Source organism: Scyliorhinus canicula, chromosome 24 (genome assembly GCF_902713615.1).
Source record: "Scyliorhinus canicula chromosome 24, sScyCan1.1, whole genome shotgun sequence".
NCBI lineage: Eukaryota > Metazoa > Chordata > Chondrichthyes > Carcharhiniformes > Scyliorhinidae > Scyliorhinus > Scyliorhinus canicula.
This window is the reverse complement of record NC_052169.1, coordinates 10830168-11983600: the sequence shown is the minus strand read 5'-3', so window position 1 is coordinate 11983600 and position 1153433 is coordinate 10830168. Positions and strand designations below refer to the sequence as shown.

Here is a 1153433-nt window from a genome sequence, read left to right as displayed (position 1 = left end):
CTGGAACAACTCTTTAAAATGAAACCATAGAAAGACCGGAAAAAAGCACTTCTTTCTCCCTCTGAGTCCACAGCAGTCAAAACTGAAAATGAAACTGAAAACCCTCACAGCCACAGCTCAGCTCCGCCCACAATGTTACATTAGTGAAGCCATGTGATGAGACAAAAACCTTTCTTAAAGGGACACTCCCTTGACAAAAGTGCTAAGGATTTGAGTCGGCAGCAAATAGTCCCAGATAAGAGGAGCACGCAAAATCCGCTGTGGATCTCTTTCAGTTGCACCCAGTGTGTGCCTCAGCCCTAATCTCTGAGGGCATGTTCTCGTTACGCCAGTGCGAGATTCTCCACTGACTGTCCTGGTGACCGGGTGGCCTCCCCGAGTAAGGTAAGCAAAGGGCAGGCCCATGGTCTGACATGGGGGAAGCCACCGACAGGCAACTGGCCTAGTCCACGAGTCTTTGGGGGGGGGGGGGGGGGCGGGGGGAGGGGGGTCCCACGAGACTCACTAGAAAATTCAACTCGGCCTCTGTAAATGGCCAATTAAAGTTTAGATTAGGTCATTGGTTTCTTGAAAAACCGTCATGGCGGCTGACTGTGAAGACGATTCGAGTAAAACAAGAAATCATAATTCATAACATGGTTACAGATAATAATTAAAGTAAAAAGTGTTAAATAATAAAGGATTGCTCAATCATGATTCAAATAATTACAATGCATTGCCAAACACAGGTTGTCTTCCCTACAGAATACAAATGAACACTGAGCTCTGTGGTCCAAGCATGCTGACAGGTTAAGTTTATTTAATTTGCAGGCATTTATTACTTTAATAAAGTTGGGGACTAAGCTGCCTTAAAGTCCCCTCACTGCTGCTTGTGGGCGAGAAGCCCTTCTAACCCCCATCCAGACTGTGGAAAAATGGGAGAGGGTGGATTGATGCCAGGGAAGAGGCACATCAGCCGGCGACACAAGCTTTGTTAATGCCAAAAGTACATGAAGGAGGGATAATACAGCAGCTTGGCTTTTGCCTTTAGAAAGTTCATTCGGCCTTCAGCTCAGCAGTGACACAAACCCCTGATGATTTCCCACCCTACCCCAACTGTTCCAGTTCTGTCCATTCAGACTCTTTTGGGGGCTGGTTTAGCTCACCAGGCTATTTCGCTGGCTTTTAAAGCAGACCAAGCAGGCCAGCAGCACGGTTCGATTCCCGTACCAGCCTCCCCGGACAGGCGACTAGGGGCTTTTCACAGTAACTTCATTGAAGCCTACTCGTGACAATAAGCGATTATCATTATCATTATCATTTTGGAGGTCGAGCCAATAACCACTGTCTGCCTTTAATAAGGCAATTAGCTTAACAATGTACCCGCTTGCTGATACATTGACACATGGACAAGTGTTTCCTCTGCTCACCTCTGTGCTCACTTGTAAATATTCGGTGCCATTTGGCACTGGATATGCAATCTAAGATATGTCATGGGAATGTCCCTTTAAGAAACGTTTTGTCTTCTCAAATGGCTGCAGTGATGTCATTGTGTGGGTGGAGCTGGGCTGTGGCTCTGGTTTTTACTTTCTGTTTACACAGTTGGAAGCTGGATTCAGACAAAGCAAGTTTCTTTGGTCTCTCTCTCTGCATGTTAAAAGGTGTCCAGACCACTTGATAATTTAAAAGTAATAACTGTTTTCTGGAAATAATTCAAACCTACTGTTTTGGTTAAAAAGCATGTTTTGGTTTTATTGGATGTTATTATCAAGTTGAAACAGCAGAAAGGGAAGTTATTAAGGATTATGTATAGGGAACCATAGCTGTGTGGGGTATTCATGTTTGTAGTTGATAAAATGCTTACTGTGTGTGTTTATGGAAATGTTAACTGAATAAACTTTGTTTTTGATTAAAAGTGCCTGAGGCCTCTGTTGAATAACGCCTGAAAAGTAGGCCCTTGTGCTCCTCGTAACCAAAATTTATAAACAGTTGTAGGTCAGGTGAACTCCATGATATACTTCGGTGTTCTCTAAACCCTCGCCCATAACAGGTATAGGAGTAGAATTAGGCCATTTGGCCCATCGAGTCTGCTCCACTTTTCGACCATGGCTGATCTAATCCTGGCCTTAACTCCACCGTCCTGCCCGTTCTCCATAACCCTTCAACCCATTACCAATTAAAAATCTGTCTAACTCCTCCTTAAATCTACTCACTGTCCCAGCATCCACCGCACTCTTGGGTAGCGAATTCCACAGATTCACGACCCCCTTTTTAAACTTGCGACCTCTCATTTTAGAATTCCCCACCAGAGGAAGCATCCGCTCCACGTCTACTTTATCCACTCCTTTTATCATCTTGTATACCTCAATTTGATCTCCCCTCATTCTTCTAAACTCTAGAGAGTATAGGCCTAAACTGTTCAATCTCTCTTCAAATGATAAACCCCTCCTCTCTGGAATCAATCTAGTGAACCTCCTCTGAACTGCCTCCAAAGCCACTACACCTTTCCTCAAATTAGGGGACCAAAACTGTGCACAGTACTCCAGGTGAGGTCTTACTACCAATGCCCTGATTGTTGCAACAAAACGTCCTTACCTTTACACTCAATTCCTTTAGCTAGAAATGCCAACATTCCATTGGCTTTCCTTGTTATCCTGTTTTGGGCTCCGACCCCATGTTTGCACCGGGTTGTCAGCGCAAATGTACGGCACATTGAACACAGCAGACATAAGATTCCTCCCGCATCTGAACTCAAACCCAAAGGCCAATATCCAAACCAACCCACTCCTCCCCCTCCATTTTGAATGATCTGTAACGATTGTTCATTTTATTTTAAATGCCTCAACTCCAGTCTGGTGCCACAAGCTTTAACATAGAACATAGAACATAGAACAGTACAGCACAGAACAGGCCCTTCGGCCCTCGATGTTGTGCCGAGCAATGATCACCCCACTTAAACCCACGTAACCCGTAACCCAACAATCCCCCCAATAACCTTACACTACGGGCAATTTAGCATGGCCAATCCACCTAACCTGCACATCTTTGGACTGTGGGAGGAAACCGGAGCACCCGGAGGAAACCCACGCACACACGGGGAGGACGTGCAGACTCCACACAGACAGTGACCCAGCCGGGAATCGAACCTGGGACCCTGGAGCTGTGAAGCATTGATGCTAACCACCATGCTACCGTGAGGCGGTAAAAACGGTAGTTTTTAATAAAGGCAAAATGAATGATTCGGGGAAAAAAGTAGATGTCAATGGAAAGTACCTGGCTTGGAACCAAATACTTGACTGGCATGCCCGACTCACCTCCTATCAGCAATACATTATCAGCAAAGAAACGAAGGACTCATCGTTTGAATCCCAGCTATAATAAACTGAAAGGATTCGCAGTCACAGGTGTTGCCCAAGGCCAATTACTCTAAAGTAAGCTGACAGTCTCCCCGTGTTAAAATGCAAAGAGATCCACTCGGCAGATGTGAATCAAAGTTAAAGAGAGCAGAGAAATTTAAAGCTGCCATATCACCTGCTTAGTGGGCGACTTTTAGGTGGGATCGTGATTCGGTTGAAAGGAAGAGTTTTGCTGAGAAGAAATATATATTTTTTTTAAATTTAGAGTACGCAATTCATTGTTTTTTCTAATTAAGGGGCAACTAAGCGTGGTCAATCTACTTACCCTGCACATCGTTGGGTTTGTGGGAAGAACGTCCAAATTCCACACGATCAGTGACCCAGGGCCGGGATCGAACCCAGGTCCTGGGCACCGTGGAGAAGAAATATATTGCTTTATAGAATTGTGAGTAAGTTGCTTACAGGCAGCCCAGTGGCACAGCGGTTAGCACAGCTGCATCACAGAGCCAGGGACCCAGGTTCAATTCCGGCCTCGGGTGACTGACTCGGGAGCCTGCACGTTCTCCCAGTGTCTGCGTGGGTTTCCTCCGGGTGCTCCGGTTTCCTCCCACAGTCCAAAGATGTGCAGGTTAGGTGGATTGGCCATTCTAAATTGTGTCTTTAGTGTCCAAAAGGTTAGATGGGGATAGGGTGGGGCATGGGCTTAGGTAGGGTGCTTCTTCAGAGGGTGGGTACAGACTCGATGGGCCACTGTAATGATTCTAAGATTCGCTATTATCAACAATTATTAATTAACTCAAGGATGTTTTCAATTGACTCATATGAAGCTATAAAATGCATTCTAGTGTAGTATAGCATTGCTCAAATCAAAGTTCACTGGGGGAGTTTTCCCACTTTGGTGCGTCTGACACATAACTGCCAATACCCAGCATTGTAAGTGGGTATGTCAACATTGTATCTTACTATGCCCACTGTCACAATGTACTTGCAGATCCTCACCACCAGATGGCTCTGTGGAGTGAGTTTCGAAAGTCTGTCGATTCAGGTTTAATGAGACCTCCGAATAAGTCGGCAACCTTAGCAAAGTTTCACACTGAGGCCAATTTAAAGTAGGCAAATGGCCACCCTGTGAAATGTGACAGGCCATTCGTCCCATCGAGTCTGCGCCAGTGTTTTTCTGCCTCAAATCACAGAATCACAGAACTGTTACGAGGCAGAAGGAGGCCATTTGGCCCATCGTGCTGCACCACACCGGCTCTCCAATCGAGCATCATGACTTAGTGCCATACCCATGCCTCTTCCCCATAACCCTGCACATTGTTCCTATTCAAGTAATCATCTCACGCCTTCCTGGATGCCTCGATTGAACCTGCCTCACCCATACTTCCAAGCCAAGCATTCTAGACCCCAATCACTCACTGTGTGGAGAAGATTTTTCTTACATCAGATTTGCTTCTTTTTCAAATACTTTTAAATCTGTGTCCTCTCGTTCTTGATCCTTTTACGAGCGAAAACAGTTCCGCCCTAACTACTCTGTCCAGCGCCCTCATGATTTTCAACGTCTCTATCAAACCTCCTCTTGGCCTTCTTCACTCCAAGGAGAGCAGTCCCAACCTTGTGCGGCACAGTAGCCCAGTGGTTAGCACTGTTGCTTCACGGCGCCAGGGTCCCAGGTTCGATTCCCGGCTTGGGTCACTGTCTGTGTGGAGTCTGCATGTTTCCCCCCGCGTCTTGCGTGGGTTTCCTCCGGGTGCTAAGGTTTCCTCCCACAATTCCTGAAAGATGTGCTTGTTAGATGAATTGGACGTTCTGAATTCTCCCTCCGTGCACCCGAACAGGCGCCGGAGTGTGGCAACTAGGAGCTTTTCACAGTAACTTCATTGCAGGGTTTATGTAAGCCTACTTGTGACACTAATAAAGATTATTATTACCTCTCCAATCCACCCTCATAACTGATGTTATGAACTCGTATTCCAGTTCACATTCCACACTCATTTGGTCAAGCAACTATTTAATCCCCAATCCCCTTTGAAAAAAAACTCTTGAGTATCTCACCTCCTTAATTTTCTTCCCTGATTATTACATGTGCGTTTCGTAATGCCACGTGGTTGACCAGTGGAAATAGACTTCTCTTGAATTGTAAAACGCTGCAAAGTAATGCTGGAATTGTTTAGTATAATTCCACTACTGCAGACATATCGATTGCCGGAGGGATATACTCGAATTTTATGAAGTTCCCAAAACTACAAAATCCTGAACAATATATGGAACTCTGGACAAAATAGGCATTCATTTATCAAAAGCGTGTTTAATTTGCTTGGGAAAGAAATCATATGGGTGTATCGGCAGAGGGAGTTTAGATCTGCAGGCCATGCTCCGAATACAGGATTTCGTGCCAGAAAACATTATTCATGCATTCCTTTCAAAGGAGATTTGAGCGGGGCTTGGCAAAATGATGGATATTAAAGCATATTGAAAGCAAACAGGAGCATTGGATTAGAGGAGATGTTTCATGCATAGGAAAATGCTGGCACAGATCAGTTGGGCCAAATGGCCTGTTTCATAGAATTTACAATGCAAAAGGAGGCCATTCGGCCCATCGAGTCTGCACCAGCTCTTGGAAAGAGCACCCTACTCAAGGTCAGCACCTCCAGCCTATCCCAATAACCCAGTAACCCCGCCCAACACTAAGGGCAATTTTGGACACTAAGGGCAATTTATCATGGCCAATCCACCTAACCTGCACATCTTTGGACTGTGCGAGGAAACCGGAACACCCGGAGGAAACCCACGCACACACGGGGAGGATGTGCAGACTCCGCACAGACAGTGACCCAAGCCGGAATCGAACCTGGGACCCTGGAGCTGTGAAGCCATTGTGCTATCCACAATGCTACCGTGCTGCCCAGCATACTGTTTGTGTGCTGTCCCATTTTATGAGGTGGAAACTTTTTCTGGTCTCGGTTGGTCTCAGAGCCGAATTTAGGTCACGCTGTTGAGTTGCTTCCTCCACCGATCGAATCTAAACACTTTTTTCCTATCAGCAGAGATTTCTGTACATAAGAACTAGGAGCAGGAGTCAGCCATCTGGCCCTTCGAGCCCGCTCTGCCATTCATTGAGATCATGGCTGATCTTTTATGGACACAGCTCCACTTTCCCGCCCGAACACCATAACCATTTATTCCTTTATTCTTCAAAAAACTATCTATCTTTATCTTGAAAACATTTAATGAAGGAGCCTCAACTGCTTCACTGGGCAGGGAATTCCATAGATTCACAACCCTTTAGGTGAAGAAGTTCCTCCTAAACTCAGTCCTAATTCTACTTCCCCTTATTTTGAGGCTATGCCCCCTAGCTCTGCTTTCACCCGCCAGTGGAAACAACCTGCCCGCATCTATCCTGTCTATTCCCTTCATAGTTTTATATGGTTCCATAAGATCCCTCCCGCATCCTTCTAAATTCCAACGAGTACAGTCCAAGTCAACTCAACCTCCCCTCGCAATCCTACCCCCTCAAATCTGTAGGGTCAGCACGGTAGCCCAGTGTTTAGCACTGTTGCTTCACAGTGCCAGGCTCCCGGGTTCGATTCCCGGCTTGGGTCATTGTCTGTGCAGAGTCCGTACGTTCCCCCCGTGTCTGCGTGGGTTTCCTCCGGGTGCTCAAGTTCCTCCCACAATTCCCGAAAGACGTGCTTGTTAGGTAGTTTGGACATTCTGAATTCTCCGTCGGTGTACCCGAACAGGCGCTGGACTGTGGCGACTCGGGGATTTTCACAGTAACTTCACTGCAGTGTTAATGTAAGCCTACTTGTGACAGTAAAAAAGATTATTATTAGTTGTTTGATAGCGATGGTCCTGTTGAATCGTGCTTTTTAAACCAAGGGCGCACGAACGCACGCGTATAAATGACCACTGTAATCCATGCTCGCATGAATTGCTTTATCACAGTCCAAGTAAGCAGCCTACAAAGGCAGGGAAACCTGTAGAAATTGTGATAGATGGTCCTGACTCTTTATACTTACAAGCACCTGCATGCCGTAACTGTGTTTGGTGCAGGAGGTATCTTATTCTGTCTTTTGGATAAGATATGTTTAATATTCCACACGGGAGCACGGGAAAGACAAAAGCTCTCTTCCCCCCCCCACCCCACGTAGGTCCCGTGTGGAGTACGAGCTCCCCCGCCAGGCATGTGGTGTCTCAATTAACCTCGTACATAAGGACGGCCAGTAAGGCACAGAGCAGAGAGGAACCCAATAGGGGTCTAGCGGGTATCGTTCACGTAAATAAAACTTTGTTCTTGCTTTACTCAGTGTGGACTCCACATGTCCTTATTAAAAAATGAAACAATGGTCCATTCAGAGGAAGGGCACGAAAGGTCCCATGGTGCTATTTCAAAGAAAAGCAAGGCCAATCTTCCCAGTCTCCTGGACAATATTTATCCCTCAATCAACATCACAAATACAGATTTTCTCGTTATGATAATAATGCTGTTTGTGGGAGCTTGCTGTGCTGAAATTGGCTGCTGAATTTCCTACGTTACAACAGTGACTACACTCCAAAAGTACTTCACGGAACCACAGAATTGTTACGCCGTCGAAGGAGGCCACTCAGCCCATCGTGTTTGCACCAGCTCTCCGCATGACCTAGTGCCTTTTCCCCGTAAGCCTGCGCATTTTTCTATTCAACGAATCACCTCACGGCCTCTTGGATTGAACCTGCCTCCATCGGACTTCCAGGCCCCAATCACTCAATGTGCCTACCAGCCAAGGGAGATGGCTGTAACGCGCCTTTGACACCTCGTGCTTGTGAAAGACACAACATAACTACGAATCCTGCTTCCATTCTTATTCCTAATCGAGTGACCAACGTGTGGCGTTAACTGTCCCTATTAGTCGTTGGATATTAGCCGAGAAATTTTTGCTCGAGAGACTGAAAATGCATTGGCATTGCACCCTTTTCATAGAATCATAGAATTTACAGTGCAGAAGGAGGCTATTCAGCCCATTGAGTCTGAACCAGCCCTTGGAAAGGGCACCCTACTTAAGCCCACACCTCCACCCTATCCCCGTAACCTCTGCAACCCCACCTAACCCTTTTGGACACAAAGGGCAAATTAGCATGGCCAATCCACCTAACCTTCGCACTTTATGGACTGTGGGAGGAAACCGGAGCACCCGGAGGAAACCCAAGCAGACACAGGGAGAATGTGCAGACTCCACACGGACCTCACCCAAGCCGGGAATCGAATCAGGGACCCTGGAGCTGTGAAGCAACAGTGCTAACCACTGTGCTTCCGTGCGGCCTCTGCCTCATCAGATGTGTTAACTAGTTTCAAATTAATGGGTTATCCTTGCTCAGAAGCAAGGGCAAATCCCATTCACAAACTGAGCATCAATCCGCTAACACCACCAGTCACTTTTAGGTCGGTGCCAATATTCAACTGGTCAAAGGGCAGGAGTCTCAATTTACAGAATCACAAAATACTACAGTGCTGAAGAGGCCTTTCGGCCCATCAAGTCTGCACCGACGCATGAAAAGTCCTGACCTGCCCACCTAATCCCACTTGCCAGCTCTTGGCACATAGCCTCGAACGTTATGACGTGCCAAGTACTCACCCAGGTACATTTTAAAGGATGTGAGGCATCCTGCCTCCACCACCCCCCCCAGGCGGCGCATCCCAGACCATCGACACTCTCTGGGTAAAAAGGCGTTTCCTCAAATCCCCCCCCTAAACCTCCCACCCTCACTTTGAACTTGTCGTAACTGACCCTTCAACTCAGGGGAACAGTGGCTCCCTATCCACCCTGCCCATGTCTCCCATAATCCTGTACATCTCGATCAGGTCGCCCCTCAGTCTTCTCTGCTCCAGAGAAAACAACCCAAGCCTATCCAACCTCTCTTTATAACTTGAATGTTCCAAGGGCGGAATGGTTGCGCAGTGGTTAGCACTGCTGCTTACTGGCGATGAGGATCCAGGTTCGATCCCGGCCCTGGGTCACTGTCTGTATGGAGTTTGTACATTCTCCCCGTGTCTGTGTGTGTTTCACCCCCACAAGGGGACAGCACGGTAGCATTGTGGATAGCATAATCGCTTCACAGCTCCAGGGTCCCAGGTTCGATTCCGGCTTGGGTCACTGTCTGTGCGGAGTATGCACATCCTCCCCGTGTGTGCGTGGGTTTCCTCCGGGTGCTCCGGTTTCCTCCCACAGTCCAAAGATGTGCAGGTTAGGTGGATTGGCCATGATAAATTGCCCTTAGTGTCCAAAATTGCCCTTAGTGTTGGGTGGGGTTACTGGGTTATGGGGATAGGGTGGGGGTGTTAACCTTGGGTAGGGTGTTCTTTCCAGGAGCTGGTGCAGACTCAATGGGCTGAATGGCCTCCTTCTGCACTGTAACTCTATGATAACCCAAAGATGTGCAGGTTAGGTGGATTGGCCGTGCTAAATTGCCCCTTAATTGGAAAAAAATAATTGGGTACTCTAAATTTATTTTTTATAAATAACTTAAATATTCCATCCCAGGCAACATTCTGGTGAATCTCCTCTGCTTCCCTCTCCCCCCCCCCCCCCCCCCCCATTGCAATTTCATCCTTCCTATAATGTGGCGACCAGAATTGCACACAGTACTCCAGCTGTGGCCTCACCAAAGTTCTATACAACTCCATCATGACCTCCCTGCTGTTTGATAATAGCGAGTGTCCCATATGCCTTTTTCACCACCCTATTAACCTGCCCTTCTGCCTTCAGAGATCTATGGACAAACAGTTCCGCACACATGAGTACAGCCTCAACCGGGACCTTGGATTCATGTCGCATTACATTCACCCCCCCCACCATCTGGCCTGGGCTTGCAACATCCTACCAACTGTCCTGGATGGAGACAATTCACACCTCTTTAACCTGGGGTTACCCCTATCTCTGGATCGGTAAAGACTTCATTAACTGTACTGCGTGCAGTTCTGGTCACCACATTATAGGAATGATGTGGAAGCTTTGGAAAGGGTTCAGAGGAGATTTACTAGGATGTTCCCTGGTATGGAGGGAAGGTCTTACGAGGAAAGGCTCAGGGGCTTGAGGTTGTTTTCGTTAGAGAGGAGAAGGCTGAGAGGTGACTTAATAGAGACATATAAGATAGTCAGAGGGTTAGATAGGGTGGACAGTGAGAGTCTCTTTCCTTGGATGGTGGTGACCAACACGAGGGGACATAGCTTTAAATTGAGGGGTGGTAGATATAGGACAGATGTCAGAGGCAGTTTCTTTACTCAGAGAGTAGTAGGGTTGTGGAACGCCCTGCCTGCAACAGTTGTAGACTCGCCAACTTTAAGGGCATTTAAGTGGTCACTGGATAGACATATGGATGAAAATGGAATAGTGTAGGTCAGATAGGCTTCAGATGGTTTCACAGGTCGGCGCAACATCGAGGGTCCGTACTGCGTTGTAATGTTCTATGTTCTACCTGCAAATGCTCCCATTCAGAGCATTGTCTTGCATCTTTGACTTTATGTTTATATGTGTTTCTGGAACATACCTCTTCATTCACCTGAGGAAGGAGCAGTGCTCCGAAAGCTCGTGTTTGAAACAAACCTGTTGGACTTTAACCTGGTGTTGTAAGACTTCTTAATGTGCTCACCCCAGTCCAACGCCGGCATCTCCACATCATGGACAAACACGCCAAGGTCCCTTTGTTTTTTTGTTTAAGATTGCGAAGATATCTTTAACAGCAGTTATACAGAGAAAACATATGCTCAAGGGGCATAACTTGCCTGGGTGGTAAAGGTAAAAATATGTTCAGCGGTTTTAATCTAGTATTCATATATTCTGTTCTTTTGTTCCCTATGTATTTTTAGCATTTGGAATGAATTCCTGTTCTCTATTGAAGACTGACTGAATGTCACTTCCTTTAGAGCTTAGCTCCCAGTTACTTACCTAAGTGTGTTGCCAAATAAATATTCATCCGTCCTCCTGGAAAGCAGCCATAGAATCACTTGGACAATCCAAGTGAATAACAATGGTGAACCAACAGTCACATTGTGCCCATAAACAAAGGAACAACACAAAAAAAAGTATGTGATCAAAGGAGAACGGAGAATGTTTATTCATGCGAAAGGCACGAGCCCTTCCATTGAAAATGTGTAGCTTCTGTCCAAAATGAGCATGCTGAAGAGATGAGATTTAGAAATTCTTCTGGAATGCCTGAAACTGATTTGAGGCAACCCATTTAACAATGTATCAAACACTGGTTCAGTCACAACTGGAATATTGCGCCCAGTTCTGGATCATAGAATCACTATAAAGTAATAATAACCTTTATTATTGTCACAAGTAGGCTTGTGCTATTAAGTTGCTGTGAAAATCCCCTAGTTGTCACACGGCGCGAGTTCGGGTACACAGAGGGAGAATTCAGAATGTCCAATTCACCTGACCAGCACGTCTTTCGGGGCTTGTGGGTGAAAACCGGAGCTCCTGGAGGAAACACACGCAGACACGGGGATAACGTGCAGACTCCGCACAATGAACCAAGCCAGGAATCGAACCTGGAACCCTGGCACTGTGAAGCAACAGTGCTGACCACTGTGCTGCCGTGTCGTCAGAGTGCAGATGGAGGCCATTCGACCCATTGAGTCGGCACAAACCCTTCGAAAGACCACTCTACCCAAGTCCAGTAACCCCCATCCAACCTTTGGACACTAATTTATCATGGCGAATCCATCCAACCTGCACACCTTTGGACACCTTTGGAGGAAACTGGAGCACCCGGAGGAAACCCACGCAGACACGGGGAGAACGTGTAAACTCTACACAGTCACCCAAGACCGAAATCAAACTCGGGTCCCTGGCGTGTGAGGCAGTAGTGCTAGCCATACTTTAGGAAAAATGTGAAGACATGAGAGAGGGTGCAGAGAAGATTCAGCAGAATGGTTCCAGGGATAAGGAACTTCAGTTACTTAGATAGATGGTAGAAGTTGAGCTGTTCTCCCTGGAGAAAGGAAGGCTGAGAGGTGATTTGATAGAGGTACTCAAACTCATGAGCAGTCTGGACAGAGTAGATTGGGGTGAGGCGGGGGGGGTGGGTGGTGGTGGTGACTGTTCCCGTTGGTGGAAGAATCAGGAAAGAGAGGGCTCAGAGTTAAGGCAGTTGACCAAAGAAGCAATGGTGACATGAGGTTAAACTTTTCCACACAGCGAGTGGTTGGCATCTGGAATGGGCTGCCCGAGAGCGTGGTGGAGACAGGACGGAATTGGATTGCCATCTGAAAAGGAAGAATGTGCAAGGATTGCAAAGAGGAAGCGGGAGAGCGGTGTGGAGGCGTTGCATTGCCCTTTCGAGTGCCCCAGCACAAATGTGACAGGGCAAATGGCCTCCTTCTGAGCTGCAACAATTCCGTGATTCCATTAAAGTCGATTATTTCGCGAACATGAGTTTCTGTGACGTTCTGCGAAGGTTTGCTCATGTATAATGTCCTCACGCTGACAGTCAACAGGGAAAAATACATCAGCAACATAATAAAACAAGGAGACAAGAGAAAATCAACTTCAGTCAATGAGTTCTGTCAGAATAGACATTACCGCCATCTATTGGAAACTTAGATAAAAGCATGTTGCCCCAAACTGTGTGATTAAACAATTACACAGGATTTTTTATTTTTCTTTTAAATTTAGAATACCCAATTCATTTTCTCCAATTAAGGGGCAATTTAGCGTGGTCAATCCACCTACCCTGCACATCTTTGGGTTGCAGGGGTGAAAGCCTCGCAAACACAGGGAGAATGTGCAAACTCCACATGGACAGTGACCCAGAGCCGGGATCAAACCTGGGACCTCGGCGCTGTGAGGCAGCAGGGCTAACCCACTGCGCCACAGTGCTGCCCTGTTACACAGGATTTTATGGCTTTTTAGTCCTGACAGGCAAGTCTGGGGCTGCTTGGGCAGCAAGTTGAGACAGCGAGTAGCACTGCTGCCTCACGGCGCTGAGGTCCCAGGTTCGATCCCGGCTCTGGGTCGCTGTCCGTGTGGTGTTTGCACATTCTCCCTGTGTTTGCGTGGGTTTCGCCCCCACAACCCAAAGATGTGCAGGCTAGGTGGATTGGCCACACTAAATTGCCCCATAACTGGAAAAAATGAATTGGGTACTCTAAATTTATTTTTTTTAAAGTCTGGGGCTGCTTTGCATTAACTGAGGTTTAATTTAATTGCCATTAATATAAATTACAGACAAAAAAGACTTGTCCATTTAGCATTGTTTGGAGTGGCGAGAATGTGAGAAATATCCTTCACTGAAATCTATTTATTTAATAATCATTACTTAGAAATGATGGTGCGCAATAGAAATTGATTTAATCCTTGTTTCAAAATACAGGGAAAAAAGTAATTTGATATATGTTCAACGTTGGTACACCAACAATACATAGCTCAACGTTTAGGCTTATATCTTTGATGAAATAAGCAATACCCAGCTAAGAAGCAAAGGAAAAATAGAAAGTTAATTGCATTGGGGTTGGGCCAACCAGTGTTCTCTGTTTGACAGTGCAGAACACACCGTGAATTTGCATAAAGGGGAAACAATCTTCTAAAAGTTAAATCTTCCTAAAATCGTCTTTTTGAATCAGCTCCATTCCACAAAGAGGAACACAGGTCACTTTATTCACGCAAAGTCGTCTCATTTCTGAAAACAATGTGGATTATATAGGAATTCAACCTAAGTAATTTGAGCAACACAGGGGATGACTTTAAGCTTGGAAAACATTCTGAAATTAAATACCGCCTTTATATCCAAATCGTACAATATCAGGTTATTAGAAGGGGACTCCAGAGGCTCGGCAAAGATAGGTTACCTAGGGAGGCGGTGACTTAGTGGTGTTGTCACTCGACCAAAGACCCAGAGCAAAGCCCAGAATAATGTGCGAATTGAATCCCGTCACGGCAGATGGTTGACATTTGAATTGAATTAAAAAGTCTAATTATGACCGGGAAACCATTGTCAGCTTGTTCTAAAAACCCATCTGGTTCACTCATGCCCTTTAGGCAAGGAAATCTGCCATCCTTACCTGGTCTGACCTACTTGAGACTCCAGGGCCACGGCAACGTGGTTGACTTTCCAGCTGCCCTCTGGAATGGCCTACCTAGCCATTCACTAGGGGTTTTTCACAGTTACTTCATTGAAGCCCACTTGTGACAATAAGTATTATTATTAACCATTCAGTTCAAGGGCAATTAGGACTGGGAAAAGAATTGACTTTAATTTCATAACAATAAATGACATTGAGTAAACCAAAAATGAACACCACTTCACTCACTCACGTAAACACACTCAAGAAAACGCACGGCAGCACAGTGGTTAGCACTGCTGCCTCCCGGCGCCGAGGACCCGGGTTCGATCTCGGACCCGGGTCACTGTCCGTGTGGAGTTTGCACATTCTCCCCGTGTCTGCGTGGGTCACATCCCCGCAACCCAAAGACGTGCAGGATCGGTGGATTGGCCACGATAAATTGCCCCTTAATTGGGAAAAGAAAAGAACTGGGTACTCTAAATGTTTTTTTTTTTAAACGCACTCAAGAAATGTTACAGGGGTAGCACGGTAGCATTGTGGATAGCACAAATGCTTCACAGCTCCAGGGTCCCAGGTTCGATTCCGGCTTGGGTCACTCACTGTGTGCGGAGTCTGCACATCCTCCCGTGTGTGCGTGGGTTTCCTCCGGGTGCTCCGGTTTCCTCCCACAGTCCAAAGATGTGCTGGTTAGGTGAATTGGCCGTGATAAATTACCCTTAGTGTTGGGTGGGATTACTGGGTTATGGGGATAGGGTGCAGGTGTTGACCTTGGGTATGGTGCTCTTTCCAAGAGCCGGTGCAGACCCAATGGGTCAATGGCCTCCTTCTGCACTGTATGATATGATAAAAGGTAATGCAGGTACAATTTATAATCAAAAGAAAATAAATGTTCATTGATCACTTGCCTGATGCAATCAGATGATTAAAGTTGTTGACCTGATTAAAGATCCTCATCTGTCGAAGGATCAGATCGGGGATTTCTATAGCCTGGGTACAAGAGGTTTGTGGGAATATATTATAAGGGATGAAGTTGGTTTATCGGTGGTTTGATCGATCGGTTAAACAGCCGGTGATTTCGGGTAGATGTTCGGGTACATAGTCATCTTCCATTCGATCAGTCAGAAGAATACCTTACTCATTCTTGCTGTGCCCCAATCAGCTTGGATAGTGTAGTCAGAGCGGTAATTTGAAGGTTTTCTTGGGGCGGAATTTTCCTGCGGCGGTGGGGGGTGGGGGGGTGGGGGGGGGGGGGGGGGGGGGGGGGGGCTAGAAAATACGGTGACTGGTCATAAGGCCATAAGACATAGGAGCAGAATTAGGCCACTCGGCCCCATCGAGTCTGCTCCGCCATTCAATCATGGCTGATATTTTTCTCATTCCCATTCTCCTGCCTTCTCCACATAACCCCTGATCCACTTATTGATCAAGAACCTATCTATCTCTGTCTTAAAGACACTCAGTGATTTGGCCTCCACAGCCTTCTGCGGCAAGGAGTTCCACAGATTCACCACCCTCTGGCTGAAGAAATTCCTCCTCATATCCTCCTCCTCATCATAGGGGCTGGTTTAGCACAGGGCTAAATCGCTGGCTTTGAAAGCAGACCAAGGCAGGCCAGCAACACGGTTCAATTCCCGTACCAGCCTCCCTGAACAGGCGCCAGAATGTGGCAACTTGGGGCTTTTCACAGTAACTTCATTTGAAGACTAATTGTGACAATAAGCAATTTTCATTTCATTTCATCTCCTTTATGAAGTCTGAGATTGAGTCCTCTAGTTCGAGTTTTTCCTACAAATGTAAACATCCTCTCCACGTCCACTCTATCCAGGCCTCGCAGTATCCTGCAAGTTTCAATAAGATTCCCCCTCATCCTTCTGAACTCCAACGAGTAAAGACCCAGAGTCCGCAACCGTTCATAGTTCATAGTTGGCATAGGTCGTAGTTGGCAGGAGGCACAGCTTGCTGTGTATCCCGACCTCTTCAATCCCTGCGGTCAAAATAACAGTTTGATGGTATTATTTTAAAATATTTTTGAACTCGAACCATGGTGGTTCTGCTCTGATTGTTCTAGAATATGCTATTGTTTGAGAGACAGTGAGTCAGTTTCCTGACAAGGTTCTGGAATCCACGTAGCTTCTCTGTTCAATGCCAATGTTGAATAAGGTCCGACCTTTTAAGGTGGCAGCCATGCCATACATTACAGATGTGATTATTAAAAAGTTGGTGAATAATTTAGCATTAGTTAGCAGTCTTTATTCTCCTTTAAGTGGGGCTGCAGAAAATGCGCATGTTACTGGTAATCATAGCCATGAGTAGCAAAACTCCAGCCTACTCATAGAAAACATTGGCCTTGAAATTATTCTGTGTGAATATCAGCAACTGAAGAGTTCAATGCATTTGTGTGACATTTCTTGCTTTTGTAAAAGGGGTTGTTATCTTGCTTAAAATGAATTTGGCATCAAGGAGCCCTAGCAAATCTGCAGTCAATGGGAAGCAGGGGGAAAACCATCCGTTGGTTGGAGTCATACCTAACACAAAGGAAGATGGTCGTGGTGGTTGGAGGTTAATCATCTCAGCTCCTGGACATCACTGTAGGAGTTCCTCAAGATAGTGGCCTCGGCCCGACCACCTTCTGCTGCTTCAGCAATGACCTTCCTTCCAGCATAATGTCAGAAGTGAGGATTTGCGCCAATGACTGCACAATGTTCAGCACCATTCACGACTCCTCAGTAATGAAGCAGTCCGTTTCCAAATGCAGACGTCCTGGACAAAATCCAGGCTTGGGCTGACAAGTGGTACGTAACATTCGCAAGCGCAAGACAAAGACCATCTCCAACAAGAGAAGGCCTTGTCATTCAATGGCATCACCATCACTGAATCCTCCACAATCAACATCCTGGAGGTTACCATTGATCAGAAATTGAACTGGACCAGACATATAAATACCGTGCCTACAAGAGCAGATCAGATTCTAGGAATCCTTCAATAACAAACTCACCTCTTGACTCCCCAAAGAATTTGCACCACCTAGAAGGCACAAGTCAGGAGTGTAATGGAATGATCTCCACTTGCCTGGATGAATGCAGCTCCAACAACCCTCAAAAAGCTCGACACCATCCAGGACAAAGCAGCCCCACTTGATTTGTACCCCTTCCACAAATATTCACTCCACCAGCAATGAACAGTGGCAGCTGTGTGCACCATCTACAAGATGCACTGCAGTAACTCACCAAGGTTCCTAAGGCAGCACCTTCCAAACCCAAGACCGCTACCATTTAGAAGTCAAGGGCAGCAGATACCTGGGGACCCAGTGAATCTGGGTGTTTCCCTCCAAGTCACCTACCTGACTTGTTAAAGAATCGCCATTCCTTCACTGGCGCTGGGTTAAAATCCTACAACTCCTCCACCCCCATTAACAGCACTATTGGTGTACCGACACCACGTGGACTGCAGTGGTTCAAGAAGGCAGCTCACCACCACCTTCTCAAAGGCTGGGTCAGCATTTGCTACCCATCCGTAATTACCTTGGAACTGAGTGGCTCGCTCGGCATTTCAGAGGGCAGTTAAGAGTCAACCACATTGCTGTGGATCTGGAGTCACGTGTCGGCCAGACCAGGTAAGGACGGCAGATTTCCTTCCCTAAAGGACATTAGTGAACCAGATGGATTTTTTGCAACAATTAATGATAGTTTCATGGTCACCATTGCTGAGACCAGCTCTGTGTTCCTTATTTTCTATCAGATGAATTGAAATTCCACCAGTTGACATGATAGGATTTGAACCCATGTCCTCAGAACATTAGTTTGGGATTGTGGATTATTAGTCCAGCAACATTGCTGCAATGTCGCTGTTTTCTCACAAGTTGTCACCTTTTACAGTCTTTCCCACCAATGACCCAAACTCACCCACACCACTACTGAAACCCTAATCAATGATTTGACCACCAACCTGATTCCTCCAACACTTGCATCACAGGCCCCCAAAACTCTATTCAACAACACCAATGCATCCAGAACACGACCTTCACTTCCTGTTACAGGTCTCTTATGTACCCCGCCCTCAATGAACTCCATTAACTTTGGGTCAGAAAGTATATGCGGTTCGAGGTGGCAGCTCACCAACACCTTCTGAAGAGCAAGTGAGGTTGGGCAACAAACGCTGGGCATGTAATTGACGCTCTCATGAAAGAATAAAACAAAAAGTGACTTTTTAATGTTCTAAATCCTCTTCCAAAACTACTAGATTTCCAGTCCAGCTCCCCAATGTCAGAAGGATGCAATTCGCTCCTCGACTATTCTTATGGCCATCTTCCCTCATTCACTTGCTCTCCCTACTGAGGTCCTGTTATTCGTAAAGGACTTTGCGACAGGCCGTAAAAGGTCCCACAATATTACAAGTGGCTAATTGGCATGGTGCTCTGCAGAATCCAAAAGCTTCACTGGATTTCATGCTGGATTTGGTCGTTTTTCTGGAATTAACTTTGGTTCCTCCGGAATGCAGCAGAAACGTTCAAGGGCGCTGATTAATCTGTCAAAGATTACACTTCAAAACCACATCGCTAAAACCATCAGATCCGTGGTTTGAAGGGAAATGACACATGGACTCTCATCTTTTATGAATAAGCAATTGCATTTAAAAGGTTTTATGATGTGGATCCCTGATAGCTGATTGATGGGGCAAAGTAAAGAACAAGCGAGTTGCAAGGACACTACCTATCAGGGGAGGGTTTGAATTAAGAAAAATGGTGGCGTAAAAGACGTATAGTTCGTTGTTGATGAATTTTATGTCAGACAAATTAATGAGGAGGGAGAAGGACATTTAAGGTCAGTTTTCCTCTGATCACCTGGTTGGCGACATCTCGTTTCGAATTATTAATTCTAACAATATCAGAATAAGGATATCAGCAGCACTTAATAACCAAAAGGAAATCTAACCCCATGCAAACTCTGGATCAGAGTACAACCCTTGAACAGCACAAAAAGAGGATGCTGCGGATAGGGGCTGGTTTAGCAGAGTGGGCTGAACAGCTGGCTTGTAAAGCAGAACAAGTCCAGCAGCGCAGGTTCAATTCGCATACCAGCCTCCCCGAACAGGCGCCGGAATGTGGCAACTAGGGGCTTTTCACAGTGACTTCATTTGAAGCCTACTTGTGACGATAAGCGATTTTCATTCATGAGGGAAATCTGAAGTTAAAAATGGGAAAGGCTGGGAGAATCCAACGGGTTGTGAAAACCTGGGGAGATAGAGAAATAGTGCTAATGTTCCGGGCCTCTCATCAGGCCTGGGAAAAGTTGGAGCCGTAATAGCTTCTGAGCACGGGGTGGGTGGGACAACGGCAAGAGAAAGGCCTGAGATAGGGCGAAAGACAGCGGAGGTTGAGCGATAGAAGAGTTAGTCCGCCAGGACGAAAAGGGAAAAAGGTGTTGGGGGAAGAAAAGAAACAAAAGCTATGCCGAGAGGAGATGCGCACGGTATCTGGAAAGATAAACAAGCAAAGAAAAGAAAGCAAAATGGAGCACAGATTGTGTTCTAAAGTGTTTTCTCGAAATGTCTATGAGTCAATAGAAGGAATGCTCAAGGCAAAACTTTCAGACAGACAAAACTGATCCAACAACATAATCCTGTCCAAAGGGCTCCCATAAACTAATCATACTTGGACAGTGTACACGGAATGACGGGGGGGGGGGGGGTCTGCCATGTACTCTATCTAGCTTCTCCACCGTGTGCTCTACCTAACGTCTTTGCCATGTACTCTATCTGGCTTCTCCATCGTGTACTCTACCTCGCTTCTCCGCCGTGTACTCTACCTCGCTTCTCTGCCGTGTACTCTACCTAGCTTCTCCGCCGTGTACTCTACCTCGCTTCTCTGCCGTGTACTCTACCTAGCTTCTCCGCCGTGTACTCTACCTCGCTTCTCCGCCGTGTACTCTACCTAGTTTCTCCGCCGTGTACTCTACCTAGCTTCTCCACCGTGTACTCTACCTAACGTCTTCGCCGTGTACTCTACCTAGTTTCTCTGCCGTGTACTCTACCTAACGTCTCCACCGTGTACTCTACCTAACGTCTTCGCCGTGTACTCTACCTAGCTTCTCCGCCGTGTACTCTACCTAGCTTCTCCACCGTGTGCTCTACCTAACGTCTTCGCTGTGTACTCTATCCAGCTTCTCCCTCATGTACTCTATCCAGCTTCTCCCTCATGTACTCAATCCAGCTTCTCCCTCATGTACTCTATCTAGCTTCGCTCTAATGTTCTCTATCCAGCTTCTCCCTCATGTACTCTATCCAGCTTCTCCCTCATGTACTCTATCCAGCTTCTCCCTCATGTACTCTACCCAGCTTCTCCCTCGTATACTCTATCCAGCTTCTCCCTCGTGTACTCTATCCAGCTTCTCCCTCATGTACTCAATCCAGCTTTCCCCTCATGTACTCTATCCAGCTATCCCCTCGTGTACTCTATCCAGCTTCACTCTCATGTACTCTATCCAGCTTCTCCCTCATGTACTCTATCCAGCTTCTCCCTCATGTACTCTATCCAGCTTCTCCCTCATGTATTCTATCCAGCTTCTCCCTCGTGTACTCTATCTAGCTTCGCTCTCATGTACTCTATCCAGCTTCACTCTCATGTACTAAATCCAGCTTCTCCCTCATGTACTCTATCCAGCTTCTCCCTCGTGTACTCAATCCAGCTTCTCCCTCATGTACTCTATCCAGCTTCTCCCTCGTGTACTCTAACCAGCTTCTCCCTCATGTACTTTATGCAGCTTCTCCCTTATGTACTCGATCTAACTTCTCCCTCAAGTACTCCATCCAGCTTCTTCCTTATGTACTCTATCCAGCTTCACGTTCAATGTCGGCGCAATGTCCACATCGATCAAGAAAGTACAACAGCCCCTATTCTTCCTCAGGAAACTAATGAAATTCGACATGTCCACATTGAATCTTATCAATTTTTACAGGTGCACCATAGAAAGCAACCTATCAGGCTGCATCACAGCCTGGTATGGCAACTGCTCGGCCCAAGACCGTAAGAAACTTCAGACAACTTCTTCTCCGCTGTTACCAGACTCCTGAACGACCCTCTTATGGACTAATCTGATCTCTCCACACATCTTCTCTACTGAGCGGTGCTACACTCCGTATGCTTCACCCGATGTCTGTGTATTTACATTGTGTATTTATCGCGTGTAGAACATAGAACATAGAACGATACAGCGCAGTGCAGGCCCTTCGGCCCTCGATGTTGCACCGACATGGAAAAAAACTAAAGGCCATCTAACCTACACTATGCTCTTATCATCCATATGCTTATCCAATAAACTTTTAAATGCCCTCAATGTTGGCGAGTTCACTACTGTTGCAGGTAGGTCATTCCACGGCCTCACCACTCTTTGCGTAAAAAACCCACCTCTGACCTCTGTCCTATATCTATTACCCCTCAATTTAAGGCTATGTCCCCTCGTGCTAGCCACCTCCATCCGCGGGAGAAGGCTCTCGCTGTCCACCCTATCTAACCCTCTGATCATTTTGTATGCCTCTATTAAGTCACCTCTTAACCTTCTTCTCTCTAACGAAAACAACCTCAAATCCATCAGCCTTTCCTCATAAGATTTTCCCTCCATACCAGGCAACATCCTGGTAAATCTCCTCTGCACCCGTTCCAAAGCTTCCACGTCCTTCCTATAATGAGGCGACCAGAACTGTACGCAATACTCCAAATGCGGCCGTACTAGAGTTTTGTAAACTGCAACATGACCTCATGGCTCCGGAACTCAATCCCTCTACCAATAAAGGCCAACACACCATAGGCCTTCTTCACAACCCTATCAACCTGGGTGGCAACTTTCAGGGATCTATGTACATGGACACCGAGATCCCTCTGCTCATCCACACTACCAAGAATTTTACCATTAGCCAAATATTCCGCATTCCTGTTATTCTTTCCAAAGTGAATCACCTCACACTTCTCCACATTAAACTCCATTTGCCACCTCTCAGCCCAGCTCTGCAGCTTATCTATGTCCCTCTGTAACCTGCAACATCCTTCCGCACTGTCTACAACTCCACCGACTTTAGTGTCGTCTGCAAATTTACTCACCCATCCTTCTGCGCCCTCCTCTAGGTTATTTATAAAAATGACAAACAGCAACGGCCCCAGAACAGATCCTTGTGGTACGCCACTCGTAACTGAACTCCATTCTGAACATTTCCCATCAACTACCACTCTCTGTCTTCTTTCAACTAGCCAATTTCTGATCCACATCTCTAAATCACCCTCAATCCCCAGCCTCCGTATTTTCTGCAATAGCCGACCGTGGGGAACCTTATCAAACGCTTTACTGAAATCCATATACACCACATCAACTGCTCTACCCTCGTCTACCTGTTCAGTCACCTTCTCAAAGAACTCGATAAGGTTTGTGAGGCATGACCTACCCTTCACAAAACCATGCTGACTATCCCTAATCATATTATTCCTATCTAGATGATTATAAATCGTATCTTTTATAATCCTCTCCAAGACCTTACCCACCACAGACATTAGGCTCACCGGCCTATAGTTACCGGGGTTATCTCTACTCCCCTTCTTGAACAAAGGGACCACAAAGGGACCATCAGGCCCCGGGGACTTATCTATTTTCACCTTGTCCAGAATTGCCAACACTTCTTCCCTACGCACCTCAATGCCATCTATTCTAATAGCCTGGGTCTCAGCATTCTCCTCCACAATATTATCTTTTTCTTGAGTGAATACTGACGAAAAGTATTCATTTAGTATCTCGCTTATCTCCTCAGCCTCCACACACAACTTCCCACCACTGTCCTTGACTGGCCCTACTCTTACCCTAGTCATTCTTTTATTCCTGACATACCTATAGAAAGCTTTTGGGTTTTCCTTGATCCTACCTGCCAAAGACTTCTCATGTCCCCTCCTTGCTCGTCTCAGCTCTCTCTTTAGATCCTTCCTCGCTTCCTTGTAACTATCAAGCGTCCCAACTGAAACTTCACGCCTCATCTTCACATAGGCCTCCTTCTTCCTCTTAACAAGAGATTCCACTTCTTTGGTAAACCACGGTTCCCTCGCTCGACCCCTTCCTCCCTGCCTGACTGGTACATACTTATCAAGAACATGCAATAGCTGTTCCTTGAACAAACTCCACATATCCAGTGTGCCCAACCCTTGCAGCCTACTTCTCCAACCTACACATCCTAAGTCATGTCTAATGGCATCATAATTGCCCTTCCCCCTATAACTCTTGCCCTGCGGGGTATACCTATCCCTTTCCATCACTAACGTAAAGGTCACCGAATTGTGGTCACTGTTTCCAAAGTGCTCACCCACCTCCAGATCTAACACCTGGCCTGGTTCATTACCCAAAACCAAATCCAATGTGGCCTCGCCTCTTGTTGGCCTGTCAACATATTGTGTCAGGAAACCCTCCTGCACACATTGTACAAAGAACGACCCATCTAATGTACTCGAACTATATCTTTTCCAGTCAATATTTGGAAAGTTAAAGTCTCCCATAACAACTACCCTGTTACTTTCGCTCTTTTCCAGAATCATCTTTGCCATCCTTTCCTCTACATCCCTAGAACTATTAGGTGGCCTATAGAAAACTCCCAACAGGGTGGCCTCTCCTTTCCTGTTTCTAACCTCAGCCCATACTACCTCGGAAGAAGAGTCCCCATCTAGCATCCTTTCCGCCACCGTAATACTGTCCTTGACTAGCAGCGCCACACCTCCCCATCTTTTGCCCCCTTCTCTGAGCTTACTTAAACACCTAAACCCCGGAACCTGCAACAACCATTCCTGTCCCTGCTCTATCCATGTCTCTGAAATGGCCACAACATCTAAGTCCCAGGTACCAACCCATGCTGCCAGTTCCGCTACCTTATTTCGTATACTCCTGGCATTGAAGTAGGCACACTTCAAACCACCTACCTGAACATTGGCACCCTCCTGCGAAGTCAAATCTGTGCTCCTGACCTCTATACTCTCAATCTCCCGTACCCCAAAACTACAATCCAGGTTCCCATGCCCCTGCTGAATTAGCTTAAACCCCCCCAAAGAACAAATCTCCCCCCCAGGATATTGGTGCCCCTCAGGTTCAGATGTAGACCATCCTGTCTATAGAGGTCCCACCTTCCCCAGAAAGAGCCCCAGTTATCCAGAAATCTGAATCCCTCCCGCCTGCACCATCCCTGTAGCCACGTGTTTAATTGCTCTCTCTCCCTATTCCTCATCTCACTATCACGTGGCACGGGCAACAACCCAGAGATAACAACTCTGTTTGTTCTCGCTCTGAGCTTCCATCCTAGCTCCCTAAAGGCCTGCCTGACATCCTTGTCCCCTTTCCTACCTATGTCGTTAGTGCCAATGTGGACTACGACTTGGGGCTGCTCCCCCTCCCTCTTAAGGACCCGGAAAACATGATCCGAGACATCACGTACCCTTGCACCTGGGAGGCAACATACCAAACGTGAGTCTCTCTCGCTCCCACAAAATCTCCTATCTGTGCCCCTGACTAATGAGTCCCCAATTACTAATGTTCTACTCCTTTCCCCCCTTCCCTTCTGAGCACCAGGGACAGACTCCGTGCCAGAGGCCCGTACCCCATGGCTTACCCCTGGTAAGTCCCCCCCCCCCACAAGTATCCAAAACGGTATACTTGTTACTTGTGTCCTGTGTTTTTTCATGCATGAAACAATCCGCCTGGACTGTACGCAGAACAATACTTTTCACTGTACCTCAGCACACGTGACAATAAATCAAATCAATCCAAAAAATTCCAAAATCCGATACACACTCGGCCCCAAGCATCTCGGGTAAGGGATTTTCAACCTGTATTATGCGAATATTTCAGACAGGTGCCAGAGAGCTTTGCTAATCGTTGCTATCCCACATGCATAGTCAGCATCGCAGTTTGACATTGTAATTTGTTAAACAGCCTGCAAAGTTGTAGGAGCAAGGAGGTGGGTGGGTGGAGGGGGCGGGGTGGGTGGGAAGACAAGATGAATGCAGTCATCTCAAGGACAGTTTAAGATTTGGCGTGCTAATTGTTTCTCACTTTGGTGCCCAGGCTGCCAGAGCACCGACCTACGGTGTAGTTCAAATTGATTTTTCAACATCCGAAGATGTCAGAAGCAGACATTTGTGCAAATCGCTGCATCTATCAGATAAAGGAGCAGCAAAATCAGCACATTTTGTAACTCGGAACAAAATCTCGCTTGTCTCATTAGATAAAGACCGGAGTTCGACATCAAAACTTTTGAATGCGCGAATTAGTCATCGAGGTCTGCGAGGAGCATTACTTCAGGGGAGCACGGTAGCATGGTGGTTAGCATCAATGCTTCACAGCTCCAGGGTCCCAGGTTCGATTCCCGGCTGGGTCACTGTCTGTGCGGAGTCTGCACGTCCTCCCCGTGTGTGCGTGGGTTTCCTCCGGGTGCTCCGGTTTCCTCCCACAGTCCAAAGATGTGCGGGTTAGGTGGATTGGCCAGGCTAAATTGCCCTTAGTGTCCTAAAAAAAAATAATGTTAATGGGGGTTGTTGGGTTACTGGTGTAGGGTGGATACGTGGGCTTGAGTAGGGTGATCATTGCTCGGCACAACATTGAGGGCCGAAGGGCCTGTTCTGTGCTGTACTGTTCTAATTCTAATTCTAATTCTAATTCCCCTGTTTTCATACTCAGGGTCCGGTGAATTCTCAGTCAAGGTTCTTGTCCAGTGAGAGACTGCCACCTGCAGCCCAAAATGCTGTAGTTGCAAAAAAAAAAGAAAGTACACGAGCTCACGATGTCCTCAGAATCGTAGGAAATGGCTCCGAAGGCCCACAAGAGGTGGCTTCTAAAGGATTGACTTGCGGGGAAAGGCAGTCAAACTTGGGGCTGCAAGTAAAGAGGGACCTCAGGCTTTCAAAACCTGATGAAGGACAGGGAATGTAAATCAGAACAGGGCTTCAAACGCAGACACGGGGGGGGGGGGGGGGGACACGTGCAGACTCCGCACGGACGGTGACCCAAGCCGGGAATCGAACCTGGGACCCTGGAGCTGTGAAGCAACAGTGCTAACCACTCTGCCACCTTGCCGCCCAAAAAGAGTGAGTAACTTGGAATGAATTTCCAGTGAAGGCAGTGGAAGCAGCAAATATAGTGTCAGGTACAATCGGGATGGCGCAGTGGCGCAGCGGTCTGAACTGCTGTCTCACGGCGTCGAGGGCCCAGGTTCGATCCCGGCCCCGGGTCACTGTCCGCGTGGTGTTTGCACATTCTCCCCATGTCTGCGTTGGCCTCACTCCCACAACCCAAAGATGTGCCGTGTAGGTGGATTGGCCACGCTAAACTGCCCCTTAATTGGGGGAAAAAAAGAGTTGGGTACTCTAAATTTACTTTTTTTAAAAGGTAGACACTGAACCATTGGCTGTGGCGAGCGAGGGCAGCACAATTGGCCCCTGACTTGATCCTTAATAATTAATCTTTTTGTGATCTTGAAGACTTTTCTATCAGGTCAGCCGTTAACTATAGTACAGGAGAGCTCTAGCAAAAAGCAGCCATAGCTTTGCAGGTCTCCTATCCATCCCGTGATCCAACCATCTTCCCAAGTTATCTTGAGTGCTTTATCATGCATCAATACTTTGGGTAAAGTTAGACTCAACGCCCTCTTTATAAATTTTCCATGACTACACACACCTGAACTTCTATTCCTAATGATAGGAATACTGGAACAGTTGGCGCTAATTCAAGTTTGAAGTCCTCAAAGCATCGCAGTAAACAGGAATGAAATACTCTGAACTTTGTATCATAATTTTTCTACCATAATTCTACCATAATTAGACGTGCAATTTCAACACAAATTAAAATTGGATAAGTGCTGGTGGGAACTTCTGTTTTTGCAGAGTTGTGGGGGAAAAGTTGGGGAAATAGGTTAATTGGGTAGACCATCAAACCAGAAGAGCCAAAAGTAGGTCATTCGACCCAACAAGTCTTCTCTGCCATTCAATGAATTTATGACCGATCTGGTATGATAATCCTCAACCCCACTTTTCTGCCGTATCCCCATAACCCTTGCTGCACCAAAGTCAGCAGAAGCATGATGGGCTGAATGGTCTCCTTCAGTGCTATATCATTCTATGATTCATATAAATTGTAAAGTGCAGGTTGTTTATAAAGTCAACTTGAAACTTCAATAACTTTGAATGTACAGTGCACATGATGGAAGTGATCAGTTAACAGCTTTTGGAAGCATAATTCATCATTTTTTTCAATGAGAGCGTTCTTAAAGCTGTATTCATGTCTTCATCATACTTCAGATGCCACAAATGACTGAAGATTGTGACAGTGGAAGAAAAAGTGAACCCTGGTCGCCGTTGGCTGCCCCTTGATCCGAGGATGGCGTCTACTCAGGGTTGCTGGTTTCTGCCATGGGTCATCATGTGCCTGAACAGGTCAATTCTCTATCCGCAGATATCTGGGGAAGGATGTCCCACGAAGTGGCGGGATCTGGAGGGCAGGATTTGCTTCCCTTTTCTTTCCTCCTCTGTCGCTGTTCTGCCTCATCATTAAGATGTTCGGACCCGTGATGCAGCTTGAGGGTCGAGTTGGCACCATTTTGAAAGACTGGTAGCAAGCTGCTTCCTGACATTAAGGTCAATGCGACCGCCCCTCAGAGAGAGCTTCAGAGTGTGGTTTAGGTGGTTTCTTTACATGGCTGGTAAAGTTCAGAATATTAAGACATTTATAAGACCCTAAGACATAGGAGCAGAATTAGGCCACTCGGCCCATCAAGTCTGCTCCGCCATTTAATCATGGCTGATATTTTTCTCATCCCCATTCTCCTGCCTTCTCCCCATAACCCCTGGATTACCATCGCTGAGTCACCCATTATCAACATGCTGGGGGGTTACCATTGAACAGAAACTGAACTGGACTAGCCACATTAATACTGTGGCTAAAAGAGCAGATCAGAGGCTGGGCATTCTGCAGCAGGGGACTTGCCTCCTGACCTCCCAAAGCCTGTCCACCATCTACAAGGCACAAGTCAGGGGTGTTATGGAATACTCTCCACTTGCCTGGATGGGAGCAGTTCCAACAACACACAAGAATCTCAAAACCATCCAGCACAAAGCGGCCCGCTTGATTTGTACCTCATCCACAATCATTTAATCCCTCCACCGCCGATGAACAATGGCAGCCGTGCGCACCATCTACAAGATGCTCATTAATGTTCCTTAGACAGGACCTTTCAAACCAAATGACTGCTACCATCTACACATTCAAGGGCAGCCGATGCCTGGGAGCAGCACCATTTGGTTCCCCTCCAAGTCGCTCACCATCCTATTGGCCGTTCCCTTCCTGTTGCTGGGTCAGAATCCCCGGATCTCCCCCCGAACAGCGCTGTGGGTGTACCTACACCATATGGAGTGCGGCGGTTCAAGAAGGCGGCTCACCACCACCTTTAAGGGCAACTGGGAATGGCCAATAAGTCCACACGTGCTGTAAATATTAAACATAAAGTGTTACTGTGTATAAATTGAAAATACCAATAAAAATATATTTTTTTAAAAGAGATGGTCAACAAATGCTGGCCTAGCCAACGATGTACACATCCCGTAAATGTATTTTTTTAAAGTTTAAAACAAATGTTTTCACAAGCTCTTTACATTTTATTCTAACATAACGTCCATATAATATAGTTTAAAGTTGCACAAGGATTTTATAAGCCCCCAGCCACCCCACCCCAAAACTACATAAATAGGTGACAATAGTTAAGCTCGAGGAGATAATTTATTCCAAAAAAATAATTCTTTTGCACTTTTTGTAGTCCTTCCCTTTTATTCATTCCTATTTCCCTGTTCCATCTTCCATGTCAAGAAAACAAACTCAAGCTTTCACCTCAGTGTGTGTCTCTATTGAAGAATTGAAGGGGCGGTACGGTGGCACAGTGCTTACCACTGCTGCCTCAAGAGCGCCTGTGACCCGGGTTCAATTCCAGCCTCAGTTGACTATCTGTGTGGCGTTTGGACGTTCTCCCCCGTGTCTGCGTGGGTTTCCTTCGGGTGCTCCGGTTTCCTCCCACAGTCCAAAGATGTGCAAGTTAGCTGGATTGGTCATGCTAAATTGCCCGTAGTGTCCAAAAGGTTAGGTGGGGTTACAGAGATAGGGTGGGGGAGTGAGCCTTGGTGGGTGCTCGTTCAGAGGGTCGGTGGAGATTCGATGGGCCTAATGGCCTCCTTCTGCGCTGCATGGATTCTATGATTCTATCGCCGACTCCTGCACCATGAGCTGATGGTGTACTGGCAATGTCACTGGGCAGAGTATTCCAGCAGCCCTGGATAATGTCCTGGGAACATGTACACAAATCCCACCTCAGTTGCTTGTGTAGTTCAATTAATAAGTCTGGAATTATAAAGCTAGTCTCAGTAATGGTGGTCCTGAAACTATCAAGAAGCAGCTAGTTCTCTGCTGTCCTTACCCGGTCTGGCCTACATGTGACTCCAGACCCACAGCAACGTGACTGACTCTTGCATGCTGTCTAAAATGGCCTGACAAACCACTCAATTCTAAGGCTATTGGGGATGGGCAACAAATGCAAGCCTTGACAGTGACGCGTACACCCCAGGGAATAAAGGGGGGAGAAAGATAGTGACAGAGGACATAACTGGGAACACAGGTACTAAACATAGATACCTGTGTACAGGTACACTGATACCTGTGTACAGGTACACACATACTACACAGGGCGGCACAGTAGTTAGCACTGCTGCCTCACAGCACCAGGGACCCGGCTTCAAATCCAGCCTTGGGTGACTGTCTGCGTGGAGTATGCACGCTCACCCCCCTGCCTGCGTGAGTTTCCTCCGGGTGCTCCGGTTTACTCCTGCAGTCCAAAGATGTGCAGGTTAGGTGGATTAGCCAGGCTAAAATTGCCCTTTGTGTACAAAGACGTGTAGGTTATATGGGTTTGCAGGAATGGTGGGGGGGGGGAGGGCCAAGGTTGGGTGTTCAAGAGGGTTAGTGCGGACTCGATGGGCCGAGTGGCCTCCTTCTGCACTACAGGGATCCTATGGATTCTTCTATGGCTAAACAAGAGGATATAAAGTGACAGTGTATGTTCTGATTCATTGCTCTGTAGGTTTTGCTTTAAGGAGTTCAACGTGAAACAATAATATGTTCGCTTATAGGACTTAATGGTGTACAGCGTCAGAACATTTCAGAATTTCTTTTTAAAAGAATTCTACTCATGAAGCCAGACCAATGGTGGGTACCTGCCAGCCAATGTCAAGTATCACCTCATATGTTACGGAAGTGGCCATTCTTTATATGGAAATTAAAGAAAGCTATGTGACTGTGGGAGGCGGGGCAGCAACATTAGAGCAGAGCAGTCTTTTTGCCTTGCAGGTCCTGCCAGACAGAAATTGGAAATGGGAATCCAGGCTGACGTTACTCCGCCCTGTGGCACTAAGGGCAAACCAGCACAGGCTGAAGCTTCCAAGGGCTCATGACAAGGCATCACATCAAGCATCCACAAAAAAAAGCAAAGTGCTGCACGGGAACTTTCTAGTGTTGCCAAGCATTTACGCTGCGGTGGCCTCCACCCCAGTCTATATTTGTGAGCAGTAAATGCCACAATGCGTCTGAAACCGCTTACCAATATCACCGAGCAGATGCTCCTGTTCATCCCTCTAGTTCGGGGGCTCTCCTCAAATGCGGTAAAGTGCTGTCACTGAATCATGTCCTCCAGACAATGGCTTCCTCTCGAGTCCCAGTCCATCATTTGAATTTCATTTCTGGCTTTTGCAGGCTTCATGTCTTCAGGGACGCTATTTTCTTGAGCATTTTTTTTAAAAAAGTACCCAATTCATGGACAGCATAGCAGCACAGTGGTTAGCACTGCTGCCTCACAGCACCAAGATCCCAGGTTCGATCCCGGCTCTGGGTCACTGTCCATGTGGAGTTTGCACATTCTCCCCGTGCTTGCCCCCCCCCCCCCCCAAAAAAAAACTGTGCAGGCTAGATGGATTGGCCACACTAAATTGCCCCTTAATTGGAAAAGATAATTGGGTAATAATAAAAAATAATTCAAAACATACCCAGAAAATAACACCAGCTGCAAAGAATCAACGTTTGCCTCATATTTGCAGTCGACAGGAAGATGTGAAGGGGGTGTAGTAACCCTCTTAGATCAGTTGAGTTTAGAAGGTTAAGGGGAGATCTAATGGAAACTTACAAGATAATACATGGCTTAGAAAGGGTGGACGCAAAGAAACTGTTTCCGTTAGGCGAGGACCCGTGGGCACAGCCTTAGAATTAGAGGGGGTAAATTCAGAACAGAAATGCGGAGACATTTCTTCAGCCAGAGCGTGGTGGACCTGTGGAATTCATTGCCGCGGAGTGCAGTGGAGGCCAGGACACTAAATGGCTTCAAGGCAGAGATAGATAAATTCTTGATGTCGCGAGGAATTAAGGGCTATGGGGAGAATGCTGGTAGGTGGAGTTGAAATGCCCATCAGCCATGATTGAATGGCGGAGTGGACTCGATGGGCCGAATGGCCTTACTTCCACTCCTATGTCTTATCAAAGCCTAATGGAGGGTCACAATTAAGTCTTAGGAGAGATTTTCAGAGGCCACCTTGTGCCTGGTATTATAATTGGATAAGACTAAAGATGTGGTGACGCTGGAACTTAAAAACTGGCAAGATGTCAACTCAGTAATGACAAGTATCCAGAAGATGAGGTAAAGCTTTTTCGATACTGCTGTTATGCTTCATGTAGCATAAGCTGCTTTCTTGATGTACGCTCTGACAAAGGTTCAGACTTGGAGATATACATTTATTGAACAGTTAACAATTTTCCTCCTCCTGCTAATCTTGCTACAGTAACTCAGTCTAACTAACCAGTCTCCTCTAAGCCATGCAGTGTGTGTGATGCTTCTGATCTGCCCCCGTCCTGCTCCCCAAGTGTCACCTGTGGAAAGAGAAAGAGCATGTGTGCCCTGTCCTTTTATATGGGTTGCCCTCTTGTGGCAGTGTCACCTCTGGGTGTCTTGACTGCCCATTGATTGTGTCCTATTCTAGGTGTTCATTAGCTGTATGTCTGCATGTCATGATGTCTGTGGTGCTCCCTCTAGTGTTTACTTAGTCCTAATGTATTTACATTAACCCCTTGTGTATTTACAGTGATGCATATCACTACAGATACAATAGAATAATGACTACAGAATTGTTCCATCAATCATGTACAGTCCATAGCTTCAGCACAACCAACACAGCTGAGTGATGAAGATGACAGCATCAATTAGCTGCACTATTCATATTTTGTGACTTCTCAATAAAGAAACTAGGAAGGCATATATAATCAATGCTGAATGACAGTCTGCAACGCAATCTGGTGGTTCCCTGGAATATATTGTTGGCGCTCAAGCAGTATCTGTAACTATGGCGATATTCTACAAAAGATGATCCTGGAAATTAATACTTTGCTTTTGTCAATGAGCACAGAAAGCCAAAACTGCTCCTATTCAAAAGTAAAATACTCCAGAAGCTGGAACTAGGTCTAATGGGAAGTCAGTATAGAGCCAATGGGCCTCTTTCTGCAGTGTAGGCATTCTATTGAATATTTCCAGCATTGTTTCTACTTCTGCTCTTTACCCCTGCAGACTGCTCAACTGCAGGGGTTTCCAGATTCACCTTCAACAGACACAAGTTTACATCAAATGATTTAGGAGGAATAGTCACAGGGAACAGCTTTTTCCAAGTTCTAACAAGCAGAATGGCAAATGTTAAAAAGTTGGTATTTTGAACGTCAGAGTGCACCTTCTCATTACCCAAAGGAGTCACTCTTCAACTTCCGATTGCAAGCTAAATGGAATGGTCCATTTCGTCATCAGTTGGGGGACAATTTTCCATTTTTACCCCTTAACCCAAAGCTGCCTGCACTCATTTTACATTGTGCCCTTGTAACCGGATGCTCCTCCTGGCGTGGGACGGATCTGTTGGGAAATCGGCAGCATCCAATTAGACACAGTGATGCAGCAAATTAAGAGGACAACCAGTAACAGGGTTTCAAATGTTTTACATGCCATTGTATATTCTTGAGCTTTTCACAGTAGGGGCTTTTCAAAGCAAAGCAAAGGGGCTTTTCACAGTAACTTCATTGAAGCCTACGCGTGACAAGCGATTTTCATTTCAATTTTCATTTCATATTCTTGAGATCACAGATGGACCTCCTCATCTAAAGCATCTGTTGTTTGAAAAAAGACGAGGCAAGGGTGAAACTTGTGGGATGTAGCGTTTATTGATATCCACCACACGCAACAATTAAACTGCATTGTACTCCTATATTCACAGAAGCATGTTGTACCAAGTGAAACATCTGGTCTAAACTCCGCAATTGCAAACAGGCCAAATTTAAACAGAATCTGAAGAATGCACAAGTAATGTAACCAAAGTCCTGACTGAATAATAGGGTACATTATTGGGCATAATTTTTATTAAAGATAGATTTCAACCACAAAAATATAAATAAAGGTTTGTGAAGGTATGGTACACTTAGTACAACAATAATACACTGACTGAAACAATTATATAATAGTCTTACATCAGACAGTCAGGTGCAGTATAGAGTAACTTGGATCAGGAGCTGAACTTATGACCAAAAACGCTGCATTATTTTGTTTGCTTATGTAGAGATGCTCAGAGGTTAGCAGCTGGCAGTTGCCCTGCAGTACATAAAGCGGTAGCTGCCTAAAAAAAAAGTGAGGAGGCGGTACTGCAGTGGACATCAATGGGAGATCCTAGCCGTTCAGGGCACTTGCAGGACACGCATGGTATTGGTGGAACCAGATCCTGGGCGCCAGCCTGTCAGCACGATCACCAGGTCACAGGACTTGAAGAAACCACGAGACTTTCCTGCAGGTTAAAAATTATTCAAGCAATTATGCAGAAAATAAAAATGGATGCAATCCACTCCAAGTTTCATGAGGTTTCACCCCCCCTCCGCCCCCAACAAGGAAATAGTCAGTTCTGAAGAGTCATAAGTTCATAGGAGCAGGATTAGGCCATTTGGCCCATCGAGTCTGCTCTGCCATTCTATCATGGCTGATCCAATGTTACAGTAAGAAGTCTTACAATACCAGGTTAAAGTCCAACAGGTTTGTTTCAAATCATGAGCTTTCAGAGCACTGCTCCTTCCTCAGATGAATTTCACCCGAGGAAGGAGCAGTGCTCCGAAAGCTCGTGATTTGAAACAAACCTGTTGGACTTTAACCTGGTGTTGTAAGACGTCTTACTGTGCTCACCCTCGTCCAACGCCAGTATCTCCTCATACAATGTTACAGACCAAGAGCAGGATTGCCAAATCAGCCGGAGCATCTCCTCCCTAAAACACATGACCTCGGAGCCGGAAAAGGCAATTTAGCCTCCCGAGCGCAACACCCTCAATGTGACCATCCTGGCCTCAACTCTACTGTCCTGCCCATTCTCCATAACCCTTCAACCCATTACCAATTTAAAAAACTGCAACTCCTCCTTAAATTTACTCACTGTCCCAGCATCCATCACACTCTGGGATAGCAAATTCTACAGATTCACAACTCTTCAGGGAGTAGTTTCTCCTCAAATCAGTTTTAAATTTGCTCCCTCTTCTAAGATTATGACCTCTCATTTTAGAATGCCCCAAGAAAATATCTGCTCCACGTCTACTTTATCCATACCTTCTATCATCTTGTACACCTCAATTTGGTCCTCCTCATTCTTCTAAACTCTAGAGAATCAGCCTAAACTGTTCAATCTCACCTCATGACAAACCCCTCATCTCTGGAATCAATCTAGTGAACCTCCTCTGAACTGCCTCCAATGCCACTACATTTTTCCTCAAATAAGGGGACCAAAACTGTGCACAATACTCCAGGTGAGGTCTTACTACCAATGCCCCGATTGTTACAACAACACGTCCTTACCTTTACACTCAATTCCTTTTGCTAGAAATGCCAACATTCCATTTGCTTTCTTTATTATCTGCTGCACCTGCATATTTGGCTTCCTTTCACTCCGGTTACTGCCAGACCCACTTAAGGTATTTGCAACACCTTGCATTCTGCTGCGCTCAACTTACCGACTTCCATGGCAAAATTCACCCTATGGTCAACATCATCAGACCATACTGCATCGGTCGGTTGCCTGAAGATGACCGGGAAAATGCCGCGGTAAAGGTGGGCCTGACGTGCAGTCTGAGCTTCACGGGTTACAGCAATGATGGGAGCTCGTGGGCGGTACCGGGACACCAGGTGCGCAGACCTAAACAAAAACAACACCCATCAGTACACTAAAACGTAAACAGTTACGGTTGAAGGGTTTTTCAAATTAACCACACTTGAAAGATCAAACCTTAAGATGAGGCCTCGGATTTGGCCTTGGCTACATCTTGGGCATTTTGCCCAATCTAAGGAAACATTATAAGGTCAGGTTTAAATGATTCACCAACACAAAAACAGCAAAACGCTGGAAGACCTCAGAGGGTCCGGTAGCATAGGAGGGACAGACCTGCTGAGGTCTTCCAGCATTTGTTTCAGATTCCAGCATGAAATGAAAATCGCTTATTGTCACGAGTAGGCTTCAATGAAGTTACTGTGAAAAGCCCCTAGTCGCCACATTCCGGCACCTGTTCGGGGAGGCTGTTACGGGAATTGAACCGTGCTGCTGGCTTGCCTTGGTCTGCTTTCAAAGCCAGCGATTAGCCCTGTGAGCTAAACAGCCCCTCTGCAGTCTTTCACGTTTTATCATTATGTGTTTCATTGCCCTCAGGTCTAAGAGCTAACATTCAACTACCACCACAGGTTACGCTGCCCCAATGCCTGGTTAGGCTAGGATTTTGAGGGCTAACCTGGACTGCAAGATCTGCTGACCAGTCAACAGAACATCAGTCAGCATCACAGTTACCCAACATCAGCAGTGAGCAGTCAAGTTCCTTTTGTCCTCCAGCAGCACAGGGAATGCAGATTCCTTAAATGTTAATGTATTGGAATCAAACTCAGAACCTTGAAATGCAAGGCTGGTTTTGCACAAAAGAGTGTCTAGTCAACTGACGTTGTGCAAGGCCCAGAGAGCTTTTTTTTCCCCCTTTCCGTGATGGGGAGCAGCCAAACAACCTCTTTTTTTTGTCCTGTTCCGTCAAGTCTCAGGTGCCTTATTCCCCTCACTGGCTATTAGCAGCTCCGGTTCAGTGACTCGCAGCCTCCCAATGAGTTTAAGAGCCTCAAATGAGCAAGGCACATTTGGACTGCAACAAAATTTAGTTTCATCGAATTACAGGCAGAGAAATCGAACCAGGTCTTTCCATAGCAAACAATTCCCAGGTCAGGGAGGAGGAAGAACTGGGATTCTGCCAAGCACCTAACCTAAAAGCATCCTGTTGGATTTGCAGTTTTGCAACTTGGGACAATTATCTGAGCAGTAAGGAGTCAGTAAGCAGGGCAGGTTTTCTACATGCCCCACAGCAAACCGGCCCCTTTTCCAATGCACTTCAGTACAGCTTTCAGAATAACGAAACACAACGGGTCAATAATTTGGACTCGCTCGTCACTGTGACACTGGATTCAATCGTTATACAAGACACCATGGGAGGTAATGCGTCACTACAGACTCCTACCCCCAGTTGTTGGACAGAGCAGAGAATCCATCTAGTTCTCAACCTCCCATGTTCTCCAACTCAGCAGCAAATCATTATTTGCAGGGAACTGAAATGTAAGAGCGCCATAGGGGATGTTAGTCCTCAGGTTAGATTAAGAGTGATGATTAATCCAATCTGAAATTTTGTCCATAAAACTGATCCTGGCAGTCTATTCAAGGCTATTTTACTTATTTTTCCAATCTTGTAAGATTTAGAGGCACTTCAACACTAGGACCCCATGGACAAACCAGGTCATGCTCAATATATTTGGAGCGCAATTTATATTAGTCATACAGCAGACTTGGCCTAGTGACACCTGCGGAGTCATATTGGTGGCAAGCAGCAGTATTCAATCCCAAGCCCCCCTGTGAAACATGGAAGCCCTATGGTGCAGGTGGCCATTCAGCCCATCGAGTCTGCACCGACCCTCTGAAAGAGCATCCTATCTAGGCCCACTCGCCCGTAACCCCACCTAACCTGCACATCTTTGGGTTGTGGGATGAAACCGGAGCACCAGGAGGAAACGCATGCAGACACTGGGAGAACGTCACTGGTGACAGACAGTCACCCGAGGCTGGAATCGAACCTGGGACCCTGCTGCTGTGGGGCTGCAGTGCCAACTGCACCGCACTCGTTTAAAAGCAGGATAACGACTGTTGCCCAGCAAAACAAAAAAATCAAAAATCAAAATTTGGATGACAGAAAAGGTAATAAGGACTGAATTGCACCCCACTTCAAATGTGGAGTTTTAAAATGAAAGAAAATGCATTTTCTACAGGTTTAAGAACCAAAATTGGAAGAACAACTGATTAATGCACTATACAAAGTTGTATGGGGCGGGGGGTGGGAGACGGACTATCATCCCACTTCAACCAAAGGAAAGGTTTGCTGCAGGTGGACAGAGTCACAGTTGTTTCAGCACTTCTTAAATTTGCATCCAATAAACCAGACCTCTGACAACTAAATGTTTCACAAGCAGATGGAATAGCCTCTGGATCCAATGCCCTGCACAGTCTGATGAAAGTGGAGTCAGGATAGGGAAGAATATTGCTGTTGCGTGACAATAGAACGTGGGAATGCTGCACTATAGCTGCCGCCATGCACTGGACAAGCCTGCATGCTAGATGAAGGAAATGCAACATTGTGGACAAAAGGGGAGAGGGTGAACGCAATCCGAGAAAAGGCAGATACACAAGTAAAGGTTGAACGTTAATGTGAGACATTTTGAAAATAAGATTGAACAGACAAAGAGGAAACAAATGAACACGAGGAGTAACGCATTTACTAGGTACACAAGTAACATGTAATGAGATGTATAGAATCACTTAAGGGAGGGTGATAAATCCCCAGGAATCTGATTAGGTCACTGAGACCTAAAGGGAAAATGTCAACAATATAAGGCAAGAGGGATTTTTATAAGGTGGAAATGGAGACAACTGGTCAAACTGGAGGATAAATCCTGGATCCAGATAGAGGAACAGTGGCAATTTCCAAATTCATCGGGAAACAAAGAATAATGTCATAGAATGGGTGGGCAACAAATAGAATCTTAAAAGACTATTTAACCCAAGGAACTAAATGAGATCTGTTTCAATGGAAGCAAAAAATCCCAGAAGCCTTTTAACAGATGGCCTTGGATGATAAATATTGGAAAAATAATCAGAATAGATCTATAAAAAAAAAAAAAAAAGGACCCTTAGCAATTGCATTCTATTCTTTCTAAGTGGTCACGGGCATGGCATGACAGGCTTTTCAGAGAGTGCAGAAAAGGTGCCACAAGAGATGTCCATCATAAGGCGGTCAAAAGAATTGGAGTCTGGACCAAGATAGCAGAAAAGTATCTACAGGACAGAAGCTTTCTCTGGTAGAGAGTGTGAAATGGGCCCTTGCAGTGACCGCCAAAATATTTTCGGAGTTGATGAAACAAATGGGATAGGGGAGCGAGAGAGAGAAATACTGAAAGTTAAACGAGTTAAACAGTGTAGAAGAACAAAGTAGAAGAAAACTTGGTCAGCACACAATTGAGTAATGCTGCAGCTCTGGCCACTGCACAATAAAAACATGTTAAAGGCACATGACCAAGTGCTGAAAAACATCAAAGTATGTTATCAGTGTTAAGATGATGCACTAAAGGAACAAAAAGTGTGGGGGTTCTTGTTGAGATGGAGATTAAGAGGGAGGCCAGATAGATTACGACGGCATTCAATAGTACGGGCCCAGAGAATGTGTTCAGCGCAAGCCAGGAACATTAGGACATAATGAAAAGCCAGTCGCCAGGAAGTTAACAGATTAGGGAGGACTTTCTTCTACACAACAGAGGTGATTGGAACTCCCCAACACAGGAAATGGTTGAGACAGACGTGAAGCATTTTTTGCAAGACCAGACGCATTCACGGAGGGAGATAGGAAAGAGATACAGGGGTGAGTTGAGAAGAGATAATGAACAGTGGAAGGAGAATTGTGGGAGAACATAAAGCATGGGCACAGCAGGTCAAAATGCCAGCTGGTTCTACAGGGTTCATTTTAAGCTTCTGGTGCAAAACCGTCAAAATCTAATTGGTGATCTGTTAAATCAAGTTAGTTAGATTCAAGTCTGTTGATTCTACACCCCCCCCCCCCCCACCATGTGTCCAGAGGATGGGGTAAAGAAAGAAAAAGTAGGAGAGATCAGAGAATACACACTTCCCGAAGATGACCTGAAGGCAAGACATAGCTAAACATGCCATGAAGCACAGCACCACTTTGAAGAATAAAGGGAGCAGTCCGTGAAGTAAACTGGCGATAAATGGTAAATGAATGCACACTGCATCAATCCCATTGATCTATGGAGGCATTAACACACACAAAAACCATGTCAACAGCAATAGGATTACACTTGTCTCACTCTTGCAGCAAACTTGTAAGCAGGGAGTCCAGACAGTAAGGCTGGAAGGGATTCAAGGAAGAGGCGAGTAACGTGTTTGCGCCATTTGGAAGCTACCTGGCTGCCCTATTTGCCTAGAATGAAGAAGTAGCTCCAACTTGAAGAACCAATAATTTTTTTTAAAAAGATTTCAGATGCGGTTGTCACACCAAAGAATCCACATGTCAGAGTTCAGGTTTCTAGCCAGTTGGACACCAGCTTCAAATTACATCTTCAAAAACGCAGAATACCGAACGCAACACGGCCTTGCAAATAATTTTAATGATGCACTGCAGGTATCCACAGTTTAAAATCGGACTGACATTTGCAGTTTGGCCTGCCTATGCACCCTGTAAGGAAAGGGGTGACCAGCTGACGGGACAAAAATAGGCGAGTGAAATGTCAACAGTTCAGGGACAAGCAATGGAATCATTCCTACCTTCCAGACTTAGTCAGCACTATCACAGCTGCAGCACAGCACTTGAAAGAGGCCTCCACGGCGCCAATGGCTGCTACTTCTGTTGGATCTCGGGAGAGGGGTACTAGGCGACGCAGCTCTTCGAATAGCTGCCTGTGGTACATGGCAGCCTCAGCCTCACGAGCAATCTGCAGATGCCACACCAGGGAAGGGAACATTCCGGTCAGTCACTACCACGTCTGCTCCATTCATCCTGCCTACGCCTTGTGCACTGAGTTTCAGTCTACCTCCACCTACCTTCCAGCCAAGTTCAGCACAGTTGGATGTGCTCCCTACATTGGACGTGGCCAACCACCTGGCAGCTTAACAAAATTCAGCAGGCTCCCTCAGGATCAATGAAAGGAACACTGCGGTCATTTCATATATCCAAAAACCTGATTGAAAAGCTTTTTCAAATGAGGAATAATTGACTATGCAGCTGCCAGATAAGTTGAATAATCCAAGAACCCTGCAAGGAGAAATGGTTAATTCTAAACCTTCTGCACAGTAGGACTCCTTGGCTACTCTACCTGCCAGATTTGGTCAAGACTATAATACCAGCAGCAAGGCATTTAAAAGAGGCCTGCACAGCGCCAATGGCAGCAGTCTCCGAAGGGTCTACCGTAGGAGGCGCGAGTTGAGCGATCTCCGAATACATCTGTCGGTGATACATTGCAGCCTCTGCCTCACGAGCTATCTGTAGGCCACAAGACAGGAACAGAGAAAGATGCAAGAGAGTCAGGTATACATGACACATTAGTGAAAGATCTAGGTAGTTGTGCAACATTTGCCGAGCAGGAATACAAGTGGAATCAGAATAAAAGCCACTTGTTTTTTTGATGCCTCGGGGGATAAACTAATTTGGCACCCAATTAAATTAGAAGCGGTTGGCTCCATCATTGCAACCTGAACCAGACATTTGAAACCAGTGCAGATGTTAACATTTCATTGGTAAAGGTGGTCAATCTGTACAGGTCTCAAGTTGGGGAGGCGTGCGATTGAAAGTTACAGGTATATTGCACAACTGCCATCTAAACACGCCAGTGTTCTAAAACATGCAAAAGAATAAGTTGAATACATGCAAATTTAATGTTTAATTGAAAGGTTAGAACACAAGGCAAATCATAGTATTCACTGGCACTGTTAGTTGGTCTACTAATTAACTGGGATGGGTCCTTAGATAACTAAGATTGGAGATGAAGATTACAGAAGGCGAAAAGGGAGAAGTGAGGGGAAATTTGAGGTCTTCCGGGGAAAGGCTGTGGAGACATCCCATTAATTCTTCATTCTCCATTTGGGTTTTGGATTGTTCCCACAAATCACAAGATTTACAAAGTCAAATCAAAGGTAGTGATTTGGAATGGGTTCAAAACCATCCACAAAAAAAAAAATTGCCCCAAGTTTGCTTCCACACTGGAATAATCAAACACTTGCAAAAACAGAGTTTCAAATGGATACTCAAGTACAGGTTTAAGTGCATGGAGCAAATGGGTACGTGAATCACAGGGAATATGCATTACACCTTGCTTTGTGCAATGTTAATTGCAATGGGTGAACAATTAGTTGGGATGCAGGTTGGGAGTCACTAGACTGAATTAATGCGTTGTGAAGCATCCTACCGTTCTTTATTTTTATGCACATTTGGCACCAAAGCAGCAAAATATTTGACATAACTGGGATGGGAACATAATTTGGGATCCACCCGTTAAGTTATAATTACAGTTTAAAACTTCTCAAACAAATTCAAACGGTTAAGAAATCCTTTATAAACTGGCTTTCAACCCCCTTCAGCTACAAGAAAAATACCCAGTAAACACCATTGGCTGGAGAGAGACAGCGACCATTGGGGCTGGGCAAGGTTCTTCTTCCTGAAAATGTCATTACTTTTGCTAACAGGTCAGCTACACCCAGCTGGGGTGCTGTTCACGAGTGCTACTTCATACCAGTGGTTCACTCCCCTAATCAGAAGGCGGGCAGCGGAAAGAAAACCAATTTTACTTTGTGAAAAAAAAACATCTTCTGTTTGCAGAGCAGCTTCAATGATCCATGCAACGGCTGTTTCAGGCGACTGCGGATAGGTTTGAAAATCTCAATGGGAAAAGACCAGCACAATTACATCAAACTCGTGCTCAAGGCTCTAATTTGGAATCTGGACCTTTGTGAGCAGAAGGGGCTTTTGGGTGTGACCAATTCGTACAGAGGATATTGGTCAATTAGATGCATAATCGTACGTGTATGAATGGGTAGAAATTCCAGGCCATCAACTTCCTAGGTGAAGGGAAACATTGAGGATAATGGTACAGTTTAAATCAAGGTGGCATGATGTGAAAGAACCAAACCATTTCAGCCTGTTCAGCTCTGCCAGACCCTGCTGGTTGCCAATAGAATGTTGTTCCCAAATAGTACACTGCTCCAGAGGTGAATAGGTCCAGGGACCATTATTTACCAGCAATAGCTCCTTTCCAAGATTAACTCCACTAAGTTAAATGGCAATTTAACACTAGAATACTCATGCATCAAGACTCCCACCAAAGCAATGTAAACCATACATCTTCCAAATTCCACTAGAGGATGCTTTGTTTCCCCTGAATAATCAGTAGGAGGTTGAACACTTTGTGCTATTGTCTTTCCAACTGCCCAAAGCATATCTGTCAGCTTCTTGTATCTGCATGACTGAAAGCAGTATAAGCAAGATAGCAGTGAGTAGCTTCATGGACTGAAGGCAGGATTAAGGCGGCAAACATGAACTGCTGTGAGAAAACTGGTGTCTGCGAATTTGTAAAACTTTGAACCCTGCCAATAAACAATGAAACTAGAAATCAGTCAACCCAACATAGCTGCAGAATGATTGATTATTGCATAATTTCTTCACTGCTGACAAGAGGCAGCATTAACGCAATATGGGTTTCACCTGGCACATGCAGAGCCAGCATAATGCCCCACATGGTCTCCTTTTCGATGTCCACTGCATTAATGCCAACTGGGCAGGACAGTTCACAAGATCAAGGGCACCAGGAGGTGATAAAGTCCCAGGGAGAGATCGGGAGCCCTACATGGAGGGTGGCACGGAGTGCCTTTGAACAAGATATCTCTTTCTCCTTTCTCCCCCCAGGAACAGCAGGGGAAGAGAAACATTGGCGTAGGTTACTGAACTAGTGACCAGTGATCCAGGCACCAAGGTTAAAGACCAGGGACATGGGGGCAAATCTCTCTAATGGCAGCTGATTGATCTTTTTAAAAATCTATTCAGAATCTTGAATTGAGAAGCGAGACCCAGTAACGGTGATCATGAAACCACTGTCGACTGTCACAAAAGCTAATTTAGTTCACCAATGTCCTTTAGGGAAGGAAATCAGCCATCCTTACCTGGTCTGGCCTACATGCAACTCCAGACCCACATACTTGTGGCTGCCCTCTGAAATAGCCTAGCAAGCCACTGGGTTCAAGGGCCATTTAGGTATATCAGGAACAAAAGAATGACTAGAGTAAAATTAGGGCCAATCAAGGATAGTATTGGAAAGTTGTGTGTGGATTCAGAGGAGATAGGGGAAGCATTAAATGGATATTTTTCATCAGTGTTTACACTGGAGAAAGACAATGTTGTCGAGGAGAATACTCAGGTTCAGTCGACCAGGCTAGATGGAATTGAGGTTCAAAAGGAGGAGGTGTTATCAATTTTGGAAAATGTCAAAATAGATAAGTCCCCTGGGCCAGATGGGATTTATCCTAGGATTCTCTGGGAAGCCAGGGAGGAGATTGCAGAGCCTTTGTCCTTAATCTTTATGTCGTCTTTGTCAACAGGAATAGTGCCGGAGGATAGCAAATGTTGTCCCCTTGTTCAAGAAGGGGAGTAGAGACAACCCTGGTAATTATAGACCTGTGAGCCTCACTTCGGTTATGGGTAAAATGTTGGAAAAGGTTATAAGAGATAGGGTTTATAATCATCTTGAAAACAACAAGTTGATTAGCGATAGTCAACACGGTTTTGTGAAGGGTAGGTCATGCCTCACAAACCTTGAGTTTTTTGAGAAGGTGACCAAACAGGTGGATGAGGGTAAAGCGGTTGATGTGGTGTATATGGATTTCAGTAAGGCGTTTGATAAGGTTCCCCACGGTAGGCTATTGCAGAAAATAAGGAAGTATGGGATTGAAGGTGATTTAGCGGTTTGGATCAGTAATTGGCTAGCTGAAAGAAGACAGAGTGGTGGTTGATGGCAAATGTTCATCCTGGAGTTCAGTTACTAGTGGTGTACCACAAGGATCTGTTTTGGGGCCACTGCTGTTTGTCATTTTTATAAATGACTGGAAGAGGGTGTAGAAGGATGGGTTAGTAAATTTGCAGATGACACGAAGGTCGGTGGAGTTGTGGATAGTGCTGAAGGATGTTATAGGATACAGAGGGACCTAGATAAGCTGCAGAGCTGGGCTGAGAGGTGGCAGATGGAGTTTAATGCGGAAAAGTGTGAGGTGGTTCACTTTGGAAGGAGTAACAGGAATGCAGAGTACTGGGCTAATGGCAAGATTCTTGGTAGTGTAGATGAACAGAGAGATCTCGGCATCCAGGTACATAAATCCCTGAAAGTTGCCACCCAGGTTAATAGGGCTGTTAAGGCGACATATTGTGTGCTAGCCTTTATCAGTAGGGGGATTGAGTTTCGGAGCCACAAGGTCATGCTGCAGCTGTACATATCTCTGGTGCGGCCGCTCCTGGAGTACTGCGTGCAGTTCTGGTCACCACATTATAGGAAGGATGTGGAAGCTTTGGAAAGGGTTCAGAGGAGATTTACTAGGATGTTGCCTGGTATGGAGGGAAGGTCTTACGAGGAAAGGCTCAGGGACTTGAGGTTGTTTTCGTTAGAGAGGAGAAGGCTGAGAGGTGACTTAATAGAGACATATAAGATAGTCAGAGGGTTAGATAGGGTGGACAGCGAGTCTTTTTCCTCGGATGGTGATGACAAACACGAGCGGACATAGCTTTAAATTGAGGGGTGGTAGATATAGGACAGATGTCAGAGGCAGTTTCTTTACTCAAGAGAGTAGTAGGGTTGTGGAACGCCCTGCCTGCAACAGTAGTAGACTCGCCAACTTTAAGGGCATTTAAGTGGTCACTGGATAAACACATGGACGAAAATGGAATAGTGTAGGTCAGATAGGCTTCAGATGGTTTCACAGGTCAGCGCAACATCGAGGGCCGAAGGGCCCGTACTGCGCTGTAATGTTCTATGTTCTAAAAAAAAAATCCCAGACTTGCCAGAAAGTCCCACATCCAATGGAAAAAGAACTTAAAGATCTTCAATTGACATCTGGGCAGGGAGACCATCCAGAAACCTCCGTGCAGTGCCACCATGGGCTATTTGAGGCAGAGGGATTGATTACCAGCCTTCTGCCCGATTAAATGCTCACCTGCCAAACTTTCCTCCCGGAATGTCATTAAACCCACCTTAGTACAAAACCATTTCCCTGAAGAAAATAGCTTGTTTGCAACCAGTCTACCCCCCTAAAGAACTAATCTCTGGAAGAAGTGGAGCAGACTGCTATCCACTTTTTCCCCAATACTACAGAGGTCTCAATCAACTGCACTCGCTTACTAACCTGACGACTGAACTTTGAGCACAAGTCAAAAACTAATGATCAAGCTGAACACAAAGTAATGTGACTGGGAAAGCCAGTCGAGAGCAGAGGAACTACAAAATATCGTGGGTTAAGAGGAGAAAGAAATTCAGCAGATGCACTGATCTTTAATCTCCAGGAGAGCAGTACAACCACAAGCAACTTAAGTGTGCAGAAAGGGACTACTGCACAGCCAATTCACAATAAATTCTCTTAAGTTTGACCCCTGTGTGGCTAAAATTAATTCCATCGCACGTTGCAAGTGCTCTTCAATAGGAGGGAGGAAAAATCCCTCCTGCTCCATACCTGAACTGCAGCATTTTGGGAATGAAATTGCAGGTCTGGCAGAACATCGACCACTGTGCTTCTACATTCGTATATGCAATAATCAATTAGATTTCATGCAAAAAAAAAAGTTAAATCTTTAACTGAAGCCGATATGCAGTCTACTTAATTCCAAGCAGCAAATTCTACTAACAGAATAATTTACATTAAGCAATCCAAACACGCGTCTTCTTGCCATAGCACTGAAAATTGAAAACGTCATTATCAATGCTGCAATATTTGGGGTTTAAGAGTAAAACATTTTGCACAAGTTTAGATGACCAGCTTAATCAGCACGTACAAGATGCGCGAATTAAGTTTTCCTTCATCAGTATGCTGCAAGATTTAAGTATTGGTTTGGTTATTATGTGGAGATGCCAGCGTTGGACTGGGGTGAGCACAGTAAGAAGTCATACAACACCTATATAGACAAAGTCAAAGATGCAAGACAATGCTTTGAATGTGAGCATTTACAGATAATTAAGTCTTTCCAGATCCAGAGTTAGGGGTAACCCCAGATTAAAGAGGTGTGAATTGTCTGAAGGTAGGACAGTTAGTAGGGTTTTGCAAGCCCAGGCCAGATGGTGGGGAATGAATGTAATGCAACATGAATCCAAGGTCCCGGTTGAGGACATACTCATGTGTGCGGAGCTTGGCTATAAGTTTCTAATCGCCGATTGTGTTGTCCGCGTCCTGAAGGCCGCCTTGGAGAACGCTTACCCGGAGATCAGAGGCTGAATGCCCTTGACTGCTGAAGTGTTCCCCAACTGGAAGGGAACATTCCTGCCTGGTGATTGTCGCGCGATGTCCGTTCATTAGTTGTCGCAGCGTCTGCATGGTCTCGCCAATGTACCACGCTTCGGGACATCCTTTCCTGCAGCGTATGAGGTACACAACGTTGGCAGAGTTGCACGAGTATGTACCGCGTACCTGGTGGGTGGTGTTCTCACATGCAATGGTGGTACACATTGTCTTGCATCTTTGACTTTGTCCATATGCATGTTTCTGGAGCATACCTCTTCATTCACCTGAGGAAGGAGCAGTGCTCCGAAAGCTAGTGTTTGTAACAACCAGTTGGGACTTTAGCCTGGTGTTGTAAGACTTCTTACTGGTTTGGTTATGGTCACTGAAACATTTCAAATTTAAAATTTGGAGCATGCCAACACCAAAGCTTAATAAAATCAAGGCTTAAAGGCCGAGCTGATGTGTTCTGGCAGATAGATAATTGGGGCCAGAACATGCTAAGTCATTTCAGGTGATATTTCCTCCTGCAGCAAGGCACAAATGCAAGTCTCTCTCGATTTAAGCTTTGCATTCACCAGACGGGAAGTGGGAGGGCGAAGATTACAGCAAAGGCAAAGACTGAGATCACTTCAAATAGAATACTTGCAACCATTTCCAAGAGGCATAGTGGTTCAGTTGGCTTACTGGAGGTCTTAATTTAGTTGTAGTCTGTACGAACAGAAGTGCTCAACATAGCTCCTAGAAAGAGTGGGCATGCCTCCACGTTGGTGAAGTCAGCAGAATATAGGTAGCCCAATGGAGTTGAAAAAAGTAGTCCAGTTGGAGTTTAAAGTGTGTCAATCAAGGAAAACACCACAACCTTATCATGGATTAACCTTTTTTTAATGTTACCTGATGAATTGGCCACATTCCTATCGGCAAAAGTATTTCATGGAGACAGTGTTCTGCTTTGGGACTTGTTACTACAAGTTCTTAATGATAAGTTTGCTCTTCAGATAATTGGAATTGAAGGTAGGGCAGGGCTGAGCAAAGTAAAGAGTCTTTGGCAAAGATTGGAGGGACAAAATAGGTCTACATCTAGGTGAGTTAATATGGATTCATGCACTGTTGCACATGGATGGGGCCGAACATTTGCAAACCTTGCAGCAGGGTTGCAAATGTAAGGCTTTTGGTGGGAGATCTAGGTGCCAATTCATTTAATCTCAAGGTTTGCATGCAGTATCCAGTACCTCAAGGCTAGTGCAAAAGACAAGATTGCAAGCATGCAATGGGAACTAATTTATCTCAGCATGAGGGAGCGGTTCAGAAGAATGCCAGCAATTTAAAAGGCTCTTTATTGGCACAATAAAAGGGAGATTATAACATGATGGTAAATGTCACTGGACTAGTATTCCAGAGGCCTAGGCTAATGCTCAGGGGTACATGGGTTCAGATCCCACCATGGCAGCTGGTGGAATGTGAACTGGAATATAAAGCTAGCCTCAGTAAATGGTGACCATCAAAGCTTCACCCAGCTGTTGTAAAACCCTATCTGTTGCATTAAATCCCTCTGCAATGGCCTAGCAAGCCATTCAAGGGCAATTAGGGATAGGGAGCAAATACTGAGCTTGCCAATGACACCCACTTTCCAAGAAAGAATGTATATTTTTTAAAAAGCAAAAACATGTGGCGTATTACTCTAGTACAGATAAATGATTAGATTTGTCCCAGTGCATAGACCAGGAGTGAGATCAATTATATGGAGTACTAGGGACATGAATACAAGTCATAAAACATCAGAAGCTAAATTTCAGCAATGTGGAACAGATTGCTGGCTGCAGTTTAGACTCAAGCTGGACAGGTTCCAAACCAATATTGACTGTGTTTAAAAAAAGATAGCCTGGGGGGTGGCTTTGGACAGGGATGGCTTCAGTCTGGGCTGCTAGATCTCTCACACTCACTTTCAGGTGTCATAGGATTAAGTGTTGCAATCTCTTTGTGCCCCCAAATTAGTTCTCTCCGCACCCCCCCACCTCACCAAATATCCCAGGAGATAAGTGATGCAGATGCAAACCACAAAACATGTCCCTGTCCTGCTGCATTTCAGTGCCCAGAAGTATACACGGATTTTAATACTCAAACCAATACTCAAAATCTTGTTGCACAGCACATTCTAACGCACTGCAGCGAGCCAGCAACTTCCCCACCATTGCATGCATAGATGATTCAGCATGACTTTTTATACAAAATCAGTTACGTTGATCTGGCAACTAGATGAAATGGCAATTAGTCAGATGGAAATCAGTCAACTTGCTATATGGCAGTTAACGTGAATTGAATAAATATGTAGTTGCCCCAAGACAGACAGCAAAGCATCATGTGCCACTATTCTAAATAATATCCAAATGCAACAGTTCAACAGCCCAGGAACATGCAGATTTGAATAACAAATGCAACACTAATATCGCTGCAAAGTCATTGCATGAATGCCCAATTTCCCCAAATTGTTCTCTGGACAGGAACTGGAAGAAGGCATCTTACACTACTTTTACACTCATTTCACATTCATGAGTTCTTCGATCAAATTCCTACCTCTACTCTTGCAAAATACAAACTGCTTCCCAAGTGGCCAACACAAGGTTACTGTTAACTACGTACCAGATGCTGCATTTTCACAGCCTCAAGAGGGTAGTCTCCTTTCGCAGTCTCTCCAGACAGCATAATACAGTCTGCACCATCTAGTACAGCATTAGCTACATCACTGCCCTCAGCTCGGGTAGGTCTGGGTTTCTTGATCATGCTCTCCAACATCTGAAAAAAAAAGCCTCGGTGTCAGATTGATTTCAAGAAGTCAAGCTTAAGTCCACCGCACTGTACAATTACTACTGTGAAACACATCCTGCAATGCTAAAATCTCAATTCTGCTGGACAGCTAGCATTCTCAGGGCAGCATGGTGGCACAGTGCCTCACAGCGCTAGGGAAAAGGGTTAGATTCCAGCCTCATCAGTGTGGAGTTCGCACATTCTCCCCGTGTCGCCGTGGTTTTCATACGGGTTCCTCCAAAGATGTGCAGGATAGATGGCTAGGCCATGTTAAATTACCCCTTAGTGTCCAGGGTGTGTAGGTTAGGTTGAAGGGACAGGGCTGGGGAGTGAACCTAGAAAGAACAGCACTAAGCCAAGTTGGGTAAAGATCTTGAATACAGCTGAAGTGGGAAGAACATTGCTGGTTAAGCTTTTCATCTTGCACTCCCAAGTACCAAATTTCAAACCTGCACAATGTGGACTTTAGCAGAAAACAGCACCCTTTTTTCTTGTGGTATCAATTGTTGAGGGGGTTTGAAATTTGACATTCTTGCATTTTTCTCCCTGGCTGATGAGTGCAAGATTAAAAGCTTCAGAAGCCCCTTCTCGTTTCAGCAATATTTATGTAAAGATTCAAATGAGACAATCTTGAAATCCTTGTGCATTCCCCAATCTAGGATCACAGAAGAATGATTTTTGCAATTTCAATTACACTTTTTCGTAAACACAAACGGAACAGCAAATAATCTTCACAAGTCTCTACCAAAAAGAGGCCAGCTTCATTACGTGTATTTTAAGGGCATTCATTTAAGGCACAAACCAATTAATTATAAATGTATAATTGAAACGTAGCCCCAGCGAATATTCGAGGTTGGATGTACAAACCTCAACCCAGCAGCAAGTTATGGAGAGCTTTTTGTATAGCACGTCTGAAAAATGGTAACTACATACCTGAGTAGCACAGATGACCGGTTTGCCAGCTCTGTTGCAACGTCCAATCATCATCTTCTGAGCAAGGAAAACCTTCTCACCAGGAATTTCAATACCCAGGTCTCCACGAGCAACCATAATGCCATCACTAGCTTCCAGGACCTCATCAAATCTGAAGGAGAGAAATATGCACTTGAGCAGTCAGTTTAATGATGGACTCTAGGCTTTCCAGTAATATCCAAGGCTTGTTGCTAAATTAGTTAGTTCCTGCACAAGTTAGTTGATATCACTTGATGGGTCAGGCTCGTTCCAACATGAAACAGGAGTTGCATTTCAGCCTGTGAACAATAGGTTTAAGCAGATTTTACAAAAGAAACAGGCTGAAAGTGATGCGAGCCAAAAATAATCCAAAATACCAAGACTAATCTATGGTTTTAAAAGTTCTAGTATTTATGCTGAGTGGTGTTAGATAAGTTTATTCAATTCTGAAATATATCCGGAGACCTCACTTCTCAATCTGAGAATTAGGACCCATGATGGAATGAACAATTTAATATCCTGAGTTACAAATCTATCAGCCTATAAACTAGTAAGAAATTAAGTCATAAAAAAAAACTCTAGTGCTATCTACGCACATGGACACCGGCCAAGCCTGGATATCTGGCATTCGCAATACAGTCAGGATATTTGCTCCAAAGCCCTGGCAATATTATTAGGTAATGGATCTTGAGGTACTGATCGGTCACTCACCGACGAACTCCCTCATGGTTCTCAATTTTGCTGATAATTTTGATGCGTTTTCCTTTTTCACCCAGCACTTCCCGGACAGCATGGACATCAGCACCCTTGCGTATGAATGAGGCAAAGACCATGTCTACACCTTGCTCCACGCCAAACTTTAAGTCAGATATATCTTTCTCAGATACCGCTGGAAGGTCAACAGCTGCCCCGGGGAGGTTTACACCCTTCTTACTGCCCAGGAAACCTCCGTTCTCAACCTCAGTGTCACAATAGTCTGCACCTGTAATCAAACAAACCAGGTCATGGATGCTCAAGCTGCACAGAAGGTACTGAATACAGATATCAACGACGCAGAGTGAAGAGTTACTTCAGTGCAGGCAAAGGCTTTGGAAAACCTTTGGTAAAATTGATAACAGTTCTGACAACCAAAACATTTTATTGACTAAGTCACATTAGTTCGAAGATTGTTTTATGAGAAATGATGACCATGTTTTATGAGAAATGATGACCATGAACCTATCATAAATACCCTTCAGGGAAGGAAATCTACAAAACCACCTGGCCCGGCTTACATGCAACTCCTGGCCACAGCAACGTGACTGACTCTTGAAGGTCCTCAGAAATGTCCTAGGACGTCACGCAGTTTCCACAGCAGCCAGAGAACACTGGAGGTATTTTTTAACGCATCTTTGCTCATTTAAAAAAAAAAGTAGCACTCAGGGAATTGAAACATCTTTTCACATACAGGACAAGGATTTGTCACCAAGTAGTAATCACCGGGACTACTCCTCGTTTATTAAATAAACTTAAAAACACAATTGTGCAACACTGAGCACACTTATTCAGCATCTGGCCCAAAGTGGGCGATGCAACATTCAACCACAAGTTTTAAATGCTCAAACATCTTGCTATCTGCTGCTGGACAGCACAGAGGAGCAACTGGGGAAGTCAAAATGAGCACTCCTGTCTGGTATTGAAGGAAACGTGCACTAAACAACTGAATAAACTCCATATATGAAAAGTCATAAAGAAACAGAAGATTTTAGGTGCATAGAAAGCTAGCTCGACAGAAGTTATTCGGAGGGAATGAGAATGTATCTTCATAAAGCACTTACCTTTCGCTAACACACGGAGAGCAATTAAGCCATCATCCACGTAGATTATACTACCTACATCAACCACATTAGGCAGATGCTTGTAGTCTAACCACAGTAAATTTTCATCACATTTCTCTTTATAAGCATCGTCTAATGTGATTTTCAGGTGTGCTCCCTTCTTCAGTTCAATTTCAGCAGTGCCACTCTGCAAAAAGAGGATAATTGGCTTTAATGACACCCGACTTTCCAAAGTTCATCTTGCACTATTCAGAAAGCGCATTGGGGAATCATTGTGGATTATAGCTGGAACTAGTTTTAGGATGCTATCCTCAATCTATCGTCTCATGTTTCAAAATGGGCCAACCGTTGCTTAGTAATACAGAACTTAAACGGTTCTTAAGCTTTTTTTCCTCATCTTGCACTCAAGGCAAATGCAAGAATGCCAAATGTCAAACAAAAAATTTAGAAGGGTTCAGATTTCTCCTGTGGCATAAATTGAGATAGTTTGAAATTTGGCTTTCTTGTGCTTGTCCTGATGCAAGACAAAGAAGCTTTGGCAACAATTTTTCTTATCAGCTACAAAACGGGCCAAGTACAACTTGAGACACGTAACTGTGGAATCAGAGTTCCTCGCGGAAGTTTAGAGCAATTTGACAAAAATTACATCCATATTTTTTTTTTAAACTGAAAAAGTTACTTTTACTTTCCAAAGGAAATGAGGAAATAATAACTAAACAATTTCAGAGTCTCCACGGTAAATTCTTTTAGAAAGCTTCTCCTGGAAATATACCAGAACATTGTTCAGGCACCAGCAACTTGCATACATTCAAAATTGTAAGGATTTTTTTTCAATCAACAGAAAATACAAAAGGAAACAATATTTTTAAACCAATGATTCTACCTCGAACAGCACAACTCTCCAGTTTAAATACTTGATCCTACAGAGCACACAAATTACAGAACACATTTAAAAAATTTTTTAAAGTAGCCCAATTCATTTTTTCCAATTAAGGGGGAATTTAGCATGGCCAATCCACCTACCCTGCACATCTTTGGGTTGTGGGGGCGAAACCCACGCAAACACGGGGAGAATGTGCAAACTCCACACGGACAGTGACCCAGAGCCGGGATCGAACCTGGGACCTCGGCACTGTGACGCAGCAGGGCTAACCACTGTGCCACCATGCTGCCTGTGTAATGCACATCTTCAACACAAAGGGTTTACCTTTTAATGAAAGCTTGCGACTGCACTTTGTAGGATGCAGTATTAAACTGCAGTTACATTGTGAGAGTTTCTAATCAACTGTGGTAGCCTCTGGCTCAAGACAGCATTGTATGAGCGGAATATATTATATCGGACCACGCACCACATTATGTGGACACGAGGTTAGAAACAGGTCAAGCCAGCGGTTTCAGTGGGGGTTAGATTCGGCGCTCCTGGCAGTCAAGAAGTTTTGTGAGAAGGTAATCTCGGCCATAGCGCGTTAGTGGAGAGAAGCGCTGCAGGCGGAGTTCTGCTTGGTATCGGTAGGGAAGGTGGTGAACCAGCTGCTGTCACTCAGGGGATGTATTCTACGAGTATGGGGAGAAGGCCAGCCATCTGTTAGCTCACTAGTTGAGATGACAGGCAGCTACACGAGAGATAGCTCAGGTTAGGGATGAGGGGGGAGGGCTGGTGACGGCTCCGGATAAAGTCAATGGAGCATTTTATCCCAGCGGCGGACTCAGAGATGGAGCAATTCCTCAACGGGCTAGATTTTCCAGTGCAGGACAGGAGACGTCATCGGGACTGCAGAAGACAATGGAGTGCATTGGTTCTATGCAATTGGGTAAGGCACCAGGGCCAGATGGCTTTCCAGTGGAATTTTATAAGTAATTTGCACCATTGCTGGCAACACATCTATTGGGAATGTATAAAATTTGTCATGGGGGGCGCAATGAAATGGCAGTGCCCATTTCCCCAATCCCAAGGAAGGATAAGGACCCAGTAGGCCCATTTCCTGGTTGATATGAAGATGCTAGCAAAAGGTCTGGTGAGGCGCCTGGAGGGGTGTGTTCCGAAGGTGGTCTCAGAGGATCAGACTGGCTTTGTCAAGGGGCAACTGTCAAGTAACATGAGGCAGCTTTTGAACGTGGTCATGACCACATCTAGGGGGAATATGCCAGAAGTAATTATTTGTATGGACGCAGAGAAGGCTTTCGATCAGGTGAAATTAGGTATCTTTTGAGGTCCTGGGGCCGTTTGGATTTGGGCCAACCTTTTCCTGGGTGAGACTGTTACATAAGACCACCACATGCCGAGCATTAGGATGAATGTAGTGAGCTTGGGATGCTTCCAGCTGTATACAGGAACACGAGACAGGGATGCCCATTATCCCCATTACGGTTTGCATGAGCTATCGAACCCCCAGCCATCGTACGGTCAAAGGAATGGAGAAGCACTGAAAGTAGGGGCAGAGAACATACGGTGTCCCTTTATGCAAACAATTTGTTGCAGGACTTTGAGGCTCTCATCTTCCTCATGGGAAGATAATGTGGTCGCTAGGAAAGTTGGGAGCCTTTTCGCGGTACAAAGCAAGTGGCCAAGAGCAAGGTCTTCCCAGTAAATTCCCTGGGTAGGTGCACAAACTTGGGAACCTTGCCATTCAAGTTGGCAAGAAAAAGATTTGGGTATCTCTTAACATTCAGGTGGCTCACGAGTGGGACACAATGCACAAATTTCGGCCAGTCTGGTGGAGGGGGCGAGAGGAAATCTGAAGAGGTGGGATACTCTCCTGCTTTCCTCAGCAGGTAAAGTACAAGCAAGAAAAACAAACATTCTCCCCAAGTTCTATTCCCAATCTTCCTCCCCAAAGCGTCTTTTGAAAGGGTGAATAAGTTCATTGCAGCCTTTGCGTGGGAAGGTAAGACATCCAGGGAGCTTTCTTGCAGAGGCAACAGCGATCGGTGGGGTTGACACTGCCAAATGCATTGTATTGCCACTGGATGGTGAATGCAGAAAAGGTCCAGCAGTGGTGGGGGGAAGCAGGGGTCAGGGGGGGGGGGGGGGGGGGAAGTAAATGGAGACTTCTTGTGTGGGGGAGTGTTTAAAGGCACTGGTCTCTGTCCCTCTCCTGCCTGGTAGACAGCAAGCACAGTTGTGGTGAGATCCCTTTAGATCTGGAACCAGCTGATGCAGCACTTGGATCGGCGGGGCATGTCATTATTGTTGCTAATTTGTAGAAATCATGGATTTGCAGCATTGGGGAGACACGCAACCTATAGGAGCTGGAGGATGGAGGGGGTCGAGGGGATCGGGGATCTGTTTGTGGAGGGTGGTTTCGTTGGGCTAGAGAAATATCAGCTCCTGAAGGAGAGCAGACTTGGGTATATGCAGCTGTGGAAATTTGCTCGCAAAGATTTGCCTTCATTCCCTTGGCTACCGAGGCATACTTTGATGGATAAGATTATCATGCAAGGAGCTAGGGAAAGGGAAGACCTCAGATATATGTGGGTGGTTGCTGGTGACAGAGAAACTCCGTTAGAAAAGAGAAAGGGAAAGTGGGAGGAGCTGGGAGTGGCACAGGAGGGGATCTAGACTTAAATACTGAATCGGGAGAACTCTACCTTCTGCGGCAGGACAGGCCAGATTCAATTTAAAGTGGTTCACAGGACTCGTATGACTAGAGCCCATATGAGCGGGTTCTTTCCTGACATGAAGAAGTGCGAGGGGAGCTCAAGGGGTTCGGCAGATCATGCGCATGTGTTTTGGTTCTGCCCAAAAACTGGTTTGAGCTCTGGGCATCAGCATTTTGAGAATTTGTCGACAATCATGGGGGTTGAGGTTGGGGCCATGCCCTGTAGTGGCAATTTTTTGCATAATGGAGTTGCCGGAGGAGAAGAACGGGGCTGATGTTGTAGCCTTCGCCTCCGATTGCATGACAAGGAATCCTACTGGGATGGAAGTTGGTGGTGCCACCCAGGGCTTCAACGTGGTTGGGGAATTGGCAGAGTTTCTGCAGAAGGGGAAAATTAAGTTTGCCTTTAAGGGGTCAGAGGAGGAGTCCCATTCAAGGTGAAGGGCCAGCAATAAAATATATGTTTTTTCTATATGTATGCATAAAACTAAGTATTAAAATCCCCCCCAAAATACTTGAATGCATATAAGCTGCACCTGGTAAAATGGCTTGTCCTCCATTTCATTTTCTGACTCAAGCCGACAATAACAAGCCGCTTTCCTTGAGTTTATCACTGTTTCATTTCTGGATCAACCAGTTGGTGTTTACCAGAACTAACATAGCTGACCACCCCCAAAACCTTGTTGAGCTATTTATTTCCCACCATCCAGAGGAATGGTATTCCCTCCATTTTAAGTAAATTAGGATTGGGTTAAAGAGCAAGCATCGCACAAAGTACTTACTCCCTTGATAAGTCCAGTGCGGATTTCAGGTCCCTTTGTGTCCAGAGCAATAGCAACTGGTCTGTAGTGGATGGGGTCGTCAGCAAAACTTTCTGTAGCCTCACGGACATTCTTGATGGTTTCTGCGTGGTACTGCAAGCAAGAATTTAGTTTAACTTCTGAAAGTTGATACCAAAACTGGCAAGTGGCTTTGTGAAGACTTCAGGTAAACTTTAGCTTCTTAAAAAAAGGTTGTTACACAGGTTCAATAGCATTAATATTAAACCCAAATAAAATGCAATTTTCCCCACTAGGGAATGCCTTTTCAAGTGCGCCGCCAAGTTTTCTAAAAAGATTTAATTTAGTGGTTGTAGAGCATCTTAAGCAGATGAGAAGCCATGCCGAAAAGGAAAAAGCAACTTGATAATTTGCTTCTACATGTCAAAACCTAAAATCATCCAAGCAATTTCCATGCCAATACTGTCAGACACCAAATATTAGATAGACAAGCGATATTTGGCTCAAACTTTGAACATTCCCCACAGTACAAGTGCAACTTATACTCAATTCTACTTGCATGCAATCCAACAGAATCATAGTTTCCCCAACAAAGATATTGCAGTTACCAACCCTTCTACCATGTCCCAAAAGCAGAGTCTGAAACATGCCACTTCAAATATTCAGAGCAGCTGTCTCAACAGCAGCGAATTCTGGAATGTGCCCCAGTTAGCCATTCAGGCCAGCCTAATTTTTAAAACCAATATACAGTAGCACGAATGCAAAGCAGACTGTAGACTACAACAGAAGTTTTGTATAGACACAAGTTAGCAATGTTTATCTATGAACATTCGGTTTGCACAGTAATGAGATTAGCACATATCAAGTGACCCCGGTTCAAAATTTGGTTATCTTCATTGATGAGATGCTGTCAATTTTACAATTTTCACTGCCAGCGATGTGTCCATTTTAACAAATACGATACTGTTTTCTACAAATATTTCAATAGCTCCCTCCACCCGGGAGCACAGAATAGTTCACTCGCACTGCAAAGACCAGGCGTTAGAGAATTGAATTATTCCAAAATATCAGACAGAAGAGATCAAGTCTATCTGCTCACTGACAGTTTTATAACCTTTGTTCATTATTTCACTTCCCCTGAAAAAAAATGTTTAATCTGTAAACCCGTGGGTAGAAATCAAGAGAAATTATTTCATGAAGTTGTGCAACAATATTGCAAAATATACACTTGCGTTTGGGGGCATTAAAGCTATACAGCAATGGAATTCAAACAGTTGAACACAGCAAACAAACTCATGGGATGTGACACAACCTTATCAGGCACAACCTCTGGCTGAATTAGCAATAAACTATAGCTGCATTTCCAGGCAGGTCCAGGGTTAAGTAGTGCCTTGCAGTGCCAGAAAACAGATCAGATTTGGATTGCTTCAAAATATCCTACAACGGTGCCAACTTGTGTTTGGTTCCTGGTCGGTACATTCGCTCCCAATTTGAGAGCATCAAGTCACCCACAGAGGAAGCACAAATAGGTATGGACACATTTAATGACCCAAAAGGGATGAGCATTTCTGTTGACAAGAAGCTGCTTAACTACGTTGCAGCCCCACCAAAAGGTGACAGAGTAAACAACAACATTTCCCACCTCTAATTGTCTCAACATTGGTTTTTGATCCAGAAAAAGTAACTTCAATTACAACCTTGCCCACAAAATCTAGTCATCAAGGCTCATCTAATGCCGCCATTAAGAAATACCATTTGGTACGGCACTCAACCACTTTAGCAAGATTTGATGTATGATGTTTCATAGTTAGGAATTATATCCTAATGCGTCATGTAGCAGAGAGAAACAACAACAGCAATTTTCATCTCTTAATTCCGACTAGAAACAAATTGAAAACAGCGAGTTCTGCTGTGATGCTTCCACTCAGAAGTCACCAACATTTATGGTCTACACAAGAGAAGACTACCTGGGAGAGGCACTGGAGCACAACACATCAAAAGGCAATACAGAAGTTTTGTTTCTCTCTCGCTCTCTTCCTCCTCTTGCCGCCTCCCCCCCCCCCCCCCCCCCCCCCCCGCCCCGCCACCCCTTCAGGTGAGAAGTCAATATATAAAAATATTTTAGATTACCATTCAAAATACATTATATTAATTCTACATTATACCAATTCTACAAAGGACCTTGTTACTCCTTACAAAATGTCCTGGGTAACGACATTCTTATTAAATCTTCGGGAACAGCAATGAAATATCACCTTACACAAGAAAGTCAATAAAGCCAAAGGCAAACCCACTAATTCTGTGATAAGGGTGACTTTCAGTCAAGAGTTTTCCCTCAAACCAGAACAGTACACTTTGTCAGCAAGAGCATTTGCTTTCTGGCATACATCCCTCGCTAATGCTCGAACTCTACTGAAGTTTCATTATTAAATGGTCTGGGCAAGAACTTAAAACTAGACCAAATTTCATGATCGTCTACACTAACATGGTTAATTTTCCTCAGATCCTTCTTGTGCATTATTTGGAGCATCAATTCTACCACAAAACATCCATTACTATAGGGCACCCCTGCTATTCGAACGTGTATGGAAACACACATTTATTTACGCAGGACAGCCACAGATCCTATAAATAGACAAGCCAGATCAATGGAGCATATTCCATTTCAGTTGACCTCTACTATACAGGCCAAGTGACACATTCCAGTCTTAACAGCTGAAAAGGTCGAGCAGACAGTCAGCCGGGTTCACTGAACAGCTTGCATCTGATAGGCCAAGTGTGCTATATCCTGCTCGGAGATACTCAAAAACCAGATATGTTCAGTGTGCTCTGAACTGGCAATTAGTGTCTTGTATTACAGTACTAACTCGTTCGTCATGATGACCGTTGCCATGCTGATCAAGATACCACTGTACAATTCAATACTCGCTGCCTCAAGGTCAAAAATAATGTCTTGTTAACTCCTTTCCAAACCACAAACAAAATCAAAGTACTGCAGATGCAGGAAATCTGAAACAAAATATGCTGGAAATGCTCAGGTCGGACCCCATCTGTGGAGAGAAACTGAGTTAATGTTTCAGGCATCACCTGGAGAGAAGCGAGAGTTAATGTTTCAGGCATCATCGGCAGAGAGAAACGAGAGTTAATGTTTCAGGTCAAGATGATCTTTCATCAGAACTGACGCGCTGAGTCTTTCTAGCCCTTTTATTTTTGCTCTTATTCCAAACCACTAAGCTTTTCTTAACTACTCCACAGCAGTCTGCATTCACGGCAATCAGTCCACGTACAAAGCCCCCAACTTTTAGCCAGAGGCCCAGCTACTCAGCCACAAAAGCACCAAAAAGCCAGCTTTATAAAGTTGGAAGCACCGTGAGGTATATCCAGTGTAAATTTAACCAATGCCTTCAAGTGAAACTGCAGGCACTAGTTACCATGGGTTAAATCCGCACCATCTGCATTTTTGCAATTGGCAAAATAAAAACATCCAGAGAATACCCTAACCATTCTGGCAAAAGAAACAGCACCTCACACATTTAAAAAATAATTATCTTTCCCTATTAAGAGGCAATTTAGCATGGCCAGTCATCCTATCCATTGACTGCCTACATCGGCCACTGCCTTGGGAAAGCAGCAGCATAATCAAAGACCCCTCCCACCCGGCTTACTTACTCTTCCAACTTCATCCAATCGGGCAGGACATACAAAAGTTTTGAACACACACACGTACTAACAAATTCAAAATCAGCTTCTTCCTCGCTGTTCCCAGACTCCCAAACAACCCTCTTATGGACTGACCCGATTAATACGACACTCCTGTATGCTTCACCTGATGCCAGTGTCTATGTATTTATACTGTGGACCCTGTGCTGCCCTATTACGTATTTTCTTTGTTTTCTTTTCATGTACTAAATGATCTGTTTTGAGCTGCTCGCAGAAAAATACTTTTCACTGTACCTCGGTACACGTGACAATAAACAAATCCAAATCCAATCCACCTACCCTGCACATCTTTGGGTGGTGGGGAGGAGAACCACACAGACACGGGGAGAATGTGCAAACCCCACAGACAGTGACCCGAGGCTGGGATCGAACCCGGGTCCTGGGTGCAGTGAGGTAGCGGTGCTAATCACTCCGCCCCACCGCCACCCTACACATGAACACAGACCTGCATAGCTATTTGATTGACCAACAGTTTAAAGAGATAGAAAGAAATCATGTAATTTTAAGAGTCACTGCAGTAGGTAATTAATTTGAACAATATTGGTTTTGATTGGCTTTTTAAAAAAAATAATGCACACGTCTTGCAAGAGTTTGAAATGAGCCAGGGAAAGATTTGTTCAATTACAGCGCTAATACTAAATGGAAGTAAAATTTTTAGCCTTCTCAAAAAGTAAACATCGGTGGTTAATTAAAAACAAGCGTGCAGTTATTTCATTTTGTTTTTACACAATTGCGGACTGGCCAAAATACCACCCGTAAATTCACTGAAATTTTCTCAGGACAAGACATTTTGATCTTGCTTGGGACAAGAAATTGGTCTGTTATGAACTGAGGAACATGGATGCATTTTTTTTTTAATGTATAAATCCCCCCCCCCCCCCCCCCCCCCCCCAAAGAATAAAAAAAGGCCAACTCCTTGGCTAACAGCAATTCTTTAGTGCATTGCCCACAGGGCCAATCGTCATGGACTGCTACCCACCAGACAACAGCTTTATACTTGGAAGCTTTTTTTTCTGCAGCCCCCCTCCCAGGCAACCCATTTGTTAACAGGAGTCACAGAAAGCAAATTGTACCCTGGTTTCATAATCACCCCAGCGAGTCAGCTCACTATCAAATCAAACAGTTCTGACCGACTTGTGTATCTCAGCGCTACACTAAGCAGCGCGACATAGCATTCTAGGCTAGAGTTGAATAATGCTAATACCTCGTGTGTTCCATGCGAGAAATTCATCCGTGCCACATTCATCCCAGCTTTGATCATCTCCTTCAGTATATCAACAGATCTGGAGGCAGGCCCTGGGAAGGTAAACAGCAGAATTACAACCATCCCTTCAAACTGGTGACTAATATTAATTTTCCTCTGACAGATGACCAAGGGCATTGTTCATACGCCATGGCTGACAACCAAACTTCCTCCTCCACTGGGAACTCAGTCGGGGCAAAAATGCTTTAGGGAAGCTCCTCAAAGCAACCCCTGAAGAATCAATCAAACCCAGCCAAAGCATGCGAGAGCACCCTAGTTTGTGATTGACCAAAATGGAGAAGGCTCATTCAAGAAGGCACTGAATCCAGAGAAACGTTGTCAGGAATGCGGAGACTCCAAGTTTGAGGCGCTGGATAAAACCAGCAAATCACAAAACAACTTAGCTAACCAACTAGAGCACCACATCTGAAATAGTCAGCAGATTGCACATTGGGCTCATCAGTCATTACAGAACCTGTCATACCAGAATGGAAGCAGCCTTGGTCTCAAGGAACTGCTGAGACAATGGGACATTAGTATATACTGGAATTCTCAACGGAGGCTGATGGGCTGACCCTCTTGGGAAATGCTCTGCAATAGATTTGGACTGCAACAATGAATAGAAAGATAAAACATGTGCAACAAACAGGAATGATCAGTCAAAATGAACAGGAATCAGATAGTGACCAGGTGTGTTTTAATTAGGCCACCAGATCTGGAAGCGGTTAGCAGTAGAACTTTATACTCCAAGGAAAGAATGTTAATTACTCAACATTAACTAAGGAATGAGGAGTTGGAAGGTCCACGTTGAAGAAATGGAGCATAATATTTTTGAACAGCAGACATTACTACAACAAGCTTGTAAGAAGCTTCTGCAGGGAGGCACATATTATGAATAATTGGGTTAAGAAAGGCTGCACATCAAAACAACAAACTAAAGATCTGAACCAACCCCGCACCGAACTAACACCAAATCTTAGGAAATATTTTGTGGCGATTCTGCACTACTTACCAATGGTACATATAATGCCAGTGTTCCGTGCAATTGTTGCTTCAGAGTCAATATCCAACAGACACAGGTGCTCCAGGAAAGTGTCAGCCATGGCAGCATTCAGCTGCTGATGCTTAACACCCGAGCCCATTGCATGCGGAGAAGGTTTTGTGGTTGGCATTGCGGCTGTAGATTCTATCCTAATGTGGAGAGAAAATAGACACTTAGCCTGTGCTGAGCTGTATTTAGCAAACACCACCAAACATGTCTTTTTCCTTAAGACATGCCACCAATTTGGGCCTGATTACTCTTGGAAGCCCGTGGGATGTTTTAATACACCAAAGGTGTTAGGCAGCAATGCAAGTCAAAAAGTGCACAAGTGCATCGAAAGATTATTGCACAACAAAGTAAAATCTGTGAACTCCCCAAGATTTAAAAATGAGGAAATTAGATGTCCTGGTCATCCTGATATTTAGAGGTGGATCTCAGTTTTAATTAAGAGCTGCATCCACATACCTGGCACTGTAGGCCCCACTGTGGGTTTTTTGACCCAAGTGTAAGCGGAGCACTCAAAAACACCACATTGTTGGAATGCTGTCCTTGAAATTCATTTTAAGATTATGGCCCCGACTTTTCCCAGTGTCAGCGTGGATCTCACCCCTACAACCCAGAAGATGTGCAAGGCAGGTGATTTGGCCATGCTAAATTGCCCCTTAATTGGAAGAAAAAGATTTGGGCACTCTAAATTTATTTTAAAAAGATTATGGCCCTGATTACTCAAGTGGCTCAAATTTAAGTTGAATAGACTGAAGTGCATCTGATTATGAAAGACAACTTTCCTTCTGCCAACTATCACCTGCTCCTCATCTCATATTTTGAACTACATGGGCAAAATGGCCACTGTATTGAAAAGTTACTTCATTGCACACCAATGCCAGCACTGAAATCACTTTACAATGACCTTAAGGAATTCAGCAAGGGCAAAGCAGAGTTGCTGCTGGCTGTGCTCGATTCACGCTTCAATAGGCAGTCACACCACAAGCACACATTCTGTAAACAAAATCACTAAATAAATTATGTTTGCTGGTAGTTTTTACTAATGCATAGTACCCATATTGAACAACATCAAGACCACTAGCTTAGTGCACAACTGACTGGCAAACTTTTCATTGTTAAGGTCACAACAGCTCTGCAGTGCAGCTGAATATATTAAGCGGCCAGCTTATGCAAAAGCTGTGTTCATAGGATAATCTTTACCAAGGACACACGGAGTCCTTATACTGACACACCCTGCTTAAACAGAGGACATCATGGTTTTAAATAGTTGGCAGTGCACATCGGTAACCAATTTTTTAAAATAACTTCTTGAAGTCAAGTCTTTGCATCTCACAATAAGATTACAAACTAATGTTGTATTTTCAACAGTCTTCACTGCACAAATTCAATGAAACCAGTTAAATACGTTTTCTCTGGCTGCACCAAGTGTCCCAGTTCATATACAAAGGATTTTCTTAACAACAAATCCTGTGCGGCAAGAAAATTAGAGGGTAAAAGTAACGATTTTTTTATAGAGCATGTTTAATGTGAAGGGTTAAAGTGATCAATAAGGAAACTGAAGGCTAAACCAGGGAAATGGCCACTCAGTTAGCCAACAGCCTTAGTGAGTCCTGGTTTTCAGAGGGTTTTAGAGAGAATTGGGGAAGAATTTCAGGGAGGTGGACTTAAGCGAATAGAAAGCAGTTATGAATAATCAAGTGAGGAGGAGAGCTGGGAGAAGTAAAAGGAGGGAAAATACAGAGGCCAGGGCCAATTCCGTTTAGGTTGGAAGCAGAGAGTTCACTAAGGGATTCAAAAATATATATTTAAAGGAAGCACGTAGGTTAGGAGCCATGGGTCAGTGAGGATAAGGGTGATGGGCAACATGTGCAGGGTTTTGAACAGGAAGCGCATGCTTCAAAGACTTTCGAAGGAGGCCATGGCAAGACAGGAGCAAGTTGCATTTGTGAAAAGATGCACAGCTTGAAGTCCGGCCAGGTTGAGCAGAACTTTGGGGTTGCAAAGGAGAGCCCAGCAAGGCTGTGAACAGGGGCAGAAATGTCATCACTGGTGAGAGAGACAGGAGGAAGAGATAACAGCATTGGTCTTTCTGGAATTGAACCAAGGAATTGCAAGACCCTAGCAAAGTCAGCTCGTAACAAAACAGAATTCCTGAATTCAAAGTTAATATGATCTAAGGGTTCAATATGCATCCAACTGACTCAAAGGAGAGAAAATAGGTTCACTAAAGTTTGGCAGTTAAAGGCACTTGATACCCAACTTCCATGTCGCAAAATTCATTTACTGTCTTCCGCCATCATCCTTGAAGGTCCTCCTGCAAATTCACTCCATTTCAAATTCTACTACAGCTCAGCATCAGTTTCTCCTCTGGGACATCTTAAAAGGGGCTAGAGCCAAGAGTTACCGAAAGTACATTTATATTTATCAACCACTCATGATTCAAAGTCAGAAACTTTGCCGGCACCTTCCTATACAATCTTTTTTTTAAATTCATCGATGGGATGTGGGCGTCGCTGGCTGGACCAGCATCTATTGCCCATCCCCAAGAGCATTTAAGAGTCAACCATATTGCTGTGGGTCTGGGTCATGTCGGCCAAACCAGGTAAGGGCAGCAGATTTCCTTCCCCAAAGGACATTAGTGAACCAGATGGGCTTTTAGTTCCAGATTTTTTATTTTTTTATTTTTTTTTTTTTTTTAAATTGAATTCAAATTTTGCCTTCTGCCATGGCAGGATTTGAACCCGGGTCTCCGGAGCACGAATCTCTGGATTACTAGTCCAGCGATAATACCACTATGCCACTGCCTCCCCTCGCACTCAATATACCAGCAGTGAATTCATAAATGCTATATTTAATAATGAAAGACTCAAAGAAACATTACCATTTAATTTTTCTACTTGGATTTTTTTTGCACCATCAATGATTAACATGCTGCAAGAATCCATCCCATATTTAAAAGCTAAATCTTTAGATTTTGCCACCAGTCCACAAGAAAGCCCAACATACCTTCCCTGCTGCATATCTCCATGATCAATAAAAAGGTCAGCTGGCTTACTTAGATTCCAATGTGGAGAGAACCAGACCTCCACAGAGGCACTTACCGGCTCCAGTCATTTTGGTCCAATACCGGAGTCTCACCGTCCTGTATGAAAGTGACTAAACGTCATGGATGGAGAAGCACTTTCTAACCTCAGCTTTCCAATGCAAATGCAAGTTCTGATTTCCTCTTCTACTACAGCTTTCAGGACATTACACAGACCACTGCGAGTCAGTGATTAGTAATAGTGTCCAGTTTACTGCCCCTGCAATTATCAGTTTGGTGGCATGAACTGTAAATTCAGGACTTTCCACAAGCTCATTTTCTGGTTTATGGCAATGCGTTAACCACCGGGGTCTCCCCAGTACTCCTCCTCAAACCACAATAGGTGCTAAAGGAAGAAACCATACTCACAAGTGGCAGCAGAAACAACTAGTTTGAAAAAGTAACTTTCGTCAGCGGGAAACCTTACGTAACTTGAACTTAATTGTGGGGTTATACGCATTGAGAAAGGAGAAACAGGCTCACTGTTCTTTCATCTGCATATAACAAAAAAGCTTGACCTATTAGGAGGTCTTCAAAATTATGAAAAGTTGAGAGAGGTAGAAGACACCTAGAGTGTGCAAAAACTTAGGTACTCCCTCATTACCAGAGCAGTTGAGGCAGATAGTGATTTAAAAGGAAACTACACAAGTAAGGCAACTGCAGAGTATGCGCCTTCATTAGATTAGGCTCAGTTGATGCAAACACCAGCATGGTTTTAATGGGCCTAACGGTACATTTGTTTCGATATTTCATGGGTCTGATTCTTGTATCGGTGTACCTTCAAAAGTAATTTTGAAGCTGCTAGCTACGAGTAGGGGGGTTCCACTCACTCGACCAAGATTGCAGTCCCAAACTCTGGCAGCAGATACAGATATTTATATGGGTTAAAGCATTTTACATTCCAGGTTATCTACCTGGACAACTACCAAGTACCTGAGAGCACTCCTGCTTCAGATGGTAGCCATCAAGGTCATGATTAAGGTGACAAGTCCTGAGATTTTCTTCCAGATCTCAAAACCAATTTAGTAGGGTACATAAGAGAACAGTGCCCAAGACTTCAGCTGCCAGATGCAACAAAGTCCCAAGGGCACCCCCCAGGCCAAAGCTACATAGCATGTAGAGCAACTGGATAAGCCAGTTAGGAGCCAACAGGCACCAAATCGGGCCTGAGAGTAGAGTGCCATATGTTGATTATGACTAGAGCACCCAAGAGAAATGTCTAGTGGGAGATAGCCATCATCAAGAACGAACGATCCACAAGATTAAGGGACCCTTTTTGAGCTGAGATGCAAAAAGTAGGTTGCACTGGGTTTCATGATTTATAGGGACCACCTATACTGGATCCCAACTGCAAACAGCCAATGGCTTAATAACCCAAGTGTAACTGCAACATGGAATAATACTTGCACAACATTTTCCATCAGCCAATTATTACAATACATAAAGCTTAAGTCATTGCGTCACAGAGCTTTACGGCTAAGAAAGAGGCCCTTCAGCCCATCGTGTCTGAACTAGCCATCAAGCACCCATCTACTCTTATCCCATCTCCCAGCACTTGGCCCACAGCCTTGTGCGCTTTGGTGTTTCAAGTGCTTCTTTCAGCATTTTAACCGAACAAAAGAACCCAACAATTTACTCTGGCGTCAATGCAAGGTTGATCTAATAAAATTGTTTGCATCAGTAAACACTGATCAATCAATGATACGACAAAAATCTTAATGTCATTTTGGCCCATTTGGGAAGAGGGGGGAATTATGCGCAGCATCTGTCACTGAGCATAACTCAATTATGCTCAAAACATCCTGATGCAGGAAACTGTTTTATGATGGGTGGTGGGGACAAAACGAAAGGACAGAGGGTAGGGGGAGAAATTTGGCCTTTATAGATGCAAACAAATTTCTAATGCCCATCGCCATATTAAAACAGCGAAGCAGGATAGCAATGACATGTCAAGGTCATTCATTCCAGACGGTTTGGATCAAGCACCACTGGGAAAATATAAAAACAGCCACTCTCGCTCTCTCCTTTCATACTGTGGTCTGGCATTTCGAATTTCCAGCATCTGCAGTATCCATTATTCAGTGAAATAGGAAATGGAATCTGCTAATCAGCCTTCGGCAAAAAAAATTTATGTAGGACAAGGAAAGGTTGGATGTCGTCGACATGAGATGATGCTCTTTAGCTGTCTCGCTTTGGCTTGTCTGCAGCACTAATCTAGGTGCTGTAGCAGTCACGTCGCAGTAGCACTGAGCGAGTGTACGTGTCGTCTGCCTCGCATCCCCATACCCTGACTCAGAGGGGAGTGCGGAAAAAATAGTTTGTTTATATAAAAAAAACGCTCGTTGGAACAAGCAATAGGGAAAACGGGTGACCGCTGCAAAAAAAAAAATTGCTGCTCAGGAAGACGGCCCGAAACCTCAAATGACTCAATCAACAGCAAACATTCATTCTAACGGTGAACAGGGGATGGAGGGGAGGGGAACTTGCTTCTCTCACCCAAGGATAGGATTGAATCCACGACTACTGCTGCAAAGGACTCGCATCTGAACAAGAGCGAAGCGTTTACAAGCTCCTGTCCATCTCTCTCCCCCCCTCCCCCCACACATGCAGAATCCTGCAGCAAACTTGGCCTGCGCGAACTCCCTCTGCAGTCTGGCACGGAAGGAAAATGATCGTAATTTTAAAACCGAAAGTGACCATTTTAATTTAACTAGGAGGTGGGGGTGGGGGCTGCCTAGGAAACGCAGTGGAAAGACAGAAAACCTTTATGCGTGCGCGAAGTTTGTGAACTCACAAGAATCACAGTGCATTTATCAATCGTGGCTTTATAAAGAGATGGGGGGGGGGGGGGGGAAAGAGAAGAGACACCTCGCAAGAAATCATTCAAGGATTTGGGAGGGGGAAGAGAAAGGACTAGGCGATTTGCTCTGGCAGACAGCTTCGTTTGAGTGCTGCAGGGGTCATTAATCTTTTGCCTGGAGGCAGAGAGGTCTGCGACACATTATTGCTCGGAACATGGGTTGCTCCATGTCCTGGGCCACTTCAGGCGATCACAATTTTAAAGTCAGGTCAAACCCACCCCCTCTCTCCGAGGGCCGCGAAACATCTGGAGGGTGAAGACAGATGCTGGAAGGCACATGATCTGGGCCGAATGTCTTTGCCATCCGAGCGCCAGGTATCACCATTGCTGGCCACGAGGGATGGCGACTCGCCTCCCCCAGCATGGATGGGCCCGGAAATACAGCATCTACCTTCCCTGCAAAGTACTCCCGGTTACTGGAGATTGAAATCGGAGTGGGAATCCTGCAGGTGCAAAGTTTTGGAAGTGACCTGACCATTGGAATTGGGGGGGGGGGGGGGGGGGGGGGGGGTGCAATCCCAGCCCCGGCGAAAACCAGAAGCAATTTCGATTTGAAACGTAGGCTGGGTGGCTTTAAAAAGGACAAGTTAACAGGCACACGGTACATATATACACACGCACACACACTACATTTCATCCATCTCTCTCCCTCCCCTGCGCTTCTAGCACGACCAACCGCGACTCGGTTCAGCAGCATCTAAAACGCGGGTCGAAGGAACAGGCAACAGCAGCTGCCGTCCCACATTACATTCCAAGCCATGTATCATTTCAAACATTGAAAGAGGAGACATGCGGCAGGACAGTTAGCAAGTCCCAGGCCCGCCGCCTACGTGCCAGTTTAGTGCCGCATGATGAGAGGTCGCAAGAAAGAAAACGTCCTTTAGAGGGGAAAGGGGTAATTGTAAGGGCAAGGAGCACAAAAGACAAATTTTAAAGAGGGAGGGGGCACTCATGCTAATGTTTAAGAGGAGGGGGTCATTCAAGGCAACGTTTAAGAGGGGGGCATTCATGGCAATGTTAATAGGAGTGGGGCATTCATGGTAATGTTAATAGGAAGGGGGCATTCATGGCAATGTTTAAAAGGAGGGGGGCATCCATGGCAATGTTAATAGGAGGGGGCATCCATGGCAACGTTAATAGGACGGGGGCATTCAGGCCAATGTTGAAGAGGAGGGAGGCATTCAGGCCAATGTTTAAAAGGAGCGGGGCATCCATGGCCATTTTTAAGAAGGGGCTTTCATGGCCATTTTTAAGAGAAGGGGGCATTCATGGCCATTTTAAAGAGAAGGGGGGCATTCATGGCAATGTTTAAGAGAAGGGGGAACATTCAAGGCTATTTTTATGGGGAGGGGAACATTCAAGGTCATTTGTAAGGGGAGGGGGACAATCATGGCAATTTTAAGAGGGGGGATTGAAAAATGGGGAAGATGGGGGTTAAACCTTTGAAAGGGAGGACTGGGGTCTTAACGTGGGTGTGAGGTGTTGTGGGGGTGGTGGGAGGAGGTGGTGTTGTGGGGGTGGTGGGAGGAGGTGGTGTTGGGGGGGTGGTGGGAGGAGGTGGTGTTGTGGGGGTGGTGGGAGGAGGTGGTGTTGTGGGGGTGGTGGGAGGAGGTGGTGTTGTGGGGGTGGTGGGAGGAGGTGGTGTTGGGGGGGTGGTGGGAGGAGGTGGTGTTGGGGGGGTGGTGGGAGGAGGTGGTGTTGGGGGGGGGGTGGGAGGAGGTGGTGTTGGGGGGGTGGTGGGAGGAGGTGGTGTTGGGGGGGTGGTGGGAGGAGGTGGTGTTGGGGGGGTGGTGGGAGGAGGTGGTGTTGGGGGGGTGGTGGGAGGAGGTGGTGTTGGGGGGTGGTGGGAGGAGGTGGTGTTGGGGGGGTGGTGGGAGGAGGTGGTGTTGGGGGGGTGGTGGGAGGAGGTGGTGTTGGGGGGGTGGTGGGAGGAGGTGGTGTTGGGGGGGTGGTGGGAGGAGGTGGTGTTGGGGGGGTGGTGGGAGGAGGTGGTGTTGGGGGGGTGGGAGGAGGTGGTGTTGGGGGGGTGGGAGGAGGTGGTGTTGGGGGGGGGTGGAAGGAGGTGGTGTTGGGGGGGTGGGAGGGAGGAGGAGGTGTTGGGGGGGTGGGAGGAGGTGGTGTTGGGGGGAGGAGGTGGTGTTGGGGGGAGGAGGTGGTGTTGGGGGGGGGGGGTGGGAGGAGGTGGTGTTGGGGGGGGGTGGGAGGAGGTGGTGTTGGGGGGGGGGTGGGAGGAGGTGGTGTTGGGGGGGGGGGTGGGAGGAGGTGGTGTTGGGTGGGTGGAGGTGGTGTTGGGGGGGGGGGGAAGAGATGTTGGGCGGGGTGGTGTCGGGGGGGGGGGGGGGGAGAAGAAGAGCCTCTGAGGATGGGATGCCGGCCGGTGGCAGCCATGGGGCCTGGAATCGGGGGGCCTTCCTCCCTCTCCCCCGTTAATAAAAACCGAGCGGCCCCCGGGGTGTGGGAATGGAGATCAGAATCAGATTCCCCTAAGCAGCATCCCTCCTCCCACCCGCGGCCGCCGCGCCTCCAACAAACCTGACCGAGTTTAGACCAGATCCTCCGACAAAACGCCGTTTCTGTGCGCGCGCCTCCTCCTGATATAGACTGCGGCGGCCGCCTCACAGCCCGGCACTCGGGCACGCTCCGCCTGGGAGGACCGGGCCGCCTCACCCTGGGAGGACCTGGCCGCCCCGCATGCGTATACATCCGCCAGGCGCTGGCCTTGGCCGCTCACTCAACCCTGCCCCCCCCCCCCCTCATCCCCTCGCCCCGCCCCCTCATCACCTGGCCCCGCCCCGTCCCCCGGGCCGGAACCCCCTCCGCCGGAGGACCGCGACCGCCTCACCCTCGGAGGACCAAATACCGCCTCGCCCTCGACGGGGGCCCGCTCGAATGCAAAGTACAAACCCTACGTCCGCCCCCTCATCCCCCAACCCCTGCCTCCACTCGACGGCCTCCTCGTCCCGGACCCTGTCCCGGGTTCGAAAGCGGAGGGACTATTTCCCACGCGGACGGATTTGGTCCTGCGGGTGGGGGTGAGGCGGCCGCGTGGCCACGTGACTGGGCTCAGCCCCGCCCCCTCCTCCATGGCCCTGACAACTGCTCCTCTTGCTCAACATGGGATTGAGTTAGAATTAATGTGTTGCTGTCCACTCCCATGAATAAAAGGGCTGACCACTCTTGTTTCTTCACTTTCACTCCCAGCTCTAAAACATCACCCCTGTATTATTAGTTCAAAATCACACCAAGGCTTTGTCTTAGAAACCGTATGGCGCAGAACAAGGCCTTTCAGCCCATCACCTCTGCACCGACCCTTCGAAAGAGCACCCCCCGCCCCACCTGCTTAAGCAGGGTGCTCTTTCCCAGCACCGCCGCAGACTCGATGGGCCGAATGTCCTCCCTTTGCACTGCAGGGATTCTATCATTCCTTCCCCGCAACTCCACCTGGCCTTCGGGCGCTGTCACTCACGGCCGACCCACCCAGCCTACACACCTTTTTCTTTTGGACTGTGGGTGGAAACGCCCCTCCGCAGACTCAGGGAGGGCACGCAAACCCTGCGCAGGCGGTCACCCCCCTCCCACCCAGGCCGGAATTGAACCCGGGTCCCTGGCGCTGTGAGGCAGCAAGCAGTGCTGGCTGCCCACGAGGGACATATTCCTTGACCGTGGCAGGGTTAAGTGGCCTCACTCAAAATGGCCGGGTTGCTTGTTGGGAGTGCCGGTGCAGACACGAGGGAATGGGTCAGTGCCCCACCCTCCCCGCACCACCCCAACCACCGCGTCGCAAGATTCCGCGAATCTTCTAAGAACTCCCTACCTCATAAGGCCGTAGACATGCGAGAGATGTGGCAGAATTGCAATGGTGCCGAGGAGGCCACCCGGCCTGTCGCTTCTGCACTGGCTCTCACTGCAGGTGCAGATATTACATTGTGTCATTTCGCTACCCTCGCCCTCTTCTAAGAGCAGGAGGCACAGGAGCATAAGCAGGCCACTTGACCCACTGGGCCTGCTCCGCCATTCAATGACTGATCTACAGGAAATTCCCTTTCAAATGCTTCAGTTGATCATGTCTCCACCATGCTGCCGGGCATTGCATTTCAGACCTTAACCACCCGCTGCCTGAAAAAGTTTTCCTGCATCTCGCTTTTGCCCCTTTCAACGTGCCACACTCATTCTCAATCCTTTCACGGGTGGATGCCCATTTCTGAATATACTTAAGGCTGAGATAGACTCTTGGTCTATCTCTCAGATGAAGAGATACAGGAAGCAGGTGGGAAAGTGGAGCTGAAGCCAAGGTCAGCCATGATCGCATTGAATGATGGCGCAGGCTTAGTGGGCCGAATGGCCTGCTTTTGTTCCTATTTCTTGGAAATGAATGCCCTGAATGCTGAAGCATAAATTAAGAGGTAACAATGAAGTAGCAACATTACGGTTGATAGATTTTTGTTAAGCAGATGTTTTAAGAGTTGGGGAACCAAATGTGAAGTTAACATACAAGTCTACCATACTATAATTAAATGGTAGAACAAAAGAAAGGGGCTGAATGGCCTACTCCCATTTTATATTCCATTGGGTGGCACAGTAGCACGCAGATGAACAGGTTAAGTGGATTAGCCATGTTAAATTGCCCCTCAGTGTTAAAAGGTTGGATGAGGTTACTGGACCTAGGTAGGGTGGTCTTTCGAAGGGTCCGTGTAGACTCGATGGGGCGAATGGCCTCCATCTGCACTGTGGCGGCACGGTAGCACAGTGGATAGCACTGTTGCTTCACAGCACCAGGGTCCCATGTTTGATTCCCGGCTTGGGTCACTGTCTGTGCGGAGTCTACACGTTCTCCCCATATCTGCGTGGGTTTCTTCCGGGTGCTCCGGTTTCCTCCCACAAGTCCCAAAAGACGGGCTTGTTAGGTGAATTGGTAATTCTGAATTCTCCCTCAGTGTACCCGAACAGGCGCCGGAATTTGGCGACTAGAGTATTTTCACAGTAACTTCATTGCAGTGTTAATGTGAGCCTGATTGTGACAATAAAGATTAATATGATATATTTCATTGTTCCTTACTCCCATGTACGCATGTAGCAAAGTGTACAATAACATGATTATATTTTATGGGGCGGCATGGTGACGCAGTGGTTAGCACTGCTGCCTCACGGCGGCGAAGACCCGGGTTCGATCCCGACCCCGTGTGGAGCTTGCATATTCTCCCCGTGTCTGCGTAGGTCTCACCCCCACAACCCAAAAATACGTGTAGGGTAGGTGAATTGCCCATGCTAGATTTCCCCTTAATTGGGAAAAAAAAAGGCTGGGGCATGCTAAATTTATTTTTTAAAACGTGATTTTATTTTCACGTAAGTTGTATCTATGAGATGCAGTTGAGGGTGAGTGCATGCCAAGTGAAATAGCATGATTATACATAGAATTTACAGTGCAGAAGGAGGCCATTCGGCCCATTGGGTCTACACTGGCTCTTGGAAAGAGCACCCTATCCAACCCCACACCTCCTCCCTATCCCCATAACCCAGTAACCCCACCCAACACTAAGGGCAATTTAGCATGTCCAATCCACCTAACCCGCACATCTTTGGACTGTGGGAGGAAACCAGAGCACCCGGAGGAAACCCACGCACACATGGGTAGAATGTGCAGACTCCGCACAGACAGTGACCCAAGGCGTGAATAGAACCTGGGACCCTGGAGCTGAAATGAAAAATGAAATGAAAATTGCTTATTGTCATGAGTAGGCTTCAATGAAGTTACTGTGAAAAGCCCCTAGTCGCCACATTCCGGCGCCTGTCCGGGAAGCTGGTACGGGAATTGAACCGTGCTGCTGGCCTGCTTGGTCTGCTTTAAAAGCCAGCAATTTAGCCCAGTGAGCTAAACCAGCTGTGCTGTGAAGCAATTGTGCTAACCAGTATGCTACCATGCTGCCCAGCACAGTACAGGCCCTTCAGCCCACGAACTACTCTGAAACTAAGATCAAATCAACCTACTCCCAATCATTCCCGTACACTCCACATGCCGATCCAATAACCGCTTGAAAGTTCCTAAAGTGTCCGACTCCACTACCATATAGAACATAGAACTTAGTAGCATGATTATACATTTGGAAGACAAGTCCTTCAATTGTATGAATTTTGGGGGACTTTGGGTGGGGGATAAGCAGAAATCTGAAACAAAAATGCTCCCAACTGCAGATCAAGTTGGGCAACATCTACAAACAAAAGGGCCAGGTTTATGTTTAAGCTGCACACACCCTCTTGAGCAGGTTTGTCAGATTGGGTGTTAAACCCAGGCACTGCCTGTCCTCTCGGAGCCCGTTGCCCCAGGGACCCGTAGGGAGAGTTCCTTTCTTAACAGGCCATCATCGGTCGATCAACCAATGTCACTAAAACAGATCATTTTCCCATTGCTGTTGTTTGGATCTTGCTGTGCTGAAACTGGCTGTTCCAACAAACGCACAAACATTCAAATTAGGAGCCAAGAGTGGGCCACTCGGCCCCTCGAGCCTGCTCCGCCACCAATACGATCAGGGCTGATCTGACTGTAACCTCAACTCCACATTCTCGCCTAACCCTGATAACCTTCCCCCCCCCTCCCCCCCCCCTCCCCCCCCCCCTCCCCCCCCCCCCCCCGCCTTGCTCATCAGGAATCTATTCACTTCTGCCTGAACAATATTCAAATACTCTGCTTCCACCCACCACCTTTCAGAATTTCAAAGACTCTCAACGCTCGAAGAAAGATTTCTCCTCATCTCAATCTCAAATGACATCTCATTTTTGAACGGTGACCATTAGTTTTAGATTCTCCCACAAGAGGAAACATACTCTCCACAGCCACTCTGTCAAGACCCCTCCATCATCTTCTAAGTTTCAATCAAGTCGCCTCTTACCCTGCCAGTTCCTTCATTAAAACAGCCACTGCACTTCAAAAGTAAGCATTTGGTTGTAAAATGCTTTGAGATCATAGAATCCCTACAGTTCAGAAGGAGGCCATTAAGCCCATCGAGTTTGTGCCGACCCTTTGGAAGAGCACCCTACCTAGGCCCTGGATCCCCTCCCAACCTTTGGACACTGAGGCGCAATTTAGCATGGCCAATCCACCTAAACCTCCACATTTTTGGATAGTGGGAGGAAACCCAGAGAACCCGGAGGAAACCCACGCAAACAGGAGAAAGTGCAAACTCCTCACAGTCACCCGAGGCCAGAATTCAACCCGGGTCCCTGGCAAAATGAGACAGCAGTGCTACCCACTGTGCCACAGTGCCGCCTCATGTCCTGAGGTCATGGAAGGCGCTATATTCAAGAACAATTATTTGGAGACGGAATGTTAGCTTGCAAATTTGGAAGCGTCAAGGCTTGGTTTTTCTTCCAAAAATAAAGCTGAGTGAATAAGAAGAAACAGCAAATAATAATAATAATCACTTACTGTCACAAAAAGGCTTCAATGCAGTTACTGTGAAAAGCCCCGAGTCGCAACATTCCGGCGCCCGTTTGGGGAGGCCGGTACGGGAATTGAACCTGCGCTGCAGGCCTTGTTCTGCATTACAAGCCAGCTGTTTAGCCCACTGTGCTAAGCCAGCCAAATGCGGAGAGGGAGCCATTTACAATGTCAACGAGGATAAGGGCCAGGAAAGGAAGTTGGATGGTCACCTGAAAATAAAAACAGAAAATGCTGGATGAACTCAGCAGGTCTGGCAGCCTCTGTGGATAAGAGCAACAGAGCTAACGTTCCCAGTTCGTGTGACTTCTTCTTCAGAAGAAATGTTTCCTAATCTCACTCTCTTCGGAAGAAGAGTTAACTCTGCTCCTCTCTCCGCAGGTGCTGCCAGGCCTGCTGACTTGATACAGCCTTTTCTATTCTTATTTCAGATTTCCAGCATCTGCTGGTATTTTGCTTTTATTTGGGTGGTCGTCAGTTTAGTCAGGACAGGACCAAAGGAGGAGGAGAGGTAACCTCATTGATGAGATGGGCTTGGAGATGGCCTTAGAGGAGGTAGGGTAGAAGGTAGAGAAAGAGGCAGGGTCAGACATAGGGCAGGGGATCACCGGATGCTTCTAGTAGTAGGTATGCAAACACAGTGGGCGGAAATTTCCCATTGGGAGACAAACAGCCGACACCGGGGGGCTAGGAGCGGCGGCGCGTGAATTCCGCGCGCCGGGCCTTGACGCTTGCGTCAAAGCAGCACGCCGAAGTGACGTCAGCCGCGCATGCGCTGGTTGGCCGGCGCCAACCCGCGCATGCGCGGTTGCCGTCTTCCCCTCCGCTGCCCCGCAAGACATGGCGGCTTGATCTTGCGGGGCGGCGGAGGGAAAAGAGTGCGTCTTTTAGAGACGCCGGCCCGACGATCGTTGGGCACCGATCGCGGGCCAGACACCTGCTGAGCACGCCCGTGGTGCTCGATCCTCCCTCCGCCCCCCCCACAGGCCCCACACTCACCGGTCACGCGCGGTTCATGCCGGCAGCGACCAGGTGTGGTTGGCGCCGGCGTGAACCGGTCGGTTCGGCAGGCCGCCCGGCCCATCCGGGCCGGAGAATTGCCGGTCGCCGTGAGAAAGGGCGAGCGGCGATTCTCCGAGTGGCCTGTCGCAAAACACGGCACGCCATTTTGGGGGGGGGGGGAGAATTGCGGGGGCTGCCAGGGCGGCGTGGCGCACCCGGCCCTCCCGCGATTCTCCCCCCCCCGGCGTGGGGTGCGGAGAATCGCGCCCATAGTCTTTTGCGAGTCTTTATAACATCTCAAAGCATTTGACAACCAACAGATTATCTTTTGCTGTTGTGCCTTGCATGGCTGGCACCCTATCTGTTTGAGTAAGGTCCATTAATAAACGACAATAAAGTAAATGAAGTGCCACAAATTTGCCTGGTACCTTGTCCTATTCCGTGCCATGACCTGCACATTATGCACTGCCAAAAAGGTTGGGGTAAGGGAAGGCAACGCTATAACAACTTTGTTTGCCGCTTTTAAGGAATGAAGGGGAAAGGATAGAGAGAAACTGGATAGGATTTCCCGGTTATTCCCGCCCCGATGCCGGAAATCGCTGGCCGAGGTCAACGGGCCTTTAAATTGGTTCATCGAATTTTCAAGTCTGCTCTTTCTCCCTGTGTCTGCGTGGGGTTCCCTCCGGGTTCTCCGATTTCCTCCCACAGTCCAAAGGTGTGCAGGTTAGGTGGATTGGCCGTGATAATTTTCCTCTTAGTGTCCTAAGATGTGCAGGTTAGGTCGGGTTACAGGGACAGGGTCGGGGGAGGGTTCTCTTGCAGAGGGTTGGTGCAGACTCGATGGGCTGAATGGCCTCCTTCTGCACTGTAGGAATTCTAGGATTCTACTGTATATTGTTCTGAGGAAAAATAATCTTTTTTTGTTCCATTCACTTGTTGAATAGTATTTTATTTTGTAAATCAAAATTTTTATTTTATACTATATGTACGGTGTGAGGGCGGGGGTGAGGGGGGGAGCGAGAGGGTTAACATTCCACAAAATTTCACATTATGGGGTCCCTTACCCAAAGATTGAAAACCTTAATTCAGGGGTGGGCAAACTACGGCCCGCGGGCCGCATGCGGCCCGCCAAAGGTCTTTATGCGGCCCACCAAGTCATTAATTTTTTTTTTTAAGGTTAATGGGGGGGGGGGGGGGGGGGGGGGGGGGGGCTGTTGGGTTACTTACTGATATAGGGTGGATACGTTGACTTGAGTAGGGTGATCATTGCTCGGCACAACATCGAGGGCCAAAGGGCCTGTTCTGTGCTGTACTGTTCTATGTTCTATATGAGGCGCCCAGAATCATAACCGGGTGAAGTAATTATTTTACTTAATATACTATGCGGCCCTTTAAAATTGTGAATTTCTGAATGTGGCCCTTGCATGGAAAAGTTTGCCCACCCCTGCCTTAATTGAACACTGAAGATTCCATCAAATTCACAGGCAAACCCATTCTTAGGCGGTAAGATGACTGTAACAGCTGAGTCACTCTTATCCATATTTATCCAACCGTCAAAATTGCAATGCTCCTAGCACCGTGTGCATTAACATTCGAGAATGGCAAAGCTCCTTCCAACTTCCCATCACCACATCATCTCATAATAAATTTAGTTGAACATTGGAAAATATAAAGCTTTTTGTATTTGATTAGTGTGACATTTTGAGTGTACAGTGAAAAATATATATTTAAGTGCGAATCTACTACAGATATGTGCCGGATTCTGAAGGTGTACTAACATAGCCATGGTAATTCAGCAAAGTATTTTTAAAAAAAATTTAGACTACCCAATTATTTTTTCCAATTAAGGCGCACTTTAGCGTGGCCAATCCACACCTTCAGGTTGTGGGGGTGAGACCCATGCAGACACGGGGAGAATGTGCAAATTCCACACGGACAGTGACCCACGATCGAACCCGGGTCCTCAGCACCATAAGCAACAGTGCTAACCACTGCGCCGCCGTGCCGCCCCGTAATTCAGCAAAGTAAACGGTCCCCGGTTCAAATCATTGCACTGAGGTACAAACGGCCTGTTGTCCAAAGTTTAGCATTAGGCAAAATGCTGGGAGGTTGCCGTGGGTTACTTTGTCAAATCGCTGTGGAGAGGAAGCGAATGCAGCGATTACACTTAAAACACTTGAGAGCGAGAAAAGGGGAAACAGAAACGCTGACAAATAGAACTGAAAGATAATCCCCCATCAAAGAGATTTAGGCCCAGTAGCTCCAGCACATATCCTGCCATTCTGTAGAACAAGAGGAAGCAATTCAAGTCCTCAAGGCCATGGTTGATTTGTTTCTTAGCTCAATCGACCCTTGTTTCCGTAACCCTTAACACCCCGCCAAACCAAAATCTATCAATCTTGGTTTTGATATTTTTTACTTGAGCCCCGTCCACTCCACCTCCAACGTTTTTGGAAGAGAGAGAATCAAAACTTGCAATACTACATAAAGCCAAATTGCAGCTACGTGCCAATTAGGCATTGGAGGCACGGAGCAGAGCTTCCTGGCAAGGGAATTTCAGACCCACCCTCAACTCTTGGCTGCTCCTTTAGGGTTTATTGTTGAAGTAACTAAGGTAGGGATCTGAGGGAAAACTATCCATCACACATTCCGCCTGGGAAATTGTTGCATCCCCAGTGGAGATCCCGGGATCAGGACAATACGATTTCCCATGATCTCCCCAGAATATGAACTTCCCCTTTAAGGGGTGGCGGGACGCCCCCTTTAAGGAGGCTGGGCTTCCCCATTACAAGGAGTGGAGAAATGTTATTCGTAATTTCGACTATCGTCTATGCATTCTAATTATCACAAATTCAACAGGAATGGTATGTGGACTGGGATAGATGCACCAAGAAGGAGGGAACATTTGAAAATGGAGCGGGAGAGTAAGAAAAAATCTATCCCTTGGTAATCTTTCAGCCTTTAAAATAAAAGTCACTACTAAGAACTATTTGAGGTCCAGTAAATGCCTTGGGCTAAACTTGTTCTTTGAATACTATTATTGTGCGGTTTAGAATTTTGACTAAAGGCATTTTGGTGTGTGTACATTTAGTATTTTCAATATGGTGCACTTGGGAATACAATTAGACCATGTCTAATTGGAGAGAAGAGAGCTGACTCAGATACCACACCCTCACTCCCACCATGCATCATGATTATGTTTGCCAAATATGTCATTCGTGTATTTGAATGAGAGCATGTTGCAAATGGGGCCTTTTGCAGTATGTAACAGCTCTAAGGGAGTCATCTCATTGCACCTCTCTCCCAAACGTAATTTTAAATTGTGTCACTGATCTCTTGTGAACTAATGGCAGAGGGAAGGGACGTGTAGACCCATGACAAACTGAACACTGTGGATGAGCAACATAGTGCGGGAGAGTTGCACTGCCAAGTAGTTGTGTTTTGCACTGTGTTTGAGGTTGGATGCCAAACTGAAGTCCAGTTTCATTCAGATTGACAAGAGGGGGCTGGTTTAGCACAGTGGGCTAAACAGCTGGCTTGTAATGCAGAACAAGGCCAACAGCATTGGTTCAATTCCCGTACCGGCCTCCCCGAACAGGCGCTGGAATGTGGCGAGTAGTGGCTTTTCATAGTAACTTCATTGAAGCCTACTTGTGACAATAAGTGATTGTTTCTCATTTCAAATCTGCTTGGTGCTATTTAAGGCAGTTGGTCTTGGCCGGAGTTCATCCCTCAATAAGAAACAAATTATCATGGAATCCTACAGAAGGGAGAGTGGATATTTGGCACAACCCATCTGTGTCAGCTCTTTGAAAGAGTTGCCCGATCAGTCCCATTCTCCTGCTCTTTGCCCATGGCTCTTCAATTCCAAGCATGTATACAATTCTCCGGGCGGCACGGCGGCACAGTGGTTAGCACTGCTGCCTCACAGCGCCAAAGTCCTGGGTTCGATCCCGTCCCCGGGTCACTGACTGTGTGGAGTTTGCACATTCTCCCCGTGTCTGCGTGGGTCTCACCCCCACAACCCAAAGATGTGCGGGGTAGGTGGATGGGCCACACTAAAATTGCCCCTTAATTGGAAACATTAAAAAAGTTTTAGAAAAAGAAAAGATACATATACAATTCTTTTTTGAAAGTTACTATTGAATTTGTTTCAGCTCCAGTTTCGGGTTGCACGTTCCAAATCACAGCAATTCGGTCACGAATTGGTCTTGGTCTCATTTACCATCTCCATGGTGGGAGTGAGGGTGTGGTATCTGAGTCAGCTCTCTTCTCTCCAATTAGACATGGTCTGATTGGACCCCACCCCCATGATGGCCAGCTGAAGATCAGTGGCTGTTTTACAAATGTAAATCACTGCTTTGAAGAATGGATGACACATAAATGCAAGTTCTCGCTTTTTACCTGGTCAGTTATTCCAGCTCTGTAAATTGTCGAAAGCAGTGCATCATTAGAAATCATTAGCTTTTACTAAATACAACCAGATACCGCTTCTTGTTCTTTTTAAACGTTAACTTTGTTTCTCTCCCGGTGCAGGGACTTGAGCGCAAAAATCTAGTGAAACACTTCAGCGCAATGCTGAGGGAGTGCCTTACCGCCAGAGGTACCATCAATTATAGAATCCCCACAGTGCAGAAGGAGGCCATTCGGCCTGAGTCTGCACGTTCTCCCCGTGTCTGCGTGGGTTTTCTGCGGGCGCTCTGGTTTCCTCTGACAAGTCCTGAAAGACGAGCTGTTTGGTAATTTGGACATTCTGAATTCCCCTTCCGTGTACCCAAACAGGCGCCGGAATGTGGCGACGAGGGGCTTTTCACAGTAACTTCATTGTAGTGTTAATGTAAACCTAAATTAATCATGGCCAATCCACCTAACCTGCACATCTTTGGACTGTGGGAGGAAACCGGGGCACCCGGAGGAAACCCACGCCGACACGGGGTGAACGTGCAGACTCTGCACAGACAGTCAACCAAGGTGGGAATTGAACCCGGGTTCCTGGCACTGTAAGGCAGCAGTGCTAACCACTCTGCCACCATGCCGTCCCACAGGAGATGTTAAAGCAAGGTCCTGCCTGTTCCCTCAGAGTCCCATTGCATTATTTCGAAGAAGAACAGGGGAGCTATCCCTACGTCCTGGTTTGAATTTATCCCTCAATCAACACCACAATATAAAATAGACTCTCTGATGTCAAATAGGGAGCTTGCTGTGCGCAAATTGGTTGCCGCGATTCCAAAGGCAGTGACTGTATTTCAAAAGTCCCTCATTGGCCGCTGAGTGCGTTGAGAAGTCCTGAGGACATGAAAGGGTGCTTTATAAATGCAAATCATTTTTCCTCCACAGATGCTGCCTGACCCGGTGAGGAGGGAATTCCCCCGTAGCTGTGCGTGAGGGTAATCATGCAGCTGGGAGTAGCTCTACTCCGAGCTCCGCAACGGCAAGCGACCAAGAGGAGGGCAGAGGAACCGCAACAAGGACACTCTGAAAGGCTCCCTAAATAAATGCAACATCACCACCGACACAAATCGCTTGCCTTAGAATGCACAAACTGGAGAAGAAGTATCTGCAAAGGTGTTAATTGTAATGGTTAGTCAGTTTAGTGAAGGATTAATAATTACATCACTGTGTAAATCACTATAATAATAATAATCTTTTATTGTCACATGTATGAAGTTACTGTGAAAAGCCCCTAGTTGCCACATTCCGGCACCTGTTAAGGGAGGCCAGTACGGGAATCGAACCCGTGCTGCTGGCCTTGTTCTGCATTACAAGCCAGCTGTTTAGCCCACTGTGCTAAACTAGCCCCCTCTTGTCTGTATTTAAGACAGCCACTCAGGGAATTCTGGGAATAGCATAAGGAGAAAGCATGGTGAAAGCATAAGAAGATTAGAGTTAACAAAAGGTTAGATCATAGTGTAGTTAGTGATTAGTAAGATTATTGAGTACTGTATATCAGATTCAATATCACTTAATTATTATCTGTAGCTCAGTAGAGTGTGCAAGCTTCATTTAATTAGCAGTGTGTAATAATAAATTAGTTTTGTTGCCATCTTTTGATTGGCATATTCTTTGTCAACACTACATTGGGTCATTCTGGAAGAAAGGACAAAGAATACAACATATTACCAATCTTGGTAATATAATACCAATCACCTCAAGCATCGCAGGGCAGAGCGTGCAGAGGCCCAGCATGAAGAGCGGAATGAGAGCGCCGAATCCGGAGCGTCCCATCCACCCACCTCATCGAGCACCACCTGCCAGACCTGTGGTCGAGTCTGCAGATCCAGGATCGGACTATTCAGCCATCGTAGGACCCACCTCCCCGGAGTGGAGGCGACTCATTGCCGCCCCCGAGGGACTCGCCCGAGAAGAAGTCGCGCGTCAATCTGAAATGTGCCCCACGCTGAAATAAACAGGCAGCTCTCAAATTTGTCAGCAGATATTTCCAGTCTTGGATAAGTCCTGGCTTTTAACATGCAAGCTGCCTGTGGACAACACGTAGTGCTCCAAGTAAGAGACTTCCACAAAGAAAATGTGGAGGGAATGCTGAGCATTTCCAGGACAGTCTCTCTTCCATTCAACAATGAAATGAAAATCGCTTATTGTCACAAGTAGGCTTCAATGAAGTTACTGTGAAAAGCCCCTAGTCGCCACATTCCGGCACCTGTTCGGGGAGGCTGGTCCGGGAATTGAACCGTGCTGCTGGCCTGCCTGGGTCTGCTTTAAAAGCCAGCGATTTAGCCCAGTGTGCTAAACCAGCCCCTATTTCCAGCAGGCACAGTATTTTTGCTATCATTTTCACTGCTATCAGCCTGAACATGTGAAAGATAACAGTCTAATCTTTGGAAATAAAGAGTCGGACTTCGAAAAGCACTTTGACGTGGAAGCAGCTCAATCCGTTCTTTCTCAATAACCGCCGGTTCACATGAGCCTTCCGGCATGAATAGGTGGAATCAATTTACACTTTTCATCCTTTCAGCATTCATGACAGTGACAAAGCAATTGAGATACACATTGAGATCGTCTTCGGCCATCAATAGGGTCAATCCTCAGCTCGTGGGAATTTTCCGCCACCCATTGTTCTCTCTGCAAACACTGCATTAAAAGGGACACCCTCAACTCTTAGATAACAGATCAGTCTTTCCTGGAAAGGTCACCATGTGCAAGATTTTCACAAAGGGTTATTCCATTGCTGCTCAAATGACCCTCTCCTTTCACAAGGGCAAGCACTTGGCTGCTGCCCACTGAATAGGATCACTGTAGTTCGAGCCAACATTTCCTTCTTTAAAAAGCAAACTTCTACTTTTCCGCCTATTCGCATTCTGTACTGGAAGCCGGTTGCCCCCTTTACTGCTCCCAGGTTTTCTTCGACCTTGATTGGTTGTCTTTATGGAACTGCAACATGATCCATAGAATCCCTACAGTGCCCATTTGGCCCATCGAGCCTGCATAGACCCTCTAAAAGTGCGCAATCTACCGAGGCCCACTCCCTCAAGCTATCGCCATAACCCTGCGCATTGATCATGGCCAATCCACCTAACCTGCACATCTTTGGACAATGAGGGGCAATTTGGCGTGGCCAATCTATCTCACCTGGACCTCTTTGGACACTAAGCGGCAATTTAGCTTGGCCAATCCACCTAACCTGCACATATTTGGACTGTGGGAGGAAACCAGAGCTCTCGGAGGAAATGCACGAAGACATAGATCATAGATCATAGAATTTACAGTGCAGAAGGAGGCCATTCGGCCCATCGAGTCTGCACTGGCCCTTGGAAAGAGCACCCTACCCAAGGTCTACATCTCCACCCTATCCCCGTAACCCAGTAACCCAACCCAATACTAAGGGCAATTTTGGACACTATGGGCAATTTAACATGGCCAATCCACCTAACCTGCACATCTTTGGACTGTGGGAGGAAACCAGAGCACCCGGAGGAAACCCACACACACACCGGGAGAACATGCAGACTCCTCACAGACAGTGACCCAAGCCGGGAATCGAACCTGGGACCCTGGAGCTGTGAAGCAATTGTGCTATCCACAATGCTACTGTGCTGCCCCTGGGGAGAAGGTGCAAACTCCACACAGACCCAGATCCCTGGCTCTGTGAGGCAGCAGTGCCAACTACTGTGCCACCGTGCTGCGCAGTTTTATTGCACAGGTGAAGCCCTGGCCTCACCTGGTGAGCTGCGGGCAATCTTCTGCTTTCCAGTAATCGAACAGTGTTTAAAATGTGTTCATTTTATCCCTTTCTCATAGTTACGAAGCCAATGCGCAGAGTGGACAGGGAAAGCCCTTCATCCATCTCCTTGCTTACTCCAAAATAAACAATTCAAATTCAAATCGAGTCCAATTCACGTTCCCCACAAAAGAGACAGATTAGATCTCAGATGGTAAGACCAGATGTAACACCTGAACTCACAGCTGATCCTCTGCTTCATCTTAGCCAAGAGTCTAAGGAGCATCTTTGATAGGTGCACACGCAGCACATTGACTCCATTATGAACCCCCCACAGTGTGTGCCTTGGTTTTATCAAATGTCTCTTCAGTTAGAGCAGCTGCTCAGCAAACAGGTATTGGTGAGATGTGAATACATCTTATCCTTGCGCCGCAATCAAAAAAAAACCTTAATGTTAATTCAACATTAAAATTTCTATAGATTATGGCCAGAGATAGAGGTGTACAAGGTGATGAGAGCTATGGATAGAGTGGATAGCCAGAGACTTTTCCCTAGGGCGGAAATGGCTGTCACGAGGGGACATAATTTTAAGGTGATTGGAGGAAGGTATGGGGGAGATGTCAGAGGTAGGTTCTTTACACAGAGAGTGGTGTGTGTGTGGAATGCACTGCCAGCAGAGGTGGTGGAGTCTGAGTCATTCGGGACATTTAAACGACTCTTGGACAGACACATGGACAGCAGTAAATTGAAGGGGTGTAGGTTAGGTTGACCTTAGATTAGGATACATGGTCGGCACAACAACGTGGGCCAAAGGGCCTGCACTATGCTGTACTGTTCTATGTTCTATGTAAGCATTATAATAATATTTATTAGTGTCACAAGTAGGCTTACATTGCACTGCAATTAGGTTATAGTGCAAATCCCCTAGTTGCCACACTCTGGTGCCTGTTCGGGTACACAGAGGGAGAATTCAGAATGTCCAATTCACCTAACAAACATGTCTTTAGGGACTTGTGGGAAGAAACCGGAACACCCGGAGGAAACCCATGCAGCCACAGTGAAAACAGGCAGACTCCACACAGACAGTGACCCAAGCCGGGAATCAAACCCAGGTCCCTGGTGCTATGAAGCAACAGTGCTAACCACTGTGCTCCCACGCAGCCCAAAGTGGGCTTATTCTGTTGCCGGATTAATCTTAAGACCGAGCTCCATTTGCTTCACTAAACTCTCCTTCTGGGGACACTGGCATCGTACAAATTAATCGATTAACTTTTTTTCTCTTCTTGTTTTCCAATCATTTGTTTGCGGTCTGATAAATAATTTAATTGTAGCTAGGCTGGTAGAGTTTCCTCAGATCCTCTTGCTTCAAGTTTGTCCTCTGCACAGCACAACTACCCTTTCATCTCCTTAATCGTGTTTTTAAATTAATTGAAATAAATTTTAATTGGGATTAAACACAATTTCTGATCACATTAATGTGCCTTGAGTTCTCTCCAGAATTCCAGCGCATTATTCAAGCTGACACTCCAGCACAATACCGCGGAGGAGAGTACCAAGGTGGAAATTTGAGGTTCTATTTGCCTGTTGCAGTGAGTTGTATGGACATAAAAGATCCCACAGCAGGGGCGTCACGGTGGCGCAGCAGTTAGCACTGCTGCCTCACGGCTCCAAGGACCCGGGTTTGATCGCGGCCCCGGGTCACTGTCCATGCGGAGTTTACAAATTCTCCCCGTGCCTGCGTGGGTCTCACCCCACACAACCTAAAAAGGTGTGCAGGGTAGATGGATTAGCCTGGCGAAATTGCCCCTTAATTGGAATTTTTAAAAAAAGATCGCACAGCGGTAGTTGAAAAACGAGGCGTGTTCATCTGGCTAAAATTTGTCCTTTGATCAACATCACCGAAAGCACTAATTCCGGCCTTGGGTGACTGTGCGGAGTTTGCGCGTTCTTCCCCCGTGTCTGCATGAGTTTCCTCCGGGTGATCCGGTTTCTTCCCACAGTCAAAAGAGGTGCAGGTTACGTGGACAGGCTAAGCTAAATTGCCCCTGAGTGTGGAAAAATGTGCGGGTTTGGTGGGGTTACGAAGATAGGGTGGGGGAGTGAGCCTAGGGAGCGTGCTCTCTCAAAGGGTCGGTGCAGACCCAATGGGCTGAATGGCCTCTTTCTGCACTGTTGGGACTCTCTGATAATTTCCTGTTTGTTGGATCTTGCTGTGCACAAATGGGCTGCTCTAGTCACTTATATAATAACACTTGAAGCCACAACCTTCCAGCTCTGAGCCAACCAGTTCTGGGCAATCCCATGAGTGCCTCATGTTCAGATCCGTGCCCAGACTATCTCATGATCCAATAAAACAATACAAAGAGGAAACAATTTTTATGCCTGGTGATTTGAACTGGATACTCTTTCAGTTGTTTATTTAATTTTTCTTTTGGGATCTGGGCCTCACCAGCAGTGTAAGGGATGGATAAGTTGCCCATCCCTAAATGCCCCTTTGAAGGCATTTAAAAATCAGCCACATTGTTGTGGCCTGGAGTAACACGTAGGCCAGACAGGTTAAGGGTAGCAGATTTCCCCTGCCTGAAGAACATCAGTGAACCAGATGTGTTTTTAATAAGAATTTATGGTGGTTTCATGCGACCGTGATTTGCTTTCATGCCCAGATTTTTCCCATCGGCCTCCTCAGAAGACAAACGCGGGACACAACCGACAGAGTACCCTTCGTCGTCCAGTACTTCCCCGGAGCGGAGAACTATGACATCATCTTCGCAGCATTCAATACGTCATCGATGAAGACGAACATCTTGCCAAGGTCAGCCCCACACCTCCACTACTTGCCTTCAAACAATTGTGCAACCTCAAACAAACCATTGTTTGCAGCGAACTACCCAGCCTTCAGAACAACAACCACGACACCACACAACCCTGCTATGGCAATCTCTGCAAGACGTGACAGATCATCGACATGGGTACCACCATTACATGTGAGAACACCACCCCATCAGGTACGCTGTACATACTCGTGCGACTCGACCAACGTTGTCTACTTCATACGCTGCAGGAAAGGATGTCCCGAAGCGTGGTACATTGGCGAGACCATGCAGACGCTGCGACAACAAATGAACAGGCTTCGTGCGACAATCGCCAGGCAGGAATGTTCCCTGCCAGTCGGGAAACACTTCAGCAGTCAAGGGCATTCAGCCTCTGATCTTCGGGTAAGCATTCTCCAAGGCGGCCTTCAGGACGCGCGACAACGCAGAATCTCCAAGCAGAAACTTATAGCCAAGTTCCGCACACATGAGTACGGCCTCAACCGAGACCTTGGATTCGTGTCGCATTACATTCAGTCCCCACCATCCGGCCTGGGCTTGAGAAATCCTACCAACTGTCCTGGCTTGAGACAATTCATACCTCTTTAACCTGGAATTACCCCTCTCTCTGCCTGACGATTGTCGACGATGTCCATTCATCCGTTGTCGCAGTGTCTCCATGGCCTCACCAATGTACCACGCTTCGGGACATCCTTTCCTGCAGCGTCTGAGGTAGACAACATTGGCCGAGTCGCACAAGTATGTACCGCATAGCTGGTGGGTGGTGTTCTCACGTGTAATGGTGGTACCCATTGTCTTGCATCTTTGACTTTGTCTCCATAAATGTTTCTGGAACATACAAGATGATCAGAGGATTAGATAGGGTGGACAGTGAGAGCCTTTTTCCTCGGATGGTGATGGCTAGCACGAGGGGACATAGCTTTAAATTGAGGGGAGATAGATATAGGACAGATGTCAGAGGTAGGTTCTTTACTGAAAGAGTAGTATGGGCGTGGAATGCCCTGCCTGCAACAGTAGTGGACTCGCCAACATTAAGGGCATTTAAATGGTCATTGGATAAACATATGGATGATAAGGGAATAGTGTAGATGGGCTTTAGAGTAGTTTCACAGGTCGGCACAACATCGAGGGCTGAAGGGCCTGTACTGCGCTGTAATGTTCTATGTTCTATGTTATACCTCTTCATTCACCTGAGGAAGGAGCAGTGCTCTGAAAGCTAGTGATTTGAAACAAACCTGTTGGACTTTAACCTGGTGTTGCAAGACTTCTTACTGTGCTCACCCCAGTCCAACGCCGGCATCTCCACATCAGGTTTTTGTTTGTTGGTGGATTAACAAATGGAATTTAAATTCCACCAGCTGCCGTGCTGGGGTTTGAACCCACATCCCCAGAGTGTTACCTTATGCTTCTGGTATACTAGTCCAATGATATTACCACTATTATAGTAATCCAGGAAACACGAAGATAAAGGTTAGACCAGATTTAGTCGAACTCAAAAGTAAAGCTGTACCCTCGGAATCCACGGTAGCACAGTGATAAGCACTGTTGCTTCACAACGCCAGGGTCCCGGGTTCGATTCCCGGCTTGGGTCACTGTGCGGAGTCTGCACGTTCTCCCTGTGTCTGCGTGGGTTTCCTTCGGATGCTCTGGTTTCCTCCCACAAATCCCGAATGACGTGCTGTTAGGTCATTTATACATTCTGAATTCTCCCTCTCGTACCCGAACAGGTGCCGGAGTGTGGCGACTAGGGAATTTTCACAGTGACTTCATTGCAGTGTTAATTTAAGCCTACTTGTGACAATAATAAAGATTATTATTATTGTAAAGGGCTCAATAACAAGTGCCAGCTGGATGGGCCTTGCTCGGTATCGTGGGAACCCGTACTCCACAGGACCCCGCAGGGAGATCAATGAGTGATCCCCTTGTGGTCCTCGTGAGGGTTATCACAGCCACTATCTGCCCCTAATGTGCACTTCCCAAAACTATCAGAGCGCAGGCTGAAAGACATTCACAAGTCTAGGCCGCAATTGAATTGTTAAACAGCTTTGAATTACGGTCAAGAAATGAACGTACAGAGTAACATTCATGAGGCAAATCTCACCTTGATTCCACTAACTTATAGAACACACTCCGAGAAAAAGAATAAAAATAGACCGCACTATCTCTATTATCAGATTCGCTTAATCTTGCCAGCTCAATGTTTCTGGGCTCTTGGCTGAGATTCCTGATGTTATGCCGGTTTTCCAATCGGGAACTAGCTGTTTGGCTAACCACCTGTATCCTTCATCCTTTCCTCCATCTTCCCAGCCAGTTGGAGGGCTGTCCCTTCTGACTCCTTCCCCAATCAATGACTCACCAAGCTGGCTGTCAGTAGAATCAACCATCTCGCCACCCACTCCTGGTGTGTAGCGATTTAAGGAAAACATCTCCCGCATTTCTTTTTAAAAAATAAATTTAGAGTACCCAATTCATTTTTTTTTGCAATTGAGGGGCAATTTAGCGTGGCCAATTCACCTACCCTGCAAATCCTTTGGGTTCTGGGGGCGAAACCCACGCACACACGGGGAGAATGTGCAAACTCCACATAGACAGTGACCCAGAGCCGGGATCGAACCTGGGACCTCGGCGCCGTGAGGCAGCAGGGCTAACCCACTGCGCCACCGTGCTGCCCATCTCCCGCATTTCTGACATTGTGTCAAACAGATCACTTTCCGTGCAGCAGGTTGAGATAGTTTTGGAGCGCTGTGACATTCTACAATCTGGTTCTTCTGACTTTAATATACATTTTCAATGCCTGCAACTTTCAAAAGTGCACAATAATCACTTTGAACCACACACTTCAAGACAAAACAAAGAACAAAGTAAAGTGCAGCACATGAACAGGCCCTTCGGCCCTTCAAGTCTACGATGACCATGCTGCCCATCTAGACTAAACTCTTCTACACTTCCTGGGTCCCTATCCCTCTACTCCCATCCTATTCATGTATTTGTCAAGATGGCCCTTAAACGTCACTATCGTCCCTGCTTCCACCACCTCCTCCATCTGCGAGTTCCAGGCACCCACTACCCTCTGTGTAGAAAACTTGCCTCGTACATCTCCTCTAAACCTTGCCGTCCACACCTTAAACCTATGCCCCCCTAGTAATTGACCCCTCTACCCTGGGGAAAAGCCTCTGACTATCCACTCTGTCTATGCCCCTCATAATTTAGTAGACCTCTATCAGGTCGCCCCTCAACCTCCGTCGTTCTAGTGAGAACAAACCGAGTTTATTCAATCGCTCCTCATGCTAATGCCCTCCATACCAGGCAACATCCTGGTAAATCTCTTCTGCACCTTCTCTAAAGCCTCCACATCCTTCTGGTAGTGTGATGACCAGAATTGAACACTATACTCCAAGTGTGGCCTAAATAAGGTTCTATACAGCTGCAACATGACTTGCCAATTCTTATACGCAATGCCCTAGCCAATGAAGGCAAGCATGCCGTACGCCTTCTTGATGAATTTCTCCACCTGTGTTGCCCCTTTCAGTGACCTGTGGACCTGTACACCTAGATCTCTCTGACTTTCAATACTCTTGAGGGTTCTACCATTCACTGTATATTCCCTACCTGTATTGGACCTTCCAAAATGCATTACCTCACATTTTCCCGGATTAAACTCCATCTGTATTCTCTGACAGTCCTCATCGCTATCCGCAATTCCACCAACCTTTGTGTCGTCTGCAAACTTACTAATCAGACCAGTTACATTTTCCTCCAAATCATTTATATATTCTACAAACAGCAAAGATCCCAGCACTGATCCCAGAGGAACACTACTAGTCACAGCCCTCCAATTAGAAAAGCACCCTTCCATTGCTACTCTCTGCCTTCTATGACCTAGCCAGTTCTGTATCCATCTTGCCAGCTCACCCCTGATCCCGTGTGACTTCATCTTTTGTACCAGTCTACCATGACGGACCTTGTCAAAGGCCTTACTGAAGACCATATAGACAACACCCACTGCCCTACCTGCATCAATCATCTTTGTGACCTCTTCGAAAAACTCTATCAAGTTAGTGAGACACAACCTCCCCTTCACAAAACCATGCTGCCTCTCACAAATACGTCCATTTGCTTCCAAATAGGAGTAGATCCTGTCTGAAGAATTCTCTCCAGTAATTTCCCTACGACTGACGTAAGGCTTACCGGCCTGTAGTTCCCTGGATTATCCTTGCTCCCCTTCTTAAACAAAGGAACAACACTGGCTATTCTCCAGTCCTCCGGGTCATTAACTGAAGACAGTGAGGATCCAAAGATTTCCGTCAAGGCCTCAACAATTTCCTCTCTGGCCTCCTTCAGTATTCTGGGGTAGATCCCATCAGGCCTTGGGGACTTATCTACCTTAATATTTTTCAAGACGCCCAACACCTCGTCTTTTTGGATCTCAATGTGACCCAGGCTATCTACACACCCCTCTCCAGACGCAACACCCACCAATTCCTTCTCTTTGGTGAATACTGATGCAAAGTATTCATTTAGTACCTCACGCATTTCCTCTGGCTCCACACATAGATTCCCTTGCCTATCCTTCAGTGGGCCAACCCTTTCCCTGGCTACCCTCTTGCTTTTTATGTATGTGTAGAAAGCCTTGGGATTTTCTTTAACCCTATTTGCCAATGACTTTTCATGACCCCTTCTAGCCCTCCTGACCCCTTGCTTAAGTTCCTTCCTACATTCCTTATATTCCACACAGGCTTCATCTGTTCCCAGCCTTCTAGCCCTGACAAATGCCTCCTTTTTCTTTTTGATGAGGCCAACAATATCTCTCGTTATCCAAGGTTCCCGAAATTTGCCGTATTTATCCTTCTTCCACACAGGAACATGCCGGTCCTGAACTGACATTTGAAAGCCTCCCACATGCCAGACGTTGATTTACCCTCAAACATCCGCCCCCAATCTAGGTTCTTCAGTTCCCGCCTAATATTGTTATAATTAGCCTTCCCCCAATTTAGCACATTCATCCTAGGACCACTCTTATCCTTGTCCGCCAGCTCTTTAAAACTTACTGAATTGTGGTCACTGTTCCCGAAATGCTCCCCTACTGAAACTTCTGCAACCTGGCCGGGCTCATTCCCCAATACCAGGTCCAGTACAACCCCTTCCCTAGTTGGACTGTCGACATATTGTTTTAAGAAGCCCTTCTGGATGCTCCTTACAAACTCTGCCCCGTCTAAGCCCCTAGCACTAAGTGAGTCCCAGTCAATATTGGGGAAGTTGAAGTCTGCCATCACAACAACCCTGTTGTTTTTACTCCTTTCCAAAATCTGTCTACCTATTTGCTCCTCTATCTCCCGCTGGCTGTTGGGAGGCCTGGAGTAAACCCCCAACACTGTGACTGCACCCTTCTTATTCCTGTTCTCTACCCATATAGCCTCGCTGCCCTCTGAGGTGTCCTCCCGTAGTACAGCTGTGATATTCTCCCTAACCAGCAGCACAACTCCGCCACCCCTTTTACATCCCCCCTCTGTCCCTCCTGAAACATCTAAATCCTGGAACGTTTAGCTGCTAATCCTGTCCTTCCCTCAACCAGGTCACTGTAATGGCAACAACATTATAGTTCCAAGTACTAATGCAAGCTCTAAGTTCATCTGCCTTACCTGGAATACTTCTTGCATTAAAGCATATGCACTTCAGGCCACCAGTCCCGCTGTTTTCAGTAACATCTCCCTGTCTGCTCTTCCTCAGAGCCATACTGGCCCTATTCCCTAGTTCTCCCTCAATGCTTTCACCTTCTGACCTATTGCTCCAGTACCCATCCCCCTGCCATACTAGTTTAAACCTTCCCGTGTTGCACTAGCAAACCTCGCGGCCAGGATATTTATGCCTCTCCAGTTTAGGTGCAACCCGTCCTTCTTATACAGGTCACACCTGCCCTGGAAGAGCTCCCAGTGGTCCAGATAACGGAAACCCTCCCTCCTACACCAGCTGTTTAGCCACATGTTTAGCTGCTCTATCTTCCTATTTCTAGCCTCACTGGCACGTGGCACAGGGAGTAATCCCGAGATTATAACCCTAGAGGTCCTGTCATTTAACTTTCTGCCTAGCTCCCTGAAGTCCTGTTGCAGGACCTCATGCCCCTACCTGCCTATGTCGTTAATACCAATATGTACAACGACCTCTGCCTGTTTGCCCTCCTCCTTCAGGATGCCCGCTACCAGTTCGGAGACATCCTGGACCCTGGCACCCAGGGAGGCAAGATACCATCCTGGAGTCTCTTTCACGTCCACAGAAGCGTCTATCTGTGCCCCTGGCTATAGAGTCCCCTATGACTATTGCTCTTCTGTGCTTTGACCCTCCCTGCTGAATATCAGAGCCAGTGTGGTGCCACTGCTCTGGCTGCTGCTGTTTTCCCCGATAGGCTATCCCCCCCGACAGTATCCAAAGGGGTATACCTGTTCGGGAGGGGGGACAACCACAGAGGATTCCTGCACTGACTGCCTGCCCCTTCTGGTGGTCACCCATTTCTCTGCCTGCACCTTGTGTGTGACCACATTTATATAACTACTATCTATGACGCTTTCCGCCACCTGCGATGCTCCTACATGCACCCAACTGCTGCTCCAACCGAACCATGCAGTCTGTGAGGCGCTCCAGTTGGGTGCACTTTCTGCAGATGAAGCCATCCGGGAAGCTGGAATCTTCCTGGACCTGCCACATCTCACAGTCAGAGCACTGCACCCCTCTAATTGACATTGCGTCAATTAATTAGTAAATTAAACTTAAATTTTTTTTTTTAAGTTACTGTTAACTATATGTTTCCTAGCACTAGATTTCTACTACAAATGCGAAAGCTAAATACAGTACTCTCCGATCTCTGGCTTTGATACCCCTCTAAATTATAATTAAGTAATTATGTTTAATTAGTTTAACACTGCTTAATTTTTAAATTTAGTGTAGATTCCCAACCAGCCATTCCGGTCACAGCTTTACTGTGTTGTCACTTCAGTCCCCCCCCCCCCCCCCCCCCCCCCCCCCCCCCCCCCCCCCCCCCCCCCACCCCCCCACACACAATTTGAACAGGTAACAAAAATAAAAATAAATAAAAATAAAAGTCACTTACCTTCCCAGGTTCTCAGATGCTCTCTGGTTCTTTCCCTGCAGATTAAAAGTTACAGGCCAGAAGAAAGAGAACAAAACAGTAAGGAAAAAGCACCTTCTCCCACTCTGCACCGAATTAGCAAGTTCCAATTCACAATCAGGATGTGTCTCCTTGACCTGCGCAAAGCTTACTTAGTGCGCTTTCTGTCTGTCTTTTATACAGACGTCAGCTAACCAGGGTGACTCACACTACCTAAGCTTCAAAGAGAAGAATACAATGTACACCTTTGTACCACTAAACAAGCCTCAGGTGACTGACAGGTAACTGCCTCTCAGCAATTAGGGTGGGGGCAGATTCAGAGATGGATTTCAGCGACCCTCCAGCAGGTCCATAGGTAATTGGAGGAGTTGCAGAGGCTAAGGGTGCATGAGATAGAACATAGAGCAGTACAGCACAGAGCAGGCCCTTCGGTCCTCGATGTTGTGCCGAGCATTGTCCGAAACAAAGATCAAGCTATCCCACTCCCTGTCATTCTGGTGTGCTCCATGTGCCTACCCAATAACCGCTTGAAAGTTCCTAAAGTGTTCGACTCCACTATCAATGCAGGCAGTCCATTCCACACCCTAACCACTCTTTGAGTAAAGAACCTACCTCGGACATCCCTCCTATATCTCCCACCCTGAACCTTATAGTTATGCCCCCTTGTAACAGCTACATCCACCCGAGGAAATAGTCTCTGAACGTCCACTCTATTTATCCCCCTCATCATCTTATAAACCTCTATTAAGTCACCTCTCATCCTCCTCCGCTCCAAAGAGAAAAACTCTAGCTCCCTCAACCTTTCCTCATAAGACCTATCCTGCAAACCAGGCAGCATCCTGGTAAATCTCCTCTGCACCCTTTCCAATGCTTCCACATCCTTCCTATAATGAGGTGACCAGAACTGCACGCAATACTCCAAATGTGGCCTCACCAGTGTCATGTACAGCTGCAGCATAACCCCGCGGCTCTTAAACTCAAGCCCCCTGTTAATAAACGCTAACACACTATAAGCCTTTTTCACGGCTCTATCCACTTGAGTGGCAACCTTCAGAGATCTGTGGACATGAACCGCAAGATCTCTCTGTTCCTCCACATTCCTCAGAACCCTGCCGTTGACCCTGTAATCCACATTCAAATTTTTTCTACCAAAATGAATCACCTCGCACTTATCTAGGTTAAACTCCATCTGCCATTTTTAGGCCCAGCTCTGTATCCTATCAATGTCTCTTTGCAGCCTACAACAGCCCTCCACCTCATCCACTACTCCACCAATCAATGGTGTCATCAGCAAATTTACTGACCCACCCTTCAGCCCCCTCCTCCAAGTCATTGATAAAAATCACAAATAGCAGAGGGCCCAGCACTGATCCCTGTGGTACACCTCTGGTAATTGGTCTCCAGTCTGAAAATTTTCCATCCACCACCACCCTCTGTCTTCTATGTGATAGCCAGTTACTTATCCAATTGGCCAAATTTCCCTCTATCCCACACCTCCTTACTTTCTTCATGAGCCGACCATGGGGAACCTTATCAAACGCCTTCCATGCACTTTGTTTCCCGCCAGACACCACACTTTGAAATGTTTTGGAAGAATTCCTGTCTTTGTATTACCTTTGGGAAAGTAGAGTTACAAAACAACATTGTTATGAGAAGAATATTTTAAAGATGGTTTTATGCTATTGTATAATCTAGAAGCTAAATGGTGGTACCTATTTGTCAAACCAAATTTATTTTGCTCCTTGTTGTGAATTATATACCTAGTAATTCACACTGTGTTGTATTACATGTATTGTGTCCTCGTGGGCTCTGTAGACGAGCCGTTGCGCGGCTCTGCCCATAGGGGGAGATGAGGAGTTTGTACTGGGCTCCACCCTTGGCTCCGCCCATGGCTCTGCCCATGGCTCCTCCCACTAAACGGAAGTATAAAGCACTGCAGTCGCAAGCCTGCTCGCAGTTCATCTCATCGCAGGCAGGCTCAGTTGTAAGACTATTAAAACCACTGTTCACTTCCAATCACGTGTCTTGTGAATTGATGGTCACATCACTCCTGTTTAAACGTGATAATTAAGAATGATGGTTAAGGACCAAATCACAGTTTGGGAATATAAAATTAGAATGAAGTCCTGCTCAATGTCCAATCAGGTCTGCTTTGCATCTAGCATGCTTACAGCGAGTGGGCCAGTTGTGCATAGTGCCTTGCTGAATCATTCATTGTAACCAAAAGGTTGAAGGAATTTGATGTCCCGAGAGCCCCGAGAAAAACAATAAACCAAGTGGTGATGTTTATGAAGGGGCACTTCAACCCCAGATCCTCCATCAGCTCTACACGTTTAGTTCGGCTGTCAGGACCCAGGAGAGACAACCTCAGCTTTCATTGCCCGGCTCCACCAAATAGCCGAGCATAACGAGTTTGACATGAACAAAATTAACGTGCAAAAGAATTACTGGCTCAGACAAAGATTTCCCTCGACAGGGCAATCAAAATACCCAGGCAACACAATGCGCTAAGAAGGATGCGTCACTGTTTCAAAGCGTGAAAGACAGCGAGATAAACCAACGGTGGGAGCGGTGAGGCTGCAAGGTGCGCCGCCAGGTCAACGGGCACATCGGAGGTTCAGTCATGATCCAAGGGGTAGGATAATAGTCAGCGGTTAGGAAGAAGAAAGACGGGTCATCAACCCAGAAATTATGACGAATGTTACAGATGTGAGGGTGATCATCGGCAAAAAGTGTGTCACAGTAAAGAACTTGTATGTTTCCGATGCCATAGGAAGGACAATATTCAGATATGTTGCCGTGCCAATTCTTAAAAACCAAACAATGAATAAAGTGGAGAAGATCTACGATGAAGAATCAGAAACTTAAAGGCTGAATATGCCTGGCACCGAGGCCAACAGTGTTAGGGTGGTGACCGCCGCGGAGATTCATGCACCGTCAATTACCACAAGACGAGAATGGTGGAACAATCGAGGCTTTATTGAGCAAAGATGTTGTGCCTCCTACAGCTGGAACCAGAATGGCTGCAGCATCGGAGAGCACACACTTTTATACGCCGGGATTTACCATTGTACCCTTAATATACGGGCAATGCCGTAATACATATATGCCACTCGTGGTGACTACCACATTCACCCCCTGTTAAAAAAAGTGTCTGGCGGGGGTGGTGGAAAACATTACAAATTAAGCCGCTCGGGACCCTGACCCTCCTCTGCGATCGCCTCAGTCCTGGTGGTGATGCGGACGCCGACTTGGTCATCTGCGATTCCGGGAGCGTGTTGTCCTCGTCTTCGTCACCCCTGAGTGGATCCAGTGGGAGGACGGATCTTGCTGGGGTGGGGGCTGCGGTGAGGTTCGCTGGAGGAAAGATGAGTGACGCAGGGGTGGGTGAGGCAACCGATGAGGGGGGGGGGTGTCAGGTCATGGGGCGTGGGTGGGGATCCAGCGGGTGCCAGGTCCCGGGGGGAGACTGTGTCCTGGTGCCCGTCGGGATGTGCCATGTAGGGGTACTGCGGGTTTGCATGTAAGAGGTGGACCTTTTCAACCAAGGGGTCTGACTTATGGGTCCGCAGATGCTTCCGGAGGAGGACGGGTCCAGGAACTGTCAGCCATGTTGGGAGCGAGACCCCAGAGGTGGACTTCCTGGGGAAGGCGAACCCACGTTTGTGAGGGGTCTCGTTAGTAGCGCTGCAGAGGAGTGATTGGATGGAGTGGAGCGGGGCGGGGAGGACCTCCTGGCAGCGGGCGACCGGGAGATTACCTTACCGTAGTGGGGTGGATGAAGCTCACTGTGCTCCCGGTGTCAAAGAGGCAGGTTGTCTCGTGCCCATCGATCTTCACCGTCGTCGTCGCGGTTGCGAGGTTGTGGTGCCAGGACTGATCCAGGGTGATAGAGGTGAGCTGCGGCAGATGCTGGGAGGTCCCGGACTGGTCAGCGGTGGCGGAGATAGCGGCAGGCAATGAACGGCCAGACGAGCAGGGGTCCTGAGACTCCGTCCAAAATGGTGCCGAAGATGGCGGCGCCCACAGGGCGCACATGGCAGGCGGCATCAAAGATGGCGGCGCCCATGGGCCGCACATGGCTCGCGTAGAGGAATATTGCTGCGCCTCTGGGTCGCACGTGGGGGGGGGGGGGGGGGTGGGGTGTAGGAACGCCGGGTCTGGAAACAGCGGCGACTGACCGGGCCTGGCAAACACACCCATTGCGGGTCGCGCTCCGCGCCGGGCAGCGCTGCCTGGGGTGTTTGTTTTGCCCACAAAAATAACACTTGGGCCCCCCAGAGGTGACTGGCTGCTGCGCGGCGCAGGCTTGCGGTGAGCTGGAGTCGGCAGCTGGTGGGGCCCACCATGCCCACGATGGTGCTGCGCGGTCGGGGGGGGGGGGGGGGGGGAGGACTGAACGTCACGGGAGGCCACTTCTAACAAATTAGCGAGCTGCCTAGTTCCCGCAAGATCGAGCATACCCCCTACCAGTAGCCGCTGGCAGACGTACGCAGACTTCATGCCCGTGACATAAGCGTCTCTAATTAAACGTTTGGTGTGCTGGACTGCCGAAACTGCCTGGCAGTCACAGTTCCTACCCAAGATCTGCAGGGCACGCAAGAAACCATCCAGAGTCTCCCCGGGGAGTTGCTGCCTCGTGGCCAGGAGGTGCCTGGTGTACACTTGGCTCACAGGTCGAACGTAATGTCCCTTCAGGAGCACCATCGCTTCGGAGTAGGTGGGCGCATCCCGGATGAGGGGAAAAATGTCAGGGCTCACCCGTGAATAGAGGACTTGGAGCTTCTGCGTGTCCGAGGGTTCTTCAGCGGCTTCTCTGAGGTAGCCTTCGAAGCAGGCTAGCCAGTGGTCAAAGGTGGACGTGGCATTGGCTGCTTGAGGGCTCAGCTGCAGGCGATCAGGCTTGATGCGGAGATCCATCGTTTAAAAAAATCTTGCTCAAAAAATTGATGCGCCGTCAATTACCACAAGACGAGAATGGTGGAACAATCGAGGCTTTATTGAGCAAAGATGTTGTGCCTCCTGTAGCCGGAACCAGAATGGCTGCAGCACCGGCGAGCACACACTTTTATACGCCGGAATTTACCATTGTATCCTTAATATAGGGGCAGTGCCGTAATACATATAATATGCCACTAGTGGTGACTACCACAGAGAGTCTGATGCACAACATCAGCAGCATGCGTGGAGGTGTCCAAAGCGTGGCTCGGTCGGTGATGGCTATGGCTGAGGGCCTCGGTAGAATGTCCCACTCGCTGGAGAACGTGACCCAGTACCAGGCAGTACTTGATGAGGTGCTGTGGGACATGTCCCAGTCTCAGGTGGGAATAGCCGAGGCACTGCAGAACATGGCCCCGTCACTGAGGAGCATCGCCATAGTGCAGACATTGGGGAGCCATTAACGCTGGCAGAGCTAGATAATACAGGAGCAGCCGAGGCTCGAACCAGCTGTCCATCTATCCCAAGGTGAACCCCAGGGCCAGCTGGGAGGAGGGGGTGCTGGATGCCAACCCGGACACATTCTATGGAGTGGCGACAGCGGCCACCAGCTCCTCTGAGTTCCATCCCTCTGATAAAGCCATGTCGTGCGGTCGGCATCCGGTACAGTGCGGCACAGCGGGGTATTTGCCACTGGCAAGTGTGACGGGGCCCTCCGACCCCAAAGCCCCCATGGGATGCCCACCAGGGGCATTGAAGGCCATGGAACTTGCGACGCAGCAGGCTGCCTCAACCTCTGATGTTCATCCTGGAGATACACCTCGACACAGCGGTAGAGCAAGTAAGGCTAAGCACGTTGAGGATCACTGAGAAGGACTGGGGGGGGGGGGGCAGGGGGCAAAGGAAGTAGGTAGGGGATTAGGGGGGAGTGCGTGTTTGGGAGGAGGGATGGGGAGAGCGGGGAAGACCATCATGAGAGTGGTGGGCACTCCGTGAAACCCATTAGAATATCTGCATCTCGACCAATATGGCACCTCTGGCACTTTCTTCCACTATACGGGGCCAGCACCAATCTAATGCCCCATCTCCCCAAACATGGGCGTCTTGGCATCTTGCCCCCCCCCCCCCCCCCCCCCCCCCCAGCCCCCCAGCACACCACATGGAGGTGATGGGTGTGAGTGAGCACTTAGCAGACAGGCAGGGGTCAGTCCATGGCATAGATTGAGGAGCACCAACACTCAGCTCTCTGCGAGTTTTCATCACCCCCCTGGCCTTAACAGTGACCCGCTAACAGTGCCGTCACAGACTCATCACCCTGGAGTGATGTGACAGTCCCTGGGAGGGTGGGAAATGGAAGGGATAGGGGCCGGGAGAGGGATGGTGAAAGGGGGGCGGGATGCATAGGGATGTGGGTTGGTGGGGAGAGGAGGAATAATGGACAAGGCCACATCCTATGTGAAGCGGGAGAGTATGAGGGCTTGCCGGACCATCGCACCTGCCGCCTGTCCTTCATCCTCTGGTTGGTCCTGCAGGTACTCCCTGGGCCCATCCTCCAGTCCCTGTTGGTCTGTCACCTCCTCGTCTTCCTCCTCCTCGGTGGCCACATATTCCTCCCTCTCCACCACGTCTCCGTGCTGCTGTGTCAGGTCGTTGAGGGCACAGCAGACCACCACAGAATGGACGCCCCTCTGGGAGGTGTACTGGAGAGGCATTGAAACCGCCCTTTGAGCAGTCTATTGCACCGCTGAATGACAGCCCAGGTGGCTGCATGGGCCTCACTGTATCGGGTCTCCGCATCGGTCACCGGCCTCCACCCAGGCTTCATTCGCCAGATCCTCAGCAGATACTCCTTATTCCCCAAGAGCCAACTGGCCACCCTGGGGCGGTGCTCGAAGAGGCCGGGGATGTCCGAATGCCCCTGGATGTAGCTGTTGTGCACGCTCCCTGGGAAGCGTGCACACACGTACATGATCCTCATCTGGTGGTCGCACATGAGCTGGATGTTCAGGGAGGGGAACCCCTTCCTGTTGATTTTTGGGCACTCCCAGGCGGTCCCATGAGAGTAAGGGGACATGCGTGCCATCTGTTAGCCCCTAGACCTGGGGCATCCCGTCGACGGAGGAGAATCCTGCAGCCCAGGCATCTTGGTCCTGGTCCATGTCAAAGTTTTTATAGTTAGCTGCCTGGGCAAACCTTGCAGGCCTCCCCCCTCTGGGTCTCTCCCTGGTTTGATGGGTGGCTTGGTGTGGGCCACCACCTGAAGCCTCTGTTGATGCTTCTGCCACCACCTTCTCCCCCTGGCCTGCCAGCAGCAACACATGGGCACATTCCGCTGGGTCCAAAATGTCGCCCATACCGGGCAATATCTGTAAGGAGTTGGGAGGGGGTGTGAGACTGAAAATCAGCGGTGTCTTCACCCTGGGACCCTCCAGTCCCCTCATTACTCCGCGCCCTCCACCATTTGGTGGCGATATTTGGGGGTTTCGGAGAAGCCGGAGCCCATGGAGGGGAGGAAGGCCGATGTTGTGGCCTTCGCCTCTCTGATTGCACAGCGGTGAATTTTACTGGAGTGGCGGTCGGCATCGCGGCTTGGTTGGGTGACCTGTGCGACTTCCTGCCGTTAGGGAAGGTAAAGTATGCGTTAAGGGGCTCTGTAGAGGGGATTGAGAAAATGTGGGGGATGTTTGGGCCGTGTTTGAGGAGCTGTTCCTCGCTGGGGGGGTGGGTGGTGGAGGGAGGGGAGGGTGAAAAAGGGGAAAAATCTGTACAGACGGTGTAGTTGAATGTAGGGAATCCTGGGGTGTTTATTTGCTGTAGCCTGCTTTGATACATGTTTGTAATAAAATACGTTTAAAATTACTCCGCGCCCTCCCACGCACTTCTGGCCGTAGCGGGAGCCCCTGCTCACTGGACCCCACATTCTGCCCCCCAAACACCCTCACGTAACATTACCTGGACCGGATGCAGGTCCCCTCCCTGTTGCACTCACCCAGCCTCCAGCTGCGGTAATGTCCCTGGTGCTGGGTCCTAGCTCCTGGGTGTTCAGGCGTTGGATGCTGCTCCCATGGTGTTGCTTCCTGCAGTGTTCAGGCACAGTGTCCAGGCATCACGGTCTGATTGGGATGCTAAGCAATAACTCCCACATGTTGCATGGCATGCCATCCCACCGGGACCCGCTTGGGAACTGTGAAGTGCTCACTTAACTACAGTTGCCAGTTTCCAATTAGCAACAGCCTTCGGCCCGCACGGCCAGAGGCTGCGCAGTCAGTGGGAGTTATGGGTGCTCGATGATGCAGACAGACACGGACTGGGGTTGCCTGCGGAATGGGTACACACGTTCCAGGGGTTGGCATGGCCGGCCCGCGGTCGATTAAACACCCAGCCGAGAACATGGGTGGCCACCCCCCCCTGCTCTGCAATCCCCACCCCCCTTTGTGGCCCCACCCCACCAGCTTCACCTATTTAAAAAGGAGTATTAATCAATGCCCGCATGAGCACTTGCTGGGGAGGGGGTTCGATCATGGGAGGCTGTTAGATGGGGGGGGGGGGGGGGTCGCTCCTGTTAATTGTATGGGGATTGGCCTTAAGTGGTGATTATTGGTTTCTCGAGGGCTGAGGCGAGATCCGGATTTCGCCAAGGGGAGTGGGCCGGTGAGATTGCGAACGGATTGGCGCCTGGCACGGTTCTCATTTTTGGCCTCTCTCGCTATTTCACGGCCTCGTCGTGCTCTTGCTTAAGTGCAATGCAGCCAATAAATCACTCCCTCCACCAGCAACACAAAGTAGCAGCAATATGCACCATCTATAAGATGCACTGCAGGAACTCACTAAGGCTCCTTGGATGGCATCCTCCAAGCCCATGACCAATATCATCTAGGACGACAAGGGCAGTAAATACATGGGAACAACAGCACTGGAAGCTCTCCTCCAAGCCGTTCACCACCCTGACTTGGAAATATATCAATGTTCCTTCACTGTCGCTGGGTCAAAACCCTGGGACTCCTTCCCAAACAGTACTGTGGGTGTGACTACACAACATGCACTGCAGTAGTTCAAAAATGTAGCTCGCTCCCACCACCTTCTCAAGGGCACTTGGGGATGGGCAATAAATGCTGTCCGAGCCAGCGAAACTCAAACCCCTTGAATGACTGAGAAAAAACCAAAGTTCACACCTCATTGCTGAGGGTATGCAAAGTATTCAGAGGAGCTGGATTTTGGGTGAGATGTCAAATCAAGGTCGTGTCTGCCCTCCTCCGTGGACATAAAACACCTTATCACAGTGTTCCAAGAAGAGGACCTCTCCCCGTGCCTTGGCCTAAAGATTCTTCAACCAACATCACTAACAAACCCGACTATCTGATCATTATGATGTAGCTATTTTGTGAGATCTTGCTCTGTGTAAAGTGACCGCTGCATTTGCTACATTACAGCAGTGACTTCACTTTAAAAGTATGTTGTTGGCTTCAAAGCATTGTGGAACAATGGTTAGCACTGCTGCCTCACAGCGCCGGGGACCCGGGTTCGATTCGGACTTGGGTCACAGTCTGTGCGGAGTTTGCACGTTCTCCCCGTGTCTGCTTGGGTTTCCTCCGGGTGCTCCGGTTTCCTCCCACAGTCCAAAGATGTACAGGTTAGGTGGATTGACCGTGCAAAATTGCTCCTTAGTGTCCAAAGTTGGGGTGGTGTCGTGGGGATGGGGGGGGGGGGGGGGGGGGAGTGGGCCCAGGTCCAGCTCTCTTTCGGGGGATCGGTGCCGACACGATGGGCTGGATGGCCTCCTTCTGCACTGTAGGGAGTCTATGATCGCCTGAGGTTGCAAAAAAGCGCTATATAAACGCCAGTGTTTCTTTTCTATTTCTGCTTTCCGCGCTTGGCTTTTCCTAGCCTTAAGCGAATCACTGATTTGCTGAAAGCTCCGACTCGGCTGATACTCCTGTCAACTGCCAGCACTTAGAGGAACCGCTTCACTATTGCATGTTTTCTGTGCCGCAGAACACAAAACAGTAATAACTACTGAAGCCACATGGGTAAATATGTATTTATAAAACCCGCCTGAGCCTTGTAAGAGGATAACAGTTTAACGATTAATCAGACACCAGATCATCAAATGAAATGAATGTAAAGTTCCTTATTTTCCAAAACCCAAAAGACAAATCACCAAATACACATTGAAAATATTAAAAAAAATATATTGACCTGTCTAAATATAATATGAAAACATGACATTTCAGAAGATTGACCCAAAGGACCCAAGGGGGAAATGTTTGTGAATTCAAAATCACGTTGAAAGAAACTTTTTCAAGGGTGTGAAACAAATGAGTTTCTATTTTTTTTATCTTATACAGTACAAATTCTTCTTTTAAATCCCCACACAGCAACACAATACACCGTTTTAAAATTTATATTTAAGAGACTATTCACCCAGAGTCATAATGCCTCCTGCACCAGCTTCTTACTCACACTTTGCCATTGCTCACAGCGTTGCCCATGCCAGGTAAACAGACAACTTCACTGTTCAATTTATTTTAAAAGGTTTGTAACATTCCTCACTTTTGCAGAGAAAGAAACATTTGAAGGCTCAGGTTGCTCCCTCCCCCATCACCAATCAGAGCGACCCAAGGGCTGGGAGAGATGCTTGATTGATGGGTCCTTACAACCAATAGCCTGCCAGAAGCTTGATTGACATTTCTAACCCACCAATAGTTGTCAAGAATAACACCAGCCTGGGTTGTCTTTTCCAATCATCTATCAGGCTAAACAGACACCAGGGGAGGAAGCTTAAACCAATCGCAATTTTGCAAAATAGGCTTTAAATAATAGCTGTAGGGCTGCTCTGTCTGATGTCTAACCCCGTCCTCGCCTGTGTTTGCATCTTTAGGATGAAGATGGGCAGATTTGGCTGTGTATTAATCAGCCACAGTCACGCACAGAGACTATCTCAGTGTGTGGGGTCTGAGCTATGAGAATTGTCATAGGTGTCTGTTGAGGGCTGAGCGTAACAGGGAATTACAAAGCCCACATTGGTATAACGTAAATTAAGAAATTATATTTACATTTAAAAAAAACCTTGGATCGGATTTTGTTTGTTGTCACGTGTACCGAGATACAGTGAAAAGTATTTTTCTGTGAGCTGCTCAACAGATCATTAAAGACATGAAAAGGAAAGAAAATAAAAGATTAGAACGATTGTAAGGTGTGGTGAATGTACTTCATGTAATTCACACTGTATAGTATTGTGTCCTTGTGGGCTCTGTCTGTGAGCCGTTGCGCAGCTCTGCCCACAGGGGGAGATGAGGAGCTTGTATAGGGCTCCACCCTCGGCTCCGCGCATGGCCCCTCCCACTACCGGAAGTATAAACTGCTGCAGCCTTGCGAGCCTGCCCTCAGTTCTTCTGGTCGCAGGCAGGCTCAGTTGTAAGTCTATTAAAACCACAGTTTACTTCCAATCGTGTCTCGAGTGAATTGATGGTCACATCAATTTAATAGACTTAAGAAAACCACTATGGAATCAGCCCTCAAACCTTATTGACTTGAACTCGACCCGCAGGCTGCAGAGTCGAAGGAGATCTTTCTACACTGGCTTCGGTGTTTCAAGGCCTACCTGGCTGCATCGACCACCTCCGAGACTACAGAGGAGCAGAAACTCAGCCTACTGCACACACGGGTGAGCCATCGCATCTCTACGCAACTCAACTGTACCGAATCGTATACCGAGGCCCTCGCCATGTTCGACCGATTATATGTGCGGCCGGTGAATGAGGTCTACGCGTGACACATTTTTGCTACCTGCCGCCAGCGCCCCGCAGAGTCGCAAGAGGACTTCCTGCACGACTTTAAAGCTTGCTCGGGACTACAACTTTCAGGCTGTAACTGCCTCCCAGCATATGGAACTCGCTGTCCGTGATGTGTACGCTGCGGGGTCCGGTCTAACTATGTGCGGCAGCGACTACTCGAAAAGGGGGCCCAGAACTTGGAGGACACGGTAGCGCTAGCAACCACTATGGAGGTCGCGTTTCAAAGTCTCAACTCATTTCCCGCAGACCAAGAGACCCCATCGTGGACCCCCGACCAGCGACTGCCCCAGGCCTGCGCCGCGCGGCCACCCACCCACTATGGAGCGCCAGCGTGCCATTTTTGTGGCCAGCCCCAACACCCACGGCAGCACTGCCCGCCCCGCAACGCGACCTGCAGCAGCCGCGGTCGAAAAGGACATTATGCCAAAGTATGCCTGGCGAAATCAAAACCCTCTAACTCCCCCACAGTCCAGAACAATCGCTCCCCAAACTCGCAGGCCTGCAGCCCCGCAACGTTGCAGCGTGTCGTCCGACTCCGCCTCCGCCCGACATGTGCAACTCATGGGGGCCGCCATCTTGGCAATCCTCCCCCACGCGGCCGGCCATGTGCGAGTCATGGGGGCCACCATCTTGGGCGCCACCTTCCTCGCCGCCCGCCACGTGCGATCCACGGGGCGGCCATCTTGGAAGCCATCTTCTTCATCGCCCGCTACGTGCGATCAACGGGGGCCGCCATCTTGGCCATCACCCGATGTTCACCTCGACGACTACGACTTCCATGGACAGTCATCACGGGGCCACTCCAGCACTGCTGATTGAGCCGCCGACTACCCGCAACTCAACGCAGTCACATTGGACCAGTCGTGTCCAAAACACCTCAGGAGCTCGATGATGTCCGTTCAAATCAACGGATACAAGACATCGTGCCTCTTCGACTCTGGGAGCACCGAGAGCTTCGTACATCCTGACCTGGTAAGACGCTGTTCGCTCCCTATCTTCCCTGCACAGCAAACTATCTCTCTCGCCTCGGGCTCGCACTCGGTCCAAATACAAGGGCGCACCGTTGCGACCCTAACAATTCAGGGCACCAGCTATTCTAATTTCCAGCTGTACGTACTCCCTGACCTCTGCGTGCCACTCTTACTCGGGCTCGACTTTCAATGCAACCTCAAGAGCCTCACACTCAGCTTCGGCGGACCCCTACCTCCCCTCACTATCTGCAGCTTCGCAACTCTAAAAATCGACCCCCCTCCACTCTTTGCGAACCTAACGGCTAACTGTAAACCAGTAGCCACTCGCAGCAGGCGGTACAGCCTGCAGGACAGGGTATTCATTAAGGCCGAAGTCCAGAGGCTCCTACGTGAGGGAGTCATAGAGGCCAGTAACAGCCCCTGGAGAGCTCAGGTGGTGGTCGTCAAGACCGGGGAAAAGTTCCGGATGGTGGTTGATTACAGCCAAACCATTAACCGGTTCACGCACCTCGATGCGTACCCCCTCCCCAGAATTGCAGACATGGTCAACCAGATCGCCCAGTACCACATATTCTCCACGGTGGATCTGAAGTCTGCATACCACCAGCTCCCAATCCGCCCGGAGGACCGCCACTACTTGACGGCCGAGGCAGATGGCCGCTTCTTCCATTTCCTCCAGGTCCTCTTTGGCGTCACGAATGGGGTCTCGGTGATCCAACGAGCAATGGACCGAATGGTGGACCAGTACGGGCTGCGGGCCACATTTCCTTACTTGGACAATGTCACCATCTGCGGCCATGATCAGCAGGACCACGATGCCAACCTCCAACCTGCCCAGAAACTCAATCTCACCTACAATAAGGAGAAATGTGTTTTCCGCACTACCAGACTAGCCATCCTCGGCTATGTCGTGGAAAACGGAGTCCTGGGTCCCGACCCGGACCGTATGCGCCCCCTCTTAGAATTCCCTCTCCCTCATTGTCCCAGGGCCCTCAAGAGGTGCCTGGGATTCTTCTCCTATTACGCCCAGTGGGTCCCCCAGTATGCGGACAAAGCCCGCCAAAGACTACACTCTTCCCACTGTCAGCAGAGGCCCGCCAGGCTTTCAACTGCATCAAGCAGGACATCGCCAAAGCCGCCATGCGGGAGGTGGATGAATCCGTCCCCTTTCAGGTGGAGAGCGACGCCTCAGAGGTCGCTCTCGCCGCTACTCTGAATCAGGCAGGGAGACCAGTAGCCTTCTTCTCCCGAACCCTCTCCGCTTCGGAACTTCGACATTCCTCAGTCGAAAAAGAAGCTCAAGCCATTGTGGAAGCCGTACGGCACTGGAGGCACTACCTCGCAGGTAGGACGTTTACCCTCATCACCGACCATAGATCGGTTGCTTTCATGTTCGACAACTCGCAAAGGGGCAAAATAAAAAATGATAAAATCTTGCGGTGGAGGATCGAACTCTCCACCGATAATTATGACATCATATATCGACCGGGGAAGTTCAACGCGCCCCCAGATGCCCTGTCCCGCGGCACATGTGCCAGCGCGCAACACGACTGCCTAAAGGCTATCCACAACGACCTCTGCCACCCGGGGGTCACCCGGCTCGCCCACTACGTCAAAGCCCGAAATCTGCCTGTCTCCACCGAGGAGGTAAAAGCCATCACCAGGGACTGCCCGATCTGCGCGGAGTGCAAATCGCACTTCTATAGACCAGACAAGGCCCACCTGGTAGAGGCATCCTGGCCCTTTGAACACCTGAGCATCGATTTCAAAGGGCCCCTCCCCTCAACCAATCGGATGTACTTCCTCAACGTCATAGACAAATTCTCCCGCTTCCCCTTTGCCATCCTGTTCCCCGATGTGACCTCCCACACAGTCATCAGAGCCCTGCACAGTGTCTTCACCCTGTTCGGTTTCCCCAGCTACGTACACAGCGACAGGGGATCGTCCTTCATGAGCAACGAGCTGCGTCAGTACCTGCTCGACAAGGGCATCGCCTCGAGCAGGACTACCAGCTATAACCCCAGGGGGAACGGGCAGGTGGAGAGGAAGAATGTGATGGTCTGGAAGACCGACCTACTAACCTTCCGGTCCAGGAATCTTCCGACTTCCCACTGGCAGGAGGTCCTCCCCAACGCGCGCCATGCAATTAGGTCCCTCCTGTGCACTGCCACCAACCAGTCCCCTCATGAGCGATTATTTGTTTTCCCTAGGGGCACTACCACGGGGGCTTCGCTCCCATCTTGGTTGAGGACACCAGGCCCGGTTCTCCTCCGGAAGCATGTCCGAACACACAAAACGGACCCACTAGTAGTGAGGGTACTACTGCTACACTCGAACCAACACTACACCTTTATTGAATACCCCGACGGCCGTCAGGACACCGTTTCCCTCCGGAACCTGGCGCCTGCAGGATCCACCACTACCACCACCACCACTGAGGTACCCCTCACACTACACCCCACCCAGCCCCCACGCCCTGTGCCCCCGCGCCTATAGGTTCCCTCCCCACGCTCAGCGCCCCCGCGCCTATAGGTTTCCTGCGCCCCCCCCTTCGCCCGTCGCAGCGGTCAGGAACGGAGCTCGGACCGAAACACCCCCGGAGTCCACACCCATACTCACACCGACCGTCACCACCCAGCCACCCGAAGAGGCTGCAACCCCGGTGCTCCGCCGATCCCAAAGGACGACTCGGCCACCGGACCGGCTCAACCTGTAGACCCGTCACCCCCGCCAGACTGGATTTTTTTTACAGGGGTGAATGTACTTCATGTAATTCACACTGTATAGTTTTGTGTCCTTGTGGGCTCTGTCTGTGAGCCGTTGCGCGGCTCTGCCCACAGGGGGAGATGAGGAGCTTGTACAGGGCTCCACCCTCGGCTCCGCCCATGGCTCCACCATGGCCCCTCCCACTATCGGGAGTATAAAGTGCTGCAGCCTTGCAAGCCTGCCCTCAGTTCTTCTGGTCGCAGGCAGGCTCAGTTGTAAGTCTATTAAAACCACAGTTTACTTCCAATCGTGTTTACGGGCAGCACGGTAGCATGATGGTTAGCATAAATGCTTCACAGCTCCAGGGTCCCAGGTTTGATTCCCGGCTGGGTCACTGTCTGTGCGGAGTCTGCACGTCCTCCCCGTGTGTGCGTGGGTTTCCTCCGGGTGGTCCGGTTTCCTCCCACAGTCCAAAGATGTGCGGGTTAGGTGGATTGGCCATGCTAAATTGCCCGTACTGTCCTAAAAAGTAAGGTTAAGGGGGGGGGTTGTTGGGTTACGGGTATAGGGTGGATACTTGGGTTTGAGTAGGGTGATCATTTGCTCGGCACAACATTGAGGGCCGAAGGGCCTGTTCTGTGCTGTACTGTTCTATGTTCTATGTTCTATGTGTCGAGTGAATTAATGGTCACATCATAAGGTAAGTATAAAGAGGATCTGTTAGGGAGAACTCGCAGAGAGTCGCCATGCTCCGGCGCCATCTTGCGCATCACCCTCTTCCCACAAGAGGAGACTGCTACGTTGGCCCCTGGCAAAAAAAAAGGATCCTGGCGCCCATTGGGAAACATTCGGATGTCACAACGAGGAAACATCTTTTTGGATGGCCCAGATATCGTTCCTGGTCCAGAGGTGCCATTTCTATGGTCACACACATGTTAGTTGACTGGCAAAGTGGCTTGGGGGAGTGTGTCACTGAGAGCACAACAGGATGTGACTGAACACGGTGATGGGGCTGGTGTGCTTGAAGATGCTGTCGTATTTCTGCAGTGGCTCTCCATGTGGCTGGGAAGAAGCTCAGCCCTGCCATTAGCACTGTACCCGAAAGAGGTTGGTGCTGATGCCTGAGGTACCACAGGGATCCAGCTCAGAATCCCGGACAATATTTGTCCCTCAAACAACACCAAATATAAAACAAATATTATCCGGTCATCGTCACGTGTTGTGGGAGCTCACTGGGCGCAGGTTTACCGCCGTGTTTCCTGCATTCCAAAAGTGACCATGCCCCGAAAGCGCTTCGCTGTCTGTCAGGAACTTGGGGATGTTCTGTGCCGCCTGTCAAAAACGCAAATATTTCTTTCCAGTTCTCTTATTTCTCCCAGGCACAGACAGAGCTGCAGTGGATAATGCCAACCGGCACTGCTGTAATTGTGTGGCTGCTCTGTCCCCATCCCCCTGCCATAGTCTGGGAAGGGCGAAAACGGAGTTAGTCTCGTCCATCCATTGGAACATAGGAATTAGGAGTAGAAGTGGGCAATTCAGCCCTTCGAGCCTGCTCCGCCATTCAATCAGGTCATGGCTGATCTCTTCCTGGTCTCAAATCCACCTCCCCACCTGTTCCCCATATCCCTTTAACCCATTTTTAAAAAATCAGAAATATATTTATCGCCTTCTTGAAACCATTTAGTGATTCAGATTCTACCGCACTATTGAGGTCCGCGGACTGGCCCCTACGGCACCCCACTAGTTACAGTTCATCAGCCAGAGAAGGACCCATTTATCCCGACCCTCTGCTTTTGTCAGTCAGCCAATCCTCCATCCAATCTAGTACTTGACCCCCAATCCCCTGCGATCTCCCCTTCTGGATCAAAGTTTTATGCAGCGCCTTATCAAACGCTATCACCCATGACTGCTGACCACCGCAGAAATAGTGTCTAATGGACACTTGAAATAACGTTATAATCGAGTCATTACAACACAGGAGGATGCTGTTTGACCCACTGAATGCATTAAATTGTGATTTAATATTGTTGCACGTTTCCCTTTGGTTTTATTGCTGTTGGGTTTTTGGGGGTAGAATTTTAACCACAGGAAATGGAAGGATTTGGGTTTGCAGTGATGCGCTACGCTTCACTCCTAGTTCTTGTGGCAACTTTTACAGTTTTACATGTAGCCCGCAGCTACGGACAAACGTTGTAAAAATATGGAAGACCTGCTTAAACTATACAAGGCACTAGTTTAGACCGCATCTGGAACACTTTTGGACAGTTTTGGACCCCTTATCTAAGGAAAGATATACTGGCATTCGAGGCAGTCGAGAGAAGGGTTCATTCGGTTGATCCCAGGTACGGAAGAACTTGGTTCCGAGGAGAAGATGAGTAGTTTGGGCCTGTGGAGTTTAGAAGAATGGGAAGAGACCTTGTTATCGGAATTAGACAAATGAGAGGATTACAGGATTCGTGGGGGGCTTGACAGGGTAGATGCGGAGAGGTTGTGTCACTTTGTGGGTAAGTCTAGGATTGGAGGGTATAATCTCAGAGAAAGAGATCACTCAATTAAGACAGAGATTAATGTTCATAGAATCATAGAATTTACAGTGCAGAAGGAGGCCATTCAGCCCATCGAGTCTGCACCGGCTTTTGGAAAGAGCACCCGACCCAAGGTCAACAACTCCACCCTATCCCCATAACCCAGTAACCCCACCCAACACGAAGGGCAATTTTGGACACTAAGGGCAATTTATCATGGCCAATCCACCTAACCTGCACATCTTTGGACTGTTGGAGGAAACCGGAGCACCCGGAGGAAACCCACGCAGACACGGGGAGGATGTGCAGACACCGCACAGACAGTGACCCAAACCGGAATCGAACCTGGGACCCTGGAGCTGTGAAGCGATTGTGCTATCCACAATGATACCGTGCTGTCCTGTTATGGTCCATGTTGTGGCCATGGTAAAGATGCACACAGAAGATCTAGTTCTTTGGCGAGTAAGGCGGGGCAGCACGGTAGCATAGTGGTTAGCACAATTGCTTCACAGCTCCAGGGTCCCAGGTTCGATTCCCGGCTCGGGTCACTGTCTGTGCGGAGTCTGCACGCTCTCCCCGTGTCTGCGTGGGTTTCCTCCGGGTGCTCCGGTTCCCTCCCACAGTCCAAAGATGTGCAGGCTAGGTGGATTAGCTAAATTGCCCTCAGTGTTGGGTCGGGTTACTAGGTTATGGGGATAGGGTGGAGGTGTGGGCTTGGGTAAGGTGCTCTTTCCAAGAGCCGATGCAGCCTCGATGGGCTGAATGGCCTCCTTCTGCACTGTAAATTCCATGATTCTATGAATTGTAGTTTATTAACAAAATGGAAAGATAACTATGATACAAACGGTAACAAATAAGTGAATTCTCCTGGAGCTACATCTAATGCGACTGTCCTCTAGTACGACTTACTACCAACTGCCGAATCTCTGGAGTCACATGGTGGATATCTATCGCCATCTGCTGGGCGATCATATGGATAACATCAATAGATAATTATATATATTACTGTGCACATGCATATCACCACAATGAGGAGGAATCTCTTCTCTCAGAGGGTCGTGAATCTGTGGAATTCTTTACCACGGAGGGCTGTAGAAATATGCTAATGCATGAGATGGACAGACTCTTAATCAGTGAGGCAGCAAGGGTTATGGGGATAAGGCGGGAAAGTGGAGTTCAGAATTATCACATCAGATTAGTCATGCTCTCAATGAATGGCGGGCAGACTCAATGGTCCGAATGGCCTACTTCTGCTCCTAGGTCTTATGGTGGACAGTCGAATGTTCTTCTGCACTGTAAATTCTATGTTCTATGTTCTAAGTAGGGTGCTCTTTTCAAGGGCCGGTGCAAACTCGATGGGCCGAATGGCCTCCTTCTGCACTGTAAAATAAATTCTATCATGACCCGGAAAAGGTTGACGGCCAGTAATTTAAAGGGCCCCTTGGCACCGGTACAGTGTCTCAAATAACGGCATTGTTCACAGTTTGAAGGATCATTTGCCCTTCAGCTTCTCACGGGTTTCAGCTGGGTGCTAACTTATTTGAGTTCTGCCGTGTCCAAGCGTCGTGACTGAGCAGGGGTTTTGAACCTGAAGAGGTTTTCCGCATCCGTGCATGGGGACGTGTCGTCCAGTTTGTTGCATGTTTCCCTCCAGAGGTGTCTGCGCCATTGAAGCGAGGGGAGAGACAGGGGAGACAGGCAAAGTCCACCCCCTCGATTTAATGAGGACCCTCGCGGAACCCACCTACATGCAGCGTCCAACCAACCCGAGCAGCTGATGCCATCAAATGGGTAGAGGGAGAAGCAGAGCCAATCCCGCGCTGCCTGGGAGGAAGTGTCCAAAGGGGGAGGGGGCAGCGGCATTGGGCTCATCAGGAGAAGCTGGTCTCAATACCAGAAGAGGTTCAGTGCCCTCATGAGGACGGCCAGGGTGAGTAAGGCCTCAGTGTGTGCAGCCTTGTGCTGGTGCTTCACAGACACAGTCGCAAAGACAGGCCGAAAGTGAGATTAATAATAATAATCTTTATTCGTGTCACAAGTAGGCTTACATTGACACTGCAATAACGTTACTGTGAAAATCCCCTCGTCGCCACACTGTTCGGGTACACGGAGGGAGAATTCAGAATGTCCAATTCACCTAACAAGCACGTCTTTCGGGACTTGTGGGAGGAAACTGGAGCACCCGGAGGAAATGCACGCAGACACGGGGAGAGTGTGCAGACTCCGCACCGACGGTGACCCAAGCCGGGAATCGAACCTGGGACCCTGGCACTGTAAGCAACAGTGCGAAGCAGTCTTTCAAGGCATCATGAAACAACAAAAAGTTAGCTGTCAGCGACAATGCTCTTAAAACTTCTGGTTTAGTTGGTGGATGGTGATGGGGTGGGGGACGGGGTGAAGGTGAGAGATGAGCTTAGCAAATAGGCTTCTACCTACTTTGCCCATCGAGGTTTGGCAACATGCGATAATAAGCTGAAATTGCTGATGAGTGCAATCCTCCGCACCTTCTCACCATAGTGCCCATTTTCCTACGCTACTTTGTCGCCCTGGATGATGGACGAGGGATAAATAGAGCACTCAGCAGGCGAAGAAAAGGCCTCTAAATTATCTGGGTTTGAAATGGAAACTTTTCCCTGAATGAAGCACTCGCAGCAGTTACAGATCTCCAAACGGCTAAGTAAACATGCTCAGCTGAACCTTTCAAACCAATGCTAAAAACTTCCCCGACAAAAAACAGGAACACCACATGGCGTAAATAACGCATAATTATTGCCGACACACCACATTATGGCAGTCCATTGGCTCGTTAACAACCTTAAATATCAACTTAAATTAAATTTAAGTAACAAGAGTGGGTTCCTGATTTTTAAGCCTAGTCGCCTGCTCTATTTTGTGAGCCTGGAGTAATGATGTCTGGAACGCCACCTGACATCGGAAGTGGGGAACACCCCCAAGTTGGGAGCCTATTTGTAATATCCCGCAGACATGGAAATGCTTGTCTTCCCCCGTGCTCCTTGTGGAGTATGTGCCCCCCCCCACTAAGGGTAGGGGGCTGGATTCTCCAAAAATGGGGCTACATCCTTAAGAAAGTCCTGAGCGCTTCTCCGACCTGCAGGGGGCTGGCAGGGCCCCGGGGTGCTTCTCGCAGCTCTGGCTGCGGATACGGGGCCCTGGACTTCTGGTTGGGAGTCCGCGCATGCGCGCGGCGGCGGCGTGCGACATGGCGCACTCACACCGCGGATCGTCATCAAAAATGTAGGCCACCCTGAGATCGTGCGCCCGCGAGTCCGGGCCGCCCCATCGCTCCCCTGGCCGTCCATGATCCCCCCCCCCCCCCCCCCGGTGATTGATCCCCCCACCAGGCAGCCGCGGACCGAGTCCGCAGCCGCCACCCGAGGCTCCCGACGGGCGATACGTGGTTAGGACCACACCGTCGGGAACTCGGCCAGTTTTGCGCGGAGAATCGCAGGGGAGAGAGGCCCCCTACCCACGTCGTGTAGATCGCACACGAGCGATTCTCTGGGGATCGAAAAATCGCTTCAGCGGTGCCAGTCCAGATTTCTGGGCAAACGGCCATTCTCCACCCCCTGCGGCGAACGCGATTTCGGCACGGAGGCTCGGAGAATCCAGCCCGGGGTATCTCAACTACCCAATGTATATAAATGTCTGTTTCCTTGTGGTGGTTGCTCGAGTAGTCCCACGCCGTAAGGAGTTTCATCACCTTCCGTGCACCCTTTTGTGACCAAAGAGCGCGATGCGTGAACGTGGACGGAACTGGCAGTTTATGTTTTCATCGCTGGCGCTCCAGGGAACTCCTGCAGCTGCGCCACACCTGGCATTCCTCTGGGAATGTTGGATGTTAGAAGTAGGTGGCCCCTGAAACATGGTGGGTCAAATTTCAGTGTTTGCCCACACATGGACGGGTCAGCTGCAGTTTGTTCCCAGGAGAGGTGAACTGGAGTGCTGAAGTTAGTAAAATTCTCTTTTAGGATGTCCGCGTATTGTTCGTACTGGCAATGTTGATGTTTTTTGCTCTCAGTCCGTTCTCTGTTGCAGAATATGATAAGCTTTCTAACAAGTAAGAGCTGCAGGCATATCAGGGTATTTATTTAAAAACTAGTTCATTTACAGTATGTATAAAGTAGGTTGCAGAGGAGACACATTTCCCCTCAGGGCGATGAGTGCAATCCTCCACACCTTCTCACCAAAGTGAGCCGATTCGTGTCGACTAGAGTAGGTTTTTTTTGTCGGTGTCGGTTTGATGGGCCAAATGGCCTCTTCTGTACAGTACGATTCTATAATTCTACCACTTTATACCATATTCCCCACGGAAAATCTGCTCGGAGATTCTTGGCTTCCCATCAAAGTTGAATTTTCTGAAGGTTGGTCTCCATGTTGTTTTGTAAATAAATTTAGAGTACCCAATTATTTTTTTTCAATTAAGGGGCAATTTAGCGTGGCCAATCCACCCACCCTGCCCATCTTTGGATTTGTGGGGGTGAGGCCCACGCAGACACGGGGAGAATATGAAAACTCCACACAGACAGAGACCCGGGGCCGGGATCTAACCCGTGTTTCCGGCGCCGTGAGGCAGCAGTGCTAACCCACTGCGCCACCGTGCCGTCCGTCTCCATGTTATTGATCCCAGCACCCTGTTGTTGGTTTCATTTGAGGAAAACAAAAGAAAATCTAGTTTCTTTTTAAATTAGGTTTACAATTTTGCAACTCAACAGGTCTTCAACAGCACCGTAGAAATTCATGACCGCTACCACCTAGAAGAACAAGGACAGCAGATGTGTGGAAACGCACCCCCAAGTCACACGCACCATCCCGACTTGAAGCAATATCACATTTCCTTCACGGTCGCTGGGTCAAAATCCTGGAGCTCCTTCGCATTTACACCATGTGGACTGCAGTGGTTCAAGAAGGTGCCTCACCACCACCTTCTTAAGGGCATGGTGTGGAGATGCCGGAGATGTTGGACTGGGGTGGGCACAGTAAGAAGTCTTAAAACACCAGGTTAATTTGGGAACACTAACTTTCAGAGCGTTGCTCTTTGATCAGGTGAGTGAAGAGGTAGGTGACACAAACACAACATATATAGACAAAGTCAATGATGCAAGATGATATTTTGAATGCAAATCTTTGCAGGTAATTAAGTCTTTACAGGTCCAGATGTGCGACTGGAGAGAGGGATAATCCCAGGTTAAAGAGGTGTGAATTGTCTCAAGCCAGGACCATTGATAGGATTTCGCAAGCCCAGGCCAGATGGTGGCAGGTTAATGTAGTGAGACATGAATCCAAGGTCCCGGTTGAGGCCGTACTCACTCGTGCGGAACTTGGCTATGAGTTTCTGCCCGGCGACTCTGCATTGTCTTGCGTCCTGAAGGCCGCCTTGGAGAATGCTTACCCGGAGATCTGAGGCTGAATGCCCTTGACTGCTGAAGTGTTCCTCGACTGGAAGGGAACATTCCTGCCTGGCGATTGTTGCGCGATGTCCGTTCATCCGTTGTCGCAGCGTCTGCATGGTCCCGCCAATGTACCACGCTTCGGGACATCCTTTCCTGCAGCGTATGAGGTGGACAACGTTGGCCGGGTCGCACGAGTATGTACCGCGTACCTGGTGGGTGGTGTTCTTAAGGGTCATTAGGGATGGCAAATAAGTTTTGGTCTCATTGGCATTGCCCACATGCTGCGGAAGAATGAAAAGAAACAAAGTTCATCCATTGCAGTTTTACAATAAGATGGACAGAGAGGAAGTCATATCTGTTATGGGCCAGGGTTTAGAGAACCCCAAAGTATATCATGGAGTTCACCTGACCCACAACTTTTAATAGATTGTGGTATGGGGAGCACACGGCCCACTCTACAGGTGTGGTACAGCAGAAATGGAAAATTATTTTTTAAAGTAAAACAATGTTTATTTTATGAACTCAGGTTAACCTTTTTGAAACATACAGAGAACATCTTAGCAACCATCAATTCAAATACAACCCACAAAGAATACAACACTAAGTAATCCGTAAGCTGTCCTTTTAACATCCGGAAGACTTAAGAAACCCCTTTAAACAGAAGCACATCAGGTTTACATTCACTACTGAGTACATTTATAATTCTGAATCCACCAAATGATCAAGAGATAGTCTTTTGATTGCAGAGAGAACAGCAGTACTCTGCACAGACAGTGACCCAAGCTGGGAATTGAACATGGGACCCTGGCACTGTGAAGCCACAGTGCTAACCACTGTGCTACCATATGGGGGATCAGGAATTAAATATAGTGAACCTATTGTATTTGCTGCATATTGAATTATAGTTACTCTACTTAGTAAACTTATTTGTATTTAAATTTACAAACCTAGCGACTGTAATTATTGGTAGCTAAGGGCCAAAGACATTGGATGTTATCCTAAGAAATATTTATCAATTTCAACCGGGTCAAGTGGGGCTAGAATTGTTCGAGCACGAGCCCAGGGTGTTGCAACACCACAGCATTTCAATCTCTTCTCAGCTACTTTCTTCAATGCTCCCACAATCCTAAGTGACCCCATTGCCATGCTGGTTCCTGGTTTTATCTCCTCTTGTTGCTCCGCACATCCATCTCAACATCAGCACCTCACTGGTATCCAGCTGTTGTTCTTCTTTTCTTGATGTTTGCTAGGCTGCTGCATTAGATATCAAGACCGGTCTCATAATTGTCATCCCTTCAATTTCAGTGATACTTTGCCATCACATAGCATTTCTCCCAATTACCCCAAACAGAGCTAATCCCACATTTGGGTACTCTCTTGGGCTGTGGCTGAGTCTGTAAAGTCTATTTTACTTGTCCCCTCAAAGGTGGTGATGGGCCTCTCCTTGAATTTCGGCAGGCCGTGTGTTGGTTGTGCTCCCACATTAATGTTAGGTCGGGATTCCCAGGATAGCATCCCACCGGGAGAGATGGCGCTGCCACGACATTGCAGACCTGGCCCTGTTTGTCGGCAGAGGTCTCAGGCAAGGTGGTGCTATTAAGGTAACCTTGGCGGGTTACAGCAATGCAGTCGGGCGCCACTTGAGATGGTGCCATTTAAATTCAATAAAAATCTGGAATTAAAATTCAAATGATGACCATGAAACCATTGTCGAGTGTCGTAAAAACCCATCTGGTTCACTAATGCCCTTTAGGGATGAAAATCTGCCGTCCTTACCTGGTCTGGCCTACATGTGACTCCAGACCCACAGCAGTGTGGTTGACTCTTAACTTCCCCCTCAAGGGCAATTAGAGATGGGCAAAAAAATGCTGGCCCAGCCTGCGACACCCACATCTCATAAACAAAATTGCCATTGTGTAGTCTTGAAGTGCAACACCATTGAAACAGATTTACCGGTTGCGATCTCCTTGCTGTCTGCGGGAACTTGCTGTGTGAAAATTGGATCCAATTTTCACACAGCAAGTTCCCGCAGACAGCAAGGAGATCGCAACCGGTAAATCTGTTTCAATGGTGTTGGTTCAGGGATGAATGTTGGCCGGGACACTGGGGATAATTCCCTAGTTCTGTTTTGAATGGCCCCACAATGGTCACCATTTACATCGTCGGAAGAGAGCAGACGTGCCCTCCAATTATGCAGCTCATTCAACAGAGGGCACCGATGGCGGTGCCACGCTTCCTAGATTTGGCTCTCACGCCTTTAGACTGGGCCGGAACTGCCCACCCACTGCCACCCCGACAACAGGGCAAGTGACTGTGCATGGCGCGAGGAGATGCCGTGAATTTTTACACTCGTCTCCTGAAGCTCCAATTGATTCCTGGTTACTCTTAACTTGTGTTAGGAAAACGCCAGCGGAAGTAAGAATGCCTGTTTCTTAAATCACAAATCACATGCCCTAGAGATCTTGGGCGGGATTCTCCGGGGAACCAGCCGCGTGTTTGTCGGCTGCGCGCCGTTTGCTGACGACAGGATTCTATCTTCCTGCTGTTTGTCAATGGGATTTCCCATTGAAACCACCCCACGCCGCTGGGAAACCCATTGGCGAGCGTGCACGCGCTGCCGGCAGGAAAAGTGAATTCCAACAATCGGATAATTGCTGTGTGAAAATTGGATGCTGTTTCCTACATTAAAACAATGGTTGCACTTCAAGACTACACGATGGCAATTCCGGCCCCAGTTTCAGCTGGAGTGTACACTGCAGAGCGCAATTAATTTAATCAGGTCAACCAGGTTATCTTCCAGCTCGCACAAGAGGAACCGAAGTGTCAGGACTTGGGGCGGCACCGTGGTTAGCACGACTGCATCTCAGCGCCAGGGACCCAGGTTCAATTCCGACCTTGGGTGGCTGCCTGTGCGGAGTTTGCACTTTCTCCCCATGTCTGCGTGGGTTTCCTCCGCATGCTCCGGTTTCCTCCCACAGTCCAAAGAAGTGCCGGTTAGGTGGATTGGCCGTGCGAAATAATTGCCCCTTAGTGTCCCAAGACGTGCAGGTTAGGTGGGGTTACGAGATCACCTGGATAGGGCGGGGGAGTGGGCCTAGGTAGGGTGCTCTTTCAGAGAGTCGGCACAGACTTGATGGGCCAAAAGGCACTCTAGGGATTCTATGATTCTTCCAGCTACGTTTAAGTTGAGCATAAATAATTGGTCAATAGGAAAAGTAGCATCCACATTTCCAGATACGGAAAGCTTACAAAGCAGGCCAGGCTTTTCATTAGTGGGCACATGGTTATTATAATGGAAACAATATATTATCGCTCTAATTTAGAAAGATGTCACTGAAATCTGTTATTCTGGGGCTGTAAACACAAAGGTAACAGTATGTCGCTGCGTCGACAATACAGTATTGGTAACATTTTCGCAGTGAGTCATGCAATGAGTCAGCACGCCACCTTCTTTTTATCTTATTTGTTCGTTCATGGGATGTGTATGTCACTGGCAAGGCCAGCCTCACAATTAAGGATGGGAAATAACTGCTGTCCTCGACAACAAAGTCCACAGCAGATGAATAAAAAGGAAAATTGTGGTTACAACTCAATAACTCACACAGGTGCTCCGGGGGGGGGGGGGGGAGGTGGGGGGGGGGGGGGGGGGGGGGGGAGGTAGGGGGGGGGGGGGAGGGGGGGAGTGGGGGGGGGGGGGAGTGGGGGGGGGGTGTCGCTCTTGTCATATGCGAACAGATATTGTCAGGCACACAATGGGGCCTGCTCCATGTTCAAAATAGTTTGGATAGAGTGTACCTTAGGGGCTGGTTTAGAGTGTACCCCAATAGGGGCTGGTTTAGCTCACCGAGCTAAATCGCTGGCTTTTAAAGCAGACCAAGCAGGCCAGCAGCACGGTTCGATTCCCGTACCAGCCTCCCCGGACAGGCGCCGGAATGTGGTGACTAGGGGCTTTTCACAATAACTTCATTGAAGCCTACTCGTGACAATAAGCGATTTTCATTTCATTTTCATTTCACCTGTTGCCCCTGTGCAATTGTGGGAAAAGAAACAAAATGGCGTCAGATCTCAGAGTCAGGCTTTCGAATTGACGCGATGGCATATAACCATCATCGGAGAAAGTGCCGAGATCGGTCTCTATTGGGTTTACATAGAACATAGAACAGTACAGCACAGAACAGGCCCTTCGGCCCTCAATGTTGTGCCGAGCCATGATCACCCTACTCAAACCCACATATCCACCCTATACCCGTAACCCAACAACCCCCCCCCCCTTAACCTTACATTTATTAGGACACTACGGGCAATTTAGCATGGCCAATCCACCTAACCCGCACATCTTTGGACTGTGGGAGGAAACCGGAGCACCCGGAGGAAACCCACGCACACAGGGGGAGGACGTGCAGACTCCGCACAGACAGTGACCCAGCCGGGAATCGAACCTGGGACCCTGGAGCTGTGAAGCATTTATGCTAACCACCATGCTACCCTGCTGCCCCTAACACTGTTAACACTGACAACATACATTTTGTTCAGTGCCTGTGCTCTTCGAGTTTGCCACTTAATTTAGTTCACATCCAGGCAACCAGCGAGTCCTAATATCCCGAAGGGTTCTGCCATGTACAGTCCAACTCATACCCAGATTTGATCCTCCAAAATGCATCACCTCGCATTTGTCTGGATTAAACTCCATCTCCATCTTGTGGTGGACTGGATTCTGCATCCACCGCTCCCACCCCACTGAACCAAATGCCAGGTGTGTGATGGGGCACTTCTTCCTGAGGTAGGTGTGATGAGTGTGAACATTTCCTGATTCGTGCTATGTGGCTTGGGAACGAAATGCAGCCCACGTGGCTCTATTTCAGTGCTCTGCGTGGCCATCACACTCTCTTTGCCCAAAAGGTCATCCTCGTTGGGAAACCGGTTACTCCACCTGGCACCTGGTTTCTCCATGTCAAAACTCTCCTTGCTCAACCCAACTCGTGCAAATGTGTTACGGTCCCCCCCCCCTCCCCTACCCTGCCAGCAGGTTTGAAGGTGAGCGGGCTCATAAGATGCAGTCGTGGCCTGGCGCACACACTGACTCACCGGCCCTGACCTGTCCTCCATTTCACAAGAGATGATGGAAGCGCTGAGCGACCCACCTGCATCTTGGACCTATTGAGACCTGTAAGTAGCCAAGTATGGCCAGTTAGGTGTCGCATACTGCCCTCTTGGTATTTTAACCCATAGCAGGGGATAGGCTCATGCCAGCTGGGTAACCTGACAGATTTTACTGCACGGTGGTATTGAGAATGGTGGCGGAAAGGGAGATATCTATTTTTGAGATCCCCTGTGTCCATTGAAGGCACTCCCCCACAATGTCATACCCCCTCCGCTTTAACCCTCTCAGTTTCTCAAACACAATAACCCCACCTCCTCACCTTTCCACACCTCGGCTGGGACCTGGCAGCCAGGCCCCAGCGACACCCTGGACCTGCCTTCAGCACAGGCTCCATTTGCTCCCCTTATTTAGGGACTGGCTGTAGTCCAAGAAGTGGCCAACACTCAAAGCAGGCGCTGTTGGGAGAATCAAATGCTGAAAGAAAGCTCCACTGAAACTGTAACCCCAATCGAAGTGGATACCTTTTAAAACCATCAAGGAAATGTATTGGCCAATAGGAATGGCTGATAGCTCTCTAAAATGGGATTTCTTCCAAATGAGGATGTATGTCTTGTCCTTAGCAAATTAAATAGCTGGGGAGGAGCTAGTACTGGCGTTCCCTGTTGCCTGTTAGGTTCGTGAATCCTCATTATTTGGACAGATCTATCCTTGGTCCATCCCGTGGCTTATTTGGACTTGTCCCACTGCTGGCCTTCTTGTTACATCGCACCACAACTTGTCTCCATGGTCCTTTGTTGCATTGCTATTCGCTTATCAATGCAACGTTGACATTTGGGGCGCTGTTTTCCATTGGACCTGGTTTGAACAGTGATTTATAAGCAAAATTATAGAAATTGACAGTTCGGATAGAACAACATATTTGAAAAACATGGAAACTTTCTGTTTCAGAGAATCAAATGCTGAAAGAAAGCTCCACTGAAACTGTAACCCCAATCGAAGTGGATACCTTTTAAAACCATCAAGAAAATGTAATTCTATAATAACCTTCATTATTGTCACAAGTAGGCTTACATGAACACTGCAATGAAGTTACTGTGAAAATCCCCTAGCCGCCACATTCCGGTGCCTGTTCGGGTACACGGAGGGAGAATTCAGAATGTGCAATTCACCTAACAATGAAAAAAAAATGATAATTGCTTATTGTCACAAGTAGGCTTCAAATGAAGTTACTGTGAAAAGCCCCTAGTCGCCACATTCCGGTGCCTCTTTGGGGAGGCTGGCACGGGAATTGAACCGTGCTGCTGGCCTGCCTTGGTCTGCGACTTAGCCCTGTGCTAAACCAGCGTCTTTCGGGACTTGTAGGAGGAAACCAGAGCACCCGGAGGAAACCCACACAGACACGGGGAGAACATGCAGACTCCGCACAGACAGTGATCCAAGCCGGGAATCAAACCCAGGACCCCGGCGCTGTGAAGCAACAGATTATTTCATGGGATGCGGGCATTGCCAGCAAGGCCAGCATTTGGTGCCCATCCCTAATTGCCCTTGAACGGAGCAACTTGGCTGGGCTCATTCGGAGGGCAGTTAAAAGTCAACCACATTGCGGTGGATCTGGAGTCACATGTAGGCCAGACCAGGTAAGGACGGCAGATTTCCTTCCTTAAAGGACATTAGTGAACGAGATGGGTTTTAACAACAATTAGCAATAATTTCAAGGCCACCATTGCTCAGATGAGCGTCATATTCCAGATTTATTAAACAAATGCCAACTGCTGCGGAGGGACTTGAACCAATGTCCCCAAAGTATTAGCTTGGGCCTCTGGATTACTTGTCCTATGACATTGCTGCTATCTTCCCGAAAAGTGACTGATATCAAGTGCTCCGGCTGATTTTTCATGTTTGATATTTATATTAACAGTGCAATAGATTCTCTACTGGTAGCTGTGCAATTAAGCATGCGGGGCTGGTTTAACACACTGGGCTAAATCGCTGGCTTTTAAAGCAGACCAAGGCAGGTCAGCAGCCCGGTTCAATTCCTGTACCAGCCTCCCCGAACAGGCACCGAAATGTGGCAACTAGGGGCTTTTCACAGTAACTTCATTGAAGCCTACTCATGGCAATAAGTGATTTTCATTTCATTTCAGTAGAACCTTAGAAATTGTCTTTCATTTTCTTTTCTTTCCGTCTCATTTTCTTCCTTTGTCTCCGTGCCTGGAAGCCACTGAGTCTTGCTGGCCACTCTCCAGAACTCAGCCTAATTGGATGGTATTCAGATGCGGATAGTGAGAGCTGGCAGGTGGGTTAACTATTGGCTGCAGCACAGATGAGTCCTCACCTGACTTCTACACACACGCACCTTCCAGCAGGAATCACTGGTAAATAATTAGGAGTGTGAACTCCAGCTGATATTTCCTTTCCCTTGCTCTGAGACCTGTTGTAGCATCTGCACTGAGATTCTGGCAGTGATCAGCTTGTACGACACGCCGCAGACTCCCTTCCAACCCAGAATGTGCCTCAATCCTGCTTCTGTGACCTCCTTTTTCCTTCTCTGACAGTCAGGTGCGGTTCAGCAGACAGCAGTCTTGCCTCTGGGTCAGACGTCCCACTTCAGGAAATTTTATAAACAAATTGAAAGTGGGTATTTGGAGCTCAATTCGGGAAAGGGAAAGCCAGAGGTTGACATTCAGCTTTAATGGAAGTGTAAAATTCCATTTTACACTGATAGTGCATCAGCTTCTTATTGCACATTCTGCTAATTTTCCTTTCCTTTTATAAATTTAGAGTACCCAATTAATTTTTTTTCCAATCAAAGGGCAATTTAGCGTGGCCAATTCACCTACCCTGCACATCTTTTCGAGTTTGTGGGGGTGAGACCCACGCAGACAAGGGGCGAATGTGCAAACTCCACACGGACAGTGACCCGGGGCTGGGATCGAACCCGGGCCCTTGGCACCGGAGGCAGCAGCGCTAACCACTGTGATTCCCATGCAGGAAGATTGGTGCTATAGTGGCCAAATTGACCTCCAATCTCTTCGGAAGGGTATTTTGGCCTTGGAGGGAATGAAATGTAGGTTTAAAAGAATGATACCTGGACTTATGAGGAGAGATCACACAGATTAGGCCCATTTCCTCGAGAATTTAGAAGGTTAAGGGGTGATCTGATCAAAGTCTTTAAGATATGGGCTGGGATCGGTTTAAAATCTGATAGATAGATTTTGTTAATAATAATAATCTTTATTGTCACAAGTCGGCTTACATTAACACTGCAATGAAGTTACTATGAAAAGCCCCTAATCGCCACATTCCGGCGCCTGTTCGGGTACACAGAGGGAGAATTCAGAATGTCCAAATTGCCTAACAAGCACGTCTTTCGGGATTTGTGGGAGGAAACCAGAGCACCCGGAGGAAACCCACGCAGACACGAGGGGAACGTGCAGACTCCGCACAGACAGTGCAAAGGTAGTAAGGGATGTGGGTCAAAGGCAGGTATATGGAGTTAGGTCAATTTAAAACTGTTGTAAAAAAACAGTGAAAAAGAAATGAAAGGATTAACTACGAGGACGGACACTGACATTCTCATCTCTTCATTGAGTGAACGACAAATTAGTTCACGTTAGGTGTGAAAAGGTTCTGTTATGTTTGCGTATTACTTTCATGTTGGATATACCAAGAGAAGAAGTATTCACGAAAGTATATGCTGAATTCAACCTCTAAAGACAACAAGGGCATTCCTGTAAAAAACAAATTTTAAAATTGGAAAGAGACTAAAATTAATATCCCAGCAAGTACTCCCAACATTGGTCTAATTGAATCTAGTCCAGTTGCTTCTAGACGCTATCATTAATTGCAAACTCCAAGATAAAATCTGTGCTAGTTTACCATTCACAGTACATGCTTCAACTAATGTGGGTGTTATGCTCAGTGATGGGACCTATTTGTTTCGCTAACACTTTTAGTCGTCAACCGTGCTGTCTGCCATTAACTGGTGATGCCGCATGTACTGCAAGCAATGTTATTACAGGACATGCATGCTTTCAAAATATAATCATAGAATCAACAGTGCCATTCGGCCCATCGAGTCTGCACCAGCCCTTGGAAAGAGCACCCTACTTAAGCTTATGCTCCTCCCTATCCCCGTAGCCCTTTGGACACTAAGGGGCAATTTAGCTCTGCCAGTCCACCTAACCTGCACATCTTTTGGACTGTGGGAGGAAACCGGAGCACCCGGAAGAAACCCACGCAGACATGCGGAGAAAGTGCAAACTCCACACAGTCACCCGCAATTGAACCCGGGGCCCTGGAGCTGTGAGGCAGCAGCGCTAACCCCTGTGCCACTGTGCCGCCCCCTCAATTAATTACTCAGGAAAGACGGCATTCAGCAAAATTAGTGTGCACCCATTGAGCAATCTTAGCGGTCAAGTCGGCAGAAGATTTTTCCACACCCTATTACCAATTTAATCAATCTCATTGGCCAACAAGTAAAGTGAGCATACAAAATAGCGAGTAGAAGGTGCGCAGTAGAGCACATGGCTCCACCATGCTGTGTTATCGCAATGTTATTACTCTACAATTGTGCAGCTCTTCCTTGAGGCTTTTCCCTACCTGGTTGATGCTCTGTAAACACAAAGGCGAAAAAGGAAACATTTTTTTATTAACAGCTTCCATCTCACTGAGGAGGCCTCAAGCCAACCAACATCTAATGACCTGCTCTGAAAACTCTGCTCACCATTTGACAGCTGTGACCAATTCCATGGCAGCTGAGACAATCCACAACTAAAACAATCAACAAGATTCTAAATAAAACAACCCACAACGTTACTTTTTTAAAAAACGTCAACTTGCCCTATCTCTCAATGTTAATGGATCCCTAAAGAAAATTTGAGGATCCGGATCCAGATTTGCATCATCGCCAGAAACGAATCAATTCTTCCTTGGGCCGTATCTCATCTACGTATCAGATTTTGTTGAAATCTGACCATTAGTTATTGAGATATATTGTTTATAGACAAATCAACTAACGGGCGAAAACATTGCCTCCGCCCACTTCAGTGGTGGAGGTGGTAATGACCATCCACCCATTTGGGATGGGCCAATGTGTTTAACGACAACATCAATTGCATTGAGCGACAACATTTGTGGTTTGGGTTTGATGCACAGCACTCTTAATCATAGTCAATAAAGATGTGGAGACGCCGGCGTTGGACTGGGGTGAGCACAGTAAGAAGTCTTACAACACCAGGTTAAAGCCCAACAGGTTTGTTTCAAACACGAGCTTTCGGAGCCCAGCTCCTTCCTCAGGTGAATGGCGAGGTATGTTCCAGGAACATTTATACAGACAAAGTCAGAGATGCTGGACAAAGCTTGGAATACGAGCATTTCCAGGTAATCAAATCATTACAGATCCAGGGAGAGGGATAATCACAGGTTAAAGAGGTGTGAATTGTCTCAAGCCAGAACAGTTGGTAGGATTTTGCAAGTCCAGGCCAGATGGTGGGGGGTGGATGTAATGCGACATGAATCCATGATCCCAGTTGAGGCCGCACTCATGCGTGCGGAACTTAGCTATAAGTTTTTGCTCGGCAATTCTGTGTTGTTGCGTGCCCTGAAGGCTGCCTTGGAGAACGCTTACCCGGAGATCAGAGGCTGAATGCCCTTGACTGCTGAAGTGTTCCCCGACTGGAAGGGAACATTCCTGCCTGGTGATTGTCGCACGATGTCCGTTCATTCGTTGTCGCAGTGTCTGCATGGTCTCGCCAATGTACCACGCTTCGGGACATCCTTTCCTGCAGCGTAAGAGGTAGACTACATTGGTCGAGTCGCACGAGTATGTGCCGCGTACCTGGTGGGTGGTGTTACCACGTGTAATGTGGTATCCAAGTCGATGATCTGGCATGTCTTGCAGAGATTTCCCTGGCAGGGTTGTGTGGTGGCGTGGTCGCTGTTCTGAAGGCTGGGTAATTTGCTGCAAACAATGGCTTGTTTGAGGTTGCGCGGTTGTTTGAAACCCAGTAGTGGGGGTGTGGGGATGACTTTGGCAAGATGTTCATCTTCATTGATGATGTGTTGAAGGCTGCGAAGAAGATGTCATAGTTTCTCCGCCCCAGGAAGGAGCTGCGCTCCGAAAGCTCGTGTTTGAAACAAACCTGTTGGACTTTAACCTGGTGTTGTAAGACTTCTTACTATAGTCAATAAAGGCAGCTAAAGCGAGGGACAGAAACTCAGCAAGTTGATTCACACTGTAGCACAGTGGTTTGCACAGTTGCTTCACAACTCCAGGGTCCCAGGTTCGATTCCCGGCTTGGGTCACTGACTGTGTGCGGAGTCTGCATGTACTCCCCGTGTCTGCATGGGTTCCTCCGGGTGCTCCGGTTTCCTCCCACAGTCCAAAGATATGCAGGTTCAGTGGATTGGCCATGATACATTGCCCTTAATGTCCAAAAAGGTTGGGTGGGGTCTCAGGGATAAGGTGGAGTTGGGGGCTCGGGTAGGGTGCTCTTTCCAAGGGCCTTTGCAGACTAGATGTGCTGAATGGCCTCCTTCTGCACTGTAAATTCTATGATGCTAGTAACTATGCGCTTCATTTTACTGTCCATGATCAGTTTGTTTGCATCCAAGGGATGAATGTTTGCTCACCCCCAGAGCGAGTGTCCTAATTAAATAATTCCAGCAGCAAGTTAAATAAACAGCTATTTATTAGCGCACACTTACCCTAACTTTAATGCAACACTCAACTTCTTTCACACACAACGGTTAGCTGTAACAGTGACCTGCAGTTTCTTCGATGCATTTGCTTATCTAAAATTGCAGTGAAAGTCTTGTAAAGTGAGGGATTCTCAGCAGCCGTGTGGTTTCTTCCAGTCAAATTTCGTGGGGATTGGTTCCAGGCAAACTTTAAGCGGAACAGGTTGGAATATCCTTCTCTTGGATAGGGTCTCCCACTTTCAAGGTACTGCTGTTAATTACCTTGGCTCCTTGCTGTGAGTCTGCAGCTAGTTTGATGACTTTCAGTGGACCTCTCTCTTTGGAAACAGCTACTCACTGATTTACATGCAGAACATCAAATGGTTTCCTGATCATGTGACTTCCACAGGTTCAAAGTCTCACAAAAGGGTTCACCCAGTCTCGTTTGGATGAGGGAAACTTTCGTGGTCACAGAGGAGTTCAGAAAGGAGAGTTAAAATGAGTGGTTTATTTTTTAAAGTCAAATATACACAAGTAACAGTCCCGGTCCCAACCGGGGCTACTCTGCAGCTCAGCTTTTAGAGTCCAGAGTTAACTATCCCACTGATTGTCCTCTGCCCCTCAGTGGGGGAGCTCATACTCCACGAGGCTCACGGGGAGGTCAATCGGGTCATCCCCGTGGGCCTCATGGGGTTATAAGAGAAACCATCATAATACAACGGAATGTTGAGCAGATCCTCTCACATCTGTCTTACACACATTGAGCTTTTATGCCCCCTTTTGTCCAGGGTAAAACAAAGAATCAGCTTGCCTAGAATTCTGGAGTCCTTTAGTGTCTGTCCATCCTGAAGCAGAGGGATGTGTAAGTTCCTTGAATGGCTGTGAATGTGCATATTTAAATAGGTATTCACTTGAGTCTTAAGAATTTTTGAAGCTCAAAATGACAAAGGCCACGTGATTTGCAGTGGCTATTTTAATGCTTATGTGTGACAAAGTATTAATGGAAACTTCATAGCTTACCTAGACAGCTATCTGGTAACCATGGGCCACAGGTTCAATTCTACCCGCGGTGACTGTCTGTGTGGAATTTGCACATTCTCCCCACATCTGCGTGGCTTTCCTCCGAGTGCTCCGGTTTCCTCCCACAGTCCAAAGATGTGCAGGTTATGTGGATTGGCCATGCCTAAAAAATTGCCCCTTAGTGTCCAAAGATGTTCAGGTTAGGTGGGGTTACAGGAAAAGATATGGTGGTGAGTAGGGCTAGGTAGGGTGCTCCTTCGGAGGGTCAGTGCAGACTTGATGGGCCAAGTGGCCTCCTTCTGCAATGCAGGAATTCTATGATTCTAACCATTCCCCAGGTAAAAATGTTCTCCTGAATTCCCCAGTGTGTTTATTAGTGACCATCTAATATTTATAGCCCCTATTTATGTCCTTATCTGGAACTAAAACTATCTTCTCTATGCCCTTCCTACCAAACCCCTTCATAATCTTGAAGATTTCTATCAGATAACCCCTCAATCTTGACTTTACTAGAGAAAAGGAGCCTAATCGGTATATTCAGCTAACTGGCTTCTACATTTCCTTGTTATAAACATGTATATAATTTGAATGGGATGGTACTTGGGCTTTGGGATAAACATGATGTTCATTGTGGACTCTCTTATATTTACAAGTCTTTTACCTGCACTCTCCTGTTGGCTTAATGAAAGGCCAACCAGCAATTGTTTTGGTCTCCATTCTTTCTCAATTGTTCTTTAATGGGAATGCATTAGGGTGTGGATGAGGGAAACTTTGTTGACTGGAAGGCCAATCTTCGGTGGCAACTGAGGAGTTAGGTAAAGTCGCCATAGTCCCAGATGACCATCGGCTGCTTTCCCCTTTGAAGGGGAGGGGGGGGGGGGGGGGAGAGAGAGAGAGAAGCTGACTGGTGGTGATTTAACCTGAGGATTACCACACCTCAAGCAAAGGGGCAGGGTCAAGAAGGCAGGGCCATCATGAATAACGTCAGCCGGTACGGGAATTGAACCCACCCGGCTGGCCTTGCTCTGCATCACGAACCAGCTGTCCAGCCAAGTGAGCTAAACCGGGCCCCAGCACACTCTTGAGATTTAATCGCATCTCCGATCATGCCTGGAGAAGGTCATCCCATTGTTACTATATTATTCCTTTTAGGTGAAGCCATCCCTTTAAATTCCAAAACGTATTGAGGAAAGGTTTGGGTTATTCAATTTTAATAATTGTTTACCCAGGGAAACCTGGCAACTGATAAATTGCTCGCCAGTTTCAGTTCCAGGTCTGAAATACCACCCCCCCCCCCCCCCCCCCCCCCCCACTCCCCACACTAGGTAATTAAAAACCAAGTCCTTTATTTTGCGACTAAAACAAAGCTTAATGCGTGTAATGCACTGACGTTGCTTCAGAAAGCAGAGAAATGTTGTTGAAAATTTAATTGTGTGCTGCAAAGCATCAACAGCATTGAGGAGCGAAGATTAAAGTAATCCTTATTCAGGCGATATCAAGTTGTTTTTTTTTAAAGTCAGTATATTGTTCGAAGTAAAGCAGAATGAGGGAGGGAAGGAGATGTGCAACTCAGTCCTGGTGAAAATGTTTCGTGCACATTGATTTAGAATCTCGAACCAACTGAGTGAATATGAAGGACATTCAAAATGGGGCCATTTTGCAGATGAGAAGAAATAAGACTGTAAGATATAGGACCTTTCGCAGCCCTGGGCCAGGGCCAAGTATTTGTCGGCCAATCAAGCACTTTTGAAGTGCAGGGCTGGATTTTCATCCTTGAGACAGGGAGCAGGAGTTGGGAAATTTTCCTGCTCGCGCGCCCACCTTAGGAATACGTGCCTGCAAAAGTGGAATTTCCATTCTCGTTATGTATTTTTAGCTGAGAACCAAAACATTCATTAGACTGTTGAAACAGCTGTGTCCCAGGGATGAATCTATTTCACGATTGCTCGACATTTATTTTCACAGGATAAAGAGGTGTCGAGTTCTTCCAGTTTCTGCTACTTCTACTTTGAAGTCTGGTTGATTGACACTTTTAGAGGGCTATAGTAAAGAAAGTTATGAATGAATGACTATTTTGCAAAGCTTTATCACATATACCGTTTTTACCGTAGGTTGTATGTCGAGTGTACGCTGGGTGAATGAGCATTGCAGTGCCATTGGTTATCATGGATGGCATGAGGAGGTCATTGAGGTTGGTGGAAGGCATAGGTTGGCATGAGAAGCATGACTGGCCATTGGGGGTGGGCGGAGGAGCAAAGGTTGGTGTGGAGGCGGCATGGGTAAGACCTTTTGAACATACCTTGCACAATGCTTCCACACCCAGACGACAGTTCTGGGCACCTTTGAGGGGTTTTGGACCACAACTCATTAAAAAGCTAGCCCAGCCCCACGAAAATGGTGGAGGGCTAGGAGATACCTACCCCAGCGATGGAGCTGGTCAGGTTGGGATCGCAGGGTGTGGACTCGCGATTCGCACGAGACTGCACCCTTATCCTGTGCCGACGATAATTGGGAGTGCCAGGAATGGTACTGGGAATCCCGAAATTGGATCACGGCTGCCATTTTTAAAGTTCCGTGGAATCTCCTTGACTCTGCAAAAATCCAGCCTTTAGTCACTGTGACAATGTCTGAAACACAACAGCCAATTTGCACACAGCAAACAGCAATGAGCTATCAGATAATAATATTTTTGGGAATGTCGGTAGAGGGATACTAGAAAGAATTCTACTGGAGTTCATAAGAATGAGGGGTGACTTTGTTGATGTATTTAAGATGCTGAATGGTATCGACAAGGTGGATGTGGAAAGGATGCTTGCTGTTCTCGGTGAGCCGAGAATTAGTGGGCACCGTTTTAAAATGAGGGCTCACCCTTGTAGGACAGAGACGAGGAGAATTTTCTTTCTCTCAAATGGTTGTGCTTCTTTGGAACTCTCTGCGTCAGAAGGCAGTGGAGGTGGGGTGGTGGGGGGAGGGGTCACTGAATATTTTCAAGGTGAAGGTAGATAGATTCTTGTTAGGAAAGGGGCTCTAAGGTTTTTGGGGGCAGATGGGAAAGTAGAATTTGAAGCACCAGAAGATCGGCGATAATCTCATTGAATGGTGGACTAGGTTCAAGGGGCCAAATGGCCTAATTCTGCTCCTATTTCATTTGGGGGTGTGCTCATTCATCCAGAATGAAAAAGCAGCAAAAACTGGGAAATAAGTGGCGGGATTCTCCCAGCCTGGGCCGGAGAATCCCTGTGACCGGGCCACGCCGGCACGCGATTCTCTGCAGAGCGTGGTTGGTACGGCAGCGGTCGCGGACAGCTCCCGCCGATTCTCGGGCCGGGATGCGCCGAGCGGCCGTCGTGGAAACGCTGAGTGCCGCCGGCGCCATCCGCACCTGCTCTCAGCCGGCGGGAACTCGGCGTGGAAGGGGGGGGGGGAGGGGGGCTCCAACCCCGGGGGCCTCTGATGCGGCCTGGCCCACAATCGGGGCCCGCCGATCGGTGGGCCGGCCTCTCTGGCTGGGGGCCTGGTTTCTCCCGCGCCGGCCCCTGTCGTCCTGCGCCATGTTGCATCGGGGCCGGCACATTGAAGGAATCCAATGCGCATGTGCGCGTTGGTGCCGGTGCCACTGTGCATGCGCGGATCCCACGGTGCCCAGTTTACGCCGGGATCGGCAGCTGGAGCGGCGTCAACTGTAGGGGCCAGAATTAGTCCTGGGAGCGGCCCGTTCACGCTGTCATAAAACGCGATGGCGTTCACGACGGCGTGGACACTCTGCTGCGGGAGGAGAGAATCCTGCCCAAGGGGTGCGCTTATTTGCACCCCATTGCACCTGGCACCGATCCCGTTGCATTGGGAGCATCATGGGAATGGAGCGAAACACGCTTCGCACCAGATGCCAAAAAGCACGCAAGTCACCTGACCTGCTACGCGGTCTGGATCACGGGTAATCATATTTAAATGACCAGGTGTAACAGCACTTCTGGCCATCAGGGGTCCCCAGATGGTCAGGTTCTGGGCAGCGTGGTATACTGGCACCCCCGATTCTACCTAGGCACCCTGGCACTGCCACCAGGGCAACCTGGCACCAGGTGGCAAGGCTGGCCTTGCCAAGGACCCTGGTTGCATCTTGTCTGTGCCGGGAATCGGGCCTAGTGGGTGCCCTGCCCTTATGTGGTGAGGTGTGGGGGGGGGGGGGGTCTGAAGGATCCCCTAAGTTGGGGGATTGGGGGCATTCGGATGCTGCGGTAACGGTTCAAGAGATTGGGGTGCCATTTATAAATAGCGCCCCGATCTCTTCCTGCACTGGCGATCTGAGCTCTTTAGTGTAGGAAATAAGTGCGGCCTGGGTGGCAGTGCCGGCTGGGCACCTTGGCAGTGTCAGGCTGGTACTAAGGGCGAAATTATTACCGGCAACCCGTCTAACCTGCCCACGCTTGGACCTTGGGAGGAAACCGGAGCACCCGGAGGAAACCCACGCAGACACGGGGAGAACGTACAAACTCCGCACAGACAGTCGCCCAAGGCCAGTGTCGAACCCGGGCTCCCTGCCGCTGTGAGGCAGCAGTGCTAGCCACTGTGCCATCCATGTAAATAGTAAATCAAAGAGGACGATATAAGCTTTCTGATGGTGTAGGAACCCTCAGAAACATTTTAACCAGGGTTTTTTTTTTTCCGTTTGCCAGCGATTTAAGTGAATAACTCTATTAATTTAAAATGCACAGGCAGCAATATAAAATGCTTCAGGTACAGTCTAACCATTTACAACAAGGGATCACTTGATGAATGTGAGGGATTGCTGAAGCTGATTACACTTTATGGCTTCCTCACATTTTCTCATCCCACTGTTAAACACTGCATCTGGCACAGAGATAGCTTAAATTATTTTAAAACAAGCTGCACTTCAAAAGGGGCTGTTTTAAGAAAAACAGGCAGCCTTACTCTGGGTGCAAAACAGGGCGGAACGCCAATAATTCGAGAGAGAGAGAGAGATGGACTCAGCATAGAACACCATGGATATTAAAAAAAATCCCATCCTGTCATTGTTGTCTTCTCACTCTCTTTATATGGTTAGGGGTTTGGTAGGTCATTCTGGCAGTCACGTGATTCGCTCAGCACCGAGCATGCCTGAAGCTAACAGTGCAGCTCCGAGTCCAGCTAAATACAAACGCCGAGAGGGCACGGAGCTTTAAGATTCCTCCCTGCCGTCTTTCTCGGTTCCTCTCCCTCTCTCGCCTGCGTCTCTCCCCGTCTTAGCGACACAGCCTGGAACGGGTAAACAACACCGTGGGCCACAGTAAGTACCCATCCTTACTTCCCCTGGCGAGGGGGAGCTTTGATCAAAGAGAAAGGTGACAGCAGGCACTGTTGTCGAACAATGTTAAAACCCACCAACCAGTCTGTTCCAAGTGAAATGCTCCCCCCACCCAGTCCTTCTCCTCCTTTGTTGGAATCCAATTTCTGCTAATCCTTCACCGTGTATTCATTAAAACAATTGATTTCTTTATTTTGGTAGTGCTTGTATAGGGGTGGGGGGTGGGGGATTTGGTTGAATTGAGGCACTATCACTGTTTGTCGACCAGTTATTCCCAGATCTGAAGGGATGACATTCTGCGTGGATCACATCCCTCTCGAGACATGCAGTCCCTTTCCTCATCCTGCGCCTCTCTGTTGCCAGTGGCGGGGGGGGGGGGGGGGGGGGGGGGGGGGGTGAAGGATAATTGGGGAAAGAGTAAACCCAGCCCGGCCACCCAGTTTTCAATTATTTTTAAAATGGCACGGGTATTGTGAGCAAGATAATTAGATTCAATAAACAGGCAGGGAGGGAGAAAAAAAAAGGGAATGTTGTGCCTCTTTATTGGGTCTTTCCATGCATTGATTCAGTCAACTGAGCAGGCCCATTGTTGTCACAACATGTTGGTACTTTATAATCCCCTCACAATTATTTTTAGTCTGATTTTTAACCCGATGTGATAGCCATATCGTGCCAGTGAAATGTCATCGGAATGGTTGGAAAGCATTTTGTTTGAGTCAATTGTTTAGTGGCAATTTTACAAGAACCTGAGACGGGAGAAGGCTGAAAATTGACACAGACTCCGGAATACAGTGCCCGGGGTAATCCGGTGCCATTGCACCTAGTGTGCTGTGATCCCGTGCACCCAGAATGGGCCGCCCCCCGTTCGGGCACGGATTACAGAGACAGCGTTGTTTAATCTAAAACCGTCCAATTTGTGTCATTCGGTTCAGCGCTGGCAATCCGCTGTGAAAATCGGGTGCTGTCTTAATAATTCAGTTTGTCCTTGATGCGACCATCGATTCACGCGAGACAAGAGTTGAAGTGGACCGTGGCTTTAATCGACTCGAACAGTGCCTGCCTGCGACTGCTCTGCTTGTGAGAGCTGCCTACAGGGCAGCTGCTCTTTATACCTCCCCTCAAGGGGCGGAGCCAGGGGCGGAGCCCACAAGGGCACCAACATGATACATTCCGTGTAGTACAGTACAATGGTCCATAAGTGGAGCCCATTTGGGCAACAATGTGACACAATGTAATACAGTGGTGAATGGTTAGTACAATACGTTCACCACAGTCCTGCTTGAATTTGGTAGGCCCGACTGTTTGGAGAGGGGCTTTGCACCCTGCTGTCGGTTTGGGCGGATAAATCCCAAATCTGCAATTTGAGATGCATGCAGAGGAAGTGGAGAGAGTATTTAACTCCAGGTCCGGCAATGGGGGAGCAGGGGCAGGGGGAAGCACGGGGTAGTGAAGGTTGATGATTCTGAGCAGCAAGGAATACGACAGAAGCGATGATCAAAGGCATGCATGTGGGGGCCAGGTGGAATTGGCAGTGGAGGGGGTGAGATGCGAAGAGACCATCGAGATCAGCGGTCAAGACTCTAGACTCGAGTATTGACGCACTATACTAGGTGAGAGGGTGATGGAGAATCAATGGCTGAGGGACAGTGGTGGGCCCGGAAGACACATGGGGATATCAGAGTTCTGAGTGCAGCCCACAAGACATTTTGTTGACCGTCGCCCACTCACGGAGATGCCATATTCCGCTAATTTCCATCCGCGTAGCGTTTTTGTTCCTACCGGTTTGAAAATGAAATGAAATGAAAATCGCTTATTGTCACGAGTAGGCTTCAATGAAGTTACTGTGAAAAGCCCCTAGTCGCCACATTCTGGCGCCTGTCCGGGGAGGCTGGTACGGGAATCGAACCGTGCTGCTGGCCTGCTTGGTCTGCTTTATAATCCAGCGATTTAGCCTTGTGAGCTAAACCAGCCCCTTGACGGAAGTGATTCCCACGTGTAGTGAGGTGCGTTCTGATTGCTCACAACATTTTAAAAAAATAAGTTTAGAGTACTCAATTATTTTTTTTTCCAATTAAGGGGCAATTTAGCCTGGCCAGTGATGAACTATCAATTATGATGAGACGAGGGTAGAGTGTAATCGAGGCTTTATTACGCAGAGATGTGTAGCCTCCCGCAGCTGCTGCCGAAATGGCCGCAGCTTGGAGAGCCCACACATTTATACTCCGCCTACTGGGCGTAGCCAGCAGGCAGGGATCTACCCCCGTACCTGTAGTACAGGGGCCTTACCGTAATACACCTCATATGCGATAAATACAATACAGCAGTGGTGACTACCACAGCCAGTCCACCTATCCTGCACATCTTTGGGTTGTGGGGGCGAAACCCACGCAGACACGGGGAGAATGTGGCCCAGGGCGGGGATCTGAACCCGGGTCCTCAGTGCCGTAGGCAAAAGCGCTAACCACTGCGCCACGTGCCGCCCGATTGCTCACGTCATTGACTGTGAGAGCCGTGAGCGCCCTGTGCCTCCAATCAAAGCATAAATACTTCTTTTGTTTTTACCATTAGAGGTTGATGATGGTTCTATTGACACATAAATGATGAAGTATTTTCTATAGCTCATTATGAAATACTCGGCGTGTATTAAATGTATTCAGTCTTATGCAAGGGTCATGGTTAGTGAACGAGCCCCGATTTCAATCTTGTCGCCCACTGAGCTGAAGGAGGACCCTCATGCGGCCTACTCGCTAGCCGGGGTCACTGCCGGGAAAGCTCAGGCTGTAGAGGGCAGTTGTGAGTGAAGCCTGCTTTTGGAACCATGCGAACCTCCAGGGATAGTCAGTCATTCATACTGAAACACACCATTGGCACCAGTTCCTCCTGCCACATGGTACTTTCAGACAACAGGAGGCAATTATCTCTATGAAGGAGATAACTGAATTTCTCTGCACCATCTGTATTAACACCAAGCCGAGCGTTACATACTCACCTGTTGAATTGCCTCCTTGGCTGTGAGTGTCCCTTGCTGCAAACTCAATTGGCCTTTTTATTTAACTCTTAACGTTCTTTCAGCTCGAGATTTACTTTGGGCAGTTGGGCATGGTGAGAGCAGCCGCTAAATCAGTCGATTTCTCCATTTTTTTTCTCCTAGAATTCCGGCACGCTCTAGCCACCTCTGCGAAGAATCGCAAGCAAGGGACTTGCAAATTGTTAAATCATGGGCGGCACGGTAGCAGAGTGGTTAGCACTGTTGCTTCACAGTGCTAGGGACCCGGGTTCGATTCCCAGCTTGGGTCACTGTGCGGAGTCTGCACGTTCTCCCCGTGTCTGCGTGGGTTTCCTCCGGGCGCTCCGGTTTCCTCCCACAAGTCCCGAAAGACGTGCTTGTTAGGTGAATTGGACATTCTGAATTCTCCCTCTGTGCACCCGAACAGGCGCCGGAATGTGGCGACTGGGGGCTTTTCACAGTAACTTCACTGCAGTGTTAATGTCAGCCTACTTGTGATACTAATAAAAATTATTATTAAGTGCTAAATTTTTCTTTATGTCAAGTTGGAACTGTTCCAACTCTGGCTATTATGGGCTACATACCCAGCTGCACATGGTGTACTCAGTGTTGCAATGAGCTCTGCAATTGGGATTCCTTTTGAATGTACGGTCCAAACTGGTGTTTGCCATTCCTGATTCACTGCTGGTGCTGTTTGGTGCCTGTGCGTGGGCTGTTCTGAGCATCGGGCAACTGACACTTAATTTCCTGCACAGTGACAGGTGCGACAACCGTGAGTTTCTGCTGTTAAGTTGGGCAGTGCTTGCTGTGTTTAATGTGTTCTGCTGCCGCGTTTGCCCCTTGTGTTTTGTGAACTTCACTGTGCTGATTGCCAATGAGTCCCACCACTAAGTGCTTCCCTAATTGAAGGAGCCGTGCTTGTGGTCGAATGCACAGCAAAACTGCATGTGATGCAGTTGACTCACCCGGGCGAAATGCATCATTGCTAATGAACCTTGGCGCTGTCGTTGCTCAGTACTATCAGGGGCGGCATCTATTATCCCTGGTGCAAAGCCCCGCATGGTGGCAGAGAAGGATCATGAACAACCCGTGATGGCTGGTACCACACTAAGCTTGCCAGTGATGATGCGCATCCCTCCATTGGGAGAATTTATAAGAGGTTTAAGAAACCTCCAATCATGATTACCAAGAGTTTATTTGGCCCGAGGTTCCATCGTGGACTTCAAAACCCAGCACAACACATTTCTGAAAAGATGCTTCTGTGGGACTGATGAGCTGAGTGACAGTGTAGATGTTAACATGATTCCATGTTCAGTTGCTGTTAGCAGTCCTCCAGTAGGTTGTTCAAATCAGATTATGGCACATAGCTCGATACTGGACTTTTCCAAAGACTTTATGGTGAAACAGTTGAGAAACAGTGGAGAACCTTCCAAGCGATTTTTCACAGTGCTCAGCAAAGGTTTAAACCAACAAAAGGAAGGACGGTAGAAAGAGGGAAAATCGACCGTGGATATCTAAGGAAATAAGGGAGAGTATCAAATTGAAGGAAAAAGCATACAAAGTGGCAAAGGTTAGTGGGAGACTAGAGGACTGGGAAATCTTTAGGGGGCAACAGAAAGCTACTAAAAAAGCTATAAGGAAGAGTAAGAAAGATTATGAGAGTAAACTTGCTCAGAATATAAAAACAGACAGTAAAAGTTTCTACAAATATATAAAACAAAAAAGAGTGGCTAAGGTAAATATTGGTCCTTTAGAGGATGAGAAGGGAGATTTAATAATGGGAGATGAGGAAATGGCTGAGGAACTGAATAGTTTTTTTGGGTCGGTCTTCACAGTGGAAGACACAAATAACATGCCAGTGACTGATAGAAATGAGGCTATGACAGTTGAGGACCTTGAGAGGATTGTTATCACTAAGGAGGGAGTGATGGGCAAGCTAATGGGGCTAAAGGTAGACAAGTCTCCCGGCCCTGATGGAATGCATCCCAGAGTGCTAAAAGAGATGGCTAGGGAAATTGCAAATGCACTAGTGATAATTTACCAAAATTCACGACTCTGGGGTGGTCCCGGCGGATTGGAAATTAGCAAACGAGACACCACTGTTTAAAAAAGGAGGTAGGCAGAAAGCGGGTAATTATAGGCCAGTGAGCTTAACTTCAGTAGTAAGGAAGATGCTGGAATCTATCATCAAAGAAGAAATAGCGAGGCATCTGGATAGAAATTGTCCCATTGGGCAGACGCAGTATGGGTTCAGAAAGGGCAGGTCGTGCCTAACTAATTTAGTGGATTTTTTTGAGGACATTACCAGTGCAGTAGATAACGGGGAGCCAATGGATGTGGTATGTCTGGATTTCCAGAAAGCCTTTGACAAGGTGCCACACAAAAGGTTGCTGCATAAGATAAAGATGCATGGCATTAAGGGTAAAGTAGTAGCATGGATAGAGGATTGGTTAATTAATAGAAAGCAAAGAGTGGGGATTAATGGGTGTTTCCCTGGTTGGCAATCAGTAGCTAGTGGTGTCCCTCAGGGATCAGTGTTGGGCCCACAATTGTTCACAATTTACATAGACGATTTGGAGTTGGGGACCAAGGGCAATGTGTCCAAGTTTGTAGACGATACTAAGATGAGTGGTAAAGCAAAAAGTGCAGAGGATACCGGAAGTCTGCAGAGGGATTTGGATAGATTAAGTGAATGGGATGGGTCTGGCAGATGGAATACAATGTTGACAAATGTGAGGTTATCCATTTTGGTAGGAATAACAGCAAACGGGATTATTATTTAAACGAGAAAATATTAAAACATGCTGCTGTGCAGAGAGACCTGGGTGTGCTCGTGCATGAGTCGCAAAAAGTTGATTTACAGGTACAACAGGTGATTAAGAAAGCAAATGGAATTTTGCCCTTCATTGCTAAAGGGATGGAGTTTAAGACTAGGGAGGTTTTGCTGTAATTGTATAAGGTGTTAGCGAGGCCACACCTGGAGTATTGTGTTCAGTTTTGGTCTCCTTACCTGAGAAAGGACGTACTGGAGATGGAGGGTGTGCAGAGGAGATTCACTAGGTTAATCCGAGAGCTGAAGAGGTTGGATTACGAGGAGAGGTTGAGTAGACTGGAATTGTACTTGTTGGAATTTAGAAGGATGAGGGGGGATCTTATAGAAACATATAAAATTATGAAGGGAATAGATAGGATAGATGCGGGCAGGTTGTTTCCACTGGCGGGTGAAAGCAGAACTAGGGGGCATAGCATCAAAATAAGGTGAAGTAGATTTAGGACTGAGTTTAGGAGGAATTTCTTCACCCAAAGGGTTGTGAATCAATGGAATTCCTTGCCCAGTGAAGCAGTTGAGGCTCCTTCATTAATTGTTTTTAAGATAAAGATAGATAGTTTTTTGAAGAATAAAGGGATTAAGGGTTATGGTGTTCAGGCCGGAAAGTGGAGCTGAGTCCACAAAAGATCAGCCATGATGTCATTGAATGGCGGAGCAGGCTTGAGGGGCCATATGGCCTACTCCTACTCCTAGTTCTATGTTCTTATGTTCCCCAGGTCCTTTTCAAAAGTTGTGTGCCAATCTTCCAATCTCAAATCCCTTTAAGTATGCTCCGCCACATACATCTATCTTTTGTTTTTTACCGATATGGTGTCAGTACCATATGGTTTGAAAGCGCACTTCCTGTTGAAGGCCTTTGCCTGATTTATTTTAGTCCCAACTAGGGCTGGGATTCGAAATGGGACAGGCACAATATATACCAGCTGGATCCCCTGCTCCCTTTCTCACCCTCCCCCCGCCCCCGCCAACCCACCTTTGGTGAGGCGGCGCTGGAGATTGGCAGGGCTACTGATGTACCATCAATTCACTACAAGACGAAGAGAAAGAGTGAACAAAGGCTTTATTATCCAAGGACTTGCCTCCCTGTGACTGCTGTAACAATGAGCGCCGCCCAGAGGCGGCAGGTCGATATACCGACGGTGGGGTGGGGGGGAGGAGGAGCCAGAGGCGGATCCCACCAGGGTTCCAGTACAATACATGGAAGGAGATCATATTACCATTCCCTGGCCATAGGCCACAGTACTGTACAGACAACTTATATTATGGTGAATACATTCACCATAGCTACCAACCGCATGCATCACGTAGCCCTCCAGGCAAACCCAGCGGGTTCTCCTTGCCCAGCCACAGGCCACCCTGTGGGGGGGGGGTGGGGGGTGGGGTGTGTGCGCCCCCCCCCCCCCCCCCCCCCCACCACAGTAGTGGCCTGGCTGCTCCTTTCAAAATACAAAGCCTCTGATCAGCCCTCGAACTTTGAGAGAACACGCCCCCCCCCCCCCCCCCCCGGCATCCTCCCCACCACCACCACTGCCCCACCTCTATGGTCCAATCCTTCGGCCATAATTGGATGTCCACAATGGGTGACTGTTTCTCTCCATGGTGCGGGCTTCAGGCCTCAGTTTCTGCCAGACCGCAGGGCACGGAGGGAAAGTTCCTACCCAAGTCTTTACTTACCAGGAAGATCCCCCCCCACAAAAAAAATATACTTTAATCATCACATTTATAGGTAAACTGCATAACAGCTCATAATTGACGGTCCATAATTAGCGATATGTGTCAATTCTTTCAATACAGTATGTGGCACTTTGAGGTGCCTCATTACACTAGTGTAGTCATGGGCGTGACGGTAGCACAGTGGTCAGCACTGTTGCTTCACAGCGCCAGGTTCCCGGGTCCGATTCCCGGCTTGGGCCAATGCCTGTGCGGAGTCTGCACGTTTTCCCCTTGCCTGCGTGGGTTTCGTCCGGGTGTTCCGGTTTCCTCCCACAAGTCCCGAAAGACGTGCTTGTTAAGTGAATTGGACATTCTGAATTCTCCCTCCGTGTATCCGAACAGGCGCCAGAATGTGGCGACTAGGGATTTTCACAGTAACTTCATTGCAGTGTTAATGTAAGCCTACTTGTGACAATAATAAAGATTATTACTATTAATGTTTACAATATTCATTCCCATCAAACATGCTGCCTCTCAGTATGCAGATGGTCTGAGACGGTAGGGAGATTTTGCTTTAAAACTACAGGAGCGTTGGGGGATTAAGACAAGGCGATGTGGCCCATTGAGTTTTCCTCCTAATATGTGTACACTGATTTGCATAACCTTGTAGGTCTAGCCTCTCAATACCTTATTTGGTGCATCCTTGCTGACATTTCTCGATGGGTTTTTGTTTATGCGGCCATCTTTGAAAGCTTCAATTTTCTGTCAGGTCCTTTAATGAATCCCGTGTTAATTATCAGTGACTATCCGTACCTTTTGCACACAAGCCCTTGCGTAGCTCCTGTGAGACCTTTTGAATCATGGACGGTACCATTCTTTCAAGCTGTGGGGGAGTTTTGGGGGTGGACAATCATAAGAACGAGGAGCAGGATTAGGCCCCTCGAGCCTGCTCTGCCGTTCATGGCTGATCTTTTTGTGGACTCAGCTCCACTTACCCGCCCGCTTACCATAACCCTTAATCCCTTTACTGGTCAAAAATCTATCTATCTTTGCCAGAAAAGTGTTCAACGAGGTCACCTCACTGTGCAGAGAATTCCACAGATTCACAACCCTTTGGGTGAAGAAGTTCCTCCTCAACTCAGTCCTAAATCTGCTCCCCCTTATTGTGAGGCTCTGCCCCCTAGAACATAGAACATAGAACATAGAACGATACAGCGCAGTACAGGCCCTTCGGCCCTCGATGTTGCACCGACATGGAAAAAATCTAAAGGCCATCTAACCTACACTATGCCCTTATCATCCATATGCTTATCCAATAAATTTTTAAATGCCCTCAATGTTGGCATGTTCACTACTGTTGCAGGTAGGGCATTCCACGGCCTCACCACTCTTTGCGTAAAAAACCCACCTCTGACCTCTGTCCTATATCTATTACCCCTCAATTTAAGGCTATGTCCCCTCGTGCTAGCCACCTCCATCCGCGGGAGAAGGCTCTCGCTGTCCACCCTATCTAACCCTCTGATCATTTTGTATGCCTCTATTAAGTCACCTCTTAACCTTCTTCTCTCTAACGAAAACAACCTCAAGTCCATCAGCCTTTCCTCATAAGATTTTCCCTCCATACCAGGCAACATCCTGGTAAATCTCCTCTGCACCCGTTCCAAAGCTTCCACGTCCTTCCTATAATGAGGCGACCAGAACTGTACGCAATACTCCAAATGCGGCCGTACTAGAGTTTTGTACAACTGCAACATGACCTCATGGCTCCGGAACTCAATCCCTCTACCAATAAAGGCCAACACACCATAGGCCTTCTTCACAACCCTATCAACCTGGGTGGCAACTTTCAGGGATCTATGTACATGGACACCGAGATCCCTCTGCTCATCCACACTACCAAGAATTTTACCATTAGCCAAATATTCCGCATTTCTGTTATTCTTTCCAAAGTGAATCACCTCACACTTCTCCACATTAAACTCCATTTGCCACCTCTCAGCCCAGCTCTGCAGCTTATCTATGTCCCTCTGTAACCTGCAACATCCTTCCGCACTGTCTACAACTCCACCGACTTTAGTGTCGTCTGCAAATTTACTCACCCATCCTTCTGCGCCCTCCTCTAGGTCATTTATAAAAATGACAAACAGCAACGGCCCCAGAACAGATCCTTGTGGTACGCCACTCGTAACTGAACTCCATTCTGAACATTTCCCATCAACTACCACTCTCTGTCTTCTTTCAACTAGCCAATTTCTGATCCACATCTCTAAATCACCCTCAATCCCCAGCCTCCGTATTTTCTGCAATAGAAAATAGTTCTAGTTCTAGTTTCACCCGCCAGTGGAAACAACCTCCCAGCTTCTATCTTACTATACTCATTAGCGGGTGGTCGCCGAAGAAGAATCATGAAAAATAACGAAAAATAGAAAATGCTGGAAAAACCTGGAAGGCCTGGCAGCATCTGTGGAGAGAGAGAAAAATAAAAGAGTTAACGTTTCCAGTCAGTATGACTCTTCTTCAGAGACAGAAAAATGGGTCGGATTGTACGCTGTCGAAGAGAGGGGTGCAGCAAAGTAGGGGGGCAGAGGGGTGCAGCAAAGTAGGGGGGCAGAGGGGTGCAGCAAAGTAGTGGGGCAGTGATTGGTGGGTGCTGCGTGGGATGACAACGAAATGTGTGGGTCATGAGACAGAGGGAGCGTTAATGGCTTGACAAGGTGCTAGTAGTTGTGTAAAGTAAGGGGCTGGATCTCTGCACCCCGACGCCAAAATCGCGTTCGGCAACGTTGTGGAGAATCTGTTTTGGCGCACGGAATCAGGACCAGCTCCGGTTTCGCAATTCTCCGCCTCCCCCCCCCCCCCCAAAAAAAATCAGCATACTCGTGGAGTATGCCGTGCCGAGTGTCCACCGCGCCAGGCCATTGCCTGAGGCGTGTTCCACGATGCTCCGTCCCCAACTGGCCGAATTCCCGACGGCGTGGTTCTAACATGGTCCCACCGTCCGTGAACCTGGTGTGGCGACTGCTGACAGTCTGGGGCCTCCACAGTCGGGGGAGGGCCGATCGGAAGGCGGGGGGGGGGGGGGGGGGGGGGGAGGCTGGAGCTGTGAGCTCCACGACAGCTGCCTGCTAGCCCTCAGCAAGACGGTGAATCTGTGGCCTTTTGACGCCAGTTTTCCTGGCGTAAAAGACCAGTTTCCCGATGGCATGGGGACATAGTCCCACAAACGGAGAATCCCGCCCAAGGTATTGGAATGTATCAATGAAAGAATAGAGATCTTCAATCTGCAGTATTTTGCTTTGATGAAAAATAACATCCTTGCCTCACTTTATGATGTAATCAGCCAGCGCTCACGCAGCTTTGACACTCAATCTAGCTTTCTTGTCAGCTATTTTTAGCCAAAATTTCTAATTCCACAGCTTGACTCTCAAGATTCTTCTAAATTTATGAGGCTCTCTTGGCTTATTCTCCTCTTCTTAAGTGTGGAAAGGGCTTTGTTCCCGGCTTCTCTTGACTGTATCATGGTTTTAGCATTGTCATGAACCAATGTGCGGGCCTCAGAGTCAGCACACGGGAATGCTGGGAAGGGCGTACCTCCCAAATTGTCCAAAAACACACTTCTCACCCTCCCTGCTGGTGAAGATGAGTCCCTGGTGCCGAGATGCAGAGGAATTAAAGGTCATGGTGAGTGGGCGGGCAAGGGGAGCTGAGTCCACAAAAAGATCAGCCAGGATCTTATTGAATGGCGGATCAGGCTCGTGGGGGTCAGGTGGCCTACTCCTGCTCCTAGTTCACATGTTCTTATTGTCCGTGCTGGCTCCAATGTTTCAGCTCCATGCTTGATTTTCCAGGTAAATGTCCAGGAGTGGTGTTTAAAACCAATGTATTCACCCTGGACTTCCTTACAAATTGATGACACGTAAAGGCTTGCGTGATCTCTTGCTCCGAAAACTCTTTTTGTGAATGTGGGAATTCATCGCACGTTGGTGCAGGAGATGACGCTTGTTGTCCTTTTGGGGAAAAGTGAGGGAGAATGGGTGGGATTTCCCGGCATTCCCCACTGCCGACTTTTGTCCTGTCCTGTTGAAAAGTCGCTGGACGTTTTGGCTGGGCTGGCGAATCTCCCAGGGTCAGCGTTGACGTGACGGGGCTGGAGAATCCCAGCCAGTGGTACTGCTGAAGAATGTTGCCATCTGGTGCACCGAGGGCAGAATTCTCTGTTTTTCTTTCTTTCAACGTTCTGGCTCAGGTGAGAATGCCCTAGTGCCAGGGGGCAGTGCCAGGGGTGAGTGCCAAGGGGCACTTTCAGGTTACTGCCTAAGCATGTCCCTATGCCCCCTCCCCCGGTGTGGGGGGAGGGGGGGGGGATTGTAGTCACCTGTGCTCCCCTGGCACCTTCTGCTCACCTAATTTGTATTGCTCCAGACCTGGTGTAAACCGCGCTGCCATTACGTCAAGTCAAATCCTCCCACAGTCCAAAGATGTGCCGGCTAGGTGGACTGGCCATTCTAAATTGCCCCTTCGTGTCCAAAAATGTTAGGTGGGGTTACAGGGTTACGGGGATAGGATGGAGGCATGGGCTCAAGTATGGGTGCTCTTTCCAAGGGTCGGTACAGACTCGATGGGCTGAATGGCCCCCTTCTGACTACAAATTCTACGATTCCTAATTATAACCTTTTCTGACAGCTCCTTCTCGTTGACATATTGTTGGTGGCTCCATCTCTTAACGGAGAAATTAGACTTACGTCTCCATTTGCAAAAAAACGTGCTTCCCTTTCAGCTTCACGAGACAGACTTACAAAGGGATCAACTCCAATAATGGCCAACTGAATGAGCAAACGATGACATTTAAAGCATTTTAGACGTAGCCGTCAGCCAAAAGGTAAAGGAAATTCAGACATTCGCTGATAGGGTTGGTGAGACTGCAGCTACTGCATTGACGTAACCCATCTGCTCATGTACTTCCATCTCTACAATTAATTGTAATAAGTTATTTTAAATGATTTATATTATAAGAAGGTGGCACGAGGAGAACGCTTACCCTGTGACATTAAAGGGATGTGACATTTATAAACATTATGTGGAGAAAGGTTATCGTGCTTTGAATATTTCAAATGGAAATAAGAGCGAGGGTTTTAAATCAACGTTTTTGTACTCCAAATATCTGATTTCATCTTCATAACACTTCTACCTCGTAGTATGGGGCGTGTACTCCATGGATATTTTTTCACTGTTGCATACCCATCCTGGTAGAGAATTGTAATAGAATTCAATACCGGTTTCAGGAGAAGACAACACTTCTCCAGCACCTTGGCTGGTAGAGCAGCACCTCCAAATCCCATTACCTTCATCACCTCGAAGACCAAGGGAAGTAGATGTATGGGCAGGGCAGCAACTTCCCCTTTAACTCGCACCCAACATCCTGACTTGGACATGTGTCACTGCTCCATCATTGTCGCTGTGTGGAAATTCTGGAATTTCCTAGTTAACAGTGTCATAATATACACCAGAATATCATGGTGCAGACACACACTGATGGACACACACAGGAACCAATCAACAGGTACAAACACCGCAGCCAATCACCAGTTAGAATACACACACTATAAAGGCAGAGGGCACCACGGTTCCCGCTCATTCTGGGTGCTGCCTCTCAGTGTAACAAGAACTCATCCAGCCCAGCACAGACTTACACCACGTGCTGAGAGAATCAACTGGTTCGGACAAGGCTTAGGTCTCTAGTTTAAGTTAGCATCATTTAGACCCACAGTCATCGTGTGTTAGTTAGTTAGAAGTAGTTAATAAAATTGAGCTGAACCTTCATCAGTGTTGGAAGTGTCTGTTCATCTCTCAAGTCTACACTAGCCAACAGCACTGAGGAAGTGACTTAACCAGGCGAACTGCGGCATGTTCACTAGGAACATAACCAGGGGAATTCTACTGCTTGAGGAATTTTAAGTTTAAATTATATGGTGCTTTGGTAACAGTTGATAGACTCAGAATCTATCCTGCAACTCTAATGGAGCTGGAATTGCCTCAGCCTCTCCATCTTTCTTGGCTTTCCTGACCCCACTCTCTTCACGTCCCCTCGTACTTGACTCTCCGACCTGAGGAAAAAGCATCAGACTCTCCACTCTGTCCATGCCACTCATAATCTTGTAGACCTCCATCAGGTCGCCTCTCAATCTCCGTCATTCCAGTGAGAACAGACCGAGTTTATCTAACCTCTCCTCAAAGCTAATGCCCTCCATATCAGGCAACATCCCAGTGAACCGCTTCTGTACCCTCTCCAAAGCATCCACATCCTTCTGGTAGTGTGGCGACCAGAACTGTATGCAATATTCCAAATGAGGCCTAACTAGGTTCCTGTACAGCTGCAACATGACTTGCCAATTTTTATATTCGATGCCCCGACCGATGAAGGCCAGCCTGCCGCATGCCTACTTGACCGCCTTATCCACATGCGTTGCCACTTTCAGTGATTGGTGGACATGCACTCCCAGATCTCTCTGCATGTCAGTACAATAATGGTGAAATTATTCGCTGATGCAAAAATTAATGTATAGTGGTCCTTTGCATCCTCCAGCACGATGGTTATTTGTCAAATGGAAGCCCTATCTAATCATACCATCGGTAAAAAAGGAACAGAATAAATATAGGAGTTTTGTCAATTACTCTGAAATATTATGAAATGAAAATTGAAATGAAATGAAATGAAAATCGCTTATTGTCACAAGTCGGCTTCAATGAAGTTACTGTGAAAAGCCCCTAGTCGCCACATTCCGGCGCCTGTCCGGGGAGGCTGGTACGGGAATCGAACCGTGCTGCTGGCCTGCTTGGTCTGCTTTAAAAGTCAGCGATTTAGCTTGGTGAGCTAAACCAGCCCCTATATAGAACATAGAACATACAGTGCAGAAGGAGGCCAGTCGGCCCATCGAGTCTGCACCGACTCACTTAAGCCCTCACTTCCACCCTATCCTCGTAACCCAATAACCTCTCCTAACCTTTTTGGTCACTAAGGACAATTTATCATGGCCAATCCACCTAACCTGCACTTCTTTTGACTGTGGGAGGAAACCGGAGCACCCGGAGGAAACGCACGCAGACACTGGGAGAACGTGCAGACTCCGCACAGACAGTGAACCAGCGGGGAATCGAACCTGGGACCCTGGCGCTGTGAAGCCACAGTGCTAGCCACTTGTGCTCCAAGCTGCCCCACTGAACAACAGTTGCCGGGATTGTCCATTGTGAGTCCGTCCCACGACCACTGCGAACGAGCATGGAAAACCTGGCACTCAGCCAACATTCCCGTTCACTGCAGAATCCCCCTTATCCCCCTTCCCCCATATCCCCCCTGCCCCCTATCCCCATCAGCGTGTCTAACCACGCATGCTGTATTGTGCATTGCAGGACCAAATGTCGAGCCACCCGTCCCAGCGGACCGCCCCCAGGATGATCCAGGGCGGCCGCGAGCCAGGGACAGACCCGGAGCACCAGGGAGACGACACCCCTACCTAGTGCGAGTGCAGCGACACTGGCGGGCCAGACCCAGCGACGAGGGGGGGCAGCCACAGGAACAGGCCTGCGTCGCAGCCGGCCCAGGACACCGACGCACACGACACCCACACACAGGGGACGGATGGACACGACACCCACACACAGGGGACGGATGGACACGACACCCACACACAGGGGACGGATGGACACGACACCCACACACAGGGGACGGATGGACACGACACCCACACACAGGGGACGGATGGACAAGAATTACCACTCCAGTGGACCCTTGACTTTGGGTCAGATGAGGAGCATGACACTACGCCACTGCTTTCTCCTACACCCTCCATCATCGCAGAGACACTAACCTCGGTTGGGCACTTTAGCGATGAGGCATCTGTGACACTAACGGTGCGCACAACACAGCCGTCCCGGTACAGCAGGTGGAGGCAGGAGCAGCTGAGGGGCCGGGCAGTCCGGCGCAAGCAACCATCTGTTGCCCAGACGGGTCCCGGGTTCCTGGAGTTACCACACCCACCCATAGACCCGATGCAGTCACGGACCAAAGGACGATCGAAGGGGATGACGGCCGGCTTGCGGCAGCTGCAGACGCAGGTGGAGGAATCCATACGCATGCAGGAGAAGGGAGTGGTGCCGGAGATGCGTGCCACCCAGGCCGAAACCGCACGGGTGGCATCCACAGTGGAGGCAATGGGTGCGATGGTGCCAGACATGGGGTCGCAGTATGCAAGGCCTGGGGAATACCGTGCGGGCGGCGTCTGTGGCCCAGGACATGGCTTCCCACTCACAGGAAGCCATGAGCCAGAGCCAGCAGCAGATCGCAGAGGTGCTCAACGCCGTGGCCCAGTCTCAGCAGGCCATGGCGCAGCCCCAGCAGGCAATGGCTCAGTCTCAGCAGGCCATGGCGCAGTCCCAGCAGGCAATGGCCCAGTCTCAGCAGGCCATGGCGCAGCCCCAGCAGGCAATGGCCCAGTCTCAACAGGCCATGGCGCAGTCCCAGCAGGCAATGGCCCAGTCTCAGCAGGCCATGGCGCAGTCCCAGCAGGCAATGGCCCAGTCTCAGCAGGCCATGGCGCAGTCCCAGCAGGCAATGGCCCAGTCTCAGCAGGCCATGGCGCAGTCCCAGCAGGCAATGGCCCAGTCTCTGAAGGCCGTGGCCCAGTCACAGCAGGCCATGGCGCAGCCCCAGCAGGCAATGGCCCAGTCTCTGAAGGCCGTGGCCCAGTTTCAGCAGGCCATGGCGCAGTCCCAGCAGGCAATGGCCCAGTCTCTGAAGGCTGTGGCGCAGTCCAAGCAGGCAATGGCCCAGTCTCAGCAGGCCATGGCGCAGTCTCAGCAGGCAATGGCCCAGTCTCAGCAGGCCATGGCGCATCCCCAGCAGGCAATGGCCCAGTCTCTGAAGGCCGTGGCCCAGTCTCAGCAGGCCATGGCGCAGTCCCAGCAGGCCATGGCGCAGTCCCAGCAGGCCATGGCGCAGTCCCAGCAGGCAATGGCCCAGTCTCTGAAGGCCATGGCGCAGTCCCAGCAGGCAATGGCCCAGTCTCAGCAGGCCATGGCGCAGTCCCAGCAGGCAATGGCCCAGTCTCAGCTGGCCATGGCGCAGCCCCAGCAGGCAATGGCCCAGTCTCAACAGGCCATGGCGCAGTCCCAGCAGGCAATGGCCCAGTCTCTGAAGGCCGTGGCCCAGTCACAGCAGGCCATGGCGCAGCCCCAGCAGGCAATGGCCCAGTCTCTGAAGGCCGTGGCCCAGTTTCAGCAGGCCATGGCGCAGTCCCAGCAGGCAATGGCCCAGTCTCTGAAGGCTGTGGCGCAGTCCAAGCAGGCAATGGCCCAGTCTCAGCAGGCCATGGCGCAGTCTCAGCAGGCAATGGCCCAGTCTCAGCAGGCCATGGCGCAGCCCCAGCAGGCAATGGCCCAGTCTCTGAAGGCCGTGGCCCAGTCTCAGCAGGCCATGGCGCAGTCCCAGCAGGCCATGGCGCAGTCCCAGCAGGCCATGGCGCAGTCCCAGCAGGCAATGGCCCAGTCTCTGAAGGCCATGGCGCAGTCCCAGCAGGCAATGGCCCAGTCTCAGCAGGCCATGGCGCAGTCCCAGCAGGCAATGGCCCAGTCTCAGCAGGCCATGGCGCAGCCCCAGCAGGCAATGGCCCAGTCTCAGCAGGCCATGGCGCAGCCCCAGCAGGCAATGGACCAGTCTCTGAAGGCCGTGGCCCAGTTTCAGCAGGCCATGGCGCAGTCCCAGCAGGCAATGGCCCAGTCTCTGAAGGCCGTGGCGCAGTCCCAGCAGGCAATGGCCTAGTCTCAGCAGGCCATGGCGCAGTCCCAGCAGGCAATGGCCCAGTCTCAGCAGGCCATGGCGCAGCCCCAGCAGGCAATGGCCCAGCCTCTGAAGGCCGTGGCCCAGTCTCAGCATGCCATGGCGCAGTCCCAGCAGGCCATGGCGCAGTCCCAGCAGGCCATGGCGCTGTCCCAGCAGGCAATGGCCCAGTCTCTGAAGGCCATGGCGCAGTCCCAGCAGGCAATGGCCCAGTCTCAGCAGGCCATCGCTGGGGGCATTGGCGCCAGTCCCCAGTGCTGGCCGGCGTCGCCCAGACACAGACAAGGATGGCCAACTCCCTGAGTTCCATGGCTGCAAACATGCAGACCTTTGTTGAAAGCAGAGCGGGCCTCCAGGACTGTCGGGGGGGGGGGGGGCGTCGGATGCTCGGTCCGTTCGCATCCCAGACCCATGTAGAGGTCCGGGGGCCATCGGGCACCCCGAGGGGTGAGGAGGAGGTGCTGGTGCCTCGTTCCAGGTCCCCCTGTAGGGGAGGTCCCGGAACACCACGACACCTTGGACTCCCCCCCCCCCCCCCCCCCCGCCCCCCCCTTCCGTCCCAGGTGCATCTGGTGGGCAACATGCAGGACAGGCTGGCAGCTCACCATCCCAGTCGCCCAAGCCGCAGCCTGGCCCATCTAGGCCTGGCTGCCCCAGGAAATGGCCGCCAAAGGGGTCCCTAGTCACAGAGCAGAAATTACAGGAGTTCCCCCTCCAGTTCTGCTGTACCGTCTGGGGAACCACCTAGACGTAGTCAAAGGTCCCATAAGGCCAAAAAATTAGACACTGTGTAAGTTGGCACGGGTGCAGGGCAGAGATTAGTTATAGGGCTAGGGCACGTGTATGAACTGTTTGTTATTAAAATCACTTTCACACCTACAGAAGCTGCCTTTATGCTCTGTCCGCTGCGTGCGGGGGTGTGGTGTGAGGTAAGCGCCAGTATGTGTGTGAGGGATGAGAGAACGTTGGCCTCAGGTGAGTGCGCCCCCCTCCCCCCGGGTCACCCTCGCTATCCCCCCGGGCAGACAACGGGACCGTGCGCTGCAGTGTCACGGCCGCATGGAGGGACGGTCCGGGTGGAGGGTGGTACTGTGGCCATGGGTCAGACATTGTCCAACGATGTAGAGCCCAGAGCTCATCGCAGATCGGGCTGTCATCATCCTCCATGGCCTGCAATAGACACGCTTCCACCGGCGACCGGTGAGCCCGGCCCGTTGTGCCGCAGGTGGATGTGCAATGGAGGGGTGGTGTGCATGCGGGTGGGGTGGGGGTGGTTGGTGTTGGGTGGGCGGGGTGAGGGTGGTAGGTGTTGGGTGGGTGGGGTGAGGGTGGATGGCGTTGGGTACGTGGGGTGAAGGTGGTCAGCTGGTGCCGTAGTGTGCAGTCTGTGCCCATACTTGGCAATTCCCACGCCCCCCCACCCCCCCCCCAGTCCGTGAACCGTGCGGCTATCAGCCTGTCCCGTGCCTGCTGGCCCAGCCGGTAACGGTGGGCAGTCTCCCGTCTGATGTGTTGGGTAAGCTGGGTCTACGTGGACTGCGTTTGATGCAGTGAAATGAAATGAAAAATGAAAATCACTTATTGTCACGAGTAGGCTTCAATGAAGTTACTGTGAAAAGCCCCTAGTCGCCACATTCCGGCGCCTGTTCGGGGAGGCTGGTACGGGAATTGAACCGTACTGCTGGCCTGCTTGGTCTGCTTTAAAAGCCAGCGACTTGGCCCAGTGTGCTAAACCAGCCCCAGTGTAGAGAGAGACAGGCTTCCAACACTTGAAGAAATGCAGTACGATATTATTGAACAACTAACTATAATACATGCTTAACTGTGTTTTGACACCATGCTGACTTGACTGGAGGCCTGAGGCTAACCTGACCAGACTATCTGACTACCACATGGTGTTTGTTCTAGTTGCTGCTCACGAGCTCTGACTGTCTCAGAGGCTGGATCCCGAGAGAGCGGGAAAACTGGTGCCCTCTGGCTTTATAGTGGTCGTGTCCTGTCTGGTGATTGGCTGCTGTGTTCTGTGTGCTCACTGGTCATCCTGTGTGTCAATCACTGCCTGTCTGCACTCCATCATATACCTGGATGTATATTATGACACCGTCCATGTCCAGCCCATCTGTCCTGACCATTGTCTCCATCCTCCTCATCTGGGGAGGTCTGCACCTTGTCTTGCTGCTCCTCCCCTTCCCCCTCCTCTGCCTGCAGCACATCGCCCCTCTGCTGGACGATGTTGTGCAGGACACAGCAGACCACAACGATACGGCCGACCCTATCTGGCGGGTACTGGAGGGCCCCTCCAGAGCTGTCCAGGCACCTAAAGCGCATCTTTAGCAGCCCAAAGCACCTCTCTATCACACATCTGGTGGCTGCATGGGCATCGTTGGAGCGGTTCTCTGCGTCAGTCTGTCTCCTCCGTATAGGTGTCATCAGCCACGACCGCAATGGGTAACCCCTGTTGCCCAGCAACCAGCCCTTTAGCCGGGGGAGGGGGGGGTGTCCCTCGAACATGGTGGGGATGAAAGATTGCGCCAATATGAATGAGTCATGTACACTGCCTGGGTACCGGGTGCAGACGTGCAGGATCATCATGCGGTGGTCGCAGACCGCCTGAATATTCATGGAATAGGTCCCCTTCCTATTCGTGAACATGGCCCTGTTATCTGCAGGTGGCCGCACGGCGACGTGCATCCCATCGATCGCCCCCTGGACCATGGGCATCCCGGTCGCCCCAGCGAAGCCCGCTGCCCGGGCATCCTGGCTGGTCCGGCCCACAGGGAACTGGATGTAGCGGTCCACAATGGCATATCGGGCACCTGTCACTGCACGGATGCACCGATGCCTGTGAGATGCCGGACAGCTCTCCACTCGGCACCTGGAACGACCCCGTGGCATAAAGGTTCAGGACCACCATAACCTTGACAGCCACGGGGAGAGGGTGTCCTGCACCCAGTGCCACGCGGTGCCAGGTGTGCCAGCAGGTGGCAGATGTGAGCCACGGTTTCCCGGCTCCTCCTTCATGCCCGGTCTGTGAGGTCCTGGTACGGCGAGCGGGGCCAGTACACACGGGGCCTCATCGGGCGTCTCCTCGTCCTCCTCGTCCTCCTCGTCCTCATCCTCGTCCTCGTCCTCCTCCTCCTCCTCCTCCTCCTCCTCCTACTCATCATCCTCCTCCTCATCATCCTCCTCATCATCCTCCTCATCATCCTCCTCCTCCTCCTCCTCCTCCTCCTCCTCCTCCTCCTACTCATCATCCTCCTCCTCATCATCCTCCTCATCATCCTCCTCCTCCTCCTCCTCCTCCTCCTCCTACTCATCCTCCTCCTCCTCCTCCTCCTCCTCCTACTCATCATCCTCCTCCTCATCCTCCTCCTCCTCCTCCTCCTCCTCCTCCTCCTCCTCCTCCTCCTACTCATCATCCTCCTCCTCATCATCCTCCTCCTCATCATCCTCCTCCTCCTCCTCCTCCTCCTCCTCCTCCTACTCATCATCCTCCTCCTCCTCCTCCTCCTCCTCCTCCTCCTGTTGGGCAGCCCTCCAGCCTGGGTGCCTGCCTCCGCCGCCTCCCTGGCACGCTGCTGCTCCTTCTCCCCCACGGCAACATGTAGAAGTGCGGCTCCCGCCACGGCGGCCAACACCGCTGGGTGACCACCAAACATAAAGACCTGCAGAGGGTGGGGGGGGATTGACGACATGTCATCATTGCCCGTACATCCCCCCCACCCCCCCACCCCCCGCACCGCAGTCAGATGCCATGGGCTGCATGGTCGCGACTGTTGGAAGCTGGCACCTGGCCAGGCGGACACCCTCCCCAACACCCCCCCCCCCCCCCCCCCCCCACTCCCCGGCACTGGCTCTCTCCGCCCCGGTACGTGCCCTCTCCTGCCCGGCACGCCCCCCCCCCTCCCTTCCCAGCACACGCCCTCTCCTCCCCGGCACTCGCCCTCTCCTCCCCCGGCATGCGGCCCCCAACCCACCCCACCCTCCCCAAAACTCCTCCCCCCCCCCCCCCCGGCACGCACACTCCAACAGGTCCTGCGCCCCCACCCACCAACTGCAGTCGTGCCGTCACTTCTAAGGCCGCCCCACGCCGAGCCCTACCTCCACCCTGGCCGGCATCAACCAGCATGACTAGTTGATGCCGTTAAATAGGTGGTTTGATTTAGGACTTCGGCCCATCCGGCCTGGAGAATTCGGGCGGCCCTGGGGCCCATTGCGCTGCCCCGGTCCTCGCCATTCTCTGAGGCAGGTGGCACGATTCACGTCGACGTGAATTTTGGGGGGGCCGGAGAATTCGGCAGCTGGCGGGGGCGGGATTCATGCCCCCCCCCCCCCCCCCCCCGGCAATTCTCCGACCCGGCGGGGATCGGAGAATCCCGTCCCCTATCTTTTTTAATGGGAGAAATGATGCTGTAAAGATGATTCTCACTCACTCACGCTCGCTCCCCCACACACACATACTCGTGTCTCTCGCATATTCACACTCCTCTCTCTCACACACTAACACCCTTTTCTCACACACATTCACCCCCTCTCTCTCTCTCACATACTCACCCCCACTCACACACACTTAGCTGCTGTCTCATGCACACTCACCTCCTCCCTCACACACTCCCCTCTCTCTCACGCACACTCACACCCTCTCTCATGCACACTCGCCTCCCTCTCATGCACACTCACCGTCTGCCTGATACACATGTTCACCCCCTCTCTCACACACACATTCAACACCTCTCTTCTCACACACACTCACCCCTCTCTCTCACACACATACGCGCACACTCACCCTCACACATATTCTCCCTCCTGCACCTACACTTTCCGTCACATGCACAGATACGCTCCCTCACATGCGCACACACACACACGCGCTCTCACGCACAGCTGATATCTCCAAGAGGCCTTGCTCTGCTAGGCTTATTTTATCGCTGTGATTATTTTTGAAATTAGCCGGCTTCCCCTTTCGAACCGGTGCTTGCCAGTGATGTGGTGGCCGCCTGCTCCATGGAACCCCCCCCCCCCCCGCAAGCCCTTCACAGACCCCGAGGGGATCCACAGACCCCAGTTTGGGAACCACTGACCCAACATTCGCTGCATAAGCTCAATTATAAATGATAGGCTAGCAGAAAGCTTCCAGCGTCATTCAGCATGAGCCCCGCTAGGAAGAGGGGAGGGCTGGTGGAACAGCAGAAGAGGGGGTGAACTGCAAGACAATTTATATTTTTGAACGTCAAGTTTTGTCAGCTGGCTCATCCTTAATTTTCTTCACACTCCTTTTGATTCCAGCCTCCCCACATAGATCACTTTGCTGTGTGTTTGTGCCGCTTGCTGTTCAGTGCTGAGATGTGGCAGTGTTTCAGAACCCAACTCCTGTGGAAGTGGATCAGAATCCAAATGTATAACATCACGACATCTGTATATGTGCCAGCTTCAACAACAGGCAGAGTTCAGTACAACCATCAGTTCTGAGTCCCATGGAGATTGGCACAAACACATTAGCAACTCTAAACGAGCATTAGCAGGCGCAGCGTAAGCCAATGTCATGAGACCTTTGCAGGTAAAATGACCACATTCATAGACAGAGCGTTGCCAAAACACAGTTGAAAGGTCATTCGTATTTACCGGGACTGTGGCAATTATTCACCCGAGATTTGAGCGCACAATCCGAGGCTCACACTCCAGTGCAGCGCCGAGGGACTTTCAGAGGTTCCGGGCGCGATTTAACCGGGAAATAAATCTATGTCCGGTTTTTGAGGGATGGCGTTTTCATTGGACTCGGTGAGTATCTTAGAGTCATTTTCAGTAGGAAAGGCTCTTTGCAGATCGGGGTGCCATTTTGTTTCTGTGCCCCGATCTCTCCCCCAGCAACCCCCCCCCCCCCCCATCACCATTCAGCAAGCTTGTTTTCAACCTCCCTCCTGCCCCCCTTCCATCAACCACAGGGAGGCACCTGGGAACCCCCCCCCCCAATCAAACTTCCTGCCCAATCTCGTACGGTCCCCATCCCCCCCCCCCCCCCCCCCCCCCCCCCCCACCACCCAGGCCTGGTCCCTGGCAGTGCCAACCTGTCACCCAGGAAACCTGGCACTGGCACCCTGGCAGTGCCCCCTGACAGCGTGACAGTACTACCCTGGCACCCCCATCCCCCTCCCCAACCTCCCCACCCACCCCACCCCACCAACCTCCACTTGTGTATCAGTCAAGTGAACCTTCTCTGAATTTGCTTCTACTGCACTTACATTATTTTGTAAATAAGGCGATCAAAATTGTCCACAGTGCTCCAGATGTGGGCCGAATTCACCGGCCGCTCACAGGCGGCGGGATACTCTGGTTTCACCGGAAGTGCATCCCAGTCCGCTTGTTTCCCGAGGGGAGGTGGGGGGGGGGGGGGGTGGCTTCAATGGGCGCGTCAACGAGAACATGAAGCTGGGAGGCCGAAGAATCTTACCCGTCGTCTCACCAATGCCCTGTTACAAAACATCCTCACTTTTATATTCCACCCCCCTTTCCGATGAGCAAGAACATTGCATTTGTCGTCCAAATCATCTGCTGTGCCTGCATACCAGCGTACTGAGATTCATGTCCCAAGATACCCAGGTCCCTCTGTACCTCACAGTTCTGCAATCTCTCCATTTAGATGACAATTTAAGTTTGCTGATGTCCTCACCCGTTTCCTCACCCTACAGGGATAGGATGGGGGAGTGGGCCTGGGTAGGGTGCAGAATCAATGGGCTGAATGGCCTCCTTCTGCACTGTAGGCATTCTATGATTACCACTACTCCGTTTAAACTTCTTGAAAGGTGCAATGCTTGCTGGCGTGTGTGGAGAGGGCGGATGAGGGGGGCGGTGTGCGGGGACGTGGATGACGGGTGAGGGGGGAGGGTGGAGGGCGGGTCTATAACTAGCGGTCACAAATTCAGAACAATCAGCCAGTTAGTTAGGACTGAGATGAGGAAAATGTTTTTACAGTCTTAAAGGAATTAAGGGACATGAGGATTGTGCAAGAAGATGGAGTTCAGCTCGATCAGCTACGATCCTAGTAAGTAATGGAGTAGTGGGCATTCACCATCGGCAGGACCGGAACATCCCACCAGTGGGATGGGCCAGGAAATTCAGCCTTTTGTTTCTTGATGGTGATTATGTCACTGAGAGAAAATGCTGCTCCTGCAACACGTGGGCTCCCTCTGTACATATTGAAATCCTTGTCCTGAATTTATGCCTGTTTTCTTTGGGATTGAGAAAATTTCAATCTCTCTGCCATTGGGAGCCAAGGTGTCTTCCTTGTTAAGACCCTTGGGATATTTTATTACATTTGATGCTCTCTAAATTCTTGTTATTAATTTGGAAGTGATGAAGTGGCAAGGAGCAGTCTTGGCAAACTGGGTTATGATTCATCCTGTGTTTTGTGAAAGCAAAAACCTACACAGAATTTAAAAAGAAAAGAAAATAGTTTTGCCCTATTTCTAAAAAAGAGTTTATCTCTCCATATTTAAAGAAGGATGACCCTGTGTTGGAGGTAGTGCTCTAGATTGGTCCCTGGAAAGAGAGAGTTGTCCTATGTATAGTGTATTGGGTTAACAGAATGGCTAATGAGTGATATAGACAATGATGTATCAGTTGTTAATCTTGGAATCCTGGTATAATGGAATGTACGCTTTAGATTGTAAGTGAGAACAGCTGCCATTAATTGGGAAAAGGTTAGGGAATTATTCTTAAGTATATGAGAACCGATTTACACTGGGCAGTGGAAGAAAAGGGCAGCTGTGCCAATGCTCTGTAAATAAACCCGAGAAAAGAACTGGCTCCAAATTAATCCTTGACTCAATGAATGAATAGTGAGTATTAAACATCAGTGACATCAAAATACATGTGCTCGACTCTCTCTCTCGAGAGATGATGGAACACTCTGTACTCATTGGCGACAGAACTACTCTGTAACTTATCTTATAATAATAATCTTTATTAGTGTCACAAATAGGCTTACATCAACACTGCAATGAAGTTACTGTGAAAATCCCCCAGTCGCCGCACTCCAGCGCCTGTTCGGTTACACAGAGGGAGATTTCAGAATGTCCAATTCACTTAGCAAGCACGTCTTTTGGGGACTTGTGGGAGGAAACCGGAGCGCCCGGAGGAAACCCCCGCAGACACGGGGAGAACATGTAGACTCCACACAGACAGTGACCCAAGCCGGGAATCAAACCTGGGACCCTGGCGTTGTGAAGCAACAGTGCTACCCACTGTGCTACCGTGTATATGTGTTAGTGTTGGGTGGGGTTACTGGGTTGTGGGGATTGGGTGGAGGTGTTGATCTTGGATAGGGTGCTCTTTCCATGAGCCGGTGCAGACTCGATGGGCCGAATAGCCTCCTTCTGCACTGGAAATTCTATGACATGTCTATGACATCGCAGAATCACCCCCATAGTCTCAATGAACTAGTTTGAAGCAAGTACTGGAGTAAGACTACAGTTTCTTTGGGTAGGATCAGTCGAGCGTCCCAGAAACCAACAACCGCACCCAGGGCATATAAACATTATGAAATGAGGCTCGGAAGAGGGGAGTAAATTAGAGACAGAAAGATTCGGGGAGGGAATTCCATAGCTTAAGGCCGAGCCAGTTCAGCGTGTGGCCATTACTGGTGCGTCAACTGAAATCAGGGATGTGGGAGTACCCAGAGCTGGAGGGGGCGCAGTGATCCTGAAGGGTTGGAGGGCTGGGGAGGGTTATAGAGTTTGGGAGGGGCCAGGGCATGAGCATTTTAAAACTGAGCTGTTGTCGAGCAGAGGGGTGTTGTGAACGGGACTTGGAGGGTGTCAGGACACAAGCAGCAGAGTTTTGGATGTGTTCATGTTTATAAAGAGGTTATGTAGGCTGGGCCTGTACCTAATGTAGTTTAGAAAAATGAGAGGCAACCATTTTGAGACATATAGGATGCTCCGGGTAGATGCTAAGAGATTGTTTCCCCCTTGTGGGAGAGTCTAGGACCAGAGGGCCAAATCTCAGAGTAAGGGGTCGTCCATTTAAGACAGAAATAACTGTGTTAATATCACAACTGTAAGAACTGCAAGGATTAATGAAGTGTCTAGAGTAGCCACCAGAGGAAGCTACAGTTACAAGTATATTAGGCAGTGATGCTAAGCCTTGTGGGAGAGTATGTGCAGGAGTTAGCTAGAGAGAGTCAGAAGTACAAATAGTGTGAGTGAGAGCAGATCATAGTTTATATCAGTATAAAGATTAACTGTAACTGAGTATAGTTTAAATGTTAATAATCAACTGCGTATTCTTTAGGAGTATGTGTCATATACAAATTAGTAGTGTCAATAAAATTATAGCTTTGTTTAAGTTCAAGCAATCTGTGGTCTTTGTGAACACTACGCCAACCACCCTGAACTAAGCAACACAAAGAACACCACAATGAGAAGGAATTTCTTCTCTCAGAGGGTAGTGAACCTGTGGAATTCTTTACCGCAGAGAGCTGTAGAGGCTGGGTCTCTACACCTCAAGAATGTGAGCTACCCAAGAGGTTAGGGGGCGGAATTTCCTCCCAATTGGAGGAATTCCCCACCGGATATAAATCCCAATGGAGTGATATGCATTAACAAGTGTATGTGTAAATATGTATAGCCTCCGACCAGTAGGTGTCAGGTAAGTAGTAGCACGTGACACCGTAGCTTGGAAGAGTCTTGGGGAGAAACCATCGTGGTTAGTCGGGTTTGTGTTAGTTCCAGTTTGATAGCATTAGTTTCCCACCCATAGTTTATTATACTACAATAAAATTAGCTAGTCTTGAACTAGGGGGGGTGATTCTCCAAAATGGAGCGCAAGTGTTCACGCCGTTGTGAACGCCGTCGCGTTTCACGACGGCGCGAAACGGGCATGGGGACGACCGATTCTGTCCCCCACAAGGGGCCAGAACGGCGCTGGAGCAGTTCACGCCACTCCGGCCTCCTTCCCCGGCACCGAATGGGCGCCGCGCCAACCCGTGCATGCACGGGGGACCTCTGCACGCCGGCCCCGACTCAACATGGCGCCACTGTTCAGAGGCCGACCGCGCAACGAAGTAAGCCCGGGGGGGAAGAGGCTGGCCCACCAATCAGTGGGCCCCGATCGCGGGCCAGACCCCATCAGAAGCCACCCTGGTGAAGGATCGCTTTACCCCGCCCCACAGGCCGCCGCCGGCCCTTCGCGCAGAGTTCCCGCCGGCAGCGACCAGGGGTGAACGGCGCCGGCGAGACTCTGTCGTATCCGCCCGGCCGCTCGGCCCATTCGGTCAAACTCGCCGGCGCAAATGGCGCCGATTCTCCGCACCTCGGAGAATCGCGCGCCGGCGTTGTAGTGTCGTGGCGTGGTTGCGCCGATTCTCCAGCCTGGTGCGGGGCTCGGAGAATCGCCCCCTAGATATTGTTTAGTCCTCCGAATCAGCAATTTTGTCTCTGTACAAGAACATAACACCCGACGTGGTAGCAGGGCGGGGAAGGTGACCCTGCGGGGAAGTGGAGAGGAGTGATTGTTGTATCTTGTCTGAGACTAAAGAGAGTTGTACCCTGTCAGCCTGGCCTCTTGTGTAGGCCTGGCCTCTTGTGGTGTCCTTGCCCCTGTCCACAACACAGGTAACAGAGAAGTGGTGGATGGGATAGTCAAAGAAGGAATTTGAATTAAAATTACGGTATGTTATAATTGCAAATAAATACACAATTGCTACATTTCAGGCACTGAAGCACACATGTATTTCATAGTTTAAGCACTGCATTAAGGACGCGAAGCATGTAATGAATAGGACTATCCTAATACCTTTCTGACCTACATTTGTGTGGTTGAAATTAGGCGGCAGGATGGCACAGTCCTGCCTCACAGCGCCAGGGTCCCAGCTTCGATTCCAGCCTTGAGTGACTGTGTTGAGTTTGCACAGTCTCCCCGCGTCCATGCGAGTTTCGTCCGGGTGCTCCGGTTTCCTTCCACAGTCCGAAGATGCGCAGGTTCGGTGGATCGGCCCTGCTAAATTGCCCCTTGGTATCCAAAAGGATTAAGGGGGTTAATGGGTAAAGTGTTCTTTCGGAGGATCGGTGCAAACTCGATGGGCCGAATGGCTTCCTCGTGCACTGTAAGGATCCTATGATTCTTTGAAATGAATTGGCTTGATTGCTCTGGGCGTGGTGGCCACTGGTAAGGACCTATCTTTACATTTGCAGCTAAAAGTAACAATTATAAATGACATGTCTGCATTTCCACACATATGGCCGCATTCTACTCATTGCTCAGCACCCCTTCAGCTGAGAACTGTCGCCCGTGTACGCTACAACGTGTACAGCTGTCAGCCCTGCTCTGTCCAGCACGTTTCTGCTGCCTCCTCCACCCCTAACCAAGCCATCTGCGAATGGACCATTGTTTTGTTTCTTATCCCCGGTGACATCTGCTTTTCATTTAAAGGGTCCCTGGGCGCAACAGATCCAAACTTCGCAGATGTCAATCTCTTGTTTGCACTGTGCATAGTGGGCAGCTGCTTATGTTACCTCCGTTTTCTCGGCAGAAGCAGATGGAGAGAAGAAGAAAGACAGAGAGAGAGAGGTGGGGGGGGGGGGGGGGGGGGGGGGGGGGGGGGGGGGGAAAATAATGTGAAGTAACGAGTCGAAAATTCAGCCAACAGATTCTCGCTGCTAACGTGGTTACTTTAAATATCCCGAAGCATCGCCCTTTAGATCTCCAGTGTTTTTTGTTGTTGTATACATATGACAAAGTTACAGGTGCTACTGATTTGTTTTTTTTGTTTTCCCCTTCCTTTCAAAGGCAGAGGAAGTTGTCGAGAGATCATCTGTTGTCAAGGAGATTGTGCAGTGCTGCCGATTGTCTGTGGGGCCTTTATCTTCATTATTTCCAACTCAGCTGGCAGTATGGAGGACCGAGGCCTACTACTGACACAGGCACACCTCTGAATTTCAGCACCAAATGGTGAGTCAGCCTCCTACAGTTTGCCGCTGGTCGCACATTGACCCCAGTCGTTTCCATGACTCATTCGGTGTCCCATATCCAAACCCACCGTCCTATTATCTCTCGCTTACCACTTGAACTGGGCAGAAGGACATGAATAATTAATTATTTCACCTCAATATCATACTGGACACAGAATGTGCTCGCCATTTCTTACTTCAATAATATATTTTCTGCACTTTATTCACAGATAGCCCCTATTCGTTCTGTAGTTGCTGCAAGTTTACAGGTTTCGTTTCCGAATATCTAATGCATGTTTATTTCCCTCTGCTGACAATTTTCAAGCGCTGGTTAATTCTGTAAATTTCTGGGGCGGGATTCTCCGACCCCACGCCGGGGTTGGAGAATCGGAGGGGGGGTGGCGATTCATGCGCCGCCACTCAGACGCTGGTCTGCCGATTCTCCGATGACCAGCATGGTCGGCGTGGCGCCGGTCGGGGGCCATTGAAAGCGGCTCCCCCGGCGATTCTCCCTGCGCGATGGGCCGAGCGCCCACCGAGTTAGACGGCGCCATTCTCGTATGGTCTGAGCTGGCGGGACCTCGCCGTTCATGTTGCGGGGGCGGCCTGGTGGGGGAGGGGGGGGGGGGGTGGGGGCTAGGGATCCGACCCGAGGGGGGCCTCCACAGTGGCCTGGCCCATGATCGGGGCCGACCAATCGGCGGGCGGGCTTATCCTGGTGGGGGCCTATGTTCCTCCGTGCCGGGCCCCTGTAGCTCTCCACCATGTTTTTAAAAATAAATTTAGAGTACCCAATTCATTTTTTCCAATTAAGTGGCAATTTAGCGTGGCCAATCCACTTACCCTGCACATCTTTGGGTTGTGGGGGTGAAACCCCAGTCAGACACGGGGAGAATGTGCAAACTCCACACGGACAGTGACCCAGAGCTGGGATCGAACCTGGGACCTCGGCGCCGTGAGGCAGCAATGCTAACCACTGCGCCACCATGCTGCCCAGCTCTCCACCATGTTGCGTCGGGGCCGGCGAGGAGAAGGAATCTAGCACGCATGTGCGAATTCACGCCGGCCGTAGCGCGCATGCGCGGACTAGCACCGGCCGTAGCGCGCATGCGCGGATCGGCGGCGCCTGTTCTGACGCTGGTATTGGCAGCTGGAGCAGCGGGAGGCTCTCCAGTGACGTGCTGGCCCCCTGTGCAGCGCAGGATCGCTGCTCCACGGGGCTTGTTCGCGCCGTCGCAAAACGCTCCGATGTTTACGACGGCGTCAACACTTAGCCTCAGGATTGGAAAATCCTAACCCTCACCTTTTCTTTTTAAAATAAATTTAGAGTACCCAATTACTTTTCTCTCCAATTAAGGAGCAATTTAGCGTGGCCAATCCACCTATCCTGCGCATCTTTGGGTTGTGGGGGTGAAAACCCACGCAGACACAGGGAGAATGTGCAAACGCCACACGGACAGTGACCCAGCGCCGGGATTCGAACCTGGTCCTCAGCGCCGTTGTCCCAGTGCTAACCACTGTGCCACATGCCACCCCCACAGTGCAGTTAGGGAAGCAGTTCCAGGATTTTGACCCAACCACAGTGAAGGAAGGGACGATATATTTCCTAGTCAGGGTGGCGAGTGACTTGGAGGGGAACCTCCAGGTGGTCATTGGTTCCAGCGGCTGTTTTCGCCCCCCATGCAATATAGCCACCCCCAGGATTTTCTGGGTCACCCCTCCCCACAGTACAATGTATTCCTGACTCACCCCCCCCCCCCCCCCCCCCCCCCCCACCACCCAATTACAATTACCCCACACAATTTAGGAAGCACTGGCTTCCCTCTTTAATTTTATTTTCAAGCCATCCTGTTTCTCTTTGAATTCCCATTTAAGATGGGTTGGTCCTGCTAAGTTGCCCCTTAGTAACCAAAGGTTAGGTGGGATTACGGGGTTACTGGGAAAGGATATGGCATGAACCTCGGTAGAGTGCTTTCTCGTAGGGTCAGTGCAGACTCGATTGGCTGAATGGCTTCCACCTGCACTATAGGAATTCTATGATAAGATGATTGTCTAAAAATCAAAGACTTGCATTTCTATAATGCTTTTCATGACCTCAGGACATCCCTAATTGCTTTAGCAGCAGTGAATTAGAATTTATAGTGCAGAAGGAGGCCATTCAGCCCATCGAGTCTGCACCAACCCTTGTAAAGCGCACCCTACCCAAGCCCACACCTCCACCCTATCCCCGTAACCCAGTAATCCCGCCTATCCTTTTTTAGACACTAAGGGGCAATTCAGCATGGCCAATCTACCTAACCTGCACATATTTGGACTGTGGGAGGAAACCAGAGCACCGGGAGGAAACCCACACAGACACGGGGAGAACATGCCGACTCCGCACAGACATTGACCCAAGCCGGGAATCGAACCTGGGACCCTGGAGCTGTGAAGCAACAGTGCTAACTACTGTGCTGCCGTGCCACCCTTAGTTTTGAAGTTGTTACACAGGGAAGATGGAAGCCATTTGTGGTCAGCAAGGTTGCACAAACATACTATCACCATACACCAGATCACCGGTTTTAGTGATGTTAATGCATAAATATTGGGCAGGGCTCTGAGGAGGACTCCTCTTCCTCGAAATCGTGCCATGGGATCTTCAACGTCCACACGAGAGGACAGATGGGACAATGATTTAAGGCTTCATCTGAAAGATGGCACCTCTGACAGTGCAGCACTCGCTCCTTACTGCACCCTAGTGTCAGCCTGCATTTTGCGCTCAAATCTCTTTGATTTGATCCCACAATCGTCTGACTCAGAGGCGAGAGTTCCACTCTCTGAGTCACAGCTGACACCAAACGGTTATACTTAGTACAGTGACTGTAAAGTGCATCAGAATTTCCTGAGAATGTGATAAACTCAAATTTAAGTAAAAATAATGTTTTTGTTCTTCTTTGGACTCTAATCAATGGGCAGAATTTTCAGCTTCATGTGTAGGGACTTAAGAACAGGAAGAGGCCAAGCAGAGATGGTGGCGGAGTGGTATTGTCAGTGGACGAGTAATCCAGAGACCCAGTAATTGGAAACTGGGTTTGAATCCCACCAAAACAGATGGTGACATTTGAATTAAATACAAATCTGGACTTACAAGACCATTGTCGATTGGCATCTGGCTCACTAATGTCCTTTAGGGAAAGAAATCTGCCGTCCTTACCTGGTCTGGCCTACATGTGACTCCAGAAGCGGGATTCTCCGACCCCCCCCCCACCGGGTTGGAGAATCGCTGGGGGGTAGCATGAATCCCGACCCTGCCGGTTCTCCGGTGCCGGAGAATTGGCGGGGGCAGGAATCGGGTCCCGCTGGTCGGTGGTCTTCGCAGCAGCCACCCCCCCCCCCCCCCCCCCCCCCCCCCCCGGCGATTCTCTGACCCGCGATGGCCCGAAGTCCCGCTCATTCTCTGCAGGTCCCGCCAGCGTAAATTGGACTAGGTCCCTTACCGGCGGGACCTGGCGGCGCAGGCGGGCTCCGGGGTCCTGGGAGTGGCGCAGGCTGATCTGGCCCCGGGGGGTGCCCCCACGCTGGCCTGGCCCTCGATCGGGGCCCACCAATCCGCGGGCGGACCTGTGCCTTGGGGGCACTCTTTCCCTACGTGTCGGCCGTGTCAGCCTCCGCGATGGCCAGCGCGAAGGTGAACCCCCCCCCCCGTGCATGCGCGGGGATGGTGTCAGCTGCCGCTGACGCTCCCGTGCATGTGCAGACCCGCGCCGGCCGGCGGAGTCCCTTCGGCCCCGGCTGGCACGGCGCCAAAGGCCTTCTACGCTGGCCGGCGGGGCACAAACCACTCTGGCGCCGGCCTAGCCACTGAAGGTGCAGAGGATTCCGCAGAGATTGGTTCACGCCACTCCATCCCGCCGGGACTCCCCGCCCCGCTGGGTACGGGAGAATCCCGCCCCACTGGTTGACTTTTAACTGCTCCCCCCCACTGAAATGGTCGAGTGAGGCACTCAGTTAAAAGAACAATTAGGGACGGACAACAAATGCCCTTGAACTGAGTTCATTCGTGGGGTGTGGGAGAATTTTTCAAGAAAGACACTCGAGCTTGTTCTGCCATTTTGCTAGATCACAATTCATTTGTATCTTAATTCCACCCACCCACCTGGATTCCCTAGTCTTAAACTCTTACTATGAAATTTGCAATTGACCCTCAATGGTTGTTTTCAGGGGAGAGAGTTCCAGAGTTCCACTATCTCTTGTGCGCAGACATCAACACTCGAGAGCTTTGTGCTAACTGTTGGAACCAACAATTCTACGGACACGTGCTTGTCGGATTAGAATAGCGGTTTTAACATACTTACAACAGAGCCAGCCTGTTAGCCGTTGAACTTTTGGTGAACTGGCCGGCTGACCCTCTGGCAATGATCTTTATACAGCAGCTCCCGGGGGAGGAGTCCTGGGTGGAGCCAAGGGAGGAGCCCAGTACAACTCTCGAGCATTCCCAGAGCTACTCCCCCTGGAGGTCAGGTAATGCAACTGCACTTACAATATAAGCACATGTATATACAGATTATAATCCGGTGTGAATCACATTCACCACACTAACATTCGGAAAACAAGGGTTTGAACCTCAATCGGGGGTCTCCCATTTAAGGTGGAGGATTTTCTTCTTTTAAGGGTCATTGACCTTTGGAGGGGGGGGGGGGGGCGGATGGAGGGCCAGATAGGTAAGTGGAGTCGAGGGCTCGGCCTTATCCTCCTCGAGCCTGTGGAATGGCAGAGCATGCTTGACAGGGATGCTTGAGGAAGAAATTACATTGAATATTAGATTGCATCAGCAGATGAGGGAAGGAAGGGTTGAAGTAATATGGGAAAACTGTAAGTAAATGTGATTAGGACTATTTGCTTGCATGGAGGTTACACGCCAACATGGACTGGTTGGTATGAATGGTCCATATATATGTGTACATATATTTCTGTCGATAATTTGAATAAAGGAAGAATTTCATGTGTAATTTTAAAAAAAACTTCCAATAGGATTCCTGGGACAAATTATGGATACAATGATATCAGTGCCACATGATATTTAAATATCCACATGTAGTGCCTGGGAAACGAAGGTCGGCCTATGTTGATTTTCTTTGGCATCTGAGTGCACCTCCCAAGTTGCGACAACAGTGGTTATATTTGTGTGCTTACATCTGGCATTGTTTCCATCTCAGGCTGCCAACAGCACAGAGCGAGGTGCGGCCTGTCTGACGAGGCTTTCCCCGGTTGTGTGGCGCTTTCCTCACTCGAGCTTGAAGGGATGGGCTGGAGGCAATCAAAGCTGTCAACAGGTGGGATCACGTTACGGAACACTAGTGTCTATAAATCTGCTCGGCATTGGCCAAAAATGTGATCAAATCCTCTTTCCGGTAAGACCTGGTCCTCAACCCAGCCCAACTTCCAAGGAAAGTGTGGTCCACCCGTGACCAGTTCAGGGCAAGCTTGGCCGCCCTTCACAGAGGGAACATTAGTGCCAGCCCCCCTGCGTGCCTGTGGGAGAGAGGAAACTATGCGCCACATCATAGAAGAATGCCCGATCCACAGACCCATCAGAGGAGGCCTCTCCGCACTCGACACAGAAGGAATGGAAGAAATTGCATGGCTTAGGGACTTTGCATTCGTTAAATAAATAAATTGTAAAAATTTGCTGCATCTTCCCTTCCTCACCCCCAAATTAATCTGCTCCTTGGTTTTTTAAATTCTCTACGTGTCAATTAAATTGACTCCCAAATGAGGGAGGAGGTGGCGTATTGTCACTGGACTAGTAATCCAGAGATCTGAAAGCTGGGGACTAGGGTTCGAATCCCACCATGGCAGATGGTGAAACTTGAATTCAATAAAAATCTGGAATTGAAGTGTAATGATGATCATGAAACCATTGTCGATGTTTGAAAAAACCCATCTGATTCAGTAGTGTTCTTCAGAGAAGAAAATCTGCTGTCTTCACCAGGTCTGGCCGACATGTGCCTCCAGACCCACAGTAACATCGTGGTTGACTCTTTTAAAAAAAAAAGAAATTTAGAGTACCTGATTCTTTTTTTTCCAGTTAGATAGAAGATAGAACAGTACAGCACAGAACAGGCCCTTCGGCCCTCAATGTTGTGCCGAGCCATAATCACCCTACTCAACCCACGTATCCACCCTATACCCGTAACCCCCCACACCATTAACCTTACTTTTATTAGGACACTACGGGCAATTTAGCATGGCCAATCCACCTAACCCGCACATCTTTGGACTGTGGGAGGAAACCGGAGCACCCGGAGGAAACCCACGCACACAGGGGGAGGACGTGCAGACTCCACACAGACAGTGACCCAGCCGGGAATCGAACCTGGGACCCTGGAGCTGTGAAGCATTTATGCTAACCACCATGCTACCCTGCTACCCACTAGTTATTTTTCATTTCATTTTCATTTCATAGTTAAGGGGCAATTTAGCGTGGCTAATCCACCGACTTTATGTTGTGGGTGTGAGACCCACGCAGACACAGGGAGAACGTGCAAACTCCACACGGACCGTGACCCGGGGCCGAGATTGAACCCTGGTCTTCGGTGCCAAGAGGCAGCAGTGCTAACGACTGCGCCAATGTGTCGCCCATTGTGGTTGACTCTTAACTGCTCTCTGAAATGGCCTAGCAAGATACTCAGCTCAAGGGTAATTAGGAATAGGTAATAAATGTTGTCCCAACCAGCAACACCCACATCCCCTAAATGAATTTTAAAAAACAAATCATGATTTCTGTTTGATATTTAATAAATTATTTCTGTTTGAAGCTTGGCAACATTACGCAACTGTATGACACCTGTGTTCAAGTGGTGCAAGAGGTGACCTTTTAATATCTGTGACTTTCCTTTAGGACATCAAAGGTCAGTACTGGACCGATGAAGACTCTGACGGAGACAATGACTCGGATGAATTCCTGTATGGCGTGCAGGTAATCAGTGCTTGATTTAGCTCACTTTAGGGTAACAGACAAGGGTAAAATAACCTTCTTGCGCATTCATCACTCCAGACGTTGAAGAGCCACTGGATTTGTGGGTGGGGGCAGAAGATATGTTAACAAGGGCTGGATTCTAGGGGCGGCAGGTGGCGCAGTGGTTAGCACTGGGACTACGGCACTGAGGACCTGGGTTCAAATCCCGGCCCTGGGTCACTGTCCGTGTAGAGTTTGCACATTCTCCCCCTGTCTGCGTGGGTTTCACCCCCACAAGCCAAAGATGCGCAGGGTAGGTGGATTGGCAACACTAAATTGCCCTTAATTGGAAAAATAAATTATAATTGGGTACTAACAAGGGCTGGATTCCTCTGCCCAGTCCGCCGCAAGAACGCCACGGGCAAGAGGCGGACAATGGAGAAGTCCATTGACCTCGGGCTGGATTCTCCGATCGGCAGGCGAAGACGCGGCTGGAGAATCCTGCCGCAAGTCTTAAAATTCAGCACTTGAAAACGTGATGCAAAACAATTCAGTGGTAACTTTCAGAAGGGAACTGGATATATCCTAAAAAAAAAAGAGAGTATTTCCGGGTTATGAGGAAAGAGAGAGACGATGGGACTAATTGGATTAAACTCACAAAGAACCAACACAGACAAGGTGGCTTTGTTATTTGCTGTATGATTCTCCAACTCATAGGACAGTTGCCTATTATTTGAAAAATGAAATGAAATTAAATGAAAATCGCTTATTGTCACAAGTAGGCTTCAAATGAAGTTACTGTGAAAAGCCCCTAGTCGCCACATTCCGGCGCCTGTTCGGGGAGGCCCGTACGGGAATTTTATCTCTCACACCAACTCGCATTAAGCAATGCCCTTTGTTTAGAAAATATCACAAACAGGGATAGGGGAAAATCAGACACCGAGCCAGAAACGGGGGACATGAGATTAAATGAAATGAATATTGCTTATTGTCACGAGTAGGCTTCAATGAAGTTACTGTGAAATGTCCCTAGTCGCCACATTCCAGCGCCTGTCCGGGGAGGCTGGTACGGGAATCGAACCGTGCTGCTGGCCTGCTTGGTCTGCTTTAAAAACCAGCGATTTAGCTCAGTGAGCTGAACCAGCCCCTTGGGGTGCTTAAGATGAGGTGCTTAAGGAGATGGGCTCTGAGGAGGTCCGTAAAGGGGATGAGGCAGGGTGGCTGATAGTAACAGTTCCAAAGAGTAGAACCAAGGGTGATTGGAGACGGGGGTGAAGGAAGCGCTCGAGAAAGGACAGGTTAGGGGCGCTTGGAGGTGGAAAATGCTGTATTCCCACTGGACAATTGGTACCTGAGGCACATTACCAGAGATAGTAATTAAGTTGAGGAAATAAAATGAAAGAAGTGAATCCATATCAGTCAAGAAAGGAGATTTAGGATATACACTTAATGGCAGGACTGTTTGGTTTAGTTGGAGGTGTAGAAATCTTGGGTTTGTAGACCATGGCACTTTCCCTTAGAAGGGACGGGATTCAATGGGCCTTTCCTTGCCTTTTATGTTATCAACAGACCAATTGCATCATTCCCATTCCGTACTTTTGACAAAGAAACAAAAAAGGGGTTGCCACAAATTCTTATGTAAGGGCTTGCTCTTGAGGAGCATAAAGCCTTGAATTTATTTGGCCAAATACATTTCTCTTCCCTTGCTTCACTATAGAAAAGGCATCTTGTAGTTTTCACCGCCCAGTCACTGGCAATGAGTACAAAGGGTTTCCCACACATACCCCTGACGCTAATCACAATAATACTAGCAATCAAACAATCAGGAAAAGAACATTGAATGTTGAACATACAATGCAGAAGGAGGCCATTTGGCCCATCGAGTCTGCACTGACCCACTTAAGCCCTTACTTCCAACCTATTCCCGTAACCCATTTGGCATGACCAATCCACCTAACCTGCACGTCTTTGGACTGTGGGAGGAAACCGGAGCACCCGGAGGAAACCCACGCACACACGGGGAGAACGTGCAGACTCCGCACAGACAGTGACCCAGTGGTGAATCAAACCTGGGACCCTGGCGCTGTTAAGCCACAGTGCTATCCACTTGAGCAACCGTGCTGCCCAAAAGCTTCACAAGCCTCTCGCAAAACAGTGACAAACAGTGGCAACCCCCCAGTGGATTATTTTTCCCGCCCGGCTCTCACTTCATGGCTAATACTTCTGAAAGGTGAAAATAGTTTTATAATTTTTTTCGATGAATGATGATTTGTGTGGTAAATCTCTGGAGCCTGACTCGTCAGTCGGCGCTATTTCGAGGAGTTCTACGGACTGCGATAGATATTTCTACATGGGTGACTAGCTTGTTATGCAAAACAGTGCGATTTCCATGGAGCAGATGACAATTGATTGGTCTGTATTGATGAGGACTTCTTTGAAATACCATTACGATGCCTGGTAAAAGGGGCAAATTTCACAAGTGGATTTGAAGTCAATTGGTGAACAAACCTTTGCTTTACGACACATGCTGGCTGTCGTGCTCTGTAGACTGGTGAATGATGAACTACAGCACATAGTGTTTAAATAATTTATTGTGAAACAACTGCGTGATAAAGGTAACTAGGGAATATAAAATAGTAAACTACTAACACTAATTAACTATTGTAGAGCTATTACGTACAAAATATGTCTATCCCCCATTATGACTTACTTCCAACTCCCCAGCCACAGCGTCACATGATAGGGTAACACTGCCACCTAGTGGTCGGAGTTCATGTGTAACATTATGTACAGAATTGCCTTATGCATATCATCATACTTGCTGTCTGTGAGAATTCTTCAATGTGATTGGCTGCTTACCCTTTCTGATGACATGCCTGTTGCTGGATGCCTGGAACACCCCTTGACTTGGCACCAGGCCCATTGAGAAAGGAGAAATCCACATCACTGAGATTGCTGATCTCCATGGGCAACTTTCTTCGATGTGACTTTTCGGCTAATTACAAAATCTGGGCCATTAACCTTCAAACAAAATGAAGAGCGAAAAAGCCATTGGTTGCTGGGCTTCGTCACAAATCATCGAAAGGTGGCCAATCATTTTTTAAAAACGTTGAAGTTAATGATACTGGACTTGCACACAGGAGTCTAGAAGGCCACAACAGTAGCGTGCGTTTCCTCTTCCAAAGCTACCCTAACTTGGTTAATGGTTGTAAGGATTAGAGGAGACACTTGTTTGTTGAGAAGCTTTGTTTTGGAATGCAAACTAGGGGACTTCTGGATGTATCAAGACGTATCAGTTATGGATCTCCACTCATGTGCTGTGGCCAGTTTGGGCTTTTCTGATGGTCCAATTCGGAAGACTGTCGGCAAACCAAACCACGATCTCAACAATTGGCCCCAAAGTTGGATTTCATCAACAGCCGTGCTTCTAATTCCAGATTTTTTATCTCCGATCATAAGTATCTGAAGCAAGGCTAGCCCAACAGGTGTGCGAACAAAATTGTTGCCTCATCATTGTTGCAAAATTTCCCAGACCCCATTGTCCTTCAACATACCATTCGATAATATCAGTATTGGCTGGTCCGCTGGTTCGGGATGCAGAGCAAGGCCAGCAGCATGGGTTCAATTCCCGTACTGGCTGAGGTTATTCACGACGGCCCCCCCACCTTCCCAACCTTGCCCCTCGCCTGAGGTGTGGTGACCCTCAGGTTAAATCAGCATGAAATGAAATGAAAATCGCTTATTGTCACGAGTAGGCTTCAAATTAAGTTACTGTGAAAAGCCCCTAGTCACCACATTCCGGCACCTGTTCGGGGAGGCTGCTACGGGAATCGAACCGTGCTGCTGGCCTTGGTCTGCTTTCAAAGCCAGCGATTAGCCCTGTGAGCTAAACAGCCCCTTGCATCAATCAGTTCTCCCCCCCCCCCCCCCCCCCCCCCCCCTCAAAAGGGAAAGCAGCCTATGGTCATTTGGGACTATGGCGACTTTGTCAGTGGCCTGTTCCATTACCAATCATGTTTTTTTTAAATAAAACTGTCAATTTGTCTACAAAGATAGTAAGAACTGCCATTGTGACACAAATGGCTGCCTCCATGGCATTTCCTTCAATGCAATAAAGGAAATCACAATTGGGGAAGCATCTCAAGAGTTTCATTGATACAGCTTTAACAATTTGCAATGGTAAAACTGATTGTCTTAGTCAGAGTAATGCGTTTAATCAGATATTACATAGCAACATAAACAGATGCATATGTGTGTTGTAAATGCATTCATCACAACTGGTCCATTCTGGTATTTACATTCCATACGAGCCTCTTCACACCTTATATCATCTCATCCTCTCGTAACTTTCCATTTTTGGGGGCTGGGTAAGTTCGGTTGGCTGGACAGCTGGGCGGGATTGTCCGTGAACCGGCAGGACAGGCCACTCCGGTGCCGAGGAGTGGCGTGAACCACTCCGGCGTCGGGCCGCCCCAAAGGTGCGGAATCCTCCGCACCTTCCGGGGCTAGGCCGGCGCCGGGGTGTTTGGCAACGCGCCAATCAAAGGGTTTGGCGCCGCGCTAACCGGCACCAAGTGCCTCCGCTGGCTGGTGCAAGTTGGCGCATGTGTGGGAGCGCCAGCGTGTGCTGGCGTCATCCCAGCGCATGCGCAGGGGGGGGGGATTCTTCTCCGCACCGGCCATGGCGGACCATTACAGCTGCCGGTGCGGAGGGAAAGAGTGCCCCCACGGCACAGGCCCACCTGCGGATCGGTGGGCCCTGATCGCAGGCCAGGCCACCGTGGGGGCACTCCCCGAGTCAGATCCCCTCGCACCCCCACTGAGGATTCTGCAGGCCGCCCTTGGAGCCAGGTCCTGCCAGTCAGGACCTGTTGTGATTTACGCCGGCGGGACCGGCCGAAAACAGGGGGCCAAGCGGGCCGGAGAATCGCCGGGGTGGGGGGGGGGAGGGGGGGGGGCGCTTCCAACGGCCCCCGACCGGCGCTGCGTGATTCCCACCCCCACCAAAACCCCATCGGAGAAACCCGCCCCTGGTTCATGATACAGAGCCCCAGCATGGGTTCAATTCCTGTACTGGCTGAGGTTGTTCATGAAGGACCACCTTCTCAACCTTGCCCCCCCCCCCCCATCCCCCCACCAACCTGAGCTGTGGTGATCCTTAGGTTAAATTGATACCAGTCTGTTTTCCACCTCAAAGAGAAAAGCAATCTGTCTTCACCTGGGACTTCACCGGGGCAGCACGGTGCTGCCGAGGTCCCAGGTTCGATGCCGGTCCCGGGTTACTGTCCGTGTGGAATTCTCCCCTTGTCTGTTTGGGTTTCACCCCCACAACCCAAAGATGTGCAGAGTGGACGCTAAATTGTCCCTTCATTGGAAAAAGAAATGATTGGGCACTCTAAATTGATAAAGAAAAAAAAACTGGGACTTCTGCAAGAGAAGGAACCTGCTTTCTAAATGAAAACTGACCAATCTGTTTACTCGATCCCCCCCCAAGATCTCTCCCCTCCTCTCGGGTGTCAAACTGCGTGGGTTTCCTCCGGGTGCTCCGGTTTCCTCCCACAGTCCAAAGACATGCAGGTTAGGTGGATTAGCCATGCTAAATCGCCCTTAGTGTCCAAAAAAAAGTTAGGAGGGGGTTATTGGGTTACGGGGATAGGGTGGAAGTGAGGGATTAAGTGGGTCAGTGCAGACTCGATGGGCCGAATGGCCTCCTTCTGCACTGTGTATTCTATGTTCTATGTCAACATCTCGTAGAAAGCCAGGGCACACAAGCTGAATGAAAACTGCAATAATATGCGAGGAAGACGTGGTAGAATGCCAAACTTTTCTGATTTAAAATCTTTTACCTTTATATTGCAAGATCTGTTTGGATTTTAAAGACTCCTTTAGACCTGGTCATTGAGAATGTTGCCTGAACAATCAGAATGGGCCTCTCTAAAATGGTAGCAATTCAGCTCAGTAATACAAACAAAGAACAATACAGCACAGGAACAGGCCCTTCGGCTCTCCAAGCTGCGCTGGTCACTTGTCCTATCTAGACCAACCGCCTGTATCCTTCTATACCCCGTCTGTTCATGTGTCTCTCCAGATAGGTCTTAAAGGTCGCTAACCTACCTGCCTCAACCAACTCGAGTGGCAGTACATTCCAGGCCACCACCACCCTCTGTGTAAAATAACTTCCCCCGCACATCTCCACTGAACCTGTCCCCCCCTCACCTTGAACTCGTGCCCCCTTGTAATTGTCATTTCCGCCCTGTGAAAAAGCCTCCAACTGTTCACCCTATCGATACCCCTCACAATTTTATAAACTTCTATCAGGTCGCCCTTCACCCTCCGTCTCTAAGGCACTGGAGTGTGCAGACCTCATGCCAGCAGAGATGCAACTAATTTGTTTTCAATTAATTCATGGTATGTGGCTTTCACTGACAAGTCTAGCATTTTCTGCCCCATTCCTATTCCTTGAACCAACGCAGTCCATATGGTGCAGCCGACAGTTATGGAGAACAATGTTGGGCAATTGAATGCTTTTTCCTACTTTTCTTTTGTGTCAGAAGTTCAAACTCAAAGTTAGCTCTGATTGTTCACAACGTTAAGTAAATGCAAGATAGATCTCTCCATACACATTCATCGAACAAGAGGCTGGATACTCTGTTCCGCCAGCTGTGTTTTCCTGGGCGGCACGCCCTCGCCATCAGCGGGATTCTCCGTTCCCGTCACCATGCCAATGGGATTTCCCATTGTGGCCACCTCTCGCCGCCAAGAAATCCGGCGGAGAGTCCAGCCCAAGATGCTTTGACCCAATGTCGGAAATAGTTGAAAATCCCTTCCTTGCCATCTGCTATCTATTGGAGAAACTGGTCTGAGCTGGCAAGGCTTTTGAACGAGACACATGCTGGGCCTTTATCCTATTTTGTGCCAATTCAGTAAAACTAAATTAATAATTTAGGGACAAAATAATGAGGCAGTCCCTTAAAGGGACACTGCATCAAACAAAAACAAGTTCCAAAAGAAACTTAAAACATGAAAGCAAAAAATGGTTAAAGGGGTCGATAAGGCACCCCAACCCCTGTGGTGCCCACTGGGCAGGGAAGGCCTCACTCGAGCAGGCGTACTTCTGGGCCTTTATGTGAAACAGGACAACCCAAACCCAAAGCCAGAATTTTGCATTTGTCCAATACACTGCAGAGGTATCAAAATGGTCCACTTTGGGTGGCGCAGTGGTTAGCACTGCGGCCTCACGGTGCCGAAATTCCAGGTTTGATCCCGGCTCTGGGTCACTGTCCGTGTGGAGTTTGCACATTCTCCCCGTGTTTGCGTGAGTTTCTCCCCCACAACCCAAAGGTGTGCAGGGTATGTGGATTGGCCACGCTAAATTGCCCCTTAATTGGAAAAAATGAATTGGGTACACTAAAATTTGAGAAGAAAATGGTTCACTTTGGGTCTTTGCAAACTGCCTCACACTTCAAGCAACGGCACTGAATGTTTTCTCTGGGCATAAGACAGGATGCAAATCACATTTATGAACATTGTTGCCAACAGATAAATAAAGACACCCAGTAGGGAAAGCATCATACCTGGGCGTGTGAGAACTTAAAACTCACTTTACCAAAAAAAACTTGATTTGGTCCGAATGTCGTGTTAGGAAATGGGTCACATATAATGCTTAGATTGTTCATGCGTCTAACATCAGATATACTCTCTGAGTTAACCATCAGAGCTGAGTGAATTTGTTAAATTTCTGGGGAACTCTGTTGGGACTTGTTTTTTTTAAAGCTTTTTTCTGTCAGAAATGTTTCATTACCTTAAATATTACTACTTAACTCAGATCCACAATGCAGAGCTAAACAACTAGCCAAGAAATACCTTTCATCATTTTAAAAATGCAGACCTAATCTGGGTGATCAATTAAGATCCATACTGACAGCTTAATAAATATGTTTTGTTTTGTTAAAAGGCATTTGAGCTTGCATGTGTGTACAACACTGCGTGCTTTTATACATACCTTTGTGTCCTTTTGAGATGTATGTCTGTGAGAGCTACTGAACTAGAACATAGAACATAGAACGATACAACGCAGTACAGGCCCTTCGGCCCTCGATGTTGCACCGACATGGAAAAAAACTAAAGGCCATCTAACCTACACTATGCCCTTATCATCCATATGCTTATCCAATAAACTTTTAAATGCCCTCAATGTTGGCGAGTTCACTACTGTTGCAGGTAGGGCATTCCACGGCCTCACCACTCTTTGCGTAAAAAACCCACCTCTGACCTCTGTCCTATATCTATTACCCCTCAATTTAAGGCTATGTCCCCTCGTGATAGCCACCTCCATCCGCGGGAGAAGGCTCTCGCTGTCCACCCTATCTAACCCTCTGATCATTTTGTATGCCTCTATTAAGTCACCTCTTAACCTTCTTCTCTCTAACGAAAACAACCTCAAGTCCATCAGCCTTTCCTCATAAGATTTTCCCTCCATACCAGGCAACATCCTGGTAAATCTCCTCTGCACCCGTTCCAAAGCTTCCACATCCTTCCGATAATGAGGCGACCAGAACTGTACTCAATACTCCAAATGCGGCCGTACTAGAGTTTTGTACAACTGCAACATGACCTCGTGGCTCCAGAACTCAATCCCTCTACCAATAAAGGCCAACACACCATAGGCCTTCTTCACAACCCTATCAACCTGGGTGGCAACTTTCAGGGATCTATGTACATGGACACCGAGATCCCTCTGCTCATCCACACTACCAAGAATTTTACCATTAGCTAAATATTCCGCATTCCTGTTAATCTTTCCAAAGTGAATCACCTCACACTTAGAACATAGAACAGTACAGCACAGAACAGGCCCTTCGGCCCTCGATGTTGTGCCGAGCAATGACCCTACTCAAACCCACGTATCCACCCTATACCCGTAACCCAACAAACCCCCCCCCCCCCCCCCACCCTTAACCTTACTTTTTAGGACACTATGGGCAATTTAGCATGGCCAATCCACCTAACCCGCACATCTTTGGACTGCTCCACATTAAACTCCATTTGCCACCTCTCAGCCCAGCTCTGCAGCTTATCTATGTCCCTCTGTAACCTGCAATATCCTTCCGCACTGTCTACAACTCCACCGACTTTAGTGTCGTCTGCAAATTTACTCACCCATCCTTCTGCGCCCTCCTCTAGGTCATTTATAAAAATGACAAACAGCAACGGCCCCAGAACAGATCCTTGTGGTACGCCACTCGTAACTGAACTCCATTCTGAACATTTCCCATCAACTACCACTCTCTGTCTTCTTTCAACTAGCCAATTTCTGATCCACATCTCTAAATCACCCTCAATCCCCAGCCTCCGTATTTTCTGCAATAGCCGACCGTGGGGAACCTTATCAAATGCTTTACTGAAATCCATATACACCACATCAACTGCTCTACCCTCGTCTACCTGTTCAGTCACCTTCTCAAAGAACTCGATAAGGTTTGTGAGGCATGACCTACCCTTCACAAAACCATGCTGACTATCCCTAATCATATTATTCCTATCTCGATGATTATAAATCGTATCTTTTATAATCCTCTCCAAGACTTTACCCACCACAGACGTTAGGCTCATCGGCCTATAGTTACCGGGGTTATCTCTACTCCCCTTCTTGAACAAAGGGACCACATTTGCTATCCTCCAGTCCTCTGGCACTATTCCTGTAGCCAATGATGACCTAAAAATCAAAGCCAAAGGCTCAGCAATCTCTTCCCTGGCTTCCCAGAGAATCCTAGGATAAATCCCATCAGGCCCCGGGGACTTATCTATTTTCACCTTGTCCAGAATTGCCAACACTTCTTCCCTACGCACCTCAATGCCATCTATTCTAATAGCCTGGGTCTCAGCATTCTCCTCCACAATATTATCTTTTTCCTGAGTGAATCAACTAAATTGATAGCCTTATGGTCTAGGGACTCCTACAATTCCACTTCCAAATGGGCTCTTGGGGCACCCCTCTCTGGTTTTTAATAGACCTCAGAAGTCCCTGGTGCACGGTCTGACCCTATGGAGCCTTCAGAAATCGTGCAGGATAAAAAGACCCGCAGCTTTCACAAAGAACAAGTGTGAAAGACAGTGTCATAATTGGAAATAAAAACAGAAAATGCTAGGTACCCCCTGGCCGGTCGAAAGGGAAACCGTGCTGAAGGCCTGAATTTGACTGTGGGATTCAGAGCCCCGATGTCGAGGCGAAAAGCGGGCCCCAAGCCTGCACTTGGAGGCGATGGGACTGGCTCAATGTTTGTTCCATCCAATTCAGGAAAATGGCTGGGATCCTGATGTTGCCGGGCCCACAGGTCTGAGGCCTCGGTAGCCCTGCTAGGAGAGCTGGGCACTGCTGAGGCAGGTGGGTGACTTTGTGTGGTAACACATTGCATGTATTACAGCACTGCCCGTGTATTACAGGTACCACGGTAAATCCCAGACTGCTGGCTCCTCCCAGCAGGTGGTGTATAAAGGTGTATGCTCTCCTGCGCTGCTACCATTCTGGTTCCAGCTGCAGGAGGCACTACATCTTGTGCAATAAAGCCTAAATTATTTCACCATTCTCATTTTGTGGTAATTAACGGTACATCAATTTATTGCACAAGATGTGGTGCCTCCTGCAGCTGGAATCAGAATGGGAGCAGCGCAGGAGAGCACACACATTTATACACCACCTGCTGGGAGGAGCCAGCAAGCTGGGATTTACCGTGGTACCTGTAATACATGGGCAGTACCGTAATACATGCAATATCTTACTAGTGGTGTTTACCACATTCACCCCATTCTCGTCTCGTGGTAATTGACGGTACATCACCTTGTGAGTAGAGCCAGGTAAATAAATGAAAATTGAAGAAGAAAAGGGCCGAGGGTTTGGGAGTGCAGAGAGCAAGGCACCCTCAGGGCAAACATTGGGGCCTTTCTTGCTTGCGGTCCAATGTTGTGGATCATTGGGGCCTTTCCTGCTTGCGGTCCAACCTTCTGGGCCCTCTGGGCTGCAGCTGGGAGGCCCATTAAGCGGTTGGATTCCTCGCGTAATGGGGGGGAGGGGTGACTGGACCACTATTGGCCAAATTCCAGTGCTGTAATTAAGAAGGTCTTTAAGTTTACAAATTGACTGCCCGCCTTCTTGGAGCAAACAGACTATCTGCCTTACAGCCTGCCACTGTAGGACTGCGCTGTAATTTTACTACCCCCTCCAAACCCCCCCAGCCCTTGTTCTCATTGTCCGGGAAGCTTGCCCAAGATTCAGGTCAAAGACTTTCTATCAGAACTCAGTGAACACACATTTGAAGAGGGTTTGTCAGCCTGAAACTTGAACTCTGTTTCCCCTTCCACAGGGGATACCTGATCTGCTGCGTGTTCCCATCACCTTCTGTTTCCATCTCAAAGTTTTTGCCTCCTCGGTATTTTACTTTTGTTTGACTCTTGCGATGGGGTTCGGTGTTGATAGGAAAACCAGGAAAAACTGAACTGAACAGATTACCCCTGGGAAATAAATAAAGTTAAATATTTGATTGCCTACATTGTCAGATGCAAATAAATCTTCAATTAAATCGTATTTATGGGTAGAAGTAATTAATGGGCCTCTCTGTAAAAAGAGGAGGCAGCTGCACATCAGGCCACTTGCTTTGAGTGTACGGGGCTCTGGTGCTTCAACATATTTTGCCATTAAGCAATAGAACTTGAGGCATTCTCTGAGAAATCCCTCGGCAGAAATCAGGGGAGCGATTCTCCCAGCCCCGCGCCGGGCCGGAGAATCGCTGCAAGCGCGCCACACCATTTGCGGCGGCACGTTTGGCGCGGCGTCGGTCGTGGGCCGCTGTACGAGGCTGGGCCGCGCGGAAATAGCAGAGTCCACCCGTCCACACCTGGTCGCTGTTGACGGGAACTCAGTGCGAAGGGTTGGGGGGGGGGGGTGGGGCGGCCAGTTGGGGGGCTCCGTCCCCGGGGAGGGGCCTCCAATTGGGTCTGGCCCGCGATTGGGGCCCACCGATCGGCAGGACGGCCTCTTTTCTGCCCCCCCGGCCTACTTTGTTGCGCGTCCGGCCCCGCACCATGTTGCGTCGGGGTCGGCGCGTCCTGTAAAGCCACCGCGCATGCATGGGTAGGCGCGCCACCCCCAGTGCATGCCAGGGAGTGAGGCTGGAGCGGTGTGGGTGCCAGAATCGCTAGTGTCCGTGCGCGTTTTGCACCATCGTGAAACGCGACGGCGTTCACGATGGCGTTCACGACGGCTCTGACCCGTGATCGGAGAATCGCGCCCCAGCTGTTTCCACACAAATCTGGTGTTCTTTGCGGGAGGTGAGTGGGGGAGGGAAGGGGATGGGGGGAGGGGTTTATTGCCCACTATCAACTGAGGTTAACCTTTCAATCTGGAATGATGTGCGACATGGTGGGGGAGAAAATAATAAGAACATAAGAGCCAGGAGCAGGAGTCGGCCATCTGGCCCCTCAAGCCTGAACCGCCGCCACTCAATTAGATCAGGGCTGATTTTTTTTTTTTGTGGACCCAGCTCCACTTACCCGCCCGCTCACCATAACCCTTAATTCCTTGACTGTTCAAAAATTAATCTACCTTTTGCCTTGAAAACATTCAACGAGGATAATGGCGACTATCCTTTCACTTTTTCATTACTTTGGAGATCAGGGCCGGAATTCTCCGGTCTTCGGGCTTCCCTGATCTCGCCATCTGAGAACGCGCGGCTGGGGAACCGGAGAATCACACCCTGGAAATCCAGCGGTACAGGTGGGTCGGGGTGAGTTATTTAAAGTGCACCTGAATTTTTATAGATTAAATCTGGTTATGATTTAACCCCCTTTATTGTTTTTCAATAATTTAGAGCAGCCAATTATTTTTTTTGCAATTAAAGGTGCAATTTAGCTTAGCCCATTCACCTACCCTGCACATCTTTTTGGGTTGTGGGGGCTGAGACCAACGCAGACACGGGGAGAACATGCAAAGTCCAACACGGACAGTGACCTGGGGCTGGGATTGAACCATGGTCCTCGGCGCCGTGAGCCAGCAGTGCTAACCACTGCGCCTCCGTGCCACCCCTCGATTTAACCCCCTCTGTGCTTGTCTGTCGCCATTCTGGTAAAAAAAACCCCCCCGTGTCTGCGTGGGTTTCCTCCGGCTGCTCCGGTTTCCTCCCACAAATCCCGAAAGACGTGCTGTTAGGTAATTTGGACATTCTGAATTCTCCCTCTGTGTACCCAAACAGGAACCGGAGTGGGGCGACTTGGGGCTTTTCACAGCAACTTCATTGCAGTGTTAATATAAGCCTACTTGTGACAATAAAGATTATTCCAGTTGATGGGAGAGGTGCTGAAAGATAACAAAAGCAATCCACCTATCAATCTCCGGGTAGGCTAAAGTAGAGGGGTCAAACTCAGTTCAGATATGGCACTCCCTAGATAAAGCAGTACCCACACGGAGAATGGGAGGCAATCCAAGAGATAATGCAGGAGGGCTGTCCAGAAACAGCACCAGGCAGACCTAAAAATGAGGTGCCAATCTGGTGAAGCTGCAGCACAAGACTACTTGAATGCCAACCAGCGAAAGCGGCAAGTGACACACAGAACAAAGTGATTCCAAACCAGCGGATCAGATCTGAACTCTGCAGTCCTTTCATGTCCAATTGTGAATGGTGGTGGACAATTAACAGGAGGAGGAGACTCCACAAATATCGCATCCTCAATCATGGGGAAGCGCAGCACATAGAAGTCATAGAGAAATACAGCACAGAACAGGCCCTTCGGCCCACGGTGTTGTGCCAAACTTTTGTCCTAGGCTAATCATAGATCATAGAATTTTGGACACTAAGGGAAATTTAGCATGGCCAATCCACCCAACCTGCACATCTTTGGACTGTGGGAGGAAACCGGAGCACCCGGAGGAAACCTACGCACACACGGGGAGGATGTGCAGACTCCACACAGTCAGTGACCCAAGCCGAAAGCACAGACTGTAGTATTTGCAACATTCGTCAGCCAGAAGTGCCAAGTGGAAGATCCTCCACAGCCTCCTCCTGAGGTCCCCGCATCACAGATGCCAGTCTTATGCCAATTCTATTCACTCCACATGATATCAAGAAATGGCTGAAGGCAGTTGATACTGCAAAGGCTATGGACCCTGACAATATTCCAGCGATAGCACTGAATGCATGTGCTTCAGAACTAGCTGCACCTTTAACAAAGCTGTTCCAGTACAGCTACACGAGCATCTACCCAGCAATGTGCAAAAGTGCTCGGGTGTGTCCTGTTTACAAAAGGCAGGACAATTAACACCCTGCCAGTCTACCCTAGATCATTGGTAAAGTGATGGAGGGGGTTGGCGACAATGCTATCAAGCAACGCTTACTCAGCAATAAACTGACGCTCAGTTTGGGTTCCACCAGGGCCACTCAGCTCCCGACTTCATCACAGCCTTAGTCCAAACGTGTACAAAAGAGCTGTACTCAAGAGGTGAGGGGAAAGTGACTGCCTTTAACATCAAGACCCGTATTTGACCGACTGTGGCGTCAAGGAGCCATCACAAAACTGGAGTCAATGGGAATCAGGGGGAAACTATCTGCTGGTTGGAGTCATTCTTAGCAGAAAGAAAGATAGTGTGGTTGTTGGAGACCAATCATCTCAGTTCCAGCACATCAAAGCAGGACTTCCTCAGGGTAGTGTCCAAGGCCCAAACAATATCACCTGTTTCACCAATGACCTTCCCTCCAACAGGATGTTCGAATTGGAGATATATTTGATTGCACAATGTTTAGCACCATTCCCAACTGCTCAGATACCGAAGCAGTCCATGTCCAAATGCAGCATGTCCTGCACAGTATTCAGGTTTGGCCTGTTAAGTGGCAAATCACATTTGTACCACACAAGTGCCAGGCAATGACCATCTCCAACAAGAAAGGATCTAACCATCTCCCCATGACATTCAATGGCATTACCATTGCTGAGTCCCCCACAATCAACATCCTGGGGGTTAGAATTGGCCAAAAACTGAACAGCACCAACTATATAAATACTGTGGCTACAAGAGCAGGTCCGAGGTTAGGAATTTTGTGGTGAGAGGCTCACCTCCTGACTTCCCGAATACTGGCCACCATCTACAAGGCCCAAGTCAGGAGTCTGATGGAATAATCGCCACTTCCCTGGATGAATGCAGCCCCATCAACATTCTAGGAGCTCAGCACCATCCAGGACCAAGCAGTCCTGCTTGATTGGTACTTCAAAAACAAACATTCTCTCCTTTCAGCTCTAATGCACAGTTGCAGCAGTGCATCTGATCTTTGCTACATTGCAGGAACTCCCCAAGGTTCCTTCAACAGCACCTTCCAAACTCCACAAACTCTACCACCTGGAAGGACAAGGGAAGTAGATGAATGGGAACAGTACCAGCTGAAAGTTCCCCTCCAATCCACACACCATCCTGACTTGCTGTTCCTGTGATGATAGGTAGATTATCATCTGTATATCATAGGAGTAGTTCATCATCACTATAAATTCTATGACCTGCATGAGTATTATAGGTAATGGGGGCGATTCTCCCAAATGGAGCCTAAGTGTTCGCGCTGTCCTGAACGCCGTCGCGTTTCACAACGGCGCGAACCGGGCCTGGGTACGACCGTTTCTGTCCCCCACAGGGGGCCAGCACGGCACTGGAGCAGTTCGCGCAGATCACGTGCCAGACTCCATCGGAGCCCCCCCCCCCCACCCCCCGGGGATGGAGCCCCCCCCTCCAACAGGATGCCCCCCGACCATTTGCGCAGAGTTCCCGCCAGCAGCAGCGATCAGGGGTGAACGGCGCCGGCGGGACTCTGTCATATGCGCGCGGCAGCTCGCCCATCCGTGCCGGAGAATCGGCGGCCCCGCCGGTTCCAGTGGCCCGCGCGAGGCCAGCGCCGCGCCGGCGCAAATGGCGCCAATTCTCCGGAACTCGGAGAATCATGTGCCGGCGTCGTAGCGCGGTTGCAGAGATTCTCCGGCCCGGCGCGGGGCTCGGAGAATCGCCCCCTGTATGTCTACTGTTGTAGTTCTAGCATCTGACCAGCAGGTGGGGGCGAGTACGGAGTCCCGGGACCAGGATGCACCATGTGTTCCTTCAGAAGGTGGTTGTCAGGAGTCGCATATTAGAGCAGCTCTGTTGTATCTAAGTGTAAGTTTGTATCAGACATTTATTTCCAACTGGATTCATCTTCGACATTTTAGTTATTCGTTAGTGCAGTGTAAGTAATAAATAATTTTGTTTATAAAACAAAGTCTGATATTCTTTGTTCACACGGCAATATCGAGATTCCACAAAAGCCCAATCAAAGAATATTCTAGTTCCTTCACTGTTGTTGGGTAGAAATTCTGGAATTTCCCTCCCTAACAGATCCCTGGGTGTACCGACACGATATGGACTGCAGTGGCTCAAGAAGGCGGTTCACCCCCACCTTCATAAGGGCAATTAGCGATGGGCAATAAATGTTGGCCTGGCCAGCGATGCCATATCCTGTGAAATATTTCCCCTGCAAATGTACATCGCTCCATGAGAAACAAAGGCAGCTGGATAATCCAAGGACATGTCTATCTAGATTTCCTTGCCCTCCAGCTTTGACCAGTTGCGAGCTAACATTTGCAATGAAGCTAATTCTCACACAGTGCATGTTTGCCACTGAATGGTAATCTACTCTATTTATTTAAAACGAGTGGCATATAGAGGATTCTAGAAATACTCCTTGTGCAGATGAGTGGGACTGGTTTACCTTGATGTATCTCACTGCATGTGGTGTACATAATGACAGAAATGCTGGCCGGTATTAAATGGGCGCAATTCTCCGCAAATGCGGAGAGTCGTAAAGGCTGCCGTGAAACTGGCCGTGTTTCACGGCAGCCTCCGCGCCACCTCCCGGGACCCGATTCTCCCCCCCGGGTGGGGCTAGCAGCGCGGCCCCGTGAAGCACGGCATCGCGGGCTTAGCGACCGTCGCTAAGCCTGCGCGCCAAGCGTCACGGCGGCTGATGCGCACGATGACGTCAGCCGCGCATGCGCGGGTTGGACGGCTCCAACCCGCGCATGCGCGGATGACGTCATCATGCAGATGCGTCAAACCCGGGCATGCGCGGGCCGTCATGCCCCTCCGCCGCCCCGCGGACTGATCCTGCGGGGCGGCGGAGGAACAAATAGTGCGCGGGTATCGGACCCGCTGCCCGCGATCGGTGCCCACCGATCGCAGGCCCATGCCACCCTTGGTACGGCCGTGGTGTGGCCGTGCCAATCGGTGCCATGGTTGTCCGGGATGGCACTTTGCGGCCGTTTTCACGAACGGTGAGAGCAGGTGTGTTTGCGTTCGTGAAAACGGCCGTGAAGGCCTGGGAACTTGGCCCATCGGCCTGGGGAGAATTGCTGTTCGCCATAAAAAATGGCGAGCAGCGAATTCGTGTCGTGGGGCGGCCGTGGGGGGGGAGAATAGCGGGAGGGCGGGAAAAATGTCGGGAAGGCCCTCCCGCTATTCTCCGACCCGTCGTGGGCAGCGGAGAATCGCGCCCCTAGTCCCTGGGGACTGGATGCGAGGTAGTGTCGGAAGGACCATGAAAATCACAGGCAGCCATTTTGGATTGGCTCCCCGATGCAGTCCCACTTTCGACCATTTTATAGATAGTAGGACAAGATGCCGATATACGTTATTTAAAGTTCGAATTAGGGGCCATTTTATATTTTTTATAATAATCTTTATTACTGTCACACGTAGGCTTACATTACCATTAATACCGCAGTGAAGTTACTGTGAAAATCCCCTAGTCGTCACACTCCGGACCCTTTTCGGATACACAGAAGGAGAATTTAGAATGTCCCATTCACCTAACAGCATGTCGTTTGGGTCTTGTGGGAGGAAACCGGAGCACCCGGAGGAAACCCACACAGACACGGGGAGAACGTACAGACCCCATGCAGACAGTGACCCATACCGGGAATTGAATCTGGGACCCTGGCACTGTGAAGCCACAGTGCTAACCACTGTACTACCGTGCCACCCATATTGTGACCATTGGGCAAATCCCTTTCCCCTTTTATATTCTCTGCACCCACCGCTGCTTCCCTACCACATGGGGAGACTGTCAGCTAAATGGAGGCAGCTCCCGGGGCCCAAGTGATCTCCCTGGAGGAAATTTCTCCCTGACCCCTGACCCAGTGGCTTTTTCAATTATTCTCTCAACTGACGCTCCCCCCTTGGAGTGTTCCCGGTCTCCTGCAATCCTCAGCAATTACCACTTCTCCCACTGGCGCTGCTGAGTCGTCAGAGCTGCTGGCCTTGTGATTGGGCCTGCAACACCAGGATATTGTCTGCCATTCTTAATTGGATATTGGGTCCACGGGCGCCTGATAAGGAGCCCGTCAGTGGTAAAATTATCGAGCAGGTCCCGCTGCCAAGTATGGGCTTGGAGGCCTGCCTTTTACTCTGGCCTTGGGTCCCGATGTGCTTTGTTGAAAATTCAACCCATGCATTTTTCCATACCCCTATTCCATGCATTCAACGTGGCTGCTTCAGAGGTGAGAAGGGGTGTTGGTTAGATGGTAAATCAACTGAGGTTGGTCGAGACTTTGCCATGGAGAAAGCAATGGGCAATTACGTACTCCCCAGGTGCTCGGGTAATTGGAAAAAAAGGGGACAGTGCTTGAACATATCCTTTTTGTTTGCAGAGAACGGGTCATGGCGTCTGAATGTATGTCACTTCTAGCGAGAGTAGATGAGCCACGTTATGAGTTTTGCTGTTTATCTTATGTTGCTTGTTGGTGTAACTGTTAATGCACTCAGGATTGTTCATCAAGTGCTGCCGAGTTGCAGAATCACAATTAAGATAGATTTGTTTTCTTTTATGTTTTGAAAGCTTGGGCTGGTTGAACAGGAGTTATACTCTGCCTATTATTTCATGGGGCAAGCATTGCAACATAAGGCCTATGCACCTGGCATCACACCAATGCTGAAAGTCACGTGTGATGAGTCCAAGACAAAAAGCTTCAGCAATATATCTCTCTTTTCAGCAATATTCCAGTTATGCACTGCCATGTGATTGCTTGTTTGTAATCTAGATAATCAATAGATTAGAGCTGGATAGAGATACCTTTTTACATCTTCTAATCTTTCTGGGATTTTTCCCTGCTGATAAATCGGATGGATGGGAAATTGCAGATTGATTACACAGCCAGAAACATGAGCCAGGTAACATCTACATGTCGGACATTTTCAGTCTGGTGCATGCCCTTCAAATTATAACACTCTTTATTATTGTCACAAGTAGACTTACATCAACACCGCAATGAAGTTACTGTGAAAATCCCCTAGTCGCCACACTCCGGCTACTGTTCAGGCACACTGAGGGAGAATTCAGAAAGTCCAATTCACCTAACAAGCACATCTTTCAGGACTTGTAGGAGGAAACCGGAGCACCCGGAGGAAACCCACCCAGACACGGGGAGAACATGCAGACTCCGCACAGACAGTGCCCCAAACGGGAATCGAACCCATACTCTGATGCTGTAAAGCAACAATGCGAACCATTGTGCTGCCGTGCCGCCCTTCAGTAAAAGCATATTAGTTCCTTCTGACCCTGAGTAAGAAACTCACAAGTACCCATCATCTACAAATTTCCCTCAGCGTCCTCACCCCGCCCCCTGCAATTAACCTCTAACTGACCCCAGGATCTACAGCAATTATTGGACTCTGTGGGTTTAAAGTGATGGGCCATGTTGAATATTGTTGCAACTTAGCAGCAGAATAGTACACAGTGCTAAATAGCAAGATGTTCCTGTTATAAGATTGTAAATAGTTTGACTTACCAGGAGCAATGCCATGGGAGATTCTCTAGGTTCACCTCTCACGCCCAGCGTTACATAAATAAAAGAGTAAGGAGCTCACTAAATAGACAGTAGAACTAGATGTGTATGTTCCTCAAGACAGATAAAATGTCATGCACATCTCTCATGGATAATGTTATTGCCCGTTAACAAGAAGAAATATGTTGCCCATTCTCCCATGTAAAGATCCTTTCCCTTACACACTTGAACCTTGATGATCTGTTATTAAAGTACTGGACCGCTATTGCATAAAAATAATACAGTGCTTCCTTTCCAATAGATACATGAGATGGCCCAGTCAGAAATGTCAACCCTACAGGTAGGACATCCTTTGAAGAGATCACAGTGAAGCTTTCTACTAGTGAGAACATTCAAAATTTTGGTTTATTGTAAAACGACTGTTGACTGACGTTATTCCATTAAAATCCTCTTAAAGGTCAGCGTTCATTTACCAGGGAACTGTTGAGCGGAAACAAGACTTGAAAATGAAATGAATTAAAATGAAATGAAATGAAAATTGCTAATTGTCACAAGTAGGCTTCAAATGAAGTTACTGTGAAAAGCCCCTAGTCGCCACATTCCGGCGCCTGTTCGGGGAGTCTGGTACGGGCTGGTACGGACTTTGATTTTGAATGTAATGCGATTAATGTTTAATTGAAGGGGCAAACTTAACTTGGGATGTGGTGACTGGGTATATGCATGTGTCACCAGACAGCTCGTTTCAAATCTCGCGGACAATCTAAGCCCTTCTAAAGGCTGTGATAGGATTTGACGTCGGGACTTTTAAGGTTGCTTAATTAAAATGTTAATTTAGCTTCGCTTCCTGTTTAATTCACACAGCCTGGGAAATGTTGTGGCTTATTTTTGAACAATGTACTTTTACCGCGGCACTGAATGTAGAATCGGGCTTAAATAATGTGTAAAAGGGTGAATGCTGTTGAAATACGGAATAATTTTGGATCTCAGGCAGAGCCTTTGTTCTAATACAATTTGAATTGTTACAGGAAACCCCACTGGACTCTTCCTCCTTGTTAATGTGTTTATATTGTGTGACTGTGTGCTGGAGTATAAAGCATTTTCAGTCGGCAGAAATGCATGAGAGCAAAATGAATGTCAAGTTAGCCTTATCTGAGTCATTTAGTGAGAAAGAGTTGAACTGACCACTGTAGAAATAGAAACAGCCTTATCTTAATGCTGTGACAATCTGTGACAGTGACACACTTGTTGACTTCTACACAGCAACTTGATCAATTTGGATTAAACCTGTATTAAAAACATTTGCATGTACACATCCTGCTATGTTTCTGTCACGTTTAACTTTAAAAAAAAATAAATTTAGAGTACCATTTTTCCAATTAAGGGGGCAATTTAGCGTGGCCAATCCACCTACCCTGCACATCTTTGGGTTGTGAGGGTGACACAGGGAGAATGTGAAAACTCCACACGCACAGTGACCCAGACTGAGATCGAACCCGGCGCCATGAGGCAGCAGTGCTAACTACTGCACCACCCTGCCGTCCTTTGTCATTTTTTTTCCAATCACCATTTTCCACATCAATTTTGGTAAAGTGCCTGTGTAAAGACAGTACAAACTCCCGCCAGTAGTGGCGCAGTAGCATTTGCCCCTCCACGTGTTAGAGAAGCTCTTTCAACCAACTCTACTTCTCTTCCTAAAATGCGATAAGTTTTTTTATTTACCTCTGCGTGGTAATACAAAATAAAATGATTATAGAAACTTAAGGGCAGAATTGTACAAAGTTACAGAACTATGTTTGCCTGACCTAGTCCGATTGACCCTTGACCTCTAACCACACTCCTCTTGATGGCTAGAATTTCTCCGGCCTTCTTGTGTGCAATGCCTCAGGTGGTTGGCCAGTAATATGATTACGGTTAGTATACTAATAATCTTTATTATTGTCACAAGTAGGCTTACATTAACACTGCAGTGAAGTTACTGTGAAAATCCCCTAGTCGCCACATTCCGGCGCCTGTTCGGGTACATTGAGGGAGAATTCAGAATATCCAAGTCACCTAACAGCACGTCTTTCAGGACTTGTGGGAGGAAGCCGGAGCACCCAGAGGAAATCCATGCAGACATGGGGAGAACGTGCTGACTCCGCACAGACAGTGACCCTTGGCCGGGAATTGAATCCGGGTCCCTGGCGCCGTGAAGCAACAGTGCTAATCACTGTGCTGCCATGCCGCCCCTCTTGTAAGCTCCTCTTGTAAGTTTTACACTCACTTCCCAGGATACATTTACCCGTCGCACGTGACCCATTCTATTCTTCTGAGTCTCTGAATAGATGCCACAGAACTTCTGTAATTGAATTAATAAAATGATATAGATCATTGAGGTGTTTTAACAAACACATGACAGAATAGCCTGGCTACTCAGAGTCCCAAATGGACAGGCAATAAATGATACTTTTATTTAAAAATAACTGCCGACAGAATTTGATTTTAACCTTTTTTTGTTCATGCAAATGCTTCACACCAAATTGTTAGTCCCTAAATAATATGAATCCTGAAATATGCTTTTTAAAATGATTCAAAATCAACATCAATGGATAGAAACTTGGGCCTTCTTGTGGTGAGTTGGTGACTGGTGCATTTAATCAGGTGATCAGTGGGCCCTCACAACCTTCCCGCACCCACCCTGGTTAAAGCTCAGGTGGGAAAGCCCATGGACAACCTTCCAGCACCATCAACTAACTCAGGCCTTAAGTGGGCAAGTAATGCTCACTTAGGAGCCTCAGCCTGCCACTGGTATTCACCCAGTGGCAGGCTTGGAGGGCTTGTCAGGCCTAGAGTGTGACAAGCAGACTTGTACGGGGTCGTGTGCAGGCAGTCGGGTTCAAAAGCACTCCATGCCGAATTGAGGGAACAATACTTTTCTTTGTTCTTTAGTGACATTTAAAGGGCATCTTGACAAATACATGAATAGGATTGGAATAGAGGGATACGGACCCAGGAAGTGTAGAAGATTTAAGTTTGGACGGGCAGCATGGTCGGCACGGGCTTGAAGGGCCGAAGGGCCTGTTCCTGTGCTGTACTTTTCTTTGTTCTTTAGGCCTCAGTGGGGGGGGGGGGGGGGGGGGGGGGGAGAGAGGCCCTGCTGAAAGCCTCCCCGGTCCTTGCTGCCGACCCTCTCCCCCTCTCCCAGCGACCCTTGGCCTGCCATCGCTCACCGGTACCTGGGTCACCCCTTCATCCATAGCCTCGGGTGGCTGCAGTTACCAGCAGCAGCCACCGCCTCTCTGGTGGCACTGCTGAGTGCAGAAGAGCTGCCAGCCTCCAGTGGGCTGGCGGTTCGAGGTGGATGGGGCCTGTTCCACTGGGTCTTTGATCCCGAGGGAGGGTCCGTCGCTGGTCTGCCAAGTGACTGAGTGGCATACGATCTGGCGGGCCTTCCCTAAAAGAGATGGTGCTGGCTCTCCATCTGGCAGATGGGACCCCTGTCCCCTTCACAAGATTCCACCCGATATTTTCCATTCCATTTCACTTGTGCTCCAATTCCATTCTGCTTGAAGGCCACTCAATTCGAGGGCAATTAGGGATGGGCAACAAATGCTGGCCAGCAACAACCACACCCCATGAATGGATTAAAGGAAAAAATAATAATGATCGAGAGTACAGATTAGCTGATTATTTTACGTTCCTAATGCAAGTTGCAAGGGGCCATCAGAAGCCCAGCATACATCAGGGCTGGAGCCTGAGGCCTACATGCTCCTAGTCGCTCAGTAGCAAACAATGTCCATTTAGGCTTTAAAGTCTAAACCATCGAAATAAGTTAGGAATGGCTATTGGCTATTCAGCCCCTTGAGTTTGCTCTGACATTCAATTAGAGGAAGAACAGAATCTCGACCCAAAGTTCCTGCTTTAGCTGCATAAGCCTTAAGACTCTGGACGATCAAAAAATCCATTAGTCTTAGTTATCCACTAACGTACATTTTGGGGAGAGAGTTTGAGATTTCCAATGCCCTTGGTGTGACAACGTGCTTTCTGCAGCCCACTCTGAAATTTGTAGTTTTCCTTCTTCGCCCCTTTTCCTGGACTCTTCCCCACCCCAAGAGGAAATAATTTCTCTCTACATGACCGATGGTGCCCTTCAATCATTTAAACATCTCAGTTGGAACCTCGTTAGTCTTCTATGTTCAAGGCTATGCAAGCTTGTCCACTTCTATGAAGTTACTGTGAAAAGCCCCAGGTGCGCCTGTTCGGTACTGTGATAGTATGACTAGAGGTATTACGGTACTTAACAATGCCGAGACACCATTGGTGGATAAGGCTCGCTGCTTATTGGTCCATTGGTATGTAAACTTGTTATCTATTGGTTAAGGCTGTAAGGTAGCTCCGCCCAGTAAGGCGGGGTATAAGAGCCCGTGTATCCCCCGCAGCTTCCTTTCTGTACCTGAGCCGCTGGGGGAAACATCTAGTCTATTAAAGCCTTCAGTTCGGACTAGGACCTCGTTTCTGTGGTCATTGATAGTGCATCAGGTACATAGAGGGAGAATTCAGAATGTCCAATTCACCCAACAAGCGCGTCTTCCGGGACTTGTGGGAGGAAACCGGAATGCCCGGAGGAAACCCACGCAGACACTGGGAGAGCGTGCAAACTCCGCACAGACAGTGACCCAAGCCGGGAATCGAACCCGGGACCCTGGCAACAGTGCCAACAACTGTGCTACCATGCCGCCCATTAAGCCCGGCATCGTCGTGGTGGATAATGATGATCCTACAGCGGTAATTAGAGTTAGGGTTAGTGGGTTTTTCAAGTAGAGCAGTATGCAGTTGCATTATTGGTGACTGCGCAGCCGCTCTGCATCTCCAAAGATCTCCCTAGACTTGAGGGTGACCTAGCGGAGGTGTTTACAATTATAAAGTGTTAAACAGAGGTTAAATGTAGAGGAAACACTTGTGGGCGAGTCCAAAACTGGCAGGTCATAAATATAAGGTGATGACTAATGGATCCAATTAGAAATTCAGGGGACCATAAGACCATAAGACATAGGAGTGGAAGTAAGGCCATTCGGCCCATCGAGTCCACTCCGCCATTCAATCATGGCTGATGGGCATTTCAACTCCACCTACCAGCATTCTCCCCGTAGCCCTTAATTCCTCGCGACATCAAGAATTTATCTATCTCTGCCTTGAAGCCATTTAGTGTCCCGGCCTCCACTGCACTCCGCGGCAATGAATTCCACAGGCCCACCACTCTCTGGCTGAAGAAATGTCTCCGCATTTCTGTTCTGAATTTACCCCCTCTAATTCTAAGGCTGTGCCCACAGGTCCTCGTCTCCTCGCCTAACGGAAACAGTTTCTTTGCGTCCACCCTTTCTAAGCCATGTATTATCTTGTAAGTTTCTATTAGATCTCCCCTTAACCTTCTACACTCCAATGAATACAATCCCAGGATCCTCAGCCGTTCCTCATATGTTAGACCCGCCATTCCAGGGATCATCCGTGTGAATCTCCGCTGGACATGCTCCAGTGCCAGTATGTCCTTCCTGAGATGTGGGGCCCAAAACTGGACACAGTACTCCAAATGGGGCCCAACCAGAGCCTTATAAAGGCTCAGTAGCACATCGCTGCTTTTATATTCCAGCCCTCTTGAGATAAATGACAACATTGCATTCGCTTTCTTAATCACGGATTCAACCTGCATGTTTACCTTTAGGGAATCCTCGACTAGCGCTCCCAGATCCCTTTGTACTTTGGCATTATGAATTTTCTCACCGTTTAGAAAGTAGTCTATGCTTGGATTCTTTTTTCCAAAGTGCAAGACCTCACATTTTCTCACGTTGAATTGCATCAGCCATTTCCTGCCCACTCTCCCAAACTGTCTAGATCCTTCTGCAGCCTCCTCACTTCCTCAGCACTACCTGCCTGACTACCTAACTTCGTATCATCGGCAAACTTCGCTAGAATGCCCCCAGTCCCTTCATCCAGATCATTAATATATATGGTGAACAGCTGCGGCCCCAACACTGAACCCTGTGGGACACCGCTGGTCACCGGCTGCCATTCCGAAAAAGAACCTTTTATCCCAACTCTCTGCCTTCTATCAGACAGCCAATCCTCAACCCATGCCAGTAGCTCACCTCGAACACCATGGGCCCTCACCTTACTCAGCAGCCTCCTGTGTGGCACCTTATCAAAGGCCTTTTGGAAATCCAGATAGACCACATCCACTGGGTTTCCCTGGTCTAACCTACTTGTCACCTCCTCAAAGAATTCTAACAGGTTCGTCAGGCACGACCTCCCCTTACTAAATCCATGTTGACTTGTTCTAATCCGACCCTGCTCTTCCAAGAATTTAGAAATCTCATCCTTAACGATCGATTCTAGAATTTTACCAACAACCGAGGTTAGGCTAATTGGCCTATAATTTTCCATCTTTTGTCTTGATCCTTTCTTGAACAAGGGGGTTACAACAGCGATCTTCCAATCGTCCGGGAGTTTCCCTGACTCCAGTGATTTTTGAAAGATCTCAACCAACGCTTCCGCTATTTCTTCAGCCACCTCCCTCAGAACTCTAGGATGTAGCCCATCGGGGCCAGGAGATTTGTCAATTTTAAGACCTTTTAGCTTTTTTAGCACCATCTCCTTTGTAATGGCAACCATACTCAACTCAGCTCCCTGACCCTTTATAATTTTTGGGATATTACTCATGTCTTCCACTGTGAAGACAGATGCAAAGTACTTATTAAGTTCTCCAGCCATTTCCTCGTCTCCCATCACTAGCCTTCCAGAATCAGTTTGAATTGGCCCAATGTCTACTTTGGCCTGTCGTTTGTTTCTTATGTATTGAAAGAAACTTTTACTATCATTTCTTATATTACTGGCTAGCCTGCCTTCATATTTGATCCTCTCCTTCCTTATTTGTCTCTTAACCTCTGTTTGTTTTTGTAGCTTTCCCAATCTTCTGATTTCCCAGTGCTTTTGGCCACTTTATAGGATCTCTCTTTTTCTTTGATACATTTCCTGACCTCCTTTGTCAGCCATGGCTGTCTAATCCCTCCCCGGATAATCTTTCTTTTCTTGGGGATGAACCTCTGTACAGTGTCCTCAATTATGCATACAAACTCCTGCCATTTTTGCTCTACTGTCTTCCCCACTAATGTCTGCTTCCAGTCGATTTTCGCCAGTTCCTCTCTCATGCCCTCGTAATTACCTTTATTTAACTGTAACACCATTACATCCGATTTTGCCTTCTCTCTTTCAAACTGCAGACTGAACTCAACCATATTATGATCGCTGCTTCCTAAGTGTTCCCTTACTTTAAGATCTTTTATAAAGTCTGGTTCATTACATAGCACTAGGTCCAGAATAGCCTGCTCCCTTGTGGGCTCCATGACAAGCTGTTCCAAAAAGCCATCTTGTAAGCATTCCATGAATTCCTTTTCTTTGGATCCACTGGCTGCGTTATTTACCCAATCCACCTGCATATTGAAGTCCCCCATGATCACCGTGACCTTGCCTTTCTGACATGCCTTTTCTATTTCCCGGTACATGTTGCGCCCCTGGTCCTGACCACTGTTAGGAGGTCTGTACATAACTCCCATTATGGTTTTTTTGCCTTTGTGGTTCCTCAATTCTACCCACACAGACTCCACATCATCCGACCCTATGTCGTTTAGTGCCATAGATTTAATTTTGTTCTTAACTAACAAGGCAACCCCACCCCCTCGGCCCACCTCCCTGTCTTTTCGATAGGTTGTATATCCTTGGATGTTTAACTGCCAGTCCTGAACCCCCTGCAGCCATGTCTCTGTGATGCCTACCACATCATAATCATTCACGATGATCTGTGCCATTAGTTCGTCTACTTTGTTACAAATGCTACGAGCATTCAGGTAAAGTGCCTTAATGCTAACTTTCTTATCATTGCAGATAGTGGAAGTCCTAAGATGTCCAAAGTTATCCTTCCTTTTTGTTGCATTCCTAGTCTGCCTCAAGCTTAAATCCACATGCCTACATGTTATCCTCCTGCGTATCTTGCCATTTAACTCCATGCTCCCTGTCGCTTTCACTTTCCCTTCCCCCCAACTCACTTGAGAATGTGGGTGGAACACTATGCGGAGTAGTCGACACAATTAGCATGAATATATTTAAGGGGAAGGAGGTCTTGTGGCACAGTGGGTAGCACTCCTGCCTCTGAACTAGAAGCTCCCAGTTGGGGTTCCACTCGATGGCCAAGGGAGGTGCCTTCGTCCTTCCAACCAATGCCATGGGCAGGTGGTAAAAGTGGTCGAGATTCCTGGTCGAGAATCCTGGTCAGCCATATGATGGAAGGAAATTTAGTGCCTCTGCCATTAAATATCCATAGCCCCAGACTACAACATGCACTTAACAGTGTGATGCTGCCGCAGCAACTCCGACTCCTTGGTTGGCTCAGTTGGCTGGACAGCCAGTGGACATCCGATTAGTGCCAGCAGCAATCTCTCTGTGCTGGCGAGGGGGGAACTCAGGACTCGCCTCCTTGTCTTACCCCTGGTGGAGGTTGAGGCCTTGTGACCTGCCCCTTCAGGCTGTGGGCTGAAGAAAATGTGAGCGAAAGTTAGATAAACACATTTGGGGGGGATGGGGGGGGGGGGGGGGGGGGGGGGGGGGGTCGGGGGGGGGGGGGGTCGGGGGGTAGAATTACTTTGGGAGGTAACTCTTGCGTAACACAGACATTGGCACAGCCCAGATGGGCTGAATGGCCTGGTTCGGTATCATCAGCTCAACGTTGACCTCAGTAAAATGCACAAACAAAAACCGTGCATTTGAAAGCCTCAACACAGTCGGCGGTGCTGCATTGTGGAATGATGCCAGTTTCTCAAACTTTATTCGGAGACAGGTAAGAGCAACTTGACCAGTCCCGTGGAATGACTCACGGCGCTCTTGTCGCGGAAGCGTGGTGCGATGCGGGTCCGCCCACAAAACCTCCCAACACGAAGAATTTGCGAGAGAGGACTTTGCCCCTTTAAAACGGAATCCAAACACCACTCACATCGTTGAAGCACAGAAGGGGAAAGAAGTGAGAGACAGGCGTGTGTGTGTGTGTGAGAGAGAGAGAGAGGAACATAGACAAAAACAGCGAGAATGAGACAGTGAGGTAAAGGAAGCGACATGAGCTGGCCTGAATCTTAGGAAGGCCAAAATATCAGCAGTGGTCTTTCTCAGGCAAGCCAACAATATATTAGTCTGTGTCTGTTTTTATAGGGTAGCTGTGCAGCTGATCTATACCGACACCCACAGCTCGATGCAGACATTGAAGCAGTGAAAGAAATTTATGGAGAGAATTCTGTCTCTGTCAGGTGAGTGTTCAGCGTTCCATTTTCAAGTGTTGCAGAACTGACGGTAATTTTTATTATGCTTTTTTTTTCAGTCTGACATTTTCCTTATAATTTTATGAGATTCTTCGGGGAATAAGAGCCAAAGGTTGTTTCCCCCCCCCCCCCCCCCTAAGAAAAAAACCCTTGGTCTTTTCGGCTCCAATTCCCCCCCCCCCCCCCCCCCCCCCCCCCACCCCTTGCTCTTTGCTTCTAGGCTTACTTCCAACCGCTGGAAGAATAGAGCAGTCCGAGTTATGCACTGCTCTGTCATTGCTGCTTTCTGATCGGCACTGCAGTGTGGGACCGGGCCTGTGAGGTTTCTCAACCCCCCTCTGTCCAAAGATGGAGCACTGCGAACCAGCGCAGTCTTTGCCTTTTAGGCTTGGATTCCAACTTAGAACCACTGCCCCCCATCTCCCCATCCCCCAACCCCCCCACCCCCACCGCCCCCATCCCACCACCAGGCGAGATCGCACACCCACACCTTCTTGCAAGGTCACTTAATTCAAAGTTGTTTGTTGCGGTTAAGCTGTTGGGCGTGCGGCTTTGCGACTCGCTTCTTGTGACGTGAAAAGCACAGAATTTACCGTTCCCATGTCTAAAACTTCCCGCACATCTATCGAGTGGGCTTTGGGCTTGACGAGTCAGGGCCCTCGAATGGCATCAATCAGGTGCAGTGGGGGGGGGGGGGGGGAGTTGTCGATATTAATTGTTCGCCAAAGGCAAACAGCGCTTCAGAACCTCGTGGTTCACCATCCGTTTTCGGGTCACTATGGCACAGTAGACGGCCATTCGGCCCATTGAGACCATTCAGAGTGCCTGTAGAACAATCCAGCCTGTCCCATTCCCCTGGCCTATCCCTGCAACTCTGCACGTTGTGTTTCCCCCAAGCGCCCATCCAATTCCCTTTTCTTAAGCCCCTCCTCCTTTCCATAGCTCCCCTCCCCTCCCTGTCTCTGATTGCCTCCTTCAGAACCACTTCCTCTCCCTCATCGCATGACTCCTGCACGCGGTGTGAGAATCCCGGTGGCTGGGCGTTAACGCAGATGAGATCTGGTACTCCGTGAGCGACCCACACAGACTGTGGAAAAGAGTAAGTTAAGGAGCTATCAGGTGGGATTTTCTTTCCTGCCAGCGGGATCTTTCGGTCCTGTCGAAGACCCCCCGACGGTGGGACAGTAAAACCTGCCCAAGATCTGCATGAAAAACTATTTTGAAGATTTCTTCAAATATCAATCACGTTCTTTCTAAGCATCTCCCCCCCCCCCCCCCCCCCCCCCCCCCCCAGCCCCAGCGCCCAATAACCTTGCCTGTAAATGGCCTTCTTTGTCAGTAAAGTATCTTTGTCTACAGCAGCACGGTGGCACAGTGGTTAGCACTGCTGCCTCACAGCGCTTGGGACCCGGGTTCGATTCCAGCCTCGGGTGACTGGCTGTGTGGAGTTAGCACTTTCTCCCCGGGGGTTTCCGACAGGTGCTCCGGTTTGCGACAGACGTCCAAAGGTGTGCAGGTTTGGTAGGGTCACAGGGATAGGGCGGTTGAGTGGGCCTAGCCAGGGTGCTCTTTCAGAAGGTCAGTGCAGCCACAATGGGCCGAAAGGCCTTATTTTGCGCTGTAGGGATTCTGTGGAACTCTCTGGACGGGATTCTGTGATCCTGAGGCTCAGCGTTGACGCCGTCGGAAACGCCGTCGAGAAACGCCACAGCGTCAACACGGCCTCAGGATCAGCAATTCTAGCCCCTACAGGGGGCCAGCTCAGCACTGGAGCTGACCACGCCGCTCCAGCTGCTGATCCTGGCATCAACTGGGCACCGCGGGGTCCGTGCATGCGCAGTGGCTCCCTTCAACACTCCGGCCCCGACGAACATGGCGCAGGGCCACAGGGGCCAGCGCGGAAGAAAGGAGGCTCCCAGCCAGAGAGGCCGGCCCACCGATCTGAGGGCCCTGATCGCAGGCCAGGCCACATCGGAGCCCCCCCCCCCCCCCCCCCCCCCCCCGGGTTGGACCATCCTTCCCCCTCCCACAGGCCACTCCCGGACCCTTCAACGCCGAGGTCCCCCCCGGCTGAGAACAGTTATGAACGGCGCCGGCAGGACTCGGCTTTTTTACGACGGCCGCTCGGCCTATCCCGGAGGAATCGGCGGGGGGGGGGGGGGTTCTGCGTAGAGAGGCCCCTGACCGGCACCGCGCCAACCACGGCGCCGCCGATGGCGCCGATTCTCCTCTCTGCGGAGAATCACGTCCCGGCATCGCGGCGGCATGGCGCGACATGCCACATTCTCCGGCCCGGCCCCGGGCTGAGAGAATGCCGCCCTCTACACCCACACACAACGAAAGCAGAAAATGCTGCAAATACTCAGGCCAGGCAGCATATGTGGAGAGAGAAACAGCTCCAGTTCAGCAGCCACTCATCAGTGTTTGGGTCAGCCTTGTGATGCTTCAAACTAGCTCAAGTAGTTTGATAAAAGCGAAATAATTCTGCGCCCCATAAAAATGCCCGAGAATAAATGGCCACATTTCACCCCTCTGGCCACAGAATTACCTTCAGGCCCTCTGTTCAGTTTGTTTTACCCCCTGAGCTCCCAACACTCAACTTTGCCATACTTTCTATTGAATTCATTCTTATGATTTGCATGTTGCTGGCAAGGCCGGCCTATCGCTAGTTGAGATAGGCGATGGGGGAAGGTTCTTCTTGAACCGCTATGGAAATTTGATATGACTATTCCACTCCAGAGGGCAGTTAACAGTCAAGCATGTTGGTATGAGACTGCACTGGGTCAAAAGAGTAGGCTGACTTCTCAAAAGGCTTTATGGCAGCTTCACAGAATCCCTATTGTGCAGAAAGTGGCCATTCGGCCCATCGAGTCTGTACTGACTCTCTGAAAGAGCACTCGATCCAGACTCACTCCCCTGCCCTATCCCCCTAACCCCATCTCAGGTTTGGACACTAAGGGCCAATTTAACTTGGCCATTCCACCTCCACAGTCCACATCTTTTGGACTGTGAGAGGAAACCGGAGCACCCGGAGGAAACCCATGCAGACACGGGGAGATCTTGCAAACTCCACACACAGTCACCTGAGGTTGGAATTGAACCCCGGTCCCTGTCGTGTGAAGCAGCAGTGCTAATCACTCTGCCACCGTGCCGGCCCCCGCTTAATGGTCACTTTCACTGAACGCACCTTTATGTATCCAGATTTTTAACAAGAAACTTTTTTTGGTAAATACCTCAAATTCCTTTGGTTGGATTTGAACTCCTGCTCTCTGAATTATGCTCTGGGCTGCTAGTCCCATAATTTAACCGCCATGCTGCTAAACCCACCTAGGATAGGGCAGCAGGGTAGCATAGTGGTTAACACTGTGGCTTCACAGCGCCAGGGTCCCAGGGTCCGAAATGGTTTACCTTGAATCCTCAGGCTGTGATCCCTGGTTCTGGACACACCCATCATTGGTACCATCTTCCCTGCATCTACCCTGTCTAGTCCTATCAGAATTTTATAAGTCTCTATGAGATTCCCCCTCATTCTTTTGAACTCCAGCGAGAACAATCCCAACCTAGTCAATCTCTCCCCATATGACAGTCCCGCCATCCCTGGAATCAGTCTGGTAAACCTTCGCTGCACTCCCTCGAGAGCATGGACCCAAAATAACTGGAACTGTGTTAAGATACAGATCATCTTTCTGAACTGCAAAACAGGCTTGAGGGGGTGAATGGCTTGCTCCTGGTCTAATGTTTCAGGGATGGCAGGACTGTCATATGAGGAGGGATTGACTAGGTTGGGATTGTTCTCGCTGGGGTTCAGAAGAATGAGGTGGGATCTCATAGCGACTGATAAAATTCTAACAGGACCAGACAGGATAGATGCAGGGAAGATGCTCCCAATGGTGGGTGTGTCCAGAACTGGGGTCACAATCTGAGGAATCAGGATGAACCATTTCGGACAGAGTTGAGGAGACATTTCCTCACTCAAAGAGTGGTGAGCCTGTGGAATTCATTACCACAGGAAGTAGTTGATGCTAAAACATTGACTATAGTCAAGAGGCGGCTAGATACAGCACTTGGGGAGAATGGGATCAAAGGCTATGGGAAGAAAGCAGGATTAGGCTATTGAGTTGGATGATCAGCCATGATTGCCATAAATGGCGGAGCAGGATTGAAGGGCCAAAAGGCCTCCTCCTGCTCTTCTATGTATCTAAGTTTCAAGTACATATTTTGAACAGCATAACTGAAGAGGCCTAAAACCTTTAATGTTTAGACAGGCTGTTATTTATTTATTTCAAATATTTCTTTCTGCAGGGAATATGGGACGATTGATGATGTGGATGTGGACCTGCACATTAATATGAGTTTTCTGGATGTAAGTACTGACTCCAGCTTCAATTGCTGTGTGTTCCATTGGGACTACGTTAACACTCTTACATTTAGGGATCACTTCCTGGGGCGCCTCAAGTACTTCCTGTCACACTTTCCCTGTCGCACATTTGTCGCCAATGCTCCAACTGTGATAAAGCAGCATGCCCATTGATTCACTTTGAACCCAGACGGATTCCTGGGAAGGTAGGAGCGTGATAAAAGGAGAGATTGGGTCTGACTGGGCCTGTCTTCATCGGAGTTCAGAAGAGGGGATCTAACGGAAACGTATAAAAGTCTGACAGGGCAGGACAGACTGGAGGCAGAAATGTTGCTTCCTCTGGCTGGGTAGGGTGGGGGCCGCAAAACGGGAGGGTGGGGGTGGGGGTGGGGGCGGTAGTCTCAGTCTCAGCATATGGGGTAGGCCATTTGGGACTGACATGAGGAGAACAGCCTCATTCAGAGGGTCGTGGGGTTGTGAACTTGTGGAATTCTCTACCACAGAAGGCTTTGGGGCTGGGGGGAGTGGGGGGGGGGGGGTGCAAGTCACTAAATATATTTAAGAATTAAAATACTCTAAAGTTGTCATGGAGTCATAGAGTTTTACAGCACAAAAATTGTCCCTCCGGCCCATCATGTCTGCACCAGACATTGATGTACCATCAATTGGACGCGAGGCACGATGAAGGTCCAAACTTAGACTTTAATCAGCTAGTTGTTAGCCCGGTGGTCGACTACAGTGAAAGGCCGACCGCCGGGAACTCTGGATACTTATACCCCGACTCGGAGGCGGGGTCTACTTGCCCCTCGACCAATTGGTGAGCAGTCACATGACTAGTCCCAGCCAATCAGACGAGAGGCACATGACCAGCCAGAGTCAATAGTAAACCAATGCTCTGCACCAATGGCAGTGCTCCCATTCATACCACCACAGACATCAAGTACCTCTCCTCTCCTGATTCCATTTTTCAGCTCTTGGTCCACAGACTTGTATGCTGTGGCGTTTCAAGTGCTCATCGAAATACTTCTTTAAAGTTGTGAGGGTCCCTGCCTCTATCGCCCTTTCAGGCAGCAAGTTCCAGATTCCCACCACCCTCTTGTCATAATGTCCACTCATGAATATCATGAGATGCAGACAGGCAGTGATTGACACACAGGATAACCAATGAACACACACGACACAGAACAACCAATCACCAGACAGGACACCACCGCTATAAAGCCCACAGGGCATTAAGGCTCTCTCTCTCTCACAGGACACGGCGAGGGAGATAGTCACAGTGCACAGGCCAATGAACATCATCACCATGTGGTAGAGAGCTAGTCTGGTCAAGCCAGTAGGAGGTTATCAGTTGGGTTAACAGAGTGTCAACCCACAGCAGATTATGTACAGCAATCAACAGGTTCAATAAAACAAAGTTGGACCATCTCCTGTGTCGGAAGCCTGTTTTCCGTTTTACTGCATCCAGTTGCAGTCAATGTTAGACGATGTTAGGCCGGAAAATTCAGGACCACGAGTTGGAAGGCGAGATTCCATTAGACCATAAGACATATGAGCAGAATTAGGCCACTGGGCCCATCAAGTCTGTTCCACCATTCTCAATCATGGCTGATATTTTCCCATCCCCATTCTCCTGCCTTCTCCCCATAACCCCTGATCCCCTTATTAATCAAGAACAGCATTAATCAAGAATCAGAATTAATCAAGGGCAGCACGGTAGCATTGTGGCTGGCACAATCGCTTCACAGCTCCAGGGTCCCAGGTTCGATTCCGGCTTGGGTCACTGTCTGTGCGGAGTCTGCACATCCTCCCCGTGTGTGCGTGGGTTTCCTCCGGGTGCTCCGGTTTCCTTCCACAGTCACAAAGATGTGCAGGTTAGGTGGATTGGCCATGATAAATTGCCCTTAGTGTCCAAAATTGTCCTTAGTGTTGGGTGGGGTTACTGGGTTATGGGGATAGGGTGGAGGTGTTGACCTTGGGCAGGGTGCTCTTTACAAGAGCCGGTGCAGACTCGGTGGGCCGAATGACCTCCTTCTGCACTGTAAATTCTATAAGAACCTATCTATCTCTGTCTTAAAGACCCTCGGTGATTTGGCCTCCACTGCCTTCTGTGGCAAAGAGTTCCACAGATTCACCACCCTCTGGCTGAAGAAATTCCTGCTCATCTCTGTTTTAAAGGATCGTCCCTTTAGTCTGAGATGGTGTCCTCTGGTTCTAGTTTTTCCTACAAGTGGAAACAACCTCTCCATGTCCACTCTATCCAGGCCTCACAGTGTAGGTGGCTCTTCAAAGGCAAAATCCTGCAGATGCTGCAAATCGGAAATAAAAACAGATAATGCTGGATACGTTCAGCAGACCTGGCAGCATCTGTGAGGAGAGAAACAGAGTTAACATTTCAAGTCCGTATGACCCTTCTTCAGAACTGGACGGCTCTGCATATCTCTTTATAATAATAACAATCTTTACTGTCACAAGTTGGATTACATTAACACTGCAATGAAGTTACTGTGCAAATCCCCTCATCGCCACATTTCAGCGCCTGAATTCAGAACATCCAATCCCCCTAACAGCAGGATTTTCAGGACTTGTGGGAGGAAACCGGTGCACCCGCCACGCAGACACGGGGAGAACGTGCAGACTCCGCACAGACAGTGACCCAAACCGGGAGTTGAACCTGGCACGCTGGCGCTGTGAAGCAGCAGTGCTACCCATTGTGCTACCGTTCTTTATTGGTTGGTGTAGATGGGGTAAATGGCTTCCTTCTCTTTGGAAAAATTTTTTTTTTCAGTTTTGGGCCTGGGGAGGACAGTGCAGGCAGCTCAGGTGGGTCACTGGGCAATGTCCACGTGCTGAGCCTCTTGCTTGCTGAGGGATCCACAGCCCATTTTGATCATTTGGTCAAACTCATTCATCCAGTTCAATTGCGTGCGCACTGCGCACACTGGCAGCTAAACGGCTGCCAATCGGAACGGAGAAGACCAGGCGACCATCGCTGAAGGATATTAACTGTGACAGCTTGTTCTCAAGGGGAAAGAATTAGAGTGGAGACAATTGGGTTAAGCAACGCAATTAAAAATAGCTTCCTGCCGATGACTGAAACAATTCCTTATGATTTGCAGTTTGCTTGGGGGAGGACGAGATTTATTTTTCTTTCTGCTCGTTGCAAGATTTCACCCTATGCCGTTCATCTGGTTTGGTTTGAGATGTGTCCAAATGGCACATCCTTCCTCGGTACAGGGTTTGTGTACATATTGACATTCTGGTCGAAATTCGCATTGTTTTTTTTTTCTTGCGAGTCGACTTGCTCGAGTGGAACGATGGAACAGAGGAACAGAGATGATGGACTGCGATTGGGAACTGGAGCATGAATGGTGCCATATGCTGTGGTTTAGTTAAGCTGCTTCAGGTCTGACAACAGCTGGTACATCTCCAACCAGGCCATGCCCTCAACCAGGACCAACAAGCTCCAGCCCACGGGTAGGAAAAAACATTGCTGTGCCAAAACGAAACAAGGAAACCCATTTCTCAATGAAACTCTGAGGCAGGTTCCCAGAGGTTCTATTTTCACATCTAATAATTAGATGGTCTCACCTAACAGTGTTCCTACTGGTTGGGGAGTCACTGTCAATGTCTTCATTCCGGCAAATTACTGTTGTCGGTTTAATTTTGATGAGACTAATTCTGTCTCTAGGCTTTATCTTGGCTTGTGTTTAGCTGAGGTCCTGTGCTGGCTTGTTAATCCAAGTGCCGATGGATCTCTGTCCAGCCTTTGGCGAAGCCTAGGTCGGATTTAGTGGAGTTCTTACTCATTCTTGAGCCCCCCAGCAAAAGAAGACGGCTGAACTAAAGAAAGGATGGTGGGCTTTTTTTTTTGATCATAGTGCAGAAGGAGGCCATTAGGCCCATCGAGTCTGCACCGACCCTCTGAAAGAGCACCCCAATTAGGCCCACTCTCCCACCCTATCCCTGTAACCCTACCTAATCTGCACATCTTTGGACACTAAGGGCAATATTCTTTAGCATGGCCAATCCACCTATCCTGCACACCTTTGGATCAAAGGTGGGTAGCATGGTGGCGCAGTGGTTAGCACTGCTGCTTCACGGCGCCGAGGTCCCAGGTTCGATCCCGACTCTGGGTCACTGTCCATGTGGAGTTTGCACATTCTCCCCGTGTTTGCGTGGGTTTCGCCCCCACAACCCAAAGATGTGCAGGGTAGGTAGATTGGCGACGCTAAATTGCCCCTTAATGGAAAATGAATTGGGTACTCTAAATTTAAAAATAAATCTTGAAAATGAAAATGAAAATCACTTATTGTCACGAGTACACTTCAATGAAGTTGCTGTGAAAAGACCCTAGTCTCCACATTCTGGCGCCTGTTCGGGGAGGCTGTTATGGGAATCGAACCGTGCTGCTGGCCTGCCTTGGTCTGCTTCCAAAGCCAGCGATTTAGCCCAGTGTGCTAAACAGCCCCTTTATCTTTGGATCTTTGGATCAAAGCTACGAGACAGAAAGTTGTGTATAATGCAAAATGCTACACTAGTGATCACCATCTTCTCTGACTTGCCGTCCACCCATCTTGGATAGCAGTTAAAGGTCAGCGGGAATTTAAGCTTCCGAGGTTATAGTGAAGTGGGCCAATGAGGAGTTATAATCATCTCGTTCCTCTTCTTCTTCAGTGATCACTCACTGACGAGCATGGTTTTCCACCTAAGAAACTTCATGTCACTGGTCATGGGCTCTGTGGGTCCTTGCGTGGCTGATGAGCCCTATCCACAGCCGCATCTTCAACCGCAGACTGGGCAGATGTTTCCGAGAGGTGGGATTTATCCTTGCGCTTAAAATCTTTGGCATTCCCTTCTCCTGCTTCTTTTCCGGGCTTCCTCTTGCTATCAGGTATTCTCAAAGAATTGTATCCCTTCAATCAAGGTTCTCCAGGTAGGTTTTTTCAGAGCAAGACGTTGACGTCTATGTTGCATTTCTTGAGGTAAGCCTGCAGAGTGTCTTTGAAGCGCTTCCTTTGTCCTCCTCTAGCTTGCGTGTCTTCCTTAAGCTGAGCGAAGAAGATTTGCTTTGGCAATTGGGGATCTGGCATCTAAGTGTGCGCCTGGCCCAGCGGAGTGGTTGGTTTTGGATGATCATGGCCTCGATGTTGATAAGCCTGGCACCTCCAAGAACGTTAATGTTAGTACACCTGTTCCCCCCCGGTTGATGCGGAGAATCCATCTCAGACAGCATTGATAGTACCTCTCCTCTGTAGTTCCCACAGTCCGCTTTGTCTTCTTTCTTGAAGATGTTGGTGATGACAGCATCCCTGAGGTCAGCAGGGATTTCTTCTCTGTCTCAGATTTTCAAGAACAGCTGATAGAGATGACGGGTGATCTCTCCCTCTCTGAGTTTGAAAATCTCCTCTGGGATCCTGTCCACTCCTGTGGCCTTTCCATTCCTCATGTTTTTAAGAGCGCCTTCGACCTCATCCACGCGTGGTGGGAGTCCAAGATCATCTTTAATGGGGAGTTGGGGGATTTCCTCAAACACGTTGTCATCTATGATTGGATCATAGTTTTTGAGTTCTCTTAAGTGTTCTCTCTATTGAATGCTGATGTTTTTTCCAAGGGTTTCATCCTTACTCCACACCGGTTTGAGGCCTACCCCCAGGTGTTGTGCCTGTCGGTGAGGAGTTGCAGCTCCTTGGCTTTCTCAGTCCACCATTGGTCCTCCATTTCCCTAGTTATTCTTTCTACCTCCGCATTTGCTATTTAATGGGTTCTCCCTCTTTACCTTGTTGATGACAACGTCTTGCCAGACGCAGGAAGCTTTCCCCTTTTTGTCTTTGAGCTCTTAGATGATGGGCTCATTCTCGTCGAACCAGTCTTGGTGATTCCTGGTCTTGAATAGAATTATAGAATTTACAGTGCTGAAGGAGGCCATTCGGCCCATCGAGTCTGCACCGGCCCTTGGAAAGAGAACCCTACTCAAGCCCACACCTCCACCCTATCCCGTAACCCAGTAACCTCACTTAACCTTTTTGGACACTAAGGACAATTTAGCGCGACCAATCCACCTCACCCGCACATCTTTGGATTGTGGGAGAAAACCGGAGCACCCGGAGGAAACCCACACACACACGGGGGGAGAACGTGTAGACTCCGCACAGACAGTGACCCAAGCCGGGAATCGAAGCTGGGACCCTGGAGCTTGTGCTAACCACTGTGCTACCGTGCTGCCCCCAATTGTAGCCGATGGTTTCTTCACAGCCTGAGATAATGGCTGTCTTCAGCTCTTTCTAATTTTCCATTAGAATGAACGCTTTGGATTTTTTTGTGAAGACATTGTTGAAGGTTCGCTTGCATCTTTGCGCTGCACTACAGTGAGCATCACCTGCTCTCCCTTGCCGCCCACCCTGCTGGGATGGCAGTTAAAAGGCCAGTGTGGAATTTAAGCTTCCGTGGTCACAGTGAAGTGGACCAAGGAGGAGTTGTAATCATCTCGCTCTAACCCCAATGTCTAAGTTATCGTTCTGAGGCCTTACTGCTGATGTCGGATAAGATCATAGAATTTACAGTGCAGAAGGAGGCCATTCGGCCCATCGAGCCTGCACCGGCTCTTGGAAAGAGCACCCTACCCAAGGCTAACACCTCCACCTTATCCCCATAACCCAGTAACCCCACCCAACACTAAGGGCAATTTTGGACACTAAGGGCAATTTATCATGTCCAATCCACCTAACCTGCACATCTTTGGACTGTGGGAGGAAACCGGAGCACCAGGAGGAAACCCACGCACACACGGGGAGGATGTGCAGACTCCGCACAGACAGTGACCCAAGCCGGAATCGAACCTGAGACACTGGAGCTGTGAAGCCATTGTGCTATCCACAATGCTACAGTGCTGCCCTTAAGGGCATGGATAAGGTTGAAGTGATGTCAAGTGGAAGCAACATTCCTGCCGTCATTTACAGTTTGGCTCCCAAGGACCAAATCCAAATAAATCACTTCAACCCAGTAATCAGCCGTTGACCCCAGCACGATCACAGCAAGGCTAACAAACAAAAAGATAAAATGGCAAAATACTGCGGATGGATGCTGAAAATTTGAAATAAAGATATACAAAATAAGACGGCGGATCCAGAACACATCTGGAGCAACGTGACGTGCAGAAGTCAGGATTCGCCTGAAGAAGGCCTCAGGTTGCCTCCTGAGTTCAGGATGGAGGCAGCCAATGGCCCTGAATGGGTGGGAGGAACAGTTCTCAGGTGGACCTTCCAGCTTCAGTGTCATCGAAGAGGTCCACCTCCTAGCCTCAAGAGTGCTTCTGGAGGTCCATCGTCTTTTTTCAGGAGGTGCAATTCTTCAATGGTAGGCCAGAGATGTTGGGCGCCTTTTAAACATGGCACCCAGACACTACAGCAAGACACGTGCCATCAATCCCGCCCCACCACAGAAGACAGCACAACCACTCCCCTCAACCCGAATGCATAGTTAATTGCACTGGAGGCGGAGGCCATTCCGTCGCTTCCTGTCACCCTCTGCAATGGGAAATATTCCTGCCGCAGGGCTCCCGGCTAAGAGCATGCCACCCATTAACCCTGTTTGTCTCCACAGATGCTGCCTGACCTGCTGAGTGTTTCCAGCATTTTCTTTGCTGTTGTTACATTAAGAAAGATGCAATTTTTAATTTGCCCTTTGGATATGAGGATCAGCACTTAGTGCCCATGCCTAATTGCCCTTGCTGCCTTCTTGAACTGCTGCGGTCCATCTGGTATAGATTTCATAGAATTTACAGTGCAGAAGGAGGCCATTCGGCCCATCGAGTCTGCAACGGCTCTTGGAAAGAGCACCCTACCCAAGCCCACATCTCCACCTTATCCCCATAACCCAGTCACCCCACCCAACACTGAGGGTAATTTTGGATTCTAATGGCAATTTTCACATGGCCAATCCACCTAACCTGCACATCTTTGGACTGCGGGAGGAAACCGGAGGACCCGGAAGAAACCCACGCACACAGGGGGAGAACGTGCAGACTCCGCACAGACAGTGACCCAAGCCGGGAGTCGAACCTGGGACCCTGGAGTTGTGAAGCAATTGTGCTAACCACTATGCTACCGTGCTGCCCAGGTATCCCTGGGCTTTGTTCTGTAGAGGTTTGATGCAACTGAGGTCTTGCTAGGCCATTTCAGAGGGCAGTTAGGAGTCAACCATGTTTCTGCGAATCTAGATTCATGCGTAGGCCAGGCCAGACCAGGTAAGGCAGACTGATTTCCTCCCCTTGTGGACGGGCAGATGGCAGTTCCATGATTATTATTAGTAGTATTAGCATTCTATTCTAGATTTATTATTTTAATTGAATTTAAATTGGCAAGTCGAGATGTTGCTCAATCAACCATTGGGCATAGAATCCCGACAGTGCTGCAGGAGGCCATTCGTCCCATCGAATCAGCACCGACCTTCCGAATGAGCACCCTATCAAGGTCTATCCCGTAACTCCACCTGACCTGCACATCTTTGAACTGTGGGATGAAACAGGAGCACCCGGAGGAAACCCACACAGACACAGGGAGAAAGTGCAGACTCCGCACAGACAGTCACCCAAGGCGGGAATCGAATCCAGATCCCTGGCACTGTGAGGCAGTGATGCTAATCACCGTGCCATCCTGTTTCCAGCACATTATTCCGGGCCTATAGTTTATTCGTTCACTAACACCATGCTATAGTGCCGGACTATTTCTCGAGACCATGCAGACACTGCAACAACTGATGAACGGACATCGCATGACAATCACCAGGCAGGAATGTTCCCTTCCAGTCGGGGAACACTTCAGCAGTCGAGGGCATTCAGCCTCTGATCTCCGGGTAAGCGTTCTCCAAGGCGGTCTTCAGGACGCGCGACAACGCAGAATCGCCGAGCAGAAACTTAGAGCCAAGTTCCGCACTCATGAGTACGGCCTCAACCGGGACCGAGGATTCATGTCGCATTACATTCACCCCCCACCATCTGGCATGGGCTTGCAAAATCCTACCAACTGTCCTGGCTTGAGACGATTCACACCTCTTGAACCTGGGGTTACCCCTATCTCTGGATCTGTAAAAACTCAATTACCTGCAAATGCTCGCATTCTAAGCATTGTCTTGCATCTTTGAATTTGTCTATATATATGTTTCTGGAATGCACCTCTTCATTCACCTGAGGAAGGAGCAGTGCTCCGAAAGCTAGTGATTCGAAACAAACCTGTTGGACTTTAACCTGGTGTTGTAAGACTTCTTACTGTACTATTTCTGATCAATAATGAACATACGCAGTGGGTTAAACACATATAAGGGACGCATAAACTGGAAAGTGTAAGGAGCTGCAGATAATCACTTTGGGTCAGATTCTTGTGTTTTGTAGATCCAACTAAAGCCAGAATTTGAAGTTCTCAAACCAGGGTTAATCGTAGTCTCACTGTAGCACCGTGGTAATAAAATAAAATGTAAAAACAGCACATGAACAGAAATGGCATCAAGCAGAGGCAGATTGGTATGGAGGAAGCGTTGGAAGACATAAAGTTACAGCTGGTGTGAACTAACAATGCCATTCATTGCAGGCAGGCCTCCGAGCACAGGGCGTATATTTGGCATTCAGCGTTAAAATGATTATTTCCTCCAGGTTTATTTGGAGCTTTGAGCAGAGTGGCTAAAACCAAAGAAAGCCTGTAGCACACAGGCACTTGACCCACCAGGTCCTCCGCTCTTACCTAATCCCAATCCTTGGCCATAATGGCAGGCCCATGGTTTCTCTATATTTATTGAACGATGTGGGGTCTGCTTCCCAGGGACAGAGTAGAAAGACCAAATGCTTTGATACTCTTCCAACAATAGCATTCAGCAGCAGCAAGACTTTTCTTCCTACTGCTGCAGCCATTTATAGATTAAGTACATGAGCGGTGCCCGTGATTGTTTTAATTTTCTGTTTCCCGCTGGGTGGGGCCGGATTCTGAAGGCACACTGACCTTTACGTGCTTCCTGTTTTAAAGTCCGCAACTGCGCAGGACTTTGTTAGAACTCACAGCCCTAAAATATTAGTCCCTGGCTGTTTCACCATCCGATATTCAACTCGAACTAACTGACTACAAGTGTGCCCGTAGATCTGGGCTCGCTGCCTGTAACCAATGTTCACTTGTCAACAGGAGGAGATTGCGACAGCCTGGAAGGTGACAAGGATAGAGCCCATTGTACTGAGACTGAGATTTTCTCTGTCACAGTACCTGGATGGCCCCGGTAAGTGATGAAAGCTACCCGGACGGATTGTACAGGTCGACTCAGGCCCAGGGAAAAGGTGGAAATTGGTAAGGCGGAAAGTCTTCATGCTTAACAGGCAACAATGGTACGAATGAGCGACATGTTAGCTTAGCTCTCCTGTCCCTACTTCCATCAGAGACTTTGCCACACCTCCTCAGTGGCTCTCCCCCCCCCCCCCCCCCACCCCGCCCTCACACGAGTGCATGAAGCTGCACCTCTCCATTGGCCAACCTCTAAGAATCGTTACACTACCCCAGACAAAAAGTGGCGATCAAAAAGCAAAGGAGGCAAAAAATGTCCGAAGATGGCGTTCAGGAGATGGTTGGCCTTTTACAATGAGGTGAGACACTTCCATCCCAGCAGGACCTGAGTGTTTGCATCCTACCCATCTGATTGAATTATAAGTCCCTCTTTCTGATAGCACGAGAGAGTCAAAGCGAAATCAACCTGGGGAACCCCCAACCCACTTATTAGTCGGTGAAATCCCACAGTAAACACTCTCTTATTTCAATTCAGTTAGCGCTCAGTGAATCTCAATGTCAGGTCTCCTGAAGTTGAGGGTATGTTTTTCACGGGCCTGTTGGTTAAGTTCGCTGTCATATTTGTCCCTTTTCATCAACGTGGCGTGATGTTTAATTTCATGACAATTAATGTAACATGGAGGTTGAACATGTGATAAAATATCAGTAAATCCAGCTTGAGGCTATGGACCGGATATTATTTCTCTCACTTGAAAAGACTCTGCGAAGTTATAAAAATGGCGTCAGGACCCTGACGCTAGAGGCCCAGCCACTTTGCCAACAGGCGAAATGGAACAGGATGTGATTCGCACAGGAAGGAAATCCAAGCTTGGGCAAGGCCATTTGCACTTAGCACTGGGTTCTTAAAAAAAAACCCAGTTGGCGATTGCAAACATGGGAATAGCGGTGTCAGAATCACAAATTGATGGAGTGGATGTCAATCCTCCTGAAAGGCGGATAAAGATCTTTTTATAAGTGTCAGGATCTGATTTTTTCTCAATATCCCACTGTTTATAAAAAAGCTAAAAAGAAAGGCTGCAGCTGTCGGCGATGGGGGTTAAGAAAAACAGGCTGCTGCTGTCAGCGAGAGTTTAAAAAAGAAAGCCTCTGCTTTGATCGACGGTCATCAAATGTGGGTTAGTTTTAAAAAAAACATCTGTTTATGCGTTTTCAGCAGAGGTCTTTGTTGACATTTCCAAAAGACTATTATAGAAAAAGAGGCTGGAATTCAACAGCCGTTGGGACTTTCTTTTCCCGCCAGTGGTATACCACCGCCGGCGGCTTTTCTGCCGGCATGGGGTGGCATCAATGGGAAATCCCATTGACAAGCGACGGGAGTAGAGAATCCCACAGCCAGGGAACAATGTGCTGAGAAACACACGGCTGAGGGACCGGGGAATCCCACCCAAAGAAACGTAGAAAATAGGAGCAGGTGTTTTAACAAAACAAAATGAAATCATCACGCCATAACGAATGTTTGACTGAGTTTTCAAAGCTGCAATTATCTCAGCAGAAGATTCTGAGTTCACAGTTTGTTTGACAGTCTAAAAAGATATTAAAGGATTGGCTGTCTTTGAAGTGGGGTCTGAATAGAAGGTTATTTATTTTAAATAAGAAATTAACCACTTGAAATTTAAAGGTTTGAATGGATTTCATGATTGGGAGTTTTTACACAATGAAATTTGTAAGAGTTGTTAGAAGTTCATTTTTTTCATCTCCATATGACTCCTGAGGTCTGCCTATGGTGGATACTGAGTGAGTTGGCATGGGAACTATGAGAGGACTATGAGAGATAGACGGGGAGGGTGGCATTTGATGGAATTGAGTTGCGATTGAGGGTATATTAGTGGAAATGGCAGGGGGAGGTGAGGGGTACCAAGTGGCCCTACAGCTTTAAAACAACTGGGACAAATCCCAAGGGAACCAGCTGGGCCTTCTAAACAGGCCACCTCAGCACTTGCCCTTTCCTGAAGCTGTGCATTGGCTGCTTGATATTTCCTCCTCCAACATCATGAAAAACAGAATAGCCGCTTGCAGCTGAGATTTGGATCGTGCTGTGCACCAAGTGGCTGTCACGTACCCTGCGCTTTGAGTGGTTCACTTCTGTGAAGTTCTTTGAAGTGGTTCAGAGAGGAGAGGATCATCTATTGAGAAGCAAACCTTGCTTCCTTACACCTTGGAGGTGTTCAAAATCAAATTAGTGTGCATTTAGAAATGGCTGATTCACAATGGATGTCACCCGTTTGATCTATTTTCTTGAAAGTGCCATAAGCCCTCACAAATGATGCTGTTTGAATCACCCAACAGAGCCGTCAGTAGATGTTTTTCAGCCATCCAACAAGGAGGGATTTGGCCTGGGTCTACAGCTGAAGAAGTAAGTACAATAGCCGCCATTGAACAATGTCACTAAAACAGACCATTACCACGTCACTGTTTATGGGACCTTGCTGTGTACAACAGTGGCTGCTGCATACCCGACAATAGTGATTACACTTCGAGCCTTACTTCATTGGTTGTAAAGTGCTTTTGGACACCTATCCTGAGTCCACGAAGGGTGTTATATAAATGCAATTTCCTTTTGTAAGAGAATTATCCCTTTTATTTTTTTAAAATTAGAGCACCCAATTAATTTTTTCCAATTAAGGGGCAATTTAGCGTGGCCAATCCACCGACCCTGCACATCTTTGGGTTGTGGGGTGCGACCCATGGGGAGATGTGCAAACTCCACACGGACAGTGATCCAGAGCCGGGATCGAACCTAGGACCTCGTCACCATCAGACAACAGTGCTAACCACTGTACCACCATGCTGCCCAGATTATTATACCTTTTAAAAGTGGATCATATGTAGATATCATTATGAAGGCATTCTATGTATAATGCATAATTACAAATCTCAAAACTATTAGTCTTGCATATGACAATTATCTTCTACGAGTGTCAAAATCCTGCTCGTGAATATATTCCCTTGTTGTTATATATTTATCAAAAACAGCCTATCTTCCATCTCACCAAGTGTTGCCACAGGGAAGCTGAAAGGCTTACTCCTGCTCCTAGACCTTGTGTTATCGGAAGGTTTCGAAGTGTCAGCCGTAGCTCAACCATGATCTCTTCTCCGAGTCAGAGTATTAGGGCCCAGGGTTTAGAGAACCCCAAAGTGTACCATGGAGTTCACTTGACCCACAACTTTTAATAGATTTTGGTTATGGAGAGCACACGGCCCACTCTACAGGTGTGATGTAACAGAGAGCGAAAGTACTTTTAAAACAAAACAATGTTTATTCTATGAATCCAGTTAACATTTTATAAACACACAGTAAATATCGACTGAAATACTTCCCCCAGTGAATAAAGTACTCTATAAGTAACCCTTAATCTTTCCTAGCAACGTCCATAAGACAAATACCCTCTTTACCAAAGGCAGCAGGTTTTAATTCTCTACTGAGAGCAGTTATCACTTTTAAATTAGCAAGTGATCTGAAGACATTCTTTTCATACAGAGTGAAATCAAAATTACACCTGGTTTGACTGGTGTAATTTCAAAATGAAATTAAACACACACTGTAGCTGCCAGCTCAAAAACAAAAGTAAAAGCAGACAGACAGCCCGGTTCCACCCACACTCTGACATGACTGCAGCTATTTCATAAACACCCATTTCTTAAAGGTACTCTTACATGAGAAGAGGTTGTGGGTTTAAGTTCCGCTCTGGAGTTTGGGGCACAGAATCTAGGCTGATGCTTCCATCACAATACTGAGTTTGTGTTGTCTATTGGAGACTTAGGGCGGAATTCTCCAGCCATTCCGACTCTCTATCCCCGCTGGCGACCCCCCCCCCCCCCCCCCCCCCCGCACGTGGGTTTCCCGGTGGCGCGGGGCACCTTCAATGGAAAATCCCATTGACAAGCGGCTGGAAGAGAGAATCCCATCGGCTGCGAATGGCGCACCATTGAGAAACACAAGGCTGGGGATGGGAGAAACCCGCTCTTCGTCTTTTCTGATGCAGTGTTAAAACGATGGCCCGTCTGGTCTCTTGACGCAGGCATAAATGATCCGGTGACATTATTTTGAAGACATTATGATGACGGGAGCTCTCCTGGCCAATAGTTAATCCTCAACCACCATTCACCAGCACAGATTATCTGGAGGTGCTCTCATTAGTAGCCAGGTTTGATTGGTGACACTGAGTATCATGGTTCAGCCCCAAAGCAAAACAGCCCTCGCCTTCTTCGAAACAAAATTCAGAGAAGGAGATACAAACAATTTCAAGTTTAGTCATACGCACTCAGAAACGTCACAAATAAACTGTAGTTTTAAAAATAAACGGCCCTGAAATTTCCTCGGTCTTTCTGGTGCTGGGTTGCTGTATCTCGCTTCTTGGCCTTTTGGCTAAGATCAAGCGTAGGATGAAGCATGAGATCAGGTGGCCATTTTTGTAAGCTTGGATCGACTATGTCTCTCTTGTGGGGGCCATGTATTGGACTCGACGTGAATTTGAATTGTTTTTGGAGAAAGCAAGTAGATGGATTAAGGGCTTGCCTCGTCAGTTCTGCATCGTTTTTGAGCAAGGAATAAGAATTTAAAAAAAGAACAGAGTCAAGCTGGAAACCCCATTTACTGGTGTGATTCAGGTTCCCGTCACACCCCTGATCAAATCATAGTGGTGGAGTGGGCACAGCTCTGAGGAAATTCCTGGCCCATTCCGGAGACAGGGATGACTCAAGTCGCTTGGGTCTTGCCAGCGGAAGATGCGATGCTCATATGTCCTGTGTCTCTTCCTTTGCAGAATTCTGGGAATGTTTACTTCTCAGCAGTGGAAGAACCTCAGCAATGATTTCCTCAAACGGCAGCAGGAGAAGAGGCAGAGCTGGTTCAAAGCGAGTAGCAGAGTGAAGAAATTCCGCTCCGGGCTCAGTATCTTCTCTCCAATCCCAAAGTAAAGGATGTCTTGTTCAGTGTTCGTTTCCAAAATGGTGGCATTAAGAGGGTAGATTTAGCTATTCAAATCGCACAATTTTCTGGTAGTTTCATCACATGCACTCCCCCCCCCCCCCCCCCCCAACCCCGGCCAGTCAACCAGCTTTCCATCCTGCCAATCTCCAAATACTTTTATAACGATCGCAAGGAAGTGGGTGAAGAAAATGAAAAATCGGAAGTGTCCGGTTGTCTTTCAAGTTGCTTGTAACAGTGTCTGGAAGATTAATCTTTAGTTTTTGGAGATGCAAGGACAAACTTGGAAGATTGGCGACCCTGAGATAGTGTCTTTTTTTTTTTACCCTGGCCAATACAGTTCGAAATTTCCGAAATTCAGAACGCTCTGAAATCCGCCCTTTATTTTGAGCACCGAAATCATGCTTCAAGTTTAAAAATAAATCATGGGGCGGAATTCTCCGACCCCCTGGGGCGTCGGAGAATCGCCTGGGGCCGGCGTCAATCCCGCCCCCACCGTGTCCCGAATTCTCCGACCCACCGAGATTCGGCGGGGGCGGGAATTGCGCCGCGCCGGTCGGCGGGCCCCCCGCGGCGATTCTCTGGCCCGCGATGGGCCGAAGTCCTGCTGCTGACAGGCCTCTCCCGCCGGCGTGGTTTAAACCACCTCTCTTACCAGCGGGATTGGCAGCGCGGGTGGGCTCCGGGGTCCTGGGAGGGGGTGCGCGGGGCAATCTGACCCCGGGGGGTGCCCCCACGGTGGCCTGGCCCACGATCGGGGCCCACCAATCGGCCGGCGGGCCTGTGACGTGGGGGCCCTCTTTTTCTTCCGCCTCCGCCATGGCCTTCACCATGGCGGAGGCGGAAGAGACCCCCTCCCCTGCACATGCGGCGGTATGAGGTCAGCAGCCGCTGACGCACCGGTGCATATGCAGACTTATTCCAGCCGGCGAAGTCATTTCGGCCCCGGCTGGCTTGGCGCCAAAGGCTGTGAGGGCTTGGCCCCTAAAGGTGCGGAGAATTCCACTCCTTTGGGGCGGCCGACGCCGGAGTGGTTCACGCCACTTCGACACGCCGGGACCCCCCCGCCCCGCCAGGTAGGGGAGAATCCCGGCCATGGTGTTCACCATGCGACGTTTCACAAATATGCTGATAGAGGTTTTCCAAAATTCGGAAAATTCTGGAATCCGAGACAATCTTTACCCCAAGTATTGCGAATAAGGGACGCTCAGCAGGCTCGAGAGGTTGAATAGCCTACTCCTGCTCCTAATTCTTGAGTTCAGACTGACCGACAATGTGAAGGTCAAGCGCAATGTAGATAAAAGTAACAGGTTTTGAAGTGTTCCCTTTAATGCCAAGGATTGTTTCCTATTCAATTTAGGCCAAGACCTCAAAATGACAAAGGAAACATTAGCCAATGTAGTCTTTCCCATGCTAGATTTCAATGAATGGAAAAATCCTACTGACAATTCACTGATGACCTGTCGGAGCATTAAAGTATTACCATCAGGGGTAAGATAGGTGATTAAAACCAGGAAGTAGCTGTCCACACACAGGAAAAGATAGACCTTTACCTCTGGGTGATTTGGGAACATTTGTATTATTCTGCCGTCTGATGGAAATTATCTTTCTGCCTTTCCTTGTAGATCTCCAAGCTTCCCCCTCATTCAGGACTCCATGCTAAAGAGCAAGCTCGGGGTGCCAGATCTCCGAGTCAATCGCATCATTAATCGTTCCATCTCCTGCACCATGAAAACGCCCAAACCAGAACTCTTTGGATACCCCTCTGCCAATCAGGCAAGTTTTCCCCCCGTGTTGTGTGCAAATGATCTGCAGCCACTGGGTCATTCAAGCGGACACCGAATATGTAAAACCTATTTAGGTAGCACGGGTTTCTAAACCCCCAATTTTCAGTTGCTGAAGAATTGCGTTCATCTGAATTGTTTTAGTCTCAAACAGAGATGCAACCTTCCCGTTACAACGATGACAGAAATTGACCAGTTGACCAACAAAAATGACACAAACTGTCCAGTTGACCAAGAATAATGACACAAATTGTCCAGTTGACCAACAAAAGTGACACAAATTGTCCAGTTGACCAACTAAAAATGACACAAATTATCCAGTTGACCAACAATAATGACACAAATTGTCCAGTTGACCAACAATAGTGACACAAATTATCCAGTTTACCAACAATAATGACACAAATTGTCCAGTTACCATAGAATCATAGAATTTACAGTGCAGAAGGAGGCCATTCGGCCCATTGAGTCTGCACCGGCCCTTGGAAAAAGCACCCTACTTCAGCCCACATTTCCACCCTATCCCCGTAACCCAGTAACCCCACCTAACCTTTTTGGGACATTAAGGGACAATTTTGCATGGCCAATCCACCTAACCTGCATATCTTTGGACTGTGGGAGGAAATCAAGTACCCAGAGGAAACCGACACAGACACGGGGAGAACGTGCAGACTCCGGACAGCGACCAAGCATGGTAGCACAGTGGTTAGCACAGTTACTTCACAGCGGCAGAGTCCCAGGTTCCATTCCCGGCTTGATTCTATGATTCTAAGCCTAGAAATTGACCCCAGGTCCCCGGTAACCAAGAATAATGCCACAAATTGTCCAGTTGACCAACAAAAATCACACAAATTGTCCAGCTGACCAACTAAAAATGACACAAATTGTCCAGCTGATCAACAATAGTGACACAAATTATCCAGTTGGAAAAAAAAGACATTTTTTCTCGAAGCTTCCCACCTTGCAATGATCAGGCTATGAGAAGGGAGCGCCGATTGGTCGAGGCGTTGCAGCCTCTACCAATCAGAGTCTACTGGCCAACCAATCAGCACGCCCTTCTCACAGAGCCTTAATCTGTTGTTTCCCTTACTTTCCCTGACATCGGTAGTCCTGTGGATTATCCAGATGACCCGCGAGGTGGGGAGATCCGACAACAAAAGTCTCTCTTTATTTTTTAGCACATGCTCAAATTCTACACTACCAAATGTGTCTGTCCGTGAACTCCCGCATTACTTTACCATTTAGGAAGAATCTGTTTTTTAGACCATCAAATTGGGCCAGAATTTGCTCGGCTGAGGCACCTTGTTGCACATGCTCCAGAACTCTGCTGTCCATCCACGTGAGACCAGGGTTGTTTTATAATGAAGAAACTTTCCATTTGCTCAGCGTCTTACCAATCTTATCCATTTATCCACAGGCTGGGAGCCACTGTAAGAACATTCCAACATTAGAATATGGCTTTCTCGTGCAGGTAAACTCTGAGCAGGAATATTCTCCGGCAAAAATGCAGTGCGCGAGAGAATAGTCACCAATCTAAGTTATCTGTGTAAATTAATTCCCAGCTCTTTCCAGCTGAACAAGAAATTACCCAATCCTCTCTTTTAGCCGGGGTCTTGTGAAAGCTTCTAGTCCAGGCAACTGCTCCTTTTAGCATGTCCTTGGAGAGCCGTGTCCTCGTTTTTAGACTATTGTGGGGAAAGGAAAGACTGCACAACGCAGAGAAAGCAGTCAGAAAAAAAACTTTAAAAAAATAAATTTAGAGTACCCAATTCTTTTTTTTTGCCAATTAAGGGGCAATTTAGTGTGGCTAATTCACCAACCCTGCAACCCTGAAAGTTGCCACCCAGGTTGAGAGGGTTGTTAAGAAGGCGTACGGTGTGTTAGCTTTTATTGGTAGAGGGATTGAGTTTCGGAGCCATGAGGTCATGTTGTAGCTGGACAAAACTCTGGTGCGGCCGCATTTGGAGTATTGCGTGCAATTCTGGTCACCGCATTATAGGAAGGATGTGAAAGCATTGGAAAGGGTGCAGAGGAGATTTACCAGAATGTTGCCTGGTATGGAGGGAAGATCTTATGAGGGAAGGCTGAGGTACTTGAGGCTGTTTTCGTTAGAGAGAAGAAGGTTAAGAGGTGACTTAATTGAGGCATACAAGATGATCAGAGGATTAGATAGGGTGGACAGTGAGAGCCTTTTTCTTTGAATGGTGATGTCTAGCACGAGGGGACATAGCTTTAAATTGAGGGGAGATAGATATAGGACAGATGTCAGAGGTAGGTTCTTTACTCAGAGAGTAGTAAGGGCGTGGAATGCCGTGCCTGCAACAGTAGTGGACTCGCCAACACTACGAGCATTCAAATGGTCATTGATAGACATATGGATGATAAGGGAATAGTGTAGATGGGCTTTAGAGTGTTTCACAGGTCGGCGCAACATCGAGGGCCAAAGGGCCTGTACTGAGCTGTAATGTTCTATATGTTCCTGCACATCCTTTTGGGTTGTGGGGGGCGAAACCTATGCAGACACGGGGAGAATGTACAAACTCCAAATGGACAATGACCCGGGGCTGTGATCGAACCTGGGTCCACGGCACCGTGAGGCAGCAGTGCCAACCACTGTGCTACCGCGCCGCCAAAAATTTTTAAAACCTTAATGGCGGCGCTTCCCAAACTTTATTTCCTGGTGTGACATGCATTCTACTGCAGCAGACGTTATGTGACTCCAGGTGGGATCATGGCTGCTGAAGGGCCTGGGCAGGTGGGCTCGCTATTTTAGCTGAGTAGGTGAGTTTGTGGCAGAAATTCAGGGGAATGGAAATTGAAATGGAAAATGAAATGAAATTCGCTTATTGTCACGAGTAGGCTTCAATGAAGTTACTGTGAAAAGCCCCTAGTCGCCACATTCCGGCGCCTGTCCGGGGAGGCTGGTAAGGGAATCGAACCGTGCTGCTGGCCTGCCTTGGTCTGCTTTAAAAGCCAGCGATTTAGCTGAGTGAGCTACACCAACCCCTTATTACTTATAATAATAATTTTTATTGTCATAAGTAGGCTTACATTAACACTGCAATAAAGTCACTGTGAAAATCCCCTAGTCTCTGGTGCCTGACGGTTACATAAGACATTGATGCTAAGCCTTGTGGGATGAGAGGTTGAGGGGAAAGCTGGAGAACAGACTGAAGGAAAGATCGTGTGAGTGAGAGCAGATCATAGTTAATGTAACAGTGTAGAGATTAGTAGTAGATCAGTGTAGATTATGTGTTTATTATCAATTGTGAATTATATAGGAGTGAGTGTCGAATCCAAATAAGTAGTGTTGATAAATTTATAGCGTAGTTCAATTTAAAGCTATTTGTTGTCTTTGTGAACACTACCACCATCATAAAATTAGCAACACAAAGAACATCACAGCATGAATGGCTCCTGCTGTCTAACTATTTTGCCCATGGCATTCTGCTCTGCCAGAAGCAAGTCTGTTTTAATTGGGACTAATCTGACATCTCTCTACTGCGCGTTGAGCAGCCGACAGGTCAAGTCCCGAGAAGATTTAACCAATTTCTAACAATGCTTTGAGTGAGAGATGGCTTGAGGTTATGTTGGAACTTGGCTGTCAACTCGCTTTATGTATGAATCCGTTGTTTAGTTTACCAGCCTCGTCGAAAACGTCATTGTTTCTTGGCAACAACCTTTCCAGGACTCGGTGAAGGATTGGATTCAGTGGAAAATTTTAAGGAAGGGAATTGGATTAATACGATGAAGGCCAAATATGCAAGGCCTTTGGGAAAGATCGGGAGAGTGGGCCTAACTGGATAACTCTTTTAAAGGGCCAGCATAGGGTAGATAGACCGACTGATCTCCTTTTGCCACCTCAGGGGCCAGCATAGGGTAGATGGACCGAGTGATCTCCTTTTGCCACCTCAGGGGCCAGCATAGGGTAGATGGACCGAGTGATCCCCTTTTGCCACCTCAGCACCTACCATCTTGTTCATCTTTCCCCCTTGCATGCCTTTAGACACACACACAGGCCTGCAACCATGAAACTCTTTCATGGAGCCAGGGAAAACTGCCCTTTTGATGGCATGGAAAACTGCCACAGGCCCCCCGAAACACATGTCACTTAGTTATAAGCATACCGTCATTCATTTATATCTCCCTGTTACAGACCATGAAGTATGCAGAGCAAAGGATTCCCACTCTGAATGAATATTGTGTTGTGTGTGATGAGCAACACGTCTTTCAGAATGGATCGATGTTAAAGGTAAGCACTGGCTTTGCAGTATGGGTGAATGGGAAAATAGTTTTGTTAGACGGACACAGACCGGGATTATGGAGTGGTTGAATAGGGATTAAATATTCCTGGGTTCCCCGGCTGCAATTTTGCTACCTTGGCCGTATTTCCAAGCCCAGGAATGACATGACTACGTGGAATGTTGGCTATCGTCTTGTAACCGGAGGGTGGGAGAATTGGAGGGCAGGTCCTTTCTTGACAGCCAAAATCCAGGAATCTGGGGCTGGATTCTCCGATTTTGAGGCCATGTCTGCAGGAAGTGTCTAGTTCTAGGCTGAAATAATCAGCGAGGGCCCTAGCACCGACCCTTCCGACAGGTGAGGGGCTGGCTGCCGCGCCAGGTGACACGCATGGCCTTCACGAAATAAACGGCCGGAGAACTGCCGCACATGCGCACGCCGGTGACCTGCAACGGGTTGTGCCATGCAACATGGCGCTGGCTGCCCACGGACCCGACCTGCTAGAATGTGCCCACCTGGACACCCCCGGGCCACCCCCCACCAGTCCCCCCCCCCAGCCCTCGCCGAAGCCCCCCCCCCAACCCAGTGAGATGGCTCTCCCTTCCCCCCCCCCCACCCCACCGACTGTGGCGGCGTCAGACACAGTCCGCAGCCGCCATGCCTGGTTCACGAACACAGAGAGCACGAGTGTACCGCGCCATCGTGAACTCGGCCCATTGGGGGCGGAGCATCGGGGTGGGCCTTCAGGTCCTGAAGGCCGTCCCAACGGCGTGCGGCGTACTCCCCGATGATGCCGTTTTTGGAGGGGGCGGAGCATCCACAAACAGGCGCCGCCCGCCGATTCGGCCGTAAACAGGGATTACGATATTGGCGCGGGCCACGATGAATCCCGCCCCTGATCTAGGAAATGACGGCAGCATCCAGTTTCTGTTTGCTTCTTCCACAATGTAGAGAAACAGCTCTGAAACAGAGGAAGCTTGATTCTATCGAGAAACTAATTCATGTGGGTACAGATACTACAGCAATTTTGTGCTATTTTCCAACCAGAGTCAAAACAATAATCAGAACAGACAGCAACAAAAGGCAATCTTTTTCATGTTGATCCGAATGGACATGCGCACATCGCTGCACACACGCACTCGCTTAAAGTGCCCGGTTAATTCTCAGCCGTTATTTCCACCTGCGCTTGGGCCAAAACTCCCCAGATGTCAAAACTCACTCCAGTTCTTAGCGTCAGCCACATAAAGCAGTCGCATCCATCGCAGGCAGCACTTGGACTTACGAAACAATTAGTGCCTGAAATCCATGTCGTAAGTTGAAATGTCATTTCATAAAATTTTTTTTTTAAAGATTCAATTAAGGAGCAATTTTAGCGTGGCCAATCCTCCTACCCTGAACATCTTTGGGTTGTGTGGGGGGGGGGGGGGGGGGGGGGGGGGAGAACCCAAGCAGACACGGGAAGAATGTGCAAACTCCGCACGGTCAGTGACCTGGGGCCGGGATCGAACCCGGGTCTTTGGTGCAGTGTGGCCGCAGTGCTAACCACTGTGCCACCATGCAAACGCCACACGGTCAGTGACCCAAGGCTGGGATTGAACCTGGGTCCTTGGTGCCGTGTGGCCGCAGTGCTAACCACTGTGCCACCATGCCGTCCTAAGTTGAAATGCCGCAAGTGTAGACTCACCCCTCAATTGACGTTTTGTAGCTTTGAAGGGAAAACTAATTTACAATGGGTGTTAATTAAACTCAAACTTATTGTAAGGCCGGCACCCGACTCACCAGGATCTCCTGAGTTGGGGACTTTGGTCAGGCTAAAGTTTGAAATGAAAAAAATGAAATGAAAATCGCTTATTGTCACGAGTAGGCTTCAAATGAAGTTACTGTGAAAAGCCCCTAGTCGCCACATTCCGGCGCCTGTTCGGTGAGCCTGTTACGGGAATTGAACCGTGCTGCTAGCCTGCCTCGGTCTGCTTTCAAAGCCAGCGAGGTGTTCAAAGACTCCTCTATTTCTGAAAAGTAATTTTTCCTTCTTGAGGTTGTGAAGGGCAGAACGCAAAAGGAACGTAACAGTTGGTAAAGCCTGCTCCTTAATTTTCTCATATTTACTATTCCCTTTCAGTAAACGCTCCAGTCCCATAACTGCTTCTTCCTATGTGCTGAATAATTCAATTTTCATGAACCCCTTTGAAAGCTGTAACTGTGCATTCGGGGCTGAGCAATTGCCACAGTCTTCAATCGATATCATTTTAGCAGTTCTTTTTTGCAAATGTGGCCTCTACAGTTCTGTAAATGCTCTGGCCACGCCCACCCCCTGCACCCCATTTTAAAGCGGTTTGAAGTGATTTGCAGAAGAAGCAAACGCAATGTGAGAAAAGACTTTTACACGCAGCGAGTGGTCCAGGTCTGAAGTGTGGTGGAGGCAGGTTCCATCGAGACTTTCGAGAGGGCATGAGATGAATATTTGAATAGAGACAGCATGCTGGGGTATGCGGAAAATTCGTGATGCTCGTTTGGAGAGCTGCCGCAGACACAGTGGACCGAATGGCCTCTTTCTGCGCCGTAACAATTCTGTATGTGGGTGTATGTTCACGAGTGCTAGCTGAAGGCCTTGCTGGTTATTCTGGCAGAAATCAGGAACATGAGGGGACTGATTGACTTGTCTTGATTCCGTGTCCGTAAATGCCCCGACACAGCTTAAATCTAACCTTCACAGCTGTGAAATTTCCAATTGCCCCCCCCCCGCCCCTAACCCGACCTCAACAGTTTTCTGGATTGGCAAACTCGGGTCACGTCCCTCCTGATGGGTAACCAGCCAGGCCACTAGGGGAGCCGAAGCCACTCATTTTACATTTTATAAATTTTTTGGGAGTGACTTATCTCAACTACTCCAGCCCCCTCTGAGGGCAGGGGGCCCTGGTGCTTCCCTGCAATGGACATGCGAGCTGGGCAACCTTCCGACACTTTGCCAGCCTTTGGCCTCCTCGTCACTAGAGAAGAGTGGCAGATATGAGAGGCCTGAGCGTTGATGCTGAGGGCGTGGCGGCAGGGGGGTGGTGGGGGTGCCTTCCATGGATGGGGGGGGTTAGGAAGGGTGTCTGGGGGGGGGGGGGGGGGGCTGTGCCAGCAGCAGTGTGTCTTTACTGAGTTATCAGCGTGGAAGTTGGAAGAGACATGGCGTTGTCTTCCTCACACTCCGCAGGGGATGAAGGGCCGAGTGTGCACGGGTGTTTCCGGAGCATGGCACCATGGAATAACAAGGTGGAGGATCTGGAGAGAACAAGGTGATGTTTAACAGAAGAGCAATATTACAATGGTGACCTATCTCTCCCAGTGCCTAGGTTCACCTGAACGCACTAGATATCTATCGTTTCTTAGTCTTCCTCACCCTCCCACTACGTCTAGGTGTACCTGAGGATCCACAGTTGAGGTTGAGGTGGCCTATTGACTTCCGCGCTCTGTTGCCTGAGATGATCTTGGGGGCAGAGGTCTGGGCCTACTTTCGGGCAGCACTGGTGCAGCAGTGCTGCCCTCCTTGGTTTGCAGGGCTTGAGGTGCGTCGCTCATTGGGAAGGGGGTGCCAAATGGGTTGGACAACTCCAGGTTTCCCTGGGTGGACGGCTGCACTCCTGACAATCCTCTTTCCTTCAGTGAGATCCAGAAGCCCCACCATCCTCTGGCGCTGACACTCGTGGATTCCCACCAGTGCCTGCACCACGCACTTGAAGCCCTGCATCATGATCTTCATGCCCTCAGCCATGGTGGTCATGAGCTGATCCATGGAGCGGACATCCCCCGCCATGGAGTGCAGGCCCTACTCCCAGGTCTCCACACCCTGGCAGTGTTGGCCTCATTGCGTAGGTGTGACGGTGCCATCACCTCGGACAGAAGGCGATGGGACTCCTCCTGTCGGCCTTCCAGTCCAAGGTGGGATGCTGTCATCCCTTCCTTAAGCCCTCTGCACAGTTGCGGTCCAGCTGCTCGCTGGCCAACCCCAGGGCGCTTTCCTCAAAGGGTACGAGGCATCTCAGCTTGGGCATGACTCTGGCAGGCTGTGCCCTCCTATGGTGGTTATGCTCAAGGTTATTCTGCAATGAGGCAGATGGGGAGAGTGTACCAAAGAGTTTCCAGTTCAGATGGTGATGAAGCCTGGAATGCATGGGACTCGAGTGGGAACAGGGACGTGGGGAGCAGATTAGCTACTGGGGGGAACATGGGGAGTGTGGGGAGCCGGGTGGGAGATGACTGCCTGATAGATGTTGGTAACCCGCGAGGTGGCTGGACAGATTGCCTTGGAGCTGTGAAGGGTGTGTGAAGGGGTGCAGTGGGAGACATGAGGCAAACTTACCCTGGCTGCACAAAGATGGTCATTCATCTTCGTGCGACACTGCTGCCCCGCCCTCTTCTGCAGTGAGCTGGCACTGACCAAGGCTGCCACGGCCTCCCAGGTGGGGTTGGTGATCTTGCCGGATGGACGTCTGTGCAGGTTAGGTGGATTGGCCATGTCAAATTGACCTTAGTGACCAAAAAACGTTAGGAGGGGTTATTGGGTTACGGGGATAGGGTGGAGGTGAGTGCTTGAATGGGTCAGTGCAGACTCGATGGGCCGAATGGCCTCCTTCTGCACTGAATATGTTCTATGAACGCGGGTATAGGACGTCCCGCCTCTGCTCCACACCCAGCCTGGAGTTTGGTCAGGTCTCCCTCAGAGAATCTTGGTGCTGGCTTCCTGGCAGCCATCACCGTACTGGATCCGGAACAAGTGCTGGGAGGCGTGTGTAAGGTGTGCCGCACTGACTGCAGGCTGTCCCGTGCCGAGAGAATCACGGGCTACCACGGGCTTGGCGGGATTCAGGTAGTGTAAAAAGTATTCCATGAGATTTCCTGTTGCCGGCAGGATTCTCCCCAGTTTCCTCACCGCAACTGACACATTGAAAAATACGGTGAGAAGAACTTGCATTTATATAGCCACTTTCACAAATCTCAGGACAATTAAATACTTCAATCGAGGCATTCAAGAAGGAATTAGGTAATCATTGAATAACAACAATGTGCAGGGGAAAAGGCAGGGGAATGGCACTAAATCATAATGCTTGTTTAGGGAGCTGGCGCAGGCACCGAGGGCCGAATGGCCTCCTTTTTATTTATTTGTTCATGGGATTTGGGTGTCGGTGGCTGGGCCAGCATTTATTGCCCACCCCGAGGCAGTAAAGAGTAAAGCACATTGCTGTGCATCTGTAATCACATGGAGACCAGGCAGATTTCCTCCCTTAGAGGCATCAGTGTAGCAGATGGGTTTTTACGACAATCGTTTCACAGCCGTCATAATAATAATGGCTTATTACCACAAGTAGGCTTCTACGAAGTTACTGTGAAAAGCCCCTGGCCGCCACATTCCGGCGCCTGTTCGGGGAGGCCGGTACGGGAATTGAACCTGCGCTGCTGGCCTTGTTCTGCTTTACAAGCCAGCTATTTAGCCCACTGTGCTAAATCAGTCATCATTAGACTTTTAATTCCAGCACAACATTGAATTCAAATTATACCAATTGCCGTGGTGGGATTTGAACCCGTGTCCCTGGAGCATTACCCTGCGTCTCCAAATCATTAGTCCAGTGATGATCCCACTCCGCCACTGTGCTGCAATGATTCTGTGATTGAAGTGTTAATGATGTGGCGGTCTGCCTTTGAGGGCAGACAGTGCAGCACTCCCTCGGTACTGAAATTGGAGGGTCAGCCTCGAGTTTGTGCTCATGTCTCCGGAGTGGGAGTTAAACTCACGACTTTCTGACTCAGGGCACCGACAGTGAGCCATGGCTGACATTCCAATACACATCAGCCTGGTGCCTGTAGAGCTCATGTCAGGTGCCTGAATTTTGGTGGACTAACGATCTCATCTCTTTGTTTCATTATTCCCAGCCTGCCGTGTGCACCCGGGAGCTGTGCGTTTTCTCATTCTACACGCTGGGAGTGATGTCTGGAGCAGCGGAAGAGGTTGCCACCGGAGCGGAGGTGGGTAATCGTGCTTGACCTGTTTTAGAAACGGAAGCTGATTGGATCAATCCCAGCAATTTATTCGCGTCACGTAAATAAAAGTGGGAAGTGCTTTAAAAACTCAGCAGCCCTGGCAGCACCTGTGGAGAGGGAAACAGAGGGGGCCGGATTCTCTGTCGCACCGACAGCACACCCCACGCCCGAGGATTTCCCGACGGCATGAGGCTGCCCACACTGGGAACCCCATTGGCTGGCTGGCGAGACGGAGAATCCCAACTGCGGGGACCAGACGATCCCGGCGTTGGGCAATGATGGGCCACGCCCACCATTGCAAAACACGCAGTGGGTTGCGGGGAAAATTCTACCCCACCTTTTGATTCCGTGACTTCTTCAGAGCCGGATTTTAGAGAGCCTTTAACAGGCGGCACCGAGTCACATTGGACATATTAGTTCAGATGACAAACTGAGACAGAGATGTAGGTTTTAAGGAGTGCCTTAGAGGAGGGGAGAGAGGTAAAGGGAGATATTCCAGAGCTTGGGGCCGAGGCACCTTAATGTGCAGCCACCAATGATGGAGCGATTAAAGCAGTGATGGGCAACCTGGGCTAGTGATGGGCCTTACGAGAGGCCCTCCTTCATCCCAGTGGGCCGCACGATTGAAACCGGGGCTTGTTCACTAACCATGACCCCACGAATAAGTCTGAATGCATTTACTGCATGCCGAATATTTCAGAATGAGTCATAGAAAATGCCTAATCGTTCACATATCAATAGAAGTATCATCAATTTTAAATTGTAAAAACAAAATAAATATTTACTCTCTAGACGCAGAGCGCACGGCTCTCACAGTCAATCTTGTGAGCAATCGGTGCGCACCTCACTTGACTCGCCCTCGCTTTTTGTGTGAATCACTTCAGTCGCACCGGTAGGAAGAAAGCTACACGGACATAAATCAGCGGAATGTGGCGACCCTGACTGCGGGGCAGTGGTCAACAAAATGTGCCGCACTCGGAACCCAGATGGGCCGCATGTGGCCCCCGGGATGCAGGTTGCCCACCAAAAGAACATAGAAAAGTACAGCACAGGAGCAGGCCCTTCGGCCCTCCAAGCCCGCGCCAACCATGCTGCCCATCTGAACTAAAATCTTCTACACTCCCGGGGTCCGTATCCCTCTATTCCTATCCTATTCACGTATTTGTCAATTATAGATTGATAGCCCCTTAAACATCGCGATTGTCCCTGCTTCCACCACCACCTCCGGCAGCACGTTTCAGGCACCCACTACCCTCTGTGTAAAAAAAAAACTTGCCTCGTACATCTCCTCTAAACCTTCCTCCTCGCACCTTGAACCTATGCCCCCGAGTAATTGACGCCTCTACCCTGGGAAAAAGTCTCTGACTATCCACTCTGTCTATGCCCTCATAATTTTGTAGACCTCTATCAGGTCGCCCCTCAACCTCCGTCGTTCCAGTGAGAATAAACCGAGTTTATTCAACCTCTCATCATAGCTAATGCCCTCCATATCAGGCAACATCCTGGTAAATCTCTTCTGCACACTCTCTAAAGCCTCCACATCCTTCTGGTAGTGTGGTGACCAGAATTGAACACTATACTCCAAATGTGGCCTATCTAAGGTTCTATTCAGCTGTAACATGACTTGCCAATTTTTATACTCAATGCCCCGGCCAATAAAGGCAAGCATGCCGTATGCTTCTTTGACTACCTTCTCCACCTGTGTTGCCCCTTTCAGTGACCTGTGGATCTGTACACCTAGATCTCTCTGACTGTCAATACTCTTGAGGGTTCTACCATTCACTGTATATTCCCTACCTGTATTAGACCTTCCAACATGCATTACCTCACATTTGTCCGGATTAAACTCCATCTGCCATCTCTTCGCCCAAGTCGCCAAACGATTTAAATCCTGCTGTATCCTCTGACAGTCCTCATCGTTATCTGCAATTCCACCGGCCTTTGTGTCATCCGCAAACTTACTAATCAGACCAGATACATTTTCTTCCAAATCATTTAAATATACTACGAACAGCAGTCCTCACCAAAGAGAAGGAATTGGTGGATGTTGAGTCTGGAGGAGAGTGTGAAGATAGCCTGGGTCACATTGAGATCCAAAAAGACGAGTGTTGGGCGTCTTGAAAAATATTAAGGTAGATAAGTCCCCAGGGCCTGATGGGATCTACCCCAGAATACTGAAGGAGGCTAGAGAGGAAATTGCTGAGGCCTTGACATAATTGCAGCCATTTTCCCCTGCCGTTCTGTCACAACCACAAAACAAGAATGAGGAGGCAGGCCTATCCTGTCATTCAGACAGGCAGGCAGAGAAATGGACGACTTAGACTGAAAAGGTACGCTGTCCATCACTGCAAATAACAGTAACCTCAGTGATGTTTCTTTTGGCGATTTGAATGGAAACATTGGGCAGAATCTGGTTGAGGTATCATGGGCTGGATTCATCCCCTACCCGGCGTGACGGAGGGTGCTGGCGTAGGGGAGTGGCGCCAACCACTCAGGGGTTGGGCCTCCCTAAAGGTGGGGAATTCTCCCCACCTTTGGGGGCCAGCCCCGCGCCGGAGCGGTTGGCACCAGAAGACTGGCGCAAAAAACTGGCGCCCCTGGCAGTGGGGCTGGCCGAAAGGCTTTTGCCGGTCGGTGCATGCGCCGGCAGAGACGTCAGCGGCCAGCTGCCGCTGACGTCACCACCGGCGCATGCGCGATGTGGGTTTCTCTTCCGCTTCCGCCATGGCGGAGGCTGTGGCGGCCGCGGAAGGAGAAAGAGTGCAGCCAGGGCACTGGCCCGGAGTCTGAGCGGGGGGCCCCGATCGCGGGCCAGGCCACCATGGGGGCACCCCCGGGGTTTGATCGCCCCCCCCCCCCCCCCCCCCCCCCCCCCCAGGACCCCGGGGCCCGCTCGCGCCGCTGATCCCGCCGTTACAGAGGTGGTTCAAACCTCGGCGGCGGGAGAGGCCTCCCAGCGGCGGGACTTCGGCCCATCCGGGCCGGAGAATCTACGCAGGGGCCTCTCCGATCGGAGTGGCGAGAATCCCGCCACCGCCACTTCCTGGGTGGCGGAGAATCTCTGCCACGGCGGGGGCGGGATTTTTGGCGGCCCCAGGCGATTCTCCGACCCTGCTGGGGGTTGGAGAATTTCTCCCCAGCTATCTCCCCTGCCAGCTGGAGAGCTGGCAAGGGGCCTGGGAACCTCTTTCCCGGAAGGCCTGTCGAACCACAAGCCAATCAGGCAGTGGCGAGGCAGGCCTTGCCCTGGAATCAAGACCTCAGTGGGGGAGGGGCGGAAATATCATCGACCAAGAGCTGCCAGCCAATCAGAGGCCGGCAGCTCTAGAGCTCGGCAGCACCACCCAGAAGACCACAGCCGTTGCTGAAAGGACCGACACCAGAGACGGAGGATATGGGAGTGACCTAGGCTTCAGGTCAGTATTGGGGGTGGGGAGGGGTCTCAGCAGCCCCCCTCCCCTTCCTGACGTTGAGTCCCTGGATCACGCATTGAGTGCCTTTGACCGAGGGAAGCTTCAACACACCCCCCCCCCGCCCCCCCCCCCCCCCCCCCCCAACCATCCCTCTCCTGCCCACCACATCAGGAGATGACGAGCAGCTTACACTGGGTTATCTGTCCTGAGGGTTGCATGGCAACAGGCCCACCCACCTGCCACTCTGTTAATACCAGCAGTGGCAGGATGAGGCCCCTCATATTTTAAAGGCCCCGATGCAATCACTAAGGGTATTCAGGTTCAAAATCGTCTCAACTCGGCATTTCGTCATTCAAATTGTTTGGACTAACATTGGGCTTGCATGAAAAGTAGGGAAAGGTGACTTGCCTCAAAGAGTGAGAGTGTAGATTTGTTCTTCAGGTGGTGGATCTGTTGGTCGCAATGTGTCGAGCTGCTTTGGAGTCTCCAAGGAAAAGCATTATATTTGAGCCTTACCCTTCTGTTGTGGACCCAAGTGATCCCAAAACTCTGGCGTTCAATCCCAAGGTGAGCTGTGAATAAACTAATTTTACATCTAACGCTGATTGTCGAACTGTCGTAGCTGTCCCTAGTATGTTAATCATTTTCCTGTTGCCCTCCTGCAGAAGAAGAACTACGAGAGACTACAGAAAGCCCTGGATAGTGTGATGTCCATCAGAGAAATGACGCAGGTATGTCAACACTGCTCATACTACATGGCTACCTTTTAATCTCATTATGGTTTCCCCGCTGTACAGTTAAAAATTTAGCAATGGAGATTGAAGGTGATGAATGTGGATATTCTACCTGTTAATGGGATAGATTTTCAATATGGCCTCTGGTTTTTGAAATAGCATCACAGATGATCGATTGATTTATTGTCACATGTACCAAAGTACAGTGAAAAGTATTTTTCTGCGGCCAAGGGAACGTACACAGTAGACAAAAAGAATAATCAACAGAGAACATTGACAAATGGTACATCGACAAACAGTGATTGGTTACAGTGCGGAACAAGGGCCAATCAAAGCAAATACATGAGGAAGAGCAGCATAGGGTGTTTTGAATAGTGTTCTTACAGGGAACAGATCAGTCCGAGAGGGAGTCGTTGAGGGTTATTGTAGCTGTGGGGAAGAAGCTGTTCCTATGTCTGGATGTCCGGGTCTTCAGACTTCTGTACCTACTGCCTGATGGAAGGGTCTGGAAGAAGGCAATGCCTGGGTGGGAGGGGTCTCTGACAATGCTGTCTGCCTTCCTGAGGCAGCGGGAGCTGTAGACAGAATCAATGTGGGGGTGGCAAGCTTGTGTGATGCGTTGGGCTGAGTTCACCACACCCTGCAGTTTCTTGCGATCTTGGACCGAGCAGTTGCCATACCAGGCTGTGATGCAGCCGGATAGGATGCTTTTTATGGCATATCTGTCGAAGTTTGTGAGATACAGACATGCCAAATTTCTTTAGCTTCCGTACGAAGTAGAGACGTTGTTGGGCTTTCTTGTCTGTTGCATCAATGTGAGTGGACCAGGACAGACTGTTAGTGATGGCTATCCATTTAGAAACCAGCTGATTTTCAAGAACATTGATTTCGATCAAAATATAAACCGCGTGGTTCCTACGACATTTCTGCAACATTTATCAATCTCTCATTGTACTCGCAACACACAATATTACTCATTCTCTTCCTGGTAAAATCTCAACTTGTCTTTGAAATTCCTTAACTCCCTTAGCCTTCTCCATCTTCTGCGATTGATACCTCACGAGAACCCTCATGATTAATCTTTTGCCACGAAAGAAACAACATGCGAGACAATAATTTCCCCAGCTCTTTGTGATGTTCATTGATTCTAATCAGATACACTGAAAAAGAACCTGCAGTTTGCTGCTTAACGCCACTTCGCTGTCCAAACAGGATTGTGGAAACGGAAAGAATTAAAATGTAATCTATATGCTTCTGACCCCATGACCGCCACCATGTGATACTCCCTTCCTGAACTTTCAACTGGCAAACTTTATCTTCCCAACTGCAAATGAGCTTAGTTCTCCCTTAACTTGAGGGCCTTGTCTAATTCCTTTCTCTTTAAGAAGTCTTAAAACACCAGGTTAAAGTCCAACATGTTTGGACTTCTTACTGTGCTCACCCCAGTCCAACACCGGCGTCTCCACGTCCTTTCTCTTTGACTCAACCTTGCTTTCCACCTTGCTTCTGCATCTTAGCTCCTTGCTGATGAGCTCACTGGCTGTCCTGTCGTTTGAGACTCAGCCTGGCTAGCCCTCCAGCCTGGCAACCAAGTTTGGGCCCCGCACTTTAAGCTGGCCGTTCGGAGGCCTTGCTTTGTTGAATGAGAGGCTAAGAGGCCCTGGCTACCAAATTAGGGAGATGTAAAGAATAATCCACTGGCTCAAACCAAGAAAACCATCATAGTTATTCTGGTGACCTGACGAGTGGTTTTCGTTCAGTGGACAACCCAAAGTATTTCACAACTGAGGGAGGCACGGTAGCACAGTGGTTAGCACTTGTTGCTTCACAGTTCCAGGGTCCCAGGTTCGATTCCCGGCTTGGGTCACTGTCTGTGCGGAGGCCGCACGTTCTCCCCGTGTCTGCGTGGGTTTCCTCCGGGTGCTCCCGGGTTCCCGGGTTCCTCCCACAAATACTGAAAGACGTGCTTGTTAGGTGAATTGGACATTCTGAATTCTCCCTCTGTGTACCTGAAAAGGTGGCGGAATGTGGTGTCATGGGGATTTTCACAGTAACTTAATTGCAGCATTAATGTAAGCCTACTTGTTATATTTTATTTATTAGTTATTTTGAAGCATGCATTTATTGTTATGTGCGAATGTCCCAAAAACAGCTAGGTGATCGATGGCCATTTTTAATAGTGTGGACCACACTTGTAGCTTGAAAAATCCTTTCCAATTATTCTCTTTCCGTTTTATATTTGTCCAATAAATTATTTTTGTGAGCTTTTAAATTAAAGAGATCTGGGGTGAAAGGAGAAGAATACACTCTGAAAACAAAACCAAAAACAAAGCCACAAAGCAGCTTTTCAGCTCAAAATGTAAGTAAAAAGACAGAAAGACAGTCCAGCTCCATCCATACACTAACATCACTGCAGCTATTTGATAAACACCCATTTCTTGAAAGTACATCCACCTGACAATAGAGTCACGGTGGAACCTCTTGACTTGGGCACCCTGCTCTTTTAACTGAAGTCCAACAGGTTTGTTTCGAATCACTACCTTTCGCAATGTAGCTCCTTCATCAGGTGAATTCTCTGAAAGCTAGTCATTCAAAACAAACCTGTTGGACTTTAACCTGGTGTTGTAAGACTTCTTACCGTGCCCACCCCAGTCCCACGCCGGCATCATGATATTTATCTTAATAGTTCCAATGAGAGCAGTCGGTAGCTTCTTTGGAACAATATGATTAGTCAAATTTTATGAATGGAAAAGCATTTTTGGGTAGATAAAGGGGAGCCGGTGGATATAGCACACATAGATTTTCGGAAGGCATTTGACAGGGGGTCTCTGGTGGGGGTGGGGGGCATTGTGGTGGGGAGGGGAGGATGGCCTATGGACTTTAAGTGCAACTCCCTGAATGTGGTCCCCCCCCCCCCCCCCCCCACCTCGGCCCACTGCTAGGATCCACCGTGCCAGGGCTGCGCTGAGAAATACCTGCGCCAATTCTCGCCCACGTAAATCCCGGCCCAGAGGACTGGAGAATCACGTATGCTTGGAGAATCCAATTTGATCTATTTGCATCCTCCCGCTGGCATGGGGCGCGAACCTCGATGCCACCACCAATGAGGGACTGGTGCATCGGGTTTTTAAATTTGGGCAATACTGGATTCTCCGACGCACCGGGAATTCTGCTACGAGCAGCAGAGAATCCAGCCCAACATCGTTTTTGTGGGATTTTGACATGGTAGAAGCTAACACAATGCCCTGGTTGTAGAACTAGGGGTCAAGGTAATTGTAGCATCCATGCTGACTCAACTGAGATGAGCTAACTATGTGGAATTGTCAAGATAAGCGTCAGCAAGTTCTGAATACCCAAACATATAAAGGGTGGACGGTATTCAGCACTGCCGGCACTGCTTTAGAAAGTCACCCGTAAATATCACCAATTTCTTACATTGAGAGGACAAGAGAGGACTGATTTTCTACATCTTGCCTGCTAGCTTCTGAAGATGTTAGACAAAAAAATAAATTAGATCAGAGACCCGCGCCGGCTGCTTTTGTGCTTGAAGGTAGCTTCCAGGTTAGATCCAGATTACACTTTTTGCTAATAAATTGCAGGTCAAACCTTTCTGCTTGCTGAGCTACAGTATTTTATCTGCATGTGGGGCCATTTGCATGGGAGTTTTCAAAGTGAATTTGACTGATGTTTTCCTCAGCAATTCCAAGGAGAGCAGTCGGAAGCTTTTCAGGAACCTTAGATGAGTCAGATTTTTTGAACAGGAAAGCATATTTAACAAATGTGTTAAATAGAGGCGAGGTTTCTCCGGCCTGACGGCAGTGGGTGTCTTCACCGCGGATGCTGTGTGGAGCACCTCCGATGTAAACTTCCTGGAATTATCCTCGGTGTCTACCACGGCAAAGTAGCACCAAGAGAAAGTGAGCTCCTTCGGGTCAGGAAGTTTGCCAAGTGTCTGCAGACAGCCTCCTTAAATCTCTAACAAGGCTTGGATAAAACATCTTTGACATAAAGGTAATTAATATGACGGAACTTGGCACACATGTATATATGGATGAAGAATCAAAGAAAAGAGTTGTATTTATGCAGCATCTTACGCATCCACCACAGCTCAAAGGATCGCGGAATCCTGACAGTGTGGAAGGAGGCCCTTCCGCCCATCGAGTCTGCACTGACCCCCTGAAAGAGCACCCTACTCAGGCCCGTCCCCCTCCCTATCCCCATAACCACATCTAACCTTTGGATACTAAGGGGCAATTCAGCATGGCCAATCCACCTAAGCTGCACACCTTTGGACTGTGGGAGGAAACCGGAGCACCCGGAGGGAACCCACGCAGACACGAGGAGTTGGTGAAAACTCCACACAGACAGTCACCCAAGGCCGGAAGCGATCCCGGTGCTGTGAGACAGCAGTGCTAAGCACTGCGCCATTGTGCCGTCAACTCCACTTTCTTGCCTTATCCCCATAACCCTTGATTCTATTACTGATGGCCAGGGAATACCAGGAGCCTTTGTTAAGTGGGGGTGCAAACACTGCGTACACAGGAATTGAGACACGCGCAGATTGCACGTAACAAGTTGTGTGAGGCGGCCTTTGTTTCAACCGGAGCTATTTGCTTAATCTGTACAGGCGGAAACACATTATTCTGCATCTGTATCTAACTAGCCTCACTGGTGTAGGTGCTAAAATCAAACCGCACCAATGCTTTGGCCAGACCACACCTTGTCTTACGTGACCAGTTATAGTTATTGAAGCACAAAGTGAATATTCACAACCTAGAGATGGTGGTAGGGATGAGACAAGAGTGTTCCCAAGCACTGGATTATGAGGCAGCTCTGAAGGGGTTTAGATGTTCCATTATCTTAAGCCTACAACTGCAGAAATACTTAAGATGGTGAATGTTACAGAAGAGATAAAACCGAGCCATTACGTCAAGGTAAACCATGAACACAATGGGACAGAGATTCAAACCAGCGAAATATAAATAATAATAATCTTTATTGTCACAAGTAGGCTTACATTAACACTGTAATGAAGTTACTGTGAAAAGCCCCTAGTCGCCACACTCCAGCACCTGTTCGGGTACGCAGAGGGAGAATTCAGAATGTCTAAATTACCAAACAGCATGTTTTTCGGGACTTGTGGGAGGAAACCGGAGCACCCGGAGGAAACCCACACAGACACGGGGAGAACGTGCAGACTCCACACAGACAGTGACCCAAGCCGGGAATCGAACCTGGGACCCTGGCGCTGGGAAACAACAGTGCTAACCACTGTGCTACCGGATAAATGTAGGATTGATGAGGGCATTCTGAGGGGAGGGGAAGCAAAAGCTAATTGAGTTATTTAACGATGGAGGTGTGTAGATTGGACTTGGATGGATGTGGTAGGGTGGGTTTAATGGACTTTGCCATTCTCGTCGATCTTCTGATCTTAATTTTGCTTTTAAGATCAAAGTGCAAAGTTTCTCTGTGAGATTAACAACTTGTCATGTCTCTTGTAGGGTTCATACCTGGAAATCAAAAAACAAATGGACAAGTTGGACGCTCTGGCTCACCCATTGCTGCAATGGTATCTCGCTATTAGTGTGTGTTTGTGTACTGCCTTTAGATATTACACGCATAGTTGCTTAATGTCTTTTTCCATTTGTACAATGCATGCTACTATTTGTGTATTGGACAGGAGAATTGAACGGCCGGCCACTCACAATTAATGTATCAAAAACGAAAGGGAAATGTGCCAAGTCGCATTATCAATCTTCATAGGATCCCTACATTGCAGAAAGAGGCCACTCGGCCCATCAAGTCTGCATCGATCCTCAAAGAGCACGCTACCTAGACCCAGTTCCCCCCCCCCCCCCCCCCCCCCCCACTCTATTGCCGCAACCCCGTGCATCGATCATAGCCAATCCACCTAATCGGTACATGGGGCGAAATTCTCCGACCCCCAGCAGGGTTGGAGAATCGCCTGGGGCTGCCAAAAATCCCGCCCCCGCCGGGCAGAGATTCTCCGCCACCTGGGAAGTGGCGGTGGCGGGAATCTCGCCACTCCGATCGGAGAGGCCCCTGCGGTGATTCTCCGGCCCGGATGGGCCGATGTCCCGCCGCTGGGAGGCCTCTCCCACTGCCGAGGTTTGAACCACCTCTGTAACGGCGGGATCAGCGGCGCGAGCGGGCCCCGGGGTCCTGGGGGGGGGCGGGGGGCGATCGAACCCCAGGGGGTACCCCCATGGTGGCCTGGCCCGCGATCGGGGCCCCCCGCTCAGACTCCAGGCCAGTGCCCTGGCTGCACTATTTTCCTCCGCGGCCGCCACGGCCTCCGCCACGGCGGAAGCGGAAGAGAACCCCACATTGCGCATGCGCCGGCAGTGACGTCAGCGGCCAGCTGACGTCACTGCCGGCGCATGCGCCGACCGGCGAAAGCCTTTCGGCCAGCCCCGCTGCCGGGGGCGCCGGTATTTTGTGCCAGTCTTCTGGTGCTAACCGCTCCGGCACGGGGCTGGCCCCCAAAGGTGGGGAGAATCCCCCACCTTTGGGGAGGCCCGACCCCTGAGTGGTTGGCGCCACTCCCCTACTCCAGGACCCTCCGTCACGCCGGGTAGGGGAGAATGCCGCCCATGATGTGCACACTAAGGGGCAATTTTAGTATGGCTAATCAACCTACCCTGCACACCTTTGGACTGAGGGGGGAAAGAGGAGCACTCGGAGGAAACCCACGCAGGCCCAGGGAAGATGTGCAAACTCCACACGGTCACCTGAGGTTGGAATCGTACCCGGGTCCCTGGCGCCGTGAGGCAGCAGTGCTAACCAGTTGGTGCAGATTAATTGGTGGTGAGCATCTTTATGGGACCTAATGAAAGATCCATCAGAACCTGTTTGCAGGCTGCTTTTAACTAACCATTTGAAGCTTAAATCAGGGAAATAATGGAGAACCGATAAGGCTCAGCAAGTATACAAATATTGCACCACCAACAAATTGAATTTATAGAGAGCCTTAACTCAACAGAATGGCCCAAGTATTCTAAAAGAGTATGACAAAGCCAGAGAAGGAGATATTAGAGAAGGCAAAAGATTAGTGCTTTGAAGAAGGGACAACCATTAGAGAGGGGAGTGGTTATATTGGATCCAGAATTGGCTGAGTGGCAGGAAGCAGAGGGTGATGGTCGAGGGGCGTTTTCTGACTGGAAGCCAGTGGAATATCGCAGGGATCAGTGTTGGGGCCCTTACTGTTGTGGTTTACATAAATGATTTAGACATGAATGTAGGGCGATTGATCAGTAAGTTTGCAGTTGAAAATTGGTGGGATGATAAATAGCGAGGAGTATAGCCTGGTCAGATATTCTGATCAATGGCAAATGGAATTGAATCCGGATAAATGTGGGGTGATGCACTTGGGCTGGACAAACAAGGCAATGGAATATATGATAAACAGCAGGACCCTGAGAAGCACCAAGGATGCCCCTCAGCCACCCTGCGAAGTGATACAGCGGGGCGGCGGAAGGACAAAGAGTGCGCGGGAATCGGACCCGCTACCCGTGATCGGTGCCCACCGATCGCGGGCCCATGGCACCCTTGGCACGGCCGTGGTACTGCCGTGCCAATCGGTGCCATGGTTTTCAAAATCGGGACTTTACGGCCGTTTTTACGAACGGCCAGACCAGGTGTGTTTGCCGTTCGTAAAAACAGCCGTAAAGGGCTTGGACTTCGGCCCATCGGCCAGCTGAGAATCGCTGCTGGCCGTAAAAAAAAACGGCGGCAGCGATTCGTGTCGGGAGTCGGGCGTGGGGGCGGGGGAGAATAGCAGGAGGGCGTCAGACTAGCGTGGCCGTAAAAATTTACGAACCCCGCTATTCTCCGCACCGTCGTGAGTGCGGAGAATTGCGCCCCTCATAAATTTTTCGCAGTGAATTACTTGTGAAGATCAGTGAATGTTGTCACCACCATAAAGAATGTTGGGTATCTGCGAAACCTTCGGGTTCATTGCCCATTCTTCCCGAGCAGCTTACATTGACAGGGCATCTTCAATGCAATGGTCGAAGGCTCAATTTTCAGGAGTATTGTTGAACGAATTACGACGCTGGGCCACAAATGGAGGTATCAGGTCCAATGACCAAAAACTTGGTCAAAAAGATAGGTTTTAAGAAGTGCCTTGAATGAGGAAAGTGAGGCGGAGAAATGTAGGGCGGGTATTCCAGAGCTTGAGATCTAGGCAACTGAAGATGCAGCCACCAATGGTGAAGCGATTATCATTGGGAATGGACAAGAAACCAAAATTTGAGGAGTGCAGATATCTCGGAGGATCGTAGGGTAGGAGGAGATAGGGACTGGCAAGAGGGATATGAGAACAAGGATGAGGGGTTTAAAATCATGAAGTTGCTTGATCGGGAGCCAATCTAGCTCAGGGACCACAGGGATGATAGGGGAATGGGAATATTTAAAAAGCAGACTGGGCCAATGCGGGAATGCAACTTTCCAATCAACTCCCAGTGTACGCCAGACAGGAAGATTAGACTTCAGCCTCTATCCTTTGAGGATACGAGTCTGGGACTTCCCATGATGGTTAGTGTCAATGTAGGGGGGCCTAAAGGGTTTGAATTTCGTCTTGAGGTGCCAAAAATTTCCTCGGAGATCCTCCCACTTGGCTACGGTCATTTCTGCATGCAAACAAAGTTGCAACTGACCTTTCAATGATTACAGTTTGACCCTCGGTGCTTGTCCAGCCCCAGCATGACTCCCTTTTACAAGTACTTCATTGATTGTTAAAGCACCTCGGGGCACCCTGAGATGGTGACAGGCTCTATATAAATGCAATTTCTATCTGAAAAAGACTGGGGTCCATTGCAGTAAGCACAACTATTAATAAGCACATAGAAACCTGCCCTTCCCAATGTCATGGTTTTCAGTAAACCATTTCCAGTAAAATGTTGTTAATCTTGGACCTTTACCCTTCCGTGGGAGGATATTTAGCTGTGGGGGGGAATAACACATGGAAATTTAGCAACACAAACCTCTGTTTATTTTCTAGGATCATCTCAAGCAACAGGTCACACATTGTGAAACTACCATTGAGCAGAGTAAGTGATTTCATTCCATTAAATAATGACAGTTAATTTTGTTGTATGTGTTCATAATGACATAAAGGCATCGATCGTTCCGAAGGGACGGTGCAAACACGCTGTGGGTGAATTTTTACGTTTCTAGGCACATGTGAACAAATAAACATGACCAGAATGCTTGAGGACATCAGGGCTGTGCATTTGTGCTCTGCCCCAGGCTGCAGTGAAACTGACACTTTCCTCAAAGTAATGGCACGCTGCTGAGTTTAAAGGCATGTTACAAACAAAACTTGGCTCAGTTTATCATGTTGTTTCACGAAGAGCATTGTTTAAATGGAGAGTGGTATTTTGGACTAACGCAAAATGCTGGAAATCTGGAGTAAAGCCATTGGGCCGGGATTTCCCCAGTCCCCCAGCCGAGTGTTTCTCGGCTGGGCCGTTCGCTCACGGCAGGATTCTATCTTCCCGCCGCTTGTCAATGAGGTTCCTCACTGAAAACCACCCCTCGCTGCCGGGAAATCCGCTGGCGGGGGGGTGGGCACCGTCAGCAGGAAAAGTGAATCCCAATGATCAGAGAATTCCGACCAATGTGTTGGAAATACTCGGCAGGTCAGACAGCTTCTGCGGAGAGAGAAATAGTTACCGTTTCCACTGTCAGAATGACTAAATCTGCTTGCTTGACTGCATGAGCATTGGAAGTAGCAGGCGTGATTCAGCGATCCCGTTGCGTTCGGTTCGGTCACTTGACTCACTCTGCCCAGCGCGATCTGGACCTTGCCCTCGCCGGAATTACCTGCCGACCGGGACGCACCGGCCGTGCACACAAGACCTCGCCAGGGCGCCGTTTAGTACTGGCCCACACAGACGTGGGCCAGGTGAAACGGCAGCTGGGGAGACGGCAATAGACTGGGAGACCCTATGTGGTCAAGGAGGAAGCAGGGAGCACCCTGGCACTCACCTTGGTACTTAGGCACCTCCCCGAACAGGCGCCGGAATGTGGCGACTCGGGGCTTTTCACAGTAACTTCATTTGAAGCCTACGTGTGTCGATAAGCGATTTTCATTTTTCATTTCATTTCACCTTAGAACTGCCAACATGGCACCCTGGCAGTGCTGCCCGGGCACCTTGGGCCTGGGAGGGGCCTTTCCAAGTGGAGGTAATGTGAGGGGGGGGGGCTACCGGGGCCTATCCATGGTTGGGGGAGGTGATGACGGGGGAGGGGGGGGGAGGGTGGGGTTCAAAGAGCCAGGGAGATCTGAAAGCGGTGGGGGGGGGGGGGGGGGTGGTAGATTGGGGCTGCCGGATAAAACGGTGCCCCGATCTGCGAGAAGATTGCCAGCGGGAAATGCCTCCAAGTGTGGCCTCGGTCCCCGAGAGAGCTCGGGCACCTGCGCTCAGAGCTGTGACTTTGTGAATCTGCCATGTCTTTTTCTTCACAGCAGTTGAAATTCATGCACACATCGCATCAGTTCCTCCTACTGAGCAGCCCGCCAGCCAAGGAAGCTCGTTTTCGCACAGCCAAAAAGCTCTACGGCAGCACCTTCGCTTTCCAGTGAGTTTCACAACTTTGTCTTGCTGACGTGGTAAAACGAGAACAAACAAAGTCATGAGCAAGGGACTTCTAAAATATCTTGTCGGTTGTTATATTTTCCCATTCCCCTGGGTGCAGCGCTTTTTAAATGATTATTGTGCGAAACGCACTGCCTCAAAGGGTGGCGGAGGCCGATTTCATCGTAACTTTCAGAGGGGATTTGGAGTGCTTGAAAAAAAAAAACACAGGGCTATGGGGAAAGAGCTGGGAAGTGGGACGAATTGGTTAGCACCGTCAAAGGATTGGCACAGACACAGTGGCGCAGATCGTCCATTACCGCTGAGGTACCCAGATGGCGGATGCCCCCAGCCCCTCACCCTAAGCCTCCCGTGTAAGTGGCCAAGGCTGGTACAGTGGTTAGAACTGTTGCCTCACAGCTCCAGGGACCCGAGTCCAATCCCGCCCCGGGTGATTGTGTGGAGTTTGCACCTATTCCCCCCGTGTCCGCGTGGGTTTCCTCCGGGTGCACCGGTTTCCTCCCACAGTCCAAAGATGTGTGGGTTAGGTGGATTGGCCACGCTAAATTGCCCCTTAGTGACCAAAGACTTACAGGTTAATTGGGGTGATTGGGTGAGGGCCGGGGGGGGGGGGGGGGGGGGGGGGGTGGGGGGGGGGGGGGCTCTTTCGAAGGGCCGTTGCAGAATCGATGGACCGGGTGGCCTCCTTCTGCAAAGTAGGGACCCAGCTTCTTACTGTTTAATCGTTTTGGGCTCCAGCTTAAATCAGAGTGACAATCCGGCGCCGGTTCCCACTCCACGGGAGATTTAGTCAATGAGTGACTGTAGTTCTCTGTGATCGTGTACTACGTACAGAGGAAGCCTCGCAGAAAGGTACAAGTGAGCCAATCATTTTCAGCATTGTTAATGAGAGAACGGGGCTCAAATATTTGCCCATACTTCAATTCAGTATCCGTTAGCGACCCTGCCAGCAGCGAGCTGAGTGAGATGACCGGAGATATTATTCCAAGTTTTACGAGTTGCAGTATTCATCTTTGCAAAATCAGCGAAAAGTGGTTGCCAGCCGTTAATACCAATAACAGGACACAGAGCAAATCCGCAATGACAGCTGTGCAATAGGCTGTACAATTATATAAAAGAGGCTGGTTTTGCTCCATTGGCTGGAGAGCTGATTCGTGATCCAGAGTGAGGCCAACAGCGTGGGTTCAATTCCCGTACCAGCTGAGGTTATTCATAAAAGTTCTGTGGTGATATGCATCACTGTAAATACACAAGGGGTTAATGTAAATACACTACGACTAAGTGAACACTAGAGGGAGCACCAGAGACGTCATGACACGCAGACATACAGCTAATGAACACATAGAATAGGACACGACCAATGGGCTGTCAAGACACCCAGAGGTGACACGGCCACAAGGGGGCATTACACAACCCATATATAAGGACAGGGCACACTTGCTCTGTCTCTTTCCCCAGGCGACACTTAGAAAGTAGGACAGGGGCAGATCAGAAGCATCACACCCACCACGTGGCTTAGAGCAGACTGGTTTGTTAGACTGAGTTACTATAGCAAGATTAGCAGGAGAGTCAAACTCATAGAGAACTGTGCTAATGGTTCAATAAATCACATTGAACTTACTTCAAAGTCTGGATTACCTTTTGGTCAAAGCTGCATCGCGTTGCAGCCTGTGTTATCCCAGAGTACATTACAGAACAGATCCCGTAGAATTCCTACAGTGCAGAAGGAGGCCATTCAACAATCGAGTCTGCACCGACCATTTGAGAGAGCACTCTACCCAGGCCCATTCCCCGCCTTAATCCCGTAATCCCATAACCCCACCTAACCTGCACACCTTTGGACACTAAGGGGCAATTTAGCATGGCCAATCCACATAACCTGCACATCTTTGGACTGTGGGAGGAAACCCACGCAGACACCAGGGAGCACGTGCTAAATCCACACAGACAGTCACCTGAGGCCTAAATTGAACCCAGGCCCCTGGTGCCGTGAGTCAGCACCGCTAACCACCATGCCATCCGCCTAGTTAACCTTGCCCCTCATCTGAGGTGTGGTGATCCTCGGGTTAAATCACCACCAGTCAGCTCTCCCCACCTCATCAAAGGGAAAAGCAGCCTATGGTCACCTGGGACTATGACGGGCTTTATTTATTATTACAATTACATAGCATTGAATTGCTATCATTAGTGAGGGCCGCAACTTTTGAGATTTCTGCTGAGAGTCATGGGCATTTTTGCTGGTCCACCAAATGTTCCGTCCTGCCTCTGATGGGTTCCGCTGTGGGCGAGAGAAAATAACAGATTTTGGAAAATCCAGGCCGCAATCTCGGCACATCCATTTTTGTCTCAGAAGAACATAAGAACATAAGAACTAGGAACAGGAGTAGGCCATATGGCCCCTCGAGCCTGCTCCGCCATTCAATGAGATCATGGCTGATCTTTTGTGGACTCAGCTCCACTTTCCGGCCCGAACACCATAACCCTTAATCCCTTTCTTCTTCAAAAAACTATCTAACTTTACCTTAAAAACATTTAATGAAGGAGCCTCAATTGCTTCACTGGGCAAGGAATTCCATAGATTCACAACCCTTTGGGTGAAGAAGTTCCTCCTAAACTCAGTCCTAAATCTACTTCCCCTTATTTTGAGGCTATGTCCCCTAGTTCTGCTTTCACCCGCCAGTGGAAACAACCTGCCCGCATCTATCCTATCTATTCCCTTCATAATTTTATATGTTTCTATAAGATCCCCCCCTCATCCTTTTAAATTCCAACGAGTACAGTCCCAGTCTACTCAACCTCTCCTCGTAATCCAACCCCTTCAGCTCTGGGATTAACCTAGTGAATCTCCTCTGCACACCCTCCAGTGCCAGTACGTCCTTTCTCAAGTAAGGAGACCAAAACTGAACACAATACTCCAGGTGTGGCCTCACTAACACCTTATACAATTGCAGCATAACCTCCCTAGTCTTAAACTCCATCCTTCTAGCAATGAAGGACAAAATCCAATTTGCCTTCTTAATCACCTGTTGCACCTGTAAACCAACTTTCTGTGACTCATGCACTAGCACACCCAGGTCTCTCTGCACAGCAGCATGCTTTAATATTTTATCGTTTAAATAATAATCCCGTTTGCTGTTATTCCTACCAAAATGGATAACCTCACATTTGTCAACATTGTATTCCATCTGCCAGACCCTAAACCATTCACTTAACCTATCAAAATCCCTCTGTAGACTTCCAGTATCCTCTGCACTTTTCGCTTTACCACTCATCTTAGTGTCATAGCAAACTTGGACACATTGCCCTTGGTCCCCAACTCCAAATCATCCATGTGAACTCAATGAATTACCTCACTTTAGTTACATGAATAAAGGCAAATTTACGCACTAATCCTACCAAGAATGAGATGAATAAGCATCATGTTTGCCGAGGGACTGGTTAGAGTGTGGAAAAGTTGAGGTATAAAAGATATGTTTGAGGTGAAGCTATATAAACATACGAGGGAGTGAGGAATACGTTGATAGGGTGAGATAATTAAGTTGAAAGGAGGCACTTGTGGAGCAAAACGACAGCTTTGGGCCAACTGGCCTATTTCTTTCGCTGTAACTTGTCCAGGACATCTGTTGCAATTCCTCACCTTCACAATCTGCCACGGGATCACTTACATCCATGGGGAGAGGGAGATCCTTCTTTGCCGTGCCAGCCAATTTGTAGCAAACGCTGCCAATTCTGCACATCCCTCAGTGCTGAACTGAACCTAGATGATATGCACAAGCCCTGGAGTGGGGCTGGAACGGGTAACCTGCTGAGTCGGAGGCAAGGCTGGACCTTAAACAGCCTCCCGACGTTTGCCTTTCTGTGCGACTGACCTGAAGCACCTTCTTTGTCAAAGGTGGAGTAACATCTGCAACTAATGCTGTCACTTTCTAGACGTGTTGAGGATTGAAGCATTTTGCTACCTGATGAATTTGTGCTAACCGTTGACGCTCTCTCTTCGATTCTTTAACAGTGGCTCACACATTGAGAACTGGCATTCTATTCTGAGGAATGGCCTAGTCAATGCTTCTTATACAAAATTACAAGTAAGTATCCCCTCGTGAATGGGATGAAAGAATACCAGTTGCCTCCCCATTGTCTCGAGGATATACAGAACATTCTCTCAGTTAGAATTTCGCGGTCAGTTATTTCTCCTTGCTTTCAAAATGATGCATCAAGATGGAGAGGCTGCAGAAGAGATTGACTAAGAGAATAACGGGGATGGTAGGCTATAGTTATAAAGGAAAAATTGGGGGAATCTTCCATTGGGAAAAAGTAGATCTGATCAAGATGTTCAACGTTACGAAGGGCGCTGAGAAGGTAGTGTGTTTCAAGTATACCAAGTTAAGGGCGGCACGGTGGCACAGTGGTTAGCGCTGCTGCCTCACGGCACGGAAGACCTGGGTTCGATCCCGGCCCCGGGTCACTGTCCGTGTGGAGTTTGCACATTCTCCCCGTGTCTGCGTGCGTCTCACCCCCCACAACCCAAAGATGTGCAGGGGAGGTGGATTGGCCACGCTAAATTGCCTCTTAATTGGAAGAAAAGGAATTGGGCACACTAAATTTATCTTTTAAAAATGTATACTAAGTTAGCAAGGGGAGAGATACATTTTAAGAGCACCAAAAGAGGAGGGGTCAGGAGAATTTTATTTTTAAAGTAGAAAGCAGTTAGAGTATGGAATGTCGATCCAGAAAAGACTGCAAGCATTATCCAGTGTCGTTTTTTTGGTCAATGTTGAAAAATAAGAAAATGGAATGATACGGAGAAAGGGAAAATGATTAGGGCCGAGTAGATCATTCTTTCAGAGGGTCAACCCAGGTGCGATGGACTGAATGGCCATCTCTATCCTGTAAACCTCTATGATTTGAGCATGATCGTGTTAAGATGACAGGTTGACAGAATGGCTAATCAGTGGGAGCAAATAGATAGCAAACTGGCCTGATGCTGAGTGCTGCAGTCCCAGCCTTTCCTTATTGATCTTGCCAGCTCTGTTTGATCAAGGGGTAGTTCTACATGGGTGTGGCACCATTCTCGGATGTTGGGTACCTGGCAGAGAGAATCGGATTTTCCGCACTCTCAGTACTTTGTAATAACTCCCAAGAGTTTCACACCCCAGTATTTTCTACGCCAGATTTGTTGCTAATTCGTAATTATGTTCCATATGGTGTTGAACCCAAAGCAGTGTGATATTCTGCAGCGCTAAACACCCCTTAGAAAAAAGTTTACGAGTGCGACCCAATCTGATACAGGCAGCCAATTGTCAAGATGATGCTTACTTGGGAGGCCAGTTTGATAAATTTGCTTTTGAATACCTGCGACTTTCCTTCCTGATTCCTTTCCCAATTTCAGGATTGCCGCCTTCTACACCAGTCTCCAGTTCCCCCCCCCTCCCCCCCACATGTTGGTGGGAAGATGGGCGAAAGAGACTAAATTATGGGTTTGACAACAATGGTTGTGCCCTTGCCTCGAAGCTGGTTGACAGGAAGTGCACCTATATCAGGGTGACATAACTGATGACGCTTCCCATGTCCCAAGCCTCCCAAAACAGCCACCGCCTACCTCCCCCTCCCCGCCCCCTCCGGCATCCCACCCCACCACCTCACTCGGGAAAAGCATACTCGGGATTGCATATGGAGCAGAGGTTGGGTGAAATCTTGACCAAAATGAATGGTCAAGGAGTGAGATCCAAAGATGCTGAGTGAAGGTGGGAAGGACTGCGGTGAGCGAGAAAGGACAGAATTCCACACAGTGCGGTGGCTAAACGCAGCATGCATAAACTGCATGGATTACTCTCCACTTACCTGGATGAGTGCAGCTCCAATGACACTCGAGTAGCTCGACACCATCCAGTTTGCTTGATTGGCACCTTTTCCACAAATATTCGCTCGATCCGCCGTCGCACAGTCGCAGCCGCGTGCACCATCTACAGGATGCCCTGCAGCTACTCACCTAGGCTCCTTTGACAGCACCTTCAAACCCATGGCACTCTACCACCCAGAAGGGCAAGGGTAGCAGACACATGGGGAACACCACCACCTGCAAGTTCACCTCCAAATTCACTCACCCTCCTGACTTAGATCTATGTCGCCGTTCCTTGGCTGCCGTTGGGTCAAAGTCTTGGAAGTCCCTTCCTAACAGCACCGTGGGAGTACCTACACCACAGGGAATGCAGCGGTTCAAGAAGGCAGCTCACCTCCACCTTGTCAACTGCAATTAGGGATTGGAAATAAATGTTGGCCTAGCCAGCAACGCCCTGCGTCCCACAAATACATTTAGAAAATTGCAAGGGGAGGGACTCCAAATGATAACATCGATGTTTGAGCTCGAAGCCTTTTTACCAGCTAGCGTTGAGATTAAATGTGCCGAATATAGTTTCAAATAATAATAATAAAGGGCAGGTAATTCAAGAAAAGGAGAAGTCGTTCGCAGGGAACAGTGGAATTTACCCTTTTGTAAAGAGTAGCGAATCATTAACATGAATAGTCTCCCCCGAGAATGTTTTGATTTCAGTCAGAGCTCCATATGTTTTGTACAGTACTAGGCATGACGTTCATACTCCATGCAGCTTGCTGTCCATGCAGATATTGTGATATACTTAAGCCTTTGATTACAGTCCAAATATTTACTCATCTATAGTCGTAATGGTCACACTGCTGTCTCTTACAAGCTGCACGGTGCAGCCTATGGCAAAGGAATCTATCTCAGCCCAATCTCCAGCATTTCTTTTGGATACTCAGGTAAGTGAGCTTTCTCTGCACATCATTTCAGCTGCTTAGAGGCAAGTTTAAACTGTCATCAGCTCTTAAATATAAAGCTTCCACCTCAAGTGGTCCACCATTTCGATCTGCTCTATTGCAGAACAAATGGAGGGCGTTTTTCCAATAGATAGACATATAGAAAATAGGAGCATGGGTAGTCCATTCGGCCCCATGAGCCTGCTGCACCGTTCACTATAATAATGGTCGTGCCTCTGTCTCAACATCATACTCCTGCTCTTTCCCCATACCTCTTGATACCTTTAGATTCCAGAAATCCATCTAATTCCTTCTTAAGGACATTCAGTGATTTGACCGCCACAGCCTTCTGGGGTAGAGAATTCCACAAGGTTCACCACCCTCTGGATGAAGAGCTTTCTCCTCATCACGGTCCTAAATGGCCGACCCCGTATCCTGAGACCGTGACCCCTTGTCCTAGATCCTCCCCCCACTCCCAGCCAAAAGAAACCACTACTCTGAATCCAGTCAGTCCGGGCCCTGTCAGAATTTCATATGTTTCAATGAGATCCCCTCTCATTCTTCTAAATCCCAGTGAATACAGGCCCTGTCGCCCCAATCTCTCCTCATATGACAATCCTGCCATCTCAGGAATCAGTCTGGTGAACCTGCACTGCGCTCCCTCAATGGAAACTATATCCTTTCTTAGATAAGGAGACTAAAACTGCACACAATGCTCCAGGTGTGGTCTCATCAAGGCCCTGTACGCAAAACATCCTTCCTCTTGTACTCCTAGAGTGCCTGTAGTTCCTAGTTCTCCTATTCTGGATTAGGCTACGTGCACTATTGAGGTTCTGAGCAGTGGATCAGTCTCTTAGACTTAGACTTAGAACATACAGTGCAGAAGGAGGCCATTCGGCCCATCAAGTCTGGACTGACCCATTTAAGCCCTCACTTCCACCCTATCCCAATAACCCGATAACACCTCCTCACCTTTTTGGTCACTAAGGGCAATTTATCATGGCCAATCCACCTAGCCTGCATGTCTTTGGAAATTAGTTTTGCAATAAATACATCAGGAGCTTTGGAGGAAATTTTCACTGGGCGCTGTTTTAATCTATTCATTAACTAATGAAGTCAGGCTTAGGTTGGCAATAAAACTGATCATAAAGGAATGTCATAGAAGTGTGCCCGTGTGCTTGTTACAAATATGGCTGACAGCAACTTTAACCCCCTTCATTTCCAACTAATTCTCTTGATACGCATTAGGCAGTACAAAATTTGACTAGTGCTGAAAAAAGACTCACCCTGTCAAAGCTTTCCATCTTGCACTCATCAGGGCACTTCGCAAGAGTGCCAAATTGTAAAGCGGACAACAATTTATACTTCTCACGCAGAATGTTATTGCGTCATGCATTAACACAACCTTCAACCAAGGTTGTCAAGGGGTATGGATCGAAGGCAAGTGAATTGAGTTATCAGATAGAGCAACCATGTTCTAGCTGAATAGCGGGACAGGCATGAGAGGCAAAATGTTTACCTTGCTATTCAAGGTCCCGCTGCTGTTTTTTCTTTGTTACCTGTGATGTCAAAAAAAGTCGTTGATTAAAGGTCAGCTATTTGCAGACGATATGGATTAATCCATTTTAATAGATTCAAAACCAAAACATGTACATTGAGATGCACTTTCCAACCGGACATGCTCGAAAAGTGAGCACTGAACAGACTCACACTCTGTGTGCTTGTTTGAAAGGCTGCGTTAGAAAGGAATTTGGTGTGAGTGCATCGGCCACCTGCGCATGAATTGTGCCAGTCAGTCAGAGAACACACTCCACTCAAAACCTGTAGCCCACTGCGTTCTGCTGGCATTTCCTGTATCTGTTTTCTGAAATCATTTGTAGAAGAAAGAAAGCTCTGTGATCATTCTTTCCATTGTGAAGCGGGGCATTAAACAAATATTTCCTTCGTAGGAATGGGCAAAGGACAGCATCGCATGCCATCAAAGGATGAACTGGTGCTCCGCTACAATCGGATGAACACGATTCCCCAGGTATTAGTACCTCACTTCCTCCTTGGTCCCTGCAAGAATAGACCCTGACTGCAAAACGTCCTAAGTATTTGCCCATGTGCATGATTCAGTATTCTCGTTAAGGTGGATGATTGAGTAGATATAGTGGTTTCCGGGTTTAGGATCGAAGCAGCATAATTTCATCAGGTGTATCTTCCAGCCAAAGATGGAAGATGACTTCCCTTTTACATTTCAGTTTCCTCATTTTATCGCTTTTCTGCTGACTTAAGTGCACCGCCAACTCGGGCAATTCAATTCAAAATGAGTGTCAGCCTGGTGGGTATTGCAACTTTGTTCTTATGGACCTCCTCGCTGGGGATTCTAGGGTCTAGAATACGGATGTACTGGTTAGCTGTCTATTTGCTTTGTATCCTTAAGGCCACGGCTCAAGTGTGGCCTCATTCAGTCCTGGGGTCAGTTACACTTTGAAAGCTTCTGTGGACTGACATCTATCGAGAGTCGCACCCTGTTGTAACTGACCTGACGGTTCTGTCCTGCACTCGGTGGGTATGCTAAGAGTTTCGTCAGCGCATCCTGCCATTTCCAATGTCCAGCCCATGCATGTTGTGGGGGTTTTGCTAATCCAGTTGACACCACAATGCTCACTTTTTCACCCTCAATCAAATGGCGGGAATTTACAGTCCCACCGATGATTGCCACCCCACTGTGGGTTCCCTGGGGGCAGAGGATGTGAACAATGGGAAATCCCATTGACTGTGGCGGGGCTGAAAGATACTGCCAACGGCCAATGGCAGGCTCCTCCACTGTTGTGATACATGGCAAGGGATTGGGATGGGGAGGGGGGGTGGAGAGGGGTGGGGGAGGGTACAAATCCCACCAAAAGTCTTTCATGGTAACTTTTTTTCCACCAATCCCTCCGGTTTTCATTTGTTTCATAAGGCTCAATTTCGACAAGCTTTCTCGAGTGGATTCCCAGGCGAGCACTGGGGAGAGTTTCCCAATTGCGCTTAACGCAGTGGGGTGAGCTGTAGTTAGTGGGAGGACTCTGGGTCACCACAGATTGTAAGCGTTAAGTACCAGTGGCAGGGATGGATGGTTGGTTGGAAAGAGGGAGTTCAAGGGCAACTGGTCAACTTCAGGCGGGGATTCTCCGTCCCGGCGGCCGGCCAACGGGGTTTCCCATTGTGGGCAACCCTGACGCCGTCGGGAAACCCGTGGGCGTGAGTGGGCTGCCGGCGAAGCGGACGTTCCCGCCAATGGAGAATCCAGCTGATGGTCTTGATGCTGTTACCACCCACAGCAGATACAATTTGCTAAGCAAGCCATATCATAGATAAAGCTTGACTTATTGATCATAACCCTTTTTGTTCGTACTCTGAAATGAGAAGAAACCTACTGATCCCAGTAGCATGCAATTCAACAAACACTTTGGGATTGTAAAATTGAAAGATTTATTAGCAAGAAGAAAAATAACTTAAGCACACAATATTAAAGTTACACAATGAAAGCATTCTTGCAAAGCAAACCCCCCCCCCCCAAAAAAAAACTTGGTCACAATACATATGTAAACACCTTGGTAACACTCCTTCATAGTTTTTAAATATAAAAAGGCAGTAATATTACCCAAGCCAAAACTGCTGCCACTTTAGTGCCTCATGGCTTCGTCACTCGCATCCACTCTGTTGTGGAAATCGAAGAATATTCAGAAATAAGACTGCTTTCTGCAACAAAACTATTTTCTGGCTTGACAGTATGGCCTTCGCCCAGCACAGAGCTGTTCCCAGGAGGTCTCCCCCACATAACCAACCCAACTCAACTCAACATCTTTCCTCAAATATACCTTTTCCCTTTCACCTTTGCTTCCATTGCCCTCAGCAACTCTTTCAACTTAGCTTTTCCAAAATATTAAAAATCTTTCACGTTTTTTTCAATTGCTTCCACTTTCGGGTCAAAAAAAACTCAATAACCTACCCTCGATTACTCATGAAACCGGCGCAAGCTATAAAAACATTTTCTTCCTTTTGAAATTTAATAACTGGACAGTCAACTGCTGAGATGAGAGGTGGCTCCCCAGGTGGGGGAAATGTTCCACGTTTGGTCGGGTTTCTCCGTTGATCCCGATGGAGGGAGAGACCGGATCTTGCCTGATCTGAGAGCGGTTTTATGGTATGAACATAGAACATAGAAAAATACAGCACAGAACAGGCCCTTCGGCCCACGATGTTGTGCCGAACTTTTGTCCAAGGTTAATCATAGATTATCATAGAATTTTGGACAGTAAGGGTAATTTATTATGGCCAATCCACCCAACCTGCACATCTTTGGGCTGTGTGAGGAAACCGGAGCACCCGGAGGAAACCCACGCACACACGGGGAGGATGTGCAGACTCCACACAGACAGTGACCCAAGCCGAAATTGAACCTGGGACCCTGGAGCTGCGAAGCAATTTTGCTATCCACAATGCTACTGTGCTGCCTTAAGAACAAATTAATCTAAGCTCCATTATTCTACCCTAATCCATGTACCTAATAGCCGCTTGTAGGTCCCTAACATTTCTGACTCAACTACTTCTACAGACAGTGCATTCCATGCCCCCACTACTCTCTGGATAAAGAACCTACCTCTGACATCCCCCCTATATCTTCCACCATTCACCTTAAATTTATGTCCCCTTGTAATGGTTGGTTCCACCCGGGGAAAAAGTCTCTAACTGTCTACTCTATCTATTCCCCTGATCATCTTAAAAACCTCTATCAAGTTGCCCCTCATCCTTCTCCGTTCTAATGAGATAAGGTATGCTTCCGTGGAGGTGTCAAGCATGGCTTGGAGATTCTCTTCCAAGAAAGTGGAGATGGCGATGCGATCTAGGATTTCAACCAGTTGAGTTTGAAAAGCTTTCCGTTCATCCTGTAGACAATGTCCTCTCCACTAGGAAGCCTGCTCTTGACAAGGTGAAGGATGGCAATGATGAAGATGGAGAAAAGGATGGGGGCGATGGCGCACCCCTGCTTGACTCCAATCTTGACCTTGAAGGTTTCTGTTTTATTTCCGTCGGTGAGGACTGTCACCGACATCTTGTTGTGGAAGACTCGGACGATGTTGATGAATTTCTCTGGACAGCCGGCATTTGACAAGGTCTTCCGATTGACTGAGTCAAAAGCCTTGGTCGGATCGTTGAAGGTCATGTAGAGTGGTTGACGTTGCTCATGGAGTTTCTCTTGAAGTTGTTGAGCATTCAAATCAGGTTCGCTGTTCCACAGTTTGGTCAGAAGTCACGTTGCCTTTCTGGAATGATTCCTTCTAAGACTGGGAGAAGTTCGCTAGCATTAGATTCAGGCGATGATCTTCCTGGCAATGGTAAGTAGGGAGATTCCTCGGTAATTCCCAGGCTTGGCTTTGTCTCTTTTCTTGCAGGTTGCGGCAATGACCGCATCCCTGAGATTGGCAGGAATGTTTTCTCTCTCCCAGATTTTCAGGAGCAGCTGATGGAGTTGACAGGTGACCTCTCTTCCTCCGAGATTGAAAATCTCTGCTGGAATCCCAGCCACTTGTGTGGCCTTTCCATTTTTCATGTGTTTAATGGCTCCTGGAGACCTGTTTTCACTTTCAGAAGATCCACCTTCTTTCTTCAATAGTAGATCAGTGATGTTGTGTGTCTGTTGAATATGCCACCTGGACATGTCACACACCATCCAGGCCTGCCCTACCATTGAATACAGCATTCAACACTAACATGCATTAGTAAGGAGATTGGGGACAGAGAATTTGGTCTGTTTTCCTGCCAAACTCCGAGTGGGAAACTCTCCACATTCCCATGCCCACCACAGGGCTTCGTGTCAAACTGGAAGAATTCCTCCCAATATGTCTATTTGTTCCCTTTTGAGATACATCAGGATTGCCTCCTTCTTGATTAGGTTTTAATATAATAGAATTTACAGTGCAGAAGGAGGCCATTCAGCCCATTGAGTCTGCACCAGCTCTTGGAAAGAGCACCCTACCTAAGGTCAACAACTCCACCCTATCCCCATAACCCCACCCAACACTAAGGGCAATTTTGGACACTAAGGCCAATTTATCATGGCCAATCCACCTAACCTGCACATCTTTGGACTGTGGGAGGAAACCGGAGCACCTGGAGGAAACTCACGCACACACGGGCAGGATGTGCAAACTCCGCACAGACAGTAATCCAAGCCGGAATCGAACCTGGGACCCTGGAGCTGTGAAGCGATTGTGCTATCCACAATGCTACCGTGCTGTTACCACGATAGGTGGTTAACTCATATATATTTAAGGAGATAGTTTTTGTGTCACGATGGCAGTAGTGTTGGTTAGTTGAGTGCGTTCATGCACGGTTGTGTCTGACTCCGCGTCCTGTTTGGAATCATGGGCATTTTTCCGCTCCTGTTTTCAGAGGGCGGAAATGGCGGAGAGTCGAGCAGGCACCCCGAAATGGCTTTTACGCCACCAGAATATCCCCGCTTGATTGGCCCCGTCCCACTGCTAACGACAGAAAGGAAACCCCGACTTCGAAGGTCGGCATCCCCGTTTGCAGCGATTTTAATTACGCATATCTGGACTTTACACCTGATGGGCTGCCCCCACCCTACGTTAAACTGTCCATTCTCGGCAGCATGAGGGCACATCGACGTGAATCGCAACAGCTCCGTCATGAGGTGTACCTGACGATCAGAACCCGCTCAAGGCGCATATATGGGCGTGGTCCCCAAACAGGAGAGAGTCATGTCCGGACAGTACCCGGGCACTGCCTGGGCTCTGTTTGCAACACTTCTCCTTCCCCTGGGGCAGTGGACATTCCAAAGAACAAAGAAAAATTATACCACAGGAACAGGCCCTTTGGCCGTCCAAGCCTGCGCCGATCCAGATCCTCTATCTAAAACTGTCGCCTATTTTCTAAGGATCGGTATCCCTCTGCTCCCTGCCCATTCATGTGTCTAGATACATCTTAAGTGACGCTATTGTGCCCGCCTCTACCACTTCCACTGGCAATGCGTTCCAGGCACCCACCACCCTCTGCGTAAAGAACCTTCCACGCATATCTCCCTTAAACTTTTCCCCTCTCACCTTGAACTCGTGACTCCTGGTAATTGAGTCCCCCACTCTGGGGAAAAAGCTTCTTGCCAGAGAAGCAGAGAAGCCGATACCTTTCATGATTTTGTAGACCTCAATGAGGTCCCTTCTTTGGGGAGATAATGGGGGATTCCGTTGCGGGGGTGGGGGGGGATGTTCGATGATGGGGTTGGTGCCAGTGGTTCCGTGTTGGAGGAAGGGGCGGTTCTGTAGTGGGGGAGTTTCCATTTTATTTGTCATCAAGGCCGTGCCAACATGTTAAAAGCTGACGATGCTGGTGGGGTGGGCTCATTCAGGTTGTGGCTCCCATCCCATGGATCGGTTTGGACAAGGGGCCGAATTCTCCCATATTTTTTTCGGAGTGTCAGTCTCTGACTGAAAATTGGCTCATTTGGCTCTCCAGCTGCACAGCCGAGTTTTTAGACCAGATTTCCCGGAACTCGGAAAAGAAAATCAGTGGGTGCGGTTCACGATATGAATTTGGCAGGGAGGGGCCTGATCCACAGGCATTGGAATCATTGGGATCATCTTCAAAGGACCCTCGATCAGCACAGAAAGTAAATGCCGCACCCCCCCACTGCACTCGGACAAAGTGGAACCCCCCCTCACAAGCATCAATGGACACCCCACTCCCTCTCGGCCCACCACCATCACAGCACAAGCAACGGGGCTCTTTTCCCACGCCCCCAACTACAATGCCAACCTGCCACCCCTACCCCTCGCTGGTATCTGGGCTCCCCCCACCAATCTTCACAGGCATCGAGACGGCTCCCTCCATCCCACAATCACAGTCTCGGGAACCACACCCATCCCCCCATAGGGGCACCCCTCCTGTGGGGCTACTCAGAGGGCCCACCCATGGCACTGTCCCGGCACAGGTTGGCAATGCCCCTTTCCACGGAGGGCTGTACATACAGTGGATTTTGAACAGCAGCCCCGATCTCTGCAACCCTCTGCTCCCCCCCCCCCCCCCCCCCGTTTTCTGGACACCCCCTTCATCCCACAACCTGGGTCCACCCCCTCACCCTTCCTCTAATGGGCAAGACCCCTGGCAATGCCAGCCTGGCACCCAGGCACCTTAACGCTGCCAACCTGGCATGCTGGCACTGCCACCTGGGCTAGGGCCCACCGACAGGGTGCCTAGGTGTCACTGCCAAGGTGCCCAGGTGTCGGCGGAGTGCCAGGGTACTACCCTGTCCCCGATATGTGTTGTGGCTCATTTAAATATGCTGATCTGGACCATGCCCGGCGATGTGATATGGATCGCGCCGGGTCACTCGCGATCGCAAAGCCAGGTTTGGGGTTCGCGCGGGATTCACCCCTTGCGCCCAATACGGCGGCTGAACCGCACTCAGCATCTCCTTTGTTGCCAATACCGCACCTGTGCAGTTGCATCCATTGCGAACCATCGTTACCGGAGCCACTTTTCGGCAGGGTGCACGTCACCACTGGCTCTGGATTTGGAGATCTTCCAGTGCCGGGAGCATCATGTTAAAAACTTTTAACAATCACACAGCTCACCCCAAACCTCACAGGGAGGGCTCGAAAGAACACAAGTAGGATCCACTCTGCACCCGACCCCCCACCCAACACACCCCCCCCCCCCCCCCATCACCACCAAGTAAAATAACACAGCACGTCGGTGTCTTTTTCAAAATTTATTCCCGGATGAACCATCGAGGGAGGTGATTGGGGAGAGAGCGCGACAGCAGGGAAGACTGGGACAAGGGTATGGCCGCGCTCTGATTGCCCACCTGCCATGGGGCTCAGGATGAAATTTCAGACTCACCAAAGATTAGCTCAGACAGATGGTACATTGGTTGCTTTCTGTTTTTTTCTGTGGCATTAAGTCCCTTATTTGGGGGGGGGGAGGTGGGGGGGTGCAATCAGATTCATTATTGAAAGTCATGAAGACTGCCAGAAAGCACTGTTTATGAGGGTGGATTTCTGTCTTCTGCGAAGCCATTTTGGCAGCCACCTTGCACTGACAGGAGTTACAGTGATTCCAAAATACCTTCGACACTTCGAGTTCTGTCATTCGGCTGCTGGCTAATGGTCTTCAGTTGAACCGTAGATCTTTGAATCGTTGTTGAATAGTTCCTCTGGTCACAGAGGATTGTTGGGGGGAGGAGGAGGGGGGGGGGGGGGGGAGTTGTCTGTTGAGTCCTAATATAATTCAGAGACTTATGAGCAATTGCACTTAATTTAATATTTCACTGCACAGAAATTAGGCAGGAGTGAGCTTTGGGTGAGGCGATGGGGATGGAGGAGAGAAGGGGGTGGGGGGGAGTGCGTGGGGAGTGAATGTAGTTGCCTGGCTCCACCAAACCTGCAGTTGGACATTTCATGGTTTTCTGTTCACCTTCCTGGTGGCCACGGTTTTTTACGTGTTTTTTAAACAAATTTAGCTACCTACAGGCTCTGCGGGAAATTGGGTTGAGAGCTGCCTGACGGTGGTTCAACCGCGAATTGAAATGTGTCTGGTGGGTGGCCGTTTGTTAAAAGTGGCGCAGGTTCATTAAAACCCTGGACTGGGTTTCGATTGCCTGAAGTAGAAGGAGAGGAATGTTCCACAGTAATTTCTGCCCACACCCCTCTCAAAACTAATAGCCAAAGCATTTAGTCTCTTCGGTCGTTTTTTGGCCTCTCCTAAGACATGACCTGGTTGCAGGGGAGCGGATGTTGTTGGCGTAATTTCATACTCGTATACTGTTTTTCTTAACCCTTTGGGGAATAGTGGGTGGAATTGATGGAAGGATTTCCAAGCTGATTATCAGCCCGTTGGACCATGTTGAATACTCCTTCCGTGGCCACCACTGGCATTGGACTCTATCCCCGGTGCTTCTGGTCCAACAGTCGGGGCGTTACCCATTGCGTCACAAGGCCTCCCTTGGGGAGGGGGGAGGAAATGTCCAGTCACAATTCTCCAGCAGTCATGAATGAAGGATAGGCTTGATGGAGCAGCTCGTTGCTGCTCCTCATCTTCAATTAAACAGAAAAGGGAAACAGAAACATGTTTTCCTTGGAACAGAGGAGACTGAGGGGGGACATGACTGAGAGGTATAAAATTATGAGGGGCTTAGATAGAAGAGACAGAAAGAAACTTCTCCCATTGGTGGATGGATCAATGACCTGGGGGGGCTTAGATTTAAGGTCAGGGGCAGGAGGTTTAGAGGGGATGAGAGGAAAAACCTTTTCACCCAGAGGGTGGTGGGAGTCTGGAACTCGCTGCCTGAAAGGGTGGTGGAGGCAGAGACCCTCATAACATTGAAGAAGTATTTCGATGTGCACTTGTGATGCCAAGGCAGACAAGGCTATGGGCCAAGTGCTGGAAAATTGGGATTAGAATAATTAGGTGGTTGTTTTTGACCAACGCAGACGCGATGGGCCAAAGAACCTTTCCTGTGCTGCAAACCTCTATGACTCAATGATATGTGTGCAGTGGAGGAAGTTGAAGATAAACACCATTCCCATCGTATTGATGGCAATGACATTGCACCTTCCTTTAAAAGTTGAGATAGTGGCATAGATGCAATGGACTAGTAATCAAGACTAATACTCTGGGGCCATGGGTTCAAATCCAACAAAGGTAACTGCTATAATTTAATGATATGGAGATCCCGCCGTTGGACTGGGGTGGGCACAGTAAGAAGTCTAACAACACCAGGCTAAAGACCACCAGGTTTGTTTGGAATCACGAGCTTTCAGAGCACAGCTCCTGATCAAGGAGCTACGCTCCGAAAGCTAGTGATTCCAAACAAACTTGTCGGACTTTAACCTGGTGTTGTTCGACTTTTTTTTTGCGATAATTTAAATTCAATCAACAAACACTAAATAAAGTTAGTCCCAGCAATGGTGAGCATGAAACTATCATCGATTGTTGTGCTAAACCCATCCCATTGACATCCTTACGTGGCCTGGCCTACATGTGACTCCAGAGCGCAGAGTTCAGTTAATCTTTGCGTTATCCTTACGTTAATGTTTGAATTTTCCTTCTGCAGACGAGACCCATTCAGTCCAGATTCCTACAGAGTCGAAACCTGAATTGTATAGCACTTTGTGAAGGTAGGAATCATCTTTGTTTCCGAGCATCCGAGTGTACAGCATTCCAGGCTTTATGAATAGGGGCATGGCCTACAAAAATAAGGCGCTGACGTACTCCCGATCATTCAGAATTAAGCGAATGTGTAACCACTATAAATTCACACTCTACATTACTGTGTCCCTGTGGGCTCCATCTGTGAGCCGTTGCGTGGCTCTGCCCACAGGGGGAGATGAGGAGCATGTACAGGGCTCCGCCCTTGGCTCCGCCCCCAGCACGAAGTATAAGTGCTGCGGTCCTGCGAGTCCGCCCTCAGTTCAGTATAGTCGCAGGCAGGCTCAGTTGTAAGCCGATTAAAGCCGTAGTTTACTCCAACTCGTGTCTCTGAGTGAATTGATGGTCGCATCACCAGTTTACCAACAAAATCTGATCATCGATTTAATAGCTTTGGATCTCAGGAAGTGCATGCGCACATGCAGGAAATTCATGGAGGGGAGCCATTTTGTTTTGCAATGGGGCCATGCGTACTTTGAAAATCCCTGGAGTAATGCATTTATACCGAACGCTGGGATTTTATTATCAATACTAATCATCAAGGAGAAAACTGTTTGAAAAATGGTTGTCTCCCAGAAGATTTCTCCTAAACTTTGCATGATTTAGTTGAGATTGTCAAGGAGCTTGCGTTGGAACAGCTATGTCAGTGAGACTGGATGTCATATTTCTTTATAACCAGGCCCCTTGGTGATTTTTATTTTCTATCCCTTAGTTATAACTTCAAAAGATCTCCAGAAACATGGGAACATCTGGGTCTGTCCTGTGTCCGATCATGTCTGCACTCGCTTCTTTTTTGTGTGAGTAACGTGAACCACGTGAGGTTGAGCCTAATCTCGATGATTATATTGAGTTTGCCGAAAAATGTTGGTCTGATTTCAGGGTGATGCTGAAGTCACGATTCCGGCCAGAAGCTGGGGGTGACGTCAACTGGTCCGTGGCCCTTTCACTTCCCAAGGTCTAGGTTTGAGCGTGGACCAGATGGATTGGGAAGGATAAGGCACACCACGTGGTTACTGAAGTGCTACCATCTTTTAGTCTCCACTGACATCTGAAAACATGGGTGGGGTTCTCCATTGGCCGACGCAAAAATCGTAATTGTCGATCGCCGGAGAATCGATTCCGCGCCCAAATCGAGGCCAGTTTGACGCCAGTCGGCCATGCCCCGCCCCCTTGGAAATTATGTCATCGCGTCATGCGCACCTTTGCAACGCCGTTGGCGCGTCATCGGCCGGCCCTTCCGTGATGCTCCACTCCCGATGGGTCGAGTCTTTGCCGTGCGGGGAACCCAGGGTGGCGGCTGTGGCCTGTGTCTAGCGCCGCCACACTGGGCCAGGATCCGTGCCCCGCTGGCGGGGGGGGAGGGCTTTGCGAAGGATGGGAGGACTGGTGGGGGGTGGCCAGGGGGTGGGCTTTGGGGTCACGGATGGTGGGTCGGGTCCACGCACAGCCGTCGCCATGTTGTATGGTGCGACTGCTGCAGGTAGTCAGTCGTGCGCATGCGCAGCCAGGGTTCCGGCCTTTCCCCGGCTGTTTTCAGGCGGGAGTTTCACCGGCGACGCTGCTAACCCCCCACTGGTCTCGGTGAGGGTTTCATGCTGAATTTTTGGTCGTAAAAGACCACACAAGCTTCGTTGGTGTCATCACTTAGTCGCTGAAACGGAAAATCCAGCCCCATATCTTTGCAATGTCCACATGCCTAAAGGGCACAATAGCCCAGTCATTACGGCGGACCTCATTGTTAGTTTGATACGCTGACTGTAGTGCAGTAGTGAGTGATGTGACTTTTGGATACGTATGTGTAGAGTCAGAGAATAAAACCATAGAATACCTACAGTGCAGAAGGAGGCCATTCAGCCCTTCGAGTGAAAGAGCGTCCTACCTGGGCCCAATCCCCCACCTATCCCCTTATTCTCACAGAGGGACAATTTAGCATGTCCAATCCACCTAACCACAGTGCTAACCACTGTGCCACCCTGCCGCCCCAAACATGCGCATGATTACATAGGGTGGAATCCTCTTTCTCGTGGCGAGCTTGGAGCTGTGTAGGACATATAATTTGGTGCGATGGTGACGTGTCTGAACCCTGACATCTTCCTGCCCCCGGGGTTTTGTGAGGGAGGTGGCTGGAACCTGCCTGATCGAAGGGTTGGGTATTGGGCCCTCCTGCCGACCTCCTCCGCACACCTCTCCCTCCAAGCCCCTCTGACCCGTGGCCTGCCTGCGATAGTAAGGCAGCAGCCGTCCGGGCTTCTGGCAGCAGCCACTGCCTCCCCAGTGGCACTGTGGAGCACAAGAGCATCTGATTGACCAGCAGCTCTCGGTCGGCGAGACTTCCATCCCAACCGGGGTCCAGCGGAAGACCCTGTGCTGTCCTTGGCACTGCCTGATTGGTTTGCAGTTCGGCCTTACAGTAAAGAGACTGGGGGGGGGGGGGGGGGGGGGGGGGGATGGGGGGGGGGGGGGGGGGGGGTAGAGGGGTTTATCGTCAGCTCTCCAGCTGGCAGTGAAGGCCCCTGATTTCCCAAAAGGATTCTGCCCACACACACTGCAACAAATAACAAACTTTCAGGGAAGAACCCTGTCACACATTGTCTGCTCCGGCCTATCTGTGACTCTGGCACCATGCTGCACGGTTGGCTGTTGAATGCCGGTGTTGCTCACATGTCGAATAGATAAAAGGTCCCAGAGTAATCACATTTTCAAATGGCAACGCCAACGGGTTTGAGATTCGGCATCAGTCCAATTTAAAATGGGTTAACTCCTCTGTTTCGGGCAGCATTGTTTCGATGTACTTTGAGCATCAGGAGTACCAAATCTCTGATTTCCGAAATATAAGCTGGTTCTTTGAATCTCATTTTCTAGACAGCCGATGCGTTGCTCAGGACATTACGCCCTTTTTTTCTTCTTTTTTTTTTGCAGGTATGAAGACGGGCAAGTTGGCGATGCCAACATCAATACTCAGGATCCCAAAATCCAGAAGGAAATAATGCGTGTGATTGGCACTCAGGTCTGCACAAGCTGAGTCCCAGAGGGATGCTTAAGAAAAATTCCAAAGGATGCCCCACAGACTTGAGACCTGTCACAGTCATTCCCAATCTTCCTATCCTGGCTTTTGCAAGGAGTCTTTATAAATATTTTCAGCAGAAATGATTTTTTTTAAACAAAAAAACAGGATAAGAGAGAAGTCAGACTTGGTTTGTCGTTCATGATGCATCAGTGCTCTAATGGTATTTTATATTTAAATATATATATATTATATATATAATATATAGTATATATATTTAAATATATATATATAATTGTGGCTTTTTTTTGTATGTCTGTACTGTGTATGTTTGACCAGAAAATATCATCAATTATGTGTATGAAAAAATAAATATTTTGCACAATTCTGAGTGGGTAGGTGTTATTTTTTGATTGCTTTAAATACTTTTAAAGCGCAACGTGGAGGATTCCGTCGCAGTTCTGTCTTTTAATTTTAAGTCTGTTCCTTCATTGCTAGAGGAATGGAGTTTAAAAAGGGGGAAGTTACGTTGCAGCTGCATGGGGTGCTGGTAAGGATACACCTGGAGTATTGTGTACAGTGTTATGGGCCAGGGTTTAGAGAACCCCAAAGTGTATCATGGCGTTCACCTGGCCCACAACTTTTAATAGATGGTGGTTATCATAGAATCTACAGTGCAGAAGGAGGCCTTTCGGCCCATCGAGTCTGCACCGGCTCCTGGAAAGAGCACCCTACCCAAGGTCAACACCTCCACCCTATCCCCATAACCCAGTAACCCCACCCAACACTAAGGGCAATTTTGGACACTAAGGGCAATTATCATGGTCAATCCACCTAACCTGCACATCTTTGGACTGTGGGAGGAAACCGGAGGACCCGGAGGAAACCCACGCACACATGGGGAGGATGTGCAGAACCTGGGACCCTGGAGCTGTGAAGCAATTGTGCTATCCACAATGCTACCGTGCTGGGGAGCACAAAGGCCTATTTTACAGGTGTGATGCAACAGAGAACTAAAAGTATGTTTAAACAAAAACAATGTTTATTCTATTACTCTATTAACATTTTTAAACAAACACAGTAAACATCTTAGCAACCATCTACTAAAATACTCCCCCCAAAGAATACATTACTCTATAAGTAACCTTAATCTTTCCTTACAACATCCAGGGGCTGGTTTTGCACACGGCTAAATCGCTAGTTTTGAAAGCAGACCTAGGCAGGCCAGCAGCACGGTTCAATTCTCATACCAGCCTCCCCGAACAGGCGGCAGAATGTGGTGGCGAGGGGCTTTTCACAGTAACTTCATTTGAAGCCTACTTGTGACAAAAAGTGATTTTCATTTCATAAGACAAAATACCCGTTTTAACACAGAGATCAGGGGCGAAATTCTCCGACCCCCAGCAGGGTCGGAGAATCGCCTGGGGCCGCCGAAAATCCTGCCCTCGCCGTGGCAGAGATTCTCCGCCACCCGGGAATTGGCGGGGGCGGGAATCTCGCCACTCCGATCGGCGAGGCCCCTGCGGCGATTCTCCGGCCCGCGATGGGCCGAAGTCCCGCCGCTGGGAGGCCTCTCCCGCCGCCGAGGTTTGAACCACCTCTGGTGGCGGCGGGATCGGCGGCGCGACCGGGCCCCCGGGGTCCTGGGGGGGGGCGCGGGGCGATCAGGAAAGTCTGCTGGCGCCGGTTTTTGCGCCAGTCTTCTGGTGCCAACTGCTCCGGCGCTGGCCTAGCCCCCAAAGGTGTGGAGAATTCCGCACCTTTGGGGAGGCCTGACCCCGGAGTGGTTGGCGCCACTCCCCAACACCGGGACCCCCCGTCACGCCGGGTAGGGGAGAATCCCGCCCCAGGTTTAAATTTACTACTGAGTGCAGTTATCACTTTGACATCCTCAAATGATCTGGAGACAGTCATATAAGTGATCCTTATAAAGCTGTTGGCTTTGCCAGCTCGCAAAACAAAACTAAAACACACTGTAGCTGCCTGCTCAAAAACGAAAGTGAAAGACAGACAGCCCAGCTCCACCCACCCTCTGACATCACTGCAGCTATCTGACAAACACCCATTTCTTAAAGGTATACCCACTACAGCTATTCGATAAACACCTATTTCCTAAAGGTACTTGCACATGACAATGGTCTCCTTATTTGAGAAAGGATGTACTGGCACTGGAAGAGGTGCGGAGGAGATTCACTAGGTTGATTCCGGAGTTGAGAGGATTGGCTTATGAGGAGAGGCTGAGAAGACTGGGACTATACTCATTGGAATTTAGAAGAATGAATGGGAATCTTCCAGAAACATATGAAGGAAATAGATAAGATAGAAGCAGGGAGGTTGTTTCCACTGGCTGGTGAAACTAGAACTAGGGGTCATTGCCTCAAAGTAATGGAGAGCAGATTTAGGACTGAGTTGAGGAGGAACTGCTTCACCCAAAGGGTTGTGAATCTGTGGAATTCCGTGCCCAGTGTGTTATGTTCTGTATTATGGCCGTAGTAAAGATCAACACAGATCATCTTGTTCTTCGACTACTAGTGTAATTTATTAACAAGATAAACATGTGAAAAGATAACTGACTAACTATGATACAAATTGGAGCAAAATATAATGAATTTTAATGAATTTTCCTGGAGCTACTTCTAGTGCGTCCATCCTCTTGTACGACTTACTACCAATTGCTGGATATCTCTAATCACATTGCAGATCTCTATCGCCACCAGCTGGTTGAAGGTCACATCGATAACTATATACATAACTGTGCACAGGCATATCACCACACAGTGAAGCAGTTGAGGTTACCTCATTGAATTGTTTTAAGGCCAAGATTGACAGATTTTTGAACAGGAAAGGAATTAAGGGAGAGTGGGCGGGTAAGTGCCGAGTCAACAAAAAGATCAGCCATGATCTTTTGAATGGCAGAGAAGGCTCGAGGGGTCAGATGGCCGACTCCTGCTCCTAGGTCTTATGTTCTTATATGAGGACAGTGCACTACATTAGCGGCAGTCTGAAAAAAAAAATCAGGCCTTCCTTTTGCTTAGATGCCCGTCACATTTCTTTTTGATTAGCATCTAGTTCATGGTCATCAACTGCAAACCTTTTGATGCCAACCAGCCTTGCTAACTTAAAAAGTTCACCTATAATTTTGAATGCAAAATAGGTCAGCTCAGTTGGTAACACTGGTTACCGATGTGAACGCTAAGTTGACCTTTAGTGTCCCAACATGTGTAAGTTAGGCGGGGTTACAGGGATAGGGCGGGGAGTCGGGCCTAGGTAGTGTACTCTTTCAGAGGGTCGGTGCAGACCTGATGGGCTGAATGGCCTCCTGCTGCACTGTAAATTTGGATGCGCTCTATGATTCAGAAGGCTGACGATTCAGATCCCACTCCAGAGACCCAAGCACAAAGGTCATGATTGACATCCCACTGAAGGGAGGGTTGAACTGTTGGGGCAGTTGCATGGCAGTTCACCCCCTCCCCACCCCAACCGTGGGTTCCCAAGTGACGGGGGTGCAGACAATGCAAAAACCTGGTGACAGCGGAGGAATGGAAGGTCCCGCCCCCGTCCAAAGACGGACCGCCTTTTCCCACCGCAAAGCACTCTGCGTGGATGCAGCGGCGGGTGGGGGGGGGGAGAAGTGGAGGGTGGTATAGAAAATCCCACCAGCTGTCTTGTTGGATGAGATGTTAGACTGAGGGCACCTGCCCCATCAGGTGAATGTAAAAGGTCCCATGGCACGATATTTGCAAAGCAGGGCAGCTATCCACATTGTCCTGGCCATTAAATAACACCACAGGAACAGATTACCTATTGGGTGCTGTACTTCCAGCATTGTAATTATAACAATACAATGAAGTGCTTCATTGATATAAAGTGCTTTAAGCTTCCCTGAGATAATGAAAGTGCAGCACCAATGCATGGCTAAATAGAGATGGCCATGCACAACACTTGTTGGCCATCTGTTCTTGGCAATTTCCGACTGACCTTATAATTGTTTTCTTCCCATCTGATTCTCACTCCATGATTAGAATATTGCTCGATCTCCATTTATTAATAATGATAATGACAATGATCTTTATTAGTGTCACAAATAGGCTTACATTAACACCGCAACAAAATTACTGTGAAAATTCCCTAGTTGCCCGTTTGGGTACACTGAGGGCGAATTCAGAATGTCCAAATTACCGAACAGCACGTCTTTCGGGACTTGTGGGAGGAAACCGGAGCACTCGGAGGAAACTCACGTAGACACGGGGAAAACGTGCAGACTCCGCACAGACAATGTCCCAAGCGGGAATCGAACCCGGGTCCCTCGCACTGTGAAGCAACAGCGCTAACCACTGTGCTACCGTGCCGCCCACTCTTTTAAATTTTGACTCTTGGGTTATCAAACTAATTGTCATGTTTGATATAATCCGCTCCCGCTAAGTGGGGTCTCAGTTATTTGGTTAAATGGACCCAATTGTTTTGCCAGCTGAAAACTCCATGTCAAAGGTGTTGGATGAACCCTTGTTGCTTAGTTCCTATATGAAAAGCAAGCATTGTCACATTCTAATAAAAGCACAATACTGCAGTTGCTGGAAGTCCGAGCTAAAAACAGAAAATGCTGGGAAAACTCAGCTGGTCTGGCAGCATCTATGGAGGGAGAAACAGAGTTAATGTTACAAGTCTGTTCTATTGTGTTGAATTATTATCGTCTTTGAAACATCGATCCATAACTTTCTGGTTCCCACGCGATGCATTTGGGGGATACCCAATGATGCGCTGGGGAATCCCTCAAGGAAATTCCCACACAAGGGCTTGCCTGGCAATTGCCCAGAAGCGCTAACTTCCCCCGAACAATTGCATTGGGCTGGGAACCATCAGACAGAAGCAATTTACATTGCTAACTTCGGATGGTTCTGTCAGTTCTCCCGTGATAGTTACTCTGATATAGAGGGGGAAAAAAATCACTTCCAACTCCGGAGTAACTTTAAAAAACCCATCCTCACCCTCCCTCCCGAACTGATTTCCCTCCCGATTGACCGCTCCAGACCCTCTCCCCCCTTCCCAAATTGGCCTCCTTCCCGGACTGACCCCCTTCTCATGGACCGAACACCCCCCACCCCAGACTGACTAACCCCTGCCTTCCTGGATTGTCCACCTTTTCCCAATCTGACCCTGCCCCTCACCTGGACTGTCCTCCCTCACCTTGACTGATCCTCCCCACAGCCCTCTCTCCGGTCCGACTCTTGCCCCACTTGCCCTCTGATCTGAGCCCCTACCCTTCTCGCTGGTCGGCCGCAAACATCCCTTTGATCAAAACCCTACCCCACTCCTTTCTGGTCCAACCCGACCCGACAACTCTCCCGTCCTACCTGACCCCACTCTCCTGTCCTATCCAATTTCTCTCCTTTCCACCCTACCTCAACACAATGCCCTCCCCTTCTTCAGTCTGACCCAACCTCCCCCTTCCCCCCTTCCCTCCCACCCCCCAATCGTTGTCTGAACCCCATACCTTTTAATTGTCCCTGTAAACACCTCCTTGCGACGTTTCTTACCTCTCTGTGCCCGTAACTCCACGAAGATGCTGCTGGGGGCGCTCTTCGCTGCTCCTGTCTCACCCAATCTGAGTGAGGAAAGCTGGGAGCTTCGGAACCCAAGCGCAGCTAAATCCGTCGAGAGTGATTGCCACTCTGAGTAAATCACGTCGTCACATTGTGCTGCTTCTTATCTCCAACTCATTCTCTTTTTTTTTTTTTAGTGTCCCCAATTATTTTTTTCCAATTAAGGGGCAATTTAACATGGCCAATCCACCTGCCCTGCACATCTTTGGGTTGTGGGGGTGAAACCCACGCAGACACGGGGAGAATGTGCAAACTCCACACGGACAGTGACCCAGGGCCGGGATTCGAACCCGGGTCCTCAGCGCCGTATCTCCAACTCATTCTCAACTGAAACTCTGAAATGTCCTTATCACCTTTGGTTTTCCCTTCGCTCGATAATCTACTGGTTTGAAGCCCAATTTTGACATTGCTTAAATGTTTATAGATGTGCTGGTTTTCCTCAAATCTCACCTACGGTTACCCCATATCCTGCACTTTACACCAACCTCGCCCCAAATATAATGGCAATCTCACTGGGTTTGCAATCCGAAGGCCCAGGCAAAGCTGTGGAAATGTGGGTTCAAATCCCACCGTGGCAGATTGTGGGTGGAATTTAAATTTGACGAATGAAAATACGGAATTGGTAAACTGAGCCCCAGAAATGGTGACCATGACGCCTATCATGGAGTGTCGCAGAAACTCATTTGGTTCACTGATAGGGAGGGATATCTGCCTTCCTTACCTGGTCTGGCCTACATGTGACTCTAGATCCATCGGCACGTACTTGACTCTGAACAGGCATCTGAAATGGCCACTCACTTTGAAGGCAATTAGGAATGGGTAGGCAAATGCTGGGCTTGTCGGTGGGGCCACATCCCATGAAAGAATGAATGGAAAATTGTGAACTTTTACCGAGGCTATGTAACTAAGGACACTGCGGAGAGTTCATTAAAGTATTCCAAAATCCGAGTCAGTAATCAACTCACTTCAACATGGCAGCCATTGTGTTTGGGGGGTCAGCATTACAGTTTGGTTTTGAAGAATGGATCACGGATGTGAATCCAGAGAAACTTCTAAGTCGTACCATCACCGTTTCCTCTGAGTGCTGTCTTCAGCCAACAACCTTTCAGTCTTTTCGACCACCTCTTGACGGCGGTCCCTCCCATTTCTCATTGGAAGGCTCATTCAAGTCAATGGAAATGTTTTGATTTCTATTTACAAATGCCGCTCAACGTTACTTGTAGGTCGTAAAATCTAGGATTCGCTTGTACATTGAGGTTTACAGGCTGCTGAGATGTGAGTTTCTATTCCCCCAACCTCCCCATGTCTAGGTGGGTTTCCACCGGGTTCTCCGGCTTCCTCCCACAGTCCAAAGATGTGCCGGTTAGGTGGATTAGCCATGTTAAATTTCCCCCTAGTGTCCCAAGATGTGCAGGTTATAATTATAATCTTTATTAGTGTCACAGGTAGGCTTACATTAACACTGCAATGATGTTACCGTGAAAATCCCCTCGTCGCCACACTCCGGTGCCTGTTCGGGTACACGGAAGGAGAATTCAGGAAGTCCAATTCACCTAACAAGCACGTCTTTCGGGACTTGTGGGAGGAAACCGGAGCACCCGGAGGGAACCCACGCAGACAACGGGGTGAACATGCAGACTCCGCACAGACAGTGAGCCAAGCCGTGAATCGAACCTGGGACCCTGGGCATTGTGAAGCAACAGTGGTAAGCACTGTGCTAGCATGCCGCCCGTTGGATTGGCCATGCTAAATTGCCCCTTAGTGTCCAAAGATGTGCAGGTTAGGTTACAGGGTTACGCGGATAGGGCGGGGTGGGGAGGGGCAGTGCACCTGGCTCTTTTGGAGGGTGGGTGCAGACTTGATGGGCTGAATGGCCTCCTTCTCGACTGTAGGGATTCCGCTGAACTGTACAGTGACATATTGAAGCGAACATGCGGAGTACATCTTCAACTTTAACGTCGAGCGGCATTGGCTGGCAAACCAAGAACTCTTGTGACATCGTCGAATAACACAACACGACACAACTTTGAAGCTTTCCACTGGACTGTGGTTTATTTCAGTCAAAGCAGAATAGCATTAACTACAGAACTACTGAATTTTTACACTACATTAAATTGTCAGAATTACAGGGCAATTCTCCGCTTGTCTATACAACCTCTAATTTAAGTTACATCTCTGGCAGGAAAGAAAACGGGAAGGGAGGGGTGAAAATCTCCCCCACCCCCAAAAATAAATAAGAGCAGTTGTGACAATTAAATTATTAAAATTCAAGAAGCAACAATGAGAACAAATTACACCCAGAATACTTTTAAACCTGATCATAAATAGCAAATAATAAATTATTTAAATATTGGATTTAAATAGACAGACCACACAAATATTTCTTTGTGGCTTGCATTACTTTTTCATTTCATTTAATATTATTCCTCATGGTAAAACACTGAAAATCTTAAATTCTTTATTTTTTTTTTCTTCTTCTTCTTCTCTGAGTTATAAAGAAAACCATTGACAAAGAAAGAAAAATATGCTTTCGTATATATATACAAGTGCAGCAAGATCTCAGTAGCTAGTTTGCAGTACCTGTAATTAGAGGAATTTGTTGATTAAAAGTTCTTATCTGTTATGCATTTTCCGCTGGCTTTAATGCAAATGTGATCATCTTTTTTCCTGGCTGACTTTCATGAATGTAAAGTCTATGCAGAGCAGAAGCAAAGGCATTTACAAGTATCTGTGGTAATGTAAGATATGTTATTCCTCTTTGTTAATTTCTGACTTCTTTTTACATGTTACTGCTGTTTACTGTGCCTCTTCATAATAGAAAATGACTGAAATAAGGTCCTACAATGTAGATCATCTATTTCTCAGGCAATGTAGCATCAATTTCATACCATTAAGTCAGAGAAGCGTCTATTGACGACCTGACCAAATCTGTTCTGTATTTTGTATAGATTGTGATTGGTGGTGCTGTGTGCTGCAGTTCACCCAGGGAGTCCGAATTGGCACGGCAACACGGACCATTACCTGCACGCGGTAGCCTGGAGTTATGGTGAGTGATGGTAGAGGCGCCAACTTTCTTTCCGCCCCCTCCCTCCTGTCATCAGCGTGGGGCGGAAGGATCTGCAGGTTCCAGGTTCTCCCCCCCCCCCCCCCCCCCCCCCCGGCAACCTGTTTGGCCGCGTTAATGATGCATCTTCCTTGGCCATCAGGTCCTGGGGTTGGACTCGAACCTGGCTCACAGGCCGGGACACTACCCATTGTATCACAAGACCTCATTAATTATTATCAAAGCGAATAATCTGGTTTGTGCGCATTTGGCAGATGGTAGCATCTGGGGCGCGTGGTGGTGATGTCACAGGACTAGTAATCCAGAAAAATGTGCGTTCAAATCCCACCGTGGCAGTTTCAGAATTTGGGGTTTGGCGGGTAGGGGTGGGTAGGAAGTGTCTGGCCATCGTGAGTGTTCAGCACACTCGATGGATCAGTTGGTCCTTTCCTGTTGGTCATTTCCATTATTTGGGAATAATGTATGGAGGGTAGGGAATGATCTTCAACGAGGCCTTGGTTGTCCTGGGCAACGCCACGACAGGAACACAAATAATGGGCTAAAATATTCCGCTGCAAAGACGGTTGCCGTCATAAATCAATTAAGAAGCCACGCTGCTCAAATATAGGCTCATGGCTTCCCCATTTTTAATTTTAAACGAGTGACTCAGGAGCGGCAGAGATTGTTTTGCCCAACTTGTCCCTCTTTTCCTCACTTGGAGAAACAGGGGCAAGAAATAACAGCGCCTTGAACCACATCCTGAATGTCCCTTCAGTCGCCATCAAATCCTGGAGATTGGGCTTGAACCCGGGTCCTTCAGGCTCAGAGGGCAGGGGTGCGGCCTACTAAGCCCGATAACCTCTCTGCACAGAGGTGGGCATTAGAAATGGTCTCGTCTATGGCAATAAATAATTGTCAACTGGCAGGTGAGGCATATTCTTTTCACTCTCTCCTCGAGTTTGAAAATGGTAAGGCGCCTATTTCTTTTCCATTCTAAAGCCAGAGAAATGGAATTTGACTCCTCACTCAACCCACTTCGTGACATTGCACCAGCGGATAGTATGGGAAACGCTTCCATTGCTTCTGATCTTAGGTTTGGCAGGTGAGGCGGCTAGGAACCTCTGCCAAGGGTCTTCCACCAAGGGGGACAGCGGAAGCCACTCCTCAACTCACCCACCTTGGAGAAACACCACCGCCTGTGCTGTTCTCTGGAGATTCTGCCGGGGGATCCGACGGAAAGTGATCCCCGAGGAGAATTTCCTTGCATATTTAACTGCAACATCGAAACCTAAAGGTGCTTTTCTCCGGGGGCTGGGGCCTAACTGGAATCTACCATCAGCAGCAAAATACCAAGAATAGCCAAGCTGGCCAAAGAAAGATAAGTCCAGTTGAATTTTGTGTTGTGATAGAGCTGTTTTTGAACAGTTTTAAAGGTGCTCTCCTCATTAAAGGCAATCATTAACCTTAGGGAACTTTCTAAGATAACTTTATAACACACACTCATAGCTTTGAACATTTTCAGTGCTTTTGAACATTAAGGGACAGATCCTTTTCTTTCCCTTGGTGCAAGAATGAAATTATAAAATGAACAGAAAGCAAATGCCTTGAGGCACAAGGTAATAATACAATTAGACACTTTGCTGTTTGTATACAACAATATTTGGCTTGCAATCTATAAATTCCTCTGACAATGGCACTTTTAACACGCCAAAATGAATCCAAAGTAAAGGATTTCAAAATTAAGTTCCGTCTAAGGTAGCATCGATCTGCCCTCTGCAATGTATGAGGAGCAGTGAGCTTCTTAATGTGCATTGTGTATTGCTGAAAAAAAAGACACTTTAGTGAAGTTTTTCATCTTGCACTCATCAGGACAATCACACGTATATATCAATGTCATTGGCAATCAAAGTCGAACTGCCTGGTTTAAATTTTCAAACAACGCTTGGCAGTTAACTGTCAGCCACCATCAAGTAGTGCATTCACCATGGCAGTGCCTCTCTACCAATGAAGAGTCCACTTGCCAACCAATAGCACTCTCTTCTCATACAGGGTAAAGTTGTTGTTTCTCCTGGCATTGGTGTTCTTGTCATTGCCCTGATGGGTGCAAGATGAAAAACTTTGACAAACTCTACTTTTTCAACAATACTCAGGTTCTCTGCTACCAAATGACCATGCGTGCATTGTATTATACCAGTGCATCTGCCATTACATATGGGAGTTAAGTTCAAGTGTAGCCGGCAGGCGAAGTAGGGTGAGATCAAAGGAATTGAACACGGGCTCAAAGATGTAGGTTTATTATAATCCGGGAAGCAGAAGACTGGAGATGCAATAGTTGCAGTGCCACCACTGCTGAGAAGATGTAACTGCAGTGTGACACGTTTACATAGCCAGCTTCAATTATGAAAGTGGACAGAGAAATCTATACTGGGAGAAGTTAACAGGGAAACGTGATTAAAAATTGACAGCAGGAAGTAAGATCTTTTAGACAGGAAGGATGTGCAGATGGGCGGCACGGTGGCACAGTGGTTAGCACTACAGACTCACTGCGCCAGGGACCCGGTTTCAATTCCGGCCTCGGGTGACTGTCTGTGTGGAGGTTGCTCGTTCTCCCTGTGTCTGCGTGGGTTTCCTCCGGGTGCTCCGGTTTCCACCCACAGTCCAAAGACGTGCAGGTTAGATGGGGTTATGGGGTTAGGCTAGGGGAGTGGTTATGGGAGGCATCCATTGAGACAGCCAGATCATTTGATCCAGAATGTTTCATTCCATCTCGCTGAACTGATGGAGAAAGTTAGATGAATCACCAAGGGATTTCAGAGGGTCGGTGCAGACTTGATGGGTTGAATGGCCTCTTTCTGCACTGCAGGGATTCTATGTATAGTGTTAATAAGAAGTGACAGGGCTGCCATGATATGAATCTGATGCTGTTTACTGCATAAAAAATGAAACTACCGTGTGGATTCAAAGGTGTCGGTTTTGATGTGAAAACCTACAATATTTGAGTTGGTAAACCACATTTTAAATTACTCAATCATTACCTGACTTGGGTCTGCTAAATCTTCTCAAACTTCAACTTGGTGATTCATCTAACTTTCCCCATCAGTTCAACGAGATGGAATGAAACATTCTGGATCAAATGAGCTGGCAGTCTCAATGGATATGGTCCAGCATTGTGTTGGCAGAATCTATGTTAGGTTAGCACTGTGGAGTTGAACAAGATAGCATGCCAGTTTGAGCTGACAGGAAGAAGCATGTCTCCTGGAGCACTGCAGACATCTCAAGAAGGTCACTTTTAAGAGGGAATTGGACCAAATTCCCAAAGATTTGTCCTTCCGCAAGAAGATATCCTGAAGAATGGATATCCACGATTTGACAACTCCTCTGCTCTTGATTGCATTCAGCTCTCAACAGAGGAATTTTACCTGACTGAGTTCAATATTAAAATTGCACAATGCGATTTTGACTGATGTGACCCAAATTTCTATCTCCCAATGTTGGATTATGTGTCATTGGCTTTGTTAGTGTTCTTGCTCAAATGATTAACTCTAACCTCGCCTCAATCTGCAGCTGCCCAGAATCTGTAAGCTCTGCACAGAATAACAATTGAACAATAACCGCGCTGATTTTTGGCAGGGGATGTTCACTCATTTCTCTAGAAATCGAAATCAAAGAAATGAGAGACTGCCAACGTTTCTGGCGCCTGGTGCTGTCACAGGCACCCCCTGGCCACATTAAGTCTATCATCCTCCTCCTCATGCCACATGCATGAGCTATCAATCTCAGAAGAGTATAAATCTGGCCAACGCAGTAGGATGCAGGGAAAACGTGACGTTGTCCACTTTGGCAGGAAAAATAGAAAAGCAGAATATTCTTTAAATGGAGGAAGACTGCAGAATTCTGCAGAGATTTACGAGGAAGTTACCAGGACTTGATGGTCTGAGTTATAAGGAGAGGCTGGATAGGCTGGGACTTTTTTCCCTGGAGCGTAGGAGGCATAGAGGTGATCTTATCGAGGTCTATAAAATAATGAGGAGCATCGATAAGGTAGATAGTCAACATCTTTTCCCAAAGGTAGGGGAGTCTAGAACTAGAGGGCATAGGTTTAAGGTGAGAGGGGAGAGATACTAAAGAGACCAGAGGGGAAATTTCTTCACACAGAGGGTGGTGAGCATCTGGAACGGGCTGCCAGAGGCAGTGGTAGAGGCGGGTACAATGTTTTGCTTTAAAAAGCAGTTAGATAGTTACATGGGCAGGGTGGATATAGAGGGATATGGGCCAAATGCGGGCAAGTGGGACTAGATTAGTGATAGAAACTGGGCGGCATGGACTAGCTGGGCCGAAGGACCTATCTCCATGCAGAGGGACCTGGGTGTCCTTGTATATGAATCAAGGATTAACAGTATTTGCACTGACGCGATCTCGGTTTGAGATTGAATGAGTTTAGAAGAATGAGAGGGGATCTCATAGAAACATCTAAACTCCTGATGGGACTGGGCAGGCTGGATGCGGGAAGAATGTTCCCCGATGTTGGCGACGTCCAGAACTAGGGGGTCACAGCCTGAGAATAAGGGGTAAGCCATTCAGGACTGAGATGCGGAAGAATTCTTCTCTCAGAGAGTTGTGGACTTCTCTACCACAGAAAGCTGTTGGGGCCAGTTTGTTGGCTATATTCAAGAGGGAGCTGGACGTGGCCCTTGCGGCTGAAGGGATCAAGGGGTGTGGAGAGAAAGCGGGAGTGGGGGACTGAATTTGCATGATCAGCCATGATCATATTGAAGGGTGGTGCAGGCTTGAAGGGCCGAATGGCCTCCTCCTGGACCTATTTTCTATATTTTAATGCCTTGTGTCTATTTCTTGCATGGTAATATGATTCTTCAAAGCAAATTTCAGCTAAATGCTCTTTGGCATAAGGAAAAGAACTCAAAATAATTTTGACCATTATTCACCTTTGGTGGCTGATAGTGGTCATAGATGACTGGACCTTCACATTATTCTGCTGACATCAGTTGTATCAGCGTTCAGCCTGCCCATTACATAAAGTGCTTTGTGGCGGCATTAAGGAAATTGGAGCAAGTGTGGTGACCCAGCCTTCTACAAGCTGTTGGCACCTAATGCTTCTCACCTCCCCAAGTGGAGGCCTGATACCTTTGAACATTGAACATTGGATGTACTTGATAGATGCCCTGCTGGAGACCAAGAAAGGAACAGCAATTTGCAGAACCTTCATTTTACAGTTCCTGATTTAAAAAAATTGTAATAGCTTCTGAGATTGGTCAATTCAACCAGACGTATTCTTTTTGAAGATACGTCTGTAACGTTTTCAAACCTGATGCGACGGGGTGATCATGGAAAGATATTGGTGGGATCCCCCTAGTCGCGCCGCACCCGTTTTCTGGCGCTCCCCCCCCCCCCCCCCCCCCCCCCTCACCGGCAGCGGAGTTCTCCGTCCCGGCAACCGGCCAATGGGGTTTCCCGTTGTGGGCACCCCCACGCCGTCGTGAAATCTGTGGGCGCGTGTGCGCTGCCGGAGAAACGGAGGATCCCGCCAACGGAGAATCCGGCCCTTTGGGTTTGATGGGTTGAGTAGCAGGGGCATGAGGTGTGTGGAGAAGGGACCTTAGGGAGAAGTGTATAGGTGCATAGTTTGATGATATTTGCATCACATTAGGTGCAGGTGTGGGAGCTATTTAGACAAGACTCGGGTGGACTTGTACGGCGAGGCAATGTTTGGAGAACTGTACCAAAATGGCAGGATGCACCGGCACTAACAAAGCACACAACGCAGAAAATCGTTCAATTCATCTGTGTCTGTCAACCGTTACGTCCAACGTAAGCAAAAACAAATAAGCAGTACAGTGCGAGTTGCTTACGTAAACCATGCATGCTCACATCCTCCACTCCCTCGGTCCCACCTTTGGCCCGCTGGAGCCAGCAGTTCCATTTTGTCGCTCCCTCATTGTGCGTTTGGGGCACCTTACCCCCATGAGTGTGGCATTGTGAAACAAATTCTCGTGCATTGCGAGCGTCACCTCCGGCTTGGTCGGGATGACAGTGGGATTGAGCTCACAAAGTAAAAACAATACAGCATTGCTACATTGCCTGAGAAACGTAACATTAGTCATCATTGGGCTGATCTAATATGAACAGATTTCGTATTTATAGCATGAAATAAATACTTGGGGACAGCAACAACAGCATTTTGATATGTTACAAGTAACCACTAGTGCTTTTATGGTGAAAGTTTCAGTTATCTCGTCAGCTACTGTACATAAGGACTTAGCTCACGAGCCAGCTCTTCAGTAATATAAAATGAATTTTCCGCTCTCATATATTTGCAGAATCGATTGTCTCTCCACTGTCTGCGCGCCTCCCGAATTACTTAAGTGTTCCTAAAATGACTCTTAAATCCTATGAAGCCTTTTCTTGTACGCAAGTATTTTTCCCTAAATCACCAATGAAGTGTTATGATCTATTTTTTTTTTTCGTTTTTACTTACAACTATAAGATAAGATTTAAAAAAGTTTGGTCCTTTGGTCCCTAATCATCTAAGGAATGATATGACTTTACAGTAGTAGAACTTTTTAATCCCTGTGCCAGCTTGCAAAATGTCCCTTTATCTGTGGATGTCCTTGCCATTTCAGAGGCGTGGATGTGTCACGTTGGCTGTAGGCACACACAATCTTATCCAGCTGGCTTTGGTTTTGTTTTGTTTAAAAGTCAGTATTTGCCATTTAATCCTCTGAACAACAGATATTCAGTACTTATGGATTAATTCTCAGCCACGGTGTGTCTCAATGTCCTCATCACAGTTCCAGTGCGAATATGATTTTTTTTTGTCGTCGTTTTTTTTTGTGTGATTTTGTTTGTTTTTTTTTGTTTCCATTCAACTTCCTTCTTTTTTTTTGGTTCCCCCTCCCCCCCCCCCCCCGCAAAGACCCCCCCCTCCCCCCCCCAAGTCGCTCTTGAAGCGTTTCTCCCCCCCCCCTTTTGAAATCTAATCTGTCTTCGTCCACAGTGATACACAGCAAAATGAAAGAGTCATAGTTTGCAGACTGCACTTGTGACAAAGGGTCACTGAATGCGGCGATGCTTCCATCCTGAGAGAGAGAGAGAGAGAAAGAAAGAGAGAAGGACAGAAAAGAGAAAAAGAACAGTTAATACACCAGGAAAACAGTAATTGATAGTGACCAACGTCAAAACAGTTCAGTGGCAAAGCGAGGCCCTTGAATGATCTAAAATGGATGCCGCCATGTCAATTATGGCTCAAATTGGGTTGTGATATATTTTTTCTCCAAAGACATATCTCTTTCTTCCAAAAGCGTTCCAAGCCTCATTCAATTAAAGATTTAAGGAACGTTGGCAGCGAATGGAAGGGCTTGCAGTGAAACGGGTATTTAAATTTTGTACGTTAACATTCCTTTGCGAATGATGGTGGCAGCAAGCATTTCAAACAAAATGGAAACTCCTCTCATTTACCCTGGTGTTCTGGCCTATCTGCAGAGGCTCAAGGGCATCCACTGCGGCACACTAGCATGCCAGTCCCATTTGCTGTACCGAGCTGTACATTTTCCGCAGAAAGTGGGTTTGAATTTGTTCATGGCACTTCAATGTGATCGCAAGCCTTAGCTGCTTTAAATTGACAGGGCACAGGTGTCGAAAGTAGAACAATGGGGCGCTTTGAACATCTAACTGGAATTGTCGGGGGAGGGGGGGGGGGTGGAAACAGAGTCCTCAATCGGTTTTGAGTTCACAGTGGGCACATGTCTACCAGAAGAGACCTGAGAGTGAAAATAATGGAGTAAAAAACAACACATGTGTAAAACGTGACTAAACCGCACCAAGGCTAGCTCACGATCCTCCACAACGACACCAAGATTTTGCTGAAACTCAAGACGCTAGTACACACAAACAGCATAGGACTAGAGAACACTGGTGTAGAGTTCCCAAGGTTTATGCAAGGTTAGGAGACCTTTGCTCTCCCCACAGGTTCGGAGACGTGCTATAGATTTTCATAGAGGGGGTGGATTGGAAGACCGCTTGAAAAGTTGCTGAATAAATACTTGCTACAAAACAGGAAGTGAGCGTTTTTTGTTTTAAATCAAGGATGGAGATGAATGAAATAAGGGATAGACAGGTGACATGGGTTTAAAAAGTCCACAGTGGCACAGTGGTTAGCACTGCTACCTCACAGCGCCTGGGATCCGGGTTCGATCCCGGCCTTGGCTGACTGTCTGTGTGGAGTTTGCATGTTCCCCCCCGAGCCTGCCTGGGTTTCTTCCGGGTGCTCCGGTTTCTTCCCACAGTCCAAAGGTGTGCAGGTTAGATGGATTGGCCATGATCAATGCGCGGGGTTATGGGGATAGGCCAGGGGTGTGGGTCAAGGGCTGAGGTAGTCTTGATGGGCTGAATGGCGTCCTGCACTGAAGGGAGTCTATGGATGGAGTCTGATAGAGTGGGTTAGATGGGCTAATTGATTGTTTCCTACACTGGAAGCTCTGACATACTTAAAGCCTGAGACTAATTTTACTTAATACCCAACACAGTTAAACAACTGGCTGACATCCATCTTGTCACTTGTTTTCTGATAACAGTAGACAAAGATAGGAACAGGGTCCAGATGTTTACTTGGAAAGTAGGGATATTAATGCTGCCCCAAACGATAGATTAAGTGAAAAAGAGTCGATCGGGGGATGGACAGACCTCAAGTCTCCATTTCCTTAACGTTCCCGTTCAACCCTCTGTACCGGAAAACATTCCCTCGTGCTTTCTGACTGTCTCTGACATAAATGTTGTTGAATAATTGTGTCCTGTAATTAGCTGAATTCTAAGCCCAATTGTACTCCCATCAAGCCCGCAATAAAGGAATAAAAACAATCAGGAAATGGCTCCGGACTTACGCTCTCCTGAAACAGTGGAGGCCAGTAAGAATGGAGCTGCCACGGGCGGCATGTGGCGCAGTGGCTAGCAATGGGACTGCGGCGCTGAGGACCCGGGTTCGAATCCTGGTCCTGGATCACTGTCCGTGTGGGGGTTTGCACATTCTCCCCGTGTCTGCGTGGGTTTCAGCCCCACAACCCAAAGATGTGCAGGGTAGGTGGATTGGCCACGCTAAATTGCCCCTTAATTGGAAAAAAGAATAATTGGGCACTCTAGGTTTATGAAAAAGAATGGAGCTGCCAACAAGATTGTCCTTTTGTGTATGTTTATGCGAGTGATGAATTCTCAAGGCATGCCTGTCAGTTGTCTAACTGTGTCGGAAAATAATTGAAACAGAGCAAATGAAAGGCAGCTGATTTTATCCAGCCACACTCCTTTCAAAGCTCTCAGTTCCTGGTAGTAGCGGAAATCAGGCAATTAGGTGTACTGTCATTTATTTACGGGATTTGGGCGTCGTTGGTTAGTCCAGCATTTATTGCCCATCCCTCGTTGCCCTTCAGAAGGTGGTGGTGAGCTGCCTTCTTGACACCCCTGCGGTCCCTGAGGTGTAGGTACACATACTGTGCTGTTAGGGAGGGAGTACCAGGATTTTGCCCCAGCGACAGTGAAGGAACGGCGATATATTTCCAAGTCAGGGTGCTGGGTGACTTGGAGGGGAATCTCCAGGTGGTGGTGTCCCCAGGTATCTGCCGCTCTTGTCCTTCTGGATGGCAGTGGTCGTGGGTTTGGAAGGTGCTGCCTGAGGAACCTTGGTGAGTTACTGCAGTGCATCTTGTAGATGGCACACACGGCTGCGATTGTTCATTGGTGGTGGAGGTGGATTGGCCATGCTAAATTGCCCTTAGTGACCAAAAAGGTTAATAATAATAATAATAATAATCGCTTATTGTCACAAGTAGGCTTCAATGAAGTTACTGTGAAAAGCCCCTTGTCGCCACATTCCGGCGCCTGTTCGGGGAGGCCGGTATGGGAATTGAACCCGCGTTGCTGGCCTTGTTCTGCATTACAAGCCATCTGTTTGCAAAGTGGGGTTTACTGGGTTACGAGGATAGGGTGGAGGTGTGAGCTTGGGTAGGGTGCTCCTTCCAAGGGCCGGTGCAGACTCGATGGGCTGGATGGCCTCCTTCAGCACTGTAAATTCTATGATAAGATCCCTGGCTGACTTTTCTCAACGCTCCACCATCCCCCCCCCCCCCCCCCCCCCCCCCCCCCGTAAAGACAGAGGAGTATTTCAATATTGAAGCACATTTTCGCTCTGGATTCAGTCTCCACAGTGAATTCTAATGCCTGGCGGCACAGCAGACAAATGGAATGATGAAACTCTTAAGGGGTAGAGCATTGACATGTAAACTGGCCTGGCTTTGCCACTGAATAACATTGAGCTTAATTCACCCAGTCTCAAAGATCTACTTCATCTGAAGGTTACAGGTACAATCAAGCTTGTTAAATTAAGATTTTTCACCAAAAACAAATTTTACAAAAAATGAGAACAAATTAACTGGTTCATATGCTGGCACTGAAGCATGCTGGGATAGAAAGAACAATCATGCCCATTTTAAGTTCCATTGAACGCAAACACTGCAGCTCTTTCTGATACCAGAAATAAAACACGATCACAACTGGCAAACCCCACAGCAACACCAATATCCATTGGAGGACCCTTTTCATTTGCTTTGAGAGCTAAGATGAGGTCAATAGATGAGGTACCACAAAATTGCCTTGCCGTATGCAACACTGAGCCCCACTATCCTGCCACCGCCCTGCCTCTCGCTCACCAACTTCTTACAGTGAGCTGGAGTCCCTGTTAATTCAGTGGGGTCTACTGGGTTGAGGGGGAGGTCGCGGTCGTGAGGGAACAGTGAGCAAGGGGGAGAGACCCTTGCACACACATGCCAAACTTTAATAGTGCATGAAGGAGGGCGGCAGCAGCCCAGTGGCGTAATGGTCAGCACTGCTGCCTCACAGCACCAAGGACCCGGGTCCAATCCCAGCCCCGGGTTCGATCCCAGCCCCAGGTCACTGTCCGTGTTGGAGCTTACACATTCACGTCATGTCTGTGTGGGTCTCACCCCCCACAGCTCAAAAGATGCTCAGGGGAGTTGGATTGACCACATTAAATTGCCCCTTAATTGGCAAAAAATGAATTGGGTACTCCAAATTTAAATGAAAAAATAGTGCATGAAGGAGAGTGGTGAGGAAGGTCTTGGTTTAAAGCATTTTCAGCAAAAGTAAATTGCCAACATTATCGTTTCCCCCCTTGGGATGTTCCCATCGGATGTTTAACTTTTAACAGAATCAATAAAGTTCCTTGCTGTTAAAAAGGAAAAAATGTTGGGAGTATTCTGAGATAGTAAATAGCAATTATTAGATCAGAACATTTGGTGAAGTTTATTTCTCAGCATGCAAGAGTTTTTCACAAGGTAATGTGCAATGTTAGAGCATCATTCGCCAGGAGCGATCAGTTTAGACGGTAATATATTGAAGTGTTTAGGAATGATATAGGAAAGAGTAAAAAGTTCTGAGCAGGCGTTGAGATAACTTGATGAGTTGGGTCAGATACTTTTTTTTTGCCAATCTAACTGGGCAGCACGGTGGCACAAGTGGATAGCACTATGGCTTCACGGTCCCAGGTTCGATTCCCCGCTGGGTCACTGTCTGTGCTGAGTCTGCATGTTCTCCCCGTGTCTGCGTGGGTTTCCTCCGGGTGCTCCGGTTTCCTCCCACAGTCCAAAGACATGCAGGTTAGGTAGATTGGCCATGATAAATTGCCCTTAGTGACCAAAAAGGTTAGGAGGGGTTATTGGATTACAGGGATAGGGTGTAAGTGAGGGCTTAAGTGGGTCGGTGTGGACTCGATGGGCCGAATAGCCTCCTTCTGCACTGTATGTTCTATGTTCTAATTTCGATCTTCACTGAATGAAGTGAGCCAGAAATTTATGGCAATCTTTCTGCTTCCCAAAGGAAATTCTAAGCATTGAAGTACTCAAAGACTTTTAATGTCTAATTAATTTTGTTTCTCAATGTCCGGTTTATTGTTTTTCATTAAATGGCTGCGCATTTTACACCACTGGGTGTGTTGATGGATACGAGGTCTCGAACGAGATGGAACTGGTGAATGGGCAGGCTAATTTTGCGTGAATATGGTTTGCAAGTTTTAAGTTTTTATATAAAATAAATACTTACCCGAATGTGGAGGGATTGCGCCCCACACAGGTCGCGAAGATCAATACCGGTTTCTGCTTCGCCCCATCCCAATTATTCCGCCCTACCCCATTGCCTTCTTCCTCTCCTTCAAGCCCCTTGTCCCCTAACCCACTGGCCCCTCCCTCCCTCCTGCCCCCCGCATTGCCTATTGCCCCCTCCTCTCCACCCAACTGCATCCTTGTGGAGACAACGAGCTGTCTCTGGACAATTAATGGACGCCTGCAGCTCACTGATATGGTGACGAAGCACGAGGCACAACGTTTTAGTCAGCCTCGGAAATGGCGAAGAAAGGGCGGGATTCTCCGTTCACTCAGTCGCGGGTTTCTCGGCGGCGCGCCATTCATTGGCGGTGCTATTCTATATTCCCGCCGTTTATCAATGGGATTTCCCATTGTAACCACCCCAGGCTGCCGGGAAACCGGCCGATGAATTCCGCCCGCTACGTATTTCGGCCCCACGACTTGTTCGCCTGACGTTTCCCACTCTGCCACTTTAACCAGGTTAAGATCGCCACAAAATCAGTGAGTAGAAGAACGTGTGAAGCAACTGGGCATCTCAAAGCCTGAGCTCTTATTTTTTTCAGATAAACAGTAACGCATATTGCCAGCATCACTTTCATGTTCAAAATGGAACAAGGGCCAAAAGGTCCCGTGATCACAGGAGGCAGCGTTGGGAACTTGACAACAGAGGTGCATACAGGCAATTTTGTGTCACTTTTTTTTCGAAAGAACTTTGATGTAATGGGATGATGGTATACGATAGCACTGGAACCTGCATGAGCAACAGGCACTGGGCTACGGATCAAGTGAAAAAGGTCCCTGAATTTCTTCAATACTTGGGTAGATAGTCATTAAAATGGATGACATGAAGAAGGCATCACTTGCTCACATAGATACTCAAAACCAGTGGTGAAATAGCAAGGAGATTGCAGGAATAAAGCCAACTCTATATCTATTTTTTCTCAATAATATATCACACACTTAATAAGGCACCACAACATTTAACTCACACTACAACAGCAAAGGTCAAAGGTCACGATCTGGTCAAGGTAGACCAATCAGCACTCCAGGTTTACTTACAACGACTACTAACGGTTACCATGGGCAATACTATTCACGCACTTCACAACCGCAAATAAAACGTGACCCCACGTCATGCAACGCAGCGACAGTCTGTCACATGACGTCATCAAATGACACCTTCACTGCAAGCGGGCAACTTACGGGTCGGGAAATGTCTCCCCCGTGACAGCTAGAGTCGCTAGGTAACGTCACAGAGTTTGAGAATGACTTGTGGTCATCTGGAGCTATGATTAGGCCCTGCCTGTTTGGTTGTGGTTAGTTGCAAAAGAAGAAAAAATGTTTGGAGATGTAGAGAAATCCTGTTATCTTGATTTTGCTTTTTTTTTTCTCTCTAGTTTGACTTTCTGTTCTTACAAAGCATTTTTAGCTCACAACTGTTTCAACAACAAAAAAGACATTTAACAAGGTGCAACAACATAACTTAGACAACAGAACAAAATAATGTGTTCATGGGGCATTATTACACCCTTGGGCTCTATATTTGACTAACCCTATGGGTAGTAGGACTGTATCAGAGCTTCACTTCATTTCCGTGACTTTGCGTCATCCCAGTTACATTTCACTTCTCGCAATAATTATTCGGCCACCCAAGGCCTCAGTTGGTGTACCACATCCAGTTCCAAGCACCACACTTTGGGAAGGATGTCAGGATCTTAATTTTATATTATTATATTATATTAAAAATAGGAAGTGCTGGAACAGCTCAGTGGAGAGTCATATTTGACGCGAAGTGTCAACTCTCTCTCTCTCCACAGATGCCGTTGAGATCTTCCGGCACTTCCTGTTCTTAACTTCAGGTTTCCAGCATCCACGGTATTTTGCTTTTATTCGGGGGGGTGAGGTACTTCAGTTGTGTGGAGACTACAGAAGATAGCCTTCACCTGTTCCAGCAGAGAAGACTGAGGGGAGATTTAAGGTGGGTTTTTTTTAAATTCTGAGGCGTCTTGATCGACGTGATAGGGATAAATTGTTTCCACTGGAAGAGAGGGGGGGGGGGGGGCGGTGGTGATGGGGATTGCCAGGGGTCAGTAACAAGAGGGGGAAAGATTTACTATTGTCCTGGGAGTGTCCCTTTAAGAAATGTTTTTGTCTTATCACATGGCTTCAGTGATGTCATTGGGCTGTGGCTCTGGGAGTTGGTTTTACTTTCACTTTGGTTCGGGGCTGATTTTGTGGCTCTGAGATCTTTTGCTTTCGTTTTCACATTTGGCTGCTGGACTCAGAAAGAGAAGTAAATTGGAGTGTCTCTCTAGCTTCAGTTTTAAGCTGTTTCCAGATTACTTGATAACTTCAAAGTGTTAACTGTTTTCTGGAATGAATACAAACCTGTTGTTTTGGAAAGGAAACAAGATTATCCATACCAAGTCGTAAAATAGTAAGAGTGCCGTGGGCCACACCTTTGAAAAGGGCTTTCTGGTTTATGGGATCTTGTTATTAAATTGGAACAGTTAAAGGGGAATTTATTAAGGGTGATACATAGATTACTGTAGCTGTGTGGGGTATTTATGTTTGTAGTTGATAAAAATGCTTACTGTGTGTGTTTATAAAAATGTTAACTAAATTCGTAGAATAAAGCTTGCTTTTGATTAAATGTGCTTAAGGCCTCTGTTGAATAACACCAAAAAGGGAGGCCCTTGTGGTCATCCTAACCAAAATCAATAAACAGTTGTAGGTCAGGTGAGCTCCATGATATACTTTGGAGTTTTCTTAATCCCTGGCCCATAGCAGTAGAGTTGGCAAAACAACCAGTGGGGGGACTTCAAGAAAATGATTTTTACAAAGCAAGTTGGCAGGATCAGAATGGAGTTTCAATAATAACTTCCAAAAGAGGACTGGATTATATACTCGAAAGGGGAAACACAATGCCCAGCTATAGAATAGAGCAATGGAGTGTGGCTAGCTCCCTCATAGACTAAATAACTCCATTCTGAGCAGAATGATTAAAAAAAAAGGTTATGGTTCCAAGTTAACGCTACAGTAATGCACTCTACAAAGCGGAATTCTCCACTCATCCGAATTTCCTGATGTTCCCTGAATACATATTGTCACTTTACCAACTGGAGACCGTTACTAAGTTACCTGAAACCCATATACCGCGTTGTTTTAATGTACTGATGAGGATTGGAAGTAAAAAAAAAGAGTGCAGTTCTTTACTTCCTGAGGACTTGCATGTTCTGCAGGTATTACCATGGGTGAGTGGGGCTCTCCAATAACCTGCAATCTTGATGGACATTTATTCTCTGCACATGTCGGATAACGAAGATTTTTTTGCTGATTCATAGACTAGTTGTTTGGTTACCAAAATAAAAAAAAAATCAAAGACATTTTCAGAATGGGAACTGACCCACAAGCTCAATGAATCCACGTCCCTTTTGAATAAATTCCCACCACGACGGACCTGGCCCTCCCGATACCTCTTCTCCTCAGATCAGCAGGTAAGTGCATTCTGATCCTACCCGTCTCCCTGGACATTACAGGAATTCAGTTCTGCAGACAATTGGACTCAGTCTAAAATGTACTGGGCTGTAATTTCCGAATTTTGGCGAGATGCGTGTCGATCCTCCGACCAGTGAGGGGCTAGCAGCAATGCCATGTTAAACGCCAGATAGTGCCCCCCTGGACACCCCCTAGTCACCCCCTGGCCAACACGGTTAGGGCAGCACGGTAGTACAGTGGTTAGCACAATTGCTTCACAGCTCCAGGGTCCCAGGTTCGATTCCCGGCTTGGGTCACTGTCTGTGCGGAGTCTGCACATCCTCCCCGTGTGTGCGTGGGTTTCCTCCGGGTGCTCCGGTTTCCTCCCACAGTCCAAAGATGTGCAGGTTCGGTGGATTGGCCATGATAAATTGACCTTAGTGTCCAAAATTGCCCTTAGAGTTGAGTGGGGTTACTGGGTTATGGGGATAGGGTGGAGGTGTGGACCTTGGGTGGGGTGCTCTTTCCAAGAGCCGGTGCAGACTCGATGGGCCGAATGGACTCCTTCTGCACTGTAAATTCTATGTCTATGTCTAACCCCCATCAGTCCGCCCAGCTCTTGCTGAAGCCCCCCCTCCCCCCACCCCGTCCAGCCACCACGCCGGGTCCCTGACCGCTGAGACCACTGGTCAACCGCGTGGTCGGGTACTTGGGGTGGAGCATCGAAGGAGGGCCTTCAGGTGTCATCCTGAGGACGTCCCACTGGCAAGCAGTGCACGTTGCGATGATGCCTGTTGGAGGGGATGGAGCATGCGCAACCTACGCAAAACAGGTGCCGCCCCCATTTCCGATCACCATTATGGATCCCTTATTGGAAGGCATTGGGTAAATGGACTTATAAAATGCACTGACTGTGCTCATGGGAAAATTTAAAAAATAATAATTTATGGGATGTGGGCCTCGCTGGCTGGGCCAGCATTTATTGCCTAGTTGCCCTGGAGAAGGTGGTAGTAAGTTGCCTTCTCAACACCCTGAGTGTCGGTACACTCTAAGCATTAGAATAATCATTCGGATGATGTTTTGGAGAAGTGTCTTGAGTGAATTTGAAACTTCAATTTAACACATCCCTTGGCATTACTAAACCCATCCTGTCTTATCGTGAAACAAAAAACCCACTTGCATTTGAATCAATTCAGTTTAGAATTCTCTTTTAAAGTAACGCTGCCGGACCAAACTTAAGTTGACGGTAGGCGCCATGCGATTATACCGGGATTTTCAGCCTCGTGCTCCACTGGCTCCTCTCAGAAGGTTAGTGTCCTGCACAGGAACCCATGAAGGATGAGTGTGGATTGCAAACAAGCACAATGCAGCAGATCTTAGGGACGCCGAACGGGGATAAGGTTTGCTCAGGGTCCAACTGGGTTCCGCGAAAGTAATCGCTTTGGAGACCGGGTTTCAGCCCAAATAGGAAAGGATGTTGGAAACCATGGAAAAGGAAGCAATGTAGGGTTGCAGGGATGAAAGGATAGAGAGAGAGAAACATTGGTGTAGAACGTTAAACGGAGGTATTGAATAAAAAATATGATAAATGTATAAATTACGAAAATTGCTCCCACTGTTTCGTAAAGAAACAAAAACCAAGTGAGCATCAATTTAGATCAAAAAGCAGAAAGTTCTGAAAAAACTCAGCAAGTCTGGCAGTAGAAGTAGAGTTAACGTTTTGAGTCCATATAGCTCTTCTTCAGAGCTGAAGAGAGGGAGAAATGTGACGAATTTTATATTGTTTAAGAGGGGGTGGAGTGGCTAGAGCAGAAGGTCAATGATAGGTGGGAGTTGAGAGAGTTTGTAACAAAGTTGTGTTGGGCATGAGACAGAAGAAGGTTCAATGGTGTGAGGGGCCTATAGCAGGTGCTGGTAGTGACGCAAAGATAAGGGGCGCAATTCTCCGACCCCCACGCCAGGTGGGAGAATCGCGGGAGTGCCGGGCGATTCCCGCCGCGCCGACCTGGCACCCGCATGCGATTCTCCCAACCCCCCCCAAAATGGTGTGCCGCGTTTCACGACAGGCCGCTCAGAGAATCGCCGCTCGCCGTTTCTAATGGTCGCGCGCCGATTCTCCGGCCCGGATGGGCCGAGTGGCCTGCCCAATCTGACGGGTTCACGCCAGTGCCAACCACACCTGGTCGCTGCCGGCGTGAACGGCGCGCGAACGCTGTGTGTGCAGCCTGTGGGGGGGGGGGGGGGAGAGGATCGAGCACCTTGGGGGTGCTCAGTAGGGGTCTGGCCCGCGATCGGTGCCCACCGATCGGCGGGCCGGCGTCTCTAAAGGACGCACTCTTTCCCTCCGCCGCCCCGCTAGATCAATCCTCCATGTCTTGCGGGGCGCCCGCGGGGAGGACGGCAACCACGCATGCGCGGGTCGGTGCCGGCCAACCTGTGCATGCGCGGGTGACGTAATGTATGCGCCACCGGCTGCGTAATTTACGCGGCGCCACTTTGACGCGGCACCAAGGCCCGGCGCACGTATTTGACGCGGCGCCGCTCCTAGCCCCCCCCCCCCCCCCCCCGGGGGGGGGGGGGGGGGGGGGGAGAATAGGGGGCGAGGAGCAGCCTCCGACGCCGGAGTGAAACACTCTGGTTTTCACTCCGGCATCAGCACTTAGTCTCCCGATGGGAGAATTTCGCTCAAGATTACAGAGTATGTTAATAGGAGAATAAAGGGAACGGCTTGATGAAAGCAAAACCTAAGAACAAGTGAAAGGTGGCTCAGTGGAGGAGGGGGGGGGGGGGGGGGGCGCAGTTTACTTTGGGACAAAAAATGAAGAGGAGCCATACGGAATCAAAACATCAACTCTTGTCTCTCTCTCTCCACAGACGCTGCCAGACCTGCTGCGTTTTTCCAGCATTTACCATTTTTATTTCAGATGTCCAGCACCTGCGGTATTTTGTTTTTATTTTAAGCATAAATTGAGGATTAAAACCGAAGGGTCGACAGCTGAATTATTTTTCTTTCGCTCAAAAAGGTTAAAGAGTAAGGAATACGTCTGTCTGTTAAAACTACGTCGGTCGCATTTAAGTGGAAATTTGATAAATATGCTGAGAAGTGAAAGGATGTGGGGGAAAGGAGACAGTTACGATGTGGTGCTGGAACTGGCACGTAAGTGGTGTGCTGAATAGCCTCCTGTCCTGGAGTTTATGGAAAGGCGAAAGTCACCCAATAATGCGGTAATTTGCAACCTTGGGGTGACTTAATAAAGGCTCCTGAAAGCTATGCTACAGTCCTGATCCCAGGAGCCAGGCCTGGCTGAAAGTTTACTGGAGACCCGTCACTTCTACCGCCTCCTCCAGGCAGCTTCCGACATTACCGGCCCTGCTGCAGTGGGCAGCCCACGTCCGTCCGGCCTGGGATGAGCAACGTAAACCGGATGACGGTCGTTTTGCCAATATTTAAACGGCAGCTGAGGACCAGTCAGTTTGTGGCCAAAGCACTCAGCTCCCTTGGGTTATTAAAGAGGGCTGACGTATACTCGAATTCAATCTTGTGTTTTGAATTCAAACATCAAGATTAATCGAAGAGATGACCTGTGTGCAGATACAGATACATCTTTGTTAATTGAGTTGTTTGAAAATCAGGCATAAAGAAGGCCGCCCAAAGGCATAAAGAAACAATTGTGAACGTGTTTCTCGCCAACTATGTTTGTTCTTCCATCCCACGACTGGAGTAGTCCATCACCTCTTCCAAACAAAATACAGGGCCCTGTATTCGTTCCGTTGACATGAGGACCCACTGCTGTTTGTGTTAAGGAGATGGGATGGAGTGTGGGCTTTTCCAAAGGCCGGTGCAGACTTGATAGGCCGAATGGCCTCCTTCTGCACTGTAAATTCTACAGTAATAATTTTGATTTTTTGAGAATTGGTTAACTGATTTACCCCCCACCTGTCTTATTTGTGACCAGGTCCTTTATGTTCAACACCCCCCCCCCCCCCCCCCCCCCCCACCCCTCCCGCCTCCCCCGCCGCCCCTACTCCAAAAATATTTGGGGCAGAGAAAAAGCTCCAATCGGAGTGTTGCCTCGTTCGAAAGCAGAACAAAAGCAGCAAATAGCACAATCTGACACAGACTCCAACCTGAGTGAATCAGAACGCAAGGGTTCACACGTGAATGAGTCCTTTGTTGGTACTTTCACTTATTAAAGCAGGGAATCAGCATGATGAGAAATGGGGTCTCCTGGAACATTACAGAATTGTTACAGAATTTGATTATAGAATAATTAGCAGGCATTGACACTGCCTCAGAGAAGGATATTTCTCTTCCCTCCCTTCGCACTTTGGAAATCCAGTCCTTAGCAGCCAGAGACAGGGGCAGGGAGGGGAAACAGCCAAGGGGAATCAAGCCAAGTGTCTGGCGGAAATTAATGGATGATGCCACGCATGAGATAAGATGCAAGGCGACCTCGAGGCAATGAGCGGCGTGGGAAGGTTACACCTTGGCTACCCGTCCCTTGGTAATTAATCAGATGGGATTGAACAAGTGATTGACATAGGGTAAACTACCAGCCCCTGGTGATAAAGAATATAAATAGGTGCTCGGAGACAGGTCTTCAGGAGGAGGGACAATGGAAGACGCCTCCTAACGCTTTGCATGAGGTGACTGCCACTAGCAACAGAGGTCAACACCCTCTCGGTGCCATCCATCTGTTTGCCCTCCAGGTTGGTAAACCATTCTCACCTGTTAATGGGTGGTATGGTTTTCCTGTCTATTTAGCAAATGCATCATGTTTAAACCATTGTTTCTTACTCAACTACTTTAGAATCAGTCAAAAACATACGTAGAAAATAGCAGGAGGAGGCCATTCGGCCCTTCAGGCCTGCCCTGCCCATTCAGTATGATCATGGCTGATCATCAAGTTCAATCCCCTGATCCCGCCTTCCCCCCCAAATATCCTTGATGCCTTTAGCCCCAAGAGCTATATCTAATTCCTTCTTGAACTTACACAACGTTTTTGACTCCACTACTTTCTGTGGCAGTGCATTCCACAGATTCACCGCTCCCTGGGTGAAGAAATTTCTCCTCACCTCAGTCCTTAAAGGTTTACCCCTTGTACTCAAACTATGACCCCTAGTTCTGGACTCCCCCACCATCGGGAACATTCTTTCTGAATCTACCCTGTCTAATCCTGTTAGAATTCTGTAAGTTTCTGTGAGATCCCCTCTCACTCTTCTAAACTCTAATGAATATAATCCTCGCCGACTTAGTCTCTCCTCATATGACAGTCTCGCCATCCCAGGAATCAGCCTGGTAAATCTTCGCTGCACTCCCTCCATAGCAAGAACATCCTCCCTCAGAGAAGGACACTTACAATATGCTCGACCATTTTTTTCTCTTGGGTGATCTGTGCGGCCTAAAGTCAAACCTCACAACATTTAAAATGGATCCACTGACTGGTTCAAATCTCACTCCAGAGACGCAAAGTCTAGGCTGACGCTTCTAATGTGATACCCGTGTGCCCTCTTGGGTGGACGGGAAGGTTTCCACGGTGCTACTTTGACGGAGAACGTGGAGGCCCTCTCTGGTACCCTGGTCCATACTTATTCCTCAGCCACCACCCTCAGAAATAACTATCTGGTCATTATTGCTGCTTTGTGGGACATTGCTATGCACAAATAGGCATTGTGTTTCGTACATTACAACAGTGAGCGCACCTCAAATAAATACTTTGTTGGGCGCAAAGCGCTGAGCTTGTGAAAAGTGCCATAAAAGGGCAATTCTTTCTTGTTGCTCCGAGGACACTGGAGGAGGAGGACACTGGACGATAGAAACAATGTGCTGGAGTCCAGGGAAAAGGCACGGGAATGGCGCAAAATCATAATGCTTTCACTTGGGGAGCCGTTGCAGGCGCCATGGGCTGAATGGCCTCCTCCTGCACCCTAACAATTCTGTTGTCTGAGTGGACAATGGGGATCACGGTTCGAATTTAGCCAGGGCGCGCATGCTGGGCTGAGTGACCTCCTGTTCCTTTTTATTAAGGGCCAATCCACCGACCCGGCGCATCTTTGGGTTGTGGGGGTGAGACCCACGCAGACATGGGGGGGGGGGGGGGGGGGATGTGCAAACTCCACACGGACAGTGACAGCTGGGATCAAACCCGGGTCCTCAGCGCCGTGAGGTTGCAGTGCTAACCACTGCGCCACTGTGCCGTCCTCCTCCCTCTCTACTGTTAAGCACCCTGTGAACGTTGGCATCTGATTGGCCAGTGAGTGCGCCATACTGAAATTCTAAATGAGCTTGGTGGCTGCTGATTCGTCACATGTTTCTGGTTGAAGCTGCACGGCACCTGGTGTCAAGCTGCCCGTGTGCCGCGCCAGATCAAATGGCCAGCCTGAAGCGAATATGCCCCCAGCCGCGAATAATGTCCCCCCCCCCCCCCCGCCTGCGGATTGGCCCTCCCCCGACTGTTCGACTGAGTCTGCAGCCGCCACGCCGAGTTACCGACGGGCGAGACCATGAAAGATCCACGCCATTGGGAACACGGCCATTTGGGGACGGAGCATTGGGGGGGCGGGCCTCAAGTAATGTCCTGAGGTCATCGCTACGTGGTGTGGCGTACTCCTAGAGTACACCGCTTTGGAGGGGGGGGGGGGAGCATCGCGAAAGCAGCGCCGCCCCGATTCTGTCGTAAACTTGGATTCTCCGGCCGACGAACGCGATTTCGGCGTCGGTGACCGGAGAATCCAGCCCCATTCGTTTATATCTCTATTGGGGACATCCCAGGTGTGTCATATTGCCAATGGGATAGACTTCAGGGGAGGTATCTTTTTGTTTATCTGTAAGTTTTCCGGGAATACGGGTGGAGAGAGGGAAAGCTGCCTGGAGCTGTAGACCTCTAAGACCAAGTTAGTGAAGCCCAGGTTTGAGCTAGGGTGTCCACAAACATGTGGTGCCGAAGGAGAATTAGAGAGTCAGCTCCCCGAATGATAGATTAAGGACATGCTGAAATATCATACCTCGGAGTTTAGCAGGAAGACTAATTTGGTGGAATGGAGAATTCAAGTGAATTCCTGAGAGCTGTGCCACACTTTGGTTTGGTCCCAGGAGAAATGAAGGAACCCTCAAGGTTCTGTAAAGTATGGGGGAACTCTCAAGAGTAACACAAGTAGAACAGGGAGTGAGATTTTTGGGATTGTAGAATCAGTGTTTACCAAATATAGCATTAGTTTAGCAGTAATTGCTTTGTTTAATTCTTGTACATTGTAAGCTTTTGTTTAAAACATGGAACCCTACGGCATAATCCTTCCAGTTAATAAGGGGTTTAAATGTATTTTTAACGGTTAATGGTCTCCCATGCGGTCATATTTTTTCCCAGGCTGCCTTTTACTTCAAGCGGGCATTTAAATGCTGGAGAGTTGCCTCTTTGACGTTTGGGAAGATGGGACGAGTTACTGAGTGCAAAGCAATCACCATGCTTCACAGTCATTCAATGGGCAGGAAGTGTTATTTGTGCACAGTGAGATCCCACAGGCGGCTATAAGGTGAACAGCGGTTCAAATCTGTTCAGTGGAAACCCGACGTTATCTGATTCTGATTTGGTCAAATGTTGCAATGAGAAAGTTAATTACGAAAGTCCGACCCCCCGCCGGGTCGGAGAATCCCCGGGGGCGAAGCGAATCCTGCCCCGTCACCCCGACGCCGGCTGCCGTATTCTCCGGCGCCGTTTTTCGGGCGGGGGCGGGATTCATGCCACGCCGGTCGGGGGCCGTTGGCAGTGCCCCCCCCCCCCCCCCCCGGCGATTCTCCGGGCCCCGATGGGCCGAGCGACCGTCAGTTTTGGCCAGTCCCGCCGGCGTGAATCACTCAACTCACGTACTGGCTGGACCTGGCAGGTAAGTCGACGGGGGCCGTCCTCGGAGGGGCGCGGACGGGATCCGACACTGGGGGGGGGCACGGTGGTCTGGCCCGCGATTGGGGCCCACCGATCTGCGGGCGGGCCTGTGCCATGGGGGCACTTCTTCCTTCCATGCCGGCCCTTGTAGAGCTCCACCATGGCCGGCGCAGAGAAGAGAACCCCCCGCGCATGCGGCAAAATAGGGCGGACGGTCTGTGCATGCGCGGAACCACGCATGCGCGAGATCACGCCGCCCCTTCGCCGCCGGCTGGAGTGGCGCCAACCCCTCCGGAGTCCACCAACCCCACAGACAGGTGAGAATTCCTCACCTTGGGGGCCCGTTGACCCCAGAGTCGTTGGCGCAGATTTTCCCGCCGGCGTGGGGACTTGGTCCCCGGTTGGGAGACTCCCGGCTCTGAAGAGACTTTATATTATTTTATCCTCAATACCAAATCAGCTCTCCGGTTTTGTCAAATCTGAGCTTTATTTATTTTTAGGTGTACTACTTTATAGTGGATGAATTAATCCCCTTAAAAGCAGATTGATCTCCACAGTCGAATCACATTTTCCAGATTAGGTGACTTTATTGGAGCAATTACCCCCTCTTGTGGCAAAAACAAAACTCACAGCTTTGTTCTGGCTCCCGCATGTTTCCCTTCGGAATGAAACGCACTCAAATTGGAAGTTATCCCTGGTGACTTTTTACCCCACTTCTATCGCGCACAAAGCATTTATCCTCCGTCAACATTGCACTTAGCTAGACAATCCCATTCTCACTGGTCACACAGCTACAACCACAATGAAATTAATAATAACAACAACAACAATCTGCATTTATCTAGCGCAATTTAACACAGTGACAAGGTGCCTCATGGGAGCGCAGTCCAACAGTGATTCCGAGCCAGCTAACGAGGATTAGGACCGTTGACGCAGATCTTGGTCAAGGGGCACCTTGTCGGGAGCACCCTGTAGGCGATGAGAGAGGGGGGGGGGGGGGGGGGCAGAGGTACTGGGGGAAGGAATCTCAGAGCTTCGGGATGAAGGCGTGGCTGCCAACGGCAGAGCCATGAAAATCGGGGATGTGGAAGAAGCCAGGACTGGAGCAGTGCGGCGGTCTCAGAGAATTGTCAGGGCCGGAGGCGGGGTACGGGGATAAGAAGATTCTAATGCCATGGAAGGAATATGAAGCAAGAAGGTGAATTTTTAAATCGAGGCGGTGTCACACCGGGACCAAGGTGGTTGAGTGATCTAGTAAAGCCACCACAGTCCCAGATGGCCGTAGGCTGCTTTCCCCTTTTGAGGGGTCGAGCTGACTGGCGGTGATTTAACCTGAGGATCACCAAACCTCAGGCGAGGGGCAAGGTTGAGAAGGCGGGGCCTTCATAGATAACCTCAACGAGTGATGAGAGCCTAGATAAGTAAGTTACCCGTGGAGGGATAAAAAGGGCTTTGGTGTAAGTTAGCATTTTACGAGACGGCTGACCTTAAGGGTGCTTTCCTAGAATCTCCCTCACCCTGACAATCTCCTCGCTGCCAATTCATCGAATTTTTCCTCATCGCCTTGGTGATGTTTCAATAGCTGGGTTTATTTTATTTCTCATGGAGTCCATACTGTCTGACGTTATAAGTGAAAGTACCTCAAATGGGGCAACATAAAACACACAACGGACACATGGACAAACTAACGCTCCACTACCCTGCCTTAACGCCCAAAAATAATAAGGACAGGTGCTGAAGAGAAACAGGTTATGCATAAATCAGAAACCAAATGCACCTCTGAAGTGATTTTAAATGAGCAAACATTTTAAATATAAACACAAAACAGTTTCCAGTTAAAGACAGACATTATTCCCTGTGCTCCACATTCCTGTTTAATCTCTAGTTAGGAGCAATTCTACTGCAATCTTCGTTAGGTGGGCAGGGCAGCATTTCACTACATCAGTAGAATGGTCGCAACTTTGCAGGAACATTGACCCGGGTGCCATCTAGTGGGGGAACATCCGCATTTCAAGGAAAATACACATTGTTCGTTAAAAGAGGTATTATTGCTTCAATAGGGACAATGGATAGGCAGTTTCAGCTCCCCTGTTGTGTTGCCATGTCTCTGGTAGCTCAGGTGCATGCACCTCAACCTTTCATGTGCATTTACTTTTATGAAGTGAAAGTCTCAAGGGGCAAGGTTTGTACCACTTCCAGAGACATCCCGACAGTGCAGAAGGAAGCCACCCGGGCCCATTGAGCCTGCACCCACCCTCTGATAGAGCACCGTACCCAGGGCCAACCCCCTCGTCCTATCCCTCCGAACCCAACCGTTTTGAGGGGGATGGCCTGCGCAGGATGCCTTGCACGGCACCAGTGAAAAGCATCAAGGTTTCTTGCGGCTTGTGTGGGCCGTGCCCATCTCCGAAAGACAGCAACCCCGGAGGTGACAGCAGAGTTCGTGGGGGGGGGGGGGGGGGGGGGGGGGGGGGGGGGGGCGAGAGAGGCGCTCCCCAGTAAATGACATCAAATGCTGGGCCTGCAGTAAAGTTGACAGGATCTAGGGGCTTGGCAGAAGCCTCTCGGGGAGGCCCCATCTGAAGTCACAGCTCCAGTTTGCCACAGAGTCGCTCTGGAAAAATGTGACAACTCCACAGTGACCAGGGTAAGGGGGGGGAGGGGGGGATGCGTGGTGACTTGACACTCGTAGGGTCAAGAAAGCAGTTTGATAAGAACACAGGAAAGAGATTAGACCATTCAATCCTTCGAGTGGCACAGTGGTTAGCACGGTTGCTTCACAGCTCCAGGGTCCCAGGTCAAACTGTCTGTGCGGCGTCCGCACGTTCTCCCCACGTCTGCGTGGGTTTCCTCCCACAGCCCAAAGATGTGCAGGTTAGGTGGATTGGCCAGGCTAAATTGCCCTTAGTGTCCAAAAAAGGTTAGGTGGGGTTACTGGGTTACAGGGATAGGGTGGGGTGCACTTTCCAGGGGCCGGTGCAGACTCGAAGGCGCCCCCCCCCCCCCCCCCCCGTTCCTGATTTCCTGAGACTTTGATGTTTCGAAAACGTCACATTTTTAAAAAAAGACACCCTGCTCTGATAAGTTGGAGAATAGGAAGGAATTTCAACAGAAGTACTTCAGAACCCTCCTGCCCTTTAAGGTTTTGCTCAATACGCTTGCTTTGGTAAAGTGCCCCTTTCGGAGATGGGCAAAGAAAGCCAATCAACCCAGCTTTACTTCAGGCTGCAAGCCTCGTAGAAGCATAGAATTTACAATGCAGAAGGAGGCCATTCGGCCCAACATGTCTGCACCAGCCCTTGGAAAGAGCACCCTACTTAAGCCCATGTCTCCACCCTATCCCCCGTAACCCGGTAACTGCACCTAAACGTTTTGGACACTAAGGGCAATTTAGCATGGCCAATCTACCTATCCTGCGCATCTTTGGACTTGTGGGGGGGAAACTGGAGTGCCTGGAAGAAACCCACGCAGACACGGGGAAAATGCAGACAGTCACCCAAGCCGGGAATCGAACCTGGGACCCTGGAGCTGTGAAGCGGCGGTGCTAACCATTGTGCAACCGTGCCTCCAGCTGTTTTTTTTAATGAAGTGATCCCTGGGGCAACGCCTCCACCACTCTATTGAAATATCTACGCTGGGTGACGGTCTCCCATCAGCTCTAAATGTGCCCATCACTAGTTGAGACCCACGTCCCTTGTCCTATTTGTCTGGCTCAGTTTGCAGCAATGCCCCTGGGTTACCTCTCAGTGCCATTTATCTCCCAACACTTTTAGGTGGATGCTTCCTGAATCACCTCCTTTAAAAATTGAAAAGGCAAGGATTGTAGCAGACTTCCCTGATGTACCATCCACGAGGGGGAAAAAAAAATGGTAAAACGGGGAAATAAGAATACTGATCCGAACTGTCATTTTCCTTGTGGCCAACTCTCTGAGCTTTGGGGGGTTGGTTTCGAGGCTGATGGGCAGGATCTAAGTGTCTCCCTTGATGTTGGATGGGGTCAGGAGCAGCGTGTATTGTTCCTCTCCGGGCCAGGTCACTATTCAGTTTCAGCATCATTTATCTCACCTGTAGTGTTGAAAGTTCTTACGGTGAACTTTCCGCAGTCTCCATCGTGTGCCAGTTCCTCAAAAAGGTCAGGAAAGCCAAAATGGACAGATGTTTCCCCCCCCCCCCCTCCCCCCCATTGACTGGTATTTTCTATCTTACTTCGATCCATTGATCCCATTACTGTACCCAATATTGGCGCCAAGCCAAAATGTCTGCCACTGCCAGGATTTTTTCCAAAAACGACACCCCGAGTGTCGTTTTCACCTCACCCGCCTCACATGCAACAGTCGATCATGTTGGATCCCCGTGTCGCCCACGTGACTTCACTAGAAAATGGTATCAGGCAGATGTTAAAGTGCCGATCGCTCTGATCCATAGATAAAATTTACAGTGCAGAAGGAGGCCATTCGGCCCATCGAGTCTGCACCGGCTCTTGGAACGAGCACCCGACCCAAGCCCACGCCGCCACCTTATCCCCGTAACCCAGTAACCCCCACCTAACTTTTTGGACATTAAGGGGCAATTTAGCACGGCCAATCCACCTACCCTGCACACCTTTGGAGTGTAGGAGGAAAGCGGAGCACTCGGAGAAAACCCCACGCACACACGGCGGGGGGGCGGGGGGGGGGGTCTGGACAGAGTAGACAGGGAGAAACCGGTGGAAGGATCGAGGGCACCAATTTAAGATATTTTTGAAAAAGGAGCAAAGGATACATGGGGAGACGCGTTCTCAGGCAGTGAGTGTTTAAGGCCTGGAATGCGCCACCTGAGAATGTGGTTGGAGGCAGATTCAATCGAGGCATTCAAAAGGGAATTGACTTATTCTCTGAAAAGGAAGAATGTGCAGGGCCATAGGGGAATTGCATGGAGCAATTGCTCATAGAAGTCAGAGAGGTCTACAGCTCAGAAACGGCCCTCGGCCCATCGCGCCTACACTGGTCAACAGCAACCCACCTAAGTATTCTAATCTAATTCTCCAACACTTGGCATTGCAAGTGCAAACTAAATACTCCCTAAACGTCGAGGGTCTCTGCCTCCGCCGCCCTCTCAGGCAGTGAATTCCACACTCCCACTGTCTGGGTGAGACAGGTTTCCCTCACATCCCCTCTAATTCTCCTGCCCCTTACCTAAATCTATGCTACCCTGGTCATTGATCTCTCTCCTCTTGCACGTAACTACTCTGTGATTCTGTGGCTTCTCTCTCATCTAATGAGGCTCATTCTCCATTTATAATAATGATTACCCATAGGCCACAACGCTTGTCTCCCAGTACAATACAAAGGCCTGTCGTCCTATCCATCTTGAGATTCGCTCGTTCTGTTCTCTTTCAACTCATGTCTTCGTCCACACCTCATTTATGTCAAAGTCATTCAGGTCTGTGCAGTCTATCACTAATTATGGAAAAAGGATTCATTCAGTATCCTAACCATCTTCATTTTCTTCCCAAAATGTTCTTCACATTGCGCATTTCTTCTATCACCAAAATCTAAGAATTCTGCTGAAACATTTCCTCACATTGTGCTTTACTTCTGCAGCTTTCCTCTTTCCCAAAGTCTCCCGACATCTTCCCAGATGTTCATGGTAGTAATTTCCCTCATCTTTCTTGTGGCTGGAATGTATTTTCCTGCTCGCTTTGCTTCTGACCGATCGACCTCGACAGGATGTCCACTGATCCCGCATGTTCCATGCTGTGTCAATACGGACGCCTACCCTGTCTTTGAACTGTGTGTTGTCAGGCAGTGTCAACCATTGGAGTCTGGTTTCCCACAACCCAAGCTTAAACTGATCTCTGTCTGCCACAGATTCCTGATCCGAAAACCAAGATTGCAGTTTGCATGAGATTGAGATGGTTTGATGCTCATGGCGTTGTGATCACTATTTGCAATAATATCGAGAATGTCACTTCTTGATATCAAAGGTAGCTGCAATCCTAATGGGATGCTGGATGGGAACGCCATTATAAAATCTTGCGTTAAATCTAAAAATAGAATATTTCCACTAATTCAGGATTGCATTGACCGTTTGGTAGCAGGGAACTTGAAATTTGCGGCATAGAGAGACAGTTTGTCAAAGTTTTTCACCTTGCACCCATCAGGAAAAATGCAAGAATGCCTAATTTCAAACGTTCACAAGAACGTATGCTACCGGAGAGGAAGCATGCTGATTGGTTGGCAAGTTGACTCTGATTGGCCGAGACGTTGCCATGGCGACAGCAGTGGAGAACTATAGGCTCCTGTAGTAAAAGTTGTCGTGAACGTTTGAAATCTGGCATTCTTGTATTTGTCCTGATGATTGAAGGCAAAAAAGCTTTGGCAGCATGCCTCTGTTCTGAAAAACTAACATTGCTGGCAGGCTTAATATCCTCAACGTAATTCATTTCCACATTCTGGAATACCCTGTCACTGTTTCATGAGAACCCTGCCCTCCCTGTGCACCAGATCTGCAATATTTGAATAACACTTCTGACTTGAGCACCTAATCTAAGCCAACACTCCAGTGGGATGCTGAGGGGCCTGAGGTGCCATCTTTTGATGAGCTTCTACCTGCCTGTCCAGGTGACCTAGGCCCTGGGGAAGGTGGTAAGGCTTATTATTCTGAAAGATGATCACAAATAGGGCAAAGGGAACTCTTCTCCTTGTAATCTTCACTGGCTACAACACTTGACACACAAGACAAAAGTGTCAGTCAGACAAAATAATCTCCTTTTTGACCTGCGACTGTCTTGGCAAGATGGGACGGAGAGGAATGCTGGGGTTCAGAGGGAGGAAACCTTGAGTGGATCCTTTCCCAAGGACATCTTAAAACTTCCTTGTGCTGCACAGGCATCATTCCCATTCACTGCACCTGATTTAAGTTGCACTTATTAAGACACATCGCAAAATCAATCGGAATTAATTTGGCTTTCAGGTTCAAAGAGCAAATCTCTTTTTTTTTGTTCTGGTTTCATCCCAAGGTGCTTAAAATTCGGCAAGTTACACTTTTAATCTTGATCAGTGTCACAGGTAGGCTGACATTAACACTGCAATGAAGTGACTGTGAAAATCCCCCAGTTGCCAAACTCCGGCGCCTGTTCGGGTACACTGAGGGAGAATTCAGATTGTCCAATTCACCTAACACGCACGTCTTTTCGGGACTTGTGGGAGGAAACCGGAGCCGCCCGGAGGAAACCCACGCAGACACGGGGAGGACGTGTGCAAACTCCGCACAGACAGTGACCCGAGCTGGGAACCGAACCCGGGTCCCTGGCGCTGTGACGCAACAGTGCTAACCGCTGTGCTACCTAATGATTTCAACTATGACCGGATTATTTTCTGTTTTTTTTTTGTAAAGCAAGTGATACTCTGTGACATTCACATTACGGTATGGCTGGCGTCGGTAACCTGCGGTAATATTCTTTTTTTTTTGACTGCAACTCTGTACAGTGGCATGTCAACAGCAGCCTGTCCCATGCTCACACAGCGCTGGGATGTCTACCTGTTTAGGAGCGGTGGGAAGGTCAGTATGGTCGGTTAGCGTCTTTTGGCCGTTTCAGCTGTACTTTTAGCCTCTTCATTCCAATCTGAAAGCCGTTCATAGCCTGAATGGCAGCCTGAGCACTGGTAGGATTGTCAAAACTCACAAACCCTGGAAATAGCAAAAGATACATTTCAGAATGGTGAAAGCTACTGATTGCCTAGTTCTGAGCTCCCTCCTGAGGCATGGCCAGGGGGTTTTCAGACACAGATGTCACTTACATCCTCAATGTTAAGACCTGACCATTTTTTTGTTGTTGTTGTCATCGCCGTTGTTCTGGTCCTCACGGCGACCCTCTTGTCCACATGCCCGTGCTTTTCTCATGATGTTCCTCATGGAACATCCGAGAGCACGTCGTCTGATAGTAGAGGAGGGTCGTGCCCCGTAAGGCACAATGCTGAAGTGCAGGAATAAGCCCTCCCCCACTCCCCCCCCCCGCCCCACCCTCCCTACTGCATGTAACAGGACTGGCTTGAGAGAATCGCCTAAAAGTGGCACGTTGCTTAAAATGGGCCGGCCCTTTAAGGCTCGTGGCTACCTCTGGGAGAAGAACATCACAATATCAATTGGGGGCCTAAGTGTTGAATCCTCAATGGAGTGAATGTGGGGGCGGGGTCAGTAAATAAATCCTACGCTGGAGCATTCCCGCCCCATCCTGCAGGAGCTGCGCAGGATGAGCCACCTTTGTGATCTCTTGGTTCCCCAGGTCAGCAGCAACTTACATATCCCTGGCACTTCATCACAGAGAAGCCTGATTATGAAGGCCCGACGGTAATCAGTGGCTTTCCTTCCCCGTTCTTTCTCACAATGTTTATTCGTTGAAGCATACCTGTTCATTGACGGATTCCCTGGTTGTTCAATGATGGTGTGTGGAACGGGATAACTCAACTCATGCAAGTGTGACAACATGTGGGATTTTGGGACAAGATGGAAGAATTGCTTTTATTTAATAAATGATTCTTTTAGCCTTGTTCCATCATCATTCTGCAGGAATAGTGTCAAAGAGCAGGGGAATTATGTTAAAATTGCAGAGGACCTTGGTTGGATCACACTTGGGACTTTTTTTTATAATAATAATCTTTATTCGTGTCACGAGTCAGCTTACATTGACACTGCAATGAAGTTACTGTGAAAAGCCCCTAGTCGCCTGTTTGGGTATACTAAGGGAGAATTCAGAATGTCCAATTCACCTAACAAGCATGTCTTGTGGGAGGAAACTGGAGCGCCCGGAGGAAACCCACGCAGACACGGGGAGAACGTGTAGCCTCCGCACAGACAGTGACCCAAGTCGGGAATCGAACATGGGTCCCTGGCGCTGTGAAGCAACGGTGCTTTGGTCTTCACTATGACATTGACCAACCGGGGCAAAAGAAAAAGATGGTACCACAACTGAGAGTCGGCCTATCGAGAAAGATTGAACAGGGTGGCACAGTTTTCTCAATGGAACAGGAAAGCCTGAGGGGTGACCAAATTGAATTGTTCGGAATCTTGAAGGGGTTTGAGAGGGTGGAGAGTTGTGGGAGAGACCAAAAACTAGGCGTCATAAATTTAACTTGGGTGACTATTAAGTTCGATAAGGATTTCAGGAGAAAAAACATCTGTAGCCAGAGAGTGGTTCGAAAGTGGAACCTTAACCACAGAAAGTAGTTGGGACAAATGGCATTGGTGCATTTAACCGGTGGCTAGATAGACACAAGGTGGAGGATACAATGTAAGGCTATGCTGATAAAGTGAGATTCTCCATTGCAAGCCCGCCTCGCTACCACTGCAAGCGAGGACGGAGAATGGGACGCTCAGCAGGAAGGGGGAATCCCGCCGCCGTGAAGCAACGGAGAATCAAAGTGGTGGCAGAGTAGGAAACGGCTCTTCTGGAACCGAACAGCTGGGCTGATTGGTGTATTCCTATGCTATGAAGTTTGCTTAATCGTCATTTACAATCTGACTAGCTTCTTCAAGTTGGAAGACTGGGAAGGGACAGCTTTTAAATTTTCCATGGCTTTTGTTCAAATATTTCTGCGTGACCCAAACGAGAGTGCAGGGTCAATGTTCTCCTGAGTTACAAGACTATAAGACATAGGAGCAGAATTAGGCCACTCGGCCCATCGAGTCTGCTCCACCATTCAATCATGGCTGATATGTTTCTCATCCCCATTCTCCTGCCTTCTCCCCATAACCCCTGATCCCCTTATTAATCAAGAACATATCTATCTCTGTCTTGAAGACACTCAGTGAATTGGCCGCCACAGCCTTCTGCGGCAAAGAGTTCCACAGATTCCCCACCCTCTGGCTGAAGATATTCCTCATCTCTGTTTTAAACGATCATCCTTTCCTTTCCCTACTGCCGAGAGAGAGAGAGCGAGAGAGAGAGAGGGAGAGAGAGGGAGAGAGAGAGAGAGAGAGAGAGAGAGAGGAGATCCGCAAGTCCCCTATTGATTGGTCTGACTGGGCCACAATCCCAGCCATGGTGGGGGGGGGGGGGGGGGGGGGGGGGGGTAGAGATGTGGGGCCTGCAATTTACTCTTGGTCAGCCATTTTGATGAAACAGAGGCGAGGCGGGCTATTGCATTCCTATTTCACGAAAAGCAACAAGAAAATAGGCTGCAGATAATAGGATCAATTCTGGAAGGCCCCAGGCTCAGAATGATGCCTCACTTGGGGGAATAGAGGACTGAGAATCAGGAACTAATCCCCGTATCCAATTTGCGCTCGTTCGGGGCGATTTTGCGCCCGGGTTCACCATCAGCAAGAACGATGCCGCGGGTGCAGAACCTGACGAGCTGGTTTCCCAATTCTCCCTGCCCCTTGCTGGTGATGTAACAATGAGCCGCCCTCAAACATTTGAATATATTTACATATGTTTAAAGGGCTTCCCCATCCACATTATTCCCCTTCCCAAGGTACCGTAAACTCGTCGACAGGACATCAGGGGCTGGATTCTCCGATCCTGGGGCTATGTCCCCACGCCGGCGTGGGAATGGTACGCCAGGGAAACTGGCACAAAATGGCCACTGACTCCCCCTTTTGCTGGGGGTTAGCAGGACGGCAGTGTAGAGCACCCGGCTCCAGCTGCCGATACGACGCGGAGAATTGCCGGGTCCGTGGCCGTGCATGTGCACGGCGGCGGCTGTGCCATGCTTCATGGCGGAGGCCGGCCCGCGAAATAGTCAGCTGACCTGCACGCCCCGGACCCCCCCCCCTCGCGGATCGGCTCTCTCCCGACTGTCGTGGTGCTGGACTGAGTCGGCAGCCGCTACGCTGAGTTCCCGACGGGTGAGACTATACGTGTCCCGCGCCGTCGGGAACTCGGCCGGTCGGGGATCGGGTTTCGGGGGACGGGCCTCAGGCAATGGCCTGAGACCGTCGATAGTGTGGTGCGGCGTACTCACCAAGTCTGGCGCTTTGGAGGGGGCGTAGCATGGCGTAAGTGGCGCAGCCTCCGATTCGGTCGGGAAATGTGATTCTTCGGCCTTTCGCCGGACGCGATTTCGGCGTCGGCGACCGGAGAATTCAGCCCCAGGTTCACAACAGGTCTGTGAAGATGGGAAACAGTCGAAGGGGGCACCAAGGCAAGCATAACCCCCAGGGAGTGACAAACATGCAAAGGGGACTGTCCCCCCAGCACAGGTTGGCAATGCCAATCCGTGCCATGGGCCTGTGCCATGGATGGGCCAACTGGAGAACCCCATAGTAGGGATTCCCCTTAAGTGTGTTGGGGAAGGCTGATGCCTTTAAGGGGGTGGGGGGTTGGATGGGTGAGTGCTCCCGAGGCTGGGGTGCGGGGAGAGTCGGGGTGGGTGCGTGACTCTATGACTGCATTGATGGGGGAGAGAAAGGAGAGAGTGACACTGAGATTGTGCTGGTGGGGGAGAGAGAGGAGGAGAGTGTCCCTGAGATTGAAGTGCTGGGAGGAGGAGGGATGGGGGGAGAAGAGGGACCCTGGTTCTGCGGTTTGGGGGGGGGGAGGGTTTGGGGGGAGGTCGTCCCGATGCTTCTGGGGGGGGTTGGGGTCTTCCATGTCTGTGCTGGAGTGAGGGGAGTTATTTTTACTACGAATTGTGGCTCCCATTAATGATATCTGTGGAGCCGGCCTTGCTGGCTCTATCACACCCCCTACCACAGTGATGGCATAAACCATGCCTCCATTTTGTTTTGCCAGAAAATCTGGTCTGAAAATCTGACTGTGCATCTGGAGGGATAACGGCCAGTTTTCAGTCAGAGCCCGACACTGAAAAATTATTGGAAAATCCGTCCCCCCCCCATTATGAAAATGAAAATGAAAATCGCTTATTGCCACGAGTAGGCTTCAAATGAAGTTACTGTGAAAAGCCCCTAGTCGCCACATTCCGGCGCCTGTTCGGGGAGGCTGTTACGGGAATTGAACCGTGCTGCTGGCTTGCTTTGGTCTGCTTTCAAAGCCAGCGATTAGCCCTGTGAGCTAAACAGCCCCTAACCCCCGCCCCCACCCCCCACCCCCGACTCTCCCCGCACCCCATTATGGACGCACAGTGGTATAGCGACCCAGGTTCGATTCCGGCCTAGGGTGACTGTCTGTATGGAGTCTGCACGTTCTCCCCGTGTCCGTGTGGGCTTCCTCCGGATGCTCCGGTTTCCTTCCACAGTCCAAAGATGTGCAGGTTAGGTGGAATGGCCATGCTAAACTGCCCCTTCGTGACCAACACTGTGCAGGTTAGGTGGGGTTGTGGGGTTCTAGGGATAGGGAGGGGCAGTGGGCCTGGGTAGGGTGCTCTTTTGCAGGGTCAGTGCAGACACCACGATCGGGGCCTCTCCTCACAAAATTCATCCTAACTCATATTGTTTCATCAACAGAAAACTTTGATACCAGTCCTCCAGTGATGTTCTTCCCTCCTATTTCCCCCTGAGAACTTAGGGGTAACGTGCTCATGTCCGGGATTTTGTCATGTCTACGTTACAAAGTCATTGGGACAAAGTCTTGTCTCCGTCACAATCTGGCATTACAGATCACACGTCTGTTATAGAACCCCCTGACTTTCATCCAATTTTGGTCTTGATTGATAGGACATGATCTCAATTGAATAAAAAAGAGCATTTGCATCTACAAAGCACGTTTCACAACATCAGGAAATCATGAAGGACTTTATGGCCGATTAAGTACTTTTTTTTGTCGTCACTCTTATAAGCTTATCACTCAGCAGCCAAACTCTGCACAGTAAGGTCCAAAAGGCAGCAATGATTCAAGAGCAAAAATATTCTGTTTTCGTAATGTTGACAGCGATAAATATTAGCTCGAACACTGGGGGGAAAATGCACCTGCATCCCTGTATGAAAGCGCCATAGAATCTTTTGAGAGGGGAAACGGGGCTTTATTTCGCAACCAGAAGATGGCACCTCCAGAAGTGCAGCACTCCCTTCGCATTCACTAATCTGTCAGCCTAGATTTTGCATCCGAGCCTTTGGGGTGGTGCTTAAACCCATAACCTTCTAACTCCAGAGATGAAAGTGCGACCAATGAGCCATGTCTTGTAGCTTATTGGTGTCTGACATACAGAGAAAACGAGAATGCCGTTAGGCATTGCAAAGTTCTGAGTCTTTAGTTTTATTAGTAATCAGCTAGATGGAAACAGACCAAGATTGACCATCTGTTGTCTGTCTCCTGCTATTATTTGTATCCAGATACTTCTAGATGTGTGCCTTCTTGTCTTGATTATCATTAACATGGCCGACGACTGTCCAAGGAGTCACATTCACTTTCCTACCTCTTCCAACAACTTTGGGATCACCACTGGCCAGAAACCTAGATGGGCGCTGTATAAAATACTGTGGCTACATGGGCAGGCAAGAGGCTGGGAATCCTATGGTGAGTAACTCACTTCCTGACTCCCCAAAACCCGTCTACCGTCTGCAAGGCACAAGTCAATAATGTGATGGAATACTCTCCACTTGCCTGGATGAGCGCTGCTCCGACAACACTCAAGAAGCTTAACACCATCCAGGACAAAGCAGCCCCGCTTGATTGTTTCCCCTTCCACAAATATTCACTCCTTCCTCCACTGACGCCCTGTAGCAGCCGTGTGTACCATCTACAAGGTGCACTGCAGGAACTCACCAAAGCTCCTCAGGCAGCACCTTCAAAACCCACGACCACTACCATCTAGAAGGACAAGGGCAGCAGATACCTGGGAACCCCTGGAGATTCCCCTCCAAGTCACACACCATCCTGACTTGGAAATATATCGCCGTTCCTTCACTGTCGCTGGGTCAAAATCTTGGAACACCTTCCCTAACAGCACAGTGGGTGTACCTACACCATATGGACTGCAGTCGTTCATGAGGCAGCTCACCACCACCTGCTCAAGGGCAATTAGAGATGGGCAACAAATGCTGGCCTAGCCAGCGAAGCCCACATCCCAAAAAAGTGAACAATAAAAATAACAAGGCGAAAGTCAGCAGTGTGATGGAATGCTCTCCACTTGCCTGGATAAGTGCAGCTCCAACAACACTCAAGAAGCTTGGCACCATCCAGGACAAAACAGCCCACTTGACTGGTACTTCATTCACCACCTTAAAGATTTGCTCCCCAACTCTGAAGCACAGTGCCAGTAGTGTGTGATGTGTTAGGCAGGCTGGTTGGATGTGGACTGCACTCGATGCAGGGAAGCTAGAAACAGACGTCTAACACTGGAGAAAATCCAACACTGTTTTATTCAACAATAGAACTGATAAACATATTCAGCTGTGGGCCGACACTATACTGAACTGACTGGAGACCTTGTAGTAGCCTGACCAGACTTACTAGCTACCGCGTGGTGTTTGCACTTGCTAGCTCGTGGACTCTGACTGTCTCAGTGGCTGGGTCCAGAGAGAGCGGGAAACCTGGTGCCCTCTGGCTTTATAGTGGTAGTGCCCTGTCTGGTGATTGGCTGCACTGTGTTGTGTGCTTACTGGTCATCCTGTGTGTCACTCACTGCCTGTCTGCACTCCATTATATACATGAGTGGATATTATGACATCTCCCCCCCTTTTGTTTTAGATAAATAAATACTAAGGTGTGCGTGCGTATATGTATATATATATATGCCTGACTATATACAAAAGGTGAACATAGGAAGGTGTCGATAGTGCAGATACATGGCAAACAAAACAATATTTACAGAGGTTAAATTGATGACGTCACAAAATGAACAAAAGTTCAGCCATCAGATTCAGTCTTTGTGGTGGGCGACGAATTCTTGTCCATCGCCGCAGAGGTGGATCAGGAGCCGCCTGCACGTGGATGGGCGGGATCGCTGCCATCGCTGTGGTCACGGGAGCCGGCAGGATCGCTGGTAGATCGGTGGCCTCGTGGCAGGGTACGTCCGGAGGAAGCATCGTAGGCAGCGGGGCACTTCGGTCAGGTCTTGGAACTCTTCGCAGTGCCCGTCTGTTGCGTCGTAGCAGGGAGCCATCAGCCATGCGGACAAGGAATGATCTTGGGGCCACTTGTTTGATCACAACAGCTGTGGCTAACCAGCCGCCCTCAGGTAACTGGCCATGAACATGATCAGTTGGGGCCAGCTCGGGTAGATCCGTGGCATGGGCATCGTAAGTGGGCTTCTGTTGGGCCCGTGACTGCTGCATTTTCTGTAAGACCGTGAGGTGGTCAAGGTCTGGAACATGGATGGCTGGAACTGTGGTCCTCAGAGTACGATTCATGAGCATCTGCGCTGGAGACAACCCAGTGGACAGTGGGGTTGCCCTGTATGCCAGCATTACCAGGTTGAAGTCGGAGCCTGAGTCTGCAGCTTTGCACAGCAACCGCTTTACACTATGGACCCCTTTCTCGGCCTTCCCGTTTGACTGCGGGTAGTGGGGACTGGAGGTTATGTGACGGAAGTTGTAGGACTGTGCAAAATCGGACCATTCCTGGCTGTAAAAGCAAGGACCGTTGTTGCTCATTACCGTGAGCGGTATCCCATGCCTGGCGAACGTTTCTTTGCAGGCTTTGATTACCGCCTTCGATGTGAGGTCGGACAGTTTCATCACTTCTGGGTAACTGGAGAAGTAGTCGACCAGGAGTACGTATTCACGCCCCTTGGCGTGGAAAAGGTCTACACCTACTTTGGACCACGGAGAGGTCACCATCTTGTGCTGTTGCAGCGTTTCCTTGGGTTGAGCTGGTTGAAACTTCTGACAGGTGGGGCAGTTGAGGACTGTGTCGGCAACGTCCTGGCTGATGCCCGGCCAATAGACCACCTCCCGAGCTCTGCGTCGGCATTTCTCGACGCCAAGGTGACCCTCATGGAGTTGGCCCAGCACAACAGCCCGCATGCTCTGAGGAATTACGATCCTGTCGAGTTTCAGAAGGATTCCCTCCACCACCGTCAGGTCATCTTTTACGTTGTAGAACTGGGGACATTGTCCCTTCTGCCAGCCGTGGGTAAGGTGCTGCATCACACGCTGCAGCAGAGGATCCTTGGCCGTCTCCTCATGAATTTGGACCACCCATTCGCCAGAGGCCGGAAGGTTGGTGGCACACAACTGCACTTGCGCTTCTATGTGGCAGATGAAGTCACTTTGTTCACACAGTGTGGTAATGGACCTGGATAGGGCATCTGCAACAATCAGCTCTTTGCATGGCCTGTAGACAAGTTCAAAGTCATAGCAGCGTATTTAAGAAGAATTCGCTGGAACCGAGGTGTCATGTCATTGAAATCCTTCTGGATTATGTGGACTAGAGGCCTGTGGTCCGTTTCTACTGTGAATTTTGGCAGGCCATAAATGTAGTCGTGAAACTTGACAATCCCTGTCAGGAAGCCCAGACACTCCTTCTCAATCTGAGCGTACCGTTGCTCAGTGGGCATCATGGCCCTGGAGGCATACGCTACTGGAGCCCAGGACGAGGAGTCATCTCGCTAAAGGAGCACCGCCCCAATGCCGTCCTGGTTTGCATCAGTTGATATCTTGGTTTCCTTGGTTGGGTCAAAGAACGTTAGAACCGGGGCTGTGGTGAGCTTTGCTTTCAGCTCACGCCATTCCTCTTCATGCGTCGGCAGCCTCTGGAATTCCGTCGACTTCTTGACGAGATGGCGGAGGGCCGTGGTGTGGGATGCCATATTGGGAATGAATTTCCCGAGGAAGTTGGCCATCCCGAGGAAGCGGAGGACCGCCTTCTTGTCCTCCGGGGTCTTCATGGCGTTGATCGGCGAGACCTTGTCGGCGTCTGGCCGCACGCCCTGCTGCGAGATGTGGTCACCTCGGAACTTAATATCCGATTGACCAAATGAGCACTTGGCCTTGTTGAGCTGGAGACCATGTTCATGAATTCTCTGGAATACCTTGTTGAGACGAGTGATGTGTTCTTGGGGTGTTGTGGATCAGATAATTATGTCGTCAACATATACTCGCACCCCCTCGATGCCCTCCATTATCTGCTCCATGATGTGGTGAAATACTTCGGAGGCAGATATGATACCAAAAGGCATCCGGTTGTAGCAGTAGCGACCGAATGGGGTGTTGAACGTGCATGGCTTGCGACTGGACGCGTCCAGCTGTATTGGCCAAAAACCCTTGGAGCGTCCAGCTCAATAAAGAATTTGGCATGAGCTATCTCATTGGTCAACTCTTCACGTTTTGGTATCGGGTAATGCTCCCGTATGATGTTGCGGTTTAGATCCTTAGGGTCAATGCAAATGCGAAGCTCCCCTGACGGCTTCTTGACGCAGACCATGGAGCTGACCCAGTCTGTTGGCTCTGTGACCTTCGAGATGATGCCCTGGTCTTGGAGGTCCTGTAATTGCTTCTTCAGACGATCCTGGAGGGGTGCCGGCACCCGGCGAGGTGCATGAATTACAGGGGTGGCGTTCGGCTTGAGCAGGATTTTATATCGGTATGGAAGCGTGCCCATTCCATCGAATACGCTGTGGTACTGCGTGATAATGTCATCTATGTCGGCTTCCAAGTTTCCATCAGGTGAGGCCATTGATGGTGATGATGACATGGTATGGACTCGGTGAACCAGGTTCAGGAGCTTGCAGGCTCGAGCAGGGATGCTCTGTCAGGCCCGATGATTTCAAACCACAGTGTTGCCTTGATCACCTTATTGGATACCCCTGGGTGGCACGAGCCACTGGCAGCTATGGAATTGCCATTGTAGTCAAGGAGCTGGCAGGCCGGTGGAAGAGTGCTTGGTGTCGAGGTCGGATTTTGAGATGACGTTCGCCGATGCGCCGGTGTCCAGTTTAAATCGGATGCGAGCCTTGTTAACTGTGAGGACAGCACACCACTCGTCATCAGGATCCACACTGAGGATCGAGAGGCGTTTCGCCGTTGTGGTGGAAGGCAGCGCATGCGTTGTTATGATGCCCACCCGGTATGGGGACTTGAGGCAGTCAGCATCAGGGTCTGTTGGGCTGTCGGGATCGGTATCTGGCATGCCTTGTTGTATTGAGCGGACACTTCTTTGTTGTATTGAGCGGACACTTCTTTGTTGTATTGAGTGGACACTTCTGCGCTGCAGCTGGGACCGCTGGCTGCTGAGCGGTGGAGCAGATCTGCAAAGGGCTGCGTAGTGGCCAAGCTTGCCACACTGTAGTCACCGGCGTCCTTTTGCCGGACATTGCCGCTTTAAGTGGGCGGAGCCACAATTCGGACACGTCATGACGCCGACGGCAGCGCATTCGTGCGCCATCGCGCATGCGCAGTGCGGTCGGTCGAAGTACGCACCTGCGCAGTCGGGTTGTCGGTTTTGTCGTCCACTCGGTCGTGGCGCGCATGCGCAGGGACCAGGGAAAAGCGTGAGAAACGGCCACTCTCCTCGATGCTCAGGCCCTGCACCTGAGCGATGACCTGCACCCGTTCCGCCTCGTGGGAGGCCAGCTTTGCAGTCTCTGCTGCCCTCATGTGGGAGTAACCATTCTTAGAATGCTCATGGACAACACACGTCTCGATAGCGACAGGGAGGGTCAACTGTTTGACTTTCAGGAGCTGCTGGCGAAGGGAATCGGAGTGGACCCCGAAAACGATCTGATCCCGGATCATGGAATCAGCTGTCGAGTCAGAGTTACATGACTGCGCGAGGATGCAGAGATGGATCAAAAAGGACTGAAAAGGTTCATCCTTACCCTGAAGCCTCTGCTGGAAAACGTACCATTCAATGCTCTCATTCACCTCAATGTCGCAGTGGCTGTCGAACGTCAGCAGGACTGTGTTGAATTACGTTTTGTCTTCGCCTTCAGCGAATGTAAGGGAGTTGTAGATGTGGATGGCGTGGTCCCCCGCGGTGGAGAGAAATAGCGCGATCTTCCTGGCATCCGATGCTGCTTCGAGGTCGGAGGCCTCGATGTACAAGAGGAACTTTTGCTTGAAGATTTTCCAGTTGGCGCTGAGGTTGCCGGAGATGCGGAGCTGCGGAGGAGGCTGGATGTTTTCCATGTAACCGGATGGCTGCTTGCTGGTCAATGCTGATTCACTCGAGGTAGGTCTATCAAGATCAGTATCACTCTGGTACCATGATGTGTTCGGCAGGTTGGTTCGATGTGGACTGCTCTCGATGCAGGGAAGCTAGAAACAGACGTCTAACACTGGAGAAGATCCAACACTGTTTTATTCAACGATAGAACTGATAAACATATTCAGCTGTGGGTCGACACTATACTGAACTGACTGGAGACCTAGTAGTAGCCTGACCAGACTTACTAGCTACCGCATGGTGCTTGCACTTGCTAGCTCATGGACTCTGACTGTCTCAGTGGCTGGGTCCCTAGAGAGCGGGAAACCTATTGCCCACTGGCTTTAGAGTGGGAGTGTTCTGTCTGGTGATTGGCTGCACTGTGTTGTGTGCTTACTGGTCATCCTGTGTGTCAATCACTGCCTGTCTGCACCTCATTATATACATGAGTGGATATTATGACAGTGCGTACCATGCATAAAAAGCACTGCAGCAATCACTATGGCTCCTTCGACAGCACCTTATGAGCATACGGCCCCTATCAACTAGAAGGACAAGAAGACCAGATGCATGAGACCACCAAGTTCAATGTTCCTCCACACCACCCTGACCTGGAAACACATCCTCACTGTCGCTGGGTTAAAATCCAGGAGCTCCCTTTCTAACAGCTGAAGCGTTTCAAGAAAGCGGCTCATCGCCACTTTCTCGAGAGTGGTTAAGGATGAGCAACATGTCCTGATGTAGCTAATGATGCTCACATCTCATCTGAAAAGTTTTTTAAAAAGCTGGCCTGAATTAGATAATGTGAAGTAGTAATATTGTCTGATTGACCTCATTAAGGCTGGGCATGATGCGCAAAAAGTAACAAGTCGATGGTGTGATATTCTGTCTTCTGAATTGACTGGACAGTGTGGGATTGACAATTGGGAGTAGTAGGATATACTCTCGAAATGATATTAGAAAGGCATAGCTCCTGAGCCCAGATGACTGGGCGGGTAATTTACATCAGTTCAAAAAAAATGCTAATATAATGGAGGTCAAAGGTGAATGTCCAAGGCAAACCAAATTTGGGCATTTGGGTTGGCGTCAGCCGACCTTTACATGCCGCTGAGGTTTTTGGTAAGAAAGATCGCGGAGCAGCACCGTCAGGGCACGCGACGTGTAAATTCACTGCCATCCCTTCCTTGGCGCGAGTTGCAGACCCGATGGGCCGAATGGCCTCCTTCTGCACTGTTGGAAGTCGCTGGTTCTGTGGTTGACGCCTGAAACCACGATCTAACCAGAATAAAACAGAGTCCGCTCTGGGTGGAGTTAGCAGGGCCCAGCGCTGGGAACGACCCCGCTATCTAGCGGCACTCTGTTTTGTTTTCGTGCCCTGGTGGGGAAGGTTCTCCCCCCCCCCCCCCCCCCCCCCGCCGCCCTGAGTCTGCAGTTACCGTCATTGCCTGCACTGAGGAGCCCCGATGAGGAGCCCCAAGCCCCCCCCCCCCCCCCCCCAATTCCCCAATTCAACTATAAGGGGGTTCTCAGGGCCCGCTACCTCATATGGGCAGGGAACCCCCAGGCCTGATCATGCCATGGGCAAAATGCCAGCTTGGCACTGCCAGTCTGGCACCCACGGTAGTGCCCTGTTAGCCTGGCAGTGCCAGGCTGGCATCTAGGTGCCACAGTGCCCAGGTGGCAGTGCCAATGTACCTGGGTGGCACCAGCAATGGCAGGGCGCCACCCTGCCAGGAGTTCGACCACACGGAAGCCGGTTAGTTCTGGTGTCAGCAGAGTTAATTGAATTCACAAACTCACGTAACACATCGGGGATCCCGGAAGAGGCCGCTCCCGGGATCTACCGCTCACGTCCCGTTCCAATTCCGGGCGAGACACGTGCGGTAAATCACGCCCACGATCCCACTCATTATCGTGAGAGGGACGACAGCAGCTCAGGAAACAGCTGAACCACCTCCAGCTAAAGGAGGGTCAAAAGTTACAGCCTTGCCAACGTTGCCCATACCCGAGAAACGTAGGAAAGTTCAGAACTGAAAGTGACCCAATGAATTTTGGATCACATGTGGACCATGTCGAGTAACTGAATGGATTGAAGAAGGAAATAGGATAGATTTCTAACCTCTGAAGGTGTCAAGAGATTTGGGAAGAGAGCGGGAATGAAGTGTTGAGATAGAGGATCTGCCATGATCATGTTGAATGGCGGAGCAGGCTGGAAGGTTTTCTTTTGACCTGTTGGTAGCAGGTAGAGAGGTAGATTGGAAGCGTGGGGTTGAATTTTACAGTCCCCCCCCCACTGGCGGAATTGTCCAGGGGGCCCGCTGCATATTCCAGCCACCACAACAGAACGATAAAATTCCACCCATAGTCTCTGTTGTAATGTTGAAAAAGCGGTCGCCAATTTGTGCACAGTAAGATTCCATAAACAGGAAATGGGAATGGAAAGTTGCCTTCAACATGGAACAATGCGCCATGGTATTACATTGGACCAACCAATAGAAGTAAATACGAGGTCAGGGGACGTAATAATTGGTCAGAGAGGTAAACTTTAAGGTCATAAGATTATAAGAGGTAGGCATAGGTGTAGGATACCCACGTTCCTTCGACAGCACCTTCAAACTGATGGCCACTAGCATCCGGCAAGAGCAGCAGATACCTGGGAACCTGGGACGATAGTGACCTTTAAGGGGCATCTTGACAAATACATGAATAGGACGGGAATAGATGGATGCAGACCCAGGGAAGTGTAGAAGATTTTAGGTTAGACGGGCAGCATGGTCGGCACAGGCTTGGAGGGCCGAAGGGCCTGTTCCTGTGCTGTACTTTTCTTTGTTCTTTGTACCATCAGCTGCTTTGGCAGCTGGATGAGGAGCTAGTGATGGTGGAGTGATTAAAATCGAGGGTGTTTAACAGGCCAGAATTGGAAGAACAGAGGTATTTCTGAGCATTGTAGAGATGGAGGAGATGTCACGGGAGGATTTGAAAGTGAGGATGCGAATGTTTAAATCGTGGCACTGTTCGATTGAGGGGGACTGTAGGTCAGTGAGCACAGGGTGAGGGATGAATTGGGTCTTGATTCTAGTTCAGATCTGGACAGCAGAATTTTGGATGACCTCAAGTTTATGGGGAGAGGTGAGGGTGGAAGATGGGAGACTTGCAAGGAGTGGCTAGCACTGTGGCTTCACAGCGCCAGGGTCCCAGGTTCGATTCCCTGCTGGGTCACTGTCTGTGCGGAGTCTGCACATTCTCCCCGTGTCTGCGTGGGTTTCCTCCGGGTGCTCCGGTTTCCTCCCACAGTCCAAAGACTGCAGGTTAGGTGGATTGGCCATGCTAAATTGCCCTTGGTGTCCAAAAGATTAGGAGGGGTTATTGGGTTACGGGGATAGTGGGTCGCAAGTGGGTCGGTGCAGACCAGATGGGCTGAATGGCCTCTTTCTGCACTGTATGTTCTGTGTTCCTGCAAGGAGTGTATTGGTTTGAGTAAACAAGGTATTAGATGAGGGTTTCAACAAGAGATGAGGGCTGGGATTGGATCACGTGACAGAGGTGGAAAGCAATGACCTCCGTATTGGCCTGTGGATGTGTGATCAGTAACTCATCTCAGCGTCAAATATTACACCTTCTGGTTCAGCCCGAAGTAGATGCCAGGGAGAGGGATGGACACAGGGTTTAGGCCATGGATTTTATGATGGAGGCTGAAGATAATAGCTTCTGTCTTCCAATAATTAGTTGGAAGAAATTTCTTCTCATCCGGTCCTGGAAGTTGGACAAACCGTTTGACGATAGAGAGATAGTGGTCAAGAGACGTGGTGTTGACAATGCTCACATAAGGGCTAAATCGCTGGCTTTGAAAGCAGACCAAGGCAGGCCAGCAGCATGGTTCGATTCCCGTAACAGCCTCCCTGAACAGGCGCCGGAATGTGGCGACTAGGGGCTTTTCACAGTAACTTCATTGAAGCCTACTCTTGACAATAAGCGACTTTCATTTCATTTCATCTGTTGGTGCTTGGGTGATGTGATCAGATGGTTGGTTAACTACTTCCCGGTTCTGTTGAGCGTTTGGATACAAGAACTCACTAGCTCTGCATTACTAAAATCATCCACTTTACTGGGGCTGGTTTAGCACAGTGGGCTAAGACAGCTGGCCTGTAATGTAGAACGAGACCAGCAGCGCGGGTTCAATTCCCGTTTCAGCCTCCCAGAATTTGGCGACTAGGGGCTTTTCACAGCAACTTCATTGAAGCCTACTTGTAACAATAAGCTATTATTATTACCTTTTACAAGACAGAGAGAGAGAAGGAAAAGGCCCGAGAGTTAGATGGAGAGAATGGAAGGGATAAATGGCGAGAGAAAGGTAAAGAGTTACAGAATTAACGTTGGAGAGTAAATGAATAACAAATAGACGGAGGTGGCTACAGAGATTTCGAGGCGAAAGTCGGAGAGAACTTATAAGTTCATAAAATTAATCAGATATAGCAGAGTTAGGCCATTCGACCCATGTACCATGGATCCGCCATTCTACCATGGCCAATGTGTTCCTCATCTTATCATCTGTGATGAACAGATGGAGAGATAAATAAGGACTTTTTAAATCAAACTATTATTAATTTTTCTTGGGATCACAAACATGTTTAGGTCAGACCAGGGATGGTTGGCAGAATTCCCCGACTGAAGGCCATTAGTGACCCAGATGGGTTTTTCTCACTGTGTAGTAGTTTCATTATCGTGACTAATAAGACTGCCAGTTTATTCCAGATTTAATAAGTGTTTGAATTTAGTTTACTCCCCCATCCCTGGTGGGATTTGAACTCACGTCTCCAGTGAATTAGCTCAGGCCTTGTGATCACTAGCCTGGTTCATAACATTACCACTATGTTACCTTCCCTTTAACAATCGAACAATTGCAGAGAACAGAGAGAAAGAGGGAAGGAATGAGAGACTGAAATTGAGAGAGAGAGAGAAAGAAAAAGAGAGAAACCGAGTGAAAGAAACAGCCATAACTATTTCATAGAATCATAGAATTCCTACACCATCTAAGGGGCAGCACTGTAGCGCAGTGGTTAGCACAGTTGCTTCGCAGCTCCAGGATCCCAGGTTCGATTCCTGGCTCGGGTCACTGCCAGTGCGGAGTCTGCACGTTCTCCCCGTGTCTGCGTGGGTTTCCTCCGGGTGCTCCGGTTTCCTCCCACAGTCCAAAGACGTGCAGGTTAGGTGGATTGGACATGATAAATTGCCCTTAGTGTCCAAAATGTAGGGTGGGGTTTCTGGGTTACGGGGATCGGGTTGAGGTGTGGGCTTGGGTTGGGTGCTCTTTCCAAGGGCCGGTGTAGACTCGATGGGCCTACTGGCCTCCTTCTGCACTGTAAATCCTATGATTCAATGATAACCTGCATATCTATGGACTGTGGGAGGAAACCGGAGCATCCTAGATGTGCACATCACCAAAGGTCTGTCCTGGTTCATCCATGACCAAGAAAGAACAGTGCCCATACTTCCTCAGGAAACTAAGGAAATTCGGCATGTTCACATTGACCCTTACCAGCTTTTATAGGTGCACCACAGAAAGCATCCTATCAGGCTGCATCACAGCCTGGTATGGCAACTGCTCGGCCCAATACCGGAAGAAACTATCGAGAGTCGTGAACACAGCCCAGTCCATGACACGAACCCGCCTCCCATCCATTGACTCCGTCTAAACCTCCCGCTGCCTTGGGAAAGCGGGCAGCATAATCAAAGACTCCTCCTTGCTCACTCTTCCAACTTCTTCCATCGGGCAGGAGATACAAAAGTTTGAGAACACGCATGAACAGACCCAGAAACAGCTTCTTCCCCACTATTACCAGACTCCTAAATGACCCTCTTATGCACTGATCTGATCTCGTCACACATCTTCTCTAATGAGTAGTACTACTCTCCAGTTTGCTTCCCCCGATGCCTGTGTCTATGTATTTACATTGCGTATTTTCTGTTTGCCCCACAATGTTTTTTTTTCCATGTACGGAATGATCTGTCTGAGCTGCTCGCAGAATAATACTTTTCACTGTACCTCGGTACACGTGACAATAAACCAACCCAATCCAATCCACCCCATCCAGCGGGAGCCCACGCAGACACGGGAGGTGTGCAAACTCCTCAGACAGTCACCCAAGGCTGGAATTGAACCCGCGTCTCTGTGGCTGTGTGAGGCAGCAGTGCTAACCACTGTGGCACCGTGCCGCCCTGGCACAGCCACAATCTTGGCATTGCACTGCAAGAGGGCAGCAGAGCTCATTACCTTGGAGCCAACAGAAGGACTAAACTGGACTGGTTCCAGCAACCAGCATCAAAGGGATTTTAAAGGGATTCAGAAATAGCCAAATATTCAAGGACGAGACAGAGTGCACTGTTGTTCTCTGATGGTTGACAGGGAATCTGATTCCATGTGACCAGGGAATTAATTCAGGACTATATGCATATTTCAGTTTTGAAATGGCAGTGACATTTTCTATGACCTGACCCTATGAATAAAGTATTACCATTATTTTGTGGTCCGAGCTGCTGGCAATTCAGAGCTGAGTGATATGGAGATATCTCGTAGCGTGACTGACAGCTCATTCTAACTGGCTGGGGCCTCTCCGTGTCTAGGTGCATGAATTACCAAGCTCCCAGCTGCCATTTATAGATCAAATCGCATAACAGCAGGTCACGTTACAACTTTGGGCGGGCAGACATGTTAATGTTACCCTTTTGAGTGGCACCTCGGTAACAATGTAATGCTGGCTCCCGAAAGGCAGGTTGTTTATTCCCTCGATTTAATCCACTAAATTACCTGCCCTAAACTTTAAAGCCCCCCCCCCTCCCCTCCGAGCTGAGGGTGTTACCCTGCTGCGATCTCTGCCGTGAAGATGCGACACGCTCCATCAAGTTCATGCTATGATCTACAGACACTGATCGCTAAGCGGATTCCCCATGAGTTATTTCCACGTTGAATTTTATCATTTCCCTACAGACTTCAAGCATTTTCCTGGGCTTTGCTTTAACATCCCAGGATGCACATCCTTTGTAAAAATTCCCCGTTCCTCATTGCAAACCGGATGATCCGTGATGATGTTGCTCGTGGGAAGCCTGGGGTTTCTGCCATTCCCACCGCACAGTCTAAACTGGGCAAACACAAGTGGTCCGTCCATTACAGTAACACTTCAGTGGAACAAGAAATTGTAAAGTTGACGCAAGGTAAAGACTCTCTGACTGTAACAGGATCCTGCAGATATCATTGTGTCGCCTTCCGCCAAGAATTCCCTTGCGACTGTTCTTCCACCAGTACAGATTTGGCATGGACACTTCCCACGCGTGCAAACAGTGTTTTGTTTTCTTTATCCTTTCACAGGACGTGGGTGTCGCTGTCAAGGTCAGCATTTGTTCCCGATCCTCAATTGCCCTTGAACTGAGTGGCTTGCTGGGTCACATCAAAGGGCATTTAAGAGTCAACCACATTGCTGTAAGTCTGGAGTCACATGTCGGCCAGGCCGGGTAAGGGTGGCAGTTTCCTTCCCTGAAGGGACATGAGTGAACCAGATAGGTTTTTACGACCTTGGCTGGTGGTTTCATGATCATCATCGCAGCGACCAGGGGCTGGATTCTCCCCTACCCGGCGGGGCGGGGAGTCCCGGCGTGATGGAGTGGCGTGAACCACTCCGGCGTCGGGCTGCCCCAAAAGGTGCGGATTTCTCCGCACCTTTAGGGGCCAAGCCCTAACCTTGAGGGGCTAGCCCCGTGCCGGAGTGGTTGGCGCCCCGCCGGCCGGCAGGAAAGGCCTTTGGCGCCATGCCAGCCGGGGCTGAAGGGACTTCGCTGGCCGGCGGAAGTCCGCGCATGCGCCTGAGAGTCTGCGGCTGCTGACGTCATCCCCGTGCATCGTGAAGGCTATGGCCAACGCGGAAGGAAAAGGGTACCCCCACGGCACAGGCCCGCCTGCCGATCGGTGGGCCCCGATCGCGGGCCAGGCCACCGTGGGGGCACCTCCCGGGGCCAGAGCGTCCTGCACCTCCCCCCCCCCCCCCAACCCGGACCTCGGAGCCCGCCTGCGCCGCCAGTCCCGTCGGTCAGGGAGGTGTTTTGATTCACGCCGGCGGGACCGTCATGACAGCAGCGGGACTTCGGCCCATCGCGGGCCGGAGAATCGCCAGGGGGGCGGCTCACCGACAGGTATGGCGCGATTCCTGCCCCCGCCGAATCTCTGGTGCCGGAGACTTCAGGAGACGGCGGGGGCGGGATTCACGCTGCCCGCCCCCCGCCGATTCTCCGACCCGGCGGGGGGGGGGGGGGGGGTCGGAGAATCCAGCCCCTGGTTTCAACGAGATTTATTAATTCACTGAATTTAATGCCACCAGCTGCTATGGTGGAATTTGAACCCATGGGCTGGAGCATTAGCTGGGTCTCTAGATTACTAGCCCAGTTACATTACAAGCACACTGCAGTATTTTACTTTACATTATTTTACTGGTACTTGGTTAGTTAGGCGGTTGCGCAGTGATATTATCACTGGATTTGCAACCACGGATAATACTCTGGGGTCCTGGGTTTGAATCCCACCATGGCAGATGGTGACATTTGAATAATTTTTTTTAAAATCTGGAATTAAGTCTATTGATGACCATGAAAACATTGACGATTGTCATACAAACCCATCTGGTTCACTAATGTCCTTCAGGGAAGGAAATGTGCCGTCATTACCCGGTCTGGCCTATACAGGACTCTGGGACCGGGATTCTCCGATCCCGCGGCCAAGTTCTGACGCCGGCGTCAAAGGCGGCGCGAGCCACACCGGTGTCAACGGGCAGCCAGGCCCAGGTCTTCACCCCTTCCGAGAGGGCTAGTACGGCGTCGGAGTGGTGTCCGCTGCTCTGGCGCTCAAAAGCAGGCGTGCCACGGGTGGCGCGAGTCCGCGCATGTATGTGGGTTCCCGTCTCCGCACCGACCCCCAGGCAATATGGCGGAGCCCTACAAGGGCTCGGCGCGGAGAAACATCAGCCCCCCACGGAATTAGCCCTCCCGCCAATCGGTAGGCCCCGATCATGAGCCAGGCCTCTGTGGAGGCCCCCCCCAAGTCGGATCCCCAGCCCCTCACCTGGACCGCCCGCGCAGCCAGACTCCCAGGTCCCGCCGGGTGCGACCATACGTAATCCACTTGGCCCATCGAGGCAGGGAGAATCGCCGGGGTGGGGCGCCTTCAACAGCCCCCGACCAGCGTGGCGGCGACCCTGCGGGAGCCAGAGATTCGGCGCTGGAGAATCGGCGGCCCGGCGTTGGAATGGCGTCACGCGATATTCACGTGACACCCCTCCCCCCCCCCCCCCCCCCCCCTCGGCGATTCTCCGACCCGGTGCGAGATCGGAGAATCCCGGCCCGGATGTTTGGTTGACTCTTAACTGCCCCCCCGCCCCCCCCCGCCCTCACTGGCCCACTGAAATGGCCAAGCAAGCCAGTCAGTTCTAGGGCAATTAGCAATGGGCAGCAAATGCTGACCGCATCCCAAGAATGAATAACGCAAACTTTAGCTTTATCTCCTTTGTTTAAAGATACAGGACTTATTTTACATTATGAATGCACTTTCGAATAGAATTCCTACAGTGTAGAAGGAGGGCATTTGGCCCATCAAGTCTGCACAGACCTTATGAAAGGGCAACCTACCTAGGCCCACTCCTCCACTCTAACCCAGTTACCCCATAACCCCACCTAACATCTTTTGACACTAAGGGGAATTTAGCGTGGCCAGTCCACTCAACCTGCACATTTTTGGACTGTGGGAGGAAACCGGGGCACCCGGAGGAAACCCACGCAGACATGGGGAGAGCGTGCAAACTCCACACAGACAGTTACCCAAGGCCAGAGTTGGACCCCGGTCCCTAGTGCTGTGAGGCAGCAGTGCTAACCACTGTACCACAGTGCCGCCATACTGCCACCTCCCTCGGCCATCAAGTAGGGGTGGGACTCGAAACTGGAACTTCTAGCCCAGATGGAAGGACGCCTCACGTCCTTTACCTCAATTATTTACTGATGCATAAAAGACAATGGGCGGGATTCTCCGTTCCCCGACTCCGATTTCGTTATTGGTGATTGGGCGGAGAATCCCTTTTTGCGATGGTATCGGGAGGGGTGCCTGTTTTCGCAGGCTTCGCCCTGTCCAAATCGATTCACATGGAATGAATTCGAAGTGAATAGCAAGATCCCAGCATGAAGACAATAGACAGATTTGGAGGTGCTCCTTCACCGCTGAGTGCTTGTCAGGCCAAGCTCTCTCCTCATCTTTTCCTGCTGTCTTTAGCATCCGCATGCTTAAGCAAACATGTTAAAGATGCAAAGGGTGCATTAATATTGGCAGGCTCCGTGAATTTTCACCAGTCGAGGAACTGGGCTGCATGTCCAAAAGTCGCTTCTTTTAAGACCCTACACGAAAATGGAAAGGATGGTGTCTTATCTCAGCTTCAAACCCAAGGTTCCGATGGTTAAAATAGACTACCGCATTGCAGTGTCCAATTCCTTTTGCAGCCAAACTGTAGTGCAATTACTCAGAAAGGGCAGAATCCAGAGCACTGTTTCCATTTCAGAAACCCAGGGCCTTTTTTCATTGGTGGAGTGACACATCTATCTTTTCTATGGCCGTTAATTAACGCACTTAATAGCAGGTCCTCATGTGTACGCGTTCGTACCTTTGCACACAATTATCATTGCTGTTGGTCCTCGGGAGAGCCATGCCAATCAAAACTCTGAATCCTAATGTGTTCCCGAAGAATAATAAGAATGGAGATTACAATAAGGGGAGGTGGCACGTGCCTCTCATATATAGCAATCTACCTCACCCTGCTTCCCTCACCCTTTGCAGTTAAAATGTACAGTGTTAAGATCCAACCTTGAAGTCAATACAGAATTACATTTAGGGGCGATAAGGCAGTTAAACAGAGAAAGAGGAACGTTTATTTTCAACTTTTTATGTACACCTGGGGCGGGACCCTCCGATCCCCCCCCCCCCCCCCCCCCCCTCCCCTCCCCCCCGCCGGGCCGTTGAATCGCCGAGAGGCGGCGCGAATCCCGTCCCGCTGGCTGCCAGATTCTCCGGCACCAATTTTTCAGCGGGGGTGGGAATCGGCCGCGCCGGTCGGGGGCCGTTGGCAGTGGCTCCCCCCCCCCGGCGATTCTCCGCTCCGCGATGGTCCGAGAGGCCGCCCGGTTTTGGCCAGTCCCGCTGGCGTAAATCAAACCAGGCCCATACCAGTGGGACCTGGCTCTGCGGGCGGACTGCGGAGTCCTTGGGGGGGGGGGGGTTGCAGGGAGATCTGGCCCCAGGAGGGGGGGGGGGGCCCTCGGTGGCCTGGCCCGCAATCGGGGCTCACAGATCCGCAGGCGGGCCTGTGCCGTGGGGGCACTCTTTCCCCTCCGCGCCGGCCGCTGTAACGGTCGGCCATGACCGGCGTAGAGAAGAATCCCCCTGCGCATGCGCTGGGATCACACCAGAACACACTGGCGCTCCCGCGCATGCGCCAACTCGCGCCGGCTGGCGGAGGCCCTTCGGCGCCGGCTGGCGTGGCGGCAACCCCGCCGGCGCCGGCCTAGCCCCTGAAGAGCGGAGGATTGCGCACCTGCCGGGCGGCACGATGCCGACGGGGTTCATCCTCGCCGCCGGTACGGTCCACCTCGCCGGATAGCAGAGAACCCCGCCCCTGATGTCTCGAGGTGCTCTGCTGTCAATGAAGCACTTTCAACGAAGCAATGAAGCTCGATACTGTTCTAATGAAGGAAACACGGCATCAATTTGTGCACAGCAAGATCCCACGGACAGACGTGATAATGCCCCAGATAACATGTTTTCGTCTTCGTTGATTGGGGAGACCGGGGACACCGGGGTGAATCCTGCTGCTCTTCTTCAAACCAGGGCCAAGCGATCTTTTACACCCACCCAGATCTCAGGCAAAAAATAATAATCGCTTATCGTCACAATTAGGCTTCAATGAAGTTACTGTGAAAAGCCCCTAGTCGCCACATTCCGGCGCCTGTTCGGGGAGGCCAGTAGGGGAATTGAACCGCGCTGCTAGCATTATTCTGCATTGCAAGCCAGCTATTTAGCCCACTGAGCTAAACCAGCCCCTTTTTTCAGCACCGACACTAAAGCCCTCCCTCAGCACTGCACTGGGTTATTAGCGTCGACCTTTATGCTCAAGCCAGTGGAGCAGGGCCTGGCTCCAAGCCTTACGATGTTCAGGCGAGAGACGACCCACCAAGATGCAGAGGACCTGCCATTTAAATTATATGGAACATGCAACACACAAAAACAGTCCATTCGGCCCCATGGATGCTTGCTAGAGTTTATACTACTCACACTCCTCCTCCTCCCCTACTTCATCTGACTCCATGAGCATATCCCTCTACCTAAGCTTAAGCACAATTTCATGACTTTCCCTCCGAGCGGTTGTAACCTTTCAGCGCCAGGCGGTTACGTATCTTCGGTGGGAACTGCTCATCTATTCCCTCCTTTCACAATCATTTAACCATATTTGTATGAGGGAAATGCCTTTCAACGCCAGTGGGCAATTCAGTTTGATTAATAATTTCTGCGTAATTTCACATTAAATCTTCAGTGTAACTGTCCAGTTGCACCCACCTGCAAGTTATCTTAATATTATTACTGTATGCCATCAAAGTGGCTTCTTCCAGTCATCATCATCTCACTTCCACATTATTCTTTATGATGATGAGTACACCAGTCAATTCGATAAGCTTATTGAAGTTATTTAGAGAAAATGACAGCCAGCTACGATAAACTGTAATTTAATATACGCGCCCTCATATACCTCTTGAGGTGCTCCATGCACCTTTTTCTGTTGAGATGATATTTACTAGAAGGTTGGGAGTTTGATCTGTGCTGATTTGCTGAACTCCACTATGGCTCAGGCGAGGCGTGAGGTTGAGAAGGCCGGGGCCTTCATGAATAACCTCAGCCGGTGCGGGGATTGAACCTGCGTTGCTGGCCTTGCTCTGCATCAAGAACTAGCTGTCCAGCCAGCTGAGCTAAACTCGCCTCCACCTCCCCCCCCGCCAAAGCTCGGAAGCGAGGGAGGTGTGACATCAAATTACTTTGAATCCCACACAGATCCAGCCACTCAACTCAACTCGTCAAGAATGTTTCAGGCAAGCCTTCTCCCACTCTCTATCCATTGAACCCTATTAACAAACCCTTCTATTCCTGTGACCCCCAATGTGCTTATCCAGCTTCCCCTTCAGAACAGCAATACCATTGGGCAGCACGGTAGCATAATGGTTAGCACAGTTGCTTCACATGTCCAGGGTTATGGTTCGATTCCCGGCTTGGGTCACTGCCTGTGCGGAGTCTGCACGTTCTCTCCGTGTCTGCGTGGGTTTCCTCCGGGTGCTCCGGTTTCCTCCCACAGTCCAAAGACGTGCGGGTTAGGTGGATTGCCCATGATAAATTGCCCTTTGTGCCCAAAAACAGTTAAGTGGGGGTTACTGGGTTACGGGGATAGGGTAGATACGTGGGCTTGAGTAGGGTGCGCTTTGTAAGGGCTGATGCACACTCGATGGGCCAAATGGCCTCCTTCTGCACTGTAAATTCTATGATCTATGTTCTATGATCATTCACCTCACCTACCCCTTGCGTTGGCACATTCACATTCCCGCCACTGTCTGGAATCCCCCATTAGATTTATCACGAGACGACCTTACGGCTGCCAGCTTTGGAAACTGACAATGACCATCAGCTTATGATCGCTGTCTAATTTGGTTGGGGCGGGGAGGGGACTCGAGCTTGTATGATGCCCTGCTGGAACGTGAGCCTGTGTGGAGTGGATCAGGTTGAACTGCGTTGACCTTCCCCCCCGCATCTACCCTGATTAGCCTCACTGGCTCAAAGGGGGTAACAAGGGCAAGTGATTGGAGAAGCCGTGGGGAGCCCAAGGACCCGCTGTCCATTCAGAAACCGAGGAAAAACCGGACAGTAAATTATTCAGGAAGAAAACGGTTTAAAACCTACAAGTGGTATTGATGGATTTCAGGTTATGAATCAGTGTGGGAACCAGGACCACAGTTTTATAGACAGATCTATGACACCCCCCCCCCCCCCCCCCCCCAATCTCTTATCAAATGAGGTTCTGCATCAGTTGTGGAACCTTATAAAGTTACCCCTTCCATCGCATCTCAGTCCATTCGCTTAGAAATAAACATTGCCTTCCCACCTGAGCATTGATTGTTTCTTAACTAATTCAGGAACAATGCATCCACTGAACAACCTAAAAGGCCAATTCACCAACTGATCACTTGTTATGTTAAAGAAAACGTGCGGTAGACAAATCCGTCCCATTCCAGGTGGAGAGCGACGCATCAGGGGTCGCTCTCGCTGCCACCCTTAACCAAGCAGGCAGTATCGTGCAGGCGCAGGCAGGCTCAGTTGTAAGCTGATTAAATTGATGCGACCATCAATCATTCAGAGACACGAGTTGAAGTAAACTGTGGCTTTAATCGGCTTACAACTGAGCCTGCCTGCGACTATACTGAACTGAGGACGGTCTCGCAGGACTGCAGCAGTTGTACTCCCTAAAGGGGGCGGAGCCTAGGGCGGAGCCCTGTACATGCTCCTCATCACCCCCTGTGGGCAGAGATGCGCAACGGCTCACAGATGGGGCCCACAGGGACAACAGTAAGGTACAGTGTGAATTACCAGTTACACATTCACCACAAAATTACTGCTTGTTTGAGCTTGCACCTCCGTGTTCCGCTACTAACAATGTTTTGGAGTCACCTTTTCTTAAACTGTTTATTGCCTCCTACACCTCAGTCAGGCTTTGCCTTTTAATGCTCTCCTTTTGAGCTTTTGAACTTTCCCAGTCTTCTACCTCAGTCTTCCGAGGCCTCTGCTAAATGTTAATCCCCGATACCATGAAGGAGACTACGCTGACTGGTGCCAACGTATCAATGCACGCAGCCCACTTTTAATCAAGCTAGTGCAATTCTCTCATATTTGCCAGGCTTAGAAAGTTATTCGAGACAGTTCATCTGACGATATTAACAATGGCGGAAATGTTCGTAAAAGAAATGCACATTAATTTGAATACGAACAATTGTATTTAGAGGCTCAGATGGCTGCTGATGCGAAGTTCTTAAGTGAAACAGCACCTTGTCTATCTTTCTTCATCACACCTCTTGTTCGCTGAAGCCCTGATTCTAGTTATCTTATACTTAACGCCTTCAATCGCCCAATAAAGACTCCAGTCAAAGCTGCATTAACAGAAAATCCTGCAGGATTGCAAACATTACCAAGCCCGTAGATCCTGGCAGTGCCCTCGGTCTCTCTTTTAGCCCCCACATTTCAAACATAATCACTGATCCGACCCCGATTTTGATCATTCCTCCCCCCCCCCACCCCACACGCACCCTCACCCCCTCCCCCCCCCCACCCCACCATCCCGCAAACCCCCGCCTCCCCCAGTCAATAAGGGATTTCACTCACCGAAGCATTTACTTTGGTTAGTGGCACGGTCAACAAAGACTTTGGCAGAGATGACGTTGCCAAAAGGCATGAACATCTGCATGAGCTCAGCATCCCCAAACTCCTGTGGCAGATGGTAGATGAACAGATTGCAGCCCTCCGGCCCTGAAGGAAGACAAATAGCGCCATTAGATATTTACAGTATCCAAGTGCCAAGGTACTCAAGATTAAACCGTTCCACATCACTGCAGTTTGAAGAACGCAGAGGCGAAGGAGTAACTACCGACTTGTATGCCTTCCCGGTGGGCATAATTCATCTGCCCAGAACCAAGGAGGGTGTCCCATGTCATAGTGATTTATCTGTGGAGCAACCGCTCTATTGGAACAGCTTATCTCGGATCCATTTGTAAATAGTGGCTGGCATTATCTTCAGACAGATCAACCATGGGGGTGCCAATCCTGTCAGTTCGCACTAATGATGAGTATACGGCATATCTCAAGCATAGTGCTTTGGACATCTAGGAATAGAATATGCATTTACTCTTGGCTGTCCAGAGAATCCATACAGTGCAGAAGGAGGCCATTTGGCCCATCGCGTCTGCACCGACTCTCTGAGAGAGCACCCCACCTAGGCCCTCTCCCTCACCCTTTGCCCATGGCCCCACCTAACCGGCACATCTTTGGACACCACGGAGCATGGCTAATCCACCTGACCTGCGGACTGTGGGAGGATACAGGAGTACCCGGAGGAAACCCACACAGACACGGGGAGAACAACTAATATTGAAGTCCGTGTTATGAAATGAACGGGTTGGGGAGGGGGGGGGGGGGGGGAGGGGGGGGGGAGGGGGAGGGGTGGGGGGCAACTACCATTGGACCATTGGACAAATCATCCAGGGAGGCAGGTTCATACTCGGAGATGCACAGGTTAAAATCCCACACTGGAAACTGGTGCAATTTGATCAATTAATTAATATATCTGCTACTCTGCTATTTAGACATAGACATAGACATAGAATTTACAGTGCAGAAGGAGGCCATGCGGCCCATCGAGTCTGCACCGGCTCCTGGAAAGAGCACCCTACCCAAGGTTAACACCTCCACCCTATCCCCATAACCCAGTAACCGCACCCAACACTAAGGGCAATTTTGGACACTAAGGGCAATTTATCATGTCCAATCCACCTAACCTGCACATCTTTGGACTGTGGGAGGAAACGGGAGCACCCGGAGGAAACCCACGCACACACGGGGAGGATGTGCAGACTCCGCACAGACAGTGAACCAAGCCGGGAATCGAACCTGGGACCCTGGAGCTGTGAAGCGATTGTGCTATCCACAATGCTACCGTGCATTTAGAAACTTGTGAACTATGTGGCTGTCATCGATTGTTGTAAAAACATATTTGGTTCACTGATGCCCTTTAGGGATCTGCAGTCTGTACCTGCCCTGGGTCTACATGTGACTCCAGACCCTCGGCAATGTGGTTGACTCTTAAATGCCCTCAGGGATGGGCAATAAATGCTGGCCCAGCCAGCGACGCCCACACCCCATGAATGAATAAAGAAAAACACAGATGCCAGCCACACTGGCCCTGCCCCCATTGGTCAGGGCCCTGTGCCGAGGCACAGTATATTCGTTGTAGGTCTTCCTCTGGCCACGACCACTCACACACTGAGAATGAATGAATCGTGCTTCTGGGTCACCTCTAGCTGCCCTCTGGGTACACTTGCGTAGGTTTGCAAAGAGGACGTGGTTATGATTACGACTACCATTAGAAGGTCTGCTAGTCTGGCTCTACAGACGAATAATGACCACTTGATGATTAATGCGATCCGTTCTCAGTAGCAATTGGTGCCCTCATGTGAAAGATATGGGGGGGGGGGGGGGGTGGCTAATGTTATGTCCCCAAAGGGCACACAAATTGTCTCATTTCTTGACTATGCCAACTCGGGTGGGAAAAGCCTTCCGGTGGCCCTCTGCTTTTCTTATAAACGCCACCGACATTACGGTCGGGATTCTGGTTGTGAGTCGGCCCGGTTACTGCTGATAGCGAGGACGGAGAATTTGGCGCTCAGCCAGATCTCTCAGTTACTACGTCACGTCATGAGGTGGGGGGGGGAGGCGGTGAGGGATTCTTTCCTACATGGCTGGCCCGCTAATTATATTAAAATGTTCAGACCGATATTCCAATTGGGTTCCCGTCATCGCACGGCGGGAACCCGGTTGCATCACTGGCGAGGAGCGGGGACAATCGAGGGGGGGAAACTCACCGGTGTAAAAGCCTTTGTGGACCCCCCCACATTGATTCACCTCCCTCTCCGCCACTGCCGCCTCCCGAAAATGGGGGCTGAAAATCCCCCCCAGCCTTTATTCTGTTCCCCTCAACTGACATGACAACGCCCGTTTAATATGCTTCGGGAATGTAGGTTTGACTGGAACCCATTAAAATGCCGGGTTGTGCCGGGGAGAGGGCAGGGCAGTGGGACTAACAGGGAGCCAGCATGGGTTCAACGGGCCAAATGGCCTCCTTCTGTGCTGAAACCCTACTTTAATTCCATGTTGTGACTTTGTGCACGGGGATCATTCCCCAATTATAACATGCTCCTTAAAATGGTGGACAGAGGCCACGTTCTGCATGTCGGAAATGGGACAGTGTTGAGGCAGGGAATCAGGTGAGGGTTTTTAAAATGGAATAAGGTTGCTTCATGCACCATTGCAACATTTCAGAAACAGTTCAGCCTTATGGTGAAATGCGTATAGGCATATCTGTGTATAATTATAGAGTTGTACCAATGTATATATCTGTATAGAAGAGCACTGACCAACACATGTGGGACAGTTCTGACATCCCGCCAGCAGGTGGAACCAGACACCGACACAGACATATATATATCGGGGGACGGACAGGAGGCGGGCACTTGGCAGTAGGATGTACAAGGGGAGAGGCATCTCCCTCCACGGTTTTACAGTAACGGAGATGAAATTCATGGTTACCATCAAGAATAAACACTTGTAGCAATCATATCTTCGTGTTCCATGTTCACCTTCATGATCAACTAAGCAACCGAACACAACAAGCCTTTTCACAAAGATTTTTGACAAGTGGCACATTCAAGAGAATTTAGATAAATTGGTGAATGGGTAAGCAAAGCGTCGCTGTGCTAAAGGACAATCTTCTTCTGTCCTATGTACATCGACCAGCCGATGTTCAGGTCATTGAAAATGTCTTCTGAAATGGTAAAACAGGACTGTTCAATTCACACTTTCAGATGACCATACATCCGTGGAATCAACGCAACTTATAACAAGTTACTGCTGATGGTATGTTAATTGTATTGCTAAGATACAGAGGCGCAGGGAATTGTTCAATTAAGTGCTGAGAGCACTTACAAAGGGAGACTGCTGGGACACTGGGTTGCTGGGTAGGAAGTAAACATATTTAATGCTGCATCGTGCGAATAAACAAATCATCAAGAAAAGTATTAATGTCTAGTTTCATACTTCACTGAGTGGCTTGGGATTGAGGTAGCAGTCCCTGCCAGCTCGACATTCCAGAGGCATTTCAAAGCACCAATTTTGGAAGGAACAAATGGAACTGATTACAGCACCACCATGAAGTAGTCGAAATGATTATCAGTCGCATCAGTGCCCCTGATGATGCGCAGTCATTTTGTGTAAGTGTGGCTGGCCCCTTGATTCAATATGTTTATGCTCCAAAGCATGTGGTCGGACTCAAATCCACCCTCTTTCTCCTCAATCTTCCTCCATTCACTGTGAATCCTTGACCTCAGCCGGGCTACACAGGAAGAGGGACAATCAAAAAAAAGAGCGTTCAATCTGTGCCGCTCATTCTCGGCTGCCTCCAACTTGTCGCTGGAGAGAGTTGGGAACAGGCCACCTAGCTGCTCGAAAACGATTGGATGACAAGTGGACAACCCTTGAGCGAGGGTGAACTGCTAATGCTGTTCACGAACCACAAATATAAGCCAGTCGTCTCGCAATGGTGTTGGATACAGCTTGTCTGGAATCTTTTAAGTTGAACTGATTACTGGACGTAACATAATACCAAAAAGCCAGGCTCTGTCATGACAACAGGGCCTAATTGAATTATTCGTGAAGGACGAGTTATGGTCACTTCATGAGTGGAGATATCTGTCACGCCAGATAACATATGCACTGTAGATTTTCCGCTTACAGAAAGCTGTACATTCCAAGAAAAACTCTCCAATTTCAGTTTATCATGCCGCTTTGCGACCAACAGTTCCCATTTCTGCTGGGGTTTAACCACCTTTCGAGTCATTTAAATTAGGGCCTGTTTCTCACAGGCACTTTTAAATTGACACTAAAACACGCTTTTATGTCAAATAACCATCTTTAATTCACCAACTGAAAACCTGAATTGAAATTTTAAAAAACAGCCTTGCAGCCAAAGATGGCTACCCCAATTTGCATCACTGCGCGTTACACATTTCAATCCATTGGGCTGGTAAAAGCATGTCTGCATCGACCTATCAAAGGGCAATGACTTGAGTGAACCTTGGGTGGGATTCTCCGTGAACCGGCGGGGCGGGCAACACTGGCGGGAAGGAGTGGCATGAACCACTCTGGCGTCGGGCCTCCCCGAAGGTGCAGAATCCTCCGCACCTTCAGGGGCTAGGCCGGCACCGGAGTGGTTTGCGCCCCATTGGCCAGAACAGAAGGGGCTTGGTACTATGCGGAAGGGCCTCCGCCGGCCGGCGCGAGTTGGCGCATGCGCGGGAGCGCCAGCATGTGCTGGCGTCATCCCAGCACATGCGCAGGGGGTTCATCTCCGTGTCGGCCATTGTGGACTGTTACAGCGGCTGACACGAAGGAATAGAGCGCCACCACGGCACAGGCCCGCCTGCGGATCGGTGGGGTCCGATTGCGGGTCAGGCCACCGTGGGGGCACCTCCCAGGGCCAGATCACCCCCCCCCCCCCCCCCCCCCCCCAGCCGAGGACCCCAGAGGCAGCCCGCGGAGCCAGGTCCCGCTGGTAAATACCTGTTATAATTTATGTCGGCGGGATCGGCCGTAAACGGGCGGCCACTCAGAGAATCACCGGGGCGAGGGGGCGCTGCCAGTGGCCGCCGACTGGTGTGGCGCGATTCCCGCCCCCGTCAAATCCCCGGCGCCGGAGAATTCGGCGGGATTCACGCCGCCCCCCCCTCCCCCCTCCGGCGATTCTCCGACTTGGCGGGGGGTCAGAGAATCAGAGAATCCCGCCACCCGTGTCTCTTGCTCCCATTGGCAACGCATCAAGGCGATCAATTGGCTGAGGAAACCCACGGGGACTAATCGCTTGGACAATTGGACCCCGGCCAAGAGGGATTTCTGGACATGAACTCATCGAGTTATAATGAGAATGCATTAAACCCAATCACTTGAACAACAGGACCCTCACTGTGAGAGGTGGCTTCCGTGACATGAGCCGATTAAAGTTGCAAGGGGGACTACACTCGTGATGACCACTCTCGAATCACTGGGCTTGTTCATGTGACAGGCCCACCCTTGGTGTGTTTAAGAGGGCAAGCAAGCTGAGACACTGATGTGACAAGATCTGAATGGGGTCGTTCCTTCCTCTGCCTCTCCAACCCGTCTTGCAAACTTTGAACCTGGTCTGCTGGCCATCAACAACCAGAAACGCCCCTGTTGCTGACAGAGACTTTGTAAAATTATTTAATACAGCACTGCCGTCTCCAAGACAACAGGCAAATCAGCTGTCTACATCATCATTTTCAAACTCAGGATCGCGACCGGCGGTAGAAAGCAAGTCACACGTCCCGTACACTGACGTCACGTGTTCTGGGTGTGCAGGCGTGAGCTCCAGAGCCTCTGGTGAACAACCCATAAAAAATAAGCTGAAAACAGGAACAAAGCAGCATAAAGATCAACTCTTAAGGTGTGGGTTTATTAATTGTGCCACTGCAAATCAGGATGCAAAGCTCATGCGTGTTATATGCAGGGAAGTACTGGCAAATGAATGATAAAAACCCTCAAAACTTCAAAGGTGAGTTGAAGGACAAACCTCAAAACTTCACGGCGCGTTCCAAATCAAGGCCGCTTGATTTTTTTTCACCGGAGGCAGTGAGAACTTAAATCGTCAGCTGAAGTCCATGGCAGAAAGGCAACATTGAATAGCAAAGCAAGTGAGATCGTGAGGACCAAGCATGCTCACTTGCCGCATTAAAGGGAAGTGAAAATGGTGGGTCATGAAGTTCTGGCAGCAGGGTCACGAAGGTGGGCTGGCGGGAACGGGCAGAAAATTCCTGCCTGTGTGTTCCTTGTATTTTGCCGGACTCGACTTTGGCCAACTTATCCTTCCCCACTCTGTAATCTGTTTCTGTACATCTGACCTGTTATGTGTGTGTGTGTGAGGCAGTATTTTATTATATTACTTAAATCGGTTCAATGCAATAAAGAAACCTCTTTCTTTGTTCAACTCAAGAAACCCTGACTGAGTGGTTCCTTTAAGTTCACAGCATGTAAATATTTAAGTACCCGCTAAAGTGGCAAGCATATCCTTTACAAAACACTAAAGATCGTTGCGGTCAAACGAGAAGGAAAAGAAGGGAGCCAATTCGCCTCTCCTCACCTGACTATAACACAGGAAAAACACACCTCTGTTGACATACATCGTACGCGGAGTCTTCTTTTGTCGGGGTATTTTGAACAATGCTGTTTCAAAAGTGGCAAGGTCACTGAAGTAAAATTAGGCAAAGCTTCCTTTGTCTTACCTTCTCTCTGCTGCTGAGGAATTATGGGAGGTTGCTGTGGGAACGCCTGACTAATAGGAGCATAGGCTGCTGGGTACGCCGCTGTTGGGTTGCAAAAGAAGAAGTCAGTCTGGTAACTCGTTTAATTCCATCTGCATATTCAAATTGTGCAAGCAATCAGCTCAATTAATTTGGTCACTAAAGAACAGGGCAGGAAATATCCAAAAATAGTGGCACGTAACGCGGTACTTTAGAGCAAAGTCTGGGACATCCTGTCATTAGAAAATGAAGTTCAATCGCAACCAGGACGCAAAAGAACGTTTGGTTCAACACCAATAATACCATAGCCCAAACCCTGTCCTAACTACAAAATCCAGAGGCCAAACAACGGTACTACAATATCCCAAATCCTGTTTCAATTAAAAAAGCCCATTGCCTTCACAGACTTTCCCGTTTATTCCTTGAAAAATAATAAATTTAGGAACCCAATTAATTTTTTTTCAATTAAGGGGCAATTTAAAATGGCCAATCCACCTACCCTGCACATCTTTGGGTTGTGGGGGTGAGACCCACGCAGACACGGGGAGAATGTGCAAACTCCACACGGACAGTGACCCAGGGCCGGTTTCGAACTCGGGTCCTCGGCGCCGTGAGGCAGCAGTGCTAACCGCTAGGCCACCGTGCCACCCTTCCCGTTCATTCCTTACTTTGGTTCTATATTGTCAAAACAATGCTACATTTTGAAATTGTGTTTCAGAGTTTAAGGTTATTGACAGTGCTTCAATGGGCCTGACAGTGTGCACAAGGTCCTGTGACAGTTATTTGTGATTTTCCTTTGCTTCGGGGACTGTTGGGGACCCTCTCTATCGCCCCACCCCCCACCCCACTCCAACGTTCAGTCATATCTGAATGGACAAGGGTTATTATGTCAAAGATATGTGGCACTGTTGGCTACACATCTGGCATGTTACCACTTCGTGCCCGCAGCTTCCCATGACGCCAATTCATAGTCTCAACCGCAGAGACGGGTGACGAACAGAAGGACCACGGGGGTCTTGGGGTGCGTGTCCAAAGATACCTGAAGGTAGCAAGACAGGTAGATAAAGTGGGATACGTCTTTATTAGCCGAGTTACAGGATATAATAGCAGGGAAGTTACGGTGAAGCTGTACAAAATGCTCGTTAGGCCACAGCTAGAGCGCTGTGGGCAGTTCTGGTCGCCACGTTCCAGCCCAGGAAACATCCTGGTGAATCCCCTCTGCACCCCAGCCCTCGCGGAAGCCCCCCTGGCAAGCGGCACAGCTCCCGGCCGAGTGCGACGGCGCTGGACAGACCGCTCAGAGTGCACGGTCAGGAACTCGGCCCATCAGGGGCGGAGCATCGTTCTGGTGACACGCGGTGACGCCATTTCGGACAGGGCGGAGACTCGAAAGCCAGCGTCAAACCGGTGCTGCCCCCCCCCCCCCCCCCCCCCCCCCCCCCCGATTTGGGTGTTGGAAGGGATTCTCCGCCTGATTGCCGATTACAATATCGGCGTTGGGCAATTGAGAATCCCACATCTGAGACAAGAGTAACACTGACAGAGGCCTGGGTGCAGGTTACCTGGCTGCACTCCCAATTAGGGAATGGAGCATGGAGCAGAAGGACCTAAACAAGGGATGAATTATTTGATATTGCAGTTTATTTATTTATTTCTTATTGGCAGGAACTGCTGTAGCTTATTTACTTACTAAGATTCTCCCTCGGCAGGATCCTCCGCTTCGCCGGAAGCGCACTCCGCCTGCGGGATTCCCGACGGCGTGGGATGGCCACAATGGCCGGCTGCCAGGACCGTGGATCCCGCTGCTGGCGGGGGTGCGCTGCGTCGGGAAACGGGGCTGGTGGGACGAAGAATCCCGCCCCGACTCTCAGCACCCTGATGCTAAAGGCACTCACACCAAGGCTCAAGAAAGTGCAGGCCGGGGAGAGGGATAACTTGATTACCCGTTCCATAACGCCAGTGAGTGCAGAGTATGCACGACAGGGATTAACCCTTCAGTTCCCCCACACATAACTGCACACCAAAGTGTTTAAGATCAGGAAATTGTTACGGCCAAGTCAGAGGGAATTTGAATGCCAGTGAGGCCAACCGGGTGTGATGTCAAGGAAGCGCTTCTTCGCGGAAAAGAAACCTGAAGCTCAATCCCCAAAAAGCTGCAGAGACTGGAGATCAAATGAAGATTTCAAAACTGAGGTTTGGGCGATTTTGTTCAGTGAAGGGTTAAAAAGGCCGCGGCGGCCTGTGGGCGGGGTTGCGATACAGCCGGCAGCGGTCTGATCGCAGGCTCAAGGGGCTGAATGGTCTCCCCACCCCCTCCCGATGCCTCTGACAGGACTTGAGACATTGTTAACAGACGCTTAAAAACTCCAGACGCTGTCCGCGTTAACTTTTTCATTTCTGATTGAAAATTAAATTTGTGTGCGGATTGACAGGCTGACAGCAGGCTGCTGTCAGACCAGGAATTTTTAATTCCTATTTGCCTCTTTGATAAATAAATCGTGGCATGCCGCCCAGTCAATGCCACTTCTGCCACACAATTATTCAGCACACAGTGCCAACTCCTCCTGGCTCCAGGCAGCGAAGGTGTCAAATGGACTCATAACGGCAACAGACTGTTTTGGTTCCAGTTCTCTTTTCTGTACTGTTGCGATGTGACATTTATTCAGGGGAGGAGGAGGAGGGGGGGGGGGGGGGGGGGGGGGAGCGTTTTCCTTCACTTTATTCTGAGTAAAAATAATTAGGGAATTGAGTCACCAACCCAGCCGTTCATAGGCCCTCGGGTTCAGGCGGAGTGACTGACACAGACTGGAGGTGGTCATGTCAAGCGCTACGCGGGGAACTGGGCTGGATGCACGATGCACAGAAGTGAGCCTGCAATCTGTTCCACGCACCTGTCAGAGAATGGCAGTCCTCGCAGCCTGGACTTAAAAAATCAAACTTTGCTTCTAGCGAAAGTAGAATTCTCTTTATTGCCACTTCTGTTCATCGCCGTGCCCCCTTCTCTTCTTTTCCCTTCTGCAGCGCGGTGAATAATTCAGCAAACGCTACCGCCATTCCCGGACCAGCCTCGCCGAACAGGCGCCGGAATGTGGCGACTAGGGGCTTTTCACAGTAACTTCATTCGAAGCCTACTGGTGACAATAAGCGATTTTCAGTTCATTCACCCCAGCTGGTCCCTGACAGCACGTCCCGCACAGGGGTCAGAGCATTCCGGCCGTTCCCCACCGCCGGGATCTTCCCTGTTGCTGGGGAACACACTGCGGAGCGGGAAGGGGGAGGAGGTGTGGAAAACCCCGCCCAAGATTCCTCTCACCCGTCTCCATCCAACCCTATCAGAGAATCCTTCCATTGATTTCCCCCTCTCTGCTATATCCATGCTGTTTGCCTCAGGTCCTCCCTGCGTTCAGAGGTATTTTTGGTGTAGCAAGCGTCCCGTTCCAGATGAGCATGAGCCGCTCTCATTCAGTGTCTCATTCGGTTCTCCATGTTTGTGTGGGCCTACGGAATGAGTCTTCGGCAGCTATTTAAGCCTGGGAGGCTTGTGGACGGAGATAGATCCAGATTCTCCACCTCCTCACACATCAGTGCATTTTCTATCAAGGATAGGGAATGGAAACTCAGACAGGCTTTCGCCCCCTCTCCTACTTCCAAGGTCCTTGAGGACACTTGGGGTGAGCTGACTGCTGCTGTTGAAGTCAAGAGAGAGATGGTAACCGAGTGATAACTTCACTAATCTAGTTACCCAGTGGCCCAGGTTCATGCTCGAGGGGATGGATAAAGATCCCATCGTGGAAGCAGGTGCAATTAATAACTCTAGAATAAAAAGGTAGTCTCAGTAATGGTGACCATGCATCCTTTCTTCGTCTACTTCTTGGGCAGTCTCTCAGCATCGTTGACTTAATTCCACTACAGGGTTCCGTGGTGGCTGAGTAGTCCGATCCTGGTTCTGCAGACTCTGCCACAGGTTTTGCAGGCGACTTTTGATGAGGGGGGGGGGGACACTCTGGACTCTGCGCCCTCCTTCCACTGTTTACACCTGGCTTCCGCCTGCTCCACCCCGCGACGCTCGTGGCGACTGGCACCTTCGCGGACGCTTTTTCTCCGGTTTGTGCGTTCTCAGGCTGCCGAGTCCCACGTGTCGACGGGGATGTTGCATTTATTTAGGGAGACCCTCAGAGTGTCCTCCTAGCGTTTCCTCTGCCGTCCTGGTGATCGCTTGCCGTTGCGGAGCTCGGAGTAGAGCACTTGTTTCGGGAGTCTTGTGTCAGAATGCGGGCAATGTGGCCCGGCCCATCGCAGCTGGTTGAGCGTGACCAGTGCCTCGATACTGGGGGTATGGGCCTGGGAGAGGACGCTAATGTTGGTCCGCCTACCCTGACAGTGGATTTGCAGGATTTTGCGGAGGCAACGTTGGTGATCTCCGCCACAATAACCTTCCTGGTCGTGAGGCAGAATAGTGAAGCCCCTTTACCCCGCGTTCCGCCTTGGATGCCTTTGTTCAGCTCCCTGCTCCCATTCACTTTCACGTCACTCGAGCTGTTGGCGCTAACTGAGGTTCTGACTTAGGATTTATCCCCTCCAATGAGCTGACAGAATCCGGAATAGCCATTTTCCAGGCTGCAAGAAGCATACCTGGTCGGCAGTCTGACAAATTTACCACTTAGTGACCATCAACGCACTGTGGCATCCGCCCGGAGTGACTCCATTATAAGTCCGGATGTAAGTTCTAATGGTGCTCAGCATTTCAGAATGAGGTGAAGTAGACGGGAGCTTACGGCTCAGTCTATGAGGGGCCGAAGGGCCTGTTCCTGCGCTGTTTATTCTTTGTTTTATCCCCCATCACAACACATAAAGGGTAGTTGAAAACTCGAACTCTCGCTTCCCCCCCTCCCTTTCCCAATACTGAGGAAACTGGGCTAATTAAAGACGGAGATGGATGGATTCGCATTGGGTTAGCATGTCTAACGGTATGGAGTAAAAGTGGAGAGATTCGGTGTAGACAGCCCTGATCTAATTGATTGGTCAAGCAAGCTGAGCATATAAATAGTGACCTGACAGAACTTCACCCACAATGAAAAGCATATGGAACAGAAATGGAGAGTCACAGTACTTGTGCACACTACTGGCAACGTTCATTTAATGGATCAAGGTCAACAAGTCCTTAAATTCTTCATCAAGGTTAGGCACCTCCCCCGACAAAGAGGCTGCCGTATCCTTCCCCCCACCCATCCAGAATGCTTCAGTGGTTCTCGCAATATCCTGTCAATTTAACACAGTATAGATCATTTAAGTTCTGGTAATTCATAGCACAATTATGTTTCGGGAATGACATCACCATTCAGCCAACTTCATAGTGATCTGATGGTCATTGTAATGATGCCATCAAAACAGAACAAGATTGTCCATTTTGGGTGTTTCATTTGCATTTTTACAGGCACTAGATCACTACAGGGTCTCCTCAAGATATTAAGCTCAACTATTCCTTCCACAGTGTGGTGTAAAGTCACCCTGAGATTAATGCCTTGCGATTGACTCTCAGAATCTAGTTTTACTTTTTCTCCCAATCCCGAAAGAGCTGATTCTTGCCTTGGGCCGGGGTCTCACTGGCAATTATCCCAAACCATAGAACATAGAACATAGAACAGTACAGCACAGAACAGGCCCTTCAGCCCTCGATGTTGTGCCGAGCAATGATCACCCTACTCAAACCCACATATCCACCCTATACCCGTAACCCAACAACCCCTCCCCCCAAACCTTACTTTTTAGGACACTACGGGCAATTTAGCATGGCCAATCCACCTATCCCGCACATCTTTGGACTGTGGGAGGAAACCGGAGCACCCGGAGAAAACCCACGCACACACGGGGAGGACGTGCAGACTCCGCACAGACAGTGACCCAGCCGGGAACTGAACCTGGGACCCTGGAGCTGTGAAGCATTTATGCTAACCACCATGCTACCGTGCTGCCCCATCATTGTTCATCTATGAACCCGGACTCTAGGGGCCAGGGGCCTATCTGACCAGAGTGACGCCTGGTTCCACCCTCGCTCAATGTCCTGTCAGTGTCCCACACAGAGACATCGGACAGTAATAATCGGGCAGGAATCTTAACTGACTGGTCTCGTTCTCAGGTGCAGAGGTCCTGACGCTGAATGTGGTTCAGTTCAGCTAACACGATAGAGACCACTGATCGAATCAGGAGCCCTGGTAGTTTTACTGGTTCAAGATAATCGTGGAATGATACAGCCCAGAAGGAAGCTAATTGGCCCATTGTTCCTGCGCTGCTGATTTGGTAGAGCTAGCCATGTCGCCCCACTCCCCACTCCACTTTCCCCGCAGCCCTGGAAACATCTTCCCTTCGAGCATCTATCTCAATTCTCTTCGGTAAGCCACTTCTGCTACCATTCCTCTTTTGGGCAGTGCAGATCGGAGCAACTCACTGGGTAGAGAAGCAAAATATCCTCGCTGGACCCAGATAGAACAGAGAAACAGATCCAAATTTGACTTTAAACGAGGAACAGAACCGAGACGAAACAGGCCAGTTAAAAACAAAAAGGGCCAAAATTAGGAATGCAATATTAATGACCTGTATAGTGCTGCATGCCAGCGTAAGCTTGCTGTAAGGGGTCGGCCACTGTTGGGCTTTGTGCTGGAGAGAGAAAGAGGAGGTAATAGCAGAGAATAAATAAGGCAGATTTGTCAATGTAAATCACAACAGGGAAGCACAAAAATACCACCTGCCCCATCCCTCCGCCTCCCAAAGCAGAATGGAGCAAAGGTATAGAGTAAAAGAGAGTGAGCGAGAGAGCAGGATTGAGGCCATACTGAAGACACAGATTGTTTAGCATCCAATAACCACAAGAAAACAAAGTACAAGCACCTAATCGAGAAGCACACTTAGTACATGTACATGATCATCGGTCTGGTTTCAATTAGGAATGCAGAGAGATATTTTTCAGGTCTTTCTTTTCCATGTGGCCCTGCTTTCTTTGGTTCTTCACAGAGGTTTCATGATTGCAGCATCTAATCACGGTGATCCATCCTTTTGGTAGCGCACCATGTGAGAAATGTGGCCTCGGGCAATGGCAGTCCCCCAAGGCACCTTAACATGCCCCGTGTCCTATCTGGCTTAATGATGAGCAGCAACTGCATTGGTCCAAGCTTTCACTGACTCACCTGGCCAGAATTCTCCAGCCGTTGGGATTTCCTGTTCCCGCCGGCAGCGCACCCCTGCCCATGGGTTTCCCGGTGGATTGGGGTGGCTTCAGCGGGAATTTCCATTGACAAGGGGCCGGAGTACTGTATCCTGCCGCCACTGAACGTCACGACGCTGGGGGAACGGGATAACCCAGCTCCTTCTCTTGAACTCATTGTGTCTTTACTTAGGGGACAGCCAGGACATGTTAAACGCAACTTTTCACGACTTCTGAATTGCGTATCGAGCAATGATGGGCTGGATTCTCCGGACCTCCAGCCGCGTGCTTCTCACCAGCGCGCTATTCGCTGGTGGAGGGATTCTAACTTCCCTCCATTTGTCAATGGGATTTCCCATTGAAGCAAACCGGCAGACAGGAAAAGGGAATCTCAACGGCCGGAGAATGCAGCAACTGCACTGATCCAAATTTCATTCAATAACTTGGCCGGAATTTGGTCAGCACGGTGGCGCAGTGGTTAGCACTGCTGCCTCATGGCGCCGTGGACCTGGGTTCGATCCTGGCCCCGGGTCACTGTCTGCGTGGAGTTTTCACATTCTCCCCGTGTTTGCGCTGGTGTCATCCCCACACCCCAAAGATGTGCAGGGTAGGTGGATTAGCCACGCTAAATTGACCCTTAATTGGGAAAAAAAAAAGAATTGAGTACTCTAAATTCTTTTTTTAAAAACTTCTTTGAAAAAAAAAATCTCCGCCAAGTGACGGGAGTAGAGAATCCCGTGGCCAGCGAACGGTGCGCCGTCAACAAACACGTGGTTGGGAGACTGGAGAATCGAACCCAATATATTTTGGATGAAAATACACTGTTTGCCACAGTTAGGAATTCCACGCATGGGCAGTGGTTTGACACATCATTTCCCAAGGGATGAAACGTGAACTGGAATTCTCCAGAATAGGAGCCAATAGGAACATCCTGAAATTTTGTAGAGTGGGACACATTGGATCGAATGGAAAGTCAGGCCATTGGCAATCATTGAACGCATTGCAATTCTTCAAGGTGAGACCTGACAAGGAATGACTTGTGACATTGTAATCTCAGAATCAAAAACATATATAAACCGAGTCAATAAAATTCAGTCACTATGTGCCAACAGAATAAAAGTCATGGAATGATAGCTTAATAATACAGAGTGCACAGCTTAATATTCCAATCGTAATGATCTGCAGAGTTGGATTTAAAGGCTTTTGAAAACAAGTGGACATAAAATTCCATGTCAATCGTCAGTTTGAAATAAGATTTGAGTTGAAAGTCACTCATAAAACCTGAAACCTCAATCCCCTACGTACTCACAGTAAAAAATATTTATTAACCTTAACTCTGACTCAAGTGGTCACTCAGATGTTCTGCTAATGCATTGTGAATTCAGAAATGACATCCTTATTAGAGGTTAGAGTTGAGGCTTGAAATCAAGTACCTAAAGTATAATTAATCTGTTCCCCTGTTACATGTATATATATATGCATAGATGGACAGGTTAATTCCAAAGATTAATGTCCAAAGATGTGCAGGTTAGGTGGGTTGTCCAGAATCAAATTGCCCCTTAGTGACCAGGGATATGCAGGTTTGAGGGTTACAGGAATAGGGCGGGGGGAGTGGGCCTATGTAAGGTGCTCTTTCGGGAGGGTTGGCGCTGACCCAATGGGCCGAATGGCCTCCTTCTGCACTGTCAGGATTCTATAGATTATATGGACATAAATAGATGTTAGGAAGTCTCAAGGTAGATTTGGATGCCGTCAAACCATTTAGCACGTAAGAAGGCCATTCGGCCCATTGTACCTGCATTAGAAATAGCTCTCATTCCCTTTGCTCTCTCCCCACAGTCCTGCAAATCTCTACTTTTGACATCTTTATCTCAAATTGCCTTTTGAAAGACAGGGCGGTCAGATAGCGAATTTCACCATGCATACTCCTGGGTCTCTTGTCTCAGTGTTATCACCTGGCAAAGGTACACCCCATGCTGCGAAAACATAAACATGGATGCCGAGAACATGTAGGCCACGGGAGCCAGGAAAAAAGTACAACAGGTTAATTGCGTTAAACGTGCAGCAGAAATGCAGCATTTTTCTCTTCGGTTGCCCGCATCTTCCTCACTGCCGGCAGCAGAAGCGGCTGAAAAGAGAGATTGGGGTTTGACTTCTGACTTCTAATAAAGTTGGTGAACAAATACTTCAAACAACACCAGAACGTCGGTTCCTATAAGGTGCCGGGCATATCAATTCACTGAATCTGGTCAATTTCTTTGCCGTCAAATAAATGCATTTCTAATTGAAATCCATTTTGGTGTTTCTCCCCAGTACCGCTTGATAGCAGTCATTGTTCTTCCTGTCAATAACTGGCCATGTTTAGTTTTACAACCTTTATGAAATAGGAGTTGAGCAGCTCAATCATTTTCTTTACATGTTTGAAGTGAGTTCTTCTTAGAAGACAGAAATTTATTTCAAGTTGGTAGTCTATTTTTAATCAAACAATCCATCCACACATCTATAAATCTATCTCGGTCCTGTCTTGCCATGCATCCAATTATCAAAGTAATATATTTATCTATCTTGACAATCCATCCAGGCTGACAATTCATCTAATCATCCATCCATTGATCTATCTAGATAATTCTGCACAGCAGCTTTCAATCAAGGCTTCCCATATATTTATTTTCTCTATTTAGTGCATCTATCTATCTGATCTATCTATCTGATCTACACATCTGTCTAGCCCATGCAGCCTCCCTCTTTTCCATCTGACCACTGATCCAGGCCTTCTATTTAACCAGTCGTTTCTTAATATCGTTATCCTATCCATTTCCTATTTACGTCTCTGGCCTAGGTATGTGTTTCTTCCTCCGTGTAGCTATCCGCCCATCCCTGTGCCTCTCAATCCACCCATTCAGCTCTCCATCTACCTGACCAACCATCTAGGCATTCATCCAGCTGTTTGTTTAATCCATTTATTCATCTTCTATTTCGACAGCTCATATATCTACATAGCCATCGACTTCTAAAAATAATACATGGGTGCAAATCAAAGCAGACAAGCAACTAGACCAGATCATAGACCATTAATCGTGACTGACCAAAACTTCTCTGTGTCAAAGCAGCTGCTTGATACAAAATAGGTTCAGGCTGTGCTGACATCTAACCTCAATTACTTGTGAGCAAATAAATTCTGTCTAATTATACCATTTAAAAATCCATTTGACTGATAGTTTCTATTTTTAATGAGATACAATTGCATTCTATCGCTGCAATTTTGCGCTCAATGATTGTAATTATAGAAGAGTTCTAAGTTGTATTAGTGGGTTTATGAAAATGAACACATCTTATTAAACTGAGCCAAGCGTAGCTCGGTAACTTCACAGAAAGGGGAAACGAGTACAAACTTGAATAATGAATGAAAATTGCTCTGCCTTAATTAAAAATTACGCATCTTAGTAAAACCAACGCAAACACATTCGGGTATGTACACCCACTGTTTGAAGAAAAACTGCAGCTTGCCTGAGGCGAGTTCAGCTGTGTGAGGCAACTCGCACTCCAATTGATTTTAAGTGGCAGCCAAGGACACCCAAAGGGACACTTGAAATATTATCATTTAGGATGCAAATCGTGGAGCGTATGACATGGTGCTTCATCTAAAAGAAATTAAACCTGACACGCGATTGTGTGAACGGGGAAGGGGAATAATTTCTCTGGTCAAGATGTGATATTGCATGACGCACAGTCTCCATAATGGCAAGCACTGGAACTCGGGAGTGGCGGGGGGGGCTCTAATTTTTAGTCTCACCTCTGCCCCCACCCCCTGCCCATGATGATATGCACAAAGCAATGACCTCCGACCTCTAAGTGGCAGCGTAAATCCACCACGTGACCCTGTAGTCTGGGAGTTGGGAGTAGGTCGTGCTGGAGGATAGACATATTTTGCAGCAGCTCTACAATAGTTAATCAGTGTTAGTAGTTTATTATTTTATTTATCCTAGTTATCTTTGCCACGCAGTTGTCTCATAATAAATTATTTAAACGAGATGTTCTGTCGTTCGTCATTCACTTTGGCCAGTCTACAGAGCATGACACCACCCCCTTCGCCGGTGGGGGTTCTCTGCAGAGAGCGGAACCTCGCAAAATGACTTTGTCACACGTAGCCGTGACTTCCTCCACGGCGTATTTGTGGTGAGTCGGCAAATGTGTTCGCCACTTAAAATACTGCTGCACATTGGTGTCAAGACTGGTTCCTCCCCACCCACTATTACCGTCTTCTCCATCCTGCTTTTTTGGGAGAAAAAGAATAAATGAAAGCACTAAGCACAGCTCTGTCCCCTGTGCCTGGGCCTTAAACTGCAAACTCCACGCAGAGCAGGAAACTATGAGCCGGCAAAACGGCTGACGCAGGAATAAGACAGCTGCTGCACAGCTGATGGGAATATTGTGCGAAACACCCTCACGCTGGATGTTCCTTGATGTATCACTTACGATCCAAGACATTTTGGATTTCTTGGTTGTGCGGCTGGCCATTCTGGGCATTTTGGATTTGTAGAGTCAGTTGGGTACGTATGCCCAGAAAGGTGCCAATCGTTCATTTGAATGGATGGGAAAACTGGTGACCACCCGCACGGGCATGTGTCCTTTATCACCTGGTTCTCTTGTTTTCAGTGCACCGCAGCAGCGTAGAATATCCAGCTGTAGGATTGGAAATATCCGCCCTCGTTTATCCACACATACTTCACCGACCGCTAACCCAGCGGCAGTCCTCTCTTTTGCTCGCGTTCTCACGACTTGCTCTTCGGTCTGTCTCCACAAAATACTCGAGAAGGTCTTATTGTACTTCCCGACAACAAATCACCTTCCCTTTCAACCTGAGGCGCAAGGCCTTTGGCTTTACGATTGTAGTTTAGCGCCCCCTCCACTCCTCCCACCCAAAAGAAGCAAGTGCCCATAAATGTGCGATTGGGATGTCTGGCACGCACCTGGGTACGGATGGATGCCATTGGCATAGATGGTGTCTGATGCTGGTTGCCCATTGGTCTGTGGTGGCATGGCACTAAACCCATTGACTCCAATGGGCGTAGCTATGCTGGGTACAGCTGCTGCATTGATGCCAGGGGGTGTACTGGTGCCTATAGAAGAAAACGAACAACAATCTGTGAAGAAAATACACCCCCGTAAGCAAAGGCCAGAAACAAAGCAGGGCTCTTTATTTATAGTGGCCACCAGTTATCTCCTTGCAAGGCTGCAGGCTCCATTGATGGATAGGGACACAAGTTGGAAATTGACGTAATTGTACTGCTTCCCCGATGTGTTAAGACCACCGCCTGCCCAATTAACAGAATCACTATCATACCATTAAACTGGAGCTAGGCCAAGCAAAGGAGATATCTGGAGCAATGTTTTCAAACTAATATAACAATATTAAAACAATGCATAAGGTCAGACATGTATTACTTTAATTGTCACATGTAAGTAAATAGTTCGGCAGTTGCTGTGGAAAATAATAAGACCTTTGGAAATGCATTTGCGATGCGAGTACAATTGCTACGGGCGCCCTTTCAGCTGTAATGGTTAATTTGCTCATGTTAAATTCTTGCCTGTGTCGATTTGACACTGACATTGTAGACATTGAGGGCAGCCCGGTGGCGCAAGTGGTTAGCACTGCTGCCTCACAGCGCCGAGGTCCCAGGTTCGATCCCGGCTCTGGGTCACTGTCTGAGCGGAGTTTGCACATTCTCCCCGTGTTTACGTGAGTTTCACCCCCACAACCCAAAGACGTCCAGGGTAAGTGGATTGGTCACACTAAATTGCCCTTAAATGGAAAAAATGAATTGGGTACACTAAATTTATGGACAGCACAGTAGCATTGTGGATAGCACAATTGCTTCACAGCTCCAGGTTCGATTCCGGCTTGGGGCACTGTCTTTGTGGAGTCTGCACATCCTCCCCGTGTGTCCGTGGGTTTCTTCCGGGTGCTCCGGTTTCCTCCCACAGTCCAAAGATGTGCAGGTTAGGTGGATTGGCCATGATAAATTGCCCTTAGTGTCCAAAATTGCCCTTAGTGTTGGGTGGGGTTACGGGGATAGGGTGGAGGTGTTGACCTTGGGTAGGGTGCTCTTTCCAGGAGCCGGTGCAGACTCGATGAGCTGAATGGCCTCCTTCTGCACTGTACATTCTATGATAATCTATGAAAGGCACGGAGGGTTTTACAAAGATTGCTCACACCACATCAATCAGCAATTTTTTTTTTCCATTCATTCAACGGGTATCACTGGCTGGGGTGGCAAACGTTGCCCATCCCTAATTACCCTAGAACCGAGTGGCTTGGCTAAACCATTTGAGAGGGCAGTTAAGAGTCAACCACATTGCTGTGGGGTCTGGAGTCACGTGTAGGCCAGACAGACCAGGTAAGGATGGCAGATTTCCTTCCCTAAAGGACATTAGTGAACCAGATGAGTTTTTACAACAATCGACAACGGTTTCATGGTCATCATCAGACTTTTAATTCCACTGAGTTCAAATTTCACCATTTGCCATGGTGGGATTTGAACCCAGGTCCCCAGAGAATGACTGTGGGTCACTGGATCACTAGTCCATCGATAGTACCACTATGCCACTGCCTCCCTTGAGTTACACAAATGTTCTAGTTACACAAATGTTTAGAAGGATGAGAGGGGATTGAGGTACATAAAATACTAAAAGGGATTGATAAAGTAAAGGTAGACCAAAGGTTCCCTTTGTGGAGCAATCTAGAACTAGAGGTCACAGATAAAGGTTGAGAGCTGGTAGATTTAGAACTGAGATGAGGAGTGTGGTAAACCACTGTTAATGTATTATATGTATTGTGGTAAACTGTTACTGAACTACATGTATTGTGGTAAACCACTGCCTGATGGCTCCGCCTGTGGCTCCTCCCCTCAGGCTCGGTATAAAGGTGGCTGACCTCCGGCCCTGCCCCAGTTCGGGATCAGTGGCCAGGAGGCTTCCTTTTTAGCTTCTTAAAGCCATAGTTTTGTTCACTACTCATCTTGTGATAATTGATGGCACATCAAGGAGGAATTGCACAGAGGGTTGTGAGTTTGTGGAACTCGCTGCCCCACAGTGCGATGGAGTCTGAGTCATTAAATGGCTTCAAGAAGGAGATAAATATATTTCTGATTTAAAAAACGGGTCAACAGGATAGGGAAACAGGTAGGGAGGTGGATTTGAGACCAGCCATGATCTGATTGAATGGCAGAGCAGGCTCAAAGGGCTGAATTGACTACTTCTGTTCCTAATTCCTATGTTCCAGCGTAACATTATGGGGCAGGGCAATGGCATCATAAAAGTTGACCTGTGCCATTCAATCCATCTTGTTTGCTTACCTTTTTGTTTTCTTTAAATTCTTTCAGTTAAAGATAAAAGAGGTACTAAGGTCTGTGTACCACTGAGTGTTGTTGTTGGCGACCTATGGCTCCAGCATTCCTCTGCTAGGACCCAAAGAGGGGAAAAGTGACGTGACTATAGAGGGCAGTTAATATGCCTGCGTGAAAGTGAAACCTGAAATTGACACTTGCATAATGGGTTTAAATTGATGACAGGGGGGTTGGGGGGGGGGGGGGGGGGGGAGTATTATTATCAGTTTCATTGTTTCTTTGAATTTACAGTCATGTTTTATGTTATTTGTGGCTTTGTGTTCGAACATTCTGGATTGTAATCTCTTACAATTTATGTTTTCCAATGTTTAAATAGTCTAGCCCAATGGACCGGGCTTAATCTTATTAAGCCAGGTCCTTGTCTCTCGGTAGTAGTGGGATTGTGGAGACTGATGCTTACAGAGCTCTAGCTTAAGTCAACGAAGTAGCAAGTCATTATCTTGGAATATATGCATATATTTTTGTTTGTTTTCCCTTTGCCGTGCACTGTTTATCCTCCCCCCTCCTCTCATTCAGGGCGGCTTTCTCCGATTCCCCCCATGTTTCTTGGAGGTTCCAGCCGTGGACCTTTGGGTGCCACAGAGGAACAAGACTCACCTTCCGCCTGGCTTCTTGCCAGCCCTGTATTGGGAGCCAGTTAACACAGTGCCAGCAGTTCACGGTACCCGGACTCAGGCAGTGATGTGACAATGGCCATAATTAGACTTTTCTTTCTGTTTTTTAAAAAATCAAATTCACATTTCAACGTCTGCTGTTGTGGGATTCGAACCCAGGTGACCAGAGCCCACGTCTCTGGATTTCTAGCCCACTGACACTATCACTACGCCGTTGCCTCCCCCACACCTGAGGAAGGCTGTATTCGCGTTGAAGAGAATGCAACGAACATTTACCAAAATCATACCTCGACCCCAAGGATTAAATTACGAGGCAAGATTACACAAAGGTTCTATTCCTGGATATTTATAAGACTCTGGGGTGACCTGATCATGGTTTTCAAGGTGTTAACGGGCACAGGTGGGGTCGATAGAAGAACCCAGGGTGACAAACACGTGTCGCGTGATCAGAGCCACCACCGCCCCTGAGGAACTAGGGTGGGGGGGAGACAGCGGGCATCTGGCGTGGGTCGGTGACGTACCTGATGATGGCGTCATTGGCGTTGCTACCAGCCCGTTCACGTTGAAGGCTGCCATCTGCTGCATTTGAGCTGCTGCTATTGCAGCCATTGGATTCAAGTACGTCCCCTGCGCTGCTGCCATTAGAGCTGCCTGCTGCTGCATCAACTGAAAGAAAAGGGAAACAAGGCATTCAACATAACATAGAAATCATAGATCATAGAATTTACAGTGCAGAAGGAGGCCATTCGGCCCATTGAGTCTGCACCGACCCTTGGAAAGAGCACCCTACTTAAGCGCATGCTCCCACCCTATTTCCGTAACCCAGTAACCCCATAAACCTGGACGTTAAGGCAATTTATCATGGCCAATTCACCTAACGTGCACATCTTTGGACTATGGGAGGAAACTCGGAGCACCCGGAGGAAACCCACGCACACACGGGGAGAACATGCAGACCCCACACAGGCAGTGACCCAAGCCGGGAATCGAACCTGGGAACCTGGAGCTGTGAAGCAATTGTGCTAACCACTATGCTACTGTGCTGCCATTCTTCGGTTAATGAGGCCATCACCTCATTCGCACGCAATCCGCACAACGTTGCGATGACCATTTAAACTGTTTCTCACTCAGCTTCAATTGTCGGGCTGGTGGGAGGTGCGGTGTTGAGAACAAACAAAGAACAGTACAGCACAGGAACAGGCCCTTCGGCCCTCCAAGCCTGTGCCCACCATGCTGCCCGTCTAAACTAAAATTTTTTACACTTCCTGGGTTGGTATCCCTCTATTCCCATCCTATTCATGTATTTGATGTCTTTGTCACAGTGTATTTCTGTGGTCTTTGTGTTGTTAATTTTTGGTTGGCGTAGTGTTCACAAAGACCACAAAATAGCTTTAAATTGAACAAAGCTATACATTTATTGACACTACTAATTTGGATTCAATACTTACTCCTCGATAATAAAGTTGATAATAAACATACAATCATAGGAGGCAGTGGCGTAGTGGTATTGTCACTGGACTAGCAAACCAGAGACCCAGAGTAATGCTCTTTCAACTAGGTTCGAATCCCCCACGGCAGATGGTGAAATTTAGGGGCTGGTTTAGCACACTGGGCTAAATAGCTGGATTTTAAAGCAGACCAAGACAGACTAGCAGCATGGTTCAATTCCCGTACCAGCCTCCCCGAACATGCGCCGGAATGTGGCGACTAGGGGCTTTTCACAGTAACTTCATTTGATGCCTACTTGTGACAATAAGCGATTTTCTTTTCATTTTCATCTACACTCATCTACTACTAATCTCTACACTGTAACATTAACTATGATCTGCTCTCACTCACACTATCTTTCCTTTATTCTGCTCTCCAGCCTTCTCCTCAACCTCTCCCCCATAAGGCTTAGCATCAATGTCGTATATACTTGTACAGCTAGCTCCCTCTAGTGGTTGAGTTGTACATTTCATTAACCCTTGCAGTCCTTACATTTATGATAATGTCACAGGAGACGTTCAGTGATGGTGGTGTGGGGGTGGGGGGTGAAAACTGACTCTGCTGGTGGTTAGAAGCTAGTGAGGGTGGGAGGAGTAGGGGAGGGGAGATGGCAAGCCTCTACCAACAGCCTCCATTCAACGTCTGGCGCACCCCCCATCTCCCCCGAAATGATCTAACCCTCGCAGGTGCTGCCTCCCTTGACCCGGACTCGCCAACAACCCCCAGAACTTACCAATAGTCCTGGTCGCCCGGGACTTCGACTCTGGGGACTCTGGGGCTGCAGGGACTGGAGATGCACCGGACAAACAGCTCTTTGAGGCAGCGGACATCCCGCCTCCAGCCAATCAACACCCATTAATTAGAGTGCTAAACATCTGCAGGGCAGGCTGCACGGGCAGTAATGTCTTTGCCGTTGATGTTTTGGATGGCGGAACGGGAAACCTCACTGTAATGGAAAATCCGACCCCAGAGGTCGGATGCTCGAAACACACCCAACAATTCATCAATCCTTTTACTGAAACCCTCTGGAGAAAACTGGGGCTATTTTCACAAGTAAAACAGAAGGCCTGAGGTTTTCGATGGAAAGGTTCAGAATTACGAAGAGTTTTGCCAAGGCATCAACGATCCCATTGGTCTGAGAGCTGGCAAACCGAAGGGCGTCCACTGAAAGTTTAGCACTCGGAGATCAAAGGGAGGGGTTAGAAGGATTCCTCAAATACAGAGGGTTGTTGAGAGAATGAGCACGAGAAAGGAGCACAATTCTATGGAGAGCTAAAACTGAACCATAAAGAAATTTACACGAAATGGATAAACCTTTCAGAGGGGTAGCATGGAAGTGATGGGCTGAACATCCTCCTGTTCTGAGAGATTAATTGATTCAGGGCTGTGAAGTCTCTGGCTTAAGGAGCAAAATAAACCCATCACCTCAGCGGCGCCCTATTTAGTGAACTGTGGCGTTTGCGTATTACAGCTGGCAGGGTGATGGGTTACCCACCGCTTGAGTGTATGCTCCATATGCGCCAAACTGGATTGCCATCGGATTAAAGATGCCAAGCTGCCCCGCCATCTGGTGCATGCGCCGCAGAGTGCGTTCCTTATCCGTGTCGGCAAATTTCACCACCAGACTGGACGATGCGCCCTGGAAGAGCGGAGAGAGGAGAGAGAGAGAGATGGTCAGAATCGTAGGAAAACCCTTGGCTAGCCATTTGGAGCCGTGTCCACATCACATCGTTCGCAATGCTGTGAATTTATACTTCAAATTCTAATTTTCTTTTCTAGTTTGACCAAAAGCAATATACTGGCACTGACGTGGGATCACTTGAGGATCAATTGCAGAATATCACACCGTTAGAATGAACATTGAGGCTTAAGTACTGAAGATCAACTGCTTAATTACAGTGAAATGTGACCCTCTCCAACAACGCTTCACCACCTGTCCATTTCTGCAGCCAGATTTTTTAAGCATGTTGCCCGTCTTTTTTTATTTTTTGACGTCAATCAGGTATTTCATGAAACGCGCACTGATTGAATCCCAGGTGTCTGGAATGAAATGGCAGTGGGCAATAGGGAGAAACCATTAAAATCAGAAAGGAGATTGGTGTAAAGAGACACACTAGACAAAGGTTATGACGCACACTCACACAACATCATCAATGATATTGGCCTCTCGGCCATGCATCTTGTCATCACAAACAATGGGCCAGATTCTCCGTGCTCCTCGATGACGCCATTTCGGAGGGGGCGGAGCATACAAAACCTGCGTCAAACAGGCTAGAAAATCTAGCCCAAACACTCCAGTGGGGAAATGAGGAAGTGATGCATTGTTGAAGGTGCTTTGGGACTGATAGCGCGGTTGATCTCCGGGGTAGGATAGTGGGTTCACACACCACTCCTCTGGTTTCCACACAGGTAAACTCAGCTGCCATGTTCAACAGTCATTTACTTCACAATTTTCTCTCTTTTAATTTTTGGCTTTTTAATATTTATACTTACGATTTTTCTGCATACATCAAGTCCGGAATTGTCCGGTCGTTGGGATTCTCCATCCCTGCCGGCAGCACCCGCCCGCCCAGGGGTTTCCCAGTGGTGGGGTGGCTTCAATGATAAATCCCATTGACAAGCGGCAGGAGTGAATCCCGCGTCAGCCCAATAGGCGGGGTGCCGAGAAACAGGCGGATGGGGTACCGGAGGACATAGCCCCAAAATAGATGGCAGAAATAGACTTGCATTGATATCCTGCCTTTCACGCTCTTGGGATGTCCCAAAGTACTTTGCAGCCAATAGAGTGTTTTCTGAAATGTTGCCATGTCGGAAACGTGGCAACCAATTTGCCCACAGCAAGTTCCCACAAGGAGCAATTCGACAATGAGCAGGTAATCGGCTGTTGGATGCGGGATATCTGTCAGCCAGGACCCCAGTGGAGAACTCCCTTAATCGTTTTGGAAATAGACATCATGAGATCTTCCAACTGCGAGGGAAAACGGGGCCTGGGTTTCACATCTCACCCGCGTCAAGGAGCCTCCAGCAGCACGGCACCCCCTCAATTCCAGATTGGAGACCCTGGAGCCGGACTTGAATCCCGCTCTCTGACTGAGATCAAGGGAAGAGTGCTGCTCAGTGAGCCACGCCTGTGGATCTCACTTGTTTATGGGCAGGAGATGGATTGACAAGGGTAAATTACTACTGCGAAGGTTTTCTGAGTTTTTATTCATTCAGATCAAGGCCGGGATTCTCCGTTGCGAGTCAGACCCACTACTGCCGTTAGCGAGGAGGAGAATGTGGTGTGCCGTTCGCTGAAAGAGGGATTCTCTACTCTCGCCACTTGTCAATGAGTTTTCCCATTGGCACCTTCCCATGCCGCCTGGAAACCCGAGAGACACCCCACCAGCGAATGGCCGAAGGATTCCAGCCCAATAGGTTTTGCAATGTTTTGCCCATGATGTCAGTAGGGGGGGCGGCACGGTAGCACAGTGGTTAGCACTGTTGCTTCACAGAAACAGGGACCTGGGTTCAATTCTGGGCTTGGGTCACTGTCTGTGCGGAGTCTGCACGTTCTCCCTGTGCCTGCGTGGGTTTCCTCCGGGTGCTCCGGTTTCCTCCCACACGTCCCGAAGACGTGCTTGTTGGGTGAATTGGACATTCTGAATTCTCCCTCCGTGTACCCGGACAGGCTCCGGAGTGCGGCGACCAGGGGATTTTCACAGTAACTTCATTGCAGTGTTAATGTAAGCCTACTTGTGCCACTAATAAAGATTATTATTAGTATCTCTTTAATCAGGCTCTGGGGTCCAGTTTAGCTCAGTTGGCTGGACAGCTGGTTTGTGATAGAGAGCGTGGCCAAAAGCGTGGGTTCAATTCCCGTACCAGCTAAGGTTATTCATGTCAACCCTGCCGTCTCAACCTTGCCCCTCGTCTGAGGTGTGGTGATCCTCAGGTTAAATCACCACCAGTCAGCTCTCCCCCCCCCCTCAAAGGGGGAAAGCAACCTATGGTCATCTGGGACTATGTCGACTTTACTTACTCAGTAAACTCTGCAAGTCTCATTTTAATGCCGTCACACAACTGCTGTGAGCAATGGAGTCATTTTTCATCCCATTCGGCTGGCTTCAGCTTCATCGGTCACACAGCAACCCATAGAAACAGCAGTAGACCATAATTTAGCCCCCGCTGCCTTTCAATTAGATCGCTGCTGCACTCCACTGTGGGTCAGCATTTTCTGAATTAATTTATCCATCACCGATTAACATTTCCGGTTGACCCCTCAGCCTCTGCAGCTTTTTTATGCTGCGAGTTCCAGATTTTCACCAAACTTTGTGTGAAGAATTGCTTCCTAATGTTACCCCCCGAATAGCCAGGCTCGAATTGTAAGGCCTCCAAATAGTAGTTTGGTCATGCACGGCCTGAGTGTTGCTGAAAAAGAGAGACACACAATCAAAGTTTTGTGTCTTGCACCCATCAGGACAGGTTGCAAGCTAACAGCAAGCCAACACCAATTTATACCGCATGAGAAGGGAGTGCTGATTGGTTGGCGTGTTGACTCTGATGGGTAGAGGAGTGGCTTATTTATTTTTGATTGTTTGCTTATCTTGGGTCGGCGTCCTGATGAGTGCAAGATGCAAAGCTTTGATAGGATGTGTCTTTTTCAGCAATACTCAAATTTTAAGGTCATGGCCCTTGGTTCTGGATTCGCTCATCAGCGGAGATAGATAATTCCACCAGTTTAAACTGGTGCAAGGCATTTGCCCTCAGCTCCCATGTTAGCTCCAGAGGTAGGCCTGCTGAATCTTCACAGCAAAACCCGTATTCCTTTTTTATTATTCGTGAATGGGTTGGAGGAAATCCCTGGCTGGGCCAGATTTACCCATCCACAACTGCCCTCCAACTAAGTGGCTTGGCTAGACCATTTCAGAGGACAGTTAAGAGTCAACCACACTGTTGTGGATCTGGAGTCACATGTAGGCCTGACCAGGTAAGGACGGCAGATTTCCTTCCCTAAAGGACATTAGTGAATGAGATGAGTATTTACAACAATCCAGGTTTGAGCCGTGGTCGCTGCTGGGACCACAAGGAATCCGCGAAGAAGTACTGAAGGTAGATCATGGATATCAGTAAGGTCTAGTTGGCAGAGAGATGAGTGTTTGAGAGGCTGGGGTTGGGGGGGGGGGTTAAAGGTGGGAGGTTGGGGGGGGGGCAGAAGGGGCATTGGGGATCTCCAAAGGATGTTTCCCCCACTTGCCTGACTCCAGCACACCCAGTAAACGTTGCCAGGTTACGTGCCTGGTGTAGGCTTCTCCTGATGTCAGTAAATGGCGACGGGGATGGAATGAGTGGCCGCTTATTGACCATTTCAGGGCCTTAATAGGGGCACCCGGCATCTCTAGAGCCCTCCCCCGTAAAATGAGAGACATTTCAGGGTGGGTAGCTGGGTCGCAGGTATATATTGCATTTTATAAACAACCCCGCCCTCAACTTCACCTTTGGGAAAGTGCAAAGTTCCGCTTTGAGGTGGAACAGGTTTAGGTTCCACATTGAAACAATGAGCACGCTTCAAAACTACTTCATTGGCTGTAAAGTACTTTGGAGGTCGTGGGAGATGCGATATGAACGCAAGTTTTTTTCTTTGTCTCAACGTATCTCATTGAAGGTGGCATCGGTTAAAAGAGGCTGGCACGGGGGCACAGAGATTGGCACTCGTGCCTCACAGTGCCAGGGACACAGATTCGATCCTGACCTTGGTTGACTGTGGTCAGGTGGTTGTTTTTGACCGGCACAGACCCGATGAGCTGAAGAGCCTTTTCTGTGCTGTATGACTCGAAGACTGTCCATGTGGGGCCTGCACGGTCTCGCCCGTGTGTGCGTGGGTTTCCTCCGGGTGCCCTGGTTTCCTCCCACAGTCCAAAGATGTGCAGGTTAGGTAAATTGGCCATGCTCCATTGCCCTTTAATGTCCAAAGGCTAGGTGGAGTTCGGGGGATTGTAGCGGGGGACTGGGCCTGGGTGGGGAGCTCTTTCAGAGGGTCGGTGCAGACTCGATGGGCCGAGTGGCTTCCTTCTGCACTGTAGGTCTATGATATACCCTTTTCTCTGCTTAACTGTTGATTTCCCCAGTAAAGAGACCAGACTGACTAGCACTGCTGGGAAACAAAACACCCCCCTCAACACCCAGAACAGACCCAAGTATCCATCGAGTCCGCTGCATCTAGTTGCATATAGAATTTACAGTGCAGAAGGAGGCCATTCAGCCCATCGAGTCTGCACCGACTCCTGGAAAGAGCACCCTACCGAAGGTTGACACCTCCACCCTATCCCCATAACCCAGTAACCCCACCCAACACTAAGGGCAAATGTTGGACACTAAGGGCAATTTAGCCTGGCCAATCCACCTAACCTGCACATCTTTGGACTGTGGGAGGAAACCGGAGCACCCGGAGGAAACCCATGGACAGCAGAACCTAAAGCGAGGAGCCCATCTAACTTGGAGGGAGGGCTCTTACAGCCCACGGGAAGAACCTACTAATTTAAAGATAAGCCATCAAGAGATTTTCATGCAGGGAGCACATTGTTATCTTCCAAACCGTTTGGCGCTTGACACTTTCGGCCAAATGTTCTCTTAGTGCAACGACACCAGCATTTCAACAACAAATGCGTCCCGTGTTCTGCCGAAGCTATGCTGAAACTTTCAGATCAGTCAATTGGAGCAGAGCAATGTATTTTGCGGCGTGGGTTATATTTATTCACTCATATGTATCATCCCCCGAAGCGCAGTTTTGCCCAGGAGGGTTTTAGGATCTTCAGTGCCTGAAAGGGCGGTGGAAGCCGATTCAAGAATCAACCTGAAGTAATTGTGGGCGGGGTTTTCCAGCCAGAAGATCCCGTTGGTGGCCATTGGCGAACTGCCCTCCGCCACTGCAGAACATGTCCACAATCCTCTTGTGGGTGGGGGTTTATGTGTGGAATAATTTTTAAAATTGCAGAGCAGAAAGAGTTGTAAAATGTATATAGGTACGCCAGTGAAGGGTTAATTGTTACATCTCCATGTAACTCAAACACTAGAGGGCACCACCAGTTCCCAGTATAAATATCAGACCTCAGGGAATGCTGGGTGGTTAGTGGAGTGTTAGCCGGGAGAAGTATTGCACGAGGAGTAGTTTAGATTAGAGAGAAGTAGCACAAGGTCATCATTAGTTAATACTAGATTATAGATTACTGTTAACAGACTCAATCTTATTTTATTAGTAGTTATAGCTCTGTAGTGTGCGCGAACTTTATTTAATTAATCGCTATTCAATAAATTAGTTTTGCTTCAATCTGAAGATTGGTGGTTTCTTTATCATCAACTTGTCAGACCATTCTGGATCACAAGGCAAAGAATGACGACATAGTACCACAACGTGTAATATAATAAGAGCTGGAGAGCGGGAATAATAATAATTGGATAGCTCTTTCAAAGGAACACCACAGGCTCCTTTGATATCTCACCAAGCTCACCTCAACACGGAACTCTGTCTCCCACCCTAAGGGACTCCACAACCCCCCCCCCCCCCCACCCACCCCCCAACCCCCACGCCCCCCCTGCACTTCCTTCACAGAAGTCTGCACACACACCCACCACGGAATTCGTCCGCACACCCCCCCCCCACCACCACCGACACTTCCTGGGCATTCCCGTCGGTGTGCCCGCACGCTTCCGTCAATGGGCAATTTACGGTGGGGGACTGTCTGGCATAAAGGCCTGGTAATTCCATTTAAATCGATGAAAATGGGAATCCCGACTTCAATGGTGGGGAGCGGGGCCAATCGATCGGGGAAATCCCACTGATTTAAAAGTCATTTTGAGAATACTGATAGAATTACCCCTTCCTCCATCGCTCTCACCCCCCCCCCCCCCCCATTCCTAGAAAACTGGAGGAGAAAATCCACCCCCCGCCCCAGTGTTTCAATATTTTCTAGAAACCGCGCTGGTAGGCCGATGGTTGTGCATTGGCAAATTCTGTCTCTGTGCTTCGTGTCCGCCATGTGAAGTGGTGAACATTGGCGCCATCGATGGCACGGTGGATGGCATTCTTCCACCCGGGTCAGGAGGTTGAGGGTCAGAGATCCACCCCAGAGACCTGGGCACAGAATTCAGGCCCGGCACTACAGCACCGTCGCAGAGGGGGAATGCCGCCCTGTTGAGTACACTTTCTTCCAGGTGAAATCTAAAACCGAGGCTCCGGCTGCCTTCTGAAGTGAATGTCAAAGATGCTGAGGTGTGATATTGAAGAGTTGAGATATGGGCAGCTTGCAATGCACCCCATTTAGGCTTGTGATAATTGCGGTTCATGAAGTTCTGCCTGGCAATGGAATGGACCCATGCAGATCAGAAAGTCAGGGGCTGGTTTAGCACAGTGGGCTAAACAGCTGACTTGCAATGCCAGCAGCGCGGGTTCAATTCCTGTATCGGCCTCCCCGAACAGGCGCCGGAATGTGGCTTCTAGGGGCTTTCCACAGTAACTTCATTGAAGCCTACTTGTGACAGCAAGCTATTATTATTTGTGGTCTTGAGTTGAGTTGGCTGGCGCTAGTCAAGGTGGCACTTCAGGTGCTAAAATTGGAAATAAAATTACGAGGGGATGGGGGTGAAACATTTATATTAGCCCGATCATCATACCAAAACCCTGGCAGAAAGATCACAGCCTACATCAGGGTATAAAAACATGTCATGAAAGAAACCTGCATCCGCTCCGCCAAAGCCCATCACCGCCAATTAATTGTTTTTGAAGTGTTACACAGGAAACACAGCAACCAATTAGTACACAGCAAGCTCACGCAGACAGTTATTAGAAAGTATCCAGTCAATCTGTTTTTGTTGGTGTTGGGGTGAGAACAGGAGGACTCCTCAGCTCTACTCTGAAAAGTGCTGTGTATCTTTGACCTCCTCCTGCACAGGTAGTTGGGGCCTTGGGTTGATATCCAACAGCTTCAAGCCTCTGATAATAACATCTGGAGCGCTGCCCGCAGTTTAAGTCCCCTTACTCGACTAAGGACACAACTGGGCCAGTTTAGCTCAGTTGGCTAGACAGCTGGTTTGTAATGTAGAACAAGGCCAGCAGTGTGGGTTCAATTCCTGGAACCGGCTTACCTGAACAGGTGCTGGAATGTGGTGACTATGGGCTTTTCACAGTAACTTCATACTTGTGACAATAAAATGTTATTATTCGAGGCATTTCGGAGAAGTTTCACGAGTTTGGAATGAAGGACTTGTCTTATGAATGGAGAGTGAGCTGTTTAAGCCCATTTTTGTTGGAGTTTGGAAGAATGAAAGGAAATCTAGTTGAGGTGGATAAGGTGCTAAAGGGGATTGACAGGGTAGATGTAGAGCGGATGTTTCCCCCTGTTGGACATTCCAGAACGAGAAGCCACAGCTTTAGGCTGAAGGGTGGCAGATTTAAAACGGAAATGTGGAGGAATTACTTCGCTCAAAGGGTCGTGAATCTGTGGAATTCTCTATCCCAGAGTACAGTGGGTGCCGGAACACTAAACAAATTTGAGGAGATGGATATAATTAGCTGCGGGATGAAGGGTTATGGGGAGCGGGCAGGAAGGTGGGGACGAGGCCGAGATGGGATCAGCCATGATCGTATTGAATGACGGAGCGGGCTCGGGAGGGGGGGGGGGGCTGGATTGCCTACACCTCGTGTTGATGTTCTTATGTGGCTCCCTCAGCTCTGCTCCAACTGTTCGACCCTCATTGAATGGTCACGTTTGTGCAGCTGAATCTTGTAACTCGGGCTCACAGAGTTCTCCGATGTAAGGCCAGTCGCAAAAGAGCCAACACCGACGTCAGGAAAAGCATTTCATTTTTTTACACAGCGACTGGCCTGGATCTGGAATGCCCTGCCCCAGAGTGTGGGGGAGGTAGATTCAATGCGTCAATGCTTCACAGCTCCAGGGTCCCAGGTTCGGTTCCCGGCTGGGTCACTGTCTGTGCTGAGTCTGCACGTCCTCCCCGTGTCTGCGTGGGTTTCCTCCGGGTGCTCCGGTTTCCTCCCACAGTCCAAAGATGTGCGGGTTAGGTGGATTGGCCATGCTAAATTGCCCGTAGTGTCCTAAAAAGTAAGGTTAAGGGGGGGGTTGTTGGGTTACGGGTATAGGGTGGATACGTGGGTTTGAGTAGAGTGATCATTGCTCGGCACAACATCGAGGGCCGAAGGGCCTGTTCTGTACTGTACTGTTCTATGTTCTATGTTCTAATTGTGCCTTTCAAGAAGAGAACTGGACATGCAGTAAAAAAAAACCTGCAGTGGTACAATGAAAAGGCTGACGAAGGGGTGGGGTGGGGGTTGCTATCTGATTTGCTTTTGCACGGGGAATCCAGCACAGATTGAAAGGACTGAATGGCCTCCGTCTTTGCTGCAATGATTCCATGCTTCTATGTAAGGGTGACCACGTAGATGAGACTTTGTAGTCAGTCAGTGCTCACCTTCGCTGAGGAGAAATAATAATAATCACTTATTGTCACGAGTAGGCTTCAATGAATTTACTGCGAAAAGCCCCTAGTCGCCACATTCCGGCGCCTGTTCGGGGAGGCCGGTACGGGAATTGAACCCGCGCTGCTGGCATTGCTCTGCATTACAAGTTAGCTGTTTAGCTCACTGTGCTAAACCAGCCCCTAAATAGCACCGTGAGAAGAGAAGAGGAGACTGTACGTTGAACCCTCTGGTTTTACGTCATTCAGAGGGTGTCACTTGCCTCATATGTAGAGGGGGGGGGGGGGGGGGTTAAAGACTATAATCTTCAGCCCAGCAGCAAGTTGCATTGAGAACTAAAGATGGCTCTGCATTGTTCGAGGGCGAGACTTTGCAGTTAATTATACATATATGTATATATATACATATCGCGTGATTTTCGTGAGGTAAAGCAGAGGTAAATATGTTACGGAGACTTTCATAAAATCAGCGACAATGCAAGGTAAGTAAATAACATCTTCACATATTGCGGCACAAATTATTCATGAGCTTCTTTCTTCCTGTCTGACTTACTGGCATAGTCTGGCTTCCATGCAGGCTGTTAATGGCTGCTTGAGCTTCTGCGTGAGAGGAATATTTTACAAACGCACAGCCTGGGAGAAGAGAAGAAAGAGACAAGAAAGCAGAGAGAATTATCTTATTGCCTGATCATTGCTCATGGCGCCCCACTCTCTTGATGTTCAACAAAGGTGCAAAGCCATTATTCCAACACGGCAGGAACATTAGGTTGAATTACGATACGTCTACAGCACAGGAACAGGGGCCATGACCCAACTGCCCTATGCCCAGTATTTATCCTCCACAGCCTTCTCCTGTTAACCCCTCTTCATCTCATCCTGGCAGCATAATTCTCCCCTTTTTTCTCCTTCATGTTGCTCCCCTCAATTACCCAACGCAGTAGCAAGTTCCACAATCTTTACACTACTAACAGGGTGATCCTGCGCTTCGTCTTCTCCTAAACTCTCTATTGGTTTTCTAAGTATATTTCTAACCTCTGATTTAGGATGCCCCTACAGGTAGAAACAGTTTCTCCACGCCATCCGACAGCCTTCTGTTTTGTTCTAGAAAAGAACACAGCGAACATGGCCGTTTTGGTTAATGGCCACATCACTTTAGTCAACTGAGAGCAGCCTAGGCTGTCATCTTACTGGACAAGTGCCGGGCAATGACCACCTCCCCATGACATTCGATGGCAATGGAATACGTCCCCTCCCCCCCACCTCATTCTCATGCTCTTGGACTTACTGTTGATCCGAAACCTAACTGGACCAACCATATAAACATTCTGGTAAAAGAGCAAGTCGGAGCAAACTCTGCAATTTAGAGTGAGTAACTCACCTCCTGCTATAACCCACATGAGGCCTACGGGGTTAGAGCAACCACTCTCCCCCTGAGCCTTGTTGAGTAGGAGCTCCCTTGCTGCGGGGCAGCGAGCCCACCGACAGGGTAATAGACTTTGATATAAAAGTCGGGCAGATTTGGAAACAAAAGATGGGTGGCATGGTGGCATGTTAGCACTGCTGCCTCACGTCACCGAGGACCCGGGTTTGATCCTGGCCCCGGGTCACTGTCCGTGTGGAGTTTGTACATTCTCCCCGTGTCTGCGTGGGTCTCGCTCCCACAACCCAAAAGGATGTGGGCGGCACGGTAGCACAGTGGTTAGCACTGTTGCCTCACAGCGCCAGGGTCCCAGGTTCGATTCCCAGCTTGGGTCACTGTCCGTGCGGAGTCTGCACGTTCTCCCCGTGTCTGCGTGGGTTTCCTTCGGGTGCTCCGGTTTCCTCCCACAAGTCCCGAAAGATGTCCTGTTAGGTGAATTGGGCATTCTGAATTCTCCATCAGTGTACCCGAACAGCGAGGCGACTAGGGGATTTTCACAGTAACTTCACTGCAGCGTTAATGTAAGCCTACTTGTGACAATAACAAAGGTAAAGATTAAAAAAGAATGGGCCACGCTTAATTGCCCCTTAATTGAAAAAAAAAGAATTGGGTGCTCAAAATTCATTTTAAAAAAAGACTTAGAACCCACACCTCAGACCCAGTGGGATCTGAAGAGTATGGTACATATTATCACTTCGCAAATCAGTTCCAACAACATTCAAAAGGCTGGCATTTGGTCGGCACTCAATCCACAAACATAAACATTCCCTCTCTCCACCACTGGAGCCCAGTGGCAGTAGTGTGCAGAGTGAAATGCAGCAACTCATGAAGGCTTCCTCAACAGCACCTTCCAATCCCCAGCCTCTACCACCTTGGAGAACAAGGGTAGCAGGTGCATGGGGTCATAACTGCCAAGTTCCCCTCCAATCCACGCACCATCCTGACTTGGAACAATATCGCCGTTCCTTCACTGTCGCTGGGTCAAAATCATGGAACCCCACTCTCCCTAACAGCACTGTAGGTGTACCTACACCTGATGCAGGGCAGTGCTTCAAGAAGGCGGCTCACCACTAGCTTCTCAAGGGCAATTAGGGATGGACAAAAATGGTTGGCCTAACCAGTGATGCTGACATCACATGAATGCTGCATGGTGGCACAGTGGTTAGCACTACTGGCTTTGATCGATGCGCGGGGTTACGGGGATAGGGCGGGGGAGTGGACCTAGGTAGAGTGTTTTTTCGGAGGGTTGGTGCAGACTCAATGGGCTGAATGGTCTCCTTGTGCACTGTAGCGATTTTATAATGCAATAAGCATTTAATCGATTACTTCCCAGTTTAAATGAATGTGCTAACCCAAAGTTATTCTGCTTTTTCCAATTAAGGGGCAATCCATCAACTTGGGGAGGCATGGTCAGGGGCGATCCCGCTCTCGCTCAGCCTCAAAGACACCAACCTCAGGCATATTTTCGCCTTCCAGCGCCAGGTGTTTATTTGTTTGGCCGGGGAGAAGTCCTGGAAGGGGCTTTTGAGATCTCTTTTGGAGACAAAACCGTGTTCTGGTCCGCGGGTGGCGTGAGGTGCCACGCCTGCAAGAAGGTGGGGCATATTAGAAAAAATTGCCCCACCTCTAAGACAGCCGCTGATGATGCCGCCGCCCCCTCTACTTCGACTGGCCTTGCAACTAACCTTCCATTGGGGGGGGGAGCCATGCCGACGCCAACTGACACCTCGGATGCTGGCATGGAGGTGAGGGGACACCCGTCTGGCCGAAAGGCTGAGAAGAAGACCAACAGGGCGATTCGCCAGCGGTCAGGTTCAGATCCTTCTGACCCTCTGACTCTGACTGACCCAGTGCCGCTGGCTACTGACTCGGGTAGAGTCGTGATGCCTCACCCCACCATCACCCAGCAACACCCTCAGCCCGGTGACATTTCGGCATCGGATGCCGGGCCCGGCGACACTTCTGCGCAGGTCCCTGTAGGTGGCGGTAGTGAGGTGCGCGACCTCGAACCGGAGGGTGCTCTGTCCCGGCCACAAATTCTGGGGAGGAGCATTGAGGGACAGGGAGTCAGCCTGGAGGGTCCTTCAGAGATCGAGGTCTCCCCGGTGTGTTACCCGCTCCGTCGCAAACGGCGTCACTCCAGGTTCATTCACACCCAGTCCCCGAAAGACAAGAGGCAGGGGGCTAGTGAGGGAATCCCAGCACCTGCCACTGCCCACCGAGCAGGGTGCTTCGGGGTCGGACGGGACTCTGGAGGGCCCGTTCCACCCAGTACAATTTAGCAGCCCGGACTTGTTCAATTTCTCAGGGGCGGGGAACAGCGATAACCCACGGCTTCTTTGGTTCTGAGCAGGTTATAGTTTGGACGACCCTCTCTCCCAACCACTATCTTCGGGCACCTCTGCCACCATCCCGGACCTATTTCTGGAGATATTTTCGGGGACTTCCAGTTACCAAGTGGCGGGGGCGGAACAGGCATCTGCACCGCCGCCTCCTGCTGGCCCAGGACCCCGGGAGGAGCCTGAGGAGATCCCATCTGTTGATGATCCCGGCGGTGGGATCAAGGTAGGTCCTGGGTTGGTTGATGGGCCCGTGCCGCCCGCCACACTCAGTGTGGTGGAGGATTTGGGCCCGGAGGACGACTGTCAAGGCTGTCAGACGCCCAGTGTCGGGAGCGGGGGGTGCACATGAGGCTCTCTGCAGTGGGGTGCAGGGCTCACTCGTGCCTGACACTGTGTCGCCCCCTTACCCCCTCTGGGGGACTCCCGGAATTTGGCACATCATAATTGAAGGTTCTTTTTTTTTCTGCCTCCGTAGATACTTCAGGCAGTGCCCTATTGGGCCCCCCTTTCACCAACACTCCGACTCCCTCCCTCCCCACCACCCTCCTTCCCCCTCCCTCCCCACCACCCTCCTTTCCCCTCTCTCCCCACCACCCCCTTCCTTTCCCTTCTGTCGGTACAGATGCGAGGGGATCTGGTCTCTCCAGCGCAAAGTTTAGTGCTTGTACCGTTTGTTTTCTGTACAACTGTGTTGTGAACTGGTTGAATAATCAGAGTATCCTACCCGCCTTCCCGTACGTTGGTACTGAGGGGAGGGTACCCTGTTTCTCCAACACAAAATTAGTGTTTGGACCGTTTGGCCTTGTGTATATTTTGTACTGTTTTAATAAAAAGATATGGAAAATCCACCTACCCTACACATCTTTGGGTTGTGGGGGTGAGACCCATGCAGACACAGGGAGAACGTGCAAACTCTACACAGACAGTGACCTGGGGCTGGGATCGAACCTGGGACCTCAGTATGGTGAAGCAGCAGTGCTAACCACTGCGCTCCTAACCCAAAGCAATCCTTAACTCGATAACTAAACTAGCTAACTCCTGAAGCGGTTCGCCAATCAGTAAGCCAATGACAATCCTGTCGGTCGTCCATCACGTGAAGCTACCTAACGCCATCTCGTAGCTGCCACGTTAACTCACTAACTTCATCGACACCGCAGGCGGCTGGTGTACAAGCCCAAGTTGGCCAGCAGGTGGAGTTCATCAGTTTAAGGAAAGTACTGGACTGATGTAGGAGGGGATGACTAACCTTTGCTGGTCCCGTCTGGGCCTCGAAGAATGGTGCACTCTTCAATCGAGCCGAAGGATTCAAATAGTCTCCTGACATCGTCTTCTGTTTGCTGTTTACCCAGCATGCCCACAAAGAGCTTTCTATCTTCTGAAACAAAGAAAGGGCATCTTAATCCTCGAAGGAGCCAATGGCCATTGCACGTTTCCAAATATCGTCAGCACATCGCTTATCATCAAGTAAGAAATGGCGGGGGGGGGGGGGGGGGGGGGGGGGAAGGGGGCACAATGAATTTGCAGCCCCCGCTATGGCAAGACACAAGGGGAAACGGATGAAGCGCGGCCAATTTACCAATTAACACCAGCGTTGTGGGGTCAGAATTATTTTTAATAAGGTGACAAACAGAGCAAATAAAACTAACATCTGTCCCTCTCTCCCTTGTTTATCCGTCAGTACGATTCGGGGATTCCGCAGAGATCAGGGGGTCTCTGCTCCCTGCCTGCACCTTCACTGAACTCCTTGGCAGAATGTCTGACAGAGGTTACTCCCGCTGCAGGTTCGCAGTTCACGCGCTGCATCTTGCAAGAAGCAGCTGTCTCGCAGCTGCAATGCGGCGGAGTGAGCCATTCCTGTGGCCCGCATGCGCCACTGCCGTGTTTCATTCTATACTTTGTCGAGACGAGGATGCGGGGGTTGCGAGTTGGGGAGGGGGCATTAATCTATTAAATGCTCTGCGTACACCATTGAAGCAACTACTTGAAAAGATTTCCCTGTCGCAGTTATTATTTTCCCCTCCATTTCCCGGGGGTGGCACGGGGGCGCAGTGGTTAGCACCGCTGCCTCACGGCGCCATGGGACCCGGGTTCGATTCCGGCCTTGGGTGACTGTCTGTGTGGAGTTTGCACCTTCTCCCCATGTCTGCCTGGGTTTTCTCCGGGTACTCCTGTTTCCTCCCACAGTCCAAAGATGCACAGGTTCGGTGTATTGGGCATGCTAAAGTTGTCCCTTAGTGTCCAAGGATGTGCAGGTTAGGAGAGGAGGGGTTATGGGGATAGGGAGGGAGCGAGGGCCGAAGGTAGGCTCCTCTTTCAGAGGGTTGGTGATGGGTCGAATGGCCTCCTTCTGCACTGTAGGGATTCTATGATTCTAGCGCAAGATTGTTGGGATCCTGTGCTCGCTATTGCCGGAGTAAGTAAGCACCAACTACTTGCAATTTGCGAAATTATCTCACTCTGACGTCCGCCTCCTTTCACAACACTAACAAAATGTTCACTGGACCAGGGAATCCCGAGCAGTCATAAAACAACAGCAACGTGCATTTATATGGCGCCTTTATCACAGAAAACATCCCGAGGCGCTTCGCAGGAGCTTTCACAAACATAATTTGACACCGCGTCACATCAGGAGATATCAGAACCAGTGGCCAAAGCCTTGCCAAAGAGGTGGGGTTTGAAGGACCATGGTAAAGGTGGAAAGCGAGGTTCGAGAGCCAGGAGAATTCCGGGGCTAATGACCTCGGAAACGGAAGCCAACTTTGCTGAGGGCACAGTGTAGTGGAGTGCTCGAAACCGGACACGTGCGAGAGATCTTGGAGGGTCGGAGGAGGCCGCTGAGATGGAGGGGGGGAGGGCCCATGGAGGGATTTGAAAATTAGTGTAAAGGAATTGGCGCGTTGCCGAATGGGAGCCAGCGTGAGTCCGTGAGCACAGAGGGGAATGGAGAAGGTGGACTTGGTGCAAGTTGGGGTACGGGTAACAGACTTTGGATGAGTTGAGGTAAAGTGGGGGGGAGGTGTCATAGAGATGGGCCAGCAGGATCTTTTGGTCTTGCCGAAGCTGACATCACAGCGGGCCGGGGAAAACCACACAAAGCCCATAGATCTGCTGGCGGGTAATGGCGGGGGGCGGGGTGGGGGGGGAGGGGGGAGTGGCTGAGGTGGTGCGGGCAGCCAGAGAATCCCAGCCACCCCTTCTCGTCTAACTTGAGGCCTGAGGAATGACGAAGGACGCAGTGAAACCAGGGAGGGCTAAACGTCGCAGTATTGAGGGGGTCAATGATGTCAGGGCACGGGGTTAATCTTTTAACAGGCATCTCAAAAACGTTTTTAAACATCACAACTGTGGTGATATGATTTGCATACATGTCTGCCATTGGGGCAGAACACCGGCTTACCATTGGCCCTGGTCGGTCATGTGCCTCTCGACCGATTGGTCGAGAGGCTGAGTTAACCACGCCTCCTTGCCGAGGTATAAATAGTCAAACGCCCGGCGGTCGTCCATTTTATTGTAGACAACCGCAGGGCTAAGTTCTAGTTTATTAAAACCTAACTTTTGTAAAGCAACTCGTCTCTCGTGCAATTGATGGCACATCAACAACGCGTGACTTCCTACTTTAATTCTCAGTGCCTGGTAGGGTTAGTGGCATGGACAGGGAGATGTCGGACGTAATTCACTGCAGAGAAATGTTAAATTGAGAAAAAGGGGCGGCAGGAGGAAAAGTGTCCCATATTGTCAGAATTTCTACAGCGTAGAGGAACAGAGAGCTCTGTTTAAATAAAAGCAAATGAGATTTTTAAAACGTTTTATCAAGGGATGTGGATGACACGGCCTAGGCCCACTTGTTGCCCATCCCTAATTGCCTTTGAACTGAATGGGATAGCGAGGGTCATTTTGGAGGGCAGCTAAAACTCAACCACATTGCCGTGAGTCTGCAGCCACATGTAGGCCAGACCGGGTTGGGACGGTCAGTTACTAGGGGGCATAGGTTTAAGGTGCGAGGGGCAAGGTTCAGAGGAGATGTAGGAAGCAAGTTTTTTACACAGAGGGTAGTGGGTGCCTGGAACACGCTGCCGGAGGAGGTGGTGGAAGCAGGGACGATAGTGACGTTTAAGGGGCACCTTGACAAATACAGGAATAGGATGGGAATAGAGGGATACGGACCCAGGAAGTGTAGAGGATTTTACTTTGGACGGGCAGCATGGTTGGCATGGGCTTGGAGGGCCCAAGGGCCTCTTTCTGTTCTGTACTTTTCTTTATTCTTTTGTATTTCCTTCCCTGAAGGGTATTAGTGAAGTAGATGGAATTTTTTTTCTCCTCATGACAAGTGATGAATGTTTCAGGGAAACATTACTGAGACTGGGCTTCAAGTCCAAACGCGATTGATTGAATGTGAATTCCCCCACCTGCCGTGGTGGGATTTGAACCCGTGGCCCCCAGAGAATTAGCCTGGGCCTCTGGATGATTAGCGGCAATGCGGCACACCGCCACCAATGCTCCCAAAATTATGTGTTTCATATACCAAGTACTGAACAGATAGTGACAATAACCGAGTACAAGACTTTGGCTCGGTTCAATTGGACATTCTTCTCATCCATCTGTACAAAGAGTATAAAAACCATGGCATGAAGAATATTGAGCAGAAGGACACCAGGAATGGACGATTACGGTTGGCCCCATGAATGTGGGTCTTTACTCCCGAATTGGAGGAGGCTGATGAAGATTTTCAAAATTAGGAAGGAGTGTTTGTTTCCACAGAATGGTACCAAGGGAAATAGAATGGGCACTGGCAATGAGCAGAACCGCGCAGACGGTTATTCGGAACACAAATAGCGGAATTCTACATCCCGGGTGCGGCGCGCCCCCGCCGGTCAATGGGATTTCCCACTGTGGGTATCCCCACATTGTCGGGAAATCCGCAGGCGTGGGCGCACTGCCGACGGAGCGGAGGAGCCCGCCGACGGAGAATCCAGCCCCAAAATTATTTACCAGAAGCGGCTGCTGAGGCAGAAACTAATTCATGACTGAAAAAGCAATCAGGTTAACATTTAAATAGGAAAGGGATATATCGAAAGGCCGGGGGACAACAGATTTAGATTCAGCAGCTTCAAACTGAGGAATTATCACCAGTGAAAAATGAAAAAAAAAAAATGAAAATGCTGACACGATGGGCTGAATGGCCTTATTCTGTTCTGTAATTTTTATAATTCTGCTGACGAGACAGAAGGCTATCGATAAAAAAAAAAGTTTGGTGGGATTTTCCAAGCTCCCTCCGCCCCCAGGGGTGGGTGGGGCCCCTGGGGCCCCCGCCATTGGCTGGATCAGCTGGACCCGTCGGTGTTTATGGGGTTCCACGTTCCCCCCCCCCCCCCCCCCCCCCCGCTGCCGCCGGGGGACCCAGAGCGAGGGGTCGCCACCGGCAGTATCGGAAGATCCCGCTGTCTGGAAGGGCCGGAATACCTCGGCCGAGAGTACTTCCATTCCCTCGGACGGGTCAAATAAAATAATTAACCAGTGCAATTGTAACGGCGCGGAAAATCCATGGGCCTCTTCAAATCATCTCCTGCTGACGCCATTGTGCTGGACCAGCAAATCCCCCAGGAAACTGGCTGGCCTGGATGGGACAAAGCCTCCGAACCTAATAACGAGGAGATATCTCGTCCGTCTACATTAAGTTTACGAATCAGAAAGAAATGATTGTTAAAATATGTAATATAGATTTGAAGGACTAAGCATACTATCTAGTGGTAGTGGGGAGTGTCACTGAATGCAGATTAGATATAGTGGCCTAGATCTTACAGTGAGCGACAATGTTGGGATCATTGACGCTGCCCGTGTTGTTTTCTCCGATGCGGGAGAACCGTTCATTTTAGTACCACACCTTCCAGCCCCGATTGAAGCATCAATGGGCATCGTAAACACTCCTCGTTAAGTCCAACGAGCGCAGGAGAGCTGACGGGGGAGGTGGGTGGAGGAGGGTCGGGTAGAGAACACACTCCCTTTTTCAGACAGTAGCTGCAATATTCGGGTATAGTAAGAAGTCTGACAACACCAGGTTAAAGGTCAACAGGTTTGTTTCGAATCACTAGCTTTCGGAGCGCAGCTCCTTTCCCACCTGAACATTGAACCGGTAGGAGAGGGCGAGAAACAGCTGCAATCAGTAACTGGGATTCATTGAGATCATGTTGAACGGAGTCCAGCAGACCTTCAGGAACTGGAATCTTCTGAATTATTGCATAATCTTAATTCTGATTAAGGGATATAGCTAATAGTTAGGATTTTTCGACGGATCCCTGTTGCTTCCATGCATTATGCCTTAAGATGCCAGGCCTGAAACTTGCTGGCAATTCTGCATAGAATGGGCAAGTAGGGCTATGGGTAACAATCCCAATTTAAGATGCAGAATCAGACGTGCCACGGAGAAAATTCTCGAGAATTTTCTTGGGCTGTTCTTGTTTTGCAGGATTTATCGACCAACGTGCTTTTCGGCGGCACAGGTGCCCCGCCAGTGGGACTTACCACCTCCGCCGTTGTCAACGGGGATTTCCGTTGATCGGGTACATCGCGCCCTCTGTTGCTCGTGTCTTAAATGGCAGCACGTCCTGTTCATCTCTCACCCCTGCGCTTACTGGTCTACATTGGCTCGCTCCCAAGCAAGGTGTTGGTTTAAAAATTCTCCACCAAAATCATCTGGTGCCTGCCGATGGCGCCCCCTCCCCCGCTCCACGGCGGGTTCCCCAGCGGCAGAGGGTGTAGGCCATGTAATACCTCGCGGATATTTGCGGGGCTGGGATTTCCACCACCTGCCAGGCGAGGACCACTTCCCCTCCTGGAAAACGCACTGGGCGGTATTCTCTGATCCTGAGGCTAAGTGTTGTCGCCGTCGTAAACACCGTCGCGTTTCTCGACGGCGCAAACATGGCCTCAGGAGCAGCGATTCTGACCCCTACAGGGGGACAGCACGGCGCAGGGGCGACCCACGCCGCTCCAGCTGCTGATCCCAGCGTCAGATGGGTGGCGTGCGCAGTGGGACTGGCGCCAACGCGCGCACGCGCAGTGGGACCGGTGCGATTGCCGCGCATGCGTGGTGGCTCCCTTCTCCGCACCGGCCCCGACGCAACATGGCGTAGGGCTACAGGGGCCGGCGCGGAACAAAAGAGTCCCCCCAGCCCGAGAGGCCGGCCTGCCGATCGGTAGGCCCCGATCGCGGGCCAGGCCACATTGGAGGACCCCCCCCCCCCACCCCCCTGGGGCCGGACCCCCCTCCCTCCCCACCAGGCCGCCCCCGGATGCATTCAAACTGAGGTCCCGCTGGGTAAGACCAGGTGTGAACAGCGCCGGCGGGGCGCATTATTTTTATTGCGTGGCCGCTCGGCCCATCCCGGGCCGAGAATCATAGCGGAGAGCGGCCCCCGACCACTCTTTCCCAAAATCTCCTGATGTAGCTCGGTCTCATACATTGCCGTATAACGCTCCCGTGAGGTGCCTTGGGACAATTCATCACGCTAAAGACGCTTTGTGAGTGTAAGCTGTTGTTGCTAAATTCAGCCCAGTATCGACCGTTCAAACGTCAGTACGTGGAGGAAGCCAAATTTTATTCTGAAGTGACTTTCCGGGACGGCTGCCGAAGGCACATCGGAAGTGAAGCGGTTTTACGTTTTCAAGTGCTGTATAAATGTAAGTTGTTGTCGAGAGAGGCAAGACAAACATTTACCTTCGAGATGCTTAAGGTCACGTGACATTTCGGGGGATGACATTTCCTCACCTAGCCCATGTGTCAATCATACCATCGGCGGCCTGGTCATTTGTCAGACCTGACATTTATTTTGACCCATTCCAAATTCCATCCAAATTTTGACTGCTGCATGGGTCAGTGGATGTCCAGAGCGTGTCTAAATCCTGCCCAATGGTCTTCCTTGCACTCTTATAAGACGTAGGAACAGAAGTAGGCCATTAGGCCCATCGAGTCTGCTCCGCCATTCAATGAGATCGTGACTGATCTGATATGATAATCCTCAACTGCACTTTCCCGCCTTGTCCCCATAACCCTTGACTCCCTCACCGGCTAAAAATTTGTCTATCTCAGCCTCTTTAAAAATAAATTTAGAGTACCCAATTCATTTTTTTCCAATTAAGGGGCAATTTAGCCTGGCCAATCCACCTAGCCTGTACATTGTGGGGGCGAAACCAACCCAAACACAGGGAGAATGTGCAAACCCCACACGGGCAGTGTCCCAGAATCGGGATCGAACCTGGGACCTCGGCGCCGCAAGGCAGCAGGGCTAACCCACTGCGCCACCGTGATGCCCCTGCCTCGAAATTACTTAACGAACCAATCTTTACAGCTCTCTGTGGTAAAGAATTCCACAGATTCACTACCCTCTGACAGAAGAAATTCCTCCTCATCTCTCAAGGTCATTTGCACACCTTTACTAGGGTCTGCGTTCCATTTGGTGACAATTATTCTCAGTTGCTTGGTATGGCGTTTAGCTGCAAGAAATTAAAGCCGTAAAACACCAAATAACTCATACGTGTGAAGCTATGAGGGATTACAGAAGGTTGCTCATGAATCAAGTAAGGTCACACTTGCTCAAACATTGTACGCATTTTTACAGCTTTTACTAAAATATCTTCCGCCTTCATCATATGTGTCACAGGTTCAGAAGAGGTCACAAAATGGCATACGATGGACCTCAGTAAACTGGGTCGCTCAAGAGTATTTTAGGAAACATACACCAATTATTGTTGGTTCGCCTGTTACAATGCGACAGGGTTCTCATCCAACCAGGCAATGGCCCGTTCAGGAGGCACAGTTCATAAGGATACAGAGGACACCTTTGGATGTGGATTCTGCCTCAAACGAGGCCGACTTTCTCATTCACGAGGTCTGAATGCGCTGTGTGGATGGATTGAGGGTGTGAGGGCTGAGTGTGAACCCAAGGCGTCTATCGCTCTCTCTCTCTCTCTCTCTCTCTCTCTGTGTGACTGAGAGACTAAAGTAAGCGACACCGGTGTCAGTACTGGGCAGATGATCTATCTCTTCTTGCGCCACCTCTCTGCAGCCAGGCCTAGCTGCTCTGTTTCCATGGTAACGGCGCCACCTCAGTGCCATCCTGTCAGAGGATGTCAGCTCCCAATGTTGGCATCGATCGTGTTGGCTCTCATGTTTGACAGCTCCAAGCCGACCAAACTTGGCCCTTCCCAATTTGATTCATTAGCCGGCTTCAAGACTAGTTGATTCGACTCATTTCTCCTTCAGTTATTCCGTCCACAAGGCTCTAATCCCGTTGTTTGTTTAACAGTGAGCATGGTACACTAATTACCCTCAGCTAATTACATTAAATGGAAACTAGCAATAGAAAGCTCCTCTCAAGTATAAACAGCCCCTGCGCTATCAAGATAAATGAAGAAAACAGCTGATGGGTGCTTAGCTGTTGCATTATCTTTGGTGATGTAGTGAAGAACAGTCCTTATCCAACTGCTACCGAGACCAGTATTGTCACTACTTTAGTCACAGTTTTGTGCCAATTCATTGGGTTGTCATCAGAGGGCGCAACGTTACTGCATGAGCACATTTTTCTTTCCACCGCATGAACCACATTGTTAACTCCTGGTTAATGAGAATTTCTCAGGCGCACCTTGGCGAGATTGCCCGCCAATATTCCACAGCCCGGGCTGAACGTTTCATTACATTAGAAATTTTAGAACTTTAATTAAATAAGTCGAGCCAACGTGGGTGATGTACGGAGGTGGGGGGAGGGGGCAATGCCTGGAGATTTACAAGGATGTTGCCTGGTATGGAGGGAAGATCTTACGAGGAAAGGCTGAAGGACTTGAGGCTGTTTTCATTCGAGAGAAGAAGGTTAAGAGGTGACTTAATTGAGGCATACAAGATGATCAGAGGATTAGATAGGGTGGACATCGAGAGCCTTTTTCCTCGGATGGTGATGTCCAGCACGAGGGGACATAGCTTTAAATTGAGGGGAGATAGAGAAAGGACAGATGTCAGAGGTAGGTTCTTTACTCAGAGAGTAGTAAGGGCGTGGAATGCCCTGCCTGCAACAGTAGTGGACTCGCCAACACTAAACGCATTCAAATGGTCATTGGATAGGCATATGGACGATAAGGGAATAGTGTAGAGGGACTTTAGAGTGGTTTCACAGGTCGGCGCAACATCGAGGGCCGAAGGGCCTGTACTGCGCTGTAATGTTCTATGTTCTATGGGGTGGGTTGGTGGAGAGCCCGTATACATGGAGGGCCTGTCTCGAGTATTGGCACCCCCAACCCATCATGCTGCCTAAACTACAAGACACTGGAATCCCGTCTGGAAAATTCCAGGCTGCCTCCTTTAATTTTTTTTTAAAATCGCTCACAGGTTGTGGGCGTCGCTGGCTCGGCCACCATTCATTGCCCATCCCTAAGTGCCCTTGAGAAAGTGGCGGTGAGCTGCCTTCTTGAACTGCTGAAGCCCATGTGGTGTAGGTACACCCACAGTGCTGTTAGGAAGGAGGGAGTTCTAGGACCTTGACCCAGCGACAGTGAAGGAATGGGCCGAGTGGCTTGCAGGGAAACCTCCGGGTGGTGGTGTTCCCAGTGTCATGTGAGAGTGCCTTTAAGATTTGGATGTTTAAGAAATGTACCTTTAAGAAATGAAGCTGATCATATTACTGAAGTGATGTCATGGGGGGATGGGGGGAGCTGAGCTCACTTCTGCTTTTTGGGATTTTTTAGTTTCAGTTTGAAGAAAGCTTGGGTGTGGCTGTGAGCTGCATTGCTGGTGATCTCTGCCATGAAGGACTATCTCTTAATCCTTTGGTGAAATCGGAATTGTAAAAAGGTCTCAGTATTGAATATAAATCTAATGTGCTTCTGTTTGAAGGATTTGTTAAGTCTTTTGGATGTGTAAAGGAACAGTTTGCAGGATTGGGTTGTATTATTTTCGGGGTTATCTTTGAGGTAAGGGGTGTTAAGAGATCCAATGTTTATTTAAAGGGTTAATTTGAGTTCATGGAATAAACATTGTTTTGTTTTAAAAACCACGTGTCCATAATTGTAATACTACACCTGGGGAACAAGCCGTGTGCTTCAAAAGCAACAATCCATTAAAGGTGGGGGTTGGTTGAACTCCATGGTACATTTTGGGGTTCTGAAAACACCTCTCCCATAACACCAGGTATCTGCTACCCTTGTCCTTTTAGATGGTAGCAGCCATGGGTTTGGAAAATGCCTTGTCAGGGAACTTGGAACTTCTGTCTCAGAGACAGCGACATGAACCCACTGCGCAGCAAGACGTCCTCATACCATACATACATTACTCAAACTACATAGAGCAAACTGAAACTGTGAGAAAGTTTTAATAATAAATCATGAAGACTTGTAAATGTTCTTATTGGTCAGCAAGTGTAAGTCATTTTATATCAATTTGCATATTTTATCATTCAGCAAGTAGTGTTTGATTATGTTGGCAGATGGGGCAGATTCAAGATGGAGTTGCAAGCAACACTTTTACTCCAGTGCATAATGTTATGTTGAAGCCGTTTAATATTAATCTTCTTGATTAATCTGAGGATGACTATCAGCCACAAATTTGTTTTTAAACCATTGCGTCTACTGAAGTGGGCAGTTACTTCTCAGCAGGTAAGCCAGCTCCATTTCTGTCCTCCCCACTTCCACACTTCCCCTCTCCTCTCCCGCCCCGTCCCCCCAAATGAAGTAGGGAGTGTCATAGGGTCATCACAACACGTTACGCCACATTCCGGCGCCTGTTCGGGGAGGCCGGTACGGGAATTGAACCCGCGCATGCTGGCCTTGTTTTGCTTTACAAGTCAGCTGTTTTGCCCACTGTGCTAAGCCAGAGTCTCTTCATTTTTGATGTAAAGTGTTTAAGACTCTGTTGCATAACACCTGAAGAGTGGACCCTTGTGCGCCTCATAACCAAAATGTATTAAAAGTTGTGGGTCAGGTGAACTCCGTGGTATATTTTGGTGTTCTCTAAACCCTGGCCCATAACACAAGTCACACACCGCCCTGACTTGGAACTGTATTGCTAAATATACTTCACTGTCGTCCCCATTCCCCCCATTCCCCTCAACAACACTGCGGGTGCACCGACACCGCCAAGAACTGCAGCGGTTCAAGAAGGCCGTCACCGTCTCAAGGACAATTCGAGGATGAGAAAGGAAGAAAAAAATATTTGGAGACTATTTTGAGACTCGCTAAAAAAAAAAAATCAATAGATTAAACAATGACTTTTAGGAAAAAAAAAACGTCTTCACTCGGGAGAGTTCTGTAATGTGGACCAATGTGTACCAGAGTACCACAGATGCCCCTTTTTGATCCTAATTCAACAGGAAAGGCACTGTGGATAAAGCTGTGGAACGGCAGGACAGGACTTACAGCGGCTTATTTCACAACACGCAGGACAAAGAGCAAAAGTACAGCGAACAGGGCTCACAAACAAAACTGCAGCAAGTCCCCCCGATAAAAGCAGGGTGGTTTCTTCAGCGACGTACAGCGAGTGGACGATAGTTAGATCGTCTACTCAATGTGCATAAAACCAACCCTGGTTACCCACAGCACCGCGGGGGGGGGGGGGGAATCGATGTGTGAGTTACCCCATCATCTGCTGCCTGCCCAGGGAATAGTGGTGTCAGTTTGCGCCACCCTAACTGACTGTGACACACCTGGGACTCGGCAGTAGAGGTGGTTTTCCGAGGGTAGAGATCGAAGAGTATGTTCGGGGTGAGGGGGTACTTATTGTGTAAACAGCAACATTCTGCGAGTCAGAAAGAATGATCCTTTTCATTAATCTCATTCGCAAGCTGGAACGGTTCCACAGTCAGAAGGTATTTAGTCGCAATTCAATGAATCTCACTTCAAATTAACCAAATTTCCATTTCACTCACTATGGCTTATCTTCCCATTTAGATTTGCCCTAAAGGGTTTAGAATTGCACAAGAATTGAACCGAAAATTCTAAGAAACGGAGACACAACAGTGAAAATCAGAAGCGCAATGGGGAGGATTTGCCAATTTATTGACATTCGGCGACCTCGATTGTTGCCATTTCAGTCGACATAATGAATAAACACCAAAATTTCCAAACAAAAGTGCGCTTGAGTTATTATTTAAAAAACGTGGCCATGGTCCCAGATGACCATAGGCTGCTTTCCCCTTTGAAGGGGGAGAGCTGGCTGGTGGTGGTTTAACCTGAGGGTCACCACACCTCAGGCCAGGGGTGAGATTGAGAGGGCGGGGCCTTCATGAATGATCTCATGAATATGGGAATTGAACCCACGCTGCTGGCCTTGCTCTGCATCATGAATCAGCCGTCCAGCCAACCAAGCTAACCCGGTCACCCTAGAGTTATTATAACCCTCTATAGCCTTGGGACAAGAGGTAGCAAATTCAAGAGTTTAGGAGAAACAATTTCTCCCAATGGGTTGTGAATCTGTGGAATTCGCTACCCCAGAGTGTGGTGGCTGCTGGGACAGTGAGTAGATTTAAGGAGGAGTTAGATTTTTAATTGGTAATGGGTTGAAGGGTTACGGGGAGCGGGCAGGGCAGTGGAATGAAGGACAGGATGAGATCAGCCATGATCGAATGGCGAAGCAGAGTGAATGGGCCAAATAGCCTAATTCTGCTCATATCTGCACAGGGCTAAATCGCTGGCTTTGAAAGCAGACCAAGGCAAGCCAGCAGCACGGTTCAATTCCCGTACCAGCCTCCCCGAACAGGCGCCGGAATGTGGCGACTAGGGGCTTTTCACAGCAACTTCATTTGAGGCCTACTCGTGACAATAAGCGATTTTCATTTTTCATTTCATATCTTATCAACCTATAAAGGAATGACATTTTGGGGCAGCAGGGTAGCATGGTGGTTAGCATAAATGCTTCACAGCTCCAGGGTCCCAGGTTCGATTCCCGGCTGGGTCACTGTCTGTGTGGAGTCTGCACGTCCTCCCCCTGTGTGCGTGGGTTTCCTCCGGGTGCTCCGGTTTCCTCCCACAGTCCAAAGATGTGCGGGTTAGGTGGATTGGCCATGCTAAATTGCCCGTAGTGTCCTAATAAAAGTAAGGTTAATATGGGGGTTGTTGGGTTACGGGTATAGGGTGGATACGTGAGTTTGAGTAGGGTGATCATGGCTCGGCACAACATTGAGGGCCGAAGGGCCTGTTCTGTGCTGTACTGTTCTATGTTCATACATTTCCTGAATGGGAAATCAAAAGACGTTTGTCCAATAAGACGGATGTCCATTTGGCGGTCTTCAAGTTTGATCATGTCAGAGATAGGGATGTGGGGTGATCGTAGAGCTAGCACAACGCCCACCCATCCCCCCCCCTCCCCCCCCACCCCACCCCTCTTACCTACCGCCCTCCCCCTAAATGTATGTAAAAACCATAATTTGCCCTGTTCGGAAATCAAATCAAAAGCAGCTGTACTGGTTGTTATGCAAGATAGTAAGCAAACTCTTTATGGAGCACTGAGAATGTAGTCAAGCAAGAAAGGTGATTCTGGGTATAAGAAATTTTATCGGAGGAACGTTTGATTCACGTTCGCCTGAAGGAATGCTTTGGGATTACGACGGGAAAAAAATGCAGTCAAAGGATAGGAGGTGCGGCAATTCCAATATAAGCTCAATAAAATGCTGAATAAACTCCTTGTAAAAAAGGAAATGATAGGTTTTCGAATTCTCAGCTCCAGACATCAAGGACATAACGTGAAGGTAATGGGGCGAGGGCATTTTATGGAGACCTTTTCAGCTCTCGCTAAAACTTAGATTCGAGGGCCGCATGGTGGCACAGTGGGTTAGCCCTGCTGCCTCACGGCGCCGAGGTCCCAGGTTCGATCCTGGCTCTGGGTCACTGTCTGTGTGGAGTTTGCACATTCTCCCCGTGTTTGCGTGGGTTTCACCCCCACAACCCAAAGATGTGCAGGGTAGGTGGATTGGCCATACTAAATTGCCCCTTAATTGGAAGAATTTAATTGGGTACTCTAAATTTAAGAAAAAACTTAGATTCGAGTAAGGCACCACTGGCTGTCAACCTCTGGGATCTTGGTACAAATCCAGACCTCGGGAATGGGATAAAAATCTTAACGTCCTGCTGTCTGTTTCCCTTGTGAAACGTGCTTGTGTGCGTCTTGCAAGCGGGCATGGATCCAAAACGCTTAATTTGATGCTAAGTGAACAATCTCATCGGATGGCATGGGAGACGGGGAAGTGCCAGGCTAATGGGGAGGTGTTATTCTGGTACTGCAAATGATGTTCCTTCTGAGGCTGGGGCTGTGGGAGAGCAGATGGAATTTTACCCGGTAGCTGACCAAAATGCACCTCGCCCACCCACCAGCCTTTGCAGCTGGACACCCGAGGCTCAAAATGGGGACCGTTCCATTTCCGCACACTAATCTCCCCTCACCTTGATGAATACACGCTACCCAGAAGAGCCGACAGCCAACCGTGAGACGAACATTACATGCTCACGGCGGGAACTGGCACAGGAAAATAACCCGCGCGGCTGCATTTATAATCACAAGAAATGGCGGCACGGTAATCCTCCTGTAGCCTGTTCGAGGGACATCGCTGTGCCTATGCCTGCGCACACTACCTGACAGTTCATTGCAAACATAGTTTCATTGATTATAATGCAACTGCCCACATTCACATACAGATAGCCAAAGGCATCTGATCTCTCACAAGGACCTTACCTGTTAACAGCAGGGAATTTGAAAGTGGCCAGTCCCCTGCAAAAAAGTCACACATATAAACTGCATTGCATCTACACAATTTAAGTGATAAGTTATACACCATTAAGATCAGAAGGTAATGATGGGTGAAGGAACACCATTCAGTCCATTTTAATTCATCCATCCAAAAAATGACCCCAAATAACAACCACTTATATTCATGTCCCGCCTTCAATGTAACAAAATGACCTTCCTGGGAGCGGTATCAAACCATGTATGAGGCGGAGCCACATTTTTGGGTCAGGTGACCAAAAAGGTGGTGAAAGAAGTAGCGACTGAAAGGCGGAACGTGAGGGAGAGAGGTGTGGAGAGGGTGAACTAGAGCTTGGGGCCCAGGCAACTGGATACAAGGCCTCCGGGGGCGCAGCCATTATAATTGCTCTTTCCAAGAGCCGGTGCAGACTCGATGGGCCGAATGGCCTCCTTCTGCACTGTACATTCTATGATATCTAAACGGGGAAGCAAAAGAGATTTGATTGGCTGGTCTGTCGTCCTCCCATATGTCTTACACAGCCACGCACCTCCCAGCTCACCTCCAGAGTTGGTAAAATCCAGTCCACGTTATCTGGAGCACTACCGCCCAGCCTCAGAATCACTAGCCCGCTAAGTGCTACACTACGCATCTGAACACTCACGTTTCCAGCAACTCATTCTGTTCGAATGCCTCAAGGCTAATGCTCTTTTTGTCTGCTCTGGCTACGCATTGCATATCTGACCCGTTTTCCTTTATTGTCTGAAGGTGCCGGGTTCGAGGCCTCGTTGAGTGAAGGCAATCTCTGGCGCCTCAGTTTCCATATGTCTAGGAAAAAGAATGAAATCATGGCCACTCCTATCCTATCCCCACTTGATATCCTAATGCGGGGAGACTGTAGCGCAGTGGTACTGTCACCGGACCTTAATTCAAAGGCCCATTGCAATGCTCTCGGAACACAGGCTCAAATCCTAACTGGATGGTCAGTGGAATTTAAATTGAATTAATAGTTCTGGAATGTTCTCCATGATGGTGACCATGAAGCTGTTGTTGTAAAACAAAACCCACCTGGCTCACTACACCAAATGTGAATATCAATCCATGGAGTCCCCTACACTGCAGAAGGATGCCATTCGGCCCATTGGGTTTTCACCGACCCTCTGAACGAGCACAGTACCCAGACTCACTCCCCTGCCTTATCCCTGTAACCCCACCTAACGTGCACATCTTTGGACACTAGGATGGCCAATCCGCCTAACCTGCACATCTTTGGACATTGGGAGGAAACCGGAGCATCCGGAGGAACCCCACGCAGACACGGGGAGAACGTACAAACTCCACACAGATAGTCACCCAAGGCTGGAATTGAACCCGTGTCCCTGGCGCTGTGAGAGAGCAGTGCTAACCACTGCGCCACCCCACCGCCCTTTAGGAAAGGAAATCTGCCGTCCTTACTCGATCTGGCCAACCTGTGACTCCAGACTCGCAGAAATGTGGTTGACCCCCTGAAATGGCCTAGCAAGCCGCTCCGTTCAAGGGCAATTAGGGGTGGGCAACAAAGGCTGGCCCAGCCAGAGAAGCCTGGCTTTAAAAAATGCACACTAATTCCAATACAGGCCACCAGCCGATGATCTGAGGTGAAAACCTGAACTGATTTTGTCCCCCCTCCTCACCCCTCCCGCCCACCACATTATCTTATCCAGTTCAGAGTAATTAAGTCCAATTGCAGTCACGGGCAGGGTTTTGTTTCCTGAGTCAGAACCCAACGTCAAGGCCAAATGAGGGTACCCGACCCTACGCAATCTCGGGAACAATCACCTGGCAGTGATTTTGCCTGAACTGGTCAATTAGTGGCCTAAGGACGCACTCACCGTCCAATTAAGAACGGCGAGTGGGATCTTGACGGTGGTGGGGAGGAGGGGGCAGGTGCCAATGGGAGGCCTACCAGCACAGAAAGAACTACAACCTGGCGTTGCAGGTATAGGGAAGGAGAGGGAACCTCCATTGTAGAGCAGAGGAGATTAAGGGGAGATTTAATGGAGGTGTTCAAACTCCTGAAGGGTTTCGATTTGGTTAAAAAAAAGAAAGAGGATACAGATTTACGGTAATTGTCTAAAGAACCAGACGCGAGGTGAGCAGAAACTTCTTTACGTGATGTGTTGTCGTGGTCCGGAATTTCTTGCCTGAAAGGATGGAGGAAGCCAGATGAAGAATTGGGTAAATAATGGAAGGGGAATTACTTGCAGGGGTTTTGGGGGGGAAAGGCTCATTGGATAGCTTCTTCAAAATCCAACACTGACACAATGGGCCAAATGGCCTAGTGTGTTGTACCATTCTATGATTCCAGTGCATAAGCAGTTAAGAACTATCTAAACTCGTTTGTTTTTCTTTAACATTTTGTTGAATAACCAGTTGCCGATCTTCGGCCGTGTTGTCAAACAGTAACTGCTGACCAGGTGACAAGATTGTGCAAGGGCCCTTCCTGTGGATTCCCTTAGGGGGAGGGGGAATGGAGAGGGAGTCCTGCCATCAGGGGGTCCTTGTGGCCGCAGATTTGGTCAGGCAGATGGAGAGGGGGTGGGGCAGAAGCATCTTGGGTGCCGACCAGCATCCCCCCCCTCCCCCTCCACGACCGATCTGGCCATCTCCAATCACTGACCAGCATCTGATGTCTCAGGGGGCCTTTGAGTTGCCTGAGTAATAGGCCTTTAAAACTGGCCCAACAAGCTCCCTGCCACTTTAATAATAATAATTTTTATAGTCACAAGTCGGCTTATGTTAACTCTGCAATTAAGTGACTGCGAAAAGCCCCTAGTCGCCACACTCCGGCGCCTGTTCGGGTACACAGAGGGAGAATTCAGAACGTCCAAATGACCGAACAGCACATCTCTCCCACGACTTGTGGGAGGAAACCGGAACGCCCGGAGGAAACCCACGCAGAGATGGGGTGAACGTGCAGACTCCGCACAGACAGTGACCCAAGCTGGGAATTGAACCCGGGTCCTTGGCGCTGTGAAGCAACAGTGCTAACCACTGCGCTACCTGCAGGCGGCCGTCCCTGCAGCCCCGAACCTGCCCATAGCAAAATCACTCGGGCGTGGGCTGCTGCCCTCCGCATTTTGGAACACAAATCCTGGCCACTGGCCACTGCAACAAGCATCCTGGGAGCAAAACTGCCCGCGGATCAAAAAGATTGGACGTTGCTTTCGTTTTCTTTGAACAACGATGATGAATCGAGCGAAAAGAGCTGGTTGACTGGACAGGAAGTGTGAAGGAGTGAGGCAAAACCTCCAGGCGTACATCCAACCAGTGCCGGGAGCCTGGTTGGGAAAGATCTAGCGACTGACGCAAAATAGGCGCCCAGACCCTCGCAGGCAAAGAGGACGAAGCGATCGCGAGCCACTCCAGAGTTTGCCTTCGTCTTCAATATCTAATTTCTAATATTTGTGAAGAGCCACCATGAACAGGATACTTCTGACAGCAAAGAAAAATGCATAACAGAGAAGGGAGAGTCGCACCTCAGTCTGTGCAGACAATAAAGGGATTATCCTGCCTGTTAGTATATGGTGACACCGTCACCTCATTCCATTTACACAATAAAGTGACAGTATTATCCAATGCTGTGAATATAGTCCTGTTCACATCTCATTCTACGCACATAATAACAGGATTACGCTGAGGTATGATTACAATACAGCACAATGGGCCAGATGTTTCTTGATTTGCATATAAACAGACTTTAGACCTCTAAGATTTTCACTGTAATAGGTTCTTTTTATATTGAAGAATATAGCCCAGCGTGAAAGCACTGTTAACCTTCTTGTTGCCAGCACGTTCACTCGGAAAATTATTATCGCTCACAACCAGCCATTTCCTTTTCCAGTAACACCGTGATATGTAAGTTTAGCGCCAGAAAGCCCATGCAAATCGATGTGTTGCTGAAAAAGAAATATGCTGTTGAATCTTTTTGTCTTGCACTGACCAGGACAGATGCAAGAAAGCCAAATTTCAAAGAGGGCAATAATTTGTACTGCACGAGGAAAAGGTGCTGATTGGGTAGGAAGTTGATTCTGATTGGGGTCAGGCGTTGCCATGGAGAATGCACCAGGGGAGCTCTTGTCCACCCCCCGGCCTTTGATTAATTCGAAAAGGCAGAATTCCTGCAGCGGGATTCTTCCTTCTGGGGACTAAGTCCCCACACCAGCGGGAGAACCGGTGACAACCACTCCGGCGTCAACAGCCCCCGAAATTCTCTGCACTTCCGGGGGCTAGGTGGATGCTGGAGAGGTTGGCGCCGCTCCAACTGGCGGTGAAGGGACTGTGTGAGTTTGCGCATGTGTAGACCGGCCACCGTATTTTGGTGCACGCACAGGGGTCTTCTCCGCAACGGCCATGGCGGAGCCCGACAGGGGCCGGGGCGGAAGGAAGGAGTGCCCCCATGGCACAGGCCCGCCCGCAGATCGGTGGGCCCCGATCGCAGGCCAGGCCAGGCCACCATAGCCCCCCCCCCCCCGGGGTTGGATCCCCCCGCGCCCCCCGAGGAACACCCCAGTCGACTTACCTGCCAGGTTCCGCTGTGTGGGACCATGTGTAACCCACGCCGGCGGGACTGGCCAAAAACGGACGGCCGCTCGGCTGGGGTGTTGGGTGGCCGAGGGGTGACCAGGAGGGGGGGCTGGGGTGTTAGGTCGCCAGGGGGTGACCAGGAGGGGGGCTGGGGTGTTGAGTAGCCAGGGGGTGACCAGGAGGGGGGGCTGGGGTGTTGGGTGGCCAGGGGGTGACCCGGAAGGGGGCTGGGGTGTTGAGTGGCCAGGGGGTGACCAGGAAGGGGGCTGGGGTGTTGAGTGGCCAGGGGGTGACCAGGAAGGGGGCTGGGGTGTTGAGTGGCCAGGGGGTGACCATAAGAACATAAGAACATAAGAACTAGGAGCAGGAGTAGGCCATCTGGCCCCTCGAGCCTGCTCCGCCATTCAATTAGATCATGGCTGATCTTTTGTGGACTCAGCTCCACTTTCCGGCCCGAACACCATAACCCTTAATCCCTTTATTCTTCAAAAAACTATCTATCTTTACCTTAAAAACATGTAATGAAGGAGCCTCAACTGCTTCACTGGGCAAGGAATTCCATAGATTCACAACCCTTTGGGTGAAGAAGTTCCTCCTAAACCCAGTCCTAAATCTACTTCCCCTTATTTTAAGGCTATGCCCCCTAGTTCTGCTGTCACCCGCCAGTGGAAACAACCTGCCCGCATCTATCCTATCTATTCCCTTCATAATTTTAAATGTTTCTATAAGATCCCCCCTCATCCTTCTAAATTCTAACGAGTACAGTCCCAGTCTACTCAACCTCTCCTCATAATCCAACCCCTTCAGCTCTGGGATTAACCTAGTGAATCTCCTCTGCACACCCTCCAGCGCCAGTACGTCCTTTCTCAAGTAAGGAGACCAAAACTGAACACAATACTCCAGGTGTGGCCGCACTAACACCTTATACAATTGCAACATAACCTCCCTAGTCTTAAACTCCATCCCTCTAGCAATGAAGGACAAAATTCCATTTGCCTTCTTAATCACCTGTTGCACTTGTAAACCAACCTTCTGTGACTCATGCACTAGCACACCCCAGTCTCTCTGAACAGCGGCATGCTTTAATATTTTATCGTTTAAATAATAATCCCGTTTGCTGTTATTCCTACCAAAATGGATAACCTCACATTTGTCAACATTGTATTCCATCTGCCAGACCCGAGCCCATTCACTTAACCTATCCAAATCCCTCTGCAGACTTCCCGTATCCTCTGCACTTTTCGCTTTACCACTCATCTTAGTGTCATCTGCAAACTTGGACACATTGCCCTTGGTCCCCAACTCCAAATCATCAATGTAAATTGTGAACAATTGTGGGCCCAACACGGATCCCTGAGGGACACCACTAGCTACTGATTGCCAACCAGAGAAACACCCATTTATCCCAACTCTTTGCTTTCTATTAATTAACCAATCCTCTATCCATGCTACTACTTTACCCTTAATGCCATGCATCTTTATCTTATGCAGCAACCTTTTGTGTGGCACCTTGTCAAAGGCTTTCTGGAAATCCAGATATACCAGGAAGGGGGCTGGGGTGTTGAGTGGCCAGGGGTGACCAGGAGGGGGGGCTGGGGTGTTGGGTGGCCAGGGGTGACCAGGAGGGGGGGGGGGGGGCTGGGGTGTTGAATGGCCAGGGGGTGACCAGGAGGGGGGCTGGGGTGTTGGGTGGCCAGGGGGTGACCAGGAAGGGGGCTGGGGTGTTGAGTGGCCAGGGGGTGACCAGGAGGGGGGGCTGGGGTGTTGAGTGGCCAGGGGGTGACCAGGAGGGGGGGCTGGGGTGTTGGGTGGCCAGGGGGTGACCAGGAAGGGGGCTGGGGTGTTGCAATTGGCAGGTTGGATTCATGCACGGCCGGCACCATGTTTTACGGCGCGACTGGTGCAGGTCATCAGCCGAGCGCATGCGCGGCATGGGACCCGGCCATTCACCGGCCATTTTCAGCATGATCCGTGGGACTTACACTCGGCGGCAGTGCTAGCCCCTCACCGGTACCAGAATCGGTGAGGGTTTCGCGCCAATTTTTCGGTCGTGGAAGTCCTCACATGCTCCGCTGGCGTCAACACTTAGTCTCCCAAACAAAGGGCTGAATTCTCCAAAAATGAGGCTATGTCACCACGCCGGCGTGAAAATGCTGGTGTTTCACTCCCCGGTATCCTGCGACAAATAAAGAGCAATTCACTTACCTTCTGGGGGCTAGCAGGGACCCGGGGAGCTTCACGCAGCTTTGGTTGCAGATACGAGCCTCCGCACTGCTGGTTCTGAGTCTGCGCATGCGCACGGTGGCGGCCTCCAGTGGCCGCGGCGAACGCCATGGTGGAGTCAGACCGCGGATCAGTACTAAGAAAGAAGGTCCCCCCCGATTGGCCCTGCGCCGCTTCATCCAACCCACCCAATCGCCGCCCCGGCCGCCCATAAGGTCCCCCCTGCCCGGTGATGGATACCCCCTGCAACCCCCCCACCAGGGCGGCCATGGATTGAGTCCTCAGCCGCCGCGCGGGAGTCCTGACTGGCCAGACATGGTTAGAATCACACCGTCGGGAATTCGGCCAGTCGGGATCGGAGTATCTCTGTCGATTCTCTGCCCCCCGCACCAAACGCGATTTCGGGGCTGCGGAGAATCCAGTCCAAAGTATCCAGCCCAATGATTCCAGACCAACTGCCCATTATAAATCTGAGATTGATGCCCAAAGGGATTACAGAATATTGGACAAAGGTCCAAGTGGAGTTGGTCGTTGATCTCATTAAATGTCAGAACAAGTTCAAAGGACTGAATGGTCTCATCTTCCTCTTTTGCACCATTGAGAAATTCTAGAGGATTGGTGAGAAGAGGGAGATGATGGCATATTGTCACGAGCCGAGTAATCCAGAGTCCCAAGCTAATGTCCTGGGGTCATGGATTCAAAACCCACCATGGCGGCTACTGACATTTGAATTCAGATCAATAAAATCAGGAATTGAAAGCTGGTCTTCGCCATGGTGACCACGGAACTGTCATCAATTGTTGTTAAAAAACCCACCTGGTTCCCTTTTCGGGAAATAAATCTGCCATCATTACCCGGTCTGGCCTACATGTGGCTCCAGATCCACCATACTTGACTCTTATTAACCACCCTCTGGAACGGCTCAGAAAGCCACTCTGTTCAACGGCAATGAATGCTGGTTTGACCACTGACGTCCACATCACAACAGTCAATCAAAGAAAGGAGAGAAGCCATTGCCGATGATTCTCTGGTGAGGGCTGGATAGGCAGGGGGTGAAGCCAGGTGAGGACACTCAGTGAGTGATAGTGGGAAGGGTTTGGAGGAGGATAGAAGAGTGAGCCACGCAGGCTGCAGATAGGTGAGGAGGGATGAGATGTTTGTCATGCACAGTCGTAATCACACCGATGTAATTTGCGACATGAACATATGCATTCGGAGCAGGAGTAGACCATTCAGCCCTTGGATCTTACACTGCCATTCAATAAGATCATGGCTGACTTGATTGTGGCCTCAACACCAGACTCTGTCTGCCTCCCCCCCCCCGATAACCTTTGACTCTCTTGTTAGTCAAGAACCTATCTACCTCTGCCTTAAAAATATTCCATGACCTTGTCTCTACTGCTGTCTGGGGACGAGAGTTCCAAAGATTCACGCCTCTGAGAGAGAAAAAATCTCTTCTCATCTCTGTCTTAAGTGGGAGACTCCCTTGTCATAATATACATCCATGTATATGATGGCGTGCAGACAGGCAGTGATTGACACACAGGATGACCAGTGAGCACACAGAACACAGCAGCCAATCACCAGACAGGACACGACCACTATAAAGCCAGAGGGCACCAGTTTTCCCGCTCTCTCGGGATCCAGCCTCTGAGACAGTCGGAGCTCGTGAGCAGCAGCCAGTGCAAAAACCATGTGGTAGTCAGTTAGTCTGGTCAGGCTAGCCTCAGGTCTCCCGTCAAGTCAACATAGTGTCAACCCATAGTTAAGCATGTAATATAGTTAGATGTTAAATAAAATCGTGTTGCATCTCATCAAGTGTTGGAAGCCTGTCTCTCTCCACACTGCTTCAAACGCAGTCCACATAGACCCAGCCTACCCAACACATCATGGTATCAGGTCTGGATGCTGAGAATTGACGGCACATCACCCCTTATTTTTGAACTGCCTTCCCCGAGTTTCTAGTCTGTCCCGCAAGGGAAAAAGTCCTTTCAAAATCCACCATGTCAAGCCCTCTCAAGAACTAGGCCGTAATTCTCCGGCCGTTTGCTGGCTTTGGGATTCTCTGGTCCTGCCCGCTCAGCACCCTCAGCAGGTTTTTTAGCGGCGTGGGGGTGGCTCCAATGAGCATCCCCGCTGACAATGGTGGGAGCAGAGTCACACCGCCAGTGAATGGTGTGTCGCCTCCCGCTGCTGACAATCAGGCGAATGGGGTGCTGGAGAATCCCACCCCTTACATCGCGACAAGATCGTCTCTCAAACTCAAACAAGCCCAGCCTCTCTCATCCTGATGTTGATAAGGGCTGGTTCAATTCAGCGGTTTGAGGTCGCAACCTGTTTGGAAGGCAACAGTGCAGTGTGTTATGCTTCTTCATGTAGCATAAGCTGCTTCCTTGATGTATATTCTGACAAAGGAAGGTTCAGACTTGGAGGTGGTTAAACATATTTATTGAAGAGTTAACAATTCTCCTACTTGAGTTCGACTCTCCTGTTAATCTTACTTTCGTAACTCAATCTAACTAACCAGTCTGCTCTAATCCATGCGGTGGGTGTGATGCTCTGATCTGCCCCTGTCTCTCTGAGTGTCACCTATGGAAAGAGAAAGAGCATGTGTGCCCTGTCCTTTTATATGGGTAGCCCCCTTGTGGTAGTGTCACCTCTGGGTATGTCTTGACTGCCCATTGGTCGTGTCCTATCTTACTGACCTATTGGTTGAATGTCTGTGTGTCATGATGTCTCTGGTGCTCCCTCTAGTGTTTATTTTGTTCTAGTGTATCTACATTAACCCCTTGTGTATTTACGGTGATGCATATCGCCACATCCCTCAGCACTGCACTGGAACGCCAGCACTGGTTTTGCGCCCAAGTCTCTCTTTCTCGTGGCACCGAAACCCACAACCTACTGCGCAGAATGGAGGTTGCGGCCTACTTTTCCACTGCCGACACCGAACCGATTGATGTAAATTAGGTTCTGAATCCTAAAGAAAAGGGATGTGACTCAGCTTCACTCCAGCGATCAAGCATAACAGAAGAAGATTTTTTTTAAAAGGGAAGGAATAAGCCAAATCACCCCTTCATCCTGCTCCACCATTTACTAAGATCAAGAACAATCTTTTATCTCAACTTCACTTTTCCAAACCATCCCTTCGTGTCCAGAAATCTATTATTATCTGTTTTGAATATGTTCTCTGGGTCAGAGAATTCCAAAGAGCCACAAATCCTCTGAATGAAAACATGTCTCCTTCTCTCAATCCTAAATGCCAGGTCCACATCTCCTTTGGGGCGGCACTATCATAGTAATCTCCTCTAGTCTCACAGGACAGTATGGTGGTACAGTGGTTAGCACCGCTGCCTCATGGCACTAGGGATCCGGGTTCAATTCCAGCCTTGGGTGACTGTCTGTGTGGAGTTTACACTTTCTCCCCATGTTTGCGCGGGTTTCATAGAACCATGACTGGGCAGAATGAGGCCATTCAGCCCATCGAGTCTGCAGCAACCCTCTGCAAGAGCACCCTACCTATGCCCACACCCCCACCCTCTGCCAGTAACCACTTGGGCTTTTGGACTCTACGAGGCAATTTAGCACAGCAATCCTCCTCACCTGCACATCTTTGGACTGTGGGAGGAAACCGGAGCACCCGAAGGAAACCCACGCAGACGCGGTGAGAAAGTACAAACTCCTACACAGTCAGAATCGAACATAGGTCCCTGGCACTGAGGCATCTGTGCGGACCACTGTACCATCGTACCGCCCATGTTCTTCTGTCAAATATCATCTTGTCCACTTACAGTCGGGGGAGAAGTTCCAGGTCACTGCAGTGCTGTCTGTTGGAATTGTCGGGTCTATCCGCAATGGGGGGGCGGGGGGTGGGGGGGGGGGGTGTAATTCCCTTCGCAATTGCAGGCTGGGACTTCTGCCATGGCTGCAGTGTCTCTATGTTTTTGAGCGACCCGTCTTTAGGAGGTCAGACAGTGGTGGCCACCTTGCCTCTGGGTTCAACTCTTGTTGGCTATGGAAAGAGCATTCTTGGGCTGGTTCAATCGGCGGAAAATCACCCTTCCACCTCTGCTCCCCAATGGGGAAAAGTAAATCTGTGTGTGAAGACACGCAAAGGGGCCTAAGTGGAAATTTCTACATTCTCAGCTAAACACGTACTTTAAAACAATGACATTTCATAGATTTCATAGATTTAGATTTATGGTCACGCGTACCGAGGTACAGTCAAAAGTATTATTCAGACAGATTGTTCCATACATGAAAAAATATCGTTCTCATGATAAATACACATAGACACAGGCATCGGGTGAAACATACGGAGTGTAGTACTACTCAGTAGAGAAGATGTGTGGAGAGATCAGTTCAGTCCATAAGAGGGTCATTTGGGAGCCTGGTAACAGCGGGGAAGAAGCTGTTTTTGAAAGCGTGTTCTCAGACTTTTGCATCTCCTGCCCGATGGAAGAGGTTGGAAGAGAGAATAACCCGGGTGGGAGGGGTCTTTGATTATGCTGCCCGCTTTCCCAAGGCAGCGGGAGGTGTAGATGGAGTCAATGAATGGGAGGCAGGTTTGTGTGATGATCTGGGCTGTGTTCACGACTCTTTGTAGTTTCTTACGGTCATGGGTTGAGCAGTTGCCATACCAGGCTGTGATGCAGCCAGATAGGATGCTTTCTATGGTGCATGAGTAAAAATTGGTGAGAGTCAATGTGGCCATGCTGAATTTCCGTAGTTTCCTGAGGAAGCATAGGTGCTTTTGTGCTTTCTTGGTCGCAACGTCGACATGGGTGGACCAGGGCAAATCATTGGTGATTTGGGCACCTAGGTATTTGAAGCTGTCAACCATCTCCACCTCGGCACCATTGATGCAGACAGGGGTGTGTACGACACTTTGCTTCCTGATGTGGATGACCGTCTCCTTAGTTTTGCTGCCATTGAGAGACAGATTGTTGTCGTTACACCATGCCACTAGGTTTTGTATCTCCCTCCTGTACTCTGACTCATCGTTGTTTGAGATCCGACCCACTACGGTCATGTCATCTACAAACTTGTAGATGTAGATGCATTTTCCCGCATTTACTTGTAATATAGAGACAAGTGTGAGAGTTTCAACGCCATTTCCATTCCCACAGCAAAGATCTGTCGAACTCAGATGAACAGTGTTCAGCCTGGAAGCATCTTCTGCAGGGTCACCTCTTGCCCCCTAGATGGTGCTGCTCTTCCAAATTACCACAAGGCCTTAAACTGCAACAGATTGCTGCATTTAATGATTAACCTTATACTCGCCGTTGTATCGACGCCCCTGCACCAAAATATGACTGCTTTTTACAACAAAATCCATGACATGAATTGAGAAGTGATCAGGAGCGCAGTATAATTCCTGAATCCCAGTTCGTAACGTAATGGATCTGGAGATGACTCCACTTTGAAGAGCCGTTTCAAAGTGAGCATACAGGTGTTTGACTCAACGAAAAGCAACCCCTGGAGTACTCGAAGGATCAAACTGACATTGCGGGTACAAGGTGGTCAGAGTTTACGATTCGGGCCAAGCCCAAGTACACACAGCCGCCCCAAGCCTGCAGCAAAATGCTCCAGCAATGCCCAGCGCAAGCTGGAAGAACAACGCTGTGCCCAGAGTTTTACGGCTGTTCAAACCGACGGCATCTTCCGGTCCCGCTGACGGCGCACCCCCCACGGAGGGGCGTCCTGGCGGTGAGGGGTGCGTTGAAAGGGAAAATCCCCTTGGCAACAGTGGGGGCAGAGAATCCCGGCGCCGGCCAATGGCTGGCTGTGTGGTAAATCAAACCCCCCTCCCCTTCGTCTTCTGGTTCGACACGTTACAGTCTTCTGCACTCAACATGGAGTTCAATGCCTTTAGACAGTAAACATCCCCTTCCACCTTAAACCAAACCTCACCTTTTTGCCGTTTGTCATCTGCGGCCTTTTAGCTCCCTGGCCTACCCCCATAGCAACCCTACCTCTCCCCCAACATGGTCACATGTCCCTGGCTACTCAGCTGCTCCCATTAAAACATTCTGCCACCTCACCTTTTGCCTATATTCGCACACTTCATCCCTTAATGGTATCTTGTTATGCTCTTGGCTTAGCATAAGCAGCTTCCTTGATGTGCACTCTGACAAAGGAAGGTTCAGACGTGGAGATAACTTCAACATGTTCATTGAACTATTTACAATTCTCCTACTCGGGTTCGCCTCTCCTGGTAATCCTTCTATAGTTACTCAGACTGACAAACCAGTCTGCTACAATCCACGTGGTGGGTGTGATATTGAATCAACCCTGTGTCTGTACTCACTGAGTGTCCCCACTGGAAAGAGGACGATCATGTGTGCTGTGTCCTTTATATATGGGTTGGTGTAATGCCCCCCCTGTGGTAGTGTCACCTCTGTGTGTATCGTGAATGCCCATTGGTCGTGTCCTATCTTACTGACCTATTGGTTGAGTGTCTGTGTGTCATGTCGCTGGTGCTCCCTCTAGTGTCTATCTAGTCTACATGTATTTACATTAACCCCTTGTGTATTTACAGTGATGCATATCACCACAAATGGCACCATTAACTCTCCCCTTTGTCTTCAGTCCATGACAAACATGTCAATCTCTCCATTTCCCCGATCTATCCCGGCTGGGTCACTGTCTGTGCGGAGTCTGCACGTTCTCCCCGTGTCTGCGTGGGTTTCCTCCGGGTGCTCCGGTTTCCTCCCACAGCCCAAAGATGGGCAGGTTAGGTGGATTGGCCATGATAAATTGCCCTTAGTGTCCAAAAAGGTTCGGAGGGGTTATTGGGTTAGGGGGATAGGGTAGAAGTGAGGGCTTAAGTGGGTCGGTTCAGACTCAATGGGCCAAATGGCTTCCTTCTGTACTGTATGTTCTATCTTCTATTTTCATCTATCCCTCTTCTATTCTGCCCCACCTCCTCTGCCCCCTTTCCAGCGATATAATTCTACCATTTCCACCTGTCTTCACTTCTGTAGAAGGGGTCGGCACACCCAAAGCGTTACCTCTGCTCCTCTCTCCACAGAGGCCGCCAGCCCTGCAGAGTTTTTCCAGCATTTTCTGTTTTTATTTCCGATTTCCAGCATCCGCAACTTTGTGGTTTTATTTTAGCGGCTCGCGAATGGAGAGGGATGGTAAGGTCCACATCTCCTTGCTCTTACGAAGGGGCCTCTCGCATGAAATTATTGGAATGCGCCGTTCCCAAACGGGCCATTCAGCCAAACTGATCCACACCCATTCTTATGGTCCGCACGGGCCTTCCCCCAGCCCTCTCCACAGAATCTCCACAATGCAGAAGGAGGCCATTTGGCCCATTGAGTCTGCACCGGCCCTCTCAAAGAATACCCTACGTAGGCCCACAACCCACTCTATCCCCATAACCCAGTAACCCCACCTAACCTTTTTGGACACTAAGGGGCAATTTAGCATGGCCAATCCACCTAACCCGCACATCTTTGGACTGTGGGAGGAAACCGGAGCACCCGGAGGAAGCCCACGCAGACACGGGGGAGAAGGTGCAGACTCCGCACAGACAGTGACCCTTCCAGCTCAATCCTCTATTCCTTTCTCTCTCTCATGTGTTTATCCAGCTTCCCCTTAAAGATGCTCTGCCAGCATCACAGCACAATCACCTTTCTGAAAGGCAGCCAGTGTTTTCCTGGAATCACAGCTCACTTAGACATCCACCATTAAATTCTGAAGCGCAGTTACCAATAGCAACCCGACACAGCTCCTTCACTTCAGATGCCCTTTGGGTCACAGCTCTGCAGAGCCACATCAGAGTGAGCTCAGGCTTCCTCCTTGTTAAGGACCTTTGGGGTGGGCTCCCCACATAATGGATACTCAGCAGCGGAATGAATCTCATCTCAATTTTCACATTCCCCGTTTTAAAAGTTCGCGGCCAGGATTCTCCGAGCCCGCGCAGGGTCGGAGAATCACCGTTGACGCCGAAAATTCCCGCCGAGCCGACGCCGGGCGCGATTCTACGGTGACCGGAGAATCGCCGTCAGTCGAGTGCACGCGGTCGACGCGGCGTCGGTCAAGGGCCGTTGAAAGAGTCCCCATGGCGATTCTCCGCAGTCGTCCGGCCGCGACCCCGCCGAGTTCCACCGGCTTGGTTCACATATGGTACCACCCGATGGGAGCTCGGACCCGCGTCCGCGGTGACCGTCCTGTTGGGGGGGGGGGGGGGCGGGGGTATCAGACTCCGGGGGGACCTCCACGATGGCCAGGCCCACGATCAGGGGCTACCGATCGGCAGGCACGCGCGATCCGGGAGGGGCCTACCTTCTTCCACGCGGGCCCGCTGTGTCGCTACGCCATGTTGCGCACCGCCAGGGCGGATATGGCCGCCGTGCGCTTGCGCCGGCGTGGAAACGGCCACCGCGCACATACGCGGACCCGCACCAGCAGTTCAGGGCCGCGTATCGGTGCCAGAGCTGCGTGGAGCACTCTGGCGCCGTGTTATCCCCCTGTGGGTCACTGGATCGCTGGGCCAAGAGGCCCGTTGACGGCGGCGTGAAACACTCCGGTGTTTGGGGCAGCAGGGTAGCATGGTGGTTAGCATAAATGCTTCACAGCTCCAGGGTCCCAGGTTCGATTCCCGGCTGGGTCACTGTCTGTGCGGAGTCTGCACGTCCTCCCCCTGTGTGCGTGGGTTTCCTCCGGGTGCTCCGGTTTCCTCCCACAGTCCAAGATGTGCGGGTTAGGTGGATTGGCCATGCTAAATTGCCCGAAGTGTCCTAATAAAAGTAAGGTTAAGGGGGGGTTGTTGGGTTACGGGTATAGGGTGGATACGTGGGTTTGAGTAGGGTGATCATGGCTCGGCACAACATTGAGGGCCGAAGGGCCTGTTCTGTGCTGTACTGTTCTATGTTCTATGTTCTATGTTTACGCTGGCGTCAACAGTTAGCCGGGATTTTGGAGAATCCCGGCCCACATTTCTGGGCTTTGATACTGTGCTGCATTTCGATTCATGCAACCTCACCTCCAATACTTGCTCTTCAGAATTTGTTTGCGGGTCACGAAGGCCGAGTTCATCGCCCATCCTTAACCTCGTATTAGCAAGGGGGTGAAGAGAGTTTAGCAATCGGCACAATGTTACAATCAGATGAGCCATGATCTTATTGATCAGGGGAACAGGCTCAAGGGGCCTCCTCATGCTCCTAATTGATATGCTTGTCACCATACCATGGGCTAGTGAGCGGCCAATTCCAGCCCCACTTGATCTGGAGTCGCAACACAGGTGAAATTAGATTTTATTTAAAATCCCGGGCGTCCTCAATAAACTACAGCCACCTGGGGCGGGATTCTCCCCTACCCGGCGTGACGGGGGGTCCCGGTGTAGGGGAATGGCGCCAACCACTCCGGTGTCGGGCCTCCCCAAAGGTGGGGAATTCTCCCCACCTTTGGGGGCCAGCCCCGCGCCGGAGCGGTTGTCACCAGAAGACTGGCGCAAAAAACCGGCGCCCCCGGCAGCAGGGCTGGCCGAAAGGCTTTCGCATGCGCGATGTGGGTTTCTCTTCCGCTTCCGCCATGGCGGAGGCCGTGGCGGCCACGGAGGAGAAAGAGTGCACCCAGGGCACTGGCCCGGAATCCGAGCGGGGGGGGCCCCGATCGCGGGCCTGGCCACCGTGGGGGCACCCCCCAGGATCCGATCGCCCCCCGCCCCCCGCAGGACCCCGGGGGCCCGCTCGCGCCGCTGATCCCGCCGCCACTAGAGGTGGTTCGAACCTCGGCGGCGGGAGAGGCCTCCCAGCGGCGTGATTTCGGCCCATCGGGGGCCGAAGAATCGCCGCAGGGGCCTCGCCGATCGGAGTGGCGTGATTCCCGCCGCTGCCACTTCCTGGGTGCCGGAGAATCTCTGCCACGACGGGGGCTGGATTTTCGGCAGCCCCAGGCGATTCTCCGACCCTGCTGGGGGTCGGAGAATTTTGCCCCAGATTTGTAACTTTAGAGCACATGTAACCTTTTAGAATCCTTACAGTGCAAAAGGAGGGCATTTGGTCCATCAAGTCTGTACCTGCCGAAAGAGCACTCTACCTAGGCCCACTCGCCGTCCCTATCTCCATGACCTAACCTGCACATCTTTGGACACGAAGGGCAATTTAGCCCAGCCAATCCATCTAACCTGCACACCTTTGGACTGTGGGAGGAAACCCACGCAGACGCGAGGAGAACATGGCAACTCCAGGCAGTCACCCAAGGCCGGAATCGAACCGGGGTCCCTTATGCCGTGAGACAACAGTGCTAACCTCTGAGGCACCCTGCCGCCCTCTTTTATTATGTCCCGTATTATAATTAAACAGACAGAAAATGCACCTATCAACTACCCCTTTCCCAAACCCCCTTCCTAACTCATCCCACTCTCTCTACACACACACACAGATAAACACAGAAGTGAAAGATTGGCGGAAAGGGAAATAAAACATTAATAAAAATACAAGGATAAGGATTCTTGATGCACTGCAATGACTACCAGTCAATGTCTTTCTGAAGTTCAGGCTTTCGTTGTGGTACTTCTTCCTTCTAGGCTTGAGATGGTTTTGTCCGGCAAGGTTGTCTACCTGCTCTGCAGACTCAGCATCATTTCAGGTTCACAGCGAAGGGTCTACCAGGCACTCACTGCTTTCAGAACAATAGGGCTGTTCTTTCATTTCAGCAAAGAGGAGAGGGAAAGAGCGAGAGAGAGACTTCTGCTAAGTTCTCTCAAAAAGTATCATGCAAGTACCAATCACTGACGGTTGTCAGGTAGAACACTGTCCCTGTCCAGCCCACCAGTTGCCAGTTAACCAATAGAACTGACTCCCTCCAAAGCTGGTTCCTGAGATCCACTCAGTGCCGAGGAGTCTGGCTTCTCCTTTCCAAAATACAAAACCTGGGAACACAGTGTCCTGGAAAGCAGGCTGTTTCAAACTTGAAGCTTAAAGGCACCTCCAGATTATGGGTCCACAGACCGATAATAATAAAAATAAAATAAACTAAATGGAAACGAAAGGAAATGCACAGGAAGGACTCTCACATGTTCGCATGTAGGTATGTTTCTAATTTGCCATTGCTATAGAATTTACAGTGCAGAAGGAGGCCATTCGGCCCATCGAGTCTGCACCGGCTCTTGGAACGAGCACCCTACCCAAAGTCAACAACTCCACCCTATCCCCATAACCCCAAAACCCAGTAACCCCACCCAACACTAAGGGCAATTTTGGACTCTAAGGGCAATTTATCAAGGCCAATCCACCTAACCTGCACATCTTTGGACTGTGGGAGGAAACCGGAGCACCCGGAGGAAACCCACGCACACACGGGGAGGATGTGCAGACTCCGCACAGACAGTGACCCAAGCCGGAATCGAACCTGGGACCCTGGAGCTGTGAAGCGATTGTGCTATCCACAATGCTACCGTGCTGCCCGTAGATTTGAACTGGGTCACTTATCCAATTGCACAATTTCTTTGCTGATTGATGTACCCTTCTAAGTGTCCATATGACACTGCAGGGTAGCATGGTGGTTAGCATCAATGCTAAGAAGATCCCTTCCCCAGGCAATGGTGGGCCACCTCCCCCATTGCGAAACACGCTGCGTTGGGAGGGGAGGAACCTTGCCCAATTTGTTTCATCTTCACAGTGCTCCTGTGAAACACCATCAGATGTCCCATTACGTTAAAGGTGCTTCATAAACACAAACGGTTCTGAGTTGAGTTTTGGAACCTTCAAAGCAGGGAGTAAAGCCGGAATTTTCAATCAAGAGATTTCAGGCGCCTCTGGTTCGGGGAGGGTAGAGCCAGTATGCTCTGTCGAAAAGTATTTTCCTCTTTATTTACCCTCTCCTTCAAGAGATCTCTGCAGACCAAAAGCAATTTTCATACACTTCCATTCAATCAACTTCTGCTAAACACATGTGGAATTAGATTGGAGTCTGTTTGAGTGTAAAGAATAATGCCCATTGACAGCTTGCCTTGTACACTTAGTACCTTCAATGAATTAGCTGGCATTTTTCGAAACCGGGCTTTACCAAGGGATTTCTTTGTGTTTTGACCTTTATTTTAACACTTTTCAGGACTTTGAATTTTTTTGCAACGCAGACGCCATCTCTGAAACTCAAGAGGGGCCACCCCCCCCCCTTGCACACCTCCATGTTTAATTCCGCTTTATTCGTCTGGGACTTGATGCAGCTTTCAGAATGTTTTGTTTTCGTGAGAAATAATGTGCTCACAAGGAAAAGGGGCGGAGAACAGCATTACATTTTCAATACTGAAATATGTTACAGTCTGGTGTGGAGGGTGTGAACGTCCGATGGGAAACTGGAGCAGTCCCTGATTGGGGCTGGGATGGTGTCAGAAAGGCAAGGTGGTTCAGCACAGTGGGCTAAACGGCTGGCTTGTAATGCAGAACAAGGCCAGCAGCGCGGGTTCAATTCCCGTACTGGCCTCCCCGAACAGGTGCCGGAATGTGGCGACTAGGGGCTTTTCACAGTCACTTCATTGAAGCCTACTTGTGACAATAAGCGATTATTCTAACACTCATAACACTCTGGGTTTAGTCCAGATCTGGTCTGGGTCATAGACGTGGAAGATGCGAGAGAAATCTTCCAGATTATTTTGTTCCCGTATTGGCCCAGGCACTTTCCTTGGTTTTCCTGGGCCTCTCCCAGAAGATTAAGTGACTGCGGAGGGGTAGATGTGTCGACCGTGAATGCTCCAACCATCAGGTCTTTTCCTGCCCATCAACTCTGGACGATCATGTCACTGTCCAGGATTGACAGTTCAAGTGAGATGCTAAGATGCAGAATGAAGTGCCTCTATTCCACCCATATGAACATACTCCAGTCAATGCTTCAAAACGATGTTTGCACTCATGTGCTGGGCTTTCTCATCAGTGAGGATGGCGACATTTGTAGAGCCTCCTCCCCCTCCTGTTAGTTGTTTAATTGTCCACCACTAGTGGCAGGACTGTTGGACTTTGATCTTTGATTGTTTTGAGGGTCGCTAAGTTTGTCTATCGCTTGCTGCTTCGCCTCATGCATGTAGCCTTGTATAGACCTGTGCTTTCATCAGGTAGGCATAGAATCATAGAATTCCTACGGTGCAGAAAGCGACCATTTGGCCCAACGCATCTGCACCAACACTTTGAAAGACCACCTTACCAAGGCCCAATGCCCCACCCTGTAGCCCCACACTAAGGGCAATTTAGCATGGCCAATCCACCTAACCCGCACATCTTTGGACCGTGGGAGGAAACCGGAGCACCCGGAGGAAACCCACGCAGACACAGGGAGAATGTGCAGACTCCGCACAGACAGTCACCCGAGGCTGGAATTGAACCTGGGACCCTAGCGCTGTGAAGCAGCAGTGCCAACCACAGTACCATCATGCCACTGCTCCTTTTTAGTATGCCAGGTGCCACTCCGAGCAAGCTCTTCTGCACTCCTCATTGAACTAAAGTCGATCCCCTGGCTTGATGGTAGTGGTTATATTGAGGGATATACTGGGTTATGAGGTAACAGATTGTGGTTAAATGACAGCTCTCGGCATTTCATGTTTGCCCAGTTTTGAACTGCTGCTTCTGTTCTGAATCTACCCCCATTTAGCATGGTGCTAGTGCCACACAACACGATAGAGGGCGTCTTTCAGGTGAAAGTGGCACTTCAGCTCAACAAGAATCGTAAGTTGGACACATGGGTGAGCGAGGATGAGGATTATTGCCTCTTGTTGGTTCCCTCATCACCTTCTGCAGACCAGGTCTGGCAGCTGTGTCCTTTAGGACTCGGCTAGCTCAGTCAGTAGTGGTGCTACCAATCTTGGCGGTGGACATTGAAGCCCTCCGCCGTGTTCAACATGGAGGATCCAAGATGGATCAGCTGAGGATTATGGGGGAGGGGGGTGAAGTAGGTGGTCATCAGCAGGAGGTTTCCTTGCTCATGTTCGACCTGACGCCATGAGAATTCATGGAGGACCAGGGCCAATGTTGAGGACTCCAGACGTAATGCTGTGCGTCTGGAGTCACATGTCTGCCGGTCCGGGTATCAAAGCGACATTAGTGGACCAAATTGTTTTTTATGATAATCAACGATTGTTTCATGGTCACCAATTCCAGATTTGTTAAGTCGATTTCAATTCCACCAGCTGCCGTGGTGGGATTTGAACTCATGTCCCCCGAGTATTAGCCTGGACTAGTACACTGCAGCTACACCACCGTCTCCTTTTAATGGACATTCGCTGTGCATGAGCAGTGATATCCTCAAGTCACCGATTGTAACCATGTCCCCCAAATTAGAATAGGACTTGATTAAGAACGTCATCAGAATTCTATCATTTCAAATGGCAGCAATGTAACAACAAGGATCAGGGGCGTCACAGAATGCATAAAAAACATAGGAAATAGAAGCAAGAGGAGGCCATTCGGCCCTTCGAGCCTGTTCCGCCATTCATTACAATCATGGCTGATCATCGTGTTCAATAACCTGATCCCGCCTCCCCCCCCCCCCCTATTTCCCTTGATCCCTTTAGCCCCAAGAGCTATATCTAATTCCTTCTTGAAATTCCACAACGTTTTGGCCTCAACTACTTTCTGTGGTAGCGAATTCCACAGATTCACCGCTCTCTGGGTGAAGAAATTTCTCCTCACCTCAGTCCTTAAAGGTTTACCCGTTATCCTCGAACTGTGACCCCGAGTTCTGGACTCCCCAACAATCGTGAACTTTCATTCTGAATCTACCCTGTCTAATCCTGTTAGAATTCTGTAAGTTTCTATAAGATCCCCTCTCACTCTTCTAAACTCCAATGAATATAATCCTAACCAACTTAGTCTCTCCTCATATGACAGTCCCGCCATCCCAGGAATCAGTCCGGTAAACTTTTGCTGCACTCCCTCCATAGCAAGAACATCCTTCCCTCAGATAAGGACACCAAAACTGTTCACAATACTCCAGGTGTGGCCTCACCAATGCCCTACACAATTGCAGCAAAACATCCCCACCCCTATACTCAAATTCTCTCGCTATGAAGGCCAAAATACCATTTGCCTTCTTTACTGCCTGCTATATTTGCACACTTACCTTCAGCGACTGATAACTTTGGTTATTTGTGAAACGGCACTTGTAAATTCTTTGAGAGAAAGGAGTGGAAATGGGGACAATATTCCGCTCTAGAAATTCCCCTTTGGACAAAGTCCAAAGGTATGCAGGTTAGGTGGATTGGGTATGCTAAATTGCCCCTTAAGTGTCCAAAGATATGCAGGTTAGGTGGGGTTATGGGGCTAGGGTGGGGGGAGTGGGCCAAGGGAGGGTGCCTTTAAGAGGGTTGGTGCAGACTCAATGGGCTGATTGGCCTCCTTCTGCACTGTAGGGATTCTATAGATTTGAAGGAATATTAGAGGGAGTGACAATAGAATCTTCAATGCATTGTTCGTCACTTCCTACATCTGCCCATGTTCAAAAGTGGAAGGTGTATCCTATATGTTAACAAAAAGACTTTTCCAATTCTTACAGTGGTCCTGGAGTCTCCCTGCAGAGAGAACTGATAGCAGAGGGGTTTCAGGATATGCATCACAATAGGGAATCATATAGCACATAGAGAATAATATGGTATCATTTAATAAAACTGCTTGAATAGCTATCATGGGGATTGTTCTGCTTGTTAAATACTTCATAGTGTTAGCGGAGCAAGGAAATATACAAAGAGGAAATGTGAGATATCTCATCGTCAATTTTATTTGAGAAAATGTTTTTTTTGTATTTTCATCGCACTTTATATCTTACCAGTGGAGCTATGCTCTCCTCCCTATTGAGATTTTGGGCACTAACAGTGTTGCTCCACCATCTACAGCGAAGTCTTGTGCAATAGGGGACTCACACCAGGGACGCGATTCTCCGAAATGGAGACAGAGTGTTGGCGCCGTCGTGAACGCCGTCGCGTTTCACAACGGCGCGAAACGGGCGTGGGGACTACCGATTCTGGCCCCCGCAGGGGGGCCTGCACAGCGCTGGAGCGGTTCACGCTGCTCCAGCCTCCCTTCCCAGCGCCAAATGGAGTGAACAAATGGGGTGAACGGAGCCAGCGGGACTCTGCTTTTTCCGCGCGGTCGCTCGGCCATTTGGGCCGGAGAATCGACGGCCCTGCTGCGTACAGTGGCCTGCACCGCTTCAAACACGCCGGCGCAAATGGCGCTGATTCTCCGCACCTCGGAGAATCGCGCACCGGCGTCGGGGCGGCGTGGCGCGGTTGCGGCGATTCACAGTCCTGGAACGGGCCTCGGAGAATCACGCCCCTTGTCTGCATCACAAACATATTCACATTGACCTGCACACACTCGCACTCTCACTCACTCGCGCACACTCTTGCGTCCCCAAGCTCTCCCTCGTGCTCCCACACATGCTCTCACTCTGGCCCACGTGCAATTTCAAAGTGTGGCCTCGATGGGATGAATCTCCCCAAGGCCCCCATAAAATGGCCGTTGAACAGCGGCCTCCATCTCGGCATTGCAGCTGTGGCAAAACACCCCGCCAAACCCGCCTGAGGGAAGTTTTTGTCCAGTGAAGCGCGCCCTTAGTCTATATCTGTTGGTTCTCAGGGGGCCATTAACTCAGTAATATGCGCATGTTCACCAACTGTTGCCTGCTAGCCAACTTCTCAAATCCTTAATAGATAGAGCCAATCTATTTTATGGTCAGCCAATCCCTTACACGTGGCTGGTGTGTTGAGGGTTGTCGGCTGAAGCAAGCGCAAGGAGAAGAAAGATACAACACGTTCTGCCTGAACAGAAAACTCAGGAGATGTCTCCAGTTCTTTAACAATCGCAGGATGGGTTTTCAACATGCTCTGACAGTACATCTCTTAGTTACAGCAGCTCCCCATTCAGAAGATAAGGCTAACATCACAAATTCCTTGCTGACCCAGGAATACGTGTCACATTTAATTAAGAGGCCGCGTCTGACAGGGCTAATTTTCTACGAGGTTGACGCTGTCAAAAGACATTTACATTTTAGTGCTGAGAACAAGCAGCGGACAAGAGGCTGGGAAACATGTCTTCGTAATGGTTTGTGTTGAGCAGTGCGGCAAAAGGCAAGAGTCAAGGGAAATTGATTTGATGTTCTGAACAACGCACCTCGAAGAATTAATCCCAGCCTGAGTTTTAGAATCAGGGGACGTGATACATTTCCAGTGACAGTGATTTGTCGCACTGACCATCTCGAGTCAGTGTTTCTATGCCAGTGATCCATTACCTCCAGCCTCACTCACCAGACCACAGATGCATCTTGCATTTAATTGGTGTCTTCAGTGCATGATGGGCAGCACGGTAGCACAGTGGTTGCTTCACGGCGCCAGGGTCCCGGGTTCGATTCCCGGCTTGGGTCACTGTCTGTGCGGAGTCTGCACGTTCTCCCCGTGTCTGCGTGGATTTCCTCCGGGAGCTCCGGTTTCCTCCCACAAGTCCCGAAAGACGTGCTTGTTAAGTAATTTGGACATTCTGAATTCTCGTTCTGTGCACCCGAACAGTAGCCGGAGTGGGGCAACGAGGGGATTTTCAGAGTAACTTAATTGCGGTGTTAATGTAAGCCTACTTGTGACACTAATAAAGATTATTATTATAAAATGTTCCCAAGACATTTCAGGAGCATCAACAAGCGGAATCTCCCACCAACTGCAGAAGGAGACAGCAAGACAGGTGGTCAAAATGGTAGGATTCAAGGAGTTTTGAGGAACTCCAGGGCCTCGGAATGGACGGCCGGCAATGATGGGACAAAGGTGGCAGGGGCCAGAATTGGAGGAGGGCGGAGGTCTCCGACACCCTCCGCTTATACCCTCTGACCTCTGCCACCTTCCCTGTCCCCACTTGTTGGCTCTGCTCACTCATAGGGCGCGATTCTCCGCCCCCCACGCCGGGTGGGAGAATAGCGGGAGGGCCCCCCGACAGTTTTCACGCCCTCCCGCTATTCTCCCACCCCCCCCCACGCCCGACCCACGCCACGAATTGCCGCTTGCCGTTTTTTACGGCGAGCGGCGATTCTCCGAGGCTGATGGGCCGAGCGGCCGGGCCTTCATGCCCGTTTCAACACGGCAGCAAACACACCGTTTCGGGCATCTGGGGGCCCGATTGGCACGACAGTACCACGGCCGTGCCAAGGGGGGTATAGGCCCGCGATCGGTGCCCACCGATCGTGGGCCATGCGTCCGTAACGGACGCACTCTTTTCCCTCCGCCACCCCGCAAGATCAAGCCGCCACGTCATGCGGGGCGGCTGAGGGAAAAGACACCAACTGCGCATGCGCGGGTTGGCGTTGTCCAACCTGCGCGTGCGCGACTGCCATCATCAGCCGCGTCAGCCGCGGTGACGCTTGACGTGCGGCCTTGACGACCGTTGTCAAGGCCGCGCCGTGGTGATGCACGGGGCTGCGCTCCTAGCCCCGCCCGGGGGGGTGAATCGGCCCCGGAAGTGGGCATGAAGGCTGCCGTGGGTCACGGCCTGTCCCACGGCAGTCTTTACGATTCTCCGCATTTGCGGAAAATCTCGCCCATGAAATTTTCATAGAATTTACAGTGCAGCAGAAGGCCATTCAGCCCATTGAGTCTGCACCGGCCCTTGGAAAGAGCACCTTACTTAAGCCCCATGCCTCCACCCTATCCCCTTTATCCCCGTAACCCCACCTAACCGAGTGATTGTAGTCAGTGCTCCCTGAAAAAAAAAGTAACGGCTCAGGCAACCGTGTGTTCAACGCGCTGCCAGGACAGTTGTCCGTGCTTCGACAAGTCGTGCCTTTGCTATGTGAGGATCCAGCCCTTGCATCAAGGGAGAAACAGCGCTCGCAAGGTCACAGAGCCTATCATTTCCACCCATTCATTCTGACAAGTGGAAAGCCATAGGTTATATGTCCAGGCCTGCGCTGTGAGCAGAATCACCCAGTGGCAGGAGGCGAGCACAGCATTTCCCCTCCAGGGAGTCATTAGCATGTGTTAGTACATCAGAAATCCACTGATGTGATACTGTTTCCTGGACAATGAACCTTGGGCAGCTCAGTTGTGACTCAGTTGTGACTCCACAGTCTCAGCTGCAATAAAAAGAAGGCAAGATATTATTGCCCTTTTCACGACCTCACCATGTCTTTGATAACCAACGAACCACTTTTGAAATGTGGCCAGTGCTGTAATGTCGGCCATCACTTTGCATACAACACGAATTGCAATGAAATACTGGCCAGCCGATCTGTTTCCGTGATGTTTCTTCAGGTTGAGTTATTTGTTGGTCAGGGCGCCGGGCAGAAACATCCTGCCCTTGGAAGAGGTGGTGGGGGGATGATGGGGGGGGGGGGGGGGGGGGGGGGGTTGGATCCTGTTCTCAGCTCCCATCCAAAAGGCAACGGGTTGGATTCTTCAGTCGCCGATGCCGAAATCTCTGAGTATGCCGCGCGCCATGTATCGAGGGCCTCAGGACAAGCCCTGAGCCCCACCCACCGATGGTCCGCCCCCGACCGGCTGAGTTCCCGACGCCGTGGGTCTCTCATGGTCTCACACGTCGGGGACTTGGCGTGGCAGCTGCGGACTCAGTCGGGGGAGGGCCGATCCGCGGGCGGTGGGGACATTATTCGGGGCTGGGGGCACTGTAGGGGGTGGCTCGGAGCACGCGGGTTGGCCAAAGGCGGGGGGGGAGGGGGGCACAAATTCGCGGGCTGGGTCCGCGGGCTGCGTCCACCGTGAAGCAAGGCGCGGCTGCTGCAGGCTGCCGCCGTGCGCATGCGTGGCTAAGGACCCGGCAATTCTCCGGGGCGTATTGGCGGCTGCTCTACGCTGCCGTCCTGCTAACCCCGCAGCAAAACGGGGAATCAGTGGCCGCTTTGCCCCAGTTTTTCTGGCTTAAAACGCCACCGTCCCCACGCCGGCGTGAGGACAGAGCCACAGAATCGGAGATCCAGCCCAACATCTCTGACCGTGCAGCACTCCCGCAGCACTGCACACGGTGTGTCAGCCGAGAATCTGCGCTCACGACCCCAGAGTGGGATGTCCCATCACCCTGCGCCCACCTTCCGCAGGAAGCTTTATTTATCAGGATTGTGGTGAAAGGGATGAAGTTCGGGCACAGTGGCTAGCACTGCTGCCTCACAGCTCCAGGGACCCGGTTTCAATTCCGGCCTCAGGAGACTGCGTGGGTTTCCTCCGGGTGCTCCGGTTTCTTCTCACACTCCAAATGCACAGGTCAGGTGGATTAGAGATGCTAAATTGCCCCTTAGTGTCCAAAAGTGTACAAAAAGGTTAGGTGGGGTTATGGGATAGTGTGGAGGCGGGGCTTAAATAGGGTGCTCTTTCTAAGGGCCGGTGCAGACTCGATGGGCCGAATTGCCTCCTTCTGCACTATAAATACTAAGATTCTAGGATTCGAGGTCGGTTTGGAACCATCGAGGATGTACAGAACATTGAGTACATTTTAATATTTGGATTTGTATCTTGAGAGGCGGAAAACGATGGACAGAGTGGTTTAAGTTCATGTGTGTTCCTGCCAGACAACCCCACAAGCAAAGCCAATTGATTCCAACACAAGGCGGATAGGATTTAGAGTTCATTATGATGAAGTTCTGATGATTACTGGTCTTCATTTTCTCTCCATTCACTGGTTTCAAAGCAGTCTCACGACGTTCCGGGCATACACAGTTACCTGGTATAGTCTGATTCCAATGCTTATTGCCACCACCTGGAGCTCTTGCACTGCATGTAGAACAATGCCACAGAACCATAGATTTCCAGCAGTGCTGAAAGGGGCCATTCGGCCCATCGAGTCTGCACCGACCCTCTGAAAGAGCACCCTACTTCCCGTCCTATCCTCATCGTCCCGTAACTCCGCCTAACTTGCACATATTTAGACACGGAGCATGGTAGCACAGTGGTTAGCACTGATGCTTCACAGCGCCAGGGTCCCAGGTTCGATTCCCGGCTTGGGTCACTGCCTGTGCGGAGTCTGCACGTTCTCCCCGTGTCTGCGTGGGTTTCCTCCGGGCGCTCCGGTTTCCTGGGGCTGGCCCCTGCAAACCATGAAACATGGTTTAGAAATGTTTCATCCAGAGCTCCAAATATCGCTACCTTTTAGTAAGAGATTGATTGCTCCCTTATCAAGCAGCTGTGCAGCTTGAACGTTTGCCTTATATGGCTCAAGTCGTATAATGCTGTATTATTGATTTACATGCCACTGTAAACCAACAGCTCAAAACCAAGTGACTGGCTGTTGGCCTGAATATGATTCAGTAACTTGACACTTGGTCAAGTGCGATCGAAATGCCCTGAGGGGCGAGGCAGGATCTCAGGAGTATTGTGGCCTCCTGCTCACAGGTTGTAGCCAGTTTCTGAAGGCCACAAATCCCAAGGTGTTACGCCGATGAACATGTTCGTTTTTTTCAGTGATGCCAACTGAAGAACAAGTTCATCAATTCGGGAATGGTAAAATATTCCTTCCATTTGGCATCGCCACACAGGAGATCCCAAAACGAAGCCTGGAATGTCTCTCCCGGAGGATCCATCCATTATTCTCAAAGAACAGCCCAAGTGTTCACCCCTGGTGTGCTGACCGATACCTATCCCGCAACCAATGTCACTATCAGCTGATTATGCCTGATTTTATCATATTGTCTGTGGGAGCTGCTGTGTATAAAATGGCTGTCACTTTCCTCCCATCACATCATACACTGGAAAAGTGTGCAGCAACCATAAAGCACTTTTTCACATCCAGAGCCAATGAAAGGTGCTATCTGAATGCAAGCATTTTCTTTTGTATTTTCCCCGTTTCGTTCTTGCACTGTATTGATGACGGGTGTGCATCAGCGTGTACACACTTGTGTCGAACATTAGGTTAGATTTAGCTTTATTGTCACGTGTACCGAGGTACAGTGAAAAGTCTTGTTCTGCGTACAGTCCAGGCAGATCGTTCCATGCATGCAATAACATAGCACATACGATAAAATACACGATGTAAATCCATAGAAACAGACATCGGATGAAGCATACGCAGTGTAGTGCTACAACAGCAGAGAAGGTGCATAGAGAGATCAGTTCAGTCCATAAGAGGGTCGTTTAGGAGTCTGGTAACAGCGGGGAAGAAGCTGTTTTTGAGTCTGTTCGTGAATGTTCTCAGACTTTTGTATCTCCTGCCCGACGGAAGAGGTTGGAAGAGTGAGTAAGCCGGGTGGGAGGGGTCTTTGATTACGCTGCCCGCTTTCCCAAGGCAGCGGGAGGTATAGACAGAGTCAATGGATGGGAGGCGGGTTCGTGTGATGGATTGGGCTGTGTTCACGACTCTTTGTAGTTTCTTACAGTCATGGGTTGAGCAGTTGTCATACTGGGCTGTGTTGCAGCCAGATGCAGCTTTCTATGGTGCATCTGTAAAAATTGGTAAGAGTCAATGTAGAGATGCCTAATTTCCTTCGTTTCCTGAAGAAGTATAGGTGGTGTTGTGCTTTCTTGGTCTTTGTGTCGACGTGGGTGGAACAGGACAGATTGGTAGTGATGTGCATACCTTGGAATTTGAAGCTGTCAACCATCTCCATCTTTGCTACTCCCGATTGTACAAGAACAAAGAAAAATATATCACAGGAACAGGTCCTTCGGCCCTCCAAGCCTGTGCCTAGCATGATGCCCACACTAAAAAAAAGTCGTTCTGCCCTTACTCATTCCGTGTCCCTCTATTTCCTCCTTATTGTACTCGGGTTTGAGAGTGCTGTCGTGATCAGAGTTGAGTAAATTATTCCTTTTGCTGTCATTGCCAGCAGAACTGTAATGGAGTAGGACCTTTACCCTCTGAACCCTCCCTGACTAACCCACACTGACCCCAGACGTTTTCCAGGATCAGGCTCATCCGAATGTTCTGGCACAATTCCAACAGTACTCCCAGCTGTGATTGGGTGCTCCTCTGATGGAGGATTGACCACAGCGGATCCAGGAACCCGGAACTTCCAGCAGTTGAAAGGGCCGGGTAGTTGGGTAGCACAATGGTTAGCAGTGTTGCTTCACCGCGCCAGGATCCCAGGTTCGATTCCCGGCTTGGGTCACTGCCTGTGCGGAGTCTGCACGTCCTCCCCGTGTCTGCGTGGGTTTCCTCCGGGTGCTCCAGTTTCCAGGGGCTGGTTGAGCACAGGGCTAAATCGCTGCACGTTTTTGGACTGTGGGAGGAAACCGGAGCACCCGGACGAAACCCACGCAGACACGGGGAGAACGTGCAGACTCCGCACAGGCAGTGACCCAAGCCGGGAATCGAACCTGGGGCTCTGGAGCTGTGAAGCAACTGTGCTAACTACTATGATACCGTGCCCCCCCCCCCCCCCCACAAGGGGGTGGGGGGGCAAATTGAGGGCAAATTCTCTTTCCAATTGCCAGGCCAAATAGCTGATGCAGCGCCTCGCGCAGCAACTGTTTGCGAACCAACTTCCTCGGTCGAGTGTGCCCTCAATCATTTTCAACCATGCTGTGAGTGAGCTGATTCCCACTGTAGGACCCAAGGTGGCCGCATGGAGGCGCTGGTTAGCCAATTCACCAATGCCTGCTCGGAGGATGGATATGTTACGCCTGGGACTAAAAAGAAAAGAGTTAAAACAGAAGGGGATCCATTTTTGCAGACAATTCCAGACAGCTGTACTCTTGGCTGAGAGTAATTGGGCCAAAGCCCCAGGTGTTTGAAGACCTTGGTGACACCCCATTGCAAAAATCCACCATAGATCTGAACGAATGATAGCATGGAGTACTCGACCTTCATCATAACAAGAATAAATGCTGTTCAAAACTTCATCTGCTCATATCAGTGATCTTGCTGACAACTGCAGATGGAATCGCCTGGCACTCTGATAACCTTATGCAGCGGCCACAGGCAGCTGATTTCAGAGAAGGGAGGGAAAAAGACAAAGAGAGGCATACCAACTTGAGAGGTATCTTCAGAATGCAAATTAAAATGTCGGAGGTATCAATGCAAATAAGGCTCTGCATCTCCATAAAGAGCATTGCAGGTTTACTGACAGCTGACAATTTCCAGCGTAACCTTTCGATTTGTCTACAAACAGCATTAAAAATTCATACGGCCTTTTCAAAAACATTACTGGCGCTGCCAAGTGTTCATTTTTGCTCCTTCAACTGCTGAAGTCTTTCAAGGAAAACATCTTTTCAAGACTGCAATGGGCAAAAGTTTTTTAAAAACTGTGTCAAAAATAGGCAGGGTAATTTCCTCCAGTCACTTACAGTAGCAAGGGAGATAAATACTGGAGGTCTTGCCAGGTGTTAACATTGTATATATTTGATTTGCCTCAAAGCACCGCAGAGATGATTCTGGTGTCTAATTGCACAGGAACTCTATTTAAAGGGTTTTATACAATGCTTTGAAATATCTACCCCGTGCTGCTGGCTCAGTTTCCACTAGATTCTGTGTTAACTGTTTACTCGGCTCAGGGCCAACATCCAGGCTCAACCGATCAAGCACAGTGAGTGTGGATCAGTTTCCAGACTCACATAATCAAGCACAGCGCAATTTTTCAGAAATTCATTCGCGGGATGTGGACTTCGTTGGCTAAACCGGCATTTATTGCCCATTCCTCATTGCCCAATTGAGAAGGTGGCGGTGATCTGCGTTCTTGAACCTCTGCGGTCCACGTGCACAGCGCTGTTAGGGAGGTGTTATGGTGGCCGCAGAGGACATGAGGGATTGTCGATAGATCTTCCCGAGGGATTCATGGAATATGAATTCCCCTGTTGAGCGGGTGGAGGCTCGCTCAATAGGAGATACATGGTGGGAGTTTAAAACCTGCAGTTCTGACCCAGACTGGCACTTCTGTAGACCGCCTGTAGCCATCTGGGATGGCCACTTACAACTAGGTACAGAGAAACTCGCAAAGCCTAGTGGGTAAAATGGACAAGCCAAGACTCAGGCAGGCTCAGAGCCTGAAATGCATATTTGAAAGCAAGAAGTCCAGACGGTATCGAAACTCCGACCAATGAGCATGTTAATGGGGCCGATTAGCATTTGATGGCCCATCTTCACCAAAACAAAGGACTGGTACTTGAGCAACCGGAACAGTCTCAGACATTTCAGCGCCACTCCCTGTTCTAGGGACGCATAAACAACAGGGTCAGTGACCGCTTGGGACACGGCCAGCCATCCAGGAACCCGCCCACTTATTGGTCAGGAATCGAACGGAGTGATCAGGGATCACCCAATTAGTAAGGCCCAGACTGAAGGACCGCCCAAAAGAGCCCGAAAACCCCAAGTATAAGAAGAAGAGTTTGCCATACGTTCATCCTCTATTGGTCCTGGTACCCCGGTCATGGCCATCACCAAGTGCAGCAACACCAGATGCAAATACAAGTTCAATGGACGCTACCAGACGGATGAGCCCAGCTGAGCAGCAGTTACTCCTTCGGACTCGATAGATCCAGAATCAAACAGTGGCCACTGTTCCTCTCACCTATGCCGGGTGCCCGAAGTTAAGTACAGGTTGTCTTAGTCGATAGGTGTAGTTAACTGGTAGTGTTTATGTTGCATGACTAATTGTGTGTAAATAAAGTACCCTTGACCTTGAACTAACTATCTGGCGTTTGGCTCTTTGATCGATATCCGGTTGAAACTAGTGGTGGTATCATTTGATACCTGGCGACTCTGAGAATTAGAACATAGATAACATAGAAAGAAATGCAAATTCACTGATTGCCATAATTGGAACAGAGCCACAGAAAGGACAGAGTGAAAGAGTAAAAGAAGAAAAACGCAACACCCTGGACTGGGACACAAGTTTTGTACGCCATGGCTGCAACCCTTTTTGTTGCTTTAATAAAGGGAGTTACTTTTCGAAGACTGGCTTTGGTGAAGCTATTACATTGGCGATGAGGAACAAAAACAAGTTTTTCCGAGCAACCTTCAGAGTTGAATACAAGCAGCTTCTCCGGTAAGAAATAAAATGCTTCTGTTCAGAATCTCTTGACATTAATGGAGAAGATTGAGCCCAATATGCATAACGTCTTCCAGGCTAATAACATTGTGGAAGATTAGAAGCAAGAAGTAATCATGCTTACAGCATGCGGGTCCTGACATTCAGCGTAATAGGAAGCCTGATCTACCCAGATGCCCCTGACTCAAAATCTTTTGATACCCGCAAAGGTGGACCGATTTGTCCGGTTTAAAGACGGGGACGACAGGTGCTGCCCACTCTGCAAGTGTGCAAACCTAGTATGAAATCACTATGAGCCGAAGCAACTATATCATCCTGCAGAGATACCGCTTTAACCCGTCACTGAATTTTTAACCAGGTTGTGGAAACCCGTGTGTGCGTGGGTTTCCTCCGGGTGCTCCGGTTTCCTCCCACAGTCCAAAGATGTGCGGGTTAGGTGGATTGTCCATGCTAAATTGCCCGTAGTGTCCTAAAAAGTAAGGTTAAGGGGGAGTTGTTGGGTTACGGGTATAGGGTGGATACGTGAGTTTGAGTAGGATGATCATTGCTCGGCACAACATCGAGGGCCGAAGGGCCTGTTCTGTGCTGTACTGTTCTAAATTCTAAATTCTAAACTGGTAGAACACTGCGAATTCGGCCCATCCCTGACCGAAATGTTGAGAGACAGATTAGTGTGCGGAATACATGATGTCACGACTCGTTAGAAATTACTGGCAGAGCCTAATATTGGATCTACAAAATTTCACGGCAATCCTAATGATGCTGAGGAACCTGCTTTGTTTAACATGGCGCCGGCCGTGCGTTGAACCGACGCGCCATCCGCGACCCCACAGGCCACCCTCTGGCCACCCCCCACCAGTCCGCCCAGCCCTCGCGAAAGCCCCCCCCCCCCCGCCCTCCCCCCACCTGGGCCATTGAGAAGGGCCCTGGCCGAGTGTGGCAACGCTGGACACAGAGCATCACGGGAGGGCCTTCCGATGATGTGCCAACGGCGTTGCAACGGTGCGTGACGCCATGTTGGAGGGGGCGGAGCATGACTGACCAGCGTCAAACCGGTGCCGGTCCCGATTTGGGGGCTGGAGCCCATTCTCCGCCCAACCACCGATATCGGCGTCGGGCAGCGGAGAATCCCACCCGAGATCACTGATGGCTTCCCGTGAAATGCTGATGTGCAAAAAATGTTGCATAGTTTTTCAGCCCCGACCGGAACGTTTTGGAAAGGCCCACTCATAAACGTGGCAGGATTCCGCGGACTGTTCTTCAAAAATTGCTCTCCCCCGTTCTGTAATGTGGTAACAGAATGGCCTTGGAAGTGAGCAGTGATGTGACTTTAAGGTTGAATAGATAAAATACCTCACTCTGTTTATGGCACTCTTTAACATTCTGCAGGCCACCCTGCTAATGCAGTTTGCTTCAAAGTCTATTAGCTCAATTATAGGTATGGGGAGGAGATGGCTTGTTATGACCTTGTGACGCATAATGCAAAGATTATTGCTCCTGATTTGCCAAAAAAACGTCCCTTATTCAGGGCCTCACAGGGTCGCTTGCAAAGAAGCGATTTCTCCCAGCTTGCAAAGGAGGAGAGAATGGCGACGCACGCTTTAAAATGTTGCAAAGTGTGTATCCTTACCCGAGAAAGTTGAAAGGATAATTTATAAACTAATGGTTTTTGATGCAGGGTATCCACAGACTACAATCTGGCAAATCAATTCACAAAATAACTCATTGGCAGGTACTGTACAATAAATACAGATGAGTCTTCAGGGGCCATTGACTCAACATAGAGTGCGTTAAGTATCTTCCCATCCAGCAGCCGAGACACAGCTGGATATATTAAAGAATGTCCTCTGGTAGCTGTAAAAAGGCAGCAGAAGATGATTAGAGGAGGTTACTCTGTTTCTGTCTGTCAAATAAACATAGAAGTAATGACTCTAGCAGCTGCACTCCCATTACATTAGAAATATATTAGCTAAACGCCTGTTTCGAAGCTGAAGCACATTCAGGATGTGCATTACAAAATCCATGATATACTGAACTTGTGCAGCAGGGGATCCAGCAAAATATCCGCCTTTGAATGCTATGTTTTTATCTCCCCGTCCCCCCATCCCCCAACACCAGATCACAACTAGAGGCTCAGAGGACAAAGCGTTGGGAATGGAGGTTGGTTACTGAGGCGGGTAGCTCGAGCCGGGAAATTTTGTGGCTTGACAAATGTGCCTTGGTTAAAAGTACCCCCCAAAGCACAATTTTCACTTTTCGCTCTGAGCAGTGTTGGGGGTGGGGCAGGGGGGTCTGGGGGGGGGGGGGGGGGGGGGGGGGGGGGGGGGGTCGCAGTTTAGAGTCAGGCCTGCTGACTCTGCAAGCTAAGCATTGGCAGCCATCGGTGTGGGGGGGGGGGGGCGCGTTGGGAGTGGTATGCGTGAGTGCTGATGGGGGCTGGTTAGGAGGCCCATCTTGGTTCTCCCAGGTAGAAGTTGTTTGGCCCTCCAGCCCTCATCCCTTCATACCCACCCACTCCACACCTCCCCCCCCCCCCCACCTGCCCCCCCCCCCCATGGCCCTTCATGTTCTCCAAACCAACTCACTTCTAATTCATCCACCCACCCAAACCCCGCTCCCCCCCCCCTCCCCCCCTCCTCCGTGAGGCACGAAAGAGATCATCAACTGTCTGAATCAAAACTTACTTCCTACTCATTTAAAAAATGGACTTTGCTGGACCAAAAAGATGGCTACGACATGTCACATGATTTGAAAGTTAGTTACTGTTCTGGAAACTTCCAACAGTTATTGCAGGACAAAACCCAAGTCCTCACCCTTGTGAAATCTCACCCGTACTATCGTGTGGCCCCATTGCAATCAATGAAGTAAGGGAGCAGTAGACAGTCTATCTACCCAACCTGGTATAACAATGAGAGATTGAGCCATAGAAACTCATTATACCTGTGGAGGCACTAACAGCCACCATCTATCTCCTAAGGTGAACAATGGATTTGGAGAGAGACACAGAAACTGACTGTTTACCCGACACTGACTCAGCAGTGGGCGATAACACATGACCTAAGCTCCTTTGGCCGTTGAAAAGTTTTAATGTTATATTACTGAACTCCCAGGACGGTCTGCTCTTACCTTCCAGCCTGCCAACACCAAAGCAGGACTGCAGGTTGACAAGAAAGCCTGCCCCAAGCCGAACCTTCCTCGAAATCTGGTTCTCTGGAAAAGATTCCTGCCATCGCCTGCAGAGCAGACTAAAGGCAGAATTCTCCACCGTCGGGATTCCCTGTTTTCCCAGCAGCCCGGGGGGGGGGGGGGGGGGGGTGGGGGGGTTCCCCATGGCTGCCCCACAATGGGAAACGCTACTGACCAGCCGGCGAAACGGAGAATCCGGACGGAGTACCGCACCAGAAATCTGATACCACGCGATGGGGAAACCTGCCCAAGGTGACTGTACACCAACCTCTCCTTGCTGCGTCATCACCAACTCCTGATTTCAGCTAGCTGAACCTGCCTGAACTTTAACTCACTCACATCCCACATCCCATAAATTAATTTTTTTTAAATGAAACCATAGAATTTCTATCGTGCAGGAGGCCATTCGGCCCATTGAGTTGAGCACGGACCCTCTGAAAGAGCACCCTACGTAGGTCCACTCCCCAGCCCTATCCCGTAACCCCACAGCTCCACCTAACCTGCACATCTTTGGACTGTGGCAAGAAACCAGAGCAGCCGAAGGAAACCCACGCACACACGGAGCAAACTCCACTGTCACACAAGGACGGAATTGAACCTTGGCAGCAGTGCTAACACTGTACACCTGTGCTACTGGAAAACCCGTGATTAAGAAAATAAATGTCTAACAATGCAATACAGCTCTCACTCCTACACTCTTTATTGTGAAAAAAACACCCACTCAAAGCTTTGAATGCTCCTCAAGCGATTAATCCCTTATGAAACAAACACATTTCTAATCACCCCCTATGGCAGCATGTTCGACATTCTCTTTGGGTGAAGAAGTTTCTTCTAAATTCCCTATTGAATCGCGTGGTGACTATCTTATATTGACGGCCTCTGGCATTGCTCTTCCCCACAAGAGGAAACATTCTCTCTTCATACACTCCATCAAAAACATTCCGGATTCTATAGACTTGATTGAAGTGTATTAGATCCTGAATGGTCTTGACAAGGTGGATGTGGGAAAGGATGTTTCCTAAGGGGGGGGGGGCACTGTTTTAAAATTAGGGGTCTTACCTTTTAAGGCAGAGATGAGGAGGATTATTTTCTCACAGCGACTCTGCCATTCTGAAGATGGAGGCCGGGAGGGGGGCGGGAGGGGGGGGGGGGGGGTCACTGAATATTATTGAGGCGGAGGTAAATAGATTCGTGCTGGGAAAGGGGATCAAAGGTTATCGGGGGTAGATGGGAATGTAGAACTTGAAACACAAATAGATCAGCCATGGCCTTATCAAATGGCGGAGGTGGTCGAGGGGCCGAATAGCCTACTCTTGCTCCTCTCTAGTACGCTCGCATGCTCCTATGACCTCTATTAGGTTACCCTTCAGCCTTTGTTTTTCAAGGGAGAGGAGAGCTATCCTTTCCTGACATGTATACTGACGCATTTCTGGTATCACCCTTGTAAATCTTATCTTCGCTCACCTCCAGTGCCTCTAGATCCTTTGTATAATATGGCTTAGAGTTTGTCTCTGTGTTGCAAATGCATATCTGCCAGCTCTGCCGGTGTAAGAGTCTGATAATTTCACTGCTTAATCACAAATTCAACAGAGGACCCATTCTTGTCACGTAGGCGAGGAGCGTTTACGTGGATCAAGCCTCCGCAGGATGGAGCTGAAGTGCGAGCAGCAGAGGCGTTTCGATGCAAGGGAACCAAAACGGCTGCTGGAAAGCTGAGAGGCCACGGCATGTCGCAGGAGCAGCTCTTTTGAACGACTAGGTCCTTTGAGAGGTACGGCAGGGCTTTGAAAGAAGGATCTAAAGCTGCCGGAAATGATTCCAGCGGAATGCTAAAACGAACCACTGGAACTTGTCACTGCCAACTGTGGCCTGCAGACAAGTTGTCCTCTCCTTGACCTTCGCCAGCTTTATTCTTCCTTTCTTAATTTGTTTGCCATTCAACACAAATATTGTTCAGTTTTTTTTTTGCTGGACTTGGCTGAGAGAGGTTTACACACGGGATTGTCCGGCCTCCCAGCCGCACGTTTTTTGGCAGAGGGAGGCGGAACGCCATTTGCTGGTGGCGGGATTCTCTGCTCCCCCCACCCCCCCCCTCCCCGCTGTCAACGGGATTTCCCACTGAACCCACCCCGCGCAGTCGGGAAACCCGTGGGCGGGGGTGCACTGCCGGTGGAACCAGAGGATCCCAGCGAACGGCATGGATTTTTTGGAATGCAGAAGGTTTGGATGTTATACTAAAGTTGCATAAAGTACCAGTTAGACCACACCTGGCGTATTACCTTCAGAAACCTCTTCACTCAAAGAGAATGTAGAACTTGCGACCATAGGGCATGATTAGAAGTGTGTTTGTGGGCAGCACGGTGGCGCAGTGGTTAGCATTGCTGCCTACGGCGCTGAGGACCTGGGTTCGAATCACGGCCCTGGGTCACTGTCCGTGTGGAGTTTGCACATTCTCCCCGTGTCTGTGTGGGTTTCACCCCCACAACACAAAGATGTGCAGGATAGGTAGATTGGCCACGCTAAATTGCCCCTTAATTGGAAAAAAATAATTGGGTACTCTAAATTTATTAAAAAAAAGAAGTATGTTTGTTTTATAAGGGATTAATCACTTGAGGAGAATTCATAGCTTTAATGGGTGTTTTTTTCAGTTCCGGGCAACTGTCATCCAGGATTCCTTGACTCTGGGAGAGGCTCCAGTGAATGTTCACCAGGATTAGGGGCTGGTTTAGCACAGTGAGTGAAACAGCTGGCTTCTAATGCAGAACAAGACCAGCAGTGTGGGTTCAATTCCCATAGTAGCCTCCCCAAACAGGCGCTGGAATGTGATGACTAGGGGCTTTTCACAGTAACTTCATCGAAGCCTACTTGTGACAATAAGTGATTATTATTCTATTGAGGTTTAAAGGGTGAATTTATGAAGACAGGTTGCATAAACTAGGCTCGTCTACAGGAGGCGGAGAGGTGTTCAACATGAGATGTTCAAGATGATTAGATGGCGTAAGTGCTGAGAAACCATGGGCGGGATTCTGCGACCCGCCGAATTGTGCCCTGCCGCCGGCTGCCGTATTCCCGGCGCCGGTTTTCGGGCGGGGGTGGGGTTCACGCCATGCTGGTCGGGGGCCATTGGCAGCGGCCCCCTCGGCAATTCTCTGGGCCCTGATGGGTGAAGCGACCGTTGATTTCTGGCCAGTCCCGGCGGGACCTGGCAGGTAAGTCGGCTCAGTGCGGTCCTCGGTGAGGGGGGTGCGCAGGGGGGATCTAATTCCGGGACGGACCCCCACGGCGTCCTGGCACGCGAGCGGGGCCCACCGATCTGCAGGCAGGCCTGTGCTGTGAGGGCACTTCTTCCTTCCGCGCCAGCTTCGGGCCATCGCGCCGATTGCGGAGAATCCCGCTTTGTATATAAAACAAAGGAGGACATCCTTAAAATTAGAGTCAGGCTGGGTAAGGGTGACGTTCGGAAGTACTCCTTCATGGAAAGGACAGCGGAAATCTGGAGACCGCCGCCAAAGAGGATTCAATGCAACGGGAAGCCGGCCTGCTCCACACCAGACCACCCTGCAGCCTCAACATACTGTGGCCAGGCTGAATAGGGGCCGTGCGGAACTTCTGTTCCTCACTGGGAAGGAATTCCTGTCCTCGAGAGCTACCGGCCAATCAGTTTGGCCGGACCTCCATCAGTCCCTTTAGCACCAAGAGCGCATTCGTGGGTGTGGCTGGAACTGCATGCAGGAAAAAGCAGAAGGCCTAAGGGTCTCAGAGATCTGGGGTCTTAATAGACAGGCAGGGTATGGGCAGTGGGGGGGGGGGGGGGGGGGGGGGTGGATTGGGGGGGGGGGGAGCTGGAGCATGGGCAGGAAGGTTGTGGGATGGACACCCACCCTATTTGACGTGCCACGCCCATTGAAAGACACGCAAGTGGGGGTAGGCTAAATGCAATCGTTGTGTCGTTGGGAAAAAGCTAGAGTTCATTATTAAGGAGGCAATGGCAGGACATTTAAAATATCGAGGTACAATCAGGCAGAATCTACATGGTTTAGTGAAAGGAGAGGCTGGAAGGTGGCAATAAGGCCAGAATCAGCTCAGTCGTGATCTTACTGAATGGCGGAGCAGGCTCGATGGGCCGAATGGCCTACTCCTGCTCCTATTTCCCCTGCTGAAAGAATGGCCACTTCAGGAACCTAGCAAGATCGATGGAACCACGAATCCGTCAAGCCTTTCTCGGAGAATGCAGGCAAGGGGATGAGAGCTGGTCTGAATTGTGGGACGTTTTTATTTTAAAACGTGCTTTTGTCAGCTCCCCAAACTCAGGCAATGCAAACACAATGATCCCATAGTAGAACATTCCTGAATGCGCAGCTCCTGCGATAAACTGATAATTAACTCTGGCTGATAATATCGTCCTTTTTTCAAGCTGTGTGTCAGCGTCACGAATAGCACTAACATTTTTGTGCTTACTCCTCTCCAAATTACGTGACTCACAAGATTAATAATACAATGATTGCACAGTTGATATTCCTTAGTACCCACTTTAGGTCTAATCTCTTACTTGGATTTTGACAGTACTAAGTGTAATTATGCCCTTACAATGTTAAACCCAAGGATTTGCATTCTTGTCACTAAAGAATAGTAATTTGTATTTATATAACGCCTTTAGCCGACTAAAACCTTGCAAAGAATTTTGTGTTAGCAAACAAAATTTGACTCTGAGCCACCCGAGGAAGTATGAGGACAAATGACCAAAATCTTGGTCAGATAGGTAGGTTTTAAGATAGGTGGCAAAGGGGGAGAGAGAGGTAAAGAGGCGGAGGTTTAGGGGGGGGGGGGGGGTATTGCGGAGTTAAGACCCAGGATGTTGATGCCAACCTGGACCAATAAAATACAGGGCTGCGCAAGGTGCCAGATTTGGAGGAGTGTAGAGGTCTCTGATGGTTTTAGAGTTACAGGTGCTGTCTGGCCAGCAGCAACTCTGCATTGTGGACCTGGATTCCGCCCACGGACTCTAATGTCTCGAACGTCCCAGTCTGCACGCCCTTCTTGCAATGTGTGCCACTCGGGAAGCCAACGCCTTGGTCGCCAAGGTGCCCGCCGAATTCTGGGGTCCACGTCATGTTGCAACGCCGAATTATAACATCGGGCGGTGACGTCAGCGTGTGAGATAGGCCCCAGGCTGCCCCTAGGAAGGTGGCTTTCCCATGCCTGGATTCTGCCTGGTCAAAGTAAGAGGACGTGGGAACATATGGGGGGGGGGGGGGGGCCTGGATTCTCCGATTCCCCAGCCGCGCGTTTCTTGGAGGCGTGCCCCCGCTGCTTGTCAATGGGATTTCCCATCGTAGCCGCCCCACATCGCCGGGAAACCCGCTGCCAGCGGGAACAGAGAATCCCATTGCCCAGACAATTCCGGCCCAGGGCTCGCATGTTAAAACAGGGCCTGCAATATATTTTTAAACAACACAATATGTAATTCTGTGCCTAAAATAAACACAAATGTAAAAACTCTCAAAAATTTCCTCATGGAGCCTAAAATAAAGGCCTCACTGCAATAAGAATGGTTATTTAAAATGTAAAATTACCCGTGTCATGTGAGAGTACCTTTAAGAAATGGATGTTTAAGCAATGTACCTTTAAGAAATAAAGCAGCTCATATTACTGAAGTGATGTCAGAGGGGGGAGCTGAGCTGAGATCACTTCTGCTTTTTGCAGTGCTTTTAGTTTCAGTTTGAGAAAGCAGCTGAAAAGTGCCTGGCTGGTTTGCTGTGAGCTGTTTTGAAAGGAGAAAGCCCGTTTGGAGGAAAAGAGCTTGGCTGTGTCTGTGTTTGCAGCGAGCTGGATCTGCTGTGATCTCTGCCAGAAAAGACTATCTCTGAATCATTTGGGTGATTTAAACTCATAATAGTAATGTCTTTAACCTGATGTGTTTCTGTTGTTAAAGGTGTTAAGTCTTTTGGAGGTTTGAAGGAATTTTTTTGCAGGGATTATTTAGTGCTGTATTATTTTTGGGGTTATCTTTGGAGTAAGGGTTGGTAAATGATCCAATGTTTATTTAAAAAGGTTAAGTTGAATTCATGGAATGAACATTGTTTTGTGTTTAAAAACCCACGTGTCCATAATTGCAGTACCACACCTGGAGACCAAGCCGTGTGCTTCAAAAGCAACAATACATTAAAGGGAGAGGTTGGTTGAACTCCATGATACATTTTGGGGTTCTGAAAACGCCGCCCCCATAAGACTCAAAACATATAGGCATAGACAACATATGCCATAGTCTAGGTTTCAAAACTCCCTCCTTGAAAAGCTCTAACAGTAGAGGGGTAATCTTCCGAATACATGCTGGATTTTTATCAAGTACATGAGATTGAGATTGCAATATACTTCTAAAATGTGTACTTTTTTGCTCATTAATCCCAGCAAATCCTTGTGTTCCAGTTTAATATTAATGCATAAGTTAGGCAACAAAGCAGCTTTTTCTGAACCTTCAGAATCATATTCATACCTGGTTCAAATGCGAACAAAAGCAATGAACCCAGGGGTGAGGTTGAGAGTGATTGCCTTTGACATCAAGCCAGCATTTGACTGAGTATCGAGGAGCTCTAGGAATCAGTGGGGAAACTCTCTGCTGGTTGGAGTTACACTGAGTACAAAGGAAGGTGGCTGTGGTGGTTGGCGGTCAATCATCTTAGTTCCAGTACATCACTGCAGGAGTTCCTCAGGGTAGTGTCCTATGATAGGCCCAACCATCTTCAGCTGCTTCATCAATGACCTTCCTTCCATCACAAGGTCAGAGGTGGGAATGTTTACTGATGATCAGAAAATCTGTTGCCTATGGAGGGCGTCCCCACCCACCAGTGACAATGCTCATCTCCGAAACCCTCCCCCCTACCCCCAATACATTGTATTGTGCTACTGAGCCAAAGATTATTCTCCTCCCCTGCCCCGCCGCCCCCTCCCTCCCAGTATCATCCAGGGCCTGCTTTACTAGCCTCTGTGAGCCTGACCACACTCACCTGGGCTCCCCTGGTGGCGATGAGGTCACCAAAGAGTCACTGGCCAATCGGAGGGCCAGCAGCTCTTCCACCCTTAAAGGGACAGGAGGACCCCGCCCCCCCCCCCCCCGCGCCCCCCCACCCCCTCCTCCACCGCCCCCCCCCCCCCGACCCTCTCAACCCCTCAATGCCATTGGCCACAGAATCATGTTCGGCCTTCCAAAAACAACAGAGGCCCCAGGCTTCTTGTACCACTCTCAGAGCCACCTGCACTCTCAAATCCAGCCCAATGTCAGGAGTGCAGAGGTGGGGTTCGATTGTATTCCTTCAGCACTTCATCAATTCTTGAATCTCCCTCACGCCCCGAACATTGTATTGTGCTGTTGAGTCAGCAATTATTCTCCGCAGTCAGTGTCCCTCAACTGTGCACATTCCGAACAAGTAGAAAATCCTGCTTTATGTTTAACCTACAAATTATAAAGAATCAACAGTCCATTTCCAATGAACCGCCAAGTGGTTGCTATGGAGCTGTTTCAAGTTTCGAACACGGTACAAAGATGAGGCTGCGGTTGCTATGGTAGATTAGTATAATCCGGGCTGCACAATAACTCGAAAACCTAGCTGTGTCTGTCATGCAAGGGAACTGAATGAACAGACTACGGTTCACATCTGTGATCAGATTATAGATTATCCCAATGTTAGAAGTAATTCATCTGAATGCCATTGCGGACGAGCAATATTTATTTTGTTTAAATCTGAGATGCACTTGGGGCATGATGATTGGGTCACCTCAGAAAGGTTAGCGCTGCTGCCTCAAAACGCCAGGGACCCAGGGTTCGAGTGCGGCCTCGAGTGACTGTGTGGAGTTTGCACGTTCTCCCCGTGTCCGCGTGGGTTTCCTCCGGGTCTCCTCCCACAGTGCAAAGATGCGCTGGTTAAGTGGATTGGCCATGCTTCAATTGCCCCCTTCGTGTCAAAAGATGTGCAGGTTGGGATAGAGTGGGGGGAGTGGGCCCAGGTTGGGTGCTCTTTCAGAGGGTCGGTGCAGCCTCGATGGGCCGAATGGCCTCCTTCTGCACTGTAGGGATTCTACGGATTCTATCATGCTTTTATTTTTTGCTGGAGATGCCAACATACGGGTCGTGCTTTGAAAGCTTGAAAAATCCCTCCAAAAACAGGGGTCGGTTGACACACTGAGCTGCCATTGCTGGCAGGGGCCATTTTGAAATGTCGACAGGACAAATGGCTGTACTTGAAACTCCAGCACAACTTTGCAAAGCAGCCCGTATTGCCTGCTTGACCCCTTGTGCCCAGCTACAAGGCACCGGAGAGCAGAGTGTGCATTTGTGGGGTGAAAAATTGAGGTGGACCACTCATGCAAGGCCGAAAAGGGGAATTTGCCTTATCTGTAATGAAATGAAAATCGCTTATTGTCACAAGTAGGCTTCAAATGAAGTTACTGTGAAAAGCCCCTCGTCGCCACATTCAGGCGCCTGTTCGGGGAGGGCGGTATGGGAATTGAACCCGCGCTGCTGGCCTTGGTCTGAATTACATGCCAGCCATTTAGCACGCTGTGCTAAACCAGCCCCTCAGTAATTTTGTGGACTGGGAAGATGGGATCGACTGAAACACTGGGGGTCACCTGACATGCTGCAAGTTACGATAATTGACTGACAGTGAGGAATCATACAATCGCTTGATGGGCCGAAGGGCCTTTTCTGGACTGCACGATTCTACTTTTCGATTGGTGTGGCAAGGCGGGGCATGGCTTGGATGGTCATACCAGGTGAACAATGGCGGAATGTCTGGGGGAGGGGGGGTGTGGGGAGAAGGAGGCTTGAGGTCATGTGATGAAAACTCCAGCGATACATCTAATCAGAGTTGGCCACCCTCAGGCGCCTGTCTCAGATGGAATGGCCATCCAGCCTCCATATGTTTGGGTAAGGCGTCTCACAGGAAAGTGTGAGCTCTTTCACATGTATTGCTTGTGCCAGTTATTCCTGATACTTCTTTCAAAGGGACGTTAAAACAGAAGGCCCGTACAAAGGCAAGGCTTTGTCGTTATCTATGGTTACAGTGAAATCCCTTCACCAAAACCTACACATCCTGTAGAGGGCTCTCTCCACTAGTAAGTTCGAACCATAGAATCCCTACAGTGCTAAAGGAGGCCTCACCCTCTGAAAGAACATCCTACCTGGGCCCACTCCCCCTCCCTATGTCCGTGACCCCACCTAACCTGCACATCCCTGGACACTGAGGGGCAAGTGATCATGGCCAATCCACCTAACCTTCACATCTTTGGACTGTGGGAGGAAAGCAGGGCACCCGGAGGAAACCCACACAGACACGGTGAGAAGGCGCAATCTCCATCCAAGGCCGGAGCCTCCAGTCGCAATTTGCTCAACAAAGTTTTCGGTGACTTGTCTTGGCTTCAACTGCTTGGATCCTAACCATTGGAGTTCCCTCCATAAGTCTCTTATAATATAATAATTATCGCTTATTGTCACAAGTAGGCTTTAATGAAGTTACCATGAAAAGCCCCTAGTCGTCACATTCCGGCCACAGTTCGGGGAGGCCAGTACGGGAATTGAAACTGCGCCGCTGGCATTGTTCTGCATGCCAAGCCAGCTGTTTAGCCCACGGTGCTAAACCAGCGCCAATTGCCTCTCTCCTGCTCAATCCATCTTTTCAGCCACTCCTGAAACCATGACTCTTTGACCACCTGCCCTCAAGTCTTTTTACCTGGCTCCATTCTTCCTGACAAAGGTGCCTTGACACATTCTACTACGGCAATGGCGCTACATCAATGGAGGTTGCTGTTGATGAGGGCATTGCAGGAGCTAAAATCAGTATACTGTTTCAGCGAAATGAGACAATGACTGCTAAATCTGCACAACTGAAAAGCATTGGTGATGGCAGCAGACATAAGCGGTGAACGCCGTGCCTGGAGGAGCCAGTCAGTGGCCAGGACTAGTTTATTTTTATTCATTTACGGGATGTGGCCGTTGCTGACTGAACCAGCATTTATTGCCCATCCCTAATTTCCCTTGAACTAGGTGGCTTTCAGAGGGCAGTTAAGAGTCAACAGGATTGCTGTGGGTCTGGAGTCACATGTAGGCCAGGCCACGGAAAGATGGAAGATTTCCTTCCCTCAAGGATGGTAGCGAATCAGATGGGTTTTTAATGATGGCTGACAGTTGTTTCCTGGTCATTACCAGGACATGAAAGCAGACTAAATTGTTTTTACGGGCGGCATGGTGGCACAGTGGTTAGCACTGCTGCCTCACAGCTCCGGGGACCCGGGTTCAATTCCAGCCTTGGGTGACTGTCTGTGAGGAGTTCTCCCCGTGTCTGTGTGGGTTTCCTCTGGGTGCTCCGGGTTCCTCCCACAGGCCAAAGATGTGCAGGTTTAGGTGAATTTCCGATGCTAAATTGCCCCTTAGTGCTCAAAAGGTTAGGTGGGGCTATTGGGTTACGGGGATAGAATAGAGGCCTGGGTTTCAGTAGGGTGCCCATCCCAAGGGCCGGTGCAGGCTCGATGGGCCGAATGGCCTCCTTCTGCACTGTAAATTCTATGATTAATGCTGTCGATTGGAAAAACAAAAGTACTTGCATATTGCACTTTCCACATCCTCGGGAAGTCCCAAAGTGCTTCACAACTAACAAATTGCTTTCGGAGTGTAATCGTGTCGGCAAACATAGCAGCTAATTTACACACAGCTAGCGCCCATGTACGGGATGATGCAACTGAGCGACAAACGTGCCAGGAGATCTCGCACGTTCATCTGGGCAGGCCGATAGGGCCTCAATTTAACATTGCATCACACTTGTAGCTGACTAGTATAGCCAACGCTTTCCAGCACACATTGTGGGTTGACGTGACCCCGTTTCCTCAAGGCTTTCCTGGTTCCTTTTGGCCACCCTTAGAAGTCGACTGACAAAGCACTGCCCAAGTTCTCATGCACCACTGTGCATTCGCGTGACACCTTCCCCCAGCACAGCCCGCTCTCACACAGCACGAGGCAGAAAACTCAACCACTTCGCAATCTTGAAAGCGCGGCGCTTATTTTAATTTCCTGCCCCAGTGTCGTATTCGCCGGGCCTTTCCGAGCTGGTTCCTGATAATGAAGTGTGAGTTAGCACTTAGCATCGCTGTGACTTTTAATCAGGCAGTGTGAAAATTGTCCAACAATGGCTTCAGCACTTGTTGGGGAAAATTGAGCGTTTATTTTCGCAGTTGTAAAATTTAATAAGCTTAGCCCTTCTGAATTGGCAGAACCAGGCTTTACACCTAATATTAAAAACAGAACAGAGTGCACATCAGGGGTAAAGGAACCTGGAAACACATAGATCAACAACAGCAAAGCATGTGTGCCTGATAATTACGTAACAAGAAAATTACAGTTGAAGGCATACATTTGGTTCGTCTCAGTTCATCTATCCAGAGAGATCTCTCCACTCAAGCCCCTGGTTCTGAAATGTTTCCAAAAAATTTTTACTTTCGTTACAGTGCCTGAATTTTTCATTCCATTAATTAATCATTCTGAGATGTGTTCAGTTGATTTTACTGTTACATTTACCACACGGTATCGGACTTTGGGTTCGTACAGCAAAGACGGTTTCCTCACCCAGACCAAGGTGCCTTCCTCACCCTGTACCAATATAAATCAGGGTTGGGATTTTCCAGCTGTTCGCTGGCGGCGGGTTTCACTCGCTCTGCCGGGCCGGTAAGAAGTTTTACTTCCTCTTTTCTCACAGCAGCAAGCACCTTTTGATGTGGTGAGTGGCTGTCAATCAAAGCAAGAGTGTTTATAAACACTCTTGGCATCAAAGCAGGTCCTCGAGATGTATTCAAGCCTGAAGGCAAAGATAAATAAACAATCCACCAAGCAGCTGTGCCTGAACCATTAAACTATCAATCACAGGCTAGTGAAAGGTACTGAAATTGAATGGATGCTTAGCATTTCAAAGGATTTGGGGGATTTGAAGACTGTTCAAGTGCTGTAGGCTTTGAGGGAGTCTCTGACACTATAATTGTGGTGTTTCCAAGTCTTTTGCAGTTTAGGGCGAGGAGGTCACATCAGAATTAAGAAAACTCAGAGTAGGAGGATGTTGTTAAGCAGAGGCTGCCTGGTATCAGCATGTCAAGGGTGATCTCCAGGTGGCCCAGGGCTGGGAGGGGCCGACCAGTCGCAGGGCCCCATGCTGGGGGGTCCAGGGTCAACCCTTCACCCACAGCCCGAGTCCACCCAACCCCAAGGCCCTTGGGGGTCCCCCTCCCCTCTGCAGCCTGGCAATGGCAGAGTGGCACATTATCAGACCCCCCCCTTCGGGCTCCAGCGTGCCAGGATTCTGCTTGGCCAACCTTGCATGTTCATGCATGTTAGACCTGAACTTGCATCATATCGCCAGTGGGGGGCGGTTAGCGCACTACAGACGTTGGCGGGGGAGGGGGTGACAGCACAGGTGCCAGACCCGGCTTTCAAGCGATATTCCACTCTCCCCCCCATCGAGATTCCCAATCGCATTGCCTGGGATTGAAGAATCCCGGTCCAAATCTCCGATAACCCCTATATATCCTTCCTCATCAATTGTTAATTTAGTTACTCCTTGAAGCCTTCAACGGATTCTGAATTAACTTTATTATTTTGTTTGCAGCAGACGAAAAGCAAATTTGGGGAGAGGTCTTGTGGCGCAGTGGGTAGCGTCGGTGTCTCTGAGCCACAAACTCTGGGTTTGAGTCCCACTCCAGGACCTGATGGTAAAGAATGGAGCCTTCATAATGCGGTCAAACAGGTTAAGTGTGTTGAGCTGCAAAATTCTTCCAAACACGCCAATGGTTGGCGATAAGAGCGGGAGAGACTCCTGGTCAGCTGTGTGATGGAAAAAAATTTGGAGCCTCTACCATCCCATTGGGGCAGCACGGTAGCATTGAGGATAGCACAATTGCTTCACAGCTCCAGGGTCCCAGGTTCGACTCCGGCTTGGGTCACTGTCTGTGCGGAGTCTGCACGTCCTCCCCGTGTGTGGGTGGGTTTCCTCCGGGTGCTCCGGTTTCCTCCCACAGTCCAAAGATGTGCAGGTTAGGTGGATTGGCCATGATAAATTGCCCTTAGTGTTGGGTGGGGTTACTGGGTTATGGGGATAAAGTGGAGGTGTTAACCTTGGGTAGGTTGCTCTTTCCGGGAGCCGGTGCAGACTCGATGGGCCGAATGGCCTCCTTCTGCACTGTAAATTCTCTGATAATCTATGATAATCCCTATCCAGAGCTCCAGACGACCACATGCTTGTCAAGGTGTACGTTGCCCCAGCAACTCAGACTCCCCAAGTGCACAGGAACCTGCTATAAGACAACAAAATTCATTGGGGGGGTGACACGGTGGCAAGCACTACTGCCTCACAGCTCCAAGGTCCCGGGTTCAATTCCAGCCTTGGGTGACTGCCTGTGTGGAGTTTGCACTTTCTCCCCGTGTCTGCGAGGGTTTCCTCCGGGTGCGCCTGTTCCGTCCCATAGTCCAAAAGGATGTGCAGGGTAGATGCATTGGGGCATGATAAATTGCCACCTCGTGTCCACGGATATGCGGGTCAGGTGGGCTTATGGGCTTACGCGGACAGGTGAGCAAGTGGTCCTGAGTCGGGTTACCTTTCGGAGGGTTGGTGCGGAGGACTCGACGGGCGTCCTGCTTCCATGACCCATTCTCCATTCCTCTGGTGCATTCCATTTAATTTATGAATAAATTCTCCGTAAGCCCAAAGATAGTCAGTGAGCCCGTCGGCAAATGGCCCTCTTTCCCTCCACCCCGCTCCCTTGAGCAGTTCCAAGGGCAGGGGGCATTGATGCCTTCTGGGACGTTTGAATTTACACTAATCCTTAAAAAAATTTATATCATTAAATATTTAATTGTTGAAGCTAATCAAGCCTGTATCAATTAAGCTTTCCAGAGCCGTTTGCACAGATTTCACACTTAGTTGTGAACATAAAATAACCCATCGCACTTGTAGCTCACTCATTTCACTCAGCTTCCTGTGAGTACAATGAAACATCCTTCTCCAAACTCTGTCACCTCTGCCTCTTGGACCCCAGAATATATTTGAACTGATACAGAAACATTCTGCACAAAGTGCTTGTTCCCAAGGCCACCACCGATTAATGTAATTCCAGATTAGTGAGCTGAAAAACACAGCAGGAACGTATTCAAATGAGGGAATTAATATTAACCTGGCAACCTGAAATTTGCGCCTCGCTCTACCTAGCTGAATATATTTTTTGAGCTCCCTTGCTTAAAACTGTGTTCAGCGGAGCTGCGCCTCTCATACATATCCAGAAAATTCAACACAGCCCTCAGAGGTCTGAGGAAGGAAGAAAATAGTACAGCACAAGGCAAGTAGGACCAGGAGGTCTTCGTATACACTTTCAAAATGTTCGACGATGCTGCATTTATATGAGGGGCTAACGATATCTTTCGGCTAAGTGCCTTTCATCAAATTCAGGGCAATTACTTTCCAGGGGCGCGGGGTTGGGCCGAGGTCGGGTGCTCTTTCAGGGGGTCGATGCAGACTCAATGGGCTGAATGGCCTCCTTGTGCACTATGGGAATGCTATGGCTCTATGGATCTGCATCATGGAGCAGGATTTCCAGCCCCTCCCTGTGGGTGGGAACCTCCGGTTAAGGAAAAGTCACCTCCCCCCTCCTCTCCCCCCCCCCCCCCCCCCCCCCACCACCCATCGCTGCAGGCGACCGGGGGGGGGGGGGGGGGGGGGGGGTTGTTGCTGGACGGTCCTGGCCTTTATGTCCCCACCTGGCACGATTTGCTTTGAATGGAACCCACTATAAGGGTGGAGGTGAATGACCCACGGTGTGAGTTCGGAGGTCGGAGTATGGGGTGGGTGTGGGACGGTGGGGATGGGGGGGGGGGACATTTAATCGGGCGGATGGGGGGGGGGGTGCAAATGGCAAACCTGCCACCTTCCCGACTCCATCCTTAACCGTTGGAGGAAGGAAGGCTCATGGACAAGGATGCCAATTGAGGCGCTAAACTGGGCAATTTGGGGAAACTAATGGCTTTGGTCGTTATCGCCACTGCGATGATAGGTAATATAATGGGGACCACTGCGCCTTTAAGGCTAGAGGTAATGCAGGAAACCCAAGAGCTGGTTTAGCACACTGGGCTAAATAGCTGGCTTTTAAAGCAGGCCAGCAGCACGGTTCAATTCCTGTACCAGCCTCCCCGAACAGGCGCCGGAATGTGGCGACTAGTGGCTCTCCACAGTAACTTCATTTGAAGCCTACTTGTGACAATAAAGCGATTTTCAGCTGGCACGGATGGGAAAAATCTGCCACCATTCTTGTTTACCAACCCTCTTTGGGGTTTATTTCAGATTTAGAAATCAACTCTGCACCTAATTCTCAGGGATGACCTACATTTAAGGCTGCTCTCGCACGTCAAACGCTCTCTGCCTGACTGTGGCTTCACCGTGCCCGCCTACCCGGGCCCCAGCACCGAGGGTACCGCTGAGCTCTTCCCCGTGCCTGCCACAACTGTGTGGCGAGGAAAATAATAGCATTTTTTTCAGGAGAAGTTCCATCACAATCACTTCGACAATACTTGGGATTACACGGGTAAAAGGAGAGCAGGCTGTAATTTAGAGTTTTCATTTAGTCCTGAGCAAAGATAAGAGATTGAAAAGAAATCATTTCACCGCTGACAGTCTATTTTCATTTTGTTCCCTCTGTGCGACTGTAACCCACAGAAGGAAGGTTGTAGGTGCAATTGTGATTATATGTTCCTGCATCTGTAAGAGCTGCCGTGATTTATTGATCGATCTACTGTAAACTGCAGTCGATTAACATTTCAATGGTCCATTAATTGCAAGTATAGAGCCAGAAGACAGAAAATAAAATGAATGGTTATTGTAAATGTCGGAAGTCCTATCTTTTGGGCGAGACATTAAACTGAAGCCTCATCGCTCCTCTGAGCTGGATCTGAAATTCTCGAAGACATTGGGTGGAACCTGGGGTGGGGGCAGGGACAGAGAGTGCTTCCCGTCTCGGAGGCCGGCGAAAAAACAAGTCACATCTCCCGGCTTCGGCCTCGGATCTCTGCATCCTCCTCACAGCTCACCCGCCCACCCAGCTTTGTGTCATCTGCACATTTAGAGATATTACATTTTGTTCCCTCATCTAAATCATTGACATATGTTGTAGGTAGCTGGGGTCCCAGCACCGATCCGTACGGTACCCCCACCTAGTCACTGCCTGCCATTTGGAAAAGGACCCATTTATTCCTTCTATTTTTTCTATGGTTATTTAACTTAATATTGTGTTAATTTAATTTGTTGTTAATATGTTTTGTTGTTCATTGAGGTTGGGCAAATGCTTATGACTGTTATTGTTGTTGTTGGTATTTTATTGCTGTTCGTTGTTGTTATATAAATACAAAATTTTTCAATAAAAATTATTTTTTAAAAAACTATGCACCTGCCGGCTTTGTGCAATGCTGCGTGGGCGGGGTGGAAATGATGGTCACCACCATTAAATCTGGGCGCCATATTGAAAAGTCACCGACCCACCATTGAAGAAAGAAGAAGGGTCACTTTGAGGCTCGAAGTTGGATCCCTTTCGATGACACTAAATCTGGAAGATCCACCTGTAGATGCCCTGACCCCATACTGCTGCGGTGTTGTGGGATCTGGGGTTGCTGGCGGCCTCCATCTTGAACTCTAGAGGCAGCCCCAGGCATTGTTCAGGTCTTGACTTCTGCAGACCAGCATTCTCTGGCCCGGCATGTTTTGCCACTGGTGTTGTGTAGAACTGGGCATGTCTTGCACATTCCAGACAAGCCCTCGTCTGAGCCCTCCTAGCAGGAAGCAAATCAGCCAGCTTCCAATGGGTTTCCCGATCCCGATCCCGGAAGATCCCGCAGGAAATTCACGCTGGCATAGAAATGACTATTGAGCCACATGTTGCATTGTCCCCCACCTCCAACCTACCATTGAACCTGTCGATTGGGGCATGGAAGAATTACGCTCCTAGTTTCGAACAAAAGGAGCGATTTGCCTCCTGTGCTCTGGCCAAAGCTTATTCTCAACCAACACCACCAAAAACACTTTATGTGAACATTATCACATCGTTGTTTGCGGAAGCTTGCTGCACACAAACTGGCCGCTGTGCTTCCTCGATTACAACGGTGACTACACTTTAAAAGTAGCTCACTGGCTGGGAAGCTCTTTGGAATGAGAGAGGCACTTTCTAAACATGTTCTTTCTTTCCAAATGGCATTGTATAAAGAGCCTTCTCTCTGTTTGGTTAGTTGGCACACCCGTGGTGCTGTTACCTGGCGGCGTAGCTTTGTCGGTCGGGATTTCAAGCTTGGAACTCTGACACCGTACCAAATCATTCCACGTCACCCTTGCCAGCTTTCTCAGGGTGGCACACCGACAGACAGGATGAGGCCTTTCTACCCTCACTGCGAGAAATGGGCTATCCCATACAGTTGGCACAATGGATTTCAGGTACTTCAGCCAGAGCTGGGAGCTTAGTGAGGTATTGATTTCCCCATGAAGAACTTGCATTTACAGGGCATTCTTGGAACGTCGGGACATTGTGAAGCACGTTATAGCCAAATAGGAACGTTTGAGACCAATTTGCACGTGACAGGTTCCCACAAAACGCACTGTCATGAAGGTCAGATGTCCTGGTTTAGCGATCCTGATTGAAGGAGGAGTCCCTGCTCTTGTTTGAAATAGTGCCACCCTTTCTTTTTCGCCCCTAGAGGGCAGACTATGCCTTGGCACCAGCCGACAGCGCAGCATCCCTTGAGTCCTGCCCTAACGGGTCAGTCCAGATTACACGCTCGACTCTCTGGAGTTGAGGCTTGAACCCATGAACCTAGAGCTTAAAGGGTTCACTGGATCACCACTGGCAGCTTCCAGTCTGATGAGACCATCAGTTCACGCGACACGTGGTTAGAAGTGAACAGTGGCTTTAATCGTCTTATAACAGAGCCTGCCTGTGACAAGATGAACTCCAGATGAACTGGCAGGCAGGCTCTCAGCATCAACCTTTATACTTCCGGTTAGGGGGAGGAGCCGTGGGTGGAGCCAAGGGTGGAGCCCAGTACAAATTCCCATACACTCCCAGTGCATCACCCTCTAGTGGCAGAGCAGCGTAACTGCTCGTGTGCCGAGCTTACAGAGACATAGTACAACATGTGTAATACAGTGTGAATTACGCTACTGTGATTCACCACACAGTCCAAAACAGCTTCAGTTACCAGAGAGAGACAAAATGGCAGCTCTGTAAAAGCCACCATCTCAAATCTCGCCACAAAATGGTTTATTGAACACAGGTTATTCTTGTTCTTTTTCCAGTCAGCAGGCAGGTCTGGCCGTGAAGGTACCAGAAACAGTGAAACGTGTATCTGGGAACTGTCTCCGTTAATAGCTATTATAATTCTGGTAGGCCACTGCTGCTCTTTGCAACAATAAGCCTCTGTTGCCATGGCAAACTACAATTACTCCAAAGGAATACCCACGCACCCTGGCAGAGAGAGAGAGAGAGGAGAGAGAAAAAAAAGCACTGAATCGCTATCAACAGAGAACAAACTGGAGTTTTTCCCATGACTCCTGCAGGGCCTCGAGACACCCCCACCGAAGGGCATGTCAACACATATGGCCCACCCCGGAGCTAAAGGGAAATTCGCACTTTTCATCTCTGTTTTTCTTTCTCGCCGACAAGGCAGTGGCACGCGTTTGCGGCCGAGATGCGTCTAATTCTACCGCCAGGTCTTGGGAGCAGCCGGAAGATTTCAGGCTGGGACTGTCTATTAAATGAAAAAGGCTGCGGTCACGCTCGCGGTATTGGGAGGATTTTCGTCACACACGCTTGATGATTTGGGGTTAGTTTCCAAAGCGCACTGAAAATTTCCCAAATGTCAACTACGTTTGGCACGTGTATTTTGTACAATTATCATTTTGTGGGATGTGGGCCTCGCTGACTAGGGTAGCATTTGTTGTCCATCCCTAATTATCCGTGAGAAAAGGGTGGTGAGCTGTCTTCTTGAGCCGCTGTCATCCATGTAAGACCATAAGACTATCAGATCATAAGACAGCGGAGCAGAATTAGACCATTCGGCCCATCGAGTCTGCTCCGCCATCCAATCATGGCTGATATTTTTCTCATCCCCATTCTCCTGCCTTCTTCCCGGATCCCTTTATTCATCAAGAACCTATCTATCTCTGTTTTAAAGACACTCAGTGGTGTGACGTAGGTGCCCCTTGATGGCACCATCAATTCACTAGACACGTGCTTTAAGATATGAACAGTGGTTTTAATCTACTTACTACAGAGCCAGCCTGAAACCCGTTGAACTCTCGATGAACTGCAGGCTGGCTCTGGACAAGGGTATTTATACAGTAGTCCAGGGGGGGGAGTCGTGGGCGGAGCCAAGGGTGGAGCCCTGTACAAACTCCTGAGCATTCCCAGAGCTACTCCCCCTAGTGGTCGGATAACGCTACCGCGCTTACAATGGTATTGGTAAATACAGCATGAATTACTAGGTTACATTCACCACACACCTGTAACGCTGTTAGGGAGGGAGTTCCATGATCTTGACCCAACAACAGTGAAGGAACGGCCAATGTATTTCCAACTCAGAATGGTGTGTGGCTTGGAGGGGAACTTGCAGGCTGTTGGGTTCCCATGTATCAGTTGCTCTCGGAGGTGGAGGTCACAGGTTTGGAAGGTGCTATCGAAAGAGGCTTGGTGAGTTACGGCAGGGCATCTTGTAAATGGTACCCACCGCTGCCACTCTGCAGCAAGCGGGCTGCTTTGTTGAGATGATGTTAAGCTCCTTGAGTGTTGTTGAAGCTGCACTCATCCAGGCAAGTGGAGAGTATCGCATCACAGCGGCTCAGATGTGGAAATGTGTTGCAAGATCTTTGTAACAAAGTAAAGTAAATCAGCCATTATTTCTCACTCTTGATGGTTAAGCAGAGAGTGAACGAGGACATTGAGACATGAGAGGCGATCAGGAGGGCAATCAGATACTTGGTCAAGGCAGTGCTTTTTGAAGGAGAGGCAGGAGGAATTCCTTCCGCATAGTTGAATGATCATAGAATTTACAGTGCAGAAGGAGGCCATTCAGCCCATTGAGTCTGCACCGCCCTTTGGAAAGAACACTTAGGTCCACAACTCCACCCTATCCCCGTAAACCCGCCCAATCTTTTCGACACTAAGGGGCAATTTAGCATGGTCAATCACCTAACCTGCACATTTTTGGCTGCGGAAGGAAACCGGAGCACCCAGTGGAAACCCATGCAGACACGGAGAGAAAGTACAAACTCCACACAGACAGTCACCCGAGGCCAGAATTGAACCTGGGTCCCTGGAGCTGTGAGGCAGCAGTGCTAACCACTGCGCCACCGTGCCGCGCATGATGCATGAAGACTGGATGGGTGAGGCTGAACAGATCAGATGGTCTTTCCCATTCCTTCTCTTCCATATCAATCAACAACAACGACGATAACCTTAATATCAAACGTCGTGCGGAAATCCATCCAAAGTAAATCCACAGATGTGTAATCAGACAAAAACTGGTTCCGAGTCAAAGATACGCACAGTAACATCAAGGCCTCATAAAAGATCAGACTTTAAGGTGTTTTAACGAGGGAGAGAGATTCTGGGAGGTTTGGATGAACCTTGGGCCTAGACAGTTGGAGACATGGGGCAGGATTTAATCTGGGCAACGCGGAACTTGTTGAAGAGCCAGCGAGAGGCCCTCGTTGCCTCGTTTGGGGAAGGCCCAACTCATTTCATTCCAGCCAGGCACTCAATTGGCCAGTGACGAGCTTTCCACGGGGTCAAGGTCCCTGGGGGAGGGGCGGAATTCATGACCCCCTGCTGGAGCTGCTGGACAATCAGAGGCCGGAAGCTCCTCCGAGCCACCAGTACCCCTGGGTGGTAACTGCTGGCAGCGTATCCAGCAGAGGCCCAGGATCAAAGAGGGAGGCCAAAGGTGAGTGGAGATGGGGGGTCAGGAGGATTGACTCACTGGCCAATGGCGGGGTGGGGCGGAGAGACAGGTAGGGCGGTGAGAAGAAAGATTATGAGAGTGCATCTTAGCGGCTTGGGTGTCCTCAATGGGAAAACCCATCGACAAGCAGCGGGAGTATAGAATACCACCATCACCCAACGGCGCTCCACCGAGGAACACACGGCTGGGGGACCGAAGAAACCAGTCCCCTACACAATCAAGTTTTTAAAAATAAATTTAGAGTACCCAATTATTTTTTTCCAATTAAGGGGCAATTTAGCGTGGCCAATCTGCCTACCCTGCACACCTTTTGGGTTGTGGGGGTGAAACCCACGCAGACACGGGAAGAACGTGCAAACTCCACAGTGACCCCAGGGCCGGGATTTGAACCCAGGTCCTCAGCGCCGTAGGCAGCAATGCTAACCACTGTGCCACCGTTCCGTCCTCCCTACGCAATCAAATATTGCCGGCAACTAAGTGTGCAATTCTGGCTGAAGCGATGCAGCGCACAACATCGAAGTAATTAATTAATAACCTTTATTGTTGGCTTACATCAACACTGCAATGAATTTACTATGCAAAGCCCCTCGTCGCCACACTCCGGCGCCAGTTCGGGTACACGGAGGGAGAATTTAGAATGCCCAATTCACCTACAGCGTGAACACTGACCTCTCAACGGGCGATTCACAGCTCCTGATATTTGCCCTGCATCATTGCAGGAGACAGGCAAATATCCTTGCACAAGTGACCTCCTTTAACTCTCTGCTTTCGAAGTGCCTGTCATCCGCCTTTCCTCGGTGGGGCGGGGGGGGGGGGGGGGTGGGGGGGGGGGGGGGGCTCCCAGTGATCCCTGCTTCGACGTCATTTATTTATTTATTTTTAACAGGAAGCAAGCCGAGATGAATTAACCGCCTGAGTCTGTGCATCGGCGTGGAGTCTGATGCCTGGCGACGTGACAGCCCTCGCTGGAACAATGTGCTTTCTCAAACTTGCACTAATCTAACCTGACGGGATGGCAACTGAGACTCCGGCCAAGGGGATTGCTTTCAAATCCCACATTTAGATTTTTCTTCCCTGACACGTCACCGTGCTGGAGAAGCATATTTTTCCTCAAGCATCTTTTCTTTTCATTTCCATCAGGGTCTCCAGTGATGTGGCTCATGGGCAGTCTGGTCTGGGCTCATCACTGTCCCTTACTGTACACACTGCCGGACCTGCAGAGTATTCCCGGCATTTTCTGTTTTCATTTCAGCTTTGCGGAATCTGCAGCATTTTGCTTCTGATTTCCCAAACGGCTACCTTCATCCCGGGTTCTGGCCTGAGATGGGAGCAACATATGGAAGGGAATGGTAAATAAAACGGAGAAGGGAGGGCTCGTCAGCTGCCTGCCGTCGAAAAATTGAAAATTTCTTATTGTCACGAGTAGACTTCAATGAAGTTACTGTGAAAAGCCCCTAGTCGCCACGTTCTGGCGCCTGTTCGGGGAGGCTGTTACGGGAATTGAACCGTGCTGTTGGCCTGCCTTGGTCTGCTTTCATAGCCAGCGATTTAGCCCAGTGTGCTAAACCAGCCCCAGAGCATTAAAAAAAATTAACTCAAGGGAAGTGGGTATCGCTGGATAGGCCGGCATTTATTGCCCATCCCTAATTGCCCTTGGGGAGCTGCTTTCTTGAACCACTGCAGTCCCTGTGGTGCAGGTACCACCAGGGAGGGCGTTCCGGGATGTTGCCCCAGCGACGGCGAAGGAACGGCCAACATGTTTCCAAGTCAGGGTGGTGGGTGACTTGGAGGGGAACCTCCAGGTGGTAGTACTCCCACGTCTCTGCTGCCCTTGTCCTTCTGGGTGGTAGAGGTGGCGGGTTTGGAAGGTGCTGTCGAAGGAGCCTTGGCAAGTTGCTGCAGTGTACCTTGGCGAGTCGCTGCAGCGTACCTTGGCGAGTTGCTGCAGTGCATCTTGTAGATGGTACTCTCGGCTGCCACTAGGTGTCAATGGTGGAGGGAGTGAATGTTTTCGGTGGTGGTTAGCGTGCCAATCAAGCACGCTGCTTCGTCCTGGATGGTGTCGAGGCTTTTCAGTGTTGTTGGAGCTGCACTCATCCAACCTTGTGCAGCATATTCCATCACACTCCTGACAAGTGCCTTGTAGATTGTGGACAGGCTTTGAGGAATCAGGTAGTAACTTACCCGCCACCGAAATCAAAGCCTCCAAATTGCTCTTTCCGCTACAGAATTTCTATGGCTCGACCAGTTCACCTTCTGGTCAGTGGTAGCTCCCCAGGATGTTAATGAGGTGTTGGGAGTTCTGCAATGGTAATGTTATTGAATGTAAAGGGTGATGGTTAGATTCTCTATTGTTGGAGATGGTCATTGCCTGGCACATGTGTGATGTGAATGTTACTCCATGCTTATCAGCCCAAGGCCAAACGTTGGCCACTTCTTGGTGCTTACAAACATGGACTGTTTCTTTATCGGAAGAGCCGTGAATGGTACTGAACATTGTGCATCGAATCATAGCATTTAAAGTGCAGAGGGAGGCCATCCAGCCCATCGAGCTCAGAATAGAGGAAAGGTCATTGATGAAGCAACTGAAGATGGTTGGGCCTAGGACCAGAGTGTAGCTTGATTCTTTCAGTTGACTTATTTTTTTCCCCGTCTTTATTGGTGTTGGATTCCTTTTCTGCCTCTCTCTGGGGTTTAAGTTGTTAGATGAGGGTATGGGGGAGGGGACCTTGGCTGAGACTGCATCATGATGCTCAAATCATGAAGACTATGCGTGCGGTTTGACAGGCTCACTCAGTTGTCTGCTTGTATCTCTGTATGTTCGGAATTCCTTTTCGTGTTACTTCACTGCCCATTTTCTAAGCCCAAACTCGAGAGGTGAGAAAGTACCAGTGTCTATTGTTGCATCAGAAAGACATTGTTGTTCATCCAAACCAGCCCGCATTTGAATCTATCCTGGCCCTTACATTTCCAAAGGGACTCCTTCCTTCTCCAGGTACCATGCACTCACAGGGTGTTCGCACTATCGGATTGGTCCATGATTATGCTTTGCAACAACGGTTTACTGTTGCTTTCTGCCGTATGGCTGGCCAGGAAAGCCGGCCGTTCTCACCGTCTAGAGTAGAAGAATTTACAGTCTGTTAATCAACCTGTTTGGGGTGGCATGGTCGCACAGTGCTTCACAGCGCTAGGGTCTCAGGTTCGCTTCCTGGCTTGGCTCACGGTCTGAGTGGAGTCTGCATGTCCCCCCGCCCCCCCCCACCGTGTCTGTGTGGGCTTCCTCCGGGCGGGCGCTCCTGTTTCCTCCCACCAGTCCCGAAAGACGTGCTTGTTAAGTGAATTGGCCGTGCTAAATTGCCGTTAGCGTCCAAAACGTTCAGGTGGGATTACTGGGTTACAAGGATAGGCTGGAGGTGTGGGTTTGAGTGGGGTGCTCTTTCCAAGGGCTGGTGCAGACTCGCTGGGCCGAATGGCCTCCTTCTGTACTGTAAATTCTATGATCTATCTATGTTTGACCACATTCTGAATGCACCTTCGCTTGCCCGTCAAGCCCTGGGGGCAGGATTTGAACCTGGAACCTCTGGCCCTAGAACCGTCGCCGGGGCGGGGGTGGGGGGATCACCATAGGCGGGACCGGAAGATTCCCGCCAGCGGAAAGGGCAGGAAAATCCCACCCACTTTAATTGAGAGGTAGCCGCGTGCTCAAACAGCTGTCGGGGGCATCTTCCAATCTGGGCTGGAATTCTCCGTTGATTCACGGCGAAGGGATTCTGCAGCCCCGCTCCAGTGAACGAAGCTTCGGCTGAGCGCCAAGTTCTCCGCTCCCGCTGGCAGCAGTAGCGGGGAGGGAGGAAGTGGGAGGGGGGGGGGGGTGGGTACTCTGATCGGAGAATCCCGGCCCAGGTCTTACTCACCGCGATGTGTTCACAAAATAATAACGTGTTGGCTTTACAAAAGTGTAGCTGCAGTTGGAAGGAACATGCTCTCAATTGCTAAGTGGCACTTGGCTGCGCTAAGACACAGCTGTATCTAACCAGCAAAAAAAAAATCAATGCGACTTTGAAAATGTATTTCATGCTTTCAGGATGGATTGCTGTGAAGGCCGTGAAGTTTGAGAACAGAATGGCAACTTCGTCAAAGCAGAGAGAAGTGAAGGAAAATCTCACTGGTGAAAATGTTCCCCGCTGGGCTAAGTTTTACTTTCATGAAAAGTTTCAGTTTCTCTGTCGTGGGTAGCGGAGGGGAGGAGGGTGGGGTGGGGGGGGGGGGGGTAGGGGGGGGGGGGTGGGGGGGGGGCTGACCTATTAATTGTTTAATTTGTCCTTGGGATGTGGGTTGGAAAGGCAGCGCTTCTTTCTTGCCTCTGTTTCCTCGAGGGGTTGGAAAGGCTCTGAGGCACATGCAGGCCCCGGGACAGGCCCACTGAGAATCAGGGCGGCGCCCTCAGAGAATCTCACCCTCGCGGGCAGGCAGGGTTCCTTCGGCCAGAGCAGGTGAAGAGGCGGCTTGACATGATGTTCCAAATCTTAAAGGGTTTCGATAGGATAAAGAGTGTCTCCCCCCCCCCACAGCGGAAGGGTTGGCAACCAGAGGTGGACACACACACACACACTCGCCAATATGAGGAACCATTTTTATTTGAACGCAGCTAGTGTTGTGATCTGGAATTCACTCGTTCAAGGGGCAGTAAATGCACATTCATCAATAACCTTCGAATGGTAATTAGATAAATGCTCGAGGGGAAACCACAGCTGTAGGGAAGGAGGAGTGAGGGGTAATTTGGGTAGCAGTGAGCAGCCGGCACAAGTATGATGGACTGAATGGCCTGGCTTCTCTGCAGTGATTCTGTGAGTAACAGACAAGAGACTAATACTCCCAGCTTAACAAAGAATCGTGAGCCCCGCACATGCTTGCAGGACATCAGAAGTCTCATATTCAAGATAAACAGAATCGGATATTTTTATAGAGCAGCAAAGACTGGCTGTCTCTCTTCAGAAGCTGTGACCAGAGGGACATTTTACAGCAGCACCCCACTGGCCAACACCATCACCAACGAGCAGGCTATCGCCAAGAGATCAAAACAATCACATGCACACTTCCCTGCTCCTACAATCAAATCCAATTTGAGATATACTTCTCCCATTTGGAGGGAAATCGCGTATTTGCACAGGGAGCTCCTTCTTCAGGAAGACACCAGGGGATCAACCACATCTACCCGACTGAAGCAAGCGATTCTCCTGCATCGAAGAATGAGGCACATGAGTCACCTCGGACAAGAAAGCAGACGTATTTGGGGCTGGAATCCTCTGGTCGTTGCGATTCAATTTTCCCGCTGGCAGTGGAGTCCCGTTAGCGGGTTAGGCGGCGCCGTGGGGAGGTCGCAGCGGGAAGTCCGATCGGGGATCGGCGGGAAGGTAGAATCCCACCACCAGCGAACGGCGAGAGGCCGAGAAAGACATGGCCGGCGGACCGTATAATTTAGCCCCGGGGTCGCAAAGCCATCAAAGGTCGCCAAGTTACTCCATGCCCAGACCCCGCTGCGTCTAACTGATGTTGAGACATTCCAACGGTTCCGATTTGAGGATCGGGAGATCACTCCGACCTTACCACCCCCCCCCCCCCCCCCGGTTTTTTCTTATTTTAAAACATATTTTTATTCAAGGCTTTTCAACAAAAGTATAAATGTACAAAATATCAAAAGAACAAGCAAAGAGCATCAGAAGAACATCACGCCAACTCAACGAACAACGCCAACCCTTGAAGCCAGCCCCAGATCACATCCTGGGCCTTCCCGCACTGAAAGCCAATCCCTCCCTCCCCTTTGTTGACCCATCAATCCTCCATGAAGACATCGATGAACGGTTTCCACCTCCGGGTGAACCCTTCTACCGACCCTTCCCCCCCCTCCCCTCAGCAAAACTGATCGTCTCCAACTGCAGGAATCCTCACCCGCATCCCTGCCTTTGGCGTCTACGAGCCCCTCCAACGCAACAAAATCCGTCTCTGGGCTATCAGGGAAGCAAAGGCCAATACACCGGCCTCCCCCCCCCCCCTCCCCCGCACTTCCAACACACCAAATACTAATCCCGGTTTCAGGCTTGCATTTCCTCACGGGCGTTTCAGTGCGATCTTGGAGCTGCCGTTATAAGCTGGCACCTAATGCAATTTGTCATAGGTTTGTTTTTACTGACAAAGGCAGCACTGAAAAAATATTTCATGTGTCACTAAATTAAATCAGAGCAGTAAAAAAAAAAGGGCCTCGCAGCTAAAAGCACTCCTTCGGATTTTTCCCCTCCCTCCTTCCCCTCTGCTCCAAACGATTTGATGGTTTTCTAATTTAGGGACCAGTATTTTCAGCGTTTCAAATGCATTAAGCGCTGCGGTGGCGTTTCAGCGGGAGTGGTCTGTGATTACTGCTGCTCCACGTTAGAACACTCTCCGCTATACTGTGCCCTCCGATTCACTCTTTTTGGCTTCCATGGAGAGACAGGCTGGGACTCTCGCTTTAGCGTGCTCTTTGTTCAAATCTTACAGGTAGTGCTGTGGGCCAACTGCATTTACAGTCAATTTTCTGAATCTTTACTGAAGGAACAGGCACATTTGACTTTAAAAGGCTCTGATTTTCTTTTTAGATAGAATTGCATCGAACACGCAGCTCAGGGAATCCCATTTAGTCCAACAGGTCTTGACCGGTTCTTACATTCCATATGGGCGGCACGGTAGCACAGTAGTTAGCACTGTGGCTTCACAGCTCCAGGGTCCCAGGTTCGATTCCCGGCTTGGGTCACTGTCTGTGCGGAGTCTGCATGTTCTCCCCGTGTCTGCGTGGGTTTCCTCCGGGTGTTCTGGTTTCCTCACAGTCCAAAGAAGTGCAGGTTAGTTGGATTGGCCATGCTAAATTGCCATTGTGTCCAAAAAGGTTAGGAGGGGTTATTGGGTTACGGGGATAGGGTGGAAGTGAGGGTCGGTGCAGACTCAATGGGCCAAATGGCCTCCTTCTGCACTGCATGTTCTATGTTCACGTTCTATGAGCCTCTGTTCCTTCCCCCCATTTCATCTCATTCAATCTCACTTTCTTTCTCCCTCATCTACTATCTACTATCTAGCTTTGCCTCAACTATTCCTTGTGGTAGTGACCCCGGAATTCTAATTATTCTCTGGGTAAAGCAGTTTCTCCAGAATTCCCAACTGGATTTATCCATTACCTTGGGCTGGGTTCTCCGTTCTGGAGACTCAGTGCTCCCAGGTGCTAGGAACAGGCGCCAGGTGCGATTCATGACTCCTCCGATGGAATCTTGGTATCGTGCCGCACCCCCCCCCCCCACAGACGCACGCATGAGGGTGACGCGCCTCCACCAAGGCTCCTCCAACAGAAGAGACCTCCATCAGACAACCTCCTGTAGAAATTCCCATTAGATTCCCCCCAATGGAGATCCTCATCATAGACCTCCAACAGAGCCCTCGATCAGAAACCCCCATCACACCACCCCATCAGAGACCCCTATCAGCCCCCCCTCCCAACAGAAACCTCCCCTGAGCCACGGGCCAGTATTCTCCGATCTCACGGCCAAGTTCTGACGCCGGTGTCAAAAGCGGCGCGAGCCACTCCGGCGTCAACGGGTCTCCGGGCCCAGGTAATCACCCCTTCCTCGGGGGCTAGTACGGCACCGGAGTGGTTTCCTCTGCTCCAGCATTCGAAATCTGGCGCGCCACAGCTGGCGTGCGCGTCACGGCCTTCGCGAGTCCGCGCATGCGCGTGGGTCCCCGTCTCTGGGTCGCCCCCCCGGGCAATATGGCGGAGCAAAGCCCGACAGGGGCCCGGTGCGGAGGAACAGAGGCCCCCACAGAACTAGCCCGCCCGGGGCCCCCCCCCCCCCCCCCCCCCCCACCCCCGGAGTCCGATCGCCCGCGCCAGGACAGCCCCCGCAGCCAGAACTCAGAGATCCCGCCGGGTAGGACCATACGTAACACACGCAGGAGGGACTCGGTCAAACTTTGCGGGCACTCGGCCGGTCCAGGCGTGGAGACTAACCGGGGGGTGTGGGCGCTTTCACGGCCCCGACCGGCGCAGCGGCTATCCCGCGGGTGCCCGAGAATCGGGGCCGCGAGAATCGGCGGGCCGGCGTCGGAGCGGCATGGCGTAATTCTCCCCCCCCCCCCCATGATTCTCCGACCCAGCGCAAGATCGGAGAATCCCGGCCAAGGAGTAGCCAATTCCTGCAGGGCAAGATCCCACAAGCAGCAGTGAAATTATGACCCGATAATCTGTTTGAGTGATATTGGTTAAGTCATGAATATTGCCCAGGACGCGCTCTTCTAAAAAACACTGCCATCTTGTCCATCCACCAAAGAGGACAGACGGCCCCTCAGTCCAAAAGACGAAACCACCAAGTGTGCTGCATTCTTTAAGTATTGTACTGAAGTTTCGGCCGAGATTTGGTGCTCAAGTCTCTGCAGAGGCGTCTGAACTCACAGGTGTCTGTCTGAAAGCTACCAAAATAAGCCAAGGTTGACACCTTTAACCGTTGGCTGAAGGGTGCCTGGTGGAAAAAAGTATTGACGGGAATAAGGAGGATTGTACTTCGAGGTCGAGCCGAGGGTGAGGTCCTGTGGACAGCAAAGCTTCTATTTGTATTTCCACTTCGCACGTGGTGCATTTTGCTCCTTACAAACAACAATGCCAATACTGATTTGTATGTATACAGCATCCTTAATGGAGCAGAACGTGCCAATTTCTTCACAAGAGCGCTCAACAAACCAAATTTGACAGGGATGGTGAGCAAAGATTGGAGCAAAGAGGGAGGTTTTTGAGAACCATTATAAAGATGGCGAAAGTGTTCGAGAGTTCCAGGCAGAGTATTGCAGAGCGTAGGGTCTAGGCAGTTGAAGGCACTGACGGAAATTCGGGATTGATGGCAATTAAAGAGGCCTGTGGAACTGCATCTGAAGAGATAGGCAGATGCAATTCCACAGAGGGATTCGAAAACAAGGATGCGAATTTGGAAACGAGGCATTTACCCACTGGGAACCCATGTGGACTTAGAATGGGATTCTCCAGCCCTTCCACTGGCAGGGTCTTCCAGTCCTGCCGTAGATGACACCTGCTGCAGATTCCCCGGCGGTGGGTCGTGAAGCCACAGGGGGCGATTCTCCGCACTCACGACGGTGCGGAGAATAGCGGGGGTCATAAATTTTTACGGCCACGCTGGTCTGACGCCCTCCCACTATTCTCCCCCCCCCACGCCCGCCTCCCGACACGAATCGCTGCCACCGTTTTTTTACGGCGAGCAGCGATTCTCAGCTGGCCGATGGGCCGAAGTCCAAGCCCTTTACGACCGTTTTTAGGAACGTCAAACACACCTGGTCTGACCGTTCGTAAAAACGGCCGTAAAGTTGTGATCTTGGGAACCACGGCACCGATTGGCACGGCAGTACCACGGCCGTGCCAAGGGTGCCATGGGCCCCCGCTCGGCGGGCACCGATCGCGGGCAGCGGGTACTTACCTCGCGCACTCTTTGTCCTTCCGCCGCCCCGCTGTATCCATTCACAGGGCGGATGAGGGGCATCCCGGCCCACGCATGCGCGGGTTTCGCGCAAATGCGCGATGACGTCATCCGCGCATGCGCCGGTTGGAGTCTTCCAATCCGCGCATGCGCGGCTGATGTCATGTGACGCGTCAGCCGTCGCAAACTCTGGCGATGCCGGAGTTCACGGCCGCGGCATGCTAGCCCCGACCGGGGACCAGAATCGGTTCCCGGTCGGGGGGGGGCGGAGGCTGGCGTCAAACCCGCCTGTTTTTGACGCCAGCCTCATGATTTCTCCAGGTATCGGAGAATCACGCCCACAGTCTTCGGCAGGGCCGGGAGATCCCGCCGGCAGCCAATGTTGAGTCATCTCCACCGCAGGAAAACATGTCATGGGAGGAGGGGCAGATGGAAAATTCTGGCCTTCTTGGACTGAATCAGGATAAGGGCAGCAGAGTTTTGGAAGAGCTTGCATGACTTAGATATCATAGAATCATAGAATTTACAGTGCAGAAGGAGGCCATTTGGCCCATCGAGTCTGCACCGGCCCTTGGAAACAGCACCCTACTTAAGACCATGCCTCCACCCTATCTCCTTAAACCAGTAACCTCACCTAACCCTTTTGGACACTAAGACCAATTTAGCATGGCCAATCCACCTAACCTGCACATCTTTGGACTGTGGGAGGAAACTCACGCAGACACGGGGGAGAACGTGCAGACTCCGCACAGACAGTGACCCAGCGGGGAATCGAACCCGGGTCCCTGGAGCTGTGAAGCAACGGTGCTAACCACTGTGCTACCGTGCCACCCCATTTTTATTTTGACTTGGATATACACAGGCAACATCTCCGACAGCTTCATATCATGGCTGTGGATCTTCATAATGTCACTGAAGATGACATTGAATGTTCTCCCTCAGTTTGACCGATTGTAAAATGATATGGCCTTCAGTTCAGCCACTCCAAATGAGCCTCCGTCCACCCCTATTCATCTAACCCTATCGATATTTGCTTTTATCCCCTTCACCCTCATGTACACTGCTGTAACTACAGTCATCGTATTGATTTGATTATTCTAATTCTCGAGTTCCGCCTTATTCACGTACGAACCTCACTCACAATAAACATTTCATGTTCTCGGTTATCTACCGTCTCACAAAGGAAAGGAAAATTGGCTAATCTTCTGTGAAAAGATCACACCTGTATCCCGCCCAAAGAGTTGCGTTTATTTTTAGATTTATGGGTGGCACCTCTTTGAGAAATTATAGCACATTTAAAGGTTATTTCCTACTACACGCAATTAAAAGGGCGGCGTATTTACCTACATTACCACATAATCCTAAATGTTCTAAATGGTGATACAAGGAAGCTCACCGGTGCCAAAGGCATCTCCGTTACTCCGGCACCATCTTCGGTGGCCAGTGAGCAGCAATCGCCATTTTGTCGGGAATTGCTTCTTCGATGGCAAGAATTTCCATCCATGGCCATCATGAGGAGGGAAGGCTTAAGTTCCAACTCACAAAGTTGCTGGGCTGGAGCTTCAGGTCACTTGAGGAAGGTTTTCATGGGCAGTATTTGCTGTTGATTGACGGGGTTGAGTCATAGAGGTCTACAGCACAGAAAAGGCCCTTTGGCCCATCGTGTCCACGCCTGTCAAAGGCAGCCACCCAATTATACTAATCCCATTGTCCAGCACTTGGCCCATAGCCTTGTAGGCCTTGACTTCACAAGTGCACATCTAAATACTTCTTAAATGCTATGAGGGTCTCTACTTCCACCATCGTTTCAGGCGGCCAGTTCCAGACTCCCACCACCCTCTGGGTGAAAAGGTCTCCCCTCACATCCCCTCTAAACCTCCTGCCCCGACCTTAAATCTATGCCCCGTGGTCATTGATCCCTTCACGAAGGGGAGCAGTTTCTTCCTGTCTACTCTATCTATGCCCCTCATCATTTTATATATCTCTGTCATGTTCTGCCTCTGTCTCTTCTCCTCCAAGGAAAACAAAACCCAGTCTCAAACACAAAACTCAAAAACAAGAAGAAACAAAAACACAGAGGGAACCGGCCCATATACAGGCAGGGCAACGCCTTCAGGTTTATTGGGGGCAACGGGATTCTCAGAGAAATTAGGCCTCTCTCATGATCTCGGGCAGGCCTCGAGGGTCACATTTTCCACTCGCACAAACACGAACTGCTGGAGTGTGGGCTTCGGGGAAATTATTTACTTGGGTTAGCCCTGCTGCCTCACGGCGCCGAGATCCCAGGTTCGATCCCGGCCCTGGGTCGCTGTCCGTGTGGAATTTGCACATTCCCCCCTTGTTTGAGTGGGTTTCACACCCCCAACCCAAAGATGTGTCCGTTAGGTGGATTGGCCACGCTAAATTGACTCTTAATTGGAAACAAAAAATGAATTGGGCACTCTAAATTTAAAAAATAAATAAATTATTGACTTAACTTCTGGAGGCACCGCTTTAAGTTGATAAATTTGTGGGAAGCAATAAAGCTACCTCTGCAATTGTGAGGTTTATAAGATTATCATGTTTTACGATGGTATCTTACGGTTTATAAGATTATTATCATTTGGGGCTGCGGCTTTAAATCTGGGGTCAATGAAGTGGGTCAGGTGACCTGTTCTGGAGTCTGTCTCTCAGTAAGCCTGGGTGGTTTGATTGTAGAGATGAAAGGAAGGCTCTTATTATTTTAGTGAGAAGAAAGGGTAAGGTACTTATGCTTGGAAACAATGATAGCAGTTTCTGAGTGGATGCTGGTCTCCCAGAGTCTCGGAAATGTGTTTTGGATATTGAGCTGTAAGTAGTGGTACTGTAAACTATCCATTTACCTCTGAGATGAAAATGAACTTCTAATTAGAACTTCCATTTCGATAAAATGTGTTTCCTGTTGCCATGGGGAAAAGGATAAAGGAAGCCATTTTGAGATCAGGTTACCGGCTTCTCTATAAATCCGTGAATAGAAAAAGAAAAAATAGAAAATCGCTTATTGTCACGAGTAGGGTTCAATTAAGTTACTGTGAAAAGTCCCTATCACAGGCAGATAGCGGTTATGGCTTGCCTTGTGTGGTTTGTGGCCAGCTGAGAGGTAGAGAGGGCAAAAGATAGAACCTGCACCTTAAGCAGAGAAAATTCAGATTCTTTTAGTCACTCCAGAGAATGGGGTGAGGCTCCCGCTCAGTTTGAAGGCCGAGTTCGTGAGGAGTCAAAGGAAGCTGTAATATTTGCCGAGCTTGGCGTTGGAGGAAAGAATTTAGAAAGTAAACTTCTCAGAGAGACATAGTTTTGAGATTAAAAGATCTGAGAGGGAAAGAGAAAAGGAAGCAAACCATTACTTGGAGGGCAGAAGGGCCTGTTCCTGTGCTATATAATTTGAAGCTGGGAGCACCGCTGCACTGTTTCTGATAACTGTAATTCCGTGGAGAATGTGATCTGTGATAAGTAAAAAGGAACTGTTTATTTCTATAATTGAAAGCATATGTTGCCTTCAAAAGAAAACATGTTTACTCAATAATGGTTTTAGTCATTTGATACAGTAAAAGTTCTCAATCAGCTGTAAGCTGAAAGGTCAAGTTTCTCTTTAAAAGGAGTCGGGCTCGATGGAGATTGCAACACTACAACAATTCTTAAATTCTCAGATGTTTGACGGACTCCAGTGCGATCTCTGCATCTTTAAACTGGGCTAGAATCGAATTGAAACAAGCTGGTAGCTTGTGGGTTATTTATGGCTTGGAGGGTAGCACTCTTACCTCCGAGTGACAAGGTTTCAGGGCCATGTCTCACTTCAGGATTCACGCACTAAAGCCCAAGTGCACCAGCTCAGTGCCGAGGGCGTGCTCATAGAAACATAGAAATTACAGTGCAGAATGAGGCCATTCGGCCCGTCGGGTCTGCACCGGCCCTTGGAAAGAGCACCCTACTTAAGCCCACACCTCCACCCTTTCCCCGTAACCCAATAACCCTACCTCACCTTTAGGACACTAAGGGGCAATTTAGCATGGTCAATCCATCTACCCTGTACATCTTTCGGGACTTGTGGGAGGAAACCGGAGCACCCGGAGGAAAGCCACGCAGACACGGGGGGGAAATGCAAACTCCACACTGGCAGTGACCCGAGGCTGGAATTGAACCCGGGACCCTGCAGCTGTGAGGCAGCAGTGCTAACCACTGTGCCGCTGTGCCACCCTGCTGCGGCTCTTTCAGATGGGACCTTAAACTGAGGCTCTGTCCCCTTGTTACGGTGATGTAGGATACTCCCATGGCACTATTTTGAAGGAGGGTTATCTCAGGCGCTGTGGTCAAAATGTATCCCTCAATTAACGTGACAAAAAAACCCCAAATGATCTGGTTAATATCACATCGCTGTTAGTGGGAGCTTGCTGTGCATAAATTGGCTTTTGCGCTGCCAACATTACAATACTTCAAAGAAGTACTTTATTGGCTGTAAAGTGCTTTAATATGCCCTGTGGCCACTCAAGGTACCATCTAAATGCAAGTTTTTTGTCCTTATTTTCTACCACATACTTCAGCAGTTCTCTTCCATAATAATTTAAAAAAAATAATCTTCATTGTCACAAGTAGGCTTACATTAACACTGCAATGAAGTTACTGTGAAAAGCCCCGAGTCGCCACACTCCGGCGCCTGTTCGGGTACACTGAGGGAGAATTCAGAATGTCCAATTCACCCAACAAGCACGCCTTTCGGGACTTGTGGGGGGGGGGAACCGGAGCGTCCGGAGGAAACCCACGCAGACACGGGGAGAACGTGCAGACTCCGCGCAGACAGTGACCCAAGCCGGGAATCGAGCCTGGGACCCTGGCGGTGTGAAACAACAATGCTAACCACTGTGCTACAGTGCCACCCTGATTGCTGGTCTGGAACTAGGGATCGCTGGCTTTCCGCCTCACCACCAGTGCCTTGGTTACTTAGATCACCTCCGCAAGCCCCCCCCCACCTCCACCGCCCCGCCGTGAGATGCCACTGTCTTTTTCTCATTTGCGCTTAGCCCCCTGATGTTTTCCTGCAAAAAAAAACAGCACTCATCAATTTTAAAGAGATAAAGCGTTCTGCTAATGACAAAGTCACACTGAACTCTCGCTCTATAATCTATTGCAGCATTACAATTATGCGAGGGTTTATGCATTTTTCCTACACCCAGCTTTTGCATGAAATATGCATGATGCGCTGGCACAGGTTATGTCTGCAGTTAAGTCCACACAATAGAATGGATTCCATGGTACGGATCAATTCCTAATCAATTTTTTATGATGATGTTCATTTAATTTGACTCCACTATAATTTAAAAGTAGTAAAGCGCTAAATATGATTTTCCTACTAAAATATTCATCCAAACACAAGGAAATTCATTGGCCGGGATTCTCCGGTTGTTGCGATTCAATTTTCCCGCCGGCAGCGGACCCCCGCCACCGAGTTTTGCGGATGTGTGAGCTGGTTACCGTGCGAAATCCCTTTGGAAAGCGGCGGGAATATGGAATTCCCCCCCCCCCCCAACACAGCCGAGAAACACGCGTCTGGTGGACCAGAAAAAAATCCCACTCATCACTTTAGTGGCTGGATGTTTAATAATAATCTTTATTAGTGACACAAGTAGGCTTACACTCACTGGGTAGTCACCACACTCCGGCACCTGTTCGGGTACACAGAGGGAGAATGCAGAATGTCCAATTCACCTAACAAGCATGTCCTTAGAGACTTGTGGGAGGAAACCGGAGCGCCCGGAGGAAACCCACGCAGACACGGGGAGAACGTGCAGACTCTGCACAGACAGTTACCCAAGCTGGGAATCAAACCCGGGTCCCCGGCGCTGTGAAGCAACAGTGCTAACCTCTGTGCTACCGTGCTGCCCCCTAAATGCTGAAGCATGGTGATTTCTAATCTGCGTACATGGCTTTCGGTTACTTGGGTGGTTTGTGTTGATGGAGAGCTGGGAACAATGGCACTGGAGGCCTAGTTTGTCCTGGGTATTAATGCTGCCACCAAGTCTCCATTTGTCCAGCTAGGGTTGAGGACGGTTGAGGGCGCAGATTCCCTGGCATTCGCCCTGTTGATGGCACGGAGGCGAACTTGAGAAGGTCAAGTTTAAGTGATGGGGTCGCTCGTGGGTTCTACCGTAGATGCCGGCCTTTCATATTGTACTTTAAGGAATTGGTCACTGTTATCTGTTAGTGGGGGAGTGGGTTGTTTGGATTGTATTTCTGTTACTGGGGTTATTGTTACGACTGTTAAACTTTTGAAACGTGTGTTGGTTATGTTTGGTGTGGTAAATTTTGTTAAAAGTTCAATAAAAATATTTTTTTAAAAGTCTCCATTTGCAACAAGTTATGACTTATTTTGTGATTTTGTAGTTCTTGCAATCGGGAAGTGACGCACAAGAACACAGGAACTAGGAGCTGGAATAAATTACACAGCTAATCGAGACTGCTCCGTTGGAATCAGGACTGATCCTGGGCTTCAATTCAACATTCTCGCCCACTCCCCATATCCCTTAGTTCCGTGAGAAACCCTGGTCAACACACTCTCCCGTCCACGAGTGGGTTGAACCACAACCGCTGGTCTTGCCCCTGTTTAATGTGATTCTGCATTGTCTTTTGTCGGGGCAGTTGTGACTCTTGGTGAAGGGCCAACAAACTGAGGCCTTGTGTTCCATTGGTACCACAGCGCCCAAATGAGGCTGTTGTAACAGGCTGAAAATTGGCCGCCTGCTGTGGCCTGTTGGGTTTCAGTTGTGTCCCACCTCCAGGCCCTTTCTGTTTCAGGAGGAGTGCAGGTGGGGGTGTGGGGGTGGGACATGCAGCAGAACCCGGCTGTGGGGAGGCGGGGGGGGCGGGGGGGGGGGGGGGGGGGGATTTTAAGCCGGCTCGGCCTTTCAAGTTGGCTTCCGGAACCTCCTCCGCGGGAACGCAGCCAGTGGATGGAGGCGCCCTCCTGGTGACTGACAGGGGGGTGAGGGTGGTGGGGAGTGGGAGCGGCACTCCACGGTGGGTGGCCACCATGCCCTTCCATGATGATGGCCTGGCAGCTGTGGCCTTTTTCACATGAAAAAACCTCCAACGTCTCTTCAAAGCAGTCCACCACAGTGATGCGTGCCCTCTCTCTCACTGACCCGCATTGGCAGATTCCACCTTCAGGCAGTGCAGCCAGCGGTATGCCATGGTTGGAGGCCTGCGTATTGCCCAGAAGGAAAAAAACAGCAAGCCGGGAAAATAATAACTGGTCGTGTGCACGTCAAAATGGAAGACCAGCAAAATGGGGAAATAAGAATACTGGTCAGAACTTTCTTTTTTCACCTGGGTAGCCCTGAAGACTAGGGAGCCTATCTGCTATCTTTAACCAGTCCCTGACAAGTGACTGCACACCCCTACAAAAATGGCTTAGGCCACATGGGCCGAGTTTCTCCGGCCGTTCGGATTCTCTCTTCCCGCTGGCAGCGCGCCACCACCAGCGTGTTTCCCGGCGGCGTGGGGTGGACACAAGGGGAAATCCCATTGATGGACGGCTGGTAGACAGAATCCCGCCGTCAGCGATCGGCGCGCCGTCGAGGAACACGCGACTAGGGGAAGCGGAGAATCCAGCCCGCTGATATCAACGCAATGCGGAGCCGGGACCCAGACCTTCACCCAGCGTGGGGGTCTCGACCCTGAACAAAAAATCCAGCCTGCAGTCGTTGAATCAAAGATTCTATGGTAAGATAGTTAAGAGATCCCGCCGCACTCCCTCCCCCCCCCCAACACCCAGAGTCCCGAGACAACACGGAGGTTGCCACTCCCAGTGCAGTGCTGAGGGTGTGCCGCACTGTCGTACCAAGTTGTCTCGGTTCGAACCAAGGCTCAGTCTGCCCACACAGGTAAAACGTAAAAGATTGCATGGCGGTATTTTGACGGTGAGCTGGCGGTGGAGGGGGGGTGGTTCGGGGGTGTGACGGGGTGGTGGCGATGGAGTTCTCCCCGCTCTCCTGGACAGGATCTGCCGCTCAACCGACATCCATCAAGCAGATCATCTGCTCCGCTAGCACATTGCTGTGCGCGGGATCTCGCTGTGCCGAACTGGCTGCTCTCATTCCCGCAGTGACTATACTTGAAGAGCATTCCTTTAGCTGCGAAGGCCGGGAGATGGCCTGCGGTGATGAAATCAGCGATTGAAATGAAAGTATTTTTCTTTATTTTCTATAGATTTGTCCGCAATAACAGCGGGATGCTTTTACTGTGTCAATGGCAATACTGGATCACACTTGTCAATTTGTAATGGTGTTAGGAACACAACTAGCCTCTCAAAGCCAGTAAGGCCGACTGTTATTTTGTGATATATTTGCCCTTCCAATTTTCACCCCATTCCTTGTATTCCCTTACCTCCGAGCCAGAAGTTGGCTCAGTCCCAGCCTCCTCGATAAATGATTACTCAGCGATGAGTGCTTCAACTTCCGACTTAAGTTATGGCAAGACGGTATCTTGCTGAACTTTCAGTGCATCTGTGTGTCAGCGAGGCCACATTAAGGCCTGTTTATTTGCTTCTCAGCTTTTCTGTGACGGCACTAGCTTTTTTGAAGTTATTGATTCGCTTTGGATTGCTTTCTGGTCAGCGTTTGTGATTCAGACTCACAAACAGTCCGCCTGGAAGGGCCTTTTGCCATGGGAACCGCACAGGTACGAGCCAAGTATGTTGCAGGCTGACATTTATGCAAGGCACAAAATACAGAAAATACTGGACAATAGCGACGGGACTGACAGCATCTGCGGAGAGAAGGGAGCTAATTCTCCGATTTTCAGGCCGGCGGCGTGGCTACGGTGGCATTTTACGATCGGAAAATCGGCACAAAATGGCCACCGATCCTCCGTCTGATTGGGGGGGGGGGGCTTGCAGGCAGGCAGCGTAGAGCACCCGACTCTAGCTGCCGATGCGGCCGGAGAATTACCGGGTCCGTGGCCGCGCATGTGCACGGTGGCGGCCTACAGCAGCCGTGCCGTGCAACATGGCGACAGCCACGCGTGGACCCGGCCTGCCAAATACTGTCCTCCCTTTGGCCAGGCTCGCCACCTCCGGACCACCCCTCAACAGTGCCCCCAGCCCCTGCCAAAATCCCCCCCCCCCTGCCAGCCGATCGGCTCTCCCCCGACTGTGGCGCCGCAGGACTCAGTCCGCAGCCGCCACGGCGAGTTCCCGACCAAAAATAGCGTGAGAGACCCACGCATAAAAAGGAGTACCAAAGCGTACTCCTCGTGTACGCCGCTATGGAGGGGGCGGCGCAGCGTGAAATCGGCGGCGTCCCCGAATTCTGTAGAAACGGTGATTCTCCGGCCAATCGCCGAACGCAATTTTGGCGTCGGAGATCGGAGAATCCCGCCGGAGTCTGGACAAATATAAGGGGCTGGATTCTCCGGTCCCCCAGCCGCGTGTGTCTAGGCGGCACACCCCTAGCCGCTGGTGGCGGGATTCCGTCGCTTGCCAACGGGATTTTCCATTGAAGCCACCCGCACGCCGCCGGGGTACCCGTGGGCATGGCTGTGCTGCCGGCGGGAGAAGAGTATCCCAAAGGATGGAGAATTCCGGCCCTGGGCCGGGATTTTCCCTCAGCGGGATCCTCCGTTCCGCCAGCAGCGCACTCACACCCGCTGGATTTCCCGACGGCGTGAGGCTGCCCACAATGGGAAACCCCATTGGTCAGCTGGCGGGAGGGACAATCCCGCCCCTGATGTTTAATAATGTTCCCGTGAAGTTGGGACAATTGACAACAGTAAATATGCTACATAAATGCAATATTTGTTGTTGATGGAAGACATTATGGACTCCAATATTTTGATCAGGTCGAACAAAGAGTGTTCTGTGGAAGAAATGGACTGTGTCCTACGGCAGGGTTGGCACAGCGTTTGGCACTGCTGCCTCACAGCGCTAGGGATCCAAGTTCAATTCCAACCTTGGGTGGCTGTGCGGAGTTTGCACTTTCTCCCCCTGCCTGCATGGGTTTCCTCCGGGTGCTCTGGTTTCCTCCCACAGTCCAAAGATGTGCAGATTCGGTGGATTGGCCATGATAAATTGCCCTTAATGTCGAAAAAAGGTTAGGTGGGGTTACCGGGTTATGGGGATAGGGTGGAGGTGTGACCTTAAGTAGGGTCCTCTTTCCAAGGGTTGGTGCAGACGCGATGGGCCTCCTCCTTCACTGTAAATTCTATCATTCTATGATCTGTAATTCCCGCAGTGCGGGATAAGGACCTTGCTCTAGTCAGAAATGGGATCTGTATGAATTCTGCACTGACTGACTTCAAACGACCCTGCTGAGAGTTTGGCACCCCGCACTTCCCAATCCCCCCCCCACCACCCCTCGCCACCCCCCCCCAGCAAAATAGGATTTGCAGTAAATGGGAGCAGGACGTCCGGATTTTGGGGAGAAGGCAGGAGAATGGGGATGAGAAACATATTAGCCATGATTGAATGGCGGAGCTGACGTGATGGGCTGCTAGGCCTAATTGCGCTCCTATGTCTTCCGGTCTTATAGATTTGGGTCCCGTCCACCATTTTGGAAGGGCCATGGACTCTCCACGCCTCTCCAGGCCGTGAGCTCCGTGTCTCCCCACCAAAAAATTCACCGCAAACTTCGCAAAACAAACAACAAAGGATGTACGTGGCGCAGGAACTGTGGATTTTTATGCGGTTTTTTGCCCTTTTCTTTCAAGTTAGCCTGTCAGAGAAAAGAGTCATTGTTTTTTTTTGCGTGGTCCCTCCACTGGAAGACTTTTGTTTTTTGAGTGATAACTGTTTATTTACTACCAACAGGAGACATGTTTATTCCACTGAAAGCAGCTTTAGTGTTTGGAGAGAGGCTGCGTTCTGTGAAAATACTGCGCTGTTCTAAGTGCTTTTTCATATAAACATCTAACACTGCTTACGAAGGGAATATTGATTTTTAATGCTTTACTTAAACCTTTGATGCTTTCCTGAATTTGCTGTGGATAAACACAGTCAATCAATCCATTCACTGGTACTTTATTCGTTTAAAATCTCACATCTTCTCCAACGAAAGACATTTTTTTTTTTCAAGGCTTGATATCTGAAGGCATTGTTTCAACAAGAATCTGTGAGATGAAAAGTAAAAATTTTATTTTGATAACCCTCTTAACAATGAATCAAGTTTAATAGTGTGTGGAGAGGGATGACGCCTTTAATGTTTACTCGCTTGCAACTCGTCTCTCTGTGTTCTGGAAGTTAGTCGGAGTTGATATTCTTGTCTGGGTGCAGACTCGATGGGCCGAATGGTCTCCTTCTGCACTGTCGGGATTCTATGGATGCGCGATGCAATCTATGAATATGATTGCTGGCATGGGTGGCAAAGATATTGCGGTAATTATTCATTGTTGGACGAGAGGGCTTGCGTTTATATAGCACCCGTCCCGACATCCCAAAATGCTTTACGTCCATTTAAGAACCGCTGAAGTGGGCAGCGCGGTGGCACAGTGGTCAGCACTGCTGCCTCACGGCGCCCAGGACACGGGTTCCATCCCGGCCCCGGGTCACTGCCCGTGTGGAGTTTGTACATTCTCCCCGTGGCTGCATGCATTTCACCCCCACAACCCAAAAGACATGTGCATCCGGCGGGTTGGCCGTGATCAATGTGCATGGTTACGGGGACAGGGCGGTGGAGTGGGCCCAGGTAGGGTGCAAACCCGATGGGCTGAACAGCATCCTTCTACACTGGAGGGACTCTACGGAGCGCAATGCTGGACATAGACAATAGCATGTGGCCTCATTGTCAGCTCATTTATATTTACCGGATAAAGACCGAGAGGCAAGAGGTGCATAACATTCCAAGTTCCTGCCCTCGTTTGAGTGTCTCGCTCTTAATCCAATTCATTCTTTCCCGGGATGAGGTTGATTTGCCCCCAGCAGGGAAAGGGTATTTAGATTAGTGAGTGTGGCTGCATAGGCTAGACAAAACCAAACAGCAGTACAATGCCACTCGATGACGTTCAGCAATGGCTGGGCCCGCACACAATGGGAGAATGTAATGATACACACGCAGTGACCACCTATAGCCAGTTAGAGGTGGCATATTCATAGATTACATCGCGCATTCATAGAATCCCGACAGTGCAGAAGGAGGCCATTCAGCCCATCGAGTCTGCACTGACCCTCTGAAAGAAAACCCCACCCAGGCTCACTTCCCCAAACCTAATGCCTGTAACCCCACACACCAAAACAACATCTTTGGCAACCGAGGGACAATTTATCGTGGCCAATCCACCTCACTTGCACATCTTTGGGCGGTGGGAGGAAACCGGAGCACCCGGAGGAAACCCACGCACATACGGGGAGAAAGTGCAAACCCCACATAGAAATGAACCAGGGTCCCTGCCGCTGCGAGGCAGCAGTGCTAACCACTATGTGCCACCATGCCGCCCCATATTTAGAGCTGTGGTGTGGCGCACCACCTGCAGTTCCCGCCGGGGCACACTGAACAACGGCTCACCCACCACCTAGGATACGGCACCAAATGCAGTGCCACCTATTCACAATGAGAAAAAAGGTACATCCAGCCTGGGCACTTGATGTTGCACTTCTACCAATCTCAGTATTGACGTTTGGAGTTTCCAGTGCCTTTATTTCTTTTTGTGTTGTCTGTGAGGCAAATCGGGGAAAATTGTCTTTGCGGTTGATTGAAGATGGTGAGTTTTATTGGTTGAAATAGGTTTTTATTCCAGCAGATGTCAAGCCCGTGAGCTACAACAACTTTGAGCAACCCTTAACGTATACAAATCTACTTCATTTAGGTTGTTGTGGTCTCACAACAGGGTGCATTTCTTCCCATTTGTCTCCGTAAGAGAAAGGAATTGTTGCTCGCGATGGGTTCGTCTTTAATGGAGATAAATAGCTGCAATATTTATTGAGACATAAAGCAGATAAAAAGGAGCAATAATTATCAAAACATAAATTATTTACCAATAATGCCAGCATGTTTATAGCCACTCGTTTGACTGGTGTGACCAAGGGCATCTTTTTGATTTCTGCACTAAATCAGCCATAAGTCAATAGTCTCCGTGTGCTCGGGATTTTCTCTGGAGGTAATGCAAGCCGCAGTTTCATTTCGAAACGTTGACAATGTCCTGGTCAGGATGAAATAGGTCATTTTGTGAGGGCGCTCGCACTGAATGGAGAGAGAAGTGGCAGCCATGGCAGCCGCAACAGTAGAGCAACGTGGGGCAACCTTGAAAGTTGATGGCAGCCCACCACCGCCTGGCTGAAAGGTGGGAATGACGGCTGCTTGCCAGCGGTGACATGGCAAAATGTAATCATGGGGTTCAGGATAATATAACCGAGGCCAGCGAAACACAAGTGGCTTCGAACCATCCCTGTGAGCCCTGTCGTGAAGGCCCGGCTTTGAAATTCCGCCCTGTTAATATTTGTTTCAAAGAAAGGAATCGCGTTCATGAGCGGACGGAAGGATGAGCGATTCACTCTGAATTGGCCTTCGCCCATAAAATACGCTGTTTCTTCAATTTGCTAAAAGTCCATCTTGACCCTCAGAGAGGGTCAGAGCCAAGATCGAAAGGTCGCCAGGTCAGGCTTTCGGCTTCCCCCTATGGCCTAGTGGCATAAAAATAATAATAATAATAATCTTTGTCACAAGTAGGCTTACATTGACACCGCAATGAAGTTACTGTGAAAAGCCCCTAGTTGCCACATTCTGGCGCCTGTTCGGGTACACAGAGGGAGAATTCAGAATGTCCAAATTAGCCCGTCTTTCGGGACTTGTGGGAGGAAACCTGAGCACCCGGAGGAAACCCACGCAGACACAGGGAGAACGTGCAGACTCCGCACAGACAGTGACCCAAGCCGGGAATCGAACCTGGGACGCTGGAGCTGTGAGTCAACAGCGCTAACCATTGTGCTACTGTGCCGCCAGTAGATCACTGAACTGGTAATGTACAAATCCTCGAGCAAGACTCTGGGGTCCCTGGCTCAAATCCCCCCACAGTAGATATAAGATAAACTACTGCACGTGCTGCAAATCAGAAATAAAGATGGAAAGTGCTAAACAAAAAATGCTCAGCACGCCTGGCAGCACCTGTAGAGAGAAAAGAAATGGAGCTAGTGTTTTATATATGGACTCAAAGCTTTCATTCTGTTTCTTTCCCCACGGATGCTGCCAAAGTATTTTTTTGAGAATGTTCTGCTTTTATTTGGCATTCATTCCGCACCTTTCGCTTTGTGCTAAAGTGCTTTCCATCCAAAGAGATACTTTTTGGAGTGCAGTCACTGTTGTAATGTAGGAAACGCAGCAGCCAATTTGCCCATAGCCAGCAATGCGATAACGACGCGGATAATTTTGGTTGGTTTTAGTAATGTTGGTACAGGGGACAAGTATTGGCCAGGGCGCGATCTTCTCCGAACCAGTGCGCGATGGTCTTTCCTGTCCACGTGAGAAGGCTGACGCATTTCTCAATTTAAGTTCCTGTCGGAAGGCCACACCTCCAACAGTAAAGCCCTCCCTCTGCATTCCTGGGTGCGGTTTTCCTGTCTCGTCCGCCCCAGGAACGGAAATTCCTGCCTGACGTCAATGGACTTTTAAATGGTCCGTCAAATTTTCTGCCCCGCCCGTGATGAACCCGGGGGGACGGGCGGGACCAGAAGGTTTACCCCCTTGAGTGGTAATCTCCTGATTCAGGGGCAACAGTGCTCCCCAGTGAACCACCAAAGTCACAAGGCACCTCGGGTGCAGCTTCTCATGGTGTCAGAGGGGGTGCTGTTTTAGAACAAAGGACCTGCGATCGATGGTGTGGGATCTTGCCGTGCGCAGGTTTGCTGTCGCGTGCCAGCTCTAAAGGTTTGTTGTTAGCTTTGAAGTATTTAGGGGACATCCAGAGGTCACGATAGATGCAATATGAACGCACGTTCTTTATTCTTCTGACTCTCTGAGGAGTTAGTATTTTTGCAGCTCGAGAATATATGCGCCAAGATTTTCACGTTTAGTTCCCAGGCAGGAACAATTCGAATTCCCTTTTCCCGCCTTCAGTGCACCCCCACCCGTGGGTTTCCCGGCTGCATGGGGAGCCTTCAATGGGAAATCCTATTTGTGGTGATATACCTATGGGCTATATCATGGTTGGATGGCGAGTGACCTCTGTTATGGGCCAGGGTTTAGTGAACTCCAAAGTGTATCATGGAGATCACCTAACCCACAACTTTTACTAGATTGTGGTATGGGGAGCACACGGCCCACTCGAAAGGTGTGGTGCAGCAGACATCTAACAGTATTTTTAAAGCAAAACAATGTTTATTCTATGAACTCAGTTAACCTTTTTAAAACATACAGTGAACATCTTAGCAACCATCAATTTAAATACAACCCCCAAAGAATACAACACTCAAAATAATCCTTAAACTTTCCTTTCAACATCCATAAGACAAAAACCCTTTTTACAGAAGCACATCAGGTTTAAATTCTCTACTGAGAGCAGTTATCACTTTGAATTCACCAAATGATCTAGAGATAGTCTTTAGATGGCAGAGAGATCAAAATTACACCTTCTTTGGCTGGCTTCAGCTCCAACACTAAAACAAAACTAAAAAACACAGACACACCCAAGCTTTTCCTCGAAGCGAAACTAAAGAGCAGAGCTCAGCTCCACCCACACTCTGACATCACTGCAGCCACTTGAGCAGGCAAACATTTCTTAAAGTGGCATTCACTACAGCTATTTTTATAAACACCCATTTCTTAAAGGTACTCTCACATGATACCTCCAATCAGCAGGTGGCGGTACAGATACCCCGTGCGGTCTCCAGACCAAGGTGATGTGATCTGTGACTCGGATATAAAGGGAGACACATCAGGCCATCTTCAGAAGAAGACTGAGAGTCTAATAAGACGTACATGTGCATGGTCAGTGCTAGATGCAAATTCCAGAGGAGTAGTTAGCAGACTCCATGGTAACGTGCTGTGTGTCAGATTGTTATCTTACCGCACAAGACTCAATAAAAGATTCTGGTTTGGACAGGCCGAAGTGTTTGGTGAGTTCCTTCGTGAAGTACAAAGGACCAAACACAACACCATTGACAAGCGTCACCAGCGAACGGCGCACCGTTGAGAAACCCGCCTCTGGGGGACCAGAGAATCCAGCCCAATACTCCGTCTCCAGCACAGAGCGCGACCCCATTATGGGCATGCAATGCTTAAGTTGGTTAGCGCTGCTGCCTCACAGCGCCAAGGACCCCAGTTCCATCCCGGCTTTGGGTGCCTGTCTGTGTGGAGTTTGCACGCTCTCCCCGTGCCTGCGTGGGTTTCCTCCGGGTGCTCCGCTTTCTTCCCACAGCCCAAAGACATGCAGGTTAGGTGGATTGACCGTGCTGAAATTGCCCCTAAGTGTCCAAAGGTTAGGTGGGGTTACAGGGTTAGGGCAGGGAGGCTGGATCTAGGTAGGGTGCTCTTTTGGGGGTGGGGGGGGGGTTGGGAATCGATGGGCTGAATGGCCTCTTTCTGCATTGTGTGAATTCTATGAAGTTTCCTCTAAAGGCTGCACCGCCAAGCTATTTGGCAGCCAAGCACTTAAGATGAAAACCTTCCCCATTATCGTCGCTGTCTCCCTATTGAAATGCGCAGGAAGCAGACAATTTAAAAGGATGCTCAATTCAAAACGCAGAGAGACTTTGGAGTAATCAGGCTCAAATCTCTCGCCTCCCTCTATTCATCCAGGCCCATTGAACAATGTCTGGATTCATTTGTGCCAATTTATTTTAATGGCTGTGCTGTAAAAGTGACATTTTGTCAATAAGTTTTACTCTGTCAATAAAAGAAAACTTTTGCGTTTGGACGTGGCGGACCAAAAGTGCTGAAATGAAAATGTGACCTTTCAGTTGGGGGAAGAAAAAAAATCATCAAGGAAAGAGACGCTAATAACCATAAAGTAAAAAGAAAATTCAGTCAAAAGATCAGAACTGCGACATGAAACAATTTTCCTCTTAAAAGGGCGTCAGATCCCAATGCGCTACTTTTGCAAACACATTAACCACAACATGGCTTTTTGGGCGGAAAGAGGTCTCGCTGTGCTGTTAAGATTAAAAATGTTAAATAAGAACACCAAAATGACATTCTAATTTATTGGGCTGCCTGCTCGCATAATACAAAAATGTCAAATTTGTCACTTGACCTTTTAAAGAGTAAGTTATGGGAAAAGATGTGGTTAATAATGCAGCATTAGAATTGTGTTCGCCAATTGCTGCACTACCTCTGAGACCTCATCGATCTGAGATAGGGTGCACTTTCTCCAATTAGGCGCGGGGACGTGGAAACTCAAGGATATTACTTTCCCCTGTCTCAAACGTCTGAAACTTCTCGAAACTCTGTGAGGGAGTTGAGTTTAATCTTGAGGCAGCGACGCATTTCCTCATGCGATGGGTTTTAGAAATAGGGGGAGTTGCCCAGGCCATTGGAGGGCACCAGGTGGTCAGGCTCCGGACACGGTGGTGCCCCGGGCACCAGGAGAACATAGATGCCCGGTTCAGATTGTTAGTCCGTTGGCATTACCACTCCCTGACCGTCCTTCCCCAACCCAATCATCGCTACTCCCCAATCATCGCTACTCCCCAATCATCGCTACTCCGTCTTACCTGTAGGGATAGCTCAAGACAGGCAGAAGCTGGGAATTGTATTTCATAGAACATACAGTGCAGAAGGAGGTCATTCGGCCCATCGAGTCTGCACCGACCCACTTAAGCCCTCACTTCCACCCTATCCCCGTAACCCAATAACCCCTCCTAACCTTTTTGGTCACTACGGGCAATTTATCATGGCCAATCCACCTAGCCTGCACGTCTTTTGACTGTGGGAGGAAACCGCAGCACCCGGAGGAAACCCACGCAGACACGGGGAGAACGTGCAGACTCCGCACAGACAGTGACCCAGCGGGGAACCGAACCTGGGACCCTGGCGCTGTGAAGCCACCGCGCTGTCCACTTCTGTTACCGTGCTGCCCACACGGGTTTTGCAATAGGTTACATCAATGAAAGGTCTTGTCATTGCTGTAGGGTGACTGAAGGTAATGCTACAATTTTGAGGACAAAAGACGGAAAGTCGATGAACGATCGGTAACTGAAATATAATCAGCAAAGCCGAGGAACTCATGGCTGGGGTAGTCAGCAACGGAAAGCCAGAGATTGGTTAGCGCTTTTCAACAGCAATTAGGATGGAGTCAGAATTTTCGATCCCACCAGGCAGGTGCTGAAGTGCTGGGGATTGTACAATTGCATGGACGGAATTCCCTCTGGGATCCTGCCCGCCCCAGGTGCGATTCTACATTGGAGCGGGCAGGGCCTCAGACAGGAAGCCCGCCCATTCCCCTACTAAGGCCCTAAAGTGGCAACTTCTTGCCCACTTGAGGGACTTTCCCCACCTCGCCTCAATTCCACGGCTTGCTGGCGTCCAATGACTGTGAGTGGGAGTCTTAGAAAGTTTACATCATCGGCCTTGGGCAGAAAGTTGCCTAGCTGGAGGGGGAGGGGGGATGCCTCAGTGGGAATGCCCCATTTGACGGGAGGGGGCGGGGGGCGGAAGAGGGGACTGCATTGGCCCCCTCCCCTCAGGGACATGGGAGCTCTGGTCCTTCATCTTATTGTCTTATCCTGCACCCTCCCTCCCCACCTACACCCTAACGCCGAGTTTGCCCCGTCGTGATCTCCCCCTGATGACCCCCTACCCTCCGTACCTAAGACCCCCAGTACTTGGTCTCAGGCACTGTGTTGCAGCACCTCTTCCAGCCACTACAGCGCTGTGCCCGGAGGAGCTGGTGAGCTCTTAGTGAATCTGGTTGGCCGACAGCTCTCCAAGACGAGACTTTCGCCCAAGTGCAGACAGCGGTCCTGCCCGCTGCCAATCGACCCTCGATTGAGTGTAAAATGGCAGTGGCTTGTCAGATTTGGCAGGGATGCGTTTCCCTGCCGACTCTCAAGGTGGCAGGCGCAGAGTGCTCAGCATCCTGAAAATCCAGTCCTTGGTGTCTGAACAACATTTATTCCACAGACAACACCTAAAACTGCTGATTCCTGATTGACACGGGAGTCAAGGGGCATAGGGTTTGCCCTAGTCAGGTCAGCCATGATCTGAGCAAATGGTGAAGCAGTCTCGAGGGGCTGAATAATCTACTCTTGCTCCCAATTCGCATGCTCATACGTTTACCTGAGCTCGTTATCGATCGCCCTCTGTCTCTGGGAGCTTGCAGCGCACAAATGAGCTTGCTGCGCACCAATTGGCTGCCATACTTCCTCCATCACAGCGAACGCACTTCAGAATTCCCCCACCAGCTGCAAAGCACTTTGAGACACCCCGAGGCCGTGAAAGGTGCTATATAAATGCAAGTCTTCAATGCTGTTTTAAAAATCTACGGTTCCTCACCCCACCATTGCAGCTCTTAAACCGACTTTTAAATGTCACTTTTAAAGAGGCAAACTCCAAATTCTCCCTGTTTGAAAGTTTGCCTCACAAATACTCATGGTATTAAAATGTAATTTTAATCGGATAATGACATATCAAAATTACAATTAAAATCCGTAATGCAAATATTTGGTGCACCACCAGAATGCAAGTTGAAGGTTCTAAACTTGCCATGACGACCATGACCATTAACTATAATATTTGCAAATGTTATCTGTAGACTTTTAAATTGGAAGCAAATGTCAAATGAAGCATTTTTTCTAAATGCCACAATGGGTACCTTTCTGTGCAGGTCAAAGGGTAACACCCTGAATTAAAATATTTAGGTTCCCCCACACAACCGACCCACGCAACACCCAAATGGCGGCGCACAAATTAAAACATAATCCGCGGCAAGGAAGGTAAATGTGCGACCCAACTACGTTTGGCATCGTAGATAGTTAACGAGGAACCTTCAAAGTGCCAGGTTTATGCTGTTTGATGGACGGAGAGGGTCAGGCGTCAATTGGAGATCAAAATTTTGCCTGACCTTTGCCATGACATTAGGCCTTCCCAACCCATGACCCCCTTCCTGAGACAGCACCTTCCAAACCCATGACCGCTGCCACTTGGAAGGACAAGGGCAGCAGACACATGGGAACACCATTGCTGTAACCTGTCGGGATCCTAGTTTAGGGACAATTGGTTACCCCTCGGATCTTAGGGAATATGAGCTCCCCCGATAAGGGGGCGGGGAAATCGTTACCCTTTCAGCTGTGTAAATGGAACTGGCTAGAGAGAGAGACCCAGTACTACTGGCGCTGTGTAAATATTGCTGCAAATAAAAGTTACTTGCTGTTTGACTCGAGGACTCTTTGTGGCCCTCACAAAAAACCAACATTTGGAGGCTCCCACCCTGACTTGGAAATATATCGGCCGCTTCTTCATTATCGCCTGGTCCAAATCCCGGAGCCCCCTCCCTGACAGCATCCTGGGTGTACCTACGCCACATGAACAGTAGGCAGCTCACCACCACCTTCTCTGGGGCAATTAGGAATACAGAACAAAAAGCTGGACCTAGCCAGCGATGCCCACATCCCGTGTGTGAATAAACTAAAAAGGCAGGCACTCTGCCTACGCCAAGCTCAAAGTCAGCCGTGGCTTGGATCTGTAATCCCTTCTCTGCGACAGAACATTGTTGGTTCAAGTCCCACGCCATGGATTCGAACTTTTAGTCCAGGCTGACACTCCAGTGACTTGCTGCGCTGGTGGGGATGCGGCCGTTCGTGTGGGATGTTAAATTGAGGCCCCCCCATCTGCCCTCTGGGGTGGACGCAAATGATCCCATGGCACCGTATTTCCGTGAAGAGCAGGGGAGCTGTCCCTGGTGTCCTGGCCGATATCTTTCCCCTCATCCACGGAAACAGATTATCACGCCGCTGTTTGTGGGATCCTGCTGTGCTCAACCTGGCCACCGTGCATCCGGCGTCACAACAGTGGCCACATTTGGAAACGACTTCACTGGTGGTAAAATGATTTGCGCTATTCTGTGGTTGCGGAAGGTGCCATATAAATGAAAGTTATTTCCAGTGAAAGTGTTTTATGATGATTCTCCTGTTGCATATCACCCACAAGGATCACTGTAAAATGTGGGATCGTTTCCCCCACCCCACTGTGGCCATCTAAAATGGCCATCTAAAATGGCCGCCCGCAAAGGATAAAGGGAATTCTGGTCAAGTTGGAACACAGACAGTACACAGCCCCTGTGTATTTTGAAAAGGAAAACCAGACCTAACTGAAACTTGCACTTGTTAAAGGCCAATCACCGATTTCCCCAGGACAATAGACTCAAATTAAGGAACAGCAACAGCAGCAGACTCACTGGTGCCACCTCCCCTTATTTGGAAAGACATACGTACTTGGGACAATGGCAACTAGGACCCACCCAGCCATCGAGGTACCCGCCCCTAACTGGCCAGTATCAATTAGGGTGATCGAGACCCTTTCGATCCATTAGATCCTGAGTTAGTACCGCACAAAAGGACATGAAAGAGGAGAAGGATAAGAGGCCCTGCACACGAGGGATAAGAGGCCCTGCGCACCAACTGCAGCATAACGACCCAGCCAAGGTCAAGACCCACGATCGCTACCTGAGAGAGACGGGCCGCAGCAGAGACGAGCCTGACGACTTCCAGCCGACACACATGGGGATCCAGATAAAGGCCTTATCGACCTGCACAGAGCCGGTCACCCAGAAGTTAAGTAAAGGTCACCTTAATTGATAGGTGTAGTTTAATGTGTAGCTGCGTGTATCATTGCACATAGAGATAAGTCTTGTGTTTAATAATGAACTGTCTTTTGAAGTAACATACTGGTTGTGTGGTCATTTGGTCAATACAAGAAACATACTCGCAGCTTGTGGTTTGTTAATAGAAGTAGCAACACCCCCCCCCCAAATATCCAGTTTAGTTGAAGGAGAAGGAAAGATTACCCAATGAGCCGATAACCTCGCTCTCACACTCACAAGAACGTGAGACATTTGGAATGAAAAGAGGTCTCGTGGTCCATTGAAATTCTTTTCACTTCTACCTTAATTTCTTGACTTTGCAAATACTCGATCCTGAAGGTCAGTTAGTGTAATGCTGCACAGCCGCTACCTCTCATAAGTTGTTTATCAGTGAGCTGGACCCAGCCAAATGCAGACGTCTCCTGGAGTGCAGCCAGAGTTAGACTCTTCTCTCACCTTTAAGCTCGATTAAACGATTTGCGGCCGTAGCTTATTGCTAGTGCAAACTAGTGACCATACAGCAAGGGCAAAGAGACACCTGCGACCTCATTGGATAGAATCATAGAGGTTTACAGCACAGAAAAGGTCCTTCAGCCCATCGCATCTGTGCTAGTCACAAACAACGCCATAACTGTTCCAACCCCATTTTCCAGCTCTTGGCCCATAGCCTTGTCTGCCTTGGCATCGCAAGCGCACATCTAAATACATCTTAAATGTTATGAGGGTCTCTGCCTCCACCACCCTTTCAGGCAGCGAGTTCCAGACCCCCACCACCCTGTGGGTAAAACTCCCCAAACCCTCTGGGACTGTTGGCAGGACCATCAGTCTAATCTCCTCAACCAATGATTGATGCCAATCCGGTTTCAATTCTGCAGCAGGAGATTAGAGGAGGTGGTGCCGTAGAGGTGTTGTCACTGGACCAGAGGCCCAAGGCAACGCTCTGAGGATCTAGGTTCGAATCCCGCCAGGGCAGATGGTGACATTTCAATTCAATAAAAATTTGCACCTCTGGTGAAGACGTCCTTACTTTCAAAGCTTGGTTGATGTATGAGGGTGAGCGATTTGCATGAACGCCAAAACCACTCTGCTTTACATTGATTTAGGTTCAACAGTTATACAATTTCTAAAAATTAGTCGGCCTGCCTCAGCTGAGCTCGGTCCAATCCTTGCAGCTGTCGATTATACCTCGACCAATGAATTCTACTTTAGGCAGCATGGTAACTGAATGATCAGCTCATGATGTAGTCATGCCTTGTCCACTGGCAACCTGATGTTTTTCAAGACCCCCCCCCCCCCCCCCCCCACACCATCTGCTGCCCTTCGCTCCCCCTCACTCCCATTTCTTCTTCCCAGAGTCTGGTTCCTAGCTGTACCATTGCCTGTGTACGGGATGTCTAGGGTTGCCGATAAGAGCTGCTTCCTCTGCATGTGTTTCTGCTGACCACATTATTTCTATCTGATTCTGTCAGTCTTAGGAACGTGGTCAAGTTAGCTAGCTTAAATCCCATCATACATTGCGGCCACTACTATTAGCAAGAGTTTAAATACTTATTACTGTCATGTTCTAATGTTTAATGGCTAATAATGATTACTGGATGTACTTTCTATGGTTAGTTTCAGTCCTCAATACGCTAACTTATGTGTCAGCTATCTAGTGTTGTCCTAGCCATCTGGTTTTAAGGGTCTCATCTCAGGACCCCTCCCCCCTTCAAAACTCATAGCAGCTTTCCAATAAAATGCATTTTCTGACACTATTTTAGAAGGAAGCCATTTTGAAATTCATCTGGAGTGGAAGTGAGCAGTGTTATTATTTACGGTGGCATTTTCATCTTTCAGCAATGTGACACCTTGAAAGGATAAGAATATCAGTTGAGAACTATATATTGGGAAAGAGACCTCTAATTTACCAATTTATTTTAGCCAACGGGTAACTGAGGGTGCTTTTATTGTAAAGGCTGAAACTTGCTTCATTTTCATTTACTTTTGCTGCCCTTGTCAGCTTCGAAGAAGCAATTTTAAACGCGTGCTACATAGAATTTCACCTTAAGAGGCTGATATTGTGGTATTGGTTCACTGTAAGGGCTAGTATTGCGGTACTGGGTTTCCTAGGTGCTGACAGTTTTCCAGCTCGCTCTTTCTATCTAAGTCAGGCCGCTGTATCCTCTCCTTACATCTTGGCACATGTAAACACACAGGGATCAACTTTCACCCAATATGGGGAGGGGCTGCAAACAGTGGCCGGCATGACGGTTTTCTGGCTCCAACCCGTGCCCATGCCACCTTCCCAAAGGTGGGAAGGGGAGGGGTGACCCATGTGGTGAATTATAAACCTCAGTAATTCACTCTGTATTGTACCACATGTATTGAGCCTGTACTCTGTACCGGATTGTGTGTAATCGCGCAACCCTACAGTTGAATCCACAGCCCATCCCGTGTGATAGCCCGCCTACTGAGGCCACTTCTTAAAAAAAATGTAACAATTGCACATGTTGCAGAAAGCGCACCCCGTCATCGAGGCTCCCTCTGTCACTCGCCCTCTTACCTGAACGCCAGACTGTTATTCCTTCTGAACTGGAGGGCCTCCAGCTTTGCGAGACCGCCAAGGTGCCTGCTGGCCACTGCCTACTTGCCACTGTTGTGTTTGGTCCTTTGTACTTCACGAAGGAACTCACCAAACACTTTGACTTGTCCAAACCAGAATCTTTTACTGAGTCTCGTGTGGTAAGATCGAGAGCACGTTATCATGGGGTCTGCTAACTACCTCCTCTGGAACTTCTACCTCGCACTGACCATTCACTTGTATGTCTTATTACCCTCTCAGTTTTCTTCTGAAGAAGGCCGGATGGGTCTCCCCTTATATCGGAGTCATTGGTCACATCACCTTGGCTAGAAACTGCATGGTGTATCTGTAGCGCCACCTGCTGGTTGGAGGTCGTACACCTTCCAACTCTGATACAACCCATAGCCATATCACCACAGCCACCTATTGGCCATTCACATATTCAAAACAGTCCACAGGCAGAATTCATTCTGGCCTCACCCAAGTCGATGGGGATTTAAATTCCTCGCCATTGCCATCGTAGGGACGCCCGCTGGTAGGGGTCGACCTCAGCGGGACCAGACAATCCCGCCGGTGGGAAGGGCTGGAGAGCACGGCCCCACTGCACAGAAACAGACCGTTTGGCCCGCTCTTCCACGCCAGCCATTAAGCTCCATATGAGCCGTCTCCCACGCTTTGACCCCCATCAGCGGCCCTTTCTCCCCGGTGCGCTTTAACCCAGCTCCCCCCAAGAATGGATCTATTCTGTTCAGCTCAGCTGCTGAGGTGGGCAGTGGATCCCACATTCTCACCACTCTCTGAGTAAAGAGGCTGCTCCTGATTTTCCTTCTGAGTCCATCTTGTATTTCCGACCTTTGTAGGGTAAGGGTATTCGGCACAGCGAGGGTTAATGTGGGAGTGCCGAACAATAGCACCCGCATTGTGCTGTAGTGAGGCACACGACTATGTGTAGAAAGGGTCGGAGAGAAGTTAGCATGAATACAGTGGCTAGATAGGGCGATACTTTGCGGATATATATATATTAGCGTGCTGAAAACAGGCAGTTCATGTTCGACCGCACATGTCTCCAGACCTCTGAGTGAGTCCACAAAAAAACCTTACAATATCTCCCAGGTTTGGACTTGCACCAGAACACAGACCATAGAATAGAATGTCAAATCCCTACAGTGCGAGGGCAGCACGGTGGCCTAGTGGTTAGCACAACCGCCTCACGGCGCTGAGGTCCCAGGTTCGATCCCGGCTCTGGGTCACTGTCTGTGTGGAGTTTGCACATTCTCCCCGTGTCTGCATGGGTTTCACCCCCACAACCCAAAAATGTGCAGAGTAGGTGGATTGGTCACGCTAAATTGCCCCTTAATTGGAAAAAATAATTGGGTACTCTAAATTTATAAAAAAAAAAAAATCCCTACAGTGCAGAAAGAGGCCATTCAGCCCCTAGGGTCTGAACCGACCCTCTGAAAGAGCACCCTACCTAGGACTACTCCACTGCCCGATCCCCTTAACCTGCACATCTTTGGACACTAAGGAGGCATGGTCAATCTACCTAACCTGCACACCTTTGGACTGTGGGGGAAAACCGGAGCACCCGGAGGAAATTCATGCAGACACGGGGATAACGTGCAAACAGGCAGGCACCCAAGTCCGGAATGATAACCTAGATCCCTGGTGCTGTGAGCCAACAGTGCTAACCACTGTGTCACCGCGCCATTGGGAACAAGGGGTGCCCAGTGAAAACCAGCCCCTTCTCCTGCATAAGCCCCAACACTCCACCTCGCTCCCTTCCTGACCAACTCCATCCCATCCTCTCTCGCCTGTGGCTTCGGTGGTCCTGGGGCTCTGGTGGGTACATGACTGGCTCCAGCTACTCCGGGTGGTACGCATGAGCAATGGGAGAGCTGCCGGCCTCTGATTGGTTGGCAGCTCTTGGGGTGGAGAGGAGGTGGCATTTCCATTTCCGATTGGCACTTAACTCAGTCAGACTACCCCCCCCCACCCCCAGGTCACCCAGAGGGTTCACTAGCCGATAGGCGCGATCCATGATGGGTATTCAAATTCCTGCCCATCATCTCTATGACTAACCTATAAACCTCCTGCACAATATTAAAGATCCCAATCAGGTCAACCGTGAGCCTTCCCTTTCTCGAGAAAAGAACTCCAACCTGTTGAGATTCTCTGGTTAAGTTCCTGCTAGCAAATCTTTTTTGCATTTTCTCCAGCGCCTCGATACCCATTCTTATTATGTGGAGGCCAGAAGCGTGCACAGCGCTGCTTCACTGACCAACCAGACCGAGCTGCGAGTTAAAATGAAGCAGAGCTGAAGTATTTTTAAAACAAGGATGGAGTGCGGAGCAGTCGCTAACTCTGGTAAAACCTGTGTAATACCCCGGGTGGGATTCTCCGGTTCCCGAGCCGCGTGTTTCCCGGCGGCGTGCCGTTCCCTGGTGGCGGGATTCTCTCTTCCCACCACTTGTCAATGGGATTTCCCATTGTAACCACCCCACGTTGCCAGGTAACCGGCAAGCATGGATGTGCTTCCGGCAGGAAAAGTGAATCGCAACGACCGGAAAATCCCGTCCCCTGTTTCATTCCCAAATGCGGTATTGCATCCTGTTCTGGGCACCACCCTTTTTCTAAAATTAATTTCCGGGATGTGGACGTCGCTGGTTAGGCCAGCATTTATTGTCCATCCCTAGTTGCCCTTCAGAAGGCGGCGGTGGGTTGCCTTCTTGAACCGCTGCAGTCCTTCAGGTACATGTACACCCACTGCGCTGTTAGGGAGGGAGTTCCAGGGTGTTGCCCCAATGGCCGATATATTTCCAAGTCGGGGTGGTGAGTGACTTGGAGGGGAACCTCCAGATGGTGGGGTTCCCAGGTATCTGCTTCTCTTGTCCTCCTAGATGGTAGTGTTCGTGGATTTGAAGGTGCTGCCTAAGGAACCTTGGTGAGTTACTGCAGTGCATTTTGTAGATGGTACACACGGCTGCCACTGTTCATCGGTGGTGGAGGGTTCGAATGTTTGTGAAAGGGAGAGAAATCAAGCGGGGCTGCTTTGTCCTGGATGGTGTTGAGCTTCTTCAGTGTTGTTGGAGCTGCACTCATCCAGGCAAGTGGAGAGTATTCCATTGCACTCCTGACTTGTGCCTTATAGATGTTGGACAGGCTTTGGGAGGGTCAGGAGATGAGTTACTGACTGTAGGATTCCTAACCTTTGACCTGCCCTGGTAGCCGCATTATTAATATGGCTAGTCCAGTTCAGTTTCTGATCAATGGTAACCGGCAGGATGTTGATTGTGGGGGATTCAGCGATGATAATGCCTTTGAATGTCAAGGGGCGATGGTTAGATCCATTCGTGTAGGAGATGATCATTGCTTGGCACTGGTGTGGGAAGAATGTAACTTGGCACTTGTCAGCCCAAGTCTGGATATTGTCCAGGCGTTGCTGCATTTGGTAGATGTGAAGGCTTTAGAGTGCATGCAGAAAAGATTTGTCAGAAAGATACGAGGGTGAACAATTATAGTTATGTTGAAAGATTGGAGAAGGTTGAGAGGAGATTTGCTCGAAGTGCTGAGCGGTCTGGACAGAGTAGTGAGGGGAAACCTGGCCAGCTGATGAAAGGATCGGGAAGAAGAGGGCACAAAAGAAGCAACAGAGACACGAGGAGAACGACTTTCATACAGTGAATGGTTAAAATTAGCAATATGCTGCCTGAGAGTTTGGCAGAGGTATCGGATTCTAAGGGAATTGGATTCTTATCCGATAAGGAAGAATTTGAATTTTCTTTTTCTTCATTCTTCCGTGGGCTGTGGGCATCACTGACTGGGTGAGCATTAATTGCCAATCTCTAATTTATTAATCAACCCCGATGCTGTGTCGGGTCTGGAGTCGCATGTAGGCCAGGATAGTGGATTTCCTTCCCTAAATTGACACCAGTGAGCTAGATAGGTTTTTAACGACCATCAGCAATGATCTCATGATCATCGTTAGACTTTTAATTCCAGATTTCACTTTCAGCTGACGAGATGTCCCACCAACTTCCAGCGATGGGATTCGAACCTGGACCCCAGAGCAGTACCCTAGGTCTCTGGACGATGCACGTGACAATGACCAGTGACCATACCACTACACCACCAGCTCCCCAAGGTTTTGAGAAGGTAGGGAATGGTACCAAATGGATTGCCCATTTGGAGGGCTGGTACAGATGCAGTGGAGTGAATGGCCTCCATTACTGCTGTAAAAACGGTGCGATTCTATTAAAAGAAAAGTTTCCTCATTTGTAGAGTTCGGCTTGTGCCTTGAAACATACTCCTGGACATCTTGTACACATGCATCCATAAAGATAAATTCCCGGCACATGAGGAAACATGTATGAAGTAATGAAACTGCTTGGTAAGGTCAGAGAGATGGGACAAAAAAACCATGATTACATTGTGTGATTTGACTCAAAGTAATCTGAACTTTGAACAAGCCATGTACATATTATTGGTTTCTAACATTTATAAGATCAGACATTACCTCTTTTCCACCACATATCCTCAAGGCTTTCTCTCAACCTTTCGAATGACGAGGGATCGTGCATGAAAGTGTACTGGGCAGAGGGAACGGAGGAAAAGTACTCGCAAAGAAATCCAGACACTGTGTAAACTGCTCTCGAGATATTCGGCAGAAAGCAGCTCAACTTCGGCTGTGCCTCCGTCCTCACGTCTTGCTCGAAAGCGATGTTTACTTCGGGATAGCTTTGAAAAGTGGAGGTTGCATCAGGAATGCCTTTGAGAGAGGCCAACCCGTGTGAGGTGCTCTGGAGGGTGAACGCCTCCACCTCGTGCGCGAGGTTGGGCTGATACAGCTGAAGGTGGTATATAGAGCACACCTCACAAGGGCTCTGTGAAGGGATAGAAGGTGTGTGTGAATGTTGCGGGGGGTGTGCAAACCACATTCATATGTTTTTGTCCTGTCCAAAGCTGGGGGATTACTGGAGGAAGATTTTAGGGTAATCTCTAAAGTGGTGCACGTGAAACTGGACCCGGGCCCTCAGGAGGCCATATTCGGGGTGTTGGACCAGCTGGGGTTGGAAACGGATGCGGAGGCAGATGTTGTAGCCTTTGCCCCTGTGCCCTGGCGTGGCGGGGGGAGCCGCTGGAATTCTTGACTCTTGAGAAGGTCAAATTTGAACTGAGAAGACGTATGGAGGGATTCTACAATTCATGGGCGTTATTCATTACGCACTTTCGAGAATTGGATTACATCGAACATTGGAGTGGAGGTTGGGAGAGTTGGGAGGAGGGAGACTGTATGTGTTAATGGTGACTATATGTGATTCCTGATTCCTTTTTGTTATTTGTTTATGTTAAGAAGTGGGCTAATGGTTGGGGGGAGGATGGGATTGTTGTTATTGATATGGGGATTGACATTACATTCGTTACTGATTATTGTTTATTGTTGGGTGTAAATCTGGGGGAAAATGTGAAAAAGGAGGAGAAGAAAATATTTTTTAAAAAGAGAGGCCAACCCTTTGCCACTGAGGAAGGGAAGATCAATATTATGATGGCAACTTGTTCAAGGGCATAATCTGCTTTCCACATATCTTTCCTGCACCCTGCTACAGTTCCTTTGTCAAAGATTAGAGAAAACTACTCTACATTCGTCCCACCAAATCAACAGGCAGCACAAGGTGACATTCAGCCCATCAAGCCTGTGCCAACCCTATGCTAGTTCACTTGAAAACTAACTTCTCTGGCCTGCACTCTTCACCTCGCCTTGAATCTTAATTCCCCTGGTTCAAATATTTCACCACTTTCCCCTAAAGGGTGAATTGTTCAGCTCTGTTGCTGACCATTCCGCAATCCAACAACCCACAAGATGAAACGTTGTCTCCGAACTTCTCTGGGAAGCAAGTTTTGAATCATGAGCTTCATCCCAAATTCTCAAAGGAAACGGCCCCTCCTTAATTTGTCGTATCAAGGCCCTTCAGAATTAAAAAAAACAAATCAATTAAATCTCATCTTCTCCAATGAAAGTAGTCCCAGTATCTCAAGATCACCATAACGACGGTTTATCGGCCATGGCAATGAAACTGCTGAATCCACGCTCCGCCATCTTGCTGGCTTTAGTATTCTCAGGCTCCTGTACGACTAGGCCGCACTCTAAGCTACAATGGAAATACCAGGCCAAGACCTAAAGGAGTAGCAAGGTTGGTAGCTACATAACCACGGGTACGACAGCAAAAGTTCAAAAGGTGGATGACTTTTTTGAAATGTAAAAGGGACTCAGACATGCATTCGGTTCCCCCCGAACTGAGACATTGGTATTTTATTACAAGGTGAGAGTTTCTCAGGTGTTAACGATATCTAATTTATGGCTAGAGAACAAAGAACAAAGAAAATTACAGCACAGGAACAGGCCCTTCGGCCCTCCCAGCCTGCGCCGATCCAGATCCTTTATCTAAAACTGTCACCTATTTTCCAAACTCTACTTCCCTCTGTTCCCCGCCCGTTCATATATCTGTCCAGATGCATCTTAAATGATGCTATCGTGCCCGCTTCTACCACCTCCGCTGGCGAAGCGTTCCATTCACCCACCACCCTCTGCGTAAAAAACTTTCCACGCACATCTCCCTTAAACTTTCCCCCTCTCACCTTGAAATCGTGACCCCTTGTAATTGACAGCCCCACTCTTGGAAAAAGCTTGTTGCTATCCACCCTGTCCAAACCTCTCATAGTTTTGTAGATTTAGGCTGGTTTATTTTAGTGTTATTAGAGTGGTTAGAAAATTTGAACTTTACGTTCAATGCTGGGGCCTTTTGGTTTGCGTGTGGATCAGATTAACGTCACCAGCTTTGGCCCCTGTTCTGGCTGAGCTCGACTCGAGGGCCTGCCTCCTTGCCCTGCTCGCGGTTAAGAAAATGAAATCACGGCATTTTGCTGTTGTTGAATGATCACCGATGGCCTGTGCTGAGGCGGGTTACTCCAAAGAATGACGTTTATATGGCATCTTTCACACCCTCATTGGTCGATCACACAAGTGTTCCGCAGACAATGTGCTTTTAAAGGATAGTTATTGTTGGAATGTGGGAAACGTGGGCAGGGTGGGATTTTCCGGCCCTTCCCCGCCGCAGCGGGATCTCCGGTCCCGCCGAAGTCAACCCCTGTCAACCCCAGCGGCGGGATGGCTGAGCCACGTAAATTGCCATTGATTTCCGCAGGATTGGAAGGTCCTGCTGGTGGTCAATGGCGTGCTGCCTCCAGCGCAGGAAAACCCATCGCGGTTATCGGGGGGGGGGGGGGGGGTCAAAAATACCATCCAAAATACCAGCCTCAGCATCCAATTTGCGCACAGCAAGATCCCAGAGACAAAGATGTGATACTGATCAGAGAATCTATTTTGTTTTTAGTGATTTAAGTGGTGGAGGCGGTTATACGCTATCCAGCCCCCCCCCCCCCCAACGCGCCTCTTCGAAAGAGTGCCGTGAAATCTTTTAAGTCCACGAGAGGGCGGGTGGGGCCTCTGTTGAACATCTGGTCTGAGAGAGGGTACCCGTGGCAGGGTAGCACTCCATCAGTCAAGCTTAGGAGATAGGCTCACGTCCCTGGGGTGGAATTTGAATCCAGGAACCTCTCGCTCGGAGACAAGAGTATCTGAGCCACAGCGGACATGGCCGGCTTTGTCCTTTCTTTGGAGCGGAGGTAAACTCTGCAGGATCTTGTTCCACAAGAGAACAGATTGTCTGCAGGCTCGGAAAGAGATGGTCTCAAGAGGGCAAGAGGCCTTTTCGCATTCTCTGTTTTCCTGGGGCCTTAACCGTGAAGGCTGTGGAGGATGCGAAACAAGAAGTGACATTCAAGTGGAATACATTCATCAAGTAAATTGTTTTGCAGACCCATTTATTAGGTTAGGAAAATAAAGTAGAGTGCAATGATTCAATCAGTAATGCCAAACAGGTTCGAAGCTGTTGCAAACATTCTGAATTTAAAAACCACTTGCTAAAAATTCTCCCCGTGACTCAATCTGAACAAGGTGGCAGAGAAGCAGGTCTGGATCTGAAGACTTCCTTTTCGAGTACATAGGATAATCTCTGGGCTGTTTGTCCAACTCTATGCTTCTCCCACCAGGGTTTATGAAATAGCCTGACAGCCAGTTCGAAAAATACCAATCAAATCTCGGCCTATCCATTTTAAACTCAATTGGAAATCAACAGCCTCCAGCATTTGCATCGGCACTTTCAAGGCCGCTGCAAGACCTGGACAACATCCAGGCTTGGGCTGGCGAGTGGCGAGTAACGTTCATGCCACACAAGTGCCAGGAAATGACCATCTCCAACAAGAGAGAATCTAACAATCACTCCTTGACATTCAGTACATCGAGTACAGGTTCATAACTCCTTGAAGGTGGAGTCGCAGGTGGACAGGGTGGTGAAGGAGGCATTCAGCATCCTGGGTTTTATTGGTCCGGGTATTGAATACAGGAGTTGGGACGTCTTGTTGAAGTTGTACAAGACATTGGTAAGACCACACATGGAATACTGTGTTCAGTTCTGGTCACCCTATTATAGGAAGGATATTGTTAAACTAGAAAGAGTGTAGAAGAGATTTACGAAGATGCTACCAGGACTTGATGGTCTGAGTTATAGGGAGAGGCTGGGTAGGCTGGGACTTTTTTCCCTGGAGCGTCGATAAGGTAGATAGTCAACATCTTTTCCCAAAGGGAGAGGAGTCTAAAACTTGAGGGCATAGGTGTAAGGTGAGAGGGGAGAGATACAAAAGAGACCAGAGGGTGGTGAGCATCCGGAATGGGCTGCCAGAGGCAGTGGTAGAGGCGGGTACAATTTTGTCTTTTAAAAAGCAGTTAGACAGTAACATGGGCAGGGTGGGTATAGAGGGATATAGGCCAAGTGCGGGCAAGTGGGACTAGCTTAGTGATAGAAACTGGGCGGCATGGACAAGCTGGGCCGAAGGCCCTGTTTCTATGCTGTAAACATCTATGACTATGTGACTCTATTCGACGACACTACCATCGTTGAATCCCCCACTACCAAAATCCTGGGGATTACCATTGACCAGAATCCTGTGGAAAATAGCCATATAAATACTGTGGCTACAAGAGCAGGACAGAAGCTGGGACTCCTTCAGCGGGTAACTCACCTCCTGACTACCCAAAGCCTGTCCACAATCTACAAGGCACAAGTCAGGAGTGTGATGGAATACTCCCCACTTGCCAGGATGAGTGAAGCTCCAACAACACTCAAGAAGCTCAACACCATCCAGGATAAAGCAGCCCCGCTTGATTGGCACCCCTTCCGCAAACATTCAAACCCTCCACTACCGACGCACAACGGCAGCCGTGTGTACCATCTACAAGACGCACTGCAGTAACTCGCCAAGGCTCCTGAGGCAGCACCTTCCAAACCCACGACCACTACCATCTAGAAGGACAAGGGCAGCAGACACACGGGGACACCACCACCTGGAAGATCCCCCTGAATTGCACACCATCCTGATTTGGAAATTTTTCAGCCGTTCCTTCACTGCCACTGGGGCAACATCCTGTAACTCCCTCCCTAACAGCACTGTGGGTGTACCTACACCACATGGACTGCAGCGGTTCAAGAATGCAGTTCACTACCACCTTCTCAAGGGTAATTAGGGATGGGGATTAAATGCTGGTCGAGTCTGAGACATCCACATTCCGCGAATGAATAACGAAAAGGGCATACCGAAGTACTGTGCTTTGAAATGTAGTTACCATGGTAACGTAGGAAGTGTAATAGAGAAATAGAAATAGAGAAATACAGCACAGAACAGGCCCTTCGGCCCACGATGTTGTGCCGAACTTTTGTCCTCGGTTAATCATAGATTATCATAGAATTTTGGACACTAAGGGCAATTTATCATGGCCAATCCACCAAACCTGCACATCTTTGGATTGTGGGAGGAAACCGGAGCACCCGGAGGAAACCCACGCACACACGGGGAGGATGTGCGGATTCCGCACAGACAGTGACCCAAGCCGGAATCGAACCTGGGATCCTGGAGCTGTGAAGCAATTGTGCTATCCACAATGCTACCGTGCTGCTCTCAACAACAAATTAATCTACACTCCATTATTCTACCCTAATCTATGTACCTATCCAATAGCCGCTTGAAGGTCCCTAACGTTTCCGACTCAACTACTTCCACAGGCAGTGCATTCCATGCCCCCACTACTCTCTGGGTAAAGAACCTACCTCTGACATCCCCCCTATATCTTCCACCATTTACCTTAAATTTATGTCCCCTTGTAATGGTTTCTTCCACCCGGGGAAAAAGTCTCTGACTGTCTACTCTATCTATTCCCCTGATCATCTTATAAACCTCTATCAAGTCGCCCCTCATTCTTCTCCATTCTAATGAGAAAAGGCCTAGCACCCTCAACCTTTCCTCGTAAGACCTACTCTCTATTCCAGGCAACATCCTGGTAAATCTCCTTTGCACCTTTTCCAAAGCTTCCACATCCTTCCTAAAATGAGGTGACCAGAACTGCATACAGTACTCCAAATGTGGCCTTACCAAGGTTTTGTACAGTTGCATCATCACCTCACGGCTCTTAAATTCAATCCCTCTGCTAATGAACGCTAGCACACCTAAGGCCTTCTTCACAGCTCTATCCACTTGAGTGGCAACTTTCAAAGATCTATGAACGTAGACCCCAAGATCTCTCTGCTCCTCTACATTGCCAAGAACCCTACCGTTAACCCTGTATTCCGCATTCAGATTTCTCCTTCCAAAATGGGCAACCTCACACTTGTCAGGGTTAAACTCCATCTGCCACTTCTCAGCCCAGCTCTGCATTCTATCTATGTCTCTTTGCAGCCGACAACAGCCCTCCTCACTATCCACAACTCCACCAATCTTCGTATCATCTGCAAATTTACTGACCCACCCTTCAACTCCCTCATCCAAGTCGTTAATGAAAATCACAAACAGCAGAGGACCCAGAACTGATCCCTGCGGTACGCCACTGGTAAGTCGCCAATTTTCACACAGCGAGAAACACAGCAATGAGATAAATGGGCAGGTGATCTGATTTATGTTGTGTATTGGGGGATAGAAATTGGCTCCCCTCCTCCCCCCCCCCCCCCCCCCCCCACAGGAAGACTCTCCCTGCTCTTCGTCCAATGCTACCAAACAATCTTGTGTGTCCACTTGAGAGGGCAGACAAGGCGTCCAACTAACATTCCACCTTTGAGATCGATTTTGAGCTCAGTTTTCCAGGATGGGACACACCCGAACCCACGACCGTCCGACTCAATCGTGTGGCGCCTGGCGCCGTAAGCTGTGGCCGAATCCCCGGTGGCATTTCCCGCAAATTCCTGGAGGAGGTTGAAAACGGTGAGCAGATCGAGCGACTTTTTCGAACTGGGCGAGAAATGTTGGGCGGGATTCTCACGTCGGCCGGGGTCCTCCATTTCGCCGGCAGCGCACTCACGGGGATATCCCGACGGCATGGGGGGGACGGGGGGGGGGACGGAGAACCCCTCCCGTTAAGTGTTATCAGCAAGGAAAAGGAGAAGATTAGGGTGAACTTCTAATTTTTTTTAAAAGTAGCAATTATGTGTGAAATGACACTTTGGGCTTTTTTCTATGTCGTCTGGCAGCAGTTTTATTTTTAAGCAAAACTATCCTTTTGCTGCTCAATGGAACAGGGAAAATGCAGGCGTGCGAATTTCTGAATTTCTGCTTGTCCCGAATTTCAAGTGATTGGTGTTTTTGGCATCTTCAAAGGCACGGCTACAGTGGCTCAGTGTCTTGCAAGGCACGGCACTGCGTTATGTACAAGCAGCGCTGCTGAGAGAGGCACTCAGCAATCGGAAAACCGCTTCATGCTGTCAACCGTGTCTACCGCTGCAAACTATTTTTATGTTCGTTTTCAAACTAATGCCCTGAAATTATCCAGTGGGATGCTGCCAAACAATCTCCAGTGCGCTGGAAATATCTTGCTGTTCTTTTAAGCAACTAAATGTCACTGATGGAACGGCGATGGGAGAAATCTCGTATGAATGCTTCAAAGTTCGACTCCGAGGAGCCCATCGAGTCATTTCAAAGCCTTATGATATAAATATTAAAGTGGCTTTCAGAACGTACACACCGGGATAGCATCTGTGGCAAAACGGCTGTTGTGCGACTGGGTAACGTTTTAAAATCAAGTTGTGTCAAGAGCTGAGGGAGGGGGGATGAAAGAGGCGAAAAACACTGTCTGTGCAAACTTGCTGTGCATGTTCCTCTTCATTTGCGGGCACCATTATACTGTCATGTCTCCAGCTGCATGGCAACACTTCCTATTGTAAAATTATCTTGTTTGAAATATTTGTTCAAGGGATGTGGGTGTCGTTGGGTAGGCCTTGAGATAGGGGCGGCACAGTGGTTAGCTCCTCTGCCTCACAACACCAGGGACCCGGGTTCGATTCTGACCTCGGCCTGTGGGGAGTTTGCAGGTTCGCCCCCGTGGGTTTCCTCCGGGTGCTCCGGTTTCCTTCCACAGTCCAAAGATGTGCGGGCTGGGTGGATTGATGAGTTGATAAATTCATGATAAATTTCCTCTCAGCGTCCAAAGGTTAGGTGGGGATAGGGTGGGGAATGGACCTGGGTGCCCTTTTGAAGGGTCGGTGCAGATTCAATGGGCCGAATGGCCTCCTTCTGCACTGGAGGCATTCTATGGTTCTGAGTGGTGGTGAATTGCCTCCTTGAACCGCTGCTGTCCGTGTGGTGTTGAGATTTGTTGAGAGTTCCATTATTTTGACCCAGCGACAATGAAGTAATGGCGATGTATTTCCAAGATAGGATAATAATAATAATCTTTATTGTCACAAGTAGGCTTACATTAACACTGCAATGAAGTTACTGTGAAAATCCCCTAGTCGCCACATTCCGGCGCCTGTTCGGGTACACGGAGGGAGAATTCAGAATGTCCAATTCCCCTCAGAAGCACTTTTTTCGGGACTTGTGGGAGGAAACCGGAGAACCCGGAGGAAACCCACGCAGACACGGGGAGAACGTACAGACAGTAACCCAAGCGGTAATCGAACCTGGGACCCTGACGCTGTGAAGCAACAGTGATGGTGGCTTGAAGAGGGAACGTGCAGGTGGTGGTGTTCCCCATGCGTCTGTTGCCCTTGTCCCTCCAGGTGTTAGAGGCCACGGGTTTGGAAGGTGCCCCACAATGCCCCCTTGTTGTTGACCCTTCAACTAAGGGAAAGCAGCTGTTCCCCTCAGTTTAAGGGTCAATAACAAGGGGGTACAATTTTAAAATGAAAGGCATGAGGTTTGGAGAGAAAGGATTTCAGGCAAAACCTTTTCAGTCAGAGGGTGGTGGGAATCCGGCATGCACTACCTGGGAGTGTAGTTGAGGCAGGAAACCTCGCAATCTTTGAAGGGTGTATGGGTAATCAAGGCAATGGGCCAGGTGTTGGGAAGTGGGGTTAGTGGAGGGTGGAGTAGTTTGTTTTTGTTGGTGCTGGCTTGATGGGCTGACGGGCCTTTTGCGTACTGTACGATTCTATGGTCCTATGACGTTCAATGGTTGAGAGAGCTGAAGATGCCCCTATCGCTACCCACGGCATCATCCATACATGAAAGGAAATTGTTGGCTTGCTGTGGAGGCCTCAAATAAAATGAAAGGATGCTGAAAAAGGGCAACATGTCAGCCAGCATCCGGAGGAGAAAGCTGGGTTACTGTTTCAGGGTCAGACCCCTTCCTCAGGATGAATCTCAGGTGGCTTTTTGAAATGCCACCTAATTTTTTCCCTTGTCCAAATGTTGCTTTGGCAGCCATCAACTCCCCCCTTCCCACTCCTCTCGAGGACTTATATTCAAGCGAGATGCAAATGAAGAGAGATGGGAAACAGGGTGAAAAGGTGCACCGATTCATGCTCCGACTCAACCATTATTCTAAAAGAGACTCAACGGCCACAAGAAATAGCATCCTCGCTAAAGCTTATCAGCTAATATTCATCACTGTGCCATCCTTTAAAAGGTGGCACAAGAATGAGACTGTGTGGGACATTTTGTAGAGCCAGTTCGACACCCATTCAGAATCAGGGCTCAAAAAGATTGAAAATCTACCTCGGTGCCGGCAACTCACTGATGAGACCATCAATTCACGCGACACGTGGTTAGAAGTGAACAGTGGTTTTAATCGTCTTACAACAGAGCCTGCCTGTGACAAGATGAACTCCAGATGAACTGGCAGGCAGGCTCTCAGCATCAACCTTTATACTTCCGGTTAGGGGGGAGGAGCCGTGGGTGGAGCCAAGTGTGGAGCCCAGTACAAACTCCCGTACACTCCCAGTGCATCTCCCCCTAGTGGCAGAGCAGCGCAACTGCTCGTGTGCCGAGCTTACAGAAACATAGTACAACATGTGTAATGCAGTGTGAATTACGCTACTGTGATTCACCACACTCACCTTTTCTTATCCTACAGAGTCAGCACGATGCAACCATCAGAGTTCAAAATCTACGGTGTGCACTGAACCTCGGGCCTAGTAAAATAAACCAGAGAATGGCCGTTCGTGCGGGAATCGTGGCCGGCGCCGCTGAAGTGAATTGCGCGCGGTCTACTCGGTGTGGGTAGGGGGCCATTGACAGAGCCCCACCCCCCCCCACCACAATTCATCGAGGGTAACTAGCCGAGTTCCCAACGCCGTGGTTCTAACCACATATCGGCCGTTGGGAGCGGCCGGTGGCGGCTGCGGACTCGAGGGGGAATCCTTCACTGGTTGGGGGGGGGGGGGTCCTCATGGCCGGCCAGGCAAGCTATCAGGCGGCACCATTCCTCGGGCCATCTCGGGGTGGGGAGGGCTACATTTCTGGTGCTGCGGTGCGGTGCACGGGGCGGCTGCCACCACGCACAAGCGCGGACTCCCGACCGGAAGTGCAGGATCCCGTATCCACAGCCAGAGCTGCGAGAAGCACTCCGGGGTCCCTGGCCAGCCCCCTGCAGGTGGGAGAATAACTCAGGGCTTTCTTAAGGAAAGTCCAGAGTGAGACGACCGAGTTTTGACGCTGGCGTGGGGACATACCCCCATTATTGGAGAATCCAGCCCCTTGTGACTGTCTTCCCTCGGTCAACAGAAAGGGGGGGTGGGGGGTGGGGAGGAAACGGGGGTGGGACAGGAATAACCAGGTGGTCTGCGAGGCGGAGGGTTGTGCCATCGCGTAGCTTGCTCTCGGCCGTTCTGAATAAACCCTGGCCGCGTTTAGGTTTGAATCTTCACGCGGATGTTTTCAGTCTCTCTGAAACAACATTTACCGGTTAGTGGCAGCACCACAGTGCAGCTGCAGAACAACAGAAGGCTGGCAGGTTTAAAAGTGTCGCCACATTGGTGGGGGAGGTTCTGGCAGGTAATGTTCCTCAAACAGCCCAACATTGTGGCCACTAGGGTCTGTTTGAGTTGCAGCAGATGCTAAATCTGTTAGACTGCAAGCTGTTGCAATTTATTCCCCCCCCCCCTTTTTTTAAAGTATATAATTAGAGTTTTAAAATGTCCTGGGATAGACATGACTAGGATAATAATACCAGAGTACAAAAGGGCACAGCATCCATTACACTGAGTAAATAACCTGGTTCCTGGTATGAAACACTGGGCCTGTGGTATTGCAAAGGCTGACGAGTTCCGGTTAAAGACCCACAATGAAACTGCCTCTTTATCATGGGGTTTTGCAAATTCCCATCCATGTTTCCAGATCCCTCCAATGCTTCACCTGTCTCTACCTCTGTCAGCTTGACCAATCACATCATCACGTGCCACTATGGTGGAAAATAATTGAAGGACGTGGATCACGATCTGTCGGCCGTGTTACGCTCGAACGTCAGGGTGGCGAGGTCCGATGCGGCCAGTAGATCCCTCTTCCAGGTTCTGCCCGACTCGCCACGCCCCTCGCGAGATCTGACGCAATCTCGTGAGACGTTGCAATGTGCATCTTGCCCATTGTGAGACAGCTAGTCGCACTCTGATATGCGCTCCCACCATATAACCAAGGCATTGGGGTCGACCTCACTTCACCTTGGAGATCTCTAGGGGGTACCATTCAGTGCTGCTCCACACAAACAGGGGCCAGACTGAACGGCACTTGTGGGGGTTTCCCAGGGTATTAAAGGACTCTAGGTGCTTCCCCTCTAGGCAGGACGGCACGCTGGCACTGCTGGTACCACCTTGGCACTGCTAGCCGAGAACCCTGGCACCCTGTCACCCTGTCAGCGCCACCTGGGGGCCACTGTGGCACTGCAAAGGTACCAAGGTGGCACTGACAGCTGGCTGAGGCACTGCCAGGATGTTCCCGCCCGGGTATATTCAGGGCCTCAGCGGCGAATTCCCGGACTAGGCCGCACTTTGTCCCGTTTTCAGCACTGATGAGCTCCGCTCACCATTTCTAAATGGCATCCCGATCTCTCGACCCCTGAGTCCCTCAAAGCCCCCGCTCACCTATAAACATATCACAGAATTTACAGTGCAGAAGGAGGCCATTCGGCCCATCGAGTCTGCACCGGCCCTTGGAAAGAGCACCCCACTTAAGCCTACATCTCCATCCTATCCCCGTAACCCAGTAACCCCTCCCAACCTTTTTGGACACTAAGGGGCAATTTATCATGGCCAATCCACCTAAACCTGCAGGTCTTTGGACTGTGGGAGGAAACCGGAGCACCCGGAGGAAACCCCCGCAGACACGGGGTGAACGTGCAGACTCCACACAGACAGTGACCCAGTGGGGAATCGAACCTGGGGCCTTGGAGCTGTGAAGCAACTGTGCTAACCACTGTGCTAACGTGTTGCCCGATAAGGGGGTCCTCAGCTCACCCCCCCCACCCTTCATCTCTCTGCACCCACACAGGTCACACCCAGGCCCGTTCCCCGTCACGGGAAAAATGCCAGCTTGACGCCTTGGCACTGCCATAGCGTAGGGGTTTCTCGGCCCTGCAGGCGCTCGGAAACAGCCGGCTAAACGCACTCGTTATGAGACTCTGTTCACATTCCGGTAGATATTCGGCTCGTGGCCGTCAGTCACCAGACTCTTCCAGGGGTGAGACAAGGGCCGGGATTCTGCCCTACCTGGCGGGGCGTGAATCACTCCGGCGTCGGGCCGCCCCAAAGGTGCGGAAGTCTCCGCACATTTAGGGGCCAAGCCCTAACATTGAGGGGCTAGGCCCGCGCCGGAGTGGTTGGCGCTCCGCCGGCTGGCGTGGAAGGCCTTTGGGGCCGAAGGGACTTCGCCGGCCGGTGGAAGTCTGCGCATGCGTCGGAATGTCAGCGGCTGCTGATGTCATCCCCGCGCATGCGTAGGGGAGAGGGTCACTTCCGCCTCCGCCATGGTGAAGACTAGGAAAAGACTAGGAAAGACTAGGAAGACTAGGAAAAGGAAAAGAGTTTCGCCCCCGCAACCCAAAGATGTGCTGATTAGGTAGATTGGCCACACTAAATTGCCTCTTAATTGGAACAAATGAATTGGGTACTCTAAATTTATAAAAAATGATTAAAAAAAAAATAAGAACAGCTTTGTTTTCAGATCGGGGACAGCTAAAGGCCCAGCCATTTTTTACCTATTTACCTATCTCTATCTTTAGAGGCACAGATCATGAGCGTTGTTGAAAGAAGGTACATATACTTTTCACTGTACTTCAGTACATGTGACAATAAATATCAATCAGTGAACCAGATGAGCTTTTATGACAATCAACAATGGTTCCATGGTCATCGTTGGACTTTTATTTCCCGATTTTTATTGAATTCAAATTGCACCAACTGCCATAGTGGGATTCGAACTCCGGTCCCCCAGTGAATTACCCTGGGTCCCTAAGATTACTCACCCAGTGAAAATACCATTAGGCCACTGCCTCCACTCACGGCTGAGCAAATGAGAGTCAAAGTGGGAAAAGAAAATTGTAATGTAGACACAGTTGATGACAATCCATTTTGACCAGCAAATGTCTGCAACCTACAACACTTGTGGAGAGATTTGCAATCAATCCACCCACCCTAACCTTGAATTGTCTTCCTGAAAACGTTTACTACATCAAACTTGGCAGAAACTTCAGACGCACTCACACAGCGAGCATCAAGGTGACATTTCAAATGACAACTGTCCATTAAGGGAAGGGCAAGTGTCACTCAATCTGACTGCTTACCAGCAGAGCAAAGATGCATCTGACTCCAGGGAAGTTCAAGCTTCTTTAGCAGTAGGGTTCACAGACAGAGTGGAATTTTCACCCCAGTTGCAATAGACATACTTGAGCACACTTGGGCAGCACGGTCGCACAAGTGGATAACACTGTGGCTTCACAGCGCCAGGGTCCCAGGTTCGATTCCCCGCTGGGTCACTGTCTGTGCGGAGTCTGCACGTTCTCCCCTTGTCTGCGTGGGTTTCCTCCGGGTGCCGGTTGCCATGATAAATTTCCCTTAGTGATCAAAAAGGAGGGGTTATTGGGTTACGGGGATAGGGTGGAAATGAGGGCTGAAGTGGGTCAGTGCAGACTCGATGGGCCGAATGGCCTCCTTCTGCACTGTATGTTCTATGTAATTAAAAATGTGTTCGCCTTTACTACTGGTATAAAACAGTGAGAGACTCCAAATTAAAGAGGGAACATCATTTAAATAATGTACATTTTATCATACAGTCCAGATTTAAACTTGTATCAAAGCCATTACAACTGCTTATTTTGGGAAATTCAGTTGTCCCTATTTATGAATTGTACCATGGAAGGAAGATGAAAAGAAAGACTTGTATTTATGTAGCCCCAAAGGGCATGCAAAGTACCGTTATCGTTGATGTGTAGTAATTTGTAGTTTCAAATCGAAGGACGCAGTTGTCAATTTGGAAGGCCCCACAATGTGATAACGGCCAGGTAATCTATTTGTTGCTTTGTAACGTAGCTTTGAGGGATGAATGTTGGCCAAGTCACTGGGACTTAGCAGAGGGGATGAAACTGCACAAAATGGAATTGCAATACTCTGGCCTTTGCCTCGCTGATTGCAGGTGGGTGGGTGGAAGTCAGCTTCCCCATCCAGTGCTTCAGTATGGCTGGGGGATCTTATGGAATTTTTGTATCTCGAAAAAGATAAGTACAACGTGAGGGGTGCAATTGGTGGGTTCTACCGAAGATGGTGACCAATATCTTTTATTTTTTTATAAATTTAGAGTACCCTATTATTTTTTCCAATTAAGGGGCAATTTAGCGTAGCCAATCCACCTATCCTGCACATCTTTGGGTTGTGGGGGTGAAACCCACGCAGACACGGGGAGAATGTGCAAACTCCTCACGGACAGTGACCCAGGGCCGGGATTCGAACCCAGGTCCTCAGCGCCATAGGCAGCAATGCTAACCACTGTGCTACCGTGCTGCCCTGGGGACCGATATTTTGTACTTCAAAGAGTTGGTCACCATTAGCTGTTGGGGGTGGGGACGGGGTAGTTTTTGTTGTTACTTGCTTTTGCTTTTGTTATGTATAAAATTTGGAAAAATTGAATAAAAATATGTTTTTTTTAAAAGAATTGTAATGCTGTTCTATTTGTTTTGCTCTATAGCTTGAGGGATCCAGAGAGTCCAGAGGAGGTTCACAAGAATGATCCCTGGAATGAAGTACTTGTCGTATGAGGAACGTTTGAGGACTCTGGGTCTGCACTTGTTGGAGTTTAAAAGGATGAGAGGGGATCTTATTGAAACTTACAAGATACTGCGAGGCCTAGATAGAGTGGACGTGGAGAGGATGTTTCCACTTGTGGGAAAAACTAGAACCAGGGGCCACCATCTCAGTCTAAAGGGACGATCTTTTAAAACAGAGATGAAGAGGAATTTCTTCAGCCAGAGGGTGGTGAATCTGTGGAACTCTTTGCCGCAGAAGGCTGTGGAGGCCAAATCACTAAGTGTCTTTAAGACAGAGATAGATAGGTTCTTGATTAATAAGGGGATCAGGGGTTAAGGGGAGAAGGCAGGAGAATGGGGATGAGAAAATATCAGCCATGATTGAATGGCGGAGCAGACTCGATGGGCCAAGTGGCCTAATTCTGCTCCTATGTCTTATGATCTAATGTTGGCCAAGTCACTGGGACATAGAGGAGGGGTTGAGACGCTGCACAAAGTGAAATTAAATTAGAACATAAAATTTACAGTGCAGAAGGAGGCCACTTGGCCCATCGAGTCTGCACCGGCTCTTGGAAAGAGCACCCTACTTAGGCCCATGGCGCCACCCTATCCCCGTAACCCCACCTAACCTTTTTTTGGACACGAAGGGAAATTTATCATGGCCAATCCATGTAACCTGCACATCTTTGGACTTGTGCGAGGAAACCGGAGCACACGGAGGAAACCCACGCAGACACGGGGAGAACGTGCAGACTCCACACAGACAGTGACCCAAGCCGGGAATGGAACCTGGGACCCTAGAGCTGTGAAGCAACGGTACGAACCACTGTGCTACCGTGCTGCCAATTGTAACGCTGTTCTTCGCAAAGTGGGTTATGGTGATCCAAACACTAATGTTCTAACCCTGCCATCCCAAACAGAGCCTTAACCACCAGAGATGCACTCAGTAAAGATCAAATCTGCTCCAAAGCCTACAGCAGGAATCTTACCTACCCCTCCCACGCATCCCCCAGAAATGAAAGCGGGGGAAGGGTGCTAATTCCAAAATTTCAGATTTTGCACATAGGAAATCCTTCACTCCTCACGTGAAGTTCAGCATCGACTGTTTCTCTGTCACTTCCAGGAGAGTTCAACTTTTGACTCCACTTTATGTGCATCAGCGCTTTTAACCTGGTTGCATTGCGTCCTCCAATGTATTTTGGAAGTGTGGGGGGCAGGACAAGGGGGAGGGGGGGTGGGAAGCACCAGGAAATGTAGGAATGGAATGATTCTACCTAGTCCTCTGTACAAAGCATGCTTATTTTCCTTCGGGTCCCCAGTGGCTGCGTTTTTCGCTCATGTTTAGTCTGAGCGGCTGACTAACTAACCGCGTGTCCGGCACGTTAATGAGTGCCTTCAACAATTCTAGTTACATTTTTCTTGATTGGGTAGCCAGCATTATCAATGGCCACGAAGGGTAGAGTGGTTAACGTCCCCATTTAAAGTGACGGAAAGGTTGCCAATCTATCCATTTCAAATTGGAAGCGAACATTAGTGTACTAATTAGTGCATCTGCTAATGCTTAGACTGCGAATGCACCTTTTGGAACTAATGTTGTTGTGCTTTTGCTTCAGTTTCTGCGTCAGATCATGGAGAGGCCCCAGTATCACATAAAAAAATGACTTCAACTGCCTCTCTCCCCTGACAAGTATAGCAGGAAATTGCTATAACTAATAGGAGCAGGGATGGCTTATTGCAATTGCACAGAGCCTTGGTGAGACCATATCTGGAATCCTTTGTGCAGTTTTGGTCTCCTTATCTGGGGAAGGATGTTCTTGCTCTAGAGGGAGTGCAGCGAAGGTTTACCAGACTGATTCCTGGGATGGAAGGACGGACGGATGAGGAGAGATTGAGTCGGTTCGGGTTGTATTCACTGGAGTTTGGAAGAATGGGGCACAAGGGGGTGATCTCATATAAGCGTGTAAAATTCTCACAGGACTGGATAGGGAAGATGCAGTAAGGATGTTCTCAATGGTGGTGGAGTGGGGTGGGGGTCCAGAACCAGGTGTTACAGTCTGAGGATACAGGGTAGACCATGTAGGACAGAGCTGAGGAGAACTTTCTTCACCCAGAGAGTGTGGAATGTGTCACCTCAGGGAGTAGCTGAAGCCAAATGATTTTTTGTTTTCAAGAAGCAGCGAGATATAGCTCTTAGAGTGAAGGGGATCAAAAGATATGTGGGGGAAGGCGAGATCAGCCTATTGAATTGGATGATCAGCCACGATCATAATGAATGGTGGAGCAGGCTCGATGGGCCAAATAGCCTCCTCCTGCTCCTATTTTCTAGATTTCTAGCAGGTACATTAGAATGGAACAACCATTGATTAAACACATTGGAAGGCAGCAGGGTAGCATGGTGGTTAGCATAAATGCTTCACAGCTCCAGGGTCCCAGGTTCGATTCCCGGCTGGGTCACTGTCTGTGTGGAGTCTGCACGTCCTCCCCCTGTGTGCGTGGGTTTCCTCCGGGTGCTCCGGTTTCCTCCCACAGTCCAAAGGTGTGTGGGTTAGGTGGATTGGCCATGCTAAATTGCCCGTAGTGTCCTAATAAAAAAAATGTAACGTTAGGGGGGGTTGTTGGGTTACGGGTTACGGGTATAGGGTGGATATGTGGGTTTGAGTAGGGTGATCATGGCTCGGCACAACATTGAGGGCCGAAGGGCCTGTTCTGCGCTGTACTGTTCTAAACATGTATGCAAAGTTATTATTGCAGAAGAGGATTTCACCAGGTCCAACAACACTTAATAATTTTCCCCTTCTGTTGTAAAAATTGAGTGTAGCACCTCCTATGCTGACTCGGTACTATGTATTGCCATCTTTGTCAAGTGCTATCAATTGTGCCAGTAGATATAGCAAGAGGAAAGCAAAGTGTTGCTGTGGCTGGGAATATCACTCGTACAACATATGGTTCGGTTTCCCACCTGCAATTTGTGCGATACTCAATCTCCATTCGAGAGCGAGAGTATTATGTAGTCAGAAGAAGCGTATTTTTGTCAGAATATCTGACTTTGTTTTTATGCCTTGCTCTCTCTACTTGGTTGGCACAAACTTTAAGAATTAAATCTTAAAGAAAAGGCCTGTCAAGCTCACGTCATCCAGCGTCCTTTTATCAAAACCCTACTTGGCTGTACTTCTCTACTTCCAACACATGTTTGCCCCCGCACTTATTTTCGCCCCTTGCCTATCTGAAAATGCTGTTATTATCTTCATAACTTTCATCCTTTTCCTCACAGGCGGATCCAGCTCCTCTTCAAGGCAGCTGCACTCGTGTACTGATCTTTATCTTAACGAGCGTTCCTCTCGTATTCTTCCTGAGCTTCAGACGTGTAAGTTTTTCAGGCCACTCTTCTGCTCTGCATCTCTCGCCGGGTTAAGAACCAAGATTTGCGGCATGGTCCCTCATTTTAACTCCGGAGATGGAAATGTTCCATCGGGCAGCTCGTTGTGAAGAGCCGGCAGTCACTTCAGGAAGGGATCAGATTACTGGCAAGTTGAGTGAAAAGCAGGACTTAGAAATGGCAGGGCACGAGGCATGCGGGTACATTGAATTTGAAAACCTCAAAGGCACAAAAGCCTCAAAGGACTGCCATCACAAAAGCCCCCCAAACCGTCCGGCATTCTGTTACCGAAGGTGAGGGTCACTTTAGTTCCCACTTTATATGAATGTTTCCCATCTTGTGCCACCTTATGGCTGGAGACAAGAGCAGGAGCTCGCGTGACTTGAGCTGTGAGATAAGGTTGATTAGCTATGAGGAGAGTTTGAATAAACTCGGATTGTTTTCGTTGGAAAGACGGAGGCTGTGGGGCGACCTGATTGAGGTCTACAAAATTACGAGACGGCTTAGACAGGGTGAATAGTCAGAAGCTTTATCCCAGGGTGGAATATTCAATTACAAGGAGGCTTGAGGTTCAAAGTGAGAGAGGGAACGTTCAGGGGAGTTTTGCGGGGAATGCTTCTCGCGCAGAGGGTGGTGGGTGCCTGGAACCCATTGCCAGTGGAAGTGGTGGAGGCAGGCACGATAGCAATGTTTAAGGCACATCTTGATAGACACATGATTGAGCGTGGAGTGGAGGGATACCGATCATTTGGGCAATAAGTAGTAGGTCTAAATAAGGAATCTGGATCGGTGCAGGCTTGGTGGACTGAAGAGCATGTTTCTGTGCTGTAATGTTCTTGACTCAGACAAGTGAGGATGACATTGGCATTGCAATCTTAACTATGCTGTTTTTCCCCAAATTGCGTTTCTGTCTAGGTGTTGCATAGATATCTGTTAGGAACATGGTCTTAGAGTAGGAACCCATTGTAATATCACCACCTTGGAGCAGTTTAAATACAGTAATTATCCATATTGCGAATAGCAAATCACAGACACAGAACAGATCAAACAACTTATTCCATTGATGCATTGCGCTATATGGCTGAATGGGTAGGCATCAAGACAAGTCAAAATTGGGAATTATCTCGATACCAATACGCATCGCCCCTTCCCTCCCTCAATTTAGACAGATTTGGTTCAGATTTTGTCTCATCCTATATGAGTGGCACGGCAGCACAATGGTTAGCACTGTTGCTTCACTGCGTCAGGGGCACGTACTCCCCATGTCTGCGTGGATTATCTCCAGATGCTTCAGTTTCCTCCCACAAGTCTCAAAAAACACGCTGTTAGGTGAATTGGGCATTCTGAATACTCTCAGTATATCCGGACAGGCGCCGGAATGTGGCAACGAGGGTTTTTTGACAGTAACTTAATGGCAGTGTTAAGTAGTTGGTCTAAATAAGGAACGGCACAGGCTTTGTGGGCCGAAAGGCCTGTTCCTGTGACACGACTTGCGATACTAATAAAGATTATTATTTATTCAGCGGAATGTAGAATCAAGTTGAAGGGCCCCCCACAGGCCCCTTCCAACTCTGCATCATAATCTGTATCCTTGTGTTGCCTTCTTCCCCCATCAAAGCCTCCCTTTAGGTATATCCGTGCTGTCTACCCCAACCAGTCCAGCCACAAGTTCCGCATCCTCACTGCACAGTTCCAATAATTCCCCCCAAAATGCTATATTTTTCCTATCAGTGACCATCAACCTGCACTCCCTCGTTCTGCACCCACCCACTACTGCAAACAGCATTTCCGCATCCACTCTATCCACACCCTTCACAATTCCAAAACCCTCAATCAGGCCTCTCCTTAATCTTCTCCGCTCCAGGGGGGAAGGAGCCCCAAACTGCCTAATCTTCCTGAAGTTTTTTTTCCCTCAATTCTGGCAAATGCAAGGGTTATGTCTTCTTAGCGGACATAGCTGTTAATTCAAAAGCCGATCATCCGTGTAACATCTTTGACATTAATTGTGGCCCATGATGTCCATCAGTGCTTATGTCGCTGCTTTTTTTTGTCTCCCCCCCCCTTCCTCTCTTGTCCTCAACCTCTCTTAGGCCGCATTGCAATCATAATTGTGGTAATCTTGCTTTCGACCAAAGCTGCGGACAGGTTGCCCTAGATTTTGTAGTCAGCAGTGAAGGAACGGCATTCTTGTTCCATCATGCTAACAGCTGGTCACAGGCGTTTTGTAAGCTATTGAACAAAAAATGTTCCCGTCAGCGAGCATCTGAAACAGCCGGAAATCCTTTCAAAATAATTTCCACAGTTGTTCAACAGGGAAGAAAGGCAACCTTCATCGGGTACCTGGGAACAGGATGTCTCTTCAACCAACTCAATTGATGAATCGTCACTCAGGCATACAGAGTACAAGCCAGGAAGCGGAATAAAGAACATTTAATTCAGTGCAAACTCATGTATAGAGAGCAGAATGGGGGGGGGGGGATAGGATTAAGAAAGAGAAACAGATAAAAGAGAAAAACAAAAATGTAAAATCAGTTCTGCTTTTAAGAAATAGTTCAAGTCTGAAGGAATGTTATTCCACACTTGTAAATGTTCATGTCCAGAGAGGTTGTTTGGGGATAATTAAGAATCACTTACGCTTTTAATAGACAACTGCCAATTTTTTCTGGTACACTCCATGGTTATCTCGTGGGCAAGTACCACAATTTCACATCATCCCCGTAACGCCACCCAACCTGCACATTCCTTGGCACAAAGGGGCAATTTAACGTGACCAATCCTCTGAATCTTTGTGCTGTGGGAGGAAACCGGAGCACCCGGAGGAAACCCACACAGACACGGGGAGAACGTACAGACCCCACACAGACAGTCACCCAAGGACGGAACCGACCTGGGTCCCTAGCGCTGCGAGGCAGCAGTGCTAACCGCTGTGCTACCATGCCGCCGGATAGTGAAGCTTGTGGATGAGCAAAGCAAATTGGAGAGAAACGTTCGGTTTTTCTGTGTTTCGCCGCACATCTGTGGACGTTGGAAGTTGCCTCACCCATCATGCCTCCTGCGAAATAGGGCCGTTTTTAATTAAGAACCTGATGAAGATCTGTGTCATTAATATCCTCCTTTTCTTACAGATGCAGCCTCACTTGCTGAGCGGTTTCAGCATTTTCTGTTTAACTTTCTTACACTTTAAGGTTGACTGTGTGAACTGCAAGCTGTGGAGTGTCAATGCAATGCAAGCCCACCTCCTTCTGTTGCTCCCAACACACACTCCGTGGAACCATTTCTTGTTTCTGAGACCCCAGTCAGATTTTCAGGATAAATCTCTTTCCAAAAACAAATGTTAAGTGAAAGGGTTGACAGTTCCATTTTATGGGGTGATTTAGATTTAGATTTATCGTCACATGTACCAAGGTACAGTGAACAGAATTGTTCTGCGTACAGTCCAGGCAGATCGCTCCATACATGAAAACCTGAAACCATACATGAAAACATAGAACATACGATAAATACAGGATGTACCCGATGTAAATGCATAAACATAGACATCGGGTGAAGCATAAAGAAGATGTGTGGAGAGAACAGTTCAGTCCATTGGGGGGGGGGGGGTCATTCAAGTGTCTGGTCACAGCGGAGAAGAAACTATTTTTGAATCTGTTGGTGTGTGTTCTCAGACCGTTGTATCTTCTGCCCAATGGAAGGGGTTGGAAGAGAGAATCACCCAGGTGGGAAGGGCCTTTGATTAAGCTGCCCACTTTCCCAAGGCAGCGGGAGATGCAGACAGAGTCAATGGATGGGGGGCGAGGGCGTGCGTGATGGAGATTCAGGAAAGGCAATGCACTTTTAATAGAGGAAGAAATGGATCTTGGTGCATAAAAAAACCAGTGGTGCCAGGGCAAATAGACAAGGTCATAAATAGGCAAGCAAACGCTTTAGTTTTCCACCCAGAGGTGCAGCATACAGAATTGTTGCAACACAGTAAGAGACCATTTTGCCCATCATGTCCGCACCAGCTCCCCAAACAAGCATCATACTTAGTGCCATTCCCCTGCCTTTTCCCTGTACACCTCCACATTGTTTCCGTTCGAATAATCTTCTAACCCCCTCTCGAATGCCCCGATTGACCCTGCCTCCACCACATTTCCAGGCCGTGCATTCCAGACCCGGGCCACTCGCTGTGTGGAAACGTTTTTTTCACACATCACGGGCGAAACTCTCCGACGTCCAGCAGGGTCGGAGAATCGTCTGGGGCCGCCGAAAATCCGGCCCCCGCCGTGGCAGAGATTCTCCGCCACCCGGGAAGTGGCGGCAGCAGGAATCACGCCACTCCGACCGGCGAGGCCCCTGCGGTGATTCTCCGGCCCGAATGGGCCGAAGTCCCGCCGCTGGGAGGCGTCTCCCGCCGCCGAGGTTTGAACCGCCTTTGGTGGCGGCGGGATCGGCGGCGCGAGCGGGCCCCCGGGGTCCTGGGGGGGGGGGCCAGGCCCGCAATCGGGGCCCCCCGCTCAGACTCCGGGCCAGTGCCCTGGGTGCACTCTTTCTCTTCCACGGCCACCACGGCCTCCGCCATGGCGGAAGCGGAAGAGAAACCCACATCGCGCATGCGCCAGTGGTGACGTCAGCGGCAGCTGACCGCTGACATCACCGCCAGCGCATGCGCCGACCAGCGAAAGCCTTTCGGCCAGCCCCGCTGCCGGGGGCGCCGGTTTTTTGCGGCAGTCTTCTGGTGCCAACCGCTCCGGCGCGGGGTAGCCCCCAAAGGTGGGGAGAATTCCCCATCTTTGGGGAGGCCCGACCCCGGAGTGGTTGGCGCCACTCCCCTACTCTGGGACCCTCCGTCACGCCAGGTAGGGGAGAATCCCGCCCCAGATTTTCTTATTTTTTTTTGCAAATCATTTCAAATCTGTGCCCTCCACATCTCGATCTTTTTACGAGCGGGAACAGATTCTCCCTATCTACTCAGTCCAGCTCTCCCCCCCCCCCCCCCCCCCCCCCTCCACCCCCCTCACGATTTTGAACATCTTTCTCGAATCTCCTCTTAGCGTTATTCTCCCCGAGAAGAACAGTTCCAACATCTCCGTGCAAGGCCAAAAATATATTCCGGAATTTTCCCGCCGTTCTTACCGCCGGTGGGAGCTTCTGGTCCCGTTGACAGCGAACCCCGGATGTGGGTTTCCCAGCTGGGGATGCATAGAATGGGAAACCACGTTGACAGTGGCGGTGTCCGGCCTATGGCAGGCGTCTGCGGAACATGCTGCGGGGAGTGTTGAACTTGTGCAAGATCTAAGTTCGGCTTCAGTTTCTTACAATCAGCAGACTATCATCTGTGTATGATATGAGTAGTTCATCATCATTGTAAATTCCATGATCTATGATCTGCATGTGTATTTTCAGTTATATATTTTACTGTTGTACTTCTAGCATCCGACCAGCAGGTGGGGCGAGTATGGAGTCTGGGGTCCCGGATGAACCCTGTGCTCCTTCAAAAGGTGTTTGTAAGAAGTTGATAGCAGTCGCATATTAGAATAGCCCTGTTGTCTCTTAGTGTTAGACATTTATTTCCAACTGTATCCATCTTAGTTGTTTGTTAGTGTAGTGTTATTAATAAATAACTTTGTTTATAAAATAACGTTCTTTGTTCACACGGCACTATCGAGATTCCAGATCAACCCAATCAAAGAACATTACACAGTTAAATATTCATTCAGTTTGATGCACCCTATTATTAGAAAGATAACAGCGCTGATGAAAATGGACAGCGTAAATTGGCTAGACATGAGGGGGCCATACTTATGAAGGCAAGCTTGAGAACAGGGTCCTTGCTCTCTCGGGCTGAGAAGGTTGGAGGTGTTCAGGTTCAGCCGAAGAGGCAAATAACGAGAGATAGTTTAAATTAGCCAGCGGGATCACGAACCAAACTTATTTACCCAACACGTGATTGGGATCTGATATTCATGACCAGCGACTGATTTTTGTGGCGAAGTTCACAAATTATTTTAACTGAGGATTAGACAGTTGCTTGAAAAGCGGAATCTCAAAGGGCACGAGGAACAAACCGGATTAGCTGGAGGGATCATGCGGAGAGAAACACCATTGCAGATTGTTCTATCGCCCTGAGATGCATACAAAATAGCAAAATAGTGTCATTGGTATCTGCACAAGCATGCTCCAAATCACACTGATAGATTACTCTCGTACTACTAAGCCAACATAAAAAGATTATCCAGTTGGACAAATCATTAAATCTATTCATGGAGCTCAAAGGTTGTATCGTAAGGGCCAGAAGTAGTGTTGTTGTCCAGTACCTTCCCTGCTACCCCTACAGAATATATTTATCTGACTGCATTCACAAAAATATTATACATCTCTGTGTACATTAACAGTTGCTTGGGAGTACAGAACTGGAGTGTTGCTGTGAAAAAGAGACATGTCGACAACATTTGTTCAATAAACCTCAGTGTGTTCAGAATTACGCTGACAACCAATTTAAGAGTGTCAATCGGGCTCACAGCGTGTCACATTTGAGTAGACTGGAAGCCTCATATATTAACACACAGCGCCCTGTTCTTTGCAGACAGAAAGAACGTGTACACGCATTGCGCCTGTTTCTTTCGGCTAAGCAAAATAAGCGACAGCCGTTTGCTGACTCATTCCCGAGGGCAATGCCTTCGCAAATCAAGGGTCGAGCTGCCTGATTGAAATTTCAAACAATGCTTGGCAGTTGACTATCAGTCACCATCAACTTGTGCATTCTTCATGACAATGTGTCTACCAATCAGAGTCCGCTGGCCAATCAATCAGCACCCTTCTCTTACACAGTGTAAGTTGCTGCTTTCCCCTTATACTGGCATGCTTGCAAATTGACCTGATGAGTGCAATGTGAAAAGATTCACCATGCCTCTTTTTCAGCGATTCGCAATGTATGTTACATCCGCATGAATAGCAATGTGGAATTCACTATCGGGAGGTGAATAGTTTAGATGGATTTCAGGGGAAGCCACAGGAACACTTGAAGGAGAATGAGCTAGACGGCTGGACTGATGGGGTGACACGAGGAGGGGTAGGGAGGAGGCCCCTGCAGAGGATAAACAGCGGAACAGACCAGTTGAGCTGTCACATTAATAAATCGCCCTAATAGTATCCATCACACACCTGCCGCCACATTTCCCAGCCCGGGTTTACACCCTGCTTGCAGGGGGAAATGAAAAAAAAAACACGATAAGGGGAAAAAATACTTCCTCGAAGAGGAGAATCACGCTCAAAATGAGATACCATTTGAGACTGTAATATTGGCAGTGCCAGCCACAGATAAGCCTGCTGTGTTACTGATACACCATGCCATTCAACCTGGCAGTATTAACATATGTTTAAAACCTAGGAGATATATAACTGGTGCTATGACTAGAACATATTGTCGTATCCCGCTTGGGACCTACGGAAGCTGAGAGGGGGGGGGGGAATGCTTGCCCTGCGAGGGGTGGGGCGTCTCAATTAATCTTTATTATTGTCACAAGCAGGCTTACATTAACACTGCAATGAAGTTACTGCGAAAATCCCCTAGTCGCCTATTCGGGCACACTGAGGAAGAATTCAGAATGTCCCGTTCACCTAACCAGCACGTCTTTCAGGACTTGTGAGAGGAAACCGGAGCGCCCAGAGGAAACCCACGCAGACACGGGGAGAACGTGTAGATACCGCACAGACAGTGACCCAAGCCGGGAATCGAACCCGGGAGCCAGGTGTTGCGAAGCAACAATGCTAACCACTGTGCTACCGTGTCGCCCATAGAACCCGAGGGCACAGCCTCAGATTGAAGGGAGGGTCCTTTAAAACTGAGATGAGGAGGAATTTCTGAGTCCAGAGGGCGGTGAATCTGTGGAACTCTTTGCCGCAGAAGGCTGTGGAGGCCAAGTCACTGAGAGTCTTTAAGACAGAGATAGATAGGTTCTTGATTAATAAGGGGATCAGGGGTGATGGGGAGAAGGCAGGAGAATGGGGATGAAGAACATATCAGCCCATGATTGAACAGTGAAGCAGACTCGATGGGCCGAGTGGCACCTTTTCATGGATCCCTGGAGGAAGTGGCGAAGTGGCTGGGGCTGCAGGGGGTGACGATCAAGGAGGTGAAGAGGACAATATTGGATCAGAGCAATCGAAACATGCTGTTTGATTCAACCAGCCAATTACCGGGACATATTGGGCGGGATTCTCCAACCTCCTGCCGGGTCGGAGAATCCTTGGGGGGCAGCGCGAATCCCTCCCTGCCACCCCAACACCGGCTGCCGTACTCTCTGGCGCCGGTTTTCGGCGGGGAGGGATTTACGGGGGCCGTTGGCAGAGGCCCCCCCTGCAATTCTCTGGGCCCCGATGGGCCGAGCAGCCATCCATTTTTTGCCAGTCCCGCCGGCGTGGGTTATGCATGGTCACACACGGTGGGATCTGGCAGGTAAATCGGTCGGGGCGGTCCTTGGGGGGACGCGGGGGGATCCGACCACTGGGGAGGGGGGGGGGGGCCACGGTGGCCTGGCCCGCGATCGGGGTCCACCGATCTGCTGGCGGGCCTGTTCCATGGGGCACTTCTTCCTTCCGCGCCGGCCCCTGTAGGGCTCCACCACGGCCAGCGCGGAGAAGAGAACCTCCCGCGCATGCGCCAAAATACGTCGGTGGTTCCGCGCATGCGCGAGATCACACCGGCCCTTTGGCGCATGCACGTACCCACGCAGCCTCTTCGGCGCCAGCTGGAGCGGCGCCAACCTTACCGGAGTCCACCTAGCCCCGAGAAAGTGAAGGTAAATGGAGAATTCCTCACCTTCAGGGGCCATTGACGCCAGAGTGGTTCGCGCCAGTTTTGCAGTGTCGGGCCATTTCAGCTGAATGAGAATCCCACTGAAAGCATCCGCATCTGGCATCACAAAAGCACTGAAATTCTGAGACAACTTTCCAAGCAATTGCCACCCTTTTCCCCTGTCGTAGAAATTGTTGTGATTGATTGAAATTTGGTATTCTTGCATTTGTCCTGTTGAACAACATGTCTCTCCTTTTAGCAATATTCAAGCTCTGTGCAAACCAAGTGATGGGTCGTCCTGACATGTCCACTGTGGAAAATCCTGAGTGTCAGCACGCGTTTCTGTCCTGAATTCTATTTTCCTGTCTTCACAACACAAAAAAAAACCTTATTCCAGACACCCCTTGACTACTTAACATGGTGAGAATCATATCTAGCGAGGCTATTAAATTTGACACTGCCTTTGGCCCTTACAAGATTAACCTTAATAGCCGAGGGAAGATAAATGCATGAATATGTAGCACGGCAGCACGGTAGCATTGTGGATAGCACATTGGCTTCACAGCTCCAGGGTCCCAGGTTCGATTCCGGCTTGGGCCACTGTCTGTGCGGAGTCTGCACATCCTCCCCGTGTGTGCGTGGGTTTCCTCCGGGTGCTCCGGTTTCCTCCCACAGATGTGTAGGTTAGGTGCATTGGCCATGATAAATTGCCCTTAGTGTCCAAAATTGCCCTTAGTGTTGGGTGGGGGTACTGGGTTATGGGTATAGGCTGGAAGTATTGACCTTGGGTAGGGTGCTCTTTCCAAGAGCCGGTGCAGACTCGATGGGCCGAATGGCCTCCTTCTGCACTGTAAATTCTATGAATACGTTTTGATTTTTTTTTTTAAATCGACATTTAGGTGGCATCCTTTTGCAAATCTTTTCCGTGAGAAGATGACGAAAAATCCCAGCACTGGACAAGCAGCCGTGTGCATCTGGTAGAAAGCTCTCAAAGTGCTTTAAAGACTTGAGGGGCTAGTTTAGCACAGTGGGCAAAACAGCTGGCTTGTAATGTAGAACAAGACCAGCAGCGCGGGTTCAATTCCCATACTGGCCTCTCCGAACAGGCGCCGGAATGTGGCGACTAGGGGTTTTTCACAGTAACTTCATTGAAGCCTACTTGTGACAATAAGCGATTATTATTACAGACAAACAAGTGGGATTCAATGACTGTTGTTATATAGACTGATGCAACAGTCATTTTGCGCAGATCTCACACACAGATTGAGATGAATGGTCGGTCAAGTTGTTGCATAATGGGCGGGATTTTCTGGCCTCCCGGCTTCCCGGCAGCAGGAGGCAGCGCGCCATTCCCTGGTGGCAGGAATCTCTGCCCCACTGCGGACAATGGGAATTCCTATTGAAGTCACCCCACGCCGTTGGGAATCCCCATGGGATCAGACAATCCCTCCACCAGCAAATGGCCAGAAAACGCCATCCAACACGTATACAATATAATTGCTGCTGCATCTCATTGCAAAGTAACAGTGTATAGAACAAACACCACAGAACAATACAGCACAGGAACAGGCCCTTCGGCCCTCTAAGCTTGTACCGGTCATGATACCAACCTTTGCCAAAACCCTCAGCACTTCCTTGTGCCGTATCCTCTATACCCATCCTATCCATGTGTTTGTCAAGATGCCTTTTGAACGCCGTTAATGTATCTGCTTCCACAACCTCCCCTGGCAACGCATTCCAGGCACTCACCACCCTCTGCGTGAAAAACCTGCCTCGCACATCTCCTCTAAACTTTGCCCCACTGACCTTAAACCTATGCCCCCTGGTGATTGACCCCTGCACCCTGCAAAATAGTGCCTGCCCTTCCACTCTATACATGCCCCTGATAATCTTGTAGACATCTATCAGGTCACTCCTCAACCTCCGTCGTTCTAATGAAAACAGTCCGAGTCTATTCAGCCTCTCCGCATAGCTAACATCCTGCAGACCAGGCAACACCCTGATCAACCGCCTCTGCTCCAAAACCTCCATATCCTTCTGGTAGTGTGGCAACCAGAATTGTGCGCAATATTCCAAGTGCAGCTTTAAGATAAACACAGACACAAGTGCACACATGTATATGCACACCTACACATGTACATACGGAGAAAGGTGGGAGAGAGAGAGAGAGACACACATACAGATCACACCTGTTGCACCAGATGGAACATTTCAAAATATCAAAAGTGTTAAAACAGAGAATGAAAGACAGCCATTTCCTGCTGGCTTCCTCTGCCCTGGAGTTGTAAATCTATACGCATTTTCCTCGGTGGCAGCAATTATCCTCTAATTGGCCGAAGGATGTTTACAGCGATGGGACATGTGAGCGTACAGTGGCAGGGGAGATTAAATACAGCTCCACTTTAACAGGTGAATAGTCCAAAATTGTGAGAACAGCCCCGGCAGAAACCTGCTGTGAATACTGACGACAAGGCAAATCGAAACAGACACAAGTTTATACTGAAATGTGACAGCCTTATTGTAGGATTTCACTTGCTGGTTCTGTGGTTTCCAGAATCCTAGTCAACACCATGTTATGCAGCTGTGAAGAAGGATTAATGTCAAGCCTAACCTAAGTTTCAGATGAACGGTCAGTCATATGTTATATATGCATACAATCAACATCCTGGGGGTTACCATTGATCAGAAACTGAGCTGGACTGGCCATATTAATATTGTGGCTACGAGGGCAGATCAAAGACTAGGAATCCTATTGTGAGTAACTCACCTCCTGCCCCCCCCCCCCTCCCCCCCGCCCCCCATCTAAAGCCTGTCCACCATCTACAAGGCACAAGCCAGGAGTGCAATGGAATGCTCTCCACTTGCCTGGATGAGCGCAGCTCCAACAACACTCAAGAAGCTCAACACCATCCAGGACAAAGCAGCCCCGCTTGATTGCTCCCCCTTCCACAAACATTCAAACTCTCCACCACCGACGAACAGTGGCAGCTGCGTGTACCATCTACAAGATGCACTGCAGTAACTCACCAAGGTTCCTCAGGCAGCACCTTCCAAACCCACGACCATCTAGAAGGGCTAGAGCAGCAGATACCTGGGAACCCCACCACTTGGAGGTTCCCCTCCAAATCACTCACCACCCTGACTTGGAAGCATAGCGGCCGTTCCTTCACTGTCGCTGGGGCATCATCCTGGAAATCCCTCCCTAACAGCACTGTGGGTGTACATACACCTCACGGATTGCAACGGTTCAAGAAAGCAGCTCACGACCACCTTCTGAAGGGCAACTAGGGATGGGCACTAAATGCTGGCCTAACCAGCGACGCCCACATCCCATAAATGAATGAAAAAATGTTTTTAATGTTTTTGTTTCTGTATCACATTTGAAAATAAATGTATCGCTTTGAGATAAAGAAACACATAGGTACATACATACATTAATATAATACATATGTCCATTAATATCTAACCTCTAGCTTAATTATTAATGTCTAGCCTGCCAACTCTGATTGTTGAATGTAGCTGCAGTTGAATTTTGAGCTCACAATTTCCAATAGTATTTACTCTTCTGCTGGGCAAAGTTGTAAATTTTAACCTGTTTTTTCCTCACTGGCATAAGGCCCCTGCCCCACTCCCAGTCTGTGGCCTGATCTCATATTCTGTGCCACATGAATTCCCAGCTGCAGCCCCGATCACTTGAGGACGCATTGGATGAGCTTATCATCAGTTCTCATTTGTCCTGTGCGCTCCAAGGTCATCCAAGGTTAGATTCAGTGCCAGAGGTGATTGAATCACATCTAACGTTGAATGAATCATTCTCCAAGGATCAAAATCAATCTGTGCAAGGAACATCCAGTCAATTCAGACTTCAACACCCTCCTCCCTCGCCTTTCTAAATGATGGACCTTTTATAGAAGTTCAATTACGGCCCGTTCTTTTTCTTCAGAGTGGACGGTTTTGTCCTTTTGTGTCCTCTTGATTGCATGTTTAGTGCTGATGCAATTGATTTGGTGGAAAAATTGTGCTTCCAGTAAGTTTTGTTTGCAAACCAGCGGGGCTTGCAAAGAATTTGGTCAGCACCTCAAACTTCTTTCACAGTCAGCTTCGTGAAGCCAATGTGTAACTGGGCCTCTGCAAACCATGAATGTCCGGCACTGAACTCCCAGATCTGGATTTTCACGGAGTCGTGGAGCCTCCAGCCCTTATCCAAAGTGGCACTGAGACCCCGAACCCAGAATTTCCGAATGATCCTGGCCTAAATCTTCCGGTCCCGTCTGAGACGGTCAAGACTGATAATTTGAAGGTCAAGCAAAAGGTCCGTTTACCACAGATGGAAGGTTTCCGGTCCCGGGGAGGAGTGGGATCAGACTATTCCATTCCCTGTTTTTGCTGGTAAGGGAAAGGGAGTGGGTTGCGATTCACACACAGGAGGATCCCGAATTCAGCATGTCCATTTGAATTCAGCGCCAAGTTAAAACAGATTCCATTTCTGTTAAGGAGAGGTCCGGTTCTCACAGTGTGCGATTTGCGATGTTTAAAGTAATGTGACTGATGTAAATTGGCAGATAAGGCCTGAGGAACTGTAAGGAGGCTGAGTTATTTCAATCCCCTGCCCTTTAAAGGTTGGGTAAAAGAAACAGTCGGGGATGAAAAAAATTCAATAGCTGTTTGTTGACATTAATCTCTGGGTTATAATTATAGTATTATTACTGCTTTGCTGCTTCCACAACCCATCATTATTAGTGGTTGGCACTATGGCTTCACAGCGCCAGGGTCCCAGGTTCGATTCCCAGTTTGGGTCACTGTCTGTGCGGAGTCTGCACGTTCTCCCTGTGTCTGTGTGGGTTTCCTCTGGGTGCTCCAGTTTCTTCCCACAAGTCCCGAAAGACATGCTATTAGATCATTTGGACATTCTCCCTCTGTGTACCTGAATAGGCACCGGAATGTGGTGACGAGGGGCTTTTCACAGTAACTTCATTGCTGTGTTAATGTAAGCCTACTAGTGACACTAATAAACATTATTATTATTATTATTATTACAGCGGGGATGGGGGTGGAGGGGGGGGGGGGGGAGGGGTGGAGTTGTAAGATCATGTAAGGTCCAAAAGGTTTTTACGGGATTAGCTGGGGTATGAAAGTGATACTTGTTTTTTTTAATGAATTTGAGTACTCATAGAATAATTGAGTACTGCAGAAATAGGGCATTCGGCCCATCAAGCCGGCATTGACTCTTCGAAAGACAGCCCTAATTAGGTCGACTCCCCTGCCCTGTAATCCTATGGGACAATTTAGCCTGGCCAATCCACCTAACCTGCACATCTTTGGGCTATAGAAGGAAACCTGAGCACCCGGAGGAAACCTGGAGGGAGAACACGCAAACTCCACACAGACCGGCATCCAAGGTCGGAATCATACCCAGGTCACTGCCACTGTGAGGCAGCAGTGCTAACCACTGTGCCACTGTTATGCCCGAGGAGATTAAATGTATTGAATAGGCTTTTATCAATGATAGATTTTTGTTTAAATATTGAAGTTCGTAATAGGTTCTCAGAGCTTTATTTTATTTCATCTGAGCATGGCCTGCGGTGATACTGGGTGAGTTGGCATGGGGAGTGCAAGGGCAATGGGTGGAGGGCATGGGTTGGCATGGGTTGACATTAAATTGGCGTATGGGCTAAAAGGGTCCATGGGGATGAGTGGGGAACAGGAGGCTTGAATGGAGGGGCCATTTGGGGTGATACATTGGGACGTTGAAATTAATGGGGAATGGGTGGGGGGGGGGTGGGGGGGGGGGTGCGGCTGTGAGATGCGAGGGCCTAATATGCGTGGGTTTCCTCCGGGTGCTCCAGTTTTCTCCCACAGTCTAATGATGTGCAGGTTAGGTGGATTGGCTACGCTAAATTGCCCTTCGTGTCCAAAAAAGGTTCGTTGGGGTTACGGGGATGGGGTGGAGGTGTGGGCTGGGGTAGGGTGCTCTTTCCAAGGGCCGGTGCCGACTCGATGGGCCAAATGGTCTCCTTCTGCACTGTAAATTCTATGATTCTATGAATATTCAATCACACAAGTGTGGCGAAGTCCCATCGCACTGAGGCGGGCCTTTTACACAGCTTGTCGTGGCACGTGGCAGCCCCCCCCCCCCCCCGTGTTCACTCCAAACTGTTTCTAGAGCTAGCGGAAAATCCATAATCTCGACCCCCTCCCCCCCCCTCCCGTTCCCAAGATCTCGTAATTTGGGACGCTTTTCCCGGAGGTGGATGCAGCAAGATGTAACTCTTCCTAACTCTGCGCACCTACTTCGGGAATGAAAACCTGGGCCCAGTCAAAGCGATAGTCGGTGAGTGCTAAGTTGGCCTCAGTGCCCAGGATTCATAGCCGACGGCTCCCCCTGGAAAGAGGGAGTGTGCAAGACTCAGGTGACAAGCGCTGAGGGCTTGCTGCAGTGCCCTTTTCCTCTCTCAGCTGCTCTGTCCAGTCAAATGTCGGCGCACACCAAGAATGGCCGACATGACAGAGGAGGTAAATGAGTGTGAAGCCACTGTGGTGTTCTTTGTGTTGCTTATTTCAGGATGGTGGCGTCGTGTTCACAAAGACCACAAAATAGCTTGAACTTAAACAAAGTTATTAACACCACTAACTTGGATTCGATACGTACTCCTAAAGAATACACAGTTGATTAATGACATTTAAACGACACTCATCTACAGCTAATCTCACGACTGATATAAACTATGATCTGCTCTCACTTACACTATCTGTACTTCTGACGCTCTCCAGCTAACTCCTGCACACACACTCTCCCACAAGGCCTAGCATCACTGCCTTATATAGTTGTAACTGTAGCTCCCTCTCGTGGCTACTCTCGGCACTTCATTAACACTTGCAGTTCTTACAGTTTTGATAATACCACAGCCATTGACTCAGTACAAGTGAGCACAAGGGGTGAGCAGAGGACATTGAACAATATGTATGCCGCCCACTCATGCTTTTCATGGGGTAACCCGAACATAACTTCGTCGTGTCACATCAGGGAGAGGTCTGTGCAACATGCCTTCCTGCAGGCGGCCTTGAGCAAGCAATTCTAGTGCGTAAACAGTGTTTAAGAATAAAGGAACAACTGTTCCGTCATCTTGCTTTTAACATTGGGGGTTATTTAGTCGATCTATCGTCCCTTTAAGAGTCCATTTGAGCATTATGTATCAAATAATCGATCGCATTCAACCCTTTTACTGACAGGAGGCGGCATGCGGGAGTGGCTTTTCTCTTTTAACTTCTGAAATGGCATTAATTCTCATCCCTGCCTTGTAGGAAACAGAATCATCAGCCTGTCATCTCAATAGATTATCCTTTATTGTCGGGTTTTATAGACCTTCAGATAATTCCCATTTCATTATGACTTTTGCTACCCATATTGTCATCCCATCTCGGGGGCAGTAGCTAATTGAAACGATCTGGTGGCTGCATTAACTGTCCACCTTTGCCACATCTCCACAGCGCATTGTCCTTCTCTCTCCGGTACAATAGCCACTCCCACGCAGCCAATCGTCAGCACCATGCAAATCCCTTTGCCTCATAGCTCAAGCACAGAACGACTTTTTCTAAAAGCTAGCCTGTGCTGAATCAATGATTTGAAACGTGGTGAATGCGGAAGGTACAATTTACTGCCCCCAACTACCACTGCCCCTGTTGAAAGGTGTGCGTGTGTGTGTGTGTGCATGACCAACTGATGGAGATAGGTTTGGGCATGGCTATGATGCCCCAAGTCTCGGTAATACAACTATCTCTCACAGCCTTGGCCTCAAAGGGCCGTTAGAAAGAGTTAGTAAGCTGGGTTCTCCGATTTTGAGGCTATGTCCCCAAGCCGGCTTGAGAATGGTGCCGTTTTACGACAGAACAGATAGCGTAAAATGGCCACTGATCTTCTATTTGGCTGGGGGTTAGCATGCCGGCAGTGTACAGCACCCAGCTCTAGCTGTCGATACGGCCCGGAGAATTGCTGGGTCGGTGGCTGCGCATGCGCACGACGGCGGACTGCAGTGGACCCGGTCTGTGAAATAGTCCCCTCCTTTGGCCGGCACGCGTGCGCCCCGGGCCACCCCCAACTGTACCCCCTTGCAAAATGCCCCCTGCCCACTGATTGGCCCTCCCCCGACTGTGGCGCTGCAGGACTGTGTCCGCCACCACCATGCCGAGTTCCCGACGGACAAGACCGCACGCGACCGACGGCGTCGGGAACTTGGCTGGTCGGGGGCGAAGAATCGGGGGGGGCGGGGGGGGGGGGGGGGGGGGTGGACCTCATGCAATGTCCTGAGGCTGTCGATACGCCACTTTGGAGGGGGCAGAGCATCGCAAAAGTGGCTCCACTCCCGATTCGGTCGTGAACGGGGTTTCTCCGGCCGATCGGCGAACGTGATTTCGGCGTCGCTGACCGGAGATTCCTGCCCAGCATCTTCAGGCAGAAAGTTGGGGCTTCAAACCCCACTTGAGAGACCTGGAAAACAAAACCCAGACAGACATGTTGGTGCAGCGCTGGGGGATTTCTGCACTGTTGGGAGTATCGTCTTTCCGAGGATAGGTTAAATCCAGCCACCTCCCCCACCCCCACCTTCCACCCCACCACTCCACTAACATCTTCCCTCTTCGTTGAACGTGAAAGATCTCACCAATTGGAGGAGACCAAGGAAGTTCCCCTGGGTCAACATCACAACAACTAATCATCAGGCAATTATTTCACTGCCGTCTGTGGGAGCTTGCTGCCTTCAAATAAAAACCTTTTGTTTATTCCCACCCTCCCCCATGCACTTTTAACAACAATAGAATTGAAAAGTAAGGAATCTATGCTAAACCTGTATCGAATCTTGGTTAGACCACACTTAAGAATACACCGTCCAGTTCTGGTCGCCATTTTATAAATTGAATACATGAGATTGGACTGAAGAAACCCAAATGGAAAACAGATCTGAATAAAGTCCATGATACTCTACTCCAGGAATATGGGACAATACCAAAATTAGATCAAGAGATTCCAATGCATCAGTCTGATAGCAATCTTTATGCTCTAATCTGGTACTGACTCACACATTTTGATCTCACCTAACAATTCTGTTATGTTGTACAAATACTATTGGTACAGAGCGATATGCAAGTCCTGAAATGTCAATGATGTGCAACGGATCAATTATCCCATTATCCCTTGATAACAGTGGGCAGGATTATTCTATCCATGTCCCTGTGCAGGGGTGGGAACATGGTATGTTTCCCTTGCAGGGCCTGGCGGCAAACCACGCCATATCTTCCAGCCCCCAGCTCATTAATAATGCACCTGGGGATTTCGCATCGTATTCCACGACGGGGCAGGTAGGGTGGCGCAAGTGCCACCATCGTATCTGGGTGCCATATTGAAAAGGCACCCAACAGCACTGACCCACCACTGAAGAATGAAGGACTTCCTGAAGAAGAAAATGTATGGGCAGGAACACTCTGAAGCTGGAAGATGGACATCATCGATGACACTGAATCTGGAAGATTCACCTGTTGATGCTCCTCCGACCCATGGCTGTGATGTTCCGGGGTCCAGGGTCGCTGGGGGCTTCCATCCCAAAACTCCGCAGGCAGCCCCAGGTGTTCTTCAGGTGAGTGAGTTTTGGACTCTGCCCCCTGCCCACCACTGAAGCTGTCGACGGAGCCACGGGAGAATTCCGTCAAACGATATAAATAATTACCCAGATTGCCGCTATTAGATTCAGGATTTGCAACTTTAGCCAAATACACCAAAGATATTGATTGTAAACTATCATCTTTTACCTTTGCAGAGGCTTTAGCTGTGAATATTTTCTCTTCCCTTCCTCACGACCCAAATGAATCAACCTGAGAAGGATCTATGATTGAATTTGGACTTGAGCGAAAATGTTATTCAGAAACAGTTGGCTGCATTGGCCAAATGGGATCTACTTGTTGCTTCCTTATGTCCTTGTGCAGTCCCAGCCGATGATAAACTGGGAGTTCTCTACAATCTTTCTAATGGCATCAACTCTCAAAAGTATTATCTGTGAAATCCTGATCCTTTTTTTACCATGTCTTCAAACACACATTGGGGGATAGTGCGGTAGGATTTCTGAATTTTGAATCGCATTATGAACCCCCCTTCACGTGGCCAACAAGCCCTGGTGTTGGACTCGACCCTGGAGCTTCTGTCCAAGAGATAGGGATGCTACCCACTGAGCCTCAAGATCTACTGGCATCCCCGGACTGAACCTCCGGAACTGCAGTATTGAAATGGATACATAGACTCCTCACAGTGAAGAAGGAGGTTATTCGGCCTATCGAGCCTGTGCCGGCTCTACGAAAGGACATCCTATCCAATCCCACTCCCCCTCCCTATTCCCCAGAGCCCCACCGTTTGGACATTATAGGTCAATATATCATGGCTAATCCACCTAACCTGAACATCTTTGGGCTGCGGGAGGAAACAGGAGCACCCGAAGGAATCCCACGCAGGCACGGGGGGGAGAACATGCAAACTCCACACAGTCACCCGAGGTCAGAATCGAACCCAGGTCCCTGGCTCTGTGAGGCAGCAGTGCTAACCACTGCGCCACCATTCAAGGGGAATTAAAGTTAGCCAATATCATGAGCCGTTTTAATGATCACAGTTTGTGCATGGATTGCGGGCCAGAGAATTCTGGACAATTATCCTGCTGCAAGTTCTACTCCGGAGATCGATCCATTTTGGATTCACTGCAGATTGCAATGTGTAAAAGGGGGAATAACACCAGGCTGCACGTAATGCTCAACTAATAGGCTTTACTGTTTCAAACAGGCAGGAGATTAACAAGGTTTCACTTACCCTCTGGGTCTTATTAATCTCCATAGTGTTTACTATGCTCATGCGGAGGGAATAATACAACAGTTGCACAAATATACATTTACTTCATCCCATTTGTTGAAACATTTCTAGAATACAAAGGGCTAAATTCTATTTTTATTGGGCCCTTTAGAACGTTTGCCGACACATTGTGCTTCATGGCAGTATTTCCGTTATTCTATTTAATTCTGGCCTCCTGGACATCTTCAATTCCTCTCAGCTTACCATTGGCGGTGGTGCCTTCAGCTGCCTGTGTCCTAAGCTCTGGAATTGCCCCCTTAACCCATCTCCACCTCTATACCTCCCTCCCTCCTCTCATTTAAGAGTCCCCTAAAAACTTATTTTACCAATGTTTGGTCGCCTGCCCTGATGCCTCCTTCTTTGGATTTGTGTCAACTTGAGCCTGATTGCACGTTTCATTGAATCATAGAATCCCTACAGTACAGAAGGAGGCCATTCGGCCCCTTGAGCCTGCACCGACCCGCTGAAAGAGTACCCTACCCAGGCCCACTCCATTGCAACCCCATAACCCCTCCTAAACTTTGGGCACAAAGGGGCAATTTAGCCAATCCACCTAACTCTGCACATCTTTGGACTGTGGGAGGAAACCCACGCGGGCGGGGACAATGCAAACTCCACACAGACGGTCGCCCAAGGATGGAATCTATCCTGACACCCCAGCGTGAAGCATTTGGGAGGGAGGTCTTGTGGTGCAATGGTCGTGTCCCTGCCTCTGGACCAGAGGATCTGGGGGTTCAAGTCCCATCTTAGGATGTGATGGCCGTGGAATATTTACGCGGAATGTGACCAAACAAGTTGACTATCAGCCTGTAAATCCTCCAGTAAGCCTGATAGCAGACGGTAAGAGAGGGAGAGATTCCTGGTCAGCTGCACTGCAATAATTTGCTGAATAATCCAATGGAAGTCCTTGGTTTCCAATGCTCTCTTGTGGCATGGCACCAGGAGGAGGGAGAAGCATTTTGGGTGTTAAAGAGGTTATGGACGTGATTTATTGTGAAAATGATCCTTTGCGCATCGTCTGACTACCTCTTGGATGCTATACCAACTCGTCATCCCTCATGTGTAATGCAAAGGGGAGACAGGGTGGGAACATGAGGAAGAATCTGAGAGAGGCAACGGCAGACTTGGCTGCTGACTGGAGAGGTGGTATTTTGTTCCATCAGGCACTTGATGGACCAGTGTCGGACCTTCTCCTCGGATCAGGACTCTGGGGGGTGGCGAGGGAGCAGGGGGCAGCAGGGTAGCACAGTGGTTAGCACAGTTGCTTCACAGCTTCAGGGTCCCAGGTTCAATTCCGGCTTAGGTCACTGTCTGTGTGGAGTCTGCACATCCTCCCCGTGTGTGCATGGGTTTCCTCCGGGTGCTCCGGTTTCCTCCCACAGTCCAAAGATGTGCAGGTTAGGCGGATTGGCCACGCTAAATTGCCCTTAGTGTCCAAAGGGGTTAGGTGGGGTTGCTGGGTTATAGGGTGGAGGTGTGGGCTTGGATGGGGTTCTCTTTCCAGGGGCTGGTGCGGTCTCGATGGGCTGAGTGGCCTCCTTCTGCACTGTAAATTCTATGGTAAGTCCCACCTGCCATAAGCTGTTAGCCAATAACAGGCCGGCAGCTCGATTGGTAGGCAGCACTGTGGGTTACGACTCCCGCATGAAGGGTCAGATCATTGCTGGATCCCAGGCCAGAGGTGTGTGATGGTGGGAGGGCTTTGCAAGGTGGAGGGTCAGGCTGGGAGGGGGTGGTGAAGGAAGATGTAGGAGTGTGGTGGGGGGGGAGGGTTTTCTGCAGGGCCCTCCTTCCTGATGTCAGGACCCAAGACCATATAATGATTGAAAGATTATTGAGGTCCCTTGGCCAGGCACCTAGTGCCTTTGAGAGAGGAATCTCGCCTGAGCGAGCTTGCAAACCACGCTGGCAGGGTTTGCTTGTCATACTCTTGGAATTCTGATCCTGTGGAGGTTTCATCTTTATTAGTGTCACAAGGCGGCTTACATTATCATTGCAATGAAGTTACTGCGAAAAGCCCCTAGTTGCCACATTCCGGCACCTGTTCAGGTACACAGAGGGAGAATCCAGGATGTCCAATTCACCTAACAAGCACGTCTTTCAGGACTTGTGGGAGGAAACCGGAGCACCCGGAGGGAACCCACGCAGGCACGGGGAGAACGCGCCGACTCCGCGCAGACAGTGGCCCAAGGTGGGGATCGAACCCGGGTCCCCGGCGCTGTGAAGCAACAGTGCTAACCACTGTGCCGCCGTGCCGCCCTATGCGTACCGGGACTATGCCAGTGGCCTCTCAAGTGCCTGGCATCTCATTATTCAGCGGGCTTCGGCCAAAGGAGGCAACGCTGCTCTGACTCTGATGCTCAAGGCGGCTGGCACGACCCTAGTGGCCTCCAGAAGTTTCCGTCTATCAGCTCTATTTCTCTTTCCCACAGATCCTTCTCAGTATTTCCAGAATGTTCCATGTTTATTTCCCTGGTTAAGACTCGGCTCCCCAAGCTCTACCATCTTTTTTTTTGTGTGCGAACGGCTCGGCCTACCTAAATCCTACGAGTGTGAGGTGATTTAATTCCGAAAGACATAGTACGCTTTGGACAGTCGTGAGACAGAGAGCTTCATAAAAACAGATTTATAAGGCTTGCACTGTCCAAAAAGATGTTTAATGTAACAACAGTGATAGCCCTGCAATCTATTTGTTCCCGGCTTAGCTATTACTAACCTGTTTCCTCAGGAGAATTGTCACATCGTGTAGCTTAAAAAAAAATCAACTGCCTTGCAGCAAACATTCCTGGATGGCTTGAGGTCTTTAAAGTTGCAAAGTCACCTGCGTCATTAATACTAAGCATGATATAATTAGAGCTCTGGACGGGGGGGGTAATTTACAGTAAAAATCAGTCTAGTTTCAAAGGTAGAGCTGCTTCTGAGGGCACTGCAGTGGCAGATTAACTTGGCAGCAAATTGAATCTGGCATGTTATGCCAGGCGGGCTCTAGATAATGATCCTTCCTTGCCACGCCGTGTAGTCCGCCCTCGCAATCTTTGCCTCCAAGAGGCACCCAGTCACTATCTCATTGAGAAAACGTTGTCATGTGAGAGTACCTTTAAGAAATGGGTGTTTATAAATGGGTGTGTGTGTAAATATCTGTAGTGAGTGCACCTGTAAGAAATGGGTGTTTATTGCTGCAGTGATGTCAGAATGGGGGTGAAGCTGGGCTGTCTGTCAGCTTTTTACTTTCGCTTTAGGCTGTTTGATGCAAGGTGTGTTTTAGTTTCGTTTTCAGTGTTGGAGCTGAAGCCAGACAGAGCAGGTGTACTGTTGATCTCTCTGCCATGAAAAGACTGTCTCTTGATCATTTGGTGAATTCAGAATTATATGTGTTTTCAGTAGTGAATGTAAACCTAATGTGCTTCTGTTAAAATGTGTTTCTTTTGTCTTCTGGATGTTGTTTGGCAAGTTATTAAGGATTACTGAGTGTGGTATTCTTTGGGGGTTGTATTTGCATTGATGGTTGCTAAGATGATCACTGTATGTTTTAAAAAGGTTAACTTGAGTTCATAGAATAAACATTGTTTTGCTTGAAAAAATATTTTCATTTCTGCTGTACCACACCTGAAGAGTGGGCCGTGTGCTCCCCATACCACAATCTATTAAAAGTTGTGGGTCAGGTGAATTCCATGATACACTTTGGGGTTCTCTAAACCCTGGCCCATAACAACGTTCTCTGGCACTCACGACACCCCACTCCCCGGGACCGTTTCTGGAATAGGATGGAAATCCTATCCATGAGGTTAGTTCCCTGCCTCCTTCCCTCCCTTCCTCCCCCACCCGCCTTTCATCTGTTATTTAACAAACCTTTGCGGCGAGGTGTGAAGGAACACTGCAGAGCATTACCAAAGCCTTGCGTTAACGCAGACCGCTGAGTGCTCTCATGCGTCAGTGAAGCAGTCGGTAAGGCACACAAGATTTGACAGAAACGGTCTACTTTTACCGTAAGAGAACAAGGAGCTGAATTTTACTACACACCCCCTTTCCCCCTCTCCCCACTGGGCATGTTTTTGACGGCGGAGGTGGGGGGGGGGGGCATAACGGGTGACTAGTCCATCGCCGTCTGCCCACCCCCAAGCTGACCCCCTTAAAACGGTAGGCGGGCAACCCATTTTTCCAAAATAAGATTAATTAATGTGCGACAAAGCGTGCCAATTGACCTGAATATTCTGCTGTGCATGGTGTAGGCAGGTGGGTGGGAGTGGGAAGGCCGTTATTTTAACCCAACTCGTTAAAAGGCAAGGCGGAAGGTCTGTACGTCCTTGTGTGCAACAGCGAGCTCCCCAAGATGTTACCACCCCCTGCCCCCCTGGTCACTTACTGCCTGGCCACCATAACTGACCCTCCTCTCACCCCTCACCACCTTATTAAACACCCTGATCCTTCCGCGCCAAGGAGCCTGACAAATCCTCCTCTGGAGAGCATGTTCCCTTCACCCCCAGGCCCTACGTGCCGTCCTGCAGCCCCCCCCCCCACCCTGCTGAGTTCCGACACCGCTGAGACTGCGAGAGCTGCCGCTCCCCAACGAGGGGCGAACGTCCCGCCGTCACTAACTCAAAGCCACCTGGAGCGCATTAAGGTTGTCTGGTGGTCTTGTTTGAGGTTGGTCAGCTCAGGAAATTCTGCTTCTGCTTATCGGGGAGCCCGAAATCTAGGAACCATATTTACAAGATAATCTTGCTGCAAAGAGGGACAGGTTGCCAAAGTTTTTCATCTCGCACTCATCAGGTAAATTGCAAGAATGCCAAATTTCAAATGATCTTGCAAACAAGTAGAAATTGTTGTGAGTGTTTGAAACTTGGCATTCCTGCATTTGTCCTTATGACTTTGAGGCAAAAAGGTTCGACGACGTATTTCTCTCTTTAGGCAATATTTTATATAGTTTTACGTTTATTTTTAAGGCCATCACTCACAAGTCCGATGGGGAATTCTGGATCAGCTTTTTTAAAAAAAAGGTATTCATGGGATGTGGGCGTCGCAGGCTGTGCCCCATTTATTGCCCCTTGAGAGGGCAGTTAAGAGTTAACCATATTGCTGTGGGTGGCTTACTGGATCATTTCAGAGGGAAGTTAAGAGTCAACCATATTGCTGTGGGTCTGGAGTCAAATGGAGGCCAGACCGGGTAAGGACAACAGATTCCCTTCCCTAAAGGATGTTAGTGAACTGGATGGATCATTACGACAATCAACAATGGCTATCGCTAGACTTTTAATCTCAGTTATCTTTTTTTACTGAATTCAAATTTCACCATCTGCAGTGGCGGGATTTGAACCTGGGACCCTGGAGGATTACTCTGGCTCCCTGTGTTTATAGTCCCGTGACAATACCACTACGCCACTGCCTCCTTACCTAGAAAATGGTGACAATGTGAAACTTACTACCGCACTTATTGGCCGTGGTATAGTATAGAAACATTGAAGGAGAAGCTGAATAAGGACCTGAGCAAGAAAAGAACAGAAGGATTATTTGGTAGGCTGACATAAAGAGAGACGGGAGGAGGCTAACGTGGACCAAATGGCCTTATTCTACACTGTAACACTCTCAGTAAAAGATACAGCAAACACACTGTTGAATTTGTTGAATGTGGCTGTGTCAACGCTCATTCAATTGGGTGGACAACTGGAGGGAAACGGACTGCTTCGACGATCAGCAGCAGTACATCCCCATTCTGCAGATGTCTCTGTCTCTGACACTCACTCGGCAGAGTTACACAAACACACACATCTAATTTTTCACATTAAGCCAAGCTACTCAGGAATGCCAGGGTTCAACGTCCTCTCTCTCCCCATGCAGGCAGCCGAGAGGATTAAACGCTAAAATCCACAGCCGTCAGCTCTCGGTCCTATTAGCAAGCTGTCACAGTTACAACACGGGAGCTGGGCTCCGAATCAAGCCACTGGAACATGGTGCCTGGACAAAATGATGAACCTGAAATGGGGAGGCATGAAATTGGAAGTGTGAAGAGGCAGCGACAGCAGTCAGAGGACTTGCCGGGGTGAAAGAGAGAGAGAGAGAGAAAACTGCATGTGATGAGGCAATCAAGATTGCCTGGGAAGATTTCAAATTAGGTTATCTCACAGAAGCTAGGGGGTGGGTGGGGGGGGGGAAGCAGGTAGTATCACAAACCAATCATGTATTTCTCTATCAAACTACAATCACCCCACACTGGCTGGGGCAGAATGCTAACACAACGATTAGACTTTTAGCAATACTTCCTCCAGTTTTTATTCCCGACTTCTGCTCGCCCTCACATACATGAGTCGGAAAGGTAAATTCCTTTTTTTTGACAACCCGTCGAACTGTGTCGAAAGGGTTGGGGGGTGGGGGGAGGGGGATGTTGAAATTGTACGGGACTAAGGGCGGCACGGTGGCACAGTGGTTAGCACTGCTGCCTCACAGCTGCAGGGTCCCGGGTTCCATTCCGGCCTCGGGTGGCTGTTTGTGCGGAGTCTGCACGTTCTCCCCCTGCCTGCGTGGGTTTCCTTCGGGTGCTCCGATTTCCTCCCTCAGTCCAAAGGTGGGGTTAAGTGGATTGGCCGTGCTAATTTGCCCCTTAGTGTCCAAAAGGATAGGTGGGGTTACTGGGTTACGGGTGGAGGTGTAGGATGCTCTTTCCAAAGGCCGGTGCAGACTTGATGGGCCGAATGGTCTCCTTCTGCACTGTAGATTCTATTTCCCTTCTTTGCCTGCTTGATTTTAATTTGCTTCCTTCCGCTCCTTCCCCTTCCTCACTTCGTACAACCGCGCGGGCTCACACGCCACGCAATAGGTCAGAGCGGGAGGGGGTGTGATACCTCCTGGGGATTGGCACATCATTCATTCTCCCTGACGTCCCCAGTGAGGGAAGTTTGGAACGCCTGGCTATCCAATTGGAAGGGAAAGGACGGGCTGATGAGCTGGACCTGGATGTCTGTTTGCTGAAACCGTAATTGGATGGATTCGACATCAGACAGGGGACAGCTCACCAACTCCTATCAGGGGAGGAAACAAAACAGATGCTGTTTAGATAACAAACCTTTGCTTTCAGGCATTATCAAGAAGGGAGCCATCACTGAATACCGAAAGGGACAAAGAAAATGAGGTCAGATCTATTAAGACCCGGTGATAAAATGTGTACTCTTCTCCCTCGTAAAACATTTGCACAACTTTTAAGAGAAATCCCACTGCCTACATTCTAATTACAGGATGGAATTGGTATTCTGAGACGGGCCACATTATATTCTGTGAAGGGCAGAAGAATAGTAATAGCCTCATTTCTAAAGCTGGGAAGGGTTGTTAATAGCCTGCCATGCTGTCCAGTTATTTTACCATCTCCCTGGGTTAGCTCGAGTATTTCAGCCAATATTTTGTGACAGAGAGCTGCACTGTTACCACAGTCAATTTTCTGTTAACTAAATGAAAACCAAATGCTACTCGTCCTTCAATTGTGGCCACTCAAAAAGGAGGATGATAATGTCATCGTGTTTCTTTCATCCCAAGTTTGTGAGTATGTGTCGTTTATTAATAGCGGCAAAGAAATGGCACCCTGACTGGAAATTGGATTTATTTTTTGTTTCATTGCATCCCGTTCTATTGCTCAAAAGAACGTTGGAGCACAGGGATCCCCTCAAACCTGTCCCGCCACTCAATTAGATCATGGCCTATCGACATCTTGACTTTGTTTGCCCACCTTGGTTCTTTACCCCCCCTCCTTGTGCTTAGCTAACACCTCAGCGTCCTTTTCAATAAATCCCACCCACAACCTGTTTGAGGGACAGAGTCGCAGAACCATTTGCGTTAAGGATTGTTCCCGACACCATCCCCTGTTTCCCCCCTCCTGTTTGGATCCTCCTGCAGGTTTACTTTCCAATCCCGAGGGATTCTATGGGGTTTGGAAAGTCCAGCTTTGTCAAAAATGAGTTCTGTGAATGCAATTTATGCACTCTACATCTGAGAGAAGCATTCGACCGAGCAAAGAGCTGGAGAGGGCGTGCAAGGTTTCCCTATAACGTTGAAGCAATAGTAAAAATATATTGTATGTTGCACTGACGCTGACCCAGACAGCAAATTCTCTCTGGGTTCAGTACCAATGGTATTTACTGTATCCATAAAATCCCCATAGAACATACAGTGCAGAAGGAGATCATTCGGCCCATCGAGCATGCACCGACCCACTTAAGCCCTCACTTCCACCCTATCCCGAAACCCAATAAACCCTCCTAACCTTTTTTGATCACTAAGGGCAATTTATTATAGCCAATCTACCTAACCTGCACGTCTTTGGACTGTGGGAGGAAAGCGGAGTACCCGGAGGAAACCCACGCACACACGGGGAGGATGTGCAGACTCCGCACAGTGTCCCAACGGGGAATTGAACGTGGGACCCTGGCGCTGTGAAGCCACAGTGCTAATTTGGAGCACTCTTTCGCAGGGTCGGTGCTGACTCGATGGGCCGAATGACCTCCTTCTGCACTGTAGGGATTCTATTCGATGAATCCATAGAATTCCTACAGTGCAGAAGAAGGCCATTCGGCCTTTTAAATTTCCATCGATTGTCCGAAACAGCAACCTAGCGAGGCCCACTCGACCGCTCTTTCCCCGTAACCCCGCCTAATCTTTTGGACACTAAGGGAAAATTTAACTTGGCCAAACCACCTAACCTGCACATCTTTGGACTGTGTAAGGAAACAGGAGCACCTGGTAGAAAGCCACGTAGTCATGGGGAGAGCGTGCAAACCACACACTGACAATCACCCAAGGCCGGAATAGAACCCGGGTCCCTGGCGCTGCGAGGCGACAGTGCTAACCACTGTGCCAGCGTGCCACCCTGGAGCTTATTTTCTAATGTCATTTGAAGTTGGCAGCACAGTGGTTAGCACAGGGAACCATGTTCGATTCCCTGCTTGGGTCACTGTCTGTGCGGAGTCTGCACGTTTTCCCCGTGTCTGCGTGGGTTTCCTCCGCGTGCTCTGTTTCCAGAGCCAAGCAACTGCATAAGAAAAATAGAGATAAAAACAGACTCTCATTGGTGTCGCGTCCCTCATGGATCATCAATTACTCTTGAAGTGCAAATGTGGCCGCCATTTTGCACACAACAAGATCCTCTGAACATCAATGAAATAACTGAACAGTCAATCTATTCTGATTGTCTTGATTAAGATTAATGGACGATGTTAACCTAGACACTGGGAGAGCACCGTGCTCCCCTTTGCAAAATTGCCCCGGGATCTTTTATAATCTTTATTTACTCCTCCGTAGGCTATGGGTGCGGAGTACGGGAGAATCCCGCCCATTATCTTTTCCTTCATCTTACAATGGCCTTCGCTATAGATTCCAATTCCAACCGGCAGGGACCAATTGCTGTCTGTTGCCAGGCAGAACACTATTCCTGGTCAACCCATTGGACACCAGCCTAGCCAGTGTTTGTTGCCCGACTGCCTTTGTGAAGGAGGCGGTGATCTGTCTTCTTGACCCACTGCAGTCCCTGTGGCGTGGGTACAGTGCTAATCGGGGAGGGAGTTCCAGGATTTTGATCCAGCGGCTGCGGAGAAATGGCGATATAGTTTCAAGTCAGGATGCTGTGAATTATTCCTGTGGGACAAAGTCTCAGAATAAGCGGAAGGGCAATTCAGACTGAGGCGAGGAGAAGCGTCTTCGCTCAGAGGCTGGTGAATCTTTGTAATTCTCTACCCCAGAGGTTCAGCCGCTGAGTGTGTCCAAGAGTGAGATCGGTAGATTGCTACATATTAAAAACATCCAGGGATGTATTAAGGGGAGGCAGTGGCATAGTGGCGTTGTCGCTGGACTGGCAATCCCGAGGCCCAGAATCATGCTGTGGGAACCTGGGTTCGAATCCCACGGCAGATAGTGAAATTTAAATTCAATAATAAACTCAAAGTCTAACATGAAGTGAATCAATTATCATAAAAACCCATCTGGATCACTAATGCCCTTAAGCAAAGGCAACCCCAGACCCATATGGTTGACTCTGAAATGGCCAAGCAAGCCACTCAGTTCAAGGGCAATTAGGGATGGTCAACAAATGATGACCCAGCCAGAGATGCCCACATCACCTGAAAGAAGGAAAATGGGGGGATAGTGCAGGAACATGGTGTTGAAGTAGCTCATCACCCTGAACTCATTGCAAGATGGAGTGAGGTGAATGGCCAACTCCTGCTTCTAATTCTTAAGTTTTCACGTGGAGGGGAAACCTGCAGCCGTGGGAGGGTCCAAAGTCCACCCAGGGCTTTGGTTGACCGCTCACAGCAAGACCGCGCCTCCGACAATGTGGCACTCCCTCTATAGTGCTCTCGATGTGTCCATTTGGGTTGCGTGTTTGAGTGCGTAACAGGGCGTGAGCTCAGCTCCCAGAGGCGAACGGGCTATCACGTTACGTGCCGATGGGGCAGGAAGCAAAACCACTTTAGGTGCCGTTGCCCGCCTTTGCTGCTGACACCCAAACAGGGCAGTTTCTGCAGGGGGGGGGGGGGGGGGCCTTGTAATGGGAAGGGGCTATAACAGACATAGACAGGGAAGATAGAATTGTTCAGTTGTTGAACCAAAGTCTTTTTTACTCTCCCCCCCCCCCCCCCCCCCCCCCCCCACTAATATGCTTAAAAATATATTAAATTAAGAGAGAGACTGTGACATTGAGTACTTTTTATTCTGGGCTCCTTCCTATTGTAACTACAATAAGCATTAATGTTGGTGCCTTCAGGCTTGATTAGACCTGTAATCTCGTGTGAAAGGGAATGAGAAGGGAAAACAAAGGATAAATGAGCTCTTCACTGCTAAAGTGTGCGGCCGCCATTAAATTAATTGCTTCCATTCATGTGTGACGTCCATCAGATGTTATAATGGCTGGACTCTCACAAAGGCAAAACTCCCTTCCTTAACTCTTGAACTGCCTGTTCCCTGCAACGTTTGTCCCAAGCCTCTTAAATCACGGCAAGTTGAGGTTTCCTTCTTAAGTCAAGTGGATCAGCACCCAATATAGACAGAACCGACTGCCGATGGTCGGTGACCAGAAACCCTAACTCCAGCTCTCTTTCCGCACACACACACATTCGTTGACTTGCCCTTGAGAGTTTCCAGCTCTTGCTGTTTTTGCACAGTATCGTTACGGTGCAGAAGGAGACCCATCGTGTTTGCACCGGCTCTCCAAATGAGTATCGTGACTTAGTGACATTCCCCTGCTTCCACCCCCCCACCACCCCCCCACCGTACCCCTGCACATTATCTCTATTCAAATAATCATCTTGAATGCCTCGATTGATGTCAGACAGTTGTTTTGTTTTCCCTCTGTTCCCATTTCTTTCACTTTAGCTTTATTGTTCATTTTGGCCCAGGGATCGTCTATTGAGATACACCTTTAAGTCACGCGAAGGAAGTACAGAATTCAATGTTTCAAATAGCTTGACAACTGGAATACTTAGGTTTTGTATTTGGGTAAGGAAATCCCAGACTTTCTGGCCCCCAGAAAATTGGAGGGATTCGGTTCAGTTGGTTCTCTGAAGTCCAATGGGTTGGCCAGGAATAGTATTCTGCCTGGCAACAGACAGCGATTGGTCCCTGCCAGGTGGAATTGGAGTCCACAGCGAAGGCCATTGCAAGATGAAGGAAAAGATAACGGGCGGAATTCTCCCGTACTCAGCTGGGTGAGGGGTCCCGGCGGGACGGAGTGGTGTGAATTACTTGGCGTCGGCCCGCCCCAAAGGTGCGGAATTCTCCGCACCTTCAGGGGCTAGGCCAGTGCTGGAGTGGTTTGCGCCCTGCCGGTCGGCGTGGAGGACCTCCGCCGGCCGGCGCGGGTCAGTGCATGCGCGGGAGCATCAGCGGCTGCTGATGTCATCTCCGTGCATGCGCGGGGGGGGGTTCACCTTCGTGCTGGCCATCGTGGAGGACCACACAGCCAGCACGTAGGAATAGAGTGCCCCCACTTCACAGGCCCACCTGCGGATCGGTGGGCCCCGACCGCGGGCCAGGCCACCGTGGGGTCACACCGCCGGGGCCAAATCATCCCGTACCCCCCCCCCAGGACCCAGCCCATGCCACCAGGAAGGGACCTAGTCTAATTTACACTGGCGGGACTGGTAAAGATCGGGCGGGTCTACGGGCCATCGAGGGTCGGAGAATCGCCGGGGGCACTGCGAGTGGCTTCTGACTGCCGCAGTGCGATTCCCGCCCCTGCCGGATCTCCGGCGCCAGAGAATTCGCCGGCCAGCGGGGGCGGGATTCAGTGGCCTGCCGAATCCGACCGGTTCACGCCGGCGCCAACCACACCTGGCCGCTGCCGGCGTGAACATCGCGTGACCGCTGCGTGTGGGGCCTGCGGGGGGGCGGAGGGAGAATCGAGCACCGGGGGGTGCTCAGGAGGGGTCTGGCCCGCAATCGGTGCCCACCGATCGTCGGGCCGGCGTCTCTAAAAGACGCACTCTTTTCCCTCCGCCGCCCCGCAAGATCAATCCGCCATGTCTTGCGGGGCAGCGGAGGGGGAGACGGCAATCGCGCATGCGCGGGTTGGTGCCGGCCAACCTGCGCATGCGTGGGTGATGTCATTCAGGCGCCGCCGGCTGGGTCATTCAGGCCGCACCGCTTTGACGCAAGTGTCAAGGCCCGGCGCGCGAGATTGACGCGCCGTCGCTCCTAGCCCCCCCGGGGGGTGGAGAATCGGGGCGAGGAGCGGCCTCCGACGTCGGCACTCCGGCGTCGGCACTTTGTCTCCCTTTGGGAGAATTTTGCCCATGGGTTCCCAATACCTGCAGATTGCCTACCAAGCCCCACACCATCCTGACTTGGAACTATATCACCATTCCTTCACTGTCGCTGGGTCAAAATCTTGGAACTCCCTCCCTAACAGCACTGTGGGTGTACATACACCGCGTGGGCTGCAGCGGTTGAAGAAGGAAGCACGCTACCTTCTCAATGCAACTAGAGATGGGAAACAAATGATGGTCTTGTCAGCAGTTCCCTTTAGTGCATTTCCCTCAGTTCCCGACTCATTGTAGTGTTCTCTGCCTCCTCCTGTTTAGCTGGAGGGTAGATTCGGCGAAATAGGGCTTCTCGACGTGGGATACTTGATCGAGGCTGGGAAAATGGGGCTTGGGGGTCTGTCAAATCAATTAGAAAGGCGCGCTTCCGATTTTTCTGCAGCGGTTCAAATCAAGCACTGGAAAATTTGGATGCCTGAAAATCGGGAACGCTGACCTCAGAGTCCCATTTCCCAATCCTGCTTGCCTGTCAAGCAAAACTCCCGGCTCCCTTGCTGAATCTGCCTTTACATCCCCCAATTACACCTCGCTCCATAAACGCTTCCAGCTGTCTCTCGAATCATTGTGTTGCTCACTTTAATGGACTCTCTCTGGTAACATATTGCATTAGTTCTTGGATTAGAGGGTTCTATTTGACCTCCCGACTTGCAGAATAATTTTCATCTGACTAACATCAATGTGACTTGATTTCAGTCAATAGAATACATCCATTTAAAATCATTTCCAAAGTGCTCATGTATAAAAAGAAAAGCTTTGAACATAATCATCATATAAAAATAATGCATTTGCATTCATCCTGTCGCATGGTTTCCATTTTACAGTCTAATGAACTCTAATGCAATGGGTTTGAACATGTTCTAACATCGCTGTGTTCCTTTCTTTAACTATCTGGACGCACAGTCGCTTGTCACAAAGTTCAGCAGAGTAGCAGACTTGGCATTCAATCTTGAGAACTGCCTCGCCTCCCAGATCGCCATATTCTTCATCTGCTCTGCTTCCCAAGTTCCAAAAATGTGAATCAGAAAACAAATGGAAAAAGTCCTCGCTCTTCGTTTAACATTCTGGCTACATGTTCATGAAGTTACAACCATCTTGTCCAACTGATGTTTTATGAAGCCCTCCTCCTCCTCAACGTCACTTGTTTGCAGTCCCAATATCACGGGGCCTCCTATTCCAACTCACACTTTACCAAGATCTCAAAGCAGTGGATCAATTCAGCCCTCCGTCCTTTCTGATTCATTAACGTACATCCACAGCAAAGACATTGGAAATAGAGATCTGGAGCCAGATAATCTTCTTGTCCAGCACCAAATAGATGGGAGCACCAGTCTTTAAGACTCATGCAGGCAATCACCTAACCACCACAATGAACAACAACTTGCATTTAGGTAGCACCTTTATAGATTAACAGGAGCTGTTGTGGTGCATTGGGTAGCCTCTGAGCCAAAAGTTCCGGTTTGAGTCCCTCCTCGATGGCCAAGGAGGGTTCACTCATAACGCGGTCAAACAGGTCGAGTGTGTCAACCTGTAAATCCTTCCAAACACGCCAATGGCTGGCGGTAAGAGCGACTCCTGGTCATCCATACATGGGGCGAAATTCTTCCCTACCCAGTGGGGCGGGGGGTCCCAGCGTAGCGGAGTGGTGCCAACCACTCCGGCGTTGGGCCTCCCCAAAGGTGCGGAATTCTCACATTGCCCTCACATTGCGGGGCTAGGCCCGTGCCGGAGCGGTTGGCACCACACTGACTGGCGCCAAAACGGGCAACAACGGCCTTTGACGCCTGCCGCCCGGCGCCGGGGCTGGCCGAAAGGCCTTCGTCGGTTCGCGCATGCGCCGGTGCGTCAGCTGCCGCTGACGTCACCACCGGCGCATGCGCGCTGGGGGATTCTCTTTCGTCTCCGCCATGGTGGAGGCCGTGGCGGTGGCGGAAGAAAAAGAGTGCCCCCATGGCGCTGGCCCGCCTGCCAATCGGTGGGCCCCGATTGTAGGCCTGGCCACCGTCGAGGCACACCCCGGGGTCCGATCGCCCCGTGCCCCCCCCCCCCCAGGACCCTGGGGGCAAGCTCGCGCCGCCGGTACCGCCGGCACAGAGGTGGTTCAAACCACGGCGGCGGGATTGGCCTCTCAGCGGCGGGACTTCGGCCCATCTGGGCCGGACAATAACGGCAGCATAGAAACCCGTAGCCTCCCGCCGGCCCCCGCCATTCTCCGAGGCGGACGGCGGGATTGCCGGCATGCCGACTTTTTGTGGGTGGGAGAATTCTGGACATGGCAGGGGCGGGATTTTCGGCAGCCCCGGGTCGGAGAATTTTGCCCATGATGTGGAGTCGTGCTCTCTCAAGCTTTAAATCTCTAACGACAGACTAGTGACCTATTCCGGGAATTACAAGCTGTGGAAACTGATGAGTCTGCCTTAGTGCATCATAATAATATCGCTTACTGTCACAAGTAGGCTTCAATGAAGTTGCTGTGAAAAGCCCCAAGTCACCTCATTCTGGCACCTGTTCGGGGAGGCCGGTACAGGAATTGAACCCGCGCTGCTGGCCTTGATCTGCATTACAAACCAGCTATTTAGCCCAGTGTGCTAATCCAGCCCCAAGGTGTGGGAAGTGAATTGGAATGGAATTATAGACTATTGCCTCAAGGTGTTTCCCAGGAGGATCATCAATGCGACACTAAAGAGAGATTGGTGCTGAGTTCTTGAGGATTTTCAAGTTTGAGAGCGATGGATGTTTTGACTCTCAGTGAATCAAGGGTTATGAGGATTGGGTGGGAAGGAGGGGCTATAGGCAATGATCAGCCATGACCTTACTGAACGGTGAAGCAGGCTTGAGTGGTCATATTCCTTCTTATCTTATCACGTTGATGCAACAGTTCAGACAGCCCAACAACATCTCTACCTCGCAAAGAAATTCGGCATGTCTGCATCGACTCTCACAAACTTCCACAGGTGTGCCATAGAGAGCATCCTATCCGGCTGCATCACAGCTTGGGTATGGCAACTGCTTGGCCCAAGGTAGCAAGAAACTACAGAGTGTGCTGAACGCAGCCCAACGCATCACACAAGCTTGCCACCCCCACATTGATTCTGCCTACACCTCCTGCTGCCTCAGGATGGCAGACAGCGTTGTCAGAGACCCCCCCTCCCACCCAGGCTTTGCCCTCTTCCAGTCCCTTAAATCAGGCAGGAGATTCAGAAGTCTGAAGACCTGCACATCCAGACATAGGAACAGCCTTTCCCCACAGCGACTAGGCTCCTCAACGACTCCCCCTCGGACTGATCTGTTCCCTGTAAGACACTAATCACAACGCCCTATGCTGCTCTTGCTCATGTATTTGCTTTGTTTGGCCCCTTGTTCCGCACTGTAACCAATCACTATTTGTCAATGTACTCTGTCGATTATTCTTTCTGTCTATTGTGTACGTACTGTGTACGCTCCCTTGGCCGCAGAAAAATGCTTTTCACTGTACTTCGGTACACGTGACAATAAATGAATCAATCGATCATGTCTCTTAAATTAGCTCACTGACTGAGAGCTTGGTCAACAACGTAGTTTGTAGGGAAGGCCTTGAAGCAAGAGAGAGAGGCAAAGAGGCAGAGAGCTTTGGGGAGGGGCATCAGAGCTGAGTAGACCTCCCCAAATGCCAGATGTTTTTGTCTATTATTTATTGTGCTGACCACCTGTGCTATGGCCGGCCTTCGCCACCAAGGATTTCGTAATATTCAAAGAAAAATAGTCTGGGATACCAGTGGGATTATTTTTAAAATGGGGGTCAGGTAAGTAAACACCCCTGCCACCCCTTCCTCACCGCTCATAGGCCAGCAGGCCGGAGCTCGATGAAGTTGGCTGGCACACTGTGGTTTGGCAGCGGCAGTTGTGCCACCAGAAGCAGCTGGTATTCGCTCGACAGCATGGGGAACAGGATGCCACTATTGCCTGCGATTGGTACAAGGCCTTTGGCCAAAAATGGGCAGCTGCAGTCTTCACTTGTCACCACGATCATCAGATGCAGTTGCCTCTCTTGCATTTGACAGTGATGTTACCGGACACGATTGACACAAACCTTACCAGATGCAGTTGGCATAAATGGCACACACATTCTGCCCGAGTGGTGCAAGTGGGAATGCCACAGTGATCACATGGAATACTGATCTTAGAATTTACATAGTCCGCATCAAACAGCCATTTTTTTTCAATTAAAAATTTCCATAACATATCGTTTGCATAACTATTTTAAAACAGTGCATCGAATGTCAATATGAGTATTATCTAAAGATTAGAAAATTGCCACGGTTAAAGTAATATTCAATCAGCGTGAATTTCTGCGTCACTTTTATTCAACCAATATTTGCATTCCTGTGGCATCTGTAAGATCTCTGTTGAGACTGATACGTTTAAAGAGAAATTGAATTTCGAGTTAACAATTGAAAACTTTTAAAAACTTTTATTGCAACAAATGACTAAGAACACTATTGACTAAACACGATTTTCTTTTAATAAGCAACTTGTACTTTAAAGTTCAGAGACATGATTGTGCATTTAACTTTTTACACAACCTGAAAACTCCCACTTTGGTGATCTGTTACACTGTCCCTTAAGTGGATACTTCATCCTCGAGGAAATAGTGATAAATTATTCTCAACTCTTGGTGGGTTGCTTTCTTTTTTACTTTTCCAGCTGGGAACCGTCTGCTTCTAGAACTAACTGTTACCGTGACAGTGACTTTGGAGATGCTTTCCCTCTAGCGTAGGCGAGACTATTCTTCCAACATCTTTTAATTCCTCATAAACTCAGTCTCTTTAATCTGAGCCCAAGCTCCCACCAAAATTCTTCAGGAAGGACATCGGGGACAGGACTGCTTAAGGTACAGCACTGACTGCCTCAATCACCTGCTTCCTGCCTCAAAAATGGCTGCAGACCACCCAAGCAAAATGATTTCAGTCTGTGATATATTCATTGATGTAATCTAATCCCCAAAATGGCTCCCTCTGCCTCCTTCCTCATGGTAACATCGAACATAATGAACTTGCATCCAGCCAGAAATGCCAATTATTCATCTTTGATCTCCACTGCCATTCATCTCAGAAGTAAATTATTTGCAACCCAATACCAACGCTACCTTTCTGGGTTTGTGGGAGACTCAAAATCTACTTGTCACAAACTCAAGAGGCTGCTGCCATTGTCTCCAAGCATAAATACCTTGCACCTTATTTTCAGTGAATAAGCTAAGCCCTCTTTTGATCGTGGAAATCAAAGCACCTAAGCTTATTGCTAAACAGACTGCAGAGCAGGTCACATGACCCCCCTTTGTTGACTGCAAATTTCAAGGTACGGTGCCAAAATACAATAATTTAATAACCTTCATAACTGAACCACAGCATCCCACAGTGAAACATCGAGGGCTCGATTCTCCGTCCTGGGACTCCCGGAATGTGTCCCCCGATGGGACGGAAAATCGGGTGTTGAGGCAAAATCGGGATTGGTGCCCGAATGGCATGCTCCGATCCCCCGCTGGTGGCGTGAACAAGTTCCATGCCGCATGCCAGCAAGAGCATGTGAATAACCCATTTGCATCTCTTCAGGCGGCCTGGTGCCCTATGTTCTGGCCTCACGTGATTCTCTGCGGCTGGAAATCACATGGGGGTGGTTCAGTTCTGGTCTCTACAATTGTGGCACTGGCATGATGGACTTGGGGGTGGGGAGGGACCAATTTACATGGGGGGGGGGTCAGGGTTGATTTGCGGTGTGGGGGATGGGGTGGACGGCCATCCGCTAATAATGGCGGCCTGATAGTGGGATTCTCCGGGAATCCCACGTATTCCAAGCCATGCAGAAATTCCATGGCGTGGAACACTGAATTGCATCCCGCTCTACAAACACGAACGAATCGTAAAACTGGTGCAATTCAGCTCTGGCTGGAGAATGCTCTCCCAAACGGAGAATCACTGAAATCCTTTGCACAATGAGTTCCTTAAAGAGACTGTCGATATGTCGATGAATGTGGCATTCTGCCACAGCTACCTCAGAAATAAACCAATGAGATGAGTGAGAATATTATGGGCTGGGTTCTCCGGACCCCCAACCGAGGGCTGGGTTCTCCGCACCCCGACGGCGAAATCAAGGTTGGCGCCGGGGTGGAGAATCCAGTTTCCCACATGGAATCGGGACCAGTGCCTGCTCCCCGATTCTCCGGGCCTTGAAAAGTGGCGCACTCGGAGAGTACGCCACGCCGCGTATCCCTCCCTGTGGCCATTGCTGGAGGCCTGGCCTGTCATTCTCCGCCCCTGAATGGCCGTAGTCCCGACGGCGTGGATCTAACATGGTCTAGCCAGTCGGGATACTAGCGTGGCGGCTGTGGACTCGGGCGGGTGAGCGGCCGAGTGGGGGCACTATTTGGAGGGTCCAGCTCCGCAGTCTGAGTCCGCCACGGAGCACGGTGAAGCCGCTGGAAGCCACCACCGTGTGCATGGACGGCCCCTGACCCAGAGGTGGCGGCTCGTATCTGCAGCAAAAGCTGCTAGTTTCATGCAGGTTCACTGTTAGCCCCCTGCAGGGTGAGCAATATGTGGCCACAGTTTTTCTGGTGTGAAAGGCCACAGTTCTTACGAAGACGTGGGGACATAATTACAAAAACAGAGAATCCAGCCCCGGGTGTTTCTCGGTGGCATAACATTCTCTGGTGGCGCGATTCTCTACTCCTGCCGCTTGTCAACGGGATTTTCCATTGAAGTTACCCATGGCTCCTGGCGAGAAGGCAACAAGTTAAACCGAGGTGACCACTGCATAACGGATTGAATGTCCAACCCTGTCTTAAGTGTGAAACCACTTGATTTGCCCTTCCCAATGTATCCAGGTCGGCAATGTCAACCTTTAAAAAAGGAGCACTTCAAATGGCATTAAATTTCAATGGGCATGACAGATAGAAGCCAATCAGGTCAATACGAGGGCAGAATGCCCTGCGAAAATTGGCGTTTACTCTACTGATTATTATTTTTTATAGTTATTTTATTCCATCTCTCTTGGCAGCTCTTTTATCATAGATTGCCTGATGGAAGAGCTCAGCCATTGACGTTTGAGTCACACGCCCGCTTCATCTCTTTAAATGTCCTGGCTATATCCCAAGCTGTCCCATTTGGACATCATCTCCTGAAGGCAGCCATTCATTTATGCCGCAGAAATAGGACTTTAAAAGAGATTTCCCCAGTGTACCCAGAGGCGGAGAGGATTGATCCCTGCCTTTTGACGTGAAGCTGCCTTGCCATCGCTTGGCACACTCGCCTCCGTCTTGCCCATCAGTGGGCAATAGCTCATTTTCAGAATGCCCTCTCTTTTTGTTTGGCAGATTTCAATTCGCCACAGGAAGCATGGCCTTTTGCACTTTGAAACACAAAGAGAGAAGGACTTGCGTTGACATAACGCCCGTCACATCCTCTGAAAGCACCAAGGCGCTTCAGAGCCAATTACGCATTTGTGAATTGAAATTACCGTTGTACGTTTTCAAGAAGGGTAGCACGTTAGCATTGTGGATAGCACAATCGCTTCACAGCTCCAGGGACCCAGGTTTGATTCCGTCTTGGGTCACTGTCTGTGCGGAGTCTGCACAACCTCCCCGTGTCTGCGTGGGTTTCCTCCGGGTGCTCCGGTTTCCTCCCACAGTCCAAAGATGTGCAGGTTAGGTGGATTGGCCATGATAAATTGCCCTTAGTGTCCTAAATTGCCCTTAGTGTTGGGTGGGGTTACCGAGTTATGGGGATAGGGTGGAGGTGTTGACCTTGGGTAGGGGGTAGGGTGCTCTTTCCAAGAGCCGGTGCAGACTCGATGGGCCGAATGTCCTCCTTCTGCACTGCAAATTCTATGTAAAGAAGCAGTTAGATACGGCACTTGGGGCGAAGGGAATCAAAGGGTATGGGAGAAAGCGGGATTCGACTAGTGAGTGGGATGATCAGCCATGATCATAATGAATGACGGAGCGGGCTTGAAGGGCCGAATGGCCTCCTCCTGCTCCTATTTTTTCTATGTTTCTACGTCTTGCAGGAAACATGGCAGCCAATTCATGTACAGTAAGCTCCCACAACCAGCAGCCTGGCAATGGTCCAGGTGGTCTGCTTCTCATGATATTAGTTGAGGGATAAATATTGGCCAGGAGAACTCACCTGATCTTCTTCAAAACTGTGCCATGGGCTCTCCATCTACCTGAGATGGAGAACGGGATTTTAAATGCCCCCATTTAAAAGACAACGCTTCCGACAGAGCTACACTCCCTCCTGTGTTGGGTGGGAGGGTCCCCTGTCATAGCCATAAAATTAAGTCTAAATTTCTTGACATCTCTTCACCTTTTCTATTTATTTTTCTCTTCTCCAGTCCAGGACTGAACTGTACAGACACCAGGGTGGTTCCCGATCATGTATGCAAACTATGCTGATGTATATTGGTTTTATGAATCATAGAACTTATAGTGCAGAAGGAGGCCATTCGGCCCATCGAGTCTGCACCAGCCCTTGGAAAGAGCACCCTACCTAAGCCCAGACCTCGACCTTATCCCCATAACCCAGTAACCCCACCTAACTTTTCTTGAAAATGAAATGAAATGAAAATTGCTTATTGTCACAAGTAGGCTTCAAATGAAGTTACTGTGAAAAGCCCCTAGTCGCCACATTCTGGCACCTGTTCGGAGAGGCTGTTACGGGAAGTGAACCGTGCTGCTGGCCTGCCTTGGTCTGCTTTCAAAGCCAGCGATTTAGCCCTGTGCTAATCAGCCCCATGACACTAAGGGCAATTTAGCATGGCCAATCCACCTAACCTGCACATCTTTGGACTGTGGGAGGAAACCAGAGCACCCAGAGGAAACCCACGCAGACACGGGGAGAACGTGTAGACTCTACACAGATAGTGACCCAAGCCATGAATCGATCCAGGGATCCTGGAGCTGTGAAGCAACTGGGCTGACCACTGTGCTACTGTGCCTCCCGAGGGGGCACTCAGGTGGGATTGGGAGAGGTGGTGAGGGGCAGTAAGGACATTACAATAAGCTTCAACAGCCTTTTATCAAATGATGTGGGAGAAAGTGGGATTCGCCTATTGAGTGGGATGATCAGCCGTGATAATGAATGACGGAGCGGGCTTGAAGGGCTGAATGGCCTTCTCCTGCTCTTATTTTTTCTATGTTTCTGCGTATTGCAGGAAACATGGCAGTCAATTCATGTACAGTAAGCTCCCACAACCAGCAGTGTGGCAATGGTCCAGGTGGTCTGCTTCACACAATATATGGAGAAGCTGCAATCACAGCAAGATGTGTGTGAATCTCTGCAGGTTGGGGAATGTTCATTGGGTGATTTCAAAGTGGGAACTGTTCTCAGTACAGAAGTTAAACCTGGTGTCTTTCTGTAAAAAGGGTTATTTTTGTGTCCTATGGATATTGCAAGGAAAGCCGAAGAGTTACTCATAGCATACTGTATTCTTTGGGGATTTATTGGTGTGGATAGTTGGTAAGGTGTTTACTGTGGGTTTATAAAGTGTTAACTGGTTTCATAAATAAACATTGTTTTAATTAAAAGTACTGTAGATTTCTGTTGCATTGCACCTGCAGATTGAGCTTGTGTGCTCCCCATACCACAATCTATGGGTTGTGGGTCAGGTTAGGGGCAGCACGGTAGCATTGTGGATAGCACAACTGCTTCACAGCTCCAGGGTCCCAGGTTCGATTCCGACTTGGGTCACTGTCTGTGCGGAGTCTGCACATCCTCCCCGTGTCTGCGTGGGTTTCCTCCGGGTGCTCCGGTTTCCTCCCACAGTCCAAAGATGTGCAGGTTAGGTGGATTGGCCATGCTAAATTGCCCTTAGTGTCCAAAATTGTCCTTAGTGTTGGGTGGGGTTACTGGGTTATGGGGATAGGGTGACGGTGTTGACCTTGGGTAGGGTGCTCTTTCCCAGAGCCGGTGCAGACTCGATGGGCCGAATGGCCTCCTTCTGCACTGTAAATTCTATGAGGTGAACTCCATGATACACTTTGGGGTTCTCTAAACCCTGGCCCATAACACCGGTTACCAGATTCAAGAAAGAAATCTCAATCGTTTATGGCACAGTTGAATGTTAGGGAGATTTTCATGAGCTGAGAGCAAGACTGGAGCCCAGAGAACACTGGGTTTGTAGGTGGGACGGGCAAGACTCAATCTCTCAGCCCAGGGGTGGCCCTTCACTGCAGAGAGAGAGACAGAGAGATCAGGAGTCTTCGGGGAGGTTTTCCTCTATGCCCTTAAGAGTACCTGTCCTCAGTCCTCAGTAACAAGAGATTAGCCCTCTTTTAAACCATCTTCTGGTGGTGCCCTGTATTTGCCCAATTTATGATCACTCTTCCTGCACGGTTTCACTTAAGTGATTTTCATTTCCTTAACAAAGGAGGGGCAAGTTTCTCTTTCGAAATGTGAAACAAATAGAAATCCAAAACTTAAGGCAAACATTGAACTTGTACAAAAAGGCTACGCACAGTTAGTACAATATCATCAGATCCACATCCACGCGACATTCATTGATAGAGAGAAGTTAGAATCAATGAGTGGTTTATAAGGTGTACAAGCTACGATTTTCTCAGTGTCACACGCCCCAACATTGGTGCTTGCCACCAACATGGGGGGGACCATATCATTATACATCAACCTCCGCGATTTGTGTGTGAAGCCTGCCGTCAATCAGTAACTGCCGCGATAATGACTTTGGTTGAAGGAAGAGGAAAATTGAAGGTTGTGCACAATAAGAAAATCATGATACACTTTGGGGTACACTTGCATGTGTTACAAAAGTAGTCTCGACTGTGATTGAACTTAATACTTAGTCCTTGGATGAACACTTGGCACATCTTAACATTCGAAGCTAAGGACCACGTGCTGGCACATGCGATTAGGATTGGCAGATCATGCGGCAGTGCAGACTCGATGGGCCGAAGGGCCTTTTCTGCACTGTATTTTTCTGTGATACCTGTGGAGGCTCATCTCTTTCATATGGGGGAACACAGATTTGTGACTCCCAAAAGGCAATAGAGTCTGGGAAAATTGGACCTGGCAAGATTGCTATCAATCAATTTTTGTTGGACAAGGGTATCAAGAAATATGAGTTGAATGGAGCTCAGGAACAGTAACCACGATGAAAGCGAATGGCAGAATGTGTTTGAGGGACTGAATGGACCATGTCGGCACCCAAGTGGTCACATTAGGCACCAAAGAGTGTGTGCTGGCCATAATAGGGTTAAAGCTTTAATTGTAAAGGATTTAAATCTTTACGAATGAAGCTAAATATGTTTGCAAGCTGAATTTTGACTTGGCAGAGTCGCACTCCAGCAATGAGGTGACTTTCCTGAAGAGGTGAAGACGACACGATTCAAAGCGAATGGTCAAGTTTCGCTCATGTAATTGCTTTGCTTGTCGGTGCAATGTCCCGCACCACAAGGGGTCGGCCTCCATTGTGTTATTGCGGGAGGAACAATAGCCGAAATCCTCCCTCCTCCGTAGCGGGCTGGGATTTTCCGGTGCCACTGGGAGTGAATGGAGTTTCGGCTGGAACGCCAAATTATCCCTTCTTGCCCACCACAGACAGTGCCGGAGAATTCCGCCCAATGGATTCTCCAATTCATCTCCCTCCACAAGTGACAAATGGCTCGGAAGCCACATTTCTACGAAGACAATCTCCTCTTAAAATTCAAAAATCGATCATAAACCTCATCGCAATGTTAAAATTGTTGTCACGGTGACCGAATAAATGTTCACATTCTTCACCTTTGATGACTTTTTCAATACGTTTAGCATTACTTGCCGATGGAGAATTCGCTTAGATACTAATGACATCATCACGGGAAATAGTGAGGCGCAAATGACATCATCAGGGGAATTAACATATATAGTCGGACAAGGAGCTGGGATACTGATGGGATCGTCAGAAAGCAACGATATATTCTTGTGTGTAACCATATCCTTAACACTGAAAATGTCCTTTAACGCTCTTGGGATGGAGGGAGATGAATAAATACAAACAGATAAAGGAAGAGGTCTAAGAAGGAGAAACTGTCTAAAAACCTGGTTGAAGCAAGGGACTTCAAGAAGGTTTTAAAAGGTGGAGAGAGAATTGAAGAGGGTTCAACAGCCGTTTTCAGAGAGTGAGATGAGCGTGGCTACAGGTGAGGAGGAAGGAGGTTTGGGTGCACAAAGGGCTAAGGTCAGCAGGTCAAAGGATGCTGCAGTGGAAATTAGGCTGAAGGGGTGTGTGGATGTTGGGTGCCATTGAAGAGATGCGGAAGGAGGTTTTAACTTGAATGCGTCGGCAGATGGGAACCAACAATAACCAACAAGGATATGGATGAGGCAACAAACAGGGCATGATGCAGGTGCCTACTGTGGTGAATGTGATTCACACCGGATTATAATCTGTATATACATGTGCCTATATTGTAAGTGCAGTTGCACTACCTGACCACCAGGGGGAGTAGCTCTGGGAATGCTCGAGAATTGTACTGGGCTTCTCCCTTGGTTCCGCCCAGGACTCCTCCCCCGGGAGCTGCTGTATAAAGATCAGTGCCACATGGTCAGCCGGCCAGTTCACCGAAAGTTCGATGGCTAACCGGCTGGCTCTGTTGTGAGTATATTAAAACCGCTATTCTAATCCTACAAGCATGTGTCCGTAGAATTGTTGGTTCCATCACCTACATGTTGGTGGTGTATTTGCAGTTTATGCAGGACAAGAGGTCAGTGTTGGAGAAATGGAACCTTAATGAGGTGGAAGAGTGGGTCAACATTTCCCAGTCATGCTGGGGCTAGGTAGGGCCAGGAACGGGCAATACTATTGAGTTGGAAATAAGTGGTTTCAGTGCATGGATCTCGGCCTTGAAACTCAGCTCTGGGTCAAACAGGAAACAAAGGATTTGGGCCGGAATTCTGCAGTCATTAGGATTCTCTGTTCCCGCCCATAGCCCCCCCCCCCCCCCCCCCACCCCCCACGGGTTTCTCGGTGGCGTGGGGGCATCTTTAATGGGCATTCCCATCGACGAGCGGCGAAAACAGCGAATCCCCTCCCCCACCAAGCGAACGGCCCGCCGCATAGAAACACGCGGCTGGGCAGTTGGAGGATCCAGCCCTTGAGTATATCGAGTGGGTGAAGAGGGAGGAATGGCGTCGGAAGGGGAAAAGGGGCTTCGTTTTTCTTGGTGCTCGGTCGGAGAAAATTCTGCCTTGCCCGTGACTTGTCGAATAGCACAGAGGTGGTTGTGGATGGAGGGAGGATGATGGGGAGGTGCCAATGGGTTCCTCCACATGGGAGATGCCCGCATGCAAAAAACAGACAGCCACTGGGAGGAGACATGCAGGTAGGACGAGAGAAGAGGCTGGATGCCAATCGCAACTCCGTGGTGAAATTGGAATGGTAACAACAGCAGGCAAAATAACTTGGCTGCCGAAGTCTCCATCTCAGATGGGCCATTCACTTTGACCCTGTGCTGAAGTTGAACTAACAGGCGCAGTTGGAATGTTAACAAAAAAATGCAACGCATTCCAGGTCAGTAATTATTAAGCAACGCAAATTAAATTTCTGCACTTGCTTTCCTTGGAGGCAGGAAATGTGGACTCCAGGATTCACAATTAAAAGTTGTTGGTGGGGTGCGGCGGGGGGGGGGGGGGGGGGGGGGGGGGGAATAAACATTAAAAATAAATGTCATTTTTCAGTTCCTTTGTCTCCAGAAAGCTTCCAGTCGTGCGGGATGGTGTAAACACAATTGTTCACGCTAAGTTCATGTGAACAGTGAGAATCTCTCAGTGGGGACAACCACAGATTGTCTCCCGTCAATCTCGGACAAGCCTGCGATCAACATCAAACATAACACTCGGGTGAAGTATATACAGTTACTGATCTATCACAACTGGCAGAAATAGTTTAGCTGATGAATTAAGCGCACCAACAAACAAAAATATTGACATCAGCACGATTGTTCCCTGAGCGCCAACGATTTACCAATAAGGGAGATGATGACACCCGGTGTGATTTATACAAGGGGGGGCCTAGCAGTTCTTAAGGCAAGGCATTTTAAAGTAAATTCCAAGTCTGCCCTTTAAACCAGAGCTGCTCTAGCCTAAGCCCCCAGTTTAACAGCAGCTGAACGGGTGCCTTTCCCAGGTCTGGCTTCACAAGCGTTGAATTCCTGCCGCTCTTTGCGGAGAGAAGATGGCCCTTCTCGCCATCTGACACAGAGCAAGCGCTTGACGTCACTAACAAGCAGAGGTAACAAAACCCCCGTGAGTAGTTAAGCTGTGCCCCCAACCAGCCAGGCTTAGAGGCGGAGGCCAACATCTTAGATTCATCAACCTTGATGCTGACGGCAATTGCTTTAACATTCTGACATTGCCGACGGGAAAAAAAAACAAGATTATTTGTAAACAGCGCTCCCGACCTGTCAGTAAAGCAACACTTTTGTGCATTTGCCAATTGCGAGAAGGGACATTAAGTGGGCAAATTAAATTGTACTTGGCGTGGCTTGCTATTTGTCAGTGATTTCAAGCACATGATTATCGATTAAATCTCTTGGCCAGCTAGCTGCACACAACACAATGTGGTGACTTGTCAGGGTCAGGCCGCTTTGGTTGATGAGAGCTCATTTTAAAGGTGTAAGTCTAATTTTGGATTTGATAACTACCTCCTCGACCTTCGCTGTCTGCCGGTTTCACCTGAATCGGGCGGTTCATCTGCGAAAACAAGAAAGAAAGGGCAATTAGGAACTCTGGAGTGAAATATATGAAGCAGAAAAGCTAAAAAGCAAAACCCACCGAAGACCTATTTCGCCTCACCTACAGGTGAAGCAACAGCACACTTGAGCACGTAACGTTCAGGCCCACAGTTGGAAATGTTAGCACAGATTCATGGCTGATACGGGTCCAGTGTCTCAAATTCGATTACCCTGGGACTGAGTTCCTGCCGGATTTCATATCTTGCCAGATTTCAGGTTGGACGGTTCGGGTCCATGGGCATTTTTGGTCAGCAGGGAGGCACAGTGGTTGGCACTGCTGCCTCACAGCGCCGGGGGGGGGGGGGGGAGGGGGGTTCGATTCCGACCTCGGGTGACTGTGCGGAGTCTGCAAGTTCTCCCCGTGTGTGCGTGGGTTTCCTCCGGGTGCTTCGGTTTCCTCCCACAGTCCAAAGATGTCTGGGTTAGATGGATGGCCATGATAAATTGTACAAGGGTTGTACAGGTTAGATTAAGGGGTTATTGTGATAGGGCGGGAAAGTGGAGTTGGGTAGAGTGCTCTTTCGGAGAGTCGGTACGGGCTCAATGGACTGAATGGCCTCCTTCTGCACTGTTGGGATTCTATGATTCTATGCTCCGGTTTCCCCCCACAGTCCAAAGATGTGCAGGTTAGGTGGATTGGCCGTGCTAAATTGCTCCTCGGTGTCCAAAAGGTTCGGTGGGGTTATGGGGTTACGGGGATAGGGCAGAGGAGTGGGCTGAGGTAGGGCACTCTTTTGCAGAGTCGGTGCAGACCCGATGGGTCAAATGCTCTCCTTCGCCACTGTAGGGATTCTAAGTTGGGGGAGTTAAGGTCAAAGGTCAGAGTGTGGCAGTAGACGGACAAGTGGCGAAGAGGATAAATAGTCAGGCACCGCATCGCACTACTGCTGAATTGTCCAGGGAAAGTTATTTTTACATTCTTATTCCATTAAAATTAATGCATAGCACATTCAAAAATCATCCAGTTTTTTGTAGTAGCAGCTGTTTTTGGACAGCGTACTGTACTTGCAAATAACCAAAAGAGAGGTCTGCCACCAGGAAGGAAGGGCGTTAGCTGGAATACAAAACCAGTTGATGCCTGATCTCCCCCGAAAATAGGCAAGTCCATTAAAAATATAACAAAAACAGGGGTTCACTGTGAAAAGACAATAACTGATTGTGATGACTCACTCATCTCTCAGTAGGTTAATGTTTCGATACATTGACAACTGCCGGAAGCGTACTCAGATTTTGCGACAAATGGACTTTGAGTCCATGCGAGATTTTCAGATCGTTTGGTGGTCTAAAAATCTGGCAAGCATCTGACTCCAGGTAAATGTTCCTCCAGTCAAAAGATCTCAGCAGACTTCAATTCCATTAAATGCTGCAGAGAATGCTGGGTTACGGACACAATTTTCCACATCACGCTCTTAACAGCATTGCGTACTCCCTCGGGTACCAGAGACTGGCTAAGTGAATTGCCCGTTCTTGCCCCGCCGCTCTCAACACCCACCCACCTCCCCCTCCCAAACACCCCTGATCCAACACGAGATTTTCGTTACACCCAATATCTGTCATGAAAGCAGCTTTTGAGACGATGCCAACTTTATCACGTTAGTGTCAACTGGGATTCTGGGGGCTGACTAGCTGCCTTGAATAATAGATTGCAAAGATGCTTTTAAGGAGAACCCATCACTTCAAAGTGTGCGAGAATGCAACAAGATATATTGTGTACAGTAAAATGGTTCAAACGATGATTTCCATATCTTGACTGTCACACAGTTGGCGGCCAACGAAATGTTGTTCATCCGGAGAGAGAGGAACATTCCGTCGCACTTGCTGGCGAACTATTAGGAGGAGAGAACGTGCAGATTGCAGAAAAAGGGCAGAGGTCGGACCTGTCTGTCACGCATTCATTCTTGGAATAGTCCAAGACAAAAAGACTTGCCTCACACGATCCCCAGGCCTCCCAAAACGTATGAAAAACCTTTGAGCATATTCAAAAGGCGGCTGGATATAGCACTTGGGGGAAATGGGATCAAAGGCTATGGGGAGGAAGCAGGATTAGGCTATTGAGTTGGATGATCAGCCATGATCGTGATGAATGGCGGAGCAGGCTCGAAGGACCAAAAGGCCTTCTCCTGCTCCTATCTTCTATGTATCTATGTAAAACGCTTTAGACCCCAGTGAAGTACTTCTGAAGTGTAATCACTGTTGTAGCTCGGGAAACAATGTGCGCACCGCTTGCTGATGGAGGTGTGTTAGTCAGGGGCGGGCCCCTGGCAGAACTCGCTTGCCCTTCTTTGAATAATGCCACGAGATCGCTTCACCCATCGGAGAGGGCATGCTGATTCTCGTTTAGAAATCTCATCTGCAAGACGTTGGGCACGATTCATCCACCGCGTTGAACCTGGCACGGAGTCGGGCGAGATGGCTGAATGCCGGGAGTGGCCCAACTCAGGCTTTGCGCCGGGCGCCAGGCCGATCACTGGGCCTGATCCAGACAGCTATATTTGAATGAGCCATGTAATATTCCCGACAGCGCATTCTCCCGGGTCCCGGGTGTCACCGGCCTCACCTGCAAGGCCTCACCTGAGCGCCAACTACTACTGGTCTCCGCAAGCGGAGACTAGACATGATGGTCACTCAAGGGTCTCAGAGGCCATTGGAGCCTCCCACCCCCCCCCCACAGTTGGTCGGAGACATGGAAGGGCAGTACCCTGACACTCCACCTGGAAACCTGGCAGTGCCAACTTGGAACTGCCAAGGTGCCCAGTTGGCACTGGCGAGGGTCGGGGTTTGAGAGGAACATGCCCAGAAAAAGGGAGGGGGTGAAGGGTGGGCATGAAGGGAGGGGGTGAAGGGGGGCATGAATGGCCCTCATAAAGATTGGGGGGGGGGGGGGGTTAGGTCTGAAAGGAGGGAGTCGAAAGGTGGGATGGGGAGGGGCCTGTAAAGGGGGGCTATCAGCGACCCCAGAGCAGGGTGCCCTCACTTGGGGGTAGTGTGGGGCAATACCCCTGTGTGCGGGGGAGGGGGGCTGCCATAGCCCATGGGTGGGAGTGTGGGGGGGGGGGGCACAAGCTCACTTAGAGATCGGGGCATCCTTTCAAAATGGCGGCCCAATCTCTGAGGAGCCGGTCTTGAAAACATTTCTAAGTGTGGGCTGGACCCGGGGAGAGTCTCCCCAAGGACCAAATGAAAAAACGACTTGAGTGTGGGTGAATCGAGGTCTGGATCTCACTCAAAAAGCCACTTATTTTGGACAGTTCAGCACTTTCTCAATACTGCATTGGGAAGGAGCGTCGGCCTAGATTGCTACGCTCAAACTTCTGGAACGCACCGGCTCTGGCTCAGAGATGAGAATGCTACCAATGGAGCCATGACTCACAATGCCAACTGACTGAGCCCAAGTGTGAAGACTGACCAGTTGAGTCAAATGCAAGTTCGAACCTTACCCCAGCCTGGGCAAGGATTGAAGCGATGGAATTTATTTTAAACTCACTCATTTTCTGCGTAATTGATTGGTTTATTTCATTGCTGGGTTTCTACAATTAAAGCTCCATTTTTCTTTTGGGCAATTAATTTTTTTAAATATCTAGAGAATGGGCACCTTCTGTAAACCCCCCCCCCCCCCCCGTCAATTCACAAGGCCCACATGTAATAGCTTAATCCGTCGTAAATCCTTTCTTTTAAAATTAATCTTCTTCGCTAATGGCCTGTGTTCATTCGACACTCCTCGTTCTTGAAAGTAAATAATTAATTCGGAAATTAATCCTGACTGAGATTTACTCACAATGTAAAATAAGTCCTCACATGTAAGTGGACTGTTGGTCCAAAATGTGCGAAGTGTTCCCAACAGAGGAGATTTCCTCAGTCTGCTGTGTCCACCTGCTAAGCATGTCCAAAATAAACTGCCAAGCGCAGATCCACAAAGACACGGCACGGGTACAGTGCAGATGGAGGCCATTCGGCCCATCCATTCTGTGTCGGCTCTCTGTCATGGGCAATGCGCCTGAAGCCGTTCCCTTGCCCACTACCCGTAACTCTGCACATTCTTCCTTTCCAGATAATAGTGCAATTCGCCCTTGAAGGCCTCGACTGAGCCTGCCCCCTCACCCGCACTTACCCGAATCCTAACCCTTCGCTGCGCAAAAAGGTTTCTGTCTCCATTGCTTCTTTTGCCGATGGCCGTGAAAGGGGCAAAACGTTTATAGTCAACCTGCCTGTGGCCAAACACAATTTGTTTCTCCGCAATATTAACGTCATGCTGAACTATCGACATCCCCATCTTTGAAAATAAAATCCTGGGCTTTGTTAAATGGAACGAACTGAAAAAAGAAAAGTTTGGGATAGATTGGGGTTAATGTGTTCAAAAAATCTGACGCTCGGTCCAATCCATTTCTGGTTTGATGGGAGGTCGGATGTCGGGCGGGTGACTAACCAGATTTTAGGAGGCACACTGCCATTTTAGATCCTATAATGAGTTGTAGGCCTCATTTTTCTGCACTATAGATTCATAAAATCTACATCACGGAGACAGGCCCTTCGGTCCAAACTGGTCCATGCCAACCAAAAAGGCAAGGTAAGGTAACCCCATTTGCCTGCATTTGGCCCATATTCTTCGAAACCTTTCCTATCCATGTATCTGTCCGAATGTCTTTTAAATGTTGTCAATGTCTCTGCCTCAACCAATTCCACATACGTAGCACCCACTGTGCAAAAATGTTGCTCCTCAGGTTCCCATTAATACCTTTCCCTCTTAACTTAAACCTATGCCCTCTTGTTCTCGATTCCCCAACTTTGGGAAAAGACTGAGTGCATTCACCCTATCCATGCCTCTCATGATCTTATTCACCTCTCAGCCTCCCGCGCTCCAAAGGGAAAAAGTCCTCGCCTGTCCATTCTCTCCATATGACTCAGTCCATGGAAGCCATGATGTGGTGATGCCGGCATTGGACGAGGGTGAGCACAGTAAGACGTCTTACAGCTCCAGGTTAAAGTCCAACAGGTTTGTTTGGAATCACTAGCTTTCGGAGTGCAGTTCCTTCATCACTCACCTCCGATTCCAAACAAACCTGTTGGACTAAAACCTGGTGTTGTAGGACTTCTTACTCAGTCCATGGAATCCTGGCAACATCCTTGTGTATCTCTTCTGCACTCTCTCCAGTTCAATAACATCATTCCTACAGCAGGGGGATAAAACTGAACACCACACCCCAGGTACAGCCTCACCAAACTCCTGTGCAACTTCAACATAATTCGCCATCTTGAATTCAAATATGGAATGCCAGAGGTAAGAAACCTTAGTGGAAGACACTTGGGATCCATTCCATTTAACTCGCCGGCGAGAATCGGGAAATGCGATTCCAGAGGTGTTTTGCGCCCAAGTCGCCGTTCTCGCTGACGGCTAACGTGGGCTGTAAATTGCCCCATTTGTGTACAAAGGGAGTGAGTTTAAACTGAGCACGATTAGCAGTGAACGCGTTGACAGGTCCGTGTGAAATCTCTTTATCCGTGGCTTCAATGAATAGTTACCCCATTCACTTTAAACAGGCTGAATTGGCAGACAGAGTGCTTTTGTACAGATGTATCAATTGTGAATGTCACATTGCCTGACTCCAACCCATGGGCCAATGGTGTTTTTAAAAAGATATTAATGTAAGAAGTGAAAGTATATTGGGCCGGGTCTACTGACCGCGTTACGCCTGAAGGTCAGTAGATGCTGGGTGATCCCTCTTCCAACATCTACCCAGCTCGCCACACCACGTGAAATTTAACACAATCTCGTGAGACTTTGCGATGTGGATCCCGGCCACACTTTGTATATTGATGTGAGACAGCTAGTTCCTCGGTGCAGGAAACGGAACTAAGTGCGGCCTCGGCCGTGTATTCCCCGCTGAGGCCCTCAATCTACCTAAATTATCCATTTGATAGCGTGCTGTTTCTCGGCACTCCATGCGCCCAGTTAATCGCGCTACGGGTCCCTGTTCTCATGCGGATAGACTCCGCCCACTGACAATGTACAAAGCGGGTATCAACCTTGAAAGATTTGGCAACCAAACGCTTGAGAAATTCGACATGAAGAACGTGTCATCAGTGCCTTGCAAGTCTTGGAAATCTAACCACAAAGCCTATTTTCACATCTGTAAAATCGTTCAACTTTGACCCTTGTCTCATTTTGACTATGCCTGGTCAGTCTCTCATCTCCCATCACCCAAATCTCCGCCGCTCATGTCCAAACTCACACCAAGTCCAAGGTTCATCGATCAAGTTTGTGCTGTCATGTGAGAGTACCTTGCAGAAATGGGTGTTTCTAAATGGGTGTGTATATAAGTATCTATAGTGAGAGTACTTTTAAGAAATGGGCGTTTATTAATGCAGTGATGTCAGAGTCTGGGTGGAGCTGGGCTGTCTGTCAGCTTTTTTTACTTTCGTTTTAGGCTGTTTGCTGCAGGGTGTGTTTTAGTTTCGTTTTCAGAGCTAGATAGCTGCAGTCACAGCCAGAAGGTGTATTAGAGTCTCTCTCTGTAATCTAAAAACTGTAAATCGATCCTGGTGATTTAAATTAATAACAGTAGCGACTTTAACCTGATGTGCTTCTGGTAAAAGGTGTTTTAAGTCTCATGGATGTTAAAAGGAAAGCTTAAAGGATTACTTAGTGTTGTATTCTTTGGGGGTTGTATTTGAATTAATGGGTGCTAAGATGTTCACTGTATATTTTAAAAAGGTTAACTTGAGTTAATAGAATTAACATTGTTTTACTTTAAAAAAATACTTTTCCATTTCTGCTGTACCACACCTGTAGAGTGGGCCGTGTGCTCCCCATACCACAATCTAGTAAAAGTTGTGGGTCAGGTGAACGCCATGATACACTTTGGGGTTCTCTAAACCCTGGCCCATAACAGTGCTGTCTGACCTACATTGGACCCCAGTCTGGTCACGCCTCACTCTAAAAGTTCACACCCTTATTTTAAAACCAGTTCCTGGACCAGCCATCGTCCCCAGTCACCGCCACCCAGCCCTTTCCTGCTCAACTCTGCAACCTCCTGCCCTAAAGTTCTCAAGGATCTCTATACTCCTCCATTATGAGGCTCTTGTCCATTCCCGATGTTAATCACTGTCCTGTCGACGGCAGAGCCGCACCTCCCCCCCCCCCCCATCCCACAATGCTCTCCCCAGCGACGCAGCCAGTGAGCAACGCAAATGGCCATTGACTTTGACGAGGGCTGGAAGATCTCACTGTGGACGATGGTGAGCCGCCACCGATGCCATGAAGTTGGGGGGGGGGGGGGGGGGGGGGGGGGGGGGTTGGGAGATTTTGGCCAGATAGTGACTAAAAAACAAAACTCCATTCATGTGGGCAGACTTTAGGCCATGCCTTTCTGTCCTTTCTCTTTATGGGATCCGCTTCAAAACGCTGGTGGATTTCCGAAGACCACGAGCAGGATTTTCCCGCCTTTTCCGTTGTCGGGCCTTCTGGTCCACCGAAGGCGACCCCCAGTGGCGGGTTCCTTGGTGGCGGGTAATCCACGCAAAGCGGCGTGGACATCGCCAGGAGAGGAAGATCCCGGCAGCAGCCAATTGCGAGCAGGCGAAGTCGGCTTCACCTGATGGCTGCACAGTAGCACAGTGGGCAGCGCCATTGTTTCACAGCTCCAGGGTCCCAGGTTCGATTCCCGGCTTAGATCACTGTCTGTGCGCAATCTGCACGTCCTTCTCGTTTCTGCGTGGGTTTCCTCCGGGTGCTCCGGTTTCCTCCCACAGTCCAAAGATGTGCGGGTTAGGGTGGATTGGCCATGCTAAATTGCCCCTTAGTGTCCAAAATTGCCCTTAGTGTTGGGGTGGGGTTACTGGGTTATGAGGATAGGGTGGAGGTGTGGACCTTGGGTAGGGTGCTCTTTCCAAGAGCCAGTGTAGACTCGATGGGCCGAATGGCCTCCTTCTGCACTGTAAATTCTATGAAGCCCCAAATGATGCGCTGTTAGGTAATTTAGACATTCTGAATTCTCCCTCTGTATACCCGAACAGGCGCTGGAATGTGGCGACTAGGGGATTTTCACAGTAACTTCATTTGCAGCGTTAACGTAAGCCTACTTGTGACAATAAAGATTATTATCATTATGACGGAGCGGCACTCCGAAGGCTTGTGATTTCAAATAAACCTGTTGGACCATAACCTGGTGGTGTGAGACTTCCTACTCTAAATATTGATGCAATCTTGGACCCCACTTCCTAAATCTGACAGAGCACTGGAGTACTGCCTCCAGCTATCAACACAGTCCCAAGAAACCCAAACCTAGCCCCTGAACCGCAAATTTACGTACCCAAGAGGAAATTGGTGCTACCAATAAATTGCGTATTCGAACCGAGTAATTCATCAGAAGCAGAGAAGTGTCGAAGTCTCAGAACACTGTGCAGAGATAAGTAATGTTCTCAGCCTCAGGCAAATTTGATGATCGGCTGTGGGGGTCCAGAAAACGATGTACACTGTAACCTCCCCAGCCCAAAATGCATGGGTGAGCTATTTCAGCAGTTTCTGGATTACAGATCAATATTAGAATGTCTGAAAATAAGTGCGCATACCAGAAAACGCTGTCAATATAAATATTTACCTGCAACATAAAACAGTGATAAAACATGAAAAAGCCGTAATTAAAAATTAATCTGCTTATCTTTTATGTTTCTGCTGCAGACGCACAGCACTAAAATGAAGCCTCGAGTTGCTTGGGGCTGTACAGAATATTTCTAGATAACTGGGGCGGGATTCTCAGACCCCCCCCCCCCCCCCCCCTCTCCCGGGGAGGGAGGGGGCGGCGTGCATTTTGCCCCCGCTGGCTGCCAAATTATCCGCTGCCGGGGATTTGGCGGGGGCGGGAATCGCACCGCGCCAGTCGGCGGCTGTTGGCAGCGCCCCCCCCCCCCCCGGTGATTCTCCGGCCCGTGATGGGCAGAGTGCCGCCCTTTTTTTCGCCAGTCCCGCCGGCGTAAATTGGAGTCGGTCCCTTACCGGCGGGACCTGACGGCACGGTGGGCCTCCGGGGTCCTCGGGGGAGTCTGGCTCCCGGAGGTGCCCCATGGTGGCCTGGCCTGCGATCGAGGCCCACCAATCCGCGGGCGGGCCTGTGCCGTGGGGGCACTCTATTGTTCTGCATCGGCCGCTGTGGTTGTCTGCCATGGCCGATGCGGAGACGAACCCTCCCGCGCATGCGCTGGGATGACATCAGCACACGCTGGCGCTCCCGCGCATGCGCCAACTCGCGCCGGCCGGCGGAGGCCCTTCGGCGTCGGTTGGCGTGGCGCCAAGCCCCTTCACCACTGGCTGGCATGGCGCAAGCCACTCCGGGGTCTGCCAAGCCCCTGAAGGTGTAGAGGATTCTGCAACTTTGGAGCGGCCCAACGCCGGAGTGGTTCACGCCACTCCTTCCTGCCCGTGTCTTGCCCACCCCGCCGATTACGTCAGAATCCCACCGTGGGATTCACGCCGACCCCCCACGATTCTCCGTCCCAGGCCGGGGGGGGGGGGGGGGGGGGGTGTCGGAGAATCCCCCCCTGGTGTTTACGAGCAATAGATTTCCAGACTAGAAAGGATATAGTGCATCAGGATATAAGAGTCAAGGATTTTTCCTAACAAGGAATTTTCCCAGGTTCAGGCTGTTTTTTTTATGTACCTATGAGAGGTTGCTGGCTAGACCAGCATTTATTTCCCATCCCAGCATGGTAGCATTGTGGTTAGCACAATCACTTCACAGCTCCAGGGTCCCAGGTTCGATTCTGGCTTGGGTCACTGTCTGTGCCGAGTCTGCACGTTCTCCCCGTGTCTGCGTGGGTTTCCTCCGGGTGCTCCGGTTTCCTCCCACAGTCCAAAGATGTGCAGGTTAGGTGGATTGGCCATTCTAAACTGCCCATAGTGTCAAAAAAGGTTAGGTGGGGTTACTGGGTTACGGGGATAAAGGGGATAGGGTGGAGGCGTGGGGCTTGTGAGGGGTGTCCTTTCCGAGGGTCGGTGCGTACTTGATGGGCTGAATGACACTGTAAATTCCATGAAAAGCATAGGTTCCAGCTGGCACAACCGATCATGGGGGCCGGCTTGTAAGCATTACTTCCATGAGCCCGAGCTATGAGGCCTCCGCCCCTCAGTGGAGGAGCTCGCATTCCACGAGTCCCATGGGGAGATCGATTGGGTCACCCCTGTGAGTCTTGTGAGGGTTATCCATGTTCTCGGGCTCCCATGCCTCGCGTTCGAGATGGAAGCCCGATCCCGTTCCCGCCAAATAAAATCCTCCCGGTATCCGTATATTAATCCGGTCGCTCAGTGGAACACATGAAAGTATTCCCCAATCACCTTAGGGAGCCAGGTACTTGGAGGTAACGGGCTGGATTCTCCGATTTCCAGACCACGTGCTGACATCGGCGTGGGAACAGCGGCGTTTTATGCCAGAAAAAACGGTGCAACAGCTGCACCGATTCTCGGTCCAGTGAGGGGCTAGCAGCCGCGTGGCGTAAATCCCACATCTTTACCTGTGGATAGGGCGGGTCCCCGGTCACGCATGCGCACGCCGGCTCCCTGTGGCGGCTGCGCCATGTACCATTGCCAATAATGTCCCCCAGTCACTCCCCTCGGCACCCCCGGACCACCCCACACCAGTCCCCCCAGCCTTTGCCGAAGCCCCCGGGCAGCTGCATGGCTCCCCCCACCCCCCCCCCCCCCCCCCGCAGCCGCCACATGGGCTCCGCGCAAAATTACGCCATAAGTGATTCGCGCCCTCGGGAAATCGGCACATCGTGGGCGGAGCATCGGGCAGCGCCTCCTGCGGCAGTCCATACGGCGTGCCACGTGCTCCCCGCGTACGCCGCTTTTGAGGGAGGAAGCATCGCAAAAGTGGCGCCGCCCCCGATTTCGTGTGCAAACAGTTATTCTCCGGCCGATCGGAAAACGTGATTTCGCCGAAGAAGCGGAGAACTGGAGAATCCCGCCCTACATGTCTAAGGCACAATCATGCCGCTTTGACGTGGATAACATTGCTGCATTAACTGCTGGCCGAGCAAAAGTCAAACACGGCGGCCCTTTAAGCGTCACATTCACGGCCTCCGGTCGATGTGAGGCTCCTGCAGAGATGCGAAGAGAGCGAAGTGGGGAGAAGGCAGGAGAACGGGGATGAGATAAATATCTGCCATGACTGAATGGCGGAGCAGACTCGATGGGCCAAGTGGCCCGATTCTCCTGCTGTGTTTTACGGCCTTAAGTGCATTAAAATTCCTCCTCTGGCTTCGCTGCTCAAGTTGGAAGCTGTTAGTGGCTCATTAGCATATACTACTGAAAATTCACAGCAGATGCTAAACATTCTGGGCATCTAACTGTTATAGCAACATCTTCACAACATGGTAAATGTGTGAAAACGGTGTTCGATGACATCACCGCATCGCACGGCTCCCAATCTGACAACACTCATTAAACACACGGGCGACAGAACAACAATCTCAAGCTGGTAGGTCGAACTTAGAGAGGCGCAGAATAGGAGATTTACATCTCTCTGCATCAACTTTAGCTCCACGCTTAGAGTATCCGATTGGAGGGGTTGAAAGGTCACATACTGTGGCAAGGCGGAACAGTGGTTAGCACTGCTGCCACACGGTGCCAGGGACACGGGTTTGATTCCGGCCTGGGGTCACTGTCTGTGCAGAGTCTGCACGTTCTCCCCATGCCTGCGTGGGTTTCCTCCGGGTGCTCCGGTTTCCTCCCACAGTCCAAAGATGTGCAGGTTAGGTGGATTGGCCGCGCTAAATTGCTCCTTAGTGTCCAAAGATGTGCAGGTGAGACAGGTTTGTGGGGTTATGGGGATAGGGCGGAGGAGTGGGCCCATGTACGTTGCTCTTTCAGTGGGTCGGTGCAGACTTGATGGGCCGAATTGTCTCATTCTGCACTGTAGGAATTCTACGGATTCCACGGTCCTGCAGATAAGTCATAATTGGACTTGAAGCTCTAACTGTGGGTGGGGTCTTCCGATACTGCCAAAGGCAACCGCGCACCTCCCCCCCCCCCCCACGGTGGCATGTTCCCCGGTGGTGGTGCAGGCAAGACCCGTAAGAAAGGAAGGTACCGCCGGCAGCCATAGGCGATCCGCCTCCACAGAACAGGTCCCGGGGGTGTGGGAAAGTCCCCGCCCCTCTGTTACCCTCCTCACGGGTACTGCCAGACCCTCTGGGTTTCGCCAGCGTTTTCTGTTTTCATTTCAGATTTCCTACACCCTCAGCAATTTGCCTTGATCGCAGAATGATGACTTTTGACACCGGGGTCGGCCGCGGTACCTCCTTGAATCTCCACACGGCCTCATCGGTTCGAGTGGCCGGCTTACCTACCGTGTGCCTGAGCCACCTTGACAAACGTGCGGCGGGCCATGTGTCCGCTGGATAATGGCTTTGCCCTAGAGCTGCGAAAGCTTGATTGGTGCAAACACCGTAGCAGCTCGCACGCCTGTAGTTGGGGATGGATTTCAAAAGACTGAATAATGTATTGTTTGTCCTGTCAGCTACAAGTTCAACACATGTTGATTTATGCTTGACAAGGGTATTTGAACACAATTGGTTGGCTGACTGATTCTTGATGTGACACAGCTTGCTGAAAGATAAATGCCACGTCGGGAGTGACGTGCGTTGCTGTGGAGGTCAGGGATAATGTTAGCAGCTTGGCGCACCTCGGTGCATGCCAGAGGCGCTCTACATGTTCTCAGTCATAACTCAAGGGGTACACTCTCTCCTCTCAGGCAGAAAGTTCACTGCCCACTCCAGAAATGTAAAGTCCACGCCGACACACCTGTGCAGAGCTGAGGGAATGCTGCGCTGCCGGAGGTGCAGGCTTTCGAATGTGATGTCGAATCAAGGCCTGGTAAAGGAAGGAAATTCCTGGTTTCCTGGCCAATAATTCCTGGTTCCTGTCAAATGACTTCACCAGCAAACAAAAACAATTTAGCTGGTCAACAGATCCTTCTGGAAGAATCTAGATCTAGGGGGCAGAATTTTGAAATGAGGGGCTGAATAATACTGTGGGGATGGAGAGAGTCGACATTCTCCACACAAGCGCGCCCCAAGGCCGTGTATTGCTGTGGAGGACCAAGGGGAACTTCCGCTCTCACTGAGTGTGGTGACGTCACGGTTGTGTTGTAATCCGCCGACTGACCTCCAGGAGTAAATGTTAGAATCAGGTGACCTCAGACTGACTGGAGAGAGAAAGTGAGGTTGCCGGTGCATGCTAATACTGTTATAACCTGTAAGTTCTGTTATTCATCTGTTGTTTATTTATATAGTTGACCCACAGTAAATGCTAATAAATTGTATATAGCTTTAACTACAAGTGTTCTTGTGATATAAACCAGGCCATCCAACAAGAACATTACATGGTACCAGGATTAGATGGTATTAAACACTGAGAAAAAAACAAGCCTGCCACGAGGTCCACCGAGATTTGAAGATTTGGAAGACTGTCAGAATGAACAAAATGGAGTCATTAAAGCCACCAATGAGTCTCAGATTTCATGATGAGGTGGACAGCAACTGGCGTGTGTATAAACACCAATTTAATCTGTTTCTTACTGGAGTAAATTCAGGAGATCAATCAGATTCGCCAAACGGATTGATCACCAGCTCCAAAAGGATTTCCAAGCCCAATTACGGGTGCAAATCAACGGACTTTCATTTAAATATTCAGAGCTAGAACTTGCCCAGTGATGGCGAGATCCAGGTCGCGATGCCTCGCGAGATTCCATTTCGACCGTCACGAATCAAGCGAGAGGCGCGACGATGCTGCCTGAATCACGCCCTATATAATAATAATCGCATTTGTCACAAGTAGTCTTCAAATGAAGTTACTGTGAAAAGCCCCTAGTCGCCACATTCCGGTGACTGTTCGGGGAGGCCGGTCCGGGAATTGAACCCGTGGTGCTGGCATTGTTCATCACAAGCCAGCTGTTTAGCCCTCTGCGCTGAACCAAAAATCCCCATATATCTCGGTAATTTGGGTACAAAAAAGGGGGGTGGTGATTTGAGAATGGGGCATTTTTAGTCCCCAAGGGAGGAGAGTATGCAGGTGGCCGGATGCAAGTTTTAAGCCGTCAGCCATTGGTCAGGTTTGTCAGAGCCGTCCCAAGCTCCCCATCCCCAGAGGTGGGATTGGTGGTTGACAGGCTGCCATAGTGGGGGTCCCCGTCCACAATGGTAGCCTGGTGTATAAAGATTATTTCAACATTTAAAAGGTTGGTGAGAGAGTGCCTCAAAATGGAGGCTCTCACTCCCTCTCTCTCTCTCTGTGTCCCTGACCTGAACTGTTGGCTTCAGCTCCTTCCAAGGTGGCGGATCTCCTATTGGTCTTCCAGCTTTGACAGTCCAGCCACCCACCCTTCCCTGAGCGGCACGCCGCCCATCTGGCCACCACTTCAGGGAGCAATTCAGGGGAAAGTAACTGTCTGGTGATTGTTTCCCACACCGCGTGGGGTTGTGATCCCGACTTGACCTCCGTTGAGGTCCCGGTACAAAAAGTTCAGGGCAGCACAGTAGCAATGTGGATAGCGCAATTGTTTCACAACTCCAGGGTCCCAGGTTCGATTCCGGCTTGAGTCACTGTCTGCGCGGAGTCTGCACATCCTCCCCGTGTGTGCGTGGGTTTCCGCCGGGTGCTCCGGTTTCCTCCCACAGTCCAAAGATGTGCAGGTTAGGTGGATTGGCCATGATAAATTGCCCTTAGTGACCAAAATTGCCCTTAGTGTTGGGTGGGGTTACTGGGTTATGGGGATAGGGTGGAGGTGTTGACCTTGGGTAGGGTGCTCTTTCCAAGAGCCGGTGCAGACTCAATGGGCCGAATGGCCTCCTTCTGCACTGTAACTTCTATGATAATCTATGATAATTGAGATTGGGATTGACGTCAGGCTCAGCATTGATGGCCTCACGCTAGTCAATGGAGCACATGCTCACTGCGCAGGAGACATTTTCAAAAAGCTCACTGGTTTGAAGTCCCAGAAGCCTCTTGGATTCCTACATGAGCAGCATTTTAAGAAGGGGGGTGGGGAATGCAAGGAAAAGGGTAACCGGTGGACGTACTGGGTAGTATACAGGTACAGAAAATAATTAGGAAAGCTAGTAGAATGTTATCATTTATTGTGAGGGCTATCCATTACAAGAATAGGAAGGTTATGCTTCAGTTGTGCATGGCTTCGGTGAGACCACGGGGGCGCGATTAAACGGCCACTTCCTGCCGGAATCGGGATGGGACATGGCCGATAAATCCCGCAAGAGGATTAAAAGAACAACGGATTAAAATTAAATGAAAATCGCTTATTGTCACGAGTAGGCTTCAAATGAAGTTACTGTGAAGAGCCCCTAGTCGCCACATTCCGGCGCCTGTTCGGGGAGGCTGGTACGGGAATTGAACCGTGCTGCTGGCCTGCCTTGGTCTGCTTTAAAAGCCAGCGATTTAGCCAGGAGGTGAGAATTCTATTTATTTTTGGGGTACATCAAGCCTGTAACTGAATCTTGACCATAGTCTACCTGCTAATCACTGAACTGTTGTGACCATGAAAATGGTTTTGGCTTCTTAGATCATCAGGCGACTGCATTCCTGATCATGGGTCATTGTGGTAGAGCTTAAATGTGACTTGTCCACTACATTTACCAGCACAGAGTCATAGTTACATAGATACATAAAAGATAGGAGCAGGAGGAGGCCTTTTGGCCCTTCGAGCCTGCTCCGCCAATCATCACGATGCTGATTGCTCATCCAACTCAATAGCCTAATCCTGCTTCCTCCCCATAGACTTTGATTCCATTCTCCCCAAGCGCTATATCTAGCAGCCTCTTGAATATATTCAAAGTTTTAGTATCAACTATTTCCTGTGGTAATGAATTCCACAGGCTCACCACTCTGTGTGTGAAGAAATGTCTCCTTATCTCTGTCCGAAATGGTTTACCCTGAATCCTCAGACTGTGACCCCTGGTTCTGGACACGGTGCGCCCCGATCGCGGGCCAGACCCAATCGGAGGCCCCCCCCCCCAGTGAAGGATCGCTTTTCCCCGCCCCACAGGCCTGCGCAGAGTTCCCGCCAGCAGCGACCAGGGATGAACAGCGCCGGCGGGACTCTGGCGTATCCACGTGGCCACTCGGATCATCTGGGCCGGAGAATCGGTGGCCCCGCCGATTTCAGCGGCCGGCGCCGCGTCAAACGCGTCGATGCAAATGGTGCCGATTCTCCGCACCTTGGAGAATCGCACGCCGGCGTCGGGGGGGGCGCCGCGCCCGGTTGTGGCGATTCTCCGGCCCAGCGCGGGGCTCGGAGAATCGCCCCCACTGCCTTCTCTACCTCGCAAGGTCCCGCAAATAGAATTACTGTAAACACATTCAGTGTTGCTGATTCAGGAAAGGACTGGCGACTGATCGCCGAAAATATGTCCTCTTCATATCCGCATAATACCGCAGTGATAATCACTGATGTCCGATAGTACTGTCAGTCATGGCCTTCATATAACATAGGAACAGAGGAATGAGGAGCTGAAGTAGGCCATTCAGTCCCTCGAGCCTGGATCCATAAGACCATAAGACACAGGAGCAGAATTAGGCCACTCGGCCCATCGAGTCTGCTCCGCCATTCAATCATGGCTGATATTTTCTCATTCCCCATTCTCCTGCCTTCACCCCATAACCCCTGATCCCCTTATTAATCAACTCAGGAAGTAAAGTGTTGTACTCATCCATGTCTGCATCAATTGTGCCGAGGTGGAGATGGTTGACAGATCCCTCTATCATCAACAACTGAGCAGAAAGAGGGAATTCTGCCACTGCGCTCAGTTTGTGCTGGTACACTGGGTCTAGAGTATAAATCCTTGTCTCAGACATTCATCGGATCAAAATGGAAGGTGGAGTGGGGGGGGATTGCCGAGGGTAGGGTGCGGGGGTTGGGGGGGGGGGAGATTTCTAATGATTGCTTTCGGCAACAGGAAAGCTTTTCCAATGTCAATTTAAATTTATCCTTTCAGAATCCTCTCGCAATCTCACTCGACATGGAAAGGACAAGGAGCCCCGCGTTCACACAGAGTGGCGAACGAACATCTCCTTAAATGTCCAATTATTCACTGGACAATTAGCATTCCAATTGAATGTAACGGAAAACATTCGAAGGTGCTTAAATTAGACAACTTGTCAATATAATAAAAACAAAGGTTGGGACAGTATTGATGTTCTGCCACTTGACGTGATGTGGTATTAATGACACATTCAGTAAATAAAAAAGTCACGTTATATTTACAATGCATGCTGAAGCGATATAACAGCAAAACAGATACGCTGCTTTCAGCCCCGGAATACAATTTCCCGCGAGGGAGAGAGAGAGAGACGGGGACATGAGTCAAATTGAAGATGGGAATCCAGCGGAGCCGTGTGTAGTCCCATAAGACCTAGGAGCAGAAGGTGGCCATTCGGCCCATCGGGTCTGCTCCGCCATTCAATGAGATCATGGCTGATCTGATGGGACTACATAGACGAAAGGTCCAAAATCAATGAGAAGACTTGTAAATATGTCTTTCGGTCTTTACCGCATCCATGGGTGGCTTCGAAGAGCATCACCCTTAAATGATTGCACTGTATAACACGCCCTTGCTATTGAGTAAGCAGGAACGGCAGCTAGTTTGTGCATAGCCAGGTCCCTCAGCAAATTAAGACAAATGACCAATTAATTTGTTTTGAGTGGTGTTGATTAAGGAGAGTGATGCTCCAAGCACTGGGAGAACTTCCGATGAAAGGTCACTGGGCTGGAAAATTAACCCTGTTTTTCTCTTTCTGTAGATGCTGCCAGACCTGCCTGGTACTCCAAGGTTTTTCTGTTCTTATGCCAGCGGGAAAATCGTCTAATCCTCTTCTAAGTGCCACTGTATCTTTCCCATCCACACGAGTAAGCAATGTACAAGTTTCCCCCGCATTGGGCAAAATTTTAACAGTGAAACCTCTTCGGTGATGGGAGCATCGGTCAAAATGTGTTCAGGTCCTGAAGTTGGTCTTGAACCCATCACACTTCCAAGTAGGCGACAGCATCTGAGCCCCTAGATGGCCTGTCAAAGCTTACCCCGCCGACAACCTCGCTGTCCAAGTTTACCATCCATCTGCAGTGATGGTGTTTTCTATACACTGCTTGACAGGTTGGTCCAGGTGCTTTCCGCATCCACTTCATTAAACATTATTCATCCTGTTGGTTCTTTGTTTTACTTTTCACTAATTCAAATTTACTTTGTCTGACCCGACTAGCCTGACGACCAAAGAGTCAAGGTATCTCATTTCCAGGGATTTGAACGTGGCTCCTTTTTAATACTGATTATCACAAAGAATCATACAGCACAGAAGGGGGTCATGCGGTCCATCCGATCTATGCCATCCCTTTGAAAGAGCTAACGAATTGGTCTTACTCCCTGCACTTTCCCTATAGTCCCGCAATTTTTATTCTCCCTCAAATATTCAACTTTCAAAGGTTATTACGGAACCTGCTTCCAACAGGGAGTTAAAGCCGTTGCCTCACAGCGCCAGGGACCCAGGTTCAATTCCGGCCTTGGGTCACTGTCTGTGTGGCGTTTGCACGTTCTTCCTCTATCTGCGTGGGTTTCCTCCGGGTGCTCCGGTTTCCTCCCACAGCCCAAAGATGTGCAGGTTAGGTGGATTGGCCGTGCTAAGAAAATTGGCCCTTAGTGTCCAAAGATGTGCAGGTTAGGTGGGGGGGGGGGAGGGGGGGGAGGGGGGGGGCAGGGGCTGCTGGGTGGGGTGCTCTTTAAGAAGGTCGGTGCAGACTCAATGGGTGAATGGCCTCCTCCTGCACTCTCGGGATTCTATGAGTGCATCTCAGATCATGATAACTCACTGCATTTAAAAAATACACACCTAAATAAAACAATATAGGCTATTCAATCTAATGGCTCAGATGGGGTCAAAATGAATGGACGATAATTACGGCAGGTTAAGATGTTTTTACAATCCATCTCCTCTCATCCAGTTCTGGAATCGGATAATTCAATCGTGAACTTCTCTGTGGTCCATTGAAAGCTCCCTTGGCGACAGCAGTGAACATGTCGAGGTAGCCACATACACAACGCTGTTGTTGTCAAACGAGGATCTTCATTTTGTCACAACACATTCCAAAACTGCAACATCACCCACCTGGAAGGGCGAGGGCAGCAGGCACATGGGGAACCCCACCACCTGGAGGTTTCCCTCCATGTCACTCACCAACATGACTGGGAAATATATAGGCGTTCCTTCACTATCGCTGGGTCAGAACCCGGGAATTCCCTCCCTAACAGCACAGTGGATGTGCCTACACTGCATGTATTGCAGCGGCTCAAAGGCAGCTCCCCACCACCTTTTCAATTAGAGATGGGCAATAAATGCTGGCCTCATCAGCGACACCCACATCCCATAATATTAATAATCACAAGTAGGCTTACATTAACACTGCAATGAAGTTAATATGAAAAGCCCCTAGTCGCCACATGCCGGCACCTGTTCGGGTACACAGAGGGAGAATTCAGAATGTCCAATTTGATGTGTTGGGTAAGCTGGGTCTGCGAGGACTGTGTTTACCATAACAGTGAGAGAGACAGGCTTCCAACACTTGAAGAAATGCAACTCGATTTTATTGAACTCTTAACTATCATACATACTTTAACTGTGGGTTGACACTATGCTGCATTGACTGGAGACCTGAGGCTAACCTGACCAGACTATCTGACTACCACATGGTGTGTGTTTTAGTTGCTGCTCACGGGCTCTGACTGTCTCAGAGGCTGGATCCCGAGAGAGCGGGAAAACTAGTGCCCTCTGGCTTTATAGTGGTCGTGTCCTGTCTGGTGATTGGCTGCTGTGTTCTGTGTGTTCACTGGTCATCCTGTGTGTCCATCACTGCCAGTCTGTGCACCATCATATACCTGTGTGTATATTATGACACAATTCACCTAACAAGCACATCTTTCGGGACTTGTGGGAGGAAACCGGAGCACCCGGAAGAAACGTGCAGACTCCGCACAGTGACCCAAGCAGGAATCAAATCCAGGACCAAGGTGCTGTGAAGCAACAGTGCTAACCACTGTGCTACCGTGCCTGCCGACTAAGTTCAAGTCAAGTCGTCTAACATCTCCATCTGACGCGTTTGAATTGCTTCTCCTTGGGTTCCTGCGGAAGAGCAAGCTTTTTAATTGCCCACACTGTGTCACCAGGAAATCCTACCTACAGCCTCATGACTGACAGCAACCAGGAGCAACCCTCACCCTCCTGCTCAACACCAAACCTCGAAAACTATTCCTTTTTCCCTCTTTGTGTTGTTCCGTGATGTAACCTCATCCACCCGATAGGAGGTCATTTCGGTGAACTTTCCTTCAAGCCCAGGGTGGGGAGTGCAAGGGTAAGGGTGGGGTGGAGGAGAAAATCGATGGAGCAGTTCACCTTTGAGCCTGGGTCCTGGAGTTTATTAACTTAAGCCGAGGATCATCGCATTTATATATTGTTAAGGTCACAGTTCAGCAGTTGGGATTCAGGACTTCTGCAATATCGTTAGTGCCTCAAAGGAATCGAGCTACACTGTCAATGTCTTAGTCTGATTTTACAAAGCACAAGAGTAGCCTGTTCAGGGAGTCAAGTTTCAGTAGCTATCGTGTGTCAGTAAATTGGATTCAGGAAGGGTTGTTTTGAGCAGTGGTAGGGTTTCTGGGCTCGCATTTCGTCTCATGATTCAGAATGCTGCTTCCCCACGTAGGTGGGCCGGCTTTTACTGAAATAGTGAAAATTGTTCTAGCAGTGGGCTGAAATGTTTGTGTGAAATTAAACTCGCTTCTTTTACACTTCATTCACAACTTAATTTACCCTTTGAAAATAGAATCTCAGAATTACACAGCCCCAGCATGAGGCCATTCGTGCCATCGAGCCTATGCCGGGGACTTGGAAAGGGCTATGCAATCTCTTTTGCTCTTTACCCACTGCCCTGCAAATTGCCCTCCATTGACTACTAATAATAATAATAATTTTTCTGAGTGTCCCAAGTAGGCTTACATTAACACTGCAATGAAGTTATTGTGAAAATCCCCTAGTCGCCACAGCCCGGCGCCTGTTCGGGTACACGGAGGGAAAATTCAAAAATGTCCAATTCACCTAACAAGCTCGTCTTTCGGGACTTGTGGGAGGAAACCGGAGCACTCGGAGGAAACCCACGCAGACACAGAGAGAACGTGCAGACTCCTCACAGACAGTGACCCAAGCCGAGAATTGAACCTGGGACCCGGAGCTGTGAAGCAACAGTGCTAACTACTGTGCTATCTTGCCGCCCATAAGATCGTGCCATCTTGTTCTGGACTTCTGTCTACCCAGTCAACTTGTATAATTATTATCACTGCATTCGTCCAATGCAATGACATTACTGGCATTAAGATACCAATCTTACTGAGACCAAAGCTGCCGTGAAAAGTAACCATTTGCACTGTTGACATGAATCTCCGATCAGATTCTGAGTTTAAGGACCATGTTGGGACAGACTGGGGTTATTATACGTCACTTTTTCTGAGATCTCTGTTGTCAATGTCTTGAAGGTTATTTGTACAAAGCTAAAGAGATGTCAACTGATACCGTTATTGATATTTTAATTGCCTGTTTGATTGTATAAGGATGTAAGAGCAGCACTTTCCTTTCAAAAGATATGAGTGAATGATTTATTGCTATATAGTTTCACACATGCCATTGTTAAGCAGGGTTCGTTGGTGCTGTACATAGCGAATGGGTGAATGGACATGTAAGGACCATGGGTTGACATTACGGGCCAGGGTTTCGCGAGCAAAACTCCGACCACTAATGTCTGCTCAAAAACATTGCTTAACTGAGAATGTAGCCTCCCCCTCAATGCTGCCCTGGAGTCTTTTAGGCACAAATGGTGGCAAGAGGTATGGGGAGAGAGTACGAGTATGGAGTTGAGGTAGATCAGCCATGGTCATATTGAGTGATCAAGGGGCCGAATGGCTCCTATATGTCCCCATAGATTGGCTGCCGATTTGGGCTACGGCCGACACCAGGATGTTTCTACCTGTAGGGGAGTCAAAATTAGGAGCCATTAATAAATCCACTGAGGAATTCAGGAGGAAAGAAATTCCTTGAGGGTGGGAATGTTGGACTCACTACCACATGGAGATGAGGGGAATAACGTGAATGCTTTGAAGGTGAAGTTGGATAAATACATGAGGGAGAAAGGATTGGGAGGACATGGTGATCAGGTCAAACAAAGTATATGGAGCAGGGAGAAGGTTACGTCGACTATGAACACCCGTAAAGACTTCCTACGTAAGCTTATGCAACCTGCTGGCTGATAGGTAAGAGTGCTACCAGCTGAAACAAGATGACAGCCAGCAATCATATATATAATTTACAGTACAGAGTGCAGAAGGAGGCCATTTAGCCCATCGAGTCTGCACCGGCCTTTGGAAAAAGCACCCTACTTAAGATCATGACTCCACCTTATCCCCGTAACCCAGTAACACTGACTAACATTTTGTATACTAAGAGGCAAATTAGCGTGGCCAATCCACCTAACCTGCACATCTTTAGAGTGTGGGAGGAAACTGGAGCACCCACCCGGAGGAAACCCACACAGACACGGGGAGAAAGTGCTAACTCCACACAGACAGTGACCAGAGGCCGGAATTGAATGCAGGTCCCTGGAGGTGTGAGGCAGTCAACTAGCCACTGTGCCATCCAATGGTAGAGTATATTCAGAATTAACTATTTTTCATAATAATTTACTACGTGCTGCAACCACTATGATTGCCCTGAAGTGCTGTTATTTAAGGTGAGCAGCACCCACCCCACCCCTGCCCACACACACCCACCCCACACTGCAAAAGCATCTTTCAATACATTGGAAGGTGCCGAATCCAAATCCCTCCTTCTGCCGAGATCCAAAGGTTGCAATTTGAATTATTGCAAATTCATGCAGGCCCTGCCCTGGTGATTCTTTCAAACATTTTCCAATTAAGGGGCGATTTAGCGTGGCCAATCCACCTACCCTGCACATCGTTTATGGGTTGTGGGGGTGAGACCCATGCAGACACGGGGAAAATGTCCAAACTCCACACAGACAGTGACCCGGATCAGGATCGAACCCGGGTCCCCGGTGCCATCACGCAGCAGTGTCACCCCCCCCCCCCACCTCTGCCCAAACAGCAATGGGGAGCAACACCGCTCGCTTTTCTAGCGCTTGTTGGACGCGAGTGGTCGCGGCCTGACCGTTCGAATGAAACCATGTGGAATTCAGGCTGGGGGGAATGTGTCTTTGGGCTGCAGGAGGTGGAACTGAAGGTCGGGGCTGGTTGCCATGGAGTGAGAAATTTTCCCTGTGTATGAGCGAGGCGAAAAGAACAGGCCACCGATTTATTCCCCAATGCTCCCCCAACAGCATGGGTTGACGGAACCCCGCAGAGCTATCAGGAAGCGACTGCCATGCTGTTGACCCAGTGACGCCGATCAGCACGTGCCCAAGTTAAGATGGGGCGCGGCTTGCGGACGATGGCGTTGCCACGAACCTGCTGTCCATGTCCTTCCGGGCGGCGGAGGTGGTGGGTTTGGGAGACGCTGCTGAAGGACGAGGTCGCGAGCGTCCTCGTGGTTTGACCCCCGGCAATCGCATGCGGCCTGCGAGGGCCGTGAAAGGCACAGCTGAGCTGGGCCTGGTCGAAGCTGCCCCTAGTTCGGTGACGCTCGATTCATTGTGACAAATGGAGACTAGGTTTCGGCTAATTGGTTCTCAGGTGGAGCGTGCCCATCGGGTCAGCTGCAGTTAACCAACGGCGGCAAGTTTGTCTTAAGACCCAAATTGTGAGCGAGGAGCGACGATTCTCTTCTGCCAGGCTCACCATCTGGATTCTTGTTAATTGTCCTAACTTTCAATTTGCCTTTGCAAATGAGGGATAAGTAGATTTGTTGAGAAGGGATATCAGTCAGAGCCATGCCAGTAAACCAACACACTGCAGAGCTGAATAAATTGTCAAAACAATGTAAGTTAGGAAAATTAAATATGTGTGTTTGAAGTGCAGAACAAGAACAAAGAAAATTACAGCACAGGAACAGGCCCTTCGGCCCTCCCAGCCTGCGCCAATCCAGATCCTTCATCTAAACCTGTCGCCTATTTTCCAAGGATCTACTTCCCTCTGTTCCCCGCCCGTTCATATATCTGTCTAGATGCATCTTAAATGATGCTATCGTGCCCGCCTCTACCACCTCCGCTGGCAAAACGTTCCAGGCACCCACCACCCTCTGCGTAAAAAAACTTTCCCACGCTCATCTCCCTTAAACTTTCCCCCTCTCACCTTGAAATTGTGACCCCTTGTAATTGACACCCCCACCCGTGGGAAAAGCTTTTTGCTATCCACCATGTCCATACCTCTCATAATTTTGTAGACCTTAATCAGGTTCCCCCTCAACCTCCGTCTTTCCTACTCAACCTTTCTTCATAGGCAACCTCCATACCAGGCAACATAAGACCATAAGACCATAAGACATAGGAGTGGAAGTAAGGCCATTCGGCCCATCGAGTCCACCCCACCATTCAATCATGGTTGATTTCAACTCCATTTACCCGCTCTCTCCCCATAGCCCTTAATTCCTCGAGAAATCAAGAATTTATCAATTTCTGTCTTAAAGACACTCAATGTCCCGGCCTCCACCGCCCTCTGTGGCAATGAATTCCACAGACCTACCACTCTCTGGCTGAAGAAATTTCTCCTCATCTCTGTTCTAAAGTGACTCCCTTTTATTCTAAGGCTGTGCCCCCGCGTCCTAGTCTCCCCTGCTAATGGAAACAACTTCCCTACGTCCATCCTATCCAAGCCATTCATTATCTTGTACGTTTCTATTAGATCTCCCCTCAACCTCCTAAACTCCAATGAATATAATCCCACGATCCTCAGACGTTCATCGTATGTTAGGCCTACCATTCCTGGGATCATCCGTGTGAATCTCCGCTGGACCCGCTCCAGTGCCAGTATGTCCTTCCTGAGGTATGGGGCCCAAAATTGCTCACAGTATTCTAAATGTCTGGTGAACCTCCTCTGCATCCTTTCTAAAGCATCCACATCCTTCTGGTAATGTGGCGACCAGAAATGCACGCAGTATTCCAAATGTGGCCTAACCAAAGTCATGTACAACTGTAACATGACCTGCTGACTCTTGTACTCAATACCCCATCCAATGAAGGGGTATCGAACTGCGTTGCCACCTTCAGTGTACAATGGACCTGAACTCCCAGATCTCTCTGTACATCAATTTTCCCCAGGACTCTTCCATTGACCGTATAGTCCGCTCTTGAATTAGATCTTCCAAAATGCATCACCTCGCATTTGCCTGGATTGAACTCCATCTGTCATTTCTCTGCCCAACTCTCCAATCTATCTATATTTTGCTGAATTCCCTGACAGTCCTCCTCGCTATCTGCAACTCCACCAATCTTAGTATCATCTGCAAACTTGCTAATCAGCCAGAACTATGGTGCCACAAGACACGTCAATGCATTTCACAGCCAATGACGTGTTAGCACAGTACTGTTGCAACACAGCAAGCATAGCAGGCAATTCTCAACACAGCAAGATCCCATAAACAACAATGTGGTGACTAGATAATCTGGGGGGGAGGGGGCATGTCGGTTGAGAGATAAATATTGTCCAGCACACTGGGGCGAACTCTCCTGTTCCTTTTCAAAATACCTTTGCGCCAGAGGTCAGACGGGGCCCACAGTTTAAAGACCTTTCCAAAAGCCAGGGCCTCTTGACAGCGCCTCCCTGAAATACCAGTTGTGGGTGGCATGATCATAAATGTAAGAACTGCAAGGGTTAATGACATGTCTAGAGTAGCCACTAGAGGGAGCTATAGGTACTAGTATATAAGGCATTGATGCTAAGCCTTGGGGGGGGTGTGGGGGGGGGGGGGGGGGGTGGGGGGGTGGGGGGGGGGGGGGAGAGTAGTGTAGGAGTTAGCGAGAGGCAGACAGAAGTAAACATATGGTGAGTAAGAGCAGATCATAGTTATTAACAGTTTAAAGATCACTTGTAGATGAGTGTAGTTTGCACGTTAATAATCAACCGTGTACTGTTTAGGAGTACGTGTCGAATTCAAATTAGCAGTGCTGATAAATGTATAGCTTTGTGCAAGTTCAGGCTACTTTGTGGTCTTTGTGAATACTACGCCAATCATCCTGAATTTAGCAATACAAAGAACACCACAGTGTGGAGATTTTGTGCTCAGGCCTTTGGGGTGGCCCTTAAAACACTTCCAAATCAGGCAGTAGTGCTCCCCAACGAGCAATGGCTGGCAAGGGCTCAAAGAGCAGTGGGAATAGTCTGTAATGAGGCTTTCTGGTCAGTAGCAGGAGAGCTAATGCTTCCAGGAATCATGTTGAAAGCAATGTCAAGGCTTTGTTCACTGCTGAACGCCACAGCTGCGAATAAAGCCACATGATGGCTCACTCTCTGCATGACCACGCGCAGCACTCCCCATCTCTGAGTCACCCTCGCTGCGAAGGCCAAGGCAATTAATTAACAATTAAATCCTACCCAGGCACCGAATGATGCCAGCAATTCTCCGTAGGGACAAGGAGAGGCTGCTTAATATTGATGTGTCCCAGCAGGTGCGAATAATATCGGCCCCTCCTGACACTCCCCCCCCCCCCCCCTCGGCTGGTGGAGTTTAGTGAGCCGCACCAGCAGGGCCGGTGAGACACCCGGGCACCGGGACATGCCAGTGCCAGGCTCCGAAAGGGTAGACAGAGCTTCTGGCCGAGTGCCAGCTCCTGGATAGAGAGTGCCCGTTTGTCATTACGAGCGGGGAAACCATTTGGAATTTACTTAATCCTCGACGAGCCGTTGATGCATTGCCGCAGTCAACTGTGTCTAACCTGGCTTTTTCCTTCCATGACCACGATAACGCTTAATTTGCACACATGAGGTCCCCTCGCGAGTGAAGAGTTACTGTCTCAAGACTCACGAAGGAAGAAGAAAAAGGTGCCTTTCGGTAGCGCCTGCCACATCCTGAGGGAGTCCCAAAGCATTTTACAGGCGGTACATTTGGAATGTAGTCAGTATTGTAACATTGGAAACGCAGACAGCCAATTATGCGCACAGCGGGTACCCCCAACCAGCAACCTGATAACGGGCAAATGTTTGCGATGTTGGTTGAGGGGTAAATGTTGATGAGGACAGCAGGGAGAACTCACCTGCTCTTTTCAAAATAGCGCCATGCGATCTTTTTATGCCCACTTCAAAAGGGGGTCTGTCAAAGCCTCGGTCTCGACTGAAGGAGGGCACATCTGGCAACGCGGCACTTCCCCCAGTCTGGCGCTTGGAGGCTTGATCTAGAATTTGCACTTAGGTTTGTGACACACCGTTCAGGCCAGAGTGCCAGCCAATGAGCTACAGTCGATAGCCAGTGAAATGCACAGGGAAGGGGAGTTGATGCTGGCAGTATCATTGACCATCTTCTGGTCCCCGTCGATGCCTGCTACCCCGCTGCCATGGAACCCGCTGTGAGGGGAGCGGGGGGGGGGGACACGGGGGGACGAGGGGGGGGGGGGGGGGGACTTCAGTGGCACTGGAAAATCCAACAGGTGCTGAGGGCTGGACAACCTGGCCTCATGTTCATGTCTCGGACCCAACTTTCCTCCAGGTGATGAAAACCCCATTGTGAAACTGTGCAATTCAGTGTAGTCAAACCTCGGCTTAAAAACCTGATCAATGACATGAGATTGTACCATAGAATCATCGACCTTACCGTGCAGAAGGAGGCCATTTGGCCCATCGAGTCTGCACCGGCTTTTGGAAAGAGCACCTTACCCAAGCCCACACCTCCACTCTATCCCCATAACCCAGTAACCCCACCCAACACTAAGGGCAATTTTGGACACTAAGGGCAATTTATCATGGCCAATCCACCTAACCTGCACACCTTTGGACTGTGGGAGGAATCCGGAGAACCCGGAGGAAACTCAAACAGACACGGGGAGAACGTGCAGACTCCGCACAGACAGTGACCCAAGCCGGGAATCAAATCTGGGACCCTGGAGCTGTGAAGCATTTGTGCTAGCCACTGTGCTACCGTGCATACCATCACTATTAGGCGGGGTATTTACCCTTACGTGCACTGAAAGGTTGCGCGGGATTCTCCGGTGCCCCAGTCGCATGTTTCCAGACGGTGGGCCGATCGCGGGCGGTGGGATTCTATCACCCCGCCGCTTGTCAATGGGATTTCCCATCGTAACCACCCCACGCCACCAGCATATCCCGCGGGCTTAGGCGCTTTGCCGGCGAGAAAATTGAGTCGCAACAACCGAAGAATTCCGGCTGTTGACAGCAGTCGATCAAAAATCCATGAAGGTTTACCCGTCAAAAATAAAAAATCATCTCTCGGAAAGGGAAGGTTTTTGCGGCTGGATTTGACTGTGGTAAATCATCAATTTTCAAATCCCTCTGAGTAAAGCGATCTGTTCCAACTCAAGGCATCTGACATCCGACAAAGTCCTTTCAAGATATTTCATACATGCGTGCCGCACTTTCCATCCTGTGGTGTTGCTCCTGACTAAAATCAATTTCTTCACATATGTAACACTGAACAAATGGACCAGTTGTACTACAATGTTTGACCACTGTCTCCCACATCACCCTCACTGGGAGCATTTTACCAAAAGGATGGAACAGCTGAATCAAATTGCATTGAAATTAGACTTAAATTTAAATTAGACAACCCCACTTCCTGTGAGGACGTCCAACCCTGCTTGTTAACTGTGAATGACATGCCCCCTGCCCGACCTGAGGACCAGCCAGCCAAAGCTCCACCTCCATCATTATCAACGTGGGCACAGTAAGAAGTCTTACAACACCAGGCTAAAGTCCAACGGGCTTCTTTGGAATCACTAGCTTTCGGAGCGCAGCTCCTTCATCATGTGAGTAAATGTGAATAGTACCTCCCAAACCAATGGCTACAGACATCTAGATGTCTGAGGGCAAAAGTTGCACACCATCCCGATTTGGAAATAAATCGCCGTTCCTTCAGAAATCAAAAGATCCCACGGCACTATTTTGAAAGGCGTTTTCCCTGTTGTCCTGGTCACCTTTATCCCTCAATCAACAACACAAACGTTTGTCCATTATGAGGCTGCTGGTTGTGCGCACTTGCTGTGTGTATAATTTCCAATTTTACAATACAGACTACATTCCAAAAATACTTCATCGCGGGAGGCACGGTGACGCAGTGGTTAGCGCTGCTGCCTCACGATACCGAGGATCCGGGTTCGATTCCCCGCCCCGAGTCACTGTCCGTGTGGAGTTTGCATATTCTCCCCGTGTCTGCGTGGGTCTCACCATCGCGGCCCAAGGATGTGCCGGGTAGGTGGACTGGCCACGCTAAATTGCCCCTTAGTTGAAAAAAAAATGTTCCAAATTAAAAAAATACCTCATGGCTTGTGAAATGTTTTGAGGTTCCCGCAGCCCGTGAAAGGCGATATCTAAAGGCACCTTTTTCTGCTTCCTTTGTGAGTCTTGAGACAGAAATTCTTCACTCGCGAGGGGACCTCGTTTGTGCAAATTAAGCGTTATCGTGGTTATGGAAGGAAAAAGCCAGGTTAGACAGAGTTGAGGATTAAGTAAATTCCAAATGGTTTCCCCACTCGTAATGACAAACGGGCACTCTCGATCCAGGGGCTGGTACTCGGCCAGAAGCTCCGTCTACCCTTTCGGAGCCTGGCACTGGCTGCTGGAATGTCCCGGTGCCCGGGTGTCTCACCGGCCCTGCTGGTGCGGCTCACTAAACACCACCAGCCGAGGGGGGGGGGGGGGGGGGGGGGGGGGGGGTTGTCAGGAGGGGCCGATATTATTCACACCTGCTGGGACACATCAATATTAAGCAGCCTCTCCTTGTCCCTACTGGAGAATTGCTGGCATCATTCAGTGCCTGGGTAGGAATTAATTGTTAATTAATTGCCTTGGCCTTCGCAGCGAGGGTGACTCAGAGATGGGGAGTGCTGCGGGTGGTCATGCAGAGAGTGAGCCATCATGTGGCTTTATTCGCAGCTGTGGTGTTGAGCAGTTAAAGGGGCCATGTTATTGCTTTCAGAAAGTTGCTGGGGGAAGATCTGGGAAACATCCTGCTCACCAACACTCTGGGAGTATTTCTGCCCCATGGACGGCAGCATTTCAAGAACACAGATTTCGGAGAGTTGGTACAGACTTGCTTGGGCGAACGGACTCCTTCCGTACTGTAGGAATTCTAAATCCCTGCCATGTTCCCAGGGGCTAATAGAGATGGATATTAAATGCTGCCTTTGCCAATGATACCCGCATCCGATGAATGGATTGAAAGTGGATATTTTGAGGCCCTATTAAGAGTTAGACCACCGATCAGGGTTATGCTGTCAAGTTTTTCCGTGAGACACAGCCAAAAGTGACTGGTGTACTGCTCCCCAAATGGCCTTACGCACAACTGCAGAGCTTCAGCAACACGAGGTCAAGGCACAAATGAGGATGCCCATTCAGCCCATCCTGACACACCTATCCAAAGCTACAGTACAAGACTGACCCCTGGGATTGTAGGGCTGACTCATAAGGGGAGATTGAGTCGGTTATCATAGAATATCATAGAATTTACAGTGCAGAAGGAGGCCATTCGGCCCATCGAGTCTGCACCGGCTCTTGGAAGGAGCACCCTACCCAAGGTCAACACCTCCACCCGATCCCCATAACCCAGTAACCCCACCCAACACGAAGGGCAATTTTGGACACTAAGGGCAATTTAGCATGGCCAATCCACCTAACCTGCACATCTTTGGACTGTGGGAGGAAACCAGAGCACCCGGAGGAAACCCACGCACACACGGGGAGGATGTGCAGACTCTGCACAGACAGTGACCCAAGCCGGGAATCGAACCTGGGACCCTGGAGCTGTGAAGCATTTGTGCTGTCCACAATGCTACCGTGCTGCCCCCTAGTTAGGAGTGCATTTACTCGAGTTCAGAAGAATGACATTGGGATCCCATTGAAACCTATAAAAGTCGAACAGGACTAGACAGGGTCGATGCAGGAAAGATGTTCCCGATGTCCAGGGGGTCACCGTTTGAGGAAACGGGCTGGACCGTTTATGGAAGAGATGAGGAGAATTTTCTAAACCCGGAGAGTGGTGAGCCTGTGGTACTCGCTACCACATGAAGCAGCTGAGGCCAAAACACTGCACGTTTTCAAGAAGCAATTAGATATAGCACTCAGGTCGAAGGTGATTAAAGGATATGGGGGAATGGCAGATTCAGCCATGATCATAATGAAGATGGAGCAGGCTAAATGACCTCCTCTTGCTCTTATTTTCTTTTTTAAAATAAATTTAGAGTACCCAATTTTTTTTTCCAATTAAGGGGCAATTTGGCGTGGCCAACCCACCTAGCCTGCACATCTTTGGGTTGTGGGGGTGAAACCCACGCAAACACGGAGAGAATGTGCAAACTCCACATGGACAGTGATCCAGAGCCGGGATTCGAACCCGGGTCCTCAGCGCCGTGGTTCCGGTGCTAACCACTGTGCCATGTGCCGCCCCCTTGCTCCTATTTTCTATCTTACTACCGCCTTTACCAGCGTCCAAACATCCCTCAGATGGTTTCCCAGATTTTCGGCTTGATGGTTTTACCTTGAATTATAATAATAATAATAATCTTTCTTAGTGTTACAAGTAGGCTTACATGAACACGGCAATGAAGTTACTGTGAAAATTCCCTAGTCATCACATTCTGTTCGAGTACACAGAGGGCGAATTCAGAATGTCCAGTCCCCTAACAGCACGTCTTTCGGGACTTGTGGGAGGAAACCGGAGCACCCGGAGGAAACCCACGCAGACACGGGGAGAACGTGCAGACTCCGCCACAGACAGTGACCCAAGCCGGGAATCGAACCCGGGAGCCTGGCGCTGGGAAGCAGCAGCGCTAACCACTGTGCTGCCGAATTTCACTCAGGCATTCGATTGCTCGCTCCCTAAAATCTTCCTGACTTAAAATTCCCTCAGAGGCAAGTAAATTACCTCACCAATCAAACTCTTCCACAAAGAGCCTCAAATAACACGTTGCCAATAGAAACCGTCTTTCTCCAGAAAGAAAGCTCGTTCTTAGAAAAGAAAATCGAAATCCTATGCTGCAATGACTACTCTTCCTCTCGAGCTAATACATAAATCCCTAACAGGGGAAGAAGTCAGAATTTGTTTCTGTGCTGCGAGCTTTGAGATGCCAGCTGACTGCCGGCAGCCCGTTAGTCGCAGCCCTCGATGTGGCCACTAGGCGGGGACACGGCGGCACAACTCCACTTGAAAGCCTTTGGGAGCTGCAGGGCGAACTCACAGAAGCAGCTCCGAGTAGAACAGCCAAGCTGCTTAACCCCCTAAGCGCCAACGGCAGCCTTCAAATCAGAGTGTCTGCCTGCCCGGGCCCCATGCCTTAACGCCCGTGGGGTGGGGGGCGGGGTGGAAGACACAGCACCCAAACGGCTCAGAAACGCAGCTGTTCAAACTGGTTTTCAGCAGGTCGGCTATGCCAGCATGTGGGGACCCAGCGCCGATTAAAAATAACAGAATAGGTGAAGTAAATGAAAGGCAAGGGCGAAAATAATGCGTCAAGATCGGGAATCAGAAGTGGGCAACTTATGGACAGGGAGCAGAGAAGGACATAGAACATAGAACAGTACAGGCCCTTCGGCCCTCGATGTTGTGCCGAGCAATGATCACCCTACTTAAACCCACATAACCCGTATACCCGTAACCCAACAATCCCCCCATTAACCTTACACTACGGGCAATTTAGCATGGCCAATCCACCTAACCCGCACATCTTTGGACTGTGGGAGGAAACCGGAGCACCCGGAGGAAACCCACGCACACACGGGGAGGACGTGCAGACTCCACACAGACAGTGACCCAGCCGGGAATCGAACCTGGGACCACTGGAGCTGTGAAGCATTGATGCTAACCACCATGCTACCGTGAGGTAGTGACAAAGTGATAACTTTTAGATTGTGGATTAAGGTTGAGTTCAGGAGCAAGGATGTCTCACTGCAGCTGTACAGGGCCTTGGTGAGACCACACCTGGAGTATTGTGCTCCAGTTCTGGTCTCCTTATCTAAGAAAGGATATCTTTGCCATGGGGGGAGAGCAGTGGAGGTTCGTCAGTCTGGTTCCTGGGGTGGCAGCATTGTCGTATGAGGAGAGATTGGGTGGACTGGGCCTGTATTCACTGGAGTTTAGAAGAATGAGAGGGGGTGCAAATTCAAAATTCTGACAAGTCTGGCCAGGCTGGTGTGTTTTGTTATGCTCTTGGCGTAGCATAAGCTGCTTCCTTGACGTGCACTCTAACGAAGAAAGGTTCAAACTTGGAGATAGCTTCAACACGTTTATTAAACTATTAACAATTCTCCTACTTGGATTCGACTCTCCTGTTAATCCTGCTATAGCTACTCGGACTGTCGAACCAGTCTGCTACAATCCACGTGGTGGGTGTGATGTTCAATCAACCCTGTGTCTGTACTCACTGAGTGTCTCCACTGGAAAGGGGACGATCATGTGTGCTGTGTCCTTTATATATGGGTTGGTGTACCCCCTGTGGTAGTGTCACCTCTGTGTGTATCGTGAATGCCCATTGGTCGTGTCCTATCTCACAGACCCATTGGATGAATGTCTGTCTGTCATGCCTCTGGTGCTCCCTCTAGTGTCTAGCTAGTCTACATGTACTTATATTAACCCCTTGTGTATCTACAGTGATGCATATCACCATATGGTGCAGGGATGTTGTTTCCTCTGGCTGGGGTGGGAGTGTGGGGGTCGAGAACAAAAGGTCACAGTCTAATGACTCAGGGTAGGCCATTTGGAAATGAGATGAGGAGAAACTGGGGCTGGTTTAGCACAGGGCTAAATAGCTGGCTTTTAAAGCAGACCAAGGCAGGCCAGCAGCGCAGGTTCAATTCCCGTTCCAGCCTCCCCGAACAGGCGCCGGAATGTGGCTACTAGGGGCTTTTCACAGTAACTTCATTTGAAGCCTACTTGTGACAATAAGAGATTTTCATTTCATTTCAATCTCATGAGGAGAAACTCACTAGGGAGGGTGAATTGTGATGAGGATGCAGGGATCTTACAGCAAGATCTGGACAGGTTGGGCGAGTGGGTAAACCAATGGTAGATGCAGTATAATTTGGATAAGTGTGAGGTTATTCATTTTGGAAGCATAAACAGGAAGGCAGATTACTACCTGATTGGTTGTAAATTGGGAGAGGGGAGTGTGCAGCGGGACCTGGATGTCCTTGTGCACCACTCGCTGAAGGTAAGCATGCAGGTGCAGCAGGCGGTAAAGAAGGCTAATGGTATGTTGGCCTTCATTGCGAGAGGTTTCGAGTACAGAAGCAGGGATGTGTTGCTGCAATTGTACAGTGCCTTGGTGAGGCCACACCTGGAGTATTTTGTGCAGTTTTGGTCTCCTTCTCTGAGGAAGGATGTTCTTACTCTTGAGGGAGTGCAGCGAAGGTTTACCAGACTGATTCCAGGGATGGCGGGTCTATCATACGAGGAGAGATTGACTAGGTTGGGATTGTTCTCTCTGGAGTTCAGAAAAATGAAGCGGGATCTCATAGAGACTTATACAATTTTAACAGGACTAGATAGGGTAGGTGCAGGGAAGATGTTGGCAATGATGTGGGTGTGTCCAGAATCAGGGGTCACAGTCTGAGAATTCAGGGTAAACCATTTTGGACAGACATAAGGAGACATTATGCGAAAGGGGGCGTGACCCGCGGGTGGGTCGCGGGGAAGTGTCGGGAGGGTCATGGAGCCGTCCGTCGCGGCGCTCCCGATTGCGCAAATCTGCACGCAGCAGCCGGCTGTTAATAACGCCGGCTGCAAGCGGCCTGCAAAATGGCCGCGGACATGTAAAAAAAATACGGCCGCACTGCGCATGCGTGCCAGGTCATCGGCGTGCATGCGCAAAACTTTTTGTTTTACAAGTTTGAGAGGGGAGTTTATTCATTTATTTTATTAATTTAATTTTTATTTTTTTCATTTATTTTATCATTTTCTTTTACATGTTTGGGGGGTTTATTTGATAACATTTTACAGGAAAAAATTGCAGAACTTTGGAACAGTTGGAGACTCCATACTTTCCGATACCGGAAGGCTCCACCTTCATCCAACAGGTTCCATTGGAGGAGCGTGTACGAGGGCCAAATGGACCCAAAACCATTTCCTCCATTTTTGTCAGCAGCAAACAAGGTAAGAGAAAATGGTGAGTCGTGAAGGTTGGCTGGCGTGGGTCGCTAAGGTCGGCCGGGTTGGGTCCCGAAGGTTGGCCGGTTAGTAAAAATAGGTCCCCGGAAAAATTGCTTGAAGAACACTGATCTACAAGATACACTGCAGCAACTTGTTAAGCCTCCTTTGACAACAACTTCCAACCCCATGAAAGTCTACCAACTAAGAGGGCAAGGATAGCAGACACATGGGTATGCCTTCACCTGTAAGTTCCCCTTCAAGCAACACACCATCCTGTCATGGAACTATATCACTTCCCTCGTTGTTGCTGAGTCAAAGACCTGGAGCACGCTCCCTAACAGCACTGTGGGTGTACCTACACCAGATGGACTGCAACTGTTCAAGAAGACGGCTCACCATCACCTTCTCAAGGGCAATCAGGGATGGGCAGTAAATGTTGGCCTAACCAGTGATGTTCACATTACTTGAATTAAGGAAAATGAACAAACCAAGCTGTGGAAAGTATTAGGAGCTCAGGAGGGGAAAGTTAGCAAATAACAAATAACAAAGAACAGTACAGCACAGGAACAGGTCCTTCGGCCCTCCAAGCCTGCTCCGATCACATGTCCAATCTAGACCAACCACCTGTATCTTTCTGCACCCAGTCTGTTCATGTGCCTGTGCAGATAAGTCTTAAATAGCACTGAACATTCCTCCCTTGCCCGTGCTCACCTCCACGTGCCTTTTTCGGAGAATATTCCACCTCACTGAAATAGAGGTATGATAGAAAGGGGGAGGAGCTGAGAGAGAGAAAACTCCAGTCCGCAACAAGCTTTTAATTACAGACTAGCTATAACTGGGATGGATAATGCCGGTGTCTCTCCAGAAAAGGGAAACAGGACTAAAGTAGACATGTTACTATTGTTGCCTCCAGCTTGTTTGCAATACAGTAAACAAACTTGCAAGCGTTTCTACTTCCAGTGAAACCATAAAAGATGGGAAGCCTGTGTAACCATTCAAAGTGTCAGACCAGAAGATAAGGAAGGAAAAGGCAAAAAAGTAAAGGTGCAAAGTCACCTAAATCAGTGATGGGAACCTAGGCAAGTGAGTGGACCTCCTTCTTCTCAGTGGGCCACAAAATTGAAATTGCGGCTTGTTATTATTATTATTAATAAAGATTATTATTATGTCCTAAAGCACCTCACAGGCAATGCTGTGCTTTACGAAATGTTGTCGCTATTCTAGTGCAAGGAATCCAGCGGTAAAATTCTGCACAGCAAGATCCCAAAGATAAGCAGTATGATAATGACCAGATCATCTGCTGCCTCTTTTTTCTCAGTGGTTGAGGGTTAGGTGTTCGCCAGGTCACCCTGGTTAACTCCACTGGCTCTTCTATGCCTGTGTTCCTTTACATCCACCTTCAAAAGGCGATACCTCTAACAGACCTGCATGCCTTTGGTAGTGCGCTGGAGTCCCGGCATATCCCTAAAACTAACCGATGTGAGAAGCAAATGAGATTCGAAAACCCAACTCGGAGAAAGTTAACAACTGCTCCCTCTTTCTTCCTTTCTGAGCTTGCTACAGTTCGACCTGGGTATTGTGGTGAAATGCATCACTGTAAATACACAAGGGGTTAATGTAGATACACTAGGACTAAGTAAACACTAGAGGGAGCACCAGAGACATCATGACATGCAGACATACAGCTAGTGAACACATAGAATAGGACACGGCCAATGGGCAGTCAAGACACCCAGAGGTGACACCACCACAAGGGGGCATTATGCAACCCATATAAAAGGGCAGGGCACACATGCTCTTCCCCTTTGCACAGACAGCACTTAGTGAGAAGCACAGGGGCAGATCAGAAGCACCACACCCACCGCATGGCTTAGAGCAGACTGGTTAGTTAGATTGAGTTCCTGTAGCCAGATTAGCAGGAGAGTCGAACTCAAGTAGGAGAATTGTTAACTGTTCAATAAATGTGTTAAACCTATCTCCAAGTCTGAACCTTCCTTTGTCAGAGTATACATCAAGGAAGCAGCTTATGCTACATGAAGAAGCATAACACAACAGGTATCTTGCTGATAAATCTCCCCCATCACCCAAGGTCGGTTGGAATTTTCATCCTCAGGAACCTTCCGCTCCAACCTCTGTGCTTCAGCCGTCTAATGTATTCAAACCTTCTACCTCCTCCGCTTTGATCAAAGGTCGAACCGCTTTCAAAATGTCTTATCCTTCAAAATGTCACACGATACAGCCTCCCCTCATCTCTTACACTTAACTCCCCAGTCTTCCCAAAACTGCAGCTGCATTCCTGCCAAGCAACGGGGGGAGGGGGGGGGGGGAGGGTGGGCTGGTGGGGAGGGGGTTAGGTGCTGGGGGAGTTGTGAGGCTGACAAATAGCTATAGCAGGGACCGAGAGGCTTCATGTCACCAAAATCTCCTGCGCCCCTCGAGGCTCAGACATCTGCCTTGACAGATACACCCAATCCGTGGCGCAGGGTTCAAATCCGCTCAGTCCCACACATTTGCCTCAAAGGCAAAGTGTCTGCCAGATGCGAAAAATAAAATGTTGGAGTTTGCAGCTCTATTGATTTTTTTTTAAGTCGATCCGACATCCTGCAGTGCTATGCATGACTGGACACCATAGTTATGTTCAGTGTCATATTTTCTGAGGCAATATTTTGCATTAAAAATTCAGTTCTGAAGCGACAATGTTTCGTCACACGAGAGTCACGGAGAAAGTAATTACAAGTCAGATTACATGTGAGGATTGAAGGGGCTTCCTTTCAGGAACTGTGAGGGTTGTTTTTTTTTTACACCACTCTGCTGTCGGAATTCAGGCTATTGTCCGTCCTTTTTCAGTTCAGAGTCATGGGCATAGAATCATAGAATTTACAGAAGGAGGCCATTCGACCCATCAAGTCTGCACCGGCCCTTGGAAAGCGCACGCCCACTCACACTCAGACCTCCTCCATCCCAAACCCCTTAACCCAGTAACCCAAATTTACCTTTCTGGACACTAAGGGCAATTTAGCATAGCCAGATCACCTAACCCACACATCTTTGGACTGTGGGAGGAAACCGGAGCACCCGGAGGAAACTCATGCAACACAGGGAGAACGTGCAGACTCCGCACAGTGACCCAAGCCGGGAATCAAATCTGGGACCCTGGAGCTGCGAGGCAACTGTGCTAACCATTGTGCTATTGTGCTGCCCCCAGTAGGTCATCAACAACAGCTACCTACCTTCATATAGCACCTTCAACTCAGCAGAAAATGTCTTTAGGTGTTCCACAAGAGTCTCGTCAAATAAACTTTGACAGTGAGCCATAAAAACAGAAGGGTTTTTTTTTCTGACCACTGAGATACGAGTCAGTATTACACTCTTAAAATCAAGCTTTGCTGAAGAGGTAGGATTTAATAAGTTTCTTAAAAGTGGTTGGGGGGGGGGGGGTGGAGATCTTTTGGGGGGAGCGTGTGGATAAGGGGTACAATGTCTGAGAGGTTTAGAATGGGGATTCTGGAGGTTAAGTTCGAGGCTGCTGAAAGCATCTTACTCCAATTGTAGACATGACGTGGAGATGCCGGCGTTGGACTGGGGTGGACATTGTAAGAAGTCTTACAACACCAGGTTAAAGTCCAACAGGTTTGTTTGGAATTACTAGCTCTTTCATCAGGTGAGTGACGAGGTAGGTTACACAAACACAGTATATATAGACAAAGTCAATGATGCAAGATAATACATTGAATGCGAGTCTTTGCAGGTAATTAAGTCTTTACAGGTCCAGATGGTACAACTGGAGAGAGGGATAATCACAGGTTAAAGAGGTGTGAATTGTCTCAAGTCAGGACGGTTGGTAGGTGTGGTTATATGCATCACTGTAAATACACAGGGGGTTAATGTAAATACACTATGACTAAGTAAACACTAGAGGAAGCACCAGAGACGTCATGACATTCAGACATACAGCTAATGAACACATAGAATAGGACACAACCAATGGGCAATCAAAACACCGAGAGGTGACACTGCCACAAGGGGGCATTACACAACCCATATATATGGAAAATGTACACATGCTCTGTCTCTTTCCACAGGAGGCACTTAGATAGTAGGACAGGGGCAGATCAGAAGCATCACACCCACCACGTGGCTTAGAGCAGACTGGTTAGTTAGACTGAGTAACTATAGCTCGATTAGCAGGAGAGTCGAACTCATAGAGAACTGTGCTGATGGTTCAATAAATCACATTGAACTTACTTCAAAGTCTGGAGTATCTTTTGGTCAAAGCTGCATCGAGTTGCAGCCTGTGTTATCCCAGAGTACATAACACAACAGTAGGATTTTGCAAGCCCAGGCCGGATGGTGGGGGGGCTCAATGTAGTGAGACATGAATCCAAGATCCCGGACTCTTGTGTGCCGGACTTGGCTATCAGTTTCTGCTCGGCGATTCTACGTTGTCGTGCACCTTGAATGCTGCCTTGAAGAACGCTTACCCGAAGATAAGAGGCTGAATGCCCTTGACTGCTGAAGTGTTCCCCGACTGGAAGGGAACATTCCTGCCTGGCGATTGTCGTGCGATTGTAGAGTAAGAGATCCGAACGAGAGGAACTCAGAGATTTTTCAGAGGGTTTAGGGCGGTAATAGAGAGGGGCGAGGCCATGGATGGATTTATAAATGTGAAGGAATTTTTTTTAATTGAGGCATTGCGAGGGAAGGATGCCAATGCAGGTCAGTAAGCACAGCGGTGATGGATGGACAGCGTTTGGTGTGAATTAGGATATGGACAGCAGAGTTTGGATAAAGAAGGAAACAAGATTTAATGTGCTGTCTCTTTAACTGTGAGCAGAACACCGTTTACATCACTGTTGGGAAAAAAAAACTGCTTTAATGTCGAGGTCCACTGTGGTTTAACCTGCAACTTTTCAAAAGCTGACATTTCATCAATGCCCATAAATCATCCCGGGCTGCTTACTCGTCAACAAGAAACATGTTGGATGCAATTTTGCACTCGACTTTAATGTCTTAACATGCAGCAAGCCAGGTTTTGATATTTACTGTAACAGAACAATAGGGAGAAGGACCTGTCCGTTGATTTGCATGAAAAGTGGGTATTTGCATAATTAATATTTGGCATTTTTGTGATCACATCTTTTCTCGCAACGAGCTATGAATAGAAACAATCTCGGGTAGGTGTTTAGATTAAGCCTTTAACCCTTTCCCCAGCAAATGTCAGTGAAATAGTGTAGGAGTAGAGACGGATTGTCATTCGAGATAGTCCCAGGATTGATCTCAAGCCTCTGTTTACTTTGGTGGAAGGGGGAATGTTGGAGCGTCTGGGATGCAGGAGAAAAGAACCAACCTGGATGGGGTTGGCGATGGCGGGGGGGAGGTGGATTCCTGCTCCTGATTGCTGGCCCTTCGTGTCCAGGAAAGTATGGAGGGTGATTTAGGAATAAGCCTGAATGCCCCCTACAGTTAAAAAGCTGGCCAACATTCGCCATGTAGGCACAGAATTGGAAAACGCCAAGTACAGGGTGGTACCCATTGTACGGTACACGGCGACAGGGCATAGAATTACTGTTAAATTACTCTAGCAAGAGCTGGTTGTGGTAGAGATCAGCAAATACCAGTAATAAGTTGGGAAGGGACACTTTTCAGAAAAAAGATGATAGCCAGGGAGCTCATGCCTCTCCAAAGCGAGGCCTTTATAATTATAAAGGGATTTGACAGGGTAGAATTAAGGTTTATTTTATCTGTGGAAGAGTCCCAACCTAAGTGAGCCACTGACAATTTCAGCAAAGAACTCAAGAGAAATGTCTTTACCCAAAAGTGTGGTAAGAATTTGGGATTTGCATTTGTTGCCCATCGTTAGACTTTTAATACCAGGTTTTTACTGAATTCCAATCTGCTGTGGTGGGATTTGAACCCTGGCCACCAAAAGATTACCCTGGGCCTCTGGATTACTAGCCCTGTGACAATGCCATTGTGTCACCACCTCCTGTGACATGGACCAGTTCTGCTGAGTGACCTGTTCTTATGCTAGAGGCAGTGGCGTAGTGGTGTCACTTTACTAGCAATCCGGGGTAATGCTCCAAGGATCCGGGTTTCAATCCCACCATGGCAGAGGGTGAAATTTGAATTCAGTAAAAATCGTAATGGGCCATGAACTGATTGTTGTAAAAACCCATCTGGTAGAAGGAAATCTACTGTCCTTACCTGGTCTGGCCTACATAGGACACTAGATCCATTGCAATGTGATTTACATGGAGGCCCAGCCAGTGACCACATCACAAAAGAAAAGTTATATGTATTTTGTTTAACGCCTTGTAAGATTAATCACCCCAAGGGGCGTAGGGGAGGATTTTTGTTTTCTGGTACATTGCCGCCTAACTTATCTGTGTTCCTATCTGGCTTCACACATCTCCTAGCAGATTACACAGCTCTAGATGGGGTGAGGAGACATGGATTGATCATGCTAAATTGTCCCTTTGTGTCCAGGGATGTGCAGGTTAGGGTGGGTTACGGGGATAGGGCGGGGGAGTTGTCCTGGATGGGGTGCTCTTTCAGAGGGTGGGTGCAGACTTGAGGGGCTGAACAGCCTCCTCCCTCCAGGGATCCGATGATTCTATCAAATGGAACGGCTGAATTTCACGTCCCTTCCCCCCCCCCCACCTCCCTCCCCCCCCCCCCCCCCCCCCACCCCCCCACCAAGCACGTTTTGCAATTTTAAAAAATGACATTGCGAAAAGACAGGAGTTTCCACACGCCGTATCTGAGTTTTTAAATTCGAAATAAGAACACACTCAAATAGAATATTTTGCCACTGGGAGATGCTTTGGGAAACAAAGTGTGGCCAAGATTTGGAGTGTGGGAACGTGGCAGCAATTGAACAATGGAGCTGTTCCTTCAGCAACACAATCCAATCTCACACTGGAGAGGTGCAGACGAGCAAAGGCCACCGAGTGAGAGAGAGCTTTCCTTTTCAGCACCACGAGCATTGTGCTTCTGGTAAAAACACACACCCCCTTTCAGCAAAATACGACTTGGGACCGAATAGATATGAAACCAAAGGCGGCGAAATCGCTCCTTTAATTACAGTAATTGTCTATCTATCTTGAGAAATACACCTTCTGCCTCTTCTTATGCCCGTGTTCACGGCGCCTCCCTGAACAGGCGCCGGAATGTGGCGACTAGGGGCTTTTCAAGGTAACTTCATTTGAAGCCTACCCGTGACAATAAGCGATTTTCATTTCATTTCATTGACCTGGAGGGACTCGTTCTCAAGGAACCTGACTCTCACTGTCTTCTAGAAAGAATGTTACTTGGTAGTCCATTCTTCTGGGAGGAGGGGGGTGGAGGGGGGGGGGGGGCGGGAATCCATCTGCAGAATGCCTTTCCTGCATTTTGTAATACTTTGCTGGCCTTCACACAGCGAGGACACATCAAAAGCGCTTCATTAATAGTTAAAGGTGTTTTGACATATCCTGAGGTCGTGAAAGGTGCAAAGGAAAATCATCCTGGTGCCGCTAAAATATCTCTATTCTGGTGGAATGCACTGTGGTGGGTGAGTTACAAGCGCCTGAATTCTCTCCAACTTTCATCTTATTGCCTGAAATTTATTCTGTCTAAACCTGTGGAAGTTGAACCCCCAATTAGGACACTAGTGTGCGAATGTCAGTGTGGAGTCAGAGCTTCAGCCTTAGTTGTTAGACAGTAGAGCAACTGGGCTGCCTGTGGAGGGTTCCCATTTTGACAACTGTAGCTATCTTTAGCTACCAACAGAAGCAATAGCCTATTTTAAAACAACACGGTGCTCATTTTCTCTTGCAACAACGCTGACACTGTTGTTGATACGTCGACTGCTTATACTTGTACGGGGAGCTGCTGTGTAAATGAGAAGCAAGATCACAGGGCAGCAAAAACCCCCTTTCTTGACTGTACGCGAGAACGCGGAAGACTGCCATTGATGTGCCAGTCAGAATTTCTCCCTGTGTTCTTCAGATGGCTGAAAGCCGACGGCCGCCCCTTTGCTCGACCACCACGATGTTGGGGAAAGCATGAAAATTCTGCTCTGCACAGCAGCCTTCGCAAGTTCCTGAACTTCAATGCAGACACTGCAGTCAATGGCACTTGTCAAAACTGATAGAAACTAGTGGTTGCCAATCAGGAGGCAGTATACATCCAGCAGGTGGGGTCAGTTTAGTTGGTGCATTCCTATGCTGATTGTTTTCAGCTGCTGGTTTAGTTGATATGGTCATGGAAAAATCATTCCAAAATTGATGGGCGACATGCACACATATACACACAGATATGCACACATATACACTCAGATATACGCACATATACACACAGACATGCACATGTACACATGCAGACACAGACATTCACACGCAAAGAAACAGTCACAGACAGACACACACAGACATACACACATATACATACAGACATACACATATACACATACAGACACAGACATACACACGCAAAGAAACAGTCACAGACAGACACACACATATGCATACATACACACACACAGACATACACATATACACATACAGACACAGACATACACACGCAAAGAAAGTCAGACAGACACACACACAGACATACACATATACACATACAGACACAGCCATACACACAAAGATACAGTCACAAACAGACACACACACATATACAAACAGACATAAATATATACACCTACAGGCACAGACGTACACACGCAAAGATACAGTCACAGACAGACAAACACATACACAGACAGACACATCCACACACAGACTGACACACGCACACATAAACACACAGACAGACACATACAGACAGACACACATGCATGCACACACACAGATACAAATGCAGACATATACAGATACACACACCAATACAGACCCACAGACAGACACAGACACACATGCACATACAGATACACACAGACATTCAGACAGGCAGACACATACACAGACACACACAGAGGCAGACAGACATGCACACACAGACAAACAGACACATACACACATAGACCTTCTACTGGGCAGCACAAGTAGCTAGCACTGTGGCTTCACAGCGCCACGGTCCCAGGTTTGATTCCCCACTGGTCACTGTCTGTGAGGAGTCTGCACGTTCTCCCCGTGACTGCGTGGGTTTTCTCCGGGTGCTCCGGTTTCCTCCACAGTCCAAAGATGTGCAGGTTAGGTGTATTGGCCATGTTAAATTGCTATTAGTGTCCAAAAAGGGTAGGAGGGGTGATTGGGCTATGGGGATAGGGTGGAAGTGAGGGCTTAAGTGGGTCGGTGTAGACTCAATGGGCTGAATGGCCTCCTTCTGCACTGTATGCTCCATGTATCTATGTATCTATGTAGACATACATGCACTCAAACACAGACAAACACACACGCACGTACACAGAAGACACACACACACGCATACAGACATAACAGGCACCTACATTTCTTCCCCACTCCCTCTCTTCTTATGGTGCTAACTCTCATGGTTCGATAAGTAATGTGTTCTGATACCTCAGTCAATTCTCAGTTTGAACCGCAAGGACATCACAGCTGAGGTAAACCCTGTCCTAACCCATTGTCCACATAAACACACATACACCAGCAAGGCCAGGAATCAGAACTGTTTTACAATGTCATTGCCTTCACCTGACCAGTGCTGAAGTCACTTTGTGAAGCTGGCTGAGATCAGCTCACTGAGCATAAACTGGAGATGAATGAGGGGAAAAGAGCTGATTTGGGCAGCTCCATTTCAAGCTGGACAGTACCAAGAAAGGGCAGCGTTTCTTCTGTTCTGGCTCTCACGTTTTGATTGCCTTCTGTCACATGTACTGCTAGCATTGCCCGGCCATAAGAAGTGAGAAAGTAACACACAATGCACCTAATCTGTGTTGAAAGCGGAGAAAAGAAGAGATGACAAGAAGCAATGAATACTAACTATTTTTGTACAAGTCGCACCTCTTGTCATGATATTGTCATGGGAATGTCACTTTAAGAAATGTTTATCTTCTCAAGTGGCTGCAGTGATGTCAGTGTGTGGGTGGAGCTGGGCTCTGGCTCTGCTTTTTACTTTCGTTTTGAGCTGGAAGCTGTTTTTGGCTCTGAGCTTTAGTTTCGTTTTCAGTTGGAGAGCTGCATTCAAACCAAGGAGGTGTATTGTGGTCCCTCTCTCTGCATGCTAAAGACTGTCTCCACATCACTTGATGATTTCAAAGTAATACCTGTTTCTGTAAGGAATGCAAAGCTACTGGGCTGAGTGCCAACGCCGGAGTGAAACCCGGAGTGTTTTACTCCGGCGTCTGAGGCCGCTCCTTTCACCCTATTCTCCCCCCCCCCCCGGGGGCTAGGAGTGGTGGTTCGTGAATCCCGAATGCCCGGCCTTGATGCTTGCGTCAAAGCGGCGCACCGGGAATGACACGGCCGGCGGCACCGAAGTGATGTCAGCCGCGAATGCGCAGGTTGGCCGGCTCCACCTGCGCATGCGCGGTTTCCGTCTTCCCCTTCGCTGCACCCGCAAGACATGGCGGCTTGATCTTGCGGGGCGGCGGAGGGAAAAGAGTGCGTTGTTTACAGACGCCGGCCCGACGATCGGTGGGCACCGATTGCGGGCCAGACATCTGCTGAGCACACCCGTGGTGCTCGATCCTCCCTCCGCCCCCCACAGGCCCCACACTCACCTGTCGTGCTCTGTTCACGCCGGCAGCGACCAGGTGTGGTTGGCGCCGGCGTGAACCGGTCGGGTTCGGCAGGCCGCTTGGCCCATCCGGGCCGGAGAATCGCCGGTCACCGTGAGGAGCGGCGATTCTCCGAGCGGCGTGTCAAAAAACGCGAGGGAATGAGGAATTGAACAAATGAATGTGAAATAAAATGGGATAATTAGTTAGAATAATGTAGAGGATAGAGCTGGTCTGATGGTAGTGAGTTAGCATGAACAAAGGAATTCAGCAAAGCTGGCCAGGAAGGGGGGGAGGGGAGCCTCGTGCAGAGGGTGGTGAAAAGAATGCTGGGTAACAAGAGGCCCAGGGTTGAGGAATGCAAAGTGAGCCAATCAGGATATATGGCCAGGTCAGGAGGTGTATAGAATGACCTATGGGAATCTTGTATGTGAAACTTGATGCCATTTGAATGATATGTATAGAAGATCTCTTTGTCCTCTGTCTCACTCGGCTTTGGGAGTTTCAGGAGACTATATGTGTTCTGAATCTCTATAGAGCGGGTCAACCTTGCAAGTTGTTTAAAAATAAATAATACCATACCTACAGATCTCTCTCGAGTTTTATTGAGGCCAGACTGACAGGTAAAGAACTTAATTTGTCACATCAGTCCATAAGAGAGTCATTTAGGCGTCTGGTATCTGCGGGGAAGAAGCTGTTTTTGAATCTGTTAGTGGGTGCTATATAAATGTCTTGCTGTCGCGGTAATGTCAGGTCATGTGCAAATTGAGGAATGCTACAAATGGTTTACCATTGTGCTATTCATATTATAACTTTGCTAAGCTTGCCAGAACGCAACGAAGAAAACAAAATGGAAATTGCGTCTCGATGAAGACACCCACCGGATCTCAAGGATTAAAAATCACAGTCCTACGGTTAACAGCTTGCACACACCTGATCCATAGAGATGCAGCTCCAATGTATAAAAAATTAGTTAAAGGCAAGCACCTCAGCAACCTTCTCTGCTCTTCCTTCCAAAAGGATCCAGATAAGAAAAATGAAATGATTTCTGTTGATCAGGGATGAATAATTTGGACTCTTATTGTTTCTTGTTTTGGTTTAGCTAGGGGCTGGTTTAGCTCACTGAGCTAAATCGCTGGCTTTTAAAGCAGGCCAGCAGCACGGTTCAATTCCCGTACCAGCCTCCCCGGACAGGCGCCGGAATGTGGCGACTAGGGGCTTTTCACAGTAACTTCATTGAAGCCTACTCGGGACAATAAGCAATTTTCATTTTCATTTCATTTCATATATAGACATGTCCTGGACTTGAGCGTGAGGAACACAGTTTTAACATGTGCAGCTGGACTAGAAACTTGGCGATGTATTTGGCAATCAGCCCTAGTAAGGGGACAGAGGAGATTCACCAGGATGTCACCAGGAATGAGAGGCTTCAATAATGTTCTGGTCACCGCATTGTCAGAAGGACGTGGAAGCTTTGGAGAGAGTGCAAAGAAGGTTCACCAGGATGTTGCCTGGTCTCGAGGGTGTTGGCTATGAGGAGAGGTTGAATAAACCAGGATTGTTTTGACTGGAAAGACGGAAGGAAGACCTGATAGAGGGCGACAAAATTATGAGAGGCATAGACAGGGCGGAGAGTCAGAGGCTTTTTCCAAGGGTGGAAGTGTCAATGACAAGTGGGGCACAGGGTAAAGGTGAGAGGGGGAAAGTTTAGGGGAGATGTGCGAGGTACGTTTTTCACACCGAGAGTGGTGGGTGCCTGGAACATGCTGCCCGGGAATGAGGTGGAAGCAGGCACATTAGCAACATTTAAGAGGCAATGGATGGATATATGAATAGGGAGGAAATAGAGGGACACGGACCGAGAAAAGGCAAAAGGTTTTTTGTTTAAGTTAGGGCATCGTGATCGGCAGAGGCTTGGAGGGGCCGAAGGGCCTGTTCCTGTGCTGTACTTTTGTTCTTTGTTCAACTATCTGGAGAGATTGGAGAAGCTGCCGAGAAGAGTGAAGACTAAGGTGACGTTTCATGGGAGTGTTCGAAATTAAGAAGGATCTTGAAGGAGCAGGCGAGGGGCGAATCATTTCCTCAGGTGGGTTGGGCAATCAGAGTTCACAATTTTCAAATAATTGACCAAAGAACAAGAGAGGACAAGGGAGTTGTGGCAGAGTCGGATTGCATGGGAACTTTTAAACGGCAATTGGAACATATATTTGAAGAGGGCTAATTTGCAGGGTTATGGGAAGAAGCTGAGGTACATGAATAAATCGGATAGCTCTTTCAACCAGACAACACAGGCACTACAGGCCTTCTGGGCTGTAAGATGCAAATTATTTAACGATTACATAAATAAGAGGATTAAAACCATATTTTAATAAGCATCAAACAAATATTTTAATGTGCACATATGTTCAGGGAACTCCTCAAAGCCTCCTCTAAAAGTTCCCTGGTTTGATTCACTTCGAAGAAAAATAAAAGGGACAGACAGCAGGTAATCTGTACAAAACGTAATGGAGGCAGAAACCTGTTAAAAAGAAAACTAATATTTTCGCGACACCTTTCACAGTCTCAGGGGGTCCCAAAGGCATTTTACATGCGAGGGCTTAGAGTTGAAGTGCAGCCACCGTTGTAAGGTTGGATGTGCGGCAGCCATTTTGTGCACAGCAAGCCCCCAGAAAGAGCAACGTGACGATGACCAGTTGATCTGTTTTTTCTTTTAATTTAGAATGCCCAATTTATTTTTACCAATTAAGGGGCAATAGAGCGTGGCCAATCAACCTACCCTGCACATCTTTGGTTTGTGCGGCCGAGACCCAAGCAGACACAGGGAGAATGTGCGAACTCCACGCGGACAGTGACCCAGAGCCGGGATCGAAAATGGGACCTCGGCGCCGTGAGGCAGCAGTGCGAACCACTGCGCCACCGTGCTGCCCTAAGTTGATCTGTTTCAGCACTGTTAACCGAGGGACGAATATTGGCCGAGACAGCAGGGGGAGTTCCTCCACACTTCTTCAAGTGGAGCTGTGGGATCTTTCCTACTCGCCAGCGAGGGCAGATAAGGCCAACCGAATAGCAGCGTTTCCGACAGTGCTGCACTCCCCTGGTTGTTGGGGGCCGGCCTGGGTCGTGTGTGCTTACCTCCCCGGAGCAGAGCGTGAACCCTTCAAACCCAAAGTTGATGCCAATCAATCCAGTCGAAACGGTAGTTAACAAGAACTGTGGTTTTAATCAGCTAGAATGTGCCCACCAGTAGCTCCTCCCGCACTGAGAGGCTGTCCCGGATCGATGGATTATATACCTTCTCAGAGGGGCGGAGCTACAGGCGGAGCCAACAACAACATCAACACAACAATAACAGGGAGTAAATACAATAATATATACAACAGCCATACGTGGCTCACCACAAAGGTCAAGAGCCACAGCTGACAATGGAGGCAAGGGTTGTGGGCGCGATGGAGGGGAGGTGGGGGTGACGACGTACGTCACAGTTGACCCACCGCATTTAAAAACCCAGCAAAGTATCTTTTTTTTTTGCAAGTGTCGTTAAAGTTCTATCCTAAATATGCGACAGCAATCTTCGCCTCTTCATTCTGCGGCAGCAGCACAGCGTTTGCGACGCGCGCTGGTCATAAAGACAACCATTAAAAAAAAAAGCCACATATTAACTGTCTGAACAGCCCGAGACACTTTATGAGCAAATAAAATCATCTTCATTTTGGTCAGCTAATTAACATAGGCCCCAGAGTTTGAATGTTCCAGTGGGGGTCAGTGAGCTAAAACCTAATTAATAGCAGCTCACAGCTGTGGATAGGGCTGGCAATTAACGCTGTCCCAAGTTAGAGCTCAACTCCCTGGATATTTGATGGCTGTTAATACTGCCTCCGCACTCCATGCACTAATAGGAACGAGGTATGACAAGGGCTTAAACTCCCACCCCCTCCCCCTTCAATGAATCTCGAAAGACTCACTGGGTTGCAAACACCATTCGTCTGGCAGGGGTCAAGAAGTGCGGTAACTTTTCCAATGTATGCGTCATTCTCATTCATTCCCCCCCACCTCCCCTCGCCTATTTTCCGTGTTTTTTTGGAGTAAGCAGTGTCCTGACAGGCTCTCTGCACATGAGGAGCCACTGCACTAAATACCTTAGATTAACTTAAACATTCACTCCCTTCACCTCCACCGCAGTGCAAACCAGCTGCAAGTTGCACGGCGGCAACTACAACAAGGCTCCATCAGCAACGCTTTCCAAACCCGCGGCCCCTGACCACCTAGAAAGCCAGGACCAGCAGGCACAGGGGAACACCATCACCTACATGTTCCCCTGTAAGTCAAGCGCCATCCTGAATTGCAACGATGGGCAGGATTTTACGCCACTCCGCGCCCCCCCCCCCCCGATGCGTGTTTTGCAATGGTGGAGGCAGCCTGCAATTTGCTGGAGGTGGAATCTTCCACTGTCGACAGGGGTTCCCCATTGTTCAGCCGCCCACTCATGTGCCTGTTGATAGGAAAAAAAATAGTTGCCGGTCCAAGATTCCCCAATTTTTTTCTATCTATTCCTTGAGAGGTGGAGTTGTCAATTGGACTCATTATTCAAATCAGATGGACACTTCCGCACAGTAACCCAGCCAGAGTCCAGGGTTCGATTCCCGGCTTGGTTCACTGTCTGTGTGGAGTCTGCACGTTTTCCCCGTGTCTGCGTGTGTTCCCTCCGGGTGCTCCGGTTTCCTCCCACAAATCCCGAAAGAGGTGCATTTTCGGTGTCCGTGCTGTCGTGAACGCCGTCGCGTTTCATGACGGCGCGAAATGGGCGTGGACAGTCAGGATTCTGGCCCCCATAGGGGGCCAGCACAGCGCTGGAGCGGTTCTCCTCGTACAGCCTTACATCCTGGCGTGGACTGGGGGCGGTGCCAACCCACGCATGCGCAGTGGCGAAGCGCCAACCAACGCATGCGCGGTAGACCCGCGGAACGCTCCGGCCCCGCGCAACATGGCGTGGGGGTTCTGGGGCCAGAAGCGGAACAAAGTAAGCCTTGGGGGTGGGGGGGGGGGGGGAGAGAGAGAGAGAGAGAGGCTGGGCCCGCCGATCGGTGAGCCCTGATCGTGGGCCAGACCCCATCGGAGGCCCCCCCCCCACCCGGTGAAAGAGTGCTTTTCCCCGCCCCACAGGCTGCCCCCCGACCCTTAGCGCAGATTTCCCACCGGCAGTGACCAGGGGTGAACGGCGCCGGCGGGACTCTGCCGTTTCCGCGTGGCCACTCGGCCCATCCGGGCCGGAGAATTGGCGGCCTGGCCGCAGACAGCAGCCCGCGACCGCCACCCACCAAACTCGCCGATTCTCCGCATCTCGGAGAATCGCGTGCCGGCATCAGGGCGGCGTGGCGCGGTTGTGGCGTTTCTCCAGCCCGGCGTGGTGCTGGGAGAATCGCGCCCATAGAGTCACATGTAGGCCAGACAGGGTAAGGGTGGCAGATTTCCTTCCCTCAGGAGGCATCAGTGAACCAGATGGGATTTTACGACAACGGTCATCATTCCAGATTTTTGGGGATGTCTTTCATTGAATTCAAATTTTTACCATCTGCCGTGGTGGGATTCGAACCCAGATCCACAGAGAATTACCCTGGGCCTCTGAATCACTACGAGGAGACAATACCACTACGCCATTGCCTCCCCTTGCTAAGTGCTTGTCCCCCTCCTTCGCCTTGACAAACAGGCGTCCTGTGTTAGTGTACGTGACTTATTTAATCTCTCCTTAAATCACAAGGATTTGGAGCCGTGATTAACAAAATTTAATTACATTAGTTCATCGTAGCTCAAGATCATTGAATGTTAATTCATTTTTCTATTCTGCAGCTGCAAGGCTAAAGTATTCCCCAGAGTGCATTCTGGGAGGCTGTGTCCACAAATACAGATGCTTCACTGAATGGAGTTTCGAGACCCCCCCGGACGAAGAGCGAGGACTTTTCGCTGTCGGTCGACGGGGTTCCAGCTCTTTTAATGCCAGGGGAAAAGGGGTGTGAGCCGGATCTAGAACCTGCGCCCGTAGCTTGTTATTTCTTGTTTTAAGCGCCAGAGCTATTCTGCGGGAGGTGTGGACAAACGCAGGCAGTTAGGGGTAATAGAATCCCGACAGCGTGGAACGAGGCCATTTGGCCCATCGAGTCTGCACCGACCCTCGGAAAAAGGCAGCCTGCCCAGGCCCACTCCTCCAACCTATCTCCATAGTCCCATAACCCCATTGGACATGAAGGGGCAATTTATCACGGCCAATCCACCTAACCTGCACATCTTTGGACTGCGAGAGGAAACCGGAGCACCCGGAGGAAACCCACGCACACACAGGGAGGACGTGCAAACTCCAGGCTGGAATTGAACCCGGGTCCCTGGCGCTGTGAGGCCGCAGTGCTAACCACTGTGCTACGGTGGCGCCTCCACGGGACTCAGCCCCTAGTCTGGTACAAAGAAATTTTAAATAGAATGTACCGCAGAGAAACAGGCCATTTGACCCAACTGCTCCGTACTGGTCAGTGCTTATGCTCTGCATGAGCCCCCTCAAACCCTCTTCAACTCACCCCAGCAATCCAACCTGCTATATCTTCCTCCATTATGTGTTCATCTATCTCCCCCATAAACATTTCTGTGCACTTTGCTCCTGTGAGACATCATGAAATTCGATTCAGAAATCTTGCAAAGGGACTTGGGACTATATATTTTTTTACACCAGCACTGTTTTGATTGCATTGAGACAAGTGAGCGCCAGACAGCTAGAGTCAATGTTGAGAAGGAGTATAAAGTATTCATAAGGTCTAGCGCTGCACCAGTTAATCTTCTTGCCAGCTGCTCGAGCAGGCATTGGCACTTCATCTCTCTGGAGAGCTTCCTCATCAAACCGAAGCTCCGCATCTACATCTTCTGCTCCGCGGGGCTAAAGGTACTGGCTGCAGGCTACATCGATGCTGCTAACTGATCAGGAGTGGAGCCATGGTCCAAGTCCAGCTTCAGAAGGAGTTTTTCATCCCATTCTCACTGTGAGCTATCCACAAGCTACACTTTACAGACAGGCTATGGTCCACTGAACCTACCATTCGTCAGGAGAGAAAGTTGCTCCAATTTTGGTCTCAAAATATGACTTGTTTTGTTTTACTTAGAGAGCGGTTAGAATATGGATCTCACTGTCACGTGGGGTGGGTGGGAAAAATAAGATAATGAGCATTTAAGAGGAAACTAGGTTGACACATGAGAATAGAAGGAAATGCGAAGGTGATTCAACGATGTACGCTGGGTGGAGGCTTGTGTGGCACACAGACCAGTTGGCCTGTTTTTACACTGTAAATTCTATATATGAAATATTTCAAATTCAAAAGTAAGTCCAGCACAGATATTATTATTACCTTTATTATTGTCACAAATAGGCTTACATTAACACTGCAATGATGTTACTGTAAAAATCCCCAAGTCGCCAACCTCGGGCGCCTGTTCGGGTACACAGAGGGAGAATTCAGAATGTCCAATTCACCTAACAAGCACATCTTTCGGGACTTGTGGGAGGAAACCGGAGTACCCGGAGGAAACACACGCAGACACGGGGAGAACGTGCAGACTCCGCACAGACATTGACCCAAGGCATGAATCGAACCCACCCACGAACTCACAGAGCCAGGGTCCCGGGTTCGATTCCTGGCTTGGGTCACTGTCTGTGCGGAGACTGCATGTTCTCCCCGTGTCTGCATGGGTTTCCTCCGGGTGCTCTGGTTTCCTCCCACAAGTCCCGAATTCTCCCTCAGTGTACCCGAACAGGCGCCGGAGTGTGGTGACTAGGGGATTTTCACAGTTAACTTCATTGCAGTGTTAATGTAAGCCTACTTGAGACAATAATAAAGGTGATGATGTGCAAACCCCACACAGTCACTCGAGGCCGGAATTGAACCTGGGACCCTGGCGCTGCAAGGCAGCAGTGCTAACCATCGTCCTTCTCATTTGACTCCAATTGGGGAATGAAGTTTCAGATTTCCACTGGAATTTGATGACAGAAGTGTTGCCTGGCATTGCCCGAACAGCTCATTTCTCATTTTAAAATTAACCCGCTTTGTTCTGCACACTCGAGAGGAAGTAGATTCTATCTATCATGAACTCCTTTAATCACCTTAAACACGTCAATTGGATTGCCCCTTAATCGTCTGCTCTATCAGGGAATATCAGCCTGGTCTCTGTATCCTGTCCTTGCAATTAAAGCTTTTTTCACCCCAGTGTTGTTCTGCTGAATCTGCGCTGCAGGCTCCACTGATGTTGGGTGGGCCCACACATTGACCTATGGCCGGGATTTTCCAGCCTTCCATCTCCACCCCGCCCCGTAACATCCCACCCTCAGGGCGAGCGCTTGAAACCTCTGTTCGCATCGGCGAGACTGGAAGATCCCCCCAGCTTGAAGGACTAGAACATTCCGGCCGCAGCTCCTGTCTGCGTTGCTCCTGCAGGCCGTTGACCCAGCTGTTTTTCTGACGGGGTCCAGGCAGCACCAACAGGAATGTGGTATGGACCGAATCAGAACTAAATTCTCCAGGGTGAAAACAAATAATGGAACTATGCAATACGCACAATCCACCAGGCAGAGTAAATTAAAGTCATTTTCTTCAAACAAAATTGGAACATGACCTGCCTTGATCCTTAAGCAACAGAATTCCACCCCCAAACCTTTCCACTTTTATTTAAGCTTTTCTTTAAACACAGTTGGGTGAGCACTGCTGCCTCACAACGCCAGGGATGCGGGTTCGATTCCCGCCTTGAGTGACTGTCTGCGTGGAGTTTGCACGTTCTCTCCTGCGTGGGTTTCGTCCGGGTGCTCCGGTTTCCTCCCACAGTCTGAACGATTTGCAGGTTAGGTGGATTGACCATGCGAAATTGCACCTGAGTGTCCAAAGATGTACGGGTTAGGTGGGTTAGCCATGCTAAATTGCCCCTTCGTGTCCAAAGATGTACAGGTTAGGTGGGGTTCGGGGCTACAGAGATAGGGCGTGGGACTGGGCCTGGCTAGGGTGCTCTTCCGGTAATTGCGGATTCGATGGGCCGCATGGCCATCTTCTGCACTGTAGGGATTCTATGAATACTCCTTCAGACCTAATTCTTTGACCAAGGTTTGGGTGACCTGCCCTTATCCCTCCCTATGCGGCCAGGTGTCAAATTGCCTCTGCGAATGCTCCATGCGAAGCACCTTTCATCAACAATGCGAAGGCTGCGTTAGAAAAATTACAAGTTGCCTTGACAATCCTGACTCCAGCACACGTGTACCCAAGGCAACAGCAGCTGACTGGACCTGCACAGAGCAAAGGTTTGAACAGTGCGAGACATATTTGGCTTCAAGCTCGGCCGTTAAAACAAGTCCTGTTCTTTTACTGGCTGCGATGTAATGTGAACAATGCAGATCTTCCCGGGCTATCAGGGCTTAATAATGTGAAGCAGAGTCTATAAACGGCAAGATGCAGCCACTTAGCACATGCAATGTGTGGAGTAGCAGATGCTCGGGTTAACTGTTAACTAAGGAACCAGATGGCGGCAGCGATCAATTTAACTGTCCCGCTTTAAGATAAATCTCCTTCTTGATTTATTTTTTCCCCCCTTTTCCATCACCTCTGCCTCAGAGCCAATGCTCTCGTTCAAATCTGTCCCTTGGATCCGAGAGAGAGAGAGAGATAGTCGCGCCTCAAACATGTTCTGCTCATCCGAACAATGAAAAAACAAGGGGCGGGATTCTCCATTTTGGAGACTGCCCCCATGCCGGAGTGAAAACGGTGGTCTTTTGCGGCAGAAAAACTGGTGCAAAACGGCCACCGATTCCCTGTTTTGCTGGGGGCTAGCAGGGAGGCAGGGCAGAACTCTAGCTGACGATACGGCCCTGAGCACTTCTGGTTCCGTGGCCGTGCATACACACGGCGGTGGCCTTCAACGGCCGCGCCTTGCTTCATGGCGGACTCAGCCTGCGGGCCTGGGCCGCAAAAAATAGTGCCCCCTTTTGGCCGCTCGCGCGCCCTGGACCACCCGCTCACAGTGCCCACAGCCCCGAATGAACCCCCCTGCCCGTGGATCGGCCCTGCCCCGACTGTGGTGGGTACCAGACTGAGTCTGTAGCCACCACTCCAGGAACCTGGACGGTGTGAGCACACGTGACCTACGCCGTTGGGAACTTGGCCGGTCAGGGTCGGAGCATCGCGGGGCAGGCCTTAGGCAATGGCCTGAGGCCATGGATAATCGGCGCGGCGTACTCCTGGAGTACTCCGCTTTTCAGGGGATGGAGAATTCAAAAACTGGCGCCGCTCCCGATATTGGCGTCAAAAAGGATTCTCCGCCCCATCGCCAAAGGCGAATTCGGCATCGGGGGAGCAGAGAATCCAGCCCAAGATGTTTTCCATTGTCATTCGATTGTTACAAATGTCAATTAAAGTTGCTCAACCCTATGTTTAATGGTTACTGTGATAGGTGGAATGCAAGGTAGTTGATTTTCAAATCTTGGTCACCGTTGACCGTTTAACAAACAAACATATTCCCATCACCGCGACAGACTGCGTACGGGGAAGCCTGTCACTTGGATTCGGTTAGCTTCTTCCGCACACATAGAGCCACACAAAGAAAAGATGATGATCACTTCAGATGGATGATAAACTTCATTGCATGAAATTTGTGTCTCAAACACACACAGACACACACACACTGCAGATGCTTGATTCATTGGCGTGAAATATCGTTCATAGATTTCGCTTTCAGCGGTATTTCTTTCGAGCCCCCCCCCCTCCCCCCCCCGCCGAACTTGGTGCATTTCTGCCCCCATCTCCAAACGTAATTAAGGCCCAAGAGGGCATTTCACGGTCTCGGCATTGATGTGTTTAGATTTGCATTTTACCCAAAGCCACAACACGCAGCTGAATCCATCATGAAAATAAGTCGTACGAGTGCCTGATAAAGATGCAGACCTTACATTTCCAAAGCTGACACGTTTCTGCGGGAAGAATGGATTCAAAAAGCTCGGCCTCAAATCGGGGAAGGATGATCAGGGCAGAGGAGTTGCACAGTCCCATTTGCAATGATGGACCCAAATGTTCATCGATGCTGTTAATATCTGGCCACAAGGGTAAAGGGGAAATTAAGTAAAGTCGCCACAGTCCCAGATGACCATAGGTTGCTTTTTTTCCTTTCAGGGGGAGTGATGACTTAATCTGAGGATCGACACATCTCAGACGAGGGTCAAGGTTGAGAAGGCGGGGCCTTCATGAATAACCTCAGCCGGTACGGGGATTGAATCCACACTGCTGGCCTCGCTCTGCATCACGAACCAGCGATCCAGCCAACTGAGTTAAATGTATCGATGCTGTTAGCTGCTGGCCATATGCAAACCCAAAGCACAGGGGCTGGTTGAGCACAGGGCTAAATCGCTGGCTTTGAAAGCAGACCAAGGCAGGCCAGCAGCACGGTTCAATTCCCGTACCAGCCTCCCCAAACAGGCGCCGGAATGTGGCGACTAGGGGCTTTTCACAGTAACTTCATTGAGGCCTACTCGTGACAATAAGCGATTTTCAGTTTTCATTTTTTTTCATTGATGCTTTAAACATCTGACTGTATGTTTCCTCAGAATATCACGGCTCCGCCGGTGTGCTCATTTCAAAATGTACCATCATACAGATTTCCTTCCATCATTAATACAGAAAATACCGGGTAGTCTCAGCAGGTTTCACAGCATCCATGGAGAAAGAAGGGAGCTAACGTTTCGAGTCTGGTTGACTCTGCGTCAAAGCTGGAGAGAACTGGAAATAGGATCAGATTTATACATTGTTGGGGTGGGGGTATGTGGGCGTGGAGCGGTGGGGCAAGGGGCCAGCGATGGGTGGAGATTGACAAAGATGTCGTGGACAGAAAGAGAAAAGGAATGTCAGTGGAGGTGATTAAGGCGAAGGTGGGTGCTGATAGTGGCGCATAAAGAGGTTAGAATGTGTACATGGCATAACAACGGTGTGTCGAAAGGCAACTAGGAACAGATGTCTCAAGTGGGGTGGGGGGGGGGGAAGGAGAAGAATGGTGAGGGAAAAACAGGTCAATGGAAAATAAATGGCTGGGAATACAATTGGAGAGAAGATGGGGTAGAGAGTTCACAGTCTGAAGGTGTTGAACTCAATGTTAAGTCCGGAAGGATGGAATGGGCCTAATCGGAACATGAGGTGCTGTTCCTCCAGTTTGCGCTGGGCTTCACTGGAGCATTGCAGCAGGCCAAGGACGGACATGCGGGCGTGAGAACAGGACGGTGAGGTTTTTAATCAAGTGTATGAAGAGCTCATATAGCGACTTTGGGCGGGATTCTCTGACCCCCCGCCGGGTCGGAGAATCGGCGGGGGGGGGGGGGGGGGGGGGGGGTGCGACGTGAATCCCTCCCCCGCTGCCGGCTGCCGAATTCTCTGGTGCCGGGGTTTTGGCGGGGGTGGGAATCGCGCCGGTCGGCAGCCGCTGGCAACAGCCCCCCCCCCCCCCCCCCCCCCGGCGATTCTCCGACCCGCGTTTTCGGCCGGTCCCACCAGCATAGATCAAACCAGGTCCATACCGGCGGGACCTGGCTCTACGGGCGGCCTGCAGAGTCCTGGGGGGGGGGTTATCTGGCCCTGGAGGGGTGCCCCCATGGTGGACTGGCCCACAATCGGGGCCCACTGGTCTGCGGGCGGGCCTGTGCCGTGGGGGCACTCTTTCCCTCTGCGCCGGCTGCTGTCAACCTCCGCCATGGCTGGCGCGGAGAACCCCCCTCCGTATGCGCTGGGATGACGCCAGCACACAATGGCGCTCCTGCGCATGCGCCAACGCACGCCGGCCGGCGAAGGCCCTTCGGCGCTGGTTGGCATGGCGCCAAGCCCTTTGCCGCCGGCTGACGCAGCGCCAACCCCGCCAGCGCCGGCCTAGCCCCTGAAGGTGCGGAGGATTCGCACCTTCCGGGCGGCCTGACGCCGGAGTGGTTCATGCCACGCCTCGGCAACGGTACGGCCCGCCCCGCCGGTTAGGAGAGAATCCCGTCCCATGTAACTCCTGAACTATTGCAAAAAACCATCCGCTTCACCCGTGCCCTTTAGGGAAGGAAATCTGCCATCCTTACCTGGCCTGGCCTACATGTGACTCCAGGCCCACAGAAACATGGCTGACAATCTCGGAAACGGCCCATCAAGCCACTCAGTTGCATTCAAGATGGACGCTCAAGGGGCATTAGGGATCAGCAATAAACATTGGTCTTGTGATTTAACACCCTGGCCCTGTGAATGAACTAAAAACGTAACGCACCTTCAATTATATTCAAGCCTAGAAATGACTGTTTGACATGATCAGGCAGTCTTAAAATCTCTGTACAGTGTACCGTCATGTGGAGAACTGTCAACCCACTTCAAGGAATTGGGTAAAAACCCCGATAAAAGCAGCGCACATAAGGAATGTATACATTCATTTCCAATAGTATTTTCCCAACTACCAGCAAAACAGGAAGGCCGTTGAACCACGTCAAGCATTAGAAAGGTTTGATTGGGTCGGCAAGATGAAACTCTGGCAGGGGAGTCAAGATCAAGGGGAAATTGTAGAATGGTGAAAGCACAGACGGAGACCATTCAGCCCGTTCTGTCCATGTTGGCTCTCTGCATGAGCAAGCCCTCCAGTGCCACGCCCCTGGCCTTCTCCCCGTAGATCTTCCTTTCCCGATGACAATCCAATCCTCTTTTGAGTGCCTCGATTGGACCTGCCTCTGCCACACTCTCGGGCAGGGTGCCACGCTCGCCGTGCGTAAAGGTTCCTCCTGACGCCGTCACTTCTTCTTCTGCTAAACACCTTAAATCAGTGTCGTTCGATCGTGACACGTCAGGAGCGAAATAAGGGCAAAGGGTGGTGGAAATTTGGCACTCGCTACCCTCTTAAAGACTGTAGATCCTGAGTGACAATAGGAGATCTGACGACTGTGATTGGCAGGTAGTTGTTAAGTAAGGATTCTGCTGGGATTCGGAGTGAAGGTGGTTGAATTGGGGCAGATCAGACATGCACGGTAGCATTGTGGATAGCACAATGGCTTCACAGCTCCAGGGTCCCAGGTTCGATTCCGGCTTGGGTCACTGTCTGTGCGGAGTCTGCACATCCTCCCCGTGTGTGCGTGGGTTTCCTCCGGGTGCTCCGGTTTCCTCCCACAGTCCAAAGATGTGCAGGTTAGGTGGATTGGCCATGATAAATTGCCCTTAGTGTCCGAAATTGCCCTTAGTGTTGGGTGGGGTAACTGGGTTATGGGGATAGGGTGGAGGTGTGGGCTTGGGTAGGGTGCTCTTTCCAAGAGCCGGTGCAGACTCGATGGGCCAAATGACCTCCTTCTGCACTGTAAATTCTATGAAATTCTATGATCTAACTGAATCGTGAAGCAGGCCAAACGGGTTGAATGGCCTGTTGGAAAGTGCAAGAGTGTTGGGTGAGGACGGGTATGAAGTCAAAAGGAAGGACATGTGGACATTCTGTTCTGCAATGGCCTGCCGGGCCATTAGACAGTGGCACAGAATCAAGCCAAAGCACTTCGGAGGGAAGAATGGGAGAGGATATATGGGGTTAGAGAACCTTCCGGCAACAAAAAGGATTTTCAGGCAACGGGCATCCATCAAGCCAACTGGCGCAACTTTCACCTCCAGTTTTCATTTTAACTAAAAGAAGTGAACAGCAGAAGTTTGAAATGAATAAATGATTAACATAGTTAGGTTGGCAGAAAGTAAAGAGGGCTTCTTTAATTTGGTTAATAAGGCCCCTCTTTCATGTATTTGATATACTTAACAGTCACTCTCGGGATAATAGATGAAAAGTCAAATGAAAAGAATTGCTCTTAACTTATCTTCAACCCAGAGGACTGACAGCTTCTGCAGCTACAGAAATCCATACATCATTACACACCGGTACTTTTTCAGTACATTAATTTTACTCCCCCCTATCTTATATGAGTTGAGAAGAATATTAAGAGAGATAAGACTTAAAGAAATTAGTCAAACTGACAAGAGAATTTGCAGCATGGACATACTTCAACTGAAAATTGTATTTTATACAGTAGGCCGCCACAGTAACAAGATCTCGGCACCATCAATTATAGTGGGAAGCAAATTCGAACACTTAATTTTACCATTATATATTCTCTATAGCTTTTGGAGGAGGCAGCACAAATGATCCGTGCTCCGCAATGTCCGGTATTCTTGTATTCTTTCCCTAATTCCATCTTCCTTCCTTTACTTCTCTGCCACTCTCCCTGCCTTCCGCCAAGGCCGACCGGATCGGACAAAGAGGGCAAGGGGGCACAAATAACAGGATGAAGCAACGGGCCCAAGTGGTATTCCTCTCTGCTGTTAGTACCGCGGCATTCAAAAGATTCCATCGTCCGGTTCGCACAAAATCCCTCTCTTCCGACTCCTGCCAGGAATCTCTCACCTTCCTGCGGTGAATGTAACTTGGTAATTCACACTGTATCTTTGTAAGCGCAGTAGCGTTCGCCGACCACTAGGGGGAGTAGCTCTGGGAATGCTCAGGAGTTTGTACAGGGCTCCACCCTTGGCTCCGCCCACTACTCCTCCCCCTTGTGCTGCTGGATAAATACCCTTGTCCAGAGTCAGCCTGCAGTTCACCGAGAGTTCATCAACGGGTAACAGGCTGGCTCTGTAGTAAGTAGAATAAAACCACTGTCCATATCGGAAAGCACGTGTCTGGTGAATTGATGGTTCCGTCACTTCCACTATAGTCTTACGACGTTTCAGCAAACTAAAGATGTCTATTGTTGCTGTTGGAGTGTTTTGATTTTGCGGCCATTAACGAAGCCTGAGGCCTTGTTCAGCTGCAGCGGTTTCTTGTAATCTTACAAATCACCCTGGGCACATTCGGTCACTTTCATTCTCTTCTGACTTAGCCTATACCCAGGTCGGAAAAGCATAGACTCAAATCGTCAAAGTTCCTGCGATTTAAATTATGGCAGAAAGCAGCTTCTTGGGGTGAGGGGAAAGGGGAATGTATAACACTCGGAGATGGTTCTGCTATTTGCATCTAGCGTCAATGTGCGCCCCTCTTTACTCTCACTCTCCCTGAGCACCAGTCATTACTGCGTTGATCGCGCTATCACCTTTGAATCACAAGGTTCCGTGTTCAAGCCACATTCCAGTACCTTAAGACCATAAGACATAAGAGCAGAATTAGGCCGCTAGGCCCATCGAGTCTGCTCCGCCATTCAATCAAGAATGATATTTTTCTTATCCCCATTCTCCTGCCTTCTCCCCATAACCCCTGATCCCCTTATTAATCAAGAATCTATCTATCTCTGTCTTAAAGACACTCAGTGATTTGGCCTCCACAGCCTTCTGCGGCAAAGAGTTCCACAGATTCACCACCCTCTGGCTGAAGAAATTCCTCCTCATCTCTGTTTTAAAGGATCGTCCCTTTATTCTGAGATGGTGTCCTCTGGTTCTAGTTTTTGCTACAAGTGGAAACATCCTCTCCACAATCAATCCAGGCCTCACAATATCCTGTAAGTTTCAATAAGATCCTCTCTCATTCTTCTAAACTCCTCCGAGTACAGACCCAGAGTCCTCAACCATTCCTCATACGACACGCTCTTCGTTCCAGTGATCATTCTTGCGGACCTCCTCTGGACCCTTTCCAAGGCCCCAGCACATCCTTCCTTAATTAGGGGAGCCAAAACTGTTCACAATACTCCAAATGGGGTCTGACCAGAGCCTTATACAGCCTCAGACGCACATCCCTGGTCTTGTATTCTAGCCCTCTCTACATGAATGCTAACATTGCATTTGCCTTCTTAACTGCCGACTGAACCTGCACATTAACCTTAAGAGAATCGTGAACAAGGACTCCCAAGTCCCTATGTACTTCTGATTTCCTAAGTATTTTCCCATTTATGAGAGTTGGGAGTTCGCCAGAGGTGTCCTGGCTAATGATCAGCCTTCAACCAGCATCACAATAACAGATGAACTGATTGTTAGCACATCATTACTTGTGGCAGCTTGCTGTGCACAAATAGGCTGCCGTGTTCCCTACATTAGTGACTACACTTCAAAAGAATGTAATTGGTTGCAAAGGACCTTGAGACAGCTGGTGGGCATGGAAAGCGCAATATAAATGCCAGCCTTTATTTTTTTCCTTACACCTGTGGGACAAGGAGCCAAGACCGAGCGCGAATGATTTATTGTCACACGTGACTTGATAGCCCTCAGGATCACCCTGAAGTGAACATTTTCACTGCCTCAAGGACCTTTCAATCAAAGATCCTGCCCTTGGGGAAGAACATAGTGTTGCACACTGTAACTCCCGAAAGGGGCAACTATTGCCACAGTGCCCTAATCATGTGACCCTGCCCATGGCCAGCAACACAGAGACTTAAGGGGGCTGAGGGGAGAGTAACGCACCCGCTTCACCTGTGTCATCTGCGTTTGACTCACCAATTTGGGATGACTTGCTGTTGGGTGACATGGTAGCATAGTGGTTAGCACAGTTGCTTCACAGCGGCAGGGTCCCCGGTTCGATTCTTGGCTTGGGTCACTGTCTGGGCGGAGTCTGCATGTTCTCCCCGTGTCTGCTTTGGGTTTCCTCCGTGTGCTCCGGTTTCCCCCCACAAAGTCCTCGAAAGAAGTGCTTGTTGGGTGGATTGGACATTCTGAATTTTCTCTCAGTGTACCCGAACAGGCGCCGGAGTGTGGTGACTAACTTCATTGCGGTGATAATGTAAGCCTACTGGTGACACTAATAAAGATTATTGTGGGATTCCCCACACGGGGTTGGAATAGTGAGCGGGGGGGGGGGTTGGAATAGTGAGCTTCACACCCCTTCCGATTTGTCCATCATTGTCCCATGTAGCACCTTGCCTACAGCAGTGAAGACTACCAATGGGGCAGCAAATTGTGGAGTTGATCAGGTCTTGCTGGTCAAAAACACCCCTAGATGGTTAGTGAGTGTGGTCAAAGGCTGTCTGGGTTCAGGCCCTTTAGCAGTGCTGGATACCATTTACAGGCAGGGGTCACTTGTGTTTAGTATCTCCAACGTGGTCAATACAATTCTTTCCTATGAGTGGTGCTCACTTTGAAGACTTCCACCCACAATTGGAGAAGTCTTTAAGAGGCAACTTCTGCCTGTGACAATAGGAAACCAGCGATATGGCTCCTCATCAAAATTCACGCCTCTAACTCTGTCAAGCCTGCTTGAAATTGGGACAGAAGGGAGCAGGGAATCCTTAATCCCATCTCTAAATTCTCATTGCTTCCTTCCTTGCCTTCCGATGACAACTGGTCTTGTTGAGGCCTTGTCACATGGCCTCACACCCCCACAGTGATCAGACTCACACTCTTCACCCAAAGCGGAAGGTTCTCACCTTCGCCGTGAAGAACATTCCCCCTTAGTCTAACGTCACCCAACCAGAGGAAGGAGCCATCCATCAAAGCACCCAGTGAGCAATTACCCTGCACAAAATGGTGGCCGTTCTTTTCCCAACAGTCACTCAGTCAAAGGAACTCACTTTACTTGAAGCACCTTTGAGAGTTTTCTGAGAAGCTTGATGAATTGTTATGTAAATGGAGCACTCCTGGTTTTTTAGACTCAAGATATTTTTTATTCCTTTTTCAGGATTCATTCCCTCAGGCTTAAATTTAAGTAATCGTTTTCAAAGAGTGAGAGGTAATTTTGCTGAATCAAGAACAGGCCTACTTAGACGATACTTCGAACAGAGTGTCAGGTAGGACTGTGGCTCTGGATTTAGGTTCTGTGTGTTTCGTAACTCAATGCTTCAAAGTGAAGCCTTCAGAGTGTCCTTGTTCCGCTTACTTTGACCGCCAATGATGGTTCACCTCAGATTCAGGCTCTGCACAGAAGATTCACTTTGGTAAGGGAGCGTCGAGCGCCCTGGTCACATGACCAGCCCAACTCAAGTTGCGACTGTCAAGGGCTCTGAAGGCTTCACTCGGGAGTTTCGATATCAACTTCGAGTCCCACGATCACTGCGTGTGGCCTTCTTCGAGAGAAAGCGCATGTCAGAGGGAGGGAGAAAATGCGTGGAGCAGAAATATCAAGCCAGCAGCTTAACCAAAAAAAACTCAATCGTCTGTGGTTCCCTGTCCTATTTGAGGCATTATCTACAGGGCACAAACCAGCCTTGAGCTCACGCGAGACCGTCCAAACTTTCTGGATGATGAACATGGTCATCATCGCTTCGAGGGGCTGGTTTAGCTCACTGAGCTAAATCGCTGGCTTTTAAAGCAGACCAATCAGGCCAGCAGCACGGTTCAATTCCCGTACCAGCCTCCGCGAACAGGCGCCGGAATGTTGCGACTAGGGGCTTTTCACAGTAACTTCATTGAAGCCTACTCGTGACAATAAGCGATTTTCATTTCAACTTCATAACTGCAATGAAATTGCCTCACACCAACATGACTTTAGAGCGCAAATGTATCCCTAACGATTGAAGGAAGGTTTCGTCCACTTTTCAGTACTTATCATTTTCCCCACTTCAGGGCTCTCTTACCAGTTGGTTAACAACGCCACACCCGAATGTTATTCAACGGCAAACATTGCATGACGTCAGGCTTCGACAACAGAGGATAAAGATCAACAATTTCAAACCGCAACTCGCTAATTAAATCAACCGTCAGCCCTCATGTTTCCCTTCTCTTTGTTGACTGCCGCTGATAAGTCACTTATAAAGAAAGGTTCAACAATTTTCTTTCGACACTGAAAATCACTCTCGTTTCCTCCGGGTGCTGCAGTTTCCTCCCACAGTACAAAGATAGAACATAGAACATAGAACAGTACAGCACAGAACAGGCCCTTCGGCCCTCAATGTTGTGCCGAGCCATGATCACCCCACTCAAACCCACGTATCCACCCTATACCCGTAACCCAACAACCCCCCCTTAACCTTACTTTTATTAGGACACTACGGGCAATTTAGCATGTTAGGTGGGCTGGCCATGCTAAAATTGCCCCATGATGTCCAGGGATGTACAGGTTATGCTCTTTCAGAGTGCAGACTCGATGGGCCGAATGGCCTCCTTCTGAACTGTAGGAATTCTAATGTTCTGTGGTTCTAAAGGAAAAGTTCTGCTGTTTTGAAGTTGTTTTGACGCTTTAGATCTATAATTGTACCTTTCAAGTAATTCCAAATTCTGTACAGCGATTTTTTTTTCGAAATTGTGTTTACGCAGCATCTTTCACAACCTGAGGATGTCCCAGATATCTTCCCAGACAATGAAACACTGGCTGAAGTGCAGTCTCTGTTGCAGAGTAGGAAATACGAGGCATCATTTTGGATACGGAAATTGCCCGCACACAGCACGGACACAAGTTACCAGGTTATCTGTGTTTTAGTGCCATTGGTTGAGGCATCAATGCTGGTAGGGGCACAAGGGGGAACTCCCTTGTTCTTCATCAAAACTAAATGCCCACTGAGAGTCAGCCGGGTCCTCAGTTCAATGTCACTTCCAAAACACGGCCGCCCAAGACAGCGCAGCATTCCCTCAGTAGTGCACTGGGAGTCAGCCCTAGATTTCGCGATTAACTCTCTGGCCACAACTCTCTTGAAGCCACAAAACTCTGGCTCTATGGGGGTGATTCTCTGGCCGCAATGCACCTGCCGCACATCTCACTACCCTGGAAGAATAGCGGAAGAGCCCCGAAACGGCCTCTGCGCTGGGCGCAGCTGACGTGATCGGGTTCACGTCCTTGCTGGGCGTGAACGACATCAACATATTTAAATAAGCGCTTAAATATGTTTGGTCAGTTGCAAATTGGATTCTTCCAGCTCTGGGTATTCTCCCCCCTGCCCTCCCACACACACCTCCGTGGCGCAGTGTGAGGCTGTCGGGACATGGCAGAGCAGGGTGCCAGCTTGGCACAGCCAAGGGGCCTGAAGAGGGTGGGGCCATGAAAGTGGCAGGGCTATGAAGGGGTGGATTGAGGACAGAGGGCATGAAGGGGGTGACCCACAATGGGATTTCGTTCAGCAGGTGGGCCGGGGGGTCCATTGGTACTGCTGATTAGTGGGGGGGGGGGGGGGGGGTCGGGAGGGGGGGGGGGGGGGGGGGGGGGGAGGGGGTCCGGTGCCAGCTAGGAGGAGGTGGGTCTTTGCTGGTGAGAAGGGGGCAGGTCCTGAGGTATGGCCGGATCCACCGATGCCAGAGATCCTTGGGGAGAGTGGAGGGGTGAAGAAGAGGCTGGCGGGGTTGGGGGTCTGCACTCTCGATGTAAGATCGGGCTGCCCTTCCCGATCTCCGTGAGCCATGGCTTGCCTGCGTCTACAGGTTCCACACATCACGCTTTCGGTGTGTTTCACCCCGGCTCCCAAAAAAAATGACTAAGTGTGGGAAGATCGCAATGGGAATCGCGCCGGAACAGCTGGGGCGATTCGCATCAGTTTTCCCACCCCGGAATGTCACTTTGGCTGGATTTCTCCATCCAAACATGGCGGACAGGATTCTCCGGTCCACGGCACGGAGTTTTGGCCGTTCGGAAAATTCTCCATTCTGGAGGGGCGAACCCGGATGGGAGAATCCGGCCTTTTGGAACAATTCCGCCCAAAGACAAGAAGGATGTCATTCAGACGTGGATTAAACTCCCGGATTCCCTTGTGGTTGCCAGCATGACATAATACGTGCGGGTTAAACAATCAGTGGTGGAGAATGTATAACCTGCTGCGTTTGTGGAGGAAGACTGACGGCTATTTCGTTGCAAATTCTTGACCAGAAATGTCAAGTTGAGTGTAAAATGGTTCAATGTTTTGGCCAGGTTCCCGACACAGTGGAAGAGTTAAGTTACCGTGCATAGGAAGGGAGATTAGGAATTAAGTTTGACCCTAACGGAAAGGAAAGATTTGGGAAACAGTGATTTACCTCAACCGTCCCACCACCCTGTTAATTACAGCAGCCTGATTTTAAAGTTGACCAGCTTTCTGTTTTCAGATTAGCGGACTTTAAATTGTCCAGAAACACTTTGTTCGTGAAATATTCCCTATCATTTAAGCTGAGGTAAATAGCAGTGAGGGTGTGCCGCATTAGGGGCCAGTCCTTTCTTTCTAAGAGAGACCTTAAGCCAACAAAGGCCTACCCGCCAGCCCTGGTGGAGGCTCTGCCGCTACCTGAAGATAAATTTAAAGGTTGCCCCCTGGAAACGGCCGCTCCCTCGATCAGCATCGCCGATGATAAATTGACGGACCACGTCGCTCACTGGCCCACCTTGATTTTGCTGTGCCCAACAGGGCAGGTCGCCTCGGCCACAGAGGGATGTGACGGGACTCTATGTAAATGCAGGGTCTGCATTTTCAAGACACCAGTTTGAACGTGAGGTCGTGGGAAAACATTCAGCATGGCCCCTCAGCCACTTGGGTTTGCTCGCAGCAATTAAATGAAATGAAAATCGCTTATTGTCACAAGTCGGCTTCAAATGAAGTTACTGTCAAAAGCCCCTAGTCGCCACATTCTGCCGTCTGTTCGGGGATAAGAAGCGTATGCACTTTTACCAGGTTATTTAGCTCCCAACCATCACTTATCCCAAATTCATGGGTAAATGGAAGGTAGGAATTACACGGCAAAATATTTAGACCTAATCCCATGTAATTTATCCTCGAACATCCTGATTGTCGCCTGAGACAACAATAATGAAGTTCTGGATTAATCGCAGCGATCAATCTTTATCAATTAATCTGCAACAGACCCAGGAATGAGGTGAGGAATGAATCCCTTAGTGGTGAACTGCTTTGTACAATAGGGGCCCAAATTATCCTGTTCCTCCCAAGCCTGCCTCACTTACCATGCGCTATGTCTCAAATTACTCATATACTGCATCCCAAAATGTTACCTTCTGAAAATAATCTATCTAAATAAATGCTAACTGCCTCAATCTTTTCCCTAGTGTTACCTGCGCTTATCTCATTACTCATCAGTGTCCCGGTGTTTTTATTTATTGAGCAGGATAAATGAATTGTATGTAATGGCTCACTGATTGCGAGAGGGAAGTCCCGTGGTGCAGTAGCAGCATCCCTGCCTCTGAGCCAGAAGCCCCAGGTTCGAGTCCCACCCCAGGTCTTGATGGCCGAGGAAGGTGCGTCCTTAACCCGGCCAATCAGGTTGAGTGTGTGTGGTAGTATGGCTAGGGAGATCGCATTACCTTAGAACCAGGCTGCCATTGGTACAGCAGTCCCGCTGCCCATTGGCCCAGGCAAGTCATGTGCCTCTCTGCCAATCGGCTGTGGCTAGTCATGTGACAACCCCGCCGATTGGCCGAGAGGATGGTTATAAAAGCCCTTACCATGCGGCAGTCGGCCTTTCCTTGTACGACCACTGCGGGGCTCACATCTAGCTTATTAAAACCTAATATTTGAATCCTCTCTACGACGCGTGTCAGATTGATGGTACATCAGTGTGCCAACTTGCAAATTCCTTCCAAACATGCCAATGGCTGGCGGTAAGAGCAGGACAGACTCTGGTCAACCATGCTTGAGGTGGAGTGGCGCCCCTCCAAATATAAGCCCCCTGTCGACAGACGAGCGACCTGTTCTGGGAATTACTAGCTATGGAGAGTCTGCGGGAAGAGAATCGGAGTGGAATATTTGCCAGAGGCCCCTGGCCCCCTCACAAAGATGGTTCCTCATCACACCTTTGCCACTTAGCTAAGTCTTTATCCACATGAATGTTACCTCCAGTTGGAAAATTTACATTCGCTTTGGTTTAATGTGCAATCTTAAACTCTCCAGATGGCCGGCCTGTAAAAGGGAACCTTTAAGCTAATCTTAGCTGTGATTAAAAACAGAAAATGCTGCAAATGCTCAGCAGGTGTGGCAACATCTGTTAAGAGAGAAATGGAGTTAACGATCCTGGTCAATGACTTTTCATTCGTGCTGATTAAGGCCGTTGACCTGAAACCTTAACCGCCCGACTCGGTGAAGCGACGAGGCCGTTAAACCTCACGAGCGGTCTCTCGCGAGAATCGTGACACTTGGAACGCCTAGCGAGATCAAACGGGATCTCGCAAGATTTCATTATCTGGATCTCATCCTCGCTCGTGAGATCCAGATTTACATATATTTTAAAAAAGAAAAAGATTTAGAGTACTCAATTAATTTTTCCCAATTAAGGGACGATTTAGCGCGGCCAATCCACCTACCCTGGGTTGTGGGGGCGAAACCCACGCAAACACGGGAAGAATGTGCAAACTCCACACGGACAGTGACCCAGAGCCGGGATCGAACCTGGGACCACGACGCCATGAGGCAGCAGTGCTAACCATGCGCCACCATGCTGCCCTAGATTTACATATTTAAGGGAGTGATTAGTTTCATTTAAATATGTCAGTGCCCGATTCTGATGAGGCCTGGGAACGAACGGCTAGGCCTGGGAGATCTCGCCATGGCTCTGTTTGGCACTGGTCCGCCCGCCACGGTTGCGAGGAAAGGGTGGGGGGTGGGGGGGTGGGGGGGGGGGTGAGGGCTCACCTTCGCCTGGAACGTAAGATGCTGCCGGTGGGAACGGCCAGAAAATCCCGGTCAAAAAGTTGTGGGTTCAAGCCTCATTCGAGAAACTGGAGGGCAAAATGTAGACTATTGCTCCAAGGAGATATTTAGGGAGCAATGTGCTGTCAGAGGTGTTTTTACTTTGCAGTAAACTGGTGCCCTCTCTGGTGGAAAGATCCCATGGAAATATTTTGTGTGAGAGTTTGCCCCAGCCTCCTGGTTAATATTTTTCCACCAGCCAATATCACTGAAGCACATTATCTTGATCATTCTCACAATTCGGACTGTGTGAGCTTAACGTGTGCAAATTAGCTGCTGTGTTTCCCATTTTACCACAGGGGCCTCTATGCCAGGTATACCCCAGTGATAACATGTGCTTTGACACCTGAGACCATTAACTATTGCAGACTTTTGACTGCAAGGTCGCATGTTTAAATCTAGGCCTCTGTTCAGTTAGCGGAATTAAGTCGGAGCTCTGTGACTTGTTTTACTTATTCATTCATAAGATGTCATTGCCCATCATTAATTGCCCTTGAACACAGGAACATCGGAATTAGGAGCAGAAGTGGGCAACTCAGCCCCTCGAGTCTGCTCCGCCATCCAATCAGGTCATGGCTGCTCTCTTCCTGGTCTCAAATCCACCTCCTCACCTAGAACATAGAACAGTACAGCACAGAACAGGCCCTTCGGCCCTCGATGTTGTGCCGAGCAATGATCACCCTACTCAAACCCACGTATTCACGCTATACCCGTAACCCAACAACGTCCACCCCCCTTAACCTTACTTTTTAGGACACTATGGGCAATTTAGCATGGCCAATCCACCTAACCCGCACATCTTTGGACTGTGGGAGGAAACCGGAGCACCCGGAGGAAACCCACGCACACACGGGGAGGACGTGCAGACTCCGCACAGACAGTGACCCAGCCGGGAACTGAACCTGGGACCCTGGAGCTGTGAAGCATTTATGCTAATCACTATGCTACCGTGCTGCACTGTTACCCAAGTCCCTTTAAACCGTTTTATTAATCAGAAATAAACCTCTCTCCTTCTTGAAACCATTTAATGACTCCGATTTCACCGCACTATGGGGCAGCGAGTTTCACAAATCATCAGCCCTCTGCGAGAAGTAGTTCCTCCTCATCTCAGTTCTAAATCAACCGCCTCTCAATCTATACTCGTGACCCCTCGTTCTAGATTGCCTTACCAAGGGGGAACATTTGGTCTGCGTTTACTTTATTAATCCCTTTTAGTATTTTGCATACTTCAATCAGATCCCCTCTCATCCTTCTAAACACCAGTGAGAATAAGCCCAAACGGTTTAATCTCTCCTCACACATCAACCCCTTCAACCCCGGAGACGGTGGTGGTGAGCTGCCTTCTTGGGCCTCTGCGCACCGCTTCCTAGCAGCATTGTCACAGTGCTGTTACACACAAGGAGTTGCAGAGCTTTGGCCAACTAATTGCTCGAAGAAGCCAAAAGGCAGAAGCCAACCATAAAAGCATAAGTTACAGGAGCAGAAGCAGGCCACACAGCCAAGAGGACCTGTTGCTGCTCAATAAAATCATGGCTGATTTGACTGTGGCTTCAACTCCACTTCCTTGCCGTCCCCATAGCTCTGGACTCCCTTGTCAATCAATAGTCTGTCTAACTCAGCCGAGAATACATTCGATGATTCTGACTCGACCTATCATTGAGGAAGAGGGCAGCATGGTAGCATAGTGGTCAGCACAATTGCTTCACAGCTCCAGAGTCCCAGGTTCGATTCCCTGTTGGGTCACTGTCTGCGCGGAGTCTGCACGTTCTCCCCGTGTCTGCGTGGGTTTCCTCCGGGTGCGCCAGTTTCCTGCCACAGTCCAAGGACGTGCAGGTTAGGTGCATTGGCCATTCTACATTGCTCAGAGTATCCAAAGAAGGTTAGGTGGGGTTATGGGGATAGGGTGGAGGTGTACAGATAGGGTGGAGGTGTGGGCATAGGTGGGGTGCTCTTTCTAAGCGCTGCAGACTCGATGGGCCAAATGGCCTTCTTCTGCACTGTGAATTCCAAAGGTTGAAGTCCCTCTTCGAGAAGAAATACCTGCTCACAATCCCTGCCCCCCCCCATCTTAAACGGGAAAGCCTTTATTTTTAAACGTGTGCCCCCTAATTCCTGATTCCCCCCCCCCCCCCCCCCCCCCACACACACACACGGAGGGAACCGCCACTCGGGATTTACCCCATCAGTCGTGACTCCAATCCTGTGACTGTTGCTGCAAAGTGCTAAGTGAGGATCAGTGATAATGTGCGAGAGTCTTTAGAGCTACACAAGGAAAATGTCCTAGTTGAACAGGCCATCGAACTAAAGAATCCCTGCCCTGCAGAAGGAGGCCATTCGGCCCATAGAGTCTGCACCCACCCACCCTCTTAAAGAGCAGCCCCACCCGCCCTATCCCCGTAACCTCACCTAACCTGCACATCCCTGGACACTATGGGCAATTTTAGCACTGCCAATCCACCTAACCCGCACGTTTTTGGACTGTGGAAGGAAACCAGAGATCTCGGAGGAAACCCACACGGACCAGGATTCCCTACAGTGCAGAAGGAGGATATTCAGCTCAACAAGTCTACACCGGCCCTCTAACTCGCCCCACTTCCCCACCCTATTCCCGTCACCTAAGGGGCAACGTAGCATGGCTAATCCACCTAAACTGCACATCTTTGGACTCTGGCAGGAAACCCACGCAGACACGGGGAGAAAACGCCACACAGACAGTCGCCCTAGGCTGGAATTGAGCCCGGCTCCCTGGCGCCGTGAGGCGGCAGCGCTAACCACTGTGCCACCGTGCCGCCCTAACTGACAACTCTGTACAGACGTAAAATGACAAAGCAGTTCCAGCTAAGAAGTCTAGAATTACAGAAGCTCTTGTTGCAGAGGGAGACTATTCCACGGGAGGGGGGGGGGGGGGGGGGGGGGGGGGGGGGGGGGGTAGATTAATGAGTAGGCTTATGGGGTCCTTACAAGGGGCAGTGAGTGGACAGTGAGGCCCCGGTGCAAACATGTGGTTGTGGGTGAAATGTACCCAAATGCAAGAATACTGTATAATAATAATAATCACTTATTGTCACAAGTAGGCTTCAATCGAGTTACTGTGCAAAGCCCCTAGTCGCCACATTATGGCGCCTGTTCGGGGAGGCCAGTCCGGGAATTGAACTCGTGCTGCTGGCCTTGTTCTGCATTACAAGCCAGCTGGTTAGCCCACTGTGCTAAACCAACCCCGTATGCAACGACTGAAAATGAAAATCGCTTATTGTCACAAGTCGGCTTCAAATTAAGTTACTGTCAAAAGCCCCTAGTCGCCACATTCCGGCGCCTGTTCAGGGAGGCTGGTACGGGAATTGAACCGTGCCGCTGGCCTGCCTTGGTCTGCTTTCAAAGCCAGCGATTTAGCCCTGTGCTAAACCAGCAAATCATTGATAAGTCAGAAGGCAGAGCTGACTGATTCATCACAATATAAATACTGAGACTTGACATTGTAGTTCAGGGCAGTATTTAATGGGGGCAATGGGGGATCTCATCTGCCAGCTTGCAGAGATGGCGAGAATCCCATGCTGCCTCTTTTTGGGAAGGCCAAGCCACATTCAGCGTTAACCAGACACTGAACTGGGCCACGACAGGCCCAACCTGGGCCCCAGGACCCCAATGCCCCTGCGATCTCCCGGCCCATCAGAGGCCGGCAAAGAGCACCATGGTGACCGCCTGTAATGCACCTTCCCGCGGGTCAGGATCTCTGGGGAGCCCAGGCACCCAGTGAATAATGGTGGGATGGTGGTTGTGGGCTGGGGTTCTGACGGAGGGGGCGGTGGGGGGGGGGGGGGGGGGGGGGGGGGGGGGGGGGGGGGGGACAGAAGAAAGTACGTGGGGGTGGTTCTCAGCAGGACCCTCTTCCTGATGCCAGGTCCCCCGGTCAAAAAAGTAATGCCTTTGAATGAGGGACCTCCCCACGTCCCACCGAGAAGGTGAGAGCCACTCACCCCACTGAGCAAATACCAGTGGTCTGATGAGACTCTCAAATGCTCACTTAAGGGCCTCAATTGGTGGGGGAATGGGAAGGCTCACGCTTAATTGGGGCAGAGGTGGGAGATGGAAGCATCCCCACCCACTACCCTACCCTTCCACCCCCCCTGTCACCAATCTCACCTCAGCGGAGGCATTAAATTACACCCTCGGGTGTGTTGCTTTAGTGGAGTGGAGGAGGGGGGGGGAAGAGAGAACTGTACGGAGAAGGCAAGTAAGGCCCTAAATATTCTTGGCTCCCCAAATAATAATAATAATCACTTACTGTCACAAGTAAACTTCAATGAAGTTTTTGTGAAAAGCCCCCAGTCGCCACATTCCAGCGCCTGTTTGGAGGGGCCGGTACGGGAATTGAACCCGCGCTGCTGGCCTTGCTCTGCATTAAAAGCCAGCTATTTAGCCCACTGTGCTAAACCAGTCCCAAATAATTCTTAAACTGGCTGTGAATTCCTTGCTCCGTTTTGGCCGCTGGCTCTTCAATAGGGAACTGCAAGATTAATCGCACTCTCTCTCGCTCTCTCCATAGCTTGTAACTTCCTCCATTTGAAATGCTTATACAGTACAGATAGAGCATGTAAATATATGGTGTGTCAATCTTGTGTTTCTGAGGAAAATATACTGTGATTGTCAGAAGTGGATAAGTCACTGCTCGCAGACCGCCGCAATCGATGTAGATTGTAAAACTGACCTTATCCCTCCACTGACTTTGTCATTCATCAAGCTAACTTTCTGCGTTATCTATCACAGCACGCCACTGATCTTGACGTATTTCCTTATCTCTCCATGTTCGTTTGTTAAAGGGTTTAAATTGCGACAGGATGCGAAAGGGGGATACATCTTCAGCTCAACACTCGCTGCATTCCAATAGGCAGCGCCTTGGCAAAGCATCCGCAGGCAATTTCAGCACCGGCTCCCCATTCCCACAGTCGGCGTGTACTTCTGGCTACGCAATTAGCACCGGCGCTAAGAAGCACTTGGCTGACACAGCGGCACCGTGGCAGCTTTCACCCCTCACTTTACGTCCGCCTGATCAAACTTCGGTTTGCACCTCGCCCTCCTCTATTCCCAACACACAGGCATATGGCACAGACAGCTGTAGAACAATGAGGGACAGAAGGAGAAGGGCCCAGAGTTCCCGCTCATGTCAAGTCAAGGACTGGGCCTTGTCACTTTGGCTGTCACCGTCATAATACCCAGGCAAATAACTGTGACCTTCACCACGTTTGCAGAATGAAACATTACAATACAAGCTGACTACAGCAAGACCCTCCCCCTCTCTCTCTCTCACTCTCTCACCCCTCTCTCTCTTTCTCTCGTCTTTTATTAAAACATTTCCCCTTTTGAATTCAATTCAGCCCCATCATGAACTACCAAATCCTCTGCCCTCTTAGCTTACTTGGAAATCGTCAAGTTTTCTTTTAAAAGTCAGTGCAATTTAATTGCGCAAAAAAAAACAGGCCCTTATTCACAGGTCCGAACAAGTCTCCCGGGACATTGTTAAAGGCAACTCCTGGGCCTGGGGTGTGCTTACAATATGAGGTGGTAAGTAAAAACTGAGCAACCTTAATAATCTCCGGTTGTTCCCAAAGTGCATTGCAGCTGTGGCACACTATTTTTCTTTTTATTTGTTCATGGGATGTGGGCGTCGCTGGCTGGGCCTGCATTTATTGCCCGTCCCTGAGGGTACTGAAGGGACCAACCACATTGCTGTGGGTCTGGAGTCACATGTAGGCCAGACCAGGTAAGGATGGCAGATTTCCTTCCCTAACGGGGACATTAGTGACCCTGATGGAATTTTACGACAATGGTTTCCTGGTCCTCATTAGATTTTAGCTCCAGGTTTATACTGAATTCAAATTTTACCATCTGCGATTGATGGGATTCGAACCCTGAGTCACTAGAGCATTATTACCCTGGGTCTCTGGATTACTAATCCAGTGAGAATACCACTCTGCCACCACCTCCCCTTGAAGATTTTCTGTTTATTTATGTGATGCAGGCATCGCCATGGTTTACTACCACTCTGCCATGACTGAGCAAATAGTTTTTTTTTTCATTTCAGAGAGCAGCTAAGGGTCATTGCTGGAGTCACATAGAACATAGAACATTACAGCGCAGTACGGGCCCTTCGGCCCTCGATGTTGCGCCGACCTGTGAAACCATCTGAAGCCTATCTGACCTACACTATTCCATTTTCATCCATATGTCTATCCAGTGACCACTTAAATGCCCTTAAATGTGGCGAGTCTACTACTGTTGCAGGCAGGGCGTTCCACACCCCTACTACTCTGAGTAAAGAAACTGCCTCTCCGTCTCAGGAATGGAGAATTCCGTCGCCTGCGTTTTTCCAGTACTTTCTGCTTTTCTTTCAGATTTCCAACATCCGCTGTATCTCGCTTATACTAAATAATATCGACGGCTGATCTTCCGCAAGTGGCAACACCTGATCTACGTCGCCATCAGGTTATCGTTTCTCGAGAAGAGAGCCCAATCCTGTTCAGCCTTTCCTGTTAAATGCAGGGGAGGGGCTTTGTTGCAAATGTCTTTGCGCAGATTCTAAACTGCCGTGTTCAATGCAATACCATAGTCGAGTCCGAGCCCAGGACTGACCAACCGTAAAGCACAATTCTAAGGAGATCCATCCATCAATCTCCGCTTTGCCATGAATCCAGCCGGGACCCTTACTGTTCGAATATTTGTCAACACAAATTTCTGTATTGCAAGCTAACTAATTGCTGACAATGGGGCTTTAAGTAATGAAAGCTGAGCATATGACAAGCGTGTGATAAATGATCAGATCAAACCAGGCGCCAACTACCAAGGGATACCAATTAAATCATCATCACCCTTTTCAAAGGGAGAATAGGCAGCAATAATGATAAGGAAGTACAGAACTGCACTTTTTAAAAATATGTACACATAAAGCAATCTTGACGGTGCCTTGTTTAAGTGTCTCCACCCAGGCTTGAGGTGACTTGCCAGACATTTTGAAAAAGTTAAAACTGCCTTTTCGATTTAAGGATATGAATACCTCTGCTATCACACTGGCACATGGGTTTATTAAAGCACCTCACCTCCCTGCTTCAACTGAGTCACCGGCTGCTTTTTTGGAGCTGGTTATAATATAATATAATCTTTGTCCGTGTCACAAGTAGGCTTACAGTAACACTGCAATGAAGTTACTGTGAAAAGCCCCTAGTCCCCACACTCTGGCGCCTGTTTGGGTACTCCGAGGGAGAATTCAGAATGTCCAATTCACCCAACAAGCACGTCTTTCGGGACTTGTGGGAGGGAACCGGAGCACCCGGAGGAAACCCACGCAGACACGGGGAGAACGTGCAGACTCCGCACAGACAGTGACCCAAGCCGGGAATCGAACCCGGGTCCCTGGCGCTGTGAAGCAACAGTGCTAACCGCCGTGCTACCGTTCAGCCCAACTAAGTACGTTGATGGACCCCACGTGTTAATCAATGTCTCGAGGAGATGTAACACTGAGTAGTTAATGTTTCCTCTGATGTGTCGGGTACTCTGGATCCAGAATGAACGGGAAAACTAGTGCCCTCTGGTTTTATAGTGACCGTGCCCTAACTGGTGATTGGCTGCTGTGTTGATTGGTCTTGCAGTGTGTCAGTCAGTGTGTGTCTCTGCACCATCATATACTTATGTGTATATTATGACATCCTCCTTCACCATTTACCTTTAGAGCTCGTGATAGGGAGGCACTTAGTTCCTATAAGAGTCTTGATGAATCTCCATGAAACGATGGAACGACTGGTTCATTACCTCCTCCCCCCCGCCCCCCACCCACCCCCCCACCCCCGCCCCCCCCCCGCTCCCCCCCGCCCCCGCCCCCCCCCGCTCCCCCCCGCCCCCCCCGCTCCCCCCCGCCCCCCGCCCCCCCCGCTCCCCCCCGCCCCACTCCCCCCCTGCCCCCGCCCCCCCCCGCCTCCCCCCCCGCCCCACTCCCCCCCTGCCCCCGCCCCCCCCCGCTCCCCCCCCCGCCCCCGCCCCCCCCGCTCCCCCCCGCCCCACTCCCCCCCCTGCCCCCGCCCCCCCCCACTCCCCCCCCCACTCCCCCCCTGCCCCCCGCCCCCCCCCCACTCCCCCCCCACTCCCCCCCCTGCCCCCGCCCCCCCCCCCCCCGCTCCCCCCCCGCTCCCCCCCGCCCCCGCCCCCCCCGCTCCCCCCCGCCCCCGCCCCCCCCCCGCTCCCCCCCGCCCCCACTCCCCCCCCCCCCCCCCCGCCCCCACCCACTCCCCCCCCCCCCCGCTGCCCCCGCCCCCCCCCCCCCACTCCCACCCCCATTTAGCCCACTGTGCTAAACCTGCCCTTGGCCCCCTACTTGTGACAATAATAAGATTATTATCATTACATTATTCCTAGTTAGTTACATCTTACTGTGTCTGCTCTGCATTATGAATACATAAACGTCCTCTACCCCTGTCCTTCGAGATGGCAGTGTTCGTGAGTTGGAAGGTGCTGTCCGAGAAGCCTTGGTGAGTTCCTGTAGTCCATCTTGCAGAAGGCACACACTGCCACTAGAGGGAGTAAATGTTTATCGATGGGGTGCCAATGAAGCGGGGCTGCTTTGTCCTGGATGGTGCTGAGCTCCCTGAGTGTTCTTGGAACCTCATTCTTCCAGGCACCTGGAGGAGTATTCCGTCATACTCCCGACTTGTGCCTTGTAGATAGTGGGCAGGCTTCGGGGAGTCAGGTGAGTTACTTGCCGAGGATTTCCAGCCCTTGCAGCCGTGGTATTTTAATTAATGGCTGGGTCCAATTAGGTTTCTGGTAAACCCCCCAGGATGTTGATAGTGGGGAATGCCAGTGAATGTCAAGAGGTGATAGTTAGATTGTCTCATGATGAAGATAGCCATTGCTTGGTACTTATGTTCCGCGATTCCTGAAGCCTTGGTGAAATGAAAATCTCTTATTGTCACAAGTAGGCTTCAATGAAGTTACTGTGAAAAGCCCCTAGCCACCACATTCCGGCGCCTGTTTGGGGAGGCTGATACAGGAATTGAACCGTGCTGCTAGCCTGCCTTGGTCTGCTTTCAAAGCCAGCTATTTAGCTGTGTGCTAAACCAGCCCCGGTAAGCTCATTAAAAGTATCTGCATTAAAGACAGCCTCGGGAATCCCCACATGGTTGGAGACTTTGTCGGGGACACCATGGCAACTGTGGACACTCAAAGAGCACGTTTCCAACATTAACCTGTAGGGGGAACCACTGTTCTTCCAAAAGGACAAATAAACCTGGGCCCAGGCTTTACAGTCGCTGGCAAAGTGACGGCACTCACCTCAAACAAAGCTGACCACAAAGATCCAGCAATTCTACCGCATGGATTTCCCCTTTCCTGACATCAGTTTGAACCTATCGCCAGGTCACGGCGATCTCCCGGCATCCAATAGTCGTGAGGCCATCAAGCAGCACCAGCGGCCAATAACACTGAGGTATTCCCACAGACAGCAAGCCAGGAAATAAAATGCTCTGCTCATCTTTTGTTTTTAACGAAGACATTTGCGGAGATTTAAATAGATGACTGGGACATACACATGGGATTAAGGCAGAAGCTGAAATATCGCAAACCTTTAATAAAAAAATTTTAAATGTGAATTTATTTTAATCACAATACTGTCATATATGTTCTTTTTTTTCCTTTTCATAGGACTGCTGTCCCATACTCACTGCTTCCCATCTACAAGTTCAAAGTCAAACATGACCATAGGCTGAAGACTCAGATCTGATTAATTAACAAAGACAAAATCTTATATTTATATACCGCCCTTAACATAATAAAATATCCCAAGGTGCTTCAAATGAGCATTATAAAAACAAACTATGACACTGTGTCACAAAAGGAGATATTGGAAAAGATGCCCAAAAGCTTGATCAAAGAGATAGATTTTAAGGAGGTCTCTTAAAGGAGTATGGCGAGGTAGGGATATAGAACAGTGATCTATAAAATAATGAGGAAGGTCTATAAAATAATGAAGAGCATAGATGAGGTATCTATGAGGTAAAGAAGGTAGAGGAGTTTAGAACTGGAGGGCATAGGTTTAAGGGAGAGATACAAAAGAGACCAGAGGGGAAATTTCTTCACACAGAGGGTGGTGAGAATCTGGAACGGCTGTAGTAGAGGTGGGTACAAGTTTGTCTTTTAAAAAGTAGTCAGACAGTTATATGGACAGGGTGGGTAGAGAGGGATATGAGCCAAATCAGGGCAAGTGACTTTAACTGAGTGTTAGAAACTGGGCGGCATGGAGAAAACAGCAGATGAATAACAATATGAACATGCACAAGCAACCTCTCTCCCAGCTCCTTAGTCATTCTGAGGTCACCTGACTCTAACATTCACTTATATAACCTAATGAGACTCCTAGGGGTCAGTCGGTGAATTACAACACAACCATATCACTACATGGATGACTCGACAAAAGCTGGAGAGAACTGGAAACAAGTTGAGGTTTATACTGTGGGGCAGAGGAGGCATGCAGCAGTGGGGGTGGATAGACAGCCTGCAATTGGTGGAGATTGACAAAGTTGTCACGGACAGAGATAAAAGGGAATGTAGATGGTAGTGATCAAGGGAGATTTGAATATGTGCACCCAGTGACGTCAAGGCTCCGTGTGTTGTAGGACCCGACCAGGAGGATTGAGCTTGTCTCTTAATCTCAACTGACATTTGCTCTTGGTTTTCCTACCTGGGGCCCATTTTAGCAAGCTGAGCTCGCATATCCGAGGGAGAGGTCTAGTCCCTTTACACAATGGTTCCTGGACGACTCGAGGCAGACTGGTCGAGCAACGCCACTCAGAGAGTGGATGGAGCTGAGCGCCAGCTGTCCTATACAGTTCTCTTCTCAACAGAGGATAGCACAGCAGACAAAAAACTGCGCAAGCCCACAAAAAGCAGCTTGACTACAAAGGATCTGAAACAAGTAGGTTTTCAATGATTGCACTCTTCTTATTTTGACAGTGCAAATTAACGTCCACTTATTGGGCCTATTATCTCATGTATTGCCCGCACCAGTTTCGGAGAGAGAAGCACAGAGAGAAAGGGCGCAGAAAATAATCAGGGAGGCAGAGCCAATCGGAAGCAATAGAACCATAGGATTAGAACTGTGGAATCCCTACTGTGCAGAAGGGGGCCATTCAGCTCATCGAAGGGCAACTAGGGATGGGCAATAAATGCTGGCCTAACCAGCGACATCCACATCCCCTGAATGAATAAAGAGTCTGCACCGGCGCTCTGAAAGGGCTGCCTAACTAGGCCCACTCCCTGCCCTACCCCCGTAACCCTACCTAACCTGCACATTATTGGCCTGTGCGAGGAAACCGGAGCACTCGGAGGAAACACACGCAGATACGGGAGGAACGTGCAAACACCAAGGCCAAATCGAACCCGGATTCCTAGCGCCACGAGGCAGCAGTGCCAACCACTGTGGCACGTGCCGCCCAAGAGAGCTCAAACGCGTTGACAGAGGAACAGATCGAATAGCGGCAACCTCAATCAGTGCCTCCATAAACCTGCGAAAAGGGCAGGAGGTGCCTGACAGAGTCTATCGCCATCAGCATGCTTTTTTTAACGGAAAAATATGAATGTTCTCAAAGGTCTCAGCAGGTGCAATGGCGTTGAAGTGAGGTTGATAAAAATGATGACAAACATGGCATCACTTGCCCAATTCAGTTCTATTATCCGTGGCCCTCTCTGGGTGACGCATCGTGAACTTTGCGCGGGCTAGGGTAATAGAACATAGAACATTACAGCGCAGTACAGGCCCTTCGGCCCTCGATGTTGCGCCGACCTGTGAAACCACTCTAAAGGCCATCTACACTATTCCCTTATCGTCCATATGCCTATCCAATGACCATTTGAATGCGTTTAGTGTTGGCGAGTCCACTACTGTTGCAGGCAGGGCATTCCACGCCCTTACTACTCTCTGAGTAAAGAACCTACCTCTGACATCTGTCCTCTATCTATCTCCCCTCAATTTAAAGCTACGTCCCCTCGTGCTGGACATCACAATGACACTGCAACTCAGAGGACTCTCTGCATGCCGCCACCCACTCCAACAAAATAATACATTCTTTTAATATCAATTTAGAGTGCCCAATTATTTTTTTCCCCCAATTAAGGGGCGATTTAACGTGGCCAATCCACCTAACCTGCACATCATAGAATTTACAGTGCAGAAGGAGGCCATTCAGCCCATCGGGTCTGCACCGGCTCTTGGAAAGAGCACCCTAACCAAGGTCAACACCTCCACCCTTTCCCCATATCCCATTAACCCCACCCAACACTAAGGGCAATTTTGGACACTAACGGCAATTTATCATGGCCAATCCACCTAACCTGCACATGTTTGGACTGTGGGAGGAAACCGGAGCACCCGGAGGAAACCCACGCACACACGGGGAGGATGTGCAGACTCCGCACAGACAGTGACCCAAGCCGGAATCGAACCTGGGACTCTGGAGCTGTGAAGCGATTGTGCTATCCACAATGCTAGTGGAGGTTGTGGTTGGCACGGCGAGAATGTGCAAACTCCAACACTAGGAGTGACCCGGGGCCGGGTTCGAACCCGGGTGCCCGGCGCCGTGAGGCAGTAGTGATAACCACTGTGCCGCCGTGTCGCCCAAAAGGAGCGAGTTAACACCTTGATAATGCAGAGAGCACGATTCAGTGCCTTGTTAAATACAGGAAACTCTTCAGCAAAGTCCCTTCCTGCCATCTGAGGCAACTGACATCATCTTGCAACACGTAAAGCAGAGTCAGCGAGCGAGCGTGCAGCCTTGGAGTAAGGAGTCTCGTCCCTGAAGACCCCGCCCCCACCCCCTCCCCCTCCCCTCACCCCCCCCCACCAGCTCGGACACCAAGTCTAATAGACGATCATTTATATGCATTTGCAGTTTGAACACATTTAATTAGATGTAATGATCCCATAGTTGCTGGGGCAATGACACATGGAAAATGAGATGATACAAGATTTAAATTAACTGTCAGTCAGCCCGTCTGGCAGCCCGAGCACCAGAAAAAAGAATCGGGAGCTCGCCAGGCATGTTCTGCATCCAACCAGTTAATCCAAGGCAGTGCTGGATTAGAGGCTGTGATCAGATCCGTGCCTTCAACAGATGGGCTGGACAGAATCATCGCTCTTCTAGGCTGTTTAAAAGTCATTCATCACAAAATCAAGGTTAAAGAGATTGTGTCTCCGTGCTTAACCCCTTCCTGAATTGGACATGGCGCTGGGACCATCTTCAAAAGGCTTTGCGACAGACAGAGAACACACCAAAAAAAAACCCAAAATGCACGATGCCTGTGAGTGACACTGCAATTGGGCGGCACGGTAGCACAGTGGTTAGCACTGTTGGTCCCGGGTTCGATTCTCGCTTGGGTCACTGTCTGTGCGGAGTCTGCACGTTCTCCCGGCGTCTGCGTGGGTTTCCTCCGGGTGCTCCGGTTTCCTCCCACAGTCCAAAGACGGTTAGGTGGATTGGCCATGATTAGTGACCAAAAAAAAAAGGTTAGGAGGGGTTATTGGATTATGGGGATAGAGAGGATGTGAGGGCATAAGTGGGTCAGTGGAGACTTGATGGGCCGAATGGCCTCCATCTGCACTGTATGGTCTATGTTCTAGGACGTGTGTGTCAGGTGAAGTGGACATTCTAAATTCTCCCTCCGTTTACCCGAACAGGAGCCAGAATGTGGCGATTAGGGGGCTTTTCACAGTAACTTCATTGCAGAGTTAATGTAAGCCTACTTAATAATAATAACAATCGCTTATTGTCACAAGGTGGCGCTGGAGCGAGGCGACTCTCTGCGAGCTCTCCCTAACAGATCCACTTTTTACTAAACTTACAATTTCTTTTATTTCCCTTTCTTCCCTACTTAATGATCTGTTGAGCTGCTCGCAGAAAAATACTTCCCACTGTAGCTCGGTACACGTGACAGTAAACAAATCCAAATCCAAGTAGGCTTCAATGAAGTTACTGTGAAAATAATAAATAATGAATAAATTATCGCTTATTGTCACAAGTAGGCTTCAATGAAGTTACTGCGAAAAGCCCTTAGTCACCACATTCCGGCGCCTGTTCGGGGAGGCCGGTACAGGAATTGAATCCGCGCTGCTGCCTTGTTCTGCATTACAAGCCAGCTATTTAGCCCACTGTGCTAAACCTGCCCTTGGCCCCCTACTTGTGACAATAATAAAGATTATTATCATTATATTATTCCTAGTTAGTTACATCTTACTGTGTCTGCTCTGCATTATGAATACATAAACGTAAAACATATTCTCAACATGCTTTTCAAAGGTGAGTGGGCCCTTGGCATCCTGTGTTCCGTTGCCTGACTTCAGAACAGGACCATAACCTGTGGGCCATTAGATGCCAGCCAACAGAGGGCGTAGGCACCAGGGAAGGCACTGCATGACAGGAGATTCAGTGGGCCTCTCGGAACAGGAGCCCAGGCCCTTGGCGAACCTAAGCCAGGAGAGGGGGCCGAAGAGAACTGGAGGTGGGGAGAGAGAGAGAGAGAGAGAGAGAAGACGGTAATGGTTGCCACCTGCCTGGCTGCCACAGCCCTGGGGGATGCACTGAGGCTGTACGAGCAGGAGCTGCTCAGAGAGCACCCTGCAGCAGCGGAGCCTGCCCCAGAGGAACAGGAGGCAGCTGGTGAGGAAGGGGAACTGTCATGTTGGGGGGGGGGGGGGGTGATGTTCCCAACCCATCTGCTGCCCTTGCCCCTTCCAGGTGGTGGGGGTGGCAGTTTTGGAAGGTGCTGTCGAAGGAACCTTACTGAGTGGCAGAAGTGCCCCTTGTGGATGGTGGGCACACCTACCATTGTGCCTTGTCCTCAATGTGACCATACACAGAGACCAAGTAATCCTTACTCTGAGGCTAGTTTGTTAGAGATAAGCTGGACAACACAGAGGATACCATTCAGCCCATCCTGCCTCTGCTAGCCCTTCAACGCAGTTTTCTAATTAATCCCAAGACACCGCCATGCTCTTCATTTCAAGCATTTATCCAACTACCTTCCGGAAGTTACTATTGACTCTATTTCCACTATGCTTTCAGGCAGTGCATTCCGGATCACAACTCACGGTGTTTTAAAAAAAAAAGAGGGAATTCTCCTAATTTCCCTCATGGTTTTCCCTCGCACCAGCCGCGTTACAAAGCAAAATCAGGCCGGGATTATATAACTGGTGGCCAATTCATCACCGCCTCCTCATAGAATTAAAAGCAGCCACTATAATTCAAGACTGAGTGACAAGCCTGGATCTCGTCAAAAGATGGTTGAAAGCTGGATATTCCAGGGCACAGGCCGAACGACAACATCTTGGCACATTCAGGTTAACTTCAACTCTAAACTGGTTCACGGCAAAGCAATCGCCTGCGACAGATATCTGGGACGTGGCACAGAATTCCCGCCTCAGCCTCCTGTGGGTTCCTCTGCTCCAGGGTTTTAACTTGAAAAGTTCAAAGTCTCTTTCTTTTGGAGTATCTCTGAAGCCCTGTACATCTCTTGGGGTCACTTTTGTTTTCCACGACTAGTGTCTGCTCCAACTGGAAGCTTTTTAACCATTTAGTTATCGAGCTCTCGCCAGTTTTGTTCTCGACCCCAATATCATTTGGCGCGTCTCCACCTGGTCTGTTGGGTAACCTTCCAGCTTCTAATCGGCCGATTGTCTTCCTGACGACCGCAAAAGCCATCAAGGCCGAGTTGGACAGTTTTTTTGATCAACCAGGGAGTCACGGGCTACGCGGAGCAGAGAGAACAGAGGAGTTGAGGCTGCAATCGTTAGCCACGGCCTGATCCAATGGCGGAGCAGAACCGAGGAGACTACGCCTGCTCCTAATTTGTGTAAAAAGGGAAACGTTTTGCGGCCGGAATTCTCCCGGCCGTTTGCACCGCCGGCAGTGCACCCCTTCCCGCTGGTCTCCCGTGGGCGCGGGGTGTCCTCAACGGCAAATCCCGCCGACAGTGGAGGGAACAGAGAATCCCGCGGCCAGCAAAGGGCCACGCCGCCTCCCACCGACGTGAAATATGCGGGGGGGGGGGGGAACGGAGAATCCAGCCCCGCATTTTATCCTGTTATCTCCTCCCTTGCCAGTGCACCATTCCCTGGATAATTTGCACTCCCCGGAGTCCATGTTTGCCCTTCACAGGCTTGGGTCAGGGGTGAATGGCAGATGCCTTGCTCCTATCACCAGAGGAGCGGGCCTACTGGGCCTTGGCCACTGTCTGGGGCCTAGCCCTCGGCAACACCGGCGAGGCCGGTGGTTTACTGGGTGTCGCACAACCGTGCGGGCGAAAAGTGGCCTATTGCAAGCCGGAGGTCACCAGCATTAGAGCAGTTCAGTCCTGTTCCCCCCTCCCTCGCTTCCATCTGCCTGGCACGTTTCATAGAATTTACAGTGCAGAAGGAGGCCATTTGGCCCATCGAGTCTGAACCGGCCATGACAAAGAGCAACCCACTCAAGCCCACGTATCCGCCCTATCCCCGTAACCCCCACTTAACCTTTTTTGAACACTAAGGGCAATTTAACGTGGCCAATCCACCTAACCCACACATCTCTGAACTGTGGGAGGAAACCGGAGCACCCGGAGGAAACCCACGCAGACACAGGGAGGATGTGTAGACTCCGCACAGACAGGGACCCAAGCCGGGAATCGAACCTGGGAACCTGGAGCTGTGAAGCAACAGTGCTAACTATCGTGGCAAATCTCTAAACGTGGGCACTGGAGAGAACAAATAAATAGCGCGGACGGTAAATCTCATCCCCCTCATCTTCCTGTTAACCATTTTATTTTTGAAAGGGCCCTCCCTTTTGAGAATGCAGTGACTCAGCCTCCCTCGCAGAATACTAATTAACGTGTGTCCTTTGTGTTGGAAATCTGAGCGAAGGGTTTGGATTTGACAAATTCCTTTGATGTGATGGCTTTGATCCTAATGCAAATAGCGCTTTTCATGGCCATCTTCTGTGAGGATTTTCACCCCCTTCACCACCCCCAGAAAGACATATTTCAAGTCTTGCAACATAAATAGAAGCTGGGGTGTGACTGAAGCAAGGCAATAGTGTACTCGCTGAGCTGCAGTGACATAATGCGTTCAATAAAGGTTGCCGTTGTGCTTATTTTTTCTTTTGCCCTGTTGTAACGGCAGAGGTGTCGAGCAACAACAACTTGCATTTGATAGCACACCGCACGGAATGAAAACATCCCAAGCCAAGGGTGTAATCGAACAAAATTTGGCACCGAGCCAGGTAAGCAGACAACTGGACATTTGACCAAAAGCTTGGCCATGGCAGGAAGTTTCGAGGAGCATTTTAGAGGAGGAGGCACAAGATTTGGAGAGAGGATTCCTTTGGCACGAGTCAAGGAGGAGAAAGCTGTGGAGAGACAGAAGATGATTACGGAGATGCCGGCGTTGGACTGGGGTGAGCACAGTAAGAGGTCTTACAACACCAGGTTAAAGTCCAACATGTTTGTTTCGAACTCCAGCTTTCGGAGCGCAGCTCCTTCCTCAGGTGAATGAAGAGAGACAGAAGGGTCCAGAGAAGGAGGATCTGACCAGATCTCGCAAGACGCCGTGATCTGGGTCCAGCCCACAATGGGCAGGGCCCAGTCTCGCACCGTTAAGTAAGTTTTGAAACTCCCTTGGCCACTTAGCCCATCCTGACATCGGATCGAATGGCCGCCAGGCATCTATTGGCCTCACTGAGGAGACCCCAGCCAGGCGCTGTTCAACATGGTCCCCACAAACGGGAAACAGGTGGAACAGCACGGGGGCGGGGAGGGGGGGTCGCTCAGGCGACTGCAGGCCCCAGAATGGTCAGCCTCCAGGCAGAGTGGTACACTGGTACTGCTGGACCCACCCGGGCACTTTCAAAAATGGAGCGCCGATCTCTTCCTGCATGAGGAACATTCCACAAGGGGATCCGAAATTGCAACAGACTGCCGTTAGATAGGGGGGGGGGGCGGGGGGGGGGGGGGGGGGGGGGGGGGGGGGGGGGGTTCTCAGCGCTACAACAGATTAGGCCGCTATTTTTAAAACGCACCCTCGCCAGAGTTGCAGCCGAACAGCAACCAGGCCTCATCTCAGAGGTCTCGCGGTTCTCCACCCTCCGACAATCATCACCTGCAAACCCCCTCCCCACCACCCCCTCCGACAGTCACCGGCAAATCCCCTCCCCTTCCACCCCCCTTCCCCTCCACCCCCTCCAACAGTCATCGGCAGCAGAACAGCCCCAGAATATCTGCTCTCCCACCTGCCCACCACGCATATATGCACCCTCCTCCCAATGGAACTCCCACTATGGTCCTCCCTGGCACGGGTTGCACTGCTAGATTGGCACTGCCAGGTGTGGCAGTGCCAACCTATGCCAGGGGAAAGTGCCAGGGCACTGCCCGGGCATGTCCCTCTAACACCCCGGGGGGTATATTACCTCTGCAGGAGGGGTCCCCTTGGCTGGTTGATGCCTGGCCAGACTTGGCGCAAACGACACTGGCGAGGCGTCATGCCAGCACCGGGTTAAGATTCCATAAGGGGGGAGGATCTGAAGACAGCGCTTGCTAATGACGTGCGCATGTATTAAAATGAGGCTCCCAGTCTTATGCCAACTTTCTCACAGGTGGCGAATGGGCTCAAAGTCACCCCCTTTCACTCTGTTTCTCTCTCTACAGATGTTGCTGGACACGCTGGGTTTACCCAGCATTTTCTGTTTCTATTCCAGGTTTTCCAGCACCCACAGTATTCTGCTGTTACAAAATTAATTTGGAGCTGCACGTGAGGCCAAAATCGAAGGAGGGCAGAGTGGGATCCATGACAAAGTCGGGCTGGAGGACAGGGTGCATAAGGTGGGGGAGGGCAAGGCTTCGGAGGCAATTCAAAACAAGAATGGTTATGAACAAAACCGAGGAGATGCCGACCCGGATGCCAGTGTGGGTCAACAAGCGCCAGGACGATGAACGAACAAGATTTGGAGCGCGCTTGGTCATGGGCAGTAAAGTTTGAATGAGTTCAGATTGATAGAGAATGGAACGTCTCCAAGCCGGGGGAGCAATGGAATAGGAGAGTCTACTTCATTGTTCCCAGTTGATGATTACTGCCCTCTTCCGATCTCTACCTCAACTCCTTGGAGGTCGGTTCAGGCGGCAAGTCTGATTCTATTACATCAATGTGTAATTCTATAGTCCTTGCAGTCCAGGGATTCCTGATGTTTCTTCGAACTGCACTCCAGACACAATGAGCATCACTGCATTCAGCAGGTTGTACAAGGTATTCTGATGGATATGTATAGGAATCGCCCCAAAGGAATCGGTCTCTGCCACCATTAACTTTATGACTGTCAGGTCTACCACTAACCACAATGATGTAAGTCAGTGATATCTGAGTAAGGTTAACAACCAGCCTAGAGTCTTTCTAGAAATATGGATGACCATCTTCCCAATTTGGTAACTCCATGCTAGTGCTTGTTTGGACATGCCGCACAGATAAATATTACTTCCCTTTAAATTGATCTGATAGTTACCAATTCACCCATTAGCGAATTAAAGAGTGAGTTCAGAGAGTAGATAGAGTGGGGAACACATTGCTTCTTGAAATGGTTCCAAATTCTCCACAAGGAATCTAGATTTCCACATGAGGGAAGAGGGGTTAGAAAGACACTGAAAGGTTGGGATGAGGTAGATGATACAGAAGGAGACGAGTGTGGGGTATGAACACCATCGCAGACTATAGTGAGATAGAATGATCTCCTTCTCCACTGTATATTCTCTGCAATGTATTTCGCGAACCAAAATAATACAATAACATGAAAGGGAACAAAGAAAATAAATAGGAAGGACTCTTAAAATCGCCAATGCTTTTAGAACTAATTAAAAATGTATATTTTTAAAATTCGCAACCCCCCTCCCCTTTTGATTTTTATACCTGGATGCTCACAACTGTGTTCTACAGGTTAATCTTCAATTGCAGGAGATGCCAGGACTATCCTGAGAGTTGGCAACCCCCACCCCATAAAGGTCTACGGAGGCCTTTTGAAGAATGAATTCCCAGGATGTGGGCGTCGCTGGCTGGGCCAGCGTTTATTGCCCATCCCCAAGGGCATTTAAGAGTCAACCACATGTTAATGTGGGTCTGGGGGTCACATATAATATAATGTATAAAATCGCTTCTTGTCACATGTCGGCTTCGATGAAATTACTGTGAAAATTCCGGCATTCCGGGGCCTGTTCGGGGAGGCCGGTACGGGAATCGAACCCGCGCTGCTGCCTTGTTCTGCATTACAAGCTAGCTGTTTTTCCCACTGTAAATGTAGGCCAGACCAGGTATCGATGGCAGATTTCCTTCCCTAAGGGTTATTAGTGAACCAGATGGTTTTTTAAACAACAATTTCATGGTCACCATTAGACTTTCAATTCCAGATGTTTAAAACTTGAATTCCAATTCCACCCAGGATTTGAAGCTGGGTCCCAAAGGTCATTCCCTGGGCCTCTGGATTACTAGCCCAGTGACAATACCACTACGCCACTGCCTCATTTCTGATGCATGTTCAGATTTGTCCGATTGTTACAAATTCAATCTTCTGCCACCTCTCTGAGAGGCAGAACACTTGAGGCTAGGCGTGAAGCTGATTACACAGTTAAGGAGCACTGAACTTCAATTTCAGAGATCCCCGAATTGGAATTCTGTGTCTGAATCCCAGATCTGGATTTCCCTGTAGTGCTGCTGCCGTAGGCTAATTTTCATTTAAGTGCATGTTTCCGCAGTCAACGCACAACATCGGCATCAAATTAAATGGCTCAAATCTCACCTTTGTAAATGCTAATCTATTCATTCCTTATCCGACGAGGTCAATTTTCGCAGCTCATTATACAATAAATACAGTCCGACAGGCTAGCCGGTGTGAAATGGCATTTTCTCCCCCTTATTTCACCTCTCTCACCCCTACTTTGATCCTCTTCCCCGTGGCCCCACCGCTGCACACACAGACCCCACGATAGTAAAGAAGCAGCTGGCATCGACTGATTTAACGGTTTGTAGATACTTGTACTCAGTGCGTCATGCTCTTGCCTCTGGGTCAGCGGGTTCTGCCTTCAAATTGCTCCCCAGAGACTTCAGCCCGTCATTTTAGACCGGCGCTCCACAGCACTACTGAACTGTCAATGATGCCACTTTTTGTATGAAACACTAAACCCTGACACGCACCCCCAGCCCCCACCCGGCTCCTGTCCCCTCAGGTGAATGCAAAAGGTGTTTGAAGAAAGTCAAGGGCCAATAGACGTTCCTCACCCGATACGGTGAACAGATAATTATCGTTGCTGCCTCGCACCTGGTCTTGCCCAATGCATGTCCTGCGCAGATAAACTTATTTGTGTCTGAGTGAGAACTTTTTAGATTGTTATCATTTTTTTTTCTCATCTCCATGTTGCTCCTGAAGGCTATCCATAGTGGATACTGGGTGAGCTGCTTCGTAAAGTGCAATGGGGCTATGAGGAGGTGGGGGGCCATTGAGATGGCATGGGAGGATAGGCGGGGGAGGGGGGGGGGGGTCAGAACACCGAATGGCCTTTTATAGAACTGGGCCCAAATCTCAGAGAACTCAGACAGGATTTCTAACTAGCCCACCCCAGCACTTGGCCATCTCTGTGGCTGCCTCCAAACCACCTCCAGAAGCAATGCCTTCCCGCCCCACCGCCATGGCCTTGCCCTTCCCTGTCTCTGTAACCTCCTCCAACTCTGCAGTCCTCCAATTCTGGTCTGCCACATATCCTTGGTTTTGATCGCTCCGCCACAGGTGGCTGTGTTTTCGGCTGTCCAGCTCCTAGACATTGAAGTTCCATCTCCACACCCATCCATCTTGCTATCTTCCTTCGCTTCTTTAAGACGCTTCACAAAACCCAGCTCTCTGACCAAGCTTCCGATCGGCTGCCCTAATCTCTCCTCAAATGGCGAGGTATATACCGTTTTGTATGATAAAAGTCCCGTGAAGTGCATTCAGGTGCGTTACCTTGTTAGAGGCGTTATATAGATGCAGGCTGTTTGAGGAGTACATAGAACAAAGAACAATACCGCACAGGAACAGGCCCTTCGGCCCTCCAACCCTGTACCGGTCATGATACCAACCTTGGCCAAAACCCTCAGCACTTCCTTGTGCCGTATCCTCTATACCCATCCTATCCATGTATTTGTCAAGATGTCTTTTGAATGCCGTTAATATACCTGCTCCCACAACCTCCCCTGGCAACACGTTCCAGGCACTCACCACCCTCTGTGTAAAAAACCTGCCTCGCACACCTCCTCTAAACTTTGCCCCACAGACCTTAAACCTCTGCCCCCTGGTGACTGACCCCTCCACCTTCAGAGTGCCTGCCCATCCACTCTATCCACGCCCCTCATAATCTTGTAGACCACTTATAGGTCGTCCCTCAACCTCCGCTGTTCGGATGAAAATAGTCCATGTTTATTCAGCCTCTCTGCATAGCTAACACCCTCCAGACCAGGAAACATCCTGGTAAACCTCCTCTGCACCCTCTCCAAAGCTGCCACGTCCTTTTGGTAGTGTGGCGACCAGAATTGCGCGCAATATTCCAAGCGCGGCCTTACCAGAGTTCTATACCCCATTAAATCCTGTTTTCTCATCCCCTCCCAACCAAGCAAAGCACCATAATCTGTTCGAAGAGGGATAGAATTGAAGAGCAGAGAGCACAGAGAACCACGATTAGTGTGCACTCGACACACTGCTTATGGATATACAGAGGGTAGACAGGCACCGGCGAAGGTGAAAAAAAAGAGTTGCCTTTGCTGGTGCAAGATGCAGAAAACCCTCAATCCTAGATCACCATGACCATTGTGCTACCATACCCCTGAGATGGAACCACCACATCGAGTGGCTGAGGTGACCAAGTGTGGATGCCCTCAAGGGAGGCGTGAAAAAATACAGGAGGGTCAGAGGGATAGAAGGATATATTGACTGGGTTAGACAAAGAGGGGTAGGAGGAGGCTTATGCGGAGCATGATCACTGCCAATAGAGTAGGCGGGCTGAATGACCACCTTTGTGCTGTACATTCCATGTAATTCTATATAACCCACCGTGCTCCCACAGCAAGCTGAACCCCGGAGTGCCCTATCACACCGTGGCGCCGTATATTGAAATGGACCGTGCACCACTCCAGCACAGTAAGCCCAGCCTATGTACTTAACAGGATCACTCGGCACCTCTGCCTGCTTCTGCACAGAGGAATGAAATATAAATAGCCCAAGATGAGGGCAGAAGCTGCTTTTGATTTGAAGTAACAGCTACTTTACATAAAATTCAAATTAAACCATCTTGTAATAACATGGCTAGCCATGACTGCACTGTGTAGTACTTACATCCTTATGATAATTCTACCATAACACAATGGCACAGCATCACACTGTAAAATATCATTGTAGGCCGCCGGAATTATCATCTAATCCTCTTTTGACTCCATTTCGCACTATTAAAGCAGTTAAAAGTGTGAAACCTGCAATTCTAATCTCCCAAACAGCCCGCTGCTCGTCAGCCGTGAGGTGCTGGAGAAGCGAAGATAAATAATGGAGCCATGGCAGCCGGAATGTCGGAGCGCTGCCGCAGACGTTCGTCTGCTCGGTGTCTGATAACGATAGGGCTTCCGCCCCCCCCCCCGGGACTTGGCACTGCCTGTCTCCCAAGCGTGGGGTTTGCGGCCAGACGGAAGCGGGTTGGGCAACTCAGGACCTTCCCAGCTCTATTCTGAGGCTCCGCTTGAGGAGCAGCTGGACATTCGGCCCCTCGATCCTGGCTGAGCCGCCTCGTTGCTGCGACCACCCGAACCCTGGCTCTGTAAGCCTTCAAGCCCTTTTTCGCAGAGGCGTTACAGTACAGGACGTGGCCATTCCTCCCACTGAGTCCGAGACAGCACTCTGTTAAGTCATAGAGGTTTAACAGCATGCAAACAGTCCCATCGGCCCACCTTGTCCCTGCCGCCCAGTTTTTACCACTAAGCTGATCCCAATTGCTCACATTTGCCCATCTTTCCCATAGAACTGTCTAAACGCTTTATAAAAGACAAAATTATACCCGCCTCTACTACTGCTTCTGGCAGCTGGTACAACCCTCTCAACACCCTCTGTGTGAAAACATTGCCCCTCTGGACCCTATTGTATCTCTCCCCTCTCATTTTAAACCTATGCCCTCTCGTTTCAGATTCTCCTACCTTTGGGAAAAGATGTTGACAATCTACCTTGGGCTGGATTCTCCGCAGCCCCGTGCCCGAAATCGTGTTCGGCCCGAGGTCAGAGAGTCCCGTTGCCGGCCCGGCGATTCGCCGGGACCCGAGAATGGGCGTAATCACGGGGTACGCCGCGCGGCTGCGGGCGCCATTGACAGAGGCCAGCCCAGCGATCCTCCACTCCCGACCGGCTGAGTTCCCGGTGGCGTGGAACTAACCGCCTAACGCCAGTCGGGATGCTGGCGTGGGGGTTGGGGACTCAGTTCGCGGCCGCCCTGGTGGTGGTGGGGGAGGGGGGGGGGTGGGGAGATCGGACACGGAGGGTGGGGAGGGGGCCGGGGTTAATATGCTCGTGAACAAATCCTCGGGTGCGCCGATCGCGGGGATCTAATTTTTATGTATGCCTCCGCGGTCCGAATCCCGCCATGACGCTCGGCGCGGCCACTTGAGGCCGCTGCCGTGCGCATGCGCGGACTTAAAACCGGAAATGCGGGGGCCTGCATCCACAGCTAAAGCTGCGGGAATTACTCTGGGTCCCTGCTAGCCCCCTACAGGGCATTGAATTAGCTGATATTTTTTGCAGGAATCTTCAGAGTAAAGCTCCAACATTTTTACGCCGCCGTGGAGACATAGTCCCATTGTGGGAGAATCCAGCTCCTTATCCATGCTCCTCATTGTTTTATAGACCTCTATAAGATCACCCCGAAGCCTCCTACGCCCCAGGGAAAAAAGTCCCAGTCAATCCAGCCTCTTCTTATAAATCAAACCATCAAGTCCTGGTAGCATCCTCATAAATCTTTCCTGCACTCTTTCTAGTTTAACAATATCCTTTCTATAACAGGGTGACCAGAATTGTGCACAGTATTCCCAGTAATCCAGTCAGTGCCATTTCCCACACTCTATTCCCATAGACCTTCAGCGGGATTCTCCATCTGCAGGATCCTCCGCTCGGCTGGCAGCGCACCCAGGCCCACGGGATTCCCTACGGCGTGGGGGTGGCCACAGTGGGAAACCCTATTGTCCGGCTGTGGGAACGGAGAGTCCCACTGCCGGCGGGGGAGCGTCGCGCCGGAAAACGCGGCTGATGTAACGGAGAATCCCGCCCCCTTACGTTTGTTTCTCGTGAGTGCAGATAGCATTCCACTTTGAAATCAACCACTTGTCGACGCTTCCACCGTCTTTGTGGGCAGCATGTTCCAGGGGCAGGACTTTCCGGCCGTTCCCGCCAGCGGGAGGGTCTCGGCCCGCCGTGGGCTCCCTGGCGGTGGAGGGTGAGAACCACAGGTGCCTTCAGATGGGATTTAGAAAATAGGATCAGGAGTTGGCCATTCAGCCCTTCGAGCCTGCTCCACCATTCACATGACCATGGATGATTCTCTACCTCACCGCCGTACTCCAGCTTCTCCCCACATCCCCCTGGCACCCTTGGAATCCAAAGATCGACCGAATTCATTCGGCCTCCACAGCCTTCTGTGGTAGAGAATTCCACTGCTTCACCACCCCCTGAGTGAAGACATTTCTCCTCATCTCAGTCCAAAATGGCCGACCCCCGTACCCTGAGACTGTGACCCTTTGTTCCGGAACCCCCCCCCCCCCCCCCCCCCCCCCCCCGCCTGAATCCAGTCTGCCCAGCCCTGTCAGAATTTTATATCTTTCAATGAGGTCCAGGAGTCAATCTGGTGAACCTTTGCTGCTCTCCCTCTCTGACAAATATATCCTTTCTCAGAGAAGGTGACCAAAACTGCTCGCAATACTCCAGGTGTGGTCTTGCCAAGGCCCTGTACAGTTACGGCAAGACATCCTTTCCCTGTGCTCAAGGTATTACACCTGTATTCCCTAACCCGGGGAGGGAGGACCGTTAATGGTCCTGGGCTGGATCCTCCGCTTCGCCGGCAGCCCACTCACGCCCGCAGATTTCCCGACGGCGTGGGGCTGCCCACAATGGGAATCCCCATTGGCCGGCTGCCGGGACGGAGAATCCCACCCCCTGTGCCTGATTTTGCGACAACAGCAGATGATTTCTCTCCCACGATTCCTGATCAATAATAATCCCTCAACAGGGAAGCACGGTGGCGCAGAGGGTTAGCCCTGCTGCCTCACGGCGCCGAGTTCCCAGGTTGGATCCCGGCTCTGGGTCACTGTCTATGTGGCGTTTCCACGTTCTCCCCGTGTTTGCGTGGGTTTCGCCCCCCACAACCCAAAGATGTGAAGGGCAGGTGGATTGGCCTCGCTAAATTGCCTCTTAATTGGAAAAAAATAATTGGGTACTCTAAATTTTAAAAAAATTAAATAATAATCCCTCAACCACCATGATTTGCAAAGAAGAAAAACTTTGTCCCGATCGCATTACCGTTTGTGGAAGTGCGTTGCAAATTGGCTGCTGTGTTTCTGATGTTTTAACAGTGACTAGAAACTACTTGACCTGCTGCAAGTGACGCCATGAAAGGTGCTATAAAAATGCAAATCCTTTTGATTGTCTTCTTCAGTCTTGTGATATGCTGGGATTCTCAAACTGGTGGACCTGCTCCGGTTACACCCCAGACAGCAAACAGCAGCTGACTGTGACTTTCATTCCCGGTCAATACGTCTCTCTCGATGGCCAGCAGGATTACAGGCCAGACAAGCTGGGATAACTGCTCAGAACCTGGCAGGAGCTCAGGAAGTTAAGCCGGAGGGGAAACGTTAAGCCACAATAAAATAAATAACAATTTGGGGTTCAGGATGATAAGCACAGCGGCGGAATAAAAGAGGAGGATACAAGCGATTTTCCTCAGGTTAAAAAGTCTTTACGAAGTCGGACGTGGCCACTGAAATCGAGGGAAGATTGGAAATGAAATTTTGAAGAAAAGTGCTGGAAGGGTTCGAAGAAAGTGAAGAGGAACGGGATTAGAGAAATTGGCGGTGGCCGATGTCTGCAAGGACGCAGTGGTGCGATTTAATTCTTTCTGTATCATAATGCCTGAAAACAGACTGTACTCCAGCCAGAGACTGGAATGAATGAATGAGCAGAGTACAAAGCTTTCTGAGCGAATCCTTCCTTTAAATATGTAGTCAAGGGCATCTGGAGGCGAGTCTCCAGTGGACAGGAGCTAAAGGTATTACATTGTTGCCCGGGCCAAGCGGGAATTCCAACAAAGCACAACGAGATTACAAGAAAAAAAAAATGCATTCATTCTCCTTCGCTTCTTGAAATATTACCTGACTTTGAAAAAAAATGGAATATGATTTTTCGGTCAGAAATCAAACCCAAAATGGTTGTGGTTCCACAATGTCCCAGAAGGCAAATAGTTTGCCCGGACAGGTGATAAATTTCACTGGGTGGGTTTGCGATCAAATTCAATTTCAGAGCTGAAAGAAGGCCGTGCATTTATATAGTGACTTTCACCTGCTTAGGATGTCTGCAACTGCTTTATGGCTAATGAAGTGCAGTCACTGTGGTAATATGTCAGAAACAGGACGGTCAATTTGTGCACAGCAAGCTCCTTTACTAAAATTCATTTACGAGATGTGGGCGTCGCTGGTTAGGCCGGCATTTATTTCCTATTCCTAGTTGCCCTTCAGAAGGTGGTGGTGAATTGCCTTCTCGAACCGCTGCAGTCCCTGAGTGTAGGCACACCCACGGTGCTGTTAGGGAGGGAGTTCTAGGATGTTGCTCCAGCGACTGCGAAGGAACGGCCGATATATTTCCACGTAAGGATGGTGGGTGACTTGGAGGGGAACCTCCAGGTGGTGGGGTTCCCAGGTATCTGCTGCTCTTGTCCTTCTAGACGGTAGTGGTCGTGTGTTTGGAAGGTGCAGCCGAAGGAACCTCGGTGAGTTACTGTAGAGCACCTTGTCGATAGTACACACGGCTGCCACTGTTTCGTCGGTGGAGGAGGGTTTGAATGTTTGTGGAAGGGAGAGCAATCAAACGGGCTGCTTTGTCCTGGATGGTGCTGAGCTTCTTGAGCGTGTTGGAGCTGCACTTACCCAGGCAAGTGGAGAGTATACCATTGCACTCCTGACTTGTGACTTGTAGATGGTGGACAGGCTTGGGGGGTGCTCTGGTGTGGGTGGAGGGGGTGTTGTCCGGAGGTGAGTTACTCACCGTAGGATTCCTAGCCTTTGACCTGCTCTGGTAGCCACACTATTAATATGGCTAGTCCAGTTCAGTTTCTGATCAATGGTAACCCCCAGGATGTTGATAGTGGGGCATTTAGCGATGGTCATGCCATTGAACGTCAAGGGGCGGTGGTTAGATCCTCTCTTGTAAGAGATGGTCACTGCCTGGCACTTGTGTGACGCAAATGTAACTTGCCATTTGTCAGCCCAAGCCTGGATATTGTCCAGGTCTTGCTGCATCTGGACATGGACTGCTTCATTATCTTGAAAAGAGCAACAAAATAATGACGCGACAACCTGCTTTTATCTTTTAGTCATGTTGGTTGAGGGACACGTGTTGGCCAGGACACGATTGGGCTGGGGAACCACCATCGCTGTTCTTTGGAATAACGGCGTGTTATCTTTCGTGAGGTGATGTCTGAGATGGCTGACCTGTGTGTTATACAGCTGCGACAGCAATAGCCTGTCGCAGTTATACCGAAGGGGGAAAAAAAGGTTCACTCCCGACTGCCCCTCAGTGTTTCCCACAGAAAAGGAAGAATGTGCGGGCATCAGGTGGGCCGATCAGCTTGACAGTGATGCCATCTGCAGTCGAACAGCACTCAAGAGTTTCAGCGAAAGATTCTCATCCCTATTTAAACAGAGGGTGCGATCCTGCATCTCCCCTTTTTTTTCTATTCGTTCATGGGATGTTTGTGCCACCGGTTGTGCCAGCATTCATTGCCCACCCCCTGAGGGCATTTAGGAGTCAATCACACTGCTGTCAATCTAGGCCAGACCGGGTAAGGATGACAGATTTTCTACCCTAAAGGATGTTGGGAACCCAGATTTTTTTTTTAATGACAGTGGACAATGGTTTCGTGGTAATCTTTAGACCTTTTTCAAATTCCAGATTTTTAAAAAGTTTAATTCAAATTTCACCATCTGCCACGGTGGGGGGCGGGATTCGAACCCACATCCCCAAAGCATGACCCTGGGTCTCTGGATTACCCGTCCAGCGACAATAACACTGCGCCACCGCCTCCCCCTGTTTCTCAGCAGCGCGCCGTTCGCTTAGCGGTGGGATTCTCTACCTCCGCTGCTCGCCAATGGACCTTGCCATCGGAGCTACCCCACCGGGAAACCCGCGGGAAGGGGTGCGGGCCGGCTGGATCAGAGAATCCGCTCTGTCGTGTGTCAACAGTGCTCCACACCCTCCACATGGCCCATTTCCAACACATCATCATATTCGTGGATTCGGAGGCATGTCAGACAGAAGCAATGTTACCGCAGCACTTGCATCAATATTGTGTTAGATCAGGTGGAAATATTTTAAAAACAATCCACATAATCACTACCTTCGAAGCTCACTGATTATTGCAATGTGGTAAACATCCGACACAAACCAATGATTCACAAACAGCAATGAGATGAATGATCTTTGCGTCTATATTTGGTACCGCCGGTTCAGAGAAAGAATGGTAGCCAGGACCGCAGGACATTCGTTGGAATCTTTGTTATTCACCTGAATATTGCGTAGAGTTATACAGTATTTACACCACAGGCACAGGCCATTTAGCCCACCTGGTTCATGCTGGTATTTAAGCTCCACAGGAGCCTTCTCTGACCCCACCATCATATCCTTCCAATCCTTTATCTCTCTCTCTCTCCTGTTTTTATCTGGTTTCCCCTTAATCTGTGCGTTACTCCTCCACCTCTCCTTGTAGCTGCAAGTTTCACGTTGGAGCTACCATCTGGGTAAAGGAGTGTCTCCCGAACTCCATACTGTTGCGCTAACAATTGCACACAGAAACGGTACAAAAGAGGCTTTATTACCGTAAGATGTTGGTTTATTACCGTAAGATAAAGGGAGTTGGTTTAGCTCAGTTGGCTGGATGGCTGGTTTGTAATGTAGAGCGATGCCAGCAGTGTGGGTTCAACTCCCATATCAGCTATGGTTATTCAGGAAGGTTCAACCTTGCTCCTCGCCTGAAGTGTGGTGACCCTCAGGTTAAACCCACCACCAGTCAGCTCTCTCTCAAAACAGGGAAAGCAGCCTCTGGGACTGCAGCAACTTGTGTTTCTATTCAGTGTCTGAGAACCCTGAGGGGTGGGGAAGCTGACAACTTAACTTCAGTTTCAAATAAAAAAGTTAACCTTCTTCGAAGCTGCCTTTTACGGGGCAGCAGGGTAGCATGGTGGTTAGCATAAATGCTTCACAGCTCCAGGGTCCCAGGTTCGATTCCCGGCTGGGTCACTGTCTGTGTGGAGTCTGCACGTCCTCCCCCTGTGTGCGTGGGTTTCCTCCGGGTGCTCCGGTTTCCTCCCACAGTCCAAAGATGTGCGGGTTAGGTGGATTGGCCATGCTAAATTGCCCGTAGTGTCCTAATAAAAGTAAGGTTAAGGGGGGGGTTGTTGGGTTACGGGTATAGGGTGGATACGTGGGTTTGAGTAGGGTGATCATGGCTCGGCACAACATTGAGGGCCGAAGGGCCTGTTCTGTGCTGTACTGTTCTATGTTCTATGTTATTACCTCAAGTGGAGCTGTAAAATGGCAGCTCAGGAGACCTCATGGATATTTATACTGCTCCTGTGGGCGGAGCTAGCCGGCAGGGGCATACCGACAAACTATGCAGGGGCTTACCGACAAACCTGTAATAGCCGGTACTATTGTACATCCCCTAATAGAGGCGCACACATATATATACAGTGGTATTACCACACATACCGGATGTACGAGTAAACTGAGGAAGAATTCAGAATGTCCAATTCACCCAACAAGCACGTCTTTCGGGACTTGTGGGAGGAAACCGGAGCACCCGGAGGAAACCCACGCAGACACAGGGACCCTGGCGCTGTGAAGCAACAGTGCTAACCACGGAGCTACCGTGCCGCCCAGATCTGGTCTGGCCTACATGTCATTCCAGATCCATAGGAATGTGAACCTTAACTGCATTCCCAAACGGCCTCGGAATGAGGGACGGGTGACGAATGCCCACATCCCATGAAATAATTGTTTTTTTACGCTCTACAAGTTTTATCTTGCATTTATGACTCATGTAGCCGGAGTTCTCCGTCCCCTGCCCTAGCGGCAAGAGTGGAGAATCCCGCCGCGGCTGGGGGAACCGCTAAATCCCACTCGTACTTCTGAAAACAGGATCTGGACGCGGTGCTCGATCGAAAGATGAGGGCTTCCGGGGTACTGACGGTGCTGTCAGTGGAGTGGCAACCTTGACTGCCCCCCAGAAGTGGTGCGTGTCCCAATCCACAACCCCTCGTCCCAAGGTGAAGCCGGACTGGCCGGTCGCTATTCGGTTGCCAGGCAGCCAACCTGGCTCGCAGACAATGTGCCAACCTCGTTGAAGTAAAGGTTGGAGCGTTCCCAGGCAATCTGAACATCCAACGGGAGGAATTCCATCAGCGGATTGTGTGGGATGAGCTGTGGGAAAGTTACTGGCTATCAGTGGCGTCACTGTGCTGAATAGATGTGGCGGCCCCACCCACAGGCTGCAGAGCCGACCCGATTTAACCGCCGATTTAACTGAACAGAGTGGGGCCTACCTTTGAGATCATGAAGCCTGAGGAGGTGGGGATGGGTCAGAAGTTCAGCCTGCCAAGAGCTGCCATTCAATCCTTTGATGGAACAAGCTTATAGGTTCATAAGTTCGTAAGATATAGGAGCGGAAGGAGGCCATTCGGCCCATCGAGTCTGCTCCGCCATTCGATCATGGCTGATTTGTTCCTCATCTGTTGCCTGCAGCACTGCAGGCCAAGAGCTGGATTGGCAAAATCAGCCAATGTTTGCTGCCAACTCTGCCACTGACAGGGATCAGAAGAGCAACATGGCGAGCAGGCAGTCATCTCCAAAAATGCACCTCACCCTGACTTGGCAAAATATTGCCATGCCTTCACTGTAGCTCTGCTGGCACCCTGGTTACCGATCCCAGTACTAGGGCAGCCTTCGCTGCAAGGGCTGCTGGGATACAAGTGGGGAAACCCGGCATCACCTTGTAAGGACAATTGAGTTTGGGCCGTGAGTTGCACATCCCATGTCTTTAAGCAAACATGGAAAGAGGTTTGGGTTTCTGAGATGACATTGTGCAGCAAATGTATTGCAGGCAGTGGAATAACCAATTCTGACATCCCCCCCCCCCCCCTCCCTCCCCCCCTCCCACCCTGGACAGCACGGTAGCACAGCGGTTAGCACAGTTGCTTCAGAGCTCCAGGGCCCCAGATTCGATTCCCGGCTTGGGTCCCTATCTGTTCGGAGTCTGCACATCCTCCCCGTGTGTGCGTGGGTTTTCTCCGGGTACTCCAGTTTCCTCCCGCAGTCCAAAGATGTGCAGGTTAGGTGAATTGGGCACTCAAAATTGCCCTTAAGTGTCAAAAAAGGTTAGGTTTGGGTCACGGGGATAAAGGGGATAGGGACGAAGTGTGGGGCTTAGATTGGGTGCTTTTTCCAAGGGCCAGTGCAAACCCGATGGGCAGAATAGCCTCCTGCTGCACTGTAAATTCTATGATTCTATTTTTTTCCAAGTTATACACCTCATTGATCGAACCAGACACCAGACACTCTTGATGTTGCCTTATGTGTGTGGTTTAGTTGCTCCCACTCGCTGTATAAATATATCAGGTTCTAGTTGGTTGCAATCTAGGCCTCCTTCGAGAGGAGGTCATGAAGTTTGATTAATCACTCACGGTACAAGTAAAAGAAGTAATTATGTTTACTCCAGCTGCCTGCCTGCCTTTCTCTCCGCACCCAAGTGCAGACCGGTGCCAACGAAAAGGTTAATGAAGAAAAATCAGACTGAGCCATGTCAGAGGAATTCACCGCTGGGAATAGTCTATCGCATCAGCCTTCTCAACCCCGGGAGATCAGAGAGAAGGTTAAAAAAGTGCGAAGATGTCCGCCCATTCTTCACACAGGACTGCCGGGCCACTTCTTACACTGAGACAAATCTCCAGTCTGCATCACATAAATCACCAGCGTCGCAATGTATCACCGGGGCCAAGTTACAGTGCACACCATCAGTTCTTCAAATGACCCCCCCCCCCCCCCCTCCACTTCTTATCGCACTGGCTGCTGTAAGCAAGGTGATTCAGGCATTCCATTTCATTTCTGTTAGGGAGAGCCTGATAATGTCACCAGAGATAGATACGGATCCACACCGTGAACATCAACAGCTAGCTTATCAGACTGTTTTCAACAAAGCAGGAATTAAATCTCCTCCCTTTAGCTGCCGCTGCAACATAGCACACAGCCATCCCAATTGTCCATTTGAATCTGGGCGCTACTCTATTCCCATTTGACCTCAAAGGTTTGACCCCCATCATTTTTTTCCTTCTTCGTCTAACAAGTCGACGTTTTATGACTTTTTTTTATTAAGGTTACAGTAATCTGAAGTAAAGGCGGCTATAAATTTTTCTCCCTACTGGGTTTAGGACACGGCGGTGACAAGAGTGATGTGCGGCCTGGCGCTTTTCTCAGGCAGAGGAAGATAAAGCACAAGAGCAAGAACTCGCGCACACATTCGCGCAGGAAGCACCTCCTCCCGCCATTTCTTTTCTCCGTCGGTTTTCACAGTCGGTCACGCCACAGCCGCCGGAAGACCTGCCTCGCCATTCCAGAATGGGAAGAGCTGCCTTATCAGTCGCTTTATCGGAAGGAGACTTCCTCTGTTCCTGGAGTCCGCTTTCAGTCGACGTGCGAGCACTGACTGTCCGCAATGCGTTGAGATGCACTTCTAAGGGCTCACTTCGTTTGTGGGAGACGGGTAGAAAATCAAAAGTTACGACGTGGGGAAGGATGCAGAAGAACCTCCTTCTGCTTTCGTCCTTTCACATACTCTCTCTCCCCCTCTCTCTCACAACAATGGATATTTTCTTCTTTCACTGCTTACTAATAATAATAATCTTTATTGTCAGAAGCAGGCTGACATTAACACTGCAATAAAGTTACTGTCGAAAGCCCCTCGTCGCCACATTCCGGTGTCTGTTCGGGTACACAGAGGGCGAATCCTACCCTCGCTAATCCCAATCCAATTCCCTTCCCGCAGCTAGTGTTGCACTGAAGCAGACTTTTGCCCACTTCTGTAGCTCGCGATTCCTGGAACAGGTCGCTAATCTGTCACCAGGGTCTTATAGTTTATGGGGGGGGGCATACCGTATCAAGCGTGGCTGACCAGGAGTCTCTCCCGCTCTCACCGCCAGCCATTGGCGTATTTGGAAGGATTTGCAGGTTGATGCTCAACCTGTTTGGCCGCGTTATGAACGCACCTTCCTTGGCCGTCAAGCCCTGGGGTGGGACTTGAACCCAGAACTTCTCGCTCAGAGGCAGGGGCGCTAACCCACTGCATCACAGGACCACCATCCTCTCTAATGATTCGTAGTATCTCTCCGTGATGGTCAACATTTTCTTGGTCACACACTATTTCCCTCCCTTTATAAGGCCTCAGCTGCCTGCTACAATGGTTAGTTCTTACGAACGTACAAAATCCTCTGGTAACTCTTCCCTGGATGTCCGAGCCAACAATTGCCCTTCCAATGCCACGAGAGAAAGTAGGCCAATCAGGTGTCCATCCCAGATGTTGTTTGCGGAGCTCTGCGGTGCACACGTTCTTTAAAAATTAATTCACGGGATGTGGCCGTTGCCGGCTTTGCCATCATTTGTTGCCTTTGAGAAGGTGGTAGTGAGCTGCCTTCTTGGGCTCCGGGAGGCCTTGTGAAATAGGGGCAAGTGCTACTTGGGATGAAACTGTACAATTCACAACAGTGACTGGAGTTCATATGGGATTCAGTGGTTGTGGCGCACTTACAGGCATCGGGAATTGTGGTCAATATAAATGTGAATTCTTCCTTTAGTGTTGTATGGATGGATGAATATGAGAAGGACACTTCAAGAAGCACTGAAAATTCTGTTCACAATGAAAGAGGAATAAGAAATGTGCAGGAGAGGGTGAGGTCAGAGCAGGATTGGGAGTGAATGTTTGAATGAAAAGTGTTGCATGTTGACCAGAGGTGTAGTTTCCCCTGTTCTAACAATCAGTTAATTATTCCTGTAAATTACCACCATTTTTCAACGCTCCCCAGATGGAACGACTTGGATTAAAGATCTTCCTGAAAAAAACACCCTCTCTTCGATCAAAGCATCTGGTCGTATGTGGTTTGGTATCTAGTTTTGGAATATTGGGCGGGATTCTCCGACCCTCCGCACTGAAATCTCGCTCTCAGCGAGGGAGCGGAGAATTACCCAAAATAGGCTCCCACGCCGGCACGCGATTCTCCGGCAACCGGAGAATCGCCGCCAGTCGTGCACGCGTTCACATGTGATCCCACCTGGTGGGATCTCGCCGTTCTGGCTGCGGGGGCTGTCCTGGTTGGGGGGCGGATCTGACTCTGGGGGGGAGGGCTTCCATGGTGGTCAGGCTAGCGATCGGTGGCTACCAATCGGCCGGCGTGCTCATTCCAGGGGGGGGGCCTATGTTCCTCTGTGCCGGGCCCCTGTTGCGCGGTGGCCGGCGCGAAGACGGCCGCCGCGCGCACGCGTGGACCCGCGGACGGAAGTCGTGCCCATGTGCAGCTGTGCGGGCAGCCCTGCTAGCCCGCTTGAAGACGGAGAATCACCCCGGACTTTCTGGGAAAAAGTCCGGAGTGATTCCCGCCCGTTTTCCGGGGGGCATGGGGGCTTAATCCCCAGAAGGGAGAATCCCAGCCATTGTCTTTGTTTCTGGGCAGCACACCTTAAGAAGGATGTGAATGTTTTTGGAGAGAGTGCAGAAGAGGTTCGCAAGAATAGTGCCAGGGATGAGAAACTTCAGTTATGAGGATAGATTGGAGAAGTTGGAGAAGGCTGAGAGGAGATTTGACAGAGGTGTTCAAAATCATGAGGGGGCCGGACAAGGAGACGGGGTGAAGCTGTTCCTGCCTCGGAAAAGGGATCAAGAGAGAGAGGGCATAAATTTTAAAAGATTTGCAAAAGAAGAAATGTGAGAACGAAACGTTTTCAGACAGCGAGTGGTTCAGCTCTGGAACGCACGGCCTTGAGGGTGATGGTGGTGGGTTCAATTGAGGAATTCAAGAGGGAATTAGATGGTTACTTGAATAGAAACAAGAAAAGGTAGGGGAATGGCACAAGCCATCATGTTCATTTGGAGGGCATTTGGAGGGCCGGTGCAGACACAAAGGGCCAAATGGCCTCCTTCTGCAACGCTAGAGTTCTGTTTCTCTGCTTCTGTTTGGTAATGACTCCTGAAAGCACCTTGGGAAGATTAACTCGGCTAAGGGCATTGTATAAACGCGTATTTATATTGAGCCATTAACATAGTAAAATGTCCCAGGATGCTCTACAGCAGCGGTACGAAATAAATACTGAAACGGAGCCACAGAGGATGGAGATATCAGGATGTGACCCAAGAGTATCTTAAAGGAAGGGAGTTGGAGGGGTGGAAAGTTTGAGGGAGGGAATTCTCAAAGCTCGGCGCTGAGGCAGCCAAAGGCACGACCAGAAGGCTGTGGAGGCCAAAGCACTAAGTGTCTTTAAGACAGAGACAGATAGGCTCGTGATTAATAAGGGGATCAGGGGCAATGGGGGGAACGGCAGGCGAATGGGGATGAGAAAAATATCAGCCATGATTGAATGGCGGAGCAGACTCGATGGGCCGAGTGGCCTAATCCCATGCCTTATGGTCTTTTGGACCAACTTATCCTTTTGGAGGGATAAAAAGCGGGGGGAACCCCCAAACAGAAACGGAGGGTAGGTGCCGGGCTGTAGGAGGTTACAGAGATAGGGCCGAGGGGGATTGGAAAAGAAGGATGGTCATTCTAAAATGGAGGCGTCGCTGGATGGGAAATGAGCGCGCGCAAGGATGACATGTCTTGATGCGGAGCTTGCACTGCGAGGCTTGCATCAGCTTTAAACGTTTAGTTTGCTTCTTAACACTGGCAGAGCGAAGACGTGCGTGATGAATAGTTTACCAATGACTGTTGTCCCCAGAGTGTTGTGCTACAGCTTGCTGGACCACACAAAATATGAATATAGTGATATTATATTACTGCACAATGCAGTGCGAGCACATAACTCGGCAGCACTTCCAACCTGAGCCCATTTCAGTGACAGGACCACTAGAAATTTTACTGCCGTAATGTTTGATGACTTTTTCTCTCCCCGCTGAATTTATACTGTATTGTCCTGTGAATTTATGAGTTAAGAAAAAGCTAATTTCTCCTGAGTTCTCAGATTCTCTACCTGGCAGGCTGACAAAGAGCTCGGCTGTGTGTGAATTACCCCCCTGTGTCCTCAGTTTAGATAAAGGCAAACTATTTTTGATGGGACATGCAATCTTGCTGTGCCCTTCAGGGTATCATTTGCCCAATAATGTCATGTTTTAAGACGCAGCTACTTGACATGCGCGGGACTGAGGATGCAGTCACCACCAGTATCACAGCACGCTCTTCCCTCCTTTTCGTTCGCTCCCCCCTCCAGACCTCCAACAACAGCTTGCATCTGTCCCGCATCGCTAACGCAGACAAAGCTCTCAAGGCGCACCACAGCAGCAATTAACGCCAAGCCAGGGCGGCACGGCGGCGCAGCGGTTAGCACTGCTGTCCCACGGCGCCGAGGCCCCAGGTTCGATCCCGGCTCTGGGTCACCGCCCGCGTTGCTTGCGAGGGTTTCGTGTCCCCACCCCCCCCCACAACCCAAAGATGTGCAGGCTAGGTGGATTGGCCATGCTAAAATTGACCCTCAATGTGAAACAATGAATTGGGTACTCTAAATTTATTTTAAAGAAAAGTTTAACACCAAGCCGGAGAAAGGGATATTGGGTGATATTTAATGCCCTACTCTGAGGCACGTTTAGAGGCAGGGGGCATTTATTGGGCAGGAGGGTGGTAGATGATGATTGTCTCTGCCCCAGTTAAGTTTCGGGGGCGGGGGGAGGGGGGGGGGGGGGGACAATTGTCCATGAGTCTCTCTGCCTTGACTCCAATTGAGGCCCTCAAGTGGGCAACACATCCCATTGTCGTGGGTAATCAACTAGCGGAGAGCAGGGGCAGTCGTCACAAAAACCAAACACGAGACCTGTCAGGAATGTTTGCAGGCTTCCAGTTCTTGACCAAAAAGGCAGTCAGTGCCTGATCAAGGGACCGGGCATAAGTGGGGGTGATGTTGGGGGGGGGGGGGGGGGGGGGGGGGGGGCACCACCGAGAGACACACCACCAGCCCACCCCAGATCTTGCTGCCAATCTGCCTCCCCCCTTCCCTGTTAGCTGCCATCTCACTATCACTTACCTGTGCACTGGCTCCCTCAGCGATATAGGGCTTATGGCGAGGTGCATGACCAACAGAAGCCAACGGTCCTGGTGCCACTGCTGGGCAATGCCCCCCGATTGGCTGGCAGCTTTCATGTGGGGCAATGTTTCCAGCCCCAGGGTCCTTGATCCCAAGGAAGGCCCCGTGCTGCCCAGTGACGTGCCTGATTGGGATTTAATTCACCAGGCTCTTTGGCTGATGAGCGGGATCAACATCTTCTTCATGAAATAAAGCGGATCCATTCAGACAGATAACTAAAAGCTTGAAGAAAGTTAGAGAGAGAGAGAGAGAGACGTGATTGAAATAATCTACCTCAATAGAAAGCTTTATGGCACAAAGGAGACCATTCAGTCCATTGTGTTCTGTGACTGCTGCAAAAGAGTAACCGGGTCTAATCCCATCCTCCAGCTCCTGGTCCATAGCACTGTAAGTTACAGTCTTGCTTCTCAAGGACATATCTAAGTGTTTTTTAATTGTGTCGCGGATTTGTGCCTCCTCCACCCTTTCACATATTGGATTCTGGGCCCTCAAGTGGGTGAAGAGATAATCCCTCAACTCCTCTCTCACACTTCCACCAATTTCTTTAAATCTAATCGTGACGCTCAGTGACACTTCGTGAACAGTGTTAAACATATTCGCGTTTACCTTGACTATACCTGTTATAACCCCAAGAGACCCATGGGGATTAAGCTTGCCGCGGTCCTCGCGGATTACGAGTTCCCTCGCTGAAGGGCGGAGGCCCACCAACGGAGGCTAGTTCATTCCACGGGATAAATCCGGCAGCAGGTAGGGGGGTCCCAGGACAGTCCCGGCTGGGACTAGGACTGTTGCTTGTCTATACTTTTCCTCAACCAAGGGTTGAAAGTAAACCTCTTTTGACTCCACTTTCAGGACTCCTCCTTGACGACCATTAAACCGTTTCAGACATTCAATGCGTCAGTACGATTTGCGACGTGCTCTTGGAACAGTGAAGCCTGGCCAGGTTCTGGGGCGTTGTGATTTGCACCACAACTGAGACAAACCCTGTTCTCACGTGACCTCCAACCACCCGCGCGCAATTTCCAGTCAGGGTCACCGGAGGATAATCCAGGGTCAGGACCCCTGGCTGATTTTTCTCTGTAATGAGTTGGTCCGGACATAATGAGACCAATTGGATTGTCCATTGTCGCTTTTCTGATGGTTGAATCAACACAATCTGGATGTTGAATCCGAAACTAGCCGTTCTGGGTGATCCCAGCACGCCTGGTCATCCATCGATTTAGGGGTTGTTAAGCAGCAACAACAGTGTACGTGACTGACCTTTGCACCCTTTTATTTGGCAGCTGTGGCCAATTATCGAACGGAGGATGAAGAGCGGAGGTTGGTGGGGTGGGCTGAGTGCATGGACTATGAGTCACTGATTTTCATCTTGTCCCCAGCGCCAAAGGGAGGAGAATCACTCTGAACTTTCTTCAGGAAAGTCCAGAGTGAAACGCCCATGTTTTTTTTTTTTTTTTTTTATAAATTTAGAATATCCAATTCATTTTTTCCAATTAGGGGGCAATTTAATGTGGCCAATCCACCTACTCTGCACATCTTTGGGTTATGGGGGTGAAACCCACGCAGACACGGGGAGAATGTGCAAACTCCTCACAGACAGTGACCCAGGGCCGGGATTCGAACCCGGGTCCTCAGCGCCGTAGGCAGCAATGCTAACCACTGTGCCACCGTGCCGCCCTAAACGCCCATGTTTTGACACGGGAGTGGGGACTGGAGAATTCGGGCCTTCGTCTGCATCCCATAAATGGATGCAAATGAGGTTGACGAGACTAGCGGCCTCTGGCGGGTTTCTGACCCGCCACGGCGAAGATTGTAAACTCAGGCTGGCATGAAACCGAACGCCGGGCCTCCAGCCAGGCTGCCGGGTTCAATTCCGGCCTTGGGTCACTGTCTGTGCGGGGTTTGCACTTTCTCTCCGTGTCTGCGTGGGTTTCCTCCGGGCGCTCCGGTTTCCTCCCACAGTCCAAAGATGTGCAGTTTAGATGGATTGGCCATACAAAATTGGCCTTTAATGTCCAGGGATGTGCACGTTCGTTGGGGTAACAGGGATAGGTTGGGGGAATGGGCCTCGATAAGTTGCTCTTTCAGAGGGTCACTGCAGAGCTGATGGGCTGAACGGACTCCTTCTGCAATGTAGGAATTTTATGGCATGTCCAGATAAGGGTCAAGGGGGCTGCAATGCCACCGATTAGCTGAAGCTGGGTGACCATGTGTGGGTACCACTCTGAGTTTGAGTGTATAATAAAGGCAAATAGACAAATTTAAACACATTATTGCCTGTTGGCTGACATCTTTTATGTTTACTGCCACATTACCGTGTGTGATAGTCATATTTAACCATCCAAATTGCTGATTTCCGCCATATTGGTTCCCTTGTGGGCTTGAGCTACACCTGGGTCCAGGCAGCACAAATATGGCAAGGAATCAACGCAGCTGCAGATGGTCCAGCAGAGGCTGAGACTACGTTTTGGGCCTACATTTCCAGCCTGTGAACTGGGCCTGCAAGAGGGCCCTGAAGGCTGGGCTCACAAAAGAAATGGAAAGTATAGGCCAGGTTCGGTAGTTCCTGGTATCCGGTCCAGGAAAAGATTAATTTCCGCCACTTGTGCGATACTGCCACTGGAATTTGACTAAAAGTGGAAACGCCAAATCGTTCTTCAGTGCCAAACACAACAAATTAGCTTTAGCTTCTTTTGCAAACCGTCAACCCCCTGACTTCTATCGATTTCTGTTTTTATTGTTTAAACAGCCTGCACATGACTCAGTGACTTAAATCACCACCCGCGCGGTTATAGATTTGCACAGATCGAGGTAGTCGTAAAGGGTTAAAGGAAGACTTGCATTTGCGTAGCACCTTTCACAGCCTCGGGGAAAATAATCCTCGGAGCATTAAAAAAAAAACCTAGCTCTTTTTTCCTGATTTCCTTTAAACATTTTAGTCTCTTAATTCTAAAGGTTGGAGCTGCTGGGTGGTGGTGGGGGTAGTGGGGGTTTAGAGGGGAGAGGAAATTAATTGGACAGGGAGTTTCTGGATCGAAGGTCACCTGATACAACTCTAGGAATGTAAATAGTCATTTGGCAAGACAAAACTTGAGTATTGCTGAAAAGAAAGAGACATGTCGAAGTTTTTCGTCTTGCACTTATCAGGACATTTTACTAGAATCCTAGTAAAAGGGGAAAACATCAATTTATACTGCATAAGAAGAGAGTGCTCATTGGTTGTCAGGTGGACTCTGATTGATAGCGATGTTTCCACGGCAAATGCATCAGAGTCCACTTGCCAACAAATCAGCACCCTCAGGGATTCTTGCAAAAGCGTTCTGATGAGTGCTCGGCGAAATACTTTGACGTGTCGCTTTTTTGCAGCAACACCTCCAGGAACATGTTCGGCCAGAGTTGGCAGCCCAGGTGTGGGTCAGAGGGGAATCGGGCTTGGGCGCGATGGCCTCCGCAGTCAAATTCCCCTGACAACGGAGCCTCGTCCGCCAAGAATGACCGTCGCAAATTCTGCCGTCAAATTGCGCACAGTGCGCGGCTGGAATGCTTCAGTCTCTACTCTGGGTGAGGCACAGGGTGGGGTGATAGAGGAGTGCACTGTGTTACATGACGACTCCCTGGGCGATTGATAGTTTGTACACGACATTGGAGTTAACGGGCGGGCTGGGGGTGGGCGGTGTCCTGCTTCTGGCTTTGGGAGGGGGAGGGAGACCGCTCCAACTCTATTCACCCCCAGAATCTGCCCCAGTGCCCCTCAGATAGGGGAAGACTTGCCGGAGCGAAAGCGCCATTCACAATTCTCATTTTGTTTCCCTCCTGTTCGGACGCTGCGCTGAGGGCCGAGGCTGCCCGAAGATAAATAATAACAACAGGGGGGCTTATTCGTACAGGTTCATGTCGGAGTACAAAAGAAAGAACAGCTCTACCACCCAGAGCTCAGCAGACCTGAACTAGGCCCCGGCTGACAGAGGAACGCTTCTGAAATTGTACACTAAAAAAGATATATGCTAATATATGCTAATAGATTCAAAAAGCCGCAGAACAGAAGTGCCAGAGGGTCGTTTGATTGGCAGCCCTGTTCTTTGTATATTATTATATGGTTCTTCATTTCCATCCTATATTTACATGCAAGTGACTTGTTTTAATCTGTGATTCTACACTTCCCTTCATAACAGACAGCAGAATTAGACGCTGGAGGAAATCGTGTTCCGAGTCCCTCCATCCTCCTTCCTCAATGCCCATCTATCTCACCTGCTGCACAAAATTCAACTTTCTCCTTTTAAGGTGTCAGTCTGGCCTCTCACGCATTCCTGATTTTCACGTCTCAACGATGTGGCATGGGCAGCCCACTAAGACTCTAAGCTCCCAACGTTCCCTCCCTAAACCTCTCCGGCTTTCCGTCTCTCCTTTTGTCTTTAAGAAGCTTAAGGGTCGCCAGCTCTCCAGCACTGGCCCGGAATCTCCAGCAATTGAAGATCAATCTCCGGGACACTGCTGCGTGCGACCCTGGAGAGAGAGAGAAAAAGAAATCATAAGGAGACGTATTGAAAAAAGATGGCATTTTCTTCCGCGCTTTTCTCTTCGGAGTAGGCTGTTTTCGGCTGATGGCCGAGCAGATCGAATTGGGTACGGAGTCTTTTTTGCTCTCCGATGAGTGTAGGAAGGCCTACACTCACAAGGACGGATGTGTTGGCCAACTAATGGCTGGGGCCTGGGGGCGAGTCATGTGATGGCTGTTGTGTTATGCTTCTTCATGTAGCATAAGCTGCTTTCTTGATGTACACTCTGACAAAGGAAGGTTCAGACTTGGAGATAGCTTTAACACATTTATTGAACAGTTAACTATTCTCCAACTTGGCTTTGACTCTCCTGCTAATCTTGCTATAGTAACTCAGTCTAACCAGTCTGCTCTAAGCCATGCGGTGGGTGTGATGCTTCCCTGATCTGCCCCTGTCTCTCTCACTAAGTGTCACCTATGGAAAGAGAAAGAGCATGTGTGCCCTGTCCTTTTATATGGGTAGCCCCCTTGTGGTAGTGTCACCTCTGGATGTGTCTTGACTGCCCATTGGTCATGTCCTATCTTACTGACCTATTGGTTGAATGTCTGTGTGTCATGATGTCTCTGGTGCTCCCTCTAGTGTTTATTTAGTCTTAGTGTTTTTACATTAACCCCTTGTGTAGTTACAGTGATGCATATCACCACAATGACATCTCCAGGATTACATCCAATCGCAGTTGACAACCCGAAAGACACTCCTTCAAACTTGCTTCCATGACCTCGCCTGTCCCTATATCACATCACGAGGCAATGACTGTGCGGTACGGCACGGTGGCGCAGTGGTTGGCTGCCTCACACCGCCAGGGACTCGGCCTTGGTTGACTGTCTGTGTGGAGTCTGCACCTTCTACCCGAGTCTGTCTGGGTTTCCTCCGTGTGCTCTGATTTCCTCCGACGGTCCAAAGATGTGCAGGTTAGATGGGTTGGCCACACTGGAATTGCCGCTTAGTGTCCAATGATGGGCAGGTTAGGTGGGGTTGTGGGGATAGGGTGGGGGAGTGGGCCGAGGCAGGGTGCTCTTTCAGAGGGTTGATGCAGACTCGATGGGCTGAATGGCCTTCTTCTGCACTGTAGGGATTCTATGCTTCTACATGGATGTAACTGGCCTAATAATCCAGAGGTTCACGTGAATGCCCTGGAGGTGGCTTGTCCAATCTTTACTCAGGAGAGGGGGAGGGCACATTTCAAATTTTCTCACATTCAGGGGGTGGGGGGGGTACTGAGGAGCAAATTTCAGAAAGGTTTGGCACCACATTGAGCATGAATTTCAAAGTAAAGCTGATGTGTGAAAAGAAACGGCTTGCTGAGCAAAAAGAAAACTACGACAATAAATTGATAATTTAAAATTGAGTAATAAAAAGAGAGCCATTCAAGTGTGAAAGAGTGAGGGCGTGTGTCCAGCTCTCTCCCTGCCTCAGGGTGCTCACTCACTCACTCACTCACTCACTGTACGAGTGCCTGTTGGCGTCTGGGGTGAGGGTGAATGAGAAGTTTGAGAGTGAGTGAGGCAGACACATACTCTTCACTATCTATCACACACGCACACACATGGGTGCTCTCACTCTCCCTCTCGCGCACATCTATGTGTACCCTTCTACCGTGCGCGCACTCTCTCTCCCTGAGTGCACACACATTCAGCCTCTCTCTCTGGCATGTCACCCTCTCCATCATCTAATGTCGCACTCACTCACCCACCCTCACACTCACACACTCACCCACCCTCACTCACTCACCCACCCACCCTCACACTCACTCATCCACCCTCACACTCACTCACTCACCCACCCTCACTCACTCACCCACCCTGATACTCACCCACCCTCACACTCACTCACTCACCCACCCACCCTCACACTCACTCCCCCACCCACGCTCACTCACTCACCTACCCTGACACTCACTCACCCATCCTGAGTCACTCACCTACCCTGACGCTCACTCACTCACCCACCCTCACACTCACTCACCCTCACTCACTCACCCACTCACCCTCAGACTCCCTCACCCACCCTGACACTCACTCACCCACCCTCACACTCACTCACCCACTCACTCACTCACTCACTCACCCTCACTCACTCACCCACCAACCCTCAGACTCCCTAAGTCACTCAGTTCAAGGGCAATTAGGGATGGACAACACATTCCGGCCTTGTGAAAAACCGGCCAGCTTTATGCACCTTTAAGGTAAGCCCACCTCACCTCGGGCAGCTACCCTTCAGCCAGGTTTATCGGGTTGGGCTTGACAGCAAAAGCGTAAACTCACTGAACGATTGCAAGCGGAGGGAATGTTGAATCGAAATCCAGGAAAGGCAACGCTTGGGGAAAACTTTGAACTTTGTTCAATAAATGGACTATTTGAGATCGGCTGTGGTTGACGCACGTGGAACAGGGGTTCTCAAACACGGGCAATGGCTCAACCGGGACATCTGCGTTCGTCTTCACCCAGCACTGCCGCAAAAAGACAACGCAAATCAATGAGGTCTGAATTGGGCTAAGGCTGGAGTTTTGTTCCTCCATCCGTCTGGCCCCAAGTCGGATGCATTGTCTCCAATCCAGCCCAGTCTACAATCCAGATAATGTCAACCTTCCAAAACTCAACTGTTCCAATAATCCGCAAGCTTTAGAATATAATGAAAATTGAGTGACCTTTGGCAGGTAGACCAAAATGAAAAGTTTCAAATTCATTGCAATGTTCTTTTGATAGATAGTGTCATATGAATAAGACCTTTCTGCCTGCTTAATTCTCAATCTAATCTTGCTATTATTCCATTACAGTTTATAATCAAAATGCGGCAGAGAGGCACTCTTGACAAGTATCCATAACCTCATCGTCTATGTCTGGAAGGAAGAGAGCTCGCCGGGTGATCTCAGAGACGTCTTAATTGTCACCATCTTCAAGAGAGGAGAGAGGTCTGACTGCGGAAATTATAGAGGGATTTCCCTACTCTCCAACACAGGAAAGGTCATCGTGAGAATACTCCTCAAACACTTCCTCCCAGAGGCCTCCGCCCATCAAGAGGCTCAACGGGCATGATCTTCAGCACGTGACAAATCTAGGAAAAGTGCAGGCAGGAGTATTAATAATAATAATAATAATAATCTTTATTGTCACAAGTAGGCTTACATTAACACTGCAATGAAGTTACTGTGAAAATCCCTTAGTCGCCGCACTCCGGCGCTTGTTCAGGCACATGGAGGAGAATTCAGAGTGTCCAATTCACCTAACAAGCACGTCTTTCAGGACTTGTGGGAGGAAGCCGGAGCACCCGGAGGAAACCCACGCAGGCACGGGGCGACAGTACAGACTCCGCACAGACAGTGAACCAAGTCGGGAATCGACCCATGGACCCCAGCCCTGTGAAGCAACAGTGCTAACCACCATGCTACCATGCCGCTCTTTGTACCTTTGTCCATGGCTTTCGTTGATCTCACAAAAGGCCTTCGACTCTGTCAACCATGAGGGATTGTGGATCATCCTTCTCAAATTTGGCTGCCCGCAGAAATTTGCCACCATTCTCCGCCTGCTACAGGATGACCTGCAAGCCGCCATCCTCACCAACGGAACCACCACAGACCAAATATGTGTGCAAACTGGGATCAAACAGGGCTGCGTCATCGCACCAACGTTCATTTCCATCTTCCTCACCCCGTCATCCTGAATCTCCTCGGACATGTGGGAAAGTGTTCAACCCCCGATGCCTCCAGGCCAGAATCAAGACCAGCCCAATCTCTGTCATCGAGCTGCAGTACGCAGACGATGCCTGTGTGTGCGCACATTCAGATGCCGAACTACAAAACATTGTTTGACGCATTCACTGAGGCAAACGAGAGAATGAGCTTCAGACTAAACATCCGGAAAACAAAGGTTCTCTAACAACCCGCTCCTGCCACGTAAAACTAACTCCCCCCCGCCCACCCACCCCCACCCCAACTATCAAGATCCACGGTGAACCTTTGGACAATCTGGATCATTACCCATACGTCAGGGGCCTCCTCTCGGTGCGAGCAGACATTGATGACGAAATTCAACATCGACTTCAACGTGTCAGTGCAGTCTGTGGACGCCTGAGGAACAGTGTTCGAAGATCAAGCCCTCAAACCCAGCAGCAACCTCATGGTCTACAGAGCAGCGATGACCCCTGGCCTCTTGTATGGATCAGAAACATGGACAATGTTCAGTAGGCGCCTCAAACCAATGTTGCCTCCGCAAAATCCTGCAAATTCGCTGGCAGGATAGGCAAACCAATGTGAGAGTCCTCTCCCAGGCCCATACCCCCAGTACTGAGGCACTGGTAACGCTCGACCGGCTGCGAAGGGCGGGCCACGCTGACCGCATGCCCGACACAAGACTGCTAAAACAAGTGCTCCGCAACGGCAAGCAATCACTAGGAGGGCAGAGGAAACACTACAAGGATACGTGCGAATCGGCAGCCTTAGAATGCACAAACTGGAGAAAAAGCATCCGCAAAGGCGCCAATCATGTTGAGCGTCATAGGGTGGAGCACGTGGAGGCCAGGCGTAAACCATGGAAGGAGGGCGCAGAATCTAGAGAGCCCCACCCACCCACCTCATCAAACACCATCTCTCACAATTCCAAGGCCCATTCAGAATTTACCGACTCACCCATGTCCCATTCCCTCAAGGCCCCATCATCGTCAACTGCGACGACCGGAAGATACCGGGAGATGAAATCTGGAACTCGTTTCTGGGAAAGGGTGGTCAGCCTGGGGCCCCAGGCACGGGTGAGAAGCAAGGCGAATTACGCCGGAGATCAGACACGATTTGACTGAACGGCGGAGCGGATGTGAGAGGCCGAATAGCCCCCTCCTTTCCCATGTTCCTAATTGAGGCAAGCTAACAAAGTAGAAAGCATTGCTGCAGGGGGGTTGAAGCTCCCACTCAGGGAGTTCGATTGAATTCTACGTGGACCTGAAGTGAGGCAGCATTCGCAACTAAAACCACTCAGCCAAGGTAGCGGCAGTGGAGTGAATCTGATTAAAAAGTAAATTCGAAGAAAATCTGCAGCTTCTTTGAACTTCAGCCTGTGCGAGGTGTCCTGGGACATTTGACGGCGCTAAAGACACTGATTCCACGTAACCCGTTGAATTACATTGATCCCCTTGCTTAGAAGAAGTGGCTAATGTGTCTGTAAGGCAACACAAGGGGCCAGAATACACAACAGCTGAAACTATTCGGGATTCGAAGATGCTTCGATCACTGTATTCACATAAGCCAGAGAGGCTCAGGAATGCCAAAAAAGTGTCAACCGAGGACTGGAGGCTAGATTCTCCGTGTCTGAGGCTAAGTGCGGAGGATCTGTGGCGTTTTGCGTGGAAAATAATCGGCGGCGCCCCCACACCGATGCTGCAACCGGTGAAGGGCTAACTGCCACGCCATGTAAAACACCCGATCACCACGAAATAAACGGACGGAGAATGCCTGGGTCCGTGGCCGCGCATGCCGACGACCTACAGCGGCCGCGCCGTTAAGCATGGCGCTGGCCGTGCGTGGACCTGACCTGCCAGATAGTGCCCCCTCGGACACCCCCGCGCCACACCCCACCAGCCCCCCCAGCCCTCGGGGGGGGGGGGGGGGGGGGGGGGTTGAAGAGAAGATAAGCCACATGGCCGAAAGTGAAGAGAAAAGACGTCAAGATCAAGAGCAACAGCCAAGCGAGGGAAGGATGAAAGCAAATAAGACAGAAGGTTCAGGAGCAGCAACTATAGAGTAGAAATAACATTTGTGAGGAGGAAAGAGAAGGCACAGAGAGAGGTAACGTGAGAGAACACGAGTTGTGGCGACATGAACAGACTTGAACACAATCAGGAGAACCAAAGTGTTGCTTTGATCAGTGAACTTCCATTTGCAGCAGGTCTATGAGGTAAGGGAGGCTAATGTGATCCATAGTGGGCTCAAGCAACCTCAGAATGGCGGAGCAGACTCGATGGGCTGAGTGGCCTAATTCTGTTTCTATGTCTTATGGTCTTATTGTCTTATGTTGAGTCATGGCACAATCCATCACAAGCGCTTCTAACCTGCTGTAGGGCTTCACACTGGCCCAAGTCTTCTCCACTTAGAATGAGATCAACTATTTCTTGCACGGGGGCCCTGACATTGCAGCAAAAGTATAGCACAGGAACTCCAAGCCTGCACCAACCATGCTGCCCATCTACCCTAAACCTTCGACACTTCCGGGTTCCGTACCCCTCTATTCCCATCCTATTCATGTGTTTGTCAAGACGACCCTTAAATATCACTATTGTACCTGCTTCCATCACCTCCTACGGCAGCGAGTTCCAGGTACACACTACCCTCTGTGTAAAAGACTTCCCTCTCACATCTCCTCTAAACTTTGCCCCTCGCACCTTAAACCGATGTCCCCGAGTAATTGACTCTTCCACACTGGGCAAAAGCTCCTGACTACCCACTCTGTCCATGCCCCTCATAGTTTTGTAGACTTCTATCAGGTCGCCCCATAACCTCTGTCGTTCCAGTGAGAACAAACCAAGTTTATTCAACCTCTCTTCATAGCTAATACCCTCCATACCTGGCAACATCTTGGTAAACCTCCTCTGCACCCTCTCCAAAGCCTCCACATCCTTCTGGTAGTGCGCCGACCAGAATTGAACAGTATATTCCAAGTGTGGCCTAACTAAGGTTTTGTGCAGCTGCAACATGACTTGTCAATTTTTATACTCTGTGCCTTTTAATTCCAGATTTGTTTTATTGAATTAAAATTCCACCACCTTTGGATAGTAAGGGACAATTGTGGAGGCAGTGGCGCAGTGGTATGGTCACTGGACTGGTAATCCAGAGACCCAAGAGGAATGCTCTGCGGACATGGGTTCGAATCCCAGCAGGGTAAATGGTGGAATTTGAATGCAATAAAAAAATCTGGAATTAAAAATCTAATGACGACCATGAAACCATTGTTGATTGTTATTAAACCCATCTGGTTCACTAATACGCTTGAGGGAAGGAAATCTGCCATCCTTATCTGGCCTGGCCTACATGTGACTCCAGACCCACAGCAACGTGGTTGACTCTTAAATGCCCTCAGCGATGGACAATAAATGCCGGCCCAGCCAGCGACGCCCACATCCCATGAATAGACAAAAAAATGTTAAAAACGATCCACCTGGGCAGCACGGTGGCCTAGTGGTTAGCACAACCGCCTCACGGCGCTGAGGTCCCAGGTTCGATCCCGGCTCTGGGTCACTGTCCGTATGGAGTTTGCACATTCTCCCCGTGTCTGCGTGGGTTTCGCCCCCACAACCCAAAAATGTGCAGAGTAGGTGGATTGGCCATGCTAAATTGCCCCTTAATTGGAAAAAATAATTGGCTAATCTAAATTTAAAAAAAAACAAAAAAAAAACGATCCACCTAACCTACACATCTTTGGACTGTGGGGGGAAACAGGAGCACCCGTAGGAAACCCACACAGACACGGGGAGAACATGCAAACTCCACACAATTACCCAAGGTCGGAATCAAACCCGGGTCCCTGGTGTGGGAGGAACCTTCGCTAACCACTGTGCCACCGTGCCACCTGTGTGTTTCCATCCCCCACAAAACCAGAAGATTGAAACAGATCCAGAAATGGGTGTTGCGGATCAGGGTAACGGAGGTGTCGATAGGGCAGGGAAATCCACCTCCCCTCTGCCTCTCACCAACCAAAGGGGAAAAGCTAAACCGACAGAGCCCACGGGGACTGCCAAACTGGAACGCTGTTCGGATGGCAAACCCCTCAGCGCGTGCCGCAGCCAGAGGGGAATCGCACATCCATCGAAGGTCTTGGAATTGCTAAGCTGGGACCTAGATTTGGAATCGAGCAAGAGATGAGGCAGGATATTTATTACACCGGCCTTTCCTAAAATTGCCTCAGACAATCGATTGCGCCAATTGGTGTCGGTGCCGTATTGAACTTTGTCGTGGCGATGGAGGTGGGGTGGAGTGGGGTGGGGGTGGGGGGGGGGGGGGGGCTGGCTCAAAATGGGGGCCGTTCCTCGTCTCCAATGACACCACTGGTCCATTTTGTAAACTAAAGCGATGGACTGAGCCATTCCTCAGGAGGTTGAAGCTCCGATGTTTTGCTCCTTCGCCAGGTTAAATCAGGCGCAGGGCCCAACGGGGGCGTGACGCGAAGCTGCTGAAACGTTCGCCCACGCCGTTTCCGCGGCCATTCAGTGTCGTAATTGCCTCTCATGCTCAGGAAACAGTGCTGCCGTGAATTAAATTTGAGGCACTCGGCGGTGTGTGTGTGTGTGTGTGTAAACTGGGGGGTTGTAAGAAAGTAACACATTTACACAGTGCAGTAAAAAAGGTAGATTCGCCAAGCAGCGTTTCTCCCGATTTATAAGTACTGCTTTGAATTCCAAGGGCAGTATATTAGCGCTATTCAGAGATGAGAAAACATTGTCTGAGCTGCTGCTGACTCTGAAGACGTTTCGAAATTCAGCATGTATGGCCTGTCAGAATGCAGGCTGGACTTTTCCCCTTATATTTATTTATTTTTTTGTGTTCTGCCTATAAGCATTACTCAGGTCCATCACCTCCCTGAACCCGTAGGCTCCTGCGTGCTTTCATATCTCACACAAGAGGGATTGGTCCTAAGCCCAGCCACACAACAATGATTGTTGCCATAGGGACGGGTAAGAGTTTTCATCTGTTGCTATGGTTCTCTGTGGCTTCCTGCAAGGGGCATCTGCTCGCAAACTAGGGTTGCCATGGGGATGCGGAGCACACAAATTTATTTTTGAATCGGCACCAATAAAGGCACGTAAACAGCACACTTTGGAAAATCAGACTCCAGGGGAAAGCTTAATGCTGCAGAAATGACGGGGAGGAGGGCATTCAGTCTGTGAGGGTAAACTGGCAAAGGGGACCTCCAAATACCCCCCCTGCCTGTGATTTAAGTGACCAGATTCCACGGGGCTGGAATGCAAAGGGTGCACGTTACCACTGCAGCTGTCTAAAGAACACGACAGACATCTCGAGCACCATGTTCAGTCCTGGGCACCCATCTCCGGAAGGTCATACAGACCTTACTGTGGTGTCATTTGTGTTGCTAAATTCAGGATGGTTGGCGTAGTCATAGAATTTGCAGTGCAGAAGGAGGCCATTCGGCCCATCGAGTCTGCACCGGCTCTTGGAAAGAGCACCCTACCCAAGGTCAACACCTCCACCCTATCCCCATAACCCAGTAACCCCACCCAACACTAAGGGAAATTTTGGACACGAAGGGCAATTTATCATGGCCAATCCAGCTAACCTGCACATCTTTGGACTGTGGGAGGAAACCGGAGCACCCGGAGGAAACCCACGCACACACGGGGAGGATGTGCAGACTCCGCACAGACAGTGACCCAAGCCTGAATCGAACCTGGGACCCTGGAGCTGTGAAGCAATTGTGCTATCCACAATGCTACCGTGCTGCACAAAGACCACAAAATAGCTTGGATTTAAACAAAGCTATAAATTTATTAATACTACTAATTTGGATTTGATATGTACTCCTAAAGAATAACATTTATCTACACTCATCCACAGCTAATCTTAATACTGATATAAACTATGATCTGCTCTCACTTACACTACTTGTACTTCTGACTATCTCTCGCTAACTCCTGCACACACGATCCCCACAAGGCTCAATAACGCTGTCTTCTATACTTGTAACTGTAGCTCCCTCTAGTGGCTACTCTTGACACTTCATTAACCCTTACAGTTCTTACAGTTCTGATAATGCCACGCTTACAAGTAGTGCGGCACAGATTCACCAGAATAATACCAGGTCGAAAAGGGTTACATTTGGAACAGGGGTTGCACAGACGAGGCACCGTTTGACAGATTTTAATAACGGTAGTCAGGAAGTTAAGATACAGGTCAGCCATGGCCGAACCTAATGGCAGAACAAGCCTGAAGGGGCTGAATGGTCTGCCTATTCCTGTCTGAATGCTCTCACCCACTTCAAATAGCTAGGTTAAGAATGTGTTCTTAGAATGGGGATCCCAAATGAATACTCTAAATGGGGGAGGCGGAGGGTGAATTTTGAATTCGATTTAAAAAATTTGGAATTAAGGTCCAATGATGACCATGAAACAATTGTCGATTGTTGTAAAAAAAAAAATCTGTTCGTTTATCTCCCTTTAGGGAAGGAAATCTGCCGTCCTTTCCTGGTCTGGTGGTCTGGTCTACATGTGACTCCAGACCCACAGCAATGCAGTTGGCTCTTCAATGCCCCTTGAAACGGCCGAGCGAGACACTCGGTGCGTGTGCAATTAGGGATGGGCAATAAATGTCACAAATGTTGGCCCAGACAGCGGTGCCCACATCCTAAGTAAGAATAAAAACAACGGCCAATCCGTATTCTGGCCAACAGCAATGTCTGCAGTGGGTTTCCAGTCAACATCCCAGTGTCTGCTTAGAATTTGAGACTGTGCTGAGCACACTAAAAGAAAAGTTTAATGTTGAAAGGTGGCTTATTGGAAATATTTGGTTATATGATTGTCGTGGAGCATTCCCCCCCCCCCCCCCCCATCCTCCATCAGGGCGAGCTGACCTCAGCTTGGTCGGTAGAGGAATGGGAGTCCCTCCAATCACCCATGATGTCCCTGATCTCAGGAATTCACATGTTGGCTTGATGGGACAGGGCATCCGAGTGTCTTTTGGACATCATGGACAAGATGGGCCGAATGGCCCCCTCGCGTGCTGTTATCTTTTCCATGGTTCTCCGGAGGCGCTGGAGGTCCCATGGGGCCAGTTATGGGGCAAGTGACTGTTGTGATGTGCCTTTAAGGGACTGCAGCATGGTATCACTAGAAAGGAAGTGTGTCACGCAATCCAGTTTCAGTTGCACTTTTGATGCACAGCGGAGCACCGCACAGGCAGCTCTGCTGCTGGTGTATTCAAGCTTTCATTCCATGTGCATCTGTTCCCACGTGCCCAGTCTCAATAAATGGAATCCGCAACGGTTTTTGCGCCATTCCCTCTGAGTGATTGGTGCGTTCACTTTTCCCATTGGCAGTGCATTCACACCAGTGGGTTTCCTGGCGGCGTGGGGTGGCTACAATGGGAAATCCTAGAAGAGAGAATCCTGCCGCTAGCGAATGGCGCGAGGCCAAGAAACAGGCGGCTGCTGGACTGGACAATCCCGCCCGCTATGTCTTATGATCTCAAAGCCCACGGGAGCGCAGCAAGGGATTCGATATTATGAACTCAGCGCAACCTCCGGCTACTTAACCTTTTCGGTGGATCGCTGCTCAGAACTCACTCCTTCCAGTTTTAGTCCAATTAAGGACACGCAGAGAAAAACAAGTGACCCCCATCCAGTTGCAACTAAGCGTCATGGCGTACAAAGTGTATTTCAGCTCCTGGCAGCAGTCTGTGAGGGAACAATAACCACTGGCTTGCACGACAGGAAGGAAAAGTAAATTCAAAATGTTTGTCGGACAGAAATTCAGGTCAATAACCATAAGACAGACCTTTTAAAACAGCAAGCTCCCCCGCAACCCTGCTGTCTTATTTCCTGTTCCAAAGTTGAAAGAGGTCCTGGTCGGTATTCTCCTTTGTGCGAATAATTGCTTCCGGACGCCTCCTTCTAAAGGTCTTGCTCTATTTTCAACCATCGAGCCCCTTGTTCTGTACTTCCTCACCAATATCTCTGCCTACCCTACCAACTCCCTTCATTACCTTACGCATCTCAATTATATTGGAATACAAACTCAGGCTATGCAGCCTACCCTCATATTTATCCCAGTTAAGAGGAAAATCTGGAAACATACTGGGCGGAATTCTCCGCAGGGGGCCAAATTCGTGAAAGCCGTCGTGAACTCGGCCGAGGTTCATGGCGGCCTCGGAGCCCGCTCCCCGCACCTAATTCACCCCCCACCCGGGGGGGGGCTAGGAGCGGGCCTCCGTCTTTCTCGGCAGCGACCTCGTCGCGCCGAGAATGTGAAGTCATCCGCGCATGTTGCCAGTTCCAACCCGCGCATGCGCGGATAACCGTGGCGGCTTGATCTTGCCGGGAGGTGGAGGGGAAAGAGTGCGTCCGTTTTGGACGCTGGCCCGACGATCGGTGGGCACCGATCGCGGGCCTGTCCCCTCCCGAGCACAGTCGTGGTGCTTCCATCCCAATTGGGCCCCTAGATGCCCCAAACGGGCATCTGGCGCCCGTTTCACGAATGCAGCGACCAGGTGTGGTTGCCGCCGCTGTGAAACGGGCGTGAAGGGCCGGCCGCTCGGCTCATCGGGCTCGGAGAATCGGCGTTCGCCGTGATAAAGGGCGAGCGGCGATTTTTCTGAGCTGGGGGGGGGGGGGGGGGGGAGGAGAATGTCGGGGGGCCCTCCCGCGATTCCCCCAGGCCGCGTGGGGAGCGGAGAATCGCGCCCACTGGCTTTTTCGCCTTGCGAGCAACCGGGGTGGAGATGATCTTATAGAAGTAGTGAGAGGTATTAAATCAGGTATGTCAGAAAAATAAAATTACTTTAAATTACGACTGTAGACACCTTATAAACATAGGAACATAGGAATTCGGAGCAGAAGTAGGCAATCCAGCCCTTCGAGCCCGCTCGGCCATTCAATCAGATCAGGACTGATCTCTTCCTGGTCTCAAATCCACCTCCCTACCTGTTCCTCATATCCCTTTAACCCGTTTTCTATCAGAAATATATCCATCTCCTTCTTGAAACCATTTTAAAATACTCAGATTCCACCGCACTATGAGGCAGTGAGTTCCACAAATTCGCCATCCCCTGCAAGAAGTAGTTCCGCCTCATCTCCGTTCTGAATCTACTGCCTCTCAACCTCTGGGCAAATTCTCCACCCTGCCAGCCCTGTTTTCCCGGTGCGTCCCCACCGGCAGCGGGATTCTCCGTACCCGCAGCCGGCCAATGGGGTTTCCCATTGCGGCCACCCCCATGCCATCGGGAAACCCCGCAGGCGTGGGTGCGCTGCCGGCGGAGCGGAGGATCGCAGGGGGGGGGGAGGGAGGATGGAGGAAGGAAGGAAGGGAAGGAGGGAAGGAAGGGAAGGAAGGGATGAAGGAAGGAAGGGATGAAGGAAGGAAGGAAGGAAGGAAGGGAAGGAGGGAGGGAGAGAAGGAGGAAGGTAGGAAGAAAGGAAGGAGGGAAGGAATGAAGGAAGGAAGGAAGGGAAGGAGGGAGGGAGGGAAGAAGGAAGGAAGGAAGGAAGGAAGGAGGGAAGGAGGGAAGGAGGGAGGGAGGGAAGGAGGAAGGAAGGAAGGAAGGAAGGAAGGGAAGGAGGGAGGGAGAGAAGGAGGAAGGTAGGAAGAAAGGAAGGAGGGAAGGAATGAAGGAAGGAAGGAAGGGAAGGAGGGAGGGAGGGAAGAAGGAAGGAAGGAAGGAAGGAAGGAGGGAAGGAGGGAAGGAGGGAGGGAGGGAAGGAGGAAGGAAGGAAGGAAGGAAGGAAGGGAAGGAGGGAGGGAGGGAAGGAGGAAGGAAGGAAGAAAGGAAGGAATGAAGGAAGGAAGGAAAGGAGGGAAGGAGGGAAGAAGGAAGGAAGGAAGGTAGGAAGAAAGGAAGGAAGGAAGGAATGAAGGAAGGAAGGAAGGAAGGAAGGAAGGAAGGAAGGAAGGAAGGAAGGAAGGAAGGAGGGAGGGAAGGAGGAAGAAAGGAAGGAAGGAAGGAAGGAAAGAAGGGCGGGAGGGAGGGAAGGAAGGAAGTCCATGAAGTATTTTGAAATGTAGTGGCTCTTGCCAATCTGCATACAGCAAACACCCACACAGTATTTTGATAATGACTACTTTTTCTAATTCTTTTGGTGATTGAGGAATAAGCACTGACCAGGACAGCAGGGACAACACCCTGTTCTCCTTGAAAAGAGTGCCATAGGATAGATTACATTCACCTGAGCAGGCAGATGGCACCTCGTTTCATGCCTCGTCCTCTGAAAGTGCAGCACTCCCTCAGTGCTGCATTGGAGTGGCAGCCTGATCTTAGTTTGCGCTCGTGTCCCAGGTTGCCCATGCTGAAAACTGCAAATCAAACTGGGGGGGATGCTTTTTCCTTCCTTCAGTAAATTACACCTTCCACCCTGAGGAGTGCCACCAGCGGGTTGCCATGGTATCGGACGACGAAAAAGCCCGCGGCCGAATTCTCCATTGAAACAAAGATTGGAAAGAGTTAACCTGAGAATTTGGAACGGGGCCGAGAAAGAGTGAAGAAAAAAAAACGTGAGAAAGAAGAGGAGAGGGCGCGATAGAAAAAGAACATGAATCCCACCAGAATGTAACAAACTAGACCAACTCAAAACAAAGTTTCTTCAATTATGCTCCTAATAGGCCTGAAGCAATGCAGTAATTCTATTCCAATCTATTTCTTCCCCATGGCTATATTTTTGTTGTGATTCCCGCAATAAGTTCTTATCGTATCCCAGCGGCTGATACAGAGATACGATAAATAGTCAGGAGGATTTGGAGAAGACTGAGATTTTTTTCAAATTACAGACCTGGAGCAGGTATGGAATGCAATATATTCTGTCTCATACTTCACACTGGGGCTTCATGATTCCTGCGTCTGTCGGTTGCTGTAGTTTACTGTGTGTGATAAACTTGTGTTTGAAGTTTGGGTTATGATATTCCTCGTGATAAATCACACTGAGAAACAAAATAGAACCTCAAACAGCCAACTTGTTCAAAGTGCTCGATGCCGTGCTGGATGAGCGCCCGCTTGTACATCAGAATGTAGTTTGTTTTCCCCTGCTGCAGAGGACTCGTCCCAAAAGGTGGGCATTGCCCAGTGAGGGAGTTAGTGGTGTAGTAGTGTACAGTAGTCACTGGGCTAGTAATGCAGAGACCCCGGGATGATGTCCCGGAGACCCGGCTTCAAATCCCACCACGGCAGATGGTGAAATTTGAATTCATAGAATTTACAGTGCAGAAGGAGGCCATTTGGCCCATCGAGTCTGCACTGGCCCTTGGGAGAGCACCCTACTTAGGCCTACGCCTTAACCCTATCTCCGTAACTCAGCCGAACCTATTGGACACGAAGAGGTAATTCGGCACGGCTAATCCGTCTCACCTGCACATCTTTGGACTGTGGGATGAAACCGGAGCACCCGGAGGAAACCCACGCAGACATGTGAAGAAATTGCAAACTCCACACAGACAGTGGCCCAAGGCAGGAATTGAACCCGGGTCCCTGGCGCGGTGAGGCAGCAGTGCTCACCACTGTGCCACCCTGCCACCCATTCCCTTTGAAATAAAGGCCAACCTTCCATTTGCCTTCCCCATTACCTGCTGGGCAGCACGGTAGCATTGTGGATAGCATAACTGCTTCACATCTCCAGGGTCCCAGGTTCAATTCCGGCTTGGGTCACTGTCTGTGCGGAGTCTGCACACCCTCCCCGTGTGTGGGTGGGTTTCCTCCGGGTGCTCCGGTTTCCTCCCACAGTCCAAAGATGTGCAGGTTAGGTGGATTGGCCATGATAAATTGCCCTTAGTGTTCAAAATTGCCCTTAGTGTTGGGTGGGGTTACTGGGTTATGGGGATAGGGTGGAGGTGTTGACCTTGGAAAGGTGCTCTTTCCAAGAGCCGGTGCAGACTCGATGGGCCGAATGGCCTCCTTCTGCACTGTAAATTCTATGATAATATATGGACTTGCATGCTGGCTTTTTGTGATTTATTCACGAGACCCTCAAATCCCTCCATGCTGCAGTTTTCTGCAGTCTCTCTGCATTTAAATAATATTCAGCTCCTTTATTCTTCCGACCAAAGTGCAAACTTCACATTTTCCGACATGATATTCCATCTGCCAAGTATTTGTCGACTCACCTATCTGCTTTTCAATCAAAATCTGGAATCAGAAGTCTGACAAGGCCATTGTCAAGTGATGTAACCCCCCCCCCCCCCAAACCTGATTCACTAATGTCCTTCAGAGGGAGACGGGGAGATCCGCTGTCTTTACCTGGTCTGGCCGACATATGACTCCAGATCCACAGTAAATGTAGTTGACCCTAAATGGCCCTCTGCAATGGTGTGGCAAACCACTCGATTCGTGGGCATTTAGGGGACGGGCAACAGATGCCAGCCGTGCCCATATCCCATGAGAGAATTAAGAAAAGACTCACAATTCAGAATTGCAGGACGATAGCCTGGGGACATGGATTTCATATCTCACGGTGGTACCAGCGGGAAATAAATTCAATTGATCAATAAAAATCTGGAATTGAAACCTCATCTCAGTAATGGTGTCATGAAACTGTAATCATTGATCATAAAAGTCCATCTGGTTCACTAAGGCTGCTTGTTGGGAAGGAAATCTGGCATCCTTACCCAGCCTGACACACGTCCGACTCGCAATGCGGTTGATTCTTAACTACGGATTGAAATGGCCGAACTAGCCACTCAGTTCAAGGGCAATTGGGTTGAGGAACAAATGATGGCCTCTCCAGCCTTGATCCCACACTCACAATCACCCTCTATCTCACACACTCGGAATTACAAATCATAAGACCAGACGACATAGAATTAGGTCACTCGGCCCATCGAGTCTGGTCCGCCATTCAATCATGGCCGGTATCTTTCTCATCCCCATTCTCCTGCCTCCTCCCCATAGCCCCTGATCCCCCTATTAATCAAGAACCTGTCTATCTCTGTCTTAAAGACACTGAGTCATTTGGCATTCGCAGTCTTCTGCGGAAAAGAGTTCTACAGGTTCACCATCCTCTGGCTGATGAAATTCCTCCTCACCTCTGTTTTGAAGGATCGTTCCTTTAGTCTGAGATTGTGTCCTCTGGTTCTAGTTTTTCCGACAAGTGGAACCATCCTCTCCACGTCCACTCTACCCAGGCCTCGCAGTATCCTGTAAGTTTCAATAAAAACCCCTCTCATCCTTCTAAACTACAATGAGTACAGACCCAGAGTCATAGAATTTACAGTGCAGAAGGAGGCTATTCGGCCCATCAAGTCTGCACTGGCCCTTGGAAAGAGCACCCTAGCCAAACCCACACCTCCACCCTATCCCCGTAACCCAAGATCCCCATCCAACCTTTATTTGTTTGGTCACTAAGGGCAATTTAGCACGGCCAATCCACCTAACCTGCACCTGCACATCTTTGGACTGTGGGAGGAAACCGGAGCGCCCGGAGGAAACCCACGCAGACACGGAGAGAACATGCAGACTCCACACAGAAAGTGACCCAAGCCGGGGATTGAACCTGGGACCCTGGAGCTGTGAAGCAATAGTGCTAACCACTGTGCACCATGCTACCCTCAACTGTTCCTCATAGGACAAACTCTTCATTCCAGGTATCATACTTGTGAACCTCCGCTGGACCCTTTCCAAGATCAGCCCATCCTTTCTTAGATACGGCCCAAAACTGCTCACAATACTCCAAATGGGGTCTGACCAGAACCTTATACAGCCTCAGACGTACAGCCATGCCCTCTCGACGTGAATGCTAACATTGCACTTGTCTACCTTACTGCTGACTGAACCTGCACGTTAACCCGAGGAGAATCTTGAACAAGGACTCCCAAACCGGAAATCTGTGCACTTGGCACCTATTTGTGGGACCCATCATCGAAGCCTACTGAGAACCACTACCTTGCCCTCGCTGCTGATCTCCCCCCCCCCCCCCCCCCCCCCCCCCCCCCCCCCCCGCCGCACCCCCACCACATTCACGATCCTTCAGCCCAGAGTGAATGATGTTCCAGCAGTGGGCAGGACTTCCATCCCCAAGATGTTTCGTCTCTCTATTTTTAGGCCATGCAATTGACGGGCACAAGCTCGGTTTATCTTTGAAAAATTTATGAATTAATAATGTGATTGATGGGGAACAGAGAACAACGCTGCGTCAATTTATTCTAATTACCCTCTACTTAGAAGGTGCGATTTGGGTGATTGGATTGGATTGGTTTATTGTCACGTGTACCGAGGTACAGTGAAAGGTATTTTTCTTCGAGCAGCTCGACAGATCATTAAGTACATGAAAAGAAAAGAAAAATAAATTACATAATAGGGATTGGGTTACGAAAAGAGTTAAAATACTGCCCTCTCTTTGCAACTTGGGTTGAACTGCGATAGATCGATGGGCTGCAATTTTTGTTTTACTAATCGTTCGTGTCCTCTGGTTACGACTCTTATGTCAGCGGAAACAGTTTCTTCTATCCATCCTCTCAAAAACTCTTCATACTTTAAAGCTTCTACCATTCTCTCAACCTTTTCAATTCTGAGGAAAGGAAGGCAACTTCTCACAACCTCTGGGTGGCGCAGAGCAATTTGCAGCCAATGAAGTATTTTTGAAACGTAGTTCACAAGAAACACGGGAGCTAATCTGCACACAGTAACTTCCCACAAACAGTAATGTGATAATGATCAGCTCCTCTGGTTTTTTGTTTGTGTGATTTTGGCTGAGGGATAATTATTGACCAGGTCAACAGGGATAACTCTGCTGCTCTCCCTCGAATAGTAGCTGGCAGAACGAGCATTGAATCAATGCCTCATCCGAAAGATGGCGTAATTGAAATGAAAATCGCTTATTGTCACAAGTAGGCTTCAATGAAGTTACTGTGAAAAGCCCCTAGTCACCACATTCCGGCACCTGTTCGGGGAGGCTGGTACGGGAATTGAACCGTGGTGCTGACCTGCCTTGATCTACTTTAAAAGCCAGCGATTTAGCCCAGTGTGCTAAACCAGTCCCTAATTATGTATTATTATCAGAAGTAGGCTTACATTAACATTGCAATGAAGTTCCTGTGAAAAGCCCCTTGTTCGCGTTCACGGAGGGAGAATTCAGAATGTCCAATTGACTTAACAGGCACGTCTTTCGGGACTTGTGGGAGGAAACCGGAGCATCCGGAAGAAACCCACGCAGACACTGGGAGAACGTGCCGACTCCGCACAGACAGTGACCCAAGCCGGGAATCGAACCCGGGACCCTGGCGCTGTGAGGTTCAGTGCTGACCACTGTGCTAGTGTGCTGCCCTGATGACGGTGCATGCAGCGCTCCCTCAGTGCTGGAGTGTCAGCCTTGATGTTTGTGCTGAAGCCCTGGAGCGGGACCTGAACGGGGGAACTTTTGACTCAGAGATGGGAGCGTTGACACCTGGGCCATTACAGGAGAACAATTCGAGCGAGCTCCCAATGACTCACACCAGGCAACACTTAGATTCCTGACAGTCACTCTCAGCGCACCGAGAGGGCCAAGCCTTAAAAGGAAGTCTTTATCGGTCCGTGCGTGACCCGGAGTGGTTTGATCAACAGCGGATAAGTCAGGAGCGCACTGGGAATTGAAAAGAAAATCTGACTCCTATCTGTAATGTGTTTTTTTTTAAACTCCGATTTACATACAAAGGTTATTCTGTTGTACTACATTATCACACAACACAGTTCTGTTTCAGCACTTCCAGAGGGCCTCAGGCTTTGCCTTGCCAATGCATTCTGAAGCAGCTGACCTTTGGACCGTAACCAGCTCATGTTATATTCACTGTCACTGATAAAATTCACTATCATTGGTTTTGCAATTGTGTCCTAGATCACTATGTACAACAGACTTCATTTTGGGTGAGGTGGCGCGGGGGGGGGGGGGGGGAAGGGGCGAGGGGAGCATTTTTCTTTTAAGCCAGACAGCTAATACTGGACCTCATCTCCATTGCATTCCTCAGCTTCATCTGATTTGTCTACATTCATTTGTGTCCTTTTTGCTCACGGCGTCTTCACCTAAGCATAAAAAATGATTAAATTTGCACATATAAGACCTGCCTGCTCCAGTAATATATAGAGGCATCAAATCACAGTCTGCAGGAGGTTCAAAGCATTATTAGACGGTGGGAAATTGGACTGAAGGAGTCGCTTTCTCCGCGTCTTATCTGCAGTTCGATAGTGAGGTGCAGCAGAATGACGGCCTGTTATTACCTGCAACCGGCCAAAGATATTCAGACAGGAAAACTATTCGGTTGCCAAAAAATGCGAAGCTCAATTAGGAATAAACGCTTACAGCTCTTCCTTTTATTTTTCCTTTCCTCGTCATCTCTCCTGAATGACGATTCCTCTCGGAGGGGGGAACGGATGCTCGACTCTGGAAGGCATCGCAGCCGCAGTGGATTCGGCTCGCACCTGACGTCCATACCTTTGAAAGGGATTGCGATTGTGACCGAGGGCGTTGGCCAGATTTTGGCCTTCTTGGGTGAGGTGGATTGTCACACATCATGTGCCAGTCCACTCAGAGATGTGCCAGAGGAAACCAAATCTCTCTTGTCCATTTGGTTTTGAGCCGGAGCCATAGCAGCCTCAGGCCTTCCACTTTTTAAAAGAAATTTTTTTTTTCCCAATTAAGGGGGAATTTAACGTGACCAATCCACCTAACTCTGCACATCGTTTTGGGTTGTGGGGGCGGGGGGGGTGAGACCCACGCAGACACGGGGAGAATGTGCAAACTCTACATGGACAGTTACCCGCGGCCGGGATACACAGCGGCGTGAGGCAGCAGTGCTAACCACTGCGCCACCGTGCCGCCCCTACCAAATTGCTCACTTCTGAGAATCAATGGCGATTTACAATCCTTCGCCCGAAGGATTGTAAATCTATGGAATTCTCTGCACCATCGTGCTGAGGATGCCCCATCGCTGAGTTTTTTTTAAGGTTAATGGACAGGCATTTAGTCTCTCAGGGAATGGAGGAATCAGGGGGAGCAGATGGGAAAGTGGAATCGGGGTCAATGATCTTATTGAATAGCAGAGCAGATTCGAGGGGCCGCACGGTCCATTCCTGCTCCTATTCATTAGCAGAGGGATTGAACTTAAGAGCTGTGAGGTGATGATGCAGCTGTACAAAACCTTGGTCAGGCCACATTTGGAGCACTGTGTGCAGTTCTGGTCGCCTCATTTTAAGAAGGATGAAATGAAAAAAAATGAAATGAAAATCGCTTATTGTCACGAGTAGGCTTCAGTGAAGTTACTGTGAAAAGCCCCTAGTCGCCACATTCCGGCGCCTGTTCGGGGAGGCTGGTACGGGAATTGAACCGTGCTGCTGGCCTGCCTCGGTCTGCTTTAAAAGCCAGCGATTTAGCCCAGTGTTGAAGCTTTGGAAAAGGTACAAAGGAGATTTACCAGGATGTTGCCTGGAATGGAGAGTAGGCCTTACGAGGAAAGGTTGAGGGTGCTAGGCCTTTTCTCAGTAGAACGGAGAAGGATGAGGGGCAACTTGATAGAGGTTTATAAGATGATCAGGGGAATAGATAGAGTAGACAGTCAGAGACTTTTTACCCGGGTGGAACAAACCATTATAAGGGGACGTAAATTTAAGGTGAATGGTGGAAGATATAGGGGGGATATCAGAGGTAGATTCTTTACCCAGAGAGTAGTGGGGGCATGGAATGCACTGCCTGTGGAAGTAGTTGAGTCAGAAACGTTAGGGACCTTCAAGCGGCTATTGGATAGATACATGGATTACAGTAGAATGATGGGGTGTAGATTAATTTGTTCTTAAACTACATCGTGGGCCAAAGAGCCTGTTCTGTGCTGTATTTGTCTATGTTCTAAGTTCTATTCCTGAGGTAATTATATTTGTGCGTGTTTACAATGGGCCTTGCCTGATACATTTTCATCCTTGAACCTTATTTAAACGCAGAAGGAGGGGCTACCAATGCTATTGCATTTCTGGTCACTCTTTTCAAATGCCCCCGTGGCCTCACCCCAGTCCCCCTCCCCCCTCCCCTCTCCTGCCTTTGTAACCTACTCCCAAAAAACCTCCAAGACCTCCGAGCTCTTTCGATTCAGGCCTCTTTCGGGTCGCAAGCTTTCATCGTCACCCTCACCGGTGAGCCCGCTTTCAGATGTCCAGGGCCTGGACATCCCTACCCGACACTCCCAGCCCCCCTATGCCACTCTCTGCTCCTTCAACACGTTGAAGAATTGCACCCCTGTGATTCCATTATCCCCCCTCCCTATATATAGCTCGGTGTCAAATTTGTTTCGGTATTAATTCCTGTGAAGAGCCTAGGGGTGCTTTCCTGCCTTCAAGGTGCTATTTAAATGCAGGTTGTTCTGGGTTTACGCCCTTTGACATTTAGCAGGGAGCAGAGCCCATTGGAGCTCAGGCTGAAGTGGGCCCTCCAGTGCTGAAAAGATGGCGAGGGGGGCTCAACGCAGCAGCAGGTTGATGGCAGGGTCAACTGCCATGCATAAGGGCAGCACGGTAGCTTTGTGGATAGCACAATGGCTTCACAGCTCCAAGGTCCCAGGTTCGATTCCGGCTTGGGTCACTGTCTGTGCGGAGTCTGCACATCCTCCCCGTGTGTGTGTGGGTTTCCTCCGGGTGCTCCGGTTTCCTCCCACAGTCCAAAGATGTGCAGGTTAGCTGGATTGGCCATGATAAATTGTCCTTAGTGTCCAAAATTGCCCGTAGTGTTGGGTGGGGTTACTGGGTTATTGGGATAGGGGGAGGTGTTGACCTTGGGTAGTGTGCTCTTTCCAAGAGCCAGTGCAGACTCGATGGGCCGAATGGCCTCCTTCTGCACTGTAAATTCTATGATTTGCGAATGAGCTTGGACGTCCCGTTAAGGTTAAGCATTCTGAAAATATGTTGCAACAGTAGCTGCCAGATCAATTGCCAGCTTTAGTCAAATGCAGCTACCCATCTCGCCAATTAGAGTTGTAAATGGACACCATTTTGCTTGTACTGTCCAGGTTTTCTGAGTCTATTGAGCGGTGATGTCCAGCATAAAATGCACACACCTGACCTTACTTGAATATATTTAATCAGGTGATCGCTCTCCCTGATAATCATGATGTTTGTCCCAGGGGCAGCACGGCGGCACGATGGTTAGCACTGCTGCCTCTCAGTGCGGGGACCCGGGTTCGATTCCAGCTTCGGGTGACTGTCTGTGTGGAGTCTGCACACGGGGCGTGTCTGCGTGGGTTTCCTCTGGGTGCTCCGGAATCCTCCCACAGTCCAGAGATGTGCAGGTTAGGCGGATTGGCCATGATACTGTTGCCCCTTAGTGTCCAAAGATGTGCAGGTTAGGTGGGGTTACAGGGATAGGAGTGGGCCTTGGTAGGGTACACTTTCAGAGGGTCAGTACAGACTCGATGGGCTGAATGGCTTCTTTCTGCATCGTAGGGAATCTATGGGGTTGACGGAAGTGGTAACAGGTTGCTTCAAGAATTCTCTTTATTCTAATGGTACAGTACATGAAGATGGATTTGTTCGGTCTCTCCAATGAGTGATTGAAGTACTAATTCTTTTTTGCACAGCGGTTACAAAGCCACTAATTATCTTATCTTAAGTATTGTAAAACTAGGAAATACTCCACAAAGAAAGGAATAGGAAAATGTGCAGGTTAGGTGAATTGGCCACGTTATAATTGCCCCTTAGTGTCCAAAGATGTGGGGTTATGGGGTTACTGGGATAGGGGAGGGGAGTGGGCCTAGGTAGAGTGCTCTTTCAAAGGGTCGGTGCAGATTCAATGGGCTGAATGGAGGGAGATTGGGAAGTGTTGATGTCCAAAGGGTCCTGCGGGTCCTTGTTCATAAGTCATTGAAAGCTAACATTCAGGTACAGCAAACAATCAAGAAGGTCTTCACTGCAAGAGGATTTGGGTACAGGAGTAAAGATGTGTTGCTTCAATTGTACAGACTTTTTGTTAGACCATACCTTGAGTATTGTCTCCTTACCCAAGGCTGGTTTAGCTCAGTGGGCTAGACAGCTGATTTGTGATGCAGAACAAGGCCAGCAGCGTGGGTTCAATTCCTGTACCTGAACAGGCACCGGAATGTGGCTATTCGGAGCTTTTACCAGCAAATTAGGGGGCAGCACGGTAGCATGGTGGTTAGCATAAATGCTTCACAGCTCCAGGGTCCCAGGTTCGATTCCCGGCTGGGTCACTGTCTGTGTGGAGTCTGCACTTCCTCCCCGTGTGTGCGTGGGTTTCCTCCGGGTGCTCCGGTTTCCTCCCACAGTCCAAAGATGTGCGGGTTAGGTGGATTGGCCGTGCTAAATTGCCCGTAGTGTCCTCAAAAGTAAGGTTAAGGGGGGGTTGTTGGGTTACGGGTATGGGGTGGGTACGTGGGTTTGAGTAGGGTGATCATTGCTCAGCACAACATCGAGGGCCGAAGGGCCTGTTCTGTGCTGTACTGTTCTATGTTCTATGTTCTAAATTCATACTTGTGACAATAAAAGATTATTATTATTAAGGATGTACTTGCCATAGAGAGTGTGACAGAGCTTCCCCCGCCTAACTGCTGGGATGGGGGGACACTCCTATGAGGAGAGATTGTGGAGACTGGGTCTGTATTCCCTACTGTTCAGAAGCGAGAGAGGCAATCTTATTGAACAATGCAAAATTCTTATAAGACTCAACAGGGTAGATGCAGAAAAGATCATTCCCCTGGCTGGGGAGCGGGGTTGGGTCTAGAATCACGGGGTCACAATCTCGGAATAAGGCCTAGGCCATTTAGGATTGAGATGAGGAGGAATTTCTTCACTCAGAGGAATATTTCTCTCAGTCATTGAGCATGCTCAAGGTAGAGATTTAGATGCAATGATATCAAGGGAAACGGGGACAGTGTGGAAAATTGGTGTTGAAGTAGATGATGAGTCTTGAATTAGATGAATGATGGAGCAGGCTTGTGGGGCGGGATGGCCTACACCTCCTCCGGTGTTTTCTGTGTCCTATGTATCCAAGCCACACATAATACTGAATCGGAATTGCATCGCATTTCCTTCGATGTCACTGTGTCTAATCCTGGAGCTCCTTCTCCAACAGCACTGTATCTGCGTCACGTTTTTCAGGAGATGTGGGCTTCGCTGGCTGGGCCGGCATTTGTTACCCATCCCGCATTGCTGTTCAGGATTGGTGCTGGTTCAGAGGAGAATTACTAGGATGTTGCCTGGTATGGAGAGAAAGTCTTACGAAGAAAGGCTCAGGGACTTGAGGTTGTTTTCGTTAGAGAGGAGAAGGCTGAGAGGTGACTTAATAGAGACATATAAGATAGTCAGAGGGTTAGATAGGGTGGACAGTGAGAGTCTTTTTCCTCGGATGGGGATGACCAACACGAGGGGACATAGCTTTAAATTGAGGGGTGGTAGATATAGGACAGATGTCAGAGGCAGTTTCTTTACTCAGAGAGTAGTAGGGTTGTGGAACGCCCTGCCTGCAACAGTAGTAGACTCGCCAACCTTAAGCGCATTTAAATGGTCACTGGATAGACATATGGATGAAAATGGAATAGTGTAGGTCAGATAGGCTTCAGATGGTTTCACAGGTCAGCGCAACATCGAGGGCCGAAGGGCCCGTACTGCGCTGTAATGTTCTATGTTCTAACCACATTGCTATGAGTCTGGAGTCACATTTAGGCCAACTCAAGGGCCGAAAGACTATTGTGAATGGGTTTTTACGACAATCGACAATTGTTCCGTGGTCACCATTTGGACTTTACGTTCCAGACTTTTATTGAATTCAAATTTCACGATCTGCTGCCGTGGGATTCGAAACAGGGCTGCATGGGCTTCAGTGGTTCAAGAAGGCACTTTCTCAAGGGCAATTCGGGATGAGTACCAAAGGACTGGGATTCTTAGATTCCATAAATGAAGAAAATCAGTTCAGGGGGAAAAAAAATACAAAGTCTGATTCCGCAATGGGCACTGTGCCAGGGAAGAGTAGGGCACTCGCTAAGGATTGCGGGTTCTGGAATCATGGGCCAGCCCACCTTAATTTTATGGAAAACCATGAAAACAGGAAGGTACAAGGCCAGCATCTTGCAAGCATTGCTCGTACCCAGCACCAATCCTGAACAGCAATATTGACGGGGGCACCAGATTTTAGGAGGCGCATTGTGCATTAGCCCTCGAAACAGAAAGAAGTCTACCCAACGGGTATCATTTTACACAATCATATGTGGGTCAGACAGGCAGCTGACCAGCTCTAGGAAGGGTCCAACTCATCTGATGCAACAACAACATCAGCTTTGCATTAATACAGTGCCTCGAAAGTTGTGGGATGTCTGATGCAACGTAAAGAGCGGACATGCCAGGGAATGAATGCAGAGGCTCATACCCTAATAAAGCACACGTTCGACCACTGATCAATGCCCCGTGCAGCTCTGGAATAAGCTGCTGACGGAAAGGTGATGTCACCAGTTATTACAATCCACTTCCATTTTATTTACAGATCAGGCTCCGACTACAATGGCCTTGTCAATTCAAACTGAACAGCCAAATCGAATTTCAGCTGTCTCAGGCATCCGTGAAGATAATCTAAACTATTTATCCACGTAAATATGTGCTGCAAAATGGAATTTCAAAGTCTGCACTGAGAGTATTTATGTGTCTACTTCCCGTCTAAGTGCTAAGGGACTGTGTTGTCTTCTTTCTCAGCTTTAATTAATAGCATTTCCCTGCCTGAGTCCCGATGTTTTACCATATTTACATTTATATTTCATGGTAACAGTTCCAAGTTAGGATCGGGCAAAATAAAAAAACGAGGGAATGTCGCAAGAAAGGATCGGAATTCATGGGCCGGAATTGTCCGGTCCTCGGGATTCGCTTTTCCCGGCGGCAGTGCACCCCCGCCAGCGTGTTTCCCGGCAACGTGGGGTGGCTCCGATGGGCAATCCCATTGACAAGCTGCAGGAGGAGAGAATCTGCCCCCAGCGAACTCCGTGCGGCCGGGAAACACAGGCCTGGGGGGCTGGAAGATCCCGCTCATAGTCTCCCGTCACCTCCCTCCCTCTTATCCACAATCTCTTTTTAAAAGTTTGCCTTTTGACCCTGTATTATTTGCTAAGGGACGTTACGTGGCAGATCCGTCTGTCTATCCACATCTACGCCAGCCCCGAGAGCAGGGATTTAAGCTGACTGTCCAGTGCAGCGCTGAGGGAGTGCCACACGGTTGGCGGTGCCGTCTTCAAATCAGATGCTAAGTTGCAGTCCTGCCAACCCTGTCATCTGCTCCCTGAAAGCTCCCATTTTGAATCAAGAGCAAAAGGCACTCGCTCTCATCCCTGAGCATCATTGATATTGGGTGGGATTTTCCACGTCCCCGCCCCTCCCTCCCTGCGGTGGGTATTGCGACGGCAGAGGTGGGTCAGTGGTGACCAACAGTGCGATCTTCAGGTTCCGCCGCTGCCAATGGGGTTTCCTGTTGCTCACACCCTCCACCGCTGGGATATCCGGGGTGGGGGCTCGCCGTCAGCGGGACGGGATGACCGTAAAGACCTGCCCATTGATTAGGGCAGCACGGTGGCCTAGTGGTTAGCACAACCGCCTCACGGCGCTGAGGTCCCAGGTTCGATCCCGGCTCTGGGTCACTGTCCGTGTGGAGTTTGCACATTCTCCCTGTGTCTGCGTGGGTTTCACCCCCACAACCCAAAAATGTGCAGTGTAGGTGGATTGGCCATGCTAAATTGCCCCTTAATTGGAAAAAATAATTGGGTAATCTAAATTTATAAAAAAAAACAAAAAAAAAAAAGACCTGCCCATTGATGTCGCCGTTGGCCCATTGCTGCTCTTGCAACCTCGCTCTCAGCCTGCCCCGCTTCCCTGCATTGCAACAGTTCGACATATCGAAAGGTACTTCATTGACTGTGAAATGCTGTCGTTTTTCCTCAAGTCATAAAAGGTGCCACATAAATGCCCTTTCTTTTCATCTGTGCACTTAATCGAAAAAAACAGATTGAAGCTGAATTTTGCACATAGAGCTTTGGTTGGGGAGGATCGCAATACCCAGCCATTCCTCTAGGGGGCTGGGGAGTCGAGAAACAGGGTACACAATCTCACAAAAGGGAGGAGGCCATTTCGGATTGAGATTAGGAGGAAGTTCTTCACTCAAAGGGTGGTGATTCTCTGGAATTCTCTATTAGAGGGCTGGGAAAGCTCAATCATTGAGTCTGTTAACACGAAGATCGATAGGTTTCTACATATTAATGTACGGATACAGGGATAATGTAGGAAAATGGTGCTGAAGTAAAAATAAGTAGTCGCCATAGTCCTAAATGAACATAGACTGCTTTGCCCTTTGAGGGGGAGAGCTGACTGGTGGTGATTTAACCTGAGGGTCACCACACCTCAGGTGAGGGGCAAGGTTGAGAAGGCCAGGCCTTCATGGAAAACCCCAGCCAGTACGGGAATCGCACCCGCGCTGTTAGCCTTGCTCTGCATCACAAACCAGCTCTCCAGCCAACTGAGCTAAACCGAAGTAAAGCATCAGCCTTGATCTGACTGAATGGTGGAATGAGCTTGATGGGCTGAATGGTCTATTTGTGCTCCTACTTCTATTCTTATGTCCCATGGAGGCTTCCCCCTCCCACAATCTACAACCATGGGTTCGTTATCCTGTTGGTCATCAACCATACCTCTTCAGTGCCCACCTCAATTACCTTCTCGCTGGATGAGCAGGAGATCTCTGATAAGAATGTCATTCTTTAAATCTCAAATTCTATTCAAATTGATAATTAATCATCGACTCCCATCTAAATTATGATACTATATATTACTCACGGGGATGCCTTGTGGTGCAGTGGGTAGTGGCCTTTGAGCCAGAAATTCCGGGTTCGAGTCCCACCCCAGAACCTGACAGCCAAGGAAGGTGCGTACATAACGCGGTCAAACAAGTTGAGTACATCAACCTGCAAAATTCTACCACACACACCGATGTGAGGCGGTGAGAGCGGGAGACATTCCTGGTCAGCCCTTTGATGGAATGAAAATTGGAGCCTCTACCATCTGTCATGTGAGGGTACGATTTAAGAAATGAGTGTTTAAGAAATGTACCTTTACGAAATTGAGCTGTTACTGGAGTGATGTCAGAGTGTGGGTGGAGCTGAGCTCTACTTCTGCTTTTTAGTTTCAGTTTGAGAAGAGCTTGGGTGTGTCTGTGTCTTTCAGTGAGCTGCTCTGTTGTTGATCTCTGCCATCGAAAGACTATCTATGGGTCATTTGGCGAACTCAGAATTGAAAACAGGTCTCAGTATTAAATGCAAACCTAATGTGTTCCTGTTTGAAGGTTTGTTAAGTCTTTTGGGTGTAAAAGGACAGCATACAGGCTACTTAATGTATTCTTTGGGGGGCTGTATTTGATTTACTGGTTGCTAAGATATTCACTGTTTGTTTTAAAAAGGTTAACTTGAGTTCATAGAGTAAATATTGTTTTGTTTTAAAAAAAACACTGGTCCATTTTCTGCTGTACCACGCCTGTAGAGTGGGCCATGTGCTCCCCATACCACAATCTATTAAAAATTGTGGGTCAGGTGAACTCCATGATACACTTTGGGGTTCTCTAAACGCTGGCCCATAACACATCACTATCCTTTGCTCTGGATTACAGTGCATCTATTAAGTGTATATTGCAGCCCAGACTCCCCATGTGATCTGTTACACACCAACGTCACAATAGGAAACTGGAAAGGGTGTTTTATTAATTCAGTTATTACTTACGAATTTGAGTGAAATGGGTTTGCCTGCTTCTGAAATGCTGAGTCCTTGGTGTGAAGGTTGATCCTCTTCGCTCTTTGCGTCCTGGCTCGCATCCTCCGCCAATGCTCATTCACCCACTCTTGACCATGATGCCCCTCGCCCCCAACTGACCGCAGTGCCCAACCGTAAGGCTGGCGCTACTCGATGAGCACTTTCCCATTCAATGCCAACCCTTCCTCTAGAAAGCTCCATGGACCTTGGTTGGAGAGCCGCTGTTTTGAGTTGCTTCGAAGCGGCCGTCTATTCGTGAAAGATTCGGACCCACTCCAGCCTGCTTGTTTTGTAAAAGTTAGATCATAGAATTTACAGTGCAGAAGGAGGCCATTCGGCCCATCGAGTCTGCACCGGCTCTTGGTAGCACCCTACCCAAGTTCAACACATCCACCCTATCCCCATAACCCAGTAACCCCACCCAACACTAAGGGCAATTTTGGACACTAAAGGCAATTTATCATGGCCAATCCACCTAACCTGCACATCTTTGGACTGTGGGAGGAAACCGGAGCACCCGGAGGAAACCCACGCACACACGGGAAGGATGTGCAGACTCCGGACAGACAGTGACCCAAGCCGGAATCGAACCTGGGACCCTAGAGCTGTGAAGCCATTGTGCTATCCACAATGCTACCGTGCTGGAACGATACTCTTGCAACCAACCGCATAAAGGTCACGGGCAATGCGCCATGCACCGGTGCCTTGAATCGGTGGGGATTATTACAAGTGGGGGAAAAGAAAATAGCAGGAAGGGGTATTTCAGTTCTAGCCTGATGGTTGCCACTTGGACTGGATGTGACAGAGATGGCAGCAGCCAAGAATCATAGAATCAAAGAATACTGTCAAACAGGAGGAGGCCAATCAGCCCGTCAAATCTGTGCTGGCTCTTTCAAAGAGCAATCCAATTAGCACCGCTACCTGGCTCTTTCACCCATGCTCCTTCAATATTTTCCCCTTTAAGGTGGCACAGTGGTTAGCACTGCTGCCTCACAGTGCCAGGGACCCAGGTTCAGCTCTGGCCTTGGGTGAATGTGTAGAACGTAGAACATACAGTGCAGAAGGAGGCCATTCGGCCCATCGAGTCTACACCGACCCACTTAAGCCCTCACTTCCACCCTATCCCCGTAACCCAATAACCCCTCCTAATCTTTTTGGTCACTCAGGGCAATGTATCGTGGCCAATGCATCTAACCTGCACATCTTTGGGCTGTGGGAAGAAACCGGAGCACCCGGAGGAAACCCATGCAGACACGGGGAGAAAGTGCAAACTCCACACAGACAATGACCCAAGCTGGGAATTGAACCTGGGACCCTGGCGCTGTGAAGCCACAGTGCCATCCACTTGTACTACCGTGCTGCCCACGGAGTTTGTACGAACTCCCCCGTGTCTGCGTGGGTTTCCTCCGGGTGCTCCGGTTCCCTTCCACAGTCCAAAGATGTGTAGGTTAGGTCATCCCCCTGTTCGAATCTCTCCAAGGCCTCACGCCCTCCCCATCTCTGTAATTATCACCTGCCTACAACCCTCCAGAATCTCTGCACTCTTCCAGTTCTGGTTCTTGTCCATCTTCTACTTTTTCTCCCCGGTATTGGCAGCTGTGCCTGGGCCCTAAGCTCTGGGCGTCTCTCCATCAACTTTCTCAACCTCTATCTCATTCTCCTCCGTTAAGATGCTGAACCCCTTTGACTAAACCTTTTAGTCACCTTTCCTAATGCCTCCTTTGCGTTAGCGGATTACATACCTGCGCATTACCTTGGGATGTTTTTCCACATTAAAAAAAATGCAATTTGTTGTTGGTAGGTGGGAGAGAAGGACAAAATAACCTTCCTAATGCATAGCTATCTCGAGAGTGGCCAAATTCAACTTAGATCTAAGCTTATCAGCAGCACAAATCTCCTCGGCGCGTTTTTAAGTGTTAACTCTCATTCAGAAATAAAGGATATATTTATATTGAATAGGAGGGTCGCAGCGTGGGGAGGGGGGGGATTCAGCGGCACCGAGACACCTCAATCGAGCTTTGTTAATCGACATGCAAGCCACCTTACAGAGGCAGTCTGTTGGCGGAACACACAATCTTTTCAAGTAACCTTCGCTGACTTTCTTTTCTGTAAAATGCGACGCCTGGATTAAGGCAAAAGAGGTGGGTAGGGGAGAGAAATAAACCTGAAACTGATTCAATTCATTGAGCTATTAGTTTGAATGAGGATAATGGGAGCCCATGGAAATAAGGCCCTTATCTATGAAGTGCAGCAACTGATAACTGGCACCCAGGGTGGAAATATACGAACAGAAACTTTTTTTTTTGCTTTCCCCCTGGTAACCAGGTTGGAAGCAATGCGTCACCAACTATCATTATATGTGCATTAAGTGCAGATGAGTTGCCGTGGCAACAATCCTCAGTACTCCTTCACTAGGGAGACCAAAATGTCACAGCTGTAGATGATGTCTGGCTCTCGGATAAGAGTATCTGGTGAAAATCGCCGAGCAAATTCATGCTCGCTCTTATTCTCTCCCTTTTCATTGCATATCGAACATGACAAGCGACTAACAAATGGTTCTGTTGAAGGGATAGTTCTCCCCCCCCCCCCCCCTCCCCACTCCCTCCCCTCTCCCCACCCGCCCCTCTCCCTTCCCCTCCCTCCCCCTCCCCACTCCCTCCCCCCCACCCCCACCCCTCTCCCTCCCCCTCCCCCTCTCCCTCCCCCCTCAGCCCCTCTCCCCCCTCTCCCTCTCCCCCCTCACCCTCTCCCTCCCCTCCCTCCCCCTCTCCCTCCCCCCCTCACCCTCTCCCTCCCCCTCCCCCCTCACCCTCTCCCTCCCCCCTCACCCTCTCCCTCCCCCCCTCACCCTCTCCCTCCCCCCCTCACCCTCTCCCTCCCCCCTCACCCTCCCTCCCCCCCTCACCCTCCCCCCTCCCCTCACCCTCCCCCCTCACCCTCACCCTCTCCCCCCTCACCCTCTCCCTCCTCACCCTCTCCCTCCTCACCCTCTCCCTTCCCCCTCACCCTCTCCCTCCCCCCTCACCCTCTCCCCCCCCCCCCTCACCCTCTCCCTCCCCCCCCCCTCACCCTCTCCCTCCCCCCCTCACCCTCTCCCTCCCCCCCTCACCCTCTCCCTCCCCCTCACCCTCTCCCTCCCCCCTCACCCTCTCCCTCCCCCTCCCCCCTCACCCTCTCCCTCCCCCCCCTCACCCTCTCCCTCCCCCCCCTCACCCTCTCCCTCCCCCCCTCACCCTCTCCCTCCCCCCCCTCACCCTCTCCCTCCCCCCCCCTCACCCTCTCCCTCCCCCCCCCTCACCCTCTCCCTCCCCCTCCCCCCTCACCCTCTCCCTCCCCCCTCACCCTCTCCCTCCCCCCCTCACCCTCTCCCTCCCCCCTCACCCTCTCCCTCCCCCCTCACCCTCCCTCCCCCCCTCACCCTCCCCCCCTCCCCTCACCCTCACCCTCCCCCCTCCCCTCACCCTCACCCTCTCCCTCCTCACCCTCTCCCTCCTCACCCTCTCCCTCCTCACCCTCTCCCTCCCCACCCTCTCCCTCCCCCCTCACCCTCTCCCCCTCACCCTCTCCCTCCCCCTCACCCTCTCCCTCCCCCTCACCCTCTCCCTCCCCCTCACCCTCTCCCTCCCCCCTCACCCTCTCCCTCCCCCCCTCACCCTCTCCCTCCCCCCCTCACCCTCTCCCTCCCCCCCCCTCACCCTCTCCCCCCCCTCACCCTCTCCCTCCCCCCCCTCACCCTCTCCCTCCCCCCCCTCACCCTCTCCCTCCCCCCCCCTCACCCTCTCCCTCCCCCCCCCTCACCCTCTCCCTCCCCCCCCCTCACCCTCTCCCTCCCCCCCCCCCCACCCTCTCCCTCCCCCCCCCCCCCACCCTCTCCCTCCCCCCCCCCTCCACCCTCTCCCTCCCCCCCCCCCCTCAGCCGCACACTGCTCACAACCTTCCCTCCCCAAGTTGAGTCAAAAGCAGAACCACTTCACGGAAAGAACCAGCGGCTAATTGCCACGCGGGACTCTCTCCGGGAGCAAGTCTGTCATACTTTTCGATGCAATATTCAGCAGTTTAAGAGAAGTTTAGAATTCAATTTGACGCGGTTTTCCCTCTGCTCTGTTATTAAGGCCGTATTGATTTCCTCGTGTTTGTACACCTACTGATATTTGAAAATGTCAGAAAGGATAAAGGCTGGAAAAAGTTCAGAAAAATTATTCTTTCCATTTGATTTCCTGGTGCGCAAAGAGTGACAGGCTTTAAGACGGGGGCCTAGATTTTTAACGCTGTCAGAGCCAGATCAGGGGTTCCAGGGTGTGGAGATTTTAAGGGAAAAATTTGGAAGCTGCTGTTTTGTTTTTGTGAGGCTTAGGGAGTCCAAAGTGAGTGAAGAGTAAATGGGTGGCACAGTGGTTAGCACTGCTGTCTCACAGCGCCAGGGAGCCAGGTTCAATTCTGGCCTTGGGTGACTGCCCGTGTGGAGTTTGCATTTTCTCCCCGTTTTCTGCGTGGGTTTCCTCCCACAGTCACGATATGTGCGGGTTCGGTGAATTGGTCATACAAAATTGCCCGTAGTGTCCAAAGGTTAGATAGAGTTATCGGGTTACAGGCTTAGGGTGAGGGACTGGGCCTAGGTAGGGTGCTCTTTCAGAGGGTCGTTGTAGACGCGATGGGCCGAATGGCCTCCTTCTGCACTGTAGGTATTCTATGATTCTTAACAGCATTTAGTTTACAACAGTTATATACATGAGCACTGATAGAACCTTACTGGGTGCTCTCTCTCTCTCTCCCTGGTTGGCTCCATACTGGCCGACCTTTTATACGTTTTGTCTATTTCTCAGGCACCAATTGGCCACTACTTATATTAATTTCTGGCCGCAAGGTGCTGCACCTGGCCTGCGACCTAGCCCTAGTTGCGTCAGATTGGTCCTCGATGCTTTTAGGTGGCCTAGTATTTGCCGAAAAGCAGATCTCCTTCGTCAGCACCTTCCAGAGACCTCTACCATCTACAACAGCGAGAGCAGCATGCGCAGGGGAAAACCATCACTTGCAAGCTCCCTCAAAGTCACTCCCATCGTGACTCAGGTGTACCTTCACTGCTGATGGGTCAAGTTGCATAACAGCACCTACGCCACAATGGACTGCAGCAGTTCAAATAGGTCTCACAGGGCGGCACGGTTGCATAGTGGTTAGCACTACTGCCTCACAGCTCCAAGGTCCCAGGTTCAATTCCAGCTTTGGGTAATTGTCGGTGTGAAGTTTCCACTTTCAGTATCTGCGTGGGTTTCCTCCGGGTGCTCCAGTTTCCACCCACAATCCAAAGATTTGGAGGTTAGATGGATTGGCCATGCTAAATTGCCCCTTAGTGTCCAAATGTTAGGTAGGGTTACTGGGATAGGGCTTAGGTAGGGTGCTCTTTCCAGGGGCCAGTGCCGACTCGAGGGGCCTCCTTCTGCACTGTAATTTCTATGAACTATGAACACCACTAACTTCTCAAAGATACTTAGGGATGGGAAATAGATAGTCAGTGGCACCTCAATGCCAAGAACAACTGGAAGAAAAATGACCTGTCTTATTTAAATACACAGATTCGTGGAAAATGATACAGATCACCGGCTGCGCATGCTCCGCCTTGTTTCACCAGTTCTATAGTGGCTGTGGGAACAAAAATATAGCTTTCTATATAGTTCTGTATAGTTTGATTTGGAGCTAGGAAGCCTACTTGGCCCTTCGGCCCCTTTCCCTTACTTTGCCGAGAGTCCAAGCTCAGTGTTTGAGCTGGCCTTGGTTGGGAAGTCCCGAGCCATTGAGCTATTTAATGGGCGGCAGATTTGCACATACTTCTCCTCTTTCTACAAAGAGACCCAAAGGCCGATTCTTCCCCAGTCCCCATCTTCAAGGCACAAGGATCGTCACTTGTGGGTATTCAGTGCTCGAGCGCAGGCACAATTCAGGTTCAGAAACCTGTGTCGCGCTCTGACCTACGCTGGTGAGATACATGCCGTAAGTGTGCGATCTAACTGAAGCTGAGTACGTTCAGTCACTGATGATGCTCAACGCAGAGATCGCCAGATTTCTAAACTCGAATGACATCAAAGGGTACGGGGTAAATGTGAGAAAATGGTGTAGAGGTAAATGATCAGCCATGATCTATGCCAATGGCAGAGCAGTGTTGAGAGGCTGAATGGCCTACTCCTGCTCCTATGTACAAAATAATGAGGGATCTAGATATAGATCATAGGAAGATCCTTGTTGAGAGGTCCATAACTAGGCAGCACGGTAGCACAAGTGGGCAGCACGGTAGCACAAGTGGGCAGCACTGTGCCTTCACAGCGCCAGGGTACCATGTTCGATTCCCCGCTGGGTTACTGTCTGTGTGGAGTCTGCACGTTCTCCCCGTGTCTGCGTGGGTTTCCTCCGAGTGCTCCGGTTTCCTCCCACAGTCCAAAGGCGTGCAGGTTAGCTGGATTGGCCATGATAAATTGCCCTGGTGACCAAAAGGGTTAGGAGGGGTTATGGGGATAGGGTGGAAGTGAGGGCTTAAGTGGGTCGGTGCACTCAATGGGCCGAATGGCCTCCTTCTGCACTGTATGTTCTATGTTCTCTATGTTCTATGTCACGGGGAGAACGTGCAGATTCTATGTCACGGGGAGAACGTGCAGACTCCGCGCAGACAGTGACCCAAGCCGCGAATCGAACCCGGGTCCCTGGCACTGTGAAGCATCAGTGCTAACCACTGTGCTACCCTGCCGCCGAATGGTGAGCCCAGTGTAACAGCCCCATGTTGAAGCATGTCTCCCTCCTGAGGTAAACACCTAGCCCGCCATCTCTCCCGATGGTGCGAATCCTAAGATGTATTGCAAGAAGGAAGCCAGGGCCCCGCAGTTGAGCTAGTAAGTTTTTATTTATTTTGAAAGCAATCTTAGTATGTGGGATGCTTTCAGCACAAAATGAAATGGGCCCAGGCCACCACTACAGGATTCCCAAGTTGTCACAGCAACACAGCTCTGCTCTCAACTTAAGCTCTCCTCACAAATATTATCATTTGCCACTCTATCGATATCGCAGATGAGATAAACACATTTCAGCAACGACAGGGTAAGGGACATAAGTGCTTATTTGTCCTCACCTCCACAGTAATTGTGTTCAATAGAGCCATAATGGTAGACATACATCACCAGGGGGTCAGGTGGTGAATTTTAACACCGCAATTCTGATTACAAACACTGTGCAAACTACAAGATTCGAACCCTGCGCGTCCAAATTGCTTGCCACCTGAACGGACGACTGCATGGATTTTACCACGGTCTTGCTCACGGAGAACCATATGGTCTCCTGTGGGGGTTTTTTTTGCCATGAAATGCACAATTACGTTGCTGCTGGGTCATTGCCGATGGCTAATTGTTGTTAAGTAAACACGCGGTGAGGCCAATCATCAGGGTTTCATTGATTGGAAGGCGCTCACAAACTTCAGCTTCCTGGTCAATAACAGGCTTCCTCATGTCTCAAGGATTGCCTCTGTGACAGGATAATGTTGACCCTTTGAATTGGCGTGTGGCAGGTGTAGACCAGATCGTGGAACTTCGCACGTGTGCAACTTTTCTCGTTGGTCTGTTCGCTCTCCCCCCCCCCCCCCCGACACACACACACAAACACTGTCGCTCATGACACCGCCCTCCCAAGCGGACGTGAAACCTGCCCAGCGTACGGGCTGGAGGTACAAAAGTCTGAGAACACGCACAAACAGACTCAAAAACAGCTTCTTCCCCGCTGTTACCAGACTCCTAAACGACCCTCTTATGGACTGACCTCATTAACACTCCACCCCTGTATGCTTCACCTGATGCCAGTGTTATGTATTTGCACTGTGTACCCTGTGTTGCCCTATTATGTATTTTCTTTTATTTCCTTTTCTTTTCGTGTACTTAATGATCTGTTGAGCTGCTCGCAGAAAAATAATTTCCACTGTACCTCGGTACACGTGACAATAAACAAAATCCAAATCCAAATGTTTCCGCATTTCCAACGAACGTCTGGGGAACTCGCGAAGATATGGGGAAAGAGCGAAGAGTTCACCCATCGCACACGATCTGGCCACCCAGCTTTTTGGTTTTGCTCTGTACTGAGGACTGCGCAGGCGGTAACGACTCGAGGCGGAGAGGAACTAGCCTCAAGGCTGAGCGTTGCGATAAGATACGGAGCGTCCAACGCCTTTCGTGTGGAGCTCAGAACGGCGCCGCGGCGGACAAAAACATAACAAAATGAGCTGATGCCTGCATCGCAGATTAGCCCATCAACGTAGAATCAATCAAATCTCATTATCCCAGGCAGGTGACCTAATGGAACACCAGTGCTTCAGCCAGCTGCGTTGTGTGTGTGTCCTTTTGTTTAAACAGAGATGATCTCCGAGCAACTGGAATGGAGCAGGTTTTAAAACTTAGCATTTATAATAGCTTTATTTGGCAAGTGCTGGCATTTCTTGGCAAGATAAAGGAGAGGTGTTGTACCGGCACACTCCACTGCCCGAGATAAAGCTCTTTATCTCACAACTGACTTCTGGTATCCGAACACACAAATGCACAATAAAAAATCCTCCTACAAGGTCCTTAATCCGCGAACAATTTGGGTTAATTTATTAGCTGATGTGAATGCTGCATAGGCAAAGCAATAAACTGCATGGTCCAAACTGCCATTGAGAGTTCTCACCCTGTTCTTCACCCAGCAGCCAACGCGAGCTGAGGAAGAGCAGCAGTGTGACTAGTTACTAGGCGACAGCTAGGCACCTTCCCTCCTTGCTCATTTTTCACTTGTTGCTCTTTAAAATTGTTGTCTGGAAGTGGGTCACACTCAAACGACGCCATCGCTGGTGATGTGGGCAACTGAGGAGCCTGGGCAGCCCACGCCTTTCTTATTGTTTCCACTTCAGCTGAGCTTTCAGTTCCTCTGAAAGTTGGAAGAGTCCCTGTGCAGCTTGAGTAACCAAGACACCCTTCAACACGTGAAGCCCAGAGTCCAGTCTGCTGAAAAATACAACATGGAACATAGAAGCCCTAGTGCAGAAGGAGGCCATTCGGTCCATAGATGGGCGGTACGGTAGCACAGTGGTTCGCACTGTTGCTTCACAGCGCTAGGGTCCCGGGTTCGATTCCTGGCTTGGGTCACTGCCTGTGCGGAGTCTGCGTGGGTTTCCTCCGGGCACTCCTGTTTCCTCCCACAAGACCCGAAAAACGTGCTTGTTAGGCGAATTGGACATTCTGAATTCGCCCTCAGTGTACCGAACAGGCGCCGGAATGTGGCAACTAGGGGATTTTCACAGTAACTTCATTGCAGTGTTAATGTAAGCCTACTTGTGACAATAATAAAGATAATCATGACTGACCCTCCGAAAGAGCACTCCACCCAAACCCACTCACCCCCACCTTGCCCTATTCCTGCAATCCCGTAACCCCATCTAACCTCGACCCGAAAGGGCAATTTAGCATGACCAATCCACCTAACCGGCACATCTTTGGGCTGCACCCGGAGGAACCACAGGCCGACACAAGGAGAACGTGCAAACTACAGAACGGTGACCCAAGTCCGGGATTGAACCCGGGTCCCTGTCGCTGTGAGGCAGCAGTGCTAACCACTGTGCCACCATGTTGCCCCATACTTAGGGGCAGATGATAGATCAGTGGTCATGTCACTAGACTAGCAATCCGGTGCCCCAGGCTAATGCTCTGGAGACACTGAGAGGCCTTGACAGGGTACATGCTGAGGTGATGTTCCCCTTCATGGGGGTATCTAGATGTAGGGCGTCACCGTTTCAAGTCAAGATGGGGGTGAGGGGAATCTACCTTGGGAATTCTCGGCCGTGATTCTCCCACAACCAGCGGGCGGGCCGTACCGGCGCCAAAGAGTGGCATGAACCACTCCGGCATCAGGATGCCCGGAAGTTGCAGCCACTCCAGGCCAGCGCCGGAGTGGTTGGCGCCGTGCCAACCGGCGCTGAAGGGCCTCCGTTGGCCGGTGTGAGTTGGAGCATGCGCAGGAGTGCCAGCGTGTTCTGGAGCATGCGCAGAACGGCTGGCGTGATCCCAGCGCATGCGCAGCGGGGTTTCTTCTCCCCTCTGGCCATGGCGGAGCTTTACAGAGGCCGCCGCGGAGGGAAAGAGTGCCCCCACGGCACAGGCCCGCCCGCAGATCAGTGGACCCCGATCGCGGGCCAGGCCATCGTGGCCCCCCCCCCCCCCCGGACCCCCCGCCCCCCCCCCCCCCCCCCCTCGAGGATTCCGCAAGCCGCCCTCAGAGCCAGGTCCCGCCGGTATGGACCTTGTGCATTTCATGCGGCGGGACCGGCCGAAAACGGGCGGCCGCACTGCCCATCAGGGCCCGGAGAATCGCCGGGGGGGGGGGGGGGGCACTGTCAACGGCCCCCGACCGGCACGACGTGATCCCCGCCCCCGCCAAAAAACCGGGGCCCGAGAATTCGGCAGCCGGCGTCGGAGCGGGATTCACGCCGCCCCTCCTGCGACCCGGCGGAGGGGTCAGGACTGCCAGGACCGTTTTCCGGCCGCCCCCGCCAGCAGCGGGATTCTCCATTACCGCAGCCGGCCAACGGGGTTTCCCATTGTGGCCGCCCCCACGCCATAGGGAAACCTGCGGTTGTGGGTGCGCTGCTGGCGGTGTGGAGGATCCCGCCGACGGAGAATTCTGCAGATGATGTTATGGTACGATTTATCGCACTCCCTAAATATCACTTTTTAAAATGATTTATCTGATCAAAATTATTGTACCTTTTAAGGACGCTTAAATGTTTAATTTTGAAAAAATGTTTAAATTTTTTATTTTTAAAAAATTATGTTTAAATTTTTAATTTTGTAAAATTATGTTTAAATATTTAGTTTGGCAAAATTAATCATGTCGGCAGGAAAATGTGACTTTCCGACACCTTTTTACTGCAGCCTTTTTTTAGAGTCGGCGGGTGTGGTGCACTCAATGATTATTGGCCACAACCTCAATTACCTGCTCATTGTTCCCCAGCGTTAGGCTACGTGCACCGGGAAGGAGTCCTCCCACGGCGGGTCCAGAATTCTCACCATCGAGCTTGCACTGGCTTCCTCTGAAGATTTATCTGATGCCAAAATTGGGCAATGCCGATAGGCCACTGACCATGAAATCTGAGCCAGGCTCCCGGTCATCAACAGCCCCAATTTATCTTCCTCATTGGGTCTCAACCTGTCTTTCTCTATCCCAATGGAAACCACGGCTCATTTTTCCTCTTTTTGCGTTTGTGAAAGGAAGCCGGCGGTTCCCAAGAAGGGCGGGAAGAAAGCTTTGAAGAAAGCAGCAGCCTTGGACATCAGGAATAGGAAGCTGTTCAGGAAGGAGAGTTCTTGAAAAATACACTTACGGGATGTGGGCGTTGCGGGTTGAGCCAGTATCTATTGCCCATCCCTAGTTGCCCTTCAGAAGTTGGCGGTGAGCTGCCTCCTTGAACCGCTGCAGTCCCTAAAGAGTAGGTATTCCCACAATGCTGTAGGGAGAGAGGGAGTTCCGGGATGTTGCTCCAGCAACAGTGAAGGAACGGCCGACATATTTCGAAGTCAGGATGGCGAGTGACTTGAAATGAATGAAATGAAAATCGCTTATTGTCACGAGTAGGCTTCAATGAAGTTACTGTGAAAAGCCCCTAGTCGCCACATTCCGGCGCCTGTCCGGGGAGGCTGGTACGGGAACAGGCGCCGGAATGTGGCGACTAGGGGCTTTTAGGGGAAACTCCAGCTGGTGGGGTGCCCTGGTATCTGCTGCTCTTATCCTTCGAGACGGAAGTGGTTTTGGCAGGTGCTACCTAAGGAACCTTGGTTAGATACTGCACTGCATCTTGTAGCGGGTACACACGGCTGCCACTGTTGATCGGTGGTGGAGGGCCTGAATGTTTGTGGAATGGGGAAGCAATCAAGCAAGGTTGCTTTGTCCTGGATGGTGCTGAGCTTCCTGAGTGTTGTTGGAACTGCGCTCATCCAGGTAAGTGGAGAGTATTCCATTGTACCTTGTAGATGGTGGACAGGCTTTGAAGGGCCAGGGCGTGAGCTACACGCCGTTAGATTCCTAGCCTTTGACCTGCTCTGGTAGTCATGGTACCAGTGTAGCTAATCCAGTTCAGTTTCGGAGCAGTGGTAACTCCCTATGGTGTTGATTTTGGGAGACTCAGCGATGGTAATTCCATTGAATATCAAGATCCTCTCCTGTAGGAGATAGTCATTGACTGACATTTGTGTGGCGCAAATGTAACTTGCCACTTGCCAAGTGGCACACCATCAGCTCCTGGGAGATTAAGAGCACCGAGCACCTGCTGCTGCCCACGGATGCGGCCAAGATGGCCCTGTCGGAGGGGATAAAGGTGGTGACCAAGTATACCAGCTTGATCTTGCGGGGCGGCGGAGGGGAAAGAGTGCGTCCCTTTGAGACGCCGGCCCGACGATCGGTGGGCACCGATCGCGGGCCATTCCCCTCCTGAGCAAGGCCGTGGTGCTCACTCCCCTCTCCATCCACCACAAGCCACAAACTAAGTATTGCCGCCATGTTTACATCGGCAGCGAACAGGTGTGGTTGCCGCCGATGTGAACCGGTCAGAAACGGCAGGCCGCTCGGCCCATCCGGGTCGGAGAATTGCGGGCCGCCGTGAAAAACGGCGGCCCGCGATTCTCCGAGCGTCGTGTCCCAAAATGCGACACGCCATTTTGGGGGGGGTGGGAGAATCGCGGGGGTGCCAGAGCGGCCCTCCCGTGATTCTCCCACCCGGCGTGGGAGCGGAGAATCGCGCCCCAAGTGCGGAGAGAGAATTGGAATGGAATGTAGGTGTGATTTCCCAGTTAGCGCCACTATCATGGGACTTTGCAAAATCTACCCTCAAATATTATTGCACCATCTCGAACACAAATCTACTCTTCCTCCAATCCTCCTATATGTTTTTAGAAAATTACATCCTTGTGAAGTAAACATAAGGATGCTATGAACTATTATAATATTCTTAACCACTTGCATGCTCATTTAAATTGTGCATTTTATCATCTCAAATCAAACAGTGGCTTGGTATTACTGAACTTGAATATTGCAGCAAAGAGAGTCAAGTTGCCAATGTTTTTCATCTTGCACTCATCAAGACATACACAAGAACACCCAGCGGGATTCTCTGATCCTGAGGCTAAGTGTTGATGCCGTCGAAAACGCCGTCGGGGGGCCAGCATGGCACTGGAGCGGCCCCCTGGCGTGAACTGGGCGCCGCGGGGTCAGCGCATGCGCAGTGGCACCGGCGCCAACCCACGCATGTGCGGTGTCGCCCTTCTCCACGCCGGCAAGTACCAACATGGCGCTGGGCAACAGGGGCCAACGCAGAAGAAAGAATGGCCCCCAGCCAGAGAGGCCGATCGGTGGGCCCCGATCGCGGGCCAGGCCACATCGGAGGCCCCGCCCGGGATCGGACTCCCCACCACCGACAGGCTGCCCCCCCCGACCCTTCCACGCCAAGGTCCCGCCGGCTGAGAGCAGGTGTGAACGGCACCGGCGGTCCTCGGGTTTTTTGACATGGCCGTTCGGCCCATCCCAGGATGAGAATCGGCCGGGGGGTTGGGCTTGTAGAGCGGCCTTCGGCCGGCGCCGCGCCGACTGCGCCGGCACCAATGACGCCGATTCTCCGCTCTCTGGAGAATCACGTCCTGGCGTCGAAACAGCGTGGCGCGATTCAGGCTGGTCGCGGAGATTCCCCAGCCCGGCCCCAAAGGATCAGGTTATGAGGTAGTAAAGGGTGCTGATTGGTCGGCAAGTCAATTCTGATTGACCGAGGCGTTGCTTTGCGCCTACTTTGAATTTCCCACGAGCTTTGGGGAGCCTCCATTGCTCACTCCATGGTGAGGCCATAAGCTGTCACGATGGTTTGAAATTTGGCGTTTTTGTATTTGTCCTGATCAGTGCAAGATGAAAAGCTTCAACAACATACCTCTCTCTTTTCAGCACTAATCTTAAATCACATCTGCCTAATACCTCCTGCTCAATATGAAAATCATGCATATCTCGTACTACCAGATTAAACTGACCTTTAAAACTTCAGTCTTAAAATAAATATCCCTGCGCACAGATTAGTAAAGGAGGAAACAGTCATCTCAAATTGGAAGGAATGTGCATACTGGAGACTCTGAATATCGTTAAACTTTTTTGCCTCCTGGCAATATTATCTTCAGCACAATAACTATTGTGTTCTCCTAACACATTCTGCTCACTGGTTGCAGTTTTATCTCAAAATAAAAATCTGAGAGCTAAACGCAGGAATGGGCCATTCAGCCCCTCAAGCCCCCTCTCCAGTACAACTAAATTAAGTCTGATCTTCGACTCAGTTCCACCTCCCTGAAGTACCCCCCAGATCCCCTAATTCCCTCAGTAATCAAGAAATCTATTGATCTCGACCTTGAATCTACTTGCCACTAGGTAGCACAGTGGTTAGCATTATTGCTTCACAGCACCAGGGTCTCAGGTTCGATTCCCGGCTTGGATCACTGTCTGAGCAGAGTCTGCACGTTCTCCCTGTGTCTCCGGGTGCTGCGGTTTACTCCCATATGTCCCGAATGACGTGGTTGTTAGGTGTTAGGTCATTTGGACAGGGGCAGCACGTTGGTGCAGTGGGTAGCACTGCAGAATGACGGTGTCAAGCTCCCAGGTTCACTGTCCGTGAGGAGTTTGCACATTCTCCCTGTGTTTGCGTGGGTTTTGCCCCCACAACCCAAAGATGCACAGAGTAGGTGGATTGGCCACGCTAAATTGCCCCTTAATCGGAAATAAAAAGAATTGGGCACTCTAAACGTTTAAGAGAAAAGAACTTGGCTGGGAAGCCCTGGCTGTGAAAAAATCTCTAATCTCACGCGGAGCAATAGCGCCTAGCTCACGTAATGGAGATCCTGTCAAAACCTTTTGGACTGTGTCCTTGATGCCAATCTTCAGGGGAGGCAATTTGGGCAACTGGGCGGTGGTGGGGGGGGGGCGGGGTGGGGGGGTGGGGGGTGGGGGAGAGTAGTGGGGGAGGGGGGGTTGGGTGTCACTACACGTGGTTAGGTTATCTCCTGCTAAACCTATTCACAAGTCTTGCAATAATCAACATTTTTTTCTGACTCTGCTGAAAGGGCGATGTGTCAAGTGGCAATCTCCATTACTGCGTCACATGGGTGTTGAGGTAGCCGGGTCCACTTGTATCAATATGGTAGTCAACCATGTTGAGTGCTCACCAAGTGTTAATATTTTGTTGTCTGCACGGTGGAGTGGATGGATCCACTTGTTCGGGAAAGAGAGGCGAACTGATCCTGTTGAATCTTTGTCAAGTGACTCTCTCTGTAATGCGAATAGCGATCGAGGCCTGCAAAACCAATTTCCTACCTGTTAACCGGTGCAGTCCCTCCTGTTACTAACAGCCATTTTAACAGAGGCTGCAGGCAGAATGAGGGAAAATGACTCTCACATTAGTCAAGTTGTTTTTTGCAATTCAGGCCTGCGACTCAAAGGGTCTTGTCGATATTGCGGTGTTAGGCGTATTGTCATTTTCAAGAACAGGATGAACGGGAACCTGCATTCTTACCACATCAGATCAAATACTCTTGAAATACTTCACGAACAACAAATTACTTGCACTGAAGTTCAGCGTTGTGGAAGGCAGAAGTGACAGCTAAGATCCGACAAGTGGCAAATGAGATTAATGATCGGTTAATTTGTTTATGGTTGGGGTACGAATGCCGGGCAGATTGACTCCCTGGAGTGCTCTGTGATCTTTTATCTCCATTTGTACAGGATTATGTGCTCAAATGCTGGCTTGATGCTTGCCGTCATGATGGCCTGACTCACAGGTGAGCGTTGCCCAGCGAATCAAATCTCGGAGGAAGGAAGTTAAAAGAGGAAGAAGGGATTTGCATTTATATTGCATCTCACTGCATCCCCAGGACATCCCAGTGTGCTTTGCAACAAATGAGTACCTTTAAACGTGCAGACACCATTTTAATTTCGGCAAAGGAAATACGGCAACAAATATGCATATTGCAAGGTTCCAAATGGAAAAAGAAGGAAGCACCATATTCCAGTGATACTGACGGTCTTGGCTGGATGTTGAATCCAGCCAGTGACTTGGGACTCAGAGGGCGGGATTCTCCGCCGGTGGGGATTCTCCGTTATCCCGGTGGTTTCCCGACAGCGTGGGGCTGCCCCACAATGGGAAACCCCATTGACCGGCCGGCGTAACGGAGAATCCCGCAGGCCGGTCGGGGCAGAAATGCGGCGCGGCGGAACGGAGAACCCAGCCAGAATCTAGGATTTACAGTGCAGAAGGAGGCCATTCAGCCCATCGAGTCTGCACCGGCCCTTGGAAAGAGCACCCGACTGAAGCCCCATGCCTCCACCCTATCCCCGTAACCCCACCTAAAGTTTTGGATGTGGAGACGCCGGCGTTGGACTGGGGTGAGCACAGTAAGAAGTCTTCCAACACCAGGTTAAAGTCCAACAGGTTTGTTTGGAATCACTGGCTTTCGGAGCTTTCAGGTGATGAAGGGGCAATTTATCCATGGCCAATCCACCTAACCTGCACGCCATTGGACAGTGGTGGGGAAACCGGAGCACCCGGAGGAAACCCATGCAGACACGGGGTGAAAGGGCAAACTCCGCACAGTCAACCGAGGCTGGAATTGAACCCGGGTCCCTGGTGCTGTGAGGCAGCAGTGCTAGTCACTGTGCCACTGCACCGCCCGTTGCTGCCCTTCTTTGAACAGAGTCTTGGGGGTCACCTGCATCCATCTGAGCTGCTCGGTATCCTTGTCTTTGAGAATCTTCCTGGCCCAGTGTTGCCCTGCCCCTATGAGGTGGTGTGCGGGTAGTGTTCGAGGACCCCCTAATTCATCATTTGGGGGGAGGGCCGGAGGCTGGAGTGGGGAGGGGGGGTCCAGGTATTGGGATGTCCCCATCTCTTCCTGCACTGGCGAGCTGAGCTCGTGAGTACAGACCGTGGGCCTAAGTACGGCATCGGAAAGGCCCAGAAGTGAAGCAGAGTCCCATTTAATAGCAGGGTCGTTATCGGCACACCAGCGCCAGGAAACACCCGGCTAAACCCGCCCAAAACGGGACTCTGTTTCATTTCCGTTAAATCGCACCCACCATATAAACGCAAGTCGGCATTGTTGTTCAGTTAACATCCTCCCCCCCCCCTCCCCCCCCTCCGAAGGTGCAGAGCTTTTCCTGATGTGGGGGCACATCATGAGGTTCGAGATGGAGGGGCCTCAGACCCCACATGATTCTGCCGCCCGTTGAAATGTACGGAGGGAAAATCCCGAAGGGATCCTGAGTTCTGAATTCCCAGCACATAATCCCACTTTATGGACCTTTGCAAAACACAAATGTGAGTTGACTGCAACCAGAACTTGTGAAGCAACAAACCGCAATGAAGGTCAACAAATCCAAGCTTATGGACACATTGGTACCATAAGTATGTTTTTGCTAACGCAGAGCATTTCAAGGGACGACACCTCAAAATTAACCCACATTCTCTCTGCGTTCTCAGAGTGCTGCAATCAAGATTCACTACGTTGTCTGTTCAGTCCCATTAAGGGAACACTTCATTTCATACTCAGAGTCCATCACTTTACCCCAGATAGCAGCTTACAAAATGTCTGTCGGAGGGACCTGAATTATTTTAAGCCGCCATTCTACACTGCAAATTTAAAAGGAAAAAAAAACTCCATAACACTACAGGAACAGCTCTCATTTACAAACTATTTGCCACACCGTTTGAAAACCCACACAGACAGAAAATCACGTGACAGAGAATTATTGCTGATATCTGCTCCTGATCAATAAAGACAATGAGAGGAGCAGGTTACTCAATGTGCGTGGGGACTGGCTATCCTTGAAGATTGAATGTTCTTGCCCTCTGCTGATGAAATTTAGATAGCACCGTGCGAGCTACCAAAGTCTACTGTAACTGGGACCTGTGGTTTGACTTTATATTACTCTAAATAAAATGTATTCAAACTTCTTATTGTTGAATCTTGTTTTTTTTTTAAATTTATCATGGAATTTACCGTGCTGAACAAGGCCATTCGGCCCATTGAGTCTGCACCGGACCACTATCCCCATAGCCCAGTATCCCCACCTTACCTTTTGGGCAACTTAGCATGGCCAATTCACCTGACCTTTGGTGTGTGGGAGGAAACCTACGGAGGCACAGGGAGAACGCGCAGACTCCGCACAGACAGTGACCCAAGCCGGGAATCGAACCTAGGATCTGGAGCTGTGAAGCAACAGTGCTAACCACCTTTTTTGGATTGGCCGGTCTTCTCACACGGGCAGAGGGCCCATTTTTGATTTTACAAGCTGTCTTTTTTTTCCCCGCAATTCTAGGCGGGCATTCCATCAGGCAGCCCTCGACTGACTTTACGTTGTTCCGAGGACCCTTCCCTCACCAGCAACACGCATTTATGGAGCAACTTTAACGAGGTAAAAACGTCCAACATACACGATAGCACAGAGCCACGTAGAGAGGCATTAAAGCATATGTTCCTAAGGCTTTTGGTCACGGACGTGGATTCCGCAAAGCAAGAGAGGTATAGGGCCCGACATGGCTGAAGGCACAGCACTCAATGATGGAACACCTGAGCACCTGAGGAAAGATGCAAAGGCCTTTAGAGAGGGTGCAGTAAAGATCGAGGAAAATTGTTCCAGGGATGAGGAACTTCAGTTATGTTGATCGGTCGGGCCTGTTTTCCTTGGCGAAGAGAAGGTTGAGAGGAGATCTGCGGTTGGTAACACAATTCCCCGAGGGCTCTAGACAGAGCAGATAAGAATAAAATGTTTCCATTGATGGAAGGATTGAAAATGGCGGTGGTGGTGGGGGGGGGGGGGGGGCAGATTTAAGGTAATTGGCAAAAGAGGCAATGAGACATGAGGGAAAACTATTTCGCGCAGTGATCGGGCGTGATCTAATGGCCTCTCGTGAGATTTATTCGGCTTGTTATGCGTCACAAGATCCAACGGGTACACAATGGGCGGGACCCAGATTTGCATATGCAAGTGAGCAGGTAGTCTCACTTGGAGACATCTACACCGGATCTACCCAGCATCTGGGATAGATTCCCCTCACCTCGGAGACCACGAGCCGGCACCATTTAGCACTGATCCCTACAAAGTTGGACCAAGCGGAATGGCACATGTAGTTGGGGGGAGGGGGGGGGGGTGTGGCAATTGTCGGCCGCTGGTGGTCACCCTCTCGGTTGAGTGGTGTCGTGTTATGCTTCTTGACCTAGCATAAGCTGTTTCCTTGATGTGCACTCTAACAAAGGAAGGTTCAGACTTGGAGATAAGTTTAACATATTTATTGAACAATTAACTATTCTCCTACTTGAGTTTGACTCTCTTGCTAATCTAACTATAGTAACTCTATCTAACTAACCAGTCTGCTCTAAGCCATGCGGTGGGTGTGGTGCTTCCCTGATCTGCCCCTGTCTCTTTGAGTGTCACCTATGGAAAGAGAAAGAGCATGTGTGCACTGCCCTTTAATATGGGTAGTCCCCTTGTGGTAGTGTCACCTCTGGGTGGGTCTTGACTGCCCATTGGTCGTGTCCTATCTTACTGACCTATGGGTTGAATGTCTGTGTGTCATGATGTCTCTGGTGCTCCCTCTAGTGTTTATTTAGTCCCAGTGTATTTACATTGACCCCTTGTGTATTTACAGTGATGCATATCACCACAGATGGTACCCTGGCACTGCCAGGGTCCCAGGCTGGCAGTGCCCAAGTTCTACTTCCCACATTGGGGAACAGACCCGGGAGTACCCTTCCCTTATGAGATGGAGTGATGGGGGAGGGGGGGGGGCTTAATCGGTAAGTTGAGGAGTTGGGGGATGGACCAGGGTTCGCACTGGGTGGTCGCGAGATTGGCCATTATGACAAGTAATGAAGGAGGCCCAGAAAAAGAACAGAGTCCCGCTTAATTGCGTGGTCGTTCTCGGCGCTGCGAGTGCCGGGGAACACTCCGCTAAACGTGCCCACAACGCAAATCCGTTTTTCTTCCCGTTTAATGGCGCCCAGTGTCTGAGATCTGGAACGCCTGCGAGTGCGGCGGAAGCAAGTCCAATCGAAGGAACTGGATTATCAGCTTAAAAAAAGAGGAATGAGGTCAGCAACAGAGAGAAAGCCAGGGAGTGGCACTCGGCAAATTTCTCTTTGTGAGAATCACGGACACGCTGGGCCGAATGGCCTCCTTCAGAGCTCTAACCCTTCTGTCAATTAATGAAAATTGGGGATGGACAGGAGTCCAGAATTGGAGGCGTGCAGATATGTGAGTGGGACAGGGGGCGGCTATGGAGAGGGTTTACAGACATAGCTAGAGTATGCCATTGCTTTTCTTACTGCAGTGTGCTCCTCTATTCAAAACTGCTTAACTTGGATTATGCTAATTTGATTGAAATCATGCAAAAAAGCACCCCTCGTGTTGTTTTATTAAATTGCTTCATTCATAGTGCTGGATAATTACATTTCTTTTCGAGCGAAAAATGACTTCAAATCAACAGGAATAGACTCTGCATCATTTCTGGTATTTACAGAGAAACTGTATAAGACACCTTCTCGGGCAGGAGTGATGATGTGGGAACATTCGCTTTTCAGCTGGGCTTGGGCAAAGGTGTCCTCCGGTGAGGTCAGCTCACCCCCATCTCGCAGTCGCTCCCCGGGCAGTTTGAGGGAGCAGGGTGAGGGGCAGAGGAAGTGTCAGGGCCACAGGGACAGAGAGCCAGAGAGGGAGTGAGAGAGGGAAACAGAGGGCGCGACCCAACGGCCACGCTGCACCAGTAAAGCAGCTCAGCCGCGGGACAGCGGGGCTGGAGGAAGCCGGGAGACCCCGCTCTGGGGATCTGCCCGGCACGCAAAGCCTCGCGAGATTCGCCGCCGTCTCGCGGGACATTGCAATGTGAAACCCGCCCACAATGGGGCAGGATCACTTTTAAACAAATCTGCATATTAGGGCGAGACAGTGAGCCGCACTCTAATGTGCGGACTTCCCAAAATACCTGAGGCTTTGAAATTCATCCTGCTCCCATCAGAGACCTCGGGGTGAGCGCTGTTCAGCAATGGTACACACAAACTGGGAGGAGTGCATCGCCAAGGTAAGACAGAAACTGGGCTGGTGGGAGCAATGCCCCCTCTCCATTGCGGACAAAACCCTGGTCATCAGGTGTGAGGAACTCTCGTTGTTACAGCATGTAGCGCAGGTCTGGCCCATTACCCAGCCCTACGCCGCAGCAGTCACCCGGGCCATCTTCAAATTCATCTGGAGATCCAAAATAGACCGTGTCCGAAGGGACACTATGTACAAACCTCTGGATAAAGGAGGGAGGAACGTGCCCAACGTCTCCCTCATCCAGATGGCCACCTTTGTGTGCAGCTGCATCAAGCTGTGCGTGGACCCCTGGTACGCAAACACCAAGTGTCACTACGTACTGAGGTTCTATCTGTGCCCTGTGATACGAAGGATGGGCCTGGCCTCATTGCCGCGGAACGCTCCAAGTAGTTGGGCCGTGCCGTACCACCTGTCCCTCGTGGAAAAGGTTTTGAAGAAAAACACCTTTGACCACAAGGCAATGCAGCAGTGGTCAGCACGCAATGTCCTCGAGGCCCTCAGGGAAAAGGAGGCTGTGGAGGACGTTGAATGGTTCCCTGAGGCGACTGTCAGAATCATCTGGCAGAACGTCTCATCACCAGAACTTTCAAACAAGCACCAAGACCTAGCTTGGCTGGTGGTGAGAAGGGCCCTCCCCGTCAGATCCTTCATGTACACCCGAAGGCTCAGCACCGTCGCGCGCTGCCCTAGGAGTAACTGTGGGGGAAATGAGATGGTCACTCACCTCCTTGTGGAATGAGGCTTTGCAAAGAAGGTCTGGAGAGAGATGCAGTGGTATTTGTCCAGGTTCATCCCGAGCAGCTCTGTAACACAGGACTCTGTGCTCTACGGACTGTTTCCAGGGGGACACACCGAGACAAATATCAACTGCTGCTAGAAGGTCATCAACTCGGTGAAAGACGCTCTGTGGTCTGCCCGAAACTTGCTGATCTTCCAGTGCAAAGAATTGTCCTCGACCGAGTGTTGCAGACTGGCACATTCCAAGGTCCAGGACTACGTGCTGACGGACGCACTCAAGCTTGGGGCAGCTGCCGCCAAGGCGCAATGGGGAAAGACCACTGTGTAAGGTCTGACCAGCAAATGTACACCGAGGGGTGGGTAACAGTGTAAAACCCCTCGGTCCGGGTCTTCAATACTCCAATGTATAAAAGAAACATGACAACGTAAATATTTAAGAAAGAATTGTAACGTAAAGAAGGATATGTGTATAATGTCATCTCAATTGAATGGAAGAAAGACAAGGGAATGTGTAACTTTGATGGAAATGTACAGTCAAGACAATTTGAAATGTTCTGTAATGTTTATTGGAGATTTTATGAATAAAGTATATTTTTTGGAAAAAAAAATACACAAACGGGCACCTGACAGCACGGCACTCGCGGGGGTCTCCCAGGGGATCGGAGGCCCCCAGCTGCATGCCCTTTAGGCAGGTGCTGCCACCTAGCTACCCTGGCAGTTCCACCTGGGAGCCAACCTGGCAGTGACAAGGTGCCCAGGTGGCACTTCCAGGTGACAAGGATGCTGCCAGGGTGCCAAGCTGGCATTTGTCCCGTGCGCACAATCGGGCTGGGGTTATCTGGCGATGGTTTTGGGTGGTATGGGGGGGGGGCGGCGGGGCTGGGGGAGCAGGGGGAGGGGGGCGGCAACCCTCCCATATTGCCTTCAGGCTGGCTGGGGGAGGTTGGGGATTGTTTTGGGGGTCTCACTAGATGGCGTCCCGATCTCTCGCTACAATGGGGAGTTGTGGCGAGTGGAACCCCTACTGTACAAAGGGCTATGTGTGGCCACGGTATTCCCCATTCAGGCCCCTTATTCAATGGGAGTCATGCTGAATAGCCATGTGTTTCTCAGCACTGCGGGCGCCGGGATACACGCGGCTAAACACGCTCGCTAAGGGACTTTGTTCCCTTTTGGGAGAATCGCTCCCAGAGAGAGAGAGAAAAAGAGCAAGAGGGACAGTGAGAGAGATTGTGGGCGGGATTCTCCAGCCACGGTCGCCTGGCGACCAGATAATCCCGACCGAGGTCAGTGGACTTCTCCATTGTCTACATTTTGCCCGTGGCGATCTTGCGGGAGGCGGGGAGGAAGAATCCAGCCTTGTGTGTGAGAAACAGAGAGAGAGAGATTTTAGTGGCTGGAATTCTCCAGCCGCTGGGATTCCCTGTTCCCGGCAGCAGCACACCCCGGCCTTGTCCCATTGACAAGCGGTGGGAGAAGACTACCCCGCTGCCAGCGAACGGCGGACTGCCGAGATACACGTGTCTGAGGGAGCACGAGCAGTTTCTCTAGCCTCCCTGCAGTGTGTTTCTCATTGTCCTCTGGACCCACCGCTCTGGTCAACAGGATTTCCCATTGAATCCGCCCCACGCCACCGGGAAACCCGAGGCGGGGGATGTGCCATTGTGAACTGCCGGAAGATCTCATCCACAGGAAACGTGAGCAGCTAATTTGCACACAGGGGGAAAAAAAGCAGTAAAACTCGAGTAAAGCAGTAAAACACAGAACACTGGTCTGAACTGGTCTTTACTCCCTTAAAAAGAAACTTCAGTTAGGACCAGTACTCGAATTTCCCGTTTTTCTTTACTGTCTATTTCATCCTGGGATCAGCAAGATCAGCAAGATCCCATAAATAGTGACCTGGGGTGGGATTCTCCAACCCCCCCCCCCCCCCGGTGGGTCGGAAAATCGCCCAGGGCCGGAGTCAATTCCGCCCCCGCCATGTCCCGAATTCACCGCCCCCGAGATTCGGCGGGGGCGGGAAAATTGGCGTGCCCCCTGCGCCGGTTGGCGGGCCCCCCGCAGCGATTCTCCGGCCCGCGGTGGGCCGAAGTCCCACTACCTGACCAGCAGGATTGGCGGCGCGGACGGGCTCCGGGGTCCTGGGGGGGCGCGGGGCGATCTGACCCCGGGGGGAGCCCCCATGGTGGCCTGGCCCGCGATCGGGGCCCACCAATCGGCGGGTGGGCCTGTGCCGTGGGGGCACTCTTTTTCTTCCGCCTCTGCCATGACCTTCACCTTGGCAGAGGCGGAAGAGACCCCCTCCCCTGCGCATGCGCCGGTATGACGTCAGCAACCGCTGACGCTCCGACGCATGTGTGAACTTACGCCGGCCGGCGAAGTCCTTTCGGCCCCAGCTGGCGTGGCGCCAAAGGCCATTCACACCAGCCGGCGGAGTGGGAACCACTCCTGCGCAGGCCTAGCCCATACAAGGCCACTCCGACACGCCGGGACCCCCCGCCCCGCCGGGTAGGGGAGAATCCCAGCCATGGTACTGATCAGATCATCATTTTTTGCGACATTGACTGAGGTATTAACATTGGCCAAGACATCAGGGAAGGAAAATCCCACCCCACCCCCACCACCACCCCCAGCCATGGTGATGTTTCATGTCCAGATGAGAGGGCAGACTGGACCGCAATTTAACATCTGATCCAAAAGACAGGGCTGCTCAGTTTTGTGCAGGAACCTCAGCCCAGGGGTGAAATTCTCCGACCCCCAGCAGGGTCGGAGAATCGCCTGGGGCCGCCGAAAATCCCGCCCCCGCCGTGGCAGAGATTCTCTGCCACCCGGGAAGTGGCAGTGGCGGGAATCTCGCAACTCCGATCGGAGAGGCCCCTGCGGTGATTCTCCGGCCCGGATGGGCCGAAGTCCCGCCGCTGGGAGGCTTCTCCCGCCGCTGAGGTTTGAACCACCTCTGGAACGGCGGGACCAGCGGCGCGAGCGGGCCACGGGGTCCTGAAGGGGGCGGGGGGCGGGGGGTGATCGAACCCCGGGGGGTGCCCCCAGGGTGGCCTGGCCCGCGATCGGGGCCCCCCGCTCAGACTCCAGGCCAGTGCCCTGGGTGCACTATTTTCCTCCGCGGCCGCCACAGCCTCCGCCATGGCGGAAGCGGAAGAGAACCCCACATCGCGCATGCGCTGGCAGTGACGTCAGCGGCCAGCTGCCGCTGACGTCACTGCTGGCGCATGCGCCGGCCGGCGAAAGCCTTTCGGCCAGCCCCGCTGCCGGGAGCGCCCGTTTTTTGCGCCAGTCTTCTGGTGCCAACCACTCCGGCGCGGGGCTGGCCCCCAAAGGTGGGGAGAATTCCCACCATTCCGCCATGGCGGAAGCGGTGAGAATTCCCCACCTTTGGGGAGGCCCGACCCCTGAGTGGTTGGCGCCACTCCCCTACTCCGGGACCCTCCGTCACGCCGGGTAGGGGAGAATGCCGCCCTATATTTTGTTGATCGCACAACTTTCTGACTCCCATGCCTTTCACCAAAAGGGACAGGGATCGGGATGAGATCTCAAGGCGGAATATAACCATTAGAATTTGGGGTAGCGGCTCACATGACAGTGGCCCAGATGAGCAGCTTCCTTGGGGTGGAGGACAGGCGCGCAAAATGAGCGTGAGGACCGGCGAACCACGTCCACATGCTTTGGAAATGTCCAAAGCTTCGGGGATTTTGGCAGGGGTTTGCAGACGTCATGTCCACGGTGTTAAAAACAAGGGTGGCGCTGAGTCCAGAGGTGGCGATTTTCGGGGTGTCAGATGACCCTGGAATCCAGGAGGAGAAAGAGGCAGACGTTCTGCCCTTTGCTTCCCTGATAGCCCGGAGACGGATACTTTTAGCATGGAGGGACTCAAAGCCCCCGAAGTCGGAGACCTGGCTATCGGACATGGCTAGCTTTCTCTGTTTGGAGAAAATCAAGTTTGCCTTGAGAGAGTCACTGTTAGGGTTCGCCCGGAGGTGGCAACCGTTCATCTTGCGATCAATAAAATGATCGTAGATCATAGCATTTACAGTGCAGAAGGAGGCTCTTGGAAAGAGCACCCTACCCAAGGTCCACACCTGCACCCTATCCCCATAACCCAGTAACCCCACCCAACACTGAGGGCAATTTTGGACACTAAGGACAATTTAGAATGGCCAATCCACCTAACCTGCACATCTTCGGACTGTGGGAGGAAACCGGAGCACCCGGAGGAAACCCACGCAGACACGGGGGGAACGTGCAGACTCCGCACAGACAGTGACCCAAGCCGGGAATTGAACCTGGGACCCTGGAGCTGTGAAGCAATTGTGCTAACCACAATGCTACCGTGCTGCCCTTAAATGATCTGGAATTTTATGTTTAAAAAAAACCATTGTGAGTTTGTCATGTTCCGTGACAATGAAACAGTGATCTTGATGATAGCTGATGTCTCAATGTTTATAAAAGTCTCTCTTGGTGTAACCATATGTGAAAATGTCCAGTCAGTGGACAGCATCCCAATCTGACATTACAGAGACACCTCCAGCTGTGCAAGTTTGAGATGCTGATTATCAGAAAGAGCTGGAATTTCTATGGCATCTCACTACACTTTCAGACACTTCAAAGAACATTTGAAGTCTGTTGGTGGTTGTAACGCAAAAGAAGTGGCAGCAACGTGGCACACAGCAAGCTCCTGCAGACAGTAATGGCTGGATCACCCCTGTTAGAAATGTTGGTTGAAGGATAAATATTGGCCAGAACACCAGGAGGAACTTTTCATAAGGGCAAAATGGGATTTGTTACATTCACTTGAGGGGTAAGGCACAGGAATAAGTAGACACCATTTTTCACATATACTGTTGTGGGATGTGAGTGTCGCTGGCTAAGCCAGCATTTATTGCCCATCCCTTGGGTCAGAAGCAACTGTGCTACACTTAGTTTAGAAGGATGAGGGGGGATCTTATTGGAAATTACAGAATACTGTGAGGCCTGGATAGAGTGGACATGGAGAAGATGAAAATCGCTGACTGTCACAAGTAGGCTTCAAATGAAGTTACTATGAAAAGCCCCCAGTCGCCACATTCCGGCGCCTGTTCGCAGAGGTTGGTACGGGAATTGAACCCCCGCTGCTGGCCTGCCTTGGTCTGCTTAAAAGCCAACTATTTAGCCCTGTGCTAAACCAGCCCCTTGTTTCCTACAAGATGTTTCCACTTGTTGGAAAAACTAGAACCAGAGGGCACAATCTCAGACTGAAGGGACGATCCTTTAAAACAGAGATGAGGAGGCATTTCTTCAGTCAGAGGCCGGTGAATCTGTGGAACTCTTTGCCGCAGAAGGCTGTGGAGGCCAAGTCTCTGAGTGTCTTTAAGACAGAGATAGATAGGTTCTTGATTAATAAGGGGATAAATCAACCATGATTAACCAAGGAAGTGAAGGAAAGTATTAAACTGAATGAAAAAAAAAACATATAATGTGGCAAAGATTAGCAGTACACCAGAGGATTGGGAAAGTTTTAAAACCCAACAAAAGATGACCAAAAAATAATAAAGAGGGAGAAGATGAACGATATGGGTTAACTAGCAAGTAATATAAAAACGGACAGCAAGACTTTCTGTAAATATATAAAAAGGAAGAGAGAGAGGTCAAAGTGAACACATGCCCCTTAGAGAATGGACTGTTACACCGGCCGGCGCGGAGGGAAAGAGTGCCCCCATGGCACAGGCCCGCCCGCTGATCAGTTGGCCCCGATCGCGGGCCAGGCCACCGAGGCCCCCCCCCTCCCGGAGCCAGATCCCCCACGCCCCCCCCCCCCCCCCCCCCGAGGACTCTGCAGGCCGTCCGCAAAGCCAGGTCCCGCCAGTACGGACCATGTGTATTTTACACCGGCGGGAGCCGCCAAAAATGGGCGGCCACTGGGCCCATCGCGGGCCAGAGAATCACTGGGGGGGCCGCTGCCAACGACCCCCGACTGGTGCGGCCGGAGAATCCGGCAGCCGGCGTCAGAGTGGCGGGGCGGGATTCACGCTGAACCCGCCGATTCTCCGGCCTGGCGGGGGTGTCGGACAATCCCACCCCATATGTTGCAGATACACTTCACGGTGCTGTTAAGGAGACAGTTCCCAGGATTTGATCCAGCAACAATGAAGGAATGGCGACATAATTCCAAGTCACAAAGGTGTGTGGCTTGTAGGGGAACTTGCAGGTGATGGTGTTCCCAACCATCTGCTGCCCTTGTCCTTCTAGGTGGTAGAGGTTGTGGGTTTGGAAGGTGCTGTCAAAGAAGACTTGTTGAGTTCCTGCAGTGCATCTTGTAGATAGTACACATGGCTGCCCCGTGTGATGGTGGTGGAGCGAGTGCCAGTTGAAGGCAGTGGATGGGGTACCAATCAAGCTGGCCACTTTGTCCTACATAGCCAAGCTTCTTGAGTGTTGTTGGAGCTTTACTCATCCCGAGAAGTAGAACGTGCGGAATATTCTACCTTGTGGATGGTGGACAGGCGTTGGGTGTCAGGAGGTGAGTGAATCGCTGTTTAATTCCCAGCCTCTGATCTGTTCTTATAGCTACAATATTTATATGGCTGCTCCAGTTCAGTTTCTGGTCAATTATAGTCTCCAGGATGTTGATTCACTCTTAGTAATGCCATTGAATCTCATGGGGAAATAGTTGGATTGTCTCTTGTTAGAGATGGTCATTGCCTGGCACTGTTGTGCAGCACAAATGTAACTTGCCATTTATCAATACAAGTCTGGACATTGTCCAGGTCTTGCTGCATATGGATACAGAAAGTTTTAGTTTCTGAGGAGTCACGAATGGTGCTGAATATTGTAGTCATCAGCGAACATCCCCACTTCTGACCTTATGATGGGAAGAAGGTAATTGAGGAAGCAGCTGAAGATGGTTGGGCGGAGGACACTCCCGAGGGACTCCTGCAGCGATGTCCTGGAAGTGTTACGACTCCCTGGGCCAGTGCACGGTCAGTCCCAGCCCCCCTTGACCCGGGGTTACAACAAAATTGAAATTAATAAATAAATCTTAGAAAAACACCCAAATGTGTAATTCCTCACTTCCCCTGCTCGGCTTAAAGATACATGTCCAGGGGAAGCATGGTGGCGCAGTGGTTAGCACTGCAGTCTCACGCCGCTGAGGGCCCAGGTTCGATCCCGGCTCTGGTTCACTGTCCGTGTGGAGTTTGCACATTCTCCCCGTGTTTGCGTGGGTTTTGCCCCCACAACCCAAAGATGTGCAGGGTAGGTGGACTGAACATGCTAAATTGCCCCTTAATTGGAAAAAAAATTTTTAAAGTACATGTCGATTAAGCATCCATGGACTAAAAGGATAACAGCAAAAATAAAGAAAGGGGAAATAAGGGAATCAACAGAACTGAGATGATTGACCTACAACCACACGTATACTCCAACCAGCGGAGAATTTATCTCCTGATTCCCATTGATTCCACTTTTGCGAGGGCTCCTTAATGTGGCATTTGGTCAAATGATGCCTTGGCGTCAAGGGCAGTCACTCTCACCTTGTCTCTGAAGTTCATCTCTTTGGTCCATATTTGAACCAAGGCTGTAATGAGGTCAGGGGCTAAGTGGCCCTGACGGAACCCAAGCAGAATGTCAGTGATTAGGTTGTTGTGTTGGTGCTGCTTGATAGCACTATTGATGTCCTTTCTATTGCTATGCTGATGATCAAAAGTAGACTGAAGGGGTGCTTGACCAGATTAGAATTGTCCTGCCTTTTGTGTACAGGACAATTTTCCACATTGTTGGGTAGATTCCAGTGTTGTAGCTGTACTGGAACAACATGACTAAGGGAGTGGCTAGTTTTGGAGCTTTAGTACTGCACCATGACACCACCACCTCCCATCTATAGCCTTTAAATGCTTTAAACTGACTGTCAGCCTGTCAATATTAAAGTTCCCTTGAGAATAAAGTAAAAGTCGTCCCATCTGTAGCCTTAAACTGCCAGCATGCCAAGTCAAAGATCTGTGAGATGAAGGTAAAACAATTCCGTTTAATGTGGCGTAAACCATTGAAGTATTTTTGTTTTCACTGTCAATTTCACTGCCCTTTATCTTTTTCAAGCCTGTGTGCATGCATGTGGTGTAGGTAGACCCACAGTGCTGTCAGGGAGCTCTAATTTAGGGAAACATCCCAGGACATTTAAGGAGAAACAAATGAGCTGTGGAGTGATGATAATGATGAACAAAAGCTTACCGGAAAGGCCCTAAAGGAAGCCAGGGAGGAGACTGGGAAGGAAATCCCAAAAAGTCGGATGGTGGTGTTGGAAAGGACACGGCACCATTTTGTAGAGAAAGGTGTCCTGCTACGATACGACTTTAATTATATTCTGTGTGCGTGTCTAATTTAGCATTCCCACCTCTTCCCTAAGAGCTAATGGAAAGAAAGTGAACACAGAAGGCAACAGCAGTACCATAACCATGTACCAATACATGACAGTCCATGGTCGCTGGTGCCCTATTAGGGCATCGTATGTGAAGGGACAGAATGCTTGTTATACATAGTGAAATACTTCCCTTAATACATAGAATCCCTACAGAGCAGAAGGAGGCCATTCGGCCCATCAAATCAGCACCGACCCTTCGAACGAGCCGTCTACTCATATCCACTAACCCAACCATCCCTCCCTACCCCTGTAACCCCATAAACTAACCTACATATCCCTGGACTCTAAGGGGCAATTTAGCATGACTAATCCACCTAACCCGCACATCTTTGGACTGTGGGAGGAAACCGGAGCGCCCGGAGGAAACCCATGCAGACACGAGGGAGAATGTACAAACTCCACACAGACAGTGACCCAAGGCCAGAATTGAACCCGGGTCTCTGGCACTATGAGGCAGCAGTGCTTACCACTGTGCCACCGCGCTGCCCTGTCATTCCTAATTCGATATTACATTCACATGAGATGTTAGACCTCCTTTGCCACTCTCAGGGTGGTTATAGGGGCTGGTTTAGCACACTGGGCTAAATCGCTGGCTTTTTAAAGCAGACCAAGGCAGGCCAGCAGCACGGTTCAATTCCCGTACCAGCCTCCCCGAACAGGCGCCGGAATGTGGCGACGAGGGGCTTTTCACAGTAACTTCATTGAAGCCTACTCGTGGCGATAAGCGATTTTCACTCATTTCATTTCATTTCATTTTCGTGAGAATACAAAATCAGCCTCCCCTGCCCAGAAAAACGTACCTTACAGAAAATGGAAACGAGTTTGTATATAAAAGTGTATGTGGAACATTACTGCGCGATACAATTTGTGCTCGGGTGAAAATTATTACTGTATTGTCTAGGCCATTAGGCTGCACCAACTAGATAAACAAGAGCAATCATTCGCTTAGCAACAAGCAATAGAGATTAGCAATTATGGCATGGTCAATATAGCAACCATAGTCGCAATGTAGTTAGCATCTAAGCAGCTGTTATTGTTATTGTTTTGTTTTTATGGCTTGCAATGCAGCAAAGAGAAGTGAAGGTACATTTGCTGTGTTATCCAGCCACGTTCCGTTCTGTGTCACGTGATACTGACCTTTCAAGGGCTGAATCTTGTCGAGGCATTTGGGGCTCTTGCACGCTAGCTGGCGAGCCAGCTAGATCTCCGCGCCGCCTCTGTTCGGGAAGGCTCCACCCCGTCTTGTGCCTCTCGGGCATTTAATGGGCCTGCTGACATTACTACACCCAGCCGAGCACCTCAGATCGAAAAGGGACCCGAGTACAGGTGAGCGATGGTGGGAAGAGGTTTGCGGGGAAGGAATGGGGGGGGAGCAGTAATGGGTAGGGGGTAGAGGAAGTTAACAGCAAGGTCAAAGGTGGCTGTGGCTCTCAACAGCTTGCCCCTGTCCCAGTGTCAGGTCCCTCAACCAGGCACTGGTGCCTTTCAACGCGGTGTGGCCCAAGAAGCAAGCAAACAAGCTAGGGTTTGCCTGCTGCGTTCCCTGCATGTCGATCCTCCCTGCCCATTGCCATTCTGACATACACCATCACATTATACCTTCAGGGGCAGCACAGTAGCATTGTGGATAGCACAATCGCTTCACAGCTCCAGGGTCCCAGGTTCGATTCCGGCTTGGGTCACTGTCTGTGCGGAGTCTGCACATCCTCCCCGTGTGTGCGTGGGTTTCCTCCTGGTGCTCCGGTTTCCTCCCACAGTCCAAAGATGTGCAGGTTAGGTGGATTGGCCATGATAAATTCCCGTTAGTGTCCAAAATTGCCCTTAGTGTTGGGTGGGGTTGCTGGGTTATGGGGATAGGGTGGAGGTGTTAACCTTGGGTAGGTTGCTCTTTCCGGGAGCCGGTGCAGACTCGATGGGCCGAATGGCCTCCTTCTGCACCGTAAATTCTATGTAAAAAAAAAAAAAGTCGTCAACACTCTTTGAACTTTCCAGACCAAAGGCTCCCATCTCGAGACTCGCTGGCTCCCTACATGTTTCGCAATTCCTTTGAGATGTTGTCGACCTCCTAGAGCGAGGCTAACTTTGGAAACAGCCCAGGGGTGGGTGGCAGGGGTGGTGGTCGAAAATGCCCAATCCTGCAGTGGAATAGACATGAGCGGGATGTCTGCTGGTCAGTTCACTACCTGTAACTTTCTCTCTAAATTCATACAAATCCCAGTGTTGGGAATGGGGGCGGTAATCATAGAATCGGGTGCCGTTTCTATTCCGACATGAGGCAATGAAAAAAAAAACAACCTAAGTGTGGTTCAGGGAGAAGCGGTAACATAGTGGTATTAACACTACACTAGCAATCTAGAGTCACCGCGGAGCCACAGCGGAAGGTGGAATTCGAACTTAATAAAAATCTGGAATTAAAAGTCTAATGATGACCATGAAACCATTGTCAATTGTCGTAAAAACCTATCTGGTTCATTGATGTCCTTTAATGAAGGAAATCTGCCATCCTTACCCGGTCTGGCCTACATGTAACTCCACACCCGCGGCAATGTGGTTGATTCTTTAACAAATAAAGTGCTCTGAAATGGCCTACCTAGCCATTCAGCTCTAGCTAATTAGGGAGGGGCAATAAATATTGGCCCAACCAATGACACCCATATTTGTTGAAAAGAAACAAAAGGGGCAATTTTTAAAAAATAAATTTGGAGTGCCCAATTCTTTTTTTTCCCCAATGAAGGGGCAGTTTAGCGTGGCTGATCCACCTACCCTGCACATCTTTGGGTTGTGGGGGTGAGACCCACACAGACACGTGGAGAATGTGCAAACTCCACACGGACAGTGACCCAGAGCCGGGATCGAACCCGGAACCTCGGCGCCATGACGGAGGAGTGCTAACTGCTGCACCACAGTGCACCCCCCTCCTCCCCTCACCCCCAAATGGTGCAATTTAACGGAAAAATTTCTAAGTGTCATTTTGGGCGGGTTTGGCGGGGTGTGTCTTGCACGCTTTTTTGGCAAGTTCCACACCGGTATTTACCTCATCGTTCTTTTGTGCCTTGGGGAGTATCTCCCTGGGCTAGTCACACTGAGAAATGTTTTCAGCACTGGGGAGCCAACCCGCTGGCCAGGCCGACTCCTCAGTGATTGAGCCGCCATTTTGAAAGGCGGTTCCCCCATCTCTAAGTGAGCTTGTGGGTCTGTCACAGGCAATATCACCCCCGCACACATATGCACTTCACCTCCCCCCCCCCCCCCCCCCCACCATGTGAGGACACCCCTCCATGGGATCGCTGAAGGGCCCCTCTTTTCAGGCCTGCCTCACTCCCCTTTCGAGTCCCACCCCCCCCCTGCTCTTCAGCCCCCCAGCCTTTAGGAGGCCACTTTGTACCCTCTATCTTTCCTGACTGATTGGGTAAAGTCAAGGCTCTGGATCCATGGCCAACCATTCTCTCGCTGTTATGTTAGAACCGCCAATTGATCGTACTACATTAGCTCTTTGCTAAATCCTATCAGATATTCATTCTCAACAAAAGAGAATCTTAGCAAGGACTTCTGCCCCTCCTCTCAGAATTCAAGGCAATGCTGTAATAGTAATTGAAACATTACGGCCAGAATTCTCTGAAAGATGGGATTCTCTCCTCCCGTCGGCAGCTCACTCCTGCCCGCAGATTTCCTGGCGGCGTGGGGTGGCTTCAATGGGAAATCCATTGACAAGCTGGGGGAGTAGAGAATCCTGGCACCAGCAAACAGCTCACTGTCGAGAAATGCGCAGCTCAGTGACCAGAGAATCCAGCTCTACATTTCTGATTGCCATTCCCCAAGTCGTGGACCATTTGAACCTTGGAAATGTATCATCTGAACCTTGGAAATGTATCATCTGAACCTTGGAAATGTATCACCTGAACCTTGGAAATGTATCATCTGAACCTTGGAAATGTATCACCTGAACCTTGGAAATGTATCATCTGAACCTTGGAAATGTATCATCTGAACCTTGGAAATGTATCACCTGAACCTTGGAAATGTATCATCTGAACCTTGGAAATGTATCACTTGAACCTTGGAAATGTATCATCTGAACCTTGGAAATGTATCATCTGAACCTTGCAAATGTATCATCGTTCCTTTATTATCACTGATAAAAATGTTGGAACTCCCTCCCTAACAGCACTGGGGGTGCACCCTCACAGCGGGCACTGCTGGCTCAAGAGGAGAGCGGTAATGGCACTCTGCTAGTCATCCAGAGGGCCAGGTTTAATGCTCCGGGGACATGGGTTCATATCCCATCCATGGCAGCTGGTGAAATTTCAATTCAGTTCATAAATCTGAAACGTAAAGCTTATCTCTCAATCATGGTGACCATGATATGGAGATGCCGGCATTGGACTGGGGTGGGCACTGTAAGAAGTCTTATAAAACCAGGTTAAAGTCCAACAGCTTTAGTTGGAATCAATAGCTTTCGGAGCGCAGCTCCTTCATCAGGTGACCATGACAACAATCATTGCTTTTCATTAAAAATAAAACATCTGGTTCACTAATGTCCCCTTTAGGGAAGGAAATCTGCCGTCCTTACCCGGTCTGGCCTACATGTGACTCCAGGCCCACAGCAATGTGGTTGACTCTTAACTGCCTCTGAAATGGCCAAGAAAGCCGCTTACTTCAAAGGCAACTAGAAATGGGTGCTAAATGCCAACCTTGGTTGCGATGCTGGCAACAAACAAATGATTTTTTTTTCATATTGAAAATCTCCTGCCACAATGAAAGGAACCATCCCCAGTGAGGGGAGATGCAAGATGCTTGCTGACCTCCCCAGGCAATCAAGACCAAGAGATTGCGTGGGCAATGCACCCACTTGCCCTCTACATGGTGTGATCGCTTCCCCAGCCATGAGCAAACTCCCTTTCGAATGTGTGCCGAGGTTCAGCGCAACTGTGGAAGTTAGCTGTGTGGATAGATTATACGGTACCTTGTGACAAGTGAAGCAGCCAACATCTAGACAATCCAGCAAAGGCTCAGGACTCAAAACCCAACTGGCTGATTGATCCCTTTGACTGCAGAAGTGGATGTTCTGAGCAGATAGGTCAAGCTTCGAGAGGGTCCATGTATTTAGCCCACATTCGAATTTTAATTAATCAAGAGAGCATCGCTGATTGTTTTGCATTTAGTTCTTAGCAGCGCTCCCTGACCAGAGAAGAGTGTCTGTAATCATGTCCCCTAGTGAGAGATATTTCAGTGTCACAGGCTTGTTTCAATGTGTGGTCACTTGGGGCATAGACTGGGTATTTAACGCACAGTTGCGAGCAGGCATGTGACAAAACGCTGGGATGTTCCGCTTGATTTTTAAGTGTTGTTCAGTAATAAACGATTGTTTGGCTAACTTAGCTGTAGAGAATGATTCGCCCACGTACAAAGGGGAAATCAAAATCATCTCGTGTCCTGGTCAATACTTATCCCTCGACCAACATCACCAGAACAGATGACCTGCTCATTGTCTCAGTTTTGTTTCTTGTGTCCAAATCCGCAGCCATTTTTCCGATATTGCAACACTGACGATATTTCAAAAAGACCTCATTGGCTGTGAGGCACTTTGCAATGTCCTGAGGTCATGAGAGACCTTCAAACTAATATACCCTTCTTTTATAAAAGGACCAGAAACACTGAAAGATCCATTACAGGGAGAGAGAGAGAAAAAGAGAGAGAAGAGAAGGGTGGTGTTTAAAACAGGCACCGAAGGGCTCGCCCACTGGCTGCAGAGCCGGCAAAAATCCCGCTGCATCCCCTTTGGGGATGGCTGGCTGAACTTAGTGCCTCTCCGGCACTTTTAAGTGGTCACTGGCAGGCCATTCCCAGCATCCAGGACCCTATGCTTGGAAACCCTGCCTTCCTGAGAGCTGCTGGTCAATCAGAGCCACGAAGCCATCCATTGCAGACAGCACCACTCAGAAGAACGGTGGTAACTGTGTGCCACGTGTCCATCAAAGGCTTAGGATCAGGAAGGTACTAGGCAACAGGTGAGCGAGGGCAGGATAGGGTTGGTGGGCTTAGCATTATGGGAGAGGGGTTGGCGCAAGGGTAATGGGGTTGGCTCTCAGGAGGTGCCCTACTCTCTCCCCATCCCAACTCTCGATGAGTAACTGAGTGCTTTTATATAAGGAGCCCCTCACCCTCCCAGAGCCCACAAGAAAAGACAACATGCTTTGCCATTCAGGCAATATCCATGGCAACAGCCCTGCCCACCATTGGTTACATACCAATATCGACAGAGTGAGGACTTTAAATGGGCATTCACTGCAATAGAATGGAAGAGACAAATAGTACTGAGAGAAGATGAGAAGTTAAGAGAGAGAGTGAGAGAGGGAGGGAGACAGATAGACAGATACAGGATGGACCAAAAACAGAGAGAACTGTGATACACACACAGGAAAAATCAAAGAGAGAATCATAGAATTTACAGTGCAGAAGCAGGCCAATTGGCTATTCGAGTCAGCACCGGGGAGAGTGGAAACAAGGACATTGAGGAATTTTCAAATTGAGACAATCAAAAACAGGTTAAGCGCTCATTCGTTCCATTAATCTGTGTGGGGGCTTCTTGTGTAGGAAATGGTTTGCTTTCAAAACAGCAGCGCCTATAGTAAGTAGTTTCTTGGATCCAGGGCACTTTGGCCCTTCCTACAACCACGAAAGGTGCCGTGCAAACATCAACTCTTCCTTTAATGACCCCCAAAGTTGCTTCACTCTCTCAAATTTCCAGGGATTTGGAAAAGAGCAGTATTTTCTTTTGAGAGGAAGCTATGCCCCTTTTGCAAATCGCGCACGAGAGAGAAAAGATTCCGGTGTCAGTAATTCAAAAGACCTTTGAGAAAGGAAAATATCACCTGTACCAAGCAACAAGGTTTTTTACCAGGTTCCTCTTTCTGTCTTGTTATCAGATATTTCATGTCTATTGGTATCAGATACTGCTTCGAGTCTTGCAAATGTCTTCTGAGAGAGGAAACTACTTTGCGACCCCCACATTGCACTTGTACCACACCTGGAGTATTGTGCACAGTTTTGGTCCCCGTATTTGAGGAAAGATGTAGTGGCATTGGAGGCAGTTCATCGATTTCATCGAATTTACAGTGCAGAAGGAGGCCATTCGGCCCATTGAGTCTGCACCCGCTCTTGGAAAGAGCACCTACCCCAGCCCACACCTCCACCCTATCCCCATAACCCAGTAACCCCGCCCAACATGAAGGGCAATTTTGGACACTAAGAGCAATTTAGCATGGCCAATCCACCTAACCTGCACATCTTTGGACTGTGGGAGGAAACCGGAGCACCCGGAGGAAACCCACGCAGACACCGGGAGAACAGTGATCCAAGCCGGGAATTGAACCTGGGTCCCTGCAGCTGTGAAGCAATTGTGCTAACCACTGTGCTAACATGCTTCCCTATGAGGAGGTTCACTAAGGTTGGTTCCAGAGATGAGGTGTTTGTCGTATGAGGAGTGATTGAACACTTTAGGCCGATACTCTCTAAAGTTTTCTAAAATTTAGAAAAATGAGGACCAAATTGAGATATACAAGATGATAAAAGGTCTGGGTAAAGTAGACGTCGAGCTGATGCTTCCTCTTGTGGGGAATTATTGAATGAGAGTCATAGTCTTAGGATAAGAGGTAGCAAATTTAAAATGGAGTTGAGGAGAAACTACTTCTCCCAAAGGGTTGTGAATGTGCGGTCGATGCAGGGACAGTGAGTAAATTTAAGGAGGAGTTGGACAGATTTTTAATTGGTAATGGGTTGAAGGGTTATGGAGAACATAGAAAATACAGCACAGAACAGGCCCTTCGGCTGACGATGTTGTGCCAAATCTTTTTCCTAGATTAAGAACAAATTAATCTACACTCCATCATTCTACAGTAATCAATGTACCTATCCAATAGCTGCTTGAAGGTCCCTAACGTTTCCGCCTCAACTACTTCCACAGGCAGTGCATTCCATGCCCCCACTACTCTCTGAGTAAAGAACCAACCTCTGACATCCCCCCTATATATAAAGGACAAAGAAAAGTACAGCACAGGAACAGGCCCTTCGGCCCTCCAAGCCCATGCCGACCATGCTGCCCGACTAAACTGCAATCTTCTACACGCCCTGGGTCCGTATCCCTCTATTCCCATCCTATTCATGTATTTGTCAAGATGCCCCTTACATGTCACTGTCGTCCCTGCTTCCACCACCTCCTCCGGCAGCGAGTTCCAGGCACCCACTACCCTCTGTGTAAAAAACTTGCCTCGTACATCTCCTCTAAACCTTGCCCCTCGTATCTTAAACCTATGCCCCCTAGTAATTGACCCTTCTACCCTGGGGAAAAGCCTCTGACGATCCACTCTGTCTCTGCCCCTCATAATTTTGTAGACCTCTATCAGGTCGCCCCTCAACCTCCGTCGTTCCAGTGAGAACAAACCGAGTTTATTCAACCGCTCCTCCACCATTCACCTTAAATTTATGTCCCCTTGTAATGGTTTGTTCTACCCGGGGAAAAAGTCTCTGACTGTCTACTCTACCTATTCCCCTGATCATCTTAATGGGCAGGACAGTGGAGTTAAGGCCAGGATGAGAATGGGCAAGAGCGAAGGGCGGAACAGGCTCGAGTGGCCAAAAGGTCTAATTCTGCTCCAATATCTTATGAACTTATAATAAGGCAGCCAATAGCTTAGAGGTGGCACAATGTACTTTTTAAGCGTGGAGTCGGTGGGGGGGGAGGCTGCGCGTAATTGTTTGGCGGGGTGTCACATGTCGCGTCTAATTTGCGGGCCGTCTATTACTTGCCAGTTCCAGCGCATTTATTTTCCGTCCAAATGCATTGAAAATACACTATTAAAATCTGTCGCCTTGCCAAATCACTTTCCATAAATCATCGGCCGCCCGTCTGATGTGGGTGAGAAAAAGCAGAAAATCTTCCGGGTGACCTTCAGTTACAGGTTGCAAACAGTTGCAAAAAAAAACAGCTTGTTCGGTGGGCGCTTTGAAAGCAAGCAAGTCAGAAACCTAACCTTGGGCTCATTATATAAGGTTTATTTGCATATAAATTAGGATATCATTGGAGACACCAAGCACTACCTGCGTAGGTGATCCAAGGCTTGTCAAGCCCACGGTTGAAGCTCGGCCCTCTGCTCGTAGCCGATCATTTATAATAATTTAATGTCTTTCATTAATCATCATTTATCCTTTGCCTGTTTTTTTTGCAGCAGTGCGGAGATCCGCCAGCTCACGCCTAGCCGTGGCTCTGCACTCAGTGCGCCTCTGACAGAGCCGTATTAGCCTGTGCCTCGCCAGGCATTAGTTTACATGATCCGTTAATGTAATAAAAATTTCAATTTTCACCTGAACATAAATCAAAATCAGATCCACTTTACAGCACTGTAAAACTTTCCGGGTTTCTGGAAGGGCTAAGTATTGCGAGTCACTGCAGACTCAGCCATTCGGAGCTGATGAAGGGAGAGCGCCAGAAATTTATGCCCGACCTTAAACAAAAACAAATCCAACATTTGTACAGCTCCAGTCAAGCCTGTTGCCGAGGGATGTGCCTGGCTGTTTTATTTTCTCTCCCCTCGTTAACTTGGTGGACCTTGCCCTGGCTTTGATGCTTAAGCCAGAATTCCCAGCATGTGGAAGCTACGTTTTGCACTGCCTCAGCGGTAATTCATTCCCACTGGGAGCCTGGGCTTCAACTCTTGCTCCAGCACATCACAAAAGGGGTAATTTTTTAGCATGGCCAATCCGCCTAACCTGCAGACCTTTGGACTGTGGGAGGAAACCGGAGGAAACCCACGCAGACACGAGGAGAACGTGCAAACTCAACTCAGACGGTCACCCGAGGCCGGAATCGAACCCAGGTCCATCGGCGCTGTGAGGCAGCGGAGCTAACCACTGTGCTGCCCTGCCGAGCCGTCTTGCATGCCTTAAAATGGAACTCTGTTATTGCCGGTGCCAGGGTGACTAACCTTTACTGAGATCTGACAGTTTTGAACCGGCTGCAGTGAACAGAGTTTTGGTGGGAGTGCCAAATTCTCCATCCTCGCAGGCAGCATGGCGGGGCAGAATTGGAACAAAGAATCCCGGCACACATCTGGAGTACTGTGTACAGTACTGGTCATTTTATTTAAGGAAGGATGTAAATCCTTTGGAGGTAGTTCAGAAAAGGTTTACCAGACTAATATCTGGAATGAGCGGGTTCGATTGTCTTATGAGGAAAGGTTGTACAGTCTAATCTTGTATCCGCTGGCATGTAGAAGCGTTAAGAGGCAACTTGATCGAAAACTGTAAGATCCAGAGGGGTATTGACAGGGTGGATGTGGAGAGTGTTCTGGGCCAGGGTTTAGAGAAGCCCAAAGTGTATCATGGAGTTCACCCGACCCACAACTTTTAATAAATTGTGGTATGGGGAGCACACGGCCCACTCTACAGGTGTGGTAGAGCAGAAATGGAAAAGTAATTTTTAAAGCAAAACAATGTTTCTTCAAGTTAACCTTTTTGAAACATACAGTGAACAACTTAGCAACCATCAATTCAAATACAACCCCCAAAGAATACAACACTAAGTAATCCGTAAGCTGTCCTTTTAACATCCAGAAGATTTAAGAAACCCCTTTTAACAGAAGCACATTGGGTTCACATTCACTACTGAGAACATTTATAATTCTGAATTCACCAAATGATCAAGAGATAGTCTTTTCATGGCAGAGAGATCAACAGTACACCTGCTCTGTCTGGCTTCAGCTCCAACACTGAAAACGAAACTAAAACGCACCCTGCAGCAAACAGCCTAAAACGAAAGTAAAAAGCTGGCAGACAGCCCAGCTCCGCCCACTCTCTGACATCACTGCAGCAGTAAACACCCATTTCTTAAACGTACTCTCACTACACATATTTATGTACACACCCATTTCTTAAAGGTACTCTCATGTGACAAGTGGATGTTTCCTCTTGTGGGAGAATCTAGAATTCGGGGGTCGTTGTTAAAAAATAAGGGGCCGTCCATTTAAAATGGAGATGAGGTGATTCGTTTTCTCTCAGGTGGGCGTGAGTCTTTGGAACTCTCTTCCTGAAAAGGTGGTGGAAGCAGAGATTCTTTGGAAGGCCGAGGCAGGCAGCTTCTTGATAAGCAGAGCGGCGAGAGGCTATCGGGGGTGGGCGGGTTGCCGATCCGAGGTTGCTATCAGATCGGCCTTGATCTTATTAAATGGTGGAAGCAGGGTTGAGGGGGTGAATGGACAAGTGTGGCGAGCTCTCGTTGCATTCCCATCCTGAAGTACGGGGACTGTTCTTCGAAGAAAACCTTCAATTTGGCCCGTATGCAGTCAGGTTGTTGGCCGTCTTGTCAATTGGGCATTAATCTCCAGCTCATTGCCTGTAAGCAACTCCAGGAGAGAAAAACAATTGTGCGCTTTGTAGCACGCATTCTTTGAACCCTTCTACTTATTAGTCCAACACTGAAAATGGGGGGGGATTGGGAGACCAGACACATGCAGGATGGCTGCCTTGCAGAACCCCTGCATTTAGTCCCCAGGCATGACTCCTAGCATTTGGTCATCGGACATGTGAATTCTCTACCTTGCTGACCTCTTTGACCTTGGCCTATTCAGTGTCCCGACAAAACCCAGGGGCCAGCACCTCATCTCTTTATTTGATACAGTCCGGGCTTCTGAATTCAAAGGAAATAAGAAACATGTGCATTTATATAGCGCTTTTCATAACCTCTGGACATCTCAAAGCGATCGACAACCCATGACGTAATTTTGATGTGTAATGCAGGAAGCAGTCACTACCGAGTGCATACAGCAAACACAAACAACAACGACCAGATTGTCTCTGGTTCTTTTTTGTGATGTTGAGTGATATTGGCCCTGCACACTTGATCCACTAATTCTCCTGCTCTTCTTCAAAACTGTGCCATGGGGTCTTCTGCATCCACCCAAGATGTAAGGTGGGTCCGTCCAAAAGAGAAGAAACATAGATACATAACGGCGTTCAAAAGGCATCTTGACAATCACATGGATAGGATGGGTGCAGAGGGATATGGCACAAGGAAGTGCTGAGGGCTTTGGCAAAGGTTGGTATCATGACTGGTACAGGCCTGGAGGGCCGAAGGGCCTGTTCCTGTGCTGTACTGTTCTTTGTTCTTGTTCTTTGATAGCACCTCCAACAGTGCGGTGTTTCCATAATGCCGGAATGTCAGCCTAGATTTCTGCACTCAAGCCCTGAAGTTGGACTTGACCCTGGAACATTATGACTCAGAGGTAAGAGCCCACTGCGTCGCCACCAAGTTCTACGATTTCAGCCATAATCTCTGACATTAATTTGTTTCCCCCCCTCTTTTTTGGCAAACGCTAAATTGCCCCTCAGTCTCCAAAGGTTAGGTGGGGTTACGGGGATAGGGCGGGGAATTGGGCCTGGGTGGGCTGCTCTTTCAAAGGGTCGGTGTGGACTTGATGGGCTGGATAGCCTCAGACTGCACTGTAGGGATTATATGATTCCATGATTTGGGTTTGTTTGGTTCTTGTTTCAGCTTCCAGGTGGTGTCTGGTCATCATTCTGCCATTTACGCTTCCTCTGGACACATCTTTTATTTATTTACTTGCCCATGTCCACCCTCACTGGCCATGCGCCATTGACTCTTTTGTTATCCTGTCTTTCCTGTTTTCCGCCTGCTCACAGAATTTCCCTTTTGTTCCTTTCTCCTCACCTCCCCATTTCACGTGGCCAACACCCATTGCATTTTCCCAGTCCTAATGAAAAGTTAACGGCTGAAACCGTTGGCATCGTTTTTCTCCCTCCCCAGATGCTGAGTATTTCCAGCAGTTTCACTTTATCATCAGAGTAACAAGCTGATTGACTGCGCTTGTGAATCCACCCAGTTGGGCATCGAACAGTCCGCTTGCTCCCAGTTAGCGCAGGGATGGATGGACATCAGACAACCAGGAGGGAGGCGGCATGATTCGAGCATCATCCAGATTTGTTTGGAGCAAAGCAGCTTGTGACTGATCCACGGTGAACTCCCTTCTTTCCTGATAGAATTGGCCGCTTCCTGGGATTTTTGATGGTCGATACGCCTCGCAAGGTCTAACGTGATCTCGTCCAACATCGTGATCTGGGTCGCGCCCAACTCGCAGAGCCAAAGGAGCTTGAAATCTCACTTTGCCGTGCTGAAGCAGGATCAAACGGCCACCCGGCATCTGTCGGCCTCACTGAGGAGATCCCAGCTGGGCCCCGTTCAGTACTGGGCCCCACAAACAGGGACCAGGCAAAACAGAAACTGGTGGGGATGGGGGGGTCTCCCAGGTGATCGGAGGCCCCTGGGTGATAGGCCTCTGGTCATGCTGACACCCTGGCACTGCTGGTGCCATCTAGGCACCTTGGCACTGCCAGCCTGGTACCCTGGCAGTACCAACTAGACAACCTGAGCGTGCCAGCTGTGCGCCACCCTGGCACTGCCAGGGTGCGAGGCGGGTCATGCCAAGGTGCCAAGCTGGAATTTTGCCCAGGCTGTGGATCATCCCGGGACTGCCCTGCCGGTATGGGGGTGGGGGAGGGGTGGGGGGGCTCGAGTACACCCCAACAGGTGAGTTGTGACGTTGGACGGGAGGTCCGGGGGTCACGGAGAGAGAAGGACGGCATCTTCCGATCTCTCCCTGCGATGAGGAGCTCCGCTTGTCGGAAACCTCCGAGAAGGATATGTGGTTAAGTGCAGCCTTGGAGGGTTGATCCCCGTCGGGGGCCGGAAAGAAGAGTGCCGTTAGATAGCCGGGTCGTTCCCGGTGCTACAAGCGCTATGAACGACCCCTTGATTCCCCCCCAGAACGGACTCTTTTCTTTAGTTAAATTGCGTTCCATTTTAAGGTACAGAAGACCAGTTCGGACCAGTATTCCTATTGTCAGGTGAGAGTACCTTTAAGAAATGGGTATTTACTACTGCAGTGATGTCAGAGAGTGGGTGGAGCTGGGCTGTCTGTCAGCTTTTTACTTTCATTTTAGGTTGTTTGCTGCAGGGTGTGTTTTAGTTTTGTTTTCAGTGTTGGAGCTGAAGCCAGACAGAGAAGGTGTACTGTTGATCTCTCTGCCATGAAAAGACTATCTCTTGATCATTTGGTGAATTCAGAATGATCAATGTTCTCAGTAGTGAATGTAAACCTGATGTGCTTCTGTTAAAAGGTATTTCTTCTGTCTTCTGGATGTTGTTTGGGAAGTTATTAAGGATTACTTAGTGTTGTATTCTTTGGGAGTTGTATTTGAATTAATGGTTGCTAAGATGTTCACTGTATGTTTTAAAAAGGTTAACTTGAGTTCATGGAATAAACATTGTTTTGCTTTTAAAAAATACTTTTCCATTTCTGCTGTACCACACCTGATGAGTGGGCCGTGTGCTCCCCATACCACAATCTATTAAAAGTCAGGTGAATTCCATGATACACTTTGGGGTTCTCTAAACCCTGGCCCATAACACTACTTCCATGTTTTTACTGGTGTTCCATTTTAAGGTATACAAGAGCAGGACACACAAGAGAAGAATTCTATTGGATTGAAATCATACCCTGCGATGCTGGTAATAAATATGTTGCATAGAATTCCCCTTTCCATTATTTTACTCACATAAATAAAGTGGGTCAGGACCTATCCTATACTCAGTTACTCAGCTGGTAACATGTTCAACTCTGAGTGAGAAGGTTACAGATCAGGAGTTATATTGACATGTCTATGGAGGTGATGCACTGTTGGCGGTTCTACCCTGTGGATGAGGGTTCCAAAGCAAGGTAGATATTCATAGAATCATAGAATTTACAGTGCAGAAGGAGGCCATTCGGCCCATCGAGTCTGCCTCAGACCTTGGAAAGAGCACCCTGCTTAAGCCCACACCTCCACCCTATCCCCGTAACTCAGTAAGCCCACCCAAACCGCTTGGACACTAAGGGCAATTTAACACGGCCAATCCACCTAACGCGCACATCTTTGGGTTGTGGGAGGAAACACGAGCGCCCGGAGGAAACCCACGCAGACACGGGGAGATCGTGGAGATTTCGCACAGACAGTGACCCGAGCTGGGAATCGAACCTGGCACCCTGGCACTGTGAAGCAACAGTGCCAACCACAGTGCTACAATGCCGCCCTGCATATCCTGGATTCACTCAGCCAGCACCACAAGAGCTTCATCTGGGTGCTTATCACAGGACTGCTTGTGTGGCCACGCTGTGTGCCAAATGCCTCCCGAAACAACAGCGGCTGTGCTTCAAAGTTTTTATTTAAACTGCGCGTTTGAGATGTGAGAGGCTGCATGGTAAACTTTGAAGAAAAATTAAATCGCGGTCAAATTGTCACATTCATTACCAATATCGCAGTGAGTTCAATGCTGATGCGAGATGGAATCAAGGAGTTTTGTGATAATGAGAGCTTCATAATAATAATTTATCATAATAGAAGGTTAACAATAAAGAGAAGCTGTCGGAATGGCGCTTATTAGCAGTTTATAACAATAAGTTGCACTAATGAGACATTTGTAATAGATTTTGGTATAATGGTAATTTCTTAATAACCGGCCAGTGCAGTGCAGTGCCAAAAAATGTGATTTGTAATAATGAGACTACAACTTGCAGGGGAGGAAGGAATATCACACAAGTGCAGTGAGCCTCAGTCTGCAATTTTAACGCATATGTTGACCCATTTATTTAAAATAGGCTCGCACTCGTTAAATAGAGAAAAAGGTCACACAAACACATTAAGCGCTTGTTCAGGAAAAGCACCCACACTGATGTTTGATCTATGGAGTCTGTAATAGAATTTGTTCTGTGGAGATTCTGCTCCTCGTCGTTCAAATTGTCTGATGCATTCCAATTTCCCCGGCACGTTGGAGTCCCACTTTGCTGTGTTATTTACATTGCTTAATTGAAATTATTAGATCATTCAATTTTTCGTAAAGACGGTATCAGGGGGGACCCTGCAAGTATGGGTTTGACCACAGACTGCAAAAGCCATTACCCTTTATTTTAAAAAGCAAACGACAAGTAGATTCTGACTCAGGGAGCTAAGAGACTCCGGGGGGAGGGGGGAAGGGGGGGGGGGGGGGGGTATGCGACTACCAATCTGAGCAATGACACAGTTTCACTCCAGTTGTGGGGATTTTACTCAGAGCCTGTCCAGACTCCAAAGCAATGAATGCTCTCCGAAGATTGAGTGATTGAACGACTGTGCCATTTTGAGATGCTTCGTTGTCCTTTGCTGTCCTTAGGGGCAGGTTTAGCACACTGGGCTAAATCGCTGGCTTTTAAAGCAGATCAAGGCAGGCCAGCAGCACGGTTCAATTCCCTTACCAGCCTCCCCGAACAGGCACCGGAATGTGGCGACTAGGGGCCTTTCACAGTAACTTCATTGAAGCCTACTCGTGACAATAAGCCATTTTTATTTTTATTTCAAGAGCACAGTTGATGATAGCCTGACTTCTCCTCCAAAGCAGCTACCCCATCTCCAGGAATGTTTCGTGCTCCGTAAAAAAGGGCTCCATCATTTGTCCTCCTAGGCGGAGTTGATCAATGTTCATCACCTGGGGTGTTGGGTAAGGTCCCGGTGGGTACGTCAGTGACTGCGAAGGCTGACCTGCACCCAGAAGGTTGGAATTGAACCCGCGCTGCTGGTCTTGTCCTGCATTGCAGATAATAGTGCTTGAAGGCAATATTAAGAGCAACATCATAATCCCCAATACCCATGGATGTGCTTGGAAGACAATCAGGCCAGTGAAATGAAAATGACCTCTGGCAAAAATCACAACATCCCACTAAGTAGCAATTACTAAAACTAAATTCATCCTCACCTACAAAATTATGAGGGGCCTGAATAGAGTGGATGAGCAGGCACTCCTTCCCAGGGTGGAGGGATCAGTCACCAGGGGGCATAGGGTTAAGGTCCGTGGGGCAAAGTTTAGACGAGATGCGCGAAGCAGGTTTTTTACACAGCGGGTGGTGAGTGTCTGGAACTCATTGCCAAGAGAGGTTGTGGAAGCAAATACATTAACGGCGTTCGAAAGCCATCTCGACAAATACATGGATAGGATGGGTCGAGAGGGTTACGGCACTAGGAAGGGCTGAGGGTTTTGGCCAAGGGTGGTATCATGACCGGTACAGGCCTGGAGGACCGAAGGTATTGTTCTTTGTTCTTTGTTCATAGTGGTGTATTCGAATGTCAAAGAACCCCTCTATCTCTGGTTACACTAATGCTTCACTTCTGAGTCAACGTGAGTCTCTGCTCTGGTGCGTATATGGAAGAAGGATTATTGTAGCATTCCACTGAGTTCAGCTGAGATTTGGTCAGTGTGGTTGAGAACCCATTCTACATTGTGGAAGAGGTGGCGCACTGGGTAGCATCCCCGCCCCTGAGCAGGAAGCTCCGGATTCGAGTCCCATCGCAGGATTTGATGGCCAAGGAAGGTGCGTTCATCAAACAGGCCGATCCTTCCAGACACGCCAATGGCTGGTGGAAAGAGCGGGAGAGATTCCTGGTCAGCCACTCTTGATGCAGAGTGGTGCCCCCTCAAGCTCTAAGCCCCCCACGACAGACTAACAACCTGTTGGGGGAATGCCAACTACGGGAATGAGTGAAAGTCTGCCTTCGTGCAACACGAGGTGCGGGAAGAGAATTGGAACGACTTTGCGGCCTTACCTTTCTCTTTCAATATTTCCTTGAGGAGAGAAGGGTTTTGAGAGTGAGAATACGCAGGGATGCAAATCGTTAAGGTATGGTGCTGCGTGTTCCAGACAAATTCCACCTGCTGTGTAGGAGCCATAATACCGCTAATCTTACCTTGCCTCAATAATGAGTGAACGCGCTTAATTGAATGAAGAGTTTTCTTCCGAGGCTCTTAACCTACGGGTTATAGATGGAATGATTAACTGCTAACTATCCTATCAAGGGATTTGAAATTCAAGCTTCCTTACTTCCCAGACACAAAGGCAAGAGAATCTTTTTCTCACAACTAAACTCGCAAGAGCATGGCCTGTTCGTCATTTCCTCATGAAAGGGATCCATGTAAATATTATATATATTTCTTCCATTTTAATCAGCGCAATGGAAAAGAACTACCCTGGGATATCATTAAATCCTGCTGCCCGGGTATCATATGCAAAGGTGAATCTATTGAACAAGCTACGAGGAGTTCTGATGTTCCTCAAGGAGGGGGTGCCAGGATTGGAAGCTGCATTGCCTGACTCAGACAAGAGGATCGTTTGAGTTACGCACCCAGAATGGATGCCTTGTGTCCACAGAATGTTAAAGAACAACCAGAATAATTCAATTACTGGCAATTGGAGAAGAATTCAAATTTTTTTTTAACTGAACAAAATAATCCCAGAGGGGGCAGGAATTCTTTTGACGCATTGAGCTCTTCTGGTGTGAAATGGTGTTGGATGAAACTTCAGTCGTAACTTTCCAAAGGAAATTTAATATTTGCTTGAAAAGGAGAGATTTGAAGGATCATGCGGAGACGAAGACGGGGATCGCGGCTACTTGGATAGCCGGCACTGAGATGTTGGGCAACGTTGGATGGTCGCGGAACCCGTCCGGTGGCTGGTGAATGAGTGGCAACCCCACAGCGGCCATTTTGGGAGGCCCATTGGGATTAAGTCCCGATTGGGCCCTTGTTCTCCCAGCTCCTGCGAGGGCAATATCTCCCCAGAAAATTCACAGAGGGCAGCCAATATTCTGCCTCCGGTGGCATTCCAGCTGATCAAATGCCACCAGCTCTCTAACACGGGCAGCGCCACGGGGAATGGTGACTATTACCGGCGCTACAGTGCGGCCTAGAGGGAGTTACAGTGATCGGGTGCCAGGGATAAGATATGTTGGTTCGCTGGGACTGGACAGGCCCTGATGCGGGCATGGAGGTGATTTAATGTGAAGAGTTGGGGGGTCTTACTCCTGGTCCCTCCGTTCCCAGTGGCAAATGCCTAAATTGGGCACATAGTACCAGGCAAGGAGGGACACGTTGTCAAAGATTTACATTGTGGGTCATTTCTGGCAGTAAGCCCATGTATCAGGGGCCCCACTAGCCGCTGGTTCAATACCTCTGGTAGCAGGCTTAGTCCCTTAAGTGGCTCCCTAAGGGTCGCAATTAGTCTTCAGGCAGGAAGACCGTCCTTGGGTCCTTCCTCCCTGGGCTAAATCAGAGGGAAGCGGGAAGGTATCACCCCACCCAATCCTATGGGCCCTCCCCACCTTCGAAGCTGCTTACGGGTGCAAGGGGGGCATTACAGTCCACCCGATGGACCATGGTCTCCTTTTGGCCTGTATCATTCCACACAGAAAACTTGTTTTGTTTCAATATCGCCCTTCTGACCTTTGACCTCCCTCTTCAGACTCTTGGGGAGAAAAGCAGTGGGCAGCCACTTGTAAAACAATTAGCAATCCCTCCTTCTGATCCAAGAACTGGACGGGCAGTGAATGCCAGTGGGGTTTCCCACCAGGAACTTGGCCAAACCTAATCCGTTCCTCACCTGGATAATCAGTTCCGAGACCCAAACTGCACGAGTTTAAAGTTTAGTGCACAAGGATGTAAGAGTTTGATTGAGCTGAACTTCCAAACTGAGTGTTAGTTGTTCCTTTGCCCTCCCCATGGGTGCCAGCTCTTTTTAAATTCCTGACAAATGCACCGAGGGTGTACGATTTTTTTTTTTTTGCTTTGATCGTTCGATTTGGCCAAAAATCTGTGCACAGGCATTAAGGTGAAGAAAGAAAAATGAGGAAAGGAACGATATTTGACAAATAGGCGCACAGTGAGGAAAAGCTACAAGTGATTGATGCCAAAGGCAAGAAATAATTGGAAAAATAAACAAATAGATGTCACTCGCAAGGACTTACACCTCCTGTAGTCTAAACATACACTTTTTCTTCTCCTTGTGTTGACATCGATGGTATGATTCCACAATCCCCTGCTCCCATCGAGGAGGCAAGCTCGAAAAGGGAGCAGGCATTAGAGTTACAGCATGGCCTACTTCCAAGCGAGAGCAAAGAATCCATAAATCTAACGCAGGCTTTGCATTGCCTCTTTCCTGTCTTCCATTTTCAATAGGCAGTGAGAATGGCAAGACTGGGGAGCATATGAACATAAGAAGACCAGAATTTGGAGCAGGAATAGGCCATTTGGCCCCTCGAACCTGCTCTGCTATTCTATAAGATCATGGCCGATCTGATCATGGCCTCAACTCCACCTTCCTGTCTGCCCTCAACCTTGACTCCCTTGTCAGTCAAACACCTACCGAACTCAGCCTTGAATATATTCAGTGACCCAGCCTGTCTGAGGAAGAGGATCCCACATTCCTTTGACAGAAACAAAAAGTCTCATTATTTCTGTAATAAATGGGGGGGGGGGGGGGACTAATTTTTAAACTGACCCACTAGTTCTCGACACCCCCACACAAGGGGAAACATCCTCTCAACATCCACCATGCCCAGGGCCCTCAGCATTTCATATGTTTTAATAGAGTAACCTCTCCTCTTTTGTGAACTACAACGGGTGCCACACCGGCAGAGGTTACTCATGTTGACCCCGCCGTCTCAACCTTGCCCCTTGCGTGTGAGGTGTGGTGATCCTCAGGTTAAATCACCCACCAGTCAGTCCCCCCCACCCCCAATTGGGGAAAGCAGCCTGTGATCATCTGGGACTATGGCGACTTGGACCTTACTTCACCTTCACAGGCCCAGCCTGTTCAAGCTTTTCTCATAAGGCAACCCCTTCACCTCAGGAATCCTTCCAGTCTTGGCCTCAGCACCAGAGAACAGGAAGTGAGCCGCTCTTGCCTTGCCCCGCCTCAAGACGTCTCGACCCACCGGCCGTGGCTGACAGCTGACACAGGGCAGGCTTGATGGGCCCAAGCGGCACCTTCCTTCCCGTCATGGGCTGGATTCTCCGGTCCCCCAGCCACATGTCTCTCAAGTGACGAGCTGTCTGCCCGTAGCGGGATTCTCTCCTCCCAGCCCATTTCTAAGGCGGCGTGGGCCGCACAGGTGGAACACCACAGACTGCAAAGCAAGGCCTTCAGTGCTTACAGTCTAACTTCCAATTCTTTACCCACCGTTTAATTTTAAAGGAGAAGATTAATAATATGTTTAAAGCTAGTAGATTGAGAAAAAATGAAATTCATGAACAGCCTAACTAACTAAGAATTAATATGGGATAATATATTTGCACCTGAACGATAAATCACGCTGCTTATTAAAGGATTGTTTCTCTGGGCTTCATAGCCTACTTTCCCTCAGAGTACATCATCCCTCCTACAAAGCAGGTTCAGGGTTCCAGTTACTGTGCTGTATTTTACAATCAACTTTACACCTTTAAGGGATTGTGCCCATTATTAAACAAAAATATGTGAATAAAAAAATAATGTTTTTCTCCTCTTCATCTGACATTGGATTGTAATTGTTTTTATTTGGATTCAGGTGCCATGGATGTTCGAGGACATGTTGCCCTGGGCCGTTCCAGGACAGTCACAGAATCCTCAGCAACAGCAATACAATTATGGCCACCTCCTGCCCGAAACATTAAAAAGCTATTTTTCTCTCATTATTTCTTCTGCAAGCGTTCTTGGAAATTGCTTTGTTCTCTCGCAAAAAAAAACACGATAGCGATAGTCAGGCGGTTCCACCCTCCCTCTTCAGAAAAATGGAACAAATACTTTCCGACAGCAACGAGGTCATGGGTTTTATGAGGTATGGGCACACTCGATGCATTTTAGTGCACTGGTGGATCTGGCTTGGCAATCTCATGGTCAATTAGAGGGAGTGGTGTTTCATAAGGACAGGGTATTGTAGATCGCAATATTCAATGCACCGTAGAAACATAGAAAATTTACTCAGAAAAGAACAGCAAAAATAGGAAGGCCGATTGTTATTTGAATGGGAATAAATTGAGACAGGTGGATATTCAGAGAGACCTTGGTGTCCTTGAGTATCAGTCGCTGAAAGTAAGCGCGCAGGTACAGCAAGCAGTAAATGCAAATGGTGTGTTGGCCTTCAGAGCGAGAGGATTTGTGTGTAGGAATAGGAATGTTTTGCTGCAATTGTTTCAGGCATTGCCGAGGCCACACGTGGAGTATTGTGTGCAGTTTTGGTGTCCTTATCTGAGGAAGGATGTTCTTACTATGGAGGGAGTGCAGCAAAGGTTTACCAGGCTGATTCCTGGGGTGGTGACAGTGTCGTGAGGAGAGGCTAAGTCGGTGAGGATTATATTCATCGGAGTTTAGAAGAGTGAGAGGTGATCTTAGAAACTTATAAAATTCTTGGGTGGCGCAGTGGTTAGCATTGCTGCCTCGCGGCGCCAAGGACCCGGGTTCGATCCCGGCCCCGGGTCACTGTCCGTGTGGAGTTTGCACATTAGCCCCGTGTCTGCGTGGGTCTCACCCCCACAACCCAAAGAGGTGCCAGGCAAGTGGATTGGCCTCACTAAATTACCCCATAATTGGAAAATAAAAGAATTGGGTACTTTAAGTTAAAAACTAAAGAAACTTAGAAAATTCTAACAGGATTAGACAGGGTAGATTCAGAAAGAATGTTCCCGATGGTGGGGGAGTCCATAACAAGGGGTCATAGTTTGAGGATAAGGGGCAAACCTTTTAGGACTGAGGTGAGGAGGAATTTCTTCACCAAGAGAGTGGTGAATCTGTGGAATTCACTATCGCAGAAAGTTGAGGCGAAAAAGTTGTGTAATTTCAACAAGGGGCTCTTGGGGCTAAAGGGATCAAGGGATATGGGGGGAAGGGGGCATCAGGGTATTGAACATGACGATCAGCCATGACCATAATGAATGGCGGAGTAGGCTTGAAGGGCCAAATGGCCTTCTCCTGCTTGTATTTTCTTTGAATGTCTCTATGTATGTAAAAGGAGACTGCATGATCCATTGTGTCTGTGCTATCTGGTCTGATTCTACTTTCCAGCTCTTGCTCCGTATCTCTGTCGGTTGTACAGCATTTCAGGTGCCTATGCAGGTATTCTTCTGAATGCAAAGAGGGTCTCTGCTTTGTGCCACCACATTTCTGCCCCACCCCCCCCCCCCCCCCCTCCCTTCCCCGCCTTTCAGGCAATGAGTTCCAGACTTACCCCCCAATCTGGGTAAAAACCACCTTGTTCACTCAAGTCCTTTAGGGAAGGAAATCTGCTGTCCTTCGCTGGCCTGGCCTACATGTGACTCCAGACTCACAACACTGTGGTTGATTCTTAAATGCCCTCTTAAATGGTGCGGCAAGCCACTCAGGGCTATCAGGGGTGGGGAATAAATGTTTGCCCAGCCGGCGATACCCACACCCACTGAACGAATTTTAAAAAAAATTACTCTCAATCTACTTCTGCGCTGTAAGATCCTATGGTCTTCAACACAACATGCATTTCCACACGGGGTCATCACATTCCGCTAATTCCCATCCGTGTAGTTTCTTTCCTACCGGTACGGCTGAAGTGATTCGCATTTAGAGCGAGGACGAGGGAAGTGAGGAGCGCGCTGATCGCTGACAATATTGACAGTCAGAGCCGTGCGCTCCCTCAGTGTCCAAAGTGTAAATGTTTCTTTTGTTTTTACCATTTGAAGTTGACGGCAGTTCCGTTCATACATAATTGATTAAGCATTTTCTAGAACTCATTATGAAATATTTGTGCCTATTAAATGTATTTAATCTTATTCATGGGGCCATGGTTCGCGAGCAAGCCCCAATTTCAATCTTACGGCCCAGTGAGATGAAGGAGGGTCACTCATGCGGCCCACTCATTGGTGGAGGTAGCCCATCATGGTATAGTGTCTTTGTGGATAATAATGTCAGCAAAATACCTTCGCCCTCCCCCACCCCACAGAGGTGTGACTGATGCCTTAACAAGGATGGAGAAATGGTATGTGATCATGTAAGCACTTCCTCTTATACATTGGATTCTCAAATGTTCCACTTTCTAGGGACGGCCTCACCTGTGCACGATAGTTACTGATGACCAACTGAGAGTTCTCCTGGACTCAGTCAAATGCACCCTGGGCGCGATTCTCCGCCCCCCACGCCGGGTGGAAGAATAGCGGGAGGGCCTCCCGAATAGCCCTCCCGCTATTCTCCACCCCCCCCCCATGCCCGACCCACGACACGAATCGCCGCTCGTCGTTTTTTACGGCGAGCGGCGGTTCTCCGAGGCCGATGGGCCGAGCAGCCGGGCCTTCACGCCCGTTTCAACACGGCAGCAAACACACCTGCTCACTGCCGTCGTGAAACGTTCGCCAGATGCCCGTTTGGGGCATCTGGGAGCCCGATTGGCACGGCAGTACCACGGCCGTGCCAAGGGGGGCATAGGCCCGCCGATCGCGGACCGTGTGTCCGTAACGGATGCACTCTGTTCCCTCCGCCGGAAAAGACGGCAACTGCGCATGCGCGGGTTGGCGTTGTCCAACCTGCGCATGTGCGGCCGACATCATTGGCCGCGTCAGCCGGCGTGACGCTTGACGTGCGGCCTTGATGACAGTCGTCAAGGCCGCTCCGCCGTGACGCACGGGGCCGCGCTCCTAGCCCCGCCCAGGGGGGAGAATCGGCCCCGGAAGTGGACGTGAAGGCTGCCGTGGGTCACGGCCTGTCCCACGGCAGCCTTCACGATTCTCCGCATTTGCGGAGAATCTCGCCCCCAGTTTTTAAACTCTGATTTAGACATTTAAATTAATCAATTTAAGATCCTGAGGGGTCTTGAGACGGTGGATGTGGCGAGGATGTTTCCTCTTGTGGGAGAATCTAGGACTAGGGAGTCACTGTTTAAAAAATAAGTGTTAAGGACAGCATGGTGGCGCAGTGGATAGCACTGCTGTCTCACGGCGTTGAGGTCCCAGCTTCGATTCTGGGTCACTGTCCGTGTGGAGATTGCACGTTCTCCCGTGTTTGCGTGGGTTTCGCCCCCACAACACAAAGATGTGCAGGATAGGTGGATTTGCCATGCTAAATTTCCCCTTAATTGGAAAAAATGAATTGGGTATTCTAAATTTATTTTTAAAAAAATAAGGGGTCATCCATTTAAGACAGAGATGAGAATTTATTTGTCTTCGAGTGGCATGCGTCTCTGGAAGTGGAGTCTTTGAATATTTTTAATATTTTTAATGAAGCGGCAGATAGATTCTTGATAAGCAATGGCGGGGGTGGAGATTACGAAGGGTAGGCGGGATGTTTCAGTCAGATCCGCCATGACCATACTTAACGGAGGAAGCAGGCTCGAGGGGCTGAATGGCCTCCTCCTGCCCCTAATTTGTCTGTTTGTGTGTTTGTAATTTCCCAGCGGGCAAAGATGAGGCCCTGATTTTCTTTTCCGTTTTAAAATGAGATTTCTTCCTTCTGAAGAAATTGCTGGTCACGTATGTCCCGATGGCCAATTTGAGCTCATGCGAAACATCAGAGGTACCCAGACACTCTATCAGCAACTATACTGGTTATCCACTATAACCAGGTAATGAGTCTTCAGACCGTAAATGGTTATACTGCTGGGTCTATTTAAAAAGAAAAAAAAAATTTGTTTTGTATAAATCAGATTCCATGGCAATTTTTGCAGATGATGGAGATTATGAGATTATTAGGGGTGGCACAGTGACACAGTGGGATCCGGGTTCAATTTACGCCTCGGGTGAATGCGTGGTGTCTGCGTGGGCTTCCTCCGGGTGCTCCGGTTTCCTCCCACAGTCCAAAGATGTGTAGGCTAGGTGGATTGGCCATGCTAAATTGCCCCTTAGTGTCCAAAAGGTTAGATGGAGTTATTAGCTTATGGGGATAGGATGGGTCGTGGGTCTAGGTAAGGCGCTCTTTAAGGGGATGGTTTAGCTCACTGGGCTAAAACGCTGGCTTTTAAAGCTGACCAAGCAGGCCAGCAGCACGGTTCGATTCCCGTACCAGCCTCCCCGGACAGGCGCCGGAATGTGGCGACTAGGGGCTTTTCACAGTAACTTCATTGAAGCCTACTCGTGACAATAAGCGATTTTCATTTTTGTTTTCAAGGGGGTCAGGGCAGACTCGATGGACCGAATGGCCTCCTTCTGCACTGTGGTGATTCTATGCTTCTATAAGGATCAGGAAAAAATGAACAATTGGATCTGGACAATAGGAAGGCGGCTATTTCAAGGTGTACATAGTCGAGGGTATGAATATTAGGAGGTTGGATAAGTCAAGGTACACATTGAAGGCGGAACCCTTGCTCTCAAAGTCGAGAGTGTGGAGCAGAGGAATTTCAGGAGACTGTGCCCCGGATGTTATAATGTTTGTTCCGGGACAGGGGCATATTCCAGGAGTCGGAGCAACCGAGCACGTGCGGGGTCGTCACATTCCGCTGACCCAACCTACTGTGCCAACTGAGGGCCAAACCATTCCCCCTACCCATCAACCTATGTTGTTACACCCTCCATGCCAATTCACCATGTATCTGCCACGGGCAGGCTTCAGGGTCAACAACTGCACCTTTCAATGTGTAGCTGCCTCTGCGAACCACGGAAGCACAAACTACAACCTGCCCCATCCCCGCCCCCGGTGAAAATGATGGGTGCCAAATTCAGGGGCTTGTTGACTTCCGAAATCAGGGCTCCGTCGTCATTTTGACTAACCGGAGACCTTTCAATCCGTGAGGAAGTTCATACCCGAATTTCCCTTTGCGAATTTAAAGCGGAACAGACTGTAGAGACAATGGACTGCCATTGAATTGGTCCAAATTGAAATGAAAATCTCTTATTGTCAAAAGTAGGCTTCAAATTAAGTTACTGTGAAAAGCTCCTAGTCGCCACATTCCGGAGCCTGTTTGGGGAGGCTGGTACAGGAATTGCACCGTGCTGATGGCCTGCCTTGGTCTGCTTTCAAAGCCAGCGATTTAGCCCTGTGCTAAACCAGCCCCTTGTGGAAGTATTGTAGAAGTAGAAGTATTGTAGAAGTATTGCTGTACTTTGCCTTCCCCAGTATGACTGAGCTTGTTCTTATTACCTGGGTATTGGAATGATTCACAGGCTGATAATCAACCTGTTTGGCCATGTTATGAATGATGGCCAACAAGTCCAGAAGTGGGACTTGAACCCAGAGCTTGTGGCCCTGAGGTAGGGACATTACCGATTGTGTCACAAGACCTCCACCCTCCCCCCCCCCCACCCTGCACTGTCCAGGGAAGAAAATGATAGCAATCGAAGATGAGACCAACATGGCTTACGCTCTGAAAACCCGATTGCCTCTCGCTCTGCGCTGCCCCGTCTTTTGAAAACGACCTGCAGATTGTTCCCGATAAGTTTCCATGAACAACGGGCAGCACGGTGGCCTAGTGGTTAGCACAACCGCCTCACGGCGCTGAGGTCCCAGGTTCGATCCCGGCTCTGGGTCACTGTCCGTGTGGAGTTTGCACATTCTCCCCGTGTCTGCGTGGGTTTCGCCCCCACAACCCAAAAAAATGTGCAGAGTAGGTGGATTGGCCACGCTAAATTGCCCCTTAATTGGAAAAAATAATTGGCTAATCTAAATTTATAAAAAAAAAAAAAAAAAGTTTCCATGAACAATATTGTAAAAAGATATGGCAGGCTTGCGTAAGAGCCATTGTCCGCGCAGTGAGTCTGCGGGAGAAAATACACCTGCCCACGTTTAAAGTCGTTTATCCCTGCAAGGGGGGGGACTCCACTGTGTTTACAGAGACAGCAGCAAAACGTTCGAGACATTCAACCAAGGAGCCAACATTTGAACTTTCAACTCCATGTGCACACGACCTCTATTATACATATATATTCACACTGAGCGATGGCACTTGGGATTGGGTTAAAGGCCGCAACCGAGTCACGGGGATTTGAGATGATATTTATAGCTTTGCTCTCTCTGTTTATGAGGTCGCCTCAATTCGTAGATTAAGTTACTGGCTGTGTAACTGACTCTCGGCTATTTATTCACCTCACACATACGGTTGCTGGGTCAGTCCAGCATATTTCGCATGCCGATTCGACAGCACTGAAGCTGCAGGGAAGTTAGACGTCAGGCGGGCCTTGGTGAAATTGCTCGCCACCAATCAAGTCCCGCTCCTCAGTCAGATTGAACCTGTTAATTGATAATGGGCAGCTCACATTTACAATCGCAGCTTCCCAAACCTCTCAGATATGTATATGAATATTCCACTGGGTTGCTCCGAAGTACAGTGCTGCTGTTTGTGTCGGCAAGTTTGACGGCCATTTTGAGCACAGCAGGATCCCACAAAAGGCACTGAGATGAACTGCCACGGAATTGGTTCTCGATTTCTCCTCGACGAACAGGGGCAGGTGCGGTATTATCATAACTGTAAGAACTGCAAGGGTTAATGAAGTGTCGGGAGTAGCCACTAGAGGGAGCTACAGTTCCGACTATATAAGGCAGCAATGCTAAAAGCCTTGGGAGAGAGTGTGTGCAGGGTAGAGAGAGTCAGAAGTACAGATCGTGTAAGTGAGTGCAGATCATAGTTTATATCAGGAGTGAGGTTAGTGTGAATACATTTATAGCTTTATTTAAGTTTAAGCTATGTTGTGGTCTTTGTGAACACTACGCCAACCATCCTGAAATAAACAACACAAAGAACACCACAGCTGCCATTTATACCATCAACAGGATGCACTGCAGTAACTCACCAAGGTTCCTTAGGCAGCACCTTCCAAACCATAGCCACTACCATCTAGAAGGACAAGAGCAGCAGATACCTGGGAACCCCACCACCTGGAGGTTCCCCTCCAAGTCACTCACCACCCTGACTTGGAAATATATCGCCGTTCCTTCACTGTCGCTGGCGCAACATCCCGGAACTCCCTCCCTAACAGCACAGTGGGTGCACCTACACCTCAGGGTCTGCAGCAATTCAAGAGGGCAGCTTCTGAAGGGCAACTCGGGATGGGCAATAAATGCTGGCCTAACCAGCGAAGCCCACATCCCGTAAAGGAATTAAGAAAATGTTAAAACTGGTGCAGGTGGAGCGAGGAAGGTTGGCCAAGATCTCGGAAGGATTCTCTGCTCCACTTTGAGCAGTGCCCCGGGTCCTTTCACATCCAACAAGTTCGCACAACAGGACCTCGATTTAATACCTGACCCAAAAAATAAGAATTTTCGGCTTTCTCTTAAATGTTAAACCGCAGTGTCAGTGCAGATTTTATCCTGGGGTGAAGTTTGAAGCAGCAACCTTTAAACGCAGCAGTAAGGGAGCTACCAACTGAGCGAACGCTGACACTTGCAGTCAACTTCACTCTGCACAGCTCTCTGAATAAAAGTGCACCATGATCTCCACTGCCAGCACTCTCGCTTGGAAGCTTCGTCCTTTGGGGCAGCTACAAGGGACAAAGGAGCTGTAACTATTGCCGGATCAGATATTAAAGCGGAAAGAACCCTCATCAATATTTTTTTTTAATTTTGGGGAAGAGAGATGTGCTCGAGGAGGATATCATTGTTTTCAGCAGCATAATTGACATAAGATGTAGATAATTGAATTTCTCATTGCCTCACTTCTTTTGCCCTGCATTGTCCAATGTTTACCCCTCATATAACAGCACCAAGGCAAGTTATCTGGGCCGGGATACTCCCGTACCTGGTGGGGTGGTGGATCCCGGCGAGTTGGAGTGGCGTGAACCACTCCGGCGTCGGGCCGCCCCAATGGTGCGGAGGTCTCCGCACCTTTAGGGGCCAAGCCCTCACATTGAGGGGCTAGGCCCGTGCCGGAGTGGTCCCCGCTCCGCCGGCTGGTGTGAACGGCCTCTGGCGCCACGCCAGCCGAGGCCCAAAAGACTTCCCTGGCCAGCGTAACTCCGCGCATGCGCCGGAGTGTCAGCGGCTGCTGATGTCATCCCGGCGCATGGGCAGTGGATCCCCGCTCCACAGGACCCCAGTGCCCGCCCGCGCCGCCAATCCTGCCAGTCAGGTAGGTGGTTTAATCCACGCCGGAGGGAAAGGCTGGTCAGCGGCGGGACTTCGGGTCATCGCGGGCCAGAGAATCGCCGCGTCGGGCTCGCCGACTGGCGCGGCGCGATTCCCGCCCCCGCCGAATCTCAGGTGGCGGAGAATTCCGGACACGGCGGGGGCGGGATTGATGCCGGCCCCGGGCGATCCTCCGACCTGGTGGGGGGTCGGAGAATCCCACCCCTGGTCTTTATTCCCGAGCTGGTTATAGGAGCTGGCTATGCACAAATTGGTTTCCGTGTTTCCTTTGTTACAACAGTGGAATCTACTTCGACAACTGCTTCTAAAGCAGTTATTTGGCTGTGAATCCACAGAATCTAGACAGTGCAGAAGGAGGCCATTCAACCCATCGAGTTTGCACCCACCCCCCGAAAGAGCACCCCCATACATGCCCATTCCCTCCGCCCTAGCCCTGTAACCCCACCTAACCTGATGTGGTGATGCTGCCGTTGGACTGGGGTGAACACAGCAAACCTACACATCCTCTTGACGCGAAGGGACAATTATTAGCTTGGCCAATCCACCTAACCTGCTCATCTTTGGACCGTGGGAGGAAACCGGAGCACCTGGAAGAAACCCATGCAGACATGGGGAGAATGTGCATCGTCACCCAAAGCCAGAATCAAATCTGGCTCGCTGGCACTGTGAGGCAGCAGAGATAACCACTGTACCACCCTGTCACCCAGGATTCCCTTAAGCACATATCTATGTTATACAAGACACAGTGTCACATACAAGAGTGTCAATGCAAGACCTTTTCTTCTCATTTATTGGCAATTTTTGAATACGCAATTTTCTCGTCCTTTTGTTTTGTGATTGCCGTAATTGACAGTCCCATGATGCTCTCTTCATTGCCTCTCCATTTTGCCGAACCTTGCCAAAATGTCTAACTTGCAGATTTTGGGTTCCAGTGGCAGAGGCTCAACCCTGAGCAGCACGATCTGAATTTCCCTCTTTGGCTGTACTGCTCTCTATTCCCCAGCCTTTGCTAACTGTCAGACAGGAAAGGTTTGCTGTTTTATTCTCCTTCTCATTCCGAGAGCATCGTTGAAAAAAAAATCAAAATTGGCTCTGTTGGCTGATGGAGAGTTACTTCCATCTTTTGCATTCGGTCAACCTAACCACCTCCCCAAGATTGAATTGGCTTTGGACGTCTCTTGCTCTTCAATTGGGCGGCACTACTCTGCTGCGCCTCTAGGTGGCACCTCGATAGAAACTGTCCACTTGAGCCTGCCACATCATCACACCTCCGGTTAACCTACAGTCGCACCAATGAGGAAAGTTCACTTTGCCCTTACATTCCGCGAGTCAGAAAGATTTGAATTTAGTCATTGGCGAAATTCTCCCGTAAAATGACTGTCATTTTGGGCGGGAATCGCAGGATGATTTCCGTTGAGTGTCTGGGCAGTATCCAGATCGCAATCACCCACACTTTGGGCATGATCCGATGGCCACGCTGTCCCCGAAAAGCAGCTCGCCGCAGCGCAGCGTGGCCGATAAAAGACGGGAGACCCCGCTCCTGGGATCTACCCAACTCGCAAAGCCTCGCGAGTTCCAACACCATCTGACGAGACGTTGCGATGTAGACGGAATCACTTTTTGGCAAATCTGCACATTAAAGCGAGGCAGCTAGTCTGACTCTAATGTGCAGATTCCCGAGGTACCTGAGGCTTTTGTGTTCACCCTCTTCGCCTTGGAGACCTCGGGCGAGTGCTATTCAACACTGGTCTCCATACTCTGTGCTCTACGGACTGTTTCCAGGGGGACACACCGAGACAAACATCAACTGCTGCTGGAGGGTCATCAACTCGGTGAATGATGCTCTTTGGTCTGCCCGAAACTTGCTGATCTTCCAGTGCAAAGAATTGTCCTCGACCGAGTGTTGCAAACTGGCACATTCCAAGGTCCAGGACTACGTGCTGAGGGACGCACTCAGGCTTGGGGCAGCCGCCGGCAAGGCACAATGGGGAAAGACCACTGTGTAAGGTCTGACCAGCAAATGTACACCGAGGGGTGGGTAACAGTGTAAAACCCCTTGGTCCGGGTCTTCAATACTCCAATGTATAAAAGAAACATGACAACGTAAATATTTAAGAAAGAATTGTAACATAAAGAAGGATATCAAAGAATCATAGAATTAACAGTGCAGAAGGAGGCCATTCGGCCCATCGAGTCTGCACCGGCTCTTGGAAAGAGCACCCTACCCAAGGTCAACACCTCCACCCTATCCCTATAACCCAGTAACCCCACCCAACACTAAGGGCAATTTTGGACACTCAGGGCAATTTATCATGGCCAATCCACCTAACCTGCACATCTTTGGACTGTGGGAGGAAACCGGAGCACCCGGAGGAAACCCACGCACACACGGGGAGGATGTGCAGACTCCGCACAGGCAGCGACCCAAGCCAGAATCGAACCTGGGACCCTGGAGCTGTGAAGCCATTGTGCTATCCACAATGCTACAGTGCTGCCCCTGTGTGTAATGTCATCCCAATTGAATGGAAGAAAGTCAAGGGAAGGTGTAACTTTGATGGAAATGTACAGTCAAGACAATTCAAAATGTTCTGTAATGTTTATTAGAGATTTTATGAATAAAGTATATTTTTGGAAAAAAAAACTGGTCTCCATAAATGCGGACCAGATGAATGGCACTTGTAGGATCCCCCAGGGGAGCGGAGACCCCCGGCTGATGCCCTGGCACTGCTGGCGCCATGCCTGGCAAGGTGCCCAGGTGGCACTGCCAGCTAGTGTTTTTGCACACTGGTGATCAGGTCGGAGGTGCTGTGAGTGGGCATTTGGGGGGTGCAGGGGAGGCTGCGGGTTTGCATTGGGAGCCTCAGTATCTTGCTCTACACCCCGGTGTACAAAACGGGTCTATGTGCCACCTCGGCTGTGCATTCCCCGCTGATGTGAGTCATGTTGTATAGCCATGTGTTTCTTGGCACTGCGAGTGCCAGGAAACATACGGCTAAACACGCTCGCTATGGGACTTTGTCATTTCACCTGTGAATTGAACTGGACATTGTTTGTTCACAATTAGTTGAATCGCGCCTTAGTCATTTTTTTATAGCTTGGGGAGGTTATTCACACATCCCTTCAGGCCCATTCTTTCTGCACCCACTTAACCCCCCTTTCATGGCCTCGGCCCACCCCTTGGCAGTGCCCCTTGGCTCCCTGGCAGTGCTGACTTTGGCACTGCCAGGGAGCCACATTGGCACTAAGCGCCCTGCCATTAGCAGCCGAGCCAACCCCTCAACCCCACACCCTCCCCACCAGCGTGGTCACTGCACTGGAGAGGCAGCCTGGCTTCCTGTGCTCAAGTCTCTGGAGTTAGGCCCCGATCACAGCCCTCTCTGGCTCAGAGGTAGCAGGTCGTCCCGGCTGAGGCAGGAAGGCCAAGACAAAGAGCAAAGAAAAGTACAGCACAGGAACAGGCCCTTCGACCCTCCAAGCCTGTGCCGACCACGCTGCCCGTCTGAACTAAAATCTTCCACACTTCCTGGGCACGTATCCCTCTATTCCCGTCCTATTCATGTATTTGTAATATGGGATAAGTATCTTTGAAGACAAACGTGTGCCAAGGGGATGAATTACAGCTCTCCATTAGATGGATTGCACAAAAGGGGGACAATATTTGTTGCCAAAGAGAAAAAGAATGTCCGCCACTCATTTTTGTCACGAACCAGTTGACAAGCAGGGCTACATTGAAATGCAAATTGCCTTTGCGTACGGATGACGGCAAGATAACAATTTGTCAAGCATCTTTTTTCATTAAAGGTAGTGCCTCTTTAAACAAACAAGGCTCATCAGGCAATTCGCACTACTTGGGGTCATAAAGAAGCCTTTTTAATCATTTTGATTTAAAGGCCGGATTATGCCTGGGTTCCAGGAGATGTCTGGCACTCTGTTGTTATAAATGGCCCGAGTGGAAAAGGCTTTTTTTTTTATTTCCTTCTGAGGACACAGACACCAAGTTGTTGAGATGTTTCCCACCCTTCAATGGTTGGGGAGTAATTTAATGATTTAACATTCCGGTTTCAGCCTCTAAAACAAAGTGAAATACAGTCCATAACTTAGTTATCGATTTAGTACGCCGTTTTATAGCAGAACTCAATTAAGTCAAAATGACTTGTTTACAACTTGATGCTGAGACAGGCGACACATGCATAAACATCAAATAATAGGGGCCATCAACATAATCTGACATTATACACACAATTAGCATTCTTGATATTACCAAGGAAACCATCCAATTCAGAGGAATACATCAAGGAGAGAAAATTCTCAGTTAATGCCTGCAATGGATTTATCCACCTCACTCTTCTCTCCTTAACCCTGAAAGCAGGACACTTATTTATCGAAGGGTTTGAGCTGTACTTTCAATTGTAACAAAAAGAAATGACCTTTAAGATGCATTTTCATACTGTGCACATAATCAATTGAAATGCCAAGTGTTTGCGCTCATTCCCTTCTCTATTTTACTCCGGAGTAGACAGGGAGCAGGCATCAGCACGAGAGGGAAAGAATGTAAGATTCGGGCAGCACGGTGGCACAGTGGTTAGCATTGCTGCCTACAGCGCTGAGGACCTGGGTTCGAATCCCGGCCCTGGGTCACTGTCTGTGAAGAGTTTGCACATTCTCCCCATGTCTGCGTGGGTTTCCCCCCCACAACCAAAGATGTGCAGGGTAGGCGGATTGGCCACGTTAAATTGCTCCTTAATTGGAAAAAATAATTGGGTACTCTAAATTTTTTTTTTAAAGAATGTAAGATTCAACCGCTGTCTGCTCGGCCCACTCATCTCTTGCTGGCCTGCTCAGGACTTGAGCATTGAGGCGATGTCCTGGATTGTTAAAAGGGCCCTATGGTTGGCCGAGGGAGTTGATCAATTTCTTTGATTTGAGGGAACGAGCTGCGCAATGAAATGGACACAACGCGGCGGGTGACACTGGGAAGAGGGGGAGTTGGTGGTTTGGGCCTCCCTGGTTATCTGCATGACACCCTCACCCCCACCTCATTTCTCTTCCTTATTCCGTGTTCAACTGTCCCAGGGGTACTCCGCAACAAAGGCAGAGAGAAAACAGGTTGACCGGGGCGGCACGGTGGCGCAGTGGTTTGCACTGCTGCCTCACAGTGCTAGGGATCCGGATTCGTTTCCGGCCTCTGGTGACTGCCGATGAGAAGTCTGCATGATCTTCCCATGTCTGAATGGGTTTCCTCCGGGTGCTTCGGTTTCCTCCCACAGTCACAAAGGTGTGCAGGTTAAATGGATTGGCTATGCTAACTTGCCCCTTAGTGTCCAAAGATGTGCAGGTTAGGTGGGATTACAGGGATAGGTTGGGGGAGTGGGCCTAGATATGGTGCTCTTTCAGAGGTCGGTGTCAACCCGATGGGCCAAATGGCCTCCTTCTGCCATTCTATTCTATTCTAAACTCGTAAAAGAAATAAGGGACAATGAACCATACAAGGGAGCGTGGAGGTTTAGCCCGAGGAAGCAAAGTGACGGGAGGGTGACGAGAGGGGGTGTGATTGGGCCTTCTCCACCCTCCCACCACCTCCCAAAGTGAGAGGATAGCATATTCGTCACCTGGAAATGGTGCTGCCTGATGCATTCCTTCCACTTATTCTCATAGAAAATAGATATTCCGTCAAGACTGGAAAATATGTGCAAGATAGCCTTTCCCCACACAACCTATTTCTGACGTGGATCAAGGGCAACAAAATAATGTTGATTTATTGGCGCAACCTGGATTCATACGCTCTCTCGAACTCTGTAATTTCACCTGTGAATTGAACTGGACATTGTTTTTTCAGCTAGCATTCGATGTAAACCGAATTTGGTTACATTCTCAATGTATATAATTTGTGTTGATATCTCATGCTGAAGGATTCATACAATTCATGTCATCGTTGAATCCCAACAAAAGCTTGATGTAAATGTGAAGCCTAGCAATAAATGTTCTTTTATTATGGTCCATTGTATTTGTTAAACCTATTGTACATGTGACTGTTATCGTTTGGAAATGTCTAGCCTCACAATGAAATCACTGGTTGAGATACTTTTCCTATATTTTCTGCAAACACTGTAAATTCACCACATGACATTCGTTTATTATACTTTATCAGTCTTTAGAAGATCAACACTGCATCTACTGCACCATTCCACCTTTGTCCCATAACTGTGCAAACGTACATTTTAAGCTGGTTGGGAGATCTCTGGATGTCATCAGAGTCAGTCGCTGAGCGCCAGCTCTCCCCCCTTTCTGGTCGCCTCCCAAAATCACTGCTGCCGTCGGCGCTAGTACCTGGCCGCGCATGCTTGCGTTCTCCCCACACAGCCTCACCTTGCGCCATTCCCGCTCCTTCTCCTGCTGACGGGGGTGGCTAGCCCAGTGCAACTGTGCCCCAGTGCCAAAAATCTGAAGGCAGCGGCAAGCGGGGACGACGACAGCGTTACCCCCGAGACAAGAACTTCTCAGCTTGTTAGCAACACATTCGGATGTTAGGAAGTAGAGAGGACCAGACGGACCTTGGGGTGCATGCTCATAAATCCCTGAAGTGGAGATGCCGGCGTTGGTCTGGGGTGGGCACAGTAAGAAGTCTTACAACACCAGGTTAAAGTCCAACAAGTTTGTTTTGAATCACTAGCTTTTGGGGCACAGCTCCTGCATTAGGACTCAACGGATGAAGAGGCTACATTCCGAAAGCTAGTGATTCCAAATAAACCTGTTGGACCTTAACCTGGTGTTGTAAGACATCTTATAGATCCCTGAAGGCAGCAGGGCAGGTAGATAAGGTGGTTAAGATGGCATATGGGACACTTGCTTTCATTAGTTGAAGCATAGAATATAAGAGCAGGAATGTTATGAGGGCACAGTGTAAAACACTGGTTAGGCCACAGCTGGAGTACTGTGTGCAATTCTGGTCACCACACTATAGGAAGGATGTGATTGCCCGAGAGAGGATGCAGATGAGATTCACCAGGATGTTTCCCGGGCTGGAGCATTTCAGCTACGAAGGGAGGCTGGTGAGGCTGGGGTTGTTTTCCTTACAGCAGAGAAGGCTGAGGGGACACCTGACCGAGGTGTACAAAATGATAAGGTTCATAGATAGGGCAGATAGGAAGGAGCTTCTCCCCTTAGCATCGGAGTCAATAGCCAGGGGCCATAAACATAAGGTAATGGGCAGGAAATTTAGAGGGATTTGAGTAAAGACCTTTTCACCAAGAAGATGTTGGAATCTGGGACTCACGACCTGAAAGTGTGGTAGAGGCGGGAACCCTCAAAACAAACATAAGAACATAGAAGATACAGTGTAGAAGGAGATCATTCGGCCCATCGAGTCTGCACCGACCCACTTCCACCCTAACCCCGTAACCCAATAACCCCTTCTAACCTTTTTGGACACTAAGGGCAATTTATCATGGCCAATCCACCTACCCTGCACATCTTTGGGCTGTGGGAGGAAACCAGAGCACCCGGAGGAAACCCACGCAGATACGGGGAGAACGTGCAGACTCCGCACAGACAGTGACTCAGTGGGGAATCGAACCTGGGACCCTGGCACTGTGAAGCCACAGTGCTAGCCACTTGTGCTACAGTGCTGCAACATTCCAGAAGCGTTTAGATGAGCCGTATATCCACCAATTCTCCACATCCCTTGATACATTTCGCTAAAAAGAATTTTTTTATTCAGATTTAACTGATCGAGCATCAATTGCTTTGTGCAGGAGAGACTCTTAAACTTCTCCCACCCTTTGAGTTAAGCAGTTCTTCACATTTTCACTTTTAAGGTATGCCCCTTACTGACCCATGGCACGATTCCGAAGTAGCAAAGGGGAAGTATCCCCAGTGTCCTGGTCAAAAGTCATCCATCAATCAGCATCTCTAACAACCAAAAGATAAAATAGATCATCTGGTCACCATCACATTGATGTTTGTGCGCTAATTGACAGTCGGAGTTCCTACATTACAACACTGACCGCATTTCAAAAGTACTTCATTGGCTGTCGAGCGCTCTGAGGCGTATCGTGGTCATCAAAGGTGCTGTATTAATGCAAATCTCCTTTCCTTCATTTCTTTTTTGAGATGAAGTCAAACTTCATAATGCTCGAACTTTTTCGTGTTCAGGACAAGTTTATGGAGCAAGTGATGGAAAATGGGATTGGAATAGGTCGGTGTTTGGTAGGGCGAGAGACACGATGGGCCGAAGGGTGCTGGAAAACTCTATGAGGACCGCAAGTTGCACGAGTCTGCAGACCCACAGGGATCATACTTCTCAGCCCCGGCCATTTCGATGATGGTGGGATGAGTATTTAATTCCAAAACTGTACCAAACACGGCATCTATATCTGACGACACGGGGTAATTTTGGCCTCACAGGCCAGGAAGCCCTGGTGTTTCAGCCATTTAGGGCCTGTAGGGCCGGCTTTCGGCGCCGGAGCAGCGCACAGCTCTCCGGCGCCATGCTAGCCCCCGAAGAAGAGGAGAATTACTGGGCCTGAAGGCCCGTTGACGCCGGCGTTGCTCGCACCGGTTTTGACGCCGTCAGGAGTTTGTCCTGATGAGTCCGAGATCAAAAGCTTCAGCAACGAGTCTCCCTGTCCAGCGATACTCAAATTTCTGCGCTAGCGAGTGACCGCTCTCGCTGTCCCGTCTTCCCAGCTGAAGGTGTGGGTTAAGCATTCTGAATGAAGCAAGCATGTCTTTAGAAGGGTCGGGCATGATAGATGGCAGAGTGGAGGAGGGAATGTGTTCCAGCTTGTGGCTTGCTGTACAGTAAAGGAGACAAGAGTTCTGCTTCACCACGAAACACCTTCTTTGATCCAACTTCACACACAAATCTCCACCAACAAATAGAGCCACCTGTAACCCCTTTATGTAACAGTGACTTCTACTGGATAATTGACATCAAGTTAGTATTTAATAAGGGCAGCGCAGTGGCACAGTGGTTAGCATTGCTGCCTACGGCGCTGAGGACCCGGGTTCGAATCCCGGCCCTGGATCACTGTCTGTGTGGAGTTTGCACGGTCTCCCCGTGTTTGCGTGGGTTTCACCCCCACAACCCAAAGATGTGGAGGTTAGGTGGATTGGCCACGCTAAATTGCCCTTAATTGGAAAAAATAATTGGGTACTCTAAATTTAAAAAAAAAGTTAGTGTTTAATTGGAAGGTCTGTTAACCCATTCCTTTAAAAAAAAAAAATTTAGAGTATCCAATTAATTTTTTCCAATTAAGCGGGAATTTAGCGAGGCCAATCCACCTATCCTGCACATCAGACAAGGGGAGAATGTGCAAACTCCACACGGACAGTGACCCAGAGCCGGGATCGGACCTGGGACCTCGGCGCCGTGAGGCAACAGTGCTAACCACTGTGCCACCATGCTGCCCCGTTAACCCATTCCTAACAGGATGGGCAAAGGTTATGCATCGAAACCCTGTTATGAGAAGGTAGGGGAGCCAGTTCTTCTAGGCTGACTGGGATATGGAACAGCGGAACCTCTCTTGTCACGTGGAGATGTGCGTCTAAACACGTGGAGAGAGAGGGTACGCATTTGATCTCTTCCACACAGATTGGGAGAGTTGCATCTGAACTTGGAAAGGCATGTTTAAAGCTTGACGGAAGAGATAACAACGCGTTTGAGTGGTGAATCCACAGCAGGGGAACGGAGGGCCGAGACCTGAGGCGGGATGGTTGAAGAGCAATTGTTTGTCGGGCAACGGAAGGGAGGAAATTGTCTGAACCTGCGAGGGGAGCTCGCTTCTGACTGTCTGCCGTTACCGAGATCAAGGGCTCAAAGGGGACAGCAGATGACAGGAGGCAAACAAGCATCTCCCCACCACATGGTGCTATACACTACTGCTCAAATCCAACTGCATAATGTAAGGCAGAAAAACGGCATCAGATGAGAGCTGGGAGATGACAGCAGCAGCTCTATAAAAAGACTCTTTTCTCCCCTTCCCGATCATCAAACGTGTATTATGACATTGCAAGTCATATTTCAGACAGTTTACAATGATGACCCAGAAACAAACCATCTTACTTTGTAGTTAAGGAAATGGTTCCTTTTCGAGGCATTAAAGTCATTAGCATAATGAGCACATCATATTAATTTCTAATACTGTGGTGATTAAGATCCATGTCTGTTTTTCCTCAAACACTGGCAGCTCCATTATTCAGTGCTTTGAATCAACTACTTGTCATGTAGTTTTTCCATATTCCAGATTTTCGCGAGGTTGGCACTGGTGCCGGGCTGAGGGGGTGGCGCACTCGAGCCACAATTTCAAAGAAAGTCAGGGGCAGTGCCCTGCCCAACGTTTGTCCCTGCATCAGCCTCACAAGGACAGATTATCGGGACATCATCACATTTTTGTCCGTGGGATCTTGCTGTGCGCGGAATGGCTGCCGCGTTCCCTACAACTGCGACTGCGCTTCAGATAGTACTTCACTGACTGAAAACCGCCCTGGGGCAGCCCGAGGTCAGAAATGGCGTCGTTGAAATGAAAGTTCAGGCGGGCTGGAATCTTCCCGCTCCTGCTCGGGGTCTGGCGGGTTTGGCGACGAGAGCGGAAAAGGTCGCGTGAGAAGACCAAAGTCGCGTTTCACGTCGACGTGATGGGTCCCCTCCTCCCCCCGCCAACCCTGACATGCGGTGGGCAGCGTTTCCCCCGTTCAATGAGGAGAGCCTGATTGGAATATATTAGCATATCATTCTCGGGCCCATACGCCAGAATCATGCACCCCCCTCCCCCCACCACCTCCATCTGACGTCAAAATCACGTGTCCCCAGCGTTGTGATGTCAGAACGGCACGATGCACAACTGGTCTCAGATGAGATGCGCCCAGCGAGCAGTCCACAGAGGGCAGCGCGGAGGGGAGGAGGAGGGAGACGGCCGTGCCAGGGTAATGTCAGGCGGGTTTACCCGGGCGAAAAATGTTTCCAGGTGTGCTCGCTGTGCTCTGGGGCGGCCTGGGACCCGGATCATCTGAATGGCACGGTAGGAGAATCAGAGGCCGCCCACTGGCAATACGTCGTGGACACCCCTGCTGGCCGGCCCCACTGCGCATGCGCGGATCCCACGGCGTCCAGTTCGTGCCGGGATCGGCAGCTGGAGCGGCGCGAACTGCTCCAGCACCGTGCTGGCCACCTGTAGGGGCCAGAACTACGCCTGGCAGTGGCCCGTTCACGCCATCGTAAAATGCGACGCCGTTTACGACCACGTGGACACTCTGCCGCGGGATGGGAGAATCCCGCCCAAGATGTCAAGGTTAATTTTATTGCTGTGATGTTTGTTTCTAGGAACCTTTTTAGGTTGTTCTTGCAATGTGGGCATCACTGTCAAGGCCAGCATTTATTGCCCATCCCTAGTTGTCCTCGGGAAGGTGGCGATGATTCCCGCCTTTACAAACCGCAGCAGTCGAGGTGGGAGTGATGCACACAAAGTGTTTATCTCTCTGGCAGTTTGATACAATCGAATGGCTTGCCCGGCCATTTCAGCGGCTAACTAACGGTCAACCACATCGCGGCGGATCTGCAGTCACATGAAGACGAGACAGGGTAACGACGGCACAATTCCTTCCCTGGAGAATATTAATGAACAAGATGGGGTTTTATGACCATGCAGTGGTTTCACATTCGTTATTGATGACACTACCAGACGTGTGAATTAATTAAACTTAAATTCCCCCAGCTATCGTTGTGTGACCGTATCTCCAGAGCATTAGTCTGGGCCCCCTTCGAATTACTAACCCTGTAACATTGCCACTATGCTACTGAACCCCAGACATTAAAAACACAAAGCACGTTAATTCGGCAATGTTCCCCTTTTCCTCCCCCCCTCCGCTCCCGCTTCTCTTAATTGTGTCCTGTCTGCATTCCATCATGCTCGCACACTTCGAAAACTCCTCAGCAGTCCCGCACTCGGCAACCCCTGCACTAACTGACTCACAAGGGAGTCAAGATGATTTGGCTTGATGCAAGGCATCGGAAAGTTGTCAACCCTTCGGAGATTAAGAGTGCCTTAAGAGAAAAAAATAACTAAAGCCTGCCGCACAGGTCTCATTTGAATGCCGGTAATTATTCCATCTCGTTGTAGCAATCAACTCAATCATAGTGTTGCTTCCAGTATCAATACACAGACATTACTAGTTATTTGATTTTGTGCTGATGAAATTGACCTGAAATTAACAAGTAGATCATCAGCAAATTGGATACTGTAACTTTAATTGGGTTTCGCTGAGCCACCGCACTTCTGGCCCCTGAAGTGCATCATTTCCAGGCAGTGACAAAAGTAACAGGGCTTCGGCGAGGAACACTAGCTGCAAGAGGAGGCTTGCAATATTTGATATAGTGTCCTTTTAAGCATCATTGTTAAGAGGAGATCTGAGGGAAATTATTAAAATGAAGGGTTTCGGTCAGGTTAATCAAGAAAAATTCTATTCCCACTCGCTGGCATGACCTAAGCTAGCGAAAATAAAGTTAGGATCATTGCTAAAAGACTGACGGAAGAACTTATATGACAGTGGTTTTCAACCGTTTGGTTTTGTTTAAGGAGCCTACCCATGTATTGTGAATTTCTGGGGTGGGGGTAACCCTAACCCTCTCTCCCTCAACCCCCCCACCATCTACACATGCTGAAAAACAGAAATGAAAGCAAAGTCGAACACTACCGAACGAATGAATGAAAATGCAAAGAATTTAACCATCTTTTTTCATTAAATGTAAGATCCCCCTCATTCGCTCTCTCTTCAAGTACTTCGCCCTAAGGGGGTACTGGTGGCCATGGGCCTCCATGCTAATCTTTCTCTGAAGGCCTGGATCATCTTCACTGGTGATACGTCCATTGAGAGGGGCACAGATTTAAAGGGATTTTCGAAAGAAGCACATGCAATGGGAGAAAAGATTGTCTTCGCACAGCGAGTGATTGGGGTCTGGCACGCGTTGCCTGGATGTGTGGCGGAGGCAGGTTCAATCGAGGCATTCAGGAGGGCTTGATATGATTATCGGAATGGAAACAATGAGCAGGGGTATGGGGGGAAAAGGCAGGGGAATGGCACGAAGTCGTGGTGCGCGCTTGGAGAGCCGGTGCAGACACGATGGGCTGAATGGCCTCCTTCTGTACTGTAACAATTCTGTGATTCTATGATTTTTGCGAGGCTCTTTAAAAATATTTCTCTGTGTCTACTTCAATTTCTTTTACCAGTGAATTTCCCATCTGCATCTGAATTTTCCCATACGCAAGCACACACGGACAATGGCAGGCCTGCACACACACACACACACACACAGACATGCGGACACACAGACAGAGGTACGGTAATGTCGCCCCAGTCCCAGATGACCAGAGGCTGCTTTCCCCTTTGAGGGGGAAGAGCTGACTGGTGACGATTTAACCTGAGGGTCACCACACCTCAGGAAAGGGGCCAGGTTGAGCCTTCATGAATAACCTCAGGCGGTAGGGGAATTGGTTTAGCACAGGACTAAATTGCTGGCTTTGAAAGCAGACCAAGGCAGGCCAGCAGCACGGTTCAATTCCCGTACCAGCCTCCCCGAACAGGCGCCGGAATGTGGCGACTGGGGGCTTTTCACGTAACTTCATTTGAAGCCGACTTGTGACAATAAACGATTTTCATTCATTTTCAATTGAACCCACGCTGTTGGCCTTACTCTGTATCACAAACAAACTGTCCAGCCAACGGAGCTAAACCAGACCGACACACATTCAGATGTTCAATCACACGTGCAGACGCACATAAGGACACACACACACACAAACAGACATACACGCTCACTCGTGGACATGGACACACACAGATACTCACACAAACATAGACACACATGCACACAAACACATTATATCTCTGTAAAATATCATGCTCATAGTATGAGATACCCTCAATCACGACACAGGAGAGAAGATAGATGATTCAAAGGCTTTAATCATCTGAGAACTGTACAGCAGCCGAGAAGTGTGCTCATCACATGCTACAGAGTGAGCCCCATCCTATATACCATTTCCTGGGGGCGGAGACAGAGGCGGAGTCCCCCAGGGTTCCAAGCCCGGTCTTAAAGGGCCAACGCATTAAAGTTAAGGTACCATTATAGCAGCTACTGATAACATTCATCACATAGTATATACAGGATATTGTGTTCATGGTACACACAGGATTATAAGTGCTGAATATTAACTTGGGAGAGATTGGTGGAAAGTTTGGCTTGAGTTATAGTAAAACTGTTCAAAAGCTCCCCGCCAATTGAAATGACAGAACCTGATTAACATTTTTTTTGCCCCCCTTCTCGGCTGCAGTCGGCCTGATTAAAAGGCTGGTTGACACATCAGATGGGTAAGACGTCAGCACCAGGGGGTGGGGGTGAGCTGGGGAAAGACTTGAGATCGGAGCAGAGCATCATAGGGTTCTAGGAATTAGGAAACACCAGCGAGTCTGGATTCGGGGTCAATCAGAAGTGTTGGGCACAGAGGGGGGGGGGTGCAAAGTGGGATTCCAGTCATGTTCGGTAGCTGAAGCAGGTATACTGGGGACCAGCAAAGTGGTAAAGCGCCTTACCTTCTGGATCCTTGCCTTGCTTCAGCCAACAGGCTTCCCTATTCCTAGAAAACTCAGCTGGTCAGGCTTAAATTTAAAATGGTCATTAAAAATGGCGCGCACAGCCTCAGTATGACCTTTAAATTGGCAAGTCACCTCCTGGGATGGAACTGGATTCCCATCCCCTGTTAAAAGCAGAGGTGAGTGGGTTCCAGTTTGGGATTCAGACGTTTAACCTTTCAAAATCCCGCCCACTTCAAAACTGGCCCATTTTTGAGAAATACAATTCTTTCCAAAATTCTCTAAAATAGCTGCATTACAGGAACTTAAAATTCAGTGGTTAGGAGCAGCAGGAGGCCATTCTGCCCTTCAAGCGTGTCCTGCCGTTCGATAAGATTATGGCTGATATTGTGGTTGACTCAACTCCACTTTTCTCCCTGCCCTCCATGACCCTTGACTCTCTTGTCTCTCACAAATCCGTCTCCGCCTTGGATACAATGAATGATTCAAACTGCACTGCTCTCTGGGGACGAGAGCGCCAAAGACTGTTTTCTGGTGAGGCGCGCCCCCGGCCACAGCAGGATTCTCCGTTCCCGTAGCTGGCCAATGGGGTTTCCTATTGTGGCCACCCCCTCCCCCCCCCCCCCCCCCCCCCCCCCACGCCGTCAGGAAACCCCCGGGCGAGGTTGCGCTGCCGGCGAAGCGGAGAATCCCGTCGCCGGAGAATCTGGCAGACGGTTTCTCCTCATTCCCATTTTAAACAGTAAGGGGGGGGGGGGGCGAGATTCTCTCCCCCCACCCCCTCCCCCCCCCCACCCCCAACCACCCGCGCGACGTGTTTCTCGGCGGCGGGAGGAGGCAACCTGTTGTTGGTCGGCGCCGGAATTTCCTGGTCCCGTCGCCGCTAAGGGGATTTCCCGTTGAATCTACCCATGCGGCCGCGGACCCCGCAGCAGGGGTGTGCCTTTGGCAGGATCGGAAGATCCCACTGGTGTGAACAGCCGGCAGATCTCGCCCTCGGCCTCTTAATCTTAAACTGTGTCCCTTGGTTCTAATCTCTCCCACATGTAGAAACACCCTCCTGGCATCTACCCTATCAAATCTCCTTTAGGATCTTGTGCATTTCAAGAAGGTCATCTCTAACACTTCTAAACGCCAACGGACGTAGGCTTGACCTGTTCAACCTTTCTTCATAAGATAAGCCCCCTCCTCCCAGGGATGAGTCGAGTGAACCCTCTCCAACAGTTTCCAGCACAGTGACATCTTTCTTTCAAATATGGGGACTAAAACTGTGGACAGTGTTCCAGATGTGGTCTCACCAAGGCACTGCACAGCTGCCGTAAAACGGAACGATCACAATAGATACAGGAGCATTAGAGGTTTGAAAAGCGCAAGGCCGTCTGGGGCTGGTTTAGCACAGTGGGCTAAACTGTTGGCTTGCAATGCAGAACAAGGTCAGCAGTGCGAGTTCAATTCCCGTACCGGCCTCCCTGAACAGGCGCCGGAATGTGGCGACTAAGGGCTTTTCACAGTAACTTCATTGAAGCCTACTGATGACAAGCGATTATTTGGGGCTAGTTTAGCACAGTGGGCTAAATAGCTGGCTTGTAATGCAGAACAAGGCAGCAGTGCGGGTTCAATTCCCGTACCGGCCTCCCCGAACAGGCGCCGGAATGTGGCGACTAGGGGCTTTTCACAGTAACTTCATTGAAGCCTACTTGTAACAATAAGCGATTATTATATGCGTGAGCGTCCCACTTATGTTTCCTGTGGAGGAAGAACCTGCCTCTCCCTCCGCCCTCTCCTCAACTCTGTAGCAGTGCTCAGCATCGCTCCTCAAGTCGTTGGAGGAATTCGGGTCAGCAGAATTGGCTGCTGAACGAATTCAGCATTTTCCGATAGGCGCCGCCCACATCCCACAATATTAGCGTTAAGCCATTGCAGGCTGGTTAAAAAATTGACTGTTTGCCTTTCAAGATGTTTCAACAGATAGCAGGCCTGTATCTTCAAGGGTGTAGGAATCATCAACAGGAGGCTGCTCGCTCTGACATTCTTTTCGAAAGTAACACTCTTCTCTCCCAAACGTTTTTGCTGGGGCTTTGCCAGACATGAGGAAAATGTGTTTTCGTTTCTTCCTCAGCTCATTATTTGGCTTTCCCCTTGCGTCTTCCGCTAATGAAGTCGGTTCCAATTTTTTTTTTTCTCTTCCATCTCCACCTGTCCATATGAGCGTGAAGGAAATGCCACATAAATCTGAAATGGAATGGATTGCACCAAAAATGGGAGACGCTGTTACTGAGGTAATTGCAGTTCAATGTCACTGGAGAGTGACGAGGGAGAATTTGAAAGAGGCGAATCGAGCCACCTGTCCCAACACTTCAAAATCGAGTTATACACTGCTGTACAGCAGCAGAACTAAACTTCTATAAAATACACAGAAGTGCGAGATCTCTGTGTAATCAGGATACAAGAGCAGTTAACCTCTGCATTATAGGAATATACAAGGGAACATAGGAATTAGGATGTGAAGTGGGCAATTCAGCCCTTCGAGCCTGCTCCGCCATACAATCAGATTAAGGCTAATCTCTTCCTGGTCTCAAAACCATCTCCCTCCCTGTTCCCAGTATCTCTTAACCTGTTTTTTTTAATCAGAAATTCATCTCCTTTTTGAAACCATTTAATGACTCAGATTCCACTGTACGATGAGGCAGCGAGTACCACAAATTCACCATCCTCTGCGAGAAGTAGTTCCTCCTCATCTCAGTTCCCAATCTACCTGCATATGGAGGGACTATAATCTTAGTTAGTGTGCATGTCACCCCTCTGTAAAATTGTATGGTTTTAATAATGTAACTCTGTGAAGTAGACATGCAGGTTTGTGCAGTTTTGGTCTCCCAACACAAGAAAGGGTGTACTTGCCATAGAGGGAGTGAAGTGGAAGTTCGCTCGGCTGATACCAGGGTTTGGCGGGACTTCCTATGACGAGAGATTGGTTCAACTGAGGCCTGTATTCACTAGAGTTTAGAAGGATGAGAGGAGATCTGATTGAACTGTAGAAGGTTCTAACAGGGCTGGATAGACTAGATCCAGGGAGGATGTCTGTTTGGGAAATCTAGTTGAAGAGGGCACTGTCTCAGGATATGAGGAAGAGCATTAAGGACTGAGGCGAGGAAAAAAATGTCTTCACTCAAAGGGTCCAGTGAAACCTGTGGAATTCTCTACCTCAAAGAAGGCTATGGAGGTCAAGTCACTGAACAAAGTACAAAGAACAATATAGCACAGGAACAGGCCCTTTGGCCCTCCAAACCTGTACCAGTCATGATACCAATCTTTGCCAAAACTCTCAGCACTTCCTTGTGCCGTATCCCTCTATAACCATCCTAACCATATATTTGTCAAGATGTCTTTTGAACGCTGTTAATGTATCTGCTTCCACAACCTCCCCTGGCAATACGTTCCAGGCACTCACCACCCTCTGCATAAAAAACCTGCCTCACACTTCTCCTCTAAGCTTTGCCCCACGGTCCTTAAACCTATGCCCCCTAGTGACTGACCCTTCCACCTTGGGAAAGAGTGCCTGCCCATCTACTCTATCTATGCCACTCATAATCTTGTAGACCTCTATCAGGCCACCCCTCAACCTCCGTCTTTCTAATGAAAACAGTCCAAGTCTATTCAGCCTCTCCACATAGCTAACACCCTCCAGACCAGGCAACATCCTGGTAAACCTCTTCTGTGTCCTCTCCAAAGCTTCCACATCCTTCTAGTAGTGTGGCGACCAGAATTGTGTGCAATATTCCAAGTGCGGCCTTACCATGGTGCTATACAACTGTAGCATGACTTGCCAGTTTTTATACTCGATGCCCTGTCCAATGAAGGCAAGCATTCCGTATGCTTTCTTTTTAAAAATAAATTTAGTGTACCCAATTCATTTTTCCAATTAAGGGGCAATTTAGCATGGCCAATCCACCTAGCCTGCGCATCTTTGGGTTGTGGGGGCGAAACCCACGCAAACACGGGGAGAATGTGCAAACTCCACACGGACAGTGACCCAGAGCCGGGATCGAACCTAGGACCTCGGCGCCGTGAGGTTGCAGGGCTAACCCACTGTGCTCGAAGGACCGAATGGCCTACTCCTGCTCCCAGTGTAATGTTTCTATCACACGTTATAAACCAATGCTTTATAAGATATTGAATAGCACGGGAGATATATGAGTATTAAACGTAACAACAAAGAAACATGTGAAACATTAGAATGTTTCAATTCATTCTTAAATATATCTTGAACAATATTTAGCCTCTAAAAGGCTGTGTTTAAACAAACATATTTCAATGCAGGACATTTAATCTGAACCTCTCCTGCAAGACTGAGTACAGTTGCAATCTTTGCAGTGTTTCTGCTATCTATTAATCATTTTGTTTAGTGACTCCTCATGCTTCCCCTTGTTTTGATATACTCTTAAATTGAGTATTACTGGTTTTGTTCCTTGAGTGGTTTTATCATCAATACTTTCCATTGATACGCAATCATAAAAAAAATTAGGAGTTGTAAGCATAAGTACAGGCTCAGGATGTTTTAGGTAACCAACCTGATGTGAAAGCATTTTTTCAGCCCAGCCCATTCTGTGCAGAGAATTGAATTGAGCTACATGGGAGGGAAGGAAGTGGTTTAGAGACATTGCCACTGGACTAGTTTAGCTCAGTTGGCTGGACGGCAGGTTCGTGATGCAGAGCGAGGCCCGCAGCGCGGGTTCAATTCCCGTACCGGCTGAGGTACTTCATGAAGGCCCCGCCTTCTCAGCCTTGCCTCTTGCCTGAGGTGTGGTGTCCCTCAGGTTAAATCACCACCAGTCAGCTCCCCCTCCCCAGAGACACCGGAGCACCCGGAGGAAACCCATGAGGACACAGGACGAATGTGAAAACTCCACAGAGAGACAGCGCAAACAAGGCTACGGACCAAGGGACAGAGAATGGGACTGGAATAGATAGGTACTTGGCTGACTCGTCATCCAACGAAGGGAGCACTTCTGGTATCTATGGACGGATTATGTGGGAAGATTCAGTATCGATGGAAGGGGTTAAGGCCAAGTGGGAGGAGGAGTTGGGGCTGGTGTTGGTGAGGCCCTGCGGAGGGTTAAATCCACGTCATCATGTGCTTAATACAATTTAAAGTGGTGTATTAGGCTCACCTGACTAGGCCCAGGATGAGTTGGTTCTTTTCAGGGATGGAGGGTACGTGGGAGCGTTGTGCAGGGCTCTGGCCAATCTTGTGCGCCGTCTCCATCTCTAGCACCATGCCGGCGATTCTGAAAGTTGAGCTGGAACCCTGTCCCTCAATGGCCATATTTCAGGTGTCAGACTCACCAGGGCTGTAGACCTACGCAGGGCCCAATGTCCTGGCCTTCGCCTCGCTGATTGCTCGGAGGTGAATGCCGATGGGGTGGAGGTCAGCTTCTCCACCCAGTGCCTCAGTGTGGCTGGGGGATCTGATGGAGTTCCTATACCTCGAGAAAATGATGTACATGGTGGGGGGGAGCAACGGAGGGCTTTTACCGAAGATGACTGCGTTTAGTTTGTATTCCAAAGAGCTGGTTGCCGTTAGTTGCTAAAAAAAAGGGGTGGGGGTAAGGAGAAGGGTGGGAAGGGGTGGAGTTAGTTTTTTTTTTGGAAGGGGTGTTGGGGTTTGGTGAGGTTGGTCGGTGGGATTGGGGAGTGGTTATTCTGATTGGTTGTGTTGTTTTGTCTTTGTATTCGGTATAAAATGACAATAGTTGATTAAAAATCTTTTTTTAAAAAACAGATAGGTGCTTGATAGTCGGCGATGACACGATGGGCCGAAGGGCCTCTTTCCATGCTGTAAACTCAGTATGACTCTATGACCCGTGTTCCTGAACAATATCGTTCAGAAACCATGAACTGCTGTGAGCATTTGAGCCCGACAGCGGAGTTTGGGAGTTTGTAGGGAAAACCTGGGGCTGGATTCTCCGGTTGCCGACGGCAAAATCGCATTCGGCGATCGGCCAGAAAATCAACGTTCCCGACCAAATCGGGGGCGGCACCGCTTTTGCGATGCTCCGCCCCCTCCAAAGTGGCTTACTCGCCGACATGTCGGCGTCCTCCGGACTTTGCCTGAGGCCCGACCAGCCGAGTTCCCGACCGCACCGGTTGCGTGTGGTCTCATCCGTCGGGAACTCGGCGCGTCGGCTGCGGACTCGGTCCAACGTCGTCACAGTTAGGGGAGGGCTGATCGGCAGGGGGGGGGGGGGGGGGGGGGGGAACTTTATCAGGTGTTGGGGGCCCTGGGGGATGCGGTTTGGAGCGCGCGAGCCGTCCACAGAGGGGGCACTATTTCGCGGGCCGGGTCCGCCAGCGGCCTCCGGCATCCGGAACGGCGCGGCGGCGGCGCGTACGTGGCCACGGACCTGACAATTCTCCAGCCATATCGGGAGCTAGAGCCGGGTGCTCTTCGCTGCCTTGACGCTAGCCCCCAGCCAAATGGAGGATCGGCAGCCGTTTCATGCCATTTTCCGTTGATCCTTGTTGGAAACGGGATCGGGAGAGAATGCTCGTCAATGCCCGTGGGAACGGAAGAGCACGGTAAAACCTTTTGTTCGAGCTGCTGTAGTGAGATAATGGGGGATTAAACGGCCTCCACAGAGGGCGTGTGCCTCACTCCCAAAAGGGGGAGAAGGGGAAGAGTGGAACTGCCACAAAGTCACGTCGGCTGTCAATTCACCGAGACGTCATCACAAAATGCTGCTGAGGCTCCTCGGAGAGTAGTGGGTGGGGGGGGGGGGGGGGGGGGGGGGGGAGCGAGAGGGGGGGGGGGGTGCTGATGGTGGCAGTGGAGTGGAGAGTGGGTCCGTAATCTTGCCAAGTAGTGGTCTAGGTAATTGAATGACTGTCACACTGCGCTCCTGTCAGCCTCTTCGACAGGCTTAGGCTCTTCATCTGCAGGAGATGAGATGTAAATGTCAATCAATCCTCATTGCCGGGGAACCCAAACGCGACAAAAGGTCACATCTCTTTCCCGCGGATCAAAGCGATCTGTCCGTCAATAGCCGCACGCGTCAATTGTCAAATTAAGCTGCGTGCAATCGCACTGCTTTATCTGGGCCTCGACTGGTTCGAAACAAAGTTAACAGCTCCCGCTACAAGCGCAAGGTAACGGGCTGGCTGGGGTGGGGGTGGGGGGTGGGGTGGGGGGGTGGGTAATGCGGTGATGCGGGGGGAGGCAGGGTTGGGGGGTGGTAAAAGGAAGGAATGGAGAAGCTGCCTCAATAGGCTTCACGGCAAGAAAGATTTCTCCTTTTAGCGCGGCGAAGAGAGCTTTTGAAGTTTGCTTGCTAATAAGGCACTGCAGTATTTACTGCATGGTTGGCCCTGACTGTGTTCTTCTCACCTGGGAATACATGTAATTAGTATAGAATAATAGTATATGGAAGGCCGTTTGAAGCAAATCATCTCCCTGCCACTGAGCTGGAGACTCAAAGGAACAGAATTATATTGAAACTTGTTGGCGGGGTGGGGGGGGGAGAAGGCAACTGGTTTCCCCCCCTCGGTTTGATTCCATGTGCCTGAGTCAGAATATGGACAAAAAAATGGGCTTCAGAGAGCCGTGTGGAGCAACAGGACAAAGAATCATCGAATTATAGAACAGCACCGAGCAGACTGGGACCATTCGGCCCACCAAACCTATGTTAGTTCTCTCAAAAAGCAACGGAGTTAGTCTCACCACCTCCTGCCCACCTCCAGATCCCTTTCCCGATGTCCCTTCAAATATTTGCTCAGTTCCCTTTTGAATGTTACTGAGAATCTGTTTCCCCAACAACCTAACAGCCAGGTCCTAACCACCCCTCACATTGAATAGATTTCCCTTGTGTCACAACCTGAACTTTTAGCAATCGGTGTAAATCTGTGCCCATACCCCGTAAGGTTGTGATCTTTGTCCGTCTCTCGCCTGATACTTGGCAACACTGGCAGTGACCCCCAACTCCCCCATACCAGTGAAATATATCCCCATCTGGTGCGGGCGGGGCAAAGACCATTTACATAGACTGCCCACAAGGTTGGCACAAGAGAAATGGCCACTTGGATAGTCCGGGGTGGGCAAAACCGCAAGCAAGAACGTTGCCCCAGCAAGACTTGAGCCCTGCCGGACGTGTGGAGGGAAACAGTGCGCAGAAGGGAGGAAAGTGAAGCAATATTCTACTGATATAGGGCGTTCTCAGTGGGAACTGCACCTTTCTCTCTTTGCTCTCCGTTGGCACGGGCTCACTCATTGCCCATGCCGAGCTGCCCTGCTCGGGAAAAGGAGTGAACTGCCAGAACCACTAAGATGTCGAGTCACAGAGGGGCACAGGACAGAAAAGGCCCTTCTGCCCACCGCATCTGCACTGGCCAAAAACAACCACCTAAGCCACACATTGTTTCCGCTTGGCGGAGGAGTAGAGGACTTGCTTCTATCTCACACCTTTTTTAAGGCACTTCAACTTGGTTCCAAAGTATTTCTTTTGATGCAAAGTCACGGTTGTGATGCGGGAAGCAGTGAAATATGGAACTCACCCCCTTCCCCTGCTTCAAAAGTCTTGAGGTGCTGGGGGGGGGGGGGGGGGGGGGGGGGGGGGGCAATTGATGGTATCAGGCTTGAATTTGATTGTTATTTTCTTGCCAGATAAGGATATCGAGGGGGAAGGCAGAGAAGGTTCCAAGCCTGTTCCAGCTGAAAGGTCTGTTCCTAATATTTAGTTTGCAGCCCTAACAAGCATTAAGTCTGGGTGGGAGGAAGCCGAATGTGATGATTCAGGTTATTGATTGAGTTTGATCGACAACCCAAAGGAGGTTTTGTGGCCACCCCGCGGGTTGTAAAGTTTAGCAGATCCAATGTTTACAACTTTCAAACTCTTAACCTCTAGGCTTCTAATCAAGCACCATGACCCATAGTTTTACCATGTCCCCAGAATCGAGGCCCATCACTTTGAACTTCGCAGTACATCCAAATAACAGAAGAGGAGGCTGAACAGAGGAGCTGATTCAAAGTCGACGCGCTCCATTTGTCAGACGCTAACAGAGAAAGCGGAGATTAAAAGTGGGGATTATTTCTCTCTATATTTTTATACCCAGGTGTCTGTTCATTTGAATATCCGCGATCAGATTTTTTTTTGCATTTCGTTCGAACGGTGAGAGACGGTGACACGGCCAGCGGAATCAGTGCTGAGAAAGCGATCCAGCCTGATGGAAGCAAGCGAACAGAAATTAACATGCAGAGTGGAAATGATACAATTGCTGGAGGAGCATGGGGTTAATGAGTGTATCTGCTGATGTTAATTCAGGTCCCTTGCACTATCGGACTCAGTAATTCCTCAAAACCAGTCTGTCTGGTGATTTTTGTCGAGACATTTGATGTCAACCAAAAACCTATCCCTCCACATCTGTATACGTACATCTGATGTAACATCTACCCGCACATCTGTACAGGTACGGCTGATATAGCATATACTTTGCGCCTCTGGATAGGTACATCCGATATAATTCCAATTCTCTTCCCACTAAAGCAGACTTTGGCCTGTTTCCATAACTAGCAATTCCCGGAACGGGTCGCTAGTCTGTCGCCAAGGGGTTTATAGCTGGGGGGGGCGCCACTCCACATCGAGCGTGGTTGACCAGGAGTCTATCCCGCTCTTACCGCCATCCATTGGCGTGTGCGGAAGGACTTTGCGGGTTGACACGCTCAATCTGTTTGGCCGTGTTATGAACGCACCTTCCTTGGCCATCAAATCCTGGGGTTAAACTCGAACCCAGAGCTCCTGGCTTAAAGGCAGGAATGCTGCCCACCTCAAGATGTCCTCATTTGATATAACATATACCTGATATAACTGTGTAAGTACATCTATAATAACACATGGACAGAAATAGGCTGCAAAGAAAAGGCTATTAATTACTTACATTCAAGGTAAACCTGACATTGAATGTCTTTATTTAAACTCTTGACATCAGCATAGCCAATGCAGCATTAATATTGATACAAATATTAATGCTGCACCTGTCCCAGCCAGCAATCTCTCGAATCTTCAATCCATGTTTCTGATAGCAACCAGAACTTGCAAATTACTGAAATTGTATCTATTTCCCACCACGGATTCCTAGGCGCGCGTTAGTAATGGAAGCTGCCTAAGTAAGTTTGTCATACTGTAATTGCACCTTGCCCCCCAGAGGAGGGGCTGCAACCACACCACTGACAGGAAGGTCTAATTGCAGCAGGGCAAGTTTATATAGGCAACGCTGGCATTGTGACTGGGGACCAAACATTCAGAATCAGAATGGAAATAGGCAATCATGAAGAGAACCTGTATTTCAAAATGGGAGCCAAATTACTTCTGGTCTTATTGCCCCAGCGCCTTTGAGCTGATGATTACACTATATCTTCACACACATCATAGAAAGACAAGTGGATTATTTAAAAATCTGACATATTATTCTGTAATTGTCTTCCACAGATTTTTCTTGCATTATGAACTTTTCAGTTGATGTATACCATTGAAAATTGCTGTCAACATTCCGCAGTGAATTTTGCTATGTAAACTGTCACAATGCAGTGCATGCTCTGCCCACTAGGTGTCTCCATGAACTGAATTTAAAACTCCCACCCGCCATCTTATTTCTATTTATCTACGTGAGCAATTACAGTACCGTTCTGAGTGAACGCATAGGCATAAAGTGAGGGCTGAGCCATTGATCATCGCTACATTGAAATATAGAGAATTGACAGCACCAAAGGACGGCATTCAGCCGATTGTGTCTGCACCGCCTGGAAAAGAACATTCCAGTCTCAAGGTCAGGTCAGAGGAATCCTGCAGTGAGTAACCCACCTCCTGACTCCCCAGAGTCTGTCCACCATCTACAAGGTACAAGTCAGGAATGTGATGGACTAATCTACACTTGCCTGGATGAGTGCAGCTTCAACAACACTCAAGAAGCTCGACACCATCCAGGACCAAGCAGCCCCGCTTGATTGTTCCCCCTTCCACAAACATTCAATCCCTCCACCACCGACAAACAGTGGCAGCCGTGTGCACCATTAACAAGATGCACTGCAGTAGCTCACCAAGGTTCCTTAGGCAGCACCTTCCAAACCCAGGACCACTACTGTCTAGAAGGACAAGCGCAGCAGATACCTGTGAACCCCACCACCTGGAGGCTCCCCTCCAAGGTCCTCGCCGCCCTGAATTGGAAATATATCGCCGTTGCTTCACTGTCGCTGGGTCGAAATTTGGAAACCCCTCCCTAACAGCACGGCGGGTGTACCTACACCTCAGGGACTGCAGCAGTTCAAGAAGGCAACTCACCTTCTGAAGGGTAACTCGGGATGGGCAATAAATGCTGACCTAACCAGCGACGCCCACATCCCGGAAATGAATTTTCAAAAAATTTAAATTTCCAGCTCTTCATGAAATGAAAATCGCTTATTGTGGCGAGCAGGCTTCAAATGAAGTTACTGTGAAAAGCCCCTAGTCGCCACATTCCGGCGCCTGTTTGGGGAGGCTGTTACGGGAATCGAACCGTGCTGCTGGCCTGCTTGGTCTGCTTTCAAAGCCAATGATTTAGCCCTGTGCTAAACAACCCCAGCCGCTGCCATGGATGTTACGGCATTCAGACCCCACAAACATCTAAATGAAATAAAATTGCTCAACCTCTGTCTAATCCTGCTGCCAACTGCTTTGAATCCATGCCTCTCCTGGTTATTGACCTCACTGCTGAAGGAAATAGGCCCTTTGCTATTCATTCTAGCGAAACCCCTTGTACTTTTATGGACCTCCCATTAAATCTCTCCTTAGCTGGACTTGTGGAGGAGGGATGGCGTCGCTGCCTCTGAGCCAGAAGCTCGAGGTTTGAGTCCCGCCCCTGGACCTGATAGCCAAGGAAGGTTTGTAATGCGGACAAACACAACCTGGAAACCCTGCCAACACTCGGCCTGGCCGACGGTAAGAGTGGGAGAGACTCCTGGTCAGCCATTTGACGGAACAAATGTTTGTGCCTCGACCCCCAGACTACAACATGCATGTAAAGGTGCGCTGCAATTCAGACTCCCTGAGTGATCTGTGGCATGCTGGATGCTGGTATGGTGATTAATTAATGGCAGATTGAATTGGTGGTGGCTGGGAGACTGGGTGGTCTGTGGGGCAGTCTGGATATACATGCCCCGGGAGCAGCTGGGGGCGGGGGGTGGGGGGAATAGTATGTGTGGACTTTCACGACAGGAGATCCGGCGTCGACCCCTCACCAATTCCGGTACCGGTGAGGGGCAAACACCGGCGGAGAGCGAAACTCCCGCAGATCGTGGCGAAAATGGCAGGAGAATGGCCGGGTCCCGAGCCACGCATGCGCACGGCTGATGACCTGCTCCGGTTGCGGCGTACAACATGGCGCGACAGTGCGCTAAACCTAACCCGCCAACCGCGGCCTCACAGCCCATCCCCCGGCCACTCCCCAACTAACCCCAGCGGAAGCCCTCCATCGGCCAGCAGCACGGATCCCCGCCGAGTGTGGCAGCGCTGGACACAGTCTACAGCCGGCATGTCGTCTGAGACCACATGTGTGCCACGGCGTCAGGAACTCTGCCTATTGGGGGCAGAGCATCACGGGTGGGCCGGCCGATGATGCACTAACGCCATTGAAACGGCACGCGGCGAGCGTCACGATGATGTCATTTTGGAGGGAGCGGAGCATGGCAGGCCGGCGGTGAAACTGGCGCCGGCCCCAATTCCACCATCGGTCTACGAAGCATCTCACCCATGGACCGCTGCTACCCGACACTTCTCAACGTCCTACCACCTATTGAGCATTCTTTTGCAAAGACCAATTTGCAGATCTATGAGGGACACAATTTAGGCAAAAATAATACGTTTAGAAACAGGTTTCTATCTTTACTTACTTTATCATTCCAATGTTTCTGAAAACAATTACATTTATTCAGCTAAAACCCAGAATGTAAATAGTCCAAAAGACTTCTGTTTGCAATAGATAAACCCCATTGAAGTTTAAATCAAGTAATAGTCTCCATGTAATTTTATTTGGATCAAAAAGCGCACAAATTTATCATTACAGAATCTATACTCTTTTCTTTTTCAGGGACGCTCATCTTTGTCTGGATTTTTAAGCGAGAAATCCTGAAGGATTAGGTTCTACAATGGGATTATGCAGCGGAATTTATTCCTCAAATGAAGTTCTGCATCTAATGTACAAAAGATATTCGTGGGAGCGGGCACATTTAAAAAAAATATATATTAACCACTTTCTCTCCAATGTTCACTTGTCCTTTTCTGTATTTCAGTTTTTTCGTCCCAGGTTTCAAATCTAATTTTTCACCACTTACTTTACCTGGGTTTAAATGGGTACGTCGAAATGTCGCTTTTGCTAAAACCCTCTTTTGCTATTTCCATCAACTGTGAAGCAGCAGGTAGTGTAACACATAGAAAGAGACAGGCAGCATGCACACAAATGATCTTGAGTGTGTTAAATTCAATCCCCTGCCCACCAACACCCCCTCCCCCCACACATTACTTTCATTTGCTTCAAAATCCCACCCATACCTTTGATCCGTGCATTTCCAGGAATAGGTTTCCCTGTCGTGACCCAGCGCTCCGACTTATCCTGAAAAAGAACAGTTTTATGCTGTTCTGGTTTTCCGGCAAGTGGTTGACTTTCTTTGTGTTCCCAATGCTGAGTGTGGAACCTGCTGTATTGCCAACAACACTCAAGAAGCGCCACACCCTCCAGGATAAAGCAGGCCACTCGACTGGCCCCCCACCCACAAACGTTCAATCCGTCCCCCACCGACGCGCAGAGGCAGCCGTGTGTACCATCTACGAGATGCACTGCGGGAACTCACCAAGGCTCCTTAGGCAGCACCTTCCAAACCCACAACCACTTCCATCTAGAAGGACAAGGGCAGCAGATACCTGGGGACACCACCTCCAGGAGGCTCCCCTCCAAGTCACTCAGTTCCTTCACTATCGCTGGCTCAAAGTCCTGCCATTTCCTCCCTAACAGCGCAATGGGTGTATCTACATCACATCGGCTGCAGTGGTTCAAGAAAGCAACTGACCGCCACCTTCTTGAGGGCAATTAGGGATGGGCAATAAATGCTGGCCCAGTCCGAGATGTCCACAGCCAGTGAATGAATAAGAAATCTTAAGAACAAAGAACAAAGGAAAGTACAGCAGAGGAACAGGCCCTTCAGCCCTCCAAGCCTGTGCCGACCATGCTGCCAGTCTCACCAAAAACTTTCCACACATCTGGGGTCCGTTTCTCTCCAGCCCCATCCTATTCATGTATTTGCCCAGACGCCCCTTAAACGTCACTATCGTACCTGCTTCCACCACCTCCTCCGCCAACGGGTTTCCAGGCACCCAAACCCCCTGTGTAAAAAACTTCCCTCGCATATCTCCTCTAAATTTTGCCCCTCACGCCTTAAACCTATGTCTTCTAGAAATTGACTCTTCCACACTGGGAAAAAGCTTCTGACTATCTTCTCTGCCCATGCCCCTCATAATCTTGTAGACTTCTCTCAGAATAGGAATTCAAGAATAGGAATTGTTGTTGGCTGTCCGGTAAATCCCACTGGTGGAGTTTGATTGAAGCCATAATTAATCTACAATGAAAGCAGACCGAGCGACTTCCCTCATTTGACTTTGGACATCATTAAAAAATGACCAAGGTTCCCCACCTAGTTCACCTACCAACCTGGGCATCACCTGATGCATCAAGGATGGAGTTAACTAGTCTACAGCAATTCATCCATGTCAGGTGTAGCTCACCTGGAAGCACCCTCAGCTGTGAATCACAAGGCTTTTGGTTACTCATGGTTGGCACATTGAAGTGGAGCCTCATCTACATACTCAGGGGCGGAATTCTCCGACCCCCCCGGGGTTGACCCCCCCGGTCGGCGGGCCCCCCGCAGCGATTCTTCGGCCCGCCATGGGCCGAAGTCCCGCGGCTGACAGGCCTCTCCCGCTGGCGTGGTTTAAACCACCTACCTGACCGGCGGGATTGGCGGCTCCAGGTCCTGAGGGGGACGCGGGGCGATCTGACCCCGGGGAATGCCCGGGTCATGGCATGGAAGGCCATGGCCTTCACCATGGCGGAGGCGGAAGAGATCCCCTCCCCAGGGGGCCCAGGTGTGTGTAAAATATTGCATGATACTCCTCCTTTGAAGAACAAGGGATTTCTCCCTGAAGACTTGGACAATATTAATTCCTCAATCAACATTATCACATTGTAATGCCTTTTCAGCTGTAGTGATCACGAGGAGTGCAATTTTCTTTTCTTATCTTTCCAGATTAATAGTACGGCCAGTATGTTTCATTTTAGTCGTTCATGGGGCGTGGGCAACACAGGCTGTGCCAGCATTTACCGCCCATTCCAGAATTGTCCTTGAGGGCTCAGTCAAGAGCCACCCACATAGCTGTGGGTCTGGAGTCACAGGTAGGCCAGACTGTCCGTGTGGAGTTTGCACATTCTCCCCGTGTCTGCGTGGGTCTCACCCCCACACCCCAAAAAAGGTGCAGGTGAGGTGGATTGACCACGCCAAATTGCCTCTTAATTGGAAAAAGAAGAATTGGGTATTTTAAATTTATAAAATATAAAATAAAAAATAAATTCATCCTCCTACTGTCCGAAATAATAAGAACAGAATTTTCTGAGGCCTAAAATGAGTCAGTACAATCTGATTAAAGCAAAGTAAGTCACTGTAAAATAAAGTAATGTGGCTGACGTCACATGTTTTCACGTGAGTCAGGCACAAAGACGCATCCATTGACATGGAATCTGAATGATTCCATCTCTGCAACTTTAAAATAGATGAATATAAATTTCACTCAAAACGTTGACTTCACAAAATTATCTTGACCACTGGACCAGGTTCATTGGCAAACCCTCTGGGCACCAAAGTTTCAGGTTGCTCGGATATTCATAGAATCATAGAATTTACAGTACAGAAGGAGGCCATTCGGCCCATCGAGTCTGCACCGGCTCTTGGAAAGAGCACCCTACCCAAGGTCAACATCTCCACCCTATCCCCATAACCCAGTAACCCCACCCAACACTAAGGGCAATTTTGAACACTAGGGACAATTTAGCGTGGCCAATCCACCTAACCTGCACATCTTTGGACTGTGGGAGGAAACCGGAGCACCCGGAGGAAACCCAACGCACACACGGGGGAGAACGTGCAGACTCCACACAGACAGTGACCCAAGCTGGGAATCGAACCTGGGACCCTGGAGCTGTGAAGCAATCGTGCTAACCACTGTGCTACCGTGCTGCCCAAACAAGATCATTTCAATTGTCCTCTACCATCCCAGGAAGTTGTAAACGATCCCAGGGGGATTCCCTGGAGAAAGGAAAAGGAAGTTTCCCTGGTGTCTAGGCCAATATTTCTCAACCAACATCATTGAAAAACTTGATAATCTCATTTGTCTCATGAGGCCATGATAGGTGCAAAATTGCGAGCACGGTTTCTCTCCAATACAACAGTGACGTTCCATATTCCACCGGTTGTAAAGCACATTGGCACATCCTGCTTGAGACTTTTATGCTAGAATACTTCCAGCCGCCCCCCCCCAAACTATATTTTGGCAAATTGTTATTAAACCCCACTAATGCTGACACTAATAACCACACATGAATAATGCTCGCCTTAGTATGTAGATGTCCATCTGTTCCATTGGGTTGGACCCAGTAAGGGTGCCAATGTCTTTGTGCATAGAGTAAGAAGTCTTACAACACCAGGTTAAAGTCCAACAGGTTTGTTTCAAACACGAGCTTTCCACATTTGTGCATAGAAACAGGCAAACAGATTATGAGCAGGAGTGGGCCATTCGGCCCATCAAGCCATCTCCATCATTCAATGTGGCCTCAGGGCCACATTCCCCGCCATCCTCGCTAACCTCTGACTTCCTTTGTTAGTTAAGAATCTCCCTTCAAAAAATATTCAGTCACCCTGTCTCCCCCATTCACCAGGGGTGAGATTGCAAAATTTCACGACCTATCTCCTTCCTAAATTGTGCCTCCCACAAGAGGAAACATTCTTTCAGGATCCACCTTGTTCATGAAAGCTGGAGGTGGGAGGGAAGAGAGTTTCAGGAGCAGATATATCACTGGACTTCCATCATAACAGGAAAATGTTGAGAGCCATTATTGTAGACATGACCAAAAGTTTTAATCCATTTATTTGCTGTAACCTGTTTCGATACATGTTTGCAATAAAATACATTTTTAAAAAAAGTTTTGATCAATGGCTACCATTAATGAACTTCATTGTGAGGGTGATTCATCAGTCGCCTGATGGGTTGATCGTCACTATCGATTAGCTTCAATCTATAGCCCAAGGGGGTCAGGAATGCGGTGTGGAGGGGGCGTGGGTGTAAATGTGGGGGAGAGAGGGCAACAGACCAAAGAATGTGGTAAAACCACAGTGGAAAAGGAGGCAGCGAAGCTTACAGCGAAACAGAAGCACAAAGTCTTGTGGCTCAGTGACAACACTAATTGATCATGGCAGCAACCAACAGGAGGGACCCAACTATAAGTGGCAGTGCATTCAATGCCTCAGAGAAGAAGAAACACGATGATTTTGAAGGTGCTAAAGCCTGTCTTTGCTCTCACGTTGACACCAAGCTGTGCACATTTTGTTCCACTGCACAACTAACTTCAAAAGGATAAAGGGCGCGATTCTCCGCTGCCCACGACGGGTCGGAGAATAGCGGGAGGGCCTTCCCGACAATTTTCACGCCCTCCCGCTATTCTCTCCACCCCCCCCCCCCCCCCCCCACGGCCGCCACACGACACGAATCGCTGCTCGCCCTTTTTTACGGCGAACAGCGATTCTCCCCAGGCCGATGGGCCGAGTTCCCAGGCCTTTACGGCCGTTTTCACGAACGCAATCACACCTGCTCTCACCGTTCGTGAAAACGGCCGCAAAGTGCCGTCCCGGACAACCATGGCACCGATTGGCACGGCCAATCTCTCCCCCCCCCCCCCCCAAGGGTGGCATGGGCCTGCGATTGGTGGGCACCGATCGCGGGCAGCGGGTCCGATACCCGTGCACTATTTAGGTTATTCCGCCGCCCCGCAGGATCAGTCCGCGGGGCGGCTGAGGGGCATGACGGGTCTGCGTGATGACGTTATCCGCGCATGCGCGGGTTGGAGCAGTCCAACCCGCGCATGCGCGGCTGACGTCATCATGCGCGTCAGCTGCCGTGACGCTTGGCGCGCGGACCTAGCGACGTTCGCTAAGCCCGCGATGCCGTGCTTCACGGGGCCGTGCTGCTAGCCCCGCCCGGGGGGGGAGAATCGGGTCCTGGGAGGGGGCGCGGAGGCTGCCGTGAAACACGGCCAATTTCACGGCAGCCTTTACGACTCGCCGCATTTGTGGAGAATCGCGCCCAAAATCCATCTAATGAGATGTTGCAATTGGAAGCAACACCACAATATCAGATGATCTCGTCGTTGTCTCGTTGCTATTTTTAAGACCTTACCCTGTGCATATTGGTTGCAGGTATACAGTGGGAATTGGAACTAATAAGGTTGCACTCCGAAAGAGCCAGCATACACGCACATTGGGCTGAATGGCCAGCGGTCTTTTTGTCTTGTGCCATCCGACGCATCTATGATTCCAACTATGGCTACACTTTGTTCGTGGAATGCGGGAACTACGGCAAGACCATCTGCGTTGCGCACGCTCTGTCTCCCTTAATAATCCGACAGGGCTTCGAGCGTTTTACAGTTCAAATTCTCCTTTTGTCTTCCAACTCGCGAGGGTGGGGAAGCTGGGAAATTCATTCCGCCCACGCTTGTTGCGACTGGAATCTCAAAAAGGTGGGCAGGGACTCAGAATAATAGGTTCCCGCCCTGTCGCGAGAGAAAAGTCCCCATCGCGTACTCAAATCTGACAGATGACTGGAAAAGAGTTAATGCGGATCAGCAGATTTTTGAAGTTAACAATGTTTTTTTGGGTTGGTGGAGGGGAGCTGGGGGGGGCAATGACAGGGGGATATCATGTTGACAGGTTTGGCCTAAGTCCAAAATATAAGCCTGCCAGCATACAACGTGCAGAATACACAGTGTCGAATTATATATTTTTGATTTGTGAACTTAATGTATAAATGCTTAAGGCACTCCACCACAATCTGCGCGTGCTATTTTTAAGCAGGAGTTCACATTAATTTTAGACAGCCACAAATGTCATGATCTACAAATACCACCTCAGTTCTTTAAAGCCACTGCAAACATCTTGATAGTTTTTCACTTTGTCGACGCTTTTAAGGGGCATGTTTTGCATTTAATTATTTCACCAGGCTTGGTAACATCATTACAACCAATTGCTGGCAGAGGTCTTCATCTTCCATTTGAGCTCCCCCAGTGATCAAATGAAGTGCCCAGAGATTAATGTCAGGAGAAGCTAAACTCCCGCAGCAAGGAGATAGGGCGGAGGGATTTAACGGAGGCCTGTTGGGTTTCCTCGGCGCCAGAGGACTAAGTCCACATTCCTGGCAGGAGGCGGCGATGGCCAGCTGGCGTCGGGACGTGATGTGACCGTCAATTCACACGAGACAGAGAGTTGAAGTGAACTGTGGCTTTAATCAACTGGAACAGTGCCTGCCTGCGACTGCTCTGCCCTGCGAGCCGCCTACAGGGCAGCTGCTCTTTATACCTTCCCTCAAGGGGGTGGAGCCAGGGGCGGAGCCAGGGGCGGAGCCCACAAGGGCACCAACATGATACAAGTGGTGTAATACCATACAATGGTCCATAGGTGGAGCCCACAAGGCCACCAACATGATACAAGTGGTGTAATACCATACAATGGTCCATAGGTGGAGCCCACAAGGGCAACAACACAGTACAATGGAATACAGTGGTGAATGGTTACCATAATACATTCACCACAGGAGGGAACGTATTACAGCCCAATCTCTAAAGTGCACCACTTAACCAGCACAGGTGAGGCGTGTGCTGAAGTGTCTGTCCTTTCAATTCGGCTTGAAAAATCCTATGACACTATTTCAAACAAAGGCAGGGAGATTCCCCAACCCCCCCCCCCCCCCCCCACCCCACCCCCCACCTCGTGACCTGGTCAACATTCATCCTGTATGTGGGATCTTACTGTGCACATATAAGCTGCTGTTTTTCTTGCATTGCAACGTTCCAAGGCGTTTTAATTTGCTGGAAAGATGGGCGGCACGGTGGCGCAGTGGTTAGCACTTCTGCCTCACGGCGCCGAGGACCCGGGTTCAATCCCGGCCCCGGGTCACTGTCCGTGTGGAGTTTGCACATTCTCCCCGTGTCTGTGTGGGTTTCGCCCCCACAACCCAAAAAGATGTGCAGGGTTCGGTTAGGTGGACTGGCCACGCTAAATTGCCCCTTAACTGGAAAAAAACATTTGGGCACTCGAAATTCATTCTTTTTAATATTAGCTGCCAAGTGACTTTGGGGTGTCCTGAGGGCCATTGACAGGCCATGACGAGACCTCCCTTTTCTTCTCTCGTTCCTTGCTAGAAGAGGGATCCCATAAACCTCACTGATTACGTCATCGTGAATCCAGGAACTTTAGGATGGATGAAAATAGAAAGGTAAGGAACGGCTGTGGGGGGGGGGGGAATAAATCTTCTGATGAAAGTCTTTGTCAAATTGAGATTTTTCTCGCCTCAAACCACATGTCAAGCCCGTAAGCGAAAATCTGGCCGCAACCAACATTTATTCTGCGATGTACTTTGTGCATTGTTGGCAAGGTCACATTTCCTGTCCATCTCTAATTGGGCATTAAATGAAATGAAAATCGCTTATTGTCACGTGTAGGCTTCAAATGAAGTTACTGTGAAAAGCCCCTAGTCGCCACATTCCGGCACCTGTTCGGGGAGGCTGGTGCAGGAATTGAACTGTGCGGCTGGCCTGCCTGGGTCTGCTTTCAAAGCCAGCGATTTAGCCCTGTGCTAAGCCAGCTCCTGAGTGCCCTACTAGGTCATATCCAAGGGCAGTTAAGAACCAATCACACTGCTGTGGTTTCAAAGTCACGTGTAGGCCAGACGGGTCAAGGAAGGCAGATTTCTCCTCCCTGAAGGACAACAGTGAACCAGGTGGGTTTTTACAACAACCCATGATACTGAGGTGGGCTTTCAATTCCTTATTTTATGAATGTAACTTCCACCAGCTGCCCCGGTAGGATTTGAGCCTGTGGCCCAGGAGCCCTGGGCCTTTGGATTAAAAGTCCGGTGACATCACCATTGTGCTGCCATCTCCCCACCAACCCACCGCCCCCCACCCCAGCCACACTCTCCCCCCAAGCTCAGAACTGGGGTCATTTGCTTCTGAGCTGTTCCGCAAATCCAGTCTGTTCTCCAGCCTCACCGCTGCCCTTTTCTTGTAACCTCCCACATTATCTGGTACTAAATAGGTCTCTGCACTTTCAATCAAGCTCCCAGCGGAGAGCGGCCTGCAGTATTGAGCCTGGCTAATTGATGCCAATCTTATTTGAGCTGAGAGACCATGAATATTATATGCATATGAGAGAGAGATGTCACATCAACGTAACGCAGGAGGGTTCTTTCAGAGGTTACAGCTCAGCACAATCTCTCTTGTCAGCGTTTTGTGAACGAAAAAGCCACGCAGCGCCTGTACTACATTCGACCAGGTCACACTGAGCCTTGGGAAAGTTTCTTCTGGGTAAATGGTTCACGTATTAAGTACATTTTACATCACTTAGCTCAGCCTCCTTTTCAAGCGCGCTGATAGCTTGCGTCCTTAACCTTTGCCGCAACTACTTATGCCCTTGTTATTAGTTCAAAAATGTCCCTGCTATTCCAGTCTAAATAGACGTGCACTTGGTTTAGTTCACCTCTGGGCGGAGATGTATGTGTGTGTGTGTGTGTGGGGGGGGGGGGGGGGGGGGGAAGCCCCGTACCGATTTATAACCTCTTACTTTGTTGGAGGACTGCAGAGGAACATATCAGCCATGATAGAATGACGGAGCAGATTCAATGGGCCGAATGGCCTAATTCTGCTCCGATATATTATGACCTTATGAAATGTAATAATGGGGACAGGGGGGTAGACCCAGACCCGGATACGAACCAGGGATAATGGTCTGGGGACGCAGGTTCAAATCCCGCCACGGCAGATGGCGAAATTTGAATTCAATAAAAATCTTGAATTAGAAGTCGAATGATGACCATGAAACCATTGTCGATTGTTGTAAAAACCCACCTGGTTCACTAATGTCCTTTTGGGAAGTAAATCTGCCGTCCTTACCTGGTCTGGCCTACACGTGACCCCAAATCCACAGCAATGTAGTTGATTCTTAAATGCCCTCAAGGATGGGCAATAAATGCTGGCCCAGCAAGCGATGCCCACATCCCATGGACAAATTAAAAAAAAATCACTAGTGTGTGCCTGCCATGTTTTTTAATGAGACAAAGGCACCAAAAACACTCACTCGGGATGAGTTAAACATGTAGCGGGTTTATTTATTAAGACTAGGCACAAAAGAATGTCTAATGATGGATAGAAAGCTTGAAGATATCAGTAGCAGAGCTGTGTGTGCTGTGTTCTGTTCACACACCAAAACAAGCTGAATCACTTGACACACTTCTCTCTTGACGGCCTGTTACAATTCCTTAAATCCATATGACAACAGTGCCGATCTTACATCGGGAGTCAGCATGAACAATTAGGTGAAATCCCTGTGGAGATTTGCTCCCAAGTGCACAGATTCTACCAGCTATCCATCCTCCTCGAAATGGTTACAGTGTTGAAATCAAAGATTCCTCTCCCTGTAGCGTAGTGCAACTCATTCGCTGTCTTGGGAACGCTCCAGCCACTGAATCAGAAGGTTGTTGCTTTAAGTCCCACTCCAGAGCACAGACGAATTCTGGGCTGACGCCTCGCGTTCTGCACTATTAGAGGAGGCACGTTTTGGATGAGATGTGGGCAGCACGGTAGCATAGTGTTTAGCACTATGGCTTCACAGCGCCAGGGTCCCAGGGTCAATTCCCCGCTTGGGTCACTGTCTGTGTGGAGTCTGCACACTCTCCCCGTGTCTGTGGGTTTCCTCCGAGCGCTCCCGTTTCCTCCCAGAAGTCCCGAAAGACATGCTATTAGATACTTTGGACCTTCTGAATTCTCCCTCTGTGTACCCGAAAAGGCGCCGGAATGTGGTGACTAGGGGATTTTCACAGTAACTTCATTGCAGTGTTAATGTAAGCCTACTTGTGACAATAAAGATTATTGTTGTAAAGATGTTAAACTGAGAGGCCCTCTCGGGTGAACGTAAAAGATCTCACGACACAAAGTCAAAGAAGTTATCTCAGTTGCCCTGGCCACTATTTGTTCTTCAATCAATGATCTGTTCATTATCACTTCGTTGTCGGGGGGAGCTTGCTATGTACAAATTGAATGTTGTGTTTCCTTCATTACCGACAGTGACCGTAGGCCATCGGCTGTGAAGCACTTTCAAACATTTTGAGGTCATGAAAGGTCATAAATCAAATACTTTCCAAAAATATTTCCCACCAGAGGTTAGAACCGTGCAGTTCTTAATCTTGCCTTCACCCCCCTACACTCTATCGACTTTTAATGATCAAACTTAGGTGGCAACACGGTGGCGCAGTGGCATGTTGCCTCACGGCACCAAGGTCCCAGGTTCGATCCCGGCTCTGGGACACTGTCCGTGTGAAGTTTGCACATTCTCCCCGTGTTTGTGTGGGTTTCGCCCACACAAGCCAAAGATGTGCAGGCTCAGTGGATTGGCCACGCTAAATTGCCCCTGAATTGGAAAAATGAATTGCGTACTCTAAAAATAAAATAAAAATGATCAAACTTAGAGGCACCATATCACCTTACTATCTCTCTTCTTTCTATCCTTGCTGATGTTCTGGTCCGTTGGGCTTCACTGCAACTAGATTACAAATCAAATGAAAGCTCAGGCGTGTGATCTAACTTAAAAAAAACAGAGTCCGTTCTCGGCGGGATTACCTTGTAGCGCCTGGTATGACCCCGCTATCTACTCTGTTTGGTTCTAGCGCCCGGGCGGGGAACGCTCCTCCCCAAGGCCACGCTCTGGGTCATTTCCTGCACTGCGGAGCTCCGGCGTCCCAATCTCTCCCCCCCCCCCCCTCCCAATACAACCCCCAGATCACCTCCCCCAACACCCCAACGTACCTATAAAGGAGTCATCGCGATCTGGTTAGGTCTTGCAAAGCCTAACAGCCGTTGGGAACCCCGGGGAAGCCACATTAGGAAACTACCGGCCGGGTTCACGCCACGGTTCCGGCGGGATGCGGTCGGTAGATTGCACCCAACGTATCCCCTCTTCTTCTTTTTTAAAATAAATTTAGAGTACCCAATTAATTTTTTCCAATTAAGGGGCAATTTAGCGTGGCCAATCCACCTAACCTGCACATCTTTGGGTTGTGGGGGCGAAACCCACGCAGACACGCGGAGAATGTGCAAACTCCACACGGACAGTGACCCAGAGCCGGGATCGAACCTGGGACCTCGGCGCCGTGAGGCAGCAGGGCGAACCCACTGCACCACCGTGCTGCCCTATGTCCCCTCTTCTTAAAAAGGTCCTGAACAAAATATAGTTCTGAGGTGTTATTGTCACCTGTTCATAATTCTGACATGGGAGGTGGGTAATGTTGGCAAGGCCAGAATGTGCTGCCCACTAACTGGCTTTGTGGCCATTCCAGGGGGCAGTTAAGAGTCAACCACATTGTTGTGGGTCTGGAGTCACATGTAGGCCAGACCGGGTAAGGACGGCAGATTTCCTTGTGAACTAGATGGATTTATGGTTGGGTTTGAACCCATGACCCTGGGTTATTCACCCAACAACATGACCAGCATGCCACCATCTCCCTCATGGCAATCAAATCCTTGGAAAAACCTTGTTATGAGGGACAGTGTGAAAGGGTCGGGTTTAAATCATAGGTTTTATGTTATCCTGTTGTGAACTTCGAGACAACAAAAAGAGGTGTTAACATTTTCTTTACGCCTTAAGCGTTACATTTACTACAGCACAACATGCACTCCATTTCGGAAGCACTTCAGTGGCTGTACGACACTTTGGGATATCCTGCGGTTGTGAAGCATACTATATAAACACAAATCCTTTCTCCATGTTGCTATTTTCTGACACCGTGTTTATTTTGCGCAGTCTCAGGTACAAAGGAGGTTCGTTCCTCAGTCTGTATTTCCAGCCTCGAACGTCACTAATGCTGGGTTGATGCTGCTGTAATCAAGAATAATTATAGACCCGAGGTGCACTTCGTCACAGTGCTTGTATTCGGCCTGGTCGAGCACCAAGATTTAATTGCACAGCAGTGACTAACAAAAGCAGTTTGAAAGAGGGAGAGGTTTTGGCAATGCAGACAAACCGATGCACATGGTTTTAGCGCATGCCACACAGGAGGTTAAATGAAAAAATGAAAATGAAAATCGCTTATTGTCACGAGTAGGCTTCAATGAAGTTACTGTGAAAAGCCCCAAGTCGCCACATTCCGGCGCCTGTCCGGGGAGGCTGGTTCGGGAATCGAACCGCGCTGCTGGCCTGCTTGGTCTGCTTTAAAAGCCAGCGAATTAGCTCAGTGAGCTAAACCAGCAAGGTTAAAGCCTTGCGTTGTCCCATTTGAGGATTTTGACTCTGTGTGCATCCCTGCTTTTCCCAACAGTTGTCTTTTTTGTTTAATTTTTCCAATTAAGCGGTAATTTAGTGTAGACAATCCACCTAACCTCACATCTTTGGGTGGTGGGCGTGAGACCCACGCAGACACGGGGGGAATGTGCAAACACCACACGGACAGTGACCTGGGGCCGGCATCGAACCGGCTGGACAGTAGTCGCAACGGGTGTTTGACTTTGATGGCTCTCACCTGCATGTTAAAACTGAGCGCCGGCTATTCAAACAGATGGGCTTTGTTAGAACCCTGGCAAGACTAATGGGGAGGGAAAAATGAATCTCCCCTTAAGCGTCGTGGAATATGAGCTCCCCTGCTGAGGGGCGGGCCATCCATCAACGGGGTCATTGACATAAAAGCTGACCCAGATAGGAGCTTAGGCAGATAGATCCCGGCTGGGGCCTGGATTGGGACCTGTAAATAGTTTGTTGTAACAATAAATCGTTGTCGTTACACTCTCGTATTTGACTCCTCTGTGACCGCTAAGCACTTATATAGGGCGGGATTTAACTCAATCGGGACAAAGTTCCATAGCGAGCACGTTTAGCCGTGTGTTTCCCACCATTGGCAGTGTCGAGAAACACAGCACTATTAAATAGCATTCAAGTTAGATAGGGGACCTCAGTAGGGAACGCGTAGCCATAAGACCATAAGACATAGGAGCAGAATTAGGCCACTCGGCCCATCGGGTCTGCTCCGCCATTCAGTCATGGCTGATATTTTCTCATCCCCATTCTCCTGCCTTCTCCCCATTAGCCCTGATCCAGTCAAGGCCGCACGTAGCCCCATTTCAAGCACGGAGGAGCTCCACTCTCCGGAACTTCCCAGTGTAGCAAGAGATCCGGGCACCATTTTTAAATGGCCCTCAAAGCGAACCCCGACTCCCTCCCCCCCAAGCCCCAACACATTATGCCAGGGTCTCCTAGCCCCCCCGCACCCCCAACACCCACGCAGGGCATCCTTAGCCCAATTGCCACCAGGCAGAAAATGCCAGCTTGGCACCTTGGCAATGCCAACCTGGTACAGTGGGCCAGCCAGCTGACAGTATCACCTGGGAGACCCCTACGAGTACCTTTCCTTCTGGTCCCCTTTCGTGGGGACCAGTGCTGAACAGCGCTCGCCCGTGATCTCCGAGGAGAAGCGGATAGATCCCAACACCTCGGGTACCTTGGGAATCTACACATTAAAGTGAGACTAGCTGTCTTGATTGACTAAAGTATCAGGAGGAACCACGTGGGTAAGCTCCTTCAGCAAGTGTTAGGATCTGGAATGCATTGCCTGCAAATGGTGGGGGCAGACCCAAGTGTGACTTTGAAAGGTGGATTGGAGAAGGGCCTGAAGGGAAGATCAATTGGAAGGGCCACAGGTTTTCTAAAATGTGCTCCCGTCCACAATGGGCGGGATTTCCATCGCAACGTCTCGCTAGGTCACGTGCGATCTTGTGAGAAGTTGCGAGCTGGGTAGATCACGGGAGCAGGGTCTACCTGCTTTTACTGGCCATGCAACATAGCCGTAAAACCGCACCCATAGTTTGAATAGGTGGTTTTCACTCCAGGAATTCGGCTAAGTTGTTGAGCAACTCGATCAAACCTCACAACCTTGTCTTCGAGGAGAGCAAGAGAGCTAAAAAAAAAAACACACACACACACAGTGAAAATCTCAGTGTGAGGCAGGAACAACAGAAAACAGGAAAGAAATATGAGACAGGAAAGAAAAAAAAGGAAAGAACAGATGCAGGTTTTGATGAAGAGTCAACATGTGAAACCTTTACACACCTATTCTCTCAGCACGTGATGACCTAGTTTTCATGAGCGTCCCTCCCTTTGCCTCACTTTCTAACCAGCCAATCCAGCTCGTCGGGCCTGTGCCAGGCACCCTTGCAAGACCAATTCAGCTATTCCCATTCCCCAACTCTCTTCCTGTGGCTCTTCCAATTGGTCTTCCCTTCAGGCCCTTCTCTAATCCACCTTTCAAAGTCACACTTGGGTCTGCCTCCACCATTCTCAGGCAATCCTAACACTTGCTGAAGGAGTTTACCCACGTGGTTCCTCCTGATACTTTTGTCAATCGTATCCAATCGGTGCCGCACGGTGTTATAACCTGCATGGGACTTAGGGGTGGGAGCAATCACCATTCCCCTCGAGTCTCGGCGACTACAAGCTCCCCCGCTAAGGAGGCGGGGAGCTGAGATTGATCATGTTATGGGAGCTGGTCGCACAGTGATATTGTCACTGGTCCAGTAATCCAGAGACTGAGGGTAATACTCTGGGGATATGGGTTCAAGTCCCACGATGCCAGCTGGTGAAATTTGGATTTAATATATTAGGGGGGCACGGTAGTGGTTAGCACTGTTGCTTCACAACTCCAGGGTCCCAGGTTCGAATCCCGGCTTGAGTCACTGTCTGTACGGAGTCTGCACATTCTCCTCGTATCTGTGTAGGTTTCCTCCGGGTGCTCCGGTTTCCTCCCACAGTTCAAAGATGTGCAGATTAGGTGGATTGGCCATGCTAAATTTCCCTGAGTGTCCAAAATTGCTGTTAGTGTTGGGTGGGGTTACTGGGTTATGGAGATAGGGTGGGGATGTGAACTTAGGTATGGACCGAATGGCCTCTTTCTGCACTGTAAATTCTATGATTCTATGTTTGAGTTCAATATAAAGTCAGCCAAGGATTGAAAGGACATGCAGACCCGGCTGGACCTGACTGGGATCTGATGTATATTGTAGATACCTTTATTGCTTTTTTTTACTAAACTCGGTTTGGATTCCTTGTGGTGGACAAAATATGGTTCAAACTCCTGCGCCAATTCGCACAGCTCCTCTTCAATCTACTCCGTCTAGACCTCCCCCCCCCACCAGCATATTATTGAGCAACTCGATCAAATCCCGCCGCCTTCCCTTCCCCGAGGAGAACAAGAGAAGGGAGGGGGAAAGCAGTCGCAAATCTCAGTGTGAGAGACGGAGATGGCAGAAAATAGGAACCAGGAAAGGAACAAGGAGGAGACAGGAAAGGAAGAAGAGGAAAGGACGGACACGGGGATTTGACCGAGGGTCAACATCTGAAACATTTCTCTCTTCATATGTTGTGCATTTGATGTACCATCAATTGGACTCGAGTCGTGAAGAAGTTCCGTATATCAGGCTTTAATCAACTAGTTTTGTGCCCGGCAGTTGACTTACAGAGAAAGGCCAGCTGCCGGGTCCTATGGGTTCTTATACCCCGGCTCGTAGGCGGGACTACTTGCCTCTCGGCCAATGGGTGAGAGTCACATGACTAGCCTCAACCAATCAGCAGAGAGGCACATGATCGACCTGAGCCAATGGGCAGTGAGTGCTCTGCACCAATGGCAGATAGTCACAAATTGTATACATATTTTGTGATGAAAATCTCAACAGTCAGCATTTGACCAACATAGCCATAGTTCTCAACTGACTCCCAGACTGTGCTGAATGTGCATTTAACTTGAAGAAATGCTATAGATATCAGTTAGCTTCAAAGCCTGTCGCCCGACCACAGTGGGTGTGTTGTTACGTTACTTTGAGTAACATAAGCCGCTACTTGGTGTAGGCGTTGCTAAAGGATATTCCAGACCTTGAGGTAAGTTGAATGTATTTATTGAGCCAGTAACAAAGCTCCTAAATGAGTTCTACACTCTACTAATCTGACTCTAGCAACACAGTATACTCTACTAACTATATGAGCTTGCTCTAGACCACAAGCTATGGTGTGATGGTGCTGTTAACCACACACGTCTTGCTCTCTAGGTTTCTGCCGGTGGAAGGGGCAGGGCCTGTGTGCCTTGTCCTTTTTATAGTGGTCGTGTGGTGCCCTCTTGTGGTGATGCCACCGCTGAGTGTTCTGATTACCCATTGGTTGTGTCTTGTTCTGATGACCCATTGGTTACATGTCTGCATATCATTACACTGAGGGGGGGGGGGGGGGGTGGAAGAGTGAGTGAAGGAGTGAACCTTTGCCACAAGCAGCTGGGCAGTTGTTTGGGAAAAGTGTGAACATAGAACTTGTGGAAGATTGTAGAAGGAGCCCATTAGGCCCATCGAGTCTGCACCAACCCACTTAAGCCCTCACGTCCACCCTATCCCCGTAACCCAATAACCCCTCCTAACATTTTTTTTTTGGTTAGTAAGGGCAATTTATCATGGCCAATCCACTTAACCTGCACGTCTTTGGACTGTGGGAGGAAATCGGAGCACCCGGGGGAAACCCACGCACACACGGGGAGAACGTGCAGACTCCGCACAGACAGTAACCCAGCTGGGAATCGAACCTGGGACCCTGGCGCTGTGAAGCCACAGTGCTAACCCCTTGTGCTACCGTGCTGCCCTACCGTGTGCTCGGAGCATTTTGCAACAAACACCAACTGATTCGCTACATCCCTGGAGCAGGGAACATGCTGTCTCCAACCGGTTCGGCCCTGTATGTGGCCCCAGACCCACGCCAATGAGGCTGACTCGTGATTGCCCTCTGAAGTGGCTTAGCAAGTCCCTGAGAATTGAGATGACCGACACAACCTTTATCCTGAGGATGAATGAACAAAAGTGGACTGCACAGCTCTGGTCTCCAGGTTATAGAAAGGACGCAGAGTATCTGGGGAAAGTGCAGAAAAATCTAACCAGGATGACATTAGGAACTGAGACATTATGGGCTGGGTTCTCCGGTCCGCCAACTGCATGTTTCTTGGGTGGCACGCCGTTCGCTGGCGATGGGAATTTTCTACTCCCGCCGCTCGTCAATGAGATTCCAATCGAAGCCCCCCCCCCACATGCCTTCGGAAAACCCACGGGCGGGAATGCACTGCTGGCGAGATAATAAAATCCCGACGACTGGTGAATTCCGGCCTATAACTTTCAGGAAAAACTGAGCAGGTTGGGGCCCTTACACTGTAGAAAAGAGAAGTCGAGGGTCGACACGACTGATGTAGCGAAGATGTTCCCACTTGTGGCAGAGGCCAGAGTAGAGGCCGTTAATATAACATAATTATTAATAATTACAATTAAGTATGTGAGAGAAATGTCTTTATCCTGAGAGTGGTCGCAATGTTGGAATGCGATACTGCAAGGGATAGTCTTTTTTAAGTTCTTTCATCGGATGGGGGAGCATCATTGGTAAAGCCAGAATTTGTTGCTCATCCCGATCTGCCCATGGGAATGTGGAGGCGAGCAGCCTTCACGAGCTGTTGCAATACATTAGCTGAAGGTACGCCCACAGTCCTGCGAGGTGTCAATATTGAACTTGTGCTGCCATGGAATCCATGCTTTAAGTTGGTAATTGAGCACAGCTGTCCCCACTTGGTTAAAGGTTAAGGGATCATTGCAAGTGCATTCTGGGTTATGGGGATAGGGTGGGAGCGTTGGCCGCGGTTGCGTCCTCTTTCAATGGGTCGGTGCAAATGGCTTCCTTCCGCACTGTACTGTGGTGAGTCCAAGATGTCGTTGGAGCCGCACTTACTCAGGAATATGGGGAAATATGGACTCCTCACTTGTAGATGGTGAACAGGCTTTAGGGAATAAGGAGGTGAGTAGTCCCCAAATAGTTCCCAGCATCTGAGCTGCTCTTGCAGCCACAGCAATTATACGTTCAGTCAAATTAAGTTTCTGGTCAATGGTAGTCCCCAAGATTATTAAGGGGCATCTTGACAAATACATGAATAGGATGGGAATAGAGGGGTATGGACCCAGGAAGTGTGGAAGATTGTAGTTTAGTTGGGCAGCATGGTCGGCACGGGCTTGGAGGGCCGAAGGGCCTGTTCCTGTGCTGTACTTTTCTTTGTTCTTTGTTCTACATTGATGGACAAGGTGAATAGAACAAATACACTTAAGGGGAAGTGGGATAAGTACTTGACGCAGAAAGGAATAGCAGGTTATGCTGATAGAGTGAGAGGAAGTAGTATTGGAGGAGACTCGCGCGATGCATCAACACTGGCATGCAGCAGATGGGCCGAATGGCTTATTTCGGTGCTGCACCTCCTATGTAAACTTATAAATTGCCAAATACAAGCAACTGGAAAAGAGGTGCATTCGGCTTTAAATGAACACAATTTAACCCAAGAATATAATTCACAAACTGATTAAACTTCTTTTAAAACTTAAGACACAAGCCTTTTCTCACCCCCCCCCCCCCCCCTCCCCACTCACGTTAAGTCTCTCTGCCCTGCAGACTAGTCAGAGCATGAGGCACAAAATAAACACACTGAAACAATGCACCAGGCAAGGCGGGAAAAACAATAAAAGAAAAAAATAAATTTTGTGTGATCATTCTCCCTTGAAAGCCTGTCCCGCAATGACTCACATGCAAATATTTGTGTAACTCTGAAAGGAAAAGACACATGCTATCAAAGCTTTTCATCTTGCACTCATCAGGACGCCTCACAAGAAATTAACGACTGAAAATGGGGGAAACAGCAGTTTATGCTGCACAAGAAGAGAGTTCCATCTGGTTGGCAAGTGGACTCTGATCGGCAGAGGCGTTGCCATGGAGAATGCAGCATGGAACAGTTAACTGCCCGGCTTTGTTCAAATGCGAAACCTGGGCAGGTCAATGCGCTTCCATAACATTCAAAACCCTGGTCGAACCAAAATAACAAAACCAACCTCCATTTTTGAACTGGCTAAGTATCAGCAGATGGAGAGGATGGGGTAGATTTCTCCGTCGAGAAAGGGAGAGCGGGAATTTAAAAAATATAGAAATGCAGCGCTAGTTACATGACTTAAACGCACAACATTTTAACCGGGGCAAGGAGCAGGACTGAAAGCAAAGGAGGAAACTCCTTCACAGCGCTGTTTCTCCCTGGAGTCAGGAGACTAAAATTGTAGAGGACATAACGTGGCCTCAAATATACAACACACGACATGCCATCAAGTAATAAGCCAGGAGCAGTGTGTTGTGCGTGTTGTACAGGGACTTGGGACAAATGAGTTAACTCTCGCAGCAGCATGTCCTTTGTCGCCATCAAGGCTGCGTGGAGAAAGGAGAAGAAAAACAACAATATCAGGCTCCTCAGTTGCACGTAAAACGAAAATAGGCTCACAGGATTGATGGATGACGTGATCTTGCTTTTGTTTCATTCCGGCGCCGCATCCATTATTTAACTTCTATTTTCCTTTCTCCGACCATCCCGAACATCAGGTGCATGAGTTCTCCCGCACTCTGTCAGGATACCCCTGCACCACCATCCAACCTTTGATCGGTCTTAGTCACAAACTGCAGAGGACCATTCCAGCTGTTCTTTTGCTCTCCCCCCCTCCCCTCCCCTCCCCTCCCCTCCCCTCCCCCCTCCCCCCCTCCCCCCACTCCTCCCCTCCCCCCCTCCCCTCCCCCCCCCCCTCCCCCCCCTCCCCCCCTCCCCTCCCCCCTCCCCTCCCCCCCCTCCCCCCCCTCCCCTCCCCCCCCCCTCCCCTCCCCCCCTCCCCCCTCCCCTCCCCCCCCTCCCCCCCCTCCCCCCCTCCCCTCCCCTCCCCCCCCTCCCCCCCTCCCCTCCCCCCCTCCCCCCCTCCCCTCCCCCCTCCCCCCCTCCCCTCCTCCCCTCCCCCCTCCCCTCCCCCCCTCCCCTCCCCCCCCTCCCCCCCTCCCCTCCCCCCCTCCCCCTCCCCCCCTCCCCTCCCCCCCCTCCCCCCTCCCCCCTCCCCTCCCCCCCTCCCCCCCCTCCCCCCTCCCCTCCCCCCCCCTCCCCTCCCCCCCCTCCCCCCCTCCCCTCCCCCCCTCCCCTCCCCTCCCCTCCCCTCCCCCCCTCCCCTCCCCCTCCCCTCCCCTCCCCCCTCCCCCCCTCCCCTCCCCTCCCCCCTCCCCCCCTCCCCCCCTCCCCCCCTCCCCCCCCTCCCCTCCCCTCCCCTCCCCTCCCCCCCCTCCCCCCCTCCCCTCCCCCCCCCTCCCCTCCCCCCCCTCCCCTCCCCTCCCCTCCCTCCCCACCACCTCACCGAGAATCATAGAACATAGAACAGTACAGCACAGAACAGGCCCTTCGGCCCTCAATGTTGTGCCGAGCCATGATCACCCTACTCAAACCCACGTATCCACCCTATACCCGTAACCCAACAACCCCCCCCCCTTAACCTTACTTTTATTAGGACACTACGGGCAATTTAGCATGGCCAATCCACCTAACCCGCACATCTTTGGACTGTGGGAGGAAACCGGAGCACCCGGAGGAAACCCACGCACACAGGGGGAGGACGTGCAGAGTCCACACAGACAGTGACCCAGCCGGGAATCGAACCTGGGACCCTGGAGCTGTGAAGCATTTATGCTAACCACCATGCTACCCTGCTGCCCCGGGAATCAAAGCACACAAAAGGAAAAATTGCACTTGTGCGAGAGGGACGGTAGATATTGTTAATCGGATCTCGGCCAGTGGTTACGGTTGATACTCAGACAGAGCTGCTTTCTTTGCTGGAGATGGTTTATTCCCCGAGTTCACATTCAACACTACTACCGCCCCCAGTGCCCCAGCCATCCCCATTTCCGGGTGTACGAATACCCATCGTCTGTTTAGCAATGTAATGGCCATTAATCCTTCACAATGTAACTAATTAGACATCGACAAGCATCAGACGGTCGCTAACAAATCCAATAACAAAACTCAGGAAAAACGGCTTTACCACACAGAATGGTTGGAATATGAAACTTGGGGTGGCACGCTGGCGCAGTGGTTAGCATTGCTGCCTCACGGCGTTAAGGATCCTGGCCCCGGGTCACTGTCTGTGTGGAGTCTGCACATTCTCCCCGTGTTTGCGTGGGTCTCACCCCCACAACCCAAAATGATGTTCAGGGTAGGTGGATTTGCCATGCTAAATTGCCCCTTAATTGGGATAAGAAAGAATATGAAACTTGCCATGACAAGGAGTGTTCAAGCTGAAGAGCATAGATGCATTTACAGGAATGCAAGAGGGAGAGGAACAATAGATTAAGCCGAGTCGGTGAGATTAAGTCGTTTGGGAGGAGGCTCTCATGGAGCATAAATACCAGTTGGACAGAATGGCCTGTTTCTGTGCTTTAATACTGTCGAATCCTGCATCACCTGCATTGACGAGCATCTTTCCTGCACAGAGCCTCTGCAGGGATTTTCCTGGAAGGGGATGAGAAGTCCAGTCCAGAAAAGGAGGTGAGAGAAAGGAAGGCAGTAGAAGTAGAGACGGCTTTTCTGAGAATAGGAAAAGTTCCGAACCTGGAACGTTGCTGGTGTGTGTGTGAGGACATACTACATCCTGCAGTGAAAATACTGACCTAAGCAACTGGAAGATCAGCCAAAAATTGTCTTTAAGTACCCCAGTCTTTCTCATTTTAATTAGTCACCTGTCCTGTGGTGCAGAAGGCGTCATGGTCATCACTTCATGGCAATAATCAGAATCCTCAATGCAGTAGCTCACATTAAACCAGCTCACACAATCAATAGAAATCTTATTCTGCCTGCTTCTCATCCCGATCGTCCCACAATTCACCGCAGACCTTAGAGCACAGAAACAGGCCAGTCGGCCGACTGAGTTTATGCTGATAATTAGTAATTAGCGGCATGGCAGCACATTGGTTAGCACTGTTGCTTCACAGCGCCAGGATCCCAGGTTCGATTCCCGGCTTGGGTCACTGTCTATGCGGAGTCTGCACGTTCTCCCCGTGCCTGTGTGGGTTTCCTCCGGGCGCTCCGGTTTCCTCCCACAAGTCCCGAAAGACATGCCTGTTAGGTAATTTGGATATTCTGAATTCCCCCTCCGTGTACCTGAACAGGCGCCGGAATGTGGCAACAAGGGGTTTTTCACAGTAACTTCATTGTTAATGGAAGCCAACAATAAAGATTATTAAAAATTAACAATGAATTTGAAGGGGTGCTTGAATTTATTCAGATGGATTTTTGATTGACGATGGAGTCAAGGGTTATTTGGGGGGGGGGGGGAGGGGAGCTGCAGACAAAAAAGTGGAGCTAGGACCACAACCGGATCAGCCAAGATCTTACTGAGTTGTGGAGTAGGCTCAAATGTACCAAATGGCCTTCTCTATGTTACAATGTTCCTGATAACGGAATGGTTGCTGGACAGGAGGCAGCCATTTAGCCCATTGGCTCTCTACAGGAATAATATATCAAGTGACACTCCCGCACTTTCTCTCCCTAGCCCTGCTGATGTTTGATGTTCATAGAAGCATAGAATTTACGGTGCAGAAGGAGGCCAGTCAGCCCATCGAGTCAGCACCGTCCCCTGGAAAGAGCGTCCCACCCAAGCCCCTCCACCCTATCCCCCTAACTCAGTAACCCCACCTAACCTTTTTGGACACGAAGGGCAATTTATCATGGCCAATCCACCTAACCTGCACATCTTTGGACTGTGGGAGGAAACCGGAGCACCCGGAGGAAACCCAACGCACACACGGGGAGAACGTGCAGACTCCACACTGACAGTGACCCAAGCCGGGAATCGAACCTGGGACCCTGGAGCAATTGTGCTAACCACTGTGCTAACCGTGCTGCAGACAATTAACCGATTCTCTTTGGAAATCCACAATCTGCCTTCACCACACTCTTGAGCAATGCGTCGCAGGCCGCTCACTGCGGAATGAAGCTTTTCCGCATATCACCCTTGCTTTTGTTTGCCAATTACCCTAAACTGGTTTTGTCCTGTTCTGAATCCTTCCATGGGAATGGTCCCCTCCCGATCTCTGTCCTGAACCCTCATGACTCCGAACAGCCCACTTTCAAACTTCACTTCTCCAACCAGAAAAGTTCTGACTTTCCCAATCGAGCCACGTAACTGAAGCTCCTCATCCCTCTCATGAATCTTTTCTGTACCCTTTTAATGCTTACACATCTCTCCTCAAGCATAGGGCCCAGCTCTCCAGCTGAGGATGCGCCAGTGTTTTATACTTATTAATAATGATGAATATTTAACAAGCAATTAATGCGTTGCCAACTTAAATCACATCCCACTGCTCCTTGCCACGAGTCCTTAATTTAAATCATATCCCACTGTTCCGTACTGTGTATATTCTGTTTAAATAGCAGTCTACCGTTCCTCAGCATATATCCTCAATTTAAATTACATTCAGCAGCTCCTGGTCATGTACTGTCCACTTACATCGTTTTGAACAAGTACTCAAAGCTCTGAATTCAGTTTTGGAGTTCTGAGATCGCGCAGGAACCCATTCCCTTTCACCCAAGCAGTTAATCTTGAGAGTAAAAAGAATTAATCTCATAAATGTGAAGAGTCAAGAAATATGGAGGAAGGGGTAACTGCTAAGCAATGTAGATGTAAACTAATTGACTCTAAACAATATGCTAATGGTGGAGAAATGCCATTGTTGGGTTAGTTCTGGGGGTAATCTGCACGTCAAACCCTCCTGCAGACAGTGTTTTGCTCACAAAGGCACGATGGAAGACTGAAGCGAAGAGATTTTGTCTTTCTCCAGCCGGTTAGAGAAACAAATTGGGTGCGAAGCAGACAGACTTCCTGGGTTCCCAAACCTTCGAAGGTTACCTCGTCCTTTTACCTGGTCTCATCATAGAGGCGGACGCAAAAATAAACTCTTAACGGATTGTCTTTGAAGATGTGCAGGTTATGGAGATTGGCTGTGCTAAATTGCCCCTTCATGTCCAGGGATGAAATGGAAAAAAATGAAATGAAAATCGCTTATTGTCACAAGTATGCTTCAAATGAAGTTACCGTGAAAAGCCCCTAGTCGCCATAATCCGGCGCCTGTTCGGGAAGGCTGGCATGGGAATTGAACCGTGCTGCTGGCCTGCCTTGGTCTGCTTTCAAAGCCAGCGGTTTAGCCCTGTGCTAAACCAGCCCCTGGTGCAGGTTAGATGGGGTTGCGGGGATAGGACGGGGTGTGGGCCCGGGTGGGGTGCAGACTCGTTGGGCCAAATGGCCTCCTTCTGCACTGTCGGGATTCTATGGTTCTAAATGTTTCCATAAGACCATAAGACCATAAGACATAGGAGCGGAAGTAAGGCCATTCGGCCCATCGAGTCCACTCCACCATTCAATCATGGTTGATTTCAACTCCATTTACCCGCTCTCTCCCCATAGATAGCACCACCATTTTAGCACCACCTCTCCCCGCACCCCCATCTCTCCAACCCCATATACACATACACACACATACATACACCCCCTTCCCCCACCATCATCCATTCAGAGCTGGCAAATTTTCATTAACAAATATAAAATTTGCAAGTGATTGTGGGCCATCCCTCCCCGTCACATTAAATGGTGACTGATTGCACTTCTGAAGGTTCCTTTCGTGAGTTGACATTGCCAGCGGTAGTGGAACAAAGGTTTATTAAACTACATACAATATTCTGCCCACGCCAGTAACTCTCACCCAGTCCAGTCCTTGCTGGGAGGACTAACCACACCTGGCCCTGCTTTGGGCCAACTTTAAACTGCAGTCTATTAGAAACTCCAGCTGGGGGACTTCCATCCCCTACCTGGGAAGCTCGTACTCCACAGGGAGGTCAACAATAGTCCTCGCGGGGGTTCGAGCAGTTCCTTCTGATCCAACCTCTATTCATAGAACATAGAACAGTACAGCACAGAACAGACTCTTCGGCCTTCGATGTTGTGCCGAGCAAATGATCACCCTACTCAAACCCACGTATCCACCCGATACCTGTAACCCAACAACCCCCCCTCTTAACCTTACTTTTTAGGACACTACGGGCAATTTAGCATGGCCAATCCACCTAACCCGCACATCTTTGGACTGTGGGAGGAAACCGGAGCACCCGGAGGAAACCCACGCAGACACGGGGAGGACGTGCAGACTCCGCACAGACAGTGACCCAGCCGGGAACCGAACCTGGCACCCTGGAGCTGTGAAGCATTTATGCTAACCACCATTCACTGTGCTATTGAAGCAAGAGGTTCCAAATATTATCAATAAACGCCAGGGGAAGACACAGATTTAAAGTGACTGAGCAAATACATTTTTACTCAAGGAGGGAGTTAGAGTTTGGGATACGCTGCCTGATTGGCTGGTGGATACCGATTCGATAGTTATTTCCAAAAGGACGATAACTTGGAAGGAGCAAACTTATCAATTAGGAGACATTCGGCCCCTTAAATGTGTTCCGCCATGGAATAGCAATCTGACTGTTGCCTCAACGCCACACATCGCCTATTCCAGATAGATTCTTGACTAACAATTGAGTCATAGGTCATCTGCCACTGCCTCAAAAATATTAACTGATCCTCCCCTCGCTGCTCTCTCGGGAAGAGAGTTCCAAAGATTCACGGCCCTTTGAGTCCTGTTTTGGGGGCCTTTAGCCGGGTGTTTCCCAGTGTTTGCAGTGCCGAGAATGACTCTACTTCATATTTGGGTATCTGTGAGGAACGCCCCTCTGAAGTTGCATTTACACCCATTTCCTGCTCTATTGAGCTCAGCTCGCCAGTGCAGGAAGAGATCCCAAACTCTGGACACCCCCACCGCAACCTCCGGACCCTCTCAACGCCCCAACTTGCCAATTAGGTGTCCTCAAACCTCCCCCCATCCCGTGACATAAGGGCAGGGCACCCCCCTCCACGGGGCCGATCCCCAGCACGGGCAAGATGCCACCTGGGCACCTTGGCAGTGCCCCTGCCAGCCTGGCTGTGCCACCTGGGCGTCCTGGCACTGCCGGGGTGGCACCCGAGGCGAGGCGTAACAAGCATTGTAACTCGCGCGCGCGGCTGTCACAAATGGGACGCCCCTTATTTTTAAACTGTGACTCCCTCATTCTAGTCTCCCTTCCAAAGGGAAACATACTTTCAGAATCCACCCTGTCAAGTCCCTGTGATGATATGATCTGCATACTCGTCTGCCATTGGGCCAGAACGTCGGGTTACCATTGGCCCTGGTCGGTCATGTGCCTCTCGACCGATTGGCCGAGAGGCTGAGTTAACCACGCCTCTATTAACGAGGTATAAATGCTCAAACGCCTGACGATCGTCCCTTTCCACTGTAGACGATCGCAGAGCTGTGTTCTAGTTAATTAAAGCCAGACTTTGGTAAATCACGTGCAATCGATGGTACATCAGTCCCCTCAACAACATTCCATTTGCCTCTTTGATATGAGGTAGGGTATCAGAGGAACCGCCAGTGTAGGTGGGGAAGAGGCTGGACAAGGGAAGAGAGGATGGTGTCAAGATCGGCTGACGCGATGGGTCTACCAGGGCAGTCCTGTTTGTGGATTTCGGAAAGGAGGTGGAGTGGGCTGAGTGAGTCTGTGGGGACGACGAACTGGAGAGGGAAAGTCTCCAGAGGTGATCGCAACAGGTATCGGATAATCGCAGCTTACCTTGACTTATCACAAGCCCCGCTTTGAGGCGGAAAGTTGCTCCAGCTCCCTTACAGTGATTAGCACTGTTGCTTCACAGCTCCAGGGTCCCAAGTTCGATTCCCAGCTTGGGTCACTGTCTGTGCGGAGTCTGCACCTTCTCCCCGTGTCTGCGTGGGTTTCCTCCGGGTGCTGCACTTTCCTCCCACAAGTCCTGGAAGACGTGCTGTTAGATAATTTGGACATTCTGAATTCTCCCTCACTGTACCCGAACAGGCGCCAGAATGTGGCGATGAGGGGCTTTTCACAGTAACTTAATTGCAGTGTTAATGTAGGCCTACTTGTGACAATAAAGATAATTATTAATTATTATTATACAACAGCCAATATTGGACCCATCAAAAACCGAATCGCATTAAAACTCTTTTTCCACAGTGTTCACAGTAGCTTGACATCTAGCACTAATTAAATCTCATTAAATAAAACCAATCAAATAAAAAGGCATATTTTATATGGGGACTTTTGAAGACCTCCAATATAATTGTGTTCGGCCACCATTAACGTTCAGTCTAATTGCTCGCAAAGGAAATCAATGGAAAATCATTGGAACGGACCAAAAGTCTCATCAGTTTTGGTGACTTACCAAAGAGCTGCAGCAACGCCAAGGTATCTAAGCAATATTAGAACATCAGAACATGAGTGAGCGCAAAAGTCATTTTGCACTGAAGTTACGGGGATCAGGTTGAGATCACAGAAAATTGATCATTAGAAATAATTTTAGATTGAGGAAAATAGTTATTAATCCAACTTTTAAAGAGAATTCCTGTTCTCAAAAGGCCCTCTCTCGTTGTCTGAACTGATATCAAAGGGTTTGGCGGAACCCTCCTGTTGTTAAATATTTGATTGCGACAGCTTGCAGAGCGATTGGAGGTCGGTGAGAGGGAAAGTGTCATCACCTCACTATTTTCCTCAATTTAAATGTTAATCTGAGGCAAATAACATTGGCATGCAGGAGGAAGCTGCACCCAAGCTCCTTCGCCCTCAAAGAGTGAAGTCTATCCTTGTGAACCGTGGCTTCTATCGGTGACCAAAGTATGGGCACCCTGGTCAATTAAGGATGGGCTGGCGTACTCTCTAAGCTGGTGGGCCAATAGCAGGTGCTCAATTAGTCAATAGGAGGAGCAGCAGGCTGTTTTTTTTTCTGATAATCAAGACAGAGGATGCCTCAAGATGGAGGCACTCTGCCTTCAAACATCTGGAGCGGGATTCTCCGTCTCGCCAGCCCGGTTTTCTTGCGCGGCACGCCCCCGCCAGCAGCGGGGTTCTCCGTTCCCGCCAACCGGCCAACGGGGTGTCCCGTTGCGGCCATCCCCACGCCGTCGGGAAACCCCCGGGCCTGGGTGTGCTGCTGGCGGAGCGGAGAATCCCGCAGCTAAACTTTAAAAGAAAACATTTCCTTAAGCAGCCAAGCCATGGACGGGGCGGGGGGGAGGGGGGGGGGGCCCTCCAGAAGGCAGCCGTGGTTGAAGCCAAGAAGGTTGGGCGGTCGCAAACCCAGTTTGGGCCGAAGACCCGGCGGGCGGGCGGACCTGGTGCCTGCAGGGCCCTGAAGCCGACTGTAAAATTGCAGGCAGGCTCTGCTAATAGGCCTTAATGGGCCTTTAAAGAGCTATAATTGGCTACATGCTGCTTGGGGACAGGTCGCCAGGTTGCCACCCCCTTTAGGCCACCTCTGAGTAAAGGCAGAATGGTGCTGGCCCAGGACTCTAGCCCGCAGTATGGAATTCCACATCTTCCCACCTACATACCCGCCCCCATTTAGTCCCTAAAAATCTGGCCCTAAGCTGTTCCATTCATCAAACGCCGACATCAACTGATTTAAATCCATTGAAAAATCAATTGCTGCCTCAGAAAAACATGTTCCCACAGAGGGAACCATCCATCAATCAAAATCCCACTATGCAATGTTGATTTCACCGTTGAATATTAAAGTATGCATTCCTTAGATTTTCCTTAAGCTGGTCTTCCAAGGCAACAGGCCCTGTCCCAAGACGTGGGCTCCACGATCTGGAGATTTTGTCATTTGCGCGAGCTGCAAAATCGGCCTTCCTGTCGGCTCTGGGGCAGCGGCGATGCCACAATTTAAAGAAAGGGTGGGGCTTCCCACAAAGATCGCTCAATACCCCGTCAAAACCAGCAGGGTCAATCTGATCAGCCACTCATCTCATTGCTGTGTGTGAAATTCTAAAGTGTACAATCCGCTCCTTGCTTTGGCCTACCCAACAATTCAAAGTTATTCATTGTATGTGAACGACCTTGAGGTGTTTCTGTGAGGTAAGGTGTTCACTCCAGGTCAAGCGCCATCTTGATTTTAAAACCCTCACATCCTTGTTTCCTGCGTGCGCGTGACCGGGCTGGGGTACCCCTGCTTGGGTGTTGGGAGGTGCAGTGGGGGAGCGGGGGGGGGGGGGGGGGGTTTCAGGGACCCTCCCGTAGTGCGTCCGAACTGGGAGCTTCGAGGGTCGCTTCGGGGGCACTCGGAGATCAGGACGCCATTTAAAAATAGCGTCCCGATCTCTCGCTACACTGGGGAGTTCCGGTGAGCTGAGCTCCTGCGTACGTACGCAGCGCTACGTACAGCCTCGCCCGCGCGTTCCCCGCCGAGGCCCCTTATACAACGCGGGTTGCATTGTATCGCCATGCGTTTCTCGGCGCTGAGTGCTGCATCTAAACATGCTCACGATGGGACTTTGTTCCCAATTAGTTGAATCGCTCCCAATATCTCCTGATGCAACTCAGTGGCATATTTTGTTTTATTGTGCTCCAGTGAAGAACCATTTGACATTTTATTAATTTAAAGGTGCTATATAAATATGTTGGTGTTGTTGTCAGCAATGAAAGGCCATTGATTGCCGAATTGTTGCTAACTCCAATCCATTGACTATTGTTCTGGGATTTTGGATGCACAAAGAGAATAGTATCTTAACGTGAAGCCACTTCCCTTGAATACAAAGTCAACCAGCCTTGCGATGTTCGGATGGGATACTCCAGGGCATCGCAGGCAGGAACAGATAGTTTGGGGCCGGCGGGGGCGACGGGCACAATTGCCCCTCCTGAAGCAAAGTCGTGCTGATCCATTCCGCGGCCGTAACACCTTGGTGGGCGAGCTGAGCAAAGGACGAGTGGGAAATCCACTCCTCACCAGAGGGGACGTCCCACCCTCGGCAGCTTCCCGCCAATCCGACTGGCCAGCAGCGCCGGGGCGCATGGATGGGTATCACCAGTTCTCCAAGAAGAACATAGAACATAGAAAAATACAGCACAGAACAGGCCCTTCGGCCCACGATGTTGTGCCGAACCTTTGTCCTAGATTAATCATAGATTATAATAGAATTTACAAGGCAGAAGGAGGCCACTCGGCCCATCGAGTCCACACCGGCCCCTGGAAAGAGCACCCCACCCAAGGTCAACACCTCCACCCAATCCCCATAACCCAGTAACCCCACCCAACACTAAGGGCAATTTTAGAGACTAAAGGCAATTTATCATGGCCAATCCACCTAACCTGCACATCTTTGGACTGTGGGAGGAAACCAGAGCACCCAGAGGAAACCCACGCACACACGGGGAGGATGTGCAGACTCCACACAGATAGTGACCCAAGCCGGAATCGAACCTGGGACCCTGGAGCTGTGAAGCAATTGTGCTATCCAAAATGCTACCGTGCTGCCCTTAAGAACAAATTAATCTACACTCCATCATTCTACCGTAATCCATGTACCTATCCAATAGCCGCTTGAAGGTCCCTAATATTTCCGACTCAACTACTTCCACAGGCAGTGCATTCCACGCCCTCTCTACTCTCTGGGTAAAGACCCTACCTCTGACATCCCCCCTATATCTTCCACCATTCACCTTAAATTTATGTCCCCTTGTAATGGTTTGGAAGAGTAGGAACAATACCCGCAGACCCCCCCCCAACACAACTCCCCTCCCGGAATCAGGTAGGTCCAGGGGATTGGTAACTCAGGGAGAGATGCGTATGCCGGGGGCTGGGGAGTGTGGGGTGTGGGGATGGGGTGGGGGGGAGAGAGGCGGGGTTTAAGACTACAGGCCGATAGGAGGACAGAGGGAAAGGGGAGGGGAGCCTCCACCTGATTGGCAAAGGGCAGTCCCCTCCCCAAGGATAGAACTCCCTCCCCCCCCCCTAAAAGAATAATAAAACTAGGTTTATTTGAAAGATGCACAACCAAAGTAAATCAATAAACCTTTTATCTGTCGAAAGCTCTGAAGTAAGTGAATTATGGCTGGAAGCTTTGGCTGGAGAGACATGCTGGTCCGTGTGCTGGATGGCTTTACGATATTACAAAATGACTGCCATTGGCTGTTAGCTACTTGGTTGGGAAAATTAGACCTCGTCCCGTCATCCACATCAAATGTCTGCAAACCCAACTGTAGTTCCGTGGGCTTAATGGGATTCTCCGACCGCCCCCCCCCCCCCCCCCCCCCCCCCCGACCCCCACCAGCGCTGGGCCGGGGAATCACTGGGGTGGAGGAGGGGGGGGCGGTGTGAATCCCGCCCCGCCGCCGGATTCTCCGGGGCCGGTTTTTCGGCAGGGGGTGGGAATCGTGCCGCGCCGGTTGGGAGCCATTGGCAGTGCCCCCCCCCCCCCCCGCCGATTCTCCGGCCCGCGATGGGCTGAGTGGCCGCCGGTTTTTGGTGGGCCCCACCGGAGTGAAATACATCAGGTCCTCACCGGCGGGACCTGGCTCTACGGGCGGCCTGCTGAGTCCTCGGGGGGGGGGGGGGGGGGGGGGGGAATCTGGCCCCGGGGGCGGGTGCCCCTACGGTGGCGTGGCCCGCGATCGCGGCTCACCGATCCGCATGCGGGCCAGTGCCGTGGGGGCACTCTTTCCCTCCGCACCGGCCGGTGTAACGGTCCGCCATGGCCGGTGTGGAGAAGAACCCCCCCTGCGCACGCGCTGGGATGACGCCGGCACATGCTGGCGTTCCTCCACATGCGCCAACTTGCGGCAGCCGGCGGAGGCCCTTCGGCGCCGGCTGGCATGGCGCCAACCCTGCCTAGCCCCTGTTGGGGGAGAAACCCGTGGGACGTGCCAAACGGGCATGCCAATGGCCAATTGCGGGCTCGGTCGTCATTGTTTCCTGGCTGGTCAGAAAACTTGTCATTTATATTTCCATTTTAGCTGGAAAATATGATTTGGATGAAGTTACGGTAATTTAAAAGAACCAATTAACACCAAGTTAACAAATAATCAAATAAACCTAGTTTTATTATTCTTTTAGGGGGGGGGAGGGAGTTCTATCCTTAGGGAGCGGACTGCCCAAGGTACTTGACCTCAGCTTCAAAGCCCTGTCCTGGAGAATGGGAACTCTGAGTGATCTGGAGACACTTCCCAGAAACTCCAAGAGTGCGTTTCTTTTGGGTTAACCTATTGAAAAAAAATCAACAAATTGAGGGATACTTTAAACAGCAATCCCGTAAAGGGATGCTTCATCAAGGGAAACTGAATCTCAATGGAAACTTAAAACATCAAAACAAGGTGTGATTAAAAACGTTGATAACCCTGCGGTGCCCACGGGGCCCGGAGGTCTCGATTGTGCCGGCGGACACTGGGGGCTCCCTTTCCAGGCACACCTGGCAGCAAACATTGCCATGGGAGGCAGTCGGGACGGATGACCCCTTCAATCGCCAAGGTGCTTCACAGGAGCTGAATCAAACAATATTTGGCACTGAGGCTCATCAGGAGACATCAGGAAAGGCGAGTAAAATCTTGGTCAAAAAGGAAGTGTTCAAGAGGCACGTTAACGGAGGAGGGAGCAATGGAGGGCGAGACAGCTTGAGGGAGGGAGATTCCACAGCCCGGGGCCCAGGAAGCTGACACCTTGGTGCAATGAAAATCAGGAATGTGCAAGAGAACAGGAAGGTAGGAACGCGGAGATCGGGGAGGGTTGTGGGGCTGGAGGAGATAATTTGGAGGGAGTTGGAAACGAGGATATTTTAAAGTTGAGGCATTGCTGGAATGGGAGTCAGTGTAGGTGAGAGGGCAAAGGAGTGATGGTGGAGTGCAAGTTAGGATAATAGCAGCAGAGATTTGGATGAGTTCAAATGAACAAACAGGCTTGAAGCTCTGGGAGTCTCTATCTCTCCATGGTATTGGCCCAATGCTTGCCGGGAAAATGAGGGCACAGCGTTACTAATGCTTAAAATTGTGTAATCGGCACGGCTGTGAATAGCGCTGCAGCCGATTTGCACACGGCAATCTCCATCACACGACAAAGGGAGGATGAGCAAATAATCTGCTTTCACTGTGACGTTCAGGTAGAACTATTGAGCAGGATATTGGGGCTGGGGTGGACTTTCTGTGTTCAAGTCTCCGGGCATACGGCGTACAAATTAGAGCAGAAGAAAACCATTCGGCCCTCGAGCCTTCTCCGCCATTCAATGAACTCATGGCTTCTCGGTTTGTGTTTGGAATTCCACATTCTCATCGACCGCCGAGACCCTTTCATTCCCTTGCCGAGCAAGAACCCATCTACCCCGGCCTTACAAATGCCTCACTGACCCCCGCCTTCACCTCTTTCCAAGGTCAAAGAGATCCAAAGTCGCGGTACCCTTGGACAAAGATCAAGGGGAAAAAAGAATTCACTGTCAAAGAGCGACTCCTAATTTTAAAGCAGTTGTGGACCCGAGAGGAAACGTTCTTTCCACGACCACATTGTCAAGACCTGTGCAGGATCTTCTACACTTCCGTGAAGTCGCCCGTCATCACGTACCGGGACTCCAGTGGAAACAAGCCCAGTGTATCCAACCTTTCCTCAAAAGACCACCCGCTCATTCCAGCTATCAATCTAGTAATCCTCCTCTGAGCTGCCGTCCAACGCAGTTACAGCCTTCCTTAAACAAGGAGACCAAAGCTGCGCGCAATATTCGAGATGGTACAACTGAAGCATAACGGGTTGGAATCTCCGTCGGCCGGATCCTCCGTTTAGCCGACAGCACGTTCACGCTGGTGGATTTCCCGACGGCGTGGGGGTGTCCACAATGGGAAACCCCCATTGGCCGGCTGCCGGGACACAGTATCCCGCTGCCGGGGGGGGGGGGGGGGGGGGGGGGGGCACGCCGCACTGGAAAACGGGTACGTCTTCTTACTCTGATGTTCAAGTCCTCACTTGACAAAGGACAGAGGTCCATGAGCATTCTCAATCACTTGCTGCGCCTGCATACTACCACTTTGAGACTCATTCACTACGACACCTAGATCCCTCTGCCTTCGGAATCCTGCAGGAGCGGCTCTTAAATCCAGGACTTTTGAGTCGGAGGTGAGAGTTCTACCCATTGAGCCAAAGCAGCAACGAAGGAGTGCGCAGACTGGTGACTCCAGCCATCAGATTGTCACCAACATTATTCATACACTTTCAATAAATTGTCTTAAAATAACCACTGTACTTGGATAAACTGATTGCATTTTTCTGAAGGGCTCTATAGGTATCACCAAGGATTCCCACAGCAGCAAACAGTAGCACAAGCCATCTGTAATTTAAGTACAATTGAATTCTAACCAACATCGTCTTCTTAAAATTAAGCTAATCTGATTGGCTGTCTCTGGCCTGCTTCAATTGTTTTCCACTGCAGTGAGAATTCCAATAAACACATACTCCCTCCACAATTTATCAGCTTTGAATTGAATGTGCTCAAGGTGTTGATAGGCCTAATGTGGTGCATTCATTTGCTTCAAGTCAATGAAACTATCTGACAACCACAAACCTAAATTACCTCATCTCTCTGGAGCCTACCTCCGACGCTCTTGTTTTCTCTCTCACACACAGATCGCCATCTCTCTCTCTCTCACACACAAAGTTTGCCATCTCTCTCTCTCTTTCTTTCTTTCACACACACAGATCACCGTCTCTCTCTCTCTCACACACACAGATCGCCATCTCTCTCTCTCTCATACACACACAAAGTTTGCCATCTCTCTCTCTCACACACACAAAGTTTGCCATCTCTCTCTCTCTTTCTTTCTTTCACACACACAGATTGCCAACTCTCTCTCTCTCACACACACAGATCACCATCTCTCTCTCTCACACACACACACAGATCATCGTCTCTCTCTCTCTCACACACACACAGATCACCATCTCTCTCTCTCTCTCTCACACACACAGATCACCATCTCTCTCTCTCACACACACAAATCACCGTCTCTCTCTCTCACACACAGATCACCATCTCTCTCTCTCTCTCACACACACAGATCACCATCTCTCTCTATCTCTCACACACACAGATCACCATCTCTCTCTCTCTCACACACACAGATCACAATCGCTCTCTCTCTCACACACACAGATCACCATATCTCTCTCTCTCTCTCACACACACAGATCGCCATCTCTCTCTCTCTCTCTCTCACACACACAGGTCACCATCTCTCTCTCTCTCACACACACACAGATCACCATCTCTCTCTCTCTCTCACACACACAGATCACCATCTCTCTCTCTCTCTCACACACACAGATCACAATCGCTCTCTCTCTCTCACACACACAGATCACCATATCTCTCTCTCTCTCACACACACAGATCGCCATCTCTCTCTCTCTCTCTCACACACACACACAGGTCACCATCTCTCTCTCTCTCACACACACACAGATCACCATCTCTCTCTCTCTCACACACACAGATCACCATCTCTCTCTCTCTCTCACACACAGAGATCACCATCTCTCTCTCTCTCTCACACACACACAGATCACCATCTCTCTCTCTCTCTCACACACACAGATCACCATCTCTCTCTCTCTCTCACACACACAGATCACCATCTCTCTCTCTCTCTCTCACACACACAGATCACCATCTCTCTCTCTCTCTCACACACACAGATCACCATCTCTCTCTCTCTCTCTCTCACACACAGATCACCGTCTCTCTCTCTCTCTCTCTCTCTCACACACACACAGATCACCATCTCTCTCTCTCTCACACACACACAGCTCACCATCTCTCTCTCTCTCTCACACACACACACAGATCACCATCTCTCTCTCTCACACACACAGATCACCATCTCTCTCTCTCTCTCTCTCTCTCTCTCACACACAGGTCACCATCTCTCCCTCAGACACACACATAGATCACCATCTCTATCTCTCTCACACACACAGATCACCATCTCTCTCTCTCTCTCACATACAGATCATCATCCCTCTCTCTCTCTCACACACAGATCACCGTCTCTCTCTCTCTCTCTCACAGACACACAGATCACCATCTCTCTCTCTCTCTCTCTCTCACACACAGACAGATCACCATCTCTCTCTCTCTCACACACACAGATCACCATCTCTCTCTCTCACACAGACAGATCACCATCTCTCTCTCTCCCTCACACACAGATCACCATCTCTCTCTCTCTCACACACACAGATCACCATCTCTCTCTCTCTCACATACAGATCACCATCTCTCTCTCTCTCATACACATACCACCATCTATCTCTCTCTGCGCACCTCTCTCTCTCACAAACACAGATCACCATCTCTCTACTCTCTCTCTTTCTTTCACACACCTCTCTCACACACACCATCTCTCCTCTTTCATTCACACATCCTCTCTCACACTCAAATCAGCATCTCGCTCTCTCGCACACCTCTCACACACACAGATCCCCGCCTCTTCACCCTCTCTCATTCACGGAAACCTCTCTCACACACATTCAGTATCTCTCTCTCCTCTCTCTCTCTCATACACCTCTCTCTCACGCACAAATCACCCCCTCTCTCTCTCACACACACATATGACATTTCCTGACGCACAATTCAATTTCAAAGGAATGGAATTATTTTTCTCCTTCCAAAATACATATCCCTTTCAGGAAGTATTTGTGACACTGAAACGTTTTTGTGCCCTGTGAATTATTTTTGGCCGTTCTAAAAGGTTGCGATTTGTCTTGTACAATAGCCACATTAGGAATGTCACCAAACAGTTCTGGGGCTGAGCTATTCTGAAGCTTTTAAAGAAAATTATCAAAAGGCTGCCTTGCAGAATAAAATTGGCAACTTGACCAGCCTTTGTTTTGTAGCTGATGAAAATGCTGCTGATGACGTCTCAGCAGCAGAAAAGGCTGGAAGAACACAGTGGACAAATGGTGTCATACTTTGAAAGCCAAACAAGTCTTTGGCTGGTTGCTTTGGAATTTAGAAATCGCAGAGTGGACAGCAAGTCGTTCAGCGCATGCCACCTCCTTTGACACGCGCAAGTTCCTTCTCAGTCATTGGCTGGTCTGACCAGCAGGTGGAAAGGAAGGCTTGGAGAGGTGACCTCTCTTCAAATCCACGCATCCTGATCACAACAATACCCCGCCACAGAGGACAGGCAAACCCTGCCATAATTGTTCACCTAGCTGCATCTCAAATGCACCCATGCTATCTGTCCCAACTATTCCACAGGGCCGTCTATTCTACATAGACGCAGAGGTCTCCCCTGAATGCTGCATCGCATTAGTCAGTGACTATCTTGGGTGGATTGGCCATGACAAATTGTCCAAAATTCTATGATTAACCTAGGACAAAAGTTCGGCGCAACATCGTGGGCCGAAGGGCCTGTTCTGTGCTGTATTTCTCTATATCCATGGAACCATACAATTCCTTCAGAGCGGAAGGAGGCCATTCGGCCCATCGAGTCTGCACCGACTTTCTGAAAGAGCACCCTACTCAGGCCCACTCCCTTACCCTATCCCCGTAACCTATTTTCTACGTTTCTATAGGATTTGGGGGGGAAAGGCGGGATTAGATTTTTCTGTTGGATGATCAGCCATGGTTATAATGAATGGAGGAGCAGGCTCAAAGGGCCAAATGGCCTCTTTCTGCTTCTATTTTCTATGTTTATTACCCCCCCAATCTACATTTCCGTGGACACGAAGGAGCAATTTATCGCGGCCAATCCACCTACACCGGCACATCTTTGGACTGTGGGAGGAAACCGGGGCACCCGGAGGAAACCCACGCACACACAGGGAGAATGTGCAGACTCCAACACAGACAGTCACCTGAGGCCGGATTCGAACCCGGGTCCCCGGTGGGTCGGTGCAGACTCGATGGGCCAAATGGCCTCTTTCTGCACTGTAGGGATTCTATGATGAGGGTGAATTCTCCTTCCGTCAACCCGACCGTGTTCAGGAACCGACCAGAGGGGTTTAGAAACCAAATATATTGGATGGACATGCTAGGAGGTACATAATGTGTCTGCATTGGCAAGAATAACGAGCTTGTGATTCATATAAGAGTCGTGGGTTTTGTTCACCATGGTAATATTTTGTAATACAATTACTGCAGATTAATATCGCCCCCTGTGCCACGATTATCAGCTGATGACAATTGTCAGCGTTGATTCAGATTTAACATTACGGCAATTAATAAATTATATAGTTTTAAAAAATACACGTTCGGTTTCAATCAGAATTTCATTCCCTTCACACTGTTGTGGGTTGAGATGGCAGGTGGAGTGTCAGGATTTCAGGATTTCAACATTTTTGCTCTCCAAACTTTAACGCTTGGACTTTGGGTGCCCACTTTCCTGGCACAGAAATCTGCTTGCCATTCGACTGAATCCAACAAAGAGTTCAAGTGAAGCATTCTGCCTTCAAACAGCCATATCTGGGACAGCAGACATGTGTGTGGGTGCCTGCAGTGTGTATCTGTGTGCATACACGTGCATGTCTGTCTGGGCGCACATGTCATAGAATCATAGAATCCCTACAATGCAGAAGGAGACCATTCAGCCCATCGAGTCTGCACCGACTTTCTACTTAGGCCAAGGCCCCACCCGTAACCCAGTAACCCCGCCTGTCCTTTTTTTGGACACTAGGTGGCAATTTTAGCACGGCCAATCCACCTAACCTGCAAGTCTTTGGACTGTGGGAGGAATCCGGAGCACCCAGAGGAAACCCACGCAGACACGGGGAGAAGGAGCGAACTCCACACAGTCACCCAAGGTTGGAATCGAACCTGGGCCCCTCACGCTGTGAAGCAGCAGTGCTAACCACCGTGCTACCGTGCATGTCTATATGCATGCCCCTACCTGGTATGTGCATGTATATTTCAAGCATGCGTATTATTGTCACACATAAAGGTCCATAATTTTAAGAAACGCAGCAAAAAGCCAACTCTGAGGGCTCAGAGAGCTTGTCCAGCGGGCAAGTTGAACGAGCCAGACATGGAAGGATTTGACAGTCAATTCTCGGGGGTCGCTGGCGAGTTACGTGCTGTTAAGCGGTTAAGCTGATAAGGGCGCGACACTTTGCTGCAAGGCTCGCGAAAGAAAACCCGACCAGAGTCTTGCTCCTGGTCACTGGCCAGCTCCCTACCGTTGGAGCAGTGCAGTCAGGGACTTGCAATTGGATGCGGATGAGTGCGTGGATGTGGCTATGATGCGGGGGGGACGGGGGAAAGGGCACATGGCAGACAAGGGCCGGGAGGCAGGGCGAAACAGTGGAGATCGTCCGTAGAACTATACAGCCGAGCCTTCAGAAGAGGGAAGAACATTAACTGAGAAAATTGGCAAAAGAAAATACAAGGCTTAAATAGCATCAGCGGGATTGTGTTGGAATCATGATGTTTTAGATTTCAGTTTGACAACAGGACTGGCGATTTAGAACTCAGGGGCAGGAATCTCCGACACCCTGCCGAGTCGGAGAATCGGCAGGGGCCGGCGTGAATCGCGCCCCCGCCGTCCCCCGAAGTCTCCGGCACCAGAGATTCGGCGGGGGCGGGAATCGCGTCGCGCCGGTCGGCGGCCCCCCCACGGCAATTCTGCGGCCCGCGATGGGCCAAAGTTCCACCGCTGTCATGCCAGTCCCGCCAGTGGGAATCAAACCACCTACCTTACAGGCAGGACCAGGCGGCGCGGGCGGGCTCCGGGGTCCTTGGGGGGAGGGGGGGGCGCGGGGCGGTAAGGCCCCGGCGGATGACCCCACGGTGGCTTGGCCCGCGATTGGGGGCCAACCGATCGGCGGGCGGGCCTGTGCCGTGGGGGCACTCTTTTCCTTCCGCGTTCACCATAGTCTTCACCATGGCGGAGGCGGAAGTGACTCCCTCCCCAGCGCATGCACGGGGATGACCTCAGCAGCCGCTGACGCTCCGGCGCATGTGCGGACTTCCGCCGGCCGGCGAACTCCCTTCGGCCCCGGCTAGAGTGGCGCCAATCACTCCGGCGCGGGCCTAGCCCCTCAAGGTTAGGGCTTGGCCCCTAAAGGTGCGGAGACTTCCGCAACTTTGGAGCGGCCCAACGCCGGAGTGGTTCACGCCACTCCAACACGCCGGGACCCCCCTGCCCCGCCGGGTAGGGGAGAATCCCGGTCCAGATCTTTACTGTTGTTCTGACACTGATATCTGTGGGGTGCCTGTGCCATCAAAGCACGAGCCCAGAATGGCCATTGCATTGTTAGCCTGCAAGAACCAATGATGCAAATCAAGCAATGGTGTCCCTGAATTATGGGGGCTTATTTAAATAACAGAACACAAACTTTTCTTTATTTTTGGGGGTCCAAGCCAAAGAATAAAGAGAGGGAGGAAAGAAGGGGGAGGGGAGGGAGAAAGGGAGGGTCAGAGGGAAACCACCTAAGCAGACAACTGGGGGGGGTTCAAGTCCTCAAGGAGAGGGCCCAACGGCAGGGCTAAAAGGTCCCAGGTCAGAATGGGGGCAAGCATAGGTCGAACTGACCCTCTAGGGGAAGGGGCGCCACCCCCCCCACAGATGGAAACGTGTAAATAAAACCGGCGGACAAGCTAATGTACATCCGAAACGGGAACAGGGGTAGAGGCGAGGTTATTTGTTTTTTAAATTTAGAGTACCCAATTTTTTTTTTCCCCAATTGAGGGACAATTTTAGTGTGGCCAATCAACCAACCCCGCACATCTTTTGGTTGCGGGGGTGCAACCCACGCAAACACGGGGAGAATGTGCAAACTCCACACGAACAGTGACCCGGGGCCGGGATCAAACCTGGGACCTCAGCTCCGTGAGGCAGCAGTGCTAACCACTGCGCCACCGTGCCGCCCAATAAGTGTGGTTATCTGGGTACCCTGCATGTAACACCCCCCCTCCAATTTTCGGGGGACGCACGCAAATAACGAAACACTCAAAACATGTAATATAAAATGCGAAACCAATAAAATGCTTAAACAGTTAGGGGGGGAGGGAGACGGGGTGGATGTTGCTATATTACAGAAATGAAGGGCAGCACGGTGGCCTAGTGGTTAGCACAACCACCTCACGGCGCTGAGGGCCCAGGTTCGATCCCGGCTCTGGGTCACTGTCCGTGTGGAGTTTGCACATTCTCCCCGTGTCTGCGTGGGTGTCGCCCCCGCAACCCAAAAATGTGCAGAGTAGGTAGATTGGCCACGCTAAATTGCCCCTTAATTAGAAAAAAAAAAATAATTGGGTAATATTACAGAAATGTGATATAAATATTACTCATTTGTCTAGCCGATTTGTATTTAACTTGATGATAAACAGTCGAAGTCTTCCAGTTGATGACAAATTATTTATTGAGTAACAAAATAATATACTTGTGAGTTTTTTTACTTTAATATTTTGACTAGTAATATAATTAACAAAGATTAGATGAAATTAACAATTGTGATAACACACTACACTCTGATCTGGTCACGTCTTCACTCTCGCAGTCCTACACACACACTAACCTACAGAAAGAGCGGGAAACTCCTTATATAGTTCCTGTTAGTGTTGCCACCTAGTGATCATCTGCCTGCACTGACTGAGGGGTGATTCCCGTTAATATCTGTGATTGTATGGGGGTTTTTTTTCTCTTTTTTGTAAATTGTTAAAGTCTCAATAAAACTATTTTAAAAAATAAATCAGTGGAGGTCCAGGTTTCAAATTCGGCCTGAATGGAGAGATGTGTTATTTACGTGTTTGGCATGTGTAATTTCCACTATACGGAAGCCTGTTGTAGAATCCTTTGCAGCACAAATTATAGGCCATTCATCCCATCAGGCGATAACGCTCCTCAAGAACCTCCTCCTACTATGCTACATCTCACCCCATCAACATTCCCTTCTCTTCCTTTCTCTCTCATGCACTTATCTCGCATAATGTGTCTGTGTGTAACGCTGGCATGCACACACTCACTGACCGTCCTTCGATCTTTCCCTGCCTTTCTGGGTGTCTCTGAATCCCTGTCGATAGGCAACGGCATGGTTTTTTCCACTTCATCTTCTTTTGAACTTCACTTTAGATGTCTCTGTGGTCTTCGCTGCGACTGCTCTGCACGCTTCGCATCCTCATTGGCAGTACGGTTCAGGATGGTGAGCTCTGTGTTGCCCAGAGGACAGTGCATGCAATTTATTACCCGCCTTAAAATAGCTGCCGAAAGCCATTTTATTCCAAAAGGTGCACTCGGATGTGGAGCTTTAAGTTTAATTTATATTTCGTATCTGAGTGCTAAGAAAGGTGACGTCTGGTGTTAGTTTCATATAGATGCCCAAGATGACGGGCAGCACGGTAGCATTGTGGATAGCACAATTGCTTCACAGCTCCAGGGTCCCAGGTTCGATTCCCGGCTTGGGTCACTGTCTGTGCGGAGTCTGCACGTCCTCCCCGTGTGTGCGTGGGTTTCCTTCGGGTGCTCCGGTTTCCTCCCACAGTCCAAAGATGTGCAGGTTAGGTGGATTGGCCATTCTAAATTGCCCTTAGTGTCCAAAATTGCCCTTAGTGTTGGGTGGGGTTACTGGGTTATGGGGTTATGGGGTGGAGGTGTTGACCTTGGGTAGGGTGCTCCTTCCAAGAGCCGGTGCAGATTCGATGGGCCTAAGGCCTCCTTCTGCACTGTAAAATCTATGAAAAGGATGTGCAAGTTAGGTGGGGTTATGGGGATGGAGGGAGATGGGGCGGGGGGTGGGCCTAGGTAGAGTGCTCTTTCGGAGGGCCGCGCAGACTCGTTGGGCCGAATGGCCTCCTTCTGCACTGTAGGCATCCTATGCGTTCTATAGATAGCGGTCATTGTGAGCTGGGTGCCAGAACATCTGATGCTTTGTTCATATAAGTTCATTTTTAATGAGGTTTTACAACTCTTGAAGTTAAAGAGGTGGGTTACTGAGGGGTAGGCAGTTTACTGAAGTGAAAAAAAAGTAGAGAAAACTATGCCGTTGCTTATTGACAGGGATCCAAAGGCCCACAGAAAGACGGGGAAACATAGAAGGATGGTCAGTTGGTGTTTACATACTCACGAGTGCAGGCAGAAGAGCTAATCTCTCTAATAGGAAATGCTGCAAGCTCACCGGGGAGCCGAGTATAAAAAACTTAACGTGTTTGGTCTGAAGTTGGAGTAATAGTGAGTTTAGATTGAGGTTTTTGGATATCACTGGGAGAGATACCAGTTGAAGAAATGCACCTACTGAAGTGTGCCAGAAGAAAATTATTTGAAACTGAGCCAACCCAAGCAAGGAACCTTGTTGTTGAGACTGTGGTAAATCTTCACTGGGGTATTGTGTCTGTAAGGGTTGCTGGGATAAAAGGAATAGTGTGGATTTGAAATGAAATGAAAATCGCATATTGTCACGAGTCGGCTTCAATGAAGTTACTGTGAAAAGCCCCTAGTCGCCACATTCCGGCGCCTGTCCGGGGAGGCTGTGTCATTTTATGGCAGCTAAATTGAAATATTTCCAATTATTTTGTCTACTGTAAAATAGTTCATTTTTTCATGTTTAATATACATTTTATTGTTTGCGTCTGTCGCATACATGCAGACTCTTGTGAATGTGTTCAGTAACTGACCTCCATGGTTTCTAAAAAAAAGCAATGATAAGATCTACCAAGTCAGGTTTTACTCTGGGATCTGACTTGTCCAGTATGAAGGTTTTCAACAGAAGCAACGTATTTGGTCGCGGTAAAACCGGAGGCAAAGGGTGTGCTAAGGCCAAGATCCGCTCCTCCAGGGCCGGTCTCCAGTTCCCCATCGGCTACACCTAAAGGCTGCTGCACGAGGGCCACTAAACCGAGCGGTTGGCGCCAGGATCCAGGATGCCAATCTACCTGACCACTGAGATCCTCGAGCTGGCCAGCAACGCGGAGCGGGCAACAAGAAGGCCGGCGACATCACCCACCACCTGCAGCTCGCCATCCGCTAATGACGGGGAGCTCAATAGGCTGCTGGGAGGAGTCACTAATCGCCCAGGGTGGGATCCGGCCCAACATCCAGGCTGTGCTGCCGCCCAAGAAAACCAGGCACCCCAGCAAGGGCTGAGGCTCCACCTGAGCTTTTCCAGCATTTTCTGTTTCTCATCTAAGTCTCCACCTGTAGACAATAAAAAGTAACCTGTATACCTATTATTCTAAGTTCTGAAAAAGCAACCCCTTTTTAAGAAAGTTCCTTCCTTCCAGGTCTAAATTATTTCATACCCCGACTAACTCTCCCACCAAAAACTCACACACAGGGAGCAACAATACATAATAATAATAATATTTATTGTCACAAGTAGGCTGACATTAACACTGCAATGAAGTTAATGTGAAAAGCCCCTAGTCACCACATTCCGGCACCTCTTCGGGTACAAAGAGGGAAAATTCAGAATGTCCAATTTACCTAACAGCACATCTTTCGGGACTTGTGGGAGGAAACCGGAGCACCCGGAGGAAACCCACACAGACACGGAGAGAACGTGCAGACTCCGCACAGACAGTGACCCAAGCCGGGAATCGAACCTGGGACCCTGGCGCTGTGAAGCAACAGTGCTAACCACTGTGCTATCGTGCTGCAATGCGCAAATACAACTTTAACTTTTCCATTAAATATGTATTCATGCATTATGAACAAGGGACGCAGAATTGACTCTGATAATGCATGAGTAATGAATAGCTCAAATATTCGCTAATCAATAAGTATTGCTACTGACACATATTGGACATGTCCCATAAGGGACTTATGCAATCAATAGTCTTATTTCATTATCTCCTTGAATCCTCTTTACCATTCACTTGTACAAATTAAGTTATTCTATAATCTCCTTTTCATAGGGAGCAACAATACACAATAATAATAATCTTTATTGTCACAAGTAGGCTTACATTAACACTGCAGTGAAGTTACTGTGAAAATCCCCTCGTCGCCAAACTCTAGCGCCTGTTCGGGTACACAGAGGGAGAATTCAGAATGTCCAATTCACCTAACAAGCACATGTTTCGGGACTTGTGGGAGGAAACCGGAGCACCCGGAGGAAACCCAAGCAGACACGGGGAAAATGTACAAACTCCACACAGTCACCCAAGGCCGGAATTGAACCCAGATCTCAGTACTAACCACTGTGTTATTGTTGGGTGGGATTACAGGGATTGGGCGTGGGGAACAGGCCTAGGTAGGGTGCTCATTCGGACAGTCGATGCAGACCCGATGGGCCAAATGGCAACACTCTGCACTGTAGGGATTTCCACATCATCCTGTCTACTGTCTGTGCAACTGCACAACACATCACAAATCTTAATAATCAAGAACAACTCATGAATTTCTAATTTGGCACTGTCATGAGAGCATCCTTGACCCATCCCTGGTGGTCATTTGAGAAGGTTGCCTATCACCACATTCTTGAGGGCAAACAAGGATGGGCAATAATGCCAGTGATGCCTACATGGCATGATCAAACCTGCAGTGCACAGAGAATAGCTCCTTCCTCCATTGTAATACACCAGGAGGTTCTACAGGTAGGAGTGACGGTGGTGTAGTGGTAGTGTCACTGGACGAGTAATCCAGAGATCCAATGTAATTGGTGACTTGGGGGTTCGAATCACAGCACAGAAGATGGTGACGTTTGAATGCAATAAAAACCTGAAATGAAAAGTCGAACAATGCCCATGCAACGATTGCCGTAAAAAAGACTCATCGGGGTTTACTCATGCCTTTTAGGGATGGAAATCTGCCATCCTTACCCGGTCTGGCCTACATATGACTCCAGACCCACAGCAAATGTGGTTGACTCTTAAATGCCCGCCGAAACAACAGTCACTTCAAGGGATGTTTGGGATGGGGAATAAATGCTGGCCCAGCCAGCGATGCCTAAATCTCATGAAATAATAAGAAACAAGTTGGATCATGTCTATCATGGTCATGACTCAGGGGCAATTTTTAATCTCCTCCCTCTGATCCTGGATAAAAGCAATGCATTTGCACCACATTGTGACCACTCCGTCAATGACTGACTGCAATAATAAGTGGTCCAGTGTCCATGTTGACATACACCAACAACGCAGTTTCAACGCAGAGAGTTGATGCTTCCAAGCGGAATCCTTCTTCCGGGCTGTGGTGATATGTCAATGGGCTATATCATAGATGGATGGTGTGCAACCTCCAAACAGCAGGTGGCGGTGCAGACACATCGTGAGGTCGCTGGACCAAGGTCATGTGACCCGTGACTCCGATATAAAGGGAGACAGATCCAGCTATTTTCAGAAGAAGACTGAGAGGGTAATAAGACATACATGTGAATGGTCAGAGCGAGCTGCACGTTTCAGAGGAGTAGTTAGCAGACTCCATGACAACGTGCTGTGTATCAGATTACTATCTTACCCCACGAGACTCAATAAAAGATTCTGGTTTGGATAAGTTACTGTGTTTGGTGGATTCCTTTGTGAAGTACTAAGGACCTTAGGGCAGCACGGTGGCACAGTGGTTACCTCTGCTGCCTCATGGCGGCGAGGTCCCAGGTTCAATCCCGACTCTGGGTCACTGTCTGTGTGGAGTTTGCACATTATTCCCGTGCGTGCGTGGGTTTCGCGCCCACAACCCAAAGATGTGCAGGGAAGGTGGATTGGCCACACTAAGTTGCCCCTTAATTGGAAAAAATTAATTCATTTTTTAAAAAGTACTAAAGACCAAACACGACAGACACTACCTTGTCAGTCCAGTTGTCAAATCAAGGAGCTTGATCCAGTTGCGCGTGGGAAATTTCCAGCTTCCATTGTTGGCCTTGTTGAGTCAGCTGATCCAGACTGCCCAACAGGAACGCTATTAAGGAGGCATCGGTTCGAGAAGAGGGGCTGCAAAGGGTCCGAAATATTTGCGCGGGCTCCTCAACTCTGATCATTATCAGGGCAGCATGGTGGCACAGTGGTTAGCACTGCTGCCTACGGTGCTGAGGACCCGGGTTCGAATCCCGGCCCTGGGTCACTGTCTGTGTGGAGTTTGCACATTCTCCCCGTGTCTGCGTGGGTTTCACCCCCCCACAACCCAAAAGATGTGCAAGACGCTGAATTGTCCGTAATTGGAAAAAATAATTGGGGACTCTAAATTTTTTTTAAAACTCTGATCATTATTCTGTAGACCCCCGCCAATGAAAAATGTGTGTACGCGTTGTGTTGGTGTCTCTTTAAAAGAAGAAATTTTCAAAACACCCCCCCATTGTAATCAGCCTATTGAACAGTAAGGCTCATTTTCACAAGGTGTTCTGACTTTGTACTACATGACTCAGCGAACCTGAAAAGCTTATTTACCATAGATTCCTCTCGGGAACCTTAAAGAACATTACAGCACGCGGAATATAAGTCAAGAAGGCACATCTTATGATATGTCTCATTATTTGCTTTGAGATACTTGCTATTTTATAATGAAGCTGAATTACTGTCTAGCCATGAGTCAGTGATAAGTCAGAAACTATGTTCCCTCCCTTTTACTTTCGGAGTCGGCAGATGATTTATTTAAGTGCACATCCCATTTAACTCCAGTGCGGTACTGGGGACAGCTGCACTGTCAGAGATGCCATCTTTTGGGTAACCTGACACTATTTTGAGATACAGCAGGGGGAGTTATCCTCTGTGCATTGGCAAATATTTATCCCTCAGTCGAAATCACAGAATATAGAACCATAGAATTCCTCCGATGCAGAAGGAGGCCATTGGGCCCATTGCAACTTCACCGACCCTCTGCAAGACCACCCTACCCCTGCCCTATCCCCATAACCCCACCTAACCTGCACATCTTTGGACTGTGGGAGGTAACGGTAGCAGCCGGAGAAAACCCACACAGACACGGAGAGAACGTACAGACTCCGCACAGTCAGACACCCAAGGCTGGAATTGAACCCAGGTCCCTGGTGCTGTGAGGCAGAAGCACTAACCACCGTGTCACCGTGCCCGAATGCACGGTAGCACATTTAGCACTGTTGCTTCACAGCGCCGGGGTCGATTCCCGGCTTGGGTCACTGCCTGTGCGGAGCCTGCGTGTTTTCCCCGTGTCTGCGTGGGTTTCCTCCGGGTGCTCCGGTTTCCTCCCACAAGTCCCGAAAGACGTGCTTGTTCAGCGGATTGGATTCTCCCTCTGTGTACCCGAACAGGCACCGGAGTGTGGCGACTAGGGGCTTTTCACTGTAACCTCATTGCAGTGTTAATGTAAGCCCATTTGTGACAATAATAAAGATTATTATTACCCTTTTGAATTTCAAATGTAACTCCCTCCAGAAAGTTTGGAAAGATCAAACCTGCTTCTCCCTTTCCTTTCTGGCATTTATAAAAGAAAACCCTCCTCGTTTTCCCTGCGAGGACATTTGTTGTACACCGCAGCTGACAATTGAGATGCCTCCACCCGGCTGCTCCCACCTCAAACAAAGAGCAGGAGGATTTTCTTTGACGAAGAAAAGTGCCCTGCGAGAGAGCGATATCAAGTGCAGCGTGGGTAAAACGTAATCAAGTAAAATTGCTGACAAGAAATAGTCTTGAGATAAATATACACTGTACCCAACTCAGCCGTAAGTGGAGTAAATCACACCACCATCAGGGTGTCTCTGAAAATAAATAAATCACCAAGCATTTGTTTAAAAGGCTTTCAAATTACTCATTGGGGATTCAAAATTTTGCGCTGCCTCACAATTCAGTCAGGCTGGTGGCAGGAACTGCAGCCAATGCCAGTGCTCCATATACATATTTGTTCTTGGGATGTGGCCATCTATGAAGGCCTTTAAGAGCCAACCACATTGCTGTGGGTCTGGAGTCACATGTAGGCCAGGCCAGATAAGGACGGCAGATTTCCCTCCCGAAAGGGACATTAGTGACCCAGATGGGTTTTTACGACAATCGACAATGTTCGTCGTTCGACTTTTTTTTAAATTCCAGATTTTGTTCGTTGAATTTAAATTCCTGGTGGGATTCGAACCTGGGTCCCTGGAGCATAACACTGGGTCTCTGGATTACTCGCTCAGTGACAATGCTGCTATGCCAGCCACCATCATCCTCAACAACAACTTGCATTCCACGCTGCCCAAGGCACTCGACTGGGACAGAATTTTTTTTAAACGGGAGACTGCGCAAAAGCCTCTGTGTCCAAAATGCAGCGAAAAACGCGCCATGCTCATCTGAAATGCTCAGAATTTAGGCAACGCAAATTCCATTTCTTTCTTTAAAACAGAAACATAGAAACATACAAGATAGGAGCAGGAGGAGGCCATTCAGCCCTTCGAGCCTTCTCCGCCATTCATCACGATCATGGCTGATCATCCAACTCAATAGCCTAATCCTGCTTTCTCCCCAAAACCCTTGATCCCGTTCACCTCAAGTGCCATATCTCGCCGCCTCTTGAATGTATTCAATGTCTTAGCCTCAATTACGTGATAATGAATTCCGCTGGCTCACCACTCTTTAGGTGAAGAAATGGCTCCTCATCTGCGTCCTAAATGGTCCGCCCCGAAATGGTCCATCACTAAAGTAAGAGCTGACGGATTGGGGAAAAGCCATTTCAGAATTAGGCAATGGGATAGTTTTCATTGCACTTCTTGCTTAGTTTGGATTTTTATATAGCAAGGCTGAGGAGGCTGAGCAATTCTGCGACGGTAATATGTCGAGCCGGGTTGGTTGCTGTGACGGGAATATCAACGTGACCAGGAACATAATCGAGTCATGAGTCTGGGTTAATCAACTTTCATCATCTCAGGTTGAAGCAGACCGTGAGTCACAAAATTCTGCTCGGTCGGGCTTGCGTATACATCTTCAGCGCCTTGGTCCATGAAGAAATAAACCCATTTGGGGCTGAATTTAGCCGAATTCTTTGGACGGGAGATATTGCCCGGTGACATCAATGGAGACCAGCATCATTAAGCCACCGCTGCCCTTGACCCCCGTCAACGATTTGAAAGTTTAAAATGCTCCCCAGTTCGCCTCGCCACCTGATGTGGATTTTATTTTTTAAACTTGTGAAAATTCAATTTATCTTGAGACATAACACTTAGCTGCAACTCCTTCTCAATTTTCTTTCTGTGCAAAAAAAAAACAAGATCAAAAATCGCCAGGGTGCGACCTTTACCAAAATGAGCGCTGACCTTCACGCATTCAGGTCTGGCATGGCATTGTAGCAGATACGCTGATCTTTTCTTTATATAAACGCTGGCTGACCGGTTGTGTAATTCCCAGCATTTACTTTCTTTTTTGTTTCGTTTCCATCTCCTCGTTGCCTTGACGACCAGCCCTGGTTCCTTGACTCCTCTCACAAACAGCAACCCCTTCATTTCTGTCAGAAAATGCTCTGAGCAAACCTCACACGTTGGGTTCAGTGGGTGGCTAACAATGCACACTGCGGAGTCTCAAAAAGAAAATCTTCGCTGCGGCCCCCTTTTTTAAAATAAAAATCCCTGAAGCAACTACATATAAAAAAAATGAGATTTAAAGAAGGCTATGAAACTAGTACATAGAATCGCACAGCATACAGGCCATTTGATCCAACTGGTCTGTATTTAAGAAGCCTTCTCCCATACTCTATCATAAGACCATAAGACATGGGAGCAGAATTAGGCCGCTCGGCCCATCAGGTCTGCTGCGCCATTCGATCATGGCTGATATTTTCTCATCCCCATTCTCCTGCCTTCTCCCCGTAACCCCTGAACCCCTTATTAATCAAGAACCTATCTATCTCTGTCTTAAAGACACTCAGTGATTTGGCCTCCACAGCCTCCTGCGGCAAAGAGTTCCACAGATTCACCGGCCTCTGGCTGAAGAGATTCCTCCTCATCTCAGTGTTAAAGGATCATCCCTTCAGTCTGAGGCTGTGCCCTCCTTGGGTATTAGTCTCTCCACATTCACCCTATCTAGGCCTCCCTGTATTCTGTAAGTTTCAACGGGATCGCCCCCCCCCATCCTTCTAAACTCCATCGGTACAGAACCAGACCCTTCAACCACTCCTCCTATGACAACTCCTTCATTCCAGGGATCATTCTTGTGATTCTCCTCTGGACCCTCTCCAAGGCCAGCACATCCTTCTGTAGATACGGGGCCCAAAACTGCTCAAAATGTTCCAGATGGGGTCTGACCAGAGCCTTATACAGCCTCAGCAGTGTAGCCCTGCTCTTGTACTCTAGCCCTCTCGACAACTCCATCACTATTCTTTTCTCTGAATGAATTTATCAAGCTTTTCCTTAAATGTATCTTTGCTTCCCAAATCATCCAGTCCCCATGGTAGCAATTTCCACTTTCTAAACACTCTCTGAGTAAAGAGGTTTCCCCTGAATTTTCTATTTGATTCAGCAGTGACTATAATGTATAATCTTCCCCCACAAGCGGAAGAATCATCTCGACATCACCCTCCTACTCTTCCAGCGTGAAAAAAAACCTCACAGACTGTTCCATCTTTTCCGACAGTTATGGGGCGGGATTCTCCGATCCCGCGCCGCAGCGATACTCCGCACTCGATGGACCGAGTGCCCGACGAGTCCCACCGGCATCGTTCGCATATGGGCCTACGTCCTGGCTGCGGGGGGGCCTTCCTGGTTGGGGGTGGGGGTGGGGGGAGCCGATTCCGAGGGGGCCTCCTCGGTGGCCAGGCCCGCGATCGGGGCCTACCGATCGGCGGTCAAGCTCATTTCCGGGGGATCCTATGCTCCTCCGCGCCGGGCCCTTGGAAGGCTCTGCCATATTGCCCGGGGGCAGGCGTGGAGACGGACGTGGCGCGCAAATGCAAATGCACGGTCCCGTGCAGGCCGTAGCGCACACATGCGCGGACCCACGTTAGCCGTGTCAGGCTGACTTTCGGCGCCGGAGCAGCGCACAGCACCCCTGTGCCATTCCAGCCCCCGAGGGTGAATGACTGGGCCGGAGGCCCATTGAAGCCGGCGTCGCTCACGCCGGTTTTGATGCTGACGTCAACACGTGGCCGGGATTTCGGAGAATCCCGGCCATAAACTCTCAGTTCTGGTATCAACATCGGCAATAGCAGCAAAAGGATGACTATGTTTTGTGGATGATACGGTGAGCACTGGTGCCTCACAGCGCCGGGATTTGATTGCGGCCTTGGATGGCTGTCCATCTAGAAAGCAGTGAAAAACACACCATGCCAGTCTGAAATGCAGTAAGAAGTCTTCCAACACCAGGTTAAAATCCAACATGTTTGTTTCAAACAGGTGAATCAAATGCATCTGAAATGAATCTGAAATGCATCAGGAACCATGGATTCAATGGTTTTTACATTGGTTGTGGAAGGAATGTTGGCCAGGACGGAATCTGTAACAGGTACAGTCATGAGATCTTCAAAATCCAGTTTTTCAAAAAAAAGAAAATTCCAATTAAGGGGCAATTTAGCGTGGCCAATCCAGCCAACCTGCACATCTTTGGGTTGTGGGGCTGAAACCCACGCAGACACGGGAGAGAATGTGCAAACTCCACACGGACAGTGACCCGGGGCCGGGATCGAACCCGGGTCCTCAGTGACGTGAGGCAGCAGTGCTAACCACTGCCGCCCTTGAAAATCCAGTTTAACAGGCAGACAAGATTAGCTCGTGGCATCTCATTTAGTAAATGGAAAGTACAGAGCTAAGTGCAGCTTCAGCCGAAGAATTTCGCTGGTCACCTTTAGCTTCTCTCGTCACCTCTGGTATCTGAGTCAGGAGACTTGTATTTCAAGCACAGGCCAAGGCTTGAGGACATACTCAAGGTCAACACTAAAGGGTTTACAAGTACAGTATTGTTGAAGGGGACTAAATTAAACTTCCCATTCCATCGGCAAAGACAGGGCTGGAATTCTCTGGCCCTTCCATCTTTTGGCATCTTCCGGTCCCGTCGAAGGTGACCCCCCCCCCCCCCCCCCCCCCCCCCACATCCTCCACAACATCAGGTCTTTGAGGAAAATCCCCCCCCCCCCCCCCCAAACAGGCCCACACTTTCATAGATGCAGGAGTGCGAAAGAAAGGCTTCCATTTAACTTGCACGTTTCATGGACTCAAAATGTCCCAAAACGATGCACAGCCAAGGAAGCGCGGGCGTTAGTGCAATGCAGAAAATACGGCAGGCATTTTATGCACAGCAAGATCCCACGGCCAGCAATGTAATAATAACCCGCCAACCTTTCAACTCGACAAGTGCAAATATGATGTTGATGATCAATAAGGGGATTTCTTGATTAATACGAATATCAGTGGTTACGGGGAGAAGGAAGGAGGTGGGGTTGAGGAACGTATCACCCATGAGTGAATGGCAGAGCAGACGCGGTTAGCCAAATGGCCTAATTCTGCTTCTATATCTTATGAACTTATGTACTTATGAACTTTCTTAGGGTCAGTGGAATAAATACTGACCAGAACTCCTCTGTTCCTCTTTGTGACAGTGCTACGGGATCTTTCGCAGCCACCCGAGACAGCAGATTGGGGTCTTGGCTGAATTTTGCATCTGAAAGGTTGTACCACCGGCAGTGCGGCACACCCTCGGCACTGCGCCGGGAGATTCAGCCGAGCCTCGTGCGCCGGAGTTCCTGGGGGAGACCCAGAATCCTTCTCTCCTGACTCAGGTGCAAAAGTGGCGGTAATTGAACCACAGCAGACACCATTCAGCCCCTCCAGCCCAAACTTGCCATTTCAAGTTAGATCTTGGCTGATCCGTTCTTAGCTCTATCCCCCCCCCCCCCCCCCCCCCCCCCCCCCCCCCCGCCGCCACCCCCAAGCTTAAAACCTGTTCCTCTTGCCCAACAAGCATCTTGCGATCTTTTGCGATCAGTTTTGACTGATCCCTCCCCCCCCCCCAATCCCAATCTCAACAATTTTTTTTCGGGGGGGGGGTGGGGAAAGAGAATGATCCAGATTTTAACTCTGCTCATTTGCCTGATACTATTGCCAGTTTGCACAACAAAATTCAACAGACAAGAGTGAGCTCCGCACGTGGGCAGTCGGCCACTTTTGAGAGCTGGAGAAGTAATTCATGAATGATAGCGTCAAGCAGGGAACGAGCACACATTGTTCACTAAATGAAGTCTCTGATTTCCATGACAATGCTACATTTTCCTTCGCATATGTTCACTAGCAACAGCTGTGCAGGATATTTTATTGTCATTCATGCTGCCGTCTGCCACCCTCAGCCATCTGAATACTTAGACCCATTGAGCATTAAATAGCCTTTAATGCGCAATCTGCAACAGCAGATACAAATGATCAGACAGTTAAATAAAGATTATCCGAGAAACATTTTCTCCCAAATTGCTGAACCCAGGAATGCCTGGGAAATAATAAAGTGCGATTTTAGAGCACAGATATGCAAGAAGAAAATGTCTCGCTTTTATTCTTTGAGAGCCAAATGCAGTCGCGGAATTCCGACAGTGTAGAAGGAGGCCACTCGGCCCATCGAGCCCGCACCCACCCTCTATTGAAAAGTGCACCCTACCTAGGTCCATGTGCTCATCCCATTACCCGACTGAACCAAACTCTTTTGGAGACTAATGGGCAATTTAGCATGTCCAATTCGCCTAATCTGTACATCTATGGACTGTGGCCGGAAACCGGAGCACCCGGATGAAACCCACGCAGACGCAGGGGAAAATGTGCAAACTCTACCCAGTCACCCAAGGCCAAAATCAAACCCTGTTCCCTGGTGCTGTGAGGCAGCAGTGTTAATCACCATGCCACCCCATCCAGTTATTGGATATGTTGCGAATACTGCTGAGAAAAAGAGACACATGTTGGTGAAGCTTTTCATCCGGCACTCATCAGGGAAAACCCGCGAATGCCAAATTTCAAACAACTGCAAAAAATTAATCCTGCGGGAGGAAAAGGTGCCGATTGGTTGGCAAGTCGACTGTGATGGCTGAGGTGTTGCCATGGCGAAAGCAATGGGGTACGACAAGGGTCCCCAAGCTCCCGGGTAATTCAATAGGTGCAATGCTTGAACATATACCTTTTGTTTGCTGCGAATGGATCCCTGAGGATGAATGTATGTTGCTTCGAACACGTGTAAATGAGACACATTCCGTGCTCGACTGAGTATCGTAAATTGGTGGTCGGTTCTGCTTTTTATGAGTATGTTTGGAGATATTAGGCGGGATTCTCCGACTGCCCGCTGGGTCGGAGAATCGGCGGGGGGGGGGGGGGGGGGGGGGGGCGGCGTGAATCCCGCCCCTGCCGGCTGCCGGATTCTCCAGCGCTGGGCATTTGACGGTGGCGGGAAACGCGCCGTGCCAGTCGGCGGCCACTAGCAGCGCCCCCCCCGGCAATTCTCCGGCCCGTGATGGGCCAGTCACCCAAGGCCAAAATCAAGCCCTGTTCCCTGGTGCTGTGAGGCCGCAGTGTTAATCACCATGCCACCCCATCCAGTTATTGGTTATGTTGCAAATACTGCTGAGAAAAAGAGACACATGTTGGTGAAGCTTTTCATCTGGCGCTCATCAGGGACCACGTTTTCAGCAGGTCCCGCCGGTGTATGTTACGCCAGGTACTTACCGGCGGGACCTGGCTCCACGGGCAGCCTCGGGGGGGGGGGCGCGCGGGGGGATTTGGCCCCGGGGGGTGCTCCCATGGTGGCCTGGCCCTCGACCGGAGCCCACCGATCTGCGGGCGGGCCTGTGCTGTGGGGGCACTCTATTCCTCTGCACCGGCTGGTGTAACGGTCCGCGATGGATGACGCAGAGGTGACCCCCCCTGCGCATGTGCTGGGATGATGCCAGCACACGCTGGCGCTCCCGCGCATGCGGCAACTCGCGTCGGCCGGCGGATGCCCTTCGGCGCCGGTTGGCATGGTGCCAAGCCCCTTGCGCACCGGCCAGCGTGGCGCAAACCACTCCGGCGCCGGCCTAGCCCGTGAAGGTGCAGAGGATTCCGCACCTTCGGGCCGGCCCGACGCCGGAGTGGTTCACGCTACTCCTTCACGCCGGAGTTGCCCGCCCCGCCGGTTTCCGAAGAATCCCCCCCCCCCCCCCATTTTCTTCACAATCTGAAGTTTCCACATCACCGGGATTAGCCTGGTGTCTTCATGAATGAAGCGCAAGGAGTGTATGTCGAGTTTGCACGTTCTCCCCGTGTGTGCGTTGGGTTTCCTCCGGGTGCTCCGGTTTCCTCCCACAGTCCAAAGATCTGCGGGTTAGGTGGATTGGCCCGCTAAAAGTTGCCTGAGGGTTTACGTTAAGTGAGGTTACGGGGATGGGATGGGGTGTAGGCCTAGGGTGCTCTACCTAGGCTCGATGGGCCGAATGGCCTCCTTCTGCACTGTCGGGATTCGATAGATTCTATCTCTGAACAAACTCAGGAAGACAATCATACAGGGATTTTACAAAATGTGTTTATGTTTTAATTTCCTACTGATGCACTCATTTCCTCGGCCTAAAATATATAGTGGGTGGTGGAAAAAGGCTGTTCAACTCACAGCCAAGAATGATGCAATGGGTAATGATGTCTTTTTGTCTCTTTTCGATTGGCCTGTTGGAAGGCGGGGCATTGGAGGGGGGTGGTTAACCAATGGCGGGAGAGCGGGGGCAGGACAACTGGTGGTCATGTGACGAAGCCTCCTAGACACACCTGAGTTGGCAACTCGTGGGGAGGCTGAAGGGTGACAGACCATTGTTTATGGGACAGGTTAGACAGACATGGCGTTTTTTTCCCTGTCCATCAGTTGCGTACGCTTGCAACGTTTAGCTGCACAACGCATCCACTCCTTTTATTTTCTTTTTTTCATAAATTTAGAGTACCTTTTTCCAATTAAGGGGCAATTTAGCTTAGCCAATCCACCTATCCTGTGAACACGGGGAGAACGTGCAAACTCCACACGGACAGTGACCCAGAGCCGGGATCGAACCTGGGACCTCGTGAGGCAGCAGTGCTAACCCACTGCGCCACCGTGCTGCCCACATCTCATCTACTCCTTGAAGCCCATTGAAAAGCAGAGACCGGCACTAAATGAATGCCTAATTATTTTTTTTTTTTTTTTATAAATTTAGATTACCCAATTATTTTTTCCAATTAAGGGGCAATTTAGTGTGGCCAATCCACCTACTCTGCACATTTTTGGGTTGTGGGGGCGAAACCCACGCAGACACGGGGAGAATGTGCAAACTCCACACAGACAGTGACCCAGAGCCGGGATCGAACCTGGGACCTCAGCGCTGTGAGGCGGTTGTGCTAACCACTAGGCCACCGTGCTGCCCCGAATGCCTAATTATTAATGTAATTGCTGGACGCAACTCCAGATTCCTCAACACCTTTTCCAACCTAACTCAAGATCAGCATAAGCAGCGGGAAATCCTGGATTTCTCTCATTTCCGACAAGGATTGCCAACGTGGGTTTATTCCTGGAGGTTTGGTCACATGGCCTCGTGCCTGGATCCACCGCGCCCCCGCACACTTGTCACTAGTCCAACTCCAGGCTCGCTGCCGTCCCACACCAATTAGTAAGCGAGACCTAATTGGTATACGATACCTAATTGGTAATTTTTTTTTTAAACTATAAATTTCAAGTACTCAATTCATTTTTTTTTCCAATTAAGGGGCAATTTAGCGTGGCCAATCCACCTACCCTGCACATCTTTTTGGATTGTGGGGGTGAGACCCACGCAGACACGGGGAGAATGCTAATTGGTCATTTTGACTGAAAGTCAAGTACTTCTTTCCCCATTACCAGTACTTTTATAATGAATAGTTGGAGATGTTCCAAGAAAAATAGAAACGCATTGTTCTTTTAATGCCCTGAGTAGTTATCTCCTGCTCGTAGCAAGATCATGGAGATCAGTCTTTAATTGCTGGAGATGCCAGGAATACTGGAAGGGTGGCAACACAAATTTCTGAACACATATATTCTATATTGCGTCATGATGCTGGAGAAACCCCCAAATTATGTAGAGGCATACTGAACTCTTAAATGAGACCAGTGGTTTTAGAAACGGACAGGGAAGCCAAAGATGGCTGTGGATGTAAATTCATGATGTGGAGATGCTGGCGTTGGACTGGGGTGAGCACAGTAAGAAGTCTTACAACACCAGGTTAAAGTCCAACAGGTTTGTTTCAAACACGAGCTTTCGGAGCACTGCTCCTTCCTAGTGTTTGAAACGAACCTGTTGGACTTTAACCTGATGTTGTAAGACTTCTTACGGTGTAAATTCAATCACAGGCTTAAATTGATGGTGTGTGATACTCAGAGCGACAATGGGAGCAGTCTGCAGTCAAGGGTACAAGCAAAAGCACAAAAGCCATACAGGAACTAACTGTCATCTCCTGTGGAGATAATGGAAGGTGGTTGTCATCTCAGCAGGAATGACATCCTGTGAGCAGTATACCAAGACCGGCTTGTGAATTGTCACCTTCCAGGAATATCCAAAGACTGATATAAAAGTCCAACTGCTGAACGTGGTCTGTGTAGAATAGCGCTGGGTGTGTCAGCGTGTGACACGGGAGGAAAGACAGCAGCAGACCCCTGCAAGATAACGCTCTCTCTCTATCGGTGATTGCTGAAACAAGCCAAGTCAGCGAAGCCAGAGCTGAACGGAAACAGGGCAGTTTCTCATCCAAACTGCAGAACACCCCAATCTCAAAATCGACTATTCACCTGCAGAAGGCAGCACTACCGGAATCACGAATCGCAACGGCAACAATATTTCCACCACCCACTCCTCGCGAACAAGTCACGCACTGATTCAAATTATTGTTTTGAACTTACTTTGTGAGGTCTCCCGGAAATCTGCGAGGGATGAGAGACAGAGAACGAGAGAGAGAGAGAGAGAAAGAGACAGTCAGGTTGGTCTCCCAGCCGGTTATTTCAGACCCTCCCCACACCCTTTCTTCTCCCGGTCCTGGAAGCAGTCATTCCTACACCTTATCTGGCGCCCACTCACATGTCCGGTGCCCTTCCCACTTCACCATTGACTGGGCCTGCTCTGTGCACCTCTACCTTCCATCTGGTGCTCCCCTCCCTATTATATACCCCATGAGGGTTCGAGCAGACTGTTTTAATGATCACCCATCCCAAGGGCAGGGCCAACTGGACTGTTTTGTACACCCTGAGGGCTAATGAATCTTCCATGCCCGGCGCTGGTGTCTGCCAATTATGCTTCCCTCTCGATTCCATGCATCCAGCCTTTTTTTTAATAGAGAATATACAGTGCAGAAGGAGGCCATTCGGCCCATCGAGTCTGCACCGGCTCCTGGAAAGAGCACCCTACCCAAGGTTAATACCTCCATCCTATCCCCATAACCCAGTAACCCCACCCAACACTAAGGGCAATTTTGGACACTAAGGGCAATTTTGGACACTAAGGGCAATTTATCATGGCCAATCCACCTAACCTGCACATCTTTGGACTGTGGGAGGAAACCGGAGCACCCGGAGGAAACCCACGCACACACGGGGAGGATGTGCAGACTCCGCACAGACAGTGACCCAAGCCGGAATCGAACCTGGGACCCTGGAGCTGTGAAGCAAGTGTGCTATCCACAATGCTACCGTGCTGTCGTTGAAATCTAAATTTTCACCAATATCCTTGAATTGAACCATTTTGAACTTGACTGGACAGCTGACATTGTTCAAGGCTAACTCATGATGGCCAATTACTATTACGAGCCTCAGACTCAGAAATGCTCGAGGGCACAATTAATGACTCTCCGAATCAGGGATAGGCAAGTTCTTACAGAGGCTGGATTATCCTGAGATCTCAACGCCGCTCGGCCTTTACACTCAAAACTCCATGATTTTTAAATGCTTGCCCACCTGCCCTACTGCCCAAAGTTGGTCACCACCCTGCTCTCTCTTTTGGGGTCTCCTCCAACCAGCCCCTTAGGCCGTCCTCCTTCCGTCTCATCACGTCGTTGGCCCACAGATGCCACATACCCCTAGGCCACTAGCAGCAGAGTAACTCTGCACTCATTCTAGTTCCTTGACAGACTGATACAGCGCTATGAGAATTTAAAAACTACCACACATCCATTCCTCAATCCCTATCATTGATGAACAGATTATCTGATCATTGCTATCTCGCGAGTATTTGCTGTGCACAAGTTGGATCCTACATTTCCTCCCGTACCGGCCTCCCCGAACAGGCGCCGGAATGTGGCGACTAGCGGCTTTTCACAGTACCTTCATTTGAAGGCTACTTGTGACAATAAGCGATTTTCATTTCATTTCATTTCATTTCATTACACCACGACAATACGTTAAAAAAAAAGGCGACTAGTTCCTTATTTTTTTCTTTTTTGGCCGATGCAGAAATGATGGGCTGAATGGTTTCTTTCTGCGCCGTAACGTTTCTGTGCCTCCGAGTGCTTCATTGGCGAGACAGCGCGTTGGGCCATTTGGATGTAATAATATAATAATAATCTTGATTGGTATCACAAGTCGACTTACACTAACACTGCAACTACGTTATTGTGAAAATCCCCTAGTCGCCACACTCCAGCGCCTGTTTGGGTGCACGGAGGGAGAATTCAGAATGTCCGATTCACCTAACAGCACGTCTTTCGGGACGGTAGCATAGTGGTTAGCACAATTACTTCACAGCTCCAGGGTCCTAGGTTCGATTCCCGGCTTGGGACACTGTCTGTGCGGAGTCTGCACGTTCTCCCCGTGTCTGCGTGGGTTTCCACCGGGTGCCCCGGTTTCCTCCCACAGTATAAAGATGTGCAGGTTAGGTGGGTTGGCCATGATAGAACATAGAACATAGAACAGTACAGCACAGAACAGGCCCTTCGGCCCTCAATGTTGTGCCGAGCCATGATCACCCTACTCAAACACACGTATCCACCCTATACCCGTAACCCAAGAACCCCCACTTAACCTTACTTTTATTAGGACACTACGGGCAATTTATCATGGCCAATCCACCTAACCCGCACATCTTTGGACTGTGGGAGGAAACCGGAGCACCCGGAGGAAACCCACGCACACAGGGGGAGGACGTGCAGACTCCACACAGACAGTGACCCAGCCGGGAATTGAACCTGGGACCCTGGAGCTGTGAAGCATTTATGCTAACCACCATGCTACCCTGCTGCCCCTATCGTGATAAATTGCCCTTCGTGTCCAAAATTGCCCTCAGTGTTGGGTGGGGTTACTGGGTTATGGGGATAGGGTGGAGGTGTGGGTTTGGGTAGGATGCTCTTTCAAAGAGCCGGTGCAGACTCGATGGGCCGAATGGCCTCCTTCTGCACTGTAAATTCTATAATTCTATGATGTGGGAGGAAACCGGAGCACCCAGAGGAAACCTACGGAGACACGGGGAGAACGAGCAGACTCCGCACAGACAGTCACCTAAGCCGGGATTCGAACCCGAGACCCTGCCGCTGTGAAGCAACAGTGGTGACCACTGTGCTGCCCAACAGTTGCGAACGGTATAAATGCGACTGCAAATTCAACTACTGAGTAGGGGCCGAAGATGAGTTCTTCCCGTTCGGTGTACGGCACACGCGTGTGAAGCCCCCCAACTGGTTGCCACCTTATTCTTCCACAACCAGTTCTCAAAGGAAACTTATTCACTTTCCAAGAAAGCGCAACTCGATGGGGGTGCCTCAGACTCTCCCTGATCTGGGGGAAGGAAGGGAACAAGCGATGTGGTATCTCGGGTACTGAAGACAGTGACCCTGCAATGCAGTGTGATTGACAGCGCAAGAGCCTGACGCAGTAAATGAGTCGAGGTAACTACTGTCAATCGAACGCAACATCTCAATGAGAGGCATCATTCTTCCGACCAGTTTACAGTACCCATCTCTTTACACAGCTGTCAGTCGCAAATCAGTCATCCTTATGTCAGGCAAACACTCCGCTCGACATTCAACATGCTTCTGAAGTCTTTGATGAGTTGGTATTTTAAATTATCCTCCATCCAGGATCCAATTTGTCAGAACCCTGGGTGATTTATTGTTAATTTAACAAGTTCTGCTTGAGTTCATGTTTCCAGGAAAAAGCCAAGGCCAGAAGCCGTGAGGAATTTTACAGCTTTCATTTAAAGTAAATAGGTTCTGTTCGAGCTAAAAAAAAACTAAACCTCCCAAATAATTCACACTGAGGGAGAAAGAGAAAAAGAAACAAGTGGGGGGGCGGGGGGAGAAAAAAATATTGTCTCCCGACAGCACGAGAAGCGGCCTTTTCTTTGAGTTTGCTGTTATAAGTCTTTAATTTTACCAATAGAAATGTGAAGGACAAAAAATGCAACTCTGGAATATCGCTTAAGGGTTATGAAGTCACTCAGGCTTGTCTGCAATCAGATTCACAAGGGCAATACTGGTCACCACACTACCAGAAGGGTGTGGAGAGGATGCAGAGGAGGTTTACCAGGATGTTGCCTGGCCTGGAGGGTGTTAGCTATGCGGAGAGGCTGAATAGACTCGGACTGTTTTCATTCGAACGACGGAGGTTGAGGGGTGACCTGATAGAAGTCTACAAGATTAGGAGGATAGAGTGGATGGGCAGGCACTCTTTCCCAGGGTGGAGGGGTCAGTCACCAGGGGGCACAGGTTTAAGGTCAGTGAGGTAACGTTTAGAGGAGATGTGTGAGGCAGGCGTTTTTACACAGAGGGTGGTGAGTGCCTGGAACGCGCTGCCAGGGGAGGTTGTGGAAGCAGATACATTAACGGCGTTCAAAAGGCATCTTGACAAATACATGGATAGGATGGATATAGAGGGATAAGGCACCAGGATGTGCTGAGGGTTTTGGCCAATGATGGTATGACCATTACAGGCGTGGAAGGCCGAAGAGCCTGTTCCTGTGCTGTATTGTTCTTTGTTCTTTGACAATAGATATATATTTTTAAAATTTTATTTGTTTATTTTTATAATTAAGGGGCAATCTGGCGTGGCCAATCTACCTACCCTGCACATCTTTGGGTTGTGGGGGTGAGACCCACGAAGACATGGGGAGAATGTGCAAACTCCACACGGACAGTGACCCGGGGCCGTACAAGGACAATATTTCATAGCATCAGACATCGGCATGCTGGGTCATGGAGCAAACTACAGCACTCTGCGGTCTGATCGTCCCAGAATTGGATTGGGAGGGCTATATACCAATTTAAGGGAGGTGATGCCATCATAATAATGTCCCTGCCCTGGCAATAAACAGGCCCAGACTAATACTCGAGGGGCAAGGGTTCAAGTCCCACCACAGCATCTAGGGGAATTGAAATTCAATCAATAAGAGCTGGAATTGAAAAGCATGTCCCGGTAATGGTGACCAGGAAACTCTCATCTATTGTTGCAAAAACCCAACTGGTTCACTACCCTTCTTTCAGGAGAGAAACCTGCCATTCTTGCCTGGCCTGGTTGACAGGCGACTTCAGATCCACAGCAATGTGGTCGACTCTCAACTGACTTCCAAAATGGCCTCTCAAGCCATTTAGTTCAAGGGCAATGAGGGATGGGCAATAAATACTGGCCTTGCCACCGGTGCTGTCCCATTAGAGACTAGATTTGTTTTAAAACCCTCTCGATTGCCAGCTTGGCTCAGTTGAGGGCACCTTTACCTCAGGATCAGGAAGCAGTTGGGTCAAATCCTACTGGGGTTTCCAAGCCTTTTTAAAGAAATTTAGAGGACCCAATTATTTTTTTTTTTTCCCAATTAAGGGGCAATTTTAGCGTGGCCAATCCAGCTACCCTGCACATTTTTGGGTTGTGGGGGCAAAACCCACACAGAGACACGGGGAGAATGTGCAAACTCCACACGGACGGTGACCCAGGGCCGAGATTCGAACCCGGATCCTCAGCGCTGCATATTAGGCCACAATATGTTGCCCGCTAATAAATTGCTTGCAAGGCCAACAAGTTTCTACGCTTCTGGTCAGAATCCATTGTTCACCTTTGGAGGCTATTGGTGCCTCTGCAGTTAAAGGGAGTTTTGATGGCTTTGCCATTGTTATAGGACCAAGCTGGGGATACAGCTGATCCGCTGGTACCTGGCTTACTGGATTCTAATGTGTCCTCGCAGTGGGAGGTATGAGATTCCATAAGGCTGAGCGTTTGTCCTGTAATTGCGGTTGGAAATTTCCAGACACCATAGCCAACCCAGCTGGTCCTGTGCCTCTGCAATTTCCACTCTCGCTTCTCGCAATGTCCTTGGATGCATTTCATCTGTTTCCGGTGCCTTGTGAATTTTAAGTGCAGATAACCTGTCTAATACTTCCCCTTTTTGCAGTTTAAAACCCTTCTCGTGTCTGAATTACCTCTTCTTTTACCAGAGCCGGGACTGGTTTAGCACGCTGGGCTAAATCGCTGGATTTTAAAGCAGACCAAGGCAGGCCAGCAGCACGGTTCAATTCCCCTACCAGCCTCCCCGAACAGGCGTCGGAATGTGGCGACTAGGGGCTTTTCACAGTAACTTCATTGAAGCCTACTCGTGACAATAAGCGATTTTCATTTCATTTCATTTTTTCATCATCTTCTTCCATGTTAAAGACAGGTACAAAGTCTTCATTTAATTCCTCAGCGGTGCCCTCTGCTTCCATGTGTAAATTCCCTTCCTGGTCCCTCTTCATCATTATTCCTCCTTTTACCACCCTTTTATTATCTATATGCTCATAGGAGACTTTGGGATACCCTATTCTGTTAGCTGCCAGTCTCTTCTCATACTCCCTCTTTGGTTTTCTTATGTGCTTCTTTGCCTTCCCTCTGAACCTTCTGAGTAGACTGGGACTATACTCACTGGAATTTAGAAGAATGAGGGGAGGGGGATCTTATAGAAACATATAAAATCATGAAGGGAATAGATAAGATAGAAGCAGAGAGGTTGTATCCATGGCGGTTCAAACTAGAATTAGGGGGCATAACCTCAAAATAAGGGGGAGCAGTTTTAGGACTGAGTTGAAGAGGAACTGCTTCACCCCAAGGGCTGTGGATCTGTGGAATTCCCGGCCCAGTTGAGGCTACCTCCTTGAATCTTTTTAAGGCGAAGGTAGATAGATTTTTGAACAGTAAAGGAATTAAGGGTTATGGTGAGCGGGCGGGTAAGTGGAGCTGGGTCCACAAAAAGATCAGCCATGATCTTATTGAATGGCAGAGCAGGCTCGAGGGGCCAGATGGGCTACTCCTGCTCCTAGTTCTTATGTTCTTATTCAGCCTAGTTTTCAGTTGCCGTGACAGCGAGGTGCGACAGTGGCGTCAATATTCGTTGTGCACACCAACTGAGTAAAATCAAGGAACGCACAAAATGCAAATCGGTAAATTTAAATATTGCAAGTCGATTGGACAGGGAAAACGTTATGATTTGCAGTATTTAACTCTGTTCCATTTTGGGGTTTGCCCGCCTAGCAAGTGCTTAACTTTTTCAAAACAAGAATCAGCCTTGTGTGTTTCCATGGAAGCTCTGCTAAGTGAACAATAATACAAGTCACTTTCTGTTAAGTGTGTAGTTTTACAACTCACACCCTCATTCTTAACATAGCCAAATGCAAATCTGCTAATAGTTCATTTAGCTCCCAAAGCCGCGTCAATTTAAGCGCGCTGCAAGTTCCTTGTGGTTTTAACTATCTATTAGAATGTGATTATGGATAACCACCTCTCGTGGCCTGAGGCAATGAGGATAGGCAAGAACATGACCACAGCTTGAAATCAGCAAGTGACTGGGGTTGAAAGGGCAGAGATTCATTGCCATTGTTTTCAAACTGGCATCTTCCTAATCATCGCCAGGCCAGGCAGACCGAGGTGCCTGAAACTGAGGTGTTTCCCCACAGCAAGGGAGAAGGTGGATGAACCCCAGTTACTCACTGCTTTAGCACTGCTTACAGGCTGCAAGGATATTCTACCCAATGCTTCCCCTGCACACTCAGACTGAGGAGATCTCACGGTGCAGTGGATAGCATCCCTGCCTCTGAGCCAGAAGTTCCTGGGTTCGAGACCCACCCCAGGACTTGGCGGCCAAGGAAGGTGCCTTCATAACATGGCCAAACAGGTTGAATGTATCAACCTGCAAAAATGTTCTAAACATGGCTGGCGTTAAGGACAGGAGAGACTCCTGGTCAGCCAGGCTTGCTGTGGAGAGGTGCCCCTCAAGCCGCAAGCCTCTAGCGACCAGTTCTGGGAGAAACCTCGCTCTGGGAACAGATGAAAATCTGCCTTGTGCACTGTTAGGTGTGAGAAAAGGAACAACACCAACCTGAACTTCCTCAAAGGGTGGAAGAAAGTCAACACGGGCAGCACGGTAGCCCAGGGTTGGCACGGTTGCTTCACAGCTCCAGGGTCCCAGGTTCGATTCCCGGCTTGGGCCACTGCCTGTGCAGAGTTCTCCCCATGCCTGCGTGGGTTTCCTTCGGGTGCTTCGGTTTCCACCCACAGTTCAAAGATGTTGCGGTTAGATGGATTTGCCATGTTAAATTGCCCTTAGGTTTGTGGGGTTACGGGGATGGGGTGGGGGTTGTGGGCTTAAATAGAGCGCTCTTTCCAAGAGCCGATGCAGACTCGATAGGCCGAATGGCCTCACTCTGCACTATAAATTCTATGAACACTTTCTTTTTCCCCCCCAAAATTTACATAATTCATAAAAATTAGATGACCATTCAAAATTGGCATTTGCACAAAGGACAGACCAAGTCAGTTTCTTCCAATGCTGCATGTTACTCAGTGCATTTTATTGACAATAGTCATCACATGCCAAATATACAACGCGAGCGGCTTTACCCAGTTTCTAGCCCCTCTGAATAACAATGAAAAGCCATAAATAATGGGCCTTTTCCTCATAGCACGTCTGCCTCAGTTCTTCGTGTGACTCTGAGCGCCTGATTCTGAACTTTGGAATCAGCCACTTTGCAACACAACTCTGTGGTGCAAGACGGGTAGATTTTGAGCAAACCAAGCTGCGCCTTTCACCGATTAGATGACCGCCAGCCGCAGTTGATGTTTTCTCTCAGTATGCGTTCCTGGGAACAGCCCATGGAGCACAGAGTCCTGCGTTACGGAGCTGATCGGGATAAATCTCGACAAAAAAATCACCTCTGGCAACAGACTTCCAATCCAACTTGGACACCCCGACCACCCCTGCCCCAGGAACGAAAATCCCAATTGCCACTTTTAATGGTCGGGATTGCAGAACCTGGAATTCTCCCATGTCTGCACATGAAAATGAAATGAAAGGGCAGCACGGTGGCCTAGTGGTTAGCACAACCGCTTCACGACGCTGAGGTCCCAGGTTCAATCCCGGCTCTGGGTCACTGTCCGTGTGGAGTTTGCACATTCTCCCCGTGTCTGCGCGGGTTTCGCCCCCACAACCCAAAAATGTGCAGAGTAGGTGGATTGGCCACGCTAAAATGCCCCTTAATTGGAAAAAATAATTGGGTAATCTAAATTTATAAAAAAAAAATGAAAATGAAATGAAATGAAAATCGCTTATCGTCACAAGTAGGCTTAAAATTAAGTTACTGTGAAAAGCCCCTAGTCGCCACATTCCGGCGCCTGTTCGGGGAGGCTGGTACGGGAATTGAACTGTGCTGCTGGCCTGCTTTGGTCTGCTTTCAAAGCCAGCGATTTAGCCCTGTGCTAAACCAGCCCCGACCCAGGTGTGAAAATCTAGTCTCGAGGCAAGATTTTGATGCCCAATCCCCTGTTTGAGATTCATTGCAAATAAAGCACTGCTCGGAGGACTGTATTTAAGTCGGTCTTTGACTGCACAGAGAGTGGTGGGGCATGTGAGGACTGCTGTGCACTGGCCTGAAGGCAGATAGAATGGGTGGAGGAGCACAAGGATGGCCATTTGGCCTGTTGTGTCCATGTGGACAGTTTCACAAGTGCGACCATGACGCCTCCACTCCCCTACCCTTTCCCCGTAGCCTTGCAATATTTGACTCTTCAGATAATTATTCAAATCCCCTTTGAAAACCACGATTGATTCTGCCTCCTCCACACACTTAAGCAGTGCCTTCCAGATCTTCACTCCGCCTCCTGACCTTCGTGCACTCACAGGCGAAAGACGGTGGCCCTATAGAACAAGGTTGACATTTCCTAATTGGGGTTCAACTTAGCCAATGCGGAAACCTGGAACCCGGTTCCTGCCTCACCTATTGCAGGGTTCCAGCCTTGTTATTAAAGGCAAAGTTAAAAATGATCCACTCTAAAGCACTGTAAATCCTCAGAGTAATGACTTCAAACATGCAATCAATTCAGTTTAGTCCATGAGTTAATCAATTAATTGGCTGTTGGTATTGTTGTTGCTCTGCTAACCCTTTGCTTTCATTTCTATCCACATGCATCCGTTGCGATACTTGAATACAAGCTGCTCCTGGGAACGCCTGCGCCATTTCGCAGCTTCGCTCATGAAAATGAAATGAAAATGAATGAAAAATGAAAATCGCTTATTGTCACGAGTAGGCTTCAGTGAAGTTACCGTGAAAAGCCCCTAGTCGCCACATTCCGGCGCCTGTCCGGGGAGGCTGGTACGGGAATTGAACCGTGCTTCTGGCCTGCTTGGTCTGCTTTAAAAGCCAGCGATTTAGCCCAGTGAGCTAAACCAGCCCCTCTATTGCAAGTTGGATTCCAAGCATTGCGGTGTCCACATTTACCAATCTACTGAAAAAGTTCTCCTCGTCTCTATCTTAAATGAGCGACCCCTTATTTTTAAACAGTGACATCCTTGTTCTAAATTCTCCAACACAAGGAAACATCTTCTCCACATCCACCCTGTCAATGCTCCTCGGGATCTCAATGGTGCACCTGCAAAAGAACATAGAACATACAGCGCAGAAGGAGGCCATTCGGCCCATCGAGTCTGCACCAACCCACTTAAGCCCTCACTTCCACCCTATCCCCGTAACCCAATAACCCCTCCTCACCTTTTTTGGTCACTAAGGGCAATTTATCGTGGCCAATCCACCTAACCTGCACGTCTTTGGACTGTGGGAGGAAACCGGAGCACCCGGAGGAAACCCACGGGGAGAACGTGCAGACTCCGCACAGACAGCAACAGAGCGGGGAATCGAACCAGGGACCCTGGCGCTGTGCTATCCACAGTGATATCCACCTGTGATACCGTGCTGCCCATTCTTCTAAACTCTAGAGAGCCTAAACCGTTCAATTTCACTCCATACAACACACCCCTCACCTCTGGAATCAACCTAGTGAAAAATGAAAATGAAAATCGCTTATTGTCACCAGTAGGCTTCGATGAAGTTACTGTGAAAAGCCCCTAGTCGCCACATTCCGGCGCCTGTTCGGGGAGGCTGTTACAGGAATCGAACCGTGCTGCTGGTTTTGCTTTGGTTTGCTTTCAAAGCCAGCGATTTAGCCCAGTGAGCTAAACAGTAAGCCTCCTCTGAACAGCCTCCATTGCCACTACATCCTTCCCCAAATAAGGGGACCAAAACTGGTCACAATACTCCAGGTGCGCTCTTACCAATGCCTTGTACAGTTGCAGCAACACTTCCTTATCTTTATACTCAATTCCTTTTGCTATAAATGCCAACATTCTATTATTCGTTCTCTTTATTATCTGCTGCACCTGCACGCTAGTTTGCTGTGACTCATGAACGAAGACCCCCAGATCCCTCTGCATCGGAGCACCCCAAAGTCTCTTCCCATTTCGATAATGGGTTGCCTTCCCATTTTTCCGAGCATGACCTTGCATATTAAACTCCACCTGCCTCATTTCCCCTCGGCGTGCACGTTGCGCTGGACGTTCTGAACATCTGTAAGGTGAGAACTACCTTGTCTTTTTGGATTCGAAGGCAAAGATGTCCTCCGGGGTGAGTCCCGTCATGTTATTAGATTGTCTCGGAGGATCGTGAATTACTGCAGAATCTGACATCCCTGTCCACTTGTTCCCCCTTTGCCTACACCTTACAGTGTAGTCATAGTAAAACACTAACAGCGGCCTGCATGGGATTCTGCGCTTTTATTTTTAATTCCCCCACATCTCTTAATTAATGACTTTGTAGTCAAACGGGAGGTCAGGATCCCATGTAAAGTAAAAGATTACAATTCCCTCCACATGTATTAAAAAAAAAACCCTTTCTAATTGGTTTTTGCTTCTATTTAATGAGAAATATAAAGATATCGGCCAATGCAAAGAATTCTAATTGACTGAGAATGCGGACAATTTAATAATTAGCGCTTTTCGCTCCATTCAACATAGAAAATGCAAAGCTCCAGAAATGCAATCAAATAATAAAGCGATGCTCGATAGTAAGAATGTATTAATTATGTATGGCTTCATTTTATTAATGGTAATGTCTGAAAATTGTACTGTAAATCCTTGTAAAGTTATGGAGTCGCTTATGAGGATTAGAGAAAGAGGGAAAGTAATTACTCCTTGTAACATATGTACTGGGTGAGGAGGGGTGGGGCCTCTTTCCTGCTAAATCAGCACATATCCCTATCAATACAATCAGTGAGGGCCGATTAGTGCCTCTGAGGGTTTTTCCACATGTCCGTCCCCTTCCTTAAACCCGCCTCGTGTTGAAATAATATTGCCAATCCAACATTCCAGCCCCTTTGTTCCCAAGGCCTTGAAAATTCCTTGCTTCCCTCCGCTCTTTCATTTCCTCTCCCATCTTTATGCTTTTTAAACCTCTGTATGTTTTGGTTTTTAAAGGTTTTTTTTGTATATTCCATTAAGGGTACCAAGAGGTCAAAGGTGGTTAAATAGAATTGAGGGACAAATCAGCCATAATCGAACGGAAGGTTGGCACAGGCCTGAGGGCCTACTCCTGTTCCAGGTTGCTACGCGATTCAAATTAACGCCTCCTAATCATTCCTTACCTCTCAGGTCCTTTCAACGTGAGTGAGTGTTGTGCTAAAGCCTTGGCCCTTCACCTTAATCCTCTCAATCAAATAAATAATTGCCAATTTGTTGTCGTTTTCCCCTGTTAGTACTTGTTCCAAACGCAGCCAGCCCTCTGCACGTTAATTAGAGATGGCATCATGTTTAAAGATGATGGATTATCTGGTGGATGCTCGAGTTCCCCTCCCAGTGCCCTCTCCTGCAGATGTTGACACTTGCCAGGGGTACAGTGCCAAATGTGACAAATGCTCCTCAGCTAAGTACCCACTCTTCTCGGGGGAGAGGGCAAGGCCTTGCCCCCCCACCCCCACAGCTGGCTTTACAGGCAAGACCTTTTCCTTGCCCAGAATGGGAATCTTTTCCTAAACGCAAAATCATGCCAACCCATGTCCTACCACAAAGGTTCGATATTGATCTTCTTGTAGCCTCACATCCGTCAACCGCTTGTGTACAACAATGTGTGAAAGGAAAATTGACAGAAAACATGACTATTTCTCAGAGGCTGGGAAGAGAAAAAAAAGAAATGAATACATTTCTTAAGCCCAGGGAAGATTAAAATTGATTTTATCTGTCTGTATTAGCTCTCCTCTGGCAACAGACAAAAGCTTTATTGCAAAGCGTAATACCCTAGCCCTACAGAACTCCAGATGGGAACCAGCCACGGTTGAAGCCACATTTTCAAGTCTCCTTGGTGGCCTGTTCAACCAGGGTGCGAATGGGGCATCATACGGTTTGTACCAACCACCAGTACGGCCAGGAGCGGTGACACAATGCATCACACAGGCAGGATCATTGAATCATAGAATCCCTACAAGGGAGAAGTAGGCCATTTGGCCCATCAAGTTCACACCTCCCTTCCATTCCAACCCAAATGGAATTCTGAACCCTCAAGAATGAATAATGCTTTGAAAGGATTGGAATTTTCAGCCAAGAATTTATTCACAGCTGTTGCTTTGCCAGGGGTTCATTGCTGGAGAACATAGACCATACAGTGCAGAAGGAGGCCATTCAGCCCATTGGGTCTGCACCAACCCACTTAAGCTTTCACTTCCACCCTATCCTCGTAACCCAATAACCCCTCCTAACCTTTTTGGTCACTCAGGGCAATTTACCATGGCCAATCCACCTAACCTGCACGTCTTTGGACTGTGGGAGGAAACCGGAGCAGCCGGAGGAAACCCACGCAGACACGGGGAGAACGTGCAGACTCCACACAGACAGTGACCCAGTGGGGAATCGAACCTGGGAGTCTGGCGCTGTGAAGCCACAGTGCTGTCCCTCTGTCCTCTGCACGTTCTCCCCGTGTCTGCGTGGGTTTCCTCTGGGCGCTCCCGGTTTCCTCCCACGAGTCCCGAAAGACATGCTTGTTAGGTGAATTTGGACATTCTGAATTCTCCCTCTCTGTACCCGAACAGGAGCCGGATTGCGGCCACTAGGTGCTTTTCACAGTAACTGCATTGCAGTGTTAATGTAAGCCTACTTGTGACAATAAAGATTATTATTATGTAACCCTGTCACATCAACTTCTAGTCCTTTCTTCCTCATGTACTGATCTGACTTCCCCTGAACTATTCCTTCTCATAGGGAGTTCTCGAACCACTCTCTGGGTAAAGAAGATTCTCCTGAACCCCAGGTTATATTTATTAGTGACTGTCGTATAGTTAACTATTTATATATATATATGTCTGCTGGCTGGTGAACAAAGTGTCTGATTCCTTAGTTCTTCGCAGTCTCTCCACATGAGGTATTCTCTCCTTAGTGCTTTAGCAATTCTCTGCTCAGAGATGCTCCAAACAGCCTTGGGATTACAGATCTAAGCTTTCACCATCTGAAATTTCAAAGCACGAACTCCAAAGTTCAAACGCAATGTCATTCAGCCCTCGAACCCAGCCAAAGAAGTGGAGCAGAGCATCGAACACAAGCTCTGAAGAACACAGCTGGTAGTCTCATTGACCTTTGTGCGAGGACTTGCCTCAGAACTCGCACACTCTGAAGCTTTGAGACAGAAGCCAAAACACTCTCCCCCTGAACTGCTCCAGCTGTGTGCGCCAAGACTGCAGGTTCTTCAAGCGCTTGAGTTAATTCCTTGGCCATTGTTGAACGTGCGCTGAGATAGGAGGCAATGGAAATATTATTTTAGTTTGTGGGAGTTCTTGTCGCATTGGGGCGTGATCATGGAAGCCTGAAAAACCTTGAGGCACAGGAGGATTATTATTCTCACTGGAATCACGGAGATTGAGGGGCGACCTGATAGAGGTCTGCAAAATTATGAGGGGCGAGGGCAGCACGGTGGCGCAGTGGTAGCAAGTTCGATCCTGGCTCTGGGTCACTGTCCGTGTGGAGTTGGCACATTCTTCCCGTGTTTGCGTGGGTTTCGCCCCCACAACCCAAAGATGTGCAAGGTAGGTGGATTGAACATGCTCAATTGCCCCTTAATTAGGAAAAATTAATTGGGTACTCTAAAAAAAATTTTAAATTATGAGGGGCAGACAGAGTGGATAGTCAGAGGCTTTTTCCCAGGGTAGAGGGGTCAATTAGTAGGGGACATAGGATTAAGGTGCGAGGGGCAAGGTTTAGAGGAGATGTATGAGGCAAGTTTTTTTGCACAGAGGGTAGTGGGTGCCTGGAACTCGTTACCGGAGGAGGTGGTGGAAGCAGGGACGATAGTGATGTTTGAGGGGCATCTAGACAAATAGATGAATAAGATGGGAATAGAGGGATACGGACCCCAGAAGTGTAGAGGATTTTAGTTTAGACGGGCAGCATTTTCGGCGCAGGCTTGGAGGGCCGAAGGGCCTGTTCCTGTGCTGTACGTTTCTTTGTTCTTTGTCCTTTTTTCTTTACTGACTCCATGCCAGTTGATGAGGGACTATGCAGTGTGATTGTGGTTGAATACAGTTGTGCTGGGGCCTACAGTTACCTCACAGATGCCCTGTTTTGACCTAGGAGGTGAATCTATCCCATTTTGCACGCTGGTGGTACCACACAACACGATGGAGGGTGAGCTCAGTGCGAAGAAAGGACATTGCCTCCATCTACGACAGGTAGATGGGCGAGGACAAAGTCAGGTGGGGTGAGCTTTGCCCTCATGTTGATTCTCTCGCAGTCTCACTGATGTATTCGTTGGGAATCCAGCGGGGATGTGAAGAATTTGACTGAAGGAGCCAGGACCAGCCTTCTACACAATAGACATATCCGGCAGGATTCTCCGTCGGCGGCACCCTCCGCTTTGCCAGCAGCACACTCACACCCGTGGGTTTCCCAACGACGTGGGGTAGCCCCAATGGGAAGCCCTTTTGGTCGGTGCGGGCACGGAGAATCCCGCCACCAGCAGGGAGGCACCACGCCAGAACATTGGGAGGGCGGGGCGGAGAACCCGTAGGGCCCCGCGTAGGGCAGCATGGTAGCATAGTGGTTAGCACAATTGCTTCACAGCTCCAGGGTCCCAGGTTCGATTCCCCGCTGGGTCACTGTCTGTGCGGAGTCTGCACATCCTCCCCGTGTGTGCGTGGGTTTCCCCCGGGTGCTCCAGTTTCCTCCCACAGTCCAAAGATGTGCAGGTTAGGTGGATTGGCCATGGCTAAATTGCCCTTCGTGACCAAAATTGCCCTTAGTGTTGGGTGGGGTTGCTGGGTTAGGGGGATAGGGTGGAGGTGTGGGCTTGGGTAGGGTGCTCTTTCAAAAAAGAGCCGGTGCAGACTCGATGGGCTGAATTGCCTCCTTCTGCACTGTAAATTCTATGATAATGAGTAAGAACTGGCACTTCTACATCCAGACTCTTGGTAATCTGATGTGAAATTAGTTCAATTCGAATGGTCGAGGTTCAGCATCACAGAATTGTATTGGAGGCAGAAGGAGGCTATTCGGCCCAACCGTTTAGCAGTTAGAGTATGGCCAATTTCTGGCAGCAGTTTCGTACACATGTCAGCTGAGAGGAGGACAGGGAAAGTAAAAACTATGACTTTGATTCATTCAGTGCCATGCACAACTGTAAGTCCCCACAGCAAGCTCCCACTAACACCAAGAAGTGTGGGGTGGGGGGGAAGCGGAGCAAAATTGATGCTTCCAATTTCCGAAGGATGAGCACAACAAAGCCAACACTGGTAAGTCGAGCATTCAGAAACCAAAGTTGAGAGACCATAATAATAATAATATTAATCTGTTTATTGTCACAAGTAGGCTTACATTAACACTGAAATGAAGTTACTGTGAAAATCCCCTCGTCGCCACATTCAGGCGCCTGTTCGGGTACACGGAGGGAGAATTCAGAATGTCCAATTCACCTAACAGCACGTCTTTGGAAAATGTGGGAGGAAACTGGAGCGTCCGGAGGAAACCCACGCAGACAGGAGGGGAGGACGTGCAGACTCCGCACAGACAGTGACCCAAGCCAGGAATCAAACCCGGGACCCTGGCGCCATGAAGCAAAAGTGCTAACCAGTGTGCTGCCGTGCCGCCGTGCTCCAATGCTCGGGACCTCAAGGTTGAAAAAAATAAGACGGGGGGGGGGGGGGGGGAGACAATGAAGTGACACTCTCCTCAACAACTCACTCACAACCCTGATAAAGTTTAAAACTGGAGATCTGATAAACACAAAGTATCGAGCGTCTGGACTCGCAAGCGGAATTGAGAACCTGAATTTGATTGTTGAATAAAAGGTAGTGAGGCGATTACTGACACGGAGAGGAATCATCATCAGCTGGAAGCAGCTAAAGGCTATCCAAATTGTTTGTCTTCTTCCTCTCCTTGGGGTCAGTTTATTCGCCCTTTTATTCTTTCAACATGTTGCCTCTGCTCCTCTTCGCTACTGGGCCTTGTCATAAAAGCCTGCGGAAATCTTGGTAAATACAGCTCCTCACCTGAACTGCACAGCTCCCCAGCTGTTCCATGCATCCTCTTAATGGCCAATTAGCTGTACAGCAATGTCATTTGTAAAGCCCTTAACCCCAGCACAATACACTTCCTGCCACACGTCAAGTCAGGGGATTGCTGCAGCCAATTTAAGCAAGGCAAGAAAATAAAAATAAAAAAAATGCTGGAAGATACCGAAGCCGTCAAGCAATTTAATTAAAAGAAAAAGCTGCCTTGTCTTCTTGATTTCAACAGCGTCTCCGAATTAAAAATGTGTAAAGAAAAAAAAAAAAGGAAATTGTTCTCATGTACCACAGACACTGGGAATTCGCATCCTCAAGATTAACCATCCGTCCGGCAGCTGGTTACCTCTTCGCACTGAATCAAAATGAAGTCTTTTTTGGGGACTGAGAGAGTGGCTGCTGCTGATTTAGTTCCTCGACGGGGCCCCTGACTTGTGCTTTTCCCGGACAGAAGCGCGTATTTTCTAAATGGGGATACGCTTAGGAAATCAGAAGCACAAAGGGATTCGGGAGTCCTGGTTCAAGATTCTCTTCAGGTTAACTTGCAGGTTCAGTCGGCAGTTAGGAAGGCAAATGCAATGTTAGCATTCGTGTGGCGAGAACATAGAACATAGAACATACAGTGGAGAAGGAGGCCATTCAGCCCATTGGGTCTGCACCGACCCACGTAAACCCCTGTCCCCCGAACCCAATAACACCTCCTATCCTTTTTGGAAACTAAGGGCAATTTAGCATGACCAATCCACCTAACCTAGAGGCTAGAATACAAAACCTGGGATGTACTTCTGAGGCTGTATAAGGCTCTAGTCAGCTCCCATTTGGAGTATTGTGAGCAGTTCTGGGCCCCGTATCTAAGGAAGGATGTGCTGGCCTTGGAAAGGGTCCAGAGGAGGTTCACAAGAATGATTCCTTGGAATGAAGAGCTTGTCGTATGAGGAATGGTTGAGGACTTTGGATCTGTACTCGGAGTTTAGAAGGATGAGGGGGGGGTCTTATTGAAACTTACAGGATACTACTGGATAGAGTGGAGGCGGAGAAGATCTTTCCGCTTGTAGGAAAAACTAGAACCAGAGGGCACAATCTCAGACTGAAGGGATGATCCTTTAAAACAGGAGGAGGAGGAATTTCTTCAACCAGAGGATGATGAATCTGTGGAACTCTTTGCCGCAGAAGGCTGTGGAGGCCAAATCACTGAGTGTCTTTAAGACAGATAGATAGGTTGTTGATTAATAAGGGGATCAGGGGTTATGGGGAGAAGACAGGAGAATAGGGATGAGAAAAATATCAGCCATGATTGAATGGCGGAGCAGACTCGATGGGCCAAGTGGACTAATTCTGCTCCTATGTCTTATGGTTGCGATCCCTAAAGCCACCGGTTCAAAACCCGGAATCCCCGGTAAGAAAAATGTAGCTTGACTTTTTTTAGGTCCAGTAATCCAGCGGCACTTGTTAGCAGTGATCTGCCCCAGCCTCAGAGCTAGCAAGCGGGAAACACAATGCAATTCCTGTCCCTAACGGTTTACCTTGCATGAGACGCCGGTTTCATTTGCCGCGCCTGGTTTCGAAACCTTTACATCTCTCTAATTTCTTTTCTCAAAATAAAGCGCCCCGAGACACTTCACAGGGACAACGTCGGATGAAGATTGGTGCCAAGGCAAAGCGACAGGTATTAGAACAGGTGACGACTTGGTAGGCAGTGGCATCGTGGCATTGTTGCTGGACTAGTAATCCAGAGACCCAATGTGATGATCTGCGGACCCAGGTTCGAATCCCACCTTGGCAGGTGATGGAATTTAAACTCAGTAAAACACCTGGAATTGAAAAAGTCCACTGATGACCATGAAACCATTGTCGATTGTTATAAAATCTACCCTGCACATCTTTGGGTTGTGGGGGTGAAACCCACATTAAACATGTGGAGAATATGCAAACTCCACACGGACAGTGACCCCAGAGCCGGGATTGAACCTGGGACCTCGCCGCGATGTGAGGCAGCAGTGCTAACCACTGTGCTGCCCTTGGGGGAGAGGATTTTAACAGGTATTGTGTGACTGGGGAGCTGCCGCAGGAGTTTGGCTGAAATCGACTTGGTGGGCAGCTCGGTGACGCATTGGTTAGCACTGAGAACAGAGAGAACAGAGAACAGTACAGCACAGAACAGGCCCTTCGGCCCTCGATGTTGTGCCGAGCAATGATCACCCTACTTAAACCCACGTAACCCGTATACCCGTAACCCAACAATCCCCCCATTAACCTTACACTACGGGCAATTTAGCATGGCCAATCCACCTAACCCGCACATCTTTGGACTGTGGGAGGAAACCGGAGCACCCGGAGGAAACCCACGCACACACGGGGAGGACGTGCAGACTCCACACAGACAGTGACCCAGCCGGGAATCGAACCTGGGACCCTGGAGCTGTGAAGCATTGATGCTAACCACCATGCTACCGTGAGGCCCCACTGCTGCCTCACGACGCCGAGGACCCGGGTTCGATCCCGGCCCCGGGTCACTGCCCGCGTGGAGTTGGCACATTCTCCCCGTGTCTGTGTGGGTCTCACCCCCACAACCCAAAGATGTGCAGAGTAGGTGGATTGACCATGCTAAATTGCCCCTTAATTGGAAAAAATGTGTGTTTTAAAAGAAAGGGATTTGGTGTACGTTGTGATATTAGCAATGGAGTTTTGGATGAGCTCACTTATAGCGAGTGGAAACCTGGAAGCAGGTCGAGAGAGCGCTGGAATTGTCAAATCTTCTGATACCGTGGGGGCGGCATGGTAACACAGTGGTTAACACAGTTGCTTCACAGCTCCAGGGTCCCAGGTTCGATTACCGGATTAGGTCACACGCCGGCACATTGGTGCGCAGAACCATGCACATTTTTCTATATGGTCGCGCCCGTCATTTTGAAGGCCGCTCGCAGCTGGCATTGTTAAAAGCCGCCCGCTGCGGCTGTCGCGCCCGAATTTGCGCAATCGAGACGCAGGAGAAGATTAAACAAAAAAAATTCAATGTAATCGCCCTGCCTGAGGGAGGCAGAGAGCAGGTCACGCCCCCCCCTGAACATCGACGTCACGTGCTTTGGGCGCGATTGCGATGACTCCATTTTGTCAGCAGCAAACAAGGTGAGAGAAAACGATTGGTTGCGAAGGTCGGTCGGTGTGGGCCGCGAAGGTTGGTCGTTTGGTAACAGTAGGCCGCCGGAAAAAAAATTTGATAAACACCGACTTAACTGATCCGAACTGGAATGCTCATGGGCTCGGAAGGGGGCGACAGAGGGGAAAACCAGCCAGTGGCCTCCTCTGGAAAGTAGGTGCCTCATCTCTCATACATTTCAATGACTGCATTGTATTAACATGCCTCCAAAGGCGGTGTCACCAGCTGAGAGATACTGATTGTTCTCCAGCATCTAACCCACATGGACGGTTAGTGGCACATGGACAGCATCCCTGCCTCTGAACCCGAAACACTGGGTTCGACCTCCACCCAATGATTTGATGGTCAAGGGAGGGGTGATCGCACTGCCACCACACCCCGCGAACCCTTCAAATACCCGCCAATGGCAGGGAGTACGAGTGGGAGAAATCCCTGGTCAGACATGCGACAGAATGAAAATTGGAGCTTCGGCCATCATTGTCCATAGCCCTGGACTGCAACACATGTGTAGGGGGCGATTCTCCGCTCCGCGGGCCAAGTGCCTGCGCCGTCGCGAACGCCGTCGTGAAACGCGACGGCGGGAACTGGGCCCAGTCATGACCTATTCTGGACCCCACAGGGGGCCAGCATGGCGCTGGAGTGGTTCATGCCACCCCAGCCTCCTCACACGGCGCCAAATGGGCGCCACGCCAACCCACGCATGCGCAGTTGGGGCAGCTCAATCCTGCGCATGCGCAGTTGGGACGCGACCATCCTGTGCACGCGCGGGGAACTTCTTACGCTCGCCGGCCCCAACGCAATATGGCATGGGTGTTCAGGGCCGGCCGCGGCAGAATGTAGGCCCGGGAGGGGGGGAGAAGCCGGCCCGCCGATCGGTGGGCCCCGATCACGGACCAGACCCTTTCGGAGGCCCCCCCTTCCCCGGTGAAGGAGCCCCCCTCCCCCCACAGGCCTGCCCCCCAGCCCAGCATTCCCGCAGAGTTCCCGCCGTCAGCGACCAGGGGTGGATGGCGCCGGCGGGACCCTGTCGTGTCGGAGCGGCTGCTCGGCCCATCCGAGCCGGAGAATCGCCGCTCTCTGTTTGCGGCGATTCTCCGAGCAACCCGGCGCGATTCATGCGGTGTTGGTTTCGGGGGGGGGGGTGTGGGAGAATCGCGTGCGGGGGTTGGGGCGGCGTGGCACGATTTGGGCGTGCCCCAGCGATTCTCCCAACCAGCGTGGGGTGGGGTGGGGGGGAGAATACTGCCCGTAAAACGCGGTTAGCCACAGCAACCCGGACTCCCTCATTGAGCCACAACACACCAACATCACCCGACTCATTCGTTCTTCATGCCCCAGTATCGACGGGCCCTTCAAACACATGACGCAACGTCCTAAAAAACTGCCTCTGTCCTGTGCAAAAAAAAAAAGGAGGCCATAGGCTCAAGCCCCCCCCCCCCACCATTTTGTAAGATCAAGAGTTATCATTGCTCCTGGACATGTAAACGTTTCCCATTTCAGTCCCAAATTAGTTAACTGGTGCCATTCGCAAGATAATAGTTTTCTGCCAATAATGCCCTCGAGACGAGCGACTAGCAAGAGCTTGGAAAACATTTTGAGACATTTGAAGAGAAAGCAATGCCTCTTTTCAAAATAGAACTGCATCCCACTTTTCCTGCTCGCTCATGCATGAATCTTTCTTTGCAAACCCATTGGTGCAAAATACATGCCATGCTGCCACTTTGAGCCAAGGAAAGGCATGTCTCCCTCTCCCCAAGTCCTGAAGGATATCCGTTGGGAAACCGGAGCACTCCCACTTGGCTCCAAAACCTTCTGCTCATGAACAACGTAAGTCCTGGCTGGGCAAAAGAAAGACTTGAAATTACGCAACACCTTTCATATTTTTTTCAATTTAGAGTGCCCAATTATCTTTTTCCCAATTAAGGGGCAATTCCGCTTGGCCGATGCACCTACCCTGCACATCTTTTGGGTTGTGGGGGGTGAAACCCACGCAGGCACGAGGACGCAATGTCTTTCATAACCTCAGCACATCCCCATGTTCTGCAGAGGTATTTTTCAAATGTAATCAGTGTTGAAATCCCAGAAACACAGCAGCCAATTTGTGCAGAGCAGGGACCTACAAACAGCAATGAAATAAGGGCAGCACGGTGGCGCAGTGGTTAGCATTGCTGCCTCACGGCACCGAGGTCCCAGATTCGATCCCGGCTCTGGGTCACTGTCCGTGTGGAGTTTGCACATTCTCCCCGTGTTTGCGTGGGTTTCACCCCCATAACACAAAGATGTGCAGGGTAGGTGGATTGGCCACACTAAATTGCCCCTTAATTAGATAAATTAATTTGGTACCATAAATTTATATTTTAAAAAAGTGATGAAATAATGACCAGACAGTCCATTTTAATTAAATAAAAACAGAAAATGCTGAATAAAATCAGCAGATCCGGCCGCATCTGTGAAGAGAGAAACAGAGTTAACATTGCGAGTGCTCGCCTCTTCTACAGAGCTCTATTTTAGATAGAGGTCTGTTTTAATTATATTGATTAAGAGATGGAAATTGCCAGAACACTCGACAAACACCCCCGCTCCTGGTAATACAGATCTTGAATATTGCTGAGAAGAGACATGCTACCGAAGTTTTTTGTCTTGCACTCATCAGGACAAACACAAAAATGGCAAATTTCAAAGCACGTCCGTAACATGTCTCTCTTCTCAGCTAAATTCAAATCACTGCTCGTCTTCAAATGGTGTGAGATTTTTATATCAATCACTCTTCCGTAAAAGGCAGTGGAAGCAGAGTCTTTGAATACTCTTAAGTCCAAGCCAGATAAGATTCTTGATTGACAAGGGGGTGAAAGGTCAGAGTAGGTAGGCAGTAATGCGTAATTGAGTTTGCAATCAGATCAGCCATGATCTAATTGAATGGTGGAGCAGGTAGAAGTGAAACCGTGATCATGAAGATGGTTCATCCAGAGTGAGGTTAGCCCATTGCACTGCAGGTGTGCTGATCCCTGTGTTGACCCCGAACGTGAGGATGCTCGACTGCAAAATTTGTGGAAAAGACTCAAGGGGCTGACTCTATATATTTGTATCTGAGATGGGGCAACATCCTGCGTGAAAGAGGTCGAAACAATTCAACGTTCCCCCCCCCCCCCCCCCCCCCCCCCACACTGCACTGGAGTGTCACCCTTGAACTGCGTTCTCAAGTGGGATTTGAGCCCATAACCTTGTAACTGGGAGTTGACAGAGTTAGCACTGAACCATGACTAACATCCAAGAAAACTTGTAAGAGTCTTAGGATGGTAAGCTGCATATTTGTTAAAACCCCACAGTACCCTTGAGGGCAGCACGGTAGCATTGTGGATAGCACAATCGCTTCACAGCTCCAGGGTCCCAGGTTCGATTCCGGCTTGGGTCACTGTCTGTGCGGAGTCTGCACATCCTCCCCGTGTGTGCGTGGGTTTCCTCCGGGTGCTCCGGTTTCTTCCCACAGTCCATAAGATGGGCAGGTTAGGTGGATTGGCCATGATAAATTGCCCTTAGTGTCCAAAATTGCCCTTAGTGTTGGGTGGGGTTACGGGGTTATGGGTTGGGGTGGAGGTGTTGACCTTGTGTAGGGTGCTCTTTCCAAGAGCCGGTGCAGACGTGATGGGCCGAATGGCCTCCTTCTGCACTGTAAATTCTATGGGAACCCCACTTTGTGGCTTCGACCATGAAACCATGAGATACAGGAGCAGGAATAGGCCATTCGGCCCATCGGGTCTGCTCCACCATTCGACCATGGCTGATACGTTCCTCATCCCCATTCTCCTGCCTTCTCCCTGTAACCCCTTATTAATCAAGAAATCCCCTTATAACCAGTGGTGAGCACTGATGGTTCACAGCGCCAGGGTCCCAGGTTCGATCCCCGGCCTGGGCCTCTGTCTGAGCGGAGTCAGCACGTTCTCCCCGTGTCTACGTGGGTTTCCTCCGGGCGCTCCGGTTTCCTCCCACAGGAAAGACGTGCTGTTAGGTTATTTGGACATTCCGAATTCTCCCTCTGTGTACCCGTACAGGCGCCGGAATGTGGAGATGAGGCGCTTTTCACAGTAACTTCATTGCAGCGTTAATGTTTTCCTACTTGTGACAATAAAGATTGTTGTACGAATGACGGATTCATGCGTGAGGTGATGTTACCTATGGGGCTACAGACCAAGAGCTGGAAGGTGGAATTAGACAGAATAGTTCTTTCTTAGACCATCAGAACTAGGAGCAGGAGTAGGCAATTCCGCCTCTCGAGCCTGATCCACCGTTCAATACGATAATGGCTAATCTCAACATGGCCTCAACTCCCCTGTCCTGCCCGTTCTCTGTCACCCTCCAACACATTACCAATTAAAAATCTGTCTGGCTCCTCCTTCAATTTAATAATTTAATAAATTTAATACAGCTAATTCGCAGCTGCATCTAAGCTCTCTGGGTTTAGATAAGTGGATTGTTTATGCAGTTCCTGCTCTAGGTACATTTCTCAATGTTCCACTTTGGAGATTTCAATGAGTTTCTGTCCACGACTAATGAATAACAATGCAACTTCAGAGAGTCGTGTACACAGCCCAGTCCATCGCACGAACCTGCCTCCCATCCATTGACTCCATCTACATTTCCCGCTGCCTGGGGAAAGCGGGCAGCATAATCAAAGACCCCTCACACCCGGCTTACTCACTCTTCCAGCTTCTTCCATCAGGCAGGAGATACAGAAGTCTGATAACACGCACAAACAGACTCAAAAACAGCCTCTTCCCCGCTGTTACCAGACTCTGAAACGACCCTCTTATGGACTGACCTCATTAACAGTACACCCTGTATGCATCACCCGATGCAGGTGTTTATGTAGTTACATTGTGTACCTTGTGTTCCCCAATTATGTATTTTCTTTTCTTTTCATGTACTTAATGATCTGTTGAGCTGCTCGCAGAAAAAATACTTTTCACTGTACCTCGGTACACATGAAGGGCTGCACGGTAGCATAGTGGTTAGCGCAACTGCTTCACAGCTCTAGGGTCCCAGGTTCGATTCCGGCTTGGGTCACTGTCTGTGCGGAGTCTGCACATCCTCCCCGTGTGTGCGTGGGTTTCCTCCGGGTGCTCCGGTTTCCTCCCACAGTCCAAAGATGTGCGGGTTAGGTGGATTGGCCATGATAAATTGCCCTGAGTGTCCAAAATTGCCCTTAGTGTTGGGCGGGGTTACTGGGTTCTGGGGATAGGGTGGAGGTGTTGACCTTGGGTAGGGTGCTCTTTCCAAGAGCCGGTGCAGACTCGATGTGCCGAATGGCCTCCTTCTGCACTGTAAATTCTATGATGACAATAAACAAAATCCAAATCGAACTGGATTGGCCAATACACTCAACCGTCTACACTCGCGTCTATTTAGCTCACCTGTTCTATGTGAACCTTACACTGTGATTCTTTGCAACATTGGTCCATATGTAAAAAAAAAATTGAACTAAATGCTGGAAGACTACAAAGGGTTAACTTATGGGTGTTCCTCGACTCTACAAAGAGCAATTTTGCCTGAAGGTATTTCAAAGACTGATAATAGTATGAATCCAGTTAGTAGTTTCTGGGACGGCCATGCACAGACAGCAAGGCACACAGTAATCCTATTAGTCCTTTGTTGATGGCTTTAATATGACAGCATTATTTCAATTTTGTTTTGAATAGATTAGATTTAACTTCTCTTCATAGGGCTTTCCTTTAAAGAGGCAGTATCACACTGTGACAGCCTACCTCATTTCTGTCTGCCGATTATCAAGAAATCCAATCTAGAGGACATGCCTATTTATGATGGAATGTTTGAGGTTTACTAGCCAGCTTTGTTGCATTATCAATACCTTCAGTTATTCCAACTTTACAGCTGGCAAAATAAATATCATCGTCGGTATTGTCACTGGACTAGTAATCCAGAGGCTCAGGGTAATACTCTAGGGTCCCGGGTTCAAATCCTACCATGAATCCTATCTGAATTTGGTAAAAATGTGGATTTTGAAGTCTTAACGATGACCGTGAAACCATTGTCGATTGTCGCAGAAATCCACCTGGTTCACTGAGGGAAGGTGATCTGCCAGTCCTTACGCGGCCTGGCCTAGAGGGGCTGGTTTAGCACACTGGGCTAAATCGCTGGCTGTTAAAGCAGACCAAGGCAGGCCAGCAGCACGGTTCGATTCCCGTACCGGCCTCCCCGAACAGGCACCGGAATGCGGCGACTAGGGGCTTTTCACAGTAACTTCATTGAAGCCTACTCGGGACAATAAGCGATTTTCATTTTCATTTCATGCATGTGACTCCTGACCCACAACTGCGATGCGGTACGCTTAACTGCCCCACTCTGAAATGGTCGAGCGAGCTGCTCTGTTCAAGGGCAATTAGGGATGGGCAACAAATGCTTGCCCAGCCAGCGATGACCACACCCCAAGAACAATTTTTTTTTAAAAAGTACGAGTTCTAATGCTGTTTCAGAGCCGCCGCGCTCCCCCCCCCCCCCCCCCCCCCCCGCCCCCTCCGCCCCATAACACTTGTCAATCAAAAATCTGTCCAACTTTGCCTTGAAAAAATTCCGTGGCTCAGCCTTTGGGAAGTGAATTCCACAGACTAACGACCCTCTGAGAGAAAACATTTCTCCTCATCTCAGTCTTAAGAGAGACCTCTTATACTTAAACCACGATTCTGCAGTGTTCCCCAGGAAAGTAACATCCTCCCAGTATCTCAGGATGTTACATGTTTCAATCGGATCACCTCTCATTCTTCTAAACTCCATTGTGTACAGGCCTGACGTAGGCCTGTTTAGCTCAGTTGGCTGGACAGCTGGTTTGTGATGCAGAGCAAGGCCAAAAGAGTGGGTTTGATTCCCGCACCGGCTGAGGTCATTCATGAAGGCCCCGCCTTCTCAACCATCCCCCTCGTCTGAGGTGTGGCGACCCTCAGGTTGAACCACTGCCAGTCAGCTCTCTCTGTTCAAAGGAGAAAGCAGCCGATGGTCGTTTGGGACTGTGGCGACTTTATAGGCCCAGTCTGTTCAACCTTTCTTCATCAGTTAAGCCCTGGAATGAGTCAAGTGAATCTTCTTTGAAATGCTTCTGATGAAATTGTATTTGTTTCTCAAATCAAGAACTGGACACGGTATCCTAGATATGAGGTCTCACCAATATACTGTGCAGCTCCAGTAATATATCCTCACTTTGAACTGCAGAGTGGAAGAGCGCGCGGTGTGGACCGTAATGAAAGATTTGTTTCGAGAGTTGTGCAAATTGCTTTGCCTGGACGTTCGGAGTCGCACTGCAGGGGTACAGCGATTAACATGAAAGGCCAGAAACACGATCAAACCGCACGAAGCAATCATGCCTCATCAATTCTATCGCACAACTGAGCTTCCGGCCCTCCGTTGCCACGGCAACCGTGTCTAATAAACATGGCCTGCGTCACATGACGTGCACAGCACACAGGGTTGCCAACCCTCCAGGGTTGTCCTGGAGTCTCCAGTAATTAAACGTCAACCCCAGGGCACTGCTTGTGGAGGCCTAAATTGAGACGGGGGTGGGGGTGGGGAGAGGGGTGTTTGGCTGACAGTCATCTAAGCATAATCGAATAGGGCAACGAGTCTTTCTACTTTCCAATTAGGGTGGCAGAACATCACAGGGTGGGTATCTTGGTTAAATAATGGCCAGAGCGCGGGGGCAGGTCATGTGACAAAACCTCCAGGAATACATTTGATCACAGTTGCCGACCCTAACAGAATAAATTGCCACTACTGCCCACAGATAAAGTACATTATCCCTGTATAAAATTCGCTCTAAATCCTTTTTTTTTAATAAATGCTGACATTCAGTCTTTAATTTGGTGTTCCTTGGCACAGTGGTTAGCACTGCAGCCTACGGCGCTGAGGACCCGGGTTCAAATCCTGGCCCTGGGTCACTGTCCATGTGGAGTTTCCACATTCTCCCCGTGTTTGCGTGGGTTTTGCTCCCACAACCCAAAGATATGCAGGTTAGGTGGATTGGCCACGCTAAATTGCCCCTTAATTGGAAAAAAAGATTATTGGGTACTCAAGATTTAGAAAAAATATAATTAAATTTCAGGAGCGGCTCCGTGGCACAGTGCACGTAAGGAGAAAAGTTTTCTAAAATCCCGAGCAACAGTTTAGGGGCGGCACGCTAGCACAGTGGTTAGCACTGTTGCTTCACAGCGCCAGGGTCCCAGATTCAAATCCTGGCTTGGGTCAATGTCTGTGCGGAGTCTGCACGTTCTCCCAGTGTTTGCGTGGGTTTCCTCTGGGTGCTCCGGTTTCTTCCCACAAGTCCCGAAAGACGTGCTTGTTTGGTCAATTGGACATTCTGAATTCTCCCTCAGTGCACCCGAACAGACGCCGGAATGTGGCGACTAGGGCATTTTCACAGTAACTTCATTGCATTGTTAATGCAGGCCTACTTGTGACAATAAAGGTTGTTATTATTATGAAGTGCAAATGAAAGAAGAGTCAGAAAGGAGAGGGGAGGTGAGAGCCAGAAAATAGGAGAGGAGAAAGGGAGAGAAAGGTGGGCAGTGGGAGAGAAGGCAGACAGATGAGGACAGAAAGAGATGGAAATAGGAAGGGAGTGGGGAAAGGTGGAGGACAGAATGGAAAAGAGGAGATAGAAAGGAGAGCTTAAGGAAACAAGTAGAGGACGGACAGAGAGGAGGAAGAGGCACAAGGAAGTAGACAGTACAAGTCAGAGAAGTTGGAAAAGGAAAGGAGCAGGAGAAAAAAGGCAGAGGGAAGAGGAAAGACAGAAAGAGAACAAAAAAAAACCAGAATAAGAGCGAGGGAATAATCAAGAGGAAGAAGGGAAAATGGGAACAATGTGCATGCTTGCCATTGTTTAATGGTCCACACTGATTCAGAGACTATTGATCATCTGGATATTGGGATTTGTTTTGAAGTGTTGACTTCAGAAGCCTAAATGATCCACCAACTCAAAAGTCAACAGGTAAGCTTGTAAATAATTCTGCACGGCTCCCATAATTGCAAAGCAACATTGACTAATGAAAATCATATCAACGTACTGTCACCATGACTTTCAAAGCCTGGAGCAATGCACTGCATCAGCAGGATGTTAGTAGGTTTCACTGTCCTTAACCATCCCATCGAAGGGAAAATGGTTATTGCCTAAAGAGGAGACAGTTAATTCAATGAAAAATGGATATAATACGCAAGTCAATCTTTATCATCTGGCAGAATCCCTCAAGGCTTTTGCACGGAGGACTGAAAATGTTTTACATTTGAGATATTGAAAACAAAAATCAGAACTCAATTTTTTTCGTGCGGTTACGACAGTTCCCAAAAGGATTGGGCAGGGAGGGGGTAAATTCCCCGTGAGCCAGCAACATTTCTGTTCAGCAATAGACTTCCTGTCAAAACAGACACTGGGCTTTGGATTGTAGCACAGGGAGAGGATGAATGCGTTAAATGGTCACCAAGAGTGAAAGGAGAGAGGCATCTCACGATGCATGCAGGAGTGATGGTTGGAGGGCAGGCGGAAAAGATGATGAAAAGACAAGATGGGATTCTGGACTTCACCGTCTGTTCGGGGGCCTTGAGTATCAAAGCAAATTGAGGCTGTTGGCAAGAATTACACTGCAATTGAAAGTCTCATTGAAGTCTTTTTTTTCAAATTGTTCCTGAAAACATCAGCAGCCAACAACATTGCATAGGGCTGGGGTCATGCAGGAGGCCAGACAAGATCAGGGTGGGAGGTCCCCTTCTCTTAAGGACATCTTAAGTGTTTTCACAAGAATTTGACAACTTTAATGGCCATTTTCCTGTACCAGCCTATTATTGGACCAGCCCATTATTGTACCTGCCTATTATGGCTGGATTTACTGAATTAAGTTTCCTGATTGGCCATTGTGGGATTCGAATTTTTTTTTTAAAATTTAGATTACCCAATTATGTTTTCCAATTAAGGGGCAATTTAGTGTGGCCAATCCACCTACTCTGCACATTTTTGGGTTGTGGGGGCGAAACCCACGCAGACACGGGGAGAATGTGCAAACTCCACACGGACAGTGACCCAGAGCCGGGATCGAACCTGGGACCTCAGTGCCGTGAGGCGGTTGTGCTAACCACTAGGCCACCACGCTGCCCTTGGGATTCGAATTTATGTCCTCAGGTTGGCTGACTTAGTCACATGACCTCTACACGACCACACCCCATCAGGGGCGGAGCATCAGGGGAGAGCCTCAGGTGACATCCTGCGGCTGTCCAGACGGCGTGCGGCGTACTCCCCGCGTACGCCGTTTTCAAGGGGGCGGAACATCGCAAAAACGGTGCCGAACTCAATTCTGGCGGGAACGGGAATTCTCCAGCTGGTCGCGGAACGCGATTTCGGTGTCGGCGATCGGAAAATCCAGCCCAATGTCATTTTTAAGAAGTGAATCGGATGAATATTCAAAAGGAATACAGGAAGCTACAGGGAACAGATAGGAAAATAGGACTGGAGTCGGTAACTCCAAGAGAAATGCCAGCAACAACATTGGTTCAAATGGTCTCCCTACGTGTTGTAATATTGATGGAGTCAGAGGAGGGACAAAAAAGGAAAGATTATGTTTCTACAATTATTAAATATTCAAATTCAAATGTTATAAATGCCCTGTGCAGACATTGCTAATTATTAATGCTTTATGTCAAGTACATTTAATATAGTAATGCAACAACCATTTATCCACTATTCCACTGTAGCCTACAGTAATAAAACACCCAAATCATTTCTCCCACCTTTCAGTGACAAGATTGATATTTTGTGGGCTCCATTGTCCACTCAACAAATTCCCGGGAATTCCTTCTCCTCCAGGGCCTTGCAGCTCTGACCCCGCCCCACTCCATCCGTCCCCCACCAATCCTCCCCCCGACTCTGCAAACGCACCGCTCCAGACCCGTTGGGGTATCCCCTACCCTCCCGGCCCTGGGACCCCAGGACTTACCGTGAGAGAGGTCCCAGGACGTAGTTCTGGACACAGCCCTGCAGTACCTTTTCGAGCCACTGGAGCGCTGTTGCTGGAAAGGTTGGACAGCGGTAACTCTCATGGGCGGGGCTTCCCTCCAGGGGTAGATGGGAGTCTCACCCACTGCCAATCAGCACACAAGGGAGCAGTTAAATGGCAGTTGGCTTCAGAGTGTCGCGGGTGGCTCATGGTGAACCAACTCTCAGGACGGTGAGCGCCGAATGCGCGCCACCCTTAACATTCTAACCATGGTGTCCATTTAATAAACCGCCCTGTCCTCCAGTGCCGTGCTGCACCAGACAAAAAGCTAAACCAGGTTACTAAATGAAATGATCTTGAGATGTGTCAGCTCAGTGGACACAAATCCACCCGGAACTTTGATAAATGCCTAACTAATTTGCAAGAGAAAGCATATTTGAATCAGGAGTTCTATAAACTACAGATAAAAATAAGGTAATTTGAAAACCTTTGTACCATGGACTATTGAATCACTCACTCTGTAATTCAATCTCAACCATAACTGAAAAACACTCAAGGATTTTACAAAAAAACGGTTCCTTAAATTTCTACCCCACTGCCTCCAAATTGACTGAATTCCATGTCCTGCGAATTAAAATACAGATAAGCGAAGATCTTTTTATTTTGAGATTTTTTTTGTTACATCTAATTGCTTTAATCATATCACAAATTCTATTTGTGTAGCAGTGGTGACTGGGATGTGGTTGATCTGTCAGAGTGGTTGGGTTACCGGATCTTCACGGTAGCATGGTGGTTAGCATCAATGCTTCACAGCTCCAGGGCCCCAGGTTCGATTCCCGGCTGGGTCACTGTCTGTGTGGAGTCTGCACGTCCTCCCCGTGTGTGCGTGGGTTTCCTCCGGGTGCTCCGGTTTTCTCCCACAGTCCAAAGATGTGCGGGTTAGGTGGATTGGCCATGCTAAATTGCCTGTAGTGTAAGGTTAATGGGGGGATTGTTGGGTTATGGGTATACGGGTTACGTGGGTTTAAGTAGGGTGATCATTGTTCGGCACAACATCGAGGGCCGAAGGGCCTGTTCTGTGCTGTACTGTTCTATGTTCTATATCCACCTGAGGGGTGGCAAGCATCGTAGTGGTTAGCACTGGGACTGCGGCGCTGAGGACCCGGGTTCGAATCCCGGCCCCGGGTCACTGTCCGTGTGGAGTTTGACCATTCTCCCCACTTCTGCGTGGGTTTCACCCCCACAACCCAAAGATGTGCAGAACAGGTGGATTGACCACGTTAATTGAAGAAAAAAATAATTGGGTACTCTAAATTTATAAAAAAGAACAAATCCACCTGAAACGGCAGACAGATGGCAGGTTTTACATCTGATCCGGAAGCCGGTGGCCGGACTTTTATGGGCCATCCGGCCAGATCTGGGGACAGCAGACCCAGACAGCGAGCGGTTGACTACCCCCCCCCCCCCCCCACCCCCCTCACACCACTGAAATGGCCGAGCGAGCCTCTCAGTTCCAGGGCAATTAGGGATGGGCAACAAATGCTGGCCTAGCCAGCAACGCCCACATCCCAAGAACGAATAAAAAAAGAACGTGCCTGACAACTGTCCAGGGGCAATCATAGAACTTACAGCATAGAGGCGGCCACTCGGCCCATCGAGTCTGCATCGGCCCTTGGAAATGAGCACCCTATCCCCTTAACCCAGTAACCCCACCTAACCTTTTTGGACATGAAGGGGCAATTTAGCCCTAACCCTAACCCAATCCACCTCACCTGCACATCTTTGGACCGTGGGAGGAAACCGGAGCGCCCGGAGGAAACCCACGCCCACGGTGACCCAAGTCGGGAATCGAACCTGGGGCCTTGGAGATGTGAAGCAAACAGTGTTAACCACTGTGCTACCATGCCACCCGTGCAATGCCACAGGGGGATCAGCTAGTCTGGAAACGGAAGGTCCCATGAACTCAAACCAGAAAAGAAACGGAATTGATGTCTTACAGGAACACCTGTCCGTTCCCTGTTCCCTCCTTCTGCCAGAACAGCCTCGGTCAGTGGCCGCAACATAATCGTGACAATTCAAGAACTGGGCTGAACAAACAGGCAATGAAAATATCAAAGAGGTGGGGGTGGGGGGAAGAGGGAACACTACATGACGACAAATTTCAGCGCTGCTCCTATGCTGAGCACATTTTATTTTTCTTTGCCGGCGAAACAAGGCACATTAAAGCGTCAAGTCCACTTTTGAATCCTGCGCCGTTTACGCTTTGAAGGCCTCTCACAGGGATTAACGATCGCCCCAGCAGGGTTTATCGCGAAATCATTTTCTGTTGATTACCAGGAGAGTCTGTAGCCAGTAGATATTTTAAAATGATAATTCACCGCAGTGAATAATCACTTAATGGTCCAATTCACGAGAGGCATTCATAACATATTCAAAAGCGACGATAAATCGGGGCACTCCACACTCGATCACAAGGCACCTATTAATACGCATTAGAACAGTCAAAGATTAACGACTCCAAAGGAGAATTCAAATAGATCAGTTGGCAAGAGGCAGGGGTTAAAGTTCAGGAAAATAGAAAGAGCTGTGGCTGTAGCACTCAAGTCAGGCGCAGGAAGGATATTTTTTTGCCCTGAAGAGGTTGCAGCGGGCAGCGACAGATGTTATTATGCCCTGGCGGATGTGAAGTCAGGACGGAAGGGCTGACCGGTAACTGTTTTATGGTAGCGACCGGATGAGAGATACATTATCGGCCGTCATAGTCTGCTCTTTGTATTGGTTCTGTGACCTGCCAGAACGTAGGACACTGGAGCAGGAATAGGCCATTCGGCCCCTTTGAGATCACCCTGCCACTCAACAAGATCCTGCCTGATCTGGCTTGTGGTCCAAACCCCACTTTCCTCCTTGCCCCTCCTCCCCCACCCACCCCCCGCGTGACCCTTGACTCACTAGTCGAGCAAACATCTGCCACACCCAGCATTGAATAATTCAATGACCCAGCCTCCAATCCATTCTGGGGAAGGGAATCCCACAGACCGATGACCCTCTGACAGGGGGGGGGGGGGGGAGGACGGACCCATCTTGGGCTGGATTCTCCCCCCTCCCCCCCCAGCCGCGTGTTTCTCGGCGGCGCACTGTTCGCCGGTGACGGGATGGTCTACTCCCGCCACTTGTCAATCTTGATACCGAAGCCGCCTGAAAAACCACGGGCGCGTTTGACGCCAGCCTCCGCCCCCCCGACCGGGAACCGATTCAGCTCCCCGGTCAGGGCTAGCATCGCGCGGCCGTGAACTCCGGCATCGCGGGCTTAACGTATTTCGTTAATTTAGCCAGAGTTAGAGACGGCTGACGCGTCAGATGACGTCAGCCGCGCATGCGCGGATTGGACGACTCCAACCCGCGTATGCGCAGATGACGTCATCACGCATATGCGTGAAACCCGCGCATGCGAGGGCCGGTATGCCCCTCAGCCGCCCCGCGAATGGATACAGCGGGGCGGCGGAGGAAGAAAGAGTGCGCGGGGTAAGTACCCGCTGCCCGCAATCGGTGCCCACCGATCGCGGGCCCATGGCACCCTTGGCACGGCCGTGGTACTGCCGTGCCAATCGGTGCCATGGTTCCCCAGATCGGGACTTTACGGCCGTTTTTACGAACGGTCAGACCAGGTGTGTTTTACGTTCATAAAAACGGCCGTAAAGGCCTTGGAAATCGGCCCATCGGCCAGGGGAGAATTGCTGCTCGCCGTAAAAAAATGGCGGCCAGCGATTCGTGTCGGGAGGCGGGCGTGGGGGGGGAGAATAGCGGGAGGGCGTCGGACCAGCGTGTCCGTAAAAATGTATGCCGCCCGCTATTCTCCGCCCCGTCGTGAGTGCGGAGAATCGCACCCCACGGGCGGTGCAGCGCTGCAGGCGGGAAGAGTGCATCGCACCGGTCGTAGAATTCCGGCCTCGTCTCCACCTTAAAAGGGAGACATCGTATTTTTGAACCGCGCCCTATACAATCCAGTCTCCCCTATAAGTGGGAACCCCACCCCCATGGTATCCACTCTCTCAAATCTCCTCAGGGTCTTATATGTTTCAAGAAGATCATCTCTGATTCTTCTAACCTGCGATGGGTACAGGCCGAACCTGCTCAACATTTCCTCAACTCCTGCTTGCACCCAATTGACTCTAATTTCCAGGTGACCAATCTTCCACCCCCCCCCCCCCACCCCCCCCCCCCCCCCCCCCCACCCACCAGCCATCTCCCCACCTCAGCCTATATCACCTCAGCGCTGTTTTTTTCAGCTCATTCTCCATCCAAAATGGCTTCCTTGGGTAACGTCCTCAACTTCTTTAACCCAGAGAGTGATGCTAATATGGAATTGCCGCCACAGAGCCTAGTTGCGGCACGTAGCCTCGATGAATTTACGGAAAACCTGGATAAAGTCATGAGTAATAAAGGAACGGAAGGATTTGGAGATGGGGGTCATGCAAGGCTTAGGAGAAGACATGTGGACCATGAATAACAGCATGGACCAGTAGGACCAAATGGTCTTTTTCCTGGGCTGTAAACTCAACGTCACTGTGCACACATGGAGGGAGCAGGAAGTTCAGAACCTCAGAGGCTGGCACATCATGAGGAATTAGGAAAGCAGCAAGTGTGGCGAATTCCAAAAGTATGGGGCTGGATTCTCTGATTCTGGGGCTATGTCCCCACGCCGGCATGGGAACGGTGGCCTTTTACGCCAGAAAAACTGGGGCAAAACGGCCACTGATTCCCCGTTTTGCTGGGGGTTAGCAGGACGGCAGTGTAGAGCACCCGGCTCTAGCTGCCGATACGCCCCGGAGAACTGCCGGGTCCGTGGATGCGCATGCGCACGGCGGCGGACTGCAGCGACCGTGCCTTGCTTCATGGCGGAGGCCGCTCGTGGACCTGGCCCGTGAAATAGTCCCCCCCCCCCCCCTTCGGCCGGCTCGCGCGCCCCGGACTGCCCCACCACAGTTCCCCCCAGCCCCGAATAATGTACCCCCCTGCCCGTGGATCGGTCCGCAACCACCACGCTGAGACCACCCGTGTCCCGCGCAACGGCCTGAGGCCGTCGATACGTGACGCAGCGTGCGTTGGAGGGGGCAGAGCATTGCGAAAGCGGCGCCGCCCCCCCCCCGATTCGGTCGGGAAATGTAACTCTCCAGCCGTTCGCCGAACACAATTGCGCCGTTGGCTACCGGAGAATCCAGTCCATGATGTCTCAATTCGAACGTTCATGCACCATTCTAATACTGATGGGGAGAAGTGGGACTCAGGCAGCAGAGAAACTGCCGAGTTGCACCTCATCAAATCTCAGCCCAATCTGCGGGCTGTCATCTGGGATGGACCAGGCAGCCTGAAGGTTAACTCCTTGATGTAGTCACTTTCCCTCAGGGCAGCAGACTTTTGGTGCCTGAATTAGTGCCTGGCCCCATTAACAATGGCAGGTTTTGGGCCATCGCCTATGGTAACCGGTCCATTAACACTTACCCGTGCTCATCTCCAGAGGTTAATGGAGATACTCGAAGCTTGCAGAAAACGGCTACATTCGGCTTCACCCGCAGCCATTTTGAGAACCTTTGCCTTTCAATTTATTTAGGACTTACTGCAGTCGGAATTGCGCAGTCTTAAAATGCTGACTTATTTTTGAAACTTTTCTGAGTGGCAACAGCGTGCTTGCATCCGGGGGGCATCTTTCAGCTGGACAAACAGCCAATGACTGGTCAGCTGAGTTGGGGATTAACTTCGGTTTCTGCCAGATGGGTGGCCGACTAGGAGGGGATTAGACTGTCCAAGTCTCGGGCGGCACGGTGGCGCTGTTTCCTCACGGTGATAACGCCCCGGGTTCGAATCCCAGCCCCGGCTCACTGTCAGTGTGGAGTTTGCACATTCTCCCCGTGTCTGCGTGGGTCTCACCCCCACAACCCAAACATGTGCAGCATAGGGGCAGCAGGGTAGCATGGTGGTTAGCATCAATGCTTCACAGCTCCAGGGTCCCAGGTTCGATTCCCGGCTGGGTCACTGTCTGTGTGGAGTCTGCACGTCCTCCCCCTGTGTGCATGGGTTTCCTCCGGGTGCTCCGGTTTCCTCCCACAGTCCAAAGATGTGCGGGTTAGGTGGATTGGCCATGCTAAATTGCCCGTAGTGTCCTAATAAATGTAAGGTTAAGGGGGGGGGGGTTGTTGGGTTACGGGTGTAGGGTGGATATGTGGGTTTGAGTAGGGTGATCATGGCTCGGCACAACATTGAGGGCCGAAGGGTCTGTTCTGTGCTGTACTGTTCTATGTTCTATAGGTGGATTGGCCACGCTAAATGGCCCCTTAATTGGAAACATTTTTAAAAAGAGAATGTCCAAGTTGGGAAGGGACAGATGAGGGCTCTAGCTAGCAGATGGCCCGAGGCAGGAACTCATGTGGGTGATGGAACAGAAATGGGGGAAGATGCTCTTGGTGACTGAGGGCATACGCAGTACCCTTACACGCTACAATGGGTTGGATTTTCCAGATCCCCAGTCAGGCACGTTTTTAGTGGTATGGGGGGCAGGTAAAATATGACGGACAATGAGCTCACCACTGACCCATTCCCCATTATACAATGGGTGGATACGTTTCCTGCCCGTCCTCAAGTATGTTAAAGCCCTTAACTGTCCATTAAAGGAGTAATAGAGCCTAGTTCCACCTCTGCACCCCACCCCCATTATAAAATGGAAGGCAGAAGAGTGTCTGGGCTGTTTTCTTTTCAAATCTATGATATAGCAAGGGGAAAGCTTTCTTTGAGGGGCGTCCTGTGTGCACTGGGGGAACAACCCCTGCACCTCCCCCAAGATGACCTCCCCCCACCCCCCCCCCCCGCCTTTGTGTCTCCCCTTTGACCTTAAAAACCCGACCACCCCTCACAGCCCCCTCCGTTCATTCCAGTCCTTCCCCTCTGAAACATCCTGTGCCTGGTATTGATGCCAACTTTCCCACCCTTGAGTTTAGGCACTGTGGGGACTTTAGAGGCCAATCAGATTGATCGGCAGGTCTCGGGAACAGGACATCCTTCCACTAATGGGCAGACGTCCTTCGCTGAACTTGTCAAGGTCGTCTGCGGTGCATCATTGTTGCACGGCAGGCCATTCTTAAAGAAACAACCAACTTTTCTACTGGGTGGGGGGGTGGCAAGCAATAGACAGGCACCCCACCACCCCATGTAAAATCTATTCCATGGTTTCCCTGTACGAATTCAAAAACCTTGCTTAAATTTGGACTGTAAAACGTTAATCCTCACCGGTCCCTGTTTACTTCAAGTGCACTGGTTCCCTCCATTTCCACGGCAAAACCCAATTCTCAAATTATTGTTTGGTTATATTCGAAAATCATATAACCAGACCTTTCATCTTGTGTTTCTGTCATTCTGCCATTGGAATAAGGCTGACAGTCTCTGCACCTTAAACGTTAACAACCAACTCTTCTCATGCTTTGCCATCCGGAGCCCAAACTGGACAATTTGGACATTTTATAGAAACTTGTCCCACAGTGTTGTCCTGCATCCTTGTTATGTGAATCACATTAAACGTTGGGAGCTTTCCTGAAAGCAGATTCAATCTCTCCCTCAATATCAGAAAAACTGCAGGGCTGGTCATCGACGTCAGGAAGCGAAATGTTGCCCACGCTCCTGTCTGCGTCAATGGTGCCGAGGTGGAGATGGTTGACAGCTTGAAATTCCGAGGTGTGCATATCACCAGCAATCTGTCCTAGTCCACTCCCGTCAACGCTGCGATCAAGAAAGCACAACAGCGCCTATACTTCCTCAGAAAACTAAGGAAATTCGGCATGTCCACATTGACTCTTACAAATTTTTACAGATGCACCATAGAAAGCATCCCATCGGGCTGCATCACAGCCTGGTTTGGCAACTGCTCGGCCCAAGACCGTAAGAAACTTCAGAGAGTCGTGAACACCGCCCAGTCCATCATGTGAACCCTCCTCCCATCTATTGACTCTGTCTACACCTCCCGCTGCCTTGGGAAAGCGGGCAGCATAATCAAAGACCCTTCCCGCTCGGGTCATTCTCTCTTCCAACCTCTTCAGGGACTGGTTTAGCTCACTGGGCTAAATCGCTGGCTTTTAAAGCAGGCCAGCACCACGGTTCGATTCCCGTACCAGCCTCCCCGGACAGGCGCCGGAATGTGGCGACTTTTCACAGTAACGTCATTGAAGCCTACTCGTGACAATAAGCGATTTTCATTTCATTTCAATTTTTTCCATCGGCAGGAGATCCAAAAGTCTCACTTAACAGACTCAAAAACAGCTTCTTCCCCACTGTTAACAGACTCCTGAATGACCCTCTTATGGATTGAACTGATCTCTCCGCGCATCTTCTCTACTGAGTAGCACTACACTCCTTGTGCTTTACACAATATCTATGTATTATTCACATTGTGTCTTTATGTATGTCCTGTGTTTTTCATGTATGGAATGATTGGTCTAGACTGTACGCAGAACAATACTTTTCACTACACCTCGGTACACGTGATAATAAATCTAAATCTAAATCTAAAGAGATGCTTGATGTAAATGAAGAATGGCTCAATGTTTAACTTTCACCATCAGCTTTCAATTTTGAAGAAGGAAGGTACAGGGCGTAGTTTTTCGGCCGTTCCCACCAGTAGGATTTTCCGGTCCCACCAATGGTGACCCCTCCTCTCACCATGGCGGGCTCCCCTGGCGGCGCGGCTGGCAAACAACGCAAAATGGCGTAGACTTTGCCGCGACCGATGGTCCCAGCACCAGCCAATGGCGAGCCGTCTCCACTGCCAGACGGATGGAGGGAAATCCTGCCCATGGTGCGCGATGGACCATTTACACTGATCTGTCATTGGCAGAAAATACGAGTATCTCTTGACAGCAGCGGGAACTGTTACAGGTACGAGTGCGTTTGTGGGTCGACCTTTTGGATAAACCCGTGGTTTCAAATCCCGACCTCTGTCACCTCCCTCGTCAGAGTCCTGCGGCCCGCCGTGGTGCCAGCGCTCCTCCAACACTGGCCAATCGGGTATCACCAATTTTCAGCTCTTCCCCCGTCAGAGCTTTGGGCACTGGGGTTCCCTCTCCCCAAACCTCCTTAACTCATCCTTTGCTTCCTGAAATCTCCCTCTCTAACCATGCGGTTGTTACATCTCCTCATGTGGCTCAGTGACAGATTTGATTGCATTGCTGTGAGGTGTCTCGGGAAGGCGGTTTACACCCAATGGGCCGAATGGACTACTTCTGCCCCAACCCCTTAAGGCCTTATTAAAGGTCATGTACATTGTTAAAACTTTTGCATTGGGTGCACCGAGGGAATTCCAGGCTTATGAATGGACGGGCTGGATTCTGCGGTCTCCCATCTGTGCCCACTGGCAAGAAAAGAGAATCCCAACGGCCGGCGAATTCCGGCCAAGATTTTTTTCTAAAAGTCATAAAACCGAACCTTTCTAAAGGCATGAGCGGAATATCAAAGCTGGGCAGACCATTTCAACCTACTCACTCCTCGGGTTATTACGAACAGACTTTGACATTCAGTTTCAGACCCCTTCGCCCAGCGAGGCGACCCGCTCAAATAAAGCCGCCCGCGCGTCCAACACGCGGGTCGCTCATTTCAGAGGATAAGTGGCCACCGAGGAACATGAGCAGTGGGCAGCCCGCGCTGCTTCTGCCTGGAGTGACGATCATCCCGCTTTCAGAGAAGACGCAGCCTGCAGAAGCACCGTTTACACCAGCCCGCCATCAATCAATGTCGCGCGCGCGCACCCATAACGCTCAGAGATGGTAAGATGTTAAATGTCTCGGCTTTCCTTCGTTGCTTCCAGGACGTGAAAAATATCCGCAAATTGTTCCTCCCGGAGTAATAAATACTCATTACTTTACCTCTCCTGCATTTTACGCGGCTTCATAAACCTTTGCATTTTAATAACAATAATGGGGGAGAATTGATTCAATGGAGTTATTGCAGACATCTGCTCGTGAACTGCAGTGACCTCAATCGGAATTACTCCTCTAACCTATTCCAAAGTAATAGAAACATTTTCTTTTCCCCCTCCCAGCACATCAGCTGCCCTAAAAGCTTTAGCAACTTCGCTCAGCTCCATATCAGCAGGCAGTTCTGAATTTACACCTGACATTTGAAGAATAATTCTCATTAGTGCGTCTCCCCCCACCCCTCCCCCACCCCCTCACGTCTCTTTCCCCCTGGGCTCTGTCGCCAAAGCGAAGCGAGCTTCAATTGTTTCTGGTCTCGATTCACATCCAGTTCAGCGTTTCCACTGTTAAAACAGGACTGCAGTCTGTTCTTCAGTGACTGGCTGGGCAGCACGGTGGCACAGTGGTTAGCACTGCTGCCTCACGACGCCGAGGACCCGGGTTTGATCCCAGCCCCAGGGGTCACTGCCCGTGTGGAGTTTGCACATTCTCCCCGTGTCTGCGTGGGTCTCACCACCTCCCCCCCCACCCCACAACCCAAAGATGTGAAGGTTAGGTAGACTGGCCACGCTAAAGTGCCCCTTAACGAGGGGCTGGTTTAGCACAGTGGGCTAAACAGCTGGCATGCAGTAACAATGAATGAAATTAAATGAAAATGCCAGCAGCACGGGTTCGATTCCCGTACCGGCCTCCCCGAACAGGCGCCGGAATGTGCCGACGAGGGGCTTTTCACAGTAACTTCATCGAAGCCTACTTGTGACAATAAGCGATTATTAATGTGAAAACGATATTTGAGTACTGTAAAAAAAATTTAAAAGTGACCCTTTTTACTGTTGCTCGCCCCACTCTTTGCTAAATGCCCAAGTAAAAATATACCTCAGTTTTTTGTTTTTTTTCTAAAATTTAGATTACCCAATTATTTTTTTCCAATTAAGGGGCAATTTAGCGTGGCCAATCCACCTAATGTGCACATCTTTGGGTTGTGGGGGCGAAACCCACGCAGACACGGGGAGAATGTGCAAACTCCACACGGACAGTGACCCAGAGCCGGGATCGAACCTGGGACCTCAGCGCCGTGAGGCGGTTGTGCTAACCACTAGGCCACCGTGCTGCCCCAAAATATACCTCAGTTAATTGGCATTGAAAAAATGCCAATTGAAAAAATGTGGGGGGTAAAAAAGCATTCAGCATATGTTCTCCAAGGTTTTTTAAAATTTCCTTTTTCTAACTGCCCCCCCCCCCCCCCCTCCCGCCCTCCCCCCATTGTGCTTTTAAGCGAATCCCACATTGCTCTCAAGGGCAGCAGGCAGAGTTGGGAAGCCTCCGGTGATGTTCAGCGCACGGCTCAGGGCTCTGCGAAGCAGGATTGGGTTAGGAAGAGAATAATCTCCACGGCTGGCCGAGAGTGGGTTATTTTTTTTTCTTCTCTTCTCTAAACCTCAGAGCTCATTATAAATCTCCCTCCTCGGACTGGGGCTCGCTGGTAATTACTCTTCCAGTTGTAGTACTGAGCCTTACAATCCCAGGTTTAATCCCCCGATCTGCGCTCAGAAAGGCCACCGTAATCTGGCTCGGGGCTCCGCAACTAGTTGGAAGGCAGCCAGGGTTGCGTCCCCCTGAACGAGAGAACCACGCAGTGCTCTATCCGCACCAGACGCAGGCCTCCGAGGTGATCGGAAAGGTGAGCCGCGAGGCTGCCTCTCAACATTAGAGCGCTCAGCTCTGGAGAAAGGCTGGAAGACTTGGGGAAAGATTTTCGCCAAGGGTTGCGACCCTTCACAGCGACCACCCCCCCCCCCCCCCCCCCCCCCCCCCACCCCCCGACAGTGGCGTGGGCGAACCAGGCAAAACATCGTAGCCAACAGGAAGAACCTGCCGACGGCCAATGGTGTGCCTCCTCTGTCGCCGGGAAACACCCTGCGATTGGGGCGGGGTCAAACTACTTCGGGGCAAATTCCGCATTGAAGCAGGAGGTTTTTCACACACAGGGTGATGAACATATATTTATAGAATCCCTAAAGGGCAGAAGGAAGCCATTCGGCCCATCAATTCTGCACCGACCCTCCGAAACTGCACCCTAACTAGGCTCACTCCCCTGCCCCATTCACGCAACCCTACCTAACCTGAACAACTTGAGACACGAAGGGACGCTAATGGGTAAGAAACTACAGAGAGTCATGAACACAGCCCAGTCCATCACGTGAACCTGCCTCCTATCCACTGACTCTGTCTACACCTCCCGCTGCCTTGGGAAAGCGGGCAGCATAATCAAAGACCCCTCCCAACTGGGATATTCTGGCCGTGAATCGCCACAACCACGATGGGTGGGAGAATAGAGGGAGGTCCGCTCCCGCACCTCTCGCTATTCTCCCACCCCCCCCCAAAATGGTGTGTCCGGTTTTCCGGCACGCCGCTTGGAGAAACGCGGGCCGCCGTTTTTCACGGTGGCCCGCGATTCTCCGACCCGGATGGGCCGAGCGGCCTGCCGTTCCCGACCTGTTCACGATGGCGGCAACCACACCTGGTCGCTGCCGGCGTGAACATGGCGTGCCAGGTAAGTGTGGGGCCTAGGGGGAGGGTGGATCGGGGATCGAGTACCACGACCGTGCTCAGGAGGGGACTGGCCCGCGATCAGTGCCCACCGATCGTCGGGCCGGCTTCTCAAGGGGACGCACTCTTTCCCCTCCGCCGCCCCGCAAGATCAAGCCGCCACGTCTTGCGGAGCGGCTGAGGGGGAAGACGGCAACCGCGCATGCGCGGGTTTGAGCTGTCCAACCCGCGCATTCGCGGCTGACGTCATTAGGCTCCACCGCGGCGTCATTCTTGGCGCGCGGGCCTTGGAGCCAGGGACAAGGCCCGGCCGCCGAGTTTCCCGGTACGGCCCGCCTATCCCCCCCGGGTAGGGGAGAACAGGGGGCCGGGAGAGGCTTCCGACGCCGTCGTGAACCTCTCCAGGTTTCACAACGGCGTCGGGCCTTGCGGAGAATTTCGCCCTCTGTCTTCCAATCTCTTCCACCGGAACAGGAGATCCAAAATTCTGAGAACACCAACAGATTCAAAAACAACTTCTTCTCCGCTGTTACCAGGCTCCTGAATGACCCTCCTATGGCCTGAACTGATCTCTCCACACATCTTCTCTACAGTTGTACCACTGCACTCCTTATGCTTTACCCAATGTTTATGTATTGACATTGTGCACTTATTGTGTGTCCTATGTTGTTTTCATGTATGGAACGATCTGTCTGGACTGTACGCAGAACAATACTTTTCACCGTACCTCGGTACAGGTGACAATAAACCCAAACCCAATTTAGCACGGCCAATCCACCAAGCCTGTCCATCTTTGGGCTGTGGGAGGAAACCAGAGCAGCCAGAGGAAATCCATGCAGACACAGGGAGAACGTGCTAACGCCACACAGTCACTCAAGGTCGGAATCGAACCCGGGTCCCTGGCGCCGTGAGGCAGTAGTGCTAACCACCGTGCCACCCTCTTCCCAGAAACAAATAAGGGGCGAAAAGTCTGGAATCAATGAAGATGCACTTGGACGTGGCATTGAGGGGAAAAGTGGGGTCTTTTTGGATTACATAGCTAAGACAGATAGTCCTCTTGTGACTTCCACCGGAAGGTACATATACATGGAAATTGGTTGGGAAAAGGGTCATGCTTAATTGTGATGCTTCCCCTGCCAACGTATGTTTACATAGAACATACAGTGCAGAAGGAGTCCATTCGGCCCATCGCGTCTGCACCGACCCACTTAAGCCCTCACTTCCACCCTGTCCCCGTAACCCAGTAACCCCTTCTCACCTTTTTTAGTCACTGAGGGCAATCCACCTAACCCGCACGTCTTTGGACTGTGGGAGGAAACCGGAGCACCCGGAGGAAACCCACGCAGACAAGGGGAGAACGTGCAGACTCCGCACCGACAGTGACCCAAGCCGGGAATCGAACCTGGGACCCTGGCGCTGTGAAGCCACAGTGCTAATCACTTGTGCTACCGTGCTGCCCTGTGATCTAGGGATAGAAGAAGAGAGGCCTTGATAGAATTATAGGTCCCATCATAGCAGGAGTGAGGCCTTAAAATGCTATTCAAAAGTCCATCGACTTTGGTGGGACCACAAAATCCTGCCAGCTTAAAATTCCGTCCCATGCGGCAAGCTGTGAGTGAACAACCAGTGCTGATGGAACCATACAACATTAGCCTTGATCTCATTGAATGGTGGAGCAGCCTCAAAACGTTGAATGGCTAATTCCTTGTTCACCTGTTCCTTTGGGCAGCGCGGTAGCGTAGTGGTTAGCACAATCGCTTCACAGCTCCGGGGTCCCAGGTTCGATTCCCGGCTTGGGTCACTGTCTGTGCGTCTGCACATTCTCCCCGTGTGTGTGTGGGTTTCCTCCGGGTGCTCCGGTTTCCTCCCACAGTCCAAAGATGTGCAGGTTAGGTGGATTCGCCATGATAAATTGCCCTTAGTGTCCAAAATTGCCCTTGGTGTAGGGTGGGGTTACTGGGTTATGGGGATAAGGTGGAGGTGTGGACCTTGGGTAGGGTGCGCTTTCCAAGAGCTGGTGCAGACTCGATGGGCTGAATGGCCTCCTTCTGCACTGTATATTTGTATTCCTCTGAGTCAGTGGGCGCAATTCTCCCACCCCCCCTCTCCAAAACGCGTGCCACGTTTCACGACAGGCCGCTCGGAGAATCGCCACTTGCCGTTTCTAATGGTCGAGCGGCGATTCTCCGGCCTGGATGGGCCGAGCGGCCTGCCCAATCCGACGAGTTCACGCCGGCGCCAACCACATCTGGTCGCTGCCGGCGTGAACAGCGCGCGAACGCTGTGTGTGTGGCCTGTGGGGGGGGAGGGGGAGGGAGGATCAAGTACCGGGGGGGCGCTCAGTATGGGTCTGGCCCGCGATTTGTGCCCACCGATCGGCGGGCCGGCGTCTCTAAAGGACGCACTCTTTTCCTCCGCCGCCCCGCCCCACGCATGCATGGCTGACGTCATGTAAGTGCCGCCGGCCGCGTAATTTACACGGCGCGCGTAATTTACACGGCGCGCGTAATTGACGCGGCGCCGCTCCTAGCCCCCTGGGGGTGGGAGAATAGGGGGCGGGGAGCGGCCTCCGACGCCGGAGTGAAACACTCCGGTTTTCACTCCGGCGTCGGCACTTAGTCTCCCGATGGGAGAATTTCGCCCGGTATCTTCCAGGGTGGGTGTAAAAATCCGAAAACTCAATCAGAAGGGTCGCATGGAGTGTGCCGGTGCTCCCACTGGCCCACGGAACTGCGGAAGGTACGCCCACACGCTCCTTCACACATGCACAGATCCAGAAATGCTGGCAATGGGGAGTCTGGGCTGTTCCCTCACCGATGCTGCGAGCAAGAGATGCAGGCATCTGCGAATCGGGAGAATGAGCCATTACATCTAGGCTGAGACGCAACTGACCACCTGGATCCAACTTGATGTTGCCCAGGTTTAGGAGTCAACTGTCCCATCCAGTTTCTTAGTCACCGATGTGCACTACTTATGAAGGGATCAAAGAGAAATTGCATACTGTGCAAGAAACAAAACCCCTGAACTGGCTGCAGTCTCCACTAAGACTTGGACCACAGCGCGGAAGAGAACAACGCTCCCTCAAGTACGTAACAAATGTTGGAGGTGACTCAAGAACATTACGATGGAAGTTGGTTGTCCAGGACTCACTGAAGGAGTGTGAACTGAGTTGAGACTAATACTAATGAAAACTGTGTTGGGTAGCTCAGGTGAGAAGCCACCAGAATTGCATTGAGGTAAATGGTGCGCGACACTTCTTCGAAGTAATCTAACACCACTTAAGCTTCGCAGAGAGCCTGCAGCATCCAGTAAGCCACCCGGGACGTCTTCAAAATGTCACTGACAGCCTTAGCAGAACCGTCAGTGATGCTCATTATTTCTGGCTGTGCTGGGACAGAGCTGGAGGAATAACTAAGGTTTCACTGCCCCTGCACCACCTTAACTGGGTCTCAGACCATGGAACCCAAGGACGGTCCGTGCAGCAACTTACATGATCTCAGTAAGCCCCGAAAGTACTCTGCAGCCAATGAAGCACTTTGGGAGTGTAACTGTTTTTGGCATGTTCGCCAAAGGAAGGACAAACTCACAGCAAGAGAAGATCTTAAAAATGCTGCCACAAAACAATGGGCCGCCTGACGCGATACTAGAGCATGGCTGTCTCTAAATTCTGGTGTCTCAAATGATTTGGGGGCATGCAGTAATGCCAGTTGATGGGCAGGGGACTGCAGACCATTTAGAACGTGAGCTCAATTCCATTCTATTTCTATCAATCCCTGCAATTAGGGAGGAAATAAACTATACCCACAGATGTGCTTCCCTATAATCCTGCATTTACTATACCTGCCTGACTTCTCTGTTGTGTCTGCAAGCGTGGGCCCATTTCCCCAAGCTACAAGCTTGAGTGTGCGAGCTTGACTCAGTTGGTAGTGGCTCCACCTCTCTGAAAAGTGTGGTATTATCATAACTACTAGCATTGCTAGGATTAATGCAGTGTCGCGAGTAGCCACAAGAGGGAGCTGCTGATGCAACTATATGAGGCAGTGATGTTAGACCTTAGGGGAGGAGAGTATGCAGGAGATAGCTTGTGAAGGTCATAAGAGTAGATAGTGTGAGTAAGGTTAGATTACCGTTTATAACAATACACCAACCATCCGGAAATAAGCAACACAAAGAACAGCACAAGAATGTGGGAGGGTCAATCTCCAGTTTGCGGATCCACTCTCGTCTTAGTCTCAAGTGCAGTACTGATTGGGCGTTTCATCATTCCAGGCGTTGTGCTTCCACTGAATGTTAAAACGCAATCTTGGCCAATCAGGCGTAGAAGCAAAGATTCTCACTGCCAGAGAGCACCATTCAGAACCTCAAGATACCCCAAAGCGCTTCACAACCAATGAAATATTTCACCATTGTGCTTTGCGAAACACGGTGGCCAGTTTTTTTTTTTTTACACAGCAAGATCCCACAAGCAACATAACCGCGGCCGGAAAATCCATTTGAGCAGCACGGTTTTGAGGGGCAATCACTGGCCCGGACACTAGGGGGAGCTCTCCCTGCCCTCCCACTCAGCTTGTGCATCCACCAAGACCACATTCGCTGGCCCCTCACATCATGGGATCTTGCTCTGGGCAACAGCAGCTGTTTTCATCGTCACTACAGCACAAAGCTGAGGCATTAGAGGGCAGTGGTAAGGTACCAGAAGAATACAATAACATAAGCCCGAGGACACTCTATTTCGCTTTTGTCCATTCTTGCTTCGGAATCAATAGAATTCTGAATGAAAACTATTTGGGAGACTCTGTTCCCCCCAAGTCTCTTGTGTGAGTCAACAAATGCAAGGAGCTAACAATTTCTCCAGGTCAAGGCAGCTGGTTGGCCATGGAGAGGCTGAAGGAGTGACCCCTCGTCTTATTTTAACAATAATAATCTTTATTAGTGTCACAGGTTGGCGTACATTGGCACTGCAATGAAGTTACTGTGAAAATCCCCTCGTCGCCACACTCCGGCGCCTGTTCGGGTACACTGAAGTAGAATTCAGAATGTCCAATTCACCTAACATGCACGTCTTTCGGGACTTGTGGGAGGGAACCAGAGCGCCCGGAGGAAACCCACGCAAGACATGGGGAGAACGTGCAGACTCCGCACAGACAGTTACCCAAGCCGGGAATCGAACCCGGGTCCCTGGCGCTGTGAAGCAACAGTGCCTACCACTGCGCTACCGTGCCGCCCCACATTTTAAAGATGGCAGTATTGTAATTGTGAGGCAGGCGTGAAAGAAGATGATGCGCAGGTACAGGGGGCCTCAACAGTGACGAGCAAGCCCCCCCCCCCCCCCCAAACCCCCAAATCGAATGCTCTCCGGGGGGCACCTACGGATTGTTAATGACAACTGTTGCTAAGGGTGTGGAGCTGCTGAGTGCTGCTCTTCTGAATGAATTTCCACATATTAAATCAGGCCATAATTCCAGTCAGCGCCACAGGTTTGATAACCCAATCATTTCCCCGGCTCATTATCATCACGGAGCCCATTATGCATTCGTAAATATGCAACAATTTACTCCCTTGAGCGGGGGAGGGAGGTGTCGAGATGCCAGTTCCATTTCAGTGCAGATGGGTGCTTTTCACACATGACTCCGCAGCAGGCGCGGCTGTGCCAGGCTGTCACTGATTCAAGAAATGCACAAATTAAAAACGGCAAATCTCTCCACTCCGGTTTGCAGTGGATGATTCCGCCCCAGCCGAAAGCACCTTGCAAAGAAACGATAGCTGATGCGGTGCAGGAGCAAAAAAAAAAAAGCGTTGTTTACCTTGGAGACCGGCAGACGTGGCAACCGTTATCAGAGTAAAATTTAGGAATTTAGCTCAGCAGGCCATCGGATGTAGGAGCGGACGTAGGCCATTCGGCCCACCGAGTCTGCTCCACTATTTTATGGGATCGTGACTAATCCGATGTGCAAATCAAAGAATTCATAGAATTTACAGTAGTGCATAAGGAGGCCATTCGGCCCATCGCGTCTGCACCGGCCCTTGGAAAGAGCACCCTCCCTAAGCCCATACCCCCCACCCTATCCCCACACCTCCACCCTATCCCCATAAGCCCACCTAACCATTTTTGGACATCAAGGACAATTTAGCACGGCCAATCCACCTAACCTACATACCTTTGGACTGTGGGAGGAAACCGGAGCACCCGGAGGAAACGCACGCAAAGACAGGGAGAACGTGCAGACTCCGCACAGACACTGACCCACGCCGGGAATCGAACCTGGGTCCCTGGAGCTGTGAAGCTACTGTGCTAACCACTGTGCCACTGTGCTGCCCCCACTTACCCCCATACCCCTTCAATTCCCTTACTGGTCCGTGTGAGAGTAAGGAGGCAAAGGAATGTATTTTTTTCACACAGAGGATTATTGGAGCATGGAGTGTTTAGCTTTTAGTTTTTTTTGTCGTTTATTGAGGGGATGTGGGGGTCGCAGGCTGGGCCAGCATTTATTGCCCACCCCTAATTGCCCCCATGTTGTTCGCTTGGCCATTCCAGAGGGGGATTTTTAAGAGTCAACCACATTGCTGTGGAGGTGGAGTCACATGTAGGACATTAGAGAACCTATTAGGATTTTACGACAATCGCCAATGATTTTCTGGTCATTATAGAGTCACAGAGTCATAGATGTTTACAGCATAGAAACAGGCCCTTCGGCCCAGCTTGTCCATGCCGCCCAGCTTCTATCACTAAGCTGGTCCCACTTGCCCGCATTTGGCACATATCCCTCTATACCCACCCTGCCCATGGAACTGTCTAACTGCTTTTTAAAGGATGACATTGTACCCACCTCTACCACTGCCTCTGGCAGCTCATTCCGGATGCTCACCACCCTCTTTGTGTAGAAATTTCCCCTCTGGTCTCTCTTTAATCTCTCCCCTCTCACCTTAAATCTATGCCCTCTATTTCTAGACTCCTCTATCTTTGGGAAAAGATTTCGACCATCTATCTTATCGATGCTCCTCATTATTTTATAGACCTCTATAAAATCACCCCTTAGCCTCCTGCGCTCTAGGGAAAACAGTCCCAGACTTTCCAGCCTCTCCCTATACCTCAGGCCATCAAGGGCAGCACGGTAGCACTGTGGTTAGCCCAGTTGCTTCACAGCTCCAGGGCCCCGGGTTCAATTCCCGGCTTGGGTCACTGCCTGTGTGCAGTCTGCATGTTTTCCCCGTGTCTGTGTGGGTTTCCTCCGGGTGCTCCAGTTTCTTCCCACAGTACCCCCGGAGACCACTGCATCTTTTAAGGGAAAGCTTGATTTGTTTTTGAAACGGAGGGGGACACACGGTCACAAGGAGCGGCGGGGGCCACAGCTTTGCTTTCAGACATTTCCCAGCAAAGGGCCTGCAGGGACATGGCGGGCTGAATGGCCACGGTTCCCCTCTGCAAATTGAAAGTTGAGGTCAGGACGGAGCACGAGCCATCAGCGTCACCAGGTTCCTGCCTCATACAAGCAGGATAAAACAAATGCCAGTCAAGTGCCTCTTTAGAGAGACTTACACTGATACAGAAACACATTGCGTCTCAGAAACATCTCAAAGTGCTTCACATACAATCACTTTGAAGCATATTTACTGTTACAGATGTTTCCAGAGGAGATGGTGGAAAAGCGGTAATGTCGGCGGATTGGTAATATCGAGGCTGAAGTGCACTGGCGGCAAGGGTTCAAATCCCCCCCCCCCATGGCAACTGGTAGAATATAACTTCAATTAATAAGTTGGTAATTTAAAGCTGGTGTCAGCAATGGTGACCATGACAACTTCCACTGATCACTGTAAAAACCCAGTCTAGTTTATTAATGTCCCATTAGTGGAAGGAAATCTGTCGTCCTTACCAGGTCTGGTCTACATGTGACTCCAGACCCTTGACAATGTGGTTGACTCTGTAATGGCCGAGCGAGCCACTAGGCTCACTAGGGATGGGCAACAAATGCCAGTGACGTCCATCCGCATCTCACGGAAGGGTGAAGAAAACGAAACGCGCACAGTAAGATGCCGTAAAAAGGCAATGTGATGAAAGACCTATTGGGGGTGCTGGTTGAAAGAGGGGTGTTGGCTGGGGGACGGTGAGAAACTCTTGCTCTTGACTGCCACCTTGGGATCGCTGTCAAATAATTCAGGGGTGTGCAGGTTAGATGGGGGTCACGGGGATAGGGTGGGGGAGTGCTCTTTGGGGGTTCAGTGCAGACCCGATGGGCTGACCGGATTCTATGATGCTATGAACCAGCAGAACAGGTGGGTTTGGTTTGACAGCTTGCCCGAAGGCCACGCTCCCCTCGGTGCGTGGAGGGTGGGGGTTTGTGCGCCTCGAGTGCAGCTTCTAGCACGGGGCAAGACAAGAACGTCCCCAACCAAGAGCTGAGCGCACACCGAAAAAAAAACAGAGCTGCTTACTGTAGGAGCCATTCTCCAGCCTAGAGGACTACTCCATCAGTGCAGATCCAAGTCATATTACAGGGTGCGATTATGCCACACCTGCGGCAACGTGACTCACAGGTTCAAATGTTGTTTTCAGTTTGGTCACGACACTTCCCCATTGACTGAGGGCAGAGAGTCCCTTGCAGCGGAGCTCCACATTGACAGGCATGTACAAACAAGCGAGAGTAACGACAGAACGTACTACAAACCTTCATTTATGTTTGCCAACGGCAGCATTCCTGGCCCCGATAGCTCCTTCTCACTAGAGTACCGACTGCCAACAACAACAACATCGCTTCAATGCAGGGGAAAGGAAATACTAATGACAAACTCACATTCCTTCAGCTCCTGAGTATGTAAAACAAGTGCTGAGTTTAATTTTCCCTTCGCTCCTCGGTCACCCCTCACAGCAAGCACAAGCGTTACATACCCTGCTTCCCCCAGCCTATGTAAGGGACAGGTTGATGTCATATTTCTGTCTCAGAATAGCGATAAAGATCTCGAGCACAAGCTCTTGCGTATGGCCCTTGGCCAACGCACACGTGCAGGAGGGTTGCCTTTTTTATGCAGCGAGTTATCGTGATAGCGAAGCACACGCAACTGTAACTTGCAAATATGAATTAAGTAAACGCTTGAAGGGTGGAGGGGCGGGGTGGGGGAGTGAAGCCAAACTCTCGTCTTCTGAGCTCTAACTTGACCAACTATGGGCTGGATTCTCCGGTCGCCGACTCCGAAGTCGTTCACGACCGAATCGGGGGCGGCGCCGCTTTTGCAATGCTCCGCTCCCTTCCAATGCTCCGTGCCACGTATCGACGGCTTCAGGACATTGCCTGAGGCCCGCCCCCCGATGCTCCGTCCCCGACCGGCCGATTTCCCGACGGCGCCAGTCGTGTGTGGTCTAATCCGTCGGCAATTCTCCTGGCCATATCGGCAGCTAAAGCCGGGTGCTCTACGCTGCCTGGATGGTAGCCCCAAGCCAAATGGGGAACCGGTGGGGGTTTTACGCCATATTTTCTGGGATAAAACGCCAGTGTACCCATGCCGGCTTAGAACCATAACCTCAGAATCGGAGAATCCAGCCCTATTTCTTCTGCGACATTGACGGATGGTAATGTCACTGGACCAGCAATTCAAAGGCCCAGGCTAAAGTCCCAGTGGGACACAGGTTGAAGTCACAGGTTCAAATCCAATTCAGGGATAAATTTGGAATTGAAAGCTAGTCTCAATTACGGGCCCAGCAAACGATCACCGACCGAGGTTAATGCCCTTGAGGGAGGGTAATCTGCCATCCTCACCTGGTCTGGCCTCCCTGTGACTCCAGACCCACAGCAACGGGTTTGACTCTCAACAGGCCCCTGAGCCACTCAAACCACTATAATAGAGAAGACGCAAGGGTGGCCGCGTTTCAGGAAGCTGGCTCCCTCCCACTTTCTCGAGGGAAACCTCAGTTAGGAGGGTAGATTAGCGAGGTTGGGAATGTTCTCCTTTGGAGAGAAGAAGACTAAGAGGATGTTTGAGAGGCGGTGTTCGAAATCATGAGTGGGCTGGACAGAGCAGTCAGGGAGAAACCGTTCCCGCTCGTAAAAGGGTCAAGAAAAGAGAGGGCTCAGTTTTGAAGTGGTTTGAAAAAGAGGCAAATGTGATGTGAGAGAAAAAGGACATTTTCACACAGCGAGTGGTTGGGGGTCTGGAATGCACGGCCTGGAAGTAGGAGATGGGTTCAATCGAGGCATTCATAGAATTTACAGTGCAGAAGGAGGTCACTTGGCCCATCGAGTCTGCACCGGGTCTTGGAAAGAGCACCCTACCCGAGGTCAACACCTCCACCCTATCCCCATAACCCAGTAACCCCACCCAACACTAAGGGCAATTTTGGACACTAAGGGCAATTTATCATGGCCAATCCACCTAACCTGCACATCTTTGGACTGTGGGAGGAAACCGAGCCACCCGGAGGAAACCCACGCACACACGGGGAGGATGTGCAGACTCCGCACAGACAGTGACCCAAGCCGGGAATCGAACCTGGGACCCTGGAGCTGTGAAGCATTTGTGCTAACCACTATGCTACCGTGCTGCCCTCAGGAGGGCATTGGATAGTTACTTGAATGGAAACAATGTGCAGGGTTACGGGGAAAAGGCAGGGGACTGACACGAATGTCATGATGCTCGTTTGGGGAGCCGGTGCAGACACGAGCCGGTGCAGATACTCCTGCATCGTAACAATTCTGTGATTGCAAATGGAGCAGCAGATACGGCATTGATGCCCACACCCCAAGACAGAATTATGGTCACTGTTTGAGCAGGGCATCACTTCATTGTTGAGGCCCGAGCCTCATCCTCAGCATCATACATTGGTGGCGGGGTCTGAAGTTGGCTGGCAGGTTTCCCGACAGCACGTAGTTTAGAGGCGAAAGTGATGCAGGGAATAAATTAAACCCTTCAAAGGAAGGCTTATGAGAGAGTTAGAATTCCCCAAGATGAGACCAATTAACTTCCTTCACTTGCCAGCATAAGAAGAAATGAACATTATTTACCTGGAAATCTGTGTCGTTTTTCCTTTTAAAGTATCACATTTTTGGATTACATTGAACATTTTTGGGTGATAAAATGTCACTCAGGAGGATCGCTGAAATTATGCTAGTTTGTGTGATTGTAACGCTGTGAAACATTAAATTGCTAATGACAAACCTTTTATGTTTTGACAAGCAACAAGTCACTCATTAAAACGTTAAGATCAAAGTGAAGCTTTTGCAAATGCAGAGCTTCAGTTTTACCGCTAAATTCATTTTGCCTCTTGACAAAGACTCAGTTTATCATCTCTCAGAAACATTTATACGTGAAAGGCTTTGTGTGAATCAGGGCTGAAATGGAGGATGGATGTGTCCAATTGGGGACTAGGCCCTGTGGCAGGGGCGGGAATGGGGTGTTTGTTCTGCCACGGAGGCTGCTGGGAATTCATGCAGTACCCTGCGAGTCCAGACTCATTAATTATCCACCCTGGGGGCAGGGGGTGGGGTTCTCAATGTTTTGTGTGGCAAGGAGGGTTGGATGGCAAGCACTCCACTGTCATATTTTGTTTTCCATGGAATCCCGACAGTGCAGTATGAGGCCATTCGGCCCATCAAGTCTGCACCAGCCCTCCAAAGGAGCACTTGACCTAGTCCCAGTCCCCCACCCTATCCCCACAATCCCGCGCCATTGATCGTAGCCAATCCGCCTAACCTGCACGTCTTTGGACTGTGGGAGGAAACCAGAGCACCCGGAGGAAACCCACGCAGACACGGGGAGAACGTGCAAACTCCATACAGTCACCTAAGGCCGGAAGCGAACCCAAGTACCGGGCGCTGTGATGCGGCAGTGCTAACCACTGTGCCATATCCATGGCCGCTATCATATGGAAGGACAAGGGCAGTAGGCACATGGGAACTACTTGGAGGTTCCCCACCAAGTCACTCACCACCATGAAATGTATCGCCGGTCCGTCACTGTCGCTGGGTCAAAATCTTGGAACTCCCTCCCTAACAGCACTGTGGGTGTACCTACACCACACGGACTGCAGCGATTTAAGTTGGCAGTCTGCCACCACCTTCTCAAGGGCAACGAGGGATGGACAATAAATGCTGGCCTAGCCAGCGATGCCCACATTGTGCATTAAAACAAAAACATAATTAAAAGGCGCCCATCCATCAAACTCCATAACATTGAGTAAGAAGACGTGCTCAAGAGAAGAGGGAGCTTTTGGCACCCAAATTCAGTGGAGACTCTCTGGGCATCCTGCTCGATGAAGTGGAGGCCAGGTGGGATGTCCTCTATCCGCAGGATGGGAGGCAGGGGCCAAGAAAGGATACAAACCCAGCATCGGAACAGGTCTCCAGGGCAGTCAGTGCCTAAGGTGGGCGAAGGAGGAGTCTCCTGCAGTTCAGGAAGCGGATGGATGACCTCACCTGTACCGCCATGGTATGTGAATCCTCAACCGCTGAGTCACCTCACTGAACGGTACAGGGAGCATAGACCTCAATGGCAACATGATAAGGTGATGCCTCACAGCCCCAGGGCAGCCCATTTACTCTGCAGGTGGCCAGGCCATGTAGGTCCCTTCCACACAGACAGCTCACATGTGTATTGGAGGAGTTGGGAGAGTAAGGGGGTCAGGAATTGGGGGCTTCCACAATCGCTGTTAATTACCTGCCTGTCTGCGCCTTATTCCTGTACCTGTATGTTTCGAACTGCACTGGACGTTGCTGCCCCAGAGCTCTGGTGGACAGCGGTACATCATCCGCAAGGTACACAATCCAGCGCATTATTTGTAACGGGAAGCATGGGAAAGATACGCGAAACCCATTTCCCTCTTTACGCAGGAGAAGTTAAAGTCATGTTCAGACAGCGAGTGAGAAGTTGAGAGGGGGCCGGTCATCAAAGACCTCACCAGCATCGAGGAGTCGGCAGCCGAGCTGGTACAAGCCATGTGGAGATTCCCTGCCATGGGTTCCCCAGCGACGGAGGGTGTAGACAACGGGAAACCCCATTGACAGCGGCAGGACTGGAAGATCGGGGTGTGGGCGAGGGCGCAAAATTCCCACCCATTGGATTCATAAAGTGGTTTTGACAGGAGCTCTGACCAAGTGATTAAAACATGCGTCTAGAATCCCTACAGTGCAGAAGGAGGCCATTCAGCCCATCGAGTCTGCACCGACCCCCTGAAAGAACGCCCTACCTCGGCCCACTTCCCGACCCAAATCCCATAACCCCACCTAACCTGCACATCCCTGGATACTAAGGGCCACTTTAGCACGGCCAATCCACCTAACCTGCACATCTTTGGACTGTGGGAGGAAATCGGAGCGTACGGAGGAAACCCACGCCGACACAGGGAGAACGTGCAAACGCCTCACGGACAGTCACCCAAGGCCAGAATCGAACCCGGGACCCTGGCGCTGGGAGGCAGCAGTGCTAACCACCGTGCCGCCCCTTGCACAGCACATCCGAGTGCAACAAGCAACGTGTGACGGAAAGATTTCACCCCAGGCGCTACTTTCAACGTAAATCACAATGGCGTGACAGAGAATTGGACTGGTGGAGTGCAGGATGGAGGTCGGAACGGATTTCCTGACACGATGATCAATACTCGCAGTGGTTTTCTGACGGAATGGTGAAGGGAACGTCTTTGGGAGACAAGTAGCTCTTGTGCTGACCGTCCTGTGTCTGAGGAAGGAAAATCTAGGTGGGCCAAACGGTGCCCTCCATTTTGTACGTTTTGAGGCAACGTAATGTTAATACTGGGTAGCCAAACATGAGGGCGCTGGCTTTTATATTTTAAACAGGCTGTTTCAAAGTGCGGTACAGGCTGAATGACAATGTTATCTAAAACTATTAATGCGACACATTTAGAGACAAAAGTCCTTTGCCTTTATGGATTATCTGCAGTAACTGTTCTTTTGTAAAATACAATTTAGCCTTTCTTTTCTTTCCGAGTCACACTGACTTACCTTGGCGACTGCACAGATTTCCAATTTTTCTCCCTCTTGTAATTATTTCTTATTGAGATTCTTTATAACATGACCTTTCCATGAAATGAACCAGCATGACCTTTTAGTAACTGCCTTTAATTCTTATTTTTAAATCACTAACCTTTATAGGTCACTTAAAAAAAAATCCCTTTGTATTTATTTCAATTCCTTTTTCTGTTAAGCTTCGGCCATGATGTGGGGCCTTTTCGTTAGGTGTTGAGGGGAATGGTCTTGCCTCTGAGGGAAGTCAGCCACACGGATGAAAGTCAGGGCAGCGCAAGAGGCCCGGATTTGAGGAGTTCAGGGATATCAGGGGGCTTTGGATGGGAGGATGTCAGGGGGATAGGGAGGAAGGAGACACAAGGCCACGAAGGGATGAGAACTCAAGACGTAGTCAGACAGTGAGCCAACGTCATTCGGCAGAGGGGCGGTGGTTGAACGGAACTTGGTCCGAGTTAGGGTAAGGGCGACAGAGTTTCGGATGAGTTCAGGTTTATGGGAAGGGAAGGTGGGAGGTCAACTCAGTTAGCATTGGAATGCTCAAGGCTCAATGCTCACACACACTCACACTGACTGATCCTGCGGGGTGGCGGAAGGCATGGCTTGTGTTGTTCCTCGTGTCTTAATAAAGCTCGTAGTCTCAAAGTTGGAGAAGATGCTTTATTGTGAATTTGTTCTGTCTTCAGAGCTTAACTTACGGCTACCTCAAATGCTGCCTGCCTGTGTGTCTGTGTCCTGCTACCAGTTCTGCCTTCCGTGAAGTGTGTCCTCACTTCCTGTCCCGGTGTATTTATAGCTCTCCCGTGCTCCCTCCAGTGCTTGCTCAGTTGTATTGCATCTACTCAGATCTACAATCACCACATGGCTGATGGTTTCAGCGGCAGGGGAACTAAATAATGTGACGGAGGCCATTGGGATATGGGTCGAATATGTGGTCAGGAGCTAATTTTAAGGTCATATTGCAGGGCCTTGGGTTTTCCATCCTTACCATGGCAGGACCTGTCACAGGGGATGCAGGAGGCCGGCCGGTTTTCCATTGATTTCTGGCTGGACCAGACAATCCCGGTGGTGGGCAAGCCTGGAAACTCCCGCCCGAGCTTGGGAACAGTGTGCTGCAGAGTTGGAGAGCTGCCGGAGATGGGGTGGCTGGGGAATAAGTTTCTGATGGAGACTGAAAGTTAGTACACCGTGATTGCGGGGGGGGGGTTACAGTTTAGACCCCCATTTCGAAGTGTAAGAGGAAGAAGAGTAAAAGAAAACGTCATACGGTTCCCAGACATTCGAAGTAATCACACTATTTTACACAGACAGAGGAGCTGCCACAGAGTGCTTCATGCATCCCACCACTTGTTGTGGAGTAATACATTAGGCTGAATTACACAGGGTGGGAGGGCTGGGGGAAGACATGCCGGAAACCAACATTGGTGTGGAGACAACATGCTCCATAAAGCGCTGCTGGGAGAATTAATGAGGGCCGAGTGGCACTTCCCTCCCCCAGGAGGCTTGGAGGTCCTGCCCCATGGGGCTGTTGGCCAATCTGATTGGCCGGCAGCTCCGCGGGGTTCCAGCAGCGCCAATCAGTGGCCATTTCCAGAACTGCAGGAGAAGAAGACCTGGGCCCACGGGTCCTGGAGCAGCTAAATCTCAGGTCGGTGGTCGGGGGTATTTGGGTAGGTTCGTGGGAGGGGCAGGGTGGGGGAAGGGGTTGGAGGTGGCGGTGGGGGCGAATTTAGGGAGGGAGGTTGTGGGAAGGAAGGAGTAGTTCTAGCTAAGTGGGAGAAAAAAAAGAGGAAAAAAAACCCTCTAAATATTTGAGGAAAAATATCTATCTTCCCCGCTCCCTCCGACTGCCCACGCCAAATGTTTTCTGGCTGGGGCGGTGTATTATCGGGGTCAATTGGCTTGATAACCATCCTAATTGACTCTTGATTATTCACCTAAATATGTTGAGCGAGCTTCCGACTTGGGCGTTCCAGCGCTCCCCGTGTCATGGCGGTATACTCGGGGAAGGCTGGGGAGATGGGAACTCACCCTATTTCACGAGCACCACGTGGGCACCACGCCCACCCGGGCATGTAAAATACACCCCATTATTGCTTGGCACCTGACTGCAGCCCAATAGTGAGTGATGTGGTATTCAGGATGTACATGCGCATAACAATATCATTCCTAACTCTCTACAAATTAGCAATATAACAAGGTCCTGGGGATAATGATCATTAGTGCAAGGAGAAGACAGAGAAAAGTAATGGTCGTCTTGGAGAGATGGGTATTTAATGCGTAAAATTAAGTATACATTAGCCTGGAACCAAGATGCACATGAGTTGTTTCAGTTGCTCACCTTATTCTTTTAAGGCCCTGATGGGGGAATTCAATTTGCTTGGAAGAAAGTTTTGCGCGTCTTAAAAATCTTTGTGATCATTACTTTCGGTCAGACTGCCGCGCGTGATCATTAAAACCATGCCTTAGTTATGAGAGATGCCCGGGAAAGGATGTCTTTTGATCTCTGCGCAGCATAATCGTGGGTACGTTCTTCACAGAACGTGCTTATGCCTTTGTGACACACACATCTTTCTCGCAGTGTCTCATTTTGAAGATGGCAATTAAAAAAAAAAAGACGGCCATTAAAAGTCGCCAAAAGATTGGAGGAGTGCAAAGGTCTCACATTACTTCAAATGCTCTCTCCAATTCCTTTAACGGCAGTTTCCTAAAGCCTTCTTTCCCCGTGATTTCAATATTTAATTGGTGCTTCGCCAATAAAGTGTATGAGAGGAACAAATTGCTCTGACACACTTAGGGGCGAGCACTGAAATCTTAAAAATATCGGCATGCAGGAAGATCACATCATCACTGTTAGAAACCATGGGAAATAGGACCAGGAGGAGACCATTCAACCCTTCACGCCTGCTCCGCCATTTAACGCGTAATGGCTGATCGAACTCTCACTTTCCTGTCTTCTCTCCGTAACCCTTAAATGCCCACTGATTAAAAGCCTCTCGATCTCAGCCCTAAAAATGATCAAGGACTCGGCCTCCACAGCTTCCTGGGGTAAAGAACTCCAAAGAGAGAAGAAATTCTGCCTCAAACACGGGTTTCATCCGCGTGTTCCGGTTTCCTCCCACAGTCCAAAGATGTGCAGGTTAGGTGGATTGGCTGCGCTAAATTTCCCCTTAGTGTCCAAAAAGATTAGTTGGAGTTACTGGGTTACGGGGATGGGGTGGAGGCATGGGCTTAAGCGGGGTGCTCTATCCAAGAGCCGGTGCAGACTCGATGGGTCAAATGGCCTCCTTCTGCACTGTAAATTCTATGATTCTATGATCTTAAATGAGCACCCCCTTATTCTACAACTATGGCCTCTGGTCCGACGCTCTTCCAGGAGTGGAAGCATCCTTCCTCCGTTTGTTTGCACAGAAATCTCATTAACATTGTTCTTGATTATTCATAGAATCATTGATTCCCTACAGTACAGATGGAGGCAATTCGGCCCATCGAGTCTGCACCGACCCTTTGAAAGACCACCGCCCCAGGTCCAATCGCCCACCCTATTCCTGCAACCCTACCCTAATGGACAATTTAGCATCGGCAATCCACCTAATCAGCACATCTTTGGACTTGTGGGAGGAAACCGGAGCATCCGGAGGAAACCGACGCAGACCACGGGGAGAATGTACAAACTCCACACAGTCACCCGAGGTTGAAATCGAACTTGGGTTTCCTCCGGGTGCTCCGGTTTCCACCCACAAGTCCTGAAAGATGTGCTTGGATTGGACATTCTGAATTCTCCCTCAGTGTACTCGAACAAGCGCCAGAGTGTGGCGACTAGGGGGTTTTCACAGTAACTTCATTGCAGTGTGGATGTATTATTATTATTGTCAGCACTTTCCTGAGCAATGAGTGACACTGTATTAACAGCAGATAGTATCTCAATCCCTGGCATAAGTGTTGGTAAAAAGAAACTTGAGGCGAGTTTATTTTTTCACCGTGGATTGCCATGATCTAGAATGTGCTGCTTGAAAGGGCAGTGGAAGCAGATTTGATAAGAACAACAAAGAACAAAGAAAATTACAGCACAGGAACAGGCCCTTCGGCCCTCCCAGCCTGCGCCAATCGAGATCCTTTATCTAAACCTGGTGCCTATTTTCCAAGGATCTACTTCCCTCTGTTCCCCACACGTTCATATATCTGTCCAGATGCATCTTAAATGATGCTATCGTGCCCGCCTCTACCACCTCCGCTAGCAAAGCATTCCAGGCACCCACCACCTTCTGCGTAAAAAACCTTCCACGAACATCTCCCTTAAACTTTCCCCCTCTCACCTTGAAATCGTGACCCCTTGTAATTGACACCCCCACTCTTGGAAAAAGCTTGTTGCTATCCACCCTGTCCATACCTCTCATAATTTTGTAGACCTCAATCAGGTCTCCCCTCAATCTCCGTCTTTCCAACGAAAACAATCCTAATCTACTCAACCTTTCTTCATAGCTAGCACCCTCCATACCAGGCAACATCCTGGTGAACCTCCTCTGCACCCTCTCTAAAGCATCCACATCCTTCTGGTAATGTGGCGACCAGAACTGCACACAGTATTCCAAATGTGGCCTAACTTTCTCAAGGGGATTTGAATGAACGTTTGACCATTGTCGGGTTATGGGGAAGCACTGGAGAGGGAGACTAATTGAATAGTCCGACCATAGGGATGACACAGGCATGATGGACAGAATGGCCTCCTTTTGTGCTACTGTGTCCCATGATTCTACACCCTCTCTCACATTGATGAGAATACGTAAAAGAAGCTGCTTTTAAAACAAGCATCCCCACAAATTAAGGAAGATATTGGCTGAAATGGCAAATTCAAATCCAAAGTCAACATTTACAGTTGCCACCATTAATGTTCAATCGCTTAACACTTTTACATTTGATTCCTAGGTCCATTAAGGGAACTATTATTATTATTATTAATAAGCTATCGGGCAGCACGGTGGCGCAGTGGGTTCTCCGTGTCTTTTAAGACGCGCAAAACATTCTCCGTGTTTTCATGTTTTGAAAGCAGAACAAGCAGGCCAGCAGCACGGTTCGATTCCCGTAACAGCGGTTGGGGGGGGGGGGGGGGGGGGGGGGGGGGGGGGGGTGGTACCCAGTCTGGCCGACATGTGATTCCAGGCCCACAGCAATGTGATCGACCCTCAAACGGCTTGGCAAAAGCTACTCAGTTCAAAGGGCAATCAGGGATGGGCAATAGATGCTGGCCCTGCCAATGGCTCCCACGTCCCATGAATCAATATTTTTTAAATCACCATTATTCCACCATATCTCGCCCCTCAATACTGTAAGGGAGCCGAGGAGACTCCAAGCAGAACGTCTTACCTCAAAGTCTAAGGTCTTTGTAATCGGTTAACATCGATATATTCAAGAGGGAGCTGGACATGGCCCTTGCGGCTAACGGGATCAAAGGGCATGGAGAGAAAGTGGGAGACTGAATTTGCATGATCAGCCATGATCGTATTGAAGGGTGATGCAGGCTTGAAGGGCCGAATGGCCTACTCCTGCACCTATTTTCTATGAAGAGCACTGAACTGCACGGTGTAACTGGGTTCAACCGGAAATTTGGTGTATGTTGACAGAGAGAGAAAAGGATTGAAATCTTGGATGTAAGAATAGTGGAGATGGTGTCGAAATCAAGCCAAAACAAAAATGGAATATTTTGGCTCAAGCGGTCATTTTCCTGATGTTCCTCATTGGAAACCAGACCATGTGGGCATTGTTTGATCCCAATTTAAAATATTCATCTGAATCCAACTCAGATTCAGCAATATACAGTGCCAATACCGAAAAGGTCATGTGCTGAATTGGACCATTTCAGTTACCTGCCAAGGATAACACGAGATTCGGCCTAGTTCAGTGAAATTTCAGTCCAAATGGATCCAATTTTCCCTCCCCTGATTCCTAGGTCCATTAAGGGAACTATTATAAGCTATCGGGCAGCACGGTGGTGCAGTGGGTTAGCCCTACTGCCTCACGGCGCCGAGGTCCCAGGTTCGATCCCGGCTCTGGGTCACTGTCCGTGTGGAGTTTGCACATTCTCCCCGTGTTTGCGTGGGTTTCACCCCCACAACCCAAAGATGTGCAAGATAGGTGGATTGGCCACGCTAAATTGCCCCTTAATTGGAAAAAATAAATTGGGTACTCTAAATTTCTAAAAAAAAATTATTATTAAGCCACTTAAAATAAATGGGCGAACAGCTATGGTAAATAATTGCATCAGCTGTATGTCAAGGCAACCAGTTAAGTATTGATCTCCAAAATTACCAGCAACAGATTCTCGGCTTTAATCTCCGTGACTCAAGGTTTCTCGTGATCATTATGCTCACGAATGGCCCCACCGCAATCACTAAGTAAACATGCAATGAGCAGTGCAACATTTTCAATTAGAAACATAGGAACAGGAATGGGACATTATACCTTTGTGCTGCTCCCCCCCCCCCCCCCCCCCCCCCCCCCCCGCCTCAATGTGATCATAGCTGATTGGTGACCAGACATAACCCTCAACGACCCATCTTTGTCCCACACCAAAAACTTATCAGTCTTGGTTTTAAAATTAACACTTGCTCGAGCTTCAATTGTCATTTGTGAAAGAGATTCTAAACTTCTATCACCCTGCCCAATTTCAATATTTTTATGTCTGACAAAGAGAACTGTTCAAAGAAAATTATTTTAAAAAAAGTATTTTTTAAAATTCTTCTCCGGGGTTGCATGCAGCAGTGTCTTGGAGATTAATTTAATAATAATAATAATAATAATAATCTTTATTGTCACAAGTAGGTTTACATTAACACTGCAATGAAGTTACTGTGAAAATCCCCTCGTTGCCACATTCCGGCGCCTGTTCGGGTACACAGAGGGAGAATTCAGAATGTCCAAATTACCTAACAAGCACATCTTTGGAGACTTGTGGGAGGAAACCGGAGCACCCGGAGGAAACCCACGCAGACACTGGGAGGACGTGCAGACTCCGCAACAGACAGCGACCCAAGCCGGGAATCGAACCTGGGACCCTGGTGCTGTGAAGCCATAGTGCTAATCACTATGCAACCGTGCTGCCCAATTTTCAAATCCTGGCGACTCCAGGCCGATCCTGGAGGGTTGGCAACCCTACTATTGAACACAGAAGTGATGATTGAAAGGCGTTTGGCAGGTTAGAGTAGGGGCAGCGAGGTTTTGAATGGGGTGTAGATAAGAGAGAATCAGGTCCAGTTGTGGCGTCCGCTGAATATCTTGCTCAGAAGGGCAGCATGGTGGCGCAGTGGTTAGCACTGCTGCCTCACAGGGCCAAGGTCCCAGGTCCGATCCCGGCCCTAGGGTCACTGTCCGTGTAGAGTTTGCACGTTTTCCCCCGTGTCTGTGTGGGTTTCGCCCTACAACCCCCCCAGGATGTGCAGGATAGGTGGATTGGCCACGCTAAATTGCCACTTAATTGGAAAAAATGAATTGGGTACTCTTTAATTTAGTTTTTAAAAAAGAATATCTTGCTCATAGTCACAGCAAAGGCTGGCACACCGGGAACTCTGACTGGGCTTTTGGTACCCTGTGCCACAAGTCAGGACCTTCACGGACGAGGAGAAAATCAGAGGGCTCGAGAAAGGTTCTTCGACCGGCTTTCGACTGCAGGGAATCCCTGGCAGAAGATGGGTCGGATCGGCGCTCGCTTTCGGGAACCCGACACTTACCCGGGTTCCCGGGGAACGCTCAACCTCAGCAGCAAGCAACTCTTCCACGTTGTTCACGCTGCAAGTCCAAGTGGGTACACAAAGCACTACGCGAGGGCAGCAGAGCCATGCATAGCTGCAGGCGGTACATGACTCACATGCACACTTGTGCTGTTGGGGTGTTGTTGATGAGGGGTTATTGATGGCGTGGCACGTTGGACTGGGTGCCGCCGGAGAGGGAACAAAATAAATTGCTCTTTGCTCATTTTACACATTTCTGGCTTGCAGGCACACTCGCAATTGCAGCACTTTCAGGAGACTGAAATAAATGGCCATCCCTTGCTCGCCACTGCCAAGACTGGTTGTCGAGAGTTCTTCCTTCCAAGGGGGCAGTCCGCTTCTCCGAGGAGAGCTGGCGGAGTGGCTCGGAGGAGGTCATGTCTCTGGGGCAGGCCGTTCGGGTTCTTCGCTCTGGTCCGCGTTACTGAAGCATGGGGACGTGATCCCGCAGGTTCCCGCTCGTGGCGAGGGGCAGCCCGAACCGCGTGGGCCATAACATGGACAATAGTATGGAATGCAATAGGGAATTCAGGAGGGGCTTTCTAACTCAAGATAGCAGCAGGGATATGGAACTCGCTGCCGCATTGAGATGACTGACGAACATGCGCTTCTGGGGAAGCTAAATAAGCACAAGAGGGTGATGGAAATGGAAGGACCTGTCGATAGGGTGGGAGGAATGGAGCATGAACACCAATGTAGTCCCGCAGCAAATTCTGTTTCCCGGTCATAAAGCTCTGTGTAATTCTACAGACAATCAGATCCTGGCCATTCAGGAGCGATAGCACCTCTTGACACAAAGAATATAAGAGCTAGGAGCTGGATTAGGCCATTCAGCCCCTCGAGCCCGCTCCACCATTCAATACGATCGTGGCTGATCTCAACTTGCCCTCAACTCCACCTTCCTGCTGGTTCTTCATAACCCTTCAATCCATTATTAATTAAAAATCTGTCTCTCTCATCCTTAAATGTAGTCAACGTCCCGGCTTCCACCACACTCTGGAGCAGATAATTCCACAGATTTGCGATCCTTTGAGAGAAGTAATTTCTCCTCATCCGTTTTAAATCTGCTACTCCTTATCATAAAACTATGACCTCTTGTTCTAAAATGCCCCACAAGAGGAAGCATCCGCTCTACGTCTACTTTATCCATACCTTTTACCATCTTATACACCTCAATTTGATCTCCCCTCATTCTTCTAAACCCGAGGGAGATAGGCCGAAATTGCTCAATCTCTCTTCACAAGGCAAACCCCTCATCTCTCGAATCAATCCAGGGTGAACCGCCAACCCTCTTCCTCACGTAGCTGTTGATGCAAGGTCAATCGAAACATGCAACTCTCCCCTGAGTAGATGTTTGTTAAGTAACCGTTTGGAGGAATTTGGAGCAAAGATGAGGTAATGGAGTTGAGGTATCGAGCCTCCGTCACTGTGCTTTTAAAAAGAATATTTCATGGGAGGGGGACATCACGGGAACGCCATCCGTTGTCCAGCCCCAATTTCCCTCGAATTGAGTTTTGTGCTGGGCCATTTCAGGGGACGTTTGAAAGCCAACCACATCAGGGGCTGATTTAGCACACTGGGCTAACTCGCTGGCTTTGAAAGCAGACCAAGCAGGCCAGCAGCACGGTTCGATTCCCGTAACAGCCTCCCCGAACAGGTGCCGGAATGTAGCGACTAGGGGCTTTTCACAGTAACTTCGTTTGAAGTCTACTCGCGACAATAAGCAATTTTCATTTTCATTGCTGTGGGTCTGGAGTCACGTGTAGGCCAGACCAGGTGAGGGCGGCAGCTTTCCTCCCCTAATGGGACATTAGTGAACCAGATGGATTTTGACGACAATCGATGATAGTTTCATGGTAAACCATTCCTGAGATTAACGTCAGATTCCAGATTTCGTAACTGAATTTAAATGTCACCAGAGACTATAGTGTGGGGGGGGGGGGGGGGGGGGGGGGGCCGGTGGGTTTGAACCCATGTCCCCAGGGCATGAGTATGGAGCCTCTGGATTACCAGTTCAGTGATATTGTCACTGGATTGGTCACCCAGATACCCGGGGTCATGCTCTGGGGACCTGGTTTCAAATACCATCAGTGCAAATGGTGAAAGTTTAATTCAAGAACAAAAGAAATCTGGAATTAAATGTCCAACGATGACCATGAAAACGTTGTCGATTGTCGTAAAAACCCATCTGGTTCACTAACAACCTTTCGGGAGGGAAATCTGTCACCCTTACCCGGTCTGGCCTACATGTGATTCCAGGCCCACAGCAATGTGGTCGACTCTCAAACGGCTTAGATTACATAGAATTTACAGTGCAGAAGGAGGCCATTCAGCCCATCAAGTCTGCACCGGCTCCTGGAAAGAGCACCCTACCCAAGGTTAACACCTCCACCCTATCCCCATAACCCAGTAACCCCGTAACCCCGTAACCCCACCCAACACTAAGGGCAATTTTGGACACTAAGGGCAATTTATCATGACCAATCCACCTAACCTGCACATCTTTGGACTGCGGGAGGAAACCGGAGCACCCGGAGGAAACCCACGCACACACGGGGAGGATGTGCAGACTCCGCACAGACAGTGACCCAAGCCGGAATCGAACCCAGGACCCTGGAGCTGTGAAGCGATTGTGCTATCCACAATGCTACCGTGCTACTCAGTTCGAGGGCATTCAGGGATGGGCAATAGATGCTGGCCCTGCCAATGGCTCCCACGTCCCATGAATCAATATTTTTTAAATCACCATTATTCCACCATATCTCGCCCCTCAATACTGTAAGGGAGCCGAGGAGACTCCAAGCAGAACGTCTTACCTCAAAGTCTAAGGTCTTTGTAATCGGTTAACATCGATATATTCAAGAGGGAGCTGGACATGGCCCTTGCGGCTAACGAGATCAAAGGGCATGGAGAGAAAGTGGGAGACTGAATTTGCATGATCAGCCATGATCGTATTGAATGGTGATGCAGGCTTGAAGGGCCGAATGGCCTACTCCTGCACCTATTTTCTATGAAGAGCACTGAACTGCACGGTGTAACTGGGTTCAACCAGAAATTTGGTGTATGTTGACAGAGATAGAAAAGGATTGAAATCTTGGATGTAAGAATAGTGGAGATGGTGTCGAAATCAAGTCAAAACAAAAATGGAATATTTTGGCTCAAGCGGTCATTTTCCTGATGTTCCTCATTGGAAACCAGACCATGTGGGCATTGTTTGATCCCAATTTAAAATATTCATCTGAATCCAACTCAGATTCAGCAATATTCAGTGCCAATACCGAAAAGGTTGTGTGCTGAATTGGACCATTTCAGTTACCTGCCAAGGATAACACGAGATTCGGCCTAGTTCAGTGAAATTTCAGTCCAAAAGGATCCAATTTTCCCTCCCCTTTTTGAAGAATGGTGGCACATGATTGCCAAGTTCCACAGGTTAAAAATAAGGGGCCACCCATTTAAAGCGGGGCGGGGGTGAGGTAAACCGTTTTCTCTCAGAGGGTGGCGAGTCTTTGCAATTCCCTTTCTAAAAAGTTGGCGGTAGCAGAGTCTTTGAATTGTCATGAGAGTGTCGCTTTAAGAAATGGTTAGCTGCTCATGTTACTGAAGTGATATCAGAGTGTGGGTGGAGCTGAGCTCTGGTTCTGCCTTTTAGTTTCACTTTGAGAAAAAGCTTGGGTGTGTCTGGGTTTTCCAGTGAGCTGCAGCTCAAGTTAAACAAAGAGCTGTCCTGTTGATCTCTGCCATCCAAAGACTATCTCTGGATCATTTGGTGAATTCAGAATTATAAATGCTCTCAATAGTGAATGTGAACCTAATGTGCTCCTGTTTAAAGGTTTGTTAAGTCTTTTGGATATTAAAAGGACAGCTTAAAGGATTACTTAGTGTTGTAGTCTTTGGGGGTTATCTCTGAATTAATGGTTGCTAAGATATTCACTGTTTGTTTGAGTTCATAGAATAAACATTGTTTTGTTTTAAAAAATACTGGTCCATTTCTGCTGTACCACACCTGTAGAGTGGGCCATGTGCTCCCCATACCACAATCTATTAAAAGTTGTGGGTCAGGTGAACTTGGGTGGGACTATGTTGAGGATTATGGGCACTGGATCTAATTAAATTGAGAATAATGACTACCCACAGAGTAATTATTTGAAATGATGGATGTCTGACAGTGATCATATAAAGAATTAAATGGTTGTAATCCAGGGATCTCTGAAATAAGGGGCACGATTTGTCGTGCAAAAATCGAAGTCCCGTTTTGGGCGCGCATAGCTGGGTCGTTCTCGGCACTGCCGCCCCGATCTCACGACCCCCCTCTCGGACACCACACTGCAGCCTCTGGACCTGCCTCCCACTCCAACTTACCTCTTAGGGGGTCTTCGAGTCCCCCCCACTCACCCTACCTCTTAAGGGTGGCACTGTCACCCGGGCACCCAGCGAGGGCGAGATCCAGACCGCGACGTCTCGCGAGATCTCGCGAAACGTTCCGCACGTTGCCAATCTCAGATGAGGCCTCTCGCGAGATTGAACGGACTCGTCGCGACACCCAGGCCATTCGATTGCGCCCACGTTCTGTAGAAGCGTCATTTAGACCCGAAACGTCAACTCTGTTTCTCTTTCCACAGATCCTGCCAGAGCTGCCGAGTTTATCCAGCATTTTCTGTTTTTATTTCGGATTTCCAGCGTCCCCAGTATTTTATTTTTATCAGAGGAAACTCTGAATGTAGGGTATACAATCAAAAGCACAGCACAGACACGGTCTGACACTCCAATTACTGAAATTAGACTTACGGCCTTGTGATCACGTTAGACAACTCACAACTTCTCTTAACTCTGGATCTTGAGATATTATGGGGTGGCGACTGGTTCTATTTTTAGTAAGCAGCTGTCAGTGATGATACAGGCTGGGAACTTGCTCCACACCATCCATGAGTAGCGAAGACCATACTAAAGAATTAATGATAGGAATGTTATTGCCACGGAGGCCTCGGAGAAGTATTTCCCACTTGGTTTCAAGGGAGCACCATTGCTGGGATGTCTTCCAAAGCGGTTATCTATTAGGACTCCATTTTTTCCCAGGGCCGATAACAGAGTGCAGAGCCGTGTCGGATGGAGCACTGTGTCAGCAAGGCGCGGCCTCGCCATTGTTCGGCCTTGGGGCGTTTCCAAATAATCTGAGCTGCAGCAATGCCCTCTGAGGACAGTCATAATCCCACCTGGTAGTCGGAGCTGTATAAAGTTGGTTGAATTAAGCAGCAACACCCACTGAACATAGAACATACAGTGCAGGAGGAGGCCATTCGGCCCATCGAGTCTGCACCGACCCACTTAAGCCCTCACTTCCACATTACCCCCGTAACCTAATAACCTCTCCTAACCTTTTTGGTCACTAAGGGCAATTTATCATGACCAATCCTCCTAACCTGCACGTCTTTGGACATGGTGTATACTGGTGTATACAATGCTGTATGTTGTCGAACTGAAAGTAAGACAATTGACATTAAAACAGAGCTGAAGGCCGAGACTCTTTATCTTCGGACCCTGTCTTCCACAATTCACTAAAGCTCCACATTGTCTTTTGTTTACACCTCAGTTGATTTACTTCAAACGTTCAGGGTTTAAAGATAGGATCCTCTCTTCATTTCCTTTTGCCCTCCCTTCAAGCAGATCTTTGACCCGGGATGTGATCCCACAAGAGCCCTCCACAGTGAAGTTAGGCAGGAGAATTTGGCAGCCTATTCAACTGTGAACGGCTTCACAACTGTGGTTAATCTTACACATACACACATCGGCAAGTGTGCACACACAGACGCATGCGCGCGCACACACTTGCCAACACATTTTTCAGATTTTCCCTCTTTCGGGAGACAACGTGAGGACATGGTGCCATTCTCTGGATGAAACCTGCCAACCCAGCACAGACTGGAGACGAAGCATGGGGCCTCCATTATCTGCCATGTCACTGGACTGATTATGGGTTTCCATATCTACTCATGATTAGACAAAGGGATAACAATATAAAAGAAGCTAATCTTACATTTCTTGAAGATGGGTTGGCATTTATATGAAGTGCCCAGTTACCCATTTTTGTTAAAGGAGCAGTCCACATAACTTTTGTCATCAGAATGTCGCTTTAAGAAATGTTTGGCTGCTTACATTACTGCAGTGATGTCAGAGAGCGAGTGGAGCTGGGCTGTCTCAGCTTTTTACTTTTGTTTTAAGCTGTTTGCTGCAGGGTGTGTTTTAGTTTAGTTTTCAGAGCTGGATAGCTGCAGTCACAGCCAGAAGGTCTATTAGAGTCTCTCTCTGTCATCTAAAAACTGTAAATCGATCCTGGTGATTTAAAACTAATAACAGTAGTGACTTTAACCTGATGTGCTTCTGGTAAAAGGTGTTTTAAGTCGTATGGACATTAAAAGGAAAGCTTAAAGGATTACTTAGTGTTATATTCTTTGGGGGTTGTATTTGAATTGATGGTTGCTAAGATGTTCACTGTATGTTTTAAAAAGGTTAACTTGAGTTCATAGAATAAACATTGTTCTGTTTTAAAAAATACTTTTTCATTTCTGCTGTAACACACCTGTAGAGTGGGCCGTGTGCTCCCCATACCACAATCTAGTAAAAGTTGTGGGTCAGGTGAACTCCATGCTACACTTTGGAGTTCTCTGTACCCTGGCCCATAACACTTTCACAACTCTATTACCTTCAGACCTGTTGATACTGGGGTGGTCAAAATGTCACCGCATATAGCATCAAGAATTAAGCAAGATCTTGTGGGATTGGAGTTATTTTCACCAGTGGTTAGTGTGCTAAAATACTTTCCCGATCTCAAAATAGGCGCATGCCGCTTCTGTTGAGGCAATCCGCTGTAAATTCCTAACGATATGAATTAGAGATAGGGCACAATAGAATGTACCAGTCAGCAACGCAGCGAATGGAAACCTCAAAGCGCTGAAACCTTATTTAGTGCGACAACAAACAAGACAGCAAAGAGGGCAGACCGCACGTAGCTCGCCCAATCCAATCATTCTTTCGCAAGACAATGTTAAAAAATGAACTGTCTGGTGCGATCGCCAAAAGATATAAGGCAACTATTAACGCAGGGACAACTTCATCATTCAAGATTGCATTCTGTCCTCCAGTTACAAGGTAATGGAAAAACCTTAACCTAACTCTCATTTTGAAGAAGGGATTGTGACATGGGATCGGATGCATTTCTCTCACAGATTCCCCAAGTCTGCAAGTTTCCACGTCAAACCTCACTGGGCAGCACGGTAGCACAAGCGGATAGCACTGTGGCTTCAGAGCGCCAGGGTCCCAGGTTCGATTCCCCGCTGGGTCACTGTCTGTGCGGAGTCTGCACGTTCTCCCCGAGTCTGTGTGAATTTCCTCCCACAGTCCAAAGATGTGCAGGTTAGGTGGATTGGCCATGCTAAATTGCCCCTTAGTGACAAAAAGGTTAAGAGGGGCTATTGGGTTACAGGGATAGGGTGGAAGTGGGTCGGTGCAGACTTGATGGGCCGATTGGCCTCCTTCTGCACTGCATGTTGTATGTTCATTGAAAAGCAACCAGCTGATTTCTGAAAAGCCTTGATGCCCCTGCGATAAATTGCTTCTACCTGTATCTAAGTTGGCTTCGTCAAGGCCTGAGACTGTACCCATTCAACCTTGTGCACGTTCTCCCTGGACAATGGCGGAGAGCGTCAAGGAAACATTCGACATAACAACACCAGGAGGGGTGTTGCGATGATTTCCTTCCTTGAGGATATTTTGAGTGATTGAATCGAGGTCGGCCTGGTGGCAAAACATCACCGCGTGAAAATGCGCTCAGCCATCTGCGCCCCATCGCAAGCTTTACTTTCACTTTCCATCCAGTGAACTGCAACTCTGACATTGCACCAGACTGGAGGGTCAAGCTGAATTATTTACTGCCTTGACACCAAATTGCGCACACTATACCAAATGGCTTTCCAGTGGCATAAATTTGTATTAATCTGTCGTATCACACACGTAAACCCTTCCAGTGACCGTCAAACATACAGTACAATATCAACAGGGCAATACGTCATTCACATAAAACGGGAATTCCCTTTGTGTCACTCCTATCGGTTCTTTCATCAATAGATCATAGGCCCCTATTTTGGCGCAAAGAGCTGAAAATGCCAATATAGTTAATTGGGAAAACTAGCTGCGTGTCCTATTTTTCTTCACACAGCGAGCGATTGCAAATACACACCTGGAGGGGCTCCAATTGATCGCAAGTTGTTCGATGTGATACTGATATAACTCAATCTGTGCTCTTGATATAATCTGAGGTCACAGTTCAATACTCCTTTGACATCCGAACTGATCTCCGTTTGCGTTGCTTGGGCAATTAAGTTCTACTTTCCAAAGTAGGAAGTCTTACAACACCAGGTTAAAGTCCAACAGGTTTGTTTCAAATCATTAGCTTCCGTAGCGCAGCTCCTTCATCGCCTGATTCGCTCCGACAACTCGTGATTCGAAACAAACCTGTTGCACTTTAACCTGGTGTTGTCAGACGTCTTACTGTGCCCACCCCAGTTCAATGCCGACATCTCCACACCATGGCGACTTTCCAAAGAGCAGGGTGTCCCCTCTCCCTCCCCTGTGGCATATTTTCCAGTCGGGCCGACGTTGGTGGGATCTTCCACTCTCACCGATGCCTACGGGGCTTTGTGTGTCCCTCACACTCTGCCGCCAGGCGGGGAGGGGTGCACCATCGGTGGGACCGGAAAATCCCTCCGACGGGAAGGGCTGGAAAATATCGGCCGCAGTGTGTCTGCAGATTGCCACAAGGGCCATTACTGTCAGGCAGACAAATAAAGCATTGTTCTTCTGAGCGAATATCCTTGATTGTATCTCTTGTTTATTTTCCAGCCCGTTAGGTTTCCTGTTGTTGACATTGAAACAAGGGTGATTATTGGTCAACAGACCAGATGCATCAGGCATCCAGCTGAGTGGTGGTGATGGATAAAGAATGGAAAGAACAAAGGAATAAACACATAAATAATCAATGGCGCCCTTCATGACCTCATGCCATTCAAAAACACTTTACAGCCAATGGTCAATGAAACGTAGACACTTTCATAATATAAGAAACACGCTCAGGGGTTAACAGGGCCACAGAATCTTTCATGCCCATCTTGGTTTTCATGTCTCACCTCAAAGACAATGGGCGGGATTCAACTGGACAAAAACAGAGTCCCGTTTCGGGCGGATTCAACGGGTTGCTTCGAGCTGTGCAGCGCCGGGGAAGACCCTGTTACGCATCGGCACCTTGCCGTTACTTTTGGCCTTGGTGGGGAACGCCCTGTCGAGGCAGCACTTAGATTAAGGGTAACTCAAGGATTGGGGCGACGTTTTTAAAGGCCGCCCCAATCCTTCGATCGCTCTCAGCGACCCCACCGTGGCCTCCGACCACCCCCCTCCCCCACCCCCTCTGCACCCAAAATAGCTCTAACGGGGTCCTTGATTCCACCCCTCATCCCACCTCTTATGGACAAGTCACTCCTGGCCCAACTTCTGGCACGGGCAACCTGGCACCCAGGCACCTTGTCACCCCTGGCACTGCCAGGGTGCCTGGGGTGGCAGTTCCAAGGTGCCAGGCTGACAGCGGCCAGTGACTCATTTAAATGTGCATATCGGGGTCACGCCCAGCGAGGGCGAGATCCAGATCGCGACGTCTCACGAGATTCAACAGCCTCGTCACGTCACCAGTTCAGGCGGGCCGAGGCTGGCCAATCGCGGCCAACATCTCTACTTGGGCCACCACAATGTCAATCTGAGTTTTGAGCTGAAGTGGGACTAGAACCCACGTCCCTTCACACTCAAAGGCAAAAAGTACTACCACTGAACCAAACTCGGCATTTAACTAACCCGTGAAAGTCAGGTGTGTACAAAACCCTCTGACTCCCAAATAACACTCAGAGAAGGCACTGCAGGAACATGGCAGTCTGACAGCTTTGACATTGAGAAACCAAAGAAATTGTGAAACTGCATTTTGTTAATCTGGCAAATGTTTGATTTTCCTGCACTACAATCACAACCTTTATTGTCACAAGTTGGCTGACATTAACACTGCAATGAAGTTAATGTGAAAATCCTCTTTCACCAATTGTTTTGTCCTATCCTCAGATCCTTACCTCCTGACTCATGGCCCCCATCTTCAAACGTTAAGGGAATCTGATGGAACTGAACCACTCTACCCCCCCCCCCCCCCACCAAAAATGACCCAACAAAGGCCTCGCCGATCATCCAGACGCATTGAAGGTAAATGAGTGGAGGGAGGGGGATTGCGGACAGATCGATGCTGACTGAACGCGGAAATGCCGCTGAAATTTGTGCAAAGGTCACTGTCCCAGTTACCGAGCGACACATGATGCAGCTGTCCACTTTTCCTGCTCGAGAGCAACGTGCTGGCAGAGGTTGGTGGGGGGGGCGCGGAAAGTTGATTTCTCGTGTCTTCGAAAATAGGGAAAGGAACACAAATGTAGAAACTGGTACATCCTCATGAACAGGTTTACAAGCACTGTGACAGGGAGCATCTTACAGGTCAAACATTAGTGTAAGGGATGAAGGGTAAAATTGGGGCCGGGATTCTCCCCTACCCGGTGGGGCGGGTGGTCCCGGCGTTGAGGAGTGGCGAGAACCACTCTGGCATGGGGGCTGCCCTAGGCCCGCGCCGGAGTGGTTTCCGCTCTGCTGGCCGGCGCAAACGGTCTTTGGCGCCCCGCCAGCCGGGGCCGAAAGGCCTTCGCCGGTCGGTGTGAGTCCGCGCATGCGCCGGAGCGTCAGCGGTTGTTGACGTCATCCCGGCGCATGCGCGGGGGAGGGGGTCTCTTCCGCCTCCGCCATGGTGGAGACCGTGGCGGAGGCGGAAGAAAAAGAGTTCCCCCCCACGGCACAGGCCCGCCCGCCGATCGGTGGGCCCTGATCGTGGGCCAGGTCACCGTGGGGGGTACCCCTCGGGGCCAGATCGCCCCGCGCACCCCCCCCCAGGACCCCGGCGCCCGCCTGCGCTGCCAATCCCGCCAGCACCAGACGTGCTTTGATTCCTGCCGGCGGGAAAGGCCTGTCAGAGGCGGAACTTCGGCCCATCGCGGGCCAGAGAATCGCCGCGGGGGGCCCACCGACCGGCGGGGGGTCGGATAATTCCGCCCCTGATATGAAAATGAAATGAAAATTGCTTGTTGTCACAAGTAGGCTTCAAATGAAGTGACTGTGAAAAGCCCCTAGTCGCCACAGTCCGGCGCCTGTTTGGGGAGGCTGGTACGGGAATGCCGGTATGCTCATGGAATCTTATTAATGGCCGCCGTGTTTAATTCTGAGGTCCGACATGGGCGAAGCAGATATTCTTTTGTCTGTTGGGTGTCATGAGCATAATGGTATGAATTGGCCACCCAAAAACCCCTTACAGGCATCATCTGGGAGGGATACACTTCAGCATTACACCAGTCTCAAATTTAAATTGAATTTGGGCTGAAACTATAGATTTTAAAAATTCGGTCATGGGGTCTGGATGTTGCTGGCGAGGACAATATTTATTGCTCGAGCTTAATTGACCTTGAGAAGGTGGTTGGGCGCCTGGTGCAGTCCGTGTGTGGCATTGGAATATCCTCGACACTGCTCGAGTACCAGGACTTTGATCCAACGGCGATGAAGGGACGACAAATGGAATGGAAAGGTGTGTTGGGAAGACTTGAAACGATCTGGTCTCGACTGATAACTCATCGCTCTATTGCGCTGACCTTCTGGGTCTTACCTTCTGTGTTTCAAACGGAATACTTCCATCAGAATCTTTGCTGTGTTGTGTCTGCTGTTACCAGCTCCTAATCTCAATCATTCTTTCCCAAGGCGGAATTTTTTCCCTCCCTTAACCATCTCTTTCCATTTTGTAACCCCTTATTGGCTTCAACTGACCGTTACGTGTCAAGCTTATCTGACCTGCTTTCCGATGTAGTCCTGTCTTATCGTAGAATCCTACAGCACTGCCTCACGGCGCCGAGGACCCGGGTTCGATCCCGGCCCGGGGTTACTGTCCGTGTGGCGTTTGCACATTCTCCCCGTGTCTGCTTGGGTCTCACCCCCACAACCCAAAAGGGTAGGTGGACTGGCCACGCTAAGTTGCCCCTTAATTGGAAAAATAATGTTTTTAGAAGAATCCTATGGCACACTGAAACGAAAGGGAAAATGCTGGGAAATCTCAGCAAGTCTGGCAGCATCTGTAGGGAGAGAAAAGAGCGAACGTTTCGAGTCCGATGACTCTTCGTCAAAGCTGGCACACTGTGGCACACTGTGTTGGTTCTTTGGAGGAGTTCTCCAATTTGGTCTGTTCCCCTGCTCTTCCCCATACCCCTTCCTCATGTCTACACCTCATTACTCTCGAACGTTACCATGGAATCTGCTTCCACCGCCCTTTTAAGCAACGCACTCCAGATCGCAATGACTTGGCCCAACACAAGAGCAGGACCCTCATGATGAAAGAAAGCAAAGTACTGACAGATTTTCCCTGCCAACTAATTCTGGATATACAAAGCCCTCAGCCCTTGGTATGCTCTTTCTATTTATTACCTGGACTAATATCACCAGACGGTAGGAAGAGCAACGCTGACACGGAATCATATGCATGGGAACGTCTTAAGACAGCATATCTTAAGTGCATGAATGGATTTATTTTCTGTCCACAATAGATCAACAAATCTATTCGAAAGGTACATTTTAAGTTCCCGGTCACTGAGCAGCCTCCGACTTAATAGCAAATTAATTTTTATAATGTTCTGCTGCGCTGTTAAACTTCACATCGTGGTTACCAGCATTGGTTGTGGAATAAGAGAGAGAGAAAGAGAGGACGAGACAAAAAGATACAGACACACACACACACATGACAGAAACACACACACATGACAGAAACACACACACATCACAGAAACACACACACATCACAGAAAGACACACACATCACAGAAACACACACATCACAGAAACACACACACATCACAGAAACACACACACATGACAGAAACATACACACCACAGAAACACACACATCACAGAAACACACACATCACAGAAATACACACACATCACAGAAACACACACATCACAGAAACACACACATCACAGAAATACACACACATCACAGAAACACACACACATCACAGAAACACACACACATCACAGAAATACACACACATCACAGAAATACACACACATCACAGAAACACACACACATCACAGAAACACACACACATCACAGAAATACACACACATCACAGAAATACACACACATCACAGAAACACACACACATCACAGAAACACACACACATCACAGAAATACACGCACATCACAGAAATACACACACATCACAGAAACACACACACATCACAGAAACACACACACATCACAGAAACACACACACATCACAGAAACACACACACATCACAGAAATACACACATCACAGAAATACCACACATCACAGAAACACACACACATCACAGAAACACACACACATCACAGAAACACACACACATCACAGAAACACACACACATCACAGAAACACACACACATCACAGAAACACACACACATCACAGAAACACACACATATCACAGAAACACACACACATCACAGAAACACGCACATCATAGACACACACATCACAGAAACACACACACATCACAGAAACACGCACATCATAGACACACACACATCACAGAAACACACACACATCACAGAAACACGCACATCATAGACACACACACATCACAGAAACACGCACACATCACAGAAACACGCACATCATAGACACACACACATCACAGAAACACGCACACATCACAGAAACACGCACATCATAGACACACACACATCACAGAAACACACAAATATCACAGAAACACACTCACACTCACATCACAGAATCACACATCACAGAAACACACACACATCACAGAAACACACATCACAGAAACACACACACATCACAGATACGTCACTGATTACAGACACACACACACACATCACAGAAATATACACACTCACATCACAGAAACACACCCACATCACAGAAACACACACACAGATTTACCAGGATGTTGCCTGGGCTGGAGAGTTTTAGTTATGAAGAGAGGCTGGGTGGACATGGATTGTTTTCCTTGGAGGAGAGGACTCTAATGGGGGGGACACGATTGAGATGTATAAAATTATGAGTGGCACAGATAGAGTAGACAAGAAAAGACTTTTCCTCTTGGTAAAGGGATCAATGACCAGGGAGCATAGATTTAAGGTGAGGGACAGGAGGTTTAAAGGAGATCTGAGGAAAAGCTTTTTTACCCAGAGGGTGATGGGAGTTTGTAACTCGCTGCCTGAAAGGGTGGTGGAGGCAGAGACCCTCATAGCATTTAAGAAGTATTTAGATGTGCACTTGTGGTGCCAAGTCAGACAAGGCTATGGGCCAAGTGCTGGGGAATGGAATTTGAATAGTTAGATGTTTCTTTTAGACTGGCGCAGGCTCGCTGGGCCTGATGGAACCATCAATTCACCAGACACGTGCTTTCCAATATGAACAGTGGTTTTAATCTACTTACTACAGAGCCAGCCTGTTACCCGTTGAGTAACTCTCGGTGAACTGCAGGCTGACTCTGGACAAGGGTATTTATACAGCAGCGCAAGGGGGAGGAGTCGTGGGCGGAGCCAAGGGTGGAGCCCTGTACAAACTCCTGAGCATTCCCAGAGCTACTTCACCTAGTGGTCGGATAACGCTACTGCGCTTACAAAGATACAGTGTGAATTACCAAGTTACATTCACCACAGGGCCAAAGTCTGGGATATAATGGTGACCATGACAACTATCACTGACTTTAGGGAAAACCCAATTGATTCACCTTTAGGGAAAGAAATCTGCCGTCCTTACCCAGTCTGGCCTACAAGTGACTTCACACTTTCATCAATGGCCAAGCAAACCAAGGGTGATTAGAGATGGGCAATAAATGCAGGCCTTGCCTGAAATGCCTTCATCCCATGGAAAAGTAAAGAAAAATGATTCTTATCGAAGCATTTTTTTGGCCTGTAGATCCATGAGCTAAATTAAGTCATCCCAAGTATTAACAACAGGAACATGCCACTTCCAGCATTATTAATAATAATATTAAAATCTTTATTAGTGTCACAAGTTGGCTTACATAACACTCCAATGAATTTACTGTGAAAATCCCTAGTCATCACACTCCGGCGCCTATTCGGGTACACAGAGGGAGAATTCAGAAAGTTCAATCCACCTAACAAGCACATCTTCTGGACGGCATAGTAGCACAGTGGTTAGCATCGTTGCTCCACATCTCCAGGGTCCCAGGTTCGATTCCCGGCTTGGGGTCACTGTCTGTACGGAGTCTGCACGTTCTCCTCGTGGCTGCGTGGGTTTCCTCCTGGAGCTCCGGTATCCTCCCGCAGTCCAACGGCGTGTAGGTTAGGTGGATTGGCCATGCTAAATTGCCCTTAGTGTCCAAAGGGGGGGGGGGGGGGGGGGTTGGGTGGGGTTACTGGGTTACGGGGATAGGGTGGAGGTGTGGGTTTAAGTGGGATGCTCTTTCCAAGGGCCAGTGCAGACTCGATGGGCCGAATGGCCTCCTTCGGCGCCGTAAATTCTATGTTCTATGACTTGTGGGAGGAAACCAGAGCACCCGGAGGAAACCCATGCAGGCTCGCGGAGAATGTGCAGACTCCGCAGAGACAGTGACCCAAGCCAGGAATCGAACCCGGGACTCTGGCGCTGTGAAGCAACAGTGCTAACCACCGTGCAACGAGTTCTAGCAGGTCAGTATTTGAGAGAATCAACGAATGACACTGCACAGAAGTAGACCATTCGGCCCATCATGGCTGTACTAGTTCCTGGAAAGTGCCATTCAATTTATTCCACTTCCCTGCCCTTACCCCACATGCAAATCTTTCCCTCTTCAAGTATTTATTATGCCCAAGGGATGCGATGGCACAAGTGTGGACATGGCCCACATCGAACACAAGAGCGCTCATTCCAGTCACGGCTCTGCGAAATGTAAGAAATATTTTCTCACACGCCTCCATCCTTCAAAGCGAGAACAACACTTAGTCAGCCTGAACTACCGGGAAATAGCGAGGCGAGAGCCTTATTTGATTTAGTTTCTGCCTGAGGAGGGCAGAGTTTAAATACCTCGAAGTGAACAACATAAGCCTTTTGTTTTATAGTTCCTGTCAAAGCTGCCAAACGGAATCTTAAATCTGACATCCCTTGCTTTTCTGCCTTTAGACTGGCAATAGGTTTGAAGTTACCTCAAAGGCAAATGCGTATTTATTTTACCTTTTATTTATGCAGGGGTTTTGTTAACAATTTCTGAATCAAATTGTGGAAGCTGTTTTGGCGGGATGTCAAAACATGCTCTGGCCAAAGGTTCAGGGGTTACAAATGTCGGAGACGGCGTCACGAACAAGGTAATGAGGATAACGTTTACACATCATTTTTAAGTTTGCAAACTCAAGGTGAAGAGTCGCTGTTCGTGGTTTGAACTCCTTTAACGAAATAGGGGAGAAAAGACAAAAAATTGAGCAGATAAGGATCCAAAGCTAAGATCTGGGCCCAAGTTACAACAGGAGATAAAAGAAGTTTATGTGGTAGCTATATAGGTGATGAATAAACGTCAACCCGTAGACGGATTCAGGAGTTTAAGTTTCTTTTTAAAAAAAATAAATTTACAGCACCCAATTCTTTTTCTTTCCCAATTAAGGGGCAATTTAGCCTGATCAGTTCACCTACCCTAGTTGGGGCTGGTTTAGTACAGTGGGCTAAACAGCTGGCTTGTAATGCAGAACAAGGCCAGTAGCGCGGGTTCAATTCCCATACCAGCCTCCCTGAACAGGTGCCGGAATGTGGCGACGTGGGGCTTTTCACAGTAACTGCATTGAAGTCTACTTGTGACAATAAGCGACTATTATTACCCTGCACACCTTTGGGTTATGGGGGCGAAACCCACGCAGGCACGGGGAGAATGTGCAAACTCCACACGGACAGTGACCCGGGGTGGGGATCGAACCCGGGTTCTCAGTGCCGTGAGGCAGCAGTGCTAACCACTAGGCCACCGTCATCCAGGAGATAAATTTCTATGTCAATCAGGATTATGAGTACTTTAAGGGCAGGATTATCTACCCTCCACTCCCCGCCTTTCTCTCTCTCTCCACCACCCCCATAATCCTGCTGTGTGTTTTCGAGGCTCGATGTCCACGCCATTTTGTGTGGACGGCAAGTTACCTGCCGTTGGAGGGGGGGGGGGGGGGGGGGGGGGGGGCAGGACCACTAAACCCCCACCCTAAGTTTGCTGGTGAATGTGCTCCTCTGGATGGGAGTAGATGAGCAATGGTACTGGGCCAAAGACCTGGGCTAATATTCCATGAACATGGGTTCAAATTCCACCACGGCAGCTGGAGAATTCAAATTCAATTAGCTACAATGCATCAAGAATAATTTAAAAAAATACACCTTCGTATCATTAATCGTGGCCACGAAACTACCAAATCATCGTAAAAACCCGGCTGATTCATTAATGTCCTTCAGGGGAAGAAATCTGCCGCCCTGACCTGGTCTGGCCTATATGTGGCTCCAAGCCCACAGCAATGGTTGACTCTGAACTGCCCTTTCAAATGGCCCAGCAAGCCACTCAGTTATATCTCAAGAACAATTAGGGATGAATACTGACCTTGCCACCGAGTCCCTTGAATGAAAAGCAATGTGCGCCCTCCTCCCCCGCAATCTCTGCCCCCTACCCCACTCCTCAGCACCGTCCAGCGTACCAGCTGAAAGACTGTATGCGTGCGTCTGTCCAGGAATGTATCCCCGCACGCTCTCTGAAATGCCCCATTAGTCTGGACCATGTCCGAGAGGTCGTGAATAGCTTGTGGCATCCTGTCAGTGCTAGAACCGGGATCATGCGTCATCTCTGCACAATCGCCTGTCTCCATTTCCCACCCAATTATCATTTAAAGAGCTGGCGGTGAGCAAGGGAAACAAATGCGATTAAGTAGCGGAGGCAGCTTTTTAGTGGTAAAACCCGCTGTCAGCCAACACCGCTGCAGATACAGGCGGGCTCGCAAAGAGCCTCCTGGGTCTATAGAAGCCGTTGGAATCTCTATAGTGCAGAAGGAGGTCATTCGGCCCATCGTTTCTGCACCGGTCCTCTGAAAGAGCACACCACGGAGGCCCACTGCTGCGCCCTAGCCCCATAATCCCACCTAACCTGCACATCTTTGGGCACTAAGGGGCAGTTGATCATGGCAAATCCACCTAATCCGCAATCTTTGGACTGTGGGAGGAAAGCGGAGCACCCGGAGGAAATCCACGCAGGCACGGGGAGAATGTGCAAACTCCACACAGGCAGCCACCCGAAGCCCAAATCGAACCCGGATCCCTGGCGCTGTGAGGCAGCAGGAGCCAACCACTGTCCTTTGCATAGTTTTCTTTTTAACGCTATTTAGAATTGGGTTGCTCCCAGGTGGTGGACCAGGCACTGAAAAAAATGGGAATGATTTTCAGCTTTCTTGAACAAACTGCAACATGCACCGCTCTTAACAATGAACTTTTAAAGTTTTTAAAAAAAAGTTTTGTCTTAAAGGCTGCCCAGTTGAGTTGGTTCATGGCTGTTTTTCTATTTGTTGATATGCAAAATGTATTTGAGTGTCAACGTTAACAATGAAAAACACTTCGGAAAACTAACTGGGACTGCCAAACGGGAAGGATCGGCATAATAGCCTAATTGTGCCCGCCCAACACCACAGCACACAGTTGGCACGGGTATTTTTGGAACCGAAATTTAACCTGCAAATATTTTACATTACATTGGTCTCACTTTATTCCTGTACGTATCTAGCCTTGGTCATTTCGTGAGAAGATCTTAAGTCAGAGTTCTTTGTTCTCTCTAAGGGATTTGGACAATGGGGGTATCATGGCCGGTCCAAGCTTGGAGGGCCGAAGGGCCTGTTCCTGTGCTGTATTGTTCTTTGTTCAGAGAGGCTAATTACACTGACGCACCTCGTGGTTGGCACACATTGATGGCTACAGGCGTGTTATGGAAATTTCTTTGTAGTGTTTTGTTTTTTTCTCTTTACTCTTTATTATTAATGTTCATGTTCGTGTCCAGTGCTGTTCTGTGAGACATGGTTGAATTGGCCCTCCCTCCTCTGCAGTATATAAATTTGCCTAAATGCCAGATGACCATCGGCTGTTTTCCCCTTGGAGGGGGGAGAGCTGACTGGTGGTGGTTTCACCCGAGGGTCACCACACCTCAGCCAAGGGGCATGGTATAGAAGACCTATAGAAGGCAAGGGGGAGGAGTCGTGGGCGGAGCCAAGGGTGGAGCCCTGTACAAACTCCTGAGCATTCCCAGAGCTACTTCACCTAGTGGTCGGATAACGCTACTGCGCTTACAAAGATACAGTGTGAATTACCAAGTTACATTCACCACAGGGCCGAAGTCTGGGATATAATGGTGATCATGACAACTATCACTGACTTTTGGGAAAACCCAATTGATTCACCTTTAGGGAAAGAAATCTGCCGTCCTTACCCAGTCTGGCCTACATGTGACTTCACACTTTCATCAATGGCCAAGCAAACCAAGGGTGATTAGAGATGGGCAATAAATGCAGGCCTTGCCTGAAATGCCTTCATCCCATGGAAAAGTAAAGAAAAATGATTCTTATCGAAGCATTTTTTTGGCCTGTAGATCCATGAGCTAAATTAAGTTAGGTTAGCTTCATGGCTAACCTCAGCCGGCACGGGAATTGAAACCATGCTGCCGGCCTCGATCTGCATCACGAACCAGCTGTCCAACCAACTGAGCTAAACCGGGCTTCTGCGCATTGTAACAGTCATTGTCCGGGATCAGTGAACTGTTATAGGTGAATGCATTAGGGTCTGTATCAGCCGACACCCCGAGATGGAATCACATTTGGACGTTACCTGACGTCCCCTCTCATTTCCTTAACTTGGCTGATTGACCCAGCGCACCTAGGATGCCAGGCCCTACCATATCAATCCTTCATGCCCCTGACACCACCTTCCATCCTCCCTTGGACCCCTCCCACCCCCTCCAATCTTCCAAGTCCTCCATCCCCAACCACTGACTCACCCTTGCCAGCCCCGAGCTCCCACGCAGGCTGCAGACCCTTGCTCCCCTCCCTTGTCAATCAAAGACAACCGGTGTCTGCACAGAGCCGAATAGTGCACGCCCAGCTTCAAATAAACGTGAACTGGGCGCGATGGCTGGGGTGGGGGCAGGGGTTTCAATGGCGAACTCCAATGACAGCAGTGGGCCAGAAGATCCTGCTGCTGGCATAAGGCAGGCCACCTGCACCCAACACCCCCCCCACCCACCGCTGAGAGACACGCCACAGGGGGGGGGGGGGGGGGGCGTGGAAAATTCCCCGCCCCTCCCTTTATCTCGAAGGTTTGAGTTCAGTGAAAGAAACATCATAGCCAGGAAAGTCCTGTTTCCTCTTCGCCGAGGCGTTAGTTACCAGGGGCCTTGATTAAAGGCAAGAGGGTTCGAGGAAAGATGAGGGGAAAACCTTAAAACTCATTGCCTGAATTGATGGTTGAGGCACAAATGTTCAATACAGTACAGTACCTGGATCGGCACCTGAAGTGTTGTAAGCTGCCGGGCCATAGAACAAATGGTGGAGAGTGGAGATTAAAATGAGCGACAAGATTTATTTTTTTCTCTCTTCTCTGGCCAGGACAGACAGGTTGGACTAAATGGCCTCTTTCTGTGCTGCAATGTTTCTCTGGTTTCTATACATTATAAATACTTGCTTCACATCCAAATCTATGAAGATCCTTAGACTTTGCCAGTGCCCAGTCACTTGGACAAGCTTGCAAAGGTGTATTTTTTTAAAATGTTTATGAAAATAATAACAAGAATAATAATCGCTTATTGTCACAAGTAGGCTTCAATTAAGTTACTGTGAAAAGCCCCTAGTCACCGCATTCCGGCACCTGTTCGGGAAGGCCGGTGTCGTGTTAATCACCCTGGGGTAACACGGACTGTAACTGGATGCAGTCGTACTTGAAAGTAGGCTCCAAACTTTGATGTTAGTTCAATACGCTTTATTGAACTTGTTAAGCAGTGCACACAGTTCACTGTGGGTTTGACACTCTACTAATCTAAGCGGGCTCGCTATAACTAACTAGACCAGACTAGCTCTGAGCCACGCGTAGAAGGTGCTAACTGATATATACACCCTGACTGTCACTACAGTTGTCACCAGTGGAAAGAGGTGATGATGCCTTGTGTGTTTTACAGTGGGAGACCACCTTCTAGTGTTCTGCCTGGTGATTGGTTGTGTTCTGTCCTGTGTGTTGATTGGCTGTACTGGGTGTCTGTCACTGCCTGTCTGTATCTCATTATGTGCATGAGTACATATCATGACAGCTGGTACCGAATTAGAATACCCAATTCATTTTTTCCAATTTAAGGGGCAATTTAGCGTGGCCAATCCACCTACCCTGCACGTCATTGGGTTGTGGGGGCGAAACCCACGCAAACACGGGGAGAATGTGCAAACTCCACAAGGACAGTGACCCAGAGCCGGGATCGAACCTGGGACCTCGCCGTGTGGTGTTGTGCGAAGCAAATAATGGCATGATGGTAAAACTAGTCAAGTTTCTTGGTACAATGAAATTTAAACTGACTTTGCATAACCTAAGGCACAAATACAAGCAGAAAAGGTCAACTTGACCCCAAAACTGGCTGACTCTAAACTCGGATAAAACTCAGTCGTCATAACCCAGAGCAGTCTACATACACAAGATAAGCTAGAACTCGTCTCTTTCGATACTTAAACAAGTTTGCTCCGTTTCTTAAACATGCGATCAAAAGACAAGATAATGATATGAGACCCGAGTCCTCAAAGGTCCTGACCAAGCTGTATTCACGTTATCTTGATTTTATAATGTATAAATATCGACCTATTCTTTTGTAATAGCGCAGACTTGGAAAGGAACCAGCAGTTTGTATTTGACTGCTCTCCGACTCCAAGTTTCAGCCATTTCTGCATGCAGACAGTTGTAATTCGCAAATAAAGCCTTGTTTTGTTTTCTTAACGAGCGTTGTTGAATTTTTCTATCACAGTCCAGAAGCGGGAAAAATATTGACTACGACAGCCGCCGTGAGGCAGCAGTGCTAACCACTGCACCACCATGCTGCCCTGTCAAAGGTGCATTTCTAACCCTCTGAGACTATTGCAGGTAAATTCTGTATGGACAAACATTTGCCTCCATTAACTCCATTAAGGGAACGTTTATTACCTGTGGCAGAGAATGAAATTGTTACTATCTTTTCATTATCCTGAATAATTATGCTTATTACAGGAAAATCTACAATGGCGTAACCAAGAGCAGTTCGAATGCAGAGTCCAGGACTAAAGCTATATCCTTATCAACTGAGAAAAGTAGAAGCTAAGATAATTCATTGTTAATATATATTGTGCCATGTCATTGCTTGCTAAGAACAATGTGTGTGTCTATCGTGCTCTTAACATAATGAAACACCCCAAACCTGTTTCACAAATTATCAAATAAAAAATGAACATCGAGCTGCTTGAGGACAAAGCAACTGCTTAAGGACCAAGAGATTCAGAGTCTTAAAGGGAAAGAAAAAAGAAAAAGGCAGAGGGACACTATGGTTCAGAGAGTGAATTCCAGAGCTCAAAAGCCAAGTAGCTGAGAGTATAGCTCTCGGAGGGTCCCGGGAGAGATCATAGAGATAGGAGGGATTTGAAAACAAGGAAAATCATTTTCTAAACGAGGAGTTGCAAATTGGGAGTCAATGCATGTCTTTGACAGGTGCAGCGGGTGACAGGAGAATGGGACCCTGGTGCAAGTTAGGATGGGCGGCACTGGGGCACAGTGGTTAGCACTGCTGCCGCCAGGGACCCGGGTTCAATTACAGCCGTGGGTGACTGTGCGGAGCTTGCACATTCTCCCCGTGTCTGCATGGGTTTCCTCCGGTTTCCTCCCACAGTCCAAAGATGTGCAGGTACGGTGGGATTGTGGGCTTAGGTAGGGTGCTCTTTGGAGGGGGGGGGGGGGTCGGTGCTGACTCGACGGGCTGAACGGCCTCCTTCTGCACTGTAAGGAATCTATGGAGGATGTGGTTGGGTTTGGAAGATGCTCTGTTTTAGTTTTCATTCTTTTTCATCCCATCTTGAAAGTTACAAAGCCAATGCGCAGAGAGTGGGCGGGGCAAAACCTTAACTCATTTCATTGCCTGCTCCAGAAAAACAATTCATGGTCTCCACGGGGAGGCCTACAAGATCCGACCTGACGAGAGAAAGCATTGCACCTCATCTTAGGCTTGATCCGACACTTGATCTTAGCCAAAAACAGCAGAATTATAACCCACAACAAGGAATATATCATCACGCTAATAAGTGAGAGCTGAGTTCAGCTTTAAGTGGCAAAGGCCCAATTATGCTAAATAAAGGGAAACAGAGGAGAACTGAAGGAAGTTGTCAGTGATGCCACATCAAGGTGCAGATAGGATAATGAGGGAACAACTGATATCAGAAAATGAAACTGTTCTGTTCAAGTAATTAACTCCACAAATTTGAAACAGCTACAGCTTTACATTATTAAATTCTGAAACATTTTCCTTTTGTTCCATTTTGACTTTCAGAGAAGCCGCACATTTTCTTACCCATTTATAACAGCGGCCACTATGCTCATCTTCAGTTGGTAGCTGAGCTCAGATAGGGACTTTGTCAGCAAAGTCCAAGGCCCGAGTCACGGTAGCACAGTGGTTAGCACTGTTGCTTCAGAGCTCCAGGGTCCCAGGTTCGATTCCCGGCTTGGGTCACTGTCTGTGTGTGCGAAGTCTGCACGTTCTCCCCGTGTCTGCGTGGGTTTCCTCCGGGTGCTCTGTGGGGTTTCCTCCCACAGTCCAAAGACGTGCAGGTTAGGTGGATTGGCCATGTTAAATTGCCCTCAGTGTCCAAAAAGGTTGGATGGGGTTACTGTGTTACGAGGATAGGGGGGAGATGTGGGTTTGGGTAGGGTGCTTTTTCCAAGGGCCGGTGCAGACACGATGGGCCGAATGGCCTCCTTCTGCTCTGTAAATTCTATGATAAGACACCGCCAAGATTGCAAAGAGCACAAAAGAAGGTGATGTCAAATCTGAAGGTAGTTACTACCAATGTTTGAAGATCAAAGATTGTCAGGTTAAACAGGAAGGGGAGGTGCCTCGAGCAACTTAAAAGGGCCTTGGTTTCGAAGTCCGAGGGAAGATTGAGATGATAAAAGCAAATTGCTGCGGATTCTGGAATCCGAAACGAAAACAGAAAATGCTGGACAATCTCAGCAGAGCTGACTGCAGCTGTGGAGAGAGAAGGGAGCTAACGTTTCGAGGCTGGATGACTCTTTGTCAATGCTTTAACAAAGAGTCATCTGGAGTCGAAACATCTCCGTTCCCTCTCCGAAGATTGGGATGATGTTGTGTCCAATTTTGATTTGACTGCATTCCGGATGTGAGGAGGAACTGCAATGTGCATGATTGTCTACACGCAGCAGCGTCTGCGCTCATACATTGCTGCTTAGAGTGAGTGGTTAGCCCTGGCAATGGTGTAGTTTCTCTTTCACGCCAGCTATTGCCTCAAGGTCAGGCGCAAGTTGAAGAATACTTCACTCCTCCACAACTTTGCGTCTTAATCACAACTCCAAAAGGGTGCCTTGGACGCCAGCATTATCACCTTTACAATGATTTTTGGTTCTCTGTGCAAGTTTGGCAAGTGTTCCAGCTTCTATTTCTGACTCAGGGATCTGTGGATTGAATTACAAATGGGTATGAGAGTCTTTGACTTGGATCTTTTGCATGTAGCGTCGATACTGAAGATCTGAGTCCTGAGTCTCTGCCAATGGACTAAAATCGCACAAAGAAATTCCCCCTGACCAGCTGCATTACATTCAGAATAAGGCTGCAGCAGCAATAAGATCCCTTGAAGCATCATTATTCACTTAGAGTGACTACGCAAGCTCGCTCCCCCTGTGCTCCTCTCGAATGTCTTTGTTGAAATGAGTAATTTGGAAGTGGGTGAATGAAACTTGGCCAAGTGTCGGATCGATACAATCAAAAAGTCAAGGTTTAAATTTCAACAAATGACTGGCGTTAAAATAAAAATAGTTCAGCCGCCGTCAGTGGCCAAGTGAAAAGTTGGACTTTCCGATTGCCGAATGCCACTGGCTACAGATTTCATAAAAATGAAGATGCTTCTGGCCCGCAAGAAACCTGAACTTAAGAGGACCAAAGATAGATCTCACTTTCACCTCAACTATTGGCACCTGCTGGGGCTACAGAGGTTCTGACTAAGGTTTCAGTTCAATAGACCGGAGTCAATACAGAAGGGGAGCTAATTCATTCAACTGATGCCAATTCTGATGTCACTGTCTGTGTGCCTTTTATAGAGACAAGCTAATGAACAAATGACACTTGGGACGCAACTTCTGAAGATTGAATCTCTTAGTTCTTCCCTCCCCTTATATCCAGCTTGAATAGATTCTTCTGAGCTATTTAAGCATTATATGTCGTTTACTGACTGAATAGCCCCTTCTTCAAAGGTCTTTGCCGAAATATTTCCGACCGAATGTGGCATCACGGTTAATGCAGCCAATGTATCTTCAGAGAGGGCAGCACGGTGGCGCAGTGGTTAGCACTGCTGTCCCACGGCGCCGAGGTCCCAGGTTCGATCCGGGTCTGGGTCACTGTCCGTGTGGAGTTTGCACATTCTCCCCGTGTCTGCGTGGGTATCGCCCCCATAACCGAAAGATATGCAGGGTAGGTGGATTGGCCACGCTAAATTGCCCCTTCATTGGAAAAGATTAATTGGATACTCTAAATTTCTTTTAAAATGTGTCTTCAGAGAGGAAGACTTATTAGCAAGGGAAGTGTGACCCTATCATTGCCATGGCTACCATGGTTGGCCAACCCAATAAGGTCATAATGCACTGGGCACCCAGGCAGAGAACAACAATTATTTGGAATTAATTACCACAGAAATGGTGGGAATCTTCATAGACTTTACAGTGCAGAAGGAGGCCATTCAGCCCATCGAGTCTGCACCGGTTCCTGGAAAGAGCACCCTACCCAAGGTCAACACCTCCACCCTAACCCCATAACTCAGTAACCCCACCCACCACTAAGGGCAATTTTGGACACCAAGGGCAATTTATCATGGTGGTTAGCATAAATGCTTCACAGCTCCAGGGTCCCAGGTTCAGTTCCCGGCTGGGTCACTGTCTGTGCGGAGTCTGCACGTCCTCCCCGTGTGTGCGTGGGTTTCCTCCGGGTGCTCCGGTTTCCTCCCACAGTCCAAAGATGTGCGGGTTAGGTGGATTGGCCATGGTAAATTGCCCGTAGTGTCCTAAAAAAGTAAGGTTGGGGGGGGGGGGGGGGTTGTTGGGTTACGGGTATAAGGTGGATACGTGGGTTTGAGTAGGGTGATCATTGCTCGGCACAACATCGAGGGCCGAAGGGCCTGTTCTGTGCTGTACTGTTCTATGTTCTATGTTCTATGTAATCCACCTAACCTGCACATCTTTGGACTGTGGGAGGAAACCGGAGCACCCAGAGGAAACCCACGCACACACGGGGAGGATGTGCAGACTCCGCACAGTGACCCAAGCCGGAATCGAACTTGGGACCCTGGAGCTGTGAAGCAATTGTGCTATCCACAATGCTACCGTGCTGCCCGGTAAGGGGGCAATTGGAAATTTCACATAATATCCAAAGGTTTGGAGCTGAGGTATGCTGGCTGGGGGGGCTTGAGGAAGTTTCTAATCGGGAAGCTCTAGGCATGTTGGGAAGATGCTGATCGACCAGCCAGTCTTTTGTTGCTCAACAATTTTGCATGTCCAGTGCCATTCACTCCTCCCCCAAGATGGCCATTCCCATTCTCAATGGCTCCGACACTTCCAGCTTCACAAAGGAAACGTGGCAGTCTCGGGTCATAGAGCAGTACAGCACAGAACAGGCCCTTCGGCCCTCGATGTTGTGCCGAGCAATGATCACCCTACTCAAACCCACGTATCCACCCTATACCCGTAACCCAACAACCCCCCCTTAACCTTACTTTTTTTTAGGACACTAAGGGCAATTTATCATGGCCAATCCACCTAACCCGCACATCTTTGGACTGTGGGAGGAAACCAGAGCACCCGGAGGAAACCCACGCACACACGGGGAGGACGTGCAGACTCCGCACAGACAGTGACCCAGCCGGGAATCGAACCTGGGACCCTGGAGCTGTGAAGCATTTACGCTAACCACCATGCTACCGTGCTGCCCCGGGTCAAGTCCGGGGTGGCTCCAAGATGGAAGTCCAGCCTGCCTGCATGCCACCCCGCAGCTGCGATCTCAGGGTCTGAAAGCTTGAATCCCTGCCGTCGGGCTGGGGAGGAGACCTGAGATCGTTTTTGGGGGTCTCGGGTACTGATCTCTCATTATATTGCCGCACATAGACTCGTTTCTGTACAGTGGGGAACGCCGCTAGCCCGAAGGCTCCACTGTGCAAAACGAGGCTATGTGTGCCCCCCCCCCCCCCGCCCCCCCCCCCCCGCCCCCCAACCCCGCATTCCCCGTTCAGGCCCACTATGCAACGCGAGTCGTGTTGAATAGCCATAGTTTCTCTTAGGCGCTGTGAGCGCCGGGAAACAGGCAACCAAACGCGCTCACTCGGGGACTTTGCTCCCTTTTGGGAGAATCGCGCCCAAGGCTTTTACGTTTACAGAGTTGGGGAAAGGGGGGTTCACAAGAGTGGCATTACTTTCCCACTCAGGTATGAGGAACTTATCAAACCAAGGAGGACTAGCGGCACCAGTGAAATTGTAAGCTACCCTTCAGGAGAACCCACGACTCATTCCCAGCTTAATATTCTGAAAGCATAAATAACACCCTGATTCAAATCAGTATTTCCCCCACGCAGTGTGTCTGATAAACATTGATGTAATGACATTTATTTTAGAATATAGATAAACATCATTACATAATATATAATTATATAGTGATAATGCAATTAGTGCTCACACACACAGATTGTAATCATCTTTAATGAATCCCTGTTGCGAACATCGCAATGGGTTAGGACTGGACAAAACGCGATATGGACTCCAGGAAATTGCAAAGGCAGGCTCGGGAATGCAAAATAGGAAGCCAGGAGCCCCCCCCCCCCCCCCCCCCCCCCCCCCCCCGACCCCCGTTGCAATGCAAATGAAAATCTTCATTGGAAGCTGCTGACTGAATTCAGCATCTTCAAACCAGGTACTTAAAGGAAGGGGTCTGGTGTCTCTCTCTCTCTCTCTCTCCCTCTCCTCCACAAATCTCTGTCATTCAATTAGAGACCATCATGGAAACAGCAGTGATTCTGCATGGACTGAGACTTAAGTGTTAGACCCGACTAAAAATAGAGCCACGTTAAAAGAGGGGAAATGTGTCAATTGCCCCATAAGCTGTAGACTGCAAAAATCAGAAGGTGTTTCATGCACGGATGTTTATCACACGAAAATTCAATAATGACCTGTCTCCAGCAGTACCCCATTTCCCAGTATTTCCAATTCGCACCTCTTACAAGCTGCTTGGAGATCAGAGAGTAAGAAAAACACTTGTAATACAACAGGCAAACTGTTCAGCAGCTTTTCCTTCGAACTGTTTAAAAATGCATTACACACTCTGCTGCCGCAAACTGTTAATCTTCATTTTTCTTTTGTTGCATTCATTCCATTTTTGTTCCTTAACAACTGGGCCTGCTGGTATGGGCGTCCCACTCCAAGAGGCCTCGGAGCCCACATAACTAACCCAGGCTGCCCCCTGGCACTGCGGTGCTGAAGGAGTGGCGCCATCTTGTGCAAGAGAGGCCGAGCTGAGCCCACTCTCTCCTGCGAAGGGAAAAGATCCCGGGACTCTCTCCAGGAAGAGCTGGGGCATTGTCCAAAGCGTTTTGGCCGATGTTTCTCCCCAATCCCTCCACCAACCCCCACCCCCCTCCGTCCCGAGCATCAACAACAGATGACTTGGGCATTGTTGCATTGCTCCCAGTGGAGACATGCTGTGAGCAAACCGGCAGCCGCATTTCCTACATTCCCTCCAAGTCTACACTTCACAGCACAAGTGGCCGTCGAGCACACTGCGATGTGCCACGGGGCATTGGTGAGGCCACACCTGGAGTACTCTGTGTAGTTTTGGTGTCCTTAACTGAGGGAAGGATGTTCTTGCTATGGAGGGAGATCAGCGAAGGTTCACCAGGCTGATTCCTGGGATGGCGGGACTGTCATATGAGGAGAGACTAAGTCGGTTCGGATGATATTCATTAGCGTTTAGAAGAGGGGATCACATATAAACTTATAAAATTCTAACAGGGTTAGACAGGGTAGATTCAGAAAGAATGTTGCCGATGGTGTGGAGTCAAGAACTCGGGGTCATAGTTTTAGGATTGAGGTGAGGATAAATGTCTTCACCCAGAGAGTGGTGAGTTTGTGGGATTCACTATCACAGAAAGTAGTTGAGGCCAAAAAGTTGTGTAATTTGAAGAAGGTATTAGATACAGCTCTTGGGGCCAAAGGGATCAAGGGATACGGGGGGAAGGCGGGATCAGGGTATTGAACACGATGATCAGCCACGATCATAATGAATGGCGGAGCAGGCTAGAAGGGCCGAATGGCCTCCAACTGCTTCTATTTTCTGCCTTCCCATGTCTCAAAAGATGCTATATAAATGCAAGTCTTTATTTTCTCTCACGCTATCCATTCAGGTGCCCTCTCGGAGGGTCAGTGCAGACTCGATGGGCCAAATGGCCTCCTTCTGCACTGTGGGGATTCTATGGATTCCTGGATGGAGGTTTATTCAAATCCCGGAGAACGGTCCTTTAAACCCAAAACCTTAACTCTGTTTCTCTCCACAGATGCTGCCAGACCTGTTGAATTTATCCAGCATTTTCTGTTTTTAATTGGGGTTGTGTCTGCCCCATAGAATTTAGGGGGCAGCACGGTGGCGCAGTGGGTTAGCCCTGCTGCCTCGCAGCGCCGAGGTCCCAGGTTCGATCCCGGCTCTGGGTCACTGTCCGTGTGGAGTTTGCACGTTCTCCCCGTGTTTGCGTGGGTTTCGCCCCCACAACCCAAAGATGTGCAGGGTAGGTAGGATTGGCCACGCTAAATTGCCCCTTAATTGAAAAAAATGAATTGGGTACACTAAATTTTAAAGAAAAAAAAAATCATAGAATTTATAGTGCATCATCAAGTCTTGGAAAAAGCCCAGACCCTATCCCTAAAAAACAACAACTCCACCTAACCTAAAGGCAATTTATCATGGCCAATCCACCTAACCTGCACATCTTTGGGCTGTGGGAAGAAACCGGAGCACCCGGAGGAAACCCACGCAGACGCGGGGAGAACGTGCAGACCCGGCACAGACAGTAACCCAAGCTGGGAATCGAACCTGGGACCCTGGAGCTGTGAAGCAACTGTGCTAACCACTATGCTGCCTATGTATTTACTGTGCGGAAATAGCTGAAAAACAAAGCAACGTTTAAAGATAAAAATCAACTGCAAGTGAAATGCATGACTTAATATTCAGCAGGGGAAAAATAAGGGGCCGCGCCGATAATTCTAGCGTAAGGTAACAGGATCAACAAGCGGACTAAAAGGGCCACCGTATATTCAAGTGCACTCTGATAGATTAGTAATCAATTCCTGAATCTCTCTGCTTCTGGACCTCTTTAGATACCCAGGCCACTGTAATTCAAAGCCCATTCAGCAGGAGTTATCCTCTCTTTAAGAAGTTAAATCACATCAGTGCCAGTCTCTGTACCTCTGGCCAGAAATATTGGCGGCTAGTCAGTTCCTGATAAATAATGTATGCCACTTGAGGATTCGACCTGCTAACAAACATGGCAATATCCATTATTTAAATCAGCAGCTGACTAGTATTTCACTGGAACTGTAACATAAAGTTTCACTAATGAGGTGACCTTTGACAGAACACAAACCTAATTGGAGGTGAGCTGGGTTCAGGGAAGGTCATTCCAAGCGGCAGAAATATAACTCAAGTGTTGGGGAGGCCATGAGGAATTAAATTAGATGCCAACCATTGAAAAGGGCGCACATGAAACTGAGCTCCTGGCAATCAGCTTCTCTTGTTATCCCTCAGGTGACGGTCGGTGATCAAACTCTCTGTGTAGCCGGGCTCTGACCCATATTGCCCCCGAGTGAAACCGCCCACCCATTGGGAGCGGGATGTGAACGCACCACTGCATTTTGATTTATATTCCAGAACTCTGCAGAGAAGGTTTACCAGGCTGATTGCTGGGATGGCGGGACTGGCGGCCGAGGAGGGATTGAATCGGTCAGGGTTGTACTCGCTGGAGATTCGAAGAATGAAGGGGTCTAAAGGGGCGATCCTTTAAAACAGAGATGAGGAGGAATTTCTTCAGCCAGAGGGTGGTGAATCTGTGGAACTCTTTGCCGCAGAAGGCTGCGGGGGCCAAATCACTGAGTGTCTTTAAGACAGAGATAGATAGGTTCTTGATTAATAAGGGGATCAGGGGTTATGAGGAGAAGGCAGGAGAATGGGGTTGAGAAAAATTTCAGCCATGATTGAATGGCGCAGCAGACTCGATGGGCCGAGTGGCCTTATTTTGCTCCTATGTCTTACAGTCTTATGGTCATATCTCATAGAAACCTATAAAAATCTAACAGGACTGACCGGGTAGATGCAAGAAGGATATTCCCGATAGTGGGTATGTGCAGAATCAGGGGACACAGTCTGAGGATACGGGGTAGACCATTTAGGATACAGATGAGGAGACATTTCTTCACCCAGAGAGTGGTCTGCCTGTGGAATCCGTAACCACAGGAAGTAGTTGAGGCCAAAACATTGTTTAGCTCACTGGGTTAAATCGCTGGCTTTTAAAGCAGACCAAACAGGCCAGAAGCACGGTTCGATTCCCGTACCAGCCTCCCCGGACAGGCACCGGAATGTGGCGACTAGGGGCTTTTCACAGTAACTTCATTGAAGCCTACTCGTGACAATAAGCAATTTTCATTTTTCATTTAATTGTGGTCTGGATTATTCGGCAGCGCCCACCGCAAGATCGCCACGGACGGGACAGGGCCCATGTAAAGGTCTGTTGACCTTGGGCGGCAATTTCAGAATGTCGGGCGAGTGTGGCCGGAGAATCCTGCCCTGTATGTTTTCAAGGAGCTGTTAGATACTGCTCTTGGGGCGAAGGGGGTCAACGGATATGGGGGAAAGTGGGATTAGGCTATTGAGTTGGACGATCAGCCATGATCACAATGAATGGCGGAGCGGGCTTGAAGGGCCGAATGGCCTCCTCCTGCTCCTATTTTCTATGTTTCTATCATGTAGCTCACGTTACTCATCAGCGAGGACGGCCACGCTGACGCAAAATACGACGAGGATCGGGAATCGCAGTTCTCGCCGGCAAGATCGCGTCTTCAGATTTTCAAAGCTCCTCGCCAGTGACATGACGAGAATCACGCCACAGAAAGTCGGGAACCTCATGGAAATACATCAAATATCATTAGTGGAACCGCCCGCCGGGACTTCCTCCTGTCGCTGATTATTTATCGGGCGCCGGGTTGACGTCACCCCGGGGTGATTTACAACAGCAGTGTACAAACTAGAACCTGCTGAACTCAGCTGGATTCTCCAGTCCCCTGGCCGTGTGTTTCTCTGTGATGCTCCGCTTGCTGGCGGTGGGATTCTCCCTCCAGGATGGCAATTTCAGAGGTGGCATCAGAGAGAACGCGGGGGGAACCCAGATAGGTGCAACTTGGGGCCATGGGTGGGGGTGTTCAGTCTCGGCATCCCGCCATGGGGTGTTCCATCTTTTCACTCCGCCATTCAATCATGGCTGATATAGTTCACATCCCCATTCTCCTGCCTTCTCCCCATGACCCCTTATTAATCAAGAACCTATCCATCTCTGTCTTAACGAGACTCGGTGATTTGGCCTCCACAGCCTTCTGCGGCAAAGAGTTCCACAGATTCATCACCCTCCCGCTGAAGAAATTCCTCCTCATCTCCCCTTCGCCCCAAGAGCAGTATCTAACGGCTTGTTGAAAACATACAGGGCGGGATTCTCCGGCTGCACTCGGCCGACGTTCTGAAATTGCCGCCCAAGGTCAACAGACCTTTACATGGTCCCTGTCCGCGTGGCGATCTTGCGGTGGGCGCTGCCGAATAATCCAGGAGTTTGGGGGTGACAGTCGTGATGGTGGCAACGTTCATGCTCAGGGCACTAAAGCGATTAGCCGGACGCTGCAGGAGAATGAGTTGGAGCGATGCTCGCCCTATCCTCTACAAAATGTCTGACACCTTCCTTCCTGACAGAGTAACCTGGTACTGTCGGCGACCCTGGGCCCAGAGAGGCTGCTGGATGACACATCTCAGCTGCTACTGCCTCCATCGCGGCCAGGGTCCCTGGTGTGTTTCAGACGAGATGGGCAGACTCGCACTTTTTCAACCGATGGCGCGCTCATTTCTAGAGATTGCTGGCAGGCACGAGAGGACTGAGTGTTGGTGTGGTGGCGGGGGTGTGGGTAAACCTTCCCTGTGTAGGGGCGGGGGAGGGGGGGTGGGCAGGGTGTTGGAGGGGGACTTGGGGGGGCCACGCCAGTAGTGAGATGGCTTTACTGCATTGTCGGTGTGGGCGCTGCCATTCTCATACTGCACAGGGAGGGAGCATGGAGTTTACGTGCGCCATGACATGACGACATGGAGGTTCTTTATGAATGAGCAAAGTGGATACCGGGAGGCTGTTTTCTCTTGCGGGTGAAAAGTAGAACTAGCGGGCATGGTTTAAAAGTAAGACTGAGATGAGGTAGATTTCCTTCTCTGTGAAATTCTCTTCCCGACAAAGGGGGGAAAGCTGGATCAATGAATTTACCCGAGGGAGATTTTTGCTGGACACGGGAGTCAAACGTGACAGCTGGCAGACAGGAAAGTGAGTTGAAGCCATAAACAGATCGGCCACGATCTTATTAAATGGCGGAGCCTTCTCATGGGGGCAAATGGACAACTCCTGCACCCCTATATACCTTTTTAAAAATTTGTTCATGGGACGTAGGCTCGGCCAGCATTTATTGCCTATCCCCGAGGGCATTTAAGAGCGTGAGAACCAGGAGCAGGACTAGGCCATCTGGCCCTCGAGCCTGCTCCGCCATTCAACAAGATCATGGCTGGTTTTTTTGTGGACTCAGCTCCACTTACCCGCCCGTTCACCATAACCCTTAATTCCTTTACTGTTCAAAAATCTATCTACCTTTACCTTAAAATCATCCAGCGAGATAGCCTCAACTGCTTCACTGGGCAGGGAATTCCACAACAAGCTAGGCCATTTCAGAGGGCACTGCTAACTGTCTGGAGTCCCCTTGCAGGCCAGGCCTGGTAAAGGTGGCAGATTTCCTTCCCTCTAGGACATTAGTGAACCAGTTGGGTGTTTACAACGATTGACAATAATTTCACGGTGAGGGTTCTAATTCCAGATTATTATTGAATTTAAATTTCAGTATCTGCTGTGGTGGGATTCGAACCCAGGTCTCCAAGATATTATCATGGGCCTCTGGACGGTTAGTCCATGACAATCCCACCACCACCACACCACACCACATCACCACATCACCTTCACTTTTGGGTGAAGAAGTTCCTCATCAACGCAGGCTTATATCTGCCCCTTATGTTTTTTTAAATAAATTTAGTGTACCCAATTAATTTTTTCCAATTAAGGGGCAATTTAGCATGGCCAATCCACCTCCCCAGCACATCTTTGTGTTTTGGGGGCGAAACCCATACAAACACGGGGAGAATGTGCAAACTCCACACGGACAGTGACCCAGGGATCGAACCTGGGACCTCGGCGCCATGAGGCAGCAGTGCGAACCACTGTGCCACCGTGCTGCCCTGCTCCCCCTTATTTTGAGGCTGTGCCCCCTAGTTCTAGCTTCACCCACCAGTGGAAATAACCTCCCTGCTTCTAACTTATCTATTCCGTTCATAATTGTATATGTTTCTATAAGATCCCCCCTCAATCTCCTAAACTCCAATGAATATAGTCCCAGTCTACTCAGTCTCTCCTCATAAGCCAATCCTCTCAACTCAGGAATCAACCTAGTAAAACCCCTTTGCACCCCCTCCAGTGCCAGTACATCCTTTCTCAAGTAAGGAGACCAAAACTGTACATAGTACTCCAGGTGTGTCCTCACTAACACCCTATACAGCTGTAACATAGCCTCCCTGTTTTTGAACTCCATCCCTCCAGCAATGAAGCAGTCAACCACATTGCTGTGGATCTGAAGTCACAGATAGGCCAGGTAATGGCGACAGATTTCCTTCTCTAAAGGGCATTTTTTTTTCCAGACAATCGATTCATCATATAACTTCTGATCCCAGATTATTGAATTCAACTTTCACCAGCTGCCAAGGTGGGATTCGAACACGGGTCCCTGGAGCATTGCCATGGGTCTCTGGTTAACCAGTCCAGCAACATTACCACTATACCACTGCCTCCCCTGTTGGCCTCCACCTACTGGGTAAGGGTAATAGATTTCCTCCCCAAAAGGACGTGAGGGAACCAGATGGGGTTTTAATGGCAAGCTGTTAGCTTTTTGGTCACCATTATGGTTGCTAGTTCATTATTTCAGATTTATTTCAACTGCCCACATGTCTCTGGATCATTTGTCCAGGCCTTTGAATTACAGCCCAATAACATAAGCATTATGCTACTGTATCCCAAGTTATGATTTATGAATGAGTTTCGACACAGTGCATTATGGTTCTGCTGTAATCTTCCTCTGTAAGGATGATATTCCACAGATTGGATAAAAATACAAATTGCACCGGTTAAATAATGTTGATTAATCATATGTTTGCACTGCTCAATTCATGAGTTCAAAGTGACAATGAGGGTTCCCTCTCCACATGTGTTACTGTCTCCCTCAGATCTCTGTGCATTGCATTTAGGTGTTTATTTGACTGAGTCAGCTCGAGGACTTAGTGATCTGGTTGACCCATCTCCTTCAGGGTAGGGAACCTGCCATCCTAACCTGGTCTGGCCGACATGTGACTCCTGATCCACAGCCATGCCCTCAGCTCAAGGGAAGTTGGGGATGGGCAATAAATGCTGGTCCAGCCATGTCTCATGGGCACAACTTTTTTTTAAAAAGATCAAAGTCCATCTAGTTCACCTTCAATCAATCTACACAATCAAACATTGATGGAATTGCTGACCAATTATGGCAATTATCCTCCAACAATTAGTCCACAGAGCACCCAGGTGGATGAGGAGAAATTCCGACAGTGGAGAGTTTTGGGAACCATAGGTCACCCACTCCTCCCAAGCATTTCCTGTTCCAAATTATTCATGTATTCCCCGTAAAATGCCACGCTCTGAAAGAAATCTACGTAATTTTCATCCGAATGAACCTATGCTGCCACCCCAGTAAGCCCAAGTCCAAGAGTAGAAGAGATGGATATTTTGTAACACCTATTTCCAGTTCTCTCCAACTCTGAAGGGCCACCCAGACACGAAACGTTGGCTCCATTCTCTCGCCATCGATGCTGTCAGGCTCGCTGAGATTTTCCAGCATTTTCTGTTTTTGTCAGACTCCAGCACCCGCAGTAATTTGCTTTTATTTTACGATGGCATTTTACGTTTTCTTGTGTGCGCACAAGACCAAGTCTGTCGACAAATAGAATACTTCTCTTGCTAGGTTTACTCTCGTACTCTCAGTCGCAAAACCATCGCCTCCCGAAGCCGCTGATTTTCCTCCCGTGTGGGACTTGCAGATAAGACGCTACAAGTAACAGCAACGCGCATGAGGAACACATGCCAGGAAATTCGGCATGTTCACATTAACCCTTACCAGCTTTTACAGATGCACTATAGAAAGCATCCTATCGGGCTGCATCACAGCCTGGTCTGGCAACTGCTCGGCCCAGGACCGCAAGGAACTTCAGAGAGTCGTGAACACCGCCCAGTCTATCACACGAACCTGCCTCCCATCCATTGATTCCATCTACACCTCCCGCTGCCGGGGGAAAGCGGGCAGCATAATCAAAGATCCCTCCCACCCGGCTTACTCACTCTTCCAACTTCTTCCATCGGGCAGGAGATTCAGAAGTCTGAGAACACGCACGAACAGACTCAAAAACAGCTTCTTCCCCACTGTCACCAGACTCCTAAATGACCCTCTTATTGACTGACCTGATTAACACTACACCCTGTATGCTTCAACCGATGCCAATGCTTATGTAGTTACATTGTATATCTTGTGTTGCCCTATTATGTATTCTCATGTATTTTCTTGAATTTTGTTTAATCCCCTTTTCTTCCATGTACTGAATGATCTGTTGAGCTGCTTGCAGAAAAATACTTTTCACTGTACCTCAGTACACGTGACAATAAACAAATCCAATCCAATCCAAATCACGGAAAAATAAAATCCCTACAGTTCCGAAGGAGGCCATTCAGCCCATCGAGTCTACAGCCACCTTCCGAAAGAGCACCCCATCTCTCCACCTAACTTTGGGAAAGTTCGGCAATCTTTGGACACCAAGGGTCAATCTAGCATGGCCAATCCGCCTAACTTGCACATTTTTGGACTGTGAGAGGAAACCGGAGCGCCTCCGGAGGAAACCAGCGCAGACACGGAGCGAACGTGCAAACTCAAACATGCAAATAAGTGGTTTTTCGTTCCGCAATTATGGCTGTGCCGAATTGCACTGGAAAAGCCAGCTGGGATTTTGACTCCTGACCTGTGACCCGTGCATACATCGAAATGTCAGTAGGTACAAGACTAGACTTGCCTCATTGTCAAGCCTCTCTGCCCGGTTCACACCTGAAGAATGATCCCTTGGGTGAGCTGGCAGAGTGCTGCCAATTCAATTTATATCCTCACCAGGAGCTGGCAGCTGATGGAGAGGAAGGAACAAGTGCTGAGAGGGAAGGAAAAATTGGAGATTAAAATGGGGAAGGGAGATGGATGATCAAAGCTCTGACTTGGAACACATTAGTCCCTGTGGTGTCCTGCGGCCTTGGAGTTGTCACCTGTGGAAAGCACATTGTTGGACTGAACAGAAATGACTGTAATGGAGGCCATTGCCATGACAGCTCAATGCATCAGTGAGGAAGCTCACAGAATGTTTTCCTTTGAAGCTTCATTTGTGACTCCGTGAGGAGATCAAATAAATTGGGCAGAGTGGACAACAGTGCTGGTTTATGCAGGTTCCCCTGAAACGAACAGGTCCGATTCACCAAATGGCCACTTCTTGTTCTGCGTATTATGTTCTAATCCCCTATTCTTCATCCTCTACTTGCCCCCCGCGCTCGTAGTCAGTGCCGCCGGAGGCTCTTCAGATAGTTTGTTGAGAGGGAGCTCGTTCGACAAGGTGAACCTGGTGAATTGTTCCTCAACAGGAACCCGATCCGGAGGAGTGACGTTGATGTGCCAAAATTACAATTCTCTTGACACTCGATGGGAGGTGGGGGGGGGGCACAAATCAGGCGCATTGGCGCCTGCACCCGATTCTCACGCAGTGCGTGAGACCACACAACAAGACCAAAGACATGTAAACATTGCCCTGTACACTACGTGCAAGTCTCCTCCTTGAGATGCCCCCAATCGTGTACCCGATGCCCCCACGCCTTTATGTTCCTGTAAACCACCGTCTCATTGCCCTTAATTGACCCCTGTTGCACGGTTCTGTGAACCCATTGCCCACCACACGTCTTGACATGAGTGCCAACCTCTGAAGCCCACTGGGCCCATATATTTACAATGTGTTCTCCCTCCTGCCACCTCGTCCAGCTCCCGTTCGACAGGGGGGCCATTTTCTCCACGTCTGTTGCCCCCGCGGCTTCCTCAGCCACCCTGACAGTGGCCAACACCAAAACGCAAAGTGGAAGAATTTTTAAATGGTTCTCCCATTCGCAGATGCGTGTAAAAATATTAAGAGGGCAATTAGGTGATTTCAACTTTCCCAAAATTAATTGGGATGGCCATCATGTTAAGGACTCAGATGGAGTAGAGTTCTTAAAAGTACACAGGGGAACCTTTTATAGAATTTACAATACAGAAGGAGGCCATTTGGCCCATCGAGTCTGCACCGACTCTTGGAAAGAACACCCTACTTAAGCCCACGCCTCCACCCTATCCCCATAACCCAGTAACCCCAGCTCACCTTTTTGGCCACTAAGGGCAATTTATCATGGCCAATCCACCTGACCTGCACATCTTTTGGATTGTGGGAGGAAACCGGAGCACCCAGAGGAAACCCACGCAGACATGGGGAGAGCATGCAGACTCGCACAGGCAGTGACCCAATCTGGGAATCGAACCTGAGACCCTCAAGCTGTGAAGCTCAATTTTAGCTCAACATGTAGAGGATCCAACCAGGGACCTAATTCTGGGGAATGAAGCTGGGCAGGTGATTGATGTGTTGGTGGGGGAGCATTTTGGTGATAGCGACCACAGCATTGTTCAATTTAAATTTGCTCTGGACAAAGAAATAGACATGTTGTAAAAAAAGATTTTGGATTCGGGGAGTGTAGATTTTTTAAAAATAAGGCAGGATCTGGCCAAGGTAGACTGGGGAAATCTTCAGAAGAGGAATGGGTGGGGGGCATTCAAAGATGAAATGAAAAATGAAAATGAAAATCGCTTATTGGCGCAAGTAGGCTTCAAATGAAGTTACTGTGAAAAGCCCCTAGTCGCCACATTCCGGCGCCTGTTCGGGGAGGCTGGTACGGGAATTGAACCGTGCTGCTGGCCTGCCTCGGTCTGCTTTCAAAGAGAGTGACCCAAGCCGGAATCGAACCTGGGACCCTGGAGCTGTGAAGCAATTGTGCTATCCACAATGCTACCCAAGGTGTAACAAATCCAGAGAACCATGGATGACCAGAGGCATTCAGGATACGGTGGGAAGGGAAAGAGCGGCTTTTAACAAGGATAAAGTGAGCAAGCCTGCAGAGACAATAGTGGAGTACGGAAAGTGCAGGATGGAGTTTAAGAAATCAATTAGGAGAGCAAAGAGGGGCTGGTAAAAGTAGGGAAAATCCCAAAATATTCTATAAGTATCTCAATGGGAAGAGGAGAACCAGGCCCCATTAAGGACCAAAGGGGAAATCTATGGGTGAGCCAGAGAACATTGGTAGGGTGTTGAATGAATATTTCACATCTGTCTTCATCCAAGAGAATGAGGAGGTAGTTCTGGAATTCGGGAGAGAGATTGTGGGGTTTTTGAGCAAGTTGTGAGGTTTTTGAGCAAGTTGTGAGGTTTTTGAGCAAGTTGTCAGAGAGTGACAAGGTATTGGAGGTATTGGCGGGCTTAAAAGTGGACAAATCTCCAGGTCCGGAAGAATTGCCTCCCAGGCTGCTGTGGGAGGCGAAGGAGGAGATTGCCGGGGCTCTGACCCAATTTTTTAATTCCTCTCTGGCCACGGGAATGGTGCCAGAGGACTGGAGAATAGCTAATGCAGTCCCACTATTTAAGAAAGGTTATAGAGATAAGCTAGGGAACGACAGACCAGTGAGTCTCATGTCAGTGGGTGGGAAACTACTGGAGAAGATTCTGAAGGAGAGAATCTATCTCCACTTGGAGAGGCAGGGTTTGATCGGGGAGGCTTTGTCAGAGGGAAGTCGTGCCTAACAAATTTCATTGAATTTTTTGAGCATGTAGCCAAGTGTGTAGATGAGGGTAGTGCAGTTGGGAGAGTAGTCACTTGGGAGACTTATTAAGAAGGCAAATGCACATGGGATATAAAGTGATTTAATAAAGTGGATTCATAATTGACTTAGTGGTAGGGGATAGACGGTGATGATAGATGTCTGCTTTAGTGTCTGGAAGCCAATGACCAGTGGTGTACCCCATAGTCATAGATGTGAGGGGTACGATCAGTAAGTTTGTATATGACACAAAGAGTGGCCAGGTGGTTAACAGTGAGATTGAGTTCCTTGGGTTACAGGAAGGCGGGATGGTCAAATGGGCAAATGGAATTTAATCCTGGAAGTATACGGTGAAAGGTCTGACACTGGGAAGTTCCGAGGAACAAAGGGACCTTGGTGTGCTTGTCCATAGATCTCTGATGGCAGAAGGACAGGTTAATAGGGTGATGAAAAAGGCATATGGGACACTCACTATTATCAATCGAGGCATAGATTACAAAAGCAGGGAGGTCACGTTGGAGCTGTATCGAACTTTGGTGAGGCCACAGCTGGAGTACTGCGTACAATTCTGGTCACCACATTATAGGAAGGATGTGATTGCACTGGAGGGGGTGCAGAGGTGATTCACCAGGATGTTGCCTGGGATGGAACATTGAAGTTACGAAGTGAGGGTGGATAGGCTTGGGTTGTTTTTTTTCACTGGAGCAGAGAGGACTGAGGGGCGACCTGATCGAGGTGGACAAGATTACGAGGGGCATGGACAGGGTGGATAGGGAGCAGCTGTTCCCCTTAGTTGAAGGGTCAGTTACGAGGCGACACAAGTTCAAAATGAGGGGCGGGAGGTTTAGGGGGGGATTTAAGGAAAACCCTTTTTACCCAGAGGGTGGTGACGGTCTGGGATGCGCCATCTGGGAGGGTGGCATAGGCGGGATGTCTCACATCCTTTAAAAAGTACCTGGATGAGCACTTGGCAGGTCAGAACATTCAAGGTTACTGGCCAAATGCTGGCAAGTGGGATTAGGTGGGCAGGTTAGGGCCGTTCGTGGGTTGGTGCAGACACGATGGGCCGAAGGGCCTCTACTGCACTGTAGTATTCAGTGATTCTGCGTGATGCATTGCTGCCATCAATCCTGCCCCTGACCGGTGATTTAAAAAGCAGCGAAACAGTCACTTGTACGTCGAACCTTTTCCTTCAGAAAGGTATATTTAGAGCCCCCGCTGCAGTTCTATCCCCAACCCATCCCTCTCTGCCCCCAACACCCTCCCCCCTCCCAAAAAAAAACGAATTGCTCCAAACGTATTGTCAACATGTTTCCTTTTGGTTGTAGAAAAGTCTGTCTCAGGCTCAGGTGACCGGATTTGCAATTTGCAAAAACAGAGTCACCCAGACAGCAAGCAGCCTATTACACGGGCTGGAGATGTGTGTGATAAAGTAGCTCATTATGGGCTGATGTCTCCGTCAAATCCATGTTGTTCTGAATTTCAAAGCGGCTGCGAACATGTACGCATGTATGTGTATCACTCCCTCTACCACGCATACATATTTATACACAGATGGCAAGCGTTTCCTGATACATATTTATATACATGATGGATGGAGATTCCACTTTGTTCTTTCTTTCTTGTCCCTTGCTTTTGTGCAAACTCTTCCTGCATGTTACGATTACCACCTCAAATTCCCTTCAGCGTCTGACTGGATGTTGACGCCACTACCAGCTTTATATTGTTCCATAAAAATTTCCCATGGCGACTTGAATACCCCTTCAATCCACTTTCTCATCCTATTACGCGCCCCCACCCCGTCCCTCCCCCCCCCCCCCCCCCCCCCCCCCCCAAGGCCCTCACTCTCTGAAACTTTCTCCAGCTGCTGAAAACCTCTCAGATCAGGAGGCGGCACACATTGATATGACAGAGAAGGAATGGGGCAGCACGGTGGCACAGTGGTTAGCGCAGTTGCTTCACAGCTCCAGGGTCCCCGGTTCGATTCCCGGCTGGGTCACTCACTGTCTGTGCGGAGTCTGCACGTTCTCCCCGCGTCTGCGTGGGTTTCCTCCGGGTGCTCCGGTTTCCTCCCACAGCCCAAAGATGTGCGGGTTAGGTGGATTGGCCTTGCTGAATTGCCCTGAGTGTCCAAAGAAAATGTTAAGCGGGATTTACTGGGTTACAGGGATAGGGTAGATACGTGGGCTTCAGTAGGGTGCTCTTTGTAAGGGCCGGTGCAGACTCGATGGGCCGAATGGCCTCCTTCTGCATTGTAAATTCTATGATTCTATGAATGGGAAAGACTATCTGATCTGTTCAGCCTCACCCGTCCAGTCTTCATGTACCATGGGCGGCATGGTAACACAGTGGTTAGCACTACTGCCTCACAGCACCAGGGTCCCCTGTGGAGTTTGCACGTTCTCCCCGTCTCTGCGTGGGTTCCCTCCGGGTGCTCCGACGGTGCCGGCCATAAACTGAGACATGACCCTGTCCACTTTAACACCGCCTTCAAAATAGTGGAGGGGAGAGACGTGCTAATCCATCAAATCCATCCACTAATACTGCGCAATAATCTCTTATGGGGTGGGACACGAATCAAAAGTGAGGAGCAAGATGCGTGGACAGATATATATTTTTCTCTGTGAACAACTGAGTTCCGTGGAAAGCCGGAACACAGCATTGATCATTTCTGTTCCCAAAAAAATAGCCTCAAAGAAGAAGCGTGTTTCAAAACAGGCAGAATGTATGGGGGGGGGGGGGGACGGACATCAAGTATCTGTGTAAAATCACTACAAGCAGTATCCTGTCAAGATACAGCTTATACTACGCTCTAATATACGTTTACACAGGTTTCTCTGGAAAACTAATTAAAGCTCACCATGCTGACAGTAATACACATTTTTCAATAAAGCAGTAATTTGATTTTTCTAATATCCTGCTTCACCTGTCGAAACCGAGAGACTGAAACGCCACAAACTGAGACCTGTGTTGACTTGTCCTTCGCTGAAATCTGGGTTTGAAATGCCTCCTCGCTTTAAAATCACATTCTCATTTCATGTTTGTCTTGGTTTCAGCTCTGTGCACCCCCCCTCTCCCCGGCGTAAAAGACGAGGATGACATATGTAGAAATACTAGATTGACCGGGCTTGTACTCACTGGGGTTTAGAAGAATGAGAGGGGATCTCACAGAAACATATAAAATCGCGATGGGACTGGACAGGCCAGACGCGGGAAGAATGTTCCCCGATGTTGAGGACGTCCAGAACTAGGGGGGTCACAGCCTGAGAATAAGGGGTCAGCCATTCAGGACTGAGATGAGGAAGAACTTCTCTCCGAGAGTTGCGAACTTGTGGAATTCTCTACCACAGAAAGCTGTCGGGGCCAGTTTGTTGGATATATTCAAAAGGGAGCTGGACGTGGCCCTTGCGGCTGAAGGGGATGAAGGGGTATGGAGAGAAAGCGGGGGTGGGATACTGAATTTGCACGATCAGCCATGATCATATTGAACGGGGGTGCAGGCTCGAAGGGCTGAATGGCCTACTCCTGCACCTATTTTCTACGTTTTCTTTCCCTATGCCTGCATTTACGTAGCGCCTCGGATGTCCCAAAATGCCTCACAGCCAATGAAGTGCTTGCGAAGTGCAGCCCACTGTTGCATTGTGGGAAACAGGGCAGTCAGTTTGCACACAGCAAGCTCCCCAAATCAGAGGCGTGTTCATGACGCATAACCTGCTTTTACAATATTGGGTGAGTGATAAATATTGGCCGGGACACCGGCAACAACTCATCTTCTCGTCTTCAAAATAGCGCCTCAAAATTCAGCTGAGATGGGTGACGGGCCTCGGTTGAATGCTGGGTGGAATCTTCCAGCCCCCAGCCCCACTCCCACCGTGTCTTTCCCCGTGGTGAGGTCGGCGAGCCGCTGAAATTGCTATTCATATCGGCAGGACCGGAAGATTCCGCTGGCTTGACCATCGTGTCTAAAAACTGCTCCTCTCACAGTGCAGGGATCTCCATGGGATTTGAACCCACGGCCTTCTGACTCAAAGCACAAGCGTGCTACCCGCTACAGTTCAGAGGAATGCCAACACTGCCCCACCACGATTTAGAATTTAGAACAGTACAGCACAGAACAGGCCCTTCGGCCCTCGATGTTGTGCCGAGCAATGATCACCCCACTCAAACCCACATATTCACCCCATACCCTTAACCCAACAACCCCCCCATTAACCTTATTCTTTAGGACACTAAGGGCAATTTATCATGGCCAATCCACCTCACCCGCACATCTTTGGACTGTGGGAGGAAACCGGAGCACCCGGAGGAAACCCACGCACACACGGGGAGGACGTGCAGACTCCGCACAGACAGTGACCCAGCCAGGAATCGAACCTGGGACCCTGGAGCTGTGAAGCATTTATGCTAACCACCATGCTACCGTGAGGCCCCGATTTGCACAGCAACATTCTTTGAGCGCCCCGGTTCACAATCAGATCTTTCCCGTTGATGGGGTCTGTCGCAAATTCGCTCTGACATTTGCCAGCGGAACGACTGCTAAGCTATTTAGAGATTTGAAACGTTTCTGGGAGATGCGGTTACGTTTACGTGAATGGAGGTTTTCATTTCTTAGGTCCGAGGTTTGAACCCAGACACCTAGATGGGGGCTGTTGACCTCGGTTGAGGCATTATCTAGGCCTTTACCAGAGGTCTTGCAGGCCCTCGAAAAAGGAAGTGCAAGAAGGAGCCTAGGTGTCCACTCCCGGGGGGGGGGGGGGGGGGGGGGGGTTTTCCGGCCCACCCGTGGTGTCTTTTCCTGCGACAGAGGCGGCCCGCCATTGGCTGGCCACGGGAGGATCTTACATCCCCACTGGTATCCAAGGGGACTTTGCGTTCCCTGCACCCTCCGCCGTCGGGATATGCGTCACCGGCGGTCGCGATCGGCAAGACTGGAACACCCCACCGTTGGAAAAGGCCAGAAGGTTTTGACTGTCCAACAAAAAAAGACGTTTCAAAATGGTGATGGATTTTGGCAGAATGGGTGGGGGAACCAGATTCAAGAGTTACTTCCAAATCTGAATTAGTGAAGGTGGACAGGACCTGTCACTCACAGGTAACCTCAGTCGAGCTGCCTGTTGGTGGTGTTTACCACACTCCAAAGCTGCCTCTTTGAGAGCTCAGCGTTTCCGCAGGCTCTCTATGGGACACAGGCCCAGTCCGAGTGCAGTTAGACTACAATGGCTGAGGTTTCTGTACCTTGGCAAATGCCTGTAAATCCCTGACTCCTGCCCTTGCGGAGAGAGAGCAGGTTACAATGTCAGAAGGACACAGTGGAAGGGACTGGATTTCTTCTCCTTTGAGGACTTGAAGTACAATATTCAAAGTGTGCCTTGTATGAGCAGCATGGTTATGAAGGTCTCCGTATAATTACATAATTGCAAAAAAGGCGTGAGGTGTTAAATGCCGTTAACAGGGTGGCACGGTGGCGCAGTGGTTAGCACTGCTTCCTCACGGCGCTGAGGACCCCGGTTTTATCCCGGCTCCGGCTCACTGTCCGTGTGGAGTTTCCACGTCCTCCCCGTGTCTGCGTGGGTCTCACCCCCACAACCCAAAGATGTGCAGAGTAGGTGGACTGGCCACGCTTAACTGCCCCTTAATTGGACTATAAACAGAATTGGGTACTCTAAATTTGTTTAGAAAAATAAATTGAAAAATAAATACCGTTAACAGAGATGACGCAACCCTTATGAACGCAAAGCTGTGCATCACCATCTCTGCAACCTGTGCACCGTATGGTTCCGAGTGAGACCCCACTCGCAGGAACTTCCACCTCAGGGACTGGGTCATTGCGCTACCTGAAGTGGCCATTTTGTCGTCATGGATTCATTCACATGTTTTCGATACTGACTATCTTTCAGCACCTCGCTAACTTAAAAAAAAAAATTTAGATTACCCAGTTATTTTTTTCCAATTAGGGGGCAATTTAGAGTGGCCAATCCACCTACTCTGCACATTTTTGGGTTGTGGGGGTGAGACCCATACAGAGATGGGGAGAATGTGCAAACTCCACAAGGACAGTGATCCAGGGCCGGGATCGGACCCGGGTCCTCGGAGCCGCGAGGCAGCAGTGCTAACCACTGTGCCGCCGTGCCGTTTGAGCGGAATGGCAACAAACCGACCCAGCAAAGCAAACGCAGGTTGACGCACAAAATAAATCCGGCTGTGAAGCAATCCACCAACTCGGATCAAAGGTTTCCACTAATGGGCAGCACGGTAGCATGGTGGTTTGCATAAATGCTTCACAGCTCCAGGGTCCTTGGTTCGATTCCCGGCTGGGTCACTGTCTGTGCGGAGTCTGCACGTCCTCCCCGTGTGTGCGTGGGTTTCCTCCGGGTGCTCCGGTTTCCTCCCACAGTCCAAAGATGTGCGGGTTAGGTGGATTGGCCATGCTAAATTGCCCGTAGTGTCCTAAAAAGTAAGGTTAAGGGGGGGGTTGTTGGGTTACGGGTATAGGGTGGATGCGTGGGTTTGAGTAGAGTGGTCATTACTCGGCACAACATCGAGGGCCGAAGGGCCTGTTCTGTGCTGTACTGTTCTATAATCACTGGTAGCAGTTACACTAACCAGCGGCCGCACTAACTGAAATATTGCATTCACCAGCAGCCATATAAATTGAAACATTTCATTCATCATCCGTCCAGCCTAACTGACGGGGCTAACGAAACCAGCAATGAAAGGGTTCACTAGCCAACAATAACATCAACAGAAAAATCCTGAAATCCAAGTGTTTGTACTAATTAACCTCATTAACAGGAATGGCCTCACTAACCAGCAACCACACTAAGCAGTTCCAGCTATCTATGCGCAAGCTTGATCGATTCAAGGTAATTGACAACAAAAGAGCTGTCAGTCACGTGTCAAATCAACATTTAACATCTTTAAGTGGGCGAGAGGTGAGAGAGCACTGCCTCAGAATTCTGCTACTCCCATTGTTGAGCTAAACTGGGATCAGATTAAACTGGGACGTTTTGGGCAGTCATGGCAGGTCACGAAAGGTCGCAATCGCTTGTTGAAGAGGAGGCTTCAATTACATGCATTAGTGCTGCTGCACTCACGTAACCTGTTGGCCGCAGATCTATTCTAATATTAACACGCTATGCTCCACGAGATCTCCCATAGCTGTCAATTAATCCTTCCATTGGGCACCACGGAACCAAAACGAGTGCTTTCCCTGTCCACCTCCAGATTGTTCCGACTCACAGTTCACTTCTTCACCAGTCTGCTCCTTTGGCGTCAACTTGGCCAGTTCCTCAGGTCCAGAGGGGCCTCCTTCACCGTGGCAAAACAGCCACACTTTGTGTGCAAGATGGCACGGTTGAGCTTCAGGACATGCCACGTTTGGAGGGAGAACAGAGCTTGGAACCCAGCATCCACAAATCGACTTTCCAGGAATGGCCACTGATGTACCATCAATTGGACACGAGTCGAGATGAAGATCCAAACATTAGGCTTTAATCGACTAGTTGTGTGCCCGGCAGTCGACTTACAGAGAAAGGCCGACTGCCGGGTCCTACGGGTTCTTATACCCCGCCTCGTAGGCGGGACTACATGCCTCCCGACCAATCGGTGAGCAGTCGCATGACTAGTCTCAACCAACCAGCCGAGAGGCACATGACCGGCCTGAGCCAATGGGCAGCGAGTGTTCTGCACCAATGGCAGATAGGTACCGTAAACCTCCTAGTCATATCACCACAGTCACAAGACAGGGAACCCCGGCTGATCCATTTTACGCAGGCGAATTGGCCTACATCAAAGGACAACCGTATCGTTTCTACAAACTGGAACAGATCAGCTATCGTGGGATGTGATCAAACCTGAAAACGTATCCAGCAGGTTCTTAATGCATTTCTTATTCTGGCAATTCCGCCACCTAGCGAAGCACTATGGCAGATTTTCGTCTCTTTCCATAGCTAGTGGGTTTGATTCTCCGGTTCCCCATCCGGCTGTGTCTCGGCAGCGCACGTTCCCTGGCAGCAGGATCCTGTCTTCCCGCTTGTCAACGGGATTTCCCATTGGAGCCACCGCCCTGCCGTCAGGAAGAGTATGGGCGGGGGTATGCTGCCGGTGGGAAAAATGAATCGCAGCGGCCGGAGAATCCCGGACAGCAATTCCCGGAACAGGCCGCGGGTCTGTCGCCAGGGCCGACAGCTTGAGGGGCGCCACTTCGCATCAAGCGCGGCTGACCAGGAGTCTCTCCCGCTCCTATCGCCAACCAGTGGCGTGTTTGGAAGGATTTGCACCGAACCTTGTTTGAATGCATTTTAAACGCACCTTCCGTGGTCATCAAATTCTGGGGTGGGCCTCGACCCCAGAGCTCTGGCTCAGAGGTCGGTCCGCTATCCACTACGCCACAAAACATACATTTATTATTATAACTTGCTGTTATATTGTCTCCTATTTAAATTACAGTGTTTAAAAGTCAAAAAATCAAGGGCAGCACAGTGACGCAGTGGTTAGCACTGCCGCCTCACGGCACCGAGGTCTCTGGTTCGATCCTGGCTCTGGGTCACTGTCTGTGTGGAGTTTGCACATCCTCCCCGTGCCTGCATGGATTTCACCCCCACAACAAAAAGATGTGCAGGGTAGGTGGATTGGGGCTGGTTTAGCACACTGGGCTAAATCACTGGCTTTTAAAGCAGACCAAGGCAGGCCAGCAGCACGGTTCAATTCCCGTACCAGCCTCCCCGAACAGGCGCCGGAATGTGGCGACTAGGGGCTTTTCACAGTAACTTCATTGAAGCCTACTCGTGACAATAAGCCATTTTCATTTTTTTTCATTTCATTGGCCACGCCCCTCAATTGGAAAAAAGAATTGGGTGCTCTAAATTCTTTTTTAAAAAATCAATGCGGATGAAACTTCTCCCAGTGGGCTTCCATTTCTAAAACGTCTCTCACAACATCGGGACATCCCAAAGAATGATATAGCCCATTTTCTTTTGTCTTTACACGGGATGTGGGCATCGCTGGCGAGGCCAGCACATGTTGCCCACGTTAATTGCCCTTGAGTAGATGACGGTGAGCCCACCTTTATGAGCCGCTCCTGTCCATGTGGTGTAGCTGCACCCACCCTACTTGCAATGAAGTGCAGTCACTGGTGCGACTACGGCACTGCTGTTAGTGAGAGCTTGCTGTGGGCAAATTGGTTGCCGCGGTTCCCCATGTTGCAACAGTAGCTGCAATTCACAGGCACCTCAATGGCTGGGCAACACTTTGGGACCTGGTGAGGTTGTGAGAGGCACCACATGAACACAAGGGGCAGGTTTTTGCCGTCCTGCCACACCTGTTTCCGGGCGCGGCGCACCCCGGCAGCCGGTCAATGGGGTTTCCCATTGTGGGCGTTCCCCACGTCGTGGGGAAGTCCGCGGGCGTGAGGGCGCTGCCGTGAATCGGAGAATCCCGCCGACAGAGAATCCAGCCCAAGATCTTTTTTTTCCTCGCAAAGTGGTTATGGCTGGCTGTGGATAAATGATAGAAAGTCAACAATTGGTTATTTTATTTGCCACTTTTCATTTGTCATGAAAAAACATTGACAGTAATGGCTTGGCAGTTTCTGTGATCATAGGGGGTAATAGATTTGAGTCCATCCTTATTCCAGGTACTACAAAATATACTTTATTCATAACATTTGGAGAAGTACATTACATAACAGTTCAAACTTGACACTACATAGTGAAATACAGTTGGATTTCTTTCAATACAGCACAATGCCTGGCTACACTTAGAATTATGGGTTGTATTTACAATTTACTTTAAAAAAAATTTAGAGTCCCCAATTCTTTTTTTTTTCCGATTAAAGAGCAATTTAGCGTGGCCAATCCATCTACCTTGCGCATCTTTTGGGTTGTGGGGTGAGACATGCGTAGACACGGGAGAATGTTCCCAGGGGCTGGTTTAGCTCACCAGGCTAAATCGCTGGCTTTTAAAGCAGGCCAGCAGCCCGGTTCGATTCCTGTACCAGCCTCCCCGGACAGGCGCTGGAATGTGGCGACTAGGGGCTTTTCACAGTAACTTCATTGAAGCCTACCCGTGACAATAAGGGATTTTCATTTCATTTCATGTGCAAACTGCACACGGTCAGTGACCCTTGGCCGGGATCGAACCCGGGTCCTCGGCGCCGTGGGGCAGCCGTGCTTTACACTATACTTTTATATTTCACATCAAACATTCTCCGGTGCATACACGCCAAGCAGTTTTGCACAATTTCTAGCCCCCCCCCCCACCGTGTACTATGGTGGGAGGGCCTTATGTTGTGACCTTGCCCCATTGAGCCTGCTATTTCAAAGCACTTTGGTTAGGAGGCTTCAAAAGGACAGGTCAATCCACCCGGCAGGAGGTAGCGGGAGTCTGGAATTTGCTGCCCGAGTTGGTGGTTGGAGGCAGAGAACCTAAACTCTTTTAAAAGGTACCCAGATATGCCACTGAAGTGCGGTAAGCTGCAGTTCTATGGACCGGGTGCAGGAAGGTGGGATTAGAAAGGGCACCTGCATATCCTTGGGCTGGCATGGACAAGGTGGGCCGAATGGCCTCCTTCTGTGTTGCAACATTTCTATGGTTCTAGCGTCAAGGTTATACCAATGGCTGAACTTCAAAGGTACCTCTTTAGCGCTTTGAGGATGCGAAAGGTAAATAAACTATTGTATATGATCGGCAGGGTTCATCATTCCTGAGACTGAGGGTTGGCGCCAAGGCAGGGTTAGTGAAGTTCTACCACAGCAAAAACTGGTGCCGCGCCTGGACCGATTCACCGGCCGTTGAAGGACTAGCATCGGCGGCATGTGGAACACGATCGATTCCAATGGAAAACGGTGTTGGATTCGCCAGGGTCAGGATTCGTACTTGAGAGGCTGACAAGCTGCAGAGGCATGTTGGTGCTCGGTGCCCCACACACGCACACACTCATCCCAGCCAACAGGATGGCACTGCCTGCGCAGGAACACTCCAATCCCCTTGATGGGTCGGCTGGGGCCTGAGGGTACCTAGCGGGTTGGCCTGGGGGAGAGTTTGCATTGGACTTTCCGTACCCCACCCCCCCCCCCCCCCCCCCCCATTCCTTTTCTCTCCCTCATCAGCCACGGCACCTGGTTCACGATTTTTGGAAGCACTCGTGAACCTTGACGTCGGGAATGCCACTCGGTGGAGGCGGAGAATTGCGGAGGCCCTGGAAAATACCAGGGTCAGATCCGCTAATGGTATGGCTGTGGCGTGTACGGTACATGAGGAGTGGAACGCATTGACGCCGCTGTCGAGGCACAGGGCGATCGCGGTTTTCCATGAACCCCGGCGCCCATCACGGTTTCGGCATCGGAAACGACCCTCCGCCCAATCGCATTTCCCGATTCCAGCGTCAGCCGACAGCGAATCCCGCCCCAAATCTATCGTGCATTACATCATTTGCAAGGAGGGATTTTCAACTTCTAACCCACACACGTGCACTCAAGGATCACCAGACTCAAACTAAAATGATACGATGCCACAGGCTAATGTGGTACCAAATTTCGTTTGGACAATGGAACAAACAAGACCAACATCAAGCCTGGTGCAAACATTTGGGCGTCCCTTATGACGCGGTGGCTGGCTGCTTTCACCAAAAGAGAAGTGGCACCTTTACAGTATTTTTTGGCAGGCATATTCGTTCAGCATTGTAATGAACGCTACGGCAGTGCTTAGTCCCAGAGGATTGGATTCAGGATTTGTGTCCTTCTCCCTGAAAATCCCTCTGTAGCTTCGCTCATCCCTATTTGAGTCCTGTCCTCAAATCATCACATCTGAGGCCTACACCCTTCAGTACTCTGTTGCCAGTGTTTTTTGTGAAGGTCACAAAGAATCCAGCGTGAGTTGAAGGATAGAAAGAAATAACATTTTTTAACAATAACATATATATACAACAGCAGCAGCAGCAACCTCCCTTGCTGCTCACTCCTCTCTAGCTGGTTCCAAACTGGCCAGCTCTATTTATGCAGGGAAGCTGCTAATGATTTCTCCGTCCCCCTAATTGGGGAGGCTCATACTCCCAAAGGATTGTGGGAATGCCATTAGTCCCCAGCCAGTGGTAAGCAGGCAGGTTATAACAGTGTTGAAGATCAAAAAGGATAGCCACTTTGATGAGGTAACCCTTGAAGTTTGAGGCGCGTCGGGCACACCCTTCAACCTCAAAGATGAATCAAGCTCTTCAGGAGAAGAACTGGGCAAAGAACTGAAATGGATTCGGCATCGGAGGAAAATGAGTAGAGGTTGAGGCTGCATTCGACAAAATGCATGCCGCAAGCATACAGAAAAGATATTGTCCCTTTTAAAGAGCTGTACAGAACAAGAGCATAAGGGCTGTTGCCTCTTTAATTGGCTGTGCAGAAGATGATAAACACAGCTTGCTGAGCAACGGCAGTCTCCAATTACTTTCCTGTTGTCTAGGAAACAATCAGAGGCCCGATGATTGCCAGACGCACAATTGCACTCAACTCATCAGGTCCGTGTTGAAAGAAGGTCCCAGGTTGTTTAACAATCAGTCGTGCACCTGGCACTCAGTGACAACTTGCCGTCCTGAAATAAGACCTCTTAAACTTTTTTTTCGGTGTCCGTTGGACCGGGTTTTCTGATCTTGTGACAGGGAACAACCATCCGGCTATCAAACTATTGGAGTCCACTCATAATGTGAGGACCTGTTTCAAAAGTCAGCATCACAGAATCATTGAATGATGCAGCAGGAAAGGAGGTCATTTCACAGGCCTTTGACCGATCTTTAAAAGTGCAAATAATCGCACTACCGAGCTCTTCCTCCATTTTACTGTGAATCAAACATTTAACCATTAAACTTTGAACTCCATCTTTAGATATGCCGTTGCATAGTCTTCCAGCATTGTTGGGCTTGTTTCATGGCTATTGGTTTTATATTAAATCTAAAATTAAGCAATTTTGACTCAAGGTACACATAATTTAGCTATGAAGAGAGATTGGGTAGACTGGTGTTTTCCTTGGAGCAGAGGAGACTGAGTGTGCTCATAATGAAGTGCTTCGAGAGATTGGTCATGAAGCGCATCAACTCCATACTCCCAGAACGCCTGGATCCACTGAAATTCGCATACCGCCGCAACTTGTCCACAGCAGACACCATCTCCCTGGCCCTACACTCATCCCTGGAGCATCTCGACAACATCAGACTCCTATTTATTGACTACAGCTCCGCCTTCAACACCATAATCCCAGCCAAGCTCATAGAATCATAGAATTTACAGTGCAGAAGGAGGCCATTCGGCCCATCGAGTCTGCACTGGCCCTTGGAAAGGGGACCTAAGCCCACACCTCCAACCTATTCCCGTAACCCAGTAACCCCATCTAACCTTTTTGGACACTAAGGGCAATTTAGCATGGCCAATCCACCTAACCCGCACATCTTTGGAATGTGGGAGGAAACCGGAGCACCCGGAGGAAACCCACGCAGACACGGGGAGAACGTCCAGACTCCGCAAAGATGGTGACCCAGCCGGGAATCGAACCTGGGACCCTGGAGCTGTGAAACAACTGTGCTAACCACTATGCAACCATGCCGCCCCTATATCATAGCAAAACCTAGGGGGGGGCTAATGCCAGGGCTGGGGGGGGGGGGGGGGGGGGGGCAGGGGAGTAGCAGGGGCAGGCCAAGAGATGGGCTGTGGGGTCAGGCTGGATGGGCCAATTTAATCCTTGGCTGTTATTGGAAAACGTGGAGAGCCAATGTTCAATCTCGCAGGTGAGCATTTCCAGGTGGAACAAATGGATCGGCCTCCAGAAATGCTGCCAAGCTCGAGACCAGTTGCAAATCCAGTGTGGAGATCTTTGACTCGCGTTGCTGGATGCTCCGGCAGCTGATTCCACTCTGTCCGTTTATGCATCAGGAGCTCAGATGCTGTCTTCAGTGGCTGAATGAAGATCGTGCCTTCAGAGGGGCACAGCCACAAGTGTTCCAATCTGCTGCCAGTAATATTAAACGGATTCTCCGGTCCGTCAGTAAGTGATAGTGCAGCACAGAATGCTTCCCCAGATTATTTTACCCTCCTTCCGAGCAACATAATACACGGAACAGCATTGCCACCGTTTCAGGCTGATGCATTGCTGCGCATCATGGCACATTACATCTTTATGGGCTGTGCAGCAATTTAACATAACCAACAACCACTTGTATCTCTGGGAGCTGTGAGTAACGGGAGAAACGCTACTCAAGCCATAAAGGAAGAAGTTTCCAATGTTCCAGTGATATTGAGTGGGGTGAGAAACAGCTTGGTCAAAGAGGATAACTAAGGCCTTAAAGGTAAGGAGGAGCTTAGGGTGGTATATCCACCGGCTGCTAATGGGGGTTTGAAGGGAGTGGCAAATGTGCACATGACCAGGCCTGAAGGAATGGGAGTGCTTGGAGAAGGGGAGGCCACGAAGGGATTTGGCCACACAGATGAAAATTTTCCAATGGGAAATACTGGGGAGGCTACAACAAATGTAGCCACTGGGCAGAGGCAGATAGAACATAGAACAGTACAGCACAGAATAGGCCCTTCGGCCCTCGATGTTGTGCCGAGCAATGATCCGAGAAGTGAGGACTTGGCGCACATTAGGGAATGGATAAGAGAGCTTTGGACTGGCTGATGCTTACGGGAGATGGAAGGCCGATTGGAAGAGCATTGGAATAATAGAACCCTAGAAACGCACCTGTGCAGAAAGAGGCCATTCAGCCCATTGTGTCTGTGCCGGCCAAGGAAGAGAAAAAGAAACTCGCCAATCATTTTTATCCCAATTTTCCAGCACCTGGTCCATAAGGTCCATAGCCTTACAGTTGACAGCACTTCAGATACAGATCCAGGAAAGTTCTATATTATTTTTAAAATATTTTTATTCATGTCTTTTTACATATATACACAAAATATCAGAACAATACATCAACCTGAACAAACAACCGCAGATCCCCAAACTCCCCTGATACCAACTCCCTACCACACCTCACCCATTATAACCCTCTTATCCCCACCCACCCCTCTTGCTGACCCTCAATTCCCCTTAAAGAAATTGATGAACGGTTTCCACTTCCGGGTGAACCCTTCTACGGACGTCTGCACAGCGAACTTTCTCTTCTCCAACTTCAAGAATTCTGCCAGGTCACTCACCCGATCCGTGCCTTCTGCGGCTCCGAGTCCCTCCAACCCAACAAAATCCATCTCCGGGCTGCCCCCCCCCCCCCCCTCCCCCCGGGCTGATCCCCCCCCCCCCCCCCGAACTCCGGGGTCTTCCGACACACCACATATCGGCAACTCCGGACTCAGAGCCAGCCCCACACCCAGAACCTCGGGCATAACAGCCGAGAACCTCTTTAACCTTGGCCACGTCCAAAACATGTGGGTGTGATCCCCCCCCCCCCCCCCCACCCACACCTGTCTTCCAACCCATGCAAAAAACCTGCTCATCCTCGCCAACATCATGTGGGCCCTACCCACCACTTCAAACTGGACAAGGCTCAACCTCGTCCACGACGAGGACGCGTTCACCCTCATCCTGACCCGCATCTCCCCTCACAGCTCAGGTAACGTTTAAATGAGTTGAGCGTTTCAGCCTCATAACTTGGGCAGCGAATTCCAGGCTCCCACCACCCTCTGGGTGAAAAAGGTTTTTCCTCATGTCCCCGCTAATCCTTCTAATAATCACCTTAAATCAACGCCCGCTGGCAAGTGACCTGTCAGCTAGGTGAAACGGGTTTCTCCTGTCTACCCTGGCCTGGATTCTCTGGTCCCCCAGCCGTATGTTTCCGGGCGGCGTGCCTCTCGTTGGCGCTGGGATTCTCTCATGGCGCCAGTATCAATGAGATTTCCCATTGACGCCACCCCTACACTGCCGGGAAGCCCACCGGCAGGGGCGCGTTGCCGGCGGGAAAAGAGAATTCCAACAGCTGGAGAATTCCGGGCCCTACTTAAGCCTCTCATAATCATGGTCAAGATGGTGACAAAGAGATGGATGAAGGTTTGGGCAGCAGTTGGTGATGGATGGGGTGGAAGTAGGCGGACTCTGTGACTGAGCAAATGTGGAGCGAGGCGCTCATCTCAAACAAAGATCGAGAACAGTCCACCTGAGGCAGTGGCCGTGGAGACGTCGGTAAAAAGGTGGCAAGATGTTTTGTGGTGCACGTGAAGACAATGGCTTCAATCTTCCCGATGTTCAAGTGAAGGAAATATCAGCTCGTGCAGGGCACGGATGTCACATGAGGAAGCAAACACAGGTAATGACAGAGTTGAGCCAAGGGTATAACTGGTCAGGGTACATCTGGAAGATGGGACTGTCTCACTTGACCTCAAGCTGGAGGCAACATGCAGAGGAGGAGTAGAACAAGGTTAGATTCTTGAGCGACTCCAAGGACAGTACAATAATTTATTAGCATTAATTATTGTCCCTCAAGTTTCTCAGTTTCACTGTCTCCATAATGTTCTTATTTTGTCATTCAGCCCTTCTTTTCTTTACCATGACTTATCCCCAAAAGCGGCCACACACCTGTACTTTTCTACAATGCAGAAGGAGGCCATTCAGCCCATCGAGTCTGCACCGACCCTCTGAAAGAGCACTAAACCTAGGCCCGCTCCCCCGCCCTATCCACGTAAACTGACCGAACGTTCACACCTTCAGACACTAAGGGGCAACGTTAGCACGGCCAAGCCACCTAACCTGCACATCTGTGGACTGTGGGTGGGAAACCGGAGCACCGGGAGAAAAACCCAACGCCGACACGGGGAGAACTTCCGCACAGCCATTCCCCCGAGGCCAGAATCGAACCCGGGGCCCTGGTGCTGTGAAGCGGTGGCAGTGCTAACCACTGTGCCACCGTTCCGCACAACCTCAACGCCAGGCTGGATTTGTAAAAGAACTGAGCTGTCAAAGGAGCAGAAAATTTGTGTGAAAGGAAAAGGTGTTTTTTGAACAATCCTCTAAGGAAAATCTCAACCACGTCTAGTCTCTGCAGAGGCCACTGGGGCTAAATGTGTCTGCAGCAAATGTTGCACCTCCTGTGGCTCAAACTTTGCAACACTGCCCATTTTTCTTCCAGCCAATCGTCATTTTATTTTTAAGCTCGAGAGGGATCAACGGATTCAATTATATGATTTCTCTGTTTACAAAACTAGGTGAAGTCTCTGAAGACGACAGTGCCCTTAGAATAACTGGTGAAATGCAGTCCCAGAGGTGTGTAAGGAAAGGAAAGTGTCTTTTTAATTAAGGTGCACACCAGACTGGCGTTGGATCCAATTAAGTCCCCGGGATGCCCACCAATTAAGAACTGGGAATGAAAACCAGGACAAAGTGAGCTAATTGGAATGCTTTCCAGAGAGTAAACAGCGAGACACCAGTGATTGTTTCCACATTTCCTCGCAATTAACTGGAAGGAATGTGAGAGGAGAGGAGTGGGCTGGTTTGGAAGCCATGAACATGCACATCTTGGGGAGGTCACGATAACACCAATTCCAGCAGGTGGGTTTTTTTTGCTTGTTCCTCTTTTCGCCAACATTGACAGCTTTTTCCTCTTGTTGCAATTCTCAGGAGTCCAAGAGGAGGAGCGCTAGCTCAACCGGACCACTTGTGTAAACACCACTGAGACATGAGGCAGAACCGATCATTTCAGAAAGGACGAGAAAGAAGGAACTCGTATTTGGATGACGGCCCAGATTCTCCGTCGCGAGTCCTCACCGCTGCCGCTGCCAATACCGCAAGGACAGGAAATTTTTTGGCGCTCGTCCAAAATTCCCATTCACAGCAGTGAAAATCCCGATGGCGTGAACGGACAGAGAATCCCGCCCTATGACTAATCCCACCTCGGGTGGGATTCTCCGTTCCCCCGACACCGATTTCGTAATCGGCGATCGGGCGGAGAATCCCTTTTGACGCCGAGATCGAGGGGGAGGGGCGCCTGTTTGACGCAGGTTTCAGCGCGTCACCTGAAGGTCCTCCAGCGATGCTCCGCCCCTGGTGGGCCGAGTTCCCAACGGCGCGGTCCACTTGTGGTCTCAGCCGTGCGGGAACCCACAGTCGGGCGGGAGCCGTGCTGCTGGCTGGTGGGGGGGCTTCTGCGAGGGCTGGGGGGGGGGGGTGCAGTTGGGGTGTGGCCAGGGGGGCACTATCTAGTAGGCAAGGTCTGCGCATGGCCGGCGCGCCGTATTTTACAATGCGACCGCTGCAGGTCATCGGCGTGCGCATGCGCAGCCACGGACCCGGCCGTTCTCCGGCCGTGTATTTCATGGAGGTCGGGGGTTTTACACGGCACGGCTGTGGCCCATCACCGGTTCCAGCACTTTTCCCACGTAAAACACCAGCGATCCTCCACACTTAGCCTCAGAATCGGAGAATCTGGCCCCTCATGGCGAAACGCCCTCAACAGGCGACTAAGTGCACCTGTGAATGTGTAATCACTGTCGCAATGCAGGGAATACGGCAGTTTGGACACAGCAAAATCCTACAAGCAGCAATGTCATAATTAACCAGAGCATCTGTTTCGTTGGTCGAGGGATAAATTGGCCAGGGCACTGGCAAAGAGCCCTCCTGCTCTTCGAATCACTGCCACAGAATCTTTTGCAGAGATTTGAGGCGGCAGACAGGGCCAAGTTTTGAAAGCCGGCGGTGTCTCCCGCGAATGCGAGGTGGCCATTGCGAGATGGCCGCTGACACCGGTCTGCACATGTGCACAGCAATCCGACGGCATCGCTGTCGGGGTCTGCAACCTGGAGCCCAGAGTGGGGGAAGGAGGAGACGCAGTCTGGCCTAACGCTCACAGGAATCCACAATCCACTTACATTACCTTCTGTGCAGAGCACGTGCGGGGAGGCTCCGCAAAGCTGAGAGCGGAGGGTGCAGCTTCAGTAACACCGAGTCTTACATCACATAGTGAGAGAGAGCTTTGAAACACTGACCAACATGACTGCAGTAAAATATCCCACAAGGAACAGAGTTTAGTTCCCCGGCTGCGAATCCTCCCTGTTAAAGAGGTTTCCAAAAACCCGTCACTTTCAGCGCAGGATAGAAATTCACAATGTTCCCTACCGGGGACAGCCTGGACTACCGGGGACAGCGTGGACGGCACACGCGCCCTGCCGCACACCATCCCCGATAAAGATGGCGGCCATTAGCCACGGCTTACATCAGTATACAGCTGTGCATTTTGGCATTGGCAGCGGTAGGGCGGCACAGTGGTTAGCATTGCTGCCTCACAGCCCAGTGCACCCGGGTTCGATTCCGACCTCTGGTGACTGTCCATCTGTGTGGAGTTATCACATTCTCCCCGTGACTGGGTGGGTTTCCTCCGGGTGCTCCGGTTTCCTCCCGCAGTCATAAGGTGAGCAGGTTAGCACGGCGCTGAGGTCCCAGGTTCGATCCCAGCTCTGGGTCACTGTCTGTGTGGAGTTTGCACATTCTCCCCGTGTCTGCGTGGGTTTCGCCCCCACAACCCAAAAATGTACAGAGTAGGTGGATTGGCCACGCTAAATTGCCCCTTAATTGGAAAAAATAATTGGGTAATCTAAATTTTTTTTTAAAAAAAAGGTGAGCAGGTTAGGTGGATTGGCCACGCTAAATTGCCCTTTAGTGCCGAAAAGGGTGAGGTGGGTTTACAAGGAAAGGGCGTGGGCCTCGGTAGGGTGCTCTTTCGGTGGGTCGGTGCAGACTCGATGGGCCGAATGGCCTCCTTCTGCACTGTAGGGATTCTAAGAATGCACAGTATCTCACTCAAAAGGCAGCAACTCCAACAGTGCAGCTCTGGACAAAGTTCGGCACAACAGACAACACTTGAGGGGCAGCCTGGATTAGTACTCAGGTCTCTGGAGTGGGCGTCTGAACCAATGGCCTTCTGATTCAGACAAGAGTGCTACCCACCACTTAGTAATTGGTCCCAACAATATCATTAGTGCGACTGATTATTTTATTGAATAAAATATTTTTTTTAATATTTGGCTGACACATGGAAACAGGCCATTCGGTCCCTCTTCTATCGTACTGTATAAGATGGTTGTCATCTGAACCGAGATTTCATGGGTGATGGTGGATAACTGAATCGAAATGTTGAGCAAAAAACGTGGCAGCAGCAAGTGTGGGCAGCACGGTTGGCATAGTGGTTAGCACTGCTGCCTCACAGCGGCAGAGGCCCGGGTTTGAGTCCGACCTCGGGTCTGTGTGGGGTTCGCACTTTCTCCCCGTGTTTGTGTGGGCTTCCACGGGGTGTTCCGGTTTCCTCCCACAGTCCAGCATAGAACATAGAAAAATACAGCACAGAACAGGCCCTTTGGCTCATGATGTTGTGCCGAACTTTTATCCTAGATTAAGAACAAATGAATCTACTTCTGAATCAACTACTTCCACAGACAGTGCATTCCATGCCCCCACTACTCTCTGGGTAAAGAACCTACCTCTGACATTCCCCCCTATATCTTCCACCATTCACCTTAAATTTATGTCCCCTTGTAATGGTTTGTTCCACCCGGGGAAAAAGTCTCTGACTGTCAACTCTATCTATTCCCCTGATCATCTTATAAACCTCTATGAAGTCACCCCTCATCCTTCTCCGCTCTAATGAGAAAAGGCCGAGCACCCTCAACCTTTCCTCGCAAGACCTAATCTCCATTCCAGGTCAACATCCTGGTAAATCAATCTTCTTTGCACCTTTTCCAAAGCTTCCACATCCTTCCCAAAATGAGGTGACCAGAACTGCACACAGTACTCCAAATGTGACTGTACCAAGGTTTTGTACAGCTGCATCATCACCTCACGGCTCTTAAATTCAATCCAGGTTAGGTGGATCGATCATGGTACAATTGTCCCTTTGGTGTCCAAAGATGAGGAGGTTAGGTAGGGTTATGCGACAGGGTGGGGAAGTAGACCTAGGCGGGGTGTTTTTTCAGAGGGTCAGAACAGACGCGATGGGCACAATGGCCTTCTTCTGCACTGTAGAAGTGCTATGGCACTATGGTTTGCAGGCCAAAATTGATGGTATCATGGCCATCATGATATCATCACCTACCCTTCAATTAACTGGATGAGTCAGTCCGTATTCCCAGTCCTGATCATTAACTGGTAGAAAAACACATGAATGGACACCAGGCGAGGGGCAAATTCAGCTTCATATGTGATGCCCCCGTGATATTTGCTCCACTCAACTCCATGACTAGCCTGGCACATGAGGGAGGGTGAAGTGGCAGAGGATGATGAGCATCAGAGGATCGGTAACGTCCTTGGGGAATCAATGCTTGAAGGCCCAGGGCAAGGAAGTATAAGCTTACGAGAATACTGGCAAGAGGAAAATATAAGAACTAAAATCAACAGACAAACCCCAATGGAGACCAGTAAAGGAAAACAGAAATTACAAATGAGATTAAAGAGAAACCTACTGTGTGGAAACCGCTATTAAAATATTATTGTGCTGAAAATATTGCATTACATTCATGGGCAAGTAACAATGTCGAGTGGAGGGAAAAGAAGCTCGGCCATAGTTTCCAGATTTTTCCTTGGGCTGTTGTCATGTGAGAGTACCTTTAAGAAACGGGTGCTTAAGAAATGTACCTTTAAGAAATGGGTGTTTATCAGTGATGTCAGAGTGTGGGTGGAGCTGGGCTGTCTGTCCGATTTTTACTTTTGTTTTAGGCTGTTTGCTGCAGGGTGTGTTTTAGTTTCGTTTTCAGTGTTGGAGCTGAAGCCAGACAGAGCAGGCGTACTGCTGTTCTCTCTGCCATCAAAAGACTATCTCTTGATCATCTGGTGAATTCAGAATTATAAATGTTCTCAGGAGTGAATGTAAACCTAATGTTAAAAGGTGTTTCTTCTGTCTTCTCGATGTTGATTGGGAAGTTATTAAGGATTACTTAGTGTTGTATTCTTTGGGGGTTGTATTTGAATTGATGGTTGCTAAGATGTTCACTGTATGTTTTAAAAAGGTTAACTTGAGTTCATAGAATAAACATTGTTTTGCTTTAAAAAATGCTTTTCCATTTCTGCTGTACCACACCTGTTGAGTGGGCTGTGTGCTCCCCATACCACAATCTATTAAAAGTTGTGGGTCAGGTGAACTCTATGATACACTTTGGGGTTCTCTAAACCCTGGCCCCTAACACTGATTACAGTTCTTTGAGTTTAAAAGTGAAAGAGGTTCTCGAGTCTCTGGAATTCTCATAAAATCTGGAGCTGGTTTAGCACAAGGCTGAATGGCTGGCTTTGAAAGCAGGCCAAGGCAGGCCAGCAGCACAGTTCAATTTCTGTACCAGCCTCCCCGAACAGGTGCTGGAATGTGGTGACTAGGGGCTTTTCACAGTAACTTCATTTGAAGCCTACTTGTGACAATAAGCGATTTTCAGTTTCATTTCATTTCAGAATCATAGAATTAACAGTGCAGAAGGAGGCCACTCGGCCCATCGAGTCTGCACCGGCCCTTGGAAAGAGCACCACACCCAAGCCCACACCTCCACCCTATCCCCACACCTCCACCCTGTCCCCATAACCCCAACTAATCTTTTTTGGACACTGAGGGCCATTTGGCACGGCCAATCCACCTAACCTGCACATCTTTGGACTGTGGGAGAAAACCGGAGCACCCGGAGGAAACTCACGCAGACACGGGGAGAACGTGCAGACTCCGCACAGACAGTGGCCCAAGCCGGGAACCGAACCTGGGACCCTGGCGCTGTGAAGCAACTGTGCTAGCCACTGTGCTACCATGCTGCTCAAAGGGTGGTGGAAGCAGAGACTTAGAATGTTTTGAAGGCAGCAGTAGATAGATTCTGAATAAGCAGAGGGGGGTGGAAGGTTATCGGGGGTAGGCAGGAGGCCGGAGTTCAGGTTATAGTCAGAGCAAGGAGGCGGTGGCATAGTGGCATTGTTATTCGGCTAGAGTGCAATGCTCCTAGGGCCCAGGTTCCAATCCCACGTGGGCAGATGGCAAAATTTGAATTCAATAAAATCTGGAATCAATATAAGTTCTAATGGTGACCATGAAACCATTGTCAATTGTTGTGAACAAGCAAAAACCCATCTAGTTTGTTAATAGGGAAGGAAATCTGCCAAACTTATCTGGCCTGGCCTACACGTGACTCCAGACCCACAGCAATGTGGTTGACTCTGAACGGCCCTCTGAAAAGTCACTCAGGTCAAGGGACGTTAGGGATGGGCGATAAAAGCGGGTTCAGCCAGCGATGCCGACAGTCAGTGAATAAAGTAAAGCCATGATTTGATTGAATGGCATAGCAGCCTCGAGGGGCAGAGTGGCCTACTCTTGATCCTGATTCATAGGTTTGTATGAAATGACAAGGAGCAGCAGCCCAGACGGACGGGAGAATGGAAACGGGACGGCAGCAGGCAGAATTCAGAACTAATTCAATCAAAACCGAAATACCTATCGCAGAGAAATGTTCTTGCAGTAATGTTGGGAATTTGAAAGGGAAAATGGGATTGCTATCTTGGAAAAGTGTATGACTGTGTGAGGGAGGGAGAATGAAAAATAAGATTGATTTGAAAATTCAGCTATCTGTAATTTAACCGAAATGGAGTTCTTATCTATGTCCCTTTCTCACTGTTGGCCTACATTGTGCCTCCAAAAGTCTCAAATTCAAAGTTCTCAACCTTGCAGACCTCTCCATAATCTTGGCCCTTTCCATATCCAACAAGCTCTAGCTCTACACTCCATTTCTTTAAGCCTCTATCTCTCGTCCATCCCCTGTTCTTTTTGCTCTACAATTAAGAGCTGTATTTAGTTGCACATAGATCACACTTTATCTTCCATTCCTACACTGCTCTGTCTCTCCATCTCCCTTTCACTCAAGCCCAACATGTAATGATCTCTGATTTTCCTCAAATACCCTTCGGACAAGTTGTGCCAATCAGATGAAAGAAACTTTAGCTGGCAGACAGATCCCAAGATAATGAGGCCGGTAAATCAGATAACCCCGAGTTGGGGTAGAGATCTGTCAAATAACCTTTTGTTAAAAAAAAAATCATTCATAGGATGTTGTTGGCTCGGCCATGGTTTATTGCCCATCCCTAATTGCCCCGAGAAGGTGGTGGTGAGCCGTCTTCTTGAACCGCTGCAGTCCATGCGGTGTAGGCACACCCACAGTGCTGTTAGGGAGGGAGTTCCAGGACTTTGACCCAGCGACATTGAAGGAACGTCGATATATTTCCAAGACAGGATGGCGAGTGACTTGGAGGGGAACCTCCAGGTGGCGGGGTTCCCAGGTATCTGCTCCCCTTGTCCTTCTAGATGGCAGTGGTCGTGGGTTTGGAAGGTGCTGCCTAAGGAGACTTGGTGAGTTCCCACTGTGCATCTTGTGGGCTGTACACACTACTGCTCCAGTGCATCGTTGGTGGAGGGAGTGAATGTTTGTGGATGGGGTGCCAATAAAGTTGGCTGCTCTGTCCTGGATGGTGTTGAGCTTCTGCACTGTTGTTGGAGCGGCACTCATCCAGGCAAGTGGAGAGCATTCCATCACATTCCTGACTTGTGGCTTGTCGGTGGTGGACAGGCTTTGGGGAGTCAGGAGGTGAGTTACTCACTATAGGATTCCAAACCTCTGACCTACTCTCGTAGCCACAGTATTATATTTCTCATCCAGTTTTGTTTCTGGTCAATGGTACCCAGGATGTTGATGCCCTCAACCAATTTCAACAATCTGATTGCTAAATGTTTACAGGCCACTTTGGGAGGTTATTTTCTCCACAGTTTAACGGAGCATTTTGAAGGTTCTCACCCACCTTCCCTAGCACCATCGAGGTCTATCAAGTGGGTGGTAGTCAAGAGGTTAATAAGAAAACCAAATGAAAATGCCCCGAGCAGAGGTTAGAACAGTGCTTTTTTATATTAATCGTTACTGTTTGATCTTGGAACAAAATATTAACAGCACCATTTTCAGCATGATGTTTATTCAGACTAAAGTTTGGATTTCCATTGTATCCTCAGGGCTTGTAATTTGGATTGTTTGACAGCTTATAGTTTTCAGTCTTTTTAAGACGTTGGCTATGGGGCAGGGGTCGAGGGGTTGGGGTGGAGGGAAAGAAATATAAAATCCCCAACTCTTAAAAAAATTGTTACAGGAAGGAATATCAAGGAAATGCAAACAGAGGCAGGTTTAAGTCAACACCATTGACCTGTCCCTCTGATATTTCAGGTAATGCATCCCATTATTGGGTCCTATGCTAGAATAGTGGTTACGTTACTGGATTAGTCATTCAGAGGTGTGGACTAATGATCCAGAGACACAGACCTCAGCACAGGGATTGGGGAATTTCATTTCCCATCGAAGAGTGACTGTGAAATGACGGATTATCGGAAAATCCCAGCTGGTTAACGGATTTTCTTTAGGGAAGGAAGTAATCTGCCATCCGGTCTGCTCTATATTTTATTACAGATCCACAGCAACTTGCCCCCAAAATAGCCTCGTGAGGGAGGCCGATGCATTCGAGAAAGAGGCTCGCCACTCCCTTCTCGAGAGGCAATTAGGGGCGGGCAATAAATACCAGCTTCGCGGCACAGCGGTTAGCACTGCTGTCTCGCAGCGCCAGGGAGCTGATTTCGATTCCGACCTCGGGTGAATGTCTGTGCGGAGTCTGCACATTCTCCCCGTGTTTGCGTGGGTTTTCCTCCGGGTGCTCCGGTTTCCTCCCACAGTCGGAAAACGTGCAGGTGAGGTGGCTCGGCCACGCCAAATAGCCCAGCGGCTATGTTAGGTGGGGTTCCAGGGCTCGGGTGGGGATTGGGCCGAGGTCGAGTGCTCTTTCAGAGGGATCAGTGCAGACTCAATGGGCCGAATGGCCTCCTTCTGCACTGTGGGGATTCTCTGACAGCGGCGCCCACGTCCCAGAAAGGAATTTTTAAAAATAGTGCCCCTCAAGAGGTACAAATTATTATTCCTTCATGGTCGCTGGATCAAAGCACTGGAGTTACCCGGTTGAACACCATCATTAGATGGGCTGCCAGCACAGTGGTCCAAGCCTATCCACAACCGTGGGCAGCACGGTAGCATTGTGGATAGCACAATCGCTTCACAGCTCCAGGGTCCCAGGTTCGATTCCGGCTTGGGTCACTGTCTGTGCGGAGTCTGCACGTCCTCCCCGTGTGTGCGTGGGTTTCCTCCGGGTGCTCCGGTTTCCTCCCACAGTCCAAAGATGTGAAAGTTAGGTGGGTTGCCCTTAGTGTCCAAAATTGCCCTTAGTGTTGGGTGGGGTTACTGGGTTATGAGGATAGGGTGGAGGTGTTGACCTTGGGTAGGGTGCTCTTTCCAGGAGGCGGTGCAGACTCGATGGGCTGAATGGCCTCCTTCTGCACTGTAAATTCTAAATTCTTTGCAGGGCAGCCACAGGTGGGCAATAAACGTGTCCCTGCGGTTATTGCCCACTTCCAAAGAACACTTTGCAAATTTAAAAATGTATTTTGCCCTTTCAGTAAGTCTTTGAAAGCATCACTGGCGCTACGGCTCGAGTCAAGAACGTATTTTTGGAGGCCTGTTTTAAGTTGCATTTACCTCATCTTTTGTTACACGCTTGGAGCAGTCACCACTACAAAACAATATTCACGATTCACCTGACACAGCATTTAATAAAAAATGAAACATCTAGATAACCTTTCACCTCATCTTTAGGACATGCCGGAGTTTCAGCCGTACTATTTTACTCTCCTCGTAGCGCAGGACGCCATCTTCGCGATAAAGTGTTGGGAAAGGTTTCATGACAAAGTTTGTTCTAATGCAGATGACACGACGGCTTAAATTGCATTCCAACGGATTAATGAGTCATTTGCTTATGGTGACAAGGCTTGCTCATTAAAGATCCCTTTGAGATGGACCTTCCGACTCTCAGGCTTAAAACCACGAAGCCTGAAAACTGTTTTTTTGTAAATGGTCCCCTGAAGGTGTGTTCCAGAATTCAGATTAAATCTTACAAGACACCAAAACAAAATTTCATCTCCAGAAACAATTGAACCGGCGAGAAAGACCCTTCCTCGAGGTTGTGGGGGTGAGGGTGAAGACGTGCCCGATAGTGGCAATCTTCGGGGTATCGGAGCAGCCAGAGTTACACATGGGGAAGGGGGCCGCCGCCCTCGATTTCGCTTCCCTAATCGCACGCCGGAGCATCCTGCTCGGCTGGCGATCGGCAGCACCACCCAAAGCTGCAGACTGGCTCGCTGACCTCTCGGAACTTCTCCACCTGGAGACGGTTAAGTACATCATCTGAGGGTCACAGTGAGGCTTCCTGGATACTTGGGGGGCACTTTGTCGGCCTGTTCCAAAACCTGTTCGAGACCAGCAACGAGGAGTAAGCCAATAAGAATTTTTTTTAAAAACACCAAGATAGATGAGGTACCAAAAGACTGCGCAACGAGAGATGGGGAGGGGGCTACCCCCCTTTTTTTCCCTATTCTGTCCGGAAAAATAAAAGGATAGCCAAAGCAGGGGGGCGGGGTGGGGGGGGACAACGGGGAAGGGGGAGCAACCATAGACAGATCCAGAGGGCAACTAAGTGCACATAGGGTCAGTTAAACAAAGGACAAAATAAACCTCTCTGTATAATAAAGGAAATTAGCGCGGGTGAGAAAAATATGATGTGTATATATATACAACTGTTTATAAATATGAGAAATGCCAATAAAAAGATTTTTAAAAAAAAGAAAGACCCTCCCACTTTGTGAGAAATACTGGCAGGTTATTTTTCTATAAAAGGTTGCTGGGATTGATGGGCCGAATGGCCTCCCTCAGTGCTGTAGCGACTCAATGATTCAAACAAATGTTGCATTATTTCCTCAGTTCCCTCCGACTCGCTTGCTGGACCCCTGTCAAGAGTCCTTTGTTTCAGCCCTTTTTACCCCCAAAGCAGATCTGCTCGGATTTCAGCAACGATTAGTTTGGTTACGCTAAAAGTAAATTGAGGGGGGGGGAGAATGAGAAAAATCACAGGCCTACTTTCACAGGGAAGTGAAGCAGCCACTGATAGGTCCCACACCCTGCCCCATCCCGCCTCTCCCTGTTGCGATTCTGGCCCTGGGCTGTTCTTGGGGATCGCACATTTTCCAATTATTGCCAGTCCCGGAGACAACAAAGTTCGCCGCTTTCACCACCATTTATTGCAGCCCAGAGGCAGGCAGGCGTGTGCTAGACACATTGTCTAATTACTATCAATCGCAGAGTCCAGATGGCGTGTCAAGCGGCAGGACTGTCTTGGAGTCACTGGGAGGCATCTTTAGCCGAGTGCATGCTAAAGATTTCTGAAGCAAATCCTCTCGCTGTTGCGACGGAATGCTTCTGTTGCCATAGCGCGAGGTCACGTGCTTTGCGGCCTGAAGTAACACTGGATTTTCACTGACAGATTATTAAAGGGAACTATTGGAAAACCAGCCCCCTGCTGGAGGTCACAGTGGGAGTTGTGCTGTCACAGGGTTAAGGACGCCACATGATCATGGAGACGTGAGACATTCCGTATGCCAGCCTCGAAGGGGCTTTGGAGTGCAGAATTGCTGTAACTCCCCCCCCCCCCCAATCCCCATCCCCCTGCCCGCCCCCCTCCCCGCCCCACCACCAGCAGAGCTGCAAAATTCAAGATGCGACAAAAGGAAGAGACTTGTGAACCTTGCAGTATTGGGTTCTGACATGGCTGCTTCGGTGAGACTGTACACCCACTGGGAGATGATCGATCGCAATACCGCGTGCTGTCCCAGAACATAATCCAGCCAGCAGAGATTATTTTCCAGGTTGCACATGTCCAAGAAGGAAACATATGGCTCCTTGTGCTATTTTTTAAAAAAAAGATTGGAATTCTGGGAACCAGGTCCCAAGTAGCCAGCAGCTGACTCCGTGGCTGACGTCACGATCCACCCAAGTGCCCTTTTACCAGACATTTATCATGGGCAACATTTCAGGGCAGCTGTCACAAAGCTAATTGTTCCCACTTGTCGTAGGTCAGGACGGTGATTTCCGTGCTCCCAGTGATCAAAGATGTGCAGGTTCGGTGGATTGGCCATGCTAAGTTCACCCTGAGTGAACTCAAACAAACGCACACACACGCACGCACGCTGTACACTTAAACACTCCGCACAGACAGTGGCACAGATCCAAGCTGGGAATCGAACCCGGGTCCCTGGCTCTGTGAGGCAGCCGTGCTAACCACTGAGCCACCAGACCGCCCCCATTAATCTTATCAGGTACGGGCGGCGTCTCTCTCACGCAGTCATGCTTTAGAGTGAAGCGTTTCCAGCTGGTTAATGTAACAGCTGCCCATACAGCCATCAAGCACTCCACTCTTCATCGGTGTTGTGTGTATGTAGAGATCGGGCTCCATTGACTGAAAGGGAATAAAAATGTACTTGTGATTTAACAGTGCCTTTCCGAATCTTAGCAAGGCCCAAAATGCTTGACAGACAACAAAGTACTTTGAAGTTTTGAAGAACAGTGGCTATTGAGATGTAAATGTCACTGTGCTAACAGCATTGAAACCGTAGGCCTGTGTTGACAGTAAAGGGTGCCGTGGTAGCAGAGTGGTTAGCACTGTTCCTTCACAGCACCCGGGTTCGATTCCCCGCTGGGTCACTGTCTGTGCGGAGTCTACCCGTTCTCCCCGTGTCTGCGCGGGTTTCCTCCGGGTGCCCCAGTTTCCTCCCACAAGTCCCGAAAGACGTGCTTGTTAGGTGAATTGGACATTCTGAATTCTCCCTCTGTGTAACCGAACAGGCACCGGAGTGTGGCGACTAGGGGATTTTCACAGTAACTTCATTGCAGTGTTAATGTCAGCCTACTTGGGACACTAATAAAGGTTAATATTAACCGGCAGGACACGTTCTACAACATTAGCTGGGCTGTGAGAGAGAGGGGGGACATCCAAAACCTGCCTCCTATTTAAGTCGCAAGTACCACCAGACAGCGAAAAACAGCTCCCGCAACAGCTTATGATTTTAGTCGTAGTGCACAATTTTTTGTGACAGTGTTTAAATAAATGTTTTGCTTAATTTTAGTGCCCGTATTTGACATGATGGTGAAAAGTGTGTCCTTCGAGGGGTCTTTGGTCATCCTCAACTCAGCATAGATCGTTGTTTTGCTTCCATGTGTCGGACGTGATGATATACATCTTGTGGAAATAAATTGTCGCCAGTTTGTACCATAACAATGATGCTACATCACAAAGCGACAACAGTGGCAACACTTGGGATTGTACCCCGGTGGTTGACAGGTGCCTTGGGACATCCTGAGGGTTAGAAAGGGGGGCTATACAAATGTAACTTCTTTCTTTTCTTCTCCTTTGTCCAACGAGAGTGGTGTTGACGATACCCTTTCGAACTAGCTTCTAAAATAAAAGAATCTTAAATAACATAAAACCGGCTTGCATTTAAAGAGAGCATTACTAAGTATCTTCATAGCATCTCTTTGAGTGCAATGAATTACTTTGAATGCAATGATTGGCTTGTGGTTGGCACGTCGCAGTTGATTATAGTGTTTGAAAGTGTTCAGAGAAGATTTGGTCTCGTTGTTGCACAACTGGAAAATGCATTTCTAAAGAACACATTTATGATTTCCACAGCAAGTGACAGGCAGAGGAGATCGTCGGACACAGTCTTCAAGCAGCCTGAATAGGATGAATGCTGATCAACCAGAGAGGGTAGTTAGTTTCTGATCAAGTGAATCCTTGTAGCATGCTCTAACATGTGGAAGGTGTTCGCCCATCAGCTCCTCCAGCGAGCCAGTGAGTTGCTCGCTTTGACTCGAAACTGTCCCTGTGGTTTTTAATGGCTGCAACGGAAGTCATTATTCAAATGAAACAGACAGAAACAGAGGGGCAGGGTTATGATTGAAGTCATACCGAAGCCTGAAAGACCCGACCTTCTGTCCCATTCATTTGATAAACCGCCAACTAGCCGTGCCCTTGTGGTATGTCCACCCTGCGGCAAGAACTCATACCTCCTGAATCCCCAGAGCCTGTCCACCATCGGCAGGGCACAAGTCGGGAGTGAGATGGAATACTTTCCACTTGCCTGGGTGAGTGCAGCTCCAACAACACTCAAGAAGCTCAACACCATCCAGGACAAAGCAGCCCCGCTTGATTGCTCCCCTTCCACTAACATTCACTCCCTCCACCACTGACGCACAGTGGCAGCCGTGTACCATCTACATGATACACTGCAGGAACTCACAAAGGCTCCTTCACACCTCCCAAACGCACAACCTCGACCATCTAGAAGGACAAGGGCAGCAGATACATGGGAACACCACCACCTGCAAATTCCCCTCCACTCGCCACCCTGACTTGGAAACATATCAGCTGTTCCTTCACTGTCGCTGGGTCAAAATCCCAACTCACATGTCCAAAGTGGTGGGGGTGAGGGTGGAGCCATGCCCGATAGTGGCGGTCTTCGGGGTTTCAGACCAGCCAGATCTATTCCTGGGGAGGAGGGCGGACGCCCTTGCCTTTGCCTCCCTGATTGCCCGCCGTAGAATCCTGTTTGGCTGGCGGTCAGCAGCACCGCCCAGAGCTGCAGACTGGCTGTCCGACCTCTCGGAATCTCTCCAAATGGAGAAAATCAAATTCGCCATCCGAGGGTCAGACGACGGCTTCCACAGAACGTGGGAGCCATTCATGCAACTGTTCCGGGACCTGTTTGTGGCCAATGAACAAGAGGAAGAATAGTCGGGTGGCCAAGAATCAGGGGAAAATGGACGGGAATCGGGGGAAGGTAGCCGGGGGGGGGGGGGGGGGGGGTGGGGGGGGGCTACGGGTTCGTTATGGGGGTTTGATGGCAAGCTAAGGCCCAAAACCAAACTGTAAATAAATGCCTATAAACATGTGCCTCGGCCATATTGGGGAATGTAAAATATGTATGCTGGCTAAAGGGGGAGGCCACAGTTGTTATTATGAAGATGCTTACCTGTAAATATACATGTTAATTTTTGCGTGTTTTTTTTTTCTAATAATTTGTAATTTGTTGGATATAAAGTATGAAAACTCAATAAAAAACATTTCAAAAAAAAAAAATCCCAACTCACTCGCTAACAGGACTGGGGGTGTACCTACACGTCAGGGATTGTAGCGGTTCAAGAAGGCAACTCACAGCCATCTTTTCAAGGGCAACTAGGGGTGGGCAAGAAATGCTGGCCTCTCCAGTGATGCCCACATCATGTAAATGAATAAAGAGAAACTGGCAAATTCATTGAGTAGATACTGTGGGAATGACAAACATTATGGTGGTGGATGGGCTACTCTGTGGCTGGCCTTAGCGATGCAGGTTTGGGTTGGTGCGCATAGGTGTGGGCGCATGTTTCCCACACAGGAACAGTCTTGTATATCAGCTTTACTCCCCAAAGTTGAAGAACCCACCCAGAGACCCTTAACATGTTAAGGAGTGTCCTCATTCTCATGGGATGGGCACTTCAAAGACACATTCTTGGAGCTCATCTCTCCAGAAGTGCTGCATTCCTGTCAGAGTCTAGACCGTGAGTGTCAACAAGCCTTTTCAATCGCAGAGGTTCAATCCTCACCTCACCTTTCCGCTAAGGAGTAACCAGGGAGACACACGTGGCTAATTTATTCGGTTGCTATACAGGTGCAAGTCACTCAAAGCCAATTGTAGCTCTGGAATGGCTGTCACATATGGCGTGGAGGCGTAACAGCATCTCTTACCATGTCTACATCTCTGGTGAAGGACACCACTCGCTCCTCTTGACTAGAATTACGGCTGGAAATTCTAGATCACCACATGATCACCTGCCTCCGCTCGTCAATGATCAACGACCCGCCCCACCCTCCCTCACTCCCGCCAATGACCATCACGCCTGCCCATTCTCGTGGGCAAATAATTTAATGAATTACAACCCAAAGTGCTCAAAGGAAATGTTTCTTTGTGAAATTGTGGTACAAAATGATGAGGTACGTAGAGAGGGTAGAGAGGAAGAAATGTTTCCCCTCAGTAGAGGGATCAATAACAAGGAAGCATAGATTTGAGGTCATGGGCAGGAGATTTAGAGGGGATTAAAGGAAACACCTTTTCGCCCAGAGGGTGGTGGGAATCTAGAACATTCTGCCTGAAAGGGCGATAGAGGCGGGAGCTTTCACGACATTTAAGAAGCATTTAGATGAGCACGTGAAACACCAAAACCAACAAGGATGTGGACCGAGTACTGGATAATGAGATTAGATTACGTGGATGCTTGCTGGCCAGTGCAGACACGATGGGCCGAAGAGCCTCTTTCTGTGTTGTAAAAATCTATGGCCCCTATACTTTGTCTCCTCTTATTCACAGCAGCGTCCTGTCCTTAATTCCTGGATACTCCAATGCGGGGAGGTGGTGGTGTAGTGGTATTGTTAGAGATTAATAATCCTGAGACCCAAGGTAATGGCTCATGGGCCAGTGTTTGAAACCCACCACGGCAGATGGTGACATTTGAAACCAATAAAAACAGAGAATTTAAATTCTAAAGGCTGTTTTATAAAACCCATCTGGTTCACTGATGTTCGTTCGGGAAGTAAATCTGGTCTGACCTACATGTTGACTTTTAAGTGCCCCTCACAGAATCACAGAATAATGCAATGTAGCTACTGGGTGGCACAGTGCCACAGTGGCTAGCACTGTTGCTTCGCAGCGCCAGGGTCCCAGGTTCGATTCCCGGCTTGGGTCACTGTCTGTGCGGAGTCTGCGCGTTCTCCCTGTGTCTGCGTGGGTTTCCTCCGGATGCTCCGGTTTCTTCCCACAAGTCCCGAAAGACGTGCTGTTAGGTGAATTGGACATTCTGAATTCTCCCTCTGCGTACCCGAACAGGCGCCGGAGTGTGGCGACTAGGGGCTTTTCACAGTAACTTCATTGCAGTGTTAATGTAAGCCTACTTGTGACAATAAAGAGTATTATTACTATAGAAGAGGCCCTTCGGCCCATCGAGTCTGCACCGATGCATGAAAGACACCTGACCTGCCTACCGAATCCCCATTGGCCAGCTCTTGGCCCATAACTTTGAACGTTATGACGTGACCCAGTGCTCATCCAGGTACTTTTTGAACCCTCAACGAACAAAAAAATAAATAAATACTGGCGGATAGGGTTTCCAATTTCCATGCATGCACCAATAAATGCGACAAAAGTTTTCCGCCATTTTGCCAAGTCAGGTAGACCGTGTGTGGAGCTGCGGAAGGTGCTGGGACCAGGATCTTTCTCAGGATTGTGTCTCTCTCAGGCCCACGTGACCCGTCTCTTTACCAGTTCTAGAGAAAGCTAGAGAAGGCAAAAGGTCACAAAGCTTCACTGCGCCAACCATTTGCCGGGTTTTGTTCTGGGGGCAAAAGAAAAAATCAAATCGCAGTTTGCAATCGTTCCAATTCAATTCTGCAATGTAGCAAATCGATCAGTCATTCAGCAATGAGGTGAAAATGGACGTTGCTTCCCCCACCTGCCCAGAAGCATGGATATTAGCCATTCAAGTGACATTTAAGAACGGAAAATCGGCACCGGACAGTGAGGTTGCGATGCTGGATACAACGTGGTCGTGACGCGGGCATTTCTTTTAAAGGAAAAATGAGAAACATGTTTCACTTTCCTCAGAAGAAACGCGGGCAATGATTCTAAAATAGCAAAAATTTACAATTCCCCGGAGGATTTTTTTTTTAGAAAGAGAAAGAACGGCTGAGGGAAGAAAAAGGCAGAATTTAATTAAAGCTGATGTTCCTCTGTTACAAGATAGCTCTTATTTTATTTTTAACAACGAGGGCAGTTAACAAAAGGATAGCTTGAATTGTGGCTTGAAAACGTTAATGGAACTGTTCCTTTCATATTAAAAGAGGTTTGAAAAATGACTGCCAGGGTCTTGGCATATTAAATACAGCAATATTTGCTATTCCACTTCACCGTTAGAGAAACTATTCAATGCAAGTTTGACATTATACATGTGCCATATTAAACTTTAATGCAATTATTTATAAGGAGCGCCGGCTTATAATGTAGGATAAAGATGGAATACCTCATCCTAATTTGCAGTTCAGAATAAATTGTTTTACAGTTAAGCACACAGAATATTTTATATATGGAAAAAAAAAACACACACAGGGGTTGGAAAAAAAAAAGAGAGATTGCGCTGTAAAAATTCATTTCGGTTTAGATTAAGCATCTCAAAAATAGCCGATGGTTCAGATTAGGTAGTTCTATAATGAATACAGCGGACCAAGGGAGGGAGAGAAGAAGGGAATACACCAGCAACTGAAGAGAATGATGTTTGGGTTTTAAATCCCTGACCAAAGGAGGTGTTTAATACAAAATAAGAATTAATTTTTCAACCAAAACAAAATTAGTACTCTCAGCTCACTTTCTTATTTAAACACTGTCCGCTTCTCCCATTTTCACTGTCATTTAATTTTTCTTTATTGCGTTGATTTAATGAATTTTTCATCAGGAATTTATCTTCATGTTTGTTTAATAGGTTCCCAGTCAGGGTCTGCCAAGAGGAATCGGCGCGCAACAGTTCATAAGTAAACACCTGATGGAAGAATTTTAGATATAATAAAAATGATTAGGCCTCTTTTTCTTGCCACGTCCGTTTTCTCTCCTCCTATTCTGAAATGCCATATTACAATACAATAATAATCTTTATTGTCACAAGCAGGCTTACGGTAACACTGCAATGAAGTTACTGTGAAAAGCCCCTAGTCGTCACAGTCCGGCACCTCTTCGGGTACACCGATGGAGAATTCAGAATGTCCAATTCACCTGACAAGCACGTCTTTCGGGACTTGTGGGAGGAACACCCGGAGGAAACCCACGCAGACACGGGGAAGAATGTACCAGCCTCCCCGAACAGGCGCCGGAATGTGGCGACTAGGGGCTTTTCACGGTAACTTCATTGAAGTCCACTTGTGTCAATACGTGATTATTATGATTAGTAAATTTCTCTTTGGGGCAGCATGGTAGCATTGTGGATAGGGCAAGTGTTTCACAGCTCCAGGGTCCCAGGTTCAATTCCCGGCTTGGGTCACTGGCTGTGCGGAGTCTGCACATTCTCCCCGTGTCTGTGTGGGTTTCCTCCGAATGCTCCGGTTTCCTCCCACAGTCCAAAGATGTGCGGGTCAGGTGGATTGGCCATGCTAAATTGCCCATAGTGTCCAAAATTGCCCTCAGTGTTGGGTGGGGTTACTGGCTTATGGGGATAGGGTGGAGGTGTAGACCTTGGGTAGGGTCCTCTTTCCAAGAGCCGATGCAGAATCAATGGGCCGAATGGCCTCCTTCTGCACTGTAAATTCCATGAAAAAAAAAATGCAGACTCCACACAGACAGTGAACCAAGCTGGGAATCATGACTTTACGCAGGCAGAGAAAACCCTCTTGCGCCTCCCGCGCGCTTTTGTCCCATGAGGCCCGGGGTGAGTCCGGGCGGGATGCCTGGAAGAGGGAAAGCTCATTCACCTGAGGAAGGAGCTGCGCTCCGAAAGCTAGTGATTTGAAACAAACCTGTTGGGCTTTAACCTGGTGTTGTAAGACTTCTCACTGTGCTCGCCCCAGTCCAACGCTGGCATCTCCACTTCTTAAAAAAAAATATTTACTGTGTCACAAAACTCTGAAGCGTTTTGGTGGTGTGATGGGGATAAAAGCGTTCTTTCAACCCAAAATGGTAACTCAGACCACTCGCTTCCCTCCCCGATATCGCAGAAATATTACAATCTGTACACATCTTACACAGTTCAAGACCCACTGTGTTGTACATTCAGACCTGCACTGACCCACATTGATAACAAGCTGTAGTTCCACCCTGGACGCAATGGTAACATCCTTACATCTCGGCCAGAAGCGCCAAGTTCAAGTCTCGCATTGGACTTGATGGCCATAGGAGGTGTGCTTGTACCATGGCGAACACAGGTTGACTATCTGTCTGTAAATCCTTCCATTATGCTTTACGGAAGGGAGTAAGAGTGGAAGAGTTTCCTGGTCAGTCATGCCGAAGAAGGCAATGTCAATCCACTGCCACTCTTTGCCAAGGGTAATCCATAGAATAGAATCCCTACAGTGCAGAAGCAGGTTATGCGGCCCACTGAGTCTGCAGCGGCCCTCCGGAAGAGCACTCTACCGAGGCCCACTCCTCCCCCCCCCCCCCCGTCCTATCCTCGTAACCTGACCTAACCTGCACATCTTTGGACACTAAGGAGCAATTTTAGCGTGGCCAATCCACCTAACCTGCACATCTTTAGACTTTGGGAGGAAACTGGAGCACCTGGAGGAAACCCACGCAGACACGGGGAGAACGTGCAGGCTCCACACAGACCCAAGGCCGGAATATAACCCGAGTCCCTGGACTGTGAGGCAGCAGTGCTGACCACTGTGCCACCCTGCCCGCCGTGGACTAATCCAATGGAAGTCCATGGTCATCTACGCCCTCTTAGGGCATGGTGGCTGAAGGAGGAGGACCTCCACTCAGCTATGTTGAGTAAAGAGTCCGAAGGGTTCATGTGAAGCTGGAGGTTATAGAGCAAAAACCTCGCAACCGAGATAAGACCACATAACACCCAAAGCCCTTTACAACCAATGGATTATTCTGGAAGCGGAGTCACTATTGTTACTGCATGACAAGGTCCCACAAATACCAAAAGTGAGATAAATGACGAAATAGTCAATTTTTGCCCGTGGTGGTTGAAGGAAGAATGCAAAATCACAGTCGTGGAAGAACTCCCTGCTCCTTGAGATCCTTCCTGTCCATCCAGGTTTTACATCACATTCAAACAATGCCATTCATCATGATATAGAGCTGGAATATTCAGAAAGGTTCCTACGTTGTTCGAGCTCAAGTGCCGGCGTGATGGGCCAAATGGCCTCAATCTGTGCTGTAGAAAGGCGGCCCTCCATTCGGGAGAATGCAGCAGTTCCAAGCAAATGTTCAGACTGAATGTTCCCTTCTTTTCACAGGTTGCTCCTGAGCAGGTGGGGTCCTTGAACCCAGAGTTCAGAGACAAGTCCCGCTCCAGGATTGGAGCATGAAAAGGCAAGGCTGACACTCCAGTGCAGCGCTGAGGGAGTGCCGCACTGCTGGAGGAGCAATAGACTGAAGTCCCATTTTCCCGCTTGGAAGGCACTGTTTCAAAGTGGAACAGAGGAGTTATCCGGGAAAGTATTTATCCCTCAGTCTACATCGTAGATCATCTGGTAAGCGACATTTTGCTGTTGGTGGAAGTTCGATGAGCACAAATTAACTGCCGTGTTTCCTACATTATCATAGAATCCATATGGTGCAGAAAGAGGCCATTCGGCCCAGCGAGTCTGCATCGACCCTTCGAACGGGCACTTTACCCATATCCATTCCCCCTACACCAGTAACCTAACCTGCACATCCCTGGACACGAAGCATGGCCAATTCACCCAAGCCGTACACCTTTGGACTGTGGGAGGAAACCGGAGCACCCGAAGGAAACCCACGGGGGGAAAGGGCAGAACGGTAGCATGGTGGTTAGCATAAATGCTTCACAGCTCCAGGGTCCCAGGTTCGATTCCCGGCTGGGTCACTGTCTGTGCGGAGTCTGCACGTTCTCCCGTGTGTGCGTGGGTTTCCTCCGGGTGCTCCGGTTTCCTCCCACAGTCCAAAGATGTGCGGGTTATGTGGATTGGCCATGCTAAATTGCCCGTAGTGTCCTAAAAAGTAAGGGGGGGGGTTGTTGGGTGTGGGTTTGAGTAGGGTGATCATGGCTCGGCACAACATCAAGGGCCGAAGGGCGTGTTCTGTGCTGTACTGTTCTACGTTCTATTAAAGTGCAAAGTCCACACAGACAGTCACCTCCCTCCTTCTCATCTCTCCATCATTATAATTGAGATTCAAAGATTCACAGAATTTACAGTGCAGAAGGAGACCATTCAGCCCCTCAAGTCTGAACCGACCCTTGGAAAGAGCACCCTACTTCAGCCCACAACCTCACCCTATTCCCGCAACCCAGTAACCCGATCTTACCTTTTGGACACGAAGGGCAATTTATCATGGTCAATCCATCTAACCTGTACATCTTTGGACTGTGGGAGTAAACCGGAGCACCCGGAGGAAACCCACTGGGGGAATATACTAACTCTGCACTGACAATGGCCCAAACCGGAATTGAACCCGGGTCCCTGACCCTGTGGGGCAGCAGTGCTAACCACTGTGCCACCGTGCCATATGTGGCTGCCCTCCAAAAAATATTTAAATAAAACCAATATACTGCGGAGGCTGGACACCTGAAATAAAAACGGAAACAGCTGGATAAACCCAGCAATTCTGGCAACATCTGTGGAGAGAGAAACAGATCTTCTGATAAATCTCCTCCACATCCCTTACCAGGTCTTAATGTCTTTCCTCGAGTGTGCATGTCAGGTTAAAAACAGGAAATTCTTGGCAGCAGTACCTCGGCATATTCCAATCTCTCACTCCGAAGGCACATGATATTGACGCGTGACAGCTTTGAGACTGCACCAGGTTACTTTTAGAATGGAAAATATCTTGAGATAGGATCGCAGAATCAGAACTCACAGCCTGGTATGGCAACTGCTCGGCCCAAGACCCGCAAGCAACTTCAGAATCGTTAACACAGCCCAGTTCATCACACAAAACCGGCTCCCATCCATGGCCTCCATCTACACCTACCGCTGCCTGGGGAAAGCGGGCAGCATATTCAAAGACCCCTCCCACCCGGCTGACTCACTCTTCCAGCTTCTTCCATCGGGCAGGAGATACAAAAGTCTGAGAACACGCACGAACAGACTCAAAAACAGCTTCTTCCCCACTGTCACCAGACTCCTAAATGCCCCTCTTATGGACTGACCTCATTAACACTACACCCTGTATGCCAGTGTTATGTAGTTACATTGTGTACCTTGTGGTGCCTTATTATGTATTTTCTTTTCTTTTACTTTCATGCACTTAATGATCTGTTGAGCTGCTCGCAGAAAAATACTTTTCACTGTATCCCGGTACACGTAACAATAAACAAATCAATCCAATCCAATGCAGAAGAAGGCTATTCAGCCCATCGTATCTGTGATGCCCCATCCCCCCCCCCCCACCTTCTCCCCATCGCCATGTACATTCTTCCTTTTCAGATAAGAATCCAACTCGCTCTTAAAGCCTCTATTGAACCTGCCTCCATCCACCCTCTCGCAGCGCATTCCAGATCCTAACCACTCGCTGCGTGATAAACCTTCTCCTCGTTTCCCCACTGCTTCTTTTATCAATTACCTTAAATCTGTGTCCCTCTCGTTCTCCACTCCACCTACTCTCTCCAGACCCCTCATGGTTTTGAATATCTCTGTAATGATATGCAGGCACGTAACCAATGGGTCATCAGAACAGGACACAACCAATGGGTAATCAGGACACCCAGAGGTGGCATCACCACAAGAGGGCACCATACGACCACTATAAAAAGGACAAGGCACACAGGCCCTGCCTCTTCCACCGGCAGAAACCGAGAGAGCAAGACGCATTTGGTTTAGCTCACTCAGCTAAATCGCTGCCTTTTAAAGCAGACCAAGCAGGCCAGCAGCACGGTTCGATTCCCGTACCATCCCCCCCGGACAGGCGCCGGAATGTGGCGACTAGGGGCTTTTCACAGTAACTTCATTGAAGCCTACTCATGACAATAAGCGATTTTCATTCATTTCAACAGCACCGTCACATCATAGCACGTGGTCTAGAGCAAGCTCATATAGTTAGTAGAGTATACTGTGTTGCTAGAGTCAGATTAATAGAGCATAGAAGACATTTAGGAGCTTTGTTAAACGCTCAATAAATACGTTCAACTTACCTCAAGGTCTGGAGTATCCTTCAGCAACGCCTACACCAATTAGCGGCTTATGCTACTCAAAGTAACATAACAACACAATCTCTATCCAACCTCCTCTCAACCTTGTCTCCCCTCTGGAAAACAGTCCCAACTTCTCCAATCTGTTTACGTAACTGGAACCTTTCTCGTGAATCTTCTCTGCATGTCTTCAATCTTTCCTACAATCTGGCGCCCAGAACTGGAAGCAGTACTCCAGTGGCGACCTAACCAGTGTTTTGTACAGGTTCTGTTATGTTTCTTAAATGAATGCTAGAAGCCGTACAGCAGTTGAAGGATGGTTTATTGTGCTCCACAATAAATGACTTCGTTAGCTTTTACTTATAGAATGGCACTTGTAAAGATACTGCTTTTCTATGCTCTGCAACTAGGCCTAACCACACTTGCAGCCCTGAGCTCAACTTCCGTCCCTGTCCTGCTCCCCTATCTCTCCAGCCAAAGTGAGCAAGGGCGGGCCTTCGGCGTCATCTTATATGTCCCTGTGCTGCCCCCTGGGGGTGCTTCCATTTCCCATCAGCCCCTTCTGTACACACTCAGGCGAGGATCACTACATCCCCCTTTTTTACTTTTTTTTAGTTGCAGAGCTGTAACTAAACACAAATTCAAAAAAAAAGTGAAAAAGGGGGATGTAGTGATCCTCGCCTGAGTGTATACAGAAGGGGCTGATGGGAAATGGAAGGGCGAGGATCACTACAGGTTCAACGTAACCTTCTTGCACTTGTTCTCTATGCCCCTTTTTATAAAGCCTAGGTTACTGTATGTTTCATTGCTCACTCTCTAAACATGTTCTGCAACCTTCAATTCTTTTTTTTAGCGTGTTTGCACACCCACACTGTCCCTTTTGACCCTTTGAGGAATAGTAGGTGGAGTAGTGGACGGCCTCCCTAGCTGAATATTGCCCACCGAACCACAATGAAAGCTCCTTCCGAAGGCCAATAAGTCCTGGCACTGGACTCGCACCCAGAGCGTCTGGTTCAGTATTACGTAAGCAAAGTCGCCATAGCCCCAGAAGACCAGAGGCTGCTTTGCCCTTTGTGGAGGGAGAGCTGACTGGTGGCGATTTAACCTGAGGGTCACCACACCTCAGGCAAGGGGCAAGGTTGAGAAGGTGGGGCCTTTCTGAATAACCTCAGCCTGTCCTGGGAACTGAACCCATATTTCCATGTTTCGTGGTGTCTGCAACAATCTGTCCTGGTCCACCCATGTCGAGTCTACGACCAAGAATGCACAACAACGCTTACACTTCCGCAGGAAGCTAAGGAAATTCGGCACGCTGAGTCTTACCAATTTTTGCTGCCTTCTGTGCCATGAGATGAATCCACCAAGTCTTCACCTAGTGGCTTCCGAGGCAGAGGTAACCTCCCCCCCCCCCCCCCCCCACCTCCCCTAACAGTTCTGTGTGGAGACCGTGCTCTCTTTCAAAGTTTTTTCTCTGTCCTTTATGTCCTTTAATGTCAACGTTCCGCAAATTAGTATGCGGGCCAGACATGTGATGAAAATAAATACCACAGCTCACATTGTTGGCTGAAGCTCATCGAGGAGGGTAAGGGGGGTTGTGGGGGGTGGGGGGGGGGGAGGGGGTAATGGACCGCTCCCCTAGCTACGGTGCAGGTTGCCGATTCAAAGAACAAAGGAAAGGATAGTGAGAAGTCTTACAACACCAGGTTAAAGTCCAACAGGTTAGTTTCAAGCCACTAGCTTTTGGAGCACTGCTCCTTCCTCAGGTGGAGAGCACAGGACCAGGCCCTTCGGCCCTCCAAGCCTGCGCCAACCATGCTGCCCATCTAAACTAAAATCTTCTACACTTCCTGGGCCCGAATCACTCTATTCCCATCCTTTTCATGTATTTGTCAAGACCCTGCTTCCACCACCTCCTCCGGCAGCGAGTTACATGCACCCACTACCCTCTGTGCAAAAAGGGTCCCTCGCACATCTCCTCTAAACCTCGCCCCTCGCACCTTAAACCTCTGTCCCCCTAGTAACTGACTCTTCAATCATGGGGAGGGGAGGGGGAAGGGGAGTGGTGAAACGGTGTTCAACCACCATGTTTGTATTTATCTTCACAAGCTGCTGTGCATGGCCTGTCTTCAATTTAATTTCTCCAAAGCCCCCACCTCTCCCCTCCCCGAAATGTTCTGCTTTTCCCGAAGGCCGCTTTGCCTCTGCCCGGGAATGGTGTCGAAACATGCGAAATCTCCCGAGTCGAACTCATTTAGGGACAGCCGATGCATGTGACACGACAGACAAATGTGCTATGGTACCGAGCAATGCATTAGACAATGATCATCAATTTAAATCTCACTTATACGTCCTCTGATTGCGGCGTGCGACAGCCCACGTTCTGATTTATGCCGCGGAGCCAACTTTTAAGCTCTCGAATATATCTCCAATAACGATTTCATGATTTTTTTCTGCATACCATCAGAGTGAATTATGAGTTAAACAATCGGATAGGTCTTCGAGGCTTTTTTGCACTGAGTCCCTCGGCTGCCTGGGCGGGGACAAAACTGTTCTTTGCGCTGCCTGAACCGAGTGGAACAATATCGAATAAAATTACAGTCAGTTCTCTGAAGGTGTCAAACACTCCATTCGGGTGAGGGACGGGAGCGTTGGAGAAACAGAATACATTTCTCCCTCTGTGACCTGTGGGAGGATCAAGCACAGTTTGATGAAGTCTTGGCATCTACATTGCCGACGTAACAGTCTTGATGGAGGTGAGGCGGAAGCATTAACACCACAAAATCTGCCCAGTCAGTCCACTGGTCAATATTGTTGTTTTTTTCCCCCCCTTCCCACCCTATTTCAATGAAACAAAACGTTCTATTCCCCCCCACTTTGAGCACCGCATGGCCTCGTTTTCTATCTCTTTAGAACGGCGGGGTCACCCACCCGGATGGGTGGGCACAGAAACTATTGCAAGGAGAGGGGTTGAGAAATACCATGCAGTAGCCTCCAAACAGCTGAAGCCATTCGGTCCATTGTGTCAGTGCTAGCTCTCTGCAAAAGCAATCAGACCCTCTTTTTACACAGAGGCTACTGGGTGCCTGGAACTCGCTGCCAGAGGAGGTGGCGGAAGCAGGGACGATAGTGACGTTCAAGGGGCATCTTGACAAATTCATGAATAGGATGGGAATGGAGGGATACGGATCCCGGAAGTGTAGAAGATTTTAGTTTAGACAGGCAGCATGGTCGGTGCAGGCTTGCAGGGCCGAAGGGCCTGTTCCTGTGCTGTACTTTTCTTTGTTCTTTTTTCCCTTCCCCACCCTTTCCCCCCGCCCCATAGGCCTATAGATTACTTTCCTCTTCAGATGCTCATCCAGTTCCTTTTAAAAACACGGACTGAATCTTTCCTACCCCACGGCCTCAGACAGCACATTCCAGATCCGAACTTGCTGCGTAAACAAGTGTTTTTCCCTCCTGTTGCTGCTGGTTCTTTTGCCGATCAGCCTGTTTCAAAAAGTATTCTCTGATCCTCCGAACCTCCCACCATTGGGGACTGTTTCTATCTGTGTACTCTGTCTAGAACCCTCATGACGCTGAGCAGCCCCCCCCCCCCCCCCTCCCCCAGCTCCAGGGTCCCGGGTTCGATTCCAGGCTTGAGTCACTGCCTGTGCGGAGTCTGCACCTTCTCACCGTGTCTGCGTGGGTTTCCTCCGGGTGCTCCGGCTTCCTCCCACAGTCCAAAGATGTGCAGGTTAGGTGGATTGGCCGTGATAAATTGCCCCTTAGTGCCCAAAAGTGCCCTTGGTGTTGGGTGGGATTACTGCGTTATGGGGATAGGGTGGAGGTGTGGGCTTGGGTAGGGTGCTCTTTCCAAGAGCTCGATGGGCCGAATGGCCTCCTTCTGCACTGTAAATTCTATGATTCTCTGATCTCTTCAGGAGAACAATCCCAGCTGCTCTAATCTGTCCACCTGATGGAAGACCTTCATTCCTGGAGCCATTCTGCTAACTCTTTCCTCCACTCCGCCAAAACCTTCCGGCCCTTGGTAAAGAGTGGCGCCCAGAACCGGACTCAACGCTCCAACCAGAGTGTTGGAAATAGGGGCCGGGAGACTCCGGCCGTCTGCTCGGGGCGGAGATTCTCTGGAATCCCGGCGGCGAGGGGTGGCTCCAGTGGGATTTCCCATTGAGAGCAGCGGGAGCAGAGAATCCCGCTGTCTCCCGGTTGCTGAGAAACGGGAGGCTGGAGAATTCCGGTGTTCGCCACTCCTTGCCAACAATTACTGCCGAGCCATTGAGCAGAAAACCTGGCCGTTTAATTCATTTTTGTTTGTGGGATTGTGCTATGCGCAGACGGAGAGTGTGTTTACCCACTTGACAAAAATGACTCCATTGGATGTGAAGCACTATATATGGCCCCCCCGAGACAGTAAAAAGCTTTATATGAATTCAAGTTCTTTTGTGATTGTTGCCTCCTAACTCAGAGTAGAGCAGCAATCAGGCCTGAGACTTCACCTCAATCTCACCGTGAGCTCTGCCTTCACTGTCCTGCACATTTAATGAGCTGTTGCAGGAAGATTGCACCAGATTGCAACATGTATAAATCTCTGCCACTAATTTACCCTTCAACTTTTCAGCCTCTAATTGCACCCGCCATGTCAACAACTACAAAACACCCCTTTAGTCGGATATTTATCATGTGAATAACACAAGACACACACGCACACATGCAAAACAGGTGAGCAACATACACATGCATAACATGCCCACACTCAGACTGACATACATGTCCGTACAGGCACACACACATGCACAGACAAATGTGCATGCAACACAGACATGCAACTTACACACGTGCAACACACACACCACACATACACACACGTGCGTGCACACACACACACACACACAGAAGCAGACACACATGTGCACAGACACAAATTCATACACAAATGCAGACACACATGTCTACACACGCGCACACAAAGACCGGCGCGTGCATGCACACAGACCACGCACGCAAGACAGATGCGTAACATTCACATGTGTGCGGCACACACATGTAACAGACACACTGTAATACAGATGCACACAATGCACATGTACAATGCATGCACACGCACACACCCAAAACACAATTATAACAAATGCATGCACAACACATGCACATACACACACACATACACACCCCTTCATAGCCACCGTATGGAGCACCTATATTGTTTAGATGGCTGTGCACAGGGAATGTGACTGTGAGTTAATTGACAGCAATACCCAAGTACGATAAAGTAGAACTCCGATTTGTGAAACGCTCTTGTACTTTGAGCTGGCAGGCCAGTCACGGAAGCGTATTTGCTGATTTATACTCTGGTTTTGTACATCATTATACTTCACACGCAGGGAGCCTTTGCCATCAGTGCATGCATTAGCTGATATATATATTGAATCTGCGCGCTTTAAAAACTGTAAACAGCATCCTTAAAAACACCAGAGGGGGGTTAATGAATTCTATATACTGCAAATTAATATTTCTTGGTAATAAAAATGCTTGCAGCGTCGGTCCATTAGTTGCCCTATAAAATAGCTCACTTTAACATGCATAGTAGCTTGTACTACAAATTATCGCTTATGATAATAACATTCAACCTTTTATGGTCTGAATTAGCATTTTTGTCTTTGTGTCTTTTCCCTTTCTTAATAATTGTGCGGCATGGGAGAGGATTGCCACATGAATACTGAGAGTATGGTGCTCTGAACCGTGGAGTCACAGACTGTGCGGCCATTAAGTTTAGACATTTGGCGAACGTTTCTATATATGAATTTAATTTGTTTTTAATAAAAGGGAGCATCTCATAGCCTGGCAAGTCAAGCATGGAGGACCTGACTCGGAAAATGGGGAAGGTCATAGGTTCAAAATCCCAGTCAACTAGAGTTCAAAGAACAAAAGAACAATTGAGCACAGGAACAGGCCCTTCAGCCCTCCAAAGCCAGTATCGGTCATGATATGACCCTTGGGCTAAAGCCCTCAGCACCTCCTTGTTCCGTATCCCGCTAGCGCAGTGGGCAGCACTGTTGCTTCACAGCTCCAGAGTCCCAGGTTCAATTCTCGGCTTGGCTCACTGTCTGTGCGGAGTCTGCACGTTGTCCCCGTGTCTGCGTGGGTTTCCTCCGGGTGCTCTGGTTTCCTCCCACAAGTCCCGAAAGACGTCCTCTTCGGTAATTTCTACATTCTGAATTTCCCTCCGTGTACCCGAACAGGCGCCGGAGTGTGGAGACTAGGGGCTTTTCACAGTAACTTCATTGCAGTGTTAATGTAACTTGTGACATTAACGATTATTATTATTATGCATGTATTTGTCGCGATGCCTTGAAGAATCTCTAGTTCGGTCAATTAAAGGTTGCCGTAATTCTTTCCTTCAAATAATTACGACAATTGTGGAGTCAGAGCTTTCAGTGCTGGTGACAGAATAGGATGGCTGAGGGAAGGCAGGTTGGGTCACCTCAGGGAGGGCAAGTGTCCAAGTGCTTCGCATTACACGTTCCACCTCCACAGCATTGTCCGACTTAGCCCCGTCTCAACGCATCAGCTGCTAAGACCTTCATTCTTCCCTTCATTACCTCGAGACGCGAATATTCTGTCGCACACATGGTGGGTCTCCCTTGCAGCAATTGAGGCCTTAAGGTGAGCAAATAATTCCCACTTCGGGGGCTCATCCCACTGCCCGGACAGGGATTTAACTGGCAGCGACAGGGGCCCACCTCAAGCATGCGGCCCAGCGAATGTCCCTGCACGAGCTGCTGGTGAGAGGGAGGGGGTGGAGGGGTCCCTCCTTAAAGAGCCCTCCCCCCCCCCCCCGATAGTTTTACCTTCAGGTTTCCCTACCCCACCCCCACCCCCACCACCCCTCCCACCACCACTGGGCTCCCAAACCCCAGGACCCCCACCCCGTCTCGGCGGGGCCTGCCAGCCAGGCATCTGGCGAGACCCTTAAAAACAAAGACCCAACTCTCAATCCAACATGCCCTCTGTCCCCGAAGCACTGGAGAGTTGCCGGCCTCTGATTGGCACCTCACATAATTCGGTCCCTCCTCCCTATACCATTCCACAACTCCACTTTGTTATTACAGGGGCTGGTTTAGCACAGGGCTAAATCGCTGGCTTTGAAAGCAGACCAAGGCAGGCCAGCAGAACGGTCCGATTCCCGTACCAGCCTCCCCGAACAGGCGGCAGAATGTGGCGACTAGGGGCTTTTCACAGTAACTTCATTGGAAGCCCACTTGTGACAATAAGCCATTTTCATGTCATTTCATTTTCCTTTCTTTAAGACATCCCCTAAAATCCACAATCTTGATCAAACATCTGGTCACCTGACCCAGTATAGCTCAGTGTCATAATTGGTTTTCTTATTCAGTGCCTTGGGACATTTTACGACAATAAATACAGGCCGTTGTTGGACTAGAGATGAGGGTAGAATGTTTGGGAAGTAGTAAACCTCGATGCGATAATTGCTCTCTCTGATTAGGTGTAGCAAAGGTTTGTTGGCCCACTACAGGCAGGGCAGAATTGGATCGGTTCTTTCTTCGCTCTCCGCTGGACTGTTAACTTGACCTCAGCTGGCGCTACCTTTGCGGCCAGGGTAAGGAAGTGTTGGGTTTGGACCCCATGCGCCACGAAGCTGAGCCCACCATCCTGACTGAGTCGCTGGTGCAGCACCGAAAGAGTGCAGGAGCGTCAGAGAACTATTCCTTCAGATGGAAAGCTCAATCGCAGCCTTTGGGACGCAAGAAATAGGAGCTGAAGTAGGCCATTCGGCCCCTCGAGCCTGCCCCGCCGTTCGATGAGATCATGGCTGCTCAGATTGTGACCTTATCTCCACTTTCCTGTCTGTCGTGTTGATTAGAAATCTATACAACTCAGCCTTGAATATATTCAATGATCCAACCTCCACCGGTCTCTGTGGAAGAGAATTACGAAGACTAATGACCCTGAAAGAAAGAAATTCCCACTGAAAGAATCATAGAAATCTCACAGTGCAGAAGGAGACCATTTGGCCCATCGAATCTGCAACGACCCTCTGAAAGAGCACCCGACTCAGGCCTATTCTCACACCCTATCCCCATAACATAACTCTACGCCCCTGGACACTAAGGGGCAATTTTAGCACAGTCAATCCACCTACCCTGCACATCTTTGGTCACTAAGGGGCAATTTTAGCACGGTCAATCCACCTCCCCTGCACATCTTTGGACACTAAGGGACAATTTATCATGGCCAATCCACCTCACCTGCACATCTTTGGACTGTGGGAGGAAACCGGAGCACCCGGAGGAAACCCACGCGGACACGGGGAGAACGTGCAGACTCCGCACAGACAGTGACCCAAGCCGGGAATCGAACCCGGGTCCCTGGCGCTGTGAAGCAACAGTGCTAACCACTGTGCTACCATGCCGCTAACGTAACTCACACCGTATTGAGCCAGTCTTACAGGTCCCGTGTTCATTCTCTTTTCATGAAAAAAGTCTGACGTCCCAATTAATTAGAAAGCTTACACTTCTGTGAGGATGAAGTTAAACACCAAAGTCGCTTAAGCTTCTTTGCAAAGAGCCAGAGTAGTTGCCATGCCGACAAGCCCAGCTTTGCAATCTACTAACTCGATAAGTAATAAAAGTGATTGTTTCTGAGGCCACGTCAATATAGCAATAGGTACCCGGGGTGGCTCCTGTATGCTGTACTTTGGAGATAGTGTGCAGCCCATAATTTATGCCTGCCGCCCTGCTGTACGCAAGTTGTCGCGGTTCATTGATAATTTGCATTGGCGTCTGAGGACCTGGTGCAACAATTGTTCGAACACCAGCCCCGTCACCTCCTCGGGAGAGTTCACATCGAGCCCAGACTGCGAGTGCGAAACGTCAGCGACAAATCACCTGTTGGTTAATTCTGTGAAGTTATGAAACTGACCTGAAACTGACAAGGATGCTCCGATTATGAAACAGGGCTGCCTGTGGGGATTTCAAAGTACAGGGTGCAGTGCATAAAAGCTGAGCGTTCCGCTGACCGTGCTGGATAAACAATGGCTAGACCCGCGCTTGCCCACACAACTTAAGTGGCACGCATCGATCAACATCCTTGCTTAAGCCCAATTCTGTTAGTCGAGGGGCCGAATGGGCTGCTTTAACAGCAAATCATCCGGTGAATGGATAGTTTCTAATCCCCCCACCCCCCCACCAGTTTCCCCGTTTCCTCTTCTGTATCCTTACAAAGGTAATGAAAGATCCTGCCTCAGGTGAGATGTTAAAGCGAGGCCCCACCTGCCCACTCACGTGGACACCATTTCAGAAAGAGCAAAGACAGCCACCCTCCCGGCCAACATTCACCCCTCAGTCCACGTGATGAAAGCAGATTATCTGATCATTTATGGCATTGCTGCTTGTGGGAGCTTGCTTTGCATAAATTGGCCGGCTGCGTTTCCTACACTACACCAGTGACCGTAGAATCCCGACAGTGCGGAAGGAGGCCATTCAGCCCATCCTTACTGCACCGACCATTCAAATGAGCACCCTGCCCATTTGCAAGTGTCCACTCTGCCCGATCCCAAGCCCTGTAATCCCATAACCTAACCTGCACATGTTTGGACACTAAGGGGCAACTTAGCGTGGCCAATGCACCTAACCTGCACATCTTTGGACTGTAAGAGGAAGCCGGAGCACCCGGAGGAAACCCACGCAGATGCAAGGAGAACGTGCAAATTCTACCCAGCCAGTCACCCGAGGCTGGAATTGAACCCGGGTCCCTGGCACTGTGAGGCAGCAGTGCCAACCACAAAGTTCTTAATTGGCTGTAAAGTGTCCCGGTATGCCCTGTTGCCATGAAAGGCACTTGAGAAGTGCAAGCCTTTCTTTATATAGCGCCTTTAACTACCCGACAATGTTCCAAAGCGCTTTTAAAGTGCTACTGTCGTGAAAAGCGCGACCGACAATTTGCACACAGAAAACGCAATGAAATGGGAAAGTCCTATTCGGTGGCGGGTGTCGTTCATTAAAGTTAGGAAGGTTATTCACTCCAGCGCCGGCCTAGCCCCCCGCACCTTCCGGGCGGCCCGACGCTGGAGTGGTTCACGCCACTGTTTGGCGCTGGTAGGGCCCACCCCACCGGATACTGGAGAATCCCGGCCGAGGAGCTTTTGGGCAGAAAGGGGATCCAGACGGGAAGAGTAGACATTGTTATTCATACTGAAACTTAGTATCGCAGTAAAATTGTTGGGCATCATCTTCTGCTGCCTAATTCGGTCAATTAATATTCACCTATTTAACTAATCTACCACAGTAACTGACAGGGCAAATTGTCATAAGTATATGGCTGAAAATAGAGACATGTTGCTGAAGTTTTTCATCTTGCACTCATCAGGACAAGCACCAGGATATCAAATTTCAAATGATCGCAATAATTTATACCACAAGGAAAGGGTGTTGATTGATGCGATTCGACTCACCGTATAATCAACATCCTTTCATCCTCCGGTATAACTTGCGATTGAAATTTTGCATTTGTCCCGATGAGCGCGACATGAAAAACTTTGGCAACACGTCTCTTTTTCGAGCTCCGTAATCCTAAGTGACTGCTGGTCTTATTTTTATGTGAGTGGAAGGGTCAAGCATTCCCCGTCGGCAGAGCGGGGGAATGCTTGTGGGATCTTTCACACGCGCCGGGGAAAGCAGGAAGGGCCTCGGTTTAACTTTTCATTCCACAGGCGAAGCAGCCATCACGCCACGCAATGCTCCCTCAGTGCTGCCCGGTAAAATTGTGCTCAAGTCTCTGGGGGGAGGGGGTGAAGGGGGCAGCTTCTGCTGATGCAACGGCGGGTGCGCCAGCCACTGGCCACCTACCCCACATATTTATTAAGTTTAGGAGAGAACAGGTAACCAGCTGAAGCAAGAGTTCAGGCTGTGTATAGCCAAGGCGCTGCCCAAATCGCCCCCTCGAAACCCCAGATTGCCGGCTCTGAGCAAACATTTACATGTGGACCTGATTTCTCTTTGTTTAAATAATCTTGATGAATGAGCAGAAACCGCAGGTCTCGCTTACTTGCATGTTAGAGTTACTTTGTGCCTCACGGCAGCTGTTCCCATTGTTTGAGATGCCTTAACCTTCACACTCTGATAACAGATTATTGTGCAGCATACAGAAGGCAGTACTTTGAACCAAGCCTCCTCTTGCCTTTGTGTTTGCTCCCAAATATATCACCGGAAGAGGAGCAGCTCTATTCCCACCAGGCACGGCCTAACAAATAGAAATATTTATCATTCACTTCCAGCCCTACTTAACACCCATCTGTTCCCTAATTATTCTCCATGGGGGATATGGCAAGCTTCCGTTTGTCGCCCACGTGTTTGTGGAGCTTGGTGCTGATCCCGCTGGGCTACCGTATAGTCGTGTGCGGAAAAATGGTCAGCCTTGTGTGCTGGGAATTGAGACGTTGACCTTTTGCACTCCCCCCCCCCCCCCCCCCCCCAATTTTAACCACTCCACCATTGGCCCATGCTCCGAGCCCGCAGCTTCCCTGCTTCAACCTCTTCCTCATTGACGTCGCTCCACCGATCTCTTTGATCAAACTTGGAACAAAGCTGTCCTGATATCCCTTTCTGTGGATCAGTGTCATAGACATAAACAATGGGTCTTGTGAAGTGCCTTGCTGTTTGACTACATTAGAAGAGATATATAAAAGGTGTTGTTGTTACACCAATACCAGCATGACGTCGGGCTCCTGTGAGCTTAGGGTTGGGGGTGGCGGCGGGTACGGCCTGCTGTGTGGGTGGGTGGGGTTGGGAAAGCAATCAAGCGGGGCTGCTTTGTCCTGGTCGGTTTTGAGCCTCTTGAGTGTTCTTGGAGCTGCACTCATCCAGGCAGGTGGAGAGTATTCCATCACACTCCTGACTTGTGCCTTGTAGATGGTGGACAGGCTTTGGAGGGAGGGTCAGAAGGTGAGTTACTCTCTGTAGGCAAGCCTTTGACCTTCTCTGGTAGCCACACTATTAATATGGCTATTCCAGTTCAGTTTCTGATCAATGGTGACCCCCAGGGTGTTCATTGGGGAGGAACTCAGCAATGGTAATGCCATTGAATGTCAATGGGCGATGGATAGATCCTCTCTTGTAGGAGATGGTCGTTGCCTGGCACTTGTGTGGCGTGAATGTCACTTGCTGCTTTTCAGTTCAAGCCTAGATATTCTCCAGATCTTGCTGCATTTGGACATTGACTGCTTCATTATCTGAAGAGTCACGAAAGGTGCTAAACATTGTGCCGTTAGCTGTAAACATCCCCATTTCTGACCTTATGGTGAAGGCAGGTCATTGATAAAGCAGCGGAAGATGGTTGGACCTGGGACACCACCCCGAGGAACTCCTGCAGTGATGTCCTGGAGCTGAGATGATGGACCTCCAACCACCACAACCACCATTTTCCTTTGTGCCAGATATTACTCCAACCAGTGGAGAATTTTCCCCCTGATTCCCATTGATTTCAGTTCAGCTGGAGCTCCTTGATGCCATACCAGTCAAATGCTGCCTTGATGTCAAGAGCAGTCACTTTCACCTCAACTCTGGCATTCAGTTCTTTTGCCCATGTTTGAACCAAGGCTATAATGAGGTCAGGAGCTGAGTGACCCTGGTGGAACCAAAACTGAGTGTCCATGAGCAGCTTATTGCTGTGCAAGTGCTGCTTGATAGCACTGTTGATGAATCCTTACATCACTTTGCTGATGATGGAGAGTAGACTGATAGGGCGGTAATTGGCTGGGTTGGACTTGTCCTGTTTCTTGTGTACAGGTCACACCTGGGCAATTTTCCACATTGCCGGGTTGCTGCCAGTGTTGTAACTGTACTGGATCAGCTTGGCGAGGGGCCTGAAGATTGTTGCGAATGCTTCAGCCTCGTGTTTTGCACAGATCTGCTGGACACTCCCATCATTGAGGATGGGAATATTTGTGGAGCCTCCCCTTCCAGTGAGTTGTTAATCATCTACCACCATTCACAGCTGGATGTGGCAGGACGACATGGAGGGTTGCAAATGAGGTTCACATTGGCCTCCAATGGGTTTCCCGATCCGCCACGGCCAGCAGCTGGGGAAGATCCCGCTGCAAATTCCCGCTGATGTAAAGCCAATTTCTGGGTCACTCGCCAAGGTTTGCCACCACACCCCCACCCTCCCCACTCTCCCCGAACCCTATCCGCCATTGCACTTGCCGACCGGGAGCTTGGGAAAATTCCACCCACACCCACTAATTTTTTCTAATTAAGGGGCAATTTAGCATGGCCATTCCACATACCTTGCGAACCTGGGACCCTGGCACTGTGAAGCAACAGTACTAACCACTGTGCTACCCATATATGAAATATAACTGAGCAACCCTTTGGTTCAAACAATTGAGGGTCATAAATGGTAAGTGCTTCATTGTCCCCACACCTTTGGCGAACACAACATTCATCAACGAAAAGTATAAGAAAAATGTGCTGCATTTTCTGCTCTTATGAGTATCAATTAATAAATGAAATAAACCACAATGTAATGACACGGTTGTAATTTGCAACAGGGTTGATACTAATGTAGTACCAACTTAAGAACACTTTGCTGCATACTAATACATCCTTTAATGCTTAATAGACAGAGCGCAAATCCGCCCCCACCACGTAAAACACACAACTCATGGATAGTATATCGACTATGCTATTTCCTTGTAATCAATTGCAGATTATGATTCGATAAAGCTGCGCTCATTGGAATCATTAATCTTCCAGTGCGAGCGTCACCGCTCATTAATTACATGGAGTGCTCGTTAATTACACAAAGTGCCCTCGTTGCTGATGTCACAGAGCCATTCGCCAGCGAGGGGGAGAAAGAAAACGCAAAGAGCAAATTAAGAATGAATTTGGCCCATCGACCTCAGAGGGTAACGATGATAAAAAAAAATGATGACCCCCGTCGGCAGTGACCTCAAAGCGGTAGTCCTAAATCGAAGACGGGGTGGCGGTCACCGGCCCTAGTTGGATTTTCTGTGATGTCATCTGCGACCTTCCATGAGGTTTTCTGCTTTATAATCACTCCCCTGGAATGTAAGTCCTTTATGCCGAAAAGAAGGATTTTCATAGCACCATTAGGGGCCTTAGGAATTCCCAAAGGGCAATTCAGTAGGCGTATTGCTTCTGAAATGCAGTCACAGGCTACACCAGCAGTGCTGGAAATGTGGCGGCCAATTTGCACACATGACAACTCTCTGTCTTAATCATTTGGTGGAGGGGTAAATACTGGCCAGAGCACAGGCGGAAAACTCCTCTGCTCTTCCGCAAATAATCAATGGGATCTTTCACATCCACCGATGCAGGAAATAGCACCTCTGGCACTCCTCAGTTCTACTCTCAAGCGTCATCCAAGATTGAGTGCCTCGCTCTGTGAAATGGGATGGCACACGTGTTGAACTCAGAGGTGAGAACCACCAGCTTCGGACCCAAGCTCTGGGATTCCCTCGTTAAACCTCTCCACCTCTCTTTCCTCTTTAGGACGTTACTTGTAAGCCACTTCTTTGACCAAACTTTGGGTCATATGCCCTCCCCCTCTCCTTGTGTTGCTCGTTATCACGTTTTGTCTGCTCTGAAATGCATTGAGATGTTTAAGGGAGCTATATTCTTCCAGCATTTTCACTTGTACCACACCACCTTGGGGGTGACGGTGGAGTGGTGTTGGCCAGAGACCCCATGCTCTGGGGAACTGGGTTCAAATCCCACTACGGCAGATGGTGACTTTTGAATTCAATACAAATCTGGGATTAAAAGTCGAACACTGACCATAAAATGCACAGTGGTAAAAAAACCACCTGGCTCATTAATCATCTTAAGAGAAGGAAATCTGCCACCCTGACTCGGTCTGGCCGACATGCGACTCTAGATTCAGAGATTAAATACCATTCAGTTTCAGGGCAATGAGGGATGGGGAGTAAATACTGGCCCAGCCAGCCAGTGATGTCCACATCCCATGAATTGATAAATAAATCCACTTATGTATTACTCTGTGTCATCAGGCCTAAATTTGCCTTTTATGTCATTGAACCAGTGGCTTCTCTTCCGACTGAATTCGAACAAATTAACTTCTCCCATAACATTTATGGCGGCACTGCGGTCAGAACTGGTGCCTCACAGCGGGTTTGCACGTCCTCTCCGTGCTTGCGAGGGTTTCCTCCGGGTGCTCCGGTTCCCTCCCACAGTCCGAAGATATTCAGGTTAGGTGGGTTGGCCACATTAAATTGCCCTTGGTGTGTCCAAAGGTTAGGTGGGGTTACAGGAATAGGGTGGGCCATTGGGCCTCGGTAGGGTGTTGTTTTGGAGGGTCGATGCAGACTCGATGGGCCGAATGGCCTCATTTGGCGCTGTCGGGATTCTATGATTTTTGTCTATGATCTATTTGTTTATATGCACAAGGAGTCTCTTCTTTTATAGTAGTGAGTTGGCGTGATCTGGAATGCCTGAAAGGCTAGTGGAACAAGGATCAATAATAAAATTCAAAACAGAACAGATATTTTTTGTCACATGTACTGAAGTACAGTGGAAAGTATTTTTCTGCAGCCAAGGGAACGCACACAGTGCGTACACAGTAGACAAAAGAATAAGCGACAGAGTATATTGACAGTGGTGCATCAACAAATAGTGATTGGTTACAGTGCGGAACAAGGGCCAAACAAGAGCAGCATAGGGCGTCGTGAATAGTGTTCTGACGAGGAATTAGGTCAATACCTGAATGCTGGGCAAAGGGAATAGAACAGGGTAATGGGTGAATTGGCTGTCTCTACCAAAGATCCAGCAGAGTTACTGTGGGCCAAAGGGCCTCCTTCTCAGCTGTACCATTCTATGATGCTTTTGAGCTGATGGGGGCGATTCTCCGAACCCTGTGCCGGGCCGGAGAATCGGAGCAACTGCGCCATGACGCCACGATCGGCGGGCCGACCTCTCCCCCCCCCCACTTCCTGGCGCGGCCAGCCCCTGAACTCCGACCCCATGTTGAGTCGGGGCCGACGCGCAGAGGAAGTCCCCCGTGCATGCGCAGGTCGGCGTGGCCCAACTGCGCACGCGCGGGTTGGCGCAGTGCCCATTTGGCACCGCGTAAGGAGGCTGGAGCGGGGTGAACCGCTCCAACACCGTACTGGCCCCCTGTGACCGGGCCTGGTTCGCGCCATCGTGAAACACAATGGCGTTCACGATGGCACAAACTCTTGGACCCAATATTGGAGAATCGCCCCCGATATGTTTCAGACAGAGTTGGGATAGCTGGTTATGTTACTGATGGATAAACCCAAGGCTAGTATTAATGAACCAGATCACTGAACATCAAATCCCAATGTGAAAATTTGAGAAACTGAGTTCACTTTTAAAAGTCTGGAATGAAGAGCTGGGATCTAAAAACGTGCTGCAGCAAAATGGATTGATTCCCAAAGGGAAGGAGCCTCACCCATCTTTACCTGGCCTGGCGTGCTGAGCTCGACAGGGACCAGTTCCAATGCCCATTTAAAGTCAGACGGGGGTACAACCAGTTAGGCGGCATGGTGGAACAGTGCTGCCTCACAGCGCCTGGGACCCGGGTTCGATTCCGGACTCGAACCCGGGTCCCAGTTTGCACATTCCCCCCGTGTCTGCCTGGGTTTCCCTCCAGGTGCTCCAACAGGACGAGACAGGGTAGATGCAAGGAGGATGTTCCCGATGGTGAGGGTGTCCAGAACCGGGGGGGGGGGGGGGGGGTCACAGACGGAGGATACGGGGCAGATGGGCGAGGGACAGAAATGAGGAGACATTTCTTCACCCAGAGAGTGGTCGGCCTGTGGAATCCGTTCCCACAGAAAACAGTTCCGGCCAAAACATTGTGGGCGGGATTCTCCGGCCCGGCGCACTCGTTTTCCGGTGCAGCCGGCCCCTGTCAGCAGCGGGATCCTCCGTCCCGGCAACAAGCCAATGGGGTTTCCCATTGCGGACACCACGGGGTCGGTAAATCCGGAAGCGTGAGTGCGCTGCCGGCGAAGCGGGCGGTGCTGCCGACGGAGAATCCACCCAGCCCTGAATGTTTTCAGGAAGCAGTTAGTTGGGTGAAGGGGGTCAAAGGATATGCAGGAGGGGGAAGGCGGGGACAAGCTATTGAGTTGGACGATCAGCCATGATCATAATGAATGGCGGAGCAGGCTCGATGGGCTGAAGGGCCCCTGCCTGCTCCTATTATCTAGGTTTTCTATGTTTCCTGCTGAGAGGCAGGTTGGCAATATTTCAAGCCTGTTTTCTTCCATTCAGGGAATCATTTCACAAGTACTTAAACACCAGTCTCACTTTCTTGTTGACACATCCATTAACGTGCGCACAGGAATACTCCCTGCTCATCAGTCTCGTTTGCTTACATTAAAAACCTGAAAGTTTAATGTCAGCAGTGTGTATAGTATAATTTTGGGTCTGGTAAATTCAATCAGACACGTTCAAAATTCTGCATTCGGATTGCGCAGGAATACCCAGATCATTGCAGAAGGCAGCTTGGAAAAACTTTAACCTCTGAGGATGCACTCCTCAAAGTCAACAATTGCTCAGGTTTAGTATCAGAAAGAATGATGAGAGGTTTTGGGCTGGATTCTCCGATCCTGCGGTGCGACGGCTGCGCTGTACAGCATGGCTCCGGCGGTGAATGGACCCGAGGTGCCAAAAACTGCCCTCCTGCAACCAGCCTCGCCATCTCCGGACCACTACCCGCCAGTCCTCCCATCCGCCGCTGAATCCGCCACCCCCCCCTCACCCCCCTGGCCAGCGGAACAGCTTCCTCCCTCTCCCCACCCACCCCCGACTGTGGCGGCACTTGGCACAGTCCGCAGCCGCCACACGAGGTCACCGCAAGTTGGGAGGACACGTGTCCCACGCCGTTCGGGACTCGGCCCATCGGGGGCGAAGCATCGGGAGAAGGCCTCAGGTGACGTCCTGACAGTGTGCGGCGTGCACACCGGGCGCGATTCTCCCAAAACGGGAGAAATCGTAAGGCTGGCGTCAAACCCGGGCGGGTTTGACGCCAGTGCGCCCCTTCCCGACCGGGAACCGATTCTGGTCCCCGGTCGGGGCTAGCAGCCCGACGCCATAGGCTCCGGCATGACGGGCTTAACGAATATCGTTAAGCCCGCTTGCCGGAATTAGCGCCGGCTGTCGCGTCATATGACGTCAGCCGCGCATGCGCGGATTGGAAGACTCCAACCCGCGCATGCGCGGATGACGTCATCGCGTATTTGCGCGAAACCCGCGCATGCGCGGGCCGGGTTGCCCCTCAGCCGCCCCGCGAATGGATACTGCGGGGCGGCGGAAGGACAAATAGTGCGCGGGCATCGGGCCCGCTGCCCGCGATCGGTGCCCACCGATCGCGGGCCCATGGCATCCTTGGCACGGCCTGTGGTACATGCCGTGCCAATCGGTGCCATGGTTATAAAATGCGAGTGTTTACGGCCGTTTTTACGAACGGCCAGACCAGGTGTGTTTGCCGTTCGCAAAAACAGCCGTAAAGGGCTGGGAACTCGGCCCATCTATCAGCTGTGAATCGCTGCCGGCCGTAAAAAAACGGCGGCAGCGATTCGTGTCGGGAGTTGGGCGTGGGGGGGGGTGGAGAATAGCGGGAGGGCGTCGGAACAGCGTGGCCGTAAAATTTTACGAGCCACGCTATTCTCCGCACCGTCGGGAGTGCGGAGAATCTCGCCCACCATTTTTGAGGGGGGCCGAGCATCGGAACAACGGCGCCGCCCCTGATTCCAGTGTTAAAAATGGATTCTCCGGCCGATCGCCAAACGCGATTTCGGTGTCGGCAGTGGAGAATCCATTGGTACAGGTAGCTCCATTCTAACGTTGAATCAGGGCAGGTCACAGGCTCCAGTTCTACTCCAGATGTGGCACCTTTATTCTATTCAGGCGAGGGCTGAGAAAGGTTTGCATTGATGGAGGGGCATCTTCATTTACCTGCTCTGCGAGATCTGAGGCAAAGTTTCTCTCGCGTCCGACCTAACATTGCTGTTGCAACCAATGTCACCGAAACTCAGATCAACTGCCTGTGCATCTCATTACTCTTAACGGAACCTTGCTTTGTGCGAAATTAACTTTCACCTTTGGTGTTCAACAAAAATGACCACACATCCAAGTAATTAATTGACTGTGAGTCATGCTTTGAGGTGTACCAGAGAGATGTGCTCATGCGGGCTATCAATGTTAATCTGCTTTGATGTTAGTCGGTGTGTGTGTGCGGAATATTAGAGACAGAGAGAGAGAGAGACTGAGGACGGCACAGACAGATAGGGCACTGATATTTGAGAGACTTAACCCATAAGACTGTGAGTTGAACGTAACATAATTGTGGTACCTGTTTAAGATGCATGCAAGCAGTCCTGAGCTGGATCACATGGGTTCCAGGCTGGTTGTGCCAGGGGCGGTCATGCCCGTGGGTAGTCAGGGGTGGTCATGCCCGTGGGTAGTCAGGGGTGGTCATGCCCACCGCGGAAGGTGGAGAGACTGAGAGGTTTGGGAGGAAATTCTAGAACCTAAGCAACTGAAGGCATAGCCACCAATGGCGGAGCAGTTACGTTTGGGAATGCGCAAAAGATCAGAGATAGAGGAACACTGATATCTCGGAGGGGCTGGAGGTGGTTCCAGAGGTAGGGACGGACATGGAGGGGCATGAAAACAAGGTTGAAAGTTTTGAAATGAAGATGTTGCCTTGCGAGAGAGCACAGGGGTGTGAGGCAAATGCGTCTTGTTGTGAGTTAAGATTCAGGCTTAACGGCTTGGGTGACCCGAGGGTAGAATGTGGGAAACCAGCCAGGAGTATGTCGGAACAGTCAAGGGCCAGAGGTAACAAAGACACGAATGAAGGATAACTCACAGACTTTCACTCGAGGACACAGAGCAGGAATCTGCGAATCATCATTTGTACTGTCACAGAAACTTGAAGCTTGGTTGATGAATTAAAGGCCTTAAAAAATGCCCATCATGGTTTATCACGAAGGAGCTGCCAGCTGCTAATGTCGCAACAGTTGGGATGGACAAGCTCAGGGAACTAGAATTAATGTTTCATTTCTTCTAGCTGCTTGTGTGCTTAAAAGGCCAGTTATATCGAAGAGTTTACATCAAGGTGAAGCAGAATAGGGTCTTCGTCAATGTTATCTTTATAATGGGCAGCAAACCGGCAGGGGATAGCACTGCTTCCTCACAGCACCAGGGATCCGGGTTCGATTCTGGCCTCGGGTGACTGTGTGGAGTTTGCACGTTCTCCCCGTGTCTGCGTGTGTTTCCTCCGGGTGCTCCGGTTTCCCTCCCACAGTCCAAAGATGTGCCAGTTAGGTGGAATGGCCATGCTAAATTACCCCTTAATTTCCAAAGATGTGCACGTTAGGCGGGGCAACGGGGATCGGGTGGGGGAGTGGGCCGAGGTAGGGTGCTCTCTCTGAGGGTTGGTGCAAGCTTTTGATGGGCCGAATGGCCTCTTTCAGCACAGTAGGGATTCTGTCGGTTGATTGGAGAGACTGGAACTAGATAAAATAACCAAGAACAGAACCAGAAGGAAGACAATGGGGTTCATTTTAAACAGAGGTTGCTGTGTTAATGGGAGAACTGCCTGAAGGGGCGATGAAAGCAGATTCAAATAGTAAGATTTGAAAGGGAATGGGATAAACACTCATAATGGGGAAAATCTGCAGGGTTTTGGAGAAGGAGGAGTGGGAATGAATCGATACCGCTTTCAAAGAGTTGGCGCGGGTGCATTGGGCCATCCACCTGTGTTACTGTTTGGTCAAAAACTGCCCAGTGTTGCTCAAAAGTAGTTATCCAGCCCAGCTCAGAGAAATGCACCTTAGACCTGGGTTCAATGTCATGTTGACAGTGAGCTGATACCTGGACATGGCCGGTCATCACATGACCCACCGTCCCCATTGTCCCCACCCCCACACTTTCACCATTGGTCGATTGTTCAGATGTCCTGCCTTCCCAATCTCATGGGAGTGTCCCTTTAAGAAACGTTTCGTCTTATCAAATGACTTCAGTGATGTCATTGGGTGGGTGGAGCTGGGCTGCGGCTCTGAGTTTTACTTTCGTTTTCACATTTGGACGCTGGATTCAGACAGAGAAGTCCTGTCTTGTCTCTCTCTTATTGTGGGCCAGGGTTCAGAGAATGCCAAAGTATATCATGGAGTTCACCTGACCCACAACTTTTACTAGATTGTGGTATGGGGGGCACATGGCCCACTCTACAGGTGTGGTACAGCAGAAATGGAAAAGCATTTTTTAAAGCAAATCAATGTTTATTCTATGAACTCAAGTTAACCTTTTTAAAACATACAGTGAACATTTTAGCAACCATTAATTCAAATACAATCCCCAAAGACTACAACACTGAGTAATCCTTAATAACTTCTCAAACCACATCCAGAAGACAGTAGAAACACCTTTTAATGGAAGCACATTAGGTTTACATTCACTACTGCGAGCATTTATAATTCTGAGATAGTCAATTCAAGAGATAGTCTTTTGATAGCAGAGAGATCAACAGTACACCTGCTTGGTCTGGTTCAGCTTCAACACTGAAACCAAAACTAAAACACACCCTGCAGCAAACAGCCTAAAACGAAAGTAAAAAGCTGACAGACAGCCCAGCTCTACCCACACTCTGACATCACTGATAAACACCCATTTCTTAAAGGTACATTACTTAAACACCAATTTCTTTTTTAAAAAATAAATTTAGATTACCCAATTATTTTTTCCAATTAAGGGGCAATTTAGTGTGGCCAATCCACCTACTCTGCACATTTTTGGGTTGTGGGGGTGAAACCCACGCAGACACGGGGAGAACGTGCAAACTCCACACAGACAGTGACCCAGAGCCGGGATCGAACCTGGGACCTCAGCGCCGTGAGGCGGTTGTGCTAACCACTAGGTCACCGTGCTGCCCTAACACCAATTTCTTAAAGGTACTCTCACATGACAAGAGGCAGAGAGATCAAAATACACCTTCTTGTTTGAATGCAGCTCCCAACTGAAAATGAAACCAAAAACCCAGCTACAAAACAGCTTCCAGCTCAAAACGAAAGTAAAAAGCCAGAAACACAGCTCAGCTCCACCCACACAATGACATCACTACAGCTATTTGATAAAAACACTTTCCTTAAAGGGACCCTCACATGACACTCTGCATTTTAAAAGCTGTTTCCAGACTGCCTGATAACTTGGAAAGAAGTAACTGTTTTCTGGAAGGAGTTCAAACCTGCTGTTTTTCACAAGGTAACAGGAGTGTACACCAGGTGGGATGGGCCACACCTTTGAAAAGGGTTTTCTGGTTTTATGGGATCTTGTTACTAAATTGGAACAGTTTAAGGGGGAAATATATTAAGGGTTATATATAGAGTACTGTAGCTGTGTGGGGTATTTATGTTTGTAGTTGATAGAGATGCTTACTGTGCGTGTTTATAAAAACGTTAACTAAATTCGTAGAATAAACTTTGCTTTAGATTAAAAGTGCTGAAGGCCTCTGTTGAATAACACCTGAAAGACAGGCCTTTGCGCTCCTCATAACCAAAATTAATAAACGGTCGTAGGTCAGGTGAACTCCATAATATACTTTGGAGATTTCTAAACCCTGGCCCATAACACCACAACCAATTGGAAATTATACAGGCTCCTACTAACCCAAATGGATTCATCTTCAGTTGTTGGCCAAATGGCCCCTTCCATTTACTGAATCACCAACACCATTGCAACCAATAAATCCTCATGTCCTGCTTGTGGCTGCTACTCCGCCAGTAGGCCTTCTGTCATGGTGCATCAATGACCTTCCATGACTGACTAGGGGGTTCCCACTGTGTGAGGGTCCAGACCCCTCACACATGATGGTCCACTTGCCTTCCTAAGCGGCATTATATCTTCTCGGATGTGCCACACCCCTTGCTGGTTCGCGCCTTCTGAACCATTGTCCCAGTAACGTATTAGGATCATCTGCCTCATCCACCATTCTCAGACTTTTGTGTACTTACAAGGGAGGGGGGGGGGGGGGAGAGGGGGGCGTACAGTGGAGGGTGAACCGTCCTCGTTCCACAGCAGCCCAAGCTGATGGTACCCTCCTTAGTGTTCCATGTCTGCCGAGTCGGGATGTCGGGCTATGGCCCACTGGTGTGCACGGCCAGCTACCAATCAATCAAAACATTCAAGGAGAAAATAAAAAGGAGACACAATTGTTTTAATAGCTCCATGATTTTTCCTCTTGGCTGTTTCAAGCAAGGACCAGGAAATCAATCCTCACTTCCTGAACACGCCATCACAAGCCCAGTGGTTGGACAATACCGGTGGGCACAAAATTGCCAAGTTCAGGACAAATGCAAGAATGGCAAATTTCAAACTATCAAACACAGTCGAGACAACAGGAGGAAAAAAAACGAGCGCTGAGCACCCTTTTGTCCTGTGATTGTTTGAAATTGGGAATTCTTGCATTTGTCCTTATGAGTGCGAAATGAAAAGCTTCAGCAGCCATGTCTCTCTTAGCGACAGATATAAAATCTCTCCACTGTCGAGCAACTGAAGGGTGGATTACGTCAGCTCACTCAGTTGAGATGGTGTACTCGGCAGATAACACAGACTTTGAAGAGAAAAGTGAGATTTACTGCCCTGCTCTGCGTTTAGACATTTCCAAGTGGTCCGTTGAAAAACCAGATTGTCCAAGTCAAAACAAAAATCACAAGGACATAAATCCCAATGCTGTTAAATGAACCAGTTACGCCAGACACTTGCTGCACAAGTGCTAGGCCACACCAGCCCTTCCTGCCTCCAAACGCACTAGGGAAATGAACAGAAGCAAGCATGTCACGTTGTGCTCCCTGGGTGTCCAGTCGAGTTCAAACCAGAGCATGATGGTTCTTTGACCTTTGCAAAAAGCGAACAGGGCCTTCGGAATAGGTACATTTCACAGAGGATCATTAGAGTTGGCATCACTGTCCATTCAAACAACCCCAGAACTTGGGAGTCTTGACAATTGTGTCGGAACTGTTTCAGGGGAGAGCGAAAATACCTTTTCGTCGGGATAAGCATTCAGGTTTGGCCAGAATTGACAGCCGATTCAGAAAACATGGGGCAGGATTTTGACTTCAGAAGCGGATAGCTTGAGTCGGGGAATGGGGGGTTAGGTGTGACATAGAGCCAGGGTGGCCAGCCCGGAAGTAGAGCATAGTTGGCCATGGTATGGGGATTAGTGCTAAAGTTACCTGGTTAACAGACCCAACTGATTACACCCGGGACTTTATCCCAGTTGTTATTTCAGAGGTGTTGAGGTTTTCTAGCCTTCCCCCCCCCCCCCAACACCCACACTCACAATTCTTAATACCCTCCATGCCAACTGAACACAAACTCATGCCTTCCTCAACCACTCCCCATGGCACCTCATATAATCCATGCCCCTTCCATAGCCAGTCACCCAGTCGGAACCATGGGCAGACCTCAGCAGCCATGTGCAGATGAAAAAGATACTTCAAACAATCAAATATACCTCTCACTTGTTCACACTTGATTGTGAAAAACCTCCCATTCATAAAACATATTCAAAGCTTTTAAATCCCAAGTGGGTTACTCCCATTTACAAACTTCTATTCAGTAGCCACATCAAAGGCAACTGATCTTTTCATAGCCTCTTTAAATTGTCAATCAAACTCTGAACTCAGAGCCACCTGCTGAGATAATTGCAGCTTTTTAAACTCAGCCAGGAATTCATCATATCAGCCCTTGGGTAAACATCAACAAAGACCACTATTGAAATTGCATGACCTTTTGCTGATTGTACCCTTAAAGGAATCCAGCACGAGGGATTTTGTTTTAAATCTCGCCCACAGCTGCAGCCTGCTTCTCTAAAACTTTTATGGAGCAGGGTTTTTTTTTTTGAAAATCAGATCATGTCACTCTCCACAGTGTTCATGAGCCAAGGTTAACCCGAGACAGCCCTAAGCTGTTGCGACGGCCAAAAACCACAAAGTCAGGGCACCCTCTGTCCGACACCCTAAAGGGGCTGTTTAGCACAGGGCTAAATCGCTGGCTTTGAAAGCAGACCAAGCAGACCAGCAGCACAGTTCAATTCCCGCACCAGCCTCCCCGAACAGGCGCCGGAATGTGGCGACTAGGGACTTTTCACAGTAACTTCATTTGAAGCCTACTCGTGACAATAAGTGATTTTCATTTCATTTTCAAGCTGTCCCTTTCATTTTAAGCGTCAGTGACGTTCTCCTCGCCAAATAATTTTCAGGGTCATCTGTTCTGCGGCTCACTGGAATGCAAAGAGCGAATGAGAAAGGATATCATTATCAAAAGGTTTCAAAGCATTTTATTCAGCAATTCAGCCATCTGCGTTACAGACCTGCAACCTCTTCCCAGGGCAATCTGTCTCAAACTGACTACCTAATTGATACGTCGTCAGCTACTGATTGTTAAATTATAAACTCAAACGGATATGAAACATTGATAGTAAAAGGAACATCCATAACTGTTCAGATTGCATCATTACAAGCCGGACTGTTAACTTGGTTAGTGATGAATATATGCAGATGGTAGTCTTCGTGGTGTCTGCCGGAGAAAGGAAAATGAACAGGAATCCATTTCTATGTAAATTAAACAAACTGCTAACATTCATGGCTGCCAAGATTAAACCTATTGGAATCAATTGAACTTTATAGCAAATCCTATTTCAATTAAAACGCTGCAATTAGTCTAACACTCGTCAAAAGATATGGATGAATATTCATTCATTTATTAATGTTTTCCAGGCTTTGAATTGGGATCAGAGAGTCATTAAAATGTTGGAGGAGATTAAAAGGAGGAGCAAAAAAATAGAGAGGTTCCTGATGGTCCAGAACAAAATGCACAAATGCGCAAGGGTGGGAGGGAAGGAGGGAGGGAGGGAGAGAGGGAGTGAGGGAAGTTGGGAGGGAGGGAGGGTGGGGATGGGAACGCACTCCAAGAGCTGACGTACTGGTTTAAATGGGTAGCAGCTCGGTCGCACAGTGGTTAGCACTGTTGCGTCACAGCTCCAGGGTCCCGGGTTCGATTCCCGGCTTGGGTCACTGTCTGTGCGGAGTCTGCACGTTCTCCCCGTGTCTGCGTGGGTTTCCTCCGGGTGCTCCACTTTCCTCCCACAAGTCCCGAAAGACCGCTGTTAGGGAATTTGGACATTCTGAATTCTCCCTCTGTGTAGCCGAACAGGCGCCTGAATGTGATGACTATGGGGCTTTTCACAGTAACTTCATTGCAGTGTTAATGTTAGCCTACTTGTGACAATAAAGATTATTATTATTATTATTAAATGGGAGTGAAGATTTTTCAGCCATTTACTGAAAGAAGTGCGGGACGAAAAAAAGAGAGGTGTTGCTGAAGCTTTTCATCTTGCACTCATAGGGACAAAGGCAAGAATATCAAATCTCAAATAATCCCAACAATTTATACGACAGATGCCGACTGGTTGGTAAATTGACTCTGATTGGCTGAGGGGCTGCCATGGAGAAAACCATGGGGAACTACAGTGTAAGTTACAGTGATTGTTTGAAATTTGGCATTCTTGCATTTGTCCGAATGAGTGCAAGGCAGAAAGCTTCGGTAGCCTGTCTCTCTTTTCAGCAATATTCACGTTCCAAGACTGTGGATATCGTTTCCCCGCATGCTTCCAGTTCTTTGGCGTGCGAGGATGCGTGCGTAAGCATTGGCGCTGGGAGCAAGGGGCGATTGGAAATTTCCAAACTGAGATTGTTGTCAGGTAGGGGAACCATGGCAGGGAGATGGGAGTTGAGGTACAGATCAGCCATGCGGAAACACTTCAATGGTCTGAGTGGCCTCCTCTTGCATCTATGAGTTTGATGACCATGCTTGCATGCAGTAAAGGGGAAGCAAAGTGTCCTCTCTTTGACGGCAAGCCACCAGCGCACACAGAGGGTGACCCGAGCAGTTTCAGGGTGGGGGTGTCAGGTGCGCTACCAAGAAATATTGCAGGAGAAGCTGGGGGGGACTTTGAGATGAAGTATCAGATGCTTAGCGCTAAGGAACTATACGGAGTGTGATGAAAGAATTCTTGTCACTCTGAAAATCGCTTATTGTCACGAGTAGGCTTCAATGAAGTTACTGTGAAAAGCCCCTAGTCGCCACATTCCGGCGCCTGTCCAGGGAGGCTGGTACGGGAATTGAACCGTGCTGCTGGCCTGCTTGGTCTGCTTTAAAAGCCAGCGATTTAGCTCAGTGAGCTAAACCAGCCCTCTGCTCTGCTCTGACAGCTAAGCCTTCAGTTGCCTTGGTCCTATGTTTGGGGTCTTCTTCTCTCATCCTTTCCCCTCCTCCCCGACTCTGTGCCTCTCCACATTTTCGACACCCGGCCCTTATAATCCACTTCCCTGTCCAAGCCTTTGACCATCCGGCCTAACTGTTTCTGGTCTGGCGAGACCTTTTATGGGGTGTTTTACCACATGATATGAATGTAAGTTGGTTGCAATTATCTATCACACGCGGACGCAGCCCTGTCCGTAGGTCGGTACTGGCGACAACTGAAGCAAAGTGGCAGGCGCGGTTACTGAGTGCAATGAGCCAAAACGACTTGTGGGCAGCACGGTAGCATGGTGGTTAGCATAAATGCTTCACAGCTCCAGGGTCCCAGGTTCGATTCCCGGCTGGGTCACTGTCTGTGCGGAGTCTGCACGTCCTCCCCGTGTGTGCGTGGATTTCCTCCGGGTGCTCCGGTTTCCTCCCACAGTCCAAAGATGTGCGGGTTAGGTGGATTGGCCATGCTAAATTGCCCGTAGTGTCCTAAAAAGTAAGGTTAAGGGGGGGTTGTTGGGTTACGGGTATAGGGTGGATACATGGGTTTGAGTAGGGTGATCATGGCTCGGCACAACATCGAGGGCCGAAGGGCCTGTTCTGTGCTGTACTGTTCTATGTTCTATGTACTCGGTCACCTGCCGCAAATATAGCACAGTCCGAAATCATGAAGCAGCAGCACTGAATGTCATTACAAAAGTCAGATACGGTGCAGTTAAAGTACTATGGGTGTTACCAACACCACGTGGACTGCAGAGGGTTCAAGAAGGTGGCTCACTACCACCTTCTCGAGGGGCAATCAGGAATGGACAATGAGTTCTGGGCCTAGTCAGCAGGACCCGCATCCTGTAAGTGAATAGAAAAAGACAGAAAGGGTGAAAACTGACGCGTTGGCAATTACAATACACTCAGTCCAGCTCCCAAGCGCGCTTGCAAACATTCTGTACACCCAATACCTGGATGTACAGAACTGCTGCCTCAAATCAATGGTGAAAGATGCTTGCCATTTACCGTCTTGACATTAAAAAGGTTGCCTTCAACAAGGAGGCATTGAGCACAAAACAGGCGATGGGACCCACCTGGTCACCTCACTCAGCTGCCCCAAAGACACCCCTTGGAGGAAGGCCACTGATTCGGGAACTGTGAGGCGATGGAGATAATGTGGAAAAGGAGGAGGACCTACCTCAGAGTTGTGCTACAAGTAATCATTAGCTTCCTCTCTGCAAACCTGTGTTAGCAAGCGCAAGGCACTTGTTGTGTACCACGAATGCTGCTACTAACTCCCTGCTCGGCAACACCAGTCCACCCAACTATGTAAATTGATTTATTGTACGATTTTCTTTGGACCCATCTGTCTGAATCTCAGAGCCAGGAAGGTCGAGTCTCGCACTTCGTTCCTGAAGAACCTTTCTTTGAAACATTTTTATCTGATGTGGGCTTTCCAAGCATGGTAGTTTGTGCCGCCAGTGATGATTTCTTCTGAGAAGGTGGCGGTGAGTTCCTTCTTGAACCGCTGCAGTCCATGTGGTGTAGGTACACCCACAGTGCTGTTAGGGAGAGAGTTCCAAGATTTTGACCGAACGACAGTGAAGGAACGGCCAATATAGGGGCAGCACGGTAGCATTGTGGATAGCCCAATCGCTTCACAGCTCCAGGGTCCCAGGTTCGATTCCGGCTTGGGTCACTGTCTGTGCGGAGTCTGCACATCCTCCCCGTGTGTGCGTGGGTTTCCTCCGGGTGCTCCGGTTTCCTCCCACAGTCCAAAGATGTCCAAGTTAGGTGGATTGGACATGATAAATTGCCCTTAGTGTCCAAAAATTGCCCTTAGTGTTGGGTGGGGTTACTGGGTTATGGGGATAGGGTGGAGGTGTGGGCTTGGGTGCGGTGCTCTTTCCAGGAGCCGGTGCAGACTCGATGGGCCGAATGGCCTCCTTCTGCTCTGTAAATTCTATGATATCTATGATATATTTCCAAGTCAGGGGGGTGTGTGGCTTGGAGGGGAACTTGCAGGTGGCTGTGTTACCATGTGGCTGCGACCCTTGTCCGAGGTGGTAGAGACTGCATTTTGGTGGACGCTGTTAAAGGAGTCTTGGTGAGTTGCTGCAGTGCATCCTGTGGAAGGCACACACAGCGACGGTGGTGGAGGGAGTGAATGTTTATGTTTGGGGTGCCAATCAAGCTTGCCCAGAGGCACATCGGTTTTAGCGATTGACGGGAAAGCTCGAGGGTGAGGGGCGCTGATGGGCAGGATGGCAGGGGAGAGGTGGTTTCTCCGTCTGCTGATGAGCCAAGGGCTAAATGGAGGATGCTTCTCGCAAAGCAGGATGCAAGTAGTTGGACGAGAGTGAGCTGCAAGTGTGCAATGCTCTACTGACTGTGCCTCAGGAGCAACGCAGCATTGCAAAATCTGCAAGATTGCACCAAATGCAGCATTCATCACAAAAGCACCGCTAAGCTATGGAGATCGACTCCAGAATGCTGTGATGGCCAGGATCAAGGCATTTCTAGACAGATAATGAGAGGAATTCAGGGGCACACTGAACTCTGGCTGAGGTGAGGAGCTGGTTACATATAAACCACCATCCTGATAATGTGATGGCCCTTCAGAAGGCAGGTTCGAATGGCATGGGCTGATCATAGTCGTGGATCCTTGTGGTACCGTAATACATCCACTCCCCGCCCCTCCGAAATGTTGTGATCCCTGGATAATCCAGGAGGTTTGGCAATCCCCTATAGATAACCTCAAGGCGGGTCAACATTGCAATCCCCTTCCTCTGATGTTCCTACACTTAGCTACAAAGAAAAGGTCCATCAATGCATTCTGTCTCAGCCCTACTTGTATGAAGAGGTTGAGGGTGGCTGGTGTCTGTAGGGCCACACCTTAACTAATTGAGCTGTATAAAATTTTAAAGGGGATTGACAGGGTAGATGTCAGACTGATGTTTCCCCTTGTTGGACAATCTAGAATGAGGGGCCCTAGTTTTGGGCTAAGGAATGGGCAGATTTAAAACAGAGATGAGGAGGAATTACTTCACTCCAAGGGTTATAATCTGTGGAATTCATTACTCCAAAGTGCAGGAACACTAAACAAATTTAAAGAGAAGATAGGTTTAAATTTGAAGCGGATCATGAAGGATTATGTGGAGTGGACATTTCAAATATTGTGAGCAGTTTTGGGCCCCGTATCTAAGGAAGGATGTGGAGAGGGCCCAGAGGAGGTTCACTAGAATGATCCCCAGAATGAAGGAAGGACTTGTCATATGAGGAGCGGTTGAGGACTCTGCACTCGGAGTTTAGAAGGATGAGGGGATCTTGTTGCAACTTAGTTTGTGGTAGTCGGTATTAGGGGTATTACGGTACCTAGGTTGGAGGTACCCGATGCTGTAAGACCATTGGTGTTGGAGGTACATGATACTGTAAGGCCATTGGTGAAGCCTGCCTGCTGGTTCCGCCCAGTAAGGTGGAGTATAAGAGTCTGTGTCTCCCTAGCTGCTGCATTCTGTACCTATGCTGCAGGGGGAAACATCTAGTCCAATAAAGCCTTCAATTGTCCTCCAATCTCGCTTCGAGAATTATTGATCGTGCATCACAGGTACAACTTGCAACTTGCAAATTTCACCATCCGCAGTTATGGGATTTGAAGCTGGGAGCTCAGAGCATTACTCTGGGTCTCTGGTTTACTAGTTCAGTGACAATACCACTACGCCACTGCCTCCCCAGAGTGAAGATGGAGAGGATGTTTCCACTAGTCGGAGAAAATAGAACCCAAGGGCACAGCCTCAGACTGAAGGGACGATCCTTTAAAACAGAGAAGAGGAGGAATTTCTTCAGCCCGAGGGTGGTGATTCTGTGGAACCCTTTGCCGCAGAAGGCTGTGGAGGCCAAATCGCTGAGTGTCTTTAGGACAGAGATAGATAGGTTCTTGATTAATAAGGGGATCAGGGGTAATGGGGAGAAGGCAGGAGAATGGGAATGAGAAACGTATCAGCCATGATTGAATAGCGGAGCAGACTCGATGGGCCGAATGGCCTAATTCTGCTCCGATGTCTTATGGTCTGGAAGGTGGAGATGAGATCAGCCATGTTCATATTGAATGGCGGAGCAAGCTCGAGGGGTTGAATTGCTTTCCCCTGCTGCAAGTCTGTATGTTCTGATGCAAACACAAGATGACATGATGAGGAGAACTAAAGAATAGAACCGTAGAATTCTTACAGTGCAGAAGACCATTCGGCCCATCGAGTCTGCACCACCCTCTGAAAGAGCACCCTGTCTGGGCCCATTCACCCGCCCTAACCCCGTAACCACATATCCCCACCTAACCTGCACATCCTTGGACTGTGAGAGGAAACTGGAGCACCCGGAGGAAACCCACACAAACACCCGGGCAAACGTGCAAACTCCACACATACGGTGACTTAAGGCCAGAATTGAACCCGGGTCCCTGTTGCTGTGAGGCAGCCGTGCTCACAGGTGGTGGCTGAGTCCTTGAACGTTTTCCAGGCAGAGATTGATAGGCTTTTCCCGTTCGGAGCGGTGACACCCAGACTTGCAAAGGACACCATGTACTGCAGAGAGCGCCAGAGATGCGAGGGACACCCTGTACTGCGGAGACAGCCAGACGTGCGAGGGACACCCTGTACTGCGGAGACAGCCAGACCTGCGAGGGACACCCTGTCCTGCAGAGACAGCCAGACCTGTGAGAGACACCCTGTACTGCAGACAGCCAGACGTGCGAGGGACACCCTGTACTGCGGAGACAGCCAGACCTGTGAGAGACACCCTGTACTGCGGAGACAGCCAGACCTGCGAGGGACACCCTGTCCTGCAGAGACAGCCAGACCTGTGAGAGACACCCTGTACTGCAGACAGCCAGACGTGCGAGGGACACCCTGTACTGCGGAGACAGCCAGACCTGTGAGAGACACCCTGTCCTGCAGAGACAGCCAGACCTGTGAGAGACACCCTGTCCTGCAGAGACAGCCAGACCTGCGAGGGACACCCTGTACTGCGGAGACAGCCAGATGTGCGAGGGACACCCTGTACTGCGGAGACAGCCAGACCTGTGAGAGATACCATGTCCTGCAGAGACAGCAAGATCTGTGAGAGACACCTTGTTCTGTAGACAGCCAGATCTGTGAGAGACACCCTGTACTGTAGACAGCCAGACCTGTGAGAGACACCCTGTCCTGCAGAGACAGCCAGACCTGTGAGAGACACCCTGTCCTGCAGAGACAGCCAGATCTGTGAGAGACACCCTGTCCTGCAGAGACAGCCAGACCTGCGAGAGACACCCTGTACTGCAGAGACAGCCAGACCTGTGAGAGACACCCTGTCCTGCGGAGACAGCCAGACCTGCGAGGGACACCCTGTCCTGCAGAGACAGCCAGACCTGTGAGAGACACCCTGTACTGCGGAGACAGCCAGACGTGCGAGGGACACCCTGTCCTGCGGCACAGCCAGACCTGCGAGGGACACCCTGTCCTGCAGAGACAGCCAGACCTGCGAGGGACACCCTGTCCTGCGGAGACAGCCAGACCTGCGAGAGACACCCTGTACTGCGGAGACAGCCAGACCTGCGAGAGACATCCTGTCCTGCAGAGAGAGCCAGACGTGCGAGGGACACCCTGTACTGCGGAGACAGCCAGACCTGTGAGAGACACCGTGTACTGCGGAGACAGCCAGACCTGAGAGGGACACCCTGTCCTGCGGAGACAGCCAGACCTGCGAGGGACACCCTGTACTGCGGAGACAGCCAGACCTGTGAGAGACACCGTGTACTGCGGAGACAGCCAGACCTGCGAGGGACACCCTGTACTGCGGAGACAGCCAGACCTGCGAGGGACACCCTGTACTGCGGAGACAGCCAGACCTGTGAGAGACACCCTGTCCTGCGGAGACAGCCAGACCTGTGAGAGACACCCTGTACTGCAGAGACAGCCAGACCTGTGAGAGACACCCTGTACTGCAGAGACAGCCAGACGTGCGAGGGACACCCTGTCCTGCAGAGACAGCCAGACCTGAGAGGGACACCCTGTCCTGCGGAGACAGCCAGACCTGCGAGGGACACCCTGTACTGCGGAGACAGCCAGACCTGTGAGAGACACCGTGTACTGCGGAGACAGCCAGACCTGAGAGGGACACCCTGTCCTGCGGAGACAGCCAGACCTGAGAGGGACACCCTGTACTGCAGAGACAGCCAGATCTGCGAGAGACACCCTGTACTGTAGATTCAGCCGGACCTGAGAGGGACAGCCAATACTGCGGTGCGTGTTGGGGGAGAAGGAGAGGAATAACTTGGTAACTGGATGCTACACTTTCATATGATTACCATCATAAGCCTGAGATCAATAGGCTTTTGCTCAACATGACTGTAAATAGATATGGAACCTAGGCTAATAGATGGGGTTAAGATACAGATCAGCCGTGATCTCATTGAAAGCAGGAAGGGACTTGAGGGGCTGAATGGCCAGTTAACATTCATGTGTTCCTACTTTAATGATGTGTTGAGTGCAAAGAATGTCCCAGCGGACTTTAGCGATAAACGTACGATACTCGTAGACCGAGTCCAAAAGGAGAAGGGTGGTGTAACTGGACTCGTAATCCATAGGCCCAGGTTAATGCTCCGTAGAAACGGGTTCAAATCCCTCCGTGGCAGCTGGTGGAATTTAAGGTCAGTTAATAAAATCAGTAACCGAAAGGTAGCCTCAGTGATGGTGGCCGTGAAACTATCATCGATTGTTGTAAAAAAAAACATCCAGGTCACTCAAGGGCTGTTTAGCACACTGGGCTAAATCGCTGGCTTTTAAAGCAGGCCAGCAGCACGGTTCGATTCCTGTACCAGCCTCCCCGAACAGGCGCCGGAAGGTGGTGACTAGGGGCTTTTTACAGTAACTTCATTGAAGCCTACTCGTGACAATAAGCGATTTTCATTTTCATTTCATTCATGGCCTTGAGGGAAGGAAATCTGCCGTCCTTACCCGGTCTGGACTACACGTGACTCCCGACCCACAGCAATGTGGTGGGCAATTAAGTTACCCTCTGAAAATGGCCGAGGAAGCCGCCCAGTTCAAGGGCAATTGGAGACGAGCAACAAATTGGAGACAAGCCTTGCCAGCCATAAAGCACTAGTTAGGCCCCATTTAGAATACTGTGAGCAATTTTGGGCCCCACACCTCAGGAAGGACATACTGGCACTGGAGCGGGTCCAGCGGAGATTCACACGGATGATCCCAGGAATGGTAGGCCTAACATACGATGAACGTCTGAGGATCGTGGGATTATATTCATTGGAGTTTAGGAGGTTGAGGGGAGATCTAATAGAAACTTACAAGATAATGAATGGCTTGGATAGGATGGACGTAGGGAAGTTGTTTCCATTAGCAGGGGAGACGAGGACGCGGGGGCACATGCTTAGAATAAAAGGGAGTCACTTTAGAACAGAGATGAGGAGAAATTTCTTCAGCCAGAGAGTGGTAGGTCTGTGGAATTCATTGCCACAGAGGGCGGTGGAGGCCGGGACATTGAGTGTCTTTAAGACAGAAATTGATAAATTCTTGATTTCTCGAGGAATTAAGGGCTATGGGGAGAGAGCGGGTAAATGGAGTTGAAATCAACCATGATTGAATGGTGGAGTGGACCCGATGGGCCGAATGGCCTTACTTCCGCTCCTATGTCTTATGGTCTTATGTCCACATCCTCGGAAAGAATAATTTTTTAGAAAATGACTGAAGGATCTCTGCCGGTGCTGGGACCACATCCAGTGTCCTTTTAAGCCCAAAGTTGGGAAGGGGGGGGGGAATGTCAATGAAGGGAATGTTATTGCAATGCCGCCTCCAATTAGTTTTTGGTCAGTGGGGATGACGGGTTTACTGAAATATTAGCCTAACTTGCTCTTTCGGATGCTGACTCACTCACTATACTGTCTCTCTTCACGTCAGCTCTCTCATATTCACAGTCTTATTATTAGCTCGACTGAGTCCCCGATCGGCGAGAACTCCGATCACAAAGCGGTCATTAACTTGATGCTAAATTCGCAGGCAGATTCTGCCTCCAAGGAGCAACAGAAAAACCGCACGTTGGTTGCAGCAAGGGATAGGTGCGAATGCGTTCATGTTGGTGCTGATTCGAGGGGGGGGGGGCGACGCTGCATTTGACCTACGTTAAAGCTCAACAGGACTGAACCATCTCAGCCACATTTGACGAGCGAGCCGTGCAGTTAGCAGCACACCCAGCTCCGAATCAGGAGGTTATGGCTGCCTCTGGGATCTTTCTGTGCACACGTTGGCTGCCGCGCTGCCTACATTCTGACAACGCTCTTACCGCAATGCTACGTCGTTGGCTGTGAAGTGCTGAGTCCTGAGGTCACGAAAGGCGCTATACCAATGCAAGACTTCCTGAACTCCTTTCAACAGTCTCAAGTCTTCGACCCCAGAAGCTCAGATGCCGGCACCCTTTCAGCCGACAGAGCCGCTGAAATAATTAAGAGGACTTGGCATTCAATAGTGAGTCTCAACACTTTTCACTTTCTTCTTCTCCCCCTCAGCTTCCTGAGGGGGGAGGGTGTTACAGACTCCCAGCCCCTCTGGTACCTCACTCAAGTGGTCATTCCAAACAGGATGTGTTTAATCACAGTTTTCCCAGACCTGTACTCAATCATTCATCCTCACAAATGCCTGCTAGAAGGAAGTGCTGACTGCTCAGTAGTGGGGACCACTGGCCAACTTTTTCCCCACTTCCTGGGACAGTGACACTAGCATCAGTTCAATGCCGCTCCTCTCAAGAACACCTAACTGAGAACAACCCTGAGACTTGGGGATTCAAACATTTGTACAGCCCAGTGGCACAGGTTGGATGTATCCCAGGGAATTTTATTGTGTAATGTCCCAAGCTCCCATTGCCCAGCTCCTATGATTGGTCACTCCACACCTGTTCCTCGACCAATTGGAAAGACATTTCCTCAGTTCTGATGAATCCACAGGATCCCTGCAGAGCAGAAGGAGGCCATTCAGCCCATCGAGTCTGCACCGACCCTCTGAAAGAGCACCCTACCTAGGCCCACTCCCCTGCCCTGTCCCCACAAGCTCGCCTAACCAGCACATCTTTGGACCCGAAGGGGAAATTTTGGCATGGCCAATCCAGCTAACCTGCACATGTGTCTGTGCGGAATCTGCACGTTCTCCCACGTGTCTGCGTGGGTTTCCTCCGGCTGCTCCAGTTTCCTCCAAAGATGTGCAGGTTAGGTGGATTGGCCATGCTAAATTGTCCAAAAAGGCTAGGCGGGGTTACGGGTGTGGGCTGAAGTGGGATGCTATTTCCAAGGGCCGGTGCAGACTTGATGGGCCGAATGGCCTCCTTCTGCACTGTAAATTCTATGATTCTATCTTTGGAATGTGGGAGGAAACCGGAGCACCCGTATGAAACCCACGCAGACACGGGGAGAATGTGCAAACTTCACATAGACAGTCACCTGAGGCCGGAATTGAACCCGGGACCCTGGCACTATGAGGCAGCGATGCCAACCGCTGTGCCACCTTGCCGCCCACGCCTTAAATGATGGTCAAAGAGTCAATTTCCACCTCGCCCGTGCCAAACCCAATATTTTGATCGTTAATAGGCAGAAATATTCAAAGAAAATTTTAAAAAACACTAATTTTCAAAATGTCACTGGGGATAGCTAGTTGATAACCCTGCACAAGCCCACGTACCGACTATGAAAATACAGTGAGACTACAATCACCACTCCTTTGACATTACCTCCTGTTAGTTTGCAAACCAAGTTCGGGATGAACCTGCTCGAATGTGAAATTACATTTTCCCTTTTTAATAACTGGGTCACCTGAACACTGTCTTTACCTGGTCTGACCTACATGTGACTCCAGACCCACAGCAATCATCAATGCCTTCCAAAGTAGTCCAGCAAGTCACTCAGTGTAAGGAATGGGCAGTAAATGCTGGCGTACATAGCGATGGCCACAGCTCCTGAATTATCTTTTTTTTTTAAATTCAGCTGGCCTGTTACTGTGCTGCAGAATTTATGTAATATCTCCATCCCGGCAGCACTAGAGAAATCGCCTTTCATGATAAAAGCATTTCTGTCACTTCGCAAACTCCTTCATCCCTTCACGCACCAAAAAGGAAAACAACATAAGTAAGATAGCAGGGCAAACGTCCTGTACTGTTCATCCAAATAGAGCCACTACTGTCTACTATTGGGTCACCAGCTTCCCCTAGTCTGGAGTTCTGAGTTATTACATCCACCCGAGAGGACGCGCAGGGCGCGATTTGGCATCTCTTCCGAAGCACTGTACCTCCGACAGTGTGGCGCTCCTTCAGTACTGCACTGGAGCTATAGTCAAAGTCCCTGCGCTTGAATCTCTGGAGAGGGACTTGAACCTCTAACCCTAATGATTCTGAGCTATCAGGACAACACCCACATCATACAAGCCTACATAGCGGGCGGCACGGCAGCATAGTGGTTAGCACTGCTGCCTCACAGCGCCAGGGACCCGGGTTTGCTTCCCGGCTTGGATCACTGCGGAGTCTGGACGTTCTCACCGTGTCTGCGTGGGTTTCCTCCCACAAGTCCCGAAAGACGTGCTTGTTAGGTGAATTGGACATTCTGAATTCTCCCTCTGTGTACCCGAACAGGCGCTAGGGTGTGGCGACTAGGGGATTTTCACAGTAACTTCATTGCAGTTGTTTTTTTGTTCTTTTTTTGCTAAATTTATGGATACACAATTCATTTTTTCCAATTGATGGGCAATTTAGTGTGGCCAATCCACCTACCCGGCACATCTTTGGGTTGTGGGGGCGAAACCCGCCGGGATCGAACCTGGGACCTTGGCGCCGTGTGGCACTGTGCCACCGTGCCACTCTCCTTCATTTCAGTGTTAATGTAGGCCTACTTGTGACACTAATAAAGTTCATAATACCGCGGCAACTTCAAGCCATAGTCATGGAGTCAACAACGGCACAGAAAGAGGCCATTCGGCCGATGGAGTCCGTGCTGGGTCTCTCTGGAGCAACCCGGTCAGTCCCATTCCCACACTCTATCCCCGTGGGCCCGATCAAATATATGGTGACCCTACAAGCAGCAGCCCATCAAAATAACACTGTAATTTGATCATTCAGACCCGTGGCACCAACATCGGGGCTACCCCTTCCTGGACTGCTGTCGCCATCGGAAAGTGTGCAACCTGACCTTCTGGGGATGTCACTTCCATTTTGTAAGGTAGCAGAGCGGCAGAAGAGCTGCCTGGGTTGGCAATAGGATTGTCCTGGGGCCTCCAGGTATGAAAGATTAATCTCTTGGACGCTGCGGGGAGTAAGTCGGGGAGAAAAAAAAAGCCAAAATAAAAGTTTTTCAAAATAAAGGTCTTCCAACACCTTTGTTCATTTGGCCACGTAAATATCTGAGGTGAGGGGGAAAGGCTTTGTGATCGAGGGGGGGCGGGCGGGGGGGGGGGGGGGGGGGGGGGGGGGGGGGGGGGGAGATTATATACTGGAGCCCATGTGGCTAAATCTCCAGGGTGATGTCCAGCGTTGGCAACCACTAGTTGGTAAAAGCACAAAGATGTTTTTCCCCTCAAAAAAGAATCCACCAGTGATATACGATGCCGTAAATTATTCATAAGTCAGAAATGAATAAACCATTTATAAATCAACAGAATTGTGGGCGGGTGGGGAGGGGGGGGGGGAATACAGGTCAAGGTTAATGATAATGGCATTGTTGCAAGAACTGGTTTGGAGGTGTTATCGAGGACTAATGCAAGGAGGCTGAATTAATATGCGCTGCGCATTTCCAAGTTAATGAGAATTCCGTTTATTAAAAAGAGGGACTCATGGTGCCACTGAAACCTGACAACACAAGGGAGCTGAATTAATATGCACAGTTCATTGTGACTAAGGTCACTGCCGTGCGATCTTCAGGCAAAGAAAATGGACGAAATTCTGGAACGCGATCCTTAAAACACTGATTATAGATCCCAGAAATCCGTGTCGCACGAAGGGAATTTCGTTTATTCAGTGCCCTTAATTACAAGCGTAACCTAATGCTGGCCTTTCCTCTGCATCCTGGATGGTGACACAGAAATATTAATTTCCTCGCGTTGATCTCCGATCTCTCCCACTGATCACATCAAGTGTGCTCAAGTTTACTTTGCTCTTAAATCTGGTGAAGGAGACGCAAAATACGTTGACTCATGCTCTTTGGATACGCAACAAAATGGCGTCCACGACAACCAGATGCGACCCCCATTTGCACTTCTGGCTGACAATCTAGCTGGGGTTTGCCAAGCTGAAAGGTACAAAGGCCATGAAGAATTCTTTTTTAGCCACACGGTACAGATAGCAATGGGCTATGCGGATGGGAGGAGCAGTCCCATGTCTGTGGGTTGAGAGGCTTGGCTCAGTTTTGACGGCAGAGGTTGGGAATACAGATGGAATAGAATGTGGAAAAGTGTGAGGTTATGCACTTTGAAAGAAAGAATGGAGGCATAGACTATTTTCTGTGGTGATATGCATTACTGTAACTGTAGATACACAAGGGGTTAATGTAAGTACACGTAGACTAGCTAGACACTAGAGGGAGAACCAGAGACATGACACACAGACACTCAACCAATAGGTCAGTAAGATAGGACACGACCAATGGGCATTCACGATACACACAGAGGTGACACTACCACAGGGGGGCATTACACCAACCCATATATAAAGGACACTACACATGATCTTCCTCTTTCTAGTGGAGACACTCAGTGAGTACAGACACAGGTTTGATTCAACTATCACACCCACCACGTGGATTGTAGCAGACTGGTTCGTCAGTCTGAGTAGCTATAGAAGGATTAACAGTAGTGGCGAAACCCGAGTAGGAGAATTGTAAATAGTTTAATAAACGTGTTGAAGTTATCTCCACGTCTGAACCTTCCTTTGTCAGAGTGAACATCAAGGAAGCCGCTTATGCTACGCCAAGAGCATAACAAGACATTTTCTAAATGGGATAAGGCTCAGGAAATCAGAAGCACAAAGGGACTTAGGAGACCCGGTTCAAGATTCTCTTAAGGTTAACATGCAGGTTCAGTCGGCAGTTAGGAAGGTAAATGTTAGCATTCATGTCACGAGAGGGTGGCACGGCGACGCAGTGGTTAGCACTGCTGCCTCATGGCATTGAGGACCCGGGTTCGATCCCGGCCCAAAGATGTGCAGGGTAGGTGGATTGATCATGCTAAACTGTCTCTTCACTGGAAAAAAATAATTGGATACTCTAAATTAATATTTTTAAAAAGCATTCATGTCGAGAGGGCTAGAATACAAGAGCAAGGATATGCTTTTGAGGCTGTATAATGCTCTGCTCAGACCCCATTTGGAATATTGTGAGCAGTTTTGATCCCCATATCTAAGGAAGGAGGTGCTGGGCCTTGGAAAGAGTCCAGAGGAGGTTCACAAGAATGGTTCCTGGAATGAAGAGCTTGTCATATGAGGAGTGGTTGAGGATTCTGGGTCTGTACTCGATGGAGTTTAGAAGGATGGGGGGGGGGGGGGGGGGATCTTATTGGAACTTACAGGATACTGCGAGGCCTGGATAGAGTGGACGTGGAAAGGATGTTTCCACTGTTAGGAAAGATTAGAACCAGAGGACACAGCCTCAGACTGAAGGGATGATCCTTTAACACTGAGATGAGGAGGAATGTCTTCAGCCAGAGGGTGGTGAATCTGTGGAACTCTTTGCCGCAGAAGGCTGTGGAGGCCAATTCACGGAGTGTCTTTAGGACGGAGGTAGATAGGATCCTGATTAATAAGGGGATCAGGTGTTATGGGGAGAAGCAGGAGAATGGGGATGAGGAAACATATCAGCCATGATAGAATGGCCGAGCTGGGCCAAATGGCCTAATTCTGCTCTTATGTCTTACAAGGAGACAAGGGGCGGCTGGAATCAGTTTGGTCAAAGGGATAGACTCTAAGGAGTTTATTAAAGAAGAGGGGAGAAGGCCAGAGATACAATTCCGGAGCTTGGGACCAAGCTTTGACAAAACCTTGACAAAGAATCGAACCGTTCTCTCTCCACAGACCTGCCGAGGTTGTCCAGCATTCTCTGTTGCAGAACGAGAGGTCATAGTTTTGGGATAAGTGATGTCAGATTTAAACTGGAGATGAGGAGTAATTTTGCGGAATTTACCGGCTGTTCACACCAGCGGGATATTTCAGACCCGCCGATGGTGCACAGGTTTCCCGGAGAGGAGGGGTGCAGTCAACAGGAAATCCCGCTGACAACGGCGGGAACGGAAAATCCCGCCAACGGTGGGTTGGTCACAAAATCCCGCCCTACATCCCTCAAAGGGCCGTGAACCTGTACATGCACCGCGGTACATTAGGTAAATTTAAGGAGGAGACCGACAGGTTTTTAATTAGTAACAGGATGAAGGTTTATGGAGTACGGGCAGGAAAGTGGGGTTTCGGTCAAGAGGAGATCCGCCGCGATTGTATTGAATGGAGGAGTGGGCTCGAGGGGCTGAATGGCCTAATCCCGCTCCGAGTTCTTACATTCATCTGTACGCAATGGATGTGCCAGGTAACACAGAGAAGTAGCAACCAGTTAGTAATGAGTGTAAAACAGTAATTGAATCTTAGGGTTCTGTGAATCGAAACCTCGAAACTCCCCTTGCCAAATCTTGGCATAGTTCTCATGATTCACATCATCGTCAAAGCTGCTCAAATGAATTTGTAACTGCCTGTCCTCCATCAATTGTTAAATTAAAAGAACGCAAGTGAAATATCATTTTTTAAAAATACCGGTTTGGATTGTTTCTGTCAGAGACAGGCAATCAGATGAATACAGAGCACCCGAAATTAAGTGCTTTGGATCTGAAGACTGAAGGCGGATAATAAAATGAATATTTTTAAAGAAAACCTGATGGTTCGCTCCTGTGAAGCACCAAATCGTGCGTGCCAACTGAGCGCCAACCTGGCTCCATGGTAGCATTGGCAGCTCCTAATCAGAAGGCTGTGGATTCAAGTGCGTCATAACATTCAAGGCTACGGGCCAAGTGCTGGCCAATGGGATTAGGTAGGCAGGTCAGGTGTTTTTCATGCGTCAGTTGCAGGCTCGATGGGCCGAAGGGCCTCTTCTGTGCTGTGATTCTGTGAAGTAGGGTTTGAGGATTAAAGCCGGTGCTGCAAGGCACATCTTGGATGAGATATTAACTTAAGACCCCTTTTCCCAGCGAAGGCGGGCACTGAGGAAAATGTATACATTATTGCATTATGTGGCCAACTCTGTTGAATTTAGTATCGACTCCAGGCAGCACCGTCCCCCGCCATCACCGAGCGCCAGTGTTGGTCATGGCTCGAGGTTTATTAGAATATTGCCAGGGCTTGAAAATTGCAGCTATGAGAGAGACTGGATAGGCTGGGGTTCTTTCCCTCAGAACGTAAGAGGCTATGGGGTGACCTAATTGAGGTGGACAAAATTATGAGGGGCCTCCACAGGGTAGACAGGAAATACCTTTTTCCCTGAGCTGAGGGGTCATAACCAGGGAGCAGAGATTTAAAGTGAATGCCAGAAGGGTTAGAGGCGACATGAGGAAAAACGTTCACCCCCAGAGGGTGGTGGATTTCTGGAATTCACGTCCCAAGTTGGTGCTTGAAGCTGAAAGGCTCAACTCATTTCAAAGGTACCTGGATCTGCGTCTGAAGTGCTGGAACCTGTAGGACGACAGACCAGGTGCTGGAAAGTGGGATTAAAATGAGCGGCTAGTTTCTTTTTCTTATTTTTGGCCGGAGCACACACGATGGGCTGAATGGCCTCTTTCTGCACCTTATCTTTTCTATAGTTCTATTGCACTCTCGTCTGTGCGTTGGGCATCCAATCCAGAGGCTTGAATGCATAAACCTAGCTTGGCGCTCCCAGTGCAGCACTGAGGGAATCATAGGATCATAGAATTTACAGTGCAGAAGAAGGCCATTCGGCCCATGGCGTCTGCACCAGCCCTTGGAAAGAGCACTCTACCCAAGCCCACACCTCCACCCTATCCCCTATATGGAGGGCAGCACTGTCGGAAATCTCCTCTTTGGGCGAAGATTTTAAACTAAGGCTCTGTCGATCTTCTCCGGTCGTTGTATGAGATCCCATGACACGATTTCCAAGAAGGGAAAGGGTGTCCTGGCAAGTGTTTATCCCTCAACCCGCATCACAAAGCTGGACTATCTGGTCATTGACCACATTGCTGCCTGTGGGAGCTTGCTGTGCGCAAATTGGCTGCTGCGCCCCCTACATTACAACAGTGACTACCCTTCAAAAAGTAGGTCACCGGCTGTAAAGTGCTTTGGGAAGTCCCGAGGTTGCAAAAGGCGCGACAGAAATGCAAGTTATTCATCCCCGCCATTCGTGAAGAGCAAGGAGACCTGGTGGTGTCCTTGTGAAAAATCATCTGCCAATCTTCCCCGCGGAAAACAGACTTGTTCACGGGATACTCCTCTGCTCAGCCTTCTATTGTCTTTGTCCACAGAGCAGTGACGACACTCCAAAAGTAATTTATTGGTGAGGTGGTTTGGGGATAGCCTGAGTGGATTGGGACGGTGCTCAAATATAAATACAAGGTGGTCAGTGCGCAATGGAACATTGAAGTTACGAAGAGAGGGTGGATAGGCTTGAGTTGTCTTCGCTGGAGCAGAGAAGACCGAGGGGCGACCTGATCGAGGTGGACAAGATTATGAGGGACATGGACAGGGTGGACAGGGAGCAGCTGTTCCCCTTAGTTGAAGGGTCAGTCACGAGGGGACTCAAGTTCAAAGTAAGGGGTGGGAGATTTAGGGGGGATTTGAGGAAAACTTTTTTTACCCAGTGGGTGGTGACGGTCTGGAATGCGCTGCCTGGGAGGGTGGTAGAGGCGGGTTGCCTCGCATCCTTTAAAAAGTACCTGGATGAGCACTCGGCAGGTCAGAACATTCAAGGCTATGGGCCAAGTGGTGGCAATTGGAATTCGGTAGGCAGGTCAGGTGTTTTTCATGTGTCGGTGCAGAGTCGATGGGCTGAAGGGCCTTTTCTGCGCTGTATTATTTATTCTGTGATCTCAGGGTGCTACAAGCTGAGCTACGGCCTTCCCGAGGGCTGATTAATCGTCAGGACTGTCGGGCGGGTGATAATTACTAGTTCAAACGGTTCATCAATTCCTGGTCAGCCTGGAGAGAGCCAGCTATCCCAGAAGGAGAGAGCCAGCTATCCCAGTGGGGAAAAGAAAGAAAAAGAGAGAGGGCCAGAATGACCAAAATTTCAAGCCTTTTAATTCCAGCCTTCTGATTAGTCTCAACATAGGTCTGACATGAGGCAGCTCCACGTTGAAAAAAACCCAGATGTAAGAGTTTACAATTATCAAGCAGTTCCATGGTAATTAATCCAGCTGAAAGCAGGCATTAGAGGCCGCCACACACGAGCTTTCTGTCATAAGCCTAATGGCTTTCACGCCCAGTCTCACTAATCGATAACCTTGGCCAGTGAGATTATCATCAAACTTCCAATTAACCGTCAATTAGACAGTCTCAACAGTGCGGTGATTGGCAGCGCCTGATACATATTTCTAACAACTCACTGGAAGGAGTGTCTGAAACTCTCCTTTTTCCAATGCAGCGGAACATGGAGAAAATGGACGACCATTATGTCCAGGCTAAGTCCCCGTTTTGGAAGCCAATTTACGACTGATGCTGTTCAATTCTGATTTTTCTTTGCTTTCAGAACTTAAGTTGGGATCAGGTGTTGGAAGGTGGGATCAGAAACAACCTCTTTCTGCGTCATAACCTTTCTATGGTTCCCGGATTCTGTGGAGGTCAATGTGGATTTGATGAATTTTGCTGGTTAGCACTCCGCAAGGAGGAACCTATGGAACATAGAACATTACAGCGCACTACAGGCCCTTCGGCCCTCGATGTTGCGGCGACCTGTGAAACCACTCTAAAGCCCATCTACACTATTCCCTTATCATCCATATGTTTATCCAATGACCATTTGAATGCCCTTAGTGTTGGCGAGTCCACTACTGTTGCAGGCAGGGCATTCCACACCCTTACTACTCTCTGAGTAAAGAACCTACCTCTGACACCTGTCCTATATCTCTCTCCCTTCAATTTTAGCTATGTCCCCTCGTGCTAGACATCACCATCCAAGGAAAAAGGCTCTCTCTGTCCACCCTATCTAATCCTCTGATCATCTTGTATGCCTCTATTAAGTCACCTCTTAACCTTTTTCTCTCTAACGAAAACAGCCTCAAGTCCCTCAGCCTTCCCTCATAAGATCTTCCCTCCATACCGGGAAACATCCTGGTAAATCTCCTCTGTACCCTTTCCAATGCTTCCACATCCTTCCTAAAATGCGGCGACCAGAATTGCACGCAATACTCCAAATGCAGCCGCACCAAAGTTTTGTACAGCTGCAACATTTTCATATCATAGAATTTACAGTGCAGAAGGAGTCCACCTGGCCCATCGAGTCTGCACCGGCTCTTGGAAAGAGCACCCTACCCGAGGTCAACTCCTCCACCCTATCCCCATAACCCAGTAACCCCACCCAACATTAAGGGCAATTTTGGACACGAAGGGCAATTTATCATAGCCAATCCATCTAACCTGCACATCTTTGGACTGTGGAAGGAAACCAGAGCATCCGGAGGAAACCCACACACACACGGGGAGGATGTGCAGACTCCGCACAGACAATGACCGAAGCCGGAATAGAACCTGGGACCCTGGAGCTGTGAAGCAATTGTGCTATCCACAATGCTACCGTGCTGCCCATGACCTCATGGCTCCAAAACTCAATCCCTCTACCAATGAAAGCTAACACACCGTACGCCTTCTTAACAACCCTCTCAACCTGGGTGGCAACTTTCAGGGATCTATGTACATGGACACCGAGATCTCTCTGCTCGTCCACACTACCAAAAATATTACCATTAGCCCAGTACTCTGTCTTCCTGTTATTCCTTCCAAAATGAATCACCTCACACTTTTCTGCATTAAACTCCATTTGCCACCTCTCAGCCCAAATGGAATGTTTATACATTTTTTATTTCATTCAAGGGATGTGGATGTCACCGAGTGGGTCAGCATTCATTGCCCAATCTTAATTGCCCCTGATGTGACTGAGTAGCTTGGTTGGGCCATTTCAGTTCGGAGTCTGGAATCACATACAGGTCAGATCGGGTAAGGACGGATTTGAACCAAACGGGTTTTTAACTACAATCGAGAATGGCCATCATTAAGACAACGAATTCCTGATTTTAATTGAATTCAAATTTCACCGTTTTCCATGGTAGGATTCGAACCTGGGTCCGCAGAGCGTTACCCTGGGTCTCTCGATAACCAGTCCAGTGACAATAGCACTGTGCCATCGCCTCCCCCTGCACCTGTTATCAGGTGGAGGGGCGCGGAAACGGAGCAACAGAGTTAAAATCATTCGAGGACTATCATGGGGAGTTCCGTAATCCTGTATCTGGATCTGCAGATATGGGATATAACTTTACGGCCCTTCCCACTGACGGGATTTTCCAATCCAGCTGAAGTCTGGATCAGGGTAGCACAGCGGTTAGCACTGCTGCCTCACAGCGCCAGGGACCCGGGCTCGATCCCGACTTGGGTCGCTGCCAGTGCGGAGTGTGGTGAATGTACATTCACACTGTATAGTATTGTGTCCTTGTGGGCTCTGTCTGTGAGCCATTGCGTGGCTCTGCCCACAGGGGGAGATGAGGAGCTTGTACAGGGCTCCACCCTTGGCTCCGCCCATGGCTCCGCCCATGGCCACTCCCACTACCGGAAGTATAAAGTGTGCAGCCCTGTGAGTCTGCCCTCAGTTCTTCTGGTCGCAGGCAGGCTCAGTTGTAAGTCTATTAAAGCCACAGTTTACTTCCTATCGTGTCGCGCGTGAATTGATGACCACATCACAGAGTCTGCAAGTTCTCCCCCTGTCTGCGTGGGTTTCCTCCGGGCGCTCCGGTTTCCTCCCACAAGTCCTGAAAGACTTGTTAGGTGAATTGGACATTCTGAATTCTCCCTCTGTGTACCCGAACAGGCACCGGAATGTGGGGACTCGGGGCTTTTCACAGTAACTTCATTGCAGTGTTCATGTAAGCCTACTTGTGACAATAATAATGATTAGTCATTGGATTTTTGAATGGCTCGCCCCAATTAACGGCCCAATCCTGGACGCGACAGGCGTGGGAGAGCGAAAGAGAGAGAAGGATGTCCTTTAGGGAAGGAAATCTGCCCTCCTTACCTGGTCTGGCCTACATGTGTCTCAAGACCCATAGCAACGTGGTTGGCTGCCCTCCGAAATGGCCCCAGCATGCCACTTGACTCAAGGGTAATTAGAGATGGGCAACAAATGACCTTAAGAGTGATGCCTACGTCCCATGAAACAATAAAGGGGGGATTAAAAAGAGGGTGAAAAAAATCAGGGGAAAAAGAGATAGAAAGAGAAAGAGAGCAAATCTGGGAGAAAGAGAACAAGAAAACAAATAAAAAAATGTGACGATCCTATTCCAGAGGGTTCGGCATTATATCATGAGAATTCCTTATTCCATCTGGCTTCCTCGGAATCAAGTGAAAGCAAGGGGTGGAGGTGGGGGGGAATTGAGGGGGAAGCTGCAATAACGGCTGAGTTTAAAAATCATATTAGAATCATAGAATAGAACCATAGAATGCCTACAGTGCTGAAGGAGGCCATTCGGCCCATTGAGTATGCACCGATCCCTCTGAAAGAACACCCTACCTGGGCCCACTCTGCCACCCTAGCCCCGGAACCCCAGACAGACGGTCACCCAGGGTCGGAATTGAACCCGGGTCCCGAGCGCTGTGAGGCAGCAGTGCTAACCACTGTGCCATCGTGCAGCCCAAAGTTAGTGAGGTAATTGCGCTGTTACACTGACCCAGTGATGCCTCCTTTTGCGATAGCTGAATTTGGGGGCAGCAATGTCAAACTCACCACCTCTTTCTCACAATTAATCGGTCTCCTCCAATAGAGAGTGGGGATGCTGGATCTTTGGGACGATCGTTAGAAACCTGACAACGCTTGCCCCGGTTTTGGAAGGTGAAAGTCTTTACCACAAGTGGATTTGAGGCAGAGAGAATATGATGGGGGCGTAGGAACGGGAAGGTGTCACTTCACCCCTCGAGCTTGTTCCTCAGTTCAATGAGATCATGACTGACCTGCAACGCCACTCTGTATGCATTGCCTTTGCCTCGGATCCCTCAATAGCTTTGATTCGCAAAAATCTATCAATCTGGCCTTTAAATTAAAAATGGATCCGTATCTGCGTGGGTCTCACTCCCACAATTCAAAGGTGTGCAGGGTAGATGGATTGGCCACGCTAAATTGCCCGTTAGGGGGAAAGCAAATTAAGAATTGGCGGAGCACCAATTGTCGCTCGTGAGGAAAGTTCCAAATATCTACTGCTCTTTGTGTGAAGAAGTGTTTCCTAATTCCGCCCTGAAAGATCTGGCACAAATGTTGAGATTTTGCCCCCCCCCCCCCTGCCAATCCCCCTCAACGACACACCCAACTCCGGTATCCCCCCCCCCCCCCCCAAAAAGGCCTCGACAATTCCCAATTGGCAAAAATTCTTTCTCACAGTCTAGTCTAGCCGCTCCCCTTCGTGTTTTGAAAACTTGTCTCAAGTCACCCCCTTCACCTTCCCCGAGGGAAGGCAGTGGCGTAGTGGTATTGTCGTTGGACTAGCAGACCAGAGACCCAGAGTCATGCTCTGGGCACCTGGGTTCGAAACCCGCCATGGCAGATGGTAAAATTTGCATTCAATAAGAATTTGGAATTAAAAGTCTAAAGGTGACCATGAAACCATGGCCAATTCTCATTAAAACCCATCTGGTTCACTAATGCGCTTTAGGGAAAGAAATCATAGTTTCATAGAATTTACAGTGCAGAAGGAGGCCACTTGGCCCATCGAGTCTGCACTGGTCCTTGGAAAGAGTGCCCACACCTCCATCCTAACCCAGTAACCACACCCCACCTATTTCTTTGGACACTAAGGGCAATTTAGCATGGCCAATCCACCTAACCTGCACATCTTTGAACTGTGGGAGGAAACCGGAGGAAACCCACGCAGACACGGGGAGAACGTGCAGACTCTGCACAGACAGTGACCCAAGCCGGCAATCGAACCTGGGACCCTAGAGCTGTGAAGCAACTGTGCTAACCACTGTGCTGCCCTCAATCTGCCGTCCTTACCTGGTCCGGCCTAAATGTGACTCCAGATCCACAGCAATGTGGTTGACTCTTAACATTGCCTTCGGGGGTGGGCTATAAATGCTGGCCCAGCCAGCAATGCCCACATCTCATGAACAAATAAAAAAAAATTCCAGGGAATAGCGGAAAAGAGAATTGGATAAGAGGAAGGGATTAAAGCAGATAGTTCCAGTTGACAAGATCGAATCGCCTTGAGTTACGCCTGAACGGTCTTTCCCGCTGTACTAGTTTAAACATACAGAGATAAATTCCCTTTATAAGTCAGCGAAGACTGGGGGAAAAAAAACAACCAAGAAGTCTGCCTGAATTCCTGCGTAGCTAACTTTACGACTGCATCTGTGATGTTTCATAAAATGCCCATGTCTGTCCTAATTTGGAGTTCTTCGTTACTGCTAATTATCAGTGATCAAACCAGTAAACCACAAGAGGAATTGTAAAATTAGAAAAGATTCTCTCCCGCTCTTCGGAAAAGATGAGCAGAGAACAGTGTGCAGAAGAAACGGCAATTAAATAAATCAGAAATCAGATCCTGTTTTAATCACTGGGAATTCCACCCCCCCCCCCCCTCCCCCCCCCCCCCCCCCCCCCCCCCCGTCCCCCCACCCCCACCGAGCTTCCTCGTATGTGTTTCCTGCCAATTGCCCGCATGCCTCTCCTGACGGTGCCAACTCTTGGTCGGGTAGCTGCCAAGAAGGAAATAAAACAGTAAAAACTGGAAAATAAGAATACTGGTCCTGAACTGTTTCTTCTCTCTGGCTCAGAGGCCATGGGCATCCCCTCATCCTCTTGGGTCCCCGCCCAATTTGCCTCTTTTGAAAAAATGAATGAAAACCGCTTCTTGTCCCGAGTAGGCTTCAAAGAAGTTACTGTGAAAAGCCCCTAGTCGCCACATTCCGGCGCCTGTTCGGGGAGGCTGGTACGGGAATTGAACCGTGCTGCTGGCCTGCCTTGGTCTGCTGTAAAAGCCAGCGATTTAGCCCTGTGTGCTGAACCTGCCCCATTTTCAGGCGTCGAGTTTCAACTACAGGAATGGGAGGTCCGACTTGTGCAGGTTGGCTGTGAGAAAATGGCCGCCAGCAAGGAGACAGCATGCCAGGACCACTGTGAACTAGGCCTCAGGCCTCACTTCCGTAAAACCGGCATCTTAACGAAAGGAAAGGGGGCTGGATTTTCCAGACACTCGCGGAGAGGGTGTCCTGGGAGTGGTGGAAGTCTGACGGTACTTCCCAACTATGACGACTTGCGGCTTATTGGAGGAGGCCAGCCAGCAGGAGGGGGTAGCCATATGGACCTATGGGCTCCGGATCTCCTCATTTGCTGAATTCTGCACAGGAAACCAGCCCGCCTCCCTTGGCAGCACCCATCTCTGACAGTGGGGTTGCAAGCTGGATGTGGCTGTATGCCCCCACCCCGATCAGTGCCATCCACTTCCCTGGCCTGCCTATCTTCATTAATCAGACCGGGACTGCCGGAAGAGGCTTCTTAACTGGCCTGCGGGAAGGCCACCTCCATTGTCACACCATGACCACTTCCAAGTCCCCGACCCAGAACTGAAGTCGACAATCGGAATATATTTAGGAAGGAAACAGATTTCTCGACAATAAAGACGTCAAGAGGTATGAGGAGGGCGCTGGAGTATGGCTTTGTGACAGAGAATCAGCCGCCATCATAATGAATGGCGGAGCAGACTCGAAGGGCCGAATGGCCTCATCCTGCTCTTATTTTCCATGTTTTTATGTCTATGTTTCCAGGACCCAATTGTGAAAATACAGACACTCAAATTACTGCAATGGCTGATTTTCCCTCAGGCGAGCTGACGCTCTCTTTAAGAAATTAAAACAATGGGGCTGACGGTAGGGTCGAGGAAATGTAGCCCTTTGTTTGATTAAGATGCCAGTTTTATGGAAGTGCCCATGATTACCTGGGGAGTCCAGACGCATTGTTTCAAGAGTAGATCTGGTCAACGTGCACTGGCTTCATTAAAAATTTTTTTTAGTGTAGCCAATTCATTTTTTCCAATTAAGGGGCAATTTAGCGTGGCCAATCCACCTAATCTGCACATCTTTGGGCTGTGGGGGTGAAACCCATGCAGACACAGGGGAGAATGTGTAAACTCCACACGGACAGTGACCCAGAGCTGGGATTGAACCTGAGACCTCGGCGTCGTGAGACAGCAACGCTAACCACTGCGCCTCCGTGCTGCCCCTACACACTGGCTCCATAAGGTGCGTCAACAAGCTACTGGATAAGAAAAGGCACTGGAACTGAATCAGACTCCGGGACTCCCTTCAATTCAGTTATTGGCAAAACACATTAATTGATCCGCCAGATATTTGTCTTTAAATGAATCCTTCCTCAAATGGACGGCCGCTCTGACAAAACAATTCTAAACTCAGCGACAGTTTATTGACAGCAAGCGGGTCTTCATCTTCATCAAAATCATGCAGTATATCCTAAAATAAAATATTGCCAGGGAATATAAGCCAGGGGCTGAGCTACGATGAGGTTGCCAAACAAACTCTGTCACAGTGTGAATTCCATGGTAATCCACTGGGCTTGACGTCATCCGCTTTCTTTCCAGGAGAGTTGTGATGGGAGAATTGGACAGGAGCGGAATAAAGCTGTGCTCAGTCACTAATAGAGTCGGTTTATTTACCTTGGGAGGTGGTTCCTGAGCTTTGAATCCATCTCCCTTTTGCACCTGCTACCCAGTTCCCATCCCCCATACCACCTGCTCCAGGTGGTGTGTGTGTATATGCGCGTGTAAGTGGCAGCTATATAGTACACGCAGGGGTGTGTGTGTGCATGTGTGTGTGTGTGTCTGTTTATTTCTGTGTTTATGTGTGTGTGTATATATAAGTGCATGTGTGTGCTTATTTCTGTGTTTGTACGTGTTTATATGTGTATATATGTGCGTATATGCATATGTGTGAATGTGTATGTTTATTTCTGCGTTTGTGTCTATATGTGTGTGTACATATGTGCGTGCTAAAATGTATGTGTATATGTGTGTATACGTGTTTATGTATGCATATGTTTATTTGTGAGTGTATGTGTGTGTGCAAGCAACAGACGCATGGTACACACAGAGTACACTATCCAGGCTGCATCAAATGTTGGTTGCAGTGAATGGACTGAAGAGGCCAACATGACCAGCAAAAACAGGATGTTTACTTGGAAAATATACTTCATCACGTGAAGCAGATCAGTAAAAACCTACGTTTTTTCTTTCTAAAAAAAACTTGCCTTTATTTAGCCCTTTCCACAACTACAGAATATCTCAACGTGCTTCACAGCCAATTAAATACTGGTGCAGAGTAGGAAATGTGGCAGCCAATTTGTGCACAGCAAGCTCCCATATGTTTTTGAGAAATTTATTTTTAGGGGTCCACACTGGCTCGGACATACAGGGATATTTCCTCTCTTCTTCAGTGATGTGGTGCTGTGGGATCTGCTACACCAGCGAGGAGACAGCATGCCAGACGATGACAGCCTGAGGACCACTGTGAACTAGGCCTCAGGCCTCACTTCCGTAAAACCGGCATCTTAACGAAAGAAAGGGGGCTGGATTTTCCAGACACCCGCGGAGAGGGTGTCCTGGGAGTGGTGGAAGTCGGAACGTTGGGCTTGCCCACCTCTGATGGTACTTCCCAACTAAGAGGACTAGCTAACAAAATGACCGCCAGCAAGGAGACAGCATGCCAGGACCACTGTGAACTAGGCCTCAGGCCTCACTTCCGTAAAACCGGCATCTTAACGAAAGAAAGGGGGCTGGATTTTCCAGACACTCGTGGAGAGGGTGTCCTGGGAGTGGTGGAAGTCTGACGGTACTTCCCAACTATGACGACTTGCGGCTTATTGGAGGAGGCCAGCCAGCAGGAGGGGGTAGCCATATGGACCTATGGGCTCCGGATCTCCTCATTTGCTGAATTCTGCACAGGAAACCAGCCCGCCTCCCTCGGCAGTGGTGGGCAACCTGTGGTCTGGTGCCACATTCAGCCCATTTGGGTTCTGAGTGCGGCCCACCAGACATATTACTGACCGTTGCCCATGTGCTACGTTCTGCTGATTTCCGTCTGACAAGGTTTTTTTTCCTACCGGTATGGCTGAAGTGTTTCGCGCGTAGAGCGAGGGTGGGTAAAGTGAGGTGCGTGCTGATTGCTCACAACATTGACCGTGAGAGCCATGCGCTCCCTCTGCGTCCAAAGTGTAAATATTTCTTTTGTTTTTACCATTTGAAGTTGCTAGTTCTATTAAATGTTTCCGCATTTTCGTTAACTTGTGTTGTATTTAATATGATAAATGTATTTAATCTTATTCATGGCGTCATGGTGAGTGAACAAGCCCTGATTTTGATTGTGCGGCCCACTGAGATGAAGGAGGGTCACTCACGCGACCCAATAACTGGCCCAGGTTGCCCATCGCTGATCTCCATCCACTCATGGGAGCCAACACAGCCTTGGTTTACCGTCTTATCTGAAGGACGGTTCACCTGGCGGGTGGGAGGGGTCTTTGATTATGCTGCCCGCTTTCCCGAAGCAGCGGGAGGTGTAGATGGAGTCAATGGATTGCCCCCTCTGCTGAGTGGACAGGCTCCTCCCTACCTACTCTATCTACGTCCCTCACAATTGTATACACCTCGATGGGGTTTCCCTCCCCCGCCCCCTCCGCCTTCTCAGCTCAGAGGAAACCAACCCCAACCTAACCAGCCTTTCTTAATAGCTGAAATGCTCCAGCACTTGCAACATCCTGGTGAATCTCCTCTGCAACTTCTCCAGGGCAATCACATCCTTCCTATGGTGTGGCAACCGCCCGGATCTGAATCATGGTGCTCCTTAATCCCTTTAGTGTTTTGCTGGCAATGTACACCCTCTTAACCTTCCTGGTATATCTCAACGTCTTGCCTACTGTTTACAACCTGCATGAATAGATTAGTAGAGCAATCAATGGACAGATCAATCAATCAATATATCAGTTGGACAGATCAATCAATTAATGTTGGGTGGAAGCATCTTGTTCTGTACTCACCGGGTCAGAATCTCTGAGGTTTGACATTCTCACCATTCTGACCTGATGAGTGCAAGAAGCAAAGCTTCGACAACACCTCCCTTTTTTCCAGCAACACCTCAAGTTTTGCACTGCCAAGAAGCAGTTAGATATAACACTTGGGGTGAAGGGGCTCACAGGATATGAGGGGGGGGGGGGGTAGGCGGGATCAGGCTATTGAGCTGGATGATCAGCCAAGATCAGAATGAATGGCGGACCAGGTGCGAAGGGCAGAGTGGCCCCCCTCCTGCTCCTGTTTTCTATGTTTCTATGTAACCGACTATTAATATCAGGTCAACAGACATATTACATAGATAAAGAGGCAAAGGTGTGTTTAGAGGTCTATTATTAGGCTGGTGAATTTAAAGTATTTCTGTTCTCTCCAAATAAATTTCTATTGGAGTTTCTCAAATGACAGCTCTGAATTAATAAGTAACTAATTTTCTCATTTCTAGGTTTACAGGAAACAAGTTCAAGCAGTCAAAACCCCAATGTAAATTTGCACAAAATGAATGGCGTCAATCAATGTCTCAATATAGGGTTGCATGCAGTCCATTGACTCAGTGAAAATCTGCTGGGTTTTTCACAGATGGGTAATGTCATGATATGCACACATGCAGATAATGATATACAGACAGGCAGCTAATGAACATAGAGAACAGGACATGACCAATGAGCAGGCAGGACACTGAGGGGTGGTATCTCACTATAAAAGGCACGAGGCACTCACACTCTGCCTCTTTCCACTGATGAACATCTACAAAGTGAGTCAGGGTGTATGTACAGTATCACACCTCCAGCACGTGGCTAAGAGCTAGTCTGGTTCAGTCAGACAGAGTAACCACACTTAGGTTAGCAGAGAGTCGACCTCATAGAGAACTGTGCTAACTGTGCTACTGGTTCAATAAATCAGATTGAACTAACTTCACGGTCTGGAGTATCTTTTGGTTGAAGCTGCATCCAGTTGCAGCCTGTGTTATCCCAGAATACATAACACAACAGGTAATATAATAATAATAATCTTTATTAGTGTCACAAGTAGGTTTACATCAACACTGCAATGAAGTGACTGTGAAAATCCCCCAGTCGCCACATTCCGGCGCCTGTTCGGGCACACAGAGGGAGAATTCAGAATGACCAATTCACTGAACAAGCACGTCTTTCGGGACTTGTGGGAGGAAACCGGAGGAAGTCCGAATTTAAAAGCACTGACTCGAATGGGTTACAGTACATTTTCTGCACTGCAGAGAGCTATCATTAGCAAATGAGCGCGAAGGATGCAGCTCAGAGATGGATCTCTTCTGTGCAAACAAAAATAGAAATTCTAGTCTTGTAAAAGCCTTCGCCAGTCACACACACATTTCATCAAAGCAAATCCCAAACCTGAATTAGTTACTGCTAACTTTTCAAATTCTAACAAGTGATGTGGTGCTCATTGAAATTGTGTTGTTCAAACGAGTCCAAATCTCAAATGCACATTTACTGTCAAATCTACATTCCTCTGATTCTCAATGGAATACCAACCTCCTGGTCATGTCAGATCTCAGATCCCCGTACACAAAAAAAAAACACAGGGACATTCGTGCAAAAACACATGTAAGTATTGATTCATAATTTGGGACCTTTGAACACCAGTCTTTTATTAATTATCAGGATTAGAAAGTTTTTTTAAAAAACCGAGCAAAGTCCCATTGTGAGGGAAATGACGAAGGCTCAATGAGGCGGCAGCGATGAAATGAATTTGGGCTGATTGATTAGGTGACAGTTTCGGGGGTTCAAGGCAGAGTTGAATACAAGGGGGACAGGAGTACTGAGGGAGACAAAGTGTTGCATGTTCTTGCAATCTCGTGAATGAATGAGCTTGAGATGATGAAAGTAGTCTCAGTACCAGCAGTGAAGTGCAGGAGCAGGAAGAATTTTTCTTTAAACCGAGCAATGTATTTTGGCCTTAAAGATATTCGCCAAAAGGAAACGTTTGGTGGTCATTACTGAGGATTAAAAAAGCTCACCAAAAAAAGTATCACTGGATCGTTACAGCGCAGAAGGAGGCTATTTGGCCCTTTGCGTCTGCACCAGCTCTCCGAATGAGCATCATAGCTTAGTGCCATTCCTCTACCCCTGAGAAAGGGGTAGGAGAAAGGAGGAGGAGGGAAAAGAGAGGGAGGAAGGAAGACGGTGTAAAGAAGGGGATGGAATGAAGGGAGTGGGTAAAAAAGGGAGGGAGAAAAGAAGGAGGGTCGGAAAAGGCGTGTTGGAAAAAGGCGGGGGGGAAGAAAAGGGAGGGGAAAAGCAGGAGGGGAGAAAAGTGAGGGGGAAAGAGGGAGAGGAAAAGGGGAGGGGAGAAGAGGGAGGGGAAAAGAGGGAGGGGAAAGGAGGGAGGGGAAAATAGGGGCGAAAGAGAGAGGGAAAGAGGGAGGGGAGAAGTGGGAGGAGAGAAGAGAGAGGGGAAAAGAAGGAGGGGAAGAGAATGAGGGGAAATGAGGGGGGAAAGAGAGAGGGAAAAAGAGGGGAAGAGGGAGGGGAGAGGTGGGAGGGGAAAGAGGGAGGGAAAGAGAGGGGGCAGAGAGAGGGAAAAAGAGGGGGGATGAGGGAGGGGAGAAGAGGGAGGAAAAAGAGGGAGGGGAAGGAGGGAGGAGAATGAGGGAGGGGATGGGGAGAGGAAAAGAGGGAGGGAAAAGAGGGAGGGGAAGGAGGGAGAGGAAAGGAGGGTGGAAAGAGAGAGGGAAAGAGGGAGGGGAGAGGTGGGAGGGGAGAACAGAGAGCAAAAAAGAAGGAGGGGATCAGAATGAGGGGAAATGAGGGGGGAAAGAGAGGGAAAAAGAGGGGAAGAGGGAGGGGAGAGGTGGGAGGGGAAGAGGGAGGGAAAGAGAGGGGTGAAGAGAGAAGGAAAAAGAGGGGGGATGAGGGAGGGGAGACGTGGGAGGGGAGAAGAGGGAGAGAAAAAGGGGGTCAAGAGGGAGGGAAACAGAGGGGAAATGAGGGAGGGGAGAAGAGAGAGGGGAGAAGAGGAACTGAAAAGAGGGAGGGGAAGAGGGAGGGAAAAAAGAGAGGAGAGAAGAGGGAGGGAAGAGGGAGGAGAGAAGAGGGAGGGGAGAAGAGTGGGGGAGAAGAGGTAGGGGAGAAGAGGGAGGAGAGAAGAGGGAGGGGAGAAGAGGGAGGGGAGCAGAGGGAGGGGAGAAGAGGGGGAGAAGAGGTAGGGGAGAAGAGGGAGGAGAGAAGAGGGAGGGGAGCAGAGGGAGGAGAGAAGAGGGAGGAGAGAAGGGGGTGGGGAGAAGAGGGAGGGAGAAGAGGGAGGAGAGAAGAGAGTGGGGAGAAGAGAGGGGAGAGGAGGGAAGGAAAAGAAAGCGAGTGGTGAGAGAAACAAGGACAAGATAGAGAAAGAGAAAGTGAACAAGAGTAAAGAGAAAGGGAACGAAACAGAAATATAGATATTGGAGTTGAGAGAAACATCACTTGTCAGATGCATTTATAGGAGCATTCAGTCATTGTGAAGAAAATTACTATTTGGCACAAAGAGGGAGTCAGGCTTGCTGGAGGCAGCTTTGGAGATTGAGATCAACTAGGATCAGAGAAAAAAGTGAGGGCAAGGATTTCAATAACTGAAGCCACATGCGCGGTTAACTTGTTTTAAGGGTTTAATAAGAGAATTCTCCCTCGAGGAAAAGCCCAGAGCGTCAATCTGTCTGACCAAGTAAAGTTGAGCTGAAACCCTGTCCTCGTGCAGTTCCTGCGTCGATTTTCTCCCCCAGCAAATAACATCCTTGCGGACAGCCCCTCGAAAGTTCAGACTCCGTGTGCCCAACTCTTGCTCTAACGCTTCTCTAATAGAATTTATGAAGTGATTTATGCTCGTGAGATGCAAGACCTCGGAGTTTAAAAATTAATTTTAATTAATATTTCCTGCATACACCATTCATCACTGGCAAATATGGCACAGATCCACATGGACCAGGAAGGTCTCAGGTGGATTGCCTGATAGGCTCAGTTAGCAGGGGTGGCAGTCTGAGAGTTATAATTAGCCTCAATGGCTCTGGGGTGTAGATAGGGTTACCAAACCTCGAGGATTGTCTTGGAGTCTCTGAGAATTAAAAGATTAATCACCAGGACACTGCTTCAAACAGCCCAGGAGAAAGATCACAGAGAGAATAAATGTTCCCATTTCCTTTGAACATTCATTAACTTTAAAAAATATTGGAGATTAAATAAAAAGGCTGGTTAGTTCGAACTGTCGCGAACCTCATCCAGTTGGGTAATTACGAGCCGGTTCGCTGGGCCTGGGCTACAAGTATGTAGACATCAGGAACCCAATGGGAAACACATGATGGTTGGAGGTAACTGATTGGATGAAACTTCTGGGAATAAGCCCACCCCTTGTCAGCAACTTCAGGTCCGCGCAGTGGTCAATTGGTATGCGTTTGATTATGTGAGTCTGTTTACTATTGCTGCTCACTATGCTTGCTGATCAGTTATGCCTAGGTGTGGACTCAGGAGCTGTGAATTGAGCTGGAATCCAGAGCTGAAGCATGGAACAGATATTTGAAAGCACTGTAACTAAAGTTCCTGCACACAAAAGCCAGAATCGACCTTTTTTTAAATATAAATTTAGAGTACCCAATTCATTTTTTCCAATTAAGGGGCAATTTAGCGTGGCCAATCCACCCAGCCTGCACATCTTTGGGTTGTGGGGGCGAATCCCACGCAAACACGAGGCGAATGTGCAAACTCCACACAGACAGTGACCCAGAGCCGGGATCGAACCCGGGACCAAGGCGCCATGAGGCTGCAGGGATAACCCACTGCGCCACCGGGCTGCCCAGCCAGAATCAACCTTGAGCGGAGATCTAAAATTTAAAAAAACAGTACGGATCTGAATAGTGGTATTGTCACTGAACTAGTCATCCAGAGGCCCAGGGTAAATGCTCTGTCGACCTGGGTTCGGATCCCACCAGGGCAGATGGTGGAATCTGAATTCAATAAAAAGCTGGAATTAAAAGTATAATGACGACCACAAAACCATTGTCGATTGTCGTACAAACCCATCTGGTTCACTAATGTCCCTTAGGGAAGGAGATTTGCCGTCCTTACCTGGTTTGGCCTACATGTGACTCCAGACCCACAACAATGTGGTTTACTCTTAAATACCTTGAGGGGTGGGCAATAAGTGCTGGCCCAGCCAACAATACCCACATCCCGTGTGCAATTTTTAAAAAACAATTCAGCCTGAGAGTTCCTATTTTTTGGTACGAACAGTGTGGTATATGTATTAAACAAAGGCAAAGGTTAGGATGGTTCATCATATATCAGATGAGATACTGGAGGGAATTCTGACATAACAGTGACTCAGCACCTTCAAAACACTTGTGCATTTCAGTACATCCCAAAGTACTTTACAGCTACTGAGATACTTCTGAATTTTATCTGCTCTTATAATGCCAATTTGCGCACAGAAAGCCACCACAAACAGCAATGGGACTATCACGACCAGCTTTTTGGCTTCAATATACGTACCCTGTAAGATTAGCTCTGTAAGTAATAATAATGATAATCTTTATCAGTGTCACAAGTAGGCTTACATTAACGCTGCAATGAAGTTACTGTGAAAAGCCCCAAGTCGCCACATTCCCGCGCCTGCTTGGGTACACTGAGGGAGAATTCAGAATGTCCAATTCACCTAACAAGCACGTCTTTCGGCACTTGTGGGAGGAAATCGGAGCACCCGGAGGAGACCCACGCAGACACGGGGACGACGTGCAGACTCCTGCGCCTGTTTGGGTACACTGAGGGAGAATTTAGAATGTCCAATTCACCTAACAAGCACGTCTTTCGGCACTTGTGGGAGGAAATCGGAGCACCCGGAGGAGACCCACGCAGACACGGGGACGACGTGCAGACTCCACACAGACAGTGACTCAAGCCGGGAATCGAGCCCAGTCCCTTGCGCTGTGAAGCAACAGTGTGATCCATGTATGATAATCAAAACCCGAATAGTTGGTGTAAGATGGTTCTGTCTCATTCCGTACCTTTGATATAAAATGTTAAAAATCCAACAAAAAAAATGTTTTTAAAAAACCAGCACAGTGATACTGAAGAAATAATCGACTCTAGGTGTTGGTTAAGGGCTTAATGTTGGCCAGAACACTGGGGAGAGCATCTCTGGTCTTCTTCGAAACAGTGCCACAGCGTTATTAACAAACACCCGAGGGAGCAGACAGGGTCCCAGCTTAATGCCGCCCCTGACTGGCAGCACTTCTAGCAGTACACAGGAGCGCCAGCCTGGATTTTGTGTTCAAGTCTTCCGAGTGGAACTTGAACGCGCAACGTTCTGACTTAAGAGGTGATGCCACTGCCCGCTGGGCCATGCTAATTAAAATCCAGAGAAGGATTTGTTCGTAAATTACTTTACACCTTTCAGTGGGATAATCAGCATATACAGATCTCGTGATTTCCCAGAGCCTTTATTTTTAAACGCACGGACTCTCCTCACTCGCGTTGATAATGACGTGTTAGCTCATCAATCTGTGAGCTCCGAGAAAACGAAAAAATTCTTCAGAAGAAGCGCTCGCAAAATTGTCTCCCAGGTAAATATAGCCATGGAAACACCCCCCGAAGCTATTTGTTGCCAGCACAGGCAGATAACATCATCAATTCAAAATCCCTAGTGGGTGACAGTAAAGAATGGGCAAGGCAGTCAATTGAGAAAAAGTACCTGCGTACATTTTGCCCAGTGAAAACAAAGCCAGGAAGAGAGGGGAGGAAAGACAACACACGTAAAGCACCATCAGAGGCAGAATCCCAAGGAGATGCTCAAATGTTCCTTATTTATGGTACTGAGCATTTCATTTAACTTCGTCATTTGTCCTTTTCTGTAATGCTAAATTTCTACAAGTGTTAACAGCAACTGGGCCTGGGCAAATATTTATCAAGGCAAAATTAAATATTATGGCCCGCAAACTAATGTATTGATTTCTTGTATGGTTTTATGTGGATTTTGACCTCCAGAGCTTAACAAAGTGAAAATAAATATTTAATTATTCCCCTAAATAAAAATCAATACTTCCCAGAGTTAGCTAAACAAATTGGTCCCATAAATTCTCAAAATGTGCTCGCGACAATTGAACTCTCCAATGACAGGCAAGATTTTCCCCTCCTGTGGTTTGGAAAGGTAATGACAGGACTGCCGAAGGAGGCGTTTATTGTCTCTTTCTAAAGTCAATAGATTTCTAATCATTTGTCCAGGCTCTCGCTGGGCGCTCTCAAGGGCAGAAGTTATGACATGCCCCCTCCAGATTCGGCCCTCTGCTCTTTATCGGGTTGCGAATGCAAAGAAAAAGAAACTCAAAATAGAAGGAATCCTAATGCGTGCAAGTGCTTGCACAGGGACAAGAACAGACTTCCATGGACTGCGCTGTTTTGATTTCGCACAAGGACAGCGTTAATTGTAACTTCAACCCTTTGCAAGCACAACCAACAGAGGGAGACCAGCTCCTTTATCCTAACCACAAAGATCCATCAAAATGTGGGGGAGTAATCTTTCCCTTTAGTTATGCAAATTCAGGAGGTGCCCCAGTGTATTTGCTCTCTGCAAATCCCCATGTCAAAATGCAGCCGAGTAATTAATTCAGCGAGACGGGCAGCTCGTCAATGTGTACGTGGGACAACATGAAGTGCGAGCGGTTGCAAACACCAGGAGCAGGATTTTACGTTCCCACCTACCCCGAGACCAGACCTTTCCGCCCGAGGTTAACAAACCTTTCGATGGTTTCCGCCAAAGTTTCCGCCCCGCCCCTCCCCCCGACAATTCCCGTGGCGGGTGGGACGAGAACATTTACCCACAGGAAAAATGCATAATTGTTTTTTTTTTAAAGAAACAGGCGCAGGGCAGCAAGGTGGCGCAGTGGGTTAGCACTGCTGCCTCACGCCGCCGAGGTCCCAGGTTCGATCCCGGCTCTGGGTCACTGTCCGCGTGGAGTTTGCACATTCTCCCCGTGTCTGCGTGGGTTTCACCCCCACAACCGAAAGGTGTGCAGGGTAGGTGGATTGGCCAGGCTAAATTGCCCCTTAATTGGAAAAAATGAATTGGGTACTCTAAATTTATATTTTTTAAAAACAGGCAAATTTTATCCTTGCGCGTTGCACAGGGCTTGTAAATCCTGTGGTGCGTGGGGGAGTCCCTGCCTCTGTGTCAGACACTCCGGGTTCGACTCACACCCCAGGATTCGATGGCCAGAGGAAGGCGCACCCAGAACACAGACAGACAGGTTGAGCAAATCCTTCCGCCACACTTCAATGCAAGCCGGTAAAAGTGGGAGAGATTCCTGGTCAGCTGTGTGATGGAAAGAACATTGGAGCCTCTTCCATCTCCATCCATAGCTCCGGACCGGAACATGCATGTAAAGGTGCATGTTCTAGATGCGTGGAGGAAATCTTCCCCGAGAATTGTTCAAAAATTGAGGGGAGGGGGAAATGTTTTTCTTAACCTGGGGGATGAATATAAAACAGAATGCTGAATTAATCCAAGTCAAACTTACTCCTTTCAAATCTAACCTGCACTCTAAGGCACCAGACCAACAGACTGTCGGGAGACTTTAATAATCACCTCAGGATTCTGGCTACCTGAGAACTGTCTATCATTCATCCATCACTGACGGTGGTTCTCTTAATGGAAGCCTTTACAGTTCTGGAGAAATGGGAGTGGGGCCCACCCAACACGACTTTAATAACAAGTAGTTACCTTTTTTTGAAGCATGGGATACAACAGGACACCTGACACAAAAATGAAAAAAAAAACACAGACAAACTACTTTTCCTCTCTCACTCCACAACCCTGATAATCATTCATTATTATTTCCTTTTTTAAAAAATGCTTAAAATAAACATTTAAGGTCCCATTAATCCCATTAATATAGTATTAAAATTGCTGACAAAAATACATTGGAACATGCACACAGGGCACGTACGCACATGCTCATACGAACACAAACACTGAAGCACACAAAGATACAAACACGCGCACACAAACACGCGCACATAAACACGCGCACACAAGCACACACATCCACAAAAACACACATGCACACAAACACATGCACACAAACACACGCATGCGCACAAACACATGCACACACAAACACACACACAGAAACACATGCATGCACACAAACACATGCATGCACAAACACACACGCACACACAAACACGTGCAAACAAACACTCATGCACACACCACATACACACATACAAACACACACATGCATACAAACACACGTGCACATAAATATATACACATAAAGTGTGCACACAGACACACATGTGCAATCAAACGCACGCATGCACAAATAAACATGCATGCACACATAAATACACATGCACAAGCATACACTCACACACACATGCGTGCACACAAACGCACATGCACACAAGCACACAAACCCATGTGCACACACACACAAACACATGCGCACACACACACATGCACACAAACATACGCACATACAAACACACACATGCAAACACACGTGCACATAAACATGCGCACACTATCATACAAACACACACCCACACAAACACACAATCACATGTGCACACAAATACACACACGCACACAAACACACAAGCTGACAAACAGGCATGCTGCTGTTGCACACAAACACATACACACAGGCAGAAGCACACATGTGCACATACGTACATACGCACACACACTGACATATGTATACATACACAAACCTTTATATGCATACGCACACACAGATGCAGATGCAGAGATACAGCCACAAACTCAAAAAACATGTGTAAACAACCAGACACACAGAGATAGTCAATGCACTTGCTTCAATTCCCGAGCAAGCAGACCAGAGGGACAATCACATTACAAAGGCCATTATGCCCCTTCCACTGAAAAGGACATTTAACTGACACCCTACGAATAACATAGACTCTGCTACCAATCCTTTTTACAGTTAGGATTGGAGCGTGTCGAGAATTTCAGGAGGTTAATATGCAGGTTTTCAGGATCCGTCCTTCCCCAATGATGGGGACATTTATTACCCATACCTCATATCTCACCATCTTTTAGAAATCGCTGCCTATTAGCAACAATAGCTAGCCTCTAAATCACCTCCTCCGTATTTATGTTAAAATCATTGTAATTTTGCTTCTGCCATTCACTGAATGTTATGCACAGTTACAGCCATTTAGTGTAAGTCGCCAGATCATTCTCGAGTATAAAACACTGCGGCAGAGTGGTCACTATTCTGTGTAAATCATTATTAGTGGGATTTGCACTTTGTGTACATCATTGTTAATGTGAATGCAAAGGAAAGCCGCGAGGGCGATTACTTCCTATGCATGGTACATTAGTCCACGATCTTCTCGAATTGGTAACTTGTTTTGCTGTTTGTCAGACATAGCCTTTGAACTGTACGCTGGGGTGAGGCTCACTAATTCAGTCTCTGTCCCCTCTGTTGAGCCAGTGCGACAGTGTCCCGGCCAGACAGGGTTTCCAACTCTCCAGGATTGACCTGGAGTCTCCATGAAATGCCACCTGAGTTCTCTCCGACTGTGCCGTGTCCGGGGATTTCGGTAGACCTTGCAACTTGGAGGATGGGGGGAGATAAAGTCAGTGTTGCACAATCCCACCTTCATTTGATATGCGCGTCATATATGTAGGTTTCAGTATGCAACAGGGAAGGGTCACTGGAAACTGATCAGATGCAGTGAATCTGGACAATTTCTTTTTTTAAATTTAAAGTACCCAATTCTTTTTCTTTTCCAAGTAAGGGGTAATTCAGCGTGGCCAATCCACCTAGCCTGCACACCTTTGGGCTGTGGGGGTGACACCCACACAGACACGGGGAGAATGTGCAGACTCACACGGACAGTGACCCAGGGTCGGAATCGAGCCTGGGACCTCCGTGAGGCAGCGGTGCTAACCACTGCGCCACCTTGCTGCTCTTACCTGGACAATTTCTCCCTTCTTAATCCAAGATAAGAATAATCTTTATTAGTGTCACAAGTAGGCTTACATTAACACTGCAAATAAGTTACTGTGAAAATCCCCTTGCCGCCACACTCCGACGCCTGTTCGCGTGCACAGAGAGGGAATTCAGAATGCCCAATTCACCTAACAAGCACACCTTGGGAGGATACTGGAGCACCCGGAGGAAACAGACAAGGGGAGAACGAGCAGACTCCGCACAAACAGTGACCCAAGCCGGGAATCAAACCCGGATCCCTGGTGCTGTGAAGCAACAGTGCTAACGACTGTGTTACCATGCCTCCCAAGAGAGTTCCAGCCAATTGTAATCACCTTTGCCTGCTACCCCAGAGAACACCAACTAACCGAGTATTGACTGCCTTGCTCTGTAAGCTGGTTAATGTAACTGAAACAGTCATTAGGATGTAGAAATTATGGAGGGCTAAATATTCCCGTTAGTAAAGGTCAAGATAAAGTCTCCAAAGTCCCAGATGATCATTGGCTGCTTTCCCCTTTGAGGGGGAGAGCTGACTGGTGGTGATTTAACCTGAGGATCACCACACCTCAGGCGAGGGGCAAGCTTGAGAAGGCGGTACGGGGAATTGAACCTACGTTGATGACCTCGCTCTGCATCATGAACCCGCTGTCCAGCCGACTGAGCTAAACCGGACCGCTTAGAAGTTCGATTTCCCAACTGACTGGAATAAATGAATCAGTTGATGCAAGTGTGACGCATTTCCATATTATGCTTGCTCTTGAACTTCAGAAGTTCAGGGGCAGCAGGGTAGCATGGTGGTTAGCATAAATGCTTAGTATAGGGTGGATACGTGAGTTTGAGTAGGGTGATCATGGCTCGGCACAACATTGAGGGCCGAAGGGCCTGTTCTGTGCTGTACTGTTCTATGTTCTAAGTGCGATAAAGAGCTCAGCAATAGGAAAGTAGCTCACAATCAATCCTCACTGAAGTAACAAACATTTAAAAATATGTTTTAATATAGTATTGAACAAATATGTAATTGAAAAATATACAATAATTATTGAACAAAGATGCAATTAACGGCCAGTCAAGATAGAAGTTGAGGTGAAGCAGACTGTTGGAGCTACCATCAGCTCCTTGTACGCAACACAGTTCTTTGTTATTATTCAGTCTGCTTCTTTTTGAATTCATTACATGATTGTGTCTTCACATTTTACCAAGGTGAAGACCTAAAGTCCGTGAGTACAAGACAGCACCAAAGCTGGGTGGAAAACAAGGTGAAGCGAAGAATTGGAGATTAGAGGTCGCAAACGTTTAGATTTAGATTTTAGATTTGTTTTATTGTCACGTGTACCGAGGTCCAGTGAAAAGTATTGTTCTGCGTACAGTCCAGGCAGATCGTTCCATACATGAAAAACATAGGACATATGATAGATACACAATGTAAATATATAGACACAGACATCAGGTGAAGCATACAGAGTGTCGTGCTACTCAGGAAAGAAGATGTGTGAAGAGATCAGTTCAGTCCATAAGAGGGTCACCCAGGAGTCTGGTAACAGCAGGGAAGAAGCTGTTTTCGAATCTGTAGGTGCGTGTTTTCAGACTTCTGTATCTCCTGCCCGGTGGAAGAGGTTGGAAGAGAGAATAACCCAGATCGGAGGGGTCTTTGATTATGCTGCCCGCTTTCCCGAGACAGCAGGAGGTGTAGACAGAGTCAAAGGATGGGAGGCAGGTTCACATGATGGACTGGGTTGTGTTCACGACTCTAGTTTCTTACGGTCTTGGGCGGAGCAGTTGCCATACCGGGCTGTGATGCAGCCAGATAGGATGCTTTCTATGGTGCATCTGTAAAAATTATTGAAAGTCCATGTGGACATGCCGAATTTCCTTAGTTTCCTGAGGAAGTATAGGTGCTGTTATGCTTTCTTGGCCGCTGCACCAACGTGGGTGGACCAGGACAGATTGAGGTTTTAGAATCTTGAGCTTTAAGAACCTCGGGCTACGTGGAGGAATCGGGAAACTAGACAAGAGTAAGGAGTTATGTGGATTTCCGATTCCAGGAATAAATGCTTCTGAACATCACAACAAAGAGTGTCAGGGTCCAGATTTCATTATATGGTGTGAAGAGGCAATCTTGTGAGACATTATGAGAACAACGTTAAAACGAATAGACAAGGGAAAAGGAGTGACTGACAGAGATGAGAGAAGGGGAAAGGAAGAAAAAAAACAGAGAATAAAGGCAAGGCGGAAAGAGAGAAGGAAAAAGTGAAAAGAAGGGGGAGAAGAGAAAACATGAGAGAAAGATCTGCTCCCTGCAATATCTATAATTGCTGTCACACAGCCCAAGCTAAAATATGACCGAGAACTCTCAGGCAGTATTACACTGAAGAGGTGATTAGTTGAGACCACTGTACGCTAAAGTCTGAGACCGAACATGTCCTCGATAGAGATTAAATGTACAGTACCCAACCAATCATACCACTGTATTTCCAAGCAGTATGATCAAATTAATAATACTTACACATGTCGTACTGCAAAGGTCATACCAGCAGACTTTGTATGAAAGAAAAATGCTCTGCAGTATGAATACTGATTGAATCAAAGTAAAACTTCAAAATGGAAAAGTAACAAAAAAAGATATCTAAACAAAAGACACAAACAAAGGGGTGAATCAACTGATGGGGTTATTTGATTCATGGCTGATGCAAAATAACACAGCATTTAAAAAGGTACATTTCTATTGTACATGAATGATGGACAAAATAAACATGCAGGATTTACTTGAGATTTATTATACTCTTTTTTAAAAAATATAAATTTAGAGTACCCAATTATTTTTTCCAATTAAGGGGCAATTTAGCGTGGCCAATCCACCTACCCTGCACATCTTTGGGTTGTGGGGGCGAAACCCACGCAGACACGGGAAGAATGTGCAAACTCCACACGGACAGTGACCCAGGGCCGGGATTCGAACCCAGGTCCTCAGCGCCGTAGGCAGCAATGCTAACCATTGTGCCACCGTACTGCCCTGAGATTTATTATACTCCTGAGCCTTGAGACAAGTAAGACTACCTACTTTAGCCTCCATAATGTTAGCCTCAGCTCTCCTGCTGAAACCCTCTTTCGCGCCTTTACTGCCTCGTATTCCCATGAATACCTGGCCAGCCTCCCATATTCTACCTGTTCTCATCCAAACCTCGATTGTCTAACTCGTTTCCGGTCCCGTTCACCCATCACCACCCGCCCCCGTTCTCGCTGACCTGCACTGGCTATTCGGCGAAGTGATGCCTTGATAGTAAAATTCTCGACCTTGATTTCAAATCCCTCCATGGCCTCGCTCCTACCTATCTCATCCAGCTTCGCAACCCTCCGAGGTGCCTGCCTTACTCCAATGCTGTCCTCTGGAGTGCCCCCTATTTTAAATCGCTCTTTTACAGATGAACGAGCTGCCAAGACCAGAGCTCCAGAGCCCTCCCTAAACCATGATCCCATTGAATGGCGGAGCAGGCTCGAGGGGCCGAGTGGCCTAATCATGCTCCTAATTCATATGTTCATGACCTCCCTCTCCTCCTTCAAGGCACTCCTTAAAACCTACCCCCCCCCTTTTTTTTAAGCTTCTGATCATTTTTCTTAATATCTCCTCATGTGGCTCAGTTCTTTATTTTGTTCTAGAATTTCCCTGTGAAGTGCTTCGGAATGTTTAGAATTATAACATAATTATAAGTTGTCATTTTCAGAATGCCCTACGAAGACAAAGAACAAAGAAAGGTACAGCAGAGAAACAGGCCATTCGGCCCTCCAAGCCTGTGCTGACCTTGCTGCCCACCTAACCTAAAACGACACTTCCGGGGGCCGTATTGCTCTATTCTCATCCTAGTCACGTATTTATAAAGACACCCCTTAAACGTCACTATCGTCCCTGCTTCCACCACCTTCTCCAGCAGCGGGTTCCAGGCACCCACTACCCTCTGTGTACAAAACTTCCCTCGCAGATCTCCTCTAAACTTTTCCCTCGCATCTTAAAGCTATGTCCCCCCAGTAATCGACTCTTCCGCCCTGGGAAAAAGCTTCTGACTATCCACTCTGTCCCTGCCCCTCACAATTTTGTAGACGTCCATCAGGTCGCCCCTTAACCTCCATCGTTCCAGTGAAAACAAACCGAGTTTATCCAACCTCTCCTCATAAAAAAATTCAAGAATGCGGCCAGCTGCTGGCTAAATTGGATTTTCGGTGTGAAAGCTTATCCCTGGCCTCGTGTGATACTGAGCTGCTGGGACTGGGAAGAAGCCATGTTCATCCACGGGCTGAGTTGTGTTGACAGGTCTTGATTTTGATACAGAGGTGGGAATATACAAGAAGCCTCTTCACTCCAGGGTCAGGAGAAAAAGAGAGACCAATTAGCCAGGACACCCTTGCTATTAGCAACCCAGTGACCCAAGAAAGTACAGAAAAGGCGGGCCGGATCTCACTTTGAAGCCCGTTGATCATTGAGTAGTCCATTGATCAACCGCCTAAGCTCACTGAAGGATTCTCAAGCACCTATAGTACCAGTGGAACTCTAATGCTACAATGAACCCGGACCTTTAGGAAGAAGACATCGAGTGTAAACCCCAAGCTGGCAACACAATGAAATACCAGTGCATTGGTGCCCTATGATATTCCTCATGGTGCACCCTCCTCTATAGCGGGGACATTTAACTTTCGATGTGGGGTTTATATAGAGGGTAAAGTAACATCAAAATACAGAAACAAAGGGGAAGATTATAATTGTGCTCCTTGGGTGACTCAAACAGCTGGCTAGAGGAGAACCTCAGCAGAGAAGTGCTCAGAGGCAAGTTGCCCAATAGGAAAATGCATCCGTATGCTGAACAAGGTGACATGGAAAATAGAACACGGCGATGGTTTGATATACATCAAGTCATTCATACTCCAGCCACTACCACCATCCAGCAGTTGCCCTGGAGATTAGCACATGCAACTCTTTCAAACCCACCACTGCAGGGCAAACGCTGCTATCTGCAGTAACACTGCAGCACACTGTGGAGGTTTTCGACATTTGAGAGACAAGGTAAACCAATCACTGGTATTGAGGCAGTGTCGGAATCAGATTTGCTGTGGTCAAACAGTTTAATAATCTTCTTGCCAAGTGCATTCAATTCTGGTTCAAATGCACAGGAAAGAAAAAAATATTCATTTAAAAAGTATATATAAATTCAAGTCAAGTACATCGAACAACATTGCTTGGAACAAACCATATGTTAGAAACATCAGTGTGATTTTCATTAATAAATAAAGCCAGACACTCAGAACTGGGAGCCGAGGTCAAAAAAGTTATATTAATTCAAGCGTCATCCATCTAAATGGATCACAACAGAATTGAAAAACTATATAAGAAAAAAACACAAGATGCCTTTTAATGCCTCCACGAAAGCTTTCAATGCACAGTTTTAATCTTACTGCTTTGTTCCTCATCCAATTTGAATTTCAAATGGGGATGGATCACCGCGTGCATTCTATTAAATTAGTGAAGAGCGGAATTTTTAGTGCCGGGAATGAGACATCTTTTTCGGACCCAGTACGTTCAGGTCAGCTGTAGGATGTGTGGCCCAAGTGGGAGATGCGATTATACTTATTTAAAGGAATTTGGAGGTGGGGGGGGGGGGGGGGGGGGGGGGGGGGGGGGGAGAACTGGCACCAACTGCAAGATGTGGAGGGGATGGAACCCAGGCCAAAAGGAGTAAAGTTTGGTAAACCAAGTACGATAACTGATTTTCCCACCATTTGTTCTCAGTGTTAGAATCAAATAATCCTCAGTCATAATCTGCACAAACCAAATGTAATGTAAAGCACGTTCTATATGTTCTCTTAACAATGTGCAGGACAAGCTCAGGACAGTACACTCTACTGCATCAATGAGAATCCTGATCTATTTATGTTTTTCTTCTCCCGCCCCACAGCAGACGGGCAGTTCAGCTGCAAATGACATTCGAGACAGCATGGTCTGGATATACGTTTCCTAAAACGGTGGTTCAAGTGGTTACAGCCCATCTCATTTGGGGATGACGAGTTATCACAGTAAAGAGGGGATATTCATCAATCTAGCCTGGAGTTGTCACTCAATACACTGTGCCACCCACCACCTCCAGTCGCAAATTTCTCCCACTATGGTCAGAAACATAACATAAATAAATCCGAAATATTAGAATGGAGGTCATTCAATAAAAGCTCACTCAGTGGTAAGCGACGTCCTAAATTATTGGATTGTACAGCCTTTGTACGTATCTCCTCCAGTCCTAATGCCTGTGAGAACTCTGTGTTTCCCCAACTCTTGCCACTCTGACTTATTTCCTCCCTACCACTGGTGGCTGTATTTTCAGCTGTCCATGTCCTAGTTCTGGCACTCTTTTTAAATTACACTCATTCGTCTTTGATCAGGTTTTTGGTCTAAAGTCCGAAGGTCTTTTCCTTTCACTCACGACATTTACAGTGCGATTGCCTTGCTTGTGAAGTGCCTTGGGGTGGTCCACTGTGAAAAGCGTTACGTAAATACAAACTGCTAATGTTGGCTCGCTCTTGCTGATCAGATCTCCCCTATTTCTCAGGCTGGGCCACCAGCAATGCATTTTAGTCATGAGAGGAAATACGGGCAGTATTAATTCCAACTGCACTGTATCAACCCTCTTTCTGAATGCCAAGAGAGATCCGCTATCCTGTCCTTCAGGTTGATGGAAGTTAGGAGATAGGCAACTAAATCTAGCAGCAAGTGGAATAATGTTAAATGATGGCTTTCCAAACCAGGACCTGGAATACCTCTGTCTTCAATCGGGTTTTTGCTCTCAAGTCCTGCAGTCTTTTTTCTTTGGCCCATGGTCAAATTTGTGTGATTGTGTTGATTGGCAGGTACATGCTGTTAGAGAGTCATGGCGGTTTACAGCATGAAAACAGACCCTTTAGCCCAACTTGTCCATGCCGCCCAGTTTTTACCACTAAGCTGGTCCCAATTGCCTGCATTTGGCCCATATCCCTCTGTACCCATCTTTCCCATATATCTGTCTAAATGCGTTTTAAGAGACAAAATTGTATCCGCCTCTACTCTCGTTCCAGACACTCACCACCCTCTGTGTGAAAAAATTGCCCCTCAGGACCCTTATGTATCTCTCCCCTCTCACCTTAAACCTGTGCCCTCTGTTTTAGACTCCTCTACCTTTGGGAAAAGATGTTTACTATCTACTTTATATGCCCCTCATTATTTTGTATACCTCTATAAGATCATCCCATGCCTCCTGCGCTCCAGGGAAAAAAGCCCCAGTCTATCCAGCCTCTCCTTATAACTCAGACCATCAAGTCCCGGTAGCATCCTAGTAAATCTTTTCTGCACTCTTTCTAGTTTAATAATATCCTTTCTATGATATAATAGGGTGACCAGAATCGTACATAGTATTCCAAGTGTGGCCTTACTAATGTCTTGGACGACTTCAACTGGATAAGTAAAGAGAAAATCTGGGAACTGCCTTGTGGCTTCTGGAACTGTCTAACCTCCTAGCCTGTGGAGCCTGGAAGGTTTTCCGCAGTCATATTTCCACATTTGGTTTGGAAAGCCACCATTTAGCATCATCTGCCTTCCACTTGCTGCTATGGCTGCCTGACTCCCAACATAATGATGCGACACAGAATTACAATAAACATGGTGGCCGCTGTGAAGCCCTAGATAGAAAGGTACAAAAAAAATAATCCTTTGAGATTCAACCAAAAAAAATTTTCATCCACGACGATAATTAAGGAATGCTTAAAGAAAATACAATGGCAGATTGACAGGTTCTAAATCGCTTAATTTTAAATGCACTGTGCTAAAATTCCCCATCTATTGTCCCAAGGACAATTTCACAGGATACATTTGTGCTACCCGATAAATAGCAAATGCAGCACCAAATTAATTGTTCAATTCCTTTTTGTGGTGTACACCTCATAGGGATCCACTTAATGACTTATTAACTGCATTATTTACGACCTGTAAGGAGGAATGCAATTTTATATTTTCAGAATATTTTCTCAAATGTGGGTCATTCTATCTTAACCACCTGGTGACTGGTAATCACAAAGTTTCATGCACAAAACTAAATTTCCCTTTCATAAAAAAGGTGAAAATCAGAAAATAAAATATTTGCAATCATAACTTGAAAGTGCTATTGATGCAGGGAGGAAAACTGTGGAAATAACACTGGAATGGAATGGGAGACACAGATATTGTGGAGTCGGCAAGCTACGTTAAAAGGCAGTGAAAAGCATCCCCCCCCCCCCCCCCCACCCCACCCTTAATATTAGCGCTCAGACCCACTGAGTAAATATCTCCCCTGATTTTGTTTCAAAGCAATGCATATTCATAGATTTCGAGGAGAAATATCAGCATCCGCACAGAAAGGCAAAAGTCCCAGAAGAGCACTCAACACCTTGTGCAGTGTTTACATAATAAAACATTTCACCAGGCCCTACAGTGAGGGGAAAAAAACTCTAGTTTCCTCGGTAAACCTTTTGTGGGGTTGCGAGGGACTGCTGCAGTTGAGGTGCACACAACTCGCTTCCCGTCTTGCACCCAAGTGACTGTAGAGGCTAAGATGTTCGGATGCAGAACGTTTAATATTGATGTTCAAACTGCAGCTCCCCTTCACCAAGACTCTTGCAATTCACGTTCGCCTCCCTATACCTTGAATGCCAACTATTTGACGAGGCCAGAACACACACACACAGGCAAAATACATTTGCTTAATAATCTATCTGGCTCCTCTGCACAGGGCTGCAATGCTGGACAGCTCCTGCTCCTAACTGTCAAAGACGCATTACTGGAACAGTGCATGATGGACATGGTAACTGACCAAACGGGGAGTTCTGAATAGGATTTCAAGGCTGCAAAAGACAGCAATGTCACCGGCAAGCGGGCCTCCTCTAACTACCTTGATATTGAGCAGTGTAGATATAAATGTCAAATGTGGCCCACATGTCTGAGTGAGAGTTCTCACTCAGAAAAGAACATTTTTTTTGTTGTTCTTGCTGCTAGTAAATGTTGCACCTGACACCAACTTTGACAACAATAATCTCACGCCAGGTTAGATTGTCACCATTTTTTAAAAAACTGTTCATTGTAATTAAGCAAAACAATATTTATACTAAAACAGTTCCCCCTTTTATTTGTCCCCCTAATTGCAGTATGCACAGCGACAGTACTTGTCCCTGTCTGCTCTAAGTATTAGGACACAGGCGTGTAGTTCGCAATAATCCATGTCAATGATGCAGTAATTGTTTCCCAATGTCCCTCGTTCAAAGTGACAAGCAGTAAGTGAAATTTGCAGGACCCCTCTCCAATTTGTGACTGCCCCTTCTCCGGGATGTGAAGATACATCCTCTCCTTCTCACACAGTATTCATTCAACTTATCAGCTTATATTTGTGACTTGAACAATGCAAACACTGCAGCATGATTCATCTTTCAAAAAAAATGTTTTAATTCAGCCCATGACAGCTTGGAAGAAAGTAGAGGCCGCACACACAAAAAAAACCCCCCAGCAATGCAGACGAGCATCGTTAAAAGAAAGTGCAAAGAAATCCAGGCACAAATGCACTCAATTCCAAGCTCACAGCTCACATTTAGGAATGATCGTTCAGCGCCCGATACTGGAGACAATGTCAGGGGACAGAGGGGATTGCAATAAAATACAGGCACCGTCGCCAGTGTCATGCGGCTTTGCACAAGGAGTTAGTTCCGTGGGACAGGCACATCTCGTTCCCCCCCCCCCCCCCCCCCCTCCACCACCAAAAAAAAAACAAAATCGAGAAACCCTTCAGCAAGCATTTGCACTACTTGTGTGAAATCTTGCAGCGGTCTCGTCTGCTGCAATGTCAAGTTCTGACAAGATGGATTGACACATGATTTTACAGCGTGAGGAGGGGGGCAGACACATGGAAATACCTTCTCTTCTGCTCTGTTGCTGAAGCAACTGGTCCACTCATACATGTGCATCACTGCTAACAAACAGGCCAAAATACCGAGAGGAGGGTATTGAAGGGGGATGGCTTCGATCGTTCATGCATTAGGTCAAGAAAACAATGTTTACTTACCCCTGGTAACGTCTTCTGTTCATGTAAAGCACTCTGAGCTTTAAGAGCCGAATCTCTGGCACAGTATGTGAGGAAGGCACAACCTATGTATCAAAACAAAACAGAGCAAGTTACCTCTGAGGCGCAAAGGCTGGCTGATTCATTTCATTAAGTGGCAGCAGATAGGACAGTGGACATCTGCCTCCTTGCTCACATTCACCACACATCTGTCTTTCCCGAGCAGCCTAGTTTACCTCCCTCCTCACCCAGGGCAGCTTTGCCCATTCAAACTGAATACACCAGTCAGGTGTGAACTAGGCAAAGGACGGCTTCGTCAAACAGTTCCAGACAAGCTGTTATTTTTTTTTTACAGGTCTGCTCTGAGGAAACAGCGAATTGAAAGTTTCCAGCCAAGCCATCGCACCGGTTCTACCCGCCCAGTGTCCTGCTTAAAAGGGGAAAGGAGCTGAGAGAGGTACATTCTAACTGGTTCAAGTTGAGCAGAGACTCTACCAGACAGATTTGCGGCAGGCAGTTGCTACTCTCAACGCATTAACTTAGCATGGATTCTTCAATATCATTGCCTCACCCACTGTGGGCAGTAGTGTCCCCAATTCACAGCCCGCACATTCAACTGACAATTAATGCAGGGGAGCTTTGAGAAAAGATTATTTCGTTGCAAAGGCAGACTCAGCGAGAACGCTCACCAAGGTAATGCTCGCAAAAAACAAAAAAACAAAATCCAGACACTCCAAGCGGTTAATTCTTAAGAGGACTCCCAGAAACTCGAAGCTACACTACGGTGTGAACACGTCTTATTAACATGTATTGCAACAGATGTCAATAGTTTGGCTGCTTATCGTGGATGTTTAAGATCCATCAACCCGCCTCTTTATAGAAAGCGAGCAAAGCAATCGTTTGTCGGTCAGGTATGCGCTCCATCAGCATCCATGTTAATAAGGTCTGACTATAAATGGGGATGCATTAATGTTCAATGTTTATTGCTCAAGCTAAAGTTATTGACAGCTCCAGTTACTCGAACTCCAGAAGCCAATGAAGGAGAACACATTTCCCTTAAGATCTACAACCCATTGACAATTTCACACAAGCCAATGCATGCAGATGATTATATTAATTGAGATTTTGTTTTTGTTATCAGTACCTTTGCCTGCAGTGTTGCATCAGTGAATTCAGCCTTGGGTGGGGGGGGGGGGGGGGGGGGGGAGTTCAACTACGGAGTAACAAAGCAGGGAGGGGGGAGGTAAATTTAGAACTCCATAAAGTCCATTCAATTTGGGTTGAAATGATGCAACTTAACTTCGGGGTCAATACGAGTTAGCGCAACACAGCCAAGTTACTGTGAATCAATGCATGTCCTTTAAAGACAATTTGCCACACATGGTTCAAACCGGTGCTGTCTTGCCTCCCCCTTGGATTTAGTTAACCCAAACATCACTCAGAAGTCAGAGTAAGATCAGAGTGTGTGTGTGTTGTGTTTGGTGGGGGGGGGGGGGGGGGGTACAGTCCAAGCTGAAGTGGCAGCTTGGACATGTGTCAAACCCACAGGACAAGTGGAGCCAATCAGCATACATTCAAATTGGACCAAAAAGGTAAAATCGAGTTTGCAAAATTCACGAAACTTCATGTGCCCCCCAAATTGACTGTAATGCACTTTTTTTTTACCCTGAAAAAAAATATAGTTTTTGGCCGGATTGACCAACTCTAGGGGTGGTGTTTATATCTGAATTTGGTTGTTCGGATTTGGGTTTGCTGACTGAATTGAGATTGCAGGGAGATTGGATGGGGGGGGGGGGGGGCGGAGGAGGAGGGAGGGAGAGGGTTGGGGAAGGGGGGTGGGGTGGGGTGTGAAGGGCCCATCTGAGCTTTGCACACACACACACACACACACAATCACAAACAAAAAACAAATAATTCAACTTTGACTGTCGATCACTTGCGAAAGAGAATCGTTTTGCTTTTGCATGGGTTAGAGAACAGAGTGAATACGTCCAATTTCCACCATCAAAAAAAATATCACAACAGATCGGGTCAGCTGTCCAAACACGAGTATTTCGTTTGGAGGAGAGAGAGAGAGAGTGATAGACAGAGAGAGGGAGCGAGGGAGAGACACACAGAGAAAGACAGAGAGGGAGAGAGTGATAGACAGAGAGAGGGAGCGAGGGAGAGACACACAGAGAAAGACAGAGAGAGAGAGAGTGATAGACAGAGAGAGGGAGCGAGGGAGAGACACACAGAGAAAGACAGAGAGAGAGAGAGAGAGTGATAGAGAGAGAGAGAGGGAGACACAGAGAAAGACAGATAGAGAGAGAGTGACAGAAAGACAGGGAGAGACACACAGAGAAAGGCAAAGAGATAGACAAAGAGAGACAGCGAGGGATAGATAGACAGAGAGGGAGACACATACACAGAGAGAGAGAGAGAGAGAGAGACAGAGAGACAGAGGTAGACAGAGAGAGAGGGAAACAGAGAGACACAGATAGACAGACAGTGAGATACAGAGAGGCGGAATCAGAGCAGGTCAGAGAGACACAGAGAAATACAGAGATAGAGTGAAAAGGAGATACAGAGAGAGGTAGACAGAGAGAGAGAGAGAAACAGACAGAGAGTGACAGAGTCAGAGAGAGAAAGTCAGAGAGAGACACAGAGAAAGAGTGAGAGAGGCACAAATGTAGAAACGGAGAGGTAATAAGAGAGAAAAACAGAGACACCGAGAAACAGGCAGAGAGAGAAAGTCAGAGAGTTAGAGTCAGAGAGATGGACAAACAGAGACAGAGAGAGATGGGCAAACAGAAAGAGAGAGAGAAACAGAGACACCGAGATAGAGGCAGAGAAAGTCAGAGAGGTAGAGAGAGACAGATGGACAGACAGAGACAGAGAGAAAGACAGAGAGATGGGCAGAAAGAGGGAGAGAGAGACAGCGAGAGGGACATAGGGAGAGAGACAGTGAGAGAGAGGGGCAGAAATGGAGACAGAGGTAGACACCGAGACAGGCAGAGAGAGACAGAAAGAGAAAGTCAGAGAGGTAGAGAGACAAATGGACAGATAGAGAGACGGAGAGATGGACAGAGAGAGGGAGAGAGAGAGACACACACAGAGAGAAACACAGACAGAGAGAGACACGCACACACAGAGACAGAGAGAGAGACACACACATAGAGAGAGAGAGAGAGAGACAGACACAGGGAGAGGCAGAGAGAGAGATGGACGGACAGAGAGAGGGAGAAAGAGAGACAGAGAGAGAGAGACACACACACACACACAGACAGACACACAGAGAGGAGTGAGAGAGATGGTCCGCTCCCCACAGGAGCTGCAAATGGGTGTTTGCAAATTCTCAAGAAACTTTAATGACGGGGTCAGGGAAAAAGTAAAGAAGGAGTGACAAGAGAGAGAAGGGGGGGGGGGGGGGGGTACTGGCCAGACTATTGGTAGCAGATGGGAAACCTAGGGGGGTGGGGGAGAAGTCAACCTGGCTCTCTTTTAAAGCAGAGAGAGAGAGAATCAGACACACACACACAATCAGACACACACTGCTCCGGGCTGTGTGCATTTGCCCATCCACATTGCACAGAAGAATGTAGGTTGAGAGGCACAGACCTTTGTGCATACCGGTGAAGCGGTCCTTCAGCACTGTCAGTTCATAAATCTTCCCAAATTCCTCAAACAGCGGCTTTAGGTCCTTCTCCTCCAGATTGCGGGGGATCTGGCCGATGAAGAGTTTGATGGCGTCGTGGTCTTTCATGGGGATGGTGTTCTGGCTGCTGTGGCTCAAGCCGTTCATCCGGCCGCCGCCACTGCTGTTTTCGAGCTGCACTCCGTTGGTTACAGTGGCCATCTTCAAGCGCTGTCTCTCTCTCTCTCTCTCTCCCTCCTCTCTCCCTCTCTCCCTCTCTGCTCGCTCACGTCAGCCTCTAACTAGGAGACTCTGCAAGTCCTGACGTCAGGGTTGCCTGGTTGGTGCTGAAACAAATGTGGCTGGATTCACACACACACACACACACACTCACTCACTCAGCAGCCTTAAAGGCACAGTGACCCCCCACCTCTCACTCTGCACACACACACACACACAGGCAGACCCCCCCTTCTTTAATGCAATCCAGTGTGTGTATAAAGGGGAAGACACGGATTAAGACTCCCCCTCACACACGCACAGAACAATAGAGAGGCCGATATCACCCCCCCCCCCCCTCTTTAATGCAATCCAATGTGTGTGTAGAGGGGAAGATAGTGATTAAGACCCCCCCACACACACACACACAGAAAGAGTGGCAGATACCCCCTCCTTAATGCAATCCAATGTGTGTATAGAGCCCCTCCTTAAAGCAATCCAGTGTGTGTATAGAGCCCCTCCTTGAAGCAATCCAGTGTGTGTATAGAGCCCCTCCTTAATGCAATCCAGTGTGTGTATAGAGCCCCTCCTTAATGCAATCCAGTGTGTGTATAGAGCCCCTCCTTAATGCAATCCAGTGTGTGTGTAGAGCCCCTCCTTAATGCAATCCAGTGTGTGTATAGAGCCCCTCCTTAATGCAATCCAGTGTGTGTATAGAGCCCCTCCTTAAAGCAATCCAGTGTGTGTATAGAGCCCCTCCTTAAAGCAATCCAGTGTGTGTATAGAGCCCCTCCTTAAAGCAATCCAGTGTGTGTATAGAGCCCCTCCTTAATGCAATCCAGTGTGTGTATAGAGCCCCTCCTTAAAGCAATCCAGTGTGTGTATAGAGCCCCTCCTTAAAGCAATCCAGTGTGTGTATAGAGCCCCTCCTTAATGCAATCCAATGTGTGTGTAGAAGGGAAGACTGGGATTAAGTTCTCCCCCCCCCCCCCACCCCACATACAAACACACATTGAGGCAGATACCACCCCTCCTCCTTAATACAATCCAGCGGCGTGTGTGTAGAGGGGAAGCCAGGGATTAAATTCCACCCCCACCCCCCACACACACACACAGGCACACAGAAAGGCCTAGAGGCAGACATCCCTCCTTAATTCTATCCAGTGTTTGCGAAGGGGAAGAAAGGATAGAAGTGGCCGCTCCTCCACCCACACACACACAGAAAAGAAGACATGCAGATACCCCCCTCCTTAATGCAATCCAGTGTATGTGTGTAGAGGAGAACACACTGATTAAGCACCAACCCCCCCCCCCCCCCCCCCCCCCCCCCCCCCACACACACACACACACAGAAATAAAGAGAGGAGATACCCTTCTCCCTAATGCAATCCAGTGTGTGTGTCGAGTGGATGACAGGGATTAAGCCACACGCACACACACACAAACACACATGAAGCCTCCTCCTTAACCCCTCCTCCCTGGATCACTATTTCTCTTTGGAACCCCTGTGTTTGCTCCTGAAGACTGTGCCTCTGGTGTGGATTGCAAAGTACACTTCATTTGCCAATACATTGTCCTGTTTATTCCCTGTCATTTCAGCTCTCCCTGGGCAACTCCACCATCTGGAATCCTAGGTTGGTTGCAAGTTATTCTCATCTTTCTTTGCCCAACATCTTGGATCGAGCGTCGCCTCTTCTTCAATTACCCCTGAGACAGAGCAGGAAACAGTTCAGAACCCTCTTCCACAAACAGCAATTAAATGCCACGCGAGTTGTACATTTAAACCAGGGATTGACATATTTATGTCGGACAAAGGTCTTAAAATAGGTCTATAGAGTTAGGAGCAAATCAGCCATGATCGCATTGAATGGCAGAACAGGCCTGTGAGGCCAAATGGACTCCTTCAGTACCCATGTTCCTCTTGCGGCAATTTCGCATTTCCGTCAAGAAATTGTCAATTTCATGGAAAAATATTTCGGCTTTGGAAATAGTAAATTTTGCTGAATAAAAAAAAGAGGCCTGTTGTCCAATCTTTGTGTCTTACATATAATCAGGACCATTCGCAAGAATACTGGATCCTACAAAATTGGTGTTCTTGTGAATTGTTCTGATGAGTACAAGACAAAAAACTTTGACAACATGTGTGTTTCTTAGCTACACTTGGGTTCTATACCACCAAATGACCACCATATACCATCAGTAGTAAATGGACAGATTGTTAATATCCCAATAAGTTTTCAAAGCAAAATGTCTGTTCTGCTAAGCACAAAAGGACATTGTAATATTTTATTGCTTAATACATGGCATCCACACTATCATGGCATAGATGAAACGGCTGTGACGCTGCACCATGTACCATGGCATTAGACCCCTCTACAGAAAGTGGCCTATCGATATAAAACTCTGCTGTTCCTGCAGCCCTTGCCCCAGGTGAAGCAGACTAGTCTTGTGAACCTGAAGCTCCCAATTCAGACGGCATCAAAACTGCCCTCTTCCTTCAAATTCTACCTCTCGGGCCATGCATTCAGCCAACCCTCTCCCCAACCTTGCTCCCACCTTCTTTACATCCATCGCTGCACAGGCCAAACAAATGGGCGTTCTGTTCCTCTAGATTGTTAATTTTGGTTCAGAGCCCCCACAGAGGGCTTTGCGAGCCCACACCCGGAGTATCGTGTACAGCTCTGGTCCCGTTACCTAAAGAAGGATATGTTTGCTATAGGGGGAATGCAGCAAGGGTTCTCTCGACTTATTCGTGGGATGGTGCGATTGAGCCTGCAGTGTCCAAAAGAATGAGAGGCAATCTCATTCAAACACACAACATTCTTACAAGGCTCGATAGGGGCCATGCAGGAGGGATATTTCCCCTGCCTGTCGGGGTGGAGGTTCGGCGCTGGGGGAGGGGGGGACACTGACTCAGAATAAGAGATCGGCTGTTTCGGACTGAGGCGAGGGGGAGTCTCTTCGCTCGGAGGATGGTGAATTTTTGGAATTCTCTACCCCAGCAGGCTGTGGAGGCTCAGTCAAGTGCATTCAAGTCAGAGATCGACAGATTTTTAGATATTAAAGATATCAAGGGATATGGGGGGTAGCGCAGGAAAATGGGAGAAGATCAGCCATGATCTAGTTGAACGTCAGGGCAGGCTCGAGAGGCCAAATGGCCTACTCCTATCTTCCACTACTGCAAAGATTGAGATTAGTGATCATTTTGAATTGACCAGGGACTGAATCATTCTGGTGTTGCCTCGGTCCCATATTATACCCACCAGGGGGCACACTCGAGTGAGTCGACAGAGGACAGTCCCACCCCACTGTGTTCCGCACATTCATAAAAAAGTGCAAATTTCTACTTTACTGAGGAAATTGGCGGGGAATCCTCCTCACCTCACCCCCTCCACCATGAACAGGGGTCAACGGGGAAAAATTGAGAAGTTCGGTTGTCACAATGCAGTTTGTGTTGTGTGCATAGAGTGTTGGTGGAACATCGGTGGGTGAGGTGAGGAAGTCTGCCAACTTCTTAGCTGACTCTTCATTGGTCGGTGTGTACAGAAAAAAAGTAGCAGAAGGAATAGTTTGGTTTGTGGAATTTGGAGCTTCAGATTCACAAGACTAGTCTGTTTCACTTGGGGAAAGGGCTGCTGGAACAGCAGAGTTTTATACAGCTAGGCCACTTTCTGGAGAAGAGTCTTATTGGTCACCAAACCTCTGTTTCTCTCTCCACAGAATCCATCAAGTCTTTCACGGGATGTGGGCGTCGCTGGCAAGACCAGCATTTGCTGCCCATCCCTAATTGCCCTTGAACGGAGTGGTTTACTGAGCCATTTCAGACAGGCAGTTCAGAGTCAACCGCATTGCTGTGGGTCCGTGCTCACATGTCAACCAGGTCGGGTAAGGACGGCAGGTTTCCTGCCCTGAAAGGCGTTAGTGAACCAGATGGGTCTTAACAACAGTCGATGATAGTTTCATGGTCACCACATGATTTGCAAAGTAACCTGTCAGCCAAAAATGTAGGTTCCAGATTTTTAAATTTAATTTATTTTCTACCAGCAGCTATGATGGGATGTGAGCCCATGACCCCAGAGCATTAGCTTGAGCCCCTGGATTATTAGTCCAGGACATTACCAACACACCATAATACCAGAAGGCATAGGAGCAGAAGAGGACCATTTGGCCCATTGAGTCCGCTCCGCCATTTAATGAGATCACGGTTGATCTGATGTGATAATCCTCAAATCCACTTTCCCGCCTTATCCCCATAACCCTTAAATCCCTGACTGATTAAAAATCTGTCTCTCTCAGCCTTGAACATACTTAACGACCCAGCCTCTACAGCTCTCTGCGGTAAAGATTTCCACAGATGTGGTTAAGATGTGGTAAGGCAGCCCTCTTACTCTGAGACTCTCCCACAAGAGGAAAAATTCTCTCATCATCTATCCTGTTAAGACAGCAAGAATCCGATATGACTCAATAAGGTTGTCTCTCATTTTTTTAAAACTCTAATGAGTACAGGCCAAACCTACTTAACCTCTCCTCAGAAGAACATCCCTTCATGCTGAGCAGCAACCTAATGGACCTTCTCGAGACTGCCTCCAATGCCAGTATGTCTTTGTTCAGCCGATGGGACCAAAACTACCCACCATACACCAGGTGTGCTGCAGCTTTCTGCATTTCTCCATTTAAATAATATTCAGCTCCTTTATTCTTCCTACCAAAGTGCATAACTTCACGTTTTCCAACATTATATTCCATCTGCCATGTTTTTGCCCACTCATTTAACCTGTCTATGTCCCTCTGTAGACTCTTTGTGTCATCCTCATCATTTGGCTTCCCACCTATTTTTGTGTCATCGGCAAACTTGGCGACAGTGCATTCACTTCCCCCATCCAAGTCATTAACTTATATTGTGAATAATTGTGGCCTCAGCATGGCCCATTTGTCACTCCACTAGTTACAGGTTGCCATCCTGAAAATGCCCCTCTTATCCAACTCTCTGTCTTCTATCAGTTCGCCAATCGTCCATCCACGCTAATATACTACCCCGAACACCATGGGCTCTTATCTTATTAAGAAGCCTTTTGTGTGGTACTTTATCGAACGCTTTTTGGAGATCCAAGTACATTACATCTACTGGTTCCCCTTCATCTATCCTCCTCACTACCGCTTCAAGGATTCTAATAAATTGTCAGGCAAGATCTCCCTTTCATGGTGCCATGCTGACTCTGCTTGATTATATTCTGTATTTCTAAACGCTCTGCTAATATATCCTTCATAATGGACTCTAAAATTTTTCCAATGATGGAGGAACAATAGTTGTCTGTTTTTTGTCTCCCTCCTTTCTTGAATAAAGGTGTTACATTGGCAGTTTTCCAATCCTCTGGAACTTTTCCAGAATTTAAGGATTCTTAGAAGATTATTACCAGTTCATCCACTATCTCTGTCGTTATTTCCTTTATTATCCTGGGATGCAGTCCATCAGGTCAAGGGGACTTATCAGCCTTTAGCCTCATTAGTTTCCCCAGTACTTTTCTCCTAATGAGTGTTATTATATATACTTCCTCCCTCCCTTTGATTATTTATTTTTAGAATGTTATTAATGTCTTCCACGGTATAGACTGATGCAAAGTATCTGTGCAACTCCTCTGCCACTTCCTGGTTTCCCATTATTATTTCCCCAGTCTCATTCTCTAAGGGGCTTGTGTTCACTTTGACCTCTCTCTTCTTTTTTATATATTTAAAGAAGCTTTTGCTGTCCATTTTTGTACTACTTGCTAGTTTGCCCTCACAGTTCATCGTCTCCCTCTTTATTATTTTTTGGTCATCATTTGTTGGTTTTTAATACGTTCTCAATGCTCTGGTGTAACACGAATCTTTGTCACATTATATGCTTTTTCTTTCAGTTTATTACTATCCTTCACTTCCTTGGTTAACCATGTTGATTTATCCCCTTCCTAGAATCTTTCTTCCTCACTGGAATACATCTTTGTTGTGAGTCATGAACTATTTTCAGAAACGTCTGCCATTGCTGATCGACCGTCTTTCCTGCTAAACCCCTTTCCCAGTCCGCTCCCTTAACTCTGCCCTCATTCCTTTATAATTACCCTTATTGAAGAGCAGCACAGTTGTTTCTGACCCAAGTTTCTCACTCTTAGACTGAATGCTAAATTCTACCATGTTATGCTCATTGCTTCCTCCCCTCATGCTGCCAGGCCTGCTGAGTTTTCCCATCGTTTCCTGTTTTTCTCCCACTCGGAGCTTCTCCTGGAATTGTGCCTTCCCTAAACATTCAGAGAAAGGATTGCACAATTCTCAGCCATAATGTGAGGCATACAAGCCAGGAGATTGTCCAATGTAAATTGGACCTCCTCACTGGACCTCCTCATTGGCGACAGGTGAGATCCCAGAGGACTGGAGAATAGCTAATGTGGTACCACTGTTTAAGAAAGGTAGCAGGGATAATCCTGGGAACTATAGGCCGGTGAGCATCAAGTTGGTAGTATTTTTATTTTTTTTTACATAGAATTTACAGTGCAGAAGGAGGCCATTCAGCCCATCGAGTCTGCACCGGCTCTTGGAAAGAGCACCCTACCCCATACCCAAAGTCAACACCTCCACCCTATCCCCATAACTCAGTAACCCCACTCAACACGAAGGGCAATTTTGGAGACTAAGGGCAATTTATCATGCCCAATCCACCTAACCCGCACATCTTTGGACCGTGGGAGGAAACCGGAGCACCCGGAGGAAACCCACGCACACACGGGGAGGATGTGCAGACTCCGCACAGGCAGTGACCCAAGCCGGAATCGAACCTGGGACCCTGGAGCCGTGAAGCGATTGTGCTATCCACAATGCTACCGTGCTGCCCTTAGGTAAATTATTGGAGAGAATTCTCAGGGACAGGATTTATACACATTTGGAAACAAATGGATTAATTGGTGACAGGCAGCATGGTTTTGTGAAGGGGATGTGTGCCTCACTAACTTGATCAAGTTTTTTCAAAAGGTGACAAAGATGATTGATGAAGGGAGGGCGGTGGATGTTGTTTACATGAACCTCAATAAAGCCTTTGACAAGGTGCCTCATGGCAGACTGGTACAAAAGGTGAAGTCACACGGGATCAGAGGTGAGGTGGTAAGATGGATACAGAACTGGCTCAGTCACAGAAGAGAAGGCAAAGGATAGCAGTGTTTTTCTGAACGGAAGGTTGTGACTAGTGGTGTCCAACACGGATCTGTGCTGTGGCCTCTGTTGTTTGTAGTATACATAAACGAATTGAAGGAAAATGTAGCTGGTCTGATTAGTAAGTTTATGTGGAGTGGCAGATAGTGTTGCGGATTGTCAGGGGATACAGCAGAACATAGATAGGTTGGAGACTTGGGCAGAAAAATGGCAAATGGAGTTTAATCTGGACAAATGTGAGGTAATGCATTTTGGTAGGTCTAACAGAAAGGGGAAATATACCGTAAATGGCAAAACTGTTAGGAATATAGAAAGTCAGAGAGATCTGGGCGTGCAGGCTCACAGATCTTTGAAGGTGGCAACACAAGTGGACAAGGTAGTCAAGAAAGCATACAGAATGCTCGCCTTCATTGGATGGGGCATCGAGTATAAAAAATGGCAAGTCATGCTGACGTTGTATAGAACCTTGGTAAGGCCGCATTTGGAATATTGTGCCCAATTCTGAGCGCCACACCACCAGAAGGATGCAGAGGCTTTGGAGAGGGCGCAGAGGAGGTTTACCAGGATGTTGCCTGGTCTGGAGGATGTTGGCTGTGTGGAGAGGCTGAACAGACTCGGACTGTTTGCATTAGAAAGACGGAGGTTGAGGGTGACCTGATAGAGGTCTACAAGATTATGAGGGGCATGGATAGAGTGGATGGGCAGGCACTCTTTCCCAGGGTGGAGGGGTCAGTCACCAGGGGGCATAGGTTTAAGGTTCGTGGGGCAAAGTTTAGAGGAGATATGTGAGGCAGGTTTTTTATGCAGAGGGTGGTGTGTGCCTGGAACACGTTGCCAGGGGAGATTGTGGAAGCAGATACATTAACGGCGTTCAAAAGGTATCTTGACATCCCATGGATAGGATGGGGAGAGGGATACGGGACAACAAAGTGCTGAGAGTTTTAGTAAAGGTTGGTATCATGACTGGTACAAGCTTGGAGGACCGAAGCAAATGTTCCTGTGCTGTATTGTTCTTTGTTCTTTGTAAATCTTTGGTCTGTGATAAAATATCTAGCCGCAATAACGATACGCAAAGATTACAGAACAGAAGCTAATCCACAACATGTTAAAGAGGCAGTGATTGATGGAGCAGGAAGTTGGACAAGCTGATCAAATGATTAAGGAGGTAGCTTTTGCAGAGTTTCAGAAGGATAGGTGGTGAAATGCAGAGATTCCTGGAGCGAACGCAGGAACGTTGCGGCGGACAGTACCGACACAGATACTGATCGAATCATATTTAACTTATCAGGTCCTGGGCATGAATTGGGGATCAGAGTCAGGGTGGGAAAGGGTTAAACAGGTACTCCAGGGCAAGAGCATGAATGGATTTTACCATGTAGATCTTGTAGTGAATTACGGGGCAAAGTTGTGCAAGACGTGTGCGAGAATGGATAGAGGTCAGAGCCCTGGATGCATCAGCGTTTGTTTCAGATGCACTGATGAGGTGATCAGTGGTGCCAGTTTAAATTTAATGCCAGAAAAAGAAATGCAAAGGATTTCAGGGGATGGGAAGAAAAAGAGAAGATTAGCAATTCGCAATATCAGCAGAATCCGGGCAAGATATTGGCATTGGTCCAATCCCCTCAAAGTAGTATTTTTTGTAAATGCTAAATCTGGGGTTAGTCTCCAATGTGTCAATGCGAGTACGCTGGCGAAGTGCTGCACTGTCGGAGGTGTTGTCTTTCAGCTGAGATGTTAAACAGTCTGAGCGGGATTCATCGTTGCCCGACGCCGAAATCGGAACGCCGATCGGGCGGAGAATAGCTCCCAACACCGCCGGTTTGACGCCGAATCGCCATGCTCCAAATCGGCGTCATTGCAATGCGGGCAGCGCGCAGTTCCGATCACGTTCGCATCTCATTATTGGGCCCACCCGCAATGCTCCACCTCCAATGGGCCCAGCTCCCGATGGCACGGTCCACGTCTGGTCTTAACGGCCGTGAGCCTGGCGTGGTGGCCGCGGGGAGAGAGAGACAGTGTCCAGCATCACTGTGCGTCGCTGACAGTCGTGTCGCTGGTCGGGGGGGGGGGGGGGGGGGGGGCTTCTGCCAGAGATGGGGTAGTAGTGGGGGTGGCCAGGAGGTGGGCTGTGGGATCAGAGTGGATGGGTACGCAGTCCAGCATAACCGGCACCATCTTTTCGGGCGCGATTAGTGTGTGTCTGGTGGGGGGGGGGGGGGGGGGGGGGGTGTCGGTGTACGTGCGGCTGCAGCTTGTCAGCCCTGTGGGTGTCCAGCACAGACCCGGTGATTATCCCTCCATTTTCCGCGTGTTCTGTGGGTGTTTCATGTGCTAGTCCCTCACCGGTACTGGAATCGGTGTGGGTAAGGCGCCGGTTGTTCCATTGCTAACTCCATGGATCTTCTGCTGACGTCAGCACGTAGCTGCAGGAACAGATAATCCAGCGCCCTGTCTTCTCGAGTGAACGTACCTCAATGAAAATTGTGGGGATGGAGCGGGAGGATATTCCTGGTCAATATTCATAGAAACATGGAAAAAGGAGCAGGAGGAGGCCATTTGGCCCTTTGATCCTGCTCCACCATTCATTATGATCATCCAACTCAATGGCCTATTCCGCTTTCCCTCTCCATACCCCTTTGATCCCCTTCGCCCCCAAGTGCTGTATCTTTTTTTTCCCAATTAAGGGGAAACTATTCTCCTTTAAGGAACCAAATCTGTTGTCCTTACCCGGTCTGGCCTATATATAACTCCAGGTTCACAGCAATGTGGTTGACTCTTAAATGTCCTCAGGGATGGGCAATAAATGTTGGCCGAGTCAACGACACCCACACCCCATGATTAAAAATGTTTTAAAAAAGAATTCTGTGTCTGTGCATCGTTTTGAGGCCTAAGATGTTGGATCCATGTATTGTCTTGGTGGCACTGAGGAAGTCCCAGGTGTTGTGTCTGTCGACGAGGAGTTGCTACGCCTTAGCTTTCTCAGTCCGCTATTGGTTCTTGATTTCCCTATTTCTTCTTTGTAGCTCTGCCTTTACTCTTTGGTGAGCTCTCCTCTTTATCTTGCTGCTGTTGTTGATTTGCCAGGTCCAGAGACCTTTCCTCTTCTTATTGATGAGCTCTTGGACGGTGCGGTCGTTCTTGTTGAACCAGTCTTGGTGATTCCTGGTCTTGTAGCCGATGGATTCCGCACAGCTTGAGATGATGGCTGTCTTCAGCTCTTCCCAGTTTTCCTCCCCTCCATTACGATGAACGCTTTGGAGATTCTTTGAAGACATTATTGAAAGTTTGCTTGCATGCTTGGCTCGTGAAGCTGCTCAACAGTTATCCTTTTTCAGAGCTGTTTCTTCACCTTCCGCAAGTTGTGGTGGAATTTGATGGAGGTAGAGGAGTGGATGAGCCACTGGTCTGTCCAGCCGTCACCTGCACTGGTCACTGCTTCAGTGACGAGGGCCATCCTTTGAGTCACGGGATCGGTTGATGATGTAATCGGTCATTTACCGGTGCTTTGATCGTGGGTGTCTCCAGGAAGTCTTAAACTTGTCTTTTTAGTGGAACAGTGTGTCAGTGATGACAATCTGGTGCCCTGTGCATTTGTTCAACAGGAGAACCCCGTTGGAATTACAGTTTCCAACTTGTTCCTTTCCGACTGTTCCTTTCCAGATTTGCGAGTCTTTTCCGATCCCGGCGTTGAAGTCGCCAAGAAGGATGATCTTATCCTCCTTCGGAACGTTGGAGTGTATGGTGCCCAGGGTGGAGAAGAAGCCTTCTTTAAATTCATCATCAGTATCAAGGGTTGGGGTGCAGACACTTACGACCATTGCCTGCTGGTTCTTGGCAAGTTGTCGACGGGGAGTCATGTGACCATTGATGCTGACAAGGAGCTCTGAAAGTTGGTTGCCGAGTTTGTTCCTGATGGTGATTCCAATTTCAATTGGATTGGGCTGATCTTTGGGACAGATCTTTCTCTCCAGGAGAAGGTGTAACCATCACCTTCTTCCCTCAGCTGCCCTTCCTTCGCCTGCTCTTTGGGTGTTTTGCAGGGCAGCAACGTTAACGTTTTAAAAAAAAATCCAATTAAGGGGCAATTTCGGGCGGCCACTCACCTATCCTGCACATCTTTGTGGGTTGTGGGAGCGAGACCCACGCAGCCACGGGGAGAGTGGGCAAACCCCACGCGGTCAGTGACCCGGAGCCAGGATCAAACCCGGGTCCTCGACGCCGTGAGGCAGTAGTGCTAACCGCTGCGCCATCATGCCGCCCTAGCAACGTCAATGTTGAAGTGCCTGAGTTCACGGGCAACAAGGGCGGATCTCCATTCGGGTCGATCATTTTGCTCATTGTTCGTAAATTCCAGGTCCCGGGATTGAGTAACTTTGTTTTTCTGACCACGAATAGATGGGCCTGCTGGATACAGTTTTCCAGCCAGCTTGGGGGTGGAACAGACTATTTTTTGGGCACCTTTTCTAACTCCTTCCTTAGGTGGGGTGGTTTAGCTCACTGGGCTAAATCGCTGGCTTACCAAGCAGGCCAGCAGCCCGGTTCGATTCCCGCACCAGCCTCCCCAGACAGGCGCCGGAATGTGCCGACTAGGGGCTTTTCACAGTAACTTCATTTGAAGCCTACTCGTGACAATAAGCGATTTTCATTTTTCATTTCAGAGTGGATGCTGAAGAGAGCTGCTCAGTCGTGAAGAAGACTCCCAAAACGCTCTCCTTTTCCAATCTCAAGAGCGAAACACATGACCCAAACTCCACCCCCTCCGTGCCGTTCTGAAGCTGAGGACTTCCCGATCTCATGGCTCTGTCCCCGTCACCTCTCGCCGATCACCGCAGGACTTATTTAAATGGGAGATTATGCTGGTTTCCCTCTCAGTAGACGTAGAGCTTCTTTAAATGTGGGAATGCTGTTGCACATCAGCAGACACACGACACTTGACTGGGGAGAAGCCTAGTTTCATTGGCCAGGTAACCTCAATGGCTGAGGATCTTCCAACTTCTGCACCTTTATCCACCATCCCAGCCGTTGTTTTGGATTGCCCTTTGTTCTGTTCCTCCCCACTGACCTTGCCATCATGGACGACCCTGCCAAAAGTTAAAACAACTCCCGTCGGCATCGACTCTCAAGACCATCTTTGTGAACCCTAAAACCTCTTTGCCATGGCATGTGGCAATTCATGTTAAGCAGAGCAATACGTCACCCGATGATTTTGGAGATAAGTCGCGCTGAAAATCAGGACGATTAATCTCTCAGCAACTGGGTTCGCCACAGTAATGTCAGTCTCCTCCCGCAACTGACCCCACCCCACGCTCGATACTTCACAGCGAGGTGCCAGCTCTTGCCAGCAGGATTTAGACAGGTACGGACCGAAACTCGGAGAAGCGACCCCCCCCCAATTGCAAGCGCGTGACATTTTCATTTCACGCACTAGCCTTCCCTGTGGCCTCGCGGAGGGAGATTGCCAATTAAGTGCCAATTAGTGCCAAATTATACGCAGCTGTGTGCGGTGGACACATGCCCATTATGCAGCAAGTTTAAGTTGTCTGGAGTCATTCCCTGTAGTTTGCCGAGGGATGGAGGGAGGGATGGAGGGAGGGATGGAGGGAGGGATGGAGGGATGGAGGGAGGGAGGGAGGGAGGGAGGGAGGGAGGGAGGGAGGGGGGGAGGGAGGGAGGAGGGAGGGAGGGAGGGAGGGAGGGGGGGAGGGAGGGAGGGGGGGAGGGGGGAGGGAAGGGAGGGGGGAGGGAGGGGGGAGGGAAGGGAGGGGGGAGGGAGGGGGGAGGGGGAGGGAGGGGGGGAGGGAGGGAGTGGGGGGAGGGAGGGAGGGAGGGAGGGAGGGGGGGAGGGAGGGAGGGGAGGGGGGAGGGAGGGAGGGGGGGAGGGGGGAGGGAGGGAGGGGGGAGGGGGAGGGAGGGAGGGGGGGAGGGGGGGAGGGAGGGGGAGGGGGGAGGGAGGGAGGGGGGAGGGGGGGAGGGAGGGAGGGGGGAGGGGGGAGGGAGGGAGGGGGAGGGGGGAGGGAGGGAGGGAGGGGGGGAGGGAGGGGGGGAGGGAGGGAGGGAGGGGGGGAGGGAGGGGGGGAGGGAGGGAGGGGGGCAGTCTCTCAGTCTGAGCTTGACCTGCAGTGGCCCTGGAGTTGAAAGGTCAATGCTCTGCCGACCGATTAACCATTTTTGTTTCAAAGCAGAAAAGTTACTCCAACACTATTTAAATTCCTGAGCTGGCTTTTGGAAATTCCCGATGTTCAAGCGCATGTTCACATCCACACCCATAATTAGCACTAAAGGCTTACTCAGCCTTTCAGAGGTCGAGGTTTTGCATGAATAATGAATGAAATGGCTGTTGCCCGCTTACAGCAGTGGCCTGGCATTATTCACACCCGCCAAATTAAACGCACCCTGGATCTGAACAGGAGGATTTGCAAACCGGCGCATGAGGGATTTGCCCAATTTCATTGGCTAGCTGGGACTGAAGACAAGCCAATGTTGGTCAGCCATGACTTCAGCCCAAAGACCAGAAGCAGACGATACAAAGAGTGCGAACTGGTACCAGCCGTCGCTCAACGGTTAGCACTCATGCCTCTGAATTGGTCCGTTGGGGGTTCAAGTCCCAATCCGGGGAGCACAGACTGCAGGCTGACTCTCCCAGTGTAGTACTGAGTGGGCGATGCCATGTCGGAGGTGTAGTTTATTGGATGAAACTTTAAGCCTGGCTCTTGTCTGTACTCTCAGGTCAGTAACCCTAAAGAACCCCAGAGCAGTGGGATTATCCCTGCTGCCTTGATAAATACGTATCTCTCCAACACCACCTAAAATAGATGATCTTATCACTTGTGGCTCATGGGAACTTGCTGTGCACAAATTGGCTGGTGCATTTTCTACATTGCGACAGTGATTACACTTTATAAAGCACTTTTATTAGCTGTAAAATGTTTACAGAAGTCTTGCCTTTGTGAACTGTTCTACATAAATGGAAGACTTTCTAACTCCCTGCTGGCTATCGCAGGTGTCACCACCATTTTGGTATTGTTGCTGACTTTAAGGCGCGTCCTACAGTGTTGAGTGGTTCAATTGTTTGATTATGAGAGTCTATGGAAGTTCAATATTGATGATCAGTAGTGACTATTGATTTTCACTGTGCTTGATTGGTTGGGCCTGGGTGTGGACTCAGAGGAAAGTAAACAAAGATGCAAGGGAAAGCTGGAAGCTAGGGGTGAGGCATGGCGTGGACATTTTACAGCTCTCTGAGTAAAATCTGTTGCACACCCTGGGTGGGATTTCCCCCCTTCCTCCCTCCCCGCCGCCACGTCCTCCCCACCCACCCCCACCCCAGTCCGCACCAGGTTCTTCAGCAGCAGAGGGCAGCTCGCCAGTGGTGGCGGGAGCGATCGCTCCCGCCATTGTCAACGGGGTTTCCTGTTGAATGCACCACTCATTGCTGCAATACCCACTGTGATGGTGTATCATTGGAGAGACCGTAGGTTCTGGCTGGCATGGACAGCCAGAAACTCCTGCCCATCGATCCTGGAGTCATCTCTGCTGAGATCAGAGATATCAAATATACAGCACTCCCAACCACCTATTTATTCTTATTTATTCTTCTAGTGTTTCCAGTTTCACATTGGACTGTTAGAGTCTCTGTTTTAACAAAAAAAAGTATAAAGGGGGCACAAGTTGATCAGTAGCTAAAAGCTTGATTGCTTCCTGTGCTAGCACAATTGAAGGAAGTAGGGTTCCAACACTAAATTTAGCTCTTTCTCACCCTGGGGCCAGCACTCCCTAATTGCCCTTGAGGAGGTCGTGGTGAGCCGCCTTGTTAAAACGCTGCAGTCTGTGAGGTGTAGATACACCCGCCATGCTGTTAGGGAAGGAGCTCCAGCCTTTGGACCCAGCGAGAGTGAAGGAACAGCGTTATCTCTCCAAATCAGGATGGTGAGTGGCTTGGAGGGGACGCTCCAGGTTGTGGCACCCCTTTGCCTCTGCGGCCCCTGCGGTGGAGGTCACAGGTTTGAAAGGTGCAGTTGGTGGAGTCTTGATGAGTTACTGCAGTGCATCTTGTACATAGGACACACTGTTGCTCCTGTGTGTCGGTGGTGGAGGTGATGGGTGGGTGGGGTTGCCAATCAAGAGGACTGTTGAGGTTCTTGTGTGTCGTTGGAGCTGTACTCATCTGGGCAAGTGGGAGAGTATTCCATCCCATTCCTGACTTGTGCTTTGTAGATGGTGAGCAGGCTTTGGACAAGCGCGTTACTCACGGCAGAATTCCCAACCTCTGACCTGCTCCTGCAGGCACAGTATTTATATGGCCATGCCCAGTTCAGTTTCTGGCCAATGGTAACCCCCAGGATGAATTGTCCTCTGAAATGGTTGAGCAAGTGATTTAGTTCAAGAGCAATTAAGGATCGGCAACAAATGCTGGCTTAGCTGGCCAAGCCCACATTCTATGAAAGAAAAAATAATTCCCACAGTAATTCTGTCCCAATAAAGGGAAGCAAGAACATGGGAATAGGGTAGGAAGGTGACATTAAGTAAAAGATCAACCGTGATATTGAATGGCGGAGTTGGTGCCGCAGAGGCAAAGGGGTGCCACAACCTGGAGAGTCCCCTCCAAGCCACTCACCATCCTGATTTGGAGAGATAACGCTGTTCCTTCACTCTCGCTGGGTCCAAAGGCTGGAGCTCCTTCCCTAACAGCACATTTTCTTCCTTCTCATTCCCTAATCACTACCTGGCTGGTGAGGTGTGTAGTTCTCCAGCAGTATTGCTCTGTAAGCAGGCATCAAGGGATCGGGGCTTTCATAGTTTCCATTGAAGGAGGCCATTCGGCCCATCAGGTCTGCTTCGGCCCTTGGAAAGAGCACCCCACCCAAGCCCACACCTCCACCCTATCCCACAACCCAGTAATCCCACCTAACCTTTTTGGACACTAAGGGCAATTTGTCATGGCCAATCCACCTAAAGCGCACATCTTTGAACAGTGGGAGGAAACTGGGACACCCGGAGGAAACCCACGCAGACACGGGGGAGAATGAAATGAAAAGAAAATCATTTGTTGTCACGAGTCAACTTCAAATGAAGTTACTGTGAAAAGCCCCTAGTTGCCACATTCCGGCGCCTGTTCGGGGAGGCTGGTATGGGAGGCAGACTCCGCACAGGCAGTGGCCCAAGCCAGGAATCGAACCTGGGACCCTGGAGTTGTGAAGCAACTGTGCTAACCACTGTGCCACTGTGATGCTGGGGCTGGTTCGCTCAGTTAGCTCGATGGCGAGGGTATGGTTCAGAGTGATGCCAACACTGCAGGATCAATTCCTGCTCCAGCTGAGATAGGTTTACATAGATACATAGAGATAGGAGGAGGAGGAGGCCTTTTGGCCCTTTAAACCTACTCATTCATCACGATCATGGCTGATCATCCAACTCAACAGCCTAATCCTGCTTTTTCCCCATAGCTTTTGATCCCATTTTCCCCAAATGCGATATCTAGCCGCCTCTTGAATATATTCAATGTTTTAGCATGTTTGAGAACTGCCTCCTTGCTGTCATGATATGCAAACATGCAACCAATGAACACTCAGAATAGGACACAACCAATGGGCAGTCAGGACCCTCAGAGGTGGCATCACCACAAGGGGGCATGACATAAACACTATAAAAGGGCTGAGGCATACACACCCTGATTCTTTCCACAGACAGACATCTAGAGAGTCAGACAGGGTTGATCAGCAGCATCACACCCCAGCACGTGGCTTAGAGCAAGCTGGTACAGTTAGACTGAGTTACTACAGTTAGATTAGCAGAGAGTCAAACTCATTTGAGAACTGTGTTCAATAAAACACGTTGAACTCATTTCAGAGTCTGAAGCATCCTTTAGTTAAGGCTGCATCAAGTAGCTGTAGGGGATGGTTTAGCACAGTGGGCTAAATAGCTGGCTTGCAATGCAGAACAAGGCCAGCAGCGCGGGTTCAATTCCCGTACCAGTCTCCCCAAACAGGCACCGGAATGTGGCGACTAGGGGCTTTTCACAGTAACTTCATTGAAGCCTACTTGTGACAATAAGCGATTATTATTATTAGCAGCCTGTGTCATCCGAAACAGCCTAACACAACATTTGCTTCCCCAATTTATATAACCAATTGTCTCTCTCCCTCTTATGGATTATGGATAATTCCTCACACACCTATAAAGGGGTTGGGGACTGCAAGGAACAACTTATGGGTAGATTTGCCATCACAGAGTCCCTCCTTCCCTCCATCCTTCTTTGCAAAGGTGCAGTTAGGTTTTCAATATGCAGCACCATCCATGCCCCAATGCCCTGGGAAACCAGAGACTATGAGGGAAAGATTTACTGGTGCATCCAACCTCCCCATAGCGTGGTGCACTTGTACACGGTGTGGTGGTATGGATATGAGCACTGCCATTGGTGCAGAGCACTGGCTTCCCATTGGCTCTGGCTGGTCATGTGCCCCTCGTCCGATTGGTTGGGACTAGTCATGTGACTGCTCTCCAATTGGTCGAGAGGCAAGTAGGCCGCACCTCCGAGGCGGGGTATAAGTACCCAGAGATCCCGGCGGTCGGTCATTCTCTGTAGTCGACCACCGGGCTAACAACTAACTGATTAAAGCCACAGTTTGGATCCTAAATGTGTCTTGAGTCGAATTGATGGTACATCACATGGAAGCATGACGGCACTTGAAATAGCCTTTGATGGAGCTATTTGAAGCCCATTTTCAAGCTCCAAACTTAAAACGGATTCTTTCTAGTGCCCCTGAACCGTCCAGCGGGTGAATTGGCTGTGTGGCATGGCATCACACAGCTCAATTTGATCTTTGATCTGTACTTTAGTTCGCTGGTATCAACCTTGAAGTCACTACAATTAAAGAGCATTTTCAGAGAGGGAACGGGAGAGCAATCTTGTTCTGATTTGTTGTCTGCTACTGCTAGGGATGGGTAGGAGGAAGGGAGATTCTTTATGTAAAAAATTAAGGGCAATATTTTACTTTTAAGACCATAAGACATGGGAGCAGAATTAGGCCACTCGGCCCATCGAGTCTGCTCCGCCATTCAATCATGGCTGATATTTTTCTCATCCCCATTCTCCTGCCTTCCCCCCATAACCCCTGATCCTCTTATTAATCACGAACCGATCTATCTGTCTTAAAGACACTCAGTGATTTGGCCTCCACAGCCTTCTGCGGCAAAGAGTTCCACAGATTCACCACCCTCTGGCTAAAGAAATTCCTCCTCCTCTCTGTTTTAAAGGATCGTCCCATTAGTCTGAAATTGTGCCCTCTGCTTCTAGTTGTTCTGACAAGTAGAATCATCCTCTCCACTTCCACTCTATCCAGGCCTCGCAGTATCCTGTAAGTTTCAATAAGGTCCCCCCTCATCCTTCTAAACTCCAACGAGTACAGACTCAGAGTCCTCAACCGTTCCTCATACGACAAGCTCATCATTCCAGGGATCATTCTTGTGAACCTCCTCTGGACCCTTTCCAAGGCCAGCACATCCTTCCTTAGATACGGGGCCGAAAACTGCTCACAATACTCCAAATGGGGTCTGACCAGAGCCTTATACAGCCTCAGAAGTACACCCCTGGTCTTGTATTCAACATGAATGCTAACATTACATTTGCCTTCCTAACTGCCAACTGAATCTACACATTAACCTGAAGAGAATCTTGAACAAGGGCTCCCAAGTCCCTTTGTGCTTCTGATTTCCTCAGCATTTCCCCATTTAGAAAATAGTCTATGTCTGCATTCCTCCTTCCAAAGTGCATAACCTCACATTTTTCCACATTGTATTTATTGCCACAATACACCCAATGTCAGTGTCAGCAAAGCTGACATGGTACCAGTGATATTGTAGCCAACTGGATAGAATGATGGTTAGGTTACTGGATCAGGGTTCTGAATGAATGATTTAGAGAATGGGACATCAGATCCTACCATGACTACTTCTGAGTTCATATTTTTAAGAATCTGGGGCTGGATTCTCTGCGGGCAGCGGGGGGGAGGCTTCATTCAGGGCTGGGGACACTGTGGGCGGGCAGTCCGGGCGCGTGCGAGCGGCCGAAGGGGGGCATTACCTTTGCAGTCTGGGTCCGCAGGCCGAGACCGCCATGGCGCACGGCGCGGGCGCAGCAGGCCGTCGGCGGGCACATGCGTGGCCACGGCACTGGAAGTGCTCAGGGCCGTATCGACAGCTAGATCTGGCTGCTCTACGCTGCCTCCCCGTTAGCCCCCGGCAAAACGGAGAATCGGTGGCCATTTTACGCCAGCTTTCCTGACAAAAAGACCACTGTTTTCACACCGGCGTGTGGACAGTCTCCAAAACGAAGAATCCAGCGGTATTATATAAATTTACAGCATTTAGAATTTAAGGCAGCGAAACAACTCATGCAGCCCAACTGATGGGTATGCTGCACCCTACTTTATTTAATCCTATCAAAATATTATCTGATTCCTTTCTCTCTCACCTATCTATCTAGTTTCTTCTTAACTGCATCTTTGTGTCATGCTTCAATTACTCCATCTTGCCAGCAAGTTCCACTTTGGATCAATCTCTAGGTAATGAAGTTTCTCTTGGAATCACTACTGGATTTATTAGCGATTATTCTGCATTACGTATACTTATCGTCAAATCTCTACAGTGCAGAAGGAGACCCTTTGACCCATCAAGTCGTTACCGACCCTCCAGAAGAGCACCCTACCCAGGCCCACTCCCCCGCCCCATCCATGTAGCCTCACCTACTCATTCTAAAGGGGTCATTCTAGTGCGGCCAGTCCACCTAACCTGCACATCTTTAGAATGCAGTGGAAATCGGAGCAACTGGAGGAAACCCACGCAGACACGAGGGGGAAGTGCAAACTCCGCATGGACAGTCACCTGAGGTTGGAATTGAACCTGGGTCCCTGGCACTGTGATGCAGCAGTGCTAACCACTGTGCCACCGTGGCACAGTATGGTTCAGAAAGTACAGTTTTTTATTTCTTTGGAAATTGAATGTCAATGCAAGTTCAGTGAGAAATACACCCCTGGTAAACGTTTGGAGGCTGACAAACCACACAGAGTTCAGATAAGTACGATTCAAAGACAACTTGTGTCGACTGGATAAAGCCAGACTATCAGGGTGTGAGTCTTCAAATGGTAAGTGGTCTTGCTCAGCTAAGGATCTGGAGACATGACATCTGCAGTTATTGCAGTAAGGGATATGACTTGTTATTGTGGTTTCCCAGATTTAAGGAAAGTTTTGGAATATAAAGTTAGTTGTTTCTGTGCTAGAGCTATGCAATTAGTCCCTTGGTCTTTCCAAATAGCGACGTAGATTTTCCCTGTTGAATTGCTCATCCCAGTTCCTTTTCAAAAATCATCATTGAATCTGCTCCCACTATCCTTTCAGGTAATGCTTTCCTGCCGAACTTGCTGCATGCAACTCATTCCCCTTCATGTTCCCTCTAGCTTTTCTTTTTCTTTTTTACTAATTACCTTAAATCTGTGCCCACCCTTTTGCCACTGGAAGTGCTTTCTTCTTATTTACTCTAATTAAAACAAAACTCAGGGGGTGACCGTTTATAGTGAGACGCGGAAGTCTTCGGCCGATCCAGGGCTATTGAATCGCAACAAAAAACAAACAAAATAAAAATGACACAATTGCTTGCAAGCAGGCAGTGAGCAGCTTGGTAAGAAATTGGCACATTTATAACTGAACCGTCAGAATCAAGATCACCAGGTATTCAATTCGAACATGGATTGACAAACAATCCCTTGTGAAAGCCGTCAAATCTGGATCACGAGGCCTTGCCCTACTCTCTTGCCCTGTGAGAGCAAGGTTTCAGCTGGACGATGCCACACATCCCGTGTGAACAGCAGCGGAAGGCAGACATCAAATCCTGTAGCCAAACTCGCCAACCTGCTTCCGGCTGAGCTCTGGGCATCCCCTCTGCTGTTGCCTTCGTCTGTCAGCCTCAAAAGTGAAGTTGTGAAAGGTAACAAGACCAGGCCCCGACCATCTCCACTCCCTACTTTTCCTACAGAACCTTTCCACGCAAGTGCAAGAGATGGCCGGTTTAGCACAGTGGGCTAAACAGCCGGCTTGTAAAGCAGAACAAGGCCAGCAGCGCAGGTTCAATTCCCGTGCCAGCCTCCCCGAACAGGCGCCGGAATGAGGCGACTGGGGGCTTGTCACAGTAACTTCATTTGAAGCCTACTTGTGACAATAAGCCATTTTCATTTCATTTCAACCTGCTCTTTCAGCCTGCAAGTGTGACCTCCAGCTCCCACTCGCCTGTCACTTTAATTCTCCATCTTTCTTCCGCCCTGACCTTCCCATCCTTGGCCTGCTACCACAGCTGGAACACTGCGGAAGCTCTGACTGGTTTAGGTCCCCTTATCGAAGGAAAGATATTCTGGCATGGGAGGCAGTCCAGAGAAGGTTCACTCGGTCGTACCCGGGAATGGAGGGATCTTCTTACGAGGAGAGGTTGAGTAGGTTGGGCCTGTACTCATTGGGCTGTATTCTTCTGCCCCGCCTGCTGCAAGATCACCACGGATGGGACGCGGACCATGGAACGTCCATTGACATTGGTTGTGAATTTCCGGTCACTGGGTGGGCATGGCTGGAGAATCCTGCTCCGAATCTCGTTCTGGGCCAGATTAGCGGGATCATTCCCGGCACTTGTAGCAGCGGGATCGACCCCGCTATACAACGGCACTCTGTTATTTTTCCGGGCCTCAGCGGGGACGCCCCGTCGAAGCCACACTCAGTCGCATTTCCCGCACCGAGGGGCTCCGCTCGCCAATGCAGTAAGAGGTCGAGGTGCCATCTTTAAATGGCGCACCAATCTCGCGACCCCCGGCGTGACCCCCCCTCCGACCGCCCAACACCCCAATTCACCTGTTGGGGGGGCCTCGAACCCCCACCCCTCTGTACCCCACCTCGTATGGGTAGTGCACCCCTGGTCCCAATCCTGGCATGGGCAAAATGCCACCTGGGCACCTTGGCACTGCCAGCCTGGTACCCTGGCAGTGCCTTTGCCAGGCCGGCAGCGTCATGGTGGCAGCAGAATTGCCATCGTGCCACACCCTGCCCAGATTCCAACCACCCGGCAGCCTCTAATTGCCTGGGAGACCCCCCCCCCCCCCCGACCCAAGAGTTTCCCCCCTACCCCCCACTCAAGTGCCTGGCTGGGGTCTCCTTGGCGAGGCCACTCGGTCCCGGGGGCTGGTTAGGCCTGGTGCAGACCTAGTTAAGTGAGCAAAGAACAAAGGACAAAGAAAAATTACAGCACAGGAACAGGCCCTTCGGTCCTCCAAACCTGCGCTGATCCAGATCCTCTATCTAAAACTGTTGCCTATTTTCTAAGGATCTGGATCCCTCTGCTCCCTGCCCATTCATGTATCTGTCTACTAGATACATCTTCAATGACGCTATCGTGCCCACCTCTACCACCTTCCCCGGCAATGCGTTCCAGGCACCCTGTGCGTAAAGAATTTTCCATGTATACCTCCCTGAAACTTTCCCCCTCTCACCTTGAACTCGTGAACCCGAGTAATTGAGTCCCCCACTCTGGGAAAAAGCTTCTTGCTATCCACCCTGTCTATACCTCTCATGATTTTGGAGACCTCAATGAGGTCCTCCCTCAACCTCCGTCTTTCTAATGAAAATAATCCTAATCTACTCAGCCTCTCTTCATAGCTAGCGCCCTCCATACCAGGCAACGTCCTGGTGAACCTCCTCTGCACCTTCTCCAAAGCATCCACATCCTTCTGGTAATGTGGCGACCAGAACTGCACGCAGTATTCCAAATGTGGCCGAAGCAAAGTCTTATACAACTGTAACATGACCTGCCAACTCTTGTACTCAATACCCCTTCCAATGAAGGAAAGCATGCCGTATGCCTTCTTGACCACTCTATCGACCTGCGCAGCCACCTTCAGGGTACAATGGGCCTGAACACCGAGGGATTTCTGTACATCAATTTTCCCCAGGGCTTTTTCATTTACCGTATAGTTTGCTCTTGAATTGGATCTTCCAAAACGCATCACCTCGCAGTTAAGCTCTCTTAACTGTGCAAGTCTGGATTTTGCCCATTGTGGGCGGGATCCAGATTGCGACATCTCGCGAGATCTCATTAGATCTTGCCGGGCGTAACGACTGTCAGGAATCCCGGAAGAGGCCGCTGGCAGGATCTAACGGCCACGTCCCGTCCTGATTCCGGCAGGACGCGGCCAGTAAATCACGCCCATAATCTCAGAGTGAGGTGTCGCCCATTAAAGAGGAGGTGAGAAATCTCTTCCAAGAGTAATGAATCTGTGGAATTCTTTACATTAGAGAGCTGTAGTGACTGGGTCATTAAGTGTATATTCAAGGCTGAGATAGACAGATAATCAGTAAGGGAATCATGGGTAATGGGGATAAGGCTTTGTGGGACACCTGTGTTTAGCGCGCAAGTATGACTTTGAATTCCCAGTCACCTGTCAGTTTAATTCTCCATCTTGCTACCATTCTGACTTTTCCATCCTTAGCCTGCTACCACACCTGGAATACTGTGAACAGTTTTGGTACCCTTATCTAAGAAAAGTGGAGTTGCGGTTATCCCATCAGACCAGTCATGATCTCACTGAAGGGGTGAGCAAACCTGATGGGCCGAATGGCCTACTTCCGCTCCCATGTCTTATGGTTGTGCGGTGAAACTCAATGCAAGCAGGAGGAACAGCACCTGACCTTTTGACTTTGCACCCTTCTGGACCCAACATTCAAATTCAATAATTGCACATTCTAATCTCTGCCCCTGCCTTGTTCATTTTTCTTTGCTGTTTTTGTTATTAGATTTTGGATGGGATTCAGGATCCGAAAAATAATCTTTATTAGTGTCACAAGTAGATCATAGAATTTACAGTGCAGAAGGAGGCCATTCGGCCCATCGAGTCTGCATCGGCTCCTGGAAAGAGCACCCCACCCAAGGCCAACACCTCCACCCTATCCCCACAACCCAGAAACCCCACCCAACACTAAGGGCAATTTTGGACACTAAGGGCAATTTATCATGGCCAATCCACCTAACTTGCACATCTTTGGACTGTGGGAGAAAACCGGAGCACCCGGAGGAAACCCACGAAGACACGGGGAGAACGTGCAGACTCTGCACAGACAGTGACCCAAGCCGGGAATCAAACCCGGGACCCTGGCGCTGTGAAGAAACAGTGCTAACCACTGTGCTACTATGCCACGCCTGCCATTCGCACCTGTTCTAGGCACATCTTTTTGTTTCTTTATTGTCCCATTACCACTCCCTTTAGTCTTTCACTATGAAACCTTTTGTCATTTAATCTCTCCTGCCCTCCATCTATTATATCTCTAACATTTTCCCCATTATGTGGAGATGCCGACGTTGGGCTGGGGTGAGCACAGTAAGAAGTCTTACAACACCAGGTTAAAGTCCAACACGTTTGTTTCAAACACTAGCTTTCGGTACACTGCTCCTTCCTCAGGTGAATGAAGAAGTATGTTCCAGAAACATATATATAGACAAATTCAAAGATGCCAGGCAATGCTTAGAATGCGAGCATTTGCAGGTAATCAAGTCTTTACAGATGCAGAGATAGGGGTAACCCCAGGTTAAAGAGGTGTGAATTGTCTCAAGCCAGGACAGTTGGTAGGATTTTGCAAGCCCAGGCCAGATGGTGGGGGGTGAATGTAATGCGACATGAATCCTCGGTCCCGGTTGAGGCTGCACTCATGCGTGCGGAACTTGGCTATAAGTTTCTGATCGGCAATTCTACGTTGTTGTGCGTCCTGAAGGCCGCCTTGGAGAACGCTTACCCGGAGATCAGAGGCTGAATGCCTTTGGCTGCTGAAGTGTTCCCCAACTGGAAGGGAACATTCCTGCCTGGTGATTGTCGCGCGATATCCGTTTATTCGTTGTCGCAGCGTCTGCACGGTCTCGCCAGTGTACCACGCTTCGGGACATCCTTTCCTGCAGCGTATGAGGTAGACAATGTTGGCCGAGTCGCACGAGTATGTACCACGTACCTGCTGGGTGGTGTTCTCACGTGTAATAGTGGTATCCATGTCGATGATCTGGCAAGTCTTGCAGAGATTGCCATGGCAGGGTTGTGTGGTGTCGTGGTCGCTGTTCTGAAGGCTGGGTAGTTTGCTGCAAACAATGGTTTGTTTGAGTTTGCGCGGTTATTTGAATGTTGGCATTTTCCCCATTCTAATGGATGGTCACAGGCCAGAAATGTTAACTCGGTTTCTCTCTCCAACGACGCTGCCGGATCTACTGAGCATTTCCAGCATTTTTTTATTTAAGATTTCCAATTACTTTTCTACTGGAGCTGATCTCCAACACTTTGTTACCCTCAGAGATCCGGTCTGAAGGATTAATAATTCCAAATGTCTTTTCCTCAATTTTTGTCCGTGGGCAGTGTTGTGTTGTTCAACCTGGGGTAACATGGATTGTACACGATGCAATTAACTGATCAAGTATACACCAAACAAAGGCGTTGGTTCAATAGAAGATTTATTGAACTCTAGTAACAAAACACACAGCTGCCTGTGGATTGACTCTCTACTACCCGAAGTAAACTAAAGCTATCTGGGCCAGGCTAGCTCTGATCCATGTGTTGGAGGTGTTGAATGATTTGTACACCCTGACTGTCACTACAGCTATCACCAGTGGAAAGAGGCAGAGTGCTGATGCCTCGTGTGTTTTACAGGTGTAAGTCCCCCTCTGGTGTCCTGTCTTGTGATTGGTCGTGTTCTGTTCTGTGTATTGATTGGCTCACCTGGGTGTATGTCACTGACTGCTTTTACCTCATGATGTGCATTGTGACAGGCGGGATTTTCCTGTCCCCCAGCTTGCCGTTAAGCAGGAGTGTGCTATCAGTGGGAAAAAGGGAATCCCAACGGCCAGAGTATTCCTATGTGCTCAAGGTATGGGCTAGGCTCCATACCGAGTCAGTGCCAGCTGACTATTCAAGATCTTGGGAGCTAGATTCTGGAAGAGTTCCCGGCAATCTGAAAGGACTTGTACCATTCCCCGTATTGGGAAAGTTGATGTTACTCTTACCTAATATTGGGCTGGCTGAAACCCTTTGATCTGCTACCCGATCCCTTCCTATGCAGCCAATGAACTGCCGAGACAGTCTTGGTTACTTCAGTACAAATTGATTAACAGCATAGATTTAATGTGAACATACTCAGACTACTACTATCTGATTGGTGTCACAAGATGGTGCCTCAAATTACATGTACAGAAAGGTTCTACAGATCCAAAGTTTGAATGAAAAAGCAGAAAGACATAAACAATTATAAACGCTATTGGACTTGAATATACAAGAATTGGTGAATTGGGAGATTTTGTTTCGATATTCTCTCCATGTATCCCCGTGGATGGTGGATGGATTTTGAGACATTAAATTGCCATCAAAAACCCACACATCTAGTACTCGACGGTCGTTGACCCATAATGTTGATGGTTAAATACTGTCGATTGTAGAGTGATTGAACTTGACTTTACATTTGTAGAAATCTGCTTACAGGTTGAGTCCACGATCTTTGCTGTGCCTGGGGGGGATGTCTCACATAGCTAACAGTTAGCTTCTTTTGTTACTTTAGTGATATTATAATGACAAGAGCCCCGAGAAGGTCCAAACTTTAAGGTTTATTTAGCTAAAGACATGCAAGGCCACAAAGCAGCGTTCAGTACATCCAGTCCCAACCGGGACCATTGAAGATGCCCATTCCCTTCACGACTGGCTTTAATTGGTCATTCCTAATTAATGATCCCCGCTGGTTAGACTTCGCCCGTCAGCGGGGGGAGCTCGTAATCCACAAGCCCCACGGCGAGCTCAATCAAGTGACTTGCCATCCAATTTTCAGATTTTTGTTTGGTCTGGAGAGACATTAATAAATGAATGTCACCATAGATCCGTTTTGAGAGAGAGCTGACTGGTGGTTGTAATAACCTGTCGTGGACACATGGGGCAGTGTCAATTGTTCTCCCCCTGTGGCTCGAGGAGTCGAGCACCCCCCCCCCCCCCCCCCCAGCTAACTACGGAGCTGATAACAATGTTGTGTAAAAGGTCAACCAGATAGGAACCGACCGACACAGAGAGAGGACCCGGTCAGGGTCAACCGGGCGTCTAGTAAATAGTACGTTCTGATAAATAAACGTCTTCTTTTGTTCACACGTCCGACTCACCTCACCTCATTAAAGTGGGGATTTCATCTGGGGGTGGGGGGGGTCCACACCTCAGACGAGTGTCAAGGTTGAGAAGGCGGGGCCTTCATGGATAACCGCAACGGGAATTAAGCCGTCTGGACAACTGAGCTAACCTACTCCCCCATATTAATAAATAAGATGCAGACAAATCATGAAAGTTGGATCCTTTATTCTCCACTTCCCTGCATTGAATGCAGGGGCTGGTTTAGCTCACTCAGCTAAATCGTTGGCTTTTAAAGCAGACCAAGCAGGCCAGCAGCACGGTTCGATTCCCGTACCAGCCTCCCTGGACAGGCGCTGGAATGTGGCGACTAGGGGCTTTTCACAGTAACTTCATTGAAGCCTACTCGTGACAATAAGTGATTTTCATTTCATTTTTCATTTTCATTTCATTTCAATGCACGACTGTTTTCGGACAAATTCTCGCTCCAATCAAAAAATGGTTGATGACGGACATTTCAACTAATCCCGCAAGATAGTCAAAGCTGCGCGGTAATAATGCATCACAGATCCCCACGGAGCTCAGGAATAGAGTGGCGGAGTTGGGGCATTTGGGGCGGGGGGGGGCGGGGGGGGGGGGGGAGGAGCAGTGGGAGGGGCTGCCACAAAGAGAAAATAACCTCAACGTGGAGAAACAACTTTCCAACAAGGCAATCAAACGGGAGCAAGCCAAGAGAGGATTGAACTTTATAAATGTAAAAACGAGCATAAAATCAAATGGGAAGCGAGTACAATCCATGGTCCCCATGTAGCAGTTCATTCACAGAGTGTAAAATAATCTAATCATAGAAGGTGGGAGTCCTTCCAGGCGCGTGTATGAATCCATTTAAATTTGTAATGTATTATTTATTACTTACTCTATAATGATTTATTAAAAGTTCATAATTAGGCAGTATGCACTTGGGCGCTCTCTTTTGAGATTGTTTTTACTCGGTATCATGGAACTGGCGAATTACATGAGGCAGCTTCAAGGGAGCTCTTTCAAAAGAGAGCTGGTCACCTCCTACTAACAGCATAAATGTTTAACAGGAATTGAAAAGGATTTTGTTCCCATATTCCCAGCTTGAAGCAAGCTATAGGACGGTACAAAGGGAATGAGGAGATAATTGGGTAAAGATGTGAATAAGAGAACAAATTCGGAATGCGTACTCGGGTACATACATTGTAGTGTTTTAGTTATGCACTCAACAGACTGAGTAAATGCACCATGTGTAGTGTAGCTAGCACCGTGATGGTCAAATATCAATATCCCAGGGACAATCCGGTGCTGTCTGTTAATGAGCCAGCAAGCGGCCAGTGTAGGACCCTTGCAGCTGTTTGTTCTCCACGCCCTCAGACGGTCAGCAGATGCCGAGGTTGCCGTAGAATCTGACTGCAATCATTATGGCGCAGGGGTCCATTCGGCCCATCAGGCTCGTGCCAGGCGAGGTGAGGAATGTTGAGCGTCAGGTGGGCCGCAACAGTTCGGGTGAGTGATCCATTGAGGGGATAGAGCCTGAATAGAGTGAGGGAGCCCAACTAGGCTACCCGACAGGATTGCGCTTCCTCACCGTGGCAAGCAAAGCTCCCTTGGACGTTCTCTGGTCTCTGGATGTGCGGGTACTGGATTCAAGTCCCATTCCCGATCCTGAATATGGAAATCAAGGCCGACACTCCGAGTGGACAGTGAGGGAGTGCTATGACGTCATAGGTATTGAGCGGGATTTTCCATCGGCGGGAATCTCCGCTTCGCTGGCAGCGCACTCATGCTCTCGGATTTCCCGACAGCGTGGAATGGCCACAATGGGTAACCCCATTGGCCGGCTGCCAGGACGGAGGAGCACGCTGCCGACGGGTGCGTGCCACGCCAGAAAACGTGCCTGACAGGACGAAGAATCCTGCCCACTGTCTCTCAAATGAGATGCTTGGGTGGATAATAAAGGCCCTCTGGTACTACTTTGAAGAATAGGGCACTTCCCAGGTGTCCTGGTCAATAGTTATGCCTCAATCAACTTCACAAAATACAGATTATCTGAACATTTCTGTTCAGCCGCAGGAAATTTAAGATGGTTCTTATCTGCAGAAGGTGTGCTATAAATTTGAGGCTGGTTTAGCACAGTGGGCTAAATCGCTGACTTGTAATGCAGAACACAGCCTGCAGCGTGGGTTCAATTCCCGTGCCAGCCTCCCCGAACAGGCGCTGAAATGAGGGCTTTTCACAGTAACTTCACTGAAGCCTACTTGTGACAATAAGTGATTATTATTATTAAGATTCGGATCAAGTATGATTTAATTGAACAGGCTCGAAGGGCTGAAGGCCTCGTCCTGTTTCCCTATCCCTCCTTTCATTGTGTGTTTTGTAAGTCGATGCAATGTGGAAAGAGCTGGCACATAAACCAAGCTAAGGTTCAAACGCAGACTGAGAGCAGCTTTCAAGGATCAGAAATACTAAAGGGAGACGTGCCAACATCCAAAATGAAATGGGAATTATGGACAATCATGAGGTCTAAAATCAAACCATAACATTGGAACGAAAGAGGTTTATGGCCGTAATCCTCCTTCCTAATTGGCGGCTAGGCCTGAAAGTGAATGGAGTTTTGGCTGGAATGCCAAATATTCCTTCCTCGCTCGCAGCAGGTCCTGTCATGGATGAAGCCAGAGAAACCTGTAGCACAGAAATCGCTCTTACAGGGAGTTTGATACGTCCCACTGCCTTGCAATTTTCCCATTGCGTCAAATATTTGTTCCCTCTCCTCTTTGAAGATGATAAACTGTTTGATTCAAATAAATTAATTGAACTATATCAACATGAATACAGAGCAAGAAAACCTCAGGAGTGACAAGCGGAATTGCTGGTCTCCGCTGCACAATATGAAGTGGGTAAATTTTGAAGGTGGCAAACTTAACGCAAGGATGCATCAATCGGGGTCTCTGGTTCCGTGACTCCACAATGCCGTCCATTCTCTTAAATTCCAGGGTTGACACGATGAGGCAAAACTAACTGAGGGTAAACTACACGTCTGCCTTAAGCTAATCGTTGGAGCAGCGGGGAGTCAGCAGTCACTTCTACAAGTGGGCGGCACGGTAGCACAGCGGTTAGCACTGTTGCATCACTACGCCAGCGTCCCAGGTTCGATTCCCGGCTTGGGTCACTGTCTGTGCGGAGTCTGCACGTTCTCCCCGTGTCTGCGTGGGGTTCCTCCGGAAGCTCCGGTCCTGGAAAACCTGCTTGTTAAGTAATTTGGACATTCTGAATTCTCCCTCCGTGTACCCGAACAGGCGCCGGAATGTGGCGACGAGGGGATTTTCACAGTAACTTCATTGCCGTGTTAATGTAACTCTACTTGTGACAATAAAGATTATTATTATAAGTGGCACATCTGTGGTTAATTTTAAAATCAAAGATTGATAGATTTTTGTTAATTAAAAAAAGGCACCGAGTTTAGAGATTGTTGAAGCTGAAGCTGAACTCAGTGAAGAAAAGGGTGAGAGGAGCTTTGAGAGGGGCCTCCAAACCAGGCAGGGTCAAGAGAGAGTAGATGGAGAAAACAATATCTTTGGGTGGAAGTATCGAGAACCAGAAGACATCAGTTTAAAACGATTGGCAGAAAAGCTAAAGGCGACAAGAGGAAAATATTAATAATTTTTATTATTGTCACAAGTAGGCTTGCATTAACACTGCAATGAAGTTACTGTGAAAAGCCCCTAGTCGTCACACGCCAGCGCCTGTTCGGGTACACTGAACGTTTAATTCACCTAACAAGCACGTCTTTCGGGACTTGTGGGAGGAAACTGGAGCCCCCAGAGCAAACCCACGCAGACACGGGGAGAACGTGCAGGAAAACACAATGTGAGTGGTTAGGCTTGGGAATGTACTGTCTGAGAGTGTAATGGCCTTCAAAGAGGGATTGGGCAAGCGTGGGGGAAGGCTGAAGGGGTAGAGGTAGTTAAATTGCTTTTGCAGATAAACGATAAGAGATTCAATGAAGCAAATGGTCTTCTTCATTTAAAAAAAATATTTAAAGTACCCAATTCTTTTTTGTTCCAATTAAGGGGTAATTTAGCGTGGCCGATCCACCTAGCCTTCCATGCCTAGTGGGCACCGCAGAGGTTGGAGTACTTTATTGACCCCTTTGATGCACACTTATTTGATGTTTTTTAAGTTTCCGTTGATCTTTGTTATGTTCGGGCAGTGCCCCGAACAGGAGTGGCCCTTTTTCGCTTTGTCCCTCAGTTTGTTTTCCTTTCTTCTCTTTTGTTGGTGGGCCTGAAAAGATTGGCCAATCCAACTACCCTGCACATCTTTGGGTCGTGGGGGGTGAGACCCATGCAGGCACGGGGAGAATGTGCAAACTCCACACGGACAGTGACCCGGGGCCGTGATCGAACCCGGGTACCTGGCGCCCTGAGGCAACAGTGGTGATATGCATCACTGTAAATACACAAGGGGTTAATGTAAATACATGTAGACGTGATAGACAGTATAGGGAGCACCAGAGACATGACACACAGACATTCAACCAATAGGTCAGTAAGATAGGACACGACCAATGGGCATTCACGATACACACAGAGGTGACACCACCACAGGAGGGCATTACACCAACCCATATAAGAAGGACACAGCACACATGATTTTCCTCTTTCCAGTGGAGACACTCGGTGAGTACAGACACAGGGTTGATTCAACATCACACCCACCATGTGGATTGTAGCAGACTGGTTCGTCAGTCTGAGTAGCTATAGAAGGATTAACAGTAGAATGGAATCCAAGTAGGAGAATTGTTAATAGTTTAATAAACGTGTTAAAGCTATCTCCAAGTCTGAACCTTCCTTTATTGGGTAGGGGCAGCAGGGTAGCATGGTGGTTAGCATCAATGCTTCACAGCTCCAGGGTCCCAGGTTCGATTCCCGGCTGGGTCACTGTCTGTGTGGAGTCTGCACGTCCTCCCCCTGTGTGCGTGGGTTTCCTCCGGGTGCTCCGGTTTCCTCCCACAGTCCAAAGATGTGCGGGTTAGGTGGATTGGCCAGGCTAAATTGCCCGTAGTGTCCTAAAAAGTAAGGTTAAGGGGGGGGTTGTTGGGTTACGGGTATAGGGTGGATACGTGGGTTTGAGTAGGGTGATCATGGCTCGGCACAACATCGAGGGCCGAAGGGCCTGTTCTGTGCTGTACTGTTCTATGTTCTATGTTTATCAGAGTGCACATCAAGGAAGCAGCTATGCTACGTCAAGAGCGTAACAAAGCAGCAACAGTGCGAAAATGGTCTCCTTGAAACAGTAATTATTTTATAATTATAATAATCTTTATTAGTGTCACAAATAGGCTTACATTAACACTGCAATGAAGTTACGATGAAAAGCCCCCAGTCGTCACACTCCGGCGCCTGTTTCAGTACACTGAGGGAGGATTCAGAACGTCCAATTCGCCTAACAAGCACGTCTTTCAAGACTTGTGGGAGGAAACCTTATAATTCTATGCTTAACGGATATGGGGCAATTTGGGGTGTATGGAGCTGGGTCACTGGCCTGCCATGGCCTCATTGAATGCCAGAACGGGTTTGAGTGGCTAAATGGCCTCCAGCTGTTGCCATGTCAAATGAGACTTTCCTCCTGTTTTGATCCCCATGAGTCCCGTGGGGACGACCCGATTAATCTGGAGTACAAGTTGCTCCAATGAGGAGAGGCCCATCAGCGGGATAGCTAACTCAGGACCTGAAAGGCCGGCCCAGGTAGGAGCTGAGCTGCAGAGTCATCCCGACTGGGATTGGCGCCGTCGTGTTGTCAACACTTTCAGCGGGATTCTCCGTTCCCGCGGCCAGAAAACGAGGCTTCCCATTGTGGTCACCCCTCGCCATCGGGAAACCCGCGGGCCTGGGGTGCTCTGTCGGCAGAGCGGAGGATCCCGCAGACAAAGAATCCCGCTGTTCGCATTTGGCAATAAACCACCCGTATAGTGTTCAATTCTGGTTGCCACACTACCAGAAGGATGTGGAGGCTTTAGAGAGGGTGCAGAAGAGATTTACCAGGATGTTGCCTGGTATGGAGGGCATAAGCTATGAGGAGCGGTTGAATAAACACGGTTTATTCTCACTGGAACGACGGAGGTTGAGGGGCGACCTGATAGAGGTCTACAAAATTATCAGGGGCATAGACAGAGTGGATAGTCAGAGGCTTTTTCCCAGGGTAGAGGGGTCAATTACTAGGGGGGCATAGGTTTAAGGTGCGAGGGGCAAGGTTTAGAGGAGATGTACGAGGCAAGTTTTTTACACAGAAGGTAGTGGGTGCCTGGAACTCGCTGCCGGAGGAGGTGGTGGAAGCAGGGATGATAGTGACATTTAAGGGGCATCTTGACAAGTACATGAATAGGATGGGAGTAGAGGGCTACGGACCCAGGAACAGTCGAAGATTTTAGTTTAGACGGGCAACATGGTCGGCACAGGCTTGGAGGGCCGAAGGGCCTGTTCCTGTGCTGCACTTTTCTTTGTTCTTTGTTCTTTGACTCTCTCTCCGGACTCCTCTGTGATTCCTAAATCTCTCCACCCATTTTACTGTGTCAGTTTCAAGTCATGGCAGCTTGGAATGCAACACATCCTTTGGAAAATCAATTAATTTTGACTCTTCACAAATTGCCGAAATGGAAAGCAGTTTCAGCTGTGTCATTAATTCAGACTTTGTTGTGTAACTCTGACGGGAAGAGATTCGAGCACATTTGGGCGGGCGGGGTGGGGGGGGGGGGGGGGCGTTGTGTACCTGACCATCTTCTGGAGTTAATGTAGCACCCGCCACAGTTCAACGGCAGTCTTCTATTTTAGGGACAGTTTTGCGATATAGTTTACTCGCGACAAACTCTTTGCTGTGCGAGGGCTCTAATTAAAATGAAAGTGGTGCCATCAATCATGCTGCTCCACATCAATCACTGTCGCACGCATAGCCAACTTTAACAAGTCCTGATGCAGTCTGTTGGACGACCCAGGAACTTCGAAAATGAAGCTGAAAATCTTTTGGATGCTCGCCATGAACAGACAGGACAGTTACCTCTCTGCTGATGTTAATATTTCATGGGCAGTCAGATGGATTTGCCACTTCAACAGTGACAACTTGCATTTTAATAGCACCTGGGGCAGAGTAGACTGTTGCAAGGGACTTCAAATGACCGATTATCGGAGGTAATTTGATACGGAGCCGCATAAGGAGATATCAAATTTGAAAGTTGGGTGACCAAAAAGCCTGGATTAAAGAGGTGGGAAAGATGCCTTTTTTAAAGGGAATTCCAGGGCTTCAGGCCGAGGCTGCTGATTGGATGGTGAAGCAATGGAAAACTGGGATGCACAAGAGGCCATGATTGGTGGAGTGCAGAAATCTCATATGATAGTTGGACTGGAGTTACAAAATAAGGGAAGGCCATGGAATTGAGGGTGCCATGTGAGAGTACCTTTTAAGAAATGGGCGTTTAGGAAATGTACCTTTAAGAAATGGAGCTGCTCATGTTACTGGAGTGATGTCAGAGTGTGGGTGGAGCTGAGCACCACTTCTGCTTTTTTAGTTTCATGATGTGGAGATGCCGGAGTTGGACTGGGGTGAGCACAGTAAGAAGTCTTACAACACCAGGTTAAAGTCCAACAGGTTTGTTTCAAACACAAGCTTTTGGAGCACTGCTCCTTCCTCAGGATTCAGTTTCAGTTTGAGGAAAAGCTTGGATGTGTCTGTGTTTCTTCAGTGAACTGCACTGCTGTTGATCTCTGCCATCCAAAGACTATCTATGGATCATTTGGCGAACTCAGAATTGTAAAAAGGTCTCAGTATTAAATGTAAACCTAATGTGCTCCTGTTTGAAGGTTTGTTAAGTCTTTTGGGTGTAAAAGGACAGCATACAGGTTACTTAGTGTTGTATTCTTTGGGGGGGGAGCGGTATTTGATTTCCTGGTTGCTAAGATATTCATTGTTTGTTTTAAAAAGGTTAACTTGAGTTCATAGAATAAACATTGTTTTGTTTTAAAAACCACTGGTCCATTTTCTGCTGTACCACACCTGTAGAGTGAGCCGTGTGCTCCCCATACTACAATCTATTAAAAGTTGTGGGTCAGGTAAACTCCATGATACACTTTGGGGTTCTCTAAACCCTGGCCTATAACAAGGGGTAGGGTTGGTGAGGGGGGGGCAAGGTGTGGGGACAGTGGTGGGGGTAGGGTGGGGAAAGAGGGAGGATGCAGGCTCAAAGTGGACATAGAGCATTAGTGTCAGCCATGTTGTTCTGCACACACAAAACAAGTGGTCATTATTTGGAAGGGATTTGCCAATGGTCACCCAACTTTCAAAAAAAACGTGGGGCCTCACGGTAGCATGGTGGTTAGCATCAATGCTTCACAGCTCCAGTGGTCCCAGGTTCGATTCCCGGCTGGGTCACTGTCTGTGTGGAGTCTGCACGTCCTCCCCGTGTGTGCGTGGGTTTCCTCCGGGTGCTCCGGTTTCCTCCCACAGTCCAAAGATGTGCGGGTTAGGTGGATTGGCCATGCTAAATTGCCCGTAGTGTAAGGTTAATGGGGGGATTGTTGGGTTACGGGTATACGGGTTACGTGGGTTTAGGTAGGGTGATCATTGCTCGGCACAACATTGAGGGCCGAAGGGCCTGTTCTGTGCTGTACTGTTCTATCTATCTATCTATTATTTGGGACGGATTTCTGGGTAGGGCAGTGAAAGCAAAAAACCTTGGGATACTTTACAGGAACAGCTGACATTCCTCGTTTCTTTCCTTCCTTTGCAAGCAAGGCTGTGTCTTTGGGAAATGGTGGTGTAGTGGTCACAGGACTAGTAATCCAGAGACCCAGGCAAATGCTTTGGCGACATGGGTTCAAATCCCACCATGGACGTTAATTTTAACCTGCAAAAATGGATTTTCAGCGTAATGGCACTTAATGTATTGTTTTGTGGGCATATAGGATTTCCAGCTGTGTGATACAGTCCCCCAATATTCAGAAATGATTCATTGCCTACTTGTTTTACTGATATAGTCCTTATACTTTGTTAAGTACTTGAACTATGATAGCAGCACTGCCCTTCAGATGAAGTGAAATTCTACACTGAAATCTTCGCTATGGTACACTTCTTTTGGGCATCCCGATAAATTGACTGTGGTGTAAGTACACTATCGGAGACCACACTGTAAGGCAAAGTTGCCCTAGTCTCAGATGACCATTGGCTGCTTTCCCCATTGAGGAAGGCAGAGGTGACCGGTGATGATTTAACCTGAGGATCACCACACCTCAGGCGAGGGGCAAGGTTGAGAAGGCGGGGCCTTCACGGGTTACCTCAGCCGGAACGGGGAATTGAACCCACGCTGTTGGCCTCGCTCTGCATCACGAGCCAGCAGTCCAGCCAACTGGGCTAAGCCGACCCCAGCATTGTAGATATGGACTGAATGTTATTAGGTGCCGGTAATACGAGTGGCTCTCTCCTCCTGCTTCGTATGACCTTATCTTCTTCCGTGGCCTGTGATCCGGTGGCAGACGCAGCTCGCCATTTGCCGTTGACTGGATCTTCTGGTTCCGCCGTCGAGGTCTGATGCATTTGGCATGACTCATGACATGGCACGCGCGGGTGGTGGGGAGGGGTCACCTTCGACGGAACTGGAAGATCCCTCTGGCGGGAAGGGCTGGAAATTCCAAAACTTGGTAACAAAAAAATCCATCCGGTTCACTAATGCCCTTCAGGGAAGGAAACCAGGGCAGCACGGTGGCTCAGTGGCTAGCATTGCCGCCTCACAGCGCCGAAGTCACAGGTTCAATCCTGGCTCTGGGTCACTGTCCGTGTGGAGTTTGCACATTCTCCCCATGTCTGTGTGGGTTGCGCCCCCCCACAACCCAAAAAATGTGCAGGGTAGGTGGATTGGCCACGTTAAATTGCCCCTTAATTGGAAAGAATGAATCGGGTACCCTAAGCTTGAAAAAAAAAGGAAGGAAACCTGTCATTCTGACCCTGTCTGGCCGACACCTGACTCCAGGCCCATAGCAATGTGGTCGACTCATAGCAGCCCACTGAAATGGCCCAGCGAGCCACCCAGCTCAAGGGAAGTTAGGGGTGAGGATAAAATGCCCGCTTTGCCAGTGATGCCCATGTCCGATAGAAAAACAAAGAAAAAATAAACACGTCCCCCTTCCTTGTCCTTTTGGCACATCTTAAGAATGTCAGGAGGATACAGGAGAGACTCATGGGATTGCCTTGGATATAAGCCAGAAAAATAAGCCACTCAGTCCAACCGGCTAATACTCCATTCCAACCTCCTCCCAATTATCCCCATCTAAAATGCAGATCGTCACAATATTTTTCCTGTGATGGCAAATTCCACATTCTCACAGCTCTTTGGGGCAAATAATTTCCTTCCCCATTTCCAGTTGGACTTCTCAGTGACCATCTAGTATTGATGGCCATGAATTAGAAGAAGATAAGGTCATACAAAGTAAGAGAAGAGAGCCACTCCCATTACCAGCACCTAATAACATTCATAAGAACAAAAGAACATAAGAACTAGGAGCAGGAGTAGGCCATCTGGCCCCTCGAGCCTGCTCCGCCATTCAGTGAGATCATGGCTGATCTTTTGTGGACTCAGCTCCACTTTCCGGCCCAAACACTATAACCCTTAATCCCCTTATTCTTCAAAAAACTATCTATCTTTATCGTAAAAACGTTTAATGAAGGAGCCTCAACTGCTTCACTGGGCAAGGAATTCCATAGATTCACAACCCTTTGGGTGAAGAAGTTCTTCCTAAACTCAGTCCTAAATCTACTTCGCCTTATTTTGAGGCTATGTCCCCTAGTTCTGCTTTCACCCGCCAGCGGAAACAACCTGCCCGCATCTATCCTATCTATTCCCTTCATAATTTTATATGTTTCTATAAGATCCCCCCTCATCCTTCTAAATTCCAACGAGTACAGTCCCAGTCTACTCAACCTCTTGTCGTAATCCAGTCCCCTCAACTCTGGGATTAACCTAGTGAATCTCCTCTGCACACCCTCCAGTGCCAGTACGTCCTTTCTCAGGTAAGGAGACCAAAACTGAACACAATACTCCAGGTGTGGCCTCACTAACACCTTGTACAATTGCAGCATAACCTCCCTAGTCTTAAACTCCATCCCTCTAGCAATGAAGGACAAAACTCCATTTGCCTTCTTAATCAGCTGTTGCACATGTAAACCAATTTTTTACGACTCATGCACTAGCACATCCAGGTCTCTCTGCACAGCAGCATGTTTTAATATTTTATCATTTAAATAATAATCCCTTTTGCTGTTATTCCTACCAAAATGGACAACCTCACATTTGTCAACATTGTATTCCATCTGCCAGACCCTAGCCCATTCACTTAACCTATCCAAATCCCTCTGCAGACTTCCGGTATCCTCTGCACTTTTTGCTTTACCACTCATCTTAGTGTCATCTGCAAACTTGGACACATTGCACTTGGTCCCCAACTCCAAATCATCTATGTAAATTGTGAACAATTGTGGACCCAACATTGATCCCTGAGGGACACCACTAGCCACTGATTGCCAACCAGAGAAACACCCATTAATCCCCACTCTTTGCTTTCTATTAATTAACCAATCCTCTATCCATGCTACTACTTTACCCTTAATGCCATGCATCTTTATCTTATGCAGCAACCTTTTGTGTGGCACCTTGTCAAAAGCTTTCTGGAAATCCAGATATACCACATCCATTGGCTCCCCATTATCTACCGCACTGGTAATGTCCTTATAAAATTCCACTAAATTAGTTAGGCATGACCTGCCTTTATGAATCCATGCTGTGCCTGCCCAGTGGGACAGTTTCCATCCAGGTGCCTCGCTATTTCTTCCTTGATGATAGATTCCAGCATCTTCCCGACTACAGACGTTAAGCTAACTGGCCTGTAATTACCTGCTTTCTGCCTACCTCCTTTTTTAAACAGTGGTGTCACGTTTGCTAATTTCTAATCTGCCGGGACCACCCCAGAGTCTAGTGAATTTCGGTAAATTATCACTGGTGCATTTGCAATTTCCCTAGCCATCTCTTTTAGCACTCTGGATGCATTCCATCAGGTCCAGGAGACCTGTCTACCTTTAGCCCCATTAGCCTGCCCATCACTACCTCCTTAGTGATAACAAGCATCTCAAGGTCCTCACCTGTCATAGCCTCATTTCCATCAGTCATTCAGTCCACATCTACAATGCGGGGGTTGGTTTAGCTCAGTTGGCTGGACAGCTGGCTCAAAGAATTTACAGTGCAGAAGGAGACCATTTGGCCCATCGAGTCTGCATCGGCCCTTATAAAGAGCACCCTGCTCAAGCCCACATATCTACCTTATCCCCGTAACCCAATAACTCCCACTTAACCTAAGGGCACTGAGGGCAATTTAGCATGGCCAATCCACCTAACCCGCACACCTTTGGGCTGTGGGAGGAAACCGGAGCACCCGGAGGAAACCCACGGAGAACATGCAGACTCCACACAGACAATGACCCAAGGCGGGAATTGAATCCTGGACCCTGGAGCTGTGAAGCAACTGTGCTCACCACTATGCTACTGCGCTGCCCTGAGGGCTGATGATGCAGAGCGAGGCTAACAGAGTGGGTTTAATTCCCGTACGGGCTGAGGTTGCTCGTGAAGGCCCCGCCTTCTCAACCTTGCCCCTCGCCTGAGGTGTGGTGACCCTCAGGTTGATTCATCTCCAGTCAGCTCTCCACACTCAACGGGGATAGCAGCCAATGGTCATCTGAGACTAGGGCAACTTTAACTTACAGTGTGGTCTCCGATAGTGTACTTACACCGTAGTCAATTTATCGGGATGCCCAAAAGAAGTGTACCATAGCGAAGATTTCAGTGTAGAATTTCACTTCATCTGAAGGGCAGTGCTGCTATCATAGTTCAAGTACTTAACAAAGTATAAGGACTATATCAGTAAAACAAGTAGGCAATGAATCGTTTCTGGGTATCAGGGGACTGTATCACACAGCTGGAAATCCTATATGCCCACAAGACAATACATTAAGTGCCATTACACTGAAAATCCATTTTTGCAGGTTAATATCAGAGCCTAAAGTCCATAGTCATCACGGGAAACAGTAGCACAGTAGTGACGTTACTGGAGTGGCAAGCCGGAGGCCTTAACTAAAGATCCGGAGAGGCGAGTTCAAACCCCGGCGGGGCAGCTGGAGAATTTAAATGCAGATAATTGAATAAATCTGGAGATGTTAAACGCAAGGCCCCGTCTGCCCTCGCGGGTGGATGTCAAGGTCCCTGCGACACTCCGTCGATTCCGAGCAGGGGAATTCTCCCCGGCGTCCCGTCCAACCTTTACCCCTGAGGCAGCATCATCACATTTATGTTTGTGGGATCTTTCTGTGTGAACAATGCCTGCTGCTTCTCGGACCTTGCAGCAGTGACAGTACGTTGTTGTAGCTATGGAAGGTCGGTATAAAAATCAGTGCTTTCTTCATATTAACAGTGGTTCTAAATATAATTAGAAGTGGAACTCTTATCATTCGCATTTTGTGTCGATGTCAAATGCTTCTCAATATTTGCGATTGAACCATCCCACTATCGTGCTGGGAACACTCTTTGTGGGCAATGCGCTCAATGTAATTTTTACACCTCAAGTATTTAGTCTCATTAAACCTGACTGCAAAAAAATTATTTGAGCAGTCAATGGGAGGAGCATTTTGTAGCTGTTGCTTCCATCACTAAAGTCGTTACTCGATTCAAGATGTGGGGAAAGAAATGCGAGTAGAAATATTTAAGGTAGGCAAAGTGGATGCTGGAGTCATGCTGGACAGAGGGTGCTGAATAAACTCAGTAGCTCTGGCAGCACCTGTGAAGAATGGGGAAAGCAGAGTTAATGATGCGAGTCCCTCGGGCTCTTCACCAGAACTGGAGAGACGGAGAGGGTGTTAGATTTTAAGCTGCAGCCGTGAGAGATTGCAACAAGGTGTCGAGTTTCGAGTTCCAAAAGGAATAGATAAATTTGGACGTACGGGTCGGAATTCTCCGGTCGTTGGGATTCTCTTCTCCCGCCGCGACGCACCCCCCACACACAGGGCGAAATTCTCCGCCCCCCACGACGGGTGGGAGAATAGCGGGAGGGCCTTCCCGACATTTTTGCCGCCCTCCCGCTATTCTCCCACCCCCCCGCCGAAGTCCCGACCCGAATCGCTGCCGCCGTTTTTTTACGGCCGGCAGCGATTCTCAGCTGTTAGATGGGCCGTAGTCCCAGCCCGTTCCGCCGTTTTTACGAACGGCAAACACACCTGGTCTTGCCGTTCGTAAAAACGGCGTCACAAACTCGCTATTAATAACCATGGCACCGATTGGCACGGCCGTACCACGGCCGTGCCAAGGGTGCCATGGGCCCGCGATCGGTGGGCACCGATCGCGGGCAGCGGGCCCGATGCCCGCGCACTACTTATCCTTCCGCTGCCCCGCAGTATCCATTCGCGGGGCGGCTGAGGGCTAACCCGGCCCGCGCATGCGCGGGTTTCGCGCAAAAACGCGATGATGTCACCCGCGCATGCGCGGGTTGGAGTCTTCCAAACTGTGCATGCGCGGCTGACGTCATATGACGCGTCAGCCGGCGCTAACTCCGGCAAGCGGGCTTAACGATTTTCGTTAAGCCCGTCTTGCCGGAGCCTACGGCGTCGGGCTGCTAGCCCCGACCGGGGACCAGAATCGGTCCCCGGTCGGGAAGGGGCGCGCTGCCGTAAAACCCGCCCGGGTTTTACGGCAGCTTTACGATTTCTCCCGTTTTGGGAGAATCTCGCCCACAGGCTTCCGGTGGTGGCTTCAATGGGAAAACGACGGGAATGGAGAATCGCGCCACAAGTGAATGGCGTGCAGCTGAGGAACTCACGGCTGGAGGACCAGAGAATCCAGTCTATGGTCCGAATGAAAAGGTAAAGTTAAAAGAATAAAAATAACAGCGAGGAAACTAGGAGTAACTGGAAAGCAAAGCAGTGGACCTAAAAATTTAAAACATGCTTTAAGTGCTGTTTAGGTCAATTTTTTAAGATCAATATTTTTCTTTTTTAAAAATAAATTTAGAGTACCCATTTCATTTTTAACAATTAAGGGGCAATTTAACATGGCCAATCCACCTAGCCTGCACATCTTTGGGTTGTGGAGGCGGAACCCACGCAAACTCCACACGGACAGTGACCCAGAACCTTGATTTGGGAGTAGTTTATCACTGTAATCTTCATGTCTGTCACAGAAATAAAATTGCCGGCCCAGGTAAACTGGAATATTTGTGTTTCTTGGCAATTAATTGAGGTTAAAGGTTAAATGCCAATTGTGGTAAAAGGCTTACTTCCGGTGTCAACTTTAGCCGAAAATCTCACCATTGTGGAGAGTACTAGGAATAGGAAAAGGTAGAACTTGTTACCAGAGGGAAGTAGATTAGGTACTTTTTCAAACGAAAACTAGATTCATAGAAGAAAAAAAGGAAATAGAAAGATGTGCTGAAAGGCCGAGATAACAAGAATCCTTATTATTTTCACAAGTCGGCCTACATTCACACTGCAATGAAGTTCATGTAAAAATCCCCTAGTCTCCACATTTTGGCACCTGTTCATGTACGCTGAGGGAGAATTCAGAATGTCCATTTCACCTAACAGCACATCGTTTGGGATTTGAAAATAAAAATGAATGAATGAAAATCGCTTATTGTTACAAGTAGGCTTCAACTGAAGTTACTGTGAAAAGCCCCTAGTCACCACATTCCGCACCTGTTCGGGGAGGCTGATAGGGGAAGGAAGTGGGAGGAAACCAGAACACCCGGAAGAAACCCACGCAGACAAGAGGAGAACGTGCGGACTCCGCACAGACAGTGACCCAAGCCAGGAATCGAACCTGGGACCCTGGCGCTGTGAAGCAACAGTGCTAACCTCTGTGTTACTGTAAACTCAGTGGGATTGGAGCAGTTTTGGACGGGTTACAAAATACCTGCGCAGATTAATTGAGCTAAAAGGCCAGTTTCCACATTATATATTCTATTCAAAGTAGAGACAGGGGGAATAGGAAAGTGTATTTCTGCAGGGACAACGTTCCCAAGATCGAAAGGGCTTGCATTTTCAATTGCACCTCAGCACTTGAAAAGTGGCGAAACGGTTGGCGAAGTTGCTATTTTGTCCCAGTAACATCGGCAAGACGTTTAAGGCCGGCTCATCTGTTCCGTGGTGGGAGGGACTCCAACAAGGCAACGCCCTGCTTTTCTTTGAACCTTCGAACGCCCCACCAGAACAGGGAGCTCGCTTCGACGTCCGATCTCGCAGGACGACAGTCCTAACTGTTCTCTCGAAATTTCCAAAGCATCGCTGAGCGTGTGACACACTACCTGCAATTAGTTGCGTGGCAACGGCAGAAACCATACAAATCAATTCCTGTAACCAAAAGGAATTAACATGACAATATGACACAGCACCCATTGCGAGACATATTTAAACAGGGCCTGCTTGGTTCAATAAAGATAAGCAGATGTTACTTTAATACTTTCACGTGAAGTCAAAAACTCACTTCCTGGATCCCAAAGTCTTATTTTTCTCTGCATATTTCTCCCTCTCTTCTCTTCCATCATCCAAACTCTACGTCCTTCTGATCAAGCTAGTATTTTTTGATGCTATTTTATTCTTTGCCATCATCCCTTTCTCTATTGATGCATCCTTCTGTTTCTCCACTCCGCTTTGCCCTTTTACATTCGGCATGTCTTTTCCTCCCTTCCTTTTATGATTTTTCTTTTCCCGTTGTGAATTGTCCATTAATGTCCTCATCAATTTTCCAAATGTTTTCCCCATCGAATTAATGCCATAATTCCATAAACAGGAAGATGATTCAGCGGAGTATGGTCAACGTGATTGCTAATGAGACGAGAATGGAATTCAATAGTCTTTCTGTGGATGGAAGCACCTGTTTCCTAAAAGTCATCATTTGTATCACATATTTCAAGATCTTGAGCATTTTATTACGTCTTGCTCTCTGCTGCCCTCTGTGTTGGGGAGGTGTGACTCAAGTTAATTCTATAATGGCATCCCGATGCTGAGCATGTGTTCGTCTTACTCATTGCAATAAGGACACATTTTCTGGGGTTTTTCATTGTTAGATATTACCCGTTGAAGTTGCGCTCCAGGATAGAGAGTGGCTGGGAACGTGGTATGCATCCTTTCCAGGTCCACCAAGTGCGCGCAACCGACGGGCGAATATTTCAGGCCCAAGAGATAGAAAGCAAACATTGAAAGTTGCTCAAAATTCATGCCTGTCAAAGAAGTAATGACACCCTTCGTTGAGCTTAAAATTAAGCAGGCACTATGGTGCACAGAATTAAATTCTATGGATGTGTACTTAGATACCTTGAACAGGCAACAGCTGGAAGTATAGGCCCGAATTTTCCTGGATTCTCTGTTCCCGCCGGCACCCCATGGGTTTCCTGACAGCGTGGGGTGGCTTCAATGGGAATCCCATTGACAAGTGACGGGAAGAGAGAATCCCACCGCCAGTGACTGGTGCACCACAGCTGGGGACCCCGAGAATCCAGCCCGTAAATTCAGCTCCACATCATAATTGAAAGAAAGTCTTGGCATTTACATTGCACCCTTCACAACGTCTTGGGCCGCAAAGCACATTACAGCGAATGGAACACTTTGGAAGGATAGTCACAGCTGTAATGCAAGTAACATCACAGCCAATTTTCACACAGGAAGCCCCCAACACAAATATTTTGTTTCTCTAAGTTGCTGCTAGAGCAATGTATTTTGGCCAGGACACTGGGGTAAACTGCCCTCCATTTCTTCAAATTAATCAGTTAAGTCACACCCAAAAGACTCCTCTGACCATGGTGCATTCTCCCAGCCTTGCCGTGGAACATCTGCCTTAGATCTTGCACATATATCTCTGGGGTAAAACCCACATCCATCTGACGGGGGCGAGAGTACTACGACTGCTAACATGACAGGAGTACAGAGAACTGTCTGTCTACACACATAACCCCACCCTTGAAAGGTTCTTCCCACTGAATTATTTTCACACAAGTCATCCTTGTGAAAGGTACGCGGAGACTACCACCTTCAATTAAGTCTTGTGGCACAGTGGGTCACATCCCTGCCTCTGAACCTGAATCTCTGGCTTCAAGCCCCACTCGAAGACCTGTTGGCCAAGCAATGTGTGTTTATAACATGGCAAAATATCCTTCCAATGCATGCCGATGGAAAGCAGTATGGGCGGGAGATTTCTGTACTGCCCTGTGATAGAGAGAATATTGGCGCCTCTTCCATCATCCATAGCCCCGACTACAACACATTTATGGAAGTGCATGTTGTCCCAGCAACTCAGACTGAGCGAACTGGAACACACCACCACCTGGAACTCCACGTTCTACTCAAACTCAGGTGTCGAAGGTCATGGGCGGGATTCTCCGTTAGCCGACAGCAAAATCGGGGCAGGCGATCGGGCGGAGAATAGATCACGACGCCGAATCGTGATGCTCCGCCTCCTCAAAAACGCCATCATTGCGAGGCGCGCCGTGCGTAGTTGCAACCGCGTTCGCATCTCATCAGCGGGCCCACCCGCAATCCTCCACCTCCGATGGGCTGAGTTCCCGATGGCACGGTCCACAAATGCTCTCAACAATCGTGAACCTGGCGTGGTGGCTACAGAAGAGACAGAGGGTGTGCGGACAGCTGTCCAGCACTGCCATATTTTGGCGACAGTCATGCAGCTGGCTGGGTAGAGCTTCTGCCAGGACTGTGGAGGGGGGGGGGGGGGGGGGAGGGGGGGGGGGAGTAGTAGGGGGTGGCCAGAAGGTAGGCTGTGGGGTCGGGGTGAACGGGGACGCAGTCCAGCACAGCCAGTGCCATCTTTTCGGCCGCGATCGGTGTGTGTGTGTGTGTGTGTGTGTGTGTGGGGGGGGGGGGGGTTTATAGTCTATGTGCGACTGCAGCTTGTCAGCCCTGCCCTGTCCATCACTGACCCAGCGATTCCCGCACCGTTTTTCATGTGTTCTGCTGATGTTCAACGCGGCGCTGATGCTAGCCCTTCACCGGCAGCAATCCGGGTGTGGCGCCGATTCTTCTGACGTGGAACTCCACGGATCGTCCGCTGGCCTCAGCACTTAGCCTCAGAAACGGAGAATCCAGCCCCATATAAGCAGTATTTTAATCACAACCTCTATGTTTCCCAACATTAAATGTTGAAATGTTCTACGCTGTGCCAATGTGGTCTCGTTAGGAATCTTCTGAGATAAAACAGTTCAAATGTTCAATTGCGGATGAATTATTGACTGTAAATCATTTTGGTTTTTTAAACTTCTGCATACTTGATATCCTATCTCGTCTCCTCCCTTCAGTTTCCTCGTTCTTCACGGAACTGTCCATGGTCCTGAACATTCAGATTACAGCGGGACGTACAGGTAGCACTCAGTCAGTGTCCCACCTCTGCATACATGGCTCCCATTGCTTTCCCTGCCCTAGTGAGGATGGAGCACAAATCGCAGCGATAAAAAGGCGATACAGAACACTATAACTATACTGGGGTAAAGCTTCATTTTCCAACCAGTCATAACCGCTTCCAAATCCTCAGCTGAGGGGTAGTGGGGCGTCACATTGTTGGAAGCACATTCTTTTGGGTGAGATGTTTAACCGAGAACCTGCCTAACATTGGTCAACATCGCGAAGCACAAATTACCTGGCCATTATCACATCGCTGTTTCTGAGAGCTTTCCGTGGGCAAATTGGTTGCTGCATCGCTTAAATTACAACAGTGACTGAAGTTCAATATTGGTCGCATGGTTCTTCTAGATGATCCAAGGGCATGAAAGGTGGCATACAAAGTCTTCCTTTCTTCCCCCAGTGATAGCAGCGATGTGAGATTCCGGATGGCTACAAGGCAAAAAATTCCTTTCTCCTGTAGGCTACTGTGGATTTTTCCAGTAACAGCATCCGAACAGTCACGAATGTGAGAAGTATGGGGCGGCAGGATAGCACGGTGGTTAGCACAGTTGCTTCGCAGCGCCAGGGCCGCAGGTTCAATTCCCGGCTTGGGTCACTGTCGGTGCGGAGTCTGCACGTCCTCCCCGTGTCTGCGTGGGTTTCCTCCGGGTGCTCCGGTTTCCTCCCACAAGTCCCGAAAGACGTGCTTGTGAGGTGAATCGGACATTCTGAATTCTCCCTCTATGTACCCGAACAGGAGTGTGGCGACTAGGGAATTTTCACAGTAACTTCATTGCAGTGTTAACGTAAGCCTACTCATGACAATAATAAAGATTATTATTATAAAGTTGATTTTGTGGAAGTCCAATTTTACCATTCTTGACATGTCGTGCAAGGGTTGCAGTGAGAGCAGAAGTGAGGACCGTGTTAAGGTGAAAGAATGCGAGAGCAAGACAGGAAGTGTGAGATTTTCTACATATGCCACATAACTGAGAAAGACGTAATCATGAATTACACCTCACTGCGCACGTCATTGTGCACCGAGTGGATTGCACAGACGATAAATGTGTGCTTTGGAGTGGTCGTCATAGTATATTTAACCCCACAATCAAAACGCAGATTGAACTATCAAAATCTTTAAACACATCCATTCCTCCCCACACTCGCAATCTGTGATTGAATTCTGTAGTGAATCCTTGTGAGGAACGGTACATCTCAAATTGCTGATGCATTGAAAATTAAAGCTGCAAGTGAACAAATGTACAGAGAATGAAGCATACCAGTCAATAGCAAGGCAGTATTCCAACTGAGGGTTTCATATAATGTAAGCCATAAAGAGCAGTGTCATTTTCAGCCAAGTTTAGATGGCTGCAAGTTATTATTTTTAATAATCTTTTAAAATGTTATCTCATCTGTATGGGGGCACATTGTTCAAAGTGAAACATAGTTCAGCACCTTCCTAATAAATCTGTTAACAGAAAATGTAATGTTAGGCCATTATATTTACTTCAATAAGTAATAAAGCTCCATTTTAACAGAAAATTGATTTAAGCAGCCCATAAACAAGATTTAGTATGTATATTTGTATGTGCGGGCAGCACAGTGGTTAGCACTGTGGCTTCACAGTGCCAGGTGGTGTTACTGTGTTACGAAGATAGGGTGAGGCGTGGGCTTAGGTAGGGTGCTCTTTCCAAGGGCCGGTGCAGACTCGATGGGCCGAATGGCCTCCTTCTGCTCTGTAAATTCTATGATTCTATGGATCCCAGGTTCGATTCCCGACTGGGCCTGCACGTTCAGAGTCTGCACGTTCTCCCCGTGTCTGTGTGGGGTTCCTCCGGGCGCTCCGGTTTCCTCCCACAAGTCCCGAAAGACGTGCTGTTAGGTAATTTGGACAGTCCGATTTCTCCCTCTGTGTACCCGAACAGGAACCGGAATACGGTGACGAGGGGCTTTTCACGGTAACGTCACTGCAGTGTAAGATTATTAATTTCCTTCCGGGAAGACAACTGGAAATTCATGGTGTGATATGTATGTAACTGCAGCCTATATGCGGGTACAGTAAGAAGTCTCTTCATTCACCTGAGGAAGGAGCAGTGCTCCGAAAGCTAATGTTTGAAACAAACATGTTGGACTTTAACCTGGTGTTGTGAGGCTTCTGACTGTGCTCACCCCAGTCCAACGCCGGCATCTCCACATTATATGCGGGTAAATATGGCATTCAATACCATCTACCTGTAAAGACACTGCAGTTTCTTTCTGCATAAGTAGATTGTCACAATTATTCTTGCACACGTTCAAGTGCAAACAATCAAAATGGTACGTATCGACTCCGCTATATTTTTGCTTTCATTTAACACTGACAAATTTCCTGGAGTCACAACGACATAGCAGCTCCTGCTATTTTTAGTCTCCTTTCGAAATGATCTCACTGAAATTGAAGTCTGTCTGGCAAAGTACAGCTTCCAACAAATCAATACAAAAAGTTTGAAGCTACCACAGCAGGGGGAAAAATTAGTGCTCTTTCTCGCCCTCCACCCCTATCATTCTTCAGACTCTCACTCCCCCCCCCCCCCCACCACTATCCCTCTCCGAAGAAAGCGCACCAGTTTCACTTTACGCCCACAACAGTGTAACGGCAGTCAGGCCTGAAGCCAGGAGTTCTTAAGGGAGCCAATTAAAGTTAATTTTAGCCCTCCCTTAACATGAAAGAAATTATCCAGCGTCCGATACTCTGAAGGAGAATACAACTGCCCCAAATTAAAGATGAGCACAGGAACTCGATTAGGTCAGTGCAGTTACAGGCTCAAACTGCAAGGTGGCTCTATGGAGAGGGCTTCTGAAAGTACCTTTTCTCATTGTCTGAAAAGATAGACGTTGTATATTTATCAATTTACCACAGCAAACGTAATGTTTAGAAGAATGAAGGATGCTTCATTGAATGAAGAGGTAACAAAAAAGTTCCTAGTTAAGGAGAAGATTCAAAAGTTTATTGTTTGGTGTTAGTGTGAAGCAGACATGTGTGCACCAGACATTATATATAGATATTAATAATAATCTTTATTAGTGTCACAAGTAGGCTTATATTAACTCTGCAATGAAGTTACTGTGAAAAGCCCCTATTCACCACATTCCGGCGCCTGTTCGGGTACACAAAGGGAGAATTCAGAATGTCCAATTCACCTCACAAGCACGTCTTTCGGGGCTTGTGGGAGGAAACCGGAGCACCCGGAGGAAATCCATGCAGACACGGGGAGAACATGCATACTCTGCATAGACAGTGACTCAAGCCAGGAATCGAACCCGGGACCCTGGCGCTGTGAAGCAAGAGTGCTAACTACTCTGCTAGCAGCGTGGAGAAAGGCCATTCAGCCCAACTGGTCAGGGTTTATGCTCCATAGGACCCTGCTCCCAACCTGCCCATCTATCTTTCCATTCCTTTCTCCCTCATGTACCTATCCATCTGAAAGGCATATATGTTACATTCACCTCAACAATTCCCCGTGGCAGCAGGTTCCAAATTCTCACCAATCTTGATAAAGGCAGTCATATCCCATCACTTTGCTTCTCTTTTTAATCTTGTACCTATTCTGCGCTACATCTGACAGAGAAAATTGCAGCACCCCCCCCGCCCGCCCCACCACCACCCCCTCACCATCTGAGTATGGTTGAGAGATCTTGCTTTAGTATTGAAAATCCAAGATTTATAAATACCATTAAAACACAGACAAAACTATCAACTTAAGCATAAACCGTCGCTTCCAATGCTTGCAACTTATGATTGAATTCTGTAGCGCATCATTGTGTTGAACAGCAGGAGGCAAGACTTCCTTTGATTGCTCTGCGCTGCAACATCGTAAATGTGTTTGTGAAGGTTAACTTGGTTCACTATTCCAGCTGAAGAGAGGAAATCTTTCATGAACACATTTACGATGTCATTGCACATAACGACCAGCGGAAATCTTTACTCCGTGACTCAAAATCCTGCTATCGCTGCATTTCATAGCTTCATTTCACTTTCCTGGTCTTGCGTTCTGTTCCAACGCACATCATAATCCATCCAGACGGATGTTAATATTGGCAAAAATTAAATAACGCACAATATGGGAGGTCCTGCGGAGCAGTGGTAGCGTCCCTGCCTCTGGGCTCAAGACCCACCTCCCCACTTGATGGTCAAGGAAGGTGCTCATAACACGACCAAACAGGGCGAGTGTGTCAACCTGCAAAATCCTTCCAAACATGCCAATGGCTGGCAGTAAGAGTGGGAGTGACCCCTGCTCAACCAGGCTTGATGCGGAGTGGCGCCCAGCAAGCTATAAGCCCCTGGTGACAGATTAGCAACCTCTTCCAGGAATAACCAGTTTCAGAAACAGACAAAAGTCTGCCTTGGTGCATCACTAGGTACGGGGAGAGAATTAGAATGGAATGCACGATATTTTGCCAAGCATAACCATGGACCAATCGAAGGACTTGGACAGGCGAGGAGAGTGGGCAAAGAAGTGGCAGATGGAATACAATGTGGAAAGGTGTGAGGTTATGCACTTTGGTAGGAAGAATGGAGGCATAACCTATTTCTTAAATGGGAAACGGCTTCTGAAATCAGAAGCACAATGGGGCTTAGGAACCCTAGTTCAAGATTCTCTTAAGGTTAATGTGCAGGTTCAGTCAGCGGTTAAGTGGGCAAATGCAATGTTAGCATTCATGTCGAGAGGGCGAGAATACAAGAGCAGGGAAGTACTTCTGAGGCTGTATAAGGCTCTGGTCAGACCCCATTTGGAATATTGTGAACAGTTTTGGGCCCCGTATCTAAGGAAGGATGTACTGGCCTTGGAAAGGGTCCAGAGGAGATTCACAAGAATGATCCCTCGAATGAAAAGCTTGCCAGACAAGGAGCAGTTGAGGAATCTGGGTCTGTACTGGTTGGAGTTTAGAAGGATGAGGGGGGATCTTATTGAAACTTACAGGATACTGAGAGGCCTGGATTGAGTGGACATGGAGAGGATGTTTCCACTTGTAGGAAAAACTATAACCCAAGGCTACAGCCTCAGACTGAAGGAACGGTTCTTTAAAACAGAGATGAAGAGGAATTTCTTCAGCCAGAGGGTGGTGAATCTGTGGAACTCTTTGCCGCAGAAGGCTGTGGAGACCAAATCACTGAGTGTCTTTAAGGCAGAGATAGATAGGTTCTTGATTAATAAGGAGATCAGGGGTTATGGGAAGAAGGCAGGAGAATGGGGACGAGAAAATATCAGCCATGATTGAATGGTGGACCATAGACCAGAATGGTCTAATTCTGCTCCTATGTCTTAAGGTCTTATGACCTCCAGCCTTATGACCGTACCAGCCTCCCCAAACAGGCGCCGGAATGTGGCGACTCGGGGCTTTTCACAGTAACTTCATTTGAAGCCTACTTGTGACAATAAGCGATTTTCATTTCATTTCATTTTCATGGAAGTTTATGGTCACCAGAGCTCACTTCGGGCCTGGCACCTGGAGGAATGGAGTGGAGTGCGCAATTTAGTTATTAAAAATATCGGTGGTGAACTTTGTCAACTGTTTTATTTGGAATTACACATAATGCTGGAGCACAGAACAGGCCATATGGGCCAACTGGTGTGTGGCAGTGTTTCTGTTCCACACAAAGCTTCAACCCTACCAACAGATCATTCTATTTCTATCTCTTTAATGTACTTGTCTGGCTTCCCGTTTTAATATATCTATGTTATTTGCATCAACTATTGGACATGGCAGAACATTTCCACATTTTAACCTTTCCCCGGATAAATAATTTTCAAGTGCTGCCTGCTACACTTCGTGTCCAATATTTGCAGCCATTGGCTTTGACAAATTTGAATATTGGACAGGACAGATGATGGGCGGTAGATATGCTTCTAACCAACTTACCCAAGTCCATTATCACCCCCAATCTCTTTGGCCAATCGCCAACAAAGTAAAATCGTTTTGCCGACTTTCTGTGACAATTTTGGAGTCGGGTATTCATATATCCATCGTAATAAACTTTAACTACTCACTTCAGCTTTGTGACGAGAATAGAAGTATCACCGAATGTCTCCCAACTCATTGATCTTCCCAGTTAGAATCTCAACTCCTGAGAAAGGTACGGCAGCAAATTAATAGAATGCATAACACAATTGTCTGACTAGTATACGGAGATTCGGAGCTTAGCTCTGTATTCCAATCCCGAATCCTCTCCATCACAACAGCTGCCTACTTCAGAAGTTTTGGCATCACCCGCATCTTCAACTATCTTAATATATCTGCTGCTGTATCTCTTATCCATGTCCTTTAAGCTTATTCAAAACTCTTGCTGCCCGTATCCCGCTTGCTGCGTTCACACTTCCCCAGGCCTACACGGTTTCTCAGTCCCTCCGATCACTTGTAGCTTCAACCGCTCCCCATGTTTACCCTTCATTAGAATGACAACTTTCTCCCCTTTTTCCTCTTCTTCTGGGCTCTTTATCCATCCTTTTCCCACCATGGGCAGAAATACGTCAAACCATCTAGGCCACAAGCTCAGGAATTCCATCCCTAAACCTCTCCACCTTCTTTAAAGCCCAACTTTAAACCCACTTCTGATGAAGCTTATGATCACTGCCCTCCCCTCTTTGATTTGAGCCGGGATGCTTCAATCTCATCCGTTGTCGTCCTCTGCAAGTGAGATCAGAGAATTTGGCGTTCCAGCTGAATCTCCATTAACTTTCAGCGGAACGTGAGAATACGTGACACGAGCGAGGTTGGTGAATCCTGGCCTCGGTGTCCATTTTCTTCCTTATGCCTTTGCAAGAGCACCAAGACGTTTTTTAATGAACACATGAACTTGGAGCAGGTGTGGACCTCTCGATCCATCCACTTGCTCCTCCCAGTCCCCATTTACGAGGACGTCCCATCCTGGAGAGCTATCAGCCAATCAGGTGACCACTAGCTCTGTCGTCCCAACAGCGCCAGTTCTGAGCGGTGGCCACAGCTGGAACTACCACGTCATGGCTGATCTGATTGTAACCTCACCCCACATTCCCACCTACCCCCTCCATCCCACATTCCCACCTACCCCCTCCACCCCACATTCCCACCCATCTCCTACACCGCACATTCCCACCTACCCCCTCCACTCCACATTCCCACCTATCCCCTCCACCCCATATTCCCACCTACCCTCTCTAACCCACATTCCCACCTACCCTGATAACCTTTTGCTTGCTTATTGTGTTAAAGGCACTGTATAAATATGAGCTCGATGGCGTAGAACATTTAGCACTGAAAGGAGCAGAAATTTCCTCATTGAGAGGATGATGAACCCAAGGAAGTCTTTACCTCACGAGGCTGTGGAGGCCAAATAACTGAATAGATTTAAACAAGAAATAGATAACTTTCTACACTCTATAGTTGTCAAGGGGTGTGGGGAGATCACAGATGTATGACGTTGAAATCAGCCGTGATCACGTGGAATGGTGGAGCGGGCTTGAAGGACCAAAGGGCCTATTCCTGCTCCTATCTTCTATGCTTCTATATGGACTCATGTCTGCAGGAAGAAGGTTAAATTCAGCTGTGACACACTCTGCAGCAGAATAATCTATTGTCCCTGTTTTGAGAGGCACAAGAGGCAGGATTTTGATGTCTCCCGCCCTGCTATCTGAAGAATCACTACCAACCTCCCCACAGCCAGTTAATATTGGACAGGGCCGGGCAGCACGGTGGTGCAGTGGGTTAGCCCTGCTGCCTCATGGCGCCGAGGTTCCAGGTTCCAAACCAGCTCTAGGTCACTGTCCGTGTGGTGTTTGCACATTCTCCCCGTGTTTGCGTGGGTTTCGCCCCCACAACCCAAAGATGTGCAGGGTAGGTGGATTGGCCTCTGTAAAATTGCCCCTTGATTTGAAAAAATTGATTGGGTACTCTAAATTTTAAAAAAAATTGGACAGGGCATTGATTGGCCAAGGGCCAAACTTCCCCCCCCCCCCATTGGTGGGGGGAGTTCCACCTTCGAGAGCTGTCGGCCAATCAGGTCACCACAAGATCTGGAGTCCCAGCAGCGCCAGGTTTGAGCGGTGGCCACGGCTGGGACTACAGGCAGTCCCAAAGAACAGGAGTTTAAATAGAGGCCAGACTGAAGGCGAGTCCAGGGTATCGGTCAGCCCTAGCTGCCAGGCTCCAGTTATGCGGGTGGGGGGAGTTCAGAGGCTCGTGGGGGAGGGGGTTGGGTAAGGGTTAATGATGGGCTGCTGTCTGATGGGGACCCTCATTACTTGGCACCCAGCCTTGCAGGTAAGGCTGCCAGGCCATCCACTTGGCCTACCGTGGGTAGAATAGTGAGGACAGTGGGATGAGGCACTTGAGTGGCTGTCTAAGGGGCCATCTGAGGACCTCAAGACTCTCCCAGTGTCTCCCCAGCCAAACTTGGGAGACAGGTCAAGGCAGGCAGGTCAGGTGGTAGACCTGCCATGCACTATGTTTTATAAGAAAAGCCCCCATCTTCAAACCCACTGGCAGAAGGACAGTAACATCCCACCCAAGGTTCAATGTAAATAAAATGTGGGAAAAGGGGAAATTATAGTAAAGTAACCTGGAGAAAACAATAAAACCAACTGCTCCTAATCACTTAAATCAAGCGGGGGAGAAAGCTAATGATGCAGCTGTGCTGATATTAAATCTTAAGCTTCATGCCACATCATGGCGTTAAATCCATCATCAAAAGTTGCAATTTCAATGTTCTCTTTTAACATTGTTGGTTAGCTCAAGCTTGCCCAAAACGCTGCTAGCTTTAGCTCAGCCCACGCCCAAGTCCCTTTTGTCCATCGATGTTGTACTTGCCACCGACATTACCCCCCTCCACAGCGGTGCCTCATTTTTAAAACTCCCGGCCTTGTTTTCAAATCCCTCCTTGGCTTTGTCCCTCCCTAGCCCTGTGCTCTCCTCCACAGCTGGAACTGCTTTCCCTCCCCCCCCCCCCCCCCCCCAGTATCGCTACGCAGCACTAATTCCATCCTTGTGGGTCACCCAAATTTTATAATCGCCCCACCGCCAGCCCCCCGTACCTTCAGGTAACGACATTCCAAGAATTCCCTCCCTAATCCTCACTGCGCCTCCTTTAAGGCTCTCCTCAATCGACCAGCGTCAAAGGTGCTACATTTTTGGTATTGATGTGTGACGAGGAGGGTGGGGGGGGGGGGGGGGGGGGGGGGTTGGATTAGCTCCGCGCAGGTTCAATTCCCTTACAGGCTGAGGTTATTTATTCGCGAAGGCCCCGCCTTCTCAATTTTGCACCTCGATGGAGATGAAATGAAATGAAAATGAAAATCGCTTATTGTCACGAGTAGGCTTCAAATGAAGTTACTGTGAAAAGCCCCTAGTCGCCACATTCCGGCGCCTGTCCGGGGAGGCTGGTACGGGAATCGAACCGTGCTGCTGGCTTGCTTGGTCTGCTGTAAAAGCCAGCGATTTAGCAAACCAGCCCTCAGGTTAAACTACCAGTCAGCTCTCTCCCCCTCAAAGGGGAAAGCAACCGATGGTCATCTGGGATTATGCCGACTTTATTTACTTGCTTCAGAATTTACCACACACGTGCTGGGAAATGTTCCGCCTCGGCAGTGATCAATGAGGCAAGAGAAGCGAACACCAATCGGCAATCCCACAGAAAGGGAACAAACTGGAGGGAGATGGTGGCAGTGAAAAGCCAATGAAGATAAACTTTTGCAGTGGACTTTGGAAATATGCTGTGTTAGTGCAACGAGACAAAGAATATAATACGGTTTGAGTGAAAGAACCAACACTGTAAAGTCTGTACCGTTACTGGAAGGCTGTGAGCAGGTCACGGCTCTCACCAGGCAGAGGCCTGGTTGAAGTGGCGCTGCAAATTTGCCAGATATTAAGGAAGATTAATTAAGATTATTATTATTAGATATTACACTGCACCAGGCCTCACTCTGGTGAGCAGGTCAGTACGCTGTTGTACGTGGTGGGCAACTATGCAGACCATATTCGAATCAGGTAAGGGATGAATGAAGAAAAAGCTACATAGAATGAAATAATAAAAACGCTTGATGCCTATTTCAGTCTGTGAAATTGTCGAGCGGGATAAATTTAAAAAAAATGAGTTTAGTGTACCCAATTCATTTTTTCCAATAAAGGGGCAATTTAGCATGGCCAATCCACCTAGCCTGCACATCTTGTGGGTTGTGGGGGCAAAACATACGCAAACACGGGGAGAATGTGCAAACTCCACCCGGACAGTGACCCAGAGCCAGGATCGAACCTGGGACCTCGGAGCCGTGCTAACCAATGCGCCGCCGTGCTGCCCCCGGAATGGGCTAAATTTAACAAGTATACTCAACAAGGGATGTATTGAGGGGCCTTTCACAATATTTTCATACTTGTGACAATAAAGGTTATTATTATTATTGATGCATTTATCAATGATTTGAACAAAGAATAATACAGCACAGGAACAGGCCCTTCGGCCCGCCAATCCTGTACCGGTCATGATACCAACCTTGGCTAAAACCTTCAGCACTTCCTTGTGCTGTATCCCTCTATACCCAACCTGTCCACGTATAGACTTGCAGAGAACTGTGAATATGGCAGCTTAAAAGATGAACTAATCAGGGACGGAATTTTTGTCAGAGTCTTGGATGGAATATTATCTGACCACTTGCTGTCGGTGGATGAGTTAGCCTCAACGAAGGCAATTCAACTGAGCAGACAAGCGGAGGTAAGGAAGCAAAATCGATCAGTGATTCAGGACAGGGAGGGTCAAAATTCCAAAAATGGCAGTCTCAGTGGAGTATGTCAAATTGAAAATTGGAAAGGTGGCCTTAAACTGCAGGGGAGGAAGGACGGCCACCAATCAGCCATCACAGCTGACGGTAACTGGTGAGGCAGGAAAGAGACACAGGCAAGTAAGTTGTCCTACCGAGAGGTCAAATGCCATTTTCGCAGAAATAAGGGTCAATCCCAGACTGTTTGTCGTAGCAGGAAGCCTGTACGGAAAAAGTCCGTGAAATCGAAGTTATCGATGATATTGATATGTCTTTCCTTGGAGAAGTCCCGGAATCAGGCAGAAGCTACTGGAGCGCTGACGTGGAGGGAAACAAAACACGCTTTCCGGTAGACGCAGGGGCAGCAGTTTCGGTTCCTTCTGAGACTGAACCATGGTTGGAGAAAGATTCTCTTCAGCCTACAGGCAAAAAGCTGCATGAGGCAGGAGGGTAGAACTCAAACTCATGGGACAATTGAATGAAAGTCTTCAACATAGAGAGAATCACTCCCAGGATGTCTATTTGCATCCAAAAAAAATCCCTCTCCCACTCTTTTCAAAGGGAAAGGGGGACAATTGACGCTGTGTTGAAGCAAGAGTTATTTCACCTGTGACAGAACCAATAAGCTGGTGCTCGGGGTTGGCCTGGGTGCTAAAACCCAGCGGATCCGTCATCATTTGCGAAGATCGTACGCAGCAGGGCAAAGGCAATTGAACATGAAGTTCCTTCTTAGTCAACGACGGACTCCAGCAAAACTGGGAAAGAGTTCAACCCTCAAAGCGAGGTGCAAGTGGCGAGTTTTGGCAACTACTGATTACTCAGGAACTTTGTTCCACCGCTTGGGAAATTTGTTTCATCAGCTCATCCTTCAGCCTCATATCAGCGCCAAGAGTGTTCCAGAGAACAATTTTAAGGATCCCAGAGGACTGGAATTCTTTGTTTGTCATATGAATGGATGTCCTGATCCATGAATCCACTCGCTCAGCCAGAACATGACTCCAGAGTGCGAGCTGTGCAGGAAGCGAGACTTAACACTCAATAACAAATCCTTACAGCTGACCGTCAGGTTCTTTGGGTATATTGCGGATGCAACCAGTGGCCACGTTGATCCACGGAAGACAGGAACAATCAAGGAGTTTCCAGCCCCTTAGCATCTGACTGGGTTCTTGATTTGTGGATATGGTGAACAAAGTTCAGAGAATTCTGGTCCGGCCTAGTTAAGGTCATTGAACCACTGCATCAGCTGTAGTTACACGGCAACCCATGGTGCTGGGAGAGGCACAACAGAGGCCTTTTCAGAAAACCAAAGAGATGCTGATATCACCTGATACGTTTGCTCGCTATGTCCCAGGACCATAATTGTTCCTGCTTTACGGGCGGCACGGTAGCACAGTGAGGGAATCAAGTGTTATGGGGATAAGGTGGGACAGTGGAGGTGAGGATTTTCACATCAGATCATTCAAAATGGCAGAGCAAAACTCAATGGGCTGAACAGCCTTCTTTTGACTCCTATGACTTATGATGCAAAGACTGGGTATGTTCCGGGAGAACATAACAAGGCAATATAGTGCTCGCTGAAGAGGTAGAAGACTTCACATCAACTGCAACAAAAAACTCTACCAGCAACAACTCAGCAACAAGGGATGCACAGAAATTTGATGAAAATGTGGTCAAGTTGGAGATTACTGCCCCAGAGGATGGCCAACATACATGCCACACAATCCCATTTACAGACAGTACTATGAACTGAGAGGACATCTTGGGGTAGTTGATGAGCTTCTTATTACTTGTCCCAGTCATCATCAGGAGACAGGGGAACCATCAATGCCATCTTCCTTTCCACCAAGACAATTGGAATGTCTTGGGATGGACCTCTTTGAACACAGAGGTGGGATGTTCCTCACTGTAGTAGATGACTACCACGATGGATGGAAGTCAAGCATCTGCAGGGCCACACGTCTGAGGCAATGATTGCATTGCTGAAGAAGGCACCTGCCAAGCATGTAATCCCAGATAATGGACTTCAATTTGTCAGTGAACATGTGAAAGAGTTCAGGACATTACATGGATTTCACAGCCCTACCAGCTCACCTCGAGCCGATAGTGCAGCTGAAGAAGAAGTACATATGGCGGAATGGTAGCACAGTGGTTAGCACTGTTGCTTCACAGCGCATGGGACCCTCTTTCGATTCCCACCTGGGTCACCGTCTGGGCGGAGTCTGCACGGTCTCCCCGTGTCTGTGTGGGTTTCCTCCGGGTGCTCCGGTTTCGTTCCCACAAGTCCCGAAAGACGCGCTTGTTCGGTGAATAGGACTTTCTGAATTCTCCCTCTGTGTACCCGAACAGGCGCCGGAATGTGGCGACGAGGGGATTTTCACAGTAACGTAATTTGCAGTGTTATTGTGAGACTACTTGTGACACGAATAAATATTATTATTATTACAGTGAAAGCATTGCAAAATAAGAACGCTGACACCCAAATTATACTTCTCAGCTATCATTCAACTTGTAATTCAAAATGGCTTCGCACCACGGAGGGAATGACTGAGAACTCAGCTCCCTGCTCACCCACACACACTCAAGTCGCAGGTACAAACAAACGGACAAGGTGAGGGAGAAAGAGGAAAGGAGTACTGTCCCAGCCGAACAGCGTACTGTAAGAAATAGAGGATGGGATTGAAGTCGTAAACCCTCGGGATTACAATACGGCGTGACTGTGGAGTAAGTGGAAGTGAGGGAGAGAGAGAGACAGACAGATGGTTTGAACAGGAAGCATAATGGCAATGTGGAAATGTATTCCTGTGGCAGTTTAATTGGAAATTAATTGCAGATGTGATTCTAACGCACACACACACACACACGGAAAATAAGCGCAAAGTAAATAAACATGGGGAAACGTCTTTCCATTGAAGCATAAATAGTAAGCATCGACGAGCTTAGAGTTCCAGCTTTAATAGCTGTTGGAATTATTCCTGCAATATCTTATTAAAAAGAACACTGTGGCGAGGACATTAATCATTCATGTCAAGATAAACGGTGCTACGATTTGTTGAAATTGAGAGTTGGGACAAAATGCATCTCCAGGAGACAAATGGGTGTACCTCCATGTTCTGGCATCTATATTGCCAGGCAACCACTTTCATTCAACTCCCAGTAACTAACAGGGGATATGTGAATAGAGACTGAGGTTGCTGAAGCGATGATGGAGGATCCAGTCAGTTTAAAAAAAAATTTGGGAGGAGATTAATCCGGTGTCAACCGAGGGTTGAAATTTACCTTTCTTTCTGAAGGGGAAGTGTTTGCGCTTTTTGGGTCTCCTCCCTCCCACTCTGTAGCTGGGCTTGTACCTAGAATTGCTGCAGCGTAGTAGGCTGCCAATTAACCCATTGTGCATGCCCTAGCTCCCCAAATGAGCTATTCCCCTGAGTGCCATCGAACCCCACAACCTTGCACTTTCTTCCTTTTCAGTCAGGAGTCTAACAACAGCTGAATGCCTCGATTGAACCTGCCTCCACGACGCTCCCAGGCACTGCGTTCCAGACCTTAACCGCTCACCGTGTGAAAAGGTTTCCTCCGCGTTGATTTTGCGACGCGACTGTAATCCTGCGCCCTCCTGTTCACAATCCTTTCCCGAAGAGCAGCGGTTTCTTCCCCATCAACTCTGCCCGGATGGCACAGCAGGGTGGCCCAGTGGGTTAGCCCTGCTGCCTCACAGCGCCGAGGTCCCAGGTTCGATCCCGGCTCTGGGTCACTGTCCGTGTGGAGTTTGCACATTCTCCCCGTGTTTGCGTGGGTTTCGCCCCCACGACCCAAAGATGTGCAGGGTAGGTGGATTGGCCACGCTAAATTGCCCCTTAATTAGAAAAATAATAATTAGGTACTATAAGTTTATTAAAAAAAACTCTGCCCGGATTCCTCATAATTTTGAATACCTCATGCCTCTCAGCCTTCTCTTCTCCGAGGAAAACAGTCCTAACTTCTCCATTCTATCATCAGAACTCAAATTCCTTGTTGCTGCGGACCATTCTCGCGAATCTTTCCTGCAATCACTTCAATGCCTTCATATCGTTCCGAAGATGTGGAGCACAGAACTGAAAACAATACTTCCACTGAGGTTGGATAGTGTCTTATACAAGTTCAATATAGTCTCTGCCCTCTTGTACTCCGTTCCTCTGTGAATTAAGCCTAAAATACTGTATGCTTTATTAACCCATCTAGAACATAGAACATAGAACAGTACAGCACAGAACAGGCCCTTCGGCCCTCGATGTTGTGCCGAACAATGATCACCCTACTTAAACCCACGTAACCCGTAGACCCATAGCCCAACAATCCCCCCATTAACCTTACACTACGGGCAATTTAGCATGGCCAATCCACCTAACCAGCACATCTTTGGACTTTGGACACATCTGAACCTGTCCGGCCACTTTCAATGACCTGTGCTCCTTTACATTTGTACCATTACATTTATATTGGTCAGAATTATCCAGCCATTCACCGATGGCGTGGGACGACACTGTAGCACAGTGGTTAGCACTGTTGCTTCAAATCGCCAGGGACCCGGGTTCGATTCCTGGTTTGGGTCACTGGCTGTGCGGAGTCTGCACGTTCTCCCCGTGTCTGTGCGGGTTTCTCCCTGTGTCTGTGTTGGAGGCTTTTTCCCAGGGCGAAAATGACAATTACAGGGGGGCACAAGTTCAAGGTGAGGGGGGATCGGTTCAGTGAAGATGTGCGGGGGAAGTTTTTTTACACAGAGGGTGGTGGTGGCCTGGAATGCGCTGCCAAGCGAGGTGGTTGAGGCAGATACGTTAACGACCTTTAAGACTTATCTGGATAGGCACATGAACAAATGGGGTATAGAAGGTTACAGATGGCTGATCTAGATAGGACACGTGATCGGCGCACGCTTGGAGGGCCGAAATATTGTGCTATATTGTTCTTTGTTCTTTGATCACCTCATGAATGTGTTTGGGTATAAATTAGGCACAGCAATCGTGTTCCTTCTCTGAATGAATATCCTCACTAATGTCATGGTCAAGAAATAGTGATTGCAAAACACTACAGGACTACAACACATGCCGAAGTTAATGCCTTGGGGAAAGGAATTGAAATAATTGTGGCGTCTATTGCCTTCTGAGGAGTTAAGCGTGGAGGAGACACATGAATAAAAAAAGACAAGTGATCATCTCCGACTTGAATAGCATTATACCCTGGCCTATAACAACAAGCTGCCCTGAGTCTCAACCTGTGTGCAGTGTAGTAATTTATCACAGCATTAAATGACGTGGTTAGGAAACCAAACATGCCTGTTGCCCATAGATACATAACAAACCTCCCAGGTTTAGATAACCTTGAAAGGCTGGAGTGGTTATCGCTACGGATAGATCAAAAGCAGAACAAGTTTTTAAATGTATAAATTAATATTCCTCCAAGACACCCAGATTCATTACATCTCCCCCCACCTCCCTCCCCCCAGTCGCTCCTCCTCGTTTGGAAGTAGATCTTCCTGGCGTACAGTTGGACAGCAGCCAGCCGCCCTTCCATGCTACAGCCAGGAAGGGATTCTGTATATGTGCAGGAAACTATTCAGCCAGGAGAGCACGTCACCAGATTCGAACCACGTCCTTGCTCGAGCTGTCCATATGTTTTCGATCTGAAAATAAGGCAGGTTTAGAGGGGACTTAATCTTTTCACTGCAGGGTTGGTGGTGGGTTGAAACTCACTGCCTGAGAAAGGGTCACCTGATGAAGGAGCCGTGCTCCGAAAGCTAGTGATTCCAAAGAAACCTGTTGGACTTTAACCTGGTGTTGTAAGACGTCTTACTGTGTCCACCCCAGTCCAACGCCGGCATCTCCACATCATGAAAACAGGTGATTAGTTATCCTATTCAGATTTCACTTGATTATGAGGTGTCAGAACTTACAGGGCTATGTCCGAAGAGCTGAAACATGGAATTAGGCTGGATAGTTCTTTTCGGCCAGCATTGCCATAGTGGGCTGAATGGCCATCTTCTGGGCTGTGAATTTCCTAGGGCTTAAGACGGAGGCAAAAAATCACCTAGATAATGACAATAGGAATTAAGAGTTGATGTCCGAGATAAACAAGTCTTTACGACTCCACACTTGCATTTTGCTGGTATAAAATATTTGTTGATCTTGAGGAGCCATGGGATTAGCCCAAGCCCTTCGCTCCTTTGGTTTTCAATTCAATCTGTGCTTTTCACCAGAGTTTGCTGCAGAATCAAACTTTGCCAATAACATTCTATAATTCAGCACACTAGCGGGCAGTTGAGTCGCCCCCCGTTTGTGTCTATCGAGCGGAGAAGATCGAGTTCGACTGCTTGCCAATGTTTCAGCTTCCCTTGGTCCTCTGAAACTAGCAACGAGAAACGGACGGCAACAGCTGGAGTCAGGAGTGAGCCACTGTTTGTTCGAAACAGGAATGCCATATGGGGCGGAATGATTTCCTCTACGCGCTATTAGTAATGAGATAAGAAGCTCTCCTGTATAAACATGTTTACAGCTTTGTAAAACCAAAGGCAGAGGAGGAACGTCCGAATGGATAACTGACTGGACAGGTTCTACAGATCACATCCTTCTCAAAAAGCAGTTCCCCCAACTTTTCGCAGTAAATTCATACCAGATCCTGGCTTCATCTGCCCTGCTTGGCAACAACAACTTGCATTTCTAAAGCGCCTTTGATCTCGCGAAACATCCCAAGGTGCTTGTTACCAATTCTAAATTTGACACCAAGCCACATAAAGGAGGCATTTTTACAATAGATAGTCAATGATGAATTGAACTGGAGATTTATCTTTACACAGCTTAGTCACACATTGCAATTCCCCTTGACTGAGTGACAACAGCTCCGGAAATACAAGAAGCACGACACCAATCGGGATAAAGTAACCCGTTTGTGCAGCGTCCCGTCAACCACGGTTAACCACTCGCTCCCTCCGCACAGTGGCTGCGCGCAGTGTCCACCATCCACAAGATGCACTGCAGCAACCCACCAAGGCTCCTTCGACTGCGCCTTCCAAACCTGCAACCTCTACTCTCTCGAAGGACAAGAGCATCATCTGCAAGGGAATGCCACCAGCTGCAAGTCCCCTTCCAAGACACTCACCTTCTTGACTGGGAACTGTATTGCTGTGACTTCACTGTTGCAAGGTCAAAAATCCTGGAACTCCCTCCTTAACAGCTCCGTAGGTGTACCTGCACCACAGAGACTGCTGCGGTTCAAGAAGGTGGCTCTCCACCATCTTCTCAAGGGGCAATTAGGGATGGGCAAGCCAGCGATGCCCATATGCTGTGAATTTTTAAAACATTCTTTCATGGCATAAAGGCATCGCTGGCTGAGTCAGCATTAGTTACTCATCCCTAATCACCCTTGAACTGAGTTGCTTGCTGGGTCATATCATAATCTTTATTAGTGTCACAAGTGGGCTTACATTAACACTGCAATGAAGTTACTGTGAAAGTCCCCAGTCGCCACATTCCGGCGCCTGTTCGGGTACACTGAGGGAGATTTCAGAATGTCCAATTCACCTAACAAGCACGTCTTTCGGGACTTGTGGGACGAAACCGGAGCACCCGGAGGAAACCCACACAGACACGGGGAGAACGTGCAGACTCCGCACAGACAGTGACCCGAGCCAGGAATCGAACCTGGGACCCTGGAGCTAACCACTGTGCTACCGTGCCGCCCTCTCAGAGGGCATTTGAGAGACAACCACAAAGCTGTGGGTCTGGCGTCACGTGTAGGCCAGACCAGGTAAGAACGGCAGATTTCCTTCCCTAAAGGACATTAGTGAACCAGATGGGCTCTTATGACAATCGATGATGGTCACCCACACCTCAGGCGAAGGGTGAAGTTCAGAAGGCGGGGCCTTTGTGGATGACCTCAGACTGAACGGGAATTGAACCCGCACTGACGTCGTCGCTCTGCATCACACAGCCGTCCATCAAATCGACTCTCATGGTGAAGTAGAAGACCATGGAGTGACCACAACAGGTGTGGGGGACACTACGGTTCATTTCACAGGGGCGATTCTCCAAAATGGAGCCCAAGTGTTCGCGACGTCGTGAACGCCGTCACGTTTCACGACAGTGCGAAACGGGGACGACCGAGTCTGCCCCCCACAGGGGGCCAGCATGCGCTGGAGCGTTCACGCTGCTCCAGCCTCCCTTCCTGGCGCCAAATGGGCGCCGTGCCAACCCACACAAGCGCAGTTGGGCCGCGCCAACCTGCGGATGCACGGGGGGGCTTCTTCAGCGCGCCAGCCCCGACTCAACATGACGTAGGGGTTCAGAGGCCGGCCTCGCAACAAAGTAGGCCCGGGGGGAGGGGAGAGGCCGGCCCACCGATCGGTGGGCCCCCATCGCGGGCCAGGCCCCATCGGAGGCCCCCCTCCCGGTGAAGGAGCATTTTCCCCGCCCCACAGGCCGCCCCCCCCCCCCGACCGTTTGTGCAGAGTTCCCGCCGGCAGAAACCAGGGGTGAATGGCGCCGGCGGGACTGTGTTGCATCCGCACGGCCGCTCGGCCCATCCGGGCCAGAGAATCGGCAGCCCCGCCGATTACAGCGGCCCGCGGCCGGCGGCACGCCAACTGCGCCGGCGCAAATGGCACCGATTCTCCCCACCTCGGAGAATCGGGCACTTGCGTCAGGACGCCGTGGCGTGTTTGCAGCTATTCTCCGGCCCAGCGCGGGGCTGGGAGATGGTGCCCCACTTTCTTAATGATCAAAACATACTGACGGGATATTGCACTTACGAGATGGGTAACGAACATTGAGTGGGGGCAAGGAGAAAACTGGAAGATGTAATGAATGTGAAAAAAATATATTTTTTATTGGATGGGTGGCACAATGGTTAGCACTGCTGCCTCTAGGGCCAGGGACCCGGGTTCAATTCTGGCCTTGGGTGACTGTCTAGTGTGAAGTTTGCTCTTTCTCCCCGTGTCTGCGTGGGTTTCCTCCGGGTGCTCCCGTTTCCTCCCACAGCCCAAAGATGTACAGGTTAGGTGGATTGACCGTGCTAAATTGCCCCTTGATGTCCAGGAATGTGCAGGTTAGGTTAGGAGATTATTGGGATAGGGCGGGGAAGTGTGCTGGGGTGGAGTGCTCTTTCAGGGGGGGTCGGTGCAGACTTGATGGGACGAATGGCCTCCTTCTGCACTGTAGGGATTCTTTGAACCCAAGTACACGTTTGATATGACTTATTTGGAACAGACTGCAGGTTGGAACTGTAACACAGCGCCACCATCACCTGGCCTCGTAAAACGGTAACATTATTCTTTCAACTCCTGCTTTAATTGAGATGTTTGGAGTTTCGCAAAATCTAATCTCGGGCATTTCTTCACACCAGAGAAAGAAAAAGCTCCCTACTGACAGAATCTCTGCCCTCAGATTCTTCGACTGGCTGTTTTTTAATTAAACATCGAATTAAAAAAAAATACTGATTAAAGGGATTGTCACAAATTCCTCTGCTGATCAGCAGTCTCGTGCTCAGCACATTGTGAGGCAACAGGAAGAGAGGGCTGGCTCGCTCTTATTTTAAGAGAACTGTATATTGAGGAGACGTGTGTTGATATTGAAAATTGGAAGGTCCAGTGGTTACTTAATCTCACAGGCTTCTTGAAAATTACACTGGGTATAAGTGTTGACCTTGTAGTGATCTCTGTATGTGTAAATGCATGTGCAGTCAGTACAGTTAGATGATCACTAGATGGCAACACTAACAGCGACTATATAAGCAAGCTGAAGTAGTTTTCCCCGCTCCCTTCTCCTCCTTCTTCTCTTCGTGTGTGTTGTAGCTAGAGGGTAGAAGTGTGACCAGCTCAGAGTGTAGAGTATTATATTCATTGTTAATTTAATTCAATCTTAGTTAATTCTACTGAGTCAAAGTATTAAAGTAACAAACTCGCAAGTATATTATTTTGTTACTCAATAAATAATTTGTCATCAACTGGAAGACTTTGACTGTTTATCATTAAGTTAAGTATAACTCGTCAAGACAAATGAGCATCACATATATTACACCTCTGTAATTTAACAGACCTGAGCTTCCTTATTTCACTCTTTCAATAAAAATGGAAATGAATGGGTACAAAATGGATTGGGCAAAGTCTTAGAGGAAGAGTGGGATGTGGAGGTAAAATAGAGTCCCAGAGGGAGGCCATTTTGTTTGTCATGTCACATCTCAGTAGATCAATCCCTCAAGTCCCCTTCCCCTCCTCTATCCCTGCAGTTCCGCAAGTTTATTTCTCCCAAGTGCCCATCCTGAACTCCGCCACAACTTGCAAGTTCCCCTCCCAGTAATTCACCACCCTGACCTGGAAATGCTTCGCCGTTTGGCTGGGTCAAAATCCTGAAACTCACTCCCCATCAGCACTGCGGGTGTATCTACGCCAAGGACGCTCACCACGGTCGCCACCATCCTGTCAAGAGAAAATGCGGATGTGCCACGCGTGTTGGCCTTGCCAGTGATGCCCACCTCCCACGACTGAGGAACAAATAATGGGGAGGGGGGGGGGGTGATGTATGGCCCTGGTTCCTTCTGCTGATCATGATTAAGTGATTCACGTTATGAGTGGACATAAAAAGAGAACAGGACAAAATCTGGGTGACCATCACCGCTCAGCCTCACACATGAAGACCTGAGTGATCTCCCATGGGGCAAGGGATGACCGTGGAGCTAGGGAACAGTGCACTGGCCAACACTATTAAAACAAATGATCTCACTCACTTTGAGAATTTTGGTGCACAAGTTGGCTGCCATATTTTCCTACGTCAAAGAGCGTCCACTTCATTGGCTCTGACGCACTCTGGAATGCCCTGAAGTCGCTATATCAATGCAAGTTTGCTTTATTTAGTTAAACTTGCAACATTGGGCACGATTGAAGAGCACATCTTCTGAACAAGCGCCTTAACATTTAATGATTTTATTTTGAAATGAAATGAAATGTAAATCGCCTATTGTCACGAGTAGGCTTCAAATGAAGTTACTGTGAAAAGCCCCTAGTCGCCAAATTCCGCCGCCTGTTCGGGGAGGCTGTTACGGGAATCGAACCGTGCTGCTGGCCTGCTTGGTCTGCTTACAAAGCCAGCGATTTAGCCCTATGCTAAACAGCCCCTTTTTTAGCACACATCTCATTCTAAGTGCATCGGCGTGGAATTTCCTTAACTTCAGGAGCGGAACTGCCACAGTGCAAGTGTTCTCCCCACTTTTGCCCTTTCAATTGGCCTTTATCATTCTTCTCAGCTGTAATTTTATTTCCGATTTGCTTTTTCTTTCGTCACGATTAAGACCTTTAATGTATTGTTGCCCATTACAATACATATCATATGGGTTTGTAAAATGGTTTGTGAAAGCTTGCAATAGATTGCTATCTCTTTCATTCCATTCCACGTCTGATACAATCTATTGCCTTTAAGTCACATTTTTATCAGTTGCGGCCTCTTAATAATGCATTTCTGTGAACTCTTGGTTACATTTTATAGCCTTCAGATCTGCACTAATAGCTCTATTGTTATTCAATAAACTTCAGTCCATTGAACCCTAACAATGGGTTTGATGCATTCACAAACACGACAATGGGCTCCAGCTCAAAGGAGGGATGTGAACAGAGTTCTTGCTGAAATAATGTCCAAGGGCACGGTGAAGTTACGGAAGGAAGTCCTTGGGGGGGGGGGGGGCAAAAAATTTGAGCAATTCTCGAGGGAAATGTCAACACGGACTATTAATTACTTCCAGTTCACTCAGCCCAGGCAAAAGCGGAAGTAGGGCCATGCTCTGTGCAAAATGTCTAAACACCAATGCGATGAAGGACCAACTTGTTTTGGTGGTGTTGGGAGAAGGAGGGCAGAATGTTGGCCAGGACATTGACACAGATTCATGCCTTTGAACCAATAAAGATGTGGGACATTTAACAGGCAGTTGGGGGCTCAGTTTAACCCCTCAAACAATGTACAGGAGGGAGCAGGGTAATTATTAGTCGTGGAATGCCAAAGGTGCAGGAACACTTGATCAAATTTTAGGACAACGTGGAATGTCATATCCTTTATGTGGACCTTGCTCCTTCTCTCAACCGTATCCCCGATACTTTATTCTTGACAAACTATTGTGTCATTACTCCACCTGGATAGAATCATAGAATCCCTACAGTGCAGAAGGAGGCCATTCAGCCTATCGAGTCTGCACCGACGCTTCGAATGAGCACTCTACCAATGCCCACTCGCCGGTCCTATCCTGTAGTCCCGCAACCCCACCTAATCTTTGGGAAATGTAGAACACCAAGAGGCAATTTATTTGGACACTATCTTTTGGACACAATCTTTTTGGACACTAAGGGCAATTTAGCATGGCCAATTCGCTTAACCTGCACATCTTTGGACTGTGGGAGGAAACCGGAGCACACGGAGGAAACCCACGTGGACACGGGGAGAGCGTGCAAACGCCACACAGACAGTGACCCAAGGTTGGAATTGTACCCTGGTCCCTGGCGCTGTGAGGCAGCAGTGCTAAACATTGTGCCACCGTGCCACCAATGGGCCTTATCCTCTGTGGTGTAGACCAATACAAAGCACTTGGCCAGTGTGCTATTTCACAATTTTCAGCTCCACCTTTTGAATAGCCCACATTACTCTGAAACAACATTCGCTCTAAGCTGCTTAGGTGCGTGGTCGATCAACGTGATGGCGCTGGGCAAGGAACAATAGGTTGCACACAATCAAAGTTTCCCTGAAGATAAGCCCATGCGTCAATCGTAAAGAGGTTGTGCAGTGCAACAAGCAGTCCACACACCCTCTTGCTCTGTCATTCTAAGTTTTAACAAGTATATTAAAAGTGCATTGGAACATCTCATTGACGTGAAAAGTACTCTATAAATACGATTCTTCTTTTCCAAACTTCAACAGAACAGTCTGATTGTGGAAATACCCTCTGCAATTTACACAGCATGTAATTGAAACTACCTAAATTCAATTCACTTTGGTCCCAATCATCAGGTAGAAAAAATGTGCAGGGTTACGGGGAAAGGCACTCAAACATGATGATCATTTGAGGAGCCTCCTTCTGTGCCGTTATAATTCTGTGATTCCATTTTCACGCACCGTTTGGGTCTGGAATGCACGGCCTGGTAGGATGTTCGAGGCAGGTTCTTGCTGAAGAAGGGCATCCCCTCTCGGGTCGAAGCTCTGAGGGCGCCGTACGTGCCATCTGTAACTCCCTGGAGCTGGGGCATGAGCGATGGCAACAAGTCCAGCAGCCTGGGCATCCTGAAGGGCCTGGTCCTGGTTCAAGTGGATGTGGGTGGCTGCCATCACATTTCAGATGCACCTGTACCCGAATGTTTGTAAGGTCCGGCACGTGTCGCCACTCGCGCCCTGCAACGAGCCAGAAGCACCCCGGGAGCCGGGTGTCCTTCTCTTAACCCTTGTGGTGCCAGGTGCGCCACCATCTGGCACAGATGGCGCACGGTCTCCTTCATGAGGCGGAGTCAACAGTTGCACACGCGGTCCGGCAGTTGCTTGAAGGGCGATGGCCAATGGTAGATGTGGCTGATGAGGCACCGTCTTCGCACCTCCTCCTTGGCCTGGTGGACGGCCGGCACGTGAGCCTCACCGGCTGCACCCGGTTCTGGTCAGACTCCTGTCGTGTGGGGGTCTTCCCTGGACTGGCCCTGGCAGTCTCGCAACCATGCATCCAGCAACAGCCTGGAAGATGGCTAGCACAGTGGGCTGAGTTACAAACTCAATTTCTATGTGGGGGCCCATTTCTATGTGGAAGACAGACACTGTTGACAAGGTGGTGTTTCCCTTGACCATCCAAACCCCCTCCTCCCAAGTTTTCCTGAGTTTGACTGCTCAGCATTTCCCCCCCCTTTAATGCAATGCACTTGACGCAGCAGCTCGGTCCCCATATGTGACTTGCACCCGGCCCTTGATAATGGGAAGCCTCTATCCTCACCACCCGTCCCTGCCAAATGGGAGTACCGGTAGCTGTTACAACAGGCATTTGGGATGGGCTCTGTAGCCCCTGTCATGGTTCTCCCAGTTGGGTCTACTGTGGGTGTCGACATTGGGTGACCCATGTGCCTTTCCGACAGAACGGTAACAGCTGGTTGTGTGGTGGAGATGATTATACTGTGCAGGCTTGCGGCTTTATGCTACGAGGCTGGTGTGCGTGGGCACGTCGTGCAGATGTGGGGGGGGGGGGGTCAGTGAGGGGGTGTGCCCTTGCTAGTAGCTCGGCTGCAGTGTGATGTGGATCCTGGGTTCAACACGGAGGTTGTGACAGGGAGCAGTTCAGGATTCCTGGGCGGGTCCGAGATCCATACACTGATACTGTCTGATACCAATGGGACACTGTTACCCTACAGGGCCTGGAGAAATCGCCCAATCCTTAGGATTAGGTTGGCTGATAGTAACAGACTGTTACTCTGAGAGGGGCTGTGTTCAGGGAGGGTTCCAGGGCCACTGATGTGGGTTTCCTGGTGTGGTTAGCTCTGTTAATCCTCTGCTTCCTCTGCTGTGGAGCTGTGCATCTAAGTGTCGTAATCAATATTTTCCCCGCTTCTGGACTGTGATAGAAAGATTCAAACATGATTCGTTAGGTAAGCAAACCTAAGCTTTATTTATGGACTACAACTGCTAGCAGTATGGCTGAGACTTGAAGTCGGAAGGCAGTCAAGTACAAACTGCTGATTCCCTTCCAAGTCTGCAATATCACAAAAGAATAAGACAATTTTTATACATTATAGGATCAAGATAACATGAATACAGCTTGGTCAGGAATTTGATCAAAAGTAAAACATAAGTAATAATCATTACAATGGCGTCACCTTGCTGACTTTTAGAGGACTCGGGTCTCATATCATTATCTTGTCTTTTGGTGCATGTTTTAAGAAATGGAGCAAACTTGTTTATGTACCGACAGAGACAAGTTTTTAGCTTATCGTATGTATTTAGACTGCTCTGGTTTTATGGCGAATGAGCTTTATCCGAGTTTAGAGTCAGCCGGTTCTCGGGTCAAGTTGACCTTGGCTGCTTGTATTTGTGCCTTAGGTTATGCGAAGTCAGTTTAAATTTAATTGTCCCAAGGAACTTGACTAGTTTTCCCATCATGCCATTATTTGCTTCGCACAATACCACATAAGGAATGCAATGAGGAGTCCCAATGCCAGATGATCCAGCAATTGAGCAGGCCATGCCAATCCCCCTGATTATACTGCAGATACATGAAGGTTTCCAGATGGGCAGGGGAGATGGATATCTACATGATCAGGAGACCTCAGAACATTTCAAGGATTTTGGCAGCAGTCAATAGTTTCAAACGTCAGGAGCCTGTAACACCTAAGGGGTGAGTTGCTTTTACAGCAGCAATGGGAGGTTCATCCATGGCACCCCGACCCCGAGGGAGAGACCCCGATCCACACCCTTGTCACCAAGTCGGTCCACACTAGTCCCAGAATGCCTGGCATACACACCCCAGCAAGCCCGAAGATAAAAGGAAAAGCTAGTTGCACCCCCTCGAAGGCCACGGTGCCATTTGTAAATACTTGCACCAAATCACGGCAGCGTGACTCTCGGCTGGGAAGGGTGGAGCACAACACGGCTGGAGATTGAGTCTGTTATCTGCATTCAAATGAATGCATGGGAGCTGTTTGCATTTTCCCCTCCGGCACGGAGCGGGAATCCCGCGAGGGTCAGTGGAGGTGGGGGGGGGGGGGGGGGGGGGGGGGGAACCAGAGACTGGCGATGGGTCTGCCGTCTGGTACCAATCCCTTTCTTGGGATGGTGTGGGATTCTCCGCCCGATCGGAATTCCTAACTTCAGCATGGGGAACGGCAAATCATTTGATTTGGTTCAGCCTCAAATGAAAACCACCATCCCAAATGGAGTATATTCATATTTATATATTCATAAACATATTCCCCAAATGGAATATAATGTACAGCTAACAACAGATCATGTGCTCAAATTGCAAGGCGTTTCGGGGAGCTTTCTGTGTGCAAATCGATTGCTACACTTCCTCCATTGCAACAGGGACGGGACTATTTCCTCCCTTGCAACTTTGCCCACGCCATAACCCACTGAACCATTGCGTAGAATATGCAACAGAGGAGCAGGTCTGTATTGACTTTAAAGCTCCTTCCCCATTTATTTTTCCTCCCTTACTTGATCCCACCCCATCCTTCTGTTCCCTCACCCCCACATCGAGCTTCACTTTAAATGCATCTATGTTATTCACCACAACGGTAGCACAGTAGCACAGTGGTTAACGTTGTTGCTTCACAGCGCCAGGGTCCCAGGTTCGATTCCCGGCTTGGGCCACTGTCTGTGCAGAGTCTGCACGTTCTCCCTGTGTCTGCGTGGGTTTCCTCCGGGTGCTCTGGTTTCCTCCCACAAGTCCTGAAAGACGTGCTGTTTGGTAATTTGGACATTCTGAATTCTCCCTCTGTGTACAGAAGGAGGCCATTCGGCCCATCGAGTCTGTGTACTTCATTGCAGTGTTATTGAAAGCCTACTTGTGACAACAAAGATTATTATTATTATTACCTACTCTATGTAGTCGTGAATGCCACATTTTCCACTCTTGAGATAAATATGTCTCTTCTGAATTCAGTATTGGATTCACTCATGGCTATTTTATCCTGATAGCCCCTGATCCTGGCCTCACCCACAAGTGAAAACATCTTTTCAATCGGGAGTTCTTGCTAATAAGTTCCAATTTGGTTTATAAGCAAGCCACCCAATCAAATCCTCAAGAACCTCATGCACCTGGCAGACAGGCCCCAGTCTATTAGTCATGTTAATGCTGATTGTAATTACAGGCTGACGAAGTATTGACTAATCAGTGTATTAAACTGCTCTCAACAAGTGTTTACATCTCATACAAGTGAATTAAAAGCTTTGTGTATGCTTCAACCCAATGTACAACACCAGGGCCTTCTATTCTTGCTGTGAAATTGAGCCTCCTATGTTCCCATTTCCAGAGAATTCCCTGCGGACAGGTAACCATGTAAATAGAGACGTATCTCTCATTGAATCGGATCTTGCAGTCTATCTGACAGTTTGCAGGACTAGCTTCTCAACAGTTCAATATTATGATGACCAAACCTTGGGCCTGCATGAAATTCAGCATCTTTCTTAACCAGTATTGAACGCGCCTCTGTGAGCCCTCGCTACTTCATCTCCAACAGCTCTTTCGGATAAAAGCTTCCCGGTGGAACATTCCCTTCAATACCTTCAGAAGACGTGAAAAAACTGAAGTAATTTGATCCCTCCCGATTGCCGTAGTCATCCACTTTGGTTGGCACCACTTTATTCTGCAGCCGGCAGATGATACGGGGCACTCTCCTTTGACGGGTACACTTTCCTTTCAACTCCGGAGGGTAGAATGAAATCAAACATAAATAACCCTCACTCCCTTTAGCGTGGAAACAGCTGGTGGAGGCCTCAATGTGGATAGAGGCTGTGTGCAGTCGCATGACATCCCTTTATCTGTTATTCGATGCTCGTCTATTTTCAAAGTCAATGCCTCCGTTAAATAACAGAGCTCACAATCAGAACAACACAGAAGGTGGCAATTTACCCCATCGTGCCTACTCTTGCTGCACTCATCTTTCGGAAGTTACGCATAGAATCCCCACAGTTCAGAAGGAGGCCATTTGGCCCATCACATCTGCACTGACCCTACGAAAGGGCATCCTCCCTAAACCCACTCCCCCACCCTATCGCTGTAACCCCATCAAACCTTTGGACACTAAGGGGCAATTTAGGGGCCATGCTAAATTGCCCTTAGTGTCAAAAAAAGGTTGGGTGGGGTTACGGTGGGGGTGTGGGCTTGAGTAGGGTGCTCCTTTCAAGGGCCAGCGCAGACTCGATGGGCCGAATGGCCTCCTTCTGACCTGTAAATTCTACGAAATTAGCGTGGCCAATCCACCTAACCTGCCCATCTTTGACTGTGGGAGGAAACCGGAGCACCCGGAGGAACCCCACGCAGACATGGGGGAGAACGTGCAGACTTCGCACAGTCACCTGAGGCAGGAATTGATTCCAGGTCCCTGGTGTTATGAGGCAGCAGTGCCAACCACTGTGCCACCATGTCGCCCGATATTGACTATTGAATCCACATCTACCACTCTTTCCAACTGGCATTCAAGATCATAACTCATCATATCTCCCCTATCATTCATTTGCCAGTGTTCACTTTCTGATATGTAATTTGCACGTCGTTTGTAAAATGATCTAGAGCTGGTCCACCTCTTTATCATTAAGTGTCGTACATGCTCCTGTCTGTATCAATGGTGCCGAGGTGGAGATGGTTGACAGCTTCAAAATCCTAGGTGTGCACATTACCAGCAATCTATTCTGGTCCACCCATGTTGCATTATGGCCATGAAAACACAACAGCGCCTACACTTTCTCAGGAAATTAAGGAAATTCGACATTGGCTCTTATCAATGTGTACAGGTGCACCATAGAAAGCATTCTCATGTGGTAGTCACCACTGTTGTATATATCACATACATGAGATGTAATACGGTAAGGCTCCTGTACTACAGGTACGGGGGTAGATCCCTACCTGCTGGCTCCGCCCAGTAGGCGGAGTATAAATGTGTGTGCTCACCGAGCTGCAGCCATTTCGACAGCAGCCGCAGGAGGCAACACATCTCTGCTTAATAAAGCCTAGATTACTCTCGACTCTCGTCTCTTTGTAATTGATAGTGCATCACCTATCTGGCTGCATCACAGCCTGGTATGGCAACTGCTTGGCCCGAGACCATAAGAAACTACAGAGAGTCGTGAACACAGCCCAGTCCATAACGCGAACCCACCTCCCATCCATTGACTCTGTCTATGCCTCCCACTGCCTTGGGAAAGCGGGCAGCATAATCAAAGACCGCTCCAAGCCAGGCTATTCTCTCTTCCAACCTCTTCCATTCAGCAGAATATACAAAAGTCTGAGAACACGCACTAACAGATTCAAAAACAGCTTCTTTCCTGCTAACTCCTGAATGACCCACTTATGGACTGAACTGATCTCTCCACACAGCTTCTCAACTGAGTAGTACTGCACTCCGTATGCTTCACCCGCTGTCTGTGTCTATGTATTGACATTGTGTATTTATTGTATGTCCTATGTTTCTCACGTATGGAGCGATCGGCCTGCACTGTACGCAGAATAATACTTTTCACTGGACCTTGACATACGTGACAATAAACCTAATCTAAACCTAACCTCACGCCAAGTTCCCAGCGACTCATCTTGTTTCTTACTCCTTGCTTACTCATGCAATTATAAGTGCTCTTCTAATTTATCCTCTTCCCAAGCTTCACAAACACTTTGGCACATACTCATTCATCTTGACGCATTGTGTAGAAATCAAGTTTCATTGCACGGTTTCCTATTTAATCCCAGATATTTCTGAAACGCATGCACTATTGCCATTAATCCATGTTCTTGATTTTTTTTGGCACAGCTGTCTTTACCACATGGATGCTTCAATGTCTCATTCACCTCTCCCTTAGTAATTGGGGTAACCCAGCTGGATGCATTTTTGTTGGGTAAAACTATTCAATAAAATTGGGTGGGTGTAGCCATGATCTAATGCTATGGAGGACGAAGCTCAGGGGCTCAATCGCTCACGCCTGATACTAAATGGATACTTGCCCTTATATTTTATACTTTCTTTTGAATAAATGTTTTCAGCTGGGAGGGAAGTAGGGATTTAAGGAAATATGTGGAGCTGGATTCTCTGTCCGGGGGCCGGCAGTGCACTCACGCACCTGGGTTTTCCGATGGCGCGGGGGTGCGCACAATGGGAAACCCCAATGGCCGGGGATGGCGGGATGGAGAATCCCACTGCTGGCCAGTGGGGGGGGCATAAAACGGGTGCAGCGAGACAAAGAATCCCGCTCATGATTTATGGGATGTGGGCATCACTGGCCCATCGCTAATTGCCCCTCGAGAAGGTGGTGTGGTGAGCCACCTTCATGAATTGCTGCAGCCCGTGTGGTGTAGGTACACCCACAGTGCTGTCAGGGAGGGAGTTCCAGGGCTTTGACCCGGCGATCGTGAGGGGACGGCTGATATATTCCCCAGTCAAAATGGTGGGTGACTTGGAGGGGGACCTGCAGGTGGTCAGGTGGTGGCATTCCCAGGTATCTGCTTCGCTTGTCGTTCTAGATGGTAGTGGTCGTGGGTTTGGAAGGTGCTGCCGAAGGAGCCTTGATCAGCTCCTGCTGTGAATCTTATAGATGGCATACACAGCTGTAAGCAAAATTAAACAAATATTAAGCAAAATAGAACTGTAATTTTTTTTGTGGGTCGATGGCAGTACTAGAGGTCCCAAGAATTTGAATTCTAATTAAATGCCATCCCACACAAAGCGTTGGCTCAAAAAGTTATGGGTACATTTCTATGCTCAGCTTATCCGACATATTTCTGTTAATTAAGTGGAATATTGAAGGTGCTATACGAACATGGAAACTGCCAGACATCCATATGTAAACTGTCACTTCAATAATCAATTAATTAGGAGAAAGAAGCATAAAGGAACAATTGTTTTGAAGGAAATGTTTTTATATTATCCTCCCATGCCGCAATCATACTGCCAAAAAATAATTTAGACCAGAGAGATTACCCGTGGAAAACTAAGAGTGGAAAGATATTTGAGCACAAATGTGATGAAGGTTTTCGTAGAATTTACAGTGCAGAAGGAGGCCATTCGGCCCATCAAGTCTGCACCGGCTCTTGGAAAGAGCACCCTACCCAAGGTCAACACCTCCACCCTATCTCCATAACCCAGTAACCCCATCCAACACTAAGAGCAATTTTGGACACTAAGGGCAATTTATCATGGCCAATCCACCTAACCTGCACATCTTTGGACTGTGGGAGGAAACCGGAGCACCCGGAGGAAACCCATGCACACACGGGGGGTTGTGCAGACTCTGGACATACAGTGACCCAAGCCGGAATCGAACCTGGGACCCTGGAGCTGTGAAGCAATTGTGCTATCCACAATGCTACCGTGCTGCCTCCTAGATCTGACATATCCAACCTTTAGGAGCTGATCAATACTGTTCCCCCGCTTATATAGGCTGGTTTAGCACACTGGGCTAAATAGCTGGCTTGTAATGCAGAACAAGGCCAGCAGCGCAGGTTCAATTCCTGTACCGGCCTCTCCGAACAGGCGCCGGAATGTGGCGACTAGGGGCTTTTCACAGTAACTTTATTGAAGCCTACTTGTGACAATAAGTGATTATTATTATTATATTATTACATTCTATGGATTTCCGCAAGGCATAGACTCATGTGAGGTGCGGCTCCTCAAAGCTGAGTGACCATGGGACCCTGTCCAAGTGATTATCCCTCAGGCACAGGCCGAGGCAATGAGTGTCAACAGACTTTTCAATAGAACTGCACCCTGTCCCCATCTGGTGTTCACACAGAGGAACTTCCAGCCAGGGGAGTCACTGCTTGGCAATCATAAGCAAGGTCGACAACTAAAGATAAATCAATGCCACCATCGCAGGCAACCAAGATGTGGATCCATGAGTTGAAAAGCATCGGTAATGGGCGCTAAACACCCAAGGCCATGGACAAAGACGGTGGACCAATGCTCCAAAGTATTGATGTTCATTGTGAGGTTTTCAGTCAATGGGTACAGAATGTTCTACTGTACCAATGTGGATGCCATTTTCAAGATGGAGGTCATCTAAAATAAAGTCTTCTTAAGCGACAGACCAATTATTTACACGAAGAACTGACAATAATGGAAATGATCATTAGGATCAAACATCATGGCCTATTTACAGATGACAGGCTGGATGCTTCGGTTCCCCAGATGCGTGTTTCTCGACGGCGCGTCGTTCGCTGGCGGGGGAGGGATTCTGTCTTCCCGCCGCCCATCAATGGGATTTCCAATCAATGCCAACAAATGCCGCCAGGAATCCCGAGGACGGGGGGGGTGCGCTGCCGGCGCGAAAAATGAATCGCAAAGGCCGGGGAATTCGGCCCTCTTCACTGATTCAGGAAGGGAGAATTCTGGAATGCTTCCCACTCCCCTAACCCTGCAGCAAAACTTTGGAAAGCTTTTGAGTCAAAACCTTGAGAATGTTTCAGTAAGGCTGCGACATAAGACTGAAGCAGTGGGCATCTCAGTGAGTAAAACATTGAGGTGGACAGTGATCTAGGAAGCAAGAGCTAAGTGATGGTTTTCCCCATGCTCTGGGTTTCATTGGTCTACCGATTTCTCATCCACCACAGTTACCTGGACAGAGAAAGTGTAAATTTGTTGAGTTCTCAGTTTGAGGAAAATCGGGGGATGCAAACGAAAATGATCACCTTTCCAACTGGTAAATCTAATTGAAAAAAAGGCAGAATGGCAACATACTTTCTGGACCAGGATTTGTTGCCAAAATGATGATCATTTTCCAGGTGCCCACTGGCCACTAACTTGCATCCGGAAAGAGAAACCGAGTGTGGCGCTAACAACTGCACACAAAAGACTCGATACGGTACAAGAGAGGCTTTATTACAGTGAGAAGCTATTCCTTCAGCTGCAGCTGTTGAATGGCTTCTCAGGGAAACTTATGAATATTTATACTGCTCCCTGTGGGCGTAGCTAGCCTGCAGGGGCTTACCGGAAAACCTGTAATACAGGTACTGTCATACATCCCCTAATGCAAGCACACACATATATACAGTGGTTGAGATCACCACACCGAGCAAAGTACAAATTGGCACACATTGCTAATGCAGGTAGGGAATATACAGTGAATGGTAGAACCCTCAAGAGTATTGACAGTCAGAGAGATCTGGGTGTACAGGTCCACTGAAAGGGGCTACACAGGTGGAGAAGGTAGTCAAGAAGTCATACGGCATGCTTGCCTTCATTGGCCGGGGCATTGAGTATAAAAATTGGCAAGTCATGTTGCAGCTGTATGGAACCTTAGTTAGGACACACTTGGAGGATAGTGTTCAATTCTGCTCACCACACTACCAGAAGGATGTGGAGGCTTCAGAGAGGGTGCAGAAGAGATTTACCAGGATGTTGCCTGGTATGGAGGGCATTAGCTATGAGGAGAGGTTGACCAGCCTCCCCGGACAGGGGCCGGAATGTGGCGACTAGGGGCTTTTCACAGTAACTTCAGTGAAGCCTACTCGTGACAAGAAGCGATTTTCATTTCATTTCATAAACTCGGTTTGTTCTCACTGGCGACCTGATAGAGGTCTACGAAATTATGAGGGGCATAGGCAGAGTGGATAGTCAGAGACTTTTTCCCAGGGTAGAGGGGTCAATTACTAGGGGGCATGGGTTTAAGGTGCGAGGGGCAAAGTTTAGAGGAGATGTACGAGGTAATATTTTTTACACATAGGGTAGTGGATGCCTGGAACTCGCTGCCGGAGGAGGTGGTGGAAGCAGGGATGATAGTGACATTTAAGGAGCATCTTGCTTCCATAGGATGGGAATAGAGGGATACGGACCCCATAGAAGATTTGTAGAAAGACGTGGAAGCTTTTAGTTTTCTTGTTTTGTCAGCGGGGTGGGGGGGGGGGGGGGGGGGGGGGGGGGGGGGGGGGTGGGGGGGGGGGGGGGGGGGGGGGGGGGGGGGGGGGGGGGGGGGGGGGGGGGGGGGGGGGGGGGGGGGGGGGGGGGGGGGAGGGGGGGGGGAGGGGGGGGGGCGCTGGGGGCAGGGAGGGGGGGGGGGGGCATCGTCACAGGTGTGGGAAGGGAAAAACTGGAGAGCAGCCAAAATTGGCCATTCTTTCCAAATTTTCCCGTCCCAATGATTAAGTCACAGAGATGAGGGGGGGAGGAAAGTCCAACCCCATGCAGTGTTGCCAAGGTGGACTTAGAGCCAATAAAAACCAATGAGAATGGTTTTAACAAACTACAGACGTGAGAGGCTCACTTAGAAAAGTTAGCTCAATCCTGAAGAACCCCATCTAGACACGAAACACAGGACTATACGGGCCCCAAATGCTCTCTTGTCCTCGCTACATAATTCCAACAATTGTGTGGGCAACAAAATGGTATGAGGGTCCACGAACAAGTTGCCATGAGGTGAATGACTCCAGTAGATCTTCGCCCAAAACAAACAGGTTATCGAGCTGTACTTCTGACCAGGAAAACAAGGACAAAATTTCATTTCACATTTTCGGTGCAGGCGTAGAGGGCTGAAGGGCCTGTTCCTGTGCTGTAATTTTTCTTTGTTCTTTGTTATTGGTGAACATCTGCAATGCAAATCGCTTATTGTCATGAGTAGGCTTCAAATGAAGTTACTGTGAAAAGCCCCTAGTCGCCACATTCCGACGCCTGTTCAGGGAGGCTGTTATGGGAATCGAACCGTGCTGCTTTCAAAGCCAGCGATTTAGCCCTGTGCTAAACAGCCCCTACCCTCACAAATCAGAGTCCGTCAGCTAATGTTGTTCAGGTTGCCTGGAATCAGTTCCCCGAGTCTAAGTTTCCGTTTCCTTCTTCATTATTTTCCACAGAATTAGCTCGAACACAAGCTATTTTAAGATTCATTTTTAAACTAAATCTCGCCTAAAAGAGATTAGTTTTCCCCGAGCTGGCCCCCATGCTCAGTTGTACACCATTAAGTTGATGAACAGTAATTACAGCCAGAGGTGGGAAGTTCCCGTGGAGACTGAAATAATGGACAATTCGTTAGCTGTGTCTGGTTATATAGAGAAGCAACCTTGCACCTGGGTGTCGGATACCTGCTTTTGATCTCTGCGGGGACTGTGAAAGAGGCTTTGTAAATCAACGCAAGCAGCCAAAGGCTGTGGAGGAAGTTCAGTGCTGTTCTGTGCAATAGGACAGGATGTGGAGAGATTGCGCTTTTATCTTGAGTTGGACAAACTACCGAAGTGGGGGATATGAGTGTGTTCTTTAGTTTAGAATATGTGGGCAGAAACTTTGTGCCAAGGTACAGGCACACTCAAGTGTTCTGTGCCTTCCACCGGCTATGGATGATATCTATTTCAGGCCAGTGGAATGCTCCATTGTTACACTCTTGGGCCCCACTATCACGCAACAACTTGCATTTAAGTAGCACCTTTAATGTGGCCAAATATGCCAAGGTGCATCGGAGAACATTATCAAACAAAATTTGACAGCGATGGTTAGCACTGTGGCTTCACAGCGCCAGGGACCCGGGTTCGATTCCCAGCTTGGGCCACTGTCTGTGCAGAGTCTGCACGTTCTCCCCGTCTCTGCGTGGGTTTCCTCCGGGTGCTCCGGTTTCCTCCCCACAAGTCTGTTGGGTGAATTGGACATTCTGAATTCTCCCTTCGTGTACCCGAACAGGTGCCATCGTGTGGCGACGAGGGGATTTTCACAGTAACTTCATTGCAGGGTTAATGTAAGCCTACTTGTGACTCTAATAAAGATTGTTATTGTGATGGAAAGAGATTGTAAGCAAAAAGCTTTGTTACAGAGGGAGGCCAACAGCATCATCGTCTATCCCTCGATTTGGGTGGGGGGGTGAGGGGGGGGGGGGGGGGGTGTCCGCTCATGGTCGCGGGCCTTTGTGCGATTGGACAGGCTGATTAGCATCCAGCAGATCTTTGCGTATATGTGGCAGGAGGTCCCACGAGGTAGAGACAAGAACCAGTCAAGAAAGCCCAACAACGTCTCTACTTCCTACGGAAGCTAAAGAAATTTGGCATGTCTGCATCGACTCTCACAAACGTCTACAGATGTGCCATAGAGAGCATCCTACCCGGCTGCATCACAGCCTGGTATGGCAACTGCTTGGCCCAAGATCGCAAGGAACTGCAGAGTGTGGTGAGCTCAGCCCAACGCATCACACAAGCTTAGCACCCCCACATTGATTCTGTCTCCACCTCCCGCTGCCTCAGGAAGGCAGACAGCATTGTCAGAGACCCCCCCCCCCCCCCCCCCCCCCCACCCAGGCTTTGCCTTCTTCCAGACCCTTCCATCAGGCAGAAGATTCAGAAGTCTGAAGACCCGCACATCCAGACATAGGAACAGCTTCTTCCCCACAGCGACTAGACTCCTCAACGACTCCCCCTTGGACTGATCTGTTCCCTGTAAGAACACAGCCCTATGCTGCTCTTGGTTGTCCCTTGTTCCGCACTGTAACCAATCACTATTTGTCAATGTCGATTATTCTTTTGTCTACTATGCACGTACTGAGTACGTTCCCTTGACCGCAGAAAAATACTTTTCACTTTGGTAAATAAAAATACTTTGGTACATGTGACAATAAATATCAATCAATCAATCAAGAAGAATCTTTTGTTTCTTTTTCTTGCTTTCCCTGCCATTGCTCCGCCTCATCCTCAGGTACTGAGAATTCAAAAGGGCGATTCAGCTTAGAGGACAGTTTATCGCCACTCTGATGAGGTTCAGAATGGAAGGTTTGAAGCTGCCTTATAAAACAAGGGTGAGAAACTAAAAGAGGCTGCCAGCTAAAGGTCGATATTGGGCAACTTTACTCCTATAGGACGTTGGTGACAATATTCCTCAAAGCACCTAAAGCCAGATCGATGCCTGTGGCAAATCTTTATTTGTATCTCCTGGAGACAATGGAAGACCCAAGCTCTGGAAAAGGCAGGAGGTTGATCCATGGTGACAAGACGACTTGAGTTATGAAGATTAGCAAAATAAATTCTTCAGTCTTCCAAACAAGATGAAGGACAGGGCACCTTACACGAGATGTACAAAGCACTAAGTGAAACAGAAAAGGTTAATACTGAACGCCACTGCAAGTTAAACCGTACCTGCCCTGACCAGAGAACATAGAAGCAAAGTGGTAAAGACAAGTTCACGACGGAGGTCAGGAAACGCTTGTTCAGGCAGAGAGTGATCAATACCTGGAATAGTGGGGAAAACAAATCAGAACAGGCATGAGGATTTTCGCCTGTAAAGAAACACAGCATGTGGTTGTGATCGAGAATGCACTCAAGGAAGGGTGGCTGGAGCAGATTCAATGATAAACTTGCAAAAAAGGGGTTCCGATAACCTCTTGGAGATGGGGGAAATGGCAGTGATATAGGAAAGTGCAGGAGGGTGGGATTAATTGGATAGTGCTCTCAAAGAACTGGCAGAGGCTGAATGGCTTCCTTCTGTGCTGTATCACTCGATGGCTCTCTGCTTCCAGGTAGGATAGTGGAGATAAAACCTCCAGACGTTCAATTAGCAGTCAGATGTTGTGCTGGAAGTGCCATGGGTTTCTAGTATAGAATGAAAACTAAATAGCCTCCCTCATTCAGACAGACCTTTGAGAAGTTTTGGCTGATATACTTGCCACGTTGCGGTGTTTGGAAATTGCAATGGACACATTGTTCACATGAAGCGGCCATACAGAATTGCAAACAGAAGCAGAGAGTATAGAGGAACTGTTTTAATAAAGGAGCCAATTTTGAGCTGCCCCTGGGTTGTCTCAAGCACCAGGAACCTGTCCACATAAACTTACCAAAGAACAAAAGCATTAGGAGAAAGAGTAGGCCATTGAGCCTGCTCCACCATTTGTTACAATCATGGCTAATCTGTTTGTGGCCTCAACTTCACCGACCTCTCTACACCGCCCTCTCTGACCATAAGACCATAAGACATAGGAGCAGAATTAGGCCAGTCGGCCCATCGAGTCTGCTCCGCCAAATATCATGGCTGATATTTTTCTCATCCGCATTCTCCTGCCTCCTCCCCATAACCCCTGATCCCCTTATTAATCAAGGCTTTACTCCCTTGTTGATCAAAGATCTATCTGTTTTGTTATGCTCTTGACGTAGCATAAGCTGCTTCCTTGATGTGCACTCTGACAAAGGAAGGTTCAGACTTGGAGATATCTTTAACATGTTTACTAAACTGTTAACAATTCTCCTACTTGGATTCGACTCTCCTGTTAATCCTGCTATAGCTACTCAGACTGACAAACCAGTCTGCTACAATCCACGTGGTGGGTGTGATGTGTTTCAAATCAACCCTGTGTACTCACTGAGTGTCTCCACTGGAAAGAGGAAGATCATGTGTGCTGTGTCCTGTTATATGGGTTGGTGTAATGCCCTCCTGTGGTAGTGTTACCTCTGTGTGTATTGTGAATGCCCATTGGTCGTGTCCTATCTTACTGACCTATTGGTTGAGTGTCTGTGTGTCATGTCTCTGGTGCTCCCTCTAGTGTCTAGCTAGTCTACGTGTATTTACATTAACCCCTTGTGTACTTACAGTGGTGCATATCACCATACTATCTAACTCTACCTTGAAAATATTCAACAATCCAGCAGCCACTGCTGTCTGAGGAAGATAATTACACAGACTGACTGAGATTGATCTACAACTGGCGATTCCTAAAGTAACCGCTTCCTGAATCAACTGAATTCTTCAACATGTTTCTCTTATGGAACAGCTTGATACAACCCAAGCTTAAAGAGAATTAAGCTATGGCTTTCCGATTCAAAGAACAAAGAACAAAGAAAATTACAGCACAGGAACAGGCCCTTCGGCCCTCCCAGCCTGCGCCGATCCAGATCCTTTATCTAAACCTGTCTCCTATTTTCCAAGGTCTACTTCCCTGTGTTCCCCGCCCGTTCATATATCTGTCCAGATGCATCTTAAATTATGCTATCGTGCCCGCCTCTACCACCTCCGCTGGTAAAGCATTCCAGGCACCCACCACCCTCTGCGTAAAAAACTTTCCACGCACATCTCCCTTAAACTTTTCACCTCTCACCTTGAAATCGTGACCCCTTGTAACTGACACCCCAGTCTTGGAAAAAGCTTGTTGCTATCCACCCTGTCCATACCTCTCATAATTTTGTAGACCTCAATCAGGTCCCCCCTCAACCTCCGTCTTTCCAACGAAAACAATCCTAATCTATTGAACCTTTTTTCATAGCTAGCACCCTCCATACCAGGCAACATCCTGGTGAACCTCCTCTGCACCCTCTCCAAAGCATCCACATCCTTCTGGTAATGTGGCGACCAGAACTGCACGCAGTATTCCAAATGTGGCCTAGCCAAAGTCTTATACAACTGTAACATGACCTGCCAACTCTTGTACTCAATACCCCG

The 1153433-nt window shown here is 49.2% G+C and overlaps 3 protein-coding genes, 1 long non-coding RNA gene and 1 pseudogene across 28 annotated transcripts; 2 read left to right on the top strand and 3 right to left on the bottom strand.

Annotated features, from left to right (window-relative positions):
• Nucleotides 1-33648: 33648 nt before the first annotated feature.
• pkma (pyruvate kinase M1/2a) lies at nt 33649-106075 on the bottom strand. 9 transcript variants are annotated; one of them, XM_038784407.1, is made up of 12 exons: nt 106031-106075; nt 95525-95581; nt 63004-63182; nt 61953-62044; nt 57032-57163; nt 52651-52837; nt 51545-51815; nt 50816-50966; nt 49718-49870; nt 40385-40551; nt 35490-35671; nt 33649-34285 (listed from the first exon to the last, which is right to left on the bottom strand). In XM_038784407.1, exons 1-12 carry the CDS (start codon nt 106048-106050, stop codon nt 34179-34181), a joined length of 1698 nt encoding a protein of 565 aa, XP_038640335.1. In that variant the 5' UTR covers nt 106051-106075; the 3' UTR covers nt 33649-34178. The 9 variants fall into 9 exon arrangements, with proteins under 9 accessions (XP_038640335.1, XP_038640336.1, XP_038640337.1 ...); XM_038784408.1 differs by lacking the exon at nt 106031-106075 and adding an exon at nt 97045-97068 and having other exon boundaries at nt 95525-95559; XM_038784409.1 differs by lacking the exon at nt 95525-95581 and having other exon boundaries at nt 105941-106071.
• A 30698-nt stretch (nt 106076-136773) lies between these two features.
• Nucleotides 136774-270146, top strand: LOC119956767 (protein mono-ADP-ribosyltransferase PARP6). 9 transcript variants are annotated; one of them, XM_038784150.1, is made up of 25 exons: nt 136774-136973; nt 166098-166259; nt 171454-171570; nt 173139-173216; nt 193336-193374; nt 202263-202357; nt 206672-206732; nt 216893-216983; nt 219332-219398; nt 221809-221958; nt 223598-223748; nt 225174-225227; nt 227913-228008; nt 233912-234004; nt 237874-237999; nt 238098-238163; nt 243668-243735; nt 247189-247237; nt 248662-248771; nt 252798-252870; nt 255493-255562; nt 257509-257588; nt 266661-266724; nt 267468-267552; nt 269675-269777. In XM_038784150.1, the coding sequence occupies exons 2-25, from the start codon at nt 166257-166259 to the stop codon at nt 269775-269777; spliced, it is 1989 nt and encodes a 662-aa protein (XP_038640078.1). In that variant the 5' UTR covers nt 136774-136973; nt 166098-166256. The 9 variants fall into 9 exon arrangements, with proteins under 9 accessions (XP_038640078.1, XP_038640081.1, XP_038640080.1 ...); XM_038784148.1 differs by having other exon boundaries at nt 136776-136973; nt 257509-257591; nt 269675-270146; XM_038784149.1 differs by having other exon boundaries at nt 136776-136973; nt 248659-248771; nt 269675-270146.
• Nucleotides 270147-285363: 15217 nt separating this feature from the next.
• On the bottom strand, nt 285364-1066898 carry celf6 (CUGBP Elav-like family member 6). 9 transcript variants are annotated; one of them, XM_038784111.1, is made up of 14 exons: nt 1066557-1066898; nt 1062960-1063042; nt 550556-550604; nt 389765-389800; nt 375308-375436; nt 370853-370932; nt 361328-361471; nt 358866-359010; nt 355295-355468; nt 349718-349780; nt 343109-343189; nt 336372-336515; nt 309439-309588; nt 285375-285496 (listed from the first exon to the last, which is right to left on the bottom strand). In XM_038784111.1, the coding sequence occupies exons 1-13, from the start codon at nt 1066792-1066794 to the stop codon at nt 309461-309463; spliced, it is 1494 nt and encodes a 497-aa protein (XP_038640039.1). In that variant the 5' UTR covers nt 1066795-1066898; the 3' UTR covers nt 285375-285496; nt 309439-309460. The 9 variants fall into 9 exon arrangements, with proteins under 9 accessions (XP_038640047.1, XP_038640039.1, XP_038640043.1 ...); XM_038784115.1 differs by having other exon boundaries at nt 355295-355444; XM_038784113.1 differs by having other exon boundaries at nt 375308-375433.
• LOC119956757 lies at nt 467104-526133 on the bottom strand. The gene is made up of 2 exons (XR_005458672.1): nt 525813-526133; nt 467104-467288 (listed from the first exon to the last, which is right to left on the bottom strand). It is a non-coding gene; the product is annotated as an uncharacterized LOC119956757 (long non-coding RNA).
• LOC119956968 lies at nt 863458-863611 on the top strand (annotated as a pseudogene).
• Nucleotides 1066899-1153433: the final 86535 nt, after the last annotated feature.

Excerpts from the sequence above, each read along its gene's own strand:
- pkma (XM_038784407.1), bottom strand. The coding sequence starts at position 106,050 with ATGTTTCTTTCTCTGCAAAA. Across the intron at positions 63,183-95,524 it reads GCATCTGAGAACCTGGGAAG|GATAGAATCTACAGCCGCAA; the intron begins GTAAGTGACTTT and ends TCTCCACATTAG. Across the intron at positions 62,045-63,003 it reads TGGCATTATATGTACCATTG|GGCCTGCCTCCAGATCTGTT; the intron begins GTAAGTAGTGCA and ends TTACCTTCCCAG.
- LOC119956767 (XM_038784147.1), top strand. Across the intron at positions 171,571-173,138 it reads GCAATCAAAGCTGTCAACAG|GACATCAAAGGTCAGTACTG; the intron begins GTGGGATCACGT and ends ACTTTCCTTTAG. Across the intron at positions 252,871-255,492 it reads CTTCTTATACAAAATTACAA|CTGCACGGTGCAGCCTATGG; the intron begins GTAAGTATCCCC and ends GTCTCTTACAAG.
- celf6 (XM_038784111.1), bottom strand. The coding sequence starts at position 1,066,794 with ATGGCCACTGTAACCAACGGAGTGCAGCTCGAAAACAGCAGTGGCGGC. Across the intron at positions 389,801-550,555 it reads AGACAGCGAAGGTCGAGGAG|GGGACTGGCCACTTTCAAAT; the intron begins GTAGTTATCAAA and ends ACTTTTTTGCAG. Across the intron at positions 375,437-389,764 it reads AAATTCCCTGCTGTTAACAG|AAGATAGAAAGCTCTTTGTG; the intron begins GTAAGGTCCTTG and ends TCTTTGTTTCAG.